Consider the following 1153433-nt stretch of genomic DNA (forward strand, 5'->3'; position numbering starts at 1 on the left):
CGACCGTATTACTTGTGCTGATGTGCTGAAAAACGAAATGCCTCTACCATTCTCTGCAAACACATCCACGGTACAAGTGCCTTCTCTTCTACAGTAGTAATTTTTTTATTTCTTCTTCTCTATTTTCGTTGGTTCTACTGCTGTTTCACACTTCAGTCTACAGCAATCCTAGTTACCAATAAGTACTCATGAAACAGTTTTTCATCACGAAATGACACATCCAATCCTGGTCGCGATTAGCGCCAGTGTAACGCCGCCTTTTCTCTCCGTTATAGCGCGGGCATGCTGTGTAACTTTCACCAATATCCATACAACTTTCAAGCATGCTCAACACTAAAATGAATGTCCAGAGAGTCGGGTTTTAATGTGCTCGTCTACCAGTTTGAATTAGGACATAAACCTCACGTGTTCTTCAATCTTATTCTTGGAATAAAATTGGCAACATCGGAGGGCGTTGTGTTCGCCACCCTGATTCTCTATTGAATTAACAGAGCCTCGAGAGTGGCCGCAAATAAAGGTTCTTTCTTAATTCGGATTCCGTGGTCTGTGTGTAAACAGAGGATGTCATGAGGCAAAGTTAGCAAACAAACATGGTTTATTAAACAACAACATTACATATAAATGTACAATAAACTCAATATAATGGTGTCTAGTATCAAGATAATGGTTAATTTAGTTTAAGGGGAATTTGGTTGGTACATTAAGTCTGTGTATCTTCATGTAGTTATGCGAACAACGATTCCTTTCCTTTAAATGATGACATAGATGTTCTCCTATCTTCGTGTTAAGTACGTAGCCAAGATAATAATATAAAAAGCAATATAGTATCACTGGACAATGTTACTTTACTGTTACCATCACATCAAAATACATCTTAAAGCTTACTTTATTGAGAAGAAAGGTGGGTATAATATGACTTTTAATGTATAGAGTAATATAGCCTTCTATCATGTGCAATTCTATTGGTAAGATAGAATGAACTTACCACACAGTTCCGAGCCACGTCGGAGCGAGGACTTCATTATCTCTGGCATCATCTCGTCTCACTTCTAATCGGGAAAATAGCGCTCTCTGCCTCTTTCTTCTTACTTCTCTCCAATCAACTAGACTACGACCACTGGACCACGACTACTAGACAGCAACTCGCAGCTCTCTGACCAACCAACTGGACCACTCCCTGGACTCCTAGAACACTCTCCTTTGTTCTCAATCTCTATATATAAGTTTGTCCCCTTTCTGCTTTTCCCTCTCAGATGCAGGTGTTCATTTGGACGGCCAGGCAAAAAGGGTTTTTGCTTGACACTTTTAGGACCTGACTCACCCAGGGACGATATTTATGAAGGGGCTTGCATATTCGTGCAGGGCTGCTTTGGAGTTTATGTGACATTCACCTCTCCCCTTTTTAGTCTCCCCACTACCAAACATTCCGCTGATACGTGATTCAGTCGGCATCAGTAGTATGACTCTTACAGGGGCAACTTTTCTCTCTGCAGAGTGTCACATCTCACTTTCTCTTTTTTGTAAACATGCGTCAGCACGCTGCCTGGGGAAAGATGACCACTCTCTGCTAGCTGGCGGCACATGACGGGGCGATACAGTTTCAATCGCGCGGCGTCACCTGCACACCACAGGGGGCAGCGACGCAACCTTCTCCATTGGGGAGGGAGGAAGTTTTACTTATACAGGCCGTGGCAAAGTATTGGCATTTCCAAGATTACTTATTAAAGAAGTCCAAGAGGTAAAATAAAGCTATTTTACACTTGGTTACAGATCAACTTGTATCTATCATAGGCTTCTGTGTCACGTGTTAATTTGTATGTATCCCATGCATTTTTCTTCTCTGCCATATGTCTCATTAGTTCATCTGACATCCATTTAGGCCTAAACCTTGAACAATATTTCTTAGTTGGTATGAAAAGCATAGTGGCTTCCAAGATAAGTTCTTTGAATGTTTCCCATTTTGAATTTTCTGTTGGAAACATCTTCATTTGGTCCCACTGTATAGAATTTAAATACTGTCTCAGTCCATCGTAGTCGCCTTTACGAAAGAAATAACCCTTCCTTTTACCCCTAATGGTAGTTACCTCTTTGAGTAAATCCCACTTCAGCACACTGTGGTCACTGCCACCTAGTGATTCCTTTATCTGCAGATTCTTAATGAAGAATCACTACTGATAATCAAATCAAGAGTATTACTCCCTCTAGTTGCCTCCCGAACATGCTGATGTAGAAAACAATCATCCAATAAATCCACAAGGGCCTTACTAGTGTGTGAGTAACCAGCCCCCAAATTCCAGTCAATATCTGGGAAATTAAAATCCCCCATAATAAGATTCTCTGATTTACTGGCCCACTCTATTTCCCTGTACAGTTTCTTATTATACTCATCAGAGTCATTAGGCCTATACCCCACTCCTACTCTCAATTTTGATCTCCCAATGCTTATGTCACACCAAACTGACTCGACACTACACTGTCTAGCGATGTCGACAGTCTTCACGTCCTTGGATTTTATGTATTTCTTAACTAATAGCATAACCCCTCCTCTCTTCCTATCCTGTCTATCCTTTCTGTAGACATTGTACTCCCCAAATTCCAGTTCTGCATTCCTTGTATTTGTGTGACACCATGTCTCCGAAATCCCAACAATATCTGCCTTTGATGTTTTGAGCAATACCTCAAATTCATCTAATTTATTTATTAGACTCCTAGCATTGGTGTACACGGAAGTATACATGCACCTGTCCTTTTGCTTATCTACCCTAACACAACCCCTGTGTTTATTGTACCCCAATGATTCCTAGCAGTCTCTGAAATATCCTGCATCTTATTTTCCAGGCTGCTGCTCATTCCAATAGAAGCAGTGCAAGAATCACTTTCACCTCTGCCAGTGACTACTGTTAATCTGTTAGTCCTTGTATCCCCCCAATCTAGCAGTTTTCCGACCCACCTAACACTGCCTCGATAGCATCAGCAAACATTCTTGCACCCTTTCTATTTAAGTGTATCCCATCCCTGTAGAAGCAGTCTCTCCTGTTAACAAGTACAGACCAGGCTGAAGAAAATTCTACCACTTGAGCCTTGCACAATCTTTCCAGGGCCGAATTGATCGACAGGGCTCTCATCATATACTCCCTCCTATCGTGTCTGGGCAGAATTGCAGACACTTTCAAATTGAACCCTAATTCAAATTGAACCCCAACAGTGACCTGTACTTGTTAAGTAATTCCGCCGGTCTCCTACTCTTAATATCATTAGTGCCAACGTGTACAACTATATCACCTTTTGCCCTTAAAAGATGATATCCGCTCTACAACGTCATCAACCTTTGCCCCTGGCAGACATACCCTGGTCCTGTTCCACCTATTCTTTTTACAACGCATGTTTCCCTGACAGTAGAGTCAACAACAACTACTAGTTCCTTTGGGACCAGCGCATTCTGCCTTGGGGGTTGCCGCTGTGTTGCGTGATGACTAAGTACAAGCTCTGACATTGGTGTGGGCAGCTGAGAGCTTGATGGGCCCCTCACTTTTAATCCTTCTAGGGCATCCACCCTATTCTTCCCAGCAGTGGTTCTAGTGCTAACGTAAAAAACAAAGGACTGAGCGGACATCCTTGTTTTACTCCCCTATCAATTTTAATGTTTTTCGAAATTTCTCCATTTATCAATGGATCCTATGTTCGTGTGCTACCACGTGAATATAGATTTTTCAGGACTGTAAACAACTGAGATGCTATGTTCGTATTTTTAATTATAGAGGCTTGTCTTTTAATAGCCAAAGGTTATATTCTATCTGCCTCCCCAGTATACGGTAGCACTGTGTGCTTCTAACTACCTGGGTTACGTCGCGTTTTAACTTAGCTGTAAAAATCTTTGCAAATATTTTGTAGTCACAATTAGCCAAGGTTATAGATCTCCAGTTACCAATTTTCGTTAAATCCCGCCCATGCTTCGGAACGATAGTAGTATAGGCATTTAAAAAGCCTTCGGGTACAACCCCTTCCTGAAAAAATTTGATAAAGACGGCCAGAAGAATAGGCGCTAACAAGTTCCAAAATTTCTTATAAAGTTCAACCCCCAAACCATCCGGTCCCGGCACGCGTCGTAATTTACATGATTTTAGAGCCACAGTTAGATCCCCCATAATTATTTCCCTGTCCTGTAATCCTTTTTGCTCTGGTGTGAATTGTCCAATCGTCCAAATGGAGTCGTCTCTCTCTTTTTTTCTGCAAAGCAAGCTCTTTTTCATAGTAATTAACAAAAAGATTCATAATAATGAACATTGTTGAATGTGTGTTGTCATAGTCTTTAATTTCTTGAACCGTTTTGGCTAAATTATTTAGCCTTGGTCTTCTTTGGTAAAACGCAGCTGAATTACTATCAGCCTTCCTAAATTTCAGCGTATTTTTCGCGCCTTTTCTTTCTCTTCTTCCAATAATATACCGTCAATAATCGCTTGTACTTCTGCTGTTGCCCCTTCATCCCCGCACCGTTGGTAAATTCTTTTTTCTTGTAAGAGATCTTTCAGTCTATTTCTGCGTTGTTCGTTTCTTTCCTTAATTTTGGGTAATAAATTGATTTAGCACTTTCTTTAATTTTCGTCCACGTTTTCCACTCATTTCCACCTTGCTCTACTATATTTTTAATAACTTGTAAAGTCCCAGTCCTCTCCACAACTGCTGGGTTGAGCTTCCAATAGTCTTTTCCCAGACTAACGTTCGTAAATAAATCTTCCTCCCACATTACTGCCATGTGATCTGAAACTTGTCGACCTCCCGCAAATTTCACATTCTGTATCATTGTTATCTTATCCTTCAACTGACTTGTTGCATAAGTGCGATCTATCCTAGTTCCTATATTATTGGCTATTCTGTTGGCTGCTCGTTTCCCAGGATTTTTTTCTCTCCAGATGCCTACCAAGTCCCATTTAGTACAAACCTCGATTAATTCACGAAACCCACCCCCCCGTACCAGGATGTGGGGAACCCCCAGAATTTTGTCCGTAATGGGATCAGGAATGCAGTTCCAGTCCCTTACCATTACAACCCACTGCACCCCCCCTCTGATATAGTTGCCCAGTCCCTGAAACACAGTTTCGTCTTTTTTAAGTGGAATTTGGACTATAGACACAGAATACTCTAATTGTGCTCCCCCATAACTCCAATCCACTGCCACAACCCGACCTTCTGTATCCCTACCCGCCAGTCGTATAGTCCCTAAATTGGAGGAACCACTACTATTCCCACCCCTGCGGATCGATTTGTCCCAAAGCTCCAACATCCTAACAACCAGTATCTGTTTTGAAACTGCTGGATGTCTGCTAAACTTGCGAAGTGGGTTTCTTGTAGAAACCAAATCTTCACCCCCATGTTCATCATAATTTGCTATATCATCCTTTGTTTGTTAACGGCTCTTAGACCCTGTACATTTAACGACATAAATGACATTATTCGGGACATTAAAAAAAAGTTTTTAAATGTACAGTGGGATCAACTGACGATGTTACCAACAGTAACTCTAAGTGGAAGCATTCAAGGAATTAATCGTGGATGCTACTAAAAGTTTCATACCTATTAAGAAATATTGTTCAAGACCTAAATCATAGGCCTAAATGGTTATCTAATGAACTAATGAGACTGGTAACAGAGGAGAAAAATGCATGGGATGCATATAAATTATCATGCGACTCAGAAGCCTATGGCTTCTGAGTCAAAAAGGAGGTTAGGCAAGGTCACAAAGGAGGTTAGGCAGGCGAAGGCAGATTACGAGAAATCCTTGGCAAAAAATGCTAAGAAAAACAGCAAGGATTTCTTTACTTATATAAAATCTAAAAGGAAGGGAATGAATCTGATTGGTCCACTTGACATCGATGGTTCGACTGTTGATGATCCTGCTCAGGTGGCTAACAAACTAAATGAGTATTTTGCATCTACACTCAAACATGAGGAATTATTAAGGTTTGAAAATGGCAGAAGGTTATCAAATTGTAGCAGGATACTTAATAATTTTGTAATAACTGAGAGCAAAGTGGAGGAGAAATTGTTGAAGTTAAACATAGGAAAAGCACCTGGGGTGGATGGAATCTATCCAGATATTAAAGGAGGCGGCAAAGCAACTAAGCAAACCCTTAGCTATAATTATGAGAGCATCCTTGGACTCAGGGAAGGTTCCCACGGACTGGAGATGTGCAAATGTATCCCCAATTCACAAAGGGGGATCGAATGGTGACACGAGTAATTACAGACCAGTTAGTTTAACATCTGTTCCGGGTAAAATAATGGAGTAACTGGTTAAAGATGCGCAGGATCATCTAGACAAGACTGAAGCAGTAATTCAGACAAAGCATGGGTTAGTTAAGGGAAAGTCTTGTCTGACAAATTTGATAGGATATTATGATGTGGTTACAATGGAACTACACATGGATTTGCAACTTATGCAACATGTACACAGCCTACATCGATTACCGAAAGGCCTCCGACTCCGTGCTTCATAGCTGACTAATAGAGGTGCTGAACATCTACAAAGTCTATCCGATAGTGACAAACTTCCTAGGCGAAACGATGGGGAAATGAAGCACCACCGTTACGGTCGGAAACGTCACAACCAGGCCAAATCCCCGTCAGGAGAAGAATCTTTAAGGGAGATGCCCTGAGCCCCCCTGGTTCAGTCTAGCATTTAACACGCTATCCACCATGCTCAACGGCAGCAAGTATGGATATAACCTCAAAGAAGGAAGGAAAAACCTATATACCCTCACCCACCTGATGTACATGGATGATATCAAGTTCTACGCGGGAACTGAGAAACACCTTAGGAACTACTCCAGATGACGGAAGAATTCATCAATGATATTAGGATGGAATTTGGTCTAGACAAGTGCTAGATCTGCGGATTGTGTAATGGAAAATTAGTCAACCGAAACTATCAGCTGCAGAGTGGTATAGAGATCGAAGCCATGGCAGAGGGAGAGGCCTACAAATACTTGGGGATGATGCAGGCTCAGCAGTTACAGCACAAGGAAATTAATATCTGCCTGACCGAAAAATACAATCAGAGACTCAGAAGCCTGCTGAAAACAAAGCTGAATGGAGAGAACACAGTTAAAGCCATAAACACCTATGCAGTCGCAGTGCTAACATATTCCTTCAGGGTCATAGATTGGACTAACACGGAGCTGGAGGATATCATGAGAAAGACAAGAACAATGATGACCAAGAGCCGCCAACACCACCCGAAATCTGACCTGGAGAGACTGACAATGCCCGGGAAGAAGGAGGAAGAGGCCTGATAGACCTCTGATAGACCTGATAGAGCAACAGAAAACAGCGATAGTTAACCTCGAGGATTACTTCCAGAAACACACAGCAGCACTCCACTAGGCCATAAGGAAGATAGACAACCAGTATACCCCACTGAACCTGTGAGGAATCCCCCCCCAACCAGGAAGTACAAACGAAGATAGAAAGAAGGGAAGAGAAGACACTCCATGGCAGACACTACGATTATCTGCATCAAGACCATATAGATAAAATTTCTTCCAATGCATGGCTCACGAGTGGGATATCCTACCCCGAAACCGAAGGATTCATGCTCGCCATCCAAGACCATGTAATCAACACCAGGAACTATAGAAAATACATCGCCATGGAGCCTGGAGTATTCGATGACACGTGTCGACGGAGCCACCTGACCTGTGAAATGATCAAACACATCACTGCAGGATCACCCAGACGGAATACACTCATAGACATGGCCAGTTAGCCAGGATTATATATCAGAAGCTAGCAAGGAAATACAAGTTGGTCGAAGAAAGTGTACTGTACTACAGGTACAAACCCCAAGCAGTACTAGAGAGCCAAACCCGCACAACAGACCGGATATAATCCTGATGGACAAGAAAGGAAAGACTATCAATCTGATTGATATAGCGGTACCCAACACGGGCAACCTGAAGAAAACTCATGGGGAAAAAATCATGAAATACGCGAACCTAAGACAGGAGATCAGAGAAATGTGGCATATATAACAAGTAACGACCGTCCCGATCATGGTGTCAACCACAAGTATGGTGCCAAAGGCCATACATAACAGCCTAGCAACAATAGGTCTCCCACCTACAAGGAACTCAGAAAGTAGCAATCCTGAACACCTATAGGATAGTCAGAATTCCTCGATCAACAGTAACACCAGACATTACAACAACCGCCTTGTATACTTGGTAGCAATACCCGTCACGGAGTGGAATCCCCCAATCAGGGAGAAATAATATAAGAGCAACGACAACAACAACAACAATAATAATAATAATAATAATAACTAGAACGCAACTAGAAAACCAAGGACGTACAAGAAATGAGAGTGTGGGAAATTCGGGAAGAAGAAGAAGTAAAACAGACGATCAAGAACTCTCACAACTGGCGAACTCCAGGAATAGATAACGTCCACAACTACTGGTACAAGAAGCTCACTTGCACACACACACACACACACACACACACACACACACACACACACACACACACACACACACACACACACACACACACACACACACACACACACACACACACACACACACACACACACACACACACACACACACACACACACACAAGCACCTGGCAGAGCAGTTCACCCGAATGATAAGGCACCCAGAGACAATCCGGAAGTTTCTCACCATGGAATCACATATCTGAAGCCTAAAGACGAAGATACAAGAAACCCAGCGAAATATAGGCCAATCACCTGCTTCCCAACAATGTACAAGATCCTGACCAGCTGCATAATCAGGAAGATATCAGACCACTTAGAGAGCCAGAACATAATGGCCGAACAGCAGAAAGGATGCAAGCGGCTGAGCAAAGGATGCAAGGATCAATTAATCATAGATGCCGCAGTTATGGAGCAAGCCTACAAGAAGCACCGCAACATGTACACAACCTACATCGATTACCGCACTCATTGACTTTTTCGACTCCTTGCCTCATAGCTGCCTAATAGAGACGCTGAAAATCTATAAAGTCAATCCGATAGTGACAAACTTCCTAGGAGAAGCGATGGCGAAATGGACTACCACCATTAAGGTAGAAAACATCACAACCAGGCCAAACCCCATCAGGAGAGGAATCTTTCAGAGAGATGCCCTGAGCCCATTGTGGTTCTGTCTAGCACTTAACCCGCTATCTACCATGCTCAACAGTAGCAAGTGCGGATATAACCTCAAAGAAGGAAGGAAGGAAGAACCTGTCACCCTCACCCACCTGTTGTATATGGATGACATAAAGATCTACGTGTGAACCGAGAAGAACCTCCAGCAACTACTCCAAATCACTGAAGAAATCAGCAATGATATTAGGATGGAATTTGTTCTAGACAAATGCAAGACGCACAGAATGCGTCAGGTAAAATTGTCAACCGAAACTACTAGCTGCACAGTGGTAAAGAGATTGAAGCCATGGTAGAGGGAGAGGCCTACAACTTGGGGATGATGCGGGCTCAGCAGTTACATCACAAGGAAATTAAGACCTGCCTGATGGAAAAATACAATCAAAAACTGAGATGGCTGCTGAAAGCAAATCTAAACTGATGGTACACGATTAAAGCCATAAACACCTATGCAGTCCCAGTACTGCATACCCATAGGATATACTCCTTTGGGGTCATGGATTGGAATAACAGCGAGCTCGAGCATATTATGAGAAAGACGACAATGATAACCAAGAGCCGCCAACACCACCCTAAATCTGCGGATGACAGACTGACAATTGCTCGGGAAGAAGGAGGAAGGGGCGTGACGGAACTCATTGAACAACAGAAGACAGCGATAGTTAACCTGAACGACTACTTCCAGAAACACACAGCAGCACTCCACCAGGCCATAAGGAAGAAACACAAGCGGTATACTCCACTGAACCTAAGCGACGAGTCCTTCCCTAACCAGGAAGTACAAAGCAAACTAGAAAGATGGACAGGGAAGGCAACTCCATGGCAGACATATAATGATCTCCGTCAAGATGACATAGATAAAATTGCTTCCAATGCATAGCTTACGAGTGGCACGCTCTTCCCCGAGACTGAAGGATTCATGCTCGCCATCCAAGACCAGGTAATCAACACCAGGAACTATAGAAAATGCATTGCCAATGAGCTCGGAGTGTTAGATGACACATGTCGACGATGCTACCTGGCCTCAGAAACGATCCAACACATCACTGCGGGATGCAAGGTGATCACCCAGACTACTGAAAGACACTCATAGACACGACCAAGTAGCCAGGTTAATACATCATAAGCTAGCAAGGAAATACCAGTTGGTCGAAAAAATGAACCGCAGTACAAGTACGAACCCCAGGCAGTACTCGAGATCCCAACCTACAAGTTGTACTGAGACTGTGCCATATTAACGGATAAGACCATTCCGCACACAGACCGGACATAACCCTTGTGGACGAGATGGAAAAGGCTACCTATTTGATTGACATAGTGTTACCCAACACTGGCAACCTGCAGAAAATCCATGGGGAAAAAAATCAGGAAGTACACCAATCTAAGACACGAGATCAAGGAGATACGGCATATGCAGTGCTTTTTTTTTTGTAAAAAAATAGGTGCCGGTACTCATTCTCGGCTATCAGGAAAAATTAAAAATTAAAAGGATATGAAAATTACTCTAAAATTTTTTTTATCCTGATATTGTTACTTTAGTAGTAATGTTTTCCGAATAAGAACAACAAATTAAGTGTATTAACACACAGTTTATTAAGCATAAATTTATTATTGAAGTATATAAAAAATAATTTCATAACAAAGTTTTTGTAGAATATTCCAAATTTTTATTAAGTCATCCGGCACCTTATGCCAGGGGTCGGCAACCTTTTTTGAGTGAAGAGCCATTTTTCATCTAATTTTTTAAAAAAAGAGAGAGAATCCGAAGAGCCGCACCTCAGCTCAAGCTGGGAGGTGGGGCAAGAATTGTTTAAGAAATGGAACAGAGTGGGAAGGTGTTTATTAAAAAATATATATATTTTTTGAAATATTATTTATTAATACTGAAAAAAACGTAACAAACATCCAATTAGGTACAAATTAATGTGTCTTTTGCTGATGAACTCTTGAGCAAGCGTCTTCCAACATCAAACGAGTATGTCGTAATTAAACATGCTGAACTTTAAACATGCTCGAATTATTCAGACGACGGTTTCTTGATTTATGTTTAATATAGTTCATGTTAAAAAATATTTAGTCACAGCGAAGAAACTGTTTTTGTCACCAAAGAACCGCTGGCTGGGCTGGCGATCAGATTCATTTGTGAAAATCCTCGTTCACATTCACTCGATGAAATTGGTATCGTAGTCAGAGCGTTCATGAAATTCTTCGGAAACCTTCTTATCAATTAGGTATCCCCGAAATCCACGAATTGCATCTCTTTAATTTAACTGTAACATAATTTACAATTTTCCAACTTCACTTTCACCAAATGCCAACAATTCATGTTTAGAAGGATTAATACATTCGTTGTCTTCGTTCTCCTTCTCTCGTCATCGGTATTGTCACTAGTTCTTAAATTTTAATTTTTTCTTTTCTTTTTTTTTTTTTTTTTTTTTTTTGAAACTGTCCAAAATGTCAGTGTTATTCGGATTACCATTAGCATTAGCATTAGTAGAGGCATTTGATGCAAGAAAGCAAGCTTATGCAGCATCAGCCAAAAAATTTAAAGTAAAATAAATAAATAAAAAATAACCACTTACACTTCAACCCTCTGTTCGTTCGAAATACCTGTCCAGCCGAGCCTTAAACTTATTTAGGCTATCAACTTCCACGACAAGGGATGGAAGTCTGTTCCACCTACCAACCACCCGCTGGCTAAAGGCAAATTTCCGCACATCTATCCTACATCTGTCTTTCCTCAATTGGAATTTATGCCGTCTCAGGTGATTATTCTGAGCAAGAGGAAGAATCCCATCAGCATTGAGCATGCTCAAACCATTCAAGGCTTTGTACACCTCTATCAGATCACCTCGCTGCTGCCTAGTCTCCAGACACTGTAATTCGCAAAACTTAAGCCTTTCTTCGTAAGAGCACCTCTTTGTTCCATTCAATAATCTTGTTGCCCTTCTCTGTACTCGTTCCAGCAGCTCTACATCCTTCTTGAAATTAGGTCTCCAGACCTGTATACAGTACTCTAGGTGTGGCCTGACCATTGCCTTATACAAGGGAATAATCACCTCCTTATCCCTGCTAGAAAAATTTCTATATATCATTGACAATACACCATGAGCTACTCTTGCAGCCCGTCTGCACTGCTCAGAGAACTTCATATCTGCCTGCACAACCACCCCCAGGTCCCTTTCATTCTCTACCACTGTCAGTGTAGTACCACAGAGTTGATACGTTGCTCTGGGGTTGCTGTTTCTCATATGTAGTACTTTACATTTGTCAATGTTAAACTTCATTTGCCACCTCTCAGCCCATCTGCTGAACCTTTCCAGATCCTGTTGCAGCAGCATAGTGTCAGTAGTGTCCTTGACAACCCTGCCAACCTTCGTATCGTCTGCAAACTTGGACATTAAGCTTGATATACCATCATCAATATCATTTATAAATACAGAAAACAATAAAGGACCCAATACTGAACCCTGAGGGACTCCACTAATAACATAAGTCCACGATGAGCAGTGTCCATTGATTACCACTCTCTGTCTTCTCCCCCTCAACCACCACTTTATCCATAGCAGCAATTTGCCTCCAATGCCACATGCTCTAATTTGTGCAGCAGTCTTCCATGTGCAACAGTATCAAAAGCCTTTCTAAAATCCAAGTATATAATATCAAAGTTATTCCCTGCATCCAGTTCTTTTTTGACTGCATCATAGTATCCAATCAAATTGGTCAGACAAGACTTCCCCTTAACAAAACCATGCTGTGTCTGAGCTATAACTGAAGTCTTGTCTAGATGATCCTGCAGTGCTTCTTTAACCAGTGCCTCCATTAATTTTCCGGGAACAAAAGTTAAACTCACAGGTCTATAATTACTTGTGTCAGCCTTTGATCCTCCTTTGTGAATTGGGGTCACATTTGCACATCTCCAGTCGATGGGTACCTCCCCTGAGTCCAAGGAAGCTCTCATAATTATGGCTAAGGGTTTGCTTACTTCCATTGCTGCCTCCTTTAATATAACTGGATAGATTCCATCCATCCCAGGTGCCTTTCTTGTGTTTAGCTTCAACAATTTCTCCTCCACTTTACTCTAAGTTATTACAAGATTCTCTAGCTTACTTCCAGAGTTGAATACCCCTCCGGCATTCCCCTCGCTGAATAACTCCTCATGTGTGAATGTCGATGCAAAATATTCATTTAGTTTGTTAGCTACCTGAGCAGGATCATCAACAGTTGACCCATCGATACCAAGTGGACCAATCTGATTCATGCCCTTCCTTCTAGAGTTTACATAAGTAAAGAACTCTTTGCTGTTTTTCTTCGCATTCTTTGCCAAGGATTTCTCGTAATCTGCCTTCGCCTGCATAACCTCCTTTGTAACTTGGTTACACATCAACTTGTATCTATCATAGGCTTCTGTGTCACGTGTTAATTTGTATGTATCCCATGCATTTTTCTTCGCTGCCATATGCCTCATTAGTTCATCTGACATCCATTTAGGCCTAAACCTTGAACAATATTTCTTAGGTGGTATGTAAAGCCTTGTAGCTTCCAAGATAAGTTCTTTGAATGGTTCCCATTTTGAATTTGCTGTTGGTAACATCATCAGTTGATCCCACTGTATAGAATTTAAATACTGTCTCAGTCCACCGTAGTCGCCTTTACGAAAGCAATACCCCTTCCCTTTACCCCTAATGGTAGTTACCTCTTTGAGTAAATCCCACTTCAGAACACTGTGATCACTGCCACCTAGTGGTTCATTTATCTGCAGATTCTTAATGCATGAAGAATCACTACTGATAATCAAATCAAGAGTATTACTCCCTCTAGTTGCCTCCCGAACATGCTGATCTAGGAAACAATCATCCAATAAACCACAAAAGCCTTGCTAGTGTGTGAGTGACCAGCCCCCAAATTCCAGTCAATATCTGGTTAATTAAAATCCCCCATAATAAGACTCTATGATTTACTGGCCCACTCTATTTCTCTGTACAGTTTCTTATTATACTCATCAGAGTCATTAGGCCTATAGCACACTCCTACTCTCAATTATGATCTCCCAATGCTTATGTCACACCAAACTGACTCGACACTGCACTGTCCAGCGATGTCGACTGGCTTCATTTCCTTGGATTTTATGTGTTCTTAACTAATAGCATAACCCCTCCTCCCTTCCTATCCTGTCTATCCTTTCTGTAGACATTGTACTACCCAAATTCCAGTTCTGCATTCCTTATTTCTGTGAGACACCACGTCTCTGAAATCCCAACAATATCTGCCTTTGATGTTTTGAGCAATACCTCAAATTCATCTAATTTATTTACTAGACTCCTAGCATTGGTGTACACGCAAGTATACATGCACCTGCTCTTCCTCTTAGCCACCCTAACACAACCCGTGTGTTTATTTGTAGCCCAATGATTCCCAGCAGTCTCTGAAATATCCTGCATCTTATTTTCCAGGCTGCTGCTCATTCCAATAGAAGCAGTGAAAGAATCACTTTCTCCTCTGCCAGTGGCTACTGTTAATCTATTAGTCCTTGTACCCCCCCCCAATCTAGCAGTTTTCCGACCCTCCTAACACTGCCTCGATAGCATCAGCAAACATTCTTGCACCCTTTCTATTTAAGTGTATCCCATCCCTGTAGAAGCAGTCTCTCCTGTTAACAAGTACAGACCAGGCTGAAAAAAATTCTACCCCTTGAGCCCTGCACAATCTTTCCAGGGCCGAATTGATCGACAGGACTCTCATCATATACTCCCTCCTATCGTGTCTGGGCAGAATTGCAGACACTTTCAAATTGAACCCTAATTCAAATTGAACCACAACAGTGACCTGTACTTGTTAAGTAATTCTGCCGGTCTCCTACTCTTAATATTATTAGTGCCAACGTGTACAACTATATCACCTTTTGTGCCCTTAAAAGATGATATCCGCTCTAAAACGTCATCAACCTTTGCCCCTGCCAGACATACCCTGGTCCTGTTCCACCTATCCTTTTTACAAAGCATGTTTCCCGTTTCCCTCACAATAGAGTCACCAACAACTACTAGTTCCTTTGGGACCAGCGCATTCTGCCTTGGGGGCTGCCGCTGTGTTGCGCGATGACCAAGTGCAAGCTCTAGCATTGGTGTGGGCAGCTGAGAGCTTGATGGGCCCCTCACTTGTAATCCTTCGAGGGCATCCACCCTGTCCTTCAAGCTCTCATATAGGCCCATAACAATGCTGAGTTGACGCCTGATTTCCTTACACTCCTTGCATCGCGCACATACAAAGACATCCCCCATGGCAGTATCATGTCCCATACCTGACTGTCCGCAAACATCAAGCAAATAGTGCAACTTAAAAGTCTGTGATTCAGAGGGCAATTGCCCCCCCCCCTCAGTTCTCCTCTGAGCCACAGCATTCCCATTAACTTGAACCTTTTGCTTTGCTGCTCTGGTTTGAGTCATGATTTCGATTTACTTTTAATAAAAATTTCAATTTCAGTACAAAATTAAATCCTAAACTTGTATCCCAACACAGTTATAACGCTACATTTATGTTTCAGTAACGATATTCAGGTACTGTGACCATGTAAACAGAGATAAAGAAATTTTACCAAAAAATGTGGATAACGCACTTCCACGAAACAACACATGGTTATTTGTCGGGGTAAAAGAAAATCACTTTTCTAATTCTCGAACGGGGCGCTTACCGTTGATTCACAAAAGTGTTCAACCTACAGCCCGCGAAGAAGGTGAACTAAAACAGCATTTTAAATTTTGTTAATTATCAAAAAAAATTTCTCATTAAATGTTTTCTTCAATAAATGTAATTGTGTATTGTACTTAATAAAATTTTCTAATATTTCAATTTTACTTTTACATCCAACGAGATATGGAAAATATAACACACTAAAGAAATCTAACTGAATTTTTTTAAATATGGCCCCACGTACGGGAAAAGGTTGGACACCGCTGCAGTAGAAGGTGGGACAGGTGGTCGGATAGTTTTACCAGGTACCACTAAGCTGTAGAATGCGTTAGCTCTTAATTCGCGCAGTAGCACTAATTGCCTGAAGGCCAGAAATGCGAACAGTGCGTACCGAATTAATTCTCTCCTAATCCGTTCGCTATATGAAAATTTTCTTCGCTCAACGGAAACTATTTTAAATGTAACTTCCAAGGGGAATTCAAAATAATTCGCTATAAAAGGACTTCGTTAAACAGAGGCCCGACTGAGTAATTTAGAATTATAAAAATGGTTATACAGTTTTATATAGAAAATATCTTAAAAGCAAATTTAGTTAAATAATTTTAAGCTTATTTGAATAGTACGTAAACATGTGAAAAAAAATACGGAATATTACAAATTTCGAAGTGCACTGCACTGCATCCAAATGTCGCACGTCACTGTTAATAAAGCTTCCGGTACGACGTACCGTTGCGTACCGTCCCAAAAAAAAAAAAAAGCACTGGGCATATGCAACAAGTAATGACCATCCCGATCATCGTGTCAACCACAAGTATGGTGCCAAAGACCCTACAAAGAGCCTAGCAGCAATAGGTCTACCAGCGAACACCTACAAGGAACTCCAGAAAGTCGTAATCCTGAACACCTGTAGAATAGTGAGAGAGTTCCTCGACCAACAGTAACACCAGAAAGTCGCAATCCTGAACACCTGAATGGAACAAAGGGTTGCTCTTACAAAGAAAGGCTTAAGTTTTGCAAATTACAGTCTGGAGACTAGGCCCCGGCGAGGTGATCTGATAGAGGTGTATAAGGCCTTGAATGGTTTGAGCATGCTCAATGCCGATGGGACTCTTCCTCTTGCTCAGAATAATCACCTGAGAGGGCATAAATTCAAATTGAGGAAAGACAGTTGTAGGATAGATGTGCGGAAATTTGCCTTTAGCCAGCGGGTAGTTGGTTGGTGGAACAGACTTCCATCACTTGTTGTCGAAGTTGATAGCGTAAACAAATTTAAGGCTCAGCTGGACAGGTATTTCGAACGAACGGAGGGGTGAAATGGAAGTGGTGTTTTTTTTTTTTTTTTTTTTTGGCTGATGCTGAATAAGCTTGCTTTCTTGCATTATATGCCTCTACTAATGCTAATGCTAATGCTACCTGTAGAATAGTGAGAGAGTTCCTCGACCAATAGTACAAATTTGTAACACTAGACATAATAACAACCGTCCTTAGTACTTCCAGGGTATGTCTGAAAGGGGCAAAAGTTGATGATGTTGTAAAGCATATATCATCTTTTAAGGGCACAAAAGTCATATTGTTGTACACGTTGGCACCAATGACATTAACAGTAGGAGATCTGCAGATTTACTTAACAATTACATGTCAATTTTGCAAAACATTCGTGAGTCAGGGTCTGCAATTCTGCCCAGCCACGATAAGAGGGAGTACATGATGAGAACCTTGCCAATCAATTCGGCCCTGGAGGGAATGTGCAAGACTAAAGGGGTAGAATTTTTTTCCAGCGTGGTCTGGGCTTGTTAACAGGAGAGACTGCTTCTACAGGGATGCGATATACTTAAACAGAAAGGGTGCAAGAATATTTGCTGATGCTCTCAAGGCAGTGTTAGGTGGGTCGGTAAACTGCTAGCTTGGGGGATTCATAGACTACAAGGTTAAAAGTAGCCCCAGGCAGAGGTGAAGGTGATTCTTCAACAAGTTCTGTTAAAATAAGTAGCGACCTGGAGCGAGGGGTGCTGGGGGTTTCGGGGACTGATTGCAGTCATCGTGAAAAAGGTGGGTATATGGGATGTCTCAGGGTAACTAGGAATAGGAATAGGTGCATTTATGCTTGCATGTATACCAATGCTAGCAGTATAGTAAATAAATTTGACGAGTTTGAAGTGTTGGTCAAGACATCAAAGGCGGATATTGTTGGGATATCAGAGACGTGGTGTCACACTATATTAGGAATGGAGAATTGGAATTTGGGGAGTATAATGTGCACAGAAAGTATAGACAGGATAGGAAGGGAGGAGGTGTCATGCTTTTAATTAAGAAAAACATAAAATCAAAAGAAGTGCCTCCAGTTGATATAGATGAACAGTGCACTGATCACTCAGTTTGGTGTGACATAAGCACTGCAAAAGCAAAAATAAGAGTAGGAGTGTGTTATAGGCCTAATGACTCAAATGAGACAATGAACAATTGTACAGAGAAATTGAGTGGGCTAATAAATCAGAATGTTTTATAATGGTGGATTTTTACTTCCCATATACAAAATTTGTATTTACTGGAACTTGTGGGTTGATCACATACACACACACACACACACACACACACACACACAAGTAAGACTTTTGTGGATTTATTGGATGATTGTTTTATGCAGCAGCATGTTTGACAGGCAACCAGGAATTGACTAGAACTTGTGGGTTGATCACATACACACACACAAGTAAGACTTTTGAGGATTTATTGGATGATTGCTGTCTGCAGCAGCATGTTCGACAGGCAACCAGAGAGGGTGATACTCTTGATCTGATTATCAGCAGTGATCATTCGTGTATTAAGAATTTGCAGATAAAGGAACCACTAGGTGGCAGTGATCACAGTGTACTGATGTGGGAGTTACTTAAAGATATAATTACCATCAGGGGTAAAGGAAATGGTTTTTGTTTCAGTAAAGGTGAGTACAGTGGTTTCAGACAGTTTTTAAATTCTGTACAGTGGGATCAAATAACGATGTTATCAACAGTAAAATCTAAGTGAGAAGCATTCAAGGAATTAATCGTGGAAGCTACTAAAAGATTTATACATATTAAGAAATATTGTTCAAGGTTTAGGCCTAAACGGTTATCGAATGAACTAATGAGACTCTTTGACAGAGAATAAAAATGCATGGGATGCATATAAATCATCAAGCGACTCAGAAGCCTATGGCAGATATAAGCTAGTCTGTAATCAGGTCACAAAGGAGGTTAGGGAGATTACGAGAAATCTTTGGCAAACGATGCTAAGAAAAACAGCAAGGATTTCTTTACTTATATAAACTCTAAAGGGAAGGGGAGAAATCTGATTGGTCCACTTGATATCGATGGTTCGACTATTGAAGATCCTGCTCAGATAGCAAACAAACTGAATGAGTATTTTGCATCTAAATTCACACATGAGGAGTTATTAAGGTTCGAAAATGGCAGAAGGTTAATAAATTGTAGCAGAGTTCTTAATGATTTTGATAATAACTGGAAGCGCAGGAGAAATTGTTAAAGTTAAACATAAGAAAGGCACCTGGGGTGGATGGGATCTATCCAGTTATATTAAAGGTGGCGGCAAAGCAACTAAGCAAACCCTTAGCCATAATTATGAGAACATCCTTGGACTCAGGGGAGGTCCCCACGGACTGGAGATGTGCAAATGTATCCCAATTCACAAGGGAGGGGATCGAAGGGTTACACGAGCAATTACAGACCAGTTAGTTAACTTCTGTTCTGGGTAAAATAATGGAGTCACTGGTTAAAGATGCATTGTAGGATCATCTAGAGAAGACTGCAGCAATAATTCAGACACCGCATGGGTTTGTTAAGGGAAAGTCTTGTCTGACAAATTTGATAGGATATTATGATGTGGTTACAAAGGAACTGGATGCAAAAAATAATTTTTATTTCATATATTTGGATTTCAGGAAAGCTTTTGACACTGTTGCGCATGGAAGACTACTGTACAAAGTAGAGCAGAATGGTATTAAGGGTAAGTTGGTACAATGTATAAAATCATGGTTATGTGGGAAAAGACAGAGGGTGGTAATCAATGGATGCTGCTCTTCGTGGACTAATGTATTAGTACAGTCTCACATTGTTTGGTGTTGGGTCCACTGTTGTTTTGTATATTTATCAATGATATTGATGAATGTATATCAGGCTTAGTGTCGAAATTTGGAGATGATATAAAGGTTTGCTGGGTTGTTAATGACGGTAATGGCAGTGTGCTACTGCAATAGGATATAGAAAATTTGGGAGATGGGCTAAGAAGTGGGAGCTGAAGTTGAACCTTCACAAATGCAAAGTACTGCATATGGGTAGAAGTAACCCCAGAGAAACGTACCAACTGTGTGGTACTACACTTAAGGTGCTAGAAAATGAAAAAGATCCGGGAGTAATTGTGCAGTCAGATATGAAGTTTTCTGAGCAATGCAGAGAGGCTGCCAGGGCAAGTCATGGGGTTTTGTCTATGATATATAAAGGAATTTTGTTACCAGGCAAAAGGAGGTGATTGTCCCTCAGTATAAAGCAATGGTCGGGCCATGCTTTGAGTACTGCGTGCAGGTCTGGAGGCCTCATTTTAGGAAGGATGTAGATTTGCTTGAGCGTGTATAGAGAAGGGAAACAAGATTGGTTAGAGGAATGAAGGAATCCTCTTACAAAGAGAGGCTCAATTTCTGAAAATTGCAGTGGCTGGAGACTAGGCACCTGCGCAGTGATCTGATTGAGGTGTATAAGGCCTTGAATGGGTTGAGCACGCTGAATTCTGATGTAATCCTTCCACTTGTTCATATTACGAACCTAAGGGGGCGTCAATTCAAATTAAGAAAAGACAGATGTAGAATAGATGTTCGGAAATTTACCTTTAACCAGCGGGTGGTTAATTGCTTGAACAAACTTCCATCTTTCGTTGTGGAAGTTGATAGGTTAAATAAATTTAAGGAGGAACTGGACAGCCATTTGGAGGGATTGGTGTGATTTTTTTTTTTTTTTTTTTGGCTAATGCTGCATAAGCTCATACACTTACTTTCTTGGTGAAAGAGGCCTATGCGCTCCGGATTCATATTATTAAAACGAAAATTATAGTTCCTCAGAGCGGTTTAATATACTTGGAACATTCATACTCGGTTTAATATACAAAAAGCTTTCGGCTGAGTAGACAGCCTTCTTCAGTTAAACAGAAAAATATTAAATGACAGTTCGAATGGAGATGTGCACTGCCAAACTGGTGCGTTAGGCGCGTGGCTAATTGTTCGAGGTTGAAGTTTGTGGCTGTGACGTATGGTGGTGACGCGACCAGCGTTTGTCTTTGGACAGAATTATTGCTTCTGTGATGGGGTTAACTTGACAACCACTGTTCCTGTTCAAAGAGGTATCCGAGCATTTTATGTTTAACGATTCCAATCAGGTGCGCCGTAGGTAATGGTGGGACCTCTCCACAACCACGATATCGCGGTGTGGGTCAATGTCGTGGTGGGTTGTCCAGACGTGCTCGGCAATAACTGAGTGCTCCATATCTGCCAAACGGATCGCCGTTTTATGTTCTGAGAGGCGTTTCTCGAGCCGACGTCCAGTCTCTCCAAAGTAGCAGCTAGTGCAGTCACGGCAAGAGATGCAATAGACCAAACCGCTCTGCAGAAGGGTGGGGACAGGTGTTTTCACGTTGGAAATGAGAGAACGTAGTTTCCTGCCTGGGAGTTGGATGCACTTTATCCCATGTGATTTTAGGATTCTACCGATCCGTTGCGACAGGTTGGGGTAGTATGGGATAAATGCCCTCGTGGATGCCTCACCACTGTTGATGCTACTGTTGGTCGCTACGTTGTCGCGTGCCTGTAGGTCACACCTGTCAAGGGTGTCGATGGGATAGCCACACATCGCAAGTGCCGCTTTGACCCTGGTGATCTCTGTGCGTCTTTCACCTACAGAGCTAGAGTGTGTCCAGGCGCGAGTTAGCAAGGTTCGGGCAGTGGTGAGGAGGTGACCCCGTGCGTGTGCTGATCGGAAGTTGGTAAATTGGCCAGCACACATAGGTTTACGATAAACTGTCGTCTTCAAGCATCTGTCTTTGCGCCGGACGAGGGTATCTAGGTATGGTATGGTGTGCTGACCAACGTCCGGTCAGCACACGCACGGGGTCACCTCCTCACCACTGCCCGAAACTTGCTAACTCGCGCCCTGGACACACTCTAGCTCTGTAGGTGAAAGACGCACAGAGATCACCAGGGTCAAAGCGGCACTTGCGATGTGTGGCTATCCCATCGACACCCTTGACAGGTGTGACCTACAGGCACGCGACAACGTAGCGACCAACAGTAGCATCAACAGTGGTGAGTCATCCACGAAGGCATTTATCCCATACTACCCCAACCTGTCTCAACGGATCGGTAGAATCCTAAAATCACATGGGATAAAGTGCATCCAACTCCCAGCCAGGAAACTACGTTCTCTCATTTCCAACGTAAAAACACCTGTCCCCACCCTTCTGCAGAGCGGTTTGGTCTATCGCATCTCTTGCCGTGACTGCACTAGCTGCTACTTTGGAGAGACTGGACGTCGGCTCGAGAAACGCCTCTCAGAACATAAAACGGCGATCCGTTTGGCAGATATGGAGCACTCAGTTATTGCCGAGCACGTCTGGACAACCCACCACGACATTGACCCACACCGCGATGTCGTGGTTGTGGAGAGGTCCCACCATTACCTACGGCGCACCTGGTTGGAATCGTTAAACATAAAATGCTCGGATACCTCTTTGAACAGGAACAGTGGTTGTCAAGTTAACCCCATCACAGAAGCAATAATTCTGTCCGAAGACAAACGCTGGCCGCGTCACCACCATACTTCACAGCCACAAACTTCAACCTCGAACAATTAGCCACGCGCCTCACGCACCAGTTTGGCAGTGCACATCTCCATTCGAACTGTCATTTAATATTTTTCTGTTTAACTGAAGAAGGCTGTCTACTCAGCCGAAAGTTTTTTGTATATTAAACCGTTCTTTGTATGTATGTTCCAAGTATATTAAACCGCTCTGAGGAACTATAATTTTCGTTTTAATAACACTTACTTTCTCGCATCCCATGCCACTACTATTTGGTGGCAATACCTGTCACGAGGTGGAAGCGCCAATCAGGGAGTAGTAGTAATAATAATAATAATAATAATAATAGCATAGTATTAATACTAGAAAATTAACGCACAATGCGTAATAAATTACCAATTTGAAATTCACTGCAGAACTGCCAGCGTATATACACAATTTTTTGTTCGCTACAGGGGCTCACATTTGGTGAGCATGGGCTTGGCACACCCAGGGTCCCCAGCTGGATATTATCATTCTTCCCTTTCTTGGTGATTCCTTTCTACTTTCTCTCTCTCTCTCTCTCTCTCTCTCTCTCTCTCTCTCTCTCTCTCTCTCTCAGGGTAACTAGGGAATTTTTTTTTGGCTGTTGCAGCATAAGCCTTAGGCTTCTTTGCACCATATGGCTTATAATAATAATAATAATAATAATAATAACAGTCGTATAAAACGCATCAATTTTAATCATGCCCTTTACAATTAAATGTCTAAAATCAATGCCTTTTACACTTTACAAAGTTCGAATTAGTTACGCTTCACCAATGGAAAAAAACTATTCTTACTTATTCTCTATAAGTAGTTCACTACTACGATAAAAGAGTGTGTACATACACTGGCAGTTGTGTGGTGAATTTCAGTTTTGTTATTAAACCCTCAATGCGTAATTTATTTCTGAGTGTGAGTTTATTTTTCTAGAACTATTACTATGTAAACGCATTTGGCGTCTCTCATATTGTGGAATTATACTTCACAACTCCGTTTTCGTGAGTGCAACACCGGGGACCTTACCCACATACCGAGGACAGGCTAATAAGCCTTGAAACGGTCCCGACTGGGTGGTAGTATCCTCCGAGAATAAGTAACAATAATTTTCTCCATTGGTGAAGCGTTACTTATTCGAACTTTGTAAAGTTGGTAGCATGTTAGGCCAGACCAGTGGCTTCATTGAGTGTAGGGATATTTTTTCTTTTTTAGTACCAGACAACCAAGTTTGTATTAAATTAGTGAGTCAGTTAAGTTAAGAAACAAACGAGAGAGAGAATTCAGAATTGATACATTACTATGTGTTTGGCGCATTGGGCTACTTGTTGAGTTTCCCTATTTGACATTTTGATTAGCTCTCCGTTCAACGTGCGTTTCTTGTTGCTTAAATCATTTATGAACGTGTTGGGTGTTTAGGATTTGTGTTATGAATTGTTTCTGTCTTTGTACACATAATTTTACAGCACCTTAGCACTGAAAATTATAGAGGAAATGAGTAGGCGTCGAAGTTACGAAGATGATGGTTAGTGAATACAATTTTGTTATTAATTCAACGTGAATAGATATAAACTGTTCTTTAGCTGTAAACATTACATCTGTAATAGAAGATTAAATAAAATACTTAGCATTTTAGATAGCGTTTACAACTAGAATAAGTTCAGAACGTTAATACTGGTATATATATATATACAAAAAAAAAAAAAAAAAATTTTTTTTTTTTCCTTTTTTTTAAGGAAAAGGCCCTTATGGATTTTGTTCCGAACAAACGATTGCACAACGTTTTGAAAATAACCAATTGTAGTATTGAGTTAAGCAAAGGTCTTGTTTTTATGTGTAGTGATTTGTGAGGCGGAAAGAAAGGAAGGCTATCGTGTGGTTGTCTTTTAATCTCAGAAGTATAAAACATTGTTCGAACATCATGTTTAGCATTAAAAAAAAGTGCTACATCTTACAGTCGTTTAAATGGACTAATGTTAATAATTTCCTTTTCCCCAGAATTCCCTTCCACCCCTTTAACCCTAAAATCAAGGAAGTGTATTTCTGGGAGAGGAAAAAAAAAAAAAAAAAAAGTGCAGGATATTCCTCAGTATGGCCAAGTCTGGAATCCCCTGAAAGACTATTTTTATTAGTTCAATGTATAGTGCTGTTTCTCTTAATACATAAAGACAACCTTTTTTAAGGAAATAATTGTATATTTTGATATGTATTATTTACAAGGTTTAGCACATGAACAAATAGATGCAAAGCCTATAAGTGTATCATGCTAAAAGAAACTTTATGTTTGATTTCATCTGGTGGCTATATGAAATGCCAAAACTAAACATGTACTATATAAGCATTTATATAAAACATTCTCAATCCTTGAAGCATCACAGCTTGGATAAATTAAGGAACTATGCGAAGCCATTAACAGTGTTTGTTAAAACATTTTAAGGCATTTGATTCTAATCTGTTTTGGCAATATCTTTTAGATTAAAAGATTATTAACCTTCTTCCTTCTACCTCCGAATTCCATAAATGTCTGATAACTGGCTTCTAGTTGAGAAGGTGATATTTCAGAGACTTCATTATCTCTGGCCCATTTCAAATGTTTGGTGAAGAAAAGGAATGGAAAATTTTATTTTGAAGGTAATACGAATTGATTCACAAATAAATGATAAATAATTGACAAGTCAGGAAGAAACCCCATGTCTAAGCTGAGTGATTTCTTTGTTCCTGCATATGCGTATCAGTTATAGATACATACTGAAATAATTTTGTTTATTTTTCCTTTTCATTTATTTTATTTTATTTTATTTATTTATTTTTTGTGGCTGGTGTCATAAGCTTGCTTTCTTGCATCATTTGACACTACAAATAACGATAAATATGTGACCTTAATTCTTATTCCAAAATTTTTCACTCTAAAAATCCACTCTCTTTCTCTTAAAAGTATTGTGTACATCACAGTATTACACATGTGAAACAGAGGCAGATATTTCAGTACAAAAATGTTTAAACGTTCATAAGTAAAGTTTAATAACAAAACAAGCATTTTTAACATTTGATTAATTAAACAGCAAAATTGATAAAAACAAGACAACAATGTCACAATAATAAACTCGTACACCAACCGTTTAAATTGAATTAAGAAAATTAAGAAAATTTTAATACTGTAAAATAAAATATAGTTCTATTTACAATAAATATAAAACTTAAAATGGATTAAAATAAATATATAAAACAATTAAAATATAGGATAAAAGTACTAAAACTAGACTGTAGCTTTTGGAAGCATCCGCTTCCTTTCTCAACAGTAAGTTAAAACTTACACAACACATCCTTAAATAACAGGCTCACGGCACTTCCATACGTGGTTCGACCAGCACATGGGCAGTACTCCCTTCATGCGTATTAGAACTGGAAATGGCTCGGGAGCGTGGAAAGTACTGAGGACCATCCATACTGAGGACCACAGCCTCAAAGAGGGGATGCATACGCATACTCCTGTCTCTGTTAATAGTATTATTGTCTGATGAACAGATTCGCAAGCTCTCGAGCCACTTGCGGTTCCAGAACCCATGTGCCCAGTTAACGATGACCGCATCCTCTGGGGACATCTGGTGCTGCTTCTCCCAAAATTGTTCAGCCACAGTGGACCTTCCATAATCTGCGGCTTTTATAGCATTCATGTGTTCCTCCAGACTTAAATCGCTGCCTAGTTTCATCCACATAACACTCCCCACAATCCGGGCACTTTATCACGTATACGACCCCACTACTGAAATCATTCGTTATAGGGTCCTTAACCTGGAACACCACCGTGTGCAACCTACACCCTGGCAGCTGCACACAGCATGTCTGGCATTCACGAAGCACTCTTGTTATATGCTCAGTAAGGCCCAGATATTAGGGAATGTATGTGATGGCAACTGGCACCAACGGTTCACTTTGCCTGGGCATCACCCATCCTACATATTTGTCCATGACCCTCTGAGGGTAGCCACATTTCTTAAGGTCTGCTGTGACTCGTCTAATTTCCTTTTCTCTATCCTCAGAGGTACTGCAGTGGGACTCTACCTTATCTAATAATTACTTAGCAATGCTGTTCTTATGTTGCATAGTTTGCGGCGAATTATAGTGAGTGTATTGGCTCTGGTACATAGGTTTTTTAAACACTGCTGTTTTAAGCCTAAGTCTTGCTCTAGAGAGCAATACATCTAGAAATGGGAGGGTACCAGCTGCTTCCACCTCTGAGGTGAACTGGATAAATTGGGAGAAGCTGTTAAGCAAATGAAGTACTTCATCCTCTCTCCCCTTCTGAATAATGGCGAACGTGGAGGATATTTGCTCCGGTGTGGAACTTTGCCTTTCTAGCACCACTATAGTCTACCAAGGAGTTATGTATAAGCAGGTTCATGGCACACCATGGGTTCTCCCATTAGCGCCATAAGAGCGAATTTGGCCATTGAGGAACTGGAAAACAGGATCTTCAATGGGTTAGACTTCCCCATGCACAAATGGAAAAGATATGTAGATGACAATTAAATTGCTGTTAATGTCAGATTGCTAGAGTTTGTCAGTGGTCTTTTATGTGCAACAGTACCAAAAGGCTTCCTGAAATCCAAGTATATTTACCCAGTATGGTTCAACTGTTGATGATCCTGCTCAGGGAGCTAACAAACTGAATGAGTATTTTGTATCTACGTTTACACATGAGGAGTTATTCAGGAAGGGGAATACCAGAGGTGTATTAAACTATGGTAGTGAGTTAAATGATTTTTTAAGAACTGAGAGCAAAGTGGAGGAGAAATTGTTGAAGATAAACAAAAAAGGCACGGGGTGGATGGGATCTATCCAGTTATATTAAAGGAGGTGGCAAAGGAGTAAGCAGCACCTCCGTAGCCAGGTGGGAAGGAGCAGCAGCAGTGCGTAGCACATGCTTCTTGATTAGACCGGGGTTCGAGCCCGTCACCACCAAATACGGAGGATGCGGAAAGGTCAGGGAATGACCACCGCATATTCCCGGAGCAATATGGCCCTAGTTGCTAATGCTCCTAAAAACCGAATAACAACAACAACAAAGTAGTAAGCAAACCCATGATTATGAGAGCTTCCTTGGATGCAGGGGAGGTTCCCATGGACTGGAGACCACAATTCACAAAGGAGGATCAAAGGGTGACACAAGTAATTACAGACCTGTTAGTTTAACTTCTATTCTGGGAAAATTAATGGAGGCACTGGTTGAAGAAGCACCGCAGGATCTAGACCGGTGGCATGCAAGCTTATTTTGCTTGCAAAATAAAACTTCGAGAATATTTTAGAGAAAATGGCATTTTATAAATTATGTAGTAGAAAATTTTATTTGAGTATGGAGAAAGGAATAAAAAAATGGTTTCCTTTTTAATTAATGCATTAAAATAATTGTTTAATATTTTTATCGAATACAGCAAAAATAACAAATCAAATTCTTATTCTTCAATTAAGATTACAAAACAATAAAAAATGAACAATTACAAAACAATTAATGAGAAGGATGAGCCTGGATAATCGATAACATTTGGTCCATATTTGGACGCAATATTTGAAATTGCTAATCTCCTGGATCAATGCTGTTTTGTTTTTATAGCTGTTAATTTTAGGAAACAAACCTCACATAATTGCAATTTTCATAATTCTGGATACTCATCTCGAAGAGAAAGCCAAAATTTTTCACAAGTAGTTTTGAAACGAGCACTAATGCTTCGTCAGAAGACAGGTTGATAAGATCTTCCTTTTGCTCAATGGTAATTTCGGGACATGAAGAAAATTAATGGAGGCACAGAAAATTTTTCCAGGAAAATTAATGGAGGTACTGATTAAAGAAGCACTGCAGGATCATCTAGACAAGAATTCAGTTATAGCTCAGCATGGTTTTGTTAAGGGAAGGTCTTGCGACCAATTTGATTGGATACTATGATGTAGTTACAAAAGAACTGGAAGCACGGAATAATTTTGATATTATATATTTGGATCTTAGTAAGGCTTTTGATACTGTTGCACATGGAAGACTGCTGCACAAATTGGAGCAGTGTGCCATTGGAGGCAAATTGCTGCTATGGATAAAGGGATGGTTGAGTGACAGAAGACAGAGAGTGGTAATCAATGGACATTGCTCAACGTGGACTAATGTTATTAGTGGAGTTCCTCAGGGTTCAGTGTTGGGTCTGTTGTTGTTTTCTGTATTTATAAATGATATTGATGATGGTATATCAAGCTTAATGTCCAAGTTTGCAGACAATACAAAGGTTGGCAGGGTTGTTAAGGACACTACTGATGCTATGCTGCTGCAACAGGATCTGGAAAGGTTGAGCAGATCGGCTGAGAGGTGGCAAATGAAGTTTAACATTGACAAATGTAAAGTACTACATATGGGGGAAACAGTAACCCCAGAGCAACGTATCAATTCTGTGTTACTACACTGACAGTGGTAGAGAATGAAAAGGACCTGGGGGTAATTTATTTTATTTTTGTTACACAGAGCATTAAAACTATGATAAATGAATTAGCTTTCGGCTGGGTGGCAGCCTTCATCAGATTAAAATGCTTTGAAGCATTTTAATCTTCAAAGCATTTTAATCTGATGAATGCTGCCACCCAGCCGAAAGCTAATTCATTTATCATAGTTTTAATGCTCTGTGTAACAAAAATAAAATAAATTATGAATCCAGAGCACGCAGGCGTGTTTTTTATGACCTGGGGGTAATCGTGCAGGCATATATGAAGTTCTCTGAGCAGTGCAGACGAGCTGCAAGAGTAGCTCATGGTGTCGTGTCAGTGATATATACAGGAATTTCTCTAGCAGGGATAGGGAGGTGATTATTCCATGTATAAGGCAATGGTCAGGCTACACCTTGAGTAATGTATATAGGTCTGGAGGCCTCATTTCAAGAACGATGTAGAGCTGCTGGAACGAGTGCAGAGAAGGGCAATAAGATTAGTGAATGGAACGAAGGGTTGCTCTTATGAAGTTTTGCAAATTAAGTTTTGCAAATTACAGTCTGGAGACTAGGCACCGGCAAGGTGATCTGATAGAGGTGAAGTTTTAGATGTGTGGAAATTTGCATTTAGCCAGCGGGTAGTTGGTTGTTGTTGAAGTTGATAGCCTAAACAAATTTAAGGCTCAGCTGGACAGGTATTTCGAATGAACGGAGAGGTGAAATGGGAGTGGTGTTTTTTTTTTTTTTTTTTTTTTTTATGGCTGATGCTGAATAAGCTTGCTTTCTTGCATCATATACCTCTACTAATGCTAATGCTAATTTCAAAAGCAAAGGAACGTGAATCTAATACAACTTTTTTTCCAGGAGATGCATTGAATAGTTTGAAAAAATTCTTAATTAGCATTGTTAGATGGGATTCAATGACATCCCTGAATTGTAAAATGTCAATATTATTACTATTAGCAAAATCAGAAAAACCCGGGAACATTTCAGTATTATTATGCTCAAATTCAGTTTTCCAAAGGTTAAGTTTATTTTTTAAAGCTTTCGAGTATTAATATAATGGGGATATATCTTATATTAATTATTATTAATTAATATTAATTAACACATCGATTAATACATTAATTATTAAACATCTTTAAATACATTATAAGTTCAAAATACATTAATATTAAACATCTTAATTAATAAATTATAAATATATTAATAATAATCAATATTAATATAATAATTAATATTAATATATTAATTATATTAATTAAGACATATTAATATATCTTAGGGGGATACAAGGACTACTAGATTAACAGTAGCCACTGGCAGAGGTGAAAGTGATTCTTGCACTGCTTCTATTGGAATGGGCAGCAGCCTGGAAAACAAGATGCACGATATTTCAGAGACTGCTGGGAGTCATTGCGGTACAAGTAAACACATGGGTTGTGTTAGAGTAGCTAAGAATAGGAACAGGTGCATGTATACTTGGTACATGCACCTGTACACCAATGCTGGGAGTTTGGTAAACAAATTTGATGAATTTAAGGTATTGCTCAAAACATCAAAGGCAGATATTGTTGGGATATCAGAGACGTGGGGTCACACAGATATAAGCAATGCAGAACTGGAATTTGGGGAATACAATGTGCACAGAAAGGATAGACAGGATAGGAAGGGAGGAGGGGTTATGCTATTACTTAAGAAACACGTAAAATCCAAGGAAGTGAAGTCAGTCGACATCGCTGGACAATGCAATGTTGAGTCAGTTTGGTGTGACATAAGCATTGGAAGATCAAAATTGAGAGTAGGAGTGGGGTATAGGCCTAATGACTAATGAGTATAATAAGGAACTGTACAGGGAAATAGTGGGCCAGTAAATCAGAGAGTCTTATAATGGGGGATTTTAATTTCCCAGATATTAGCTGGAATTTGTGGGTTGGTCACTTACACACTAGCAAGGCTTTTGTGGATTTATTGGATGATTGTTTTCTACATCAGCATGTTCGGGAGGTAACTAGAGGGAGTAATACTCTTGATCTGATTATCAGTAGTGATTCTTCATGCATTAAGAATCTGCAGATAAAGGAACCAATAGGTTGCAGTGATCACAGTGCTGAAGTGGGATTTACTCAAAGAGGTAACTACCATCAGAGGTAAAGGGAAGGGATTTTGCTTTCGTAAATACGACTACAATGGTCTGAGACAGTATTTAAATTCTATACAGTGGGACCAAATGACAACAGCAAATTCAAAATGGGAAGCATTCAAAGAACTTATCTTGGAAGCTACTAGGCTTTACATACTAACTAAGAAATATTGTTCAAGGTTTAGGCCTAAATAGATGTCAGATGAACTGAGACATATGGCAGAGAAGAAAAATGCATGGGATACATATAAATAACATGTAACACAGAAGCCTATGATGGATATAAGCTGGTCTGTAACCAAGTTACAAAGGAGGTTAGGCAGGTGAAGGCAGATTACAAGAAATCTTTGGCAAAAGATGGAAAGAAAAACAACAGAGTTCCTTACTTATGTAAACTCTAGAAGGAAGGGGATAAATCAGATTGGTCCACTTGATATCGATGGTTCAACTGTGCTCAGGTAGCTAACAAACTAAATGAAAATTTTGCATCGACATTCACACATGAGGAGTTATTCAAAGAGGGGGAATGCCAGAGGTGCATTCAACTCTGGCAGTAAGCTAGATAATCTTGTAATAACTGAGAGTAAAGTGGAGGAGAAATTGTTGAAGTTAAACACAAGAAAGGCACCTGGGGGGATGAGATCTGTCTAGTTATATTAAAGGAGGCAGCAAAGGGAGTAAGCAAACCCTTAGCCATAATTATGAGAGCTTCCTTGGACTCAGGGGAGGTACCCATGGACTGGAGATGTGCAAATGTGACCCCAATTCACAAAGGAGGATCAAAGGCTGACACAAGTAATTATAGACCTGTGAGCTTAACTTCTGTTCCAGGAAAATTAATGGAGGCACTGGTTAAAGAAGCACTGCAGGATCATCTAGACAAGACTTCAGTGACAGCATGGTTTTGTTAAGGGAAAGTGTTGCCTGACCAATTTAAGTGGATACTATGATGCAGTCACAAAAGAACTGGATGCAGGGAATAACTTTGATATTATATATTTGGATCTTAGAAAGGCTTTTGATACTGTTGCACATGGAAGACTGCTGCACAAATTGGAGCAGTGTGGCATTGGAGGCAAATTGCTGCTAGGGATAAAGGGATGGATGAGCGGGAGAAGACAGAGAATGGTAATCAATGGACACTGCTCATCCTGGACTAATGTTATTAGTGGAGTCCTTCAGGGTTCAGTGTTGGGTCCATTATTGTTTTCTGTATTGATAAATGATATTGATGATGGTATATCAAGCATAGTGTCCAAGTTTGCAGACAATACAAAGGTTCGCAGGGTTGTTAAGGACACTACTGACGCTACGCTTCTGCAACAGGATCTGGAAAGGTTGAGCAGATGGGCTGAGAGTGTGGGAAATGAAGTTTATTGACAAATGTAAAGTACTACATATGGGAAACAGCAACCCCAGAGCAACGTATCAACTCTGTGGTACTACACTGGCAGTGGTAGAGAATGAAACGGACCTGGGGGTTATTGTGCAGGCAGATATGAAGTTCTCTGAGCAGCGCAGATGGTCTGCAAGAGTAGCTCATGGTGTCTTGTCAATGATATACAGGAATTTTTCTAGCAGGGATAAGGAGGTGATTATTCCTTTGTATAAGGCAATGGTCAAGCCACACCTTGAGTACTGTATGCAGGTCTGGAGGCCTCATTTCAAGAAGGATGTAGAGCTGCTGGAACGAGTACAGAGAAGGGAAACAAGATTAGTGAATGGAACAAAGGGTTGCTCTTACGAAGAAAGGCTTAAGTTTTGCAAAATTAAATTGCAACATAATTTTATGTTGTACAGTTCTATATATTGTATTAAAGCTGTTTTTTACGTTAAGAACAATAAAAAATGCCCCCCTGCACAGACTGAAGATGATGCATTTGGGAATAAATGGTTTGTTCAGCAGATTTTCGAATACGTGCAATATCTTAATTAAGTCAAGTTTGACTGATTTATGTGTTTCGTGATCAGTGGGAGAAAGTACTGCGCAGACTCTGAGTGCATTCGGGAAGAGTAAAAAAGGCGCAAAATTTCGTCATTGGATGAATATTTTATGAACGCAACTATATCTATATTCGCAGAGAAGCCGAAAAGATTGCAATTTTTATTTAAAGATAATGACTAAAATTAATGGGACCCATTTCTGTTTTGCAAGAGTTATTTTAATTTTTTTCTTGTTTTAATGAATTATTTGAATTAATATTTTAGTTTTTTTTGTAGAATTTGTATTTTTATAGGCCTCACACATCACAAGAACTTGGAGGTGGCAAGGAGGCACAGGCTCATTGAAACCTCATCCTAGCAGTGTACACTCACCTACGAAGGAGATCCCGCTCGCTGCACCACTATGGCATGAAGTTGTTGAATGGTTTCTTTCTTGGCATGGCATGATTGCAGGCACTGAGAATATATCTAGTGATATATCCTCAATCTAGTGGTTTCACTTTAGAATGGCTGAGAGCAAAGAGAGAGATTGAAAATGCCAATGTAGGCTTGATTAAATCTGTGGTTAAACTCTCTTGTAAACAGCAACTTGTTGATGTGACTAACAATAGATTTAAATGGACACAATTATTATTACTAGTCATACAGCTTATTAGGGACATATATAAAATAGGGGGAAAAACAGCAGGTGATTTAAGGTCATCGTTTGGCTTTTTTGCTTCATAACTGGAAAAGAAAGCTTAGTGACCTTGAGCTTTCTGTTGTTTTTATCTTGTGAAGTTATAATGATGGCAAAAATGAAACATAACATAATCATTATTATTGAATTTCAGAAATTGATTGAATTTTTCCAGTTCTTTAATCAAATCTAAATGTTATGTATATTGATAAAGATTGCATATACCTTGGTATGATTATTCCTTAAGAAGAATAGTGAATTTTTTTATCCCCCAATGCAAAGTTATTTTTCTTTCTCTTCAATACCATATTATGAATGAAATTTAAATTGACATTACGGCACATGATATTTGTGTGATTGTTGTTTATTTTTATTTGTTTACATTTAACAGATTGAACTGTTAATTTATATTTTAACCAGTAGTACTATATTTTAGTCATTAAAAATGTTTACAGGTCTAAATAAGTTTGGTTGTTAGTGTTTATTATTCATTGATATGTGCTTCTCCAGGGTGTTCAACAACTTATACATTTCTAAAATCTGAAAATTTTAAAATCCAGCACCTATCAATCCTTGAAAGTGGTGGATTTTTGGAATTTTCAGTGGAGAAATCAAATAAAACACTTTTGTTGAAACGTTTCATCTATGTGAATTGAGTACATTAAGAGCATGATATTGCTGAAGGCCATGTGGAGTATCAGTGACTCTGTGTGTTTGGCTCTGGGTTAATATCTGTTCTAATTGGTAACCATTCATTTCAGATTATCTCTCTATACATTAAAAATGTTTACCTCCTAGTGATATTTATTTGAACCAATGAGAGAAGAGGGCAGAGCAATTTCGTCACTTATTCGAGCCAATGGGAGTAGAGGGTGGGGCAATTACATCGCTAAAAATTAGCAAGTAAATAATTATAGGTCATTTCCTGATTAGATTTCGATCAGTGTGTTATAATATTAGTGTATTAGTATAATGTTATTATTATACAAATTATAACAAAACTATACAAATATTTACAAAATACCAAACTATTTTCAAAATACTAAATTATTTGCAATCATACCTCTACTTTATCGGGACGATGGGTCCATTCATCAGCAGACATTAATATATAAAAAATGTTACAATGGAATATCAAATGATGCTGGCTGTGGTCATGTATTAGACAGTGAAGCACATCCACAAAGTTGGTGAACGTTAAATGGAAGGCACACAAATGGGTTACTGGGCAGAATCAGACAGTTGCTATTGACAATGTAGAGCGCATGTGGTACACATTGTCAACTTCGTTGCATTGCAAGACAAGTGCCTCCTGATTAGAGGCACTTGTCTTGCAATGCTCACCAACCTCTTGCATTTGCTTCACTATCTAATGCATGACCACACCCAGCATCATTTGAAGTTCCATTGTAACGTTTTTTGTATATTAATGTCAGCTGATGAAGGGACCCATCGTCCTGATATAGTTTGTGTATTTATAAATAGTTTATAATATTTTGTAAATATTTTAAATATTTATATAATTTGTAAATATTTTAGTCCTTCTCTTTTGGATGCAACAATATTCCTCATGCATTATGGAACCCGAAGCAAAATGTCTTTTCCTAAGTGACCTCTGTAAATGCAGGTAAATAATTACATAGTGATATTTATTTGATCCTGAGAATGCTACGTGGTTGGGGTAGCCAATGAGAGAAGAGGGATGCGGATCACATGGTACAAGTGGGCGGGGCAATTACGTCACTACAAATGCACTGGTAAATAATTAGAGGTCATTTCCTGATTAAATATAGATTAGAACGAGTGTGTCTTTTATGTAGAAAACGTGTGATTTACTCTGTCATACCTCTACATTTTATGTAGAAAAGCGTGCGCCGGGTGAGCAAAGCGAACAAGGGTGAAGCCCCTAGTTATTTATTAAAAAAACTTCCAAGTCTAAAGAATAAAGCTCCACTAGTTGATGGCACATACTCAGTAATGTGCAAGTTAGCAAGAGAGTGCATTGGACAATTGAGGTTAATTATTAAAGGGCATTTCTGGATGCAGGAAAAATTCCCTTGGATTGAAGAAGTACCAGTGTGTTGCCAATACATAAATGGAGTTCTGAGGGTGCAGTTGGTAAGTACTGAGATCACTCTGACTTCACTTTGATTCCAAATTTATGGAATCAGTGATCAAGAGTACAGTACAGGATCATTCGAATAGAAACAATTTGAAGGAAGCACAGCATGGGTTTGTAAAGGAAAAAATCATGTTTATCCAACATGGTAAGCTATTTTGGTGGTCATTTATTTTATTTAACTTCATATGCTTCACAGTATGCAGTTAAATATAATCAGATTTACCTCTGGTCTTTTTCATTACATGTCACCACAGTTCACATAGATGATATGTCTCAGATGATGCATTGCACTTTTCTTTGAAATTGATCATGGAAAACTCTCATTGCAGGTTTTCCTACAATGACAATCTTTCTCTCACCTCCTTATGGGCTAATATGTTTTTGATAAAACCATGAAAGCAGAGATTTTTTATGACTGAGAGTTGTATGCACAGAGTGGGAACAAAGGGGGGAAGGAGCTGTGCATTTAGATTACAGCAGTTTTACTGTTAATTGAAATTCTGTATGTTAATGTCTGATATTTAGGAATTTTATTATTCTTTTATGTAGATGGCCGAAGTAGGAAAAGAAGGCGAATGAGTGCAGAACCAAAAGAAATTGAAGATCGCCTGGAATCCCTAATTATGCGTGTGGGTGAAAAGGTAGGCATTAATAAATAAATAAATGAATGGAATGAAATACAGGAACTCCCCGACTTATGCAAGGGTTGCGTTCCGTAGAACACTACGTAAGTTGGATTTTACGTAAGTCGGAATTTCCTCCATGCTTGTGCAGCACTCGCAACTGTGTTCGCTGAATTGATTGAATAAAAAAAGAATTGTTCGATGAACATGTAAATAGAATTATTTATTGTATTTATTCAATTTTTTATCTCATGCTCAGGAAAAATTACAAAAGCGTGCAATTTTAAAAAATTTCAAAATTACAAAAAAGAGAGGAGACAGGCATAACGTCAGTAAGTTTTACCTCTTGAGCATCATTGCCAGAATCGATGTCTTCAGCTGATAAGTGTGCTGCTGCGAAGGTTGAGGGCTGTGGAGATTTAGAAGGGGTCAACTGCTCAACCTTACGAATGAACATATTAATGGATGACTGTACGGTGGCTTTTTTCTTTTCATCGTAGATTTCTTTGTAGCAGGCAAGCATATCATTCACCCCTCTGTTAACTTTTAAGAATCGTTCACTGTCAGGATCCATCTTCTCAAACCTTGCCATTGCTGATGCAATTACACGAAATGCCATTGCCATCTCCCTGGTGATGAAGCATCTCGGCTCCTCGTTTCGTTCATCTTGAGCTTTGTCAGCATTTTCTTATTTCACTATCGCTGCCTGCAAGTCAATAAGTTCTTCATTAGATAATTCCTTCTCTTCTTCCTCTATTAATTCCTCCACGTCTTTGTCATCAACCTCTAATTAAAGTAGCTCTGCAACTTTTACAATCTTATCCGTAACCTCTTCATACGATGTCTTTTTCAAATCCTTCAAAGCCTTTTACGTGCCGTGGGCATATTTTCTTCCATGTGCCATTTAAACAACTTCTAGTAATTTCCGCTCAGGCGTTATTAATGTTTAAGATAATGTTGTAAATATCGTAAGATTTCCAAGTCTCTTATTTGTAAAATTTTTCTCATCACCTACTTCAGACAATGCTTCAGCAAATGTGCATAAATAGTATGCTTTTAAATTCAAAATAACACTCTGATCCATAGGTTGGATGAATGAGGTTGTGTTTGGTGGTAGAAATATGACTCTCATGTTCGAATTGAAATCATCTAGATGCGTTGGATGTCCAGGAGCATCATCAAATAGAAACAAAATCTTGAAAGGAATGTTGTTGTCTTTACAATATTTTTCAACCTAGGGAATGAAGCAGCATTTAAACCAATCCTCAAAGAGAGCTATTGTTATCCATGCTCTCTCATTCAATCGGAAATGCACGGGTACGGTGGCTTTATTGACACCCTTAAATGCACGAGGATTTCCAGAAACATACACAAGCAGTGGTATCAATCTGTAATCTCCCGCTGCATTAGCCCCAAGTAAGAGTGAGGCCCTATCTTTTGAAGCCTTGAAACCTGGCATTGTCTTTTCCTCTTTGGCAGTGTATGTTCGATCCGGCATTTTTTTCCAATACAGAGCAGTCTCGTCAATGTATATAATGTAAAAGATAATGAAAATAATTATGGAATTAAATGTTTATTGCATAAAACAGCGGTTCTTAAAATGTGCGCCGTGGAATATTTTAAATTTTCGAGGGAAACACAGCGATACTCGACATCTGTCGGACACCGTGCGAACTACTAGCTCGAGGTAGTTCACAGTTTCAACATTTCTTATTAAGTTGTTTGGACCTAACTACTAAACGAAACTGTTAGGTATTTCTTTTGGTCTGGGTGCGCCTTGAAAAAATTACTGAGACATTAAAGGCACCGTGAACTGAGAAACTTTGGGAATCTCTGACATAAAATACATAATAAAGAAATTACTGTTGCGGAAATATTTGAACAGTGTTGACTTTCTCTTTTCATCAATCAATTTCCGATAGCCGACAACAATCTTCTCTGGGCCCTGGCAAAATAAATATCGCAGAGAACATCAAACCTTTTGTTTGAGGTTCTATGCGATACGAAAGATTTCATCTAATTCTTTTACCATTATCTCCTTCATGGTAACATTTTCATCTGGCTCATTTAAAAATTTGAATTTTTAAATGCAAGTCTGCATTGACTTTATTAGCAGGAGACAAACACGCCTTCTTCCGATGGTTGATGGAACACACCGAGGCGGGCAGCAGGCAAACGTTTGTTTTTTGTCCGTACGACTCGCGGTAAGCTTAAAGCGCGATTCAAATCTTTTTCTGCTATTACATAAAAAAAAAAAAAAGATCGCGTTAACTGGAAATTTCCATCGTGTAAAGTGAAAAGTGGTATCATTTTTCAAATAGCGTTAACTGAATATTGCATTAATCGAACTCACGTTATGCGAAGCCTAGCTGTATTTGGAATATTAGTTTACTTTGGTACTCAGTTAGCAGAATCATCTTGTAAAGTATAACCCTAATTGTGACATTAGTTCCATCGTAAGTAGTTTTTTTATTTTTATTTTTTTACAGTAGTCTTGGAGACAACCAACTTTGTCTTTATAGCAAATAACCAATTTACTTTTGATATGGATGTGGTCAGTAACACCCCCCCCCCCATTTCTTGTGTCTTTAGTTTTAATTCTGATGACAACCCTTTGTTGTTTTTTTTTTTCATTGTTTTAATTTGTTTTGTAATTTTGCTTTCCTCAGAGATCTTATCAAAACTGATTTAATTTAATATATGTTAATCCTATTTATTATGATTTGGTTTAAGGTTAATCTGCATATTTGCATTTGATTTAGTCCTGTTGTTTGGCTTGATCAACATTGAAATATGCATTTGGTTTGTTACATTTATTTATCTTAACTTTGATTATGCTACATTGTTTTTCATTTTGTGTTTGGTTTGTATAGTGACTTCTGTTGACCTTTGACTGGATAGCAGTCAATGATTGAAATACCATCCTTTTGGAGTTCACAAGTGTTGGTGTGTGTGCGTGTGTGTGCGTGCAGGGAACCCATAAGTATCATTCAAAAGGGGTTGATGCTTGTGAATTCCCCATCATTATTTTTAAATTTTGTTTATTGTGGAAGTAGCACTCTTCCTCTGATGGATGTGAGCATGCACCTTCTTGTGTGGGTTGGTGGTTGTTGTTATTGGACACTTTACAGCACAAAAATAGCCATTGTGTCTAGTGGAGAGTTGTTTTTAGCAATAGTATTGCCATATAGTCAAGGAAGCCACAGGCTTTTGCTGCCCTGGCAAAAAAAAAAAAAACCAAGTAGATAAGAAAATACAAATTATGTGCTTTTTCCCCCACCCAGACAGATAACTATCCAGTTGACCTTTGAATGTATTCAAACTGTCAGCCTCAACTACCTGTGAGGCCAGCTTGTTCCATCAATAAATCTTCCTACAATCTAATCTAAATCTCTTTGTGTAGTTTGAATTTATGACCCCTAGTTCTGGAATTCTTTTTAACATTGAGAATTCCACCTTCATTCATTTTACTAATCCCTCTCAGAGCCTTGTGAACCTCAATCAGGTCATCCCCTGAGGTACCTGGTTGCCAAGCCCTGTGGCCCACATAATCAAAGTCTTTCCTCATATGGTCGTCCTTCTGCTGATCTCACTATTTGCGTTGCCCATCTCTTTGGGCCCTGTCAAAAAGCTCAATGTCTTTTTTCAGATGAGGTCTCCATACTTGAACACTGTATTCCAAGTGTGGTCTTACACTTGTCTTATACAGTGGGGGTTATGACTGCCCTATCTCTACAGGATAATGTTCGTTTTTCTACTGCTGGGGGTGAATATTGCTTTGTTTCTTATGTTTATGATTTTATTTTACTTTGAATATTAGAAAATCTTAGTATTCAGCTGAATCAAATCTTGCCTTGTATATGTGTGATTATAGGATTAATCGGTTGCATTAGTTTTGTGGTAACTGTGATAGGATTCAGTACTGTGTATAACCACAGCATTTACTTCCACTGTTTGAAAGATGTTTTACTGTACCACCTGTGAAAAATAATCATGTAAAAGTCATTCTTTGTTGTTTGTTCAACACCTTATCCGGTTTCTTCAATTGGACTGAGCAATACTATAATTGGGCTATTTCTGATTGCCAGTGGTAAATGCTTTCAGAAAACTGCTTGTGCAGTCTCACACTATGTTAAAAATTGACTAATATATCAACACTTTGTCTGGTTTCTTCAATTGGACTGAGCAATACTGTAATTGGGCTATTTCTGAATTGCCAGTGGTAAATGCCTTCCTTCAGAAAACTCACACTATGTTAAAAATTGACTGACATACCCACTGCAATTTTTATGAAATCCTTTATTATTCTGTTGAGCATTATAAGTTGTAATGAATTACAACACTCACAGGAAACACTATAATGTGCTTCTTAAAACATTACATTGTTCAGTACTAACCATATGGTGCTAGAAAGCCCTGGGCTTTTAATACACTAACCAAAAAAATAATAAATAATAATAAACTACCTATTTGACTCCTTTCTCACATAGATATATATCCAGCTGAGATCTGAATTTTTCCCACTATTTCAACCACCCATGGAGACAACTTATTTCAATACTTATTGGACTGAAAGAAAACTTACTATAATCTAGTCTAAACCCCCCCCCCCCATTTCCCATCATGATTTTCACTGTTGTGGAATCACAACAGTGAAAATTTCACCCTTGTTCATTTTACTTTCACCTTTCAGAGCCTTACATGTCATTCAAATCTCTTCTTGGTTTCCAAGCTTTGTGTTCAGATTTCTTCTTAGGTGGTGTTTAGTTTCCAAGCTCTGCAGCCCACATATTTGAAGTCTTTCATCATGTGGCCAATGGTTTGCTGATTGCACCAGACACATTGCCCATCTTTGGACCTTTCAAGAAGCTCAGTGTCTTTTTTAAAGTACAGTCTGCATACTTGGACACAGTATTCCAAGCATGGTCTTACAATTGCCTTATACAGAGGTACAAGGTGTGGCTATTAAATAATGGGACTGCTGCAGCAAAGTAAATATAATGAAATATTTTGTACTTTACAAGATATCCTCTTCAAAATAAGTGTCTTGGACTTGCATACACAGTTCCATATGTTGCTTTCAAGCACAGAAACATTTCTGGACTTCATCTTCTGTAAGCCCTTTAAACACTTCGGTCATTTTTTTCTGAATGTTCAGTGGAAATGGGTTCTTTAAGTACACTTCAGTTTAGGGAAGAGAAGTCATAAGAGGTTAGTTCTGATGAGTAGGGCACATGTTCACACACAGGGATTTTTTTTTTTTTTTTTTTTTTGCCAGAAACTGGTGAACAGAGAGTGTGTTGTGTGCTGGAACATTGTCTTGATGGAGCACCCAACCATTCTTCCACAATTCAGATCTCATCCTTCAAATTTTTTTTCATGCAATCTTGTTAGAACTTCAATGCAGTATGTTTGATTGACAGTATGATTTGGTGGGATGTATTCAGCCATAATAATTCCATTAATATAGAAGAAAACAATAAGCAGGGTTTTCATTTTTGATTTTGACATTCTTTTTTTTTTTTTTTTTTTTTTTTTTCTGGTCTGTAGGTATTGTTTTGTCCTCCATTGCAGTGTGACTGTCTTTTAGTTTCTGGGTCATACTGGAACAGCCAACTTTCATCATAAATAATTACTGGAGCATCAGTTTTTTTTTTTTTTTTTCCAAAACATCTTCTCAAACCTAGTCTTCTCATTCTTTGATCTTTATACAAATTTTTGGCACCATCTTGGCAGACACATTTTTCTCATGTCTAAATTTTCAGTTAAAATTTGTCTGTTTCTTTGTCCATATTGAGTTCTGATGCAGTGATTCTAATGTTTAAGTGGCGATCACTTATAATCAGTGTCCTTACCTGGTCCACCTTTCTCTTCCTTCTAAATATCTTTTATGCCATTTGAACATGTGAGTTCGCGACATAGCATCTTCCCCTAAATTCGACGTAACAACTCATAACTTTCAGTTGGTGTTTTCTTTAGTGTTGTTAAAAATTTGGCGTTGATTCGTTGTTCAATTATTTTGTCTGTAATTTTTCTGGCAAACTGCAAAAACACAAGGTAATGAAAAGCAGTCTCACTTCAAAGTGAATGAATGTGTTGGAATGTGACCTGCCACAAAAATAGGGAATGGTTCAAGGTCAACTATTGTGCCTTTGTTTCATAGGTGGCTCTTGGTGTGTAGTGCCTGCTTGTGCAGTCTCATTATTTAAAAGATACACCTTATATTATGATCTTCCTGTCTTTACAAGCAAATGTTCAGTAAATCATCGAGAGGACACCATGGACCTTCCTTGATACCAGTCTACACTGCTTGGAGAACGTCATATATGAGTGTAATCGTAACTCCAAAATCTCTTTCTTCTTCTACTCTGTTTTAGTTCAACCCCACCAAGTGTGTAAGTTATTTTTGGGTTGCTGTTCCTCAAGACATTCTAAAATATTGCATTCAAACTACCCATTTCCACAACAACAACAGGGAAGTTTATTCCAACAATCAGCCACCCACTGGCTGAAGGCAAATTTCTGCACATCTATCCTGCAACCATTCTTCCGTAGTTTGAATTAATATTCCCTCATATGTGTAGTCTAAGTAAGAGGAAGAATGCTATCGACATATACAGGTAGTTCTCGAATTTACGAGTTAATTCGTTCCTAGCTCGTAAAGTGAAAACTCATAAAGCAGGAATTTATATCCCATAGACAAGGTTAAAAGTAGGGGTTACATTCTCAACAATGAAATTAGTTAGCCAATTAGTTTATGTTTAAACAATGATTGATTTATTGAAAGAAATGAAAACGTAGCCTGTGAAATAAACAAATTATAATAATAGAGAAAATATTTATGACTTACAAATGTTAAAGAATGTTTATTCTTCATTATTGGCTCGGCACTCGTTGGTTTGTTGCACAAGGAGTCGTCTTCTTCAGAAATGTTTCAAGAGGCATTTGTTTCCAAGATAATCTTCTCTTTTAATTATAAATTTCACGATTGCATGCATAAGCATTTTTTAACGGCACACACAAATTGCAACTAACACATTTCACATGGAATAACAAGTTTACGAAGCATAAAAAAAAAAAAAAGGACTGAAGAGAAGATTCTGAAAATTTATTTATGTTTTTATACGACTGAAGATTTCAGTAAAGGGGAAACACATTTCACTATAATAACGTAAAAAGCCACACATATCCAGCTATCGGTATTTTCGCAGATGCAAGAAGATCGAGTTGACGGCCCGTTTATAATTGCTTGCAGTAACAGAAAAGCCCAATAAACCGGAAAGTGCAAATTGTTTTTATTGTTTTATGGTCGTGACCTCCAGAAATGTGGTTTAGAAAAATATCACAAAGGCAATTAAAATTGATTCTTATAACGGAACATAGGATAACGATGTAAGTGTAGTGCATTTTAATGATTTGAATTGGTTACTAATACAATTTACAAACCATTCTCACAACCTTTTATATGGCCTTTAAGGTCATGCTCGGGACCTTAAAAATGACATTTTAGAGTAATAAATAGCTTAGTTATACAGCGAAAATTTCAACTTCCGAGATCTTAAAACAAATTACCAAAAAACAATGTGTTATTGAGTTCACATTACGATATTTTAACGATACAATGGTGTCTCTGGAACTGATTAATATCGTAAAGCGGGGTACACTGTATTTTTTAGCTACGCACGTGGTTTGAAATGCGGTATTTATGAATGTTTAACATTCGTTTTTTGCAATTAATGTTCATATTTTCGATTTTGTCGATACTTGATACTTGGGGAAAAAAAACTCGTAAAACGAGAACTGCCTGTACTTACTCAATCGGCGCCTCTGTAGCCAGGTGGGCAGGAGCAGCAGTGCGTAGCACACGCTTCTTGATTAGACCGGGGTTCGAGCCCGTGACCACCAAATACGGAGGATGCAGAAAGGTCAGGGAATGACCACCGCATATCCCCGGAGCAATATGGCCTTAGTTGCTAATGCTCCTAAAAACCAAATAACAAACAACAACAAACTTACTCAATCCATTCAAGGCCTTAAACAACTCTAATGCAGTCTTTTGCAGATGCTGCAATTTGCAGAACTGAAGCCTTTCTTGGCAAGAGCACTCTTTTGTTTCCTTCACCAATTTATGATTATGACAAAAGCCTCTACATGCAAATGGAATGGGCAAGTAAGCGTCAATGCCTTATTATGGGTGATTTCAATTTGCCTCTAATTGATTGGAGTAAATGGGAAGGAAACTCGACAGAACAAAATTTTTAAATCAACTAGATGACTGTTATTTGTATCAACATGTCAGGGAAAGTACTAGAGAAAAGAATATCCTAGACCTCATCATCACACATGAATCAGATGACATAACAGGGCTGATAGTAGAGGAACCAGTAGCAGGAAGTGATCACGGAGTTCTACGGTGGATGATGACGAGAGAGGTAGCAGAAGTAAAAGGCAAAGGAATGGGTTTTAATTTCAGAAAAGGAAATTACGATGCCTTAAGGTACTACATGGCCTCTATTAACTGGGTAGATATCGCGCTGAGAATGAATACAATTGAACTGTGGTACGCTTTTAAAACATTAATCACAGATGCCTTGAATGCGTATATACCATTAAAAAAATACTCCACGAGAAGGGTTCCAAGTTGGATGAATAGTGAAGTTGCCACATTAGTTGAGCAGAAAAAGGTGGCATGGAAAGGTTACAGAGCAATAAAAAGTACTGAAGCCTATAACAGCTACAAGGTGATCTGTAATAGAGCCACAGAAAAGGTTTGACAGGCAAAGACAGTTTATGAGAAATCACTAGCAAACAGAGCAAAGAGGGGGGATAAAGAATTCTTCACATATATAAATGCCAAGAAGAGCAGGACAAACCAGATCGGACCTTTACGTAAGGGAAAGGGGATAGTAATAAATACACCAGCTGCCGTTGCAGATGAACTCAACAGTTATTTTGCATCGATATTTACAAATGAAAAGCCTTTTGTGGCAATGGGAAATTGTGGGAGCGAAGTTCAAAAATATGTAATTAATGATACTGAAATTTCGCAAGATTATTTAATGAAAAAACTTTCGAGCCTACAGACCAGTAAGGCTCCTGGAGTTGATGGAATATACCCTATAATCTTAAGAGAGGCAGCAAGCGAGTGCATTGAACCATTGAGGCTAATTATGCGAGCATCACTAGACTCTGGGGAGATTCCCTTGGATTGGAAAAGTGCAAATGTATCTCCCATACATAAGGGTGGCTCTAAAAGTGAAGTTGGAAATTATCGAGCTGTCAGTCTGACTTCAGTAGTAGGGAAAATCATGGAGGCAATGATCAAGGGTGGAATTCAGGATCATTTGGATCGAATTGAAATGCTCAAGGATACTCAGCATGGTTTTGTAAAGGGAAAATCATGTTTAACAAATCTGGTTTGCTATTTCGAAAGGGTCACTCACGAGCTGGATTTAGGGAATAATTTCGACATTGTTTATTTAGATTTCAGCAAAGCTTTTGACTCAGTCCCACATGAGCGGTTGCTTTATAAGCTGGAACAGGTTGGAATCACTGGGAAAATCCTTAGATGGATAGAAGGATGGCTTCAGGGTAGGAGGCAGAGGGTTGTGATAAATGGCTATTCCTCAGATTGGGTTGATGTAAGAAGTGGGGTTCCCCAAGGATCAGTATTAGGACCACTGTTGTTTTTAATTTTCATAAACGACATTGATGAAGGGATAGAGGGCGTGATGTCTAAATTTGCAGATGATGTTAAAATTGGTAGAGTAGTTAATGATCACTGTCAAGCTGAGCTTCTTCAGAGAGACCTAGATAGACTTCAAGAATGGTCAGAAAAATGGCAGCTGTGCTTTAATCCAACAAAGTGTAAGGTATTACACCTGGGAAACAGTAATCCCAAAAAAACTTATTCATTTGGTGGAGTTCAACTAAACCCAGTACTGGAGGAAAGGGACTTGGGTGTTACGATACGGTCAGACATGAAGTTCTGTGAGCATTGTAAACAGGTTGCAAGGAAGGCCCATGGTGTCCTATCGATGATCTATCGAACTTTTGCAAGTAGAGATAGGGACGTGATAATCCCATTATATAAGGCTTATGTTAGACCACATTTGGAATACTGTGTTCAAGTATGGAGACCGCACCTAAAGAAAGACATCGAGCTTCTTGAAAGGGTGCAAAGAAGGGTAACTCGCCTGGTGAGATCGGCAAAAGGGCGTCCTTATGAAGAAAGACTTCGAATATGTGGGTTGCAGAGTTTGGAAACTAGACACCTTAGAGGAGATTTGATTGAGGTGTTTAAGGCTCTGAGAGGCATCAGTAAAATGAATGAGGACAAAATTTTCAAGATTATAAATGATGCTAGAACTAGGGGACATAAATTCAAGTTACGGGGGAAAATGTTTAGATTGGACTGCAGGAAGTTTTATTTTAGCCAGCGAGTTATAAATTACTGGAATAAGTTGCCTTCATGGGTGGTAGAGGCCGACAGTTTGGGGAAATTCAAAGGTCATCTGGATAGTACTTTCGGGTAAGGGAAGCGCATAGGATGATAGGTTTAATTTCCTTTTTATTTGTATTTTATTTTATTTTTTTTTATTTATTAATTATTATTATTTAGTTATTTATTTATTTATTTTTTGTTTTTATCATTGTTTTGTTCGGATTTTTTTTTTTTTTTTTTGGCTGGTGCAGCATAAGCCATAGGCTTTCTTGCGCCATGTGGCCGTTACTAATACTAATTTCATTGGCCTTCTATGCACGCATTCCAGCAGATCTGCGTTCCTAAAATGAGTTCTCTAGACCAGTGCTTCTGAAACTGACTATGGTGAAGGACCATAGTTAGTTTCAGAAGCACTGGATCTAACTATGGTGAAGGAGCAGTTCCTTTTATTTCTAATTTGTCGCAGACTGGTACTTTTGTAAAATACAAGTCTTTGCAGACTGGTAACAGAAGAATCGTTACCAGTCTGTAACAAATTGCACGAATTTCCAGTTCTCTAGATGTACTCTAGAGAATTGGAAGCTCTGCTCTAGATCTTTATATAGTACTCAAGATGTGGCCTAACCATGTCCTTATACAAAGGGATAATCACTTCCTTTTCCCTGCTAGTAAAGTCCTTGTAGTGAAGTTCATTGAAAAATGTTGTCTTGGCTGCTGTCTGCACTGCTCAGAGAACTTCATATCTTAATGCACTACCATTACTTTTCTATTATACTGAGTGTAGTACCAGTTAGTATGTGTGGTACTGATACTGTTTAATCTGGCTTTATCGTTACCTGTATGCAGTAATTTGCATTTGTCAATGTTAAACTTCAACTGCCATTTCTCAGCCCGTTGGTCTCATTTTTCTAGATCTTTTTTGCAGTAGCTTACCTTAGTTATTGTCATTAACCACCCTGCCAACCTATGTATCATCTGCAAACTTAGACATTAAGCTTGACATGCCTTCATCAGTATCATTGATAAATATTGAAAACAACAGTGGACTCAGTGCCAAACCCTGAAGGTCACACTAATAACATGTAGGCTGAAGTGTGAGATGTCCAGCTGTCAGTTGTGATTAGTGAAACCCAGTGAATTCACAACCACCTCTTGCTGAAAATTGTGAGTGGGAAAAGTTTATTGAGTGTCATTTATAATCTTATCCTTCATATGCTATGGTCAGAAACTGGGTTTCAGAATTTAAGTTTGGACGTGACAGTGTTGAAGATACTCCCCACAGTGGGTGGCCTCTTATCGCATTGATGCCTACAAATGTGAATGTCATTCATGGCCTGATCATGCAAGACAACATTCAACATCCCCCACGAGTGAGCTCACAATATTGTGGTGAATGTTTCAGAAATGAAAAAAAAAATTTCTTTGAGGGTGAGTCCCTAAAGTTTTGAATGCAGATCAAAAGCAAGAAAGAGTGAGGTGTGGTCATGAGATTGTGCAGCATTTTGAAGCTAATGGAGCTCAGTTTTGAGCTTGTATGGCACTATGGACAAAACATGGTACACCACTTTGATCCTGAAGAAAAGAATCAAAACAGTGGAAGTATTCCTCTTCTGCCCCTCCTAAAAGTTTTGAGTGTGGAAGTCAAGTGGGTGAGAGAATCTGCCAAGTACTCAATCGAAAACTATTTTTCTCGTTCCTCTCTCCGATCAAGAGATTTTAGAAGCAGGGAATCAATTGAAAGAAAAGGGAGCCCTTGGCTTTGATGAAATATCTCCGTCTCTGCTGAAAAAGGTCCTTAATTCAATTCTTACACCACTGAAGTATATATTCAATCTCTCCTTTCAATCTGGTAAATTCCCTTTTCAATTCAAAAAAGCAATAATCATCCCTGTTCCAAAGGGAAACCGTTGTAACTCTATCAACTTTCGCCCAATAGCTCTACTCTCAGTTTTTGCAAAATTCTTCGAAAAAATTCTTCATGGCAGACTCATGGGTTTCTTGAAGAAAATCAGCTCATCCATCAACAACAGTATGCTTATCGCTCTAAAAGATCCACTGATCTTGCAATTGTTGACTTCTGCTCAAAGGATCATTGATAGTCTTGAAAAAGGTCACTATGCTATAGCACTGTTTCTTGACTTATCTAAAGCTTTTGATTGCATAAACCATACTATTCTACTTAACAAACTCAATAACCTTGGCTTGAGAGGGAAAATTAACCTCCTTGAAGACTACCTTACCGATCGGCCATTTGTCGTAAGAACAAATCAATCATACTCCGACATCTATTTCTTCAGGGGAGTACATCAAGGCTCACTTCTTGGACCTATCCTATTTGCTCTTTACATCGATGAATTTCTCTCTTCTTCCATCTTCTCACCTAGTAGCGTATGCCGATGATATTTCCATCCTAATCACAGATAAAGACCCTAATGAGCTTCAACTCAAAATCTCTGCCTTGCTTTCTGTGGTGCATAATTGGCTTCAAAAGAATCAGCTTATACTGAATCCAGAAAAATCAAAATATATGGTGTTTAGAACGAAAAACAAACCACTAAATATTGATTTAGACGTAACATACAAAGAAAAACAACTTGAAAGGGTGAACAAAGTTTCTCAGAATCTGGCTAGATGATAAGCTAAGTTGGGCAAAACAAATGATAACCCTACAAAAGAAAACTTCGTCACTAGCGGGAATACTCGCCAGGGCCTCTGCCTGGGTGTCTCCTTCTCTTCTCAGATAAGTATTCTTTTCTTTAATTCAGCTGCACCTCACCTATGGAATCATCTCATGGGGTACCACCAGCCAAGAAAACCTTTGCGAGAATCAACTCCATTCTCAATTGATGCGTTCGTTCAATTTTGGGCCTTCCCTGGAATGCATCGGTTAGTTCGAGATACAAGGAATTGAGACTACTAAGCATCTACCAGCTATTGCAGAAAGCCAAGGCGATCCTTGTTTACAATGCTATGAAGACAGCAGACTTTCCCCCTCTCTTCAGATCATTTTTCATAACAATAGACGAAGAAGAAATATCATACAATCTAAGAAATGAAGCCAACCTGAAGATTCCGCTTTTCAGAAAAGCCATAGGTCAGAAAAGTATAAAATACAGAGGCACTTAAACCTGGAACAAACTTCGTGCAAAAATCAAAAATGACACTTCACTAAATCAATTCAAGAAACTACTAATTGAACACATCACCAGGGATGATTCAAATTACCTTCCACTCAACTCCTGGATTTTAAAAACACCAACATGGAAATAATGTCCAAATGTTAAAGGAAGCAGTTGGCAAATAGTTTGTGAATTTCTGTGCATGTATCTCATAATTTTTCTTTTCTCTCCTCATTTAATTGTAAAAATGTTCACAATGATGTTATAAGTAGTGATGCTTTTCGAAGTCTTCTGTAAAGAAATCTACAAAAAAACTCAAGTTTATTTACCGTATTTTCCCATGTATAAGACGCACCTTTTTTCGAAAAATGTGGGGTCTAAAAACTAGGTGCGTCTTATACAGTGGTTGTAGATTTTTTTACTTGCATTTCGCACTTGTTGTCTTTGCGCTCATTGTTTCGCACTTGTTACCGGTATATTAGGTTACGTTTTGCCACGTTCTGCCCAGAAATGTCGAAGAAAAGATTTTTGAACAGTACTGAATTCAAGTTAAAAGTGATCCAGTTTGCAAAAGTGAATGGAAATCGTGCTGCTGAACGTAAGTTTGGTCCTCCTCCAACTGAGAAAACAATCCGAGACTGGCTACGGGAAGAAGAAACCCTACTGAAAATGTCATGGCAGAAGAAGGCCATGAGAGGCAAGTCAGCAAAATGGCCTGATTTAGAGAGGGAATTGAAGATTGGATTGAAGAGCAAAGGGCAATTGGAATTCCTGTGTCCACAAAGATGGTTCAGCATGAGGCAAGAAGAATTGCTGATGAAAAAGAAGTTACTGATTTCAAAGGAGGACACAATTGGTGCTTCAGGTTCATGAAACATAATGGACTAAGCATGTGTACACGCACCAGACTTGCCCAAAAGATGCCTGAAAGCTATGAGCAGAAGGTCCTTGAATTTCATCATTTTGTCATTCAATGTTGGAAGACATCAGTTTGTGTTGGGACAGATTGCAAATATGGACGAAGTCCCCCTTCAATTTGATGTAATAGTAGTAGTGGCATGTGATGCAAGAAAGCAAGTGTATGAGCTTATGCAGCAAGTAACTATGTCCCAAGTAACAGATCTGTTGATAAGAAGGGGGTGAAAACTGTAACTATGAAGATGGACATGAAAAGAGCCATTATACAGTTGTTCTAGCTTATTGTGCCAATGGAACCAAGATGCCTCCTATGCTGATTTTCAAATGCAAAACAATGTCAAAAGAAGACATTTCTCAAGGAGTGATTGTCCACGTTCATGACAAGGGTTGGATGGATCAGGATGGGATGAAGATCTGGTTTGAGAACGTTTGGAGCAGGAGACCAGGTGGGCTCTTACGCAAACCTGCCCTATTGGTGCTTGATCAGTTCAGGGCACACATAACAAAAAACACAAAGAAGATTGCTGCAGAGCAAAAAACAAAACTTGCCGTCATGCCTGGAGGCTTGACATCCCAGCTCCAACCACTTGATGTCAGCATTAACAAACCCTTCAAAGCTGCCATGAGAGACAAATGGAACCAATGGACGAAGTCTTCTAGGGACAATTTGATACCAGCAGGAAGAGTGAAGAAACCAACTATAGGAGAAGTTTGTACCTGGGTGAAAAGATCCTGGGGTAATATTAAGATTGAGATCATTGTCAAGTCATTTAAGAAGTGGCATTTCAAATGCCATTGATGGAACTGAGGACGAGGCAATATATGAAGACAGTGATTTGTCATCAGACACAGATGAGGACAAGCTAATGGATAGGAGTTTTGACAGTGATGAGGAGTTATATGAATTTTATGATGAACAAAACTTGAGTTCAATAACTTTATGTAATACATTTTTTTTTTTTTCAAATTTCGGCCCCAAAATTAAGGTGCGTCTTATACATGGGGAAATACGGTATGTCTTTGCTGTTGAACATTACCTGTACAATTTCAGAACTGTACATTTTTCAATTGTATATTCATAATTTTTTAAGGGAACACCCCCTAAAAAGCCATTGGCTTATGTGTTCTCCCTCCCTTTTTGCTGTTATCTCCCAAAAAAGTAACATAAAATAGAGGTAAATAAATTATTATTATTGTAATTGTCATTTGACACATTATGCATTTCTGTCATCATATTTTCTTTTCTTGCTATGACTTGAAATTTAGTATTTAATGATTCTTTGCAGAGCACATCATCTCTTGAAAGTAACTTAGAAGGGCTTGCATCAGTATTGGAAGCTGATCTTCATAGTAATAAAACAACAATTTTGAGGACGCTGTGTGATACTTGGTGATTATATAATTTATTTAATAATTAATTAAATTTATTATATTTATCATGCTTAATCTTTATGAATTAGGAATAGCACTTCCTTTCTTCAATGTGTATTGCATCTACCAACACATAATCAAGGAAATTCGTTTATTGGAAGCCACACTGGAAATGGCATAAACTGATAACTCTGCAATGAGCATTTGATAAAAAATAGTTGTTTTATTTTAATTGTATTTAGGGAACAATATTGGTACAGCATGTTTTCTGGATGTACATTTGATCTAGTGAAATTGAGAAAATATTTCTATTGATAATATTTCTAAGCTGCGTTACAAACTTTGAAAACTGGTGTCTTCGCATGAACATTAGTAAAATCAAACAATACTAATCCTTTATTGAATGGAAAGTAATCTATTACAGTATGGTAGTGGAGAATGTTTTCTGCTTTAAATGAATAGAAAGTACCTGTCACTATTCCATCTGGAAATAATGTTGAGTGGTGGAAAGCCAGTAACAATTAGTGTTTTATTCTGAGAAGTCCCGTGCGGTAAAATCAAACAGGACGCTACCCTTTATGTTACCGAAAATAATCCTGTAAGTCAGAGTCTTACAAATACCTTAATCTCTGATTAAGAATAGCAGGTAGAAATAAATAATTTTACAACCAAAGGAAAAAACATTTCAGAAATATTTTAGTTAGTGAGAGTTGACCTGTCGCTATAGCACGTAAAGCATAGATGTAAACATTGATATGTTTACATCTATGCTTTATGTGCTATACCAACTGTTGATTTATGTGTTTGTTTTGTTTGTGCATACAGTTGATCGCGAGTAGAAAGAGAAATCAACAATAATGTCGATTTCTCTTTCTACTCGCAACCAACTTTTTAAATCTCTGTAAGCCAGAGATTTAAAAAGTGTGTGGGGAGTGGTTTGTTGTGTAGTGTTATGTTCTGTTGTTTCTCTGACCATTTAGCCGTTGGGCCCCTATTGGGACCCACCGTCGCCCACACTTTGCCACAAGGAGGCAGGTCAGGCACCCAGTAGATTATTTAAGTACTCTGGCAGGTCGTGCCACCTATTTTCCGAGGATTTCAGTGGCATGCTTGTTCATCTTTACTTTTGTTTTAGCCATATTCATCTTTAGTCCGAAATCTTTACTAACTCTGCATAACTGATTAAGATCTCTCTCTTAATTATTTGGGATCGTGGCTTGTGATCACAATGTCATCTGCAAATTGTAAATGATTTAGATACTCTCCATTCTTACTTGCATCTGGTTAGTATGGGCTTGGCACATCCAGGATTCTGAGCTGGATAACATTATTCTTCTCTTTCTTGGTGATTTCTCTCTCTCTCTCAGGGTAAATTGGGAAATTTTTTTTGGCTGGTGCAGCATAAGCCTCAAGCTTCCTTCCACCATATGACTAATAATAATAATAAATAATAATAATGATTAACATTGACTCCTTTCTGCAACCAGTCTAATCTTCTAAAAGCTTCCTGATTTTCTGCAGTAAACAACTTCAGAGATATTGTCTCCCCTTGTCAAACTCCTTTCTCAATTTTAAATTTGCTACTGTCTTTGTTTTGTCTAATAAAGGAGGTAGCGTTCTCATATATTTTCTTCAAAATCATAATATATGGGGTATCTATGCCTTGTCTTTCCAGTGCCCGAAATATTGCCTTATGCTGTGTGGAGTCAAATGCCTTTTCATAATCCACAAATGCCAGGCATAATGATGTTTTATATTCATTTGGTTTCTCCATTAGCTGTGATATTACGCAAAGGTGATCCTTAATTGAGAATCCTGTCTTAAAGCCAGCTTGCTCTTTCAGTTGATTCTCATCAAGTATTCTTTCTAATCTGTTAGCAATGACCCTTGTGAACAACTTGTAGATGTGGGATAACAAGCTATAATTTCTGATTTATGATTTATCTTCTTTCTTATACAGCAAAACTATGATTGCATTATTCCACTCCTTAGGCATCACACCTTTTCTAATGCATTTTGTGAACAGTCTTGCCAGTTTTTGTGTCATGTCTCTTCTCCCAATTTTAACAATTCTACAGTAACTTCATCTTCCCCCGGGGCTTTCTGATTCTTCATTTTCTTCAACGCATGTTCTACCTCATCAAGAAGTATACCGGGTATGTCGTATGTGTTACTAATTTGTGATCCATCTTCCCCACTGCTGTCATCATTCCCTTGCTCCTTGTATAATTCTCTATAGTAGTCTTCTATAATTGGAATTATGCCTTCTCTGCTATTTATAAGTACATTATTGCTATTCTGCAGTTTCAGTATCATTTATATTTCTGTATTACTGCTCATGGCTGCTGATTTTCTTGAAAAAAGTGTTTTTTACTGACATTGCTTGGGACTCTGCAAATTCCATGTCTTTCACCTCTTTCATTTCTTTCACCAATTCCACAATTTCCTATAGTTTCCCTTTTTAGGTAGCCTTAATCTGATGAAATAAAATGAGTTTGAGTTTTGACTTACACTTTTTTTCCACAAATGGTAGGGTGGGTTAGTTTGCATGCATGCATCCAGACTGTCTCATGCCCACCAATCAAGCAGCTGAAGGCATTATCACAGTATGAGGTATGTTCTGTTGGTCTGCTTATATCATTAGAAGGTTGTGTTATCTCTGGTGCATAATTTTCTGTTGTGTTAGACCAACTTTGCCCTGCAGTGCTTCATTTTTACCCAGATTGCAATGGATTCTTTCAAGATGACAACACAGCTATCCACTTTGCAAAAATTGTATCTGATTGGTTTGAGGAACATTCTCAAGATTTCCAGCATCTGTCATAATTCTCAATTCTCCAGATCTGAATTCAGTTGAGGCTGTCTGGAATATGTTTGGAAAGGGTAGTTTGGGTTTGCAGTTCTGTCACCACAGTGCTGCATGTGATAAATATCCTGATGGAAGAATAGTGAAATCTGTAGCTAGGCTCGCTCAAACATCTGGTGGAATCCATACCATGATGTGTATGTACTGTAATTTGGCAAAAGGTAGTCCTACTAGATGTTGAATAAAGGTTTCTGATTTTTTGGCCAGTGAATGTATAATCAAGTTCATTATAGAAGCTGAAAGAGGCTTTAGTACCATGAATAATATTATTGAGAATAAATGAAATTCTCTTACTATGAAAACAACAAGTCACCTAATGACCATCAATTTAATGGGAAAATCGCTGGAAGAATTTGATGTAATTCCTTATGTCAAATCATGGCTCAGGCAGGGATATCATCTAGCAAGCGATAATCGTGTCAAAGAAAAGGCATCAAAAACAATTTCCCAAACCCAGTCATTGATTTGGAAATTATTAGAATAATGTGTTGTACAACATTGTTGACTAAAAATTGTTTATTTCAATATTATTTATGTTAATTAAAATTTGTTTCTTTTTCTTGCCATTATAGATTGTTTTTCTTATTTTTGATTACCTGCATTCCCTATACATAATTTTATCTTAGAGTACTGGTTGTTAAATAATTTGAATATCATCACTGGGTGTAGGTAGAGGTAATTGCTGTGTGACACTGTGGCTGCAGAAATTCTTCTGTGGTAAGAGCACTTGTTACCTGACTGAACTTTATATTTATTGGATGAAAGTGGGGAGAAATAACAATGACCAAAAGAGAACTCTTTTATGAAGGGTGATATTCTTACTTATTAGTTATTTTTGTTTAAATAGTGAACACAAACGAAATTTATTTCCCATTTAAATCTCCTCAAAGCTTAATTATGGAATGAAATGTGTCAGCATTCAATATTGCACTTCTTTTCAGGAAGATAGTAGTAGTAGTGGCATGTGATGCAAGAAAGCAAATGTATGAGCTTATGCAGCATCAGCCAAAAAAAAAAAAAAAATCGCACCATTCCCTCCAAATGCCTGTCCAGTTCCTCCTTAAATTTATTCAAGCTATCAACTTCCACAACGACAGATGGAAGTTTGTTCCAGCAATTAACCACCCGCTGGCTAAAGGCAAATTTCCGCACATCTATTCTACATCTGTCTTTTCTTAATTTGAATTTATGCCCCTTAGGTTCGTAATCTGAACAAGCGGAAGGATCCCATCAGAATTCAGCGTGCTCAATCCATTCAAGGCCTTATATACCTCAATCAGATCACCACACAGGTGCCTAGTCTCCAGCCACTGCAATTTGCAGAACTTAAGCCTCTCTTGGTAAGAGGATCCCTTCATTCCCCTCACCAATCTTGTTGCCCTTCTCTGTACCTGCTCAAGTAAATCTACATCCTTCCTAAAATGAGGTCTCCAGACCTGTACGCAGTACTCAAGGCGATGGTCAGGCCACGCCTTGAGTACTGCGTACAGGTCTGGAGACCTCATTTTAGGAAGGATGTAGATTTACTTGAGCAGGTACAGAGAAGGGCAACAAGATTGGTGAGGGGAATGAAGGGATAATCACCTCCTTTTCCCTGCTAGCAAAATTCCTATATATCATTGACAAAACCCCATGACCTGCCCTGGCCGCCTGTCTGCATTGCTCAGAGAACTTCATATCTGACTGCACAATTACTCCCAGATCTTTTTAATTTTCTACCACCTTAAGTGTAGTACCACACAGTTGGTACGTTTCTCTGGGGTTATTTCTACCCATATGCAGTACTTTGCATTTGTCAAGGTTAAACTTCAGTTGCCACTTCTTAGCCCATCTGCCCAAATTATCTAGATCCTGTTGCAGTAGCAGACTGCCATTACTGTCATTAACAACCCTGCCAACCTTTGTATCATCTGCAAACTTCGACATTAAGCCTGATATACCTTCATCAATATCATTGATAAATACACAAAACAACAGTGGACCCAACACTGAACCCTATGGGACTCCACTAATAACATTAGTCCACGAGGAGCAGCACCCATTGATTACCACCCTCTGTCTTCTCGCACTTAACCATCCTTTTATCCATTGTAGCAACTTACCCTTAATACCATTCTGCTCCAATTTGTACAATAGTCTTCCATGCGCGACAGTGTCAAAAGCTTTCCTGAAATCCAAATATATGATATCAAAATTGTTTTTTGCATCCAGTTCCTTTGTAACCACATCATAATATCCTATCAAATTTGTCAGACAAGACTTTCCCTTAACAAACCCATGCTGTGTCTGAATTATTGCTGCAGTCTTGTGTAGATGATCCTGCAATGCATCTTTAACCAGCGACTCCATTATTTTACCCGGAACAGAAGTTAAACTAACTGGTCTGTAATTACTCGTGTCACCCTTCGATCCCCCTTTGTGAATTGGGGATACATTTGCACATCTCCAGTCCATGGGAACCTCCCCTGAGTCCAAGGATGCTCTCATAATTATGGCTAAGGGTTTGCTTAGTTGCCTTGCCGCCTCCTTTAATATAACTGGATAGATCCCATCCACCCCAGGTGCTTTTCTTACGTTTAACTTCAACAATTTCTCTTCCACTTTGTTCTCAGTTATTACAAGATCATTAAGCACCCTGCTACAATTTGATAACCTTCTGCCATTTTCAAACCTTAATAATTCCTCACGTGTGAATGTAGATGCAAAATACTCATTCAGTTTGTTTGCTATCTGAGCAGGATCATCAACAGTCGAACCATCGATGTCAAGATGTAATTGTTATAAGCTTCTTTCAATAAATAAATTGTATATGACATATTAATCCTAACAGACTTGGTCAGTGGTCCTGAAATCCCTTTTAAAACTCGAACCAAGTTTTGAGAGGGATTTCCGACTAACAACTGCAATGCTGAGTGGTTAGGAGTGTGAGTGCAGTAGCATGTGCTCTTTGAATGGACCAGGGTTCAAGCCTGTGACTACTAAATACGATTAACATTTGTATTGATGATTTATTGTGAACTTCACTGACCTGGTGGTCGTGGAAGTGTATTAACTAACTTTGAAATTTAACCAACAATTTCAATGTCAAATTTTAATTTAGAAGATGCATTCCCATTACATTACAGAAAAAAAAAATTATTTTTGTCTAACCCCCCCTTCCTTATGTGATTAATGTATGCAAGGGCACACTTTGTATTATCAACTTTAGCAGTTTTTGTCATTTTACATGTGATTTCATAGCTTTGAATGAATGTCGCATGCTGTTGTTTACAAAGCAAAAATTTATAACTGAATACAGTCAGTACTCGTATAGCACGATACCTGTGTTCCTAGAAACCCTCGTGCAATGCAAAATCATGCAATATAAACAACAGGCCCTATGGGAAAAATAGGGTTATGTGCCGACCACCCAAGATTGAACACACATTTGCAACCAAAACATTACCAAACACAATAAATTATCGTAATAAAATATGTGAGTATTTTATTACGACTATTACGTAATAAAATATTGCTAATGCTTTTGTTTCTATCGTAAGCAAACTTGTTTTTTGTTTGATTTTCTATCGAAACAGATGACAGCCGTTCCATCTCTTCCAATTCTTAGTAGTAGTAGTAGTAGTAGTGGCATGTGATGCAAGAAAGCAAGTGTATGAGCTTATGCAGCATCAGTCAAAAAAAAAAATAAAATAAAAAAAAATAACACCATTCCCTTCAAATGCCTGCCCAGTTCCTTCTTAAATTTATTTAACCAATCAACTTTCACAACTACAGGTGAAAGTTTTTTTCAGCAATTAACTACTCACTGGCTAAAGGCAAATTTCCGCACATCTATTCTACCTCTGTCTTTTCTTAATTTGAATTTATGCCCCCTAAGGTTCGTAATCTGAAAAAGTGGAAGGATCCCATCAGAATTCAGTGTGCTCAACCCATTCAAGTCCTTATACACCTCAATCAGATCACCGAACACGTGCCTAGTCTCTAGCCCCTGCAATTTGCAGAACTTAAGCCTCTCTTGGTAAGAGAATCCCTTCATTCCCCTCACCAATCTTGTTGGCCTTCTCTACATCCTTCTTAAAATGAGGCCTCCAGACCTGTACGCAGTACTCAAGGTGTGGCCTGACCATTGCCTTATACAGAGGGATAATCACCTCCTTTTCCCTTCTAGCAAAATTCCTATATATCATTGACAAAACCCCATGACCTGCCCTGGCAGCCTGTCTGTATTGTTCAGAAAATGTCATATCTGACTGCACAATTACTCCCAGGTTTTTTTCATTTTCTACCACCTTAAGTGTAGTACCACACAGTTGGTACATTTCTCTGGGGTTACTTCTACCCATATGCAGTATGGGTAGAAGTAACAAATGCATATGGGGTTACTTCTACCCATATGCATTTGTCAAGGTTAAACTTCAGTTGCCGCTTCTTAGCCCATCTGCCCAAATTTTCTAGATCCTGTTGCAGTAGCACACTGCCATTACTGTTATTAACAACCCTGCCAACCTTTGTATCATCTGCAAACTTCGATACTAAGCCTAATATACCTTCATCAATATCATTGATAAATATACAAAACAACAGTGGACCCAACACCGAACCTTGTGGGACTCCACTAATAACATTAGTCCACTAAGAGCAGCACCCATTGATTACCACCCTCTGTCTTCTCCCACTCACCATCCTTTTATCCATTGTATCAGCTTACCCTTAATACCATTCTGCTCCAATTTGTACAATAGTTTTCCATGCGCAACAGTGTCAAAAGCTTTCCTGAAATCCAAATATATGATATCAAAATTATTTTTTGCATCCAGTTCCTTTGTAACCACATCATAATATCCTATCAAATTTGTCAGACAAGACTTTCCCTTAACAAACCCATGCTGTGTCTGAATTATTGCTTCAGTCTTGTGTAGATGATCCTGCAATACATCTTTAACCAGCGACTCCATTATTTTACCCTGAACAGAAGTTAAACTAATTGGTCTGTAATTACTCGTGTGGGCGTCTCCGTAGCCAGGTGGGAAGGAGCAGCAGTGCGTAGCACACCCTTCTTGATTAGACCGGGGTTCGAGCCAGTCACCACCAAATACGGAGGAGGATGCGGAAAGGTCAAGGGAATGACCACCGCATATTCCTGGAGCAATATGGCCTTAGTTGCTAATGCTCCTAAAAACCAAATAACAAACAAACAATTACTCGTGTCACCCTTCGATCCCACTTTGTGAATTGGGGATACATTTGCACATCTCCAGTCCATGGGGACCTCACTTGAGTCCAGGGATGCCCTCATAATTATGGCTTAGGGTTTGCTTAGTTGCTTTGCCACCTTTAATATAACTGGATAGATCCCATCCACCCCAGGTGCCTTTCTTATGTTTAACTTCACCAGTTTCTCCTCCACTTTGCTCTCGGTTATTACAAAATCATTAAGCACCCTGTTACAATTTGATAACCTTCTGCCATTTTCAAACCTTAATAACTCCTCATGTGTGAATGTAGATACAAAATACTCATTCAGTTTGTTTGCTATCTGAGCAGGATCATCAACAGTCCTGATCTAGTGGATTTTAATTACACTTTGAGTTGTTCCTGTTATGAAAGTTTTTATGCATCTTTCTAATTCTCTGCATTGCCTCATTTAGGCCTGTAGCACATGCAATATCACGTGGTCTTTCATTTCGCTCAGAGCGTTTCATAATTTCATATTTTTTCTCTATCGACAGAGGCAGACTGGCCGTAAGCCTTACCGGTGGGCCCGAGGCTGGTGTGATTTTGGCCATAAACCATAGTATAAGGCCACTACAAATTTTCCCGGATAAGAATTTTTGATCCAGTCCGCCTCTGTTTATCAATATTGTTTTTCTTTTTCTCTCTGAATCTGCAGTGTCTTCGCCAGGACGCTTCCTTTTCATACGTTTTAAGTATTTTACTCATTTTTAGGGAATAAAGCACAATTACAAAATGAGGAGGCCCGCTTGATACACATAAACAAAGCTGTGCGCATGTAGCAACTGAATAAACAACACCGTAAAGGCAGAGAGATACACTATTAAAATCTCACATTTTTCTAAGGCACATTTCTGGGGCTTACTACCATAAAACAATAAAACAATTTCCAGTGGTGTTTGTGCTAGTGGAATCTGTTATAAACTCGATCTGATTGCATTTGTGATAATATCGATAGCTGGAATTGTGTGGGTTTTTACCTTATTATGGTGAAATGTGTTTCCCCTTCACTGATATAAAAAAACATAAATTTTCAAAATCTTCTCTTCATCCCTATTGTGTTGTGTTCTGAGGTGATTCCATGTTCGACTGCCATTTCTTGTAAACACAGAGGCGAATTGTGTATAAGCGAATTCGGTTCGTGTTAACAATATCGTTCCCCTATTTATAAATCGTGTATGATCCAATTCGTGCAGTGTAAACACATGTTATACGAGGACTGACTGTATACTGTAATGCCAGTGTAATCATATCTCAAAAAAGGAATATAAAAATTAATGCAGTTTGTGGCAAACATAAATTTTGCAATCCACACTGACAACAGAGAACCCTCATACCTCACAGAAAGAGAACTAGTTAATGCAGTGGTTTCCAACTGCAGACCACCGAGCTAATGTATTCCCTTATGTGGCATATTATCCAATCAGGCAATTAAATTAAAATATATAACAAGACTTACCCCAGAGTAATAATGAGTACCTTCAGTTTTTTTACTCATTTCACCTCAATTAGAGGTGAAAAAAAAAAAAAAATGTATCACTGATATAGTAATTGAACACAGAAACTCACAAAAAGTAAACAAAACATTTTTCCTGTGAAATAAGAATGAGTTATCCATTGAAATATACATGTATTTGAAATTGTAGTATACTAAAGCCTGGTATATCAGAGTTATTCTGCATTTAGTCAGGTTTGAAATTAAAAAGCCATGTACCAATTTGTAATTGTTTTTAAATGGCCCAAGGGATGATATGCTGCATGGAGGAATGGAAGCTTCCTCTTATGCCAATGGTAAAAATTGGAAGCATCATTTTGCTGTTATTATTGAGTGTAGTGAGTTGCAAAAATTTTCAATGAAATATGTCCATAACGTGTGGAAGGTGAACCACACTGATTACAGGGAGGTGCAAGGCCCCTCCCTGTGTGTGTGTGTGTGTGTGTGTGTGTGTGTGTGTGTGTGTGTGTGTGTGTGTGTGTGTGTGTGTGTGTGTGTGTGTGTGTGTGTTGTGAAGCAAAAAATGGCTTTGGTTCATTTGTTAAGAAAAAAAGTAATGAATAAAATCCTTTATATTTCAGTGTAAGAAAAATGCCAGAGAAAGTTACCATATATACTACTCTCGTTGGACTTCTGAATGCAAGAAACTACAATTTCATTGGAGAGGTAAGTTTTCTGTGAGTTGGTCATAAGTTGGCTGGAAATGTAAAATATGATTGTAATCAGCACAAAATTTATAAGTAGAATAATAATATAAGCTTGAAGGGGATATTAATTAAGAAATTAAATTTATACAGATATTAAAGAACATTACTGCTTTGGTATTGTCATGGGAGACATTCTGCTCCCTCCAAAGATCACTGCCAAGAACTCTGAGTTAAGCTTAGTTTCATGTCCAACTCAGACAAATATCATTATCCATGGTGCAGCCTAAGTTGCTAATATCTCTTTAAATCGCATGACATCATCCAGTAGTTGAATTTGCCACACATTTAAAAATGTGGGACATTTGTTTTGAAACAACTGTCCCAGCAATGTCTTAGTTCAGTTTTGAGTGTGACTAGTTCACACATTTGAGAGACTCATGTTTTCAATTCTGGTATGCCAGTAACAGTGCTCTCAAGATCTGGTTGTCCTATCAATGACAAGGTGGTGATACATCTTAAGATTGCTCTCTCTGTTCCTCTCAAGACAAGAAGTTCCAACTTCTTTCTTTTTTTTTTTTTTTTTTGCCAGTGTGTGGTCTGAGTAAACATAGATGTTCTCTCCATTAAACAGAAATTTCATTTTCCTTAATGGGTAAATAATTGATAAGGTTTCTCTTTCAAGATTTATTACTTTTCATTAGCTGAATTGAGTCTCCTGGATAAGAAAGCTGTAGGCTTTCTTATGGATAACTGCAAGTACAGGTAGGCCTTGCTTTACGACGCTTCAGTTTACGCCATTTCACATTAACGCCCTTTTAAAATAATGAAAAAATAAAAGTTAAAAAAAAAAAAAAAAAAACCAACTATAATAAGAAAATTTACCATTAGCATTAGTAGAGGCATATGATGCAAGAGAGCAAGCTTATGCAGCATCAGCCGGAAAAAAAAAAAAAAAAGAAAAAAACCCTTATTTCACTCACTCCAAATGTTTGTCAAGTTCTGCCTTGAATCTATTTAAGCTATCAATTTCTACAACGATGATCACTTCGCCAGTGCCCAGTCTCCAGACACTGTAATTTGCAAAACTTAAGCCTTTCTTCATAAGAGCAACCCTTTGTTCCATTCACTAATCTTGTTGCCCTTCTCTGTACTCATTCCAGCAGCTCTACATCCTTCTTGAAATGAGGCCTCCAGACCTATATACAGTTTGTTTGTTTGTTTTTTGGTTTTTAGGAACATTAGCAACTAAGGCCATATTGCTCCGGGATATGTGGTGGTCATTCTCCGAACCTTTCCGCATCCTCCGTATTTGGTGGTGATGGGCTCGAACCCCGGTCTAATCAAGAAGCGTGTGCTACGCACTGCTGCTCCTTCCCACCTGGCTACGGAAGCGCCTTCCTATATACAGTACTCAAGGTGTGGCCTGACCATACCCTTATATAACTCTTTGTGACTTCATTACAGACCAGCTTATATCTATCATAGGTTTCTGTGTCACATGTTAATTTATAAGGGAATAATCACTTCCTGCTAGAAAAATTCCTGTATATCATTGACACTATGAGCTACTCTTGCAGACCGTCTGCATTGCTCAGAAATCTTCATATCTGCCTGCACAATAACCCCCAGGACTTTTCGTTCTCTACCACTGTCAGTGTAGTACCACAGAGTTGATACGTTGCTCTAGGGTTGCTGTTTCCCATATGTAGTACTTTACATTTGTCAATGTTGAACTTCATTTGCCACCTCTCAGCCCATCTGCTCAACCTTTCCAGATCCTGTTGCAGCAGCATAGCATAAGTAGTGTCCTTAACAACCCTGCCAACCTTTGTATCGTCTGCAAACTTGGATATTGATGATATATTAAGCTTGATATACCATCATCAATATCAATTATAAATACAGAAAACAATAATGGACCCAACACTGAACCCTGAGGGACTCCACTAATAACATTAGTCCACGATGAGCAGTGTCCATTGATTAACACTCTCTGTCTTCTCCCCCTCAACCATCCCTTTTTCCATAGTAGCAATTTGCCTCCAATGCACACTGCTCCAATTTGTGCAGCAGTCTTCCATGTGCAACAGTATCAAAAGCCTTTCTAAGATCCAAATATAAGTTATTCCCTGCATCCAGTTCTTTTGTGACTGCATCATAGTATCCAATCAAATTGGTCAGGCAAGACTTTCCCTTAACAAAACCATGCTGTGTCCGAGCTATAACTGAAGTCTTGTCTAGATGATCCTGCAGTGCTTCTTTAACCAGTGCCCCCCATTAATTTTCCTGGACCAGAAGTTAAACTCACAGGTTTATAATTACTTGTGTCAGCCTTTGATCCTCCTTTGTGAATTGGGGTCACATTTGCACATCTCAAGTCTATGGGTACCTCCCCTGAGTCAAAAGAAGCTCTCATAATTATGGCTAAGGGTTTGCTTACTTCCTTTGCTGCCTCTTTAATATAACTGGATAGATCCCATCCACCCTAGATGCACTTTTTATTGTTATCCTCAACAATTTCTCCTCCACTTTCCTCTCAGTTATTACAAAATCATCTAGCTCACTGCCAGAGTTACCTTCACCTCTGGCATTCCCCTTTCTGAATAACTCCTCATGTGTGAATGTAGATGCAAAATACTCGTTTAGTTGAGGATCCTGCTCAGCCACCTGAGCAGGATCCTCAACTGTTGAACCATCAATATCCAGTGGACCAATCTGATTCATCCCTTTCCTTCTAGAGTTTACATAGGTAAAGAACTCTTTTCTGTTTTTCTTTGCATCCTTTGCCAAGGATTTATCATAATCTGCCTTTGCCTACCTAATCTCCTTTGTGACTTCATTACAGACCAGCTTATATCTATCATAGGTTTCTGTGTCACATGTTAATTTATATGTATCCCATGCATTTTTCTTCTCTGCCATATGTCTCATTAGTTCATGTGACATCCATTTAGGCCTAAACCTTAAACAATATTTCTTAGTTGGTATGTAATGCCTAGTAGCTTCCAAGATAAGTTCTTTGAATGCTTCCCATTTTAAATTTGCTGTTGGTAACATCATCAGTTGGTCGCACTGTATAGAATTTAAATACTGTCTCAGACAATCATAGTCGCCTTTACGAAAGCAAAAACCCTTCCCTTTACCTCTGATGGTAGTTACCTCTTTGAGTAAATCCCACTTCAGCACTGTGATCACTGCCACCTATTGGTTCCTTTATCTGCAGATTCTTAATGCATGAAGAATCACTACTGATAATCAGATCAAGAGCATTACTCCCTCTAGTTGTCTCCCAAACATGCTTATCTAGAAAACAATCATCCAATAAATCCACAAAAGCCTTACTAGTGTGTGAGTGACCAACCCACGAACTCCAGTCAATATCTGGGAAATTAAAACTCCCCATTATAAGACACTCTGATTTACTGGCCCACTCTTATTTCCCTGTACAGTTTCTTATTATACTCATCAGAGTCATTAGGCCTATAGCACACTCCTCTCAATTTTGATCTCCCAATGCTTATGTCACACCAAACTGACTCGACACTGCACTGTCCAGCGATGTCGACTGGCTTCACTTCCTTGGATTTTATGTGTTTCTTAACTAATAGCATAACCCCTCCTCCCTTCCTATCCTGTCTATCCTTTCTGTAGATGTTGTACTCCCCAAATTCCAGTTCTGCATTCCTTATATCTGTGTAACACCACGTCTCTGATATCCCAACAATATCTGCCTTTGATGTTTTGAGCAATACCTCAAATTTATCAAATTTATTTACCAAACTCCTAGCATTGGTGTTCCTATTCTTAGCTACCCTAACACAACCCATGTGTTTATTTGTACCACAATGACTCTCAGCAGTCTCTGAAATATCCTGCATCTTGTTTTCCAGGCTGCTGCTCATTCCAATAGAAGCAGTGGAAGAATCACTTTCACCTCTGCCAGTGGCTACTGTTAATCTATTAGTCCTTGTATCCCTCCCCAAGCTAGCAGTTTTCTGACCCACGTTAACAGGAGAGACTGCCTAGAAGCAGTCTCTCCTGTTAACAAGTACAGACCAGGTTGAAAAAAATTCTACCCTCTTGATGCTTGCACAATCTTTCCAGGGCCGAATTGATTGACAAGGCTCTCATCATACACTCCCTTCTATCATGTCTGGGCAGAATTGCAGACACTTTCAAATTTAAACCTAATTCACGGCTGTTTTTTCAACAGTGATCTGTACTTGTTAAAGTAATTCTGTCGGTCTCCTATTCTTAATATCATTTGTGCCAACATGTACAACTATATCACCTTTTGTGCCCTTAAAAAATGATATCCGCTCTACAATGTCATCAGCCTTTGCCCCTGGCAGACATACCCTGGTCCTGTTCCACCTATCCTTTTTACAAAGCATGTTCCCCTTTTCCCTAACAATAGAATCACCAACAACTACTAGTTCCTGTGGGGGTTGCCGCTGTGTTGCGTGATGACCAGGTGCAAGCTCTGGCATTGATGTGGGCAGCTGAGAGCTTGATGGGGCCCCCTCAGTTTAGATCCTTTGAGGGCATCCACCATGGCAATATCATGTCCCTTACCCGATTGCTCCACAAAAATCATGCAAGCAGTGCATTTGAAAGCACAAGTGTTAATGCAGCACAGGAAGTAGGTACACAGATGGCACTAGTGTTGACGTGAGTTGCTTTCCGTTCATCCATCAATGTGTCATGTGTTGTGAGCTGTGCCTTAATTTTAAATAAATTGTACCACTATATCTTCTAAATGTAGTGGTGAATCTGAGCCTGTACATGTTAAAAAAAATGCTGCAAATCTGTCAACGATTGAAGTGAAAATGGACATTATTTGTCATATGGAATCTTGTGAATGGTGTTCGGAGGTGTGCAAGACCTTGAATTTAACACCTTCTACTAATGGGCATGATGGATGTTACGACCATTATGAATAATGCTGAGATCAAGCAGTCACATACAGGAATTATTAATATAAGTATTTCTAGAAAAACTTATTCAAGGAGTGAGACAGTGAAGAAGATGGAGAAGTTATTAGTGCTGTATATAGATGATATTAACCAAAATAACATTCCTGTAACACAGGCAGTGGTTATGGACAAGGCTAGGAGCTTGTTCAATGAAATAATGAGGAATTGGAAGTGATTCAATCATTTTCCGCCAGCAGGGGCTGGTTTTCCCGTTTCAAAAACTGGTCCAGAATTCACAATGTAAAAATTACTGGTGAGGCAGCTAGCGTCACCAGTAATTTTTACTCGTCACCAGTCACGAGTAATTCCTCGACACTGCAGGTGTTGAGGAATATTCTCCCATATTCCAAAAGTTAATGGATGAAGGCTGCTACACCCCAGACTTGGTCTTTAATGTTGATAAAACAGGGCTATACTGGAAGAAGATGCCTAGTAAGGACGTACATAGTCTGTGGGGGGAGAGAGAGAGAGAGAGAGAGAGAAAGAAAGAGTGAGAGAGAGTGAGAGAGAGAGAGAGTTCTGCCATGGTTATAAGGCTAGAAAAGATCGGCTTACATTACTTCTGGGTGGTAATGCATCAGGCACTTTTAAGTTAAAGCCGATGTTGGTGTACCATTCAGAGAATCCACATGGGCTAAGGTAAAGAAAGCCAACACAAGAACAACGAGCAACGTCGGATAACTTACATGGAAAATTAGTTTCCCAACACCGGACTCTAGCATTGCTCGCTCGGTATACAGACGGTAGGTGTTATCGGTCTGGAGCCGAAATCGAGAAGGATATATTGATTGACAGGTAGGCGTGGCAAACGAAATGATTGGTGGTGGGTGCGACAGACGACAAGCTACTGTGTAGTCATTGGTTGGCATTATAATGTGTATTTATGAGTAAAGAACAGTGCGTAATAGTTTTGTGATGAACAGTAAACAGGTAATAGTAGCGATGAATCTTTTAAAGACGGAATAAATTTGTAAGGAAAATAAAACGTTGGTTGATTTTTTGATGAAAACTAAATTAATAAAAGTTTCATTCTGTTCATTTTTATGTTCTTCATTATGTTTTTTTTCTCATTATTAAAAGCAGATTTTTGGAGTTCATGAGTGTTTTTACTGTACTGTTAATTTAGGTATGGTTACGAAAAAAGGAAAAGGTGTCTTTATTTTTCATTATATTTTGTAACCTGACCTTAAAAATAAAAGTACAGTAATAAAAAATTAATATTTTGTTAATAAACAATTTATGCGCTAGTCCACCCATGATTCTAAAGAAAAAAGGTTAGGTTACCCCTCCATTTCAAGAGGGGTTCAAGCTTCCATGGGATTCAAGTGGAGGTAACCTGACCTTTTTTCACCAGTATGGAAAGCGTTCATTAGGGAAAGTTACATTAGTGCTTTTGAGTGATACTAAACTGATGTTATTGTGTGTTGTGTTCACGCACCAATCAGCACATCGTTTGCCATGCCTACCTGTCAATCAATATATCGACTTTGCTCCAGACCGATAACACCTACCGTCTGTTTACCGAGCGAGCAGTGCTAGAGTGCCATATCGGGAAACTAATTTTCCACGTAAGTTATCTGACGTTTCTCATCGTTCTCGTGTTGGCTTTCTTTACCTTCACCCCCACGTTATGAATGCCATTGTGAAGACTCAGTTTCCTGTTTTCTGCACTCTAATAAGAAGGTGTGGATGACCCAGACCCTTTTTAGTGAATGGTACACTTCATACTTTTGTCCAGAGGTGGCCCAATTTTGTGCAGCAAACAACTTGCCCAAAAATGTCGTTTTAATCCTTGACAATGCTCCAGGAAATCCAACCAACCTTCAAGATAACCCTAACGACATTCTGAATGTGAAGGTCGTTGATTTTTCACTCAACACCACCTCACTGTTGCAGCCAATGGATCACAGCATTATTGCAACCTTCAAAGCTTACTATTTTCATATGACCTTCAAAGGGATTGTCGAGGCAGTCCTTGTTGATAAAAATTTCCTACCAAAGCTTTGCAGAGTCCTTAAGTTTTGGGTTAATCCATAAGGCTTTCAGCCTTTAAAACACACACACACACACACACACACACACACACACACACGTTATTTGAAAGGAAATTTTTGCATAAGTAATTTGTATGAAAATACTTGCCTATCTTATGCTAGGCTACAAAGATAGAGCTAGTAAGTTTCTATTTATTTAATTTGAATGTTGTGCTACAATTAGCAGTCAAGGTCTGGCTGTTTAGCTAATGGGAGGCGAAGTTAGGAAGGTAATTAGGATAGCAATAGACACTCCTGCCCTCATATTGGACTAATAGCTCAGTGTGGAAAAATTACAGGGATAGGAAAGTAAAAAGAATATGACTGAAGAATATAAAGCTAGTGTTCAGGTGCAAGTTCCTGTCTGTGTTAGTAACAGCCATATACATTCTGACCTAACTTGGTGTTTTTTCAGCATGGTAATATATTTATTCACTAAATTATCAGTTTTTATGTAATGGACATCCTTTTCCCACATGAATTATAATGTCCTCTTTCCTCCTCCCCACTATGCAAAAATGAAAAACCCTGTTGGTAAAATTATTAATTTTAGCTACTGGCAGAGCCCGGAAAGCACTGAACCAGAAATTTTAAGGCCTGCTGCAGATCATCTTGGAATAAGGAAATACATGGATTGTGTTAAGGTAACTGAAAGTAAGAACAGGTGCAATTTGATGAATTTGAAGTGCTGGTTAAGTTGTCAAATGCAGACATTGTGGGGATTAACAGAGACATGGTGTCGCCCAGATATATAGGATACATATTTTGAATATGGGGAGTACAATGTATATAGAAAAAACAGGGGGGGTATAGAAAAATCAGAATTTGCCACTACTCATAGTCTTAGTTATAAAATCTACATAAATCTAAGGCAGTGCATCCAGTTAACATGGGTAGCTAGTGCAACGTTGAGTCAGTTTGGTGTGATTAAGCAATGGGAAAACAAAAAGGAGAGTAGAAGTGTGTTATAGCCTAATTACTAATGAGTACAAAAGGCATCTGGGGTGCCTTTGCACCCCAGATGCCTTTTGCATATGGATAGCAGTAATTTGAGAGTAACATACCAACTGTGTGGCACTACACTCAGATAGTGGAAAATGAAAACGACCTTGGAGTAATTGTGCAGTCAGATATGAAGCTCTTTGAGCAGTGCAGATAGGCTGCCAGGGCAGCTCATTGGGGTTTGTCAATGATATGCAGGAATTTGGCTAGCATGGATAAGGAGGTGATTATCCCATTGTATAAGGCAAAGGTCAGGCCACATATTGAGTATTGCATACAGATCTGGAGGCTTCGTTTTAGGAATGAGTATAGAGCAGAGAGACTTGTGAGGGAATCCAAGTGGTGCTTGTACCAGAAAGGCTTCATTTCAGCAAATGGTAGCATCTACGGACTAGGTGCTCTGAAGTAATCTGATTGAGGTGTGTAAGTTTTGAATGGCTTGAGCAAAGCCAGTGCTGATGGAGCCTTCCTGTTGCTCAGACTTGCGAGGACAAATTCAAATTGAGGAAGGATGGTTGCAGAATAGATATACAGAAGTTTGTCTTCATCGAACAGGTGGTTGGTTGCTGTAACAGGCTTCTAGCCATTTTTGTGGAAGTGGATAATTTGTATAAATTCAAGGAAGAACTACACAAACTGTTGGAGGTGATGGATATGTGAAATAGAATTTTTATTTTGTTTTCTTTCTTTTTTCTTGGTTTATGCCATATTTGGCTGATGCTTGCTTTCTTGCATCATTTGTCACTACTAATATTAATGCTAATACCAATATTCCCCATTTCCCTGAAAATAGAACTCCTCCCCCCTTCCAAAGTAAATTGTCCCTTTTTTTCTTTAAACCGCATATTTGAGAGGAACAGATATTCAACTTCCACAGTGGCATTATCAGTTGGCACAAATACTCATTTGTTTTATGCTTATTTTATTATTGGTTGTGTATTCCAAACAGTATTTGATTAGATGATTCAGAATTAAGTTATTACTTTAATATTTTTGTACTGCAACAACAACACTAATATTTTCAAAGGTGAAAAAAGGATATTTGTAAATGAACAGTGCCAGAAAATAAATATCAGTTTCTAATAACACTTATTATAGTATTAAAATTTTAATATAATCTGTTGTGTATATTTAATGTTGTAATTTTGTGTTGTTTAGTAAATTCAGTTAGTATTGCATTCCTTGCAATACTAACTGAATTTACAGGAAGCACAACTTAGGCAGTACCAACCAAAAAAAAAAAGAACTTTGTTCTGCAGGAATTTCATTTACAATTCAATGCATATGATACTGCTAGTGGTAATACCCCGCTCTGTCTCTCAGTTTATAAGAAATAAATATTAGTAAAAAGAACAAAGTTTATTGAAAACTAACATAATTAAAGATTTATTGTTAAAGAAAATAAATTATGCATTTGCAACCCCTAATTCACTTTAGCCTAGAAACACTGCTCTCTGTAAGTTAATAACGATCTCCTTCCTTGTCAGTTATAGTTGCAGATGACCAATAAGAGACAAGTGCATAGACATTGTGTGTTAATGTCAAAACTGGTTGACATGAAAAATTCATATGGCAATTTTATATGTACAGTTAAAAAAAAAACGCATTACTACAAGTTTATACATTGTACCATCAAGGTGATTTGTATGATCTCATAATGTTAATATAGTCACAGCAGAAGCTGAGTGACTTTATTAGCACTAGCAGTGGCAGATTATGCAAGAAAGCAAGCTTATACAGCATTAGCAAAAAACAAGATACTCTCCATTTCACCTATTCATTCCCTTGAATAGTTTGTTTATCCTTGAATTTATTTAAGCTATCAACTTCCACAACAGCAGATGGAAGCTTGTTCCAGCAAACAACTTCCTACTGGTAAAGGCAAACTGCTACACATCTGTTCTGCAACTGCCCTTCCTCAATTCGAATTTGTGCCCTCTCATGTGTGTGTGTGTATGGTCTGAGCAAGAGGAAGAATTCCATCAGCACTGAGATTTTCTCAATCCATTCAAAGACCTAAACACTCAATCGGATCACCTTGCAGGTGCCTAGTCTCCAGATGCTGCAATTTGCAGAAATGAAGCCTTTCTTGGTAAGAGCACCCGATTGTTCCCATCACCAATTTTGTTGCCCTTCTCTGTACTCGTTCCAGTAGCTCCACATCCTGACTAAAATGAGGCCTCTAGACTTGTATACTATAGTCAAGATGTGGCCTGACCTGGCCTGCTAGCAAAATTCATTGCTAGCAGGCTGCGTATCATTGACAAAATACCGAGCTGCCCTGTCAGTCTGACTTTTTGAATAAATTTGGTAAATTGGAGACTAAGTTTTGTGGCCAGCTTCTGTCTATTATGAGTTCCTTAGGTCCAGGCACTTTTCTTTTAGCATTTGAAAGTCTGCTAGTTCCAATCAGAATTCATTGAGAGAAAGTTGCTCAGATGAGTTATTGGAAGTGTTTAATTAAATATTATATAACTTTAAATATAATTGTATTTGGAGTATCAGTTCATCAGCTTTTTGAAGAACAAGTGTTTTGAACTAAATTGAAACAAGTCAATTTCGAAAAAATAAAAATATGAGAACCTATTAAATATTACTATGAAAGAATTAAGAATTGATGTAGAGTGGTCCTCAGTTGGAGAATTTGACAAGTGCACAAGAATCATGAAATATAACAAGTTATCCCCAAGTCATTCTTGACACTTCAATAATTTCTTGTAGCAATGCTGAGTGTCAGAGAATATTTAACCACATGAAGAAAAAACTGAATTCAGATCTCTTTCTGGTGCAGGTTTAGAAATGCTCCTTATAGCCAAGTCTGAACAGCAGCGCCATTGTTATAAACGAAACTTTGCCTCAACATTACTGAAGGTGTGCAAAGAGTGGGAAGCAATTATACCCAATTGATGTTTAACCCACAGTCTAAACGGAAATTTATAGACAGAAAAATGTTAGATAAGCTGATATTTATAAACATAAATATGATATTTATAAACATAAATGCAGCCATGGCATTGGTGACCAATGCCATGGCTGCATTTTAATATAAACTGTGCATTTTGTTAGCAAAATTTAATTTATGTGCAATGTGGACTGCATAGAAATTTAACCATCTCCTTTTTTTCTAAAAATTTTTTATTTTTATTATTTTTTGGAAGTACTGTTTTTTGCCAGTTTTGGGGAAAGCACCTGTTTTCCTTATGTATGCAAATAACTAATCATAATTTTGAAGAGTCAAACATTGGCAGCTATGATAATGTTTCCAAGATATGTGAGCACATTCATATACTGTTATCTATTATGGATGATGACATAGACAAGTCTTAGCTCGCCTGTGTCATCATCCATAACAGATAACAGTATAGGTATGTCTGTCCAGAGTTGCTTCCTGAGTGTGTCAATGATGAAGAAAAACATTTGTAGATAGAATTGTGTCTGTAGCATGAAAGTGGAAGGAAATGAATCCATGGAATGCATAGTAACTGTGGATGATATATTCTGGATTGATAACAAGCACTTTGAACCAAGAACAGGTGATGTGGCATGCAGTGGAGACAACAGCCACCACTGCAGCTGAATTTCAAGACTTCTGGAAATAATGGGAAATTATGCTCATGTTGTTCTCCAGTTCACAGAGACTGCTGCTTGCTACTATACTGTTGAAACAATCAACTGGCAAAATTATGCACATACCCTCAAAGTTGTTATGTATGATCAAAAACAAAAGAGATGTCATCACATCTCACTTTTCACATTATCAAAAATGATCTGGCATGATATCCATTAAAAACTTAGAGTGAAGTGAAAGAAGCTATCAAATAATGATGTCAACAGCAAATGGAAGCGTTTTATGAGCAGAGATAAAAATTGTGCTGTACAGATGGTGTAGCAAATATTTTCTGGAATATAAAGTACCAATTATTGGTAAAAAAAAACCAATTATTTTCTTATGACTCAATTTAATATTTTGATAAGTTAAAAATTGAAGATGATTTTTAATTTTCAGATGAAATTCTATATAAAAATTTGCTCTCTCTCTCTCGTCAAAAACTATTTGCAAATTCATGACTGAAGTAGTTATTTTATATATACAGTAGACTCTCGCCTTTCCGGGATAGATGTTAAAAAAAAAAATTTCCCAGATAATCAATTTCCTGGTTAATCAAAAAATACAGTAAGTACCCGACATACATAAGAGATACGTTTCAGGACTTATTACGTAAGTAGAGTTTTATGTAACTTGGGAATGACTAATAAAATATTGCTACTTTATCCATGATATGCCAAAATTACAAAAACCACATAATATCCCCAGAAGAATGAAGAAAAATAGTTATACAGGTAACCCTCGCTATTCGCGGGGGTTACGTTCATGAGAAATGCCGCGAATACCGAAAACGCGAATACTGAGTTATGGCTCCCATAGTAATAAAGGGGTTCCGTTCCAAAGTATGAAATATATAAGAAAAACTAGTCTAAAAATTTGTCTATGTATGTATTATATGTACCTTCATAATATGACTATATACATAGACAGTACATAGTGAAATGCAAGCATATGGCATCGAAATGAAAATAAGAAACAATTTAATATTAAATGTAATATTTATTAGAAATTTCAAACAAATCTTTCAAACCAGCGTCTTTGCTAGCTAAAAAACCTATCCCGCCAGTGCTATCACCAGTTTCGCTAAAGTGTTGATAAGGAGTTTTGCGTTTTCACGAATGATGAGTGAATTTAACGGAATTTTATTTTGAGTTCGGTCTTCTATCCACAGATTTAAAGCCATTTCCATTTTTTCTAATTGAACATCACGAGTTACAGAGCAAATTTTTGAAGCAATTAGCGCGTTTTCACGGACACTACGGCGGATTTTTTCTTCCGATTTCTTGATTGATCGTACCGTTGACTCATTGATTTTATAATGTTTTGCCACTGAGGAATTAGAAATTTTATCTAATAACTCAATTTTATTCGCTAATGTCATCACCTTCTTTGATATTTTCACATTTCTCTTGTTATTCGTAGTGATATTTTTGCAGGGGTTAGAAAGAACTTGTCCACAACAAAGTCACTTTCTTCCGTTAACACACTCGAAAAAGTCTGTTTTTCACCGCAAAACGGTAGATTTATCACTTTTATAAGCATACCAATTTATAAATTGATAAATTTATTCAATTTATAAGCATATAAATTAAAAGCAAACGACGAAACCTTCCATAACAAGCGCATAACACATATTGAACAAAGATTAGCGAGAAACTTTCACGCTCGCGATTTTGTCCCCCCTCTCCCCCCACCCATTGAGCGCTGTTTTGACCGGGAAAGATAATTTTAGCCACGCCCATGTTTTTTTATGGCGGAAAATATTCACGGCGCTTTAAAATTCACATTTTTTAGGTTTCATTTTATATTAAATCGGCGATCGCGAATACGCGAAACCGCGAATACAGATACCGTGAATAGCGGGGGTTTACTGTATATTTTTAGTTAGTTCAATTAAAAACTTTATCTGGGGACAGCCATGAAGTAGCCAGACTGGCACATAAGAAAAGAAAACATAAAGGGAAGAAAAAGATGCATGTTATTGTACTGTAAAAACTGATATGTATTTCGTAGCCTTAGTTATTATAGTTGACTTCATCGGTACTGATCGATGAAGACTGAATAGAAAGACAGAATACTTCTCTTATTCTGTCTTTCTCCTTTATTGTGTTCACCGTTGCCACTGATAAATCTGAATTCGTACATCCTTATTATTTTAATTTTCTGATCCAACTCAATTGCTTTCCTTTTCTTGATAGATTTACTAGTACAGCTATCACTTATTCTCCTAGTCGGCACCATGATAACAGTCAAAATTAAATTTTCTGGAAAGAACTTCACAGGGTTAAGGCAAAAAATCACTGTTATCACCCCATGCAAGCTCACATTTTACCAAAGCACATTTCCAGAGGTCACTGACATAAAACAATAAAAATAATTTGCACTTTCCTGGTTATTGGGCTTTTCTGTTAGTGCAATTCATTATAAACGGGTACTAAACTCTATCTTATTGCATTTGCGATAAAACCGATAGCTGGAATTTTGTGGGTTTTTACGTTATTATGGTGAAATGTCTGTCTCACTGAAATCTTCAGTCATATAAAAAAAATATAACTAACATTACATAAGTCTGAAGTTACGTAAGTCTGCGACTTACTGTATCGAAAAATGCTCAGCAACCTATGTAAAAAAGTATGGCCATAGATAAAAAATGAAAAAAACTTACCAAGCACCACTCGAGTGTCCAATACGATGCTTCCCTTTATTTTTTACCGTAATGCATATGGTTTGATCACCAACATAATGGTTCTTTAGAAATTTAATGGATACACCATTTTCAAACTTTTGAATAATTTCAAGTTTTTGTTTAATTGAAAGCACAATTCTTGTGTTTGCCCATCATTTTCGTGATTTCTAAACAATAAAAAAAAAAAAAAAAGAAAGTTACTTTAAAAAATAAAATTCCGACATAATTATAAAACGAAATTTGCCCTTTTGTGATGCGACAGAACACAACAGTCGATGACGCACTAAAACAAACTAAACATTTGTTTGTTTTTTTTTTTTAGCGGTGGGTCTTAAGTCAGTGGGGGGGGGTTGCAAGATAGTAGGTACACTAATCTCCCAATGATGGCTTATAATGCCACTTCTTGTCGCTTATTTATGACTTGCAAAACATCTGTTTATACCTTCATATTTATTACTTGAATCTTATATAAGATTTCTGGTTGGTTTTTTTTTTTTTTTTTTTAATTTGGAGTCTAGAAGTGTCCCTGTAAATTGAGTCGGCTGTATTTGAAAACAAAATATGAAAAATAAAAGGTTATTTTAGAATGATGCTGTTTTATACTTCTGTTTGCTTTTTTTGCTAATTAAATTATTCAATTTTTTAAATTATTATCTTCAGTTTGTATCACATTTGTCTTTCAGTTTGTTGAATTGCTAACGAAAAATCTGAGAGATGCACTTAAGCATTGTCAGTTTGAGGAAGCAAGAGCAATGGTAAAAAATATCTAGATTTGTTTGTTATTTTATAAGTATATTTCTTAAAGGATTTTTTTTATACACCAGATTAAAGTGAAAATGCATATTACGTCTGTCTTACAGTGGCCACGCTTTCTTTAAAAACCTTTGAATATTGATTGGCTATTGAACCATATTGCATAAATAAAATCAAATGCAGATACTGTACAATTAATATTTAAAATTTTTTAAAACATTTTTATTGTTGGCTGAGCCTAGTGCCTATTTCATTCTTATATCATTCTCAGATATGACAATAAAATTCCAAAACTGGTTAGAAGCTAAGCATATGCATTGCAAGAAATTTTGGTGAAGACAATGCCACGTGTTCACTCAGTCCTTGAATCTGTAACATTAGGTTGTGACAAAACCTGATGGAAGGTTTAAAGATGAGGAGAAAGAGGACGGCAGTAGGTATAATACAATTTTATGATAATAGTGATAATGCAGAAGTAATAGTAATAGAGGCATGTGAAGCAAGAAAGCAAGCGTATGAGCTTATGTAGCATCAGCCAAAAAAAAAAAAAAAATTCACACAACCATTCCCTCTAAAATTATTTGTCCAGTTAATCCTTGAATTTATTTAAGCTATCAGCTTCCACAGTGACAGATGGAAGTTTGTTCCAGCAATTAACCACCCACTGGCTAAAGGCAAATTTCCACACACCTATTCTATAGCTGTCTTTCCTCAATTTGAATTTATGGCCCCTAAGGTTCGTAATTTGAGTAAGCGGAAGAATCTCATCATGCTTAACCCATTCAAGGCCTTGTACACCTCAAATCAGATCACCTCTCAGGTGCCTAGTCTCCAACCACTGCAATTTGCAGACCTTAAGCCTCTTTTGGTAAGAGGACCCCTTCGTTCCCCCTCACCAATCTTGTCCTCTGTACATGCTCAAGCAAATCTACATCCTTCCTAAAATGAGGCCTCCAGACCTGTACACAGTACTCAAGGGGTGGCCTGACCATTGCCTTATAGAAAAGGATAATCACCTTTTCTCTGCTAGCAAAATTCCTGTATATCATTAACAAAACCCCATGACCTGCTCTGGCAGCCTGTCTGCATTGCTCAGAAAACTTCATATTTCACTGCACAATTACTCCCAGGTCTTTTTCATTTTCTACCATCCTAAGTATAGTACCACATAGTTGGTATGTTCCTCTGGTGTTACTTCTACCCATATGCAGTACTTTGCATTTGTCAATGTTAAACTTTAGTTGTCACTTCTTAGCCCATCTGCTCAAATTTTCTAGATCCTGTTGCAGTAGCACAGTGTCATTAACAACCCCTGCCAACCTGTGTATCATCTGCAGACTTTGACACTAAGCCTGATATACTTTCATCAATATCATTGATAAATATTCAAAACAACAGTGGCCCCAACACTGAACCCTGCTGGTCTCCACTAATAACATTAGTTCACAAAGAGCAGCATCCGTTGATTACCACTCTCTGTCTTCTCTTACTCAACCACCCTTTTATCCATTGTAGCAACTTACCCTTAATACCATTCTGCTCCAATTTGTACAGTAGTCTTCCATGTGCAACGCTGTCAAAAGCTTTCCGGAAATCTAAGTACGATCAGTCCTCTTATAGCACAATAGTTGTGTTCCTTGAAAACCTTGTGCAATGCAAAATAAATATTTTTTTGCAATATAAATGTTATTTATATTGCAAAATCATGCAATATAAATAACAGGCCCTGTGGGAAAAATAGGGTTAAGTGCCCAACCACCCAAGATTGAACACACATTTGTAACCAAATCATTACCAAACAATAAATAATCGTAATAAAATACTTACGTATTTTATTACGAGTTTTATTTTATTTTATTATTTACATATTTTATTTTAGTCGTAATAAAATATTGCTAATGCTTTTGCTTCTATCATAAGCAAACTTGTTCTTTGTTTGATTTTCTAACCAAACAGATGGCGCCTCCGTAGCCAGGTGGGAAGCAGCAGCAGTGCATAGCACACGCTTCTTGATTAGACTGGGGTTTCAGCCTGTTACCACCAAATATGGAGGATGCGGAAAGGTCAGAGAATGACCACCGCATATCCCAGAGCAATATAGCCTTAGTTGCTAATGCTCCTTAAAAAAAAAAAAAAAAACCAAACAGATGATCGCTGTTCCATCTCTTCCAATTCTTGTGTCTTGATCTAATGGATTTTATTACACTTTGATTTGTTCTTGCTATGAATGTTGTTTTTATTTCCTCTGCATTCTTTCTAATTCTTGGCATTGTGTCATTTAGGCCTGTAACACATGCAGTATCACATGTGATACTGCATCTGATACTGCAGTATCACATGTGACGCCTCCGTAGCAAGGTCGGCAGGAGCAGCAGTGCGTAGCACATGCTTCTTGATTAGACCAGGGTTCAGAAAGGTCAGGGAATGACCACCGCATATCCCTGGAGCAATATGGCCTTAGTTGCTAATGCTCCTAAAAACCAAATAACAAATAACTAACATAACAGTATCACATGTTCTTTCATTTTGCTCAAAGTGCTTCACAATTTCATTTTTTTTTTTCTCTAACAGAGGTGGGCTGGCCATAAGCCTTACCAAGGAAACCCTGGTGGGCCAGAGGCCAGAAGTATGATTTTGGCTATAAACGCCAGTATGAGGCCGTTACACATTTTTCCGAGTAAGAATTTTTGACCCAGTCCGCCTCTGTCTATCGACATTTCTTTCCTTTTTCTCTCTGAACCTGTAGTGTCTTCACCAGGACACTTCCTTTCCACACCTTTTAAGTATTTTACTCAATTTTAGGGAATAAAGCACAATTACAAAATGAGGAGGCAAGCTTGATATACATAAAGAAAGCTGCACGCGTATAGCAACTGAATAAACAACACAATAGTGTGTCTCTGCCATAAAGGCAGAGACAACTATTAACACCTCACTAGCTCACATTTTACTAAAGCACATTTCTGAGAATTACTACCATAAAACAATAAAAATAATTCCCAGTTGTGTTTCTGCTAGTGGAATCTGTTATAAACTGGTAGCAAACTCGATCTAATTTCATTTGCTATAATACCGATAGCTGCAATTGTGTGGGTTTTTATGTCATTATGGTGAAATCTGTATCTACTTCACTGATATAAAAAATATAAATACATTTTCAGAATCTTCTCTTCATTGCTATTGTGTTGCGTTCAGTTGGGGTGATTCCGCATTTGACTGCCATTTCTTGTAAACAAAAGTGAATCATGCATAAGCGAATTCGGTTTGTGTTATATACGATATTCTTCCCCTATTTATAAATCGTGTGTGATTGAATTCGTGTAGTGTAAACACTTGTTGTATGAGAACTGACTGTATACGATATCAAAATTATTTTTTACATCCAGTTCCTTTGTAACCACATCACAGTATCCAATAAAATTTGTCAGACAAGACTTTCCCTTAACAAACCCATGCTGTGTCTGAATTATTGCTGCAGTCTTGTCTAGATGATTCTGCAATGCATTAACAGTGACAAATGATGTAAGAAAGCAAGCTTATACAGCATCAGCAAAAAAAAAAACAAAAAAAACCCCTGACACCTCCCATTCATTCCCTCCAATAGTTTGTCTAATTCTTCTTTGAATTTATGTAAGCTGTCAGCTAACACAACTGATGGAAGTTTGTTCCAGCAATCAACCATCCACTGGCTAAATGCAAACGTCCACAGGCGCCTCCGTAGCCAGGTGGGAAGGAGCAGCAGTGCGTAGCACACGCTTCTTGATTAGACCGGGGTTCGAGCCCTTGACCACCAAATACGGAGGATGCGGAAAGGTCGTGGAATGACCACCGCATATTCCCGGAGCAATATGGCCTTAGTTGCTAATGCTCCTAAAAACCAAATAACAACAACAGCAAACGTCCACACATCTATTTTGCAATCATTCTTCTTCAATTTGAATTTATGCCCTGTTATGTGTAGTGCATTGCATTTGAGTGCATTTGAGCAAGGGGAAGAATCCAATCAGCATTGAACTTGCTCAATCCATTTAAAGTCTTAATCAGATCATTTCACATAGATACTGCAGTTTACAGAACTGAAGCCTTTCTTGGTAAGTACACCCCATTATTCTGCTCATCAATCTCGTTGCCCTTCTTTGTACTTGTTCCAGCAGCTCCACATCCTTTCTGAAATGAGGTCTCCAGACCTGTATGCAGTACTCAAGATTGTGGCCTGACCATTGCCTTATACAATTGGATAAATACCTCCTTATCTCTTCTAGCAAAATTCCTGTATAAACTTCCTCATTATGTGCTCTTTACCAAGTGTATACATGAATTTCAGTAAAGCTTTTGATACTGTTGCAAATAAAAGACTGTTATGCAAATTGGAAGGTGTGGCATTAAGGGCAAGTAGCTGCTGTGGATAAATGGATGGTTGAGAGGGAGAAAAAAGAGAGTAGTAATCAGTGTACTTGTTCTATGTGGACTAATGTTATTAGTTGAGTTTCCCAGGATTTGGTGTTGGGCCCATTGTTATTTTATATATTTGTCGATGATATTGATGAAGCCATATCATGCTTAATGTCCAAGTCTGCAGGTGATACAAAGGTTGGCAGGGTGGTTAATGACAATATGCTACTGGGCTTAGAAATGGCAATTGAAGTTTAAAATTGATAAATGCAAAGTACAACATATGGGTAGCAGAAACCCTAGAGTAACATACCAACTATGTGGTACTACACTCAGGGTAGTGGAAAAAGAAAAAGAGCTGGGGGGGGGGTAGACTGCCAAATATATGAGATAATTGGTCAGGAAAAGAAATGCTTGATTGTCAGAAGCTTTTGTATATCTTATCCCTGTTTTTATATATTTTAACATTTTTTCTATACATGGGAAGTTTTTAATTGTACAGATTGTCATAGTTTTTATGTCATATTTTATTTATGCAAGTGCATTTTTAAACTTTTATTTGTACTGTATATGCATTTGATTTTACTTATATAATTTATGTAAATAGTCAATCAGTATTAGAGTTTTTAATGCAGTTTGGTCGGTGTAGGGTAGAATTAATATCTATCTTATCTCTGGCCTTAAAGGATTCTTTTAATAAATAAATTAAAAATGTTCCACCACCCATTAATGAAATTTTTTCTGTACTCCAAATTTTATGATAGTTAATGGGAAACCTTGGATAACCATAATGTACTTGAACTTATTGAATAAAAAATTTGCTTGTTTGCAGATAAAAGCACTGCACCCAGTTCCAGTGGTACCGAGTTTCTTATAGTAATTCCATTGAAATGGGTTGATAGAACCATACAGATTCTGGACAGATAACATTTATTCATTAAATTTTTATTTAAAGAATTAGATCAGAGCAAGATTTAAAAGAGTTTTGTGTTTCATGAAGTCAGCTGTAGATAAGTTAAATTAGTTATTTTATGTAGTTAACACTCAAAATTGTCATCATTTTTCTACATTACATAGACTGTCATTAAAGTTTCTTATCTATTTTTGATAATAAAACACATGAAAATAAATTTTTTATTATTACAAATTATTACCCACTTTAAAATTTGCAACCCACCTTTTGATGGTAGAATGGCATGCAAAATATTCTCCTAATGTCACCACCATACCAGCATGAATTTCCTTTGGTGTTTTTCCCTGTAGAAACCAGGTATTTCATAACTGCCCTTACCTCAGTTTTGCTGAGAATGACAAAAAATTTATGCTGACATCCTTTCTTCAACCTGTAAAAAATAAAAATGGATATTAGGGTTTTTTGAGACATATGGGTTGTTTAACCTAACTGGATGTACTCTTTCATAATTTGACACCTATTTATCAAAAAAAAAAAAAAAGGAAGTGGGTTGGGGCTGAGAATTTATCAGCATCCTCTTGTATAAGGCAATGGTTAGACCACATCTTGAATACTGCGTATAGCTCTATAAGGATGTGGATCTGTTGAAATTGGTGCAGAGAAGAGCATTGAGATTAGTGAGGGGAACAAAAGGATGTGCTTACGAAGAAAGGCTTCAGTTCTCTAAATTGCAGAATCTGGAGACGGCTCCTGCAAGGAGATCTGATTGAAGTGTTTAAGAATTGCTTAGGTAAGCTCACTGGTGATTGCATCTTTCCTCTTTCTCAGACTGCATGCACATAAAGGGACATAAATTCAAATTGAGAAAGGATGGTTGCAGGATAGATTGTGTGGAAATTTGCCTTCAGCAGATATTAGGTAGTTGAGTTGGAAGAAACTTTAATTTGGTCATCTTAGAAGTGGATAGTTTGAGTAAATTAAATGGGAAAAACTAGACAAACTTTGAGAAGATAGATAGGTGATATTGTTTTTTTTTTTTTTTTGTGATTCTACAAATTCAAAATTGGAAGCAACTTTAAAAGCCACTAGACTTTTTCATACCAGTGAAGAGGCACTGTTCAAGACATTAACCAAAGTGGATGCCACATTAACGGATGAAACTGGAAGCAGAGTAGAAAAATGCTTGGGACAAGTAAAAATTACCATGAAGAATCCTAGAATCCTACAGAAACTATAATAAAAGGGCTAAGCATGCTCAGGCAGATGATAAATCTTTGCTTAAGAATGCAAACAGTGAAATGCAAGTATGGATTTGTTAAAGGGAGAACTTGTATGACCAACCTGATTAGCTACTGTAATGCAGAAACAAAGGTTGGAAAAAAAATAATTTGACTTGGTATATGTAGAATCCAGTAAAGCTTTTGACACTGTTCCAAAAGAATACTTAACAAATTGGAGCAGTATAGCATTAGGGAAAGGGAAGCTATTGCTGTAGATAAGATGGTTGAGTGGCAGAAGACAGAGGGTGGTTATATATGTGCACTGCTTTTCTTGGATTGTTGTTATTAGTGGAGTCCCTCAGGGTTTAGTGCTGGGCCTCCTTATTGTTTTCAATATTTATTAACAACATTGAAGAAGTATTAAGCTTATTGTCTAATTTTGCAGTTGATACAAAGGTTGATACAAAAATTCCAGTCAGTAATCACCTTGCCATAAACTTGCAGTTGATGGCAAGGTGATTACTGACTGGAATGAAGTTGCACTCCTGCACCAACTTAGAAAACTATAACAATTGGGCAAGACATCAGAAGCGGATATTGTTGGGATATCAAAGACATAGTGCCACACAGATATAAGCAGTGCAGAATTGGAATTTGGGGAGTACAATGTGTACAGAAAAGATAGACAGGACAGGAATGGAGGAGGGGTTATGCTGTTAGTTAAGAAACACAAAATCTAAGGAAGTGAATCCAATTCATATCGGTGGACAATGCAATGTTCAGTCATTGTGTTGTGACATAAACACTGGGAAAGGGAAAATTATAGTAGGTGTGTGTGTTATAGACCTAATGAATCTGAAGAGTATAATGAGTAATTGTGCAGAGAAATAGTGGGCCAGTAAATCAGAATGTCTTATAATGGGATATTTTAACTTTCCAAATATTGACTGGAACTTGTGGGTTGGTCACTCACGTACTTAGCAAGACTTTTGTTGATTTATTGAATGACTGTTTTTTTTTCAGCAACATATTCAAGAGGCAATCAGAGGAAGTAATACTCCTGATCTAATATAGTGTACTGATGTGGGATTTACTTAAAGATGTAACTGCCATCAGGAATATGGGGAAGGGTTTTTGCTTTCAAAAAGGTTACTACAGTGGTCTCAGAGAGTTTGAATTCTATACAGTTGGATCAATTGATGATGTTACCAACCGTGAATTCTAAATGGGAGGCCTTCAGGAACTTAATCTTGGAGAGTACTAGGCTTTTCATACCAAATAAGAAATGCTGTTCAAGGTGCGGTTTAGGCCTAAATGGATATAAGACGAATTAATGCAGCTTGTGGCAGAGAAAAAAATACATGGGATGCATATAAATTATCAGGTGAAACAGAAGTCTGTGGCAGATATAAGTTAGTTTGTAACCAAGTCATAAAGGAGGTTAGGCAGGCAAAGGTAGATTACGAGAAATCTTTGGCAAAGGACGCAAAGAAAAACAGCAAAAAGTCCTTTACGTATGTAAACCCTAGAAGGAAAGGGATGAATCAGATTGGTCCACTTAACAGATGGTTTTACTGTTGATGATCATGCTCAGGTAGCTGATAAACTGAATGAGTATTTTGCATCTTCATTTACACATTAGAAGTTATGGAGGGGAATGCCAGAAGTTTATCAAACTCTAGCAGGGAGCCAAGTGATTTCGTAATAAGTGAGAGCAAAGTGGAGGAGAAATTGTTGAAGTTAAGCATAAGGAAGTCACCTGGGGTGGATGAGATCTATCCAGTTATATTAGAGGAGGCAGCAAAGGAAGTAAGCAAACCCTTAGCCATAATTATGACAGCTTCCATGGACTCAGGGGAGGTCCCCATGGACTGGAGATGTGCAAATGTGTTCCCAATTCACAATGGGGGATCAAAGTGTGACACAGGTAATTACAGACCTGTTAGTCTAACTTCTGTTCCAGGGAAAATAATCACTGGTTAAGGAAGCGATGCAGGATCATCTAGACGAGACTGAAGTTATGGTTCAGACACAGCATGGGGAAGTCTTGTCTGACAAATTTGATTGGATACTATGATATGGTCACAAAGGAATTGGATACAAAGAATAATTTTGATATCAGCAAAGGAAGTAAGCAAAGCCTTGCCATAATTATGACCCCTCGATGTGGGCACCTGTACGTGGTGAGGGGACCTCCCAGTGACGCTGCTGGACTTCCAGACTAGCATCACTGGGATCCAACGCCCACAGCCCAGGTTCCAGGCTTACATCAATGGAATCCGGCGTGTTTGCCGCGTGCTGCGACCCATGGAAATTCGGAAAGGGGGATCCTGGTGGTTGAGGGGCCCAGCTTCAATACACCACTTTGGCCCCTGCTTTGACAAGACGGGTGGTCCTGGAAGGCCCGGCTAGGATCAATCGGCTAGTAGGCTCGCCTGCGAGGGTCAACCGTGTCAATGCCACGCCCCTACCCTCATGGTCCGAGGGACAGGATTCAGGCTGGCAGCGGTGCGGGTATGGTGTCTGGGTAGCCCTGGCGTTCCACTCCTGAGCGCATTTATTACATGCCGGGTAGTGGGCGTCCCTTTGGGCTCCGTGGTGGGTGGGGAGCCCGGGCACTGAACCATATAAAAAACTTCATGAATCCTGATAAACTTACTTCTTCAGGGGCCCCAACCCGGTCCCTATCTGAAAATACAGACGGAGAGGCAGATAGCATTATTGCTACAAAGAGGCAGCGAACTGAAACATTATCAGGACCTGTCCCAAGATTTTTAATTATACACTCTACCACCGAAAAACTGATTGGCAAAATGTCACTCTTTTTTATACAAAAAGGGTTAGATGGGTTAGCAGGTTCACCCAAATCAGTTAAGAGGCTCCGTTCTGGAGACCTCTTAATTGAAACCAAAACTGACAGGCAGTCTGAGCAGCTACTCTGTGCAACATCAATCGGAGGAGTACCCATAACAGTGACACCACATAGAACACTCAATTCATCGAGAGGTGTCATTTCGGAATGGGACCTTCTCGACGTAACCGAGGAGGAAATCTGCTTAGAATTGAAACCACAGGGAGTTATTGCCATGAAAAGAATTAGTGCATGTAGGGATGGGAAACTTGTTAAAACCAGGAGCATTATCCTGACTTTTAACTCGCCGAAACCTCCTGATGAGATTAAAGCTGGCTACATCAACTGTCCAGTACGTCCATATGTTCCAAATCCTTTACGGTGTTTTAAATGCCAGAAATATGGACATTCTCAAATGGCCTGCCGTGGAGTCCTTGCATGCGCTCGATGTGGTGCAAAGGACCACGAAACAACAGCATGTTCAGCCGTAAAACCCACCTGAATTTTGTGAGGGAGAACATCCAGCCTACTCACGAGCATGCCAGAGGTGGAAAGAAGAAAAAGAAATTCAACGGCTGAAGGCAGAGCTAAACATATCTACCAGGAGGCAAGGAAAGCGGTTAAACCTCTCAACATCAACAAACCTACCTATGCCCAGAAGGTAGCAGGGAGATGCTCCATTGGAACTCAGACGGACATGTCCATCCCTCCAAAAGAATCATTTACTCCCATCGCACGTTATCTTTTAAGCTCCCAAAAACCTGCACAGAAAGACCAATCAGCTGCCACTCCTATATCGGTACCTCCTAATGCTCCACAAGTAACAAAAGCAATTGCGAAAGAAAAGAACAAGAAAGGTGAAGTACCCCGTAGTACCCAAGAAAACATGGATGTTGAGCAGAAGGAGGTACCCGAAGATTCAGTTTTGGAGCTCTTTGCCGAGGAGGAAATGGACACTGGTCAGCGTCCATACTTCCCCAGGAAGGATAAAGCCAAGACTGAAAAAGGTAAGCCCCTCAGCACCTCGGAAGCCGCCTGATGGACCCACCAAGCCAAAATAATGGCTAAATTCCTACAGTGGAACTGTCGTGGATTCCGGCGAAACAATGATGACATCAAGGCCCTTCTGCAAAAGCATGAGCCAGTCTGCTTTTGCTTACAAGAGACATACCTGAAGGCAAATGAAAACGCTTCGCTTCGTAACACCACTATCATTCGAAAGGACAGAACTGAGGATGGACCTGCTCATGGGGGTGTTGCTATAATTCTGGGCAACCATACCCCATATCAAACTATTGTGCTCGCCACCAACATCGAAGCGGTAGCGGTTCGCCTTACGGTTTTTTAATAACAGTCTGCTCAGTTTATTTACCACCTGGGGCTGATATCTCCCAGACAGACCTTGATGATCTCATTGTGCAGCTGCCTACTCCTGTCCTACTCCTGGGCGATTTTAATGGACATAACACCCTGTGGGGTAGTGCAAATGTTAACGGAAGGGGACGTGTCATAGAGCATATGCTCAATGACAATGACCTATCCCTCCTAAATGTGGGAACTAACACCTTTTTCCACATGCCTACCCGTACGTTCTCTGCTATCGACCTCTCTATATGCTCCCCCTCTCTCCTTCCTTCAATCAACTGGGAGTAGAGGAGAATCTTTATGGAAGTGATCACTTCCCCGTGTTATCCACCATTTCAAATGGGAGACAATGTCACTAGTCAAGGATACCACGTTGGAAGATCGATCATGCCGAATGGAATGCCTTTCGTCATCTGGCAACGTTTAATACCACTATAGTCGGCCAGGAGCCAATTAATGAGGCAGTAAAACACATCACAGAAAGTATAGTCCAGGCAGCAGCAGTTGCATTTCCAGGAGATCGTCCCGCTTTCCACGTTTTCTAAAACCATGGTGGAATGGAGAATGCAAAGCAGCTAGGAAGGCTCAAAACAAAGCATGGGGAACATTTCGTCGTTACCCCACCACAGATAATTTAATAGCATTCAAACGTGCACGTGCCAAAGCACGGTACATTAGACGTCAGAGCCAAAAGGAATCTTGAATCAAATTTTCATCTTCCCTTACACGGGCCACCAATCCCAAAGCCATCTGGGACAAAGTTTGGAAAATGAAGGGCAAATACAACTCACACCCGTCATCGATCCTGGAACATAATGGATGTACAATTGCAGATCTAACTGCAATTGCAAATACTCTCGGGGAGACATTTGCTAAAGTGTCTTCAGAAACAGCTTACCCCCCAGAGTTCCTCGCACACAAACAAAGAGCAGAAAAACATCACCTGAAGCTGTCCTCTAACAATCGCGAGGAATACAATCAGCCTTTTACACAGTAGGAGCTGAAAGCAGCACTCTTACTCTCCAAGGCGAGTGCTGTTGGGCCAGACGACATCCATTATGAGATGATTAAACACCTTTCATCGGAATCCATGGATCGTTTGCTCCGTCTCTATAATAGAATCTATATTGAAGAGACATTTCCGGACTCATGGCATGTGGCAACCATCCTTCCCTTTCCGAAACCAGGAAAGGATCCAAAAATACCAAAAAATTACCGTCCTATCGCTCTGACGAGCTGCTTGTGCAAGATCCTGGAAAGAATGGTCAATGCTCGTCTCTTGTGGTATTTAGAAGCTAACGACCTCCTTTCCAGGATACAGTGTGGCTTCCGAAGGAACAGGTCAACACTTGACCATTTAATCCGCTTGGAAACATCTATACGTGATGCTTTCCTAAAACGTGAGCACCGGGTGTCAGTTTTCTTTGATATGGAAAAAGCGTACGACACGGCTTGGAGATATGGAATTTTAAAAGATATATATAACTTTGGTCTTAGAGGACACATTGCCCTCTTTATCAAAAACTTCCTTACAGACCGGTCTTTCCAAGTTCGTGTAGGATCCACCCTCTCCCGGCCATTCTGCCAAGAAGAGGGAGTTCCACAAGGATCAGTTTTAAGTGTTACGCTTTTTGCAATCAAAGTTAACTCTATAACCGAACAACTTCCTCCTACCGTAAACAGTGCCCTCTTTGTAGATGACTTTAGCATTTTTTTGCAGTCATGCAATATGAGGGTCATTGAAAGACAGTTGCAGCATGCCATAGACCACGTCAACTCTTGGGCAGTGACTAATGGTTTTAGGTTCTCGCCACAGAAGACTGTCTGCGTACACTTTTGTCGCAAACGGAACCTTCACCCTGAACCAGCACTTAAACTCGGACAAGACATCATTCCAGTAGCACCCGAGACAAAATTCTTGGGGCTCATTTTCGACAAGAAGTTGACATTTTTACCTTATATTCGTCAACTGCGGACAAAGTGCACAAGAGGGTTGAATCTCCTATGCTCTATTTCCTCCAATAAATGGGAAGCAGACCGCTCCACTTTGCTCAGCCTCTATCGTGCACTTGTCCGATCTAAACTAGACTATGGGTCCCAAGTGTACACATCGGCTAGAAACAGCGTACTTAGGTGGCTGGACCCAGTTCACCACCAAGCCATCCGTATTGCTACTGGAGCATTTAGAACATCCCCTGTCCAGAGTTTATATGTTGAAGCATCTGAACCACCACTGTCATTGCGACAAAAGCAATTGTCTTTACAGTATACTGTTAAATTAAAATCCCTGCCAGACAACCCTACGTGGACGTCCGTTTTCAAGCCACAATGGGAAAACTTATATAACACTCGTCAGACTGCCAATCGGCCTTTTGGTATCCGTGTCCAAGAGTTGCTCAGAGAGCTCGACATCATGGTAGACAATGTTGCCCAGTCACCAAGGCAATCAATTCCACCCTGGCATGCTCGCATTCCATCATGCGACTTCTCCCTTAAAAATTGGGGTAGGTCCATAACTCCATCTTCTGTCTACCATCAACTCTATGCTGCCCACCGGACCGAATATTTCGACTTCTTGCCTGTCTTCACTGATGGCTTGAAGTCAGAGTTGTCTGTTGGATGTGCTACAATCTTTCCAGATCGTTCTATATCCGGAAAGATTCCCCAAGAATGCAGCATATATACAGCTGAGTTGAATGCTATAGTGTAGCCTTGGACCACATTAAAACTCATAGGTATCAAAAGTGTATGGTGTACACTGACTCTTTAAGTACACTGCAGGCTTTATCGGGTATGAGGTATAATCCTCATCCATTTGTGACCCGGATTCAGCAGACGCTACACTCTCTGTTTGAGTATTCTTTCGACATTCATTTCTGCTGGATTCCAAGCCACATTGGGATCGTGGGAAATGAACTGGCAGATGCTGCGGCCAGGTCACCAGAACCCCACAACACTTATTGCCTGTTAGTCCCCTATACAGACTACAGGCAGCTAATACACGATAAATTACTGTCCCAATGGCAACAATCCTGGATGAGCAAGTCACAAACAAGCTCTATCAGATAAAGCCTGTAATCCGACATTGGCAGTCTAGTCTGCGCAGGAATCGCAGAGAGGAAGTTGTTTTAGCTTGGCCCCGCATAGGACACAGTCATCTTACACATGCCTTTTTGCTGAGAGCAGATGACTGTCCTATGTGTGAGAACTGTGAAACGTATTTAAGCATACGCCACGTTTTAGACACGAACGTGATTTTTATTTTACCGCTTTTAGTCATCTGGCTGAGCCTTATACACTCAGTCAGATTTTATCCGACAATGACAATGTGTCTGCTGTTTTTAACTTTTTAAAATCAGTAAACATTTTTACTCGTATTTAAAATTGATTTGTCATTCCTTTGTTCATATGTTTTGTACCTTTACTCCTTTTATATCCCGACATGGTGGCCTAACTACTTAGGTCACTGAAGGTTTTAACTTTTTATATATGACCGGTATTTGGTGCATTATAGCCTCAGTTGCTGATGCGCCAATAAAACCCAAACCAAACCAAACCAAGCCATAATTATGATAGCTTCCATGGACTCAGGGAAGGTCTGCATGGACTGGAGATGTCAAATGTTTTCCCAATTCACAATGGGGGATCAAAGGGTAACACAGGTAATTACAAACCTGTTAGTCTGACTTCTGTTCCATGGATAATAATGGAGTCACTGGTTAACCGTATTTTTATCCTCTTCCCCAAACCATAATTTTGGGGAATTTACAATCTACTCAATTTACAAAATTGAAACTTTCAGTATACATAAACAGAAGTATATTCTTTGATTTCCTACCTTTAACGCTCGGCAAAAACTATTAATTCACTCTAAAACAGCAAAAATGTACGATCACTTTTCAATTTATTAAATTTTGATGTTGGCAAACTTCAAGCTTTGAAAATAAAATGCATTACAGCATTAGTTCAAAAATTCGCGTGTCAGCTCGGCGCCTCTGGCTAAAACGAATCAACACACGCAGAGAGATAATTGACTGGTCAAGCTTATGTCATTAGCGTTACCAAGGTGATCCAAGGAGAAAATAAAAAAGTAAACAACTTTCGTAGAAAACAAACAGTTGAGCATCATTACTTGCAAACAATATTTTGCATGGCGCTTTCACAACATTTTGCTTTACTGCTTTTCGTAATGGTTGTACGAATGAATTACAACAAATTGGTTTTGAAAAACTAAAATATCACATTTCCTTTCATCAATGTGTATTGTACCTACTAACAAAAAATCAAGGAAATTCATCTATTGTAAACCACAGCGAAAACGGAAGAAAAAAAAAAAGTTTCGTAAAACTGACCACTACAATGCGCATTTCATAAAAAAAAAGTTCACTTTATTGTAATCGTTTTTTGAGGACTATGTTCTGAGTATGGAAATGGCTTTTCCTTACAATTGTGTAAAAACTCTAATTTTCATCATCTGAACTCAACTAAAACAAAAGGATGGTAAATTTATATTCCGGACGACCACAAAGTCGGAGGTATTGAAGAAAGGAACGATATTTTTGTTTTTCAATACAGATAATCAAGCTTTTTTTTATTTATTTATTATTATTATTTTCTTTTGCATTTTTATTTGTACAGATGTTTTATTGTGGACATTTCCTTCCATTGGAAAACATCAGTAGTCGTCCTTTTATTGTACCTAAAATAATTCGTTATGTTGGCGGAAACCGTTTTTGCTCCTAATTGAAGTAACACTTTTGAATTTTGCCCAAGTCGATTTTCTGCACATATTGAAAATTAGAAGGGCAGTAAAAGAGTTGATAATTGGTGCTATTGGTGGGCAGCATTCAGATGAACAAATTTTCGGTTTATACTCTGGGATGACCACATGGTCAGAGTTCCCGAAATAGAGAGAGAGAGAATACAAGAAACCGCACGGCATTTAGCAGTCACGGACTTGATTGTGTGAAATTGCTCGCCATAAACCACAGCAAAACAAGAGAAGTGATGGGGAGAAAATGTTTTTCTTTTTATTACAGCTCTGAACAGCAGATGACCGTGGATTTATTCGTCTTCTGTAGTAAAACAGAATTTCTCCCTTTGCGATGACATCACAAAGCGTAACAAGCAAATATTTTCTAACTGATACTTTTTGAGCAGCCGTTAGCTGCAGTCTGTTAGCTTTGTATTGTTAGAAATCTTGCATTTTTGTGAAGAATACATATTTCAAGAAATAACCCATTATTCGTAGCGTATGATTTTTTTTTTTTTCTTTCCTTCGATGCACCAGTTTTCGAAGTTTATAAACGCAGCTATAAATAGACATATTTTCTCGAAATTTCGTTCGAAGATCAAACCCAGAAAACTGCTGTTACGATATTGTTTACTAAAATCAATTACAATAAAGCAAACTTTTTTTTTTTTTTTTTTTTTTATCAAATGCTTATCAGTTTTACACCAGTTTTTTCCTGTTTCCAACATGAATTTCCTTGATTTTCTGTTCGTAGGAGCAATACACGTTGAAGAAAGGAAATATGATCTGTTTGCGCTTCAATAAACAGTTGCTACTGTTTCGCTTTATCGACTAACAATAGCTCGCCCATGGCCCCGGGTGCCAAGCGTTCCGTGGCCAAGCGATTCTAGTGCGTTTTCCAAAGCGTTTTTCTACAGAGAACATTTGAGCGAACAGTTTCTATTTTAGTTTGAAAAACCGTTTTCTTGATTTCTATTGCATAGTAGCTCTCTCGCACTACAAGAAGTAGGCAGAAGCCCAGAAAGGGAAACCACCTTTCTGTTTTTTTCTATTAGTACTAACTTACTAACTCAGCCGCTTGGTCACCTCGTGGCACTGCTCCTGCCTCCCCGTGGCGGGGCCGGAAACCTGGGCGGTAAAGATAAACCCCCAGGGCCAAAAGGAGCTATCATGGATTCAAACAATTTTCCACCCTTAGAGCCTTCAAGCTCAAGACATGAATCCTCTCATGATATTAATCAACCAAAAAGGCTTCGAACTGAAGCACAGCGTCCAGACATCCCTAATTTTCTTGTGATACACTCTCTGTCCACGCAGCCCGTGGGCAAGTTATCACCATTTATGATTCAAAGACATCTAGAATCTATTGCAGGATCACCAAAAATGGTGAAGCGACTACAATCAGGAGATCTCCTGGTTGAAACAGCCACATCCAAACATTCTGAGTGGCTATTAAAAACAACTACATTTTGTGGATTACCAGTGTCTGTCACTCCTCACAATACCTTAAATTCATCTAAAGGAGTCATCACAGAATGGGACTTAATTACAGTGTCTGAGGAGGAATTAGTCCAAGAACTTAGCCATCAAAAGGTAATCGCTGCTAAAAGAATTATGACAAAAAAAGATGGAAATCTCATTCCAACTCGTTCCATCATTTTAACTTTTAGTACTCCTGATTTGCCTTCCTCAGTAAAAGCTGGATATTTAAATTGTCGAATTCGTCCATACATCCCAAATCCTCTTCGCTGTTTCAAATGCCAAAAATATGGCCATTCACAGCAGGCATGCAGAGGTGACGCCATCTGTCCTATTTGTGGAGCAAAAGATCATACACAGGCAGATTGTCCAGCCGCAATTCCCATTTGCCCCAACTGCAAAGGCAATCACCCCGCCTTTTCTAAATCATGTGAGATGTGGAAAACAGGTAGGACAATCCAAAAATACAAAGTCGAACATAAAGTCACATATCCTGAGGCACGCAGACAAATAATGTTGACCATGCCAAGTCCATCATATGCCTCTCGAACTCGCAGTTTTCATACAACTGCAATTCAAACAGATGTCTCAATACCGCCCAACGTCTCGCTAGCTAATTGGGTTAAAACAACCTTATCAACCACTGGAAAAGAAAATTCTAAAACAAAAACCAGCCATGCCACCAACACCCCAATTAGTATCCCAACTGATACTGTGACAGTCTCAAATGATGCAGAAAGATTGAAACCCAATAAAGACTCTAAGGAAACTGATCCACCAACCAACACTATGGAAGTGGATATACACCAAAATGATGAAGACCCTTTTCTAGAACTCCATGCCAATGACACTATGGATACTGGACGTCCATTATTCCCAAAAAAAGACCGAAAAAAATGCCCTGCACATAAAAAACAGTCAGATGAATCATCTTCAGCCAAACCAAAATAATGCCTAACATCATACAGTGGAATTGTAGAGGACTAAGCAGCCATTCGGATGACATAAGAGATTTAATCTCTCAGTTTAACCCCATAGGTATATGCCTACAGGAAACATTCTTGTCACCCCAAGTTTCGCCGAAATTCTCAAATTTTATGATATATAGACGAGACAGAAGCCCAGAGTCTCCTGCCCGTGGAGGAGTAGCCATACTTGTAAATACTAACATACCGTCCAGACCGATCCAATTAAGAACCAGCCTAGAAGCTGTGGCAGCTCGGATTGCAGTTGGTATTTCAGTTACCATTGTTTCGATTTACATTCCACCATCTCTATCACTGGCCCAATCAGAACTTGACAACCTCATCGCACAACTTCCAACTCCAGTTTGTCTTTTCGGTGACTTTAATGGCCACCATCCATTGTGGGGATCAGCTACAATGGACAGAAGAGGCAAGTTGATCGAGGAATTTATATATAATAATGACCTAAATTTATTAAACTCTGGATCTCCTACCTACATCCACCTACCTACAGGATCTACTTCTCAAATTGACTTGTCAGTTTGCTCACCTTCCATCTTTCCAATCATGACATGGTCTGTATTAACTGATCCTTTTAGCAGTGACCACTTTCCGATCATTTGCTCCTTACAAACAGGAGTAACACCAAATCCTGATAAACGATCCTCTTGGAAGTTTAAAAAGGCGAACTGGGATGGCTATTCTGCTCAAATACTTCTAGACAGATCTTACGTTAAAAAAGAACCTATTGATGATGTAAATACTTACATCACCAATCAGATTCTGACTGCAGCAAATACTTACATTCCAAAATCCAAGACATATCACAATCACCGAAATCACTGGTGGAATGCAGATTGCTTCACTGCCAAACAGGAAAAAAACCGAGCTTGGAATAATTTCCGTAAGAATCCCACCACTAATAACCTCATTGCTTATAAAAGGTTTAAAGCAAAAGCAAGGCAGATTAGACGGAAAGCGAAACGAGACTCGTGGATCGCTTTTGCCTCAACAATCACAAAAGACACCGACACACGCCTCATTTGGAAAAAAATACAGGCACTAAATGGGAAATTCGCTCGTATGCCCTCTCCAATACTTCATTGGAAAGGGAAAGACCTATCTACAGCTGAAGAAGTTGCTAATGCACTTGCTGAATCATTTGCTACAATCTCTGCTTCTGCCTCCTATGGGTCCACATTTCAGAACATCAAAACTAGTGCAGAACGATATAAAATCAACTTTTTCACGAACCGTTCTTTCCCGTACAACCAACCCTTTACATTCATAGAACTTCAAGAATCGTTAAACAGATCTTCAAACAGTGCTGCAGGCCCAGATGGAGTTCATTATGTTATGCTGAAACATTTAATTCAAGAAGATTTGAGTACCATGTTAATCTTTTATAATCGGATATTCTCCGAAAATGCCTATCCTTCCTCCTGGCGTCATTCTTTCATTATTGCTTTACCAAAACCAGGAAAAGATCATTCCTGTGTTGAAAACTATAGGCCAATATCTCTTACGAGCTGCCTGGGTAAAGTTTTCGAAAGAATGGTTCACACTAGGCTTACTTACATCCTGGAGTCACAAAATCTCCTTCCAGATCATCAGTATGGCTTTCGGAAGAATAGATCGACGCTGGACGTGCTTATCAAAGCCGAATCTCATATCCGCAATGCCTTTGTCATGAAACAACATCTTGTCATGGTCAACCTAGATCTTGAAAAGGCATTTGACACTACATGGCGTCATGGGATTATTATGGACCTTTACCACTTGGGGCTTAGGGGCCATTTGCCGAAAATAATTCAAAATTTTCTGCAATTGCGTTCTTTTCAGGTCCGATATAAAAATGTACTCTCTGCATCTCACATTCAGGAAGAAGGAGTCCCGCAGGGATCGATACTTAGTCCAACACTATTTTCAATCCGAGTTAGCAGCATAACACGAGACATCCCAAAAACTGTTGAAACTTACATGTACGCAGATGACCTTACAATTTCTTGTCGATCTCAAAGTATGAACACCATCGAACGGCAGCTCCAACTTGCTATTACCAAAATACAATCGTGGACTTCACGGAATGGCTACAAACTATCAGAAAAGAAATGCACTCTCACCCACTTTTGCAAGAAACGAACTCTCCATCCCGATCCGGAATTACAAATAAACAATATTCCAATCCCGCTTGAGAGTACCATTAAATTCCTTGGAGTGATATTAGATAGCAAGCTGAATTTTCAAGCTCACATCTCTCATTTAAGAAATACATGTCTAAAGCATCTGAATATACTGCGATCAGTCTCGGCTATGTCATGGGGCGCTGATCGGTATACACTATTGCACCTTTATAGAACTTTAATCCGGTCACGGCTAGATTATTGTTGTCCGGTGTATGACTCTGCCAGGAGCACTACTTTACAACGTCTAAATATTGTCCAGCACAGTGCTCTCAGGACTGCGTTGGGCGCTTTTAAGACTTCTCCAATCCAGAGTCTCTATATCGAAGCACACGATCCTCCATTACATCTTCGTAGGAAATCATTATTGCTCCACTATGCTGCTAAGATCCAGAGTCTTCCATCTCACCCCAGTTGGGAGTATCTTTATAATACTCGGTGGGATTTGATATATGACAGCAAGCCAAATGAAAACAGACCTGCTTCGCTAAGGATTAAAGAGCTTTCTCAGAGTTGGAATATCAATTTAAGCGATATTTTTCAGAACACAACTGCTCCTGTTCCACCTTGGACATACGTTTCTTCCTCCCACGATACACATTTTTTGGAGTGGGGAAAGAATACTGTACCTTCCTTTAATATCAGGCAGTTGCACTTAGCTCACACTACTCTGAACTCCCATGCCTGTAAAGTCTATACTGACGGATCCAAAACAGCTACTGCGGTTGGTGCAGCTGCAGTTTTTCCTTCTCTAACGGTTACAGCTTCACTACCATTAGTCTGCAGCGTCTTCACAGCCGAATTATATGCCATCAAATTAGCACTCAGTAAAATTATTGAACTTTCCATCTCACCTGTCATAATTTACACTGACTCACTCAGTGCTGTTTCTGCCATAAGGAAGAATTTTTCATCTTCTCATCCTACCTTGAAACACATTCATTCTCAGCTATTTTCCTGCAGTGTGTCTAATCAATCAATCAGTTTTTGCTGGATCCCTGGCCATTCTGGTATTCCGGGAAATGAAAGTGCAGATCTTGCAGCTAAAAATCCTCATCCAGCTGGCCCAGAACATCTTCAGGTTCCTTACACTGATTATAAGCCTGTTATTCGCAAAGCAAGTTACGACAATTGGTCACAGATCTGGAAAAGTAACACCAACAATAAACTTTACCAGATAAAGCAAGAACCAAAGCTGTGGCTCTCAGGCTTTCGACAAAACAGACGAGAGGAAGTAGTACTGGCAAGACTCAGAATTGGACACACTCATCATACTCATCTGTTCCTGCTACTGGGAGAAGATCCACCCCAGTGTTCATCCTGTGACAGTCAACTTACTGTTAGGCATTTCCTCTTCGATTGTCCCCTATATTCAACCATACGGTCAAACACTTTTCAGTCAGTCTCTAGGTTGAACCTCCCACATGATTTAACTCATATCCTGGGAAATGAAGCAAACATAAATGAACTTGTAATATTTTTAAAACGTATTGGACTATATAGGAGTATTTAATTTAACACCAACAGTGCTATATTTCGACTAAATAAACTATGAACAGACACAATTTGGCCTCAGTAGCCCTTGTGTCGTTAAGCTAAATAACAACAACAACAACAACATAGCTCGCCCATGTCTTTTTATTTTCTTAGTGTCCGAAGTAGCCACGCGGAGACATAAAACGCCGTTTGGCCCTCTCTCGATGTAGCTGTATCTAGGAAGTGTGATGTAACCGCTGGCTTCTTTCTCACACCTCGCTCCACGAAAACAATTTCGCTCTGTAAACAGAAACTCCCGCTCCAAAACAAACAAACGAATCAGATATCGGGTTTCATAAGCCATAGGTTAATTCGGGTGGGGTTAGAAAAATAACAGAAAAAGCCCTAAAAAAATACACACTTGATGTCACATTTTTGTCATTTGCACGAAATTCAATACAAATTTTTGAAAATTGAAGTGGGAAAATTGAAGAAAACAGTTCTGGCTTCACCTATAGCGAATTTCAGCTGTGTCCATAGAGTAAAAATTATAGAATTTATTAGTTGACCTTTGAACTGGGTCCACCAAACCCGAGGAGATAAAAATACAGTTAAGGAAGTGATGCAGGATCATCTAGACAAGACTGAAGTTATGGTTCAGACACAGCATGGGGAAGTCATGTCTGACAAATTTAATTGGATACTGTGATGTAGTCACAAAGGAATTGGAGACAAAGAATAATTTTGGTATCATATACTTGGATTTTAAGAAAGCTTTTGATACTGTGGCAGATGGAAGACTACTGTACAAATTGGAGCAGTATGGCATTAAGGGCAAGTTGCTACAATGGATAAAAGGATGGTTGAGTGGGAGGAGACAGAGTGGTTATCAATGGACATTGCTCTTCATGGACTAATGTTAATGGAGTCCCCCGGGGGTTCGGTGTTGGGCACATTTTTTTTTTTTTTTTTTTTTTGGTATTTATCAGTGATATTGATGAAGGTATATCAGGGTTAATGTCTAATTTTGCAGACGATGTGAAGGTTGACAGGGTTGTTAATGACAATAATGATAGTATGCTACTGAAACAGGGTCTGGAAAAGTTGAGCAAATGGGCTGAGAGGTGGCAACTAAAGTTTGACATTGATGAATGTAAAGTACTGCATTAAGGGCAAGTATTACACTCAGGGTAGTGGAGAATGAAAAAGACCTGGGGGTAGTTGTGCAGTCAGATATGAAGTTTTCTGAGCAATGCAAAAAGGCTGCAAGAGTAGCTCATGGTGTCTTGTCAATGATATACAGGAATTTTGCTAGCAGGGATAAAGGGATAGGTCTTGGAGGTCTCATTTTAGGAAGGATGTAGAGCTGCTGGAATGAGTACAGAGAAGGGCAATGGGATTGGTGAGTGGAACTAAGGGTTGGTGTTACCAAGAAAGGCTTAAGCTCTGCAAATTGCAGCTTTCGGAGACTAGGCAACAGCGAGTGATCTTATTGGGGTGTATAAGGCCCTGAATAGATTGAGAAGCTGAATACTAATGGGATTCTTCCTCATGCTCACCCAAGAGGCATAAATTCAAATTGAGGAAAGACAATTGTAGAATAGATGTGAGGAAATTTGCCTTTAGTTTTAATTTGGTTGTTAGTTGGAATAAAATTCTATCTGTTGTAGTGGAAGTCAGCAACTTAAATAAGTTCAAGACAGAACTATACAACCATTTTGAGTGAATGGATGGATAAAATGAGAAGGGGTTTTTTTTTTTTTTTTTTTTTGACTGATGCTATATAAGCTTGCTTTCTTGCATCATATCCCATACTAATGCTTACTGCAAAAATCACATCAATTTTGTAAATAAGGCAGCTGAGAAGAGGCAGTTATGTGCTGAGAAGAGCAGTTGAGGTTTAAAATTGATAAATGTTAAACCTCAACTGCCTCTTTCCTGAAATCCAAGTATATGATATCAAAATTATATTTTGCATCCAGTTCCTTTGTGCCCACATATTATCCAATCAAATTGGTCAGACAAGACTTCCCTTTAACAAACCCATGCTGGTTGTTAATGACACTAAAGACTATGCTACTGCAACAGGATCTAGAAAAGTTAGGCATATGGGCTGAGAAGTGGCAACTGAAGTTTAACATTGGCAAATGTAAGGTACTGTGTATGGGTAGCAGTAACCCAAGAGGAACGTACCAACTGTTTGGTACTACACTCAGGAAGGTGGAGAATGAAAACGACCTGGGGTAATTGTGCAGTCATATATGAAGTTCTCTGAGCAGTGCAGACAGGCTGCCAGAGCAGGTCAGAGAGTTTTGTCAATGATATATAGGAGTTTTGATAGCAGTGACAAGGTGACAATTCCTTTGTAAAAGGCATTGGTCAGGCCACACCTTGAGTACTGTTTACAGGTCTGGAGGCCTCATTTTAAGACTGTTGTAGAGTTGCTTGAGCATTTACAGAGAAGGGCAACAAGTTTGGTGAGAGGAACAAAGGGGTGATCTTACCAAGAAATGCTTAAGTTCTCCAAATTGCAGTGGCTGGAGACTAGGCACCTGCAAGGTGATCTGATTGAGGTGTATAATACCTTGAATGGGCTGAGCACGCTGAATTCTGATGGGATTCTTCCACTTGCTCAGATTACAAACCTCAGGGGATATCAACTTCCACAACAACTTTCATCTATTGTTGTGGAAGTTGATAGCTTAAATAAATTCAAGGAGGAACTGGAGAAACTTTTAGAGAGAATGGTTGTGTGAATTTTTTTTTTTTTTTTTTTGGCTGGTGCTACTTAATCTCATATGCTTGCTTTCTTGTATCACATGCCTCTATTACTACTACTGCTAAATGCATGGTACTGCTGGGCTGCAGTAATTCCAAAATAACATACCATTTGGGTAGTGACACTTAAGGTGATGGGTGACATAAAGTGACCTATGGGTCAGATATGAAGTTCTCTGAGAGTGCAGCAGGCTGCTTGTACAGCTTTTTGGGTTCTGTCAGTGATATACAGGAAGCAATAGTTGCAATGCAGTTCTGGAAGCCTTATTTTATGAAGGATGTGGATCTCTTGGAAGAGAAGAACTATATTAGTTAAGGACACGAAGGAGGTACTCTTACCATAAAAGACTTCAGTTCTGCAAATTGCCGCCCTTGGAATTCAGGTGCCTTTTGAGACGCGACAGAGGTGTTTAAAGCTTTGAATGGATTGAGTAAACTAAATGCTAATGCATCCTTACTCTTGCTCACGCAACAAAATAAGGGGGCATTAATTTAAACTGAAAAAAGGGATGGTTGCAGGTTAGATGTACAAAAATTTGTTTCTAGCTAGATAATAGTTGATTGTATGGGAAAAAAATTTATCTGTTGTTGTGTAGGAATGAGTGTACAGGTGAGGGTTTTTTTTTTTTTTTTTTTGTTGTTGATGGGTTATAATCTTGGTTTTTTTGCATCATTTGACTGTTTTGTAGTTCACTGCACCGTATATGAAGATTTTATTTTTTGATAATTGACTGTCGGGCCAAACTTCTCACTATTGTGAAGAGTTGTAATAAATTTAAAGAAGGATTGAATGAAATATAATTTATCCAATAACCACTTCATTTGCCAATCTGTTTTAATAATTATTTAGAGATCAGCAAATGAAGTGGGTAAAAGTTTTTTTTTTTTTTTTTCTTCATGATTTTTAACCTGACTTCCATGTATTATTTGGCCACTACTGATACTAATTAGAATTTTAATTCTGAGAATGAAAACAAGGAAAATATTTGTATTTCTAAAGGAAAGAAGCTTGAAATATATAAGTAAATTTTGTGTTTAAAAGATGTCAAGATCCTATTTTAAATTACTGTTTCGCTACAGTTAGTTATGTGTATGTTGGAAAATGTTTTCCATTTAAATGTATTTTGTATAGCTCTTTCTATAATGATATTATTTTATCCTTTTATTTTTTTAATATAATCTTCTAAAGTTTCAGTTTCTGAATATATTAAATAGGTGAGGTTTTTGGCTGACCTTGTGAACTGCTATGTCATATCTGCAGGTAATCTGGTTAGCTTATTGCAGAACTTTTCTGAAGTAACATTAGAAGTTGGAATTCCACAGGTAAGTCATTAGAATTCTAATGTACAGGTTGCTTTTCCATTCATGAATTCTTGATAGGGCTGCAAATGGCGATGTTTTCATCCACTGCTCTGAAGGATATTGGATTACATTTGCTGTATATTACACAGAATATAATATATTGTTGCACAAATAGCAGAGATATCCACTTGTGCTATTTCTGAAACAGAAAACATTAGACTGTTTAACAAATATAGGAAATTCCTGCTGCAGTTAAGGTCGAACTTAGCAAGGTGCACTTCTGCTCCTGTGTAGCAAGCTACTTAATATTCAAAATGAAATGAAATAAATAAGAAAATACAGAACAGCACTCACTCTGAGCAGTGCTAGCAACCCCTCACCCCACCTACCTGAGGAGATGCATGCCCACACTCACCAAAGAGTGGCCACTACTTTTGTAATATGCTTATATATACTTATATAAAGAACTTATATGAAGAACATGATTGAAATTTTGTTGGATAGCAGTTAGTGAGTGAAACACAATCCTTTTTGGAGTTCATAAGTGCTGATAAGTGTTTGTGATGTCCTGGTTTCTTTATTTAATTACTATTTATTATAAATGTGGCACACCCACACTCACTCTTTGGTGAGTGTGGGTGTGTATCTCTTGAGTGGGGAGGTTTGTGCATTCATTCTGCTGAGGGCGAGGCTTTGTGTTTTCTTATTTATTTATTTTCATTTCATTTTGAATATTAGACGGCTTGACACGTAGGAGCAGAACTACCCCTTACTATATAATAATTTTATATAGTAATATATAATCACTCTTAACTGCATCAGGAATTTGCCGTGTTTCTTATTGTTTTTACATTTTCTTTTACATAAGTCTTGGTGACATTACCATGGCAATATCACCAAGACTCCACTATTCTAGATCTGATCATCACCCTTGATTTTCTTGTTATTAGAAGTACAAAACCCTTGAACAGAAAACACTGGGAAATTAAAAATGAGAGTTGGAGTCTGTTATAAGTCAAATGATTTTTATGAATATAATGAACATCTAGCAAGCCAATTAGAATGTTCCATCATTTGAATTTAAACTTTCCAGATATCACATTGACCTCATGGGTTTGCAGCTCATGAGGCAGTCAAAGCAAGAATTTGTTAAAGAAAGTTCATGTCTAATTGGTCACGTTAGTTAACATGAAATTTACAAAGCAATTGGATTCAAAGAATTTTTGTCATATGTAAAAATTTCCTTAAGCAAGCCATTTAAGGAGCTGTACTGTAATGTTCTAAAAAAAAAAGAGGAAATTTGAAAAGAAGCAGCTAAATGCTGTTTTAATACAATATCATGGAATCATTTGGATTAGGCAGTAGGTAATAAATTAAGTCCTACAAAATATGACTGCTTTTGAAGGATGAAAAATGTAAGATATGCAAGATTAAGAGGATATTAATATTGAAAAAAACTATAAGGGGATGGGAAGGAGAGAGAGAGAGAGAGATCCGACAAATATGCAAAAATGTTTTTTTTTTTGTATATTTGTGAAAAATTTAATGGAGTTAGTCTGAAGGTTAAGAAACCTAGGAAAACTGAACCATAGTTGTATATGACTCTGAAATCAGACACTACCAAAGATGAATATCTTGAACAGATGTTCATTAAAAATTTGAAGGAGTATAACATCATTAAAAAGAAATTTGATCAGCATGTACAAATTAGAATTAATGCTATGGTAAAAGAAAAGGAGGACCTAAATATGTGGAAGTAAATGGAAAGATAAGGAGAATTATAGGTAGATCAATCTGTACATAATCTGTCTTCTTGCAGAAGGAGGTAGATTACTGTAAATTTAAGGAAATCTTCATGATGTCTAAGTACTATAATTGAAATGGATATGGTCATGTAGCACAAAATTGTAAAAATCAAGAAATGTGGATTTTGTTCAGAAGCTGGATGTTTGTATAGTGTTTGGCTGAACAAGGAAAGGAGCCAAAGTGCATAAACTGTAAAAAGAAAACTGCAGTTGTAGTAGTTTAGGAGTTTATAGAGCTACAACTGCAGGAATAAACAATGCATATCCCATTGTATAAGGCAATTGTTAGGCCACATTTGGCCTAACTAGACATTATGACAGCTATTGGTAAGGGTGCAAAGAAGAGCAACAAGGTTAGTTGCGGACTCAAAATGATATTATTTTGAGGAATGGGTCTCAAAGTTGTTGAAAGCAGATCAGAAATGCACAAAAGTTGCCAAGCCAGGAGAACATTTTGCCTTTAGCCAGAGGGTGGAACACACTTCCATCCTTTGTTGTGGAAGTTATAGCCTAAATAAATTTAAGGCTGAGCTGGACAGGTATTTGGAACGAACGGAGGGGTGAAATGGGAGAGTTTTTTTTTTTTTTTTTTGGTTGATGCTGCATAAGCTTGCTTTCTTGCATCATATGCCTCTGCTAATGCTAATTTTCAAGCAGATCCAGCAAATTTCCTTGCAAGATTTGTGACCATGAATGAGACATGGGTCCATCACTCTTTCAGCCAGAGACAAAGGAGCAGTCCAAACAGTAGAAACACAGTTCTTTTCCCCCTTCCAAAGAAAGCAAAGTCAGTTCCTTCTGCTGGCATTGGTGTTTTTGAGATGCTAATGGAGTGTTGCTAGTGGATTACCTTCAGAAAGGCCAGACAGTCAGAGGGGCACATTATGCAGACATTGTGAGGTGTTTTCATGAAAATACCAAAGACAGACGCAGAGGTAAACTCAGCAAAGGAGTCTTGTTCTACCAGGAAAATGTGCCTGCTCACAAGTCTGTCATTGCCATGGCTGCACTGTTAAGAAGTTATCAGTTGTTAATTGCATGTCTGTGGCTTTGGAATCTAGGATCAGTCATTATATTCACCAGAACTGGCACCATTGAACTGTCATCTGTTTCCTATTTGAAACAGAAAAAATGCCTGGTTGGCATCCACTTTCCTAATGACAGTGATGTCACTGCTGTTGTGGATGCATTCTTAGAGGCCCTAGTGAAAACTTTTTTTGCAGCTGGAATCAATGCATTGCAGCATTGTCAAAAGTGTATTGACTCCAAAGGTGTTGAAAAGTAACATTACCAGACTCCTCAAATAAACCCTTCATACCCAGGCCACAAACTTTTCAAACACCCCTTGTGATAGGATGAAGTCATCCATGAGACAGATGTACTTAACCAATTCTGTCTGCCTAAAGAGATTTTTGGTTACTAGTCTGTTATTCTCCCATCATTGTACAGTAGTTAATTATCTTGCTGCCATGTATATTTGTTTATTTATATTTATGCATATGTATATTTATGTACATTTACCTTTTGTAGTTTGTACAAAAGTAATGGTAATAAAGATTGCATCACTAGAGTGGTGGAAGGCGCCTCTGTAGCCAGGTGGGAAGGAGCAGCAGTGCGTAGCACACGCTTCTTGATTAGACCGGGCTTTGAGCCCGTCACCACCAAATATGGAGGATGCGGAAAGGTCAGGGAATGACCACCGCATATTCCTGGAGCAATATGGCCTTAGTTGCTAATGCTCCTAAAAAACCAAAAAAAAAAAAAAAAAAAAACTAGAGTGGTGACATTGTATCTGCTGGCTGGAGGATAACAAGTATTAATTTTTGTCATATTCCTCAAAGTCATTTGGCCTGTAACATACTCCAGCTATCGTCTTCCTTTTACTTCAAGTCATTTCACACTACAGTGACTCAACATCTGCATTACCAAGATTTCAGGGAATACCTCCTTGAGGTATTCCCTGAGTCAGATCTTGGTAATGATCTGACTCAGGGTAGTTTTCAATTCAAGGTAGTTTTCAGTTCAAGATAGTTTTAAATTATTACCTCCTTCAGGTAGTTTTGAATCAGAAGTATCATCCCCCACACCATCCCTCCATATCTCTCCCAAACATAAAATATTCACTGAAATTAAATTTTTCATTTTGTTTCTCTGAGCAGCACCATGCCTTGGTACATCAAGCCAAATCTCCATTAGTTTCACATAATCAAAAGCTCAAATTCATTTTCTTTACAATATTCCCAGCATCACTGTATTTTTCTGTCATCATAGATTGATGGTGGATTTCTTCTATTGCAGTTTTGCTTTAATTGTTGTATGGTAATTAAAGGTTGTATACAAGTGCTATCAGAGAGGGTGCAAGTGTTATTTTGTCCCATACTTACTGACTTGACACAATCAACTGGTGATGTGCTAATTTCCCTAACCCTCACACTGGCAGTTTTCTGAACATTTAATGCTATCTCAGTGACAAGTATTGTTTTGACATGGCACTGAACTACATGATCAACTAATTATGTGCTGATTTTCTTACCCTCCTCCCCATGAACTGTCAGTTTTCCTGAATATTTAATGCTGTCTGTGGAATTAGTACTATATGACCAAAAGAGAACCATAAGTTTGCACTTTAGCCATAACATACACCGTGCCAATAAATATCTAAACAAAGTTTAAAACTGATTGATTGACAAGTGTCCTTACCAGTAAATAAAATTGCCGAGGACAGAGATAGATAGATAGATAGAAAGAACAGTAGATACATTTTCAACAACAACTATTTACATTCTATGTACAAAACAAAAAAGGAAAAGGTAAAGAAAACTTTTTGGAATGAGATAACGAACGTTTCAACATTTCAGTTACAGGAATTAAGAAAAAAACAGGTTTCTTGGCGTTGGATCATTATCGTATTAAGTGTCACATGTTAAAGGTGATGGATTGTTCAGTGATGGTGAAGAGGTGACCGCTACTGTTCCATTCGCTGTTAAGATGATCCACAGTTTCTGGTCTTTTGCTGTGGAATTCGAGTAGAAGTCTGCTCCGCAACTTCCTCCGTAGGCTCCACTTCAGATGTTGCACCGATGTGTCGGTAGGAGGCACATCGTCACTGCTTCTTGTGTGCTTCAAGTAGAAGTTGTAGATGACGGCCTTGGCCGCAATGAATAGGAAGTTGAAGGTGGTGTGTGCTGTCTGCTCAGAGTGAAGTAGGTACCAGTAGTCCTCCGGAGTGTGGGTGTGGTTGCAGGCAAGCTTTGCTGCATCCAAAGCATATTTGACGAGTTCCTTGTTTACAGGGCATGCCAGGTATATGTGTTCCAGGGTACCTGGGGTGGCGCAGAAGAAGCAGTAGTTTGAGGAGCGTAACCCGAAGATTTGTAGCTTGACTGGGGTGGGAAGGATGTTGTGCCACAGTCTCCACTGGATGTCTGCATCCGATTTGACACATTTCGTCCTGTACGGAAGGTTCCACTGAAAGTTTGATGGTGGCTTGTGGCAAGGAGTGTAAGGACAGCTTGGCAGGTGGATGAGGTCGACCGGGCTAGCCGAGTGGGTAAAGTACCTGCCCGGCAACCCAAAGGTCGCGGGTTCGATTCCCGCCCCGGGCTTGGATCAAAGTACTGCAGAAACCTTGGGAGGTGCAATATGGCCACAGAAACCGATGCGCCAACAACTATCAAAAAAAAAAAAAAAAAAAAGCAGGTGGATGACGGGAAAATCGTGGTTGTATGGCGAGACATGATTAGCTGATAGACTTTTTTGGAGGGTGCAGGAGACAAAGGTACCGTATCTTCTGGTGTTGTGATGACGAAGGTTGGTGTAGGCGAGGATCCAGTGACATTTTCGATCCCTTTAGTTGTAGTGACGTCTGGAAGAGCTTGTGTGATTGCTGATTTTAGATGTATGTGTTGCTGCTTTGCATTTATGGTTTTAATGGGCAAATCTTCTGATCCTTTCCATTCAAGGCTTGGTGTCAGGAGGTCGCCTATGGTTCTTATTCCTGCCCAGTTCCACGTAGGGAAGAAAAGAATATCATCATTTGTAGGGTTTATTATTCTTTTATTGTAGAAGAGCGGTTCTGAAAGTATTCCGGGAAGGGATGTTCTCTCAAGATTATGGTGAAGGTTTAGCTTTTTCCAGCGGTATAGTGCGTCTTTATAAAACGGTGGTAGTTTGAGTGGTGCTGGTGCCATATCCATTCTCAATATTGTTGAAAGAGAAAGTCCTCTAGTGGCTGTTGCTAGTAGTTTATCCGTAGTGTCGGAATGTGGGTATTTTGTTTGCAGCGTCTTAAGAAGAAAGGTGATCCGGAATGCTGTGATTTTGTCGTCAAGAGAGACCAACCCTTGACCCCTGTGAGTAAGTGGCTGGCTAAGTTTGGAGCAGGACATCCAGTTGGTTTTGTTCCAAAGGAAGCTTCGGACAGATGCCTGGATTTGGCGGAGGAAGTCAACAGGTGGAGTGAGAATTTTGAATGTGTGCCAGAGAACGCTTGCCGCCATATGATTGACCACAAGCACTCTCCCTCTCAGCGAAGATGTGATGCACACACTCCTCCATTTCCCGAGTACTTTGTTGAAACGACTTAGCAGTTCGGGCCAGTTCTTCTGGGAGAAAAGGAGGGTATTGCCGAGGTACACACCTAGGTATTTCTGACCCTCACTGGACCATGTGCCTTGGACGGGCAAGTCAGTTCTAGTTTTCCAGTTGCCAGCCCACAGGCCGCTGGTCTTACAGTGGTTGAGTTTGGCGCCTGATGCTTGAGCATAGAGATCATGAGCCTTTTGGATGACTTCAAATTCGTTCTCATGGCGTATTACAATTGTGACGTCATCAGCATATGCTGAGTAGGTTATATTTAGGTGGGGTTCTGGTAGCAGCGTTTGTCGGGATTGTATACTGGTGGCAATTTTATGGCAATTGCATAGAGTTGTCCAGAGAGTGGGCAGCCTTGTTTTCTCTCTCTGGAATAGGGAAAGTGGCAGGTGAGCTGGTTGTTGAGTTTCAGGCAGAATTTGACTTCCTTATATAGCATATGGATTGTTCCGATGATGTAAGGTCCATATCCAAAGGTTTTCAAGGTTTGAAATAGGTAGCGGTGTTCAACGCTGTCGAATGCCTTTTTCTGGTCAAGGCTAATTAGGGCTAGGAATTCTCTTTGGCTGTTGGCAGTGGAGAGGAGGTCTCGGATCAGATATAGATTGTCGTGAATCGATCTTCCAGGTACAGAGTATGTTTGTTGGTGATCTATGATATCAGGGAGAGTGGCTTTTAACCTATGGTGGTGGCTTTGGAAATGGTTTTACAGTCTGTATTCATTAAGGAAATCGGGCGCCAGTTTTGTAAGTTGGTGCGATCCCCTTTCTTGAGAATCAGTCGAGTGACAGAGGTGGTGACCGAAGCTGGTAGTCTATAGGACTGAGCTTCTTCAAGCATTCAAAAGAGTAGCACTCCGAGTTGATCCCAAAACGTTTGGAAGAATTCAGAAGTCAGTCCGTCCAGACCTGGTGATTTATTTTTGGAAAGGGCTTTGCATGCTGCTGTTAGTTCTTGTAGGGTGATTTGTTTCTCCATACTGCACTGGGCCGTATGGGAGATTAAGTCCTGACAGGATTTCCTCTGTTGCCTTTGTAGAGGTTTCTTGAGAACTGTAAATTTCTCTATAGAATCTTGTTACTTCAGAGAAGATTTCCTCTGGATCTTCAGTAATGTTTCCGTTTTGCAGCTGGATGGCAGTGATGGTGGTTGATTTCTGATGTGTGCTTTCTAATGAGAAGAAGTATTTGGTCGGGGCATCAGATAGATTTATGTGGGTGTATCTTGATCTGAGCATGGCACCTTTTGCAGAGTGTTCTAAGTGGGTTTGTATGGCTTGTAGTGTTGACTGATAGGTCTGACTATCAGATGGGAGATTTTTCAGCCTTTGCTCAAGTTGATAGAGGTTATTACGCTTTTGTTGACTTTTCTGATGGCTGTAGGTTTGCGAGAATTTCAGTTTGCTTTTAAATCTAGTCCACCATGTGTTCATGGGCTCCAATCTGTCTTTGGATTGGGCAAGGTTGGATATCAGCTTGCAGCTTAGAGATGTATTCCTTGTCTTGAAGAAGGCTTGTTGAACATCCAATAAGCACCTCCACTTTTGTACTGATTGGGTGAGAAGGAGAGCTGTAATTTGATAAAGGAGTGATCTGAGATATAAGATGGCAAATGTGTGATGCTGACCAGGGGATGGTGTGTTTTGTGATGTAGTATCTGTACAGTCGGGCTTGGTAAGGTAGTCTTTCGGATGCTGTATTTGCTGATCTCCAGGTGTAGGACTTTTCTTCTGGGTGCTGGTGTCTAAATACATCGACCAGTTCATTGTTGTTTATCAAGGCCTGCAGGTTGTTGATTAATGCTGTGCTGTGCTCAGTGCATCGTGCTCTGTCCATTTCTGGTTCAAGAGTGCAGTGGAAATCGCCAGCAAGAATGATGTGTTCTTGATCTATAGTAGAGAGGTGGCTTTGTATGAAGTTGGTTATTTGAATAGCAAGTCTGTCCTGCTGTGGCATGTAGATGTTAAAAAGGTACAGGGTTTCCTTCTGGGGTGTATTCAAGTGGGCGTAAATTGCATAGCCAGCGATCTCTGCTCTCACATTGAGCTTGTAGGCAGATTTTTGATGAAGGCAGATGCTCACTCCTGCTCCATGATGTTGTTGTGTTGGAGAATGATGGAATACATATGACCAATCTGTCCATTTCAAGGTTGGCCTTGTGTCTGATTTAATATTTGTTTCTTGTAGGAAGAGTAGGTCGGCATGATGTCGTTGGACCTGATGAAGGATCAGCTTATTGCGCAATGCAGATGCGCATCCTCTTGCATTAAGTGATAGCATGCTAAGAGTCAGCATTATCTGCAGGACTAAAGGTAAGGGTTTTGCAAGTTTTGGGGTGGTTAACATCCTGATTGATGATATTGCTGTTCGAGCCCGTTAATCAAGTAGTACAGGCGCTTGGATCTATTCATATCTGCCCTGTCCTTTCCTTTTAGTTTAGAACGTAGATCCGTAAGTTGTGAGATCAGCTCGGGTATGTTAGAGGTGAACTTCAGAGCTGTCACCAGCTTCTGTGGGGAGCCGCGTATTTTCCGTAGAAAGGAGCGTAGTTTTTCCACAGTTAAAGGACCTTTAATGTAGGTAAAATCGTTTTCCTCGTATTCTGAAGCACTTGAATCGTAAGAATCACAGTTGGTCTCTTCTTCAGTGCCCAGAAATTCGGGTTCTTCTTCATTTGGATTGTGAGTGGTTTGTAGCTGTTTATTTATTTCCATACTTGGTGGTATGATGGACTTATTTGAGATCTGACTGTTTGTCTTCTGTGGTGTTCTGTATTTATTTTTGTCGCCCCTGTTGTTTTTGTTAGCGGTTTACTCTTTTCCTGCCGCTTTGTGCATTGTCTTCTTCTGTTTTGTGACTTTGGACGTGGTCTGCCTTGGGGGTTGATTCTGAGATATAACTCTTGTTTCGGTTGGTCGGTCTCCTGTAGAGATTGCGTCCTGGTCTTCTGTGGTCTTTGAATTTTCTTTTTCTGAAGAGTTTGTTGTGGGAAGCGTCTCAGACTGTTTGACAGTTTCTTCGGCATCCCCATTATCTCCAACAGTCTGCTCACTTTGTGCATCTGGCCTGACCCAGGTTGGTACCGCCTGAATTTCGGTATTACTTTCAGAAGAGTTAGATATATGCGGGCAGTTTTTCCTATGTGATCCTCTTCATGGCAGAAGAAACATTATGAGAAAATGGAGATATAGAAGTTGTAATTTATTCCGTTTAGTCGGCATTGATGAGTTTTGGGTTGTTTGCTGCATCATCATTGGCGAAGTGCATAAGTGCTTGTCTGCGGAAGCTTTTTACATACGAAAATTCAGGTTTCGTGGTTGCTGCAGAGAGTGTGCGTATTTTCCCGGTAACTCCGTATTTGGATAAGATTCCTCTCAGAAATTGGTGAGGGATTTCAGGTGGGACGTTTGAAATTGTAACTTTCATTGGTGCTAAGGCAATTGGCGCCGCTTCTAGATGATAAAGACCGATGTCCATTTCATTTTGCAGTATAGTTTGCGCCCATGAGGGGTGGCTGAAATACACCTGCACAGTTCCCACCACACGGGATGCGTGGGTAATATTTTTCGGTGGTACTTTATCCGCGATCGCTGTTAGGTACTGCTCTAAGGGGGTGTTTTCCTTGGTAGCGAAAATTACTATTCCATTTTCCCAGGAAGTAATAGCGGTTGCTTCATTTGTAAGAGCGTTGTTCAACCGCATGTGTACTATTGTTGGTCGCGAGAGAGGGGTTTTTGCTGGCGTTAAGCATAAACCATTAGATATGGCATTAGCATAAGTATTAACAATTACTGACCTTTTGGATCTTGAGGTATTCACCTGTTGTCGCAGGGTGTGGCTTCCGGTGTCTTGGTCACTACTGGCTGTAGGTTCAGTTGCTGTGGTTGTTTGACCTTTGCTGGCTATAGCTGGAGGCAATAGATGGGATGGGTGGGGGGGGATAAGCCGTTACTGGAATGTTCAGCTTTCCATGGCTAAAGTTAAAAAAATAAATTCTAACCCAATTCAAAACCGGCTAATTTTACACACACACACAAAATTATTATTACTCGAAAGCTCTTCCAAAGAGGAATTGAAACATATAAGTCTTGACTAGGGATTTTCGCAGTCAAAAGGGGAAAAAGGGCGGGAGCTCAAAAGCACGTGTCCGATACGTGTATAGAGCACTTACTGTACTTAGGCCCACAGATATCCTGATGGTCAGCTCTGGATGTCTTCTTATTATTTTAGCCAAGATGAACAAAAGGCTTCTACTTACAAACACTAATAAAAAAGTGAACACCAAAAACGTGACTAATAAGCAGGCGATCAACTCAATTTGTATCGATGTGAATGTAATGTACAGCGAGGTAGTCAAGCAATGGCAAGTCTCTTTTTAAGCCTTAACTCATAGTACCTGGTATATGCTTAAGCAATATGGCTGTCATCACTAAGCAGAGATCCCCATGGCAACACAATAAATATATAAATTACAGTATATATATATTTTTAACACACCAGCACTATAACCTTCTGAACACTATATATACAACTCTTCATACACTAAAGTTATGACGTCGTCATAAAAAGGCGGCACCCAAATTTTACTTTTCCCTCCATAGATAGATAGATTTTTTTTTTATTTAAACATGAACGGTAGATATATTTTCAACAAAATCTATTTACATTCTATGTACAAATGAGAAAAAGTAAAGAAAACTTTGGAGAGAAAAAAAAGAACATTTCTACATTTTAATTTTGGGAATTAAGAAGACAGTTTCTTGGCATTGGATCAGTCTCATTCTAAAAGTCACAATTTGAAGGTGATGTACTCTTCGGTGATGGCCAAGAAGTGACTGCTGCTGTTCCATTCACTATTAAGATGATTCAAAGTTTCTGGTCTTTTATGCTGGAATTAAGAGTAGAAGTCTGCTCTGCAACTTTCTCTGTAGACCCCACTTGAGATGTTACGCTGATTTGTCAACAGGAGGCACATCCTCACTTCTTCTCATGTGTTTCAAGTGAAAGTTGTAGATGATGGTCTTTGCAGCAATGAATAAGAAGTTACAAGTGGTGTGTTTTGTGTGTTCAGAGTGAAGCAGTTACCAGTAGTCCTCCCAATTGTGGATGTGGTTGCAGGCAAGCCTCACAGCATCCATTTCATACTCCATCAGTTTGTTATTCACAGGGTGATCCAGGATACCTGGAGTGGCACAGAGGAGGCAGTAGTTTGAGGCATGTAATCCAAAACTCTAACTTGTCTGGGGTAGGAAGGATGGTGTGCCACAGTCTTCACTGGATATCAGCATCTGATTTGGAACATTTAGTCCTGTATGGTAGGCTCCACTGAAAGTTAGATGGTGGCTTATGGTGTGTGGAGAAGGTGCAGGAAGAGCTTGGCAAGTGGATGACAGGAAAATCGTGGTTGTGTGTCATAACATAACTAGCTAATAGACTTTTTTGGAAGGTGCAGCAGACAGAGGTACATATCTTCTGGTGATGTGATGACAAAGGTTGGTGCAGGTGAGGATTCAGTGACATTTCCCATCCCTTTGCTGTTGTGATGTCTGGAAGGGCTTATGACATGTAGACATGTATAATATCTTATGTAAAACAGCACCTGAATAAAAGTTCAACTCAGCCTTTGTACACTGTGACGAATACAGAGTTCTGTACAAGGCCAGAAATGTGTCTAATGTTATAATTTGCAGTGTGTTGTTTAGTTGTTTCTAGCTGTTTTGTCACCAGGCAGGCAATCACCTGGAAAGCCTGCCCAGTGTCCATCTACACCATGGGGAGGTAGGCCACAATTACGCATGTACCATGGCCAACCTCAACAGTCGCACACTGAATGTCCAAAGTGAGTTTGTGAGTTTGGAACCAAAGAACCCCCCTATCCTGGCAACAGCACGTCCGCGCGCGCCACACACACACACACAGTTGTTGCTTTGCATTTATTTTTTTAATTGGAAGGTCTACAGAATGTTTCCATTCAAGGCAGGGTGTCAGCAGGTTGCCTGTGGTCCTTATTCTTGCCCAGTTCCAAGTAGGAAAGTGGAGATGATCATCAGGTGCAGGGTCTGTTATCCTTTTATTTTAGAGGAGCAGTTCTAAAAGTATTGTGGAAAGTCATGTTCTCTCAATAGTGTGATGAAGTTTAAGCTTCTTCCAGTGGTGCAGTATATGTCTATAGAAGGAGGGCAGTTTGAGTGGTGTTGGTGCTATGTCTATTCTTAATATTATTGATAGAGTAAACTCTATCACTGTTTACTCTATTGAACCACTGGCAACCACTGTTCCTCTTTGAACAGGAACAGTGGTTGCCAAGTTAACCCCATCACAGAGGCAGTAATTCTATCCATAGACAAACGCTGGCCACGTCACCACCATATGTCACAGCCACAAACATCAACAAACAATTAACCACGCGCCTCACGCACCATCCTGGCAGTGCACATCTCTATTCCAACTGCCATTCATGTATTCAATCTGAAGAAGGCTGCCTCCCAGCCGAAAGCTTATTAATTGTAACTCCAGTTTTGCTCTGAGAAACAAAAATAAAATTTTTCGTAATTATTGATAGAATTAGCCCTCTAGTGGCTGTTGCTAATAATTTATTGGTAGTGACAGAATATGAGTGTTTCATTCGCAGCACCTTTAGAAGAAAGGTGATTTTGTCAACCAAACCCTGTCCCGTGTAAGTGAGCAGCTGACAGAGTTTAGATCAGGAGATCCAGTTAGTTTTGTTCCATAGGAAGCTTCAGATAGATGTTGGATTTGGTGGAGGAAGTCAGTAGGTGGAGCGAGAAATTTGAAAGTGTGCCAGAGAAAGCCTGCTGCCATCTGGTTGACAACAAACACTCTCCCTCTCAATGAAGATGTAGCACACACACTCTTCTCCATTTCCCTAGTACTTTTTTGAAGCAACTCAGCAGTTTGGGACAATTCTTTTGGGGGAAATGAGGTGCATTGCTGAGATACATGCCCAGATATTTCTGCCCTTTGCTGGACCACGTGCATTGGTTGGGGGGGGAGTTGGTTCTGGTTTTCCAGTTGCCAGCCCAAAGGCCACTGGCCTTACTGCGATTTAGTCTTGCTCCTATGCTTGAGCATAGATATCGTGAGCCTTTTGGATGTCTTCAAATTCATTCTCATATAACAATTGTGACATCGTATGTGTATTCTGAGTGGATTGTTTATAGGCGAGGCTCTGGTAGCAGTGTTCGTCGGGATTGTAGACTGGTTGCAATTTTATTTAGGAATAGTTCTATGGCAAGTGTGTAAAGTTGCCCAGAGAGTGGGCAGCCTTGTTTTTATCTCTCTGGAGTATGGAAAGTTGCGGGTGAGCTGGTTATTTAGTTTCAAGCAGAATTTGACTTCCTTGTATAGCAGATGGATTGTTCGGATGATGTAGGGTCCATATCCAAAAGCTTTCAGGGTTTCAAAAATGTAGCTATGCTCAACTCTGTCAAAGGCCTTTTCCTGGTCAAGGCTAATTAGTGCTAGGAATTCTCGTTGGCTCTTTGTAGTGGAAAGGAGAGGTCACGGATCAGATGAAGTTTGTTGTGAATCAATCTTCCTAGTACTGAGTATGTTTGTTGGCAATGATATCACCAATTGATTGAAATCCACTCTTCCTGATATCATCAGGAAGAGTGGATTTCAATCAATTGGTGATAGTTTTGGAAATAATTATTTTGCAATCTCTATTTATTAAGGAGATTGGGTGCCAGTTTTGGAGGTTGGTGCGATCCCTTTTTTTTTGGGAATCAATCGTGCGACAGAGGTGGTGACCGAGCCCGGTAGTCTATGGGACAGCTTCTTCAAGCATTCGAAAGAGGAGCACTCTGAGCTGATCCCAAAAAGTTTGGAAGAATTCAGAAGTCAGTCCATTCAGGCCCGGTGATCTATTTTTGGGAAAGGCTTTGTATGCTGCTGCTGTTAGTTCTTGTAGGGTGATTGGTTTCTCTGTACTGCATTGGGCTGTAGGAGAGATTTTTTTGAGTCCCGATAGGATTTTCTTGGTTGCCTTCATAGAGGTATCTTGGGAAGTGTAAATTTCTCTATAAAATCTGGTTACTTCAGAGAAGATTTCCTCTGAGTCTTCAGTGATGTTTCTGTCTTGCAGCTGAATGGCAATGATCAAGGTTGCTTTGTGATGTCTGGTTCTAATGAGAGAAAGTATTTGCACAGAGTGTCAGATAGATTTATATGGGTGTGTCTAGATCTCAGTGTCTTTTGCAGAGTGTTCTAAGTGAGTTTGTATGGCCCGTAGTGCCAGCTGATGGGCTTTATCAGATGAGAGATGCTTCAGTTTTTGCTCAAGTTGATAGAGGTTAGTACACTTTTGTTGACTTTTAAATCTAGGCCATCACGTGTTCATGGGCTCCAATCTGGCTTTGAATTGAGCAAGATTGGATATCAGGTCTTGTAGCTTACAGAAATATTTCTTGTCTTGAAGAAGCCTATTGTTGAGCATCCAATAAGCACCTTCACTTTTGAAGTAATTGGGTGAGGAAAGTTGCAATTTGACAAAGAAGTGATCTGAGATATAAGATGGAAAATGTCTGATGCTTCTGACCAGGGGGATAGTGCATTTTGGGATGTAGTATCTCTCTAGTCGGGCTTGGTAAGGAAATCTTCCAGATGCTGTATTTACTGATCTCCAGGTGTAGGACTTTTCATCTGGGTGCTGAGGTCTAAATGCATTGACCGATTCATTGTTGTTTACCCAAGACCTGCAGGTTGTTGATTAACATTGTGCAGTGCTCAGTGCATCACGCTCTGTCCATTTCTGGGTCAAGAGTGCAGTTGAAATCACTAGCAAGAATGATGCGTTCCTGATCTATAGTAGAGAGATGGCTCTGTATGAATTTAGTTATTTGAATAGAAAGTATGTCCAGCTGTGGCATATGGATGTTAAAAATGTGCAGGGTTTCCTTCTTGGGTGTATCCTGGAGGGTGTAAATTGCATAGACAGCGATCTCTGCTATCACATTGAGCTTACAGGGAAACTTGTGGTAAAGGCCGATACTCACTCTTGCTCCATGATGTTGTTGTGTTGGAGAATGATGGAATACATATGGCAAATCGGCCCATTTCAAAGATGGCCTCATGTCTGCTTTTATATTTGTTTCTCGTAAGAAGAGTAGGTTGGCATGATGTTGTTGGACCTGGTCAAGGGCCAGCTTATTGTGCAATGCAGAGGTGCATTCTCTTGTATTAAATGGCAACATGCTAAGCATCATCATTATCTACAGGAATAAAGGTAAGTGTTTTGCAAGTTTTGAGAGCGGTTAACATCCCGATTGATAGTATTGTTGTTCCAGGCTGTTAATTAAGGTGTGCCAGAGAATGCCTGCTGCCATTTGATTGACAACAAGCACTCTCCATCTCAGTGAAGATGTAGTGTACACATTCTTCTCCATTTCCGCAGTACTTTGTTGTTAAAGCGACTCAGCAATTCAGCAAATTCATTCTCATAGTGTATAACAATTGTGATGTCATGAGAGGGTTATTTTTAGATGAGACTCTGGTAGCATTATTCGTTGGGATTGTAGATTTGTAGAAATTTTTTTTAACGGTTGTATGGCAATTGTGTAGTGTTGCCCAGAGAGTGGGCAGCCTTGTTTTAACCCACCTAGAGTAAGGAAGGTTGCGGGTGAACTAGTTATCCAGTTTCAATCAGAATCTGGTCTCATTGAACGATGTCATCAGGGAGAGTGAATTTCAGTTTGATTGGCTTTGGAAATAATTTTGCAATCTGTATTCATTAAGGGAATTGGGCACCAGTTTTGGAGCTTTGTTTGCTCTCCTTTTTTGGGAATCAGTCATGCGACAGGTAGTGACTGAACCTGGTAGTCCATGGGTTTGTGCTTCAAGCATTCGTAAGAGAAGCACTCCAAGTTGATCCCAAAAGATTTGGAAGAATTCAGTAGTCATTCTGTCGAGACCTCGAGATTTGTTTTTGCGAAGGGCTTTATATGCTGCTGTTAGTTCTTATAGGGTGATTGGTTTCTCCATACTGTGTTGGACTGTAGGGGAGATTTTTTTAAGTCCTAATAGGATTTCCTCGGTTGCCTTCATAGAGGTTTCTTGGGAACTATCATGGTTGCTTTGTGATGTTTGCTGCATTTCAGCGAGAAAAAGGATTTTGTCATAGCATCAGATAGATTTATGTGGGTATGGCTCGATCTCAGTACTGCACCTTTTGCAGAGTGTTCTAAGTGGATTTGTGTGGCTTGTAGTGTTGACTGATGGGCCTGACTATTAGGTGGGAGATGCTTCAGTCTTTGCTCATGTTGATATAGGTTAATATGCTTTTGTTGACTCTTCTGATGACTAGATTTGTGAGAATGATTTCAGTTGACTTTTAAATCTAGGCCATCATGTGTTCATGGGCTCCAATCTGTCTATTAACTGGGCAAGATTGGATATCATGCTTAGAGATATATTTCCTACCTTGAAAAAGGCTATTGTTTATACTCTGGCACGCAGGTCAGTGGAGTTTACAGTAAATTATTGAACATCCATTGAACATCTTCACTTTGAAGTAATTGGGTGAGAAGAAGAGTTGCAATTTGACAAAGGAGTGATCGGAGATATAAGATGGCAAATGTGTGATGGTTCTGACTTGGGGGACAGTGTGTTTTGGGATGTAGTATCTGTTTAGTCAGGCTTGGTAAGGGAGTCTTCCAGATGCTGTATTTGCTGATCTCCAGGTGTAGAACCTTTTTTCTGGGTGCTGGTGTCTAAATGCGTCTACAAGCTCATTGTTGTTTATGAAGGCTTGCAGGCTGTTGATTAATGTTGTGCAGCCCTCAGTGCTTCACATTCTCTCCATTTCTTGGTCGAGCGCAGTTGAAATCACCAGCAAGAATGATGTATTCCTGATCGTTGTAGAGAGATGGCTCTGTATGAAGTTAGTTATTTGAATAGCGTGTCCTGCTGTGGCGTGTAGATGTTAAAAATATGCAGGGTTTTGTTTTGTGATTATCCAGGAGGGCTTAAATTGCATAGCCAGTGATCTCTGCTATCACATTCAGCTTACAGGCAGACTTATGATGAAGGTCGATACTCACTGCTGCTCCATGATGATGTTGGGTTGGAGAACGATAGAATACATATGGCTAATTTGCCCATTTCAAAGATGGCTTTCTGTCTGCTTTAATATTTGTTTCTTGTAGGAAGAGTCGGTCACCATGATGTCGTTACCTGGTCAAGGACAGCTTATTGCGCAATGCAGAGGTGCATCCTCTTGCATTAAGTGACAACATGCTAAGCGTCATCATTATCTACAGGAATAAACATAAAGGGTTTGCAAGTTTTGAGAGCAGTTAGCATCGTGATTGATGAATGCCTGCAGGCCATTGATTAATGTTGTGCCATCCTCAGTGCTTCACACTCTCCATTTCTGGGTCGAGCGCAGAGGACAAGGACAGGAAAATTAAAAGTTTCCTGTCCTTGTCCTCTGAATCATGAGGCTCACGGGCTTGCCCTTGTTTGGCCCCCAGAAATTCAAGTTCTTCATTTGAGTCGTGGGTGGTTTCTACTTGCTTATTTATTTTCATGCTTAATGGTATGATGGACTTATTTAGGATCTGACTGTTTGACTTCTGTGGTATTCTGTATTTATTTTTATCCATCCTGTTGTTTTTGTTAGCGAATGGTTCCTTTCCTACGTGTGTATGTTGTCTTCTTGTGTTTTGTGACTTTGGATATGGACTGCCTTGGGGGTTGATTCCGAGAAAACCCTCTTGTTTCGGTTTTTGTGTCTTCTGAAAGAGGTCCATCCTGGTTTCCTGTGGTCTTAGAATATTCTTTTTCTGATGTGTTCAGTGGTGTTGTTATTTAGGAGCATTAGCAACTAAGGCCATATTGCTCCGGGGATATGTGGTGGTCATTCCCTGACCTTTCCGCATACTCCGTATTTGGTTTTTACGGGCTCGAACCCCGGTCTAATCAAGAAGCATGTACTATGCACTGCTGCTCCTGCCCACTTGGCTATGGAGGCGCCATGTGTTCAGTGAGGGAAGCATCTGAGACTGATAGTTTCTTCTGTATCCCCATTGTCTCCTGCAGTCAGCTCACTTTGTGGATCTTACCTAACCCTGGTTGGTGCTGCCTTATTTTCGGTATTACTTTCACAAGAGATAGAGATATGCTGGCATTTTTTCCTGATTTGGAACTCTTCATGGCAGAAGAAACATTAAGAGGAAATTGAGGTATAGAAGGTGAAAGTGATCCCATTTAAGTCGGCATTGATGAATCTGTGGAAGCTTTTTATGTGATTCCAGTTCCTTAGTTGCTGCAGAGAATGTGTGTATTTTCCCGGTAACATTTTATCCAAATATGGAATAACAAATATTCCATATTTGGATAAAATTCCTCTGAGAAATTGATGAGGAATCTTAGGTGGGATGTTTGATGTTGTAACTTTCGTTGGTGTTAAGGCAATTCGCGCCGCTTCCAGGTGGTGATGACCAATGGCTATTCCATTTTGCAGGACAGTTTGTGGCTGACAGTTTGAGGGGTGGCTGAAAAACACCTCCACAGTTCCCACTACACGGGAGGCTTGAGTAATATTTTTTGATGGTACTTTTTTCACAATTGCTGTAAGGTACGCTCTAAAGGGGTATTTTCCTCGGTAGCAACGATTACTATCCCATTTTCCTGGGATAGCAGTTTCTTCATTTATTGGAGCGTTGTTTGATCATGTATACACTATTGTTGGTCGCGAGAGCGAGGTTTTCACGGGCAGCAAGTATAATCTGTTAGACAGCATTAGCATAAGTATTACCATTACTAACCTTTCGGAACTTGAAGTATTCTCCTGCTGTTGCAGGGTGTGGATTCTTTGTCAGGGTAAATGCTGGCAGTGACTGTAGATTTGGCAGTGATCAAACATTGCTGTGGTTGCTTGATCCTCGCTCGCAGTAGCTGGGGGAAATTGTTGAGGTGGGTGGGGGAAGTGGAATAAAGATGTTACTGGAACAGCCAGCTTTCCATGGCTAAAAGTTGAAAATTAAAATGTAACCTAACTAAAACTCTGCTAAATCTATACAGACAAAGTTATTACTAGTCAAAAGCTCTCCTGAAGAGGAATTGAAAGATATGTCTTGACTGGGATTCTTACAGACAAATGGTAAAAAAGGGTGGATAGACAGGAGCTTAAAAACATGTGACCAATGCTGACAACACAACAAAAAAAGGTGATAGATGTATATAGAGATAGGCTTTCAATTTAATGGATGCATAGTTACAGCAGATATTTTGGTAACTGACATATAACGGATAATTGCCAGACACATTAAAATTTGGTGAATGAAGTGTTAATGAAGGCAGCAGTGAGCTGTTACAATAGCCAGATGTTGCTTTCTGGAAACAGTCTCAAAATTTAAAAACAAATGAGCAAATCAGCAAATGGTGAGGATTAAACTGCAAGGTTCTTCTATGTTAGCATTAGAAAAGGCACATGATGCAAGAAAGCAAGCTTATATAGCATCAGCCAAAAAAAAAAAAAAAAAAAACCTCATTTCACCCATCCACTCACTCCAAATATTTGTCTAGTGCTGCCTTGAATCTGTTTAAGCTATCAACTTCTACAACAACATGGAAGTTTGTTCCAGCAATCAACCAACCGCTGACTATAGGCAAACTGCACATCTGTCCTATAAACTGTCTTTCCTCAATTTGAATTTATGCCCTCTCAGGCGATTATTCTGAGCAAGAGGAAGAATCTCATCAGCATTGAGCATGTGCAAACCATTCAAGACTTTATACACCACAATCAGATCACCTTGCAGGTGCCTAGACTCCACCCACTGCAATTTGCAAAATTTAAGCCTTTCTTCTTAAGAGCAACCCTTTGTTCCATTCACTAATCTTGTTCCCCTTCTCTGTACTCCTTCCAACAGTTCTACAGCCTTCTTAAAATGAGGCCTCCAGACCTGTATACAGTACTCAAGGTGTGGCCTGACTATTGCCTTGTACAAGGGGATAATCACCTCCTTATCCCTGCCAGAAAAATTGCTGTATATCATTGACAAGACACCATGAGCTACTCTTGCAGATCGTCTGCACGGCTCAGTAAACTTCATATCTGCCTGCACAATAACCTCCAAGTCCTTTTCATTCTCTACTGCTGCCAGTGTAGTACCACACAGTTGATACGTTACTCTGGGGTTACTGCTTCCCATATACAGTACTTTACATTTGTCAATGTTAAAATTCAGTTGCTACCTCTCAGCCCATCTGCTCAACCTTTCTAGATCCTGTTGCAGCAAAGCGTACTGTCATTAGTGGCATTAACAACCCTGCCAACCTTCATATCATCTGCAAACTTGGACATTAAGCCTGATATACCATCATCAATATCATTTATAAATACAGAAAACAATAATGGACCCAACACTAAACCCTGAGGGACTCCACTAATAACATTAGTCCAGGATAAGCAGTGTCCATTGATTACCACTCTCTGTCATCTACCACTGAACCATCCCTTTATCCATAGCAGCAATTTTCCTCCAGTGCCACACTGCTCCAATTTGTGTAGCAGTCTTCCATATGCAACAGTATCAAAAGCCTTTCTAAGAACCAAATATATGATATCAAAGTTATTCCCTGAATTCAGTTCCTTTGTGATCACATCATAGTATCCAATCAAATTGGTCAGACAAGACTTCCTCTTAACAAAACCATGCTGTATCTGAGCTATAATTGAAGTCTTGTCTAGATGATCCTGCAGTGCTTCTTTAACCAGTGCCGCCACTAATTTCCCTGGAACAGAAGTTAAACTAAGAGTTCTGTAATTACTACCACTAGGTGGCAGTGATCACAGTGTGCTGAAGTGGGATTTACTCAAAGAGGTAACTACCATTAGGGGTAAAGGGAGGGGTTATTGCTTCCGTAAAGGCAACTACGATGGACTGAGACAGTATTTAAATTCTATACAGTGGGACCAACTGATGATGTTACCAACAGCAAATTCAAAATGGGAAGCATTCAAAGAACTTATCTTGGAAGCTACTAGGCTTTACATACCAACTAAGAAATATTGTTCAAGGTTTAGGCCAAAATGGATATCAGATGAACTAATGAGGCATATGGCAGAGAAGAAGAATGCATGGGATACTTACAAATTAACACATGACACAGAAGCCTATGATAGATACAAGTTGATATGCAACCAAGTTACAAAGGAGGTTAGGCAGGCGAAGGCAGATTACGAGAAATCCTTGGCAAGGGATGCAAAGAAAAACAGCAAAGAGTTCTTTACTTACGTAAACTCTAGAAGGAAGGGGATGAATCAGATTGGTCCACTTGATATTGATGGGTCAACTGTTGATGATCCTGCTCAGGTAGCTAACAAACTAAATGAATATTTTGCATCGACATTCACACATGAGGAGTTATTCAGCAAGGGGAATGCCAGAGGTGTATTCAACTCTAGCAGTAAGCTACAGAATCTTGAAATAACTGGGAGTAAAGTGGAGGAGAAACTGTTGAAGATAAACACAAGAAAGGCACCCGCGGTGGATGGGATCTATCCAGTTATATTAAAGGAGGCAGCAACGGAAGTAAGCAAACCCTTAGCCATAATTATGAGAGCTTCCTTGGACTCAGGGGAGGTACCCATAGACTGGAAATGTGCAAATGTGACCCCCAATTCACAAAGGAGGATCAAAGGCTGACACAAGTAATTATAGACCTGTGAGCTTAACTTCTGTTCCAGGAAATTTAATGGAGGCACTGGTTAAAGAAGCACTGCAGGATCATTTAGACAAGACTTCAGTTATAGACACAGCATGGTTTTGTTAAGGGGAAGTCTTGCCTGACCAACTTGATTGGATACTATGATGCAGTCACAAAAGAACTGGATGCAGGGAATAACTTTGATATTATATACTTGGATCTTAGAAAGGCTTTTGATACTGTTGCACATGGAAGACTGCTACACAAATTGGAGCAGTGTGACATTGGAGGCAAATTGCTGCTATGGATAAAGGGGTGGTTGAGGGGGAGAAGACAGAGAGTGGTAATCAATGGACACTGCTCATCGTGGACTAATGTTATTAGTGGAGTCCCTCAGGGCTCAGTGTTGGGTCCATTATTGTTTTCTGTATTTATAAATGATATTGATGATGGTATATCAAGCTTAATGTCCAAGTTTGCAGACGATACAAAGGTTGGCAGGGTTGTCAAGGACACTACTGACACTATGCTGCTGCAACAGGATCTGGAAAGGTTGAGCAGATGGGCTGAGAGGTGGCAAATGAAGTTTAACATTGACAAATGTAAAGTACTACACATGGGAAACAGCAACCCCAGAGCAACGTATCAACTCTGTGGTACTACACTGACAGTGGTAGAGAATGAAAGGGACTTGGGGGTGGTTGTGCAGGCAGATATGAAGTTCTCTGAGCAGTGCAGACGGGCTGCAAGAGTAGCTCATGGAGTATTGTCAATGATATACAGGAATTTTTCCAGCAGGGATAAGGAGGTGATTATTCCATTGTATAAGGCAATGGTCAGGCCACACCTAGAGTACTGTATACAGGTCTGGAGGCCTCATTTCAAGAAGGATGTAGAGCTGCTGGAATGAGTACAGAGAAGGGGAACAAGATTAGTGAATGGAACAAAGTGGTGCTCTTACGAAGAAAGGCTTAAGTTTTGCAAATTACAGTGTCTGGAGACTAGGCACCAGCGAGGTGATCTGATAGAGGTGTATAAAGCCTTGAATGGTTTAAGCATGCTCAATGCTGATGGGATTCTTCCTCTAGCTCAGAAAAATCACCTGAGAGGGCATAAATTCAAATTGAGGAAAGACAGATGTAGGATAGACGTGCGGAAATTTGCCTTTAGCCAGCGGGTGGTTGGTTGGTGGAACAGACTTCCATCCCTTGTGGTGGAGGTTGATAGCCTAAATAAGTTTAAGGCTCAGCTGGACAGGTATTTTGAACGAACAGAGGGGTGAAGTGGAAGTGGGTTTTTTTTTTTTTTTTTTTGGCTGATGCTGCATAAGCTTGCTTTCTTGCATCAAATGCCTCTACTAATGCTAATGCTAATACTTGTGTTTCATACCAACTAAGAAATATTGTTCAAGGTTTAGGCCTAAATGTATGTCAGATGAAGTAATGAGACATGTGGCAGAGAAGAAAAATGCATGGGATACATACAAATTAATGGGTGACATGGAAGCCTATGATAGATATAAGCTGATCTGTAAAGAAGTCACAAAGGAGGTTAGGCAAGCAAAGCCAGATTACGAGAAATCTTTGGCAAAGGATGCAAAGAAAAACAGCATAAAGTTCTTAATGCATGATTCTTAATGCATGAAGAATCACTACTGATAATCAGATCAAGAGTATATTACTTCCTCTAATTGAACTTGAATATGCTGTTTTAGAAAACAATCATCCAATAAATCCATAAAAGCCTTGCGCGCGCGCGCGTGTGTGTGTGACCAACCCACAAATTCCAGTCAATATCTGGGAAATAGTTGCTGTAGCTTTGAAAAATGCTGGCCATTGCATCCATGAATGTGCATAAAATTCTGTCCTCCCAAAGTATTAGTAATCAGTAACATAAAAAAATCTTTATTTTTTAAAAATATATTATTTTCTATTTCAGGTTCGTTCTGACTGGTATACATATACAGTGCTGTGTGTTTTGCCGTGGGTAAGTTAAAAAGCAAAATTTTAATTCAATGTGGTTTTTTTTTATATTTTAGTGTGGATTAAAGGGGGAAAAAGCTAAATGTTAGTTTAATCTTAAACCAGGTTGGAAGAGAATTATATGAAAAGAAAGATCAAGAATTGGACCACTTGTTAAGGACAATTGACGTATACATAAGGTAATTGTTACTATTCTTTGTATCGAATGCATGTATAAGAATAAATGAGAGTTTTGCTTTTGTGTAATATTATTATTAATTATAAATATTAATTACAATAATTATTAATATTAGTAGAATGTCATTAATATTAGTTAATGCTGATATAAGGAATATAAAGTTTTTTTTTTTTTTTTTGAAGTGAATTGCTTTTGAAACAAAATATATATTGTGAACCAAGAAAATCTTTGGTTTAGTTTGTACTTATATCATTTTAATTATTGTAGAGATTGAAAGGTGTTTTGTAGATATCAATCAGTGTTCAAAACAAAGTACACTAGTCACTAATTTCATTCTGCAATAAGTAGAACTGTTACATAAAGCATTTACCTAAAAATATGTGCTAGTTTTAATTGAATATATTCTTGAATAATTGAATAGAACTGCTCCTAAATTTTCATCCGTTATTCTTGATCTAATTTTGCTCTTTGTATTTTTCATTAAAGAAAATGTAGTTTCGCATAGTTATGTCGATCCAAAGAATGCCAAAATATTTCTGCGCATTATCCAGAATATTTTTAAACATTTCTGGATTTAATGAGGCATAAAAGTCCGTTAGTGTTTTTTCAGCAAATTGATTCTTTAAATTTGATTGTAAATTTATCAGTTCCAACTGGATACAAGGTGGTGCATCATTGACATTAAAATTAAATGGTAGGCTTACTAAAGATAGATCTTTAGAAATTTTCTGAAAATCATCAAATCTTCTTGTAAATTCATTAAATAAGTCACTTATTATAGCCTCATATTTCTTAAAATCAGCACATTTCAAGTTTTTTTCTCTTTTTTGTAAGATTGGAAAGTGAATTAACTGTTTATTTTGGAATTGTTGAGAAAATAACTTGAGTTTTCTCGTAAACGATGCGACATTTGTATACATATCAAAAATAAATAGTCCTTTCCCTCGTAATAATAAATTTAATTCATTTTGACGCGAAAACATATCAACGGAGAAGAAAAAGTCGTTCAGCCATTGTTCATCTTTTAATTCACAAAATTCATTCAGCTTGTCCTTAAGCTTAGCATTTAAGAAGTTTACAATTTCATCCAACAAATCATGAAATCGTTTTAACACTCTTGCAAGACTAAGCCATCTTATGTCCTCCATATGGTAAGGAATATCAGTAAAATCACATTCAATTTCTTTCAAAAATTTATGAATTGCCGGTGGTTTAAAATTTTTAAAACTTTAAATTTAACGAAAATTAACTACTTTCGTTACAACCGATATAACATGCTTCAGTTTTAAAACTCTTTTGCCAAAGGGTTTCTTGATGAATTATACAATGTAAGAAAATTATTTCTTTTTCCTGGAATACGCTTTATTTCGTCGCTTATTCTTTTTAATAATCCAATGTTTTTTTCCTGTCAAACTAGGACACCCATCGGTTGTGATGTTGACAATTTTGTCCCACTTTATATTATGTTTTTGCAAAGCTTCTTGAAGAGCTATAAAAAAATCTTCGCCAGTCGTTGTGTCTTTTGTAGGACATGCAGAAAGTAATTCCTCCGTAATTTCAAATCTATGATTTATACCTCGAATAAAGATTAAAAGTTGGCTCATATCGGTAATGTCACATGACTCATCTAAAGCCAGTGCATGGTAAGTACAATCTTCCAATTTTAATTTTAATCGATCGCATAAATTACTCGAAATATTATCAATTCGTCTCACAAGAGTTCTTCGTGACAGAAATTTTTTCAAACGTCAGTTTTTTTTTAGCAGGGCATAATAATTCAGCAATATCTATCAAACATTCCTTCACAAATTCCCCGTCAGAAAATGATTTACATTGTTTTGCAACCTTATGTGCAACAATGTAACTAGCTTTTGTCAGAGCTCTATCTGTTTTGACAAAATTTTCAAAGTATTTTGTTGCTTACGCAAACCACATTTTAAATTTTCTGCTTCAATTTTCATTTGTTCCGGTGAAAATAGCTTATATTTTACGAAATGTTTTTTTTTGAAAAATGCCTTTTTAGATTATATTCTTTAAAAACGGAAATAGTTTCGTTACAAACCAAACAAACAGCTTTATCGTCTATATTTGCAATTAAATATCTGAATGTCCAATTATCATTGAAAATGCAGCATTCGGCATCAATTTTTCTTTTTTTTTAATTGGCTCATTTTATGGGCTATAAATTATATTAAATTAAAAATTGTAATAATTAGAAAAGGCATAAAACATAAAATATCTCGCACCAATATTATTTTTTTCAATAAGAAGTCAAACCCAAAGGAACTTCGTTCGATCGATGCTACAATAATAATTTGGAAATAACTCTTTGACGCTGCGTAGAATCACTTGGTTACTGTTGTACTGGCCGCGATTCCCGATTGAACCGAATTAAGCCGAACGTTTACGGTGAGTGTAGTCAGGTATGGATTTTCTATATTTATGCATTTACCGAGGGGGCCGGATGTGGCCCGTGGGCCGGCTGTTGCCCTCCCCTGCTCTAGAGGAATCTGGCCCACCAGATTCCTCCATTGGGATTGGACCACCTTTCCGTGTTGTGGACGAGTACCCATAATCGTCTGTCCAGTTGAATGATGCTTCTGGGTAGCCAAGCAGCCAGACGCAACAACAGAGCACGCACGCACGCACGCACGCGCGCACGCGCGCACACACACACACACACACACACACACACACACACACACACACACACACACACACACATAATACACACAAACCTATGTAACTCATATATCTGACCCATTTGTAATGATACTGTTCTTCACAGAGACTCAGCTGCTGATGCGCCAATAAAACTCAAACCAAACCAATCTTCACAGAGATAAGAGACGAAGTTGAACTGACGTTCTTAGAAACCATATGCTCCCAGCCAAGTTGCATTTTTCTCAGAGAGAAATGGTATATTCCAAGACTATAATGCTCTCATAATTATGGCTAAGGGTTTGCTTATTTTCTTTGCTGCCTTCCTTAATATACTTGGATAGACCTGATCCACCCCGATTGCTTTGCTTATGTTAACTTCAAATCATTTAGCACCCTGTTAGAGTTTGATAAACTTCTGGCATCCCTTTACCTGAAGAATTCTTCATATATGAATGTAGATGCCAAATACTCATTCAGTTTGTCAGCAACCTGAGCAGGATCAACAATTAATCCGATGATATTGAGTGAACCAATTTGATTCATCTCCTTTCTTCTTGTGTTTACAGAAGTGAAGTCTTTGTTTTTTTTTTTTAACATCCTTTGCCAAAGCTTTCTCCTAATCTGTCTTTGCTTGTTCGATATCCTTTGTGACTTGATTACAGACTAGTTTATATCTACTGTAGGCTTCTGTGTCACACAATAATTTATATGCATCCATTTAGACTTATACCTGAAGAGCATTTCTTAGTTAGTATGAAAAGTAGCTTATATAGTAGCTTCTATGATTAATATCTTGAAATCTTGAAAGTTTCTGATTTAGAATTTGCTGATGGTAACATCATCAGTTGGTCCCACTATATAGAATTTAAAAACAACTGTCTGAGACCACTGAGTCACAGTTATGAAAGCAAAAACCCTCCCCTTTACCCTTGATGACAGTTACATCTTTAAGTAAATCCCAAATCAATACACTAATTACTACCAAATCATGGTTCTTTTATCTGCATATTCTTAATGCATAAATAATCACTGCTGATAATCAAACCAAGAGTATTACTCACTCTTGTTGCCTCTCTAAAGCTGCTGCATTAGAAAATAGTCATCCATTATATTCACAAAAGTCTTACTAGTCTGTGAGTGACCAACCCACAAGTTCCAGTCAATATCTGGAATGTTAAAATCCCCCAATTTAAGATATTCTGATTTACTGGCCCATTCTCTGGCTCATTTCTCTCTACCATTGTTGTTGTACTCGTCAGTCATTATGCCTATAACAAACTCCTACTCTCATTTTTGCTTTCCCAGTGTTTACGTCACACCAAACTGACTCAGCATTGCACTGGCCATCTGTGTCAACTGGATGCACTGCCTTAGATTTTATGCATTTCTTAACTAAGAGCATAACCTCTCCCCATCCTTTCTGTATACATTGTATAAAATTCTGTATTCCTTATATCTTAATGACACCACATCTCTGAAATCCCAACAATGTCTGTATTTTGATGCCTTGATCAACACTTAAAATCATCAAATTTATTTACTATACTCTTAGCATTGGTGTACATCCAAGTATACATGCGCCTATTGTTACTCTCAGTAACAATAGTTACTGAGAGTAACTATTGATAAACTTGAGAAAATTGATTAACTATTGATAAAATTGAGAGTAACTATGAGAGTAACACTGAACCCTGAGTCCCTCAGGGTTCAGTGTTGGGTCCATTGTTTTCTGTATTTATAAATGATATTGATGATGGTATATCAGGCTTAATGTCCAAGTTTGCAGATTCAAAGGTTGGCAGGGTTGTTAATGATACTCAGTACACTGCTGCAACAGGATCTAGAAAAGTTGAGCTGATGGGCTGAGAGGTGGCAAATGAAGTTTAACATTGACAAATGTAAAGTACTACATATGTGAAGCAGTAATCCCAGAGTAACGTATCAACTCTGTGGTACCACACTGACAGTGGTAGAGAATGAAAAGGACCTGGGCGTAATTGCGCAGGCAAATATGAAGTTTTCTGAGCAGTGCAAATGCTCAGAAAAATGAGGAAACCAGGCGAGAGTAGCTCATGATGTCTTGTCAATGATATACAGGAATTTTTCTAGCAGGGATAAGAAGGTGATTATTCCCTTGTATAAGGCAATGGTCCGGCCACACCTTGAGTACTGTATACAGGTCTGGAGGCCTCATTTTAAGAAGGATGTAGAGCTGTTGGAATGAGTACAGAGCAGTACGGGCAACAAGATTAGTGAATGGAACAAAGGGTTGCTCTTACAAAGAAAGGCTTAAGTTTTGCAAATTACAGTGTCTGGAGACTAGGCACCTGCGAGATGATCTGATTGAGGTGTATAAAGCCTTGAATGGTTTGAGCATGCTCAGTGCTGATGGGATTCTTCCTCTTGCTCAGAATAATCACCTGAGAGGGCATAAATTCAAATTGAGGAAAGACGGTTGTAGAATAGATGTGCGCAAGTTTGCTTTTAGCCAGCGGGTGGTTGATTTCTGGAACAAACTTCCATCTGTAGTTGTAGAAGTTGATAGCGTAAATAGATTCAAGGCAGAACTTGACAAACATTTGGAGCAAGTGGATGGGTGAAATAAGGGGTTTTTTTTTGGCTGATGCCATATAAGTTTGCTTTCTTGCATCATGTGCCTTTGCTAATGCTAACATGATTGATGCCCTTGAAGGAATTAAAATGAGGAAACCATTAAGCCTTCAGTAGCTCGATACCTTGTGCATCAGAATCAGACAACACAGTGGCATTCCCAAAGGCATGAAGTGCTGGTACCATACAAAGTAGCTATTATTGGTGACTCTCTTGTCAGTAAAACAGGAAATATATTGTGAAAAAGATAGGTGGAAGAATACAACAGGGTATGTCTGCCAGGGGCAAAAGTTAATGATGTCAAACAGTTTTATCATCTTTTAAAGATACAAAAGTTGATGTTGTACACATTGTTAAGACTAGGCAATGTGAGGCTTTATTAATAATTTATTAACCGTATCCCCGTCCGCTGGGGTACGTACCAGCCCCAACTGGGTTCAGCAAGTTAATTCTATAATTTTTACTCTAATTACAGAGCTGAAACTCACTATAGTTGGAGCCAGAACTGTTTCCTTGAATTTTCCCACTTAAATTTTCAAAACCTTCTATTGAATTTCACCCAAATGACAAAAATGTGACATCAAGTATGCAATTTTTTAGGCCTTTTCAATTAATTTTTTTACCCCCGCCCTAACCAGCCTAGAGCTTATGAAACCCGACACTTGATTCGTTTCTTGGTATAAAGCGCGCAAATTTATTTTTACGGAGAGGAGCAGTTCTGATAAACAACTCCGCGTAAATACGAGCGAAGCGTGGGAAGTATATATCACATCACCAGTACAGCTACATCGAGACGGTAAGGGAGAAGTGTAAATTAACAAAAGACGAACAGGAGCTACTGTTTTTGACATAAGAAGCAATAAAGCCATACAGTACCAATAACAGTTTATGGAAGGTAAACAGATCGTACATCCTATCTTCAACGTGTATTGCTCCTACAAACAGAAGATCAAGGAAATTCATCTGTTGGAAACGGGAAAAACTGGTGTAAAACTGATAACACTGCAATGCGCATTTGATAAAAAAAAAAAAAATTTGCTTTATTGTAATTGTTTTTAGTAAACAATATCAGAACAACAGTTTCCTGAGTTTGATCTTCTAACCAAATTTCGAGAAAATATTTCTATTTATAGCTGCGTTATAAACTTCGAAACTGGTGCCTCAAAAGAAAGAAAAAAAAATCATCCGCTATGAATTTCTTTCTTTCTTGAAATGTGTATTGTTCACATAACTGCAATATTTGTAACAAAGCTAACAGATTACAACTAACGGCTGCTCAAAAAGTATCGTTAGAAGATATTTGCTTGTTACGCTTTGATGTCATCGCAAAGGGAGAAATTCTGTTTTAGTACAGAAGCCGAATAAATTCACTATCCACGGTCATAATGCTGTTCTGAACTGCAATAAACAGATAAACTCCGCTGACAAATAGACTTACTCCCCATCACTTTTATTGTTTTACTGTGGTTTTTGGCAGATGAGTCGGTGACTGCTAAATGCAGTGCGGTTTCTTGTATTCTCTCTCTCTCTCTCTCTCTCTATTTCGGGATCTCTGACCGTGTGGTCATCACGTAATATAAACAGAAAATTTGTTTGTCGGAATGCTGCCCATCAATTATCAACTCTTTTACTGACCTTCTAATGTATGTTGTGTTCAAATAATCCACTTTGCGAAATTCGAAAGTGCTACATCAATTAGGAGCAAAAACGGTTTCCCCCAACATAATGAATTACTTCAATAATAATGATTTTACTGACTGGAAGAAAGTGTCCACAATAAAACAATTGTACAAGGCGAAAACATGCGGTCACTCAAAGCATAAGCAATACAGCGATGTTTGAAATTTATAATGCAGTTCACTAGCTAATATTTCCAGAGGAATTATTCTGGATTTTTTATCAAATGAGCACCAGACCAAAATCGGACTAATTAGTAATTCCGCATCTTAGGATGAACTGACTAATTAGAACTCCAGCATCTGTGATGAAACGTCATGCACACCGATATCGTTTGCTACAGCAATAATGTAAAGAAACGAAGCAAAATATTGTAACAGAGCTATAATGCAAAATATTGTTCTCTAAAACAATTGCAGTTTCGGCATCCTAGGATGAAGCTGACTTAGAGCTGCAATGCTGTTTTTTTTTTTTTTTTTTTATTATTATTATTTATTTTCTTTATTTATTTTTTGTTTTTGTATGGGCGGCTCCTAGAACAAAAGTTCATCTCGGCCTCGTTGCTCTGTTCAGTTTTTACGCATTGTCAGGGTAAGGCCAGTGTGTGTCGTGAAAAAAAAAAAATCATCCCGCTTAGGAATATCCCATGTTGGATGAAGACAGATGAAAAGGAAGGCAAGAGAGAGAGAAAAAAATTTTTCATCCCGCTCGGGAGAAAGTGACAGGAAAGAAAAACTGTTTGTGAGCTTATGTGTGTGCTCTGTATTGTGATGTTGTATTTGGGCATTCTGGCTACCTGGAAGCAGCGATCACCTGGACGACTGCCTCCAGGTATTCGTCCCTAGCAGGAGGGCAAGATCTCCCCTACTAACTGCACGCCTTCCTCCCTGGGGAACTAGTAGTAGTAGTGGCATGTGATGCAAGAAAGCAAGTGTATGAGCTTATGCAGCATCAGCCAAAAAAAAAAGTTTCCCAGAGAGGAAAGAAAAACTTGTATAAGATGAAGAGAGGGAAGGATAAAAGAGGGAGAAGCACTATCCCGGCCCAGGGAAGCCACAATCCAGGATGGATTGCTAGAACAACACAAGAAAAAAAAAATAATAATAATATAATAAAATAAAATAAATAAATAATAATAAATAAAATAAATGAAAGTTAGCGCTCTGGACGTTTGACAATCTCTTGGCCTTCTCCCCACCAAAAGGGTATTTTTTATTTCTCTCTCTCTCTCTCTCTCTCTCTCTCTCTCTCTCTCTCTCTCTCTCTCTCCAGGGTCGGACCAGAAAGGGTGGACTCCCTCCCCTAAGGAGTTTTTTTTCCCTCAAGTGAAGAAGGGAATTGGAAATTTCATGAAAATGAACCCTGTTTTTCTTCATTCGGTGAACGGCTACTCTGTCAGCGCAAGAGAAGTGAAATTACATTTGCTGCTCAGAATGGAATTCAAACATTGAAACACATGACATTTTATGGTGAATTTTTCGGGCGTTGTGTGATAAGGAAAATTCAATTTTTCTCTGGAAATTTTTTGATGATATCAAATGCATATCAAGGAAATATTGAAGTATTCAATAACAATTACTTACAATTTCCCAATCCTCACTATGAGTAATGGATTGTTCTCACAATCTGTTACTAGCTGCGCATTTTTTTTTTTTTTTTTTTGTTTGTACACCAGGTGAGATGCATGTGAAGTTCCTTCTTTTGATATCAGTTTTCGAAGTTTATAACGCAGCTATGAATAGAAATATTTTCTTGAAATGTTGTAAGAAGATCAAATATACATCCATGAAACTGCTGTTCCGATTTAGTCCTCTAGAAACAATTACAATAAAGCGAACTTTTTTTTTTATGAAATGCGCATTGTAGTGATCAGTTTTACAACAGTTTTTTCTTTCCGTTTCCAGTATAGCTTCCAGTAGATAAATTTCCTTGATTTTTTTTTAGTAGATAATACATATTGAAGAAAGGAAATGCAATATTTTAGTTTTTCAAAACCAATTCGTTGCAATTCTTTCGTACAACAATTATGAAAAGCAATAAAGCTACTGTTGTGAGTGAGCCATGCAAATTAGTGTTCGCAAGTAATGATGCTCAACTGTTTGTTTTCCACAAAAGTTGTTTACAGTTTCATTTTCTCCTTGGATTACCTTGGTAACGTTAATGACGTAAGCTGCGTGCGTTGATTCATTTTAGCCAGAGGTGCCGAGCTGACGCGCAAATTTTTGAACTAATGAAGTAACGCGTTTTATTTTCAAAGCTTGGATCTTGTTTTGCCGACATCAAAATTTGATAAATTGAAATGTGATCGTACATTTTTGCTGTTTTAGAGTGAATTAATAGTTTTTGCTGAGCGCTAAAGGTAGGAAATCAAAGAATATACTTCTGTTTATGTATATTGAGAGTTTCAATATGGAAAATTGAGTAGAAATTATGAAAATTATTAGTTTTCTTCGGGGGGGAGCAACTTTCGAGTTAGGGTTAAAAATTAGACAAAAACAGGGCGGACTTTGACCGGGTTAATACTGTATCATACAGAATTGAGAAAGGCCAGAAGTTAAGATTGAATTTGAAAGTTTCTGGAATTTTGCACATGTTAAGGGAGTATATGATGAGGGCCTTAGCAATCAGTTCATCACATTCTCTCTGAGTGTGCAAAGCTCATGTGGTAAATTTTTGTCAACTATAACTTTGTTAACAGAAGGATGGGATACTCTTAAATAGAAGGTGGTAGGGGGAATTGCAAGCATATTTGCTGATGTTATTGAGGCAATATTAGGTTAGGAAAACTACTAGTTTGATGGGAATACACAGACTAATAGTTTAACAGCAGCAGTGGCAGAGATAAAATTGATTCTTGTTCTCCTTCTATTAAAATATGCAGCAGCCTGGAAAGCAAGGCATAGGAAGTTCACAAGACTTGTTGAGGTCCTTATTAGATAAGCAAATGTATATGGGCTATATTTACTAAGGTGGGGGAGGTGTATATATATATATATATATATTATTCTTTAGTAATATGATAATTTATGTTGTATTTTACTTTTAATATACTTTTATAGTGGTTTTCCTTAAATTATTTCTAGATTTTTCTGTTGTCCCAGTAGCTGTTTTAGCAATGCCCGGGTACGAACAGAGTACATATTATTATTTTATCTTTCTATTGTGGTTTATTGTGTTTATTTTCTTGATTACGGGTGTTTTCTACTCATAGGTATTATGGTTAATACATTACTGGTCTTTAAGCTAGCCTAAACTCGGTTATCTTAAATGCCCAGGGCCTATTCATTTATTATTTTTCAACTTGTTACGTATTGCTAAAGAAATTGTCATATTAATTATAGATGAAAAACTGTAGCAATACTACTTTATGACAAAATGATAAAATATTAAACATTTTTATACATTTATTGTATTACATCTTTATACATATTTGTATTACATCACATGGTCGTCAAGTAGGGGATTGACGACCATGTGATGTAATACAAATATGTATAAAGATGTAATACAATAAATGTATAAAAATGTTTAATATTTTATCATTTTGTCATAAAGTAGTATTGCTACAGTTTTTCATCTATAATTAATATGACAATTTCTTTAGCAATACGTAACAAGTTGAAAAATAATAAATGAATAGGCCCTGGGCATTTAAGATAACCGAGTTTAGGCTAGCTTAAAGACCAGTAATGTATTAACCATAATACCTATGAGTAGAAAACACCCGTAATCAAGAAAATAAACACAATAAACCACAATAGAAAGATAAAATAATAATAATATATATATATATGCTTGTACATTAATACTAATAGTATAGTAAATAAATTTGAAGTATTGGTTAGGTAGGTCACCAAATGTCAACTTCATAGGAATATTGGAAACATGGCATCATTCAGACATAAGGGATGTGAAATATGAATATGCAGAGTACAGTGGGTACAGAAAGGACAGGAAGCATGCTGGAATTATGCTCTTGGTTAAGAAGCACATTGAGTCTGAGAGCAGTGCATTGATTGGGTGACCAGTGTAGATGTCGAGTTAGTTTGGTGTAATATAAGTACTACGAAAACAAAAGTGAGAATAAGAGCATGTTATAGTCAAATGACTATGACTTAATAAAAAATTAGTGTTTCTCAGCGATCTTTTAGTGCTAATTCTGAAAATTGAAATAATTTTTACCTAACATTTTTTTACAAACAGTGAGAATTGTTTTCTTAGACACACAATCCATAAATGCGTGATGAGTCTATTACTTCCTTTTTGACTGACAGGTATAGACATGCCCAAACATGTTGATATGCAAGTCATGTAGCTATATAAGCCTGTGAAGTTTTTATTCTGTGTTCAGTGGTTTTCTGGTGCAATGTGCTAACTAGTAGCTGCTTCTAACATGATTTTTATATTGTGTCTTTGATGATAGTGCTGCTCATGGTTGTGTGTACATATATGGAGGTTGCAGCGACTATACCTCCATACATGGAAGTATAGTTGCAGGATAGATGTGTGGAAGCTTTGCCTTCAGCCAGCGGGTAGTTGATTGTTGGAACAGCTTCTATCTGCTTTTCTGGAAGTGGATGGTTTAAATAAATTCAGGAAAGAACTAGACAAATTCTTGGAGGGTATGGATGGGTGAAGTATGGTTTTTTTTTTTTTTTTTTTTTTGGCTGATGCTATATAAGCTTGCTTTCTTGCATAATTTGCACACTACTACTCTAGTTGTAAGGCCAGTCTCACATGATTTTTTTCCACTGAACTATTCCACCAATTGTTCTTGAACATCAGATTCACCTGTTGTGAAATAGAGGATATTATAAACTGTTGTGACAAAGAAATTAATGCAAACTCTATGATTTTGGCAGAGATTTAAATCTCTCTTAAATATTCTTTTAGTGGCATGGTGTGCAGGTATGTCAATAATGAGTACTTAAACTTGCATGGAGTGTAATCTGCCTTTAATTTCTGGCCATCATTAGAGGAGTGTGAGTATTCATAGTTATCCATTTACTTAATGTCAATTGTTTTATTATTAATCTTATTAACCAAATTAATAACTAATGTAAAATTATTTAAAACTGTTCAAACGTAATTCTTTACCTGTTTGCTAATAGCTATTTGTTAACTAATTCAAGACTCAACCTTAACGAATAAGAAATATATAATCAAATTAATGGGTAGTAATGTGTAAAACTTTTTGTAAATTATGGTGATAACAGACACTGAAGAAGTGGTACAGGAAGTAACACGAAATGTCTGAGAATAATCTGTAGCTCTTTAAGAAATTAGACAGATTGCACTCCGTGCAGGTTTAAGTGCTCATTTAAATCCAACTTCTGGATTTAAATCTACCCAAAGGCTCTACAGCTTTCAAGGTCAAGACTGAAATCCAAGAATCTGATGTCCCCCATGAACAGTCTTTTTCATGTTTTAGAAATTGTGAAAAAAATTGGTTACCTATTTTTCCAATGAGAGCTCAATGATATATTGCAGTTATGAACTTTTTTGAACTCTTTTACTACCAATGCAGTGGAGGTTATTTATTGATTCATTGAAGCAAAGCCTTAAAGGAGTTCTCCTTCATAATGTAAACAAGATTATATCCATTGCATATACATTCCTATGGCCCTTTCAGCACACTTAAAAGAAAATTATGCAAAATTGCCTCACTTTTTGCATGAGTGGGGTAATGGGGCAAAGAAGTGAGTGTGGCTATCAAGACATTCTCTAAAACCAGGTTCAAAGAACATTAAAGACAAGCCTCTAGTCAGAATTGAATAGGCATAATGTTACCTCCTCTTTACACGGAATTCCCATTGCTTATACATTAAAAAATCAAAGGAATTTTTTTAAAAAATCAAATCCACAAGTTTCTGATAGACTGTATTTGAAGAGTCCACAAACCAGACTGAAAGAGAGAGACTTGGGCTGTCTTTAAAAATGTAGTATGCAATTTTTTGGGGAATAATAAACACCTAGCTTATGAGATGATTGTGAATGACATGCAGGACAAGTTTAGAAAAACTGGCTGCAATATTGAGTGTTAAGGTACATTTTCTTCACTCTCATCTTAACTGTTTCCCCCGAAAATTTAGGTAGCTTAAGTGAAAAGCATGGAGAAAGATTCCATCAGGATATAAAAGAAATGTTAAAAAGGTACCAAGAGGGATGGAATGTCATTATGATATCTGACTGCTACTGATGCTAAAAGAGGAACTGCCATGAGATGATTATAAATTATCAGGGGACAAAGTTACCTACAATAACTATAAATAGCCTGCAATAAAATCGTTAAGGGCATTAGGCAAGCTTGAGGCAATTCAAGAAGGCTTTGGCTAATAAATGCAGAGAAGTTGCAAAGAATACTTTGCTTATGTTAACACTAGGTGGAAAAGGATGAAGCAGTTTGACCCACTAGATAAGAACAGCATAAATACATCTGCATTGTTGTTGTTGTTTGGGGTTTAATGGCGCAAGAGCAACTTCGGCTATATTATGCCACATCTGCATTCATGGAGAAAAGTTTCAAGGGATGTGAATACTGGGAGGTAAATGATTTTGTAATAACTGAAAAGGGAGTGGAAAATATATTGTCTAAGCTAAGAGTAAACAAGACACCTGGTGTTCATGGAATCTAAACAATTATATTAAAAGAGCAGTAAAGAAGGTGAGCAAGCCTTTGGCCATAATTATGCCTTCCCTATTTGGCCTCCCCTGAATCCATCCTTGGATTCAGGGGAGGTTCCTACACACTGCAGATATGCAGATGTGTCTCCTGTTCTCAAGGGGGGGGGGGATCAAAGGAAAAGTGAGTAAATATGGAACTAACATGGACGAACATTTTTATTTTAATAGCAGTGTATTTATTTTAATGTGTATTAGAAAAAACTGTAACTAGCACATCAAACTCATAATTTCATGGATATTGTTATTGCATTAAATGGAGGATGTAGATTGGTAGTATGGATTCTTGTATTTTGAATTTCCGTGCACATCATAGTGTTCTTTTCAGCGATATATTGAAATATCACTCTGCAAGTTGAAAATTAACTGACAATTGAATTGACTTAGGTGAAATATGTGATAATAAAAATTTAAAAAAAAAATATATTTTGTTAACATGGAATTTTTAAAGCATAAAGGTGAAGGTTGTGATGAAAATACAAATACTGGTGGTGATTGTGATGAAATTCTTTATATTTTTTTGGCAAGGACCAAATTAATGAAGTGCTGAATAGTCCTTAGTGTTGTAAAAGTACTAGCTGCAAAGGAAACAAAAATGTCATGTAAATACAATGACAGTTATTTGAAATTTCATGGACTGTTGGTGAAAGAAATTCTGTTCTGTTATGTGGCATGTGTTAGGAGATGCTCTCAAATTCCGACTGTAAATTATATTTTGAAATACAAAAAATACTATGAAAAACCAATCAAATTTTTCAAAGCAAACAAATTCATCAAAGTGGAATGATGTTAAGATCCACGATAGTCTAATTTATAGTGTCATATTTAAAGTTATTATTGCAGTTATTGGCAAGATATTTATCAAACCTTCCACTAAAGAAATGATGAAAGTGATGATGGGGAACAGTTGAAGAAAAATTGTATTTATTGATATTAATGCAATTTATTATACCATTGATATCAATTCTTAATATTATTTATATCAGTGCAACTTATCAATTAAAGGTATTGCCGAAAACGTAAAACAAATAGCAATTATTATTCCAAGTATAACAGAGTTGACTATTCACTGTAAATTGATGAATTGACTGATTAGCATTAGTAGAGGCATATGATGCAAGAAGGCAAGATTATGCAGCACCAGCAAAAAAAAAAAAAAAAATAAAAAATAAAAAAAACACCACTCCCATTTTACCCCTCCGTTCGTTCAAAATACCTGTCCAGCTGAGCCTTCAATTCATTTAGGCTATCAACTTCCACAACATGGGATGGAAGTCTTTTCCACCAACCAACTACCCGCTGGCTAAAGGCATATTTCCACACATCCATTCTACATCTGTCTTTCCTCAATTTGAATTTATGCCCTCTCAGGTGATTATTCTGATCAAAAGGAAGAATCCCATCGCCATTGAGCATGCTCAAACAATTCAAGGCGTTATACACCTCTATCACATCACCTCACCGGCGCCTAGTCTCCAGACACTATAATTTGCAGAGCTTAAGCCTTTCTTCGTAAGAGCAACTTACAAAGTAAGAGTTAGTTAGAGTTAGTTACGAAGTAAGAATTAGTGAATGGAACCTTTTGTCCCATTCACTAATCTTGTTGCCCTTCTCTGTACACGTTCCAGCAGCTCTACATCCTTCTTGAAATGAGGCCTCCAGTCCTGTATACAGTACTCAAGGTGTGGCCTGACCATTGCCTTATACAAGGGAATAATCACCTCCTTATCCCTGCTAGAAAAGTTCCTATATATCATTGACAAGACACCATGAGCTACTCTTGCAGCCTGTCTGCACTGCTCAGAAAACTTCATATCTGCCTGAACAATTACTTCCAGATCTTTTCATTCTCTACCACTGTCAGTGTAGTACCACAGAGTTGATACGTTGCTCTGGGGTTACTATTTCCCATATGTAGTACTTTACATTTGTCAATGTTAAACTTCATTTGCCACCTCTCAGCCCATCTACTCAACCTTTCCAGATCCTGTTGCAGTAGCAAAGCATCAGTAGTGTCCTTAACATCCCTGCCAACCTTTGTATCTTCTGCAAACTTGGACATTAAGCTTGATATATACCATCATTAATATCATTGATAAATACAGAAAACAACAATGGACCCAACACTGAACCCCGAGGGACTTCACTAATAACATTAGTCCACGATGAGCAGTGCCCATTGATTACCACTTTGTCTTCTCTCCCCGTAACCATCCCTTTATCCATAGCAGCGATTTGCCTCCAGTGCCACACTGCTCCAATTTGTGCAGCAGTCTTCCATGTGCAACAGTATCAAAAGTCTTTTTAAGATCAAAATATGGACTGCATTATAGTATCCAATCAAATTGGACAGGCAAGATTTCCCTTAACAAAACCATGCTGTGTCCGAGCTATAACTGAAGTCTTGTCTAAATGATCCTGCAGTGCTTCTTTAACCAGTGCCTCCATTAATTTTCCTGGAACAGAAGTTAAACTCACTGGTCTATAATTACTTGTGTCAGCCTTTGATCTCCTTTGTGAATTGGGGTCACATTTGCACATTTCCAGTCTATGGGTACCTACCCTGAGTCCAAAGATGCACCCATAATTATGGCTAAGGGTTTGCTTACTTCCTTTGCTGCCTCCTTTAATATAACTGGATAGATTCCATTCACCCCGGGTGCCTTTTTTATGTTTATCCTCAAAAATTTCTACTCCACTTTCCTCTCAGTTATTACAAAATTATCTAGCTCACTGCCAGAGTTGAATACACTCTGGCATTCCCCTTCCTGAATAACTCTTTATGTGTGAACGTAGATGCAAAATACTCGCGTAGTTTGTTAGCCAACTGAGCAGGATCCTCAACTGTTGAACCATCAATATCCATTGGACCAATCTGATTCATCCCTTTCCTTCTAGAGTTTACATAGGTAAAGAACTGTTTTCTGTTTTCTTTTCATCCTTTGCCAAGGATTTCTCGTAATCTGCCTTCGCCTGCCTAACCTCCTTTGTGACTTGGTTACAGACTAGCTTATATCTATCATAGGTTTCTGTGTCACATGTTAATTTATATGTATCCCATGCATTTTTCTTCTCTGCCATATGTCTCATTAGTTCATCTGACATCCATATAGGCCTAAACCTTGAACAATATTTCTTAGTTGGTATGTAAAGCCTAGTAGCTTCCAAGATAAGTTCTTTGAACGCTTCCCATTTTGAATTTTCTGTTGGTAACATCATCAGTTTGTACCACTGTATAGAATTTAAATACTGTCACAGACCATCGTAGTCACCATTACGAAAGCAAAAACCCTTCCCTTTACCCCTGATGGTAGTTACCTCTTTGAGTAAATTCCACTTCAGCACACTGTGATCACTGCCACCTAGTGGTTCCTTTATCTGCAGATTCTTAATGCATGAAGAATCACAATTTCCTCAATTTGAATTTATGCTCTCTCAGGTGATTATTCTGATCAAAAGGAAGAATCCCATCGGCATTGAGCATGCTCAAGCCATTGTATAGTTTAAGATAATCAGATCAAGAGTATTACACCCTCTAGTTGCCTCCCAAACATGCTGATCTAGAAAACAATCATCCAATAAATCCACAAGAGCCTTGCTAGTGTGTGAGTGACCAACCCACAAATTCCAGTCAATATCTGGTAAATTAAAATCCCCCATTACGAGACTCTCTGATTTACTGGCCCACTCTATTTCCTTGTACAGTTTCTTATTATACTCATTAGGCCTATAGCACACTCCTAATCTCAATTTTGATCTCCCAGTGCTTATGTCACACCAAACTGACTCGACACTGCACTGTCCAGCGATGTCGACTGGCTTCACTTCCTTGGATTTTGTGTTTCTTAACTAATAGCATAACCCCTCCTCCCTTCCTATCCTGTCTATCCTTTCTGTAGATGTTGTACTCCCCAAATTCCAGTTCTGCATTCCTTACATCTGTGTGACACCACGTCTCTGCTATCCCAACAAATCTGCCTTTGATGTTTTGAGCAATACTTTAAATTCATCAAATTTATTTACCAAACTCCTAGCATTGGTGTACACGCAAGTATACATGCACCTGTTCCTATTCTTAGCTACCATAACAGAACCCATGTGTTTACTTGTACTGCAATGACTCCCAGCAATCTCTGAAATACCCTGCATCTTGTTTTCCAGGCTGCTGCTCATTCCAATAGAAGCAGTGCAAGAATCACTTTCACCTCTGCCAGTGGCTACTATTAATATACTAGTCCTTGTATCCACCCCCAAGCTAGCAGTTTTCCGACCCACCTAACACTGCCTCGATAGCATCAGCAAATATTCTTGCACCCTTTCTATTTAAGTGTATCCCATCCCTGTAGAAGCAGTCTCTCCTGTTAACAAGTACAGACCAGGCTGAAAAAAAATTCTACCCCTTGAGCCTTGCACAGTTTCCAGGGCCAAATTGATTGCCAAGGCTCTCATCATATACTCCCTAGTCATGATGTCATGACTAGGCTGATCTTTTGGTTTTTCCAGATATGAGCTGAATAAAGACGTCTATGAATGCAATATTTTCTGCCAATCTTTGCCAAATTGTACAACTGGAGGAGAGGTTTTTAAACTTATTGTTGAACTTTGCGACAAACAATAATATTGGAATAAACACAGATGGTGATAATGGCTAGTCCACTAACAGGATTGTTCCGTGTATTTAAGCTGTTGTCCCAGAAGCAATATCTGCTTACAGGGAAACTCTTGCCACCCGAGATATGCATGAGAGAGAGGCGCTTAATGAAGCTTTTGAAATTTTCAAACATGTTAGGGGTAGGACACTCCATACTTGATCCTTTTTCAGCTTTGTGAAGACATGGGCAGTGACTATTAATAACTATCATTCTGTACTGAAGCTCATTTGTGTTGCAAGAACTTTGGCCCATGTTCCTATTTGATTTTGACACCTGTGGTCTAGATCAGTGTTTCTCAACCATCTTTTCTAGACAAAACCTTCAAGCTGTGCGATTGTAAAGCTAGTCCAATTTGAACAACCTAAATTTATTCTTACAGGGCAGGATTACATCAGTATTTCATGTGTGAGACAAAGGGAACACAATGATTGCAAAACTGGAGCTATGGGGTATATTCCTTGATGTGGTAAGTTAGATTCTCTTTATTGTCTGAATGACCTGGTTATGACCTCATCTGAAGTACTTGCTGAAAATATTTTGAACATTTTGAAGAAACGCTTAAGACTTTCTAAAAAGTCTTCATAAGTATGTCCCCAAATTAGATGACAGCAGTGAGTATATAAGGAACCCTTTTTCCATCACTTTCAGGACATTACCAAACAACTTGACACATTCAGAACAACAGATTCTGGACAGATGGCTTGTTGAAACAAAAGTTTGAACTTTATATTACTACTAATTTAATTTTTTTTTTCATTTAATTTATTTAATTTAATAAAATTTTTTTGGCTTCATTGTATTTATTCACATTTCTGTATTAAAGTGGGTTGATTTAAAGGAAAATATAAAGTAAATAACAGTGCATTTGGATATGTGAAAAATCTAGAAAGACTGAAGTTTGGGAATCATTGGTATAGTGGATATAATAAGAAATTTAATTTTTAATTATTATATTAATTATTTTTTTATAAATTAACATTAAACCAGGATTAAAATTCCTCACAACAGCAAGTAGATTTATTACTAAATATCCTGTGGAATATCTTTTAAGCATACATGCTAGAAATATATATATTTTTTCAAAAGTTTTGACATAATTTTTTTAAATTAAAAGTTTATGAATAAAATATAAAAATAAAAGTCTTATAATGAGATTTCCATTATATACTTTATTTTAAAACAAAGTGTATAGTGGGAAAACTATTTTAAAAAATTTAAAGAATTTTTAAAAAAATTAAAGAATTTGAGAACCAGATTTTTTTTCTACCACTTTCCCCACTTGATTGAATATATGTGAATTAGATTGAAAAAAGCCAACAATAAATCTGCAAATTAAATTGATAATATTGTACACTGATTTAATTATAAAGGTTTACTGTTTTTTTTTAGTATTGTGGATGGTAATGATGGCCATGTGTGGAATTGAAATATTGATGATGAATTTGGAAATTTTGTCATATTAGTGGCCCATTAGTGACTGCTCACATTTGCCGTGCCAAACTGTGCTAGCTGAACACGAGCACTGAAGATTGGCAAGAAGACAAAAATTAAAATAAGAATTCCACTTGCACAGATTGTAAATACACTAATAAAAGTAAAACACATTCAACCAAATGACGTTGACGAAAACATGTAATCCAAATTATGTTATCCAGCGGAAAATTATAATCCAACTAATGTACTTCAAACTGAAACAATGACAAGTAAGATATGAAATCAAAAAACCCACAAAATAAATTAACATCTACATCCCTCTAGAAGCATTTTCGACCTGACATGTTCATTCTAATTACAAACTTGTGTGCTCAACAAATGCTTAAAGCCTATTGTTATGTGAACAGATGCATGCATAGGGATGTACTGTATGTCTAATACTGGGATCATATGCCAAAAATTCCAACAAATTCAGAGGTGCAGATCAGATTTAAAAAATGTACTGAAGGAATATGAAAATGCATATTCACATCACTCTGATAACAATTTTAATTTTCAAGTTTTTTTTATTTGGCACATGCCATGCATCAGCATGGCCATTACTGGGTTAATGGTTCATCTATGGCAGTTTAGTCTACATAATATATTAGCATCTGCCCCTTGTTTGGAGAGGTCTGAGTTTCATTCCTGTTGACAACTGGAGGAAATCCTCAAGTATCCTCCGATCAAGGCTGTAGTTAGCCACTTTCAGGAAGAGGGGGAATAGATTTCCCCCATGAGTTATTCTATGTTTTTCAGCCTGTGCGACTTGCAGGTTGGCCTGTGAACACACACACACACTTCTGCAGACAAATACAAATGGATATGAGTGACAAGGGTTAGGGGACCATTAAAATAATCATTTGAATTTTGTCCATTTTAAAGATCAAACATGTACATTTTTTGCTGGATAAATTCAAGAAAATAAATGGACTGAATCTTTCTCTTCAGAGGGACGATACCAGTATTTTAACCTTTAATTACAAATTCAGGCATTTTTACCTAAGTTTTGTTATGAGCAGATGGTTTTGAGCAAAGGAGCATAGACATGTTTGCACCTCCGTAGCCAATCAACCCTGGTCTAATCAAGAAGCGTGTGTAGCACACGCTTCTTGATTAGACCAGGGTTCGAGCCCGTCACCACCAAATACGGAGGATGCGGAAAGGTCAGGGAATGACCACCGCATATTCCCGGAGCAATATGGCCTTAGTTGCTAATGCTCCTAAAAAAACCAAATAACAATAATAACATAGACATGTTTAATGTCTTAATAATCTTCTTACAGATGATACTTCGCTTTATACTTCAAGTAAAAGGGTTATATATAATGACATTTCCAAATTGCAAAGCATTTTCTGAAAATGCAAGTATTTGCTGAATTTAAACGAGAACAAATTGGATAAGAACATCATTTGTTGCTTCTTGAACACACAACCATTTTTTCTGTTTGCTCAAGAGCTGGTTGAAAAGAGATCAGGCTGCATTCTTGAAATGGAATTCAATGAAAGTGAACTTACTTTCTTATTAGGTGATAATAAGAATGCTTCTCAGTTGCTAAGGCTGTCTTAGCTATCATAATCTCTTTTATATAAATATTTTTCAAAAACTGCATTTTCATCATTATTGGTAATCAGAAACAAGCACAGGTCACAAGTTGAAAGGTACAGTGCATTTAAAGCTTTGGAGGTAAATTTAAGAATTGAATCTAAAGTCATTTCAAAATTTACACCTGATGTTAATTTATTGTTCAAAAATATATATACAGGTAACCCTCGTATAACATGGTAGTTTGGTTCCTACAAAATCTCATGTAATGTGAAACCATGTTATACGGGACTAAGAACCTGTACAAAAAGGGGGGTTACATTCTCAAAGCTAACAAAAAATACACCCTTTTTTTTATATATATATAACTATTGGAAACTTAATTTTTATAGTAGTAATAACTTAATATTTTAACTTTGTTTATAATAGTAGTAACTTAAATAGTAATAACTGAACAGACTTGCCTTACAAACTGTGATACTTATGTCAGATAACGTACGTTCATTTAATTTTCTTCCTCTTCATCACTGCTAAGCACAATCTCTTCTGCAGCATCTAGATTTCGTGTACCTTCCGGACACTTCGAAGTCACAATTTTTTATGGTCTCAAACAAGCACGAGTCTAATAGAACAGAACCTAACCCAGGGATCTCCCAACAAAATACAGTGGACCCCTGTTTCAAAGATATAAAGCACAAATTTAACTTTATTGGTCAATTAACAAAGTTAAATGATACGTGAAAATCGGAAGAATATTTTCCAGTTAGCAAAATAAAAATAAATTTATGCTTATGTACATAGCTTATTAATACATACTGTAATATGTACATACTAACAGATATTTCTGTTCACTGACTTTTTCTTTTTGGTTGTAAAATTTTAAACAGTAAAAATGATAAAAGCAATTAATAACAAAGAACATGATACGATTTCATGGAAGTGGAAACACATTTCACCACAATAATGTGAAAACCCACAGAATTCCAGCTATCAATACTATAGCAAATACAAGAAGATCGAGTTTACTACCCGTTTATAATTGATTACATTAACAGAAAAGACCAATAAACTGGAAACTGCAAATTGTTTTTATTGTTTTATGGTAGTGACCTCCAAAAATGTGCTTTAGAAAAATATCAAGAAGGCGATAACGACTAGCGGGTCAACAGCAGGAATTCACAAAAAGGAATGAAAATGTTGAAAATTGATTCTAACATAATGGCAGGATTTTCCCGGCAAGATACCGTGTTATGTGAGATTTCCCACAATTCTCAAACCGGTTAGAGCGAAATTGTGATATATAAGTACCATGTTGTGCAAGGATTGCCGCAATTCTCAAACCATGTTAGAGTGAAACCGTATTGTAGAAGTACTGTGTTATACAGGGGTTACCTGTAATCACATATTAACATAATATAATAAAATATGTAATATCATTAAAGCTATTAGTAATCATGAAGAGCTGCAGTAAATTTGAAGTTCATTTAAGTAATGGAAATTTGTTTTTCGTATTTAACACACCCACGTGCACACACAGTAAAATCCAGCAACTTCGGGGGACAGTTGCTGGATTTTAAAATTTTATAGATTTTAGAGAAATATACCTAGTGGTTAGTTAGGTGAGTATTTAATTGAATAGTAGTGAATCCACTACTATTGAACAGAAATTAGAAATAATTTTATTACAATTAACATACGAGGTGCTACCAAAGTTCCCGAAATGTTTTTATAAAATAAATTAGATTTACTCTGGGTCTTATTCGCCACCATCACCTTTGAAGTAGTCCCCTTGATAGTGTAAACACGGATCTCACTGTTTCTCCCATGATTTGAATGCATCCTGAAAATCCTTCGTCATAGTGTTCAGCATCTCCTGCGATTTGGTTTGGATATCCTCTACGCTATCAAATCTTCAACCCTTCAGCTTGATTTTCATTCTTGGGAAGAGGGGGTTAGTTGCAGGGGGCTAAGTCTGGCGAATAAGTAGGTAGGGGACGATTGTCATGTTGTTGGATGCCAAAAACTGCACCAAGGCGACAGCTGTGTGGGCCGGCATGTTGATGATGAAGGATCCAGTTCTTTGTGCACCACTTCCCTGGATGTTTCCTTCTGATGGCTTCTCTTGATGCCTTAGGACATTGCAGTAAAACTTTGCATTGACGGTCCGGCCAGGAGGGATGAATTCCTTATGGATAATCCCATCAATGTCCAAAACAGATCAGCATGGGTCGAAGATGGGCTCTCCCACTGAGATGATTGTAGCTTGGTTCCTGGGTCATATCCATATACCGAACTCTCGTCACCAGTGACGACTGTAGAAAGGAAGTTTTGATCACTCCTGGGCCCATTCTTGAAGATCTCTGCTAACTTCCATGCAATGCTGCTTTTGGTCTTCATTCAGTAACCATGGCATGAACTTGGCCACAGTCCTCATGTTCAGCTTGTCTGACAAATCCACTGACATGTGCCGCACTATAGTCCTACACTGCCACAAATCTCGTGGATGATTTGCCTGCAGTCTTCACTGTTCACCACCTGAACTTTTGCGACATTTTCCAGGGTGGTGATCGATGATGGACTCCCAGAGCGATCATCATATTAAACTGAAATTTGACCATTTTTAAAATAGTTAAACGAGTAGTAAATCTGCGTTTGGCCTAAAGCATTGTCACTAAAAGCTTGTTTCAACTTGTTATGGGTTTCTGCTGCTGTATCATTAAGAAGTAAACAAAACTTGATGCAAGCACATTGCTCTCTCACATCAGCCATCGCAAACTACACAAAACACACCACCAAAGAACTGTGCATAAGTATTCAATGACTCTGTCCTACCCAACACCATGTGGCACACTGATTCACAAAGAATGCATGCAGTATTGCCTGCATGCATATGTACATATGTCCTTTCTGATATTCCCTATCAGTGATTTGGTAATTTGGAATCTCCTCTTTTCGATCTTCTCTGGCTTAAAATCTCTCTACCTCACTGTGTCAAAATCATCTGTTGTCTCTACCGTTCTCCAACTCCACTAATCACTTGGAGCCCTTTGACTTCCACTCTTCACAACTTGTTGTGAAGAGTGGAAGTTAGTTTGGAAAGTTGGACTTTCTTCAGTCCAACTTTCCTAACAAGTGAGGTAATTTTCCTTGGTGATTTTAATGTTCACAACTCCAGCTGGCTTCCGTTTTCTAGTCACACCGACCCAGTCGAGATGCTGAAACTTTTGGAATTTTTAATGACCTTGCACAGATTGTTCGTTTACCTAAAGAATACCAGACAATCCTAACCATACAACCAACATGCTTGATCTTTTCTCACAACCAACCCTTCTAAGTACACGGTCAAAGTGAGTGGTCCTTTAGGTACCTCAGATCACAACTTGGTGATTGTCTCTTCTTCAATGGAGCCTTTATCTCATGGCTATTCCCAACCTCGTATTGTTTGGCGTTATAAGAATGCAAAATGGGATGACCTGCGAGATTTATCTTCCTTGGTGGACTACTGGTTCAAAACTTCTGATGTCAACTTTTTGCTCAGATCGTGTCAGTGAAATTATTCTTGTAGGAATGGAATCCTTTATTCTACACTCCACTCTAAAATCTCGTCCTTTATCTAAACCTTGGTTTTCCAATAAATGTGCTAAGGCTGTTCAAGAGAAGAATGTTGCATATCGTAATTGGCTTGTTTCTAATTCTTCAGTTTCATTTTCTGCCTACACCAAAGCTCGCAACAATTGTAAGTAGAAAACTTGCTTCTTGCTCTAATGGTAGCTGAGCATTCTGGTCTCTTGCCAAAGCTATTGGCCGCAGCATTTGCCCATCTCTGCTCCCTGTAAAAACCAGATGGTTCTGTTGTCACTTCAGCCAAGGATAAAGCTGACCTGCTAGCATCCAATTTCTCATGTATTAATGAACTTGGTAAAACACTTCCCACCATTCCCAGCATGCTCCATTCAATGCCTCCTGTGGTCTTCTATCAAAAGGATGTCAGAAAGATTTTAATGAATCTCGATGGTAGGAAAGCTCCAGGTCCTGATGGTATTTCTCCACTTGTTCTCAAAACCTGTGCTCCTGAACTTTTGCTCCTGTTCTTTGCCGCCTTTTTTCGCTTTCTTATTCCAAAGGTGTTTTTCCTTCTGCTTGGAAATTGCTCATATCCTGCCAGTTCCTAAAAAGGGTGACAAGGTCCTCCCATCCAATTATCGTCCCATTGCAATTACTTCTACTCTTTCTACAGTAATGGAGAAATCACTTAATTGCCAACTCTTTAACTACCTAGAAACCTTCTGTCTGATCATCAATCGCCAGTATGGGTTCCAGCATTGTCGATCCACTGGTGATATTCTGGCTTATGTTACAAATTCAGTGGAAAAGTTGGGGGTGATGGTAGATGGCTCATTGTCTTTTAACTTTTCCACTAATGCTGGTATTCCCCAAGGTTCAGTTCTTTTCCTATTGTATATTAATGACCTTCTTCCATTGACTGGAAATCCTATCCATAATTTTGCCGATGATAGCACATTGCATTCCACTTTCCATTTTGAAAAACCTTTCCCTGCTCAGTCAGCTTCAACTTCTCGAATATCCGCTATAAATTCCTTAAATGCCAATCTCCAGGTAATTCTCCAGTGGAACAAAGACAACTTAGTTGATTTCAATCCTTCTAAAACTCAGTCTTGTCTTATATCTCGCAAAAAAGGATTCTTCTGCTTCTATGCTTATCTTTGGTGACACTCCGATTTCTAGGCAAGATGATATATCTCTTTTGGGAATTATCCTGACTTCTAATCTCTCTTGGCACAAACACATTACAAATATTGCTTCCTCCGCATCTAAAAAAACTTGGTTTACTCTTTCGCTCTTGGCATTACTTTTCTTCCAAACAGCTGTTCACTCTTTACAAATTGCAAATCCGGCCTACCATGGAATATTGTTCCCACATCTGGGGCTGTGCTCCTAAAACCTCTCAAGCTTCTAGATTCCATTCAGAAGAGGGCAATTAGGTTAATTAATGATTCCTCTCTAACAGAGTCTCTCCACTCTCTGTCTCATAGACGTACTGTTTCTGCTGCATGCCTTTTCTATAGATACTTCCATGGGCACTGTTCTGAATTGGCTTCTATAATTCCCACTCTCTCTCTCTCTCTCTCTCTCTCTTTCTCTCTCTTTCAAAACAGTCCAAACCCGTGCCACCACCAGTCAACATCCATTTACTGTCCAATTTCAAACTCACAGAACCAACTTTTCATCTTCCTCGTTTATTTATTTAACTGCTGTTTTCTGGAACAACCTTCCTTCATACATATTTCCTGAAAATTACAGTCTACAGAAGTTCAAGTGTAATGTCAATAAATATCTTCTTTCATCTTTTTAATGTCCATCCCAAGCACGGAACTAAGTACTATAGGTTCTAAGACCTCTCATGTTTTGGGATTTTCATAAAAAAAAGAAAAAGTGTTACCTAGCACCACAAGTCTGTACTAGACTTAGTAGTTCCTGTGCAACATTAAAATTTCGGGAACATTTGGGTAGCACCTCATATGCTAAATTACCATATGATCCAAAAGCTGAATTGTGTGACTATCAAAGACAATTCGGTTTTATGGGAGTAAAATACTGTACTCCCATAAATTGTGGCCATGTTATGGTTTCTTAAAAGATAGTATGTACAATGGTTTGTGATTATTTTATTTTACTTTTATTTTTATTAGTTTTTATTGCGGAAATTTTTTTTAAAATTTGTAATTTTTAGTTAAATTCTGCAATTACATAATCATCATATTATATGTGTATTATTTATTATTATTATTTTCTTTTGAGTACTAATAAAATTTAATGTGTTATATTGTATTATTGTTATGAGCTGATGATTACAAAAAATGAAAATTTGTTTACAGTTTATGAAAGTTTATGTAACTTCAGTTTGCTAGAATAAAAGTTGGGACCTTCCCCTCCATGAAAGTCAGCTTGATTCTCTATTGTAATATATGAATATTTTAAATGAAAATTAAAATTTCTTTCAGCAAGCGCACAAAAGTCTATCATCCAGCTTTAAAAGTATGGCAGGCACCTACCCCACATCTTCAAGAAGAGGTATTAATATACATTTATTTCTATTAATGTTTATAAATTTTAAATGTTGATAAGAACTTCTTAAATCATTTTACAAATATGTGTAGTCTCACTTCAGATCTCAGTATAGCCTTTTCCCACCTATAATTACCAAGCTACACTGATTCCTTTTGCTTTTAAGGTGGTCTTTATGCTTATTGTTCTGATACTCTTGAATTTTTTTTTACTCAGAGGCTTCCTAATGCAGAATCTTCTGTCTTAATATATTGTCTCCATTCTGTCAAATTCATCTTTCATTCTCTCGACTGTACAGATCACTCTGAACTTTTTTTTTTTCTTCATTTTTTAGAAACTCTTTCTCCACTCTTAATTTTTCTTAGAACGAAGTTATTTTCCTTGGTGATTTTGATACTTATTAGCATTAGCATTAGTAGAGGCATTTGATGCAAGAAAGCAAGTTTATGCAGCATCAGCCAAAAAAAAAAAAAAAAAAAAAAAATCCACTTCCACTTCACCCCTCTGTTCGTTCAAAATACCTGTCCAGCTGAGCCTTAAACTTATTTAGGCTATCAACCTCCACCACAAGGGATGGAAGTCCCTTGTGGTGGAGGTTGATAACCAACCACCCGCTGGCTAAAGGCAAATTTCCGCACGTCTATCCTACATCTGTCTTTCCTCAATTTGAATTTATGCCCTCTCAGGTGATTTTTCTGAGCTAGAGGAAGAATCCCATCAGCATTGAGCATGCTTAAACCATTCAAGGCTTTATACACCTCTATCAGATCCCCTCGCTGGTACCTAGTCTCCAGACACTGTAATTTGCAAAACTTAAGCCTTTCTTCGTAAGAGCACCCCTTTGTTCCATTCACTAATCTTGTTGCCCTTCTCTGTACTCGTTCCAGCAGCTCTACATCCTTCTTGAAATGAGGCCTCCAGACCTGTATACAGTACTCTAGGTGTGGCCTGACCATTGCCTTATACAATGGAATAATCACCTCCTTATCCCTGCTGGAAAAATTCCTGTATATCATTGACAATACTCCATGAGCTACTCTTGCAGCCCGTCTGCACTGCTCAGAGAACTTCATATCTGCCTGCACAACCACACCCAAGTCCCTTTCATTCTCTACCACTGTCAGTGTAGTACCACAGAGTTGATACGTTGCTCTGGGGTTGCTGTTTCCCATGTGTAGTACTTTACATTTGTCAATGTTAAACTTCATTTGCCACCTCTCAGCCCATCTGCTCAACCTTTCCAGATCCTGTTGCAGCAGCATAGTGTCAGTAGTGTCCTTGACAACCCTGCCAACCTTTGTATCGTCTGCAAATTTGGACATTAAGCTTGATATACCATCATCAATATCATTTATAAATACAGAAAACAATAATGGACCCAACACTGAGCCCTGAGGGACTCCACTAATAACATTAGTCCACGATGAGCAGTGTCCATTGATTACCACTCTCTGTCTTCTCCCCCTCAACCACCCCTTTATCCATAGCAGCAATTTGCCTCCAATGTCACACTGCTCCAATTTGTGTAGCAGTCTTCCATGTGCAACAGTATCAAAAGCCTTTCTAAGATCCAAGTATATAATATCAAAGTTATTCCCTGCATCCAGTTCTTTTGTGACTGCATCATAGTATCCAATCAAGTTGGTCAGGCAAGACTTCCCCTTAACAAAACCATGCTGTGTCTATAACTGAAGTCTTGTCTAAATGATCCTGCAGTGCTTCTTTAACCAGTGCCTCCATTAATTTTCCTGGAACAGAAGTTAAGCTCACAGGTCTATAATTACTTGTGTCAGCCTTTGATCCTCCTTTGTGAATTGGGGTCACATTTGCACATTTCCAGTCTATGGGTACCTCCCCTGAGTCCAAGGAAGCTCTCATAATTATGGCTAAGGGTTTGCTTACTTCCTTTGCTGCCTCCTTTAATATAACTGGATAGATCCCATCCACCCCGGGTGCCTTTCTTGTGTTTATCTTCAACAGTTTCTCCTCCACTTTACTCCCATTTATTTCAAGATTCTGTAGCTTACTGCTAGAGTTGAATACACCTCTGGCATTCCCCTTGCTGAATAACTCCTCATGTGTGAATGTCGATGCAAAATATTCATTTAGTTTGTTAGCTACCTGAGCAGGATCATCAACAGTTGACCCATCAATATCAAGTGGACCAATCTGATTCATCCCCTTCCTTCTAGAGTTTACATAAGTAAAGAACTCTTTGCATCCCTTGCCAAGGATTTCTCATAATCTGCCTTCGCCTGCCTAACCTCCTTTGTAACTTGGTTGCATATCAACTTGTATCTATCATAGGCTTCTGTGTCATGTGTTAATTTGTAAGTATCCCATGCATTTTTCTTCTCTGCCATATGCCTCATTAGTTCATCTGACATCCATTTTGGCCTAAACCTTGAACAATATTTCTTAGTTGGTATGTAAAGCCTAGTAGCTTCCAAGATAAGTTCTTTGAATGCTTCCCATTTTGAATTTGCTGTTGGTAACATCATCAGTTGGTCCCACTGTATAGAATTTAAATACTGTCTCAGTCCATCGTAGTCGCCTTTACGGAAGCAATAACCCTTCCCTTTACCCCTAATGGTAGTTACCTCTTTGAGTAAATCCCACTTCAGCACACTGTGATCACTGCCACCTAGTGGTTCATTTATCTGCAGATTCTTAATGCATGAAGAATCACTGCTGATAATCAAATCAAGAGTATTACTCCCTCTAGTTGCCTCCCGAACATGCTGATGTAGAAAACAATCATCCAATAAATCCACAAAAGCCCTGCTAGTGTGTGAGTAACCAGCCCCCAAATTCCAGTCAATATCTGGGAAATTAAAATCTCCCATTATAAGACTCTCTGATTTACTGGCCCACTCTATTTCCCTGTACAGTTCCTTATTATACTCATCAGAGTCATTAGGCCTATAGCACACTCCTACTCTCAATTTTGATCTCCCAATGCTTATGTCACACCAAACTGACTCAACACTGCACTGTCCGGCGATGTCGACCGGCTTCACTTCCTTGGTTTTTATGTGTTTCTTAACTAATAGCATAACCCCTCCCCCCTTCCTATCCTGTCTATCCTTTCTGTAGACGTTGTACTCCCCAAATTCCAGTTCTGCTTCCCTTATATCTGTGTGACACTACATCTCTGATATCCCAACAATATCTGCCTTTGATGTTTACTTGTGTTTACTTGTACCGCAATGGCTCCCAGCAGTCTCTGAAATACCATGCATCTTGTTTTTCAGGCTTCTGCTCATTCTAATAGAAGCAGTGCAAGAATCTCTTTCACCTCTGCCAATGGCTACTGTCAATCTATTGGTCTTTGTCTCCCCCCAAGCTAGCAGTTTTCCGACCCACCTAACACTGCCTCGATAGCATCAGCAAATATTCTTGCACCCTTTCTATTTAAGTGTATCCCATCCCTGTAGAAGCAATCTCTCCTGTTAACAAGTACAGTCCAGGCTGAAAAAAATTCTACCCCTTGAGCCTTGCACAATCTTTCCAGGGCCGAATTGATCGACAAGGCTCTCATCATATACTCTCTCCTATCGTGTCTGGGCAGAATTGCAGACACTTTCAAATTCAACCCTAATTCTCGGGTTTTGTTCAACAGTGACCTGTACTTGTTAAGTAATTCTGCCGGTCTCCTACTCTTAATATTATTAGTGCCAACGTGTACAACTATATCACCTTTTGTGCCCTTAAAAGATGATATTCGCTCTACAACGTCATCAACCTTTGCCCCTGGCAGATATACCCTGGTCCTGTTCCACCTATCTTTTTTACAAAGCATGTTCCCCGTTTCCCTGACAATAGAGTCACCAACAACTACTAGTTCCTTCGGGACCAGCGCATTCTGCCTTGGGGGTTGTCTCTGTGTCACGCGATGCCCAAGTGCAAGCTCTGTCGTTGATGTGGGCAGCTGAGAGCTTGATGGGCCCCTCAATTTAGTTTCTTCGAGGGCATACACCCTGTCCTTCAAGCTCTCATATAGGCCCACAAGAACGCCGAGTTGTTGCTTGATATCGATACACTCCTTGCATCGCGCACACACAAAGACATCCCCCTTGGCAGTTTCATGTCCCGTACCCGATTGCTCTGCAAACATCAAGCAAACAGTGCATTTTATAAGGCTGTGAGTCAGAGGACAACTGCCCCCCCTCAGTTCTGCTCTGAGCCACAGCACTTCCATTAGCTTGAGCCTTTTGCTTTGCTTCTCTGGTCTGAGTCATGATTCTATTAATTTATTAATTAATTATGTTATGTTATTAATTATATTAAATATAATTAATTATATTACATTTGTAATCTAAGTCGTTATATGTATTTATTCAAACGTACAATTTAACTGCTAACGAAGTTCAACTAATGCTATCTAGTACGGTATATAACTATCGTATCACAAAGGCGGGAAAATTACGAACGGTAGCGGAGTTGAAACACGTGGAAACCTTTACCGATACTTTTATGCAATTACAAGGCCGAGTAAAGAATAAATACACCAAATTAATCAGAAAATCACAAAATAATGTTATACTACTAAATTTAAATCAAAAGTTTTAGAAAAACAATAATTTCAAATCAATAAATAAGAAAAATCCACTTAGCGGCTTTGAACACGACCGTCTCTAGTAGCCTCGTCTGCAGACTCCTGCAGACAGGAGTCTGCAGGAGTAGACTCCAGCTTATAACTCCACTGAATTTTAAATTTTCTAGTTGCACAGACTTGTAGAGATGGCTGCTGTAGCTGACTTGCCAACTGTGAGGGTACTGATGTGCATGTCCTTGCATGATTATGGTTCCTTTCCTTGGTCAGATTACTGTTTTCACTCTTCCATCCTATTGTTTGCTCAAATTGTGTCAGTGAAATTATTTTTGTGAGGATGAAATCTTTTATCCCTCATTGCACCCAAAAAACTTGTCCTTCATTACTTCAGTTTTTTAATGAATGTTAATTTTCTGCCTACACTAAAGCTTTCAAAAAAAAAGGGGAAAAAAAGTTATTAATCAATCCTTTATTTCAGCCTTCTGGTCTTTGGCTAAAGCGCCGATCTTTCTAACTTCATCCTTCATCCTCTGTTACAGCTTGGTGAATCTGTTGCATATTTAGCTAAAGATAAATAATGATGGCCACTAATTTTTGCATCAGTGAACTTGGTAATCACCTATCATACCAAACAAATTTCACTCAATGCCACACTAGGACATCAGAATAATTCTGAACAACTGTGAGCCAAGATGTTTCCAGGTCCTAATAGAATTTCTTCACTTGTTCTCAAAACTCTCAACACCTCTGTCACACTCTCATTGTTTAATAGTGTTTTGTCTTATGTATGGAAATTTGCTCTCATCCAGCCACATACTAAAAAGAAAGGGCTGCCAACTCTTTCACTATCTCAAAGCCGTTTCACTATTTCACTATCTGATAAATAACCACCAATATCGATTCCAGAATTGTTGCTCCTCTAGTGATATCTTGACTTATGTTAGTTATCTTTTGATACATTTGATGGAAATGTTCAGTGAAGCTCATGTAATTATTCTTGATATTTCCAAGAGTTGTGTTGGGCATTAAGGTTTTATAAACAGGCATCTACTGTTTACTTCTTGTTTTGTCATATTCTATGTCGTATACTACCCTGATATCCATTAAAGTTATTTAAATTTATTGCTGTAGTATTCATTTAAAATGTTGGTGTTTGAAGCACGTCTTTCCATTACCAGAAGTTTCTGGCTCAAGGGCCTTTGAGTTGTATACAAACATTACTTTGATCAGTCATCAGATAACTGTGTATAAAAGAAGCTGTGGAACAGGCCTTTTTTCTTTCAGCTTTCTTGGATATTCACAAATTGAAACCACCTACTATCTGATGTACCAGTAAGTTCTGAAACACTGTTTTTTCAAACTAGTGTAACTTGTTTGCAAGGAGTGAAATAAACAGGAAACTTGGTAGAAGTTTGCTTTGTTGTGAGTACTATGACCACTGTACTTTATAAAGTATTCACTGTACTTTAAAATCTGCTGTCTGCAAAAACACATCTGCACAGAGTACCCTTAAGTGCTTTCAATTGATCCATACTGATTAATTTAAAAGAACTTATTGTCCTTAGTCTTTGAACTGTATGCAGTTTTCTTAGATATCTCTGCTGCATGTCTAAATGTATTAAATTTATTTTCATATATGTGGAATTTTAGTGCACACATACACATGTTCAATGACAAAGCATCCATTTTTAAATTGATAAGTGACCCCAAATTGCTATACTCTCTTCCCCTCCTTTTTACTGCTATTTTCATTTTATTTATTTATTTATTTATTTATTATTTATTATTTTTTTTTCAAAAATGAAGACATTTTTTACATCTGTGGTTGCATAGCTGCCAGCTCTCAATTTACAATGGAAAATCCATCATTTATATTCGATTTCACTCATAATATAGTTGGGGACAAGAGTTTTTCTTTTTATGAAAAACAAAAATAATAATAAAATAAAAAATATAAACTGTTTAAAATTGTATTTTTATTTAAAATTTTGCAAATTTCAATTAATTTTCATGAACCAATTGGTTTTCAAGTGTGCTGCGGTATTCCTGTTTCAAAATAGAAATGTACAATTATAGGATTGTTCTTTGTTGTGTGCAGTAGTTTCATAGTACTTGTGTAGCGTGAAGCTAATTAACAATGTCTTTCAGTAAGATGTTAAAGAAATGCAGTGTAAAATTTCAGAAGATATATATTTAAGATTTTCCTTGTATTGTGAAATCTGGAAAAGGTAAAATGTTTGCTTTGTACCAATGCAGATGTAATATTTCAATTTAGTGGCAGGAAATGCAATGTAATCAGGCATTTGTAAACAAATAAGCATAGCAGCAGGGACAGTGCATGGAAAGAAATGCAAAAATAGATGTTGGATTTCTGGTGGTGATGATGATGTTATATGAGTTTTTTTTTTTTTTTTTTTTTTTTTTTTGTCATAGAACATCATAATACATAATATTTCTCTGAGTTGTGCTGAATGTGGAGGCACATTGTCCAGAAATATGTTTCCCAATAGTGAAATAGCAGAAATGCTGTGAGAAACAAAAAAACAATAGCATTTTTAGTGAAACTGGATAGGAAAAGGTGAAGTAGTGAGTGCTCTGAAAAATGGCTAATTTTTTATTGATAGAAATGGCAGTAGTAATCAAAACAATTCTAACCATTGTGGTGACTTTTTTGTAATAAAAAAATCAAATAGAAAGCAACTTGCTCTCATTGGAAGCTGACTTTACAGAATATAACATTGGCTATCTGCTTTTGAACAACCTGTAAGTAGGTGGAATTCCTTTAACAACCTGTTTGCACACTTAGCGTTGATGTTGATAATATGACTGTTATAGTACTCTGAAAGCTGGAATAGCACAGGTATTGAGCACTTGATAGTAATGCTGTTCTTGTAATCTTATTAATTTGTATGCTGAAAAAGGGATCTTACCTTCCTGTGAAACCGGAATTGTTTATGGAAATGTATTGCTATCTAAAAAGAAGTGCAAAATATAAAGATTTAGACAGTTTCAGGTGATGGATAGGATGGAAGTAAAAAAGCATGTGTGTACTCGTTGGCTGTCTTTTTTTAAATTTAAAGAAGTTAGATGCGGTCAGAAAAGCCAAATGAGCACTTCTCAGAGTTATCAAAATTTTATTTTTTTTTTATTCAGGCCCAAAACACGAGAGGTATTAGAACCTGTAGTACTTAGTACTGTGCATAGGTTGGAGGTTGAGAAGACGAAAGAAAATATTTGTTGACATTAGACTTGAACTTCTGTAGATTATAATTTTCAGGAAATAGCATATGAAGGAAGGTTGTTCCAGAAAATGGCAGTTGAACGAATAAACGAGGAAGATGAAAAGTTGGTTCTGTGAATATGAAGTTGGACAGTATATGGATGTTGGCTGATGGCGGCATGTGTTCGAACCATTTTGAAAGTGAGAGCAGGAATTAAAGAAGCCAATTCAGAAGAACGGTGCCCATGGAAGTATCTGTAGAAAAGGCATGCAGCAGAAACTGTACATCTATGAGACAGCGAGTAGAGAGATTCTGTTAGTGGTGAGTCATTAATTAACCTAATTGCCCTCTTCTGAATGGAATCAAGAAGCCTTAGAGAGGTTTTGGGGGCACCACCCCAGATGTGGAAACAATATTCCGATTTGTACAGAGTGGAAGAAAAGTAATGCCCAAGAGTGAAAGAGAAAACCAAGTTTTTTAGATGCAGAGGAAGCAATATTTGTAATGTGCTTGTGCCAAGAGAGATTAGAAGTCAAGGTAATTCCCAAAAGAGAGATATCATCTTGCCTAGAAATCGGAGTATCACCAAAGATAAACATAGGAGCAGAAGAATCCCTTTTGCAAGATATAAGACAGGACTGATTTAGAAGGATTGAAATCAACTAAGTTGTCTTTGCCCCTTTGGAGAATTACATGGAGATCAGCATTTAAGGAATTGATAGCAGATATTCGAGAAGTTGAAGCTGATTGAGCAGGGCAAGGTTTCTCAAACTGGAAAATGGAATGCAATGTGCTGTCATCAGCAAAACTATATTAATATGATTTCTAGTCAATGAAAGAAGGTCATTAATATACAAGAGTAAAATAATGGGGGAAAAACTGAACCTTGGGGCATATCAGCATTAGTGGAGAAGTTAGAACACAAGAGGGCCATCTGCCAGAGAGAAATCTGGATAACCTATTATAAAAAATAGTTGGCAAACCATAAGATGGAAGCTTGTTTAGAAGATCTTTATGCCAAACACTATCTAAAGCCTTTGCGATGTCAAGAGCAACTGCTAACTGCTTGTGTTTCATGGAATTTTCCATTGAATTTGTAAATACATGGGTAACATAAGCCAGAATATCACAGGGGATCGACATTGATGGAATCCATACGGGCGATCATTGATCAGATGGAAAGTTTCTAGATAGTTTGAGTTGGTGGTTAATTAATTTCTCCATTACCTTAGAAAGAGTAGAAGTAATTGCAATGGTACGATAATTGGATGGGAGGGATTTGTCACCCATTTTAGGAACTGGTTGGATATGAGAAAATTTCCAAGCAGAAGGAAAAACACATCCTTAGCACATTTATTGGAAAACGAAGGTTTAGATAAAGGATTTTAAAATGGAGTGAGGTATAAAGGATTCCATTCCTACAAGAATAATTTCACTGACATGATCTGAGCAAATGTTGACATCAGAAGTTTTGAAACAGTAATTCGACCAAGGAAAAGAAGGAAATCTCGGAGGTCATCCCATTTTCCGTTCTTGTAATGCTAAACCACACGAGGTTGGGAATAGCCATGAAATAAAGGCTTCATTGAAGAAGAGACAATCACCAAGTTGTGAACTGAGTGCCTGAAGGACCACTCACTTTGACCATATACTTAGAAGGTTTGTTTGTGAGAAAAGGATCAAGTGTGTTGGCTGTATGGTTAGGATTGTCTGGTATTCTGGTAGGTAAATGAACAGTCTGTGCGAGGTCATCGGTAATTGCAAAAACCTCAGCATCTCGACCAGCTGGGTCAGTGTGACTAGAAAACAGAAGCCAGCTGGAGTTGTGAACATTAAAATCACCAAGGAAAATTACTTCACTGTTAGGAAAGTTGGACTGGAGAAAGTCAAGTTGCAAAGAGAGGAAGTCCAAGTGATTAGTGGAGTTGGGAGAACGCTAGAGACAACAGATGATTTGGCAGAATGAGGTAGAGAGATTTTAATCAGAGAAGGCCGAAAAACGGAGATTCCAAATTACCAAGTCTCTACAGGGAATATTGAAATGGACATATGCGCAAGTACCAACTTTGAGGCAAAAGGAATCGTACAGCAAATAATTTGGGCAACTGAGATGAGCAGTGGTGCTAGAGAATCAACCGACAACTGGGATTCTGTCAGAAAAGGTACATGGGGTTTGGCAGACTGTAAGTAGAAATGGACATCATTGAGATTAGAACTGAGACCACATATATTTGCAAAATGAACTAGGAAGTGTTTGGGAGGTTTATATCTTTTCGCAGACAAACTTGCTGTACATTTGACAATTCATGGTGTATTCAATAGTAAGAAAAAATGTGTGGGGGGGGGGGACATACCGTCTGAAGTAATGAAGTTTTGGATGTGGCATACACACAGTAAGAATATACCCAGATCCTTGACATAATGTGGCCGCGACAATGCACCCCCCCCACTGTATACGCACTACTCGGATTCCCTCCAGTCACTATCTGGCAGAGTAAAGGTAGCAAGATATATACATTAGTTGATCTGGAAGCCTCCTAGAGAGTTATCAATAGATTCGGTCCAGTGTACTAATTAGTGGCCGACCTGTGAACACCATTTTAGAGCTGTACCCTCAAAATGTAAGGAAGTCTGGATCTCACCATGGTGTTCATCATACCCTCAAAAGACATCAGTCATACTTCATAATGGATGAGATAGGATTCATGCATTCTTAATGCATGAATAATCACTGCTGATAATCAGAACAAGAGTGTTAATCCCTCTTGTTTTCTCTTTAACATGCTGCTGTAGAAAACATCCTTGCTAGTGTGCAAGTGACCAACCCACCACTTTCAGTCTATATCTGGGAATTTAGAATCCCCCATTATAAGACACCGATTTACTGCCCATTCTATATAATTGTTAATTGTAATCATCAGAGTCATTTGGCCTATAACAAACTCCTACCCTCATTTTTGCTTTCCCAGTGCTTATATCACGCCAAACTGACTCAACATTGCGCTGTCCATCTATGTCAGCTGGATGCACTTCCTTAGATTTTGTGTTTCTTAACTAACAGCATAACCCCTCCTCCCTTCCTATCCTGTCTGTCCTTTCTGTACACATTGTACTCTGCATTCCTTATATCTGTGTGATACCACATCTCTCATATCCCAACAGTATCCATCTTTGATGTCTTGACCAGCACTTCAAATTCATCAGATTTATTTACTATACTCCTAGCATTGGTGTACATGCATTGCACAAGTATACATGCATTTGTTCTTACTCTTAGTTACTGTAACACAGCCCATGTATTTACTTGTTTCATGACTCCCAGCAGTTCCTGAAATCCCCAGCAACTTGCTTTCTGGGCTGCTGCTAATTCCAATAGAATATACCTGCCAAGTGGTGGGTTTGTGCACTAGTGAGAGGAGTGATGATGTCACGTTGCTTAGGAACCAGGTATCCCACAAATTCTGTCCTTATATTGTATATAAAGCATTGTTAGCCCTAGATTTCAAGTGTTGGTGCAAAATTTTATCTCCAGAGTTTACTCTAAAATTAAGTGTCTGTAAATACAGACCCTCCTTCAATTTTTCCACAAAGAGAAAGATCATGGCTAACACAAAAAAATGATCGTAATTATTAAGTTCTTTTTTTTTCAGTGAGTACTTTATGGCTGAAGTACCCACTGGAAATTGATGTTCTTATAAATGGCGAAGTAGAATAAATGTCATCATTTTCTTATTTGAAATATTTTTGTGGACAAGTTTCCAGGACTTGCCGTTGTTGAAGATAAAAAAATAAATAAATAAAAGAATCAATGTTTTGCAGTTTCTCAGTTTCAGATGCTATTACAAAAGAAGAAATAATTGATGTACAGTGGTCTTTGGTTGGTAAGACAAGTGGAAGAGGAAGCTTGAAATATGACAAATTATCCCAAGATATGCTTTACATTTGACAATTCCTCAACAGTAATGAGTGCTAGAGAATATTCAGCCAGGTTGAAAAAAGAAAAACTGAGTTCAGACGTTCTCTTTCTGGTGAAGTTTTTGAAATGCCCCAGACAGCTAGACCATTGTTATGACAAAACTGTGGACTCAACTTTTCTGAGAGGGCAAAGCCTGTAATGGTATCATCCTGAAGCAATTAAACTCAGATCATTCTTATCATCCTTGAAGCAGTCATGATCAGTTGAATATGTGAACAGAAATCTGTAGAGAAAGGTGTTAGGTATGTTAATGTTTAAAAAAAACAATACTGTAATGGTAAATATTCCTGTGGGTAACTTTATTTTACTATAAAATGTATATTTTGCCACTGAAATTCCATTTCTAGTGGAGTATGTACTTTAAAAACACATCCTGTTTTTTTCCTGAAATTCTCCTCTTTTCCTTCGCCTTTTTTTTTTTGGGAAGTACTCCTGCTTTTAGAAAAAAAGGAAATCCTCCTGTTTTCCTTCTGATTTCCAGCTTTTATTGCAAGTGAAAAGTTGGCAGCAGTTATCATTATTATCCATACTACTCTATCTTCTTCAAGGAAACAAACCACGTAAAATGACATTCTCCTGTGAAATACTTGAAATTTATATGGATTTCCAATAAATAAAAATTCTGTTTATACGCTGGCACAACTATATAAGTTAAAGGAATTTGCAATTAATCATTTTCACAGTGAATATAATTATTAAATGTATTTAATTGTCATCTAGGTTTGAACAACAGTCAACTTAAATGAGCATGTTAAGTTAACTGTAGCCATTATCAACCCACTGCAGGATGGAAGCCTCCTCAACAATTCATGCTGAGGGAAATGGACCATAATCTGCCACGCTGGTCCAGTGCGGGTTGGCAGATTGACCGTATTTAGCAGTCAGGGGCTTGAACCCCGGTCTACTCAAAGAGCATGTGCTACTGTACTCCTGCTCCTGACCACTCGGCTATGGAGGCCGCTTACTGTATTCCTTCCTGACCATCATTGGCTATGTCAGGCCTTCCTATACAAATGGGGTCTCATAAACTTTCGTTTTTTGAATTTTCTGTTTGATTTTCAGATTGTTAGTAGTGATGTCCTACAAATCTCTGAAGTGGAGAGAGGAAATTCTTAGGATCCATCTTTGTCTTAGTGCTTTAATTTATCTCATTATAAAGTACAAGTAACCCTCGTATAACACAGCAGTTTGGCTCCTACAAAATTTTGTGTAATGCGAAACCATGTTATGTGGGACTAAGAACCAGTACAAAAAGGGGGGCTACATTCCAAAAGCTAACAAAAATAGACCATTTTTTTTTTTTTTTTTTTTATAACTATCAGAAATTTTTTACAGTATTTTTATTTTTATAGTAGTAATAGCTTAATATTTTAACTTTATTTTTGTAATAAATTAAATAATAATAACTGAACAGACATCTTACCTTACAAACTGATACTTATATGTCAGATAATGTACGTTCATTTAATTTTCTTCCTTTTCAATGCTGCTAAGCACAGACTTTGCAGCATCTGGATTTCATGCACCTTCTGCTCTCTTTAAAAGTCATGAACTGCACGCTTAAGTCATAATTTTTTATGATCTCAAACAAGCACAAGTTCAGTAGCACAGAACCTAACCCAGGAATCTCCCAGCAAAATACAGTGGACCCCTTTCCTCAAAGATATAAAGCATAAATTTAACTTTATTACCTTACTAGTTAACAAAGTTAAATGATACGTGAAAATCGGAAGAATATTTTCCAGTTAGCAAAATAAAAATAAATTTACGCTTACGTATATAGCTTAGGGGCTTAGAGGGGAACAGGTATCCTGTGTGTTATCAGACACTCAGCCTAAAACACTGATGGATCCAATATCTCTCTATTACAGAAGATTTAGGAGAAGTCCGGTTGGCCTGCCTCCCTAAAATCCACTCATGCACACCTTCTCGATGGTAAGCCCTGTTACGTCACTTAGGTGGCAACGAACGTGTAGAGTGGTTCTCTTCAAGATGCCTGGTCAGCATGAAGAGGAAAAGACCAAACCCTCCAGCAATGAGAGCACAACAATACAAATGGCCCTCAGTCCCCAGCAGCTTTCACTCTCCCTCTTACGGCAGCGAGAGGATCAGAGTGGAAGCAGAGGGTGCTAAGAATTTCTGGGTACGACCAGGCTGCCATGCACGGAAATTGAACTTGGCCTGTTATAACGTATGATCACTCATCGGTGAAGACAGGATATTAGAGCTGGAAAAGGAATTAGAAAATGTGAATTGGAATATCATTGGTTTGGCTGAAACAAGAAGAAGAAATGAATCACTTATAAGTTTATCAAGTGGAAATCTGCTGTACACCAATGGAAACAGTGAAAGGAGTGAAGGTGGAGTTGGGTTTCTGGTCCATAAAGATTTTAAAAACAACATTTTGGAATTCAAAAGTACATCACCAAGGGTGTCAAGACTAATACTCAAGATTTCTAAGAGGTACAAGCTAAAGATTATAATGATTTATGCACCAACATCGAGCCATGATGATGAAGAGGTTGAAGAAATGTACACCGAAATTGAGAGTCTTCTAGATGAGCAGAAAACCCACTACACTATTATTATGGGGGACTTCAATGCTAAGGTTGGAAAAAGGCAAAACAGCACAGAAAGAGGAACTATAGGAAATTTTGGAATTGGTGAAAGAAATAAAAGAGGTGAAAGACTTGTGGAATTTGCAGAATCTCAAGGGATGTCAGTAATGAACACTTTTTTCAAGAAAAGGGTGAACAGAAAGTGGACATGGAAGAGTCCAAATGGATTAACAACTAATGAAATCGACTTCATCCTCACTAACAGAAGATATATTGTGAATGATGTTACCGTCCTGAATAAGGTAAATGTTGGAAGTGATCACAGAATGGTAAGATGTACACTTGATATAGATGTAGGAAAGGAAAGGAAAAAACTGACTCGAGTAAATAATACAAAGGTCTTTGAAATAACAGAGGAGGAGAAAAAGCAGTATGTACTGGAACTTAAGAACAAGTTTGAGCTTCTGCAGACTGCTCAGGACCAAGATATTGATGAGGAATATTACAACTTTCTGAAAGTGATAAAGCCCAAGAAACCTATAGGGAAACAGAAATCCAAAGAAGAAAAAATTAGTCAAGAAACACTTGTCATGATGAACCAAAGACGACAAATGAAGAGCAAGAAAAACACTGACAGGGAGAAAATTGAGTATACTGAGTTATGCAAAGCCATTAGAAAGAGACTCAGAGAGGACATAAGAAGATTTAACACAAGAAAAGTAGAACAAGCATTAAGGGAAAACAAAGGATTTAAATCAGCAGCCATGAGCAGTAATACAGAAAGACAAATGATACTGAAACTGAAGAATAGCGATGGTGTACTTATAAACAGCAGAGAAGGCATAATTCAAATAGCAGAAGACTACTATAGAGAACTATACAAGGAGCGAGGGAATGATACCAGCAGTGGGGAAGATGGATTGCAAAGTAGCAACACATACGACATACCCGATATTCTTCCTGATGAGGTAGAACATGCATTGAAGAAAATGAAGAATCGGAAAGCCCCGGGGGAAGATGAAGTTACTGTAGAGTTGTTAAAATTGGGAGGAAGAGACATAACACAAAAACTGGCAAGGCTCTTCACAAAGTGCATTAGAAAAGGTGTGATGCCTAAGCAGTGGAATAATGCAATCATAGTTTTGCTGCATAAGAAAGGAGATAAATCAGAAATTGGCAATTATAGACCAATTAGCTTGTTATCCCATATCTACAAGTTGTTCACAAGGGTCATTACTAACAGATTAGAAAGAATACTTGATGAGAATCAACCGAAAGAGCAAGCTGGCTTTAGGACGGGATTCTCAACTATGGATCACCTTCACGTAATATCACAGCTAATGGAGAAAGCAAATGAATATAAAACACCATTATGCCTGGCATTTGTGGATTATGAAAAGGCATTTGACTCCATACAGCATAAGGCAATGTTTCGGGCACTGGAAAGACAAGGCATACATACTCCATATATTATGATTTTGAAGAAAATATATGAGAGTGCTACATCCTTTATTAGACTAGACAAAGACAGTAGCAAATTTAAAATCGAGAAAGGAGTTCGACAAGGAGACACAATATCTCCGAAGCTGTTTACTGCTGCCCTTGAGGAAGCTTTCAGAAGATTAGACTGGTCGCAGAAAGGAGTCAATGTGAACGGAGAGTACCTAAACCATTTACGATTTGCAGATGACATTGTGGTCATAAGCCACGATCCCAAAGAATTAGAGGAAAATCTTAATCAGTTATGCACAGTTAGTAAGGATTTTGGACTAAAGATGAATATGGCTAAAACAAAAGTAATGATGAACAAGTATGCCACGGAAAGGGAAATAATGATTGATGGAGCAGTAATTGAAAAGGTGGAGTCATATACTTATCTGGGACAAGTTATTAGCTGTAATAATGATAAATGGGCGCCTCCGTAGCCAGGTGGGAAGGAGCAGCGGTGCGTTAGCACACGCTTCTTGATTAGACCGGGGTTCGAGCCCGTCACCACCAAATATGGAGGATGCGGAAAGGTCAGGGAATGACCACCGCATATCCCGGAGCAATATGGCCTTAGTTGCTAATGCTCCTAAAAACCAAAATAACAACAACAACAATAATGATAAATGGCTGGAAGTCAAGAGAAGAATAAATTTTGGATGGATAGCATTCAGGAAATATAGTCACATACTGAAGAGCAATATCCCAGTTTGTCTAAAACGTAAAATAATGAATCAATGTATACTCCCCACCATGACTTATGGAAGTGAAACTTGGGCACTCACCAAAAGAATGGAAGAGAAGCTAAGAACTACACAGCGAAGAATGGAACGAATTATATTGGGAATCAGACTGTTAGATAAGAAGAGAAACACATGGATTAGGCAGCAAACTCAAGTAAAGGACATTCTTATCAAAACTAAAGAACTAAAATGGTCTTGGGCAGGACACATAGCTCGAAGACATGATGACAGATGGACTAAGAAAATAACAGAATGGTACCCAAGAGGAGCTAGAAGAAAACCTGGAAGACAAAGGCGGAGATGGATAGATGAAATTCATGAGTTTTTGAGTAGTAAATGGATGGCCAGTGCTCAAAACAGAAGGAACTGGAAAGTTGCTGGAGAGGCCTTCATCCTGCAGTGGATTGAAAATGGCTGATGATGATGATGATGATATAGCTTAATTAATATGTACTGTAATATGTACATACTAATATTAACTGATTGATATTTCTGTTCACTTTTTTAAAATTTTACAAAATAAAAAAAAAAAAACAGTAAAAATTATAAGCAATTAATAACAAAGAATCTGACACGCACAAATTGCGACAAACACGATATGCACAAGTGAGATATGGAGTAGTGAGTTTCTCAAAATTTATTTGTGTTTTTTATGATTGAATATTTCATGGAAGGGGAAACACATTTTGCCATAATAACGTGAAAACCCACAGAATTCCAGCTATCGGTACTACCATTTATAATTGATTACACTACTGTATGAGGAAAGACTCCGATTATGTGGGCTAAAGAGCTTAGCAACCAAGCACCTCAGAGGTATCCGATTGACGTTTATAAGGCTCTGAGAGGGATTAGTAAAATGAATGAAGGTAGAATTCTCGCTATTCTAAACAATTTCAGAATAAACCGGAAACTGAAAATTGTTTTTATTGTTTTATGGTAGTGACTTCCAGAAATATGCTTTAGAAAAATATCACGAAGTCGAAGGCGAGTCAACAGCAGGGTTTTTCCAGCTCAAAAATACCGTGTTATAAGAGATTTCCTACTATGTTAGAGCAAAACTGTGTTATATAAGTACTGTGTTGTGCGAGGATTGCTGCAATTTTCAATCGTGTTCGAGCAAAACCATGTTGTAGAAGTACCGGGGGTTGCCTGTATTTTTATTATTATTAGCCATATGATACAAGGAAGCCTGAAACTTATGCTGTACTCCCTCCCTCCCCCCAACACACACACACGCACGTGCGTGAGCGAGAGAGTCAGAAGTAAAACGAAATCACCAAGAAAGAGAAGAATGATGATATCCAGTTAAGGACCCTGGGTATGCCAAGCCCATATTCACCAGATGTGAGCCCCTGGATTTGCCATATAGTGCAAGGAAACTACAGGCTTTTGCTGCACTGGAAAAAAAAAAACACCAACCAAGTAGATAAGAAAACACAAATTATATGCTTCCCTCCTCACACAGGTAACTATCCAGCTGACCTTTGAATTTATTCAAAGTTGGCCTCAACTGTGAGGGTGATTTGTTCCAGCTATCAACAACTCGTTGGCTAAAAGAAAAGTTCCTATAATGTAATCTAAAATCTCAAAACCTGTAATTTGAATTTATGACCCCTAATTCTGGAATTGTTTAGAACAGTGAGAATTCTACTTTCATTCATTTTACTAATCCCTCTTTAACTGATTTTAATTGATTCATTTTACTAATCCCTCTTTAACTGATTTTAATTGATTCATTTTACTAATCCCTCTAACTGATTTTGATTGATTCATTTTACTAATCCCTCTTTATCAGGTACTTAAGGTACCTGATAAACATCAATCAAGTACCTCTGAGGTGCTTGGTTGCTAAGCTCTTTAGCCCACATAATTGGAGTCTTTCCTCATATAGTTGTCCAGCCGATCTCACCATTTGAGTTGCCCGTCTTTGGACCATTTCAAGAAAAAATGTCTTTTTTCAGATGAAGTCTCCATACTTGAATGCAGTATTCCAAATGTAGTCTTACAATTGTCTTATACAGTGAGAATATGACCTCCCTATCTCTACAGAATAATGTTAGATAAATCATTGATAGGACACCATGGGCTTTCCAGGCTGACTGTTTACTAGGGGCGTATATTCAGGATGTGCTGCTAGGTGTGCGGTGCACACCCATTGTATCGCAACGTCACCGATATTATATTTTTACATTTTTTTTCTGTTAAAGACTTCCCTAATTGTTTGCTAGTTTTGCATGATTCCTAAAATTAAATCAAATATGCAATATTTCATGAAGAGGAGAAGTTTCGGTGCGTAAACATCATATCACATTCACATTAATACGTGAATGTGATATGATGCAGTCACAAATATGGACACCTTTGAACCCTATAAACAGACGTACATGTGGCGCAACAGGTCAAATTCTTAGCCTTCTTAGGTTTTAAACCATCCAGAAGGAATGGCAGGGTGTGGGCTGAGACAACAGCACCCAGAAGTAGTTAGTGGTTGTGATTGTTATGAGTTGCTGTTTTTGTTTTCTGAGTTTCGGCTGTTTTGCGTGCGTAAAGTGTGAACCAACGTATTTATGACACCGATTTACATAATTTTTTTAATATACATTTATATTTATATTTAAATGTATATTTATAATTTCTTTAGATTTAATTTATAGCTTTTTTTGCCCATATTTACAATGGGAAACAATGTTGACGATATATTGAATGTCCCGTTTTCTACCAGAGATTTTGCAGATTGTATGAACATAGTCAAAAAGGTAAAAACCTCGTCCTCCTCTTCCAAATTTATTGTGCAAGCATAGAGATACAAAAACTGAGTATGAGTCATTTCTCTGTTTCACAATATGATACAGTAGTATGGTTAACTGGATGTGAAGTGCAGTCAAGTCTTTTTTGTTGGCCTTGTTTACAGAATGCGTGTACTTATTCCAAACACCTATCTCCAAAGAGATAGGTGTTTGGAATAAGTACAGGCATTCTGATCTCAATCATTTAGTCGCAGCAGTGTAAAAACATAAGCGCTCCCAACTACAATCAGGTACTTCTGAGGTGCTTGGTTGCTAAGCTCTTTAGCCCACATAATTGGAGTCTTTCCTCATATAGTTGTTCTTCTGCCGATCTCACAATTCGAGTTGCCCGTCTTTGGACCATTTCAAGAAAAAATGTCTTTTTTCAGATGAAGTCTCCATACTTCATCTGAAAACCTGTATCATCTTAAGATTTAATAATCATCTTAAGATTTAATAATGTTGTCATTATTAAATCTTAAGATGATTGGAAAACAAAGAATTCACACTCTCATTGACAGTCAAAGAAAAATTGAAATTAGCCGTTGTAATGACCAAGTAAAGAAAAATAGAGACATTTTAAAAAGATTAATTGATGCCGTATGTTATTTGGCTAATGAACAGCTTTCTTTGAGAGGTCAGGATGAGACTAAAAATTCAGCTAATTAGGGAAATTATATAGAACTTTTAAATGTGCTCCATGAGAATGATCCTCTTTTAGACAGTCATTTAAAGGCATTGACTGTATTTCGAGGAACTTTTTCCACAGTACAAAATATCATTAACGCTATATGTGATGTGGTTAAAGATGCTATAAAAAAAGAAATTTCTTCCGCTACATTTGTGGCTATTCTTCTGGATGAAACTTCTGACATGAAGTTTTCTTTTTAGTGATGTAGAGCAATTTTACCAGCAGTTACGAGGACTATTCAATAAATGATTTTTTAAAATTTTTTTCGTGATGAATTCATTTCAAAAGGAAGTTTTCGTGAACCGCCATACTGCTTGCTGTTTCTAGCTGAGCTGCAGAATTTAAGACCAAACTAAGCTGCATCACATAGCAATTGCGAAGTCAACTCTTGCAAACCAGTATGACCTTAGTTGTCAGTCAAGTTTATGCCTGTTCAGTTTTGCTTACATAACAATGGATGTGACACATGAGAGTATGCTACTCTCAAATATTGTTTCCACCTCAAGAAAACATCAGCCAAAGTATAAAGCGTTAAAAGAGACTTAATGTGAATATACTCTTCCATATAGCAGGTGATTTAGAATGTTTAAAGATAGACTGATTTAGTGAAAAAAATGGGCTGTCCTGGAGCTCCCAACTACTGCTGTCACCACAGAAACCATAAACACTGCTTCTGTGTTTACGGTTTTTAAAGCCTTCTAAGTGTTTAAAGGCCATAAACACTTGACCTTTTTAACAGGATTTTCTTTTGAGCGGTTTTCTGTTGTATAACTTGTTAGCACTTTTTTGTGTGGTTTTAATCCATGCTGTTTTGTGACTATAGCATTTGATATTTGAGTTTGTCTTTAAATTTGTCAGCTGAAGTTTATTAAAACAGGACAGTATTTGGTTCAAATTAATTGCTGAACAAATTAGCTTATTGGAACATTTCCATAATGATGGCTATTATAAAATCAGCATTCCAAGCAATAAATGCAAAATGCAAAGGTTCCACATATATTTGGTATAATTTTATTTGTATTTGAAAATGTAATTTTATGTTTGCATTTGAGCACCAATATTATATATATATAAATAAATACTATAAGAGTATTTATTTATAATAAGTTAAGCTGTTTGAAAAAAAAATTAATGAAATGAATAAACATTAGTAGATGGTTTATTCAAAACCTGTTTTAAAAAATTTGTTTTGTTTTTATTTATGTTCAGTATTTAGATTGCCTTTGGGCACAGATATGTAAACTCCGCAGTGATAAATGGGTAGAACACCACATACTTAGACCCTATCTTGGTTTTGATGGAGTTCTTTGTGAAGCATTACAGCATGATTTACCTGATATAATACCACCAGCCCATCGCGATGATTGTATATATCCATTTCCTCAAGTCATTTTTAGATTATTTGATTATACAGATTGTCCAGAGGTAAGTTATTATAATATTAAAATATAATGAAACTTTATTTATTTTTAACTTGGAGAAATAAATAATATCTTTGGAGTATAACTAATTTAATTTATACAATCCAGATTCTGGAGGGAGGGAGGGGGGGAGAGAGAGAGAGAGAGAGAGAGAGAGAGAGAGAGAGAGAGAGAGAGAGAGAGAGAGAGAGAGAGAGAGAGAGAGAGAGAGAGAGAGAGAGAGAGAGAGAGATGTGCTTTCTGAGAATATCAGTAGGAAGCACACACACTGTATTCTCCATTTGTGTTTGTGCATGCTGGATTCCAAGCGGCGCCTCCGTAGCCAGGTGGGAAGGAGCAGCAGTGCGTAGCACACGCTTCTTGATTAGACCGGGGTTCGAGCCCGTCACCACCAAATACGGAGGATGCGGAAAGGTCAGGGAATGACCACCGCATATTCACGGAGCAATATGGCCTTAGTTGCTAATGCTCCTAAAAACCAAAATAACAATAACAGCTGGATTCCAAGACTGCTCACATTTGAGCAACAGCAAGTTCATATGGTCGTGTATGTTCATATGTCAGAAGCTGCAACGGATGGTTACTACAAATAATGTGCCTAGTCATTCACTAAATTTAACCCTGCTTTTTACCCTTAAGGTTTTCGCGGTGTGTATATTGAAAGTAAAAGGTGCATGTGCATCATTATGATCACTGATTAGTGATCATAATAACTAATGTCATTAATAAATAAGTGCCATTTATTATGTGGATAATTAGTTTTATGTGTATTGTAAATTACATTATTTTTACTAAGAATTGGGTAATGAAATAAATTTTACTGAAAATTAAGACAGGTTTCATCACTGAAAGTAAAATTACTGATGTAATTTTATAGTGACATAAAATTAAATAGTAATTTACTGAAAGGTTTGTATTTGGTGGTTAATGGGAGGAATTCACATGAAAAGATTAAGGATCGTAAAGAAATGAAGAAACTAAAAAAATAATAGCTTGGAAAACCTTTAAAAAAAAAATGTGTACAGATTTCTTCATCCAGATGTCAACAATGAAATAAAATATTAAATGGCTATTAAAATGCTAAACAGTAAGAACCCATGTTTTTTGAATAATCCTTTGTCAACTTTCTAGAAAGTGAGAACTCATGCTGTCTGAATCCTTCATTTCCACCTATCACCTCAGTAAGGAACAAAAGATATGAATAAAAATGCAGACCACAAGCATCTCTGACATGTACAATAATTATTGAAATGAGTGGTATCTGAAACTTTGACTTAGATCATTAGATAGTTCAAGAGGTACTTTCATGAATTTAGAATGCTGTCATGATTTTTTTTTTTTTTTTTTTTTTTTTAAACTGAGTTGTAGATATGAATTTAAAAGTATCTACTTTCCAAGTTGTATTTTGATTATGGGTAACAGAAGTGATGCAAAGGAAGATTGTGAAAATCTGACTTGGGAATAAATAAATTCCAGAAAAATATTTCCTCACATTCTTTATTTATTGTTTCCAGTTCTCCAAGGTAGATATTAATATTAGCAATTGCAAATGAAGCAAGCTTATACAGCATGGTGGGGGGGGCAGAAACATATCTAGTTTGTTTGTTAGTTTGCATATCCCTTCTACTAAATTATCTAATCTTTCTTTAAATTTATTTAAAAGTTTTCATTTCAAAATTTTTTTAATTATTTTTTAAAAATTCCATCAAAAAAGTCTCTCTACATGAGTGAAACCCTCAGTCTCATACACATTTGTAAAACCCAGAAAAGAAAGGTCTAAACACACGAGTGGCACAATAGTAGGGAATATATGCTGAAAACCATGTGGATTAACCCAAGATTGTAAGGACTCTGCAAAGGTTTTTGGAGGATAATTTATATCAGAATGCTGTATCTTATTAGATTGATGGAATTTGTTTTTTAGAGATGGAATACATTTGAACAGTGGTGGTGCAAGGTTGTGTTGCTAATACTGTTGGGTAGATCTCTGAATAACTGCTAGTTAGCAGGAGGGGGGACATAATATTGATTAATGTGTGTGTCTGATGATAATGCCACACACACATCTTAAGCGTTCGTGTATGTGGCTGCAAAAATCGATATTGGCAAGATGTATTGAAGGTAGTGATTTTTTGAACAAACAGGGAAACTTGCTTAAGTAAATGATCTTACATAATTCATTCAATAGCCTCAGGTTACTAAGAAGTTAACTAATGTATAAGTTTGTGCAATAGCATCATTGCTACATGTAGCCAACTATTAACCTGAGGTTATTGCCCTAAACGAATTATGTACACCATCAGGCATCTCTCATATTGTGGAGTTATACTTGCAACTGGGTTGTCATCATTGCAACACCAGGGTATATTCTCCACCCACCGATGAAGAGCCAATAAGCTCTGAAACAGTGCCGTCTGGATGGTGTTATCCATTGAGAATAAGTAACAGTAGTCTTCTCCATTGATGAAGCATTACTTATTCAAGGTAACTCGTTACTAACTACTTAGCAGTTGACAATGTGTAGACATGATGCCATTGCACAAACTTATACATGGTAAATGTTCGTATAAACCATACAAGAACAGCTAACTCTTAACTGTATCTGCAATTATGTCCTGAGTTTTGGCATTAAAATCAATGAATTCTAATTCCTAGTTAAGACAAGGAATTAGAATTCATAGAGATAACACTGACGTAGTAGTGCTAACAGTTTGTGTTTTTAATCTAGAAAAGGGGGATCATGAAATTCAATTCAAGAAGGATAAGGATAGGCAAGATAGAGGTGGGGGATGATTGGCGACATACTCCTTATCAATGGCAGCCTGAGTGTAACAAAAGTTCTGTTACACTCACTCTCACAAATTAAGAACTGTGTAACTAACGTGGTTAGCTATTTTGAAAGTCACTCATGAGCTGGAAGTAGGAAATAATTTCTGTAAGTTTATTTGAATTTGAGAAAAACATTTGCTGCATCCCACACATGATTTACTCTATAAGTTGGAACTTGTTGAGATTATGGGTTATTATGGGATGATGGATCACAGGACTTTGGAGACTCTCTATGTTGGTCTAACATTAGAAGTGGGATTCCTCAAAAATTTTGTATTGAAACCACCGTTGTTTTAGATTTTCTTAAATGACATTGACTAAGGTGAATAGTGTGATGTTAAAATTTCTATATGATTGGGCGAATAATTAATGATCAGCTTCAGGACAGCTTTGATAACTTCAAAATACAAAAGTGGCAGCGAGATAGAAAAGTGGATGGCTACTAAAGTGCCATCCAGATTTATCCACTTGGTGGGGTTCAATTAGAAACAGTAGAAGAGGGAAGGGATTTGGAGCTTGCAATACTGTTGGGCATGAATTTCTCCATGAATCGTAGATGGGTGACTAGTAAGGCCCATGGTGTCATACAATTGATTTACTGAGCATTTGCTTGTAGAGATAGGAGGTTCTCTAGAAGGAAGGGGATGAATCAGATTGGTACACTTGATATTGATGGTTCAACTGTTGATGATCCTGCTCAGATAGCTGACAAACTGAATGAGTATTTTGCGTCTACATTCACACATAAGGAATTCTGTAAGGAAAGGGAGGACAGAGGTATACTAAACTCTAACAGGGAGCTAAATGATTTTGCTCCCTGTTAGAGTTTGTTGAAGTTAAACATAAAAAAGGCACCTGGGATGTATGGAATCTATCCCATTATATTCAAGGAGGCAGAGAGGGAAGTAAGCAAATCCTTAGCCATAATTATGAGAGCATCCTTAGATTCATGAGAAGGTCCCCGTGGACTGGAGATGTGCAAATGTATCCCCAATTCACAAAGGGATGTATAGGGTGACACAAATAATTATAGACCTGTTAGTTTAGCTTCTATTCTTTGGAAAATAATTTACTGGTTAAAGAAGCATTGCAGGATCATCTAGACAAGACTGCAGTACAGTTCAGACACAGCATGGGTTTGTTAAGAGGTCTTGTCTGACCAATTTGATGGATACTATGATATGGTCCCAATGGATGCAAAAAATAATTTTGATATCGTATACTTGGATTTCAGAAAAGCTTTTGATACTGTTGCACATGGAAGACTGCAGTATAAATTGGAATGGTATGGCATTAAGGGCAAGTTGCTACAATGGATAAAGGTATGGTTGAGTGGGAGACAGCAGAGAGTGGTAATAAATGGACACTGCTCTATGTGTACTAATGTTATTAGTGGAGTCCCCCAGGGTTCTGTGCTATGCCCATTGTTGTTTTGTATATTTATCAATGATATCAGTGAAGGTATGTCAGGCCTATTGTCCAGCAGATGATAGAAAGGTTGTCAGGGTTTTTAATGACAGTAAAGATAGTATGCTACTGCAACAGGATCTGGAAAGTTAGGTAGATGGGCTGAGAAGTGGCAACTGAAGTTTAACATTGACAAATGCAAAGTACTGCATATGGGTAGCAGTAACCCAAGAGAAATACCAACTGTGTGGTACTACACTCAGGGAAGCGGAGAATGAAAAAGACCTGGTGGTAATTGTGCAGTCAGATATGAAGTTCTCTGAGCAGTTTAGATGGGCTGCCAGAGTAGGTCATGAAGTCTTTCAATGATATATAGGAATTTTGCTAGCAGGGATAAGAGGTGATTATCCCCTTGTATAAGGCAGTGGTCAGGCCACACCTTGAGTACTGCACACAGGTCTGGAGGCCTCATTTTAGGAAGCATGTAGAGTTGCTAGAATGAGTACAGAGAAGGACAAAGACAACAAGATTTGTGAGAGGAACAAAGGGGCTATGATGGATACTATGATGTGGTCACAATGGATGCAAAAAATAATTTTGATATATACTTTAATTTCAGAAAAGCTTTTGATACTGATACCTGTGAGGTGATCTGATCGAGATGTGTAAGGCCTTGAATGGTTTGAGCAAGCTCAATGCTGATGGGATTCTTCTGCTTGTGCATGTGAAGGGGCTTAGATTCAAATTGAGAAAAAAGGCAGTTGTAGAATAGATGTGCAGAAGTTTACCTTTAGCCAGCTGATAACTGATTTATGGAAAAGACTTCCATTTGTTGTGGAAGTTTATAGCTTAAATAAATTAAAACTGAATTAGACAAACATTTGGAGTGACTGAATGAATGAAAATGAGGAGGTGGGTTTTTTTTTTTTTTTTTTTTTGGCTGATGCTGTGGAAGCTTGCTTTCTTGCATCATATGCCTCAACTATTGCTAATAATCCCACTGCTGTTTAAGGCACATATAAGACTGCATTTGGAATCCTCTGTCCAGGTATGGAGACTGTACTTTAAAAAAAAACATGCTTCTTGAAAGTATCCAAAGATATGCAGATTACCTGGTGAGATAGGCAGAAGGCTGTCCAAAAATTTGGAAAGATTGCAAAATTGTCTACAGCACTTAGTTGCTTAGGGGGATCTAATTGAGGTCTATATGGATCTCTGACTGTAAAATGAACAAAATGTTCACAGTTGTAAATCATACTAGAATTTTTTGACAGAGAAATTGATTTAGATTGGATTTTAAGAAGTTTTCCTTTAGTTCATTTTTTTTTTTTTGTTTATGTTATTTATGTACTTATTATTTTGTACAGATGCAGTAAAAGCCTGAACTTCCTTGCATCGTATTATATTTAATGCTAATTATAAAATATAAACAATGAAATGCTGCAACTGCAGCATTTCATTGTACTTCTGTGTATATGGACATTGTTATTACCTTTGCAATGCAAAGGTAATTAAGTGTCCTTCAGTAAGATGTCCAACAAATGTGGTATAAAATTCTACCATAGAACATAATTCATAACCTTCCTCTGAGCTTTGATAATCTTCATACAGGTGCAGTATTGAGAAACTTGTTTCACGATAATGAGATAGCAGACAAATATTATCATGTAAGAAAAAAAACAACAGGCAGTTGTATAGAAGGGAAAGAAAGGACATATTTCAGAACCATAGTGTGATGGTTCTGAAATATGTCTCCTTAATATATATTTCAGAACCATAATGTGATGGTTCTGAAATATGTCCCCTTTTCTTTTGTCAGATGAAAATAATCACTGATTCCAAGCTGTATCTGAATGTGGTGATATTTCCTAATAAAAAGAGAATCATCAAATCAAAAGCACCTTGTGCTCAGTGACAGCAACTACTCTTACTATGAATGGTCTTTCATCTACATATTGATGCAAAGCAAAATAAAACAATTGTGCATACTATTCCCATTACCACAAGGTTCAATTCTGCTTGGAAGTTACTCAGATTCACTGCCTCTGCCACGTTGGGAGGCAAGTTATTCTAATGTTCAACTAGCCAGCTACCCATACGTGGACTTTATGAGATCAGTCTTGTGTAATTCCCTAAGATTTTATATTTGTGCCCCCAGTGTTTCATTAATGACCCAGAACAGGCATTCCTCATTCGTACTTTACTCAGCTCCTTCAGCACTTTATATACCTCATTCAGATTTGTTTTTAGGTATCTGATCATCAAACTTTGAAATTCACACTTTCTAAGCGGTTCCTTTTATGTACATCAGTTGAATTATTCACTAATTTGGTCACTTTCTTTTGAACCCTCTCCAGAACTTCTGTCTTTCTTTAGGTAGTCTCCAGACCTGAATAAGAAATTCCAAATATAATTATGCAATCATTGTAATTCAAATTATTACTTAGAATGATTAAAAAATTGAACTTCAACATAATTTCATTTATGAAATTATGTTAAATCTGATCTGTAAAAAATCTAATTTCAGATATAAAACGGGAAATCTGATTTTGTAGGTTTAAAACAAAATATATCCAACAAAGATATGAACCAAAGTTTCATATATATATATATGAACCAATGTTTCATATATATATATATATAAACCAAATTTATTTTATTGAACAGTTTATTTTTGTAATTGATAATAATACAGAATATCCTTTATAAGTCAATCAATATCATATTATTCAAAATGCAAGGTTTTGAAGTTGTCACCTTGCCTGAATAGTGATATAGGGTTTTTAAATGTATTTTAGTACAGATTATATATAGGCTGTGTCTTGTCTGCAATGAAATTTGAAATCTGAATTGGGTCCTGCAACTTGTGAATATCTTGTGTAATTTGAAAAGGTTGCCTAATCAACTACTGGAAAACATTATAACAAAATTATACAGTATTTGGCACCTTTCAGGTTTACATTGCTGTTCTTCCCCAACATTTGCAGAATTCTTGTAACTGTAATTTGCATTATGGATGCAGTGAGCATATCCACATTCTGTGATATTATGTGCTGTTTAGTACTTGTAATCCAAGCAGAACAGGGTGAGATTTCTCTCTTCTAACACTAACCCCCCCCCATTTGATAAAAACTTAATAACATAATGCTAAATACAGCTGGTCATAGAGTGCTTGCATGAACCAGTTACCAATTTGACATTACTTACTTTAAAGCAGGTAGGGGAAGAGCTTAGTAATAGTATGTGGGTATAGCTGTAAAAACATGTTTGATGATGGTAGAGAAATTTTACCTTGGCTGTATGGAATTAAATTTTTTTTTTTTTTTTTTTTTGCATGTAAATAACATAAACTTAGGAACCTCCCAGAAAAGAGAGCAGCAGAGGCTTTACATATGAGGAAAGATAACAAATCAAGTAATTAAAAAGTATTTTGTCATTATATGTGATGATACTAAAACTTGATGGCAAGTTAGTTTCATGTATGTGTTCACTGGAGAGGATTGCCACACCGCCCCATCCATCAAATCATAGTTGACTATAATTTTTTGTGTAATTTTATAGACTAGTATACCAATTTGATAAAAGATGTTTCTCTTTATTCACTGAAGGTATTACTACTTACAGTAAACATGTAAATTACTATATGGAACTGAATTTTTCTGCTATTGGAAGCTCCTTTTTCCCACTGAATCTGCTGTAGCCATCTTTCCCTCAGTTTTTTTTTTTTTTTTTTTGGTAGTTGTTGGCACATCAGCTTCTGTGGCCATAGTGCATCTCCCAAAGTTTTTGCAGTACTTTGATCCAAGCCCAAGGTGGGATTCGAACCCGCAACCTTTGGGTTGCCAGGCAGGCACTTTATCCACCTGGCTAGCCCGGTCGGCTTTTTCCTCAGTAAGCACTGGTAATGTATTAGGACTTATTGCATAAATTTCTATAGTTCATGCTGTTTCTCTTCCACATGTGTTATACCGGGATTCCACTTGTTGGAATCCCACTAAGTGTAATTTAGATAGTTCCTGGAGCGCCTCCACGTGGCTAGGGACGGGAGTCGGGACGCAGGTAGCTTGCTCCCTGCCTCCCGGCTGCTAAGACTCCAGGGCCGGCAAACAACAACCATCACAACACACATATATACTTACACACACACACACACTTGCCGGCTATAAATAACCTACAGATGCTACAGCGGTATATAGGGGTAACCGTGGAGGCCGCAATCAATACAAGAATACCTTGTCCCTTGTCCACATGTGTTATGGAATTTTTGCACATTTTTTTTTTTTTTTTTTACCTAGGCTCTTAACTTTTATTGAAATTTAACTGCATCTGCTACGGTTGTACTTCTCTCAATAAATCATGGTAGTGTATTGTGCAAATTCCTCTATTTGGAACTGGGTTTCCTCCACACGTGTTATGGGTATATATGGGTATATATTTCAATTACAGCAAATTATTCAATAATATTGATATCATTTTAATGCTGTTCCATAATTGAATTATAATATTCAAATGGTTAGTAACCACTAATCATTCAATTATGGAAATCATTTGATTATGCCCATCACTAATTATGGCCTCTTTTGCATGTAATTTTTGCATTCATATTGGCAACAGCAATGTGATGTGTATAGGGGGATACATAGGTTTAAACTTTTGTACTTCTGTGTTGAGGTATCCCCGTTGAGCAGTTGCTAAAATATTTTTTAGCAGTAACTTTAATTGGATCAGATGTTTTATGTGTAAAAGTCAGAAACTTTTAAACCTACCATTGAAACTTTTTTAAAATTTTCACATGCATCTTCCATCTTTCAAGCATTTCAAGTATCTTTACCATAAATAAGTGGTTTATTGATGTGCACAAAAAAAAAAAAAAAATCCATGCAACCATGGTAGGATTTTGCAACTGTTATAATTTTTTCAGCTACACTTGGATGCTGGGCATTTTCTGCTTACCACTCTCTTTTGTTCTGAAGCAGTCTGAATAGCTCATGTTGTGTAATTAGCAAGAGCAGTTCATTAAGTTATGTAGTTTACAGAAAGCCATAATACAAAGAGATATATTACCATTTTTTTTGTGTGGATTAAAAGTATTAAATGACAAATAATATCCCAGGGTATGGATCTTCTCTCTCTCTCTCTCTCTCTCTCTCTCTCTCTCTCTCTCTCTCTCTCTCTCTACAGTTACACTTAATAAACAACATAATGCTTATATTATGTACAGCAGCCTAACCTGCCCATTCCCTCTAATAATGTGTGTAGTTGCGAAATTGGGTAATTTGAATAAATTACCCAATTTCGAAAATATCCTTTTGTTTTGCTCATTAATCTTGTTACTCTTCTCTGCACCCATTCTAACAGATCCACATTCTCTCTAAAATGAAGCTGAAGTTGTGTCCAAACAATTGCATTACACAGTGGAATAATAATCTCCTTATCTCTGCTGTAAAAATTCCTGTATGTCATTGATAAAACTCCATGAGTTGTTCTGGTCACCTGTCTGCACTGATAACAGAATTTTATGTCTGACTGGACATAGTCCCTCCCCCCAGGTCTTTTTTGTTCTTTACTATGTTGTATGTGAAACCACATAGTTTGTATTCTAGGATTACTGCTACTTTCTCTTGATTAATAATACTGACATTTCTGTACTGATACTTTGAACCTGTTTAAATCAAAATGGGCATATTTTGTTATCTTGAATTTTGAATTACCAAGTTTTACTGTAATAGGTATAATAATAATGTAACGTAACATATAAATGACTATAAATGAAATTCATAGTAATTTATAAACCATATATGAATCATTTATAAACCATATTTATCTCCTCTCCCTCTAGTTGTTTTGTGTGACAAACAAAATTATTCAAATCACTACCATAACAAGCTCCACTGTTTATTCCAATAATTTGCTGACCACTTTTGTTTTTAATGTGTCTCTGTTTTTAATTTTATTTGGTTGCAGAACAGTTTATTTGGACTATAGTGATATGAGACGTTGGAAGTTGAATACTTTCATGTGCTACTGCTTTAGTTATTTCATTTAATTTGTTATTTATAATGCTTCACAATGATGAGCAAATCTACATTGGTATAATAGGCCTGACATAGCATAGTGGTGAGGAGTGTGAGAGGCAATAGTACACACTTTTTGAGTGGACCATGGTTCAAGCCTGTGTCTGCTAAATACGATTAATGATTGTATTCGTGATTTATTTTAAACTCTTCCTGCCTGGTGGTCATGCCAGAGTATAAACAACATTTATTTATGAAGGCTTCGATAGAGAATGATCATAATTTTTCATGAACAGCTGTACTGCTTTCTATTTCTAGCTAAGCTGCATCTCATAACAACTGTGCAGTTGACTCATGCACATGGTGTGATCTTGGTTGTCAGTGATATTTATGTCTGTTCAATTTTGTCTATGTGACAAGCGAGGAACAGTATGCTGCTCTCAAATTTTGTTTCCATCTCAAGGAAACATCAGCTGAAGTGTGTGAAATATTAAAGAGGCTTATGGCGAATGTACACTTCCGTATAACACAGCTCACAGGTTGTTTAGAATGTGTAAAGATGGACATAGTTCACTTTCAAAAATCGGCAGTCCTGGAACTCCAACCACTGCTGTCACCACAGAAACCATAAATACTCCTTTTGTGATCATGAAAAAGATCATTGTATGAAACAGTAAGGCAACTGGCAAAGATGTTGAGAATATCAGTAGGAAGTACACACGCTATTTATTCTCCATAACCATTTGTACATAACATGTGTTTGTGCACTGGGTTACAAGGCAAGGGTTACTGGGTTACAAGCAAGAGTGCATGGAAGTTTGTCAGGAACTTCGATGGTTACTGAAGATGGTGAATTTCTGTACAAAGTGATAATGATGGATGAGACATGGCTTCATTATTTCAATCTAGAGAGTAAGCATCAAAGTTCTGTTTGGAAATCTATGTTGTCACCGACACTGAAAAAAAAAAAAAAAAAGCAAAAGTTATAGTTTCTGCAAGAAAGATTATGGTCATCTCTTTTTCTAATATTAAAGGAATGCTTTATCAGAATGTTGCACCATAAGACTGTTATGGGACCTTACTACAGAACTGTACTACACACTTTGTGGCATGCCATTCATTGGAAACAATCACAATTGTATGCAAGTGAGTGGATACTGCATCATGAAAATGTGAGACCTCACATTGCTCGTACTGTCATAGAGTGCTTAGCCAGTATTAATGTTAAATGTGTTCCTCATCTGCCTTATGGCCCTAATCATGCACCCTGCAATTTTGTTTGATTTCCAAAGTAAGAAGCTGTGAGGGGACATTTCCAGTCTACAGAAGCTCTAAAAAGGTTGGAGGCAATTCTCAAATGCATTTCAAAAAATGGTTTCTGCTATGTTTTTGAAGAATAGTAGAAACGTTGGGGGGTAAATGCATTTCATCGAATGGGGGACTACAGTAGACTTTCAGAATAACGGCACCTTCGGGGATTCAAGATGCTGTTATTTCGATTTTTCCATTAGCTGGAAAGTTTTATTTTTAATATATTTAATGCAGAAATTAGCATTAGTAGAGGCATACAATGCAAGAAAGCAAGCATCAGCCAAAAAAAACAAAAAAACCCCTCCCATTTCACCCCTCCATCCGTTCCAAATGTCAAGGCTGTCCAGCTCAGCCTTAAATTTATTTAGGCTATCAACTTCCCAACAAAAGATGGAAGTCTGTTCCACCAATCAACTACCCGCTGGCTAAATTTCCGCACATCTATTCTACAACTGTCTTTCCTCAATTTGAATCCGTGGTTCTTAATCTGAGCAAGAGGAAGAATCCCATCAGCATTAGCTTGCTCAACCCATTCAAGGCCTTATACACCTCAGTCAGATCACCTCACAGGTGTCTACTCTCCAGGTGCTTCAGTTTGCAGAATTTAAGCCTTTCTTGGTAAGAGCACCCATTTGTTCCCCTCACCAATCTTGTTGCCCTTCTTTGTACTCATTCTAGCAACTCTACATCCTTGCTAAAATTAGGCCTCCAGACCTGTACATAGTAATGAGGCTAAATAAGAAATAGAGAGATTAAGAATGCAATTTTATTAACTGCACATGAAAAGCATAAATTTATTGACGAACCAATGTTATATTCTGCCATTATTACACTCCTAATTACGCCTGTTCTATTTTCTGTTATTATATCAAGTTTGCCACTAAGCTTTAATGTTTTTCTCTGTGTGAGAAAAATATTAACTTTAGGAGTCAGTGAAGGGTTTTTAATTTAAAATAAATGTAAAACAGCGGTATAATCCATGATATCAATACAGAATTCGCTTTCAAAATGGCAAACTTAAACAAATACAGTAATCACATGACTTGCCGTTTTCTTTTTTCTGCACTGCAAGTCATCTGTGCTGTATATGTAAACATCCATTATTTCGACAGTCTACTGTACTTTGAAAAGGATTATTAAAATATAAATGATTAATAAAAGTATGTTGTGGAAAAAAAAAATTTGATCATTCTTTATTGAAGAGGCCTCGGATTTATATGGTAGTTAATGGTCCATATCCTCCCTCCCCCATATTGGCAGCTTTCTTAGATTTACTTGTGAATTCTTTCCTTTAATATTAATTGGTACTTGCCATTAGCCATTTTAATTAGGTATTCTCCTACATTTTGCAGTACATTGATGAACTATTCTTGAAAAATCACAATGTTGATTTCATTGTAAAGGTACCACCAGTTTTTGTTCATGTTACCTGAAATAACTTTAATGCCTTCTAGCTCACTTCAGAAGTATAATAGGACTCATGTTTAGGTAATGATTTTCTTTCTTTTTAACTGCAAAATTCATTCTATAATTTAAGCATATTTTTGATTTTTTTTATATAGATATATACCAATATTTTTGCACTAAAAAAGTAATTGTCTAATTGCCATCTTAAACTTGATATTCATTGGAGTACTCATTACAGTTTAGTATTATATTAGTATCTCATAATTATGTACATAATTTTGACCTTACAATTTTTTTTTATTAACATTTTTAGGGACCAGTTCTTCCTGGCGCTCATTCTATTGAACGTTTTCTTATCGAAGAGCAACTAAGACGTATAATTGACATGTATCACCTTGAAAGAAAAGAGTGGTATGTATAAATAGTAATACTTTTTGGAGTTTTGACTTTGCTTCAAGACTGATGCTAAAAATTATGAAATTATTGTGTATGCATTAAAAAAAGTGAGGAAAAAAAAAATTTTGCATAATTTGATTCTGTACTGATGATTTTGAATTTTTGGTACTGCACAGCCAACGATCAAGCTTGATGACCAAGGCAACAAGTTTTTATACTTGATTGGACTGTTATAGTACAGCTGGTTGCAAAGAGTTTTTCCCATCTCTTTGCAAAAACATCTAAATTTTTTAATAAAAATCTTTTAATAAAAAAATAAATAGTAGAATTACATAAGAATTGCTTTTTTTTTTTTTTAACTTTTGAATTTATGTAAATTTTCTGCTAGTTTACATTGCAAAATAGAAATGCAAGATAATATCCTGCATTTCTATTTTACAATGTAGTAATGTGCAACCATTTCATTATCAAAAATGTGTCTTTTGTTAAGACACCAAAGAAGTGTAATATAAAATTTTCCATGTATTATAAAATCTGAAAGGGGGTAACACATTTACCTTGTATAGTGTAATTTTTTACATACACTACAAATACAATATAATCATAACAATTGCATGCAATGCATATCGATATGCTTATAACTATAAAATAACGTTAGAAAGAAATGCATAGATGTAGCATTTCATAATGATGATGTTATATGTGCTGAATGTATATTTTCATGTTTTCATGGAATATAATTTTACTATGAGTTTTGATGACCATGCAGGCAGGTTGTTTAGAAAAAATTAGGATTAGGGTTAGCATTAGCATTAGTAGAGGCTAATGATGCAAGAAAGCTAGCTTATACAGCATGAGCCAAAAAAAAAAAAAAAAATCCATTCTCATTTCACCCATCCATTCGCTCCAAATGTTTGTCTGGTTCTGCATTGAATTTATTTAAGCTGTCCACTTCTACAATGACAGATGGAAGTTTGTTCCAGAAATCAACCACCCGCTGGCTAAAGACAAATTTCCATACATCTATTCTACAACTGTCTTTCCTCAATTTGAATTTATGCCCAGGAAATTAATCTGGACAAGAGGAAGAATCCTATCAGCATTGAGCTGGCTCAAACCATTCAAGACCTTATGCACCTCAATCAGATCACCTCATGGGTGCTTAGTTTCCAGACACCGTAATTTGCAAAACTTAAGCCTCTCTTCGTAAGAGCAACCGTTTGTTCCATTCACTAATCTTGTTGCCCTTTTCTGTACTTGTTCCAGCAGCTCTACATCCTTCCTAAAATGAGGCCTCCAAACCTCTATACGGTACTCAAGGCATGGCCTGACCATTGCCTTATACAAGGGGATAATCATCTCCTTATCCCTGCTGGAAAAATTCCTGTATATCATTGATAAGACACCACGAGCTACTCTTGCAGACTGTCTGCAATGCTGATGATCTGAAAGAGTATCTGACAGCGCAATTACCCCTAGTCCTTTTCATTCTCTACCACCCTGAAAGTAGTACTACATAGTACTGCATATGGGTTACTGCTACCCATATGCAGTACTTTACGTTTCCACTTCAGTTAAACTTCAGTTTAACTGAAGTGGTTTATGTTCAACTTCAGTTTCCACCTCTCAGTCACCTGCTCAACTTTTCTAAATCCTGTTGCAGTAGCGTACTGTCGTTAAAGTTATTAACAACCCTGCCAACCTTCGTATCATCTGCAAACTTTGACATTAAACCTGATATACCTTCTTCAATATCATTAATAAATACAGAAAACAACAATGGACTCAACACTGAACCCTGGGAAACTCCACTAATAATGTTAGTCCATGAAGAGATCTGTCCATTCATTACCACTCTGTCTTCTCCCACTCGACCATCCCTTTATTCCTAGCAACAATTTGTCCCCCAATGCCATGTCACGCTACTCTGATTTGTACAGCAGTCTTCCATGTGCAACAGTATCAAAAGCCTTCCTAAGATCCAAGTATATGATATCAAAAATTATTTTTTGCAACCAGTTCCTTTGTTACCATATAGTATCCAATCAAATTGGTCAGACAAGACTTCCCCTTAGCAAACCCATGCTGTGCTGAACTATAATTGAAGGCTTGTCCAGATGATCCTGCAGTGCTTCTTTGACTAGTGCATCCATTAATATTCCCGAAACAGAAATTAAACTAACAGGTCTGTAATTATTTGCAATCTCCAGTCCATTGGGTACCTCCCATGGAAGCTCTCATAATTATGGCTAAGGGTTTACTTACTTCCTTTTCTGCATCCTTTAATATAACTGGATAGATCCCATCCATCCCAGGTGTATTTCTAAAGTTTGTCTTCCACAGTTTCTGCTCCACTTTGTTCTCAGTTATTACAAAATCATTTAGCTCTCTTTCAAATTGTTCAAATTGTTCCACTGCCAGAGTTTAATAAACCTCTGGCATTGTCCTCCCTGAATAACTCCAGTCATTGATTCTAAGTTATATGGTGACATTTTATTAAAAATAAAGCATTAAATCAGCATCATCTTGCTCATGTGACTGTAAGGGTACATTAGATAACTTCTGAACAACCTGAATGCATGTGCAATTCTTTTAAAAAACTTGTAGTAGTAGTAGTGGCATGTGATGCAAGAAAGCAAGTGTATGAGCTTATGCAGCATCAGCCAAAAAAAAAAAAAAAATCACACCATTCCCTCCAAAGTCCAGTTCCTCCTTAAATTTATTTACCCAATCAACTTTCACAACTACAGGTGGAAGTTTGTTCCAGCAATTAAACCACCCACTGGCTAAAGGCAAATTTCCACACATCTATTCTACATCTGTCTTTTCTTAATTTGAATTTATGTCCACTTAGATTCGTAATCTGAACAAGTGGAAGGATCCCATCAGAATTCAGTGTGCTCAACCCATTCAAGGCCTTAACACCTCAATCAGATCACCGCACAGGTACCTAGTCTCCAGCCACTGCAATTTGCAGAACTTAAGCCTCTCTTGGTAAGAGGATCCCTTCATTCCCCTAACCAATCTTGTTGCCCTTCTCTGTACATGCAAATCTACATAAAATGAGGCCTCCAGACCTGTACGCAGTACTCAAGGTGTAGCCTGACCATTGCCTTATACAGAGGGACAATCACCTCCTTTTCCCTGCTAGCAAAATTCCTATATATCATTGACAAAACCCCATGACCTGCCCTGGCAGCCTGTCTGCATTGCTCAGAAAACTTCATATCCGACTGCACAATTACTCCCAGGTCTTCTTCATTTTCTACCACCTTAAGTGTAGTACAGTTGGTACGTTTCTCTGGGGTTACTTCTACCCATATGCAGTACTTTGCATTTGTCAAGGTTAAACTTCAGTTGCCACTTCTTAGCCCATCTGCCCAAATTGTCTAGATCCTGTTGCAGTAGCACACTGCCATTACTGTCATTAACAACCCTGCCAACCTTTGTATCATCTGCAAACTTCGACACTAACCTGATATACCTTCATCAATATCATTGATAAATATACAAAACAACAGAGGACCCAACACCGAACCCTGTTTTACTCCACTAATAACATTAGTCCACAAAGAGCAGCATCCATTAATTACCACCCTCTGTCTTCTCCCATTCAACCATCCTTTTATCCATTGTAGCAACTTACCCTTAATACTATTCTGCTCCAATTTGTACAATAGTGTTCCAAGCGCAAGTGTCAAAAGCTTTCCTGGAATCCAAATATATGATATCAAAATTATTTTTTGCATCCAGTTCCTTTGTAACCACATCATAATATCCTATCAAATTTGTCAGACAAGACTTTCCCTTAACAAACCCATGCTGTGTCTGAATTATTGCTGCAGTCTTGTCTAGATGATCCTGCAATGCATCTTTAACCAGTGACTCCATTATTTTACCCGGAACAAAAGTTAAACTAACTGGTCTGTAATTACTCGTGTCACCCTTCAATCCCCCCTTTGTGAATTGGTGATACATTTGCACATCTCCAGTCCGTGGGGACCTCCCCTGATTCCAAGGATGCTCTCATAATTATGGCTAAGGGTTTGCTTAGTTGCTTTGCCGCCACCTTTAATATAACTGGATAGATCCCATCCACCCCAGGTGCCTTTCTTATGTTTAACTTCAACAATTTCTCCTCCACTTTACTCTCAGTTATTACAAAATCATTAAGCACCCTGCTACAATTTGATAACCTTCTGCCATTTTCAAACCTTAATAACTCCTCATGTGTGAATGTAGATGCAAAATACTCATTCAGTTTGTTTGCTATCGGAGCAGGATCATCAACAGTCGAACCATCGATATCAAGTGGACCAATCAAGTTCATCCCCTTCTTTTTAGCGTTTATATAAGTAAAGAAATCCTTGCTGTTTTTATTAGCATCTTTTGCCAAGATTTCTCGTAATCTGCCTTCACCTGCCTAACCTCCTTTGTGACCTGATTACAGACTAGCTTATATCTGCCATAGGCTTCTGAGTCGCATGATAATTTATATACATCCCATGCATTTTTCTTCTCTGTCACAAGTCTCAATAGGTCATTTGATAACCATTTTGGCCTAGTTTTGATAATATGAATTATGGTACTGTGAACTCATTTATTAAGAGAAAGATTGAGTACTTTGTAGTAATAGGCTGTTATTGTCAACTTAAATTGTGGAAATGTACTGCAGAGACATTGCTAAAAGGAAATATTGATTTAAACAATATCAATTGTTGTAAGCCACTGAATTTAAAAAGTCTTTAGTATATTTGTACATGTTTGCTGTGTTTGGCTAAATTTGTAACTAGACTGGTAGAACAGTGGCAACCTCTGTCAAATCTATTTAGCAGAATAGTTAGAAGTGATAAGAAAAGCCATCCATATGAGCAATTTCAGTTACTAAATTGGTGCATCATAGCCAGATGGGCAGGAGCAGCAGTGTGTAGCACACACTTTTTGATTAGACCGGGGTTCGAGCACCTGACCACCAAATACGGAGGATGTGGAAAGGTCAGGGGATGACCACCGCATATCTCTGGAGCAATATGGCCTTAGTTGCTAATGCTCCTAAAAACCAAATAACAACAACAACAGTTACCAAATTGAAAAGTGTAACTATAAGTGAGTGGCACTAATTCTTGCTGAAATCCAGTTAATGATCCAAAAATTTTGAAAGAAAGACAAATTGACAAACTGAAGTGAAAAATTTGTGGTAAAAGGCCAAAGTAGTTGATAATTCTAGTTACAGTAAAACCTGGTTAAATATGAAGTATAAGGAACCAAAATGTGTTAATTTTGATTCAAATGGGTTGAAGGTATCTGTTCTTGTTTCAGAACCCAATAGTATTTTTTAATCTAGGGAAATTTTTAGTCATTCTTATTAATACTGTGGAAAATTTTCTTATTTCTTATTTTAAATATTAATATTGTTGTGGTAAACATTCATGAATAGTTGGTTAACATGTTAATTTAGCTAGTATGAGAATGACAACAATTCTACTTTGGATAAATTAAGTAAATTTCTTACATGTGCTAGATAACAGGATTGTTATGTTTTGTTTTTGCCTCAATAACAGTCATGTTGCCCCATATATGATTGTACATCTCTTCTTGATAGAGGGGGGTGGGGGGGAGAGTATGTTCATATTTTGGGATCTTATTTGCTGTTCAATGTTTATCTAGCAAAATATGATGACATTTCTCTCATTTTTGTATATTGCTTCAGTCAACTTTGTAACTAAGCACATCCTGCTCTTGCTATGGGGGGGGAGCAGTGTATATTCATATTTTGGGATATTATTTGCTTTCAATGTTTATCTAGCAAAATGGGATGACATTTCTCTCATTTTTGTATTATTGCTTTAGTCAACTTCATAACTAAGCACATGCTGCTCGTGCTATGTGAGTTGGCATTAGCATTAGTAGAGGCATTTGATGCAAGAAAGCAAGCTTATGCAGCATCAGCCAAAAAAAAAAAAATAATAATAATAAATAAATAAATAAAAAATAACCACTTCCACTTCACCCCTCTGTTCGTTCGAAATACCTGTCCAGCTGAGCCTTAAACTTATTTAGGCTATCAACTTCCACGACAAGGGATGATCAAACCATTTAAGGCTTTATACACCTCTATCAGATCACCTCACTGGTGCCTAGTCCGCAGATACTGTAATTTGCAAAACTTAAGCCTTTCTTCGTAAGAGCACCCCTTTGTGCCATTCACTAATCTTGTTGCTCTTCTCTGTACTCGTTCCAGAATCTCTACATCCTTCTTGAAATGGGGCCTCCAGACCTGTATACAGTACTCTAGGTGTGGTTTGACCATTGCCTTATACAAGGGAATAATCACCTCCTTATCTCTGCTAGAAAAATTCCTATATATCATCGACAATACACCATGAGCTACTCTTGCAGCCCATCTGCACTGCTCAGAAAACTTCATATCTGCCTGCACAACCACCCCCAGGTCCCTTTCATTCTCTACCACTGTCAGTGTAGTACCACAGAGTTGATACGTTGCTCTGGGGTTGCTGTTTCCCATATGTAGTACTTTACATTTGCCAATGTTAAACTTTATTTGCCACCTCTCAGCCCATCTGCTCAACCTTTCCAGATCCTGTTGCAGTAGCATAATGTCAGTAGTGTCCTTGACAACCCTGCCAACCTTCGTATCATCTGCAAACTTGGACATTAAGCTGGATATACCATCATCAATATCATTTATAAATACAGAAAACAATAATGGACCCAATACTGAACCCTGAGGGACTCCACTAATAACATTAGTCCATGATGAGCAGTGTCCATTGATTACCACTCTCTGTCTTCTCCCCCTCAACCACCCCTTTATCCATAGCAGCAATTTGCCTCCAATGCCACACTGCTCCAATTTGTGCAGCAGTCTTCCATGTGCAACAGTATCAAAAGCCTTTCTAAGATCCAAGTATATAATATCAAAGTTATTCCCTGCATCCAGTTCTTTTGTGACTGCATCATAGTATCCAATCAAATTGGTCAGGCAAGACTTCCCCTTATCTAAACCATGCTGGGTCTGAGCTATAACTGAAGTCTTGTCTGAAGTCTTGGTGACCAGCTTGATGTCCCTTTAGAATAGATGAGGGTGTTAGATTAAAAATGCTGTGTCGAAATGTAGCTGGAGAAAAAAAAAACAGTTACAGTTTAAAATTTTACCTTCATTGTGGAATTAAATCTTTCCTTATATTAAGTTCTTATATTAAAATTTTACCTTCATTGTGGAATTACATCTTTCCTTATATTAAGTCCTATTTACTGTACAGTACTATTGGTTATGTTCAGTGATAGCACATGCTGATGCAGAAATCTTCGAACTCTTTGGGTGCCTGCTGGAAAACTGCAAATTGCAGAGGGCTGAAATTTAGAAAGTACAGTAGTTAAACAATGCAGAAAGGAATGACCTGGAAATAAAGTTTTGGAAAATGACATAGGTAAAATAATGTTGAACATCAGTGTTGTAGTTTTCTTCCATTTGCAAACATTGTACTCATGTCAGACCTTCCTGTATGCCATTCTGTTCATTGTGGCATCCACTGGTGTCAATAATTTGCTGGAATTATAGAATCACATTGTCAGTTCTCACTTATATTTATTATTCTGGAAGGCTACCATCATTTCTTGTGATTACTTATGTCAGGCTAGGCTTCTGTGTAGTCTAGTATGCTATGCCTTTCAGTAATATCATAATTAAAAATTGAATTATGGAGCTACATAGCAATGAAGATGGAAACAGTAAAAAATGTGGTCTTTGGGAACTGTACTACAAAACAGCTATATCACTGGGTAATGTGAAATATGACCCAACTTAAACCAGTACTTCCAATCACCACATTGTATTACAGAACAATGTGATTGAACGTATTTCCTAGAATAAACATATTTCAACCTGCACTACACAGTATGATGTCAGGAATTACTAGTATTTCATTGACAACATGTGGCTGTGATGATCCTTATATTCAACAATACTAGTTGATGATATTACTGTTCAATTGAATGTGTATGTCTTGTTGGCCCACTGAATGTTTTAAAACCACTTTTCTGCCCTTTCTTATATCTTAGCCAGGAACTGAACAGTGGAATCTAAATGTGTTTCAGAAAACCTTGGAATCAGCTGCTGTCCAAGTTCGGTGTATAATATTATCAGGGAAGTACTCATTACTGGGTTTTTGTGATCAGTTGGCCATGAGATATTCAGCTGCCTAGTTACTGCACCTTACCTAGTTAGAGTTCCACTTGCATATGCACTCTTGGTCATTGTAACAAAAGCCTCATCATGAGTATGCAACTGGGACAAGTATACAATACACTGAGCCTGTTCCTAATAGCAGTGAGTAACTTTTTACTTACCCATGTCAGAAAATTCTAAAGTAAGGAAAAATGATCTTTTTCAAAATGATTATTTTCTGTTTATTTTCTGGGGGGGGGGGAGCTCTCCCTTCCAGGGTGAAATGGAGCAATCAGTTCTTAAAAACTGCTTTTGCCCTGAATGACCCTTACAGGGCAAAAACAGTCAGAGCCTGATTTTGTTGCAGCTAAACGTCAGACTGGCGTAGCCAAAATCAGAACTTCAACCTTCCTTATCATTCTTTCAACCGAAGAACAATCTATTGGCAAATTCTCGCCGTTTCTAGTGCAAAAATGCCTAGAAAGCAATAATAGGTATTCCCAAGACAGTTCGTCCCTTAAGATCAGGAGACTTACTGGTTGAAGTTGCCACTGCTCAACAGTCTGAGCAACTACTAAAACTAAAAACGTTTGGTGGAACTTCAGTTACCATTTCTTTACATGAACATGTCAGATGAAGAGCTGAAACATGAACTACAAGATCAAGGAGTAATCAATGTAAGAAGAATAAAGACAAAAAAAGATGGCATACTAGTTCCTACTTGGAACATAATACTCACTTTCGATAATCCAAAACCACCAACAGCGATCAAAGCAGGTTATCTTAATTGTCGTGTTAAAGTGTATATTCCAAACCACTTGTGCTGCTACAAGTGCCACATGTAGATCCGCTGCGCACACAAACACTGAATGCACAGCTACAACACCTAGTTGTCCAAACTGCAGAGAAGCACATCTGGCATTTTCAAAGGAGTGTCCCCTTTGGAAACGTGAAAAACACATACAGCGATACAAAACTGAACACAATGCCACCTATCAACAGGCCAAAAAATCTTTACCAGCCCTTAATACTAATAAACCAACCTATGCTCAAGCAACCAAAAGACATATATCAGTTGCAACCCAAACAGTAGTAACCATACCATCAAGCGATTCGCTATCTCAGTGGGCGAGGTCAGTATTGGCTCTGGTACCGTACCAGTACCAGACGACTAGCAAAGTAAAGCTATAAATACTCCAATTACTGTACAACAAGATGCCTCCCCACAGAAAAACACTAAAGTAACTACTAGACCTGATACAAACCAAACAGATTTCATGGACTTAGAAGATGAGCACATGCTAGAAATATTCACTGATGAGGATATGGACACTGGAAAACCATACTTTCCAAAAAAGGGGAAAGGAAAAACTTGAGCGGGGGAAAACCTTCAGTCCCTCGAAATCAGTTCCACAAATCGAGGGTTCTACTAAACCCAAATAATGCTTACATTTCTGCAGTGGAACTGTGGAGAATATCGCAGTAATTTAAATGACATCCAAGATCTCCTCGCACAGTATGATCCTATCGCTTTCTGCCTTCAGGAAATGAACCTAACCCCACACATAACTGTTTCTCTCCAGAACTATATAATTCATCTGCAAGATTGTTGTATACAACCCTAACAATTGGGTGCATGGAGATGTGGCATTGATAATCAACAGTCAAATACCCTCCAAACCACTCCCATTAAACACAAACCTTGAGGCCGTTGCAGTGCGAGTCAGCGTTAATTTTGACTTGACTATCATCTTGCTATACTTGCCACCTAATCAAAATATATGCTACGCCGATCTAGAAGAACTAGTGGTACAACTTCCTCAACCCTACTTCATCCTCTGGGACCTCAATAGTCAGCATCCGTTATGAGGAAATCAAAAAATGGACAAACCCGAACAAATTATAGAAAAGTTACTTGACCAGCACAATTTGATTACTCTCAGTAATGGCACACAGATTATACACATTTATCTACAGGATCTACTTCAGCTGTTGATGTCTCATTATGCTCAGAATCTATATATCTTCTATTTGGATGGACTATTCATAGCAATCCACTGGGTAGTGACCATTACCCACTGATATGCCGGATTGATACAAAATACAAACATCCCCCACTTTTCTAACAGAACTGTCAAATGGAGCATTTTTCAAAGCGAAATGGGATATATATAAATAACTAGCAATACTGGAAGAAGAGCAGGTCCAGCAAACATCCATAATCTTAGCCACAGAATATATATCTAACTAAATACTACAGGCAGCAGACTAAGCAATTCCAAAGCAATCCAACAAAATATCAGCACGCTCAAAATTTTGGTGGAATAATGAATATAGCTAAAAACTAAACACTAGCAAAAGAGAAGTGTGGAGACATTTTGCCTCTACAATTACAAGGACTACAAAAACTCAAACAATATGGGCCAAAATATGACAATCACATTCCAAATATCCACTCATCAACCTTCCCACACTAACTGTAAATGGTTGTGATGTTATAACGCCAGTGGAGATTGCAAATGCATTGGGCAAATCGTTCATGAAAATCTCAGCCAATACATCTTACACACCTCATTTTCAGGTACACAAGGCACAGGCTGAGAAATATTTCGTCAACCTCGAACCAGCTTCTAATGCTGCATACAATCTCCCCTTCACAATGACAGAATTGCACCATGCTTTAGCCACCACCACACTCAGTGCAGCAGGATCATATGGAATACACTACATCATGATAGCACAACTTATTGAACCAGCCCTTAAGACAACTACTTTTTTATAACAGAATACCTTCCCGAACAAATGGCATCACTCATATATTTTGGCATTTCCAAATCAGGAAAAGATCCTACAAATTATGTCTATTGCACTCACCAGCTGTATGAGCAAGGTCCTCGAAAAAATGATCAGTGCTCGCCTAACCTGGTTTCTAGGCCAAAACGATTTTCTTAACCTAGTACCATGCAGTTTCTGTGAAGGCAGATCCACTTTGACTTACTGGTCAGGGCAGAAATAAACATCTGTGATGATTTTGTACAAAAAGAACACCATGTCATGGTTCTCTTTTAACATAGAAAAAGGGTTTGATGCAGCTTGGAGGTATGGTATAATGCAAAACCTATACGATCTAGGACTATGTGCCAGAGTTTATCAGATCCTCCATCATAGCTCATTTCAAATTAGAGTCAGCAACCAATTATCTTCCAATTTTATCCAGGAAGAAGGGGTCCCACCAGGTTCAGTACTTAGGGCCACCCTATTTAACATAATAATGAACTCCCTCACACAGGATCTACCACAGTGTCCACTACCCTGTATGCCGATGACATCAGTATCTCCTGCCATTCACCTAATATGTGAATGGTAGAAAGACATTTGCAAGGTGCCATCGACAAAGTTGTAAAGTGGTCCCAAAACAGTGGTTTCCACCTCTTGCCATAAAAGACTGTCAGGGTACACTTCTGTAGGGAGCATAACCTACATCCAGACCCAGAACTTCGCCTAGAATGGAAGCTCTCACTATGATTGTTGCTGACAGCACCACAGTTTGGTGGGGAGAAATCCAGGTGTGATTTCAAGAAATGCATCTTCGGACATGTTGCACCTCAGTTGTTCGTACGAAATAATGAGATCTTCAGCAAGCTGCCTGTAGTTGCCGGCTTTAACGTTTCCTAGAAAACCATTCAAAACATTTTGAAAGGCTTTCCATACTGATTTCTCTATCACTAAGGAGACATTCACATCTGGTGAGTATGGGCTCAGCACACCCAGGGTCCTGAGCTGGATATCATCATTCTTCTCTTTCTTGGTGATTCCCTTCTACTTTTGACACTCTCTCTCTCTCTCTCTCTCTCTCTCTCTCTCTCTCTCTCTCTCTCTCTCTCTCTCTCTCTCTCTCTCAGGGTTACTCGGGAACTTTTTTTTTTTCCCTGGTGCAGCATAAGCCTCAGGCTTCCTTGCATCATATGGATATTAATAATAATAATAACTGTTCATCTTTGAAAAGTTGCCTTATTTGTGAACCAGTGAAAATGCCTGTCTTAACCTTCTCTGTACTAAGTCTTGAGAATTTCTCCTGCAAGCATGTGATTGAAGGACCGTTCACTTCCAGAGTCGTCACGAAATTTTTCATGAGCCCCAGTTTGATGTGAATTGGTGGAAGCAAAACTTTATTTGGATCTATCAGAGGTTCAAATGCTATGTTCACCAGATGTTAATGATTTTCATTGAAGCCAACTCCTCTTCACGTAAGGTATATCCTTGGCATGACTATCCCACTCTCAAAGTGTAACCCTTTTGTAATCCTAATAAAATGCCGACTACCTTTAAATCACCACATATCAGTCCCTTATACTTCTGATTGTGTGCACCGAAGAGGATGTTCTCTATGTTTGCCCGTTTCTTTTTTTGTGGAAAGTCTACGCAACAATGTCCACACACAAAAAAAAAAAAAAAAAACGTGAAGGCAGCATATTTCCATTGTGTAATAACACAACCTTAAGGCTAACCTTAGAAGCATCTATAAATAGTTGCCATTCTTCAGGAATGTGCCTCATGTTCATTGCTGCCATTAGACCATCAACATCCTTACAACAGTGAGTTCACCTTCTGTTTGATAGAATTTATCATAGTCTTTATTTTGAGTGTGAAATGTTGTCAATTTCACTGAATGATGCAATGAATGGGGGGGATGCAATGATGTGTAATGTAAATTTTAATACTAATTCAAACTAGGGTTAGTTGTACTTAACTGTAGAATCTATGGTTTGTGTACACTTTCATTCATTCTTCTAGCTCTCATTTCATATATTCGACTCTTGCTTTCTGCACTGAACTCTCTGGGCACCTCAACTTACTGTAATTCTTCAGTTGTGTTGCAGGCCAGGGGAGAATGCAGTGTTTGTGTGATTAGTAAATGTTTGTTAGCACAGTAAACCCCCGCTATTCGTGTATTTGCGGTCACTGATTTAATATAAAATGAAACCTAAAAAAATGTGGATTTTAAAGCGCCGTGACTATTTTCCGCCATAAAAAAAACATGGGCGTGGCTAAAATTCTTTCCTGGTCAAAACAGCGCTCGGTGGGTGGGGGGGAGGGCTGACAAAATCGCGAGCGTGGATGTTTCTCGCTAATCCTTGTTCAGTATGTGTTATGCGCTTGCCATGGAAGGTTTCGTCGTTTGCTTTTAATTTATATGTTTATAAATTGAATAAATTTATCAATTTATAAATTGATATGCTTACAAAAGTGATAAATCTACCGTTTTGCAGTGTAAAACAGACTTTTTCGAGTGTGTTAACGGAAGAAAGTGACTTTATTGTGGGCAAATTCTTTCTAACCCATACAAAAATATGGCTACGAATAACAAGGGAAATGTGAAAAGATCAAAGGTGATGACATTAGCGAATAAAATTGAGTTATTGGACAAAATTTCTAATGGTGAAAGTGTCTTTTCAGTGACAAAACATTATAAAATCAATGAGTCAACGGTACGATCAATCAAAAAATCGGAAGAAAAAATCTGCCGTAGTGTCCGTGAAAATGCGCTAATTGCTTCAAAAATTTGCTCTGTAACTAGTGATGTTAAATTAGAAAAAATGGAAAAGGCTTTAAATCTGTGGATAGAAGACCGAATTCAAAATAAAATTCCGTTAAGTTCACTCATCATTCGTGAAAAGGCAAAACTCCTTTATCAACACTTTAGCGAAACTGGCGATAGCACTGGCAGGATAAGCTTTTTAGCTAGCAAAGGCGCTGGTTTGAAAGATTTGTTTGAAATTTCTAATAAATATTACATTTAATATTAAATTGTTTCTTATTTTCATTTCAATGCCATATGCTTGCATTTCACTATGTACTGTCTATGTCCATAGTCATATTATGAAGATACTTATAATACATACATAGACAAAATTTTAGACTAGTTTTTCTTATATATTTCATACTTTGGAATGGAACTCCTTTATTACTATGGGAGCCATAACTCAGTATTTTTTATTCGTGGCATTTCTCAGGAATGTAACCCCCGCGAATAGCGGGGGTTTACTGTATATATAAAGTAATGTAAGTTATTCCCAATCTCGCCAACCACATTTGGTCTTCCACTCATTCCCATTCACTCTCTCTTTCCCTCATGCTAGGTCACTCTTTCTTTCACCAAAACTATCATTTATTCCCTTGTACCATAATTCCTAGTTCACTCAGTGCCCAACCTATTCATTCTGTCTTTCATTCTCATTCTACATTGCATCCCCTTGCTACCAGCTTACTGATATTTTTCAGCTAATCTGCTTCCCTGGCGGCCTGTACATCTCCCTCCCCTACATGGTTACTTATTTGGTGTGGGGCCCCAGGTTCCTACACATGGCAGGGTAGTCCTGGGGAGTTTTGTCATGTCAGGGTTCAGAATACTGCTATCCTGACAGTTTTTAAGTCATCGTCTAGGCGTGGGCAATTTTAACTATTGATTATTGATTTGCCATTAATTACAATTAATTGATTATTAATTGCCATTCTTTGGATAGTTTTGCACATTTCAAATATTTTCTGTGTGAAGGATGTAGAGGCTTTATAATTTGACTCTTCTATGATGAACAGATGTTCTTCTGCCCTGGGAAGGGGGCCAATCTGTGCTATTAGCTCTGTTCTGGGGATGTCAAGTATTTGTTTGGTTTTTTCAGGCAGTATTTTGAGCATGTGCATTTGCTCCGCATAAATGCTGCCCTCCTGCAGCTGCAAGAGGGTGGCATTTGATCTTGGCTCTACAGGGAAAATCATGTCACCTGTAAAGGCCAGACTTTCCACGGGCCCAGATCCAAGGCCAGAAACTCGTTCAGAACAACGTTCCAGAAGAAAGGGCCAAGGATTGAACCCTACGGGCAGCCTTTATTCACAGGGCGTGTCAATTCCTGGAACCTTGTGCATACTGAGACACTTCTGTCTGTAAGGTAGCTGTTTATTACCTTAAATAAGTTTTGTGGGGCATTTGTCTGGCAGAGTCTCCTAAGGACACTAGGCCACCAGACTGAGTAAAATGCCCCAGCAAAGTCAATAGAGATTGCCAGCATATATTTCTCCACTGAGTTTTTAACTGTTGTCAGTAAGTGGTGCATGGCATCCTCTGTACATAAGACAAGTTTGTCTTATGTCTCGGGAAGACAAGTTTGAAGTAATGACATTTTTAGATATGGCATACGCACAGCAAGAATGTTCCCAACTCCTTGACATGACATCGCCTCAACAATGTCTCTCCATACACACTGCTCAAACCCCACTCACTTGCTGTCTGGCAGAGTAGAGTAGAGGCAGCGAGATTATATGCTATCTGATCCAGAAGCCTCTTAGAGAGTTATCATAAGGTTTGGTCTAGTGGACTATCTAGGAACTGGCCTGCAAACACCATTTTAGAGCTGTACCCTCAATTGTAAGGAAGGTTGGATCTTGCTGTGATACCCATCATAACCCCAAAAGACATCAGTCATACTGCATGATGGGGGGGGGAAGTCACCAGAACAAAACTCCAGCAATTGCAGGTCTTCATCAAGTCTCCATTAAGCAAAGTGGTGGTATTCCGTGTCAAAAGAGGAGGCAGCATTCTTCTATGTGGTGTGGACATTACACCTTGACCCCCTGCTTACATTGGTTCACACTTGGGCCTTATTTCAGGATTTTCACAGGACACCTGGGGGTTATACCCAGGGTTACTATAGGCCTGCCATCATGAAAGTGCAAGCAGAGGATTTGGTTGTCACAAAATGATCAAACTTCATTGAAATTTGGTTCACTCAAGTGTCACATCAACATTTTTAGACTCCCAGGTAGCAAGCCCAGCTTGTCAAAAAAAATTTGCTAAAATATTATGGAAAGGTAGGGCACATATTGACAACCTAACCAACAACTTGCAGTTAAAACGACCGCAAACTGTAAATTAACATAAATTTATATGAATGATAATGTAGTGAACTAACAACTGGAAAATAATTGTATCAAAGTAAGGTTGGCAGCAATGATAGTGCATAGCAACTTATTAAAATGCTACTGTACATATATCTCATAAGATTGGAATAAAAAAAATGAAGGAAATCTGTAGGAAAAATATTAAGTACTTAGCAGATAATGGGACACAAATCAGCAGATGCTTTATTGCTAGAATAAAAATTAATGTGAAAAATATGGCCAAGCTACTGCCGACAGTGGAGATAAAATAGCACTGCAGTATAGAAAAATATGGCCGAGCAACTGCTGAAAAAGCTAAAATGTGTAATAGAAAGAAATACATTTAGAAGCCATTGAATATTGCTGAAATGAGAGAGAGAGAGACAGAGAGAGAGAATAAGCAATCAAACCAAGAATGAGTTTTTGGTTTTGTTTTATACACATCTTTCCTTTCCCTAGTATTTTAGTACAAAGCTGCAGCCATTTCAACAAGTTACGTAATTTCATGGTTGTCTGGCTTTCAAAATATTGCTTGTCAGTTGTGGGTCTAGTAGATTTCTGAAAAGAATACATTCAAGGCTGACATTTCTGTTAATTATTCAAACTTATATTATTATTGTGATTTTTTTCATTTCTAAGATCATGACTTTGACATTTCATAGTACCGACATCTCAGAATAAATTCTTTATTATTGATTTTAGTCACATTGCACATATTAATTTGCTGTTTTTCTAAATTGTATACCAGCATGATTTTTTCACATTCAGATTTTAGTCACTCTTCAGTGACTTGTGAATTTATTTTTGAAGTTATTCGTTATTTTGATTTTTCTCCCTTCTACATCAAAATACACTTTCCCTTTTTTTTTGTCTCTTCAATTCTATTATTTTACAGTTAGGATATCATTGCAATCTTACTTTCTCTCTCACTACTGTTTCAATTGCTTAGCCATATTTTTTACTTTTAACATTACATTTTTATGTTTAGTGATATATGTCTGTGCTGCTATGTGTGCATCTACTTATCTGGTATATATTTAATATTCTTCCTGCAATTTGCATTCACCTACGTGCAGTTATTCTGGCTGTGTGTGTGTGTGTGTGTGTGTGTGTGTGTGTGTGTGTGTGTGTGTGTGTGTGTGTGTGTGTGTGTGTGTGTGTGTGTGTGTGTGTGTGTGTGTGTGTGAAACCCATACCCAAGAACTATGAATAAAGTTTTTTATATTTATACAAGGTATTTTTAATTTATATGGCAGTAAGATGCAGCTACAAACATACCTGTAACAAACACGAGGCCTTTTGCGTGTATTCAGCTTTGGGAGCATCCATTTTCACCATCTAACAATAATTGGCTAACACAGCGGCACTCCATTTGTATCTTTGTTCCATTGCTGAGATGTTTTGATGGAAACACTCACCATGTTCGTTGCTGACGGCACCAAAGTTTGGTGGGGAAAAATCCAGGTGTCAGTTGAGTGCAAGGAAAGTGACATGTTGCACCCCAGTTTTTCTTAAGGGGTAATGAGATCTTCCACAAGCTGCCTGTAGTTGCCAGCTTTAAGGCTTTCCACACTAATTTAATTATTATTAGGCATATAGTGCAAGGAAGCCTGAGGCTTGTGGTGCACTGCTAAAAAAAATTTGAATTACCCTGAGAGAGAGAGAGAAAGAAAGAAGTAGAAGGGAATCACCAAGAAAGAGAAGAATGGTGATATCCAGCTCAGGACCTTCATCAGTGTCTTCATCTTCATGAGAGTGTACAGAAAAATGGTTGGGTGGTTCAGGAATAGGTAGTACTTCATTGTGAGGCATGGGAAGAATTGCAGATGGTATATTTAGGTACTTCATTGTCCACTTTTTCTTCATTGTCATCCCTTTTTTAATAGGAGGCACCATTCAGAAGTAACAGTCTGTGGCATGATTTGTCAGCTCCCCCATATCATTGGCACTGTGAAAGGCATAAAATGTCCCTTTCAATTCTCCCACATGTTTCACCAGTGAAACATGCCCCACACCATACAACCACCTGCACTTTTGATACCATGCATGATGGATCAAGAGGCTCATGTTGTTGATGCCACATCCATACATGACCGTCCACGGTATGGAGTAAATAATGTGACTCATCCGACCAGCACACCTTCTTCCCGTCTTCTATCATCCAACTTGCATGCTCTTTGCACCAGGCGAGTCTTTTACACCAAAGAACCTTGGTTAGGAGAGGATGCCATGGGGCTTGTCTGCTGGTATAGCCCATACATGCAAGTGTGCGATGCATGGTTATGCCAGATATTGTTCCGGGTTGGCCCATGTTGTTATTGGGTAGTCAACTTTTCAACAGTGCTGCGCCTATTCACCAGTACAAGTCGTCGGACCCGGCGCTCACCTCTAATATCAATCTTTCGCTGACCTTTGCAGTTTTTCCATCGGGTCGTTGTTTGACCATTTTGACGCCAGTCCTGATACACTTTAACTACAGCGGTTCTCGAATACCCCACCAGTTCAGCCGTTTGGGAAATCGAGGCAGCACCAGCTCATCGAGCACCCACAATCTGTCCTTTATGAAAGTCCGATAAATCCTTCCTTTTAACCATCATGCTCGGAATTTTACTACCTACTGAACCACTGACACCTTATCTATGCTACGTAGGTCGGCTAACTCCGCCCTCTCTTACCTCACGTGGTCAACGGGTCACATTCAGTTTTCATAGGAGTGATCAAAATTTAGTGATCACTCAGTGTATGTCTTTAGAATTAATGGGCATTTAGTAAACAGGCCTTTTATCCCCCCCCCCCAAATACTGTTGAAACCAGGATTTTCTCCCATGTGTTCATACCGTTTAGCAGACAGCAGGATTTAGTGATGGGCCTTAACCCCATATATACTGTTAAAGTTGAGGTTTTACTGAATATACATACGTATATATTTTCCACTGCTGAAGAATGCAGCCATTTAGCTAGTATTTATAGTTGTTCTTCCAACATAAAAGTAGAATATTATTGAACTCAGTAAAGATGCAGTTCTTTCTTATTTAAAAAGTAAATATAAAATAAAAAATAAACTGAATATTACCATTTACATACTCAATAATATAAGTTATTGTTAATTTTATTGTTATATTCACTTCATAAAGCTATATGCAGTGTATTCCATGCCACTAAATTTTTTTTTTTTTATTTAGTGCTGCCCAGTTACTTAGCTTACCTTTTAAAAACAAGATTCCACTTGAATACATGATTACAGAGGTGAGTTTTATGATTTTAAGCATATATGAAAAAATTACAGCCTGACATTAAAAAGAATATGAAAGAAATCAGCCATCTAAATATTAGTAAAATGTCTTAGATGCATTCTAAGAGGGGATATAAATTAGGATAGGTTCTCTAGAAGGCATCACTGTCTTGAGAAACTTTTTTATTATCTTCATATTTTTCATTGTTTTACAGAATTATGCACATTTAGAATTATTGACCAGAAGACATCCAGTGTCATTTTATCGATAGTCTGTAACGTTCGTAACTCTAGTAACTAAAGCTCCCATCATGTTAATATAAATATAGAGTATATATGATTATTTTTAGTGTAACTTTGGGTTTGAACAGTGTGAAGTTGTTTTATATTTATATAAGCAAACAATATGTTCCCTACTGGCAGTAATAACTGTTACATTTTACTAAATCATTAGTCCACCTTTATTCAAACAGCCTGTAGATTTGTCAGCCTGTAGTTTCAAGATTAAAGTGATCTTATCAAGTTGTAATGCTTGTTTGTTGCCATGATGTTTATAACTCTATAATACCATCATTCAGTTCAAAGAGATATGGTGAAATAGTGCTTGTCGAAAGTTTCCGGATATTTAATGACTTACTACATAGCTGCCAACTCTGCAGATTTATGACAGAAGTTCCATCCTTTTACTCGATTTAATCCTTCTCACTGTCGTAACATAGCTGGTCACAAAGAGTTTCTCTGTCTTTCAAGAACTGACAAGTGCACAAGGAAGCCCAAAATATAAACTATCCAAAGTTATGCTTCATGTTTTAATATTTCCAAATAGCAGTGCTGAGTGTGACAGAATATTCAGCCATGTTAGTAAAACCAAAATGGGGTCAATCTTTTGGAAACCTCTTGACAGCAAAGTGTGACAGCTAGGCCATTGCTATTAATAAAACTTTGGCTCCTCTCTTGAAAACCTTTGACTTGGCATTTATGCAACTTTCTTGAATCAATCAGAATCAATGCCTGATAGTATATCCAAACAGAAATCTATAGATACAAAGAGCATTCAAAAAGTTTTCTCAAATACAAGAAGATACTCTAGATTTAGGTACAAAGGTTACACATAGGCATAGTAGATAGTAATAGTCTTAGTAGTAGTGTTACAAAATTTCAGCCATATAACTTAATCTGTTTCTTTTTGGCAGGTGTGATTCTGAAGTCTGACATCCAAAAATATGAGCAGTGAGTGGTGCTAAAATTCCTAACAAAAGAGAACGTAGAATTACCTGTATTAATAATACAACATTTGAACAATGTGTATGGTGAATCTACTCTGTCAGAGCATACAATTCAGAAGCGGTTTATTGAATTTAAGCATGCACGAGAGAGCACTGAAAATGACCCAAGGACTAGACAGTCAGAAATAGGCTCAAAATGAGGAAATGATCAACAAAGTGTATAAATTAGTAATGGAAGACTCTAAAATGAACATCGAAGTTCACCTAACCTAACCTAACCTAACCTAACCTAACCTAACCAGATAGACAATAAAGATAGCCGTGAGTCAGTAAATGCCATACTACTAGGGCTTACAATACCGGTCAAAATCTTAATACTGGTATTTCAGTATTTTTAATATATGAAACCGAGATACCGGTATTCCAAAAAACAAACGTTTTTCTCGATAAATTTTGATGACAATTAGGTGCAATAAAGTAAGGAAAAGAACAAGTAGTGTAATTACCTGAATTCATGATTTAAATAAACTTTTATTGCAATAATAAATATTCTGAAAAAAAATCATTAAAATACAGTTATTCTAAAAAAAAAAAAAAAAAAATACATATTGTTACTGCAAAGTTTAGTTATGTTTACGCATCCACACTACCTGTCCAAATAAAGTGAGCTCTTAAGAAACATAAACAATGAATAGTATGATCATTTAAAATAGATCTAATTTTGGTACATATTTGATTAGCGGCAGAAAACACCCTTTCAGATTCTATTCTGGTACTATTGTACTGAGATAATCGTAGATGATCTCAGTCCATATTTTCTAGGCTTTGAACTATTTTTTAGCAAAAATAGTTAAAAGTATTTCATTAATTTCCGACTCATCTTTTAAAATCTCATTGGAGTCAGGAAATTTCTTATTTTGGAAAGAATTTGCCGAACACTGATGTTCTGTTCCATGTTGGTCTACCATGGTCGAATTATGTTCATCATTTTCTGAAGGAGAAAGGCATTTTATTAAGTGAAGTATAATTTTCACTGTGATATCTTTACTGAGTCTGGGAGAGAGAAAAGAGTGCAGTTAAGGGATTCTTCACATATATAAATGCAAAGAACAGAAGGACAAATCAGATTGGACCCTTATGTAATGGACATGGGATAGTATTAGATAACATAGCTGAAGTTGCAGATGAACTCAACAGTTACTTTGCATCGTTATTTACATAAAAAAACCCTTTGTGTCAATGAGTATTATGGAAGTGAAGTTTAAAAAAAATTTAATTAATGATGTTGAAATTTCAAATGATTATTTAATGAGAACTTTTGCACATACAGGCGAGTAAGGCTCCTGTAGTTGATGGCATATACCCTATAATCTTAAAGGAGGCGGGAAGTGAGCACATTGAACCATTAAGGCTAGTTATGAGAGCATCACTGGACAGGAGAGATTCCGTTGGATTGGTGTAAATTGGAACATAAAAGCAGTTATAGGAGTGTAACGGGAAATTACAACTGGCCAGTCTAACTTCAGTAGTAGGGAAAATCATGGAGGCAATGAACAAGGGTGAAATTCAGGATCATTTAGATGGAAATGGAATTCTGTAGGATACACAGCATGGTTTTTTAAAGAGAAAATCATGTTTAACAAATCTGGTTAGCCATTTTGACAGGTCACTTGTGAGCTGGATTTAGGGAATAATTTCGACATTGTTTTATTTGGATTTCAGCAAAGCATTTGACTCAGTCCCAGATGAGCGGTTTCTTTATACGTTGGAGCAGGCTGGAATCATAGGGAAAATCCTTAGATGGATATTATGATGGCTTAAAGGCACCAGGCAGAGGGTTCTGATAAATGGTTATTCCTCAGATTGGGTTAATGTAAGTAGTGGGGTTCCCCAAGGATCAGTATTGGGACCACTGTTGTTTTTGATTATTTTAAATGACATCTATGAAGGGATGGAGGGCGTGAGGTCTAAACTTGCAGATGATGTGTAGAACAGTAGAGTAGTTAATAATAGCCGCCAAAAAGGCTTCTTCAGAGTGACCTAGATAGACCTCCGGGATGGTCAGAAAAGTGGCAGCTATGCTTTAATTCAGCAAAATGCAAAGTCTTACACCTGGGGAACAGCAACCCCAAAATAACTTATACACTTTGTGTAAGTTGAACTAAATTCAGTAGTGGAGGAACGGGACTTGGGAGTTACGATACAGTCAGACATGAAGTTGTTTGGAGAATTGTGGACAGGTTGCAATGTTGCATGGTGTCCTATCTATGATTTATCGAACATTTGCTAGTAGAGATAACGATGTCATAATCACATAAAGCTGATTTTATAACCTTTATGTGATTAAATTATAAACAATTATTTTTTTTAAATTAGTACCGAAAAACGGGTATTTTTTGTATCAATACCGGAAAAAAGTGACCGAGATCCCAGGATCCCGGTATTGTAAGCCCTACATACTACATGAGCAAGTATGCATGGCCAGGTGTCTTGGCAGCGGGTTACAAGAATACTGAATGATAGTTACAAAGAGGCAAGAGTGAACATTTCCTTTGGAGCTTGCCACTTCAAATGAAGAAGAGTTTTTTGCCCAAATTGTTACTGCTGATTGATGTCGGGGTCTCTACTTTGATCCAGAATTGAAAGTTGCCACCATGCAGTGGGGAAACATACTGGGTCACTTCAGAAACATACTGGGTCACTTCAGAAAAATTCAAACTTCAGGCTGGGAAGATTTTGTTAACAGTCTTCTGGGATTGTTTGGGAATACTGCTCATTGGTTTCCTTGAAAAAGGTCAAACTGTGATAGGAGGTACTATGTGGATCTATTAACCGAATTATGAAAAAACATCAATTGGCAGTGACAAAGGAATGCTGTCCTGAGGATGCTGGATGACAAACACCTCACAGATGTGAACTGACAGGAACAACAGTGGCATTGAATCTGCAATGCAAGAAAGCAAGCTTATGTATCATCAGCTAAAAAAAAAAAAACCCTCCCATTTCACCCATCCATTCACTCCCTATGCCTGTCTTAAATTTATTTCATCCTTAAATTTATTTAAGCTATCAACTTCCACTACAAGAGAGTGAAGTCCAGCTATCAACTACCCGCTGGCTAAAGGCAAATTTCCACACACGCATCTATTCTATAGTTGTCTTTCCTTAATTTCAATCTATGTCCCTTCAGGTTCGTAGTGACCAAGAAGAAGAATCCCATCAACATTGAGCTTGCTCAACCCGTTCAAGACCTTATACACCTCAATCAGGTCATCTCACAGGTGCCTAGTCTCCATGTGCTGCAATTTGCAGAACTTAAGTTTTTCTTGGTAAGAGCATCCCATTGTTCTTCTCACCAACCTTGTTGCCCTTCTTTCTACTTGTTCTAGCAACTCTACTTCTTTCCTAAAATGAGGCCTCCAGACCTGTACGCAGTACTCAAGATGTGGCCTCACCATTGTCTTGTACAACGGGATAATCACCTCCTTGTCCCTACTAGCAAAATTCCTATATATCATTGACGAGACTCCATGACCTGCTCTGGCAGCTTGTCTGCACTGTTCAGAGAAAGTCATATCTGATTGCACAATTACCCCACCCCCCAAGTCTTTATATCTGATTTCACAATTACCCCCAAGTCTTTTTCATTCTCCACTTCCCTGAGTGTAGTACTACCACACAGCTGGTATGTTTCTCTGGGGCTACTGGTACCCATATGCAGTACTTTACATTTGTCAATGTTAAACTTCAGTTGCTACATCTCAGCCCATTTCCCCAACATCTAGGTCCTGTTGCAGTAGCATGCTGTCTTTAACAACCCTGCCAACATTTGTATCATCTGCAAACTTGGACATTAAGCCTGATCACAAAACAACAATGGGCCCAACACTAAACCCTGGGGGCCACCACTAATAGTATTAGTCCACGAAGAGCAGTGTCCAACGGATGTGACCTGTCCATTTATTACCACTCTCTGCCATCTCCCACTCAACCATCCCTTTATCCATGGCGCATTATAGCCTTAGTAGCTAATGCGCCAATAAAACCAAAACAAACAAACAAACAAACAATCCCTTTATCCATTGTAGCAACTTTACTTTAATGCTATACCACTCCAATTTGTACAGCAGTCTTCCATGTGCAACGGTATCAAAAGCTTTCCTGAAATCCAACTGTATGATATCAAAATAATATTTTGCATCCAGTTCCTTTGTAATCACATCAGCATCCAATCAAATTATCTAGACAAGACCTCCCTTTAAGAAACTGATGCTGTGTCTTAACTATTGCTGCAGTCTTATCTAGATGATCCTGCAGTTCTTCTTTAACCAGTGACTCCATTCTTTTCCCTGGAACACAAGTTAAACTATAGTTACTTGTGTCACCTTTTGAACCCCCTTTGTGTATTGGGGGATACATTTGGACACCTCCAGTCCATGGGGACCTGCTCTGAGTCCATGGAAGCTCTCATAATTATGGCTAAGGGTTTGCTTACTTCCTTTGCTGCCTCCTTTAATATAACTGGATAGATCCCGTCCACCCCAGGTGCCTTCCTTATGTTTAACTTCAAGAATTTCACCTCCACTTTGCTCTCCATTATTACGAAATCACTTAAGCTCCCTGTTAAAGTTTAGTTCATTTCTGGCATTCACCTCCTTGAATAACTCCTCATGTGTGAATGTAGATGCAAAATACTCATTCAGTTTATCAGCATATTATCAATAGTTGAACCATCTATGTTAAGTGGACCAATTTGATTCATCCTTTTCCTTCTAGAGTTTACATAAGTAAAGAACTCTTTGTTGTTTTTCTTTACATCCTTTGCCAAAGATTTCTCATAATCTGCCTTAGCCTTGCCTAACTTCCTTTGTGCCTTGATTACAGACTAGCTTATATCTACCATAGGCTTCTGTGTCACTTGATAATTTGTATGTATCCCATACATTTTTCTTTTCTGCCACGAGTTATTAATTCATCTGACCTCCATTTAGACCTAAAACCTGAACAGTATTTCTTAGTATGAAAAGCCTAGTAGCCTCCAAGATTAAGCTTCATAAGGCTTCCCATTTAGAATTCACCATTTATAACATCATCAGTTGATCCCACTGTATAGAATTTAAAAACTGTCTGTGACCAGTGTAGTCACCTTCACGAAAGCAAAAATCGTTCCCTTTACCTTTGATGGTAGTTACATCTTTAAGTACATTCCACATCAGTACACCGTGATCACTGTCACCCAGTGGTTCCTTTATCTGCAAATTTTTAATGCATGAATAATCACTGCTGATAATCAGATCAAGAGTGTTACTCCCTATGGTATTAATCCCTCTAGAGCATGTTGCTGTAGAAAACAGTCGCCCAGTAAATCCACAAAAGTGTGCGAGTGACCAATCCACAAGTTTATCAATACCTGGAAAGTTAAAAACTCCCATTATAAGACATTCTGATTTACTGGCCTGCTCTATTTCTCTGCACAATTGTTCATTATACTCATCAGAGTCATTAGGCCTATACCACACACCTGCTCTCATTTTCCTTTTCCCAGTGCTTATGTCACACCACACTGACTCAACATTGCATTGTACACCAATGTCAATTGGATGTACTTTCTTAGATTTTGTGTTTCTTGACTAACTGCATAACACCTCCTCCCTTCCTATCCTTTCTGTACACATTGTACTCCCCAAATTCCAGTTCTGCATTGCTTATATCTGTGTGACACCACGTTTCTGATATCCCAACAATACCCGCCTTTGATGTCTTTAACAGCACTTCAAACTTATCAAATTTATTAACTCTACTTCTAGCATTTGTTTACATGCAAGTATACATGCATCTGTTCCTACTCTTAGTTACCTCTAACACAGCTTAAGCATTTACTTGTTCCATGATGACTCCCAGCAGTCCTGGAAATCCCCAGCACTTTGCTTTCCAGGCTGCTGCTCCTTTTAATAAAAGCAGTGCAAGAATCACTTTCCCCTCTGCCTGTGGCCACTGTTAATCTTTTAGTCTGTGAATCCCGATTCACCTATATCAAATATTCTTGCACCCTTTCTATTTAAGTGTATCCCATCCTTGTAGAAGCAGTCTCTCTTGTTAAGAAGCCCAGACCACGCTGAAAAAAATTCTACTCCAGGGGTGAATTGATTGACAAGGCTCTCATTATATACTTGCTCCTATCGTGTCTGGGCAGAATTGCAGACACTTTCAAATTTAACCCTAGCTCACAACTTTTTTTTTTTTTTCCAGCATTGACCTATACTTTTTAAGTAAATTTGCAGATATTACTCTTAATGTCATTGGTGTCCACATGTACAACCATATCACCTTTTCTGCCCTTAAAAGATGATATCTACTCTACAATGTCATCAACTTTTGTTGTTATCTGACTTTGCCTGTTTTTGAAAACTGAAATAGCATCTTTGTGGAATGCATTTTGTGGACAGGGCCATATCAGATAACTGAGTGGTTTGACAGTTGAAACACTGATGAATAAAATGCATAGCTGTAGGTGGTGACTGCTTAGAGAAGAATTACAGGAACTCTATGTTTGACAAAATTGTTTGATTGTCCCTCATAGAATAATTAGATAAGGCTGGCAACCAGTTCTATGGTAAACAATACATATTTATATTAAAATACAATTTTAATATAAAATGTGTTTTGTCACAGAAAGTTAATTTCTGTTGGTATGTTGTTGTTATTTGGTTTTTAGGAACATTAGCAACTAAGGCCATATTGCTCCGGGGGATATGCAGTGGTCATTCCCTGACCTTTCCGCATCCTCCATATTTGGTGGTCACGGGCTCGAACCTCGGTCTAATCAAGAAGCATGTGCTACACACTGCTGCATCTGGCTACGGAGGCGCCTTCTTTTGGTATGTGTTGAAATGATCTTTCAACTTCTAGAATGTTGAAATGATTTTTTAAGATCTTTCTTTTACTGGGGAATTTGTAAAAGTTCCTTTAGAGGCTTTGGACATATTAAGCGGATAGGTTTGAATCACTCTATTGCTCTCTTTTAGTCAGACTTGCAGATCATAGCACCGCTGCTTAGGTATGACGTGAGCATGAATGATGGAGGTTAAGATGGGCAGTAGTCAAGTGCCCCAATTTTTAGTAGATGCTTCTCAAAAAAATGGTAATTTTCTTTATCAAGCTGGATCAGATACATGGAAATAAGCTTAAGCAGCATTGGGGAGGTGTGGGTGTTCTCCTCTCTCTTAATTTGCCCATCTCTTCTAATGATGTGTCCAATCCTCCCTTTAACTTATTCAGACTACCCTCTTACACAACTCGAGATGGAAGTTCATTCCAACAGTAATTACTCTTGCCGAAAATTTTCCATGACATTTATCCTGCAACCATCCTTTTCCAATTTGTATTTGTATCATCTGAGAAAGAGTAAAGATACCACCAACATTTAGTTTACTCAATCCATTTAAAGCCTTAATCACTTCAATTAGGTTTTCTTACAGGTGCCTTGTTTCTGTATGCTGCTGTATATAGAATCTTAGATTTCCTTGAGTGACAGCTGCAAACAGAAACATAAATTTAAATTGGAAAGGCAATCCTTTTGCACCTGTTCTAACAGATATATACGTTTCCTAAAAATTAAGTTTTCAAATCTGTATACAGTACCCAATATTTGGCCTAATCATTGCTTCATACATACCTACACTGAGATGGTGACCTATTTGTCCTGCTGTCAAAATGCTAATGTGTCATTGACAGAACCTGTGAGTTGCCTCAGAAATTTGTCTGCGACTCTCAGAGAACTTCATGTCAGGCTGTACAGTTGCCTTTAGGTCTTTCATTGTCTGCTAACTTAAGTGTGGTACCACCTATTTGCTATTATTCTGGAATTATTTTACTCAAATTCACTACCTTGCATTGATATTATAGCCATATTGCCACATCTCATCCCATCACCCTTCCAAATATAAGTTATTTATTCAGGACCTCACGTGGGATGATGAGTAGTTACTCCTGCCTGTTATAAGTCACATGGAATTCTTTGTTTTTTGCTGTTCTTTGCTTCTTGTCGAAAAAATCTCTCTCTCTCTCTCTCTCTCTCTCTCTCTCTCTCTCTCTCTCTCTCTCTGTGTGTGTGTGTGTGTGTGTGTGTGTGTGTGTGTGTGTGTGTGTGTGTGTGTGTGTGTGTGTGTGTGTGGTCTCAGAGAGAAGATTGCCATCAAACATTGAGCATACTTAATCCTTTCAAGGCCTAAAACACCTCAGTCAGATCTGTTTGCAGGTGCATAGTCTACAGACACTGCAGTTTGTAGAACTCAAGCCTTTTTTTGTAAGAGCGCCGTTTTGTTCCCTTCACTAATCTCATTGTTCTTCTCTGCGCCTGTTCCAGCAGATTTACTTCCTAACTAAAATGAGTACTCAGGATATAGTATTCAGGATACGACTTTGTACAAAGGGGTAATCACCTCCTTATCCCTGCTAGCAAAGTTCCTACACATCATTGACAACCCCCCCCCCATGAGCTATCCTCAGCCTGTCTGCACATCTGAGAGAACTTCATATCAGACTTCACAATTTCGCCAGGTCTTATTCATTCTCCACTGCACTGAGTGTATTACACACATTTGTACATCACACTGAGGTTACTGCTACCCATATGCAATAATTTGCAGTTATCAATGTTAGACTTCAATTGCCATTTCTCAGCCCATATGCCTAACTTTTCTAGATTCTGTTGCAGTAGCATACTATCATTAACCGCCCTGAAACCTTTGTATCATCTAGAGACTTGGAAATTAAGCCTGGCATGCCTTCATCAATATCATTGATAAATATAGAAAACAATAGGCTCAACATTGAACCCTGGGGAACTCCACTAATAACATTAGCCCATGAAGAACAGTGTCCATTAATTACCACTCTGTCTTCTTCCACTCAGCCATCACTTTATCTATAGCAGTAAATTCCCTTAATGCCACATTGCTCCAATTTGTCTACAGCAGTCTTTTCTCTGCAACAGTATCAAAAGCATCTCTGAAATCCAAGTATATGACATCAAAATTATTTTTTGCATCCAGTTCCTTTGTTACCTGCATCATAGTATCCAATTAGATTGGTCAGACAAGACCCTTCACAAATGAATGCTGTGCCTTTTTATTATTTTATTTTATTTTTGTTAGTTGTTGGCGCATCAGCTTCTGTGGCCATAATATACCTCCAATGGTTTTATCACTACTCTAATCCAAGCCTGAGGCAGGATTCAAACCCGTTACCTTTGGGTTGCTAGGCAGGCACTTTACCCACCTGGCTAGCCCGATCGACTGCTGTGACTGTAGTATAATTACATTCCTGTCTAGATGATCCTGCATTATTTCTTTAAACAGACTACATTCTTTTTCTGAAACAGACATTAAGCCAACAGGTCTGTAATTACTCATACCACCTTTTAATTCCCCTTTGCGAATTGGGGATACATTTGCAAATCTCCAGCGAAAGGATCTTGCCTGAATCCAAGGATGTTCTCATAATTATGACTAAAGGTTTGCTTTATCCCCTTTGCTGCCTCCCTTAATTTAATTGGGGAGAACCCTTCCACCTTTTCTTGGCACCTTAGTTGTTTTTGCACCAATAAAATCAAAATCATCATCATACCCTTCCACCTTAGGCAACTTTTTTATGTTTAGCTTCAACAATTTCTCTTCCACTTTCCTTTTAGACATCACAAAATCATTTAGCTCTCTCTTAAAGTATGATATATTCTGGCATCCCCTTCACTGATGAATTCCTCATGTTTGAATGTAGATGCAGAATATCTGTTCAGCTTGTCAGCAACTTTAACTGGGTCATTAACAGTTAAACAAGTGGCCCAGTGTGATTCAACTCTTTACTTCCTTCCTTCCTTCTGCTCTTAATATAAAAGAAGTCTTGCTGCGGATCTTTGCCAGGCACTTCTCATAACTTCCTTTATGTTTTGATTACAGATTAGTTTATATCTGCCATAGGCTCCTGTATTGTGTGATCATTTTTATGCATCCCATGCATTTTTCTTCTTTGCCACAAGTCTCATCAGTTCATCTTACATCCATTTCGGCCTAATCCTTGAACAGTATTTCTTAGTTGCTATGATTGTACATTAGTTGGTATATATTTTGGTATTATTTCTTTGAGTGCTTCCCATTTAGAATTTGCTTTTGGTAATATCATAAGTTGGTCCCACTGCATAGAATTTACAAACTGAGACCACCATAGTCATCCTTATGAAAGAAAGCCTTTCCGTTTACCCTTGATAGTAGTTATTTCTTTAAGTAAATTCCACATCAGTATGCTGTGATCACTGCCACCCAGTGGGTCTTTTACCTGCAGATCTTTAATGCATGAAGAATCACTGCTGTAACCATATCAAGAGTACTGCTTTCCCTTGTTGCCTCTCTAATGTGCTGCTGTAGAAGACAGTCATCCAATAAATCCACAAAAGTCTTGCTAGCGTGTGAGCGACCAACCCACAAATTCCAGTCAACATCTGGAAAGTTAAATTCTCTTATTATTAGACATTCTGATTTACTGGCCCACTCTATTTTTCTGTATAGTTGTTTGGTATACTTCACAGTCATAAGGCTCCTAATTAGCACACTCCTAATCTCATTTTTGTTTTCCCAGTGCTTATGTTACACCAAACTGACTCAAATTGCATCGGCCACCCATATTGACTCCAACTTTATGTGCTTCTGTGATGATCTTCCCTTTCAAGAATGGCGAAAATGACTCTTTCTTAACATAATATAAAACGGCTTCATAAATCATTAATTATAAAATATGTATTTTGTAATTAATATTGTCACATCGACGGCTCCAAAACTGACTGTTATATCAATGCTTCTGTTGTTTTTCCTTCCTCCATAATCTCCAGTCAGTTACCTTTAGATTTTAACTTATTTACTGCTGAACTGTATGCAGTACAAATGGCCTTGGATCTATAAAATTGCACCAGTTTACTAATAGTAATCACTGACTGCCTCAGTGCCATTCTCACTTTACAGCAACCAAGGAAACATCACAACTACCTACTTGATCATATTCAGAAATTCCTGATGATCTAGCCAAGGAGATGAAAGTAATAAAATGTTCTTGGGTCCTTAGCTATTTTGACATACTTGGCAGTGAGATTCCGACTATGCAGCCAAATTTACTATGAAACCAGTTGATGCCTCTTTTAAAATTCCTTTCACTGACTACAAAAAAGTTTGTAATAAATCGAAATATAAATCATTGCAAGTCATCTGGCAAAATTAGGAAGGCAGAAAACTCCAGATTAAATCCGAATTGTATAACCATGACTGAATCTCCAGTCATAGCCATACAATTTGTGTTCGAATCGTAAAGAAGTCAGTTTTGCAAGACTAAGAGAAGGCCACATGCACCTTAATCATCTAAAATTTGTTTCAAAGTAGAAATGATTTGGGTCAATGCAGTGCAACCCAAATCACTCCTACTTTGAAACAAATTTTAGATGACAGATCTGATCACTGCAGTTTTCACTTTCCTAAAGGGGTAAAAAAAAAAAAAAAAAATATTCAGTGCTATGGCAGAATTTGCTAAATTCTATGTAAAACATGCATATCTGACTTTTAATGCACCTGTTATTTTCTACCATTGTTTGGTGCATAATGGCCTTTAGTTGCTGTTGCACCATTAAACCTACAATAACAACATTTCTGGATATAATCTAGTGACTTTGTAAATTCCTCACTTAATACAAAATGCCAAAATGTGTGGCTGTGACCATCCAAACACTGAAGTTTACTAATAGTATCATAATAGTATGATGTCCTATATACTGTGAGTTACTAATAATGAGATAGTGTTCTTGCTGAAATAATCAGTGACATGCTCAATGACACTGATTATTGTTAAATGTTAAATTTGTAACTTATTATATAATAAGAAATCCTTATTATATCCTTAACGAAATTTAAAAATAAGCTATCATATGTGATTTGGACAATTAAACTATATATTAAATTCTGTTTAGTATGTTGATTAAGAGGGAAAAAATGTTAAAATTTTCCAAAAACTTATCCAATTTCTGCAGCTCAAATTTTCTGCTGTCACTCTTTGTAGTCTCAATGTACAGTAGTCCCTTGTAAAGAGAATGGACAGTTGTGCACTGAAGCATAAAATAATATAAGTTATTCTTGACAGATTAATTTCTCGTAGGAGAACTACCTGTCATTAAAGTATTTTTCTTGAAGGAATATCATATTCTGTCTGTAAATTTCCATTTGGATTGTTTAAAAGACATTTCAAACAGAAATCCATGTTAAAAGAAAAATATGTTAGGTAAGCTAATGTTTAAAAGCATACTGTACTGGCAAACAGTCATATGGCTGTATTTTAACATAAAATGTGTATTTTGGTAGTGAAATTTAATTTTTAGCGAAATTAAATTTAATTTCTGAAAATTTCTGTGGTCTGAAACCAGACTGACTACTCTTTATTTATCTACTTCACCCTTAGAACCACCTCAGTACATTGGCACCTCTCATCCTAAAGCATATCTCCTGATTCCAGTGAATATCTGATAATTTACCTTAATGGTTCTAGGCACTCTGCCCCCTCCTTCCCATTTACTGGTTATATGCCTTCATCTCCAAGAGTCCTGCTTGCCATCATAGTCTCAAAAGCTTTTGAAATAAACAATTACCTGTAATTTCAGTATTGATAATTTCATGCTGCTCAGCCACTCCACCCTACAATGGGTCTTTTTTGTCTGTAAAGACTGATAATATATGTACTGCTTATATCTACATGAACATAATACATGTTTATGTATTATGTTTATGGTTAATTCCACCATGAACATATATTATGCTTGTATCGGTTTCCATATGGAGGGAACCTGTCTATTAATTATTATTCACATACAGATATGTTTGATTCTTTTGTCTCCCTAATTTTTCATGAATTAATGTTGACCTTCTCATTTGTAGTTACCTATATGAATATGAAGGAATTTATTTATGCATGGGTAACGCGCACACACACACACACACACACACACACACACACACACACACACACACACACTCATCATTTCTACTACCAGGGTATTTTTAATGCATTGTTTGATTATATCTCATATTATGAATACCTTCACAACGAGTTCCTATGGTATTGCACTACCTCGAATAAGTAACGCTTCACCTATGGAGAAAGACTAATGTTACTTATTCTCGGCAGATACCACCACCACCCAGACAGGAACGGTCTGGGAGCTTATTGGCTTCTCATTAGTGGGTGGGCAGGTACCCTGTTGTTGCGACAATCCAGTTATGAAGTATAACTCTACAATACGAGAGATGTCTGATGGTGTGCATGGTTTAATCTAAAAGATATTCTTTGTTAAATGCCTAAGAGTATGAAGGAATTTATTTATGCATGGTTAATGCACACACACATACATCATTTCTGCTACCAAGGTAGTTTTAATGCGTTATTTGATTATATCTTATATTGTGAATACCTTCACAATGGGTTCTCATGCATAGTATCAAATGATGCATTAAAAAACTACCTTGGTAGTAGAAATGATGTTTGTGCATTATTTATGCATTACCCATGCATAAATGAATTCCTTCATACTCTTAGGCATTTAGCCCAGAAATATATTTTATATGAATACAGAATAGAATCCTTAGTTTCTTGCAGACAGTAAGCTTGCAGGAAACTAAGGATTCTATTGATTTCTCTCTGCTGATGTCTACATTGAGAAATTAACTGGCTCACTATAACACGAAAGCAAGCTAATATCTGTACCCACCCCAAGTGATACCAATCCACTTCGAGTGCCTTTGACTACTGAGGAAGCGAGCCTCCCATATCCTGTAATTACCACTATACCTTCAATTGTCTTAGTGAATCATCCCACCTTTTTACACTCTCTAGAGCTTGATGCCAAAGATCCATGCTGTTTAATGGCTCCTTCCTTCCTTCCTTTCGGTACATGTGTTCTCACTATGCTTCATAAGTTAATCTCCATTGAGGGCCAAGTTGATAACAAAATCAGTACCCCTCAAGGTGATGGTCTTAATATTGCAGAAACCATCAGATTACTTATTTCAACCAATCTTCCCCTTCCCATTCAAGCAGAGTTCAGCCTTTCCAAATTCAAAGGGTCATATTAAATCTATTTGTTCAAATTCTCTTGATGCCAGTGAGTAGTCAAATTCTCTTGATGTCTCCATATTCTCCCCCCCTCCATCATCCTCATTGCCATTGTCCTTCCCCAAAACTATCAAAAGGACAAAATAAATATAGGTCTAATATGGCTTATTGTCCTACCTCATTGATTAACAAGCTCAAAGCTGCAGTGTTCATCCGCTGGTAATTCTATAATGAAAATCTTTGTCTCAAAGCATGGTATGGCTCAAATTACTTTCCAGTTCCTCTTCAGTATGAAGGACCTCCTAAAATAGGTGTTCCTCTGTGCTGTGCTGGAAGAGTTCAGCATTAGCTGTTAACCACTAGGCTACCCAGTACTATCAAGTCCAAGTACCTGGCCTGTTGGCACCATAATTTGCCCATTTTATGGAAAATTCCACATGTCATATTTCAACAGATCAGTATGAGCAGTCACTTCAAATTTTTTTTGGTACAGAGCTTGGCAGCCAGGGAGACTTGATTGTGATTCATAGGTTTCTGAGAAGGGATAGTAAAATTAATGGAATGGTGAAATTTTCTCTGATATAAATGATTCCAGAACTAATATTTATAAAATAAAATTACTGGAGGGAGGAAACCATTCCAATTAAACATTTATTACGGGGGTGAAGATGGAAGCTTGTGGAAGTTTTTGACTCTAGTTTTTCTTTTTAGTAATTTATTCTTGGTATATACAGTTCATCATGAAGGAGGTCAGCAATAGTAGTTTTTATTTTTTATATACAATGCAACCTTGATATAACACAGGTATAAGGGAAGAACTTTAACATCTGAGTTTTAGCTGAAAATAAAATTTAACTAGTTTCACTTTAACTTTTTAAACTTTTTTTCTTTCAGTTTCTAAAACAATGAACAACGCCTAAAGGATGATCTATTAAGGAAGCATTTTTATATAATCAACTTTCATTTTGCCTGCTTTTTTGCCATGAGTTTTAAATGGCAAATACACTGTTACTATAGTGTTTTTTCTTTTTCGTCCTAATAATGCTGTATTTTAAAATAAAAAAATATATTAAATAGCAGTGCTTCAACAAATTTATAGTATAGTGCATAAACTGGAAATAAGTAACAACTCAGCCACATATCAAATGGCTGCTGTGGCTGAGTAGTCAAGGGTACAAAAAAAAAAAAAAAAAAACAACCAGGTATCCCTTGAAGCTATTAAGCTATTCCCAGAAATCACTTCCCACAGACAATAGTGTAATATAGTTGGGTTATGAACAACACTTGAATTTTATAGTATTGAAGTATAATTACAGAGGACACTTAACTGTGGTTAGTAGCAGCAACTCATAAAAATAGACAAACTGTTCATTAGTTTATGTAACGCTTCATTATGGTTTTACCAGTTTCCCCCATTCTAAATATGATGTCATCCTTGAAAAGAATGTCAAATGCTGTTGTTCACAAAAATTTATAACAGTATATTGTTATTCCTTCCCCTATCACAGCTAAATGTTTAATTTTGTGAGTTTCCCACATGCAGTTAAAGATTCATTAATGTTTTTTTTTTTATTGCATGTCTAATTGAGGTGATATGGAAAGAAACTGAGCATCTACAGTAATTATTCTGAGGTAACAGTTTTTCATAAAAATTTAATCATATAATTGAGAGAAGATACTGCAGAAGTAAATATAGCAGTTCAGCAGTCCATACTTTGGCAATTTTTGCAATAGCAGGTTCTACTCTGTTGAGATATAATATAGCCTTTGTTTCTGCTATTGGATTGTGAAATCTGCATCTTGCCATAAACCACATTTTATATTTCTATTGGTGACAGGACAGCAAGTGTTGTCTGAAACTGTGATTATAATGAGACACAGTAAATTGATGTTGCACTTCATTTTATTTTTTTATTTTTATTGTTACCTTTTATTGTGTGTAATTTATTTCTTTTTATTGGTTATTTTCCATATTATTATTTTATTTATTCATTCATTTTTTTCTTTTGGCTGCTGCAACAAGAATCTATGGCTTCCCCACATGTATGACTGATACTTAATACTAAGATATTCCATTCTCTCTCCTCGTACTAACTGTTTAGCTGATTGAGGTCATACTGGCCTTAGTTTCCTTTTTGAAAATTAAATTTCAGTCCTGTCCTCTCTCTCTCTCTCTCCCCCCCCCCACACACAAATCATCATCATTCAACTTGGGACTCCATTTTTACTCCATGCTAGTTGTTTCTGTTGTTTCAGTGCTATGATGAATTATGAACTTTAAAATCATTGCTATTGTGACTTTGTAATTTGGAACATTTAAAGAGATTTTATTAATGTCTTGATAATTTTAATATTTGTTCTGTAGGTGATCTTCTCAGAATTTTTCAAATTACCAACCTCGCCATATCTTGAAGTATGTTTGGGATCTTTACTTTTAGAACTAAGCAAACTTCAGCCCAGTTCTATGCCTCAAGTTGTATCCTTTTTTTTTTTTTTAAGATTTTGCATTTTCAGTTTTATGTCTAAGTGAGCAAAGTCTGATTCTTTTAATGAACTTGATCTAATTAATATATTTTTAATTATATTTTATTATTAAAACAAGGCATTTCTGTACTTGTTTTATACGTGTGCAAGTCTGTGTGTGAATAACCTACATGTCTGAATTATTTAAGTGACATTTTAAAATTTCTTGCTTCATTCAAATGCAGAACAGGGTTATAAAAAAAATGGATCTACAAGGCCCTATTTTAATTATCTTGTTATCTATATTTTATCTGACTTTTTATTTTTACCATATTTATTTTATGATTTTTTTATTACTCTTCAGTGTGTCTTTCTTGTAAAATAAATAATAGTCAAGAAAGTATTTCATAATAATTCAAACATAAAATGAATAGTTTCTAACTTTACATATCAGCTGTCATTAATCATCTGATGAGAAGAATTGTACTTGTTTATATCAAACTGAAGACAAAAATTATCATACCAAGTGTAGTCTCTTTTATGTATAATTCAGGGTCGGGGGGAGGGAGGAAAGTAATGTCACTTCTAAAAACTACTTGAGTAAGTTTGTATGCTTAATTAGAAAGGTAAATGGAGTTGCACGCTATTCTTTAACTGGCAAAGATATATCGCTGAAGTACCTGTCAGACCAATAGCCACCATCCCATACTGGCTTAAATGATAAAAGTGAGTAATTTAAGTGTTACTGCAACTTGCGTAGGCACCTCCATAGCCGGGTGAGCAGGAGCAGCAGTGCATAGCACATGCTTCTTGATTAGACTGGGGTTCGAGCCCGTGACCATCAAATACGGAAGATGCAGAAAGGTCAGGGAATGACCACCGCATATCCCGGAGCAATATGGCCTTAGTTGCTAATGCTCCTAAAAACCAAATAACAAACAACAACAAACACTGCAACTTGTGATGTATATTACATACAGGAGCTTCAGTGCTCTCTAATTTTGAAAATAGAATAGTCCTCCTCTAACACTTTATCTTGAATGAATACATATTTAGAAAATGACCTTGCATTCTGCTAACTTTTTAACCCAAGGTAATTAAAACCAATTATCAAGTGTGTCCTGAATTTTGACATCTTGTATATATAGGATTGCTTAATATATGCCAAGCATAGGTTCCCAAGCAAACAAAGATTGAAAATAATGTCTTCCTGTAATTTGTTACAGACATAATAGAAACATGAAATGATTTTTTCGAAATTTTAACTAAAGAACTTTTTTGTTTCTCAGTGGGAAAGTTTTTTCTCGTCTTTAGTTTAGTCTAAAAATGTCATTGCTGTACTTGTAAAATGACTGTAAACTAATTTTATTTGAATAAAAAGCAAAACAGTTGCAATGGCTGTGTGTGATTTTTTTGCTTTTTGAAACATGCACATTGACAGTTTGTCACATCTTGGCATGCTATGACTGTTGTGCTGTTATTATTTTTGTTTAGTTTATTTTTTTATTTTTCAAATAAAATAGTTTACATTCTTTTCAGAAGTACACCAATCATGTTTTAAACTTAACCAAGGCCAGGGATCAACTTTCCTGCTCAGAAAAAACAGTTGATAAGGCAAAATTTTAATTTATAAATCGTAAAATCTAAACAGTTAACATGTAGTGCAATTTTAATATCAAATTCAAAACTTTTACCCAAGTATGACAAAAAAGGGTTACATGACAAATGGCCTAAACATAAAAAATAAATAATTTAAACCCTCGTCTCTTTTAATAGAACACCCTGTATGTAATTATTTATTGCCATCCAAACAAGATTGGAACAATACTCTGGTATAGACAAGATAGAGTGGGTTTACATGATATAAGAATAAGCAGTGTATAAAACAGGCACATGATTTAACAAAACCAAAAAGTAAAATGTTAAAAAAATACTGTTGAATGTGAAGATCTGTTAAAATTTAATGAAAAAAAAGAATAAAGAAAAAACAAAGTAGAGAGAGTCTAAAATTCTTTTCTTGTACACATTGCTTAAAGACAGACATCAATATCAAGATGAGAAACTAGCTTGAAAGAAATGAGATGAAAATCTACTAGTCAGAAATTTCACTATAGTTGGAGTAGTTCTTTTGGTTTTGAGTGTTATTTAGCATAGAAGGTAGATCCCAGATGAAGTCACGCTGGCCTGTGATCAGGGATACTAAAAACTGGATAGCTTTATATTTGCTAGTGAACTATAATCGGTGCGATTTCAGTTCGTTGGTAAGTTAATATCAAGATAGCACATGTAAGAAAATCCAACATAAATTTGAGCTTATGCCCCAGTTTCCCCCTAAAACCTCTATACTGATTATGGAAGACTGTGCATTCAAAATAGAAATAGCATTTTCTAAATGTTTATACCCACAGGGTTGTTTCCTGCAGTTTATGGATTTAGTCTTGGACAGTAGTCTACATCTGTGGGGATGATAACTGGGGAAGTCATGTAGGACATGGGCCTAATCCTCATCAGTTCCACAGGTACATTTAGGATACAGAAAGTCCATGTACCAAGGTTATGTTCATGTACCAACTTGATATGTTGAATGATGTTATGTTCAAATTTATTGTACTAACAGCGGTGAAATCTTCACTTACATTTTGAGTGTTGATCACCATGGAAAACTAAGCAAGATGGATGATTCTCTGATTTATTTATAGGTATTTATTTTACCAGGTTTTGGAGAGTCTAAAACAAGAGTAAAAAATTCAGTTTTTTTTTTTTAATTTTTTTATTTTATTATTGAAAGATTATATTCTTATGAATGCTGAGATAGCACAAATTTCAATTTACAGTAATTTTCAAATTTTGAAATTTTTGTTGTACATTTAGCACTTTTCACATTCCAGCACTTTTCAATATCATTGAAAACAAGGAAATAAATGAAGGAATAAATGCTTTGTACCATCTGTTTTGTCATTTTCAGTGTAAGAACTTACCAGTCACTATTATGAAAGAAGGAAGAATTGATGTGCAGTTGTCCATTTTCAGAGAACTGATTAGTGTACAAGGAAGCATGAAATATAATGAATTATGGCAGGTCATTCTTGGAATTTTAATAATTCTTCATAGCAATGCGTAGTGTCAAAGAATATTTACCCATGTGAGAGGAGAACACAAATTGAGATCTTTCTTTCTTTCTGCTGAAACTTTGTAAATTTTCGTAATAGTAATAGAGGTATGTGATGCAAGAAAGCAAGCATATGAGCTTGTGTAGCATCAGCCAAAAAATAAAAATAAATAAATAAAGAATAAATAAAATTAAGTTAAAAAAATAATAATAATAATAATAATAAAAAAAAATTCACACAACCATTCCCTCTATATATTTGTCCAGTTCCTCTTTGAATTTATTTAAGCTATCAACTTCCACAACAACAGATGGAAGTTTGTTCAAGCAATTAACCACCCGCTGGCTAAAGGCAAAATTTCCGCACATCTATTCCACAACTGTCTTTCCTCAATTTGAATTTATGTTCCCTTAGGTTCATAATAGATTGACAGTAGCCACTGGCAGAGGTGAAAGAGATTCTTGCACTGCTTCTATTAGAATGAGCAGAAGCCTGAAAAACAAGATGCATGGTATTTCAGAGATTGCTGGGAGCCATTGCGGTACAAGTAAACACATGGGTTGTGTTAGGGTAGCTAAGAATAGAAACAGGTGCAGGTATACTTGCGTGTACACCAATGCTAGGAGTTTAGTAAATAAATTAGATGAATTTGAGGTATTGCTCAAAACATCAAAGGCAGATATTGTTGGGATATCAGAGACGTGGTGTCACACAGATATAAGGGATGCAGAACTGGAATTTTGGGAATACAACGTCTACGTAAAGGATAGACAGGATAGGAAGGGGGAGGGGTTATGCTATTAGTTAAGAAACACATAAAAACCAAGGAAGTGAAGCCAGTCGACATCGCTGGACAGTGCAGTGTTGAGTCAGTTTGGTGTGACATAAGCATTGGGAGATCAAAATTGAGAGTAGGAGTGTGCTATAGGCCTAATGACTCTGATGAGTATAATAAGAAACTGTACAGGGAAATAGAGTGGGCCAGTAAATCAGAGAGTCTTATAATGGGAGATTTTAATTTCCCAGATATTGACTGGAATTTGGGGGCTGGTCACTCACACACACTAGCAGGGCTTTTGTGGATTTATTGGATGATTGTTTTCTACATCAGCATGTTCAGGAGGCAACTAGAGGGAGTAATACTCTTGATTTGATTATGAGCAGTGATTCTTCATGCATTAAGAGTCTGCAGATAAATGAACCACTAGGTGGCAGTGATTACAGTGTGCTGAAGTGGGATTTACTCAAAGAGGTAACTACCATTAGGGGTAAAGGGAAGGGTTATTGCTTCCGTAAAGGTGACTACGATGGACTGAGACAGTATTTAAATTCTATACAGTGGGACCAACTGATGATGTTATCAACAGCAAATTCAAAATGGGAAGCATTCAAAGAACTTATCTTGGAAACTACTAGGCTTTACATACCAACTAAGAAATATTGTTCAAGGTTTAGGCCAAAATGGATGTCAGATGAACTAATGAGGCATATGGCAGAGAAGAAAAATGCATGGGATACTTACAAATTAACACATGACACAGAAGCCTATGATAGATACAAGTTGATATGCAACCAAGTTACAAAGGAGGTTAGGCAGGCGAAGGCAGATTACGAGAAATCCTTGGCAAGGGATGCAAAGAAAAACAGCAAAGAGTTCTTTACTTATGTAAACTCTAGAAGGAAGGGGATGAATCAGATTGGTCCACTTGATATTGATGGGTCAAGTGTTGATGATCCTGCTCAGGTAGCTAACAAACTAAATGAATATTTTGCATCGACATTCACACATGAGGAGTTATTCAGCGAGGGGAATGCCAGAGGTGTATTCAACTCTAGCAGTAAGCTACAGAATCTTGAAATAACTGGGAGTAAAGTGGAGGAGAAACTGTTGAAGATAAACACAAGAAAGGCACCTGGGGTGGATGGGATCTATCCAGTTATATTAAAGGAGGCAGCGAAGGAAGTAAGCAAACCCTTAGCCATAATTATGAGAGCTTCCTTGGACTCAGGGGAGGTACCCATAGACTGGAAATGTGCAAATGTGACCCCAATTCACAAAGGAGGATCAAAGGCTGACACAAGTAATTATAGACCTGTGAGCTTAACTTCTGTTCCAGGAAAATTAATGGAGGCACTGGTTAAAGAAGCACTGCAGGATTATTTAGACAAGACTTCAGTTATAGCTCGGACACAGCATGGTTTTGTTAAGGGGAAGTCTTGCCTGACCAATTTGATTGGATACTATGATGCAGTCACAAAAGAACTGGATGCAGGGAATAGCTTTGATATTATATACTTGGATCTTAGAAAGGCTTTTGATACTGTTGCACATGGAAGACTGCTACACAAATTGGAGCAGTGTGACATTGGAGGCAAATTGCTGCTATGGATAAAGGGGTGGTTGAGGGGGAGAAGACAGAGAGTGGTAATCAATGGACACTGCTCATCGTGGACTAATGTTATTAGTGGAGTCCCTCAGGGCTCAGTGTTGGGTCCATTATTGTTTTCTGTATTTATAAATGATATTGATGATGGTATATCAAGCTTAATGTCCAAATTTGCTGACGATACAAAGGTTGGCAGGGTTGTCAAGGACACTACTGACACTATGCTGCTGCAACAGGATCTGGAAAGGTTGAGCAGATGGGCTGAGAGGTGGCAAATGAAGTTTAACATTGACAAATGTAAAGTACTACACATGGGAAACAGCAACCCCAGAGCAACGTATCAACTCTGTGGTACAACACTGACAGTGGTAGAGAATGAAAGGGACTTGGGGGTTGTTGTGCAGGCAGATATGAAGTTCTCTGAGCAGTGCAGACGGGCTGCAAGAGTAGCTCATGGAGTATTGTCAATGATATACAGGAATTTTTCCAGCAGGGATAAGGAGGTGATTATTCCCTTGTATAAGGCAATGGTCAGGCCACACCTGGAGTACTGTATACAGGTCTGGAGGCCTCATTTCAAGAAGGATGTAGAGCTGCTGGAAAGAGTACAGAGAAGGGCAACAAGATTAGTGAATGGAACAAAGGGGTGCTCTTACGAAGAAAGGCTTAAGTTTTGCAAATTACAGTGTCTGGAGACTAGGCACTAGCGAGGTGATCTGATAGAGGTGTATAAAGCCTTGAATGGTTTGAGCATGCTCAATGCTGATGGGATTCTTCCTGTAGCTCAGAATAATCACCTGAGAGGGCATAAATTCAAATTGAGGAAAGACAGATATGTAGGATAGACGTGCGGAAATTTGTCTTTAGCCAGCGGGTGGTTGGTTGGTGGAACAGACTTCCATCCCTTGTAGTGGAGGTTGATAGCCTAAATAAGTTTAAGGCTCAGCTGGACAGGTATTTTGAATGAACAGAGGGGTGAAGTGGAAGTGGGTTTGTTTTTTTTTTTTTTTTTTTTTTTGGCTGATGCTGCTGCATAAGCTTGCTTTCTTGCATCAAATGCCTCTGCTAATGCTAATCTGAGCAAGTGTAAGAATCCCATCAGAATTCAGCGTGCTCAACCCATTATACATCTCAATCAGATCACCTCGCAGGTGCCTAGTCTCCAGCCGCTGCAATTTGCAGAACTTGAGCCTCTCTTGGTAAGAGGATCATTCCCTTCATTCCCCTCGCAAATCTACATCCTTCCTAAAATGAGGCCTCCAGACCTCAGGCCTGGAGGCCTCATTTTAGGAAGGATGTGGATTTGCTTTGCTATGCTAGCAAAATTCCTGTATATCATTGACAAAACCCCATGACCTGCTCTGGCCGCCTGTCTGCATTGCTCAGAAAACTTCATATCTGACTGCACAATTACTCCCAGGTCTTTTTCATTTTCTACCACCCTAAGTGTAGTACCACACAGTTAGTACATTCCTCTGGGATTACTTTTATCCCAGACAAGTCTATATAGCAAGACATTGTTATGAGCAACTCTTTGACTAAGCATTTGTGAAGAGGGAAATGTATGCAACAGTATTTTTCTTTAGGTAATCATAAGTTGATGTCTAACAGATAGTCAAAACAGAAATCCAGAGACAGAAAAATCTTGTGTATTACTGTTTGGAAGCATACTGTACTGATAAAGAGTTCAGTAGTTGTATTTTAATATAGTATAACCTGTTTGAGGATGAAGGAAAAGCCGGAGGAAGAAATGTATGTATTTATTCTTCCTTTTTAACATTAATTGTAATGGATATTAAAAATTAGTAATAGTTTTTTGAATGATAGTGTTTTTATTTATTTATTTATTTTTTTTTTTTTTTCAGTTTTAATTCTAAATCCAGCGATGAACACCATGAAGAGGGGATGGACAATGTGATATATATGAATTTTAATTGTTATCCCAGTTTTAGTAAAATGTTTTAAAGAAAGTGCAGTTAATTGTGTCCATATGCATGCACACAGTTTCCAATTCTGAACTCCCCCCCCCCCTCCATGTGTTTTGAATAATCCACTTAAATTGATATCTCATTTTGTGTTTAGGATTTGGCATTTTCAATTGCACTGTAATTTCTTTTTGTTTAAGAATTATCTAGATTTGGCAGTAGTTACACAGGCCTGAAATGGCACTCGAAAATATCAATTGGACATTAATCATTGATTCAGGATTAATGGCTGAAACTTTCAGCATCTTCCAAAATATAAACCATTGTGTCCTTTAGTAATTTTGGAAGTTAACAGTTTAGTGTGACTGGAAATATATATTGAAACATCTGTCAAGTGACCTGCAATTGTTGCTGTTTTTGCTTGCTGACTGAACTTGTTACTCTCATTTTCAGCATAATAAACTTTTTTCATCCAATTCATCCAATTACTGCTGCCGCAGAATTTAGATACTATTTATTTTATATTTAATTATTGTATGAATGGTTTCTTGTCTCAGTTTGTTATTATTAACAATATGTAGTGGTTTATTATATTGATTACCATTATTTATCTATTTGACGAAACATTAATGTTTGTGCATACATTAATGTGAATTTTTGCATGCTTGTTTTCTAAACAGTGCCGTCATGAGATATTTTTGAGCCCTAGACAAATCAAGATTTGCCTATAGCATATGAATTACCCATAAAATTAAATAATCCACACAATGGCGAAGCACCCCTACCCAAATGGCACCCTAGGCAATTGCCAGATGCCTACCATACCACGATGGCACTGAAACTGAATATTGTATTTAACTCATCTGTGTTATGCATGTCCACACGCATGCACATGCACTCACGCACTTAGGATTTTTCATTCTTTTCTGGCTGACATGGCCCTAAAATTAACTTTGGATCCAGTGTAAGTGACTAATAGTTTGATATTTATATTTTGCTTATGTTTTCTTTTTAATTTCAGCATCATTAATAAAAGTTTTATTTCTTTGAAAAAATGTGCAAAAACATATTTAGATCTTCAAGTTTTTCTTTATAAAAATAAAATTAAATTGGATTAGAAAAAGATCAGACATTGGTGTAGTTAAAGCAGAATTCAAAAAATTTAAACCTTTTGTCAGCTGATAGCCTGCTGTTGGTTATGATTAGTTACATGATCGCTGCCTATTTAATATTCTAACTCCACAAGCTTTTCTTTATCTCCAGAAACTTTCTGTTGCTCTTATGTCTTTTGTGATTTTCCTCTCCTGAGATCACTTAACTTGATTATGGTATGGATAAATTTAATAAAGTTTCTTCTGTCCAGTTTTGGACACAAACCCAGGTCCCTTTTTTACTTAATGACTGGCTATTCATACGGGTGTCTGGTGCAGGAAATATCAGTCATATGCTCACACACATTCAGTATCTTCAATTTTGAATCTCGGGTTGATTTTATGACATTTTTCATTTATAGTTATCTAATTTTTGGATAGAAGTAATGGTAGGAGGGTTTTGTGAATTTTTCATTTGTAAATCATTTTCTTTTAATTATATACTTTTATAAAAAAAAAAAAGTGCACTTCCCAGAGGATGGATTTCTTTTCCATTAAATTTGATTTCTGAATCGTATCAAGTATTATACTACTGCAGACAAATTAATCCTGCATATTTTATATATGGACAGCAAGTTATTTATTTTTTACTCAAAGTATTCTCCACTGGGTGCCCTACAAATTGTTCATTGGATAGGAACTCAATAGTATACGATGGGGGTTAAATTTCTGACTGCTGATTTTAGCAACAAAAGTATATGATGTTATAATAACACTCTAACCCTAATAAAGTATAATACACTGAAAAATTATAATATTTTATGTATACCTTACATGCATTTTCATTAGGAAGAGCCAGTAACACTCCTTGAAAGAATTGTGATATTGTATTTCAAGTTTGTTACATCAACAGGTCCCTTATTATTTGGAGTATTCTGGATAATAAGAGTAGTATGATTTGCTTTGTTAGAATATATATATATTTTTTCAAGGTCTGCTTTATTCTGTTTTTAAGTTTCCTTTTGAAGAAGAAAATTTATAAATTTATCAGATTGTTTTCCTAAACTTGTTTTTAGTTGGCTCAAGCTGTAGAATTGTTTTATGAGCGATTGGACACTATGAATGTCGACTGTGTTGATAGGTGAGTTCTTTTTTTGCTTTTTTGAAATGAAAATGCAGGAAACATTTAAGAATATATTTGCATTAATTACTTATAAAGAAAAATATGCTATAATAAGCTTTGGATGCTTCGTGACTGCTATGGAAGGTCAGATTATATTGCACTGACAATAAAATTCGGTGGTAGTAGCACTATGTATTGGCTTGTTTTGCATGATTTAAACTTGGAGTACTAATTGTCATCAGTGATACCATGAATGCAGCTATGTAGTGTGACAGTCTTCCAACATTTTAGTCACTATGATATTTAATTGATTAAATGTGATCATATTAGGAGGTCCAATCTGCACATGAGCTGTGAAGAAGTTCTTGCTTGACTCTGCATAGAACATGGTACCTTACAGATCCTTTTCTGTTGGGGATTACTGACCCTTCTATGTGCAACTACTGTGACATCTCTTTTTAACCATTTAGTATATTTTATTTAAGTTTAATAACATATAACATATTTTTTTCTATTTCTATCCATCTGTCTGAGCCATGTACAGATTTTATCAGTAAAATTACCATAAAATTTGACTGAGCATAGTTTCATTTCACCTAACAATGTGTCATGACATGGGTACCAGCTGCTTTTACTATTTAACTTTTTAGAAACTATTGACTTGTGCATATAAATTTAACATTATTGTGTATCATTTTTGTTATCTTTATAATGTTTCATAAATAGAGTTCCCTTGTTCATGGTAATCTGTTAAAGAGTTAGCAAAATCCTGATTTTTGTCAATTTTGCTTACCTGACATTATAGCTGTTGTTCCTCATGCCAGTAAAACTCAATCAAACAACTCTCCAGGTCAATAAAGGAGAATCTGTCTTTTTATGTGATTTGATTCTTCTCTGTCACAATAACACTATGAAAGCTATGCAAAAAAATTTTCAGAATATGCGTACAAGGTTTTTCATATATCATCAAATGTTTATATATGTACTGTATATATTTCACTTTTTTTTTCTTTTTTTTTTTTTTTTTCAAGCAGCGAGAAATTATGTAATATAGGGTCTGTGCAACAGTAGTCCTGCTGCTGTTACACAGATATTTCAAAATATCAGTTCCATTGGGAACAAGTTAGATGCAGCCAAACAGCTTTTTTTCTCTCAGGTTGCAGACATCTTTCTGGCAAAAACTTGGTTTGAAATGATTCAAGACTTCTTATTCTGTATAGCGTCTGTATGTTGCACACCTCCAGGGATCACTCTAGAGATGGTGGAGTGGCCATACTGTTTAATACCACCCTCTTTGCCTTTGAACACTCAACTTCAGCTACAACCGAATCTTTTGATTCAATCATCATCTCGCTATGATTTCAGTCTAGCCACACTGACATCACTTCGGTTTATATTCCTCCAGGACCAACCATAGAAATTATCAAAGATCTGTATCACTGGCTCCTAAACCACCTTCGTCCATCTACTTAACACCCTTTTGTGGAGATTTTAACTTGCCACCTAATTGTTAGCACCTTTTTGCCAGGCTCTTAGTTCTTTTATTGAAGCAGTAATATGACAATGTCTCCTTGTTCCGTTTAGACATTGTACGAATCTCTCACTTCAAAAGACTGGAGCCCGGCATTCGAGAATGTTTTATAAGCAACCATAAATTGTGAATTATGTAAAAATGAGCTTTGTAAAGTTGTGGATGTTTGCAAGGTTTTGTGAAGATATGAATGCTGAACACTTATGCTGTTTCATTGTGAGTCAAGAAGGCATTTCTTAGGGAAGTGTTTTGGTACGTGCTTGTGAGCTACAAAATGAACTTCGCTAGTATTTAAGTGAGGAAAGGCATAGTAGTGCACACGTTTAGCAACTGTGATTTCATTCTGAAGTTAGCATATTCAATAAGTTGAACACCCTTAACACTTCACTTCAAGTTGGTAATAATAATATTCTTGAACTCTTATGATAAATTTAAAGTGTTTATTAGGAAAATGGAAAATTCAAATTTAGATGTATTTCCTACCTTAAAGCAATAACACACCTATTAGTGAAGATATAAAATTTTGTATTTTAAGTCACCTTTAAAATTTCCCTTTGCTATTTCTCAGATACAGATACTGAAAATTTGCTTGGAAAAAGAACCCATTTAAAGCTAAAATAACAAATGGTACACTCACTGCTATCAAGGAGGAGCAAATCATTGATGTCTCCTCTGATGCTGCGTTAAAAATAAAATTCTCAACAATATCTCTTTCTGCATTGTGAATCAGTGTGCAAAATGAGTACAAAGAGTGAGAAGTCAGTGACCATATTGATCCTGTTTGCAACGTCTTATATGTGCAATTCAGGGTTTTCTGCAGTTGTTGCTATAAAAAGCAAATACCAATCAAAAGTTAATGCAGAACGAGAAATGAGAGTAGTTATTTTGGCTATGAAACCCATATTTAAAAAATTATACAAGAGTAAAGAAGCTAATCCTTCATCTTAAACTAAGCAGTATGATTCTAAATTTCATATTTTTTGGTTATTTCCAATAAAATATTAACCATCAAAGTTATTGAGATATTTATTGCCTAATTTTAACATCAATGTAATCATTAGTTTTGCTCATGAAGGAAAGGGTAGGGATCACAGTATCATAAAGTTTGAGATGGTCCACTTCATGCACTAGGGGATAAAACCTTGTTAATCTTGCATTTTCATCTGCAACATGTGTCACCAATGAGATTATTGGGGATATTGAATCCAACATTGTGTTGAAACTTCTTCCTGCATCCCCTTGAATATGCTCATTGACTGTGACCTTACCCTTGCAGTAACACTTGTGTCCAATTGGATCAAAATGATTACTGACTTTGCTGTCACTAGATGTGTTGTGACTCACCACTCCAGATCCTGGTGGTAAATGGCACCTGATGAATGATAGTCAAGATAGAATTGGCTTTTCCCGAGCCAGAGCTGAGCCCTCTTTAACTGTAAATAAGCTGAAACCATCCAACACCATCTAGAACTGTAATTTAAAAAAATGGGGAGCCATTTTATGATGCTTGCCATAGCTACTCCAGTCAAACCCTCAATCATTGAAAAGGCCTCGCTGCCTACAGTAGCTCACCAAATTTTTACAATGAAACCATCCCAGATCCACTATGCTATTTCAGGAAAATCTACAATCACAAACTTGGCAGCTACCACCAAATTGATCCTCTCAGCATTAGAACAAAAAGCTGAGCTCATGATCGCATACCTGGATATTAGTGCAGCTTTTGATGCCATGGTGATTCCCACCTTGCTTCTCCTACTCAAAGACCATTTTCACATCTGGATGATATATGTTCTACTTTGTTGAATTTCTGCTCCAGAATAAAACTTTAGTTTTGCATCAAGATCATCTAGCCCTTTCTTGCAACATCACTGCTGGAGTGCTACAGGGAGGTATCCTTTCTGGTGTCCTGTTTGCTGTTATCATTATGCCTTATATCTCCTCTTGGGATGGTCTACTGTTCTGTGTGGATGACCTCAAACTGCTGATACAAGTCAAGCCAGGTGACAACACAGTACAGCTTTCAGATAAGATAAATTCACAAGTCCAGAGACATTTGAATTTATTTGGTTGGATTCAATTTTAAAATCAATCCAGGGAAGTCTTCACAGGAAGTGTATTCCTTTAAACCTGGGACACAACTGAATCTTTTGCTTGTAGGGGTTACTATACCAAACATGCTCTCTCACACAGATGTGGGAGTTTTATTTGACCACCAGATTTCTTTCAAGCCAGAGTGATAAAATTAATGCTAAATTTGCTCGTCTCAGGTGGATCTCAAAGTAGCAGTTGCTACATGTTGGAGATCCTTCAATTCTCAAGGGATTTCTCATCTCCACAGCCTACCCACCGTTTTCTATAGAACAGAAATATGGGTCTCAGTTGCATCTTCCCCCTTCACATACTGCCATGGCACATGTGATTGGGATCAGAAGAATGAAGTCGCCGATCTTGGAGAAGAGGTTAGCTTTTTTTTAGTGCTTTGGTGGATAAATTGACATTTGAGTGGTTAAGTCATGTGTGTAGTTAAAACATTCCCATTTCTGGACCTATAATTCAAACCAAAACTTCAGAAATTGCATTGATTTTAAAGTGTCTAATGGCTGGTTGGTTAAGTTCTGCAGGTAAAACAATGTGCAGAAAATAAAATGGCAAAGGAGTATCTAACTGTACTTTTGTGTACAAGCATGATACACTCATGAAATTTGCCTATAGCATGCACTGCTTGCTATAGGCAAATCTGTGAAACCAGGGTGTTTTGAAGGTTTGGATTTAAGCAAACTTAGTGTAAATTGGAAATCAAACAATAAGGGTTGGATGACTAGGGGGATAATGGCAGAATGGCTGATCCAGTTGGATAAAAGAATGATTTTCCAGAATATAAAAGTTATTTTATTTCTTGTCAATGCCACATTTCACCCACACATTAAACTGAATAGTGTTGGAATGGTTTTCCCTCCCATCACATCCACTTTTCAATCACTAGATCAGTGAATAATTGTAAACATTAAGGCAAAGTTTTGACAGATGGTTCCTGAACACCTGATTTCAAAACTTGATGGGAAAAAAAAGTTGTTCAAAACTTTGCAAAAATATATAGATGTGCTACAAGCGATAAACTGGATTAGTGCAGCATGGAATGCAATGAGCCCCTCTACAACTAAAAACTGCATCCACAAAGCAAGATTTAATTTCAGTGTGATAGTGACTTTGCAGATGCAGCTGATGTGTCTGTAATGGCTTCCTGTAAGTGCGTTTATTAACAATGAAGAACTTAAGAGGAAGATGAAGAACCTGAAAAGGATGAAAAGCAGCTTGCAAAAAAAGAAAATATTCTGTTGCATTAGATTACCTAAACACATTAAAAGAATTGTAAGTGAGCGAAAGCAGTGAATGTGGAGTAAAACTAGTGAGTGATCTAATTTTCCGCAATGAAAATGAAATTGTGAAAATGAAATACTGTAAACAAGGCAATTTTTATTCATTTTTTTTTACTAAAAGATGTGAAGTTTTCTAATAAAAAATAACAAAAGTTAATTAAAAATTAATTATGCATTATTTATTAAACATTAATTGAAACACATGTGTAATGATAAGCAATAAAAAAAAAAAGTCTGTTAAACAACCAATGAGTTTCATTTTTCTGAATTATTGAAACTAACTACATGTACACTGAGTTCTGCCCAGTGGTGTCCGCTATGGGGAGGTTTCATTGTATTTAGAATCAAATGACCCCTTCTCCAGCTTTCAGTGCTGCTTCCAGTGGAACAGATCCACTTTAGACTTATTTAGAATAGAAACCTATTCAACATGCTTTCCTAAAAAGAGAGCATTTTTTTTATATGGAAAAGCATATGACACGACTTGGAGATTTGGTATTTTAAAAGATCTTAATAACATCAGTCTAAGAGGTCACTTGGTGGTTTTTTTTTTAAATCTTTTTATTCTGTCATTTTTTCCAAGTTCAAGTAGGATCCACTCTCTCTTGGTCCTTTGCCAAGATCAAAGGTCTTGGCAAAAGAGCTGCTCCTAGGATCTGTTTTAAGTCTAATGCTTTTTTGCAATTAAAGTAAACTCCATTACCAGACAACTTTCTCCAACCATAAACTGTGCACTCTATGTCAATGACCTCAGCATATTCTCCCAGTCATGCAGTGTGAGGGTTATCAAGAGACAACTGCAACAAACCGTTGATCACCTTAACCTCTGGACAATGACCAGTGGTTTCAGGTTCTCACTAGAGAAAACCCTTTGCATCCATTTTTGTTGTAAGCATAACATTCACCCTAAACCTGAATTAAGACTTGGACAAAGCACCATTCCACTAGTAGCAGCAGAGATAAAATTCATGGAACTCATATTTGACAAAAAGCTGACATTTGTGGAACTTATTTTGTCAGCTATGCACAAAGTGCATGAGATGGCTTAACATTGTCCAACCTCTCTCTCTCTCTCTTTTAAGTCTTGGGTGCAGACCAGTGCATTTTACTCTGTCTGTATTGTGCATGTGTACAATTAAAATTAGATTATGGGTCTCAGATATACGCACCTGCTAGAATTAGCATACTTTGATGTCTTTACCCCCATTCAATATTTATAGCATGTCGGACTGCCAGCCAGCCATTTGGTATTTTGTGTCCAAGGGTTACTCAGAGAGCTTAACAACTCAGTAGACAAGGTTGCCCAATCCCCCATAGCAGCCCCTTCCACCTTGGCATACACAAATACCAGCATGCAACTTCTCACTTAAGAACAGGATGAAGTCTGATACCCTGTGTTCCATCTATCTTCAGCTCTGTTCAGAACACCAAGCTGAAAATTCTGATTGCCGCTTTACAGATGGCTCCAAGTTGGAATTGCATGTGGAATCTGCTGCTGCTGCCTCAGATAATACTATGGTATATCTGAGCAGATTCCCACTGAATGCGGCATATTCACTGTACAGCTGCATGCTATAAAGTTAGCCTTAGACTCAGAAGAACTGTATAATTCTTAAAAAAAAGTGCACTACAGGCTTTATCAGCAATGAGATACACTACTCATCCAGTCCTGCTCCGGGTTCATCATATCATCTACTCAGATTATCATCTGTACTCTATGAAGGTGGATTCGATATGACCTTCTGCCAGATCCCTATCCACATTGTGATTAGAGAAAATGATTTGGCTGATACTGTAGTCAAATTAGCAGCCCTTAAAAATAATCTTGACCTGACACTCCCCTGTATGGACTACAGGCAAGTAATCTGTAATAAGTTAAATTCATGGCAGCAAGGTTCATGGCATGGGCAGGTTACAAACAAACTATATCAGATTAAGCCCATAATCTATATGGCAGTCTAGTCTTCACAGGGATCATAAAGCGGAAGTTGTTCTTGCTTGGATCCACATAGGGCACAGTCATCTGACACATTCCTTTCTGCTGAGGATTGATGGCCCTTCTGTGTGTGAGCAATACGACACCATTTTAACCATTAAACATATTTTATCCAAATGTACCAATTTTAGAAATACTTATTTTTTATCACTTTTAACCATCTGACTGAGTCTTATCTTATGCACTCTGTCAGATTTTATCTGACAATGACCATGTGTCAGCAGTTTTTAAGTTTACAAGCTATCTATATTATAATTTGCTTATGTCCCTTCTTGTCCAGAACACTCTTTGAAATTGAACAACTCGAAGGCTAAAAGCTTTTGACCTGATTCCTTTTGCAATAGGTTTTATTTAGTAGTAAAAAAAATAAAAATAATCCAACTGATTTTCATATCCCAAGAATTGCTTTAACTCCCAGTGAAACTAATTTGCCATTTACTTTGAAGAGAACACAATTTCTTAGCCTTTATCATTACAGTCAATAAATTGCAGGGTCAGACTTTCAACAAAGTTGCCATTTTTTTCTCATAGCAGCTTTACATAGAGTTAAGAAGTTAAGATAATTTTTGTGCAATAATTATAATTTTTTTTAAAGGATGATAAAGTGATACATGTAAAAAAAATGATCAAACTGCATTTTTATTTGAGTCCACCCTACTGACACCTTAGCTAGCAGCAAAGGGAGCCAAGGAAAAGGTTTTTGTGTTCAAATTTTAATGTATTCCTGGTGCATTATAGCCCTTGTCAATTTTGCACCAGTAAAATCAAATCAAATTAAAATCACATCATAATCGCCATATTTAAATTCAGCACCCTTATGTCCAAGTGTCTGATAATCATACAGTGTTTGCATTTGATGACCTATGCAGTAGTTCAAAATCATAAAATTTTAACTATACTTTGTACTATAAATGGACTATACTCTATCTATTATTGTAAATAGATGTGTAATTGCATCCGTTTCTGCTTTTAGTCAACTAACACAACCATTGTGGCCCCGAGTGCCAAGCGTTTCTTGAGGCCAAGCGATTTTCTGTGCTAAATAGTACTGCGACTTTCTAAAGCGACTGAGTTTTTCCTTGTTTCATTTCATTCATAAGACTTTCTGTTTATTTAGCTCTACTTTTTAAAAGTATAGAAAGAGAGCCAGAAAAAGGAAAGTACCTTTTTCTTTATTTATTGTATATACTAACTGTACTAACTCCTACGCTTGGCCACAAGCGGCACTGCTCCTGCCTCCCCGTGGCGGGGCCGGTAACCTGGGTGGAAAAGCTAATCCCCCAGGGCGAAAAGGAGCCGACATGGATAAAGAAAATTATCCAGCCTTAGAGCCTTCAAGCTCAAATACCAAAGATTGGTATAACTCTGAAGAAGGTAGTGCGCAACATAAGCGCTTAAAAATAGATAATCATCAAACTGAGTATCCAAGTTTCCTGATTATCCATTCCTTAACTAGTCAACCAGTGAGTAAACTCTCTCCATTTATTATACAGAGATTTCTAGAAAATGCTGCTGGATCACCTAAAATGGTCAAAAGGCTGCAGTCAGGGGATTTGCTTGTGGAAACTACACAGTCGAAACACTCAGAATTATTGTTAAAGATGACAACATTTGGTGGTATCCCTGTTAAAATATCTCCCCACTCAACCCTAAATAGTTCCAAAGGTGTTATCTCTGAGTGGGATCTATTGAATGTAACAGAAGAGGAGCTTGTACAAGAACTTAAAGATCAAAAGGTCATACAAGCGAAGAGAATTTTGACTCGTAGAGATGGCAATCTCATTCCAACCCGCAGTGTAATTCTCACATTCAATACTCCAAACTTACCAAATACTGTAAAAGCTGGTTATTTAAATTGCCCTATCCGCCCGTATATACCAAATCCAATACGGTGTTATAAATGTCAAAAGTTCGGACACTCTCAGGCAACATGTCGAGGTAACACAATATGCCCAAAATGTGGATCCCAGGATCACACTCAAACAGACTGTACTGCTACATCTCCAGTTTGCCCTAACTGCAGGGAAGAACATCCTGCATATTCTAGAAATTGTGAGTTATGGAAAGTTGGGAAAAAAATACAGAAATTTAAAGTTGAAAATAAAGTGACATATCAGGAAGCGCGACGAAAAATACTGAAAGATACTCCTGCACGTACATATGCAGATGTTACAAAGAAATACCGTTCAATTGCTACGCAAACCAATGATTCAGTCCCACCGAACATATCACTTGCTGAATGGGCCAGAGCTCAGCTTTCAGTTCCTCAGCCATCCTTGAAGCAAAACAACAGAGACCAGACTTGCAATACTCCAATCTCCATCCCAACTACTAGTGGCATTAAGTCCCAAAGTGAGACCAGGATGACACCAGCCGAATCTTCTACTAAAACCCAAATTAATACTGCAGAAATGGATACAGATGACAAAACTGAACAAGAACCTATATTAGAAATTCATGCCGAAGAAGATATGGACACTGGACGGCCTACCTTTCCGAAAAAAGAGAAAATTAAAATAGATCGCAATAAGCCTACTGCCTCTAAAAGGCAACCGGATCATCCTACCACTAAAACTAAATAATGAAGTGCATTTTACAATGGAACTGTCGAGGACTACGTACTAATATAGATGAACTTTATGACCTAATCCGAGATTTCAATCCAGCAGGCATTTGTTTACAGGAAACATTTTTAACTCCACAAGTGACCCCCTCAATAAAGAAATATGTTTTGTACAGGCGTGACAGGAATGCAGCAACTGCAGCCCATGGAGGTGTTGCGGCTTTGGTATCCGTTACTATTCCGTCTAGACAAATCCCTTTAAAAACCAATTTAGAAGTTGTAGCTGTAAGAATAGAAATTGGAATATCTTTATCTCTTATTTCTATTTATCTTCCGCCGAACCAAACGTATGTACTCAGAGACTTTGATGAGCTCCTTGCCCAGATACCACCTCCTTTTTGTCTGATGGGTGATTTTAATGGACACCACCCATTATGGGGAAGTCTCCATATGGATAAAAGAGGGCAGCTAATAGAAGCATTACTGGACAAACAAAATCTAACTCTGCTGAACACCGGTGCACATACTCATGTTCATTTTCCTTCAGGAAATACTTCAGCCATAGATCTATCTATCTGCTCCCCGGCTCTGTACCCAAGTATACATTGGGCTGTATTGGATAATCCCCACAATAGTGATCATCTTCCAATTACTTGCAAATTCCAAACTACCACCACCTATCCGGAAACTCGCAGAAGATGGAAATTTACAAAGGCAAACTGGGAAAAATTTTCCTTAAATACAGTTTTAGATAAAAGCTTCATTCTGAACCAGTCAATAGATGAAGCTAATGACCATATTACTAAACGAATACTAGCAGCAGCAAACAAAGCTCTTCCTCAGTCGTCGACTCATCCACGCAGGTGCAAAAACTACTGGTGGAATGATGAATGTAATAGAGCAAAAAAAGAAAAGAACAAAGCTTGGAATATCTTCCGCAAGCATCCCACTATTATAAACCTTATAAATTACAAGAAATTAAATGCTAAAGCACGACAAATAAGAAGGAAAGCCAAAAAAGATTCCTGGATACAGTTCGCTTCCACTATCACCAAAAACACCGATACTAGATTAATCTGGAGGAAAATCCAAAATCTGAATGGCAAATATCCATTGTCATCCTCTCCAATATTGATCTGTAATGGACAGGAACTGTCTTCCTCCAAAGACATAGCAAATGCTTTGGCTGAAGCCTTTGGTAAAATCTCAGCAGCAAATTCATATGATGCTTCATTCCAACAAATTAAAGTGGTAGCAGAAAGGTATAAGTTAAATTTCAACACCGGTCTGTCTCTTCCATATAATCAGCCTTTTACTATATCCGAGTTAACGGATGCTCTTAACAGAGCACCCAATAGTGCAGCTGGCCCTGATGGTATATTTTATATTATGCTAAAACACTTGAATGATACTGCTTTGCAAATTCTTTTAATATTTTTCAACAGAATTTTTGAAGAACATATTTATCCTAGCTCTTGGAAACATTCATTTGTATTAGCCATCCCTAAACCAGGGAAAGACCTCTCTAATCCAGGAAATTATCATCCAATTTCCTTAACTAGTTGTTTGGGGAAAACACTGGAGAAAATGGTTCTGAAGCGCCTCACCTGGTTTCTTGAGTCACATAACATCTTACATAAAAATCAGTACGGTTTTCGGCAAAATAGATCTGCATTAGATATGATGACCAAAGCAGAATCCAACATCAGAAACGCTTTTGTCAGAAATGACCATCTCGTTATGGTAAGTTTTGATTTAGAAAAGGCCTTTGATACAACATGGCGTTTCGGTATTCTGCGTGACCTTTACACCTTTGGTCTACGAGGGAGGCTTCCTCTGTTTATTCAGAGCTTTCTCCAGGGGAGAACCTTTCAGGTTAGTCATCTAAATACTCTTTCTAGAATTCATATACAGGAGGAAGGGGTCCCTCAAGGGTCTATCTTGAGTCCAACTCTATTTTTAATAAGAATAAACAAAATCATCCATGATATTCCAAGCACAGTAGAATTATATCACTATGCAGATGACCTCATGATTTCGTGCCAAGGAAAAACTATGAATTCTATTGAGAGACAGCTTCAAATCTCAATTAACAAAATCGAGCTGTGGATGTCTCGCAATGGCTACCGCTTATCAGCACAAAAATCAAACTGTATTCATTTCTGTAAAAAACGTAAGATCCACCCTGAGCCTGAGCTACATCTTAAAAATACCACCATACCTCTTTCCAATAGTATCAGATTTCTTGGTCTAATCCTGGACAATAAATTAAACTTCTTACAACACATCACATATCTGAGAACCATTTGCTTGAAAAAATTAAATATCCTCCGAGTACTATCTTCATTGACGTGGGGTGCTGACCGATACACTCTGCTTCGGCTATATCGGGTACTAATCCGATCTCGCTTGGATTACGGAGCTCCAATCTATGACTCTGCCAGGAAGAGTGCACTAACTCGGCTAGACACTATCCATCACAGTGCCCTAAGAACTGCTTTAGGAGCATTCAGAACATCCCCTGTACAGAGTCTATATATAGATGCACACGAACCTCCACTCCATCTTCGGAGGAAAATGTTGATCCTGAACTATGCAGCAAAAATACGGAGTCTTCCTTTTCATCCTATCTGGCCATACTTATTTGAGCCCCAGTGGACCACATTTTATCAAAACAAACCTACCGAAAACAAGCCTATTGGGATAAGGTTGCTACAGTTAACACAAAGTTGGAATCTAGACATGGGTAATGTCTTTCAGGAAATGAGCAATCACGACCCTCCGTGGTCTGATTATACACCAATTTGTGACTTCTCATTCCAACAATGGGGGAAAAAGCAAGCAGCAGACCTCACCATCAGGAAACTCCATGCTGCACATGTAGCAGAAAATTCTCGGTATCTTCAAATATATACCGATGGCTCGAAAACAAGTACGACAGTGGGCGCAGCAGCAGTTTCTTCTATCTTTTCTACTTCTGTGTCCCTTCCAAAGGAATGCAGCATCTACTCTGCTGAACTGTGGGCAATTAAAATATCTCTGGATCATGTTATTAATCTGTCTAGTAAGCAAATTATGATCTACTCTGATTCTCTGAGTGCAATAAAATCATTGAAAAATCCATCCAAACCAATCCACCCCATCTTGAAGCAAATTAGATCACAGATAATTGCGTTACGAGCTGCAAACCAATCAGTCCGTTTCTGTTGGATACCGGGTCATGTAGGCATCAAAGGAAATGAATATGCAGATCAAGCCGCTAAACATCCAATCACTGCAAGATCTCCTAACTACCAAGTGCCATATGCAGATTACAAATCAGTCATAAAAAACGTGTGTGAAGAGCAATGGTTGCAAATCTGGCAGGCTCAGTGTGGAAATAAACTGCTTCAATTTAAACAGGAACCTAAGTTGTGGCCATCAAGTATGCGATCAAATAGGCAAGAGGAGGTGATCCTGGCTAGGACGCGTATTGGGCACACGCATCTAACCCATATTTATCTGCTCATGGGGGAAGATCCGCCTATTTGTACATATTGTCAGACTGCACTTACAGTGAAGCATATTCTAATAGACTGCAATCATTATAATAATTATCGAAACAAAATTTTCAAATCGCTTTCACATCTGCAAGAACCTTTGACATTACCCCATCTGATTGGAGACAATGCAAATCTGGCTGAGTTCTTTTATTTCTTAAAGCAGACGGGATTATTTTACAGATTTTAATTGTAAATTGCACTATCGAATAGAATCAGGCACAATATGGCCTTAGCAGCCCTTGTGCCATTAAACAATACATCAACCAACCACAACCATTGTAGCCGACCGGGCTAGCCGGGTGGGTAAAGTGCCTGCCTGGCAACCCAAAGGTCGCGGGTTCAATTCCCGCCTCGGGCTTGGATCAAAGTACTGCAAAAACCTTGGGAGGTGCATTATAGCCACAGAAGCCTATGTGCCAACAACTACCAAAAAAAAAACCATTGTATATGCTTGTTCCATGAGGATCCCCAGTAGACTATAATCCCTAACACTTTGCTATCCAGGCTTCATTTCTGAAAATAGTGCTGTTGTTTGTTTGTTATTTGGTTTTTAGGAGCATTAGCAACTAAGGCCATATTGCTCCGAGATATGCGATGGTCATTCCCTGACCTTTCCGCATCCTCCGTATTTGGTGGTGACGGGCTCGAACCCCGGTCTAATCAAGAAGCGTGTGCTACGCACTGCTGCTCCTTCCCACCTGGCTACGGAGGCACTTTGAAAATAGTGCAAGAATCACTACTCAGCCAGTAGTTTCTGTTAATTTATTAGTCTGTGACCCCCAAGCTAGCAGCTTTCTGATCAGCCTAAGACTGCTTCAGTGGCACTGACAAATATTCTTTGTCAGTGCCACTGAAGCGCTCCTGCGCACCTGGCGTCTGCGTAGCCAGGTGGGCAGGAGCGGCAGTGCATAGCACACGCTTCTTGATTAGACAGGGGTTCGAGCCCATGACCACCAAATACGGAGGATGCGGAAAGGTCAGGGAATGATCACCGCATATCCCGGAGCAATATGACCTTAGTTGCTAATGCTTCTAAAAACCAAATAACAACAACAACAATTACTATTCAAGCTTATCCCATCCCTGTTAAAACAGGAATCACTTAAATAGGTTTTATTTAGTAGTAAAAAAATAAAAATAATCCAACTGATTTTCATATCCCAAGAATTGATTTAACTCCCAGTGAAACTAATTTGCCATTTACTTTGAAGAGAACACAGTTTCTTAGCCTTTATTTACAGTCAACAAATTGCAGAGTCAGACTTTTGGCCTGTCCTGTTAAATATTTACTTGCCCAAATGTTAGCTACTGTTTAGGTGTATCACATTTAGATATTGTATTTAGATTTTATTAAACAGCAATACTTACTTTACTTATTTCTTAATTCTCTTGTCAGTGATATTACATTTCTCAAAGTTGTGCACTTGATAATTTAACCTGGCAGTGGTCACACAGGAACTGTCATGTCCCCCACAAAAAAAAGAAAAAGTTTTTGAGCATTTTTTCTTGCTTTAGGCTTCATGACAAACTTTTTCTACCTTGTTAATAGATCTGATTTTCACAGTATAATTAGGTGAAAGTACCAGCCAGTTCATGACCCTTTTTGAATTTCAAGCATGTGGGAATCTCGGGTGTTCCTGCTCCAATATTTTGATTTTGCTTTGAATGATTGATGTTCTAATTACAGAAATCCCCCCCCCCCTGTTGCCCTCTTCAGTTCTAAATATTGCACTGTTTTCAACTTCAAGAGGAATATTTTAAGGGTTCTGATTAGTAGTTTGTTCAATTGCAGGTGGTCAGAACCTCATATAGGTTCTGCTCTGATATTTCCATTGTGTGTCAAAGGATTACCATTTTAGTTCAAGAGAACCAACTGTTACATTCTCTGACTCTAAATATTGCATTGTCTCATGATGGCACAGAACATTTTTAGGGCTTGTGATGAGAAATTACCTCAAAATGTGTTGAAAAACATGTGAAACTCTCAAAATGGTTGTTCACTGCATTCCTTCTTGTAATAAATTTTGTGCAGAGATTTGTGAACTGAATGAATGATAAGTACTCTTGTTTTCGCTTCATTTCTATTCAATCTTTGAATTAAATAATATTGCTGAATGCATATTTGATTCTGCAGATTTCTAAATGGGAAAAAGTTTGATCATGTAATTTTGAAATTGCATGTGTTATTAAAAAGTTACAATAAAATAAGTACCACAAACTAAAATATTTTTGTTTCAAGTAAAAATAAAAAGAAAAAAGTTAACCATCTGTCGAGTCCTGCACAACCCCCATTTCAACTTTTTTTTGGGGTGCCACGCATGCCAGTTTAACAGTCATTCATCTTGTATTAAAAATAGGTTCATTTTAATAAACTATCATATACAGGAATACCTCGCATAGCGTGGTTAATTTGTGCCAAAAAAAATACCGCGCTATATGCGAAACTCTGCTGATCAAGGTATTATTAGTATGTATTTTAATGTAATGCGTTCCGACAATTTGATTATATGGGCCGAGTTGCAAAAATATATAGGTGTTTGTTTACCGTAAATTGATGCACACGAAGTTTTTGCAAAAAAATAAATTAAAATGATAAAAATGAAAAATACTAGTAAGTACAGTACAAATGATTTTATTTCAGTATGTACATACCAAAAGAATATAAGTGAAGTATGCACCATATTTTTATTTTGAAAAATAACTGATCAGCTTAGTTTGCACGGTTTTCTTCTTTTTATCTGTATACATCTTTTTTTAACATCGAATGTCATTTTGCAACGCCTGCCTTACTTTCATACCTCGTTCGAGGTTTGGATCTAGAAGAACTCTCAGCGCCATTACATTTATTCTTTCCACTCATATTTGCGTATAAAAGGTGTAACGTTTTTAAAAAATAATCTTTAATAAAAATACACGGCGAAAAATATTTGTACAGCTTACGCACAATGAATGACCTCACTGCCCTTGAATCCATAACGCATTGGCCTACGTGCTGGCATTATGATACATACATACATACATATCAAATGTATTGGTGTGTAATGCGTTAATTTTTTTTTCAATTTGTAAACCGTGCTATAGCAAAACCGCACTATGCGAGGTATTCCTATATATATATGGACAATATTTTATTATGAGTTAGAACAAAAACTTTGTATTTGCTGGGCAGTACATAATGCCTTGACCTATGTGCTAGCATTATGATACATACATACATATCAAATGTATTGGTGCATAGCGCATTGATTTTTTTTTTTTTTTCAATTTGTAAACTGCGCTATAGTGAAACCCACGCTGTTCGAAACTGCACTGTGCAAGGTATTCCTGTGTGTGTATATATATATATATGTGTGGACAATATTTTATTATGAATTAAAACAAAAACTTTGTATTTGCTGGGAAATACAATATATTTTCTATAATTTAGACTTTTCACCTTGAACTGTAAACCTTAAGCTAGGTTTACATAGGGTGTGAACCAGAATTTGTGAAATAATTTTCTTAGAATGAATCACAAAAGCATTTATGTGTGCATTGATTCTACTGTAATGGAGTCATTAGTGGTGGAAGGATCTCCTCTGAAATTTAAAGGAAAGCAAGGGAGTGGACTAGGAAGAGGATATCGAGATGACAGTGTCTGGAGTCACGCAATATATTAGTCAAGAACTAAGAAATAAAAATTCTGATGGTTTTAATTACACAATGAGAATGTTTGTTGATACATAGCTTCAGTGGAAGCTCCTAATTTCTCTCTTTCTCGAACTGTCTTCATCTCTTGATACTATCAACCTTATAAATTTTTTTATTATTATTGTTTCACTCCAAAACCTTCAATATTAATGTTGTACTTATCTCTGCATTTGCTGAATGTGCAAATTTAACTACTAAAACTTTTTGATCCAGATATTTCACTAAACTTCTTCACCTTCATAGACATATAAAAAACGGAGTATGCTGTCTTTATTTTTTTATTGTGACTGTTTTTGTTTGGGAACTCGCTGCAATTAAAATTTTAATTATGCTCACTCCTAGTGAGTTTTAGAACTAAAATATCAAACGCTGTTCAAATACAGTGCAAACTAGTCATAAGAGTCTCATAGAAATTGCATTCATAATTATTCCACAAACTGCATGAATATGCTGTCTGATTTCACAACCCATAATTGCTGTTTACTCTCTGTATAAACATGGCTTTTTGCTGGGGCATTATGGTGTTGATAGCCTGTATGTATAAAATCTTTAGAAACAAATTGGTCTGACTGTTTAGAAAATACACGTTATAAGAAAAACTACTGAGTAACTCTTGTTCTGACAACAGTGACTGTCACTTAGTAGGGATAGGTTGCTACTGACTGCTGCTTTCCTTTCTAAGAATGATTAAAATTTAATGACAGCAAGTATTTGTACTAAATAGGTTTTTTTTTATCAGTAAGTAGAGTTTTAATTATTGATATTATTTCTGTTTTAGGTTTTCAAGTTGGTTTGCATATCATTTAAGCAATTTTCAGTTTCGCTGGAGTTGGGATGATTGGAATGACAGCTTAAGCATGGATACCTTGCATCCTAAACCAAAATTTGTAACAGAAACTCTTCACAGATGTCTCAGGTATTTCTTTTTCTCTCTCTCTCTCTCTCTCTCTCTCTCTCTCTCTCTCTCTCTCTCTCTCTCTCTCAGTAACACTTTTTATTATTATTATTATTTTTTTTTTTAAGCATTGAATGTGAAAGTTTAATTTGGAAGTTCAGTTTGGATTCAGTTGTTATCAAGTGGTTTCTTAAAATTGCAATGGATATGGAGCAGTAAATTCCCATGCTATAATGACATTTAATCTCAGAGAATTTATAAACTCAAGCACCAAATTCATTGTTAGGATAAATAAATATTAGTTTAACAATAACCTAATTGAGTTGAACATTCAATATGCATATCAATTTACTCCTTAAAGGATAAATAACCTTTGTCCCACATACCAGGAACTTAAAAAATCCAGCTTTGTGTTTCTGGAAGCATAATCATATTTGTAAGTTGATTCCATCCTTTCCTTCTTCCTCTCATTGAGGATTTTTTTGCAACAGTGAAGTTCAAAAGAAACCAATATTAATTACTAAATTCTTTCTCTGTTCAGGCAAACTTATCTAAAAGCTACTTCATTGCCTCCGGTGCTTGACGTCCCTTACTGTTGAGGCTCTCAGCTTCTCCATCTCTTCATCAGTTAATTTCTCTGAGGCTTGCATCCACTCCATTGAGTCTGTTAGCATGTGCCATCAACAGTTTTTTAAATTTTAAACTAACTAACTCTACTAAATGATCAATGTCCCTTACTGCGTGTTTTGAGTGACCTCTCTTAGAATCCGGAGAAATTAGCAACATATTCAGGCTATAACTTGTGTACTATTCATACAGGCAATTGCAGTGTTGTCTATTGCATTTTGACATTAAAACATTTCCATAATTGTCTTAAAGTGGACTCTTCTCCCTCAGTGGCCTCCAAGCAATTATTAGTTGTTTGTCACTTAAAGTTGGCAAGCACATTTCAGTCCAACTGTAAGATTTACTTTGTATTGGAGGCAAAAAAATAGACTTTATCACTTCACCTGCACCACTCCATCTTATCACTGATCCATTCCATGAAGTTTGTCTGATCAGATCTGTAGTTCATTTCCTCTCAGCGCATCTAATCCTAGGAGACGTAAATTCACATTCCTTAGTTGTGGAATCATTTATAACCATGAAAATTTCACCTTCACATATTTTACTGATCCCTCTCAAAGACTTATATATCTCACTTAGGTACCCTCTAAAGTGACTCATTTCCAAATTCTGTAGTCCTTTCAAGAAGTCTGATGTAATTTTTTAGGTGTAATATCCATGCTTTGATATTGTATTCCAAGTGCAGTCCTACAATTCAGAGGAAACCACGAGCCTGGTTCCCTCTGAATTTTCAGTTTAAACAGCACGCTTCCTCAGTTCATACTTCTCATTCAGCAGCGTAGAATTAGCCTTTCATGCCATTGACGGAAAACACATTTTTATTCAAGAGGTCAAAATACTTACTGTCCAACGTAATTATACAAGATTATTAATTGCAGAAACCATCGAAACTAACTTACATGAGAATTCTAACAGTCACCCGACACATCTAATCTCCGATTCATGGTCTTTTACATGCATGTGCAAAGACTAATAATCTCTATTTAAGATGTATGCTTACACATACGTGGTAATTTTCTTTCCTGTGATCACAACATATGGACAAAAAATGTTGTCAGCTTCAGGAAGGAAAATCGTTTTTAAAATTTTACGTTACTTTTTGTATTACTTTTTATTTATTTTTTGTGTTCAGTTGGTTTTTTAATTGTTTTCAATTTATTTCAATCATTTTGCATTAATGTTTTATTAGTTTTAATTTCTGGAGAGTGTCATATGGAAATGTTCTATGTATCATATTGAGGTAAAATTCTCTTATTCTTTTACAAATAATGAAATCAAGGTAGAACATATTGAGCATCATAGCTCTGGTTTATACTATCAAATAGAAGAATAAAATATAACAAGTTATGTCAATTATTCTTGAGATTTTAATAATTTAAATATATTCCTTGACGAAATGTAAAAGAGTATTTTCATACTCTTTGACATTTTGTCAAGAAATATATTTAGATTAAACCATGCACACTGTCAAGCATCTCTCATATTGTGGAGTTATACTTCATAACTGGGCGCCTCCGTAGCCAGGTGGGAAGGAGCAGCAGTGCATAGCACACGCTTCTTGATTAGACCGGGGTTCGAGCCCGTCACCACCAAATACGGAGGATGCGGAAAGGTCAGGGAATGACCACTGCATATCTCGGAGCAATATGGCCTTAGTTGCTAATGCTCCTAAAAAAAAAAAAAAAAAAAAACTTCATAACTGGGTTGTCACTATTGCACAGGGTACCTGCCCACCCACCGAGGATGAAGCCAACCAGCTTCAAAATGATGTCATTTGGGTGATGGTGGTGCCCATCTGAGAATAAGTAACAGTAGTCTTTTCTACAGAGAAGTGTTACTTATTCAAAGTAGCGCAATACCTACACAACTCATTGTGATGGTATTCACAATATGAGATGTAATAAAATGATGCATGCATACTACCTGGGTAGTAGAAACTTTGGAAATGCGTTACCCATGTTTAAACAGCTTGTTTCATTTTAATAATTACTCGTAGCAATGTAAGTAAGTAAAGTAAGCTCTGGAGCATAGATTTTGAGTACAAGGAGAGAAATGCCATTAGAACCTGGAGCTCTCTTAACATCAAGAATGTTCAAAATTCTTTTGTCATCCTTATGACAGAAGACCATAGGAGGCATCACTGGAGTGTACTGGGAATGGTAGGAGGAGATTGTCTACCAAGGTTGTCAATACAAGATTTAACAAGAAAAGTAGAATCCTACCAAGTCGGCTTAATCGTTAACTGAGGTGGCAATAGAACCATCAGGTTTTGACAGAGGTGGAGTTCAGAATGGCAAAAGTTGTAGCCAGTAGCTTTGTCAGGCCAGAGCGTTTGACTGTCTGGACAAGAAGCAAGTTTTCTATTCTTAGTATGGACTGAAAATCTAGTTTGGACTAATTAATAACTGTTTTACAATTGTTGTGAGTTTTGGTGTAGTCAGAACACAACCTGGAGATTTGGATGTGAGCCAGCATGCAGTTTAATACACAGGACACTTACTTAAAAATGTTCTAAGAAATATTGGTCTTTTGTAAAAGTAGTCTTATAGAGGTGTTACTGTTTATTGAAAAGTCAGTGTTTTCAACATATTTCCTTGTGTCGGTTGCATTTCGGTAAACATATTAGTGGACTTATGAATGAACACAATCTTAATGAATGGTGTATATTATTTATGGCTTAAAATTAAGTTTAAAAGCTGGTTTTCTGCATAATGTGATTCATTTCCATCATTCCTCTACTTCATGCTGTTGGCTCTGAAAAGATTGTTCAAGCAAGAGTATGTCCAAGATCCTGAGTGCAACAAAGTACCATGAGTTTGCTTGGAATGTCTGTAGTGATTTATCCCAAGGTAATTGGATTATTCATTGGTTTACAGGAAGGTTTCACAAAAGTTTTTTTTTTTTCTTTCTTTCTTCTTCTTTTTTTATGTTTATTTGCATAATGGTTTTCTGCATAATGGGATTCATTTCCATCATTCCTCTACTTCATGCTGTTGGCTCTGAAAAGATTGTTCAAGCAAGAGTATGTCCAAGATCCTGAGTGCAACAAAGTACCATGAGTTTGCTTGGAATGTCTGTAGTGATTTATCCCAAGGTAATTGGATTATTCATTGGTTTACAGGAAGGTTTCACAAAAGTTTTTTTTTTTTCTTTCTTTCTTCTTTTTTTATGTTTATTTGGGACAATCGTGCAACAGAAGAACATATTCTATAGAGTGAATTGATCGACTGATTCCAAAAATACTAAAATTATGCCTCTATTGTGTCTCTACTGAAAGAAAAAGAATTTTATTAACTTAATGAACGAACATATTCAAAAATAATACATATACTATCTTATAAATGAGTTATTCTTTTAAAATACAAATTCAATGGGAAAAGATTGAGGAAATTTTAATGTGGAGAAGTAATATAAAATATGTTCCAATAATTGAACCAGAAAAAGGTTCTTCCACCTTTGCATATAAAGCTTGGATTAATAAAAAATTTATGTTAAGGATCTGGATAAAGGAAGTGCATTCTGCTACCTAAGAGAAATGCTTTCCAGTTTAACAGATGCAAAACTGAAAGAAGGAATCATTGTTTGGCCTCAAATAAAGAAATTCAAAGAGGATGTAATTGAAACAAAACTATAATATATTGAACTAGCAGCTTTATTATCATTTAGCATTTGTGCATGGATTTTTTGGAAAGAAAGGAGAGGATAATGAATTTCTGCTGTCAAATTTACTGATCTTTTAGAGAGAGATGTGGGCTGCCAAATGTCTTTGAAAATCCATTTTCTTCATTCCTATCTCCTTCCCCCCCCCTCAGGTTTGGGAGATGTAAGTGATGAGTTAAGGGAGTGCTTTAACACGAACATTTTCATAATGTAAAAGTGCTATCATGGTTGGTGATACTGCGATCGTGGGAGATTGCAGCTGGTTTCTTAAGGGATTAGCAAAAAGAAAAACTCACATTTCTAGAGAAATAAAATGTATGTAGCACATATTTTGATTAAAGTATTTTAAAATGAATAACTCAATTGTAAGATAGTATTTGTATTATTTTTGAAAATGTTCATTCATTAAGTTAATAAAATTCTTTTTCTTTCAGTGGAGACACGATAGAGGCATAATTTTAGTATTTTTGGAATCAGTCAAACAATTCACTCTATAATCTGCAAATTTTGCTCCAGAGTTACAAAAATAATTTTCTTTTGTTGGCCAGTATTATTATCAAGCTTATTTGAAAATTTTATTCCCATACTGAGTCCTCTCCACATTTGCTCTACTTGATAAGGGAAAATTATTATTCCCACTCTCATTACTTTTTTATTCAGCTTCACAGATTCTCTTCTGCTGTGTTTTGAATTTGGGAAAGGTATTCTTGCATACGGGCTGATTTTGATAAGAATCTTAAAACTACTCCAAACTTTCTGTCTTCACGGAGATAGTGGCATTCTGTTTCTGGCTTCCACTACATTTCTTTAAGGCATATTGTGTCAACATTATTTGAACTTACCAGGAGTTGAAATTCATTTGTTTTATTTGACAACTCTCTTGACAATACTTTACATACACTTAAGGCTTACTGTTCTTGTATGGTTTGCTCTCTTGATCATTTAAATTAAGTCTGCTTCTCATTCTTTTGAAACTTCATTACCCTGAGCATATCTTGTATATATTAATTATTGTGGTGATAATCGCGAGCTCTTGGGATATGTGCAATTGATACTTTAGCACATACCATCAGATTAGTGCAGGTCTGTACTATCCTCCCCCCCCCTCAGTGTAATAGTGGTAGCAGTGGCAAGTGATGCGAGAAAGCAAGCTTATATAGCAACGGCAAAAAAAAAAAAAAAAAACTACACACTTCACCCCTCCATATCCTCCAAGAATTTGTGAAATGATCCACTTCTGCTACAACAGAGCAGTGCAGACGGTCTGCAACAGTAGCTCATGGTGTCTTGTCACTGTTATACTGGAATTTTTCTAGCAGGGATAAGGAGGTGATTATCCCCTTGTATAAGGCAATGGTCAGGCCACACTTGAGTACTGTATACAGGTCTGGAGGCCTCATTTTAAGAAGGATGTAGAGCTGTTGGAACTAGTACAGAGAAGGGGAACAAACAGAACAAAGGGTTGCTCTTACGAAGAAAGGCTTAAGTTTTGCAAATTAGTGTCTTGGGACTAGGCACCTGCGAGGTGATCTGATTGAGGTGTATAAAGCCTTGAATGGTTTGAGCATGCTCAGTGCAGATGGGATTCTTCCTCTTGCTCAGAATAATCACCTGAGAGGGCATAAATTCAAATTGAGGAAAGACAGTTGTAGGATAGATGTGCCGAAGTTTGCCTTTAGTCAGTGGGTGGTTGATTGCTGGAACAAACTTCCATCTGTCATTGTAGCAGTTGATAGCTTAAATATATTCAAGGCAAACTTCTTGACAAACATTTGGAGCCAGGAGATGGGTGAAATAAGGGCGGTTTTTTTTTGGCTGATGCTATATAAGATTGCTTTCTTGCATCATGTGCTCATGCTAAGGCTAAACAGATAGAAGTCTTTTCAAACAATCAACACCCACTGGCTGAAGGCCAGTGGGTGTTGATTGTTTGGAACTCCAAAAGTTTGGCCAGTGGGCGTTGATTGTTTGGAACTTTTGGAGTTCCAAACTTTGGACTGTTTGGAACTCCAAAAGTAACTCCATTAATCAGAAATTTTACATTTTACAGAAAAGATAGAAACTCCTCATTATCTGCACATGGAGGCGTCGCGATTCTAGTTGACTGTAAAATACCTTCTGGAAATATTCCGCTTCAAACCCACTTAGAAGCTATTGCTGTACGTGTATCAGTTGGGCAAATTCTAACTTTAGTATCTCTGTAACTTCCACCTAACAAGATGTGCACGTTTAAAGAACTAGAAGACCTCATACGACAAATACCACCGCCTTTTTGTATCCTTGGTGATTTCAATGCGCATCATCCATTGTGGAGATCAGACCACATGGACAATAGAGGACACTTGATCGAGACGATACTAGACCAACTGAATCTAACATTACTGAACATTGGTGAAAGTACTTATACTCACCTTCCCACTGGATCTATGTCAGCAATTGATTTAACTCTCTATTCCCCCATATTATATCCTAGTATAGAATGGACAGTATTAAATGACCCACACAGTAGTGATCACTTTCCAATCATATGCAGAATTCAAATGCTTCAAACATCATACCCTGATAATCGCTCAGATTGGGAAAGGTTTTCAATCCATCTTTCTTTTGATAGCCAATTGATCAGACTACAACCCATTGATGATGTCACAGAGCATGTTACCGGGCAAATACTGACCATTGCCTCCGAAGCAATACCTCAAGCCTCCATATGTAAACACAAAAACCTTAAAAACTGGTGGAATGAAGCTTGTACCAATGCCAATAAGGAAATACATAAAGCTTTGCCTCCACTATTACAAAGGATACTAGCAGTCATCTCATCTGGAAAAAGATTTGGCAATTAAATGGGAAATATCCACCTCTTCCTTCTCCTACCTTAATCAAAAATGGACAGGAAATTTCTTCTTCTGAAGAAATAGCTAACGCCCTTGCAGAGAATTTCTACCAAACATCTGCGACATCAGCATATGGCAACTCTTTTCTTAAAATCAAAGCTTCGGCTGAAAGGTACAAAATAAAATTCCATACTACCCAATATATTGCCTATAATCAACCGTTTAACCTATTTGAATTGCAAACAGCATTAAATAGATCATCCAACAGTGCAGCTGGACGTGATGGCATATATTATGTAATGCTATAACATATAAACAGTACAGAATTTACTATTAATGTTCTATAATCGGATTTTTCTTGAAGGTACATATCCATCTTCCTGGCATCATTCAATCATTTTAGCCTTTGCTAAACCAGGAAAAGATCACTCACTTCCAGAAAATTACCGACCTATTTCTCTGACCAGCTGCCTAAGTAAAATCCTAGAAGAATGATACACAGACGGCTTACCTGGATTCTTGAAACTAAAGCACTGATGAACAACAATCAGTTTGGTTTCCGACAAAAAGATTCACTTTGGATCTAATGATGAAAGCCGAGACTAACATCCGCAATGCTTATGTCAAAAATTAACATCTTGTAATGGTAAGTCTTGATATAGAAAAGGCTTTCAACACTACCTGGAGGTATGGCCTATTAAGAGAACTTCATTCCATAGGATTGCGAGGGCACTTACCAGAATTCATTAGAAATTTTCTTCGACACAGAACCTTTCAGGTCTGCTACCAATCTGTACTTTCTCGGTTCTACACTCAAGAAGAAGGTGTCCTACAAGGATCAGTACTGAGCTCTACCCTTTTTCACTTAGACTGAACACCACAACACACAACATCCCAAATACTGTAGAACTATATATGTATGCTGATGATCTTACTATATCTTGCCATTCACAAAATATTCATACCATTGAAAGACAGCTGCAACTCTCCATAAATAAGTTGGAGACATGGGCAATGCAGAATGGATATCGTTTATCAGAACAAAAAACAATTGCAGTTCACTTTTGCAAAAAACGGAAGCTACGCCCAGAACCGGAACTCAGATTAAAAAACCATTTGATCCCTCTCACCAGTAATCTTCGTTTCCTAGGCTTAATATTGGAGACCAAACTGAACTTTGTTTCACATATCATATCTCCGAACTGTTTGTCTAAAGAAACTTAATATACAAAGGGTACTAGGAAAGTTTTGCAATACAGCTTTGTTTATTTAATTTTTTCAAAGTAATTTCCTCTACATTCAATACACCTCTCCATCCTCCGAAACCAATCTTTAAACCAGTTCTGCCAAGTTTCACTAGGGAGTAAAGCACACTCGTTGTCCCAAGCCCATAGAAGGTCCTCATCACTGGAAAACCGCCTCCCTTTTAGCTTCATTTTCACATGCAGGAACAGTACAAAGTCGGAGGGAGCAAGGTCTGGACTGTAGGGAGGGTGCTCGAGAAGTTTCAGTCCTGTCGTGGTCAAATATTCGGTGCAGGCTTTGGCGCGGTGAGCTGGAGCATTATCGTGATGGAGGTACCAGGTGTCCATTCTTGACTTTGGCCGCAGGTTCTTCATAGATCCAATGACTTTAGGCAGGCATTGTTCAGTATACCACTTAGCTGTGACTGTCTTCTGCGTGTCCAAAACGACATGTTCCACAATTCCACTCTATTTGAAAAATACAGCTATCATTTTCTTCTTTACAGATCGGGATTTTCTGACAATTACAGGTGTGTCGTCATCATCAAAGACCCAAACTTTGTTTTGAGCCTTGGTCGGCAGATCGTAATAGTACAGCCAAGTCTCGTCACCTGTCACGATGTTGTTCACATACCGAGATTGTCCCTTATCAAACTTTTTTAACATCTCCCGGCACCAAGTAACACATCGTGTCATCTGCTCTTCAGTCAGTTGATGCGGCACCCAGAGAGAACAAAGTTTTTTCACGTGCAAATGATCTTGCAGAATCGAACGAATTGCTGGTGCATTTAGGCCCAAAGTATCCTCTATCTGTTGGTAGGTCACTCGCCTGTTTTCGTCAAGCATTTTCCTCACAGCAGTAACGTTTTCCTCCGTAACTGACGTTCGTGGCCTTCCCGGCCTCTCAGAATCCTCCAGAGTGAAATTTCCCCTTTGGAATTCTCTATACCACCTGAATATCGTTGTACGATGTGGACAATCATCATCTAGTGCAAGAGTCATTTCTTCTAAGCACTGGTCTATGGTTAAACCACGCACGAAATTATACCGCAAAACTGTCCTTATCTCATTTCGTGACCACGATGCCATCGCAAGCACTTTACACTCTCACTACTAATGAATAACTGAGCCCATTCGACTTGGCGCGGCGGCTACTATGCACGTATGAACATGTCTCAACATGCAGCAACAAGCAGCTTCCTGTGATTCATTGTTGCGTCATATTGCAAAACTTTCCTAGTACCCTTTGTACTTAGGTCCATTTCTGCTATGACATGGGGAGCTGATAGATACGCTATTACATTTGTATCATGCTATTATCAGATCTCATTTAGACTACGGTGCTATTGTATATGATTCAGCTATGAAAAGTGCATTAATCAGACTTAATACCATCCAACACAGTGCCCTTTGTACTGCTCTGGGCGCATTTGGAACATCCCCTGTTCAGAGTCTGTATGTAGAGGCACACGAACCTCCACTTCACCTTCGAAGGAAAATGTTGCTTCTAAATTATGCAGCTAAAATTCAAAGCCTTCCAGACCATCCCGTTTGACTGTTGCTTTCCAACCCTGAATGGACAGCATTCTATAACAGTAAACCGACTGAAAATAGACCAACTGGCATTAGACTAAAAGATTTGCTTCGCAATTCGAATATTGATTTTGATAACATTCTTCAAGAGAGCGATATTCCTGATCCACCCTGGTCTGTAAATCTCCCTCACTGTTGATACCCACTTTCAGCAATGGGGATAGAAATCCCTAGCAGATGAAAATATCAAACTACATAAAGAACATGCCCTCGACAACACAAAGCTGCCAAATATATACAGATGGCTTAAAAACAAGTTCTGCCATTGGTGTCGCAGCTGTCTTTCCATCTTTTACAGTCTCCATATCACTACCAGTTGAATGTAGCAGTTCATACTGCTGAGTTATATGCAATCAAACTATCCTTACAGAATATTAGCACTCTCCACAATGCTAGCAGTATAATGTACACTGATTCATTGAGTGCAGTGTCTGCTTTGGGCAATCAATTTTCAATATCACAATCAAAAACCAATCAAAAACAAATCATTTGCTGTTTAAACCATCTACGAAGTAGGAATCATTCAGTGAAATTCTGCTGGATCCCAGGGCATTCTGGTATCTTAGGCAATGAGAGAACAGATCAGGCAGCCAAAAAACCAAACAGTACAACACCAGCAAATTACCAAGTACCATATAGAGATTATTTGAAGCATATAAAAAAAGTCTGTATGTTTCAGTGGTCAGAAATATGGAAGGCACAAAGTAATAACAAATTGCTCCAAATCAAAGAAGAACCAGCATTATGGATTTCCAGCTTCAGACAAAATAGACAGGAAGAGGTTTTACTAGCAAGACTAAGGATTGGACATACGCACCTAACCCATATGTTTCTACTCATGGGGGATGACCCACCTCGATGCATGCATTGTACACTACCACTTACAGTCAAGCATATACTTTTAGATTGTCCTAACTATTCCCATTTCAGAAGTACTTTCCACTCTCAATCACAACTGCAAGAACCGTTATCGCTTAACCACGTGATTGGTAATAGTGCTAACCTAGCTACACTCTATACCTTTCTGAAGCAAATACATATATATGAATTCCTCTGATGCCAAAATGGAACACATTATATTACTTTAGAATAATAATATAGGACCTGGCACATTTTGGCCTTAGCTGCCCTTGTGCCCTTAAATACCAGTAACTCCCCCATCCATCCTGTCCTGTCTGTCCTTCCTGTATACATTGTACTCCCCATATTTAAATTCAGCATTGCTCATATTTGAGTGACACTGTCTCCACTTTCCATGCAGTGTCTGCAGTTAGTTGATGATTTAATCAGTATTTTAAATTTATCAAATTTATTTACAATGCTCCTAGCATTAGTGTACATTCAAGTATACATGCACATGTTCTTACTCTTAGTTACCCTAGCACAACCCATGTATTTATGTGTTCCATGATGACCCATAGCAGGACCTGAAGTCCCAGACACCTTGCCTTACAGGCTGCTGCATGTACCACTAATAGCAAGCAAGAATCACTTTCACCTCTGCCAGCAGCTCTAGTTAAACTATTAGTCTGTGTATCCTCCCCAAACTAGCAGTTTTCCGACCCACCTATCACTGCCTTGATAGTATCAGCAAATATTCTTGCACCCCTTCTATTCAAATGTATCCCATGTAAAAAGTATAAAAGTATCCATGTAAATGTAAAAAGTCTCTTATACCAGTCTGAGAAAAATTCTCTCCCATGAGCCTTGCGCATTTTCACCAGGGCCAAATTGATTGACAAGGCCCTCAGCATGTACTCCCTCCTGTTGTATCTAGGCAGAATTTAGACGCTGTCAAATTGAATCCTAACTTGTGATTTTTTCCAAACTTTGTCCCTCTATTTGTTAAGTCGGATCTTCTACTCTTAATATCACTAGTGCTAACATGTACAACAATATCACCTTTTATATACCCTTACAAGATGACATCTGCTCTACAATGTTATCTACTTTTGCCCCTGGCATATAGTCTTGCCATACCCTGGTCCTATTCCACTTATCCTTGCACAACATATTTCCCATTTCCCCCGACAATTGAGTCACTGACAGTAAACACCTCCTGTGAGATCAGTGCATTCTGCCTTGGAGATTGTCTCTGTGTTGCCTGATGCACAATTGTGGCCTCTGGCATTAAGTTGGGCAGCTGAGAGCTTGATGCGGTTTTAATTCCTTCAATGGCATCTAACCTTCAAGCTGTTATAAATGCCATCAGAGCTTTGCGTTGGGACCTAATTTGTTCACACACTCTCTGTATCGAACCCCCCCCCCCCTTGGCTGTATGATGTCCTGTTCCAGAATGGTCCACAAATATTACACAAGTTACACATTTTGTCAGGCAGTGATTTGTAGGGTAATTGCCACCTTCAGGTCTCCATTAAGCCGCAGCACTTCTACTACCTTGTATCCTTTGCTTTGCTGCTCTAGTCTGGGGCATGATTTCAGTTTAAATGCAATTTAATTGATCATCAATAAAAATTAATAAATTTAATTGATTGATTGACAATGCTACACTAAGCTAATAGATTCCTAAATTCAGTGATATGTATTATACTACCAAGTTTTACATTATATGTTACACTACGCTATCAAGTTCAAGATATATGTTATGCTATACCATTACAATTGAAGTCCTAAATTAGGTATATCCTTATTAAAAAGTAAAATTTCTTAGCATAAAAACAAACAAACAAATAAAAAGTCTAACAAGTGATTAGATATTCGCCTCCAAAATACCGATACCATGGCAGTATAAATAATAAGTTTAATAATAATATACCACCTTTGCTCAGATGTATTTGATCTTGGCAAATTAGATTACTTAATCTAGTGGGATGGGTCATGCTAATTAAAAAAACAAAAACTCAAAAGCTTGCAGATTCCTTCATGTCTGTTGTTAATCTACAATGCTTTTGGAGTGTAGTCCATCCTATTGTGCATGGCAGAATTCCAGACACGCACAATTCTGAACTAACTTGCACAATTTCTCTTCAGCATGGTCCTGTATTTACCAATAAATTTTGTAATATAGCCCAAAGAAGCCACTGGCTTTTATGCACACACATGCACACAAATAACATAATATATAAAAAATAAAATAAATACCTGTGTGATTCCATTCTTTATGTGGGTAACTGTCCAGTTCACCTTGAACTTATTATGCTGTTAGCCTCAGCTAGGAGGAAACTGATTCCACTAAATCTTAATCCATTACTCCTCACATAAATAAAAATACCCTCTTTATCCTTCTTAAAATCTAAATTTAGCATTTAGCACTCATCGTTATCCTCCTAGTCTTCACATGATGTGCAAAATTTTGCATCATGCCCTCTCATATTGGCAGATATGCCCTCTTACTAGTCTAACCATCCATGGAAAAAAAAAAAAAATTTCCCCATTTCCCCAACAGTGGGTAAAACTCCCAACTAAACAATCTTCTTGAACTGGAACTATATGCACTTCACTATTCTGTTCCAGTGCCTGAATCTCTGGAGTGCATCTTCAATCAGGGCTCTAGATACTGGAGTTCCTGACAATTTTACTTGCCTCTAGGCCGACCGGGCTAGCCGAGTGGGTAAAGTACCTGCCCGGCAACCCAAAGGTCACGGGTTCGATTCCCGCCTCGGGCTTGGATCAAAGTACTGCAAAAACCTTGGGAGGTGCAATATGGCCACAGAAGCCGATGCGCCAACAACTACCAAATCAAAAAAAAAAAAAAAAAAACTTGCCTCTAGTGCAGTCCCATGTTTTTCCTGTGACTTTAGTTCATTGTAATTCAAGTTTTAATTTGCAATCAGTACACTACTTAAATTGGGATTAAAGAAAAGAATCATTCGTTGAGTTTGCTTTTGTGACTAGACTGACCTTTGAATACAGGCCACCCACTATATAGACAATGAACTCATGACTGATATGAAAATGGCCTATAGACATTTCTGTCTAAGTTATGTTATCCTTGAAACAAACTATTTGAAGAGGATATTGTAGCAGTCATTATTAATTAAAAATTACCTATAAAAGAATTAACTCTGCTGAATTTAAGTTAACAAAATGTTGCAGTAATTAAGCAGTTAACAGAATTAAATCTGCTATTCTTAAAATTTAAGTTTACAAGAAACTGAAAAAAATGTAGCTTAGCAAAAAATTTTACACATGCATTGATCAGGAGTTATTACAGAATGAGAATATTTTCTTATTTATTTCATTTTATTTTCTTAATGTCATTATTCACACACACACACACACACACACACACACACACACACACACACACACACACACACACCCTTTACTAAGGATAATAAAAGGTTAGGTTAGCTTTTTATACGGAAAAAAAAAAAAATCTCTATATAATCTGTGATGACCACATGGTCAGAACAGTTCTAAGATAGAGAGAATACAAGAAACACAAACGTGTAGTAATCACATAGGCTTGAACAACGATCACTCAAAGCACATGTACTAGTGCACCCTTGCATCTGACCCATGTGGCCTAGTTCTCGTTCAAGGTGTGGACCAAAATGGATGACAAAAGATCTGGTCACCATAATGACAGAGAAGAAAAATGCATATGATGATTATAAATTATATCTCCAAATAGGCCTACAAGGCTGGGACAATTCATATTGAACAATTAGACTTTACACCAGCCGGTATTCAAATAAACAAATTCCAATTCTGCAACTAAAACACTTTATTTACAATAAAATAAAATAAAATACAAGCGTATATAAAAAGAAATAAAATAAAATATAGTAGTCTAAAACTAATGATTTAATTTACAATAAAATACAAAAAAAAATATATATATATATATATATAAAATATGATGATAAAAGCAATAAAAACAGTTAATAAAATAAAATACCGTAACAACTGTAGCTTTCGGAGATACCGATATCCTTTCTCAACAGCATATTTCTGCTGTGTGGCACATCCTTAAATAGCAGATCCACGGCACTCGTCACATGGTTCCTCGGGAATATGGCTGGAATTTCCCATTTATGCACCGGAACCAGAAATGGTTCGGGAGCGTGCTAGCTGAAACCGTTCATCTCGCCCAAGAACAACGGTTTCAAAGAGAGGATGTAAGCGTACACCCTTGTCTCTATTAATGGAATTGCTAGCTGCCCCAATACGTAAACTCTCAAGCCATTTACGGTCCCAGAACCCCTGTGCATGATCCATGATGACAGCATCCTCCAGGGAGATTTGATGTTGCTTCTCCCAGAAGTGTTCTGCCACGGCAGACTTCCCATTGTTTGCAGACTTTATTGCATTCATATGCTCCCCCAGACGGTCTTTCAGTCGTCGTCCCGTCTCACCTACATAACACACCCCACAATCCGGGCATTTAATTTCATATACCACCCCACTGTTGGCTTCTTTCTTTATGGGGTCTTTGACACAAGATATCACTGTGTACAACCTCCATCCCGGGAGTTGCACACAGCGTATCTGGCACCCCCGAATTATTCGTGCAATGTGGTTTGAAAGGCCCGGATGGTAGGGAATGTATGCAGTGCTCACAGGGGCAAATGGCTCGGTACGGGTGGACTCCGCTCCTCTAATAATTCTGTCCAACACCTTCCGGGGGTAGCCGCATTTCTTGAAGTCTGCCGTGACACGAATAATTTCGTTATCTCTGTCCTCGGAGGTGCTACAGTGGGACCACACCCTATCTACTAAAGCCTTGACAACACTACCCTTGTGTTGGCTGGCTTGTACACTTAACATTTTGTTAAGTATTTGTGAGGGTGTGGAGTTTTGTTTATCCAGTACCACCATGGTTTTCCAAGATGTCATGTATAAGCAGGTCCATGGCACAGCCATGGGTTCCCCCATTAGTGCCATAGTGGCTAACTTAGCTATGGAATAGTTGGAAGTTAGAATTTTTGAGGGTTTGGAATTTCCCTTGCATAAATGGAAAAGATTTGTTGATGACACATTCACCATTATACAAAAGGGGAGGGAGGATCAGATACTTGATGTACTTAATAGCTTCTCCCCTTTTATATTAAATTTACTTCGGAGGTGGAAGCAGAGGGAACCCTACCATTCCTTGAGGTGTTGGTTATTAGGAATGGTTGTAGGCTCAAGACCAAGGTGTTTAGAAAGCCCATGTGCCCAGGTCAATATACTCATTATACCTCGGCACAAGCTCGGATTGTGGGGTGTGTTATGTAGGTGAGACGGGGCGACGACTGAAAGACCGTCTGGGGGAGCATATGAATGAAATAAAGTCCGCAAACTATGGGAAGTCTGCCGTGGCAGAACACTTCTGGGAGAAGCAACATCAAATCTCCCAGGAGGATGCTGTCATCACGGATCATGCACAGGGGTTCTGGGACCGTAAATGGCTTGAGAGTTTATGTATTGGGGCAGCTAGCAATTCCATTAATAGAGACAAGGGTGTACGCTTACATCCTCTCTTTGAAACCGTTGTTCTTGGGCGAGATGAACGGTTTCAGCTAGCATGCTTCCGAACCATTTCTGGTTCCGGGTGCATAAATGGGAAATTCCAGCCATATTCCCGAGGAACTATGTGACGAGTGCCGTGGATCTGCTATTTAAGGATGTGCCACACAGCAGAAATATGCTGTTGAAAAAGGAGATCGCTCTCTCTGAAAGCTACAGTTGTTACAGTATTTTATTTTATTAACTGTTTTTATTGCTTTTATCATCATATTTTATATTTTTTATTTATATATTTTTTGTATTTTATTGTAAATCACATCAGTTTTAGACTACTATATATTTTATTTTATTTTATTTTATTGTAAATAAAATGTTTTAGTTGCAGGATTGGAATTTGTTTATTTGATTGAATACCGGCTGGTGTAAAGTCTAATTGTTCAATATGATTATAAATTAACTTGATCTTGTCTGTTGATAATTTGTTTGAAGAACAGTAAATATATAATGGCTTATAAAATAACATGAAAACATTGTATGTCAATGTCTTATTCAGTTTCTAAAATTTAATTTTTAGAAACCGCATAAGACGGAAGAAGAATGAATATATAGGAAATCAAGTATCATTTATTAACCAAAGAGGACAGAAATGCTGAAGAAATTCACGTAAGAATGGCTAGTGTTTGCTGAAGTATCACCCAATTATGGTATTGTTGCAAGTTGGTTGGCAGAGTTCAAAGGAGGATGTGAGTCAGTTGAGGATGATTCAGGTAGCCTGGAGATCAGCATATGTTAAAATGCTGAATTGAATCACTTTATTCTGAAACACTTGCCGTTGTTGAAGAAATCCTACCTCTTGTATATTGAGACAGTAGTCCAACCTCTTGTATGTTAATGACTTCATTCGACTGACTGGAAATGTAATCCATAGTTTTGTCAATGATAACAGTCTATATTCCACCTTCTAATTTGAGAAACCTTATCCTGCACAAAAAGCTTCAACTTTTTTCAGATATCTTTCATCAAGTCATTAAATGCTGATCTCCAGGTAATTCTTCAGTGGAGGCAAAGAAAACTTAACTTTAATCCACCTAAAACTCAATCCTATATTGTTTCTCATAAAAGAGTCTACTACTCCTTTGCTTGTCTTCGATGAGAGACTCAGAATTCTGGATGAAATCACATATCACTACTAGGAATTACCCTAGCTTCCAATCTCTCTTGCCATAAGCACATCAGAGATATCACATACTCTGTTTCCAAAATAACTGGGCTTTATTTTTCTTTCTCTCTCTCTTGGCATTACTTTTCTTTTAAACAACTACTCACTTTGTAAAAATCTAAAATCCACAGTACCATGGAATATTGTTCTTACATCTTGGGTGGTATCCCAAACCTCCCTCAAACTCCTAAACTCCGTTCAGAAGAGGGCAGTCAAGTTAGTTAATAGCTATTATTTTATAAAGTCACTCCTTATCTACAGATGTTCTGTTTCTGCTGCATGCCTTTTCTACAGCTACTGCTGTTCTTCTGATTTGTCATCTGGAGTTCCCCTGCTGTTTTCAAGACGAGTTTAACACATAACACAATAAGTCTGCATCCATTCACTGTCCACCACTCCAAACTCTCAGAAAAAACTTTTTCCTCTTTCTCATTTGTCTGTTTTATTTCATCTGTTTTCTGGAAACCTTCCTTCACATGTATTTCCCAGAAATGACTTCTACACAAATTCAACTCTGATATCAACAAGTATCTGCTATTTTCTTAACCTACCTTGATGAGGTAACCTTTTTAAAAAGTTTATCGCTATCCCTTTCCTGGCATATTAAAACCCAAAAACAAACCAAACCAAATTTTAACCTATAACCCATAGGTTCTAATTTTTTTTGTGTTGATTAAAATAAGAAAAAATACTGTAGCAGTTAAAGATCTGTATTTCATAGTTTTAATGAAGTATCTGTTTTGATAGCCCCTGAAGAAATGTCCTGCATTTCAATAAGTGAAATCTCAGAGTAAACCCTCACAGGTAAATCTTTTGAAATTAAGCTGATGACATTGAGGTCAGTGAATATAATTGTCTTATGAAGGTCTTAACAGTGGTGTATTTATTTTGAAAATAAAATTGTGCACATTTCAAAAGTGCAAACAAATGCATAAGAATATTCTATGGCTTAAAATAAGAAAAAAATAGTACAGTAAACCCCCGCTATTCGCCGGGGTTACGTTCCTGAGAAATGTCGCGAATACCGAAAACGCGAATACTGAGTTATGGCTCCCATAGTAATAAAGGGGTTCCGTTCCAAAGTATGAAATATATAAGAAAAACTAGTCTAAAATTTTGTCTATGTATGTATTATATGTACCTTCATAATATGACTATGTACATAGACAGTACGTAGTGAAATGCAAGCATATGGCATCGAAATGAAAATAAGAAACAATTTAATATTAAATGTAATATGCCTTTGCTAGCAAAAAAACTTATCCCGCCAGTGCTATCACCAGTTTCGCTCAAGTGTTGATAAAGGAGTTTTGCCTTTTCACGAATGATGAGTGAACTTAACGGAATTTTATTTTGAGTTCGGTCTTCTATCCACAGATTTAAAGATTTTTCCATTTTTTCTAATTTAACATCACGAGTTACAGCGCAAATTTTTGAAGCAATTAGCGCGTTTTCACGGACACTACGGCGGATTTTTTCTTCCGATTTTTTGATTGATCGTACCGTTGACTCATTGATTTTATAATGTTTTGCCACTGAGGAGACACTTTCACCATTAGAAATTTTATCTAATAACTCAATTTTATTCGCTAATGTCATCACCTTCTTTGATATTTTCACATTTCTCTTGTTGTTCGTAGCCATATTTTTGTAGGGGTTAGAAAGAACTTGTCCACAATAAAGTTACTTTCTTCCATTAACACACTCAAAAAAGTCTGTTTTACACTGCAAAATGGTAGATTTATCATTTTTGTAAGCATATCAATTTATAAATTGATAAATTTATTCAATTATAAGCATACAAATTAAAAGCAAACGACGAAACCTTCCATGACAACCGCATAACACATACTGAACAAGGATTAGCGAAAAACATCCACGCTCGCGATTTTGTCACCCCCCACCCACTGAGCGCTGTTTTGACCGGGAAAGATAATTTTAGCCACGCCCATGTTTTTTTATAGCAGAAAATATTCACGGCACTTTAAAATTCACATTTTTTTAGGTTTCATTTTATATTAAATCGGCGATTGCGAATACGCGAAACCGCGAATACAGATACTGCGAATAGCGGGGGTTTACTGTATAAATAAAAAAAAAAAAATGTTTCAAAAGCCTCTATTTCCGTGGTATTAAACGTTTGTCATAAGTTCCGGAACTGTGTAAAATGTCCAAAGACAATAATTTTACCTATTTTTATCTTCAAAGTTATATAAAAATGACTGTAAATTGAAGCAAACCAATCTCGGTTGTTGCATTCAAGGAATGTAGAAATTTGTCAAGTAAAATGAAAATGAAATGGATGAAACAATCATCTCAATTTAAAATAAGTATTAAATTAATATATTTAAAAGACATTTTAAAATAAGAATACAGGTAGTTCCCGACTTTACAAGTTAATTTGTTCCTAGCGCATGCTTGTAAAGCAAACCCAAAGTGGGAATTTATTTCCTATAGACATAATGTTAAAACCAGGGGTTACCTTCTCAATGAAATTAGTTAGCTAATTAGTTTGTTTAAACAATGATTGATTTATCCAAATAAATGAAAACATAGCCCATAAAGTCAAGCAAATAAAATTTTTTTAAGAAATTATTTATGACTTAAAAATGTTAAAGAATGTTTATTCATTATCATTGACTAAATGCACACTCATTGATCACTTGTTGGTTTGTGGCATAAGGAGCCGTCTTCTTCAGAAATGCTTCAAGAGGGGTTTTGTTTCCAAAATAATCTCTTCTCTTTTCTTTATAAATTTCACGATAGCATGCATAAGCATTTTTTAATGGCGCACACAAATTGCAGCTAACTAACACGATATGCGCAAGTGAGATTTCGCCTAACACAATTTGCATGGAATAAAATGTTTACGAAGAAGATTCTGAAATTTTATTTGTTTTTTATATGATTGAAGATTTCAGTAAAGGGGAAATCATTTCACCATAATACTTTAACTTAAAAACCCACAGAATTCCAGTTATCGGGATTATCGCAAATGCAATACAATCGAGCTTACTATCCATTTATAATAGATTGTGCTAACAGAAAAGACCAATAAACCTGAAAGTGCAAATGGTTTTTATTGTTTTCTGGTAGTGAACTCCAGAAATGTGCTTTAGAAAAATATCACAAAGGCTTTCAAAATTGATTCGGTTAAGTTAAAAGAAAGCCTGCACGAGAAGCAGGCAAATGTTCGATGAAATTTACCGGTAAAAGTACTCTGTCCTAACGGCATTTGTATTGTTGCTCGCTCGGTAAAGACGGTGGGTGTTATCGGCCTGGAGTGGAAGTTGAATCCACGGGAATTTGAAACCCTCCCAAGGTGGAGTGGGAGTAACCGGGCCTTTTTTCTTTAGAATCACTAATTGAATCATGAACAGAGTCATATTGGAAGCTCTGGCATCGTAAAAAATGTTCGTAACGTAGTTTCACCGGTAAACTTTTTCGAAGTTTGCCGTGCTTCTTGTGTGGGCTTCCTTTGCCTTTTTTTTTTTTTCTTAATAAATTTATCCACTAATCCACCAGTGATTCTAAAGACAAAAGGTCAGGTTATCCCCTCCACTTCGGGAAGGTTTCAATCTCTCATGGGATTCAGTTTCTACTCCTGACCAGTAACACCCACTGTATGTTTACTGAGCGAGCAACAATACAAATGCCGTTACGGCAAAGTACTTTTACCAGTAAATTTCATCAAACTTTTGCGTGCTTCTCGTGCAGGCTTCCTTTACCTTCGCCATTGATTCTTATAATGGAACATGGGGTAACGATGAAAGTGTAGTGCGTTTTAATGATTTGAATTGGTAACTAATATAATTTCCATTATATAAATGACCTTTTAGAGAGATAAATAGCTTAGTTATACAGCAAAAATTTCAGCTTCCGAGGTCTTGGAATGAATTACCAAAATAAATAAATAAATAAAATAATGTGTTATTGGGTTCACATGGCAATATTTTCACGATACGATGGTGTCTCTGGAATGGATTAATATCGTAAAGCGAGGTGCACTGTATCGTATACCTACGCATGTGGTTTGAATATTTTTTTGCAATTAATGTTTATATTTTCAATTTTGTTGATACTTGGGGGGGAGAGGGCTCGTAAAGCGGGAACTGCTTATATATAGAAATAAAGAGGAATTTACCTCAATACTTTTTTGTAGAATGCTTCCCTACAACATCCTCCTAAATTCAATCAGATGTAAAATTATTTCTCAGCGGTTTCCTTTACTCACAGACATTTGAATGGTCCAACATATCCGTGATCGATAGTCAAGATCTCCCAACTCGACCACCACCACATAACCATGAGAGTCAGAAGACATCTTCTCTAATAATAAAATCATTAAACCCATTAAAATGATTGTGGGGTATAAAAGTTAAAATCTTTAAATTAGCTAAAATAATTCAACTCAATTTTGAATAACCTCTCTCCCTAAAGTTGACTGAGGCTTTTCACCAGTCTGTCTTGGTCACAGGATAGAAGTAACATAATGGAAATTTCTTACACCCTTTGAGATTATTTAATATTCTAGCGCATGCGTGCAAACAAACACAAAGTGGCTGACGTACATTAATGGAATTCTCGTGTAATTTGATTTCCAGTGTTTCCGCAATTAATAATTTAGTGTAATTCTTCTGTATACTAAGTATTTTTTACTCGTCAAATAAAAAGGTGTGATTCTCGTTGACAGCATGGAACGATAATTCTGATGCACCTGCTCTAGCCTCACACACTGAAGCTAAATGTTGCCTTATTCTCATATTAATCGTACATTAGTCGACCGTTGATACGATGAATCGCATTCCTTACATGAAATGTTGTATACTATGTTGTTAATTTGCGTCGAAATTGGTGACAGTACTGTTCGATTGTTTTGTTCAATCTGTAGGTTCCAAGTGATTCTAGACTCAATTTTAAATAAGTTGCAAATGAAAATTTTAGTCCCTAGCAATAATCCCAAGAAATACTTTATTTCCGTTCCGTACATCGAGCATTGGCACAAATAACTTAACAGACTTTTCAGGGATGCGGAATTTAAAATTGTGCCTAGACCCACTTGGAAACTACAGACTGAATTAAACAATCAAACAGTACTTTTACCATTTTTGATACAACATAGACAACATTTCATGTAAGGAATGTGATTCATCCAATCAAGGGTCGACAAGATGTACGATTAATACGAGAATGAGATAACATTTTGCTTCCGTGCCGTCAACGAGTCAAAAATACTTAGTATACCTAGAAATTACACGAGAATTCCATTAATCTATATCGGCCATTTCTCTATCGAATTCATGGTCATTTGCATGTTTGCGCCAGGATATTAAATAATCTAAAAGGGTTTAAGAAATTCCCATTATGTTACTTCTGTCTTGTGACCAAGACAGACCGTCAAAAAGCCTCAGTCAGCTTTAGGAAGAGAGGCTATCAAAATTGGGTTGAATTATTTTAACTAATTTAAAGATTTTAACTTTTATACGCCATGATCATTTTAATGGGTTTAATGATTTTATTATTAAAGATGTTGATTCTCAGGGTTATGTGGTGTTGGTTGGGTTGGGAGACCTTGATTATTGATTGCGGATGTGTCGGACCATTCATATGTCTGTGAGGGAAGGAAGCCATTGAGAAATAATTTTACTTATGATTGAATTTAGAAGGATGTTGTAGTGAAGCATTCTACAAAAAAGCATTAAAGTAAATTTCTCTTTATTTCTGTGTATTTATATAAATGTAGAACTCATCGAGCATTATAGCTCAGTTTTATTTATCCTAATTAAAATAAGAATGAAATGTAAATTGAAAAAGGGAAATGAGAGTACAATAAAAAAAAACTAGGTTTTTTATTATTATTATTGTACTCTCAAGGCAGATGGCTTATTGAATGACCTTTGTACTGTCAGCCCTGTAGCATCTATTAGACTTCAAACAAGCAGTTAAATTCTCTTAGGTTAGTAGAACTGAAAACAGAAAATACCGTATAATGATTTAGAGAATGTTAGTTGTGAAAGGAAAGCGAAAGGATTTGATTTCATTTCCAAAATTTAAAAAATAAAATTAAAGTGATGTCTGTTAGATGTTTCTTGATAATGTCACCAGATAGTGTCGTGTTGGAACTAATTGGTGGAATGACCTGTTTATTGGAAAAAAATATGAATTAATAAACCTGTGATGAGTATATGAAACCTAGGGATTCTGATGAAATACTTGGAATAGAAATAGTTCTCAGGCTGAAAAAAAAAAAAATGTATGAAAATGATGATAATAAATACCTCCAATAAAAGGTGGTGAAATTTTGTTATTATATTGGATGGCCAAATTAAGTGGAATTCTTGGAACAGGAAATAATGCTGATGCAAGTGAGGAATTGGAACAAACTTATTTAAAACCAAGGTATAGTGGCTTGCTTCTAAAATTGACAGATTATTAATTGAATTCTGATATATTAACCACATGAAAACTGAATTATAATTTGAAATTTTTCTGAATTATTTTTATTCCTAATATGCATAGTTTTATAGTAGTATATTTATATACTCACTGAAGGCTTTCATATCATCATCGAGTTGCGGATATTATACCTGAGGCTTTTGCTACTGCTCTACTTCCAAAAAAACCTGACCCAGAATTTAAATATGGAGTTGAAGATGCAGGTATATTTTTTTTTTATTATTATTACTTTTTTTCTTTTTTACTTGCATTTTTACTTTAATTGTTATATTGCTTAAATTGTATTAACCCATTCTGGAGTGAGTTACCTGAACTCCTAGGTTGGGCTCAAACAGTTAATGATGGGCTAACGTTTGGGACCCGAGTAATGAGTTTTTTGCTAGCAGTAGACTGTGAATTTCTTCATGAAATATTGGAAATTCATAAAAATCAAAACTCTGTAAATAAGGCTTTTCAGTATTAATTTATTCTTATTTTCAGTTGGTTCTCCAATATTAGAGTGAAATTATTTGAAAAAATATAATAATTAAAAAGAAATAAGAAAGAAAAGAAAAAAAAAATTTTTCTTTATTTGGATCTGAATTCTGGAGTTTTTTTTTTAAGCCAGGAACAGACAACAATGGTAAATAGGCATGGTTTTCACTTCCTCCAGTTTTAAAATCTCCATGCTGCTATCCATTATAAACATGTTTATGGTTGCTTTGACACAAATAAAGGATGGCAGCAGATGAGCAGATTTCAAGACAGTACTGAATAAATGGACATATTTGACATAATCTTGTAAAACGTGTGTGTGTGTGTGTGTGTGTGTGTGTGTGTGTGTGTGTGTGTGTGTGTGTGTGTGTGTGTTCCAGAAAAGTTTTAATTTCCTTCTTAATGTCTCATTAGAATGTAATACTTGTCAAGTAAAAAGACCCTATACACCTGTTGGAAGTAGGATATAGTGACAATAGTAATAGTAAACATACAAATGCATATTTTGAAATAAGCGTTGGATATGGTTCCCACAGGTATATAGACAAGCATGTATTTGTTTTTTTCTTGTTGGCAAAGACCCATACCAATTCAGTGTGAGAAAAATTCCTAATTAAGTACATGATAGTTTTGTCAGATAAGACTATGAGTATTGTCTTGGTAGACTATACTTTTTGTTGCGAGCCACAGATAAAGATTAGGGAGGAGCAAGAATGGCCAGTTGTCCCTGGAAATTAAAAATACCATGTATACAAGCCATGTGTGTTGTGTAGTGCCATCCTGTTGGAAAAAGCCCTGGGCAATTTCATTGACAGTTAAATGTGCAGCGAAAGAGCATTGAATCATATCATGATAATGCTTCAGCTGATAGTGTTCTCAAAGAATATGGAACCAGTTACTCATCTTAGCATGGCTCCATTCATCTTAGTGATATAATGCACCAAATACCTTTGGAACATGGCAGTGGTGTCTTCTGAACGGTATGTGTATCAACTGCTGGCTACACATGTCTGTTTTGTGGAATCAACAAATCTGATGAATGGAATGCTTCATTGCTGAAAAATTCAAATCCTAGAATTTTTTTTTTTTTGCACATGCTATAAATGGACATATTATTTGTGGTCATTTTCTTGCAGTTCATACAATAATGCTCTATACAATGATAATCTTGTGTGGATGCAGTTTCAAGTGTTTTTAAGCACTTTCCATTTTGTTCCATATAATACTCCTGCTTACACTATGTGAATTGACTTTTCGTAATGCGATCAGAATTTTTGAGTAACTTGTACTCTGCTAAAACTGATGTCTGCAAGATCTCAGTGCATCAGTATACTGCTAAAATGCATTTTGATGTGGTACCCGAATTTTCCCATATTTCTGTTTGACTTCTTTTGTGTATTTTTGTGCCTCCAAAATGAAACACATTTCATCAAACACATTCAGGGCTCTACTGGCACAGCACTTTCATGCAAACAGCAGTTTGCTGTTTACAGTATTGGAGGGCATTTGAGGCGGCATGTCACTAGTCATGTATGAAGCATGTATATGGGACTTTCTTTCTTTCTTCCAGTACAAGCATGTGCACAGGCTATTTTTCCTTGCCCTGTACAAGAGAATGCTGTTATCATATGCTGTCATTATTGAATAACAGTGTAATATTTAATTATGAAAGACTAAAACAGTTTTTCAATGTTAGTAGTGGGAAAGAAATAAATATGAATAATAAAATTTTCTTGATATGATGCGCAACTTGTATGTGCTTGCAATGCACTAATTCACTCATTTTGAGTAATTCTGTAATTGAAAGTCACACTTCCGGTGAAAGTGTCATTTTTGATTTGTCAGTGTGTATTGTATTGAGGTCAGATCATATATCTCTTAAGGGTAATTGTTTCTATCTATATATATATATATATAATATTAAGGATAATATGAAGAACCATTAGAATAAGCAAATCAATCCAATAATACCATCAGGGACCCAAGAAAACGCAAAAAAAAAATTATTATCGCTTTTTACCGACAATCTAGATGACTTCAACTGGGGCCAACCACCCAGAATGAAGGCAAAAAACGGCAAGAGGTTCTCTGTTTCTGTGATGATCAATATATGCTAAGTAATTTAAATCTAAACCAAATATAAACCAGTATAGGCCGAATGTAAATCGAATATAAATAAATCGAAAGATGATAATAAAAGTTGAGAAAATTTAGAAATATTAGAATCAAAGGTAAGAAATATAAGTAAAATATAAATGTAAACATATATTAATCATTGTTGACCGAGAACGTAATTTAATGATTAAAATAAGATTAAATATATAATACATACTACATATTGACCGTATCTAGGACATAATGTAATAGTCGTCAAAATAATATGTGGTGCCCCCTATGTGATGGATACGGTAAAAATAAATAATTAAATTAACGCATAGAGAAACATGCAGATAGTAAGAAGAAAAACTAAAGGAGTAGGAATAATAGACCCTGAACTCCACAAAGGCGAAAAATAGTGGTATAGATAAGAAATAGTTTATCCTACGTCCTCGGATTGCCCTAATAATTTCAGAGAAATAAAAATAAAGAGTGTAGGACAGTTTAAAGACATTACAAGATATAAGTTGTGGCTCGGGTATGCCCGGGATCGCAAACCCATTCCTATAGTAGGACCCTGAGCTGAATTTGCATGTTATCTCACCGTGAACTTAAGTAAATTTAAGTGAATTTAACTATATATTTAAAAAAAAAAAAAAAAAAAAAAAAAAAAAGATACACTGTAATTTGCAAGCCGGTGGGTACAAGTTTTCTACGCCGTAAGACACCAAGAATGCAAAGTGTATCCTATTTACATATATACATGGCACTAAATATAACGATTATATTGAAAATTATATTAAAGCAATAGGTTCAGAAAACAAATTTTTGAAATTAATTATGTTTATCGCTTTCCTGAAATGATATTTCAGGTAAGCGATAAGGAAATTATTATTGATCAACCTGCCGTACAACGCTGTTAAGCCCGCTGAACAATTTTTATTACTATTGCAGATATAAGCAATCCTTAGACATTGCAATAAAATTATATTAGCATGCACTGATTTTGATATATTAGATCTCCAGTTTGTAAGGCTGACTACGTTAAAATTAAATGCATCTCTTTTATTATATATGTTTACGTCTATATTATTATTATGGAATATTTCTATATGAAGATCCAGATAATTTGCTATAGTATCGGAACTATTAGTTTTTTCCAATACAAGTTCTACTGGATATAATTTACTGTAATCCTGGACAAAATGTGGACAATTAAAAACACATATATCATCTACGTATCTATATATAAGTAGGTTATCTTGGAATTCTCTTTCTGTATAATTAATAAAGGTTTGCGATTATGCTTGATGCTGGACTTCCCATAGGGGTGCCAGTCACTTGTAGGTATAACGATGTTCCGTCATATACATAATTATTAAAGATGCATAAATTTATTAGAGAATCCCAATAGGTTAAATCAACCTTTATGGCATTTTTATTTTCTAAATATAGTTTCTGGAGGACGACTTTTAAGTTATCAAGATTAATGCTCGTAAATAGACTGTTAAAGTCAAATGTTTGTATTTGATGAATATTGTTATTTTTTAGAGCATTTATAATAGGTAAGTTATTATTTATTATAATAGTTTTATTTAAGTTATTTAATATAATTTTAAGTAACTTTTCTAATGTTTTTCCGGGAAATTTAGCATAACTATCTCTACATGATGTTATGAATCTAAAAGCAATCGGTGTTTTATGAAATTTGGGTATGCCATACATAAATGGATATTTTAGGTTATTATACTTTAACTTTAATTTTTTATGCAATGCAATTAATTTTTTGATTATTATATTAGAGGAAGATGTCATCTGTTTATATGTATGGCTAGACTGTAGTTCATTTTTTAAAATTTCTATATAATATGATTTACATATGATTGCATAATTGCAAGCAGCTTTGTCAATGGGAGTAATTACAAAATGTTCATGTATATCTTTGAGCTGCCTATTTATTAATTTGGTATTATATAGAGTATCCTGTATGAATTTCAATTGATTATATTTGCTAGATATGATATTAAGCATTGTAAATTACAATTTGCAAATTACAGTGTATCTTTTTTTTTTTTTTTTTTAATATATAGTTAAATTCATTTAAATTTACTTAAGTTCACGCTGAGATAACATGCAAATTCAGCTCAGGGTCCTACTATAGGAACAGGTTTGTGATCCCGGGCATACCCGAGCCACAACTTATATCTTGTAATGTCTTTAAACTGTCCTACACTCTTTATTTTTATTTCTCCGAAATTATTAGGTTAATCTGAGGACGTAGGAGAAACTGTTTCTTATCTATACCACTATTTTTCGCCTTTGTGGAGTTCAGGGTCTATTATTCCTACTCCTTTAGTTTTTCTTCTTACTATCTGCATGTTTCTCTATGCGTTAATTTAATTATTTATTTTTACCGTATCCATCACATAGAGGGCACCACATTATTTTGACGACTATTACATTATGTCCTAGATACGGTCAATATGTAGTATGTATTATATATTTAATCTTATTTTTATCATTAAATTGCGTTCTCTGTCGGGTCAGCGATGATTAATATATGCTTATATGTATATTTTACTTATATTTCTTACCTTTGATTCTAATATTTCTAAATTTTCTTAACTTTTATTATCATCGTTCGATTTATTTATATTCGATTTACATTCGGCCTATACTGGTTTATATTTGGTTTAGATTTAAATTACTTAGCATATATTGATCATCACAGAAACAGAGAACCTCTTGTTTTTTGCCTTCATTCTGGGTGGTTGGCCCCAGTTGAAGTCATCTAGATTGTCGGTAAAAAGCGATAATAATTTTTTTTTTATTTTTTTATTTTTTTTTTTTTTGGGTTTTCTTGGGTCCCTGATGATATTATTATTGGATTGATTTGCTTATTCTAATGGTTCTTCATATTATCCTTAATATTATAGACATTATGGGTGTATTGCATGATTGCTTGCAACTGCATTGACTCATAAATATTATTTACATATTAGTTACAGTTATTGTCATTTTAACTTTCTTTCTTTACTTTTTATCAATAATTATAAATATATATATATATTTATATCCAACGTAAGTAAAATGGATTAATAAATATAATCCAAAACTAAATTTGATATATAAACTATTCCAGATCCAATTAATGCCATCTATATAAGATTAAACATTACATCCATCTGTATATTATTAATATCTTCTAAGTATAATATCTGTAAAAGAATGGTAGAGGCTAATGGTGTAGTTTACATAAAGATTGCAGGTTATAGTGCAAACCGAGAAAAACCAGTACGACGTAACGGCCCCAGAAACATAAAATCTTATGTATACACCAATGGTATCCTGGAAAAAAAAAAAAAATATATATATATATATATATATATATATATACACGCAATACAAAGTAAGGTAAACCTTACATATAAAATTGAAAATAAGTTAATTATAGGGAAATAGATACACTGAAAGGGAATTTTTCGAGGGCTAACCCTCTCAACGTATCAACCATAATTAACGAGCTATCCGTTTCTGTTGTCCAAAACAACAGAAACGGATAGTATCCGAAAGATAGTTAGGTACTATAAGTTAGCAATTACAAAAGAAAGTAAGGTGGTATATGATAACAATTCCAAATAATGGTGAAGTACTATATGTTAGCTTAAATTTAATATAATTAAGTTGCAAACCACCAAAGTATATCACAATTTAGTTGTTAGCTGTCTAGATCAGTGTTTCTCAAAGGGTGTGCCGCGTCACATTAGTGTGCCGCAAAATTTTCCAAGTGTGCCGCGAAATTTAGAAATTTCTTCTTCTATGACTACGTAGGTGTGCCGCGAAATTTTTCTTCTTTGGAAAATGTGCCACGAGAGTAAAAAGATTGAGAAACACTGGTCTAGATGACTATTAGCCCGACGGATAGCTAATTTACAAAATAATAATAATAATAATAGCTTGCATTACAAAAGAGTAATACATAGCATTATGTAGAATTATATAGAAAGAGATCCATCCACTGTTAAACATATACATATGTGGTATATCAACTTATATGATAGATATAAGTTGATCTGTAACCACATTACAAAAGAGGTTAGGCAGGCGAAGGCAGATTATGAGAAATCTTCGGCAAGGGATGCAAAGAAAAACAGCAAGGAGTTCTTTACTTATGTAAACTCTAGAAGGAAGGGGATGAATCAGATTGGTCCGTTTGATATCGATGGTTCAACTGTTCATGATCCTGCTCAGCTAGCTAACGAACTAAATCAATATTTTGCATCTACATTCACACATGAGGAGTTATTCAGGAAGGGGAATGCCATAGATGAAGTAAACACTGGCAGTGAGCCAGATGATCTTGTAATAATTGAGAGTAAAGTGGAGGAGAAATTGTTGAAGATAAATACAAGAAAGGCACCTGGGGTGGATGGGATCTATCCAGTTATATTAAAGGAGGCAGCAAAGGAAGTAAGCAATCTGTTAGCCATAATTATGAGAGCTTCCTTGAACTCAGGGGAGGTACCCATAGACTGGAGATGTGCAAATGTAACCCCAATTCACAAAGGAGGATCAAAAGCTGACACAAGTAATTATAGACCTGTGAGTTTAACTTCTGTTCCAGCAAAAATTAATGGAAGCACTGGTTAAAGAAGCACTGCAGGATCATCTTGACAAGAATTCAGTTATAGCTCAGACACAGCATGGTTTTGTTAAGGGAAGGTCTTGCCTGACAAATTTGATTGGATACTATGATGTAGTCACAAAAGAATTGGATACAGGGAATAACTTTGATATTATATATTTGGATCTTAGAAAGGCTTTTTATACTGTTGCACATAGAAGACTGCTGCACAAATTGTAGCAGTGTGGCATTGGTGGCAAATTGTTGCTATGGATAAAGGGATGGTTGAGTGGCAGTGGTAATTAATGGACACTGCTCATCGTGGACTAATATTATTATTAGTGGAGCCCCTCGGGGTTCAGTGTTGGGTCCATTGTTGTTTTCTGTATTTATAAATGATAATGATGATGGTATATCAAGCTTAATGTCCAAGTTTGCAGATGATACAAAGATTGGCAGGGTTGTCAAGGATGCTACTGACGCTATGCTGCTGCAACAGGATCTGAAAAGGTTGAGCAGATGGGCTGAGAGGTGGCAAATGAAGTTTAACTTCATTTGCCACCTCACATGTGCTGTTTTCCCATATGTAAAGTACTACATGTGGGAAACAGCAACCCCAGAGCAACGTATCAACTCTGTGGTACTACACTGACAGTGGTAGAGAATGAAAAGGACCTGGGATAATTGTGGAGGCAGATATGAAGTTCTCTGAGCAGTGCAGATGGGTGCAAGAGTAGCTCATGGTGTCTTATCAATGATATACAGGAATTTTTCTAGCAGGGATAGGGAGGTGATTATTCCCTTGTATAAGGCAATAGTCAGCCCGCACCTTGAGTACTGTATACAGGTCTGGAGGCCTCATTTCAAGAAGGATGTAGAGCTGCTGGAACGAGTAAGAGAATGGCAGCAAGGTTAGTGAATGAAACAAAGGGTTGCTCTTACGAAGAAAGGCTTAAGTTTTGCAAATTACAGTGTCTGGAGACCAGGCACCGGTGAGGTGATCTGAGAAAGGTGTACAAAGCCTTGAATGGTTTGTGCATGCTCAATGCTGATGGGATATTGCCTCTTGCTCAGAATAATCACCTGAGAGGGCATAAATTCAAATTGAGAAAAGACAGATGTAGGATAGATGTGCGGAAATTTGCCTTTAGCCAGCGGGTAGTTGGATGGTGGAACAGACTTCCATCCCTTGTTGTGGAAGTTGATAGCCTAAATAAATTAAAGCTCAGCTGGACAGGTATATCGAACGAATGGAGGGGTGAAGTGGAAGGGGTGTTTTTTTTTTTGGCTGATGCTGCATAAGCTTGCTTTCTTGCATCATATGTCTCTACTAATGCTAATTATCCACTAAAAATTCATCAAGAACAATTTCTCTGCTGATCAAACCTCGCTCGGAACTCTTCCCAAGATTGTTCAATTTCTTGTAGTAGCTCATCCCTCTTATCGCTGTTAATTAGCGTTTTAGCAAAATCTGCTTTTGTGAACCAATTCTTAATCGTTGTTGCCGTCACACTTTAACCAACTCTGATATACACATCCGCAAATCTATAACAATCTATGTGTTGGTTGGTTTCTATTATCAGCATAATTTTTTTTTTCAGTATGTCCCTTTGGTAGTGCATTTTCAAATCCTTGGCCCATAGGCTGCAGTTTAGATGGGGTATTCGGAGGGAAGGGAACAAGCTTCACACTTGTAAGTTTAGAAATTACAAGTTAGAAACTGTCGAACAATTAACCCGATTTTTCTGTTTTCTTTTATCATCTTTTTATTGAAATTTAAAATCCACTGTTCAAAACTGTTTCTTTCCAGTGGGTATAGTTTTTTTCGATTGCAACTCCACTTTCACCAGAAATAACTTTTTCGAGTAAGTCGTGGTGCTTTTTAAATTTGTCCAGCCAACCAGAACTGGCATTATGCCCCAGACTAGATACTCAAATTTAGTCTAGTTATGTTTATCACAAGAAAACCGACACCAGAATCGATTGCTAATATTAAGAGAATTAGCTTATATTAAAATAAATCAGTATGTCATACATTACTGGCTAGATATGCAAAATTGACATATTTTGGTAAAACATAACTCCCTCTATTTTTAATAACTGTGACATGATGCAAAACTATCATGGTCATTTTCTAAATCTACTCATAGAAATTGGTTAAAAACAGTATTTAAGTTCTTGGAAGTTAAGTTCTTGAATAGTATTTAAGTTCATGTTGGCTATTGTAATTTATATGCATCACATGCAGTTTACTTCTCTGCCATGACTCTCATTATTTCATCTGACATCTATTTAGGTCTATGTCTTGGGCATGTATTTGAAGAATTTTTTGCAGTTTGAACAAACAGTTCCCACTTCATAAAATTTTAAATATGTCTGAGACCACTGTAGTCACCCCTACAAAAGCCAAGCCCTTGACAGTAGTTATGCCTTTAAGTCAATCCCACATCAGTAGTTTGTGATCACTGCCATCCAGAAGTCTTTTACCTGCAGGTTCTTAATGCGTGAAGAATTTCTGCTGATAATCTGATCAAGAGTATTGCTTCCCTAACATGCTGTTGTAGAAAACAGTCATTTAGTAAATATACAAAAGTCTTGCTAGTGTGTGAGTAACCAACCCACAAATTCCAGTCAGTATCTGGAAAGTTAAAATCTCCCATTATTAGACATTCTGATTTACTGGCCCACTCTTTCTTTTATAGCTGTTATACTCAAAACGATCATTAGGCCTATAACACACTCTTACTGTCATTTTTTCAGTGCTTATGCCACACCAAACTGGCTCAACCTTGCACTGGCTACCCATATCGACTGTATTGCTCCATTAGATTTAATGTGCTTCTTAACTAAGAGCAATCTGATTTACTGGGCTATTCTATTTCTCTGTTTAGTTTTGTTTTCCTCATCACAGTCACTAGGCATATAATGACTGTCATTTTCATTATCATTCTGATAATGAAAATGATGCTTATGTCATACCAATCTGACTCATCATTGCACTAGTTATCCATGTTGACTGGTTGCACTGTCTTACATGTGATATGCTTCTTAACCAAGAGCATAGCCCCCTCCTATTGATGTAAGTATTTCGTGTTTGTTGGCTAAATAGCTGTTAGAAAAATGGGCACAGTCATTAATGACATTAGTGTATGCTGTTTCACGAGGATCTAAATAAACTCAGCAGATGCAATGGGAAATGCCAACTGAAGTTTAACAGTCATAAATGCAAGTTACTATATTTGGGTAGTAGCAGTCTCAAGGTAACATAACTAGGTAGTCCCAAATTAAAGGTAGTGGACAATGAAAAAAATCTATAGAGAGTTGTATAGTCCAACATGAAATTCTCTTAGCAGCACTGCAGGGAAGCTACTCTAACAGCTCATAGTGTTCTGTCATTGATATATAGGAATTTGCTAGCTGGGAGAATCCCATTGTATACAGCAATGGTTAGGTCTCATTTGGGATGCTGCATACAGCTTTGGTTGGCCTCTATAACTGAGTGGTCACGGGCGTAAGTGCAGTGGCACATGCTCTTTGAGTAGACCTGGATTCAGGCCCCTGACTGCTAAATATGCCAGTAAATCAGATTGCTCTTAGTTAAGAAGCATATTAAATCTAATGGAGCAATACAGTCGATATGGGTAGCCAGTGCAAGGTTGAGCCAGTTTGGTGTGGCATAAGCACTGAAAAAATGACAGTAAGAGTGTGTTATAGGCCTAATGATCGTTTTGAGTATAACAGCTATAAAAGAAAGAGTGGACCAGTAAATCAGAATGTCTAATATTGGGAGATTTTAACTTATACTGCACTGAACCAGTGTGGCAAATTATGGTCCATTTCCTTCAACATGACGTTGAGGAGGCTTCTATCCTGCAGTGGTTTGATAGTGGCTGCAGTTTAACGTATTTTTATACAGATTTGGGAACCCTTATTTTTTAGAGAGGACATTAATCTTTTGGAATGGCTGGGCTGAAGAGCAAGATTACTTGGGGGGCACAAAATGATATTCTTATCAAAAAGCATTGGGATTCTATAAAATTGAATTTTCTAGAAGCTATGCATTTGCTGGTGACCTAATTGGGTATAAGGCTTTAAAAGACTCAAGTAAACTAAATGCCAATAGTCTAACTTTCCTCAGATGAAACACGCAATGGGACCTAAATTTGAAAAGGTTGAATTCAGAATGGATGTGCAAAAATTATCATTCAACTAAAGAGCAATCAATTGTTGGAATAAATTTCTGTGTTGAAAAAAATAAGGAAATTTAGTGTGTTTTTTTTTTTTTTTTTTTTTGTTTCGTTTTGGGCAGCGCTTTATATGCTTTGATTCCTTATAGCAGCATTTCTCAAACTGTGTTCCATGAGATGTGAACAAGTGTTCTGCGAAAAATCATAATTAATAATTAAAAATAAAAATAATAATAAATTTTGCATATTTGTAGTAACACCACTTTTGTATCATTATAATGTATTTTTTTTTTTTTTTTTTTGGTTATTAATATACTGGTATAGACCGCGGAATCAAATAGACTACGGAACACTTTATTTTGGTGGGCTTTGCATAGAGAAATATGTGTAGAGGTAACGACACCTACAAAAAGGTAGCAATGTGGCGATCTATGCCATTCATATGCAATTTAGCCTGGAGTACACGGGTTGAAGGAGAGGAGGAAGCTAACCGATATCATGACTTAACTCACTTCCTTGTATAAATTTTTTTGTTAATTATTAGTATTTCGAAATAATATTATTATTAAAATAAATGACCATAGATTTGTGGTTGAAAAAATGAACTTTAAAATGAGAAGCAAAGTACTTCTAGTAGTGCAACTGTGGTCGATGAAAACGAACACAATATTGTCACACTTCAAAATGAGGATGAAAAATTGCAGTGTTTTGTGCCCCAGAAATCCGAAGTGAAAAAACGGGAACCAACTAATAAACGTAGTCCAACCAAAACGAAAGTATAACGAGAGTTATTTAAATTTCGGCTTTACATGTGTTGGAAATAAAGATGCACAGTGCACCATATGTAATAAAATATTAGCAAAAGTTCTTCAGGTCTTGCTAAACTTGTGTTTCGTAAGTGTTCCGTGAATATGTTGTGAGATAAAAAGTGTTCCATGACTAAAAAAGTTTGGGAAATGCTGCCTTATAGCATGTTGCTAAAATAGAATGCTAGCATCAAATCACACTTTGTACATTAATTAATATTTACAACTAGTATTTGTTTTTTCTGTAGATTCTTTATATGGATATCAAGCAGTATAAACAGAACGAGTGCAATTTCCTGAAAGTTTTTTTGGATCATCGAATTTTTCATCTCAATGTTAAGCCAAATGCGCTTTGAACACTTATCAAATGATTTTGTCATTTTATTTATTTTCTACTTTAGATTCATTACCTGGATATCAAGCAGCTCAACAGTTAGCAACAGCTATTAAAGAAAAGTGTACACCTGAAGAAGCTCTTGTTGTTGTTAATGACCTGCCTAATCCATTGCAAGATGATGGTGAGATTACTTAGATTACAGGAATAACATCACTCTGCATGGTTTTCAGTGTTTGTAAACTAATAGCTGTTTTTACGAGGGGTGTTCAATAAATTATCCACCTACCTAGGAAGGAAATGAGATAGGGGCAGAAATATTTTTTATTTGTCAATGTCACTCTCCTCAACTTCAGTACACTTATTCCATTTGAGGAAATACCAGACAAATAAAATTCATTGTCCTGTCCATCAAAGAACACAGAAACAACGAACTTCAGTTCATTCTCATCAGCCAAGCAATGTCCATATACCTTTTTCTTAGGGTGTTGAAATGGGAAACAGTCACTGGGGGCCAGATCCGGACTGTAAAGTGGATGGGTAAGTTCTGTAAAGTCACAGTCTCTCGAAGTAGCAGCAACAACAGCATGTAACCTGTATATTGGTGTGATGTTGTGAACAAGTAATGCACCTATGGAAAGTTTTTCATGGTGTTTTTCCTTTATGTGACATCCCTTAGGTTGTACGATGCATATGACTCCCCATTGACTATCTTCTTGTGTTCCGAGTAGTGAATGTACAAAATTCCCTCAGCGTCCCAAAAAGTGGTGGCTATAATCTTGCCAGCTGGAGGAGAACCCTTGTGCTTTCATTGCATTGATTCTTGCTTGGTCTTAGGATTCCAGTGATGAACCCATGCTTCATCACCTGTAACAGTTCCAGAGTTAATGTTACATATCTGTTTCCTCAGATATGTAACATTCCCTAGAGATTTGGTGCACCTTTAAACATCTGTCATTCAGCACAAAGGTTTTGACCAGAATTTCACCTGGTACTTTGAAGGTCCACTGTTGCCATACACAGCCAACATCCTTTAATAAATGGCCTTTGACACATTTCCTTCTTTGGTGAGAAACTTGATGACTGAATGATGCTCCAATTTCAACAAATCCATAATTTGATAGTGGTGTCTTCCTTCTTTCTGTTACAGCAGCATAACCCAAAAACATAGTGGGGTCAAAATTAGTATGATTCAAGTTGGTATATCTATAGAAGTACTTTAGGTAGATAATTTATTGAATGCCCGTCATAACTCAGATTTTTATGCTGATTTCAGAACTGTTATCCATTTTTTTTTTTTTTTTTTTTTTTTTTTACAAATCACTTAAGTTAATGTCATGAGTTGTGTTATTGAATGTATAAGATTAAGAATAAATGCTGGCAATTTGTAAACTAAACTTCACATGTTGGCAACACTGCCTTCAGTCATTCATTTCTTCACCTTGAGAGCTCTATGCAGCAGTGTTTATCGGTGTAAGTGCAGTTTATTTTTGAGATTATCATATTAGATTTGTGCTGAAAAGTGAGTAAAATGTCTTCATGCAAGTGTTTGAACAATCTGAACTTATTTTGTTATATTTGTGGAAGTTATTTAGTCCTCAAGCAAAGATAAGATATTACAGAATTTGTAAAAAAAAAATGTGTATATTGTGCTTATTTTGGAGTGCAACTTGATGACCAAGATAAACATTGGGCTCCGCATAGAGTTTGCCAAACCTGAAGTATTGAGATTATGGAAAAATTATAAAAAGAAGGCTGTCATTTGCAATTCCCATGATTTGACAGGAGTTTACAGACCAATGTGACTTAGGTTTGCTTAGTTAATGTAGCAGGATGCAATACAAAGAGTAAGAAGGGCATCATGTATCCTAATATTCCATATTCCATTAGACCAAACCCAGATGGAGATAACTTGCTGATTTCATGCCCTCTATTTATATTGGAGAATGAAGCAGCATCGAATGCTAAAAGTGAAGCTTCTGAAGATGAAATTGAAGTCTGCATGCCTGGAGACATTGAATCCATCCCTCAACTGTTTTCACAGCATGAACTCAATCTGGTAAGAGGTTTAAATTTACCAAAGGAATCTACAGAACTTGGTTCTAGACTTAAGTCAAAAATCTTCTAGAACATGGGACGTTTTTCTCATGGTACAGACAGAGAATGAGAACTAGCCCCTACGTTTCTGATTCTGTTTTCTTTTTTTGCAGTAATATAAATGACTTAATGAACTATTTAGGATTTAGTTTCAATTGGAGACTTTTTATTGGCTCGTCAAAGGAGTCTCAAAGGTGTGTTGCTCCACAGTGGAAATAAATATGGGTCAATTCCAGTAGCTTACTCTGTGCATTTGAAAGAAACATATGAAAACTTGAAAATGTTGTTGACATTAAGTATGAATAACGTGGTTGGTTGGTTTATGCTGACTTTAAACTGATAGGCATGTTAATTGAACAGCAATCTGGCTACACAAAAATGCCTTGCTTTTTGTGTGAGTGGGGCAGTCATGCAGGCAGAAGTCATGGGTTGTAAAGGTCTGGCCAGAGAGGGGCAGTTTGTTGCCTGGATCAAAGAACGTAGTTCATAAACCACTGATAGATCCCAAAACTGCTCTCCTTCCACCCTTCACATCAAACTGGGTTTAATGAAACTGTTTGTGAAAGCTTTACCCTGGGAAGATTCCTGCTTCAACCATCTTCATACTAAATTCCCATAGATCACTCAAGAGAAGCTAAAACAAGGTATTTTTGCTGAACTCCAAATTTGCAAACTGTTGAGGGACCAAGATTTTGAGGGAACTATGAATAAAAGCAAAAAATAGGCATGGATTGCTTCAGGTCTGTTTTTGAGAACTTCTTAGGAACAACAAGGATCCAGACTACAAGAATATAGTTGAAAATATGTTGGCAAACTTCAAGAAGCTGGGCTGCAACATGAGTGTCAACGTACATTTTTTACACTCCCACGTAAACTACTTCCCTGAAAATCTAAGCATTAGTGAAGAAGAGGGTGTGAGTAATTTCAGCAGGATATTAAAGACATATAGATGAGGTACCGGGGGAGGTGGAATACCATTTTTTACCACACTGCACTTGATTTTGTAATGACATTTTTATGTAGTTGTTCATCCAATGAATGTTAATTCAGAATCATCAGACAAATTGCCTCCTAAAAAAATGCAGAGAAAGTAAGTTTTCTGTTAGGTCAGCTGATATTTGTACCATTCCTTGCAGTTCAACTTTAACGATGATGAATACTCTATTTTTATTTGAGACTGATACCTTAATTGCCACTGTATCCAGAACAGGTACCATGTTTGCAATTATTGATAGTGTTATTGCTACTGTCTTTGTCCCATCTTTGACTTGGGTGGTAATTCAGACAACATTACTTTTAAACCAGTTAGTGGTATTCGTTAAAAGCAATTAGAAGGAAATTATAGTAAACGAGTATATAGTAAATGAGACTTTATATGAGAATATAAGAATAAAACATGATTTTTCTTATATTTTGTTAAGCTTAAGTTAAGTTTTTTTATTGTTGCTGAAACAAACCACTAAAAGTGAAAAAATAAGTTCGAGACTTCTGAAAATCATTGATGGCTGGTAAAAAAAAATCCTCTATTGTAGCAAAATTTAAACAAAAGTGTCATGAAATTGTTTCAGTCTCTTTTATTACGTCAGATTAATTTCAGTAATAATGATAACACTCAACAAAAAGATCGCATACCCAAGCGTTCACATCAGCATGTATATTCCTCAGGGAAAAACATATGGGGTGTGGAAATAAAGTTCCCCGACTGGTGCTGTTGTGGTTCATGTTTGAAGAGTTTGAAAATAAACAGAAGTGGTATATTTGTAGTTCAAACTTGCTCCAGAGATGGCTGTACAGTAGGCTGAGAGGTTGCAAGTAACAACCAGTTTCATTTGTAGTTGATCCAAGTGTGTGCATTCATTATTGAGGACTAAACGAAAAACGTAACCTCTGAACTGAACGTCAGCTATTTGGATACCTTTGCTGATTCTTTTCAGTAGCTTTTAGAATTTAATAAGTGCATTCAATCAGGTTATGATTACTTTGTGCATTCATTATTGAGGACTAAACGAAAAACGTAACCTCTGAACTGAACGTCAGCTATTTGGATACCTTTGCTGATTCTTTTCAGTAGCTTTTAGAATGGTGTAATAAGTGCATTCAATCAGGTTATGATTACTTTGAATAAAAGTAAAATCATTTTTGAGCTCCTTTCCTCTATTCTTTTTATTGCCCTAGTCGGGGAACTTTATTACCACACCTGACATATTGTTGAAACAATAGAGCCATTAAAAGGAAGATTATCCTTCAAATAATCTATAAAAAACAAAAATTTGGTGTGCTGTATTCACTGTGCACAGTGGTTGCATATGTATATATGTGTGTGAATTTAGCATCATTTTTGGTACATTCATTGCTGGATGGATTCTGAACATTATTTACTGATAATTATAATAGCAGTAATAATTACAAATATAATATAAATATAATTACAAATTGCTGAAATGTAAAACTCACTTGGTGTGAATGCTAACTGGTAATCCGAAACTAAATTCCATTTATGTTGCATTACAAAGGCTCAGGAGTGGTTGTAAAGAAGTGAAATGGAAAGAGTTGTTTTGGCCCTCAGAACAATTCGTGCTGAAAGTAAAACTGCTATCCAACAAAGAGGAATTGAAGCTTAAGCAAAAAAAAAATAAATAGCTCTAATCATAAACCACAAAAATTCAGAATCTTTATCAACTTATCCAATCAAATAAAAGCTTACTCTTCAGCTGTGCATAGAGGAGTGATGTGGTATTTAAAAATTAGCATTTGAATTGCTGTTGAGTAATTGTAAATTCTTATTTCACTTAAAAGATTCCAACCCAGGGTAACCTATCAATAATGGAAATTTGGTGTCATGGTCATTATAAAGAAAAATTTCAAATAGAAGTACTGTCTAAAAATAGAAGACTGATTTTCTGTTATGAGAAAATTTGAAAGTAAAGTCAAGTAAGCAATATGAAAAACATGTAAGAGCAAGTTGTAGATATTTTGTGATGAGTTTTATTGTTTGGCTTTTTGTTATTATCAGCATAAACTAAAGTAAGAATTCTTTTAGTGAAAATTTTTAAAAATTTTAAAAAATACTAAGCTAAAGTTAAATAGCTTAGTATAATTGAATAACTGGGTCCATGAGGTTGTCGCAGACAAGCCAGACAAGCTGTGCTTGCTATCTGGGAGTCTAAAATGCTGATATTAGGATAACACTCAAGTCAAGTGGACCCAGTTTCGGCAAAGTCTGGATGTTCTATGACAGCTAAATGCCCTGTTTGCACAATCATGATGGTGGGACTGTTAGTAATCCCTGGGTATAACAAAAGCACATTGTGGGTGACCACCCAGGTGTGAACCAACATAAGCAGGGGTCAAGGTGTGGCATCCACACCACATGGAGGAATGCAACCCCTCTGTGTTACCAGGCAGACTAGGTGGTAGATGCCTCTCGTCAACTGGTATGTATTGCACCAGTTGACAAGAGAGTTGGAGAGAGGATAAGCAAAGTGGTGGTATTCACCACTTTGCTTATTCGAGGCTTGAAGTGGTGGAACTCATGTTTAGTCTCCAGAGCTAAGTTCCAGTCAACCCTTCCCCTTTTCTTCCATCATGCAGTATGACTGATGTCTTTTGAGGTTATGATGAACATCATGGCGAGATCCAATCTTCCTTGCATTTCGAGGGTACAGCTCTAAAACGGTGTTCGCAGGCCATCTGCTATTTAGTACATGGACCGAACCTATTGGTAACTCTCTAGGAGGCTTCCAGATCAGCTAGTGTATAATCTTGCTGCCTCTACTCTGCCAGATAGCGACTGGAGGGCGTCCAAGTAGTGTGTATACGGGTGGCATTGTTGAGGCCGTGTTATGTCAAGGATCGAATCGAAAAATTTCATTACTTCATACAGCATGCCCCCCACTTTTTCTTACTATTGGATGTATGACACCATGAATTGTCAAACTAATAGAGCAAGCTTATCTGCGAAAAGGTCTAAACCTCCCAAACACTTCCTAGTTCGTTTCACAAAAATATTTGGTCTCAGTTCTAATCTCAGTGGTGTCCATTTCCACTTACAGTCTTTCAAACCCCATATACTTTTTCTGCCATAATCTTAGTTATCTGTTGATTCAACCACTGCTCATCTCAGTTGCCCAAACTATTCGCTCTATGATTTCTTTCGTCTCAAAGTTGGTACTTGTGCATATGTACGTTCCGATATTCCCTGTCAGAGACTTGGTAATTTGGAATCTCCTCTTTTCGATCTGCTCTGGCTTAAAATCTCTCTACCCGATTCTGTCAAATTCATCTGTTGTCTCTACCGTTCTTCCAACTCCACTAATCATTTGTATCTCTTTGACTTCCTCTCTTTGCAACTTGACTTTCTCCAGTTCAACTTTCCTAACAGTGAGGTAATTTTCTTCGGTGATTTTAATGTTCACAACTCCAGCTGGCTTCCGTTCTCTAGTCACACAGACCCAGCTGGTTGAGATGCTGAGGCTTTTGCAATTACTAATGATCTCGCACAGATTGTTCATTTGCATACCAGAAAACCAGACAATCCTAACCATACAGCCAACGCGCTTGATCTTTTTCTCACAAACAAACAGTCGAAGTGAGTGGTCCTTTAGGCACCTCAGATCACAACTTGATTGTCTCTTCTCCAATGGAGCCGTTATCTCATGGGTATTCCCAACCTCATATTGTTTGGCATTACAAGAATGCAAAATGGAATGACCTGCGAGATTTTTTTCTTCTTTTCCTTGGTCGGATTACTGTTTCAAAACTTCTGATGTTAACGTTTGCTTAGATTGTGTCAGCGAAATTATTCTTGTAAGAATGAAATCCTTTATTCCACACTCCACGTTAAAATTTCATCCTTTATCTAAACCTTGGTTTTCCAATAAATGTGCTAAGGCTGTTCAAGATAAGAATGTTGCATATCATAACTGGCATGTATCCAAATCTCCAAGTTCATTTTCTTCCTACACCAAAGCCCGCAACAATTGTAAAGCAGTTATTAATCAGTCCAAACTAGATTTTGAACAGGCTAAGAGCAGAAAACTTGGTTCTTGCCATTCTGGTCTCTTGCCAAAGCTATTGTCCACAACTTTTGCCCGTCTCTGCTCCCACCTCTGTCAAAACCAGATGGTTCTATTGTCACTTCAGCCAAGGATAAAGCTGACCTGCTAGCATCCCATTTTTCTTCCAACTCATGTATTAATGATCTTGGTAAAACCCCTACCACTATTCCGGCGCCTCCGCAGCCAGGTGGGAAGGAGCAGCAGTGCATAACACATGCTTCTTGATTAGACCGGGGTTCGAGCCCGTCACCACCAAATACGGAGGATGTGGAGAGGTCAGGGAATGACCACCGCATATCCCGGAGCAATATGGCCTTAGTTGCTAATGCTCCTAAAAAAAAAAAAAAAAAAAAAAAAACAAACCTACCACTATTCCAAACACGTTCCATTCAATGCCTCCTGTGATCTTCCGTCAAAAGGATGTCCTTCTGACATCCTTTTGATGAAAGACTTGTTTAACTTGTTCTCAAACCCTGTGCTCCTGAACTTACTCCTGTTCTTTGCCACTTTTTTTTCACTTTCTTATTCCAAAGGTGTTTTTCCTTCTGCTTGGAAATTTGCTCATATCCGGCCAGTTCCTAAAAAGGGTGACAAATCCCTCCCATCCAATTAACTGCCAAGTTTTAAACTACTTAGAAACATTCCTAAACTCTGCTCAGTGATCACCAATATGGATTCCGTCAGTGTTAATCCACTGTGATATTCTTGCTTATGGTACCCATTTTTGGACAAATTCAATAGAAAAGTTTGTTGAAACACAAGCAGTTGCTCTTGACATCTCAAAGGCTTTCGATCGTGTTTGGCATAAAGGTCTTCTAAACAAGCTTCCATCTTATGGTTCGCCAACTGTTTTTTGTAATTGGTTATCCAGTTTTCTCTCTGACTACTCACCGAAGGTGATGGTAGATGGCTCTCTGTCTTCTAACTTCTCCACTAATGCTGGCATCCCCCAAGGTTCATTTCCTTCCCCCACTCCTTTCCTCCTGTATATTAATTGTATATTCTTCCACTGACCGGAAATCCTATCCACAGTTTTGCCAATGGTAGCACATTGCATTTCACTTTCCAGTTTGAGAAACCTTGCCCTGCTCAATCAGGTCGAACTTCTCGAATATCTGCTACCAATTCCTTAAATACAAATCTCCATGTAATTCTCCATTGGGGCAAAGACGACTTAGTTGATTTCAATCCTTCTAAAACTCAGTCCTGCCTTATGTATCGCAAAAAGAATTCTTCTGCTACTATGCTTATCTTTTTGGTGACACTCTGATGGCGCCTCCGTAGCCAGGTGGGAAGGAGCAGCAGTGCGTAGCACACGCTTCTTGATTAGACCGGGGTTCGAGCCCGTCACCACCAAATACGGAGGATGCGGAAAGGTCAGGGAATGACCACCGCATATCCCGGAGCAATATGGCCTTAGTTGCTAATGCTCCTAAAAACCAAATAACAAACAAACAGACACTCCGATATCTAGGCAAGATGATATATCGCTTTTGGGGATTACCCTGACTTCTAATCTCTCTCTCTCTCTCTCTCTATTGGCACAAGCATATTACATATATTGCTTCCTCTGCATCTAAAAAATTTGGTTTTCTCTCTCGCTCTCGGCGTTACTTTTCTTCCGAACAGCTGTTCACTCTGTACAAATCGCCCTATCATGGAATATTGTTTCCACGTCTGGTGTGGTTCCCCCAAAACCTTTTTCAGACTTCTAGGTTCCATTCAGAAGAGGGAAGTTAGGTTATTAATGACTCATCTTTAACGGAGTCTCTCCACTCTGTCTCATAGATGTACTGTTTCTGCTGCACGCCTTTTCTACAGATACTTCCATGGGCTTCTATAATTCTCGCTCTCTCTTTCAAAACAGTCCGAACATGTTTCGCCACCAGCCAACATCCATTTACTGTCCAACTTCAAACTCGCAGAACCAACTTTTCATCTTCCTCGTTTATTTATTCATTCAACTACTGTTTTCTGGAACAACCTTCCTTCACACGTATATCTTGAAAATTACAGTCTACAGAAGTCTAATGTCAACAAATATCTTCTGTCATATTCTCAACCTCCAATAGACATATCCAAGACTATAGGTTCTAATACCTCTCATGTTTGGGGTTTTCATTTAAAAAAAATAAAATAACATTTAATTTAGAGCTTAACTTATAATTCAAATCACAGATATGCTTGAGGGAAGCCAGAGCAACCTGCAGGGATAAACTTCTTAGTAACAGTCATTTTGTCCAAATGAAATTAGATTCTTTAAATTATATTAATTTTGATTAAAAGAGTTCATTGATTTGTATATTTCCTTTAATATTAAGACTGTTTGCTACTGTGATGCAAATTACATATATAATATATTCTTATTTCAATTATGTGTTTTTTTTTTTTTTTTTTTTTTCTTAGTTTACTTTATAATAAAAGAAAATGTAAACAAAATATATATTATTCTTATTATTGTTAGACAAGGATTTTGTTATTCGTTAATATTTCTTATTATTTTTAGATATACAATCCCACCTAAAAGTTCGGAATCATGTTTCATTTTTCTTTTCTAAGTTTTTATTAAAATAGAACCAACTTGTTTACTAATTTTAATTTTAAAAAATTTTCTTTCAAAATCAAAAAACTCAAAAAATAATATTTAAGAAATTTTTAGAATATTCAAGAAATGAGTAGAAGGCTCCTGAATGCGGTAAGACATTGTAGCAGATTCCTAAATGTACAATGTTGTAGCTAATTGTAGACTGTTTTGCAATAATATAAATTGAAGAGTAAGAGTTGTAACTTATAAAATCAAATACCTGTCATTGAGAAAGAGGGTTTAGTGTAAGTTTTGTGTGTTTTGTGATCAATATGGCAAGAAATAAGGAACTTACTGTTGAAAAAAGAAGTGATATTATAATTCTGTATAAAGAAAGTTATTCCATGAGAAGTATTGACAAAAAACTAGGTGTTTCATTTAAAGGAGTACAAACTACCATTGAAAGGTTCAGGGAGACTGGAAGTTTAAAGGACAAACCAAGATCAGGACTACTGTGCGTGACAATAGATATCTGAACTGAGTTCAAAAGGAACAGAGAAACTCCTGTGTCCTACATCCACTGTAAAACAAGCAGGACTTGGCGGTCGTGTAGCGGTCCAAAAATTCATATTAAAACTAGAAAATTGAAAAATATGGTTGAAGGGCCATAGATGTTGGACAGTTGAAGAGTGAAAAAACGTAATGTGGATAGATATCCCAATCTGAAATTTTTGGATCCAAGTGCAGAGTTTGTAAGACAATAAACTGAAGAAAAATGGTAACAGATTGTTTAGTGCCTACAATAAAGCACTGTGGTGGTTCCATCATGATCTGGGGTTGCTTCTGTTTTCTGGAGTGGGTGACATAGTCAGAATTGAAGGAATTTTAAGAAAAGAATGCTATGAAGGCTATAAAAACATTCCTGAACATAATGCAGTATCCTCTGGACTTCGACTTTGTGGAAGAAATTTTATATTAAAAAAATAATTCAAACCACAGCTGTGTAGGGACTTTCTAGCAACTAAATTACAAGACAATTACCCGAAGCACAGCTCTAAGTTGTGCAGGGACTTTCTAGCAACTAAATAACATGAGGAAATATTCCAAATTATGGTGTGGCCACCCCAGTAAGTGGACTTGAACTCAATAGAGCTTTTCTGGAATCATCTAGCTTATCAAGTCTGTGAATTCTGCCCATCTTGATGAAATTTATGGGAAACCATGCAGTTTGCTTGGAATAATATTAATCAAGACACTATTATAAAATTAATTGCCAGAATGCCTTGCCTGTGTAAGGTAGTGATAAAATCTCATGGAGAATATTTTGATTAAAAATCAGTATAGTTGGCATTTTAATATTTTTTACTGTAAATTTTTCAATACTAAATAAAAAAAAAAAATCTTAAAATACGTTGTAGTGTGTTTTTTTTTTTTTTTTTTTTTTCTCTCTATATTAAACCGTATATTGTAATAGCTAATTTCAGAATAAATAACAAAAACTGTTATCATATGCTGTGATTCCAAACATTTAGGCGGGAGTGTGTGTATGTACCAAAATGATGGTACTTTGGCAGACATTGTTGCTACAAATGTTTTTATTGCAGTACATGAAAGTTTGGGTCCCTTGAACTTTATATTTGGTGCTTCTATTAGCATTAGTATTGATTGAGATTGATGCAAGAAAGCAAGTTATACAGCATCAACCAGAAAAAAAAAAAAAAAAAAAAACACTTCCCATTTCACCCATCCAGTCACTCCAAATGTTTTAACCGGTTTGCAAGCCCTAGTAGAGACCACATTCTTGCAAACTTTCCACTGTTGCAGGAAGTGCTTTACTAAGATGTAGTTGAAATGCAAACTTCTCTCTCAATTTTTTTGAAAAGAGATATCTGTGAACAACTGGAAACATTACAGAACTCTTTTAAAAGTTATTTCCATCTTGATGGCATGAAAATTTAACCATGGATCCAAATTCCTTTTCTTTCTGATATAAACTGTATCGAAGATGTTGACTTAACCAAAGATGAACTCATTGATCTTGGGTCAAAAAACTTACTACGATTGGAATTTACCTCAAAAAGCCTTGGAGAATTCTGGTGTTCCCTGAGAGAAGCCTATCCTTGTCTTGTAAAGCGAGCTATGGAAGCTTTGATACCATTTGCATACCATGTGCGAATCGGGATTTTCAGCACTTGTAACAATGAAAACAAAAAATCGAAATCGATTAGATGTCCAACATGACATGCGTGTTGCCTTGTCAAATACCACACCACAGTTTAATGTTCTTATTCAAGAAAAACAACAACAGTGTTCACACTGATGTCCTTAAAAAATAAAATTGAATAATATTGTATTATTATTCAATGTGTTAAGAAAGAAACGTATATTACTGTATAATGTTTTTTTTTTTTTTAAATTTTGGTAACTATTTCATTAAACTGGTTTTTTTGTAATTTTATTTTATCCATTTAAAAACATTATTCTGAGAAGGAGTCTATGTCATTCTCAGAGGGGTCTGTGGAACTAACAAGGTTAAGAACCCCTGCTGTAGAGGGATGGGATGTATTGTATTATTGTTATTCAATGTGTTAAGAAAGAAACACATATTACTGTATGTTTTTTTTTTTTAATTTTGGTAACTATTTAATTAAACTGGTTTACCACTACTAAATTGTATTAGTAGTGGCAAATGATGCAAGGAAGGAAAGAAGTTTATACAACAAAAAAAAAAAAAAAACTTTCCAAAGCACCTGTTTATCCTCTGTAATAATTTATCTAATTCTTCCGCAAATTATTTCAAATTTAATTTTTAGTTACATTTGGTTACAATCAGCTACTCTGTTTGAAAGCAAATTTCCACACACTTATCCCAAAACTGATATTACTCAAATTTATTCTACCTTGTGTGTGTGTATGCGTGTGTGTGTGTGTAAGCATACCACTAACGTTTAACTTGCTGAATGCAGTGAAGGATATAAACTGCTCGGTCATATCCTCTCTGGCACGTTTTGGCCTCAGTTGCATAATTTATAGCTGCTGCAATTTTCAGAACTGAAGTCTCTCTTGGTAATAATGCAGGTTTTTTTGTTTTTGAGTGCACTATGGTAGTCAATTGCAATAGACAGATAATTTTGTGTTTAGTTTAAATGATAAATTAGTTATTTTTAAATGCTTGAAAAGAGAAGATGACTAGTTGGATCAGAAGAAGAAAGCAATATTCAGTTCGAAGAGTTTTTGTATTACGTTGGGTGACAATATAGTGAATAAGAGCGAAGATTGTTACTAGATGGTTAGAATAATCTACAGCCATTTGACTTAAATGGCTTCCTGTGCATAGGAAGTGGCCATTGAAATCTAATTTGGCAATTATTTTAATTACGGAACTTCTTCCAACTGGAGACTTATTCAGTGATGTGGGAAAACACCGGAGGATGATATATAATACCATATGGGGTAATACAAGTGATGTTATTTTTATTACCTGATTTGAAGTAATGACAACAATTATGTATCAGTTTAAATAGCTTTGGGAGGAAGACACTGGTGCCACCCGATTAAATGTGCAACACTTGTGAACTAGTAGAACTAAACAAATTAGTAACCCGATATGGGTGGAAGGTGTTAACGATAAAGATCACTGCTTAAGAAATAAGGAAATGTTACAAATTGGTTAATTTCTCCTTCTGCCATTTTAACTGCTTACTGGCAATATGGATTTGAAATCAGGGGGAAAGTTATTCAATGCCAGCTGGAATTTTAATAATGAACTCCAGATATTAGTGATTTGGTGTCACCTGAATTTGATCTAGACGTATTAATCAATAGTGGGCACCAGCACCGAACTCACTCATTCACTTCCATAATCCCCAAATTGATTCAGTTGACCTATTATTCATTTAAAATCCAGTTACAAAATTTTTCAATACGAGGCAACACTCGTTATAGAATGGTTTCGCCAAAACACTAATTTTAATGTTTTGAATACAGAACTCCCGACAAATCTTTCATCAGTCTAGAACCTGACACACGTGAGGTTCCCACATGTTTCGAAATGCATCAAGGGAAATCAGTACTCTTTAAATATATAGTTTTCTTTTTACCCATCATTGCGAACCGAAGGCGTTTATACAAAAGTCTCTCGTTGACTATTGGCTTCACCTAGCTTTTATGTTAATATTTTCACATGCATGACAACCTGGAATAAGATGGTGCACTTCTCCTTCTCTGGGCAAATTTTAACCACAGATCTTTTAATATTTTCATTCTTATTTATTATTTTTTAAAGAATTTTTAATCTATATTCTAAATTAGTTTAATCCTATTCCACCTTAACATCATGTAACAGAGCAGATCAATTGAAGTGAGAACCGAGAATTAAGCTTCATCCAATTATGCTATCATCCCCATTTAGTCTATAGCGGGTTGAGACAAATCACAGGCAAATGGAGACAAAGGCAATGGACTGTGGGTACTGCTTGCCAAAAAAGATGAAAAGGTTTGGGAACAACAGATAAATAGTAAGCATGTAGATGCAATTGCTGTAGGGGTGAAGAAAACTGGGTCAAAAAGGCAAAAGCAATGAGAGAAGGAAGAGTTCAGGGGAAAATGTAGGTGGTTAATTAAGAAAAAAATCAAAGCCCAATGCTGATATTGAAATGCAAATATGTAAGGATTGGGAGGAGGTAGTCTCCGGGGCTGCTCTGGAGGATAGCCCATTGTCTACTCATGACAGAGCCTATGATGATGTTGATTTTCAGGAATTGGCTTCTAAAAAGGGAACGAATTTGGAAAGTATTAATTGAACTCTTGATACTGGCGAGAGCAAGTCAGAAGGGGTTAGGGGAAAGGGGATTGAAACAGAAAAAAAAAGCAAAGAGAAAACTGAAGTATAAACGGAAAGAAGAATTCAAATATAGTAGTTTGGTTGAAAAAATTGTCAGTCATTCAGAGCTCAGTGCTCATACTGAAGTGCTAGTACTAGGGAAAAATTGGGAGGAAGTAGTCTCTAGGGCTACTCTGAATGATAGTCCATTGATTTCTCAAGATAAAGCTTCTGATGATAATGTTGCTTCTCAGGGATTGACTTCTAAGAAGGGAAATAAACTGGTAAGTGCGGGGCAGGACAGTTTGGTGGGAACTCCTGATATCAGTGAGAGTAAGTCACATGGGATAAAGAGGAATACAAGAAGCATGACCAGAAAAATTATGTATTGTACACATGATGCGGAGTCACTTGAAAGGGTGAAACAAAATGTAGCTTTAGATCTTTCTATAATGGATGGTAAACTGCATTTAATCTGTGATATTAACTTCAAAGAAGTAAGTGGTGTGAAGAGACTTGTATCCTCGATCCAGATGTCCCTTCAAGTTGAGGATAAAAACAAAAATTTCACCCCAGACTTTGTCCAGTACCGAAATTCACTAGTTTGCTTAGAAGTAATCTCCAAGACTTCCTCTTGTATGAAGACAGTGGCGTAAATAGAACTCTGATAGCAGAAATTCTGTTGAGATGGGGTGCATTGGAAAATGCAGCCATTGAGTTGGGTGTCCAAAATGAAACTTTGAAGGAGAGGGTGTCTTGTGTGTAAAGGATGGTTACAACATATGAAGGACAGGTGTGTGCCTTGCAAAAAATACCATTTCATAAGGCAATGGGAACTGGGAATTTGCAAGTATGTGATAGTCTGCACAGCGATGTGGTTCAAGGAGAAGGAAAGTATATGCATCAAAATTGTAACGATAAACCTAGAGAAAAATGTGGGTGTCATTAAAGCAAAAAAACATTTGAGTCTAAATGCAGTAATTAATGTTCAACTGGCTGTTGATGGGGCAATATCAGGAATGTTGAAAACTGTAAGGGTTCGGAAGGTAATACAAATAGTAGAAAGAGGTATTATACTGGAGTTGGACACTGAAAATGATATTGATCAGATAAAGAAAAATCAACAGATTTGGTGTTTGGGCATTTCATTTTTGAAGCTTAAAAGACCGTGTCCGAAAATAATTATCTATGATGTTGATGAGGGAATAAACAAAGAGGAGCTTTCGAATGATCTATAGGAAAGAAACTCGAGCTATATGAATGTAGACAGAACAGAGATAGAACCAGAACTCTTGATTCCTTTTGGAAGTATAACAGGTAGAAACTGGATAATTCAGGCGTCCAGCCACATATATAAATATTTGATAAATTAGGGAAGATTTTATATAGAAATGATGTCCTATCGGCTAAACGCATTTCATTTGGTCACTAGACGTTAAACCTGCTAGTCACTTTGCCACACTGCAAAACTTGCAGGTGACAAGAGCCTACTTGCAGCCACTGTGCAAAGAATGGGCATATATATATATTGCACTTGTCCAGATAATAATAAGCTAGTTATTAATAATCAAAAGAACGGACATATCTGATATTCAAAATGGAACAAAACAAAATGTGTGTGGCAAAGAATTTCAGATCAGAATTACTGTAGGTACAGCAGTTGTAACAGACAGATTAATGGTAAAAGTAATAAAAAAATAATCCAGCTGAATGCACAACGGTCAAAAGCTGTGGCAGATGAGTTGAGAATAGCATGCAATCTTGAAGAGGTTGATCTGGCATGCATTCAAGAACTTTACGAAATTGGAAGAAACTCGTGGGGTTCTCTCTGTCTACGAAAATTGTCATGCAACAAGTGCAACTTGCGGGCTGCAATTATTATTATCAATCATAACTTAGAGGTGACTACACTGTGCTTGTTTTGTAATTCTCATGATGTATGTGTGTGTGTGTTGAAAGTGAGGATGTAAACTTCTACTTAGCTTCGATATACTTCCAGCATGGTGCAGATATTGAACCCCAATTAGATTACATAGAACGTCTGTTAGAATATCTGAAAGGACAAACAGTAATTTTGTGCTTGGACTCCAATTCCAAAAATACTGTGTGGTATAGCAGGGTATACTGATAACAGAGGACATTTATTGGTGGAAATAATCTTGTAATCCATAATCAGAGGTCGGAGCATAGCACATTTTGGACAGTGAATGGTGAATCAGACATTGCTATCACACTTTCAACTGTAAGAGGGTCCAAACATATAACGAGCTGGAACATTGAACCTGGCTGGGTCTCCAGTGATCATAGTGATAAGGTTTGAAAAAGCGGAAGAGATTACTCGTCAAACTAGGTATATGCAGGGTCAATTGTGATGATTCGCTGTCTGGTGTTTGATGAAGAATTACGCAAAATGAAAGCTACAGTATCAGCCCATGTGTTAAACAATTTGGGTGGCCCTGCAGAAGTTCAGCTGGTGCAAGGTTGATTATATAATGCCTCTAAAGTTGCAATGAGGCATTGTAAAACTAAACATATGTCTGTTAAGTGGTGGACTCTACAGTTGACAATGTGTCATGCTGAAGAAGATCAAATACATTTAAGGGAATGAGTATCAATGACTGAGAAGAAGATACATGTCTGATCACAAAAGCAAAATTTATGTGTGGAAAGGTCTTGTAAGGATATGTGGAAAACAGTGACCCCTCACGCTTAATTTATAAATTATGTGTTAATAAAATTAAACACCCAGCGGGAGATATATCACATATTCAATTCAGGCTAGTGATGGTACTTATCGAACATGGGAAGAAAGCATAGGTTTGATTTTAAATAATTTGGTGAGTGCCATAAAAGCAAATAGGGACCCTGATGACAGTGGAAACAAATACTTGGAAATGAAATTGCTTAATGAAAGTTACAGAGGCAGTGGGGAAGAGCGTAGCTTTCAGATGAATGAGTTTGATACTGCAGTAGAAAGAATCAAAAACATTGAGGGGGAGGTCATAAAACGGATTCTGAAATTGATACCAGAGCACCTGCTAGGCATTTTTAATGCATGTCTTAGAGATGGAGTATTTCCACCACCGCGGAAGGAAGCACTTTTAAAACTTCTGCTGAAATCACAATTGAAACAAAAAGAAAGGGCAGATTCGTATCGCATTATTGAATAGACTAGGGAACGTTTATGAAAGGTTGCTAGCAAGTGGAATTATGGAAATCGTTTGAGAAAACTAAGTGGTCTGAAAAACAATATGGGTTTATGGCAGAGAAAGAGACTGCTTATGCATTTGGAAAGTTGGTGGAATCTGTACATCGATGCAGATCAAAATATCTTTATAGACTTTGCTGGAGCATTTGATAGCATCGACTGACACAGTGTTCTTATAGTATTACATCAGGCAAAATGCACACCACAGATCTACTCTGTTATAAGAGATCACTTCTGCAACAGAAGTTACGGTTAAATCAGCATGTGGGAATATTACTAGACATGTTAGAGGCTGTCCACAAGAATCAGTCCTTGGCTCAGTATTGCTTTCTCTTGTTGCCTCTCTAACGTGCTTGTATAGATTTGTATTATGATTTTATTGGCCCATTAGCATCCATTGCTATTATTGTGCCAAGACAGATTGGTGTAGAAAACAGTAATCCACTAAATTCAGAAAGTCTTGCTATACTATGTGAGTGACCAACCCACAAGTTCCAGTCAATATCTGGAAAGTTAGAGTTCCCCATTATAAGAAATCTTGATTTACCTCTTTTGGTGTTCATGAAACTACACTTGCTCTTAAATTGTCACATATCTATTCTGACTAGGTTAGGAACGTGGATCTTTATTCTGGAAAAAAAATTGTAAAAAGATGAAGGACTTTCGTTTTTGTTTTCTGAGTGCATTGTTTTCTCAGTTACGCCCTTAGCCAATAGCATAACTCACCCCCCCCCCCCCCCCCACTGGCCTGTCTATTTCACATTGTACTGACCATATTTCAGTTCTTTATCTGTTATACCTGTGTGGAACCATGTTTCCAATAAACCTTAATTAATGATATAATTAAAGTTAATGATATAACCAGTACTTCAAGTTTATCACATTTGTTTACTACATTCCTAGCATTAGTCAACACCTAAGTATATGTGCACCTGTATTTGCTTGTCTCAGGAGGACCCCACCCCAGCAGGCATTGTAATCACTGACGCTTGCTAAATAAGTCTTCAAATCTCATATTCTGATATGATTAGTTACCAACATGTACAACAATATTTGTGCACTTAAAAGATCTTAACTGTCCCAGACAATTTTTTGCAAGCTAAATCACCTCTTTTGGTGTTCATGAAACTACACTTACTCTTAAATTGTCACTTGTATCTATTCTGACTAGGTTAGGAACGTGGATCTTTATTCTGGAAAAAAATTGTTAAAAGATGAAGGATATCATCAAAAAATTTGGAGGAAAGAAAACATCTTGAATGCAATTACGAAACAGCTGCTGCTGAATTTGCAATTATTATAATGCATTGTTGGTCACTTCGTAAAAGGAATAAGACCTGATGTAATATTTGAAACTAGATGTTGATATTGTGACACAACAAAATGAGCTGACCGGGCTTGCCGGGTGGGTAAAGTGCCTGCCTGGCAACCCAAAGGTCGCGGGTTCGATTCCCGTCTCGGGCTTGGATCAAAGTACTGCAAAAACCTTGGGAGGTGCACTATGGCCACAGAAGCCTATGCGACAAAAACTACCAAAAAAAAAAAAAAAAAAAGTGACTGAAACTTACTGTCTCCTAGGTGGTAAGGGTCATGCTGCAAGTGAAATTTGTTTTTTTTTTTTTGTCTGCTGAATTCTCTCAGAGTTTTTGGAATGGAAGTTTACTCTAAGATATTCTATCCAAAAGTATATTAGCATCAAGTGGGCAGTTACCTGTAATAGAGCCAATTGCACCTAGACGTTGAAAAGTAAAAAATCATGTTCTTCTTCTTATTATTAGTATTGGAAACCAGATGCACCAAATCAAAGCTTATACAACAGCATCAAAAAAAAAAATAATAATAAAATATATAAAGTTTCACTTGCCAGCATCTTCTAATAATTTAGCCATACATGCTTTACATTTATTCCAACAAGCAGTTAATCTCTGGTTGAATGCATTGCACATCTGTTCTGCAACCACCCTTTATTTATTTATTTTATTTATTTTTTTTTTTTTTTCAAATTAAATTTATGCAAGTTGTGTGTTTTGTGAAAAAGAGATACATCAGAATAATAATTTACAACCAAAATTATTTGTTGGTGGGAGGGGGAGATATTGAAAGCAATCAGAAAAGTTTTTTTTAGATTACTTTCTAAATGAGAAATTAATTTGGGAAATGTCATTTATTAGGAAAAATGATTGGGAAAAATAATTACAAATAAAATAATTATTTGTAATTTCAGTTTTATGACTTTATTACAATTATTTAAAATAGGGATCAGCAAATAGTCATTTGCAATGCATAGAAATAAAAATATAATGGAATTTTTTGGAGATTCTTATACTAATACCACAAATACCATTAATTACTTGCCTAATTTAGATTTTATGTGCTATTTACCTAATGTATTTTTTTTATAAAAAATTGTAATTCTACAACTAGCATATTCAATTTAAAATATACACTTTTGAATTAATTGTGATAAATTCATCTTATGATCTGGTTTATTTTTAACAAAGTTCATATAGTGGGAAAGGCTACTGATCCTCATTTTTGTGTGCGATACAAGTATTAAGTATACTTGTATCGCAAGTATATTTAATGTTGGAAATTATAAACATTTTAAAAAATCGTATAACACCATACAATCTGTGAAATTTACTTCAAAATTGTATTGAAATTTTTAATTTACATTTTCTGATAATTTTATGAACTGGAGAAATTATAACAAAATATGGCATCTTTAAATTCAAAGACTATGGTGAAAATCAAGAGAAATAGCTTCTCTGTTCTCGTGACAAATGATAGAATTTTTTGCTAAATTTATATTATTTTATGCTTCTTTTCTCATTAAATTCCTATAAGATTGTCTTTTGGTTTTTGTCTATGATAGTCCCATCATTTGTGATCAGGATGTTTTGTCACAGTTCAGATTTTACTTCTGGTTTTGCTTTTGATAGACTTGTCAATCATGGGACGTTGTTTAGAACAGTAAAAAAAAAGTTAGAGTTCCATTATAAATAAGTCTTGCGTAATCACGTTTTATGAGAAATGTCTGTATTTTTGAACTGCAAAGTTTGAAAAACTGCAGATATCAACTGCTTACAAGTTAACTTTCATTGATTTTATTATATATACAGGGTGTCTCCAAAATATTGGTACAAATGTTTAGGGGAGGTAGGTAACATCTAAAGGAATGTGAATCGCATAGGAACCCATAACCGGAAACGTCACGGATAAGTAGTAGTAGCAGAGGCACAAGAAGCAGAAATGACACAAGACAGTAATTAGTGGTAAACATTTATTTGACATAATATTAACAATGGAGTACGAGATGGATGCTTTTCATGATGTTACAACAGATGCTCGAAGGGTCCACCGTGAGACGCAATGCATGCATGACACTGACGCAGCATCGATTGGCCTCGGGTGCTAAGCGATTTTCTGTGCTAAATAGTACTGCGATTCCTATAGCGATTTTCCAAAGCGACTGAGTTTTTCCTTGTTTCATTTCGTTCATAAGCCTTTCTGTTGATTAGCTCTACTTTTTAAAAGTATAGAAAGAGAGCCAGGAAAAGGAAAGTACCTTTTTCTTTATTGTATATACTAACCGTACTAACTCCTACGCTTGGCCACAAGCGGCACTGCTCCTGCCTCCCCATGGCGGGGCCGGTAACCTGGGTGGAAAAGCTAATCCCCCAGGGCGAAAAGGAGCCGACGTGGATAAAGAAAATTATCCAGCCCTAGAGCCTTCAAGCTCAAATACCGTAGATTGGTATAACTCCGATGAAAGTAGTGCGCAACATAAGCGCTTAAAAATAGATAATCATCAACCTGAGTATCCAACTTTCTTGATTATCCATTCCTTAACTAGTCAACCAGTGAGCAAACTCTCCATTTATTATACAGAGATTTCTAGAAAATGCTGCTGAATCACCTAAAATGGTCAAAAGGTTACAGTCAGGGGATTTGCTTGTGGAAACTACACAGTCGAAACATTCAGAATTGTTGTTAAAGATGACAACATTTGGTGGTATCCCTGTTAAAATATCTCCCCACTCAACCCTAAATAGTTCCAAAGGTGTTATCTCTGAGTGAGATCCATTGAATGTAACAGAAGAGGAGCTTGTACAAGAACTTAAAGACCAAAAAGTCATACAAGCTAAGAGAATTTTGACTCGTAGAGATGGCAATCTCATTCCAACCCGCAGTGTAATTCTCACATTCAATACTCCAAACTTACCAAATACTGTAAAAGCTGGTTATCTAAATTGCCACATCTGCCCGTATATACCAAATCCAATACGGTGTTATATGGGCAGATGTGGCAATTTTTAAGGGGCAGACAAATCCCCTTAAAAACTAATTTAGAAGTTGTTGCTGTAAGAATAGAAATTGGAATATCTTTATCTCTTGTTTCTATTTATCTTCCACCAAACCAAACGTATATACTTCGAGACTTTGATGAGCTCCTTGCCCAGATACCACCTCCTTTTTGTTTGATGGGTGACTTTAATGGACACCACCCATTATGGGGAAGTCTACATATGGATAAAAGAGGGCAGCTAATAGAAACATTACTGGACAAACAAAATCTAACTCTGCTGAACACCGGTGCACATACTCATGTTAATTTTCCCTCAGGAAATACCTCAGCCATAGATCTGTCTATCTGCTCCCCTGCTCTGTACCCAAGTATACATTGGGCGGTATTGGATAATCCCCACAATAGTGATCATTTTCCAATTACTTGCAAATTCCAAATTACCCCCACTACCTATCCGGAAACTCGCGGAAGATGGAAATTTACAAAGGCAAACTGGGAAAATTTTCCTTAAATACAGTTTTAGATAAAAACTTCATTCTGAACCAGTCAATAGATGAAGCTAATGACCATATTACTAAACGGATACTAGCAGCAGCTGACAAAGCTATTCCTCAGTCGTCGACTCATCCACGCAGGTGCAAAAACTACTGGTGGAATGATGAATGTAATAGAGCAAAAAAAGAAAAGAACAAGGCTTGGAATATCTTCTGCAAGCATCCCACTATTATTAACCTTATAAATTACAAGAAACTAAACGCTAAAGCACGACCAATAAGAAGGAAAGCCAAAAAAGAATCCTGGATACAGTTCGCTTCCACTATCACCAAAAACACCGATACTAGATTAATCTGGAGGAAAATCCAACATCTGAATGGCAAATATCCATTGTCATCCTCTCCAATATTGATCTGCAATGGACAGGAACTGTCTTCCTCCAAAGACATTGCAAACACTTTTGCTAAAGCCTTTGCAAAAATTTCAGCAGCAAATTCATATGATACTTCATTCCAACTTCATTCCAACAAATTAAAGTGGTAGCAGAAAGGTATAAGTTAAATTTCAACACCAGTCTGTCTCTTCCATATAATCAGCCTTTTACTATATCTGAGTTAATGGATGCTGTTAACAGATCATCCAGTAGTGCAGCTGGCCCTGATGGTATATTTTATATTATGCTAAAACACTTGAATGATACTGCTTTATAAATTCTTTTAATATTTTTTAACAGAATTTTTGAGGAAGATGTTCATCCGCGCTCTTGGAAACATTCACTTGTATTAGCCATCCCTAAACCAGGAAAAGACCTCTCTAATCCAGGAAATTATCGTCCAATTTCCTTACTAGTTGTTTGGGGAAAACACTGGAGAAAATGGTTCTTAAGTGCCTCACCTGGTTTCTTGAGTCACATAACATCTTGCATAAAAATCAGTATGGCTTTCAGCAAAACAGATCTGCATTAGATATGATGACCAAAGCAGAATCAAACATCAGAAACACTTTTGTCAGAAATGACCACCTCGTTATGGTAAGTTTCGATTTAGAAAAGGCCTTTGATACAATACGGCGTTTCGGTATTCTTCGGGATCTTTACACCTTTGGTCTACGAGGCAGGCTTCCTTTGTTTATTCAGGGCAGAACCTTCCAGGTTAGTCATCTAAATGTTCTTTCTAGAATTCGTATACAGGAGGAGGGGGTCCCTCAAGGATCTATCTTGAGTCCTACGCTATTTTTAATAAGAATAAACAATGTCATCCATGATATTCCAAGCACAGTAGAATTATATCATTATGCAGATGACCTCATGATTTCGTGCCAAGGAAAATCTATGAATTCTATTGAGAGACAGCTTCAAATCTCAATTAACAAAATTGAGCTGTGGATGTCTCGCAATGGCTACCGCTTATCAGCACAAAAATCTAACTGTATTCATTTCTGTAAAAAATGTAAGATCCACCCTGAGCCTGAACTACATCTTAAAAATTTCACCATACCTCTTTCCAATAGTATCAGATTTCTTGGCCTAATTCTGGACAATAAATTAAACTTCTTACAACACATCACATATCTGAGAACCATTTGCTTGAAAAATTTAAATATCCTCAGAGTACTCTCTTCATTGACATGGGATGCTGACCGATACTCTTCTTTGGCTATATCGGGTATTAATTCGATCTCGTTTGGATTACGGAGCTTCAGGAAAAGTGCACTAACTCGGCTAGACACTATCCATCGCAGTGCCCTAAGAACTGCTTTAGGAGCATTCAGAACATCCCCTGTACAGAGTCTATATATAGATGCGCACGAACCTCCACTCCATCTTTGGAGCAAAATGTTGATTCTCAACTATGCTACAAAAATATGGAGCCTTCCTTTTCATCCTATCTCGCCATACTTATTTGAGCCCCAATGGACCACATTTTATCAAAACAAACCAAACGAAAACAAGCCTATTGGGATAAGGTTGCTACAGTTATCACAATGTTGGAATCTAGACATGGGTAATGTCTTTCAGGAAATGAGCAATCACGACCCTCCGTGGTCTGATTATACACCCGTCTGTGACTTCTCATTCCTACAATGGGGGAAAAAGCAAGCAGCAGACCTTACCATCAGGAAACTCCATGCTGCACATGTCGTAGAAAATTCTCAGTGTCTTCAAATATATACCGATGGCTCGAAAACAAGTACGACAGTGGGCGCAGCGGCAGTTTCTTCTGTCTTTTCTACTTCTGTGTCCCTTCCAAAGGAATGCAGCGTCTATTCTGCTGAACTGTGGGCGATTAAAATAGCTCTGGATCACGTGATTAATCTCTCCAGGAAGCGAATTATGATCTACTCTGATTCTCTGAGTGCAATAAAATCGTTGAAAAATCCATCCAAACCAATCCACCCCGTCTTGAAGCAAATTAGATCACAGATTATTGTGTTACAAGCTGTAAACAAATCAGTCAGTTTCTGTTGGATACCAGGCCATGTAGGCATCAAAGGAAATGAATACACAGATCAAGCCGCTAAACATCCAATCAGTGTAAGATCTAACTACCAAGTGCCATACACAGACTACAAATCAGTCATAAAAAACGTGTGTGAAGAGCAGCGGTTGCAAATCTGGCAGGATCAGTACAGTAATAAACTGCTTCAATTTAAACAGGAACCTAAGTTGTGGCCCTCAAGCATGCGATCAAATAGGCAAGAGGAGGTGATCCTGGCTAGGACGCGTATTGGGCATACGTATCTAACCCATATTTACCTCCTCAAGGGGGAAGATCCGCCTATTTGTACATTTTGTCAGACTACACTTACGGTGAGGCATATTCTAATAAATTACAATCATTATAATAATTATCGAAACAAAATTTTCAAATCGCTTTCACATCTGCAAGAACCTTTGACATTACCACATCTTATTGGAGACAATGCAAATCTAGCTGAGTTCTTTTATTTCTTAAAGCAGACGGGATTATTTTACAGATTTTAACTGGTAATGGCACTACCGAATAGAATCAGGCACAATATGGCCTTAGCAGCCCTTGTGCCATTAAACATTATATCAACCAACCAGCAGCATGGATTGGCGGACACGGTCAAACACACCTGGAGTGTTTTTGACAGTAGCAGCAGCAGCGCAGATGAGTCTCGCCACAAGATCCATTTCCGTCTCCACGGGCGATTCATACACGATAGATTTGAGGGGCCCCCACAGAAAGAAATCAAGGCTCGATAATTCAGGTGAGCGTGGGGACCAGGCAATGGGTCCACCACAGCCAATCCATCGATGGGCCGACAACGCAGTCACCAACCATACCTGCCCACACATTTATTGTGAAGCGATGTTGTGCCGCATGAGGGCGCACACCGTGTGGGCCCTCTGCTAATCCATACACTAGATGCATGTCTGCCAGCTCACAGTTCGTATATCGATGCATGCTCTTCGTGCATCGACTACTGCTTGAATGAGTAAACCAGAAATTTTCCGTCTCATGAAGTGATGAACAGTGCCATGTACCGACTTATGGTGATGTTTCCGGTTATGGGTTCCTATGCGATTCACATTCCTTTAGATGTTACCTACCTCCCCCTAAACGTTTGTACCAATATTTTTGAGACACCCTGTATATATATATTTTGTATGTTTTTATATTACTTTTAATATGAAAATGGGATGATTTGCATTTCCTTTAGAACTACTCTTATATAATAATGTGCCACATTATTATAGAGGGGAGATCTTGTCTAACAAGTTTGATTGAGTACTATGATGTAGTGGCAAAGGAATGCATATACAGCAGGCCCCCATTATAACACGGTTCGCTTTACGCTGATTCGCTATAACGCTGTTCTTATATTATAACCACTATCTGACTATAACGCTGTCACAGATCACTATAACGCTCTTTTACAGATTGCATTTTTTCATATTTAACGAAATCGTTTCATTTGATGGAGTCGATAGCTTGAAAATGAATATAAAAAATACGGTTAAAACGTTTCCCACACAAACTTGAGAAATATTCCCACGCTCAGTGAAATTCTCTCGCGCGCTAATTTAATTGCAGTACAGTGACTTGTTACGGGGGCTTAGAGGGGAACAGGTATCCTGTGTGTTATCAGACACTCAGCCTAAAACACTGATGGATCCAATATCTCTCTATTACAGAAGATTTAGGAGAAGTCCGGTTGGCCTGCCTCCCTAAAACCCACTCATGCACACCTTCTCGATGGTAAGCCCTGTTACGTCACTTAGGTGGCAACGAACGTGTAGAGTGGTTCTCTTCAAGACGCCTGGTCAGCGTGAAGAGGAAAAGACCAAACCCTCCAGCAATGAGAGCACAACAATACAAATGGCCCTCAGTCCCCAGCAGCTTTCACTCTCCCTCTTACGGCAGCGAGAGGATCAGAGTGGAAGCAGAGGGTGCTAAGAATCTCTGGGTACGACCAGGCTGCCATGCACGGAAATTGAACTTGGCCTGTTATAACGTACGATCACTCATCGGTGAAGACAGGATATTAGAGCTGGAAAAGGAATTAGAAAATGTAAATTGGAATATCATCGGTTTGGCTGAAACAAGAAGAAGAAATGAATCACTTATCAGTTTATCAAGTGGAAATCTGCTGTACACCAATGGAAACAGTGAAAGGAGTGAAGGTGGAGTTGGGTTTCTGGTCCATAAAGATTTTAAAAACAACATTTTGGAATTCAAAAGTACATCACCAAGGGTGTCAAGACTAATACTCAAGATTTCTAAGAGGTACAAGCTAAAGATTATAATGATTTATGCACCAACATCGAGCCATGATGATGAAGAGGTTGAAGAAATGTACACTGAAATTGAGTCTTCTAGATGAGCAGAAAACCCACTACACTATTATTATGGGGGATTTCAATGCCAAGGTTGGAAAAAGGCAAAACAGCGCAGAAAGAGGAACTATAGGAAATTTTGGAATTGGTGAAAGAAATAAAAGAGGTGAAAGACTTGTGGAATTTGCAGAATCTCAAGGAATGTCAGTAATGAACACTTTTTTCAAGAAAAGGGTGAACAGAAAGTGGACATGGAAGAGTCCAAATGGATTAACAACTAATGAAATCGACTTCATCCTCACTAACAGAAGATATATTGTGAATGATGTTACCGTCCTGAATAAGGTAAATGTTGGAAGTGATCATAGAATGGTAAGATGTACACTTGATATAGATGTAGGAAAGGAAAGGAAAAAACTGACTCGAGTAAATAATACAAAGGTCTTTGAGATAACAGAGGAGGAAAAAAAGCAGTATGTACTGGAACTTAAGAACAAGTTTGAGCTTCTGCAGACTGCTCAGGACCAAGATATCGACGAGGAATATTACAACTTTCTGAAAGTGATAAAGCCCAAGAAACCTATAGGGAAACAGAAATCCAAAGAAGAAAAAATTAGTCAAGAAACACTTGTCATGATGAACCAAAGACGACAAATGAAGAGCAAGAAAAACACTGACAGGGAGAAAATTGAGTATACTGAGTTATGCAAAGCCATTAGAAAGAGACTCAGAGAGGACATAAGAAGATTTAACACAAGAAAAGTAGAACAAGCATTAAGGGAAAACAAAGGATTGAAATCAGCAGCCATGAGCAGTAATACAGAAAGACAAATGATACTGAAACTGAAGAATAGCGATGGTGTACTTATAAACAGCAGAGAAGGCATAATTCAAATAGCAGAAGACTACTATAGAGAATTATACAAAGAGCGAGGGAATGATACCAGCAGTGGGGAAGATGGATTGCAAAGTAGCAACACATACGACATACCCGATATTCTTCCTGATGAGGTAGAACATGCATTGAAGAAAATGAAGAATCAGAAAGCCCCGGGGGAAGATGAAGTTACTGTAGAGTTGTTAAAATTGGGAGGAAGAGACATAACACAAAAACTGGCAAGGCTCTTCACAAAGTGCATTAGAAAAGGTGTGATGCCTAAGCAGTGGAATAATGCAATCATAGTTTTGCTGCATAAGAAAGGAGATAAATCAGAAATTGGAAATTATAGACCAATTAGCTTGTTATCCCATATCTACAAGTTGTTCACAAGGGTCATTACTAACAGATTAGAAAGAATACTTGATGAGAATCAACCGAAAGAGCAAGCTGGCTTTAGGACAGGATTCTCAACTATGGATCACCTTCACGTAATATCACAGCTAATGGAGAAAGCAAATGAATATAAAACACCATTATGCCTGGCATTTGTGGATTATGAAAAGGCATTTGACTCCATACAGCATAAGGCAATGTTTTGGGCACTGGAAAGACAAGGCATAGATACTCCATATATTATGATTTTGAAGAAAATATATGAGAGTGCTACATCCTTTATTAGACTAGACAAAGACAGTAGGAAATTTAAAATCGAGAAAGGAGTTCGACAAGGAGACACAATATCTCCGAAGCTGTTTACTGCTGCCCTTGAGGAAGCTTTCAGAAGATTAGACTGGTCGCAGAAAGGAGTCAATGTGAACGGAGAGTACCTAAACCATTTACGATTTGCAGATGACATTGTAGTCATAAGCCACGATCCCAAAGAATTAGAGGAAAATCTTAATCAGTTATGTACAGTTAGTAAGGATTTTGGACTAAAGATGAATATGGCTAAAACAAAAGTAATGATGAACAGGTATGCCACGGAAAGGGAAATAATGATTGAAGGAGCAGTAATTGAAAAGGTGGAGTCATATACTTATCTGGGACAAGTTATTAGCTGTAATAATGATAAATGGCTGGAAGTCAAGAGAAGAATAAATTTTGGATGGATAGCATTCAGGAAATATAGTCACATACTGAAGAGCAATATCCCAGTTTGTCTGAAACGTAAAATAATGAATCAATGTATACTCCCCACCATGACTTATGGAAGTGAAACTTGGGCACTCGCCAAAAGAATGGAAGAGAAGCTAAGAACTACACAGCGAAGAATGGAAACGAATTATATTGGGAATTAGACTGTTAGATAAGAAGAGAAACACATGGATTAGGCAGCAAACTCAAGTAAAGGACATTCTTATCAAAACTAAAGAACTAAAATGGTCTTGGGCAGGACACATAGCTAGAAGACATGATGACAGATGGACTAAGAAAATAACAGAATGGTACCCAAGAGGAGCTAGAAGAAAACCTGGAAGACAAAGGCGGAGATGGATAGATGAAATTCATGAGTTTTTGAGTAGTAAATGGATGGCCAGTGCTCAAAACAGAAGGAACTGGAAAGTTGCTGGAGAGGCCTTCATCCTGCAGTGGATTGAAAATGGCTGATGATGATGATGATGATGACTTGTTACGTAGTTCCGAGATCAACATTTTAAAAAATGTCAAGTACAAAGGGTACTGCAAAGTCTGCAAAGTAATTTTGTATGTTACTGGCGGTATCCAGGGTTTCCCCTATGTCCGCCGTGTGTTAAGCGTTTTCGTTGCCAGCAGTATTTTGAAATTCCTCTAAAGTAGTAAAAAAAAAAAAAAAAAAAAAAAAAATTTTTTTAAATTTTTAGTTAAAATGTTAAGAATTTTTAAATTAATGATATGTTTTAAAATTTTTGAGATCTCTGAAGTTAAATTAAGTTAAGTTAAAGCTAAGTTATACTTATGTGTATTTTAAGTGTGTGTGGCATGTTGTTCCTGTTGTTTGTGGCTGGCATCTGGCATTTAGCAGCAGGGGGTCGAGGGCGAGGTGTGCCCCAACCCCCCGCTCCCATCCTAGCCACGTGGAGGCAGCCAGTTTCTACTTCTCTTGGTTTGTACTTATCTTAAGTGGGGGGGGGGAGACACACCTACCCCACTCGCAGGGCTCATTCCTGACCTAGTCAGGGGCAGGTGTGAAATTCCATTGCAATGTCCTCTCCGATCGGGGCCCAACCCTCCCGGAGTGGACATGCAAGTAGAGGGAGATTTCTTCTTATTTTAATTTGTTCCCTTTGTCCAGTGCCTAGCACCCGCAGGGCGCATCCTGGCCTGGGCTGGCGCCTGGCGTGTAGTCATTTTGCGGACTCCCACACTCGCCGGGCTCATTTCGGTCCTAGTGGGGAGCCCAGGGCCCTTAATTACTTTTTACCTTATTCTGCCTGTTACACTGCTGGGCTTTACATTGACAGATTGCACATTTCCAGCGCAGAGTTTACTTCTACATAATCTTGTTTAGCGAAGTTCTATCCATTTTACCACCTCTTGTAATACACAAGCCCCAACAGGGGGATGTTACTTCTCTCTAATCTGTGCAGGCTGGTTTACACTCTTCGCCTATACAAGTGTCACAATTCTTTCAAGCTTGTTTGCCTCAACAGTGTACCCTTTTGTTCTGATATCACGTTTAACTATTTGGTTATCCCTTCTGGATGCTATTTACACAGTGTCATTACCCCCCAGTTCTCCCAACAGTCCCCATCACAGCAAGCAGCAATTCTCTGCCTCCGTGATGGCCTTGAGTGACCCTGGTTTTGGGTTACCACCACTGTGCGTACGTGGGGTCATATATTCTTACAGTACTATGCGTACCCTTACAGTCCACTTTTTATTCCTTGGTTGATATTAAGTTCTTACTACTTTAGGAGGATTACCACATTACTCAGTTGATTAACAATTCAGAATACTATTTATACAGTGTCATGACCCCCTCCAGTTAGGCCGCAACCAACTTACAGGGGGTCATATATTATTACCACCTCTATACATAACCTTACAATCCATTTTGTTGGTAGATAGTAGGTTCTTTCTACTTTAAGGATTATTGTACAGTTCATAGTTCTGGTTGTGTGACTGTGGGTTTACGTTGCCCATTACTTCCACAGTGTTCCATCTTTAGATCATTTCTCTAGTAGGGTTTTATCCCTTCAATTTAGTACCTGTTGCATGTCCTGCACAGGCCCCATCAGGGGAATGTTACTTCTCTCTTTTCTGTGTAGGGCTAGTTGGCCACAGTCTCCCTTTTACCCGTCACAATTTTTTATTATTTTTATCTTTCTATCTTAATTACCTTACTAGTGTACCCTTTTGTTCAAATACTACATTTAACAGTATGATTAACAAATCAGAATACTATTTGTACAGTGCCATAACCCCCTCCAGCTAGGCCACAATCAACTTACAAGGGGTCATATATTATTACAACTTCTATACATAACCATACAGTCCACTTATGTTGGTAGGTATTAGGTTCTTACTACTTTAAGGGTTATTGTACAGTTCATAGTTCTGGTTGTGTGACTGTGGGTTTACATTGCCCATTTCTACCACAGTGTTTCATCTTTCAATCATGTCTCTAGTAGGGTTTTATCCCTTCTATTTTGTACCTGATGCATGTCATGCTCAGGCCCCATCAGGGGAATGTTACATCTCTCATTTTCTGTGTAGGGCTAGTAAGCCACAGTAACCCATTACATTTCACAATTATTATATTTCTTATCTTTCTATCTTAATTGCTTCAATAGTGTACCCTTTTATTCAGATGCCACTTTAATCAGTTTGATTAACAATTCAGACTACTATTTATACAGTGTCATAACCCCTTCCAGCTAGGCAACAACCAGCTTACAAGGGGTCATGTATTATTACAAGTACAATTCATATCCATACTATACACTTTTATTCCTTGGCAGGAATTAAGTTCTTACTACTTTAAGGTTTTAGTACAATTCAAAAATATGGTTGTGTGACTATGGGTTTACATTGCCCATTACTACCACAGGGTTTCATGTTAAGATCATATCTCTGATAGGATTTTATCTCTTCAATTTAATACCTCATGCATGTCATGCACAGGCCCCATCAGGGGAATGTTACTTCTCTCTTTTCTGTGTGGGGCTAGTTGGCCACAGTCACCCTTACATGTCACAATTATTATTTTTATCTTTCTATCTTAATTACCTTGCTAGTGTACCCTTTTGTTCAGATACCACATTAAACAGTTTGGTTAACAATTCACAATACTATTTATACAATGTCATAATCCCCCCCCCCAGCTAGGCCACAACCAGCTTACAGGGGGTGATATATTATTACAACTTCTATACATAACCATACAATCCACTTTTGTTGGTTGGTATTAGGTTCTTACTACCTTAAGGATTATTGTACAATTCATAGTTCTGGTTGTGTGACTGTGGGTTTACGTTGCCCATTTCTACCACAGTATTTGATCTTTCAATCATGTCTCTAATGGGGTTTTATCCCTTCTATTTAGTACCTGTTGCATGTCATGCACAGGCCCCATCAGGGGAATGTTACATCTCTCTTATCTGTGTAGGGCTAGTAAGCCACAGTCACCCATTACATGTCACAATTATTATTTTCCTTATCTTTCTATCTTAATTACTTCAATAGTGTACCCTTTTATTCAGATACCTCATTAAACATTTGATTAACAATTCATAATACTATTTATACAGTGTCATAACCCCCTCCCTCTAGGCAACAACCAGCTTACAAGGGGTCATGTATTATTACAAGTACAATTCATATCCGTACTATACACTTTTGTTCCTTGGCAGGAATTAAGTTCTTACTACTTTAAGGTTTTTGTACCATTCATAGATCTGGTTGTGTGACTGTGGGTTTACATTGCCCATTACTACCTCAGGGTTTCATGTTAAGATCATGTCTCTGATAGGATTTTATCCCTTCAGTTTAATACCTCATGCATGTCATGCACAGGCCCCATCAGGGGAATGTTACTTCTCTCTTTTCTGTGTAGGGCTAGTTGGCCACAGTCACCTTTTTACATGTCACAATTATTATTTTTATCTTTCTATCTTAATTACCTTACTAGTGTACCCTGTTGTTCAGATGCCTCATTAAACAGTTTGATTAACAATTCACAATACTATTTATACTATTTATACAGTGTCATAACCCCCTCCAACTAGGCCACAACCAACTTACAAGGGGTCATATATTATTACAACTTCTATACATAACCATACAGTCCACTTTTGTTGGTAGGTATTAGGTTCTTACTGCTTAAGGGTTGTTGTACAGTTCATAGTTCTGGTTGTGTGACTGTGGGTTTACATTGCCCATTTCTACCACAGTGTTTCATCTTTCAATCATGTCTCTAATAGGGTTTTATCCCTTCTATTTTGTACCTGATGCCTGTCATGCTCAGGCCCCATCAGGGGAATGTTACATCTCTCATTATCTGTGAAGGGCTAGTAAGCCACAGTCACCCATGACATGTCACAATTATTATATTTCTTATCTTTCTATCTTAATTGCTTCAATAGTGTACCCTGTTATTCAGATGCCACTTTAAACAGTTTGATTAACAAGTACAAAGGGTACTAGGAAAGTTTTGCAATATGACGCAACAATGAATCACAGGAAGCTGCTTGTTGAGTCATGTTCATACGTGCATAGTAGCCGCCGCGCCAAGTCGATGGGCTCAGTTATTCATTAGTAGTGAGAGTGTAAAGTGCTTGCGATGGCATCGTGGTCACGAAATGAGATAAGGACAGTTTTGCGGTATAATTTCGTGCGTGGTTTAACCATAGACCAGTGCTTAGAAGAAATGACTCTTGCACTAGATGATGATTGTCCACATCGTACAACGATATTCAGGTGGTATAGAGAATTCCAAAGGGGAAATTTCACTCTGGAGGATTCTGAGAGGCCGGGAAGGCCACGAACGTCAGTTATGGAGGAAAACGTTACGGCTGTGAGGAAAATGCTTGACGAAAACAGGCGAGTGAACTACCAACAGATAGAGGATACTTTGGGCCTAAATGCACCAGCAATTCGTTCGATTCTGCAAGATCATTTGCACGTGAAAAAACTTTGTTCTCTCTGGGTGCCGCATCAACTGACTGAAGAGCAGATGACACGATGTGTTACTTGGTGCCGGGAGATGTTAAAAAAGTTTGATAAGGGACAATCTCGGTATGTGAACAACATCGTGACAGGTGACGAGACTTGGCTGTACTATTACGATCTGCCGACCAAGGCTCAAAACAAAGTTTGGGTCTTTGATGATGACGACACACCCGTAATTGTCAGCAAATCCCGATCTGTAAAGAAGAAAATGATAGCTGTATTTTTCAAATCGAGTGGAATTGTGGAACGTTTCGTTTTGGACACGCAGAAGACAGTCACAGCTAAGTGGTATACTGAACAATGCCTGCCTAAAGTCATTGGATCTATGAAGAACCTGCGGCCAAAGTCAAGAATGGACACCTGGCACCTCCATCACGAAAATACTCCAGCTCACCGCGCCAAAGCCTGCATCGAATATTTGACCACGACAGGACTGAAACTTCTCGAGCACCCTCCCTACAGTCCAGACCTTGCTCCCTGCGACTTTGCACTGTTCCCGCATGTGAAAATGAAGCTAAAAGGGAGGCGGTTTTCCAGTGATGAGGACCTTCTACTGGCTTGGGACAACGAGTGTGCTTTACTCCCTAGTGAAACTTGGCAGAACTGGTTTAAAGATTGGTTTCGGAGGATGGAGAGGTGTATTGAATGTAGAGGAAATTACTTTGAAAAAATTAAATAAACAAAGCTGTATTGCAAAACTTTCCTAGTACCCTTTGTATATTGCTTGTAATATTTGCGTTATATGCATTTATCCAAGGTCTAGTCATCACTCAGTACAGTATTAGACATCGTGCATAACGGACAGTTTACTTGAACATTGTATCTATAGCGGTAACTTTCCCTTAATGCGACGTTTTGAAGCGAATCGATTCCAATCAAAGACAAGCGGATGTGTGCCATAATTTAGGACTTGCAAGTTTAACTGTAAGAACAATTATAAAAAAAAAATAAAGAATTAATTTTAGCAGTGGGAAAGATAGCTGTTCCACTGCAAGCAACAAGGGCTAGGCCGGCTATTACGATTGAAATGGAAAGACTTTAACTAATTTTATTGAAGATAATATCCAATGCAGAATTCAGTTAAGTTAAATATTACAAATAATAAAAGAGAGAGAGAGAGAGAGAGAGAGATATTAGCCTATATGATGATCTGAAGAAAACTCACCTAAAAAAAAAAAAAAGTGGAACCATTTAAAATTAGTAAGGGCTGGTTGAATAGATTTAAAATCCAGGGAGAAGCTGCAAGTGCAGATCAAGGAGCCGAAAGTTTCAAAAAAGAACTTGTTAAAATTATTGAAGAGGGGTATTATGTGTTATACTTCTCAACAAGTTTTTAACATAAATGAAGCAGGACTTTTGTGGAAACGATTGCCTACAAGAAGTTTCATATTGAAAGAAGATAAAGCATGCCAGGTTTCAAAGCGGCGAAGGATCGATTGACTTTATTGTTGGTGGTAACGCTGCGAGAGATTTAAAATTAATACCCCTTTTAGTTTATTTGGAAGAGGGCCGAAGTTCAACCCAAAATCGACACATTTTTCATAATTAAATTAAATTCATGATTTTAATTGGAATTTTAAGTTTAATTTTGATACATAAGTAGTTACCATATAATTATATACGTAGGTAATGTAGAATATTTTATAAGTACAAATATTTGAATATTAAATATTTTGACCGACATTTGTGTATCTTTTCACTACCGCTTATTGTTGATTAGGAAATATCCTATGGCACCGACCGCAACTCACAAATACATACATATGGGAATTCGGCGCTCACTTAGCGCTCTGTTTTTCCGGAACGCATGATCAGCGTTAAGCGGGGGTCACCTGTACTTGGATTTAAGGAAAGCATTTGATACTGTTGCACCTAAAAGACTTCTTTAAAAATTAGAGCATTAAGGGAAAGTTACCGCTATAGATAAAGGGATGGTTGAGTGGGAAAAGACAAGAGTGATTATCAATGGATACTGCTCTTTCTGGATGAATGTTGTTGGAGTCCAACAGGGTTTGGTGCTGGACCCATTGTTGTTTTCTGTATTTATTAATGATACTGATGAGGTTATATCAGGCTTAATGTTTAAGTTTGCAGATGATACAAATGTTGGCAGTGTGATTAACGACAGTAATGAAGGTATGCTGCAACAAGATCTAGAAAAATTAGACAGATGGGCTAAGAAATGGCAATGAAATTTTACAATGACAAATGCAAGGTACTGCATATGGGTAACAGTAATCCCAGAGTAATGTATCAACTGTGTGGTACTCAGGGTAGTGGAGAATGAAAAAGACCTAGGGGGGATATTTCTGCAGTCAGATATGAGGTTTCCAGAACAGTACAGGATAGAACATAAGATTCTGCCAGGACAGAACATAAGATTTTGTCAATGATATACAGGAATTTTGCTAGCAGGGATAAGGAGGTGATTATCCCATTGTATAAGGCTGTGATCAGGCCATATCTTGGTTACTACATACAGGTCTGAAAGCTTCATTTTAAGAAGGATGTACAACTGTTCAAATGGATACAGAAAAGAGCAACGAAATTGATGAGGGGGGAACAAAGGGATGCTCTTGCCAAGAAAGGCTTCAGTTCTGCAAATGTGCAGTGTCTGGAGACTAGGCACCTGCTTTAAGGCTTGAATGTCTTGAGCAAATTCAGTGCTGATTTTATTCTTCCTCTTACTCAGACTATGCAGATGGAGGGGCATAAATTCAAATTGAGGAGGGCTGATTGCAGAATAGATGTGCATTAGTTTGTCTTCTGCAATAGGTGATTGAATGTTGGAACAAGATTCTGTCCAATCTTGTGGAAGTGGATAGTCTGAATAAATTCAAGGAAAAATTATTAAAACTTTTGGATGGGATGGATAGGTAAAAAGGGTGTTTTTTTGATGATGTAAGCTTGCTTTCATACATCATTTGCCACTGTTAATACTGATACTGTTTTAATCAAATAAAGCAAGTGTGTGTGATGTTGGTAGATTTTTTAATTTTGTATTCTTGTTAAGAACAATAAGAACATTTTTGCTTTTCATGTAATATGTAATCAAATTTTTGGTTAATTTATATATTAGCTGTGCTTTATGAACAGGAGGAATTCTTTCCTTTTATTCTAGTAGTTAAATGAACTTAAGCATAACAATTTTATCATATGCGAATGAGTAACTATTGTAGATTAGACCAGTATGAGATGAGATTAGTCTTGTATTAGATTTTATCTCTTTTAATTTGAATCAAAATTTGAGCTGGAGTTTGATATCACTGTCAGAGTATACTGTATCAAGTTAATAAATCTATTATATTAATTAACTTCTAAACTAGAATATGTACATGAGAGTGTAAGTCATGGCCCAGGAAGTGAAGCTAGAATGGATGTTATTTAAAATATTTATTTTCCCTTTTAATTTACAGTGGAACCAACTCATAATCCTCTGAAAATAGATGTGTTTGTTCAGACCCTTCTTAATATTGCCAGCAAGTCTTTTTCACATGCATTTGCTGCTGTTGCAAAGTAAGTGGGTTTTTGATATATATACATATATTAATATACTGCCAATCTTACAGTTGTTGTAGCTGTGAGTACAAAAAGTGAAGTAATATATAGTGTTGAGAATTTCAGACTGGCACATTTTAAATTGCTAAAGCTTTATTATAATTCTTAAAGTGGACATTATTTAATGAAGATTAATTAAGTCGAGTCCAAATGCATGTTTGTTGATACATTATTTAGTTCTTTTTGTGACTTTCTGCATTACACACTCTGATGGCATCATCAGTTGCCTGAATATCTTTCATGATTATTCTCTCTTTCAGTTTAGCAACCGTTCAAGGTTTGTTGGTGTAAACCACACTCTTAAGATAGCGCTATAAAAAGATGTTGGGTCAGAAAGATCAACCACCCTTGCCATCCGTTGCATGTGTGCTTAATGAGAAATGGTAGTCACCAAACAGCCAGTACAACAAATTCATGTTTAAATGTGCTGTATGGGCAGTTGCCTTATACTACTCGAGCCACACTAACTCTTGATCCTAAAGTTGTGCCACCAAAAATTCATCCAGCAATTTCTGTAGCAGAATTACAGCATTGTCCTCAATCAAATACAGACAATGATGCAGTTCTGCACCAAACCACAATCATAGAACTGTGCAGTGGTTTTTATGTCACTCTGTTGCGGATTTCTTTTGGACCAATACCATGTGTTTATTTATAGCACTGCAGAGGTGAAAGTTTGTTTTATCTGTCAATAAAATATTGGTAATTAAATTTAGGTTCTGTTATAACAATCTTTGAAAATCTCTACAAAACTGAAGACTGCTTTATCATATTCACTCAATTTCTCTGTGAGCATTAACTTGTAGGGATGAAAGCGTAATTCCAGATGTAAAATTTGGCTTATTGATCATCAGGAGATTCCTAGTGATTGAAACTGGCTTCATTCTAAGTGAGAGAAACTTTGTTGAAACGCATCTCTCGCAACTGCCTTTTTTTCTTTCTTTCCAAAGTGATGATGGTGTTTTATGAAATTGTGACACCTCTATGATTCAGACTGAACTTATTGCAAAGACTGTGCTGGACTTCAGTTGCAGATTCACATTTAACATGCAATTCAACCTTAAACACACAACCACTATGCTAAATTGATGAATACTGATTGCCATTGAAGTAATTAACATATTTATGTTCATTCCAGAGCCATCTTCTGTTTCAGTAAGTAGTTATTATAAATTAAACTCACCAGTCTATCGTGTTCCATCCTGTAGATAAACAGATCCATTATAATTAACTATTAACTGGCAATGTTTGTAAAATATAACAAAAAATAATAAAACTTAAAAAAAAAATATATATATATATATATATATATATATATATATATATATATATATTTGACGTTGATAACCACATGAATTTAGCGCCGCCTCCATAGCCAGGTGGGCAGGAGCGGCAGTGCGTAGCACACGCTTCTTGATTAGACCAGGGTTCGAGCCTGTGACCACCAAATACGGAGGATAGAGAAAGGTCAGGGAATGACCGCCATGGAGCAATATGGCCTTTGTTGCCAATGCTCCTAAAAAAAAAAAAACAAATAACCAAATAACATGAATTTAGCATGCATTTCTTACTTTGAATTTTGATCTGCATCATTAATTGTATTAAAACTTGGAAAGTGGGCATGTTAAAAATTTGGTACACTAATATAGCTACTTTTTGTAAAAAAAAAATTTTTTGACATGACCAAACTTAAAACTGAATTGGTTTTGGTAATACTGTGTAGTTTTTGTGACATCCTTTTGTGTGGAATGTTCCAGGAATATTCCATATCCCAAAAAATTGCATATAAAACTTTTTCAGCTTATTTTAGCCACCGGATTTCAAGTATAACTTGCAAGTATAGGAGTGCCAGTCACTTGCAAGTAACAAGCATAAAGCATAATCGCAAACATTTATCTATAATATACAGAAAGAGCATTCCAAGATAACCTATTTATATTCAGATACGTAGATGATCTATGTGTGTTTAATTGTCCACATTTTGTCCAGGATTACAGTAAATTATATCCAGAAGAACGTGTATTAGAAAAAACTAATAGTTCTGATACTATAGCAAATTACCTGGATCTTCATATAGAAATATTCCATAATAATATAGACGTAAACATATATAATAAAAGAGACACATTTAATTTCAGTGTAGTCGGCCTTACAAACTGAGATCTAATATATCAAAATCAGTGCATGCTAATATCATTTTATCCCAATGTCTGAGGATTGCTTATATTTACAATAATAATAAAAACTGTTCAGCAAACATAATAGCATTGTACAACAAGTTGATTAATAATAATTTCCCTATCGCTTACCTGAAATACCACTTCAGGAAAGCTATAAGCATAATTAATTTCAAAAATTTGTTTTCTGAACCCATTCATCATCATCATCAGCCATTTTCAGTCCACTGCAGGATGAAGGCCTCTCCAGCAACTTTCCAGTTCCTTCTGTTTTGAGCACTGGCCATCCATTTAGTACCCAAAAACTCATGAATTTCATCTATCCATCTCCGCCGTTGTCTTCCGGGTTTTCTTCTAGCTCCTCTTGGGTACCATTCTATTATTTTCTTAGTCTGTCTGTCATCATGTCTTCGAGCTATGTGTCCTGCCCAAGACCATTTTAGTTCTTTAGTTTTGATAAGAATGTCCTTTACTTGAGTTTGCTGCCTAATCCATGTGTTTCTCTTTTTATCTAACAGTCTGATTCCCAATATGATTCGTTCCATTCTTCGCTGTGTAGTTCTCAGCTTGTCTTCCATTCTTTTGGTGAGTGCCCAAGTTTCACTTCCATAGGTCATGGTGGGGAGTATACGTTGGTTCATTATTTTACGTTTCAGACAAACTGGGATAGTGCTCTTCAGTATGTGACTATATTTCCTGAATGCTATCCATCCAAAATTTATTCTTCTCTTGACTTCCAGCCATTTATCATTATTACAGCTAATAACTTGTCCCAGATAAGTATATGACTCCACCTTTTCAATTACTGCTCCTTCAATCATTATTTCCCTTTCTATGGCATACTTGTTCATCATTACTTTTGTTTTAGCCATATTCATCTTTAGTCCAAAATCCTTACTAGCTGTGCATAACTGATTAAGATTTTCCTCTAATTCTTTGGGATCATGGCTTATGACCACAATGTCATCTGCAAATCGTAAATGGTTTAGGTACTCTCCGTTCACATTGACTCCTTTCTGCAACCAGTCTAATCTTCTGAAAGCTTCCTCAAGGGCAGCAGTAAACAGCTTTGGAGGTATTGTGTTCTCCTTGTCGAACTCCTTTCTCAATTTTAAATTTCCTACTGTCTTTGTCTAGTCTAATAAAGGAGGTAGCACTCTCATATATTTTCTTTAAAATCATAATATATGGGGTATCAATACCTTGTCTTTACAGTGCTCGAAACATTGCCTTATGCTGTATGGAGTCAAATGCCTTTTCATAATCCACAAATGCCAGGCATAATGGTGTTTTATATTCATTTGCTTTCTCCATTAGCTCTGATATTACGTGAAGGTGATCCATAGTTGAGAATCCTGTCCTAAAGCCAGCTTGCTCTTTCGGTTGATTCTCATCAAGTATTCTTTCTAATCTGTTAGTAATGACCCTTGTGAACAACTTTAGATGTGGGATAACAAGCTAATTGGTCTATAATTTCCAATTTCTGATTTATCTCCTTTCTTATGCAGCAGAACTATGATTGCATTATTCCACTGCTTAGGCGTCACACCTTTTCTAATGCACTTTGCGAAGAGCCTTGCCAGTTTTTTGTGTTATGTCTCTTCCTCCCAATTTTAACAACTCTACAGTAACCTCATCTTCCCCCGGGGCTTTCTGATTCTTCATTTTCTTCAATGAATTATGCTATTTGAATTATGCCTTCTCTGCTGTTTATAAGTACACCATCACTATTCTTCAGTTTCATTTGTCTTTCTGTATTACTGCTCATGGCTGCTGATTTAAATCCTTTGTTTTCCCTTAATGCTTGTTCTACTTTTCTTGTGTTAAATCTTCTTATGTCCTCTCTGAGTCTCTTTCTAATGGCTTTGCATAACTCAGTATACTCAATTTTCTCCCTGCCAGTGTTTTTCTTGCTCTTCATTTGTCGTATTCGGTTCATCATGACAAGTGTTTCTTGACTAATTTTTTCTTCTTTGGATTTCTTTTTCCCTATAGGTTTCTTGGGCTTTATCACTTTCAAAAAGTTGTAATATTCCTCGTCGATATCTTGGTCCTCAGCAGTCTGCAGAAGCTCAAACTTGTTCTTAAGTTCCAGTACATACTGCTTTTTCTCCTCTTCTGTTATCTCAAAGACCTTTGTATTATTTACTCAAGTCAGTTTTTTCCTTTCCTTTCCTACATCTATATCAAGTGTACATCTTACCATTCTGTGATCACTTCCAACATTTACCTTATTCAGGACGGTAACATCATTCACAATGTATCTTCTGTTAGTGAGGATGAAGTCCATTTCATTAGTAGTTAATCCATTTGGACTCTTCCATGTCCACTTTCTGTTCACCCTTTTCTTGAAAAAAGTGTTCATTACTGACAGTCCTTGAGATTCTGCAAATTCCACAAGTCTTTCATTTCTTTCACCAATTCCAAAATTTCCTGTAGTTCCCCTTTCTGCGCTGTTTTGTCTTTTTCCAACCTTAGCATTGAAGTCTCCCATAATAATAGTGTAGTGGGTTTTCTGCTCATCTAGAAGACTCAATTTCGGTGTACATTTCTTCAACCTCTTCATCATCGTGGCTCGATGTTGGTGCATAAATCATTATAATCTTTAGCTTGTACCCCTTAGAAATCTTGAGTATTAGTCTTGACACTCTTGGTGATGTACTTTTGAATTCCAAAATGTTGTTTTTAAAATCTTTATGGACCAGAAACCCAACTCCACCTTCATTCCTTTCACTGTTTCCATTGGTGTACAGCAGATTTCCGCTTGATAAACTTATAAGTGATTCATTTCTTCTTCTCGTTTCAGCCAAACTGATGATATTCCAATTCACATTTTCTAATTCCTTTTCCAGCTCTAATATCCTGTCTTCACCGATGAACCCATTGGTTCAATATAATTGTCATATTTAGTGCCATGTATATATGTACATAGGATACACTTTGCATTCTTGGTGTCTTACGGCGTAGAAAACTTGTACCCACTGGCTTGCAAATTACAGTGTATCACTTTTTTTTTTCTTTTTTTTTATACATGGTTAAATTCATTTAAGTTTACTTAAGTTCACGCTGAGGTAACATGCAAATTCAGCTCAGGGTCCTACTATAGGAACGGGTTTGCGATCCCGGGCATACCCGAGCCACAACTTATATCTTGTAATGTCTTTAAGCCGTCCTACACTCTTTATTTTTATTTCTCCGAAATTATTAGGGCAATCTGAGGACGTAGGAGAAACTGTTTCTTATCTATACCACTATTTTTCGCCTTTGTGGAGTTCAGGGTCTATTATTCCTACTCCTTTAGTTTTTCTTCTTACTATCTGCATGTTTCTCTTTGCGTTAACTTAGATTTGATTGGCTAATTGATTAATTATTTATTTATATTTATTTTTACCATATCCATCACCTAGGGTGCACCCATATTATTTTGACGACTATTACATTATGTCCTGGATACTGTAAATATGTAGTATGTATTATATATTTAATCTTATTTTAATCATTAAATTACGTTCTCTGTCGGGTCAACGTTGATTAATATATGCTTACATTTATAATTTACTTATATTTTCTTACTTTTGATTCTAAAATTTCTTAACTTTTTAATTACTATATTTGATTTATATTTGGCCTATATTGGTTTATATTTGTTTAGATTTAAATTACTTAGCATATATTGATCATTACAGAAACAGAGAACCTCTTGTCGTTTTTTGCCTTCAGTCTGGGTGATTGGTCCCAGTTGAAGTCATCTGGGTTGGGGGTAAAAAGCGATAATTATTTTTTATTTTATTTTATTTATTTAATTTTTTTTGCGTTTTCTTAAATCCCTGAATGTATTATTTGATTGATTTACTTTTTGTATTATTTCTATTATCTTTAATATTATATATATATATATATATATGTGAATGTACACGTTCACATATTATTCTTGACTGTCCTCTTTGTTAATAAGCACATCAAGCAGCATATTGTATATAAGCATGAAAACATGACCTTGCAGAATCTATGAGGTATGTTCAAGTTATAAAATCTCCAAATTTATTTCTCACAAAATAATCAAGGTATGTATGCTTGACTGCTTTTTGTCTAACTGTCAATTAGTTCTGAATGTTTTCAGAAGGTGGCAGCACAATGCAGTATGTCATTGATAATAAATTATCCTAAACAGTTACTATCCTAAACAGTTACAGCACCCTAAACAGTTACTATGTTTATAATACTTAATACTTCATTCATCAAGAAAAAAGTGTCATAATCCAATCGATTTTTGCATCTCACTAGAAAAAGTCCAATTGAAATCCATCAAGAAAAGTCAGACGTGTCCTGTAGGCCTTATGGATATGAAAAATTTTCTTGGCTCGGTATGTAAGTTTTGTGAAGGATGGGAGGCCTGTGAGAATAAAGCATGTGCACCAAGACGTTGAACTAGTCATTCTTAGGCCAAAGTTTGCCAGGTTGAGGAAATGGTTTTGGGTGACAGAGGATCAACAATAGATGAAATTTCAACAGCTACAGCCATTTCTACAGCCAGATTTGGATCCATGCATACAATACTCCATGAAGATCTCAGAATGAGCAGTGTGTCGGCTCAGTAGTTCCAAGGCATATTTCCCAGGAGCAAAAAGACAATCGTGTCAACTTGTGTTGAAGCAGTGCTCACTTGGGATGCTGCAGTGAATGGATATTTCTTTTCCTTGATTGTCACAATGGATGAGATGTGGGTTCCACTCTTCAATCCAGATGCAAAACGTGTCTGCCCAATGGAAGCACACTGATTCACCACCACCCAAAAAGTTCTGGGTTATTGATGGAATAAAAATGATAGTTGCTATTTTCTGGGGTACTGATGGAATAATCCTTACACATTGTAACTATAGTACCCAAGGGCACTACAGTGACAGGAAGCTCATATGTAGAAATCTGAAGAAAAAGTTCTTCCCAGAACTTCAGAAAAAACATCCACACAGACTGAACCACATTTGTTTCCATCAGGACAACACTTCACTCCCATCATTCTGAAAATGTGCAAAATGTTTTAAAGAAAACAACATTGAGGTTCTTCTTAGCTGATAATCAGCTGATTCTACCATTTACCAGTGGGCAACATATACCCCCCCCCAAAGAATGCTTTTCCACTGCCTTCACAGCTTGGAAGAACAGATGAAAAATGTATGCAGCTTCTAGGAGATTCTGTATCTTGTGTACTTTATGAGAAATAAATTTTAAGACCTTATAAATTGGAGCAGTGTGGCATTGGAGGCAAATTGCTGCTATGGATAAAGGGGTGGTTGAGGGGGAGAAGACAGAGTGGTAATCAATGGACACTGCTCATCGTGGACTAATGTTATTAGTGGAGTTCCTCAGGGTTCAGTATTGGGTCCATTATTGTTTTCTGTATTTATAAATGATATTGATGATGGTATATCAAGCTTAATGTCCAAGTTTGCAGGCGATACGAAAGTTGGCAGGGTTGTCAAGGACACTACTGACACTATGCTACTGCAACAGGATCTGGAAAGGTTGAGCAGATGGGCTGAGAGGTGGCAAATGAAGTTTAACATTGACAAATGTAAAGTACTACATATGGGAAACAGCAACCCCAGAGTAACGTATCAACTCTGTGGTACCACACTGACAGTGGTAGAGAATGAAAGGGACCTGGGGGTGGTTGTGCAGACAAGTTTTCTGAGCAGTGCAGACGGGCTGCAAGAGTAGCTCATGGTGTATTGTCGATGATATATAGGAATTTTTCTAGCAGGGATAAGGAGGTGATTATAAGGCAATGGTCAGACCACACCTAGAGTACTGTATACAGGTCTGGAGGCCTCATTTCAAGAAGGATGTAGAGATGCTGGAACGAGTACAGAGAAGGGCAACAAGATTAGTGAATGGAACAAAGTGGTGCTCTTACGAAGAAAGGCTTAAGTTTTGCAAATTACACTGTCTGGAGACTAGGCACCTGCGAGGTGATCTGATAGAGGTGTATAAAGCCTTGAATGGTTTGAGCATGCTCAATGCTGATGGAATTCTTCCTCTTGCTCAGAATAATCACCTGAGAGGGCATAAATTCAAATTGAGAAAGGACAGATGTAGGATAGACGTGAGGAAATTTGCCTTTAGCCAGCGGGTGGTTGGTTGGTGAAATAGACTTCCATCCCTTGTCGTGGAAGTTGATAGCCTAAATAAGTTTAAGGCTCAGCTGGACAGGTATTTCGAACAAACAGAGGGGTGAAGTGGAAGTGGTTATTTTTTATTTATTTATTTATTTTATTTATTTCTTTTTTGGCTGATGCTGCATAAGCTTGCTTTCTTGCATCAAATGCCTATGCTAATGCTAATAACTTGAACGAACCTCGTATTACAGGATAGAGAGGGTATTATTGATGTTTTTTATTCTTAAAACTTATACAGTGCTTTAATTAAATTTAGGCAGCAACAAGGAAAGAAATGAAAACCATTTGAAAGGAGCACTGTGGCAACAGTAACTAATGCACCCATTAACTAACAACAAGTGATCTCAGGACTGCAAGTCAAGGGAAAATAATATGGTGGTTTAATGCAGTTATATGGCAGTGAACATAAAGATTTGTTAAGGGAAGATATTGTAACCAACATAATTATCTACTGTGGCACAATAACAGAGGAACTGTATGTAAAAAATAATTTTATCATGTACTTAGATTTCTCTAAAGCTTCTGACACTGTTCCACGTGAAAAACTACTATACAAAGTGTAGCAATGTAGTATTAGAGGCATCAGTACTATGGATAAAGAAATGGTTGAGCATTAGAAGACAGTAGTTATTAATGAGAATTGCTCTTCTTGACTAATGTTTAGTGGAGTCCCTCTGCTTTCAGTGCTGGGTCTCTTATCATTTTTAGCATTTCTTAATGATATTGATGAATGCTTATCAAGTTTAATGCCTAAGTTTGCAGATGATATAAAGGTTGGCAGTGTGGTTAATGAGAGGAAGCAAGGCATACTTCTGCAACAACACAAAAAATTAGGGAGGTGGACTCAGCGACAATTGATATTTAACTTCTATAAATGAAATGTATGTTTATGGGCTGCAGCAATCTCAGAATAATGTACCAATTTGGTGGTATGACATTCAAGGTGGTAGAGAACAAACAAAAACTATGATAAGTGTATAGTCTGACTTAATTCGTTGAGTGTGAACAGGCTGCTAGGACACTCACGATGTTCTGTTGATGGTATAAAGGAATTTTATCATCAAAGACTAGGAGGAGGAGGTGATTACACCATTGTATTAAGCAGTGGCTAGGCTACATATCACATATTTCATACAGGTCTGAAAACCTAATTTTAGGAAGGATGTGGGTCTATTGAAACAGGTGCAGAGAAGAACAAGATTACTTAGGGACACAAAGTATTCTTTCTAAGCAAGACTGGTTCTGTATATTTCAGAATCTTGAAACTAGGTACCTGCAAAGAGACCTGATTGGAGTCTTTTTTTTTTTTTTGAAGTGGTTGAATATTTAAAACCCAAATCGATCGTAATAGCTGGGCAGTGGATAGCTGTGATGTATAGACTGTTTGATTTAAATTTACTTTAAATTAATTCTGTTATTAATTTTAATTTACAAAACCTAAGCCGAAGTAATTGGCTTGTTAATATAACTAGAATAATTTTTAATTAACAAGTCTTTTAAGAAAGTTACTTTCCAGAAAGTTTGTTTGGCAAATATGCTACATAAATTGAAACCAAAAGTTATGGGGGTGAAGAGGCTTTAGTATGATACTATTGCCTCCTCAGCTAACAAATTAGGGTTGTCTGTGGCATCCCATTAGCTGGACCCAGGAAATTAAATTGTCAAATTAATAATATCTGCATGCAGTACTCGGTTACAGCTGCTGTTATGCGAATTGTTATGGTATTTTACAGCAGTCTTAGCAACTGCCCTATCCAACTATCCTTTTATATTCCATAAATAATCTAGGATATATATAAGTAAGTGATCCTGCTCAGGTTACTAATGAACTGAATATATATATTTTGCATCTGTTAATGTATGAGAAATTTTTTAGAGATGGGATGCCTAAAGTTAATTATATTATGGGTGGAGTCTAAATGATTGATAACTAAAAGGAAAGCGGAGGAGAAATTGTTGAAGCTAAACATAAAGGAGGCACCTGGGGGTGGAGGGGATGTGCCCAATTATATTAAGGGAGACAGCAAAGGAGAAAATCAAACCCTTAGCCATAATTATTAGAGCATCCTGATTTAGGGGAGGCCCTATGAACTGGAGATGTGCAAATGTATCCCCAATTCACAAAGGGGATCAGAAGGTGACACAAGTAATTACAGACTGGTTAGCTTAACCACTGTTCCAGAGAAAATAATAAAGTCACTGGTTAAAGAGGTAATACAGGACCATCTAGACAGGAATGCAAGTATACTGCAGTTTGTCAGACAAGACGGGCTGTCTTGTCCGAAAAATCTAATTGGATACTATAATGCAATAAGAAATGAACTGGATACAAAAAATATTTTTGATATCGTATACTTCCTCTAGTCTTTCCACTCCAATAATTTGTCTAAATTTATTCCTTGAATTTATTCAAACTGTGCACTTCGACAATAACAGATGTAAATCTGTTCCAAAAATCAGCCACTCACTGGCTGAAGGCAAACATCCACACGTCTATTCTGCAACGTTCTTCCTCAGTTTGAATTTATATTCCCTCATGTTGTAGGCCGCCTCCGTAGCCAGGTGGGAAGGAGCAGCAGTGCGTAGCGCATGCTTCTTGATTAGACCGGGGTTCGAGCCCGTCACCACCAAATATGGAGGATGCGGAAAGGTCAGGGAATGACCACCGCATATCCCCAGAGCAATATGGCCTTAATTGCTAATGCTCCTAAAAACCAAATAACAACAACAAGTGAGTTAGATGCTGTGAAAAGAGACTTAAGATTTGTCCCCACCCAAAATATTCGAAAACTTTTAGTGATGAAATCGTAGACTATATGCGAACAAACGATAATATATGCTCAACAAAAAAACAGTCATGAATTTACTGTCACCAACAAAGAAATGAGAAGTTTTATTGCAATATTGCTTTTGACAGAATATCACAACCTTCCTCAAGAAAGAATGTATTGGTCACTGGACAAGGACTTGGGTGTCTCATGCATTTATAATTCCATGTCAAGAGATCGATATATAAAAATAAAGAGATTTGTACATCTGGCCAATAATGATGAAATTGGAAATTGTTAAGATCGAATGTACAAAGTTAGGCCAATAATGAATATGCTCATAAAACAATTTTTCCAGTGGGTTTTTTTTCCACAAGGATCTATATCAATGGTGAAATATTTTGGACATAATCCAGCCAAACAATTTATCAAGGGGAAACCAGTGAAGTTCGGTTACAAAATTTGGATGGTAAGTAGTTCTTCTGGTTATTGCTATGCTTTTGACGTCTTTTGTGGAAAACCAACTAAAGAAACCAAAAACGTGAAGAGTATACCTGTAGGTGCAAGAGTGATATCGATTTATTGGAATGTGCTGGATCCATCAAACTACGTAGTTTTCTTCGACAATTATTTTACAACATACTCGTTGATGATATTTTTGAAAACGAAGAAAATATGAGCTACAGGAACTGTGAGGGACAATCGAATTCAACACGATTGCCCCTCAGTATGGTGTCTAAAAAAAATGGAGAAAAAAAAGGAAAGAGTTAGTTACAGACTTATGACTATATGTTTGATGTCATAACTTCATGTTATGTATAAAATGGAAAGATAACAACATATGTTCTATTTTTACCAATTATGATTTTGTTGAACCATTACAAAACGTAAAACATTGACTTTAGCTTTTGCAGTTTTTGACCAATGTAGAACAACCTGCATCATTTGCATCGTACAATAGTGGAATAAATGGCATAGATACCCATGACCAATGTATATCTTTGTACAGGATAGCAATAAGAGGCAAGAAATGGTGGTGGGTCCTGTTTACGTACATGTAAGATATGACCATCATTAATGTGTGGAAGTTTCACCAAATGACAGCAGAGACAAAAATTAATCAATTAGATTTTCGTCAAAACATCGTACAAAGTTATTTGAAAGATGCTGCATCAACAAGAAGCAATAAGAAGCGAAAAGCTGGAAGTTCCATGAAAATTATTATAGGCCATCACTTTCCAGAAAAACTTGATAGACAATTAAAATGTTGTGTTTGTCATATGAAAGCTAGGTAGTCATGTAACAATTGCCAGAAAACAATGTGCATTGAAAAAGGCTGCTTCAGAAAGTACCACTTATCTGCCTAACGTCCCCATTTGAGAAAGCCTGTTTTTCTAAAAAAATAAATATACTTTCTTTGAAATTTGGTATTGTTTGTTTCCTTGACTTATAATCTCACCATAATATTGAGCAAAATGAGTTTTGATAGGTAGTTTTTTCATAGGCATTAATGGGTTAACAGGCTCTTATGATGCAGTAACAAAGAAACTGGATGTAAAAAAATAATTTTAACATCATATATTTGGATTTCAGGAAAGTTTTCGATACTGTTGCAAATAAAAGAATGCTGCATAAATTGGAGAAGTGTGGAATTAAGGGAAAGTTATTGCTATGGATAAAGTGGCGGTTGAGTGGGAGAAAACAGAGTGGTTAGTAGCAAACACTGCTCTTTGTGGACTAACGTTAGTGAAGTAGCCAGGGTTCAGTGCTGGGCCAATTGCTTTCTATAATTATTAATAATATTGATGACGGCATATCGGTTTAACATCTCAGTTTGCACAAATGATACAAAGGTTGGCGGGGTGATTAATGACAGTAATCAATGTAAGCCACTGCAACAAGATCTAGAAATATTATGCAGATGGGCTCAGAAATTGCAGAAGAAATTGCTAACATTCACAAAAAGCAAGTACTGCATATGAATAGCACTGATTCCAGATTAAAATACCAACTGTATGGTACTACATTTAGGGTATTGGAAAATGAAAAAGACCTGGAGTTAAATGTACAGTTACATATGAAGTGTTCTGGGCAGTGCAGACATGATGCAAGGACAGCTTCTGGAGTTTTGTCAATGATATATAGAAACTTTGCTAGCAAGATAAAGAGGTGATTATCCCATTATACAAGGCACTGGTTACACCGCATCTTGAGTACTGCATGTAGATCTAGAGGCTTAACTTTATATAGGATGTAGATATGCTGGAATGTTCTGCAGAGAAGGCAATGGGAACAAAAGGATGATCTTACCAAGAAAGGCATCAGTTCTGTAATTCCCAGCTCCTGGAGACTAGGCACCCAAAGACTATCTGATTGAGATATTTAAAGCTTTGAAAGGATTGAGCAAGCTCAGTGCTAACGGTATTCTTCTCTTGCTCAGACTACAACATGAGGCTTGTTTGTTTGTTATTTGGTTTTTAGGAGCATTAGCAACTAAGGCCATATTGCTCTGGGGATATGCGGTGGTCATTCCCTGACCTTTCTGCATCCTCTGTATTTGGTGGGATTGCGGGCTCGAACCCCGGTCTAATGAAGAAGCGTGTGCTACGCACTGCTGCTCCTTCCCACCTGGCTACGGAGGTGCCAACTCACTTGTAAAACAAAGTTCATATTTGTTCCGAAAGGTGAATGTTCTGGATGTCTCTTCGACTATTTTGCTTTTTCGAAATCAAGATATACCATTGAATCACTACCACTTTTATCTTCCAGAACATCATCTTCATCAAGATTTTATCTTTGTTGGTATTTTCAAATGAAATTTCCATAGAACCAGGAATTTCTTTTGGAAATGAATTAAGGTCCTGTAAAACATCTTCATCGAACTCTTGACAATCTGTCAACTTGTCAAAATTTGGAGGTAATATGCAAATTTTAAAAACCTCATTATTATTAGATTCTTGATTTGCAACGTCTTCAATAGCTTCCTCAAGTTTGGTGTATTTCTTCTTGCCATAAAAAAATCTTTGGTTCCATTATCACCTGGTTTATGATTCACTAAACAAAAATAAAACTTATATACAGTTAATGCCTAACGTCCCCATTTGAGGATGGTAAGATATAAACAAAAAATGTAATAAATGAAATTTTGTCATACTTACAGCATATATTGTCTCTAAATTGTCTCTAAATTTAATTGAAAACAGACAATTAAAACACACTCTATATTAAAAAAAAAAAAAAAAATTTGATGATAACTTCCATGAGTCACTAGAAAAATAAATTGGCCTCTTGCAACGGATACAAGATTGGTACTGAAGACATCTGGCGCTGACAGCGGTATATGAATCATTTCCTGATATTTACGGATAAACTATATAAAAAATATTTCATGAAATTGCGACAGTTTCAAAATAACAACATTTTGAATTAGCATTGCCATACGAGTACACCAGGTGCTAATGGGTTAAGCTGTTTGTGCCATTGCTCAACATATGGGATGGAAATAAAGTATTTTTCAGTGTTACTGTAATTGGTTGGTGTAATTTTTTGTCACCTATTTTTAGCTTGTACTCTGATTTAACAGGCTCTTTAAAGATCCAGAGTTCAAAATTATAGCTAGACCAATGAGGAAACTATACACTATGCTGAACAATCGCTCAGTCCTTTCCTCTTTTGCGACACAAATAATAATTTTTATACTCGTTTAAATTTTGGAGAGTGTCATACTGAAATGTTTTCGAACGATATTGAAGTAAATTTCTCTTATTCTTCTACATACTGAAATACAACATAGAACTTGAGCATCGCAATTGTTTTATACTAATCATACTATAGTACCATTAAGTACTATACCATGAACTGGTATTGAAAATCTTGCAAAATGAATGAATGATTTTATACATTGAAAATACATAATAACAATGCATACACTCTAGGAAATATGTAATATAGAAATAAATTAGCGATTTCAAATTATTAATGGAACATAAAGCATAAATAGGGCACTATCAATGTATTTTTTTAAATTCTGCCTAGCTTATTTTCCCCTGCTCTTATACATTCAGTTACAAACACATATACAGTTGAGGTGTGTGTGTGTGTGTGTTACATATAGCTGCCTATTCTTCAGATTTACAATGGAAAATATATTTTTACCCAATTTGATGGTGACAGAGCTTCTTCTTATTGTTTTTGCAAAAAAGAGTAAAACTATGTTAAAGTTGATTGGAATTTTTAAGAAAAAATTTGATTTGTGTTTTGGTTATTTTGTTTTTTAACAAATTAGCTATCAGGTGCTGCAAAATAGAAATTATTATTATTATTATTAGCCATATGGTGCAAGGAAGTCTGAGGCTTATGCTGCACCAGCCAAAAAAATTCTCGAGTTTACCCTGTGTGAGAGAGAGAGAGAGAGAGAGAGAGAGAGAGAAAGAAATAGAAGGGAATCACCAAGAAAGAGAAGAATGACGATATCCAGCTCAGGACCCTGATGTGAGCCCCTGGGGTTAATGTGGGATAGTAGCATGGTTTTCTGTTATGTGCCAAGGATGGTTGCAGGATTTCATTTCCTAGATTTTTTATAATATCAACAAAGGGATAGGGATGTCAAAATTTGCAGCTGATGTGAAGATTGGGAGAATGGTTAATGATCAGTACCAAGCAATTCTCCTTCAAGATGGCTTAGATATGTATAAAAGATAATCAGAACATGCCATCTATGTTTTAATGCAACTAAATAGGTTTTATATTTGGTTGGGTTGAATTAAAAACTGTAGAATAAAGATAGGGATATGAGTTCTCTAAGCAGTATAGACAGACGACAAGGTGAATCCAAGATGTGTTATCAATGATCTAACAAACATTTGCTTATAGAGATAGAGCAGTCATAATCCCACTGTATAAGGCATTTAAAGAAAATCAAAAAGTGGGCTTTGTGAAAGGTTCAGAGACAGGCAAACTGTTTGGTGAGATATACTAAAGGGCACCCATTAGACAAGAGACTTAAATATGTGTGCTACAGAGTTTAGCAATCAGGCACCTTAGAGGGGGACCTAAATGAAGTGTATAAGGCTCAGAGAGGAGAGAGAGTACAAAGGATGAACAAGAAATCTTCGCTCTGTTTTAAATAATTCTAAAAATAAGGCCCATAAATACATATTATGGGGAAAGAGATTTTGAATAGATTGTAGTAAGTTTTCTTTTCTTCATAAGTTCGTAACTAGAATAAGTTATCTTCATGTGGGTTTTCCTTCTTACATAAGGAGAAAAACTCAGTTTGTTTATTTTCTTTTTTTAATATAGTTATTTTTATTTTTTGTATTTTATTTTATTTTACATATTTGTTTTTTGGTTGGTTCAGCAAAAGCCTGTGGCTTTTTCAAGTTATGGCTAATACTAATACTGAAAAACTGTCTTTTCAAAATCTTACATTTTTTTGTATTTTTCAAGAAAAACTGATCAAGTTGTCTAATTTTCAAAGGCAATCAAAAATAGATTTTCTTATGTGAAAATAATATCTGTTAGTATTTGCTAAACAGTTCAAGGAAGCCAGGGACTTCTGCTACATCAGCAAGAAAAGGAAAAAAAAGAAAGAAAAAAAATTGGGTTGTATACACAATTGAAATTAATTGAATTTTTCTTTTTCTCATTAATAGAAGTGATTAATTAACAATTAGTAAATGGCTAATTATTATATTATCATTTGATTAACTAACTAATTAACTACAGTTATATGAAAATAGTTGTTTCACTTGGCTGTGCATACTGCGATGTAATATTCACTAAATGTTTACTAATATTTTACTTACTTTGTCTTAAACTTTTAATAAAAACATTTCATATTTCTCAGAAAAATTGTTTGCCTATCTGTCTTTGGACCTTTCATGAAGTGTGACTTCTCTCTCTCTCAGGTGTGTGTTCCATAGCTGAACACAGGATTTTGGCTGCAGTTTCCAAATTGCATTGTGCAATGGAATTATAATCTCCCTGTCTACAAATAATTGTTAGATTTATTGACAGTCATCTGTTTGTCTGTCTGTCAATAAATAGTTGCCATCTATTTATTGACAGTCATCTGTTAGATTTATTGACAGTCATCTGTCTGCCTGTGTTGTGCCCCCCCTTGGGGGGCCACAACACAGGCAGACAGATGACTTTATTTTTTATTTTATTTTTAAGACATCTTAAAAATAAAATGTTTTTGGGCAACAAATTTTAAAGTTATATTAATGTAAGCATGTGTCAAACCAATAAACCAATCTCCCATTTTGTTACTGATAGATATAATAAGGTCGCATTAAAAATGATCAGCTATTGTAAGGAGAGGTTGAAGAAAGTACTTAGTCAAAGTAATTATCGATATATACTACATAAATGAGAGCTTAAATAGTACATAAATACTACATAAATGATATGCTCAATTTTTCCTACGTTCTATTAATATTTTAGAAATAAAAAAGGAGTTACCTTTTATTCAGTCAGTAGAATTTCTTCTTTACCAAATCTCCTTATATGAATAAATTATGAAATTATACGTTGAAAAAAAATTACATAATTTAAAACTCATAATGTGTTCCTCACTATTGACACATGGACAGTCCAACACCCCAGGATCACAGCGGTGAACCCCCAACCTGATCCCAGAAATATTAAACCCCCATGGAACCGGCCCTGAGTGCCAAGCGATTTTCTTCCTGCGAATATATAGTGATCTCCCAAAGTGTTATAGTTTCGATTCTTTTCTAGCATCACCTGTTCTTTTGTTTACTTGAAGAGGTTCTGTACTTTAAAGGACAAAAGTAAGAACCGAGAGAGGAAATCTACCTTTCTTTTTTATTCTATATATTCATTACTAACCCTTTATTTACTTCAACAACCGCTTGGTCACTGGTGGCACCGCTCCTGCCTCCACGTAGCGGGGCCGGTAATCTGGAGGATAAGACAACCCCCGGGGCTAAAAGGAGCAGAAATGGAAACAAGTGACTTTCCATGCTTAGAGCCGAAGAGCTCTCAAGCAAATGACATTCATGACACTGACCATGACTTCTCTCTATCAAAGAGAATGAAGAAAGACATTGGCAGACAGGAATTACCAGCATTCCTGATAATACATTCTCTGTCAACACAACCTGTGGGCAACTCTCCCCCTTTATCATTCAGAGATGCCTCGAACATGCCGCAGGTTCCCCAAAAATGGTGAACGTCTCCAATCTGGAGATTTATTAATAGAGACCACCAATCCTCGACACTCTGAACTATTATTAAGTTTGATATTTTTGAGTGGAATCCCAGTTCAAATCGCACCACCCTCAATTCTTCAAAGGGAGTGATCACTGAATGGGATCTATTAAACGTTCCTGAAGATGAAATAGCCCAGGAACTTAAAGAAGAAAAGGTCATTCAGGCAAAGAGGATCATGATCCGAAAAGATGGCAGTTTAGTTCCTACCCGGAGTATAATATTAACTTTCAGTTCTCCAAACCTACCAGCTTCAGTCAAGGCAGGATATTTAAACTGTCGCGTTCGGCCATATATTCCGAACCCCCTAAGATGTTTTAAATGCCAGAAATTTGGCCATTCCCAGACAGCATGCCGTGGAGACGCAACATGTGCAAACTGTGGGTGTAAAACTCACACACGAACAGAATGTAAGGCACCAACCCCACAGTGTCCAAATTGCAAGGGCAGCCATCCAGCATACTCCAAAGACTGCGACCTCTGGAAGTTGGGGAAAAAGATACAAAAGTATAAAGTTGAAAATAAAGTTTCCTACCAAGAGGCAAGAAAACAAATAAGATTAAATAATCCAAAATGCACTTATGCCTCTGCTACTTATAGTCACCAGTCAATAGCATGTCAGACAGAAGTGTCCATCCCTCCAGATACCTCGATCTCAGACTGGGCTCGATCAGTCCTCTCGGTCCAACATACATCAAAGGCAGTCGATCAATGCAGTAATACGCCACTGACAGTTCCATCCCAGAGACTTCCCCATTGCCAAGCAGCGGAAAAATTAGATCCAGTTGAGGTGAAGCAATCTCACCCCTCAAGCATGGACACCGATGATACCACTAACTCAGAAGATCTGCTTGAAATACATGCAGACGATGATATGGAAGAAGGCAATGACTCAAGACGCCCAAATTTTTCAAGAAAAGAAAAATCAAAACACGAGAGATATAAATAAGCCTCTCACAAAAAGCAAACAGACTCCTCTTCTGCTCACAAAACCAAATGATGGAACAAATCATACAATGGAATTGCAGAGGTTTTCGCAGCAATATTGATGATATCTATGAACTAATTAACCGTTACAATCCTGCTGCTATATGCTTGCAAGAGACAAATCTAACAACAAAAATATCCGTTTCAGTCAAAAACTATATTATCTTCAGAAAAGATCGATCTGAAACTAACAGCCCCCATGGAGGAGTAGCTATACTAGTGGAATCGGGAGTCCCCTCCAGGTACATTCCATTACAAACACCATTAGAAGCTGTTGCTACCCGTATAGTAATCGGAATCACACTGACACTAGCCTCAATTTATCTTCCGCCGAATCAATCATGTACAATTCAGCAACTGTTAAATCTAATTTCTCAATTACCACCTCCTCTTTGTTTACTAGGAGATTTTAATGGGCATCATCCATTATGGGGATCTGTGGTCTCAGACGGACGTGGCGAACTCATTGAAATGTTACTTGACCGAGAAAATCTGACACTGTTGAATAATGGCTTACCGACATATATCCATTTTCCTACTGGGTCAACCAGTGCAATAGATCTCTCAATTTGCTCTCCGATCTTCTTCCCAACTATAGAGTGGGCAGTACATGACAATCCTCTAAATAGTGACCACTATCCGCTGATCTGTAGTATTCAAACCACCCATTCCAAACAAACTGAAACAAAAACAAAATGGAAATTTGCCAAAGCAAACTGGGCGAAATTTACTAGCCATGTATCTTTTGATGATGACACCATAGAGTCTTCTGCTATTGACACTGTCACCGATCATATCACAATGCAGATACTAACAGCAGCAAAAGCCACCATCCCACAGTCTCAAATAAGAAACCATCGGCATACCAATCACTGGTGGAATGGCGATTGTAATAAAGCGAAGAGAGAAAAAAACAAAGCATGGAACACCTTCCGCAAACCTCCCACCACTGCCAACCTTATTAACTTCAAGAGACTGAGAGCCAAAGCTCGTTATATCCGGCGGAAGGCGAAAAAAGACTCGTGGATAAAATTTGCCTCCTCAATCAACAAAGATACTGATACCCGAATAATCTGGAAAAAAATAAAGAAACTAAATGGTAAATATCATAAGTTGCCTTCTCCTATTATTAATTGGAATGGAAAGGAGATCTCATCTGTTGATGAAATTGCCAATGCCCTAGGAACGGTGTTCTGTTAGTTGTCCGCCTCAACTGCATATCAACCATCTTTTCAAAAAACCAAAGCTGAAGCTGAGAAAAGGAAACTAGACTTCAAAACTGCATGTCCTTTTACCTATAACCAACCACTCACAATATCTGAACTGAAAGAATCTATATATACCTCAAGAAACAGCTCTCCTGGCTCTGATGGAATCTACAATATAATGATTCAACACCTCAATCAGAAATCACTAATTTCATTGCTAAACTTTTACAATAGAATATTCTCAGAACATATATTCCCCACTTCCTGGAGACATTCTTATGTAATATGAAATTGTAATCCAATTTCTCTAACCAGCTGCCTGAGTAAGACTTTGGAAAAAATGGTTCACCATCGACTCACCTGGTACCTTGAATCCGAAAACATAATCAGTAATAATCAGTTTGGCTTTCGGAAGAATAGATCTTCCCTAGACCTCATGACCAAAGCTGAATCTAACATAACAAATGCATTCATCAGAAATCAACATCTCGTCATGATATGCCTTGATATAGAGAAGGCCTTTGATACCACGTGGCGCTACGGTATCCTAAGAGATCTCCATTCCATTCATATGAGAGGCCATTTACCATATTTTATTCAAAGCTTCCTTCAGCACAGATCTTTTCAAGTGAGGTACCAGCAGGTTTTATCTCAAACATACATTCAAGAAGAAGGAGTCCCACAAGGCTCTGTTCTTAGTTGTTGTTGTTGTTATTTGGGTTTTTAGGAGCATTAGCAACTAAGGCCATATTGCTCCGGGATATGCGGTGGTCATTCCCTGACCTTTCCGCATCCTCCGTATTTGGTGGTCACGGGCTCGAACCCCGGTCTAATCAAGAAGCATGTGCTACGCACTGCTGCTCCTTCCCACCTGGCTACGGAGGCGCCCTGTTCTTAGTGCCACTCTGTTTGCAATACGAATAAACAACATCACAAACAGCATTCCAAATACCGTTGACTCGTATCTCTATGCAGATGATCTTACCATATCCTGCCATTCCCAGAATATGAACTATATTGAGAGGCATCTACAAATATTCATTAATAACATTGAATTATGGATTGCGCAAAATGGATACAAACTGTCAAGCCACAAATCTACAGCTATACATTTCTGCATGAAGCACGCAATGCATCCTGAACCCGAGTTGCACTTGGCCGATCATCCACTACCAATTGTGAACAGTATTCGCCTCATAGGGCTAATTTTTGATAAGAAGTTAAACTTCCAGGAGCACATAAAGTATCTAAGAACCACTTGCACAAAGAAAATGAATGTACTCCGGGTCATCTCCAGTACATCTTGGGGCGCCAATTGTTATACCCTGCTCCACTTATATAAATCTCTAATTAGATCTCGGTTAGACTACGGAGCACCTGTTTATGACTCGGCTAGGGAGAGCACCTTGGCCCGTCTTGCACCCATCCAACATTCTTCTCTTAGGATAGCCCTAGGTGCATATAGGACATCACCAGTTCAAAGTCTTTATGTTGAGGCTCATGAACCTCCACTTAGCATCAGAAGAAAGATGTTGCTGATAAACTACTCAGCTAAAATTAAAAGTCTGCCTACTCATCCGGTTTGGCCACTGTTGCATAATCCTCAATTGAAAACCCATTATACAAATAAACCTAGAACAATTTGACCTTCTGGTATCAGATTGCAGAATCTAACAGAAAGCTGGAATATTCAGCTTGATAATATCATCAGAGAAAAAAAAGATCCGGATCCCCCGTGGACTAACTTCACCCTTTCTTCTGATGAATACTTTGAGCAATGGGGTAAAGGCTCTATAGCAGATATTAACATCCAACAACTACATGTTGCTCACTTACAAAAGTACCCACACTTTACCAAGATCTATACTGATGGTTCGAAGTCTGACAGTCGAGTGGATGCAGCTGCCATCTTCCCTAATACAACTGTCTCAATTTCATTTCCAACCGAATGCAGCAGCTACACTGCCGAACTCCATGCCATTAAGCTTGCTCTGGAAAACATCTCGCTAATGTCAATAAATAAAAGTATCATATATACTGATTCACTGAGTGCTATTCTAGCTTTGAAAAGGACTTCCCCACCTAAAAATCCTTTATTAAAGTTCATAAAACATAAGCTGATGTGTCTTCATGAGCATCAGAAAACTGTTATCTTTTCATGGATCCCTGGCCACAGTGGTATTCCAGGAAACGAATGTGCAAACAGTGCTGCTAAGTATCCTTCCATCATATCCTCAACAAATAACCTAGTTCCATATCCTGATTATAGACATAACATATGGAGAACATCTATGGAACAATGGACACTTCTGTGGAAAATGCAAACAAATAACAAGCTATTTCAAATAAAACCTGAACCACAATTATGGACTTCTAGCCTTCGGAAAAATAGAAAAGAAGAAGTAATCTTAGCCAGAACTCGTATAGGTCACACTCACCTCACACATCTCTATCTGCTTACAGGAAATGATCCTCCGCAGTGTGCACACTGCTCGCAACCACTTAGAGTAAAACATATACTCCTTGAATGTAACTTGTTCAGCAATGCCCTACGAATGTCTTTTAGTTTCATTTCAGATCTACAGCAACCTCTCTCTTTGAATTGCATAATAGGTAAAGAAGCAAATCTCTCTGAATTCTTTTTGTATATAAAACAAATAAAAATGTATGACCGTTTCTAACTGCCCACCGTGCAGTTATCATAAATAACTCAATTAATTTAGGAGGCGCAATATGGCCTAAGTAGCTCTTGCGCCAGAAAACACCACCACAACAACAACCCATGGAACCTCTAGTGAAGCAAGACATTTTGTCATAAACGCAAATTTGGAATACGAATAAAATACTATTAAAATAAGATAAAAGTACGATAAAATAATGAAATTAAAAATTCCTCACTGTAATGCGAATAAGATACTATTAAAATGCAATAAAACAATGAAATTAAAGAATTCCTTCCTTAAGCGGACTAAAACTTTTCGACTAGTGTCATGTTCACAGGGTGGAATGAAACTAACAAAACAGGTGTATGTACCGAATCTTATAAATAGGAGATCAGTCTTTGGTACGCATGCGTTCGAGTGCCCACGAATCAGATATGAGAAATGGGCTACGAACTTTAATAGAGTTTTTTTGTATTTTCATTTCTAAAGTCTTGGCAGTCAATAACTTAGTATAATTATGTTCAATATTTAAAATTTTAGATTAATATTTATAACTTAATTAGCTCAAATATCTCTTTTTGGGCAACTTAGTACTGTTAATGCTAATAGTGTTATTATTTAATAAATCCCAAATTAAATTCTGCCTTTTCTGCCTTGGCCACACATTTATATTGGATTATAAAACCTCTTCGGCATATATATTCCCTACTTCCTGGAGACATTCTTATGTAATATGAAATTGTAATCCAATTTCTCTAACCAGCTGCCTGAGTAAGACTTTGGAAAAAATGGTTTTATAAATGGTTTTATATTGTATAAAGAATTATGATACCTTATATACAGATTTAAAAGACTGTAAGTTTGGGGGAGGAGTTAAATTATTTTCCCTTGATGTAGTTTCATTACACATTAATGTAATATGTGCGCTGGATGTAATTTGGGATTTATTAAATGATAACACTATTAGCATTAACAGTACGAAGTTGCCCAAAAAAAGAGATATTTGAGCTAATTAAGTTACTGGTTGAGGCTAATTATATTTTATTTGAAAGTAAGATTTATAGACAGATTTTCAGTTTGCCTATAGTTTTAAACTTGAGCGGCCTAATATCAGAGTTGTATTTAGATAGATTGGAAACTATAAATTTAACAGTTTTTACCAAAAATCACATTTTATGGAAGATATCTCAACGACGTCTTCATTATAATGGATAATGACACTACAAACGAAGTTTTGCAAACTTTTAATAATATGCACATTAGGTTAAAATTTACTCTAGAGATAGAACAAGAAGAAACAAAGTCCATAAATTTTTTTTAACTTTACACTTAAAAGGGAGGGCGAAAATATTAATTTCAGTATTTCAGTATTTATCGTAAGCCCACGAATTCCTACACTATAGTAGCTATCCACCCATACTCATATAAAAGGTCAATCATGCTAAACCAGTTCTTAAATGCGTTCAAATACTCTTCCACACAACTTGCCCTACAGATAGAAATAGAACTTACGAATAGGTTCCTAAATAGAGGATACTCGATTACCTCTATCAATAGCATTAAATTAGAAGTTAAAGACAAAATAATCAATAACAAACATAATGACAGGATTAATAAAAAAAAATTTTATTTCAATGCCATATGTTGAACACCGATATAGACAAAGTATCAACCTTTTTAGAAGTATAGAAATGCAAATAGTAGCAAAACTGGTCTGTAAATCATATGCTACACTCAAAAATCACATGGTGCTATCGACTTCTAGACAAACACATGAACTCGTCTACCACATTTCTTGTAAGAATTGTGATTCATATTGAACAATTAGACTACGCTAGCAGGTATTCAAATAAACAAATTTCAATCCTGCAACTAAAACACTTTATTTACAATAAAATAAAATACAAGCATATAAAATGAAATGGAATAAAATAAAATAAAATGTATAGTCTAAAATTGATGTGATTTAATTTACAATAAAATAAAAATTTAAAAATTTGATGATAAAATCGATAAAAACGGTTAATAAAATACCGTAACAACTGTAGCTTTCGGAGACAGCGGTCTCCTTTCTCAACAGCATATTTCTGCTGTGTGACACATTCTTAAATAGCAGATCCACGGCACTCGTCACATGGTTCCTCGGGAATATGGCTGGAATTTCCCATTTATGCACCAGAACCGGAAATGGCCCGAGAGCACGCTAGCTGAAACCGTTCATCTCACCCAAGAACAACGGTTTTAAAGAGGGCATGTAAGCGTACACCTTTGTCTCTATTAATGGAATTGCTAGCTGCCCCAATACGTAAACTCTCAAGCCATTTACGGTCCCAGAACCCCTGTGCATGATTCGTGATGACAGCATCCTCCGGGGAGATTTGGTGTTGCTTCTCCCAGAAGTGTTCTGCCACGGCAGACTTCCCATATTTTGCGGACTTTATTTCATTCATATGCTCCCCCAGACGGTCTTTCAGTCGTCATCCTGTCTCGCCTACATAACATACCCCACAATCCGGGCATTTAATTTCGTATACCACCCCACTGTTGGCTTCTTTCGTTATGGTGTCTTTGACACAAGATATCACTGTGTACAACCTCCGTCCCGGGAGTTGCACACAGCATATCTGGCACCCCGAATTATTTGTGCAATGTGGTCTGAAAGGCCCAGATAGTAGGGAATGTATGCAGTGCTCACAGGAGCGAACGGCTCAGTACGGGTGGACTCCGCTCCTCTAATAATTCTGCCCAACACCCTCTGGGGGTAGCCGCATTTCTTGAGGGTGTTGGACAGAATTATTAGAGGAGCGGAGTCCACCCGTACTGAGCCGTTCGCTCCTGTGAGCACTGCATATATTCCCTACTATCCAGGCCTTTCAGACCACATTGCACGAATAATTTGGGGGTGCCAGATACGCTGTGTGCAACTCCCGGGACGGAGGTTGTACACAGTGAAATCTTGTGTCAAAGATCCCATAACGAAAGAAGCCAACAGTGGGTGGTATACGAAATTAAATGCACGGAGTGTGGGGTATGTTATGTAGACGGGACGACGACTGAAAGACTGTCTGGGGGAGCATATGAATGAAATAAAGTCCGCAAACTATGGGAAGTTCTGCCGTGGCAGAACACTTCTGGGAGAAGCAACATCAAATCTCCCTGGAGGATGCTGTCATCACGGATCATGCACAGGGGTTCTGGGACCGTAAATGGCTTGAGAGTTTACGTATTGGGGCAGCTAGCAATTCTATTAATAGAAACCGTTGTTCTTGGGCGAGATGAACGGTTTCAGCTAGCATGCTCCCGGGCCATAAATGGGATAAATGGGAAATTCCAGCATATTCCCGAGAAACCATGTGACGAGTGCCATGGATCTGCTATTTAAGGATGTGCCACACAGCAGAAATATGCTGTTGAGAAAGGAGACCGCTGTCTCCGAAAGCTACAGTTGTTATGGTATTTTATTAACTGTTTTTATCGCTTTTATCATCAAATTTTTATTTTATTGTAAATAAAGTGTTTTAGTTGCAGGATTGAAATTTGTTTATTTGAAATACCGGCTGGCATAAAGTCTAATTGTTCAATATGAATTGTCCCAGCCTTGTAGGCCTATTTGGAGATAGGATTGTGATTCTTCTTACATTGGATCTACCAGATGTATTTTGAACTCAAGGGTTGAACAACATGAAGCATCAGTTCGTGCGTCACATGCGAACGCATCGGAACTAGCATTACATGCAATAAATGAAAACTACATGTTCCTGTTTAACGAAGCCAAAATTTTAAATATTCAACATAATTATACTAAGTTATTGATTGCCGAGACTTTAGAAATGAAAATACAAAAAAAAAAACTATATTAACGTTCGTCGTCCATTTCTCGTATCTGATTCGTGGGCATTCAAACGCATGCATACCAAAGACATCTCCTATTTATAAGATTCCATACATAACATATGTTTCGTTAGTTTCATTCCACCCTGTGAATATGACACTAGTCAAGGTTTTAGTCCGCTTAAGGGAAGAATTCTTTCATTTCATTGTTAATAGTATTTTATTCGTATTCCAGTGAGAAATTTTTAATTTCATTGTTTTATCATACTTTTATCTTAAAATACTTCAATAGTATTTTATTAAAGTATAAAATTAAAATACTTTAATAGTATTTTATTCGTATTCCAAATTCGCAGTTATGACGAAATGTCTTCCTTCACTAGAGGTTGCATGGGGGGGGTTTAATATTTCTGGGATCGGGTTGGGGTTCACTGCTGTGATCCTGGGGTGTTGGACTGTCCATGTGTGAATAGTGAAGAACACATTATGAGTTTTAAATTATGTAATTTTGTTTCAACGTATCATTTCATAATTTATTCGTATAAGGAGATTTGGTAAAGAAGAAATCCTAGACTGAATAAAAGGTAACTCCTTGTTTATTTCTAAAATATTAATAGAACGTAGAAAAAATTGAGCATATATAAGCTCTCGTTTATATAGCATTTATATAACAAATCTATAATCTCTATTTTTGAATTTTCTCTAAGTATCCATTGTGCACTCTTGGAAATAGTTAGGGAATTTACAGTAGGTGTAAATTCCATATTCTAGGTGATAATACACATTCTATGATTTGTATTATATTACTCAAAAATACTACAAACCTTTTTAATACTCCTTTATTTTAGCTTTTTACCTCAATTTTGTTGTTCTGTGTTTCTAGATTTCATCACGTATTTAAAATGCTTTCTACTTCGGAAGAAGCACAGATCTGTATTTTACGAAGTATGTTTGAATTATGGCATCGCCATCAGCAGGTAAATTTTGAGTGTACTGTTTAATATAAATTCTTTTACAAAGCTAAATTAATTTGTCTCTCTCAGGTTCTTCCTTCTCCCTGAGCTAAATGTATTTTTGCATTTATTTATTTAAAATTATAGAGTAGTATTTTATCTTGATCATGATTTTGTTTGCCATCACCTGCATAAAGTGAAATCCATCAGTAGGAATTTCTCCCTGATAAATGCATAGCCTGATTCTCTGGATTTAGATGCAGGATTTATCTTTATTATCAAAGTGAGATGGAGATGTGTCAAATTGTGTGAGCAACTCACATGCCATTATTGCCCCTATGATAATCTACATTGCAAAATAGAAATGTGATAATAGCATTGTTCTCTGTTAGCATAATCATTTCATACTATTTGAGTAGTGCAAAACTGATCGTCTTTCCATTAAGATGCCAAACAAATAGCGTAAAATTTCAGAAGCCTGTTATGCAAGATTTTCTACATATTGTAAATTAAAAAGATAATGTGTTTGCCTAGTGTACTGTAGATAGATATGATTTTTCAATTTCAAGTGACAATGATACATGGATTTTATAAATCTCAGAATCAAGCATCCTGTTCTATTTTGTTCATTCAACCATTTTAAGAAAAATGTGTTTTTATTTAGATTATTCAGTGAATAATTGTGCATTTTTTGTTGATTTGAGCTTGATGACAAACTTTCTCTGCTTTCCTAATTATACTCCCAGTTTTACTCTAGTTGTTTTTGAAGGTGATATTTTATGGATTTCACAGGGTAATAAGGGGAAAGTACCTGGAAGCTGGTAATGTACATCCCATTTTGAAATTTTTGAGTATTGCTAACATGCTCAACTTCTGAGGTCCTGCTCAAATATTTTGATTTTGCCTCAAACCAACTGTCTTAGTTGAAGATAATCCAATTTTAAGCTCTCTAATTTTAAATTTTGCATAATTTCAACCTTTGGAGGAATGGGTTGCCCCCAAGTGCCAAGCAAGTGATCATAGCAAATTCCAAAGTGATTTGAAAGCTCCAATTGACTGGTTAAAGAGATAATTAAAGCCTTTAGTTTACAAAGTTAAATATTTTTGTCTCCTTCCAAATTATTTTAGAGCTTTTCATGAGTAATTAGTTGAATTGTAAGTGCACTGGACCTCATTGGTCTCACTCTGATATTTCAATTGCATTTGAAATGATTGCTCTAATTAAAGATAACCAACTGCTATGCTGTCTTGTACTTGGGAGGAACATTTTTAAGGCTTTTGATGAGTAATTTGCTGATAAAAAACATAATTAGAAGATATGAGAAGTCTTGGAAGGGTTCTCTGCAACCCTTCTTTTAATATGTTTTGCGTAGAACTTTGCAAACTAAATGAATAATAAGTGCTCTAGTGTTTCATTTCTTTTTATATAAAACTACTCGATCTGATATTAAAATATTCTGAATTAAATATTACCAGATATATATATATGAAGTCCATTGACTTCTGCAAGCAGTATACCAAACAGAATTCTAAGCAGAAAAAAAGTGCATACAAATAATTTTGAAACATTCTTTTGAATTTTCTGTACAGAAAAATGGAAGTGGCTATTAGTTTCATGTTTATATTTTATGAATATGAGGGGTTTTTTTTTTTTTTTTTTAAGTTTCTAGCCTAGGGTGATAAAATTAATTTAGACAATATTAGTTAAGTCAAGGGTACAGCTCTAAAACGGTGTTCGCAGGCCGGCCGCTAGTTAGTACACCGGACTGAACCTATTGGTAATATTAGTTGGTCCTTGAGGTTGTCACGGACATTCTCTCAGATATGCCAGACAAGCTGTTCTTGCTACCTGGGAGTCTAAAACGCTGATGGAACTGATATTCGGGTGACACTCAAGTCAAAGTGGACCCAATTTTGGCGAAGTCTGGAAGGTCTATGACAGCCAAATCCTCTGCTTGCACCTTCACGATGGTGGGACTGTTAGTAATCCTGGGTATAACCTTCATGCACAAGTACATGGTGGGTGACCACCCAGGTGTGAACCAACGTAAGCAGGGGTCGAGGTGTGACGCCCACACCACATGGAGGAACGCTGCCCCTCTATGTTACCAGGCAGTACTAGGTGGTAGATGACTCTCATCAACCGATGAAATACCACCACTTTGCTTATTGGAGGCTTGAAGTGGTGGAACCCATGTTTAGTCTCTAGAGCTAAGTTCCGGCCAACCCTTCCCTATCTCTTCCATCATGCAGTATGATTGATGATTTTTTGAGGTTATGATGAATGTCGTGGCGAGATCCAATATTCCTTACATTTCGAGGGTACAGCTCTAAAACGGTGTTCGCAGGCCGGCCGCTAGTTAGTACACCGGACTGAACCTATTGGTAACCCTCTAGGAAGCTTCCGGATCAGCTAGTGTATAATCTTGCTACCTCTACTCTGCCAGATAGTGACTGGAGGGAGTCCGAGTAGTGTGTATGCGGGGAGCATTGTCGAGGCCACGTTATGTCAAGGATCTGGGTATATTCTTACCACATGTACGCCATATCCAAAAATTTCATTACTTCATACAGCATGTCCCACCCACTTTTTCTTACTATTGAATACACCATGAATTGTCAAAATAATAGAGCAAGCTTATCTGCGAAAAGATCTAAACCTCCCAAGGACTTCCTAATTCATTTCACAAATATACGTGGTCTCAATTCTAATCTCAACGATGTCCATTTCCACTTGCAGTCTTCCAAACCCCATGTACTTTTTCTGACTGAATCTCAGTTATCAGTTGATTCAACTACTGCTCATCTCAGATGTCCAAATTATTTGCTGTATGATTCCTTTCGCCTCAAAGGTGGTACTTGTGCATATGTCCGTTCTGATATTCCCTGTCAGAGACTTGGCAATTTGGAATCTCCTCTCTTTGATCTTCTCTGGCTTAAAATCTCTCTACCTCATTGTGTAAAATTCATCTGTTGTCTCTACCGTTCTCCCAACTCCACTAATCGCTTGGAGCTCTTTGACTTCCTCTCTTTGCAACTTCACTTTCTCCAGTCCAACTTTCCTAACAGTGAGGTAATTTTCCTTGGTGATTTTAACGTTCACAACTCCAGCTGGCTTCCGTTTTCTAGTCACACCGACCCAGCTGGTCGAGATGCTGAGGCTTTTGCAATTACTAATGACCTAGCACAGATTGTTCATTTACCTACAAGAATACCGGACAATCCTAATCATACAGCCAATACGCTTGATCTTTTTCTCACAAACAACCCTTCTAAGTACAAGGTTGAAGTGAGAGGTCCTTTAGGCACTTCAGATCACAACTTGGTGATTGTCTCTTCTCCAATGGAACCTTTATCTCATGGCTATTCCCAACCTCGTATTGTTTGGCATTACAAGAATGCAAAATGGGATGACCTGCGAGACTTCTTTTCTTCTTTTCCTTGGTCTGATTACTGTTTCAAAACTTCTGATGTCAACTTTTGCTCAGATCGTGTCAGTGAAATTATTCTTGCAGGAATGGAATCCTTTATCCCACACTCCACTTTAAAATCTCGTCCTTTATCTAAACCTTGGTTTTCCAATAAATGTGCTAAGGCTGTCCAAGAGAAGAACGTTGCATATCGTAATTGGCTTGTTTCTAATTCTTCAGTTTCATTTTCTGCCTACACCAAAGCTCGCAACAATTGTAAAGCAGTTATTAATCAGTCCAAACTAGAGTTTGAACAGGCTAAGAGTAGAAAACTTGCTTCTTGCCCTAATGGTAGCCGAGCATTCTGGTCTCTTGCCAAAGCTATTGGCCGCAACTTTTACCGGCGCCTCTGCAGCCAGGTGGGAAGGAGCGGCAGTGCGTAGCACACGCTTCGTGATTAGACCGGGGTTCCAGCCCGTCACCACCAAATACGGAGGATGCGGAAAGGTCAGGGAATGACCACCGCATATCCCGGAGCAATATGGCCTTAGTTGCTAATGCTCCTATAAACCAAATAAACAAACAAACAAACAAGCAACTTTTGCCCATCTCTGCTCCCACCTCTGTCCAAACCAGATGGTTCTGTTGTCACTTCAGCCAAGGATAAAGCTGACCTGCTAGCATCCCATTTTTCTTCGAGCTCATGTATTAATGATCTTGGTAAAACACCTCCCACCATTCCTAACACACTCCATTCAATGCCTCCTGTGGTCTTCCGTCAAAAGGATATCAGAAGGATTTTGATGAATCTTGATGCTAAGAAAGCTCCAGGTCCTGATGGTATTTCTCCACTTGTTCTCAAAACCTGTGCTCCTGAACTTACTCCTATTCTTGCCGCCTTTTTTCACTTTCTTATTCCAAAGGTGTTTTTCCTTCTGCTTGGAAATTTGCTCATATCCAGCCAGTTCCTAAAAAGGGTGACAAATCCCTCCCATCCAATTATCATCCCATTGCAATTACTTCTACTCTTTCTAAAGTAATGGAGAAATCAATTAACCGCCAACTCTTAAACTACCTAGAAACCTTCCGTCTGATCAACGATCGCCAGTATGGATTCCGTCAGTGTCGATCCACTGGTGATATTCTGGCTTATGTTACCCATTTATGGACTAATTCAATGGAAAGGTTCGGTGAAACACAAGTAGTTGCTCTTGACATCTCAAAGGCTTTTGATCGTGTTTGGCATAAAGGTCTTCTAAACAAGCTTCCATCTTATGGTTTGCCAACTGTTTTTAGTAATTGGTTATCCAGTTTTCTCTCTGATCGCTCACTGAGGGTGATGGTAGATGGCTCTCTGTCTTCTAACTTCTCCACTAATGCCGGTGTCCCCCAAGGTTCAGTTCTTTCCCCCACTCTTTTCCTCTTGTATATCAATGACCTTCTTCCATTGACTGCAAATCCTATCCATAGTTTTGCCGATGATAGCACATTGCATTCAACTTTCCATTTTGAGAAACCTTGTCCAGCTCAATCAGTTTCAAGTTCTCGAAAATCTGCTGCCAATTCCTTAAATGCCGATCTTCAGGTAATTCTCCAGTGGGGCAAAGACAACTTAGTTGATTTCAACCCTTCTAAAACTCAATCTTGTCTTATATCTCGCAAAAAGGATTCTTCTGCTCCTATGCTTATCTTTAGTGACACTCCGATTTCTAGGCAAAATGATATATCTCTTTTGGGGATTACCCTGACTTCTAATCTCTCTTGGCACAAGCACATTACAAATATTGCTTCCTCTGCATCTAAAAAACTTGGTTTTCTCTTTCGCTCTCGGCGTTACTTTTCTCCCAAACAGCTGCTCACTCTGTATAAATCACAAATCCGCCCTGCCATGGAATATTGTTCCCACATCTGGGGTGGTGCCCCCAAAACCTCTCTCAGGTTTCTTGATTCCATTCAGAAGAGGGCAGTTAGGTTAATTAATGATTCATCTCTAACAGAGTCTCTCCACTCGCTTTCTCATAGACGCACTGTTTCTGCTGCATGCCTCTTCTACAGATACTTCCATGGGCACTGTTCTTCTGAATTGGCTTCTATAATTCCCGCTCTCTCTTTCAAAACAGTCCGAACACGTGCCGCCACCAGCCAACATCCATTTACTGTCCAACTTCAAACCCACAGAACCAACTTTTCATCTTCCTCATTTATTCATTCAACTGCCGTTTTCTGGAACAACCTTCCTTCATACGTATTTCCTGAAAATTACAATCTACAGAAGTTCAAGTCCAATATCAACAAATATCTTCTTTCGTCTTCTCAACCTCCAACCCAAGCACGGTACTAAGTACTATAGGTTATAATACCTCTCGTGTTTGGGGTTCTCATAAAAAAAAAAAAAAAAAAAAGCGTTGGCATTATCCCCTTCAGAATAGTTCTCCAGAGTTTATACAGCAATTGCAGCACGTCTCCCACTGCTTGTGGCAACTTGGGAATTTCAGCTTCATGATGATGTCCGATATTTTTTGCATTTCAGCTTGAATCTCCACAATGTCTTTGAATCTTCATTCTTTTAATTAGATTTTCATTTTGGAGAATAGAAAGAAGTCATGGAAGGGGGGGGTCAAGTCAGAAGAATGGAGAGGGTATGGATCATTGCCATTTTGTTATTGGCTTAAAACTGCTGAACTGACAAAGCCAATGTGTGGACTGGTACATTGTTGTGGTGCAGAAGCCAATCTTGAGTGTACCATTTGTCTGGGCATTTTCTACTGATATCCTTCCTCAAAACTCCTTAGAAACCTGATATAGAATTGATTTACAGTGTGGCCTGGTAGAAAGAAATCCTTATGAACAACTCCCTGACTGTCAAAGAAAACAGTCAGCATGTTCTTGATGTTTGGTCTGCCCTACCTTGCCTTTATTTTTTATTTATTTATTTTTTTTTTTTTTTGACATGTAGATGATGGACTTTTCCATTGGGACCACTGCTGCTTTGTTTCTGGATCATAACCATAAACTCAGCTTCATTCTGTTATCCCCTGTTATGACCTCAGAAAATAAGTTTCTGTCCTTTCTGGCTCATGCTTGCAGGTCTCCTACACAGAGAAAGCCAGTTATGTTTCTGTTCAGCAAACAGGACACAGATTTTGTAGCAATCTGGTTCATGTTTAAATTTTCAGTTAAAACATGTTGGCCTGTACTTTTGGTGTGCCTTGTATAAGCAGAAATATATGTGCATGTTGTATTTTCAAATTTTGTACTCTTAATGGTTTTCTGCACTGAAAATTGAAAGTGACTATTAATTTGGTGCTTATATTTTATTACCCTGATTTTTTGTTTCATATTTCAGCAGAATTTTGTTGTTGTTTTTTTAAAAAAAACAATGTATTTTAAATATTTAAATTACATTGTTTTTTTAAAAAAAAACAATGTATTTTAAATATTTAAATTAAAATGTTGAATACATTAAGTACTGCAAGAAAAAGAATTAAAAAAAAAAAAAAAGAGCTGGCTTCCTACTAGCCAATAAAATAACCTTTCCCAACCCCACACAATCAAGTATCTGATCTTAATGACTACCACTTGTAAAATTTTGCCACCATCATTCCAGAAAACCATGAACAGGACAGTAATCAGTGCGGTAAATTTTTCATGATTCATGGAAAGTGTGCTAATTTGGGAAGGGGTGGGGATACACAGACATTAGAGTTTAATGTCAACCATAAGAAGAACAAAATTTATTCTTGCTGTTCTTTTACTTAGATGTGCAGCAGACTAGAAAAAAAGATATGGAGGGGTTACATTCTGAAAAGCCTTCATGATATAAGGAATAAATTTAATGAATATTGGAATATTGGTTAAGTCATCAAATGTGGACATTATAGGGATAACAGAAACATGGTGCCACTTCCTGACAGGAGATGCAGAACTTGAATACTGCGAGTACAAATGTACATAAAGGATGGGTGTATGCATATCCATCTAGATCAGTGGTTCCCAACCTTTTTTGACTCGCAAACCCCTTTCAATGTAATATTTTTTATTGCGAACCCCTTTCAGCATAATATTTTTAATGTGAACCACTAAGCCTATATTCTGAAATCGTATAATATTTCTGAATTTTTATTATAAAATATTTCCAGTACTACATTTTTATAAGCGACATTGCATAATAATAAAAATTATTATTAAGTATTATTTATACTTTGTAAAGCAGTTATTAATAAATCCAAACTAGATTTCGAACAGGCTAAGAGTAGATAACTTGCTTTTAGTCCAAATGGAAGCTGAGCATTCTGGTCCTTGCCAAAGCTATTGGCTGCAATTTTTGCCCATGCTAGGAGTTTGGTAAATAAATTTGAGGTATTGCTCTGGGCATCAAAGGCAAATATTGTTGGGATATCAGAGACGTGGTGTCACACAGATATACGGAATGCAGAACTGAAATTTGGGGAGTAAAATGTGTACAGGAAGGATAGACAGGATAGGAAGGGAGGAGGGGTTATGCTATTATTTAAGAAACACATCAAATCCAAGGAAGTGAAGCCAATCGACATTGCTGGACAGTGCAGTGTCAAGTCAGTTTAGTGTGACATAAGCATTGGGAGATCAAAATTGAGAGGAGTGTGCTATAGGCCTAATGACTCTGATGAGTATAATAAGAAACTGTTCAGGAAAATAGAGTGGGACAGTAAATCAGAGAGTCTTATAATGGGGGATTTTAATTTCCCAGATATTGACTGGAATTTTTGGGTTGGTCACTCACACACTAGCAAGGCTTTTGTCGATTTATTGGATGATTGTTTTCTACATCAGCATGTTCGGGAGGCAACTAGCAGGAGTAATACTCTTGATCTGATTATCAGTAGTGATTCTTCATGCATTAAGAATCTGCAGATAGAGGAACCACTAGGTGGCAGTGATCACAGTATGCTGAAGTGGGATTTACTCAAAGAAGTAACTATCATCAGGGGTAAAGGGAAGGGTTTTTGCTTTCGTAAAGGCGACTATGTTGGGACCAACTGATTATGTTACCAACAGCAAATTCAAAATGGGAAGCATACAAAGAATTAATCTTGGAAGCTACTAGGCCTTACTTACCAACTAAGAAATATTGTTCACGGTTTAGGCCTAAATGGATGTCAGATGAACTAATCAGACATATGGCATTGAAGAAAAATGCATGGGATACATACAAATTAATGGGAGACATGGAAGCCTATGATATATATATAAGCTGGTCTGTAACCAAGTCACAAAGGAGATTAGGCAGGCAAGGGCAGATTATGAGAAATCTTTGGCAAAGGATGCAAAGAAAAACAACAGAGTTCTTTACCTATGTAAACTCTAGAAGGAAAGGGATGAATCAGATTGGTCCACTGGATATTGATGGTTCAACTGTTGATCCTGCTCAGGTGGCTAACAAACTAAATGGTATTTTGCATCTACATTCACTCATGAGGAGTTATTCAGGGAGGGTAATGCCAGAGGTGAGTTAAACTCTGCAGTGAGCTAGATGATTTTGTAATAACTGAGAGGAAAGTGGAGGAGAAATTGTTGAAGATAAACATAAAAAAGGCACCGGGGTGGATGGGATCTATCCCATTATATTAAAGGAGGCAGCAAAAGAAGTAAGCATACCCTTAGCCATAATTATGAGAACTTCTTTGGATTCAGGGAAAGTACCCATGGACTGGAGATGTGCAAATGTGACCCCGATTCACAAAGGAGAAACAAACAGCGACACAAGTAATTATAGACCTGTTAGTTTAACTTCTGTTGCAGGAAAATTATTGGAGGCACTGGTTAAAGAAGTATGGCAGGATCATCTAGACAAGACTTCAGTTATAGCTCGAACACAGCATGGTTTTGTAAAGGGAAAGTCTTGCCTGACCAATTTGATTGGATACTATGATGTGGTCACAAGGAACTGAGTGCAGGGAATAGCTTTGATATCATATATTTGGATCTTTGGAAGGCTTTTGATACTGTTGCACATGGAAGACTACTGAACAAATTGGAACAGTGTGGCATTGGAGGCAAATTGCTGCTATGAATAAAGGGATGGTTGAGTAGGAGAAGACAGAGTGGTAATCAGTGGACACTGCTCATCTTGGACTAATGTTATTAGTGTAGTCCCTCAGGGTTCAGTGTTAGATCCATTGTTGTTTTCTGTATGTATAAATGATATTGATGGTGGTATATCAAGTTTAATGTCCAAGTTTGCAGACGATACGAAGGTTGGTAGGGTTGTTAAGGACACTAATGACAGTATGCTGCTGCAATAGGATCTATAAAAGTTGAGCAGATGGGCTGAGAGGTGACAAATGAAGTTTAACACTGACAAATGTAAAGTACTACATATGGGAATCAGTAACCCCAGAGTGACGTATCAACTCTATGGTACTACACTGACAGTGGTAGAGAACGAAAAGGACCTGGGGGTAATTGTGCAGGCAGATATGAAGTTTTCTGTGCAGTGCAAACAGTCTGCAAGAGTAGCTCATAGTGTCTTGTCAATGATATACAGGAACTTTTCTAGCAGGGATAAGGAGGTGATTATCTCCTTGTATAAGGCAATGGTCAGGCCACACCTTGAGTACTGTATACAGGTCTGGAGGCCTCGTGTAGAACGAGCACAGAAAAGGGCAACAAGATTATTGAATGGAACAAAGGATTGCTGTTACGAAGAAGAGCTTAAGTTTTGCAAATTACAGTGTCTGGAGACTAGGCACCGGCGAGGTGATCTGATAGAGGTGTATAAAGCCGTGAATGGTTTGAGCATTGTCAATGCTGATGGGATTCTTCCTATTGCTCAGAATAATCACCTGAGAGGGCATAAATTCAAATTGATGAAAGACAAATGTAGGATAGATGTGCAGAAGTTTGCCTGTAGCCAGTGGGTAGTTGGTTGGTGGAACAGACTTCCATCCTTTGTTGTGGAAGTTGATATAGTTAATTTGTAATCAAGTGACAAAGGACATTAGGGAAGCAAAGGTAGATTATGAGAAATTTTTGGCAAAGGATGCAAAGAAAAACAGTAAAGATTTCTTTACTTACGTAAGCTTTAGAAGGAAGGGGATGAATCAAATCGGTCCAGTTGATTGGGTTCGATTGTTGAAGATTCTGCTCAGGTAGCTGACAAACTAAATGAGTATTTTGCATCTACATTCATATATATGAGGAATTCTGTAGGGAAGTGGAGACCAGTAGATTATCAAACTCTGGAAAGGAGTTAAATGATTTTGAAAACTGAGAGCAAAGAGGAGGAGGAGGAAAAATTGCTGAAGTTAAACATAAGGAAGGCAGCTCTGGGTGGATGTGATCTATCCTGTTATATTAAAGAGACAGCAAAGTAAGCAGGCCCTTAGCCATGATTATGATGAAATCCTTGGACTCAGAGAAGGTCCCCACAGACTGGAGATGTGCAAATGTATCCCCAATTCTTTAAAGGGGGGGGGATTTGAAAGGTGAAACGTAATTACAGACCTGTTAGTTTAACTTCTGTTCTGGGGAAAAGAATGGAGTCACTAGTTAAAGAAGCACAGCAATTGACAACACTACAGTTATAGTTCAGACACAGAATGAGTTCAAGGGCAAGTCTTGTCTGGCAAATTTGATTGGATACTATGATGTGGTCACAAAGATATGACCGCATCATAGATGGATGCAAAAAATAATTTTGATAGCATATACTTGGATTTTAGGAAAGCTTTTGATACTGTTGCACATGGAACACTACTGTTCAAGTTGGAGCAGTATGGCATTAAGAGCAAGTTGCTACAATGGATAAAAGGATGGTTGAATAGGAGAAGGCAAATCATTGGATTTGCCTTCTCCTATTCAACCTGTGGTAATCATTGGTAATCTCTGTGGTAATCATTGGACACATCTCTTTGTGGACTAATGTTATTAGTGGAGTCGCCAGGGTTTGGTGTTGGGCCCACTGTTATTTTGTATATTTGTTCAAGTATGCAGATGATACAACAGGTGGCACGGCAACATTGGCAAATGCAAAATACTCCATATGGATAGCAGTAATGCAGACCATCTGCACTACTCAGAAAACTTCATATCTGTCTGCACATTACCCCCAGGTCACTGTCAGTAGTACCACACAGTTGATACGTTATTCTGGGGTTACTGCTTCCCATATGCAGTACTTTACATTTGTCAATGTTAAACTTCAGTTGCCACCTTTCAGCCCATCTACTCAACTTTTCTAGATCCTGTTGAAGTAGTATACTGTCATTAGTGTCATTAACAACCCTGCCGACCTGTGTATCATCTGCAAACTTGGACATTAAGCCTGATATGCCATCATCAATATCATTGATGAATACAGAAAACAACAATGAACCCGGGAGACTCCACTAATAACATTAGTCCACAAAGAGTCGTGTCCACTGATTACCACTCTCTGTCTTCTCCCCCTCAACCATCCCTTTATCCATAGCAGCAATTTGCCTCCAATGCCACACTACTCCAATTTGTGCAGCAGTCTTCCATTTTCAACAGTATCAAAAGCCTTTCTAAGATCCAAATACAAGCTGGCCTCGATTAACGCGATTAATTTTCGAAAACTTCTGGAATGTCCATAAAGAATTTTAAAAATTCCTTTTAAATAACTTTTTAACTGTATACAATGTAAAAGATAATGAAAATAATTATGGAATTAAATGTTTATTGCATAAAACAGCGGTTCCCAAAGTGTGCGCCGCGGAATATTTTAAATTTTCGAGGGAAACACGGTGATATTCAACATCTGTCAGACAACGCGTAAACTGTTAGCTCGAGGTAGTTCACAGTTTCGACATGTCTTATTAAGTTGTTTGGTCCTCACTACTAAACAGAACTGTTAGGTATTTATTTTGGTCTAGGTGCGCCGTGAAAACATTACTGAGACACTAAGGGCGCCGTGAACCGAGAAAGTTTGGTAACCTCTGACATAAAATACACAATGAAGAAATGACTGTTGCGGAAATATTTGATCAGTGTTGACTTTCTCTTTTCATCAATCAATTTCCGATAGCCGACAACAATTTTCTCTGGGCCCTGGCGAAATAAATATCGAAGAGAACTTCAAACATTTTGTTTGAAGTTCTCTGCGATACAAAAGATTTCATCTAGTTCTTTTACCGTTATCTCCTTTCAGTAACATTTTCATCTGTCTCATTGAAAAATTCAAATTTTTAAATGCAAGTCTGCATTGACTTGCATTTAAAAATGGATTTTACAAATAACAGTTTAGCGGGAGACAAACATTTGTTTATTGCCTGTCTGACGCGATTCAAATCTTTTTAAACTATCACATAAAAAAAAAAAAGATCATGTTAACTGGAATTTTGCATTGTGTAAAGTGAAAAGTGGTATAATTTTTTCAAATAGTCCTCGCATAACACGTTTTTCTTAACTGAAAAACGTGTTATGCGAGGCCTGGCTGTATATGATATCAAAATTATTCTTTGCATCCAGTTCCTTTGTGACTACATCGTAGTATCCAATCAAATTGGTCAGACAAGACTTTCATTAATTAATAATTATCTTATTAGTTGGCAGAAGTTTACAGAATAATAGATTTGGTTGTAGAAAACTTGCAGCCTTCTATTCATTCAAGGTTAAATTAGTGCTATTGAATCTGCAAACTTCGGTAATTCACACCAAGTGAAAAACCATGCTTGTGTAGGAATATTTCACTTTATTAAAGAGGTTTATGGCAATCCACCTGGAAAAGAAGGATTTGGAAGTTATAATACAGGAGTATGTGAAGTTCTCCAAGCAGTATAGACAGGTGGCAAGGAAAGCCCCAGCACTCATAGGTTTAAAGAGTGTAATTTAAAACGCTGCATTTTATATAACAGTTTTTAGCTGGAATTTCGTATCCCTGTAAACTCTTCTTACTTTTGCCATTTGGGGGATGCATTGATTTTATATACTGCACATTTTTATGTAACTAATCATTATTTGCAAATAAAGGATTATTATCATTATTGTTGTTATTGCTCTTATATTATTTCTCTGTGATTTTGGGCATCCCACCTCGTGACGGGTGGGATGCCCAAAAACAAGCTGGCCTCGATTAACGCAATTGAAGTACACAGGGTGGTTGTTCTTATGTCTGCTGTTACCGTTGGTCGAGGAACTCTGACTATACCATACAGGAGTTCAGGATTTTCTGGAGTCCCTTGTAGCTGTTTGCTGGGAGACCTATTACTGCTAGGTTGTTATATAGCGTCTTTGGCACCATACCAGTGGTTGATATGATGATCGGGATGGTCGTTATTTGTTATATATGCCACATCTCTTTTTGATCTCCTGTCTTAGGTTCGTGTACTTCCTCAATTTTTCCTCATGTGTTTGCTGGAGGTTGCCAGTGCTGGGTACTGCTATGTCAATCAGATAGGTAGCCTTTTCCTTCTTGTCCACATGGGTTACGTCCGATCTGTTGTCTGGGATTGTGTTATCCATTATTATGGCATAATCCCAGTACAGCTTGTGATTTGGGGCCCCTAGTACTTGTAGTACGGTGCACTTTCTTTGATCACTTGGCATTTCCTTGATAGTGTCTGTTATTATTATTATAATTATTCTTATTGAATATCTTCACCAATCCCTTTATTTGATGTGGTGAGAATACCTTTAGAACACCTTTTGATATAATTTCGATCATATAGCTCACGTATATCTCTTAACAGTCTTGTACTATAAGTTAATAAAGAGAAGTGTTTAGGAAGATTTCCTGATCTCTGAATGCTTTGAAAGGTCAAGGAAAACTTCTAAAACTCTAGCATTATATAAACTGAGTGATCACTGAATTATGACCATCCACCTAATACTTCGCAGGTCCTCCTTTTGCCCTCAGTACAGCAGCTATCCAACGTGGCATTGATTCAACAAGATGTCGGAAGCGTTCAGCATGTATGGCCAACCAAGCTGTGCGTAATGCGGCTAGCAAAGCAGGTATGGAGGTGATTGGTGTATCCAGACGCCTGATATGCCTTTCCATAGTGTCCCACAAGTGCTCTATGGAATTGATATCGGTAGAGTTCAGAGGCCAATTGATATACTGGAAGTCAGAACTATGTTCCTCAAACCATTCCTGCACATCAAGTGCCCGATGGCTTGGAGCATTGTCATCTTGGAAGACACCATCGGCATTCGGGAAAAGGTGTAACATATTGGGGTGTACACAGTCAGCAAGCAGTTGACGATAGCGAAGATCAGTGATACATTGTTCCACATGCACCAGGGGTCCAAGTTCCTGTGCCAGTGAAATATGCCCCATACCAGGGGGGTATTCGGGGGTGGGCAGAGATGGCATATGCCATCTCTGCCCACCTTAACCAAAAATTTGAAATTAAAGAAACAGAATGCAGGAGGCGTTGTAAAAAAAAAAAACTCAAAAGCGTAGTCACCATGCCTCCCCCTTACGATGATACCTGGATACGCCACTGCCCCACACCATACAACCGCTTCCACCGGCCTGCACTTCTGATACCATGCATGATGAATCAAGAGCCTCGTGTTCTTGATGCCAAATCCGTACACAACCATCCACGCTGTGATGGTTGTGTTTTTCCCCTGAATTCAAATTTAGGGAAGAGCTTGGTGAAGTTGTGAATGAATTTAAGTTAAGTACAGGTATTGATTGATAATAAAATAGGTTTATAATTCAGACAATACCTGTTGTCTTTTAAGTAAGACAGAGCACGAGAAATCCTGTAAGGACTGAAAGAAAGTAGGAGAAGAAATGAAAATAGATTCCTGACCAGGAGTGACAGGACCAGTGACAGACAGAAGCTGTGAATAGAATTCATTGTTAATGGTGCAAAAGAAAAAATTTGGGTAGAATCCTTGACAGAACTGCAAAGGAGGTGGAAATAGGAAAGTTTAAAATTTAAGGAACTGTGTTCTGTTAAACGAAAGCTGGAAAACATGCTGGGAGAAAACCATTTATGAGTGTTTTTTATTAACAAATGTAACTTTCTGGAATAAATAATTTTGTAATTAAGCCCTTTTAGGAATCAGACCAGCGACATTGCCAACAATCATGAAGAATATTTAAAATTCGATGTGTTTCAAAATACGTCAATTTGTATTCCGTTGAATTGCAGGGAGTCCCTTACGAATGAAGTAAGAAAGTTCACAGAAAATTAGATATGTCTAAAGGAATTGAACCAGATAGAACTTGTAAGGCAGAGGTAGAGACAGTTTTCCGTGTCTATACCAGGCTGCAGCAGCATAAGTGACAATTGGAAAAACAACAGCTTTGTATAGTGTATGCAGAACTTTATGGTTCGGACCCCGATCCTGACGGGAAATGCAAACAATTTTAAAGACAAATTTTCTCACTTTGTCAGACAGATGATTCAGATGAGGAAGAAAGATAAGGCGATTATCAATCAGTAATCCAAGGGATTTTGTGGTAGTTACAAAAGGGAGAGATTTAATCATTATCATTAATTTTTATGAGAGGAGGACGAGTTGGCAAAAGGGTGCCTTTGAAAACCATCATACAAATTTTTCTGTGAGAAATAGTAAGTTTAAGTATTGACCAAACAGAAAGTTTTTGAAGAACAGAATTTGCATTTTCTTCTAATGAATGGCAAGAATTTCCATAAAAAATAACTAAATCATCCACATATGCAAGTGATGAATAATTTGGGAAAACCTAAATTTAGTAACCATTGGTTGAAAACAAGGGTCCAAGAATAGACCCTTGCAGACATCCACGTAAAACTTTCCGAAAAACTGTGCGAAAATTTGATGTAACCTTAACAGTTCTATCTTAAAAAAAAATAATAATAATTAAAAAAATAAATAAATAATTCCTAATAAGTTTGTGGCCGACCGGGCTAGCCAGGTGGGTAAAGTGCCTGCCTGGCAACCCAAAGGTCATGGGTTCGAATCCCGGCTTGGGCTTGGATCAAAGTACTGCAAAAACCTTGGGAAGTGCACTATGGCTACAGAAGCCGAAGCGCCAACAACTAAAATAAATAAATAAATAAATAAATAAAAAAAGTTTGTATAGGTTAGCAGAGCATTTCAGAGTTTTGAGACGCTTGAGGGCACTCTCCCACCAAAGAGAGAGTCAAAGGTTCCCTAGAAGTTGATAAAAATTCCAGGACGTATTTAGAAGACGATTCATTAACAAAATTCAGAAGAGTAACAAGGGCATCTTCAACACCAACTCCAGAACGAAAACCATATTGTTTACTAGAATAGCTGTCTGTGTCCTGAAGCAAAGCCAGGATTTTATATGAGATCAAGAGTTCTAGGATCTTACCAAAATTAGATAACAAAGTGATAGATCTGTAAGATCGGGGAAGACTAGGGGACTTGCCAGTTTTAAACAGAATCCTTAAGATGACAGATTTCCACGAATTTGGGAAAACTTTTTTTTTTTTTTTTTTTTGTAGACATTTATTATATAAATTTAGAAGAAAATTTGGACAGCAGGAGTGAAGTTTTATCAAAAACTCCCCTTCGATAAGACCTTTGCCAGGACACCAATTAGGTTTAATCATGGAAATGGCAGAAGATAATTTAGCAGGAGTAAAAGGAACAGCAACTGAGTAAGTAAAATAATTAAGATTAAGTTTTCGAATATCTGTATGACGGCAAATCTATCAGGTAAAAAGAGAGCATCCAGAATTGAATTTTGTTTCTAGAAATTTTGTAAACAATGTTCCAAGGATTTTGATTACTGACATGATGAACAAATTTCTTCCAGGTGAATTTCTTCCAATTTGGATTTAGCAATGAGTTTGACATATTGATGCTTTTTCCTAAAATAGATTGCATGGAGTTGGTTGACATCATCAGCTGGCCAAGAACGTGTGTGCTGTTGATAATATTTTTGGGCACGAAAAACTTCACAAAACAGGATTGTCAATTCTCTGTTCCATCAATGAGTGGTAACATGTTTTTTAGATTTCCTGTTAGTAGAGTGAGTAGCAGCTTTGAGGAGAGTATTGTAAACAAGTGTAGCACAGTCATATTTTCAGAAAAACAAGAAATTCAGAAATTAAAATATTAGAGAATTTCTGCCAACTGGCATTTTGCAAGGAAAGGCGAGAGGAGGTGGAAGTATATTGGGAAGAAATGGAAGGAACAGGTTGAATTTGAAAGAAAATTGTACGATATTCAGAAGTCTAATCAACACAAACTGTCCAAGAACAGATTTTTTAAAACAGGAAGAAGGGAGTGTTAAATCAATATTGGATTGACCAATGGAAGAAGATGAAGGTAGATTTGTTAAGAATATTAAGAATACTGTGAAAGGCCTGCATCTATGAGAAAGACCAACCAATGTATAAGCATTCTAAGGAGATAGCAAGTTTATTTATATATTCTTGGGGAAAGGCCTAGAATCCAATTCACAGTTTGTCTAGATTTTGAGGAAGTACTAAAATGAAAGGTAACTTACTTAGTGAAGTCATCAAAAGAAAAACCTTGTTTGCTAAAGTTTATATAAAGAAGATCCTCAAGTATTTCTTCCTTTGTGGAATTTCTGCCTATATCATAAATTAAAATGGTTGTTTTTAGAATTTTGGGGGGTTCAATCTTAATACCCATATCAGTCAGCGAAGTTACCTTACCTTCTGAGGTCTCTTTATCACTTTTGTTCTTTATCATTTTTATAGATTTTATTTTAACCTGTTTTAAGGACTGTTGGAAGGTCTTAGCTATGTTATCAAAAACACCTTTACTGGTTGAGCAAATACTAGAATCTGTAGAAGTAGCAGTATCCAGGTTTTGTGTTGATAATGGTTAGACAGTTTGGTATTTGTATACAGGCAGCACAGCACTGCCCTTTGAATTCTGTCACCAAGTTTTTAATAAAGAAAATTACTAGTTACTTTAGTAAATTTGTTGCTTTCTTTAGTAAAAGATTCAATTTCTTTATTTTATGAGCCTGAGTCCTAGCATCAACCGGAGGAGCATCAGCTATTGAAACAACGTTATTTGTTTGCTGACAGTCCTGACTTTGACAATTATCGTTAGGAGAAAAATCTATTCTGACAGGGCTTACCACTGAGGATGCATTTAATTTTGCATCTGGCTGACTTGACATTATGTCCTGTGTAGAACCCAAAGGAGGAAAATCCTCATTTGAAATGCTTGTATCAGTGACAACAGTTTTGTCATCCATGTTAAATTGAGAATTTAAAAGTTAAAGTAAAACTCAGCCTTACTTCCTTAGCTGTCACTACATGTGCCAGGGAGAGAGGTGCGGGGAAAACAGAACCACTTTGCAGCTCAATGCCAGGTCAAGGTCACGTTTAACTTGAAAGGCACTGAACAATGGCCGAAGCGCACATAAGAAGTAGTAGTAACAAGAATGAAGAAACTCATTCAAAATTTCTCTTGCCTGGTTTCATTATTCTCCACTTGCATCTGGCACTTCCAAGGGTCGATCTCGATATAGCAACACAAAAAAGAACTGAATACTGCACTTTTAATTACACAAATCAAGAAAAATTTACGGAGCACAATGTACAACAACCAGACAGTATTGTCTCCCCCTAGCGGATGGTGCCTCCGTAGCCAGGAGCAGCAGTGCATAGCACACGCTTCTTGATTAGACCGGGGTTCGAGCCCGTGACCACCAAATACAGAGGATGCGGAAAGGTCAGGGAATGACCACCGCATATCCCCGGAGCAATATGGCCTTAGTTGCTAATGCTCCTAAAAACCAAACAACAACAACCCTAGCAGACTGAAGTCAGGCAGAAGTTTCAAGAGCAAAATTTCATCACATCAATAAAGTTGAAGTGGTAATTGTGTAGTTCTTAATATTCTTGCTGAATATTTGAAATACAGACCTCAGTTTAATGGAACTTCAGATATAATGGATGCCGACCAGGCATCCATTATATCTGAAGTGCATCTGAAGGCCGAGTGGATAAAGTGCATGCCTGGCAACCCAAGTCGCGGGTTCAAATCCCGCCTCGGGCTTGGATCAGAGTAAAATGCAAAAACTTTGGGAGGTGCAATATGGCCACAGAAGCCGATGCACCAACAACTAACAGGAAAAAAAAAAGAAGAAGAAAAATATAATGGATAGCATCCACTGAATCAGGCTTTCTGTCATACAGGACTCACTGACATAACCATCTCAGTCTGATATTAGATAAAAATATTTTCACAATAAAACAGAGCACCAGAGAGTCTGGATTTACCTTCTCATCACCTTTCATTAGCCTGCTGAGCATCTCATACATCAGTAAGAAATCATCTGAACTTCAAACAAGTGAACTAGAGAGTTCTTCAGACCGAATAAAATTTAATCGTTTTCCACTGCCATTGCATAACGCAAGATTTCAATCTCTTGTACTCCACACTGTAAGTGCAGTAAACACTAAATTTGTTCAAGTTTAAAGGACAACCGAATTTAGCAGACAGACCTTTCTCCCCCCTTTTATAGTTCATTTAAGTGAGGGTTTACTGTAAATATAATTTGTTATGGATATAACCATAACCACATTTAAAGGTGGTCTCTGTAACTGGGTGAAAAATTTCTTTATGCAGTTCTTTAAGATTGTAAATTTCTTATTACAGATTCATATTAATTTTAAAAAGTTTGAACAATATGTGATACACAAAATTCATTTCATATAAATTTTCTGTATTTTAGATGATGTGTGTATTGGTGGACAAGTTCTTAAAGACTCAAATAGTAGAATGTTCAGCTGTTGCCAATTGGATTTTTTCCAAAGAAATGATTCCAGAATTTATGAAGTAAGTCTGAATAATGACATGAAGTATGTTGATAAATGAAGATACATACTTTCAGACATGAAGTATGTTGATGCCTAAAAGTTAAGCAACAAATGAGGTTTTATCAATGACTCCAGAATGACAAATAACAAAATTATAATATATGCATTAATGCAAAAAATGCTGAATATTGTAGGATAATTTTGCAATTTTTGACATAATTAATTTAGTATGCTCTTATTAACTTGATTGCAGTCGTATTTCAAACCTGCTTCTCATTGAAAATTGTCCCAAATAGAAAGAATGGATGCATTTACCTGAATATTTGTTTGCATAACTGTGATGTAAATCATTAATATGTCAAGCTAATCATCACAGTAGAACATCCATTGACATGTTAGTGGCCTGACAATGGAAATTTGAAAGTTCTATAAAAATGTGAGTAAACATGAGCAGATGACCATCTTGTGCACAATGCACTTAACATGCCTAAAGACAATGAAGGACAGACTTTGAAAGGAGTCAGATCATTGGATTATTAGAAGCTGGATGATCAACAGAATAAATCACCATTAGTTGGATTGTGATGCCCATGTAGTTGGATGCTGTCAACAGTCAGTACAGGAAAGTACTCTGACACATCACCAGGGCTCAGGTATCATCAGAAGAATGTCAGAACATGAGGATCAGCAGATTCACCGCCTACTGATAAGAAACAGATCTGTCACTGTCTGCCAGATTTTCAACATTGTATTTCTCTCTGTCTCTCTCTCTCTATCTATCTCTCAAGAAGTGGGACTGCATTCTTTCCAACTGTTGCCCTGTGATTCAGTTAAGTTATCAGCATCTGCAGTGGTTCAGGGGAAAAGCTGAGGCCAACAGCTGAATTGTGGTGTGTTACGATAGCTATTCATCTCTGGTCATTATTGGTGATAAGATGTTATTTTAAACCATTCTAAAACAAGTGCTGCCCTTTCCACACTACATCCTGAATGCTATTCTTCAGTAGGACAGTTCCTACCCACATACAGCATTCACCAGATCTGTCAGCAATTAGACATTTTGGGATATGGAATGCTCGTTGACCTTCTCTCAGCTCCCTCTATTACTGTTGCCCAACTCACAACACAAGTGAAGAAGCATGGCCCAGTGTTTACTGAGGACATCTGTCACCTTCTGAACTCCCTACTGTGAAATGTAGCCACTCATATTGCTGTTCATGGTGATGTGCACTGCAATTTCATAATTAAATACAGCTGAATTGATACACAGACTTAATCATTTCTTGTCTACATTGATATAGCATCCCCAGGGGGCTCACATCTGGTGAGTATGGGCTTGGCACACCCAGGGTCCAGAGCTGCTGGATATCATCATTCTTCTCTTTCTTGGTGATTCCCTTCTACTTCTGATTCTTGTTCTCTCTCTCTCTCTCTCTCTCTCTCTCTCTCTCTCTCTCTCTCTCTCTCTCTCTCGCTCGCTTCCCCCCCCCATCTGTGTTTTGCTGAGTAACTCAAATTTGTTTGGCTGGTACAGCATAAGCCTCAGGCTTCCTTGCACTATATGGCTAATAATAATAATAATAATAATATCTGGTCACCACTTATTTTGAGCTCAACGCATGCTCTCCTTTTAGGTGGGACATTTGCAATGATGAGCAGTCTGTTTGAAACAAGCTGTTGTAATGGTATGTTAAAAATGGTAGACTTGGCATGTTGATGGATACTCTGGTTAAGCAGTGTAAATATAGCCTGAAGCATTTGTTTAAATTTTTTAAAGATAACAAAGAAAGGATGTAGCTTTTTACTCATTATCCATCTTAAAAATTTTAGTAATCTAATATTGTGGAAGCACAATTTCCTTTAAATTGTCACCTTGAAGTGTATATGTTATGTACAATGGCCTATAATTTGCAAAACATGAGAAAAATACTTCAACACTATATCCAGATCTACTATTGATACTTTCATAACAGACTCTAATTGTTCTAAGTACAGTCGATTTGAAGATGTGGGAGACGTTATACTCAAATCACAAGCAAAACTAAATAATTTCATATGGAACTGGGATCCGCAGAAGAATTCAGCACAGCCCATAGATGCCACACTGATTTAAAAGAATCTGTTAGCAACTTGTTATATATATATATATACACACAGTAAACTCCCGCAAATAGCGGGGGGTTATGTTCCTGAGAAATGCAGCGAATACTGAGTTATGGGTCCCATAGTAATAAAGGGGTTCCGGTCCAAAGTATGAAATATATAAGAAAAACTAGTCTAAAATTTTGTTTATGTATGTATTATATGTACCTTCATAATATGACTATGTACATAGACAGTACATAGTGAAATGCAAGCATATGGCATCGAAATGCAAGCATATGGCATCGAAATGCAAGCATATGGCATCGAAATGAAAATAAGAAACAATTTAATATTAAATGTAATATTTATTAGAAATTTCAAACAAATCTTTCAAACCAGCACCTTTGCTAGCTAAAAAAACTTATCCCACCAGTGCTATCACCAGTTTCGCTAAAGTGTTGATAAAGGAGTTTTGCCTTTTCACGAATGATGAGTGAACTTAACGGAATTTTATTTTGAGTTTGGTCTTCTATCCACAGATTTAAAGCTTTTCCATTTTTTCTAATTTAACATCACGAGTTACAGAGCAAATTTTTGAAGCAATTAGTGCGTTTTCACAGACACTACGGCTGATTTTTTTCTTCCGGTTTCTTGATTGATCGTACCGTTAACTTATTGATTTTATAATATTTTGCCACTGAGGAGACACTTTCACCATTAGAAATTTTATCTAATAACTCAATTTTATTTGCTAATGTCATCACCTTCTTTGATCTTTTCACATTTCCCTTGTTATTCGTAGTCATATTTTTGTATGGGTTAGAAAGAACTTGTCCACAATAAAGTCACTTTCTTCTGTTAACACACTCGAAAAAGTCTGTTTTACACTGCAAAATGGTAGATTTATCACTTTTGTAAGCATATCAATTTATAAATTGATAAATTTATTCAATTTATAAGCATATAAATTAAAAGCAAATGACAAAGCCTTCCATGACAAGCGCATAACACATACTGAACAAGGATTAGCGAGAAACATCCACGCTCGCATTTTTGTCACCCCTCTCACCCCACCCACTGAGCACTGTTTTGACCGGGAAAGATAATTTTAGCCATGCTCATGTTTTTTTATAGTGGAAAATGTTCACGGCGCTTTAAAATTCACATTTTTTTAGGTTTCATTTTATATTAAATCAGTGACCGCAAATAGCGGGAGTTTACTGTATATCTATATCTATATATTATATATATATATACAGGCACTCCCTGGCTTACGTAATACTCGACTTACAGATTTAATTACTGGCCGTGGCAAACTTTAAAAAATTGTGAAGGCGTATTTTGTATCCTGTAGGAATAAATGGAGGTATCGTGAAAATATTGTAATGTGAATTGTTTATTTTATTTATTTATTTATTTATTTTTTTTTTTGGTAATTCGTTCCAAGACCTTGGAAGTTGAAATTTTCACTATATAACTAAGCTGTTTATCTCTCTAAAAGGTCATTTTTATAATGGAAATTGCCCTACACTTTCATCATTATCATATGTTCTGTTATAAGAATCAATTTTGAACGCCTTTGTGATATTTTTCGCTCACACATTTCTGGAGGTCACGACCATAAAACAATAAAAACAATTTGCACTTTCCGGTTTATTGGGCTTTTCTGTTAGCGCAATCAGTTATAAATGGATAGTAAAGTCAGACTTATTGCATTTGCCATAATACCGATAACTGGATTCTTTGGGTATTTATGTTATGGTATTATGGTGAAATGAGTTCCCCTTCACTGAAATCTTCAATCATATAAAAAACATAATAACCCACTTGCTAGCGTGTGAGTGGGTTGGTCACTCACACACTAGCAAGACATGTGGATTTATTGGATGACTGTTTTTTACAGCAACATGTTTGAGAGGCAACCAGAGGGAGTAATACACTTGATCTGATTATCAACAGTGATTATTCATGCAGCAGTAATTAAGAATTTGCAGATAAAGGAACCACTGAGTGACAGTGATTACAATGTACTGATGTGAGAATTACTTAAAGATGTAACTACCATCAAGGCTAAAGGGAAGAACAATTGCTTTCATAAAGGTGACTACAAGGGTTTCAGACAGTTTTTAAATTCTGTACAATGGGGTCAACTGATGATGTTGCCAGTGTTGAATTCTAAATGGGAAGCCTTCAGGGACGTAATTTTGGAGGCTACTAGGCTTTTCATTCCAACTAAGAATTACTGTTCAAGATTTAGGCCTAAATTGATGTCAGATGAACTAATGAGGCTTTTGGCAGAGAAGAAAAATGTATGGAATGCATATAAAATATCAGGTGACACAGAAGCCTATGGCAGATATAAACTAGTCTGTAATCAAGTCACAAAAGAGGTTAGGCAGACGAAGGCAGATTATGAGAAATCCTTGGGAAAGGATGCAAAGAAAACAGCAAAGAGTTCTTTATTTATGTAAACTCTAGAAGGAAAGGGATGAATCAGATTGGACCACTTAACATAGATGGGTTGACTATTGATGATCATGCTCAGGTAGTTGTTAAACTGAATGAGTATTTTGCATCTACATTCACACATGAGGAGTTATTCATTGAGGGGAGTGACAGAAGTTTATCAAACTCTAACAGGGAGCTAAGTGATTTTGTAATAACTGAGAGCAAACTGCAGGAGAATTTGTTGAAGTTAAACATAAAAAAGACACCTGGGGTGGATGGGATCTATCCAGTTATATTAAAGGAGGCAGCAAAGGAAGTAAGCAAACCCTTAGCCATAATTATGAGAGCTTCCTTGGACTCAGGTGAGGTTCCCATGGACTGGAGGTGTGCAAATGTATCACCAATTCACAAAGGGGGTTCAAAAGGTGACACAAGTAACTACAGACCTGTTAGTTTGACTTGTGTTCCAGGGAAAATAATGAAATTACTGGTTAGAGAAGCATTGCAGGATCATCTAGACAATACTGCAGTAATAGTTAAGACAGCATGGGTTTGTTAAAGGGAGCTCTTGTCTGACCAATTTGATTGGATACTATGATGTGGTCACAATTAACTGAATGCCAAAAATAATTTTGATATCATATACTTGGCTTTCAGGAAAGCTTTTGATACTGTTGCACATGGAAGACTTCTGCACAAATTGGAGAGATGTGGTATTAAGGGTTAGTTGCTACAATGGATAAAGGGATGGTTGAGTGGGAGACGACAGAGAGTGGTAATCAATGGACACTGCTCTTTGTGGACAAATGTTATTAGTGGATTTCCCCCGGGTTCGGTGTTGGGCCCATTGTTGTTTTGTATATTTATCAATGATATTGATGAAGGTATATTGGGTTTAATGTCCAAGTTTGCAGATGATACAAAGGTTGGCATGGTTTGATAACAACAGTAAAAACAGTATGCTACTCCAACTGGATCTAGATAAGTTGGGAAAATGGGCTGAGAAGTGGCAACTGAAGTTTAACATTGACAAATGCAAAGTACTGCATATGAGTATCAATAACCAAAGAGAAACGCATGACGTACTACACTCAGGGAAGTGAAAAAGACCTTGGGGTAATTGTGCAGTTGAATATGATGTTTGCTGAGCAGTGCAGATGAGCTGCCCGGGCAGGTCAATGATATATATAGGAATTTTGCTAGCAGGGACAGGGAGGCGATTATCCCATTATACAAGGCAATGGTCAGGACACACCTTGAGTACTGTGTTCAGGTCTGGAGGCCTGATTTTAGGGAGGATGTAGAGTTGCTAGAATTTTTAACTTGAAAGAATCAAGAAGAGGTATTTGTTTAATTTTTTGTCCTTCTATCACTGTTTTTTTTTTGTTTTTCACTTAAGTTTTTTACAGGTCCAGCCACCTAGGTAAATATTATATGACTTACATGAGCTGAGATTCTAAGTACAAAATAAAGACTACTTTTAGAAAACTAAACTTTAAAAAACAAAATAAAACTTAACAATTCTATCTAAACATAAAAACACTAAAGTCAGTTGACAATATTTTTAATTATTTCTTTTTTTTTTTTTTTTTTTTTTTTTATCTCTTGTTATCTGAATTTTCCTGATGCTTGCATGAAATAACAATGAAAGTTCTTCCTTACCTTATATGCTTAGAAAACTGAAAACAATTTTTGATCCTTTTTAAATGAAACAAATATGCCTTTATTGAATTCCATGGTTGCAGCTTTCAGGCATAATTATTTTAAATTTTCTTTATTATGATTTATCATTTATTCCTACATTTTAGTATAAAATATCATCTTTTAGTTACTAAAATATTATCATTTAGTGTATGTTTTCTAAACTTCCATTCCCCCTCCCCCAATCACCTCTGCTGATTATGCACAAACAACTTGTGTTGTTTTATCCATTGTGTGGCATTTGCATGCCAGTATTAACAGCATACTCTGTTGTTGCCCAGAGATTTATGCAGTGAACTATACTTAGATGTTTGCAACAATATTATCGACCTTCCATTGCTAACGTGGAATCTGACAGGTGCCACTTTTTTTAAAAAAAAAATTTCTGTTATTTTTTTAAGTTTGTAAATCAAATCAAATTTTCCTGTGTGCCTTTACCTACCATAGTTTCTGACTGTTTGAACAGTATTTAGTGTTTTCATTTTGTTATACTATGAATCACACCACAATAATTTTTTTGTGTGGCATTTAACATGCACCAGGCAAGCAAATGCTTCTATCTTTCTTCTAGGCAATTCCTATTCCTGTGTGGGAACAGGTGTCTAATCTTGCTGTAGAGCAGGGGTCTGCAACCTACGGCCCACTGGCTGGATCTGTCCTACCACTCAGAATCATCCAGCCCACATTCCCAGGAGCCTCTGTAGCCAGGTGGGAAGGAGCAGCAGTGCGTAGCACACGCTTCTTGATTAGACTGGGGTTCGAGCCCATCACCACCAAATACGGAGGATGCGGAAAGGTCAAGGAATGACCACTGCATATTCCTGAGCAATATGGCCTTAGTTGCTAATGCTCCTAAAAACCAAACAACAACAACCCACATTTCCAAAAAGGAATATCATATCCACCCGGCCTGCGGTGGTCCTAAAAAAATTCAAGTTTGTAATTCTATCTCAGGCCTGATGTAGAACCGCAGTATTTTAATAAATTACAATGATTTGTACGGTGTTACGAGCCTGTATATAAATATACATATTTGTTTATATAATTCAAAAAATTAAATATCTAAAATAGAAATAAAAAAAAGAAGCATATAGGTTTTTGATTTTAGAAGTTTCAGGGAACAGTGTTACTTTCATACATTTTTGTTACAATTGGTTTTGATCAGTCATAGCTCCCATTTTCTGTCTGTTCTACAGCAGCTGACGGCACCACGGCTCGTGTTTCATCAGCCACACTTGGAGTGGAAGGAGCTTGCATAGAAGCATCTATCACTGTTTGACTTACCGTCTCCTTATAACCTGTGTTTCGGCCTTTTTTAGTTTTGTCTATTGCTCTGCTCATATACTGCTGCTCTTGTTACTTTGCTCCTTAATTTGGATTCCTTGGAATTGGGCGAGTTTTGTTAGTCATACAGTGCATGTATTTTTTGTATTTTGTACTTGGGGCGTGGTGGCATATATAGCTAAACTGCGAGGTGTTATCTTCTTTACTTACGATTATAATAGTTATAACAATAGCAATGTTTGAATTTCTCTTTTTTTTTTCTTTTTTTTTTTTTTTTCCCTTCACTGAACCCCAATGGCAACAAAATGAAGGAAGGGGGATGCTGAGTGCCGAGTAAAAATACTTTTTAACACAACGCTTTGGCAGGCCCGTATGTTAATTTGCTATGCAAGTGTTTCTGTGAATAAGGAGTTCAACATCAAGCAAGATTTTGAACTCCTTATTCTATGAGAACTATGAAACAAAACATCCGAAATTCAGAGAATTTAATGGGCAAGCAAGGATGAATTTCATGAACTTAAATTGAGCCTAGAAAAACAAAGTTTGGTATTCAAGTGACAAAGGGCAGAATCAGAAAGAAATACACATGCCAGCTACACATTGTCGAAGTTGATAACAGAAAATTCGAAGCCTTTAACTGATGGGGATTTTGTGGTTTGTTGTTGGTTTGGTTTTTTTAGGAACATTAGCAACTAAGGCCATATTGCTCCGGGGATATGCGGTGGTCATTCCCTGACCTTTTCGCATCCTCCGTATTTGGTAGTCACGGGCTCAAACCCCGGTCTAGATCAAGAAGTGTGTGCTGCTCCTGCCCACCTTGCTACAGAGGCGCCAGGATTTTGTGAAAGAGTGTTTGGTGACAGTTGTAGACATTAAGAGACTATTTTCAAATGTCAGTCTCTCTCTGCAAGAACAATTACACGATGAATAGAAGAAATGTCAGTTGAATAGAAGAATTGTGTGTGAAAAATCGTTTAAAGGACTACTGAAAAAATTTCCGGTTAGCACTTGATGAGAGTAGAGATACCAAAAATACTGCTCATCTTGCAGTATTTGTACGTGGAGTAAATTCGACATTCTTGAGGAGTTTGTTCAGTTGGTTCCTATCAAGGTCACTATCACAGGAGCTTGAAGCTTTGCTGAAGTGTACTGCAGACATAAAGCTGGATCTGTCAGTGCTAGAATGCATGACAACCAATGGAGTGCCAGCAATGGTTGGAGAAAAGAAAGGTGTTGTGGCTCTGCTTCAAAGACACATGTAAGGCCTTGAAATTAAAGATGATGTCCGAAAAATGCAATGTTAGGAAGAAATAGCAACATTCCTTGCAAGTAAAAATGTGAATGCCTCAGAATTTCGTAATCCCAAATAGTGTTCACATCTGGCATTTCTGATGGATTTAACATCCCATTTAAACAACCTGAACTTGCAGCTTCAGGGAAGAAATCTGCTGATACATGAGATGTGTGGATACGTCGTTTCCTTAAACTCCAGGAGACCAAACCAACAGATGCCAACGTGTTTGTGACTTGAGAACTGAGTTTTCTTCCCGTTTTGCTGACATTCCTTTACACACAAGTGATTTCAGGCTGTTTGCTACTCTGTTTGATATGGAAGTGGATACTGTACCAGAAAATGTTTAAATGGAACTTATTGAGATGCAGTGCAGTGATCTATTAAGATCCATATTTCATGCGGAGGGCGTATCCCATTTAAACAGTTCTACAGTTTAAAAAAAGAACTGTAGCTTCACTACAGTTCTACAAGAAATATCTTCTTGAATCTGGGAAATATATCAACTTGGTAGATCACGCGAAAAAAATGGCATTGATGTTCAGTAGCACTTATATGTGCAAGCAGCTATTCTCAAAAGTGAAATACACGAAGAGCAATTTAAGAACCCAACTGACTGATGCCCATTAGATGATGTCCTGCATCTGGCCTCATCCAGCCTGTTGCCTAATATTGAGGGACTTTCAAGGAACAAACAGTATCAACTCTCAAACTAGTTGTTTGTCCTTAAGACATAATATTACTTAAATAAAATAACATCATTCATAGTTTATTTAGAATTTATTACCTATAGAAAGTGGCTGGCGTATCCAGATATCATCATAAAGGGGGGGGGATGGTGACCAGGCTTTTAGGTATTTTTTTTAGAACACCTGTGTTCTTTTTCTTTAATTTTAAAATTTTGGGGTTGGGGGGGCATTTACCCCCTCTGTCCACCTCAAATGTGCCCCTGGCTATAGACATCAATGTGGCCCACCATCTACTCGCAGACATGGCCTCTGGTCCCTATGGAAGAAGGTTACGACCCCTGCTGTAGAGCTATAATTTCATTGGCTAAATGTGAACAGCTTACAAAAATAAAGATATTCATGGTGTATCTGCCAGATACCATCTGAGCATCTGGGTTTCAATCTGAGAATCAGTGACATGGAAAATTCTAAAAAATGTGATACAAACTTTCTTTATTATTGGTTTCTCATTCAGTGTTTTTAATTGGCTTTAGCAAATCAAAATTAATAGATCATCTTAAATTCAGCAAAAAACCAAAAAAATAATTTTTATATTAAAACAAAAGGGATATTAAATACATACTGTACAAGTCCTTAAAATTGAGGGATGGGTGATGGAAGGTTAAATTTCTGTATTGCTAACAAGATATTGGGTGTTAACAAGCAACAGTCAATGCATTATGAATCCACTCAGTTTTCAGTTCATAGTTCTCTTCTGATTAAAAACTTTTCTGTCAGGAAATTTCCCATTTTTTTTTTTTAATAAATGAAAAGTTATTTCCACATAATGATAAATGTACAGAAATTAAGGTGCGTCAGGTAACATAGTCTATGACTTCATTTCTTGTGTTCTGCACAATTGAGATTATTCATTGAATATCTCCTAACTCTTGAAAAGTGTGGCCATCTAAACACATTATTGTTTCTTTTGTGTCTTACTGGTGGTTTTTTTTTTTTTTTTTTTAAGATAAAAGTACTTTGTTGGAAGCCAAGTCTCTCACAAGAAACATTTCTTCCATTATATTTTACTGGGTTATGGTTTAAGTTACAATTCAGAAATACAATCAGAGCTCTTTATAGCGACCATCTTTTTAATGTCCTATGTAGTTGGTCCCAGCCAATTTCTCATTACCCTAATGCTATTTTATGAACAATCGATATAACAACCAATTTCTCATTTCCCCTGGGTGGTCATTATATAGAGCTTTGACTGTAATGCCATTTTTGTATCATGATAATTAGAGTAAAGTAACTCTAATCTGTATTTCATTTTTTGCATAGTGGTAGAAAATTGAGAGGTATAAAGTGGTGTCAGTCATAAAAAATCTGCTGTTGAAATTTCATAACAACAGAGAGAAATCAGCCACCTGGAAACTAACTACAACACATCTATGCTGCAACCATCCTTCATCAGTTTGCATTTATGTCATCTCATGTGGGTATTCTGAACAAGAGAAAGAATGCCATCAACACTGAGCTTACTCAATCCATTCAAGGTCTTAAACACCTCAGTCAGATCTCCTTTGCAGGTGCCTAGTCTCTAGCCGCTGCAGTTTGCAGAACTGAAGCCTTTCTTGGTAAGAGCATCCTTTTGTTACTGTCACCAATATTATGGCCCTTCTCTGCAGCCACTCCAGCAGGTCTCAAGGAGGAAGCCTCATTTTACTTCCTTCACTGCCTCTGTTAATATAATTTGATAGATCACATCCAGCCCAGACATCTTTCTTATATTTAACTTCAACAATTTCTCTTCCACTTTCCTCTCAATTATTACAAAATCATTTAGTTCCCTATGAGAGTTTGATAAACATCTGGCCTCCACTTCCCCAAAGAATTTCCCATGTGTGAATGTAGATGCAATATTCATCAGTTTGTCAGCAACCTGAGCAGGATCACCAGGAGTCGAACCATCAATATCAAGTGGACCAATCTGATTCATTCCCTTCCTTCTAGTGTTTACTTAAATAAAGAAGTCTTTGTTGTTTTTCTTTACATTCTTTGACAAAGATTTCTCGTAATCTGCCTTCACTTGTCTAACCTTCTTTGTGAATTGATTACATAGTTTATATCTACCATAGGCTTTTGTTTTCCCTGATGATTTTTATGCATACCATGCATTTTTCATCTCTGCCACAAGTTTCATTAGTTCATCTGACAATCATTTAGGCTTAAACCTTGAACGGTATTTCTTAGTTGGTATGAAAGTCCTAGCAGCTTCCATGATAAATTCCTTTTGATGCTTTCCAATTAGAATTGGCTGATGGTAACATCATCAGTTGATTGCACTGTACAGAACTTAAAAACTGTGTGAAACTGCTTTAGTCACCTTTACAAAAGCAAAATCCCTGGACCTTTACATCTTTATGTAAATCCCGCATCAATACTCTGTGATTACTGCCACCTTTTTGATTCTTTTATCTGCAGTTTCTTGATGCACGAATAATACTGCTGATAACACTGAACAACAAATGTTGGGTCATATCTTGTTATGGGCATGAAAGTAAGTTTACTTTATAGATTTTGGGTTGCTAAACACAGAAATAGTGCTTAAAATGGCAGATTGGCTCTTGTTTTCGAAAAAGTAGTCTTGTATATTTATACGAGGTATTTTTTATTTATATGGCAGTAAGATGTAGCTATGAACGTACCTGTATAAAACATGGGACCTTTTCGCCTTTCACTTGTATTCAGCTTCGGGAGCATCCCTTTTTATCATCCAACAATAATCGACTAACATGGTGGCATTCCATTTGCTTTTGTATATTTGTTCCATCACTGTGATGTCTGGATGGAAGCATTCACCATGCTTGTTGCTGATGGCGCCATTGTTTGGGGGGAAGAAATCCAGGTGTGAGTGCAAGAAATGCATCTTCAATGACATGTTTCACCCCAGTTTTTCATAAGTAACAAGATCTTCTGCAAGCTGCCTATAGTTGCCAGCTTTAACATTTCCTAGAAAACCAGTCAAAACATTTCGAAAGGCTTTCCACACTGATTTCCCACTATCGCTAAGGACACGTTCAAACTGTTTGTCTTTGAAAAGTTGCCTCATATGTGGACCAATGAAAACCCCTGCCTTAATCTTCTCTGTACTAAGTCTTGGGAATTTCTCTTGCAAGTATGTGAATGCAGGGCCGTTCACTTCCAAAGCCCTCACAAAATTTTTTGTCAGCCCCAGTTTGATGTGGAGTGGTGGAAACAAAACTTTATTTGGATCTACTAGAGGTTCAAATGCTACGTTCTTCATTCCAGGTGTTAGTGACTTCTGTTGAGGCCATCTCCTCTTCTTGTAGTGCATATCCTTAGCATGACTATCCCATTCACAGAGAAAGCAACAATACTTAATGTAACCCTTTTGTAGTCCTAATAAAATGGCTATTACCTTTAAATCACTACATATCTGCCAAGATAGCATACACCTAAGAGGATGTTCTCCACGAGTAAAGTAACTACTAAGTATCTTTTTTGTGGATGGCATATGCAAGAGGCAGCATATTTCCATTGTGTAATAACACAGCCTTAAGGCTAACCTTAGAAGCATCTATAAATAGTTACCATCCTTTGGGAATGTGTCTTATGTTCATTGACCATTAAACCAAAAATATCCTTACAAACACAGAGTTCACCTTTGATAGAATTTATCAAAGTCTTTATTTGGAGAACGAAATGTTGTTGCTTTCACAGAATGATCTAGAAGATTCCACAGCTGCCTCGAGGCCAAAAGCCCTGCCTTATTCTTCAGCAGTTCAAGATCCACAATGAGGTCATTAAGCTCAATTTCTGTGATCTTGTGTGGTTCAGAAGGTTTGGACAAAACGTTGGGTCCCTTGACATAGATGACTGCTGTACTTCTTTCATGTATATCAAGTTGACATTTACAAGAAGATGAAGTGTCTTCATTAGTGTACAGAAAAACGATCTGTTCAGGAATGAGTAGTACTTCATCGCCGCCGACCGGGCTAGCCGGGTGGGTAAAATGCCTGCCTGGCAACCCAAAGGTCGCGGGTTCAAATCCCGCCTCGGGCTTGGATCAGAGTAGTGCAAAAACCTTGGGAGGTGCATTATGGCCACAGAAGCCGATGCGCCAACAACTAACAAAAAAAAAAAAAAAAAAAAAAAGTACTTCATTATGAGGTATGGGACGAATTGCAGATGGTATATTTGGGTACATCACAGTCCACTTTTTCTTCATTGTCATCCCTTTTCTAATAGGAGGCAACATACAGAAGTTACAGTCTGTGACATGATTTGTTGGCTCCACCATATTTTGGTCACTGTGAAAAGCATAAAATGATCCTTTCAATTCATCCACGTGTTGAGTTTTGATGAACAGGTAGTGCAGCATATGTGTGGTGCCTAGTTCTTGTCCTGGTCACCTACTTTACACCTAAAGTACAAGAAGTAGGCCTTTTTATAGCTTGAGTTAAGGGATGCTTCCTTGAAGCCAACATGATTTCTCCACATACATAACAGAAATCATCTGGACTATTAACACAATTACAGGGCATATTAAACTTACACAACAAATATTGCACAAAAAGTAGGAAAGCTCATAGAGAACAACTGTTAACTGAGAACATTTCACCCAGTATTTAGCCATATTCAAGAATTACTTCAACAGAGTTGAAGTAATTCTTCAACAGAGTTGAAGTAATTCTTGAAGACACATTGAGGCATCAAAACTTATGTGATGCAGAGTGAGGCGACAGTTGTCAATCACATGATAAGAGTGTGGTGGTACTGAAACTGCAGTGTTGCCATGCCTTTTTCCAAGAATTACAGTTGATAATGTAGTAACTTTAATATGAGACCCCGACTGTAATTCGAAAACAAGAGCTAATCAACAAATTTTAATGTGATTTTCTTCCAGCAGCATAAAATTAGTCAAGATTGGGTGTTTTCGTAGCATTTTACGTTTTGACCAGTGTAATCAAATCAAGAGTTATTATTTCCGTCTCATTGCCTCTCTAACAGGCGCCTCCGTAGCCAGGTGGGCAGGAGCAGCAGTGCATAGCACACGCTTCTTGATTAGACCGGGGTTCGAGCCCGTCACCACCAAATAGGGAGGATTGTCAGGAAATGACCACCGCATATCCCCGGAGCAATATGGCCTTAGTTGCTAATGCTCCTAAAAATCAAATAATAACATAATAGCCTCTCTCTAACAAAGCTGCTGTAGAAAACAGCCATCCACAAAATCCACAGAAATCTTGCTATTGTGTGAGTGATCAATGCATAAGTTCCAATCAATCAATGTCTGGAAAGTTAAAATCTCCCATTATAAGACATTCTGATGTACTGGCCCACTGTATTTCTCTGCAGTTCTTCATTATACTGATCATAGTCATTAGGCTTATAACACGCTCCTACTCATTTCTATTTTTTCCCATGCTTACATCACACCCAACTGACCCCCCCCCCCTCCTCCTATCGTCCTTTGTGCTCACATTGTACTCCCCATATTCAAATTATAAATCCCTTATTGGTGAATGATGCCACGTCTCTAATATCCTCACATGATGTCTGCATTTCATGTCTTGAACGGCACTTCAGATTCATCAAATTTATTTACTAACAGTATTGATAGCATTGATGTACATGCAAGTATACATGCATCTGTTTGTACTCTTAATTACACTAACACAGCTCATGTATTTACTTGTTTTTTTTTTTCCATGAAGACTCCTAGCAATCCTTGAAATCCCCGGCACCTTACTTTTCAGGCTGCTTCTCTGCCTGTGGCTATTAGTCTCTATATCTGCCCAAGCTAGCAGATTTTCGATCTACCTAACACTACCTCAATAGCACAATCATATATTCCTGTACCCTTTCTATTTAAGTGTATCCCATCCCTTTAGAAGCAGTCTCTCCTGTTAACAAGGATAGACCACGCTGAGAAAAATTCTGCCTTCTGAGCCTTGCACAATCTCTCAGGGCTGAATTGATTGAAAGGGCACTTAACATATACTCCCTCCTATCTTGTTTGGGATAGATTGCAGACACTTTCAAATTTAGTCGTAATGCGACTTTTTTCCCAGCATTTCCTTGTACTTGTTAAGCGAGTCTCCAGATCTCCTACTTTAAATGTCATTAGTGTCAATATGTACAATGTCTCCTTTTGTGCTTCTTAAAAGATATCTGCCCTAAGTCATCTACTTTTGCCCTTAGCAGACATACCCTGGTTTTATTCCACCTGTCCTTTTTGCACAGTATACATGGGCAATAAGCAACGCTATATAGGCTGTAATATCTATTATACATATTATAACCTTATTTCACATAGATAAAATACAACCTTTCAACTTTGTGAAAATATCACTCATTGTAAGAACCACCACACTTGCTTCATTTTCTCCAGTGTTCTTTTCAGGCAGTGAATGCATTTTGGTAAAAATCAGAAAGTTAACACTTACCCAATGTTAATGTTAGAAATGAGTTCGATATCGCTTTCCCACATAGGTATGCCTTAAAAAAAAAAGAGAAAAAAAAGAGCATCGTGGGGTAAACAGGGTTTCTGTAAAGCATAAAAGTTTGCGTAGTTAGTTTAATTTAGACATTATTAGAGTTTTATTTCAGTCTACAAAAAAAAATCTGATGGAGCAAGGTTAGGGCTATTGTGGGTTAGAAATTGTGCTCTGCCCCAGCTGGTGGATCTTTGAAACTGTCATCTGTGCCGTGTACCGCTATTATCCTGATGATATTTGATATCCTACTAATTCAGTTCAAGGCTTATGGTTTTCAGAATTCTATTAAACTTATCTCTTTCCAATTTTTGTTTTCAAGTGATGTTGAGCATGCCCATTTCATGAATTGTTGTTTTGATTTGGGGGTCGTTATGGAAGAGTTGTATTTCATCACATGTATGACCCTTTTAAAGCACTCAAGACTGCCACCACCACCAAACCTTTCCAGAGGATCTTCAGAAATCTCTTTCCTTGCAGCTATTGTCTCTCATGTGAGCAGTTTAGGCACTCACTGAGAACAGATTTTTCTTTACCCCAGTCTGTTGGTGATGATCAAAACACTTCCCTTTGATGTTTTCACAACATCCATCACTTGTCTAGAAGTTATGCACCTGTCATTTCAAATAAGCTGTCAGGGAGTTCTTTGTTTTCACTGTTTGTGGCAAATGGTCTTCCATCTCTTGGTTTGTCCTTGATGTCGAAGTAACCTTCCCAAAATCATTGGAGCCACATCTGGACATTACTTCCATCAACTGTTTGGTCTCTACAGGTTTTCGATGGATAGATGTAGCCGACTGATTTTAACAGGATCTCCATCACATACAACACTCCTGTCACTTTATCCATTCATATCTTCAGATCTAAAAAGAGCAGCAAAATGATATTAAGGTGTTAAAGACTAATTGGCAATGTGCTTTAGCAAAGGCACATGATGCAAGAAAGAAAGCTTATATAGCATCAGTCAAAAAAAAAAAAACCCTTATTTCACCCATCCACTCGCTCCAAATTTTTGTGAAGTTCTGCCTTGAATCTATTTAAGCTATCAACTTCTACAACGACAGATGGAAGTTTGTTCCAGCAATCAACCACCCGCTGGCTAAAGGCAAATTTCCACACATCTATCCTACAACCGTCTTTCCTCAATTTGAATTTATGCCCTCTTGGGCGATTATTCTGAGCAAGAGGAAGAATCCCATCAGCATTGAGCATGCACAAACCATTCAAAGCTTTATACATCTCAATCAGATCACCTCGCAGGTACCTAGTCTCCAGACACTGTAATTTGCAAAACTTAAGCCTTTCTTCGTAAGTGCAACCCTTTGTTCCATTCACTAATCTTGTTGCCCTTCTTTGTACTCGTTCCAACAGCTCTACATCCTTCTTAAAATGAGGCCTCCAGACCTGTATACAGTACTCAAGGTGTGGTCTGACCATTGCCTCATACAAGGGGATAATCACCTCCTTATCCCTGTTAGAAAAATTCCTGTATATCATTGACAAGACACCATGAGGTACTCTTGCAGACCATCTGCACTGCTCAGAAAACTTCATATCTGCCTGCACAATTACCCCCGGGTTCTTTTCATTCTCTACCACTATCAGTATGGTACCACAGAGTTAATACGTTACTCTGGGATTACTGCTTCCCATATGTAGTACTTTACATTTGTCAATGTTAAACTTCATTTGCCATCTCTCAACTTTTCTAGATCCTGTTGCAGCAGTGTTCTGTCATTAACAACACTGCCAACCTTCGTATCATCTGCAAACTTGGACATTAAGCCTGATATACCATCATCAATATCATTTATAAATACAGAAAACAACAATGGACCCAACACTGAACCCTGAACGACTCCACTAATAACATTAGTCCACGAAGAGCAGTGTCCATTGATTACCACTCTCTGTCTTCTCCCGCTCTCATTATGTACACATTTATTAAGTGTACATAATAAATTCAACCCCTCTTCCTTATGCACGCCTGTTTGTACCATTACTTATTGCCTTCCCTTGTACTTCCCTGGCTTACAATAACTACAGTGATCTCAGCCAGTTTTTAAAAAGGAGGTTAGGTAGGCAAAGGCAGATTATGATAAACCTTTGGCAAAAGATGCAAAGAAAAACAGCAAAGAGTTCTTTACTTATGTAAACTCTAGAAGGAAGGGGATGAATTATATTGGTCCACTTAACATAGATAGTTTGACTATTGATAATCTTGCTCAAGTAGCTGATAAACTGAATGAGTATTTTGAATCTACATTCACACATGAGGAGTTATTCAATGAGGGGAATGCCAGAAGTTTATCAAACTCAAACAGGGAGCTAAGTGATTTTTAATAACTGAGTGCAAAGTGTAAGAGAAATTGTTGAAGTTAAACATAAAAAAGGCACCTGGGGGTGGATGGAATCTATCCAGTTATATTGGATAGATTCCATCCACCAGAAGGAGGCAGCGAGGGAAGTTAGCAAACCCTTAGCCATAATTATGAGAGCATCCTTAGATTCCGGGGAGGTCCCCATGGACTGGAGATATGCAAATGCATCCCCAATTAACAACGGGGGTTTCAAAGGGTGACACAAATAATTACTGACCTGTTAGTTTAACCTCTGTTTCAGGGAAAATAATGGAGCAGTTAAAGAGGTGATACATAGTCATCTAGACAAGACTGCAGTAATAATTCAGACACAGCATGGGTTTGTTGAGAGGAAGTCTTGTCTGGCCAATTTGATTAGATATTACGATGTGGTTACAAAGGACCTGGATGCAAAAAAATAATTTTGATACATATACTTGGATTTCAGCAAAGCTTTTGATACCGTTGCACATGGAATGCTGTATAAATTGGAGTGGAATGACATTAAAGACAAGTTGTTGCATTCGATAAAGGGTTGGTTGAGTGGAAGACGACAGAGAGTGGTAATAAATGGACACTGCTCTACATGAACTAATGTTATTAGTGTAGTCCTCAGGGTTCAGTGCTGCACCCATTGTTTTGTGTATTTATCGATGAAGGTATATCAGGCTTAATGTCCAAGTTTGCAGATTATACAAAGGTTGGCAGGGTTGTTAATGACCCTAAAGACTATGCTACTGCAGCAGGATCTAGAAAAGTTAGGCAGATGGGCTAAGAAATGACAATTGAAGTTTAACATTGAAAAATGCAAAGTACTGCATATGGGTAGCAGTAACCCAAGAGAAACGTACCAACTGTGTAGTACTACACTCAGGGAGGTGGAGAATGAAAAGATCTGGGGGTGATTGTGCAGTCAGATATGAAGTTCTCTAAGCAGTGCAGACAGGCTGCCAGGAGTTGATTATCTTTTTGTATAAGGCAGTGGTCAGGTAACACACCTTGAGTAGTGCAGGTCTGGATGCCTCATTTTAGGAAGGATGTAGAGTTGCTAGAATGAGTACAGAGAAGGGCAACAAGATTGGTGAGAGGAACAAAGGGGTTGCGCTTAGGAAGAAAGGCTTAAGTTCTACGAATTGCAGCATCTGGAGACTAGACACCTGCGAGGTGATCTTATTGAGGTGTATAAGACCTTGAATGGTTTGAGCAGGCTCAATGCTGACAAGATACTTCCACTTGCTCAGACTAAGAACCTGAGGGGACATAGATTCAAATTGAGGAAAGACAAATGTAGAATAGATATGCAAGTTTGCCTTTAGCCAGCGGTTAGTTGGTTAGTGGAACAGACTTCCATCTGTTGTTGTGGAAGTTGATAGCTGAAATAAATTTAAGGCTGAACTAGAGAAACCTTTGGAGTGGACCGGCTGGACAAAACGAGGAGGATTTTTTTTTTTTTTTTTTTTTGGCTGACGCTGTGTAAGCTTGCTTTCTTGCATCGTATGCCTTCTTGTGTCTAATGCATAAACCCTCAGCATAAATGAGGGTTTATGCATTAGCAGAGTGGCTTCTAAAATAAATAAAGGCATGCATTTTGGGAAGGGGTTTTGGAAAGCTGTTCATACATTGCAGAACTGCTCATTTTTTGTATAGGCCATATATTAACTGCCCACAGTTAATCCTAACAGACGTGAACAGCTAACTGATAATAAAATTCCTTGAGGAAATTTCAGCTAATTTCCATTTTATTTTAAAATGTAAAAATTAAATATCTAAAATAAATTTAAAACAATCAAGAGAACTTCAGTTGTATTTTAAACTGTCTCCACTACTTTTGTTTTTAGATCTTATATTTGGGAGATTCTCCATTTAACCATCAGGAAAATGATAAGACATGTTCAGAAGTTACAGAAGGAATTGGAAGAATCACAAGATAAAATTCAAAGGGTAATGGCAATATATTAATTTTTGTTCTGCTAATCATAAAAAGTATTATTATAAAAAAAAATAAAATACGAGTCAAACTAATATACAGTTCAATATCCCAAATTTTGCAATCTTCGGACCTGATCTTTGGTAAATCAAGGGATGTTCTAATTTTGAATGGTCATATCATAGTGATTTAAAAGAAAAAAAAAAAAAAAAATTACATTTCAATATGAAATGTCTTTTTTTTTTTTCTTTTTTTCTTTTTTAGTATTACAATGCTCTTCTTCTCCAAGATTGAGGGAATGATATACTCTACAGTATGGGACGATTTTTCCAGATGACCTGGAAAGACTGGCAGTCTCATCTCTTGTGGCTAGTGTACATGATACCAAGCATTTTCTTTGAATTCACTTTGTACATTGGCACCTCCATAGCTCCGGGGTTCGTGCCCATGACCACCAAATATGGAGGATGCGGAAAGGTCAGGGAATGACCACCGCATATCCCTGGAGCAATATGGTCTTAGTTGCTAATGCTCCTAAAAACCAAATAACAAACAAACAAACAAACTTTGTACATTATATTCAGACACATTCTTGCTGCACTTACACCACCTAATGTTGACAAAAATTTCAGAGTAATTTTAAGGTTAAAAAGTTTTAATTTTAAATATACCATCACACGTATTGTAAAGACTTGGAACAAACTTGATCAAAACACTTTAATTCATTAATGGTGAAATATAGCTTGTGTCCATGTACAAATACATGTGCATTATTTTTAAATGGTGATTATGAACAGGAATCTGATTCTTTTGGGTTTAGAGTATCAAGAAGAAAAAAATTAGAAATTCAGTCTAATGCTTTTATACCACGTGGGAATTTTGCTCCAAACTGCAACTGAGTAATGATAATGAGGTGCTACTATCTGCTAGCTTTGCATGCTGAAAATTGAACTACCTGCACAAAGAGAAGAGAAATAAAACATTTAATGTATGGAAAAATGAATAAAAATCAAACTGAAAGCTGAGCCATGTAACACAAATGTGAAGAGTCACATGCAAGGTGATGCAACTGCAGGCAGAGATTCCTAACATATGCATACCTAAAGACAAACGGCTGATCCTCACTTCAACTAGAGAAAAGAACAGGAGAAACACAGTAACATCTTCACTTGGGTAGTATCAGCCATTGTGAGTCCCAGACAGTTGTATTTTAGCATTAGCATTAGTACGATGCAAGAAAGCAAGCTTATGCAGCATCAGCCAAAAAAAAAAAAAAAAAAAAAACCTCTCCCATTTCACCCCTCCATTCATTCCAAATATCTGTCCAGCTCAGCCTTAAATTTATTTAGGCTATCGACTTCCACAACAAAAGATGGAAGTCTGTTCTTCCACCAATCAACCTGCTGGCTAAATGCAAACTTCCGCATATCTATCCTACAACTGTCTTTCCTCAATTTGAATTTATGCCCTCTTAGGTGATTATTCTGAGCAAGAGGAAGAATCCCATCAGCATTGGGCATGATGGGATTGAGCTCAAACCATACACATCAATCAGATCACCTTGCAGGTGCCTAGTCTCCAGACACTGTAATCTGCAAAACTTGAGCCTTTCTTCATAAGAGCAACCCTTTGTTCCATTCACTAATCTTGTTGCCCTTTTCTGTACTCGTTCCAACAGCTCTACATCTTTCTTAAAATGAGGTCTCCAGACCTGTATACAGTACTGAAGTTGTGGCCTGATCATCGCCTTATACAAGGGGATAATCACCTCCTTATCCCTGCTAGAAAAATTCCTATATATCATTGACAAGACACCATGAATTACTCTTGCAGACCGTCTGCACTGCTCAGAAAACTTTATATCTGGCTGCACAATTACCTCCAGGTTCTTTTCATTCTCTACCACTGTCGTTCCACACAGTTGATACATTACTCTGGCGTTACTGCTTCCCATATGCAGTACTTTTGTACTGCATATGGGAAGACTACATTTGTCAATGTTAGTCTTCATTTGCCACCTCTCAGCCCAACTTTTCTGGATCCTGTTGCAGCAGTGTACTGTCATTAGTGTCCTTAACAACCCTGTGAATCTTCATATTGTCTGCAAACTTGGACATTAAGCTTGATATACCATCATCAATATCATTTATAAATACAGAAAACAACAATGGACCCAACATTGAACCCTGGGGGACTTCACCAATAACATTAGTCCACGAAGAGCAGTGTCCATTGATTACCACTCTCTGTCTTCTCCCACTCAACCATCCCTTTTTCCATAGCAGCAATTTGCCTCTAATGCCACACTGCTCCAATTTGTGCAGCAGTCTTCCAGACATAGTCTACTTGGGAGAAAACAAATTAGCCATTTATTCTTTTTTTTTTTTCCTATTTTAAATCTTTTAATTCTCTCTCTTTATCCTTTTCCTTGTTCAGGCTGTTCAATTTACAGCATGCCATTTTTTTTTTTGATTTGGTAGTTGTTGCGCATCGGCTTCTGTGGCCATATTGCACCTCCCAAGGTTTTTGCAGTACTTTGATCCAAGCCCGAGGCGGGAATCGAACCCGTGACCTTTTGGTTGCCGGGTAGGTATTTTACCCACTCGGCTAGCCCGGTCGGCACAGCATGCCATGCTAGCAGGTAGATGTAGCACCTCACTGCCATTATACTGTAATCCTGTTGCAGTTTGTAGGAATATTTCCCACATGGTATAAAAGTGTTAAATCGAATTGCCAGTCTTCAGTTGATAGCACTTCATATGCATTGGTGTGTTTTTTAAAAGAAAATTTTCACTGAGTTGGTGAACTGAGGCATGTAGTGTTGAAAAGTCTACTTTATTGAATGAAAATATAAGTGGAAGTGTCTCTCAATATTGACAGTCATGCCGCTCCATATACCCTCCAGTCATTATTGTTTATCTCACATTTTACTCACTTTACTTCTAGTGATGACACATACAGTAATGACTGAAAATCAATATAATTACAGTTGCAAGAGTGTAATACCTGTGTACCAGTAGAAGAAATAATTTTAGTTGACAGGATGATTAGCATAGCATCACGGAAGAATTTTGTAATTCTTCAATGAAAATGTTTGGTGAAATTCAAACAGTTGCCCTTGACATTTCAAAGGCTTTTGATCATGTTTGATATAAAGGTCTTCCGTCTTATGGTTTGCCAACTGTTTTTGTAATTGGATGTCCAGTTTTCTCTCTGATGGCTCACTGCACGTGATGGTAAATTGACTCTCTTGGTCTTCTAACTTCTCCACTTCCCCAAGGTTGCGTTCTTTCTCCCACCCTTTTCCTCTTATACATTTATGACCTTCTGTTGACAGGAAATTCTATCCATAGTTTTGCTCATGATAACACATTGCATTCCACCTTCCAGTTGGAGAAACCTTGCCCTGAAAAAGCAGCTTCAACTTCTCAAATATCCACTACCAATTCCTTAAATGCTGATCTCCAATGATAACTTAGTTGATTTCATTTCATCTAAAACTCAGACCTGTTTATATCTCACAAAAAGGATTCTTCTGCTGCTATGCTTATCTTTGATGACACCCAGATTTCTAGACAAGATCACATATCTCTATTAGGGATTATCCTGGCTCCTAATCTCTGTTGGCATAAGCCCTTGCTTCCACTGCATTTAAAAAACAGTTTTTTTCTTTGCTCTCAGCATTACTTTTCTTCCAAGCAGCTGTTCACTCTGTACAAATCACAAATCCACCCTACCATGGATTATTGTTCCCATATCTGGGGCAGTGCCCCCAAAACCTCTCTCAGGCCTCTAGATTCCATTCAAAAGAGGGCAGTTAGGCTAATTAATGACCCATCTCTAACAAACTCTACTGTCTGTCTGTCTCATAGATGTTCTGTTTCTGCTATGTGCACTTTCTTTAGATACTTCCATTGGCACTGTTCTTCTGAATTGGCTTCTATAATTCCTCCCAAACCACTCCAAACGTGCTGCAACCAGTCAACAGCCTTTTACTGTCCAACTTCAAACTCATGGAACCAAATTTTCTTCTTCCTCATTTATTCCTTCAACTTCCATTTTCTAGAACAGTCTCCTTTCATGTGCATTTCCTGAAAATTGCAATCTACAAAAGTTACAAGTCTAATGTTAACAAGTATCTTCGTTCATCTTCTCAACCTTCAACCAATGCACAGTACTATATGTTCTAATACCTCTTGTGATTAGAGTTTCCATTAAAAAAAAAAAAAAAAAAAAAGTAATGATTGAAAATCAAGTTAATTACGTGGTAAGAGTGTAATAATTTCCAATGTTTGCTGAGACCAGATGATTAGCGTTACAGAAGAATTCATTCATCAGGTGAACCAGAGCATCACATAATGTCTGCTTTTAAAATTCAATATATTTTGCTAAAAGAAAGGCCAAAATATCTAAAACAGCTTAGCTTCTAAAGGTTTTTTCAAGGGTAAAGAAAGCCAACATGAGAACCACGAGAAACTCACCCAGCAAATTTGTTTTTCCCCTACTGCAGTTTCCCCCTGCATTCTTGGTAAACGGATGGTGCATGTTATAGGTAGTGGCAGTAGAAGTCGATAACGATGTATCGATTAATTTTTTTATCATTATTAAAAGCAGATTATTGGAGTTCGTGATTGTTAATGCCTTTGCTTCTGAAATTTACTCACGGGTACACCCTAAGACTGAAGCAGTCTGGAGCGTGTACCCTTAAGTCAGTGGTGTCCAACCTATGGCCCACGAATAATTTTTATATAGCCCACATGGAAAGTGAACTAAATCAGCATTTTAGAGTGTCATGCCACTGCATATACAGGCACATAGAAGCGTTGAGCTTGACTGTATCAAACGTGTACATGTAGTACGGTACAGTTATGTAAGTATCAATCTTTTCATATTGTGAAATTCTCCTATTTTGATATATATTGTTCATTGTATTGAATTGTTATTAATTTGTACTGAATTTAAAAAAAATCCTTAAAAATGTTTTCAATTTGGAGGAGTGTCGTGTTTTTAATCAAAAGTGAACTGAAGACTATTTCTTCATTAAGTACGATGAAAAAGCAGTGTTCGGTGTGTAAGGAGACTGTGCTAGTTTTTAAAGAATATAATTTAAAACAACACTGTGATATCAAGCATAAACCTTATGATCAATATAAAGAAGTATTGCAAAAAGAAGAGTGTCCAATGTTACAAAATGAATTAAGAAAACAACAAAACACTGAAAACGTATCGTTATCAGTCAAGAAATTTATCTGCTATAAATGCCAGTTATCAAGTTGTGCATTTGATCGCTTTTGAAAGTTTAACCATTTGGTGATGGTGAATATGTTTAACATTGTTTGTTAAAAGCTGTGAAAGAAATTTGTCTGGAGAAACGAACAATGATACAGACATTAGTTTGTCTCAACAAACAATTATGCGAAGAGTAGAAGATCATTGGAAAGAATTTGTTCAAACAACTTTTGAAAACATAAAACAAATGATATATTTTAGCGTGGCATTGAATGACAGGACTGATGTAAATGACACAGACCAACTCCTTGTCTTCATATGTGGAATTAATGATAATTTTGTACCAGTTGAAGATTTAGCTGATCTACAAAGTATGCATGGAACAACTACAGGTGAAAATCGTTTTGAAAATTTTTGCCAGTCTATTGAAAAGTTAGGATTAAATATTAAAAACCTGGTAGGAGTCACAACTGGAGGTGAAAACATTGGGCTCTGTGTGGGGAATGTATTGGATCTCCAACACATTATGAATATGGTTATTTCAACTGTAAATTTTATAAGATCACATGGCCTTAATCACTGTATGTTTCAACAGTTAGAAACTGAAGCTGAATACAGTGCTGTGAGATGGTTTAGTCATGGCAAAGTGTTATATTGTTTTTTAAACTGTGTCATGAAATTGATATTTTTATGACAGAAAAAGGGGAACCAAAAAAAAAAAAAAAACTATCAAATATGGAGCAGCTGTTTGATCTTGCAATTCTGACAGACATTTCTAGTCATTTAAATGCTCTTAATGTAAAACTACAAGGGAAAGAAAAATTGGTCTCTGATTTGTATAGTGAAATCAAATCATTTCAGAATAAGTTCTTATTATTTAAATTCCAAATTGAGCGAGATAATTTAGTTCACTTTGAAGGTTGTGTCGAGCTAAAAGAGAAAGACATATTTCCAAAGAATCATTGCCTCTCGTTATTACAATTACTTTTTGATGAGTTTGAAAGTCGATTTGCTGATATAAGATCTGAAAAAGATAAACTTGTTTGAGAATCCATATACTTCTGTGGCTGAAAACTACAATCCCAGCTTGCAACTTGAACTTATTGATCTTCAAGCCAAAACATGGTTCAAAAACAGGTATATGGACTGCAAAAATAAACTACTTTAATTGTACAAGGCTGCTCTCCCATCTGAAGATTTTCTGCCAGAAAAAGAAAATGCCATAAAAATGGCATTTTTTAGGCCATTTTTATCAACATACGTATCAACGTATGTTTGCGAGCAATTGTTTCACGCATGAAATATTCAAAAAGAAACAATAACAGATTAGCATCTTCATTCTGTATTGAGAACTGGCACCACAAATTTTCAGACAAATTTTAACCTCAGTCATCTCATTAAATGTTAAGTTTTGTTCAGTAAATGTTATTTATTATTGTACTTAATAAAATTTTTGAATATTTTCAATTTTAGGTGTATCATTATATTTATTTATTCACCTTAATATTGAAAAGCAGTGCTCCTTTTCAGGTTGTAAATTTTTGAAAGTAAGCATTTAAAAGCAAAAGGAAGGTGTTTTTTAAAAAAATAAATCACTGACAGATTTGTTGCACATAAAAGTGTTGGGAATTTGCATTGAAAACATGAAAATAGAAACTTCCTTTTACATGTAACAAAATATGGAAAATGTAACACATAATTTTTCTCGAATCACTCAGTGTGGTCTGTGAAACAAATCTAACTTTCAATATGGCCCCCGTTCCGAAAAAGGTTGGACACCACTGCCTTGAGTAAATTTCAGCCCACTCATGAGCTCCAATAATCTGCTTTTAATAATGAGAAAAAACTAATCAATACATCGTTATCAACTTCTAGTGCCGCTACCGATAACATGCACCATCTGTTTACTGAGAATGCAGGGAGAAACTGGTAGCGGGAAACGAGTTTGCCCAGTAAAGTTTCCCGTGTTGGCTTTCTTTACCTTAGCCAAGGTTTCATTAGAGAAGATATGTCTTTAATCATATCTCCTCTAATGAAACTTCCACTGAATCTATGTTGAGACCCTCCCCCCCCCCTGCAGTTCTCAAAAAGAGTATTGTAATAGAAAAAACGGACTTTGTTTTATCTAAAGGAGTATATGCCCTGGTGTCAAACAAAATCAGTGACATGTGCTCGTTCAAACCACCAACCATAAAATCTGGAAAAACTTTCTGTAGTGGTATTTAAAGCTGGGCATTTCCATTCCATATTCATGATACGAGTATTTAAAGCTTAGCTTTAAATACTCGTATCATGAATATGGAATGGAAATGCCCAGCTGTCAATTTGTGAAAGATGGCAAAAGCTAATGTCAGCTGCATTACACAAGATCTGGCAGAAAGTTTCACTAGGTGGTGACTTTAGGTTTTCTTAACCTATTAATGCCTATGAAAAAACTACCTATCAAAACTCATTTCGCTCACTATTATGGTGAGATTATAAGTCAAGGAAACAAACAATACCAAAATTTCAAAGAAAATATATTTATTTTATTAGAAAAACACGTGTCCTCAAGTGGGGACATTAGGCAGATAAGTGGTATTTTTCGAAGCAACCTTTTTCACATTGTTTTCTGACAATCCTTACGTGACCTAGCTTAACACTTAGCTTTCATATGAAAACACATTTTAATTGTCTACCAATTTTAAGCAACCTTTTTCACATTGTTTTCTGACAATCCTTACATGACCTAGCTTAACACTTAGCTTTCATATGAAAACACATTTTAATTGTCTACCAATTTTTTTTCTGGAAAATGATGGCCTTCACTAATTTTCATGGAGCTTCTGACTTTTTGCTTCTTGTTGATGCAGCATCTTTCAAATAACTTCGTATGATGTTTCGAAGAAAATCTAATTGATTCATTTTTATCTCTGCTGTCATTTGGTGCAACTTCCACACGTTAGTGATAGTCATATCTAACATGACGAGGCCTCCGTAGCCGAGTGGTCAGGAGTGGGAGTGCAGTAGCACACGCTCTTTGAGTAGACCGGGGTTCAAGCCCCTGACTGCTGAATACAGTCGATCTGCCAACCCGCAATGGACCAGCATGGCAGATTATGGTCCATTTCCCTCAGCATGAATTGTTGAGGAGGCTTTCATCCTGCAGTGGGTTGATAATGGCTGCACTTTACTTTTTTTACTTTATATCTAACATGTATGTAAACAGGACCCACCACCATTTCTTGCCTGTTATCGCTATCCTGTACAAAGATACCCATGACGTGATTGGTCATGGGTATCTTTGCCCATTCCGCTATTGTACAATTCAAATGATGGAGGTTGTTCTTCATTGACCTTAAAGCAGTTTTTGACCAGCATTTTACATATTGTAATGGCTCAACAAAATCATAATTGGTAAGAATAGAATCTTTCCATTTTTTTTTTTTTTTTTTTTTCCATTTCTTTAAACCCCATAATAGGACAGTATTGAGCTTGATTGTCCCTCACAGTTCCTGTACCTCTTATTTTCTTCTTTTTCAAAACTATCATCAACGAGTACGTTGTAAAATAATTGAAGAAAAAACTACGTGGTTTGATAGATCTGGCACATGTTCCAATAAATCAATAACCACTCTTGCACCTACTTGTCACATTGTTGCTTTCTTTAGTTGGTTTTCTGCAATAGATGCCAAAAGCGTAGCAATATCCAGAACTACTTCTGGGTAGTGGTAACCAAAAATTACTTTACCATTGACTCGTCTATTGAGACAGATCCTTGTGAAAAAATCCCCACTGGCAAAATTGTTTTATGAGCATATTTATTGTTGGCCTAACTTTGTACATTCAATCTTGACAATTTCCTATTTCATTATTATTGCCCAGACGTATAAATCTCTTTATTTCTAGATATCAGAGAGAGAGAGAGTGTATGTACAGGGAATGCAACAAGATTAGTGAGGGGAATGAAGGAGTCCCCTTACCAAGAAAGGCATTTATATATTGCATGTAGAGGACAGGCAACCTATATGTGCGACATATGGTTAAAAGGACCACAACAGTAAAAAATGTACAGTGCCAAAGCCAAAGGAGACTGTAGAAAAAGCAACACAAAAATACAAATCAAAAAACTGTAACCTATTAAGAAGCCAAGAAATACAAATAGACTGTCTTGTGTCCAAATTACACAAAGTAAAAATAGATATCTCACTTCCACCAAATGAATCCTTCTTTGACCAAGTAAGAGAAATGCTAAATTCGAGCACAATCACAAGGAAAAGAAGTTAATACACCACTCTAAGTATTCTCAAAAACACCCACCACCTGCAAACTAAAAACCATCAAAAAACTGGTAACCTCAGAATGCAATATATAAGGTCACAACATGGAAATTAAAAAAAAAAAAAAAAAAAAAAAAAGAAAAAGTGAAACTGAATAATCAGTACGAGGAATATTTTCCAGAAAAAGAAGAGGAGATGGAACACAGGGAAGCCTATCAAAAGAGAGAACGCAAAAAGCAGATAAACCGAAATCCTCAGCCTTCCAGAAATCTAAAATCCACCAGCAAAACTAAACATTTATCAGCTTAACAATAGAACGTTGGGATTTATGAAATAATGTTTACAACATCTATCTCCTTATGCCAATAAGCTTATTCTTTCTAGAACCATACTTGAAACCAAAACACATCCTTGTGGTACAGAAGTACTATGTGTATAGTAAGGATAGGATAGAAACACAGACAAGCTCGAAGAAGAGTGGTCGTGTTAGTCACCACTCACATCCCAGTTCAAGCAGTACAACTGAATAGCCCTCTAGAAGCAGCTGCAAATTGCAGTATACATTGTACAGGTCTTCAAACAAAAAATACAATATGAAGAGTTAGGCAATTTTACAACAACTGCAGCTTTCTTTTTGTGTTTCAGGAGACCTAAATAACTCACTATGGGAGAACATCAGTAAGAAGCAGAAGAGAACAGGTTATAGAAAAAATTTCTGGATAACCTATCTCTCCTCAACAATGGAACCTACACACTCCAACCAACATGAGCTCAGCAATAGACCACACACTCTCTCTCTCTCTCTGTGTGTGTGTGTAGCCCTGACATATTTCTCATTTTCAACTGAAATATACTGAGTGATCCATTAAGTAGTCATTTCTATCCGGTGATTAAATAAATTCCCAGTTATCACACAGGTTCTCCAGGTGGAAACTGCCAAAGGCAGATGGGGAATCATTTGGAGAATTGTCAGCCCTAGATTCACAAATAATAAGTAAAGGGACAAGTGACAGCACAGTAACTTATGTTACAGAAAAATTATATCATGCATCGAATCAGACAGTATCTAAAACCTCATCCTGATTTCCAAAACACCCAGAGTCCTGATAGAATGAGAAATATACTACAGCAAAGAAAGAGCAAGACCAAAGCTCGCAATAAGTTCTGTAGATACCCCACTACTCAAAACCTCATATAGTATAAGAAGGCCAGGAGGTGAGTAAGAAGAATTCAATGCATGTGCAAAAAAAAAAAAAAAAAAATCATGGGACTATTACACTTCAACAATTAACCCAGATACAAATATTCATGAAGTACAGAATAAGATCTGGAGAATGAGTGCACTTTCCGATGTATTGTTGTACAAGTATTGCGCATCAAATTGCAATTTTCCTTTAAAGAAGAGAAACCATACAACTTTCCTTTTAAATTAAGCACAAAATCTAAGGAAGTGCATTCAGTTGACATTGGTGCGCAGTGCAATGTTGAGTCAGTTGGGTGTGACATGAGTACTGGGGAAAGGTAAAATAAGAATAGGAGTGTGCTATAGGCCAAATGACTGATCAGTACAACGAACATTTGTGCAGAGAAATAGAGTGAGTCAGTAAATCAGAATGTCTTGAAATATGGGATTTTAATTTTCTAGATATTGACTGGAACTTGTTAGTTGGTCACTCACACGCTAGCAAGATTTTTGTGAATTTATCAGATGATTGTTTTCTACGTGTTCAACGAGCAACCAGACGTAATACTCTTGATCTGATTATCAGCAGTGATCATGTATTAAGAATTTGCAGACAAAGGAACGACTAGGTGCCATTGATCATGGTGTACTGATCAATGGCACCTAGTGCCATTGATCAGTACTTCGTATGCTTAGCAGTAATCCAAGAGAAACGTACCAACTGTGTGGTACTACACTCAGAGGAGTGGAGAACGAAAAAGACATGGGATTAAATGTGCTCTCTGTCTTCTAACATCTCCACTAATGCCGGTGTCCCCCAAGGTTTGGTTCTTTCCCCCACTCTTTTCCTCTTGTATATATTAATGACCTTCTTCCATTGACTGGAAATCCTATCCATAGTTTTGCCAATGATAGCACATTGCATTCCATTTTGAGAAACCTTGCCCTGCTCAATCAGCTTCAACTTCTCCAAAATCTGCTACCAATTCCTTAAATGCCGATCTTCAGGTAATTCTCCAGTGGGGCAGACAACTTAGTTGATTTCAACCCTTCTAAAACTCTTCTTGTCTTATTTCTCACAAAAAGGATTCTTCTGCTTCTATGCTTATCTTTGGTGACACTCTGATTTCTAGGCAAAATGATATATCTCTTTTGAGGATTACCCTGAATTCTAATCTCTCTCTCTCTCTCTTGGCACAAGCACATTACAAATATTGCTTCTTCTGAATCTAAAAAACTTGGTTTTCTCTTTCACTCTCTGCGTTACTTTTTTTTCCCAAACATCTGCTCACTCTGTATAAATCGCAAATCCGCCCTCCCATGGAATATTGTTCCCACATGGTGATGCCCCCAAAACCTCTCTCTCAGGCTTCTTGATTCCATTTAGAAGAAGGCAGTTAGGTTAATTAATGATTCACCTCTAACAGTCTCTCCACTCGCTGTCTCATAGACAATGTTTCTGCTGCATGCCTTTTCTACAGATACTTCCGTGGGCACTGTTCTGAATTGGCTTCTATAATTCCCGCTCTCTCTTTCAAAAGAGTCCAAACATGTGCAGCCACCAGCCAAGATCCATTTACTGTCCAACTTCAAACGTATTTCCTGAAAATTACAGTCTACAGAAGTTCAAGTCCAATGTCAACAAACATATTCTTTCGTCTTCTCAACCTTCAACCCAAGCACGGTGGCGCCTCCATAGCTAGTTGGGCAGGAGCAGCAGTGCATAGCACATACTTCTTGATTAGACCGGGGTTTGATCCCGTGAGCCACCAAATGCGGAGGATGCGGAAAGGTCAGGGAATGACCACCGCATATCCCCGGAGCATTATGGCCTTAGTTGCTAATGCTCCTAAAAACTAAATAACAACAACAACCAAGCACGGTACTAAGTAATATAGGTTCTAATACCTCTCGTGTTTGGGGTTTACAAAAAAAAAAAAAAAACTTCAGTCCTAAAACTCAGTTCTGTCTTATTTGTTATAAGGAATACTGTTCCTGTATCTCTCTTAGGAATAATCTCTACTCTGATCTTAGCATTACTTTTCTTCTAAACAACTAGTCTTCGTACAAATCTCCAATCTGCCTTATCATGAAATATTGTTCCTTCATCTGGAGTGGTGCCCCCAATTACTCTGAAGCTTTTTGTCTCCATTCAGGAGAGTGTATTCAGGTAGGTTAATTAATTACCAGTCTCTTACAAAGTCTCTGCACTCTGTATCATAAATGTTTGCTGTATTCAGAACAGAGAATAAATTTTTTTAGAACAAAACTTATTCTAAATAATGTGTATTTTCCAAAAATTCAAATGTAATGTGAAGCATCTTTGTGCTTGGAGTTTACATTAAAAAAAAATCATATCTGCAGTTGTGCTATCAGTGTGCTGAACATGACAAGATTCTGCAGAGCAATGCACTGCATTTTATTATATCTAAGCATAGTACTCAGTAAACCTATCTGTATTACTGATTTGCCATCTGTGAAATTATATCCATTGTTTAAAATTTAGGGAGAAGAATTAGATGAGAAAGAACAGCCTACAGAGGAAGTGATTGAAAGAATGGAAGAGCGACTTGAGACAGCACAAAGTGATCAGAAAAATCTGTTTCTTATCATTTTTCAAGTAAGTTGCTTTTAAATTTCTCATTTATTTATTTTTTTAAAAACTTGAATAAAATTAACAAGGATTATTTTGAACTGGTTGGATTTTTATTGAGTGCAGCTTAATTTATTGTTGTGAAATCTTTAAAATTATTGAATTAGTATTTTGAGGAATATTTTTAGTTAAACCAGAACATAAAAAGAACACTTGGTGCTAGAGTTGTCATGTCTCCAAGTTTTGTTTTGTTGTAATTTCTGTGGGTTATAGGAAGATAAAGAAAAAATAATATTTGCATATTACGTCTGGATTTAAAATTCTCAAAAGTAGTAAATTATAGTGTTAATTCAAGCAGATTTGACTCCTTATAAAATATCAGAATTAAGGTTTTGATGCACAGTGATTTTCTGCTTTTTTTACAGAGATTCATCATGATTTTGACAGAACACATTGCTCGATGTGAAGGAGAAGGAAATGATTTCAATAATTGGTGGTTTAAATGGACAATTGGACGCCTTCAGGAAATATTCTTTCAGGTTTGCAGTTGATTAATTTTAATGTTTTTAAATTGTTACATATGTACTCGAGGTTTATTAGTAGTATTCATAATGATAAAATTATGCGTAGAAGATAGGACTGGTTGATATCTGCCCCTTTGATTAACAGAAAACCTTTATGTCCAGCCATTCTTTATTTAAGAACATGTTTTGCAGTTTATGCCTCCTGCAAAAGATCAAGGACATCCCCATTATTTTGTTTACTCACACCTTTCAAAGCCTTAGGTAACATGATCACATATCAATTCACAAAACTGAAACCACTCTGTGGTGAGTACTTCTTCACCCAGCAGTAGTGGCACTGTGTCTCAACTACATCAGCATTAGATGACTTATTCAAAAGCTCAAATTAATTTAAATTCCTCTTAAGTTATATCTGTAAAAAAAAGAATTCTCTCCTTCCAGTAAACAGTTTTTTCCATCATACTTTTATTTTCTACCATCCTCAATAATTAACTAAAATAATGTCTTGGTTTAGGAGAGAGATAAGCCCTGATTCAGAAGAGAATTGCCATTAACAGTTCTCTTCCCTGACTGACTATTGTCAGGAATGTGCTTTGTGTAAAACAGAATGGGTGGAATAGGACCAGGGTTTGCCTACTAAAGGCAAAAATTGCTCATGTTGTAGAGCAGCTGTCATGTTTTAATGGTACAAAAGGCGATATTCTTGTACATCTTAGTACTAATGGTATTAATAGATCTGAGGACTTACTTAATATGTATAGAACAAGGTTGAGGAAAGTTGCTATTTTGGATTAAATTTAAAAGTGTCTTCAATTCTGCTGAGACATGTACGAGGGCGTGTACAATGATTGACAGCTTTGTCAATCATTTCAGCCTGGAGAGACTGCAAGGCTCATGGGGTAGAATATTTTTTTGACATTGTGTGTACTTATTAATAGGAACATGGATGGGCTAATGCACTTTAAATAGAAAAAATGCAGAATTATTTGCTAATCCTATTGAGTCAACGTTAGATGGGTCAGAAAACTGATCATGGGGAATACACAGACTGTAGATTAATTGCATCTCTTGGGGCTTGCAGGAAGTAGAGAGATTACAACATCTATGTTTTCCTCATGGAGCAAAAAAAGGGGGGGGGGGGAATAGACTATTCACCATAGTGAATAGTCTATTGTCAAGGATAAGGGTGACTACAGAAGTCTCAGACAGTTTTAAAATTGTATGCAGTATGACCACCTGATGATGTTACCAACAGCAAATTCTAAGTGGGAAGTAATCAAAGGAGCTACTATGCTTCTTATACCAACAAAGAAATACTGTTCAAGGCTTACCTAAATGGATGTCAGATGAACTACTGTGACATGTGGCAGTGTAAAAGAAAACATGGGATGCATATAAATTATCAGTTGATACAAAAGCATTGGTAGATATAAATGAATCTGTAATCAAGTCACAAAGAAAGGTCGGCAAGCTAAGGCAGATTATGTGAATTCTCTGGCAAAGAAAAATAGCAAAGGCTTCTATTGACATGGAAAGGGATTGAATCAAATTGAGACATTTCATGTCTATGGATTAACTGTTGATGACCCTGCCCAAGTTGCAGAAAAATTGAATAGGTATTTTACATCTACATTCACACATGAGGAATTCTTTAAGGGGATGCCAGAAGTTTATCAAACTCTAAAGAGAAGTTAAATGACTTTGTGATAACTGATTACCAGTAATGAGGGCGGCTCCTAGGCCTAAGCCCATCTCCATGTTGGTGCAGGAACTCTCTAGAAGCTTTATGTATTAGTACATGGTGTGTCACTTGTGTCAGGCCAATAGGAAGCAGCCAACATGCAGGCAGCCGCTGCCTGGTGCTCGGAGCCGGGCCTGGGTCTACTATCACCTTTAGTGCCTTGTGCACAAATCCCGCACCCACTGGAGATAGTGCAATACCAGTGGGTACCAGCAATCTCGCTTCCAGGTTAACCAGCCTTCAGCCAGTGAATGGGTTGAATAAATTCAAGCAAGAACTAAACCAATTCTTGGAGGATATGGATGGATCAACTGTATAGGTTTTTTTTTTTTTTCTTTGTGCGTGTGTTTTTCTTTCTGACTGATGCTATATAAGATTTCTTTCTTGCATCATTTTTCATTACTACTATTGCTGAATTGATGCTGGTCTAGAAGCAAAAATTTTCCTAGAAAGTGGTTTCGAGAGAATTTTATCTAAAAGCTTTAGTAAAGGGGAGCAAATAGATATAGGCCTAAAATTGTTTGGCTCCAGTGGTTTTACATGCTTGGGGACAGGAATACCTCTGTAGCATTGAGTTTGGTTGTAAATATTTTTCAAGATGTCTAGAAAGAAAAAGCTGCCAGTTTTAGGCAGACCATCCAGTCCTGTTGCAGAGAAGTTTGAAAGGAAGTTGATTAGCCACTTAAGGTTGAAAAATGAAATTGAGATTTTTGACAGCATGTCACAACATGAAGAGTCCTTGAACACACTGCATCAGTGGATGATAGAAGACCAAATCCAGTAACATTAGCTGCCCAGATATTCAGCTAGAAGTCTTGAGGGATGGGTGTGAATTTTTGTGAAAAGATCCTCTTTCCTTTTTGAGATTGAGCATTGAAAAATTCAGGTATGGCTGTTTTTGTAGTGGTATTAAAGAAGGAATGGTGAGCTGAGAAATCAGCATACATCCTGTGAAAGGGCTGCCTTTGAAAGTTAAGAGATGCTTACTTTTTTTTTCTGAAAAAGAATCAATAAATTGGATGCCCACTATAGTTTGTTTTGCAAGGAGAACTGACACCACCTAGACATGGTCACAAGTGAAATAAAAGCAAGCCAGTTACCCAAACAGGATGAGGAGGAATGTGAAGGTAGACTGAATTGACAAAACAATGTTTATAATGCATGTTCTCAGTATCTTTGAATACAGTCAACTTTTCAAAAACAAATAAAATGCAAGGCTGACTCAAGTTTCAAAGAAAGTCAGCATGGAAAATAATGTCTATAAAGATGTTAAATGACTGTTTTGTTTTATTCATTAATAGTAATTACTGGTATGATTACATTTTGGAAATTATTATCAGCATTGTTAGCACACAATTACAGTTTTACCCCTGGAATGTGTACTGGTAAATGACATTGGTAGGCATTTACCAGTACATGACCAACCTACCAGTAGGCATTGGTAGGTTGGTCAAGACGTCAAAGGCGGATATTGTTGGGATATCAGAGACGTGGTGTCACACAGATATAAGGAATGCCGAACTGGAATTTGGGGAGTACAATGTGTACAGAAAGGATAGGAAGGGAGGAAGTGTTATGCTGTTAATAAAGAAAAACAAAATCAAAAGAAGTGCATCCAGTTGATATAGATGAACAGTGCACTGTTGAGTCAGTTTGGTGTGGCATAAGCACTGCGAAAGCAAAAATTAGAGTAGGAGTGTGTTATAGGCCTAATGACTCGAATGAGTACAATGAACAATTGTACAGAGAAATAGTGGGCTAGTAAATTGGAATGTCTTATAATGGAGGATTTTAACTTCCCAGATATTGACTGGAACTTGTGGGTTGGGCACTCACACACACTAGTCAGACTTTTGTGGATTTATTGGATGATTGTTTTCTGCAGCAGCATGTTCAAGAGGCAACCAGAGAAAGTAATACTCTTGATCTGGTTATCATCAGTGATCATTCATTCATGTATTAGGAATTTGCAGATAAAAGAACCACTAGATGGCAGTGCTCACAGTGTACTGACGTGGGATTTACTTAAAGATTTAATTACCATCAGGGGTAAAGGAAAGGGTTGTTGCTTCCGTAAAGGCGAGTACAGTGGTCTCCGACAGTTTTTAAATTCTGTACAGTGGGATCAACTGACAATGTTACCAACAGTAAATTCTAAGTGGGAAGCATTCAAGGAGTTAATCGTGGATGCTACTAAAAGTTTCATACCTATTGAGAAATATTGTTCAAGGTTTAGGCCTAAATGGTTGTCAAATGAACTAATGAGACTCGTAACAGAGAAGAAAAATGCATGGGATGCATATAAATTATCAAGCGACTCAGAAGCCTATGGCAGATAAGTTAATCTGTAATCAGGTCACAAAGGAGGTTCGGCAGGCGAAGGCAGATTACGAGAAATCCTTGGCAAAAGTGCTAAGAAAAACAGCAAGGATTTCTTTACTTATATAAACTCTAAAAGGAAGGGGATGAATCTGATTGGTCCACTTGACATCGATGGTTCGACTGTTGATGATCCTGCTCAGATAGCAAACAAACTGAATGAGTATTTTGCATCTACATTCACACATGAGGAGTTATTAAGGTTTGAAAATGGCAGAAGGTTATCAAATTGTAGCAGGGTGCTTAATGATCTTGTAATAACTGAGAGCAAAGTGGAAGAGAAATTGTTGAAGTTAAACGTAAGAAAAGCACCTGGGGTGGATGGAATCTATCCAGTTATATTAAAGGAGGCGGCAAAGCAACTAAGCAAACCCTTAGCCATAATTATGAGAGCATCCTTGGACTCAGGGGAGGTTCCCACGGACTGGAGATGTGCAAATGTATCCCCAATTCACAAAGGGGAAATCGAAGGGTGACACGAGTAATTACAGACCAGTTAGTTTAACTTCTGTTCCGGGTAAAATAATGGAGTCGCTGGTTAAAGATGCATTGGAGAATCATCTCGACAAGACTGCAGCAATAATTCAGACACAGCATGGGTTTGTTAAGGGAAAGTCTTGTCTGACAAATTTGATAGGATATTATGATGTGGTTACAAAGGAACTGGATGCAAAAAATAATTTTGATATCATATATTTGGATTTCAGGAAAGCTTTTGACACTGTTGCGCATGGAAGACTAGTGTACAAATTGGAGCAGAATGGTATTAAGGGTAAGTTGCTACAATGGATAAAAGGATGGTTAAGTGGGAGAAGACAGAGGGTGGTAATCAATGGGTGCTGCTGCTCTTCTTGGACTAATGTTATTAGTGGAGTCCCACAGGGTTCGGTGTTAGGTCCACTGTTGTTTTGTATATTTATCAATGATATTGATGAAGGTATATCAGGCTTAATGTCGAAGTTTGCAGATGATACAAAGGTTGGCAGGGTTGTTAATGACAGTAATGGCAGTGTGCTAAGAAGTGGCAACTGAAGTTTAACCTTGACAAATGCAAAGTAATGCATATGGGTAGAAGTAACCCCAGAGAAACGTACCAACTGTGTGGTAGAAAATGAAAAAGACCTGGGAGTAATTGTGCAGTCAGATATGAAGTTCTCTGAGCAATGTAGACAGGCTGCCAGGGCAGGTCATGGGGTTTTGTCAATGATATATAGGAATTTTGCTAGCAGGGAAAAGGAGGTGATTATCCCTCTGTATAAGGCAATGGTCAGGCCATGCCTTGAGTACTGCGTACAGGTCTGGAGGCCTCATTTTAGGAAGGATGTAGATTTACTTGAGCGTGTACAGAGAAGGGCAACAAGATTGGTGAGGGGAATGAAGGGATCCTCTTACCAAGAGAGGCTTAAGTTCTGCAAATTGCAGTGGCTGGAGACTAGGCACCTGCGCGGTCATCTGATTGAGTTATATAAGGCCTTGAATGGGTTGAGCACGCTGAATTCTGATGGGATCCTTCCACTTGTTCAGATTATGAACCTAAGGGGGCATAAATTTAAATTAAGAAAAGACAGATATAGAATAGATGTGCGGAAATTTGCCTTTAGCCAGCGGGTGGTTAATTGCTGGAACAAACTTCCATCTGTCGTTGTGGAAGTTGATAGGTTGAATAAATTTAAGGAGGAACTGGACAGGCATTTGGAGGGAATGGTGTGATTTTTTTTTTTTTTGGCTGATGCTGCATAAGCTCATACATTTGCTTTCTTGCATCACATGCCACTACTACTACTATTTACCAGCACACATTCCAGGCATTAGTATAGTGATTATATGTTTAGTATTTTTTTTTAAAAATCCATATGTAAGGTCAGATTGTATTTAATGTACTAAATGTGTTTATTTCTTAAATAATTATATACATAATAAAAGAGAAAAATGTGCAGTTTTGACAGTTGCTATGTTTTTATTTTTTAAGCAGATGTGAAAAAAGTTGAACAGCTGTCTTTATAGCATGGTACACTGAATATTTTTTATTACAATTATGGTTAAAATTGCCCGGTTGAACTTAATTTTGCTAACCTGACTCAGATTTAAATACAGCTGAGTATGGTTTGTTGATGTCAGAGAATTCTAACTCGTTTTATTTTTTTTTTCCAGCATCATGAACAAGTGTACAGGTATGTGGATACATTGGAATCGTTACTTTTCACCAGTGATATTGACTCTAACATCTTAGCAGTGTTCCATCAATTTTGTGGACTTAGAACTTAATAATTGTAACATTTGAGTCGTAACAGTTAAATAAAGTTGTTTGAAATCTACAACCAAAAGATATGTAACATAATGAAATCCATATTAATGTCATCAATTCTCTCACCTGTATAAACTTAAAGCATTCCTTTCTTTTTTCATGAAAAATAAACTTACTTCCTAATTTCTTATAGAGTTTATATTATGCTTGTAACATCTGGTCATAAGGAAAATTGGTAGAAAATGGACAGGGATGTTATAAGTCATCCAATCCAGTTCATTAGTCGGGTGACTGTCTTTGTTTCCAGCATCATGTTTGCGTATACATTTGTATCATAATAATTTCAATAAAAGGAAGTCAGTCTCTTGACTTAAAACTTTCATTGAGTTGTGGGAAATAAACAGGATCCCCAAGTTTTTATAGCAAGTGATAAATTGTTGTCAATAAAATTTCAAAGGTATTTCTATGAAAAATGCTAATGGCAATGCACATAATTTGGAATCTACTACTGATCTATTTGAAAAGATTTTTTTTTTTTTACACATACTGTATTTATAGTAAATCTGCTAAAAGTACCAAATACACGCTAAAGTTATATGTGATTCAGGATTCTTTCCAAATCCTCATGAGACCGAAATGGTAGCCATAACTGATTAAGTAAAAAACAGTTTTCATATTCATCATTTTGGTACAGATAAATTTCTAACAGTTATTACATAACATACCTGAGGACAAAGGAGAAAAGGTCCTGAATCTGATCTGCAGCCTAATGGGAGCAGGGCTGAATAGCATCAAACCCAGGTGTTGTGCAAAATTATAATTTACTTTGGAATTATAATAGTGACAGACAAAAAAAAAACAAAAAAAACTGAAAATAATGTTTTGTGCTGCACTAATGTTCGAAGTACATGTTAGATGAGATATATCTCTGTTAATGAAATCCAATAAAAGACCACCTGATATACCTAATTGCCATAAATATCTTCCCAAAGGGTAAAATGCATAATTAATGGAAATATGAGAAATCATGCAAATGGCAGTCGTGACAACCAAGCAGACATTTTATTGAATTTACCCACCCATACAATCTGAAATGACAAGTTAATTACGTACTGTATATCAGCAAGTAGGTCCTCAATATTTTGTTGTATATCAGCTTCTGGATATACGGTTGCCCAATTTCGTGGTACCACACCTTACACTTCTCTCCTGCGGCTGAATCTTACTTGTTGGCTTCTTCTGAGCAATTTTCAATAGGGTTCAAATCTGCACTGTTGCTGGGCCAGTCCAACACTATAATCCCAGAAGATCCTTGTTTTTCTCCCTTAAGGGAGAAAAACGAGGAAAAACATTGGTGTGTTATGTTTTAAGTCTTGTGAGACAAGAAGACAAACTCATCATTAAAACTTACCAATTTTGCTGTGTGGTGATCCCTAATAACGGATTTCAGGCACTCCTCCAAGATAGCAGTGAAGGTTTCTGCATTCACCGCTCTGTTAATAAACTTAAAATATGAAAAATGTGTAAAAATAATAAAAAATTAATTTAATTTTTATACACTGTACATAGAATTTGAAAAGCATAAACAATATTCCCCTCATCCCTGAAAATATAAACAAACTTTCCCTAATAAAAATCAAAAAATCACAATATGGAGGTGGAAGGAGAGAAGTCATCGTTCCTATGCATCTTGGGTAACTGTCCTATGACCATCAGTTGGAGGGTGTTTATCCACCTTTTTGAAGAATGAATCCAGGGTTGACTGCTTTATCCTGGATTTTTGTACCCTCCAAAAGTGGGCTATCGAGGTGTCATTAAAATGATTAAGGCCCATTTCCACAGCAGCAATATCTGGGTGATAATCTTTTATAAGTTTGGATAGTTTATTCCAGAAAGAGCATTCTCTTTAGGTCCTCAGCTGCAATACTGCAACTTTTTTCCTTGTCCTCGTCCCTGAAAGCTTTCCTCTTCATTGTGAAGCTCTGCTAGCTCCTCATTGACCTCCAGGCCCATGGAACTGCCCAAACACACAATTTCCTGCACAACAGGCTCTTCCTCCAACTATTGAAAGCCTTGGAGCCACAGTGTCAAGCCACCATAGCCTCCAAGCCACCACAATTAGGAACACAGCATCCGCTATTTGAAGTGACCCTTCCAAAAGTCCTTCAGAGTCACATCACTGGAAGAAGTGGCCTCAAAACGTTTCCTGAACAGTGCCTTAGTGTAGTTTTTTAAAAATTGCAATCACCTACTGGTCCATAGGCTGGAGGTAAGGCATTGTATTAGGTGGCAAGAAATGAACCTTGATAAAACTGAACTCATCTGGTAATTCTTCCATCAAACTGGAGCATTGTCCATGACAAAAAGAACCTTCAATGGAAGATCCTTCTCCCTAAAGTAGTCACAGACAGTGGGGCCAAACATCTCAGTTACCCAATCGGAGAAAAGACTCCTGGTCACCCAAGTCTTGTGGCTGGAATGCCACAAAACTCCAAGGCGGTTTTTCCTGATGTTTTTAAAAACTCGGGGGTTCTCAGAATGGTACACATGCAGTGGTTTAACCTTGCAATCACCTGAAGCATTGGCACAAAAGAGCAATGTGTAAGCCAGTCTTTCACTGGCTTATGGCCAGGCAAGGTGGTCTCCTCCTTCGTGATATATGTTCTGTGTGGCATTCACTTCCAGAAAATGCCTGTTTCGTCGCAGTTAAACAACTGCTGCGAAAGAAAGCCTTCATCCTTAATTATTTTTCTTAAATTTCTCACACTGTTGCTCAGCAGCGTCCCTATATGCACTGGCAGCCTCACAACAGTGTGTAATCCAGTCCTTTTCCTAAATCTGGTAAACCACCCCTTGGTGCCAAAGAAACTCCTTCATAGAACCAGTACTTGTACTAGGAGCCTTAGCACCAAGTTCCTCAAACAACTGTTTGGTCTTTTCACAAATAATCATCTCACTGACACTATCACCTGCCATTTGTTTGTCATTAATCCACACTAATAGAAGAGTTTCCATCTTTTCCGTGATATTACAACATGAACTGCTTAACCTAGAGATTCCCTTCGCAGCCTGTGCGCTTTTTATTTCTTCCTTGTTTTATACCATATTCAGCACTTAGATCTCCTACACTTTCTCACTTGGAAATTTTCTTTCTTAATCTCTAAGTTAATTAGCTTTCTCACGCTATTTTGCCGGCTAATGGCTAAAATTATATAGCAGAATACAGTAATTAAAAAATATTTTCACTGCTAAAGGGCAGATAACTGAACTTTACAAACGATAACAAAGATGATAACTGACGCTCTAATCAGAGTGGGAAATTAGAGCGGCAAGTGCTCTAATCAACACGTCATGCACACGTGCATGCTACATCAGCTGACAGTATTCCTCTGCATTCGTTGTAGAATCCTGATTTTATTGTTAACATTATGACAAACAAATGGCAGGTGATAGTGTCAGTGAGATGATTATTTGTGAAAAGACCAAACAGTTGTTTGAGGAACTTGGTGCTAAGGCTCCTAGTACAAGTACTGGTTCTATGAAGCGTCATGCACACGCGCATGCTACATCAGTTGACAGTATTCCTCCGCATTCGTTGTAGAATCCTGATTTTATTGTTAACGATTCATTCATTGTAGCATTCTTCGTTATAGCATACCTGACTATTTAGAATAACAATAAAAATATTTCAACCTTTCTAAAATAGTAAATCAAAAGGAATAAATAGAATGTGAACCTTATCTCACATTTCCAAAATGAATTTTATAACTGAGAATGTTACCTATTATAAAACAAAGAGTGATAATAGCCCCCCCCCCCCCTCCGTTTAGGTTACTTTAAGGCAAACTGAATAAATACTTAACTGACTGAAAACAGTAGAAAATAGGGCCCTCGATATATTTGAAATAAATTAAATAAAATATATATTAAATCCAATAAAAGATATTCGGTTCCCAAAATTAGGACGAAATATCATATACAATTAAAACTAAAATGAAATGCCTATAAACTAAAATTAATTACTGCCCTTATATAGGTAGGTACGACTTTTCAAACATAAGTGTCTTGTGACACGAAGCCTCGTAACATGTTTTTAGGGAATTGCCTAGTATTTACATATGTAAAAGTCCACAGAATGACAATAGAGAGAACTAATAGATCTGGCCTGTTTATTTATTTAGTACATACTTCAAGTATGATATAACTTGGATTTATATTATTGTGCCATTTATTAACTGGAGATTAATAATTAGAGATAAACTTGATGTATTTAGTACATACTTCAAGTATGATATAACTTGGATTTATATTATTGTGCCATTTATTAACTGGAGATTAATAATTAGAGATAAACTTGATGGAAAGTCATTCTTAATCAGCTTAGCTTTCAAGTCTAAAAGTGACTCTGTTATTGATGTTATTACATATTTTTAGCAAGCTAAAGCTCTGCAAAATAATGATATGAATTCTTTTTGAAATACTGGTGTGTTAAAAGCTAATGGTTTCAAAATTAAAGCCTTCTATGTTTGTCATATACTTCAGTATATAATTTATTATCTACTTTACAAATAGCTATACACTGATGAGCCAAATATGACCACCTACTTAATATGATGTTGGTCCTCCACGTGCAGCCAAAACAGCTCGTACCCGGCGAGGCATAGATGTCACAAGATTTTTAAATGTCTTGTGGTATCTGGTACCAACACATAACCAGCAGATCCTTTAACTCCTGTAAGATCCATAGATGAGACGCCACAGATTGGAGTTGCTGTTCCAACAAAAAACACAGATGCGATGTCTGTGAATTTGGAGGCCAGGGCAATACCTGGAAGTCTTCCTCATGTTCCACAAACCAGTCTCGAATAATCCAGGCAGTGTGGCATGCCACATTATGCTGCTGAAAAATGGCACCACCAGAGGGAAAGACCGTTCCCATGAAAGGGTGTACCTTGTCAGCAATGATGTTTAGGTAGGCAGTATACGCCAGAGTGCCCGGCACGTGGATGACTGGACCCAAGGTATCCCAGCAGAACATCGCCCAAAGCATGACACCACCACCAGCTTGTTTTCGTCCCACAGTGCATCCAGGTGCCATCACTTCCCCAGGAAAACAACACACGTTACCTGGCCGTCCACATGGTGCAACAGGAAATGCAATTCATCAGACCAGACGACCTTCTTCCAATCACTCAAGGTCCAGTTTTGATGCTCGCGTGCCCATTGTAGGCGCTGTCATCTGTGAACCGTGGTTGGCATAGGCACACTCTGAGCGGCCTGATGCTATGCAGCCCCATTTTCAGCAGGGTTTGATGTACTGTGTTGTGACATATCACTCCCGTCACCAGCATTCTAATTATCGGCTAGTTGTGCCACAGTTGCCACATACCATCCAGAAGAGCCTTCGCTCACCTCGAGCATTGATTGTCCAACACCTCACCAGCGGTTCATGGGTTTCTCCTTCTCCTCGAACCACTTTCGGTAGGCACGAACCACAGCTGACCATGAGCAGCGTTTCGTCTGGCCATTATAATTTGGCCTTTGTCAAATTCGCTTAAGTCTGCTGCCTTTCCCATCTGAAGAACAAGAGTAACACTTATTAAAGGAGCTCAGCATCAGGTGTTTTTTATACAGAGTCATGACCCACGCACGCACATGCCGTAGTTCACCTACTGTTGCTTCAATTTGCATAACGACTCGCTGGTCATAGTGTTTTTGGCTTATTGGTGTATAAGATGCTGCTATAATGCTATATTTATTGGTACATTCTATTTTAATTCTAACTCAAGTGGATAATGTGAAGCTGTCTTTCAGAAAGTTGGGTTCCTTTTAAGACAATAAGATAATGTAATGTAGCCGTAAAGTACTAAGTTCTTATTTAGGTTTCTTTCAAAATAATATTAATATAGGTTTGCAACTATGCGTGCTATTAGGCCCCAGGGTTGAATAATTTTTATTAAATATTCCACTAGTATTTCTTTATTATACTCCAACTTATTTTTATCCCTTATTTTCTTTTAAAAATTGGAAATGTCAGGACTTTTATTCACAATATTAACTACCTACTGAAATACCACGATCCCTACTAAAGGGATGGGTAACGCTCCTGGCATCTGATGTACCTTTATTAGATCTATTTTTATTTGCTTTTTGCTTGCTAATTCTAAATTTTATGCCTTGAGATCTATTAGAGTAATTCAAGAGAAATTTGGGTGCTATTGCTAGTTAGTTAAACATGCCCTTTAATAATCAATCCCTCCCAAAGAAGTAAATGCAAAAATAAATGCGACAATGATATGTTTTATGATAGGACCAATCTTCCTGAGGCCTGCTAATCATGCAGGTTTACTGTTCAGAAATACATGGGTTCTTCAATGAGTTAATCATAAAATATGCTTGATATTTAAAAAAAAAAAAAAAAAAAATTTCAGAAGACATATACACAAGATTTTCCACATGTAAAATCTGGAAAAGTTAACACATTTCTTCATGCAAAGTCCAACTTTAGTGCATATGTGTAGTAGAAGTGATTTTTCAGTCTCCCCTCCCTACAAAGGACAACGTGCACTGGATAAAAAGAAATGCAAAAATAAATGTGACAATGATATGTTTATGATAGGAACAATCATGCAGGTTTACTGTTCAGAAATACAAGGGTTCTTCAATGAGTTAATCATAAAATATGCTTGATATGTTAAAAAAAAAAAAAAAGTCTTACTATACTCCATAACAGAAATTATCACAACTTCAATTAGCTTATATTTTATAATTGCAGAGGTTTTTGCAATTACTAATGAATTTATACAACTTATTCTTTTAATTATTACAATCCTAACCACACCAGTTAATGTCAGTAGTTTTCTACCTATTATAGTCTCTTCTCGGGTAGCCATTCTCAACCATACCTTGTAGGACCTTAAAAGCTTTAAACTTAATGATAGCATATTTTCTCTTTCTAGTAAAACAATAACTGGCATAAAAATTTATCTGTAGTGGTAAGACCTATTGCTATAATTAATGTTTTAAAAAGTGAATGTATAAGTGTTTCTTAATATAGTAGTTCTATATTAATAACAAAGTTTTTTTTTTTTTTTTTTTAACTTTGTGAAACGTGAAGACCTATTGTATTTCTGCAGTTCTGTTTACAGTGTAATCAAAAAGTTTGAGAAAATGAAGCTTACCAGCTATTCCTTTACAGTAGTTACTGCATACATTGATTCAGATTTCCAATAGACTATTAGGCATTGGTAATTGCCTGTATCATAGTTCAAATGGGTTCCTCAATTATTGCAAGTCAATTCCCAATGGAGTTTGAGAAATGGGGGAGGGGAGAGATCACAAGGAGCCAAGGTTGATAAGTGTAGCAGATGGAGAACCACTGAGTGTGCAGTGGTATTGCCTGACAAGTACCAGTTCCTTTTCCAGCTTTTTTTTTTTTTTTTTTTTTTAATAGCATCACAAAACAGCTGCAGTATTGTTCCTGGTTCACTTTTTAACCGTGTGTCTCAGAAAAAAACTATTTGATTGAGATTGCCTTATTTTTTTGGTGTGGCTTGGAGAAGACTGGGCCATACACTCATGATGGAAGAAATACAGTATGGATTAGCAGAAACGGCACTTTAACCAGATTTTTAACCACAAGACTGTATGCAGGAAATGAAATCAGTGTTGGCCATCCACAAATTAATAGGCCTAAATCAAAGAACAGATTGTATTGTATCCACGGAGAGTGACATGGATAGCTTTGCACGATGAATAAATATACTCAAAAAAGTTCATATCTGTTAAACATGGCTTTTATTTACAAGTACACATTGCCTATCTGTTTTAGCACTCCCCAGTAGAACCCAGCAACCATTCTAGGTATACTAAAAGGAAAAAACTTGTACAAAATATTGCTGTACACAGAAACAAGTAATAAAATCTACTAGACTAATAATGAAAAGTTATTAAATTGGCAATTTTATGAACACAGTTTTATGTTCCCATAAGGCAAAGCAAGATGTACATAGAAAGTGATCAGAATGCTTTTCAGTTTAACAAATTTTGAACATGTGCAATGAAAATATTATTACAACTCTAAAATATATAGAAATTACAATTTACATGAAGTACTAAAATTCTTTCAAGTTATAAAATCCTTAAAAAATTTCTACTTAAAGAATTAAAAGTGCACAATAGTGTACCTTAAAAAGTGTAACACATTATACACAATGTCTGAAATTTCTGTAATTAAAATTCAGAACACTAAAATATTCAATACAATTACACTGCAGGAAAAATTATTCAGATTACAATCACTTTTGAAGACTGCATGGGAATACCAGCCTATAGCTCAAGTCTGCAATGGCTGATCAGCAATTTTAATGATGTTGCTGAATTTAGAGAGAGAGCTAGGAATTAAATTTTTAGGACAAACCTGTAGCTAATTTGCTCTGAACAATAGAAGTCTTCCTTGTTGGTAGAGTATCGGGGGTAGGGATGGCATCTCCAGTTGGCTGCTGGGACATTATTGGAAGAGTTGTACGTGGTTTTTGACCTTTGGCTCTTGCCATATTGTAATCACCAGAGTCAAAATACTTTTGCTGAAAATTGAAATGGATTTGATAACTATTATTATATTTATTTTATTTTTATATATATATTTTTTTTTTGCTAAAGGAGTGCAGAAATTACTGTCTATCAGTACCTCATGTCTGCTTTGACAAAATTCAATCAGTTAAATCAAAAAGTCAGTGGACTATTTCAACAGGCAATCAGCAAATTTATTTTACATGTGCGTTTCTCTCACTGTGAAGTTTCTTTTCCAAATTTTGACTATTAACATAAATGAGTGTGGAACTCCATATTCAGCCAGGGAGATAACTGATTTTCATAAAACCTCCCTAGTTTTGTGGAAGGGATTTGAATAAAATTAAGGAAGGAAGTGGATACTGTGTTGCTGTAGTCAGGTTAGGAAAATTGACTATAGAATTTGCACATAAAAGACTTAATCACTGATTCCCCACATACAGCACTTACAATTAAAAAAATTGATGCTAAATCAAGTGGCAGAATGTGCCAATCCAATTCAACAATGTATGTATTACTGGTAAGTTTTAAAAATTACTGTTGGCCAAACTGTCATAAGTTTAAAATTTATCCCCCCCCCCACACTTTAAACTTGTGAAAATTCACTTAATGTGAATTTTCCTAAAGTGAATTTCCCTAAGTATCAATGTGGATGGAATAAAGTTTTAGTTTCTAGAAAAAGTTGAAAGAAAACACCATATAAGTCCTAAAGTGAGCTGAACCCACTTTGTAATACTAGCAATGTGAAAAATGCCCAAGTGAGCAAATTACATATACAGGGTAAAGTTTTTAAAATTGCAATTTAAAAACTTTTCCTTTTTCATGAACGATAATCAATGAAATTCATTGTCTATAACTTTAACAATTGAAACCAACTCTCCCTGGACTGCATAACATGAGTTCTTCAATGTACACTCTTACAGAAGTAGGCATTGAAGTGAAAAAACAGCACTAATTTTAATGTTATGCAGAGAAACAAATTTAATACCTACCGTGTCTACAGATTCAAAAATAAATCGATGGATATGTAATATAAAATATACCAGTTTGTTTATATCAAATTTTAATTATTACTTATTTATTGTACTAATCACAAAAATACAGTTAGTAATACAACTGAATTATAATTAATGCGAACAGTACCACTGTAGAAGGGCCAGATGAATGTGGTTGTACAGTGCAACTAAGTTTCATAATATCAGGTTTTCAAGTACTAGTTCCAATTCTTAAAATGTCATGTAAATTCAGGTCAGTTAGATGTGTGATCGTATTTTTGATTTTACATATTTCATTTTTGAAAAGGTCTACTCACGTAACAGTGGCATGTGATGCAAGAAAGCAAGCGTATGAGCTTATGTAGCATCAGCCAAAAAAAAAAAAAAAAAAAAATTCACACAACCATTCCCTCTACATGTTTGTCCAATTCCTCCTTAAATTTCTTTAACTTATCAACTTCCACAGTGACAGATGGAAGTTTGTTCCAGCAGATAACCACCCACTCGTTAAAGGCAAATTTCTGCACATCTATTCTACAGCTGTCTTTCCTCAATTTGAATTTATGACCCCTTAGGTTCATAAACTGAACAAGGGGAAGAATTCAGCATGCTCAACCCATTCAAAGCCTTGTACACCTCAATCATGTGGACATGTGTTTTTGTAATGGGCAGCACCTAGAACGTCAGTTCATCTCAGCCTCGTATCTCTGTGAAGAACAGTACCACTGTAGAAGGGCCAGAAATAAGTAGCGTATGTTTGTGTGTGTTCTGTTGTGTCTGACCGCTTGGCTACCCAGAATCATCAGTCACCTGGACAGATGATTCTGGGTACTCGTCCACACCACGGGAAGGTGGGCCAGTCTCAATGGAGCTCGCATTGTCTCAATTCGAGACTCTGACCCACCTGACGTTGGCAAAAGATGGGCCAGATTCCTCTGGGGGCCCACTCCAGAGGAGAGGGAAAAAAAAAAAAAAAAAAAAAATTTCCCCAGTGGTGTTAAAAAAAAAAATATATATATATATATAAAAAAAAATTTAGGCAATGTTGCTCCCTATTGAGCAACTCCACCAGACAAAGGAGTAGAATTATTCGTAGCCGTATAACTAATTCTTCTTCTTGTGAAAACATCAGATGCAAACTGCTGAAGAGCAACATAAGAATTCTTGTCTCCCACCAGCAAAGTTTCATGCCCATGAGAGAGTGTAGAAACTGATGAACGAAGAACATCTCTAAAGTCATTATACAGCGGACATTCAAATAAAATGTGGCTCCAATTTTCATTTTCCCCACATTGACAAGCTTCCGTTCTAGAAAGACCAAAACGACATAGTTTTTCGTTAAGAGATCCATGTCCCGTTAAGAGGAAGGATGTATATAAGTCTAAAGAGAACCAAGCAGGTTTCTGCTTTACACAAAAGGTCACCTCAGGGAAAAAAGTCCTAGTAACAGATCCGACAGATGACGTATCCCAGCGGGTCTGCCACAGATTTATCATTTCATTCCACAAACGATTACGTTCTTGCTTAATATCTGAATTAATTAATATTCAGAACCAAACCCATAAATTCAGTTGATAGTTGGTTTTTTAACCTATAACAAAGACCTCTGTAAGCTATGTGAAGGTCCAATGGCAATACACCTGCAGTGCAGAAGTTGAAACAGTTCAACAAGCTCTTAACATACATAATAATATTGTGCGTTGCATAGTAGCCAACTTCAATCGAAATTTAACAGTTCTAAGCCTGTGAAACCATACACCTGCAGCATAAGTAGCCATAGGAAGGAATACGGCGTTATAAGAGATTCTCATGGTACGTCTAGAAAGTCCCCAGTCTGAACGAGAAATTTTTACAATAGCACCAATGAATCTTCTGATCTTTGTGGTTACATTATTTAAATGAGAGACAAAATTAAGCTTTGAGTCGATTGTAATCCCAAGTAATTTAGTTTCAGAGACAAGTGGAATCCTGTTATTATTAATCTTCACTAAAGGGGGTCATTGAGGGTTTAAATGTGATCCAAAGATCATCATTTTAGTCTTGGACGAACTTATTGTCAATTTATTATCCACTGTCCATTGGAATAAATTTTGTAAGACATCATTGGCATTACTTTCGATAGCAGATCTAGATGAACCATGAATTAAGATAGTAAGATCGTTGGCATAAGCGATGATTTTGGTACCACTGAAACTACGGGAAATCCAATCCTGCAATACCATATTCCATATAAGAGGCCCTAGGATAGACCCCTGGGGACACCCTTGTGAAACTTCTCTAGACACCTGAAATTTAGATTTCACTAAAATGTGACGATTACTGAAATAGCTTGTAAATAGGTGGTATAGTTGCTGAGAGCATCCAGCTGATCGTAACCGTTCGAGAGCACTCTGCCACCAAAGAGAGTCAAAAGTGCCCTCGAAATCAACAAAGGTAGCTAACGTGTACTTTGATGTTGAACTCTCAATGCTGCCAGCAAATTCAACAAGTGCATCTTCACAGGACTTTCCTACACAGAACCCGTATTGATTAGAGGACACCATATTTTTTGCCTGAAGAAGATCAGTAACACGCAGAGTCATTAGACGTTCTAGAAACTTCCCAAGATTTGGCAAAAGTGCAATAGGCCTATAAGATCTGGGATTTAATGCTGGTTTATCTGGTTTTTTAATCAGTTTTAAAAGCGCAATTTTCCACATATCAGGAAAGAGACCTTCTTGGAGACATTTGTTAAAAAGTAAAAGCAGTACTTGTGGACGCAATTTGAAAAATCGCAAAATAAATGTATTTTCAACCAGGTCTATCCCTGGACATTTCTTAATATTAATCTTTTTAGCAACAGAGGTTAACTCATCAATGGTAAATTCTTCTGTCTGAATATTGGTGGTATAAAGCGAATTTGCAACTCGAATATTTGAATGTACAACAGAATCAGTAGTTAGATCATCCACCGGGAATAGTCTGTCAAGAATAACATTAACTGTATTCATCCAATCAGTGGTCTCCAGAAAATCTTTCACAGTGCCGTATACATCTAAAGAGTGAATCTTATTACGAGCTATCTTATAAATAAGACCCCAAGGATTATCATTACCAGCAGTGTGAACAAACTCCTTCCATGTTTCCCACTTACGTGTGGCAATAGCCTTTACATAACGTTGTTTGAGTGAAATATATTGAGAGTAAAAATAAGCTACTTCATCAGAGTGCCAATCCCTACGTCGACGCTGATATTTTCGACGGGCTTGATGTACCTTTTTCCTTAAAGAAGACAATTCTGAGGTCCACCAGGAACAGATCTTTAATCTAATCTTTTTCTTGCTGGCCGATTTGTATGAGGCCTTAAGTAATGACTGGGGTAATAAGGAAGCAATTCCAGCCGTAAAAGAGTGAAGAGACGAAAAGTCTTGTTCAGGGAAATCTACAGAAATGGAGGAGTCAAATAATTCCCAGTTTATATGATTTATGGAAAATCTAACTAAAGCTGGCTGTAGTAGAAATTGATCTCCAGGTTTAGAAAAATCAGTAACAACAAAAAATAGAACCCGATGATCACTTGTTGTCCAATCAGTAATCACCACCCAATCACGAACAACTGCTTTAAAATGAAAATTAGTTAATGTCACATCAATATTTGATTCTCCAACAGAGCTGGAAAAAGTTGTTACTACTTGAAGTAGGTTTATTACATTTAAGCTGTTATTAATAATAAATTCCTCCAACATATGACCACGACGATCGCTTCCATTACTGAACCAGAGTGGAGATTTAGCATTTACGTCAGAAGTTATTATGACATTCTGTGGACCCAAGAAATTTAAAGTTGTTTCTAGATAATTCAAGGATAAATTAAAATCTTCTGAGGGAGGTCAATATAAAGAAATTAAATAAAAATTCAAATTCAAATTATGTAACCAAAATAAAAGTAGCTGTTCTATTGCATAAACCATTGATTATAGTGATATCGAGCTGATTATTTAACACCACAATACTTGTTTTAAGTTCCTCAGAGACCAATTGAATTATACGGGCAGTGAGTGGAAATCCCGTTACCTTTGGAGTATATCCAGGTTGCACTTTAACAGTATAAGGCTCTTGAATTGCAATAATATCAATAGCATTTTGCTCAGCAGACACTCGAATTTCGTCCGATACTGCTCTAGAACGCTGACTGTTAATCTGCATAATCCTAATACCAGCAAGCAAAGACGCATGAGAATCAGCAAGAACATCATTATCTCCAATAACAGATCCACCTGCGGGAATAAAACTTTTATTATAACTATTATTCATTGGCGGTCCTTAATCATGCCGTCTGTAATGCCCGTAAGTACTCGGGACATGTGCCGTCCCTAACCGAGTGCTGATATTCCTTCCTACGTCTCTCTTACAGTTGATACAACTAGGTGGCTCTTCCTTAAATGGACACTCATTAAATACGTGCCCACTTCGAGCACAATGTCCACAAGACAGGGACTCATGCGAACAATATTGGGTAGTATGTCCATACCCAAGACACAGAAAACATTTAGTGACTATCGTATAAGGACGGTGCTTATGAGAACTCCAAGTCAAAAACAACCTGTCCAGGGAGGACACATATTTATAAATTTTAGGTGAGAAGCTAACGACCCAATGAACTAGCGATGACGACCTGGCCTGAGTAGTAAATCAAAAAACTTCTTCCAATGTGAAACCGTAATCTATCAAGTTCTTGTTATAGAGATTATCCACAATATCGTCCTTTGAAAGATCCCGTGGGACATCATAAATTATGACTGATGGGTTACCTTTACGAGGAACGCCAGTGATCACTCCAGCTTCGGAAAACACTGCCGTAGAAGTTAAGCAGTCCAAATCTGATTTCGTAGCTGTTTCCACAACCACTCCTCGATTGCGAACAAGTCGCAAAGATTTCACTTTTACATTCTTCAAATCATTTTTAAGAGTTGTAGTAACTACATTTTTCACATCAGAACTTGTTTTCAAGTCACTAGTATCTGAAGCTCTAATTATTAGAACATTATTAGATGATTTAATAATATCACTAGAAGAAACACCCTTCTCAATAGTACCCCTCACAGTATCAGCATAGGTACGCACAGGCTCTTGTGTATGTAACCTATCCGTCAGAAACTCATCTGTATCTACAGCTGACTTTTGTATGTTCTTCCCTTCATCCTGTTCAATGTGTTTACCAGAGACCACAGAAAACGTTTTTAACACTGTTTGTAGCAATTGGGCTCTTTTATCAATTTCCTCATTAATGGCTTTTAATCTCTCATTTTCTATCAATAATGCAGTTGTTACAATCTCCAAATTACACCATTTGTCCATAATGATATCCCCATTTTTTTTAGTCACCTTATTAGCCTCTCCGAAAAGAAAACTTCTGATATCTTTTCGCATTTTAGAAATGACCGCGTATACAGAGGACGCATCTTGAATATTATCGCACTCATCAGTTATTATACTCGCATAATTTTCACATTCGCCAGTCATTGTACTTGAATCAGTATTCAAAATAGGGGTGGGAATAGACCCAATCCCCTCCACTTCAATTAACTCACCACCTGTGCTCTGCTCTCGTACCAACTGAGCCGCGGGTCTTAACTGCTCGTGACCAATACTTTTAGAATATACGAACTCACCTAACCTTCGTATATCACCATGAGATTGAGGAATTTTAGGTGGGAGTAGGGGTGAAGTATCCTCTCCCTCCCCGCTGGATCTGTCTAAAGATTGTTTACCATTAGGATTTCTAACTTCCATAATTCTTTAACATCTAAAACTCACAAATAGATTAATATTAGTAGTATTAAATAAGCAACTTCCAAATGTATTAGTAATAACAACTACAGTATTTCAATAATTCCAACTTCTAAATCCTGTGTTCTTGAACTGTTCCTTTTAGGTTCAAAGCAACAATATTATTTGTACTTACAGTAACCTTCTTGATCTATCAGCAAAAAAAAAATAAATAAATAATAATAAGAAGAAGAAACGTGATTTACGTTTTCCGCCAAAACTACGGATCCGCCGCCCGCCGCCGATCGTTACCACATGGCAGCCATATTGGCTCTGCCAATGTGGTAAACCACACTCACTTAACCAGATAGCTGTATTTGTATCACAAAAGCTTAATATTAATAGTTTCACCTCGAAACTATTAATCACACCTAAGGAAATTCTTCCACAGTCAAATCACTCAAAATTAGAACCCGTTTGATCACAATAAACTGAAAATACGATCGACAATCCGTATGTCACAGTACTTCTACAACCATGCACTATACATGCACTTGTTCATGCAAGTATACATGCACTTGTTCGTACTCTTAGTTCGTCTGTACACCTCAATCAGATCACCTTGCAGGTGCCTAGTCTCCAGCCACTGCAATTTGCAGAAGTTAAGCCTCTCTTGGCAAGGGATTCCTTCATTCCCCTCACCAATCTTGTTGCTCTTCTCTGTACATGCTCAAGGAAATTTACATCCTTCCTAAAATGAGGCCTCCCAACCTGTATGCAGTACTCAAGGCATGGCCCGACCATTGCCTTATACAGAGGGACAATCACCTCCTTTTCCCTGCTAACAAAATTCCTGTATATCATTGACAAAACCCCATGACCTGCTCTTGCAGCCTGTCTGCATTGCTCAGAAAACTTTATATTTGACTGCACAATTACTCCCAGGACTTTTTCATTTTCTAACCCCCCTAAGTGTAGTACTACACAATTGGTACGTTCCTCTGGGGTTACTTCTACCCATATGCAGTACTTTGCAATCATCAATGTTAAACTTCAGTTGCCACTTCTCAGCCCATCTTCCCAAATTTTCTAGATCCTGTTGCAGTAGTACACTGCCATTATTGTCATTAACAACCCTGCCAACCTTTGTATCATCTGCAAACTTCAACACTAACACTGATATACCTTCAATATCATGATAAATATACAAAACAACAGTGGACCCAACACCGAACCCTGTGGGGCTCCACTAATAACTTTAGTCCACAAAGAGCAGTGCCCGTTGATTACCACACTGTCTTCTCCCACTCAATCATACTTTTATCCATTGTAGCAACATATCCTTAATACCATTGTGCTCCAATTTGTACAGTAGTCTTCCATATGCAACAGTGGCAAAAGCTTTCCTGAAATCCAAGTACAGGTCGGCCATCAGTAATCCAGTTCCACCACTAATTCTGACATAATTTCCGCGAACGTAATTTCAAATTTCCCTGGGTTGGCGCACCAACCTGCTGCTACTGTTCTGATGGCGTTGGTTGCAGCATCAGCTGTTGGCACGAACTCGTAAACAGTGGCAAGCCATTCCCACTTGTTTTTCTGCATTTATTATTATAACCTGCTCGCATTTAGCCCCAGCCATGGTTCCAATGCATAAAGAAAGTGCCTCTTGGGGGGGGAGGGTTAAAGCACAAACACCGTACATTGTTCATAACAGATAAAGTTGAACTTCTGTGAAAACTATACAGCGGTGTGTCTGTGAGAAGTTTAACTGTGCTTAATTGTAAAATTTCAAGGTGGTAGATGACTCTCATCAACCGGTGCAATACCACCACTTTGCTTATTGGAGGCTTGAAGTGGTGAAACCCATGTTTAGTCTCTAGAGCAAAGTTTCCAGCATCCCCCCCCCCATACTTCTCTTTCAACCCATGCATGGTACTAAGTACTAAAGGTTTTGATACCTTTCGTGTTTGGGGTTTTAAAAAAAAAAAAAATTCCAGCAATTTCTCTCAGTTCCTCTTCTTATCTTAGTAATTTTATTTCATCATCATCAGCCATTTTCAGTCCACTGCAGGATGAAGGCCTCTCCAACAACTTTCCAGTTCCTTCTGTTTTGAGCACTGGCCATCCATTTACTACCCACAAACTCATGAATTTAATCTATCCATCTCCGCCTTTGTCTTCCAGGTTTTCTTCTAGCTCCTCTTGGATACCATTCTGTTATTTTCTTAGTCATCTGTCATCATGTCTTCAAGCTATGGGTCCTGCCCAAGACCATTTTAGTTCTTTAGTTTTGATAAGAATGTCCTTTACTTGAGTTTGCTGCCTAATCCATGTGTTTCTCTTCTTATCTAACAGTATTTTCCCAATATAATTCTTCCATTCTTTTGGTAAGTGCCCAAGTTTCACTTCCGTAAGTCATGGTGGGGAGTATACATTGGTTCATTATTTTAAGTTTCAGACAAACTGGGATATTGTTCTTCAGTATGTGACTATATTTCCTGAATGCTATTCATCCAAAATTTATTCTTCTCTTGACTTCCAGCCATTTATCATTATTACAGCTAATAACTTGTCCCAGATAAGAATATGACTCCACCTTTTCAATTACTGCTCCTTCAATCATTATTTCCCTTTCTGTGGCTTACTCGTTCATCATTACTTTTGTTTTAGCCATATTCATCTTTAATCCAAAATCCTTACTAACTGTGCATAACTGATTAAGATTTTCCTCTAATTCTTTGAGATCGTGGCTTATGACAACAATGTCATCTGCAAATCGTAAATGGTTTAGGTACTCTCCGTTCACACTGACTCCTTTCTGCGACCAGTCTAATCTTGTAGATTGTGTCTCCTTGTCGAACTCCTTTCTCGATTTTAAATTTCCTACTGTCTTTGTCTAGTCTAATAAAAGAGGTAGCACTCTCATATATTTTCTTCAAAATCATAATATGTGGGGTGCCAGGATCCGGAAAATTTACTGCCGTGTCAGTTTATCGCATTTTACCGTCTAGAAGCAATGAGATGTGTTTGGTCAAATCATAAAAAGTTATTTTTTATTTAAGTTTCTGCCTTAATCTATGATTAGCATATTTTTGGAATTCTATGAACTATGAGGGAATAGTACGGAAATTAAAAAAAAAAAAAAAACACATGTATGAAAATATGTAATTTAATAGGTAGATTATGTATTTAAATAGTTACATGTATCACAAACATAGTAAAAAATCCATTATTTGAACAATATAACAATTGGTTAATTTTAAAATAAACTAATCATAACATTAGGTATGTCATAGTACGCTGCAAAAGTTCAAAATGAATGTTTATGCAATCTTCAGAATCAGTCACGTTGGGATGATTAATTACTAAGAAACTGTAATATTTACAACACAGTATGTAAATTATTAATAAGAAATATGCGCTATAGCTCTTAGATAATCAACAATATCACCCCGTTCTTCATATGCACTAACAAGCCTTTTAATTCGTTCATCACAATTGCGATACTTCTTTTTTTCGTTGCCCGGATCATTTCCACTTAAATATTGTTCAATGCGCATTTCGTTAATACTTTGTTCTTTTTTAATGCAATCGATAAATTTCCAAACGTTGGGATGATAAGCAGCGACTTGTTCCTCAAATCTTCTATGCCACCCTTCAACAGAATTATTCGTTCTTGGTAATCCTTCAAGAACAAGCTGGTTTACATTCCACATTTCATGGGAATTTTTTTGTTTTGGTGGTCGACGAAGATGTCGTCTGGTTGGGCGTCCAATCCATGTATCCTCAAAATAATCAACAACTTCTTGCGATTCTGGAGGAAAAACACCATTTTCACACAAATGTTAAAAAACGACCATCACAATTGGAGTGGGCACAAATGCAATTGCTGCCAAAATTCACATATTTAAAGCAAAATTAGCATCAGTTTCATAACGTTGTTTCAATCCATTATTTTGAATGGAACCAAAAATACATTGTGAAAAGTGGAAAAAAAAACAACCCCATTGCAAAGCGTCAGGAAAAACTCTTCTGGCCATCATCGCCGTCTCAAGCCGGTTCCAATACTTTCAGCTGCTGTAGTAGAGATACATACATTTCCTCAGACTTGTTAAGCATAAACTAATAATGCATAAACTAATGGAAGCGATATTTTGTCCTTGAATCCATGTACCGTATACAGCTGATAAAAAAAGTAAGGGGGCAGTTTTGAAAGTCCCATCGGCATACCAGTGTTCACTTCGCGCTAACAACACTGCAATTTCTTTTCGTACTGAAAATTAACATACGATTATCCTTGGGTCCAGAATCAAATTGTAGAAACAATTCTCCATTGCATGATGTTTTATATTCTTCTGTAAAAACTGTCTCTATGATGCATTGGAAGAACAGGGCCATCACAATTTCGATTTCTTATATTTCGGATCATTCGTTTCATTGTATCTACACTTGGAAGCTTAGGGGCTGCTGCTTGGCTACAGATTCTCAAAACATTTGAAATAATAGTATGAGGCATATTATTTGTTGTTTCTGCATAAGTTCGAATGGTATCAAGAAATTGTGCTGCCTCAACTCCTGCTGCGTCTCCACAATGATTGTGCTCCTTCCATGTTTTAACGATGGTGTTATCTACTGTAGTAACTCGAGCGGCACATTTGGTTTTTCAGTAATTTTGACACTCCCAATGAATTTTTGTTTCATTTTGCCTGCCTTTATAAAACAAATGTCCACTAAAGCACAATTTCGGGTTTCCTTTTTGTGATTTCAAAAATTCCACCGACATGATGTGTTCACAAACTCAAAAGGATGAAAAATAAACTCGAAATAAGAAAATGTTGCGATTGTATGAGATTATAAATATATAAGTACCTCCCTAATCGGCATGCCCTACCCCCATCCACTAAAACATGCTACTTAAGTTAAAGGAATTAAGTGGGTACCTACCTAATTCTAATTTTGGAAAATAATTAAATTTTCCAAATTTAATTAAATTAAAGCACCTGCAATGGTATGTATTTGTAGGAAATCTAGCATATAACTTCCATTTTTAATTGCACTTAATTCTTAAATAACACCTATAGAAAAGCCTTATTTTCAATTTAAAATTACCAATAAATTTATATAAATTATATGTATTGCCTGGTGATATTTGTAGGCTATAAATTGTTTATAAACTTAAATTTTCTTAAACTTTTGGGGATAAACTTTCCTAGACTTCAGTCTAGGAAAGTTTATCAACGAAGTTTAAGAAAATTTAAGTAGGCTATAAATTGTATATTTGTAGAATATTTGTAGACTATAAATTGTTTATAAACTTAAATTTTCTATTTATAACTTAAATTTTCTATCTATATATTAATTATAGCCTACTTAAAGAAAATTTAAGTAGGCTATAAAAATTGTATATTTGTAGAATATTTGTAGACTATAAATTGTTTATAAACCTAAATTTTCTTAAACTTTCGGCAATAAACCTTCCTAGACTAAAGTCTAGGAAAGTTTATCGCCGAAAGTTTAAGAAAATTTAAGTTAATAAACAATTTATAGCCTACAAATATCACCAGGCAATACATATAATTTATATAAATTTATTTTTAAGAAGTATCGTGATTCTGATGAACGAATTAAAAGGCTTGTTAGTGCATACGATGAACAGGGTGATATTATTGATTATCTAAGAGGTATAGCGCATAATATTTCTTATTAATAATTTACATACTGTGTTGTAAATATTACAGTTTCTTAGTAATTAATTATCACAACGTGACTGATTCTGAAGATTGCATAAACATTCATTTTGAATTTTTGCAGTGTACTATGACATACCTAATGTTATAATTAGTTTATTTTAAAATTAACCAATTGTTATATTGTTCAAATAATGGATTTTTTACTAATTTTGTGATACATGTAACTATTAAAATACATAATCTACCTATTAAATTACATATTTCCATACATGTGTTTTTTTTTTTTTTTGTTTTTTTTTTTTTATTTCTGTACTATTCCCTCATAGTTCATAGAATTCCAAAAATATGCTAATCATAGCTTAAGGCAGAAACGTAAATAAAAAATAACTTTTTATGATTTGACCAAACACATCTCATTGCTTCTAGATGGTAAAATGCAAAAAACTGACGCAGCGGTAAATTGTTTATGCAATAAGCTGACGCGGCGGTAAATTGCTGGCGATCAACTGCTGACGGTAAATTTTCCTAGACTCATCTATGCCTCGTCTTTCCAGTGCCCGAAACATTCCCTTATGCTGCATGGAGTCAAATGCCAGGCATAATGGTGTTTTATATTCATTTGCTTTCTCCATTAGCTGTGATATTACGTGAAGGTGACCCATAGTTGAGAATCCTGTCCTAAAGCCAGCTTGCTCTTTCGGTTGATTCTCATCAAGTATTCTTTCTAATCTGCTAGTAATGACCCTTGTGAACAACTTGTAGATGTGGGATAACAAGCTAATTGGTCTATAATTTCCAATTTATCTCTTTTCTTATGCAGCAAAACTACGATTGTATTATTCCACTGCTTAGGCATCACACCTTTTCTAATGCACTTTGTGAAGAATCTTGCCAGTTTTTGTGTTATATCTCTTCCTCCCAATTTTAACAACTCTACAGTAACTTCATCTTCCCCCTGGGGCTTTCTGATTCTTCATTTTCTTCAATGCATGTTCTACCTCATCAGGAAGAATATCGGGCATGTCGTATGTGTTGCTACTTTGCAATCCATCTTCCCCACTGCTGGCATCATTCCCTCGCTCCTTGTATAATTTTCTATAGTAGTCTTCTGCTATTTGAATTATGCCTTCTCTGCTGTTTATAAGTACGCCATCACTATTCTTCAGTTTCCGTATCATTTGTCTTTCTGTATTACTGCTCATGGCTGCTGATTTTCCTTTGTTTTCCCTTAATGCTTGTTCTACTTTTCTTGTGTTGAATCTTCTTATGTCCTCTCTGAGCCTCTTTCTAATAGCTTTGCATAACTCAGTATACAATTTTCTTTAACCATTCCTTTTTAGATTTTTTTTTTACAACACACTTATACAAACTTGTGGAAAAACACAACATAATATGATGGATAATACAGCACTGACGAACTTGTTTCCACAAAATCTCTAATAATATAGACCAACTTATTGCAGTGTTTGAGAGTTTACTTTATTGTAATTAGTTTTATTGCAGTGCTCGCCGCGCATGCAATAAACTAATCACAAATGACCTTCATATGTATGACGTAATAGCGTCACACATATGTGGCCACGTTGGCCACATATATGCGACATAAAAAAATAAAACTTTTTATGTTGCCTGCAAGCAAGCAGTTATTGGATTGTGCTGGTTGATCATTATATAAGTTGTACATGTCTCTAGAGTTCCGGCACCTCCGTAGCCAGGTGGGAAGGAGCAGCAGTGCATACCACACGCTTCTTGATTAGACCGGGGTTCGAGCCCGTCACCACCAAATATGGAGGATGCGGAAAGGTCAGGGAATGACCACCGCATATTCCGGAGCAATATGGCCTTAGTTGCTAATGCTCCTAAAAACCAAAGAACAACAACATCTCTACAGTTCCAATGGAGTGTGCTGCATTACTGGTGTTTTTGTGTTTTATTTTGATCTAATATCTGTTTTTTTTTTTTTTTTTTGTAGATAGTTTGTGATGATCAATTTTAGATCTATATTTCTTGCGGACTGAAAGTTCTATGTTTATGAAAGTACTGAAAGCAGTGTGTAGCACATGCTTCTTGATTAGACCATCACCACCACATGGGTTCGAGCCCATGACCACTAAATCCGGAGGATGCGGAAAGGTCAGGGAATGACCACCGCATATCCCCGCAGCAATATGGCTTTAGTTGCGAATGCTCCTGAAAACAATAACAACAACCCAGGGTCCTGAGCTGGATATCATCATTCTTCTCTTTCTTGAAGATTCTCTTTTATCTCTCTCTCTCTCTCTCTCTCTCTCTCATTCTCTGTCTGTCTGTCTGTCTGTCTGCGACTCAGAATTTTTTTTTTTTTGGCTGGTGCAGCCAAAAAAAAAGCCCCAAATAAACCCCAGGCTTCCTTGGACCATATGGCTCGTAATAATATCTTTTCCATAACTTGCAATTTTTCGAGTAGGCTTGATGTTCACTGTTGCAATCTGGACAAAAGAAGAAAGAAAGTCATTGTTCAGCCAGCATAAGTATATTCTGTTGATTCACGAATTGTGGCATATCATAGTTCCATGGCATGTTATCAGAGTAGCCACATTTCTGGCAGTTTCTGCACCTTATTGGAAGTTGGTATATACTGATGAACATGACAATTTAAGTAACCAGCTCTAAACATTGATGATACTTTGCCATGTTAAAAGTTAAAAAATAACTATTATCAAATCTGTTACCAGTTATCATTAAATACTCTATAATAATGAATTTACCTATGACTTGTTCCTGCAGTATTCCTTGAAACCTAAGAACACTATCACTCAGTTCACTTAATGATCCCCCCATCGATTTTTATTACTAGAAATACATTAGGTAACATCTTAACAGCTGGAATAACTATTTCAATTTTCCAACCAGATAAAAAATGCAAGGTTTCTCGAGAAACCGTGTGAAAATATAAAAGAACTCCCCAACTTACGCAAATTCGACTTGACATAAGTTTTTGCCAGTCAGTGCAAACTGGAAAAAAAATATGAAAACATATTTTGCATCTGTAGGGATAAATGGAGATATTCTGAAAATATGAACCCAATAACATAGTGGGGGGGGTTAAATTCATTCCTTGGAAGTTGAACATTTCGCTATATTACTAAGCTATTTATCTCTCTAAAATATCATATTTATAATGGAAATTGAATTAAACTTTCATCATTATCATATGTTCTGTTATAAGAATCAATTTTGAATGCCTTTCTGATATTTTTCTACAGCACGTTTCTGAACATCACAACCAAAAAACAATAAAAACAATTTGTACTTTAAACAAGCCTGGTTTATTGGGCTTTTCTGTTAGCGCAATCTATTATAAACGGGTAGTCAACTTGATCTTATTGCATTTGTGATAATTCCAATAACTGGAATTCTGTGGGTTTTTACGTTACGGTATTATGGTGAAATGTGTTCCCTTCACTGAAATCTTCAATCATATAAAAAACAAATTTTTAGAAACTTCTCTTCATTCCTATTTATGTATTACAATGATGAACGGAAAGGGATCAACAGAAAGTGCTGGCAGTGCCAGGAAACAAAATGAAAATGATTAAAAAGTACAAAGCAGGACAAAGTTTGTCATCTATTGCAAAGGAATTAGGTCTAGCTATTTCAACAGTGAATACTATTTTAAAGGACAGTGCATGTATAAAAGAATGTCAAAGGATCAATGCACTTAAGATCAACAGTGTTAAGGTGCTATATCGAAGATGGAACAGCTATTGATAATATGGATGGAAAATCAGATTCAGAAGCAAGTGCCCTGAGTCTAATGACAATTCAAGCAAAAGTTTAAAGTTCAAGCATTGCGCTGGTTTCCAAAACATTCAAGTATGCGGTGAAGTCGCCAGTGCTGATTCTGCAGCTGCAGAGAAATTTTGTAATGTGTTGAAAAAATTATTGATGAATGCAGCAAATTTTTAATGTAGGCGAGACTGCTCTGTATTGGAAAAAATGCCAGATCAAAGATACATTGCCAGAGAGGAAACGACAATGCCTGGTTTCAAGGCTTCAAAAGATAGGGCCATGCTCTTGCTTGGGGCTAATGCAACGGGAGATTACATATTAAATGCTTGTGTAGCATTCTGGAAATCCTCGTGCATTTAAGGGCATCAATAAAGCCACCCTACCCGTGCATTTCCGATTGAACCAGAGAGCATGGATAACAATCTCTCTCTTTGAGGATTGGTTTAAATTCTGCTTCATTCCCGCGGTTGAAAAATATTGTAAAGGCAACGCTCTCTTTGAGGATTGGTTTAAATTCTGCTTCATTACCGGGTTGAAAAATATTGTAAAGGCAACGACATTACTATCAAAATTTTGCTTCTATTAGATAATGCTCCTAGACATCCTATGCATCTAGATCATTTCAATTTGAACATGAGTCATTTCTACCAATAAACACAACTTCACTCACCCAATCACCGTGGTAACAAGCTCGAATCCCGGTCTAATCCAGAAGCGTGTGCTATGAAAATGCTGTTCCTGCCCACCTGGCTACATCTAAATTCATCCTGGATTCATCAAAATGGTTAAAAATACATTCACCTCATAATCAAAATTCAAATATTCTTCCATCGAAAACAGTTTAACTTGTAAACTAGAAACACACAAAACCAACACTAAGCAGAAACTATTAGCTGCTTAGATTTACACTTGTAAGTAAAAAGAATCTATTTTGTACACATGGTATTAATTTGAACAAAGGTGGTGCAAGAATTTTTGCTGGTATCATTGAGGATGACTTAAGGGTTCAGGGAAACTGCCAGTTGTGGGGATATAAGCAGGGCTGTAGTGGAAGGTATATGTGGGTATATGCCATATACCCTCTGGATTTTTTTAGCTGAATAGTGTACACCTGGTTTTTGAAAGACTTGAAAAAACAAATATTATTTAAATATTTACTGATAATTAGAAAAACAAATTTATTAGAATTTGATTCTAGGCAATACTTAATATACCTTATACGTATATATACCATCTGTAATTCGATTAATATGCACAGTATACTCTCTGCTTTTTGTAACATTCATGGAGTATACCTTCTGCTAATTTTACGGCTACAGCACTGGATAAGGGTAATACAGATTCGCATTTATCTGATGATATGTTTCCATGACATGCTTGCACTCACTTCAAGAATTCTTGTTTGTTGCCACAACAGCTGAGGTTGACAAGTTGTTCGGAAGGTAGTAATGTTTCAAATGAGAGGGATGAGAAAGATAGGGAAACAAGCCTAAATAACTTCAAGGGTAATAAACTATAGAAGAATACTTAACTGTGTCTACAATCATGTCAGAAGTGTTTTCGATAAAATTAATGAATTTGAACTCCTGGTTAGGAAAACCAATGTTGATACAATAGGGTTAAGAAAAACATGGTGCCACCCAGAAATTATGCATGAAAAGTTCCACTATATTATGTATAATGTATTTAGGAAAGATAAGAGGGGTGGTGGTGGTGGTGTCATGCTTCTTATCAAAAGCAGCCTGAGTACAAAAAGAGTTTTTGCTGAGTCTGAAGTTACGTCTGCCAGCATAGAATCTGTGTGGTGTGATTTAGTTGGAAGCAAAGAGTGGGAGTAATCTACAGACCGGAAAACTGTGAAGAACGTGACAAAGGTCTTTACATACAAATGGAATGGAAAAGTAAGTGTGAATGTCTTACTGCAAGTGACTCCAACCTGCCCCAGCCTGATTGGAACCGCAAGCGTGATTATCTTATTATGCGTGACTTCAACTGCCCCAGCCTGAGAGAGAGGTAAACTCACCTTGAATAAAAAATAAGGGTGAGAATAACCTTTACCTCATCATTACTCACAAGTTAGACAACATCACACAAAATACAAAATTAAAATACAAAAACCATTTGCAGGTAGTGACCAAATAGTCGTCATTTGGAAGATGAAGAAAGATGTTTCAGTAGTTAAAGGTACGATCTTAATTTAAGGAGAATTTTAGAGTTTAAGGCACAATATGACATCAATTAAATGGATGGATTGCAGAGTGAGGGCAAATATACTTGAAATAGGAATACCTTTAAACCAAAAATCATAGAAGCCATGAATGCATCCATTAAGAAATTATTGCATATTAAGAAATTATTGCAGAAGGATGCTGAAGTACATGAATGTGAAGCTGGACAGTCAAATAGAACAGAAAAAGATAGCATGGGACAGTTATAGAGTGACCAAATGTACTGAAGCCTACAACAGCTACAAGTTGATTAATAGTATCACAGATAAGGTGAGTGGGGGGCCCTATGGCTGCATATGAGAAAACTCTGGCTAAGAATGCAAAGAATGGGGATAAGGAATTTTTCATGTATGCAAATACATGGAAGAAGAAAGTGAATCAGATCATATTGATTCACATCAATCAGATCAGTTCTGCAGTGGAAAGATAAAAATAAAAAAAGATATGACCAATGCACCTGAGTGCACAATGCAGCAGCAAAGGATGCAAAAGTTTATATATGTAGGGCTAAATTAATAAGTCAGTTAACTGTGAAGATGGAAGTGTAAAGAACACAAAATGCCAAAAGCTAAATAGGAAAAGGATAGCAGAAATATCAGAAATTGTAGATGTGAAAAAGAAAGAAGGAATGTGAAGATCCTATATGTTATAATGAATTAAGTAAAATTATAGGCTGAATTGCAAAGCCAATTAGAGAGGAGCAACCTGAAAGTAAAAATGATTACAGGATTACTTACAAATTAACACATGACGCAGAAGCCTATGATAGATACAAGTTGATATGCAACCAAGTTACAAAGGAGGTTAGGCAGGCGAAGGCAGATTACGAGAAATCCTTGGCAAGGGATGCAAAGAAAAACAGCAAAGAGTTCTTTACTTATGTAAACTCTAGAAGGAAGGGGATGAATCAGATTGGTCCACTTGATATTGATGGGTCAACTGTTGATGACCCTGCTCAGGTAGCTAACAAACTAAATGAATATTTTGCATCGACATTCACACATGAGGAGTTATTCAGCGAGGGGAATGCCAGAGGTGTATTCAACTCTAGCAGTAAGCTACAGAATCTTGAAATAACTGGGAGTAAAGTGGAGGAGAAACTGTTGAAGATAAACACAAGAAAGGCACCCGTGGTGGATGGGATCTATCCAGTTATATTAAAGGAGGCAGCAAAGGAAGTAAGCAAACCCTTAGCCATAATTATGAGAGCTTCCTTGGACTCAGGGGAGGTACCCATAGACTGGAAATGTGCAAATGTGACCCCAATTCACAAAGGAGGATCAAAGGCTGACACAAGTAATTATAGACCTGTGAGCTTAACTTCTGTTCCAGGAAAATTAATGGAGGCACTGGTTAAAGAAGCACTGCAGGATCATTTAGACAAGACTTCAGTTATAGCTCGGACACAGCATGGTTTTGTTAAGGGGAAGTCTTGCCTGACCAATTTGATTGGATATTATGATGCAGTCACAAAAGAACTGGATGCAGGGAATAGCTTTGATATTATATACTTGAATCTTAGAAAGGCTTTTGATACTGCTGCACATGGAAGACTGCTACACAAATTGGAGCAGTGTGACATTGGAGGCAAATTGCTGCTATGGATAAAGGGGTGGTTGAGGGGGAGAAGACAGAGAGTGGTAATCAATGGACACTGCTCATCGGGGACTAATGTTATTAGTGGAGTCCCTCAGGGCTCAGTGTTGGGTCCATTACTGTTTTCTGTATTTATAAATGATACTGATGATGGTATATCAAGCTTAATGTCCAAGTTTGCAGACGATACAAAGGTTGGCAGGGTTGTCAAGGACACTACTGACACTATGCTGCTGCAACAGGATCTGGAAAGGTTGAGCAGATGGGCTGAGAGGTGGCAAATGAAGTTTAACATTGACAAATGTAAAGTACTACACATGGGAAATAGCAACCCCAGAGCAATGTATCAACTCTGTGGTACTACACTGACAGTGGTAGAGAATGAAAGGGACTTGGGGGTGGTTGTGCAGGTAGATATGAAATTCTCTGAGCAGTGCAGACGGGCTGCAAGAGTAGCTCATGGTGTATTGTCAATGATATATAGGAATTTTTCTAGCAGGGATAAGGAGGTGATTATTCCCTTGTATAAGGCAATGGTCAGGCCACACCTAGAGTACTGTATACAGGTCTGGAGGCCTCATTTCAAGAAGGATGTAGAGCTGCTGGAACGAGTACAGAGAAGGGCAACAAGATTAGTGAATGGAACAAAGGGGTGCTCTTACGAAGAAAGGCTTAAGTTTTGCAAATTACAGTGTCTAGAGACTAGGCACCAGCGAGGTGATCTGATAGAGGTGTATAAAGCCTTGAATGGTTTGAGCATGCTCAATGCTGATGGGATTCTTACTCTAGCTCAGAATAATCACCTGAGAGGGCATAAATTCAAATTGAGGAAAGACAGATGTAGGATAGACGTGCGGAAATTTGCCTTTAGCCAGCGGGTGGTTGGTTGGTGGAACAGATTTCCATCCCTTGTAGTGGAGGTTGATAGCCTAAATAAGTTTAAGGCTCAGCTGGACAGGTATTTTGAAGGAACAGAGGGGTAAAGTGGAAGTGGTTTTTTTTTTTTTTTTTTTGGCTGATGCTGCATAAGCTTGCTTTCTTGCATCAAATGCCTCTACTAATGCTAATGTAAGGCTTGCATTCCACAGAACGCTATGCAAGTCGGAATTTCCCTAAATAAGCATTTGAGGAAATTCCGCAATCACAACTATGTGCGCTAAATTTGTGGAAGCAAAAAAAAAAACGTTCGATGAACAATTAAATTGAATTATTCAATTTTTTTAATTTCATGCGCAGGAAAAATTACAAAAGTGTACAATATTACAAAAATTTCAAAATTATAAAAAGACAGGCATAACGTCAGCAAGCTTTACCTTTTGAGCATCATTGCCAGAATAAACACAAAATTTCTCTGCAGCTGTAGAATCAGCACTGGTGACTTCACCGCATACTTTAATGTTTTCAAAACCAGCGTGATGCTTGAACCTATTAAACCACCCATTGCTTGCCATGAACTTGGCTTGGGGTTTACCATACGTATTGTTATCTTCATAAATACTTCTTGCTTGAATGGCCGTTAGATTTAGGGGTACTTGCTTCTGAATCTGATTTTCCATCCATATTATTAATAGCTTTTCCATCTTCAATATAGCAACTGAATGGTGTTTTGTAATCACTGGTGAGGCCAAATGGCCCCGGTGTGAAATACGTTGATCCTTGAACATGTTCTTTTATATGTGCATTGTCCCTTAAAATAGTATTCACTGTTGAAGCACGAGACCTAATACCGTGCAATAGATGATAAACTTTGACCTGCTTCGTACTTCTTAATTAATCATCATCATTTCTAAATCAATTTTGTTTTGTTTCATTTCCTAGCACTGCCAGCACTTGCACTTTCCGTTAGTACCTTTATCTTTAACATTGTTATACATAAATAGGAATGAAGAGAAGTTTCTGAAAATTTGTTTTTTTATAGGATTGAAGATTTCAGTGAAGGGGAACTCATTTCACCATAATACCGTAATGTAAAAACCCACAGAATTCCAGTTATCGAGATTATTGCAAATGCAATAAGATCAAGTTTACTACAAGTTTATAATAGATTGCACTAACAGAAAAGCCCAATAAGCAGGAAAGTGCAAATTGTTTTTATTGTTTTATGGTAACGACCTCCAGAAATGTGCTTTAGAAAAATATTACAAAGCGTTCAAAATTTATTCTTATAACGGAACATATCACATTGATGAAAGTTTAGCGCAATTTCCATTATAAAAATGACCTATTAGAAAAATAAATAGCTATATTAGAAAGATAAATAGCTATATAGTGAAAATTTCAACATCCAAGGACTTGGAACAAATTAAAAAAAAAAAAAACACGTGTTATTGGGTTCACATTACAATATTTTCACGATAACTCAAAAATGGGATGCAAAATACGTTTCCACGATTTTTTTAAGTTTGAACCAGCCAGCAAAAACTTACGTCAAGTCAAATTTGCGTAAATTGGGGAGTTCCTGTAAGTCAAAATGATTAAATTAATGAAAGCAATTAGTAGCCAGCATCAGATATGGGTGGGCAAATTTGGCTATAAGTCGAAAAAAGGATTAAAGCAATTATGCAATTGAATCAGATGTCAGCAAAAGCAAATATTGATACATGATCAGGTATTTCATCAGGAGACTACACCTGATCATGCATCAAGGACTGTGTTTCTAGATATCTGTGGAAGAGAAAGAATTTAAGAATAACTAAGTGGGATCAAAAGGGGAAAGCAGTATCTCTCACAAAGTATGGACAAGGTGTATGTTATATAAAATAAATCAGGGTGAATTAAAGTAGAAATAAAAATTAAAAACTAGGTTTTTACAGTGTAAAAAAAAAAACAGATAATAAGATTCAGGTAGAAAATGAAAATAGAATTTTGTCGAATATAATTTGGTAGAATTTGTATGTAAAATTTAGTGGAACATGTAAATAGAATTTAGTACAGGCAAATGGTATAAGGCTATGGAGTGAATTGAGGATAGGGAAGGGATAAAAGTGTATCTAAATAAATTAAGGCAAAGATAGCAAAATATTGCGGATGGTAGGAATGTTCGTATCACCCTTGTATTGCACTAATAATTTTACGAATGGAAGAAGATATAAGTAATAGTGACATGTGATGCAAGAAAGCAAGTGTATGAGCTTATGCAGCATCAGCCAAAAAAAAAAAAAAAACATTCAAACAACCATTTACCTCTAAATGTTTGTCCAGTTCCTCCTTAAATTTATTTAACCTATCAACTTCCACAACGATAGATGGAAGTTTGTTCCAGCCAGAAGCGTAGCTAGGTTTTTGGTGCCCTTGGCAAATTCGTGGCTACGCGCCTTTTTTCGATAATTGGTAAAATCGTAATAAATACACTCGGACCTCTGTTTAACAAACTTCTTTATAGTGAATTTTTCTATTTAAAGATAAATGTTTTCTTTTTACCGAATTTTTTTAGAATTCTCTAAATAGAATTTTATTCTTTACTGAATTTTTTTATTTCTTCGTTTTATGGAAACAAATTTTCTTCGTTCTACGAACGAAGAAAATTTTACATATAACGACTGCATTACGAGACTTAACTGGGTACACATCGTCGCACCCATCAAGCAAGCAATAGTGCTATTGTTACCCTCGAATTAAAAGATAAAGAGATTACCATCTGCAACTCAGTGGGACCCGTAAAACCTATCTGTCTACATGTCCCATATACCGAGAAGTCGAGCTGGTCATCTACTTTCTGTGTATCCAGAGCCAGTGTGCAGACCAATGTGTATTAAACATTCGGACATTAGGCTCTGGTCAACCTTCTATTGAAAGCACCCTGTTAGAGATTTAGAAGAGAGTGGTTTTCTTTATCCCGACAAGCAATCATCTGTTGTTTCGTGGAAGTGAAACGGCACCGTTTCAAAGCTATTGGCCTATCATCGGGAACAATATGAGATACAGAGGAAATGATGCCTCTCACCACTATCGTAGTTTTTTCTTAAGAGTTGTCTATGGTGTATCCACACCGATATTATATAGACATAAAACTCTTACTCTTAACATATTATGCCTTGTTGCATTTTGTTATTTTAAGTTATTTCACTTTGTACTTTTGTTGTTAACAAATTAATAAATTCAATCTGAATTTCTGGAGATAAATAATTAGTGTGGTGTTTAATATGCGATTCTAGAGCATTTTTCATACCAAAGTCAAATTGGCTGGCAAATTTTATCAACTTTAAAAATATGCCACAAATTTTTTTCTTCGGTATCGATATTTACTAGCATGTCCACAAAATGCCAAATTATTTTCAGCACAGAACAATATACATTTCAATATTATTTTCAATATAGACGCCATTTTGAAATTTTGCTTCTTAGTGCTGCTTGTGCAGCATCGTCAATTAGTCCACTTTTTGAAGACCCTTTTCTAATAATTTGCAATTTGTGAAATTGTTTGTGTTGTAATGAATTCTCATGAAAAAAAAACGTTTGGATTTAGATGTTTCCAATTCTTAAATCCATCTGAGCTGCAAAATGGAACATTATTTTTGCCAGATACAAATAAGAGGCACAGAAAACAATATATTGCATCTTTGTTTTTACAATAAAATAGCAATTTCCTCTATTTTTTTTTTTTTTTTTTCCTCAATACCTTCATTTTTGTATTTCCACGAATTATTGAAACATCGGCCATTAGTGACAGGATACGTATTTAAGACTATACGTTCAGGACTGTGTTGCACCATAAACGATCTGTTTTTGTGGCTATTAAAGTTCCATGTGGTTGGATCATTAAAATTCAGACTTGCATGTTCCATGTTAATATTACTGCTGTCATAATTTTCTTCTGTCAACTGTTGATGGTTATTGTCCACACTTTCTAATTCTTTTAAAATAACTTCAACTGTTTGAGCTTTTTCTTGGACTTCCATTTCAGTGACATCATCGTGTTTTATCTTTATTCGAATCATGTTCATTTTCTTTGTTTGGAGTGGATTATTGTAAGCCAGTTTTGTAAACTAGTGGAATGTTTTTTTCTAATTTCCTCTTTATGCAGTCTTTCTATGCGGTACTGATGTCCACTTTTTTTCCTTTGGTGGCATATCTAAAATTAATTTGGCCTTTATTGTTTTATTTAAATTATAAATCACAATATAGCAATCACAAAAACTATAACTTATTCAGTTTGTACACAATGCGTGAATTGCGAACTACTGTGCATTCGAGCTTGTACTGATGAAGTGATCGCCTGATCCCTTTAAAATTACATTCTGGACAGCAAATAGATCTATGATACTACGCACTCAGATGTAAGGATGCATGCAGGCTTGAATCACCATGTGAAAATTAATTTTCACCCTCACTGTGCTGTCATCTTGATTCAACATCATCAAGGGGCGCCATTTTGTCAGCTAGCCTCGGGTGTCGAAATAGCTTGGCACTGTACTGATGTGGCCTGTCAGTGGCGCCCTTCTCTTGTCGGCACCCTTGGCACCTGCCCCCAATGCCCCAATTCCTATGCCACTGGTTCCAGCAATTAACCACCAGCTGGCTAAAGGCAAATTTCTGCACATCTATTCTACATCTGTCTTTCCTTAATTTGAATTTATGCCCCCTTAGGTTCATAATCTGAACAAGTGGAAGAATCCCATCAGAATTCAGTGTGCTCAACCCATTCAAGGCTTATACACCTCAATCAGATCACCTCGCAGGTGCCTAGTCTCCAGCCACTGCAATTTGCAGAGGCTTAAGCCTCTCTTGGTAAGAGGATCCCTTCATTCCTCTCACCAATCTTGTTGCCCTTCTCTGTAGATGCTCAAGCAAATCTACATCCTTCCTAAAATGAGGCCTCCAGACCTGTACGCAGTACTCGAGGCATGGCCTGACCATTGCCTTATACAGAGGGACAATCACTACCTCCTTTTCCCTGCTAGCAAAATTCCTATATATCATTGACAAAACAGGCTGCCCTGGCAGCCTGTCTGCATTGCTCAGAAAACTTCATATCTGACTGCACAATTACTCCCAGGTCTTTTTAATTTTCTACCACCTTAAATGTAGTACCACACAGTTTGTACGTTTCTCTGGGGTTACATCTACCCATACACAGTACTTTGCATTTGTCAAGATTAAACTTCAATTGCCACTTCTCAGCCCATCTGCCCAAATTTTCTAGATCCTGTTGCAGTAGCACACTGCCATTAGCAACCCTGCCAACCTTTGTATCATCTGCAAACTTCGACATTAAGCCTGATATACCTTCATCAATATCACTGATAAATATACAAAACAACAGTGGATCCAACATCGAACCCCGTGGGACTCTACTAATAACATTAGTCCATGAAGAGCAGCACCCATTCATTACCACCTTCTGTTTTCTCCCACTCAACACCATCCTTTTATCCATTGTAGCAATTTACCCTTAATACAATTCTGCTCCAATTTGTAGAGTAGTCTTCCATGCGCAACAGTGTCAAAAGCTTTCCTGAAATCAAAGTATATGATATCAAAATTATTTTTTGCATCCAGTTCCTTTGTAACCACATCATAATAACCAATCAAATTTGTCAGACAAGACTTTTCCTTAACAAACCCATGCTGTGTCTGAATTATTGCTGCAGTCTTGTCTAGATGATACTGCAATGCATCTTTAACCAGAGACTCCATTATTTTACTCGGAACAGAAGTTAAACTAACTGGTCTGTAATTACTCGTGTCACCCTTCGATAAGTAGAAAGTATAAAGATAAAAAGTTAAGACAGAGATATTAAAAGTACTGGATTAGCTGGGATCATAAAGCCCATCCTTTTAGTAAGGACCCTGACTATGTAAGTATTAGTAAGAAAAAGAGACATACCAAATGCTTATGTTGTAAGAAGTCAAAAAAATAAGCCAAAAAGTCATAAACAAAAACCGAAAGTGTTATGAATAAGTAAATAGTTGCTTAGATGATTTATAGAGCTTCTTAATGTACACTGTATAATCGACTTATAACTAAGCAGATCAATTGAGATGAGTACCGTCTATTAAGCTCTTATTGCTATTTACATTATTAAGTAAATAGTTGCTAAAATAGTGTATAAAATAGATACCTGAAATATTCAAGTAATAGAGAAGCCGGAAATGACAGTGAGGACATATTCTGTTGAGTTGATAAATGTAACTAAAGCAGTAACATATAGGGACAGTTCTACACTCATACTAATTTATAGTAATACATCAGACTTGAAAGACAGCTGTGAAACGAGATAATTAGTGTCCTCTATAGGTCGTTTTTGATAAGTATGTGTATAGAGATATGCAAATTAGCATTAGAATTAGTAGAGGCATATATGATGCAAGAAAGCAAGCTTATCAGCCAAAAAAAAAAAAAAAAACCATTTCCACTTCACTCCTCCGTTCGTTCGAAATACCTGTCCAGCCGAGACTTAAATTTATTTAGGCTATCAACTTCCACGACAAGGGATGGAAGTCTGTTCCACCAACTAACTACCCGCTGGCTAAAGGCAAATTTCCGCACGTCTATCCTACATCTGTCTTTCCTCGATTTGAATTTATGCCCTCTCAGGTGATCATTCTGAGCAAGAGGAAGAATCCCATAAGAATCCCATCAAATGGAGTATTGGCAAAGAGAAAGTATATACAGTAAACCTCCGCTATTCACAGTATCTGTATTCGCGGTTTCGCAGTCGCTGATTTAATATAAAATGAAACCTAAAAAAATGTGAATTTTAAAGCGCCATGAACATTTAACGCCATAAAAAAACATGGGCGTGGCTATAATTATCTTTCCCGGACAAAACAGTGCTCAGTGGGTGGGGGGAGAGGGGTGACAAAATCGCGAGCGTGGATGTTTCTCGCCAATCCTTGTTCGGTATGTGTTATGCGCTTGTCATGGAAGGTTACGTAGTTTGATTTTAATTTATATGCTTATAAATTGAATAAATTTATCAATTTATAAATTGATATGCTTACAAAAGTGATAAATCTACCGTTTTGCAGTGTAAAACAGACTTTCGAGTGTGTTAACGGAACAAAGTGACTTTATTGTGGACAAGTTCTTTCTAACCCATACAAAAATATGGCTACGAATAACGAGAAATGTGAAAATATCAAAGAAGGTGATGACATTAGCTAATAAAATTGAGTTATTAGATAAAATTTCTAATGGTGAAAGTGTCTCCTCAGTGGCAAAACATTATAAAATCAATGAGTCAACCGTACGATCAATCAAAAAATCGGAAGAAAAAATCTGCCGTAGTGTCCGTGAAAACGCGCTAATTGCTTCAAAAATTGGCTCTGTAACTCGTGATGTTAAATTAGAAAAAATGGAAAAGGATTTAAATCTGTGGATAGAAGACCGAACTCAAAATAAAATTCCGTTAAGTTCACTCATCATTCGTGAAAAGGCAAAACTCCTTTATCAACACTTTAGCGAAACTGGTGTAGTACTGGCGGGATAAGTTTTTTAGCTAGCAAAGGTGCTGGATTGAAAGATTTGTTTGAAATTTCTAATAAATATTACATTTAATATTAAACTGTTTCTTATTTTCATTTCGATGCCTTATGCTTGCATTTCACTATGTACTGTCTATGTACATATAATACATACATAGACAAAATTTTAGACTAGTTTTTCTTATATATTTCGTACTTTGGAATGGAACCCATTTATTACTATGGGAGCCATAACTCAGTATTCGCATTTTGGTATTCGCGGCATTTCTCAGGAACGTAACCCCCGCGAATATCGGGGGTTTACTGTATACAGCGGAAATTATAATGGAAAGAGCTGGCTGGAAAATAAATTTGGAATAATTAAATTCTGCAGATAGAAAGATATATGGAATATAGGAGTGAAATACTCTAAAAATGAAATGCAAATTTCAAATAAGATACCGAAAATAGTATTAACAAATCCAGCATTTCAAGAAGTAATAAAATGGCTGCCAAGGGTCAAGCATGTAAAAATGAGTACAGGTGACCACCCCCGCTTAACGCTGATAATTCGTTCCATAAAAACAGAGCGCTAAGCGAGCGCTTCATTCCCATAAGGTAACATATGAATTTGTGAGTTCCGGTCGGTGCCATAGGATATTTCCTAATCAATAATAAATGGTAGTGAAAAGATGCACAAATGTCGGTCAAATTAATTAATATTCAAATATTTGTACATATAAAATATTCTGCATTAAATACGTATATAATTATGTGGTAACTACTTACGTATCAAAATTAAACTTAAAATTCCAATTAAAATCATGAATTTAATTGATCCAAATTGATTTAATTTAATTGATGAATTTAATCATGAAAAATGTGTCAATTTTGGGTTGAACTTTGGCCCTCTTCCAGATAAACTAAAAGGAAGTATTAATTTTAAATCCCCAGCAGCGTTACCACCCAACAATAAAGTCAACGGATCCTTCGCCGCTTTGAAACCTGGCATGTTTTTTTCTTCTTTATAAAATATGAAAATATGAAACTTCTTTTAGGCATTTGTTTCCACAAAAGTCCTGCTTCATCTATGTTAAAAACTTGTTGAGAAGTATAACACATAAATAATATCCCTCTTCAATAATTTTAACAAGTTCTTTTTTGAAAGTTTCGGCTCCTTAATCTGCACTTGAGGCTTCTCCCTAGATTTTAAATCTATTCAACCAGCCCTTACTAGTTTTAAATGGTTCCACTTTTTTTTTTTTTTTGGGTGAGTTTTCTTTAGATCATCATGTTAGCTAATCTCTCTCTCTCTTTTTTTTTTTTTTAAATAATATTTAACTTAATTGAATTCTGCATTGAATATTATCTTCAATAAAATTAGTTAAAGTCTTTCCATTTCAATCCTAATAGCCGGCCTAGCACTAGTTGCTTGCAGTGGAACAGCTATCTTTCCCACTGCTAAAATTAATTCTTCATTTTTTTATAATTGTTCTTACAGTTAAACTTGCAAGTCCTAAATTATGGCACACATCCGCTTGTCTTTGACCGGAATCTCATTCGCTTCAAAACGTCTAATTTATTCAAATTCAGTCTGTTTCTTACATTTATAGTCTTCGTACTGCGCTTAGACGTTGTTGCTTTTTCATTCTTATCGGCCATTATTAACTCTTTGAAAATGTAACTGCATTGGTTGCATTAATTATGATACAATGTTCAAGTAAACTGTCCGTTTCGCACAATGTCTAATACGGTACTGAGTGATGACTAGACTTCGGATAAATGCATATAACACAAATATTACAAGCAATATAATTGATCATTTTTTTAAAATGTTGATCTCGGAACTACGTAACAAGTCACTGTACTGCAATTAAATTAGCGTGCGAGAAAATTTCACTGAGCATGGGAAAATTTCTCAAGTCGGCATCGGAAACGTTTTAATGCTGTTTTGGTATTCATTTTCAAGCTATTGACTCCATCAAATGAAACGATTTCGTTAAATATGCCAAAAATGCAATCTGTAAAAGAGTGTTATAGTGATCTGTGACAGCATTATAGTCAGATACAGGTTATAATATAAGAACAGCGTTATAGCGAATCAGCGTAAAGCAAACCGCGTTATAACAGGGTTATAACTGTATATAGAATGAATGAATGAAAGCTAAAATTAATAGATTTAAGACCAAATGGCAGGGCCATCATGTATCAAAAACTATAAAGTTTGTGTAAGTAATGCCTTATTAGAGTACACCAAGATAATTTAAAATCCAAGTTAAAACTGTTCACATATATCACTAGGTGAATAGTTTGTAACATGCAATCAATAATATAAAATCCTTAGCTGGAAAGGATAGAAATGACCTAAAGGTTGAACATAGGTCAAGAATAATTGTCTGTAATCCAAATGTTAGGGTTATGTTGCAATAAATGCTATGAAGACTGTATAAAGGATACCTTATCACATTAAATAAAAATTATGTTGAAGATAACCAGATAGAAATATTCAACCAATTGGAAATGAAGCGTTATAGAAGAAAATTCCAGTAATAATAAATATAGCCAATGTTGGTAAAGTGGTGAATATATCCAGGGAGGCTCAATAAAGAAATCCTGTGTACAAGTTGATTGAAGATCAAATGGTAGGGTTATTATGAGATACAAACTTATTTTAAAATCCAATTTAGAAAGGTTTGGAGGCTGTATAGGCAGTTTTAGTAAACAAAACAAAATTGATTTAGAAATGATGATTAATTAAGAAGTACAAAGCAGTTTGTCATCTATTGCACGAAATTAGGTCTCGCTGCTTCAACAATGAATACTATTTTAAGGGACAGTGTGCATATGTTAAATAACATGTTAAAGGATCAACGCATTTAAGATCAACAGTGATCACAAAACAACATTCAGATGCTATATCGAAAATGGAAATGCTATTAATAATATGGATGAAAAACCAGATTCAGAAGGGAGTGCCCCTGAGTCCAATGGCCATTCAAGCAAAAGCAAGATTTATGAAGATATTAAGGATAAGTACGGCGATCCCCAAGCCAAGTTCGTGGCAAGTAATGGATGGTTTAATAGGTTCAAGCATCGTGCTGATTTCTAAAACATTAAAGTATGCGGTGAAGTCACCAGTGCCAATTCTGCCGCTGCAGAGAAATTTTAGTTGCATTGGAAAAACCTCTTCTAAATCTCCACAGCCCTCAACTTCTGCAACAGTGTGCATATCAGCTGGAGACATTGATTCTGGAAGCGATGCTCAAAAGGTAAAACTTGCTGATGTTATGCCTGTCTCCTCTCTCTTTTTGTAATTTTGTAATTTTTCCTATGCATGAGATCAAAAAATTGCATAAATATTGCTTCAATCAAATTTGCAAGCACTGCATATAGGGAAATCAGCATTAGCATTAACATTAGTAGAGGCACACAATGCAAGAAAGCAAGCTTATGCAGCATCAGCCAAAAAAAACAAAAAAAAAAAAAAAAAACAAAAAGCCTCCCATTTCACCCCTCCATTCGTTCCAAATGCCTATCCAGATCAGCTCAGCCTTAAATTTATTTAGGCTATCAACTTCCACAACAAAATATGGAAGTCTGTTCCACCAAGCAACCACCCGATGGCTAAAGGCAAACTTCCACACATCCATTCTACAATAGTCTTTCCTCAATTTGAATCTAGGCCCCCTCAGGTTATTAATCTGAGGAAGAATCCCACCAGCATTCAGCTTGCTCAACCTAATCAAGGCCTAATACACCTCAATCAGATCACTTTGCAAGTGTCTACTCTATAGGCACTGCAATTTGCAGAACATAAGCTTGATAAGAGCAACCCTTTGTTCCCCTCACCAATCTTGTTGCCCTTCTATGTACTCATTCTAGCAACTCTACATCCTTCTTAATATGTAGCCTCCAGACCTGTACATGGTACTCTAGGTGCGGCCTGACCAATTGACTTGTACAACGGGATAATCACCTATTTGTCCCTACTAGCAAAATTCCTATACATCATTGACAAAACTCCATGACCTGCCCTGGCAGCTCATCTTCACTGCTCAGCAAACTTCATATTTGACTGCACAATTACCCCCAAGTCTTTTTTACTTTCCACTTCCCTGACTGTAGTACCACACAGTTGGTACATTTCTCTTGGGTTATTGCTACTCATACACTTCAGATGCCACTTCTTAGCCCATTTGCCCAACTTATCTAGATCCAGTTGAAGTAGCATACTGTCTTTACTGTTGTTATCAACCCTACCAACCTTTGTATCATCTGCAAACTTGGACATTAATCCTGATATACCTTCATCAATAACATTGATGAATACACAAAACAACAATGGGCCCAGCACCGAACCCTGGGGAACTCTAATAATAACATTTGTCCACGAAGAACAGTGTCCATTGATTACCACTCTCTGTCATCTCTGACTCAACCATCCCTTTTTACTCGTTGTATCAACTTACCTCAAATTTGTACAGTAGTCTTCCATGTGCAACAGTATCAAAAGCTTTCCTGAAATTCAAGTATATGATATCAAAATTATTTTTGACATTCAGTTCCTCTGTGACCACATCATAGTATACAATCAAATTGGTCAGACAAGACGTCCCTTTAACAAGCCCATGCTGTATCTTAACTATTACTGCAGTCTTGTCTAGATGATCCTGCAATGATTCTTTAACCAGTGACTCCATTATTTACTGCAGAACATAAGTTAAACTAACAGGTCTATAGTTACTTGTGTCACATTATGAACCCCCTTTGTGAATTGGTGACACATTTTCAACCTCCAATCCATGGGAAGCTCCCCTAAGTTCAAGAAAGCTCTCATAATTATGACTAAGGGTTTGCTTACTTCCCTTGCTGCCTCCTTTAATATAACTGGATAAATCTCTTCTAACCAAGTTGCCTTCCTTATTAGCATTAGTAGAGGCACACAATGCAAAAAACAAAGCTTATGCAGCATCAGCCAAAAAAAAAAAACTCCAATTTCATTCCTCCATTCGTTCCAAATACCTGTCCAGCTCAGCCTTAAATTTATTTAGGCTACCAACTTCCACAACAAAAGATGGAAGTCTAGTCTGTTACACCAATCAACTACCGCTGGCTAAATGCAAACTTCCACACATCTATCCTACAACTGTCTTTCCTTAATTTGAATTTATGCCCTCTCAGGTGATTATTCTGAGCAAGAGGAAGAATCCAATCAGAACTGAGCATGCTCAAACCATTCAAGGCTTTATACAGCTGAATCAGATCACCTCACAGGTGCCTAGACTACAGACACTGTAATCTGCAAAACTTAAGCCTTTCTTTGTAAGAGCAACCCTTTGTTCCATTCACTAATCTTGTTGCCCTTCTCTGTACTCGTTCCAACAGCTCTACATCCTTCTTAAAATGAGGCCTCCAGACCTGTATACAGTACTCAAGGTGTGGCCTGACCATTGCCTTATACAAGGGGATAATCACCTCCTTATCCCTGCTAGAAAAATTCCGGTATATCATTGACAAGACACCATGAGCTACTCTTGCAGACTGTCTGCACTGCTCAGAAAACTTCATATCTGCCTGAACAATTACCCCCAGGTCCTTTTCATTCTCTACCACTGTCAGTGTAGTACCATAGAGTTGATACGTTACTCTGGGATTACTGCTTCTTATATGTAGTACTTTACGTTTGTCAATGTTAAACTTCATTTGCCACCTCGCAGCCCATCTGCTCAACTTTTCTAGATCCTGTTGCAGCAGCATACTGTCATTAACAACTCTCCAACCTTCGTATCTTCTGCAAACTTGAACGTTAAGCTGGATATACCATCATCAATATCATTTATAAATACAGAAAACAACAATGGACCCAAAACTGAACCCTGAGAGACTTCACTAATAACATTAGTTCACAAAGAGCAGTGTCCATTGATTACCACTCTGTCTTCTCCCACTCGACCATCCCTTTATCCATAGCAGCAATTTGCCTCCAATGTCGCACTGCTCAAATTTGTGCAGCAGTCATCAAAAGCCTTTCTAAGATCCAAATCTTTGTGACGACATCATAGTATCCAATCAAATTGGTCAGACGAGACTTCCCCTTAACAAACCCATGCTGTGTCCAAGCTATAATTGAAGTCTTGTCTATATGATCCTGCAGTGCTTCTTTAACCAGTGCCTCCATTAATTTTCCTGGAACAGAAGTTAAACTAACAAGTCTATAATTACTTATGTCACCCTTTAATCCTCTTTTGTAAATTGGGGTCAAATTTGCACATCTCCAGTCCATGGGTAACTTCCCTGAGTCAAAGGATGCTCTCATAATTGTGGCTAAGGGTTTGCTTACTTCCTTTCTGCCTCCTTTAATATTACTGGTTAGATGCCATCCACCCCAGGTGCCTTTCTTATGTTTATCTTCAACAATTTCTCCTCCACTTTCCTCTCAGTTATTACAAAATCATCTAGCTCACTGCCAGAGTTTAGTTCACCTCTGGCATTCCCCTCGCTGAATGTGTGAATGTAGATGCAAAACACTCATTTAGTTTTGTTAGCCACCTGAGCAGGATCATCAACAGTTCAACCATCGATATCCAGTGGACCAATCTGATTCATATCCTTCCTTCTAGAGTTTTCCTAGGTAAAGAACTCTTTGCTGTTTTTTTTTGCATCCTTTGCCAAAGATTTCTCGTAATCTGCCTTCGCGTGCCTAACCTCCTTTGTAACTTGGTTACAGATGAACTTATATCTATCATAGGCTTCTGTGTCACATGTTAATTTATATGTATCCCATGCATTTTTCTTCTCTGCCATATGTCTCATTAGTTCATCTGACATCCATTTAGGCCTAAACCTTGAACAATATTTCTTAGTTGGTATGTAAAGCCTAGTAGCTTCCAAGATTAATTCTTTGAATGCTTCCCATTTTGAATTTGCTGTTGGTAACATGATCAGTTGGTTCCACCATATAGAATTTAAATTAGTGTCTCAGACCTCCATAGTTGCCTTTATGAAAGCAAAAACCCTTCCCTTTACCTTTGATGGTAGTTACTTCCTTGAGTAAATCCCACTTCACACACTGTGATCACTGCCACCTAGTGGTTCCTTTATCTGCAGATTTTTAATGCATGAAGAATCACTACTGATAATCAGATCAAGAGTATTACTCCTTCTAGTTGCCTCCCAAACATGCTGATGTAGAAAAACAATCATCCAATAAATCCACAAAAGCCTTGCTAGTGTATGAGTGCCTAGTGTGCATATTTCTCCTAGACTTTGCTCTCAATTATTAGAAAATCACTTAGCTCTCTGTTAGTCTGATTACTTCCGACATTCCCCTCATTGAATAACTCCTCATGTGTGAATGAGGATGCAAAATACTCATTCAGTTTATCAGCTACCTGAGCATGATCATGAATAGTCAACCCATCTATGTTAAATGGTTCAATCGGGTTCTTCCCTTTCCTTCTAGAGTTTACATAAGTAAAGAACTCTTTGCTGTTTTTCATCCTTTGCCAAAGATTTCTTGTAATCTGCCTTCGCCTGCCTAACCTCCTTTGTGACTTGATTACAGACAAGCTTATATCTGCCATAGGATTCTGTCACCTGAATTTATATGCATCCCATACATTATTCCACGAGTCTCATTAATTCATCTGACATCTATTTATTTAGGCCTGAACCTTGAACAGTATTTCTTAGTTGGAATGAAAAGCCTAGTAGAATCCAAGATTAAGTCCCTGAAGGCTTCCCATTTAGAATTCAAGGTTGGTAACATCATCAGTTGATCCCACTATACAGAATTTAAAAATTGTCTGAAACCCTTGTAGTCACCTTTATGAAAGCAAAAGCCCTTCACTTTAGCCTTGATGGTAGTTACATCTTTAAGTAATTCCCATATCTGTACACTGTGATCACTGTCACCAGTGGTTCCTTTATCTGCAAATTCTTAATGCATGAATAATCAGTGCTGATAATCAGATAATCAGCTCAATCATATCAACTGGAAATGTTGATTCTGGCAACGATGCTCGAAAGATAAAACCTGCTGATGTTTTTGCTTCAATCAAATTTGTGAGTGCTGCATAAGAATTTAGGGAAATTCCAACAATATGTAAAATTCCGACTTATGTAGAGTTTGGTGGAACGCAACCTTTATGTAAGTTGGGAGTGGCTGTATATTAAAAAAATAAAACTATAAGTATTGCCTAGAATCAAATTCTAATAAATTTATTTTTTAATTTTCAGTAAATATTTAAATAATAGTTGTTTTTTCAAGTCTTTAAAAAACCAGAAGGTATACGCTATTCAGATAAAAAATCCAGAGGGTATATAGCGTATACCCACATATACCCTTCACCACAACCCTGCCCTTATCTTCCTCCAACTGGCAGTTTCCCTGAACCCTTAAATTATCCTCAATGATACAGGCAAAAATTCTTGCACCACCTTTGTTCAAATGAATACCATCTGCCTTTACCTTTAACTACTGAAACATCTTTCTTCATCTTCCAAATGACGACTGCTTGGTCACTACCTGCAAATAGTTTTTGTATTTTAAGCCCTGTGATGTTGTCTAATTTGTGAGTAATAATGAGGTCAAGGTTATTCTCACCCTTAGTATTATCTCTGACATGCTGGTACAAATAAAAATCATCTACTTTATTTAGAAAATGTTTTATCCAAAGTGAGTTTACCTCCCACTCAGGCTGGGGCAATTGAAGTCACCCATAATAAGACATTCGCGCTTACTTTTCCATTCCATTTTCATGAAAAGACCTTCGTTCTTTACAGTCTTCTGGTTTGTAGATTAATCCCACTCTCATTATATCTTTGCTTCCAACTAAATCACACAACATAGATTCTATGCTGGCAGACATAACTTCAGACTCGGCAAAAGCTCTTTTTACACTCAGACTGCTTTTGATAAGAAGCATGACATCACTACCCCTCTTATCTTTCCTACATACATTATACATAACATAGTGGAACTTTTCATGCCCAATTTCTGGGCGCCATGTTTATTTTAACCATATTGTATCAGCATTAGTTGTCCTAACCAGGAGTTCAAATTCAGCCACTTTATCGAAAACACTTCTGACATGATTGTAGACACAATTAAGACTAGTTAAGTATTCTTCTATAGTTTACTACCTTGACATACCCCTTGAAGTTATTTTGGCTTGTTTCCCTATCTTTCTCATCCCTCTCATTTGAAACAATACTACCCTCAGAACAACTTGTCAACATCAGCTGTTGTGGCAACAAACAAGAATTCTTGAGGTGAGTGCAAGCATGTCAGGGAAACATATCATCAGATAAATGCTGATCTGTATTACCCTTATCCAGCCGTAAAATTAGCAGAAGGTATACTCCATGAATGTTACAAAAAGCAGAGTATATTGTGCATATTAATCAAATTCATTCCAGAGGATATATAGCGTATACTTGTACGTATAAGGTATATTTACTTATGGATACGCATGTATATTAAAAAGATAAATACTGCAAGTATTACCTAGAAGCAAATTCTAATAAATTTGTTTTTTATTCAGTAAATATTTAAATATTATTTGTTTTTTCAATTCTTTCAAAAACCAAGTGTACACTATTCACCTAAAAAAATCCAGAGGGTATACGGCATGTACCCACGTATACCTTCCACCACAGCCCTGCTTATATCCCCACAACTGGCAGCTTCCCTAAACCCTTCGGTTATCCTCAATGATACCGGCAAAAATTCTTGCACCACCTTTGTTCAAATGAATACCATCTATACAAAATAGATTCTTTCTACCTACAAGTGTAACTCTAAGCAGCTAATAGTTTCTGCTTAGTGTTGGTTTTCTGTGTTTGCTAGTTTACAAGTTAAACTGTTTTCGATGGAAGAATATTTGAATTTTTAATATGAGGTGAATATATTTTTAACCATTTTGACTAGATGAATCCAGGATTCTCCTTTACTAATTTTGAAAACAAGAGACAGTACAGATATTTCTGTAAAAGATCTCTACATCCAAAGAAATTCAAAGTCCAGGTATCATCTGGCAGAGTTAAGTCAAATGTTATCTAGAATTCTGTGGATGTTTTGCACAACAATTTTTTTTTTTTTTTAAAGAGATTTATTCATTTTAGTCTGGGACCTTGGACAAACTCAAGAAAAGAATCAAATAATTAAGACCTGGCAGCACAGCAGTATTAGCATTAGTAGAGGTATATGATGTAAGAAAGCAAAGCTTATACAACGTCAGCTAAAAAAAAAAAAAAAAATTGCCATTTCACCCATTCATTTGTTCGAAATGTTTGTCCAGTTCTTCGCTGAATTTATTTAAACTATCAACTTCCACAATGACAAATGGAAGTTTGTTCCAGCAATCGACCATCTGCTGGCTAAAAGCAAATTTCCGCACATCTATTCTACAACTGTCTTTCCTGAGTTTAAATTTATGCCCCCTTAGGTGCATGATCTAAGCAAGAATCCCAGCAGCATTCAGCTTGCTCAAACCATTCAAGGCCTTATACAGGAGAGACTGCTTCTGCAGAGATCGGATAGACTGAAACAGAAGGGTTGCAAGAGCGTTTGCTGATGCTAACGCGGCAGTAAGGTGGGTCTGAAAACTTTAGTTTGGGGGAATTCACAGACTAAAACGTTATATAGTAGCTGCAAGCAGAGGTGAAAGTGGTTCTTGCACTGCTTCTGTTAGAAAGAGCAGCAGCCTGAAAGGCGGGGTGCTGGGGGTTTAGGGACTGGTAGGAGTCAATCATGAAACAAATACATGGAACAAATAAATACATGGGTTGTGTCACAGTAAATAAGAATAAGAATAGGTGCATGTATACTGGCAGGTACACCAATGCTAAAAGTATAGTAAATAAATCTGATGAATTTGAAGTGCGGGTCAAGACATCAAAGGCAGATATTGTTAGAATATCAGAGATGTGGTGTCACACAGATATAAGTAGTGCAGAACTGGAATTTGGACAGTACTATGTGTACAGAAAGGATAGACAGGATAGGAAGGGAGGAGGGGTTATGCTGTTAATTAAGAAAAACAAAATCATAAAGTGATATGGAAAATCTTAGAAAGAATGATTAAGAGTGCAATCCAGGGACATTTAGATAGATATAGCATTCTGAATAACACAACATGGTTTTGTTACAGGAAAATCTTAATAAGCTATTTTCACATAGTTACTCATGAGCTTAATGTAGAGAACAATTTCATTATAGTTTATTTGGATTTTTAGCAAGGCATCTGACTCAGTCCCTCATAAGATATTGTTTAAGCTGGAACATTATTATTATTATTAGCTGTATGGTGCAAGGGAGCCTGCGGTTTATGCTGCACCAGTCAAAAAAAAAATTCTGTATTACCCCCCCTCTCGGGGTATCCAGCTTATGACCCTATCCAGCGTAGGATCCTAGGTGTGCCAAGCCTGTACTCACCAGATGTGAGCCCATGTTGGGATTACTGGAAAAATTCTAAGATGGATTGCTGGATAGCTTGCAGGGCAGTTACCCAACAATTGGGGACAGGTTGTGGTGATAATAGATATGTCAGAAAGCAGAGGTTTGTGATAATGGATATTCTTCAGATTGCTATAAAGATAGAAGTTGAGTCCCAAGGATCAGTTCTTGGACCACTGTTGTTTCTGATTTTCATAAACGATCAATAATGGGACAGAAGGCTTGATGTCAAAATTTGCAGATGAAGTAAAGATTGGTAAAGTACATAATGATTAGTACCAAGCACTCCTTCAGGATGACTTGAATAGGCTGAAAAAAATGGTCAAAAAAGTGGCAACTACATTTTAATGCAGCAAAATGCAAGGTCTTGCACCTGGGGAATAGCAACACCAAAATAAATTATACACTTGGTGAGGCTGAATTAAAAACAGTAGAGGAAGAGAGGCATCTGGGAGTTATAATATGGACAGATATGAAGTTTTCTGAGCAATGTAAACAGGAAATAAAGAAAGTACATGCTGTCCTATTGATGATTTATCAAAGTTTTCAAGTATGGAGACTTCAACTCAAAATAGATGTTCGGCTTCTCCAAAAACGGGCACCTCGCATGGCTAGATCGGCAAAGAACGGCCATATGAGGAAAGACCTCAAATATGTGGGCTACAGAGCTTGCAACCAGGCATCTCAGAGGTAACCTGATTTGGGTTTATAAAGGTCTAAGAGGATTTAGTAAAATGAATGAAGGTGGAATTTTCATTATTAGAAAGAATTTCAGAACTTGGAGGCATAAATTCAAATTACAGGGGAAGCAGTTTAGATTAGATTTAGGAAGTTTTCTTTTAGCCAGCAAGTCTGATTGCAGGCTAAAAGAATGTTGCCTTTGCAGACATTTGATCGCTGATAATCTGAATAAATTAACAGGTCAACTGGATATTGAGGTTTCAAAACTATGTGAGGATTGAAGCAAATACTTTATATTTTGTTATTATTTTATTATCTACTTCTTTTTTTTTCGGTGCAGCTTTTGCTGCACTGACCAAAGTGGCTTCCTTGCACTATATAGCTATTAGTGAACTGAGCTGGAACTTGATCTATCCTCAGCAATGAAATTATGAGCTAAGAGACATTACTTTTCAGTCTGCCCCATACAACCCAGATTCTTTTCCTGTCAAACTCTATTCTATAGACATTAAATGTTTATGGAACAGCGTGCGTGATAATTGGATTTCAGAATTATAATCCTTCAGATGTCCAGCAGACAATTCTGACCTAATAAAATATATCCTCACCAAGATATATGTGGAACACACCCAATATTACTGCAAAATTATATGAGCAAGATATATTTACAGATAACATTTCTTTTGCCTATTAAGAAACAATTTTAACTTTATAATTACTTAACTCTTACACATTTAAAGCTGCTCCTTGCTACCAGAGCATCAAAAGATTCAGCTTCAGCTTATGATCCACTCTCCCCACCTCCACTTCCCTCTTCCTCTCATTTACCTTTTTCCCTACCACCACTTGCTACCATTTAAAATTAAACAAATTCAGTAACACTAATCCTAACATTGAGAAAATCATTTATGTTATAAATAACACCACATGCACATGTTTTCTTGGCATCTCCGTAGCCAATGTGGGCAGGAGCAGCAGTGCAAAGCACACGCTTCTTGATTAGACCGGGGTTCGAGCCCGTGACTACCAAATACGGAGGATGCGGAAAGGTCAGGGAATGACCACAGCATATCCCCGGAGCAATATGGCCTTAGTTGCTAATGCTCCTAAAAATCAAATAACAACAACATGTTTTCTTGCCAATGCTTTTGATAATCTTATTAGAGTATAACTTAATTGTATTAATTTATACATGAAAGTATCACTACATTTTATTAGATATTCAATTTTAATAAATACACATGCATTACAATCATGGAAATTATATAACCAAAGGTGAACAAATTATTCATTTGCCACATAAAACTGCGTCATCATTGAAGTTTATCTAACTACTCTATTTAGCTGAATACTGGAAAATAAAATTTATCATTTTACACAAAAATGGTACTAATGCTTTAGTTTTACTAATAAAATAGTGGTGGGAGGGTATGAAACAAGCAAACTTACTCCTTTCTGTAATCTCTTCTGAAGGAAAGAAGATCCTCCAGGTCTTAATACTTGGGGATATTTTGCCTTTAATTTGGCCTCTTCCTCCTTCTCAGCTTCCTTCAAACTTACCTAAAAAACTTTATCCATAAGCTGTATTGACATTAAAAGAACATAAACAAGAACAATAAAATTTTAAAAATAAAATGTATCTGTCACTTGATTAACATTGGGAGTTACATAGTACCAAGCTAACCCCAAATACAGTGTACTTTAAAAGACCGAAATTATGTACCAGGTACATAAGTTATTGCTGCTCTACTCTGAGACAGTGTCACTGATAATGTCATAGCAGCAGCCGTTAAAAACGTCTTTGCTGCAGGAACTCATTATAAAACTGGTACAGTAAAATATAGAATTATGAAACTGGTACAATAAAATAAATAAAAAAAGTATTGCTGCATTATTTTTATTAAAAAAATAATTTCAGTACAACGAAATAATTCATATAAAATATATTATAATAATACTAAAATTATTGGTCTATGATAACTGAAATAAGATATAATTTTGACAATCAAATGATTTTAATTCCCGAGTGAATTATGTGAATTAGTGAATTAATAATTGTTCCATTACGTGTAGTATTTACTAAAGTATTTGATTTAATATCTAAACTGAAGACTTTTCATAAATTTACAAAACTTCTTTCCAGCCTCGGAATTTAATTCTAGATTGAAATTTCCAGCGAGAACTATAGGTATATGATCCAGTGGCCCTTTCAATAATTTTGCACCTTCAATGGAATACAGCATCAAATTCTTGTTCATAAATTTTTGAATTACAGTGGGGTATGCTAGAACGAACGTAATTGGTTCTAGAACCTTGTTTGTTATAGCATCTGTTCGTTCTAGCATACACTGAAATATATGTATTTAGGGGTAAACCATTCCAGGCCCACAGTCTAGAGCAAAGTTACTATCCAATACAATGATTTAAACAGGAAAAATATAATACAAAAAGAAAAATATAAGTTTAAAAATAATATAAAATTAATTTATTTAACTTTTATACACTGTAAATAAAATTTGAAAAGCATAAACAATGTTTCTTTAGTGAAAAATATGAACAAACTTTCCCTAATAAAAAGCATAACAATCACAGAGGTGGAAGAAGAGGTAGTCATCGTTCCTACTCGTCTTGGGTGACTGTCCTGTGGGAGATTCATCAGTTGGAGGGCATTTGTCCACCTTTTTGAAGAATGAATCCAGTGTTGACTGCTTTATCCTGGATTTTTGAACCATCCAAAAATTGGCCATCAAGGTGTCAAAATGATTAAGGCCCATTTCCACAGCGGCAATATCCGAGTGGTAATCTTTTATAAGTTTGGATAGTTTATTCCAGCAAGAGAACACCTCTTTAAGGTCCTCAGCTGGATGGCTGGGACTTTTTTCCCTGTCCTCGTCCCCGAAAGGTTTCCTCTTCTTCAGTGCCTCTACCTCTTCATTATGAAGCTCTGCTAGCTCATCAAATGATAGCTCCTTCCTGAGGTCCTCCACCAATTCCTCCTCATTGATCTCCAAGCCCATGGAACTCCCAGACACAATTTCCTGCACAACAGGCTCTTCCTCCAACTATTGAAAGCCTTCAAAGTCCCTTGGAGCCAGAGTGTCAAGCCACAATAGTCTCCAAACCGAATTCAAACACCTAACAGAAACTTTCCAAGCAACTGCTATATTGAAGTGACCCTTCCAAAAGTCCTTCAGTCACATCACTGGAAGAAGTGGCCTCAAAACATTTCCTGAACAGTGCCTTAGTGTAGAGTTTTTTAAAATTTGCGATCACCTGTGGGTCCATAGGCTGGAGGAGAGGCATCGTATTAGGTGGCAAGAAGCGAACCTTGATAAAACTGAACTCATCTAGTAATTCTTCCATCAAATTAGAAGGGTGGGCTGGGGCATTGTCCCTGACCAAAAGAACCTTCAATGGAAGATTCTTTTCCCTAAAGTAGTCACGGACAGTGGGGCCAAACACCTGTTACCCAGTCGGAGAAGAGACTCCTGATCACTCCAGCTTTGTGACCAGGATGTTTTTAAATGCTCTGGGTTTCTCCAAATAGTACATGAGTAGTGGTTTGACCTTGCAGTCACCCAAGGCATTGGCACAAAAGAGCAATGTAAGCCGATCTTTCATTGGCTTATGTCCAGGCAAGGTGGTCTCCTCCTTCATGATATGTTCTGCATGGCATTCTCTTCCAGAAAAGGCCAGTTTCATTGCAGTTAAACACTGCTGTGAAAGAAAGCCTCCATCCTTAATTATTTTCTTAAATTTCTCATGTTGCTCAGCAACGTCCCTATCTGCACTGGCAGCCTCATCATGCCTCAAAACACTGTGCAACCCAGTCCTTTTCCTAAATCCGGTAAACCACAAAATTCCAAGGCAGTTTTTTCTGATTTTTTTATATGCTCTGGGGTTCTCGAGAGCATATAAAAAAAAATTGACATTGCAGTCACCCAAGGCATTGGCACAAAAGAGCAATGTAAGCCGGTCTTTCATTGGCTTATGGTGCCAAAAAACTCCTTTGCAGAACCAGTACTTGTGGCCTTAGGACGAAGTTCCTCAAACAATTGTTTGGCCTTTTCACAAATAATCATCTCACTGACACTATCACCTGCCATTCATTAATCCACACTAGTTTTTCATTAATCCACACTAATAGAAGAGTTTCCATCTTTTCCATGATATTAGAACATGAACTGCTTAACCTAGAGATTCCCTTCATGACCTATGCACTTTTTATTTCCTCCGTGTTTTTTAAAATTGTACTGATTGTTGATTTAGCCATACCATATTCAGCAGTTAGATCTCCTAAACTTTTTCCACTTTCTCGCTTGAAAATTATTTCTTTCTTAATGTCTAAATTAATTAGCTTTCTCACTCTGTTTTGCCGGCTCGTGGCTAAAATTATATAGCAGAATAATTAAAAATATATTTTTTCACTGCTAAAGGGCAAATAAGCAGATAACTGAACTAAACTGAACACTATCACCTGCCATTCATTAATCCACACTAATAGAAGAGTTTCCATCTTTTCCATGATATTAGAACGTGAACTGCTTAACCTAGAGATTCCCTTCATGATAACTGAACTGAACCTTACAAAGATGATAACTGACTCTCTAATCAAAGCGGGAAGACCGCGCCATGCCATGTGCACGCACATGCTACGTTGGCGGATAGTATTCCTCAGCGTTCGTTATAGCATCCTGATTTTATTGATAAAAACTGTTTGTTGTAGCATACCTGACCTATACATCTAACGACATCCCTGGAGTGATGTATATGGCATGATGAAAATAGATTCACTATTGAATTTGTATAAAGATCCACAGATGTCTCCAATTTCATCTGATACCGCCGTCTGATACTGCTATTATGTTGTGCAAAGATATGTGGTATACTGATGATAGTTGAACCTTCATGTTGATATATTACAACACCACCACTAAGAACATCTGACCTTTTAAACTGAGTCGCACATTGGAATGGTTTAAGTAATATATGTTCATCATTATCCAACCATGTTTCACTTAATATCAATATTTTGGATTGCCGTAAGATTGTGTCTGTTTCAATATCTCGAACACGGGCCCGTAAACTTTGTATGTACAATGACGATATAGATATACCACTTTGTACGAAATCTTGCAGTTCATCCTGTACAGACGGTAGATTATTTTTCAAGCGATTTAGTTCAGCACAAAGTTCTATATTACTAGTAGCTTTGCCGTGGTGAAATATGAAATCGTCGTGGGGATTTGTAATATATAAACCTTGCAGTGAGGTCACCTGAGATAACGCCACACATACAAGTTGCTGTTGACGATCTTTCTCATAATTATATACAATTTGTCGAAGGTCTTTCCTTGAGATTTATGTATAGTCAAAGCACAGATACTAAAGGAAATTATGTACATCTACATGTTAATTCCCTATTGTTCTTGAATGAAATCGTAGTTGATCGTTTTATAATAGGTACAGATTTACTATGTAAATGTTTATCTTTCGCATATTGTTTATAACAAGATTGAAGGTTATGTCCTGTTTTTGACTCGGGAAATTTCATCCATACTGTTTCGTTGTTGTTGTTGTTGTTTGGTTTTTAGGAGCATTAGCAACTAAGGCCATATTGCTCCGGGATATGCGGTGGTCATTCCTTGACCTTTCCGCATCCTCCGTATTTGGTGGTGACGGGCTCGAACCCCGGTCTAATCAAGAAGCGTGTGCTATGCACTGCTGCTCCTTCTCACCTGGCTACGGAGGCGCCTCCATACTGTTTCATCTTCCTCAAATTCGAAATATACTAAAGTACCGATTGCACCGTTTACCAATCCATCAACCACATCTATAATTGTAGTAATCATGTACAGTTTTCCTTTCAATAATGGTGGAATGTATGGAAGTCCTGCAGTTTCAGTCACTGACATTTTATGAATTTTATTTCACACACTTGCTAATGGTTCTTCAGAATGATATCCTTGGTATATATCTTGTGCAACCACTTCATGGGTTTCATCTGCAATTAAAGCATTTGTATTATAGGCATTTACATCACTATTTCTTAAAAATAGTTTAATCCCTTGTGAACATAAATTAGTAGCATCTTCTTTGGTAACAAATCTCGATTCTATAATTTTAAGTTCATCTGGTAATAACGTTTCTCCCTTGCCTATTTTTGTAAGAATTTTAGAAAATGTACTATCGGACTGTTGAACAACTTGTACCGATTTGTGAAATTGTAGTGAATGCCATAATTCTGGAGCAATCAATGAGTTCTTCAAACATTTATATATAGGTGTAAGACCCACACAGGAGGCACAGGTTGCTTATTCCTTTGTTAGTTTTATTCCCATATTCAACTACGTATGCTGCACATGAATATTCTTCTATGATAAATTGTAAATCCGAATGACTTGAGTAATCCTAAAATCCAAGGATTGTAATTATTCATAAATTTCTCTTCTATCTTGCATTTAAGAAATACATGTGGTCGTTTCATACCAGCTTTCAAAATATTTAGATATTCTTCTTCTGATTGGCATTTATTTGATTTAAGGAATTCTTCGAAATTAGCTTATCCAATTCTAACGAGTCATGCATTTTACGATATTTTTTGCAATAAGCTGATCTTTGATTGTGATTTGTGGCCATCGGTATCAATATACGAGTTTGCGACATTGGCCAAAAAGGTGCTTCAAATAGGCATTCGCGTCAGTTTGCATTATTAATTTTATAACAGGTAAAAGTATTTTATGTAAATTTGAATAATATGAAGTTTTCTCTAAAAAACAATGCATCTATCATTTGGATTGCTTCTTCCATCCCACATTCTTTTTATTCTAATGGTGCAGAGGGTGCATTGTTCATCCATAATAATATATGTGCATGTGGACTTCCTCGATGTTGAAATCCATTGATGTTTAAAGAAATTCACAACGTAATATTTCCCAAAAGGACTACAGGTTTTTGATTTTAAAATTTTGAGTATACTCTCAACAATTTCATTAAAGTATATGGCACATGTTACGGGGTCTTCATTTAATATAGCTCTTTCCATATAAGGTAGATCCATAATTTTGTTAGTTGTAATTTCTCGTTTATATTTGAATTTGTATAACATACATAGTAATACGGACCATGTTGGTTCACACGCACTCAACATAAAGAACATTGTAGGTTTTCCTAATTGACGAATCATGGCAAACACCTCGTTTACGTTGACTCCAATAATATGCTGAATTGGGAATTGATTTTAGAAATGCAAAGTCAGACTCTAATGACTTGTTTATAAATTCTTTCGATTCCAATATAGAACAAGTAATGTTAGCTGTTATTCCTACTGATTTAAATACAATTTGCAAATTTCCTGCAGTACGCATTCGCATAATTTTCATTGCCATATATGGCAAATGTTGGGAAGTTACTCCACGACAATCAGGTCTACAAATTTCACTCAATGCCATCATAAAGGGAATAATTTTCAATCCATTTTTAAATTTTTGTGCATGTCCCAAATATATAGATGGAAAAGAAAGTTCTTCTGCATGTATATCGAATATGAAACTTGTCAGAGATGATTTTTGACCCGGTGCTATACATAAATATTTATCTTCACACCATAATGTTTGTTGTTGAATAACAATAGCACATCATTGTTGATAGGTTCCACAATTTCATCTGAATGTTCCTGTTCACTATCATCATTTGTCCCCAAGAAATCATCACTTACTTTTATGCCATAAAATTTATACAAAGATGAATTAATCAAATGCTGTAACCATATTTTCACTATTTTCTTCTGCACACATCCTTGTAGATATGATTTATGAGTCTTTGTTTTATATGTACATTAATGGCATAATTGTCATCTAATTCTCTAGGTAATTGATGAACCATCGTATTTACGTTAACTGGCACATTTATTAGTTGTCCACGTTCATAACGTAAACAACGGATTTGCATAAAGGGTAATCGTGGTGATATCAAATGCTCAGTTACAACATCCAGTGGAGGCAAATTAGTAGGATACGTTGGATATATACATCCATTTGACGTGGCCATAGTTGGTATCAATCCCTCTTTTAACGTCATGAAAATACTCACCTCTTGTAAAGGAAATTCATTTTGAAGTAATTCATATGAAGTTGTTGGAAATGGTTTCAAATCTAATTGAAACCATAAACGAGCAAACATTACAACTAAATCCAAATGGGATTTTGTATACTAGTTTTTCAAACTCGCTGTCAGCTCATATAAACACTATAGGGATGTAATCAGGAATCTCATTATTAGCCATTTCTCATTTCGCTTTTTTTGTGCATGATATTCCTTCATTCATTCTGCTGGAGTTTTAGATTCCTGATAAGTATCAGGCATAGTAGAACTCTGTGGTTGAATTTCATTATGATTCAGAATAGTTTGAATTTCTAATTTTCTTTTCTTCTGTTCACGTTATTACTTCATCATTTCAGCTCAAATTTTTTTTTGGTGCAGTTTGAGAAGTCTCAGGCATAATGAAACACTCTTGTTGAATTTCATCTAGATTGAAATTTCTGTCCGATTTCCTTTTCTTTCTTTCCCAATATTCCTTCATCTTTGGAGCTTGAGTCTTCTTGTGAGCAGAAGTTCCAGGCACAGCAAAACACTGTTGTTCAATTTCATCTGGATTCACATTTCTGTCCAACTTCCCTTTCTTTCTTTCCTGTTATTCCTTTGAACACTGGGCTGTAGATTTTTTTCACAGTCACTCATGTATTAATCATTATGCTGATATAACGGTATAATATAGTGCGTCACTGCTCAATTGTACTTGTGTCAATGCAACTTGTTGCATCACTGCACTTGCTGCACCCAACAAAAGAAGTTTTTAACGTCAAGTACAATGCATGCGCAGGTTTCGTGATGATTTTATATAATGATTTCTAGATAACATAATGCTTTTTTCCAAGTAAAGCTGGTAAAGATGTTTTTAACATCAAAAAGATCACTTCAATTTACATGTAAAGTGTCGTATTTCAGGCAGGTGAAAAATTTAGCCACGTTGTGCTGTCCCTAATAATCTGAATATAAAAGGTACCTGGAAGTTAAACAGGCATTGGAAAAATGTGCTTCTGGAAACTTGATAATGAGTACAGTTAATAAGGATGTTTTATTGTAGGGAGTGGCAGTATGCAGAAGGGAAGAGTATCATCTTTTTGAAGAAAGATGTGTTAAATGAGTATACAGCCAATTCATAGGCTAACCAGTACAATGCCTCATGCCTGGTGTCAATTGTCTTATTTACAGTACAGGTAGTTTCGATTTACGAGTTTTCGCTTTACAAGTTCGTGGGGTTGAGTTTTTTTTTTTTTTTTTTCAAAGTCATCATCATCATCAGCCATTTTCAATCCACTGCAGGATGAAGGCCTCTCCAGCAACTTTCCAGTTCCTTCTGTTTTGAGCACTGGCCATCCATTTACTACCCAAAAACTCATGAATTTCATCTATCCATCTCCGCCTTTGTCTTCCAGGTTTTCTTCTAGCTCCTCTTGGGTATCATTCTGTTATTTTCTTAGTCCACCTGTCATCATGTCTTCGAGCTATGTGTCCTGCCCAAGACCATTTTAGTTCTTTAGTTTTGATAAGAATGTCCTTTACTTGAGTTTGCTGCCCTAATCCATGTGTTTCTCTTCTTATCTAACAGTCTGATTCCCAATATAATTCGTTCCATTCTTTGCTGTGTAGTTTTCAGCTTCTCTTCCATTTTTTTGGTGAGTGCCCAAGTTTCACTTCCATAAGTCATGGTGGGGAGTATACATTGATTAATTACTTTACGTTTCAGACAAACTGGGATATTGCTCTTCAGTATGTGACTATATTTCCTGAATGCTATCCCTCCAAAATTTATTCTTCTCTTGACTTCCAGCCATTTATCATTATTACAGCTAATAACTTGTCCCAGATAAGTATATGACTCCACCTTTTCAATTACTGCTCCTTCAATCATTATTTCCCTTTCCGTGGCATACTTATTCATCATTACTTTTGTTTTAGCCATATTCATCTTTAGTCCAAAAACCTTACTAACTGTGCATAACTGATTAAGATTTTCCTCTAATTCTTTGGGATCGTGGCTTATGACCACAATGTCATCTGCAAATTGTAAATGGTTTAGGTACTCTCCATTCACATTGACTCCTTTCTGAGACCAGTCTAATCTTCTGAAAGCTTCCTCAAGGGCAGCAGTAAACAGCTTCGGAGATATTGTGTCTCCATGTCGAACTCCTTTCTCGATTTTAAATTTGCTACTGTCTTTGTCTAGTTTTAATAATAAAGGAGGTAGCACTCTCATATATTTTCTTCAAAATCATAATATATGGGGTATCTATGCCTTGTCTTTCCAGTGCCCGAAACATTGCCTTATGCTGTATGGAGTCAAATGCCTTTTCATAATCCACAAATGCCAGGCATAATGGTGTTTTATATTCATTTGCTTTCTCAATTAGCTGTGATATTACGTGAAGGTGATCCATAGTTGAGAATCCTGTCCTAAAGCCAGCTTGCTCTTTCGGTTGATTCTCATCAAATATTCTTTCTAATCTGTTAGTAATGACCCTTGTGAACAACTTGTAGATGTGGGATAACAAGCTAATTGGTCTATAATTTCCAATTTCTGATTTATCTCCTTTCTTATGCAGCAAAACTATGATTGCATTATTCCACTGCTTAGGCATCACACCTTTTCTAATGCACTTTGTGAAGAGCCTTGCCAGTTTTTGTGTTATGTCTCTTCCTCCCAATTTTAACAACTCTACAGTAACTTCATCTTCGCCCGGGGCTTTCCGATTCTTCATTTTCTTCAATGCATGTTCTACCTCATCAGGAAGAATATCGGGTATGTCATATGTGTTGCTACTTTGCAATCCATCTTCCCCACTGCTGGTATCATTCCCTCGCTCCTTGTATAATCCTCTATAGTAGTCTTCTGCTATTTGAATTATGCCTTCTCTGCTGTTTATAAGTACACCATCGCTATTCTTCAGTTTCAGTATCATTTGTCTTTCTGTATTACTGCTCATGGCTGCTGATTTAAATCCTTTGTTTTCCCTTAATGCTTTTTCTACTTTTCTTGTGTTAAATCTTCTTATGTCCTCTCTGAGTCTCTTTCTAATGGCTTTGCATAACTCAGTATACTCAATTTTCTCCCTGTCAGTGTTTTTCTTGCTCTTCATTTGTCGTCTTCGGTTCATCATGACAAGTGTTTCTTGACTAATTTTTTCTTCTTTGGATTTCTGTTTCCCTATAGGTTTCTTGGGCTTTATCACATTCAGAAAGTTGTAATATTTCTCGTCGATATCTTGGTCCTGAGCAGTCTGCAAAAGCTCAAACTTGTTCTTCAGTTCCAGTACATACTGCTTTTTCTCCTCCTCTGTTATTTCAAAGACCTTTGTATTATTTACTCGAGTCAGTTTTTTCCTTTCCTTTCCTACATCTATATCAAGTGTACATCTTACCATTCTGTGATCACTTCCAACATTTACCTTATTCAGGACGGTAACATCATTCATAATATATCTTCTGTTAGTGAGGATGAAGTCGATTTCATTAGTTGTTAATCCATTTGGACTCTTCCATGTCCACTTTCTGTTCACCCTTTTCTTGAAAAAAAGTGTTCATTACTGACAGTCCTTGAGATTCTGCAAATTCCACAAGTCTTTCACCTCTTTTATTTCTTTCACCAATTCCAAAATTTCCTATAGTTCCTCTTTCTGTGCTGTTTTGCCTTTTTCCAACCTTAGCATTGATGTCTCCCATAATAATAGTGTAGTGTAGTGGGTTTTCTGCTCATCTAGAAGACTCTCAATTTCGGTGTACATTTCTTCAACCTCTTCATCATCATGGCTCGATGTTGGTGCATAAATCATTATAATCTTTAGCTTGTAACTCTTAGAAATCTTGAGTATTAGTCTTGACACCCTTGGTGATGTACTTTTGAATTCCAAAATGTTGTTTTTAAAATCTTTATGGACCAGAAACCCAACTCCACCTTCACTCCTTTCACTGTTTCCATTGGTATACAGCAGATTTCCGCTTGATAAACTTATAAGTGATTCATTTCTTCTTCTTCTTTCAGCCAAACCGATGATATTCCAATTCACATTTTCTAATTCCTTTTCCAGCTCTAATATCCCTTTTCAAAGTATCAAGTATCAACAAAATCGAAAACATGAACATTAATTGCAAAAAACGAATGTTAAACATTCATAAATACCACATTTCGAACCACACGCATAGCTATACAATACAGTGCACCCCGCTTTACGATATTAATCCATTCCCGAGACACTATCTTATTGTGAAAATATCGTAATGTGAACCCAATAACACATTGTTTTTTTGGTAATTCGATCCACGACTTCGAAGTTTGAAATTTTTGTTATATAACTGTCTAAAAGGTCGTTTTTGTAGTGCAAATTGTATTAGTTACCAATTCAAATCACTAAAATGCACTACACTTCCATCGTTATCATGTCCTGTTATAAGAACCAATTTTGGACACTTTTGGGAAATTTTTCTAAAGCACATTTCTGGAGGTCACGACCATAAAACAATAAAAACAATTTGCACTTTCTGGTTTATTGGGCTTTTCTGTTACTGCAAGCAATTATAAGCGGGTAGTAAATTCTATGTTATTGCATTTGCGAAAATACCGATAGCTGGGATTGTGTGGTTTTTTGCGTTATTATGGTGAAATGTGTTTCCCCTTTACTGAAATCTTCAAATGTATGAAAAACAAAGAAATTTTTAGAATCTTCTCTTCATTCCTTTTTTCTTTTAAGCTTCGTAAATTTGTTACTCCGCACAAATCGTGTTAGTTGCAATTTGTGCGTTCTTTTAAAAAATGCTTATGTATGCTATTGAAATTTATAAAGAAAAGAGAAGATTATCTTGGAAACAAGAGCCTCTTGAACGATTTCTGATGAAGACGACTCCTTGTGAAATAAACCGACGAGTGCCGAGCCAATAATGAGTGATCAATGAGTGTGCATTTAGTCAATGATGATGAAGAATAAACATTTTTTAACATTTGTAAGTCATAAATAATTTTCTTTATTATTATAATTTTAGCATTAGCATTAGTAGAGGCATATGAGGCAAGAAAGCAAGCTTATTCAGCATCAGCCAAAAAAAAAAAAAAAAACACACACCACTCCCATTTCACCCCTCCGTTCGCTCGAAATACCTGTCCAGTTGAGCCTTAAATTTGTTTAGGCTATCAACTTCAACAACAAGTGATGGAAGTCGGTTCCACCAACCAACCACCCGCTGGCCAAAGGCAAATTTCCGCACATCTATCCGACATCCGTCCTTCCTCAATTTGAATTTATGCCCTCTGAGCTGATTATTCTGAGCAAGATGAAGAATCCCATTGGCATTGAGCACGCTCAAACCATTCAAAGCCTTATACACCTCTATCAGATCACCTCGCCGGTGCCTAGTCTCCAGACTCTGTAATTTGCAAAACTTAAGCCTTTCTTCGTAAGAGCAACCCTTTGTTCCATTCACTAATCTTGTTGCCCTTCTCTGTACCCGTTCCAGCAGCTCTACATCCTTCTTGAAATGAGGCCTCCAGACCTGTTTACAGTACTCGAGATGTGGCCTAACCATTGCCTTTTACAAGGGAATAATCACCTCCTTATCCCTGCTAGAAAAATTCCTGTATATCATTGACAAGACACCATGAGCTACTCTTGCAGCTCGTCTGCACTGCTCAGAGAACTTCATATCTGCCTGCACAATTACCCCCAGGTCCCTTTCATTCTCCACCACTGTCAGTGTAGTACCGCAGAATTGATACGTTGCTCGCTTATTTGCTTGTTTTACAGGCTGTTTTCATTTCTTTGGAAAAATCAATCATTGTTTAAACAAACTAATTAGCTAACTGATTTCACTGTGAATGTAACCCCTATTTTTAACATTATGTCTATGGGTAATAAATTCCCGCTTTAAGAGCACGCGCTAGGAACGAATTAACTCGTAAAGTCAAGAGCTACCTGTAATTTGTTTTGTGCTTGGATGTTCCATATTTGCAATCATGTTATCAGTGATGGGGAAATGGCCAACGTTGGAGGAGGAGCTCACTGATCTACATGCTCATTTCCCAGTATTTAGCATTCTCAGGAATTTTGCAAAATATGACAATATCTTTATTTCCACTGAAGTCATAATCTGGATTTAGTTACCTTCAGGTAAGGTTATCAGATGATTTCAAAAAAGCTGGACAGCTATTATCAGTTAAACATATCTGCTCCTTCCACCTTCATTTATCACTCGGTTCAGGTATTTGCTGCAAAGTAGATATGCATACTGGATGGTTCTATAAAAATTCTGCATAGGCAGAAATGTTTGCCACAAAAAAAAAAAAAAAAAAGTTCTCACTGGAAGAAGATAAATTATAGTAAGAAATATTAATCTAAAAGATAATGGAACTAAACTGAAACTTTATTCAAAATCTACAAATTATAATTTAAATTTGATTTGGCAGCTTTTTATTTTTTTTAATAAAGAAACCATCTTTCACATCCATACAAATTGACAAGTATATTAAAAAATATATTTTTTGTACAAATTCAATGCAGAAACTGCTATATACACTTGTCCACAGAAACTTTTATTAATCTAACTATAAAGATTTTATTAATAATAAAGAATAATACATAATAAAGAATACAGTTCTACCTAAACAGCAATAATGGTTGCAAAAGTTATTAAACTTGGAGACAACTAAAATGAAAATGAAAACTGCATGCATCTAAAACGAAACTAACAACAAGCAGCAAGAAGCAACTTCTGTTAAGAGGGTTTACAGATACAAGTTACCAAGTTAACATATCATGCAGCTCTACAATTACACAAATGTGAGAAACAAAAGTGGAGGAAAAAAAATAGTACACAAAAGATTATACACTGAAAAGACAGAATTCATTGGATACCTGGTTCCTGGGCAATGCAATGCTATCATCCCTCTTGCAAGTGGACGAACCCACTGCTTGGCAGGTATGTAGGTACACTGCATTCATGCAGACTGAGCATCTTGGGATGCTGTGGAAAGGTCCATTCGAGCTTTGGATCCTCCACCCAGGAAAGCAATGGAATTATGGACAGTAGTGCAGCAAGATGGATGGAAATACTTGTGGAATGCTTTCATGAACTAGTGGACTCAATGCCTCACCGTGTGACTGCCCTTATCCAGGCAAAAGGTGGATTACCCATTACTAAGTAGGTATCACACGATTTCTGTCCACTCAGTGTACAACTTATATCCTATGTAGAAGCTTCCACGTGGGTATGTTTGTCAATGATGAAGTAAACTAAGCATACTGCAGTTTAGGAAACATCTGAATTAGTAATACAATTTTAATAGATTTATTCATGAATTGTTGTTTCTTGAGTTTCTACATAGTGAGTTAGATGTTACCACATAACTTATTGGCAACAACTTGCATTATTAGCCTCATTTTAAAAAGGACATGGGTCTGTTGGAACAAGTGCAGAGAAGAGCAATAAGATTAAACAAGGACACGAAAGTGTACTCTTACCACAAAATACTTCAGTTCTGAAAATTGCAGAATCTGGAAATAAGGTGAGGAGACTAGATTTTTTGAAATGTTTAATACCTTAAATAGATTGAATAAATTATATGCAGATGGCATCCTAACTGTTGTATGGGTGGCACACATAAGGGAACATAAATTTGCTTTCAGCTAAAGGATACTTGATTGTTGGAATAAACTTCCATCTGGTGTTGTAAAAGTGGGTATCTTGCATAAATTTAAGGAAGAATTAGACAAATTATTATAGGGGATGGACAGGTGAGATGGGTAATGGTTTTTTTTTTGGGGGGGGGGTTGTATTTTTTTTTTTCTAATTGCTGTATAAGTTTGCTTTCTTGTATCATTTTCCACTGCTGATACTAAAAGTACACAATGATAATAAAAATTACTTAATTAGAAAATACAGATATTTATCTCGCTCATATTTCCTCAATTTGTTCATTGGAATAGCTTAAATAACAGACCATACTTGTCATGTGACCCATACAAACTGTATGGGTCAAATGACAAGTATGGTCTGTTATGTGGTTGGTAAGGTCAGGTTGCTAGGTGTTATTACAGTCAAACCATATCAACACCTGCAACACTATTTTCAAGAATGTAGTCTTGGATTTATTTTGCAAGGATGTACAAAGTCTGCACTTAATCTATATACAGGGTGAGTCAAAATTATGTATGGTCACTAACAATTCATAATCAATGAATTAGATCATCAAATTCTGGATGAAGATTTGGGGGAAAGGAAGGTTTGTGCAAAATTTGTGCCACAACCTCACAGGTGAGCAGAAGCAATGAAGAGTGTCATCATGACTTCACCCAGATTGTCTAAACAATCCTAATTTCCTCAGCTGTATTGTCACTGCAGATGAATGTTTTGTGTGTGTCACACAAAGCATCAGAGCATGCAGTGAACTTCAAAATCATCACACCAAGGCCCAAAAGTCCAGGATCAAGACTATGATTATCATGTTTTTCAACATATGTGATTCACAAGGAATTTGTACCTGAAGGGAAGAGAGTCAATGCTATATACAGGTGCTTCAAAGACTACTGAAACATATTTCCAGGTTAAGGCCACAATTTTCGGAGAAAGGCTGCTGTTTCTTGTTGCACAACAATGCCCTATCCATTCTGCATTTGTTGAAGACATTTCTGATGAAACATGGCATTATACAGATCAACAACAATCCACCCTACTCTCCTGATCTAGCACAAGCACACTTCTTTCCCAAGATGTAAACTGTCCTCAAAGGAAAGATTTCAGGATGTTGAGGACATAAAGAAAAACTTAACCACCGAACTGAACATCATTTCTTTGGACCCTTTTGCTGACTCTTTTTAGAAACTTTTTGAACTATGTAATAAATGCATTCAATCATGTGGCAATTACTTTGAATAAAAATAAAACTATTGGGCTCCTTCACTTTGTGTTCTTTTCGTTGCATCAGTCTGGGAATTTCATTGCTACACCTTGTATGAAATTTCATGAAAATCCATCCAGTAGGAGTCCCTCTTATTTGAGATATTCCTGTTACCTGTAGATTAAGGATATAGTGAAAATAATATGCAAATACGCATATATATATATATATATACACACACACACACACACACAATGAGTGGACAGAAATCACAGAATACCTACCTAGTAATGGGTAGCCCACCTTTCGCCCACAGCAACGTTTTGAGTTCACAAAAGCGTTCCAGGTATTTCCGTCCATGCTTGCTGCACCGCTGTCCATAATTCCATTGCATTCCTGGGTGGAGGATCCAAAGCTTGAATGGACCCCTCCACAGCATTCCAAAGGTGCTCACAGGGTTCACGTTCGGTGAACAGGCAGGCCATTCCATTGTGGTAAAATCTGCGGAATGCTCTTCGAACCATGTTCTAGTCGCCATGGCTCTGTGGGGAGACTCTTCCTGCTGGAAGAGTCCATTGCCCTGTGGGTGCACGATAAAAAATGAAGCAATGCAAGGGTGAACACATAACCTGGGCAGTTCAGAGATGCCCTAGACAATTACTGACCGTCCGCCTGCCTGAACAGTTCCTTGTTGACATGACAGGTGCATAGCTTCTTGCAGTTTCTGCCAGATACATACCCTCCTGTCCACTTGAAATAACTGGAAATGGGACTCGTCAGACCAGGACACCAGTAATCGAAGGTCCAGTGCTATTGTTCTTTCACCCAGTTCAGGCATAAACCCATGTCATGATGTAAGCAATGGGACTATGTTATGTTAGCAATGGGACCAGGACACCAGTCTCCAATCATCAAAGGTTCAGTGCTGATGTTCTTTTGCCCAGTTAAGGCATAACCCCTTGTCATGATGTTAACAATGGGACTATGGTGGGTCAGCAGCTCCCATAACCTATTGCAGCTAATGATGGTCTTGGTGGAGACATTTCTGGCACCTCCCTCGAAGTCGGCGGTGATTTGTGCCACTGTCTCTCTCTCTCTCCGGTTGGCAGAAACCATGCGAGACAGATGTCGACGGCCATATTCATCTGCCACCTTTGTCCATTTTGTGCACTGTCAACGATGAGATGTTATTCCGGAAACAATGTATTCCCAATACACTGTTGATACTCTTGAATGGGGATTGTGCAATTTCTGTGCTGCCTCCACAATAGAGTGACCCATGTGTCGGGCACCCACTATCATCCCTCTTTCAAAGTCTGTTAACTCACGACGTTTATCCATACTGACATCAAATTACTGTCTACGTGAATTCAGTGATCCAGTGTACCTATATATCTGCCAAGTGGTGGTAAAATTCAGTGATCCCGTGTACCTATATATCTTCCAAGCGGTGGGTTCTTCCACTAGCGAGAGGGGTGACAAAGTGCAAAGTGTGTTAATTGTCTGACAGCACCAAGAGTTTCCCCCATCTCCACATTGTGTACTCTGTTTATGTAGCACAGAAATCTGTGAAGGCCAGAGATTTAAAAAGTGTGTGGGGAGTGGAAGGATGTGTAGTGTTGTGTACCGTTGTTCTTCTGACCATTTAGCCATTGGGACCCACCATTACCACACTTGGCCCCGGGGAGGCAGGTCAGGTACCCAGTAGATTTTTGTACTCTGGCAGGCCCTGCCACCTAGTTTCCAAAGATTTCAGTAGCAAGAGCCTATGTGAAAAAAAAAAATAATAAATAAATAAATAAATATAGAAGGGCGTTAACGCTAGAATATAAAAGGCCAAGAGTAATATGTAAGCGTGGTTTAAATTTGGACATTATTAATTGATAAGTTGTGTGGGGTGTACACTGTGAGATAGACAGAGTAGAGGGGGAGTTGAAGGCTGGAGGAAAAAGACAGAGGTATGGGAACGATAGAGAAGGCGACCCCAGAAGTTATTGAGGCAGGCCCAGGCCTCACCAGGTGGAAGAGGTTGGCAGGAGGGAGAAGATAGGAACCAATCTCCTCCCTCCGGACGGAGAGGAGAGTAAAAGAAAACCGGGCTAGAGTGCTCGGTTTGATCGCCAATGTGGCTTGTGGCAGAAAAGTTGCTGGTGTCTCCAGTGCCTGGGTTTTGGAGTCTTCAGTGGGATCAGGTACTGGTTGATCTTGCCTGGAGATTCAGTTGCAGATATCAGCCTGATGGAACTTAGATGAAGGAAGTGAATTTCAGTTCAACTGAGCTTCGATGAGGTTGGCGGTTGATGCTAATGGAGAGGGTGCCCAGAATCTATTTCAAGTTATTACTCTTGGTGGTGTAGGCTCAATGTTCTTTGTCTGTTGAAGACATCCTATGCAAAAGTGGTGAAGTATTTATAATTGTCATGGGTATGAATTAACATATGTTCTTGGTCCTTTGGCAAATTAATAATCTTTATGATCAGAACAGATCTCAAGTCTTCATAGTCAGGACAGTCATACATTATATGGTGCTAAGATTCGTCAGTGCCACAGTGGCAACGTGGATCATTTGTGATGCCCAGAGACGTTAATTTTTCTCGTATCGATCTGTGGCCTGTGAGGAGGTACATTATGTATAGGCCAGGGGAAAACCAGCTTGGGGCTTTTGGGAACATGAACATTACTTCAGGGATGAATTTCTTTGTAATTGCTCCCTTAGTGGATGTTGTCCATCTGTCTTGCCAGGCTTGCTGCAGGTGAGCGAGAAGGCACCTTTTCTGTCTTGCAATTGATAGCAAGGGGTGACAGTGTCACATTGCCCAGGGACCAGGTATCCCATGAATTCTGTCCTTTCAGTGTATGTATGCAAACATACCCGAAAGGGGACATTAGCCTCTAGAAACACATGTGGACATGTGTTTTTGTAATGGGCGGCACCTAGAACGTCAGTTCATCTCCGCCTCGTATCTCTGTGAAGAACAGTACCACTGTAGAAGGGCCAGAAATAAGTAGTGTATTATGTGTGTGTTCTATTGTTGTGTCTGACCGCTTGGCTACCCAGAATCATCAGTCACCTGGACAGATGATTCTGGGTACTCGTCCACACCACGGGAAGGTGGGCCAGTCTCAATGGAGCTCGCATTGTCTCAATTCGAGACTCTGACCCACCTGATGTTGGCAAAAGATGGGCCAGATTCCTCTGGGGGCCCACTCCAGAGGAGAGAAAAAAAAAAAAAAAAAAGGATTTCCCGTGGTGTTAAAAAAAAAAAATAAATAAATAAATAATAATAATAATAATAAATAAAAAGTAAATAAATAAATAAATAGAAAATAAATGAATAAATAAAAAAAATAAATAAATAAATAAAATTAAAAAATAAAATTAAATTAAATTTAAAAAAAAAAAAATTGGGAATGTTGCTCCCTATTGAGTAGCTTCACCAGACAAAGGAGTAGAATTATTCGTAGATGTATAACTAATTCTTCTTCTTGTGAAAACATCGGATGCAAACTGCTGAAGAGCAACGTAAGAATTCTTGTCTCCCACCAGCAAAGTTTCATGCCCATGAGAGAGTGTAGAAACTGACGAACGAAGAACATCTCTAAAGTCATTATACAGCGGACATTCAAATAAAATGTGGCTCCAATTTTCATTTTCCCTGCATTGACAAGCTTCCGTCCTAGAAAGACCAAAACGACATAGTTTTTCATTAAGAGATCCATGTCCCGTTAAGAGGAAGGATGTATATAAGTCCAAAGAGAACTAGACAGGTTTCTGCTTTACACAAAAGGTCACCTCAGGGAAAAAAGTCCTAGTAACAGATCCGACAGATGACGTATCCCAGCGTGTCTGCCATAGATTTATCATTTCATTCCACAAACGATTACGTTCTTGCTTAATATCTGAATTAATATTCAGAACCAAACCCATAAATTCAGTTGATAGTTGGTTTTTTAACCTATAACAAAGACCTCTGTAAGCTACGTGAAGGTCCAATGGCAATACACCTGCAAGAACCTGCAGTGCAGAAGTTGAAACAGTACGACAAGCTCTTAACATACATAATATTGTGCGTTGCATGGTAGCCAACTTCAATCGAAATTTAACAGTTCTAAGCCTGTGAAACCATACACCTGCCGCATAAGTAGCCATAGGACGGAATACGGCATTATAATAAATTCTCATGGTACGTCTAGAAAGCCCCCAGTCTGAACGAGAAATTTTTACAATCACACCAGTGAATGTTCTGATCTTTGTTGTTACATTATTTAAATGAGAGACAAAATTAAGCTTTGAGTCGATTGTAATCCCAAGTAATTTAGTTTCAGAGACAAGTGGAATCCTGTTATTATTAATCTTCACTAAAGGGGGTCGTTGAGGGTTTAAATGTGATCCAAAGATCATAATTTTAGTCTTAGACAAACTTATTGTCAATTTATTATCCACTGTCCATTGAAATAAATTTTGTAAGACATCATTGGCATTACTTTCAATAGCAGATCTAGATGAACCATGAATTAAGATAGTGAGATCGTCGGCATAAGCGATGATTTTAGTGCTACTGAAAAAACGGGAAATCCAATCCTGTAATACCATATTCCATATAAGAGGTCCTAAGATAGATCCCTGGGGACATCCTCGTGAGACTTCTCTAGACACCTCCTGAAATTTAGATTTCACTAAAATGTGACGATTACTGAAATAGCTTGCGAACAGGTGGTACAGTTGCTGAGAGCATCCAGCTGATCGTAACCATTCGAGAGCACTCTGCCACCATAGAGAATCAAATGCGCCCTCGAAATCAACAAAGGTAGCTAACATGTACTTTGATGTTGAATTCTCAATGCTGCGAGCAAATTCAACAAGTGCATCTTCACAAGACTTCCCTACACAGAACCCGTATTGTTTAGAGGACACCATATTTTTCGACTGAAGAAGATCAGTAACACGCAGAGTCATTAGACGCTCTAGCAACTTCCCAAGATTTGGCAAAAGTGCAATAGGCCTATAAGATCTAGGATTTAATGCTGGTTTATCTGGTTTTTTAATCAGTTTTAAAAGCGCAATTTTCCACATATCAGGAAAGAGACCTTCTTGGAGACATTTATTAAAAAGTAAAAGCAGTACTTTTTGTGGACGCAATTTGAAAAATCGCAAAATAAATGTATTTTCAACCAGATCTATCCCTGGACATTTCTTAATATTAATCTTTTTAGCAACAGAGGTTAACTCATCAATGGTAAATTCTTCTGTCTGAATATTGGTGGTATAAAGCGAATTTGCAACTCGAATATTTGAATGTACAACAGAATCAGTAGTTAGATCATCCACCGGGAATAGTCTGTCAAGAATAACATTAACTGTATTTATCCAATCAGTAGTCTCCAGGAAATCTTCTTTCACAGTGCCGTATACAACTAAAGAGTGAATCTTATTACGAGCTATCTTATAAATAAGACCCCAAGGATTATCATTACCAGCACTGTGAACAAACTCCTTCCATGTTTCCCGTTTACGTGTGGCTATAGCCTTTACATAACGTTGTTTGAGTGAAATGTATTGAGAGTAAAAATAAGCTACTTCATCAGAATGCCAATCGCTACGTCGACGCTGATATTTTCGACGAGCTTGATGTACCTTTTTCCTTAAAGAAGACAATTCTGAGGTCCACCAGGAACAGATCTTTAATCTAATCTTTTTCTTGCTGGCCGATTTGTATGAGGCCTTAAGTAATGACTGGCGTAATAAGGAAGCAATTCCAGCAGCCGTAAAAGAGCGAAGAGACGAAAAGTCTTGTTCAGGGAAATCTGCAGAAATGGATGAGTCAAATAATTCCCAATTTATATGATTTATAGAAAATCTGACTAAAGCTGGCTGTAGTAAAAATTGATCTCCAGGTTTAGAAAAATCAGTAACAACAAAAAATAGAACCCGATGATCACTTGTTGTCCAATCAGTAATCACCACCCAATCACGAACAATTGCTTTAAAATTAAAATTAGTTAATGTCACATCAATATTTGATTCTCCAATGGAGCTGGAAAAGGTTGTTACTTCTTGAGGTAGGTTTATTACATTTAAGCTGTTATTAATAATAAATTCCTCCAACATATGACCACGACGATCACTTCCATTACTGAACCAGAGTGGAGATTTAGCATTTACGTCAGAAGTTATTAAGACATTCTGTGGACCCAAGAAATTTAAAGTTGTTTCTAGATAATTCAGGGATAAATTAAAATCTTCTGAGGGAGGACAATATAGAGAAATTAAATAAAAATTCAAATTCAAATATGTAACCAAAATACAAGTGGCCATTCTATTGCATAAACCATTGATTATAGTGATATCAAGCTGACTATTTAACACCACAATACATGTTTTAAGTTCCTCAGAGACCAGTTGAATTATACGGGCAGTGAGTGGAAATCCCGTTACCTTTGGAGTATATGCAGGTTGCACTTTAACAGTATAAGGCTCTTGAATTGCAATAATATCAATAGCATTTTGCTCAGCAGACACTCGAATTTCGTCCGATACTGCTCTAGAACGCTGACCGTTAATTTGCATAATCCTAATACCAGCAAGCAAAGACACAGGAGAATCAGCAAGAACATTATTATCTCCAATAACAGCTCCATCTCCGGGAATAAAACTTGTATTGGTATTATTATATCTATTATTCATTGGCGGTCCTTAATCGTGCCGTCTGTAATGCCCGTAAGTACTCGGGACACGTGCCGTCCCTAACCGAGTGCTGATATTCCTTCCTACGTCTCTTACAGTTGATACAACTAGGTGGCTCTTCCTTAAATGGACACTCATTAAATACGTGCCCACTTCGAGCACAATGTCCACAAGACGGAGACTCATGCGAACAATATTGGGTAGTATGTCCATACCCAAGACACAGATAACATTTAGTGACTATCGTATAAGGACGGTGCTTATGAGAACTCCAAGTCAAAAACAACCTGTCCAGGGAGGACACATATTTATAAATGTTAGGTGAGAAGCTAACAACCCAATGAACTAGCGAAGACGACCTGGCCTGAGTAGTAAAACGAAAAACTGTTTGTTGCTTCACTTCTTCTAATGTGAAACCGTAATCTACCAAGTTCTTGTTATAAAGATTATCCACAATATCGTCCTTTGGAAGATCCCGTGGGACATCATAAATTATGACTGATGGATTACCTTTACGAGGAACGGCAGTGATCACTCCCGCTTCGGAAAACGCCGCCGTAGAAGTTAAGCAGTCCAAATCTGATTTCGTAGCTGTTTCCACAACCACTCCTCGATTGCGAACAAGTCGCAAAGATTTCACTTTTACATTCTTCAAATCATTTTTAAGAGTTGTAGTAACTACATTTTTCACATCAGAACTTGTTTTCAGGTCACTGTTATCTGAAGCTCTAATTATTAGAACATTATTAGATGATTTAATAAGATCACTAGAAGAAACACCCTTCTCAATAGTAGCCTTCACTGTATCAGCATAGGTGCGCACAGGCTCTTGTGTATGTAACCTATCCATCAGGAACTCATCTGTATCTACACCTGACTTTGGTTCATCCTGTTGAATGGGTTTGCCGGAGACCACAGATAAAGTTTGTAACACTGTTTGTAGCAATTGGGCTCTTTTATCAATTTCCTCATTAATGGCTTTTAATCTCTCATTTTCTATCAATAGTGCAGTTGTTACAGTCTCCAAATTACACCATTTATCCATAATGATATCCCCATTTTTTTTAGTCACCTTATTAGCCTCTCTGAAAAGAAAACTTGTGATATCTTTTCGCATTTTAGAAATAACCGAATATACAGAGGACGCATCTTGAATATTATCACACTCATCAGTTATTGTACTCGCATAATTTTCACATTCATCAGTCATTGTACTTGAATCTGTATTCAAAATAGGGGTGGGAATAGACCCAATCCCCTCCACTTCAAATAACTCACCACCTGTGCTCTGCTCTCGTACTAACTGAGCCGCGGGTCTTAACTGCTCGTGACCAATACTTTTGGAATATACAAACTCACCTAACCTTCGTATATCGCCATGAGATTGAGGAATTTTAGGTGGGAGTAGGGGTGACGTATCCTCTCCCTCCCCGCTGGATCTGTCTAAAGATCGTTTACCATTAGGATTTCTATCTTCCATAATTCTTTGATATCAAAACTCACAAATAGATTAATATTAGTAGTATTAAATAAGAAACTTCCAAATATATTAGTAAAAACAACTACAGTATTTCAATAATTCTAACTTCTAAATCCTGTGTTCTTGAACAATTCCTTTTAGGTTCAACGCCTCTAGAAACACAGTAGTTAAAATCGTAAAATAATAATTTGCCCACTTATATTCTAGATGGGTAAGGCTAGAGGAGTTTACAACTTCACTTTTTTATTGCAGCCGACATATCAGCACAGTAGATAACAATGGGCTGTGCACTTTTTGTGGCAGTTTAGGGCCCCAATCTCCTAGTGTTAGAATTTGCGTACACCTACTGTACTCAGAGCTACAATTATCCCTTCATAGTTAGAGATAAGCCTTAAGTTCTTTGTAGAATAAGACTGGAACATTGGTTAGAAATTTCAGATTTTTAACGTGCTAGGTGGAACATTGGTTAGAAATTTCAGATTTTTAACATGCTAGGTTGAACGATATCAAAAGGAAAATGGTGATCGATTATCCATAGTTTGTTGCATAGGAGAGACAAGTTAGTCTGAGTACCTAAGATCTTGGGAAATACCAATCAAATCAGGCCAATTTACTACAATCAAAAAGTCTGCAGAAGACCAAACTATTTTTAATTATGCAATGATGGAAGACTGTTCTGGCTTGGACAGTCTCGATGCTATATTTATGAAAGGTACAGTGAATGAACAATTATTCAAGTGCAGCCACATGTTTGAAATTGGAGTTGAAGTCTCCATGCCAAATTGGGAAGCATCGAATATACTGGGTTTTATCAATTCACCAAAATATTTAATGACTTTAGCAAATAAACAGTGCCAGCCCGAAGCATTTAAGTGTCCTGGGCAGAGACTTTTATATGCCCCTTCCCCTTAATGAAATTTTAACTGAATTTATTTTAGAGCTTCAGATCTGCAATAACATAATGAACTGCAACAACATACTACTTTCAAGGCTATATCTCATATCTTATCCATTATTTCATTGATGATCAGAATGAAATTATAAAAATATCAGTAATATTATAATAACATACTCTAATAGATACAATCTAATTATTTCCAACAAAAGAATACACACACACACATTTCGATACAACGAAGATCCACGGAAAGCTAGATCATTTTTAACTAAATATAAGGTTATATTTATTAGACTCGCTAACACACTTCTCCAATGATTTTTTTCTTTTTGCATTCTGCATACCTAACTGAAAATTCGCATCTACCATTTTACAACTTTTAAATCGTAAAAACTCATTTCAAACCAAATTTTGTAGCTTTTTATGTGTTGAGGCGAGTTTGTGCAATTTTGATCATTCAATAAAATGTTTCCAATCGTTTATTCCTTTCTTTATTATTAGCCATACGGTGCAAGGAAGCCTGAGTGAGACTTATGCTGCACCAGCCAAAAAAAAAAAAATTCCGCATTACCCTGAGAGAGAGAGAGAGAGAGAGAGAGAGAGAGAGAGAGAGAGAGAGAGAGAGAGAGAGAGAGAGAGAGTCAGAAGTAGAAGGGAATCACCAAGAAAGCAAGAAAGAGAAGAATGATAATATCCAGCTCAGGAACCTGGGTTTGTCAAGCCCATACTCAACAGATGAGAGCCCCTTTGCTAAACTACTACTTCTCGAAGGATCGAATAGCTTATATCAGAAGAAAATGCTACAAAATACTATAATACATGGAATTCGAAAAACTATAATTGCATATATCTTTAAGAAAATTAAAATCATTTTTAATAGCTGATGGGCCAATCGGTACAATATGATCTAAATCAGAACTAGATAAATTATCGGACCATGTGCTTATGTCATCATATTTTTTTGTTAAATCTGTTTCAAGAGTGAAATCTAAACAAGAACTAGAATTTAACATATGGTACTGTCTGACCAATCAAATTGGTCAGAGCCCTTTTCTGCAATCACAGCATGGATTTGTAAAGGGGTTACGCCCTTTACAAATCAATGCTGTGACTGCATTACTTCTTTAACCAGTGACTGCATTATTTTTCCTGGAACAGAAGTTAAGCAAACACATCTGTAATTATTCATATCACCTTTTGATCTCTCTTTGTGCATTGGGGTTTCATTTGCACATCCTTAGTACATAAGAACCTCCCCTGAATCCAAAGATGATCTCATAATTATGGCTAATGGTTTGCTTACTTCCTTACTATAACTGGATAGATCCCATCCACTCCAGCTGCTTTTTATGTTTAGCTTCTGCAAATTCTCTACCACTTTCCTCTAAATTAACCCCAGGGGCTCACATCTGGTGAGTATGGGCTTGGTCCTGGGTCCACACCCAGGGTCCTGAGCTGGATATCATTATTCTTCTCTTTCTTGGTGATTCCTTTCTGCTTCTCTCTCTCTCTCTCTCTCTCTCTCTCTCTCTCTCTCTCTCTCTCTCTCAGGGTAACTCAGGGAATTTTTTTTTTGGCTGATGCAGCATAAACCTCAGGCTTCCTTGCACCATATGGCACCAATAATAAGTGAAAAGTCTAGTAGACTATCTGAAATTAAATAGAAAGACCTAAGAATGAGGTGAGCAATTTGGGGCAAACTGCATAATTAAGGTCATGCTAAGAAGATTTGGTAGACTCACTAGAAATACCATAACATGTATGATCAAGGTGAGCAAGAAAATGCTCATCATTGGTATATTATTCATGTACCAATGATGAAATAAACACTGGGCAAATGTCATTAACTGTTTTTGGGTTGTAGCACTTTGGAAGGGAAGGGCAGTTAGAAAAAATGGCCAACTTAAAACAGTGTGTAAGCAAATCAAAAATGTACACACATAACTTTGGGTATAAAATAGGGAATATTATCAATCGCACCTATAATTTTGAGGGGTACGGAATTGATAACTATTCTAATTCCTTGAAACACGAATTGAGTTTTTAATAAAATAGGGAATATTATCAATCCTACCTATAATTTTGAGGGGTACGGAATTGATAACTATTCTAATTCCTTGAAACACGAATTGAGTTTAATAAGAGAGATATTAGAATATAAAAAATTCCACAGGAGTGAAAGGTTCTGATTAAACCTGCCTAAGCATGCACACCAATTTCTTAATGTCAAAGGGTGGATGGTAGAGGGTTCTTAGGTTTGTGATAGATTCTTGAGTTTGCCTTTGTAGTTGGTAAAGTGTATGATGACAGTCCTTTTAGTTTGTTAAATTTTGTTCTTGCTTGTGAGAAGGATATTTGAGTCAGCCAATGATTTCCTGTATGATCTTTTCATTTTTAAAAGCCATGAAAGCTGGTGGGAGAATGCAAGTCCACACCCTAGAAATGGAATACTCAGATGAAAGTTTAGAGGCTTAGCAATTAATGAAAACCAAATGATGCACAAAAGTTGTGCTATTTCAGTCAGACAGCAGAGAAGAGTGTTCCATGGGTATCAAGTCTTGATAGGATGCAGAGTTGTATCCAGCTAATTTGGGAACTTGGAATTTATTCTGCTCACGTAGTCCATGATTCTGTTAGGATGCACATCAAAGGTCTAAGAGGATTTTAAGAGTCAAGTTTATTTCTAATACTTCTAAAATTTTAAAAAGGCACGTTGACCATAGGGAGACTTTTGAGGAGGAACAGGCAAAAGCCTGTATCTAGATAGATATAGCACATCTTGATGTGTTGATATCATAGCACATCATTGCTGATTTGTGAACGGTGGGGGGGAAATCAGTGAGCTAAAAGCTTGCAAATTCCTAGAGTTTGCTTTCCATAATATTCTTACTGGAATTGGAAATGAAGCAGTTTTATCAGGAGATGCTTAATTGATATTGTTACTCCACTGACAATTCCAACTTAAGCAACAAATCTAATGAGCAATACTGTGCAATGAGGTTCTCTTCTTTTTACCAGCACTAGCCTACTACAGAGCCACTTGATAATGTGGAGTTGAATTAGGCTATTAAACATGACAGCTCATGCCAGTAATTTGCTTTTAGCTGTAAAAAGCATTCAGTGTTTTATGTAATTAACAACATCTTAAAACAAGTGAAATCATTGCACTTCTTATAAACAGTGCAGTTCATATGGTCAAGATCAACTTGAAGGCTAGAGAACCAAACGGTGCTAAAGTCCATACACAATAACTAAAAAGAAAGGTTTGGTATAAGTACAGAAGACAACATACTAAGTCAGCAGGCACACTCGCATGAGAAGACAAGTGACACGATAAATCGACAACATTCCAAGAGGAACGTTATCAATTTGAGATGGAATCATATTTAGTTTGATGTTGTTAACTGGATTAAGTTGTTAAGCGGACTGAACTAAAAGACAGACAGGAAAGGGGGGGGGATTATGCTCTGATTTGTGAGAAATATATCTGTAATAAATTGTAAAATATATTAATATTAATTTGTGTCTTTCTAACCTTAAGCAAGTACCTTTAATTAAAACTAGGTTTTATACTCAGCATATAAATAGACCTTAAAATTTGAGATAAATTTTTAGTTCTTCAAGAACTTACATGCCAGAATATACTCTGTTGGAAGAGAATTTCTCTGTTGGAAACAAATCTGCTTATCTTTCTTGATGTGATTTTCACAGCCTTTTCTCCATGAAACTCCTATGGCATTTGAAATTAGAAACTGTATCAAATTCTTTTGCTACTGTTGTTGCACAAATTTTTAAATGCAAATTATGAACGGGCAAACCATTGCTTGCAGCTACCCTGCAATCCATCTAAGGATTTTCCCTGTGATTCCTGCGTGTTCTAGCTTATACAATAAACTTTCAGCAGGACTTAGTCAAATACTTTGCTGAAATCTAAATAAACAATACTGAAATTTTTTCTTGCATCCGGCTTATGAAAATAGCTAACCAGATCAGTTAAAAATGACTTTCCCCTTTACAAAACCATGCTGTGTTTCCTTCAGAATTCTATTTCTATTTAAATAATCCTGTACTACATTCTTGAACATTGCTTCCATGATTTTCTCCTACCACTGAAGTCAGACTGGCTACCCAGACATCTATCCAGTTCATTCTCAGAACTACCTTTATACATTGACAATAAACTGGCACGTCTCCAATCCAAGGGAATTTCTCCTAAATCCAGTGATGCCCTCATGGTTAACCTTAATGGTTCCATGCATTCTCTCTGCCTCCTGGGTTTGATGGTATATGCCATCAACCACAAGAGCCTTACTTGACTTTAGGCTTGTAAGTTTTTCTAATAAATAATCTTCTGAAGTTTCAACACTGCTAATTTCACTTCCCAGCACCCACAAAGTTCTCCTTTCATCTCTAAATATCAATGCAAAATAGCTGTAAAATAATTATTTTATTTTATAAATATTGAAAACAATAAGGAGCCCAGAACTGAACAACTCGTGTTTGAAAAATAATTGCATTCCTGTCAAGATGATCCTGCATTACTTCTTTGATCATTAATACCTTCCCTAGAAAAGAAGTCAAGCTTACAGAGGAGAAATTTGTGCACCTCCAATCCATAGTGACCATCCCTGAATCCAAAGCTGTTCTCATAATTATAGCTAAAGATTTACTTACCTCTTTTGCTGCTTCTTTTAATATAAATAGATAGGTTCCATCAGCCTCCAGGTCTTTACTTTAACCACAACAATTTCTCTTCCACTTTTCTCTCAGTTATCACAAAATCATTTAGCTCCCAGTTATAAATTGGTATACTTTGGTATAACCATCCCTAAACATGCCTTCATATGTGAATATTGATGCAAAATATTTAGTTAGCTTGTTCGACACCTGAACAGGATCATCAATTATGCCATTCATATCTAGCAAATAAATGCGTTTTATTCCTTTCCTTCCAGTGTTTACATTATCAAAGGACTCTTGGAATTCTTTGCATTCGTAAACAAACAAAGACCTTGTATTCTGCCTTAGCCTGCCTAATCCCCACCCTTTTGACTTGATTATGGGCTAGGTTTATGTTGTATGTCGTATGTTTTTGTATCCCCTGGTAATTTATAATCATTCCATTCATTTTTTCTTCTCTGTCATTAGTCTCCAATTCATATAGTTCTAAACCTAGAACTATCTCTCTTTTAATGCAAAAAGCTTGATAGCTTCCACAATTACTTCACTGAATGCTTCCCAATTACAATTTTCACTTGACAACTGTTATTATCAGTTGGTCCTGTTCAAAGAATTGAAAAGCTGTCTGAGACTGCTAGTCACCTTTATGAAAGCAATATCCTTTCCCTTTACTCATGACAGTAATCAGACCTTGATATGCATATCACATCAATAAACTGCCATCACTGCCATCTAGTGGTTCTTTTATCTACAGATTCTCAATGCATGAAGATCAGTGCTGATAATCACATCAAAGAGTATTAGTTTCTCCCACTGCCTCTCTTTATGTAATGGTGTAGAAAGCAATCATCCAATATATCCAGAAAGGTTCTGCAACTGTACAAGTGACCAACCCACAAAATCCAATCTATATCTAGAAAGTTAAAGTCACTATTAAAAAAAATATTCTTATTTATTAGCCAAATCAATTTGTTTGCATAGCGCTTCATTATACCCATCACAGTTATTTGGCCTCTAACCTACTCTTGCACTCGTTTTTGTTTTCCAATGATTAGGTCACACCAAACTTACTCAATATTACACTGACCACCCATATCAACCAAGTGCACTACTGTAGAGTGCTATATGCTTCTTAACCCACAACATAATACTAGGGGCTCACATCTGGTGAGTATAGGCTTGGTGCACCAAGGGTCCTGAGCTGGATATCATCATTCTTCTCTTCCTTGGTGATTCCCTTCTATTTCTGACTTTTGTTCTCGTTCTCTCTCTCTCTCTCTCTCTCTCTCTCTCAAATAATAATAACAACTCTTTCCCTACCATCATATCCTGTCTTTAAATGTCTTCTCTATATTCACATCCCTTGTGTATGAGTGGCAAAGGTATTTAGTATTAAAATTAGTAATAGTCATATAGTGCAAGAAAGCTACAGGCTTTTCTTGCACTGGCAAAAAAATAAATAACAAAATACAAATTACGCACTTCCGTCCTCGTGGGTAACTAGCAAAAACTCACTAGTTAAAAGAAAACTTTCTACAATCTAGTCTAAACCACTTCTCCTGTGATTTGAATTTATGACATCTAATTCTGGAATTCTTTATAACAGTGAAAATTCCACTGTCATTCATTTTACTAACCCCTCTCAGAGAACTATACACACCTGATTGGGGTGTATAGGCCTATACACCCCAATCAGGTACCCTCTAAGGCACCTGGTTGCTAAGCTCTGTAGGCCCCATATTCAAAGTCTTTCCTCATATGGTCAGCCTTTTGCCAGCCTCACTGTGCAAGTTCCCCTCCTCTGGACCCTTTCACAACAAGCTCAATTTTTGTTTTCATATGAGGTATTCATACTTAAACACGGTATTGCAAATACAGTTTTACAACTGCCTTGTATAGTGGGATTATGACCTCCGTATCAAATGCACTAGTCCCGATGTGTCCCAAATAACTGGAATCGACTGTACTTGGATTTCTGGAAACCTTTTGGTACTGTTGCACATGGAAGCCTGCTGTACAAATTGGAGATGTATGGAATTAAGGATAAGTTGCTACAATAGATAAAGGGATGGTTGAGTGGGAGACGACAGAGAGTGGTAATCAATGGACACTGCTCTTCGTGGACAAATGATATATAGGAATTTCGCTAGCAGGGACAGGGAGGTGATTATCCCATTGTACACGGCAATGGTGAGGCCACATCTAGAGTACTGTGTACAGGTCTAGAGGTCTATTTTAGGAAGGATGTAGAGTTGCTAGAATGAGTACAAAGAAAGGCAACAAGATTGGTGAGGGGGAACAAAGGGGTGTTCTTACCAAGAAAGGCTTAAGTTCTGCAAATTGCAGTACCTGGAGAGTAGGCACCTACAAGGTTGTTGTTATTTGGTTTTTAGGAGCATTAGCAATCAAGGCCATATTTCTCCGGGGATATGCGGTGGTCATTCCCTAACCTTTCCGCATCCTCCGTATTTGGTGGTCACGGGCTCGAACCCCGGTCTAATCAAGAAGCGCGTGCTACGCACTGCTGCTCCTGCCCACCTGGCTACAGAAGTGCTTCACCTGCAAGGTGATCTGATAGAATGTATAAAGCCTTGAATGGTTTGAGTATGCTCAATGCTGATGGGATTCTTCCTCTTGCTCAGAATAATCACCTGAGAGAGCATAAATTCAAATTGAGGAAAGACAGTTGTAGGTTGTTGTTGTTATTTGGTTTTTAGGATTAGCAACTAAGGCCATATTGCTCCGGGAATATGCAGTGGTCATTCCCTGACTTTTCCGCATCCTTCGTATCTGGTGGTGACGGGCTCGAACCCCGGTCTAATCAAGAAGCATGTGCTATGCACTGCTGCTCCTTCCCACCTGGCTACGGAGGCACCAACAGTTGTAGGATAGATGTGCGGAAGTCTGCCTTTAGCCAGCAGGTAGTTGATTGGTGGAACAGGCTTCCATCTTTTTGTTGTGGAAGTTGATAGCCTAAATAAATTCAAGGCTGAGCTGGACAGGTATTTGGAATGAATAGAGGGGTGAAATCGGAGCTTTTTTTTTTTGTTGGCTGATGCTGCATAAACTTGCAGCATCAAGTATTCCATAATTCCATAATTCTTGCATCGTGTGCCTCTACTAATACTAATGTTGTGTGTCCTTCAGAATGCCATTTCCATCTAAATGTTCCTGGATTGTATTCTTGGTCATTGCCTCTAAGATATTTCCTACCACTGAAGTCGGATTAAACAGCCTAGTCCCCGACTTCACTCTTGCCTTTATATATTGGCACTTCTCCAATCTGAAGGAATCCCATCCAAGTCCAAAGACTTTTCATAATTAACTTCAGTAGTTCAATACACCGTCTGGCCACTTCTCTTAAAATTACAAGGTATATGCCATCAACTCCTCCAGAGCCTAGCCTTAATTGCCTTTAGGCTCGGAAGTCTTTCTAATAAATAAAAAAAAAAAAAAAAAAAGTAAAGTGCAGCCATTATCAACCCACTGCAGGATGGAAGCCTCCTCAACAATTCATGTTAAGGGAAATGGACCATAATCTGCCACGCTGGTCCAGTGCGGGCTGGCAGATCGACCGTATTCAGCAGTCAGGGGCTTGAACCCTGGTCTACTCAAAGAGCGTGTGCTACTGCACTCCCGCTCCTGCCCACTCGGCTATGGAGGCCATAGTCATCTGTAATTTCAAAATTACTAATTTTATATGGCTCAGTCTCACTTGCACAACTTCTCCTCAGCATAAAAGGCCTTTCAACAGTAAAGGTCAATGTGAAGTATCTATTCAATTCATCAGCAACATTGGCTGGGTTATTTAAGACTTCCCTGCCCCAGCACAAATGGGTCCAATCCAATTCATTTTCTTCTCTTTTGTAGTTACTTACATGAAAAACTCTTATTTCCCCATTCTTTGCTCCCTTAGCTAGTGTTTCTCATACTCAGCCTTGGCCTGCCTAACCTTATCTGTGATACCATTATAGATCAACTAGTAGCTTTTGTAGACTTCAGTACTTTTCACTGCTCTTAACTTTCCCATGCTGTCTTTTTCTGATCTATTAGACTAGCCAGCTCATATTCATCCAATCTAGCATCCTCAAGCTATATTTTTTAATAGTATATATGCATTCATAGCTTCTGTGATGATTATTTAGAAAGTATTCCATAATTCTAATATATTTGCTCCCTCTGCAATCTGCCCAATTAATAGATGCCATGTAATACCATAAACTGCCAGTCCCCTTTTCTGAAACCCTGCCTTTACCTTTAACTACTATAACATCTCTTTATCTTCCAACTAATGACTGCATAATCACTACCTGCTAATGGTTCCTGTACTTTAAGCACTGCGATGTCATCTGACTCGTGAGCAATGATGAGATCAGGAATATTCTTACCTGTAGTATTTTCTTTAATGTGCTCATACAAATAATACGTTTCTGATATCCCTACATGTCCACATTTGATAGCATTAATAATATTATAATTCCTCAAATTTATTAAATTCACCAAAGAAATTTTATTTCTAGCAAGGTTATAACTAATTTAAAACTTTAAAAATGAAATGGTATACTCATCTAATGCATTAGCATTAGATGAGTATACCTCATCATATGCCTCAACTAATGCATTAGCATTAGTTGAGGCATATGATGCAAGAAAGCAAGCCTATACAGCATCATCAAAAAAAAAAAAAAAAAAAAAAACAACTTCACATTTTGCCCATACAGTCACTCCAAATGTTTTTCTAGTTCAGCATTAAATTTATTTAAGCTATCAACTTCTACAACAGATAGAATTCTGTTCCAGCAATCAACTATCCCCTGGCTAAAGGCAAACTTCTGCACATCTATTCTACAACTGTCTTTCCTCAATTTGAATCTATACCCAATCAGGGTCTTAGTCTGAGCAAGCGGAATTATCTCATCAGCATTGAGACTGCTCAAACCATTCAAGGCCTTATACACAATCAGATTCCCCCCCTGCAGGTGCCTAGTCTCCAAATGCCGCAACTTGCAGAACTTAAGCCCTTCTACGTAAGCTCACCCCCTTTGTTCCCCTCACCAATCTTGTTACCCTTCTCTGTACTCATTCTAGCAACTCTACATTTTTCTAAATTGAGGCCTCCAGACCTGTACACAGTACTCAAGATGTGGCCTGACCATTTCCTTATACAAAGGGATAATCACCTCCTTATCTCTGCTAGCAAAATTCCTATATATCATCGACAAAACTCGATGACCTGCTCTGGCAGCCCACCTGCACTACTCAGAGAACTTCATCTGTCTGGACAATTACCCCAGGTATTTTTCATTCTCCACCTCCCTGTTTGGTACTACACTCCCTGAGTGTAGTACCAAATAGTTGGTACATTTCTCTTGGGTTACTGCTACCCATATGCAGTACTTTGCATTTGTCAATATTAAACTTTAGTTGCCACTTCTCAGCCCATCTGCCTAACTTTTCTAGATCCTGTTGCAGTAGCATACTGTCTTCAGTGTCATTAATGACCCTGCCAACCTTCTTTGTATCATCTGAAAATTTGGATGTTAAGCCTGATATACCTTCATCAATAACTTGATAAACACAGAAAACAACAATGGGCCCAGCACTAATAACATTAGTCCACGTAGAGCAGTGTCCATTTATTACCACTCTCTGCCGTCTCCCACTCAACCATCCCTTTATCCATTGCAACAACTTGCCCTTAATGCCATACCGCTCCAATTTGTACAGCAGTCTTCCATGTGCAACAGTATCAAAAGCTTTCCTGAAATCCAAGTATATGATATCAAAATTATTTTTTGCATCCAGTTCCTTTGTGACTACATCGTAGTATCCAATCAAATTGGTCAGACAAGACTTCACCTTAACAAACCCATGCTGTGTCTTATTTTTAGCATGACAGGAATTATCTGTTCTCCCGGCTTTTGCTCTGGATCTGGCTGTATCTAAGTATCACACTTAGATACATAAAATGTTGTTGTTGTTGTTGTATTTGAGGTTTTTGGCACAAGGGCCTCTTGGGCCATATTGCGCCTGTTCATGGTTTGGGTATCGCTGATTTCACGTTATGATTAGATGCTGTTATATAAGTTTATACTTAAACAGATCCTCGAAATTTGCTTCCTTACCAAGAATATGTGATAAGGTTAAGGGTTCCTGCAAATTGGAGAGGGAGCTGAAGCTGGAATTTCGGACAGATGAAAGGTGGGGACATTCAATGAGAATATGTTTTATTGTTAGGTGCGACTGGCAAAAAAAGCACTGAGGAGGAGTCTCTCCCAAAAGCAAATGCAGATGAGTTGGATGTGAATGACTGATGCGAAGCCTTGCCAGGATTACTTCTTGTCGCCTGTTTCTTCTAAAACTAGATGTCCACAGTTGAGGCTCTTTTTTTTATCTGGAACAGTTTATTATTGGTTTGAGATTGCCAGAGGTGAGACCATTGTTTCCAACATGTTTTTTTAATAATGGATTTGTAGTCTGTGTATGGAACTTTCAGTTGACTGTAAGATCCAGAGTCGGGATGTTTAGCAGCCTCATCCACACGATCATTACCTTGGATGCCGACATGACCAGGAATCCAGCAGAAGATAACCTTGTAGTTGGCTGTTTGATGGTAAAATAATTTAGACCGGATCTCTTTAAGAACGGGATGAGAGGGAGGAAAGGTAGATTGAAAGGCACTGATTGCACTTAAAGAGTCTGTATATATCAGAGATTGTTTAATATGATATTTGTTTATGTTATCTAGAGCCAGTTTTATTGCAAATAATTCTGCAGTATAGATACTGCATTCAGTGGGAAGAGAGGCAGCTGTTAAGAAAGTGGCGGAAACTGCTGCTGCACCAACAGCCATATCTGTTTTGGAGCCGTCGGTATAGATATGAACTTTCTCTGAGTTTTCCAAAGAATGCAGTTTATGTAGCTGTTAAAAGTTGGTATTTGCCAGGGAGGATTTTCCCCATCTTGAAAAGAAATTGTCACAGAGAGGTATGAATTCAGTCCAGGGAGGTTCAGGAGTAGCAAGGTCTTGGAATATATTCTTAAAGTTAATTTTCCAACTGATCATGAGTTCTTGCAGTCGAATCCCTGCAGGGCGGTTTTCATTAGGTTTATTGTGATATAGCAGTGTATGTTAAGGATCAAACAGATACTGCCAGCTGGGGTGGGCTGGAGTACTTCCAATCTTTTCTGCATAATTTAACAATAACATTTTCCTCCTGAGATGCAGAGGGGATTCGTTTGCCTCAATATACAGGCTGTGAACCGGAGATGTTCTGAAGGCTCCAACAGCTATTCTAAGGGCACTATGCTGGATGGTGTTCAGACGTAATAGAGAACTTTTTCTGGCAAAGTCGTAAACAGGTGCTCCATAATCCAAGCGCGATCTTATTAAAGCTCTATAAAGATGTAGGAGAGAGCTTCTGTCAGCACCCCAGGACATAGCAGAGACAGCTCTTAGGATATTCAGTTTTTTAAGACAAGTATTCCGGAGGTACACCATATGGGAAGCAAAATTAAGTTTGTTATCTAGATTTAACCCCAACAGACGGAAATTGTTAGTGACTGGAATCAGGCTGTTGTTTAAAAATATTTCTGGATCTGGATGTAGTTTCCGTTTTTTACAGAAATGAATAGCAGTAGACTTCTTTTCTGCTAGGGAATAACCATTCCGCAATGCCCATGATTCTATTCTAGCTATAGCAATTTGAAGTTGCCTTTCGATGGTGTTCATAGTCTGGGATTGAGTAGAGATAATGAGGTCATCGGCAAACATGTATGATTCTACTGTATTTGGTACATCCCTTGTCATGTTGGTGATTCTTATTGCAAATAATGTTGGACTCAGAATGGAACCCTGTGGTACACCTTCCTCTTGTTCAAATGTTTTGGATAAATTATTCATGTATCTGACCTGAAAAGTTCTATGGCATAGGAAGCTTTGTATAAATTGGGGTAGATGACCTCTCAAGCCGAAAGAGTGTAGATCTTTAAGAACACCATACCGCCATGTGGTATCAAAGGCTTTCTGAATATCTAGATTAATCATCACCAGATGCTGTCCCCTTATGAAGGCATTACGTATATTTGACTCTGCTTTTATCATTACGTCTAAGGTGGAACGGTTTTTCTGAAACCCGTACTGATTACTATTTAGCAAGTTGTTAGTTTCCAGGAACCAGATTAACCGCCTGTGAACCATTTTTTCCAGGACTTTGCCTAAACAATTGGTCAGTGAAATTGGCCTATAGTTATGTGGAAAGGTACGATCCTTTCCGGACTTTGGGAAGGCTAGAACTATTGAGTGACACCAGGAAACTGGGTAAGCATTTTCTAAGAATATTCGGTTGTAATAGTTTAACAATGATCTTTTTGCTCTGTCGTTCAGTTGTTTTAACATTATATAGTAGATCCCATCTGGACCAGCAGCGCTATTTGATGTTTTATTGAGCGCTCCAAAAAGTTCTGTTAATGTGAATGGCTGGTTATATGGATGTGAAATTCTCGTGGAAAAATTAATCTTATGCTGCTCTGCAGTTTTTTTAATTCGCTGAAAGGTTGGTTTGTAGGAGGCTATTGCTGATATGCTAGCGAATGATTCCGCTAAGGCATTTGCTATTTCTCCCGGGGATGACAACTCTTTCCCTTCCCAGTTTAGTATTGTAGCTGGGGACTGAATGTATTTGCCATTTAGTGTTTGTATTTTTCTCCAGATAATTCTGCTGTCTGTATCCTTGTTTATGCTCGAGGAAAAGCTAATCCAGGCATCTTTCTTTGCTTTTTGTCTTATTTGGCGGAACTGAGCTTTCAGTCTTTTGAAGTTAATTAGATTGGTAGTTGTGGGAAATTTACGAAATAAATTCCAAGCTCTATTTTTGTACTGTTTGGCGTGTGTGCAATCTTGATTCCACCAGTAATTACTATGTTTCCGTTTCCCCGGGAAAGATTTTGGTATTGCGGAGGTAGCAGCTTGTAATATTTGTTTAGTTACATGTTCTGTGACATTGTCTATGGGTTGAGATTGAATTATTTTATTGTCTAACTGCACGTGGGTTGCATATTCATACCAGCGTGCCCTACGAAATTTCGAAGTGGAGCGACGTAGTGAAGGAGAGTTTGCCCGTGTTTGCAGCTTGCAGAGAATCGGAAGGTGATCACTGTTTAGTGGATTTTCAAGAACCGACCACTCCATAATAGTATATACGGAAGGAGAACAGATTGACAGGTCTATTGCACTTATGGATCCTGTCGAAAAATGAATATAGGTAGGTTCACCAGTGTTCAGAAGGGTAAGTTGATAAGAGTCCAGAAGGGATTCTATTAATTTGCCTCTCTTGTCAATTGTTGGAGATCCGCACATCGGATGATGAGCATTAAAGTCTCCAAGTAAGCAGAAAGGAGACGGTAGCTGTTCTATTAGTTTTTCTAGGTCATCTGCAGAGAATGAGAAATTAGGAGGAATATATATAGATGCTATTGTAAGAGTGATGCCAATTTCAATGCGCACTGCCACTACTTCAAAAGGAGTCTGAAGAGCAATATGTTTGGAGGGTACGTTGTTTCTTATAAGAACCGCCACTCCTCCACGGGCTGGAGAGTCGATATTTCTATCTCTTCTAAAGATAGAGTAATTTTTTATAGTAGGACACACTTGTGAATTTAAATAAGTTTCCTGTAGGGATACGCCTGCTGGATCATAACGGTGGATGAGATCACATATATCATCTTTTGTACTGCAAAACCCTCTACAATTCCATTGAAGAATTCTTTCCATTAGGCGGTTTTGTTGGTTGTTTTTGTTTCTGACTGCTTTTTAGTTGTGACTTGTTTGCATCGATCCGATTTTCCTTTGTCTTTCTTTGGAAAGTAGGGACGTGTTACGTCCATCTCATCAGTCGCATGAAGTTCTAATATGGCATCTTCTGGGTCATTGTGCTGGTCAATATCCATTCTGGTTGAATTTGGTGATTTCAGTACCATGGTTTCTGTCACTTTTTGTTTTGCTGTTGGGTTTACATTAGCTGGAATGGTAATTGGGGTATTACTGGCTGTTCAATTTTTTGTTGCGAAGGACACTGTTTGGGGGCAGAGAGCATGGAGCGTGCCCAATTAGCGATAGACATATTTGGGGGAACAGCAACATCTGTTTGTGTACCTGTTGACTGAAATTGTTTAGCAGCCATTGCATATGTATGTTTTGGATCTGTTTTTAGTATTTGCCTTCTCGCCTCTGGATATGTCACTTTATTCTCAACTTTATATTTCTGGATTTTTTTTCCTTGCTTCCAAAGTTCGCAACTTTTGGAAAAAGCTGAGTGATCACCCTTACAGTTTGGGCAAACAGAAGTCGTAGCAGTGCATTCAGTTTGATTGTGCTCCTTCGATCCACAAATTGGACATACTGACTCACCTCGACATGCTGTTTGGGAGTGTCCATATCTTTGGCACTTGTAACACCTGAGTGGGTTTGGGATGTAAGGACGGACACGGCAATGGAGATAGCCTGCTTTAACAGATGATGGTAGGATGGGAGAGCTGAAAGTAAGAATTATGCTCCTAGTGGGAACAAGAACACCATCTTTCCAAGTCATAATTCTCCTTGCTTGTATGACTTTTTGTTTACTTAGCTCTTGAACTATCTCCTCCTCTGATACAGCTAACAAGTCCCATTCTGCGATTACTCCCTTCGAGGAGTTTAAGGTGGCATGGGGAGTAATTTTTATTGGTTGTCTGCCAAAAGTAGTCCTGTTTAATAATTTTTCGGAATGCTGGGATTTCATGGTCTCTACAAGAAGATCCCCTGACTGGAGCCGCTTTACTGTTTTTGGTGGACCTGCAGCAGACTCGATGCATTTTTGGACAAGGAATGGGGACAGTTTACTCAGAGGCAACTCTGATAGAGAGTGTAGTATGAGGAATGCTGGTATTTCCTCTTGTGGGGTTGTTTTCAACCTCTTTGGTTGAGAGTAGTCATTTTCGGTATCATTTTCTAGTCTTGAGCTCAATGGCTCTAAAGGTGGAAAAGAACTGTTTTCCATCTTTGCTCCTTTCAGCCCCGGGAGAGTGGATTTCTTCTCCCAGGTTGCCGGCCCCACCACGGGGAGGCAGGAGCAGTGCCGCTAGAGTGACCAAGCGGTATAAAGGTTAATGCGTTAGTTTAAAGAGAAAAAAAGGTGAATTTCCTTCCTGTAACTTAGTTACAATTCGTAATACTAAGTTAACAAATAATTAATGGGAATGTAAGAAAACTTTTACAAATGAATATAACTGTAGCTTTGACAAGAACGCTCTAGAAATCACTCAGGGAATCACTTGATCACTATAACGTTTGGCACCCGGGGCCTACATAAAATGAAAGGAATTAATATATGGAGAAAATGTATTCTGAAGACATTAATTACTGTTTTTTTTGTGAGGCAATCCAAAAATGATTGTTTACTATTAGCCATATACTGCAAGAAAGCCACAGGCATTTGCTCTATTAGCCAAAAAATAATAATGAAAATGAAAATAAAACATAAAATAAATAATAAAAAAAGAAAATAACTTCAGCTTTTGTTAGCCACAGAAATAACTGATTTCAGTAAATTAACTACTTCTTACATGATGTGTGAAAGTAAACTTCTTACAAGTGCCAGTTTAAACTACTTCCCTCACAATTTGAATATTAGCATTAGCAAGGACACATGATGCAAGAAAGCAAGCTTATATAGCACCAGCCAAAAAAAAAAATTTTATTTTAACCCATCCCCTTGCTCCAAATGTTTTGCCTTGAATCTATTTAAGCTAGCAACTTCTACAACGACAGATGGAAGTTTGTTCCAGCAATCAACCACCCGCTGGCTAAAGGCAAACTTCCGCACATCTATCTTACAACGTCTTTCCTCAATTTGAATTTATGCCCTCTCAGGAGATTATTCTGAGCAAGAGGAAGAATCCCATCAGCATTGGGCATGCTCAAACCATTCAAAGCTTTATACACCTCAATCAGATCACCTCGCAGGTGCCTAGTCTCCAGATACTGTAATTTGCAAAACTTAAGCCTTTCTTCGTAAGAGCACCCCTTTGTTCCATTCACTAATCTTGTTGCCCTTCTCTGTACTCGTTCCAACAGCTCTACATCCTTCTTAAAATAAGGCCTCCAGACCTGTATACAGTACTCAAGGTGTGGCCTGACCGTTGCCTTATACAAGGGGATAATCACCTCCTTATCCCTGCTAGAAAAATTCCGGTATATCATTGACAAGACACCATGAGCTACTCTTGCAGACTGTCTGCACTGCTCAGTAAACTTAATATCTGCCTTAACAATTACCCCCAGGTCCTTTTTATTCTCTACCACTGTCAGTGTAGTACCATAGAGTTGATACATTACTCTGGGATTACTGCTTCCTATATGTAGTACTTTACATTTGTCAATGTTAAACTTCATTTGCCACCTCTCAGCCCATCTGCTCAACTTTTCTAGATCCTGTTGCAGCAGTGTACTGTCATTAGTGTCATTAACAACCCTGCTAACCTTTGTATTGTCTGCAAACTTGGACATTAAGCCTGATATACCATCATCAATATCATTTATAAATACAGAAAACAACAATGGACCCAAAACCGAACCCTGAGGGACTCCACTAATAACATTAGTACACGAACAGCAGTGTCCATTGATTACCACTCTCTGTCTTCTCCCACTCAACCATCACTTTATCCATAGCAAAATTTGCCTCCAATGCCAACACTGCTCCAATTTGTGCACCAGTATCTAAGGCCTTTCTAAGATCCAAATATATGATATCAAAGTTATTCTTTGCATCCAGTTCTTTTGTGACTTCATCATAGTATCCAATCAAATTGGTCAGACAAGACCTGCCCTTAACAAAACCATGCTGTGTCTGAACTATAACTGAATTCTTGTGTAGATGATCCTGCAGTGCTTCTTTAACCAGTGCCTCCATTAATTTTCCTGGAACCAAAGTTAAACTAACAGGTCTATAATTACTTGTGTCAGCCTTTGATCCTCCTTTGTGAATTGGGGTTACATTTGCACATCTCCAGTCTATGGGTACCTCCCCTGAGTCCAAAGAAGCTCTCATAATTATGGCTAGGGGTTTGCTTACTTCCTTTGCTGCCTCCTTTAATATAACTGGATAGATCCCATCCACCCTGGGTGCCTTTTTTATGTTTATCCTCAACAATTTCTCCTCCACTTTCCTCCCAGTTATTAGAAAATCATCTAGCTCACTACCAATGTTTACTTCACCTACGACATTCCCCTTCCTGAATAACTCCTCATGTGTGAATGTAGATGCAAAATACTTGTTTAGATTGTTAGCCACCTGAGCAGGATCCTCAACTGTTGAACCATCAACATCCAGTGGACCAATCTGATTCATCCCTTTCCTTCTTGAGTTTAAATAGGTAAAGAACTCTTTTCTGTTTTTCTTTGCATCGTTTGCCAAGGATTTCTCATACTCTGCCTTTGCCTGCCTAATCTCCTTTGTGACTTGGTTACAGACTAACTTATATCTATCATAGGCTTCCATGTCACCCATTAATTTGTATGTATCCATGCATTTTTCTTCTCTGCCATATGTCTCATTAGTTCATCTGACAACCAACTTTTTCCTTTGTTCAACGAATTACTTAATCCATTCAAACAAGCACCAAATAACACGTGCCCACACCTTATTCTGGTTACTGTGAGAAGCACCAGAGAATAACTAGTAACTTTTTAGATTATCTGTTGTGGTTGTATACTTTTGTTATTTAGTTAGGAAACAGCCACACACACATGCACAGAGGAATTTATTGGGGTGATTTTTACACTTTTGAGGCATAAAGATGTGCTTCAGTAATTCATCATTAAGGTAAAAATAATAAATACAAAATAATTATATTCTTGTAGATTAGCTGAATAGATATGCAAGTAGTATAATCAGTCTATGTTCATGTAAACTTTCCCATCACAAACTAGACATGCTAGAAAAAACCGAAAACAGATTTGGAATCGGCATCCAAAGATCAATCTACTGCACATATTTTACTCCCAAGAAAAATACTTGTTAACCTGTCTTATTTAAAGCAGAAGTGCACATTATTACATACTGAAAAATATGTAAATCTGTCAGACTGCACAAAGAATTTAAAAATTAACAACACAAAAAAACCAGTACTGTCTTAACGCATAGGCACACATGGGCCCCTAGAATATAGTACAGTTTACCAATTAATTATCATTTAAATATTGAAATGTTTGTGTTTTTCAAGGCTTATAATGTTCAAAAGTTTCTGTTGATTAATCCTTGCATCACATCATGTTTTTTTTTTATGTTTAAACATTGATTTTGTTGAAAGTAGCAATAAATCTAAAGGTTTAATTTTATTGACTGTTTACATTTTTATTCCTTTGAATGAGTGGATGGGGCCCCAGTGCATTGCTTTGCCCAGGGCCTACAATGTTGTTAAGACAGCCCTGGGAAAAAAAAAAAAAAAACTTTGTTATTTATGATGTTAATTTGTATCCACATTCCATACATAAAAACAACTTCAAAGACTAAGGTCATATTGCATATAAAAACTTCTTCAAGAGATTAAAAAAAAGGAAACAAGCCATTCACTTAATCCATTATTTAATCTATTCAACCAAATAACATGTGCCCACACCTTATTCTGGTTACTGTGAGAAGCACCAGAGATAACTAGTAACTTTTCAGAATATCTGTTGTGGTTGTACACTTTTGTTACTGAGTTAGGAAACAGCCACACACAAACACACACACACATGAATTTGTTGGGATGATTTTTACACTTTCGAGGCATAAAGATGAATGTGCTTCAGTAATTCATCATTAAGGTAAAAATAATAATAAACAGGGTTGGCCACTTCCAGAATTACTTTGAAAATTAGTTTTAGTATTCTGTGGTCATAAAATTCTTGCAGTCACATAGAAACTAATGAGTCTTCAACAAAAAATAAAGGAATGTTGTGTGTGTTAAGCACCAAAATGTAAATAACATACGTACTCTTTAAAGAGTATCTGTATTATTATTAGTAATGACAAACGATGCAAGAAAGCCAGCTTCTAAAGCATGAACCAAAAAAACCGTCCCACGTGTATCATTATTTTTCATGGTTGCTACTTTTGTACTCTACACTTTTCTCTTTCAGGTCTTTCATTATTTTCCTTCATTAACTACAGTTGGTGTGGAGAAAATAATACAAATGAAGCTGTTTACATTCCATATTTACATCTGTGGTTACTGTAATACAATGCTTGAGGGTTGGCCATCTGCTCACCGCCTCCTCTAAATCCCCCTCCCCTACCATTTACAGTATTCCAAATTTTCTGAAAATAAAAAATAAAAATTTAAAATTAAAACTCTTGTACTCTTTTCGCTATCTGCAGATTTGATATCCCTAACTACCCATGGAACTTAGGCTGTGAAGTGCCAATGAAGTTCCCTGTAACTTGCATGTATTCTGACCGTGCAACTCTCTCTGCCTAGATCAACTCGACCATGATGTGAAAAATAACGATACAAGTTCCTCGCGCCATTAACGGGATTCGAACCCACAATAGGCACTAGGTTTTTTGTGTTAATAAAAAAAAAAACATCATAAATTTGTTTCAGTAACTGAAGTGTAAATATCTACTAGCTGTAAAATAATTCCTAACAAAACCAAATCGCCTTCATTTGGAAGGGGAAAACGACCAGAAGATAAAAGACTGCGCTAAGTCATGCGATATATCGAATAGAGAAATATTAATTTACATACGTCTTCTTCCTGCCCAACTTTCATCGTTTCGCCCTGTTTATATTCTTCTGTTGACATAATTAGCAATGTCCACACCAGAAAGCGTTAAAATATTTCTTACCAACGTAGAAAATATACTCTTTCACTATACCCACGCACAATGGTGTATTTTTTACCGCACGTTCAATGACAACAATGCGTCACAAGCGATACCTACAACTGCAGTATCGCAAATTATGTCAAAAAATTATGCATTTCTGGTAAATAATCCTCTCGGGAAACAAAAATGGAAGAATAAGAAATAATTTATCTATATTCATGTCATCTCAGAAAAGCACAGATTTTAATTTTTATAACAAAGACATCCGAAACAAATTAGCATATTTTCATTTACTAATGTAGTTAAGCATCAACGCAATGAGGACGTTTAGAGCCCGGTGATTACGACGCCGGACCAATAATGTGATGTACCCGAGTTCGAATTCTACCGCGGAAAAAACATCGCGAAAGTCGTCTCATCGGACTCACAATTCCCATGGCCGAAGTTATGGCTGAGACAGAGTGTTGCTCCATCTGGTGTCGCTCCCGATACCTACTACCACAACTGAACGCAAAAACAGTTAACAGGCTGTTGACCTGTTAACTGTTTTTGCATGGTTGGATGAAGATGACAGAGAGAAATACTGAACACACTTCATCGAGTCTCGCGTAGGACAATCACTCACGTTCAGATCATAGACAAAGGGGAAAGATGGAGAGAGTAGACAAAGCGGCGATGCCCCCATGATATGGGTACCACAAGGGAAGGGCAAGCCGATCCAGATGAAGCAACTCTAAGGGCCTCATGGGCAACTGCACTAGTAACCAACCAGGAAGGGGAAAAAAAAGCCAAAACATGACGTGGAGTGGAAATAAATAGGTTCGTTATGCAAACATAGTAAAAACTAACCAAGCTAGAAATCGATATGACAATGTACAGGATGAAAAACCAGGTGGATAAAATAATACATGACTGTTGAGGTCACCCAACAGCAACCAGCAGACCAGCGACGGACAATCGTCACGAAAAAAATCTTGGAAAAAAATTAAGCAGGACAGGAGCGACTAATTAGAAAGAATACGCACACAACAGAACCACAACTAAAGGAGGAACAGCAAGTACAAAAATTACAACTTGTAGCAGTTGAAGTGAAAACAGACGAGGTTGTGATAGCAAGAAAAGAAGAAGAGCGGAAGAATCACAGAAATCGAGGGAACAGACCCCATAGAGACCCACACTATACCGAGTCAGAAACTCAAAAGAAGACAAAGATTACCTGGATCGGCGAATAATACTGGATAGGCTCAACAACAACAAAGTAACACCGGATACCATCTGCACAACCACCTACTCTGTCAGTGTAAACAGAGAGTTTTTAAATTTTATGCAGTGCAAAAAACTGATGAAGTTACCAACAGCAAATTCTAAATGTGAAGCAATCATTGAAGCTATTAGGCTTTTCATCCCGACTAAGGTATACTGTTAGAGAGTTACACCTAAACGGATGTCAGACGAACAGATGAGACTGTGTCAGAGAAGGAAAAATATGTGGGACGAATATAGAATATAAGGCGCTAGAGAATTCTATGGTATACACTGTGTGATCACTGAATTATGACCTAATACCCAGTTGGACCACTGTTCGCACGGATAACAGCCGCTATTCATTGAGGGATTGACTCCACTAGATGTCTGAAGGCATCTACAGGGATCTGCATCAATTAGTCTTGGAATAGATGACGGTTGTGTGACCATGAGTATCGAAGGATAGTCAAAAATGAAGACTTGGGACAATAAGGCAATGCAGACAGGTTGCAGGACGCCTCAAGGAGTTTTGTCAATAATATAAAGAAACTTCGAAAACCATGGTTATGTTACCTCTTGAGGCTGTATCATTTCTAGAGGACACACTTTAGAGATCATCCAGATCTGCTGGAACCGGTGCAGAGAAGGATAATAAGATTGGAAACCCTTACCAAGAATGGCTTCAGTCGTGCAAATTGCCACGTCTAGAGACTACGTGCTTGCGAGGAGATCTGCCTGATGTGTCCTTGAATGGCGATAGCATTCTTCGTCATGCTGAGACAACACACATTAGTGGATATAATTTCAAATTAAGGAAGCATGGATGCATGACAGATAGTAGCGGTCAATGATGCAAAAAAGCAAGCTTACATAGCATCAGCCAAAATTATAATAAAAAAACAGTTCACTGAATCATACCATCCAAGAATTTGTCTAGTTCTCCCTTGAAGTTATTCAACTTATCCACTTCCACAACAACAACACATTGAAGCTGTACCAACAATCATCCATCTGCTGGCTGACGGCAAACTGCTGCACATGAATCCTGCAACCAACTATTCTTTTTACCCCAACTCCACCATGTGTGTAGTCTCAGCAAGTGGAAGAATACCATTAACATTCTGCTAACTCAAACTTGCCAAGGATTACAGAACCTCGGTCAGATCTCAGCGCAGGTTTCTAGTCTCGAGACGCGAAAATTTGGATAAATGAAGCATATATAGGTAAGAGCATCCTTTTGCACCCGACAGCAATCTGGTCGCTCTTCTCTGCACCCAGACCTAAATCCTTCCTAAAGGAAGGCCTCCAGGCCTGCATACAGTACTACAGATGGGGCCTAACCATGGTTTGTACAAAGGGATAATCATGATAATCACACCCATCACTGCTAGCAAGGTTTCTGTATATCATTGGCCAAATGAGCTGTCCTAACTCATGCCTGCGGTGCTCAGAGAACTTCATCCCTGAATGCACAATTACCCCAGATCTTTTTCATACTCTACTACACCGAGAGTTGTACCTCGCAATTGATAAGTTACTCTGGGGTTATTGCTGCCGATGTGTAGTAACTTGCATTTGTCAACGTTAAACTTCATCTGCTATTTCTCGCCATTGATTCAATTTTTCTAGATCTTCTTGCAGTAGTTCACCCTGATGGCTGTCATTAACCAGCTTGCCAACCTTTGTATCATTTGAAAACTTAGAAATTAAGTCTGATATACCTTTATCAATATCATTAATAAATACTGAAAACAACAATGGACCCAGCCCTGAATGGTGAGGAACTCCATTAATAACGTTAATCCATGAAGAGCAATGCTCAATGATGACCATTGTCTGTCTTCTTCTACTTAACCATCCCTTTATGTAACTAGCACTTAATGTCACATTGCTCCATTTGTACAGTAGGCTTTTTCGAGCAACAATATCAAAAATCTAAGTATATGAAGTCAAAATGGATTTGAACGAATGGCTCACGAAGGATACATGTACGCTATCCAAGGCTAGGTAATCAACAGCAAGAACTATACAAAATACATCACGATGGCCCCAGAGTCACTGAGACGAATGTCGAAGATGACACCTGGCACTAGAAACAATCCAGTTGATCACCATGACATGCAGGGTTCTCATTATTCAAATGGAACACACTCGTACACATAACTAGTTCGCCAGGATAACACGTTGTTGGTGTTGTAGTAGGGTTTTGGGAGCATTAGCTAATAAGGCCACAATGCTCCATATATGTTGCTGTAAATTGCACGTGTTCTATGGTCGATTTTCTGGTGGCTGGAAAAAAAAAACCCGTTCCGGGAGAAAAAAAAATTCAACACTTGCCTGAAAACGACAAACTTATCCAAGTTGTGATAAAGGCCCCTAAAAATTACTCACATCATCGGCTCGACTCAAACTCAGGTCTTTGCCACCCTATTTGGAGACGACAGCGATTCTACCAAATGTGATACTCACGAGGACCCAAGATAATAGCAACTACGGCATTGTATGCGCGGATAGTACAGTCGTGTCGTCACCGTCCTCCCCCACACTGGGTGTAAAATTCTCGGGTTCGAATTCTGTCGATGACTTCAAGAACCTTAATGGGCTATATGCACACCTTGGCTGCGTTAGTCGGTCTCGGGCAAAGATAGTAATGTTTTTCCTGAGAAAAACTGCGGTTTTTTGTCCAACAAATGCAGATCGACAAGAAAACACAAGGAATTTACAGATACGATTGAAATGGGTAGTTGAAATAGCTTTCTTGGTGATCCTAATGTAATAAATACCAGTTGCTCAAATAAAGTGTTTCGTATTACAAGTACGAACTCCAGGCCAAACTAGGTTCCCCGTTCACAAACAAATATAGAACTGCAATATAATATAAGATAAGACCATTTCGCACTGCAGGCCGGATATAACCCTCTTCGAAAAGAAGGAAATGGACACCCACCTGATCGACATAGCGGTGAGAACACAAGAAAATTCAACAAAAGGTATGAGCAAAAGATGAACTGCACAGAACTACGATATGTAGTCAAAGAAATGTGGCATATGGAACGTGTGATGACCATCTTAACAGCGTGTCAACCTTTGAGTGGTTCAAAAAAGCCTCCATAAGAATCTAGCATTAGTGGGCTTCCCTGGCAACACTTAGATGGAAATCCAGTAACCCGCGATCCTGAACACCTCTAGGATAATCAGAGATTTCCTTAACCAATAAGATTACCGAACATAAAAGCAACCCTTACACCTGGTACCAGGGAAGTTGGGTGGCTAGCAAGAATCCTTCTTGCTAGCCACCCAACACTAGATAATCAACATCATGAATTACAGGAATGTGAGAGAGAGGCCACGTGTCGTCGACGCCACCTGTCCCCACAAACAACCCAACGTCACCGTAGGATGCAGGTAACCCATCCAGATGAGTATGGAAGTATTTAGTTCATAGACATGACCAGGTCACCAGTTCACTTCCACGTCAGAATAATAGGATCCCGCACAACGCACCATACATACCCCAGGGCCGGATTTACAAATAAGCAAAAGAAGCTACAGCTTTGGGCTTCGCATTCAAGGGGCCTCGCCCCATCTTAAAAAATCTTTTTTTTAATATTACCATAGGTGAACTGTATATCAGAAGGGGACCATACATTGTGTATATTATCAACTATAGCTTAGGGCCACAACAAGTTTAAATCCGGCCCTGCATAACCCTCATCGATATGAAAAATGGCAACCTACCTGATCGACATGGTGATGTGCAACACCAACAACCTCCATAAACCCCAGGGTCCTCAGCTGCCGGATATCATCATTCTTTTCTTTTTTTTGGTGATTCCTTTCTATTTCTCTCTCTCTCTCTCTCTCTCTCTCTCTCTCTCTCTCTCTCTCTCTCTCTCTCTCTCTCTCTCTCTCTCTCTCTCTCTCAGGGTAACTTGGAAATTTTTTTTTTTTTTTTTTTGGCTGGTGCAGCATAAACCTCAGGCTTCCTTGCACTATATGGCTAATAATAATAATAATAATAATAATAATAATAATAAAAGCTACTAGTAGGAGAAGATCAGGAAGGGCACAGACCTAAGAGAGGAAGTCAAAGAAATGAGATTAATAGAACAAGTAATGAAAGCAGTGATCGTGATTCTCAGAAATTTGCTCGACCAATAACATTAACCGGACATAAAAACCACCACTTGCAACTGGTATCAATACCCGTCGCAGGATCAGAAAAACCCATTAGAAGAAGAACGTGATAACACTGGTCAACACGTAAAATGCTATGAAAATTAAAACTAATCTTGACTAATTTTCTGCTACTAAGCATGCAAATCACATTAAAATTTATCCACTGGCTCTTGTTTTCGAATAGTTGGCGTATCATATTAGCGAATAAGTCTATATTATCAACTATGGCTCTCGGAAAAACGCATTGCACACCGCACTTTCAGTACTACAGCGCTTTCACGTGATCGGCAACTGTCGCCTCGCTCTGCACAATAAGTTGTCGCATCCAATGCATCTTCGAATCTAACGCAGCACTCCTCGAATACGCCTAGGTATGGGGTGATTTGTTCAGTTAAAAGTTGTTCGGTGTGAAATCCTACTTTTTTGCGCAGTATTTGTGTGTGCAAGATTAATAAGCTCCGTACTCGTGTCAATAGTCCAGATGACTTCTGTTACGTATGTGGCGAAGTCACGTTAGCTTCAAGAAAGCGTCCCTTAAATCAAGCCATAAAAATGGCTACTTCTTGTACTTTGGGTGTAAAGCAGGCAACCAGGACAAGAACTGGGATTCACACTTATGCTCAGAGCCGGAACTAGTGTGGGGCAAGCGGGCCGCAAGCCCAAGGTGCAGCATTTTAAGAGCGCATTCGACCAGTTATATATTTTAAAACTGTTTCATTTTTGATTAAATTACAGTCGGAATCTGAGTTTAAAGAACTTCTTTATAGCGAATTTTTTGGATTCCTTTAGTAATTACATTTAAAAATTTCTGTAGAATCAAGAAAATTTCCATATAATGGATTATGAGAGATTTAACTTTGTATGCTTTGTTTCCACCTCTGGCCCACTAGCATAGCTACCCTTTATCGGACCCGAGGGCAAAGAACATGTTCGGGCCCCTACTTAATAATTGAAAATTGCAAAAACAGGAGACAGCCAAAGACGCCGAGTTCCAAAAGAGCTCGGTGGCAATTGCCTTGCCTGCCTACATGGTAGCTACGCCACTGCTCGGGCCTTTAGACAATTTAAGCAATTAGAAAGCGCAAATTAAGGGTTCAAGGGATTACCATTCCAAAATGTAAGTGGAACGTAAAATGTATGCAGCCCCGAAGAAATACTGCATATTTGTACGTACTACTTATGATTCTGCAAATTTTTGTGAGAGTGAAAAATATTATAAATTCGGGATTTAAAATTACTTAAGGAAAAATAATCAAGTAGAAACAGTGTTTTACAAATTTCGAAAATAGCAGAGAATATGGGCTTGCACCCAGCACACCCAGGGTTCTGAGCTGGATTCATTCTTCCAGGGTTCATTCTTCTCTTTCTTGGTGATTCTCTTCTACCTCTCTCTCCTTCTGTTAGGGTAACTCGAATTTTTTTTTTTTTTTTTTTTTTGGCTGGTGCACTATAAGCCTCAGACTTCCTTGCACCATATCAAAAAATAAAAAAAAAAAAAATAAATAAATAAATAATAATAATAATAATAATGGGGCACTGGTCTATCAGCCTGAAGGACCCGGGTTCGAATCCCACCTTTCTGGAAGCGAACGCAGCTCTATTACGCTGGGAGACCGATATTATAATAATATTATTATTAAATTATGATAAAAAAAAAAAACCACGAAAGTGGTCCCCATTGGACTTACCTTCCCCAAAGTCAGAGTGAGGGTTGAGGCAGATAGTGTCATTTGCGAGAATTAAAAATAAATAAATAAAATAAACCACTGGACATAAGCCGAAGCTAAACAAGTCCACCTCCATAGATGGATGATGTTGCAGAGAAATATTAATCATACTGCATCGAGTATGGCGCAGGATATTGTCACTCGCGTTCAGGCATTAGGCAGATGGGTCGGTTCGAAAAGTTGGAGACAGTCTCCAGAGCAAGACAGTGGAGCAAGTGGGGCTGTCCCCCTTAAGGCTACTGCAAGAGAAGGGCAAGACCATCGAGCCACACAACTCGAAGTGCTTCCTGAGCAACTGCGCTAGTGACCACCCAGGAAGGAAGAAAACGCCAACGCATTGAGTGTAGCATTGAAATGAATACATACATCATGCCAGCATACTATGAAATAACCAGGCTAGAGACCGATAAACAATGTACAGGTCACGACTACGTACCAACTGGTTGGAACTATACCCGGATATTCAGGTCACCGAACAGCGATTAGCAGACCAAAGAAGGATCATCGTCACGAAGAACCTAATAGATCCGCCCCTTTTGGAAAAAATCTAGCAGGACGTCAGTGGTCAACTACAAAGCACAAAGAACACGGTCAATCGGGAACCAGAGGAGGAACAGCATACCATGGAACCAGAGGAGAAACAGCAAGAAGAAATACAACCCAGAGTAGCTGAAGTAGAAAGAGACGAAGTCATGATATCCAGAGAAGACGAGTGGAAGAAGGCCCTAACAGAAATCGAAGAAAACCCCACAAGAACCCATGTGATACGTAAGCAGAGGGCAAATAAAATCCTGTGGAGAATAACAGACCACCTCAATCGGCATATAATGCCACATTACCTTGACAACAATGGTGCAACGCTGGAGGCTATCCACACAGCCATATACTGTGCTGCCATAGCAGCTGCTAGGATTAAGGGAAATGAAATGAGAGACCAGAAGCAGAAGAACCGAAAACAGAAGGAACCGCCAGCTTAGGAAAGACGATTTCAGCAGAAGACAGAAAAATTAAGACTCAAGATAGGTCAGTTGACCCAATACCAACAGGGTAATAGATGTAAGAAATTTATTGGAAAGGTGAAAAGCATCCTCAAGAGAGAGAGAGAGAGAGAGACAGACAGCGTCCACAGCAAACATGAGACCAGAAATCAGAGAATAGGAGAATACTTGGATACACTGAAGCAGAACCTCCTTGCACTCAGCAAGAGACTATACCTATAAAAAGAGAGCTCCTAGAGGGAAATAAACAACGGAATTTTTGATGAGGATCAAAGAGCCTACTACAGGAAACTGGGTAAAGATGAGAAAGCAGGAAACGACCACAAGAGAAGAAGACGATCGAGGAGTTCTGGGGAAATATCTGGAACAGTGAAGTAACTGTTTGATTTTGGGTTCGAGCGTAGCCTGTGCGGCTACTATTTTGCAGCTCCTGGAGAAGAGAAGTTTTTTCTGATTTATTTTCTGTTTTATTAGCTTAAATTGGCATATTTACTTATTTTCTAGAGTAGTTTTATATTCCTGGTTAGGATACTTAGTTTAAAGTTTAACTTGATAGAGATTTTGTGGGTATTACTTAGTATCGGTAACGGTATCAAATCCACGTGTTACAAATTGCAGCTCCGTTGAACGAGAGGTTTTTTAACCGTATTTAGCCGATTTATTAACCAATTGTTATGTCAAATTATTATCTATAAGTAGCTATAGACCTAGTCAGGATCCCTAGTTTATTCTAAATTGAGACAGCGAGATTTGGAAGTTAAAAAAAAAAAAGTAAAGTGCAGCCATTATCAACCCACTGCAGGATCGAAGCCTCCTCAACTTTTCATGCTGAGGGAAATGGACCATAATCTGCCACGCAGGTCCAGTGCGGGTTGGCAGATCGACCGTATTCAGCAGTCAGGGGATTGAACGCCGGTCTACTCAAAGAGCGTGTGCTACTGCACTCCCGCTCCTGCCCACTCGGCTACGGACGCCGTATTTGGAAGTTAATCAATACTTAAGAGTCCGTAGAAGTACCGTCAGTAATTACCGCCATTGTAACCCGATACAGCATATCCGGAATTCGATAGCATTAGTTTTGTATAGTATAGTGCATAATATAATATTGTCAATTAAACAGTAAATCTATTAATCATGTTAAACTTCATTGTCAATTAAATTGTACTTTTAACTATATATATATATATAACGACTTAGAGTACAAACGTATCAAATAATTAATACATAACTTGATACGGAAGTTACTTAAAGGGAACTCGTAGATAACACTCGATACTGAAAAATAAATATAGCGTTATAACTGTTAGGATACAAGTTTAAGGTTTTAATTTTGTTCTGAAATTGTAATTTTATTGATATTAAATCAAAATCATGACTCAGACCAGAGCAGCAAAGCAAAAGGCTCAAGCCAATGGGAGTACTGTGGCTCAGGGGAGAACTGAAGGGGGCAGTTGCCCTCTGAATCACAGCCTTTTAAGATGCACTGTTTGCTTGATGTTTGCGGAGGACATGATACTGCCATGGGGGATGTCTTTGTGTGTGCACGATGCAAGGAGTGCAAGGAAATTAGGCGACAACTCAGCGTTGTTATGGGCCTATATGAGAACTTGAAGGACAGGGTGGATGCCCTCGAAGGAAATAAATTGAGGGGCCCATCGAGCTCTCAGCTGCCCACATCAACGCCAGAGCTGGCACTTGGTCATCTTGCAACACAGAGGTCGCCCCCAAGGCAGAATGCGCTGGTCCCACAGGAACAAGTAGTTGGTGGTGACTCTATTGTCAGGGAAACGGGGAACATGCTTTGTAAAAAAGATAGGTGGAACAGGACCAGGGTGTGTCTGCCAGGGGCAAAGGTTGATGACGTTGTAGACCGGATATCATCTTTTAAGGGCACAAAAGGTGATATAGTTGTACACGTTGGCACTAATGATATTAAGAGTAGGAGACCAGCGGAATTACTTAACAAGTACAGGTCACTGTTGAAAAAAAGCCGTGAAGTAGGGTTGAATTTGAAGGTGTCTGCAGTTCTGCCCAGACACGATAGCAGGGATTATATGATGAGAGCCTTGTCGATCAATTCGGCCCTGGAAAGATTGTGCAAGGCTCAAGGGGTAGAATTTTTTTCAGCCTGGACTGTACTTGTTAACAGGAGAGATTGCTTCTACAGGGATGGGAAACACTTAAATAGAAAGGGTGCAAGAATGTTTGCTGATGCTATCGAGACAGTGTTAGGTGGGTCGGAAAACTGCTAGCTTGGGCGGAGACAAAGACCAATAGATTGACAGTAGCCACTGGCAGAGGTGAAAGAGATTCTTGCACTGCTTCTATTAGAATGAGCAGAAGCGTGAAAAACAAGATGCAGGATATTTCAGAGACTGCTGGAAGTTATTGCGGTATAAGTAAACACATGGGTTGTGTTAGGGTAGCTAAGAATAGAAACAGGTGCATGTATACTTGCGTGTACACCAATGCTAGGAGTTTAGTAAATAAATTTGATGAATTTGAGGTATTGCTCAAAACATCAAAGGCAGATATTGTTGGGATATCAGAGACGTGGTGTCACACAGATATAAGGAATGCAGAACTGGAATTTGGGGAGTACAACGTCTACAGAAAGGGTAGACTGGATAGGAAGGGAGGAGGGGTTATGCTATTAGTTAAAAAACACATAAAATCCAAGGAAGTGAAGCCAGTCGACATTGCTGGACATTGCAGTGTCGAGTCAGTTTGGTGTGACATAAGCATTGGGAGATCAAAATTGAGAGTAGGAGTGTGCTATAGGCCTAATGTCTCTGATGAGTGTAATAAGATACTGTACAGGGAAATAGAATGGGACAGTAAATCAGAGAGTCTTATAATGGGGGATTTTAATTTCCCAGATGTTGACTGGAATTTGTGGGTTGGTCACTCACACACTAGCAAGGCTTTTGTGGATTTATTGGATGATTGTTTTCTACACCAGCATGTTCGGGAGGCAACTAGAGGGAGTAATACTCTTGATCTGATTATCAGTAGTGATTCTTCATGCATTAAGAATCTGCACATAAAGGAACCACTAGGTGGCAGTGATCACAGTGTGCTGAAGTGGGATTTACTCAAGGAGGTAACTACCATCAGAGGTAAAGGGAAGGGTTTTTGCTTTCGTAAAGACGACTATGATGGTCTGAGACAGTATTTAAATTCTATACAGTGGGACCAACTGATGATGTTACCAACAGCAAATTCAAAATGGGAAGCATTCAAGGAACTAATCTTGGAAGCTACCAGGTTTTACATACCAACCAAAAAATATTGTTCAAGGTTCAGGCCTAAATGGTTGTCAGATGAACGAATGAGACATATGGCAGAGAAGAAAAATGAATGGGATACATACAAATTAATAAGTGACATGGAAGCCTATGATAGATATAAGTTCATCTGTAACCAAGTCACAAAGGAGGTTAGGCAGGAGAAGGCAGATTACGAGAAAACTTTGGCAAGGGATGCAAAGAAAAACAGCAAAGAGTTCTTTACTTATGTAAACTCTAGAAGGAAGGGGTCAACTGTTGATGATCCTGCTCAGGTAGCTAACAAACTAAATGAATATTTTGCATCGCCATTCACACATGAGGAGTTATTTAGCGAGGGGAAAGCCAGAGGTGTATTCAACTCTAGCAGTAAGCTAGAGAATCTTATAATAACTGAGAGTAAAGTGGAGGAGAAATTGTTGAAGATAAACACAAGAAAGGCACCCGGGGTGGATGGGATCTATCCAGTTATATTAAAGGAGGCAGCAGAGGAAGTAAGCAAACCATCAGCCATAATTATGAGAGCTTCCTTGGACTCAGGGGAGGTACCCACAGACTGGAGATATGCAAATGTGACCCCAATTCACAAAGGAGGATCAAAGGCTGACACAAGTAATTATAGACCTGTGAGTTTAACTTCTGTTCCAGGAAAATTAATGGAGGCACTAGTTAAAGAAGCACTGCAGGATCATTTAGACAAGACTTCAGTTATAGCTCGAGTTATAGCTTCAGTTATAGCTTCAGTTATTTGCATATTTCCACAGACTGGAGATATGCAAATGTGACCCCAATTCACAAAGGAGGATCAAAGGCTGACACAAGTAATCATAGACCTGTGAGTTTAACTTCTGTTCCAGGAAAATTAATGGAGGCACTAGTTAAAGAAGCACTGCAGGATCATTTAGACAAGACTTCAGTTATAGCTCGGACACAGCATGGTTTTGTTAAGGGGAAGTCTTGCCTGACCAATTTGATTGGATACTATGATGCAGTCACAAAGGAACTGGATGCAGGGAATAACTTTGATATTATATACTCGGATCTTAGAAAGGCTTTTGATACTGTTGCACATGGAAGACTGCTGCACAAATTGCAGCAGTGTGACATTGGAGGCAAATTGCTGCTGTGGATAAAGGGGTGGTTGAGGGGGAGAAGACAGAGAGTGGTAATCAATGGGAACTGCTCGTCGTGGACTAATGTTATTAGTGGAGTCCCTCAGGGCTCAGTGTTGGGTCCATTATTGTTTTCTGTATTCATAAATGATATTGATGATGGTATATCAAGCTTAATATCGAAGTTTGCAGACGATACAAAGGTAGGCAGGGTTGTCAAGGACACTACTGACACTATGCTGCTGCAATAGGATCTGGAAAGGTTGAGCAGATGGGCTGAGAGGTGGCAAATGAAGTTTAACATTGACAAATGTAAAGTACTACGTATGTGAAACAGTAACCCCAGAGCAACGTATCAACTCTGTGGTACTACACTGACAGTGGTAGAGAATGAAAGGGAACTGGGGGTGGTTGTGTAGGCAGATACGAAGTTCTCTGAGCAGTGCAGACGGGCTGCAAGAGTAGCTCATGGTGTATTGTCAATGATATATAGGAATTTTTCTAGCAGGGATAAGGAGGTGATTATTCCCTTGTATAAGGCAATGGTCAGGCCACACCTAGAGTACTGTATACAGGTCTGGAGGCCTCATTTCAAGAAGGATGTAGAGCTGCTGGAACGAGTAAAGAGAAGGGCAACAAGATTAGTGAATGGAACAAAGGGGTGCTCTTACGAAGAAAGGCTTAAATTTTGCAAATTACAGTGTCTGGAGACTAAGAACCAGCGAGGTAATCTGATAGAGGTGTATAAAGCCTTGAATGGTTTGAGCATGCTCAATGCTGATGGGATTCTTCCTCTCACTCAGAATAATCACCTGAGAGGGCATAAATTCAAATTGAGGAAAGACAGATATAGGATAGACGTGCGGAAATTTGCCTTTAGCCAGCGGGTGGTTGGTTGGTGGAACAGACTTCCATCCCTTGTCGTGGAAGTTGATAGCCTAAATAAGTTTAAGGCTCAGCTGGACAGGTATTTTGAACGAACAGAGAGGTGAAGTGGAAGTGGTTTCTTTTTTTTTTTTTTTATTATTTTTTTATTTTATTTTATTTATTTTTTGGCTGATGCTGCATAAGCTTGCTTTCTTGCAACAAATGCCTCTACTAATGCTAATGCTAATGCTAATGCTAAGGGCTTTGAATCTGAAGAACGTTCAAGAAAATCTAGCGGTTCTGATTGACGAAAACCAAATTCTTCGAGCGTAAAATACAGAAATCTCTCAAGACCTATTCGCCCTCAAACAATTCATCGTGAATCTTCATTTATCAGAACATACACATACAGACCTGAAAGTACAGCATATGGCAAGTACATATTTTATTTTATTTATATTTTTTTTATTTTTAGGCTACCCGAATAATGAAATTCATCTGCCGTGCTATCTTATGTCTGTTAATTGCGTGTGCTCTATGGTCGATTTGTCTGTTTTGCTAGAAGAAAAACTCCAGTTTCTTTGGGGAAAACCATGCTATCTACGCCTGACCGACTAACTCAGCCAAGGAGTGAAAAAACCCATTAAAGTTCCTCACATCATCGATGGAATTCGAACCTAGGCCTTATATGGCAAGTACAAACAACGGGATAATTAACATCGTGATTCAAACCCTATCTCAACAGAAACCCGACAACGAGTCACTGATAGCAGCGTCACACTAGAGCCAGAGAGAGTGCCAGTATCTAAGTGTAGCAATACCGCAAGCTGAAGAATGTTTTGTCACCTTCGAACAGGAAAAAATCGATAAGCATTCGCATAACAATACAACCGTTTCACTTAGAGTTGCATCGCAACCCATAAAAACCCCTCATCTGAAATTCGTACAGTAAAAAAGACAACAGAGGATACATTGAAAAAGGATACTGAGAAGATAAGAGGTGTAACACTTGTTGGTTCTAATTCAGTGGATACAGTCAAAACCCGCAGCAACAAAAACAATCGTTTTGGCGGGCTTATGCCGATTACCGCTATCAGCCCAACTGGCGTCCTACCCAAGGGTAGAGACAACAAAAACATGGTGAGAACCAACCTCTTAATCACAGCGCTGTGTCGTATTTCCCTCCATCACTAACAAACATCAGTGAAAAGGGTATCATAAGACATAATCCGAAACCCAACAACGAAAGACTTGCCCAGCATATAACGGCTGAGCAAGTCTAACTACAATAGAACGGCTGTACTGACTCGGGATAACATCTTTGTGTCAAGATTAAATCCAAAAACCACTATTCAGGCAATCACAGAAATGTATTGGAAGGAATACTCCATCGAGGTAGATGTTAGGCTGATGTTAGGCGAGGTAGATGTTAACTACGTACGAGGCACGCATCTTATGCTTCTTTCATTGTCTCAAAGCCAGCCAATCCGTGCCAACCACTAATAAGCTTGGACCCATGGCCACAAAATACCCTACTTAAACCTTTTGGGACAGAAAAGCTAGCGTGCTCCAGAGTGGACATAATAATACTCAGGCATAGCAACTACAGAGTGTCCAATCCACACCCGCATCTGTAACTATCAGATGCTACATTCATAACATAAGAGGCATAAGTTGCAAACTCCGTACACTTCAGTCTATTCTCCTTACTGAAGAGTACGATATTATTTGTTTAATGGAGACCTGGCTGAAGCACAATAGATGTATTGACACCCTTTGCCTCCCTTTGAACTATGCTGCTCAAGCATTCGCCATTCGCCGCGGTGGTGGAGTTGCAATCATCTATAAAAATTCCTTTTATCGACACAGAACCAACTCAACTAATTCCGAAAACTTTGGAGCCATCTCTGTAATCCTTGACCTCGATGAAATTAGAATACAGGTTTGCACTGTCTATCTCCCTCCAGAACACACCCTAGAAGTTAGAACAGAACTAGGAGCCTAGATTACTGCCAATCTCCTACCCAACATCCCTACTATTTTCGTAGGGGGATTTCAACATGCCCCTGCCAAGGTACTCAACGGCTCGGTTTTCTCTGGAAAACATGTTACATATGCTCAACCTTCATCCTCTTTAAACTCCCCCAACTCGGGGAAATCAGCAGTTCAACCTAATTTTTCACAACATACCTCATGCAGAACTTATCAAACCAACTTTCTTCTTCAAATCAGATCATCAACCGTTAGATTGTGAATGTTATGCCCACTCCGACCTCTCTAATACATCGGTTGAAGGATGCCCGTCGGTATGCCCGCTGCATACGGGAAAATTCTTTTCAAACAAGTTCATAAAGCAAGAAACAATCTTCCATCGCTTCACTACGTGTAAATGGAACTGTCTGCTAGAAAAGTCAGGGCCTGAAGCCGCTTCCATCCTGGCTGAAGAATTATTTTAAATAGCTTGTGTTGGTGCGTCTAAGAGATTCGGATCTCACATCGGTCTAACTGGTGGTTTAACAACAATATCAAGGTAGTGTTTGTAAGAAAACGAAAGGCTTACAGAAAATGGCAGAAAACCAGAACCCCTGAAGACTACATCGCTTACAAAAAAGAATGGGCCTGTTTCTTAAAGCACAAACGCCAAGAGTACAACTGCTATTTCTAAAAAGCTTAAACAGTCTAAAAGAATCAATAACGACAAGAATACCAACTTCATCATGGACGAAACCTTGTTTAGGGAATGGGCGAACAGCACCTTCGGAATCTCTCCAGATCTTAATTTAAAGTATAACTCTCTTGCACCAGACAATACCAGTTGGCTGATAAATGATATGAATAATATGACTCCATCCAGATCCAATCCTGAGATCAGACCTATACTAACAGAAATTACCATAACCAAAGAAAATGTAATTCAAGCATTAAATAGTCTCCCAAATAAATCCACTTGTGTCCCCGATGTGTTCCCCGTCTTCATCATGAAAGTAAGCAGTCCATTCACCATTGAGGTCTTGCTACATATATTTAGAGAAACCCTACACACTGGAGTTATCCCTGAAATATGGAAACGTATATTGTAAAACCCGTGCCTAAAGTCAAACATCCGAAAGACAAGAAGGATTTTCGTCCCATCTCTATAAGCTGCAATTTATTAAAATTGTTCGAGAAGACTTGCTGCCAATTTTTCTTCTGCATTTTTTCCAGAAAAGACCACCATATTTACACATTGTGACTCCAAAGAGATCAAATGTTACGAATTTAATGGACACCTTATTTCGGATCCAAACGACTCTGAACGCCAAAGAACAGATTGATATAGTATTTTTAGATATTAAAGCTGCTTTCGATAATGTCTCAATCAATTCCTTGATGACAATACTTGAAGGGCATTTCAGAATACAGGGAGGCTTATTAAAAGTCATCGTTTCCATTCTCAAACAAAGGCATTTGAGAGTTGAACATAGAACCTTCCAATCGAATCACGTCATCTACAAACTAAACTAAACTAAACTATTATATTTAGGCCACCCGAATAACTAAATTCATTTGCCGTACTGTGTCTAATGTCTGTTAATTGCGTGTGTTCTATGGTCGATTTGTCTGTTTGCTGGACGAAAAACGAAAAACACCAGTTTCTGGGGGAAAAAACCTTGCTATCTATGCCTGAGACCGACTAACTCAGGCACGGAGTGAAAAAAGCCCATTAAAGTTCCTCGCATCATCGACGGGATACGAACCCGGGGCTTTTCCACCCGGTGTGGGGAGGACGGTGACGATACCATTGTGCTACCGCGAAGACTCACGTCATCTACAAAGGAGTCCCCCATGGTGGCGTTCTTTCTGCACTATTTTTTGCTGCCGCTTTGGACCCCTTCCTCTCTATGCATCCTGACTGCAGCTCTTAGGCAGATGATATAAAACTCTTCATCTCGTCGAAACACGGTGACAAATCTGACGCAGTCAACGCCCATGCCACTGCCCTAATAGAAGAATTAGACCATCATCTTGAAAATATTGGCCTATCCATAAATCTGACCAAGTCAGCACAAATGTCTTTCACCAACCTGAAGAGGAAGATGAACATAGACATCTACATCAATGGTATAAGGGTCCAAAAGGTCTCTCATCACACTGATCTAGGGCTCACCTGGGATGAAGGCATGACCTTCGAACAGCATTTCGCCAACACTAAAGCAAAAACTCTGTCAGCAATGTGGGCGATAAGACAGGAACTTACTGGAGTAAACAACCAAAAATTTGCCACTCACTACATACAAACATGTCTTGTTCCGATTCCCATGTATGCCTCGACGATCTGGTCCTCTGCTTCCATCAAAAAATTCATGGGTATCGAGTACTGGAATTTTAAGGTGGTTGAATCGTGTTAATGGCCACCCTTTCACAATCTCGATATCAATCATGTATGCTAACCTTGGTTTTACTTCTTGGAATCAGTTGCTCATTGCAGGAAATCAGCGCAATCTCTGTCAACTCCTCACCGATCGCCTTGACGCCCTAATTGTCCATAATCTTGTTGTAGGCCCTAGGTTTTCTCGCGTCCTTTGCAATAGCGCATGGATTCCCCTAAGAAGCTTATTACAGAATTTAACTATACTTAGAAGATGTTTTCCATCTAACATCCTCCAAACGTACCCTGAAGATAGATCCCCAGAAGTTCTGTGATAAGAAAGCATACAGATCTGATAAGATACAGGACACGTACCACCATATACAACTGTAGAAGTTTCCTGATTATCTCTTTTCAGGATGGAATCTCCCATGAACTTTACTTTGCTGAAGCATTCATTTGTTTTAAATTATTTGTTTGTATGTATATGTATTAGTTGTATATGCATATACAGTATTAGGATGCGTATGTGTTTATATGTGTCTACCTTTTGCTTGTGTCACTGTATATGTATTTTATTTGCTCATATTACATGTTATTTGTTGTATTATTTTATAGAAACTAATGTTTATATATGCGTAATTTATGTACGACTTCTATGTTTGCTGTCTAAGTTATAAGGTACGAATGTATATAGGTACCATCCTAGCAGAAGACTGTTCAGGGGTGAAGCATATGCAATAAATTAAATAATAATACTAATAATAATAACTGGAGTATGTCATCATCATCTCTCACATACCAATATTAATCCAAAGAGTGTTTTTTATGTCTAAACATCTATGGCGGCACCTACTAAATTTGGGACGTTAGTAAAATCAATTTGTCACGATTTTGCGATGTGGAAATTAGCATTAGCATTAGTAGAGGCATACCATGCAAGAAAGCAAGCTTATGCAGCATCAACCAAAAGAAAAAAAAAATTCCAAATGCCTGTCCAGCTCGGCCTTAAATTTATTTAGGCTATTAGCTTCCACAACAAAAGATGGAAGCCGGTTTCACCGATCAACTAACCGCTGGCTAAAGGAAAATTTCCGCACAACTATTCTACAACTATCTTTCTTCAATTTGAAACTGTGCTCCCCCTAAGGTTCTTAGTCTGAGCAAGACGAAGAATCTCATCAGCATTCAGCTTGCTCAACCCATTCAAGGCCTTTTACACCTCAATCAGATCATCTCGCAGTAGCCTACTGTTGCGCAGGCTTTTTTTTCGTTATAGTGTATACTTGCTAGTGTTCCAAAACTTCTCAGTTATGGTGTGATGTGTCAGTTAAGAATTAAATGTCCTTTGCAAGAGTTACCGTCTAATACTAATATTTACATCCGGAGAAACCTGGCTTTCATGTAATTGTCTAGCAGTTAATTAGGACAAATCTCGTGTTCTGAAAACTAACTCAGATGGACGTTGAGCCAGTCTGCAACATCAAGGATTGCATTGTGATTTTCACCTTTGACTCCTTTCTATTTGATTGGAACCAAAAGCGCCCCCTTAACATAGTTCTTTATCAGTAATCCATTCAAGAAATCATGTGTCAACAGAGAGTAATCATGAGGCAAAGGTTGATAAACAAAACATGGTTTATTTCACGAGACAAATGAGATATACACTTAGTAAACAAGTATAGTTTTGGAATAGGGCATGTAACATTTGGCTTACTCCTCTTTACGTTAATATACAATTAGCCTCTTAATGTAAGTTTACCAGCTGAATAGTAGTGGTAGTGTTGTTCTTCGTGTAGTTTCGTGCTTGCTGTCTGTTGTAGGAAACTCCAAGTACATTCCGTCGAGGCAATAACATCTCAGTGGTTCATATAAGACACACATGACGTTTGTAGCAGTACAATTATAAAGCGATTATAATGTTAAACTTATAATGTGATGTGTATTCCTTAAGTTCAAAATATCGCTTATTTTCTATACTTAACAAGATAAGTTATTATGAGGAGAGAAGTCTATGTAAGGGAAAATAGATTCGCCTTTTACACTATCTAGTTCAGTTATTTAATGAGACATGGAAAGTTGACTTACCAGACTCAATCTGCATATCTTCAGGAGATGAAACTCTGGGAGATCGTCAACCTGGATCATTTCTACTACTTTTATCTTCGTGATTGGATCTGCTCCTCCTATTTGTCTGCGTTCTCGCCGAACAGGATTCTCTATTTTACTCCGGAGATGCAAACACCTTCTCTCTTTTGCTCTCGTTCACAATTTTCCTGCCACTCTCAGACTTGGCTCCAACAAAACTGACCCAGAACCCCCCCCGTGCTTTTCCCTTAGGTTCGTATATGTATCCCCCTCTCACACTTTTCTGTCGATTTTGGAGCTCTGCTCAAATAAAACATTGGATTTATGGAGGTGGTGCGGAGGAAACTTTATTTTGGTACGGTTTGTGCCTTCAGACTGGACAAAGGCCTGATGGCCATCAGTTCGTTCACTTCCTCACACAAAACTTTCAAAAAAAAAAACACAAACCTCCAGTGGACGTCTTATTCTGTTTTTCCCAAAAGTGTCATTAGGAAGATGTACCCTCGCATCTCCACACGAGAGTCACGTTCCTTTGCTGTTTTTGTCAACAAATGCGCCCTGACGTCTGTCCACTCCGCTCGGACAAATAACCTCCGGCTGTTAGATAACAGGCGACCGGCAGAGGGCTGACGCTCCACAGGGGTGACTTTCACTGCACGTGCGGGGACCAGAAATATTTCCGCCTTCTCCCCGCGAGCAGGTGTTGCTCCAAATATACAGCATAGTGAGAAAAGTATGGGGCGCTTGTTCTCTTCATGAACGTCCCGTCATAAGTGAAAATGGTTGCATTTTCATACTACTCTCCAGGCGCTGCAATTTGCAGAATTTAAGCGTTTCTTCGTAAGAGCACTCCTTTGTTCCCCTCACCAACCTTGTTGCACTTCTTTGTACTCGTTCTAGCAACTCTACATCCTTCCTAAAATGAGGCCTCCAGACCTGTACACAGTACTCTAGGTGTGGCCTGACCATTGCCATCTATAACGGAATAATCACCTCCCTGTCTCTGCTAGCAAAATTCCTATATATCATTGACAAGACTCAATGACCTGCCCTGGCAGCCCTTCTGCACTGTTCAGCAAACTTCATATTTGACTGCACAATTACCCCCAGGTCTTATTCACTTTCCACTTCCCTGAGTATAGTACCTCTTCGGTTATTGCTACACATATGCAGTACTTTGCATTCGTCAATGTTAAACTTCAGTTGCCACTTCTCAGCCCATTTTTCCAACTTATCTAGATCCAGTTGGAGTAGCATACTGTCCTTACTGTGGTTAACAACCCTGCCAACCTTTGTATCATCTACAAACTTGGACATTAAACCTGATATACCTTCATCAATATCATTGAAAAATATACAAAACAACAATGGCACCAACACAGAAACCTGGGGAACTCCAATAATAACATTTGTCCACGAAGAGCAGTGTCCATTGATTACCTTTCTGTCGTCTCCCACTCAGCCATCCCTTTATCCATTTTAGCAACTTACCCTTAATGCCATACCTCTCCAATTTGAACAGCAGTCTTTCATGTGCAACAATATCAAAAGCTTTCCTGAAATACAACTATATGATATCAAAATTATTTTTGGCATTCAGTTCCTTTGTGACCACATCATAGTATCCAATCAAACTGGTAAGATAAGACCTCCCGGAAATGAGATCATATGACGTCATTTGATCTCATTTCCGTTTCATAACAAAGTCTGCACGATAGCACAGTGGTATTGTCACCATCCATCCCACACCGGGGTGGAAAAGGCCCGAGTTCGAATCCAGTCGATGACGCGAGGAACTTTAATGGTTTTTTTTTTTACTCCGTGACTGAGTTAGTCGGTCTCTGGCATAGATAGTAAAGTTTTTCCCCCAGAAACTGAGGTTTTACGTCCAGCAAAACAGACAAATCGACCATAGAACACACGCAGTTACCAGACATAAAACAGACAGCACGGCATATAAACTTATTCGAGTGGGTAATTAATAGTTTGTTTTTGGTTTCGTAACAAAGAAAAATGGAGTCGGGAGAGGAGATGCGCAAAAGATCATATCATGGGAGGTGATTTGGACGTGTTCAGAGCTGCCATAAACCAGCTGGATGCGGAAAACGTTTATGATTCCGGGCATACCACTTAGATGGATTTGGGCTAACCATTGCCACCCGTGGCCGAAACCTTTTGGTATTAATAATAATAATAATAATAAACAGAGAAATTGATATTTGCAGTAGAATGATCTTGGATGTGGTCAGAGCTGGCGTAAACCAGCTGAGCACATTCAAGATCATCACATTACAAGCACTTCAGCCTTAACAGTTGAAGCGCAGGTAAATAAAAGTGCAAAGTTTAGCGTTTAGGTTCTAACGGAATCAGGTGGTTCCCACATCTCCACGTTATGAACTATGTTTTTGGGTCACAGACTCTGTTAAGGCCAGAGATTTTTCAAAAAGTATAGGGGTATTGTTCTGTTGTGTACTGTCGTGGTATGTTGTTTATGTAATCTTTTAGCCATTGGGCTCCTGGTGGAACCCCCCTTTTGCCATGAGGAGGCAGGTCAGGTACCAGTAGCAGTTTACATTATTAGTACTGTGGAAGGCCGTGCCACCTAGTTTCCAAAGATTTTTTCGGTGGCCAGCGTCTATAAAAAAAATGGGTTGGCAGTAGAAGATTCCAGTAAGAACGAATGATGTTGAAACCGAGGAGAAGATAACTCCAGGAGAAAGGGGGGGGAGGGCAGGAGACAGAAGACTGTCCCCTCCCACAGATGTGAAGAGAACTGGGTGAGAGAGCCAAGTTTGAATTGCCAGAGAATGGTGAATCAGTGACGAAAGTGAAGAGTCCAGTTCGAAGAAAGTCCAGTCCGGGCAGGGTATTCATGGGGCATGGTCCCGCGCATGGTGAGTGGTCTAGTTTGCTAAGTAATGTGCTGTCTTGTCATTTCTAGGGCAGCGTTCCAATAATGATGATTTCTCACACAGGTTGGGTGGTATCTAGCTGTGGGAGGAGTTTGAAGTTGCCAAATTGCAGCTTGAATAGTCGCAGAGTCACTGCGCCACAGCTGAAATACCTGCTTTGAGGGAAGTACCTGCGGTTCAGGAAGAGTTCTTTGTCCGGTGAAGAGTTCTCATGCATATTCCAAGAAGGCCTCAGAATATTTTGGAATTCCTGATCCTTGGGAAGGCAGCGAATTTTTGCTATGAGAATCCAGTGAAGCACTTCATAAAATGGGCAGTAATACCTTAGATAGTCCGAGGATTCCTGGGACTCACCGTAACAGGGCCAGTCTGGGCGGGTAGCACAGTGGCATCGTCACCGTCCTCCCCAACACCGGGTGGAAAAGCCCCCTGGTTCAAATACTGTCGATGACGCGAGGAACTTTAGTGAGATTTTTTCACTCACTCTGTGGCTGAGTTAGTCGGTCTCAGGCGTAGATAGCAAGGTTTTTCCCCCAGAAACTGGTGTTCTTCGACCAGCAAAACAGACGAATCGACCAAAGAACACACGAAATTAACAGACATAAGACACATAGCATGGAAGATGAAATTAATTATTCGTGTGGCCTAAAAAAAATAGCAGTTTAGTGACAGCGCCAATTATCAGTGATCTTGAAGGAGATTAATTTCGCTCAGATGTAGCAGTGGCCGGTCAACAAATAGGTGGTATATAGGCCTGGGGAGAACCAGGAAGGACTCTAGATAGACTGCTTGTACTGTAGGCGTTCCAGTACCCGTCTTTATGCGGTTGTATATTTCCATCAAAAGGCGAACCATAAACGTTTTTCTGCAACCAGCTGGGCTGGTCAAGAATATCTGAATCGGTTCGCGATTGGGAGATAACAGACTGCAAATTACATGTATGAGTAGAATCTTTTGCTTGTCATTGGTCATTCTTATTATGTGCAGAAGTCTTCGTTGATCATCAAGTTTTCGCGTTTCTTTGCAATTGCGCTGAGTCGGTTGAGCGTGACGCGCTTTAGATCCTTATTCATCTCCATGTTTGGATGATTGTAAATGTTTCGAAAGGGGACTTCCTCTCGCAGTCGCGTTACAACTATGCAGGTTGTTAAACATGCTTCGTCAGGGTCAACGTTGTCGTTGTCTTGACACATCGTCTTACACATTTCAATCGTTTCGCGAATGTCCAAGTCCGATTCATACAGTTTACATTCTAATATGAGCTCTTCGTTGTCGTCGTAGATGTTGACATAAGTGGCTGCCAAAAAAACTGTATCACTTGTGAATTTTGCAAATAATGGATTTTGCGATGCATTGTGAGTTGTAGAAATGTTCGAATGCATTTTAATGGCGATGCATACCTAGACCATCTGACCGGCGGAGAACTTTACAGTTGGTGTTATGCAGTCAGGATGATATTCCCCAGATTTTTGTCTTCTGACAGAGCTTCCCATCCGAGCAGGTTGAATTTCGATTCGTCAGAAAAGATGACGGTATCCCATTGAAATATGCGTTTTAGCCCAAGCAAGTTGCTTCTTCCTCATTTTTTGGGTCAACATGGGCCGATAGACATGCAGACCACATTTTAAAGCCGCCTTTGGATAGTTCGACTTACTATACTTGTTTCAACATCAGAGGCCATCTCAAAGTCCAGTTTTAGATAAGGAGTATTAGCATTGCGATTACGAAGGTATAGCCGTTTCAAATATCGATTTTGGGAAGGTGTAGTCACTCTCTTAGGGCCTGATCCAGGTCAACTCTTCACATCACGGGTTTTATTATTATTATTATTATTATTATTAGCTATATGGTGCAAGGAAGCCTGAGGCTTATGCAGCACCAGCCAAAAAAAAAAAAAAATTACCGAATTACCCCAAAAGAGAGAGAGAGAGAGTCAAAAGGGAATCACCAAGAAAAAGAAGAATGATGATATCCAGCTCAGGACCCTGGGTGTGCCAAGCCCATACTCACCAGATGTGAGCCCCCGGGGTTATTTGATGCTTTAATTTCAGCACCCAGAGTACTGTTGACTTATGGCAGCCCATTGTATCAGCGATAGCACGCACAGAAAGCCCTTCATGGGACAGAGCAACAGCTACACGTATTTTTCTTGGTGTCAACAGAACACGTGGAGCCATGCTTACACCTCCGCAAAACAGGATACTAATGAGCGGGTATAGCCTTCCAACGCCGTATTTATAGAAACGGCTAAAGCAGTACTTAGCAATTACTGTCTGATGCAACAGAAGCGTTATTTGATGCAATACCTCTGCTTTGCGACAAACAGAATGACTGCAATCAAACAATATCTTATACGTTTCACTACACTACACAAATGTTACTTTTTTAAAGTTAATGCAGTTATTTGTCCGCCACTGTATTTCATCTCTGACAGTATTTCTGTTTCCTCATTCCGAAATGGAATGCGTAGCGTTACCATCTTGCTCTTGTACTCGTTGACATCCTGAGCCAAGTCATAGGTTCGATGGCAATTATGCGTGGATACTGTCGCTTCTTGCATATGTCGTAGCGCTGCATGTGTAATTTCTGACAAAGCATGACAGAGTAACATAATAGTACCAATACAAATACTTGTGTTGTTGCAAACATATCATTAAACAAATGGCTATAATCAAATGGGTAACTAGGATATTGGCCTAATCTCTTCGAAACGTTGATTAGAGTAAGTAGCAGCCGAGAGTATAATACATTGTTCATAATTTCGTTTAGCAGTACGAAATTTAGTCGGTGTAGTCAATGATGTTTACGCATAAAACACCTTTCATCAGTACAGGATATACAAGGTTTTTTTTTTTTTTAATGGTATGTGCGTGTTTTCAACGTTTGGTACAATTGTGCTAGAGACAAAGGGCAGAAAATTGCGAGGGGTCCATGGCCTAGCTTGTGTGCAGTGGTATAAAAATGGGCCCTGTATTAGCTTAGCTTAAATTTTGTAAAAGCTATCGTATATATCTACTTATATGATGAGAGCCCTGTCGCTCAATTCGGCCCTGGAAAGATTGTGCAAGGCTCAAGGGGTAGAATTTTTTTCAGCCTGGTCTGTACTTGTTAACAGGAGCGACTGCTTCTACAGGGATGGGATGCACTTAAATAGAAAGGGTGCAAGAATATTTGCTGATGCTATCGAGGCAGTGTTAGGTGGGTGGGAAAACTGCTAGATTGGGGGGATACAAGGACTAAAAGATTAACAGTAGCCACTGGCAGAGGTGAAAGTGATTCTTGCACTGCTTCCATTGGAATGAGTAGTAGCTTGGAAAATAAGATGCAGGATATTTCTGAGACTGCTGGGCGTCATTGGGGTACAAGTAAACACATGGCTTGTGTTAGGGTAGCTAAGAAAAAGAACAGGTGCATGTATACTTGCGTGTACACCAATGCTAGGAGTTTGGCAAATAAATTTGATGAATTTGAGGTATTGCTCAAAGCATCAAAGGCGGATATTGTTGGGATATCAGAGACGTGGTGTCACACAGATATAAGGAATGCAGAACTGGAATTTGGGGAGTACAACGTCTACAGAAAGGATAGGAAGGGAGGAGGGGTTATGCTATTAGTTAAGAAACACATAAATCCAAGGAAGTGAAACCAGTCGACATCGCTGGACAGTCAGTGTCGAGTCAATTTGGTGTGACATAAGAATTGGGAGATCAAAAAAAAATTGAGGGTAGGAGTGTGCTATAGTCCTAACGACTCTGATGAGTATAATAAGAACCTGTACAGGGAAATAGAGTGGGCCAGTACATCAGAGAGTCTTATAATGGGGGATTTTAATTTCCCACATATAGACTGCAATTTCTGGGTTGGTCATTCACATTAGCAAGGCTTTCGTGGATTTATTGGATGATTGTTTTCTAAATCAGCATGTTCGGGAAGCAACTAGAGGGAGCAATACTCTTGATTTGATTATCAGTAGTGATTCTTCATGCATTAAGAATCTGCAGGTAAATGAACCACTAGGTGACAGTGATCACAGTGTGCTGAAGTGGGATTTACTCAAGGACGTAACTACCATCAGGGGTAAAGGGAAGGGTTATTGCTTTCGTAAAGGCGACTACGATGGTCTGAGACATTATTTAAATTCTATACAGTGGGACCAACTGAGGAGGTTACCAACAGCAAAATCAAAATGGGAAGCATTCAAAGAACTTAGTTGGCATGTAAAGCTACTAGGCTTTACATGCCAACTAAGAAATATTGTTCAAGGTTCAGCCCTAAATGGATGTCAGATGAACTAATGAGACATATGGCAGAGAAGAAAAATGCATGGGATACATATAAATTAACATGTGACACAGAAGCCTATGATAGATATAAGTTCATCTGTTACCAAGTTACAAAGGAGGTTAGGCACGCGAAAGCAGATTACGAGAAATCTGTGGCAAGGGATGCGAAGAAAAACAGCAAGGAGTTCTTTACTTATGTAAACTCTAGAAGGAATGGGATGAATCAGATTGGCCCACTTGATATCGATGCTAACAAACTAAATGAATATTTTGCATCTACATTCACACAAGAGGAGTTATTCAGGAAGGGGAATGCCATAGATGAAGTAAACACTGGCAGTGAGCTAGATGATCTTGTAATAATTGAGAGTAAAGTGGAGGAGAAATTGTTGAGGATAAATACAAGAAAGGCACCTGGGGTGGATGGGATCTATCCAGTTATATTAAAGGAGGCAGCAAAGGAAGTAAGCAATCCGTTAGCCATAATTATGAGAGCTTCCTTGGACTCAGGGGAGGTACCTACAGACTGGAGATGTGCAAATGTAACCCCAATTCACATAGAAGCATCAAAGGCTGACACAAGTAATTATAGACCTGTGAATTTAACTTCTGTTCCAGGAAAATTAATGAAGCACTGGTGAAAGAAGCACTGCAGGATCATCTTGACAAGAATTCAGTTATAGCTTAACAGACACAGCATGGTTTTGTTAAGGGGAAATCTTGCCGGACCAATTTGATTCGATACTATGATGCAGTCACAAAGGAACTGGATGCAGGGAATAACTTTGATATTATATACTTGGATCTTAGAAAGGCTTTTGATACTGTTGCACATGGAAGACTGCTGCACAAATTGGAGCAGTGTGGCATTGGTGGCAAATTGTTGCTATGGATAAAGGGATGGTTGAGTGGCAGAAGACAGAGAGTGGTAATTAATGGACACTGCTCTTCGTGGACTAATGTTATTAGTGGAGACCCTCAGGGTTCAGTGTTGGGTCCATTGTTGTTTTCTGTATTTATAAATAATATTGATGGTGGTATATCAAGCTTAATGTCCAAGTTTGCAGACGACACAAAGGTTGGCAGGGTTGCTAAGGACGCTACGCTGCTGCAACAGGATCAGGAAAGGTTGAGCAGATAGGCTGAGAGGTGGCAAATGAAGTTTAATGTTGTTGTTGTTTGGTTTTTAGGAGCATTAGCAACTAAGGCCATATTGCTCCGGGAATATGCGGTGGTCATTCCCTGACCTTTCCGCATCCTCCGTATTTTGTGGTGACGGGCTCGAACCCCGGTCCAATCAAGAAGCGTGTGCTACGCACTGCTGCTCCTTCCCACCTGGCTACGGAGGCGCCAAATGAAGTTTAACATTGACAAATGTTTAACATTGACTACATATGGGAAACAGCAACCCGAGAGGAACGTATCAAATCTGTGGTACTACACTGACAGTGGTAGAGAATGAAAAGAACCTGGGGGTAATTATGCAGGCAGATATGAAGTTCTCCGAGCAGACCAGACGTCCTGCAAGAGTAGCTCATGGTGTCTTATCAATGATGTACAGGAATTTTTCTAGCAGGGATAGGGAGGTGATTATTCCCTTGTATAAGGCAATGGTCAGGCCGCACCTTGAGTACTGCATATAGGTCTGGAGGCCTCATTTCAAGAAGGATGTAGAGCTGCTGGAAGGAGTACTGAGAAGGGCAACAAGGTTAGTGATCGGAACGAAGGGTTGCTCTTACGAAGAAAGGCTTAAGTTTTGCAAATTACAGTGTCTGGAGACTAGGCACCGGCGAGGTGATCTGATAGAGGTGTAGAAAGCCTTGAATTGTTTGAGCATGCTCAATGCTGATGGGATACCGCCTCTTGCTCAGAATAATCACCTGAGAGGGCATAAATTTAAATTGAGGAAAAACAGATGTCGGATAGATGTGCGGAAATTTGCCTTTAGCTAGCGGGTAGTTGGTCAGTGGAACAGACTTCCATCCCTTGTTGTGCAAGTTGATAACCTAAATATTTTTAAGGCTCAGCTGGACAGATATTTCGAACGAACGGAGGGTTGAAGTGGAAGGGTTTTTTTTTTTTTTTTTTTTGGCTGATGCTACATAAGCTTGCTTTCTTGCATCATATATCTCTACTAATAGTAATGCTAATGTCGAAAATTTGTATTGCCTGGGTTTTTGCTTTCGTACAGGTTTTTTACGAAAACCCTGACGTCAAAGGAGCATTTAGAAACAGGACTTATTATTATTACTCTTATATTGTTTCTCCCTGAGTGGGAGATTCCACTCCGCGACGGGTACTGCTTCCAAATACACAGGGTTGTTGTAACGTCTGGTGTTACTGTTGCTCGAGGAAATCTCTAATTGTCCTACAGGTGTTCAGGATTGAGAGTTTCTGGAGTTCCTTGTAGGTGTTCTCTGGGAGACCTATTGCTGCTAGGCTGATATGTAGAGTCGTTGGTACTATACCGGTGGTTGAGTCGATGATCGGGATGGTCCATACTTCTTGCAAATGCCACATCTCCTTGACCTCATGTCTCAGGTTCATGTACTTCCTAATTTTTTCCTTATAGGTTTTCTAGACATTGCTATTGTTGGGCACCGCTATGTCAATCAGGTAGGTAGCCTTTTCCATCTAGTCCACAAGAGATATGTCTAATCGTTTGTGCGGGATGGTCTTATACATTATTATGGCGAGTTCCCAGTACAGCTTGTGCGTTCGGGTCTCTAGTATTGCGTGGGGTTTGTACTTCTAGTATGGTACTTTCTTTGGTCAACTGGTATTTCCTCGATAGCTTCTGATGTATTATCCTGGCTACCTTGTCGTGTCTATGAGTGTACTCAATTTGGGTGATCACCTTGCACCCCGCGATGATGTGTTCGATCGTTTCCGAGGCCAGGTGGCATCGCCGATATGTGCCGTCGATTTATTTTCTATAGTTTTTTTTGCCATGTACTTTGTATAGTTTCTGGTGTTGATTACCTGGTCTTCTATGGCTAGCATGAATCCTTAAGTCTTGGGGAAGAGCGACCCGTTTGTGAGCCATGCATTGGAAGCAATGTTAGTGATGTGATCTTGATGGAGTTCATTATAGTGTCTGCCATGGAGTGTCTTCTTTGCCCATCTTTCTAACTTAGTTTCTTGCGCCGTTTGGCCGGGAAGGGGTTCCTCGCTTAGGCTGAGTGAGGTATACCACTTATCTATCTTCCTTATGGCCTGGTGCTGTGTTGTTCTCGAAGTAATCCTTCTGGTCAACTATCGTTGTTTTCTGTTGCTCTATAAGGTCTATCAGGCCCCTTTCCTTCTCTGTCCGAGCTATTGTTAGTCTCTCCACTGCTGACGTCGTGTGGTGTTGGCGGCTCTTGTTTATCATTGTCCTTCCAATGATATCTTCGAGCTCAGTGTTTGTCCAATCTATGACCCCGAAGGAGTGTTATTATTGGAGCTGTATAGGTGTTTATGGCTTTAACTGTGTTCCCTTCGTTAAATTTTGATTTCAGCAGGCTTCTGAGTGTGATGATATTTTTCGGTCAGGCACTTCTTGATTTCCTTGTTCTGTAACTGCTCAGCCTGCATCATCCCTAGGTGTTTGTAGGTCTCTCCTTCTGTTATAGGTTCGATCTCTTTACTAGTCAGGAGCTGGTAGTTTCGACCAACTAATTTTCCCTGGTTTAATGTGTAGGTCATGCATCTGTCTAGACCAAATGCCATCCTGATGTCCTTGCTGAATTCTTCGGTGATCCGGAGTAGTTGCTGGAGTTTCTTCACGGTTGCCGCATATAACTTGATGTCGTCCGTGTATATCAAGTTGTACAGGTTCTTTCTTCCTTCTTTGAGGTTATATCCATACTTGCTGCAGTTAAGCATAGTTTACAGCGGGATGAGCGATAGACAGAACCACAGTGGGCTCGGGGTACTTTTTGAAAAATTACTCTTCTGATATAAAGTGGCCTGGTTGTGAGGTTTTCGACCTTAATGGTGGTTTTTTTTTTTTTTTTATATATGTGAACCCCAAACAAGAGAGGTATTAGAACCTATAGTACTTTGTACTGTGTTTGGGTTGGAGGTTGAGAAGAGGAAAGAAGATATTTGTTGACATTGGACTTGAACTTCTGTAGATTGTAATTTTCAGGAAATACATATGAAGGAAGGTTGTTCCAGAAAACGGCAGTTGAATGAATAAATGAGGAAGGTGAAAAGTTGGTTCCGTGGGTTTGAAGTTGGACAGTAAATGGATGTTGGCTGGTGGCGGCACGTGTTCGGACTGTTTTGAAAGAGAGAGCGGGAATTATAGAAGCCAATTCAGAAGAACAGTCCCCATGGAAGTATCTGTAGAAGAGGCATGCAGCAGAAACAGTACGTCTATGAGAAAGCGAGTGGAGAGACACTGTTAGAGATTGATCATTAATTAACCAAACTGCCCTCTTCTGAATGGAATCAAGAAGCCTGAGAGAGGTTTTGGGGGCACCCCAAAACCAAATATAGATCCCGCCCCAGATGTCGGAACAATATTCCATGGCAGGGCGGATTTACGATTTATACAGAGTGAGCAGCTGTTTGGAAGAAAAGTAACGCCGAGAGCGAAAGAGAAAACCAAGTTTTTTAGATGCAGAATATTTTGTAATGTGCTTGTGCCAAGAGAGATTAGAAGTCAGGGTAATCCCCAAAAGAGATATATCATTTTGCATAGAAATCGGAGTGTCACTAAAGATAAGCATAGGAGCAGAAGAATCCTTTTTGCGAAATATAAGACAACACTGGGTTTCAGAAGGGTTGAAATTAACTAAGTTGTCTTTGCCCCACTAGAGAATTACCTGAAGATCGACATTTAAGGAATTGGTAGCAGATTTTGGAGAAGTTGAAGCTGATTGAGCAGGACAAGGTTTCTGAAAATGGAAAGTGGAAAGCAATGTGCTATCATCGGCAAAACTATGGATAGGATTTCCAGTCAATGGAAGAAGGTCATTAATATACAAGAGGAAAAGAATTAATATACAAGAGGAAAAGAGTGGGGGGGAAGAACTGAACCTTGGGGGATACCGGCATTAGTGGAGAAGAAGTTAGAAGACAGAGAGCCATCTACCATCACCTTCAGTGAGCGATCAGAGAGAAAACTAGATAACCAATTACTAAAAACAGTTGGCAAACCGTAAGATGGAAGCTTGTTTAGAAGACCTTTAGGCCCAACAATGATGAAAAGCCTTTGAGACGTCACGAGCAACTACTTGTGTTTCACCGAACCTTTCCATTGAATTAGTCCATAAATGGGTAACATAAGCCAGAATATCACAAGCGGATCGACACTGACGGAATCCATACTGGAAATCGTTGATCATATGGGAAATTTTCTAGGTAGTTTAAGAGTTGGCAGTTAATTGATTTCTCCATTACTTTAGAAAGAGTAGAAGTAATTGCAAAGGGACGATTATTGGATGGGAGGGATTTGTCACCCTTTTTAAGAACTGGTTGGATATGAGCAAATTTCCAAGCAGAAGGAAAAATACCTTTGGAATAAGAAAGTGTAAAAAGGCGGCAAAGAATAGGAGTAAATTCAGGAGCACAGGCTTTGAGAACAAGTGGAGAAATACCATCAGTACCTGGAGCTTTCTTAGCATCACGATTCATCATTTTGACGGAAGACCACAGGAGTCATTGAATGGAGCGTGTTGGGAATGGTGGGAGGTGTTTTACCGAGATCATTAATACATGAACTTGAAGAAAAATGGGATGCTAGCAGGTCAGCTTTACCCTTGGCTGAAGTGAAAACACAACCATCTGGTTTAGACAGAGGTGGGAGCAGACGTGGGCAAAAGTTGGGGCCAATAGCTTTGGCGAGAGACCAGAATGCTCGGCTACCATTAGGGCAAGAAGCAAGATTTCTTCTCTTAGCCTGTTCAAACTCTAGTTTGGACTGATTAATAACTGCTTTACAGTTGTTGCGAGCTTTGGTGTAAGCAGTAAATGAAACTGAAGAATTAGAAACAAGCCAATTACGATATGCAACATTCTTCTCGTGAACAGCCTTAGCACATTTATTGGAAAACAAGGTTTAGATAAAGGACGAGACTTTAAAGTGCAGTGTGGGATGAAGGATTCCATTCCTGCAAGAATAATTTCGCTGACACGATCTGAGCAAACGTTGATATCAGAAGTTTTGAAACAGTAATCCGACCAAGGAAAAGAAGAACAGAAGTCTCGCAGGTCATCCCATTTTGCATTCTTGTAATGACAAACAACACGAGGTTGGGAATAGCCATGAGATAAAGGTTCAGTGAGAGAAGAGACAATCACCAACTTGTGATCTGAAGTGCCCAAAGGACCTCTTACTTCGACCGTGTACATAGAAGGGTTGTTTGTGAGAAAAAGATCAAGCGTATTGGTTGTAAGATTAGGACTGTCCGGTATTCTTGTAGGTAAATCTGTGCAATCTGTCCAAGGTCATCAGTAATTGCAAAAGCCTCAGCATTTCGACCCCCTGGGCCGGTGTGACTAGAAAACGGAAGCCAGTGGAGTTGTGAACATTAAAATCACCGAGAAAATTACCTCACTGTTAGGAAAGTTGGACTGGATAAAGTCAAGTTGCAAAGAGATGAAGTCAAAGAGCTCCAAGTGATTAGTGGAGTTGGGAGAACGGTAGAGACAACAGATTAATTTGGCACAATGACGTAGAGAGATTTTAAGCCAGAGAAGATTAAAGAGAGGAAATTCCAAATTGCCAAGTCTCTGATAGGGAATATCAGAACGGACATATGCACAAGTAGCACCTTTGAGGCGAAAAGAATCATACAGTGAATAATTTGAGCATCTTAGATGAGTAGTAGTTGAATCAACCGATAACTGAGATTCTCAAAAAAAGTACATGGGGTTTGGCAGACTGCAAGTGGAAATGGACATCGTTGAGATTAGAATTGAGACCACATATATTTGTGAAATGAATTAGGAAGTGCTTGGGAGGTTTAGATCTTTTCGCAGATAAGCTTGCTCTATTCGTTTGACAATTCATGGTGCATTCAATAGTAAGAAAAAGTGGGTGGGACATGCTGTATGAAGTAATGAGAATTTTGGATATGGCGTACACATGGTAAGAATATACCCAGATCCTTTACATAACGTGGCCTCGACAATGCTCCCCACATACACACTATTTGGACTCCCTCCAGTCACTATTTGGCAGAGTAGAGGTAGCAAGTTTTTTACACTAGCTGATCCGGAAGCCTCCTAGACAGTTACCAATAGGTTCGGTCCGGTGTATTATCTAGCGGCCGGCCTGCGAACACCGTTTTAGAGCTGTACCCTCGAAATGTAAGGAATATTGGATCTCACCACAACGTTCATCATAACCTCAAAAGTCATCAATCATACTGCATGATGGAAGAGATATGGAAGGGTTGACCAGAACTTAGCTCTAGAGACTAAATATGAGTTCCACCACTTCAAGCCTCCAATAAGCAAAATGGTGCTATTGCACCAGTTGATGAGAGTCATCTACCACCTAGTATTGCCTGGTAACACAGATGGGTAGCATTCCTCCATGTCGTGTGGCAACACACGACCCCAGCTTACGTTGGTTCATACCTGTGCGGTCAGTCACCCACAGTGTGCTTGTGCATGGAGGTTATACCCAGGATTACTAACAGTCCTACCATCGTGAAGGTGCAAGCAGAGGATTTGGCTGTCACAGACCGTCCGGACTTCGCCGAAATTGTGTCCACTTGACTTAGTGTCACCCGAATATCAGTTCCATCAGCGTTTTAGACTTCCAGGTAGCAAGTACAGCTTGTCTGGCGTATCTGAGAGAATGTCTGTGACAACCTCAAGGACTGAGTGGTACTCCATTTCGCCATTGTTGCTCCTAGGAAGTTTGTCACTATCGGATTGACCTTGTAGATCTTCAGGGTCTCTATTAGCCAGCTATGAGGTACGCAGTCGAAGACCTTACGGTAATCGATGTAGGCCGTGTATAGGTTGCGGTGCTTGTTGTAGTCTTGCTCCATAACTGCGGTATCTGTGGTTGATTACTCCTTGCATCCTTTTTGCTGTTTGGTCTTTATTATTTATTTATTAACACACAACTGTATATACATTCTCAAGATATCTTAATCAATTTATATACAATATTTATATACAGATTTAAATACATGCTCTTATAAATACTGTAGTCTTTCTGTACATTAATTGTGTGTGTCCTGATATGAAGGGTGGCTCCTAGACACAAGCCCATCTCCACCTTTTACTCCTGAGAAAGCTCAGAACGTCTGCAAAACAGGCCTGAAAAAAAGAGCATTATGTCAGGCCATTTCGCCACCAGGGATTAACTAACACCTGGATCCACCATTCTCTATGTGTGCTGTAATGCACAAATCCTGCACCTACCGAAGTAGTGCTATACTGGTAGGTGCCAGCAATGCCGCCCCCAAGGCTGCCCAAACTTGGAGGCCAGCGAAAAAAAAAAAATAAATAAAAAAAAAATTTTCCAACTAAGAACAATGTACACTTGTTGAACAAAAGCAACGTTATACGATTATTTACATGTAAATAGCAAATACATACACTTAGAATGACATTAACTTAACACTTAGAAACATTAACATTAACATTATCTCCACTTTAGAGTCCATCCACAAATGCAAGCCTGCAATTGGGTGTCCAGGAGCAGAAGATCATCTCGTTGTAGACAAGAAACATCCTATAAAGATGACATTACACGAAGTGTCCTGTCGTCAAATGTGCAGCACTTCCCTTAATTGGTATCCTGCAATAGATTTCTTAGCTCCTGTCTTCTTTTAAAAACTTTGGCCGAGAATTCCTGAAGCAAAGCAAAGATGTCCCACCTCTGAACCAAGAGAGGTAAATTATTCTCCGTGAGGTTTGGCAACCTATTTAGTAATTCCTGCCTGTCTGAAGTATACCGTCCGCATTCAAGGATGACATGTCTCCAAGATTCCACCTCACCGCACGAACAGTAGGGGTCAGGTTCTAATCCTCTTTCAAATAGTTTGGCCCTTAAGCCATGTCTAGTGATTAAGTAACTCGTTGTCATGGTGGGAGCAAACCAAGACACCCTCCTGTCCATTGCAAAGCTTACGGCTGGAATGAAGCCTCTTGTAATGGTTCCATACTCACTCAAATCCCAACGTTGCTGCCAGCAATTCACAAGCTCGCCCCAAATTCTACGTTTTTCCTCCTTTATGTTGTTATTTGGATTAGAGGTGATATTCAATATTTGTAACGCCCTTCCCTTCTTTGATTTACATACAATACCTCGGAAAATAATGTGTAAATCCAAGGGGATGGTACCTGCAATAACCTGTAAGGCATTTGTCGACACTGTCCTTGGAGCGCGTATAACTGTAAGCAACATTGTACGTTGCAGGGACAGAAGCTTGGCTTTAGTTGTAACCTTGGTAGCAGCCGCAAACCAAATACCAGCACCATAATCTACAATGGGAAGAAATATCATCTTGTAGTACAATACCAGAGTTTTTTTAGATAAACCCCATTCCTTGCGGGAAATTCTAACAACTGCAGCTACGAACTTTTTGATTTTTTCATTGATTTTAGTGACATGTACATGAAACCTGAGACGATCATCTAAAGTTAAACCCAAATACTTGGTGTTCTGTACATATGGAATTTGAGTACCATATAGGGTTACCTTTGGCGGCCTTCCATAATCGAAGTGGTGTTTAAACACCATGAAATTGGTCTTGGTGACAGAAATCTTTAGTTTATTCAAACCCGCCCATGCCACTAAATTATTCAAAACTGACTGAATTTTTTGTTCGAGAATTTGTCTTGATCCTCCCTGCACTGCCACCACCAAGTCATCTGCATATGCAACTTTGATGAACTCATCGCTATCCTTCGTGAGCCACTGGTCTAGCACTGCATTCCAAAAGAGAGGTCCCAAGACTGAACCCTGAGGACATCCTCTTGAAACGGTAGTCGTGTATGATAAATGCTTTGCACATACTCTAATTTGTCGATCCTTAAAGTAAGATCTGAGGACTCTGAACAGGTAGCCATCACACTTTGCCAGTTGCAGTGACCTGAGAGCACTCTCCCACCAAAGGGAATCGAAAGCGCCCTCAAAGTCAATAAAAACAGCAAGAACATATTTGCTGTTTGCCTCCTGAATGTAAGTCAGCAGGGTTGAGATTGCGTCCTCAGTGGAACGTCCTTTTTTGAATCCAAACTGGCAATCAGAGGAGAGTTTATGTTCTGTAAATAATTTACAAATCCTTGGGGCAATCATCCTTTCAAATAATTTGCCAAGATTTGCCAATAAAGAGATTGGCCTGTATGCTCTGGGGTTTGTTTTTGGCTTTCCCGGTTTATGCAAGATTTTTAAGAGCGCAAGCTTCCATTCGAGAGCGCAAGCTTCCATTCGAGAGGGAAAAGCCCTTCTAGCAGGCATTTATTAAATAAGCTTAATAAAATATCAGGGAAGAATTCATAAAATTTTTCAATTACTTGATTCTCAATTAGGTCAATGCCAGGACATTTTTTATGGTTCAATTTAGCTACTGCAGCACCTAGCTCAAGCATATTAAAAATGGCAGTTTCGGTTGTCCCCTTATATTCACGATTAATGCGTCTAATTTCCGCTTGATCAGGGCTGTCCATAAACGGCAAATCTTCCGGAAATAGGCTACTCACTATCCCTTCGACTGTAGATTCCCAGTCCGAAGTTTCTTGATTCTCTCTAATTATCGTGTTGTAAATTTCGCCACACAAAAGTTTATTTCTTGAAAGCTTATAAATTATACCCCAAGGGTCAGCATTTTCTGTTTCCTTCACCAGACGTTGCCAACAATTTTGCCTGCTATCAGCAATTGCTTTATGGTACCTCTTCCTCAAGTCTCTGTAATCATTTTTCAAAGCCTGAGTGTCTGCGTCCGATAGATGCCTATTCCTTTGGTATGCTGTTTGGTCTGACTCTCTAAGTGGTCTGTTATTTTCTTGGTTATACAGCTGGTCAGGATCTTGTATATCGTTGGGAGGCGATTGGCCTGTATTTCGCCGGGTTTCTTGTATCTTCGTCTTTAGGCTTCAAATATGACTCCTTCACAGTGAGAAACTTGGGGATCGTCTCCATGTTCCTTATCATTTCAGTGAACTGCTCTGCTAGGTGCTTGTGTGTGTGTGCAGGTGAGTTTCTTGTACCAGTAGTTGTGGATGTTATCAATTCCTGGGGTTCGCCAGTTGTAGGTGTTTCAGATCGAATGTTTTACTTCTTCTTCTCGAATCTCCTACTTTCTCATCTCTTGTACATCCTTGGTTTTCTTACGTTCTGCCTCTATCCAGGGTGCTCTGCTGTTATGTGTTACTTCCCTGCTCCAGATATTTCCCCAGAATTCCTCGATCGTCTTCTTCTCCGATAGTCCGTTTACTGCTTTCTCATCTTTACCCTCTGCTATTATGTGTTACTGTAGAAGGCTCTTTGGTCCTCATCGAATATTCGGTAGTTTATTTTCCTCTGGGAGTTCTCTTTGTATCGGTGGGGTCTCTTGCTGAGTGCGAGGAGGTTCTGCTTCAGTGTGTCCAAGTATTCTCCTATTCTCTGATTTCATGTTTGCTGTGATGCTGTCTCTCTCTTGAAGATGCTCTTCACCTTTCCAATTAATTAGTTACTTATATTACCCTGTTGCTACAGGGTCAATTGACATATGTTCACTCTTAATTCTTCTATCTTCTGCTGAAATCTTCTCTCCCTAGCTGGCGGTTCCTTTTGTTTTCGGTTATTCTGCTGCTGGTCTCTCGTTTCTTTCCCTTTAATCCTCGTGGCTGCTACCGTATCCCAATACATGGCTGTGTGGATGACCTCCAGTGTTGCACCATTGCTGTCGAGTAATGCGGTATTATGTGCCGATTGAGGTGGTCTGTTACTCTCCACAGGATTTTATTTGGACTCTGCTTACGTATCGCATGTGTTCCTGTGGGATTTTCTTCGATTTCTGTTAGGGCCTTCTTCCACTCGTCCACTATTCTGGATATCATGACCTCGTCTCTTTCCACTTCAGCTGCTGCGGGTTGTATGCCTTCTTGCGCTTCCTCCTCTGGTTCAGTGGTGGTATGTTCTTCATCCTCAGGTTCCGCATTCTTTATCCTTTGTAGTTGATCGCTCACATCTTGCTTGATTTTTTCCAACATTGCAGGAGCTATCAGTTTCTTCGTGACAATCGTCCTTGTCTGGTCCGCTGTTCGTTGACCTGAATATCCGGGAATCGTTCCAGCCACTTGGTCACCACACTGGAAACCATATAGGTCTCCAGCTTCGCTATTTGGTAATATGTTTGCATGGTGTACGTATTAATTTCGATGCTCCACTTCATGCATTGGCGTTTTCTCCCTTCCTGGGTGGTCACTAGCGCAGTTGTGCAGGAAGCACTTCCAGTTGGTGAGGGTGGATGGTCTTGCCCTTCTCTTGTGCTAGTCATACAAGGGACAGCGCCACTTGCTTGTCTTCTTTGGGAAGACTGTCTCAAATTTTTGGAACCTACCCCTCTACCTAACGCCTGAACGCGAGTGACTTTATTCTGCGCCACACTCGATGCAGTATATTTATGGACCTGTTTAGCTTCGGTTTATGTCCAGTGGTGGTTCTCTCGAGGGACGCCAGATGGCGCCACAATCTACCTTAGCCGATACCCCGACCTGAGGGCAGGTAGATCCTTGGAGCAACTTTCACGATGTTTATTTATTTATTAATTTTTAATTATTATTAGTATTAGCTATATGGTGCACGGAAGCCTGAGGCTTATGCTGCGCCAGCTAAAAAAAAAATTCCTGAGTTACCCTAGAGAGAGAGAGAGAGAGAGAGAGAGAGTTTCAAAATGGAATCACAAAGAAAGAGAAGAATGATGATATCCAGTTCAGTACGCTGGGTGTGCCAAGTCCATACTCGCCAGATGTGAGCCCCTGTGGTTAGGAAATATTTTCAGGGGTTCCAACTTTAACTATAGGTTTCTCTCACCGAAAGCAGGAATTAGCATTCAGTAATAGATACTCATAGTTAAAAAAAACCTTCGCTATCGGCAAATACTTAAAGTAATGGAAAAGGAGCAATGATTATCATTGCAGAATGGGGGTAAATCAATTTTTAAATTATACATATGAAAATGAGGAAACATTCGATTTATCTGTAATGAAAAGAGACCGTGTACAATGTTTAAAATGTCATGAATTCATGGTGATTTTCTTGCAAGATCTATATGAAGAGAATATACACTGAAAGGACAGAATTTATTGGAAACCTGTTTACTGGGCAATGTGACGCTGTCACATCTCTGGCTAGTATAAGAACCCACTGCTTGGAGGAGATATACGTACACTGCATTCACGTAGACCGTAATTCGATGTCATTATGGATAAACAACGTGAGTTAACTGACTTTGAAAGAGGGATGATAGTGGGTTCCCGACGCATGAATCACTCTATCACGGAGGCGGTACAGAAATTGCACTATCCCCATTCGACAGTGTATTTCGAATATTGCCATTTCTGGAATAACATCTTATCACAGACAGCGCTGCGGGCAAAGGAGGTAGTGGATGAATGTGGCCATCGACATCTGTCTCGCATTGTTTCAACCAACTGGAGAGCCGCCGTGGCACAAATAACCGCCGATTCAAGGTGGGAGGTGCCAGAAACGTCTCCACCAAGACCATCACGCAATTATTTGCCATTGTTATTGTTATTTGTTGGTTTTTAGGAGCATTAGCAACTAAGGCCATATTGCTCCGGGAATATGCGGTGGTCATTCCCTTGACCTTTCTCCATCCTCCGTATTTGGTGGTGACGGCCTCGAACCCCGGTCTAATCAAGAAGCGTGTGCTACGCACTGCTGCTCCTTCCCAACTGGCTACAGAGGCACCCCGCAACAGGTAATGGAAGCCACAGACTCACTAGACTCCCATTGCTAACACTACGATACACGACTCTAAGCCTCAACTATGCAAAAGAACATCAGCACTGGAGCTTGTATCAGTTGAGACGGGTGTCTTGATCCAACGAGTCCCATTTCCAGTTATTTCGAGCAGACAGGAGGGTGCGTATCTGCATGAAGCTAGACACCTGTAATGTGACAAGGTATTGTTCAGGCAGCTGGACGGTCGGTAATGGTCTGGGGCGTGTTCAACTGGCTTACGGTGGTACATCTAGATGCATCTCTGAACGGTCCACGTTACGGGTCCATCCTTGCAGACCATCTGCATCCCTTCATGGTTATCGTGCATGGACTCTCCCAGCAGGACAATATGCCTCTCTACAGAACCGTATCGACTAGAACGTGGTTCGAAGAGCATTCCTCAGATTTAATAATGGAATGGCTTCCCTGTTCAACGGACATGAACCCTGTGAAGCATCTTTGGAATGCTGTGGAAAAGGCCGTTCGTGCTTTGGATCCTCCACCCAAGAATGCAACGGAATTATGGACAGTGGTATAGCAAGCAGGGATGGAAATACCTGTGGAATGCTTTTGTAAACTAGCGGACTCAATGCCTTTCCGTGTGACTGTCCTTATTTGGGTGATAGCTGGGCTACCCGATACTAGGTAGGTATCCCATGATTTCTGTCAACTCATTGTACATTTGAACTTTAGGCAATACATATTAAAATTCAAGGATTGGATTGGATTAGAAAACGGCATGTCTTTCATTAATTTCTACAGCATTTTTTATATCAGCAGCTTCATGGTTTCATTCCCTGCAATTTGCAAATAGACATACACTGAGTGATCAATAAATTATGACCATCACTATGAAAACTGAATGCGACCCGTTTGGTTTTTTTTTGGTTCTCTAGTGAATGATTTCCCTGTTTACAAAAGCGAGATGTTTATGTTGGACTGTGAACGCTTCAGCATTGTGTTACCGTTCTTTGTAAAGCTTTATCTAGAGAAGGCAAAAGAAAAAAAAACGCAGTCACCTACATAAAGCATACTCGACTAGAGCAACAAAGCAACGTGCACAAATAGCGGGAATCCTGCAGCTCGGGGAGAAACGAAGGGAAAATTCTCCAAAGCAATACATTCTAAACAAATACGTTCAATATTTGTGGACTTTCTGGAAAAGGACTAATCTAGATAAGGAGGATGTATTTGTGTGTGCTAGGTGCAGTGTCAAGAAATTAGTCGCCAACTCAACGTTCTGACGGCCGTTTATGAGAGTTAGAAGAGTAGGGTGGATGCCCTCGAAGGAATCAAAATGGGGAAACCATAAAACTCTAAGCTGTCAGACTCAATGACAGAACTCAATCTTGTACAACAGGCAACAGTGGCAATCTTAAGGATAGAATGCGCTGGTCCTACAGGAACTAGTTACTGTTGGTGATTCTATTGTCATGAAGACGGGAAATATATTGTGCAAAAGGATAGGTGGAGTAGGACCAGGGTAGTATGTCTGCCAGGGACAAAAGTTGATGATGTTGTAGAGTAGATATTATCTTTTAAGGGCACAAAGAGTGATGTTGTACATTGCCACTAATGACATTAATTGTAGGCGATCTAAAGACTTACTTAGCAAGTACAAGTTAATGTTAAGAAAAAGCTGCCAGTTAGCATTAAATTTGAAAGTGGCTGCTATTCTGCCCAGACACAATAGGAGGGATTATATGATGAGAGCATTCTCAATAAATTCGGCCCTGGAGGGATTGTGCAAGGCCCATGGGTAGAACTTTTCCCAGCATGGTCTGTGCTTGTTATCGGGAGAGGCTGCTTCTACAGGAATGGAATACACTTAAATAGAAAGTGTATGGCAGAATATTTGCTGACGCTCTCGAGGCAGTGTTAGGTGGGTCGGAAAACTGCTAGCTTGGGGGGGGGATTCACAGACTAATAGGTTAACAGTAGCCACAGGCAGAGGCGAAAGTGATTCTTGCACTGCTTCTATTGGAATGAGCAGCCCGGAAAGCAAAATGCTGGGGAGGATTTCCGGGACTGCTGGGAGTTATCGTGGAACAAGTAAATACATGGGCTGTGTTAGGATAACTAGGAGTAAAAACAAGTGCATGTATAATCCCAGGACCTCACAATGAGTATGAGCTTTGCAAACTCAGGGTCCTGAGCTGGATATTATCATTCTCCTCTTTCTTGGTAATTCTTTTCTACTTCTGACTCTCTCTCTCAGGGTAACTCTGGTTATTTTATTATTATTATTATTATTTTTTTGGCTGGTGCAGAATAAACCTCAGGCTTCCTTGCACCATAGGGCATAGGGCTATAACAATAATAAAATATTTGCATGTACAACAATGCTAGTAGTTTAGTAAATATATTTGATGAATTTGATGTGCTGGTCAAGACATCAAAGGAAGATATTGTTGGTATATCAGAGACATGGTGTCACACAGATATAAGGAATGCAGAATTGGAATTCGGGTAGTACAATGTATAGAAAAGATTGAGAGGATAGGAAGAGAGGAGGGATCATTCTTTTAGTTAAGAGATATAAAATCTAAGGAAGTGCATCCAGCTGACATGGGAGGACAGTGCAATGCTGAGTTAGTTTGGTGTGACGTAAGCATTGAGAGGAGGCCTAATGACTCGGATGAGTACAATGAACAACTGTACAGAGAAATAGAGTGGGCCAGTGAATCAGACTGCCTTATAATGGAGGATTCAACTTCCCATATATTGACTGCAACTTGTGGTTGTCCATTGCACATTAGCAAACTTTCGTGGATTTATTGGATATTTGTTTTCTACAGCTGCTTGTTCGAGATGGAATTAGAGGTGGTAATACTCTTGATGTGATTATCAGCAGTGAGTATTCACGCATTACGAATTTACAGATAAGGAACCACTAGGTGGTATTGATCAGTGTACTGATGCGAAATTTACTTAAAGATATAACTACTATCATGGTAAAGGGAAGGGTTTTTGCTTTCGTGATCGTCAGTTAGAATCGTTGATTAATTACCTATCCTCACCCACTTTTTTTTTTTTTTTTTTTTAAACACTTAGATGTTGTTCAAGACCATTTGTTTCAGTATTTAAATCTGAAATACTCAAAGCAACGGCCTTAATAAATAGACTAGTGCTCAAAAAATTGCTTCACCTCATTTTTAGGTTATCTTATACTGGCTGATGTTTAAATTTTAAGATGTTTAAAATTTTAAGTTTTAACAGCTGAAAGAACAGAAATAAGTAAATAATAATACGCATATGAAACTATTAACTATTCACTTGAGGGGTTGTAATAGTTTAAGGTGTATGTCATCTTTATTCGTTTGCAGACGATATATAAACGGGAACATACATATAAGTCGAAACAGGTGGTTGATCAAATGATGGAAGTGGGCAGTTTGAATGAATTTAAATAAGGTTGAGGTTATAAAAATTAACCAGAAGGAATTGGAATTTTTTTTTTGCTTCATTGGAAATATTCTCTGTAATAATAATAATGCCTCATTATCGAGCATTACTCAGAAATCTTGGGTTCGGCAAACCCTACTGTTCCAAAAGCTTTGTGTTTATATGTTGTGTTGGGTTGTGTCTTATATAGGGTGGCTCCTAAATGTTAGTTCAACTCAGCCATCAAATGTCAAATATTTCTTTAGAACTGTTTTAATTACGGGCGTAGAAAAAATATTATATGCAACTTAAGTAAAAAGTGTTTTGTTAATTCATAACAATTCGTGAAATAATACACCACTTTTTACTCTTGTTGCATAAATAACTAGGGTTATCAAAAATTATTGAAGTGTACCGCTTGATAGAATTAACTTGATATGGATCTATTATTAATTCAGAATTATAGTCATAAAAATGACTGATAATCTTTACAGAAATAAATAAAAGAACCTTTCTAAACACACTCAGTAATCAAAATTGTAAACGATTTAACATACGGCCAAAGTTGAATGATAAATTAATTATTGACATTACTTTGATATATGCTGTCATTTTCGGAAAGTCATCATCATCAGCCATTTTCAATCCACTGCAGAATGAAGGCCTCTCCAGCAACTTTCCAGTTCCTTGTTTTGAGCACTGGCCATCCATTTACTACCCAAAAACTCATGAATTTCATCTATCCATCTCCGCCTTTGTCTTCCAGGTTTTCTTCTAGCTCCTCTTGGGTATCATTCTGTTATTTTCTTAGTCCACCTGTCATCATGTCTTCGAGCTATGTGTCCTGCCCAAGACCATTTTAGTTCTTTAGTTTTGATAAGAATGTCCTTTACTTGAGTTTGCTGCCCTAATCCATGTGTTTCTCTTCTTATCTAACAGTCTGTTTCCCAATATGATTCGTTCCATTCTTCGCTGTGTAGTTCTCAGCTTCTCTTCCATTCTTTTGGTGAGTGCCCAAGTTTCACTTCCATAAGTCATGGTGGGGAGTATACATTGGTTCATTATTTTACGTTTCAGACAAACTGGGATATTGCTCTTCAGTATGTGACTATATTTCCTGAATGCTATCCATCCAAAATTTATTCTTCTCTTGACTTCCAGCCATTTATCATTATTACAGCTAATAACTTGTCCCAGATAAGTATATGACTCCACCTTTTCAATTACTGCTCATTCAATCATTATTTCCCTTTGTGTGGGAAATAATGATTCAATGAGCAGTAATATTGAACGAGCATTACTTTTGTTTTAGCCATATTCATCTTTAGTCCAAAATACTTACTAACTGTGCATAACTAAGATTTTCCTGTAATTATTTGGGATCTTGGCTTATGACACACAATGTCAGCTGCAAATCGTAAATGGTTTAGGTACTCTCAGTTCACATTGACTCCTTTCTGCGACCAGTCTAATCTTTGAACCCCCATTCGGCACAACGTCGATTTGCAATAAATGGATGGGCAGGTATGGTCGGTGACTGCTTAGTTGGCCCACACCTGTTACCATCCCACATGAACTCCGCTAAAAATCAGCTCTTTCTTGAACAAGTTCCACCAGGATTACTTGACGATGTTCCAGCAAATGTGAAACGCAACATTTGTTTTCAAAATGACGGGGCGCCTGCCCATTATGGAAGGTGTGTTCGTGACAATTTGAACAGGCGTTTTGGGTGTCGATGGAATGGCCGTGGTGGACCCGTTTCCTGGCCCCCACGCTCACCTGATTTATCGAGCCTTGATTTCTTTCTGTGGGGCCCTCAAATCTATTGTGTATCAATCGCCTGTGGAGACGGAAATGGATCTCGTGGCGAGACTCGTCTGCGCTTTTGCTACTGTCAAAGAAACTCCAGGTGTGTTCGACCGTGTCCGCCAATCCATGCTGCGTCAGTGTCACGCATGCATCGCGTCTCATGGTGGAACCTTCGAGCATCTGTTGCAACATCATGAAAAAATGCATCCATCTCGTACTCCATTGTTAATATTAAGTCAAATAAATGTTTGCCACTAATTACTGTCTTGTGTCATTTCTGCTTCTTGTGCCTCTGCTACTACTTTCCCGTGACGTTTCCGGTTATGGGTTCCTATGCAATTCACATTCCTTTAGATGTTACCAACCTCCCCTAAACGTTTGTACCAATATTTTGGGACACCCTGTATAGTACGGTCAGTTCTCGTATAACACGCGTTTACACTACACAAATTCAGTAATGCACGATTTATAAATATGGGAAAGATGTATAACACGAACCGAATTCGCTTGTGCACGATTTGCCTTTGTGTTTACAAGAAATGGCAGTCAAACCGGGAATCACACGAATTGAAAGAGAGAAATGTATTTATGTTTTTCATACGACTGAAGATTTCAGTGAAGGGGAAACACATTTCACCAGAATATCATAAAAACCCAAAATTCCAGCTGTCGGTATTATCGCAAATGCAATTAGATCGACTTTACTACCCATTTGTAAGAGGAACGCAAGAGGAAATTGTTTTTATTATTTTATGGTAGTGACTTCCAGAAATGTGTTGTAAAATGTGAGCTAGCGGGAGGTAATAATAGTGTTTCTGTCTTTACTGCTTTGTTTATTCAGTTGCTACATACGGGTAGCTTCGTTTTTGTGTATCAAGCGTACTTCCTCATTTTTGTCCTTTTTCTACTATAATTGTATTTCATTCCCTAAAAATGAGTAAAATACTTGAGAAAAGTGTGAAAAGGAAGCATGCTGGTGAAGATACTACAGATTCAGAGAGAAAAAGAAAAGCAATATTGATAGACTGTCAAAAATTCTTACAGGGGAAAACTTGTAGCGGTCTCATAAGTGTTTATGGCCAAAATCAAACCGGCCTCTGGGGTTTCCATGGTTAAGGCCAGTGGGCCTCTGTCGATAGAGGGAAAAAAAAAAAAAAAAACGAAATTATGAAAGGCTTTGAGTGAAATGAAAGAATATGTGATATTGCGCGTATCGCTAAATAGAAAATTTTGCGGTAATCCTGCACTAGTCTCCCGAGTCACGATCTGCCCGCAAGTCACCGCCAGCTCGGAACTGTCGTGAATCGTATTCTAACGGCAAGTTCCGACTTGACCGAGTATGCCATGCGCAACACTCACTCTATCTGCCAGTCAATGTGCTTGGAATTGTCACGGAGCGTAGCCTACACTCTCCGTATCTGCCGGTCCGTATATTCTGATGGAACAGTTCCAACTTAACTGAGCATGCGCGACACTCACAATATCTGCTGGTCTATGTGCTGCGAATTGTCACGGAGCATGCGCGACACATTGTATATACGTACTGGCAATGTACTACGTATGCACAGTATTTTTTTTTTTCTTTCTTTTCGTTTTCAGAAATAATAAAAAACAATTTCCTGACTACATAAAAGAATGTCATAAGGTCCTTCTGCTGGAAAAAAAAAACACAATCAAAATGGGCCTGTATACCCATTAAATTTAAGTACAAAGTGCAAATTTAAGTATAAAGTAATTATAAATGTTTTTTTTTTTTCCCGCAAGACCTTATGACAGAAAGGTAAGTGTCGCCCACAGAAGGACAAGGACGTTACGATTGAAAGGAAAGTGTCTTATACGATAATTTCCAATTAACATATAAGACGTTAATAATTATTGTAATAATTTTCAAAGTATTACAATTATATACTTTTTATATAATACAATTATATAAAAAGATATTTTTATATACAAATAATCACAAAATATACTCTATTATTTTCAGGCAATACAAAACATATCATCTGAAAATAATAAAATCGGAGTAAATGGGCCTGTTGTACTGGAATACATTGCAGATATGAAAAATAATTACGTATATCCAGTAAAATCTTAACTTTAATTACAATAAAACATTAAATACAAATAGTTGCAGCTTTCAGAATTTTCTGAAGAAGGGGCACGTTCAGCCTCGAAAGCTGCAACTACAGTATTTGCATTTAATGTAATTACTTTTCATAATAAAATCAATTTCGACTATGTATATAAAGTGCTTAGCATCATAATACACAGCCATTTCTGTATAAACAGAAAATTTTTAAGGTGGCATCGTTTTAGGTTATATCTCATATTGTGAATACCTTCACAACGAGTTGCCATGATATTGCACTACTTCGAATAAGTAACGCTTCACCTAAGGAGAAGACTAGTGTTACTTATTCTCAGATAGGTACCACCACCCAGACAGCACTGTTTCAGGGCTATTTGGCCCTTCGTCAGTGAGTGGGTAGGTACCCACTTCTCCTTAGGTGAAGCGTTACTTATTCGAAGTAGTGCAATATCATGGCAACTCGTTGTGAAGGTATTCACAATATGAGATATAACCTAAAACGATGCCACCTTAAAAATTTTCTATTTATACAGAAATGGCTGTGTATTATGATGCTAAGCACTTTATATACATAGTCTAAATTTGTTCGCAGCTTGAGGCTCTAGCCCTAAATGCGCCTTAGTCTAAATACATCATACACCATCAGGCATCTCTCATATTGTGGAGTTATAATTCATAACTGTTTTTGCCATCATTGCATCACTTGGGTACCTACCCACTCACTGACGAAGGGCCAAATAGCCCTGAAACAGTGCTGTTAGGGGGAGCTTGATGATGTCCGGAGTTTCCAAGAATAGGTAACAACAGCCTTCTCCACTGGGGAAGCGTTGCCTATTCGAGGAGTTTATGGTGCAGTTTTTGCTTTTCTCAGTCTAATAGGGACAAGTGGATATTCGAGTAGATATTCACATACATACATAAATAGCCCTGAAACAGTGCTGCTAGGGGGAGCTTGAGGATGTCCGGAGTTTCCATGAATAGGTAACAACAGCCTTCTCCACTGGGGAAGCGTTGCCTATTCGAGGAGTTTATGAGTTTTTGAGTGGTGTGAGTTGAAGGAGTTACTGTCCCTTTCATTCTTCTACACTGTTTCTTTTCCTCTTCCACTCCTACTATAACTTTCCCTCTACCTTTTTTGCTTTTCTAAGTCTAATAGGGACAAGTGGATATTCGAGTAGATATTCACATTACATACATAAATAGCCCTGAAACAGTGCTGTCTGGGTGGTGGTACCTATCTGAGAATAAGTAACACTAGTCTTCTCCTTAGGTGAAGCGTTACTTATTCGAAGTAGTGCAATATCATGGCAACTCGTTGTGAAGATATTCACAATATGAGATATAACCTAAAACGATGCCACCTTAAAAATTTTCTGTTTATACAGAAATGGCTGTGTATTATGATGCTAAGCACTTTATATACATAGTCTAAATTTGTTCGCAGCTTGAGGCTCTAGCCCTAAATGCGCCTTAGTCTAAATACATCATACACCATCAGGCATCTCTCATATTGTGGAGTTATAATTCATAACTGTTTTTGCCATCATTGCATCACTTGGGTACCTACCCACTCACTGACGAAGGGCCAAATAGCCCTGAAACAGTGCTGCTAGGGGGAGCTTGATGATGTCCGGAGTTTCCGAGAATAGGTAACAACAGTCTTCTCCACTGGGGAAGCGTTGCCTATTCGAGGAGTTTCTGAGTTTTTGAGTGGTGTGAGTTGAAGGAGTTACTGTCCCTTTCATTCTTCTACACTGTTTCTTTTCCTCTTCCACTCCTACTATAACTTTCCCTCTACCTTTTTTGCTTTTCTAAGTCTAATAGGGACAAGTGGATATTCGAGTAGATCTTCACATACATACATCAAATAGCCCTGAAACAGTGCTGCTAGAGGGAGCTTGAGGATGTCCGGAGTTTCCATGAATAGGTAACAACAGCCTTCTCCACTGGGGAAGCGTTGCCTATTCGAGGAGTTTATGAGTTTTTGAGTGGTGTGAGTTGAAGGAGTTACTGTCCCTTTCATTCTTCTACACTGTTTCTTTTCCTCTTCCACTCCTACTATAACTTTCCCTCTACCTTTTTTGCTTTTCTAAGTCTAATAGGGACAAGTGGATATTCGAGTAGATATTCACATTACATACACAAATAGCCCTGAAACAGTGCTGTCTGGGTGGTGGTACCTATCTGAGAATAAGTAACACTAGTCTTCTCCTTAGGTGAAGCGTTACTTATTCGAAGTAGTGCAATATCATGGCAACTCGTTGTGAAGGTATTCACAATATGAGATATAACCTAAAACGATGCCACCTTAAAAATTTTCTGTTTATACAGAAATGGCTGTGTATTATGATGCTAAGCACTTTATATACATAGTCTAAATTTGTTCGCAGCTTGAGGCTCTAGCCCTAAATGCGCCTTAGTCTAAAATCAATTTCTTATGTAGTCAGAAAATTGTTTTCTGACTACATATAGGTTTGTCCATTATTGTTTTTATAATTATCTACTTTTATTTTTATAATCAAATTCTTTAATGTAGTCAGGAAATTTTTTATTCTTTCTGAAAACGAAAAAAAAAAAAAAAAAAAAAATACTGCGCATACGTGGTACATTGCCAGTATGTATATACAATAAGTATCGCGCATGCTCCGTGACAATTCGCAACACAGACCAGCAGATATAGTGAGTGTCACCACGCATACTCAGTTAAGTCGGAACTGCTCCATCAGAATACAGTATACGGACCGGCAGACACAGAGAGTATCGCGCATGCTCGGGACAATTCTCAGCACAGACTGCCAGTCTGTGACAATTCTCAGCACATTTGCGCTCTGACCGTGACTCACGACACCAAAGTGCAGGATTACCAATTTCGCTATAAAGGAGTTCATTAATTAAACAGAGGTCCTACTTGTATTCTCAAAAGGTTTTTTTGGTGCCCTCTTGAACTGTCGCCCGTAAATGACATCGCCTACGCACTTGCGGCGGCCCTGAGTGGAATCAACTGATGATGTTACCAACAATGAATTCTAAATGGGAAGGATTCAGGGACTTAATCTTGGAGGCTACTAGGCTTTTCATATACCAAATAAGAACTACTGTTCAGGCCTAAATGGATGTCGGATGAATTAATGAGGCTCATGGCAGGAAATAAAAATGCAAGGGATGCATATAAATTATCAGGCGACAGAAGCCTATGACAGATATAAGCTAGTCTGCAATCAAGTTACAAAGGTTAGGCAGGGGAAGGCAGATTATAAGAAATCTTTGGCAAAGGACACAAAGAAAAAGAGCAAAGAGTTATTTACTTATGTAAACTATAGAAGGAAGAGGATGAATCAGATTGGTCCACTTAACATAGATGGTTTATCAAACTAACGGGTAGCTAAGTGATTTTGTGATAAAAATTGGAGCAAAAACTGAGCAAATTGGAGGAAAAATTGTTGAAGTTAAACCTAAAAAAGGCACCTAGGGCAGATGGAATCTATCCAGTTATAATGGAGGCAGCAAGGGAAGTAAGCAAACCCTTAGCCATAATTATGAGAGCATCCTTAGTCAGGGGAGGTCCCCACAAACTGGAGATGTGCAAATGTATCCCCAATTCACAAAGGGGGGTTCAAAGGGTGACAAATAATTATAGACATGTTAGTTTAATTTCTATTCCAGAGAAAATAATGGAGTCTGGTTATAGACAAGACAGCAGCAATAGTTCAGACACAGCATGGGTTTGTTAAGGGGAAGTCTTGACTGACCAATTTGATTGGATACTACGACGTGGTCACAAAGTAACTGGAGGCAAAAAAAATAATTTTGATATCATATACTTGAATTTTAAGAAACTTTTGATACTGTTGCACACAAAAGACTGCTGTACAAATTGGAGCGGTATGGCATTAAGGGCAAGTACTACAGTGGATAAAGGGATCGTTGAGTGGGAGATGGCAGAGAGTGGTAATAAATGGAAACTGCTCTACGTGGACTAATGTTATTAGTGGAGTCCAGGGTTCTGTGCTGGGCCCATTGTTGTTTTGTGTATTTATCAATGATATCGATGAAGGTATATCAGGCTTAATGTCCAAGTTTGCAGATGATACGAAGGTTGGCAGGGTTGTTAATGACACTAATGATAGTACACTACTGCAACAGGATCTAGAAAAGTTGAGCAGATGGGCTGAGAGGTGGCAAATGAAGTTTAACATTGATAAATGTAATACTACATATGGGAAGCAGTAATCCCAGAGTAACATATCAACTCTGTGGTACCACACTGACAGTGGTAGAGAATGAAAAGGACCTGGGGGTATTTGTGCAATCAGATATGAAGTTCTCTGAACAGTGCAGACGGGCTGCGAGAGCAGGTCATGGAGTTTTGTCAATGATATATAGGAATTTTGCTAGCAGAACAAGGAGGTGATTATCCCTTTCTATAAGTCAATGGTCAGGCCACACCTTGAGTACTGTATACAGGTCTGGAGTACTCATTTTAGGAAGGATGTAGAGTTGCTAGAATGAGTACAGAGAAGGGCAACAAGATTGGTGAGAGGAACAAAGGGGTGCACTTATGAAGACAGGCTTAAGTCCTGCAAGTTGCAGTATCTGGAGACTAGACACCTGCGAGCAGAGGCGGATTTAACGGCGGGCGCACCGGGCCCCGACTTCTGAAGGGCCCACGCAAAACCCCAACAAATTAGTTCAAAACTTTGTGATTATTATTATGCTATTATTAATTATATTATACATATATTATATTCAAATTTTATTGGAAATAAAACATTAATAGTACATAATATTTTTTATTTATTTAAAAAAATGGTTAACATGTATTTTTATTTTCCCTGTCTCTTTTTTTTTAAGGGGCCCAATATTTTCTTTTGCGCCTGGGGCCTCAACCGACCTTAATCCGCTCCTGTCTGCGAGGTGATCTGATTGAGGTGTATAAGGGCTTGAATGGTTTGAGCAGGCTCAATGCTAACGGGGCATTTGATTCAAATTGAGGAAAGACAGCTGTAGAATAGACGTGTGGAGATTTGCCTTTAGCCAACTGGTAGTTGATTGCCGGAACAGACTTCCATCTGTTGTGGAAGTTGATAGCTTAAATAAATTTAAGGCTGAACTAGACAAACATTTGGAGTGACCGTATGGGTGAAATGGGAAGGGTTTTTTTTTTTTTTTTGGCTGATGCTGTATAAGCTTGCTTTCTTGCATCATATACCTATCAACCAATGCTAAAGCTAACATCCCACCTAACATTACATCAACGCTTCAGCCACTTGTTCAAGGTGTAAAGCAGTGCTTCAAAATGAAATGTGTTTTCTGAATCAATAGTGAATCAATTTTAATAGTGAAATGTGTTTTGAAGATAAAGTGGATGTAGGCATTGTATGTTTCAGGAAATGAATGAATGAATGAAGACGAACCCAGTGGTGAGCTGTAGTGGACTCGCATGAGCCCATTACTTTTTTTTTAACATCTGCAAGTGCATTGTTGAAACGATCATTTATTTTACAAATGAAATCCTGAATGCAATTATTGAGTATCCAGAGCCGAAACTACGGTGGGGTGAGTGGAGACCCATCCCCAGCATTTTAATGGTGCAATCGATCAGTTATATATTTTAAAACTGCTTCATTTGTGATTTAATTACAGTCAGACCTCTGTTTAACAAACTTCTTTGTAGCAATTTTTTTTAAAAATCCCCTTGGCAATTACATTTAAAATAGTTTCTGTTGAAAGAAGAAAATTTCCATAGAACGACGGATTAGGAGTGACAACTTTGTATGCATTGTTCTCACCTCTGGCCTTTAGGCAATTTAGGTAATTAGATGGTGTGAATTAAGGGTGAAAGGGATTACCATTTCACAATGGTATTGGTGTCTGTAAAACCTATGCAATCATATACTGTGAAGTGGCGCTAGTCAATATGCTTTCCACAGCCAGTCAGATTCCTGACACAGATCTGGTCAACACTCTGGTCAACCTGAGTTGTGGTTCCCCTTTACTTCAACAAACAGGCATATGTTTTTCGGAGAAGTGAGTGATCCACACCTTCCTGTAAATTTCTCCATCTATGTTTACATTATCACAGTAGCTGAATATCCGAGTGATTCCGAAATTTTGCACAGTAGTCAAAGAACTAGTGACAGTAGCAACGTAGAGGGGAAGGGGGGGGGGATTGAGGCCACTAAAATATTATATAAATTTTACGAAGATAAAATGTTGGCAGATTTTGAAATTTCATCGAGGCTTTCACAGCGTAGAAAATGTTTAAAATGTAATGCCATACAGGCAATAATATATATAAAAAAAAAAAAAAAGTAAAAGAAAAAAACTGTATGCATTATATCACGAATCTTCAAAGAACCAATGCAAATGAAGGATGATTGCTAAAGAACTTGATGTGGAAACTACAGGAACTCCCAGATTTACGAAAATTCGACTTTACGTAAGTTTTTGCCAGCCGGTGCAAACTTAAAAAAATCGTGGAAACGTATTTTGCATTCCGTAGGAATAAAGGGATGTATTGTGAAAATATCATAATGTGAACCCAATAACACATTTTTTTTTTTTTTTTTTTTGGTAATTTGTTCCAAGACCTTGAAAGTTGAAAATTTCGCAATATTATTAAGATATTTATCTCTCTAAAAGTTCATTTTTATAAAGAAAATTGCATTACCCTTTCATTGCTATCACATGTTCCCGTTATAAGAATCAATTTTGAACGCCTTTGTGATATTTTTCTAAAACAATAAAAACAATTTGCACTTTCTGGTTTATTGGACTTTTCTGCTAGCACAATCTATTTATTATAAACAGGTAATATTTATTTACAATCCATTTATTATAAACAGGTAAATATAATAAACTCGATCTTATTGCATTTGCAATAATACCGATAACTGGAATTCTGTGGTTTTTATGTTAAGGTATTGTGGTGAAATGAGTTCCCCTTCACTGAAATCTTCAATCATATTAAAAACATAAATAAATTTTCAGAATCTTCTCTTCATTCCTATTTACATATTACAATGATGAAGGGAAAGTGCAAATGGTAGTAGTGCCAGGAAACTAAACAAAATTAATTTAGAAATAAAGATGAAAATGTTTAAGAAGTACGAAGCAGGGCAAAGTTTGTCAACAGCGAGTACTATTTAAAGTGACAATGCGTGTATAAAAGAACATGTTAAAGGATCAACGCATTTAAGATCAACAGTGATCACAAACAGCGTTCAGGTGCTATATCGAAGATGGAACAGCTGTTAATAATATGGATGGAAAATAAGATTAGAAGCGAGTGCCCCTGAGTCTAATGACCATTCAAGCAAAAGCAACAAGTATCTATGAAGATATTAAGGATAAGTATGGCAAACACCAACCCAAGTTCGTGGCAAGCAACGGGTGGTTTAATAGGTTCAAGCATCACTCTGGTTTCCACACCGTTAAAGTATGCGGTGAAGTAGCCAGTGACAATTCTGCAGTTGCAGAGAAATTTTGTGATGTGTTGGAAAAATTTATTGATGAAGGCGGCTATTCAACGCAGCAAATTTTTAACGTTGACGAGACTGCTCTGTATTGGAAAAAAAAAAAAATAAAAAAAAAATAATAATAATAATGCCAGATCGAACGTACATTGCCAAAGAGGAAAATAAAATGCCAGATTTCAAGGCATCAAAAGAACGGGGCACGCTCTTGATTGGGGCTAATTCAGCGGGAGATTACAGATTAATACCACTGCTTGCGTACCATTCTGGAAATCCTCGTGCATTGGGCATCAATAAAGTCACCCTACCCGTGCATTTCCGATCGAACCAGAGAGCATGGATAACAATATCTCTCTTTGAGGATTGGTTTAAATGCTGCTTTAATCCCGAGGTTGAAAAATATTGTAAAGACAACTTTCCTTTTAAGATTTTTCTTCTGTTAGATAATTCTCCTGGACATCCTACGCGTCTAGATGATTTCAAATCGAATGTGAGAGTCATATTTCTACCGCCAAACATGACTTCACTCATCCAACCTATGGATCAGGGTGTTATTTCGAACTTAAAAGCATATTATTTACACACAACATTTGCTCAGGTATTCTCTGCAGTAGACAACGAGGAAAATTTTATGTTAAGAAACTTTTGGAAATCTTACAATATTTACTACACCATCTTAAACATTAATAAGGCCTGGGCAGAAATTACTAAAATTTGTTTAAATGGTTCATGGAAGGAAATATGTCCACGGCTTCAAAGGATTTGAGAAAGACGAATCATATGAAGAGGTTACAGATAAGATTGTAAAGGTTGCAGAGCTACTTGATTTGGAGGTTGATGCCAAAGATGTGGGGTAGTTAATAGAGGAAGAAGAGAAGGAATTATCTAACAAAGAACTTATTGACTTGCAGGCGGTGATAGTGAAAGAAGAAAATGCTGACGAAGCTCAAGATGAACCAAATGAGGAGCCAAGGCGCTTCACACCGATGCGGCACGGGCTACGATGAGCAGCTTGTAGCTTGCAGATGGAATTGTGGGTTAAGGGAATTATCGAGCATGGTAATTCGTGAAATTGCATCGGCAATGGCGAGGTTTGAGAAGATGAATCCTGACAGCGAACAAAATTCTTAAACAGAGGGGTGAATGATATGCTTGCTTGCTACAAAGAAATTTACGATGAAAAGAAAAAAGCCGCCGTCCAGTCATCCATTAATATGTTCTTTCGTAAGGTTGAGCAGCTGACCCCTTTTAAATCTCCACAGCCCTCAACCTTCCCAGCGCCGTACTTATCAGCTGAAGACGTCAATTCTGCAATGCTGCTCGAGAGGTAATATTTACTGATGTTATGCCTGTCTCCTCTTTTTTTTGTAATTTTATAATTTTTAAATTTTTTAAATTGCACGCTTTTGTAATTTTTCCTGCATAAGATAAAAATTTGAATAAATACAATAAATAATGCCATTTACATGTTCGTCGCACATTTCTTTTTTGGTTCAATCAATTCAGCGAGCACAGTTGCGAGTGTTGCACAAGCATGGGGGGAAATTCGACTTTGCATTCCGTAGCATTCTGCGGAATGCAACCCTTACATAAGTCGGGGAGTTTCCGTATAAAGATTGGTCGTGTGTTCGGGCTACGATGAGCAGCTTGTAGCTTGCAGATGGAATTGCGGGTTAAGGGAATTATCCAGCATCGTGCAAAGATATTGAATCAGAAGTTAAATATTCCGGATTATTAATTAGACTTTTAAATCTAGAGTTTTTTAACCATTTAGCACTAATGATCGACATCCTGCAGGAGCTCTCTTACCTTTCAGAAGCTTTACAGAATCACTACGGGAAAAGCAGATAAATTAATTATTCAAACTATCAATGCTATTGCTAAAATTGAGAACATGTTGAAGTGGAAATAATTCGAAGAAATCAAAATCGAAAGTAAGAACACATTTAAAAAATTACATAGTGACAAGTTATTAAATGCATTGTTTTATCCTTAAAGGATAAGTTATTAATGCAACAGAGTTATTTTAAATTAAATAAAGAAAATACCATTGAAAGAAATTTTAAATATATGCTACCGGAAATCGTGGAATATGAGAGAACTTTCGTCTTGGTGGCAAGACGGTGAAAACAGAATAAGAAATTTGTTTTCTGATAAAATATGAAATAAAAATTAATGATTTCAGAGATTTTTTCAAAGATAGTTTATCTTTAATATTGAGTGAAATTCCCTTTTAAATTCAGAAAGCCAGAAATATCTTTGAAACCATTGCGATTAGCAGTGCTGAAGCCGAGCGAGCTTTCAGTGTAATGAATATTGTGGGAATGAATAACCTTGACAATTAAATATGTTGCAGATTATGATGACCATACATCTAAATGGAAAACCACTGTACATTCCTCTGTAATCATCGCTCAGGTATTGAGCAAAGCAGATGATTGACAACAAATATTAATAAAGAAGTAAATTGTATGGACAATTTTTTGAATAAAATTTTCTTGAATATTTGTGTAATAATTTTTTTTCATGTAATCTCTGATTTTTTTTGTACCTTTTCTAGAATAGTTTTTTTTTTTTTTATGTAATATTTTTTATATTGTGGAATGTTTTGTGACAGTTTTTGTTATTTGTGATATGGGAAATATTCCACGTTATTTTTTATTTGCAATATTAAAATTTTATCATGAAAAAAATGTATCCATTATATTTTCCTAGTTGTAAAAAAAATAATAAAGAAGTCGTGCATCTGCTGAGCGGTAGATGGTTTTATGTGAAACATCCTTTGCGTTTTTTTTAGATATTTTGATTTGTATATATTGATTATCTCCGCTGATTGTATTCTCCACCTTGTCGGGGTGGGGGGCTTGCGTGTCCCGATGACCCGGAGAGCTAAGTCGGCGGTAGCTTAGCTACTGGTAGGGCCTCCCAAGCCGGACAAGTCAAAGGGTAGGGGCCAGACTAAGAGAGATACCCCGGCCCTCCAGGTTGGGGTTGCTGCAACGGGCTAGCTCCTCGTTCAGTGTAAAAAATACACAAATGCTAAAAGACCTACAAGTGAAAATGAAAATGGACTGCACTTTCGGCAACGACTCGGCAAACGGAAAAGGCCTATGATTTTGGGATGCTGGAATATTCAAGGCCTTTCAACTGAAAGAAACTTTCTTTCGGATGAACTGTACAAATTCAAGTTAGACATCATCGTGTTATCAGAGACAAAGAAAAAGGGATGTGGAGAGGAAATAATGGGAGAATACTACCATTTTTGGAGTGGAGTTGATAAGAGTGAAAGAGCAAGAGCAGGAGTTTCTATTGCTGTTAAAAAGAAATTGAGACACAACATCAAAAACTGGCAATTTATTATTGAAAGAATGACCTCATTGGAACTGAAAATATACGGGAGAGAAATATGTATTTTGGGAATATATGCCCCAACTAATGACACCGCCCGATACCTGGAAGGGTGAATTTTGGGAGGATCTGAGAGAACTAATAGAAAAAATTCCTAAGAACAAAGAGATATTTCTAATGGGAGATTTCAATGCAAGAGTAGGAACTGAACAAAATAGCAAAGTTATTGGAAGATTTGGAGAGAAAGAGAGGAATGACAACGGAGATAGACTATGCAATCTTTGTGAACAGTTCGACTTGAGAATAAACAACACATTTTTCCAACACAAGGATATCCATAAATATACTTGGTCACAGGAGACAAGGCAAATTAGATCAGTTATAGATTACATTATTTCAAAACATTCAGGGACATATGTATCGAAAGATGTCAGAGTTTATAGAGAAGCTGAATGTGGATCTGACCATTTTCTTGTTAAAGCAACACTGAGGTGGAACTGGATTAAGAAAATGTGTGGACAACCAACAATGCAGGGAAGGAGAAATGCTACAAGTGGATCAATTTAACATTGACCTACTCCAGGACGACAGCATTAGAAAAAACTTCACCCAAAGACTGGATGCTGCAATTAACATAGAGATAAAAGGTAATACTGAAGAAATCTAGGAATATTTAAAAAATACTGTTAAAAAAATAGCTCATAAAATCCTAGGCAAAAAGAAGAGCCAAGGACCAAAAAAGACCTGGATTACAGAGAAAGTAAGAGCTGCTGTGGAGGAAAAGAAACTTGCATATCAGAAATGGCTGGGTGATAGGAATGATGCATATAGGAACATTTATATTGAAAAAAAGAAAATAGCCAATCAGTTGGTAGTAGAAGCGAAAAATGAAGAATGGGAAAGGAAATGCGCAACTATTAATAGCAAATTGGGCTTCAAGCAATCAGCGGAATCGTGGAAGGTCCTTAAAGACTTGAGAAAACAGAATAAACACAATGCTGGTTTGCAATTAATATCTTTGAAAGACTGGACGGAGTACTATGAAGAACTTTTAAAAGAAGACCGGGAAGAGTTCAAGACGATGGAGGATTCTGGTGTAGAAGACTCGGGCTTAAAAGTTTCTGTTAGGGAAGTGGAACTCCTGCTAAAGGAAGGAAGGAATGGCAAATCACCTGGACCTGGAGGAGTTTACATGGAACTTCTGAAATATGGAGGAAGAGGAGTGGCTGTTCTGATACAAAAACTGTTAAATAGTATACTGAGAGGAGAAGAAATACCGAAAGAAATGATAACAGGATATATTACATCAATTTATAAGAAGGGCGATCGGAAAAGCTGTTCAAATTACAGAGGAATATGCGTCCTGAACCCGCTGTTATAGATCTTTGGAAAATGGATCAGGAACCATTTAGAAGCCCGAATCGAGGTATCAGAAGAACAAAGTGGTTTTTCAGATGGGAGGTCATGTATAGATCATATCTCAACAGTACGACAGATCCTTGAAAAATGCCAATCAAAAGGGAAAAAAAATCTTTATGATTTTCACTGACCTTGAAAAAGCATATGGCAGTGTTCCAAGAAAACTCTTATGGGAAGCACTGAAAGAGGCAAATATTGATGGACAACTGATTAACATTATTAAGGCAATTTACAGGAATAATAGATGCAGAATTAAAGTGGGATCAGCTTTGTCACCTGAATTCCACACTTCAAAAGGCTTATTACAAGGTTGTTGCATGTCACCAACACTTTTCAAAATTTATATTGACATCTGCCTAAGATCCTGGTCAAAAAAATGTAATAAAATGGGATTGCCGATTAATAAGAACACCTATATTCACAATTTACTTTTTGCAGATGAACAGGTGGTGATAGCACAAGACTTAGAAGATGCAAAGTATGCATGTCGTCAATTGTTTGAGGAATATAAACAATGGGGTCTAAAAATCAATTTTAGCAATACTGAAATGTTGTCTTCAGGGCCAGGACGCGTTCTAAATATTGCAGGTTTTAAAATCAAACAAGTCGATAAATTCAAATATTTGGGATCAATCTTACAAAGTGATGGATCATCCCAAGCAGAGATCAATAAGAGAATTACAGACGGCAGAAGGGCTATTGGCATGTTAAACTCTGTTCTGTGGAGCAAAAATATCCTAAATAAAACAAAGAAACTTATATTTCAAACGATTGTACGAAGTCTTCTATTGTATGGAGTGGAAACCTGGACATTGAATAGGTGAGCAGAAAACAAATTGCTCTCCACAGAAATGGATTTTTGGAGATGCTCAGCAGGAACTTCTAGAAGAGACAGAAAACGGAATGAAGACATAAGGGAAAAAATGGAAGTGAGAAAGACTATTATTGACACCATCAAAGAAAAGCGTCTAACTTGGTATGGATATGTAAAACGGATGCAAGAAAACAGATATCCAAAGGCTATCCTGGAATGGATACCTCCTGGAAGAAGGAGAAGACCTAGGAGGACATGGATGGATGGAGTACGGGAGTGCATGACAGCCCGAGGCTTAACCGACCAAGACACTTTGAACCGCACTTTATGGCGGGAAAAAATTCCTAACGAGAAATAACTTGTAGGCTGAGGAAACCCATTGTAAATGGAAACACTCCTCTCGAAGAAGAAGATATATTGATTATGAAATAAAAGAGCTTTTGTACTGTAAATATTTTATTGATCATTCACAAATTTCCATAATTTCTGGAAGACAATATACAATGGATTTATGATAACTAAAGGTTAGATATGTTATTACTGCAATGTATCTAAATGTCTCTGAAAACAGAGTCAATTGAGGTACCCGGTCTTAGTTGAAATGACATACGCAGCTGTTCAGAGCACTTAACATAATGTTAGGTGCCCCGAACAGCTGCGTATGCAAAAATGCGAGGAAAAAAAAAAAGAAATTGTTGACAAATCTTTGATTGTTGCAGTCATATGACAAATACTTGCAATCACACTTACTGCAGATTAACTGCAGGAAGTATGGTTGTGACGGCATACTATTCAAAAATTCTAAAAAGTTAGAACTAGAGATATTGTACTGGTCACAAAAAATGCATCACATGTTCTGATCATACTAATAGCGAGTACTCCACACGATTAGTGGTTTGAGTTTTGGAAGTGCGTCTGGCAGACACTGTGGATGACGTCACTTCCGTGACCAATCAGATTTACTCGGTAGGTACCCCCCCCCCAAAGGGTTGTTTCACATCAAAAAGTAGGCAAAAGTGTGAGCCCATTGTTAAAATATTCACAGCTCACCACCGGAGGAACCTACGAGAAAGAAGTGTTGTTGCAGGATGTTCATCAAGGATTTGTACATTTTTTGTTGTGGAGTGTTCATCATAGGATTTGTACATTTTTTTGCAGCCTAATTGGAAAAAATAATTAACCACTATCATGCCCCTATGCGATTCTCTTTGAAAACATGAAATGACAGTTTTCCAGATTTTTTAAATTTGAAACCAATTCTCCGGTCTACATTTAGGCCTTGATTATATCTAAGTACTGTATGTACACATATACATAGATAGTTTACATATACATGAGGGGTTATCAAAAAGTTTGTACTCTTACCTAGAAATAATAGTCCTAGAAAGGTGAAATTTCACAGGAACTTTATCACTGGAAAACACATTTCTCCCATCTATGGATCAGTTGTTTAATGCATTGATCAGAGAAGTCTGCACTTTTTGCATGAAACCACGATTCTACTTCATTGATGACTTCCTGAGATGAAGCAAAGCGGCATCCATGCAATGGTTTCTTCATTTCTTGAAACAAGAAGAAGTCTGACTATGCTAGGTCAGAAGAACGTTGAGAAAAGTTCTTAACATCTGCATTACACAAATCCAACAGTTGGCGAGAACATTGCATTTGACATTGCTTCTGCAAAGGCGTCAGCAATCTTGGAACCCATTGTGTGGAGACCTTAGACATGTGCAGATGGTCATGTAAAATGCTGAGGGCAGATCCATAACTAATTCCCACTGCATTTGTGATGAAATGAATTGTCACATGTCTGTCACTCAGCACCAGCTGCTCAACCTTTGCAACCATCCCACTGTCTGTGGATGTTGATGGCCTTCCTTCTATTGGCTCGTCAAAGATACTTGTACGACCGCACTGGAACTCCCACTTCCACTTTTTTACAGTGTCATAGGGTGGGCAATTCTGCCCATACACAGCTTTCATTTCTTTGTCAATTTTCTGAGCTTTCTTGCCCTGCAAATGCAGGAACTTGATCACTGCTTGATACTCCACTTTGTCAACCATAGTGTCCTTCCTTAGATTCCGGGCTCCAACTCTGGTGTACGATCACCTACAGGAATGAAATTTCATATATTAGTTATTGAATATGTAGATAACTTATCTAAGTCAGGGTATGAACTTTTTGATACCCCCCTTGTATTACTGTACATATATAATTTACAAATTAATCTTACTACACCACACAATCAATGCAAAATCTAAATTTTCACATTTCATACTGTAGTGCATATTCTGAATTAGATTATACAATGTTGTATTAGTAGAATTACATTAAATGGTCAACTGTTTCTTTGTTATATTATGAACTATTGATATGACGATCATTTTTCTCACTCCCCTGGGGAAAGTTGCTATAAAGCATTTCGACTGTATAATATATTTAATTTAATTTATTATAAAAGTATTACTAAAACATCAGTAATCTAATGCAGCCATCACTTACGTCCATCCTCCTTGTAATGGCAGTACATTCAAAACAGTTGTCGGGGTGGTGATATCTCCTTATATGTAAGAATTAAATACTTACCTTTCTGTAAGAGTTATCTGTTTGAAAACAATGCAATGCTAACGAAACTAGTAAAGTGAGGAATTGACATCCATAAGAAAAAACTAAGACTATGTAAAAAGACTTTTTTTTGTCTCCATTATAATTCAAATCTCAATTCAAGTCAAAAACAGAAAGAAGGGTGTTATTATCAAATGTGGGCATTTTAAACTAATATTGTTTCACTTTTTTCCATTAAAAATTTAATGCATTCCAAACAACACTTTTTTAATATTAGAATTTTATTATTTTGACACTTTTAACAATTATAAAAATGGACTTTGAAAAAAAAAAAAAAAGTTACACTGTATACAAATTTAACACTTAGAATATTTACAAACAGGAAGCATATGAAGGTTATTATGATAATGAAAATAAAAATAGCAAAAGAAGAAAACAGAAAGAGAGGAACTAATCTATTTTGAGAATGACTGTAAAACATAAAAGTACATGGATTTTCATATGAAAAATATGCATACAGACTTTTATCTGATGTGTAACATTGGCCCTGTAAAATGATAAAAAAACATTTTCCACTGGGACAAATGAGAAAGTAGACTTAAGAATGGGAGCTATTGCTAAATGTAGTTAAACATTGAATCTAAAATATTTCATTAAACATCAAAATAGTAACAAGTAAATGTAGACTAACTGTTTAATGACTTATAAAGGTACAGGGATACACATAAACATTACAGAAATATTCATAAACAGCAAAAAAACTTTTACATAATTCAAAAGTGGCTGGATGAAAAGAAAGCATATGTCAACTTTCTCACATATTTATCATCTAATTGTATTTTGTTAAGATTACAAGATTAAACATTAAAGTTCTTGTTGAACCATTGTTTATGCAAATTTTTTGTTCATCATGCTATATCTTTTCTTTGCAGTTTCACAAGCTTTATATGTTTTATACCAACAACATCATTACTCTGTAGAAAAAAGTTTGGAGATTTGGTTGGCAATCTTGAATTTTCCAGAGTTCCTGGATGAAATTTTGGAAAACAGGTGGTTTCTAACTACTATCCTAAGGTGTGTAGAGAGTAAAGAAGTGGCATGGCCTCCAGTCACCTGATTTAAACCCATGTGACTTTTATCTTTAGGAGTTATCTTATAGACAGAATGTTTCAGGAGAGTTCATGAACCATTCTTACATTTAAGAAGGTGAGTGAAGATGAAATTTTTTGTATTGGAGGAGACAATGGAACACGTTCTTTGCAACTTCACACTTGACTGCTACACATTATTGATAAATATGGAGGACACACTGAAAACAGCATGGATTTTTCTACACTGTTAAATATAGTGCAAGTTGTTAATTTCTGTTCCTAAAGAATATTTTGTGCTTTTCAGATGAATAAAATTGTATGATGAATAAAAAAATCAGCCTGTAGTTATATTGTATATGCCCCAGTATACCCTTTATTATATTTAGAACTTCATTTTCTGTGGAAAATTTCAAGGTATAAAAATCAATATCCTCAAAAAGGCCTGTGAGGTTGGGAGAATAGTTCATATCACAAATTTAAATAAATACACCAACCGTTTTGATTAAAATAGTTTAATACTGTAAAAATATAAAATATAAATATAATAAAATGTACCAAGCGATACAGTGGATACTGTAAAATAATATTTACAAAACTGATTTACTATAAAATAAAATTTATTACGAAAATGTTAAAATACAATAAAATACGAAAATTAAAAGCGATAAAACAATGATTGTAGCTTTCGGGGGCATCCGCCTCCTTTCTCAACAACAATGCTACTTGGGCAACACATCCTTTAGTATCAGGTTCACGGCACCTGTGGCTCGAGAATGTGAAAACGTGAAGCGCTCATCTCTTGCAAGGACTACAGCTTCCAAGATGGGGTGGAGCTGAACACCCCTATCCCTATTCATGCTACTGTTTTCGGACGACCCAATCCACAAACTCTCCAACCACTTACGGTCCCAGAACCTGTGCATCCGGTCAAGGATGACAGCATTCTCGGGGGAGACTTGGTGCTGTTTTTCCCAATAATGCTCAGCAATCGCGGACTTATTGAACTTAGTGACTAAAAGACTGTCTGGAGGAACACATGAGAGCCATACAGACCGCAGAGTTCAATAAGTCCGCGATTGCTGAGCATTATTGGAAAAAACAGCACCAAGTCTGCCCCAAGAATTCTGTCATCCTTGACCGGATGCACAGGTTCTGGGACCGTAAGTGGTTGGAGAGTTTGTGAATTGGCTCGTCCGAAAACAGTAGCATGAATAGGGATAGGGGTGTTCGGCTCCACCCCATCTTGGAAGCTGTAGTCCTTGCAAGAGATGAGCGCTTCATGTTTCCACATTCTCAAGCCACTTCCGGTTCTGGCGCACGTGGCTGACCAGGCGCACTAAACATGCGCCTGGTCAGCCACGGGTGCCGTTAACCAGATACTAAAGGATGTGTTGCCCAAGTAGCATTGTTGTTGAGAAAGGAGGCGGATGCTCCTGAAAGCTACAATCATTGTTTTATCGCTTTTAATTTTCGTATTTTATTGAATTTTTACATTTTTGTAATAAATTTAATTTTTTTTTATAGTTAATTAGTTTTGTTAATATTATTTTACAGTATCCACTGTATCGCTTGGTACATTTTATTTTTTTTATATTTAAAACTTTACAGTATTAAACTATTTTAATCAAAACGGTTGGTGTATTTATTTTAATTTGTGATATAAAAATCAAGCCCAAATTTATAAATAGTGACAATAGAGGCACTTGCCTACATCACCAAATTCTGAAGGTGCCAAATTAGCTTTATACTATCCATGAACTGGTATTTTGTTGGTAATGTATTTGCTTTTTTTATGGGTAATACCTGAGTTCTAAGAGTATTCTTAGAGTAATGTTAATGAAAACAGCTTTACCATGAAGTAAAATTTCATATTTTTAATAAAAGATAAATATGATAAGCTTTCTATCCACACATGTACATACTTACACAAAATATATCTACTTAATCAAGAAAATAAGGCTTAATAATTTATTCTTGCAACTAATGAAACTTACGTGTGCTATTAACAGATGCAGGAAGATGAGCATGTACATGCACACACACACACACAGTGAATTTGTTCACTGTGTGAGGGCTGAGGGAAAAACTGCTTTACACTAACATTATTCTGTCATATCCAAAAACATAATTTGTTTTATTTTTTGTTAGGAAAAAGCATACTTTTGACAACATATTTACATAAGAAAATTTTTATTAGTTATACATACATTTCCAAAAATCTTTCTATCATCATAAAGGAAATAACAACTTGTGTTAATGAACAATGTTATAAGTCACCAACAGCACAATTTTAGTCATACATCAACATTCTTTTGATATATGTTGAGGGAGGAGAAATGATAAAATTAAAGAAAAGTAACTCTTTAGTCAACTAATTTAATTTCATCAATTAAATTAAACAAGTGATACATAAACCTCTATGATGGGCCCAGTTTAGCTTTTCTTTGTTCAGCACTGTGTCTGGTTTCCAACAGATGAAGGTCATCAGTGTGAATTTTCAGTAAAGTATTCATTAATAAAAATACTATTGAAATATGATTCAAAATACACTGCAAAAATCATATATTACTGACTGTATTCCAAGTTTTGTGAATACTACTAACAGCACAAGCATCACAGCCATACAAATTTCAAAGATTGTATGTTTCATACAGTAATAAACAGATATATATCACTGTATAAAGTTCACCCTTTACAAGTGAGTGCCATATGTAAAGCTGTTCTGTCAGTATAGTTTCCAAGATTGTCAATGTTCCCAAATAGTTAAATTATGCTACTGTCTACTATTCTGAAATTCTAAGTTTCACAGCATAATTAAGATTTTCCCATTGTGGAAGAGCAGTGTTGGGACAAGGGTTCCTGTCTCAGGTTCAGCAGTTAAGGAATTTAATAGTGCAAGTTCATATGATATAATTAACTGTAAAGATTGGGGTGGCTCTTATAAAAATAGCTGAATTGAGTGTAGAAATACCTTTTCCCAGCTATACTGAAGCAATTAAAATATTTCTTAATTAAGAAGTAATTAAGACAAGTATACTTATTAACTTTGTAAGGAAAAAAGGTATATTTGATTTGGTCTTTTTTTTTTTACAGGAATGAAATGTAAATGAAATGAATTATGTAAATGAAATGTATCACAAACCATGGGAAAACTCAATTCATATCAGAAATAATGTCAATGGCAAGTTTTCCAGTTAAATTATTATTATAATTTTCAACATTATTTAAAAGGGATAATGTGGGTGTTAAGTATGAATTAATGAACATTCTCCCACACTATTCAATTATTTTAGTCTATTGGCAAACATTCAGAAGTAGAATCCTCCCCCACCAGTACAATTCAAATAGAGTTATTAAGAGCTAATTTTATTGCTATATATGACTATATTTTAAATGTTACAAAGAATGGCTTCAGAGATGGACAGAATTAACAATCCCCATTTGGTTCAAAGATGGGGTTCCAAAGAAGATTAAAAAAAAGTGTTGCCAGTTTGGTAATTGGAATTCTGGTGGAGATTTTACTTCTAAGAGTTTGACAATAAACTAAACTAAAACTGAATCTGATAGGAAAGTGTCATTCTTTTATTAATTAACTGATATTTTGTCACTTTCTCAAATGTATTAGAAAATATTTCAACAATATAAGAATATCCAATAGTATGTTTAGTCTACTGTGCAGCTACTACATTTCAGAGGCAATTTCTTGACTTTTAATGAGATAAAATGCTGAAGGCATTTTCCAGTTTTTTCTGAAGCCTCATGAAAAGACAGCAATTCAAGTTGACAGCTCACTACCCTTCAGAAAGCAATAAACTGAAGTAAAAATTTTAAGAGGCCTTCCCAAGGAATATTAGCCATTTGTCAAAAAGCTTTTTGACAAATAACTGACTTATTTATGTGGTAATTTGTTTAACTATCAGTTAAAGAAATTACCACATTTGAATGTCTCAATGGTGAAAACCTTAAGGTGATCATGTGATTAAACAAAAGAAGTATCACATTTGGGATTTACATCTCATGGGTAGTCAAATGTGTGGGATTTTTTTTATGGATTTAAAATCTATGAGATTTTGGGTTGCTATAAAAATGAATTTTGTTATGATTAGGAAACATAATGAACATTTATGCCAAATTTTACTGCTAAAATACTATATAAAAGTGATAACAAAAAAAAGTTAAATTAAAACTTGCAAAACTAAATTTATTTATTACATTTGAATTTCTCTGTACCATCTCCTTTTGATCTGATTTTAATAGTAGCAAGGCATGGAAATCCTTAACATGAGTAACTGTCTTGATCTTTTCAACATGGTCATAATGAGTCATCAAAATGTAGTCAGTACATTTCATTTTATTCTTTTTTTTTGTAGTGTCTGAGGGTTTTAGGCATATCAGTGACTTAGATCATTTAGGCCATACTTCACTATTTTGTATTATGTCTGTATTAAGTAAATGTTCATAAGACAATTTACATGTTGCTGAAAAAACTGATTTAACTCATGCAGGAAACCATATTTCTTCTGCCTAAGTCAACTAAGTACAGTCTCAACTGAAGAGGTCTTCAAAAATTCCTCCAGTCATTGAGGGACTTGAACTCATCTCTCCAATGAGTGGCAAGTGGTGAAATCATTATACTGTCATGAAAGATGATGGGGGAGGGGGTATTGACCATGATCCAGAAATGACTTAGAAGGTATTTTAGACAGTTTAGAACACAAGGTTCAAATAACAAATATGACCAATAATACCTTTCCCCATATCAGAGGCTTTCTATCTGGGAGCCTGCTCAGGAAGGAAGCCTCTGATAGCAAGGTCACCAAAATAGACATTGTTATTTTTTGACATACTATCATATAACCCCAGGGCTCACATCTGTAAGTATGGGCTTGGCACACCCAGGGTCCTGAGCTGAATATCATCATTTTTCTCTTTCTTGGTGATTCCCTTCTGACTCTTGTTTTCTCTCTCTCTCAGGGTAACTAAGATATTTTTTTTTTGGCTGGTGCAGCAAAAGCCTCAGGCTTCCTTGCAGCACCACATGGCTAATATAATAATAATAATAATAATAATAATAATAATAATAATAATAATAGACAGTCATGAACACCATAAACAAAAAACTAATCTCATAAGAACTATCAATAGCAACTGCAAATGGGATCATAACCCTTTTTACAACTAAATTTTTAGTTGTAAAACTCAAAATCCTATAAAAATTCATTTGTTTGTAGTATATAGTGTCTGCACCTGATAAGTAAACATTTTCTAACTACCTGTGGAAAGGAACACAAAATGATATAATGATGCAGGGTGACACAACTTAGTTACAATTTCTCTTCAAGATAATTATAAATGTGTACATCGTTTCCCTTCATTCAGATCAAAGGTCTTGGTTGAACCAAAGTTTAGGCAAATTGTTAGGGGGAAAAATAAATAAATAAAACATTAAATCTGAAAAAGAGAAAATTCAAAAGATTCTGGCCTCCAAGATAAATATTACTAGAAACTGGGAGGTAAGCTACTATGGAGTGAGTCAGGAAAATCCTGAAATTTTGGAAAAAATGGCAAACCCAAATAACATTTCATTTAAAATGCTTGGATATCAATGGTGCAGGTTTAAATGTTTCACTGAAGGAAACCTTGTGAAACACATTGTTTAATTATTTTTTCTTTCCAATGTTTTTCTTAAATTATTAGTTGTTTAAAGGAAATATTCTGGTTTTTATTTAAGTAATATATCTTTTTTATAACAGGTTTATAATAAAAATTACATTTTTATTGGAAAGGGCACTTCAACAGTTTTTATTAGTTAAAATGCATTTACAATAAGAAAAGCATAAAGAATAATTAACAATAAAAAAGCATTCCACTAATCACTCTTGATTTATTTATTTTTAACTTTTCTTAATGTGGTACTTTGTATAAATGTAGGTTGTGCATCACTAGATTAAACTGTTAATCAAAAAAACATTACAAGTGACAAATTTTGTTATTAAAAACCATTGACTGTTATTTAAATACATTTTTTTTGGCTTTTTTTTGACAGACTTATTTGAAATTTAAATTTCTGCATTATTTTAAATATCCTACAAATTTTAAAATTATGTTCAGAGTGCCACTAATTTGTAACATACAGAACACTGTAGTTTATGATTAAATTTAACAAGAACGAAGAATTAAAAAATTTAAATAAATCATTCACTTCAATGGTTATTTCCATTTAGAGTTCACCAATTAATACTCTTAGTACCCCATAAAATTGTTACACACTGGATACCTTTGGTGGTTTCTTAGTTACATGCAGAGGTGGATTACCCACTCGTCGTGGGCTCACATATAATAGGGAACTCAAAATAAAACATGATAATAAAAAAAGTAATAATAATAATCAGACACAAGTAGTATATAAGCCATGAATGTATTTCTAAATTCTTCATGTGATAATTTATCACATTTGGCAGTCATTTGAATTTCCCTGCTAGTAAGTGATTTCAATTAAGGTTTGTACTCAGTTACTAGCACTACTAAGAATAGCCATATTGTTTTAATGTTTATACAGGAAGTAGACAAGTCATGGTCAACACCAGGGCCATGCAAATAGGGGGTGCATTGGATGCGCCACACCAGCTCCCCCAATCTGGGGGCTTCCCAATCAAGGGAGCATAGAATTTAAAATATTTTTAAAAAATTTAGTAGATAAAATAATACAATCTTGATAAGTATTTTGTAGCTTTACAATAATAGTTGAAATGATTTTGTTTTTATTTTTTAATAACAATTTAATTCATTAAAACTTTTGAGGACTTTGTCAATTAATGAAACAATTTTGGAAATATTCCATGTCACTTTTTTGTTATTAATTATTTTATTAATAATCAGATGCCAGACCTATCATTAAGGATGCAAACTCTGGCTGTTTGTTTTGTTTTGTTATTTGGAGCATTAGCAACGAAGGCCATATTGCTCCAGGATATGCGGTGGTCATTCCCTGACCTTTCTGCATCCTCTGTATTTGGTGGTGACGGGTTCGAACACCGGTCTAATCAAGAAGAGTGTGCTATACACTGCTGCTCCTTCCCACCTGGCTACGGAGGCGTCTATGCAAACTCTGGACCTGGGTCCTTCAGGACCCAGTCATTTTAAGTTTCAGATATTTGTAATTTAACAAAATAAAACAAATAAGTATTTAATGACATTTTATTGTTTACCCTAAGGAATACACTGTGGATACTATATGTTAAGGACACTACTGATGCTATGCTGCTGCAACAGGATCTGGAAAGGTTGAGCACATGGGCTGAGAGGTGGAAAATGAAGTTTAACATTGACAAATGTAAAGTACTACATATGGGAAACAGCAACCCCAGAGCAACGTATGAACTCTGTGGTACTACACTGACAGTGGTAGAGAATGAAAAGGACCTGGGGGTAATTATGCAGGCAGATATGAAGTTCTCTGAGCAGTGCAGATGGGCTGCAAGAGTAGCTCATGGTGTCTTGTCAATGATATACAGTAATTTTTCTAGCAGGGATAAGGAGGTGATTATTCCCTTGAGTACTGTATACAGGTCTGGAGGCCTCATTTCAAGAAGGATGTAGAGCTGCTGGAACGAGTACAGAGAAGGGCAACAAGATTAGTGAATGGAACAAAGGGTTCTCTTATGAAGAAAGGCTTAAGGCTTAAGTTTTGCAAATTACAGTGTCTGGAGACTAGGCACCGACGAGAAGATCTGATAGAGATGTATAAAGCCTTGAATGGTTTGCGCATGCTCAATGCCGATGGGAATCATCCTCTTGCTCACAATAATCACCTGAGAGGGCATAAATTCAGATTGAGGAAAGACATGTAGGATAGATGTGCAGAAATTTGCCTTTAGCCAGCGGGTAGTTGGCTGGTGGAACAGACTTTCATCCCTTGTTGTGGAAGTTGATAGCCTAAATAAATTTAAGGCTCAGCTGGACAGGTATTTCGAACGAACGGAGGATGAAATGGAAGTGTTTTTTTTTGGCTGATGCTGCATAAGCTTGCTTTCTTGCATTATCATCAGCCATTTTCAATCCACTGCAGGATGAAGGCCTCTCCAGCAACTTTCCAGTGCCTTCTGTTCTGAGCACTGGCCATCCATTTTACTACCCATAAACTCATGAGAAACTGTCGGAGACCTCTTCCAGGTTTTCTTCTAGCTCCTCTTGGGTACCATTCTGTTATTTTCTTAGTCCATCTGTCATCATGTGTTCGAGCTATGTGTCCTGCCCAAGACCATTTTAGTTCTTTAGATTTGATAAGAATGTCCTTTACTTGAGTTTTCATCATATGCCTAATGCTTTACATCTTACATCATATACCTCTACTAATGCTAATGTTATTCAAATTTCAAATAAAGTTTTAATGTAAATGACGTCATAAGTTCAAATTCAATCCAGAGTCAGCCCGAGGGGGGGGTGCAAGCGCACAAGGCCCCGCGTTTCTGAAAGCCCCGCTGACTGATTTTGCAAAATAAAAATGGTTTCATTTTTTTTTTGTTTAATACTGTCACAAAATCTAGTGACATTGCCATAAAATGGCCATATTTTTAATATACATAAGAAATAAAATGTCAATAATCATGTTATTAACATTATCTGAAAGCCCACCAAGAATTCTCCAAAGAGCACAGAATAATATATTTTCTTTCTAATATATTTAAAATATCTCTCCTTACAAAGAAAATAATAATTATATAATAATTTATTGGAGTTTCATTTGAAATTATTGAATAAATATTCCCCACAAATACAAATATATATATATACAGTGAAACTTCCCTTTAACGGACAGCCATGGGGAACGAAAATGTGTCCATTAGAGAGAAGTGTCCGCTAACAAGAAGTCTGAGGGAGAAAAAAAAAAAAGAAAGAAAGAAAGAAAAATCATTAAACGTTTAATGTAAAATTAAATTAAATTATATACAGATTTTGCACAATATTTTTGTAAATAATATACATACAATTGTGCTATGCATATTATGACTTTATCTTAAGAAAAATACATACAGTAATCACTTATTTTCTTCTGCACCTTCTTCCGGCTGATAATTTTGTTTTTAACATTTGTTTGGAGTGAAGAAACCATCGAAAGTCCTTCAGTATCTTCTTCAGCGGCGAAAAACATTTTTAAACGATTGATTTGTATGAGTGTTTCTTCTATTTTCATCGGTAGTTCGTCGTTAATATGTTCTTCAACAGAATGACCTCCTTCCATTTCTTCATCCTCATGAGGAACTTCTTGAAAAATATCGATGATAATGTCGTTGATATCTAGAGCACCATCTTCTGCAGTGAGGTTCGAGTCTATATTTTTGTAGCCAGGGTCACTTGTAGCAGAAGTATCGTACATTATCAATAGATGTTGAAGTTCTTGTTCTTCTTGGTGCTCCACATTGCTGTTCACAACTTCAATTTTTGCGTTTGAGAAGCCAGACTTTACAAAACAGTTCATGACAGTTTGTTTTCTAATTGCGTTTACTGAAGAGGAAATCCAGTGAATCACATCTAGGATGCTGATTTTCTTTCCAAGGTCACTCGCACATGTTACATCATTCATGTTTGCAATGCGATGTCTTAAAACACGTTTTCTGTAGTGAAGTTTAAAATGTTTTATTATCCCTTTATCCAAGGGCTGACACTCTGCAGATGTGTTTGGTGGCAGAAAAACGATTTGAATGTTGGACAATTCAATGTGCGGGTGAAATGCAGCATTATCCATGAAAAGAATAATTTTTCTGTTTTGACGAATCGTGTTTTCGTTAAAGTGACATCAATTTGCTCATGATATCTCGTGTCATCCACGCTTTTTTATTAGACTTCCAGTCAACATTCAAAAGATTCAACTTTATGCCCTTGAAACAACGAGGATTTTGTGGTTTTCCTATAACAAGAGGTTGTTCAAAGTCTCCCAGCATATTTGTACACAATAGTACAGTCAAGCGTTCCTTAGAAATTTTTCCTCCCTGGCACTTTTCCTGCCAATTTTAAATCTGCCAATTTGACGGTCCACTCTGTTACAACCCCAGTATCAACAGATCCACCTTCACCACTTACGGTTTTCCAAGAAATTTTATGCCAAGTTTTGAACTTGTCTAGCCATCCCACAGAAGCTTTGAACTCATTTACTCCCATAGATTTCGCAACCTCCAAAGCCTTTTCCCTAATAATAGGCCCATTAATGGGAATTTTTTTAGCACGTTCACGACAAAACCACTCATACGTAACATTGTCAATTTGAAGTCCAACAGTTTTCGGGAATAATTTTTGAACCTGATCATTTCCGTGTTGCCAAAATTGTTTTAGCAGTTCATTTTTTTTCTTTAGGATGTCGCTTACTTGCGTCTTCCCGATTTTGAATTTTGCAGCGAGATTGCGAACACTATTTTTTTGCCGATCATACGCATTAATGAGTTCGACTTTATCTTTTAAAGTTAAATGTTTACGAGAAGACATTGTGCACTTCACATGACACTGAACAAAACTGAAAACTGAAACTGAAAAGACGAAAGGCCGACCATATCCCCCCCCCCCCCCTGCACACACTGAATTCATCAGAAGTTTTACACGTGCCTTAAAATTCTTGAAAAAGGGTTTAGAACCACGACGTAAACCTTGATAAAATTCAGAGAATTGGAAATAGAAAATAAACACACGATTGAGGCAATACGTGGAAGAAAAGTTCCTAGAAAAAGAGCCGTGAGCTCCCTGCTGTCCGTTATGGGGAGATCAAATTAAGTGCTAATCTAAATGAAACAGTGCAGATTGCTTGTCCGCGTCCGTTACAGAGAATGTCCGCTACACAGAAGCTGAAAACGCGTTAAAACCAATGGAGGTGAGTTGGAGAATTTGAAAATGTCCGTTGTAGAGAGATGTCCATTAGGAGAAGTTTCACTGTATATATATATATATGACAGCTGATCGTACATCGTATGTTTTTATCGCGATTCGCGAGATGTGAAAATAAATAACATATTCGTATCTATTTCGCAACATGACTAGCAGAGACAGAGATGCTGGAAGAAAGTATATGTGTGGCTCTGATAAATTGAAGAAAAAAAGAAAGAGAGAGGAAATTACGGAAAAATAGAGGAACTCCCTCGCAAAATTTTTAAAAACCGAAAATGTGCAACAAACTGAAGAAACGCATAATTCACAATTACTGGAAGATCAAACTCGCGGAAATGAAATTACGCTGTGTGACATCCACGAAAACGATCCTGATCATCATAAAGCCAGCTCTCGTCTTAATGAAGAGGAAAGCGATGATAAGAAAACTGTAAAATGGGAAGATAATCACGAAGCAGAGGGAAACGTACAGACGAGGATTTTTTGTCAGCATCGAACAAAGAACAAGATGAATTATTCCGAGGACCGCAGCTTCAAGGGAATCAACAAAGCGATGAAGACGAAAAGGTCGATATCAATGATCCTGGTACTTGGCCCGAAATTATAACTGATAAATTTAGAATGGCTATCATACAAAATGGCGCGACACAAGTAAAAAACTACGATTTTCGAATGATAAAAATAACAGAAGTTTTTCTGAAAATTATTATTTAAAAAAAAATTAACGAATGGGGAACGTCAAGAACGAAGGTGGTTACTCTACTCAAAGTACAAAGATGCCACATTGTGTTATGCGTGTAAGTTATTCTCTTCAAATACCACTTCTCTGTGTTTAACTGGACTTAACGATTGGGTACATTTAAGTTTGCGATTACAAAGTCATGAAAGATCAGAATATCATTTACAAGCTATGTACAAATTGTTACAACTTGAAAAGAATTTGAAACTTGGAAACACTATTGACAAAGAACACGAAAAAATAATTAAAAACGAAACACAGCGTTTAAAATGTGTTTGTGAACGAATAGTGGCTGCAATTTTATATTTATCAGAGCATAATTTGGTGTTCAGGGGCAGTAGCGATGCTTTATATAAACTGCACAACAGTAATTTCTTAGGTCTCATAGAGTTACTTGCAAGATTTGACCCAATCATGTAACAACATTTGGATCGGTGCATAGAATCAGCATCGCGTTCCTGTTTATCTCAGAGAATACAAGATGAACTGATTTCTGCTTTGGCTAAAAAAGTTAGAAAGGAAATAATAAATACAGTTAAGAAAGCTAAGTATTTCACAATTTTATTAGATTACACTCCAGACGTAAGCCATCAAGAACAATTATCTGTTATTTTAAGATATGTTAATGCAGATAACTCTGAAAGTGATGCGAGTATACAAGAACGATTTATTTGTTTTGAAACAGTAAAAGACTCGACAGGAAAAGGGTTATCAGCCAAAATTGAAAGCATGTTAGAAAAGGAGGAATTAGATTTAGGGAACTGTCGAGGACAGGGGTACGATAACGGAGCGGAGCTCATGTGAGAGGTTTATATAAAGGCGTGCAAGCACTTATCCTGCAAAAGAATTCCAAAGCACAGTATATGCCCTGCGGAAGTCATAATTTGAATTTAGTTCTTGGAGACATTTAAAAATCATCTTCTCTTGCAAATTCATTTTTTGGGACTTTACAAAGCATATATAATATTTTTGCAAATTCTGTGGTACGTTGGGATATATTAAAAGAGCATGTCAAACATCTTACTCCAAAACCACTGTCAGAAACGAGGTGGGAATGTCACCTCAAAAGTGTGAAATCTGTGAGATACCAAGTACCACAATTTTCTCCAGCTTTGAAATACCTTTGTGAACATACCAGTGATATGAAAACGAAACCCAATCAATCGAAAATAAACTTACTTCATTTGAATTTTTATTAAGTTTGGTCATTTGGTATGACATACTGAATGCAGTAAATATTGTGAGCAAGATATTTCAAAATTCAAATATAGATATCGGTACTGCAAATTCACATTTAAAAGGCCTTTTAAATTTTTTTGAACAGTATCGTGAATCGGGATTCAAATCTTCTTTAATAACTGCAAAGGAAATAGCTGAAGAATTACAAGTGACATCTGAATTTAAGAATCAAAGAACTGGTCGAAAAAGAAAGCAATTTTGTTATGAAGGAACCGATCAGCCTATTTCATCAGGCAAAGAATATTTCAGAATTCGATATTTTCTAATCATAATTGATAGTGCGATTATTTCTTTTAAGAAAAGATTCGAAATTTATCACGAACATGAGACATCATATGGTTTTTTACATAATTCGGATAATATTCAAAAACTGACTGAAAACGATCTTCTTAAATGTTGTAAAGACTTAAATGCGACCTTGCAAGACGATATTGATTGCATTGATTTATTTAATGAAATCAAAATTTGTCGTCGAGTTTTGCCTTCCAGGAATACAATATTACAAAATTTACGGAAAATTTACTGTCGCATCTGCAGAAAGATCTTTCTCAAGATTGAAAATAATAAAAAATTACTTGAGATCTAGAATGATTTATATCTTGAGAGACAAGACCGATTTACCTCCTTAGCCATTTTATCTATCGAATCCGAAATAGCCAAAAAACTAAATTATGATGCTATTATCAACGAATTTGCTATAAAACATGTAAGAAAATGAAACAAAAATCACATATTGTGACCTTATTCGATTAAGTGGCATACCAAATTGTATTTTATAAGTATATGAAGCAATTATTTTTCTTATTTGATTTATTAAAGGTTTTTTTGTGATTGAAATGTTAATTTTATTAAAATAATTTAATTATTTATCATTTTCATGTAATCCTTACTAAACCAATTTGTGCAATGTAATAAATATCAAAATGCAATAAATTATTTTGTTGTATGAAATTTGTATCAAGGCCCCTCAAGTCAACTTTGCACCGGGTCCTGCTTTTGTTCGGGCCGGCTCTGATTCAATCACTAAATATGGAAAGGAGTGCTAATGATCGTATGGCTACATTGTGTAACTCACCAACAATGCAGCTGGATCTACATTAACCCAGGCAGGAATAAAAATTAGATACAAAGTAGTTTCCTAACAGTGTTACATGAAAATACGATAAAAATGCTTGATTCTTACGAAAGTATAGCATGAGCCAGACAAGAATAAAAATATGATACATAGAAAGTTTCCTACAATCCTGCTTGAAAATAGAATAGAAATGAATCTTACATTCTTATGAAAGAATAGCATGAAAGGCAAATTGTAAATACAAATTAAACTTATACAAGATATAACATCATGAGGATGGGGTTCTTTTTGATCCAAGGTCTGGCAACAGAGTGTTAATAGCAATTTATTTAAAAGAAATTCAACTTAAGATTTGATGGCTATTTTGAAAAATAGTGTGTATATTAAAATAACATACAATTTGGAGAATATGTCAGTTCAGTTTACTGGTACATCTGTAGGTCTGCAGGTCTCTATTGTCTCAGCTCCTCATCAATCCCCGGAGCCTCATTCAACATAAGAAAGCTTGTGCACAAACCGAGTAACTAGTTGGTGTAAAGTCTCCGTGAATGCACATAAAATAGTGAAGTTACATTTGTGTTTTGTTGCTGTTATGTGATTCACAGACTCAGTAATAATTATTTTTACTAAGGTTATTCACTGGGTATGTATAATATTAATTTTCAATATTTTCATTAACAAATAATTTAAATTTTATTTAATAGAGGTTAGTAAGAAAATGTCTACAAAATGAGTGTATCTTTTTTGGAGCAAAAAAAAGAGAGGAATAAAGAAAAACATGGAAGAAAAGTAAAAAATACTTAGGGGAGTATGTCACATCAATTATTTTCTGCAGAAGAAGAAGATGAAGGGCAACAAAGTATTTGAAGATGTGTCAAAAGAAAATAAGGAAGAACAGTGTGAAAAAATAACAAAAGAAAATAAAGAACAAGAGAGTAATTCACTAACTTCTGTAACAAATGTCACCAAAGATCATCAAAAGGTATCAAATAATTTTTGTAATAGTGACTTGGTAAAACTTTCAGAAGATAAAGATGTAATCAGTTGTGATGATCCAGCTACATGGCCAAAAATAATTAATGATGATTTGAGAGTTGAGTTTGCAAATCTAGGTCTCAAGCAGGTAACTGATGTAATTTTTCCATGCAACTCAGTTGATAACAGAAAAATTTCAACAAGTTATTATAGAGTAACTTTAAACAATGGAGAATTAATTAATTGCAGTTGGTTAATGTATTCATTAAACACTGACTCTGTGTATTGCTTTTGTTGTTTATTATTTCACAGATCACATACGCCAAATAAATTTGTAAATGGTTACAATAATTGGAGGAAACTTAGTGTTTCACTTACAGATCATGAAGTAGGAAAAATACATATAAATTGTTTTTGTCAATGGCAAGAATTACACTTAAGACTCAAACAATAGATAAGTCAACATAAAAATTATTAAATGAGAAAAAAAGAATCTGAAAATGTTATATATGAAAGAATTGTTTCATTAATATTATTTTTATGTAGTAGAAATTTGCCACTAAGAGGGTCTAATGAAGACTTTGGTTCAAATGGAAATGGAAATTTTTTGAGATTGATAGAATTATTATCAAAATATGCGTTTCTGTCAGAATATATAAAATCCATTAAAAATAAAAACACAAGAATTAATCATCACCTGCAGAACAGATTTCAAAATAAATTTTTAAGTGAACTTAGTGACAAAGTTTTAAAACAAATTTTAAATGGAGTAAAAAAAGCTAAATACTATAGCATTCAAATGGATTCTACACTAGATATTTCACATAAGGAGCAAACCTCAGTTATATTACATTATGTGGGCACTGACAAGAATAAAAATTAATTCAAAATAAGAGAACATTTCATTGGATTTTTTTAAGTAACTCATCACAGTGGAGAAGACTTAACAAATTGCAGGTCAGCGTTGTGTTAATGGCACAAACATGAAAGGCCAATATAAAGGGGTTCAATCCAGAATTTCAAGTATTGTGCCAAGCATCGTGCATATCCCATGTGCTGCACATTCATTAAATCTTATTGTTTGTGATGCAATTTCACAATTTAGAATGTAAAATATTTTTTGGAATAATACAACAATTGTTGTACAAAATATTTCCCTCCTCAACTATTCGTTAGAATATTTTGTGTAAGCATTTAAAAACACTACTTTAAAACCTCTTAGTGATACAAAATGGGAACAAGAATTGAATCAATGAAGGCAGTTAGATTTCAATTAAGAGAATTACTGGATGTCTTAGAAGAAATTAAACATACAGTCACTGATAATGCTGTTGCTTCAGAGGCCAGCAGTTTGCTGAAACAAATTCAAAAATTACCTGTCATTATATTCGTTATTGTATGGCATGATTTATTGAGTGAAGTCAGTAAAATAAGCAAATATATGCAGTCCCCTGATTGGACTATAGATTGTGCAGAATTGTTAATAAAAGCTCAAAAAGAAAGCTTAAGTGAGAAAAGAGAAAAATTTAAAGAAATACAGTAGGCCCTCGATTTAACGGACTAACTGGGGAAGAGGTGTCCGCTATTGTCGAAAGTCCATTAAACCGAATGTATTTTAAAAACATATATTAATAATGAACTTACAATGTACAGGATGTATTAAAATATTATTATAATGTACATTGAGTAATTTCTACAAGCCACTAAAACATCTGTTAAAAATATAAATTTAAATTTACAACAGGAACCAAACTTTATTTTAATTAAACACATCAAAATTTATACAATGTAACTAATGGAGTGTTTCCACCATTTTTTTTTATTTATTTTTTCTTAAAGCTCACACAAAGTTGTTTTCAATGTGAACATTAGTGTTTTCATTTAAATCCATTTCAGAGGGAAAAAAATAATTTAAAAAAATTCTTAAACTCCATTGAATAAAAAACATACAAAAAAAAAAAAAAAAACGTTAAAAAAGATACATAATATTCAATATTAATATTTACTTAATTGAAAGAATCAAAATTTTCAGAGTCAGAAACAACTGTCATTTGGAGGGAGAGGTGTTAATTCCTTGCTGGTAGAGGGTTCTGGTAAAACAGGTCCAGTTGATGAAGAAATTGAAAAAAATCATCAAGCTTCAGTTGCCTTACACCTTGGTGCTGCTTCTTTATTACTGTAGATCGAAATTCTCTAAAATGTTCATAATAAGGAAACACATCAGGGTCTGATGATGATTCAATATGTCATCCATACGTTGTCTTATAACAGACAATTTAGGATGAGGTGCAACTATAATTCTTCGTCTTTGTCAACATCATCGTCCCTCTTGTTCTCCATGAAGAACATTTTCCGCAATCTCTTCCTCAGAAAAAATTTGATAGCCTGGATCACCTTCATCATTTTCGAGCCACTATTCCACATAATTCTCAGTCGCATTTTTGTTGTCAGGCCTCAGAAGAGTGTCCCGAAAATTAGATGCCTCAACTCCCTCAAAAAAGTCCATTTCAGGTTCTATGTCATACAATGACTTCTTCCAAGCATTGGCCAAGGAATCTTCATATCTTTCCACACAGCTGCTAAGTTGAAGATAGCAGATCTGATGTTGTACGCATGTAAATTTTGCAGTGTCCTGGTGCCTCTTGTATCTTCTTCTGCATCTTCTGTTTCTTCCAAAACAACCATCACCTCTTCCAAAAACTTCTTATACTTATCAGGGTGTAATTGTTACTCTTACAAGTAACAATTACACCCTGATCCATCAGCTGTATCAGTGAAGTAGTGTTAGGAAGCAGAAAAATACATTTAATTCTCTCATCCCTGCTAACTAATCTCTCAGCATTAGGGTGAGCAGGTGCATTATCTAGCAGTAAAACAGCCTTTCTTTCATTAGAAGGAATTTTCAGCACATCTGTCAGATAGCGTCGCACATCAGACTGATGGGCGACGCTATCAGATATAAACAGGTTCTAAATTTTTCCTTTAGGACAAATTTTTTGTCTGTTAAATCCGAAGTCCATTAAATCGGGGTCCGTTAATTTGTGGGCCTACTGTATTACTAGTTGCCAAGGTTGAGGCTAGAAAATTACAAATAAATATAGATTTTCCTGAAAGTAGGAAAAGAAAAAAGAAAAGATTTTATGATGAAAATTGTGAAGAGGAAAAAATAACAGATTTAGATGAAAAAATTAAAATAACATTTTATTTTAACTTAACTGACATTACTATACAACGATTACATGACCATTTTGATAGTTTACCACAAGTGACAAAAAAATTTGATTTTCTCATAAATAGTAAAAAAGCATCAAAAGCATATTTGGAGGAGAGTCTCAAAGATTTTTATGCAGATTATTTAAATGATGTCTCAAATAGTACTTGTCAGAAATTACATATTTAAAGGACATGATATAAAAACAAAGATAATAATAGGAATCCGAAAGAAATTTTAGACATTTTATTATTTATCTTAGAAAACAATTTAGAAATAATATTTGTTGCTTTAAGAATTTTTTTGACTCTTCCTGTAACAGTAGCATTATCTAAGAGATCTTTCAGTAAATTAAAGTTATTAAAAACATACTTATAGTCATTAATGCTTCAAGAAAGATTAAATGATTGTGCAATATTATTAACTGAATGGGAAATAGCTAGTAAATGATCTTTTGAGGATGTAATTAATAACTGGGTGGTAAAGACTTCTAAAACAAAAATATTTGTGTGAATTCCCTTTATGTATCAAATTGATAATAACATTTTATATGTCTGTTATAGGTGATTATTTTGTTTTGACTATTTAATTATAGGTGGGTGTTTTATTTTGGCTATTTAATAATACTGTAATAATCAATACACTGTAATACACAAAACATTTGTGCAAATTCCCTTTTTGTGTCAAGTTGATGATAACATTTAATATGTCTATTAGATGTGATTGTTTTGTTTTGGCTATTTTTCCAAATATAATATTAAAATACATAAAACATATTTTTGTAAATTCCCTCCGTGTGTCAAGATGATGATAACATTTAATATGTCTATTTTAGGTGATTGTTTTGACTATTTATCGAAACATAACAGTATTGTAATAAATATATGCTCCATTTAATATTTTTTTGTCTCAACATAACTAAAAGAGGCCCCTTTTGCATCTGGGCCTCCAAATACCTTTGCATGGCCCTGGTCAACACTTACTGCATCTAGCATTACTTATTTTATTTATTTATTTCGTATGATGTGATCAATACACGAAGGAACCAGTTTTTTCTTGCTTCCTTCGTGTATCGTGAACCAACTGGTTGGTTCGGCACCATCGTGATATCCAGCCCGAGGCGGGAATCGAACCCGCGACCTTTGGGTTGCCAGGCAGGCACTTTACCTACCTGGCTAGCCCGGTCGGCAGCATTACTTATGATATTGTGTTACATACTACACATTTTGTGCACTATAAAATAAAACCAATATGCTATTTATTAAACTCTCAAAATATAATATAAAGAATGTAAGTACCTATATATATTATATATTCAAATATTTCAAATGCATTGATTTATTTTTGAACATTTTTATTACAATCATTTATATTATTGTTATCTCCACAAAAAATGAAGCAATCATTTGATTTTGGAGCAGAAACAAAAACAACAGAGAGAAAAGGAAAAATCAGTAGAGAAGCAAAAAAAAAAAAAAAAAAAATTCAATAACTGTATATTTGAAACCATCCAGCTCCATAACAAAAATAGGTGCATCTGAAGACACAGGAGTAAAAATCAAACAGTAAAGTGGAATTGATGGAAAGCAGAGAAAAAACTGAAATAAAACACTTAAATTCAGAATATGTAATTGATAGTGTTGAGAATGAAGCAAATAAAAGTTTAATAATTTATCTAAATGATATTACATTAAAAACAAAATGTTTTAAAGAATAATTCCATTAATTATTATTTAATAAACCTACCTATGAATATAGGACACATTACTAAATTGAAAACTGAAGATATACAGAAAGGAAAGGAGATAATTGCAGAAATTTACAAGATTGACATATTTACTGCTACAAAACACATGCCAACAAAGAAAAATGGGAATGGCTCATATTTTCTGAAATGAGCAAGTGTATCTATTGTTACATTTGCAAATTATTTTCTACATTGCCAGCAAAACTTTCTACTGGGTGTAATGATTTGAAAAATATATTATATCGATGTGAGTTTTCTGAAAGAGAACTTCAGTAGTTGATCATATTGATGACAGTGCTGAAACTGGTCGTATTGATACAGTGCTGAAATAGAAACTGAGATTAATTATTGGTGACAAGTTTTGAAGAGAATTGTTGCAACTATTACGCTATTATCAACACAGGAATGTTCTAAGGGTCATAGGTATTGCTTTTAGAGGCCACAGAGAACATTCTATTTCTAATAGAAAGGGAAATTTTTTGAGTTGCATAGAATATCTGGCAGAATTCGATACTCTTAGGCATTTAGCCAAAAAATATCTTTTAGATACAACATATGGGTGAGACTAGTACTATAGAAACTAAGGCTTATGGAGTGGGTTATAGAGTTTGAAATTAATTAAAATTAATATATAATTACATTAATTAAGAACATCCAGATAAACAAACCACTAGGTGGCAGTAATCATAATATATTTATGTGGGATATATTTATAAGTACAGCTACTGTCGAGCATAAGGGAAAAGAGATTTTCCTTTTGTAAAAGCAACTACAGTAGTTTCAGCTTTTAAATTCCTTTAGGTGGGACCAATTGATAATGCTACAAACTGCAAATTCTAAATAAGAGGGATTCAGAGAAGTAATCTCAGCACCTACTAAGCTTTTTATACCAACTAAGTGAAATTGTTTATGATTTAGATGTAAATGGATGTCAGACGAACTGATAAGACTAGTAGCGAGAAGAAAAATGTGTGGAATTAGCAGGGAGATGGAGTCCTACAGCAAGTCCAAACAGGTCACTAAGGAGGTTAGACAAACTAAGGCAGATTATGAGAGGTTTTTGGCAAAAAATGCAAAGAAAAGCAGCAAAAATCTGTTTTCTTACATTAACACTAAAGGAAAGGGATGAACAACATTTACCCAATATATAACAATGCTATAACTATTGATGATCTTGTTCAGGTTGCTCAATAAATCAATATTTTTAAGCTGCATTCACATGAAAAAAATTTAAGGATGGGAACACCAGAAGTATGCTAAATTATATAAAAAAAAAAAGTAAAGTGCAGCCATTATCAACCCACTGCAGGATGGAAGCCTCCTCAACAATTCATGCTGAGGGAGATGGACCATAATCTGCCACGCGCTGGTCCAGTGCGGGTTGACAGATCGACCGTATTCAGCAGTCAGGGGCTTGAACCCCAGTCTACTCAGAGAGCGTGTGCTACTGCACTCCCGCTCCTGCCCACTCGGCTACGGAGGCCGGTGCTAAGTTATAATTGGGGGCTAAATGATTTTGTTATAACTTAGAAGAAAGCAGAAAAGAAATTGTAAAAACTAAAAGCAAATACAGTAGACTCTCTATTTTCCGGGATAGATGGTAAAATAAAAATCTCGGGTAATCGATTTCCCGGTTAATCCCAAAATACTGTAAGTCCCCAACATGTTCCAGGACTTCTTATGTAAGTCGAGTTTTACGTAACTAGGGAATGACTAATAAAATATGCTCCTATATCCGTGATATGCCAAAATTAAAAAAACCACATAATATCCTCAGAAGAATGAATCAAAAATAATTATATATTTTTAATTAGTTCAATTAAAAACTATCTGGGGACAGTAGTGAAGTTGCTGGAGTGGCACATAAGAAAAGAAAACAGAAAAGAAGGAAGAAATTGTACAGTAAAAACTGATATGTATTTCGTAGCCTTGGTTATCATAGTTGACTTCATTGGTGCCAATCCCTTCACCGCTTCTCATATTCTGTCTTTTTCCTTTATTATTGTGTTCACTGTTGACACTGACAAATCTAAATTAAGTGCAATACTTGTTCATGTTTGACTATTTTCAAACATCCTTATTTTCATTTTCTGATCCGAATCAATTGCTTTCCTTTGCTTTTTTTTTTTTTAATAGATTTACTAGTACCGCTGTCACTTATTCTCTAAGTCGGCACCATGATAACGGTCAAAATGAAATTTTATGTAAAGAAAATCACAGGGTTAAAAAAACTCACTATTATCACCCCACGCGAGCTCACATTTTACTAAAACACCTTTCTGGAGGTCACTACCATAAAACAATTTGCACATTCTGGGTTATTAGGCTTTTCTGTTACTGCAATTCATTATAAAAGGGTAGTAAACTCGATTGTATTGCATTTGCGATAATACTGATGGCTGGAATTCTGTGGGATTTTACGTCATTATGGTGAAATTGTGTCCCCTTCACCGAAATCTTCAGCCATATAAAAAAAAAACTCAAATAAATTTTAAAAATCTTTTCTTCATTCCTATTTTTAAGCTTGTGACTCCAAATCCCGCATGCCGTGATCGTCTTTATTGATTGCTTATTATTCTGTTTTAAATTTTGCAATCCTAAAAAATAAAAAAAATAAAAAAATAAATAACGTAAGTTCAAAGTTACATAAGTCGGGGACTTACTACAGTACAGTATATCCAAAAATGTTCAGCAACCTACATAAAAAAAATAGATAAAAAAACTTACCACGCACTACTCGCGTGTCCAATATGATGCTTCCCTTTATTTTTTACAATGTCGCATATGGTTTGGTCACCAACATTATACTGGTTCTTTAGAGATTTAACGGATGCACCGTTTTCAAACTTTTGAATAATTTCAAGTTTTTGTTTAACTGAAAATGCAACTCGTTTGCGTTTACCCATCATTTTCGTGATTTCTAAACAAAAAAAATTTTTTCGTTATTCCTGACATAAATAACGAAACAAAATTTTTCTCTTTGCGGTATAACGAAATAGAACAGAAGCAATGCACTAAAACAAACTAAATTTTTTTTTTTTTTTTTTTGAGTGTGGGGGTTGCAAGATAATAATATCCCAATAATGACTTTATAATGCTCTGTTTGTCACTTATTTATGACTTGCAAAACATCTGTTTATACCTATTCTGGTTTTTTTTATTTTTTTTTATTTGGAGTCTTGGAGTGTCCCGGTTAAACCGATCACGGTAAATCGAGAGTCTGCTGTATGAAATTTAGGGCTGCTGGGATATGTCCAGTTATATTAAAAGAAGCAGCAAAGAAGAGAAACAAACCCTTGCTATGATTATGAGAGCATTCTTGGATTCAGGAAGGAGGTATGCAGACTGGAGGTATGCAAATGTCTCCTATTGTGTATAAAGCCTTGAATGGTTTGAGCATGCTCAATGCTGATGGGATTCTTCCTCTTGCTCAGAATAATCACCTGAGAGGGCATAAATTCAAATTGAGGAAAGACAGATGTAGGATAGACGTGCGGAAATTTGCCTTTAGCCAGCGGGTGGTTGGTTGGTGGAACAGACTTCCATCCCTTGTCGTGGAAGTTGATAGCCTAAATAAGTTTAAGGCTCAGCTGGACAGATATTTTGAACGAACAGAGGGGAGAAGTGGTTTTTTTTTTTTTTTTTTGGCTGATGCTGCATAAGCTTGCTTTCTTGCATCAAATGCCTCTACTAATGCTAATGCTATTCAAAAAAGGAGGATCAAAGGGTGAGGTGAAAAATTATAGACCTGGAAGCTTGACTGACTTCTATTTCAGGAAAATTAATGAGGTTAAAGAAGTACTGCAGGACCATCTTAACAGGAAAGGTATTATAAGGAAACATGGCATGGGTATGTTAAAGGAGCATTTGTCTGACCAATCTGATTAGCTACTATGACACAGTAACAAAGGGAGGCAAACAATTTTGACAACATATATTTAGATTTCAGTAAAGCTTTTGACACAGTTTCAAACAAAAGTTGGAACAGGTCTTGTACAGATTAGAGCATGGCAGATCACTGCTATGGATAAAGGAATGGTTAAACAGCAGAAGATAGAGTGGAGTCTTCCAGAGTTCAGTGCTAGGTCTTTTGTTGTTTTCAATATTTATTAATGATATTAATAAATGAATATCAGGTTTAATATGTAAGTTTGCAGATGATACAAAGGTTGGCAGGGCAGTTAATAGTAATAATAGAATTTGCCATATAGTGCAAGAAAGCCAAGAATGCTTTTGCTGCACTGGCAAAAAAAAACCAAGTAGATAAGAAAGCACAAATTATATGCTTCCCTCCTCACACAGGCAAATATCCATTAGACCTTTGAATTTATTCAAACTGTCAGCCTCGACTACCTGTGAGGGCAACTTGTTCCAGCTATTAACAACTTGCTGGATAAAACAAAACTCCTACAATCTATTCTAAACCTCAAGCCCTGTGATTTGAATTTATGAACCCTAGTTCTGGAATTGTTTAGAACAGAGAATTCCATCTTCATTAATTTTACTAATCCCTCTCAGGGCCTTGTAAACCTCAATTACTTCACCTCTAAAGTACCTGGTTGCCATGCTCTGTAGTGCACATAATCAAAGTCTTACCTTGTATGGTTGCCCTTTTGCCAATCTCACCATGTGAATTACCCGTCTTTGGACCTTTTCAAGAAGCTCAGTATCTTTTTTCCTAGATGAAATATCCATACTTGAACACAGTGTTCCAAATGCAGTCTTATAGTTGCCTTATACAGTGGGATTATGACCTCCCTATTTCTAATGGATAATGATCGATAAGACAACATGCACTTTCATGGCCACCTGTTTACACTCTTCAGAAAACTTTATATCTGCCCGTATAATTTCCAGATCCCTTCCTCCTGCAATGTTTTTAATTCAACCCCACCACGTGTATAATTTATTTCTGGGTTGCTATTCTTCAAGTGTAAGACCTTGCATTTAGCAGCATTAAAACATAGCTGTCACTTCTCTGACCATCTTTGAAGTCTGTTCAAGTTACCTAGAAGGAGCACTTCTTGGCATGATCATTAACGACTCTACCAATCTTTATGTCATCTGCAAATTTTGACAATGTCATTTATGAAAATGAGAAACAACAATGGTCCAAAAACTGATCCTCGAGGAGGGACTCCACTCCTGATATTACACCAATCACAACCCTCTGCCTTCTGCCCTGCAGCCACCCAACAATCCATCTTAGAATCTTAGTAGTTTACACAGCAACCTCTTGTGAGGAACCGAGTCAAATGCTTTGCTAAAATCCAAATAAATTATTCCCTAAATCCAGCTCATGAGTAACTGTGTCAAAATAGCCTATTAAGTTAGTTAAGCATGATTTACTCTTAACAAAACTATGTTGTGTGTGTGTGTGTCCTTTAGAATGCCATATCTATCTAAATGTCCCTGGACTGCACTCTTAATCACTGTTTCTAAGATTTTTCCTACCACCGAAGTCAGACTAACCAGTCTGTAGTTACCAGCTTCACACTTAGAACCACTTTTATGTATTGGTGATACATTTGCACTTCTCCAATCCAAAGGAATCTCCCCATGAGCCTAAAGATACCCTCATAATTAACCTCAATGGTTCAATACAATCCTTCACACTCTCCCTCAAAACTACAGGGTATATGCCATGACAGCATAATGACAGTAATCAAGGTATGTTACTGCAACAATATCTAGAAAAATTAGGCAGATGGGCTGAGAAGTGTCAACTGAAGTTTAACATTGACAAATGCAAGGTACTGCATATGGGTAACAATAATCCCAGATTAACACAACAATGGTGTGCACTGCACCCAGGTAGGGTGGTAGAAAATGAAAGAGACCCAGGTGTAATTGTGCAGTCAGACATGAAATTCTGAGAGGTGCAGTCAGGCTGCCAGGACAGCTCATTGGGTTTTGTCAATGGTATACATGAATTTTTCTAGCAGGAATAAGCAGGTTAGGCAATAGTTGGGCCAAATTGTGAGTACTGCATATAGTTTTGGAGAATATATACATCCTTCCTCATTTTAGGAAGGATATTGAGATTGGTGAGTGGGAACAAAAGGGTGTTCTTACCAAGAGTTTGTTTTCTGAAAATTACAGCAACTGTCCACTAGGCATCTTCAAGGTGGTGTGATTAAGGTTTAGTGCTTTGAATGGATGATTGCACACACACACACACACACACACACACACACACACACACACACACACACACACACACACACACACACACACACACACACACACACACACACACACGAGGGGGGCATAAATTTAAATTGGGCAAGGATGGTTGCAGGATAGATGTGCAGAGGTTCACCTTCAGCTAACAGGGATTTGATTTATGGAACAAACTTTCATCTGTTGTGGAAGTGCACAGTCTGAATAAATTAAAACAAAAATTAGATAAACTACTGGAGGGAATGGACAAGTGATCTTGGAAAAGTTTATTTTTGCTGATGCTGTGTAGGCTTGCTTTCTTGCATCATTTGCCACTATCAATTGACAAACACATTGACAAAGAATGAAGATATCTGATTACTTTAGATCACTAGAGCTTTTAAAAGTGTTAAAATAATTGATTTTTTATTTATTGACATATTTTAGCAGGAATTTCAGTACCAGAACTCAAAAATGTCTTGTGATTTATGTTATTGGGAAAAAAATACACAAATACTTCTTATTCTGAATGCCATATATATGTATGTATGTATAAAATGTGTACTGTTTTCGTTTTTTAATGCATAATGATATTTGCCATCTGACTTTCTTCATTATGGGTTTCTTTTTGTTCAGTTGGCTACATGAATATTTCCTCATAAAAATTTTGGTGCTTATGTGGAAATATGAATAAAATATGTTACTTCCTGTTCCTTTTAAATCTGGTTCCAATAAGATTCTGCTAACAAACTGGGCTTCCTAGCATAACAGTCCACTACTTTTGCCTTCAAGAATTTGGATGGTTTGGAGCTGTATGGACAGTAGCAATATATCAAATGCACCTTTTGTTATCTTTTACTTTTCAACAGGAACATATCCATCATACTTTTTATTTATCTTCATTTTCAACACACCAATATCCAAATCATTATGTAGGAGTGGCCTCTCAGAGGAAAATAGTGAAATATTTTATTTAACCTTCAAATGTCAGTTAAAGATAACAATAACCTAATAACTGTAATTTTTTATTCTGACTATGGAAGCTGTCTGTGAAAAAGTATAAATAGCTCTTTTACATTTAGATTAATACCCTTGTGGATGTGAGCATGGAATGTAAGTTGCCCACAAAGTGGGTATGTGAGGATCTATACTGAAGGAATCAAATATTCAAACATAAAAAAATGTTCTTATGAGGCTTCTCAAAAGAAGAAGAAAAAAAAAAAGAAAAACCCGGCTGCAACAATAATACAGACTGTGAAATTAAAAAATTGTATTCACCTGTGACTGAAAATTCTGTCACAGGTGAATACAATATTCTCAAAGTAAGCGATGTCCTTGCAGAGAGTTAGATGTTATGGAATCTCAGATTGAACATAAATAATTGGATATTGACAAGGTAAAAATTGTGCGTCAAGTGATAATAATGAACATTACTGCTAGTGTCAGCAAAGAAAAAGAAATTAATAATAATGACAATGACATAAAACCTGCTGATGTTTGCAATGGCATGGCTAGAGGCAAAAAAGGATGTGGGAGCAGTTTAACTTTTGCTGTTAGCATCTTTGAAAACTAAAAGAAGTAATTTTTATAAACTTTAAAAACAAAATGAGTAGTCTAAGTTTGTCTTTAAAACTCAGCAGGAAAAAATCTTAAAATGTTAAACTATTTTTTATACACTGTACTGTATTTTAAGTAATAAACAATACAGTATTTATATAGTATATAATTATACAAATAATTAAAATAATTATATGTTATGAAACATAAGAAAATATAATTATCACATAGAATACCAATAACATTTACTAAGAAATTCTGGAGTAGATGTAGAAGCAAAAGAGGCATGCCATATGAATCCACCGCAGGGGCTCGCATCTGGTGAGTATGGGCTTGGTGCAACCAGGGTCCTGAGCTGGATATCATCATTCTTCTCTTTCTTGGTGATTCCTTTCTACTTCTCTCTCTCTCTCTCTCTGAGGGTAACTCAGAAATTTTTTTTTTGCCGGTGCAGCATAAGCCTCAGGCTTCCTTGCACCATATGGCTAATCATCATAATAATAATAATAAATATGCTACTAAAATTTCACGATGTTACTAAGATGCTCCGTATTTGATTATATAATATAATATTCAATATAAAAATTAGTGCATACAAAATTTCCATTTAATTTATTCTTTTATACAAATATTTTTACTTATGTTGGTATCTGTTACTCCAATATTTTTTACAATCACCAGTAATATTGTATTTGGGATGCAAAAAATAAAGAATTTGTTTTAGATATTACATGTTGTGTATGGGAGTGTAACCTTTTTTATACTGTGGTAGGCATTATAAGTGGGTATATGTAGGTCCCCTTACAACTGTGCTATAACAGAGGAGATATCACGTGGATATTCTAGCCCTGGCAAAAACTTAGAAATGATATTTTAATTGATTTTAAATAATTTTAAGCAATATTTATGCAATTCTTAAATTCTGTCTTGCATATATAATTATATTTGTTTCATTGTTATTTTCATTATAGAAGATTTATTATTGTACAACCATTATAATTTGAATTTGTCATTTTGTTATATATATATATATATATATATATATATAAAAAGGCACTATAATATATCTTTTTTTATTTTAACTTCTCACAGACACAGTTAAAAGAAAACCCATTTAACCTAAGCAGATGACACCTTGATTATTGTGTCAGCTGTCCCTGCCTACAATGTGAATGGAGCATCATTTATCTTGTTTTTAATTTTCTGCTTTTGAGTACCTAGCTATTATTATTCTTAATGATGATATGTTGATATATATGAAGCATGAAATGTGTGAGGTTTATTAAATATCATTATTCAATTTTAAATAAGGTACTACTTAAATGCCACTCAATTTTTTTGGCCCTGACTTTGTATCACAATAAGCAGGTTCTCATTAACACTATACTTTGGTAATTGACCCTGGATCTTTGCTTTCTTTCGATTTGCAACTGATATGTTTAAAATGGTTATTAAAATTTTCCTTGGATTTTTCAATGAAGGGTCAATTACATTCTTTCACTTTTTTGTTTACGTTTTCCACATTCTGAAGTAAGGATGGTGGTACTAGGCATGTCATGTTTTTTTTGTAAATGTATGCAACCAGAAGAGTTTGGAGAAAACTCATTTAGATTTAGACTATGTAAAAATATAAATTATTTGAAGCAAGTTAAGAATATGTACATATTATATTCAATAAAAATGTTTACAAAACAAAGCCAAAAATAACAAAAAAAAAAAAGTTCAAGAATCAACAACTTAACAACTATTAAGGCAAATGAAGTATTTTATAAAACTGAAAATTTTAAGTTTTACTTTTATTAATTTCTGTTGCTGGGTCCACAATATTATTTTTTAATATTAAAAATATGCATATACTGTACTAATTAGTAGATGATTGCTTTAATAACAAGATCTTATATTAATTCAGGTCAAATAAACACACAAGATAAAAGTTAGAAAAAGAAATAATACAAAACATTATCTTTGGGAAAATTTTGACTATTAAAAAACCAATGAAAAAATTACAGAAAAGCTCAATGAGGTATTGCATCATAAAACACATGATGGTGATTCTGAATATCAGAAAGAAAAATATAAATGCCATAATAAATGTTAATTAAAGAATCCCTACAATAGCTATATGGGAAAAATGCCCTTTCCATTTCAGTTTGAGTAGAAGAAAAATATTACATAAGCAAAGGACGTTGTAACCCACATGATTTTCAACCCATACTCTAGATGAGGTGCATCACATTGGCCCTTGAGCACCCTGCATAAATTTGCTTAGGTAACTGTTTTCACACATATACACTTGAACATTTTTAGGCTGTTCTTTATTAGGGGGATTACAAATATCAGATGACTGTTAGGACACATAAGAAAAGTATACTTCTGAGAAATGGTTTCTTGGATGATGCATAATTTACAATTACCTTGTATGTACTCAATATGTGATTAAATCCTGAAAATTTTGTCACAGAATAGAATTATATGTTCATTGTTGTGGCACTTTCACATATGCTTTACAGCTTCCTATTCCAATATAATAAATAAACACTGAAAATTCATTGTTATATTATATACATAAAAAAAAGGGGCTTACTATTCCTAACTCAGCGTAAAACAAGTGGCACACTAATTCCACTCATCACAAAAAAAATTGTAATTGCTGTGATAATGATAAACCTTAGCTGTATCCAATAAATAATTCTAAATTGATAATGGCATATTCACAAATGAGTTAGAATGACTAGAGAATCCTCTGTATATACTGTTCTTTTTTATCACGTAGTGTGCCAATAATATTTAGTAGGAAATTCAGGAGTAGGTGTATAGACAAAAAGAGGCATGCCAAATGAGTATGCTATTAAAATAAATGATGGCACATGTTAAAAACAAATTGCATTTAAGGCAAGGCTTTAACATATGCAGGCATATGTGTTTGTGTGTATGGGTGTGTGCATGTGTGCACGCACACATACATATATATACGAGATATATGAGTTGGACTGAACAGAAGTTTCCCACAAATGACAAAATACTGTCTCATAAAAAAAAAATTATTAATTACATCATGAATTCAGAATAAATATATGCTAATATCTTAACCTTGAAAATATTCTACAAAGAAACTAAATACTTCAATAATGCCCTTTGCAGACTTTTTCTTTTTATATATATGAACTTGCCCTTCTGGGAATTTGAATTTCAGGTCTGATATCAATAAAAAATTAACATAATAATTATAATTAAGAAATCATATGCATTTACAGTAACAAAAAGGTTCTGATATAATCAACAATAATATATAACAGCTTTTATATAAGTCCCAGAAACTTGTCTTTACCATATAATATCTTAAGAACAAAATTATCACAGAATAGAGATTTTCACTGATGTGATACTTCATTGACATTACTGGTAAGGTCATATCAACCACCATATTCTGATTATGTAACACTGTACAGTAAACTGCCAATAAATTACATGATTTCCAGCTATCACTGACACATTTCCAACACCATAACATCAACAATGAAAGGTGGCAACATCAAACCACTTAGAAATGGAATGCACAAAAGATTTCTCTGCCATTCAACACATGATGTAGCTTTAATTTTTTAATTTTATTATTTATTTTTTGAATTTGATGTCACACTCCCTGGGGCTTGCTCTTAGTTGTGTCATAGGCACGAATCACCTCTGACTGGAGAATTTAGGGAAAAAATGAATTTGTAATAAATATTTAATATTTTTATTAGTAAATTTTTATATTAAAAGAAATTTTCAAAATATTTAAACAAAAATGTCACAGTTACACACTGAATTTTTATTTATCAAATATGTATTGGCATTAAAGAACTACAAATATGTATTGGCATTAAAGAACTACAAATATGTAATCATAACTTTTGAACCTTCATATGAACATGCAAGCATTGCAATGAAAGGTTTTCAGTTTATTAAAACTGAGTTATAAAAACAGCTTAATTTTAAAAAATGTAACCAATCTCTCTCTCTCTCTCTCTCTCTCTCTCTCTCTCTCTCTCTCTCTCTCTCTCTCTCTCTCTCTCTCTCTCTCTCTCCCCCCCCCCCTCATATTATATACATATATAAAAGGGCCAAAATTTTTTGTTCTATTTTTATGTATTCAAACCATAATTTCTCCTAAATGTACAAACATTAACAATAATAATTTTTCCCCCAGTCAGGGAGAAATAATATAAGAGCAATAATAATAATAAATAAAATGGCAAAATTTTTGAATATTTGTATTTTTTAGTTATTTTTTGGGAAAAAAAATTAATATTATTTAAAAAAATAAATAGGAAGAAAGTTATATGATAAATAAATAAAACCCCAGTTGGCACTCTTAAGTAAATTTGATAACACTAGAAAAAACAAAACTATGCACAAACAAAATATAATTACAACCAAAAATCAAACTCCTAAATGTATAATAGAACAACAATACTGTAATAATAAAATGTTAAAATATTTGAACACGCCTTGTATTTGGTAATTATTTATTAGGAAGAATAAAATTTAAATTATTTAAAAAATTAACTAGCAAATTACATGATTAATAAACAAGGAAAACCCAATTAATCTAAGTAAATTTGATACAGTAATGTACAAAATAAATATTTATCTTATCTAATCAAGGTTACTTGATTATTACTTTATGCAGCACAGTACTGAAATATAAGTTAACCTTGCAGCACAGTACTGAAATATAAGTTAAACTTAAAGGCAGCAAAATATGAAGTATGAATTTTACAAAATAGGTAAAAAAGGTAAGAAATAAATAAAAAAAGAATTCTCTGTTCTACAGAGTTGCAGAATGGGATATTCAGGTGACATGGCTCATAAAATGGCAAATGTAGAAAAGTAAGAAAATTATACTGTGGAACTTAACGTGGGTAGAACCATTGTGACCATAAAATGTTAACTGAAGTTTTTTTTGACATCTGTTATCGTCAGAGGAATAATGCTAAATTGGAAATTTTTATTAATTGTCCTATGAAATGGATCACTATGAAACTTTAACAGAGCAGATATGTTAAATTCAGTTTGCTAATAGGAGTGGAGGGATAAATAAAGTGAAAGTGAGGAGGGATGCTCTCTCACAATGGGAAGTAACTGAGTAGGTAAAATAAACTCCTAGCCTTCAAATATCTAACAGCATTCAAATATTCTAATAGCAGAAAAAAAAAAGTAGGAATAAGAAAATGTTTGCATGGGTAATCCTGGATTAAATTTGATACAGTCCATACCTTACTAATGGGACAACTGGATTCAAGTACTGGACTCCTTAAAGTAATATTTTTCAAACTGTTCAATAATAAATAAATAAATTTTCTGTTTATATTCCTGGGTGGTCACATAAGGTCAAAGGAGTTTGCAAGACAGACACTGGAACAGCATTGTACTTAGAAGTTATGTGAACTAGAATTATAGTAAACTCAAACACATGTACTACTGTACCAACATGTTTAATAACTCAACTATGGCAACATGTCTCCCTTTTGAACTTGCCATACAATGGCATTCCTCCACGAGCGCTTTCATTTAATTTCATTATTTCTTACTCTAATTCTACAGAAATCTTAAATCAAGAAGACTATAAAATAATACAAAAGTGATATGAAATTGATAAAAGTGACATACTGTAATACATATATACATACATATATGTTAAACAGAATAACAGGAAAGTGACTGTAGAAATAAGAAAGTAGAAAATTGGGAAAAATGAAAAGAAAAATGAGAAAAGTAATCTAGTGCAGTCCAAGGCAACAAATGCTAAACAGAGCAGGGACAATAAAGTGATACGGGGGAGAGGAAAAGGAATAAAAGAATTGTTATTAAAAAAAAAATAAAATAAAGTTAAAGAAAGTGTGAGAGAGAGAGAGAGAATGAAGATAACTAATACATAAGTAATAAAATATACATACTGAAAGTACATAATTACATAAAAATTGATCAAATGAAGATGTGCCACACAACTTACAAAACCGGCCTTTCAATGGCTGCCAATGGCCAGAATTGCAAGCAAAATAACATCATGCATTCATTTCTAATCTAAAGTATAAGCCAATGGGTAAAAAGCATAATCATAAATTAAAATGAGAATAAAATTCAGTTATCAAAATAAATGAAAATGAGAATAAAATTTAGTTAACAATAGGCCTCCATAGCCGAGTAGTCATGAGCGTGAGTGCAGTAGCACACGCTCCTTGAGTAGACCAGGGTTCAAGCCCCCTGACAGCTAAATATGGTCGATCTGCCAACCCACACTGGACCAGCGTGGCAGATTATGGTCCATTTCCCTCAACGTGAATTGTTGAGGAGGCTTCCATCCTGCAGTGGGTTGATAATGGCTGCAGTTTACCTTTACCTTTTTTATAATGGAAGATATAAAATAGAAATCACTACAATTAAAAGGCGGATTTTTTAGAAAATGGCTTGTTAACTTTACGGTTGACACAACAAAGACACGAAAAAACTGGAAATAATAATAACTGAAATTTCTAGAGACTTAAAATTTTAGCCTAATACTAGTTAAAGTAAACAGATTTGAAAACATAATTAGAAATGAGTAGCCCTACAGAAGCATAAAGGGATATGGAAGCAAAAACTAGAACATACAGTGATATTAGAAAGATAGTAGGCAAATAATAACTTTAAAAAAATTTTGACCAATGAGATTATACATAGGCAAAGTTGTAAACAACAGCTTGTAGTAAAAATGGAATATAAATATAAAACTAAATAATAGTAGCACCTGGAAATAAATAGTGTAATTTTTGTTTTTAAGAGATTCAGAGAGAGAGAGAGATAGCTAACTAGCCAAATAACTGAAATGGAAATTTTTAGACTAATAAGTTTATACTTAAGATAAGAAGAGCTCTAAATATCAACTTAAGTAAAGTTGAGGGGAAATAAACTTACATTGCAGAGACAGATATATATATATAAAACAGGGATGTTACAAAAATGATTAGTTTCTATTGTTTCTGTTGTGATTAACAGTGATTTTATCTCACTCACACTTCCCTAAAATAGTCATTGCACATTATGTTGAAGTAGGGTCATGGTAACCAAAACTGAGGAATAACAGGTTATGATGTGAAATAACCAATTTTTTGTAATACAAATAAAACCTTATATAAATATATAAAATCATCTGAAAATTTTGACATCATATCTTCTGTCCCTCCATTGATGATGTAAAGATTGGTAGAGTTTTTAATGATCAGTGAAAGCAGCACTCCTTCAGGATGACTTGAACAGACTTCAGAAATGGTCAGAAAAGTGGCATCTATGTTTTATTGTGGCAAAATGCAAAGTCTTACACTTGGGGAACAGCAAACCCAAAATAAATTGTACACTTGGTGGGGTTGAAATAAAAATAGTAGAGGAGGAAAGGGATCTGGGAGTACGATATGGGCAGATATGAAGTTTTCTGAGCAGTGTAAACAACAGCAAAAATGCTTAGTAGCCAGGAAGGCACATAGTGTCCTATCAATGATTTATTGAATATTATCTTGTACAAATAGGGTTGTCATGATCCCACTGTATAGTTTGTTTGTTTGTTTGTTTGTTATTTTGTTTTTAGGAGCATTAGCAACTATGGCCATATTGCTCCAGGATATGTGGTGGTCATTCCCTGACCTTTCCGCATCCTCCGTATTTGGTGGTGACGGGCTCGAACCCGGGCTAATCAAGAAGCGTGTGCTACGCACTGCTGCTCCTTCCCACCTGGCTACGGAGGAGCCTCCCACTGTATAAGACAATTGTAAGACCACATTTGGAATAATGAATTCATGTATGGAGACCTCATCTGAAAAAAAAGAGATTGAGCTTCTTGAAAAGGGTCTAAAGCTGGGCAACTCACATAGTGAGATTGGAAAAAGGGCAACCGTATGAGGAAAGACTCTGATTATATGAGCTACAAAGCTTGGCAACCCAGGTGGATTGAGGTTTATAAGGCTCTGAGAAAAGTTGGTAAAATGAAGGAAGGCGGAATTTTCACAGTTATAAAGAATTCCAAACCATAAATTCAAATTACAGGGAAAAAGAGGTTTAGATTAGATTGCAAGAAGTTTTCTTTTAGCCAGCAAGTCATTGAATGCTGAAACAAGTTGCCTTCATAGGTTGTTGATGCTGATAGTTTGAATAAGGTCAACTGGATAGTTGGTTGCCTATGTGAGGAGTGAAGCACATAATTTCTGTTTTCTTATCTACTTTCTTTTTTTTTTTTTTTTTTTTTTTTTTTTGCCAGTGCAGCATGCAAGGAAGCCACAGGCTTCCTTGCACTATGTGGCAAATACTATTACTGCTACTATTAATGTACCAAGTCTGTAGTACTACACTCAGGATAGCAGAAAATGAAAAAGAAATTAGGGTAATTTTGCAGTCACATTCTACTTATGAAGTTCTCTGACCAATGCTGACAGGCTGCCAAGACATACTCATGAGTTTTCTCAATGACATACTGGCACTTTGCTAGCAGGGATAAGGGAGTTATTATCCCTTTGTACAGGGCAATAATTAGGTTGTATCTTGAATACTACATACTGATCTGGAGGCCTCATAGAAATGAGGCCTCCAGATACATCCTTCCTAGAAGGATATATACAGGGTGTCCATAAATGATGTTTCTGATTTTGATATTTTTTTTTATTCAGAATTACTTCAAGCTACATTCATGAAACACATACCTGCTGAAAGATCAATTCAACAAGTTTTATAAAGGTACATAAAGTCATTAGTAAAGTTCAATGTGGGCACCATGAGTAACTCGAGCGATATCATAGCATATTCAATCTCCTACCACATGCTATGCTTCATTTCACGATCAATTTTACTAAAGGCTCTGTGATTCATGCCTTCAGCTACTGCAGTATTGTTGATAGTCGAGGGATGCACTCACTGTCCTTCACATAACTCCAGCCTCCGTAGCCAGGTGGGAAGGAGCAGCAGCAGTGCGTAGCACACGCTTCTTGATTAGACCGGGGTTCGAGCCCGTCACCACCAAATACGGAAGATACGGAAAGGTCAGGGAATGACCACCGCATATCCCGGAGCAATATGGCCTTAGTTGCTAATGCTCCTAAAACACCAAATAACAACAACAACATAACCCCACAAAAAGAAATCCAGATTTTGTTCCATGAAATGCTAACACACAGAACGATTTCTCTGGCCTGGACCACCATTTTGCCATTCTGGTGAATTTGCATTCTACCTGCTGCAAAGCAGGTAGAATGCAAAACTGGCAGTCAAGTGCCAATTTAAAAAAAAAAATTGATCTTTCGGCTAGTAAGTTTCATGAGTGTAGCTTGAAGTAATTCTGAATAAAAAAATATCAAAATCGGAAGCATCATTTACGGACGCCCTGTACTTGTTGAAATGTGCAGAGAAGGCAAAGAAGACTGGTGATGAGAACAAAAGAGTACTCTTACTAAGTATTGGTACAGTTCTGCAAACTGCACTGACTAGAGACTAGTCAATTGTGAGGTGATCTGACTGAGGTGTATAAAGCTTTGAATGGATTGAGCAGGTTCAATGCTGATGGCATTATTTTCTTGCTCAGACTACAAATGAAATTTGAATTTGAAAGTGTCTGCAATTCTGCCCAGACACGATAGGAGGGAGTATATGATGAGAGCCCTGTCGATCAATTCGGCCCTGGAAGGATTGTGCAAGGCTCAAGGGGTAGAATTTTTTTCAGCCTGGTCTGTACTTGTTAACAGGAGAGACTGCTTCTACAGGGATGGGATACACTTAAATAGAAAGGGTGCAAGAATGTTTGCTGATGCTATCGAGGCAGTGTTAGGTGGGTCTGAAAACTGCTAGATTGGGGGGATACAAGGACTAATAGATTAACAGTAGCTACTGGCAGAGGTGAAAGTGATTCTTGCACTGCTTCTATTGGAATGAGCCGCAGCCTGGAAAATAAGATGCAGGATATTTCAGAGACTGCTGGGAATCATTGGGATACAAATAAACACATAGGTTGTGTTAGGGTAGCTAAGAAAAAGAACAGGTGCATGTATACTTGCGTCTACACTCATGCTAGGAGTTTGGTAAATAAATTTGATGAATTTGAGGTATTGCTCAAAACATCAAAGGCAGATATTGTGGGGATTTCAGAGACGTGGTGTCATACAGATATAAAGAATGCAGAACTGGAATTTGGGGAGTACAATGTCTACAGAAAGGATAGACAGGATAGGAAGGGAGGAGGGGTTATGCTATTAGTTAAGAAATACATAAAATCCAAGGAAGTGAAGCCAGTCGACATTTCTGGACAGTGCAGTGTCGAGTCAGTTTGGTGTGACATAAGCTGTTGTTGTTGTTATTATTTGGTTTTTAGGAGCATTAGCAACTAAGGCCATATTGCTCTGGGGATATGCGGTGGTCATTCACTGACCTTTCTGCATCCTCCGTATTTGGTGGTCACGGGCCGAACCCCGGTCTAATCAAGAAGCGTGTGCTACTCACTGCTGCTCCTGCCCACCTGGCTATGGAGACGTCTGGTGTGACATAAGCATTGGGAGATCAAAATTGAGAGTAGGAGTGTGCTATAGGCCTAATGACTCTGATGAGTATAATAAGAAACTGTACGGGGAAATAGAGTGGGCCAGAAAATCGGAGAGTCTTATAATGGGGGATTTTAATTTCCCAGATAGTGACTGGAAATAGTCAGATTCCCAGATAGTCACTTACACACTAGCAAGGTTTTGTGGATTTATTGGATGATTGTTTTCTACATCAGCATGTTCAGGAGGCAACTAGAGGGAGTAATACTCTTGATTTAATTATCAGTAGTGATTCTTCATGCATTAAGAATCTGCAGGTAAATGAACCACTAGGTGGCAGTGATCACAGTGTGCTGAAGTGGGATTTACTCAAAGAGGTAACTACCATTAGGGGTAAAGGGAAGGGTTATTGCTTTTGTAAAGGCGACTACGATGGACTGAGACAGTATTTAAATTCTATACAATGGGACCAACTGATGATGTTACGAACAGCAAATTCAAAATGGGAAGCATTCAAAGAACTTATCTTGGAAGCTACTAGGCTTTACATACCAACTAAGAAATATTGTTCACGGTTTAGGCCTAAGTGGATGTCAGATGAACTAATGAGACATATGGCAGAGAAGAAAAATGCATGGGATACATACAAATTAACACGTGACACAGAAGCCTATGATAGATACAAGTTGATCTGTAACCAAGTTACAAAGGAGGTTAGGCAGGCGAAGGCAGATTACGAGAAATCTTTGGCAAGGGATGCAAAGAAAAACAGCAAAGAGTTCTTTACTTATGTAAACTCTAGAAGGAAGGGGATGAATCAGATTGGTCCACTTGGTATCGATGGGTCAACTGTTCATGATCATCCTCAGGTAGCTAACAAACTGAATGAATATTTTGCATCGACATTCATACATGAGGAGTTATTCAGCGAGGGGAATGCCAGAGGTGTATTCAACTCTGGCAGTAAGCTAGAGAATCTTATAATAACTGAGAGTAAAGTGGAGGAGAAATTGTTGAAGATAAATACAAGAAAGGCACCTGGGGTGGATGGGATCTATCCAGTTATATTAAAGGAGGCAGCAAAGGAAGTAAGCAAACCCTTAGCCATAATTATGAGAGCTTCCTTGGGCTCAGGGGAAGTACCCATGGACTAGAGATGTGCAAATGTGACCCCCAATTCACAAAGGAGGATCAAAGGGCGACCCAAGTAATTATAGACCTGTTAGTTTAACTTCTGTTCCTGGAAAATTAATGGAGGCACTGGTTAAAGAAGCACTGCAGGATCATCTAGACAAGACTTCAGTTATAGCTCAGACACAGCATGGTTTTGTTAAGGGGAAGTCTTGCCTGACCAATTTGATTGGATACTATGATGAAGTCACAAAAGAACTGGATGCAGGGAATAACTTTGATATTATATACTTGGATCTTAGAAAGGCTTTTGATACTGTTGCACATGGAAGACTGCTGCACAAATTGTAGAAGTGTGGCATTGGAGGCAAATTGCTGCTATGGATAAAGGGGTGGTTGAGGGGAGAAGACAGAGAGTGGTAATCAATGGACACTGTTCATCGTGGACTAATGTTATTAGTGGAGTCCCTCAGGGTTTAGTATTGGGTCCATTATTGTTTTCTGTATTTATAAATGACATTGATGATGGTATATCAAGCTTAATGTCCAAGTTTGCAGACGATACGATGGTTGGCAGGGTTGTCAAGGACATTACTGACACTATACTACTGCAACAGGATCTGGAAAGGTTGAGCAGATGGGCTGAGAGGTGGCAAATGAAGTTTAACATTGACAAATGTAAAGTACTACATATGGGAAACAGCAACCCCAGAGCAATGTATCAACTCTGTGGTACTACACTGACAGTGGTAGAGAATGAAAGGGACCTGGTTGTGGTTGTGCAGGCAGATATGAAGTTTTCTGAGCAGTGCAGACGGGATTCAAGAGTAGCTCATGGTGTATTGTTGATGATATATAGGAATTTTTCTAGCAGGGATAAGGAGGTGATTATTCCCTTGTATAAGGCAATGGTCAAACCGCACCTAGAGTACTGTATACAGGTCTGGAGGCCTCATTTCAAGAAGGATGTAGAGATGCTGGAATGAGTACAGAGAAGAGCAACAAGATTATTGAATGGAACAAAGGGGTGCTCTTATGTAGAAAGGCTTACGTTTTGCAAATTACAGTGTCTGGAGACTAGACACCGGCGAGGTGATCTGATAGAGGTGTATAAAGCCTTGAATGGTTTGAGCATGCTCAATGCTGATGGGATTCTTCCTCTTGCTCAGAATAATCACCTGAGAGGGCATAAATTCAAATTGAGGAAAGACAGATGTAGGATAGACGTGAGGAAATTTGCCTTTAGCCAGCGGGTGGTTGGTTGGTGGAACAGACTTCCATCCCTTGTCATGGAAGTTGATAGCCTAAATAAGTTGTGGTTATTTTTTATTTATCTATTTATTTGTTTTTTTTTTTTTTTTTTTTTTTTTGGCTGATGCTGCATAAGCTTGCTTTCTTGCATCAAATGCCTCTACTAATGCTAATGTTAAAATGGGGGGGGGGCATAAATTCAAATTCAGGAAGGATGGTTGCAGGACAGATGTGCGGAGGTTTGCCTCAGCCAGTGAGTGGTTGATTGTTGGAAGAAACTTCGATTTGTTGTTGTTATGGAAGTGGGTAATTTGAATAAATTCAAGAAAGAAATTTCTCTAACTCTTTCTTGAATTTATTCAAGAAAGAGTTAGAGAAATTATTGGAGGGGACTGACAAATGATGTGGGAGTTGTTTATTTGTGTTCTTTATAAGCTTGCTTCCTTGCATCTTATGCCATAATACTACTAATAACACTGGTTGGCACAGTTTCCTCCCTGAAATAATTTTGATAGATTCACTTAGGAAATATGTTCAAAAATGCAGACAGGTGCTTAAAAAGTTCTCATAACCCTCAGGTTTCAATTATTGTAGTTAATGCCTGAAAACCAAGATTTGTTGTTGTTTTTGGTTTTTAGGAGCATTAGCAACTAAGGCCATATTGCTCCGGGATATGCGGTGGTCATTCCCTGACCTTTCCGCATCCTCCATATTTGGTGGTGACGGGCTCGAACCCCGGTCTAATCAAGAAGCGTGTGCTATGCACTGCTGCTCCTTCCCACCTGGCTACGGAGGCGCCCCCAAGATTTGTAGTTGGTTTAATAATCTTTTCATCTATTTTATCAATTTATTTTAAAAATTTTTTCTAAAACATTCAGGTGATTTTTAGAGCATTCGAGAATGTTCTGGAAATGTTCTAGAATATTGTTATGTGAGGAGAAAAGGTTGGTATGTTTCTGACAGGTTATAGGACTTTCAACAGAGTTCTCTAGAAACAACGTGAGCCTTCTAGAAATTTGTCTACCCGTATATATACGAGTGTGTTCCGCACCAAGTAAGCACTTTTGTATTTCAAAAAGTATGTGTGTTTCAGAGAGCGAGTGGTGAACAAAGTGAACAAGTTTTAGTGAATTAGTGTTGTAATTTTGTGCATAAGTGTAAATCGTATTGTGTATTGTGTGCATAAGTGTAAATAGTATTGTGTATTGTGTGCATACGTGTAAATCGTGAACTGTGTTTAAGTTAGAAATAAAAATCTACAATTTCTTAATTGTGCTCTTATGTGCGCATAACTCAACCCTACATGAAATATGTTGCATTCTTGCCAAAATAAGCCCGATAGCTTTTGCTACATTTGCAGTGAAGCAGCATTAAAATCGCAGCAAAACTGCTGTCACAACATGTGAGAAAAGCCTATGAACTCTATTTTGAATGTAAGGTCGGAGATCAAGATAAAGTATAACCTCCAAAGATTTCTTGTGGCTCATTAATAGGCTGGCTTAGGGGTAGTCATAAATCGATGCCTTTTGTTCCAGTGATATGGCAGGAAAGCAATCATTTATGACCACATAAACGATTGGGTGGTGCTACTGGCTGCTGTCTATGCTAAACATGGTTATTATGTGTTCCTAAATTTTATGTTGAAAATGTGGTATTAAGAAGATTTATTTGATTTTCTTGGGGATCATCTTGTTAATGAAGTTAGATTGTAATAGGGTTGAGTGTATTTTTAATGATATCAGGTAGTATTTAACTATTTTAAATATTAGATATTAGTTTATTTTGACAGTTGGAACATTCTTCGTTCTAATGATCAGTTGTTTGTTTGCTTATGCTACAGCATAGGGTAAATACTTAAAATTTTATCTGACTATAATTTAAAATCCTGATGTTTAGAGACTGGGGACCTTAATTAACGAGAATGACCTTACTGTTCTGTGTGTCAGGGTTTAAATCTGAGGAAATATAGTTAAACTTAAAAGAAGTGATTTTTGGAAATTCTAGTGGCACTGTGTATTATAACTGAATTTTGATTAATAGGCAAGTTAATGAATAAAATGAGTGCTAACAAAGATACTGTATTGAGCCTTTTGTAAGTAATGATGAAATAAATACGTGAATGGGATTTTTAATGAAGCTCTGGAAGACAGTGACAGGTTTTCAAATTCTGATAGCAAGGATCCCCATAAGATATTTAAGAAAGTCACAAAGCAAGGTAATTAGCTAAAGACTGAAGGGGCCAAAAATTTGACAGTATTAAGCAACACGACCCTCCTTCTGTTGAACAATGCAGTGTTGATTGGGCTATGGCTGTTTCTAGGGCCTTGGAATGTGACTTCAATCTGGCAGGCTCTGCTTCCTCAAGAAGCAGAACCCCCTAAGAATTATATTATGACAAGAAGTGGTAGACGTGTTTATCATGATGAGTGAGAGAGCTCTGTGGGTACTCCTACTTCGGTTAAGAGTAAATTTCCCATTTTGAGAAGGAGAGAAAGGAGGAGCAATAAACATAAGAAAAATTTGACTAATGTATTAAATGAAGTAGAGGTATTTAAGGATAATGATGAAGAAATGAGACAAGTCAACAAGAATATCGAAATGGACTTAAACATTGACAGTAAATATACGAATCCAGTTGAGGATATTGACAATTTTAATAATTCTGTCGACACTGACGCCGACAAACATAAATATGCCTCAAACGTTTCTGGATATCAGTTGCAAGATTTAGTAGATAATGAACTGGATTATGAACCAGATGTAATAGATTGACAGTTGTTTGATAGAGATGGACCGTATAACCAAAATAAGCAGAAACAAAGCACTATTTGTTTCTGCTTATTTTGGCACCTAACTATTTCCATAATGAACTGATCAATGTTGTCATTACACGTATGAGAAGAAAGTTAAGGGAATTTTTATTTGCTAAAGAACATGGAATCAATAATGATGCTATCTCTCAAATATTGGCTAGATGCAGATATCTGGAAAGTTTGGCCTTGAAATTGGGAATAGATAATGAATGTTTGAAAGAAAGAAATAGATGTTTAGAGGGATCACTAACTGATTACATAGCAATAATTACAGGTTTGAGGTGTACTGGCAAGTTATATAGTGAGGTTCTTAAAAATTGTGTTAAAAATGAAAATTGGAAGGATAACATAACTAATTGTGACAGATATGCAAAGCAGAATAATGGGCTTAGAAATAATGTTAGTTCTAATAATGTACTTCTGATGAGGCCTGAGCATGATTCTAAACTTAAGTTTAACATGGATGAAGAAAAGGCGGTCTCTAAAATCATGGAAAATTCATTTAAAAGGGTACAAATTAGGAGAATACGAAGACTACTTGACAAGGGTACTGCGATTGAGACTGAGTCTAACAAGGAGCTTCAGGATATTAGGACAAATGACCTCATAAAGAAATTGAGATTAGATATCTAAGTGGAGGAGAAACTGTTGAAGATAAACACAAGAAAGGCACCTGGGTTGGATGGGATCTATCCAGTTATATTAAAGGAGGCAGCAAAGGAAGTAAGCAAACCCTTAGCCATAATTATGAGAGCTTCCTTGGACTCAGGGGAGGTACCCATAGACTGGAGATGTGCAAATGTGACCCCAATTCACAAAGGAGGATCAAAAGCTGACACAAGCAATTATAGACCTGTGAGTTTAACTTCTGTTCCAGGAAAATTAATGGAGGCACTAGTTAAAGAAGCACTGCAGGATCATTTAGACAAGACTTCAGTTATAGCTCAGACACAGCATGGTTTTGTTAAGGGGAAGTCTTGCCTGACCAATTTGATTGGATACTATGATGCAGTCACAAAGGAACTGGAAGCAGGGAATAACTTTGATATTATATACTTGGATCTTAGAAAGGCTTTTGATACTGTTGCACATGGAAGACTGCTGCACAAATTGGAGCAGTGTAACATTGGAGGCAAATTGCTGCTGTGGGTAAAGGGGTGGCTGAGGGGGAGAAGACAGAGAGTGGTAATCAATGGACACTGCTCGTCGTGGACTAATGTTATTAGTGGAGTCTCTCAGGGCTCAGTGTTGGGTCCATTATTGTTTTCTGTATTCATAAATGATATTGATGATGGTATATCAAGCTTAATGTCGAAGTTTGCAGACGATACAAAGGTAGGCAGGGTTGTCAAGGACACTACTGACACTATGCTGCTGCAACAGGATCTGGAAAGGTTGAGCAGATGGGCTGAGAGGTGGCAAATGAAGTTTAACATTGACAAATGTAAAGTACTACACATGGGAAACAGCAACCCCAGAGCAACGTATCAACTCTGTGGTATTACACTGACAGTGGTAGAGAATGAAAGGGACTTGGGGGTGGTTGTGCAGGCAGATATGAAGTTCTCTGAGCAGTGCAGACGGGCTGCAAGAGTAGCTCATGGTGTATTGTCAATGATATATAGGAATTTTTCTAGCAGGGATAAGGAGGTGATTATTCCCTTGTATAAGGCATTGGTCAGGCCACACCTAGAGTACTGTATACAGGCCTGGAGGCCTCATTTCAAGAAGGATGTAGAGCTGCTGGAACGAGTACAGAGAAGGGCAACAAGATTAGTGAATGGAACAAAGGGGTGCTCTTACGAAGAAAGGCTTAAGATTTGCAAATTACAGTGTCTGGAGACTAGGCACTAGCGAGGTGATCTGATAGAGGTGTATAAAGCATTGAATGGTTTGAGCATGCTCAATGCTGATGGGATTCTTCCTCTCGCTCAGAATAATCACCTGAGAGGGCATAAATTCAAATTGAGGAAAGACAGATGTAGGATAGACGTGCGGAAATTTGCCTTTAGCCAGCGAGTGGTTGGTTGGTGGAACAGACTTCCATCCCTTGTCGTGGAAGTTGATAGCCTGAATAAGTTTAAGGCTCAGCTGGACAGGTATTTTGAACGAACAGAGGGGTGAAGTGGGAGTGGTTTTCTTTTTTCTTTTTTTTTTTTTTTTTTGGCTGATGCTGCATAAGCTTGCTTTCTTGCATCAAATGCCTCTACTAATGCTAATGCTAATATCACTAAGCCTAAGAAACCTGGTTTAAAAATAATACTGTACGATATAATTAAGGACATAAATAAAGAAGATCTACTTAATGAGTTATATGAACGAAACCTAATACACATTAGCATTAGCAGAGGCATATATGATGCAAGAAAGCAAGCATATGCAGCATCAGCCAAAAAAACAAAAAAACTTCCACTTCACACCTCCGTTCATTCCAAATACCTGTCCAGCTGAGCATTAGCATTAGTATGGCCATTTGATGCAAGAAAGCAAGCTTATGCATCAGCCAAAAAAAAAAAACAAAACACTTCCACTTCACTCCTCTGTTCGTTCGAAATACCTGTCCACATCAACTTCCACAACAAGGGATGGATGTCTGTTCCACCAACCAACTACCCGCTGGCTAAAGGCAAATTTCCGCACATCTATCCTACATCTGTCTTTCCTCAATTTGAATTTATGCTCTCTCAGGTGATTATTCTGAGCAAGAGGAAGAATCCCATCAGCACTGAGCATGCTCAAACCATTCAAGGCTTTATATACCTCTATCAGATCACCTCGCCGGTGCCTAGTCTCCAGCCACTGTAATTTGCAAAACTTAAGCCTTTCTTCGTAAGAGCAACCCTTTGTTTCATTCACTAATCTTTTAGCCCTTCTCTGTACTCGTTCCAGCAGCTCTACATCCTTCTTGAAATGAGACCTCCAGACCTGTATACAGTACTCAAGATGTGGCCTGATCATTGCCTTACACAAGGGAATAATCACCTCCTTATCCCTGCTAGAAAAATTCCTGTATATCATTGACAAGACACCATGAGCTACACTTGCAGCCGATTTGCACTGCTCAGAGAACTTCATATCTGCCTACACAATTACCCTCAGCCTTTTCATTCTCTACCATTGTCAGCGTAGTACCACAGAGTTGATACGTTGTTCTGGGGGGGGGTTGCTGTTTCCCATATGTAGTACTTTACATTTGTCAATTTTAAACTTCATTTCCCACCTATCAGCCCATTTGCTCAACCTTTCCAGATCCTGTTGTAGCAGCATAGCGTCAGTAGTGTCCTTAACAACCCTGCCAACCTTTGTATCGTCTGCAAACTTGGACATTAAGCTTGATATACCATCATGAATATTATTTATAAATACAGAAAACAATAATGGACCCAATACTGAACCCTGAGGGACTCCACTAATAACATTAGTCCACGATGAGCAGTGTCCATTGATTACCACTCTCTGTCTTCTCCCCCCTCAACCACCCCTTTATCCATAGCAGCAATTTGCCTCCAATGCCACATTGCTCCAATTTGTGCAGCAGACTTCCATGTGCAATAGTATCAAAAGCCTTTCTAAGATCCAAGTATATAATATCAAAGTTATTCCCTGCATCCAGTTCTTTTGTGACTGCATCATAGTATCCAATCAAATTGATCAGGCAAGACTTCCCCTTAACAAAACCGTGCTGTGTCCGAGCTATAACTGAAGTCTTGTCTAGATGATCCTGCAGTGCTTCTTTAACCAGTGCCTCCATTAATTTTCCTGGAACAGAAGTTAAACTCAGTGGTCACATGTGCACATTTGGGGTCACACTTGCACATCTCCAGTCTATGGGTACCTCCCCTGAGTCCAAGGAAGCTCTCATAATTATGGCTAGGGGTTTGCTTACTTCCTTTGCTGCCTCCTTTAATATAACTGAATAGATCCCATCCACCCCAGGTGCCTTTCTTGTGTTTATCCTCAACAATTTCTCCTCCACTTTACTCTCAGTTATTACAAGATTATCTAGATTACTGCCAGAGTTGAATACACCTCTGGCATTCCACTCGCTGAATAACTCCTCGTGTGTGAATGTTGATGGAAAATATTCAGTTAGTTTGTTAGCGACCTGAACAGGATCATCAACAGTTGAACCATCAATATCAAGTGGACCAATCTGATTCATCCCCTTCCTTCTAGAGTTTACATAAGTAAAGCACTCTTTGCTGTTTTTCTTTGCATCCCTTGCCAAGGATCTCTCATAATCTGCCTTTGCCTGCCTAATCTCCTTTGTGACTTGGTTACAGACCAGCTTATATCTATCATAGGCTTCCATGTCACCCATTAATTTATATATATCCCATGCATTTTTCTTCTCTGCCATATGTCTCATTAGTTCATCTGACATCCATTTAGGCCTAAACCTTGAACAATATTTCTTTGTTGGTATGGAAAGCCTAGTAGCTTCCAAGATAAGTTCTTTGAATGCTTCCCATTTTGAATATTCTGTTGGTAACATTATCAGTGGTCCCACTGTATAGAATTTAAATACTGTCTCAGACCATCGTAATCGCCTCTATGAAAGCAAAAACCCTTCCCTTTACCCCTGATGGTAATTACCTCTGAGTAAATCCCACTTCAGCACACTGTGATCACTGCCACCTAGTGGTTCATTTATCTGCAGATTCCTAATGCATGAAGAATCACTACTAATAATCAAATCAAGAGTATTACTCCCTCTATTTGACTCCCGAATATGCTGATGTAGAAAACAATCATCCAATAAATCCACAAAAGTCTTGCTAGTGTGTGTGAGTGACCAACCCACAAATTCCAGTCAATATCTGGTAAATTAAAATCCCCCATTATAAGACTCTCTGATTTACCTGTACAGTTTCTTATTATACTCATCAGAGTCATTCGGCTTACAGCACACTCCTACTCTCAATTTTGATCTCCCAATGCTTATGTCACACCAAACTGACTCAACACTGCACTCTCCAGCAATGCCGACTGGCTTCACTTCCTTGGATTTTATGTGTTTCTTAACTAAAAGTATAACCCCTTCTCCCTTCCTATCCTGTCTATCCTTTCTGTAGACGCTGTACTCCCCAAATTCCAGTTCTACATTCCTTATATCTGTGTGACACCACGTCTCTGATATCCCAACAATATCTGCCTTTGATGCTTTGAGCAATACCTCAAATATTCATCAAATTTATTTACCAAACTCCTAGCATTGGTATACATGCAAGTATGCATGCACCTGTTTCTATTCTTAGCTACCCTAACACAACCCATGTGTTTACTTGTACCCCCATGATTCCCAGCAGTCTCTGTAATATCCTGCATCTTATTTTCCAGGCTGCTGCTCATTCCAATAGAAGCAGTGCAAGAATCACTTTCACCTCTGCCAGTGGCTACTGTTAATCTATTAGTCCTTGTATCCCCAAGCTAGGATTTTTCGACCCACCGAACACTGCCTCGATAGCATCAGCAAATATTCTTGCACCCTTTCTATTTAAGTGTATCCCATCCCTGTAGAAGCAGTCGCTCCTGTTAACAAGTATAGACCAGGCTGAAAAAAATTCTACCCATTGAGCCTTGCACAATCTTTCCAGGGCCAAATTGATCGACAAGGCTCTCATCATATACTCCCTCCTATTGTGTTTGGGCAGAATTGCAGACACTTTCAAATTCAACCCTAATTCACGGCTTTTTTTCAACAGTGACCTGTACTTGTTAAGTAATTCTGCCGGTCTCCTACTCTTAATATCATTAGTGCCAATGTGTACAACTATATCACCTTTTGTGCCCTTAAAAGATGATATCCGCTCTACAATGTCATCAACCTTCGCCCCTGGCAGACATACCCTGGTCCTGTTCCACCTATCCTTTTTACAAAGCATGTTCCCCGTTTCCCTGACAATAGAGTCACCAACAACTACTAGTTCCTGTGGGACCAGCGCATTCTGCCTTGGGGGTTGCCGCTGTGTTGCGTGATGACCAAGTGCAAGCTCTGGTGTTGATGCGGGCAGCTGACAGCTTGATGGGCCCCTCAATTTAGATCCTTCGAGGGCATCCACCCTGTCCTTCAAGCTCTCATATAGGCACATAACAATGCTGAGTTAGCATTAGTAAAGGCATATGATGCAAGAAAGCAAGCTTATGCAGCATCAGCCAGAAAAAAAAAAAAAAAAAAAAACTTCCATTTCACCCCTCCGTTCGTTGAAATACCCGTCCAGCTGAGCCTTAAATTTATTTAGGCTATCAACTTCCACAACAAGGGATGGAAGTGGGATGGGTCTATGTGGAGATGATGTCAGTGATAAGGTAAAAATGGAATTAACTGGATATTGGAAATATCTGTGGAATTAAAAAGTTTCTTAATAAACAAACACAAATCTTTATTGGATTGATGTCCTGCAGGTTTAAGGAATTTCATTTGATTACTATTTGTTATAATTGTCAGAGGTACCGGTACACTTCTAAGACATATAGAAGTGATAGGCCAGTTTGCAATCATTTTGGTATGACTGGTCATAATTTTAAATTCTGTAAAAATAAAAACAAACCTCAGTGTTGTTCCAATTGTAGTGCAAAAAATAGGTCTGCTGCTCATTCAGTTAGAGATAAGAAGTGTCCTTAATATATATTTGCACTGAAAGTTACTAAGGAAAGAATGCATTCTCTGCTTTACGGTAATGAGCAATAGCACTTTTACCCACAGAAATAATATGTATGTTGAACTCAAGGTGCTCCAAATTAATGCGTAGCATGCAAGATCTGTAGCAGATGAACTAAGATTAGTTTGTGAATGTGAAAGATTAGTTTGTGAACAATACACTTCTGCAGGCCAGTTTCGTAGAAGTCCTCTGACTGTTCTTTAAACCATGACTTGGCAGCAGAAATCACCTCATCATCATCATCATCATCAGTAGCAGCAGTAACAAAGATTTCCACTAAGAAAGGCCTTCAGGGCCAGAAAGTGGAATAAATCTAAGGGTGCAAGGTTGGAGGTATAAGCAGGATGCTGCAATATTTCAAACCCACATTTGTGAGCACGACTCACTGCAGAATGCAAGGAATATGCAAGGGCATTATCATACACCTTTTGACAGCTTTCCCTGTCTTTTTTCTTTTATAGCAGCATCAGCTTTATGAGGAGGTTGGGCCAATATTTTGCTATCACAGTACAGCCCTTTTGAAGGTAATCTGTTAGTATTACACCACTGATCCCAAAAAAACTGACTGCATCACCTTGCTAGCACTTGGTTGCACTTTGCCTTTCTGGTGGTGGTGGTAATTTTGACATTTGTTTAGTTTAAGGATGATAGTGATGGATCCAAATTCCATCCATGGTGACTAGCCATTTTGCTTTTGCTTTTCATGGCACATTGAAAACACTTCATGTGCACACTGTGCCTTGCCTTTTGTCCTTCATACTGTGCACCCTGTCCTTCTTATGGTAAGGGGGTCAGAAGTCTCGGAATCCATTTAGCATTCACTTTTCTCATATGCAACTGTTGATGGATGAAGTTCTCCAGAGATCCTACACTAATCTGGAGCTCTGCAGTTAGTTCTTTGATGCTAACATGGTGATCTTACCACATAATGCCTCAATTTTTTGCGAATCTCTCTTCTGTTACAGCAGTTGCTGGGCACCCTGAGATTTCTTCATCATATATACTGAGGTTCTTCCACATTTGAACTGTTTATACCAATGTGCAACAACACTGTAAACTGGGCAGTCTTCTCCATAAATGAGCATTTCTTTGTGAATTGTTTGGGTGTTTTCCCCTTGCAGAAAGAGGAACCGAATCACTGACTTGTATTTCACTTTATCCATTGTGATCCTTCACTTTATTCAGTGCTGCAAAGAAAAAAAATATATTTTCAGATCAAAACCAGATTAACATACCAATTGTGTGGTACTATCATAGTGATGGATCCAAATTTCATCCATGGTGACTAGCCATTTTGCTTTTGCTTTTCATGGCACATTTTAAACATTTTATGTGCACACTGTGTTTCAGAAGAAAACGAAAAAAGACCTTGGGGGGGGGGGGTAACTGTGTATCAGATATGAAGTTCTCTGAGCAATGCAGACAGGCTGCCAGGACAGCTTATCAGATATTATGTTTATTTTCTAAGTTATTTTTCTCTGAGCCTGATCAAGTCAAGGAAAGACCTGACTTGAAGAGTAGGAAACTTGAAGAATAATGCATGTACAGGACAATAGATGGAAGTGCCCATTTACAACACTCAGGAATACTGTTGTGCATTGTCCTGTATGCATATTACTTGTTTTTATACTATTTGGCAATAAATATAAGTTCTAATAAGTCAGAATCAGTTGTGAAAGTGTTAATTAACTCAAAAGTAGAATTAATGAAGTAGTAATAATTATACTTTATCAGCTTGTGAAATGATGGGCAAAGTAGAAGAACAGCACATGGCCAATTTTGAGGACTACCCCACTGCTAACAGACTGATGAAAATCAGAATGTTTTCTTTACCAGAAATGGTATTCACTGTTTTTTATTATTATTTTTTTAAAACAGCAATCTGCCAAACAGTCCTCAAGTCAATCTAGTCAAGATTTCATTGCATAACTGTTCTTGAAGAAATATTGTGAAGAAATATCTTACGATTTGAGGAGCCTGTGTTCAGCCCAACACATCTCCAACTAAAGAAGGGCTTCTAAATGACCAAAGCATAAAGGGACACCTAGAAACAAATCTCACATATAAATTGAAATACTTTCTAATAATCTCCTTGTTTGATACCAGGATGAGTTGGGTTTCAATATGCACCAAACTTTGTTTGGTATATAAACGAAAGCATGTTTCTTATTTTCTTCCCAAGATTTACAGTTCTTAGACACTAACTGATTCAAACATGTTATTGTAGATTAATATTCACATAGTGAAAAGTTTCAACTCTATTAAAATAAAATTAATCAGACATGTGGGGCAAAATCAAATTTTCGGAAATAGAGATCTGATTGAAATAGGTCTATGGACATACCCCTGATATTTAAGGAATAGAAATTACCTTTAAAATTAACCAATCCTGAGGAAAAATTCCCTCATTTAGAACGTGCTTATACAAGGGAACTAAAACATCAATACAAATATAACTGGCAACCTTCACACCAAAGTTTAGAACTTCACAATTTTGCAAATCAGACTGAGTTGCCAAACTATTAATAATATTCATACGGATTATTATTTTATGCATGTTTTTATTACATACAACACAAGACAACCTGGATAATTTATACAAGGAGCACAAACTGATAAAGTTCAGAATCAGCATTACTCACACTGAATCTAAGAGTGCAAGATAAGCATTTGTATCTGGAAGGGAAATCTTGGTAGAAGAATTAGCAGAAAACACCCATGGCAATGCTTTTAGCATTAGGATTAGTAGAGGCATACAATGCAAGAAATCAAGCTTATGCAGCATCAGCCAAAAAACCCCCACCCATTTCACCCCTCCATTCGTTCCAAATGCCTGTCCAGCTCAGCCTTAAATTTATTTAGGCCATCAACTTCTACAACAAAAGATGAAAGTCTGTTTCACCAATCAACTATCCAGGTTCTTAATCTGAGCAAGAGGAAGAATCCCATCAGCATTCAGCTTGCTCAACCTATTCAAGACCATATACACCTCAATCAGATCACCTCGCAGGTGCCTACTCTCCAGGAGCTGCAATTTGCAGAACTTAAGACATTCTTCATAAGAGCACTCCTTTGTTCCCCTCACCAATCTTGTTGTCCTTTGTACTCATTCTAGCAACTCTACATCCTTCCTAAAATGAGGCCTCCAGACCTGTACACAGTACACTAGGTGTGGCCTGACCACTGCCTTGGAAAACGGAATAATCACCTCCCTGTCCCTGCTAGCAAAATTCCTATATATCATTGACAAGACTCCACAACGTGCCCTGGCAGACCCTCTGAACTGCTCAAGGAACTTCATATTTGACTGCACAACTACTCCCAGGTCTCTTTCACTTTCCACTTCCCTGAGTGTAGTACCACACAGTTGGTATGTTTCTCTTCAGTTATTGCTACCCATATGCAGTACTTTACATTTGTCAATGTTAAACTTCAGTTGCCACTTTTCAGCCCATTTGCCCAACTTATCTAGATCCAGTTGGAGTAGCTGTTTGTTTGTTTGTTAATTATTTGTTTTTTAGGAGCATTAGCAACTAAGGCCATATGGCTCCGGTGGAATATGCAGTGGTCATTCCCTAACCTTTCTGCATCCTCCGTATTTGGTGGTCACGGGCTCGAACCCCGGTCTAATCAAGAAGCGTGTGCTAAACACTGCTGCTCCTGCCCACCCGGCTATGGAGGAGCCAGTTGGAGTAGCATACTGTCTTTACTGTTGTTAACAACCCTGCCAACCTTTCTATCATCTGCAAACTTGGACACTAAACCTGATATAACTTCATCAATATCATTGATAAATATAAAAAACAACAATGGGCTCAAAACCGAACCCTGGGGAACTCCACTAATAACATTTGTCCACGAAGAGCAGTGTCCATTGATTACCACTCTCTGTCATCTCCCACTCAACCATCCCTTTATCCATTGTAGCAAATTACCCTTAATGCCATACATCTCCAATTTGTACAGCAATCTTCCATGTGCAACAGTATCAAAAGCTTTCCTGAAATCCAAGTATATGATATCAAAATTATTTTTGCCATTCAGTTCCTTTGTGACCACATCATAGTATCCAATCAAATTGGTTAGACAAGACCTCTCTTTAACAAACCCATGCTGTGTCTTAACTATTACTGCAGCCTTATCTCACATCTGGTGAGTACGGGCTTGGCACCCCCAGGGTCCTGAGCTGGATATCATCATTCTTCTTTTTCATGGCGATTCTGCTCCCTCTCTCTCTCTCTCTCTTGGGGTAATTCAGAAAATTTTTTTTTTTTTTTTGGCTTGTGCAGCATAAGCCTCAGGCTTCCTTGCACCATATGGCTATTAATAATAATAATAATAATGATTCTGCAATGCTTCTTTAACCTGTGATTCCATTATTTTCCCCAGAACACAAGTTAAACTAACAGGTCTATAGTTACTTATGTCACCTCTTGAACTCCCTTTGTGAACTGGTAATACATTTGCACACCTCCAGTCCATGGGGACCTCCCCTGAGTCCAAGGAAGCTCTCGTAATTATTAATTTTGGAGCAAGAAAGCTTCTCAAATGCATCTTTTCTAGCTGCATTAAAAATGAAATGAGGTTCACAAGACAACATTCTCTTACTATCACTCTTAAATTCTTATACATTTTAAAGAAGTTATGAAGTTATGTTTGCATAACTAACTCAGTTGACTCAGTTGTGCTCAGATCACAAGGGTTTTATGTGTGTATACATACACACACAACATCGAGTACATGATGATGCCACCTGGCAAACTAATATCATGCATTATTAATTGTTAGAGGGAGAAGGAATGACCAAGAGAAGACCAGCCATTTGGTGAGGATAAAAAATGGAAAAAAACCAGCACTAAAGCTGCAGTCTATTTTGGAGACACTGGTGTAGAGAGGAGTGAACTGATCATTCTGAGTGACTATAGTTTTATAAAACTTATGTTTTGTTTAGGCAGAGTAGTCCTCTTCAAAATTTCAGAAGATTAAATTAAATGTTAAATTAAATTAAGCTTTGGTGCTATTCAGACAAAAAGGTTTGCAAATATATTGCAAATATTAAGTTTATATTGCAGAAAACCAATTTTCTGATTAGTAATTAGTATCGGCTTGGCAAACCCAGGGTCCTTAATTGGATATCATCATTCTTCTCTTTCTTGCTTTCTTGGTGATTCCCTTCTATTTCTAATGCTCTCTCTCTCTCTCAAGGTAACATGGGAAATTTTTTTTTTTTTGGCTGGTGCAGCATAAGCCTCAGGCTCCTTGCACCCCATATGGCTAATAATAATAATAGTATGCAGGTTACCCCAGTTTGTAGAAAATAGGGAAAGGGTCCATTTGGGTGGGAAGTAGGGCTTGCAAACCGGTTTTATAAACCGGTTAAATCCGGTTTTCATATTGAGTTGTTAAAACTGAAACCGAGCTTCTAAAACCGGATTCAAATATTTTTTTAGTTAGCCCTCGAATATAGTTTTTTGTTACGCCCATTTTCTTTTGTTTGTTCGTTTGTCTGGATCGTTCAACTGCTTTATGTTTTTTTTTTTATTTTAAGGTAACGGTATTCATTGACTCTAGATGAATATACGTCTATACAAAATAAAAGGTATATGAATATAAATGTGCATTCAAAAGACAATCATTGGTCGTTAGGTCTTATTGAGATTAATGGTTCACTTGATAGCAGAAGAACTGAGCAAATTGTGGATGGACACTTGAAGGAATTTGGTTTGAACTTGGATGAGGATATTGTTGCCTGCACCACCGATGGAGCAGCAATGATGATTAAGTTTGGCAAGCAAATTACGCCTAATCATCAACAATGTATAGCCCATTGTATACATCTGTCAGTTATAGATGTACTTTATGAAAAAGCAATCATTTATGGTGCCACAGTCTCTGAGTCTCCCAAAGACAATGAAAATAATGAAGAAGTTGAAGAAAGACAGCAAGGCATGCTTTATCAAACCGACTTTACCGATGAGTTCATTTATTTTTTCAATCCAATGGCCAATATTGCACAAACTATTAACAAAGTCAGAAAAATTTGCAAGCTTTTTCGAAAATCGCCTACCAAAAATGACATATTACAAAATTTTGTTAAAGCAAAATTTAATGGGAAAGAATATAAACTTATATTAGATTGCAAGACTAGATGGGATAGCACATTCTATATGATTGAGAGATTTTTGAAATTGAAAAATTGCATTCCAAATGCTCTATGTGCAGTACTGTCAACTGAAGCTGTGTCTGACGATGACTGGAAAACACTTGAATTGCTACGTTAAACTTTGCGACCAGTTGAAATGCTTCTGAAGGCTATAACCTCAGAAGATACAGACTTACTTAAAGCAGAGTCTTCAACAGAATTTCTGCTTGCTAAGCTTGATACAACAGAAAACCCATTTACTTTAAAGTTTCACCAAAGCCTTTTACAGCGTTGCAACGCAAGACGAATTGCCAAACTGTGGCTTTGCTGAGCTATCTACAGAACCCCAAAAAGTTTAGGAAAGAAGATTCAGATTCAAGAACTTTTGATTTTCCAAGTAAGCAAGTTTTGAAAAAGCACGCTGAAGAGATTTATCAGAGATTATTTGCAAATGTTCAGAAGGAGTCTTAGCGTTGAATGAAGAAACCGAAAATAAACGAACTGTTCTTTTAGAAGAAAACAAAGACTCGTCTAGTTCCGATGTTGGAGATACACTCATGCTAGAGTATGATAGTGTAATAAAGGGATTAACTGAAGAGCCTTCAAAATATCCGAGTGAATTGGAAATCAGCATAGAATTTAAAATTTTGAAGGCAACTAGCAGTAGAAGTGAAAAGCTGGAGAAAGTTTATAGAGCACTGCTGACCATTAAATCAACAAGTGTCCAATCTGAGAGAGTGTTTTTGATCACTGGTCTCTTTAACACAAAAATAAGATCAAGTCTATCAGGAAAAATGCTTAATATACTGTGTTTTTTAAAGGACCATTTTCAGAAAAAAGCTGAGCAATAAATAGTAAAGTAATTTCCCCAAGCCGTTTTTTTTCACATTATTTTTATTTATTATTATTATTATTATTATAGGGTCTATTATTTTTTTTTTACTATACAAGAAGATAGTTTTTATTCTAAGGATTTGAATACAATTTGTAATTTTGTATAATCTCAAGCTGGTTACTTTTTTTGGAACATTTTAATTTTTTAATTTTTTTTTACTATAAGAGGTGATAGATTTTGTTTAAAAGATTTGATTGCGATTTGTACAATCTACCCAAGATAAAATAAATACCTGTGTTATAAGCTTTTAATTATTTTCCCTAAGTCTGAGAAAATCGGTTCTAAAACCGGTTTTAAGAGTAAACTTCGGTTAAACTCGGTTTTGAAATTTCTCGGTTTTATGCAAGCCCTAGTGGGAAGTCTGTTCTGTTGATTTTAGATGCACTGAGTAAAGCTGTTCTTTTCTGTGGATGTCAAGCGGGGAGTCACCGGCTTCTGTATACAGGCAAGGTTGCAGAATGCTACATGCATTGCACCTAAAGCAACACGATATAGTGTAGCAATATGATAGATGGTTAAATCATTTAGAATGAGTGTTTGGCCAAGCTGTTTGCTGGTAAGATATAGCTTTAACAATTAAGGAAATAATATAAATGGAGAAGAGTATGGTGATAAGCACCCTATGCCATTCCTGATAGGACTCTTAGAATATTAAGTTTTCTGAGGCAGGTTATTTGGAGCCGTTCTTTGTGGTCAATGAAGTTAAGTTTTTTATTGAGGGTCAGATCATGGAAATGTATAGTAAGTACTAAGGATGCAGGTTGATCATCTAGGTGTAATTCAGGGTCCACAGAGTTCATTTTTGGCAAACAGGGGTGAACTCTCTATGTTCAATGTCTTTTGTGGTAAAAGACAAAAGTAATTTTTTTTTTTTTTTTTTTTTTTTAAATCCATGCTAGTGCTTTATTCATCACTGACTAAAGTTGGATGCAGATGATGTCACCATCTTATTATCACTCAGTTAGTTGAGTGATATGAGATGGCAAAGTAATCTGCTATAGCATTGGTGGAAACTTTAGCTGGAATATCGTGTGTTACTGAATTAAAGAATCAAAAATACTAAGAATCAAGCCTTAGGGCATTCTTTTCCCCCTGTATTAAAAGTTGGGGGATAATAAATTTTACAACAGACTTGAACGGTATGGAGCACTGGAAAGTTCTCAATAAATTGCAGTAAATTACATCATAAACCTAGAGTATATATGTTACATACTATTCCATATTGCCAAGCTATAACAAAGGCCTTGATATTAAAGCTAACAACAGTTAATTGCTCTTTCCTGACGAATGCATTCCAGACATTAGGTCCCACATGTATCATTAAGTCTAAGGATGATCCAATAGAATGAAATCAATCAATGGAATTAATTAACTTGTGGCTCCTGAGAAACTGAGATCATGCTCAAGGAACTTGTGAGAGCTTATAGGATTTTAGTCACATGGGTTTGTAAAAAGCTCATAGCATTACTGTTTTGGTATTGTTATGACAAAGCTTGTTTCCAAGTTTTCGGATACCAATTTTTAGCATATAAGTGGAAGTATAAGAGAAGCATTGAATTAAGTGTTTATTATCAAGCTTTTCCATTTATGATACAATAAATTTGAATTGTCAAACTAATAGAGCAAGCTTATCTGCAAAAGATCTAAACCTCCTAAACACTTCTTAGTTCATTTCACAAATATACGTGGTCTCAGTTCTAATCTCAATGATACCCATTTCCACTTACAGTCTGCCAAACACCATATACTTTTTCTGACAGAATCTAAGTTATTGGTTGATTCAACACTGCTCATCTCAGTTGCCCAAATTATTCGCTGTATCATTCCTTTCACCTCAAAGGTGGTACTTGTGCATATGTCCATTCCGATATTCCCTGTCAATGACTTGGTAATTTGGAATCTCCTCTTTTTAATCTTCTCTGGCTTAAAATCTCTCTACCTCATGATGTCAAATTCATCTGTTGTCTCTACCATTCTCCCAACTCCACTAATCACTTGGAGCTCTTTGACTTCCTCTTTTTGCAACATGACTTTCTCCAATTCAACTTCCTAACAGTGAGATAATTTTCTTGGTGATTTTAATGTTCACAACTCCAGCTGGTCAAGATGCTGAGGCCTTTCCATTACTAATGACCTCACACAGATACCTACATTTACCTACCAATTCAAACTATACAGCCAACGCGCTTGATCATTTTCTCACAAACAACCATTCTAAGTAGATGGTCAAAGTGAGTGGTTCTTCAGGCACCTCAGATCACAACTTGGTGATTGTCTCTTCTCCAATGGAGCCTTTATCTCACGGCTATTCCCAACCTTGTGTGGTTTGGCATTACAAGAATGCAAAATGGGATGACCTGCAAGATTTCTTTTCCTCGGTTAGATAACTGTTTCAAAACTTCTGATGTCAATGTTTGCTCAGATCATGTCAGTGAAATTACCCTCTAAATTATTAAACACTCCGCTTTAAAATCATCTCCTTTATCTAAACCTTGGTTTTCCAATAAATGTGTTATGGCTGTTCAAGAAAAGAATGTTGCATATTGTAATTGGCTTGTTTCCAATTCTTCAGTTTCATTTTCTGCCTACACCAAAGCTCGCAACAATTGTAAAGTAGTTATTAATCAGTCCAAACTGGATTTTGAACAGGCTAAAAGTGGAAAACTTGCTTCTTGCCCTCGATCAAAACAAAATGGTTCTATTGTCACTTCAGCTATGGATAAAGCTGACCTGCTAGCATCCCATTTTTCTTCCAACTTCTGTATTAATGATTTTGGTAAAACACCTCCCACCATTCCCAACTTGCTCCATTCAAAATCTAGTTTTTAGTGATGAATCTTAAAGCTAAGAAAGCTCCAAGTCCTGATGGTATTTCTCCGCTTGTTCTCAAAAACTGTACTCCTGAACTTACTCCTGTACTTTGCCGCCGCCTTTCACTTTCTCATTCCAAAGGTGTTTTTCCTTCTGCTTGGAATTTGCTCATATCCAGCCCAGTTCCTAAAAAGGGTGACAAATCCCTCCAATCCAATTATTGTCCCATTGCAATTACTTCTACTCTTTCTAAACTAATGCAGAAATCAATTAACTGTCAACTCTTAAACTACCTAGAAACCTTCCATCTGATTAACAATCGCCAGTATGGATTCCATCAGTGTCGATCCACTGGGAATATTCTGGCTTATGTTACCCATTTATGAACAAATTCAATGGAAAAGTTCGTTGAAACACAAGCAGTTGCCCTCGACATCTCAAAGGCTTCCGATTGTGTTTGGCATAAAGGTCTTCTAAACAAGCTTCCATCTTATGGGTTGCCAACTCTTTTTTGTAATTGGTTATCCAGTTTTCTGACCGCTCACTGTGGGTGATGGTTGATGGCTCTCTGTCTTCTAACTTCTCCACCAATGCTGGTGGTCCCCAAGGTTCAGTTCTTTCCCCCACTCTTTTCCTCTTGTATATTAATGACCTTCTTCCATTGACCAGAAATCCTATTTTGCCGATGATAGCACATTGCATTCCACTTTCCAGTTTGAGAAACTTTGCCCTGCTCAATCAGCTTCAACTTCTCGAATATCCACTAGCAATTCCTTAAATGTCAATCTCCAGGTATTTCTCCAGTGGGGCAAAGACAACGTAGTTGATTTCAATCTTTCTAAAACTCAGTCCTGTCTTATCTCACAAAAAGGATTCTTCTGCTCCTATGCTTATCTTTGGTGACACTCCGATTTCTAGGCAAGATGATATATCTCTTTTGGGAATTACCTTGACTTCTAATCTCTCTTGGTACAAGCACATTACAAATATTGCTTCCTCTGTATCTAAAATACTTGGTTTTCTCTTTCGCTCCCGGCGTTACTTTTCTTCCAAACAGCTGTTCACTCTGTACAAATCGCAAATCCGCCCTAACATGTAATATTGTTTCCACATTTGGGGGCAGTGCCAAAACCTTTCTCAGGCTTCTAGATTCCATTCAGAAGATGGCAGTTAGGTTAATTAATGACTCATCTCTAACAGAGTCTCTCCACTCTCTGTTTCATAGATGTACTGTTTCGGCTGCATGCCTCTTCTACAGATACTTCAATGGGCACTGTTCTTCTGAATTGGCTTCTTTAATTCCTACTATCTCCTTCAAACAGTCCGAACATGTGCCACTACCAGTCAACATCCATTTACTGTTCAATTTCAAACTCACAAAACCAACTTTTCATCTTTCTCATTTATTCATTCAACTGCCGTTTTCTGGAAAAACCTTTCTTTATACGTATTTCCTGAAAATTACAGTCTACAGAATTTCAAGTCTAATACCAACAAATATCTTCTTTCATCTTCACAACCTCCCACCCGAGCAAGGTACTAAGTACTATAGGTTCTAATACCTCTCGTGTTTGGGGTTTTCATAAAATAAAAAATAAATAAATTCCATCAGGCCAGCAGTTCCAGTTTTGTAAGGGCGAGCTGTAGTTTGTGGAAAGTAAAAAATAAATTATAGAGGAATTACTGTGTGGTGTTATAATTATGAACATATTTTTCTGTGTGAGATCTTAATGTTTCAAAAGCTCAATGGATAAGAGGCAAGAGAACAATTTAGCAATATTCCTTCATGATAAATTTGTGATGTCCTTTTCTTGTATGTTAATTATGGGCAGATTGATAATAGAAATTTATAGAATATCATCTGCATTTTGTACCAGATGGTTATTGTAATCATGGAAATAAAATGTACCTATGATACTCTTTTATACTGTTTGGTTTCAGTCTGGACTCTTTGAATCAATTCGAGTATTGGCATTCGAGGTGAGCAGACACGCTTCGTCAGGGCTGTTCAGTTAAGTGGATTGGATTACTGTTGATTATTGCTTTTAAATATTTGATTTATTTAGTATATTGTTGGATTATTTTGTTATAGGTTTTCCTGTAACAGTTTGATTTTTATAATATTATAGATATAATTTTTTAAAATTAATTTTCATTGATATTTAGCTAATTTTATAATGGTAATTACGAGATCTGCCTTAAACACATCACAGGGTATCGTGACTCACACGGAAATAACTGATGGCGATTTACATGCGAGTCATGATTTAATTCGTTGCAGAACCTGTGGAATGTTTTCCAAGGTCGACCTGGTGATTAATCATAGCTCACCTGGGGATTCTTTTCTTTGTGATCGATGTAAGGAGTACACCGATCTTAAATTACAATTTGGTGCACCGATGGAATAATTTGAGTCACTGAAAAAACAGGTGCTTGCCCTCGAGAATAATGCATCTGGGAGCTCGTCAGGGACTCAAGACGCCAGCAATCTACCAAGTGATGCACTCCTGATTCGGGTCTCAAAACAGAAAAATCAAGTGCAAACTACTCTGGTTCAAAAGGACTTTGTTTTATTAGGAGACTCTATTGTCAGGGAAACGGGGAATACTTTTTGTAACAAGGATAGGTGGAGTAGAACCAGGGTATGTCTGTAGGGAGAAACTATTAATGATGTCACCAACAGATTGTCAGATTTTATGGGGGGGGGGTTAAGAGAATATTATTATTTGTGTGGGGACTAATGGCTTTAAACGTACACGATCTGACGATTTGTTGGAAAAATACAGGACCATGCTGAGGAAAAAGACACATGTCTATGTGTCTGCAATTCTGCCCAGACATGATAGGAGGGATTATATGTTAAAAGCCTTGTGGATTAACTCAAGACTTGAAGGACTCTGCAAGGCTTTTGCTGGGAAATTTCTATCAGCTTGGCCCACACCTGTAGGTAGAAGGAATTTGTTTTGTAGAGATGGGATACACTTAAACAAAGGTGGTACAAAAGTCTTTGCCAGTATTATTGAGGATATCTTAAAGGTTCAGGGAAACTGCTAGTTAGGGGGGATGTGGGTAATACTTACACGCATTTATCTGATAATAGTGGTCAAAGTAACACTTGCACATACCTCAAGAGTTCTTACCTGTTTTCCCCAACTGGACATATTATCTAGATGTTCTGGGGGCAGAAATGTTTCAAGGTAGCTAATGCCAGGGAAGAGAGCCTAAAAAACTTCAAGGGTTGTTAATATACAAGAACAGTAAGTCTTAATTGTTTATATAGTAATGTTAGAAGTGTCAATAAAAAAAGCGAATTCGAACTGCTGGTTAAAACAAGTAACGCGGACATAATAGGGCTTACGGAAACGTGGTGCCACCCGTAAATAGGGGATGATCAGTTTTAGTAAGCTTGTATAATGTATTTAAGAAGGATAGGGTAGACAGAAGGGGTGATGGGGTAATGCTTCTTATCAGAAGCAGCCTGCGTGCGAAGATAGCTTTCCAGATTCAGTCGTTTCACATGCTAGTATAGAATCTGTATGGCGTGAGATAGTTGGAAACAAAGGTATAATGCGAGTAGGAGTAGGAGTAATCTACAGACCAGGTGATTGTGAAGATTATGATGAAAGCCTCTACATGCAAATGGAATGGGCAAGTAAGCGTCAATGTCTTATTATGGGTGATTTCAATTTGCCTCTAACTGATTGGAGTAAATGGGAAGGAACTACTAGAGAAAAGGGAAAGTACTAGAGAAAAGAATATCCTAGACCTCTTCATCACCCATGAATCAGATGAAATAACAGAGCTGACAGTAGCAGAACCAGTAGCAGGAAGTGATCACGGAGTTCTACGGTGGATGATGAAGAGATAGGTAGCAGTAGTAAAAGGCAAAGGAATGGGTTATAATTTCAGAAAAGGAAATTATGATGCCTTAAGGTGCTACATGGCCTCGCTACACAGCCTCGTATAGATATCGTACAGAGAACGAATATAATTGAACTGGGGTATGCTTTTAAAACATTAATCACAGACACCTTGAATGCGTATTTACCATTAAAAAATACTCCATGAGGAGGGTTCCAAGTTTATTTGAATAGTGAAGTTGCCACATTACTTGAGCAGAAAAAGGTAGCATAGAAAAGTTACAGAGCAATAAAAAGTACTGAAGCCTATAACAGCTACAAGATGATCTGTAATAGAGCCACAGAAAAGGTTCGACAGGCAAAGGCAGTTTATGAGAAATCGCTAGCAAACAGAGCAAAGGGGGGGGGGGAATAAGGAATTCTTCACATATATAAATACTAAGAAGAGCAGGACAAACCAGATCAGACTTTTACGTAAGGGAAAGGGGATAGTATTAAATACACCAGCTGCCGTTGCAGATGAACTCAACAGTTATTTTGCATCGATATTTACAAATGAAAACGTTTTGTGGCAATGGGAAATTGTGGGGGCAAAGTTGAAAAATATGTAATTAATGATACTGAAATTTTGCAAGATTATTTAATGAAAAAACTTTTGAGCCTACAGGCCAGTAAGGCTCCTGGAGTTGATGGAATATACCCTATACTCTTAAAGGCCTCTGTAGCCGAGTGGTCAGGAGCGGGAGTGCAGTAGCACACGCTCTTTGGGTAGACTGGGGTTCAAGCCCCTGACTGCTGAATACGGTTGATCTGCCAACCCGCACTAGACCAGTGTGGCAGATTATGGTCCGTTTCCCTCAGCATGAATTGCTGAGCAGGCTTCCATCCTGCAGTGGGTTGATAATGGCTGCACTTTACTTTTACCCTATAATCTTAAGGGAGGTGGCAAGTGAGTGCATCGAACCATCGAGGCTAATTACGCAAGCATCAATAGACTCTGGGGAGATTCCGTTGGATTGGAAAAGTGCCAATGTATCTCCCATACATAAGGGTGGTTCTAAGAGTGAAGTGGGAAATTATGGACCTGTCAGTCTGACTTCAGTGGTAGGGAAAATCATGGAGGCAATTATCAAGGGATTGGTCAATCAAAATGGAATTCAAAATCATTTGGACATAATTGAAATTCTCAAGGATACTCAGCATGGTTTTGTAAAAGGAAAATCATGTTTAACAAATCTGGTTCGCTATTTTGAAAGGGTCACTCATGAGCTGGATTTAGGGAATAATTTCGACACTGTTTATTTAGATTTCAGCAAAGCTTTTGACTCAGTCCCACATGAGCGGTTGCTTTATAAGCTGGAACAGGTTGGAATCACTGGGAAAATCCTTAGATGGATATCAGGATGGCTTCAGGGCAGGAGGCAGAGGGTGTAATAAATGGCTATTCCTCAGATTGGGTTGATGTAAGAAGTGGGGTTCCCCAAAGATCAGTAATAGGACCACTGTTGTTTTTAATTTTCATAAACGACACTGATGAAGGGATAGAGGGCGTGATGTCTAAATTTGCAGATGATGTTAAAATTGATAGATTAGTTAATGATCACTGTCAAGCTGAGCTTCTTCAGAGAGACCTAGATAGACTTCAGGAATGGCCAGAAAAATGGCAGTTATGCTTTAATCCAACAAAGTGTAAGGTATTACACCTGGGAAACAGTAATTCCAAAATAACTTATTCACTTGGTGGAGTTCAACTAAACCCAGTACTGGAGGAAAGGGACTTGGGTGTTACGATATGGTCCGACATGAAATTCTCTGAGTATTGTAAACAGGTTGCAAGGGAGGCCCATGGTGTCATATCGATGATCTATCGAACTTTTGCAAGTAGAGACAGGGATGTGATAATCCCATTATATAAGACTTTTGTTAGACCACACTTGGAATACTGTGCTCAAGTATGGAGACTGCACATAAAGAAAGACATTGAGCTTCTTGAAAGGGTGCAAAGATGGGTAACTCACCTGGTGAGATCGGCAAAAGGGTGTCCTTATGAAGAAAGACTTCGAATATGTGGGTTGCAGAGTTTGGAAACTAGATACCTTAGAGGAGATTTGATTGAGGTGTTTAAGGCTCTGAGAGGCATCAGTAAAATGAACGAGGACAAAATTTTCAAGATTATAAATGATGCTAGAACTAGGAGACATAAATTCAAGTTATATGGGGGGAGATGTTTAGCTTAAGACTGCAGGAAGTTTTATTTTAGCCAGAGAGTTATAAATTACTGGAATAAGTTGCCTACATGGGTGGTAGAGGCTGACAGTTTGGGGAAATTCAAAGGTCATCTGGATAGTACCTTCGGGTGAGGGAAATGCATAGGATGATAGGTTTAATTTTCTTTTCTTTTATTAATTATTAGTTTTTTTGTCTGGTGCAGCATAAGCCATAGGCTTTCTTGCACCATGCGGCCATTACTAATACTAACCATATGAGGTTTTCTGTGATGGGGATATATTTGGGATAAGCTCCAGGCCTTCTTTTGCTTCTGCTCTGCTTGATTATAATCCTTGTTCCATCAAGATATTGAATAGGGTGAGGGCGAACTGATGCTTGTTTTTAGAATCACACAAAACTGGTCACCTGTAATATCTGTAGTAACATACTCTACTAATTCTTCTATGAGGGCATCAGAAAAAAAATATGTATCTAAAGTTGGCAAATAACTTAACACTTCCTGCTTGCTTGCTCCTGTTAAGTCAATAAAATACCAGGAAATTGTTACTACCTACTGAATTTGTGTGCAGTAGTTGAAAAGAGAGATAGAGTACTGCAGGGCATAAGGAGAGGTCAACAGTTGAACCAGAACCTGTGGGCAGATGGATGTATGTATGAGTTCCATCAATCGATGGTATCAAGTTATTTGCATAAATCAGGTTTTTTATGGTGTGTCTAAATCTATCTAGCTTAGGTAGATGTTGACATATATATTTAAAGTATAATCTCACTGTTAGGGACGGTCATTGTTAAAATCTCTTAGAATACATACAGGAAAGGATAACCTTCTGGTGACTCAGAAAGTACAGTAGTCTCAGAAAGTTTTTAAATTCTGCACAGTGGGATCAACTGACGATGTTACCAACAGTAAATTCTAAGTGGGAAGCCTTCAAGGAATTAATCGTGGATGCTACTAAAAGTTTCATACCTATTAAGAAATATTGTTCAAGGTTTAGGCCTAAATGGTTATCTAATGAACTAATGAGACTCGTAACAGAGAAGAAAAATGCATGGAATGCATATAAATTATCAAGCGACTCAGAAGCCTATGGCAGATATAAGCTAGTCTGTAATCGGGTCACAAAGGAGGTTAGGCAGGCGAAGGCAGATTACGAGAAATCCATGGCAAAAGATGCTAAGAAAAACAGCAAGGATTTCTTTACTTATATAAACTCTAAAAGGAAGGGGATGAATCTGATTGGTCCACTTGACATCGATGGTTCGACTGTTGATGATCCTGCTCAGATAGCAAACAAACTGAATGAGTATTTTGCATCTACATTCACACATGAGGAATTATTAAGGTTTGAAAATGGCAGAAGGTTATCAAATTGTAGCAGGGTACTTGATGATTTTGTAATAACTGAGAGCAAAGTGTAGGAGAAATTGTTAAAGTTAAACATAAGAAAAGCACCTGGGGCGGATGGGATCTATCCAGTTATATTAAAGGAGGTGGCAAAGGAAGTAAGCAAACCCTTAGCCATAATTATGAGAGCATCCTTGGACTCAGGGGAGGTTCCCATGGGCTGGAGATGTGCAAATGTATCCCCAATTCACAAAGGGGGATTGAAAGGTGACACGAGTAATTACAGATCAGTTAGTTTAGCTTCTGTTCCGGGTAAAATAATGGAGTCACTGGTTAAAGATGCATTGCAGGATGATCTAGACAAGACTGCAGCAATAATTCAGACACAGCATGGGTTTGTTAAGAGAAAGTCTTGTCTGACAAATCTGATAGGATATTATGATGTGGTTACAAAGGAACTGGATGCAAAAAATAATTTTGATATCATATTTGGATTTCAGGAAAGCTTTTGACACTGTTGCGCATGGAAGACTATTGTACAAATTGGAGCAGAATGGTATTAAGGGTAAGTTGCTACAATGGATAAAAGGATGGTTAAGTGGGAGAAGACAGAGGGTGGTAATCAATGAGTGCTGATCTTCACGGACTAATGTTATTAGTGGAGTCCCACAGGGTTTGGTGTTGGGTCCATTGTTCTTTTGTATATTTATCAATGATATTGATGAAGGTATATCAGGCTTAATGTCAAAGTTTGCAGATGATACAAAGGTTGGCAGGGTTGTTAATGACAGTAATGGCTGTGTGCTACTGCAACAGGATCTAGATAATTTGGGCAGATGGGCTAAGAAGTGGCAACTGAAGTTTAACCTTGACAAATGCAAAGTACTGCATATGGGTAGAAGTAACCCCAGAGAAACGTACCAACTGTGTGGTACTACACTTAAGGTGGTAGAAAATGAAAAAGACACGTGAGTAATTGTGCAGTCAGATATGAAGTTTTCTGAGCAATGCAGACAGGCTGCCAGGGCAGGTCATGGGGTTTTGTCAATGATATATAGGAATTTTGTTAGCAGGGAGAAGGAGGTGATTGTCGCTCTGTATAAGGCAATGGTCAGGCCATTGCCTTATACAGAGTCAGGGGTGTACACAGTCAGCAAGCAGTTGATGATAGCAGAGACCACTGATACGTTGTTCCACACGCACCAGGGGTCCAAGTTCCTGCCAGTGAAACATGCCCCAAACCATACAACCGCCTCCACCAGACCGCACTTTTGATACCATGCACGATGGATCAAGAGCCTCATGTTGTTGGCACAAAATCTGTACACGACCATCCATGGTGTGGAGCAAACGTGACTCATCCGACCAGCACACCTTCTTCCAGTCTTCTAACATCCAACTTGCATGCTCTTTGCACTAGGCGAGCCTTTTATGCCAATGAACCTTGTTAGGAGAGGATGCCATAGGGGTGCCATGCCTTGAGTACTGTGTACAGGTCTGGAGGCCTCATTTTAGGAAGGATGTAGATTTGCTTGAGTGTGTACAGAGAAGGGCAACAAGATTGGTGAGGGGAATGAAGGGATTCTCTTACCAAGAGAGGCTTAAGAGGCAAATTGCAGTGCCTGGAGACTAGGCACCTGCGCGGTGATCTGACTGAGGTGTATAAGGCCTTGAATGGGTTGAGCATGCTGAATTCTGATGGGATCCTTCCACTTGTTCAGATTACGAACCTAAGGGGGCATAAATTCAAATTAAGAAAGGACAGATGTAGAATAGATGTGCGGAAATTTGCTTTTAGCCAGCGGGTGGTTAATTGCTGGAACAAACTTCCATCTTTTGTTATGGAAGTTCATAGGTTGAATAAATTTAAGGAGGAACTGGACAGGCATTTGGAGGGAATGGTGTGATTTTTTTTTTTTTTTTTTTGGCTGATGCTGCATAAACTCATACACTTGCTTTCTTGCATCACATGCCACTACTACTCTTTTAAATCATCATAATGTAACATCCTGATTGGGTAGAAGATATAACGAAACTATGATTAAAGTAAAGTTATTATAAACATGAGCAGGTAATGCATCCATATGAATAATATTATTTGTTTAGATGTAAAAAATGAATTAATTAAAATTGATATCCTTCCATGTAGGGAGCCATTGGTGGTGGTGATGAGGTGAGATAATAAACAAAGGCATAAGGATTGTAGTTACTGAAGAGAGAGTATTTAGCAATGAGATAACTCATGTTGTTGAGTTTACTATGGTATCCACTATACTCACATAATGCATCTATTGTAGTTTCACTACAGGAAGAGTGGTATTAAACCTCACTGCTGTGAACCCACACATTAAGTAAACTCACTAATTATTACTACTATTATTATTAGCTATAAAGTGCAAGGAATTCCAAGACTTATGCTGCAGCAGCCAAAAATAATTTCCATGTTACCCTGAGAGAGAGAGTGGGAGCAAGAGTCAGAAGTACAAAGGAATCACAAAGAAAGAGAAGAATGATGATATCCAGCTAGGACCCTGGGTGTTCCAAGCCCATCTTCACCAGATGTGAGCCCCAGGGTTGTATGAAAGGGTTAAAGTATTATATATATTGATGTGTGGACATCAAAAGTCATTTCCAATATAAAGTAGTTAATAATCTATATATTATATAGATTATTATACTCTTAAAGATATGATGCCTTGTTGCATTTAATTTTACTGAAGTAGTTAATAATGTACATTATTTAGGTTTTTCAGTTTCCTTAGAAATGATATACACTGAGTGATCACTGAATTATGACCACCTAGGTAATACTACCTAATACTTTTGCCCTCAGTACAGCAAATCTGTACTGAGGCATCTAACATGGCATTGATTCAAGTCGGAAGTCGGAAGTGTTCTTCAGGAGGTATGGCCAACCAAGATGTGTCTAATACAGTCAGCAATGCAGGTATGGAGGTTTTTTTTTTTTTTTTTAAGAGCATTAGCAACTAAGGCCATATTGCTCCGGTGCGGTGGTCATTCCCTGACCTTTCCGCATGCTCCGTATTTGGTGGTGACGGGCTCGAACCCCGGTCCAATCAAGAAGCGTGTGCTACGCACTGCTGCTCCTTCCCACCTGGCTACGGAGGCGCCAGGTATGGAGGTGACTGGTGTATCCGGACGCCTGATATGCCTTTCCATAGTGTCCCACAAGTGCTCTATGGGATTCATATTGGGGAGTTCGGAGGCCAGTCAATATGCTGGAAGTCAGAACTGTGTTCTTCAAACAATTCCTGCACAACAAGTGCCTGACAGCTCGGCACATTGTCACCTTGGAAGACACTATCGCCATTCAGGAAAAAGTGTAGCATAGTGGGGTATACACAGTCAGCAAGCAGTTGATGATAGCAGAGACCACTGATACGTTGTTCCACACGCACCAGGGGTCCAAGTTCCTGCCAGTGAAACATGCCCCAAACCATACAACCGCCTCCACCAGACCGCACTTTTGATACCATGCACGATGGATCAAGAGCCTCATGTTGTTGGCACAAAATCTGTACACGACCATCCACGGTGTGGAGCAAACGTGACTCATCCGACCAGCACACCTTCTTCCAGTCTTCTAATATCCAACTTGCATGCTCTTTGCACTAGGCGAGCCTTTTATGCCAATGAACCTTGTTAGGAGAGGATGCCATAGGGGTCGTCTGCTGGTATAGCCCATACATGCGAGCATGCGATGGCCCATGTTGTATTGGGTAGTCAACTCTTCAACGGTGCTGCGCCTGTTTGCCTGTAAGAGTCATTGGACCCGGTACTCACCTCTAACATCAACCTTTCGCTGAACTTTGTAATTTTGCCACTGGGTTTTTGTTTGACTATTTTTATGTCAGTCCTGGTACATTTTAACTACGGTGGCTCTTGAACACCCCACCAGTTCAGCCGTTTGGGAAATTGAGGCACCAGCTTGTTGAGCACCCACAATATGTTCTTTTTCAAAATCCGATAAATCCTTCCTTTTACCCATCGCGCTCGGAATTTTACTAACTACTGAACCACTGACACCTTATCTATGCTACGTAGGTCGACTAACTCTGCACTCCCGTACCTCATGTGGTCAACAGGTCGCATTCAGTTTTCATAGGGGTGGTCATAATTCAGTGATCACTCAGTGTATATTATAACTTGAATGTTTAAAAATCTTGATTTCTTTATGGATATTTGGCAAGCTTTTTTCGGCTTGTATGGTTCACTCTATGTTATATTTTTCTATTCTCTAAGTTTCAACACATCAATGAATAATATAAAAGTTTAGAAATCTTATAATACTGTATAGGTGGACTAATAATAGAATAATTTAATTCACATCAACGAATTAAAAACTGCCAAAATTTTTAATTGTGTTTTTAATTTTTTAAAATTTTTTAGTGTTTTTAATTTTTTATCATTTTAACTGAGAAAATCAGTTATTGTCCTCCATAAGTCATGGAGAGATATCCAAAGTGAGCGAATTTATCATTTAGGTTTTTTTAAACACCGTTTTCTGATTAGTTCAACTATGTTAATGAAATTTTGGTAAAAATATCATATCTGGTTTAAATAATAGTACAGAAATTTACTCCAATTTCTTACCTGACGGACAACTCCATGTTCCTCCTGAGAGAAGGCAAATCCATCTGAATTCAAAGAAAAAAAAGTTACCATAATTGATATAAAATTTAAATGTAAATTTCATGTGAAAATCTCTATTTATGTATGTACAGTACATACTGTATATTCACATAATAAACAACTTACGTTGCAGTTCCATTTCAAGAGGCACTGTTGAAACATGTGTTGAAGGTCTTCTAAAAACATTTTTCAACAATCGTGCTGTTTCTGTTAACCTGAAACCAAATATAGCCTTACTTTATAACACATTAGAAACATATGAGACAGAGTATTTTTTGAAAAAAAAAAAAAAAAAAAAGGAGTACATGAAGCATTTTTTAAGTGGTCCCTTTAAAAGTAGTTCCCCATTGATCATATGCAAGTGTCACAATTTTCCTGTCAAATCTGGAAGCACCATTAAAGTCTTCAAATGTGAGCTGGTTGAGCTCTCCACTGTATTCTGCTAGATGGATTTCAGTTTCATGTTTCAGGAAGGGAAAAAGTTATATGGAATAAGGTTAATGAATAAAGATGGTGGGTACTACTACAATGCTTTTAGGTTAAAAATGATTGAATAGAGAGAATGTAGCATGTGCAGAAGCACTGCCATGGTTGAGAAACCATCCACCATTTTTGAATATCTGTTTGAGTTTTCTCTTAACTTTTTTCATCAATCAAATCACTACCTGACCATTCTGAACAAATTTGAAATGAAGAATACCCTGAATTTATTTTTAAAAAAACAAGCGGCATCACTTTAACTTTTGACAGAATCTTTCATCTTTTTGGATGGGGTAGGTTTGGTGATGTCCACTGAGGCAAGCATAATTTTGTTTGGGGCCCTACATCCACAGTTTACCATCAGTAGCAATGCAATTGATGAAAACAGGATCCAGTTTCACCCTTCTTTTCAGATCCTTACAAAGTTTTTGATGGCGGTCTTTTTTGGTCATCATTTGGCAACCTTAGAATAAATTTTCTGAAACTGTATGCATGCCACAATTTCCAGTCAAAACTGCCTAACTCAATCCAAAGAAGCTTCCCAAAGCTCATCAGTCATTTCTAAGCTGGTTAATTGTTGATCCGAATGAATTTTTTCGAGCACTTTTATAACTATTTCTTCACTGCTTGAGGTTGAAGGTTGACCTAAACATAGGTCATCTTCAACTAATTAATGGAAACTAATAAATGACAAACTTACTTAAACAAGCACCATCAAATCACTTAACTTCCAGAGAATTTCTGCTTTGTTTTCTCATTTTTCACACAAAGCTTGATGCACATATGTAGTTCCATTTTCATATCCATTATAACTGCAACTGAAATCTGAAGCCAACTTCTGACTTCACACTCTACCAAACCAGTACTGTTACTCATTACTGATTTGGTTTGGTAGAGTATGGAGTGGCTTGAACCAGTAATGCTGGAAACTCCCACCCCCATGCTTACAAACCAAGTTTTAAAGAGACCCGGTAATAATTATTATGAGGTACAGGTGGACCCGGTGTATACATGTGGTGACCTTCCCAGTCACCAGATTTCAATCCAGTTGGGAACCTGTGGGATGAGGTGAGACAAGCATTACTGTGGCACACTTTGACACCTTGTGAAATCCATGTTCTGATGAGTCCAGGCTGTTCCGAAGGCTAAAGAGTGGAAAGAACCTCCATACTATTAGGTTGGTGTACCTAATAATTAAACCATTCAATGGAGCATTCATATCACCTCCGTATTACAGTGATATGAATGCTCTGTCTATCCTCAATCCTATTTCTATTTTCATCTTCTTTCTTTTGACCATCTTTTTCTTTCCTTCCCTAAGAACATTACCATTCCCTATACCATTTGCTTGTCCACACTTTTTCGTTCAAATTTCTCTGCTTTATATTTGAATTTTAATTTTCAACCACGTTAATTTAATTACCTTTCGTTGTTGTTGTTATTTGGTTTTTAGGAGCATTAGCAACTAAGGCCATATTGTTCCAGGAATATGAGGTGGTCATTCCCTTGACCTTTCTCCATCCTCCGTATTTGGTGGTGACGGCCTCGAACCCCGGTCTAATCAAGAAGCGTGTGCTACGCACTGCTACTCCTTCCCACCTGGCTACGGAGGCACCGCAATTACCTTTCACCCCTTCCGTACTTCACATACATTTGTATTATATCTCACATTACACTTTTGTAAATTTGTATTTATTTTAATTTACATTATTAACTTTATTTTTACACTGTGCAGGGACTACCTTGTCTACTAGTATTATGATAAAGGCTGCATATTTGCTTCCCCCATTTTCTAATACTACAGACAAGTTTGGAAACACAGTGCCTGATACATGGTTAGAAGTAGTCCTCCTGATGAATTTCCTGACTATGTATCATATTTTCATCTACTATATTCAGATTTTGCATATTTGCCATCCCCTATCTGAATATAGTGTTATTTACTTATTTATTTCTTTGTTATTTATTATTTATTTATTTTTTGCTTCCTCAGTCCCAGTTCATTTTTATACTAGGTTTTTCAAATTCTTTCACCTGTTTAACCACTACTTCACTTCCACTATCCTTTAAACTTCTTAGTTCAGGCACAGTGTGTACTTTTTATTTCCACAGACACTTTAGCTATTTTACAAACCATACATTATATATATATATATATATTTTATGGTATGAAGGAAGTGTTAATGTTATCTTCCTTTTCGCTACAATTACACTCCACCCCCTACTCTTACTTATTTTCTTAATACTATTATATATATATATATAATGTTGAAGTAGGATATTGGAGTAAAAAGAAAACCACCTTCAAGTGCTATATTGCTAACAAAGAGTGTAGAGTGTAAGTTAAAATGTAATAATAATGAATAACAAATATACAATAGTAAGCTGAAATGTTCATTGTGCAGGATGCCAACATTATATGTTTCCAAGAATCAGGTTAGTTGATTTTTCCCCATTTTTCAGGGTTTTTCAGGGTTTCCTCTACGCAGCTTGTTAGAGCTACTGGTCATAATTTGTGGAATTTGTATGATCTTTTCCAGGTTTGGGGAGAGTAGTTACTATGGAGTGACACTAGGAGTTTGGATAATAGTTTTCTATATAAATTCTATTGTATAATAGAAGTATTAAAATTTTTTACTAATAATCTGTATAATTTGATAATGAATTCTATTAGGTCCTGTTGCACTCTTTCTTCTTGACTTAGCCAGAGCTTCTTTCAATTCTACTATATTGAAAGGGTGGCTATATAGAAGTTGTTGATTGGTATTAAAGTTTAGTTTATATTTTTCAGCTACGGATTCCATGTTTTGCAGTGGCTGGTATGTATGTATGTATGTATGTATGTATGCTGATACTGATGATAAATTTGCTGAAGGCTGGCAGAATGTTTGCAATTTCCTCAGATTCAGTGATATCCTGTCCATTCCAGTCTATTAGTGGAGTTGGAACTGAAGGATATTTCTCATTAATTTGTCTGATTTTATTCCATATACCATGACTATGTATTTCCATTGATTGTGAAGGTGAAATGTATCCATGATTCTTTTCTACTCTTAAGTTGGATGTATCTGGCTCTAGCTCTGGCTTTTTAAAAATTTATAAGACTGGTGTTGGCAGGATAATTTGATGAAGGGATTTCAAGCCTTATTCTCCTATCATTTTGCAATACTACCTTCATTCCATGCATTCCACCATGTTAGTGGCATGTTTATGATATTTTTCAGATGATTGAAGTACTGTAGCTTTGACTACCGTTGGTATTTGGATTTTGACATGAGTTATAGCAATGTCTACAGACTGATTATTTGTTCATCTATTGTTGCAAGAGTTGTATATTTTGTTAGTCAACTTTATGGAATTTCTCTCTTTTTTTGCCATCAAAATGTATAATGTCATTTGTTAATATTCTGCAAACCATAGGGAAATGACTGCTATTAAGTGGATCATTTAAGATTGTCTATTTGATGAGTGGGCAAGGACTGAACTCCGATGTTAAGGAGTGAAATATTTTGCTCATCCAATAATTCTTCAGTTTTCCTTGTTTGTCCTCATGGTGAGATCTCCACAGGGGATGCTGTCCATTTATAGCTCCCATGATACAGACTGGGGGTGATAGTTGAGTCACTAATTTCTTAAGGTTATATACATACCGCTGATTTGGAGAAAGGAAAAGTGAGACCAACAATGATGTAAACTGGACTGAGAATTGCACTGCAGTTGTTTCCAAAGAAGTTTGCAAATGAATGCATTTACAAGGGATTCTGAAGTCAATTAAATAGCCACTTTGTCATGTACACCACTGGAGGGTAAATCGGTCTTGTCTGTATATGCTGTAGAGGTTCACTGTATGCTTACTTGTGGAGTTAGGTTTGTTTCTCAAAGATACCGACTGGATTATATTTATAAATCAAGTCAAGAATATCATTGATGTTACTGCAGAAACTTTGACAATTCCACTGTATTGTTGTACACATTATACTGGTTTCATATTTGTATCTGTCTTTTTGTAAATGGTGGTCTGCTTGTATCATTCAGGCTTTTTCTTTGTTTTGGGGAAAATATCGATGACTGTCTATCTCTTCTTTGGCAGATATTTCTAAGGCTGGTTCATCCAAGACTTCTTTTTTCATCTATATCCATATGACCATGAACAGAAGGCATTTGTGGTTGGCAATGGAATAGGAGACATGTTTGGCAGAATTGTGACTGGTGTGTTAATGGATTGATTGGAAGTTCGTGGTGAAGACAACTTTAGTGTTGAAGCTATCATTGAGCAAGCCCAACCAGCTACAGAGATGTTGGGAGAAACTGAAACACTGGATTTGAATTGCAGTGGGTGGTGGTGGCAATAGTCATCTGTTTGTGTTGTTGGACAGTTTCTGCATATTTGCATGATCTGTAATTGGTGATATTTGGATATTTGTTTCTTTCCTTCCAAGTAACTTTATGCTCACCTTTGTATTTCTGAAAGAATTTTTCTCTTTTCCATGTTTCACATGCTTTGGAATAGGTGGAATGATTGTCTCTACAGTTTGTATACTATAAAGACTGTGCAGAACATTTAAGTATGGGTGTGTTCCTTGGACCACCACACTGCTGTTCCTTGATAGACTGCCTGTAAATGCCCAAATTTCTGATGTTTGAAGCATCTTGTATGGTTCAGTATATGTGGTCGGACATGACAGTTTAGATAACTTAGATAACTGACTTCAGTTTAGATGTTTAGATAACTTAGATAACAGTTTAGATAACTGATTCTACAGAAGTTGGTGGAACTGGAAAGTTAAATGTTAGTATGGTATATCATGGTGGATCAGAGCAGTGCCTGGTGTGACCAAGTAAAGTTTAGTAAGGATTACTTAATTAGACTAGAAAAAATAAAAGAAAGATACCTTTCCTTCCTTGCTCTTTTCAAATACTTTTTGGAAAAAAAAAAAAGAGCTGGTTACTATATAAAGAGTTTTATGAAGAGTAAAGAACTGATAATCACTTTAGAAACTAATGATCCATCTCTTTTAACTAGGAATTCTCTTGGCCTGAATGATGTTTGATCACTTTAAAAACTAATGAGCCATCTCTTTTAACTAGGATTCTCTTGGCCTGAATGATGTTTTGATCTGGAAGTTCCTGTGTAATCTCTTCATCAGACATATGTAGAAGGTCCCATTCTGTAATACACTGGTGTACAAAATTTAAGAACCAGTCAGGTTTTCACCTGTAGGAATGGCCTCGATATGGGAAAAGCATACCAAAGATATCTCGTGAGATATAGAAATGATGAAAGAAACAACACCAACACAACAACGGAAACAAAATTGTACAGAGGGACTTTATTCAAAAATGGCAACATAGCACTGGCTGCCATAATACAGATGCATCACTGCCAAAGATGGAACAAAGGGAAGAGGTGGTCCTCAGTAGGAGATATAGCCACCCCTAATGTCGATGCAGGCTTTGCACTGCCTGTCCATACTTAGAACAATGTTGTTGATAAGTTCTTCCGGTAACATTGTCCACTCCTCTGTCAGTGCTATCTTCAGCTGGTGAACCTTTTCTGGTGGGTGTGGACGGACGTGCCTCTAGGTGTCTCCCCAGAGCGTCCCATATGTGTTCGACGGGATTTAGATAGGCAGAACGGGCAGGCCAATCTATACAAACAATGTCCTCACTTTCCACAAGCATATCAATAGCTGTAGTACGATGGGGTGTGGCATTATCATCCATAAATACGAACTCGGGGCCAATGGCACCTTGGAACAGATGCATATGGGAAAGGATTACCTCAGTACAGTAGCGTGCACTGGTTACAGTACCGCCTTCCAGTGCCTAGAGTTGAGTACGTCCATCCAAGATACGTCCATCCCTCCCCAGACGAGAACACCTCAACCGCCATATCATCCCTTTCAGTGATGTTTGTGGGATGATACAGTGTGCCAACCTCTCGCCAGATTAGCTGATGTCCAGAATAGCTGCTGAGACTGAATCTACTCTCATCAGTAAAGAGTACCTCAAGTAAAGATTTTGTGGTTGTAACCTTTAGAAATAGCGTTGGTCCTTAAGTTTTGCACACCAGTGTAACCCCTTTCTAATAGTTTAAAATAGCAGGAGAGGTCACTTCTATGGGAGTTCCTCCAAATGTTGTCAAATTAAGTAATTGTTCAGAGCACCTGTGTTTTGTTGATTCAACAATCGGTTTAGCGAACCATTTTTAGTGAGCCAGGAGCATACTCTAAACATTTCTGGATCAGAAAAGGAGAGAGAGAGCTTGCTGACTGGCTGGTCAGTCAGTGAATGTATAATTAGGAAGTGAAGCCAAAAATTCTGGTTTTATCCTTCTTTTGCCTTTTTAGCATAAGACAGGTTATGATCTTTGTGTTTTCTAGAGTGTGATGGGTCCATGGGCCCACACAAGAGGAAGTAAAAGTTATAGTCCATATTTACTCCTTTTAGCCTTTGGCAGAGTAACTTTTCTGCCAAGGTTTTCAGCCCCACCATGGGGAGGCAGGAGTAGTGCCTGGTGCGACCAAGCAAAGACTAGCATTAGTAGAGGCATCATATGATGCAAGAAAGCAAGCTTATGCAGCATCAGCCAAAAAAAAAACAAAAAAAAAAAACACTCCCATTTCACCCCTAAGTTCGTTCGAAATACCTGTCCAGCTGAGCCTTAAATTTATTTAGGCTATCAACTTCCACAACAAGGGATGGAAGTCTGTTCCACCAACCAACTACCCGCTGGCTAAAGGCAAATTTCTGCGCATCTATCCTACATCTGTCTTTCCTCAATCTGAATTTATGCCCTCTCAGGTGATTATTCTGAGCAAGAGGAAGAATCCCATTGGCATTGAGCATGCTCAAACCATTCAAGGCTTTATATGCCTCTATCAGATCACCTCGCTGGTGCCTAGTCTCCAGACACAGTGATTAGTTAATTAGACTAGAAAAAATAAAAAAAAAGTACCTTTGCTTTTTAGCTCTTTTCAAATACTTTATGAAAAAAAAAAAAAAAAAAAAAGAACTGGTTATTATATAAAACATTTTATGAAAAGCAGAAAAGGAACTGGTAATCATTTTAGAAAAATCTCACTTGAAGCACAGAGAAATTGCTAAGTCACAGATCACTTGGGGCCAAAATTTTGAAGAGGCATCGGCAAAAAATGGTGGTCCTGACGCTACGGACTGATGCCAATATAATTAATAGATAAAATGTATGGTATCAATTAATTCACATTTGATTTAGTGAAGTGTATTGCAAAATATTAATTTACTGAAGTTTTTTTTGTTTTTAATTGCATATATATAGCCAAATAGGCCTCCGTAGCCAAGTGGTCATCAGCAGGAGTGCAGTAGCACACGCTCTTTGAGTAGACCGGAGTTAAGCCCCTGACTGCTAAATACAGTCAATCTGCCAACCCGCACTGGACTAGCGTGGCAGATTATGATCCATTTCCCTCAGCATGAATTGTTGAGGAGGCTTCCATCCTGCACTGGGTTGATAATGGCTGCAGTTTTTTTTACATAGCCAAAGGAAACATAGCATGCTGGACCATGTACATATTTTAATGTATGGAGTAAAAAACAAGTTAATAATTGTACACAGTGCATTACATTTCAGACACATTTCATCTTTTTTTAATTAATTATTATTTTTTTTTTCTTTGATTAACAGAGGTGAAAAGTAAATATAGTTATCTCCTCATCAATTACTAAGGTTATGACTTTAGAGAACTTACCAAAATAATATCCCTTAAAAAACTATAGTTTTACAATCTAAATTTAGCCATTCAGTTTAATAATGATTACTCTCCTCCAGTACTACGTGATTTTTTGTTCTTTTTCTCTCTATACTATATGTACATATGTCTATTTATTTCTACACAAGCAAACCATGTTCACCAGTCTTACATAGCATTAGCATTAGTAGAGGCATTTGATGGAAGAAAGCAAACTTATGCAGCATCAGCCAAAAAAAAAAATAAAGTAAAATAAATAAATAAAAAATAACCACTTCTACTTCACCCCCCTGTTCGTTCGAAATACCTGTCCAGCTGAGCCTTAAACTTATTTAGGCTATCAACTTCCACGACAAGGGATGGAAGTCTGTTCCACCTACCAACCACCCGCTGGCTAAAGCCAAATTTCCGCACATCTATCCTACATCTGTCTTTCCTCAATTTGAACTTATGCCCTCTCAGGTGATTATTTTGAGCAAGAGGAAGAATCCCATCAGCATTGAGCATGCTCAAACCATTCAAGGCTTTATACACCTCTATCAGATCACCTCGCTGGTGCCTAGTCTCCAGACACTGTAATTCGCAAAATTTAAGCCTTTCTTCGTAAGAGCACCCCTTTGTTCCATTCACTAATCTTGTTGCTCTTCTCTGTACTCGTTCCAGCAGCTCTACATCCTTCTTGAAATGAGGCCTCCAGGCCTGTATACAGTACTCTAGGTGTGGCCTGACCATTGCCTTATACAAGGGAATAATCACCTCCTTATCCCTGCTAGAAAAATTCCTATATATCATTGACAATACACCATGAGCTACTCTTGCAGCCCATCTGCACTGCTCAGAGAACTTCATATCTGCCTGCACAACCATCCCCCCAGGTCCCTTTCATTCTCTACCACTGTCAGTGTAGTACCACAGAGTTGATACGTTGTTCTGGGGTTGCTGTTTCCCATATGTAGTACTTTACATTTGTCAATGTTAAACTTTATTTGCCACCTCTCAGCCCATCTGCTCAACCTTTCCAGATCCTGTTGCAGCAGCATAGTGTCAGTAGTGTCCTTGACAACCATGCCAACCTTCGTATCGTCTGCAAACTTGGACATTAAGCTTGATATACCATCATCAATATCATTTATAAATACAGAGAACAATAAAGGACCCAATACTGAACTCTGAGGGACTCCACTAATAACATTAGTCCACGATGAGCAGTGTCCATTGATTACCATTCTCTGTCTTCTCCCCCTCAACCACCCCTTTATCCATAGCAGCAATTTGCCTCCAATGACACACTGCTCCAATTTGTGCAGCGGTCTTCCATGTGCAACAGTATCAAAAGCCTTTCTAAGATCCAAGTATATAATATCAAAGTTATTCCCTGCATCCAGTTCTTTTATGACTGCATCATAGTATCCAATCAAATTGGTCGGGCAAGACTTCCCCTTAACGAAACCATGCTGTGTCCGAGCTATAACTGAAGTCTTGTCTAGATGATCCTGCAGTGCTTCTTTAACCAGTGCCTCCATTAATTTTCCGGGAACAGAAGTTAAACTCACAGGTCTATAATTACTTGTGTCAGCCTTTGATTCTCCCTTGTGAATTGGGGTCACATTTGCACATCTCCAGTCCATGGGCACCTCCCCTGAGTCCAAGGAAGCTCTCATAATTATGGCTAAGGGTTTGCTTATTTCCTTTGCTGCCTCCTTTAATATAACTGGATAGATCCCATCCACCCCAGGTGCCTTTCTTGTGTTTATCTTCAACAATTTCTCCTCCACTTTACTCTCAGTTATTACAAGATTCTCTAGCTTACTGCTAGAGTTGAATACACCTCTGGCATTCCCCTCGCTGAATAACTCCTCATGAGTGAATGTCGATGCAAAATATTCATTTAGTTTGTTGCCTACCTGAGCAGGGTCATCAGCAGTTGACCCATCGATATCAAGTGGACTAATCTGATTCATCCCCTTCCTTCTAGAGTTTACATAAGTAAAGAACTCTTTGCTGTTTTTCTTCGCATCCCTTGCCAAGGATCTCTCATAATCTGCCTTCGCCTGCCTAACCTCCTTTGTAACTTGGTTACAGATCAACTTGTATCTATTATAGGCTTCTGTGTCATGTATTAATTTGTATGTATCCCATGCATTTTTCTTCTCTGCCATATGTCTCATTAGTTCATCTGACATCCATTTAGGCCTAAACCTTGAACAATATTTCTTAGTTGGTATGTAAAGCCTAGTAGCTTGCAAGATAAGTTCTTTGAATGCTTCCCATTTTGAATTTGCTGTTGGTAACATCATCAGTTGATCCCACTGTATAGAATTTAAATACTGTCTCAGTCCATCGTAGTCGCCTTTACAAAAGCAATACCCCTTCCCTTTACCCCTAATGGTAGTTACCTCTTTGAGTAAATCCCACTTCAGAGCACTGTGATCACTGCCACCTAGTGGTTCATTTATCTGCAGATTCTTAATGCATGAAGAATCACTACTGATAATCAAATCAAAAGTATTACTCCCTCTAGTTGCCTCCCGAACATGCTGATGTAGATAACAATCATCCAATAAATCCACAAAAGCCTTGATAGTGTGTGAGTGACCAGCCCCCAAATTCCAGTCAATATCTGGGAAATTAAAATCCCCCATTATAAGACTCTCTGATTTACTGGCCCACTCTATTTCTCTGTGCTGTTTCTCATTATACTCATAAGAGTCATTAGGCCTATAGCACACTCCTACTCTCAATTTTGATCTCCCAATGCTTATGTCACACCAAACTGACTCGACACTGAACTGTCCAGTGATGTCGACTGGCTTCACTTCCTTGGATTTTATGTGTTTCTTAACTAATAGCATAACCCCTCCTCCCTTCCTATCCTGTCTATCCTTTCTGTAGACATTGTACTCCCCAAATTCCAGTTCTGCATTCCTTATATCTGTGTGACACCACGTCTCTGAAATCCCAACAATATCTGCCTTTGATGTTTTGAGCAATAACTCAAATTCATCAAATTTATTTACTAAAGTCCTAGCATTGGTGTACACGCAAGTATACATGCACCTGCTCTTCCTCTTAGCCACCCTAACACAACCCATGTGTTTACTTGTACCCCCATGATTCCCAGCAGTCTCTGTAATATCCTGCATCTTATTTTCCAAGCTGCTGCTCATTCCAATAGAAGCAGTGCAAGAATCACTTTCTCCTCTGCCAGTGGCTACTGTTAATCTATTAGTCCTTGTATCCTCCCAATCTAGCAGTTTTCCGACCCACCTAACACTGCCTCAATAGCATCAGCAAACATTCTTGCACCCTTTCTATTTAAGTGTATGCCATCCCTGTAGAAGCAGTCTCTTCTGTTAACAAGTACAGACCAGGCTGAAAAAAATTCTACCCCTTGAGCCCTGTACAATCTTTCCAGGGCCGAATTGATCGACAGGGCTCTCATCATATACTCCCTCCTATTGTGTCTGGGCAGAATTGCAGACACTTTCAAATTCAACCCTAATTGACGGCTTTTTTTCATCAGTGACCTGTACTTGTTAAGTAATTCCGCCGGTCTCCTACTCTTAATATCATTAGTGCCAACGTGTACAACTATATCACCTTTTGTGCCCTTAAAAGATGATATCCGCTCTACAATGTCATCAACCTTTGCCCCTGGCAGACATACCCTGGTCCTGTTCCACCTATCCTTTTTACAAAGCATGTTTCCCGTTTCCCTGACAATAGAGTCACCAACAACTACTAGTTCCTTTGGGACCAGCGCATTCTGCCTTGGAGGTTGCCGCTGTGTTGCGCGATGACCAAGTGCAAGCTCTGGCATTGGTGTGGGCAGCTGAGAGCTTGATGGGCCCCTCACTTGTAATCCTTCGAGGGCATCCACCCTGTCCTTCAAGCTCTCATATAGGCCCATAACAACGCTGAGTTGTCGCCTGATTTCCTTACACTCCTTGCAGTCCGCACATACAAAGACATCCCCCGTAGCAGTATCATGTCCCCTACCTGACTGCTCCGCAAACATCAAGCAAATAGTGTATCTTAAAAGGCTGTGATTCAGAGGGCAACTCCCCCCCCCCCTCAGTTCTCCCCTGAGCCACACCATTCCCATTAGCTTGAGCCTTTTGCTTTGCTGCTCTGGTTTGAGTCATGATTTCGATTTACTTTCAATAAAATTTCAATTTCAGTATAAAATTAAATCCTAAACTTGTATCCCAACACAGTTATAACGCTATATTTATGTTTCAGTAACGAGTGTTATCTACGAAATCTACGAGTGTTATCTACGAAATATTTATGTTTCAGTAACGAGTGTTATCTACGAAATCTACGAGTGTTATCTACGAAATATTTATGTTTCAGTAATGAGTATTATCTACGAAATCTAAGAGTGTTATCTACGAAATATTTATGTTTCAGTAACGAGTGTTATCTACGAAATCTATGAATATTTATGTTTTAGTAACGAGTGTTATCTATGAAATATTTATGTTTCAGTAACGAGTGTTATCTACGAAATATTTGTTTCAGTAACGAGTGTTATCTACGAAATCCCTTTATATAACTTCTGTATCGTTATGTATTAATTATTTATTTTTACTAATTATTTATGTTACGTAACCGAAGTGGTTACATAACAATACACGCAATGCACTGACTCTCTAAATCTAACATTACTGCAATAAAACTACATTTACTACATTAAAACAAATAATAATCGTTATTGGTTTTTTATTTATCCAAATTTAATGAAATTTGGAATGGCTCAAAATATATTTTTAAAAGTCCCAAATATAATATTTCACAAAAAGCCATCCACTGGGAGTCGAGTTGTTACTTCTGGATGGATGTCACGGGAAGACAATAGGTGCATATGCACATATATATGCAAACATGCCTGCAAAAAGGTAACTACCAATAAATGGTAAGAAATGAAGACCAGAGTATGGGCAATAATGCTAAATATGATGGACAGCAGTATTCTAAAAAGCTGAAAATGGTCAGGTACATTGGGGGTCATAATGGTCCTCCATACAGAGGCTCTGGCAATACTACTGTCTCCTTTGGCTATATATATATATATACAAACACATACAAAAATTAAAAATATACTTCACTAAGCCAAATTCAAATTAATAATAACTCAATTTATAATACACATTCCATTCTATTATTATAACTATAAATACATCGCTATTTTTGCTAATGCATCCTATAAATTTACAAATGGTTTGCAATCCTACTATATTATATTTACTATATTATACTAAAGTTAAAATTATACTATATAATACTAAAGTAATATACTATATTACTTTCCCCTTTTTGATCTACCTGCATTGACAAAAATGTACAAACCATTATGGGGCCAAATAATTATCACAGCTGTAGTCTCCTGATGAAGGTTTGCCATGATATTCCATATTACTTCACTTTCTTTTCAGCTTTGCTGTTTTGAATCCATCTTATATTTATACTAGGCCTTACATACGTAACAATTATTCATTATTTACTAAAAACAAAAGTTTAATGTCCAAACATCAATGCTGATAACAAGTTTTTTACAACATGTATTTTGTAGATATAATCTTTATCATATTGATCATGTACATTATTATATTATTGGGATCATTAATATTTTTCACATTCTTTCAGCTTTCAATATCTTCCTTGCTTGTAGTTCCACTTTTCTCTCTCATCACTTCCTCAAAGTTGCCATCTGCACATCTCCAGGTTACTACTTTTACAGATATAGAAAATTCTTTATTATAAGTGTGTGTGTGTGTGTGTGTGTGTGTGTGTGTGTGTGTGTGTGTGTGTGTGTGTGTGTGTGTGTGAGATTATATAATTAATTAACATTTGTAAAAGAATAAGAGAAGTTTACCTACGTAGAACACTTCCTTATGATACTCTCCAGAAATTAAAATGAAAACAATTTAAAAAAATTGTAAATCTTACATTTTTTTTTTAAATGTAAGATTTACGATTTTTTTAAAATTGTTTTCATTTTAATTTCTGGAGAGTATCATAAGGAAGTGTTCTACGTATCATATTCAGATAAACTTCTCTTATTCTTTTACAAATATTGATATCAATGTAGAATGTATTGAGCATTATAGCTCTGGTTCATATTATCAAAATAATTAATTAACATAAGATATTTTGTAATATAAAGCAGTTATAAGAGATGAAACCATAAATGAATGAAATTATATAAATTAATAGCTTAAATTATTAAGTTGCAAAAAATTGAATAGACCTCACATGTCAATGTCCAATAAAATCTGGCTGAGTGCATAAAGCTCAGTTAGAATGGTAAAATATAGATGGGGTTCACTACTAAAAAATTTTAATCAGATGCTATAACTGCATCTGATTAAAATGTGCTAGACTGTTAAAATGGTTTAATAGTATTTAGGAAGATTATCAGCAGATAGGAATGTGTAAGGTGACAATGTCCTGTGTAGCTGAATAAGGACCACTTCTTGGCAAACTGTGTGCTGATAAGACTGCCAAGGCTTGATTTGGTATAGTTTATTTCTGGTATGCTGGTGCCAAGATTCTTTCCACCGTGAAAATAATTTATTACGGATTACACACTTATAATTTGTATGGGAGACTAAAAAGCAGATGTTGTTCTGAGGCATTGCTGATTTGGCTACTGTATGAGTTCAATGTCTGATTCTGGGGGAGAGTGCATTAGTATTAGAAGAGGCATATGATGTAAGTAAACAAGCTTATATAGCATCAGCCAAAAAAACCCTTCCCATTTCACCCATCCAATCACTCCAATAGATGGGTAGTTCTAGTTTGAACTTATTTAAGTTTTAACCTCCACTAGAATAGACGGAAGACTGTTCCAACCATCAAACACCCATTGGCTAGAGGCAAATCATCTGAGCAAGAGAAAGAATCCCACCAGAGTTAGCATTAGTAGGGCATATGATGCATGAACGCAAGAAGAGGAGAATGAAAAGGACCCAGGAGTAATTGTGTAGTCAGATATGACATTTACTAATAAGTGCAGATAGGCTGCAAGAATAGCTCATGGTGTCTTGTCGGTGATATATACAGGAATTTTGCTAACATGGATAAGGAGGTCATTGTCCCCTTGTATAAGGCAATGGTCAGGCCACACCTAAAGAAGAGAAACACATGGATTAGGCAACAAACTCAAGTAAAGGACATTCTTATCAAAACTAAAGAACTAAAATGGTCTTGGGCAGGACACATAGCTCGAAGACATAATGACAGATGGACTAAGAAAATAACAGAATGGTACCCAAGAGGAGCTAGAAGAAAACCTGGAAGACAATGGCGGAGATGGATAGATGAAATTCATGAGTCTGTGGGTAGTAAATGGATGGCCATTGCACAAAACAGAAGGAACTGGAAAGTTTCTGGGGAGGCCTTCATCCTGCAGTGGATTGAAAATGGCTGATGATGATGATTAGCTTCCACAACAGATGGAAGTTTGTTCCAGCAATCAACAACCTGCTGACTAAAGTCATATTTCTGCACATCTATTCAACAGCTGTCTTTCCTCTTGTGGCAGTTAGCACACTCATACCAGCAAAACCTCTCTAAAACAAAAGTAAGTCATGCTTGCAAAGATAATCATACTGCCTGTGCAAAAGGCTATACATTTCACGTATAGCATGACACATGAAAAAAATATATAAATATATGAAATAGAGCTTAGAATTTTGGGACAAAATAACAAATTCCATTAAATTTTTTAAACTTGTGCTCATGTATAGCAACTGTTCATTAATTAAAATAATAAACAAATGAATTAAGACTTGGCTTAGCTCAGTTCTTATCTTGATTGCCGACCACTAAATACGGAGGATGCAGAAAGGTCGGGGAACGACCACCGCATATCCCCAGAGCAATATGGCCTTAGTCGCTAATGCTCCTAAAAATCAAACAACAACATCTTGATAATAATATAAATCTAGACAGTTCAATCTGAAGTACATTGTGACAATAATATATAGACTGTCATATATTGACAAGTCCCCAAAGAAGAGAAGGCAAAGATCGATTGATATAAAGAGATCATCACTCGGATACAAACAGAAACAAATCCTAAACCTAAGTATTGCATACAGTTATTTGGACAAATGCTGGGGCATACAAAGTAACTTAAATGATATTTGCGATATTTTTTGTCCATTATAATTGTGTAAATATAATTCACATCTTCCTAATTGACTTACAAATATTGTTTCTATATTTTTACTGTAATAATAACTGTAATGCAGTTATTATTTTGAAGGATAGCAAAAATCTGAGTACTTCAACTTGGATAGAATTAAATCTGTTTTTAATTTCCATAACGAATATTAATTTTTAGACTATGGCTGTTATGCAACTGCTTCAGTGATTGGATACTTCAGATCTTAATTAAAGCAAATGTGTGTGAAGTTTAAGTGTAATAAGGACAGCAATTCATTCACAGAAAGTACTACTGTGAAATATCTGAGAATCAGATATATCACATCCCATTGAGGTCCCATTGCCAGTGATCCAGTGATCAAGTATTTCTTGTATAAGTTCCTGCATCTTTTATAGGAAAGGTTTTACATTTGCTTCCCACTTTGTGCTTTTTCCTTGCTTGTAATGTTACTGCTAGTTGTCTTGTAACATTACAGCATTACCTGCTGGCATTATATTGCTGCCTCACTTGCAATATTACAACATTACTTGTTGGCATATACAATGAAGTTTAACATTGACAAATGTAAAGTACTGCATATGGGTAGCAATAACCCAAGAGTAATGTACCAACTGAGTGGAGAATGAAAAGGACCCAGGGGTATTTGTGTAGTCAGATGTGACATTTTCTGTTAAGTGCAGACAGGCTGCAAGAATCAATCAAGAAGGCTTCAATGATGCCTTCTCTAACAGTCTCATCCCCAATATAATTCGTTCCATTCTTTGCTGTGTAGTTCTCAGCTTCTCTTCCATTCTTTTGGTGAGTGCCCAAGTTGCACTTCGATAAGTCATGGTGGGGAGTATACATTGGTTCATTATTTTACTTTTCAAATAAACTGGAATATTGCTCCTCAGTATGTGACTATATTTCCTGAATGCTATCCATCCAAAATTTATTCTTCTCTTGACTTCCAGCCATTTATCATTATTACAGCTAATAACTTGTCCCAGATAAGTATATGACTCCAATTTTTTTCAATTACTGCTCCTTCAATCATTATGTCCCTTTCTGTGGCATACTTGTTCATCATTACTTCTGTTTTAGCCATATTCATCTTTAGTCCAAAATCCTTACTAACTGTGCATAACTGATTAAGATTTTCCTCTAATTCTTTGGGATCGTGGCTTATGACCACAATGTCATCTACAAATGGTAAATGGTTTAGGTACTCTCCATTCACATTGACCCCTTTCTGCGACCAGTCTAATCTTCTGAAAGCTTCCTCAAGGGCAGCTGTAAACAACTTCGAAGATATTATGTCTCCTCATCGAACTCCTTTCTCAATTTTAAATTTGCTACTGTCTTTGTCTAATCTAATAAAGGAGGTAGCATTCTCATATATTTTCTTCAAAATCATAATATATGGGGTATCAATGCCTTCTTTCCAGTGCCCGAAACATTGCCTTATGCTGTATGAAGTCAAATGCCTTTTCATAATCCACAAATGCCAGGCATAATGGTGTTTTATATTCATTTGCTTTCTCCATTAGCTGTGATATTATGTGAAGGTGATCCATCTATAGTTGAGAATCCTGTCCTAAAGCCAGCTTGCTCTTTCGGTTGATTCTCATCAAGTATTCTTTCTAATCTGTTAGTAATGAGCTTTGTGAACAACTTGTAGATGTGGGATAACAAGCTAATTGGTCTATAATTTCCAATTTCTGATTTATCTCTTTCTTATGCAGCAGAACTATCATTGCATTATTCCACTCCTTAGGCGTCACACCTTTTCTAATGCATTTTGTGAAGAGTCTTGCCAGTTTTTGTGTCATATCTCTTCCTCCCAATTTTAAAAACTCTACAGTAACTTTCATCTTCCCCCGGGGCTTTCTGATTCTTCATTTTCTTCAATGCATGTTCTACCTCATCAGGAAGAATATCGGGTATGTCATATGTGTTGCTGATTTGAGATCCATCTTTCCCACTGCTGGCATCATTCCCTCACTCCTTGTATAATTCTCTAAAGTAGTCTTTTGCTATTTGAATTATGTCTTCTCTGCTATTTATAAGTACACATTCGATATCCTTCAGTTTCAGTATCATTTGTCTTTCTGTAATATTGCTCATGGCAGTTGTTTTAAGTCCTTTGTTTTCCCTTAATACTTGTTCTACTTTTTTTGTGTTAAATCTTCTTCTTATGTCCTCTCTGAATCTCTTTCTAAAGGCTTTGCATAACTCAGAATATTAAATTTTCTCCTTGTTCTTGCTCTTCATTTGTCGTCTTCGGTTCATCATGACAAGTGTTTCTTGACTAATTTTTTCTTCTTTGGATTTCTTTTTATCTATAGGTTTGTTTGTTTGTTTGTTATTTGGTTTTTAGGAGCATAGGCAACTAAGGCCATATTGCTCCGTGATATGCGGTGGTCATTCCCTGACCTTTCCGCATCTCCGTATTTGGTGGTGACGGGCTCGAACCCCGGTCTAATCAAGAAGCGTGCGCTACGCACTGCTGCTCCTTCCTACCTGGCTACGGAGGCGCCCTTTTCTATAGGTTTCTTGGACTTTATCACTTTCAGAAAGTTGTAATATTCCTCGTTGATATCTTGGTCCTGAGCAGTCTGCAGAAGCTCAAACTTGTTCTTAACTTCCAAGTACATACTGCTTTTTCTTCTCTTCTGTTATCTCAAAGACCTTCGTATTATTTACTCGAGTCAGTTTTTTCCTTTCTTTTCTTACATCTATATCAAGTGTGCATCTTACCATTCTGTGATCACTTCCAACATTTACCTTGTTCAGGATGGTAGCATCATTCATGATATATCTTCTGATAGTGAGGATGAAGCTGATTTGATTAGTTGTTAATCCATTTGGACTCTTCCAGGTCCACTTCCTCTTCACCCTGTTCTTGAAAAAAAGTGTTCTTTACTGACAATCCTCGAGATTCTGCAAATTCCACAAGTCTTTCACCTCTTTCACCAATTCCAAAATTTCCTATAGTTCCCCTTTCTGCACTGTTTTGTCTTTTTCCAACCTTAGCATTGAAGTCTCCCATAATGATAGTGTAGTGGGTTTTCTGCTCATCTAAAAGACTCTCAATTTCGGTGTACAATTCTTCAACCTCTTCATCATCATGACTCAATGTTGGTGCATAAATCATTATAACGTTTAGCTTGTACCTCTTAGAAATCCTGAATATTAGTCTTGACACCCTTGGTGATGTACTTTTGAATTCCAAAATGTTGTGTTTTATATCTTTATGGACCAGACAGCTAACTCCACCTTCGCTTCTTTCACTGTTTCCATTGGTGCACAGCAGATTTCCACTTGATAAACTTATAAGTGATTCATTTCTTCTTCTTGTTTCAGCCAAACCAATGATATTCCAATTCACATTTTCTAATTCCTTTTCAAGCTCTAATATCCTGTCTTCACCAATGAGCGATCTTACGTTGTAACAGGTCAAGTTCAGTTTCCGTGCATGGCAGCCTGGTTGTACCCAGAGATTCTTAGCACCCTCTGCTTTCACTCCAATCCTCTCGCTGCTGTAAGAGGGGGAGTGAGAGCTGCTGGGGACTGATGGCCATTTGTTTCGTAGTGCTATCATGTGGAAGTTAATAGGTTAAATAAATTCAAGGCAGAACTAGACAAACATTTGGAACAAATGGATCGGTGAAATGGGAAGGTTTTTTTTTTTTTTTTGGCTGATACTGTATAAGTTTGCTTTCTTGCATCATGTGCCTCTAGTAGCTCTTTAGCATTAGTAGATCCTGTGAAAGAGGATGTTTACTTTGAAGGCTATGTTAAAATTAAAATCTGTCGCATAACCAGATTCATTTTAGACAACTTGATAAGTCATATAGGTTTGTATGATTCCTATGAAGCCTGAAAAAGTAGCTGTTGGGTATTGTGATAATGGCCACAGTCATAAAAGAATGTACTACTTAAATGTAAGCAATGTGTTCCGATGTAGACAATGGTGAATACAGGAGGAAGGAAAATTATTTCCCATTAGCAGATAATAATGGGCTGATTGTGTGTGATAATGAAAGTAAATCTTTAATGACGCTGATAATTAAAACCCTTATGAAGCAGGCTCAGACTTATGTTTTTGCAAAAGCAACATGAAAATTTAACTCCTGCAGTTCTTTGTCAGTAAGGGACATGTCAACCATGGGAGGCTAGTAACTTTTTTATGTCATCTGTATGGACTCTTGATTCCTGCTACAATTTATATGTGGCTGACGTGTTCAAAGCCACCAGAGTACTGCACAACTTCTGAGTATAGTCTCTACCAAACACACTTCATACAAAATGAGAAGACACCATTCAATCCATCATCAATGGTATGGATTGCCTTCATTAGTAATTAAGAGAATTTATGCTGACAAACAAACTTACATCCAGATGGTATGCTACAAAAAAATGTACATCAAATATACATGATTACATAAGTGCAATCATGTACACAGCCTGAACTATCTCTTTTCATCTTGATTTGTTCTGCAGCTGGAATACCACAGTTAGTTTTAGCATTTGCACCCAAATCTGAAGTCATCAATCCTTACAAGTTCTTTGTAGTGTCATTTTCTACTCTGTGAATGGTCCCAGAAATTGTGCCAAATGTGAGGCAGTTGGTAGCATGATCTGCACACAGATTCCTTGAGATGCCAGTGTGGGCTTGGATATAACAAAATTTGATTTCTTGGTTCATTGCTGAAGTATTGCAAGCAGAATCAAATTTGTTTCACTACAGAATGCATAAAGGAAGAGTTGTTTTGCAAGGCAGTTAGTGCAATTAGTCTGCATGATAAATTATTAACATGTTCTAAGGCTAATTCTAATGCATATATTTTATATGTCTTTAGACATTATGTCAGACAGTGCAGCTGATGATGCTGCTTCCACAGCAGTATCAGTTTTTGATCTGTTAGTAATGTTGAGAATTGTCCAGAGAATGAGCTCTGTGCCATTGTCACATGTTTTCAGTATCTGTGAGTTTTTATTTTTCAAGTGTTCCAAGTTTTTATATTGTGAAGGCTGATGTCCCAGATTTTCATCCCATCTTGTATATAGGTGAATTTGATTTCACTGGGTTTGCTATCATAAAAGTGTGTAAGATGTGGATCAAAGAATTATGCTTCAAGCCAAAAAAATGGCTCCAAATTTTTGTCACAAGGTAGAGTAGTAGTTGTTCCTTTCCGAAGTGAGGTTCGTTTGCATTTTGTATACAGGCTCTGAACTGGAAATGCGGTAGTCTTTGGTATTTAACACACAGTACAAGAAAGCCATTGGCTTTTGCTGCATTGGCCAAAAAATAATAATAATAAATAAATGAAAAAAGTAAAAATAAATAAAATATATATAAAAATAAATAATTAGATAGTATGAATCAGAGCTGTATGAGGAAGGAAAATCGTTTTGAATATTTTCGTTAGATTCTTTTAATTGCGTTAATTTGAATTTTAATTGTTTTGAATTGATTTTGAATTGTGTTAAATTGATTATTTAATTATTTATATTTCACTTTAATTATTTATATTTTACTTTAATGTACCGGTAAGTTGTCGATTTTTTTCGTTTTTTCCGTTTTAATTTCTGGAGGGTATCATACGGAAGTGTTCCACGTACTATATTGAGGTAAACTCCTCTTATCAATTTACTAAAAATAAATAATAAAAATACAAACTGATATGTTTGCCTCCTCACACAAATAACTATCTGGCTAACCTTTGAGCTTTTCCAAGCCTGTCAACTTAAACTATCCCCTTATTAAGAACTTGCTGACTAAAATAAAACTTTCTTAAAATCCAGTCTAAATCACTTTCCCTGTACTTTGTATTCATGGCTTAGAGACCATTTTTTTTTTTTTTTTTCTGGGATTAATAGAAGTGAAAAGTAAATATGGTTATATCCTTATCAATTAATTACTATGGTTATAACTTCACACGACACTTAATAGGCGCCTCCGTAGCCAGGTGGGAAGGAGCAGCAGTGCGTAGCACACACTTCTTGATTAGACCGGGGTTCGAGCCTGTCATCACCAAATACGGAAAGGTCAAGGGAATGACCATCGCATATTCCCGGAGAAATATGGCCTTAGTTACTAATGCTCCTAAAAACCAAATAACAAAAACAACACTTAATAAAACTCTATAGTTTTAAATTCTCTAAACTTATCCATTCAGTTTAATTACAACTGCATAATATTTATCACTGTTCCCCTATATACTTTTAAGTCTCTTTTCTCTCTCTCTTGATTAGACTGGGGTCTATATATATATATATATATATATATATATATATCTGTTCAGAAGTAACGCCACATTCACGAGTCTTATACAACAAAGATGCAAAGTTCACAGACTGTCTAAACCTAAGAATACTGCATTAAAACTACATTTAACATATGAGTTTCTTTTTTCTATACAATTTGTATGGAAAAAAGAAATAATTGCTGGATTTCTATTTGTCCAATTTTAATAAAATTTTGAATGGCTTGACAAATATATTTAAAAGGCCCAAAAATAAAATTTCAAAAAAATCCATCCACCAGGAGCCCCTCAGTTACATGTGAATGAATGGACATAGTGAAGACAATGGGCACATATACACATGCATATATATAAAATAAAAAAAAATTGTTAAAGAGATCAAAACTCATTGTTAATGTTTTTTTTGGGGGAATAATATTCTCTATATCTATTTATGTATCAATTAATTCAGCTTTTGGAAGACAAAATCGAAAAATGGCTGACAGGTTTGAAGTCTTTGTCTTATTTTCAAAGTTAATTTTCTATTAAAACCATGTCTGCTATTAGATGGAAACCCAGATAAGATATGGCAATGTGTACTAAAAAAATTACGGCAATTCATTCATAAAATGATATGTTATCTAAAATGTATTTCATATGATTTCCAAAAATATACACACTTCCCAGTGCCCACACACAAAATCCATAGATTCATGTACTCACTCCTGAAAGAGTTAAGGCTCAATATAAATGTAATAGGGGTGTATCCAATCAGTTCCCCACACCCCTAAACTCATTGTAGAGGTAGTTCTGAGAATGTAATTTTTTTCAAATAACGAGTTCATAAATATATATGCAACAAAAATCAGTTTGCTGTCTAGGAATAAAACTGCAGGAGACTACTGCTATCTATTTAGAAAAGTGGATAACAGTGGATTTGTCTGTGGATTGGTAACAATCAGTACATTTAATTCAAAGGTCTGTTTTATTTATAAGAGTCTGAAGTTTTCTCTCATTGCATGTTCTGTGAATGATATGAAATGGTGAGATCATCTACATATTTTTATGGTATATGGGATACCTTGTATTATTCATATTGTGAAGAATATAGCACTGAGTATTGACCCTTGCAGGGTGTCTTCTTGAATAAGCAATTTATTATTATTATTATTATTATTATTAGCCATATGGTACAAGGAAGCCTGAGGCTTATGCTGCACCAGCCAAAAAAAAAAAAAAATTCCCGCGTTACCCCCCCTGTGTGTGTGTGTGTGTGTGAGAGAGAGAGAGAGAGAGAGAGAGAGAGAGAGAAAAGCAGAAAGGCATCACCAAGAAAGAGAAGAATGATGATATCCAGCTCAGGACCCTAGGTTTGCCAAGCCCATACTCACCAGATGTGAGCCCCCGGGGTAGATGTAATGAAGATGAACGTTTTGCGAGTGAAAGTACTGCACAGTAAGAAACTTTGTACAAGGTAATTCTCTTTCTGTAGTTGTTGTTGTTAATGGGGTTTTAAGTGCAATGGCTACTTAGGCCATATTGCACTTATGAAAGTGGTTCATATTGCCTGTGTCTCTCTGTAGTCTGGGAGGTAGAAGTCTCAAATATACCAAATCGCCACATGGTGCCAAAAGCTTCTTTTTTTTCATCAAGACTCACCGCGTCTAAATGTTCTTTTCTGACAAATGCAGTGTGGCTGTTTGACACTGCTTACATTATCATGTTCAGTGTAGATCTATTGTTTAAAAGCACATTAATTTTTCAAGAAACTGTATGCATAATTTTTTTAACATCTTTCTTAGGCAACTGCTGAGCAATATTGGCCAAATTATGGAGGAGCGAATGATCATTACCTATTTTCAAGAAGGCTAAGTTAAGCAAATGTTGCCAAGATTTCCAATGAGTTTTACAATAAGATTCAATTATTTACAATAATTGAATCTTATTGTAAAACTTGAAAATTTGATTTTTAATTTTTTATATTTTTAATCTAAAAACCAAAAAAAAAAAAAAAAAAACAAAACCAAAGAGTAATGACTTTTATGTGCACAGAAGAGAAAGAACATTTCACTTCTGTACACATGCTACACTGCCCATTCATTGCTCCAAACCAGCACACATAGCAACAAACATAATGTCCAACTTCGGCAACAATAAACGGATATGGTGATATGTATAAAAAAAATATATAAATAAAAATAATAGTAATAGATAACTGCCAGATTTCTACTGGTACAATCTTAATGAAATTTGGGAAGGCTCAACAAATCATTCAAACTGAGTGAAATATAAAATTTCATGAAAATCTACTCACTGGTAGATGAGTTATAGAATAGAATAGAATAGAATCTTTAATTGCAGCAATGATAGACATACAATTAGTCCCGTCACGGCATGGTGGTGCCAGGGGTTAAGAAAACATATTTACAAAAGAGATACACATGAGAAAAAAAGATAAATCAGATTATTAACAAAGCACAGTTTTACATTTTCAGTTCGACGAGGATACCCTTCCTGTATTTTTTATTATTGACCACTTCTTGGAGGTCCCCGTTGATGGCTTGCAGTGAGGGCAGCATTTGCTTTGGCAGGAATCTGTCGGTTAGTACTAGCTGGTTACGGTTTGCTAGCAGCTGTGCTGAAGACCGGAGATAAGGGGGAGGAATGCGCCAAGAGCAGTGATCCCACGGTCAGATGAGCAGACAAAGAAATAACAACTGCCAGATTTCAACTGGTCTGATTTTAATGAAATTTGGGATAGTTCAACAAATCTTCTTAAAAGTATAAATATAAAATTTCCTGAAAATCCATCCACTAGGAGCTGAGTTATTACATGAGGATGAATGGGCAGACATGGTTAAGCCAACAGGAGCATTATGCATATACATGCTAACAAGCCTAAAAATCAGAAATTCAAAGTGAAGTTACCTGTTTCAACATAATATTATAAATTTCAACTAAACCATCAGCATTAACCCACTTCTGAAGGGCAGAGGGCTTTGTTTTCTCAGTCCTGAGTTAGTATTAGTATTGGAAATTATGCAAGAAGGCAAGCTTAAACAGTAGCAGCAAAAAAAAAAAAAAACACAACTAACCACCTCAACCATCCATCCCCTGCAAGAATTTATCTAGTTTTTCCTTGAATTTATTCAAACTACCCACTTCCATAACAACAGAGCAAAGTTTGTTCCAACAAACCTGTTACAGTTTGATATACTTTTGGCATCCACTTCAATAAAAAAATTCCTCATGTGTGAATGTAGATGCAAAATACCTATTCAGTTTGTGTGCAACCTGGGCAGGGTCATCAACAGGGTAACCCATAGACATCAAGTGGCCCAATGTGGTTCAACCTCTTTCTTCTATTGTTAATATAAGCATTAAAGTCTTTGCTGTTTTTCTTTGCATTCTTTGTCAGAGACTTTCATAATCTGCCCTTTCTTGCCTAACCTTCTTTATGACTTGATTACAGATTAATTTAAAGCTGGGGTCCACTGTATTTTGTTGGGAGATCCCTGGGTTAGGTTCTGCACTATTGAACTTGTGCTTGTTTGAGACCATAAAAAATAATTGTGACTTTGAAGAGTGCAGTTCATGACTTTTAAAGAGAGAAGAAGGTACATGAAATCTAGATCCTGCAGAAGAGATTGTACTTAGCAGCGATGAAGAGGAAGAAATTAAATGAATGTACATTATCTGATATATAAGTATCACAGTTTGTAAGATAAGATGTTTGTTCAGTTATTATTATTTAAGTTACTACTATTATAAAAATATTAAGTTTTACTACTATAAAAATAAAGTTATTACTACTATAAAAATTGAGTTTCCGATAGTTATAAAAAAAAAAAAAAGAGGTATATTTTTGTTAGCTTTTGGAACATAACCCCCGTTTTGTACTGGTTCTTAGTCTCGTATAACATGGTTTTGCATTACATATGATTTTGTAGGAACCAAACTACCATGTTATACGATACGAGGGTTACCTGTATATACTTTGTGGGGCTGAATTAAAAACAGTAGAGGAAGAAAGGGATCTGGGAGTAGGATATGGGAAGATATGAAGTTTTCTGAGCAGTGTAAACAGGTAGCCATGAAAGCACATGCTTTACTGCTGTTCTTTGCAAGAGACTTCTCCAAATTTGCTCTGGCTTGCCTAACCTCCTTTGAGTACAGACTAGGCAACCCCAGGGTCTCCCATCTGGTGAGTATGGGCTCGGGACACCCATGGTCCTGAGCTGGATGGATATTATCATTTTTCTCTTTCTTGGTGATTCCCTTCTACTTCTGAGTCTTGTTTTCTCTCTCTCTTTCTCTCTCTCAGGGTAACTCATAAATTTTTTTTTGGTTAGTGTAGCATAAGTCTTAGACTTCCTGCACCATATGGCTAATAATAATAGTTTACATCTATCATAGGCTTCTGTATCACCTGATAATTTATAGGCATACCATGCATTTTTCTTCTGTGCCACAAGTGTCATTAGTTCATTTGAAATCTTTAGGTCTAAGCTCAAAACAGTATTTCTTACTTAGTATGAAAAGCTTGGAAGCTTCTGATTATTTGCTTGAATACTTCCCATTTAGAATTTTCTGTTGGTAACATCATCAGTTAGTTGCTGCATAGATTTGAAAACTGTCTCAGACTACAGCAGTCACCCTTAAGAAAGAAAAAGCCCTTCCTTTTACTCCTAACAACAGTTGTCTTCAAATAAATTCCACATTAAAATTCAGCATCAATTATGTCTGAATTGCAAGAATCACTTTAAACTCTTCTGGCTGCAGCTCTAGTTAATCTATTAGACTGTGTATTTCTTCCCAAGCTAGAAGTTTTCCGACCCACCTATCATTGCCTTGATAGCATCTCTCCTGTTAAAAAGCACAGCCCATGCTGTGAAAAATTCTCTCCAGGGCTGAATTGATTGACAAAGCTCTCAACATGTACTTTCTCCTATAGTGTCTAGGTAGAATTGCAGGCACTTTCAAATTCAATTCTAACTCACAACTTTTTCCCAACACTGTCCCTATACTCGTTAAATAAGTCCTCAGTTCTCCTACTCTTATCATTGATGCCAATTTGTACAACAAAATCACCTTTTGTGTCCTTAAAAATGATATCTGCTCTACAACGACATCTACTTCTGCCCTCTGTGAGACATACCCTAGTCATATTCCACCTATCTTGCTTCTAGCAACATATTTCCCATTTCCCTGACAACAACTATCTGGCAACTGAGTTGGGCAGCTGAGAGTTTGATGGAACCCCCATTTTAATTGCTTCGAAGATATCTACCCTATTCTTCAAGCTCTTATATATGTCCATCAGTACACTGTTGGTGCCTAATTTCTTCACACTATCTACACCGAACACACATCCATGCACACATTAAATTGAGGGGTTCATCAAGCTCTCAGCTGTCCACATCAATGCCAGAGCTTGTATTTGAACATCACGCAACACAGCAGCAACCCACAAGGCAGAATGCACTGGTCCCAAAGGAACTAGTTGTCGTAGGTGACTCTATTGTCAGGGAAATGGGGAACATATTGTGCAAAAAGGATAGATAGAACAGGACCAGGGTATGTCTGCAGGGGCAAAGGTTGATGACATTGTGGAGCAGATATAATTTTTTAAGGGCACAAAGGGTGATATTGTTGTACACGTTGGCACTAATGATATTAAGAGTAGGAGACTGGGGCTTAGAGGGGAACAGGTATCCTGTGTGTTATCAGACACTCAGCCTAAAACACTGATGGATCCAATATCTCTCTATTACAGAAGATTTAGGAGAAGTCCGGTTGGCCTGCCTCCCTAAAATCCACTCATGCACACCTTCTCGATGGTAAGCCCTATTACGTCACTTAGGTGGCAACGAACGTGTAGAGTGGTTCTCTTCAAGACGCCTGGTCAGCGTGAAGAGGAAAAGACCAAACCCTCCAGCAATGAGAGCACAATAATACAAATGGCCCTCAGTCCCTAGCAGCTTTCACTCTCCCTCTTACGGCAGCGAGAGAATCAGAGTGGAAGCAGAGGGTGCTAAGAATCTCTGGGTACGACCAGGCTGCCATGCACGGAAATTGAACTTGGCCTGTTATAACGTACGATCACTCATCGGTGAAGACAGGATATTAGAGCTGGAAAAGGAATTAGAAAATGTGAATTGGAATATCATCGGTTTGGCTGAAACAAGAAGAAGAAATGAATCACTTATAAGTTTATCAAGTGGAAATCTGCTGTACACCAATGGAAACAGTGAAAGGAGTGAAGGTGGAGTTGGGTTTCTGGTCCATAAAGATTTTAAAAACAACATTTTGGAATTCAAAAGTACATCACCAAGGGTGTCAAGACTAATACTCAAGATTTCTAAGAGGTACAAGCTAAAGATTATAATGATTTATGCACCAACATCGAGCCATGATGATGAAGAGGTTGAAGAAATGTACACTGAAATTGAGAGTCTTCTAGATGAGCAGAAAACCCACTACACTATTATTATGGGGGACTTCATTGCTAAGGTTGGAAAAAGGCAAAACAGCGCAGAAAGAGGAACTATAGGAAATTTTGGAATTGGTGAAAGAAATAAAAGAAATAAAAATAAAATAAAAGAAATAAAACTTGTGGAATTTGCAGAATCTCAAGGAATGTCAGTAATGAACACTTTTTTCAAGAAAAGGGTGAACAGAAAGTGGACATGGAAGAGTCCAAATGGATTAACAACTAATGAAATCGACTTCATCCTCACTAACAGAAGATATATTGTGAATGATGTTACCATCCTGAATAAGGTAAATGTTGGAAGTGATCACAGAATGGTAAGATGTACACTTGATATAGATGTAGGAAAGGAAAGGAAAAAACTGACTCGAGTAAATAATACAAAGGTCTTTGAGATAACAGAGGAGGAGAAAAAGCAGTATGTACTGGAACTTAAAAACAAGTTTGAGCTTCTGCAGACTGCTGAGGACCAAGATATCGACGAGGAATATTACAACTTTCTGAAAGTGATAAAGCCCAAGAAACCTATAGGGAAACAGAAATCCAAAGAAGAAAAAATTAGTCAAGAAACACTTGTCATGATGAACCGAAGACGAAAAATGAAGAGCGGGAAAAACACTGACAGGGAGAAAATTGAGTATACTGAGTTATGCAAAGCCATCAGAAAGAGACTCAGAGAGGACATAAGAAGATTTAACACAAGAAAAGTAGAACAAGCATTAAGGGAAAACAAAGGATTTAAATCAGCAGCCATGAGCAGTAATACAGAAAGACAAATGATATTGAAACTAAAGAATAGCGATGGTGTACTTATAAACAGCAGAAAACGCATAATTCAAATAGCAGAAGACTACTATAGAGAATTATACAAGGAGCGAGGGAATGATACCAGCAGTGGGGAAGATGGATTGCAAAGTAGCAACACATACGACATACCCAATATTCTTCCTGATGAGGTAGAACATTCATTGAAGAAAATGAAGAATCGGAAAGCCCCTGGGGAAGATGAAGTTACTGTAGAGTTGTTAAAATTGGGAGGAAGAGACATAACACAAAAACTGGCAAGGCTCTTCACAAAGTGCATTAGAAAAGGTGTGACGCCTAAGCAGTGGAATAATGCAATCATAGTTTTGCTGCATAAGAAAGGAGATAAATCAGAAATTGGAAATTATAGACCAATTAGCTTGTTATCCAACATCTACAAGTTGTTCACAAGGGTCATTACTAACAGATTAGAAAGAATACTTGATGAGAATCAACCGAAAGAGCAAGTTGGCTTTAGGACAGGATTCTCAACTATGGATCACCTTCACGTAATATCACAGCTAATGGAGAAAGCAAATGAATATAAAACACCATTATGCCTGGCATTTGTGGATTATGAAAAGGCATTTGACTCCATACAGCATAAGGCAATGTTTCGGGCACTGGAAAGACAAGGCATAGATACTCCATATATTATGATTTTGAAGAAAATATATGAGAGTGCTACATCCTTTATTAGACTAGACAAAGACAGTAGCAAATTTAAAATCGAGAAAGGAGTTCGACAAGGAGACACAATATCTCCGAAGTTGTTTACTGCTGCCCTTGAGGAAGCTTTCAGAAGATTAGACTGGTCGCAGAAAGGAGTCAATGTGAATGGAGAGTACCTAAACCATTTACGATTTACAGATGACATTGTGGTCATAAGCCAAGATCCCAAAGAATTAGAGGAAAATCTTAATCAGTTATGCACAGTTAGTAAGGATTTTGGACTAAAGATGAATATGGCTAAAACAAAAGTAATGATGAACAAGTATGCCATGGAAAGGGAAATAATGATTGAAGGAGCAGTAATTGAAAAGGTGGAGTCATATACTTATCTGGGACAAGTTATTAGCTGTAATAATGATAAATCGGTGGAAGTCAAGAGAAGAATAAATTCTGGATGGATAGCATTCAGGAAATATAGTCACATACTGAAGAGCAATATCCCAGTTTGTCTGAAACGTAAAATAATGAATCAATGTATACTCCCCACCATGACTTATGGAAGTGAAACTTGGGCACTCACCAAAAGAATGGAAGAAAAGCTAAGAACTACACAGCGAAGAATGGAACGAATTATATTGGGAATCAGACTGTTAGATAAGAAGAGAAACACATGGATTAGGCAGCAAACTCAAGTAAAGGACATTTTTATCAAAACTAAAGAACTAAAATGGTCTTGGGCAGGACACATAGCTCGAAGACATGATGACAGATGGACTAAGAAAATAACAGAATGGTACCCAAGAGGAGCTAGAAGAAAACCTGGAAGACAAAGGCGGAGATGGATAGATGAAATTCATGAGTTTTTGAGTAGTAAATGGATGGCCAGTGCTCAAAACAGAAGGAACTGGAAAGTTTCTGGAGAGGCCTTCATCCTGCAGTGGATTGAAAATGGCTGATGATGATGATGATGAAATTACTTAACAAGTACAAGTCAATGCTGAAAAAAAAAAAAAAAGCCGTCAGTTAGGATTGAATTTGAAAATGTCTGCTATTCTGCCCAGACCCGATAGGAGGAAATATATGATGAGAGTCTTGTCGATCACTTCGGCCCTAGAGGGATTGTGCAAGGCTCAAGCGGTACAATTTTTCTCAGCCTGGTCTGCGCTTGAGAGAAGGAGAGACTGTTTCTACAGAGATGGGATACACTTTTTAAATAGAAAATTTTCAAACTTAAATAGAAAGGGTGCATGAATATTTGCTGATGCCATCGAGGCAGAGTTAGGTGGGTCAGAAAACTGGTAGCTTGAGGGACACACGGACTGATAGATTAACAGTAGCCGCTGGCAGAGGTGAAAGTGATTCTTGCACTGCTTCTATTGAAATGCAATTGAGCAGCCTGGAAAGCAGGGCAATGGGGATTTCCAGGACTGCTGGGAGTCATAGTGAAACAAGTAAATACACGTGTTAGGGTAACTAAGACTAGAAACAGGTGATGTACACCAATGCTAGGAGTATAGTTAAAAAAGTGGCGCATTATAGCCTTAGTTGTTAATGCGCCAATAAAACCCAAAAACCAACCAACCAACCATAGTTAATAAATTCGATGAGCTTGAAGTGCTAGTCAAGACATCAAAGACAGATATTGTTGGGATATCAGAGACGTGGTGTCACACGGACATAAGCAGTGCAGAATTGGAATTTGGGGAGTACAATGTGTACAGAAAGGATAGACAGGACAGGACAGAAAGGGAGGAGGGGTTATGCTGCTAGTTAAGAAACACATAAAATCTAAGGAAGTGCATCCAACTGATGTTGGTGCACAATGCAATGTTGACTCTTGGTGTGACATAAGCACTAAGAAAGGAAAAATAAGAGTAGGTGTGTGTGTTATAGGCCTAATGAATCTGATGAGTATAATGAGCAATTGTGCAGAGAAATAGAGTGGGCCACTAAATAAGAGTGTCTTATAATGGGGGATTTTAATTTCCCAGATACTGACTGGAATTTTTGGGTTGGTCACTCACACACTAGCAAGGCTTTTGTGGATTTATTGGATGATTGTTTTCTACAGCAGCATGTTCGGGAGGCAACTAGAGGGAGTAATACTCTTGATTTGATTATCAGTTGTGATTCTTCATGCATTAAGAATCTGCAGATAAAGGAACCACTAGGTGGCAGTGATCATAGTGTGCTGAAGTGGGATTTATTCAGAGGTAACTACCATGAAGGGTAAAGAGAAGGGTTTTCGCTTTCGTAAAGGTGACTACGGTGGTCTGAGACAGTATTTAAATTCTATACGATGGGACCAACTGATGATGATACCAACAGCAAATTCAAAATGGGAAACATTCAAAGAATTAATCTTGGATGCTACTAGGCTTTTCATGCCAACTAAGAAATATTTTCAAGTTTTAGGAATAAATGGATGTCAGATGAACTACTTAGACATGTGACAGAGAAGAAAAAGGCAAGGGATACATAAAAAATCACATGTGACAGAGAAGCCTTTGATCAATATAAGCTGGTCTGTAACCAAATCACAAAGGAGGTTAGACAGGCAAAGGCAGATTATGAAAAATCATTGGAAAAGGATGCAAAGAAAAACAGCAAAGAGTTCTTTACTTATGTAAACTCTAGAAGGAAGGGGATGAATCAGATTAGTCCACTTCATAAAGGTGGTTCAACTGTTAATGATCCTGCAAAGGTAGCTAACAAACTAAAGAAGTATTTTGCATCTACATTCACACATTAGGAGTTATTCAGGGAGGACAATTCCAGAGGTGTATTAAACTCTGGCAGTAAGCTAGATAATCTTGTAATACCTGAGATTAAAGTGGAGGAGAAATTGTTGAATATAAACATAAGAAAAGCACCTGGGGTGAATGGAATCTATCCAGTTATATTAAAGGAGGCGGTAAAGGAAGTAAGCAAACTCTTAGCTATAATTATGAGAGCTTCTTTGGACTCAGGGAAGGTACCCATGGACTGCAACTGTGCAAATGTGACCCCAATTCACAAAGGAGGCTAAGAAAATAACAGAAAATAACAGACACAGGTAATTACAGACCTGTTAGTTTAACTTCTGTTCCAGGGAAATTAATGGAGGAACTGGTTAAAGAAGCATTGCAGGATCGTCTAAACAAGACTTCAGTTATAGCTCAGACACAGCATGGGTTTGTTAACAGGAAGTCTTGTCTAACCAATTTGATCGCATACTATGATGTAGTCAAAAAGGAACTGGATGCAAAGAATAATTTTGATATCATATATTTGGATCCTAGAAAGGCCCTTGATACTGTTGCACATGGAAGACTGCTGCACAAATTGGAGCAGTGTGGCATTGGAGGCAAATTGCTGCTATGGATAAAGGGATGGTTGAGTGGGAGAAGATAGAGAGTGGTAATGAATGGACACTGCTCTTCATAGACTAATGTTATTAGTGGAGTTCCTCAGGGTTCAGTGTTGGGTCCATTGTTGTTGTTGTCTGTACTTAAAATGATATTGATGGTGGTATATCAGGCTTAATATCCAAGTTTTCAGACAATACGATGGTTGGCAGGGTTGTTAATGACACTAATGACAGTACACTGCAACACGATCTAGAAAGGTTGAGCAGATGGGCTGAGATGTGGTAAATGAAGTTTAACATTGACAAATGTAAAGTACTACATATGGGAAGCAGTAACCCCAGAGTTAAGTATCAACTCTGTGGGTAATGCAGATAATGAAAAGGACCTGGGGGTAATTGTGCAGGCAGATATGAAGTTTTCTGAGCAGTGCAGATGCTCTGCGATAGTAGCTCATAGTGTCTTGTCAATGATATACAGGAATTTTTCTATCAGGGATAAGGAGGTGATTATCCACTTGTATAAGGCAATGGTCAGGCCACACCTTGAATACTGTACAGGTCTGGAGGCCTCATTTTAAGAAAGATGTAGAGCTGTTGGAACGAGTACAGAGAAGGGCAACAAAATTAGTGAATGGAACAACGGGTTGCTCTTACGAAGAAAGGCTTAAGTTTTGCGAATTACAGTGTCTGGAGACTAGGCACCTGCGAGGTGATCTGATTGAGGTGTATAAAGCCTTGAATGGTTTGAGCATGCTCAGTGCTGATGGGATTCTTCCTCTTGCTCAGAATAATCACCTGAGAGGGCATAAATTCAAATTGAGGAAAGACGGTTGTAGGATAGATGTGTGGAAGTTTTCCTTTAGCCAGCAGTGGTGGATTGCTGGAACAAATTTCCATCTGTCGTTGTAGAAATGGATAGTTTAAATAGATTCAAGGCAGAACTTGACAAACATTTGGAGTGAGTGGATGGGTAAAATAAGGGTTTTTTTTTTTTTTTTTTTGGCTGATGCTATATAAGCTTGCTTTCTTGCATCATGTGCCTTTGCTAATGGTATATTCAATAGTCAGAAAAAGTGTGTGTGGGGCATTATTATTATTATCATTAGCCATATGGTGCAAGAAAGCCTGAGGCTTATGCTGCACTAGCCAAAAAAAAAAAAAAAAAAATTTCTGAATTACCCTGAGTGAGAGAGAGACACAAGAGTCAGAAGAAGAAGCAAATCATCAAGAAAGAGAAGACAGCCAAGGGGGATATTTGCAGTTTTTCAGAAAGGTTTGCTAGCATTGCTAACGTGACCATGCGTCCTGTTTTTAGGTAGCCTATTCCGTTGTCCCCAAGCACAGCTTCGAGACGGCGAAATGTTCCATTTTCAGAAAGAGAACAATCCACGGTAACAATTTCAAAAAAAAAAAAGGCGCGAAAAATCAAAAAATAATCCGACGGTAGCGCCTAGTAGCGCGGCTATGATGCATGGCAATACATCTCACACTTATGTAAGACGGTCAGAAGCCTGGTAGCTCACTCGCTCCTCGGTTGCGAGTACGCATAGATGGCTCGCGCATCTTTCTTGACGATTGATTATTGTTTTTTTTTTTATCAACGTGTGTTATTATTGTCAATTTAAATTTCTTGTACGTGACCCCTTCATTTTAACAATGCCTAAACGCAAGTGCATTTTTAATGTTAACTTAGAAATTAACTACCCGTTTATAAAGCAAAGTACTCCATCGGACGTCTGATGTGAAAAGTGTTGTACAGAATTTAGCATAGCCCATGGAGGTGCCAGCAATATTAGTAGATGTCCTGTTTTGAATTAGTAAAATTAGTAGATGTCCCGTTTTGAGGAAAAAAATAAATGGTCACGTTAAGCATTGCACAAGTTGCACATTTTGTTAGGAGGAGCGCCACCATCAGTTCTCCCATGAGCCACAGCACTCCTGCTACTTTGTGCCCATTGCTTCGCTGCTCTAGTCTGGGGCATGATATCCGTTTAAATACAATTTAATTGATTAACAATGAAAATTAATTGACTAATAGTACTACCCTAAGCTAATATATTCCTAAACGAAATGATATGTATTACGCTATCAAGTTCAAGTTCTATGTTACGCTATACCGTTATGTTCGCAGAGTTTTAAATTAGTTATGTGCTTACTAAAAGTAAAATTCCTTTGCTAAAAAAAAAATTGCCAAATAACATGATTAGAACCTTTGACATACTTATCATAATTAAAACCCTACAATTCTGTGCATTACTAATTACGATATTCATGCCAAAACACTGCTTTGCTACTCTAGTCTGGGGCATAATTTCTGTTTAAACCATTTAATTGATTAACAATGGAAATTAATAAAATTAATCAATTAATCAATTTAATTGATTAATTTTATCAATTTTTTCCCTCGAGCCACAGAACTTCCACTACTTTCAGCTCATTCAAAAAACAGAAATCATGTCTGAGGCATGATTTCTGTTTAAGCTCAATTTAATCTGACTATACTACTAAGCTAATATATACTTAAATGCAGTACTACGTATTATGCTATCAAGGTTATGTTAAACAATATCATTATGTTTGTAAAGTTTTAAATTAGTTATAGTCTTGCAAAAAGTAAAATTTCTTAGCTATAATCAAACAAACAAAAAAAAAAAAAAGTCAACCTATTTGATTAGAACCTTCGAGCTACTTATTTATCCAATTAAAATCCTGTAATGCCACTACCATACCATGCACTTCACTACAAGTTGCATGCTGCGATATTTGAGCCATATCACTGATACAAAAGCTCTACAAACATAAAGTTACAAATTACAAAATTTATAGCTAAATTAAAAAAATAAGCAAATGAAAGTGACTAAGATTAAACTATTTATTGAAGACAATTTAATATTTTAATTAAGTCAAAAAATTGGAAAAATTTTCCAGAAAACTTATCCATTCCCAGGAGCTCAAATTCTGTACCCTTGAACCAGAAGTTCCAACTTGCTAACACAGAATCAAGTAAGGTTTATCCTTCTTTGGAAAGAGATGGAGATCTCTTTCCAAAGATGGAGATCCTGTGTCCATCTGCTTCTTCTGGAAAGAATTCCAGGCCTGAATTGTCTGGTACCACCAGACAATGTCAATGTTAGCCTCTACATCCATTATTTCTTGAGTTGTGGGTGGCTCTTCCAATTTTTCTGGTCTTTCTTTACCAGTTTGTTGTGGTAATGTTATGGATATGGGAGTGGCAGCTGAAGTGTTTTTGGGGTGGGTTTTTGTGAGCTCATTATTTAATGTGCAATGGGAGCAAATGACTCAGTGGAATTATCATATCAGTTTGTGTCCAACAGAATATTTCTGTGGAACTTTCTCAGCATACATTGACTTATTGCTGTTTATTGGTTTCGCTGCTTTCCTTGCCTTAAGATGCAATATGTTCGGCTTTGCCTTGAGTCCGTTTGTCTTTCAATTTTTATCCTTCCAATGCTGGTATGCAGAGCATTCTCTTTGGCAATTGATGAACACTGGTTTTGTAGCTGAACATCGCATGATTTCATGGTCCTCTGCACCGCATCAAGTGCATGCAAGGATGCTCTCATAATTATGGCTAATGGTTTGCTTACTTCCTTAATATAACTGGATAGATCCCATCCGTCCCAGAAACGGCCAGGTTCCTTTCTTATGTTTAACTTCAACAATTACTCCTCGATTTTCCTCCGCTTATTACAAAATCATTTAGCTCCCTATTAGAGTTTGATAAACTTCTGGCTTCTACTACCATTTAGAATTCTTCATGTGTGAATGCAGATGCAAAATACTCCACTTTGTCGGCTACCTTAGCAGGATCATCAACAATCGAACCATCAGTATCAAGTGTACCAATCTGATTCATCCCCTTCCTTCTAGAGTTTACATAAGTAAAGAGGTTTTTTGCTATTTTTCTTTAGCATTAGTAGAGGCATATGATGCAAGAAAGCTAGCTTATCCTAGCCACCAGCCAAAAAAAAAAAAAACAAAAAAAAAAAAAAACCTTCCTATTTCACCCCTCCATTTGTTCCAAATGCCTGTCCAGCTCAGCCTTAAATTTATTTAGGCTATTAGCTTCCACAACAAAAGATGGAAGCCTGTTCCACCAATCAACTACCCGCTGGCTAAAGGCAAATTTCCGCACATCTAGTCTACAACTATCTTTCCTCAATTTGAAACTGTGCCCCCTCAGGTTCTTAGTCTGAGCAAGAGGAAGAATCCCATCAGCATTCAGCTTGCTCAACCCATTCAAGGACTTATACACCTCAATCAGATCACCTCGCAGGTGCCTACTCTCCAGGCACTGCAATTTGCAGAACGTAAGCCTTTCTTGATAAGAGCATCCTTTTGTTTCCCCTCACCAATCTTGTTGCCCTTCTTTGTACTCGTTCTAGCAACTCTACATGCTTCCTTAAATGTACTCTAGGTGTGGCCTGACCATTGCCTTGTATAACGGGATAATCACCTCCCTGTCCCTGCTAGCAAAATTCCTATATATTATTGACAAGACTCCACAACCTGCCCTGGCAGCCTGTCTGCCTGCTTAGCGAACTTCATATTTGACTGCACAATTACTCCCCAGGTCTTTTTCACTTTCCACTTCCCTGAGTGTAGTACCAAACAATTGGTACGTTTCTTTTCGGTTATTGCTACCCATATGCAGTACTTTGCATTTTTCAATGTTAAACTTCAGTTGCCACTTCTCAGCCCATTTTCCCAACGTATCTAGATCCAGTTGGAGTAGCATACTGTTTTTACTGTCGTTAACAACCTTGCCAACGTTTGTATCATCTGCAAACTTGGACACTAAACCTGATATACCTTCATCAATATCAATAATCACCAGTACTTATGTCACACCAAACAGACTCAACATTGCACTGTCCGCTGATATCAATTTGATTCACTTCCTTTGATTTTGTGTGTTTCTTAACTAACAACATAACCCCTCCTCCCTTTCTGTCCTGTCTATCCTTTCAGTACACATTGTATTCTCCAAATTCCAATTCTGTACTGCTTATATATGTGTGACACCATGTCTCTGATATCCCAACAATATCTGCCTTTGATGTCTTGACTAGTGCTTCAAGTTCATCAAATTTATTAACTGTACTCCTAGCATTGGTGACCACATAAGTAAGTATACATGTACCTGTTCCTACTCTTAGTTATCCTAACATAGCCCATGTATTTACTTGTTCCACTATGACTCCCAGCAGCCCTGGAAATCTCCATTACCTTACTTTCCAGGCTGCTGCTCATTCTAATAGAAGCAGTGCAAGAATCACTGTTGCCTGACTGTGGCCACTGTTAACTTTTTAGTCTGTATATCCCCCCCCCCCAAGCTAGAAGTTTTCCGACCCACCTAACATTGCCTCGATAGCATCAACAAATATGCTTGCACCCTTTCTATATAAGTGTACCCCATCCCGGTAGAAGCAGTCTCTCCTGTCAACAAGCACTGATCAGGATGAAAAAAATTCTACCCCTTGAGCCTTGCACAATATTTCCAGGGCTGAATTGATTGACAAAGCTCTCATCATATACTCCTTCATATTGTGTCTGGGCAGTTGCAGACACTTTCAAATTTAACTCTAACTCACGACTTTTTTTTCAGTACTGACATGTACTTCTTAAGTAAATCTGCAGATCTCTTACCCTTAAGGTCATTAGTGCCAACGAGTACAATAATATCACCTTTTGTGCCCTTAAAAGATGATATCTGCCCTACAATGTCATCAACTTTTGCCCTTCGCAGACATACCCTGCTCCTGTTCCACCTATTCTTTTTGCATAATATATTCCCCATCTCCCTGACAATAGAGTCACCAACAATAACTAGTTCCTTTGGGACCAGCACATTCTGCCTTGGAGATTGCCTCTGTTTTGCCTGATGCACAGGAGTGAGCTGTGCCTAGTAGCTTCCAAGATTAATTCTTTGAATGCTTCCCAGTTTGGATTTGCTGTTGGAAACATCATGTTGGTTCCACCGTATAGAATTTAAATACTGTCTCAGACCACCGTAGTCACCTTTATGAAAGCAAAAACCCTTCCCTTTACCCTTAATTGCAGTTACCTCTTTTGAGTAAATCCCACTTCAGCACACTGTGATCACTGCCATCTAGTGTCTCCTTTATCTGTAGATTCTTGATGCATGAAGAATCACTACTGATAATCAGATCAAGAGTACTACTCCCTCTATTGCCTCCCGAACATGCTGCTGTAGAAAACAATCATCCAATAAATCCACAAAAGCCTTGTTAGTGTGAGTGTGACCAACCCACAAATTCCAGTCAATATCCGGGAAATTAAAATCCCCCATTATTAAATTCTCTGCACAATTGCTCATTCTACTCATCAGATTCATTAGGCCTATAACACACACACAACTACTCTCATTTTTCCTTTCCCAGTGCTTATGTCACACCAAACAGACTCAACATTGCATTGTCCACCCACATCAACTGGATGCACTTCCTTAGATTTTACTATGTGTTTCTTAACTAACAGCATAACCCCTCCTCCCTTTCTGTCCTGTCCTGTCTATCCTTTCTGTTCACATTGTACTCCCCAAATTCCAGTTCTGAACTGCTTATGTCTGTGTGACACCATGTCTCTGATATCCCAACAATATCTGCCTTCGACGTCTTGACTAGCACTTTAAGCTCATCGAATTTATTAACTATACTCCTAGCATTGGTGTACATGCAAGTATACATGCACCTATTTCTATTCTTAGTTACCCTAACACAGCCCATGTATTTACTTGTTCCACTATGACTCCCAGCAGTTCTGGAAATTCTCATTGCCTAGCTTTCCAGGCTGCTGCTCAATTGCATTTCAATAGAAGTAGTGCAAGAATCACTTTTACCTCTGCCCGCAGCTACTGTTAATCTATTAGTCCGTGTATCCTGCCAAGCTAGCAGTTTTCCGACCCACCTAACTCTGCCTCGATAGCATCAGCAAATATTCTGGCACCCTTTCTATTTAAGTGTACCCCACTTAAATAGAAAGGGTTAACAAGCACAGACCAGGCTGAGAAAAATTCTATCCCTTGCACAATCTCTCCAGGGCCGAATTGTTTCACAAGGCTCCCATCATCATCATCATCATCATCATCATCAGCCATTTTCAATCCACTGCAGGATGAAGGCCTCTCCAGCAAGTTTCCAGTTCCTTCTGTTTTGAGCACTGGCCATCCATTTACTACTCAAAAACTCATGAATTTCATCTATCCATCTCCGCCTTTGTCTTCCAGATTTTCTTCTAGCTCCTCTTGGGTACCATTCTGTTATTTTCTTAGTCCATCTGTCATCATGTCTTCGAGCTATGTGTCCTGCCCAAGACCATTTTAGTTCTTTAGTTTTGATAAGAATGTCCTTTACTTGAGTTTGCTGCCTAATCCATGTGTTTCTCTTCTTATCTAACAGTCTGATTCCCAATATAATTCGTTCCATTCTTCGCTGTGTAGTTCTTAGCTTCTCTTCCATTCTTTTGGTGAGTGCCCAAGTTTCACTTCCATAAGTCATGGTGGGGAGTATACATTGATTCATTATTTTACGTTTCAGACAAACTGGGATATTGCTCTTCAGTATGTGACTATATTTCCTGAATGCTATCCATCCAAAATTTATTCTTCTCTTGACTTCCAGCCATTTATCATTATTGCAGCTAATAACTTGTCCCAGATAAGTATATGACTCCACCTTTTCAATTACTGCTCCTTCAATCATTATTTCCCTTTCCGTGGCATACTTGTTCATCATTACTTTTGTTTTAGCCATATTCATCTTTAGTCCAAAATCCTTACTAACTGTGCATAACTGATTAAGATTTTCCTCTAATTCTTTGGGATCGTGGCTTATGACCACAATGTCATCTGCAAATCGTAAATGGTTTAGGTACTCTCCGTTCACATTGACTCCTTTCTGCGACCAGTCTAATCTTCTGAAAGCTTCCTCAAGGGCAGCAGTAAACAGCTTCGGAGATATTGTGTCTCCTTGTCGAACTCCTTTCTTGATTTTAAATTTCCTACTGTCTTTGTCTAGTCTAATAAAGGATGTAGCACTCTCATATATTTTCTTCAAAATCATAATATATGGAGTATCTATGCCTTGTCTTTCCAGTGCCCGAAACATTGCCTTATGCTGTATGGAGTCAAATGCCTTTTCATAATCCACAAATGCCAGGCATAATGGTGTTTTATATTCATTTGCTTTCTCCATTAGCTGTGATATTACGTGAAGGTGATCCATAGTTGAGAATCCTGTCCGAAAGCCAGCTTGCTCTTTCGGTTGATTCTCATCAAGTATTCTTTCTAATCTGTTAGTAATGACCCTTGTGAACAACTTGTAGATATGGGATAACAAGCTAATTGGTCTATAATTTCCAATTTCTGATTTATCTCCTTTCTTTTGCAGCAAAACTATGACTGCATTATTCCACTGCTTAGGCATCACACCTTTTCTAATGCACTTTGTGAAGAGCCTTGCCAGTTTTTGTGTTATGTCTCTTCCTCCCAATTTTAACAACTCTACAGTACCTTCATCTTCCCCCGGGGCTTTCCGATTCTTCATTTTCTTCAATGCACGTTCTACCTCATCAGGAAGAATATCGGGTATGTCGTATGTGTTGCTACTTTGCAATCCATCTTCCCCACTGCTGGTATCATTCCCTCGCTCCTTGTATAATTCTCTATAGTAGTCTTCTGCTATTTGAATTATGCCTTCTCTGCTGTTTATAAGTACACCATCGCTATTCTTCAGTTTCAGTATCATTTGTCTTTCTGTATTACTGCTCATGGCTGCTGATTTAAATCCTTTGTTTTCCCTTAATGCTTGTTCTACTTTTCTTGTGTTAAATCTTCTTATGTCATCTCTGAGTCTCTTTCTAATTGCTTTGCATAACTCAGTATACTCAATTTTCTCCCTGTCAGTGTTTTTCTTGCTCTTCATTTGTCGTCTTTGGTTCATCATGACAAGTGTTTCTTGGGCTTTATCACTTTCAGAAAGTTGTAATATTCCTCGTCGATATCTTGGTCCTGAGCAGTCTGCAGAAGCTCAAACTTGTTCTTAAGTTCCAGTACATACTGCTTTTTCTCCTCCTCTGTTATTTCAAAGCCCTTTGTATTATTTACTCGAGTCAGTTTTTTCCTTTCCTTTCCTACATCTATATCAAGTGGAAATCTTACCATTGTGTGATCACTTCCAACATTTACCTTATTCAGGACGGTAACATCATTCACAATATATCTTCTGTTAGTGAGGATGAAGTCGATTTCATTAGTTGTTAATCCATTTGGACTCTTCCATGTCCACTTTCTGTTCACCCTTTTCTTGAAAAAAGTGTTCATTACTGACATTCCTTGAGATTCTGCAAATTCCACAAGTCTTTCACCTCTTTTATTTCTTTCACCAATTCCAAAATTTCCTATAGTTCCTCTTTCTGCGCTGTTTTGCCTTTTTCCAACCTTAGCATTGAAGTCCCCCATAATAATAGTGTAGTGGGTTTTCTGCTCATCTAGAAGACTCTCAATTTCAGTGTACATTTCTTCAACCTCTTCATCATCATGGCTCGATGTTGGTGCATAAATCATTATAACGTTTAGCTTGTACCTCTTAGAAATCTTGAGTATTAGTCTTGACACCCTTGGTGATGTACTTTTGAATTCCAAAATGTTGTTTTTAAAATCTTTATGGACCAGAAACCCAACTCCACCTTCACTCCTTTCACTGTTTCCATTGGTGTACAGCAGATTTCCACTTGATAAACTTATAAGTGATTCATTTCTTCTTCTTGTTTCAGCCAAACCGATGATATTCCAATTCACATTTTCTAATTCCTTTTCCAGCTCTAATATCCTGTCTTCACCGATGAGTGATCGTACGTTATAACAGGCCAAGTTCAATTTCCGTGCATGGCAGCCTGGTCGTACCCAGAGATTCTTAGCACCCTCTGCCTCCACTCTGATCCTCTCGCTGCCGTAAGAGGGAGAGTGAAAGCTGCTGGGGACTGAGGGCCATCTGTATTGTTGTGCTCTCATTGCTGGAGGGTTTGGTCTTTTCCTCTTCACGCTGACCAGGCATCTTGAAGAGAACCACTCTACACGTTCGTTGCCACCTAAGTGACGTAATAGGGCTTACCATCGAGAAGGTGTGCATGAGTGGATTTTAGGGAGGCAGGCCAACCGGACTTCTCCTAAATCTTCTGTAATAGAGAGATATTGGATCCATCAGTGTTTTAGGCTGAGTGTCTGATAACACACAGGATACCTGTTCCCCTCTAAGGCTCCCATCATATACTCCTAACTCACGGCTTTTTTCAGCATTGTCTTGTACTTGTTAAGTAATTCTGCCGGTCTCCTACTCTTAATATCATTAGTGCCAATATATACAACAATATCACCCTTTGTGCCCTTAAAGGATGATATCTGTCCTACAACGTCATCAACCTTTGCCCCTGGCAGACATACCCTGGTCCTGTTCCATCTATCCTTTTTGCACAATATGTTCACCGTTTCCCTGACAATAGAGTCACCTACAACAACTAGTAATTTTTAAATTGTGTGCAGTGGGAACAAATGATGATGTTACCAACAGCAAATTCTAAATAAACTGGAAGTAATCAAAGGAGCTACTAGGCTTTTCATACCAGCAAAGAAATAGTGTTCAAGGCTTTGACCTAAATCGATGTCAGATAAACTATTGAGCATGGCAGATAAGAAAAGTGCGTGGGATGCATATAAATTATCAGCTGATAGAGAAGTCTATGGTAGATATAAATTACAGTAAACCCCCGCTGTTTGCAGGGGTTACGTTCCTGAGAAATGCTGCGAATACTGAGTAATGGCTCCCATAGTAATAAAGGGGTTCCGTTCCAAAGTATGAAATATATACCTTCATAATATGACTATGTACATAGTGAAATGCAAGCATATGGCATCGAAACGAAAATAAGAAACAATTTAATATTAAATGTAATATTTATTAGAAATTTCAAACAAATCTTTCAAACTAGTGCCTTTGCTAACTAAAAAACTTATCCCGCCAGTGCTATCACCAGTTTCACTAAAGTGTTGATAAAGGAGTTTTGCCTTTTCACGAATTATGAGTGAACTTAACGGAATTTTATTTTGAGTTCAGTCTTCTTTCCACAGACTTAAAGCTTTTCCATTTTTTCTAATTTAACATCACGAGTTACAGAGCAAATTTTTGAAGCAATTAGCGCGTTTTCACAGACACTACGGCGGATTTTTTCTTCTGGTTTCTTGATTGATTGTACCATTGACTCATTGATTTTATAATGTTTTGCCACTGAGGAGACACTTTCACCATTAGAAATTTTATCTAATAACTCAATTTTATTTGCTAATGTCATCACCTTTGATCTTTTCACATTTCCCTTGTTATTCGTAGCCATATTTTTGTACGGGTTAGAAAGAAATTGTCCACAATAAAGTCACTTTCTTCCGTTAACACACTCGAAAAAGTCTGTTTTACACTGCAAAACACACTTTTGTAAGCATATCAATTTATAAATTGATAAATTTATTCAATTTATAAGCATATAAATTAAAAGCAAACGACAAAACCTTCCATGACAAGCGCATAACACATACTGAATAAGGATTAGCGAGAAACATCCATGCTCGCGATTTTGTTACCCCTCTCCCCCCACCCACTGAGCACTGTTTTGACCGGGAAAGATAATTTTAGCCATGCCCATGCTTTTTTATGGCAGTAAATGTTCACGGCACCTTAAAATTCACATTTTTTTAGGTTTCATTTTATATTAAATCAGCGACCGCAAATAAAGATACCGCGAATAGCGGGAGTTTACTGTAGTCTGAATCATGTACAAAGGAGGTTAGGCAAGCTAAGGCAGATTATGAGAAGTCTCTAGAAAAGAATGCAAAAAAAAAAAAAAAAAAAACAGCAAATCCTTCTATGCTTATATTAACAGTAGAAGGAAGGAGGTGAATCACACTGAGCCACATGATGTGTATGGGTTAACTGTTGATGACCTTGCAAGGGTTGCGAACAAATTGAACAGATATTTTGCATCTACAGTCTCCTGCAGGGAGGTGATTAAAGTGTTGAATGGATTGAGTAAGCTGAATGTCAATGCATTCTTCTACTTGATGAGACTGCACACATGAGGGGACATAAATTGGAAAAGGCTTCCATCCAGTGCTGTAGTCGTAAAATTAGCAGATGGTAAATTATGAATGTTACTTATATATATGGCATATTTACTTACTTGTACCGGGTGGTTATAAAATAAGATTTTCCTATTCGGGAGACCCTAGTGTCAAAATGGTTAGAGATAGCACCGTGAAAATCAGTGGGTATGTCATGGGAAGTGATCTGTAGAATGAAAAAAATTAGTTTAATTTTCCGCAACCGGGGGAGAAATTGACATTGTAAACATGAGATGGAATATATAACTTAGGATTAGATTTTAATATCAGAATTAATAAATCTACAGATATCATTCTATGTGCTTTCCTTCACTTGAGATGACATTCTGAAAATGGTGGACTGTGTGCATCTCATCGGGGGTGTTGGCTACATGCTATTTAATGTTTGCTTTCAAATCAACAAGCATCTGTATGCTGCGATGGTAAACTTTGTCATTTAGGTATCCCCATAACCAGAAATCACAGTGGTTGAAATCTGCTGATCGGGCTGGCCAGAACTGAGCAGTCTCTAGAAATGATGTGATCATTTTCAAATGTTGAACAGAGCAGTTCCTTCACTTGTCAACCAACGTGGGGTGGGGAGGGGCACCATCTTGCATGAACACTACAGTCTCCAAGAATTGCATTTCTTGCAGAGCGGGAATAATGTGATCTCTTAGAAGAGTGCAGTACCGTGCACTAGTTACCGTACATACTGGGCCATGAGGTGTAGACTCTTCAAAGAAAAATGATTTGATTATAAACTATGCTGTGACTCGACACCACACCATACTGTAACGTATGGACTTTGTAGTGGTCTTTCATGCACAGCAGATGGACGAGAAGAAGTAGTAATAGTAATCGTGGCATGTGATGCAAGAAAGTAAGCATATGAGCTTATGTAACATCAGCCAAAAAAAAAAAAAAAAATTCATACAGCCATTCCCTCTAAATGTTTGTCCAGTTCCTCCTAAAATTTATTTAACCTATCAACTTCCACAATGACAGATGGAAGTTTGTTCCAGCAATTAACCACCTGCTGGCTAAAGGCAAATTTCCGCACACCTATCCTACAGCTGTCTTTCCTCATATTCGGCAGTTTTGTGCATTTACAGCCCCCATGAAGAATGAAATTTACCTCATCAGACCAAAAGATCATTTGAGCCCATGTATCATCATGTTCCACACGAGCCAGAAATTGTAGAGCAAAGTCTATTTGTTGTTGCTGATCACAAGACTTTAGTCCTTGCACTACGTGAATCTTGTATGGGAACCAGCGTAAAATTATTCAAAGAAGTTTATGTACAGTAGACCAAGGAGGGTTCAACTCTCTTGACACACCTCTTGGCACTACTGACTGGGAGTGTTTTGTATTCTGACCATTGCAACCACCACATCATCCAGTACCTCCACTCTGATAAGTGGTCACCTGATCCCCAGCCTAGAATTACACCTAACTCCCTGATCACTTCAAATTTCTTTATTAGTTTTCGAAATCCCACTGACATCAAAGGTCCTTTAAGCAAACCTTAAAGTTTACAATATTCATGTAGTGCTGCATTAGTGTTACTATCATTCTGGTAGAACAGTTTTACTAAAAGAGCACGTTCCTTTTTTGTAAGAGCCATAATGGTTATTGATGGTGGCGTTGGCCTTTCTGCTTTTATCTAACAGGATGCCATTTGAGTAAGCAGCATGTCTTGAAGTAAATGACAACTTTTACATATGTGCAGTGCTATTTTCCCCTGGTGTCAGAAATCTGAACTATTTTTTTCCCTTCTACAAATCGCTTCCCCATACCCTAAATGACATACCTACCGATTTTCACTGCGCTAACTCTAACTGTTTTGGCACTAGGGTCTCCTGATTAGAGAAACTTATTTTATAACCACCTGGTATATATGGCATATATATTAAAAATAGTAAAACTATAAGTATTGCCAAAGAATAAAATTATAATAAATAAATTTTTTAATTTTCAGTAAATATTTTAATAGTGTTTTGTTTTTTCAAGTGTTTCAAACCAGAAGGTATATGCTATTTACCTAAAAAAATCCAGAGGGTATATTGGCATATACCCTCTACTACAGCCCTGCCTCCATTTGTGATTGTGGAAGTGGATGGGTTGAATAAATTCAAGGTAGAACCAGACAAATTCTTGGAGGGTATGGATGGGTGAACTGTGTAGGTTTGTTTTAGTTGATGATATATAAGCTTTCTTTCTTGCATCATTTGCTATTACTACTACTAAGTTGCACTGTTTATCTCCCTATGAAGAAAACGTTAACTTTTGTTTTACTAAGTTTGTTTTGAATGTTAAGAATTCTGCTGTGTAACTTTCTGTTGCTGATGTTTTGGCAAAAGTCACTTCTAAGGCACTGACAATTTATTCAGTAGCAGCAAGCATCTCCCCCACATCCAACCTATGGGAGGCACAGAGGCTAGTATTTCTCAGTAATTTTCCTGATTGTTTTCCCAATTTTGTGTGTAGGGTAAAAGAAATAAAGCAGTTCAATCTGCCTTTTTTTTATTACATTTTGAACGTGTTTATAATGAATAGATTAGCTGTAGTTGGACTGTGGCAAAAGGTATTCCAAGCCTTTTTAAACTGCAGGGAATTTGGTATGCCACCATATTTTGGGTGTTCTAGTAGTTTTGAGTTAGATTTTGGTATGGCTTTTTCTGCTGCATACAATATCTTTTTTTATGACTTACTCAACTGCTTCGTCAGCTAAGGGCTGTTGGATTATTTGTGGATCAAGTGTAGCTAATTTTTTATGTTTCCCAATCTGATTTCTTGGTGACTTATTGTGGAATTCTACTAGGGTGATAAGAGGATTTATTGGGTAATTTAATTATTATAGAAAGATAATGTAGTGGATCATTAGTAATCTTCCACTTTAGAGTGAACATAGTGTTGCTAAACAGATAGTCAAGTCTACTGAAGTGTTTTTTTCTTAAAGGAAGGAAAGAATGTAGATGACTCATCATTTAGATCAAGAAAACTGTTAGGGTCTAAGAATTATGCAATTTGTTTTTCTCTTTGATCAGTGTGATTATTATTCCATAGTGTGTTTTTTCTTTTTTTTTTTTTTTTCTTTAATGAGAGGTATCAGAACCTATTAGTACTTAGTACTGTTCTAGGGTTGGAGGTTGAGCCAAAAGAAGATATTTGTTGACATTAGACTTGAACTTCTGTAGACTGTAATTTCAGGAAATATGTATGAAGAAAGGTTGATCCCGAAAATGGCAGTTGAATGAATAAACGAGGAAGATGAAAAGTTGGTTCTATGAGTTTGAAGTTGGACAGTAAATGGATGTTGGCAGATAGTGGCACATGTTTTTGTTTGGACTGTTTTGAAAGGGAGACCAGGAATTATAGAGTCAATTCAGAAGAACAGTGCCCAAGAGGAGATTACCAAGTCTCTGACAGGGAATATCAGAACGGACATATGCACAAGTACCACCTTTGAAGTGAAAAGAATCATACAGTGAATAATTTGGGCAATTGATGGGCAATAGTTGAATCAACCGATAACTGAGATTCTGTCAGAAAAAGTACATGGGGTTTGGCAGACTGCAAATGGAAATGGACATTGTTTAGATTAGAATTGAGACCACGTATATTTGTGAAATGAATTAGGAAGTGTTTTGGAGGTTTAGATCTTTTTTTGCAGATAAGCTTACTCTATTAGTTTGACAATTCATGGTGTATTCAATAGTAAGAAATAGTGGGGGGGGGGGGGAACATGCTGTATGAAGTAATAATATTTTTGGATATGGCGTATACATGGTAAGAATATACCCGATCCATGACATAATGTGGCCTCGACAATGCCTCCCGCATACACACAACTCGGACTCCCACCAGTCACTGTCTGGCAGAGTAGAGGTAGCAAGATTATACACTAGCTGATCCGGAAGCCTCCTAAAGAGTTATCAATAGGTTCAGTCTGGTGTACTAACTAGCGGCTGGCCTGAAAACACCATTTTAGAGCTGTACCCTCGAAATGTAAGGAAGATTGAATCTCGCCATGATGTTCATCATAACCTCAAAAGTTATCAGTCATACTGCATGATGGAAGAGATGGGGAAGGGTTGACCGGAACTTAGCTCTGGAGACTTAACATGAATTCCATCACTTCAAGCCTCCAATAAGCAAAGTGGTGGTATTGCACCTGTTGATGAGAGTCATCTACCACCTAGTATTGCCTGGTAACACAGAGGGGCGGCATTCCTCCATGTGGTGTTGGCACCACACCTCGACCCCAGCTTACATTGGTTCACACCTGGGTGGTCACCCACAGTGTGTTAGTAATCCTGGGGGTTATACCCAGGATTACTAACAGTCCCACCATCGTGAAGGTGCAAGCAGAGGATCTAGATGTCACCGACCGTCCGGACTTCGCTGAAATTTGGACCACTTGATTTGAGTGTCACCCGAATATCAGTTCCATCAGCATTTTAGACTCCGAGGTATCAAGTACAGCTTGTCTGGCATATCTAAGAGAATGTCTGTGATGACCTTAAGGACCAAGAGCTGATATAAACTCTAGTAGGGTTATTAGACTGGAATGGGGGGGCACTGAATTAAACCAGTGACATATACAGAATGGATGAGTAAACAAAATGTGTAATATAAATTAAAAAAAAAAAAGAGTAATGAGTAATATATTTAGAAAGGATAGAACCCATCAAACCAACGTGAGTGATGGCTGTGTAGCTGTTCTAATAAAACCACCTATTCTTAATAAACATATTTTACTGATATTTTACCTATCTTCCAGGATACAGAAATGTGTGGATAGTTGCACAATAAGACTATCTAGCTCATTTTGTCGGATGGTACAATCTGGTGGGATATATAAGAAGCAAACTGTGATATGGATGTAAATACCTATTCAGACTGCTGCTGAATCAAGAGAAGAGTTCCGTAATATATGTGGGTTTATTAGAACAGCTACACAACCATCATGCATTTTGTTTTGATGGGTTCTATTCTTTCTCAATATATTACTCTTTTTTTTTTTTTTTTTTCACATTACACATTTTGTTTACTCATCCATTCTGTACGTGTTGCAAGTTTGATTCAGTGCCTTCCATTCCAATCTGATGACCCTGCTAGAGTTGAGATCCACTCTTCAAATGGGCTAATCTTAAATCAGATTTCACTTACACTTTATCTATAACTCAATTGTCCCAAAACTGGGGTTTTTTGGCGTTAAGCACCTTATCAGCCAATGAGTTTTATTTTCCTTCATGGAACTATATAATCAGCATTGTCTCTCAATTTCTATATGGAACAAAATCGGTTGGTATATTCTCCATTGAAATAGCTGGTTCAAATTCTCTCTGGTATGACTCCACAATAGGATTAAATCCCTTGATTGGTTTTTTCAAGATTATCACTAGTCCTTTTCAACTCACTGAATATTGATCCTGATCTATTTATAAAGAATAGAAAGTACAAAGTCAAAATCCTTCACAGAATTCTTGCACTGCAGTAGCTGACTTTTTGTTAAATTACTGTATTAATGACCAATTAATACCTAATCCTTAGTTTAATTTTTGCATATATCTGTCCCTTAGCTCTAATATTTATCTTTCTCTTATTTTGTCAATCTGATATGTGTGATATCAGATTGAAAAAGATATCTGCAAACCTTTTAGGCTTTTGCCATTAAGAGTGTTTGTGTGTGTGTGTGTGTTTTTTTTTTTTTTTTTTGATTTGGTAGTTGTTGGCGCATCGGCTTCTGTGGCCATATTGCACCTCCCAAGGTTTTTGCAGTACTTTGATCCAAGCCCGAGGCGGGAATCGAACTCGCGACCTTTGGGTTGCCGGGCAGGTACTTTACCCACTCGGCTAGCCCGGTCGGCTGTGTGTGTGTGTGTGTGTGTGTGTGTGTGTGTGTGTGTGTGTGTGTGTGTGTGTGTGTGGTTGAATATGCTGTAAATTTATCCAAATAAATGGATATTTATTTATGACACAAACACAGTTCAAATATCTTTTGAAGGCAGGCACACATAGGAATGTATTTAAGGTAAGGTTATATAGATCATCAATATTGGCTTGAAAACTGGGATAATCTATGCAATACTACCAATTATAGCATGGTGATTCCATTGAAGTAGTGTGTTCATTGTTTATTAGCATTAGTAGAGGCATTTGATGCAATAAAGCAAGCTTATGCAGCATCAGCCAAAAAAAAAAAACACTTCCACTTCACCCCTCTGTTCGTTCGAAATACCTGTCCAGATGAGCCTTAAACTTATTTAGGCTATCAACCTCCGCGACAAGGGATGGAAGTCTGTTCCACCAACCAACCACCCGCCCGCCGGCTAAAGGCAAATTTCCGCACATCTATCCTCTTAGAATCACTTAGAAAGTTAATTTCTTAAACTTTCTAAGTGTTTCTGCAGTGCTGAGGTTTAGTGATTTTCACTGCTTGTTTTTGTCTTTTTTTGTGAAGAATGGTTTTTCCCGTTTCCATGTCTTCCTTGACAAAAATTCGTAGGACAGGATTATTTGCAGTTTTTCTGTTGGTTTCCATTTCCTGTTGGTGATGTGGCATACTGAAAATAAATGAATTACTCCTTGTTTTTTAAGTTATTTTAACATCTCCTAATCACACACATCTAACAGCTCCCAGTCTGAGGTCATTCATTTAGAGATGTTCAGCATTCTGTGGCCATCAGAGTTACTGGTAGTCTTGCAGAGAGTTAATATTTAGAAGCCACTCCAAATTTTCTGCATTGGAGATCTCAATGAGGATATTTTCTGACCTGAGTCTTTTTAAAGACTTGGGATATCCAGCAATGCTCTCTAATTCCTTTTGAATTCCACTGCTATAATTTATAAATGAGAAGAATTCAGGGAAGTAATTGTAGACATTACTACTCCTTTTACACTAAGAAATATTGTTACAAGGCTTAAACCCAAATGGATGTCAGATGAGGCTTGAGACGCGAAGAAAACTGTACAAGATTATAAATTATCAGATAATACAGAAACCTACAGTAGATATACACTAGTCTGCAATTAAGTCACAAAGCAAGCTAAGGCATATTATGAGAAGTCTCTGGCAAAGATGCAAAGAGGAGAAGAATTCTTGTATATGTACCCACATCCATATATGTATATACAATAGGAGGAAGGGGATGAATCATATTGGTCCACTAAAAATGAATGCTTTAACTGTTGATGATCCTGTTCAGGTTGAGGATAAACTAAGTAGATATTTTGCATCTATATTCATATGTAAAGAATTCTTTTAGAGATGGGGATGCCAGAAGTGTGTCAAATGCTAACAGAAACAAAAATTATTTTGTGTTAACTGAGAAGAAAAACTGTTGAAGCAAAAAGTAAACAATTTTATTGATAACTTGTAATCAGATTCCGGCAAATTTATTTTCACTGGATTTGCTCCTGTAAAACTGTATCAATTGTGGATCAAAGATGTATTTCAGAATGAATGTGATGGCAGACTGAAATTTAGCAGCATTGTTGAGCTGTAGCATTCTCCTATTTAGATATAGTGTAGGTTCATTTTGTTTTGTATAAATGCTTTAGATTCAAAATGTTTCAAGAGCTCTCATAAGGGCGGTCTTGGTTGCTATTCGATTTTATAAAAATGCCTTTTTAGGAGATTCACAAACAGGGGCTCCACTCAAGTGGAGCCCCTGTTTAATTTTTTATGTTTAATTACACTTACATTATGTTTAATTTTTTAAACATAATGTAAGTGTGTTATACATGCTGAAAATGTGAGCTTTTATAAGCGTTGAAAATCACACAGTTGGTAACTAGGATAAGATGTGTTTTCAACCCTAGTTCAGACTCAGGAGGTATGCCATGCTTATTACAGAAGTGGATGTCTCCTCTGAGAGATGACAGTCATTTGTAGCATCCAATCATTTTTTAATTCAATAGTTATAGCATAAAATAGTACAAATCATAACAATTTAAAATTAAAAACCAAAACTGGCAGTGAATATCTGCAACATACAAAGGACCCTATCAGCCTCTATATAAAGCAAAGTTAATAATAATCATACTAATTTTATCTGTTTTAAATAAATAAATATAGTTTTAAATTAATATATATATATATATATATATATATGTGAAATATGAAAACGAAGAAGTGGAAGGAAAAAAAAAAAAAAAAAAAAAAAAAGGAAAAAACAAGGAAAAACAGTACATGTACCTGAATGTGCAAAGCAGCAAAACAGGATACATGTATATAAATAAGTGTCACCAATGAAAGTAAAATAAAATAAAATAAAAATAAAAATAAATATATATGGAAAATATAGATAAAAATATAGATAAATATAGATAAAAATAAATATAGAAATATAACTTCTCCATCTATATTTATTTTTATTTTTATTTTATTTTATTTTACTTTCATTGGTGACACTTATATATATATATATATATATATATAATTCAATTAATCCAAAATTAAATAAAGAGATAAAAAGTAATCAAAAAATATATTAAAAATAAGAAAAAATATATATATTAAAATAAATAAGAAAAAATAGTAGAAAAGCTAACATCACTGGCAGCAGAAAAGCACAATCCACTACATGTTGCTTATAATAAGCTAAAATAGGATGTTTGCCAGCAGCATGGCAAACCAGTAGAGTGAAAAAGAACTCAACCAAATAAAATAACAATAACAGAAAAATATATGGGGGGATAAAGAAGAAGAGAGTAGTTTTGAAGCAGCGTTCCTAAAATAATTTAGAAAATTTAGTGGCGCCCCCTTGATGGCACCAGTTTCCGAATTACGTGAAATCTCACTAAGGTGGAAACGTAGACTAACAACGTTACATGACCAAATAAATTGAAAATAATAATTAATAAAATGAAATGAAATAAAATAGGCTGACCATTATGTCCCATCTGGACAGAGGAACACGAGGCCATATAATAACACTCAGAGAATCAATGCATTTCGAACGCTAAACAAATCCATGCAATGATGGAATGATACTAAGATCAGACCGCCTGATGCAATAGATTTGCATAGCGGTGGTCCTTATGCAGCGAAAAATAATAAAACAGAAAGCCTGGTACTTGCATGGCCAAACCACACTACTAACAAAACAATAGTTGAATTGAAAATATATAGAAACAAATTAGGCTATAGATGGCAGTACAAACATAGGGGTAGCGTGACGATGTGCTAACATCGCCACGCTACCCCTATGTTTGTACTGCCATCTATAGCCTACGATGTGCTAACATCGCCACGCTACCCCTATGCATATATATATTTATTTATTTTATTCTTTTTTTTTTTACTAAGGTGTGGAGTTGCTTTCAATGGAGAACATATGTTAAGAAAAAAATTTCAGAGTTAGGGCAGAACGGCAGACACTTTAAAATTTAACCCTAATTCATGATTTTTTCTCGACACTGCCCTATACTTGTTAAAGAAGTCAGCAGATTTCCTACTCTTAATGTCATTAGTGCCAATGTGTACAACAATATCACCTTTTGTAGTCTAAAAAGGTTATATCTGCTGTATGTCATAATTTTTGTTTCATAAGCCCCTAGAATTTTACTGTGAGATGATACATTATTGGCATTAAAGGAGGAAGTTTAGTCTTTGTTTTTTTAGAGGCAGTTTGCTTAAGATGGAATGTCATTGGTTTGGCTGAAACAAGAAGAAGAAATGAAACACTTATAAGTTTATCAAGTGGAAATCTGCTGTACACCAATGGAAACAGTGAAAGGAGTGAAGGTGGAGTTGCGTTTCTGGTCCATAAATATTTCAAAAACAACATTTTGGAATTCAAAAGTACATCACCAAGGGTGTCAAGACTAATACTCAAGATTTCTAAGAGGTACATGCTAAAGATTATAATGATTTATACACCAACATCGAGCCATGATGATGAAGAGGTTGAAGAAATGTACACCGAAATCGAGAGCCTTCTAGATGAGCAGAAAACCCACTATGAGACTTCAATGCTAAGGTTGGAAAAACAGCGCAGAAAGAGGAACTATAGGAAATTTTGAAATTGGTAAAAGAAATGAAAGAGGTGAAAGACTTGTGGAATTTGCAGAATCTCAAGGACTGTCAGTAATGAACACTTTTTTCAAGAAAAGGATGAACAGAAAGTGGACATGGAAGAGTCCAAATGGATTAACTACTAATGAAATCGACTTCATCCTCACTAACAGAAGATATATTGTGAATGATGTTACCGTCCTGAATAAGGTATATGTTGGAAGTGATCACAGAATGGTAAGATGTACACTTGATATAGATGTAGGAAAGGAAAAAACTGACTCGAGTAAATAATACAAAGGTCTTTGAAATAACAAAGGAGGAGAAAAAGCAGTATGTACTGGAACTTAAGAACAAGTTTGAGCTTCTGCAGACTGCTCAGGACCAAGATATTGACGAGGAATATTACAACTCTCTGAAAGTGATAAAGCCCAAGAAACCTATAGGGAAACAGAAATCCAAAGAAGAAAAAATTAGCATAGAACCAAAGACAACAAATGAAGAGCAAGAAAAACACTGACAGGGAGAAAATTGAGTATACTGAGTTATGCAAAGCCATTAGAAAGATACTCAGAGAGGACATAAGAAGATTTAACACAAGAAAAGTAGAACAAGCATTAAGGGAAAACAAAGGATTTAAATAAGCAGCCATATAGAAAGACAAATGATACCGAAACTGAAGAATAGCGATGGTGTACTTATAAACAGCAGAGAAGGCATAATTCAAATAGCAGAAGACTACTATAGAGAATTATACAAGGAGCAGGGGAATGATGCCAGCAGTGGGGAAGATGGATTGCAAAGTAGCAACACATACGACATACCCAGTATTCTTCCTGATGAGGTAGAACATGCATTGAAGAAAATGAAGAATCAGAAAGCCCCGGGGGAAGATGAAAGTTACTGTAGAGTTGTTAAAATTGGGAGGAAGAGACATAACACAAAAACTGGCAAGTCTCTTCACAAAGTGCATTTAGAAAAGGTGTGACGCCTAAGCAGTGGAATAATGCAATCATAGTTTTGCTGCATAAGAAAGGAAATAAATCAGAAATTGTAAATTATAGACCAATTAGCTTGTTATCCCACATCTACAAGTTGTTCACAAGGCTCATTACTAACAGATTAGAACGAATACTTGATGAGAATCAACCGAAAGAGCAAGCTGGCTTTAGGACAGGATTCTCAACTATGGATCACCTTCACGTAATATCACAGCTAATGGAGAAAGCAAATGAATATAAAACACCACTATGCCTGGCATTTGTGGATTATGAAAAGGCATTTGACTTCATACAGCATAAGGCAATGTTTCGGGCACTGGAAAGACAAGGCATTGATACCCCATATATTATGATTTTGAAGAAAATATATGAGAGTGCTACCCCCTTTATTAGACTAGACAAAGACAGCAGGAAATTTAAAATTGAGAAAGGAGTTCGACAAGGAGACACAATATCTCCGAAGCTGTTTACAGCTGCCCTTGAGGAAGCTTTCAGAAGATTAGACTGGTCGCAGAAAGGAGTCAATGTGAATGGAGAGTACCTAAACCATTTACGATTTGCAGATGACATTGTGGTCATAAGCCACGATCCCAAAGAATTAGAGGAAAATCTTAATCAATTATGCACAGCTAGTAAGGATTTTGGACTAAAGATGAATATGGCTAAAACAAAAGTAATGATGAATAAGTATGCCACAGAAAGGGAAATAATGATTGAAGGAGCAGTAATTGAAAAGGTGGAGTCATATACTTATCTGGGACAAGTTATTAGCTGTAATAATGATAAATGGCTGGAAGTCAAGAGAAGAATAAATTTTGGATGGATAGCATTCAGGAAATATAGTCACCTACTGAAGAGCAATATCGCAGTTTCTCTGAAACGTAAAATAATGATCCAATGTGTACTCCCCACCATGACTTACGGATATGAAACTTGGGCACTCACCAAAAGAATGGAAGAGAAGCTGAGAACTACACAGCGAAGAATGGAACGAATCATATTGGGAATCAGACTATTAGATAAGAAGAGAAACACATGGATTAGGCAGCAAACTCGAGTAAAGGACATTCTTATCAAAAAACTAAAGAACTAAAATGGTCTTGGGCAGGACACATAGCTCGAAGACATGATGACAGATGGACTAAGAAAATAACAGAATGGTATCCAAGAGGAGCTAGAAGAAAACCTGGAAGACAAAGGCGGAGATGGATAGATGAAATTCATGAGTTTGTGGGTAGTAAATGGATGGCCAGTGCTCAAAACAGAAGGAACTGGAAAGTTGCTGGAGAGGCCTTCATCCTGCAGTGGATTGAAAATGGATGGTGATGATGATGTTGTGGCTTTTTCTTTTTTTGGAAAGATGGGATACCCAGTTCCATATCTTCCTGTGCACTGATGTCTAGAAGTTGCTAATCTGGTTTATTAAAGCCATTTATGTCAATATATTAGGAGGGGAGGTTAGGATACACCTCCTAATATATTGATATGCATGGTTAACCGACAGGTGACTGGGAGAGCTGTTAGAGGTAATTATTCCATTGTATAGGACAATGGCTAATTTGCACCTTGGGTACTGTGTACAGGTCTGGAAGCCTCATTTTAAGAAAGCTGTAAAGCTGTTGAAAGAGGTAGAGTACAAAATGGTATTCTTACCAGGAATTATTATTTATTATTATTATTAGCTATATGGTGCAAGGAGGCCTGAGGCTTATGCTGCACCAGCCAAAAAAAAAAAAATTCTGAATTACCGAGAGAGAGAGAGAGAGAGAAGTCAGAAGTAGAAAGGAATCACCAACAAAGGGAAGAATGATAATATCCAGCTCAAGACCATGGGTGTCCCAAGGCCATATTCCCAAGATGTGAGACCCTGGGGTTAATGACTAAGTTCGGCAAATTGCAGTTCCTGGAAACTAGCATTAGCATTAGTTGAGACACATGATGCAAGAAAGCAAGCTTATACAGCATCAGCCAAAAAAAAAAAAAAAACCTTTCCATTTCACCCATCTGGTCACTCCAAAGGTTTATCTAGTTCAGCCTTAAATTTATTTAAGCTATCAACTTCCACAACAACAGATGGAAGTCTGCTCCAGTAATCAACTACACACTAGCTAAAGGCAAACTTCCATACATCTATTCTACAACTTCTACAACTGTCTTTCCTCAATGTGAATCTATGCCCTGGGTTCTTAATCTGAGCAAGCAGGCTCAATGCTGACATATCCAGTCAGCATTGAGCCTGCTCAAAGCATTCAAGGCCTTATCGTAGGTGCCTAGTCTCCAGATGCTGCAACTTGCAGAACTTAAGGCTTTCTTCATAAGCATACACCCTTTGCTTCTCTCACCAATCTTGCTGCCCTTCTCTGTACTTACCAGCAACTCTACATCCTTCCTAATTTGAGGCTTCCAAACCTGTATGCAGTACTCAAGGTGTGGCCTGACCATTGCCTTATATAAAAGCATAATCACCTCCTTGTCTCTGCTAGCAAAATTCCAAAATACCTGCTTTGGCAGCCCATCTGCACTGCTCAGAGAACTTCATATTTGACTGCACAATTACCCCCAGGTCTTTTTCATTCTCCACCTCCCTGAGTGTAGTACCACACAGTAGGTATGTTTCTTTTGGGTTACTGCTACACATATGCAGTACTTTGCATTGGTCAATGTTAAACTTCAGTTTCCACTTCTCAGCCCATTTGCCTAACTTTTCTAGATCCTGATGAAGTAGCATACTGTCATTTACAACACTGTCAACCTTTGTATCATTTGCAAATTTGGACATTAAGTCTGATATACCTTCATTGATATCATTTATAAATACACAAAACAACAACGAACCCAGTACGAAACCCTGGGAGACTCCAATAACATTAGTTATTATTTGTTATTTAGGTTTTTTTTAGGAGCATTAGCAACTAAGGCCATATTGCTCCGGGGATATGCAGTGGTCATTCCCTGACCTTTCTGCACCCTCCATATTTGGTGATCATGGGCACGAACCCCAGTCTAATCAAGAAGCATGTGCTATGCACTGCTGCTCCTGCCCACCTGATTAACGTTAGTCCAACGTTGGACTAATGTGAGGGGAGTCCCCCAGGGTCAGAGTCATTAGACCTATCTATACCATACTCCCACTCTCATTTCCCCTTTCCCAGTGTTTATACCACACCAAATAGACTCAACATTGCACTGTCCACCAACATTAATTGGATGCACTTCCTTATATTTTATGTGTTTCTTAACTAACTGAATAACCCCTCCTCCCTTCCTGTCCTGTCTATCCATTCTGTACACATTGTACTCCCCAAATTCCAATTCTGCCCTGCTTATATATGTGATACCACGTGTCTCTGATATCCCAACAATATCTGCCTTTGATGTCTTTATTAGCACTTCAGGCTCATCAAATTTATTAACTATACTCCTAGCATTGGTATACATGCAAGTATACATGCACCCGTTTCTACTCTTAGTTACTCTAATACAGCCCATGTATTTACTTGTTCCACTATGACTCCCAGCAGTCCTGGAAATCGCTACTGCCTTGCTTTCCAGGCTGCTGCTCAACTGCATTTCAATAGGAGCAGTGCAAGAATCATTTTCACCTACCTAGGGCTACCGTTAATCTATTAGTCTGTGAATCCCCCCAAGGTAGCAGTTTACCGATCCACCTAACTCTGCCTTGATAGCAACAGCAAATATTTTTGCACCCTTTATATTTAAGTGTATCCAAACCCTGTAGAAGCAGTCTCTCATGTTAGCACGCACAGATCAGGCTGAAAAAAATTCTACCCCGTGAGCCTTGCACAATATCTCCAGGGCTGAATTGATTGAAAGGGATCTCATCATATACACCTTCACATTGTGTCTAGGCAGAATTGTAGGCACTTTCAAATTTAACCCTAACTTGTGACTTTTTTTCAGCATTGACCTGTACTTGATAAGTAAATTTACAGATCTCTTACACTTAAGGTCATTAGTGCAAATGTGTACAATAATATCACCTTTTGTGCCCTTAAAAGATGATTTCTGCCCTAAAACGTCATCAACTTTTGCCCCTGGTAGACATACCCTAGTCCTGTTCCACCTATCCTTTTTGCATAATATATTCCTCATCTCCCTGACAATAGAGTCACCAACAATTAATAGTTCCTGTGGGACCAATAGATTCTGCCTTGGAGATTAGTGCTGCTGTCTTTTCTGTCTCATAGAGAGGAGTGAGCTCGGGAGTTGAAATTTTTTTTTTTTTTTTTTTATGAAAACCCCAAAAATCAGAGGTATTAGAACCTATAGTACTTAGTACCATGCTTTGGTTGGAGGTTGAGAAGACGAAAGAAGATATTTGTTGACATTAGACTTGAACTTCTGTAGACTGTAATTTCCAGGAAATACATATGAAGGACGGTTGTTCCAGAAAATGGCAGTTGAATGAATAAATGAGGAAGATGAAAAGTTGGTTTTGTGAGTTTGAAGTTGGACAGTAAATGTATGTTCCCTGGTGGCGGTACGTGTTCGAACTGTTTTGAAAGAGAGAGCGGGAATTATAGAAGCCAATTCAGAAGAACAGTGCCCATGGCAGTATCTGTAGTAAAGGCATGCAGCAGAAACAGTGCATCTATGAGACAGAGTGGAGAGACTCTGTCTCATAGAGAGGAGTCATTAATTAATCTAACTACCCTCTTCTGAATGGAATCTATAGGACTGAGAGAGGTTTTGGGGGAACCGTCCCAGATGTGGGAAAAATATTCCATGGTGGGAAGGATTTCCGATTTGTACAGAGTGAACAGCTGTTTGGAAGAAAAGTAACGCCGAGAGTGAAAGACAAAACCAAGTTTTTTAGATGCAGAGGAAGCAATATTTGTAATGTGCTTGTGCCAAGAGGGATTAGAAGTCACGGTAATCCCCAAAAGAGATAAATCATCTTGCCTAGAAATCGGAAATCAAAGATAAGCATAGGAGCAGAAGAATCCTTTTTACGAGATATAAGACAAGACTGAGTTTTAGAAGGATTGAAATCAACTAAGTTGTCGTTGCGCCACTGAAGAATTACCTGGAGATTGGCATTTAAGGAATTGGTAGTGGATATTCGAGAAGTTGAAGCTGGCTGAGCAGGGCAAGGATTTTCAAAAAGGGAGAATGGAATGAAATGTGCTATCATCGGCAAAACTATGGAGTGGATTTCCAGTCAATGGAAGAAGAACATTAATATACAAGAGGAAAATAGTGGGGGAAAGAACTGAACCTCGGGGGATGCCAGCATTAGTGGAGAAGTTAGAAGACAGAGAGCCATCTATCATCACCCTCAGTGGGCGATCAGAGAGAAAACTGGATAACCAATTACTAAATACAGTTGGCAAACCATAAGATGGAAGCTTGTTTAGAAAACCTTTATGCCAAACATGATCGAAAGCCTTTCAGATGTCAAAAGAAACTGCTTGTGTTTCACCGAACTTTTCCATTGAATTTGTCGATAAAAGGGTAACAAAAGCAGAATATCACAGTGGATCCACACTGACGGAATTCATACTGGCGAATGTTGATCAGACAGAAGGTTTCTAGGTAGTTTAAGGGTTGGTAGTTAATTGATTTCTCCATTACTTTAGAAAGAGTAGAAGTAACTGCATTGGAACAATAATTGGATGGTAAGGATTTGTTACACTTTTTAGGAACTGGTTGGACATGAGGAAATTTCCAAGTAGAAGGAAAAACACCTGTGGAATTAGAAGGTGAAAAAAGGTGGCAAAAAACAGGAGTAAGTTCAGGAGCACAGGTTTTGAGAACAATTGTAGAAATGCCACCAGGACCTGGAGCTTTCTTAGCATCAAGATTCATCAAAATTCTTCTGGCATCTTTTAGCATTAGCATTAGCATTAGTAGAGGCATTTGATGCAAGAAAGCAAGCTTATGCAGTATCAGCCAAAAAAAAAAAAAAATAATAAATAAATAAATAAATAAAAAATAACCACTTCCACTTCACCCCTCTGTTCGTTCGAAATACCTGTCCAGCTGGGCCTTAAACTTATTTAGGCTATCAACTTCCACGACAAGGGATGGAAGTCTATTCCACCAACCAACCACCCGCTGGCTAAAAGCAAATTTCCTCAAGTCTATCCTACATCTGTCTTTTCTCAATTTGAATTTATGCCCTCTCAGGTGATTATTCTGAGCAAGAGGAAGAATCCCATCAGAATTGAGCATGCTCAAACCATTCAAGGCTTTACACACCTCTATCAGATCACCTTGCTGGTGCCTAGATCCCAGACACTATAATTTGCAAAACTTAAGCCTTTCTTCGTAAGGGCACTCCTTTGTTCCATTCACTAATCTTGTTGCCCTTCTCTGTACTCGTTCCAGCAGCTCTACATCCTTCTTGAAACAATGCCTCCAGACCTGTATACAGTACTCTAGGTGTGGCCTGACCTTATACAAGGGAATAATCACCTCCTTATCCCTGCTAGAAAAATTCCTATATATCATCGACAATACACCATGAGCTACTCTTGCAGCCCGTCTGCACTACTCAGAAAACTTCATATCTGCCTGAACAACCACCCCCATGTCCCTTTCATTCTCTACCACTGTCAGTGTAGTACCACAGAGTTGATACGTTGCTCTGGGGTTGCTGTTTCCCATATGTAGTACTTTACATTTGTCAATGTTAAACTTCATTTGCCACCTCTCAGCTCATCTGCTCAACCTTTCCAGATCCAGTTGCAGTAGCATAGTGTCAGTAGTGTCCTTGACAACCCTGCCAACCTTCGTATCGTCTGCAAAATTGGACATTAAGCTTGATATACCATCATCAATATCATTTATAAATACAGAAAACAATAATGGACCCAATACTGAACCCTGAGGGACTCCACTAATAACATTAGTCCACGATAAGCAGTGTCCATTAATTACCACTCTCTGTCTTCTCCCCCTCCACCACCCCTTTATCCATAGCAGCAATTTGCCTCCAATGTCACACTGCTCCAATTTGTGTAGCAGTCTTCCATGTGTAACAGTATCAAAAGCCTTTCTAAGATCCAAGTATATAATATCAAAGCTATTCCCTGCATTCAGTTCTTTTGTGACTGCATCATAGTATCCAATCAAATTGGTCAGGCAAGACTTCCCCTTAACAAAACCATGCTGTGTCTGAGCTATAACTGAAGTCTTGTCTATATTGATCCTGCAGTGCTTCTTTAACCAGTGCCTCCATTAATTTCCCAGGAACAGAAGTTAAACTAACAGGTCTATAATTATTGTGTCGCCCTTTGATCCTCCTTTATGAATTGGGGTCACATTTGCACATCTCCAGTCCATGGGTACTTCCCCTGAGTCCAAGGAAGCTCTCATAATTATGGCTAAGGGTTTGCTTACTTCCATTGCTGCCTCCTTTTATATAACTGGATAAATCCCATCCACCCCAGGTGCCTTTCTTGTAATTATCTTCAACAATTTCTCCTCCACTTTACTCTCAGTTATTACAAGATTCTCTAGCTTACTGCCAGAGTTGAATACACCTCTGGCATTCCCCTCACTGAATTACTCCTAATGTGTGAATGTCGATGCAAAATATTCATTCAGTTTGTTAGCTACCTGAACAGGATCATCAACAGTTGAACCATGAATATCAAGTGGACCAATCTTATACATCCCCTTCCTTCTAGAGTTCACATGAGTAAAGAACTCTTTGCTGTTTTTCTTTGCATCCCTTGCCAAAGATTTCTCGTAATCTGCCTTCGCCTGCCTAACATCCTCTGTAACTTGGTTACAGATCAACTTGTATCTATCATAGGCTTCTGTGTCACGTGTTAATTTTTATGTATCCCATGCATTTTTCTTCTCTGCCATATGTCTCATTAGTTCATCTGACATCCACTTAGGCCTAAACCTTGAACAATATTTCATAGTTGGTATGTAAAGCCTAGTAGCTTCCAAGATAAGTTCTTTGAATGCTTCCCATTTTGAATTTGCTGTTGGTAACATCATCATCAATGAAAGCAATAACCCTTCCCTTTACCCCTAATGGTAGTTACCTCTTTGAGTAAATCCCACTTCAGCACAGTGTGATCACTGCCACCTAGTGGTTCATTTACCTGCAGATTCATAATGAATGAAGAATCACTACTGATAATCAAATCAAGAGTATTACTCCCTCTATTTGCCTCCCGAACATGCTGATGTGAAAACAATCATCCAATAAATCCACAAAAGCCTTGCTAGTGTGTGAGTGACCGGCCCCCAAATTCCAGTTAATATCTGGGAAATTAAAATCCCCATTATAAGACTTTCTGATTTACTGGCCCACTCTATTTCCCTGTACAGTTTCTTATTATACTCATCAGAGTCATTAGGCCTATAGCACACTCCTACTCTCAATTTTGATTTTCCAATGCCTATGTCACACCAAACTGACTCGACACTGCACTGTCCAGCAATGTCAACTGGCTTCACTTCCTTGGATTTTATGTGTTTCTTAACTAATAGCATAACCCCCTCCTCCCTTCCTATCCCGTCTATCCTTTCTGTAGACATTGTACTCCGCAAATTCCAGTTCTGCCTTCCTTATATCTGTGTGACACCACGTCTCTGAAATCCCCACAGTATCTGCCATTGATGTTTTGAGCAATACCTCAAATTCATCAAATTTATTTACTAACCTCCTAGCATTGATGTACATGCAAGTATACATGCACCTGTTATTTTTCTTAGCTACCCTAACACAACCCATGTGTTTACTTGTACCCCAATGATTCCCAGCAGTCTCTGAAATATCCTGTATCTTATTTTCCAGGCTGCGGCTCATTCCAATAGAAGCAGTGCAAGAATCACTTTCACCTCTGCCAGTGGCTACTGTTAATCTATTAGTCGTTGTATCCCCCCAATCTAGCAGTTTTCCGACCCACCTAACACTGCCTCGATAGCATCAGCAAACATTCTTGCACCCTTTCTATTTAAGTGTATCCCATCCCTGTAGAAGCAGTCTCTCCTGTTAACAAGTACAGATCCTGTGGCAGCAGCATAGCGTCAGTAGTGTCATTACCAACACTGCCAACCTTTGTGTCATCTGCAAACTTGAACACTAAGCTTGATATACCATCATCAATATCATTTATAAATACAGAAAACAAGAATGGACCCAACACTGAACCCCGAGGGACTCCACTAATAACCTTAGTCCACGAAGAGCAGTGTCCATTGATTACCACTCTTGCCTCTCCCACCCAACCACCCCTTTATCCATAGCAACAAATTGCCTCCAAATGCTCCAATTTGTGCAGCAGTCTTCCATGTGCAACAGTATCAAAAGCCTTTCTAAGATCCAAATATATGATACCAAAGTTATTCCCTGCATCCAGTTCCTTTATGATCACATCATAGTATCCAATAAAATTGGACAGACATTGGTGTACACACAAGTATACATGCACCTGTTCCTATTCTTAGCTACTCTAACACAACCCATGTGTTTACTTGTACCGCAATGACTCCCAGCAGTCTCTGAAATACCCTGCATCTTGTTTTCCATACTGCTGCTCATTTCAATAGAAGCAGTGCAAGAATCACTTTCACCTCTGCCAGTGGCTACTGTTAAACTATTAGTCCTTGTATCCCCCAAAGCTAGCAGTTTTCCGACCCACCTAACACTGCCTTGATAGCATCAGCAAATATTCTTGCACCCTTTCTATTTAAGTGTATCCCAACACTGCAGAAGCAGTCTCTCCTGTTAACAAGCACAGACCAGGCTGAAAAAAATTCTACCCTTTGAGCCTTGCACAATCTTTGCAGGGCCGAATGGATCGACAAGGCTCTCATCATATACTCCCTCCTATCGTGTCTGGGCAGAATTGCAGACAATTTCAAATTCAACCCTAATTCACGGCCTTTTTTCAACAGTGACCTGTACTAGTTAAGTAATTCCGCCGGTCTCATGTAAGTTATGTAAGTGAAAGTAAGGATGTGGTTTTTAAGTGGACAAGATTTCTATTCCTAAACACATATATTCATTTTGCAACTGTTACTCCTACAATTTTAGTTCACAACAAATTTATTCTCCACACATTTCAAGAAGATCCCACGCGAAGATTATGCAATTGGATGGGTTGAAATGAGTTTCTGGATTAGTCATTTATACAGTGTACTGTGACTGCCATTTGTCCAGTAGAACTTGATCATATGAGCTCTTCATATTCATTTCTGTTTTGGTTAGGAGAGCCTGATAACCCGTCCAGATCCTTCTGAATAAAGAGAGGTGTAATTTAATTTTCTTTTTTCCTTATGGGCTTTTTACTATTGACGTCATTATAAAAAATCATGATGTTGAACTTAACTTCATGATATCTTCGGGTGATGATATCTTGGTCAATATCATAATTGATTTTCTGGTAGGGACTGATTTGTTGTCTCAGATTAAGGATTCAGATTCTCAGGATTCCTGGAACTTTTCTGTTTCAATACCATGATTCCCACCCAACACAGAGCTCATATAGACACCTATACTCTGTCAAGCAATAAATGAAGTTAGAAGTAAAATGTTTAACATTAGGATTAGTAGAGGCATATGAGGCAAGAAAGCAAGCTTATGCAGCATCAGCCAAAAAAAAAACCCAAAAAAAACCACTCCCATTTCACCCCTCCTTTCGTTCCAAATACCTGCCCTAAATTTATTTAGGCTATCAAATTCCACAACAAAAGATGGAAGTCTGCTCCACCTATCAACTACCTGCTGGCTAAAGGCAAACTTCCACACATCTATCCTACAACTGTCTTTCCTCAATTTGAATTTATGCCATCTCAAGTGATTATTCTGAGAAAGAAGAAGAATCCTATCAGCACTGAGCATGTTCAAACCATTCAAGGCTTTATACACCTCAATCAGATCACCTTGCAAGTGCCTAGTCTTCAGATATTATAATCTGCAAAACTTAAGCCTTTCTGTGTAAGATCAATCCTTCGTTACATTCACTAATCTTGATGCCCTTCTCTGTACTCGTTCCAACAGTTCTACTTCTTCTTAAAATGAGGCCTCCACACCTATATACAGTACTCAAGGTGTGCCCTCACCATTGCCTTATACAAGGGGAGAATCGCCTCCTTATCGCTGCTAGAAAAATTCCTGTATATCACTGACAAGACACCAAGATCTACTGTTGCAGACTGTCTGCACTGCTCAGAAAACTTCGTATCTGCCTGCACAGTTACCCCCAGGTCCTTTTCATTCTCTACCACTGTCAGTGTAGTACCACACAATTGATACGTTACTCTGGGGTTACTGCTTCCCATATGCAGTACTTTACATTTGTCAATGTTAAAATTCAGTTGCCACCTCTCAGCCCACCTGCTCAACTTTTCTAGATCCTGTTGCAGCAGCATACTGTCATTAGTGTTATTACCAACCCTGCCAACCTTTGTATCATCTGCAAACTTGGACATTAAACCTGATATACCATCATCAATATCATTAATAAATACAGAAAACAACAATGGACCCAACATTGAACCCTGAGGGACTCCACTAATAACCTTAGTCCACGAAGAGCAGTGTCCATTGATTACCACTCCTGCCTTTCCTACCCAACCATCCCTTTATCCATAGCAACAAATTGCCTCCAAATGCTCCAATTTGTGCAGCAGTCTTCCATGTGCAACAGTATCAAAAGCCTTTCTAAGATCCAAATATATGATACCAAAGTTATTCCCTGCATCCAGTTCCTTTATGATCACATCATAGTATCCAATAAAATTGGTCAGACAAGACTTCCCTTTAACAAAACCATGCTGTGTCCAAGCTATAACTGAAGTCTTGTCTATATGATCCTGCAGTGCTTCTTTAACCAGTGTCTTCATTAATTTCCCTGGAACAGAAGTTAAACTAACAAGTCTGTAATTACTTTTGAAGGAAGACCATAGGATTCACTGAATGAAGTTTACTGGGAATGGCAGAAGGTGGTTTATCAAGATTATTAAGAGAAGAGCTTGAAGAAAAGTAGGAATTTGGCAGGTGGCTTTACCTTTAGTTCAGCTGATAATAAAACTACTGGGTTTTAAGAGAGAGATAGGAATACAGATGGACAAAAGTTGCGGCCAATTGATTTGGCAAGAGACCAAAATACTTGACTACCTTTGGGACAAGAAGTACCTACCATTAGCCTGTCAAAATGTGGTTTGGAGTGATTCATAACTGCTTTACAGTTGCTGAAAGTTTTAGTGTAGACAAAAAATGAACCTTGAGATTTAGATGCAAGCCAATTGCAATATGCAACTGTCTTGTATATATTGACATATGTACAGAAGATTTTAAACAGTAAGCTAACCAAAGAAAAGAAATCTTGGTCATCTTGTTTTGCCTTCTTGTAATGCCAAACAACAAAAGGTTGAGAGGCTCCACTGTAGAAGAGACCATACCAAGTTGTGATCTGAGCTGCCTAGAGGACCACTCACCTTGACCATGTACTTGGAATGGTTGTTCTTGAGAAAAAGATCAGGAGTATGGCTGTGTGGTTAGGATTGTTTGGTATTAGGGTAGATAGATAAACAGTCTGAGAGAGGTCATTAGTAATTGCAAAAGCCTCAGCATCTCGACCATCTGGAGTTATGAACATTAGAATCACCAAGTAAAATTATCTCACTGTTAGGAAAGTTGTACTGGAGATAGTCAAGTTTAAAAGAGAGGAAGTCAATGAGTTCCAAGTGATTTGTGCAGTTGGGAGAATAACAGAGCCAACAGATGAATTTGACAGAATGGAGTAAAGAAATTTTAAGCCAGAAGAGATATTTCAAATTACTAAGTCTCTGACAGGAAATATCAGCATGAACATATGCACAAGTATAACCTCTGAAGTAAAATGAATCATACACAGAATAATTAGAACAACTGAGATGAGTTAATCTCAGTTGCTATCAATAATTACTCAGTTGCTATCAATAATTACTCAGTTGCTATCATAATCAGTCAACTGAGTTGACTAATCATGCTGTATTTAAAATTCCTTTAATATTGGTATAGCACTATTCACATATAGTTGTATGCAATGCAAATTATAAATACATTTAAAACTAGAAAATCAGTTTTATAAATAAAATATGATAAAAATTCTATACAATTGCAATAAAATTGAAATATAATATTCTATTGCAATAAAATATGTAAGATTTGGCAAGTAATATTCTTTTCTTTAGCCATACTTATTTATGCCTGGCAATCTAAATAACTACATGTCATGTGGGATTGGCCATGCACCCCTACATTACTATGTGACTGATGGGAGAAAAAGGAAGGGTAGATCACATTCTGATGTCATATCTATTGATCTGCTCCTCTCCCTTTATGTCTCCTACTGGATATTATCACAATGAAATAGGAGACTGAAAGACACAGTATATATGAGTATCCCTGTATAAATTGCTCTTCAGATTGTATACACATAGCTAATGTTGATAATGCTGGCCATTTACATATCCAACAACACCTTTTTGTCTCACCTATGTAGTTCACATCTGATTCTAAACAAATAATCTTATAAATCACACTACTTCTGAATATTTTAGGTGTGGTGGATTTAATTGGGATGCAGATGTCTGTAATTTTCTCTCAGACAGTTATTTATGTTGAATGTTATACTGTTCAGGTATTCTCACAATCCTTTGTGACACGCCTGGATAAAATGGCATGAAGGCTACACTAGTATTTAACAAGATGCAATCTATGTTCATTACTCCTGACAGGACACAGATTCTTTCTGTCAACCAATTTGTAAGTAGCTGTCTCTGAAACCTGCTCACCTCCTGCCTTCTATCTTCTCTCATCCTGAAATGTAAGCAGACCATTAGGACCAATACTGTGGCATTCTTAATGGCTGGATCAGAGGTTCTGAGAGGCCTTAAAATTTTTCATAAATATCATATGCCCCCATCCCAAGTGCAAATATATAGATTTTACATAAAATTTAGCAATGAACATACAACCTTTTATAAATTAAAATATACTTCAATACATTTAATCTCAAAGAAATAAAATATGAATAACAGAAATAAATAAAAATCACTTCATAACTGAATTAGTGGGATGGTTTGTCCATATTTTGTTAAAATAATGCTTCATGAAAGCAACAAGTCCCCCTCCCCAAAACAAACCAAATATGCCCAGGGGGGGGGGCAAGCCTCCCAGACATATGTTTGGGAACCTCTGGGCTGGAGAATGGCATGTAGGATAATTTGAAAATTGGCCCACACACATTGGATTTCTGTATATATTACAGCATGTAATCAACGATTATCCCTATGTATTAAAACATCTAAAATTGGCAGGGCTCAGTCACACTCCACGTCTAAAGTAAATTTTATGAAGGGGAAAGCTTGTTCAAATAATTTAAAATGTCTTCTTTTTGCCCCCTAGGAATGATAGCAAAAAATTCCATCAATGAAATGCCTCCATGTCGAAATTTGATAATTTGCCCCTCAGCTTTCTCTATACTTCCTCTAATTCTTCCACAGTTTGCAAGGTGCACACTTATGCAATCCCATGGTGGCCAACACTGATTTATACTTATACATGTTTTCATTAAAACAATAGTGTTATTCAAACATACATTTATAACTTCACATATGCTAGAAATGTTTAATTTAGTTCTCTCTCCTGATGTCGAATATATTAACCCCAGGGGCTCACATCTGATGAGTATGGGCTTGGCATACCCAGGGTTCTGAGCTGGATATCATTATTCTTCTCTTTCTTGGTGATTTCTTTCTACTTCTCTCTCTCAGGGTAACTCAGAAATTATTTTTTGGCTGGTGCAGCATAAGCCTCAGGCTTCCTTGCACGATATGGCTAATAATAATAATAATAATATTTACCAAAACCAATTTTACAAACATTCCATAAATTAGAGGAATACATGTATGCAATGAAACTATGTCAAAACACAGCAATATTTTCTCCTTGCAAACATCTAGTTTTTGATACATTGCAGGAATTCTACATTCAAACTGATAGGCAACTCAGATTTGTCCATAGTGGCTTAATAATATTGCCAATATATTTGGCTAGTTTATATATTTAGCTGATCTAATGCACAATATAATGGAGCATAATGGAATGTTTGGTTCCATGTACTTTCAGTAATCCACAAAATTTAGATATCTGACATCCTGAAGCATGTAATTTCCAGTAGATATTCTTCTTATTGTTCTGTTTACACACCCATTTATTTAAGAGCAAATTCCCTTCAGTTTCCAGTCCAAACGAGGGGTTGTGCCTAATTACTTTATATGTGTTGTTAGGTAAATTGTGGCCATTATCAATCCACTGCAGGATGAAAATCTCCTCAATGTTCAGAGAAATGGACCATAATCTGCCACACTTATCCAGTGTGGGTTGGCAGATCAACCATATTTAACAGTCAGGGACTTGAACCCCAGTCTATTCAAACAGCGTGAGCTACTGCACTCCTGCTCCTGACCACTCGGCTATGGAGGCCTCCTATGTGTTGTTATCAGTCAGCAATTCCAGAACCTTGTTATTATATTCTACTCGATCCATTACTACCATTCTGCATCCCTTGTCTGCCATAGCAAAAATAAATGATATCTGGGTCTTGCTTGTTTTTAAGGCATAATTTTGCTTTTATTCAGATTTGGCACTGACCTCTGAATAGAATTAAGGCTATCTGCTATCCTCTGTCAAACTTCACCTGGAATGTACCATAAAGCTGTCTCTATTCCCATTGCTATTTGGGAAATAGGATAATTAGCAATAGGCCATATACCAGTTTTTGACCAGCATCATTGTTTTTCAAAGAGAGTAGGGGTCTACTGAAAGAGATTCATGATTTGAACAGTCCTCACATTCAGTAAATGATGAAGTCATGACTCAAGTACAAACTTTGGTACAAAATGACTGAAGATGAACTGTTTGAAGAATAAGACTGGAAAAGTGGAATGCTTTCATCATGATAATGCAGCATTACATTCATCACTACCTGAACAGAGTTTTTAGGCAAAAACACAAATTGCTCAAGTTAAGGAATGTTCCCCCCTCAAGTTCAGTTACAAGAAGCTCCAAATATGGGATTTTTTTTTTTTTTTTGTTGTTTCCTAGACTGAAAAATACCCTGAAAGGGTGTTCTGATGATGTTTAAACAAAAATGAGTAATGGAATGCTCAGCTTTCAGGATTTCAAAATCATCATCATCATCAGCCATTTTCAATCCACTGCAGGATGAAGGCCTCTCCAGCAACTTTCCAGTTCCTTCTGTTTTGAGCACTGGCCATCCATTTACTACCCAAAAACTCATGAATTTCATCTATCCATCTCCGCCTTTGTCTTACAGGTTTTCTTCTAGCTCCTCTTGAGTACCGTTCTGTTATTTTCTTAGTCCATCTGTCATCATGTCTTCGAGCTATGTGTCCTGCCCAAGACCATTTTAGTTCTTTAGTTTTGATAAGAATGTCCTTTACTTGAGTTTGCTGCCTAATCCATGTGTTTCTCTTCTTATCTAACAGTCTGATTCCCAATATGATTTCATGATGATTTCAAAATCATCTTTCCGAAAGTGCTTCAGAGTGGGAAAATCATTGGGCAAAATGTGTTATCACAGAAGGAGGCTATTTTGAAGGAGATTAAGTCATTCATCCCCATAAGTATGCTTATTTTGTCACTATGTTGTAACAGTTGTCTGGGTATTTTTTGAACAGATCTTATATGAAGGGATCTCAGTAAAATGAACAAAGGAGGTATAATCTCAATGGAGGGGAGATAAGAACCAAGGTGGACACAAATATAGTCTCATGGAGTAAACAGAGACTGGATATTGTGAAGTTTATTTTTGGCAGTGAGTTTGGTAATTTTCAAAGCAGAACTGGATGGTCACTCTTTTTTTTTTATTTTATGGCAAAGGAAAAAGTAATGAGTGGCTTGTAGAAATTTTTATTATTGGAGCTGCAGAAAAAATCCGCTTCTTTGCATCATTTATATCCACTCTAATACTAATACAAATCTAATTAACATTAAATACTTTAATTTCCAAAAACTGCCAAAGAAAAATTTATTCCTTACCCCTTAGAAGTAATTATATCAGTCATTAGCCAAACAACTTTTCTTATTGTGGTATTTCAATTTCTTTTGAGTTTTAACTTAAAGATAAAGCAAACAATGCAAAGAAGCTCTACTATACATATACTGCTATGCATCTACTATACATATATTAAAATATATAAAACTGGAAAGAATGCAACATAGCCAAATCAAATAAATAAAAAACAAAAAAGATATCAAACTGATTTGATAAAGTAAAAGTAACTAGCAAACATTAAGAAAATGGAGCCTTGTGCAAAAGCACAATTCTGTACAATAACAAACAACTAATTAAGAGAATTCAAATTTAGAACATGCTGAGAAACCGTTATTGTAAGAAACTATATTATTATCTATATTAGAATGAAATATTACAATATTAAATAACATTTAAATCAGCAGATTCCTTTAAATAGATGTAAACTACACTCAAGTTACAAAACAAGTTCCAGGAGTAGAATACAGAAGAACAAAATTGCTGAAAGTTATAGGCACATGATGAACAGCATGGCTGTGAAGAATGGTTCAGAAGATATGGCAGCTAACTGAAGGATGGAGGAAAGGTATCATAACTTTTGTCTGGAAAAAGAAAGGCAATTCAAATGTTGTGATTTATACTATCAAATTACATTTCAACATACACTATTACACAAAAAAAGTATTTGGACACCAATACTTTTGAAGAGATAGACATATTTCCAGAAAATCAACAGCATATGAACCACTCATTGGGCTAAAGAGATTGGAGATTCTACTGGAAATACTTTCAACCAATTTAGAAATATTAGGCAGAAGTATTAGTTATTTTATGAATAATGCATTGAAGGCAGTTGTTTCACTTGAAGAGATCTGTTGGCCATGACATCACACAGGATTCCAGTTCATCCCTAAAATATTCCACATGAACATTTTAGGGGTGAACTAGAATGGTGAGACAGGACCTGTGCAAGGTAAGGCAATTCTTCAATGTCATTTGTAGCTCAGATTTATCTTGTTGGTATATACAGGAAGTACTTTCATTGAATTACCATAGTAGGTAGTATAGAAGTATTAATTTGTCCAAAGTGTCAATCACATCATTTACTTCGCCATTATTATAATTTTTTTTTTTTAGGAGCTGTTGTTATTTGGTTTTTAGGAGCATTTGCAACTAAGGACATATTGCTCTGAGGTTATGCGGTGGTCATTCCCTTGACCTTTCCGCATCCTCCGTATTTGGTGGTGACGGGCTCGAACCCCGGTCTAATCAAGAAGCGTGTGCTACGCACTGCTACTCCTTCCCACGTGGCTACAGATGCGCCTTTTTTAGGAGCATTAGCAACTAAGGCCATATTGCTCCGGGGATATGCGGTGGTCATTCTCTGACCTTTCTGCATCCTCCGTATTTGGTGGCTCACGGGCTCGAACCCCGGTCTAATCAAGAAGCATGTGCTACGCACTGCTGCTCCTGCCCACCTGGCTAAGGAGGCGCCTTGGCCATTATGATGCTAAGTGCTATGACCAATGGGCTCAGTCCAATCATGGGGAACAGTCTCCCACACCATGATGCTTTCCTTCTGTAAACTTCTTATTTAGGATGATTTACTCACAAAAAATGGTTTTCTCGAAACACTGGCCAATCAATCGTCTGATTTGAACAGTGTACAGTATGCCTCACTCCTTCATAGGACTTCTATTATCCATTAGTCCAAGTATGATGGGCAAAAAAAAAAAAAAACCCACTGTAATAAACAACCAAAGTTATTTTGTTATTGGGGGATTGTTAACTACAGTTCTATCATGGAAATCAAAGCTGTGATATGTTCTACAGATAGATGAAGCACTGTCATCTGCTGTTGAAGACAGGAGCTTCAACTTCATTCCCTGCATATGAGACTGCTTAGATACAATTTAAGGATTGTTAATCTATCTCTGTGTAAATGGCTTAGTCTATCAGAATTGATTTTGCAGTTTTATCACTCTTTGAACTCTGGAAGGTTCAAAACAAGTGCAAATAACATGCAATAACAATAAATCTGGCAATCAGTCAAACTCACTGATGCTTCTTAAGCTCCACACTGTTATCTACTACTGCTCTACTGGCAGTAATAGATATCTATTGTTCTATCTTAACATCTTTACAGAAGTTCCTACTTTGCATGTTGCTGGTCAAAACTACTCTGGTAGTGTGTGTGAGGGGAGGTGTCCAAATATTTTTGAAAGTATAGTGCATAATCCAATCAAAAAGCATTTGAAATAAAACATGGATATGTATGGAATTATGCTGATATTTTAATACAAAGGAGAGGTAGAAAAAGACTCAACGTCTGAGATAAATAATCCTTTGAAACATGCCTAACTGAAATAAATCAGAAAATACTGTTATAAATTAAATCTCTATGAACACTCTTATGGAGAGATTTAATGACAATTTCTCAATTACACTAAAACAGGGCAATTTCAAAGATAATGTGTTTAAGTATATATAAAAAAAAATAGTTATAAAACTGAATAAAGGTATGCATATTCACATAAAAAAGTTTAACTACAATTCAAGAGTTTACATTCTGGATGGATAAAAGAATACGATTTTACAATAGGAAAAGCAAGAATACCTATATCATAATTTGTTTGTGTGGGATGCATGTAAATTTCAGTAAGTTCTATTTTGTTGTTGTTGTTGCTGCTGTTACTATTATTTTATTATTATTAGTAGCAGTGACATATTATGCAAGAGAGCAAGCGTATAAAGCATCAGACAAGAAAAAAAAAAAACCTTCCCACATCACACGTTCATAGCCCTAAATTACATCTCTTTCTTCCTTGAATTTTGAGGTGTTTAAAATTATCCAATTTTTACAACAACAGAAGGGAGTTTGTTCTAAAAATTAATCACCAACTGAATGAAGGAAAACTTCTGCATATCTATCCTGCAACAATCCTTCCTAAATTTGATTTAATACCACCTCAGATGTGTAGTCTGAGCAAGAGTAAGAATGCCATCAGCACTGAGTTTGCTCAATCCATTCAAAGCCTTAAACATTTCAATCAGATCACCTCTTGGGTGCCTAGAGATGCGCTGACCGGGCTAGCCGGGTGGGTAAAGTGCCTGCCTAGCAACCCAAAGGTCGCGGGTTCAATTCCCGTCTCAGGCTTGGATCAAAGTACTGCAAAAACCTTGGGAGGTGCATTGTGGCCACAGAAGCCTATGTGCCAACAACTACCAAAAAAAAAAAAAAAAAAGCCTAGAAATGCTGAAATTTGCAGAACTGAAGAATTTCTTGTTCAGATCACCCTTTTGATAACTTCACCAATCTTGTTTGTTGTCCTTCTCTGCACGCATTACAGCAGGTCTACATCCTAAAATTAGGACTCCAGACCGGTACACAGTACTCAAGATGCAATTATGACCTTATGAACTAAGATATATTGTTCAAGGTTTAGGTCTAAATGGATGTCAGATGAACTAATGAGACTTGTGGCAACAAGAAAAATGCATTATACAATTCCAGGTCTGGAGTCCTCATTTTAGGAAGTGATGGAGAACTGCTGGAATGGGTGCAACCAGATTAGTGAAATGGGGGGGAAAAAAAAAAAAGAGTGCTTTTATGCTGCAAACTGCAGTGTCTTCAGACTAGGCACCTACAGGAAGATCTGACTGAGGTGTTCAAAGCCTTGAATGGATTGAGTAAGCTGAATGTTAATGGTATTCTTCCACTGTGCTGAGATTACACACATGAGGAGGTATAAATTCAAGATTAGAAAAGATGATTGCCGAGTAGATGTATGGAAGTTTGCCTTCAGCCAGTGAGTGGTTGACTGTTGGAACAAGCTTCCATCTGTTGTTGTAGAAGTTGCTGTTGTAGGGTGGATAATGCAACGTTGAATTAGTTTGGTGTGACATAAGCACTAGGAAAGCAAAATTCTGAGTAGGAGTGCGCTATAGGCAAAATAACTCTGATGAGTACAACAGCTGTGCAGAGAAATAGAGTGGGCCAATAAATCAGATTGTCTTATAATGGGGATTTTAACTTCCCAGATATTGATGGAACTTGTAGATTGGTCACTTGCACGCTAGCAAAGTTTTGTGGATTTATTTGATGATTGTTTTCTTCAGCAGCATGTTCGAGAGGCAACCAGAGGGAGTAATAACCTTGATCTGATTATTAGCAGTGATTCTTCATGCATTAAGAATCTGGAGATAAAGGAACCAATAGATGGCAGTGATCACAGGGTGCTGATGTGGGATTTACTAAAAAAACCCTTCCCTTTACCATAAGGAGTAAAGGTGACTACAGTGGTTTCAGCCAGTTTTTAAATTCTATACAGTGGGACCAACTGATGATATTACCAACAGCAAATTCTAAATGGGAAGCATTTAAGGAGGTAATCTTGGTAGCTATTAGACTTTTTGTTCCAACTAAGATATATTGTTCAAGGTTTAGGTCTAAATGGATGTCAGATGAACTAATGAGACATGTGGCAACAAGAAAAATGCATGCGATGCATATAAACTATCAGGTGACACAGAAGCCTATGGTAGATATAACCTGGTCTGTAATCAAGTTATAAAGGAGGTTAGACAGGCAGATTACAAAAAATCCTTGGCAAAAGATGGAAAGAAAAAACGGCAAAGAGTTCTCTTATGCAAACTCTAAAAGGAAGGGGAAGGGGAGGATTGGTCCAATTGATATCGATGGTTCTACTGTTGTTGATCTTGCTCATGTAGCCGACAAATTGAATGAGTATTTTACATCTATATTTGCACATGAGGAGATGTTCAGAGAGGGGAATGCCAGAAGTTTATCAAACTGGCAGGAAGCTAAATAATTTCATAATAACTGAGAGCAAAGGGTAGTAGAAATTGTTGAATTGGAATATAAGAAAAGCACCTGGGGTGGATGGAATCTGTCCAGTTATATTAAAGGAGGCAGCAAAGGAGGTAAGCAAACCATTAGCCATAATTATGAGACCAACATTCGATCTAGAAGAGGTCCCCATGCACTGGAGATGTACAAATGTGTCCCCAATTCACAAAGGGGGAACAACGGGTGACCTGAGTAATTACAGACCTGTTAGTTTAACTTCTGTTCTGGGGAAAATAATGAAGTCTCTGATTAAAGAAGTAATGCAGGACCATCTAGACAAGACTGCAGTTATAGTACAGACACAGCATGGGTTTGTTAAGGGAAAGTCTTGTCTGACAAATCTAATTGGATACTATGAGGTGGTCACAAAGCAATTGGATGCAAAAAATAATTTTGATATCATATACTTGGATTTTAGAACAGCTTTTAATACTGTTGCACATGGAAGACTGCTGCACAAATTGGAGCAGTGTGGCATTGGAGGCAAATTGCTGCTATGGATAAAGGGATGGTTGAGTGGGAGAAGACAGAGAGTGATAATCAATGGACACTGCTCTTTGTGCACCAATGTTATTAGTGGAATCCCCAAGGGTTCAGTGTTGGGCCCATAATTGTTTTCTGTATTTATTAATGATATTGATGAAGGTATATTAGGTTTAATGTCAAAGTTTGCAGATGATACGAAGGTTAGCAGGGTTGTTAATGTCACTAATGACAGTATGCTACTGCAACAGGATCCAGAAAAACTGAGCAGATGGGCAGGAGGCGATCAGGTGGCAACTGAAGTTTGACAAATGCAAAGTACTGCATATGGTTAGCAGTAACCCAGAGTAACATAGCAACAGTGTAGTACTTCATTCAGGGTAGAGGAGAATGAAAAAGACCTGAGAGTAATTGTGCAATCAGATATGAAGTTTTCTGAGCTGTGTAGACAGTCTGCTAGAGTAGCTTATGATGTTTTGTCAATGATATACAGGAATTTTTCTAGCAGGGATAAGGAGGTGATTATCCTCTTGTATAAAGCAATGGTGAGGCCACACCTTGAGTACTGTATACAGATTTGGAGTCCCCATTTTAGGAAGGATGTAGAACTGCTAGAATAAAAGAAGGGCAACGAGACTGGTGAATGGAACAAAGTGTTGCTCTCACAAAGAAAGGCTTAAGTTCTGCAATATGCAGTGTCTGGGAGACTAGACACTCTTGAGGGGATCTGATTGAGGTGTATAAGGCCTTGAATGGTTACTCACATACAGTACCTTGCATTTGTCAATTTTAAACTTCAGCTGCCAGTTCTTAGCATAATCTTTTTTAGATATTGTTGCAGTAGCTTACCCTGATTACTGTCATTACCAACCCTACTAACTGTATCCTCTGCAAATTTGCACATTATGCCTGAAATATCTTCATCAATATCATTAAAAAATATGGAAAACAACAAAGGGACAAGCACTGAACCCTGGGTACACCACTAATAACATTAGTCCATAAAGTGCAGTGTCCATTAATAACCACTCTGTCTTCTTTTTTTTAACCCAGAGCAGCAATAACTTTCCCTTAATGCCACCATTTCTCCAATTTGTATAGAAGTCTTATGGGCAACAGTATCAAAAACTTTTCTGAAATCCAAGTGTAAAATAAAAAATTATTTTTTGCATCCAGTTCCTTTGTTACTGCATAATAACAGCATTCCTGTCTAGGTGGGCCTATATTACTTCTTTAACAGTGATTCCATTATTTTCCCTGGAACAGAAGTTAAGCTAACAGGTCTGTAATTACTCATGTCATCCTCCTTTATAATTGGGGGATACATTCACACATCTCCCATCCATAGAGACTTCCCCTGAATATAAGGATGCTCTCCTCTAATAAATATGGCTAAGGATTTGTTTACCTGCTTTTTTGTTATGGGGGTTTTCTAGCACAAGGACTACTTAGGATATATTGCACCTATCAGGGTAATTGTGGAGACAGATGATGGCTGCACAGGAATCAGTTATACAGTTAAATTTGTTTTAGGAAAGGAAAGCATTCAGAGACATCTGTGTCATTACCTGTGATATGGGGAGTGATAAAGATTCTTGGAGATCACAGAAGAAACTGAATGCAGCACACTTAGCATTACCGAATAATGCACATTCAAAGTGCAGGTGTCATATTCAATGAACAAGGCATGTTCAATGAGTAGGTGAAATTATCCTCCACAGTGTATGCACTTGGAGGATAATTTCTTGTTAGTAGAAACAGATGAGTGAGGTGAGTATGACCTATTCAAGTTCTCACTAGAATTCTTTCTTTTTTTCTATTTTTATGGAAGCTGGGGGTCCAAAACTGGTTTGGGTTTAAGTTGAAGCAGATTGTTGTTGGCTTGCATTTTCCATAAAAGTGTCCATTGTTCTATGCATATTCTCTTTACCTTGCTTCTGTAGTCAGTGATGAGATGTATCAGCTCATGTCTTATATGTTATACAGTAAAAGTCTGAAAATCCGGACCACTTGGGGATTGGGTAGATCCGGATTCTTGGGCAGTATTTTTAAAATTCATATTTAAGATGGAATAAAGAAGAGATGACCAGGTAAATTTTGGCACTTTATTCATTAGCAAATAAACCATGCTTCATTTATCGAAATGAGCAGTTTTAAAGAAAAATAAAGTTAACACCTGACAAAGATGTAAACATAAAAATTTTCACCACAAAAAAAAAAAAAAAAAAAAAATAGCGGGTAATGCTTGAAATCGTGTTTAAAAATGAACAATGTAAAAGAAAAATACAGTATATAAATGAAAGCAGAAAATACATATTTTATATATATTAATTATTTGATTTTAGTTTATTAACAAAACATTTTCATATAAAATACAAAGTTTGAAAAACGGACAAATATTTATTCATTCTTTTCTGAAATTTCTGTTGCATCTGTTGCATTGCTTGATGCTTCTACTGCTTTCTTCAAATACTTTGTATATCATCAACTCATTTACGACTTTGTTGCATCTGTTGTATTGCTTGACGCTTCTACTGCTTTCTTCAAATACTTTGTATATCATCAACTCATTTACAACTTTGTAATTTCTTTGTGATAAAGTTATTATGCACCAAGATGTGCATGCATGACATCTGGAAGACTGAAGCCATTGTTCTGTTCCATAAATTTAATAACTGTTTCAGCGGACTTTTCTGCTGAATATCCCAAGATATCTTTTCTTCTTCAACTGTGTCGTTTTCTTCACCAGATTCTTCTGAATAATTCTCTTCTATCTTATTAGGAGTTATAATGCTTTGAATAATTTCCTGATCAGTGAAAGTTGCTGCAACTTCAACTTCAGTTTCTGAAACTGTTAAATTATGTCTTATGTACATAATTTAACAGTTTCCATCAGTTCTTTCACTCCAGATGCCTTCAGCTTTATGTGAAATCCTTCAAAATCTTCGTTTTGATTAGATTATAGATCTGCAAACATCATGTTCAGCCATAACTTTCACCACACTCTTAAAAGAGTTACAGGCTTGACTGCATTCCATGCAGTCACAAGTGAAAATGTTGCATTGTTGTTGTTGTTGTTGTTGTTATTTGGTTTTTAGGAGCATTAGCAACTAAGGCCATATTGCTCATTCCCTGACCTTTCCGCATCCTCCGTATTTGGTGGTCACGGGCGTGAACCCTGGTCTAATCAAGAAGCGTGTGCTATGCACTGCTGTTCCTGCCCACCTGGCTACGGAGGTGCCGCAGCTTTGTAAAACTGCATTGAAATTCTGAAGGGTCGACATTCTTATGCATCATTTCCGTCATAAAATCATCTTTATAGTGACATTTAAAGTTCCTAATGCCTTCTTGATCCATGGGTTGAATTAATGGTATTATGTTTGATGGCAAGTAACATGCAAACATACTCCTGCAATCAGACACTAATTTTGATTCATGCGGGTGGGCCCTATAGTTGTCGAGAAGTAGCAGGCCAATTTTCTCAAGTTCTGATGAACTGATGAAAAAAAATCACGAACAAACCAATCGCGAAATATATCTTGGTCCATCCAAGCATTCTTTTGGGCTTTATAGGTCACAGGTAAGTTTACAATTCTTTTAAAGGCCTGTGGGCACTGAAATTTGCCAATCACCAAAAGCTTAATTTTATGCTGACCTGAAGAATTAGCACACACATAAGAACGATTACTTTCCTTATTAAGCTTAAACCCTTTTGCATTTCGTTCCTAGTTTCCAGCCAAAGTTTTTGTGGGCAAACACTTACAGTAAACTGCTGTTTCATCAGCATTATAAATTTGATCGGCTGTAAGGTCATAGTCAGATACAATTTTTTCAAATGTTGCACTATATTCTGTTGCTGCTTGTGTATCAGCCGACTGTCTTTCTCCAGCAATATCTAACTGTCTAATATCATGATGAGTCCTGAAATTCCTAGGCCATCCATCACTAAATGTGCATTCTGATTCAATGTTCATTTGCTCCTTAAAAGATCTTGCTTTGGCAATAAGTATTGGCCCAGAAATTGCCATACCTTCTGATCATTTTAACAAAAACCATTCATACAACACTTTATTGAGATTCTCTAATTTTGGCTGATGTAAACTTTTTCTCTCAGCAATTTTATTGTAAGGCTCAAATGAGGCTGTGAATTCTAGAATTTTATTCTTTGCCTTTTTTATATCGTAAATTGTAGACTTTCTGATGTATGTTTCCATTAGAACAACATTGCTCACACCCTTTCTAGTTTCGTAATTATTTAAAGTTTGTCACTCAATTTCAACGTGTTCTTCTTTCTCTTCACACCATGAAGTTTATCTATTTTAGGAGCCATTACTATTGGCTTGTAAATACGTATGCTATATAAGGTAAACAGAAAGAGTAGGACAAAAATTATAGCATTGCCACAGTTTGATTGCTTGTTTCAAAATAGCAACTGCAAGCTCATTTGTTGTTGCTGGGCATCTGTGGCGCTCACACATATCCGCGCGCGCACACACACACGCGCACACACACACGCGCACACACACGCGCACACACACGCGCACACACACGCGCACACACACACACACACACACACACACACACACACAACAGTCCGCTAAATTAAAAAAAGTTCGTGAGTTTTTGAAAAGTCCAGGTTCTTGAGTGGTCCGGATTTTTGGACTTTTAGTATATAAAGAATTGTTAGGTGAGATTTTATTTTTCAAATCTAGGATAGCACTCTGTGAGTCAGTATATATTATGCTTTTGTTAATTGCCAGGCATAAAATCTTAATGGCATAAAACTCAGCAGTATAACTGTGGAGATTACCATTTCACTTCTGTATTGCAGGAAATTCCAACAATGTCTGCGGTATGCTGGCATACAGGAGGGTGTTATGGCCATAATGTCCAGTACTAAGTTTTGCAGTTGTAACAATTTAACTTTGCTTTATGAGTGATAATTATTACTGCAAAGTACATATTATTTAAAATATTTTTCATTTTGAACTTTAAAATGTAAGAATTAGAAATTTTTTTTAAGAAAACAAAATAATAGTAAAAGAACTAAAATATTTTTATTTAGCATTAGTAGAGGCATATGATGCAAGAAAGCAAGCTTATCAGCCAAAAAAAAAAAAAAACCCTTCCCATTTCACGCATCCATTCACTCCAAACGTTTGCCTAGTTCTGCCTTGAACATATTTAAGTTGCTGACCTCCGCTAGAACAGATGGAAGTTTTGCCGAGGGAACATAGGAAGTTTTTAACTCCTATGTTCACTCTCAGCAATTTTGGTTGATAGTTCTTGTTGTTCCAACTATCAACCACTCACTGGCTAAAGGTGAATTTCCAAACATCTACTTTACAATTGTCTACAATTGTAGAATAGATGTGTGATTGTAGAATAGATTTAATTAACAAAATATAGAAAATTAAAATTGGTATACACATAACGGTGAAATGTGCTGTTGCATTTTATAAATAATTAAAAATCATATTGTATCAATTTTGGTTCATTATTTAAATTTAAAAACATACTTTTTTGTTTGACTTTTTGCTTTGAGGATATACTTTTCTTTAAGCATAAATATATAAAAGTTCTTATAAGTATATTTATAATTCATCTTTAAAGCAATTTCACTTTTTATTAAATTTATATTATGCTCTTATTGCATTCATTTTTCCAGTAGCAGTTCATAATTGAGAAAACTCACTCCATGTGGGCATAGCAGAGGAACAGATAGTACAAATGAGAATAATCATACAAAATTTGGAAGTTCGCTGTCTGCCGCCAGAACTATTTGAGATCATTTATCACTAACAGGATGAGATTGCTTGAATTCGTTGTTCAGAAACAATACAAGTGTAGGCTTAATTATAAAATATAAGAATCTATCAACTTGGGGCACCTCTGTAGCCAGGAGGGCAGGAGCAGCAGTGTGTAGCACACGCTTCTTGATTAGACAGGTTCGAGCCCGTGACCACCAAATATGGAGGATGCGAAAAGGTCAGGAAATGACCACCGCATATCCCCGGAGCAATATGGCCATAGTTTCTAATACTCCTAAAAACCAAATAACAACAACTATCAACTTGGATGGATGATTGTTGGGATATCAGAGACGTGGTGTCACACAGATATAAGGGATGCAGAAATGCAATTTGGGGAGTACAACGTCTACAGAAAGGATAGACAGGATAGGAAGGGAGGAGGGGTTATGCTCTTAGTTAAGAAACACATAAAAACCAAGGAAGTGAAGCCAGTCGACATCGCTGGACAGTGCAGTGTTGAGTCGGTTTGGTGTGACATAAGCATTGGGAGATCAAAATTGAGAGTAGGAGTGTGCTATAGGCCTAATGACTCTGATGTGTATAATAAGGAACTGTACAGGGAAATAGAGTGGGCCAGTAAATCAGAGAGTCTTATAATGGGAGATTTTAATTTCCCAGATATTGACTGGAATTTGGGGGCTGGTTACTCACACACTAGCAGGGCTTTTGTGGATTTATTGGATGATTGTTTTCTACATCAGCATGTTCGGGAGGCAACTAGAGGGAGTAATACTCTTGATTTGATTATCAGCAGTGATTCTTCATGCATTCAGAATCTGCAGATAAATGAACCACTAGGTGGCAGTGATCACAGTGTGCTGAAGTGGGATTTACTGAAAGAGGTAACTACCATTAGGGGTAAAGGGAAGGGTTATTGCTTCCGTAAAGGCGACTACGATGGACTGAGACAGTATTTAAATTCTATACAGTGGGACCAACTGATGATGTTACCAACAGCAAATTCAAAATGGGAAGCATTCAAAGAACTTATCTTGGAAGCTACTAGGCTTTACATACCAACTAAGAAATATTGTTCAAGGTTTAGGCCAAAATGGATGTCAGATGAACTAATGAGGCATATGGCAGAGAAGAAAAATGCATGGGATACTTACAAATTAACACATGACACAGAAGCCTATGATAGATACAAGTTGATATGCAACCAAGTTACAAAGGAGGTTAGGCAGGCGAAGGCAGATTACGAGAAATCCTTGGCAAGGGATGCAAAGAAAAACAGCAAAGAGTTCTTTACTTATGTAAACTCTAGAAGGAAGGGGATGAATCAGATTGGTCCACTTGATATCGATGGGTCAACAGTTGATGATCCTGCTCAGGTAGCTAACAAACTAAATGAATATTTTGCATCGACATTCACACATGAGGAGTTATTCAGCGAGGGGAATGCCAGAGGTGTATTCAACTCTGGCAGTAAGCTAGAAAATCTTGTAATAACTGAGAGTAAAGTTGAGGAGAAATTGTTGAAGATAAATAAAAGAAAGGCAACTGGGGTGGATGGGATCTATCCAGTTATATTAAAGGAGGCAGCAAAGGAAGTAAGCAAACCCTTAGCCATAATTATGAGAGCTTCCTTGGACTCAGGGGAAGTACCCATGGACTGGAGATGTGCAAATGTGACCCCAATTCACAAATAAGGATCAAAGGGCGGCACAAGTAATTATAGACCTGTTAGTTTAACTTCTGTTCCTGGAAAATTAATGGAGGCACTGGTTAAAGAAGCACTGCAGGATCATCTAGACAAGACTTCAGTTATAGCTCAGACACAGCATGGTTTTGTTAAGGGGAAGTCTTGCCTGACCAATTTGATTGGATACTATGATGCAGTCACAAAAGAACTGGATGCAGGGAATAACTTTGATATTATATACTTGGATCTTAGAAAGGCTTTTGATACTGTTGCACATGGAAGACTGCTGCACAAATTGGAGCAGTGTGGCATTGGAGGCAAATTGCTGCTATGGATAAAGGGGTGGTTGAGGGGGAGAAGACAGAGAGTGGTAATCAATGGACACTGCTCATCGTGGACTAATGTTATTAATGGAGTCCCTCAGGGCTCAGTATTGGGTCCATTATTGTTTTCTGTATTTATAAATGATATTGATGATGGTATATCAAGCTTAATGTCCAAGTTTGCAGATGATACAAAGGTTGGCAGGGTTGTCAAGGACACTACTGACACTATGCTGCTGCAACAGGATCTGGAAAGGTTGAGCAGATGGGCTGAGAGGTGGCAAATGAAGTTTAACATTGACAAATGTAAAGTACTACACATGGGAAAAAGCAACCCCAGAGCAACGTATCAACTCTGTGGTACTACACTGGCAGTGGTAGAGAATGAAAGGGACCTAGGGGTGGTTGTGCAGGCAGATATGAAGTTTTCTGAGCAGTGCAGACAAGCTGCAAGAGTAGCTAATGGTGTATTGTTGATGATATATAGGAATTTTTCTAGCAGGGATAAGGAGGTGATTATTCCCTTGTATAAGGTAATGGTCAGGCCACACCTAGAGTACTGCATACAGGTCTGGAGGCCTCATTTCAAGAAGGATATAGAGATGCTGGAACGAGTAAAGAGAAGGGCAACAAGATTAGTGAATGGAACAAAGGGGTGCTCTTACGAAGAAAGGCTTAAGTTTTGCAAATTACAGTGTCTGGAGACTAGGCACCAGCGAGGTGATCTGATAGAGGTGTATAAAGCCCTGAATGGTTTGAGCATGCTCAATGCTGATGGGATTCTTCCTCTTGCTCAGAATAATCACCTGAGAGGGCATAAATTCAAATTGAGGAAAGACAGATGTAGGATAGACGTGAGGAAATTTGTCTTTAGCCAGCGGGTGGTTGGTTGGTGGAACGGACTTCCATCCCTTGTCGTGGAAGTTGATAGCCTAAATAAGTTTAAGGCTCAGCTGGACAGGTATTTCGAACGAACAGAGGGGTGAAGTGGAAGTGGGTATTTTTTATTTATTTTTAAATTTTATTTTATTTTTATTTTTTTGGCTGATGCTGGATAAGCTTGCTTTCTTGCATCAAATCCCTCTACTAATGCTAATGCTAAAATAAAAATATATATATATACAGCAGGCCACACTAAAAACTTTGGCTGTCCACATGCAGCCAGTGTTGCATACGTTGTGCACCTCTGGCGTATGAGAAATAAATTTATCAATTATTGAATGATTTGCTCAATTTTTCCATTTTCCTAAAAACAGCCAGAAAAGTCAGTGGTCCCAAAAAATGGATCATAGGATGTTGAAGGTAAAATCATACTACCATTTTGCGAAGCTATTGTGCAGGCAAAATGGTAGTATGATTTTGGATGCAGACACATCATGTTAACACAGTTCTGTCAGTAAATAAAATTAAAAGTGGTTCTGATAAAAAAAAGTTGTCAAATTGTTGAGTTAAGAAAAGAATAGTTGTTTTGACTTATCTTTTTATTATTTATTTCTATTCCTCAAGGTTTAGACTAAGTTTGCAGATGATACAAAGGTTGGTAGGGTTGTTAATAACAGAAATGACAGTATACTGCTGCAACAGGATCTGGAAAAGTTGGGCAGATTGGCTGAGAAGTGGCAAGTGAAGTTTAACATTGACAAATGCAAAGTACTGCACATGGGTAACAGTAATCCCAGAGAAATGTACCAACCATGTGGTGTTACAATCAGGGTAGTGGAGAATGAAAGAGATCTGGCGGGTAATTGTGCAGTCAGATATGAAGTTTTCTGAGCAGTGCATACAGGTTGCAAGAGTAGATCATGGGGTCTTGTCAATGACATACAGGAATTATGCGAGCAGGGATAAGGAGGTGATTATTCCCTTGTATAAGGCAATGGTCAGGCCACACCTTGAGTACTGCATACAGGTCTGGAAGCCTCATTTTAGAAGAATGTAGAGTTGCTAGAATGAGTATAGAGAAGGGCAACAAGACTGGTGAAGAGAACAAAGGGGTGCTCTTATGAAGTTCTGCAAATTGCAGCTTCTGGAGAAAAGACACCTGCGAGGTGATCTTATTAATGTGTACAAGGCTTTGAATGGATTGAGCAGGCTCAATGCTGATGGGATTCTTCCTCTTGCTCAGATGTTGTTGTTGTTATTTGGTTTTTTAGGAGCATTAGCAACTAAGGCCATATTGCTCCGGTGCGGTGGTCATTCCCTGACCTTTCCGCATGTTCCGTATTTGGCCTCTTGCTCAGATTACAAACCTGAGGGTGCATAGATTCAAACTGAGGAAAGACAGTTGTAGAATGTGTGGAAGTCTGCCTTTAGCCAGAAGATAGTTGATTGCTGGACCAAACTTCCAGCTGTTGTTGTGGAAGTTGATAGCTTAAATAAATTCAAGGCAGAACTAGACAAACATTTGGAATGAATGGATCAGTGAAATGGGTTTTTTTGGCTGATGCTGTATAAGCTTGCTTTCTTGCATCATGTGCCTCTACTAATGCTTATATGTACAAGACAATAGCAGGTGAATATTTGGGTTTAGTAGTTTTAATTTCTGGAAAACAGAATTGTTCTTTGCAAAATGAACACCAGCAATGTCTCTGGAGTAAGAGGAAATATTATCAATGCTTAATGAATTTTCCAGGAGCCCTTTCTGAATTTGCTGAGATATTGCAGCTGATGTTTCACCTGGGTCATCATAAAAATCTAGGACTTAGTTTTCTGCACCATGTTTTGGTATCCCATACTTTAATGTGATTGGGAACAGTTTGCTATGGCTTTGGTATATGACCTCACTTGTCAGAGAATAAAAGGAACAGTGTTAGCATATCCTTCAAGCACATTTAAATTCAGTGTATTTATGACTGTTTTTTTTTAGAAGCTGGTGCTAAAACTTCAGTTACAATTGCTTCAGGTTTTTTGTGACCATATTTTTTTTGCAGATTTCATCATTAAATATAAAAGCACTTCATTTCATTCCACAGTCGAGCGATCTGTAGGAATAGTCGTTCTGTTTAGTATAATGAAGTTTTCAGTAGGTAGTAAAATTCCAAGCGTGATGAGTAAAAGGAAGGATTTATCGGACTTTGAAAAAGGACGGATTGTGTGAGCTCGACAAGCTGGTGCCTTGATTTCCCAAATGGCTGAACTGGTGGAGTGTTCGAGAGCTGCCATAGTTAAAGTGTACCAGGACTGGAGTCAAAATGGTCAAACAACGTCCTGACGGCAAAACTGCAAAGGTCAGCGAAAGGTTGATATTAGAGGTAAGCGCCGGGTCCGACGACTCGTACAGGCAAACAGGAGCAGCACTGTTGAAGAGTTGACTACCCAATACAACATGGGCCAACTTGGAACAATATCTGGCATGACCATGCGTCGCACGCTCGCATATACGGGCTATACCAGCAGACAACCCCTACGGTATCCTCTCCTAACCAAGGTTCATTGGCATAATAAAAGACTCGACTGGTGCAAACAGCATGCAAGTTGGACGTTACAAGACTGGAAGAAGAAGGTGTGCTGGTCAGATGAGTCACGTTATTTACTCCAAACTGTGGATGGTCGTGTACGGATTTGGCGTCAACAACATGAGGCTCTTGATCCATCATGCATGGTATCAAAAGTGCAGGCCAGTGGAGGCGGTTGTATGGTGTGGGGCATGTTTCACTGGCAGGAACTTGGACCCCTGGTGCAAGTTCAACAATGTATCAGTGGTCTCCGCTATCGTCAACTGCTTGCTCACTGTGTACACCCCGCTATGTTACACTTTTTCCCGAATGGTGATGGTGTCTTCCAAGATGACAATGTGCCGGGTCATCGGGCACTTGTTGTAGAAATGGTCTGAGGAACACAGTTCTGATTTCCAGCATATCGACTGGCCTCCGAACTCCACTGATATCAATCCCATAGAGCACTTGTGGGACACTATGGAAAGGCATAACAGGTGTCTGGATACACCAATCACCTCCATTCCTGACCGCATTACACACAGCTTGGTTGGCCATACCTCCCGAACGTTTCCAACTTCTTGTTGAATCAATGCCACATTGGGTAGCTGCTGTACTGAGGAAAAAAGGAGGACCTACGAAGTATTAGGTAGGTGGTCATAATTCAGTGATCAATCAATGTATATTTTACTAACCATTATGAAAAATAGATATTTTTTAGGTTTCTTTGAAGAACCAAGTTCTCCTGTAAGCACTACCACAATGGTAAAAATTTAAATGTCAAATGACACAAATTACACAGCTAAAAAATACATCTGCAAAATCTAGCTTAAAACTATAGCAGGGTTAATTTTAGTTCATTCGCTACCAGAGAATGTAGAGTAGTAACGGAAGTAACAAGGGCCAGCAAAAACGAGGAAAGACAGTTGTAGAATAGATGTGCGGAAGTTTGTCTTTAGCCAGTGGGTAGTTGATTGCTGGAACAAACTTCCATTTGCTTTTGTAGAAGTTGATAGCTTAAATAAATCCAAGGCGCCTCTGTAGCCAGGTGGGAAGGAGCAGCAGTGCGTAGCAAACGCTTCTTGATTAGACTGGGGCTCAAGCCCATGACCACCAAATACGGTGGATGCGGAAAGGTCAGAGAATGACCACCGCATAGCCCGGAACAATATGGCCTTAGTTGCTAATGCTCCTAAAAAACCAAAACAACAACAAACAAATAAATTCAAAGCAGAACTAGACAAACATCTGGAATGAATGGATCAGTGAAATGCGAAAGGTTTTTTTTTTTTTTTTTTTTTCGGCTGATGCTGTCATAAGCTTGCTTTCTTGTTGCATCATGTGCCTCTACTATGCTAAAGTACATGTGGAGTGGGGGAGGAGAGATAGTTCTCGGCATGCAGATGTATGCCTAGAACTATTTGTCCAAACGTACGCTATGTACAGTATGTCCTCAGTATGACAGCTAAACATTAAATGTTGCCATTTAGATTTTATGGAGAAAGAGTTCATTTGGCTGACTGCGGGACATTTCAACCCAGTTTTTGGGTTGAGGAATTTTAAGCATTTTTGGGACTGTCCCATGAAAATCATCACAGGTGGTCACTCTAAGTATAACTGTTACACCAAGATGGAAGTGAAACGGAAACAGTTGTATAAGGATAGACAGCGGCCACACCGACTTCACTACCAGATTTTGAACTATTCACAAAAATTACACATGTACACCAACCGTTGCTGAAATAATTTACTTTTAATTTACTTGAATACTGTAAAATATACATAGAACTAATAAAATAACAAAACTTTTCTAAGGCGCATTTAGGGCTAGAGCCTCAAGCTGCGAACAAATTTAGACTATGTATATAAATACATAGTCTAAATTTTCTTTTCTTTAAATTAACTTTAACTTTTCTAAATTAACTTTTCTTTAAATTAATGTAGATTTCTATTTACAATAAATATAAAAATATAAGAATTTATGAGAAAATAAAAGCGATAAAATAATGAAACTAAAACCACTAAAATACCGATAAAACAATGGGACTAAAACCACTAAAGTCCCGAAGCTTTCAGAGGCATCCGCTTCCTTTCTCAACAGTAAGATTTTTATGGTACAACACATCCGTAAATAACAGTAGGCTCATGGCTCACAGTATGTGGTTCCACAGGAGCATGGGCAGTATTCTTCATGCGCACTGGAACCGGAAATGGCTAGGGAGCATGCCAGGCGGAACCGATCATCCCGTCCGAGAATCACCGCCTCAAAGAGGGGATGAATACGAATTCCCTTGTCTCTGTTAATGGTATTGTTCTCAGAAGAACAAATCCACAAGCTCTCAAGCCACTTGCGGTCCAAAACCTATGTGTATGGTCGACGATGACAGCTTCGTTGGGGGAGATCTGATGATGCTTCTCCCAAAAATGTTCCGCTACAGCAGACTTCCCATAATCCACAGATTTTATAGCATTCATGTGTTCCCCCAGATGATCTTTCAACCACCGCCTCGTTTCAGTTCGCTGTAGCGGAACATTTTTGGGAGAAGCAGCAGATCTCCCCGGATGAAGCTGTCATCGTTGATCATGCACATGGGTTTTGGGACTGCAAGTGGCTTGAGAGCTTGTGGATTTGTTCTTCTGGGAACAATACCATTAACAGAGACAGGGGAATTCGTATTCATCCCCTCTCTGAGGTGGTGATTCTCGGACAGGATGATCGGTTCTGCTTGGCACACTCCCGAGCCATTTCCGGTTCCAGTATGCATGAAGAGAATACTGCCCATGCTCCTATGGAACCATGTGCTGAGAGCCGTGAGCCTGCTGTCATTTAAGGATGTGGTGTACCATAAAAATCTTACTGTTGGGAAAGGAGGCAAATGCCTCTGAAAGCTTCGGGATTTTAGCAGTTTTAGTCTCCTTGTTTTATTGGTATTTTAGTGGTTTTAGTTCCATTATTTTATCGCTTTTATTTTCTCATAAATTCTTATATTTTTATATATTTTTTTATATTTATTGTAAATAGAAATCTACATTAATTTAAAGAAAGGTTTTGTTATTTTATTAGTTCTATGTATATTTTACAGTATTAAAGTAAATTAAAAGTAAATTATTTCAGCAATGGTTGGTGTACGTGTGTAATTTTTGTGAATATGAATTTTCCCAACCCCAGAGGACTATTTGAAGATTTTGAACTATTGGTGTAGAGCTTAGTAAAGTCAGAATAATTTTCTTTGTGAGCAAGATGCAGTTGTTTGATAGGTATGTCTGCTAGAGCATCTTTTCCCCATTGCTAAAAGGAAGTGTGAAGATAATCCACAGGGGATCTTGGTCTGTGAGGCCTCTAAGAATTTTATGGAAGTGACCCTTCCGGAATCCTGCTAGTTTCTGTAGTCTGATTTGATCTAAGTTTGTTTCTACAGGGTGTCTCAAAAATATTGGTACACACGTTTAGGGGAGGTAGGTTGCATCTAAAGGAATGTGAATCGCATAAGAACCCATAACCGGAAACGTCACCGTAGGTCGGTAGATGGCGCTGTTCATCAGTTCGTGAGAGGGAAAATTTCTGGTTTACTCATTCAAGAAGTAGTTGCCACATGAAGAGCATGCATTGATATACAAACTGTGAGCTGGCAGACATGCACCTAGTGTATGGATTAGCAGAGGGCAATGGACGAGCCGCTCAACGAATTTATGGAGAACACTTCCCAGACACACATGTACCGAACCACAGCTTGTTTGCGGGTGTGCATTAAAATTTGTGCGATTATGGGTCATTTAGAGGAAACAGGACAGACCACATTCAATGCAAACTCCGGCCATGCAAGAAAGTGTGTTGAATGCCGTCCAGAATAATCCTGGACGTGCTTGTGAGGTGCCGTTGCCTCTGCCTTAGGAGTGTCTCGTTGCAGTGTATAGCATGTCTGGCATGATGATTCCTCACACCCCTTTCATCTTCACAAGGTTCAGTTATTGCTCCCCCAAGATCATCCTGCACGTGTGGCTTTTGCGCAGTGGTTTCTCCAAGAAAGTGTTCAAGACTTGAATTTTCCAGCCTATGTTTTGTTCACGGATGAGGCTTATTTCTCTTGGGAAGGCTTATTCAATCAGCACAATGCTCATGGGTGGGCTCACGACAACGCACATGGTGTGTGCCCCCATTCGGCACAACATCGCTTTGCAATAAATGTGTAGGCAGGTATGGTCAATGACTGCTTAGTCGGCCCATACCTGTCACCATCCCGCACGAACTCCACTAAATATCGGATCTTTCTTGAACAAGTTCTACCATGGTTACTTGACGATGTTCCAGCCAATGTGAGATGCAACATTTGGCTTCAACATGACGGGGTGCCTGCCCATTACGGAAGGTGTGTTTGTGACCATTTGAACAGGCATTTTATCGAGCCTTGATTTCTTTCTGTGGGGGCCCCTCAAATCTATCGTGCATGAATTGCCTGTGGAGACGGAAATGGATCTCGTGGCGAGACTCGCCTGCACTGCTGCTACTGTCAAAGAAACTCCAGGTGTGTACGACCGTGTCCGCCAATCCATGCTGCATCGGTCTCATGCATGCATCACGTCTCATGGTGGAACCTTGGAGCATCTATTGTAACATCATGAAATGCATTCATCTCGTACTCCATTGTTAATATTATGCCAAATAAATGTTTGCCACTAATTACTGTCTTGTGTCATTTCTGCTTCTTGTGCCTCTGCTACTACTTTCCCATGACGTTTCCGGGATCCTATGCGATTCACATTCCTTTAGCTGTTACCTACCTCCCCTAAACGTTTGTACCAATATTTTAAAGATCATGTGACTCAACATACAGATTTTGAACTGTAGACGTTCTGAATGCCAAGGCAATCCTAAGCAGAGAATATCAGATAGGGGAGGGACATGACAAGGCACTCTAACTAGTAGAATCATACACAGGTACTCCACAGACTAGACAAGATATAATTAGGGACCTATAACAATCTGCTCTCCACGTTGTGCTGGAAATGACCTGGAGTATTTAATTTTCTTTGTGCAAGTATTCCATAGTTGTTTAACATGCTCTTGGATGTTTAGCCCATTGAAAAAATATTTGATTGAGAAGGCCAAATGATGTTTGGTTATTTCATATTTAACCAGAAGTACTAAAAGCAAAAATGTTCTTTACAGCTAAGTGTTTTCTCATTTATCAGTGCATTTTTTGCTCTCCTTACTTTTTTTTTTTTTTTAAACTAAATTTCCATGTATGCTTTCCTTGAAGGCACAATAAATCAGTGGCGGGTGCGTGCATGTGTGTGTGTGTGTGCGCGCGTGTATTCAACATGGCAGCAATATTATTCTTGCATTAATCATGTTTATAATACTCAAGATATGGTTAGTCGATTTTAATAAAAACATTTTTTTTTTCTATTCTTGTAGATTAATCATCATCATCATCATCAGCCATTTTCAATCCACTGCAGGATGAAGGCCTCTCCAACAACTTTCCAGTACCTTCCGTTTTTGAGCACTGGCCATCCATTTACTATCCACAAACTCATGAATTTCATCTATCCATCTCCGCCTTTGTCTTCCAGGTTTTCTTCTAGCTCCTCTTGGGTACCATTCTGTTATTTTCTTAGTCCATCTGTCATCATGTCTTCGAGCTATGTGTCCTGCCCAAGACCATTTATTTTAGTTCTTTAGTTTTGATAAGAATGTCCTTTACTTGAGTTTGCTGCCTAATCCATGTGTTTCTCTTCTTATCTAACAGTCTGATTACCAATATAATTCGTTCCATTCTTTGCTGTGTAGTTCTCAGCTTCTCTTCCATTCTTTTTGTGAGTGCCCAAGTTTCACTTCCATAAGTCATGGTGGGGAGTATACATTGGTTCATTATTTTACGTTTCAGACAAACTGGGATATTGCTCTTCAGTATGTGACTTATTTCCTGAATGCTATCCATCCAAAATTTATTCTTCTCTTGACTTCCAGCCATTTATCATTATTACAGCTAATAACTTGTCCCAGATAAGTATATGACTCCACCTTTTCAATTACTGCTCCTTCAATCATTATTTCCCTTTCTGTGGCATATTTGTTCATCATTACCTTTGTTTTAGCCATATTTATCTTTAGTGCAAAATCCTTACTAACTGTGCAGAACTGATTAAGATTTTCCTCTAATTCTTTGGGATTGTGACTTATGACTACAATGTCATCTGCAAATCATAAATGGTTTAGGTACTCTCCGTTCACAATGACTCCTTTCTGCGACCAGTCTAATCTTCTGAAAGCTTCCTCAAGGGCAGCAGTAAACAGCTTCGGAGATATTGTGTCTCCTTGTCGAACTCCTTTCTCGATTTAAAATTTCCTACTGTCTTTGTCTAGTCTAATAAAGGAGGTAGCACTCTCATATATTTTCTTCAAAATCATAATATGTGGGGTATCTATGCCTTGTCTTTCAGGTGCCCGAAACATTGCCTTCTGCTGTATGGAGTCAAATGCCTTTTCATAATCCAGAAATGCCAGGCATAACGGTGTTTTATATTCATTTGCTTTCTCCATTAGCTGTGATATTACGTGAAGGTGATCCATAGTTGAGAATCCTGTCCTAAAGCCAGCTTGCTCTTTCGGTTGATTCTCATCTGTTAGTAATGACCCTTGTGAACAACTTGTAGATGTGGGATAACAAGCTAACTGGTCTATAATTTCCAATTTCTGATTTATCTCCTTTCTTATGCAGCAAAACTATGATTGTATTATTCCACTGCTTAGGCGTCACACCTTTTCTAATGCACTTTGTGAAGAGCCTTGCCAGTTTTTGTGTTATGTCTCTTCCTCCCAATTTTAACAACTCTACAGTAACTTCATCTTCCCCCGGGGCTTTCTGATTCTTCATTTTCTTCAATGCATGTTCTACCTCATCAGGAAGAATATCGGGTATGTCGTATGTGTTGCTACTTTGCAATCCATCTTCCCCACTGCTAGCATCATTCCCCTGCTCCTTGTATAATTCTCTATAGTAGTCTTCTGCTATTTGAATTATGCCTTCTCTGCTGTTTATAAGTACACCATCACTATTCTTCAGTTTCAGTATCATTTGTCTTTCTGTATTACTGCTGATGGCTGCTGATTTAAATCCTTTGTTTTCCCTTAATGCTTGTTCTACTTTTCTTGTGTTAAATTTTCTTATGTCCTGTCTGAGTCTCTTTCTAATGGCTTTGCATAACTCAGTATACTCAATTTTCTCCCTGTCAGTGTTTTTCTTGCTCTTCATTTGTCGTCCGGTTCATCATGACAAGTGTTTCTTGACTAATTTTTTCTTCTCTGGATTTCTTTTTCCCTATAGTTTTTTTGGGCTTTATCACTTTCAGAAAGTTGTAATATTCCTCGTCGATATCTTGGTCCTGAGCAGTCTGCAGAAGCTCAAACTTGTTCTTAAGTTCCAGTACATACTGCTTTTTCTCCTCTTCTGTTATCTCAAAGACCTTTGTATTATTTACTCGAGTCAGTTTTTCCTTTCCTTTCCTACATCTATATCAAATGTACATCTTACCATTCTGTGATCACTTCCAACATTTACCTTATTCAGGACTGTAACATCATCACAATATATCTTCTGTTAGTGAGGATGAAGTCGATTTCATTAGTAGTTAATCCATTTGGACTCTTCCATGTCCACTTTCTGTTCGCCCTTTTCTTGAAAAAAGCGTTCATTACTGACAGTCCTTGAGATTCTGCAAATTCCACAAGTCTTTCACCTCTTTCATTTCTTTTACCAATTCCAAAATTTCCTATAGTTCCCCTTTCTGCGCTGTTTTTCCAACCTTAGCATTGAAGTCTCATAGTGGGTTTTCTGCTCATCTAGAAGGCTCTCGATTTCGGTGTACATTTCTTCAACCTCTTCATCATCATGGCTCGACGTTGGTGCATAAATCATTATAATCTTTAGCTTGTACCTCTTAGAAATCTTGAGCATTAGTCTTGACACCCTTGGTGATGTACTTTTGAATTCCAAAATGTTGTTTTTGAAATCTTTATGGACCAGAAACCCAACTCCACCTTCACTCCTTTCACTGTTTCCATAGGTGTACAGCAGATTTCCACTTAATAAACTTATAAGTGATTCATTTCTACTTCTTGTTTCAGCCAAACCAATGATATTTCCAATTCACATTGTAGATTAATAGCAAGCAAAAAAAAAAAAAAATAAATAAAGGTGTTAAAAAAAAGCAAGTACGGTACATTAAAGTTTGCATGTTTTCAATTTACATATAAATCAAAAACTGCAAAAACCTGAAAAGTACTCTTCCGCCCCCACCCGGGTCTCACTATTAATATTTCTTACTTATATTTCACTTTTTGATAGGTCCTTTTAGGAGTAGGAAATCTGAGGTCTTATTTAACTAAATATCGCTAAATATCAGATCTTTCTTGAACAAGTTCTACCAGGGTTACTTGACCATGTTCTAGCAAATGTGAGACGCAACATTTGAAGTATAGAGCAATGTTGAAAAAACAAGTCATGCGTTAGGATTAATTTTGAAAGTGTATGCAATTCTGCTCTGACATGATAGGAGGAAGTGCATGCAGAGGGTCTAGTAAACCAGTTTGACACTGGAGAGAATGTGAAAGCTTGTGGAGTAGAATTTTTTTAAAGTGTGGTCTGTGCTTATTAACACGAGAGACTGTTTTACAGGGATGGGATACGTTAAATAGCAGGGAGTGCAGGGACATTTGCTGATTCTATTGAGAAAATGTTAGGTGAGTGGAAAACTGCTAGCTTGGTGGAGTATATATACAGTATATACTCCACCAAGATTAATACACAGACTAATAGATTAACTAGAGCCACAGGCGGAGATCAAAGTGATTCTTACACTGCTACTGATGAAAGTGTAGCAGCCTGGAAAGCAAGGTATTCCAGGATTTCAAGCACTGCTGTGGGCCATTGTGGAATAAGTAAATACATGGGCTGTGTTAAGGTAACTAAGAATAAGAACAGGTACATGTATACTTGCATATACACTAATGATAGGAGCAATATAAATAAATTTGATGAATTTTAAGTACTGATCAAGGCATCAAATGCAGACATTGAATGGATATTGTGATATGGTGTCACTAAGACACAGGGGGATATGTCTCAGTGACACCATACTTTCCTCAATACTTCCCATTAAGAATTTGCTGTTGGTAACATCATCAGTTGGGTCCCACTGCACAGAATTTAAAAAAATGTCTGAGACCACTGCAGTAATGCTTATAAAAGCAAAAAGCCCTTCCCTTTACCCTTGAAAATAGTTGTCTTTCAGTAAATCCCACATCAGTAAATTGTGACCCTGTTGGTCATTTACCTGCAGATTTTTAATGCATTAAGAATTACTGCTGATAATCAGATCAAGAATATTGTTTCCTCTGGAACTTGTGGGTTGATCAATATCCAATTACAAGATATTCTGATTTACCAGCCCACTCAATTTCACTGTCTGTGTTTTTAGTTGTTTGTTATACTCATCACAATCATAACCTTATTTATTGATTTATTTATTTATTCAGTTAATATATGATTAGTACATGATCGAATAGCAACAGTTAGAACAATTTGAATGCAACAGTTAGAACAGTAGTAGAACAGCAATAGTTAGAACAGTTTGCATGTATAATGTATTAACAAAGTAGTATATTACACATACAAACAGACATATATATAAAAATGTATAATAGATGCATGTACAGTATATATATACTAGTTGGAAGCAATACATAATATACAATTAGACCTTTATACAAACTATATATCAATGCTATACACACAAACTTTGCTCAGAAGTTCAGGAATTAATGTACACAAACAGACAGATGCAACATTATAAAGTTTGTTAATTTCAGTTTTCCACAAAAACATATTTTTTAATGTTTTCTTGGACTTCTTTTCTGTATTTCTTGTCGTTTATATATATACATAGCCAATTTTCACTGCTTTCACTATTGTGAATGTAACTACATAATAACGAAGAAATGATGCAAAAAAAAGCGTAGTGTGTATAGATAGTATTTTTGTTATCTTCCTTTTTTTTTTTTTTTTTAAATTATTATTCTGAAGTGAACTTACGAAGGTAAACTACTTTTATGCAAAGGAAAAGAAACTATATATAAATCAATGCAATTACAAGCTACAAGGAAAAATACGTCAAATAAATATATCCCAGGTTCTTCAACATGGAAATAACTTCACATATGAAGTTAGGGAATGGTGGATTTAATGCACGAATGAAAAATAACACTGCAGTGTTTTTCTTTCGGTTAATTTGTATCTACTACAGTAGTCTCGACCAGTTTCTTATGGTAACACATTACCCCCAGGGGCTCACATCTGGTGAGTATGGGATTGGCACACCCAGGGTCCTGAGCTGGATATCATCATTCTTCTCTTTCTTGGTGATTCCCTTCTATTTCTGACTATCACAGGGGTAACTCAATTTTTTTTTTTTTTTTGGTCTGGTGCAGCAAAAGCCTCAGGCCTCCTTGCACCATATGGCTAATAATAATATAATAAAATAATAATAATGCATTCCTGATTCATCACTTTGCAAGGTCCTGGGGAGTGGGGCTCACTTAGTTTTTATACAGACAGTTTTGCTCATTTTTGTCATGGGAGGAGGAGGCTTCATTATTTTCTTGTGTGCATGTCCCATAGAAGTATCATAATGTAAGGGGAATACAAAATGTTTTCTTCCCATTTTCATTCATTTTTCAGTTGATCTACATTCATAATAATACCATTTGGAACATACGTAAAAGAAAATATGCAATCCCTGTGTTACTTTTCTGAGTAAGACACAAAATACATATTATTTGCTACTGATTTAGGACCTATTAAGAGAATTTCTGGAAGAAGGCAAGAGTCCTTCAGAAATTTATTAAGCTGCTGAAGTATATTATTTTTTGTTCCCACTATAACCTCCCTGGGATAGATTAATGAAGTTCCAGTACTTCCTTGTGTATTAGAAGGGTGGCATTATCTGATATGGGAGTGATGGCCTTGTGATCATTACACAGTTTATAAACAAGATAAAAATTTCTGAGAGGAAAATGCTATTTAATAAATACCTGTTAGGTTTGATGGCCAGATATGATCACCTTGTCAATTATCATCTCACGTGCTTTCAGGCAACTCTCAAATTGTCTTTGAGTCTGCTTGCACAGTGGCAAAAATTACTATAAACTGTTAAGCTACACAAACCCACAACCACATAGTTCAGAACATAAAAGCAATTTTGTTTTTTTGGTACCCTCAGATTGCTTCTTTAGGGTGTTGCTGCCTTGTTTTTTTCTGCTTTGAATTTTTCTTTTTGGGAATGTCTTACATTCCCAAAAAGACATCCCCATGAACATTTCCTCTTTAATGACGAGTTCTGGGACTGACTTTTCTGATATATTTCACCATTTGTTTGGAAGAATTTGAATCAGTTAAACTGTTCTCTTTCTCTTTGCTTTTCAGTTTAGCAAGAGTGATAGTTCTTGTTGGAAGTGAGATTATATGGTTTTTCGCTTGTTCATATAGCTGGGTGTTGAGTAATTCTCGTAGATTTTGAGAGAACGACTCATTTAGCAGACAAGTTAAGTTGTGTTTCTATCTACTGGCATTTGAGAATTATTTTTATTTTATCTCCTTCTAGTACCTTCAGTATTATAAATGATGTAACAGTTACATTCATTTATAATACAGAACATTAACAATTTTCCAACAGTTTGTTCACTGGCAGAAAGGATGATTAGAAATGTTGGTGACAGGTGTGCTTGTGCATCCATTTGCTGTACCTTAGCCACTTTGCCCCTTTTGGGGCAAAGTGGCTAAGGTAAAGAAAGCCTGCATGAAAAGCATGCAAAAGTTCGATGAAATTTACCGGTAAAAGTGCTTTGCCATAATGGCATTTGTATTGTTGCTCGCTCGATAAACAGACGATGGGTGTTATCGGTCTGGAGTAGAAGCTGAATCCCATGGGAGCTTGAAACCCTCCCAAAGTGGAGGGGTAACGTGACCTTTTTTCTTTAGAATCACTAATTGAATCACAAACAGAGTCATATTGGAAGTTCTGGCGTCGTAAAAAATGTTCGTAATGATGTAGTTTCACGGTAAACTTTTTTGAAGTTTGCTGTGCTTCTCATGTGGGCTTCCTTTGCCTTTTTTTTTTTTTCTTAATAAACAATTCATCCACTAGTCCTTCAAATAGGCCTCTGGGGTTGGGTATATTCATACTATGATTTTTAGCGTTTCTCACCAACCATTGAAGTAAAAACGAAAACCTAAATCTTAAAAAGCTTTATATTTAAATTTACAATAAATTTACAGTAGATCAAACAAAATAAATGTGATTATACAAATAAAATGTTACTGATAATAAAATAAAATACTGAATTAAGATAGAATAAAACAAATGTAGTTTACAGTGAATGTACAAATAAAATGATAATAAAATACTAAATTAAAATGCAATAAAATATACTAGATTAAAAGCGCTAAAATAACTGAAGCTTTCAAAGGCTTCTACCTTCTTTCTCAACAGTGCACTTCTATTCTGTGGTGCCTCATTATATACCAGCAGGTTCACGGTGCATCTCACTTAAACGTGTACTGTTCCCGTACATGTTGGAACCGGAAGCGGCTCGGGAGCGTTCCAGGCGAAAACGTTCATCCCCTGCAAGGATTACCGCCTCAAAGAGGGGATGAATGCGTGTACCCCTGTCTCTATTTATATTATTCCCAATAGAACTAATTCGTAGGTCTCGAGCCACTTGCGGTCCCAAAATCTATGTGCCCGATCAGTGATGACTGCTTCGTCCGGGGAGATATGATGTTGCTTCTCCCAAAAATGTTCAGCTACGGCGGATTTACCATAATCCGCATTTCTTATCGCGTTTGTGTGCTCCCCCAGACGATCTTTGAGGCGTCGTTTTGTTCCCCCCACAATCCGGGCACTTGATGCTATATACGAACCCACTTATATTTTCGTGTGAGATAGGGTCTTTCACCTGTGACACGACAGTGTGCAGCTTCCGACCTGGGAGCTGCACACAGCACGTCTGGTAATTCCTTAGTATACGAGCTATACGCTCGGTTAAACCCAGATAGTAGGGAACGTATGCGGTGGCTATTGGTGTGAAGGACTCACATCTGCTCTGCCCTCCACTAATGTATTTCTGTATGATCCTCTGGGGTTACCCACACTTCAAAAGATCCGCCGTAACACGCTCATACTCTATAGAGAAATGTCATGGTCGTGTCACAGGTGAAAGACCCCCATCTAACATGAAAATATAAGTGGGGTCGTATATAGCATCAAGTGCCCGGATTGTGGGGGAAACAAAATGACGCCTCAAAGATCGTCTGGGGGAGCACACAAACGCGATAAGAAATGCGGATTATGGTAAATCCACCGTAGCTGAACATTTTTGGGAGAAGCAACATCATATCTCCCCGGACGAAGCAGTCATCACTGATCGGGCGAATAGATTTTGGGACCGCAAGTGGCTCGAGAGCCTACGAATTAGTTCTATTGGGAATAATATAAATAGAGGGATACACGCATTCATCCCCTCTTTGAGGCGGTAATCCTTGGAGGGGATGAACGTTTTTGCCTGGAACGCTCCCGAGCCGCTTCCGGTTCCAACATGTACGGGAACAGTACACGTTTAAGTGAGATGCACCGTGAACCTGCTAGTATATAATGAGGCACCGCAGAATAGAAGTGCACTGTTGAGAAAGAAGGCAGAAGCCTTTGAAAGCTTCAGTTATTTTAGTGCTTTTAATCTAGTATATTTTATTGCATTTTAATTTAGTATTTTATTATCATTTTATTTGTACATTCACTGTAAACTACGTTTGTTTTATTCTATCTTAATTCAGTATTTTATTTTATTATCACTAACATTTTATTTGTATAATCGCATTTATTTTGTTTGATGTACTGTAAATTTATTGTAAATTTAAATATAAAGCTTTTTAAGATTTAGGTTTTCGTTTTTACTTCAATGGTTGGTGAGAAACGCTAAAAATCATAGTATTATCCACTAGTCCACCAGTGATTCTAAAGAAAAAAGGTCAGGTTAACCCCTCCACTTCAGGAGGGTTTCAATCTCCTATGGGATTCTACTGTTGACTGATAACACCCACCATCTGTTTACTGAGCAAGCAACAATACAAATGCCATTACGACAGAGTACTTTTACCAGTAAATTTCATTGAACTTTTGCATGCTTCTCGTGCAGGCTTTCTTTACCTTCGCCGGCAAAGTTAGTTATATTTGATGTCATGGTTGCTTCTTTTCTTTCCCCGGAGGTGAGCACTTTTCTTCCCACGTTGCCAGCAGTGCGAGGCAGGAGTGGTGTCATCTAGGAGTGGTGTGACAAGCTGTTTAACTCAGTGTATTAGTTTTTCTGTTTACTTTTACTTTTATCTGTGCTTGTTAACAGGAGAGGCTACTTTTTTCTTTTTTCAGGAGCTTTGTATGAAATAAAGGATTAAACAGAAAACATTAACTTAGAAATAAGGTATTTTTCACAAGAGTTTTATATTGCTTTAGAATTGCTTCATCACTACAAATAGCCTGGCTCTCGTGGTCATTTCCAGAATGGAAGCAAAAGGTGTTAGATCAACAAATATATGTACTACATTCTTCAACATAACAAGGAGTAATTGGATGTGATGCTTGATTGAAGCCTATTTTCAGACTTACAAATTTTTGCATAACATTAAAAATGAATAAACAAAATGCATTATTCAAGACAGAAGGAAAGAGCACAAACAGACTTTCCATACAGGTAAGGATAACCTGCCAATATAAGCTTGCATGAATTGTTTTAAGTTTGCTTATACCAGAAGTTCGTTCATGATTCAGAAGTTCTTTTCCTCGTGGAATTAACCCTGCCTCTTGTGCCAGCCTGCTGATGTCTTTTACAACGTTTTGTTGTGGCTTGAATCCTCCGAAGTCATGCATGAGATCTGGGAGAAGTTTACACCACACTCCATTTAGACAATTCACAGTCACTTCTTGCCAGGCTGTGTTAATGTGACTGATGCCCTTTAAGACATCAAACGACCACCAATATTCTCTGATGGTAATGTTGGACACGTCCAAAGCTTTCGCCATTTCTGTTTATGTTTGCCACAGGTAATAAGCTTTAAAGGCGGCTATTATCTCCTGGTCCATGGGTTGCAAAACTGATGTTGTATTAGGGGGCATGTAGACAACATTAACTTTAAGATCTATCTTGAGCTATCTATCTTGATCTATCTAGCTTAACATCTATCTTGAGCGTCTGCTGACGAGGCTACTAGTGACGGTCGTGTTCCAAGCCGCTAAGTGGATTTTTCTTATTTATTGATTTGAAATTATTGTTTTTCTAAAACTTTTGATTTAAATTTAGTAGTATAACATTATTTTGTGATTTTTTGATTAATTTGGTGTATTTATTCTTTACTCGGCCTTGTAAAAGTATCCGTAAGGGTTTCCACGTGTTACTAACGGTAGTTACTAACGGTAACTACCGCTACCGTTAGTAACTTTCCCGCCATTGTGATACTGTACTAGATATACCGTAGGTTATATACCGTACTAGATAGCATTAGTTGAACTTCGTTAGCAGTTAAATTGTACGTTTAAATAAATACATATAACGACTTAGATTACAAATGTAATATAATTAATAACATAACATAATTAATTAATAAATTAATAGAATCATGACTCAGACCAGAGCAGCAAAGCAAAAGGCTCAAGCTAATGGAAGTGCTGTGGCTCAGAGCAGAACTGAGGGGGGCAGTTGTCCTCTGACTCAGAGCCTTATAAAATGCACTGTTTGCTTGATGTTTGCAGAGCAATCGGGTATGGGACATGATACTGCCAAGGGGGATGTCTTTGTGTGTGCGCGATGCAAGGAGTGTATCGATATCAGGCAACAACTCGGCGTTCTTATGGGCCTATGTGAGAGCTTGAAGGACAGGGTGGATGCCTTCGAAGAAACTAAATTGAGGGGCCCACCAAGCTCTCAGCTGCCCACATCAATGCCAGAGCTTGCACTTGGGCATTGCGTGACACAGACACAACCCCCCAAGGCAGAATGCGCTGGTCCCGAAGGAACTAGTAGTTGTTGGTGACTCTATTGTCAGGGAAACGGGGAACATGCTTTGTAAAAAAGATAGGTGGAGCAGGACCAGGGTATGTCTGCCAGGGGCAAAGGTTGATGACGTTGTAGAGCGAATATCATCTTTTAAGGGCACAAAAGGTGATATAGTTGTACACGTTGGCACTAATAATATTAAGAGTAGGAGACCGGCAGAATTAATAATTAACAAGTACAGATCACTGTTGAAAAAAAGCCGTGAATTAGGGTTCAATTTGAAAGTGTCTGCAATTCTGCCCAGACACGATAGGAGGGAGTATATGATGAGAGCCTTGTCGATCAATTCGGCCCTGGAAAGATTGTGCAAGGCTCAAGGGGTAGAATTTTTTTCAGCCTGGACTGTACTTGTTAACAGGAGAGATTGCTTCTACAGGGATGGGATACACTTAAATAGAAAGGGTGCAAGAATATTTGCTGATGCTATCGAGGCAGTGTTAGGTGGGTCGGAAAACTGCTAGCTTGGGGGGAGACAAAGACCAATAGATTGACAGTAGCCACTGGCAGAGGTGAAAGAGATTCTTGCACTGCTTCTATTAGAATGAGCAGAAGCCTGAAAAACAAGATGCATGGTATTTCAGAGACTGCTGGGAGCCATTGCGGTACAAGTAAACACATGGGTTGTGTTAGGGTAGCTAAGAATAGAAATAGGTACAGGTATACTTGCGTGTACACCAATGCTAGGAGTTTAGTAAATAAATTTGATGAATTTGAGGTATTGCTCAAAACATCGAAGGCAGATATTGTTGGGATATCAGAGACGTGGTGTCACACAGATATATGGGATGCGGAACTGCAATTTGGGGAGTACAACATCTACAGAAAGGATAGACAGGATAGGAAGGGGGGAGGTGTTATGCTATTAGTTAAGAAACACATAAAAACCAAGGAAGTGAAGCCAGTCGACATCGCTGGACAGTGCAGTGTGGAGTCAGTTTGGTGTGACATAAACATTGGGAGATCAAAATTGAGAGTAGGAGTGTGCTATAGGCCTAATGACTCTGATGAGTATAATTTTTGGGGGGGATACAAGGACTAATAGATTAACAGTAGCCACTGGCAGAGGTGGAAGTGATTCTTGCACTGCTTCTATTGAAATGAGCAGAAGTCTGAAAAACAAGATGCAGGATATTTCAGAGACTGCTGGTACAAGTCATTGCAGTACAAGTAAACACATGGGTTGTGTTAGGGTAGCTAAGAATAGAAACAGGTGCATGTATACCTGCGTGTACACCAATGCTAGGAGTTTGGTAAATAAATTTGATGAATTTGAGGTATTGCTCAAAACATCAAAGGCAGATATTGTTGGGATATCAGAGACGTGGTGTCACACAGATATAAGTAATGCGGAACTGGAATTTGGGGAATACAATGTGTATAGAAAGGATAGACAGGACAGGAGGGGAGGAGGGGTTATGCTATTAATTAAGAAACACATAAAGTCCAAGGAAGTGAAGCCAGTCGACATCGATGGACGGGGCAGTGTCGAGTCAGTTTGGTGCGACATAAGCATAGGGAAATCAAAATTGAGAGTAGGAGTGTGCTATAGGCCTAATGACTCTGATGAGTATAATAAGATATTGTACAGGGAAATAGAGTGGGCCAGTAAATCTGAGAGTCTTATAATGGGGGACTTTAATTTCCCAGATATTGACTGGAATTTGTGGGTTGGTCACTCGCACACTAGCAAGGCTTTTGTGGATTTATTGGATGATTGTTTTCTACATCAGCATGTTCGTGAGGCAACAAGAGGGAGCAATACTCTTGATCTGATTATCAGTAGTGATTCTTCATGCATTAAGAACCTGCAGATAAATGAACCACTAGGTGGCAGTGATCACAGTGTGTTGAAGTGGGATTTACTCAAGGAGGTAACTACCATCAGAGGTAAAGGGAAGGGTTTTTGTTTTCGTAAAGGCGACTATGATGGTCTGAGACAGTATTTAAATTCTATACAGTGGGACCAACTGATGATGTTACCAACAGCAAACTCAAAATGGGAAGCATTCAAGGAACTAATCTTGGAGGCTACCAGGCTTTACATACCAACTAAGAAATATTGTTCGAGGTTTAGGCCTAAATGGTTGTCAGATGAGCTAATGAGACATGTGGCAGAGAAGAAAAATGCATGGGATACATACAAATTAATGGGTGACATGGAAGCCTATGATAGATATAAGTTGGTCTGTAACCAAGTCACAAAGGAGATTAGGCAGGCAAAGGCAGACTATGAAAAATCCTTGGCAAAGGATGCAAAGAAAAACAGAAAAGAGTTTTTTACATACTTGAACTCGAAAAGGAAAGGGATGAATCAGATTGGTCCACTGGATATTGATGGTTCAACAGTTGAGGATCCTGCTCAGGTGGCTAACAATCTAAACGAGTATTTTGCATCTACATTCACGCATGAGGAGTTATTCAGGAAGGAGAATGATGTAGGTAAAGTAAACATTGGCAGTGAGCTGGATGATTTTGTAATAACTGAGAGGAAAGTGGAGGAGAGATTGTTGAGGATAAACATAAAAAAGGCACCTGGGGTGGATGGGATCTATCCAGTTATATTAAAGGAGGCAGCAAAGGAAGTATGCAAACCCCTAGCCATAATTATGAGAGCTTCTTTGGACTCAGGGGAGGTGCCCATAGACTGGAGATGTGCAAATGTAACCCCAATTCACAAAGGAGGATCAAAGGCTGACACAAGTAATTATAGACCTGTTAGTTTAACTTCTGTTCCAGGTAAATTAATGGAGGCACTGGTTAAAGAAGCACTGCAGGATCATCTAGACAAGAATTCAGTTATAGCTCAGACGCAGCATGGTTTTGTTAAGGGCAGGTCTTGCCTGACCAATTTGATTGGATACTATGATGTAGTCACAAAAGAACTGGATGCAGGGAATAACTTTGATATTATATATTTGGATCTTAGAAAGGCTTTTGATACTGTTGCACATGGAAGACTGCTGAACAAATTGGAGCAGTGTGGCATTGGAGGCAAATTGCTGCTATGGATAAGGGGATGGTTGAGTGGCAGAAGACAGAGAGTGGTAATCAATGGACACTGCTCAACGTGGACTAATGTTATTAGTGGAGTTCCTCAAGGTTCAGTGTTGGGTCCGTTGTTCTTTTCGGTGTTTATGAATGATATTGATGATGGGATATCAAGTTTAATGTCCAAGTTTGCAGATGATACAAAGGTTGGCAGGGTCGTTAAGGACAATACTGACGCTATGCTGCTGCAACAGGATCTGGAAAGGTTGAACAGATGGGCTGAGAGGTGGCAAATGAGGTTTAACATCGACAAATGTAAAGTGCTGCATATGGGAAACAGTAACCCCAGAGCAACGTATCAACTCTGCGGTACTACACTGACAGTGGTGGAGAATGAAAAGGACCTGGGGGTAATTGTGCAGGCAGATATGAAGTTCTCTGAGCAGTGCAGACGAGCTGCAAGAGTAGCGCATGGTGTCTTGTCAATGATATACAGGAATTTTTCTAGCAGGGATAAGGAGGTGATTATTCCCTTGTATAAGGCAATGGTAAGGCCACATCTTGAGTACTGTATACAGGTCTGGAGGCCTCATTTCAAGAAGGATGTAGAGCTGCTGGAACGGGTACAGAGAAGGGCAACAAGATTAGTAAATGGAACAAAGGGTTGCTCTTACGAAGAAAGGCTTAAGTTTTGCAAATTACAGAGTCTGGAGACTAGGCACCGGCGAGGTGATCTGATAGAGGTGTATAAGGCTTTGAATGGTTTGAGCATGCTCAATGCCAATGGGATTCTTCATCTTTCTCAGAATAATCACCTCAGAGGGCATAAATTCAAATTGAGGAAGGACGGATGTCGGATAGATGTGCGGAAATTTGCCTTTGGCCAGCGGGTGGTTGGTTGGTGGAACCGACTTCCATCACTTGTTGTTGAAGTTGATAGCCTAAACAAATTTAAAGCTCAACTGGACAGGTATTTCGAACGAACGGAGGGGTGAAATGGGAGTGGGTGTTTTTTTTTTTTTTTTTTTTTGGCTGATGCTGAATAAGCTTGCTTTCTTGCATCATATGCCTCTGCTAATGCTAATGCTAATGCTAATGCTAATAAGGAACTGTACAGGGAAATAGAGTGGGCCAGTTAATCAGAGTGTCTTATAATGGGAGATTTTAATTTCCCAGATACTGACTGGATTTTGGGGGCTGATTACTCACACACTAGCAGGGCTTTTGTGGATTTATTGGATGATTGTTTTCTACATCAGCATGTTCGGGAGGCAACTAGAGGGAGTAATACTCTTGATTTGATTATCAGCAGTGATTCTTCATGCATTAAGAATCTGCAGATAAATGAACCACTAGGTGGCAGTGATCACAGTGTGCTGAAGTGGGATTTACTCAAAGAGGTAACTACCATTAGGGGTAAAGGGAAGGGTTATTGCTTCCGTAAAGGCGACTACGATGGACTGAGACAGTATTTAAATTCTATAAAGTGGGACCAACTGATGATGTTACCAACAGCAAATTCAAAATGGGAAGCATTCAAAGAACTTATCTTGGAAGCTACTAGGCTTTACATACCAACTAAGAAATATTGTTCAAGGTTTAGGCCAAAATGGATGTCAGATGAACTAATGAGACATATGGCAGAGAAGAAAAATGTATGGGATACATACAAATTAACACATGACACAGAAGCCTATGATAGATACAAGTTGATATGCAACCAAGTTACAAAGGAGGTTAGGCAGGCGAAGGCAGATTACGAGAAATCCTTGGCAAGGGATGCAAAGAAAAACAGCAAAGAGTTCTTTACTTATGTAAACTCTAGAAGGAAGGGGATGAATCAGATTGGTCCACTTGATATTGATGGGTCAAGTGTTGATGATCCTGCTCAGGTAGCTAACAAACTAAATGAATATTTTGCATTGACATTCACACATGAGGAGTTATTCAGCGAGGGGAATGCCAGAGGTGTATTCAACTCTAGCAGTAAGCTACAGAATCTTGAAATAACTGGGAGTAAAGTGGAGGAGAAACTGTTGAAGATAAACACAAGAAAGGCACCCGGGGTGGATGGGATCTATCCAGTTATATTAAAGGAGGCAGCAAAGGAAGTAAGCAAACCCTTAGCCATAATTATGAGAGCTTCCTTGGACTCAGGGGAGGTACCCATAGACTGGAAATGTGCAAATGTGACGCCAATTCACAAAAGAGGATCAAAGGCTGACACAAGTAATTATAGACCTGTGAGCTTAACTTCTGTTCCAGAAAAATTAATGGAGGCACTGGTTAAAGAAGCACTGCAGGATCATTTAGACAAGACTTCAGTTATAGCTCAGACACAGCATGGCTTTGTTAAGGGGAAGTCTTGCCTGACCAACTTGATTGGATACTATGATGCAGTCACAAAAGAACTGGATGCAGGGAATAACTTTGATATTATATACTTGGATCTTAGAAAGGCTTTTGATACTGTTGCACATGGAAGACTGCTACACAAATTGGAGCAGTGTGACATTGGAGGCAAATTGCTGCTATGGATAAAGGGGTGGTTGAGGGGGAGAAGACAGAGAGTGGTAATCAATGGACACTGCTCATCGTGGACTGATGTTATTAGTGGAGTCCCTCAGGGCTCAGTGTTGGGTCCATTATTGTTTTCTGTATTTATAAATGATATTGATGATGGTATATCGGGCTTAATGTCCAAGTTTGCAGACGATACAAAGGTTGGCAGGGTTGTCAAGGACACTACTGACACTATGCTACTGCAACAGGATCTGGAAAGGTTGAGCAGATGGGCTGAGAGGTGGCAAATGAAGTTTAACATTGACAAATGTAAAGTACTACACATGGGAAACAGCAACCCCAGAGCAACGTATCAACTCTGTGGTACAACACTGACAGTGGTAGAGAATGAAAGGGACTTGGGGTGGTTGTGCAGGCAGATATGAAGTTTTCTGAGCAGTGCAGACGGGCTGCAAGAGTAGCTCATGGAGTATTGTCAATGATATACAGGAATTTTTCCAGCAGGGATAAGGAGGTGATTATTCCATTGTATAAGGCGATGGTCAGGCCACACCTAGAGTACTGTATACAGGTCTGGAGGCCTCATTTCAAGAAGGATGTAGAGCTGCTGGAACGAGTACAGAGAAGGGCAACAAGATTAGTGAATGGAACAAAGGGGTGCTCTTACGAAGAAAAGGCTTAAGTTTTGCAAATTACAGTGTCTGGAGACTAGGCACCAGCGAGGTGATCTGATAGAGGTGTATAAAGCCTTGAATGGTTTAAGCATGCTCAATGCTGATGGGATTCTTCCTCTAGCTCAGAAAAATCACCTGAGAGGGCATAAATTCAAATTGAGGAAAGACAGATGTAGGATAGATGTGCGGAAATTTGCCTTTAGCCAGCGGGTGGTTGGTTGGTGGAACAGACTTCCATCCCGTGTGGTGGAGGTTGATAGCCTAAATAAGTTTAAGGCTCAGCTAGACAGGTATTTTGAACGAACAGAGGGGTGAAGTGGAAGTGGTTTTTTTTTTTTTTTTTTGGCTGATGCTGCATAAGCTTGCTTTCTTGCATCAAATGCCGGCCTCTACTAATGCTAATGCTAAATGCTAATGTTAAGAGGCGTTCTGACTTCACCGAGATTTGTAGGATGTCCAGGGGTACTGTCCAAAGAAAATAGCCTTGGCTGGTAAATTTTTGTTGTTGCAGAATTTGAGAACAGTAGGGCAAAAATAGTTGGTGTACCAATCCAAAAAGACGTCCAGTGGTCACCCAAACCTTCTTGTTTGATTTCCTGTACACAGACAACATGGCTTTGTTTAAACCTTTCATAACATCTGTTGGGTTTTTTTTTTTTTTTTAGGTAAACCCCAAACACGAGAGGTACTAGAACCTATAGTACTTAGTACCGTGCTTGGGTTGGAGGTTGAGAAGATGAAAGAAGAAATTTATTGACATTGGACTTGAACTTCTGTAGACTGTAATTTTCAGGAAATATGTATGAAGGAAGGTAGTTCCAGAAAACGGCAGTTGAATGAATAAACGAGAAAGATGAAAAGTTGGACAGTAAATGGATGTTGGCTGCACGTGTTCGGCCTGTTTTCAAAGAGAGAGCGGGAATTATTGAAGCCAATTCAGAAGAACAGTGCCCATGGAAGTATCTGTAGAAAAGGCATGCAGCAGAAACGGTACGTCTATGAGACAGCAAGTGGAGAGACTCTGTTAGAGATGAATCATTAATTAACATAACTGCCTTCTTCTGAATGGAATCAAGAAGCCTGAGAAAGAGGTTTTGGGGGCACCACCTCAGATGTGGGAACAATATTCCATGGTAGGGCGGATTTTCGATTTATACAGAGTGAGCAGCTGTTTGGAAGAAAAGTAATGTAGAGAGTGAAAGAGAAAACCAAGTTTTTTAGATGCAGAGGAAGCAATATTTGTAATGTGCTTGTGCCAAGAGAGAGAGAGAGAGAGAGAGATTAGAATTCAGGGTAATCCCCAAAAGAGATATATCATTTTGTCTAGAAATCAGAGTGTCACTAAAGATAAGCATAGCAGCAGAAGAATAATTTTTTGCGAGATATAAGACAAGACTGAGTTTTAGAAGAGTTGAAATAAACTAAGTGGTCTTTGCCCAACTGGAGTATTACCTAAAGATCAGCATTTAAGGAATTGGTAGAAGATTTTCGAGATGTCGAAGCTGATTGAGCAGAGCAAGGTTTCTCAAAATGGAAAGTGGAATGCAATGTGCTATCATCGGCAAAACTATGGATAGGATTTCCAATCAATGGAAGAAGGTCTTTAATATACAAGAGGAAAAGAGTCGGGGAAAGAACTGAGGGGGGGGGGACATCGGCATTAGCGGAGAAGTTAGAAGACAGAGATCCATCTACCATCACCCTCAGTGAGCGGTCAGAGAGAAAACTGGATAATCAATTACAAAAAACAGTTGGCAAACCATAAGATGGAAGCCGTCCATAGCCGAGTGGGCAGGAGCGGGAGGCAGTAGCACACACTCTTTGAGTAGACTGGGGTTCAAGCCCCTGACTGCTGAATACAGTCGATCTGCCAACCCGCACTGGACCAGCGTGGCAGATTATGGTCCATTTCCCTCAGCATGAATTGTTGAGGAGGCTTCCATCCTGCAGTGGGTTGATAATGGCTGTACTTTACTTTTTTTTTACTTTTACTAATACACACACACAGACAGAAAGCTTCTTTTAATTTTATGTTTATTTTATTAGTAACTATAACTTGTATTCACTTCTACAAGGGGAAATTTAAAAAAAATTGTCAAACACATACTCTAGATTTAGGTACAAAGGTACAAATAGACAGATAGTAGCATCTCTACAAAATTTCAGCCATATAACGTATTCTGTTTCTTTTTTGGCAGGTGTGATTCTGATGTCTGCAATCAATTAAAGAATGGAAAAAATTTGAGGAGTGAGCAAATTCAAATTGCAAGCCTCAGCTGGGAAGATTCTGTTGACAGTCTTCTGGGATTATTCAGGAATACTGCACAGTGGTTTCCTTGTAAAGGATAAAACTGTGACTGGAAGGTATTATGTGGATCTATTAACCCAATTAAGAGAAAACATCAAGTAGCAGCAGCAACCAAACTGGTGCTTGAGTCTTTGCTGTGTCCACCTTATTCACCTGATACAGCAAATAAGGTGGATGCAGCAAAAATGTTTTGAAATTGTGTTATTCAAATGGAGGAAAGATAAGTATCACTGTAAAGAAGTTGTCAACCTTTTTAAAATAAATTTTTGTTGAGTAAAAAAAACTGAAGGATTGAGAACTATATGACTCTTGTGCATACGATAAATGCATTACAGGTTTTGTGTACTACTAGATTTCATGTACTTCATTGTTTGTTTGTTATTTGGTTTTTAGGAGCATTAGCAACTAAGGCCATATTGCTCCGGGGATATGCGGTGGTCATTCCCTGACCTTTCCGCCTCCTCCATATTTGGTGGGCACGGGCTCGAACACCGGTCTAATCAAGAAGCGTGTGCTATGCACTGCTGCTCCTGCCCACCTGGCTACGGAGGCGCCATGTACTTCATTAATGAACACATTAATAGTATTTTTATTATTCCTTCCAAGATTGAAGTTGGTTAACAATGAACTATTTCTAGGCACATGCATACAAACTTAACCTACAACACAGGATAGTTCTCTATATTAAGTGACAGAAGACTATTATATGATTTGTACTTTGTATGGGATACCCTTTAAAAGAAAACTCATTATTTAGGAGTTAAAAAAATGCAAACTTCACTTCTGAAATTTCATACATGTATATGTGAGTGAGCAGAGGAGGACTGGTTCAAGATTTCTTACCAGGAAAAACTTGTAGCAGCCTTATAATGGTGTTTATGGCCAAAATCACACTGGCCTCCAGCCCAGTGGAGTTTCTCTGGTAAGTCTTATGGCCAGTCCACCTTTGTGAGTGAATAATGAGTGAATCACTATTCTGTTATGAGATGGGGTGAGGCCCTGTAGACTGATATTGCATTCATTTAGTGATTCTCATTACTGTTTTATATCAGAAGCCTATTTCAACACAGCAGACAAACGAAATAAAATAAAATTTGTATGGTTTAAATGCTTTTGGTTTTCGATGGAGACCATTCTGCTCACACTGAAGATTAGGTTTAGGTTTTAACAGCGGTTTTCTGACACAAGGGCAACTAGGACACAAGGCGAAATTGTGCTTGACACAGTATTTATGCAAATGAAATAATTTTTCCTGGTCATGTGTCAGAAATGTTCATATAAATATATCTGCTTTAGAAAACTAAATAAGTTAGACAGATTTACTTCATCACGGAGAATATGACTCGGTGCTAACGAATTATGCTGGGTTAGAAGCATACTAAAATTTGCGAGTCGAGCAGCTTGATTGTGGGAACAGCCAAGGAGGATGTGTTTCACTATTAGTAGGGAGGGACAATGAGAACAGTGAGGAGGATCCTCACCTGTGAGCAAGTGAAGGTGGGTGAGAAGAGCATGCTCAATGTGTATCCTTGTAAGGACAACCTCTTCTTGCCTGGTTAACCGGGAACTAGAGTGTTGTGCCATTTTCTTTATTTGAAAGAGCTTATTATGACTTTGTTGCTGCAATACTATAAACCCATTATATGACAGGTATTGGTTAGTACCTCATATAATGAGTTTATAGTCCATATAAGGGACTAAGGCAGACTGAAGACACGGGGTTCAGTTCCTCTGAGGAGCAAGACAGATTACATTGCATTAAAGCTTAGGCTTATGTTCAACTTAGAGACAAATACCATTATTCATGGTTCTGCCTAAGTTATAACTTTTTAAATTGTATAGCATCACTTGAAAAGGTGAACAGGCTAGACATTTATAAATCTAAGACACGAGACTGGGCAGCTGCTTTGTAATAGCTGTTATGTGTACCTTTAACTCCTAGAAGTGGTTATTTGCCCACACAGTACAGTAATATAGGATATCGGGGGATATTCCAGTTGAAATGGAATACTTCTGGTACACAAGATGACCAAATGGAATTTGGTCATCTCATTTACCAGAAGAGAATTTGGAACCAATTTGACAATCCTTCTAGAGAAATTCACAGAAATTGATATACGAAGGCAATCGTGAGTTACAGCTATCCGAGACAACTGTGTGGCATGTTCTATGCAAACAATTATCCATGTAAGATTACATGTTACAGTCAGTACAATCCTTAACCCAAAGGCAAAGTAAACAATACAATTTCGTCATATAGATGCAAATTGACATGGAAGATGATGAGTTTGCAACCCACCTGATTTTCAGCGGTGAAGTGACATTTCACTTAAGCAGTAAAGTAAGTTGCCATAATATGCACATCGTGAGGGACTGAAAATCTGCATCATATTATAAGGCATGAATGGGATTTGCCAAAAGCGAACATCGTTTGCGCCATTTCACAATGGAGGATCTCCAGCCTATTTTTCTTCATTGAAAACAAGATTACTGGGATTATCTTTTCCCACATTTAGAGGGAGACTTGTATGACTAGACTTTCCAGCAAGATGACATTCTGTCTTATTTTCATTGCAAAGTCCACTTTTATATCAATGAAACTCTTCCACACTGCAGGTCTCCAGACTTCACCCAATGCGACTTCTTTCTATGTCAAGGACACTGTCTATAGATTAATCCTTCTACGTGATCTTCAGGAATTAAGACAACAGATCATCACAGTAGTAGTAGCCATAAAGAAGGACATGCTGGAGAAAGTATGGCATAATATTATACTTTATATTTTATTAAAATGTAGGTTTAAATTGATCAGTTGTATTTATTATTTAGTATTATTGTTTAATATTTTTAAATTATACAATTATTGATAAATATGGTTTTAAATTTTTGTTTATTGGTTAGTATGTACATCCAATCATGACAACTTTTTTGTAGTATGTACAGGTCATAAGTAAAATAAATTAAAGCATTAATTATGTATACTGTAGTATATAATAAAACAAATGATTTTATGTATTTCAAAATAATTAAAAAGGTTCATACAATAAACAGTACCCAGTTATGTGATCTACTGAACTGAACTAATATACAGATTTATCTATAACTCATAATAAGATGTTACCCAGTTGGGGAAAGTCAGTCTCTGCTAGTGTCCATAAGTCATCTTGCTCATAACAGGCAAGGTGTGACTCAAAAGTTCTTCTGTGAATAATAAAAATCTGTGAATGGAAACCTACGATTATCAGTGTCCTGCTGTATTTAGAAAAAAACACATCCTTGCTTTTAATGACAGGGAATTTCATATTTTTATTTTATTCAAAAGATATAAATTAGCATACATTTTCATTGATTGTATTTTTATTTTTTTATTACAGTATGCTGCAACATTATCTTTATATAATTATAAGAGTAGCAAATGAATATTACCTTTGTTTTGTAGCATGTAAAATAACTGTTGCTGGATCTGAATTAGCTATTTCACTTTCCCTGACAGCTTCTGCTAGGTCTTTAAATACTGTTCTTCGTATGCTAAAAAAAAAGACACAAATGTAAGTGCATATATATTACACATTCTAATTCGGTGCACTATGGCACATGCTGAAATTACATTTTTTTGAAAACTGACACACAGAAAGAAAAATGTCACTGTATTTTGATAAATGAATTTGTTTATGGTTATTTGTTCTGTCCTACAGGAGAGAAAACCAACAACCATAAAATTCTGATAATGCCAGCCATTCCGGGGCATCTGAGCTCACCCAGTATTCAAGGGTTCAAATCTGACTAAATTTCTATATTGGATTGTCCAGCTTCACTATTGTAAATTACTGATCTCTGAAACAATACATATTAAAATACATCACAAAACTTCTATTAATGTTTGGTGACCATTCAATCATGTCAGATGCATGGAACTATGCAGGTTTACATGAGAGGTAGTTCCCATGCATTCTCCCCCCCCCCAAAATAGTTTAGTCCACAGATGGATATGTATACCACTTCTTAAAATATTCTTTTCAGCCAGCATGTAGATGTACTCCTCACAAAAGCTGCCAGATTGAGAAGGTTTATTATTTATTATTTTATTTTTTATTTGGTAGTTGTTGGCGCATCGGCTTCTGTGGCCATATTGCACCTCCCAAGGTTTTTGCAGTACTTTGATCCAAGCCCGAGGCGGGAATCGAACCCGCGACCTTTGGGTTGCCGGGCAGGTACTTTACCCACTCGGCTAGCCCGGTCGGCACCAGATTGAGAAGGATATGTAAGCAACATCTGCACCATGCAACAGACAAATCCACCATGGTGAGATACATTTCAACAACAGTGTATCTGCCACTTTTCTATGCTGCAGAGATTTGGGCATCTGCATCTCCCTCTACCATCAAACCAGTTTTCTCATCGGAGTACTGGCTTCTCAAGTGGGCGTGCCACAAACTTAGCCTGCCTCCCCAGCTCCGGACCACCAATATGGCCAATGCACTTAACATCACAAGGCTCATGTCGCTCATTAATGAAAGGAGGCTCGTCACAACAGTCAAACTCATGACCAGTCTCATCTTCTCCCCCTCCTTCTGGGAAAACTGTGCATGGAGGATCCCACCGGCATGTCTACGAGCAATCCCCCGGTTATGCCTTCTGTAAAAATGCCTTCATCTGTTGGACCGGTTTCTTCCTCAGCAGATGCTATCTCGAGTCCAGGACTTTGATGTCGACTTTAACAAGTTCTGTCAAGATCGACAATATAGGAAACGAATACTTAGTGGGGTGGCCAAGGCTCCTACTATTATAATTTGAGTCTTGGGCAATGTATATTCTTAACCCAAACAACTATGTACATATTTATGCACTTCAATGTATATCCTTACAGTATGTATTTTGAAACAAATGGATGTAACACTCACTTAATGTTCTATGTATGTAGTATACTCAAGTCATTTCTCCATTTTCCTGTGCTTGATTTCACTTATTTATCATTCTATTATTTATTTATGTATTTTGGCTTTTGAGGCAATAACGTCTCTGTAGTACATTGTTAACCCCTGGCCACTGTGCCATGATGGGCTGTTGCAACTACTATTATGTAAATTATCATTCTAAGCGTTGCAATAAAGATTCTTCTTCTTCTCATTATTACTATGTCTCAGAAAAGTTTCTGGGTTGGAAGAAGTAAGAGAGAATAAATTATGGATAGTTTCTTAATAGTATATAAAGACTGTGGTAATGAACAAACTGAATTAATTTCAGTTTTGGCCAAAAAAATTAATTTTTCTACCGCTATTCTTCATTTGATTAGAAATGGATAAATACCAAATAAAATTTGAGACTAGTGAAACTACTATAAGTTTCACTTATAGTAGTTTCACTAGTCTAGTGAAATATATTATAGTATATATTATAGTATAGATCAGCCATCTGCTTGACGTTATCTATACTGATCTGCTGCTCCCGTGCAGTTGGGCTAGTATAGACCATTCCTTTCCTACCTAATTTAATATTGTTATGCAAATTATATTATTACTTGAGGGCCAGTTTTCATACACAAGTACTTTTGATGGTAGCTGAATCCACAGCCACTACTTACAAATAACTTTTTCCAGCTGGCTTACTTTTCATGTCGCTAAAGGGTAGTCAGGGTTACTGCTCGATCAGACCATTCATATTTGCATGGAAAGTTATTTTATAAGATGGGCAAAAACCTGCCCAAGGAACTTCCAGCCTGCTTAGAAGCTAATTAGTAGTAGTAAAGGCAAATGATGCAAGAAAGCAAGCTAATATAGCATCAAAAAAACAGTTCACCCATCTGAACTCCTCCACGAATTTGTCTAGTTCTTCCTTGAATTTATTGAACCCATCCACTCCCACAACAACAGATGGAAGCCTGTTTCAACAATCAACTACCTGCTGGCTGAAAGCAAAGTTCAGCACATCTGTCCTGCAACCATCCTTCCTCAACTTGAATTTATGCTCCCTCATGCATGTAGTCTTAAGCAAGGGGAAGAATACCACTTGTTGTAAGTGGTATTCTTCTTACAACATTCAGCTTACTCAATCCATTCAAGGCTTTAAACACCTCAATCAAATCACCCTGCAGGTGCCGAGTCTCGAGATGATGCAATTTGTAGAACTGAAGTCTTTCTAGGTAAGAGCACCCTTTTGTTCTCTTCACCAATTTGATTGCCCTTCTCTGTATGCATTCCAGATCTATATTCTTCCTGAAGTGAGGCCTCCAGACTTGTATAAGATGTGGCCTAACCATGGCTTTATACAAAGGCATAATCACCTCCTTATCCTTGCTAGCAAAGTTTCTGTATGTCATTGACAAAACCCCATGAGCTGTCCTGGAAGCATATCTATACTGCTCAGAGAATTTTGTATCTGACTGCACAAGTCGTTTTCATTCTCTACTATGTAAGATTACATGTACTACACAATTCATAAGTTACTCTGGGGTTACTGCTACCCATGTGCAGTACCTTGTGGTAGTTATGTAGCATATGTATCAAATTTTTACAGTTGAAAAGCTGGAGATTGGGTAAATAATTGTGAGCAGGAGGAAAATATTTTTTGGCCAAAATATGCAAAAAAAAAAAAAAAACTTTTCTGCAACAAGTAGGAGTTTAAAAGGAGGAAAACAGGATATTTTTCAGAAAGAGTGGCAAGAGGTTTTCTGAAGTTACATTGCACCAGAAATTAAAATTCAGTCATAGGATTATTTACTAGTAGAGTAGGCTTACAAACAAAAATTTATCTATGATATATCTGTCTTTGGATTTGTGTTTCAATTTTTCTGTTAGATATAAAATGATTATAATTACTTCAAAAAAAAAACAACAATGAAAACTCTGCTCTCTTCACAAATGCTGAGTCAATGCTGTTTATGCTTGGCAGTCATGAGTATTTTCAAGTCTTCACCAGAAAGAAAAGATCTAAATTCAGCTTCTGTTCTTCTTACCTAAGTGAATATCCCTTACACTCAGCTTATTATATGAAATTTAAAATGTCAAGCATGACTTAAGATATTCTAATACATTTAAAACTTCTTTGTGCACTTTTCAGTTCCTCAGGCAAGGAACACTGTGTATCAGTTCTTTTTTCTTTAATAACAGTATCTGGCAAACTGACACAATTCTACAAAAATCTACTGCTTCATTTATTGTCCACAAAAAATTTCAAATCTGGAAATGATGCACTGTCAGATGATGAAATTTGCGCTACCTCAGTTTTTAGAAGAACATTTATTCAATGGAAATTTGTGTAATAACATGTGGTCATATACAGCAAAAATGTTCTACATCAACAAAGAGAGAGTTGAGGATAACTGAGAGAAAAGTGGAGGAGAAATTGTTGAAGATAAACATAAAAATGGCACCCAGGATAGATGGGATCTATCCAGTTACATTAAAGGAGGCAACAAAGGAAGTAAGCAAACCCTTAGCCATAATTATGAGAGCTTCTTTGGACTCAGGGGAGGTACCCATGGACTGGAGATGTGCAAATGTAACCCCAATTCACAAAGGAGGATCAAAGGGCGACACAAGCAATTATAAACCTGTTAGTTTAACTTCTGTACCAGGAAAATTAATGAAGGCACTGGTAAAAGAAGCACTGCAGGATGATCTAGACAAGATTTCAGTTATAGCTCGAACACAGCATGGTTTTGTTAAGGGAAAGTCTTGTCTGACCAGTTTGATTGGATACTATGATGTGGTCACAAAGGAACTGGATGCAGGGAATAACTTTGATATATATTTGAATCTTAGAAAGGCTTCTGATACTGTTGCACATAAAAGACTGCTGAACAAATTGGAGCAGTGTAGCAGTGGAGGCAAATTGCTGCTAGGGATAAAGGGATGGTTGAGTGGGAGAAGACAGAGAGTGATAATCAATGGTCACTGCTCATCGTGGACTAATGTTATTAGTGGAGTCCCTCAGGGTTCAGTGTTGGGTCCATTGTTGTTTTCTGTATTTATAAATGATACTGATGATGGTATAGCAAGCTTAATGTCCAAGTTTGCAGACAATACAAAGGCTGGCAGGGTTGTTAAGGACACTAATGACAGTACGCTGCTGCAACAGGATATCGAAAAGCTGAGCAGATGGGCTGAGAAGTGGCAAATGAAGTTTAACATTGACAAATGTAAAGTACTACATATTGGAAGCAGTAACCCCAGAGTGATGTATGAACTCTGTGGTACTATTCTGACAGTGGTAGAGAATGAAAAGGACCTGGGGATAATTGTGCAGGCAGATATGAAGTTTTCTGAGCAGTGCAGATGGTCTGCAAGAGTAGCTCATGGTGTCTTGTCAATGATATATAGGAATTTTTCTAGCAGGGATAAGGAGGTTATTATTCCCTTGCATAAGGCAATGGTCAGGCCACATTTTAAGAAGGATGTAGAACTGTTGGAATGAGTACAGAGAAGGGCAACAAGATTAGTGAATGGAACAAAGGGTTGCTCTTACGAAGAAAGGCTTAAGTTTTGCAAATTACAGTGTCTGGATACTAGGCACCTGTGAGGTGATCTTATTCAGGTGTATAAAGTCTTGAATGGTTTAAGCATGCTCAATGCTGATGGGATTCCTCCTCTTGCTCAGAATAATCACCTGAGGGGGAAAAATTCAAATTGAGGAAAGACAGATGTAGGATAGATGTGCAGAAGCTTGCCTTTAGCCAGTGGGTAGTTGGTTGTTAGAACAGACTTCCATCTTTTGTTGTGGAAGTTGATAGCCTAAATAAATTTAAGGCTGGGCTGGACAGGTATTTGGAATGAATGGAGGGGTGAAATGGGAGATTTTTTTTTTTTTTGGTTTGGCTTGCTTTCTTGCAACATGTGCCTCTACTAATGCTAAAACAAAAAAAAAACAAACAAACAAAAAAACGTCATTAACATTGCCCCAGCAGATATACTCTGGTCCTTTTACATCTATCCTTTTTTCACAGCATATTTCCGTTTTCCTGATAATAAAGAATTTGTTAGAAAATTAGTTGAGTTTTTGGTTATACAGCCCAAATATGCAGAACACCAATAAACATGTAAAATAACCCCAGGGCTCACATCTGGTGAGTGTGGGCTTGGCATGCCCGGGGTCCTGAGCTGGATGTCATTGTTCTTCTCTTTCTTGATGGTTCCCTTCCACTTCTGACTCTCTCTCTCTCTCTCTCTCTGGGTGGCTTGGAGATTTTTTTTAGCTGGTGCAACGTGAGCCTCTGGGTTCCTTGTACTATGTGGCTGGTAATAATACAATTTTATTTATCAAGGGAATTCGTTTACAATAAATGAACTTGTTAAGAAAAGTAAATTTCTTGACAAGTTGTAATTCTTCCTTTACAATAGTTTGGTACAAATTTATTATCTTACAGAAAAGACTATGAAGTCACTACACATAGTATATTCCACACTGTAAACAGAGGTAGTAGTTTATCTGCATATCAATTCTAATCTACTGTGTCATTGAGTATCAAGAATTTTCTTATTAGGAATTTTAATTTGGAGATGGGGTAATTTCTCCTGAGCCTGAAATCAATGCTAGCCAACAAGTTGTTTATTATATTCATTGTGTGCCTATCTCCAAATCTATTTAGTATCCTAAGGTGAGGCAAAGTAATTGCTTTTGGGTTCCTTAAATTTTGTGAGACATTTCTTTGCAGATTCGACTCTTCAAAAATAGTGTTAAGATTTTTTAAGAATAGATTTAATTTCAGTTTTTGAACTGGATACAGTATTTTATGTTTCAACAAAAGTTGCCTTCTCTTGTTCAGGTCATTCCAAGAGTTTGTCCACATTAAAAGTTTCAGAATCCTATTCATTAAGTTGTTTATTGCCCTTATTTCTGTTTTATTTACTCGTGCCCATATATTTACTAAATAATTGAGTTGGGAGTCCACTAATGCATAAAATAAGGTAACTTTTGTTCTAAGATTTAACTTATTCTTAATGTAGTAGAAAAAAGTACACATAAAATCTCATTTTTTTGTACAAGTACTGTTATATGCATTACCCAACTTAGACTGTAGTCAATCCATAACCCAAGGTAACAATGATTTGAAACTTCTTCCACAGTTAGACATTTGCAATTCTTGAAATTCTGATCATGTAGGCGCAATTTGATAGAGGGTTGAATGTTCAAGGTTTGATGAGGAGGTCTTATTACCAAAAATTTTGTTTTTTCAAAGCTGAGTGCTAATTTATTATCGTGCAACCAAGTTTGTAAATGTATTGCATCCTGTTGTAAATCATTCTCCATTTTTGTTAGGTTCTTTCCTATTGTATATAAGATTATATCATCTGCATAAATTTTTATAAAGGAGTTCTTAATTACTTCGAATATGTCATTTATATAGAGGTCGAACATGATTGGCCCAGCATGAGTGCCCTGAGGTACTCCTCTCTTTACATTATAAGATTTTCCCTTTGTATTTTCTACTTCTACTGTTATTTTTCTCTTGGTTAAATAATTTGCTAGGAGTTGATTGAGTCTTCCCCTTATACCTATTTCAGTAATTTCTGTTGTAATATTGGGATATCAATTAGGTCATATGCTTTGGTCAAATCTATAAATAAAATCAATATAAAGTAACTGTTGTTTAAATGTAAGTTTAAGGAGTCTACTAAGTTCTCTAATAATGTCTGTGTGCTCTTGCCCTTCTGATATGAGAATAGAGTTGTTATAACAGTCCACATTGATGTAAATATTTGCTTATATGGGAAAATATATAATTTTCTATTATCTTATTTAAAATTGACTGTATCGTTATTGGTCTGTAATTGCAAAAGTCATCAGGTGGTCCCTTTTTATATATAGGAATTACCTTAAATGAGAGTGAATTTGTAGGATAGCTTCCTGACTCTAACATCGTGCTATTAGCTCTACCAAGAGAGCAGAGAACTGTTCTTTGTTTCTCTTTACCTAAGTTACTGTAATACAGTCCAGTCCATAAGATTTCTTGTTCTTTAATTGTTCTATAATTTTAAGAATCTCAGTATAATGTGGAGCTAAGACTACACAAGAGTTCATTATCTGAGGAAGCCTATCTTGTTGAATAAAGGAATCTTGGCAATAATGTATTAAATATCTGTTGAGATCTAATACAGCTTTGGCAAACCTATTTGCAGCCTCATATTGTTTGTTTGCACCAGAAATCTGTTCTACTAGTGTTTTAATTTGGTTTCCCCTTGACTTTTTCTTCCTTTTACTTAACATGTTATTTATAATGCTCCATTTATCCTTTTGTGTTATCTGCTTATCCATGAAAAGATGATTGTAAAAAGTGTTTTTTTGCTTTTTTATCATACCTGTCACTTTATTTCTGAGTGCTTTATAATTGTGATAATGTTCTTTCTTTGATGGACAATTTCTATACTGCCTGAAATATTTATCCCTTTGTACCATTAGTTCTTCTATTTCTTTAGTCATCCAAGGTTTCCTAAGCTTAATCCTGCTACTCGCAGCGTTTGTGTTGTTGGCTGTGTGATTAACTTTTCTCTCGGTATTAAACCTCAAATTGTTTATAATTTGTATTATCTTATTTAAAAAAACATTTACATTTGTTGTGTAAGATGCTTGATTTTGTGTTAACATGTTTTCTATGTTCTGTTTCAGTTTACCTGTTGATAAATAATTTTTCTTCATAGCATTTGTTAATTTTATATCTTCATATGGATGTTGTTTTGAATACATATCTACTATTAGTATACATGTTCTGTGATCTGAAAGTTGATTTAATAGTATGTAGGAATTAGCATACTTCAACTTGATATTTGTAATTAGGTGGTCCAAACAAGAGTTGACTGTTCTATTACTCTCCATCCTTTGTTGCCTAGTTATTCCAAATAAGGTATGTTCAAATCCATAATTGTTTAAGATTGCAGAGTATCTGAGTATCGCATTATCAGTTCCATTGGTTAGTAAATTAATATTAAAATCTCCTACTAGTACGGTCTTATCTGTTTGTATGTCATCCCATTGCAAAATAATGTTTTCTAATTCAATTAGGAAGCTGTTTATTTAATCTGATGGTGGCCTGTAAAAAGCACAAATCATGAATGTGTTTTCTGGGTCTTCTCCTAATAATTTGACACAGCAGTTTTCACAAGACTGAGTTAAGTGGTAAACCTGTATTGCCCTAAAGCATGTTCTATAGTATATTATTATTCTTCCACCCCTTCTCAACTCTCTCAATATATAGACCTTATCATAATCTTGTATGTTATAATTGGAAATTTCATCAATTTTTATGTTAACTTCTGTTAAAACTATACATGAGATATATTCTTTCATTGCATTTATATATTGCAAGAAGTTAAACCAATTTTTTCTTAGTGACCTGATATTTAGAGCTACCATAAAGAATTGTTTTTTATCAATTATAAGAGCTTGAATATTTTGATTATTCATAAAATGTAAAGGTGAATTGAAAATCTGTGATTCCTTAAATACCTGATGTCTTAATTTTACCTTAAATCTAGATTTCTGGAAATTTCAATTATTCACAATAAAAGAGTCTATTTTATAAACTGCAAATCCTTTGAACTCTGAATTCTAATGGCTCTTGAAGATTCATTCTTCTTCACATAAATTTTGCCATGTTTTAACCATAAAAATTTGTAACTGTGAGTTCTTATTAATTGTTTTGTTTCCCAAAACAATTGCTTGAGGTGGGCTGTTAAGTGGTCATTTATGTAGATTGGGATATTGCTATTGTTCTGATATATATCTTTTAGCATTAGCATTAGTAGAGGCATTTGATGCAAGAAAGCAAGCTTATGCAGCATCAGCCGAAAAAAAAAACAAAAAAACCACTGCCACTTCACCCCTCTGTTCGTTCGAAATACCTGTCCAGCTGAGCCTTAAACTTATTTAAGCTATCAACTTCCACGACAAGGGATGGAAGTCTGTTCCACCAACCAACCACCCACTGGCCAAAGGCAAATTTCCGCACGTCTGTCCTACATCTGTCTTTACTCAATTTGAATTTATGCCCTCTCAAGTGATTATTCTGAGCGAGAGGAAGAATCCCATCAGCATTGAGCATGCTCAAACCATTCAAGGCTTTATACACCTCTATCAGATCACCTCGCTGGTGCCTAGTCTCCAGACACTGTAATTTGCAAAACTTAAGCCTTTCTTCGTAAGAGCACCCCTTTGTTCCATTCACTAATCTTGATGCCCTTCTCTATACTCATTCCAGCAGCTCTACATCCTTCTTGAAATGAGGCCTCCAGACCTGTATACAGTACTCTAGGTGTGGCCTGACCATTGCCTTATACAAGGGAATAATCACCTCCTTATCGCTGCTAGAAAAATTCCTATATATCATTGACAATACACCATGAGCTACTCTTGCAGCCCGTCTGCACTGCTCAGAGAACTTCATATCTGCCTGCACAACCACCCCCAGGTCCCTTTCATTCTCTACCACTGTCAGTGTAGTACCACAGAGCTGATACGTTGCTCTGGGGTTGCTGTTTCCCATGTGCAGTACTTTACATTTGTCAATGTTAAACTTCATTTGCCACCTCTCAGCCCACCTGCTCAACCTTTCCAGATCCTGTTGCAGCAGCATAGTGTCAGTAGTGTCCTTGACAACCCTGCCAACCTTCGTATCGTCTGCAAACTTGGATATTAAGCTTGATATACCATCATCAATATCATTTATAAATACAGAGAACAATAAAGGACCCAATACTGAACCCTGAGGGCCTCCACTAATCCATTGATTACCATTCTCTGTCTTCTCCCCCTCAGCCACCCCTTTATCCATAGCACCAATTTGCCTCCAATGTCTCACTGCTCCAATTTGTGCAGCAGTCTTCCATGTGCAACAGTATCAAAAGCCTTTCTAAGATCCAAGTATATAATATCAAAGTTATTTCTTGCATCCAGTTCCTTTGTGACTGCATCATAGTATCCAATCAAATTGGTCAGGCAAGACTTCCCCTTAACAAAACCATGCTGTGTCCGAGCTATAATTGAAGTCTTGTCTAAATGATCCTGCAGTGTTTCTTTAATTAGTGCCTCCATTTATTTTCCTGGAACAGAAGTTAAACTCACAGGTCTATAATTACTTGTGTTAGCCATTGATCCTCCTTTGTGAATTGGGGTCACATTTGCACATCTCCAGTCTGTGGGTACCTCCCCTGAGTCCAAGGAAGCTCTCATAATTATGGCTAAGGGTTTGCTTACTTCCCCTGCTGCCTCCTTTAATATAACTGGATAGATCCCATCCACCCCGGGTGCCTTTTTTGTGTTTATCTTCAACAATTTCTCCTCCACTTTACTCTCAGTTATTACAAGATTCTCTAGCTTACTGATAGAATTGAATACACCTCTGACATTCCCCTCGCTAAATAACTCCTCATGTGTGAATGTCGATGCAAAATATTCATTTAGTTTGTTAGCTACCTGAGCAGGATCATCAACAGTTGACCCATCGATATCAAGTGGACCAATCTGATTCATCCCCTTCCTTCTAGAGTTTACATAAGTAAAGAACTCTTTGCTGTTTTTCTTTGCATCCCTTGCCAAAGATTTCTCGTAATCTGTCTTCGCCTGCCTAACCTCCTTTGTAACTTGGTTACAGATCAACTTGTATCTATCATAGGCTTCTGTGTCATGTGTTAATTTGTATGTATCCCATGCATGTTTCTTCTCTGCCATATGCCTCATTAGTTCATCTGACATCCATTTAGGCTTAAACCTTGAACAATATTTCTTAGTTGGTATGTAAAGCCTAGTAGCTTCCAAGATAAGTTCTTTGAATGCTTCCCATTTTGTATTTGCTGTTGGTAACATCATCAGTTGGTCCCACTGTATAGAATTTAAATACTGTCTCAGTCCATCGTAGTCGCCTTTACGAAAGCAATAACCCTTCCCTTTACCTCTAATGGTAGTTACCTCTTTGAGTAAATCCCACTTCAGCGCACTGTGATCACTGCCACCCAGTGGTTCATTTATCTGCAGATTCTTAATGCATGAAGAATCACTGCTGATAATCAAACCAAGAGTATTCCTCCCTCTAGTTGCCTCCCGAACATGCTGATGTAGAAAACAATCATCCAATAAATCCACAAAAGCCTTGCTAGTGTGTGAATGACCAGCCCCCAAATTCCTGTCAATATCTGGGAAATTAAAATCTTCCATTATAAGACTCTCTGATTTACTGGCCCACTCTATTTCCCTGTACAGTTTCTTATTATACTCATCAGAGTCATTAGGCCTATAGCACACTTCTACTCTCAATTTTGATCTCCCAATGCTTATGTCACACCAAACTGACTCGAACACTGTACTGTCCAGCGTTGTCCACTGGCTTCACTTCCTTGGATTTTATGTATTTCTTATGGACTCCACTAATAACATTAGTCCACGACGAGCAGTGTCCATTGATTACCACTCTCTGTCTTCTCCCCCTCAGCCACCCCTTTATCCACAGCACCAATTTGCCTCCAATGTCTCACTGCTCCAATTTGTGCAGCAGTCTTCCATGTGCAACAGTATCAAAAGCCTTTCTCCCTTCTCCCTTCCTATCCAGTCTATCCTTTCTGTAGACGTACTCCCCAAATTCCAGTTCTGCATTCCTTATATCTGTGTGACACCACGTCTCTGATATCCCAACAATATCTGCCTTTGATGTTTTGAGCAATACCTCAAATTCATCAAATTTATTTACTAAACTCCTAGCATTGGTGTACACGCAAGTATACATGCACCTATTTCTATTCTTAGCTACCCTAACACAACCCATGTGTTTACTTGTACCGCAATGACTCCCAGCACTCTCTGAAATATCCTGCATCTTGTTTTTCAGGCTTCTGCTCATTCCAATAGAAGCAGTGCAAGAATCTCTTTCACCTCTGCCAGTGGCTACTGTTTATCTATTCGTCTTTGTCTCTCCCCAAGCTAGCAGTTTTCCGACCCACCTAACACTGCCTCGATAGCATCAGCAAATATTCTTGCACCCTTTGTATTTAAGTGTATCCCATCCCTGTAGAAGCAATCTCTCCTGTTAACAAGTAGAGTCCAGGCTGAAAAAAATTTTACCCCCTGAGCCTTGCTTTCCAGGGCTATCTTTCCAGGGCCGAATTGATCGACAAGGCTCTCATCATATACTCCCTCCTATCGTGTCTGGGCAGAATTGCAGACACTTTCAAATTCAACCATATTTTGCTGTTAGTCGGATCTCCTTTGCCTTTCTCATCCATTTTTCCTTTGTCACATGGTTTGTAAACTTCACAATTAGTGTTGGCTTGTCATTTGTTTTCTTATTGTTTGGTATGTAATAGTGTTCTATTTCTTTGTTGTACTGTAGTTTCAATGCAAGTCCTAGCTGCAGTATAACAAGCTCTAGATCTTGGCCTGCTAATCCAGTTAATCTGACTATTTCTACGTTATTCGCTAACAACTGCTGCTCTATCGAGTCTATCCTTAAGTTAAGCAAGTTGGGATTTTCCTCATTTTGCTTGAATGAAGCTTCCAGCTCCACAATTCTTTTGCCGATTGCAGTGTTGGAGTCCTGTAGTTTGCTTATGCTTTTTTGTATTCTATCAAAGGAATCTGAAATCGATTTCTTGATATCTTCTACTTCTGTCTTCAGGTCTTCCATTTGCTTCTTTATTGGTACTATCTCTATTAGTAAATCCAGCAAATGGATTTTACTGGATAGCTTTCTCAGTACGTCTTCCATATTAAGGGTGTTCGCCTGCTTTTGTGTAGCTTCTAAGTCTTCGTTCACTTCTTTTGGTGCATGCAGCAAGTCGTGAAATTCTTCTGCTGAGTAGGAAATTTTACTTCTTCCTTCCCTCTCTTCTTTCCTGCACAATATACACCTCCATTGCTGTTTCTTTTGTTTCGCCATTCCTTTATAGGTTGCTTCTTTCAATGAGCATCTGTAATGATACCCATTGTTGCAGCCACGACATACCACTTCTTGCATGTGCAGCGGTAGGTTGCACTTTTTGAATATATTTTGATTCATTTTTGCAAAACTTTGGAGTTTTGCAAAAATAATAATAAATAATAATAACAAATAATAACGAAAACAATAATAATAATAATAATAATTAACCAGTACTTCATAGTTACCAAACTGATTTTCTATTTAAGTTAGTTTTCATGCAAGAATATATGCACTTATTTGTGCTCTTAGTAATCCTAACACAGCCTTGTAATTCCTGCCACCCTGCTTTCCAGGCTGCTATGTCCCAGTAGCAGTGCTAGGATCATTTTCACCTCTAGCTGCAGTTTCTATATACAGTGGCACCTCGGGTCACGAACAAATTGGCCCATGAACACAATTTCCGAACAAATTTTGACTCAACCCGTGAACAATGCACGAATGCACAAACATGGCTTTGCCGCCATGTTTTCGGCTCGCGAACAGCATCAGTTGTACTCAGGTTTGTGCGCTGTGAACATTGTTTGTCATTGCGTTGTTCGTGATACAATTTTTTTTTGCTTTTCGCATTAAATTAACCCTCATTATGGCTCCCAAGAAAGTGAAAAGTGTTAGTGACAGTGGTGTAAAGAAGCCTAAGTGTATTACAGTAGAAACGAAGAAGGAAATAATAATTAAACATGAGAATGGTGTTCGTGTTTCTGATCTTGCCAAGCAGTACGACATGGCTAAATCTATGATCTGTACTATCTTAAAGAACAAAGACTTAAAGACGGCTGATGTGGCTAAAGGAGTGACTATGTTAACGAAGCAAAGGTCTCAAGTGTTAGAAGAAGTAGAAAAATTATTATTAGTTTGGATTAATGAAAAGCAGCTTGCTGGAGATAGTGTTAGCGAGGCCCTAATATGCGAGAAGGCTTTACTTTTGCACGGTGATTTAGTGGCAAAAATGCAAAAATGCCGAATACAAGTGATGCTAGTGTTGACGAATTTAAAGCAAGTAGAGGCTGGTTCGAAAAGTTCATCGACGAACTGGAATTCATAGTGTTGTTAGGCTTGGGGAGGCAGCTAGTTCGGACAAAAAAGCAGCAGATGCCTATGTGGAGGAATTTGCAAATTTTATCAACACTGAAGGTTATGTACCGCATCAAGTTTTTAATTGCGACGAAATGGGACTTTTTTTGGAAAAAAATGCCAAGAAGGACCTAACCCAAGAGGAAAAGTCACTGCCTGGCCACAAGCCAATGAAGGACAGGCTTACACTTTTATTGTGCACTAATGCAAGTGGGGATTGTAAGAGTAAGCCTCTTTTAGTTTACCACTCTGAAAATCCGCCCGCTTTTAAACGCAATAAAGTGCTAAAGGGTAAACTTCCGGTATTGTGGAGAGCGAATATGCAAGGCTTGGGTAACAAGATTACTTTTTATGGAGTGGTTGACTGAAGTTTTTACGCCAACTGTCAAGAAATACCTTGAGGAAAATAATTTGCTCCTTAAGTGTCTGCTGGTTATGGACAACGCTCCTGCCCATCCTCCAAGTATGGAAGAAGACCTTGATGTTGAATACGACTTCATAAAAGTCAGATTTCTGCCTCCTAACACCACTCCTCTCATCCAGCCCATGGACCAGCAAGTAATTTCCAACTTCAAGAAGTTGTATACAAAGGCTTTTTTTTCCAGGTGTTTCCAGGAGACCAAAGACACGGATTTGACCCTGCGTGCTTTTTAGCAGGATCACTTCCATATCCTCCACTGCATAAATTTCATTGACAAAAGCATGGAACAATGTCTCTAACTGCACATTTCGATCTGCCAGGAGGAGAATTTGGCCAGGTTGTGTGCCTGATAGAGACTTTGAGGAGACAGATGTAACTCTCGTAAACGAGATTGTGACCATTGGCAAGAGTTTGGGCTTGGAGGTCAATGAGGAGGATGTGGTGAACTGGTGGAGGACCACAGACAAGAACTCAACACAGAAGAACTTGTTGAGTTGCAACGTGAACAGATGAAAGTTATGCAGGAGGAGCACTCAGGAGAGGAGGAGGAAGAGGTGGTACATGTTTCAAGTCCTGAGATCAAAGAAATTTGTAGCAAGTGGAGTGAAGTGCAGGTTTTCATTGAGAAGCATCACCCTAACAAAACTGTGACCAGCAAGCATTGGACATTTTAAATGACAACGTGATGTCCCATTTTCGAAAAATTATCCAACAAAAAAAAAGACAAATGTCTCTGGATTGTTATCTTGTGAAAACACCAGCCACCAAGTCAGCAATCGAACCATTTCCCAGGATACAAACAAGAGAAAAAACACAAGAAATGCCTGACATTATTATGGAATGGGACTCTCCTTCGAAGGAGTAGTCTTCCTCCTCCTCTTCCTCTACCATCTACCTGTGCCAGCAACTATCAACCACAAAGGTAAAGTTATACTGTATATTTTTGCCACACATAAATCCATAAAAAAGTAAAAAAACAATATGTTTCTGGGGTGGGCGAACGGATTACTTGAATTTGCATTAATTTCAATGGGAAAAATTGTTTCAGTTCGCAAACGGAGTCAAAGAATGAATTAAGTTCATGAACCGAGGTACCACTGTACAGTATGAACAGAAAATTTATTGTCAGATTAGAAGCTAATGTGCCTTATAAATCCAATATAAAACAAAAACCTTTGTTTTGATTTCATTTTAGTATCATTTTGGCAATCTTAAGTATATCACTGTTGTGTTTATACTTTCTCATGGTTTTAGAGTAACAGTATCTTTTTATTATTATTATTATTGGCCGTGTGGTGCAGGGGGGCCTGAGGCTTGTGCTGCACCGGCCGAAGGGAAAGTTTTCTGAGTTGCCCTGAGAGAGAGAGAGGGGGGGGAGTCGCCAGAGAAGGGAGGAGTGGTGGTGGTGTCTGGCTCAGGGCCCTGGGTGTGCTGGGCCCATGCTCGCCAGATGTGAGCCCCTGAGTAGAAGTGTTTTGATAATATTGTTGTTTACTGTGTGGTTCAGATGAGTGAAAAGAGAAAACCAAGTGAAAGTAGTCTGAGATAAAAAGACTGCTGTGCTGTGTAATGTTTTTATGTTCGTTGTTGTCTGGAGACATCATTGTCCATCCAGGGACAGTTTGGATTCAGGCTCATTTATCCACGGGTCTACCTAAAATAACCCATGTCATTTTAATTGAATAACATCAGTGGGTGAATCCATTATTCATTAAAAACTTGAAGCTGCTGTTTTTGACCAGTTCTAAAGAGCCTGAGCCAAAGCTCCGTCACTAGTTCCCCTCCCAACATCTTTTTTCTCTTTCAAATTATTTCAAAGCATCTGCATTGAAATGGTATAACTTTCATCTCCTCCTTGGGCCAACAAAGCTATTAATAGGTGTTTGATTATACATATAACAAAAGTTACATTTTCAATTGGAAGTTTTTCTTCCAAGTACTGCTTGGTTTCAATACATTTATTCACCGTTCAACACAGAGTTACTAATTGAGGCTGCTTGTTGTCTGAAGAGAGGAAAAAAAAAAAGTCTGAAACCAGTCACAACAGTCCTTAGAGTTTTAATAACAGATTTATCTACTGAATATTCAATTGAAAGTTATATTAATTATTTTAGGTCAACTTGTGGATAAACATAGTTATTTATAAAGAGCTTGAGCCCAGGTTCAGTCACTTAAGGGATGACATTGTCTCCAGACATTCACAACAGAAAAACATAATGCAACGTAATTTCACTCCCACCCAAACCCTGAACCATTTCAGTACCTGTGTTGAAATATTATTCCACTTCTTTACTAAAAAGTGAGGGTATTCCTGGATCTAGGGTGTTAATTAAAAAAGAAAAGACATGTAATTTGTTCTGTAGTAAGTAATAATAATTAATTAATTATTTTTTAAAACTGAAGATGTGAATGTGCTGCATTCTCATAGAGAAGCCCTCACAACCAACAAACTGATTTATTTTCAGGCACAAATGCAAAACAATGAAAGGGATGGTAGTGATGATGAAATCTCTGATACCCCTTCAAGGAGTCTGAACCTTTAAAGTGTATGAGAAATCATAATGAAATTGACAGTTGAAATCAGTAGTTATAGAGGATTTTGATACTGATGTTGAAAGAAAAATTAATGTTGTCAAGGTTTTTGTGGTATTACTGTAAGATTTTTATGATGAATAAGACAATTTGTAATTTTTTTTTTTGAATGCATTTTTTTAAAACAAAATTAGTTATCAGGTATATATAGTAATTGTATTAGTAAATTAATAAGAGGAGTTTACCTCAATATAGTACGTGGAACACTTCCGTATGATACCCTCCAGAAATTAAAACGGAAAAAACGAAAAAATCGAAAAAAAACGAAAAACGATTTTTTCGTTTTTTCCGTTTTAATTTCTGGAGGGTATCATACGGAAGTGTTCCACGTACTATATTGAGGTAAACTCCTCTTATTAATTTACTAATATTATTATCAACGTAGAACATATTGAGTATTACAGCTCTGATTCATACTATCTAAATAGTAATTGTATTTATTCATATTTTATTTTTAAAAAAAATCATATTCAAAAACCTTTAGGAAATGTGCAGGGCTTGACAGACATTGTTGCCATGGTCACTATAGCAACTGAGAAATCTGGCATGGTGACTAGTATTTTACCAGTCTAGTGGCTATGAGATTGAACTGCCAGTTCTTTGTTTCGTGTTTGCTATGATAAATTTCTCGGATGGATTAGCATGACATTCAACAAAGGTAAGATACGTGTGTATGAGTGCCTAATGTAAGGTGGCACCAGGAATGTCAGTTCAACTCTGCCGTGATTCCCTGTGGAGATATTCTAGTAAAATAGGTCAGTGTATGAATTATATGTTGTTTGGTATTATGTATGGCCTCTTAGCCACAAGGAAGCAGAAATCAACAGGAAAGCTGCCCATCCCTGGCATGAGGAGCCAGTCCACTATGTCACTGTTTCCCCAGGAAGGGCAAGTATCTGCTACCCACTGGAGGAAGTGCTATGCCAGTGGTTGCCAGCAAAATCCTGTACCCTTGGTGGTTTGGACCAAGAGCACTAGTAAAAAAACCAGGGCAGACAAGGGAAACTTAAAGAAAGTCTAGAGACAAATTCTGTCACTTGACAAGAGTTAATATCTAAAAGAAACTGAAGTTAATGAATAATGACACTTGACAAATTATGACTACTGAGTAGTTAAGCAATAAAAGAAACAGGATTCAAATTGTTTGCCACAGGAATTAAAGAAAATAATATAAATAATATAAATTAATAATCAATGTAACAATTGCATCACATAAAGATGGTAATTGCACATTTTGTGTATAGATCCTTTATGGAACTTTATCATATTTGACATTTCTATGGATAAATATCTTCCTACCATCATCCCATAACTGTGCAGTCTCTTTTTGTGGTTGGACACTGTTGACATGACAGGAGATTTTAATTGTCAAAGTGACTTTAAGTTGATTGTTGTTGTTTGGTTTTTAGGAGCATTAGCAACTAAGGCCATATTGCTCCGGGAATATGCGGTGGTCATTCCTTGACCTTTCCGCATCCTCCGTATTTGGTGGTGACGGGCTCGAACCCCGGTCTAATCAAGAAGCGTGTGCTACGCACTGCTGCTCCTTCCCACCTGGCTACGGAGGCGCCTTAAGTTGATTGTGATCATTGTGATAAGATGCAGGAGAAAACATTATTGTTACAAAAATAAATACAGAAATTTTGCTATCAACTGATATCAAAAACATAGATAAAATATGTAAAACTATTCATGTGATGGGATTCTTCCTCTTGCCCAGATTATGCACTTGAGAGGGCATAAATTCAAATTGAAGAAAGTCGTAGAACAGATGTGCAGAAATTTGTGTTTAGCCAGCGGATTGATTGCTGGAATAAGCTTCATCTGTCATTGTGGAAGCTGATGGCTTAAATTCAAGGCAGAACTAGACAAACTTTTGGAGTGAATGGGTGGGTGAAATGGGAAGGTTTTTTTGGCTGATGCTGTATAAGCTTGCTTTCTTGCATCATATGCCTCTGTAATGCTAATGCTAAAAAACCATTCGTGTTACTCTAAAAAGATCTGTACAATTTAAGGTAGTAAAAATTTAGCAATTATGCATTACATTGAGATGACAATAAAGTTAGAGTTAATGCTAACAAACAAAAGAACAAATATCCTCACTGTAGACTCTTGTCATTATAATTACCTTTGATTATGTAATAATCAACCTTCTGATTTAGTCTGATAGGGTAATTACCTTCTAAAATGGAAGACTTAAAATTTGTTTGTATTTTTGCACAAAACATTCTTCAACATATGTAGAAGTAATGTCATCAATACGTGAATGACAGCATGTTAGATTGAAAAACTATGTTTTATTTTCAAATGTCAGCATAACATTTACAAAAAACAAGAAATGCTTTATTCATTTCAGAAGAGAGGCACATGAACTGACTTGCTGCATGAGTGAGGATAGCATGCCTAGAGTTACCATCCTTGCTTGGCCTATTTTTTTTTTTTTTTTTTTACCACAAGTTTGTGATTCAGAAGTTCTTTTTCTTAAGGAAAACCAGAATCACTGAACAGAATTCCAGACAACTGGCATTCTGACTGGTGTATTATGAAATCTCATGATTGTCCATATGGACAGTAATGAAATTTTTGGTCTGTGATTATTCTAATTGTGTATACTAGTCACCCATTTTCAATAACGATAGGTTTTTTTTTTTTTTTTTTTGGTAGTTGTTGGCGCATAGGCTTCTGTGGCCATAATGCACCTCCCAAGGTTTTTTGCAGTACTTTGATCCAAGCCCGAGGCGGGAATCGAACCCGCGACCTTTGGGTTGCCAGGCAGGCACTTTACCCACCTGGCTAGCCCAGTCGGCTAACGATAGGTAATGGATCCCCGATATTATTTAAAATAACGTTAGGGCTGAACCAATTATCTAACATTACCAAGAAGTTCATTGTCTTTCAAAACTTTTTTTGGATCATGAATTGGATTTGTGCATAAGTTGCACTATCATTGTGTAGTGTGCGTTTGTGCGCATACACAACGATAGTTTGACGTGAAGTTGTTGAAAATGGAAGGACAATGTTCTATTAGGAGACTCCATTTTCAGGGAAATGAGAAATATTTTTGTAATATTGAGAAAGTTACCTCAATATGATACATAGAACACTTCCATATCATACAGAAGTATGAGAAATCAACATAGAACGTATTGAGCATCATAGCTCTGGTTTATACTATCATATTTCAATTTTGTAACTCTCACATGGCTTTTCTCACCACTTGTAACCTCTTCTTTAAATGGACTGGAGAGGCTGTCACTGTTCCATCATTGTTCAAGTTAAATAATTAATTGAAGATAGCCTGATTGCATCAGTTGACATGCCGACCGGGCTAGCCAGGTGGGTAAAGTGCCTGCCCGGCAACCCAAGGGTCGCGGGTTCGAATCCCACCTCGGGCTTGGATCACAGTACTGTAAAAACCTTGGGAGGTGCATTATGACCACAGAAGCCGATGCGCCAACAACTACCAAAAAAAAAAAAAAAAAAAATTAGTTGACACCGTTCAAATCTATCTTTCCTTAAGCACTTCTTTCTAGATAGCAGATGTCCACTTTCATAGGAAGGAATGCACACCCCTTTCTGGCACAAAACTAACGACTAGTTAGTTGATTTTAGTTTTATGGAATACAGGGACCATAATTTCTGAGTCCATCGTTAGAAACAGTAAGAGGTATAACATTTAAAGGTAACAGTAAATAATGAATGGTAAAAAGATATGCACATAAGCTGTATAAAGTATAAAAGTAGATGTATGATGCATAAGCCACATAATTAGTACACTGTATAATGGCTGGTTAGATGCAGTGATATATGAGTTAATTGCAAAAATGACAAAAATATCCAATAAATTACCTTTGCTAGTTAAAACTTGCATGACTATACAGGGCAAAGGTAGCTGGTTAAAAGCAGTACAAACTTTACATTACTCATTAAAAATTGAGGACACGTAATTAAAACACATTCAACTGTTAGAGCAGTGGTTCTCAAACTTTTTCATCAGCAGGCCAAATATGACTACAGAAATTGTGGGTGGGCTGAATATCAGGTTAATGCTGTGATATCACTGATATGTATATAACACAATGTATATATTAGAAAATAACACTTCTCAATAAATTTTGATATAACTGGCAAAAATGTACATAAAATTAACATAATTTCACGTGAAACCTTGAAGGTATTTTTTAAATTAAGCAACACAAAATTCTATGTTTGTAAAGCAAAATGAAAACAATTAAATGTAATACTGATCATAAATTTAAATGACTGAAAATAATACAAATAAATATTTATGAACTTTAGTGTTACAAGAAAAAAAAATATAAAATTTAAGTTTAACGTTTTGTAGCATGTGATTTATGGGACTGATTTTTGTTTGAGATTATTTCTATCAGCTTGGGTTCTAAAGATGTTGTCTGGATATGTAAAACACATATAAGATGACTATCAGTTAATTTAAATCTTAATTTAGACTTGTTTATTTCATAGTAGAGAATGTTTTTTCACAGATATAAGTACAGTCTGTACTCGAAATACGTAACAGATACGTTCCAGGACTTCTTAAGTTGGTTGGTTGGTTCTTGGGTTTTATTGGTGCATTAGCAACTAAGGCTATAATGCGCCACAACCAGGTGATATATAAAAATTTTTGTTTCACTGACCTAATTACTTAGGTCACCATGTCAAAATATAAAATAACAAAGGTATAAAATGTAAATAAGATAAATCAATAAAGAAATAACAATAATAAGTAAATATTAAATACAAGTAAAATCCTTTATTGATTTAAAAAAGCTAAAAATAGCAGACACATGGTCATTGTCCGATAAAATCTGACTGAGTGTATACGGCTCAGTCAGATGATAGCGGTAAAACGGATATTACTAAAATCTGGACAATCAATTAAAATGTGTCTGATTGTTAAAATTGTGCCAAGGACTCACACATAGGAGGGTTATCAGCTCTCAGCAAAAACGAATAAGTCAAATGACTATGTCCTATGCAGGTCTGGGCAAGAACAACTTCCTCCTTACGATTCCTGTGCAGACTAGATGCGACGGTTCAATTACAGGCTTTATATGATATAATTTATTCGCAGTCTGTTTATTCCACGAATTCTGCCATTGGGAGTGTATCTTCATGTGTATTATTTGCCTGTAGTCTGTATAGGGGACTGACAGGCAGCGATTATTACTGGGAATTGCTGATTTGGCTGCGGTGTCAGCCAAATCATTTCCTCTAATCCCAATGTGGTTGGGAATCCAGCAGAAGCAGATATCATATTCACGTTCATGGGGAAAGTGAATCTTCTGCTGAATACAAGACAGAACCGGATGAGGATTATATCTCATAGATATTAAAGCCTGTAACACACTGAGAGAGTCCACTTCTTACGTAAGTTGATTTTTATGTAACTCGGGAATGACTAATAAAATATTGCTACTATATCCCCAATATGCCAAAATTAGAATTTTTAAAGCAGGAAATGAAATGTTAACTCTAGTTACAGGCAACTCTCCGTTTACGAACATTCGATTTACGAATACAGTCAGTCCTCACATAGCACGATAGTTATGTTCCTAGAAACCCTCGTGCAATGCAAAATCGTGCAATATAAACAACAGGCCCTATGGGAAAAATAGGGTTAGGCGCCGACTACCCAATACTGAACACCCATTTATAACCAAAACATTACCAAACACAATAAATAATGGTAATAAAATACTTGCGTATTTTATTACGACTATTACGTAATAAAATATTGCTAATGCTTTTGCTTCTATCGTAAGCAAACTTGTTTTTTGTTTGATTTTCTATCCAAGCAGATGACAGCCATTCCATCTCTTCCAATTCCTTGTGTCTTAATCTAATGGCTTTTAATTACACTTTGAGTTGTTCCTGCTATGAAAGTTTTTTTTTATTTTTTTTATTTTCTCTGCATTCTTTGTAATACTCGGCGTTGCCTTATTTAAGTCTGTAGCACGTGCAATATCACATGGTCTTTCATTTCGCTCAAAGCGTTTCACAATTACATATTTTTTCTCTATCAACAGAGGCGGACTGGCCATAAGCCTTACTGGGAAAACCGCGGTGGGCCGGAGGCCAGTGTGATTTTGGCCATAAACCATAGACCGTATATTAGATATCGTTCCCCTATGAGGCCACTATAAATTTTCCGGGGTAAGAATTTTTGACCAAGTCAGCCTCTGTTTATCGATATTGTTTTTCTTTTTCTCTCTGAATCTGTAGTGTCTTCACCAAGATGCTTCATTTTCACACCTTTTAAGTATTTTACTCATTTTTAGGGAATAAATCACGATTACAAAACGGGTAGGCACGCTTGATACACATAAACAAAGCTGCGTGCGTGTAGCAACTGAATAAACAACACCATAAAGGCAGAAATACACTATTAACACCTCACATTTTACTAAAGCACAGTTCTAGGGGGTTACCACCATAAAACAATAAAAACAATTTCCAGTTGCACTGCTGCTATTGGAATCTGTTATAAACTAGTAGTAAACTCGATCTAATTGCATTTGTGATTATACCGATATCTGGAATTGTGTTGGTTTTTACATTATTATGGTGAAACGTGTTTCCCCTTCACTGATATAAAAAACATACATACATTTTCAGAATCTTCTCTTCATTCCTATCGTGTTGCGTTCAGTTGGGGGGTGATTCCAGTCCGACTGCCATTTCTTTTAAACACAAAGGCGAATCGTGCATAAGCGAATTTGGTTCGTGTTATATTAGATATAGTTCCCCTATTTATAAATCGTGTATGATCGAATTCGTGTAGTGTAAACACGTGTTATACGAGGACTGACTGTATTCGCTATAATAAACGTCACAATTCATTGAAAATTTCTTAGTTGCCAATAGATAGAGTTCCTTATAAAACGAAATGCCAAATGTATAGTGAACATAACTGTAAGATTTAAATAAATAAACTTTTAAAAAACGTATTTATTACATTAATTATCAGAAAATTATTATATGATAATTATACTGAACTTTTCTTGGTTAATAAAACTAATGTAGCCAGTAAAATACATTGGTTTACATGCCATGCTGCATAAAGTACTGTGCATCTAAATATTTAAAAAGGTACTGTGCATCTAAATATTTAAAAAGGTACTGTGCATCTAAATATTTACCCTTCAAAATTTTATTACTGCTTGATAATGCCCCTGGCCATCCATCCTACATAGCTAATTTCAATGATAAAATTAAGATTCTTTTTTACTTCCTAATACAACCTCTATTATTCAGCAAATGGATCAAGGTATTATAGCATCCTTTAAGGCATATTACTTAAGACGGACCTTCTCTCAAGCCATTGCTTTTATAGACAGAGACGGATTTCTGGAAGGCATACAGCATTCATAATGCATTGCAAAACATTGCTGGTGCTTGGAGGAATGTGAAGGAAACAAACTTAAGTGGTGTGTGGAAAAACTTGTGTCCATTTTGTGAATAATTTAAGTGATTTTGAGGAGACAGTAGAACCTGTGACTGAAGAAATTGTTGAACTCGGCAATAAAATGGACCTCGAACTTGATGTGACGGATGTGAGAGAGCTTCTGGACTCTCATTTTGAGGAATTAACAACCTATGAATAATTGAAAGAGAGAGACATCTAAATTCTGAAGTAACAGGAGAACCTGATATTCCACAGCCTGCTAGAACATTTATAAGGCGGAAAATGTCTGCAGCTTTTAAATCAATTTCTGAGGGTTGGCTATCTTTGAAGAAGAAGAAGACACAAATATGGAAAAAATTGCAAAAGTGAAAAGAGGCATTTATGACTGTCTAGCACACTACAATGAGATTTTTGAAGAAAAAAAGAAACTAGCTGCGCAATCTTCTATAAAAAAATATTTTAAAAAATTGTAAAACCCAGCTGTTTCTTAATTATCAGATGCTCTTCCATCTACCTCATCTGTACCTAGTGTTACTAGGCTTTTCATTCCAACTAAGAAATACTCTTCAAGGTTCAGGCCTAAATGGTTGTCAGATGAATTAATGAGGCTCGTGGTACAGAAGAAAAATGTATGGGATGCATATAAATTATCAGGTGACACAGAAGCCTATGGGCAGATATAAGCTTGTCTGTAATCAAGCCACAAAGGAGGTTAGGCAGATTGCGAGAAAACTCGTAATCTGCCTTTTATTAGCTGATAAACTGAATGAGTATTTTGCATCTACATTCACACATGAAGAGTTATTCAATGAGGGGAATTCCAGAAGTTTATCAAACTCTAACAGGAAGCTAAGTGAATTTATAATAGCTGAGAGCAAAGTGGAGGAGAAATTGTTGAAGTTAAACATAAAAAAGGCACCTGGGTTAGATGGGATCTATCCAGTTATATTAGAGGCAGCAAAGGAAGTAAGCCAACCCTTAGCCATAATTATGAGAGCTTCCTTGGACTCAGGGGAGGTCTCCATGACTTGAGATGTGCAAATGTATCACCAATTCATAAAGGGATTTCAAAAGGTGACACAAGTAACTACAGATCTGTTATATAACTTGTGTTCTGGGGAAAATAATGGGGTCACTGGTTAATGAAGCATTGCAGGATCATCTAGACAAGTCTGCAGTAATAGTTAAGACAGCATGGGTTTGTTAAAGGGAAGTCTTGTCTGAACAATTTGATTGGATACTATGATGTGGTAACAAAGGAACTGAATGTCAAAAATAATTTTGATATCATATACTAGGATTTCAGGAAAGCTTTTGATACTTTTGCACATGGAAGACTGTTGTACAAATTGGAGAGGTATGGCATTAAGGGTAAGTTGCTACATTAGATAAAGGGATGGTTGAGTGGTAATCAATGGACACTGCTCTTCATGGACAAATGTTATCAGTGGAGTTCCCCAGGGTTCGGTACTGGGTCCATTGTTGTTTTGTGTATTCATCAATGATATTGATGAAGGTATATCAGAATTAAAGTCCAAGTTTTGTGGATGATACAAAGGTTGTCAGGGTTGATAACGACACTAAGGACAGCATGCTACTCCAACTGGATCTAGACAAGTTGGGAAAATGGGCTGAGAAGTGGCAACTGAAGTTTTAACATTGACAAATGCAAAGTACTGCATATGGGTAGCATTAACCCAAGAGAAATGTACCAACTGTGTGGTACTATACTCAAGGAAGTGGAGAGTGAAAAAGACCTGGGGGTAACTGTGCAGTCAAATATGAAGTTTGCTGAGTATTGCAGACGGGCTGCCAGGGCAGGTCATGGAGTATTGTCAATAGTATAGAGGAATTTTGCTAGCAGGGACAGGGGTTATCCTGATGTACAAGGCAATGGTCAGGCCACACCTAAAGTACTGTGTACAGGTCTGGAGGCTTCATTTTAGGAAGGATGTAAGGTTGCTAGAACGAGTACGAAGAAGGGCAACAAGACTGGTGAGGGGGAACAAAGGGGTGCTCTCACCAAGAAAGGCTTAAGTTCTGCAAATTGCAATGCCTGGAGAGCAGGCACCTGCGAGGTGATCTGATTGTGGTGTATAAGGCTTTATATGGGTTGAGCAAGCTGAATGCTGATGAGATTCTTCCTCTTGATCAGATTAAGAACCTGAGGGGAAAAGATTCAAATTGAGGAAAGGCAGTTGTAGAATAGATGTGTGGAAATTTGCCTTTAGCCAGCGGGTAGTTGATTAGTGGAACAGACTTACATATTTTGTTGTGGAAGTTGATAACCTAAATAAATTTAAGGCTGAGCTGGACAGGCATTTGGAACGAATGGAGGGGTGAAATGGAAGGGTTTTTTTTTTTTTGGCTGATGCTGATCCAACATAATTTGTATTTGTATTACGTAAGTTTGAAGTTACGTAATTTGGGTTTACGTAAGTCGGGTCTAATTGTACTTCAAAATTAAAAAAAAAAAAAAAAAAGGTGGAGGAAAAACTATTGTAAAACTAAGTTAATATGTTATGATGGTGAGAATGTGAAGGATTCAGATCAAGTTAAACAGACAGACTGTAAAGCTGTCATAAACTTGGAGAATTGGCAGCTATGATACTGGCATTATCATCCTTGTCAACCATCCTATATAGTATGCCACCTCTGAAACTAAATTACTGCAGTCTGAGTTCTGCGTGTACAGGAATTTATTTATCTTATATTTAAATTTTGGTGTGAAACTATACTACCGTGTATTAACACACACACATAAAATGCATAAATAGGAAATATGAACAAAATATGAAAAATGCACCTGAGTGTGCAAGACTGCAACACAGGATACAAATGCATATATATGAAAATGGTTGTTGTTGTTTGAGAGCTATTGGCACAAGAGCAGCTTAGGCTGTAATGCGCCTAGTCTAGGTTAGGAGAGTTTTGTATTTCAACATTTTTCACTTTTTTTTTCATGGTTTAGAAGGAAGCCAAGATTTTGCTTTATAATTATGTAGCTTTTCATAAATGGTATGCTATTAATTTTTATATGGTTTGGGAGTATCCGATTAACTCAAGGAAAAAGAAAACATTAATATTCGGCCAGCCATCTAGAATTGTTTTAAGCATTAGGTCATTAGGTTATTTTGTGCATTCATTATTGTTTGAAAAACTCTTAGACGTTCTCTATTAAATCTTGGACAGTTTACCATGAAGTGATGTATGGTGAGTTGAGAGTTTTCGCATTGAGGAGGGTCTTCACCTCTGAGTAGATAAGAATGAGTCATATGTGTATGCCTGATTCGCAGCTGAGCAAGGATTACTTCTTTGTGTCTGTTGGAACGGCAGTCCATGGTCGAAGTGTTTGTTTAATTACACAAAGTTTGTTGTTAGATTGATCTTCCCAGTGTTGGTGTTGTTTAATTACACAAAGTTTGTTGTTAGATTGATCTTGCCAGTGTTGCCATTGCTTTGGTGGATTAAGGACTTGTAATCAGTATACGGTATAGAGCGAAAGGAAAGGCATAATCACAGGTAACAGCTTCTCTTGCCACTGCTCTTTCGTTTCCAGTTATTCCTGTGTGGTCTGGGATCCAGCAGAATCTGATATTGTAATTTCTTTGTAACAGCTTTGATACTGAATATTGGACCTATTGTAGCACTGGGTGTGTTGTAGTTATTAGCATTCTGCAAGGCAATAACAGAGCTAAGTGAGCCAGTGAAAATTATGCTGTTTGCTATCTGTTTACATTTAATTTGGTTTACGGCCATCAAAATGGTTTGTAATTCAGTGGTAAAAACAGTACATTCTTTTGGAAAAGGTTGGATGAGAGTACAACCTTCAAAGTGAATCGCAGCTCCTACACGTCTGTTTTTGACCCATCTGTATATATATATGAAAGTGTGATGTTCATATTGTTCTTTGTATGCTGCATGTAGCTGCAGGTAGTTTGCTCTTGGGAGAGTTATTTTTCCCCAGGATTGAAAATACAAGTCATATACGGGTTGAATTCATGGTGGAACGATCTGTGCATTCGTAGTAGCTATTCTGTTGTAATTAAGCTCTTGGCTTAACAGTAAATCTTTTAGATGGATGGCAGGTAGGTTCATTCGCGGGTGGGCTTGTTTGGGTAAGTTTTCCCAGTAAGATGAAAACAGAAACTCTCTATTTAGATGATCGTTGATGGCTTTTATCTTGACAGCATAGTGTAATAACAAATTCTGTCATCTAAGCTGTAGTGAAGGTTCATGGCCTTCTGCATAAAGGCTTTGTATAGGCGAAGTTCAGAAAACTCCAAGTGCTATATGGAGAGCACTGTGGTGTATGAGGATCTAATCATCTCAGTGCACTTGGTTTAGCTGAGTTGTAAACAGCTGCTCCATAGTCTAGCTTGGAACAAATTATTGCTTGATAAAGTTTAAGAAGGGTATATCGATCTGCTCCCTAACTTTTTGTTGAAAGAACTTTGAGTATGTTTTAACTTCTTGAGGCACGAAAGTCTGAGATGTTTAATGTGTTCAAGGAATATTAGTTCCTTACCCAAGAGAAGTCCTAAGAATCTTATGCTTTGTACCACTGGGATCATATGTCCGACAAGTTTCAGTTCAGGGTCGGGGTGTAGGTTTTGTTTTCTACAGAAGGGTATACACACAGTTTTTTGTTTTGTGTGGAAATTTGGAAGCCATTTGTTTGGGCCCATTTGCTTATTTTGTTTATTGTCCTTTGTAGATGCTGTTCTATACTTTGCATATGCTGAGAGTGGTAGAAAATACTGAAATCGTCAAAATATAAAGCTGCATCAACAGTTCTTGGAATATGCTCCATTACGGTGCTTATTTTAATAGTGAAAAGGATAGTGCTATACACAGTTTTTTGTGTGGAAATTTGGAAGCCATTCGTTTGGGCTCCATTTGCTTATTTTGTTTATTGTCCTTTGTAGCTGCTGTTCTATACTTTGCATATTCTGAGAGTGGTAGGAAATACTGAAATCATTAAAATATAAAGCTGCATCAACAGTTCTTGCAATATGCTCCATTATGGTGCTTATTTTAATAGTGAAAAGGATAGTGCTAAGCACAGACCCTTGAGGCACACCTTCTTCTTGGGTGAAGACCTTTGAAAGGGTACTCTGCAACTTAACTTGAACTGTCCTGCGTTGTAAGAAATTTTGGACATATTTAAGATGATGTCTGCGTTACCCGAGGAAATATAGGTTTTGAAGAATTCCATAATGCCATGCCATATCATAAGCTTTTTCAATATCAAAACAGATCATGATTTGTTTGTTTGTTTGTTATTTGGTTTTTAGGAGCATTAGCAACTAAGGCCATATTGCTCCGGAGATATGCGGTGGTCATTCCCTGACCTTTCTGCATCCTCCGTATTTGGTGGTCACAGGCTTGAACCCTGGTCTAATCAAGAAGCGTGTGCTATGCACACGCTTCTTGATAGACTGCTCCTGCCCACCTGGCTACGGAGGCGCCAGATCACGATGTGATGTTCCTTTCAGATGAAGGCATTCCATACACTGTTTTATGTGGAGCCTCCGTAGCTAGGTGGGAAGGAACAACAGCAGTGCGCAGCACACGCTTCTTGATTAGATCGGGGTTCGAGCCCCTCGCCACCAAATACGGAGGATGCAGAAAGGTCAAGGGAATGACCACCACATATTCCCGGAGCAATATGGCCTTAGTTGCTAATGCTCCTAAAAACCAAATAACAAACAACACTGTTTTATAATTTTATAAGTCGAGTGAGTGATTTTTCCTGAAAACATGCTGTAACTGCATCGAGAAGGTTATTTCTGTTTAAAAACCACGTTAAACGAGCATATACAATTTTTTCCATAACTTTGCCTAGGCAATTTGTTAAAGCAATTGGATGGTAGTTGCATGGGTTAAAGAAAGGTCCTTTCCCGGTTTAGGGAAATCTAAAATTATTGCAACTATCTGGAAACTGGTTTTCTAGGAAGATTTTGTTATACAATTCAAGTAATGCTATTTGGGACTGGTCGTCAAGTTCCTTTAGCATCATGTAGTGGATTTGGTCTGGTGCTACTGCACTTTGCTTTGTCTGCGATAGAGCTGTTTTCAATTCATGGAAAGTTGTACCATTCATTATTTCTTGTGGAAAAATTCAGTTTGTGTTTTTCTATTCCTGTCTTGTATATTTGAAAACTGGGAGTATATGAGGTGGTTGCTGATGTGTTGGCAAAAGTTTTGCCCAGTGCATTGGCTATTTCTGAAGGCTGTGCGGTGATTTATCCATTCCAGTTTAGGATTGGAGGTGGATTAAACTGGTATCTGCCATTCATTTTGCTGATCTTATTCCAGACAATTAGAGATGGTGCAGAACTTGTTAATGTGGATGCAAATTTTATCCAGGATGCTTTCTTACTGGCTTTTCTAACATATCTGGCTCTTGCTCATGCCTTTTTGAATGATATGAGGTTCTCTGTAGTGGGACATCTTTGAAAATTATTCCAAGTTTTGTTTCTCTCTACTTTAGCATGTAAACATTCTTCATTCCACAATGATTTTGGATGTGTTGGGAGGTGTGATGATGTTTTTGGAATAGTCTGCTCAGCTGCTTGGATTAGTTTATGTTACACATTGTACTGCTGTATCTAATGGTTTTTGCTTGATAATATCTGTATCCAATTTTGCAACAGATTTATACAATTTCCAGTCTGCTTCATTTATTTTACGTGATTTCTAGGTGACTGACATGTGGTTCCTAATGCAATGGTAATGATTATCGGATAGTGATCGCTGCTGTGAAGATCTCTCTGTACTGACCAAGCAAGTATTGGCAATAATGTCAGAGAGCATATAGATAGGTTGATAGCTGTGCTGTTTCCTGATGGAAGATGTGTGTATGTATGTATGTGTTCCATCATTCAACAGGGTTAAATAATTCTGTTCTACCCATTTTTCAATTTGTCTTCCTCTTCAGTCTATGGCTGTGTTACCCCACAAAGGGCTGTGTTCGCTGAGGTTTTCCAGTATACAGAAGGGTGGAGGTAACTAAATTAGTATATCTTCTAAATCTTGTAGAAATTCTTGGTTTGGGAGAATGTAAATTGTTATAATGGTTATGAGAGATTTAATGGCTATGCGTATTGCAACAGCTTCAAGGGTTGCGTATAGTGGAAGAATCTGGGAAGGACTGTGCGAATTTACAAAAATCACATACCATAAAGAACTATATCACATATAAAGACAGAGTCACAGGCGGCACATGGGTTATGCCGCCTGTTACTCTGTCTTTATAATATGTGATATAGTTCTTTACTGTGGGAGAGTTTTGAGGTCTGAGATATGTTTCTTGTAGGCAAAGACACAGCAGGGTATGCTGTACAATCAGATCATATATATCATGTATATTAGTGCGGAATCCTCTGCAGTTCCATTGGATTATAGTTCCCATTATTTGGTTTTGGAGAATGTGTCAGACTGGTTACTAGATTGCTTTAAGCTTTTTGAACTTAGGTTTTTCCTTTGGAAAATATGGTTTACCGGTATCCATATCTTCTGCAAAAATCTCTAGTATTAATTTGTCTGCTTGATTGGTTGTTTCTGTCCATTTGTTCCATTCACGTGTGGCTTATGACATTATTTTTTTCTTGAGGGGGTTTTTGTTTCTGAGTGTTTTGCATCGGGAGGTATAGATAGTGATGTGTTTGTGAGTTTCTCTTTTTGTTTTGTCTGGGATGTTATAAGTAGTGCTCGTGCCCAGTCCGAAATGGACTTCTTTGGAGGAATCATGAAATCTGTTTGTCTCTATTGCACGCCGATTTTTTATGACATGCACATAGGAAGGTCTGTTTATGGTAGTCAGGAGTACAGTTCTCTTGGCTTTTTGGTATGACACACAATGCTCTACCTTATATTTTTGTATCTGTTATTCGCAGTTTTTGGACAAGTCGGAAGGGTCCCCCTTACAGTTTGAACAACTGGGTTGCTTGGGTGGACAGTTCTGATTGGTGTGATCCTGATATAAGCAGTCGGAACAGATAGCAACTCAGTGGCATGCCATTTGTGAATGACCATACTTTTGGCATTTAAAGCAGAGGAGAGGATTCAGAATGTATGGTCTGATGTTACAATTTAGATATCTGGCCTTCACCAGTGTAGGTGGTTTGGGATTGTTAAAGGTATGAGATTTCTGGTTGGAGTAAGTATCCCATCTCTAGTAACTTCAATCCTTCTCACAGCTATGCCACCTTGATCTTCCAGTTCATTTTTACTTTCTTCTTCTGGATGCTAATAAGATCCCATTCAGAAATTACTCCTTTTGATGTGTTTAGGCTATTATGGGGAGAGACCCTTACTAGGATCCCGCCAAAATTTCTCATCCGAAGCAGTCTTTCTGCATGTTTTGCATTAGCTGTCTCGACTAGAATGTCACCTGATTTCAGTCGCTAGCTACACTTTCTAGACATAACTTCAAGGGCTCACATCTGGTGAGTATGGACTTGGCACACCCAGGGTCCCGAGCTGAATATCATCATTCTTCTCTTTCTTGGTGATTCCCTTCTACTTCTGACTCTCTCTCTCTCTCTCTCTCTCTCGGGATAATTCAGAAATCTATTTATTTTTTTTTTCGGCTGGTGCAGCATAAGCCTCAGGCGTCCTTGCCCTATACGGCTAATAATAATAATTTCTGGATGACGAATTGTGACAATTTTCTAATGGCTGTTCTGATGTAGAATAAAGGACATGAAAAGTAGGTGCATGAAGCGATGTCATGTCTTTTTTTGTCTATTGGTTACATTCGTCTCATTATCCTCATTTTTCAGACTCAAAGGAGTTGGATCTTTGTTATCCGTGGTTGTGATATTCAGATCAATCATATTTGCTTCTTTTAGCCCAGCAAGTGAGAACTTTTCCTCCCAGGTTTCCAGCACCACCATTGGGCGGCAGGACCGGTGCTACCTAATGACTAAGTGGAAGTAGATTAGTGGTTAGTAGGACTAGGATATAAATAAAAGAAAGGTGGCTTTCCTTTCTTAGGAAACTTTGCGTTGATACTTTTCAGCAACTATACACCGATAAGCCAAAACATTATGATCACCTACCTAATATGATGTTGGTCCTCCAAGTGCAGCCACAACAGCTTGTACCAGGCAAGGCATGGATGCTACAAGATTTCTAAATGTGTCTTGTGGTATCTGGTACCAACACGTTACCAGCAGATGCTTTAACTCCTGTAAGGTCCGTGGTTGAGAAGCCGCAGATCGGAGTTGTTGTTCCAACCCAAACCACAGATGCTTGTTGGGATTGATGTCTGGAAATATGGAGGCCAAGGCAATACCTGGAAGTCTTCTTCATGTTCCACAAACTAGTCTTGAACAATCTGGGCGGTGTGGCATGCTGCATTATCCTGCTGAAAGACAGCACTGCCAGAGGGGAAGACCGTTGCCATGAAAGGGTGTACCTGGTCAGCAATGATGTTTAGGTTGGTGGTAGATGTCAGAGTGCCCAGAGTATCCCAGCAGAACATTGCCCAAAGCATTACGTCACTGTCACCGGCTTGTTTTCATGCCAAAATGCACACAGGTGTCATCACTTCCCCGGGTAAATGACACACATGTACCTGGCCATACACACGGTGCAACAGAAAACGTGATTCATCGGATCAGACAACCTTCTTCCAATCACTCAAGGTTCAGTTTCGATGCTTGCGTGTCCATTGTAGGTGCTGTTGCCGGTGAACCGTGGTTAGCATAGGCACTTGGAGAAGACTGTGGCTACGTAGCCCCATTTTTAGCAGGTTTCGATGTATTGTGTGTTATTGTGACACATTAATCCCATTACCAGCATTCCAATTACCAGTGAGTTGTGACACAGTTGCCTTTCTGTTGCCACGTACCATCCTTCGCTCACCTCGAGCATCGATGAGCCATTGTTGACCAACATCTCGCCGGCGGTTCATGGGTTTTCCCTCCTCTAACAACTTTCAGTAGGTACTAACAATGGCTGACTGTGAGCACCCCACCAGCCGTAACGTTTCGAATATGCTCTGACCCAGTCATCTGGCCATTACAATTTGGCCTTTGTCAAATTTGCTTAAGTCCACTGCCTTTCCCATCTGAAGAACAAGAGTAACACTGATTAACAGAGTATTAGGTGTTTTTTAACTCAGTATTAGGTGTTTTTTATACCGTGTCCCAACTCACGCACATGTCGTAGTTCACCTACAGCTGCTTCAATTTGCATAACGACTCGCTGGTCATAAAGCTTTGGCTCATCGGTGTACATATACAATAGAGAATTTGTTTTAAACTCTAGAAATATGTGTCACTCTATCACTATAGAAATCACTTTATAATTGCAGAGAAATTGCCTGATCACTAGAAATTGGAAAACTTTGGTTTTCCAATAAATGTGCTAAGGCTGTTCAAGAGAAAAATGTTGCGTATCGTAATTGGCTTGTTTCCAATTCTTCAGTTTCATTGTCTGCCTACACCAAAGCTCACAACAATTTTAGAGCAGTTATTAATCAGTTCAAACTAGATTTTGAACAGGCTAAGAGTAGAAAACTTGCTTCTTGCCCTAATGGTAGCCGAGCATTCTGGTCTCTTGCCAAAGCTATTGGCCACAACTTTTGCCCATCTCTGCTCCCACCTCTGTCAAAACCAGATGGTTCTGTTGTCACATCAGCCAAGGATAAAAGCTGACCTGCTAGCATCCCATTTTTCTTCCAACTCATGCATTAATGATCTTGGTAACACACCTCCCACCATTCCCAACATGCTCCATTCAATGCCTCCTGTGGTCTTCCGTCAAAAGGATGTCAGAAAGATTTTGATGAATCTTGATGCTAAGACAGTTTCAGGTCCTGATGGTATTTCTCCACTTGTTCTCAAAACCTGTGCTCCTGAATTTACTCCTGTTCTTTGCTGCCTTTTTTCACTTTCTTATTCCAAAAGGTATTTTTCCTTCTGCTTGGAAACCTAAAAAGGTTTCCAAGCAGAAGGATTTGTCACCCTTTTCAGCCAGTTCCTAAAAAGGGTGACAAATCCTTCCCATCCAATTATCGTCCCATTGCAATTACTTCTACTCTTTCTAAAGTAAACGAGAAATCAATTAATTGCTAACTCTTAAACTACCTAGAAACCTTCCATCTGATCAATGATCGACAGTATAGTTTCCGTCAGTGTCGATCCACTGGTGATATTCTGGCTTATTTACCCAGCAATGGACAAATTCAATGGAAAAGTTCGGTGAAACATAAGCAGTTGCTCTTGACATTTCAAAGGCTTTCAATTGTGTTTGGCATAAAGGTCTTCTATAACAAGCTTCCATCTTATGGTTTTCCAACTGTTTTTTGTAATTGGTTACCCAGTTTTACCTCTGATCGCTCACTGAGGGGGATGGTAAATGGCTTTCTGTCTTCTAACCTCTCCACTAATGCTGGTGTCCCCCAAGGTTCTGTTCTTTCCCCCCACTCTTTTCCTCTTGTATATTAATGACCTTCTTCCATTGACTGGAAATCTTGTCCATAGTTTTGCCAATGATAGCACATTGCATTCCACTTTCCATTTTGAGAAACTTGCCCTGCTTTATCTTAAGCTTCAACTTCTCGAATATCCGCTACCAATTCCTTAAATGCTGATCTTCAGGTAATTCTCCAGCATTAGTGGAGAAGTTAGAAGACTTTCTGTCTTCTAACTTCTCCACTAATGCTGGTGTCCCCCAAGGTTCTGTTCTTTCCCCCCACTCTTTTCCTCTTGTATATTAATGACCTTCTTCCATTGACTGGAAATCTTATCCATAGTTTTACCAATGATAGCACATTCATTCCACTTTCCATTTTGAGAAACTTGCCCTGCTTTATCTTAAGCTTCAACTTCTCGAATATCCGCTACCAATTCCTTAAATGCCGATCTCCAGGTAATTCTCCAGCATTAGTGGAGAAGTTAGAAGACTTTCTGTCTTCTAACTTCTCCACTAATGCTGGTGTCCCCCAAGGTTCTGTTCTTTCCCCCCACTCTTTTCCTCTTGTATATTAATGACCTTCTTCCATTGACTGGAAATCTTATCCATAGTTTTGCCAATGATAGCACATTCATTCCACTTTCCATTTTGAGAAACTTGCCCTGCTTTATCTTAAGCTTCAACTTCTCGAATATCCGCTACCAATTCCTTAAATGCCGATCTCCAGGTAATTCTCCAGTGGGGCAAAGACAACTTAGTTGATTTCAATCCTTCTAAAAGTCAGTCTTGTCTTATATCTCGCGAAAAGGATTCTTCTGCTCCTATGCTTATCTTTGAAATCGGTGACACTCCGATTTCTAGGCAAGTTGATATATCTCTTTTGGGGATTACCCTGACTTCTAATCTCTCTTGGCACAAATACATTACAAATAATGCTTTCTTTGCATCTAAAAAACTTGGTTTTCTTTTTTGCTCTCGGTGTTACTTTTTTTCAAACAGCTGTTCACTCTGTACAAATTGCAAATCAGCCCTACCATGGAATATTGTTCCCACATCTGAGGGGGGGGGGGGTTCTCCCAACACCTCTCTCAGGCTTCTAGATTCCATTCAGAAAAGGGCAGTTACGGTAATTAATGACTCATCTCTAACTGAGTCTCTCCACTCGCTGTCTCACAATCTTATCTTAATTTTTACTTTAGATTTAATCTGCTTTTCATTCTTTCATTTCAATCCTTTCCTTGTTAGTCTCTGTTGGGTCGGCTATGAAATATATGTCAGCCTACTTTTTTTTACCTCTTGCTACATATATTTCATATCAGAAACAGAGGCCTTGTTTCTTGCTATATTTTCACTTTAATTTTATTTTAATTTACCTTTTCTTTTACAGGTACCTATTTATTTTTTCCATTGTTAATACATCTGATGTGGTCAACATTCCTCCATTCATACTCTAGTCTACTTATATACATTCCATTATGCTTGTTGGGTATTTCTACTATTACTGGTAGTACCCTTTGTCCATAATCCATACCAATTTTTTAATTATCATTTTTTTTTCAAACCATTACTATTCACTACAACTACTTGTTATTAATACATTATATATATAATGTATTAATGTATTAAAGGTGGACAGTATAAAGGTAGGTAGATAGTGTCAAAGTGCTAACAAAACTGAAATTGTAATTGCAGAGAACAAAGAAGAGAAAGATGATAATAATAAGTAATGAGAAATACTTAATGCCATGGTTCCTATGATTTCAGCACCCTCATCTGGGGCCAGCTGCTGAAATCAAAGGTAAAAATGGCAAGAAGTACAGCCTTTGTTTCTGACATGAAATATACACAGCACATGGTAAACGTGGGGCTTCAGTATTAAAGATCTGGGTTAAAATTAAAATTTTAAATTTAAGTCGTACAGCATACATATATTTCATGGCTGACCCTAATGGCTGGGTCAGCCATGAAATATACGTATGCCATATGACTACACGGTCTACCTACATTTATACTCTCCACCTATGTATCCATTATGGTTGTTGGGTTCTTTCTGCTTGTATTTACCAGTGTCCTAGGTCCATAAACCATTAATTAATTAATAATATTTTATACTATTAAATTCTTAAAAAAAAATTATATATATATGATTTTGCATACATTAAAAATCCAAGTAATCATCCTGTTCCAAAATGACTTAGTGAGAGAAATATTTTACAAGAATATCTATATAATATTGGTGTAAATACACCCTAGTTTACCCATAAATTTAACTACATAAGTAGTGTAATGGCATCATTTGGTTAAATCTCATATTGTGGCTACCTTCACAATGAGAAACCAGGTATTGCACTACTTCGAATAAATTAATGTTGCACTACTTCGAATAAATTAATGTTGCACTACTTCCAGATATTGCACTACTTCGAAGTAGTGCAATATCTGGTTTCTCATTGTGAAGGTAGCCACAATATGAGATTTAACCAAATGATGCCATTACACTACTTATGTAGTTAAATTTATGGGTAAACTAGAGTGTATTTACACCAATATTATATAGTTAATCTCAAACCCATAATATATTATGCCTTGTGCATTTAGTCTTCAAAATACTAACAAGAATATATATATATATACATATATATATATATGTGGAAAAACTTACACTTTGTATGTAAAATCTCCCAGAAGAGTAACAAGTGGAATAATAAAAAGTCCCATCCAAAACACGCCTGAACCTAATACCATGTTGTCCTATAAATATACATAATATAAATTATAAAAAATTTTTATAATTAAAATTAACAAAGCGGATGGGATGAGTAGGTATCAAAAACTTTTAAACTATTAATGAGTTCAATTTTAGTAGTATTAATTATCTTTAGTATTAATCACTTTTTAAATCATTAGTAATTAGTATTAATTACCTTTCACAAGTTTTGACTTATTTATTTAAAAGATGTCAATGAATATGTTTATACTTACCATTCCTACCATATCAGGAGCTACAGGCAGAGCCGGCCAAAAATTACTATAAGCGCACAAAAACAAAAACCAGCTAGAAATACTTCCCCAAATGGCAAGGTGTGTCAACTACAAAAAATAAAAGGAACGATAAAACTATCAGATTTTTTTACCTTTCTTATTTCTACTATTCTAGTGTGCACATATTATTCCTCCAAAGTTTATCTAATGCTTGATAAAAATTATACAGAAAAATTTAAATTACCCTCCAGAAAAATTATTGAAAAAAATCCAATTTGGGTTAGGGGTTTAATGTCCTTTTAAATAAATTTCTATAAAATTCACTAATATCAAGAAAAGTATTACACAGAAAATACTAGTGAAAAGTGGCAAGCACACTTTCTCTCTATTGATTATCATGGAAGTGGATGGGTGGAGTTTGGCAAAATTTAATTGCAATCATCCGTATGGCCTAATATGTTCCAGCTTATAGAGTATGGGTAAACTATGGTGGATTCACACCAATATTATATAGTTAATCTCAACCCATTACATATTATCCGTTGTGCATTTAGTCTTCAAAATACTAACAAGAATATTTATTTATATATATATATATATATATATATGTATGTATGTGGAAAAACTTACACTTTTTATGTAAAATATCCCAGAAAGAGTAAAAGTGGAATAATAACAAATCCCATCCAAAACACGCTTTGATGAGTAATTGAGTAAAATTCTAGAGGGTAGATGACCACTGAATGCTTGAAGTTGTGAAACACATGTTTAGCCTCTACAGCAAAACTGTGGCAATCACAAGTCTCTTCCATCATGCATTCAGTATGACTAATGTCTTTTGAGGTTAAAATGGGCATCATGGCAAGATCCAACCTTCCTTACATTTTGAGGGTACAGCTCTAAAACTGTTTGCAGGCTTGCTGCCAGATAGTCCACCAGACCGAACACACACCCACTATTACCGTGTTATAATGGGGGATTTTAACTTCCCAGATATTGACTGGAACTTGTGAGTTGGTCACTCGCTGGTAGCAAGAATTTTGTGGATTTATTGGATGATTGTTTTCTACACTAGCATGTTCGAGAGGCAACCAGAGAGGGTAATACTCTGGATCTGATTATCAGCAGTGATTATTCGGGGATTAAGAATTTGCAGATAAAGGAACCACTGGGTGGCAGTAATCGCAGTGTACTGATGTGGGATTTACTTAGAAATATAATTACCATCAGGGATGAAGAGAAGGGTTTTTGCTTCGGTAAAGGTGACTACAGTGGTCTCAGACAGTTTTTAAATTCTGTACAGTGTAACCAACTGATGATGTTGCCAACAGCAAATTCTAAGTGGGAAGCATTCAAGGAATTAATCATGGAAGCTACTAGGCTTTTCATACCAATTAAGAAATATTGTGCAAGGTTTGATCTTAAAGAGATGTCAGATAAACTAATGAGTCTCGTGGCAGAGAATAAAAAAGCATGGGATGCATATAAATGATCAGGTGACACAGAAGCCTATGGCAGATATAAACTCGTCTGTAACTAAGTCACAAATGAGATTAGGCAAGTGAAAGCAAATTGCAAGAAGTCTTTGGCAAAGGATGCTAAGAAAAACAGCAAGGACTTCTTTACTTATATAAACTCTAGAAGGAAGGGGTTGAATCAGATTGGTCCACTTGATATCGATAGTTTGACTGTTGATGATCCTGCTCAGATAGCTGATAATCTGAATGACTATTTTACATCTACATTCACACATGAGGAGTTATTGAGGGAGAAAAATTCCAGAAGTTTATGAAACTGTAAGAGGGTGCTTAATGATTTTGTAATAACCCAGAGCAAAGTGGAGGAGAAACTGTTGAAATTAAACATAAGAAAGGCACCTGGGGTGGATGGGATCTATTCAGTTATATTAAAGGAGGTGGCAAAGGAAGTAAGCAAAACATTAGCCATAATTATGAGAGCATCCTTGGATTCAGGGGAAGTCTCCACGAACTGGAGAGGTGCAAATGTATCCCCAATTCACAAAGGGGGATCTAAGAGAACATGTGAACAGGCGAAGTTTTTACGGCTGCAGCAAATAGAGAAGTTTTTGCTTTTTTATTGACTTAATTTGGCATATTAATTTATTTTTTTGAGTTGCTTTATATTCCTAGTAACAATACTTTAGTTTAAATTGAATTTAGATAGAGATTTTGTAGGTTATTACTTAGTATCGGAAAGAGCATCAAATCCATGTGTGGACAGGTTTTGCAGCTCCTGCGAATGAAAAGTTTTTAATTATACTTAGCCGTTTTATTGATTTAATTGTTAGATTATTATTTTCTATAAGTAGCTTATAGACCTAGTCAAGCTCCGTTGTTTATTTTGAATTTAGATAGTGCGATTTGGAAAGTAAATAATACCTCGTGTCCGTAGATTAACCATTCGTAACTTGCAGCCATTGTTATAAGATATAATAAGTGCTAGCGTAATGTTTAACGAAAAACTAGATAGTGAGTATAGTAGTATCAATTAATCAGTAAAATTTATTAATGTTATTAAATTTCATTGTCAATTGAATTTTTTTGATTAAATAAATATAGCGACCTAGTTATTAATAGAAATGTAACATCAAAAATTAATACATATAAGTTGATAGGGATAAGAAAGTCATATAACGTAACTCTGAGAAAATATTCGATACCGAAATACATATATATAGTGTTATAACTGCATTGGGATATAGGTTTAGGGTTATATTTTGTATTGGAATTTTATTGAACTTGAATAGAAATCATGACCAAACCAAAAGGCTCAAACTAGAGGAAGTGCTGGGGCTCAGGGGGGAACTGAGGGGGGTGTTCCTCTGAATCACAGTCTATTGAAATGCACTGCTTGTTTGATGTTTGTGGAGCAATCAGGAACGGGACATGATATAGCCAAGGGGAATGTCTTTGTGTGTGCGCGATGTAAGAAGTGCGAGGAAATCAGGCGTCAACTCAGCATTATGGGCTTATATGAGAGCTTGAAGGACAGGGTGGATGCCTTCAAAGGATTTAAATTGAGGGTCCCATCAAGCACTCAGCTGCCCACATCAAGGCCAGAGCTTGCACTTCAACATCACGCAACACATTGGCAACCCCCAAGACAGAATGTGCTGGTCCCAAAGGAACTAATTGTTGTAGGTGACTCTATTGTCAGGAAAAACGGGAAACATATTGTGCAAAAAGCATATATGGAACAGGACCAGGGTATGCCTGCCAGGGGCAGACATACCTTGATGTCTGTCCCTTGATGATGTTTTAGGGCAGATATCATCCTTTAAGGGCACAAAGGGTGATATTGTTGTACACGTTGGCACTAATGATATTAAGAGTAGCAGACTGGCAGAATTACTTAACAAGTACAAGACAATGCTGAAAAAAAGCTGTGAGTTAGGGTTGAATTTGACAGTGCCTGCAATTCTGCCCAGACACGATAGGAGGGAGTATATGATGAGAGCCTTGTTGATCAATTCGGCCCTGGAGAGACCGTGCAAGGCTGTTCATATTTGCTGATATTATCGAGGCAGAGTTAGGTGGATCGGAAAACTGCTAGCTTGGGAGGATATAAGGACTAATAGATTAACAGTAGCCGCTGGCAGAGGTAAAAGTGATTCTTGCACTACTTCTATTGAAATGCAATTGAGCAGCAGCCTGGAAAGCAAGGCAATGGGAATTTCCAGGACTGCAGGGAGTCATAGTGGAACAAGAAAATATATGGGCTGTGTGAGGGTAACTAAGAGTAGAAACAGGTGCATGTATACCAATGCTAGGAGTACAGTTAATAAATTCGAAGAGTTTGAAGTGCTAGTCAAGCCATCGAAGGCAGATATTGTTGGGATATCAGAGACGTGGTGTCACACAGACATAAGCAGTGCAGAACTGGAATTTGAGGAGTAGAATTTGTACAGAAAGGGAAGAGGGATTATGCTGTTAGTTAAGAAACACACAATCTAAGGAAGTGCATCCAATTGATGTGGGTGGACAATGCAATGCTGAATCTGTTTGGTGTGACATAAGCACTGGGAATGTTGTTGATATGGAGGTTTGATGGCACATAAGCTACTTTGGCTATAATGCGCCTACTCATTTATTATAAAAAGAGATGAAAAAGTTTCATAAATTCAGAAATGATTAAAAAGTCCAGTTTGCTTTATGAAGTTGAAAAATTCGGAAATATCTGCATTATCTCCAATGCGATTCTCTAAAGGTTAAAGATTAACCAGTGATAGCAGGGTTGAAGTTCTGTCTTGTTCACAGTAAGGGCAGTCAATCAGAATGTGTTTAATACTCAGATTTATATTACAAAGTGGACACTGTGGCGGGTCATTCCTTGTGAGTAAATAAAGGTGGGTCAGATAAGTGTCCTATTCTTACCCTTGAAAGGACTACCTCTTCTCGTCTTGATGTGCGGACACTGGAGCGCCAAATTTTTGGATCATGTTTAAATTGAAAGAGTTTATTATTAATTTGAGAGTGCCACATTGCTGTCCATTTCGACAGGCATTACGCCTGAATGGTTAATGCATAGTCTGATGGCAGAACAGGGATATCAGTTAAGTCGAAGCTAGTTGGATTTTTTGCAGCTTTATCAGCCAGTTCATTGCCCAAAATGCCAGAATGAGCTGGAATCCAGCAGAAGGTGAACAGTTGATTGCGTTCTTCAATTTTTAGTAATATGCTTTTTATTTCGTCTAGAACAGGGTGTACTTTATCTAAGGGGTTACATAAAGCCAAAATTGAGCTGAGGGAATCAGTGTAAATAACAGATTTTAAAGCAGTCAGAAGAGAGATTCTGTAAAGCTAGTTTGATTGCATATAATTCAGCTGAGAAAATACTGAATTCAGATGGCAAGGATGCTGAAATAACGGTATTTGGAAACACTGCAGCCACTCCAACGTTTGAATTAGATTTAGAGCCGTCTGTATAAATTGGAGAAAAGTCAAAGTATCTTTGAGTGTGAGCTTCGTGAAGTTGTTTGATATTTGATGTTTGTAAAATGTTCTTTCCCCATTGAGAGAGGTAAGTGTCACAGGTCGGTATAGGAGGTGGAACCCATGGTGGTTGACAAGTTGTTACCTGTTTTTTTTTTTTTTTTTTTATGTGAACCCCAAACACGAGAGGTATTAGAACCTATAGTACTTAGTACCGTGCTTGGGTTAGGGTTGAAGGAGAAGTATGGGAGGAGGGGGATGCCGGAAACTTTGCTCTAGAGACTAAACATGGGTTTCACCACTTCAAGCCTCCAATAAGCAAAGTGGTGGTATTTCACCAGTTGATGAAAGCCATCTACCACCTGTTGTACGGAAAGGATGGAAACATTCCAGATTTGCATCAGTTCAAGAAGGCGAAGACCAGCTGGCGTTACTATGCTTGGTTTATTTCTGAAAAGGTTTTCTAATGGTGGATTGAACATGTATGACTGAATCAGATGCTTGGCACAGCTTTGTATCTTGATAGCATACTTCAATAACAGTGTTTTCCTACGTAAAGTTAGTGGGGGTTCATGGGCATCAATGTAGAGACTATGAGCACCGAGTGAAAGTCTCAAGGCACTGTGTTGAATTGGATCAAGCCAGCGCAATGCACTCAATCTGGCTGAATCATAGATGGGAGCTCCATATTCAAGACGGGATCTGATTAATGCCTGATATAGCAGAAGCAGAGATGTACGATCTGCGCCCCATGTTTGGGAGGATAAAGCTCTGAGTATATTTAACTTTTTTAGACAGGAAGTACGTACATTTTCTATGTGGTCTATAAAATTTAACTTATCAAGTGTTAATCCTAGAAATCTGATGCTATTAGTGACCGGGATGGAGACATTATAAATTTGAAGTTCAGAATCCGGATGAAGTTTGCGCTGTCTACAAAAATGGATGGCAACTGTTTTCTGCTGCGAGAGTCGATAGCCATTGAGGCTGGCCCACTGTTGTATTTTATTAAGTGATATCTGGAGCTGCCGTTCAATAGACCTCATGTTTTGGGAATGGCAGGAGATGGAAAGATCATCTGCATAAAGGCAGGTCTCAACTGTATTTGGAAGCTGATTGGTGATGGAATCTATTCTAAGAGCAAACAAAGTGGCACTCAGTACTGATCCCTGTGGTACTCCTTCTTTCTGTATAAACGTTTTGGAGAGGGCATGTTGGTACTGAACTTGAAACAATCTAGTACGTAGGAAGTTCTGAACAAATATAGGAAGGTTGCCTCGCAGACCAAGAGAGTAAAGATCACCAAGTATGCCATGCCGCCAGGTAGTGTCAAAAGCCTTCTTGATATCTACTGAAATCATTACAAGATGTTCACGTTTAACAAAGGCATTTCGAATGGCGAATTCAGCCTTGACCATAAGATCTAAGCATGACCTATTTTTACGAAAGCCATATTGGCTATGGCTCATTAGATGTTGTGACTCAATGATCCATACGAGTCTTCTGTGGAAAATTTTTTCAAGGATTTTGCTCAGGCAGCTTGAGAGAGAGAGATCGGTCTATAGCTATAGGGGTTAGTTGGATCTTTCCCAGGTTTTAGGAATGCCAAAACAGTAGAGTGATGCCAAGAAGTTGGAAAAACATTTTCTAAAAATATACGATTGTGAAAAACCAGAAGCAGGCTTAAAGCTTTGTCATCGAGATGTTGAAGCATGACATAATAAATCCCATCTGGCCCGGCAGCACCACTGTAGGCTGTTCTAATGGCATGCAGAAGTTCAGAGTGTTGCAGAGGTTTGTTATATGGAAGAGTACGTGCAGTTTGAAATTTTATGGCATGCTTTTCTCTAGTGTTTTTAATTCGTTGGAATGATGTAGAATATGCTGATGCCGCTGATATTTCAGCAAAAGTATTGCCCAAAGCATTAGCAATATCTAAGGAACTGGATAGATCTTGCCCTTTCCAGGAGAGGATTGGAGAAGGTATAGTAGGAAACTTACCAGATAACTGTATAATTATTTTCCATATAGTTTTCGGATCAGTGTTTCTGTTAAAGGTCGATGCAAAACGGGTCCAGGATTCTTTCTTGGCTTGCCTTTGTACAAATCGTGCTTTTGCTCTTAGCTTCTTATAATTAATGAGATTGGTTGTGGTTGGACATTGCCGAAATAAATTCCAGGCTTTGATTTTTGCTTTCTTTGCTTTTGTGCATTCATCATTCCACCAGTAATTATAATGCTTGTGACCAGGGGGATTTGATAATGGTATTGTGTCCTTGGCCACTTTTAGGAGATGTGATGTGATGTAATCTGTTACATTATCAATATTCTGGAGCTGGATTTTTTCCTCGTCAAGAGAGATTGATGATCGAAATTTTGCCCAGTTTGCACGAATAAATTTCCATTTCCTGCGGAGTTTGCTTGAAGAAGACTGTGATATTAAAAAATTGCATATGATTGGAATGTGGTCACTGCCCATAGGATCATTTAAAACGTACCACTCTATGCTTGAAAGGAGTATTGGAGAACAAATTGAGAGATCTATTGCTGAGGTGTGTCCAGTTGGGAGTTGTATGTGAGTGTGCACACCAGTATTGAGTAAGGTGAGGTTTTGTGACTCTAGAAAGCTTTCAACGAGTCGACCACGCGTGTCTAGTTTAGGATCGTCCCATAAGGGGTGGTGCCCATTAAAATCCCCTAATATACAGAGAGGTGGAGGTATCTGTATGAAAGAGATCTTCAAGATCTTTTAAACAGTAACTATGGTTTGTAACTATTATTTTTTTTAAACGGTAACTTTCTTTATAAATAAATAAAGAAAGGTGAGACAAGTGTTATTGAAATATGGAGAGTTATATGAACAGCAACAGCTTCTATTTCAGTTTGAAGTGGAATATGTTTAGTTGGGATCTTTGAATTTATTAAGATTGCTACACCACCATGGGCAGCATTTGCTGTATTGCGATCTCTTCGATAAAGACAATAGTTCTTTATTGAAGGAGAAATTTGCGAGGTTAGGTAAGTTTCCTGAAGACAAAGGGCAACTGGAGAATATCGGTTAATTAGATCACGGATATCATCTGTGTTGCAACGAAATTCTGCAATTCCATTGTAAAATACAAGGCATTATTCGTGTTTAATTGATGGGGATGTATCTGACTGCTTTTTGAAGGTTACTGGCTTATGACGTTCTAATTTAGATTTGTCTTTTTTTTGGAGAAAACTGGCCGACCTGTGTCCATTTCTTCTTCTGCATGGATTTCTAGAAGGGGATCTTCCTGTATGGATGTGCCATCTGTGTCCATGGTTGTGTCCTGAAAATTTTTCAGTTCACTACATTTCCGTTTGAACTATGAAATATGGTATCTATGGCTGGAGTAGGAGATGCCGCTGGTATTGTCAGAGGAGTATTATTTGCCTGGTCAGAGAACTTGGATTGTTGCTTAGAAAGAAATTTCTAGTCCAATCAGAAATCGATTTGTTAGTGGGAACTGTTACATCGGTTTGAGTAGGGACTGTCTGATATTTTTTTACAGCATTGGCATAGGTCATAGTTTTGGTTATAGAAGGAGCAAGTAATTTTCTCGCTTCTGGGTAACTTACTTTGTTCTCAAACTTGTATTTTACTATTTTCTTCTCGGGTTTTCCACTTTTCACATGTCTTTGAATATGCAGGATGGTCACCTTTGCAATTTGGGCAGGTCATTTTTGTAGCTGTACAGTTACTTTGTATGTGATCTGAGGATCCACAATTAGGGCAGACAGGAACTCCTCTGCATACAGTTTGTGAGTGGCCATACTTTTGGCATTTGTAACACCTTAAAGGGTTTGGAATGTAAGGGCAGATTCGGCAAAGTAAATAACCTGCTTTTACAGAGGAGGGTAAGTTGGGTGTATTGAAGGTGAGAATAATATTTCTTGTAGGGGTAAGTTCATTATCTTTTTTAATCATTATTCGTCTTGCTTCAATTACATGTTGTCCCTGCAGCTCTTGGGTTATTTCTTCCTCGATAACGTTTAATAAGTCCCAACTGGATATCAGACCCTTACATGAATTTAGGGTTGTGTGCGGAGATATTTTAACTGGAATGCCAGCAAAGCTTGTAAGTTGTAACAGCTTCTCGGAATGTCTGTGGTTGGTGGTTTCTACTAGTAAGTCTCCTGATTGCAGTCTCTTCACCGTCTTGGGAGATCCTGCAATACCCTCCAGATGTTTTTGTATGACAAACGGAGACAATTTATTAATGGGCTGACTAGTAAGAGAGTGGATAATTAAGAACGATGGGCAAGGTTGCTCCATCCGATCAGTCTTCTGTCTCTTTGGATTATCGTTCTCAAAATCCTGATGGTCTGTGTTTGCCATGTTTGCTCCTTTTAGCCCTTGGCAAGTGGACATACCTGCCAAGATTTCCGGCCCCACCACGGGGAGGCAAGAGCAGTGCCGCTACGAGGCCAAGCGGTTAAAGTGTTAGTTGGTTAGTGGAAATAGAAATATATGGATAAATAAAGAAAGGTGAGTTTCCTTTCTCTATTCTAACTTGTGGCTTTTAAGTGTAGAACGATATAAAAATAAATCTGCTAATAAAAACGTACAAAATTAGAAATAACTTTAATCGCTTTTGATGAGCACTCTATATATAGCAGAAAAATCGCTTGACCTCGAATTTGCTTGGCACCCGGGGCCATAAGCACTGGGAATGGAAATTTTATAGTAGGTGTAATAGGCCTAATGAATCTGATAAGTATAATGAGCAATTGTGCAGACAAATAGAGTGGGCCAGTAAATTACAGTGTCTTATAATGGGGGTTTTTAATTTCCCAGATATTGACTGGAATTTGTGGGTTGGTCACTCACACGCCAAGGCTTTTGTGGATTTATTGGATGATTGTTTTCTACAGCAGCATGTTCGGGATGGCAACTAGAGGGTGTAATACTCTTGATCTGATTACCAGTAGTGATTCTTCATGCATCAAGAATCTGCAGATAAAGGAACCACTAGGTGCCAGTGATCACAGTGTGCTGAAGTGGGATTTACTCAAAGAGGTAACTACCATCAAGGGTAAAGGGAAGGGTTTTTGCTTTCGTAAAGGTGACTATGGTGGTCTGAGACAGTATTTAATTTCTATATGGTGGAACCAACTGATGATGCTACCAACAGAAAATTCAGAATGGGAAGCATTCAAAGAATTAATTTTGGAAGCTATTAGGCTGTTCATACCAACAAAGAAATATTGTTCAAGATTTAGGCCTAAATGGATATCAGATGAACTAATTAGACATGTGACAGAGAAGAAAAATGCATGGGATACATATAAATTAACAGGTGACACAGAAGCCTATGATAGATATAAGCTGGTCACAAAGGAGGTTAGGCAGGCAAAGGAAGATTACGAGAAATCTTTGGCAAAGGATGCAAAGAAAGACAGCAAAGAGTTCTTTACTTACGTAAACTCTAGAAGGAAGAGGATGAATCAGATTGGTCCACTTGATATTGATGGTTCAACTGTTGATGATCATGCTCAGGTAGCTAACAAACAAAATGAATATTTTGCATCTACATTCGCACATGAGGAGTTATTCAGGGAGGGGAATACCAGAGGTGTATTAAACTCTGGCAGTAAGCTAGATAATCTTGTAATAACTGAGAATAAAGTGGAGGACAAATTGTTGAATATTAGAAAGGCACCTGGGGTGGATGGAATATATCCACTTATATTAAAGGAGGCAGCAAAGGAAGTAGGAGAACCCTTAGCCCTAATTACGTGAGCTTCCTTGTACTTGGGGGAGGTACCCATGGACTGGAAATGTGCAAATGTGACCTCAATGTGACCACAAAGGAGGATCAAAGGGGTAGACAGGCAGTTACAGACCTGTTAATTTAACTTCTGTTCCAGGGAAATTATTGAAGACACTGGTTAAAGCAGCATTGCAGGATCACCTAGACAAGACTTCAGTTATAGCTCGGACATAGCATTGGTTTGTTAAGGGGAAGTCTTGTCTGACCAATTTGATCGAATACTATGATGTAGTCACAAAGGAACTAGATGCAAAGAATAATTTTGATATCATATATTTGGATCTTCGAAAAGCTTTTGATACTGTTGCACACCGAAGACTGCTGCACAAATTGGAGCAGCATGGCATTGGAGGCAAATTGCTGCTATGGATAAAGGGATAGTTGAGCAGGAGAAGACAGAGTGTGATAATCAATGGACACTGCTCTTCGTGGATTAATGTTATTAGTGGAGTCCCTCAGGGTTCAATGTTGGGTCCATTGTTGTTTTCTGTATTTATTAATGATATTGATGATGGTCTATAAAGCTTAATCTTCAAGTTTGCAGATGATACGAAGGTTGGCAGGGTTGTTAATGACAATAATGACAGTACACTGCTGCAAAAGGATCTAGAAAAATTGAACATATGGGATATGGGCTGAGAGGTGGCAACTGAAGTTTAACATCGACAAATGTTAAGTACTGCAAATGGGAAGCAGTAACCCCAGAGTAACGTATCAACTGTGCGGTACTACACTGACAGTGGTAGAGAATGAAAACGACCCGGGCGTAATTGATTGTTCATTTACCTACAAGAATACCGGACAATCCTAATTTTTCTCACAAACAACCCTTCTAAGTACACAGTCGAAGTGAAAGGTCCTTTAGGCACTTCAGATCACAACTTGGTGACTGTCTCTTCTCAAATGGAGCCTTGATCTCATGGCTATTCCCAACCTCGTACTGTTTGGCCTTAGAAGAATGCAAAATGGGATGACCAGCAAGATATCTTTTCTTCTTTTCCTTGGTCGGATTACTGTTCAAAACTTCTGATGTTAACATTAGTGCAAATCGTGTGAGTGAACTTATTCTTGCAGGAATAGAATCCTTTATCCCAAACTCCAGTTTAAAATCTCATCCTTTATCTAAACCTTGGTTTTCCAATAAATGTGCTAAGGCTGTTCAAGAGAAGAATGTTGCATATTGTAATTGGCTTGTTTCCAATTCTTCAGTTTCATTGTCTGCCTACACCAAAGCTCACAACAATTTTAGAGCAGTTATTAATCAGTCCAAACTAGATTTTGAACAGGCTAAGAGTAGAAAACTTGCTTCTTGCCCTAATGGTAGCCGAGCATTCTGGTCTCTTGCCAAAGCTATTGGCCACAACTTTTGCCCATCTCTGCCCCCACTTCTGTCAAAACCAGATGGTTCTGTTGTCACATCAGCCAAGGATAAAGCTGACCTACTAGCATCCCATTTTTTTTCCAACTCATGTATTAATGATCTTGGTAAAACACCTCCCACCATTCCCAACATGCTCCATTCAATACCTCCTGTGGTCTTTCATCAAAAGGATGTCAGTAGGATTTTAACAAATCTTTGTATTAAGAAAGTTTCAGGCCCTGATGATATTTCTCCACTTGTTCTCAAAACCTGTGCTCTTGAATTTACTCCTGTTCTTTGCTGCCTTTTTTCACTTTCTTATTCGAAAGGTGTTTTTCATTCTGCTTGAAAATTTGCTCATATCCAGCCAGTTGCTAAAAAGGGTGACAAATCCCTCCCATCCAATTATCGTCCCATTGCAATTACTCCTCCCCTTTCTAAAGTAATGGAGAAATCAATTAACCGCCAACTCTTAAACTACCTAGAAACCTTCTGTCTGATCAACGATCGCCAGTACGAATTCCGTCAGAGTCGATCCACTGGTGATATTCTGACTTATGTTACCTATTTATGGACTAATTCAATGGAAAGGTTTGGTGAAACACAAGTAGTTGCTCTTGACATCTCAAAGGCTTTTGATCGTGTTTGGCATAAAGGTCTTCTAAACAAGCTTCCATCTTATGGTTTGCCAACTGTTTTTAGTAATTGGTATCCAGTTTTCTCTCTGATCGCTCACTGAGGGTGATGGTAGAAGGCTCTCTGTCTTCTAACTTCTCCACTAATGCCTGTGTCCCCCAAGGTTCAGTTCTTTCCCCCACTCTTTTGCTCTTGTATATTAATGACCTTCTTCCATTGACTGGAAATCCTATCCATAGTTTTGCCGATGATAGCTCGTTGCATTCCACTTTCCATTTTGAGAAACCTTGTCCTCCTCAATCAGCTTCAACTTCTCGAAAATCTGCTACCAATTCTTTAAATGCCGATCTTCAGGTAATTCTCCAGTGGGACAAAGACAACTTAGTTGATTTGAACCCTTCTAAAACTCAGTCTTGTTTTATATCTCGCAAAAAGGATTCTTCTGCTCCTATGCTTATCTTTAATGACACTCCGATTTCTAGGCAAGATGACAAATCCTTCCCATTCAATTATCGTCCCATTGCACTTACTTCTACTCTTTCTAAAGTAATGGAGAAATCAATTAACTGCCAACTCTTAAACTACCTAGAAACCTTCCATCTGATCAACGATCGCCAGTATGGATTCCATCAGTGTCGATCCACTGGAGATATTCTGGCTTATGTTACCCATTTATGGATTAATTCAATGGAAAAGTTTGTTGAAACACAAGCAGTTGCTCTTGACATCTCAAAGGCTTTCGATCATGTTTGGCATAAAGGTCTTCTAAACAAGCTTCCATCTTATGGTTTTCCAACTGTTTTTTGTAATTGGTTATCCAGTTTTCTTTCTGATCGCTCACTGAGAGTGATGGTAGATGGCTCTCTGTCTTATAACTTCTCCACTAATGCTGGTGTGCCCCAAGGTTCAGTTCTTTTCCTCTTGTATATTAATGACCTTTCTCCATTGACTAGAAATCCTATCCATAGTTTTGCCGATGATAACACATTGCATTCCACTTTCCATTTTGAGAAACCTTGCCCTGCTCAATCAGCTTCGAATTCTCGAAAATCTGCTGCCAATTCTTTAAGTGATGATCTCCAGGTAATTCTCCAGTGGGGCAAAGATAACTTAGTTTATTTCAATCCTTCTAAAACTCAGTCTTCTCTTATATCTTGCAAAAAGGATTCTTCTGCTCCTATGATTATTTTTGGTGACACTCCGATTTCTAGGCAAAATGATATATCTCTTTTGGGGATTACCCTGGCTTCTAATCTCTCTTGGCACAAGCACATTAAAAATACTGCTTCCTCTGCATCTAAAAAACTTGGTTTTCTCTTTCGCTCTAGGTGTTACTTTTCTTCCGAACAGCTGTTCACTCTTTACAAATCGCAAATCTGCCCTACCATGGAATATTGTTCTCACACCTGGGGTGGTGCCCCCAAAACCTCTCTCAGGCTTCTGATTCCGTTCAGAAGAGGGCAGTTAGGTTAATTAAAGATTTATCTTTAACAGAGTCTTCCCACTCGCTGTCTCATAGATGTGCTGTTTCTGCTGCACACCTCTTCTACAGATATTTCCATGGGCGCTGTTCTTCTGAATTGGCTTCTGTAATTCCTGCTCACTCTTTCAAAACAGTCTGAACACGTGCCGTCACCAGCGAACATCCATTTACTGTCTAACTTCAAACTTACAGAACCAACTTTTCATCTTCCTCATTTATTCATTAAACTGCAGTTTTCTGGAATGTATTTCATATGTATTTTCTGAAAATTACAGTCTACAGAAGTTCAAGTTAATGTCAAAAAATATCTTCTTTCATCTTCTCAACCCAAGCACAGTACTAAGTACTATAGGTTCTAATACCTCTCGTGTTTGGGGTTTACATAAAAAAAAAACTATATATATCATGGCAACTCGTGAAGGTATTCACAATATGAGATATAATTTAAACAATGCCACCATTGCATATATTTGCTAATTCAGAGTTTAGCTATGTACTAATATGATGTGTTTGCACTAACTTGTACGTTGGCCCATGTATAAGGCAATGGTCAGGCCACACCTTGAGTACTGTCTAGAGGGCTCATTTTAAGAAGGATGTAGAGCTTTTGGAACGAGTACAGAGAAGGGCAACAAGATAAATGGAACAAAGGGTTGCTCTTATGAAGAAAGGCTTAAGTTTTGCAAATTACAGTGTCAGGAGGCTAGGCACCTGCGAGTTGATTTGATTGAGCTGTATAAAGCCTTGAATGGTTTGAGCATGCTCAATGCTGATGGGATTCTTCCACTTGCTCAGAATAATCACCTGAGAGGGCATAAATTCAAATTGAGGAAAGACAGTTGTAGGATAGATGTGCGGAAGTTTGTCTTTAGCCAGTGGGTGGTTGATTGCTGGAACAAACTTCCATCTGACGTAGAAGTTGATAGCTTAAAGATTCAAGGTTTTTTTTTCTTTTTTTTTTGGGAGCATTAGCAACTAAGGCCATATTGCTCCGGGGATATGTGGTGGTCATTGTCTAACCTTTCCGCATCCTCGGTATTTGGTGGTTACGGGCTCGAACCCCGGTCTAATCAAGAAGTGTGTGCTACGCACTGCTGCTCCTGCCTACCTGGCTACGGAGGCGCCACAGATTCAAGGTTCATGCAAGGCAGAACTAGACAAACATTTGGATCAAGTGGATGGGTGAAATGAGAAGGGGTGGTTTTTTTTGGCTGATGCTATATAAGCTTGCTTTCTGGCATCATGTGCTCTTTAATGCTAATGCTAAAAACAAGATTGGTGAGGGGAACAAAGGGGTGCTCTTACCATGAAAGGCTGAAGTTCTGCAAATTGCAGCACCTGCAAGGTGATTTGATTAAATTTGCCTTTAGCTAGTGGGTAGTTGATGGGTGGAACAGACTTCCATCTTTTGTTGTGGAAGTTGATAATCTAAATAAATTTAAGGCTGAGCTGGAAACGAATGGAGGGGTGAAATGGGAGGTGTTTTTTTTTTTTTTTTTTTGGCTGATGCTGCATAAGCTTGTTTTCTTGCATCATATGCGTGTACTAATGCTAATGATCAGCCATTTTCAATCCACTGCAGGATGAAGGCCTCTCCAGCAACTTTACAGTTCCTTCTGTTTATGCAATGGCCATCCAATTACTACCTACGAACTCTTGAATTTCATCTGTCCTTTGTTTCATCTATCCTCCATTGTTGTCTTCTAAATTTTCTTTTAGCTTCTTTTGGGTACCATTCTATTATTTTCTTAGTCCATTTGTCTTCATGTATTCAAGCTGTGTGTGCTGTTCAAGTCCATTTCAGTTCTTTAGTTTTGATAAGAATGTCCTTTACTTCTGTTTGCTGCCTAATCCATGTGTTCCTTCTTATCCAACAGTGTGATTCCTAATATAATTCGTTCCATTCTTTGTACTTTTCAGTTTCTTTTCCATTCTTTTGGAGAGTGCCCAAGGTTCACTTTCATAAGTGATGGTGAGGAGTATACATTGGTTCATTATTTTACGTTTCAAACAAATTGAGATATTGCTCCTCAATATGTGACTATATTTCCTGAATGCTATCCATCCGAAATTTATCCATCTCTTGACTTCCAGCCATTTATCATTATTACAGATAATGACTTGTCTCAGATAAGTACATGAATCTAACTTTTTTTAATTACTGCTCATTCAATGATTATTATAATCCTTTTTGTAGCATACTTGTTCATCATTACTTTTGTTTTAACCATATTCATCTTTAGTCTGAAATCCTTACTAACTCTGCATAACTGATTAAGATTTTCCTCTAATTCTTTGGGATCATGGGTTATGATCACAATGTCAGCTGCAAATTGTAAATGGTTTATGTACTCTCCATTCACATTGACCCCTTTCTGCGATCAGTCCAACCTTCTGAAAGTTTTCTTAACGGCAGTAGTAAACAACTTTGGAGATACTGTGTTTCCTTGTCGAACTCCTTTCTCAATTTTAAATTTGATACTGTCTTTGTCTAGGAAGTAGCATTCTCATATATTTTCTTCAAAATCATAATGTATGGGGTGTCTATATCTTGTCTTTCCAGTGCCGGAAACATTACCTTATGCTATATAGAGTCAAATGCCTTTTCATAATCCACAAATTCCAGGCATAATGGTGTTTTATATTTATTTTATTTCTCCATTAGCTGTGATATTATGTGAAAGCAATCCATAGTTGAGAATCCTGCCCTAAAGCCAACTTGCTCTTTCGGTTGATTCTCATCGAGTTTTCTTTCTAATTCGTTAGTGATGACCCTTGTGAACAACTTGTAGATATGGGACAACAAACTAATTGGTCTATATTTTCCAATTTCTGTTTTGTCTCCTTTCTTATGCAGCAAAATTATGATTGCATTATTCTACTCCTTAGGGATCACGCTTTTCCTAATGTATTTTGTGAAGCGTCTTGCCAGTTTCTACGTCATGTGTCTTTCTCCCAATTTTAACAACTCTACATTAACTTCATCTTCACCTGGGGAGTTTTGATTCTTCATTTTCTTCAATGCATGTTCTATCTAATCAGGAAGGATATCAGGTATGTTGTATGTGTTGCAAATTTATGATACAGCTTCCCCACTGCTAGCATCATTCCCTTGCTTCTTATATAGGGTTATTCAAAATGAAGTCCGGGGTTTCAGAATTTTTTTTTTGGGAAAGCGCATGTGTCATAATCATTTGTAGTAATCTCGAAAGAATGCATAATATCTCAAGTTTTGTTCCCACACTCGCAATGTTCGGTATGCTGCACGGCTAACCACCAGATGGCGTTTGACGCATACCACCATGCAGTCGTTCGTTTGTCTGTGACGCCAGTTCTGCTCTGTTGCGACATGGCTTCGGAATGTAATGAGAAAGCTTTTACTGTGTTGGAGTTTCATGTAAGTAAATCTGTTACCATTGTGAAATGCCACTTTGCTGACAGAGTGATTTTTTCTGATGAATCGACCTTCCATTTGTCAGGGAAAGTGAATAAGCGGAATGTGCGATTTTGGGCGATTTCACTAAAGGCTCTCATATTGAACATTTATGAGGTATGTAAAAAAACTTCATTACTATACTTGCATTCTGGAAATATTTCTTTCTTCCTATGTCTGCTCATGTGTGTACAGGAATTGTTTGAAACCCCAGACTTCATTTTGAATAACCCTGTATAATACATTATAGTAGTCTTTTGCTATTTGAATTATGCCTTCTCTGCTATTTATAAGTACACCATCACTATTCTTCAAATTCAGTATCATTTGTCTTTCTGTATTACTGCTCATTACTGCTGATTTAAGTCCTTTGTTTTCCCTTAATGCTTGTTCTACTTTTCTTGCGTTAAATCTTCTTATGTCCTCTCTGAGTATCTTTCTAATGGCTTTGCATAACTCAGATACGCAATTGTGTCCTTGCCGGTGTTTATCTTGCTCTTCATTTGTTGTTTTAGGTTAATCATGGCAAGTGTTTCTTGACTAATTTTTCTTCTTTAGATTTCTTTTCACCTATAGGTTTCTCAGGCTTTATCACTTTCAGAAAGCTGTTGTATTCCTAGTCGATATCTTGGTCCTGAAAAGTCTGGAGAAGCTCAAACTTGAATTAAGTTCCAGCTGTACTGCTTTTTCTCCTCTTCTGTTATCTCAGAGACCTTCGTATTATTTACTCAAGTCAGTTTTTCCCTATCTTTTCTTACATCTATATCAAGTGTGCTTACATCTATATCAGAGATTGCGACGAAGAGGTGATGTTGACTTGGCTGAAGTGATAAAAGAACAATATAGGATATCCAGACGTACCTTTACTTGTGCTGTCAATGATGCAAAAATTTTAAAGTGGAAAAAGTTTGTAAATGAGCAGGGATCTAGAGACCCTTGGAATTCAATTTATAAGGTTTTAAACAATAAAAGAAGCCTCTCTGAAATTTCGTATTCTATCGGTTCAGAAGGGGATGAAACTTTGTCTTGGAGTGAGTCGACGGGCAGGATATTGGATGGACTCCTTCCGGTGGATATGGATGATCTTGATGAAGAACAAATATGGATGAAGGTGCAGGTGGATGAATATCAAAGTGTAGAAATTGAAGAAGAATTTTCTTCTGATGAAGTGATGGAGGCTGTGGACCGAGCAAAGGGTGGAAAGTCACCAGGCTTGGACAAATTAGAAGTTGATGTGATTAAGAAAGTGTATTAGATATTTCCCGAGATAATAGAAAATATGTATAAAAACTGTTTAGAAGAAGGTATTTTTCCCCATAGCTGGAAGATTGCACGGGTAAAGTTATTAGTTAAAAATGTGGATAAATTGTTGAATGAGACTGGGGCATATCGTCCGATTGCTCTTCTGTCTGTACTAGGAAAAATATATGAACGGTTAGTAGTTAACCGATTGATGATTATGTATGAAGGAAAAGGCTTAATGTCGAATAATCAGTATGGTTTCAAAAAAGATAGATCGACAGAAGATGCAGCCTATAGACTGGTGGAGACAGTGGAGAGTAGTGAAAGGAGATATGTCCTTGGTATATTTGTAGATTTTAAGGGTGCTTTCAACCGGCTATGGTGGGATGGAATTATGTATAGAATTAGAAATTCGGGATGTTCAGATAAATTATATAAGGTGTTTAGGGAGTATTTTGTAAATAGGAAAGTTATTATTAGAAATAAATATGTGCAAATAGATAGGAATGTGTATAGAGGGTGTCCACAAGGTTCGGTGATTGGACCCTTTGCTTGGAACCTGGTCTTCGATGAATTTTTAAGTTCTGAAACTTTAGGTGTAATAAAGATAGCATTTGCGGATGACCTGGTAATCCTGGTTGAAGGTGATGCAAGATTGCAAATAGAAGAAAGGTCAGCACATGTGTTGTGAATTGGCGTTATGGACAAGAAGGTATAAGTTAGAAGTATCAAGAGAAAAAACTGTCCAAATGCTATTAAAAGGTAGATTGAGTCGGAATCGTGCCCCTATTGTGAGGCTTCTGGATGATTCAGTTCGATATGCGAAGGAAGTAAAATATCTGGGCTTGTTGTTAGAGGAAAGATTGTTTTTTTACAAAACATGTAATGTATTTGAAAGATAAAATAAGAACACTTTATGCGAAGCTCCGGAGGATTGTAAGGGTCGATTGGGGAATAAAGGGCCTCTCTATAAATATGTTATATGAATGTATATTTGTTCCTATCGTAACTTATGCCTCTGGAGCTGGGGTTCATAGAGTTCCTCTAGTGAAAATACAAAAGTATTTACTACAGGCACAGCGATTTGCCTTATTAGCCATTACCCGAGTATGTCGAACTGTCTCGACATTGACCTTGCAGGTGATCTCTGGGAAGATCCCTGTCCAGTATAACGTTCTGTTGTCTGGTCTAATTTACTACACAAAGAGAAATATAAGGAAAGAAATTATGGGGATATTATCTTGTCCAGAAGAAGGAAGAAATTATAATCGAGATAATGTGGAACAAGAGAAGATACAAATTAAATAAGAAATTACGTTGAGGTGGCAAGATGATTGGGATGGATCGGACAAGGGATGTCAGACATATATGTTTCTACCGAAGGTAGATGTTGTGAACAAGAAAAAAGAGTGGTTGCAATTTGGGTTGCATGCCACTTTTTTGTTAACTGGACACAGACTTGCCATGAGGTTGTACTAGTTGGGGTTACAAGACCGTGAGTGCTGTTATTGTGGGTATCCAGAGTCATCAGAACATATTATGTTGGATTGTGTAATATATGAAGATTTAAGAAATGCTTTAAGATTGTCCATAGGTAGCCTGGAGAGGGATGTCCTCTGGGTCCTGTTTGTTGATAAACAGACGTTTCATTGTTTTAATGATTATGTGCGGGATGTATTTAAACGGAGACAGTATCTAGATAGTAGAGGCCCGCCTCCTAGCGGCAGGGTCGGGAACTCTTCTTAATAAGATCTGTGAAGTTAAAACTTGAAATAGATTTTTCTAAGGAGAGGCTAAGTGGCCAAGCGTTGTGTTGTGTTGATAATTTAATTTATATTTTTCTTAATAATAATTGAATTCAGACTCTGATATTATTACCCTTTTAGACCTAACCATGGATGGGCTTAGGCCCAGGGAATGGAGGCCTCAAAGGAGATCTAAAATGGAAAATATCAAGTGTGCATCTTGCAATTCTGTGATCACTTCCAACATTTACCTTGTTCAGGTCGGTAATGTTGTTCACAATATATCTTCTGTTAGTGAGTATGAAGTCAATTTTATTAGCTGTTAATCCATTTGGGCTTTTCCACGTCAATTTTCTGGTCATCTTTTTCTTGAAGAAAGTGTTCATTACTGACATTCTCGAGATTCTGTAAATTCCACGTCTTTTCCCTCTTTCATTTCTTCCACCAATTGCAAAATTTCCTATAGTTTCCCTTTCTGCACTGTTTTGTCTCTATCCAACCTTAGCATTGAAGTCCCCCATAATGAGGGTGTAGTGAGTTTTCCATTCATCTAGAAGTTTCTCAATTTCAATGTACACTTCTTCAACCTCTTCATCATCATGGCTCGATGTTCGTGCATATATCATTATCATTAGCCTTTAGGTTGTACTCTTACAAATCTTGAGTAGAACAACACCCTTGGTGATGCTCTTTTTAATTCCGAAATGTTGTTTTTTTATATCTTTATTGACCAGAAAGTCAACTCCACCTTCACTCTTTTCACTGTTTCCATTGATGTACAGCAGATTTCCACTTGGTAAACTTATAAGTGATTCATTTCTTCTTCTTCTTGTTTCAGCCAAGCTGATGATATTCCAATTCACATTTTCTAATTCCTTTTCCAGCTCTAATATCCTCTCTTCACTGATGAGCGACCTTGCATTGTAACAGGTCAAGTTCAGTTTCCGTGCATAGCAGCCTGGTTGTACCCAGAGATTCTTAGCATCCTCTCTTTCCACTCTGATCCTCTCACTGCCATAAAAGGGAGAGTAAAAGCTGCTGCGGACTGAGGGCCATTTCAAGATCATACATGACTACTTAAAGAATTGATTTGTCATTGTGCCATAACAGATTCAATGTAATCACTTGCATAGTGACCGAAGATGACCACAAGGGTTGGTACTGGTCCCTTTTTTCTAGAACTCAGTACTAGATGAAATATTGGACTGCTGACAAGGTTGACTGCTGACCTTTTTGACAACCATTTTCTCCTTTTGAGAGGTGACATTTGCCCTCTTCTCTAGAAGTTCACTAGAGGAGATGGCCATCTTTCATTACAACAATAAGGACAAAGGGCAGGTACTCACAATCTCACCATTTCAGCATGAAAAACTAAAAGCATTCTGCTTAAGGGATATTGCCCTTAATCAGATTATCTGGAACCTCAATAAAAAATGGTCACAGAAAGGAGGTACTTGACGGTGACATTTGATAATAAACTGTCATTCTAACCCCACCTCAGTTACCTAGCAAAAAAAATGAGAAACTATGCAGCCACGACAGCCAACATCAATCACTCTGACTCTGGCCTAAAAATGAAAACTCTTTCTCTGATATATAACACAGTATCTCTTCCAATAATTACCCATTGAGCTAGTGTCTCGTTTTCTAGGGCTGCTATAATATGTACAAAGTGAAAAGCTATCAGAAAAACTTGCCATTCGAAAATAAAGTGGGCATTCTGAAAGGACTGGATTCAGGTGAGCCCTAGATTTACCTTGCATTAAGCAGTTTTGATTGATCTGAAAATGAACAATATCACAAACTGTTTTTGTAAATAATATACATACAGTATATATAAGGTGTAAACTGTTTTTATATACAGTTTTCTTACATCTTATTTAACATATACTCTATATTTTATTGCACAATTAATGTATTGAAAGGTTTAAAAGTTTCTGCTACATTTAATATTGTTGTACAAAGAAATGGAACTGGTCAGGCCAACCAGTTAAAATTATTTACATTTTCTTATGATTTATATCCATAAGAAATAATGTAAATAACGCTTTATATAATGCTTAATGCAGATTCACCAATTGGTCTCTTTTTATGGTCCCAATTAACAGGGCCAAGCATGCAATCAATTGATGAAAAAAAATTAATGAATGAATTAATGAAAAAATTAAACCTTAATAACTACTTACCCATGTCCATGCATTCATTTCCAATCCTGCTTTGAGGCAAACAGTTACTACAACATGCTACACATAAAAAAAAAAAGAAAACTGTATCAAAACTTTGTACAAACAAGAAAAAATCTGATGTTATTTATTCAAGTTGTCACCCCCCCAAAAAATATTTTTCTGATTTATATAAAAAAGTCTCCCAGATGGTATCTCCACCTTGTTGGGGCGGGAGAGCTTGCGTGTCCCAATGACCCTGAGAGCTATGCTGGTAGTAGCCTAGCTACCGGTAGGACGTTCCAAGCCAGACAGGTCAAAGGTGAGGGACCAGACTAAGAGAGACACCCTGGCCCTCCAGGTTGGGAGTTAAGAAGTAGGCTAACAACCTCCTGTAATGACCTCTTTTAAAACCTTTCTCGTTATGAAACAAGCACAAAAGCCTCATTACCAGACAACTTTAAAAGGAAATTGACCCAAGCCTTGGAATAATGGACTATGATTAGGTTCATGGAATGTTTGAAGCCTATATAGATTGGGAGCACTTCAAGAACTAACCAATGAACTTAACAAATATAAAATGGACCTTATGGCCCTTTAGGAAATCAGATGGACAGGAGAAGGAAATATATTAAGAAAGACGATTACATGTTTATTTATGAGGGATTGGCTACAATAAACACAAACTAGGTACTGGATTAGCAGTTAGCAAAAAACTCTGGAACTCTCTAAACAATTTTGAAGCCATAAATGAAAGAACCAGCAAAATAAGCTTAAAGACAAAATGGTTTAACCTCACACTAATAAATGCACATGCGCTCACAGAAATTACAGAGGAAGAAGCAAAAGATGAATTCTACGAGGGTCTAGAAGAAATGATTGATAATACCCCAAAAAATAATAAAATAAGATTTTAACACAAAAATTGGAAAAGAAGATATTTTCAGACTGACTATAGGAAAACAAAGCCTAGATGAAACTTTAAATGGAAATGGACTCAGACTTATAAATTTGGCAATCTGAAAAAAACATGATACTTTGTAGTACAACATTCATGAGAAAGAACATATATAAACAACCTGGAAATCACCAGATGGTCTAACTTTTAATCAAACAGATCACATCCTAATCAACAGAAGACACAGAAATAATATTCAGTCCATAAGAAGCTACAGAGGAGCAGTGTGATACTGACCATTTCTTAGTAGCAGCCTTTTTGAAAATAAAGCTAAATAAGGCATTTTTCACAAGTATGAAACAAATGAGATTTAATTAAAATAAACTAAATTTAACAGAAGTTAAAAAGACCTACATAAGAGAACTAAAACAAAAACTTAATGCCCAAGGAAATGGTATGGGCCAAAATGTAGAAGAACATTGGAATTACATTAAAAGTAGCATCCAAGAAACAGCAGAAAATATCATTGGAATCCAAAGAAAGCAGAAAATTAATTGGTTTAACATCTGTGAACAAGCTGTGAATAAAAAGAAAGGTGACAGACTAAAGTGGCTCCAAAATCCATTAGATAACGAAGCTGAACAAAGATACAAAGATAACTGTAAGGAAACTAGGAAGGTAATTAGACAAAAAAAAAGACAATTTCAAGGCCAACTGAAAGAAATTAAAAATCAACATGCTTAAAATAACCAAAGTAAATTCTATCAAGCAGTTAAAAAACAAAAATCAGGAACCCAAATGCAGACTACTATAATCAAGGACAAAAAGAATCTGATACTATCTACTGATGACACAATTGCTGAAAGATGGAGAGAATACTTTAGTCAATGCTAAATTGTGAACCACCTACTTTAACCTTTGAGCAGAGCCATTTATATACTTGTGATGTAGAAACACCTATACCTACTTTGGAAGAAATACAAGAAAACATTGAACTGTTAGAAAAAATAATAAAGCACCAGGCCTGGATGGAACTGCCTTTGAATTAATTAAAAATGGAGCGAAAACTAACTAAAAAACTATATGAATTAATCATAATAATATGGGAAAAGGAAGAAATACCAGTGGAATGGAAGGACTCACTAATACTATCAATTTATAAAAAAGGAGATATACAGGAATGCCATAACTATATGAAAGTAACTATAAAAAAATTTATAGAATGTACTGTATTAAAATATGTTAAATAAAGTACACAAATGCAGCCACTCCCTGGCTTATGCAATACTCGACTTACGGAAATTCGACTTTACGTAAGTGTTTGCCGGCTGGTGCAAACTTAAAAAAATCGCGGAAAGGTATTTTGCATCCCGCAGGAATAAATGGAGGTATTGTGAAAATATCGTAATGTGAACCCAATAACACATTGTTCTTTTTTTTTGGTAATTCGTTCCAAGACCTCGGAAGTTGAAATTTTCGCTATATAACTAAGCTATTTATCTCTCTAAAAGGTCATTTTTATAATGGAAATTGCACTACACTTTCATCATTATCATATGTTCCGTTATAAGAATCAATTCTGAACAACTTTGTGATATTTTTCTAAACACATTTCTGGAGGTCACTATCATAAAACAATAAAAACAATTTGCACTTTCCGGTTTATTTGACTTTTCTGTTAGTGCAATCAATTTTAAAAGGGTAGTAAACTCGATCTTATTGCATTGGTGATAATAACTGGAATAATTGGTGATAATAACCGATAACTGGAATTCTGTGAGTTTTTATGTTACAGTATTATGGTAAAATGAGTTCCTCTTCACTGAAATCTTCAATCATATAAAAAACAAATAAATTTTCAGAACCTTCTCTTCATTCTTATATACTTATTACAAGGGTGAAGGAACCAATGGAAAGTGGAAGTGCTGGCAGTGCTAGGAAACGAAACAAAATTGATTTAGAAATGAAGATGATTAATTAAGAAGTACGAAGCAGGACAAAGTTTGTCATCTATTGCATGGCATTAGGTCTCGCTGCTTCAACAGTGAATACTATAAAGAACATGTTAAAGGATTAACAATTTAAGATTAACAGTGATCACAAAGCAGCATTCAGGTGCAACATCGAAGATGGAAAAGCTATGAATAATATGAACGGAAAATCTGATTCAGAAGCAAGTGCCCAAGTCCAGTGGCCATTCAAGCAAAAGCAAGATGTATTTATGAAGATATTAAGGATAAGTACGGCAAACCTCAGGCCAATTTTGGGCAAGCAACAGGTGGTTTAATAGGTTCAAGCATCATGCTGGTTTCCAAAACATTAAAGTATGCGGTGAAGTCATCAATGTCGACTCTGCAGCTGCAGAGAAATTTTGTGATGTGTTGGAAAAAACACCTTCTAAATCTCTACAGCCCTCAATTTCTGCAGTGGCATGCTTATCAGCTGGAGAGTTAATTCAGGCAACAATGCTTGAAATGTAAAACTTGCTGATGTTATGCCTGTCTCCTCTCTCTTTTTGTAATTTTGTACATTTTTATAATTTTTCCTGCGAATGAGATAAAAAAATTGAATAAATAATTCTAGTTACATTTTCGTCAAACATTTCTTTTTTGCTTCAATCAAATTCAATTGAATTTGCGAGTGCTGCATAAGCATTTAGGGAAATTCTGACTTACATAAAATTCAACTTACGTAGAGTTTCGCGGAACTCTACGTAAGTCAGGGAGTGGCTGTATTTCATTTCTATCCATTTTACTTTCCAAAGGTGAAGCTTTATGAAGTCAGAGAAATCAAATTATCATCATCAGTGTGTTGCCAAGGGCAGGTCCAGGCATACACTCTGCAATCATTTCTCATTATCTGCCTAACTTCAGCCTACCTCTTCATCTCCCCCATATCCACTATCCTCTCACAATTCATCTATCATAGCTTTTCTCAATCACATTCTTCATCAACTCCTCACCTTGCAGAACATGTCTAATTCAATATATAGTTTCGATAAAACATCTCTTCTTGCCCATCATTCTCAAAACCTCTTATTTCTCACTTTATTAATCCACTCATCTTATCATTCATCCTCCTCCACACCACATTTCAAAACTTAAACAAATATTTCAATATTTTCTATTCTCAGTACCTATGTTTCTGCTCCACAAAGTACCACATTTCATAGTAGACATCTTACAAATCTTTTCCTTACTAATCCCTAATCTCCCAAATAATATCCTTTTTGCTTATCTCTGCTGCTCTTTGCTTCTTCCATCATTAGGCTTTATAAATACCTATACTCATACACCTGTTCTATTATTTCTCCTCCAATTTCAATATTTTACTCATAACTTTCTCTTCCCACTGTCATAACTTTTTTTGTCTCAATATATATTCTCACTACAAACCTATCAAACCTTTCCTTTAGCCTATTAACCATTTCAGCATTCCTTCCTCCGTATCTGACAACAATGCTCAATCATCTGTAAATCTCACAAATCTAACACGCTTAATAACCCCCCCCCCAACATCTTCCCCATAAAATTCTCTCTCTCTCAAATGCCCCTTTAAACCATTTCTTCTATATAATATTAAATATAAATAAATAAATAAATTATCCTGAAATACAGCAGCTACTATACTATGACAACCCAAGTAGTGTGAACCAATATAAGCAGGGGTCGAAGTGTGGGATCCACATCACATATGGCAATGCCACGTCTAGGTAGTAGATAACTCTCATCAACTAGTGCAATACCACCACTTTGCTTACTGGAGGTTTGAAGTAGGGAAACCTATGTTTTAGTCGCCAGAGCAAATCTCTGGTAACCTCCCCATCTATTCCTTCATTCAGTATGACTGATGTTTTTTGAGGTTATGATTTTGCTAGCAGGGAAAAGGACAATCACCTCCTTTTCCCTGCTAGCAAAATTCCTGTATATTGTTGACAAAACCCCATGACCTGCTCTGGCAGCCTGTCTGCATTGCTCAGAAAACTTCATATCTGACCACACAATTACACCCAGGTCTTTTTCATTTTCTACCACCTTAAGTGTAGTACCATACAGTTGGTACATTTCTCTGGGGTTACTTCTACCCATATGCAGTACTTTGCATTTTTCAATGTTAAACTTCAGTTGCCACTTCTCAGCCCATCTGCCCAAATTTTCAAGATCCTGTTGCAGTAACACACTGCTATTACTGTCATTAACAACCCTGTCAACCTTTGTATCATCTGCAAACTTCGATACTAAACCTGATATACCTTCGTCAATATCACTGATAAATAAACAAAACAACAGTGGACCCAACACCGAACCCTGTGGGACTCCACTAATAACATTAGTCCACAAAGAGCAGCACCCATTGATTATCACTCTCTGTCTTCTCCCACTCAACCATCCTTTTATCCATTATAGCAACTTACCCTTAATACCATTCTGCTCCAATTCGTACAGTAGTCTTCCATGTGCAACAGTGTCAAAAGCTTTCCTGAAATCCAAGTATATGATATCAAAATTATTTTTTGCATCCAGTTTCTTTGTAACCACATCATAATAACCAATCAAATTTGTCAGACAAGACTTTCCCTTAACAAACCCATGCTGTGTCTGAATTAATGCTGCAGTCTTGTCTAGATGATCCTGCAACGCATCTTTAACCAGTGACTCCATTATTTAACCAGGAACAGAAGTTAAACTAACTGGTCTGTAATTACTGGTGTCACCCTTCGATCCCACTTTGTGAATTGGGGATACATTTGCACATCTCCAGTCCGTGGGGAACTCCCCTGAGTCCAAGGATGCTCCGTAATTATGGCTAAGGGTTTGCTTACTTCCTTTGCTGCCTCCTTTAATATAACTGGATAGATCCCATCCATCCCAGGTGCCTTTCTTATGTTTAACTGCAACAGTTTCTCCTCCACTTTGTTCTCAGTTATTACAAAATCATTAAGCACCCTGTTACAATTTGATAACCTTGTGGCATTTTCAAACCTCATGTTTCTTCTCTGCCACGAGTCTCATTAGTTCATTTGACAACCATTTAGGCCTAAACCTTGAATAATATTTCTTAATAGGTATGAAAAGTCCAGTGGTTTCCACTATTAATTCCTTGAATGCTTCCCACTTAGAATTTGCTGTTGGTAACATCATCAGTTGGTCCCACTGAACAGAATTAGAGGTAAAATACTCATTCAGTTTGTTTGCTATCTGAGCAGGATCATCAACAGTCAAACCATCTATATCGATTGGAACAATCAGATTCATCCCCTTCCTTTTAGAGTTTATATAAGTAAAGAAATCCTTGCTGTTTTTCTTATCATCCTTTGCCAAAGATTTCTCGTAATCTGACCTCACCTGCCTAACTTCCTTCGTGACTTGATTACAGACTAGCTTATATTTATCATAGGCTTCTGTGTCGCCTGATAATTTATATTCATCCCATGCATTTTTCTTCTCTGCCATGAGCCTCATTAGTTCATTTGACAACCATTTAGGCCTAAACCTTGAATAATATTTCTTAATAGGTATGAAAAGTCCAGTAGTTTCCACTATTCATTCCTTGAATGCTTCCCACTTAGAATTTGCTGTTGGTAACATCATCAGTTGGTCCCACTGAATTGAATTTAAAAACTGTCTGAGACCCCTGTAGTCACCTTTATGGAAGCAAAAAACCCCTTCCTTTACTCCTGATGGTAGTAATATCTTTTAAGTAAATCCCACATCAGTACACTGTGATCACTGCCACCTAATGGTTCCTTTATCTGCAAATTCTTAATACACGAATGATCACTGCTGATAATCAGATCAAGAGTATTGCCCTCTCTGGTTGTAGAACATGCTGCTGCAGAAAACATCATCCAATAAATCCACAATAGTCTTACTAGTGTGCGAGTGACCAACCTATAAGTTCCAGTCTATATCTGGGAAGTAAAAATCCCCCATTATAATGCAATCTGATTTACTGGCCCACTCTATTTCTCTGTACAGTTGTTCATTGTACTCTTCAGAGTCATTTGGCCTATAACACATTCCTACTCTCAATTTTGCTTTCCTAGTGCTTATGTCATACTAAACTGACTCAACATTGCACTGTCCACTCATGTCAGCTGGATGCACTTCCTTAAATTTTATGTGTTTCTTAACTAACAGCATGATCCCTCCTCCCTTTCTATCCTTTCTGTACACATTGTACTCCCCAAATTCCAATTCTGCATTCCTTATCTGTGTGTGACACCATGTCTCTGATATCCCAACAACATCCGCCTTCGATATCTTCACCAGCACCTCAAATTCATCAATTAATAGCATCTCTGTCTACACTCATCTTTTCATAGTATTACACTTCCTGTTTGCTGTCCCTTAACTTAAATTTTATTAATGTGACTCATTCAAATATAATTATGTATTATTACATTCACTTACAGTATATACCATATTGCCAAAAACAAGATATCCTCCATCACGGCCATTGATCCAGGCTATATCTAGATAGTTATATAAAAAAAAAAAAAAAAAAAAAAAAAAAAGGAGAATAAATTTCATAAAAAATAGTAACTATTAAATAATGTAAAAAAAAAAATTTATTTATTTGAATATTATCAGCAATACTAAATTTTTTAAAACTTTGTGCATCAAAAATATGGAAATGAATTATCAGTGTAGCAATTCAGCGTTATGGGTAAATTATCAATATAGATAAAGGAATAGTTAAACGTTAAGAGAGAGAATAGTTATAAACGGTTATAGTTAAGACAGAGAATAGTTATCACTGCTCTTAAATGATTACTTATAAGAAGCGTATCACAAGGTGGGATCTTACTGTTTTTAATATTCATTAATGAATTTACATAAGAATTTGAAGTTTGATGCACGCCTAAGTTTTTTGATGATACAAATTTGAGCAAGTTAGTTAATGATATTAACACCTAAATGTGAGGAACTCATTCAATATGCTGCAATTTCTGGAATGCTGAAAAAAAATCAAAATCTCAATTCAGACATAATGGTTCAAAATGAAAAATTTGGAATTTATTGCTATAAGTGAACTCTTACTTTTGTGCCTAGCTGTAAATCAAAACAAATCTTAAATTTTTTTAAAAGTTTATTCATAAACATAAACTAACATCAACACAAGCAAAAAAGAAATAAAACTGCAAGTGCCAGTTCTATAAACAAGAGCCAAGCATTACTATAAAGGATTCAATCAGTGCATACCGAGTGGTTCTTAATTTTACATAACTTTATGTTTATGGATACTCATTGGTTGACCACTTAAGAATTACTGCTCATGTGCATTACAGAACAGCACTTTGGTGAATCATCAAGGCAGACATGCACTGCGGTACCAATCCTAGGGCTGTTTTATACTTATATGTATAAAGGTGGCAAATGTGTTTATGAAGGTATACTACTACTTAAAGATCGAGAGGATCCTTGAGGATCCTCTCGATCCTTTAAGTCCTTGAGGTTGCCGCAGACATTCTCTCAGATAGGCCAGACAAGCTGTACTTGCTACCTGGGAGTCTAAAACGTTGATGGAACTGATATTTAGGTGACACTCAAGTCAAAGTGGACACAATTTCGGCGAAGTCCGGTCTGTGACAGCCAAATCCTCTGCTTGCACCTTCACGATGGTGGGACTGTTAGTAATCCTGGGTATAACCTCCATGCACAAATACATGGTGGGTGACCACCCAGGTGTGAACCAACGTAAGCAGGGGTCGAGGTGTGGCACCCACACCACATGGAGGAACGCCAACCCTCTATGTTACCAGGCAGTACTAGGTGGTAGATGACTCTCATCAACCGGTGAAATACCACCACTTTGCTTATTGGAGGCTTGAAGTGGTGGAAAACATGTTTAGTCTCTAGAGCTAAGTTCCGGTCAACCCTTCCCTATCTCTTCCATCATGCAGTATGATTGATGACTTTTGAGGTTATGATGAACGTCGTGGCGAGATCCAATATTCCTTACATTTCGAGGGTACAGCTCTAAAACGATGTTCGCAGGCCGGCCCCTAGACCTATTGGTAACTCTCTAGGAGGCTTCTGGATCAGCTAGTGTATAATCTTGCTACCTCTACTCTGCCAGATAGTGAGTGGAGGGAGTCCGAGTAGTGTGTATGCGGGGAGCATTGTCGAGGTCACGTTATGTCAAGGATCTGGGTATATTCTTCCCACGTGTACGCCATATCCAAAAATTTCATTACTTAATACAGCATGTCCCACCCACTTTTTCTTACCATTGAATACACCATGAATTATCAAACTAATATAGCAAGCTTATCTGCAAAAAGATCTAAACCTCCCAAGCACTTCCTAATTCATTTCACAAATATACGTGGTCTCAATTCTAATCTCAATGATGTCCATTTCCACTTGCAGTCTGCCAAACCCCATGTACTTTTTCTGACAGAATCTCAGTTATCGGTTGATTCAACTACTGCTCATCTCAGATTCCCAAATTATTCGCTGTATGATTCCTTTTGCCTCAAAGGTGGTACTTGTGCATATGTCCGTTCTGATATTCCCTGTCAGAGACTTGGTAATTTGGAATCTCCTCTCTTTGATCTTCTCTGGCTTAAAATCTCTCTACCTCATTGTGTCAAATTCATCTGTTGTCTCTACCGTTCTCCCAACTCAACTAATCACTTGGAGCTCTTTGACTTCCTCTCTTTACAACTTGACTTTCTCCAGTCCAACTTTCTTAACAGTGAGGTAATTTTCTTTGGTGATTTTAATGTTCACAACTCCAGCTGGCTTCCATTTTCTAGTCACACCGACCCAGCAGGTCGAGATGCTGAGGCTTTTGCAATTACTAATGACCTATCACAGATTGTTCATTTACCCACACGAATACCAGACAATCCTAATCATACAGCCAATATGTTTGATCATTTTCTCACAAATAACTTCTTTTCTTCTTTTCCTTGGTCGGATTACTGTTTCAAAACTTCTCATGTCAACGTTTGCTCAGATCGTGTCAGTGAAATTATTCTTGCAGGAATGGAATCCTTTATCCCACACTCTGCTTTAAAATCTCGTCCTTTATCTAAACCTTGGTTTTCCAATAAATGTGCTAAGGCTGTTCAAGAGAAGAATGTTGCATATCGTAATTGGCTTGTTTCTAATTCTTCAGTGTCATTTTCTGCCTACACCAAAGCTCGCAACAATTGTAAAGCAGTTATTAATCAGTCCAAACTAGAGTTTGAACAGGCTAAGAGTAGAAAACTTGCTTCTTGCCCTAATGGTAGCAGAGCATTTTGGTCTCATGCCAAAGCTATTGGCCGGAACTTTTGCCCATCTCTGCTCCCACCTCTGTCCAAACAAGATGGTTCTGTTGTCACTTCAGCCAAGGATAAAGCTGACCTGCTAGCATCCCATTTTTCTTTCAACTCATGTATTTATGATCTTGGTAAAACACCTCCCACCATTCCCAACACGCTCTATTCAATGCTTCCTGTGGTCTTCCATCAAAAGGATATCAGAAGGATTTTGATGAATCTTGATGTTAATAAAGCACCAGGTCCTGATGGTATTTCTCCACTTGTTCTCAAAACCTGTGCTCCTGGACTTACTCCTATTCTTTACCGCTTTTTTCACTTTCTTATTCTAAAGGTGTTTTTCCTTCTGCTTGGAAATTTGCTCATATCTAGCCAGTTCCTAAAAAGGGTGACAAATCCCTCCCATCCAATTATCGTCCCATTGCAATTACTCCTCCCCTTTCTAAAGTAATGGAGAAATCAATTAACCGCCAACTCTTAAACTACCTAGAAACCTTCTGTCTGATCAACGATCGCCAGTACGAATTCCGTCAGAGTCGATCCACTGGTGATATTCTGACTTATGTTACCTATTTATGGACTAATTCAATGGAAAGGTTTGGTGAAACACAAGTAGTTGCTCTTGACATCTCAAAGGCTTTTGATCGTGTTTGGCATAAAGGTCTTCTAAACAAGCTTCCATCTTATGGTTTGCCAACTGTTTTTAGTAATTGGTATCCAGTTTTCTCTCTGATCGCTCACTGAGGGTGATGGTAGAAGGCTCTCTGTCTTCTAACTTCTCCACTAATGCCTGTGTCCCCCAAGGTTCAGTTCTTTCCCCCACTCTTTTGCTCTTGTATATTAATGACCTTCTTCCATTGACTGGAAATCCTATCCATAGTTTTGCCGATGATAGCTCGTTGCATTCCACTTTCCATTTTGAGAAACCTTGTCCTCCTCAATCAGCTTCAACTTCTCGAAAATCTGCTACCAATTCTTTAAATGCCGATCTTCAGGTAATTCTCCAGTGGGACAAAGACAACTTAGTTGATTTGAACCCTTCTAAAACTCAGTCTTGTTTTATATCTCGCAAAAAGGATTCTTCTGCTCCTATGCTTATCTTTAATGACACTCCGATTTCTAGGCAAAATGATATATCTCTTTTGGGGATTACCCTGACTTCTAATCTCTCTTGGCACAAGCACATTACAAATATTGCTTCCTCTGCATCTAAAAAACATGGTTTTCTCTTTCGCTCTCGGCGTTACTTTTCTTCCAAACAGCTGCTCACTCTGTATAAATCGCAAATCCGCCCTGCCATGGAATATTGTTCCCACATCTGGTGTGGTGCCCCCAAAACCTCTCTCAGGCTTCTTGATCCCATTCAGAAGAGGGCAGTTAGGTTAATTAATGATTCATCTCTAACAGAGTCTCTCCACTTGCTTTCTCATAGACGTACTGTTTCTGCTGCATGCCTCTTCTACAGATACTTCCACGGGCACTGTTCTTCTGAATTGGCTTCTATAATTCCCACTTTCTCTTTCAAAACAGTCCGAACACGTGCCGCCACCAGCCAACATCCATTTACTGTCCAACTTTTCATCTTCCTCGTTTATTCATTCAACTGCTGTTTTCTGGAACAACCTTCCTTCATACGTATTTCCTGAAAATTACAATCTACAGAAGTTCAAGTCCAATGTCAACAAATATCTTCTTTCATCCTCTCAACCTCCCACCCATGCACGGTACTAATTACTATAGGTTCTAATACCTCTTGTGTTTGGGGTTCACATAAAAAAAAAAAAAGAAAAAAAAAAAGGAAACTATAAATGGGCTGAAAACTGGTAATTAAAGTTCAATACTGATAACTGCAATATACTGCATTTGGGTAACATTAATCTCATATTGCATATCATTTGGGTAGCATCAAATTCAAGACAGTTGATAATGAAAAGGACCAATGACCTAGGAGGTAACTGTATAGTCTGACAATGATATATAGGAACTTTACTAGCAGAGTCAAAGGGGTGGTTATTCCATTGCATAAAGAAATAGTTAGGCCATTTCATAGTCTAAACATTTCTTTATATTTCACGTCATGAATACAGCAATACAGGTTTAGAAATCTCATATTACGAAGGATGTCAATCCAGTGGAATTGGAGCAGAGAAGATCAATGAGATTACCAGAGGGAACAAAAGAGTATTCTAGCCAAGAAATAGTGGAGTTCTGTAAATTGTTGCATGATGAACTATCTGATCATTTAAGCCAGCATTTTCCAAATTAGGGTCCGTAGACCAGTTCCAGGCGGTCTGCAAAATGGAGCCTCTGAAACTAGTCAAATTATTCCTTCTATGTATATACAGCAAATCGATGACAAAGTTATTAGAGTGGATTCTGGTTATTTGGGCCACCGGTTAATCGGGGCAGCAGTTTATTTGGGACAAATCTTAAAAACCAGAACCCAATTGAGAAAACAGCCAGGGTTTACTTCGCTTAATTGGGACAAAATGCCGTTTAATCAAGGCAGGAGACTGCAGCACTGGAGATTACCCTACGATTGTCTCCAACTGTACCACATAGTTCAGTCGGATTTCTGGAAGTCACAACCATAAAACAATAAAAACAATTAGCAGTCACCTGTTTATTGGGCTTTTCTGTTAGTGCAATCTATCATAAATGGATAGTAAACTCGATCTTATTGAATTTGCGATAATACTGACAGCTGAAATTCTGTGGGTTATTATGTTTTTATGTGTTTACACTTCCATGGAATCTTCAATCATATAAAAAAATAATTTCAGAATCTTCTCTTCATTCCTATTTTTAAAGCTTTGTAACTCATTACTCCGTTCCCACTTGCACATATTGTGTTACTTGCAATTTGTGTGTGCCGTGTTTTTTGTTATTGATTGCTTATCTTTTTACTGTTTTAAATTTTAACTACCACCCACAAATGTCAGTGAACGGAAATGTCAACTAGTTTACTTAGTTGTTGTTGTTATTTGGTTTTTAGGAGCATTAGCAACTAAGGCCATATTGCTCCAGGGATATGCGGTGGTCAATTCCCTGACCTTTCCGCATCCTCCATATTTGGTGGCTTACGGGCTTGAACCCCGATCTAATCAAGAAGCGTGTGCTATGCACTGCTCCTGCTCACCTGGCTACGGAGGTGCCAGTTTACTTAATATGTACATATTACAGTACGTATTAATTATTCCGATTATCATGTATATTCTTCCGAATTTCACGTATCATTTAATTTTTTAATTGGTAAGGTAATAAAGGGTAAATTTGTGCTTAATACATCTTTACTTTTATAGCCTGTGGATAATATTCCTCCTATTTTTGCTAATTAGAATCGCTATTTAATAGAATTAAAATTCAATTCAGAAATGTGATCACAATGACGGGCACTTACTGCACTTCATATAGTGAACGATACTTTACTATGGTGAGTTCGTCGTAATGTGATTTGATTGTACAGTGAACTAATTGTAAAGGGAGGAGGTACATTGTATTTTTAACTATTTACGTGAAACTTCGGATAATTGGGGCAGCCACTTAATCGGGCCAAAATGCACTAGTCCCGATGTGTCCAAAATAACTGGAATCGACTGTATTATATATTTATGTAAAAATAAGAATAAATACAGTTGAGTTGTTGTAAACATAAAACATTGAATTTTATTTTCAGAAAACTCAGTGTGCATACATATATACAGAGAAAAAAAAAAAAAGAGAGAGAGAGAGAGAGAGAGAGAGAGAAACATATGCATATGTTTGTCCCAGTATGTATGTATATATATATATATATATATATATAGGGGTCCACAAAATTTTCTTGATTTTTGAAGGGGTCCGTAAATGTTTTTTGATTTTTTAAAGGGTCTGTCGATCCCAGTAGTTTGGGACCCACTGATTTAAAAATTGTTAGAATTGAAAAATAAAAAGGATTATAGTAGTTACTTTTTCCTGGCTGATATTGTATAAAGCTTACTTTCCAGCACCATTTTACCAAGAGAGAGAGAGAGAGAGAGAGAGAGAGAAAGTGCTACAGAACTCATTATGGAACAGTGTACATAAGAGGTGAGGAGAGTCAGATAAAGCACTGAAGGCCACAATCTGCCAGTTCTTAACACTAATTATGCATTTTCAAAATAGTATTTAACTTTTGTTATTCAATGTTCATATTTATAATTTACCATGTTTATATTAACAGATCTCCAATACAGTAGCTTCTGCTGTACCTGGGACAGCACTGGAGGGTTTTAACTTACCAATAACAAGGCCCACAATGAACTTGGCAATATGTGCAATAATACATTTTTGTGATCCTAGGTGTGTATGTAATCCAAGACGATCTTAGTTGCATACAGTTCTGCAGTGAATTATGATGCATTCAGTGCGGAGGGGTCTGCTCAGAAAGTGCAGTGTCTGTCTTCACAGCCACTTCTGACTTCAAAATAATCTATGTAGACTAGCAAGAAATCAGAATGTTCAGCTTGCTGTATTAAGTAGAGAGTCAGCGTTCCCTGAGTTGAGAGAAGTCTCACTCTAGAACACAAGCGTGTCATGGTAGAGGAGGGAGTTGCCTTGGTGATGGGCAACCTTTGTACTGTGATATCTAAATCTCTGAGTAACCCTTGGATATGAATACTGAATTTGATAGATAAAACAGAGCTACATTTACATTATATTTTAATATTTGTAGAAGAATAAGAGAAATTTACCTCAATATGGTACATAGAACACTTCCGTATGATGTTCTCCAGAAATTAAAACAAATATAAAATTAAAACGAATAAAAAATTAACGCAAAATTATTACAGTAAACAATTAAAAACAATTAAAAACCAATTAAAAAATTTAAAAAGTTTAACTTAAATTTTGCAAAAACTACTTTCCTTCCTGAAGCTGACAAGGCATTTCGACCATATGTCTTGATCACAGGAATGGAAATTACGGAGTATGTGTGAGCCTGGATCTTAAATAGCAAGATTATTTGTCTTTGCGCGTGTGCAGAAACAACCACGAATTGGAGATTAGATATGGACGGCGAATGTTAATAGAATTCTGCATTCTCTGCCTACACAAAGCTTGCAACCATTATTAACCAATCCAAATTTGGTTCTGAACAGGCTATGAGCAAGAAACTTGATTTCTCTCTCCGGCCAATGCTAAATGACCATAACTTCTTCCATTCATACCTTCTATAAATGTTATAACACCACTGGTAATGCCATGGGGGCCATTTGCAATGTCAACAGAAATTGTTGTGTAATGCTAATAAGTTGGCATTACAAGAAAGTAATTACAGGAATTTCAAGAATGATTGATTCAACTGCTGCCAAGGCTACTGACTAAACGTTCTGGAAGCTGCAAAGTGGAACATTATTTATTGATTTGAAATTATTGTTTTTCTCTAACTTTTGATTTAAATTAATAGTATAGTATTTGTATGTGATTTTATGATTATTTTGATGTAATTGTTTCTTACTTGGCCCTTACAATCATTAAAAAACCAATAGTCAACTTCTGTCGGCAATGTGTTGTATCTATAAGAACATTCAAATTTTGCCGCCATTGTTTCAGTATTTATATAGCAAATACTGGAGGTTTCTACATAGCTTTGTAGCAGTATAATCAGTACTTATACTGATTATAAGGCTTATAAACTATGATTTATAGCAATAAATACGTGTTTTAATAACATAACTTTATGAGGTAGTCTGTAATGTACAACATTAATATTCGTAGAGCTTTTAGTATCAGTGATTTGGTGCAGATGTAGTATTGCAAATAGGTCACACGAGAGTTTGAATCATGTATAATGGTGATAGACAGTCAAATTTCTTATCTATTATAACTACTTAGAATTTACAAATGTAATGTTATAGTGTAATACATATAATTAAAATTGACAGTAGATACATAATTCATATAACGTCATACATATACATTATATGAATGGATAAGAAATACAGTAAACCCCCGCTATTCGCGGGGGTTACATTCCTGAGAAATGCCGTGAATACCGAAAATGCGAATACTGAGTTAGGGCTCCCATATTACTATGGGAGCCCTAACAAAGTATGAAATATATAAGAAAAACTAGTCAAATTTTGTCTCTGTATGTATTATATGTACCTTCATAGTATGACTATGTACATAGATAGTACATAGTGAAATGCAAGCATATGGCATCGAAATGAAAATAAGAAACAATTTAATATTAAATGTAATATTTATTAGAATTTCAAACAAATCTTTCAAACCAGCGCCCTTTGCTAGCTAAAAAACGTATCCCGCCAGTGCTATCACCAGTTTCGCTAAAGTGTTGCTAAAGGAGTTTTGCCTTTTCACGAATGATGAGTGAACTTAACGGAATTTTATTTTGAGTTCGGTCTTCTATCCACACATTTAAAGCCTTTTCCATTTTTTCTAATTTAACATCACGAGTTACAGAGCAAATTTTTGAAGCAATTAGTGCGTTTTCACGGACACTACGGCGGATTTTTTCTTCCGATTTCTTGAATTATCGTACCGTTGACTCATTGATTTTATAATGTTTTGCCACTGAGGAGACACTTTCACCATTAGAAATTTTGTCTAATAACTCAATTTTATTAGCTAACGTCATCACCTTCTTTGATCTTTTCACATTTCCCTTGTTATTCGTAGCCATATTTTTGTACGGGTTAGAAAGAACTTGGCCACAATAAAGTCACTTTCTTCCATTAACACACTCGAAAAAGTCAGTTTTACACTGCAAAACGGTACATTTATCACTTTTATAAGCATATCAATTTATAAATTGATAAATTTATTCAATTTATAAGCATATAAATTAAAAGCAAATGACAAAACCTTCCATGAAAAGCACATAACACATACTGAACAAGGATTAGCGAGAAACATCCACGAGTGCGATTTTGTCACCCCTCTCCCCCCCACCCACTGAGCGCTGTTTTGACTGGGAAAGATAATTTTAGCCACGCCCATGTTTTTTTTATAATGGAAAATGTTCACGGCGCTTGAAAATTCACATTTTTTTAGGTTTCATTTTATATTAAATCAGCGACCGTGAATACGCGAAACCGCGAATAACGGGGGTTTACTGTATATATAGACAGTAAGCTCATTTTTTTTTTTTTATTTTTTTTTTATTGTTTTCTCCATTACTTTGGAAAGAGTAGAGATGATTGTAATGGGACGATAATTGGATGGGAGGGATTTTTCACCCTTTTTAGGAACTGGCTGGATATGAGCAAATTTCCAAGCAGAAGGAAAAAACACCATTGGAATAAGAAAGAGAAAAAAGGCAAAAAATCCAGAAGCAGTGGTTTTGCAAACTAGTGGCGAAATACCACCAGAACCAGGAGCTTTTTTTAGCATCAAGTTTTGTGAAAATCCTTCCGATATCCTTTTCATGGAAGACCATAAGAGGAATTGAATAGAGCTTACTGGGAATGATGATTATCAATATATGAGTGGGAAGAAAAATAGGATGCTAGCAGTTCAGCTTTATCAATGGCTGAAGTGGGAATAGAACCATCTGGTTTTGACAGATGTGAGAACAGAGATGGGCAAAAGTCGTGGCAAATAGCTTTGGCAAGAGACCAGAACAAGCTAAAAGTAGAAAACTTGCTTCTACAAGTTTTCTACTCTTAGCCTGTTTGAAATCTAGTTTGGACTAATTGACAATTGCTTTACAATTGTTGTGTGCTTTGGTGTAGGCAGAAAATGAAACTGAAGATTTGGAAAGAAGCCAATTATGATGTGCAACATTCTTCACTTGAACAGCCTTAGCACTTTTGGGGGAAACTACGGTTTAGATAAAGGATGAGATTTTAAGGAGGAGTGTGGAATAAATCCTACAAGAATAATTTCACTCACATGATCTGGGCAAATGTTGACATCAATAGTTTTGAAACAGTAATTCGATGAAGGAAAAGAAGAGAAATCTTGAGGATCATCCCATTGTGCATTCTTTCAATACCAAACAACATGAGGTTGGGAATGGCAACGAGACAAATGCTCCATTGGAGAAGAGACCATCACCAGGTTGTGATCTGAGGTGACTAGAGGGCCACTCATGCTATATGAAATAATAAAATTTTTTCTTACATTACTTAGAAGTGTTGTTTGTGATAAAAAGATATTCTGAAAGAAAAGATATTCACATGCGATATTCTGGTAGGTAAGTGAACGATCTGTGTGAGGTCATTAGTAATTGCAAAAGCGTCAGCATCTCGACCAGCTGGGTGTGTGTGACCAGAAAACAGAAGCCAGCTGGAGTCGTGAACATTAAAATTACCTCACTGTTGGGAAAGTTTGACTGAGGTTGAAAGTTTGACCCTTAACAAAACCTGCTGCGTCCGAGCTATAACTGAAGTCTTGTCTAGATGATCCTGCAGTGCTTCTTTAACCAGTACCGCCATTAATTTTCCTGGAACAGAAGTTAAACTAATAGGTCTATAATTACTTGTGTCGCCCTTTGACCCTCCTTTGTGAATTGGGGTTATATTTGCACATCTCCAGTCCATGGGTACCTCCCTTGAGTGCTTTTTTTATGTTTATCTTCAGCAATTTCTCCCGCACTTTCCTCTCAGTTATTACAAAATCATCTAGCTCGCTGGAGGAGTTTAACTCACCTTTGGCATTCTCCACCCTGAATAACTCCTCATGTGTGAATGTAAATGCAAAATACTCATTTAGTTTGTTAGCCACCTGAGCAGGATCATCAATAGTTGAACCATCAATATCCAGTGGACTAATCTGATACATCCCTTTCTTTCTAGAGTTTACATAGGTAAAGAACTCTTTTGTTGTTTTTCTTTGCATCTGTTGCGAAAGATTTCTCATAATCTGGCTTTGCCTGCCAAATCTTCTTTGTGACTTGGTTACAGAACAGCTTATATCTATCATAGGCTTCTACGTCACCCGTTAATTTATATGTATCCCATGCATTTTTCTTCTCTGCCATATGTCTCACTAATTCATCTGACATCCATTTAGGCCTAAACCTTCAACAATATTTCTTAGTTGGTATGTAAAGCCTAGTAGCTTCCAAGATAAATTCTTTGAATGCTTCCCATTTTGAATCTGCTGTTGTTAACATCATCAGTTGGTCTCACTGTATAGAATTTAAATACTGTCTCAGATCACCCTAGTCACCTTTAAGAAAGCAAAAACCTTTCCCTTAACTCCTGATGGTAGTTACCTCTTTGATTAAATCCCACTTCAGCACACTGTGATAACTGACACCTAGTGGTTCCTTTGACTGAAGATTCTTAATGCATGAAGAATCACTACTGATAATCAGATCAAGAGTATTACTCCTAGTTGCCTCCCGGACATGCTGATGTAGAAAAAAATTATTCAATAAATCCACAAAAGCCTTGCTATTGTGTGAGTGACCATCCTACAAATTCCAGTCAATATCTGGGAAATTAAAATCCCCCATTATAAGACTCTCTGATTTAGTGGCCCACCCTGTACAGTTTCTTATTTTACTCATCAGAGTCATTAGGCCTATAACACACACTCCTACTCTCAATTTTGATCTCCCAATGCTAATGTCACACCAAATTGACTCGACACTGCACTGTCCAGCTATGTCAACTGGCTTCACTTCCTTGGATTTTATGTTTCTTAACTAATAGCTTTTAATGTGCGATTAACTTCACAACTGGGTCGTCATGTCTGCAATACTAGGGTACCTGCCCACCCACTGATGATAGGCCAATAGCCTTGAAACATGTCTGGGTGGTGGTACTCACTGAGAATAAGTAACAATAGTCTTCTCTATTAGTGAAGCGTTACTTATTTGAGATAGTGCAGTATCATGGCAACTCGTCGTGAAGGCAGAGCACAATATGAGAAAGAGCAAATGATGCCCACAACAACTACTTTGTAGTTTTTTAAGAGTGTGTATGGTGTATCTAAACACCGATATTATATATTAACTAATAGCGTAACCCCTCCTCCCTTCCTATTTGTCTATTCTTCCTGTACACATTGTATTCCCCAAATTCCAGTTCTGCATTCCTTATATCTGTGTGACACCACATCTCTGATATCCCAACAATATCTGCCTTTGATGTTTTGAGAAGTACCTCAAATTTATCAAATTTATTTACCAAACTCCTAGCATTGGTGTACATGCAAGTATACATTATTGTTATTTGTTTTTTTTTTTAGGAGCATTAGCAACTAAGGCCATATTGCTCTGGGGATATGCGGTGGTCATTCCTTGACCTTTCCGCATCCTCCGTATTTGGTGGTCACGGGCTCGAACCCCGGTCTAATCAAGAAGCATGTGCTGCACACTGCTGCTTCTGCACAAGTATACATGCACCTGTTCCTATTCTTAGCTACCCTAACACAACCCATGTGTTTACTTGTACTGTAATGACTCCCAGCAGTCTCTGAAATACCCTGCATCTTGTTTTCCAGGGTGCTGATCATTCCAATAGAAGCAGTGCAAGAATCACTTTCACCTCTGCCAGTGGCTACTGTTAATCTATTAGTCCTTGTATCCCCCCCCCCCAAGCTAGCAGTTTTCCGACCCACCTAACACTGCCTCGATAGCATCAGCAAATATTCTTGCACCCTTTATATTTAAGTGTATCTCATCCCTGCAGAAGCAGTCTTTCCTGTTAACAAGTACAGAACAGGCTGAAAAAGTCTACCCCTTGAGCCTTGCGCAATCTTTCCAGGGCTGAATTGATCAACAAGGTTCTCATCATATACTCCCTCCATCGTGTCTGGGCAGAATTGCAGACACTTTCAAATTCAACCCTAATTCATGGCTTTTTTTCAACAGTGACCTGTACTTGTTAAGTAATTCTGCCTTAATATCATTAATGCCAATGTGTACAACAATATCTCCTTTTGTGCCCTTAAAAAATGAAATCCGCTCTTCAACGTCATCAACCTTTGCCCCTGGCAGACATACCCTGGTCCTGTTCCACCTATCCTTTTTTACATAGCATGTTTCCCATTTCCTGACAACAGAGTCGCCAACAACTACTAGTTCCTGTGGGACCAGCACATTCTGCCTTGGTGGTAGCCGTTGTGTTGTTTTGTGTTGTGCGATGATCAAGTGAAAGCTCTAGCATTGATGTGGGCAGCTGAGAGCTTGATAGGCCCCTCAATTTAGATCCTTCGAGGGCATCCACCCTGTCCTTCAAACTCTCATATAGGCCCAAAACAACGCTGAGTTCATCCAGTGGCCCCAACTTACACCATGTTCAATAAAACACCCTTAGTTCTTTATGTAATGACTTGGATATTGTCGCTTTACAGGCAGACAAAGAGTGGTGTACTGTGGTGTTGAACAAGTCACACTATATTCCAAAGGTTTTGTCTCTGTTGCAAGATCAGCAAGTCTATGAATGTACCAAGGATTCATAGACTTGCTGATCTTGCAACAGAGACAAAACAACAAAACTTCATGCGATGGGGGTGCCAGTTTCTTAGTTCTATAGTTTGCTGAAAATGCACAAACTGGGCTTCCCTTTGCATCCAACTGTTGCCTGCTGTGGCACCCTGACCTACGAACTTTCCAGACATACTGCTGGTTTGCATTCACCACTTATTGGTAAACCAGACTAGGTTTCAACAGTAGTTTTAATTTCCTGCAGATCATTAAGGATATTAACATTCTGGAGATGAGGCCATGGCTTCCTTTTATGTGGTCTCCCTGTTTACAACTATTCTAACACAGCTTTTGCTGGTGACTGTTGGACAGGGATGTAAATCTCTCAGTAAATGATATTTGTAATGCCTTAAATATTTGTTTGTCTGGCTGCACAATCATGTTCAGTGATTTCTTGTACTGGTAGATTCAGGGTATAGCTATGGGTGCTCCAGTCAGTACTCCCATAGCTAATATTACCATGGAGGCCTTGAAAGAAGACATATTTTTGGATCTGATAGCGCAATTTAGGCTCAGGAGAAGATATATGAACGATGTGTTGGTGATCATTCTCTGTGGATCAGATATGCTGCTCCTCCAATGTCTCAGTTTCTTCACCTGTTATATTTCTTTTGACATGGAGTTGGAGGTAGATCCTGCTCTTCTGTTTCTAGATATCTTAGTTCGCTTGTGAGTTCCTGTTTGGTGACCTGAGTATATAGAAAATCAATGTGTCAAGGACAGTTCATCAAATATAGGGTGACATGCCCCAGGACATCTGTGTATCACAGCATGATCCCACTATGATTATACTGCTGATAAGGATGCCAAGATTTCTAAAATTAGGATGGATTTGTCATTTGTTTAGGTTTGGATATCCCCAATGTTTTGGTTAGAATTCAATTGCATGGTAATAATTTTGTTTCCCATTTGGATTGCAACAGTTAGTTTATAGCCACCGCTTATATTCCCACTATCTGGGTATATCTACACATGTTGCTAGAGTGTTGCGATGCTACCATATTGGTTGTGTGCAGCTCCCCGGCAGGAAGTTGCAGTCAATGATTTTCAGTGTTAAATCTGACATCCCCTTGCTGCAACATGCAGATTTTGTGTATTGGATCAATTTCCCAGATTGTGAGGCATAATATACTGGCATGTCAGATCAGTGACTTGGTGATTGCATCTCACAGCATAAGGTGGGTAATTCATCTGGGCTAATTTCATTAGCTCTGCTGTTGCTGAGCACTATTGGTGTGAGCAGCATGTTAATTGTAACCTATGTTCCAATATTGAAATTTTGGATCGTGCACATGATTCTCTTCATTGTTCCTAGTTGAAGGCATTCCATACAGTTGTAGTGGGTTCCAACATTAATTGCAACTGCAGAATCTGCAGATACCTTATTATGGAAAGGCTATTTTGCAGAATGATAAAAGATGACAAGCCTATAAAGGAGTAACTGTATGTTGGCCAACTTCTGCAGAGTCTGGCGGCTGATGTTTTGTTCCCTGCCTTTCCTCACCATCCACAATCTGCATTGGTTTGTTAGCACATGTATATGTTGAGACTCAATGGAATACAATGATGTATTTTCATAACACTTATCTTCTAAGTTGATAAAGAAGCACACTGCTTCGAAAGATTCTTAATGCATATGTTGTTCTTATTGCTTTTATTATTTTATTTATATTTACACATATTTCATTTCTATTGTTAATAATCTTCTGTATATTGTATTTTATTTTTACTGCATTTTTAATAAAGTTTTATTTTGTACTTTTACGTTTTGTCCGTAATGGCAATATTTTCTTCAATATACAAATAAACTATGTTGAACTTGTTCCCTACACCTAGTTCATGAGTAACTGTACCAAAAAAGCTTACCAGGTTAGTGAAACATGATTTTAGACTGCCTTTTCTATCTAAATATCCCTGGATTGCATTCTTAATAATTGCCTCTAAAGTTTTCTCTACCACCAAAGTGAGACTAACTGGTCTTTAGTTACCAACTTCACTCTCAGAAATGCTTTTATGTAGTGGCAATATACTAGCACTTCTCCAACTCAAAGGAATCTTCCTTAATTCCAAAGTTGCCCTTATAATTAACCTCAATGGTTCAATATACTCTGGCTGTGATTCTCAAAATTACGAGGTATGTGCCATCAACACCAGGAGCTTTTCTTGCCTTTAAGCATGAAGGTTTTTTCTAATAAAATAAACAGCCATCTCTAATTTTGAAATCACTAATACTCTTCAACCAACAAAAATATGCACATTGGACCAGTCTGGTGACGTGTATTTTCATAATACTTGTCTTCTAAGTTGCTAAAGAAGCACACTGCTCTGAAAGATTCTTAATGTGTATTTTGTTCTTTGACCAGACTGGTCCCATGTGATAACTGCTGGGTTAAAGTGCATTATTTTACTCTTGTTTTTTTTCTGTTATCATGGGTGGCTCAAAATTTGAAAATGAAAAGCTGCAATAAAGAAACTCAGACACAATCAACGTGTTGAGTTTCTTTATTGTAGTAGTAATGTATTATTAAAAAAAAAAAAAAAAAAGTTCTCACCACCAAAATTGTGCTAAAATCAATGCAGAAAAACAGTTACTCCAAAGAAGAAAGCACATTATGGTATTTTTTTATTCAAATTGTAGATGTTGGTCAAGTTGTCAGTATATAACAGACATTTTCCATCGCGATCATATTTTAAATGCAAGTAGCAACATGCTATTCTGCCAAAGTGAATGCGGACTGGTTCAATTCAGTGAAGGGCTGGAGCTTAGGTTTTTAATACCTCAAAAGCAATGGTTTTGAAAATAAATCTGGGAAACTGAGTACTACCTTATTTTTGATGGTCAGCAGCCATCATATCAAGTGAAAGTATGCCAGATTCCAAACATAGAATGTGCTCATTCACACAAGAGTGCACAGTGGAGAACTAAGACTGAGTTTCCAGAAGCATTAAGTCAAATATTATTTAATTTTAATGTGAATATAGTCATGTTTGTAGAATGATTAAGGATATAAAACAAATTGAAATTAATTAATTTTATGCTACATGCAGAATGGAAGAATTTTAAAAATGGCTGATCTTTGGATGTTGTACTTGTACTTTTGTACAATATGTATTAAATAAAGTTAAAAAAACAGTAACTAAGAAATAACCATTAAAAACAAGATAAGAACAGGTTTATCTTACCTTGCTCCATACTAAGAAATGTTAACCAGAAAAGCAATATTGAATGAATAATAGCATTTGTAATCCATACCCAAAACACCTAATGGGAGAAGAAACAAAGCATACAGACACATTAATTTTTGTTTAAAATAAATTTCCATTAATAAAATATTTTGATATTATTACCATTAGTATTAGCAAAATGATGAAAAGAAGCAAGCTTATAGAGCATTATGCACATACACACACACAAACATGTGCGCATACGAAAATACTATCCACTTCATTTGCCTATTCCTTCTAATTGGGGTTTTCACAAACATTCTCTCAGATATTCGAGACAAGCTGTACTTGCTACCTGGGAGTCTAAAACGCTGATGGAACTGATATTCGGGTGACACTCAAGTCAAGTGGACCCAATTTCGGAAAAGTTCGGATGGTCTGTGACAACCAAATCCTCTGCTTGCACCTTCACAATGGTGGGACTGTTAGTAATCCTGGGTATAACCTCCATGCTCAAGTACATGGTGGGTTTTTTACCCAGGTGGGAACCAACGTTAGAAGGGATCGAGATGTGGCGCCCACACCATATGGAGGAATGCCCCCCCCCTCTATGTTACCAGGCAGTACTAGGCGGTAGATGACTCTCATCAGCCGGTGCAATTTCACTACTTTGATTATTGGAGCCTTGAAGTGGTGGAACCCATGTTCAGTCTCTAGAGCTAAGTTCCGGTCAACCCTTCCCTATCTCTTCCATCATGCAGTATGATTGATGACTTTTGAGGTTATGATGAGCATTGTGGCGAGATCCAATATTCCTTATATTTTGAGGGTACAGATATAAAACGGTGTTCGCAGGCCGGGCGCTAGTTAGTACACAGGACCGGACCTATTGGTAACTCTCTAGGAGGCTTCCGGATCAGCTAGTGTATAATCTTGCTACCTCTGCTCCGCCAGATAATGACTGGAGGGAGTCCAAGTAGTGTGTATGTGGGGAGCATTGTCGAGGCCACGTTATGTCAAGGATCTGGGTATAATTTTACCGTGTGTAAGCCATATCGAAAAAATTCAATTCATACAGCATGTCCCACCCACTTTTATTACTATTGAATACACCATGAATTGTCAAACTAATAGAGCAAGCTTATCTGTGAAAAGATCTAAACCTCACAAGCACTTCCTAATTCATTTCACAAATATACGTGGTCTCAATTCTAATCTCAACGATGTCCATTTCCACTTGTAGTCTGCCAAACCCCATGTACTTTTTCTGACAGAATCTCAGTTATCAGTTGATTCAACTACTGCTCATCTCAGATGCCCAAATTATTCACTGTATGATTCCTTTCGCCTCAAAGGTAGTACTTGTGCGTATGTCCGTTATGATATTCCCTGTCAGAGACTTGGTAATTTGGAATCTCCTCTCTTTGATCTTCTCTGGCTTAAAATCTCTCTACCTCATTGTGTCAAATTCATCTGTTGTCTCTACCGTTCTCCCAACTCCACTAATCACTTGGAGCTCTTTGACTTCATCTCTTTGCAACTTGACTTTCTCCAGTCCAACTTTCCTAACAGTGAGGTAATTTTCTTTGGTGATTTTAATGTTCACAACTCCAGGGCTTCCATTTTCTAGTCACACTGACCCAGCTGGTCGAGATGCTGAGGCTTTTGCAATTACTAAAGACCTTGTACAGATTGTTCATTTACCTACAAGATTACCAGACAATCCTAATCATACAGCCAATACGCTTTATTTTTTCTCACAAATAACCCTTATAAGTACACAGTCAAAGTGAGAGGTCCTTTAGGCACTTCAGATCACAACTTGGTGATTGTCTCTTCTCCAATGGAACCTTTATCTCATGGCTATTCGCAACCTCGTGTTGTTTGGCATTACAAGATTGCAAAATGGGATGACCTACAAGACTTCTTTTCATCATTTCCTTGGTCGGATTACTGTTTCAAAACTTCTGATGTCAACATTTGCTCAGATCGTGTCAGTGAAATTATTCTTGCAGGAATGGAATCCTTTATCCCACACTCCACTTTAATTAAAATCTCGTCCTTTAAATAAACCTTGGTTTTCCGATAAATGTGGTAAGGCTGTTCAAGAGAAGAATGTTGCATATCGTAATTGGCTTGTTTCTAATTCTCCAGTTTCATTTTCTGCCTACACCAAAGCTCGCAACAATTGTAAAGCAGTTATTAATCAGTCCAAACAAAAGTTTGAACAGACTAAGAGTAGAAAACTTGCTTCTTGCCCTAATGGTAGCCGAGCATTCTGGTCTCTTGCCAAAACTATTGGCCGCAACTTTTGCCCACCTCTGCTCCCACCTCTGTCCAAACCAGATGGTTCTGTTGTCACTTCACCCAAGGATAAAGCTGACCTGCTAGCATCCCATTTTTCTTTCAACTCATGTATTTATGATCTTGGTAAAACACCTCCCACCATTCCCAACACGCTCCATTCAATGCCTCCTGTGGTCTTCCGTCAAAAGGAAGTCAGAAGGATTTTGACGAATCTTGATGTTAAGAAAACTCCAGGTCCCGATGGTATTTCTCCACTTGTACTCAAAACCTGTGCTCCTGAACTTATTCCTATTCTTTGCCGCCTTTTTTCACTTTCTTATTCCAAAGGTGTTTTTCCTTCTGCTTGGAAAGTTGCTCATATCCAGCCAGTTCCTAAAAAGGGTGACAAATCCCTCCCATCCAATTATCGTCCCATTGCAATTACTTCTACTCTTTCTAAAGTAATGGAGAAATCAATTAACCGCCAACTCTTAAACTACCTAGAAACCTCCAGTCTTATCAACCATCGCCAGTATGGATTCTATCAGTGTGTGTCGATCCTCTGGTGATATTCTGGCTTATGTTACCCACTTATGGAATATATTCAATGGAAGGGTTCGGTGAAACACAAGTAGTTACTCTTGACATCTCAAAGGCTTTCGATCGTGTTTGGCATAAAGGTCTTCTAAACAAGCTTCCATCTTATGGTTTGCCAACTGTTTTTAGTAATTGGTTATCCAGTTTTCTCTCTGATCACTCACTGAGGGCGATGGTAGATGGTGCTCTGTCTTATAACTTCTCCACTAATGCTGGTGTCCCCCAAGGTTCAGTTCTTTCTCCCACTCTTTTCCTCTTGTATATTAACAACCTTCTTCCATTGACTGGAAATCCTATCCATAGTTTTGCCGATGGTAGCACATTGCATTCCACTTTCCATTTTGGGAAACCTTGCCCTGCTCACTCAGCTTCAACTTCTCGAAAATCTGCTACCAATTCCTTAAATGCCCATCTTCGGGTAATTCTCCAGTGGGGCAAAGACAACTTAGTTGATTTCAACCCTTCTAAAACTCAGTCTTCTCTTATATCTTGCAAAAAGGATTCTTCTGCTCCTGTGCTTATCTTTAGTGACAATTCGATTTCTAGGCAAAAAGATATATATCTATTTTGGGGATTACCCTGACTTCTAATCTCTCTTGGCACAAGCACATTACAAATATTGCTTCCTCTGCATCTAAAAAACATGGTTTTCTCTTTCGCTCTCGGCGTTACTTTTCTTCCAAACAGCTGCTCACTCTGTATAAATCGCAAATCCGCCCTGCCATGGAATATTGTTTCCACATCTGGGGTAGTGCCCCCAGAACCTCTCTCAGGCTTCTTGATTCCATTCAGAAGAGGGCAGTTAGGTTAATTAATGATTCATCTGTAACAGAGTTTCTCCACTCGACGTCTAATAGACGTGCCGTTTCTGCTGCATGCCTCTTCTACTGATACCTCCATGGGCACTGTTCTTCTGAATTGGCTTCTATAATTCCCGCTCTCTCTTTCAAGACAGTCCGAACCCCTGCCACCACCAGCCAACATCCATTTACTGTCCAACTTCAAACCCACAGAACCAACTTTTCATCTTCCTCGTTTATTCATTCAATTGCCGTTTTCTGGAACAACCTTCCTTCATATGTATTTCCTGAAAATTACAGTCTGCAGAAGTTCAAGTCCAATGTCAACAAATATCTTCTTTCGTTTTCTCAATCTCCAACCCGAGCACGGTACTAAGTACTATAGGTTCTAATACCTCTCATGTGTGGGGTTTATATAAAAAAAATATATATATATTTCTTAGATAATTCTTTAATTAACTTATATGCAATCAGGCTTGCCTGTGATTGTTACATGCACACTCTGCCTGGATTGAAAAGATGCAAAAAAGAAAATCAATAGCATGCCAGAATTTAAGAAAATTTCTTAATTTTTCCCCCCCTTCTTAATTAGAAATATTATCTAGCTTGCAAAACCAAAATTATTTATTAAAAAGCACAGGAGTTAATTTTTCTTAAAAAATCATATTTGATTTTTCATTTTTTTTTTTTTTTTTCACTTGATCTGATGCTTGCTTTTGAAATTTATAATGTAAATTCCAGTAAGAAAAAAACTTTCCTTGATATTTTGTCATTAAGTCGGGGTTCATAAAAGAAAGATTTTCCAATTCAAAAAATAAGCTATTATGAATAGAATGCATTTTTCCTTTTCCAGAGATGGCAACAATTGGTGCAAAGGTTTTGGGTTAGAATGCTTTTTGAAAATTTATAAAGATGGGTACCAATAGATATTTTTTATTGAAATTTTGAAAAGTGATCAAATATACATCCTCGAAATTGAGATACTGTTAATGGTTACCTGTTGTGTATCTTCTTTTTAATAAAAAAATAAAATAAAATAAAAATAAATGGCAATGTCATTTTTGATATTGCCAATGAGTTCTATGTGAATAACACAAACTTATTTTTTTTTCCAGTGGGCGACATCTGTGTTACACCAGTTTTGGCAATTTATAATGAGGCTTGCCAATATATAAATTTCCTACAAATTTTTTTAGTAGATGCTACACATATAGAAGAAATAAAATATAACTTCTTTATTTCAAAAAAAGAATTTTTTATGAGAAGAGATTACTTCAATTTTTTTTTCTGTGCAAGAAAACAGTTATAGTCTATTCCTTTCTATTTCTGAAGCAAACATCTTGTTATCAGGAGAGACTGCTTCTACAGGGGATGATATACATTTAAATAGAAAGGGTGCAAGAATATTTGCTGATGCTATTGAGGCAGTGTTAGGTGTTGGCAAACTGCAAACTTGGGGGGGGGAAACACGGTCTAATAGATTAACAGTAGCCATTGGCAGAGGTGAAAGTGATTCTTACACTGCTTCTATTGGAAGGATCAGTAGCCTAGAAAACAAGATGCAGGGTATTTCAGAGACTGCTGGGAGTCATTGTGGTACAAGTAAACACATGCACCACAACCCATGTCTTAGCTACCCTAACACATGGATTGTGTTAGGGTAGCTAAGAATAGGAACAGGTGAATGTATACTTGTGTATATAGCAATGTTAGGGGTTTGGTAAATACATTTGATGAATTTGAGGTGTTGGACAAAACTTCAAAGGCAGATATTGTTAGAATAACAGAGTTGTGGTGTCACACAGATATAAGGAATGCCGAACTGGAATACGAGGAGTACAATGTGTACAGGAAGGATAGACAGGATAAGAAGGGAAGAGGGGTTATGCTATTAGTTAAGAAACAAAAAATCCAAGGAAGTGCAGCCAGTCAACATCGCAGGACAGTACAGTGTCATTAGTTTGGTGTGACATAAGCAGTGAGAGATCAAAATTGAGAGTAGGAGTGTGTTATAGGCCTAATGACTCTGATGAGTATAATAAAAAACTATACGGAGAAATCAGTGAGTCCTATAATGCGGGATATTAATTTCCTGGATATTGACTGGAATTTGTGGGTTGGTCACTCACACACTAGAAAGGCTTTTGTTGATTTATTGGATGATTGTTTTCTACACCAGCATGTTCAGGACGCAACTAGAAGGAGTAATACTCTTGATCTGATTATCAGTAGTGATTCTTCATGCATTAAGAATCTGTAGATAAAGGAACCACTAGGTGGCAGTGATCATAGTGTGCTGAAGTGGGATTTACTCAAAGAGGTATCTACCACCAGGGGTAAAGGGAAGGGTTTTTGCTTTGGTAAAGGCGACTACAGTGGTCTGAGAAAGGTGGGACCAACTGATGATGTTACCAGTAAATTCAAGATTAATTCAAAGAATTAATCTTGAAAGCTACTAGGCTTTATATGCCAACTAAGAAATATTGTTCAAGTTTTAAGCCTAAATGGATGTCAGATGAACTAATGAGACATTTGGCAGAGAAGAAAAATACATGGGATACATATAAATTAATGGGTGACATGGAAGCCTATGACAGATATAAGCTGGTCTGTAACCAAGTCACAAAGGTGATTAGGTAGGCAAAGATAGATTATGAGAAATCTTTGGCAAAGGATGCAAAATAGCAAAAATTTTGTTGATTTATTGGATGATTGTTTTCTACACCAGCAAAAGAAAAATAGCAAAGAGTTCTTTACCTATGTAAACTCTACAAGGAACGGGATGAATCAGATTGGTCCACTGGATATTGATGGTTCAACTGTTGATGATCTTGCACAGGTAGCTAACAACCTAAATGAGTATTTTGCACCTACATTCACACACGAGGAGTTATTCAGAGAGGGAAATGCCAGAGGTGAATTAAACTCTGGTAGTGAGCTGGATGATTTTGTAATAACTGAGAGGAAAGTGGAGGAGAAATTGTTGAAGATAAACATAAAAAAGGCACCTGGGGTGGATGGGATCTATCCAGTTATATTAAATGAAGTAAGCAAACCCTTAACCATAATTATGAGAGCTTCCTTGGACTCAGGGGCAGTACCCATGGACTGGAGATGTGCAAATGTGCAATTGGATATCTCCAATTCACAAAGGAGGATCAAAGTGTGGCACAAGTAATTATAGACCTGTTAGTTTAACTTCTGCTCCAGTGAAATTAATGGAGGCACTGTTTAAAGAAGCACTGCAAGATAATCTAGACAAGACTTGAGTTATAGCTCAGACACATCATGGTTTTGTTAATGGGAAGCCTTGTCTGATAAATCTGAATGGATACTATGATGTGATCACAAAGGAATTGGATTCAGGGAATAATTTTGATATCATATATTTGGATCTTAGAAAAGTTTTTGATACTGTTGCACATGGAAGACTGCTGCACAAATTGTGGCATTGGAGGCAAATTGCTGCTATGGATAAAGGGGTGGTTGAATGGGGGAAGACACAAAGAGTGGTAATCAATGGACACTGCTCTTCATGGACTAATGTTATTAGTGGAGTCCCTCAGGATTCACTGATGGGTCCATTGTTTTTTTCTGTATTTACAAATGATATTGATGATGGTATATCAGGCTTAATGTCCAAGTTTGCAGATGATACGAAGGTTGGCAGGGTTGTTAAGGACACTAGCGACAGTATGCTGCTACAACAGGATCTAGATGTTGTTGTTGTTTTGGGGGCTTTACGGCGCAAGGACAGCAAAGGCCATAATGCGCCTAACTATGGTGATGTTAAATCTTGAATTGCGTCCGTATAGATGCTGTTCAAATTTATATTTATATTGTGTTGTATAGTTTTATATGTTTGAGGAAATCAAAAATTTTGGACACCTGTGGTGTGTCTCCTAGTAGATCAGAAATGCTGAGAGAGGTGTTCGTCGTGGGAAATGAAATAAACATAGCCTGTCGCTGAATACTGTACTTGGGACAATCAATAAGTAGATGGTGGACAGTGAGCTGAGTGTTGCAGTTTGTACACAGTGGTGAGTCAGTGGCTGCCAGCAAATAAAGATGTGTCAGGTGTGTGTGGCCTATCCTTAATCGGGCTAATACGACTTCTTCATGTCGGTTCTCACGGATACTAGATCTCCATGGTTTTAGATATTTTTTTATGCCAAGTAGCTTATTGTTGGCTTGATTCTGCCAGATATGTTGCCATAGTTCAAGGCATCGCTTATTTATAATGTATTTATAGTCAGATATAGGTGTAATGAAGGATTGGTCTATAGGATCGGTAGCAGTTTTGGCAGCTAGGTCGGCCTGTTCGTTTCCGGAAATGCCAGCGTGACCAGGGATCCAACATAACAGAACCTGTTGTTTCTTCTGGTTTAACTTGGTCAGAGTATTCCAGATCTGTCTAAGTAAGGGGTTATCATTTTTTGTATTGTGTTGTATAGCTTGGATAGCACTAATGGAGTCGGTATAAATAACGCTGTGGAGTCTTGTTCTTGAGAGTATGTAGTTTAAGGCTATGTGGATAGCACAGAGTTCTGCAGTATAGCTGCTACATTCGGTGGGGAGTTTTTTGGACAAAGTGATGTTAGGAAATACTGCTGCTGCACCGACATGCTTTTCAGTTTTAGATCCATCTGTGTAGATCGGTGTGTACTGGCCGTGCTGGGTTCTCAGTGCGGCATGTATTTGTAGCAAGTTCTGTTGGGACATGGTGTGTTTTCCCCAGGCTGTGAATGAAAAGTCACACGGCGGTATATGATACATCCATGGTGGGACTGCATGAGAGGTAGTAGGCTGTATCTTACTCAGGTCAATTTGCCAGTCAACTTGTAGTGAGCGAAGACGTATCCCAGTTGGTGGGTTTATTGATGGGTAAGCTCTATAAAGGTTTTCCCATTTAGGATAGAAAACACCATTCCAAGTAGGGTGGTTTGGATGCCCTTTGAGTTTTGCGGCATAATTTAATAAAAGCATTTGTCTCCGTAGCTGTAAGGGTGTTTCATGCGCTTCGGTATATAGGCTCTGAACCGGTGATGTACGGTACGCCCCCAGTGCAAGACGAAGGGCGCTGTGGTGTACAGGATCAAGCCAACGTAAAGCGCTTGGTCTAGCAGAGCTATATACGACAGAACCATAATCCAGACGTGACCGTATTAGTGCACGGTAGAGATTTAGCAGCGTGTAACGGTCAGCTCCCCACGTTGTGCCCGAGAGAACTCTTAGAATGTTAAGCTTTTTAAGACAGTTAGTCCGGAGCGTTTTTATATGATCAAGGAAAGTGAGTTTTTGGTCGAATATCACACCCAGAAAGCGAACACTAGGGACCACTGGTATGACCTGATTTTCTAGTCTAAGTTCCGGATGTTGGTGTAGGTTACGCTTTCTACAGAAATGTATCCCAACTGTTTTTTGGTGTGAGAGACGAAAACCATTGTTTTGGGACCATTTGGCTATTTTATTGATAGCACATTGCAACTGCCTTTCTATCATTCGCATGTTAGGCGAATGGCAGGCGATACTGAAGTCATCAGCGTACAGGGTAGTGGATATCGTTTGTGGTAGGTCGTGTGTTATTGAATTCATTATTATACTAAAGAGAGTAGCACTTAGCACTGACCCTTGTGGTACTCCTTCTTCCTGGATGAATTTTGAAGATAACTGGTTGTGAACTCTAACTTGAAAAGAGCGGCAATGCAGGAAGTTTCTGATAAACTGTGGTAGGTGTCTGCGAAATCCCAGATCGTATAGGGTTCGCATAATACCATATCTCCAAGAAGTGTCAAATGCTTTTTCGATGTCAAAGAAGACCATTGCAAGATGTTCTTTTCGGACGAAGGCATCCCGGATGTTTATTTCTGTCTTGATCAAAAGGTCAAGAGTGGATCTACCTTCCTGGAAACCGCATTGCACAGGATTTAGGAGATCATTTTCAGATAGAAACCAGGTTAGGCGAGCATTAACCATTTTTTCCATGACCTTGCTCATACAGCTAGTGAGTGCAATAGGTCGATAATGTTGCGGATTTGTAGGGTCTTTGCCTGGTTTTGGAAAAGCCAGAATGTACGCGTGGTGCCATTTGTCGGGGAACGTGTTTTCTTTGAATATTCTGTTATAGAGGAGTAACAGAGTCTTGAGAGCCGGTTCGGTGAGTTTTGCTATCATGATGTAGTGGATTCCATCTGGCCCTGCTGCACTGAGTTTAGTAGACGATAGAGCATGATGCAACTCTGACATTGTGAAGGGGAGATTGTACGCAGAAATTGATGCTGATTCAAAATTGATACGTTTTTTTTCAGCTTGTGCTTTGTGTGCCTGAAAATATTGCGAGTATGATGTTGCGGCTGATATATTCATGAAAGTTTTACCCAGGGTGTTTGCGATATCCTCAGGTTTTGTGATATCGTGGCCATTGACAGTGAGCATGGGACAGTTGACACGTGGGTATTTTGCGTACATCCGCTGTATTTTTGCCCATATTGTTTGAGTTTTTGTCGTGCTTGTGATTGTGGATGCGAAGCGTCTCCATGCTTCCCTTCTACTAGTCTGCCTGACTCGTTTTGCCCTTGCTCTTGCCTGTTTAAAGCGGATGAGGTTTTCTGTTGTGGGGAACTTCCTGAAGATGTTCCATGCTTTGTTCTTCTGTTTTTTAGCTGCATTACATTCATCATTCCACCACACTTTTGATTTGGCCGATATTTTTGTGGATTGTTTTGGAATTGCTTTGTCTGCTGCCTGCAGTATTTGATTAGATATGTATTCTACTGCCAGGTTTATGGATTTTTGTTGAATCTGGTTTTCTTCTAGTATTGCTAGCTGCTTGTACACATCCCATTCAGCTTTTGAAAAGTTCCATTTGGGGATCCGATAAGAGAGGTGGGGAATGCTTGTGTTAATGCGACATATCACAGGATAATGATCACTGCCCAGTGGATTGCTGTGAATAGTCCATCCAAATAGAGGATATATGGTTGCTGTGCACAGAGAGACATCAATAGCTGATGTGGATCCTGTCGGAAGATGTGTATAGGTGTGAGCCCCATTATTGAGAGTTATCAGATTCTGTTGATCGAGTAATTTTTCAATGATTTGTCCACGCTTGTCCAGATTGTGGTTTCCCCACAGCGGATGGTGACTGTTGAGGTCTCCTAAGATACAGTAGGGTTTGGGAAGTTGTATTACTAATTCTTCTAAATCGGCATAGCTTATATTTTGGTTAGGTGGCAAGTATAGTGAGACTATGGTTAAATCAAAGTTGATATTGACTCGTGCAGCAACTGCCTCAAGGTTTGTTTTTAGTGGGGGTGGCTTTGAGGGTATCTGGGCATGGATAATCAGTGCTACTCCTCCATGGGCAGGATTGTTCGAATTTTGTGCAACACGATCTTGACGATGTATTATGTATTTCCGAAGGGAAACATTTATATTTGGTGTCAGATTGGTTTCCTGTAAGCAAAAGGCAATAGGGTCATATTGTGAAAGAAGATCTTGGATGTCGGACAAGTTACTGCGATAGCCTCTGCAGTTCCACTGTAAGAAAGTAAGCATTATTTGGGTTTAGTGGAACCCTCGACTTCTTTTCGAGGGACAGAAGATTTGCCTCGGTCAAGTTTAACTTTTCCCTTCTTTGGGAAATAAGGTTTCCCTGTATCCATATCCTCATTGCAGAACAGTTCTAAAACCTGTTCGTCGTGATTTAAATTGTCTTCTGAGTCCATGTATTCTGTTTGGTTTGAGTCAGGAGTAGAAGATACTGTGGTATTCTGTTGAATGGCATCAGGTTGTACTGAGATTGGTGTATTTATGGCTTTGCTTTGTTTGTTTTTCGTTTGGGGCGTTGGTACTGGGGACAACAGTGACCTTGCCCATTCAGCTAGTGATTTACTTGGTGGTATAGATACTTCCGTTTGGGTAGAAATTGATATGTGTTTTGTGGTTATTTGTGCATAAGTGGGCTTATTAGTATTTGGAACCGGTAGGGATTTTTTGGCCTCTTGGTAGGTTACGTTATGTTCGGTTTTGTACCGCTGTATCTTTTTTTCACGCTGCCAAAGGGAACACTCTTTGGAATATGCTGGGTGTGCCTCTTTACAGTTCAGACAGATTGGTCTTGTGGCTGTGCAGTCAGTACTAATGTGTTCAGTGGATCCACACGTGGCACAGGCAGCTACTCCTCTGCAGACTGTCTATGAGTGCCCAAATTTCTGGCATTTATAGCAGCGTAATGGGTTCGGGATGTACGGTTTAACTCGGCAGTTAAGGTAGCCTGCTTTTATCACTGTTGGTGGTTTGGGATTGTCAAAAGTAAGTATTATGTTCCGTGTAGGAACTAGTATGCCATCTTTCTTTGTCATAATTCGTCTGACATTAATGATTCCTTGGTCGTGTAATTCTTGTTTTAGTTCTTCGTCCGACACGTTCATGAGGTCCCATTCGGTGATGACACCTCTTGATGTGTTCAGGGAAATGTGGGGTGAAACGGTGATAGAAGTTCCACCAAAAGTTTTCAGTTTTTGTAGTTGCTCAGCCTGTCGAGCAGTGGCAACTTCAACTAGTAGGTCACCTGATCTTAGACGACGGACTGTCTTTGGAGTTCCTATTGTGCTTTCTAGGCATTTCTGCACTAGAAATGGAGAGAGCTTTCCAACTGGTTGTTCTTCAGCTGAATGAATAATCAAGAATGTTGGAGTTCGGATTCTGCCTACGTCAGTCTTTTGACGTTTTGCTGCGACAGAACCAGACTCCTCTTGTTCTTGCCTTGTCAAGGTTTCTTCTATGCACCCAGTGTTTTTCTGGGTTTTACGGACTTCTTGCTCCATTTCGCCCTGGAAGGGAGACCTTTTCCCCTCCAGGTTACCGGACCCGCCACGTGGAGGCAGGAGCAGTGCCACCTTTGTGACCAAGCGGTAGTGGGTTAGTAGTAATGCAAAATAAAAGAAAAAAAAGAAAGAAGGTTACTTTTCCTCCTGTTCAAGTAAAGTGATTTCTTTACTGAAGCTTATTTAATTGATTGTTAGTGTAACGCTGTAAATAAAGAAGACGATTTTATTTATTCAAGAGAGCGCAAATTCACTGGCAAAGACACTTGATCACAAAATCGCTTGGCACCTGGGGCCAACAGGATCTAGAAATGTTGAGCAGAGGGGCTGAGATGTGGCTTGTTTGGTTTTTGAAGGAGCATTAGCAACTAAGGCCATATTGCTCCGGGATATGCGGTGGTCATTCCCTGACCTTTCCGCATCCTCCGTATTTGGTGGTGACGGGCTCGAACCCCGGTCTAATCAAGAAGCGTGTGCTACGCACTGCTGCTCCTTCCCACCTGGCTACGGAGGCGCCTGCTGAGATGTGGCAAATGAAGTTTAACATTGACATATGTAAAGTACTACATATGGGAAGCAGTAATGCCTCCCATATATACTGATATACTGATAGTGGTAGAGAAAGAAAAGGACCTGGAGGTAATGGTGCAGGCAGATATGAAGTTTTCTGAGCAGTGCAGATGGTCTGCAAGAGTAGCTCATGGTGTCTTGTCAATGATATACAGGAATTTTTCTAGCAGGTATAAGGAGTTGATTATCCTCTTATATAAGGCTCCAGACATGGATATAGTATTTGAGGTGTGGTTAGGCCACACCTCGAATACTATATCCATGTCTGGAGGCTTCATTTTAAGAAAGATGTAGAGCTGTTGGAACGAGTACAGAGAAGGGTAACAAGATTAGTGAATGGAACAAAGGGTTGCTCTTACGAAGAAAGGCATAGGTTTGGCAAATTACAGTGTTCGGAGGCTAGGCACCTGTGAGGTGATTTGATTGAGGTGTATACAGCCTCGAATGGTTTGAGAATGCTCAATGCTGATGTGATTCTTCCTCTTGCTCAGAATAATCACCTGAGAGGGCATAAATTCAAATTGAGGAGAGACAGTTGTAGGATAGATGTGCAGAAGTTTGCCTTTAGCCAGCGGGTAGTTGTTTGGTGGAACGGACTTCCATCTTTGTTGTGGAAAGCCTAAATAAATTGAAGGCTGAGCTGGACAGGTATTTGTAATGAACAGAGGGGTGAAATGGGAGTGGTTTTTTTTTTTTTTTTTGGCTGATGCTGCATAAGCTTGCTTTCTTGCATCGTATGCCTCTGCTAATGCTTTAGCTGAGAAAACAAGCTACAGCAACCATGTGCTAGCATTAGTTCATTCGCTGTTCTCAGCATATGAACCGCATGTACTACTTCAAAAATGGGACAGTTTTTCCTGAAGCAAGCAGTGGTGAGGGCCACCTCCCTTACCTATTGGGAATAAACTAATAAGGCTTGCTAGGATTTCACACATTTTTCTTATTTTCACAATAACTTACATAGATTTGTGGAATGTTCAATAGAGAAATCAAAGAAAATATTTTTGCTGAGAAGTATACTGGGGATTTCACCTGTGTAGATGAATTTCACGTGATCACTGAATTCCTGTTTGTGTCTGATTGAACCACTCTGGATATTGATGGGTTAAATTTTTTCAAATACCCACTTCAACACCAGGTGTAAGTTTATTCAAACAAGCAATTACTTCCTGGCTGAAAGCAAATTTCCACACATCTATTCCATAACTATCCTTTTCCAATTTAAATTTAAATAGGAAAAGGATGGTTATGGAATAGATGGGATAACTCTACTTGTACATGTTGTTTTGGGATATATGGAATAACTCTACTTATACGTGTAGGGATTTTTTTGGATGACAATTTATTCTTTACATCCCACTTGGAATACTTAAGTGGTAAAGTAAAGAAATACACAGCCTCTATAGTCCGGATTACCAGGAAAGACTGGAGGGCTCGGTAAAAGGGTCCTTTTACTATATTATTTGGTTTTTAGGAGCATTAGCAACTAAGGCCATATTGCTGCGGGATATGTGGTGGTCATTCCCTGACCTTTCTGCATTTGGTGGTGACGGGCTCGATCCCCTGTCTAATCAAGAAGCGTGTGCTACGCACTGCTGATCCTTCCCACCTGGCTACAGAGGCGCTCCTTTTACTATAAGGCTATTTTTTTTTACCCATTGTAGCTTACGCTGGTTACTCTATCTGGTTTAAGCGTGTAAGTAATGTCAAGTTTAGAAATAAGCTGAATTCATTACAGAGTATTATGTTATTAACTCTGAGAGTTGTAAGACAGTATTGACTAATGCCTTTCAGGTGCTTGCTGGGCACTCCCCTTGGATTTGTATATTGTATATAGAGCTTTTAGTTACTTTTTAAGGAAGGGCAGATAAGTTACAATCATGGGAATTACTAATGATATTTTGATTGATTGGAAGAGAGAGGAAAAAAATATTTTACTGAAATTGAGAGGAATATGGCAAGAATGTTGGAGCAGCAGTGTGACTGGTGATGCAACAAGGCTTTTTATTCCTGATGCACGTTTTAATATTGAAAATAAACATAATAAATGGTTCTTTCCCTGCATGGAAGCCTCTTATATAATCAAAGGACATGGCTCGCTTTAATGTAAGTTATGTGACTTAGGTTTGGAGGAGGATCCTTTCTGTATATGTAGATTACCTGAAACATGGGAGCATGTTTTTTATGATTGTCCTCTTTATGAGGAATTTAAGCATAATTTAAGATGGGTTATACCAGATTTTAATCAAAGAGCTAAAGGTCAATGGGTGCAAGGTTCAGAGAATTTTTCAGTAATCCAGGAATTTTGTAGAAATGTATTTAAAAAAAGTAAACAGCTATTTGTACTAGTTAATATAGAAAGAAAACTCATACTTGTTTGAGGTGGTTTTTTTTTTTTTTTTTTTTGCAGGCATCAGAAAGAAAACTGATGCAGAATTTACCTTATGGGTTTGGGGTGGTTTTTTTTTTTTTTTTTTTTTGTAGGCTTACAGGTAGGTATGGGCAGCCTGGGAGTGGGGTTGTTGGCACCCATTGGTATTGCACTACCTTCAGTGGGTGTGGGGTGTTAGTGCAAACAGCATAGACAGTGAAATAGACCCTGGCCGGACTTCACATGCGTAGGGATAGGCACAGGTAGCAGATTTATTTATTTATTTTATAATTTATTTTTTATTTATTTTTTATTTTTATTTTATTTTATATAACATATTATACACACTTTAACACACATTTTACACTGGCCCATTTGTAGAATACTTGAATACAGAATATACAAGTAGAGATGGATGTTAGTCTGGGTGCAACCTTAGACCAATACATACATGTATAAAATCTACTTGTACATGTAAAATCAAAATTCAGTTTACTCAAACTATTTAAAGCTTTAAACAATACAAGATTCCTTGTAGATGCTTAGTTTCCAGAAATTGCCATGTACAGAATTCAAGACTTTCATAGTAAGAGTACCCTTTCCTGCCCCTGACTAATCTTGTTGCTCTTCTCTGCATGCACTATAACAGATCTTCATCCTTCCTAAAACGGACTTTCCAAACTTGTATGCAGTACTCTAGATACATCCTAACCACTGCCTTATAAAATGTGATAATAATAGCATGTTTTTCCTTGTCAGCAAAACATCCTGTTATGAAAATAAATCTTTTTTATTCTCCACTACCTGGAGATTGGTGCTACCAAAATGATAGGTTATTCTACACTAATTACTACCCAAATGCAGTATATTGCATTTAACAATTTATTTTACTTGAATTGACATTTTTCAACACATTTGCATAATTTATCCAGGTCTTAGTGGTAGCATACCCTGATTATTGTCATTTGGGTGACAGTAATCAGAATATATTAATACATAGCCTACATTACTACCATTTGCTAACTTAGACATTAAACTTGATATGCCCATATCAATACTGCTAATAAATATAAAAACAAATAAATAAATATATAATCTTTATTCCCATCACAGCAAGTTGCAAGGGGAAGGTGGGGGACTCAGTACCAGACCGTGAGGGTCTTCAATCAAACATTAATCCACAAAGAGCATTGGTTCTTAATAATCTCTCAGGGTCCTGCCTCAATCATCTCTTTATCCAGAGAAGCTGCTTTATGCCATACTGTTTCAATTTGTACAGCAGCATTCATGTGGGAACAGTATTGAAAGCTTCAATTAAATATAATCTAAGTATATAATCAAAACAACAGGGTGCGAGAGTACATGTGACAAACGAAGCTTTACCGGCTCCAGCAAATAGAGAAGTTTTTGCTTTTTTATTGACTTAAATTGGCATATTAATTTATTTAGATAGGTGATTACTTAGTATCGGCAAGGGTATCAAATCCACATGTGGACAGGTTTTGCAGCTCCCACAAATGAAAGTTTTTAATTATACTTAGCCGCTTTATTAACTTAATTGTTAGATTAAATTATTTTCTAAAAGTAGCTTATAGACCTAGTCAAGCTCCGTAATTTATTTTGAATTTAGATAGTGTGATTTCGAAAGTAAATAATACCTCGTGTCCGTAGATTAACCGTTCGTAGCTTGCCGCCATTGTTATACAATACAATGTGTGCTAGCGTAACATTTAACGGAAAACTAGATAGCAAGTATAGTAGTATCAATTAATCAGTAAAATTTATTAATCTTATTAAATTTCATTGTCAATTGAATTGTACTTTTTTAACAAAATAAATATAGTGACCTAGTTATTACAAATGTAACATCATAAATTAATACATATAAGTTGACAGGAGATAAGAAAGTCATATAATGTAACTCGGAGATAATATTCGATACCGAAATACATATATATAGTGTTATAACTGCATTGGGATATAGGTTTAGGGTTATATTTTGTACTGGAATTTTATTGAACTTGAATAGAAATAATGATTCAGACCAGAGCAGCACAGCAAAAGGCTCAAACTAGTGAAAGTGCTATGGCTCTGGGAATAACTGAGGGGGGTGGTTGTCCTCTGAATCACAGTCTATGGAAACTCACTGCTTGTTTGATGTTTGTGGAGCAATCAGGAACGGGACATGATATTGCTCAGGGGAATGTCTGTATGTGCGCAATGTAAGGAGTGTGAGGAAATCAGGCATCAAATCGGCATTGTTATGGGCTTATATGAGAGCTTGAAGGCCAAGGTGGATGCCCTCGAAGGATTTAAACTGAGGGGCCCATCAAGCTCTCAGCTGCCAACATCAATGCCAGAGCTTGCACTTGAACATCACGCAACACAGAGGCAACCACCAAAGCAGAATGCGCTGGTCCCAAAAGAACTAGTTGTTGTAGGTGACTCTATTGTCAGGGAAACAGGAAACATATTGTGCAAAAAGGATAGATGGAACAGGACCAGGGTATGTCTGCCAGGGAAAAAGGTTGATGACGTTGTAGGGCAGACATCATCCTTTAAGGGCATAAAGGGTGATATTGTTGTACATGTTGGCACTAATGATATTAAGAGTAGGAGACCGGCAGAATTACTTAACAAGTACAAGACAATTCTGAAAAAAAAAAAAAGCCACGAGTTAGGGTTGAATTTGAAAGTGTCTGCAATTCTGACCAGACATGATAGGAGGGAGTATATGATAAGAGCCTTGTCGATCAATTCGGCCTTGGAGAGATTGTGCAAGGCTCAAGGGGTAGAATTTTTCTCAGCCTAGTCTGTGCTTGTTAACAGGAGAAACTGATTCTACAGGGATGAGATACACTGAAATAGAAAGGGTGCAAGAATATTTGCTGAATATTTTCAATTTTCAAGAATATTTGCAAGAATATTTGCTGAAATAGAAAGGGTGCAAGAATATTTTCCGACCCACCTAACTCTGCCTCGATAGATGCTATCGAGGCAGAGTTAGGTGGGTCGGAAAACTGCTAGCTTGGGAAGATACACGGACTAATAGATTAACAGTAGCCACTGGTAGAGGTAAAAGTGATTGCAACACTTCTATTGAAATGCAATTGAGCAGCAGCCTGGAAACCAAGGCAATGGGAATTTCCAGGACAGCTGGGAGTCAGAGTGGAACAAGTAAATACATGGGCGGTGTTAGGGTAACTAAGGGTAGAAACAGGTGCATGTATACTTGCATGTACACTAATGCTAGGAGTATAGTTAATAAATTCAATGAGCTTGAAGTACTAGTCAAGATATCAAAGGCAGATATTGTTGGGATATCAGAGACATGGTGTCACACAGACATAAGCAGTGCAGAACTGGAATTTGAAGAGTACAATGTGTACAGAAAGGATAGACAGAACAGGAAGGGAGGAGGGATTATGCTGTTAGTTAAGAAACACATAAAATCTAAGGAAGTGCATCCAATTGATGTTGGTGGACAATGCAATGTTGAGTCTGTTTGGTGTGACATAAACACTGGGAAAGGAAAAATGAGAGTAGGTGTGTGTTATAGGCCTAATGAATCTGATCAGTACAATGAGCAATTGTGAAGAGAAATAGAGTGGGCCAGTAAATTAGAGTGTCTTATAATGGGGGATTTTAATATCCCGGATATCAACTCGAATTTGTAGGTTGGTCACTCACACACTAGCAAGGCTTTTGTTGATTTATTGGATGATTGTTTTCTCCAGCAACAGAATGTTTGGGAGGCAACTAGAGGGAGTAATACTCTTGATCTGATTATCAGTAATCAGATCATTCTTCATACATCAAGAATCTGCAGATAAAGGAACCACTAGGTGGCAGTGATCACAGTGTGCGGAAGCGGGATTTACTCAAAGAGGTAACTACCATGAAGGGTAAAGGGAAGTTTTTGCTTTCGTAAAGGTGACTACGGGTGGGTCTGAGACAATTATTTAAGTTCTATATGGTTTGTTGTTGTTTGTTTGTTATCTGGGTTTTAGGAGTATTAGCAACTAAGGCCATATTGCTCCGAGGATATGTGGTGGTCATTCCTTGACCTTTCCACATCCTCTGTATTTGGTGGTTATGGGCTCGAACCCCGGTCTAATCAAGAAGCATGTGCACGCACTGTTGCTCCTGTCCACCTGGCTACGGAGGTTCCTTCTATATGGTGGAACCAACTGATGATGTTACCAACAGCAAATTCAAAATGGGAAGCATTCAAAGAATTAATCTTGGAAACTACTAGGCTTTTCATACCAACAAAGAAATATTGTTCAAGATTTAGACCTAAGTAGATGTCAGATGAACTAATCAGACATGTGACAGAGAAGAAAAATGTATGGGAAACATATAAATTAACATGTGACACAGAAGCCTATCATAGGCTTCTGTGACAAAGAAGCCTATGATAGATATAAGCTATTCTGTAACCAAGATACAAAGGAGGTTAGGCAGGCGAAGGCAGATTACAAGAAATCTATGGCAAAGGATGCAAAGGAAAACAGCAAAGAGTTATATATAAACTCTAGAAGGAAGGGGATGAATCGGCTTCGTCCACTTGATATCGATGGTACAACTGTTGATGATCCAGCTCAGTTAGCTAACAAACTAAATGAATACTTTACATCAACATTCACACATGAGGAGTTATTCAGGGATGGGAATGCCAGAGGTGTATTCAACTCTGGCAGAAAGCTAGAGAATCTTGTAATAACCGAGAGTAAAGTGGAGGAGAAATTGTTGAAGATAAACACAGAAGAGGCACCTGGGGTGGATGGAATCTATCCAGTTATATTAAAGGAAGCGGCAAAGGAAGTAAGCAAACCCTTAGCCATAATTATGAGAGCTTCCCTGGAATCAGCGAAGGTACGCATGGACTGGACATGTGCAAATGTGACCCCAATCCACAAAGGAGGATCAAAGGGGGACACAAGTAATTACAGACCTGTTAGTTTAACTTCTGTTCCAGGGAAATTAATGGAGGCGCTGGTTAAAGAAGCATTGCAGGATCATCTAGACAAGATTTCAGTTACAGCTCGGACACAGCATGGGTTTGTTAAGGGGAAGTCTTGTCTGATTAATTTGATTGGATACTATTATGTAGTCACAAAGGAACTGGAGGCAAAGAATAACTTTGATATCATATATTTGATTTTAGAAAAGCCGTTGATATTGGAGGCCAATTGCTGCTATGGATAAAGGGATAGTTGAGTGGGAGAAGACAGAGAGTGATAATCAATGGACACTGCTCTTCATGGACTAATGTTATTATTGGAGTCCCTCAGGGTTCAGTGTTGGGACCATTGTTGTTTTCTGTATTTATAAATGATATTGATGATGGTATATCAGGCTTAATGTCCAAGTTTTCAGACGATATGAAGGTTGGCTAGGTTCTTAATGACAGTACACTGCTGGAACAGGATCTAGAAAAGTTGAGCAGATGGGCTGAGGGGTGGCAAATGAAGTTTAACATTGAGAAATGTAAAGTACCACATATGGAAGCAGTAATCCCAGAGTAACGTATCAACTCTGTGGTACCACACTGACAGTGGTAGAGAAAGAAAAGGACCTGGAGGTAATTGTGCAGGCAGATATGAAGTTTTCTGAGCAGTGCAGACAGTCTGCAAGAGTAGCTCATGGTGTCTTGTCAATGATATACAGGAATTTTTCTAACAGGGATAAGGAGGTGATTATCCCCTTGTATAAGGTAATGGTCAGACCACACCTTAAGTACTGTATACAGGTCTGGAGGCCTCATTTTAAGGATGTAGAGCTGTTGGAACGAGTACAGAGAAGGGCAACAAGATTAGCGAATGGAACAAAGGGTTGCTCTTATGAAGAAAGGCTTAAGTTTTGTAAATTACAGTGTCTGGAGACTAGGTGATCTGATAGAGGTATATAAAGCCTTGAATGGTTTGAGCATTATCAATGCTGATGGGATTTTTCCTCTTGCTCAGAATAATTGCCTGAGAGGGTATAAATTCAAATTAAGGAAAGACAGTTGTAGGATAGACGTGTCGAAGTTTGCCTTTAGCCAGCGGGTTGTTGATTGCTGGAACAAACTTTCATCTGTCGTTGTAGAAGTTGATAGCTTAAATAGATTCAAGGCAGAACTTGACAAACATTTGGAGCAAGTGGATGGGTGAAATAAGGGTGGTTTTTTTTTTTTTTTTTTTGGCTGATGCTATATAAGGTTGCTTTCTTGCATCATGTGCCTTTGCTAATGCTAATATGTTGCAAAAATTATTGTTTATACTAGTTCCTCTGTGACTATTTCATAGAAGGAAATCCCCATAGGGAACAGTGACAGCACAATGAATAATAAATAAATACAGTAATACCCCGACTTACGCTACCCCGACTTACGCGAACTCGGAGTTACGCGGTTCTTGATTTTTTCGTTTGGCAACGCTGCCGCCCACTATCTTCAAGGTCGTTTTTCATATGTTATCGATATACGGTGCGACGGCAGAGAATGAGAGCGAAAGATGAACAAAATTCAACTTTGCTGCTTTTATGTTTTTTATATCAGTGAAGGGGAAACACATTTCACCATAATAATAACGTAAAAACCAACACAATTCCAGCTATTGGTATAATCGCAAATGCAATTAGATCGAGTTTACTACCAGTTTATAACAGATTTCACTAGCAGAAACGCAACTGGATTTTTATTGTTTTATGGTAGTAACCCCTAGAAATGTGAGGTGTTAATAGTGTATCTCTGCCTTTATGGTGTTGTTTATTCAGTTGCTACATGCGCGCAGCTTTGTTTATGCGTATCAAGCTTGCCTCCTCGTTTGGTAATTGTGCTTTATTCCCTAAAAATGAGTAAAATACTTAATTAAAAGGTGTGAAAAGGAAGCGTCCTGGTGAAGACACTGCAGATTCAGAGAGAAAAAGAAAAGCAATTATCGATAAACAGAGGCGGACTGGGTCAAAAATTCTTACCCAGGAAAATTTATAGTGGCCTCATACTATGGTTTATGGCCAAAATCACACTGGCCCACCGGGGTTTCCCCGGTAAGGCTTATGGCCAGTCCGCCTCTGTCGATAGAGAAAAAATATGAAATTGTGAAACGCTTTGAGCGAAATGAAAGACCATATGATATTGCACGTGCTACAGGCCTAAATGAAGCAACGGCGAAAAGCACATGGAACGAAGAACGCGTTATAGCTACAAAGCAAGGAATAAAAAAAATTATTAGCTTGCTACGAAGAAATTCTGCGTGAAAAAAAGAACGCGCTGTGTCGTCAGACGAATTTGTTAGATTTTATGAAGCCATCGACATCGAAATAACTTTTTAACGTAAGTCATTTGTTTTTTTAATACATATTTTGTATTAATATGTATAAAGAACTGCAATTTTATTAATATTTTTCTTCTAAACTAGTGTTTTTGTTAGTCCTTGGTCCCAATTAAGCAAAATTTATATGTATTTATATGCAAAGTTGTACCCCGACTTACGCGAATTCGACTTACGCGATTTTCGTCGGACCCACCTATCACGTAACTTCGGGGTATTACTGTATAAGCAACCCCCATATGACACAGTACTTCTACAACATGATTTCGCTCTAAGACGACTGATAAATGGTAGCAATCCTCGCACAACATGGTACTTATATAACACGGTTTCGCTCTAACGCAGTTTGAGAATTTCGGTAAACCTCGCATAACAGGGTATTTTTGAGCTTTTGTTTGGGGAAAAACTTTTCTATTATACTGGATGTAATCTTTCAACATTTCCCCTCTTTTTAATCCCCGCTGTTGACTCGCTAGTAAAAAAAAAAAAAAAAAAAAAACTTAAGAAATCCCTATATTTTATTTTGTTGGGAAATCCCCAACAAAATAAATTCTGTGCTATTCAACTTGAGGAAAGATCTAGATTTCAAAATTTTATTACTATTGGATAGTGCACCATCCAAAATAGTTAAGTCATCTAAACATTGAAGATATGTTCCTACCACCACAGTTATTATTATTAGCCATATGGTGCAAGGAAGCCTGAGGCTTATGCTGTACCAACCAAAAAAAAATTTCTGAATTACTCTGTGAGAGAGAGAGAGAGAGAGAGAGAGAGAGAGAGAGAGAGAGAGAGAGAGAGAGAGAGAGAGAGAACAAGAGTCAGAAAGTCAGAAGTAGAAAGGAATCAGCAAGAAAGAGAAGAATGATGATATCCAGCTCAGGACCCTGGGTGTGCCTGGCCCACACTCACTAGATGTGAGCCCCTGGGGAAATCTGTATTATATTAATACAATTTTTTTTCAATCAGCCATTAGATCAAAGCATTATACCCACAATTAAAACTCATTACACCAGAAAATCATTACAATGGATTTTGGAAAAAATTTATTCAGAATCTTTTGAGGTAATGGAGTCATGGAAACATTTCTCAATTGTGGACTGTATCAGAATCATCACTGAAAGAAGTAAAACTGTAAACAGGTGGATGTTGAAAAAATATATGGCCAGCGTCAGTTCATTCAGGAAATTTGGTCCAACCGGCAGAAAATGGAATTGGTGCGATAGTAGAACTTTCTACATCAGTAGCACGGGTAGGTTTTGATTATATGACTACTGAAGCCCTTGTGGGTAGCACAGTTGATAGAATCACCCTCCTCCCCACACTGGGTGGAAAAGACCTGAGTTTGAATCGCGGCGATGATGGGAGGAATTTTTATGGGTCTTTTTCACAACGTGGCTGAGTTAGGCAAGAGTAGCATGGTTTTTTCTCCTGGAAACTCAGGGTTTTCATCCAGCAAAACAGAAAATTGACCTCAGGACACATACATGCATTTTATAGACAACACACAGAGTTACATGGCTTTAGTCGGCGATGCTCCTAAAAATATAAAAAGAGGTTGGCAAAGCAGATTTGGTGGAAATGTCATCGGAAGTAAAACCAAATCAATTCAGAGGATGATAGTACAGGTGAAAATTCTAAACTTCCAAAATTTACACTAAAAAGCATATGGGAAGGCATAAAGTTAGCCTAGCAATTTGAATCTTATTTTTTGAATGCAGATTCTTGAATGAAAGGAGCCCAAAGTTCAAAAGGGAGCTTCAAAAATGCTTAGTTCCATACGACGAAATTCACAAAGATTTATCAGGCAAAAGCAAAAAAACCCAGATTACTGATTTTTTAAATAGAGCAGAAGATACACAAAATCTAAAATGGTGCATTTTTGTTAGTTTTGTTAATGAAATAGTGCATTTGGAACTTTTTTTACTTTTTCTTAGTTCTGTATAACACGGTATCGCACAACACGACATTTTATAGGAACCTAACTACCATGTTATACGAAGGTTACCAGTATTTAAATTTAAATCAATAATGATAATGTTACTATGAATGCTAACCACTGGTTAACATATATGGACACAAGTAAGGTTGGGGATTTGAGCCCACATGCTCTCATAAAATATGTATGGATTTGTAAACTGTGGCAATGAAAATCTGGCTGCCCTCAATAATTAATTGAATGTATGCAATCACAACAAATGTAAAAGTTCCTCAACTTGGCTGTAACAAGGAAAACAGAAATTTACTTATTTATTGACTTCAAAAGTAATAGGATGTTTCCATAAAAATACCAAACACACGCAAAGAAAGTTTACAGTAAAAAAAAAAAAAAAAAAAAACCCTTCTCATTGGAAGGGAATTATACAGCAAGAAATGCTAATCCAAAATATAATGGAACTAAAACGAAGCTAAGCTTGTTCAAAATAATAATTTACAACTCGCAATTTAAATTTGATTACAAAGTTTATATATATATATATACACACACACATACATATACACATACACTGATGTTCAAAGAAAGTGCATCACCTAGGAATTTCACATTTCTAACTCTTTTTTGCAATGGTATGTTACATTAATGACTAGTATCATAAATAGAAATATAAACAAAAGATATTTATTAATAGTTAAGGCAATGCTAAGTAATATTTGACAGGTGCTTCCAAAATGAGCATTTGCAACCTTTATACAACAGTTTTGGTAAACACAAAAATTATGGCTGAAATGTTATCAGAAGCTCTCAATTTGCTTTAATTTATCATTTTAAATGGAAAAAAAATGAAAAGTTCAACAGGTGCAAACTAATATTTAGTTGAACTGCCTCTGGCCCTGATGACAGCACACTGTCATGGCATTGACAAGATCAATTTCTGAAGATAATCAACTGATAGTTCGTGGTTTCAAACAAGAATTATGGCTTCCTGAAGTTATGGCTTCCTGTTGAACCTCTAATGCAGAAATGAAGCTAAACTAACTACAGAAGTGCCTACTCACACTTTTTTCCCGATGACAAGTAGCAGAGTCATCCTGAAAGATGCAGTTACTTGGCAGAATGAAATGGTCTCTAATGGTTAGCAGCAATTTGCCTCCAATATAGCCAGATATCCATTGGCATTTACGGAACCTTTTATAAACTACAGGTGACCTACTCTGCGATACGAAATGCACCCCCATATCATTTGGCTGGTAGGGAATTTCACTGTAGACACCATACAGTCTGGATGGTATTCTTCACCATGTCTGTGGCAAATCGTTTGTCTGCCATCAGAGCCATGCAGGTTGAATTTCTTCTCATCCAAGAAAATATCTGACTTCTGGTGCTTGGGGGTCCATTTGACATGCTCCTTACACCAAATTAATCAGGCCTTTTTCATTTTTTGTGTGAGGAGGGCTTCTTCTTAGGAAGACAGGCCACAAGTCCATTTTTGAAGAGGCATCTTCTGACTGATACTGCACTTGCTACTACTCCTGTATGTTCTTCCCATTCTCTTTTCATCTCAGACGAAGAAGCTTCATGGTTTTTAAGGCATTATTGCTTCAAAATGCAGTCCTGTTTTGGTATCGAGACTCGTTTACGTCCGGTTCCTTTTTTCCTATCAACAGAACCAGTATTCTTGAGTTTGGAAAGAAATCTACTCACTGTTGACTGATTACAAGACACTCTATAAGCAATATGATGGGAAGAACATTCTTCCTCACATAAAGCAACAATAGCACTCTTTCTTTGCGAGGTCAACTGCACGTAACTTGCCATCCTGACACAAGTAAGGAATGACTGCAACTCTTGCAGAGTTTGCTTATATAGCTGAAAGTAACAGCTGATGCAATATTACGTCATCACCTACACGTGTTAATCTTATCTGATGCAATCTGCCATATACTTACGTTATTTGGACAACAATTACAATTTTAAGGGGTGATGCACTTTCTTTGAACACCAGTATATACATTTTTAGAGAAAACATATTTTGCTCCAAACAAGTGTGTGTGTGTGTGTGTGTGTGTGTGTGTGTGTGTGTGTGTGTGTGTGTGTGTGTGTGTGTGTGTGTGTGTGTGTGTGTGAGTAGTGAGTGAGTGAGAAAACAAGGTTACCTTGTATAGCTTCAATGCTCAAATTGTTATTTTCATCTGTTCATAAAAATTTAAATTCTATTAAAACAGTTGAAACTTTATTATTCTCACACAGGGAGATGAACAAAAATTTAAAGAATATGTCTTAAAAAACAATGGCAGCAGAATTTTATTGAAACTCGAGACATTAACTATAATGAAGACTGAATGCAACTAAATCTGAACTACCAAACTAATAAAATAACAGTACCCATAAAACTTACTTAATTACAAAATACTAGACATTTATATGTCTGACTGGTATTTTCTCAATTTGTTGTTGTTGTTATGACCATGACATTCTGTTGACATGTAACAGAATGTCATGGTCATAAATGGACATCAGGCAAAACTGCTTTGGAGCAAATGATAGGTAAGGAATTTTAAGATCCTCAAGTTGAAGAATTTTATAAATTATAAACTATAGTAGAAGTCCAACCATCCAACGTTTATCCAGAAATTACAATTAACTAGCATAAGAGTAGGCCGGCCAACATGTGTGTTTTCTCAGCCCCTGAATAATATTTCAATTCTTAGCATTTTGTCCTTGCTGGTAATGTTATAACTGCCATTATAACACTACCAGCAAGTTATAACTACTGTCAATCCACACCAAATGAAAAAGGTGCGAGTTTGAATACCATCAATGATAAAGCAAAGAATTTTTATGGACTTTTTTTTGACAACGTAGCTGACTTAGTTTGCTTCAAGATGAGGGTTGCACGGTTTTTCCTTCCACAAACTTGAGTTTTTCAACTACCAAACAACAAACTGACCAGAGTACTCATAATTATAAGAACAATATGTTGATGTCTCATAGATTTAGGTGCTTTAGTGCTCAACACGTCACACATACTATCACATTTGAACATGAAAGCAGTAACTCACAATGCATATACAACTGTCTTATAATTAAGGTATGTTTTCATGCTGCAATTAATTTATGGCATGGGACAATAAAAGAGTTTTTCACTCTCACTGTTTTATACATGAAGAATTACGGGCATAGTGCATTTCAGTTGTGTTTGTAAACTGTCCATTGAGTACAACTCTCTGTCTTCTCCCATTCAACCATTTTTTATCCATAGTAGCAATTTGCCTCCGATGTCACACTGCTCAAATTTGTGCAGAAGTCTTCCATGTATAACAGTATCAAAAGTCTTTCTAAATCCAAATATATGACATCAAAATTATTCCCTGCATCCAGTTCCTTTGTGACAACATCATAGTATCCAATCAAATCTGTCAGACAAGACTTCCCCTTAACAAACCCATGCTGTGTCCGAGCTATAAATGAAGTCTTGTCTAGATCATTCTGCAATGCTTCTTTAACCAGTGCCTCCATTAATTTCCCTGGAACAGAAGTTAAACTAACAGGTCTGTAATTACCTGTGGCTCCCTTTGATCCTCCTTTGTGAATTGGTGTCACATTTGCACATCTGCAGTCCATGGGTACCTGCCCTGATTCCACCGAAGCTCTCACAATTATGGCTAAGGGTTTACTTACTTCCTTTGCTGTTTCCTTTAATATAACTGGATAGATTCCATCCACTCCAGGTGCCTTTTTTATGTTTATCTTCAACAATTTCTCCTCCACTTCACTCTCAGTTATTACAAGATTATCTAGCATACTGCCTGAGTTTAACACACCTCTGGCATTCCCCTCCCTGAATAACTCTTCATGTGTGAATGTAGATGCAAAATATTCATTTAGTTTGTTAGCTACCTGAGCAGAATCATCAACAGTTGAACCATCAATAACAAGTGGACCAATCTGATTCATCCCTTTCCTTCTAGAGTTTACATAAGTAAAGAACTCTTTGCTGTTTTTCTTTGCACCCTCGGACAAAGATTTCTTGTAATTTGCCTTTGCCTGCCTAACCTTCTTTGTGACTTGGTTACAGAGAAGCTTATACCTATCATAGGCTTCTTTGTCACCTATAAATTTATATGTATCCCATGCATTTTGCTTCTTTGCCACATGTCTCATTAGATCATCTGATATCCATTTAGGCCTAAATCTTGAACAATATTTCTTAGTTGGAATGAAGAGCCCAGTAGTTTCGAAGATTAATTCTTTGAATGCTTCCCATTTTGAATTTGCTCTTGGTAACATCATCAGTTGGTCCCATCATATAGAATTTAAATACTGTGTCAGACCACCATAGTCACCTTTAAGAAAGCAAAAACCCTTCCCTTTACCCCTGATGGTAGTTACCTCTTTGAGTAAATTTCACTTCAGCACACTATGATCACTGCCACCTAGTAGTTCCTTTATCCACAGATTCTTAATGCATGAAGAATCACTACTGATAATCAGATCAAGAGCATTACTCCCTCTATTTGCCTCCTGAAATTGCTGCTGTAGAAAACATAAATCCACAAAAGCCTTGCTAGTGTGTGAGTGACCAACCCACAAATTCTAGTCAATATCTGGGAAATTAAAATCCCCCATTATAAGACACTCTGATTTAATGGCCCACTCTACTTCTTTGTACAGTTGTTTATTATACTCATCAGAGTCATTTGGCCTATAATACACTCCTGCTTTCAATTTTGCTTTCCCAGTGCTTATGTCACACTAAATTGACTCGACACTGCACTGTCCAGCCATGTCGACTGGCTATACTTCCTTGGATTTTATGTGTTTCTTAACCAATACCATAAACCCTCATCCATTCCTATCCTGTCTATCCTTTATGTACACTGTACTCCCCAAATTCCAGTTCGACATTCCTTATATCTGTGTGACACCTCCGTTATTCTAACAATATCTGCCTTTGAAGTTTTGTCCAATACCTCAAATTCATCAAATTTATTTACCAAACTCCTAGCATTGGTGTAAACAGAAGTATACATGCATCTGTTCCTATTCTTAGCTACAATAACACATTCCGCAATGACTTTCAGCAGTCTCTGGAATCCCCTGCACCTTGTTCTCCAGGCTGTTGCTCATTTCAATAGAAGCATTGCAAGAATCACTTTCACCGCTGCCAACAGATACTGTTAATCTATTAGGCCATGTGTCACCCAAGCTAGCAGTTTTCCGACACACAGAACACTGCCTCGATAGCATCAGCAAATATTCTTGTACCCTTTCTATTTAAGTGTATCCCATCCTTGTAGAAGCAGTCTCTCTTGTTAACAAGCACAGACCAGGCTGAAAAAAATTTTACCTCTTGAGCCTTACACAATCTCTCCAGGGCCGAATTGATCGACAAGGCTTTCATCATATACTCCCTCCTATTGTGTCTGGGCAGAATTGCAGACACTTTCAAATTCAACTCTAATACACAGCTTTTTTTTTAACATTAACCTGTACTTGTTAAGTAATTCCGCTAATCTCCTACTGTTAATATCATTAGTGACAACAATATATATGATACGGAATAGCTTAACGTAAATCCCAAACTTCATATTGTAAGGTTTAACGTAAAACTAAATAGCGAAATACGTAGCATTGTATTAGAAATCTGTTAGATTAGCATAGTATTAACAATTAATCAGTAAAATTTATTAATATTATTAAATTTCATTGTTAATTAAATTATACTTAAACAGAATCATGACCCAGACTAGAGCCTGGTGCCTAGTCTCCAGACACTGTAATTTGCAAAACTTAAGCCTTCCTTCGTAAGAGCACCTTTGTTCCATTCACTAATCTTGTTGCATTTATTAATCTTATTAAATTTCATTGTTAATTAAATTATACTTAAACAGAATCATGACCCAGACTAGAGCCGCAAAGCAGCGAGCAAAAAGTAGCAGTAGTACTGTGGCTTGCGGGAGAACCAAAGGGATGATTCTCGAATGCATCACACAAGGAGGATGTCTTTGTGTGTGTGTGTGTGTGTGTGTGCGCGCGCGCGCTAGGTGCAGAGACTGTTAAGAAATTAAGCTCCAACTCAGCGTTCTGATGGGTGTCTATGAGAGTTTGAGGTGCAGGTATATGCCCTTGAAGAAATATGAGGGGCCTGTCAAGCTCTCAGCTGCCAAACTCCACGCTACAGCTAACTCCTATGCATCAGGCAACACAGTGGTAATCTCCAAGGCAGAATGCGCTGGTCCCAAAGGAAGTAGTTATTGTTGATGATTCTATTATCAGTGAGACGGGGAATATATTATGCAAAAAGAATAGGTGGAACAGGACCAGAGTATCGTCTGCCAGGGGCAAAAGTTGATGTGTTGTAGGGCAGATATCATAGTTTAGCATTACCATTAGTAGAGGCATACGATGCAAGAAAACAAGCTTATGCAGCATCAGCCAAAAAAAAAAAAAAAAAAAAAAAAATGCTCCAATTTCACCCCTCCATTCGTTCCAAATACCTGTCCAGCTCAGCCTTAAATTTATTTAGGCTATCAACTTCCACAACAAAAGATGGAAGTCTGTTCATCAATCAACTACCCGTTGGCTAAATGCAAACTTCCGCAGATCTAGCCTACAACTGTCTTTTCCCAATTTGAATTTATGCCCTCTCAGGTGATTATTCTGAGCAAAAGGCAGAATCCCATCAGCACTGAGCATGCTCAAATGATTCAAGGCTTTATACACCTCAATCAGATACCCTCGCAGGCACCAAGTCTCCAAACACTAGTCTGCAAAACTGAAGCCTTTCTTCATAAGAGCAACCCTTCGTTCTATTCACTAATCTTGTTGCCCTTCTCTGTACTCATTCAATAGCTCTACACCCTTCTTAAAATGAGGCCTACAGACCTGTATACAGTACTCAAGGTGTGGCCTGACCATTGCCGTATACAAGGGAATAATCACCTCCATATCCCTGCGAGAAAAATTTCTTTATATCATTGACAAGACACTATGAGCTACTCTTACAGCGTCTGCACTGATCAGAAAACTTCATATCTGACTGCACAATTACCCGCAGGTCCTTTTCATTCTCTACCTCTGTCAGCATAGCACCACAGAGTTGATATCACTTTTTGGTTACTCTGGGGTTACTGCTTCCCTTGTGCAATACATTTGTCATTGTTAAACTTCAGTTTCCACCTCTCACCCCATCTGCTCAACTTTTCTAGATCCTGTTGCAGCAGCAGCATACCATCATTAGTGTCATTACCAACCCTGCCAAACTTCATATCGTCTGCAAACTTGGACATTAAGCCTGATATACCATCATCAATATCATTTATAAATACAGAAAACAACAATGGATCCAACACGGAACCTTGAGGGAATCCACTAATAACATTAGTAAACGAAGAGCAATGTCCACTCTCTGTCTTCTTCCACTCGACCATCCCTCTATCCATAGAAGCAATTTGCCTCCAATGCTGCACTGCTCCAATTTGTGCAGCAGTCTTCCATGTCCTAAGATCGAAATATATGAAATCAAAGTTATTCCCTGCATCCAGTTGCTTTGTGACACATTATAGTATCCAATCAAATTAGCATTAGCATTAGTAGAAGCATTTGATGCAAGAAAGCAAGCTTATGCAGCATCAGCCAAAAAAAAAAAAAAACACTTCCACTTCACCCCTCTGTTCGTTCAAAATACCTGTCCAGCTGAGCCTTAAACTTATTTAGGCTATCAACTTCCACGACAAGGGATGGAAGTCTGTTCCACCAACCAACCACCTGCTGGCTAAAGGCAAATTTCCGCACGTCTATCCTACATCTGTCTTTTCTCAATTTGAATTTATGCCCTCTCAGGTGATTATTCTGAGCAAGAGGAAGAATCCCATCAGCATTGAGCATGCTCAAACCATTCAAGGCTTTATACACCTCTATCAGATCACCTCGCTGGTGCCTAGTCTCCAGACACTGTAATTTGCAAAACTTAAGCCTTCCTTCGTAAGAGCACCTTTGTTCCATTCACTAATCTTGTTGCATTTCTCTGTACTCCTTCCAGCAGCTCTACATCCTTCTTGAAATGAGGCCTCAAGACCTGTATACAGAACTCTTGGTGTGGCCTGACCATTGCCTTATACAAGGGAATAATCACCTCCTTATCCCAGCTAGAAAAATTCCTATATATCATCGACAATACACCATTAGCTACCCTTGCAGCCCGTCTGCACTACTCAGAAAACTTCATATCTGCCGGAACAACCACCCCCAGGTCTCTTTCACTCTCTACCACTGTCAGTGTAGTACCACAGAGTTGATACGTTGCTCTGGGGTTGCTGTTTCCCATGTGTAGTACTTTACATTTGTTAATGTTAAACTTCATTTGCCACCTCTCAGCCCATCTGCTCAACCTTTCCAGATCCTGTTGCAGCAGCATAGTGTCAGTAGTGTCCTTGACAACCCTGCCTACCTTTGTATCGTCTGCAAACTTCGACATTAAGCTTGATATACAATCATCAATATCATTATGAATACAGAAAACAATAATGGACCCAAAACTGAGCCCTGAGGGACTCCACTAATAACATTAGTCCACAACGAGCAGTGTCCATTGATTACCACTCTCTGTCTTCTCCCCCTCAGCCACCACTTTATCCACAGCAGCAATTTGCCTCCAATGTCACAGTGCTCCAATTTGTGCAGCAGTCTTTCATGTGCAACAGTATCAAAAGCCTTTCTATGATACAAGTATATAATATCAAAGTTATTCCCTGCATCCAGTTCCTTTGTGACTGCATCATAGTACTCAATCAAATTGTGCAGGCAAGACTTCCCCTTAACAAAACCATGCTGTGTCCGAGCTATAACTGAAGTCTTGTCTAAATGATCCTGTAGTGCTTCTTTAACTAGTGCCTCCATTAATTTTCCTGGAACAGAAGTTAAACTCACAGGTCTATAATTACTTGTGTCAGCCTTTGATCCTCCTTTGTGAATTTGGGTCACATTTGCACATCTCCAGTCTATGGATACCTCCCCTGAGTCCAAGGAAGCTCTCATAATTATGGCTAAGGGTTTGCTTAGCCATAATTATGGCTAACAAACATTTAGTTTTTTTAGCTACCTGAGCAGGATCATCAACAGTTGACCCATCGATATCAAGTGGACCAATCTGATTCATCCCCTTCCTTCTAGAGTTTACATAAGTAAAGAACTCTTTGCTGTTTTTCTTTGCATCCCTTGCCAAAGATTTCTCGTAATCTGCCTTCGCCTGCCTAACCGCCTTTGTAACTTGGTTACAGATCAACTTGTATCTATCATAGGCTTCTGTGTCATGTGTTAATTTGTATGTATCCCATGCATGTTTCTTCTCTGCCATATGCCTAATCAGTTCATCTGACATCCATTTAGGCCTAAACCTTGAACAATATTTCTTAGTTGGTATGTAAAGCCTAGTAGCTTCCAAGATAAGTTCTTTGAATGCTTCCCATTTTTCATTTGCTGTTGGTAACCTCATCAGCTGGTCCCACTGTATAGAATTTAAATACTGTCTCAGTCCATCGTAGTCGCCTTTACGAAAGCAATAACCCTTCCCTTTACCCCTAATGGTAGTTACCTCTTTGAGTAAATCCCACTTCAGCACAGTGTGATCACTGCCACCTAGTGGTTCATTTATCTGCAGATTCTTAATGCATGAAGAATCACTGCTGATAATCAAATCAAGACTGTTCCTCCCTCTAGTTGCCTCCCGAACATGCTGATGTACAAAACAATCATCCAATAAATCCACAAAAGGCTTGCTAGTGTGTGAGTGACCAGCCCCCAAATTCCAGTCAATCTCTGGGAAATTAAAATCTCCCATTATAAGACTCTCTGATTTACTGGCCCACTCTATTTCCCTGTACAGTTTCTTATTATACTCATCAGAGTCATTAGGCCTATAGCACACTTCTACTCTCAATTTTGATCTCCCAATGCTTATGTCACACCAAACTGACTCAACACTGCACTGTCCAGCGATGTCCACTGGCTTCACTTCCTTGAATTTTATGTATTTCTTAACTAAAAGCATAACCCCTCCTCCCTTCCTATCCAGTCTATCCTTTCTGTAGACGTTGTGCTCCCCAAATTCCAGTTCTGCATTCCTTATATCTGTGTGACACCACGTCTCTGATATCCCAACAATATCTGCCTTTGACGTTTTGAACAATACCTCAAATTCATCAAATTTATTTACTAAACTCCTAGCATTGGTGTACATGCAAGTATACATGCACCTATTTCTATTCATAGCTACCCTAAAACAACCCATATGTTTACTTGTACCGCAATGACTCCCAGCAGTCTCTTAAATATCCTGCATCTTGTTTTTCAGGCTTCTGCTCATTCCAATAGAAGCAGTGCAAGAATCTCTTTCACCTCTGCCAGTGGCTACTGTTAATCTATTCATCTTTGTCTCCCCCCCAAACTAGCAGTTTTCCGACCCACCTAACACTGCCTCAATAGCATCAGCAAATATTCTTGCACCCTTTCTATTTAAGTGTATCCCATCCCTGTAGAAGCAATCTCTCCTGTTAACAAGTACAGTCCAGGCTGAAAAAAATTCTACCCCTTGCCCTTGAGTCTTGCACAATCTTTCCAGGGCCAAATTGATCGACAAGGCTCTCATCATGTACTCTCTCCTATCATGTCTGGGTAGAATTGCAGACACTTTCAAATTCAACCCTATTTCACGGCTTTTTTTCAACAGAATTGGTCAGACAAGCCTTCCCCTTAACAAAGCCATGCTGTGCTCGAGCTTTTAAGGGCACAAAAGGTGATATTGTTGTTCACTTAGCACTAATGACCTTAAGAGTGAGTGATCTGTAGATTTACTTAACAAGTACAGGCCAATATTGAAAAAAGTCGCGAGTTAGGGTTAAATTTGAAAGTGTCTGCAATTCTGCCCAGACACGATAGGATAGAGTATATGATGAGAGCCTTGTCAATTGATTCGGTCCTGGAGAGATTGTGCAAGGTTCACGGGGTAGAATTTTTTTCAGCGTGGCCTGTGCTTGCTAACAGACTGCTTCTACAGGGATGGGATACGCTTTAATAGAAAGGGCGCAAGAATATTTGCTGATGTTTTCGAGGTAGTGTTAGGTGGGTCGGAAATCTGCTAGCTTGGCGGGGATTCACAGACTATAAGATTAACAGTAGCTGCAGGTAGAGGCAAAAGTGATTCTTGTACTGCTTCTATTGTAATGAGTAGCAGCCTACAGAGCAAGTTGCTCGGGATTTTGAAGAGCTGCTGGAAATCATCATATAAAAATTAAATACATGGGCTGTGTTAGGGTAACTAAGAATAAGATCAGGTGAATGTGTACTTGCATGTACACAGATGCTAGAAGTATAGTAAATAAATTTGATGAATTTTAAGTGCTGCTCAAGGCATCAAAGGCAGTTATTGTTGGGATATCAGAGACATGGTGTCACACAGATATAAGCAATGCAGAATTGGAATTTGAGGAGTACAATGTGTACAGAAAGGATAGACATGGTAGCAAGGGAGGAGGGGTTATGCTGTTAGTTGAGAAACACATAAAATCCAAGGAAGTGCATCCAGTTGACAAGTTGAGTCAGTTTGGTGTGACATAAACACTGGGAAAGGGAAAATGAAAGTAGGAGTGTGTTATACAGGGGCTCAACATCGTGAGTATGGGCTTGGCACACCCAGGGTCCTGAGCTGGATATCATCATTCTTCTCTTTCTTTGTGATTCCTTTCTCTCTCTCTCTCTCTCTCTCTCTCTCTCTCTCTCTCTCTCTCTCTCTCTCTCTCTCTCTCTCTCTCTCTCTCTCTCAGGGTAATAGGGAAAATTTCTTTTTTTGGCCGGTGCAGCATAAGCCTCAGGCTTCCTTGCGCCATATGGCTGATAGTAATAATAATAATAAGTACCACCATTAAGGTCGAGAACATTACAACTAGGCCAATCCCCATTAGAAGAGGAATCTTTCAGGGAAATGCTCTGAGCCCCCTGTGGTTCTGTCTAGCACTCAACCTGCTATCCACCATGCTTAACGGCAAGAAGTATGGATATAATCTATATGGAAGAAAGAACATGTAGACCCTCACCCACCTGATGTACATGGATGGCATCAAGCTCTATGCGGCAACCGAGAAGCAACTCCAGCAACTACTCCGGATCACCGAAGAATTCAGCACGGACATCAGGATGGAATTTGGTCTAGACTAATTGAAGACCCACACACACTGCACCAGGGAAAATTAGTTGGCCGAAACTACCAGCTGCTGACTGGTAAAGAGATCAAAGCTATGACAGAAGGAGAGACCTACAAATACCGAGGGATGATGCAGGCTCAGCAGTTAGAGCACAAGGAAAGCAAAAAGTGCCTGACCAAAAAATATCATCAGAGACTCAGAAGCCTGCTGAAAGCAAAATTGAATGGAGGGAACACAGTTAAAGCCATAAACACCTATGCAGCTCCAGTAATAACATACACCTTCGGGGTCATAGATTGGACTAACATGGAGCTAGAAGATATCATGCGAAAGACAAGGGCAATTTTTTTTTTTTTTTTATGTGAACCCCAAACATGAGAGGTATTAGGACCTATAGTACTTAGTACCGTGCTTGGGTTGGAGGTCGAGAAGACGGTGACCAAGAGCCGCCAACACTACCCAAAGTCAGCAGTGGAGAGACCAACAAAGCTCAGAAAGAGGGAGGAAGGAGCCTGATAGAGCAACAGAAAACAGCAATAGTTAACCTGAAGGATTACTTCGAGAACAACACAGCACCACTCCACCATACCATAAGGAATATAGATAAGTGGTATACCTCACTCAGCCTAAGCGAGGAACCCCTACCCACCCAGACGGCACAATAAACGAAGTTAGAAAGATGGGCAAAGAAGACACTCCATGGCAGACACTGCAATGACCTCCATCAAGATCATATCGATAACACTGTTTCCAATGCATGGCTCACAAGCGGGATGCTCCGAAACTGATGTATTCATGCTGGCCATCCAAGACTAGGTAATCAACACCAGAAACTATAGAAAATACATCACAAAGAAGTCCAGAATGTCAGATGACCCAAGTCGACGATGCCACTTTGCCTCAGAAACGATCCAACACATCACCGCAGGATGCAAGTTTGCAAGGTACCCAGACTGAGTACACTCATAGACACAACCAGGTAGCCAGGATAATACATCAGAAGCTAGCGAGGAAATACCAGTTGACCAAAGAAAGTGTACCATACTACAAGTATGAACCCCAGGCAGTACTAGAGACCCGAATCCACAAGCTGTACTGGGATCGTGTTATAATAACGGATAAGACCATCACGCACAACAGACTGGACATAACCCTTGTGGACAAGATGGAAAAGGCTACCTGCCTGATTGACATAGCGGTGCTCAACACTAACAATGTCCAGAAAACCTATGAGGAAAAAATTAGGAAGTACATGAAACTAATACATGAAGTCAAGGAGATGTGGCATATGCAAGAAGTATTGACCATCCCGATCATTGTGTCAATCACCGGTATGGTGCCAAAGACACTACATAGCAGCCTAGCAGCAATAGGTCTCCCAGAGAACACCTACAAGGAACTCCAGAAAGTCGCAATCCTGAACACCTGTAGGATAGTCAGAGATTTCCTCGACCAACAGTAACATCAGACCTTACAACCACCCTGTGTACTTGGTAGCAGTACCCATCACCGAGCGGAATCCCCCAATCAGGGAGAAATAATATAAGAGCAACAACAATAATAATAATATGCCTAATGACTCTGATGAGTACGATGAACAGTTGTGCAGAGAAACAGAATGGGCCAGTAAATCAGAATGATTTGTAATGGGGGATTTTAACTTTCCAGATACTGACTGGAACTTGTGGCTTGGTCACTCGCACGCTAGCAAGACTTTTGGATTTATTGGAGGATTGTTTTTGACAGCAACACGTTCGAGGGGCAACCAGTGGGAGTAATACTCTTGATCTGATTATCAGCAGTGATTATTCATGCAGTAAGAATCATCAGATAAAGGAACCACTAAGTGACAGTGATCACAGTGTAGTGATGTATTTAAAGATGTAACTACCATCAAGGGTAAAGGGAAGGGTTTTTGCTTTTGTAAAGGTGACTATAGTGTTCTCAGACAGTTTTTAAATTCTACACAGTGGGATTAACTGATGATGTTACCAACAGTGAGTTCTAAATGGGAAGCCTTCAGGGACTTAATCTTGGAGGCTACTAGGCTTTTCAATTTAAGTGTATTCTATCTCTGTAGAAGCAGTCTCTCCTCTAGAAAGCACAACTTGGCATATCTTAGAGAATGTCTGCGACAGCCTCAAGGACTGAATATATGCCCCCTGTATGCCTCCCAAGTGTTTTCAACTTTCACAGCACCTTTTATGAAGTTACCTGCATACAGGTAACTTCATAAAAGATGAATAGTGACACTTGGATGTGATATACCAATATATAATTTAAATGAAATCCCTAAGTTACATAAACCGTCATAAATGTTGATGGTTATGAGATCATGTATTTTTGTGCATGGCAAAAATACTTAATATATTTTGCAGAATAATTCCACTGATATGCTGTTTGTACACAACTGTGGCCCTTAGCAAACAACCATTTGTGTGGCCCTCTAGCTCCTGAAGAAGTGTCTGTGGGGCCACCGGGCAATTTTGAGTTTAATACTCCTAACGTACACTAAATCTTGGGTGAGGAATCTTTTTAGTACCAGGGGCAAATTGCAAGTGAATCAAACCTGTGGGAGCACAGCTTTGCTGAGAAAAATGATGAATCTTAAATTTTACAAATTCATAGATACGAATGCTATCACACTAATCAATATTAATTAAACTGTTATAATGCATTAATTAACCACACACTTATAATGCTTTAAATACCGAAACACCAAAGACACCACAATTATAATGTTTTCATTTTAATGAAACTTCTTACCTTGCACCTTAATGAGAAGGGTGGCTCTGCTTGGCTTTGGAAAACTCACATGTAACATCTCTTTGGAAGAGATGTTACATGGCACTGATAATGCAGCAATTCTTAGCTGGTTTGCAGAGAATCATCCATAAGTCTAGCACGCAAGTGGTTCTTGACTAAATTTAATGTTGAGAAAAACTGTTTAAATCGGTAAGTGGTAGAAAACAGTGATTCAATTTTCAATGCATGATTCTTCAAAAGTGGATATTTTTCAGTATCTACAAAGATATACTATTAAATCTGGATTTCAAAGTATTGTTTGATTGTAAATGAATTAACTCTAGTTACAAGGAATCAGGAGTCTTGCATTACATCAAAAGGAGTTTCACACATTCTTCATTTGAGTTCATGATTTTGTTGGTGAATAAGACAGTGACACACTATTAAACACCTATTATCACATTAAATTCCAGTTGACGGCTCTCCAATTCATTCTTAATTAAAGCACAAGTCTTTTTAAGATCCTACCATAGATGGCGCACCATCCGTAACTACACTCAGTTTTTTGTAGGGTAAATCGAAATCACTTATTGCTGATTTAACTTCAAGAAAGAGATCTTCACCTATGGTAGTCCTGCACATTGATTTTAAAGCAAGTAAATCTTCTCATATTGTAAAGTTTCCCTCATCCCACCTACAAATATAACCAAATGTGCCGTATTTGCTGTATCTGTCATCTCATCTACAACTATGGAATAAAACAAAAATTCTGATGATGCTTTTTTCAAGGATATTTGGACATCGTTAGTCATATCTTTTATTCAGTCAGAAACTGTCCTCTGCGATGATAAACTAATATTCCCAAACAATCTGACTTTTTCTGGAGTTAAAAATTTGTGCAGTAGAAACTATACACTCTTTAATAAAATTGCCTTCGATGTGTGATTTCAGTTTCTTTGCAATTAGCTCACACACTTTATAACTTGTGTTATGCATGTATTTTCATGAATAATATGTCTTTTTAAAATAGACTGCTGATTGTATAAAGATTCTTTTAAAAAGTGTTACATTGTCTAAATGCAGAGTCTCTTTCAGTTTTTCATATTCCTTATGTTTGGTCAAATAGTGGCATTCAAGATCGTACTCTTTATAAACTGCGACCAATTTGTTAAAATTAGACATACACACTTTCCATTTACTTCCATGAAAAAATAATTATTCGTCCATTTTTCATCAACTTTTGCCTGCAGCTCATTCTTTTTTTATTACTAGTCATTGCAGAAAGGGGTTACTTTTATGTAATTTACAATAGTGACTTAAATATAGAACTAAGCAAATGAACCATAAATGTTGCCAGCATTCAAAATTATTGCACTTAATTTGCAATGATGTGTAATGATGCAACTGACAACCAACCAAGACAAAGCTTAAATCAACATTGGCTATCAATCACCGATAACAAGATCTAATAAGACAGAGTCAATGTCTGCAAGCATAATTTTGGGGGAGAAACAAATGCAAAATTTGTTTCTCCCCCAAAATTACTCAATTACTCAAATACGTATGCTCAATTCATACGTATTCTGACTCATGATTAATGTCACAAGACAAGCATTACGGCTAACAGAAATTTGTTTATGGATTGCTTAAAACAACTTATATTAAATTACTGTTTTGCCCTAAAGGCTTATAACATTTTTTCATATGGTATTTTAGAGGACTTCATCAAACGGGCAGTTTCAAATTTAACTGAGGGAGAAATTTCGCCCACGGGAGAGAGAGATTCCCCACCCTTGCACTAAATGAAGAAAACCTCTGGTAGCAAAAAATACATGAGGGTTTTTTCCCAACAATTTAAATGTTCACAGTTCTTCAGCATAAACTCAAAGCATCATACTTTGTATATCACGCATCCTCCTATAGTGTTATTAAGCACAAATTGCCACAGTGAGAATTTGGTTATACTGCTCACTGGTCAACATGTGCAATTTTAAAATTAAAAAAAAAAAAATTCTAAAGGAAATTATAGTCACATACTGCTTGGATATTTTTTAACAGTTGCCTAAGGTGGAACCATGCATACAGAAAGATTCACAGGAACAAAAATTATGTTATATATCCTCTTATTCCACTGGTTAAAATTTTAAAGGAACATTTTACTTTTGCATGCAAAACAACTCTGATTGAAATTTGATAGTCTCATATACTTCTTGGGAATTTTTTTTAAAACACCATAATATCTTGTATAGAGGAACAAAAGATAAAAGTCAGTGTATAAATTAAACGTGATATGCTCAACTGGTTTCAAAATTAAAAAGCACTCTTGTGCCAAGTATAAAAATTGCTGCTGAGTGAAAATTTAAAAGTTAGGTATCTTCTATGACAATTGATAACATTTAACAGTAATCAGCAGCCAATATACCTAGCTAGAGTGGGACTGTTCAAATAGCTGCTTGAAGAAATGAAGAACAGCACTGAGAGCAAAACAAACATGGTTCATTTGGTAATTTATACCATTGTATATATCATAAGAGCAAACAAGATTATGCAATTTACTAATTGGGTGATGTGGGAGTAACAAGATATGCTGATTGACACTGTTTTCTTATTAAGTGCTCACTGATTCAGATCAATGAGCACTTAATGGGAAAGCAGTCTACCAATAGGGTTCCCATAGTTGGCTGATTCTTTTCACAGTATTTTTCATTACTTTGCCATTCAGCTTTGTTTCCAGAGGATGGTTTTTAGAAAAACAAAAGAGCTGCATATTTGATTACAGACTGCTTATGCAATCCATTAAGATGTCTAATGGTTGTGCTTTTTCCAACAGACCCAACATGGAAATATCGATTAAAACCCTGGACCAATTATACAAAATCTAGTAAAGAATCTAGAAACACTCCAATTAATTTTAATTTGGGTTAGAATGGGGTAAAATTTTTATACAAAAAATTTTACCCCATTCTTTACCAATAAATTTTATTGGTAAAATTTTTATACAAAAATTTTACCAATAAATCTAATTATGTAGAATTTATCACATGAAAAAATTTTATTTCGTAATTTCATTATTTCTCAGTTATATGTGAAATAATTTAACAATTAAATAATTTAATTTCTTCTCGATATAATTTTATAAATGAACTATACCTTAACATTAAAAAACTGGGAACTTTGGGAAGGTTTGTATAGGGCAGGAAATTTAAGCATTGTTTCTGCACTGCAGGTTCGATCAAAAAGTCCCATTGCCAGTGGAGGGGCAGCAGTAAAAATCTGTAAAAAAAAAACAAACAAACATAAACATTTCTTTTAATTTTTCTTTTTTAAAGGGCTACTCCACTTTAAAGTAAAGAATATATAACACTTAATTATTATTAGTAATAAAGGCCAAATAATAAAAAGAAATCAATCTTTTCCAAAGAAAAAAAGTACTGATTATTTATATTTTTCTAATGCAAAACAGTGACTATTCAGTTTTGCCTTGAAGTGCAGCAAACTTGCTTTTATGCTCCAGCCATTTGAGGGGGAGGGGAAGATACCTATTTCACTGTTCAACATTATGCTGCTCAAGGGTATTCAAGAGATGCAGCCTTCTACTGCTGCTTAAAATTTTATATTTAGGCTTCTTTGTTTTCTTCTCTCCAGTGAAAATATACCTCACTCATTCATTTTAATCATATAATTACTCTGCGGGCTTATGTGAATTTTGCCTAGTAAGGCAAAATTCACATAAGCTTGCAGAGTATCTCAAGTGTAGAAATGTTAAGGCTTTCATTTATAAAGTTCCTCTTTTCTTGCATGGGCAGAATTGCAAAACAATAATCATATTTTTAGCAGTTTCGGAGCATTTTTTCAGCATGATCATATAAATTCTGCAACCAAGTCCACAGTTCTTTATTGCATCATATCATTAAGATAGAAAGTCACAGTCCCATTAGTTCACAAAAAAAAAAAAAAAACTGACAGTTAGTAATAGTAATAATTTTGACCCAAGAGACAAACACATTCACTTCAATTCTATCTGTTTTTATTACACTGAACAACAAATCTTGGGTCATATCTTGTACCGGGAATGAAAGTAAGTTTGCTTTATGGATTTTGGGGTGCTAAACACAGAAATAGTGTTTAAAATGGCAGACTGGCTCCTGTTTTAAAAAAAAGTAGTTTTTTATATTTATACAAGGTATTTTTTATTTATATGGAAGTAAGATGTAGCTATGAACATACCTGTATCAAACACAGGACCTTTTCACCTTTCACTTATATTCAGCTTCGGGAGCATCGCTTTTCATAAGCCAACAATAATTGGCTAATATGGTGGCACTCCATTTTCTTTTGTATCTCTGTTCCATTTGCTTTTGTATCTCTGTTCCATTTGCTTTTGTATCTCTGTTCCATTTGCTTTTGTATCTCTGTTCCATTTGCTTTTGTATCTCTGTTCCATTTGCTTTTGTATCTCTGTTCCATTTGCTTTTGTATCTTTGTTCCATTTCTGCGATGTCTTGATGGAAGCATTTACCATGTTCGCTGCTGATGGCACTACAGTTTGGCAGGAAAAATCCACATGTGAGTGTAAGAAATGAATCTTAAATGACATGCTACACCCCAGTTTTTTTGTAAGAAGTAATGAGGTCTTCCACATCTGCCTGTAGTTGCTGGCTTTACCATTTCCTAGAAAACCAGTTGAAACATTTAAAAAGGCTTTTCACGCTGATTTCTCGCTATCAATCACTAAGGATAAAGACTGTTCATCTTTAGCATTAGCATTAGTAGAGGCATTTGATGCAAGAAAGCAAGCTTATGCAGCATCAGCCAAATAAAAAAAAAAAAAAAAAAAAACCCCACTTCCACTTCACCCCTCTGTTCGTTCAAAATACCTGTCCAGCTGAGCCTTAAACTTATTTAGGCTATCAACTTCCACTACAAGGGATGGAAGTCTGTTCCACCAACCAACCACCAGCTGGCTAAAGGTAAATTTCCGCACGTCTATCCTACATCTGTCTTTCCTCAATTTGAATTTATGCCCTCTCAGGTGATTATTCTGAGCTAGAGGAAGAATCCCATCAGCATTGAGCATGCTCAAACCATTCAAGGCTTTATACACCTCTATCAGATCACCTCGCTGGTGCCTAGTCTCCAGACACTGTAATTTGCAAAACTTAAGCCTTTCTTCGTAAGAGCACCCCTTTGTTCCATTCATTAATCTTGTTGCCCTTCTCTGCACTCGTTCCAGCAGCTCTACATCCTTCTTGAAATGAGGCCTCCAGACCTGTATACAGTACTCTAGGTGTGGCCTGACCATTGCCTTATACAAGGGAATAATCACCTCCTTATCCCTGATGGAAAAATTCCTGTATATCATTGACAATACTCCATGAGCTACTCTTGCAGCCCGTCTGCACTGCTCAGAGAACTTCATATCTGCCTGCACAACCACCCCCAAGTCCCTTTCATTCTCTACCACTGTCAGTGTAGTACCACAGAGTTGATACGTTGCTCTGGGGTTGCTGTTTCCCATGTGTAGTACTTTACATTTGTCAATGTTAAACTTCATTTGCCACCTCTCAGCCCATCTGCTCAACCTTTCCAGATCCTGTTGCAGCAGCATAGTGTCAGTAGTGTCCTTGACAACTCTGCCAACCTTTGTACCGTCTGCAAACTTGGACATTAAGCTTGATATACCATCATCAATATCATTTATAAATACAGAAAACAATAATGTACCCAGCCCTGAGGGACTCCACTAATAACATTAGTCCACGATGAGCAGTGTCCATTGATTACCCCTCTCTGTCTTCTCCCCCTCAACCACCCCTTTATCCATAGCAGCAACTTGCCTCCAATGTCAACACTGCTCCAATTTGTGTAGCAGTCTTCCATGTGCAACAGTATCAAAAGCCTTTCTAAGATCCAAGTATATAATATCAAAGCTATTCCCTGCATCCAGTTCTTTTGTGACTGCATCATAGTACCCAATCAAATTGGTCAGGCAAGACTTCCCCTTAACAAAACTATGCTGTGTCCGAGCTATAACTGAAGTCTTGTCTAAATGATCCTGCAGTGCGTCTTTAACCAGTGCCTCCATTAATTTTCCTGGAACAGAAGTTAAGCTCACAGGTCTATAATTACTTGTGTCAGCCTTTGATCCTCCTTTGTGAATTGGGGTCACATTTGCACATCTCCAGTCTATGGGTACCTCCCCTGAGTCCAAGGAAGCTCTCATAATTATGGCTAAGGGTTTGCTTACTTCCTTTGCTGCCTCCTTTAATATAACTGGATAGATCCCATCCACCCCGGGTGCCTTTCTTGTGTTTATCTTCAACAGTTTCTCCTCCACTTTACTCCCAGTTATTTCAAGATTCTGTAGCTTACTGCTAGATTTGAATACACCTCTGGCATTCCCCTCGCTGAATAACTCCTCATGTGTGAATGTCGATGCAAAATATTCATCTAGTTTGTTAGCTACCTGAGCAGGATCATCAACAGTTGACCCATCAATATCAAGTGGACCAATCTGATTCATCCCCTTCCTTCTAGAGTTTACATAAGTAAAGAACTCTTTGCTGTTTTTCTTTGCATCCCTTGCAAAGGATTTCTCGTAATCTGCTTTCACCTGCCTAACCTCCTTTGTAACTTGGTTGCATATCAACTTGTATCTATCATAGGCTTCTGTGTCACGTGTTAATTTGTAAGTATCCCATGCATTTTTCTTCTCTGCCATATGCCTCATTAGTTCATCTGACATCCATTTTGGCCTAAACCTTGAACAATATTTCTTAGTTGGTATGTAAAGCCTAGTAGCTTCCAAGATAAGTTCTTTGAATGCTTCCCATTTTGAATTTGCTGTTGGTAACATCATCATTTGGTACCACTGTATAGAATTTAAATACTGTCTCAGTCCATCGTAGTCGCCTTTACGGAAGCAATAACCCTTCCCTTTACCCCTAATGGTAGTTACCTCTTTGAGTAAATCCCAATTCAGCACACTGTGATCACTGCCACCTAGTGGTTCATTTATCTGCAGATTCTTAATGCATGAAGAATCACTGCTGATAATCAAATCAAGAGTGTTCCTCCCTCTAGTTGCCTCCCGAACATGCTGATGTAGAAAACAATCATCCAATAAATCCACAAAAGCCCTGCTAGTGTGTGAGTGACCAGCCCCCAAATTCCAGTCAATATCTGGGAAATTAAAATCTCCCATTATAAGACTCTCTGATTTACTGGCCCACTCTATTTCCCTGTACAGTTTCTTATTATACTCATCAGAGTCATTAGGCCTATAGCACACTCCTACTCTCAATTTTGATCTCCCAATGCTTATGTCACACCAAACTGACTCAACACTGCACTGTCCAGCGATGTCGACTGGCTTCACTTCCTTGGTTTTTATGTGTTTCTTAACTAATAGCATAACCCCTCCCCCCTTCCTATCCTGTCTATCCTTTCTGTAGACGTTGTACTCCCCAAATTACAGTTCTGCATCCCTTAAATCTGTGTGACACCACGTCTCTGATATCCCAACAATATCTGCCTTTGATGTTTTGATCAATACCTCAAATTCATCAAATTTATTTACTAAACTCCTAGCATTGGTGTACACGCAAGTATACCTGCACCTGTTTCTATTCTTAGCTAACCTAACACAACCCATGTGTTTACTTGTACCGCAATGGCTCCCAGCAGTCTCTGAAATATCATGCATCTTGTTTTTCAGGCTTCTGCTCATTCTAATAGAAGCAGTGCAAGAATCTCTTTCACCTCTGCCAGTGGCTACTGTCAATCTATTGGTCTTTGTCTCCCCCCAAGCTAGCAGTTTTCCGACCCACCTAACACTGCCTCGATAGCATCAGCAAATATTCTTGCACCCTTTCTATTTAAGTGTATCCCATCCCTGTAGAAGCAATCTCTCCTGTTAACAAGTACAGTCCAGGCTGAAAAAAATTCTACCCCTTGAGCCTTGCACAATCTTTCCAGGGCCGAATTTTTGAAAAGTCCCCTTATTTGTGGACCAATGAAAACGCCTGCCTTAATCTTCTCTGTACTAAGTCTTGAGAATTTTTCGTGCAAGTATGTCAATGTAGGACTGTTCACTTCCAAAGCCTTCACAAAATTTTTAATGTGCACCAGTTTGATGTGGAATGGTGGAAACAAAACTTTATTTGGATTTACTAAAGGTTCAAATGCTAAGTTCTTCATTCCAGGTGTTAATGATTTTTGTTGAGGCTAACTCCTCTTCTCATACTACATATCTTTGGCATGACTAGTTGTAGAATAGATGTGGAAAAGTTTGCCTTTAGCCAGCGGGTAGTTGATTGCTGGAACAAACTTCAAACTGTTGTTGTGGTAGTTGATAGCTTAAATAAATTTAAGGCAGAACCATCTGGAATGAACGGATCAGTGAAATGGGAAGGGTTTATAAGCTGGCTTTCTTGCATCATGTGCCTCTACTAATGCTAACACTATTCCACTCGCAGAGAAAGCAACAATATTAGTGTAACCCTTTTGTAGTCCTAATAAATGGCAATTACCTTTAAATCACCACATATCTGCCACTCATACTTCCGACAGTGTATACCTAAGAGGACATTCTCCATGTTTGTGTATGTTTATTTTTTGTGGACGGCATATGTAAGAGGTACTGAAGGCAGCACATTTCCATTGTGTAATAACACAAGCCTTAAGGCTGACCTTAGAAGCGTCTATAAATAGTTGCCAATCTTCGGGAACATTCCTCGTGTTCATTGCTGACATTAGACCATCGACAACCTTACAAACAGTGAGTTTACCTTCTGTTTGATAGAATTTATCATAGTCTTTATTTCAAGTATGAAATGTTGTCCCTTTCACAGAACGATCTAGAAGATTCCACTGTTGTAGCCTCGAGGCCAAAGGCTCTGCCTTATTCTTTGGCAGTTCGAGGTCATTAAGCTCACTTTCTATGATCTTATGTGGTTCAGATGGGTAAAGGTTTGGACAAAACGGTTGCTCCCTTGATGTAGATGGCTGCTATACTTCTTTGTGTATATCAAGTTGATGTTCATCAGTGTCTTCATCTTCATCAGAGTGTACAGAAAACCAGTTGGGTGGTTAAGGAATAGGTAGTACTTCACTGTGAGGCAAGGGATTTTTTCTTCACTGTCTTCCCTTTTCTAATAGGAGGCACCATACAGAAGTAACAGTCTGTGACATGATTTGTTGGCTCCCTCCATATCATGGGCACTGCAAAAGGCATAAAACTTCCCTTTCGATTCACCCATGCATTGGGTTTTGATGAACAAGTAGTGCAGCATATGTGTGGAGCCCAGTTCTTGTCCTGGTCACCTATTTTACACTCAAAGTACAAGAAGTAGGCCTTTTTTTATGGCTTGAGTTAAGGGATGCTTTCTTTAAGCTAATGTGACTTATCCACATATGCAACAGAAGTCATCCAGACTATTCACACAATCACAGGGCAAATTACTCTTACCCGACACAAATACTGCATAAAAAGTAGGAATCTCACAGAGAACAATTCTGAACTGAGAACAACTCACCCAGTACCTGGCCGCATTCACGGATTACTGCAACAGAGCTGAAGACACAGATGAGGTGACAACTTATCATGTGATGCAGAGTGAGGTGACAGTTGCCAATCACGTGACAAGAGCGTAGTGGTGGTGCTGTAACTGTGGTGTTTCCATGCGTTTTACCAAGAGCTGTAGTTGATAATTTAGAGTAACTCGCTAACATGAGATCCCAACTGTAATTTGAAAACAAGAGCTAATCGACAAATTTTAATATGATTTTTGTGTTCAGCAGCATAAAATTAGTCAAGATTGGGTATTTTTGTTTTTGTAACGTTTTACATGTTGACCAGTGTTATTAAAAATTTTCCTAAGTTCCCTGACAGTTGAATCCTTCAGTGAAATTCACTGACTTGGAATAAAAAAAATCAGCATTCTAAGAACCACTCTGGGCTCCATGATTCAGAACGGTATCACCTGTTATAGTGCTGAACCCTCGAATAAGTGAAGTGTCCATAACTAATTATTTTTATTATTTAATTATAAATATTAAAACTGGTTCCCATAAGAATTACTTTTAATGTACTATGAAATTAAATACTTTTACTAAGACCTCATTTATTACACTGAAATACATATAGGCATCATATAAAGTAATCCAATAAAAATAACTACAGTAATATGTGGCATATCACAGTTTCCAGGAAAGAAAGTTCTAATTTTTCATTAAGAAAAATATATAATTATATTTTCATTAAAAATAAATTGAATAAAATAATCTTTTATTACATATATTTATAATTGGCTTACACTAAATAACAGTTCCCCATTAAAAATTATATAGGAAAACAAAAGTTGCTGTTTATTCTCGAGGACAGCCTTATGGCATAACTTGGTATTGGCTTTTATGGAGCTTGCCTTGCACATAATTTCCCATATCTTTGATTATCCAAAGTTGTTTTCAATGTGCCAAAATCTATTACTGTTCTCACACACACACACACACACACACACACACACACACACACACACACACACACACACACACACACACACACACACACACACACACACACACACACACGTCTTAATGTATTGGTCCTCATGAATCGGTTTATTCCTCCTCTGCTTTTTTTTTCCACTATCACTGCAGTGCAAGATAAATTGACCTTGGAATGTCCTTGAAACCACTACCACCACGCTGACACACTAACCAACTTTCTAATTAAGCCCACATTGATGTCACATTCCCATAAATGTTCTTCATACACTGGTGAATCTCAAGGGCCACAATATTCTCTGCATTCTGGGCCTCTTAACTGGTGCTCCATAGGCATATCAATCTCATACTCTATTTTCAGAGATTATTACCATCCTGTTTTACCCTAGAGTGCAGTGTTGAAACTTTGAAGTTCCCCAAACTTTTTTCTTCTTTATAAGGAAACTATTTTCAATGTAATGACTAAGAGGAAATAAAAATAAAATCATTAAACAGAAAAATTCGCTATTTAGTGAATGCAACCTAGGACCTCTCTTTAGCGATAAAGTTCGCTAAAGACAGGTCCAACTGTATATGTTCATGGCCATATGACTAATGCCTTAAAGTATTCCATAATTCTAATATATTCACCATTCCTCTGAAATCTGACCAGCTGATAGATGCCATATAGTGTCTTAAATTGTTATAGCCCCTTTTCCTGAAATTAAACCCTTGACTTTACCTTTAACAACTGCAACATCTTTCTTTATTTTCCAACTAACAACTGCACAATTATTTCCTGCAAATGGTTCCTGAGTCCTATGATGTCATCTGATTCGTGAGGAATAATCAGGGGAGAATATTCCTACCTAGAGTATTTTCTCAAACATGTTGGTACAAATAATAATCATCTATTTTATTTAAAAATTTAAAAAAAAGCATTGGTCATGGACTGGACATTACAGGTGCTCAACATAAGATGATGTTTGTATGCCATATCACTAACTTGCTGTTTGAGTAACTGCAAATTGCCTGGATCTCCAAAAATCCAATACAATGAATGCTCTCAAAAATTCATGTAACATGATTCCGAGACTTTAAAGAGGGTACTTTTATTCTCATGCATGCTGTTTGTAGAAAATATCACAGATGCATCCATCAGTACATGAAACATCTGAAAGGAACTGCATAGCCTTGGATTCAATGGTAGGGGTAGCTGTGACTATGAGTAACAAGAATGAAATGGCATTAGTAGTGGCGCTGTTCTGATTTTTGTGAACTCTGGAACAGTGTCAGGTGGTATGGAGTGATAAAACTTGCTAAAAAATGTTTCATTCTGATAGCCATTTTAGTTGTGCAGATTGGCAAGAAAGCACATCTTGTTGGAGTGTACTGTCTAAACAATGAAGTTTGGTGGAGGTGGTCTGATTGTATGAGATACTTCAGATTTCTTCTGTTGATGGTAGCACCTGAAATCATGAAGTCCATGACTAACTTGAATGTTTTGAACAATTATGACCTACTTACACTCTGGCAGTACTGTGGAAATGAAGTATGACAGCATGTCAAAGAGTATTATTGCTCTCATACTTGCCAAATATGTATTTGGTTTTTCAATCAAAAGCCCTTTTTGAACTACCTGCATGTGTCCAAATACCTTCCATAAGGGTAAATGGAATTCATAATGTTATGTTCCATCGCTGTCAGCAAGAAAAGTATTTTTTGGATCAGCAAATTAACTACAATCATCAATAAGAACTTTAAAATAAACAAACCACATAAATGATAAAATTATTATAAAAAATTAAAATTTAAAAAGCATTTAACTTACTACATTATATAAACCTATTGTCCATCTTTCAAACAATGTCTGTCCAGACCATCCACTCATCATTGCAAACCAAAGCTGAAAATAGATATACATATAACATCATATTATACATATAATTTTAAGATTAATTTAATGGTGAAACTGAAAACATAATAAATAATTATCCAACAGTGGGCAACATCGCATCCCAGCTCATACTCATTTATTATTTGAGCTGAAATCCCAAAATCGATCATCAGCATACTTGATCTTAATATAAATAAGAACAATCAGGTTAGAGGTGGCGATTCAAAAGATACGCAAACCATGATACATTTGTGTTTTACTTTAATTGTTATAAATATAGGATATGGAAAAAAAAAACCCTTTAGTATTAGAAAATTCTATAACTTTTGTTTAGATAGAAATAATACACATAGTTTTCACTATTATAAAGAATAACTCAAACAGTTTAAAGACAGATCCACAGTAAGCCATAAAACAAAATGACTAGTGTTCAAAAGAAAGCTCAGTTTGTTTTTTGCCTTTCTGCTAAAAATTCACTGATTCAGGTTTCTGCGTAACTATCATCAAATATTTAAGGAGGATCTACCAAGCGTTCCAACTTTATATGCGTGGATGAAAAAGTTCATGAAAAATGGAAGTGTCTTGTTCATACCTACCTATAATATTGGGAAAGGATGTTACGTAGTTTCTATTCATATGTACAATTTATATTGTATATATTAATATACATATAAAAATAAAATAACACTACTGTACCACATGAAAATTCTTAGCAAATAGGTTTTATTAAACTTATATATAATACAGGATGAACTGATAGCTTTGTTCCCAAAAATTCATTCAGTAAGCTGACACCTGGGTGTGTTAATGTGACTTTTTTTTTACCTTTTTTTTTTTTTTTTTTTTTAATTTTACCATTAACACATTCACTGCTTCATTATGCAAATACAATCAAAGGGTTTTAATTTCAGTTCGAGGGGGAAGGACCACCCTACTTTTAAAACTGTTTCTTCCAATTTGACAGAAGAAAAAAAACGGATATTTTTCAACCCACCAGAGGCAGATTAATTCGGTCTAGATGATCTCAAAAATTCATAGTGAGAAGAAAGCATTAGCATTACAATAGCAAAGGTACATGATGCAAGGAAGCAAGCTTATATAGAATCAGCCAAAAAAAACCCCCTTATTTCTCATGCCCCATACAACTGCCTCCACCGACATGCAGTTTTGATAACATACATGATGGTTCAAGAGCCTCATGCTGTTGATGCCAAATCCATACATGACCATCCACAGTGTGGAGTAAATAACATGATTTTACCATTAACATTAGAAGATGTAGATTTAGAATACATTTAGAATTTGCTGTTGGTAAGTACATCAGTTGGTTTCACTGTATAGAATTTAAAAACTCTCTGAGGACACTGTAGTTACCTTTAGAAAAGCAAAAACCCATCCCTTTACTGCTGATGGTAGTTACATCTTTAAGTAAATTCCACTTCAGAATATTGTGATCACTCCCACCTAGTGGTTCTTTTATCTGCAAATTCTTAATGCATGAATAATCACTGCTGATAATCAGATCAAGAGTATCACTCCCTCTGGTTGTCTCTTGAACATGCTGCTGTAGAAAACAATCGTCCAATAAATCCCCAAAAGTCTTGCTAGTGTGAGAGTGACAAACCCACAAGTTCCGGTCAATATCTGGAAAGATAAAATCCACTGTTATAAGACATTCTGATTTACTAGCTCACTCTATTTCTCTGTATAGTTGTTCATTGTGCTCATCAGCATCATTAGGTCTATAACATGCTCAATACTCGTGATCTAATTATCAGCAGTGATTATTCATGCATTAAGAATCTACTTTAGATAGTATGAATCAGAGCTGTACTACTCAATATGTTCTACGTTGATAATAATAATTTTACCATTAACACATTCACTGCTTCATTATGCAAATACAATCAAAGGGTTTTAATTTCAGTTCGAGGGGGAAGGACCACCCAACTTTTAAAACTGTTTCTTCCAATTTTACAGAAGAAAAAAAACGGATATTTTTCAACCCACCAGAGGCGGATTAATTCGGTCTAGATGATCTCAAAAATTCATAGTGAGAAGAAAGCTCCAAGAGCCCCTCTGCCACTTTCAATCCAGCTTGAGTCAATTCCCTGGTTTCTATCCTGGGTGAAAAAGATTATTGGAAAAGCCAGCAGCAAAAGTGCATTCCACTGGGAAACTTCACTCGCCAATTAGCAATGCTATTTTGTAGATTTATTTGATGACAGTTTTCTACAGCAGCATGTTTAAGAGGCAAACAAATGGGGTAATTTAGCATTAGTAGAGGCATATGATACAAGAAAGAAAGCATATATGGTATTAGCAATAAAAAAAACAAAATTCCCATTTCACACATCCATTCGCTCCAAAAGCTTGTCCAGTTCTTCCTTGAATTTATTTAAGCTATCAACTTTCACAATGATAGATTAGCATTAGCATTTTTAGCATTAGTAGAGGCATTTGATGCAAGAAAGCAAGCTTATGCAGCATCAGCAAAAAAAAAAAAAAAAAACCACTTCCACTTCACCCCTCTGTTCGTTCGAAATACCTGTCCAGCTGAGCCTTAAACTTATTTAGGCCATCGACTTCCACAACAAGGGATGGAAGTCTGTTCCACCAACCACCCATTGGCTAAAGGCAAATTTCCGTACGTCTATCCTACATCTGTCTTTCCTCAATTTGAATTTATTCCCTCCCAGGTGATTATTCTGAGCAAGAGGAAGAATCCCATCAGCATTGAGCATGCTCATACCATTCAAGGCTTTATACACCTCTATCAGATAATCGCTAGTGCCTAGTCTCCAGACACTGTAATTTGCAAAACTTAAGCCTTTCTTCGTAAGAGCACCCCTTTGTTCCATTCACTAATCTTGTTGCCCTTCTCTGTAGTCGTTCCAGCAGCTCTACATCCTTCTTGAAATGAGGCCTCCAGACTTGTATACAGTACTCTAGGTGTGGCCAGAACATTGCCTTATACAAGGGAATAATCACCTCCTTATCCCTGCTAGAAAAATTCCTATATATCATTCACAATACACCATGAGCTACTCAAAGCACAGTGAGCCAAGCCCCCTAGTATGATATTAAAATTATTTTTTGAATCCAATTCCTTTGTGACTATATCATAATATCCAATCAAGACAAGATTTCCTATTAACAAACAAGGTCAGACAAGATTTCCTATTAACAAACACACACTCTGTCTGAACAATAACTGCAGTCTTGTCTAGATCCTGAAATGCTTCATTAACCAGTGATTCCATTATTTTTCCCAGAACAGAAGTTAAACTAACAGGTCTGTAATTACTCGTGTCACACTTTAATCCCTCCTTTTGAATTGGGAATATATTTGCACATCTCCAGCCCGTGGGGTCCTTGCCTGAGTCCAAAGATGCTCTCATAATAATGGTTAAGGTTTGCTTACTTCCGCTGCTGCCACCTTTAATATAGCTAGATAGATCCCATCCACCGCAAAAGCCTTTCTTATATTTAATTTCAACGGTTTCTTCTCCATTTCCTCTCAGTTATTACAAAGACATTTAGTTCCCAATTGGAGTTTAATAAACTTCTGGCCTCAACTTCTCTAAAGAATTCCTTATGTGTGAATGTAGAAGCAAAATACTAATTCAGTTTGTCAACTACCTGAGTGGGATCAACAGTCAAAAAATCAATATCAAGAGGACCAATCTATTTATCCCCTTCCTTCTAGAGTTAGCATAAGTAAAAAAGTTTTTGCTGTTTATTTTTGAACCCTTTGCCAAAGATTTCTTGTAATCAGCCTTCACTTGCCTAACCTCCTTTGTGACTTGATTACATACGAGCTTATATCTATGAGAGTCTTCTGTGTCACCTGATAATTTATAAGCATTTTTCTTCTCTGCCATAAGTGTCATTAGTTTATCTAAAACCATTTAGGCCTAAACCTTCGAACAGTATTTCAGCTGGTATAGAAACCTAGTAGCTTTCAAGATTACTTCCTGAATGCTTCCCATTTAGAATTTGCTGTTGGTAAGTACATCAGTTGGTTTCACTGTATAGAATTTAAAAACTCTCTGAGGACACTGTAGTTACCTTTAGAAAAGCAAAAACCCATCCCTTTACTGCTGATGGTAGTTACATCTTTAAGTAAATCCCACTTCAGAATATTGTGATCACTCCCACCTAGTGGTTCCTTTATCTGCAAATTCTTAATGCATGAATAATCACTGCTGATAATCAGATCAAGAGTATCACTCCCTCTGGTTGTCTCTTGAACATGCTGCTGTAGAAAACAATCGTCCAATAAATCCCCAAAAGTCTTGCTAGTGTGAGAGTGACAAACCCACAAGTTCCGGTCAATATCTGGAAAGATAAAATCCACTGTTATAAGACATTCTGATTTACTAGCTCACTCTATTTCTCTGTATAGTTGTTCATTGTGCTCATCAGCATCATTAGGTCTATAACATGCTCAATACTCGTGATCTAATTATCAGCAGTGATTATTCATGCATTAAGAATCTACTTTAGATAGTATGAATCAGAGCTGTACTACTCAATATGTTCTACGTTGATAATAATATTAGTAAAATAATAAGAGGAGTTTACCTCAATATAGTGCGTAGAACACTTCTGTATGATACCCTCCAGAAATCAAAACGAAAAAAATCGACAACTTACCGTTACATTAGAGTAAAATATAAATAATTAAATAATCAATTTAACACAATTCAAATCAATTTAAAACAATTAAAATCAAATTAACACAATTAAAAGAATCTAATGAAAATATTCAAAACGATTTTCCTTCCTGAAGCGTTGTCAATGATATACAGGAATTTTGCTACTAGGAATAAGGGGTTGATAATTTTGTATAAGGTGATTTCGGGGAACACCTTGGGTACTGCATACAGGTCTGGAGGCCTTATTTTAGAAAGAATGTAGAGCTATTGGAACGAGTGCAGAGAAGGACAATGAGATTAGTGAGGGAACAAAGGGTTGCTCTTACCAAGAAAGGTTTAAGTTCTGCAAATTGCAGTGTCTGGATACTAGGTACCTGTGAGGTGATCTGACTGAGGTGTATAAGGCCTTGATTGGTTTAAGCAAGCTCAATGCTGATGGGATTCTTCCCCTTGCTCAGATTACGCACCTGAGGGGGCATAAATTCAAATTGAGGAAGGACGGTTGCAGAATAGATGTGCGGAAATTTGTCTTTAGCCAGCAGGTGGTTGATTCCTGGAACAGACTTCCAACTGTCGTTGTGGAAGTTGGACAGCTTAAATAAATTCAAGGAAGAACTGGACAAACTTTTTGGAGTGAATGGATTGGTGAAATGGAATTTTTTTTTTTTTTTGGTTCATATGCCTCTATTAATGCTAATGCTAATATGTTGTGTCTTAGGTAGAGCAACTCCCAAACATTGCCTTAACTCTGCTGTGGTCTCTATTATGATACAAGAACTCTGTAAAATGGCCAGAAATGAGTACAATGTTATGTTTGTGTGTTGTTTAATTGCTTCTGGCCACTTTTTTACCAAGAAGCAGCAATTACAAAGAAAATCACTTCCAAGTACATATTATTATGATTAATAATCACTCTGTAATTGTGGACTCCAAGTGGACTAATATGGAGTCCAAAATTACATGGGCTATGCATCCTGCATTCACAGGAAGGCAGAATCGAATCACCTGTTGGATTCTGAACTAGCACAAAGAAAAATAAATAATATAAAAAAAGAAAAAAAATTATAATTAAAAGACAATCCAAAGTTATAAAAATAAAATTATTAAAGAAAAAAACAATAAAACAAAAACAATAAACTAAAATAAAATGCTGCTCTGAAATGGGATGATCAGATATATCCTATCTCAAATATGGGGTTGGCATTAAAAAAAAACAAAGTAGCAAATAGTAATAAAATGAAATAACAATAATAATGGAAAGAATAAAAATTAAAGAAACAAATAAAGTAAGAAAAAGGAAGTAAAAAATGAAGCAGAAAAGTATTATAAGGCTCTTACACCCTTTCTATTTGTGGTTCTTTATTTTAGTGAAGTCAAGTTTTCCATAGAACAATTTTAGGAGGCAGTAGCCAGCACTAGAAAAAGTCTGTGCACTGTTAAATTAGATAATAAAATTTAAGTCATAAAACAATGAAAATGTGACTCAAAGTGAGAACGAATTTTCACTTTTGAGCAAAATAATAAAAAAAAATTATTTCAGAGGAAAATATGTTGTTATAAGATAAAAACACTTACCTCAATCACATATAGACATATATTTTTGTGGAAAGAATACAGGATGAGTTTACACATACGTGCATGGCTCCAAGCACCGTGAACGAAGAGAAGCCGCGTCAAATAACGAAACTAAATATAAAAGAAAAGTTTTTTTATAATTTAGAAAATGCCTAATTCACAACAATACAGAAAGTACACACTAATAAAATAATTTGAGATCAAGCTTTAAGTCAGGTTCATTCCACATGAATTTGTATGAGCATTGTTATGGTGCAGAATATTATAGAAACAAAAGCATGATTCTTTTAGTATTTAATTTTAGTATTAACCGTACAGTGCAAGGAAGTCACAGACTTTTGATGTACTAGCCAAAAATAAAACAGATTAAAAAAAATAAAAAATATATCTAAGTAAATAATAAAAATAAATAAAACAATCACTGTGTTTACCTCCTCACACAGTCAGCCTCAACTCTCCATGGAGTTAATTTATTTTTGGCAAACACCTATTATGGGGGGGGGGGTGATAGATTGAGAATGAATTAAGATGTGAATGAAATGATGCGGCTCTTTTCATCATGTATGCTCTAGGTAACTGGTCCCCCCCACAGGTGTTACCTGAACCTTCTGATGTGGCACTTGCATTATGCCTTCGCACTTTAGAGACATGGGGTGCTCCCAATATTTTGAACCTTCAGTGTAGATTTGCCGTAATGTGTTCGTCTTGTGGTTTTGATTAGGTCCAGATCTCGTATACCCTCAACATAGGAGAGAGAAGAAGAAAAGCTCGCCCCTCTCTAAATGTCGCAGTTTGGATCTGTTAGCGTTGTGTAATATCGTGGAATTTACGAAAGTCCATTGATATGCAATAACCCTTTATCATTTTGATCTTATCCAAGTCTAGCGATTACTGGTGTGAATAGGAGCTTAGCAATGAGGCAAAATTTCAACATAACAAACGTTTATTGAATATATAAAAACACATGTACAAATATAAAAACATAATGTATACATATAAAAACATGTACAAATATAAAAACAAATATAAATATAAAATATGTACATATATAAAAGCACTGACATTCTCTTAAAATCTTCCTTGTTAAAACTTCATTATCGAAGCATGTTGTTTGTAAATAAAAAGTATTACAATGGTTCATTTGGTTATTTTATACCCCTTTACAAAGGGTCATACCATTAACATAGTAATTTACAGTATATAAAACTCTCATATATATGGCCATCGCCATTGCTTAAGTTCAACATCCTACTCTTGACTTATTCCTAAGTATAATATTTAAGTAAATGGGATAGTCAAACTTTTACTTATCACCATGTGTATTAACCATTTAATATCCATGCTATTCTCCAAAGTTAGGTTCTGTGACATATACTACATGTCATGCTTAACATACTAAATTATAGGAAGGAATCATCTTTTAAAACTTAGTTATTCCATTATTATTCCATTTTAATGGTTTGCCTTTCACACATCTTACACATAATAAAGCTTTTCTGCCTACCCCTTTTATCTTCTTCCTTGACTCTATGGGCTGGCTTCTCTACTCAGGCATTTTCTCCTTGTTTTCTTGCTTCTCTGCTATGGCACTGGCTGACTCTTTTACTGCACTTTTCACTTCAACATTAACACACTACCAAAAGACTGACCGACTAGTTCTTGTCAACCACTTGCACAAAACAACCCACACTCTCCGGATCCCGCTAAGACTCCTTTTTAAACCAGGAGCAGCTCTCTATGTTTAGACAACTACTCCCTCTCATTGGATGTACCAAGTCCAGGGTCAGATTCGAAGTGCCTGAACAGCACGTGATAGATAAGGAATCATCACCCCATCCTTCAGAAATTTCTATATCCATCAAACCATAGGTACGTCACAACTCTTTTGGTATAGTCACCATTGTGGCTCTGTGCATTACATGCACAATCTTGACCATTTTGGGCAAGCAAGAGTGTTACTTAACACCAGAGAACACTTAGAGAGAGCTCAAGGTATTTGCTGTACACATGGGAAAACAATTTTCCCCCACTCTACACCCCACTCTGGTGTCATCCCATACTTGTGAAGCTCTCGCATGTTTATAAGGGAAGATAGTTTTTCTTGACCCTTTCCTGACCTTACAATGGAAATCTACCGTTGTACTGTGAATGCAAACCTAGGCTTATGTTGCATGTACATCTACATGGCTTCTTCTATGCTAGTTACAAGTGGGTGGGCTTTTTCTTAAGTTTCTTAATATTTTAACTCTAATTTTGAATATTATTTGCTTGATTCTACTGGTTTCCCACCTTGTTGATAGAATTAACAGATTATTGATTAAAATACAGGTGCTCGATTAATAATAAAGCTATAAACAATAAAGGAAACCAGGCTAACATTGGTTATATCAATTAATAAAGGTTTAATTTAATCAAAAGAGAAAGGTGGGATCTATACAACTCGTAACATACCACCAACCAGATGGCACTGTTTCAAGGCTTGTTGGCCTCTCATCGGTGGGCAGATAGGTAAGGTACCGTGGTGATGCAATAAGAGAATAAGTATTATTTGCCTTCTCCACTGATGAAGTGTTGCTTATTTGAGGTAGTACAATATCAGGTAAACTCATTGGGAAGGCATCCACAACATGAGATATAACAAAAACGATACCATTTAGCATTAGCATTAGTTGAGGCATATGATGAAAGAAAGCAAACTTATGCAGCATCAGCCTAAATAATAAAAAAAAAAAAAAAACCCTCCCAATTCACCTATCCATTCACTCCAAATGCCTGTCCAGGTCAGCCTTAAATTTATTTAAGCTATCAACTTCACAACAAATGAAAGTCTGTTCCAGCAATCACCTGCCTGCTGGCTAAAGGCAAATTTCTGCACATCTATTCTACAACTGTCTTTCCTTAATTTCAGTCTATGCCCCCCCCCCCCCCCGCCTCAGGTTCTTATTCTGAGCAAGAGGAAGAATCCCATCAGTGGTTAGCTTGCTCAAACCATTCAACACCTCAATCAGATCGCCTTGCACGTGGCTAGTCTCCAGGTGCTGCAATTTGCACAACTTAAGCCTTTCTTGGTAAAAGCACCCCTTTGTTCCCCTCACCAACCTTGCTGCCCTTCTTTGTACTCATTCTAGCAATTCTACATCCTTCCTAAAATGAGGCCTCCAGACCTGTACACATGAGATAATCACCCCCTTGTTTCTGCTAGCAAAATTCCTATATGTCATTGACAAGACTCCATGATCTGCTCCTGTCTACACTGCTCCGCAAACTTCATATCTGGCTGCATATTTACTCTCAGATCTTTTTCACTCTCCACTTCCCTGGGTGTAGTTGGAACATTTCTCTTGGGTTACTGCTACCCAAGAGAAATGTAGCAGTAACTTCTCAGCCCATTTGCCAAACTTATCTAGATCCAGTTGCAGTTGCATATTGTTTTTACTGTCGTTAACAACCCTGAAACCTTTGCATTATCTGCAAACTTGGACATTAAGGCTGATATACGTTAATCAATAGCATTGATGAATACACAAAACAACAATGGGCCAAGAACCGAAACCTGGGGAGCTCCACTAATAACATTAGTCCACAAAGAGCAGTGCCCATTGATTACCACTCTCTGTTGTCTCCCTCTCAACCATCCCTTTATCCATTGTAGCAACTTGCCCTTAATGTCACACCACTCCAATTTGTAGAGCAGTCTTCCACGTGCAACAATATCAAAAGTTTTCCTGAAATCCAAGTATACAATATCAAAATTATTTTTTGCATCCAATTCCTTTGCGACCACATCATAGTATCCAAACAAATTGGTCAGACAAGACCTCCCTTTAACAAACCCATGCTGTCTTAGCTATTACTACAGTTTTATCTAGATGATCCTGGAATGCTTCTTTAATCAGTGACTCAATTATTTTTCCCGGAACAGAAGTTAAACTAACAGGTCTATAGTTACTCGTCTCACCTTTTGAATCCCCCTTGTGAATTGGGGAAACATTTGCACACCTCCAGTCCATGGGGACCTCCTCTGAGTCCAAGGAAGCTCTCATAATTATGGCTAAGGATTTGCTTACTTCCTTTGCTACCTCCTTTAATATAACTGGATAGATCCCATCCATCCTGGGTGCCTTCCTTATGTTTAACTTCAACAATTTCTCCTCCACTTTGCTCTCAGTTATTACACTATCACTTAGTTCCCTGTTAGAATTTAATAAACTTCTGGCATTCTCCTCCTTGAATAATTTCTCATGTGTAAATGAAAATGCAAAATATTCATTCAGTTAACATTAGCAAGAGCACATGATGCAAGAAAGCAAGATTATATAGCATCAGCCAAAAAAAAAAAAAAAAAACCTTATTTCACCCCTCCCCTCGCTACAAATGTTTGTCAACTTCTGCCTTGAATCTATTTAAGCTATCAACTTCTACAATGACAGATGGAAGTTTGTTCCAGCAATCAACAACCCGTTAGCTAAAGGCAAACTTCCGCACATCTATCCTACAACCGCCTTTCCTCAATTTGAATTTATGCCCTCTCAGGTGATTATTCTGAGCAAGAGGAAGAATCCCATCAGCAATGAGCATGCTCAAACCATTCAAGGCTTTATACACCTCAATCAGATCACCTCCCAGGTGCCTAGTCTCCAGACACTAAAATTTGCAAAACTTAAGCCTTTCTTCGTAAGAGCAACCCTTTGTTCTGTTCACTAATCATGTTGCCCTTCTCTGTACTCGTTCCAACAGCTCTACATCCTTCTTAAAATGATGCCTCCAGACCTGTATACAGTACTCAAGGTGTGGCCTGACCATTGCCTTATACGAGGGGATAATCACCTCCTTATCCATGCTAGAAAAATTCTTGTATATCATTGACAAGACACCACGAGCTACTCTTGCAGACCGTCTGCACTGCTCAGAAAACTTCATATCTGCCTGTTCCACTGCGACATCAGGTTGCCACTCATCTCTCAAGGCCGTTGCGATTTGATCGGTTGTGGTCTGAGGGGAGAGTTGAGAGATGTATATGCTGCTTTTCGCCTCTCTCGTAGCACTTACTGCTTGGAGCTATGAGGTGGTGGATGTTCCTATAGAATATGAGCGGCTTGTTCTTCGTTTGGGAGGGGAGCTGTGTTTCAGCTAATACTTTTCTGTCAAATTCATTCCAGTTGGTAACTGTGTCGCTACAATCTGAACCCAGGTCATAGGCTGGTATTGCATGGATGGTCTGTTGATTGGCATAGTGAGGGTGTTGTCACATTTCTTAGACTGCTCCTATATCTCTGTTTCAAGGTTAGGGAGTTAGTATTAGTAGGGGAATGATGAAAGAAAGCAAGGTTTATACAGTATCAGCAAAAAAAAAACAACACAATCACCCATCCTCTCCAATAATTTGTCTAATTTTTCCTTGAATTTATTCAAACTACCCACTTCCAAAACAACAGATGAAAGTCTGTTCCAACAATTAACCACCAGCTGACTGAAGGTAAATTTTTACACATTATCTTGCAACCAACCTTCCTCAACTTGAATTTGTCCCCTAAAGTGCACTGTATGAGCAAGAAGAATGCGATCAACATTGAGGTTACTCAATCTATTTAAAGCTTCAAACACCTCAATCAAATCATCTCACAGGTGCCTAGTCTCTAGATGGTGCAAAACAGCCTTTCTTGGTAAGAGCACCTTTTTGTTCCCTCCCCCTCGCAAATCTTGTAAAGATGTAGGTGTAGCTTTGAAAATAAATATTTCCAAAGCTACACCTACACCATTTTCAGGTGTAGCTTTGGAAATAAATATTTCCAAAGCTACACCTGAAAGAACAGATCTTAGTCTGGTTTTGTTTTTTTAACTTGGCTGAATATTCTCACACACTCAATACAGCAATGAATGACCATTAAAATGCTGAGCATGATGGGATAATTTGTCATATGATCATTATACATCAATGCCAATGCCAATGATCATTATACATCAATGCCAATGATCATTATACATCAATCATCAATTCTATCTACTTTCATAACAGCATCTGGTAGGTTCTTACACTGAAACTGATACTGAAAAACATTTAACTGACTCATCTATTTGTTTCTTTGCACCAAAAAGAACTGGAAACATATTCAAAAACAACAGTGAGATTGAAATGGCAAGAAGCTTTCTTACTTTAGTTAAAATTAATCACATGCTGCTCACTCCTCAAACTTACAAAAGGTTCCACTTGAAAAAGAGTCTAATAAAAAAATTTCAAATTTGAAAATGATGCACTGCCAACTGATGAAATTTATGCTATGTAAGCTTTTAAAAGAATAAAATTCTCCAGTAGGAATTTGTGCATCATGTGATCACAGGCAGCCATAAACTACTTCCCCATTGAGCAAAGGATAAAACTTCCCCTTGTTTAAGACTCGCCATGACAGTGAAAATGCCTATGACTAAACGACAGGCATATGATTTACAAAGTGAAATTATCTATAACTGACTAAATTAGAATCATCCATCTAGTTAAGTTATGATAATCACTTTCGAAAATGGAATTGGAAGATTTGAAAATTAGTGGCTAAGTTAATTCACATAACATTCTTCAACACACCAAAAGTAATGTACATCAATTGTTGGATTGAAGAGCTAGGTTCGATATTCAAAGACTGGCATGATGACATCGGAAAAAACAAGCAAGTTGCTTTATTCAATCCAGAAGAGAAACATGAATTTATACTCTGATAAATATAATAAACAAACAGTAATGCCATAATCATTCATTTACATTTTTAGTAAACTGTCAAGAAAAGATAAGTTCTTTAAAAAGGAAAAATCTCCATATGTGCAGTGTGTGCTTAACACATTCACTGCTGCTTATATTTGCAAGAGTCCCTTATGTGTGTCTTTGGGTGCTAGAACAAGTAGGCACTGTTTTTAATAAATGGAAGGGATTTCATCTGTGATGAATCATCACTGCAAATAACACAAGCATCTGTTTTTAGTGTTCTTAGATGAACAGCTCATCTTAACAAGATTCAGAATCCACAAAACTTGAATAGAATTATATTTCACTAACAGATGACATATCATAAAGAGTTTATTCAGTGTCATCAGCTTCAACAAATCCATCCTGTTGTTTTCAGTCCTGATGTCCCAGACTGTGGATCCATTATAACTTCCGATTAGTGCAGAATTTGATAGAAAAACACATTTTACAGAAAATGTTATCAGTAGACACACACAAAGGATGAGGGTCCCCCACCCACAAACTAAAGAAATAAAGCTCAGCAAGCATAAAAAAAAAACGTTTATGCTTGCTGAGCTTTATTTTTTTAGTTTGTGTGTGTGTGGGGAGGGGGGGGGTGAAACTTCTCTTCAATACTTTTCTTCGTATGGTAAATAAAAAGTGTGGCTATAAAATAATGAGTATTCCAATAAAATAAATATAATGAAATATTTTGTTGACTATCTTGCAACCACCCTTCCTCAATTTGAATTTATGCCCCTATATGCGTGCCTGAGCAAGAGGAAGAATGCCATCACCACTGAGCTTGCTCATTCAATTCAAGGTCTTAAACACATTCAGATTCTTGCAGATGCCTATTCTTCGGACATCACAATTTGCAGAATTGAAGCCTTTCTTGGTAAGACTGCATTTTTGTTCCATTCACCAATCTCACTGCTCTTCTCTGTGAAAGAGGACAACAAGATTGGTGAATCACCCCTTCCAGTAGATCTACATTCTTCCTATAATGAGACATACAGACCTGCATACAATTCTTAAGATGTGGCCTAATCATCACCTTGGATAATTATCTCTTTATGCTGGTAGCAAAGTTTCTGTACATCACTGACATCACCCATGGGCTGTAATGGCAGCATGTCTGCATTTCTCAGAGAACTTCATATCTTACTGCACAATTATCTCCAGCCCTTTTAATTTTCCATTATCCCAAGTGTAGTAACACAGTTAGTACATTAAGCTTGAATTACAGCTACAAATATGCAGTACATTGCATTTATAAATACAGTGAAACTTCCCTTTAACGGACAGTCATGGGGAACGGAAATTTGCCCGTTAGAGAGAAGTGTCCGCTAACAAGAAGTCTGAGGGAGAAAAAAAAAAAGAAAGAAAGAAAAATCATTAAACGTTTAATGTAAAATTAAATTAAATTATATACAGATTTTGCACAATATTTTTGTAAATAATATACATACAATTGTGCTATGCATATTATGACTTTATCTTAAGAAAAATACATAGAGTAATCACTTATTTTTTTCTGCACCTTCTTCCGGCTGATAATTTTGTTTTCAACATTTGTTTGAAGTGAAGAAACCATCGAAAGTCCTTCAGTATCTTCTTCAGCGGCGAAAAACATTTTTAAACGATTGATTTGTATGAGCGCTTCTATTTTCATCGGTGGTTCGTCTTTAATATGTTCTTCGACAGAATGACCTCCTTCCATTTCTTCATCCTCATGAGGAACTTCTTGAAAAATATCGAGGATAATGTCGTTGATATCTAGAGCACCATCTTCTGTAGTGAGGTTCGAGTCTATATCTTTGTAGCCAGGGTCACTTGCAGCTGAAGTATCGTACATTATCAATAGATGTTGAATTTCTCGTTCTTCTTGTACTCCACATTGCTGTTCACAACTTCAATTTTTGCGTTTGAGAAGCCAGACTTTACAAAACAGTTCATGACAGTTTGTTTTCTAATTGCGTTTACTGAAGAGGAAATCCATTGAATCGCATCTAGGATGCTGATTTTCTTTGCAAGGTCACTCGCACATGTTACATTGTTCATGTTTGCAATGAGATGTCTTAAAACACGTTTTCTGTAGTGAAGTTAAAAAATTTTTATTATCCCTTGATCCAAGGGCTGACACTCTGCAGATGTGTTTGGTGGCAGAAAAACGATTTGAATGTTGGACAATTCAATGTGCGGGTGAGATGCAGCATTATCCATGAAAAGAATAATTTTTCTGTTTTGACGAATCATGTTTTGGTTAAAGTGACTTATCCATTCGCTCATGGTATCTTGTGTCATCCACGCTTTTTTATTAGACTTCCAGTCAACATTCAAAAGATTCAACTTTATGCCCTTGAAACAACGAGGATTTTGTGGTTTTCCTATAACAAGAGGTTGTTCAAAGTCTCCCAGCATATTTGTACACAATAGTACAGTCAAGCGTTCCTTAGAAATTTTTCCGCCCTGGCACTTTTCGTTTTTTAGACTCATTATTTTTTCAGGAAGAGCTTTAAAAAACAACCCTGTTTCGTCACAGTTGTAAATATCCTTAGCTTCAAAATCACGACATAACTCTTCCAATTTGACGGTCCACTCTGTTACAACCCCAGTATCAACAGATCCACCTTCACCACTTACGGTTTTCCAAGAAATTTTATGCCGGGTTTTGATCTTGTCTAGCCATCCCACAGAAGCTTTGAACTCATTTACTCCAATAGATTTCGCAACCTCCAAAGCCTTTTCCCTAATAATAGGCCCATTAATGGGAATTTTTTTATCACGTGCGCGACAAAACCACTCATACGTAACGTTGTCAATTTGAAGGAGCCTAACAGTTTTCGGGAATGATTTTTGAACCTGATCATTTCCGTGTTGCCAAAATTGTTTGAGCAGTTCATTTTTTTTCTTTAGGATGTCGCTTACCTGCGTCTTCCCGATTTTGAATTTTGCAGTGAGATTGTGAACACTATTGTTTTGTCGACCATACGCATTAATGAGTTCTACTTTATCTTTTAAAGTTAAATGTTTACGAGAAGACATTGTGCACTTCACACGACACTGAACAAAACTGAAAACTGAAACTGAAAAGACGAAAGGCCGACCATATCCCCCCCCCCCTGCACACACCGAATTCATCAGAAGTTTTACACGTGCCTTAAAATTCTTGAAAAAGGGTTTAGAACCGCGACGTAAACCTTGATAAAATTCAGAGAATCGGAAATAGAAAATAAACACACGATTGAGGAAATACGTGGAAGAAAAGTTCCTATAAAAAGGGCTGTAAGCTCGCCCGCTGTCCGTTATGGGGAGATCAAATTAAGTGCTAATCTAAACGAAACAGTGCAGATTGCCTGTCTGCGTCCGTTACAGAGAATGTCCGCTAGACAGAAGCTGAAAACACATTAAAACCAATAGAGGTGAGTTGGGAAATTTGAAAATGTCCGTTGTAGAGAGATGTCCGTTAACAAGAGGTGTCCGTTAGGAGAAGTTTCACTGTATTAAACTTCAACTGCCATTTCTCAGCTCAACTGCCTAATTTTTTTAGATCTTGTTACATAGCTTACTTTGATTACTGTCATTAACCATCCTATCAACCATCATATCATCTGCAAACCGACACATTAAGCCTGATATACCTTAATCAATATCATTAATAAAGACAGAACAATGAGCCCAGTGCTGAACCCTTCAGGGTTTCTACTAATAGCAGTATTCCATGAAGAGCAGTGTCCATTAATAACCCTTCTCTCTCTTCTGCCACTCAACCATCCCTTTTTCCAGCTTAATCCAACAGTATTAAAAGCTTTCTAGAAATCCAAGTACTGCATATGATGCAAAAATTATTTTTTACATCGAGTTCCTTTGTTACTGCATCATACACAAACTTTGTCCAATCAATCTAATCAGACTGTTCACACAAGATCGCCCTTTAACAAATTTATGCTGTGACTGCAGCAAAACTGCATTCCTGTCTAGATGGTCCTGCATTACTTCTTTAACCACAGAGACGCAATTATTTTCCCAGAACCAGAAGTTAAGCTAATATGTCTGCAATTACTCATGTCACTTTTCTCTTCCTTTTTGTATTGGGAATAAATTCTCATGACACCAGTCCATATGAATTCCCCTGAATCTAAAGATGATCTCATAATTATGGCTAAGGGTTTGCTTGCCTCCTTTGCTGCCATCTCTTAATATAATTGGGTACAGCCCATTTATCCCAGGCACCATTTTTATGTTAAGTCACAACAATTTCTCTTCCACTTTCCTCTCTGTTATTACAAAATCATTTAGCATCCTGTTAGATCTGATGAACTTCTAGCATTCCCCTTACCCCAGGGGCTCACATCTGGAGTGCATGGGCTTGGCACACTCAGGGTCCTCAGCTGGATATTATCATTCTTCTCTTTCTTGGTGATTCCTTTCTACTTCTCTCTCTCTCTCTCTCAGGGTAACTCAGGTTTTGGCTGGTGCAGCATAAGCCTCAGGCTTCCTTGCACCATATGGCTAATAATAATTATTATTAGCCATATGGCTTATTATAATTATAATAATAATAAAGAACACCATGTGTGAATTTAGATGTGAAAAACCCATTCAATTGGTCAGGAACCTGAGCAGAATCATCAACAGGTAAATCACTAACATCTGGTGGACCAATGTGATTCAACGTCTACCTTCTATTGTTAATATAAGTAAAGCAGTCTTTGTTGCTTTTCTTCGCTTTAGCTTGCTTACCTCTTTTGTGACTTGATTACAGACTAGTTTATATCTACACTAGGCTTTCATATCATCTGATAATTTATTTCCATCCGATACATTTTTACTGCTGACATCAATTTTGGTCTCAGCATGAAATGATATTTCATAGTTGGTACAAAAAGCCTAGTAGTTTATACAATTACTTCCTTGAATGTTTCCCATTCAAGGAAGGTTCCATAGTATAGAATTGAAAAACTGCCTCAGACCATCCTTATAAAAGCAAAAGCCCTTACCCTTTTTTGTTGTTGTTGTTGTTGTTGTTGTTAGCGCATCGGCTTCTGTGGGCATATTGCACCTCCCAAGGTTTTTGCATTTTCTACTCTGATCCAAGCCCGAGGTGGGATTCGAACAGACGACCTTTGGGTTGCCAGTCAGGCACTTTCCCCACCTGGCTAGCCCGGTTGTCAACCCCCCCTTTACCCTTGACAGTAGTTATGTTTTTAAGTGTATCCTACATTGGTACACTACAATCACTGCCACCCAGAGTATCATTTATCTGCAGATTCTTAATGCATGAAGAATCACTGCTGATAATCAGATCAACGATATTGCTTTCTCTTTTTTGACTTTCTAACATGCTGCTATAAAAAATGAAATTCCAATAAATATACAAAAGTCTTGCTAGTGTGCGAGTGACAACCCACAAATTCCAGTCAATATCCGGAAAGTTAAAATTCCCCATTATAAGACATTCTGATTTACTGGCCCACTATTTGTTGTTTGTTATTTGGTTTTTAGGAGCATTAGCAACTAAGGCCATATTGCTCAGGGGATATGCGATGCTCATTCCCTGACCTTTCCACATCCTCCGTATTTGGTGGTCACGGGCTCGAACCCCGGTCTAATCAAGAAGCGTGTACTACGCATTGCTGCTCCTACCCACCTGGCTACGGAGGCACCTGGCCCACTATTTTTCTGTATAGTTATTTGTTATACACATTAAAGTCATTAGGCCTATAACACACTCCAACTGTCATTGTTTTTTTACTGCTTATAGTAGTTGTAGTAGTAATAATGGAAGCATGTGATGCAAGAAGGAATATATATGAGATTATGTAGCATCAGCCAAAAAAAAAAATAAAAAAAAAAACAATTTCACACATCCATTTCCTCGAAAAGTTTGTCCAGAGTGAATTTATTTAAGCTATCAACCTTCCACAATGACAGATGGAAGTTTATTGCAGTAATTAGCCACCCGCTGGCTAAAGGCAAATTTCTGCACATCTAATCTACAACTGTCTTTCCTAAATTTGAATTTATGCCATCTCAGGTTCATAATCTGAGCAAGAGGAAGAATCCCATCAGAATTCTGTGGGCTCAACCCATTCAAGGCCTTATACACCTCAATCAGATCATCTCACAGGTGCCTAGTCTCCAGCCACTGCAATTTGCAGAACTTAAGCCTTTCTTGAAAGAGGACCCCTTTGTTCCCCTCACCAATCTTTTTGCACTTCTCTATACATGCTCAAGCAACTCTACATCCTTCCTAAAATGAGGTCTCCAGACCTGTACGCACTTCTCAAGCCGAAGCCTGACTACTGCCTTATACAAAGGGATAATAAGCAAACTGAATGTTGAAGTGTGCTGGTCAGATGATAAGGTGCTCCATGATTCAGTAGTATTTCTTTCAGAAGCAATAGTAGTAATATCAAATTTTTCATATTGATGTACTCACCACGCCAAGCTGAACAGGAAGGTGAACATTTCATCGCTGTATAAACATCAGGTAATTATGTATTTTACAGTTTAACTTTAATATTCTAATACAAAGTTGAGAACGGACTGCAACCAAGGTAGCCACACCCACTTAGCCTCATGATGGATTAACGCAGTCAGGACAAACAGGTGTTCAATGCCTCCGGCATCTCCAGAGATACAGTACTTTCACCCTCAGTGACAAATGAAACTAGGTCATGACCTTTGTGTAAACCTACTGAGTATCTTACACTGAAATAATCTTTCTGCAACTGTACTGTCTGATTGTGAAAATATCATTTTAAGAAAATTCTAGGATGCTACCCACTCACGCTAAACAAATCAGCCAGAGCTGTTTTCGAAAAGTCATACACACACAGTGGTGTGCAATGTTCCCTGCGTATGGGTCCTTTGCGAAATATTTAGCAAAGTAAAAGCCTCAAAGCTGACTAGGGCCCAGTGTGCATGAGGATAGAATAAGAAACGTGGCCATTTGGGAGAAAGCGAAAGAAGTACAATTACAAGAAAAGATTAAGAGGATAACAGACTGCCAAAAAGGCAGTCTTAGAAATGAAAATGGAAGGTAAAAGACCACAAGAGGAAGGCTCAGAAGATGGCAACAAGAGGCAAAGAGCAATATGGAGAGAAGATGTGTTACTGGGGAGGAGACAAAGAGAGAGGAATGGTGGGAAAATAGAGCTAAATGGAGACACAAGATTGGTGTTCTTGTTGACCTGGCAAGAAGCTGGAATTTTTTTTTTTTTTTTTTGTTATTTAGGAGCATTAGCAACTAAGGCCATATTGCTCCGGGGATATGAGGTGGTCATTCCCTGACCTTTCCGCATCCTCCGTATTTGGTGGTCACGGGCTCGAACACCAGTCTAATCAAGAAGCGTTTGCTACGCACTGCTGCTCCTTCCAACTGGGCTACGGAGGGGCTAAGAAAAAGCTGGAATGACAATGGTTAAGTAAGTAAGCATATTTCAAGAATACTGTTAATTTTTCGCCAAGTCTGATATACACTGAGTGATCAGTGAATTATAACTGCCTACTTAATATTATGTAGGTCTTCCTTTTGCCCTCAGTACAGCAGCTATCCGACGTGGCATTGATTCAACAAGATGTGGTAAGAGTTCAGGAGATATAGCCAACTATGCGGCAAGCAATGTAGGTATGGAGGTGATTGGTGTATCCAGATGTCTGATAGGCCTTTCCATAGTGTCTCACAACTGCTCTATGGGATTGATATCGGTGGAGTTTGGAGGCCAATCGATATGCTGGAAGTCAGAACTGTGTTCCTGAAACCAGTCCTGCAAATCAAGTGCCCGATGGATCCACGCACTGTCATCTTGGAAGACACTAGCTTTAGCATTACAATAGCAAAGGCACATGACGCAAGAAAGCAAGCTTATATAGAATCAGCCAAAAAAAACCCCCTTATTTCTCATGCCCCATACAACTGCCTCCACCGACATGCAGTTTTGATAACATACATGATGGTTCAAGAGCCTCATGCTGTTGATGCCAAATCCATACATGACCATCCACAGTGTGGAGTAAATAACATGACTCATCTGACAAGCACACCTTCTTCCACAGAGGTATATTGCTAAAAAAAAATAGTACCGGAATGCTCGTTCTCCAGAAGACTGTATGATAATGCCACATCGACTGTACAGTAACTGAATCAGACTTCGCACTTACGGTTCATAGAACAACTGGTTCTAGCGTTCAGCTCATGGCGAATCAAAATGCAGCATTCACAAGCATCACAGTACATCTCATTCGTTGGATCTCTTTTACTTAACACATTGTACTTTAGTAAGAAACGTTCAAGTTTCATTGTGAAACTTATATTTTTGTTTTGAAATAAATTTTTAAAGAAATCCATTAATTTTAAAGATAACTATTAACATATATTTTTAGTAGCAATGGGTAAAATAGATATTTTTTCCTCTCCTTTGATTATGTCATTGTTTCATAATATTAGGTGTATAAATTTAATGATTTTTCATTATGACATTTAGAAAAAAGTATTGGAACGTTGTTCCGGTGCATTCCAGCCCAAATACACCACTGTTCTTCCAGTCTTCTAATGTCCAACTTGCATGCTCTCTGCACCAGGCGAGTCTTTTACGCTGATGAACCTCGGTCAGGAGAGGATGATGTAGGGGTTGTCTGCTGGTATAACCCATGCATGCAACGCATGGTCATGCCAGATATTGTTCTGGGTAGGCCCATGTTGTATTGGGTAGTCAACTTTTCAACATTGTATAAATTTTTGACTCGTACAGGCCTGTTAGCCTGTACAAGTTGTCGGACCCCACGCTCACCTCTAATATCAACCTTTTGCTGACCTTTGCAGTTTTGCCATCAGGTCATTCATTGACAATTTTGATGCCAGTCCTGGTACACTTTAACAACGGCAGTTCTCGAACACCCCACCAGTTCAGCCGTTTGGGAAATTGAGGCACCAGACCGTCGAGCACCCACAATCTGTCCTTTATCAAATTCCAATAAATCCTTTCTTTTACCCATCATGCTTGGAATTTTACTATCTACTGAAACCTTATTTATGCTATGCAGGTTGACTAACTCCGCACTCTTGTACCTCACGTGGGCAAAGGTTTGCATTCAGTTTTCATAAAGTTGGTCATAATTCAGTGATCACTCAGTGAATGTTTCTCACTATGGTAAAAATAATAGTGTCCAAGATGGATGCTTAGGCATGGATCTTACCTTGTTGCATAATTCAGGATTAGTTTTTGACAACTGACATATAGTGAAGTATTATTGGATTATGCACATAAACTAGTTAATGGAGACATTCTGAAAGCAACTAAGGGTATGTCTATGCCCCTGTGATGAACCAGATCCACCCATCTAAGGGCATTTGGTTTTGCCAAGTTAAAAACTGGAGCCCGATAATCCAGCAGTGCCTTGACCAGTGCCCTGTATAACTCTCCCAAAATTACGAATCATAAAAACTCTCCCATCAACCGGTGCAATACCACCACTTTGCTTATTGGAGGCTTGAAATGGTGGAATCCATGTTTAGTCTGCAGAGCAAAGTTCCAGTCAACCCTTCCCCATCTCTTCCATCATGCAGTATGACTGATGACTTTTGAGGTTATGATGAACATCATGGCAAGATCCAATCTTCCTTACATTTCAAGGGTACAGCTCTAAAACGGTGTTTGCAGGCTGCCCAATAGTTAGTACACCAGACCAAACCTATTGGTAACTCTTTAGGATGCTTCCGGATCAGCTAGTATATAATCTTGCTACCTCTACTTATACTTCTGTAGTGTACTACCTGTATGTAGATACTGTTGCCAATTTTTCACCTAGTACATCAACAAAATAAAGTACAATATACAAAATTTTGTACAATATACAAAATAAGTCAGCAATTTCCTGTCCTTTCCAATATATTCCTGTCTTTTCCAATAATACATTCCAATGTACTACTGCAGGATTCTTGTTTCAGTTTAAACCATTCATTCTCCAGATTTTATTCCATATTAAAAAGACATGTGCATCTGTGTTAACTGTTGAAATGTAGTACAGCAATACCACACTTAGCACTGCTTCAAACAGCATGGGTTTCACTATAACACAGTTCTAGCATTAGCATTAGCAGGGGCATTTGGTGCAAGAAAGCAAGCTTATGCAGCATCAGCCAAAAAAAAAAAATAATAATAAATAACCACTTCCACTTCACCGCTCTGTTCGTTCGAAATACCTGTCCAGCTGAGCCTTAAACTTATTTAGGCTATCAACTTCCACGACAAGGGATGGAAGTCTGTTCCACCAACCAACCACCCGCTGGCTAAAGGCAAATTTCCGCATGTCTATCCTACATCTGTGTTTCCTCAATTTGAATTTATGCCCTCTCAGGTGATTATTCTGAGCAAGAGGAAGAATCCCATCAGCATTGAGCATGCTCAAACCATTCAAAGCTTTATACACCGCTATCAGATCACATCGCTGGTGCCTAGTCTCCAGACACTGTAATTTGCAAAACTTAAGCCTTTCTTCGTAAGAGCACCCCTTTGTTCCATTCACTAATCTTGTTGCCCTTCTCTGTACTCGTTCCAGCAGCTCTACATCCTTCTTGAAATGAGGCCTCCAGGCCTGTATACAGTACTCCAGGTGTGGCCTGACCATTGCCTTATACAAGGGAATAATCACCTCCTTATCCCTGCTAGAAAAATTCCTATATATCATCGACAATACACCATGAGCTACTCTTGCAGCCCGCCTACACTGCTCAGAAAACTTCATATCTGCCTGCACAACCACCCCCAGGTCCCTTTCATTCTCTACCACTGTCACTGTAGTACCACAGAGTTGATACATTGCTCTGGGGTTGCTGTTTCCCATATGTAGTACTTTACATTTATCAAGGTTAACCCTTCATTTGCCACCTCACAGCCCATCTGCTCAACTTTTCCAGATCCTGTTGCAGCAGCATAGTGTCAGTAGTGTCCTTGACAACACTGCCAACCTTTCTATCGTCTGCAAACTTGGACATTAAGCTTGATATACCATCTTCGTTATTTGTTATTTGGTTTTTAGGAGCATTAGCAACTAAGGCCATATTGCTCCGGGATATGCGGTGGTCATTCCCTGACCTTTCCGCATCCTCCGTATTTGGTGGTGACGGGCTCGAACCCCGGTCTAATCAAGAAGCGTGTGCTACGCACTGCTGCTCCTTCCCACCTGGCTACGGAGGCGCCTATACCATCTTCAATATCATTTATAAATATAGAAAACAATAATGGACCCAATACTGAACCCTGAGGGACTCCACTAATAACATTAGTCCACAAAGAGCAGTGTCCATTGATTACCACTCTCTGTCTTCTCCCCCTCAACCACCCCTTTATCCATAGCAGCAATTTGCCTCCAATGCAACACTGCTCCAATTTGTGCAGCAGTCTTCCATGTGCAACAGTATCAAAAGCCTTTCTAAGATCCAAGTATATAATATCAAAGTTATTCCCTGCATCCAGTTCTTTTGTGACTGCATCATGGTATCCAATCAAACTGGTCAGGCCAGACTTCCCCTTAACAAAACCATGCTGTGTCCGAGCTATAACTGAAGTCTTGTCTAGATGATCCTGCAGTGCTTCTTCAACCAGTGACTCTATTTATTTTTTGGGAACAGAAGTTAAACTCACAGGTCTATAATTAGTTGTGTCAGCCTTTGATCCTCCTTTGTGAATTGGGGTCACATTTGCACATCTCCAGTCCATGGGTACCACCCCCGAGTCCAAGGAAGCTCTCATAATTATGGCTAGGGGTTTGCTTACTTCCTTTGCTGCCTCCTTTAATATAACTGGATAGATCCCATCCACCCCAGGTGCTTTTATTGTGTTTATCTTCAACAATTTCTCCTCCACTTTACTCTCAGTTGTTACAAGATTCTCTAGCTTACTGCCAGAATTGAATACACCTCTGGCATTCCCCTCGCTGAATAACTCCTCATGGGTGAATGTCGATGGAAAATATTCATTTAGTTTGTTAGCTATCTGAGCAGGATCATCAACAGTTGACCCATCGATATCAAGTGGACCAATCTGATTCATCCCCTTCCTTCTAGAGTTTACATAAGTAAAGAACTTTTTGCTGTTTTTCTTTGCATCCATTGCCAAAGATTTCTCGTAATCTGCCTTTGCCTGCCTAACCTCCTTTGTAACTTGGTTACAGATCAACTTGAATCTATCATAGGCTTCTGTGTCACATGTTAATTTGTATGTATCCCATGCATTTTTCTTCTCTGCCATATGTCTCATTAGTTCATCTGACATCCATTTAGGCCTAAACCTTGAACAATATTTCTTAGTTGGTATGTAAAGCCTAGTAGCTTCCAAGATAAGTTCTTTGAATGCTTCCCATTTTGAGTTTGCTGTTGGTAACATCATAATTTGGTCCCACTGTAGAATTTAAATACTGTCTCAGTCCATCGTTGTCGCCTTTATGAAAGCAATAACCCTTCCCTTTACCCCTAATGATAGTTACCTCTTTGAGTAAATCCCACTTCAGCACTCTGTGATCACTGCCACCTAGTGGTTCATTTATCTTCAGATTCTTAATGCATGAAGAATCACTACTGATAGTCAAATCAAGAGTATTACTCCCTCTAGTTGCCTCCCAAACAAGCTGATGTAGAAAACAATCATCCATTAAATCCACAAAAGCCTTGCTAGTGTGTGAGTGACCAGCCCCGAAATTCCAGTCAATATCTGGGAAATTAAAATCCCCCATTATAAGACTCTCTGATTTCCTGGCCCACTCTATTTCCCTGTAGTTTCTTATTACACTCATCAGAGTCATTAGGCCTATAGCACACTCCTACTCTCAATTTTGATCTCCCAATGCTTATGTCACACCAAACTGACTCGACACTGCACCGTCCAGCGATGTCGACTGGCTTCACTTCCTTGGATTTCATGTATTTCTTAACTAATAGCATGACCCCTCCTCCCTTCCTATCCTGTCTATCCTTTCTGTACACATTGTACTCCCCAAATTCCAGTTCTGTATTCCTTATATCTGTGTGACACCACGTCTCTGATATCCCAACAATATCTGCCTTTGATGTTTTGAGCAATACCTCAAATTCATCAAATTTATTTACTAAACTCCTAGCATTGGTGTACATGCAAGTATACATGCACCTGTTCTTTTTCTCAGCTACCCTAACACAACCCATGTGTTTACTTGTACCCCAATGATTCCCAGCAGTCTATGAAATATCCTGCATCTTATTTTCCAGGCTGCTGCTCATTCCAATAGAAGCAGTGCAAGAATCACTTTCACTTCTGCCTGTGGCTACTGTTAATCTAATTCAGAAGAACAGTGCCCATGGAAGTATCTGTAGAAAAGGCATGCAGCAGAAACAGTATGTCTATGAGACAGTGAGTGGAGTGACTCTGTTAGAGAGGAGTCATTAATAAACCTAACTGGCCTCTTCTGAATGGAATCTAGAAGCCTTAGAAAGGTTTTGGCAGCAATGCACCAGATATGAGAACAATATTCCATGGTAGAGTGGATTCGCAATTTGTACAGAGTGAACAGCTGTTTGAAAGAAAAGTAACACAGAGAGCGAAAGAGAAAACCAAGTTTTTTAGATGCAGAGGAAGCAATATTTGTAATGTGCTTGTACCAAGGGAGATTAGAAGTCAGGGTCATCTCCAAAAGAGATATACTGTCTTGCCTAGAAATCGGAGTGTCACCAAAGATAAGAATAGGAGCAGAAGAATCCTTTTTGCGATATAAGACAAGGCTGAGTTTTAGAAGGATTGAAGCTAGCTAGTATATAATCTTGCTACCTCTACTCTAGCAGATAGTGACTGGAGGGAGTCCGAGTAGTGTGTATGCGGGGAGCATTGTCGAGGCCACGTTATGTCAAGGATCTGGGTATATTCTTACCATGTGTACGCCATATCCAAAAATTTCATTACTTCATATAGCATGTCCCACCAACTTTTTCTTACTATTGAATACACCATGAATTGTCAAACTAATAGAGCAAGCTTATCTGCAAAAAGATCTAAACCTCCCAAGCACTTGCTAATTCATTTTACAAATATACATGGTCTCAATTTGAATCTCAACGATGTCCATTTCCACTTGCAGTCTGCCAAACCCCATGTACTTTTTCTGACAGAATCTCAGTTATCGGTTGATTCAACTACTGCTCATCTCAGATTCCCAAATTATTCGCTGTATGATTCCTTTCGCCTCAAAGGTGGTACTTGTGCATATGTCCGTTCTGATATTCCCTGTCAGAGACTTGGCAATTTGGAATCTCCTCTCTTTGATCTTCTCGGGCTTAAAATCTCTCTACCTCATTGTGTCAAATTCATCTGTTGTCTCTACTGTTCTCACAACTCCATTAATCACTTGGAGCTCTTTGCAATTTGACTTTCTCCAGTCCATCTTTCCTAAAATTGAGGTCATTTTCCTTCGTGATTTTAATGTTCACAACTCCAGCTGGCTTCCATTTTCTAGTCACATCAACCCAACTGGTCGTGATGCTGAGGCTTTTGCAATTACTAATGATCTTGCACAGATTGTTCATTTACCTACAAGAATACCGGACAATCCTAATCATACAGCCAATATGCTTGATCTTTTTCTCACAAACAACCCTTCTAAGTACGCGGTTGAAGTGAGAGGTCCTTTAGGCACTTCAGATCACAACTTGGTGATTGTCTCTTCTCCAATGGAACCTTTATCTCATGGCTATTCCCAACCTCGTGTTGTTTGGCATTACAAGAATGCAAAATGGGATGACCTGCGAGACTTCTTTTCTTTGGTAGGATTACTGTTTCAAAACTTCTGATGTCAACGTTTGCTCAGATCTTGTCAGTGAAGTTATTCTTGAAGGAATGGAATCCTTTATCCCACACTCCACTTTCAAATCTCGTCCTTTATCTAAACCTTGGTTTTCCAATAAATATGCTAAGGCTGTTCAAGAGAAGAATGTTGCATATCATAACTGGCTTGTTTCCAATTCTCCAGTTTCATTTTCTGTACACCAAAGCTCGCAACAATTGTAAAGCAGTTATTAATCAATCAAAACTAGAGTTTGAACAGGCTAAGAGTAAAAAACTTTATTCTTGCCATAATGGTAGCCGAGCATTCTGGTCTCTTACCAAAGCTATTGACCGCAACTTTTGCCCATCTCTGCTCTCACCTCTGTCCAAACCAGATGGTTCTGGTGTCACTTCAGCCAAGGATAAAGCTGACCTACTAGCATCCCATTTTTCTTCCAACTCAAGTACTAATGATCTTGGTAAAACAATTCCCAACATGCTCCATTCAATGCTCTCTGTCGTTCCGTCAAAAGGATGTCAGAAGGATTTTGACGAATCTTGATGCTAAGAAAGCTCCAGGTCCCGATGGTATTTCTGCACTTGTTCTCAAAATCTGTGCTCCTGAACTTACTCCTAATCTTTGCCGCCTTTTTTCACTTTCTTATTCCAAAGGTGTTTTTCCTTCTGCTTGGAAATTTGCTCATATCCAGCCAGTTCCTAAAAAGGGTGACAAATCCCTCCCATCCAATTATCGTCCCATTGCAATTACTTCTACTCTTTCTAAAGTAATCGAGAAATCAATCAACCGCCAACTCTTAAACTACCTTTTTTTTTTTTTTTTTTTTTTTTTGGTAGTTGTAGGCGCATAGGCTTCTGTGGCCATAATGCACCACATAAGGTTTTTTCTTTTGCAGTACTTTGATCCAAGTCCGAGGCGGGAATCGAACCCACGACCATTGGGTTGCCAGGCAGGCACTTTACCCACCCATCTATCCGGTCGGCTTAAACTACCTAGAAACATTCCGTCTGATCAACGATCGCCAGTATGGATTCCGTCAGTGTCAATCCACTGGTGATATTCTGGCTTTTATTACCCATTTATGGACTAATTCAATGGAAAGGTTCGATGAAACACAAGTAGTTGCTCTTGACATCTCAAAGGCTTTCGATCGTGTTTGGCATAAAGGTCTTCTAAACAAGCTTCCATCTTATGGTTTGCCAACTGTTTTTAGTAATTGGTTATCCAGTTTTCTCTCTGATCACTCACTGAGGGTGATGGTAGATGGCTCTCTGTCTTCTAACTTTTCCACTAATGCCGGTGATCCCCAAGGTTCAGTTCTTTCCCCCACTCTTTTCCTCTTGTATATTAATGACCTTCTTTCATTGACTGGAAATCCTATCCATAGTTTTGCCGATGATAGCACTTTGCATTCCACTTTCCATTTTGAGAAACCTTGTCCTGCTCAATCAGCTACAACTTCTCGAAAATCTGCTACCAATTCCTTAAATGCCAATCTTCAGGTAATTCTTCAGTGGGGGAAAGACAACTTAGTTGATTTCAACCCTTCTAAAACTCAGTCTTGTCTTATATCTCGCAAAAAGGATTCTTCTGCTCCTATGCTTATCTTTAGTGACACTCCGATTTCTAGGCAAAATGATATATCTCTTTTGGGGATTACCCTGACTTCTAATGTCTCTTGGCACAAGCACATTACAAATATTGCTTCCTCTGCATCTAAAAAAACTTGGTTTTTCTCTTTCGCTCTCGGCGTTACTTTTCTTCCAAACAGCTGCTCACTCAGTATAAATCGCAAATCCGCCCTGCCATTGAATATTGTTCCCACATCTGGTGTGGTGCCCCCAAAACCTCTCTCAGGCTTCTTGATTCCATTCAGAAGAGGGCAGTTAGGTTAATTAATGATTCATCTTTAACAAAGTCTCTCCACTCGCTGTCTCATAGATACTTCCATGGGCACTGTTCTTCTGAATTGGCTTCTGTAATTCCCGCTCTCTCTTTCAAAACAGTCCGAACACGTGCCGCCACCAGCCAACGTCCATTTACTCTCCAACTCCAAACTCACAGAACCAACTTTTCATCTTCCTCGTTTATTCATTCAACTGCCATTTTCTGGAACAACCTTCCTTCATACGTATTTCCTGATAATTACAGTCTACAGAAGTTCAAGTCCAATGTCAACAAATATCTTCTTTCATCTTCTCAAACTCCAACCCAAGCACGGTACTAAATACTATAGGTTCTAATACCACTGGAGATCAGCATTTAAGGAATTGGTAGTGGATATTCGAGAAGTTGAAGCTGATGAGCAGGGCAAGGTTTTTCAAAATGGAAAGTGGAATGCAAAGTGCTATCACCTGGGGAAAACTATGGATAGGATTTCCAGTCAATGGAAGAAAGTCATTAATATACAAGAGGAAAAGAACTGAACCTTGGGGGGACACCGGAATTAGTGGAGAAGTTAGAAGACAGAGAGCCATCTACCATCACCCTCAGTGACAGATCAGAGAGAAAACTGGATAATCAATTACAAAAAACAGTTGGCAAACCATAAGATGGAAGTTTGTTTAGAAGACCTTTATGGCCAACACGATTGAAAGTCTTTCAGATGTGAAGAGCAACTGCTTGTGTTTCACCTAACTTTTCCACTGAATTTGTCCATAAATGGGTAACAAAGCCAGAATTAACATCAGTACCTCCAGCTTTCTTAGCATCAAGGTTCGTAAAAATCCTTCTGACATCCTTTTGATGGAAGACCACAGGAGGCATTGAATGGAGCATGCTAGGAATGGTGGGAGATGTTTTACCAAGATCATTAATACATGAGTGGGAGGCTAGCAAGTCAGCTTTATCCTTGTGGCAAAAGTTTTGGCCGATAACTTGGGCAAGAGACCAGAATGCTCGGCTACAATTAGGGCAGGAAGAAAGTTTTCTACTGTTTGCTCAGATCGTGTCAGTGAAATTATTCTTGTTGGAATGGAATTCTTTATTCCACACTCCACTTTAAAATCCTTTATTTTCCAATAAATGTGCTAAGGCTGTTCAAGAGAAGATGTTAAATATCGTAAATGGCTTGTTTCCAACTCTTCAGTTTCATTATCTGCCTACACCAAGGCACGCAACAATTGTAAAGCAGCTATTAATCAGTCCAAACTAGATTTTGAAGAGGCTAACAGTAGAAAACTTTTTTCCTGCCCTAATCAGCTACCATTACTTTTACTTCTATTCTTCCTAAAGTAAGGGAGAAATCAATTAACCACCAACTCTTAAACTATCTAGAAACCTTCTGTCTGATTAACGATCACCAGTATGGATTCCATCAGTGTCAATCCACTAGTGATATTCTGACTTTGTTACCCATTTATGGACAAATTCATGGAAAAGTTCGGTGAGACACCGGCAGTTGCTCTTGACATCTCGAAGGCTTTCGATTGAGTTTGGCATAAAGGTCTTCTAAACAGGCTTCCATCTTATGGCTTTCCAACTGTTTTTTGTAATTTGTTATCCAGTTTTCTCTCTGACCGCTCACTGAGGGTGATGGTAGATGGCTCTCTGTTTTCTAACTTGTCAACTAATGGTGGTGTCCCGCAAGGTTCAGTTCTTTGCCCCCATTCTTTTCCTCTTGTATATTAATGACCTTCTTCGATTGAATGGAAATATCCTATCCATAGCACATTGCATTCCACTTTCCAGTTTGAGAAACCTCCCCCCCCCTGCTTAATCAGCTTCAACTTCTCGAATATCCATTACCAATTCCTTAAATGCCAATCTCCAGGTAATTCTCCGGTTGTGCAATCTGTTTAAAATCTGTTTCAATCTGTTTAAAACTCAGTCCTGTCTTATATCTCGCAAAAAAGGATCCTTCTACTCCTATGCTTATCTTTGGTGACACCCCAATTTCTTGGCAAGATGATATATCTCTTTCGGGTATTAAAGAAATAAATCTTTCTCATTTATTCATTCAACTGCCGTTTTTCTGGAACAACCTTCCTTCTTATATATTTCCTGAAAATTGCAGTATACAGAATTTCAAGTCTAATGTCAACAAATATATTCTTTCATCTTCTCAACCTCCAACCAATACATGGTACTAAATACTGTAAGTTCTAATACTTCTCATGTTTGGAGTTTTTATAAAAAAAAAAAAAAAACACTAAGATATTATCTTAACTTTCTGAAGTTGAAATGTCAGCAGATTTTGAAACTGCATCAAAGCCTTCACTGTGAAGAAAATGTTCCAAAATATAATGGCTATAATTAAAAAAAAAAAAAAAAAGAGAGAAAATGAAAAAAGCTGTATGTGTTATATCACCACCCTCCAAAAAAACACCAGTGCTATTTACAGGCAATTGGTAAAGAACTTTATGTGGAAATTATAAAGATAGGTTGTCTGTTCATGCAACGATGGCCAGCTTGTAGCTTTTGGATGGTAATTGCGGTTTGGAATTATTATCCTGCTTTATGCTAACATTTTCAATCAGAAGTTAAATATTCAGGATTATTAAACAGGCTTTTAAATCTGGAATTTCTTAACGATTACCACTAATGTTCGATATCCTGCAAGAGCTCTCTTGCTTTTCAGAAGCTTTACAAAATCAAATTAAACCCCGGGGGTTCACATCTGGTGAGTATGGGCTTGGCACAACCCAGGGTCCTGAGCTGGATATCATCATTCTTCTCTTTCTTGGTGATTCCCTTCTACTTTTGACTTTCTCTCTCTCTCTCAGGGCTACTCGGGAACTTTTTTTTTTCCTGGTGTAGCATAAGCCTCAGGCTTCCTTGCATCATATGGATAATAATTATAATAATAAGTCACCACTATAGTAAAAGCAGATAAATTAATTCTTCAAACTATCAATGCTATTGCTCATTTGGTTAATTCTTGGCAGAGTTGTCAAGGACATTTCTGACACTATGCTGCTGCAACAGGATCTGGAAAGGTTGAGGAGATGGGCTGAGAGGTGGCAAATGAAGTTTAACATTGACAAATGTAAAGTACTATATATGGGAAAGAGCAACCCCAGAGCAATGTATCAACTCTGTGGTACTACACTGACAGTGGCAGAGATTTGATTGATTTTGATTGATTTGGTAGTTATTGGCGCATCGGCTTCTGTGGCCATATTGCACCTCCCAAGGTTTTTGCAGTACTTTGATCCAAGCCCGAGGCGGGAATCGAACCCGCGACCTTTGGGTTGCCAGGCAGGTACTTTACCCACTCGGCTAGCCCGGTCGGCGACAGTGGCAGAGAATGAAAAGGACCTGGGGGTAATTGGGCAGGCAGATATGAAGTTTTCTGAGCAGTGCAGACGGTCTGCAAGAGTAGCTCATGGTGTCTTGTCAATGATATACAGAAATTTTTCTAGCAGGGATAAGGAGGTGATTATTACCTCGTATAAGGCAATGGTCAGGCCATTGTTAAAATATTCCATTGTTAAAATATTCAGTACTGTATACAGGTCTGTAGGCCTCATTTCAAGAAGGATGTAGAGCTGCTGGAATGAGTACAGAGAAGGGCAACAAGGTTAGTGAATGGAATAAAGGGGTACTCTTACGAAGAAAGGCTTAAGTTTTGCAAATTACAGTGTCTGGAGACTAGGCACCAGTGACGTGATCTGATAGAGGTGTATAAAGCCTTAAATGGTTTGAGCATGCTCAATGCTGATGGGATTCTTCCTCTTGCTCAGAATAATCGCCTGAGAGGGCATAAATTCAAATTGAGGAAAGACAGAGGTAGGATAGACGTGCGGAAATTTGCCTTTAGCCAGCGGGTAGTTGGTTGGTGGAACAGACTTCCATACCTTGTTGTGGAAGTTGATAGCCTAAATAAATTTAAGGCTTAGCTGGACAGGTATTTCAAACGAACAGAGGGGTGAAGTGGAAGTGGTTTTTTTTTTTTTTTTTTTTTTGGCTGATGCTCCATAAGCTTGCTTTCTTGCATCATATGCCTCTACTAATGCTAATGCTAATTCCGAAGGAAATTATGACACTAAAAGTGAGAGCATGTTAAAGTTGATGAAAGAATTTGAAGGAATCAAAATCGAAAGTAAGAACACATTTAAAAATTACCTCGTGACAAGTTATTAAACTGCACTGTTTTGCCCTTAAAGGATTGGTTACTAATGCAAAGGAGTAATTTTTAATTAAATAAAGAAAATAATGATATCATTGATGATGAGGAATTGAAAGAAATTTTAAACATATGCTACCCGTAAACATGAATATGGAAAAACTTTCGTCTCCATGGCAAGATGATGAAAAACAAATAAAAAATTTAAGTTTTCAAATACAACTAAGGAAATATAATGTATCCACTATATTTTCCCTAGTGTAAAAAAGAGAAGAATATTCAGTTTGTAAAACTGCAAGTCCATTGTTAAAATATTCACAGCTCACCATTGGATAGGGATAGAGTCATAAAGCGTGTTGTGTTTGTCAGAGATTTAGCCTTGCAAATATGATTAACTACTATGAGGTTCTCACATTGCAACCTGAAGTAAAGAATAACTTTAACATTATCTATTTCGATTTCAATAAAGAAATTTGTGCTGTGCCCAGCACAATCAAAATTATTTCTTGCCTCCTACTTTTTTTTTTTTTTTTGCCGCCTCCGTAGCCAGGTGGGCAGGAGCAGCAGTGCGTAGCACACACTTCTTGTTTAGACCGGGGTTCGAGCCCGTGAGCCACCAAATATGGAGGATGCAGAAAGGTCAGGGAATGACCACCGCATATCCCACGAGCAATATGGCCTTAGTTGTTAATGCTCCTAAAAAAAACCTACTTTTTAACAGCTTTACTGTAGAAATGTGGCATATTGATCAGGCTTGAATTCCCCTTTACATACATATGCTAGGATCTGTTGGCGATTCTAATCTTTCTGAAATCGTTCTGAATTGCATAGGTAACCACAGAGTTGATGGTCTTCTTACGACTGAAGTTTGTGCCTCCGTAGCCAGGTGGGAAGGAGCAGCAGTGCGTAGCACACGCTTCTTGATTAGACCGGGGTTCGAGCCCATCACCACCAAATACGGAAGATGCGGAAAGGTCAGGGAATGACCACCGCATATTCCCGGAGCAATATGGTCTTAGTTGCTAATGCTCTGAAAAACCAAATAATAACATAACATAACGACTGAAGTACAAGTCACTGACCTGTAGTTATCCAACTCCCCTTTAGTACTGCCTTTGACAATTGGAAAGACATTAAACTCTCCTATCCAAATGGTTCTTCCTTGTGTGTGTGACAACACTCTCATTAAAATTTCCAGTGGTTTGTACACTCACATGCAGTTTTTCTAATTATAACCGAATAGATATCATTCTCACCTGCGTTTAATCTCAATAGCTTAGAAACTTCTCAAAGAACAAATTTTTGGAAAACAATTCTCGGAGATAAGTATATTACTTGCTCTACAGCAATGTGACTCCTTAATATTCCTTCGAGATTCTAGGTTGCTTTCTACTGTAAATATTATCCAGAGATATTTGTTCGACAAATCACTTCCATTTCTGTGGCTCCAGGTGTCAAGTGTATTCATGACCAAATGTTTTTCCATGTGATTCAGATAGAGCTCTTTACTGGCAATTAAATTTCTGTTTTAGTTTCTTTTGTATTTATTCTTTAAGTTTTATTTTAAGTAGTTTTTAGAATTGAAAACTTACAATTTAGTGGACAGAAAGGAAACTCACCTTTCTTTTATTAGGTTATTTGTTACTAACCAAACTGACTTTATCAACTGCTTGGTCACCTAGTGGAACTACTACTCTCTCCCATTGACTGGGTCGGTAAACTGAGAGAATAAAGTTACTTTCCTGAGGATGATGAGGAGCAAAAATGGACTGTGACACTTTTTCTTCACCAGAGCTTAAGTGCTCATCACACTTTGATTTGACTCAATGGCAAGACAATTAGAAATGACTCAAGTAGAAAAGATGATAGAAAGTAATACTGCAAAGAGCCAGAGAATAGAAACAAACTTAAATCCAGTTCCACTATATCTGGTAAATTACTCCACAGAAAAACAGCACTTGAAGGAATAGGAGGAACACCAAATTCAGTGAAATATGTACAATCTGGAAACCTGTAAGTGGAGATGCAATATTCAGAGAATTTACAAACAACAAACTTTGGTCGAATCCCAGTTATGGTTAACCTCGATATACTTAATTCATCCAGAGAAGTAATCATTGAATGGGACTTAATAAATGCGATGGAAGATGAAATACATCAGAAATTAAATGAGACAAGGAATAACAGCCACCAAACACTTCTTTGTCAGGAGAGATGGGAATGTCGTACCAATTAGAAATTTTGACTTTTGTATATTCCACGACCCCCAAAATCCATAAAAGCTGGATAACTAATATGTCAAATCAGAACATATGTACTCATCCCAATCCACTACTGCAAGTGTCAGAAGTTCAGCCAGTCACAAATAGCATGTTGAGGATTTACCTACATGTGCAACTTGTGGTTCAAAGAAACACAACAGCAAAGAATGTACAACACAAAAGAGTCAAAGCATCTGAACTGCAAAGGGGATCACCCTGTTTGCTCTAGAACATGTGAATTATGGAAAAAAGGAAAAGCAATACAAAAATTCAAAGCTGAGAACAATGTATCCAAGAAAGCAGTTCCTGCAAAAAATACAAATAAGCAATCTTATGCCCAAGCTTACACAAAAATTCGCTCAACAAAAGTACAATGTGTTATCTCAGTTCCACCAGACAAATCCTTCTCTGGTCATTCAAGCATATTTCACAAGGAAAAGAAGTTAATACACCAATCTCGGTTCCATCTAAAACACCCATCACCCACAAACTAAAAACCACAAAGGACAGGTAACCTCAGAACACAATATACAGATGCACATCAAGAAAATAAAATAAAATAACTGAAGAATCAGTGCTAGAAATATTTTCCAAAGAAGAAGAGATGGAAACAGAAAAGCTTGTCTTTCCAAAAAAACAACAAAAACAGACAAACCAAAAATATCAACCTTCTGAAAGAAATCTGAAAACACTAGAAAAACTAAATATTTCTAAACTAAGTATTTAGAAAAACTAAATATTCAGTCTTTCCAAAAAACAACAAAAAGAGACAAACCAAAAACATCAGCCTTCAGAAAGAAATATGAAAACACTAGAAAAAGTAAATATTCAGTGGACTAATAGAATGAATTAGCATTAGCATTAGTAGAGGCATTTGATGCAAGAAAGCAAACTTATGCAGCATCAGCCAAAAAAAAAAAAAAAAAAAACCCACTTCCACTTCACCCCTCTGTTCGTTCAAAATACCTGTCCAGCTGAGCCTTAAACTTATTTAGGCTATCAACCTCCACTACAAGGGATGGAAGTCTGTTCCACCAACCAACCACCCGCTGGCTAAAGGCAAATTTCCGCACGTCTATCCTACATCGGTCTTTCCTCAATTTGAATTTATGCCCTCTCAGGTGATTATTCTGAGCTAGAGGAAGAATCCCATCAGCACTGAGCATGCTCAAACCATTCAAGGCTTTATACACCTCTATCAGATCACCTCGCTGGTGCCTAGTCTCCAGACACTGTAATTTGCAAAATTTAAGCCTTTCTTCGTAAGAGCACCCCCTTTGTTCCATTCACTAATCTTGTTGCCCTTCTCTGTACTCGTTCCAGCAGCTCTACATCCTTCTTGAAATGAGGCCTCCAGACCTGTATACAGTACTCTAGGTGTGGCCTGACCATTGCCTTATACAAGGGAATAATCACCTCCTTATCCCTGCTGGAAAAATTCCTGTATATCATTGACAATACTCCATGAGCTACTCTTGCAGCCCGTCAGCACTGCTCAGGGAACTTCATATCTGCCTGCACAACCACCCCAAGTCCCTTTCATTCTCTACCACTGTCAGTGTAGTACCACAGAGTTGATACGTTGCTCTGGGGTTGCTGTTTCCCATGTGTAGTACTTTACATTTGTCAATGTTAAACTTCATTTGCCACCTCTCAGCCCATCTGCTCAACCTTTCCAGATCCTGCTGCAGCAGCATAGTGTCAGTAGTGTCCTTGACAACACTGCCAACCTTTGTATCGTCTGCAAACTTGGACATTAAGCTTGATATACCATCATCAATATCATTTATAAATACAGAAAACAATAATGGACCCAACACTGAGCCCTGAGGGACTCCACTAATAACATTAGTCCACGATGAGCAGTGTCCATTGATTACCACTCTCTGTCTTCTCCCCCTCAACCACCCCTTTATCCATAGCAGCAATTTGCCTCCAATGTCACACTGCTCCAATTTGTGTAGCAGTCTTCCATGTGCAACAGTATCAAAAGCCTTTCTAAGATCCAAGTATATATTATCAAAGCTATTCCCTGCATCCAGTTCTTTTGTGACTGCATCATAGTATCCTGGTTTTGTTAAGGGGAAGTCTTGCCTGACCAATCAAATTGGTCAGGCAAGACTTCCCCTTAACAAAACCATGCTGTGTCCGAGCTATAACTGAAGTCTTGTCTAAATGATCCTGCAGTGCTTCTTTAACCAGTGCCTCCATTAATTTTCCTGGAACAGAAGTTAAGCTCACAGGTCTATAATTACTTGTGTCAGCCTTTGATCCTCCTTTGTGAATTGGGGTCACATTTGCACATTTCCAGTCTATGGGTACCTCCCCTGAGTCCAAGGAAGCTCTCATAATTATGGCTAAGGGTTTGCTTACTTCCTTTGCTGCCTCCTTTAATATAACTGGATAGATCCCATCCACCCTGGGTGCCTTTCTTGTGTTTATCTTCAACAGTTTCTCCTCCACTTTACTCCCAGTTATTTCAAGATTCTGTAGCTTACTGCTAGAGTTGAATACGCCTCTGGCATTCCCCTTGCTGAATAACTCCTCATGTGTGAATGTCGATGCAAAATATTCATTTAGTTTGTTAGCTACCTGAGCAGGATCATCAACAGTTGACCCATCAATATCAAGTGGACTAATCTGATTCATCCCCTTCCTTCTAGAGTTTACATAAGTAAAGAACTCTTTGCTGTTTTTCTTTGCATCCCTTGCCAAGGATTTCTCGTAATCTGCCTTCGCCTGCCTAACCTCCTTTGTAACTTGGTTGCATATCAACTTGTATCTATCATAGGCTTCTGTGTCATGTGTTAATTTGTAAGTATCCCATGCATTTTTCTTCTCTGCCATATGCCTCATTAGTTAATTGTGGAGTTTACAAATTAATATTGACAACATCTTCTGTCTCGTTATGCAGTCTATGCCAATATGCTTATGCCTTCAAGAAATATACTTCCAACCAAATGACTTCCTCTCTATACAGAAGTATTCTATATATAATAAGGACAGAATTGGGGACAATGAAGCTCATGGAGGAGTAGCCATATTAGTTAATCCTCACAACCCATTTTAAACAGTACAACTGAACAGATCTCAAGAAACAACAGCCATCCAAATTGCCTTAGGTATATACCATTTTACAGTATATACCATCTCATCATCATCATCAGCCACTTTCAATCCACTGCAAGATGAATGCCTCACCAGAAACTTTCCAGTTTCTTCTGTTTTGTGCAGTTTTCATCCATTTACTACCCAAGAACTCATGAATCTAATCTGTCCATCTCCATTGTTGCCTTCCAGGTTTTCTTTTAGTTCCTCTTGGATACCATTCTGTTATTTTCTTAGTTCATCTGTCATCATGTCTTTGAGCTATGTGCCCTGCCCAAGACAATTTCAGTACATCAGTTTTGATAAGAATATCCTTTATGTGTGTTTGCTGCCTAATCCATGTGTTTCTCTTCTTATCTAACAATCTGATTACTAATATAATTTGGTCCATTCTTCACTGTGTAGTTTCAGCTTCTCTTCAATTATTTTCTGGCGAGTTGTTGTTGTTGTTGTTATTTGGTTTTTAGTGCTGCTCCTGACCACCTGGCTATGGAGACACTTTTTCTGGCGAGTGTCCAAGTTTCATTTCCATAAGTCATGGTGGGGAGTATACGCTGGTTTGTTATTTTTCATTTCAGACAAATTGGGATATTGCTTTTCAGAATGTAACTATATTTCCTGAACACTATCCATCTGAAATTTATTCTTCTCTTCTGACTTCCAGCCATTTATCATTGTTACAGCTAATGGTTTGTCCCAGATAAGTATATGAATCCACCTTTTCAATTACTGCTCCTATAATGATTATAGCCTTTCTTGGTAAGAGTGCCCTTTTATTTCCTTCGCCAATCTGGTTGCAATTCCCTGTACTTGTTCTAGTAAAACTGCATCCTTACTAAAGTGAAACCTCCAGATCTGCATACAGTACCCAAGATGTGGGCTAATCGTGGCCTTGTACAGAAGGAAAATACCTCCTTATCCATACTAGGAAAATTTCTATATATCATTGACAAAATCCCTATGAGCTGTCTTGGCAGCCTATCTGAACTGCTCAGAGAATAACATAATCTGTTTGCACAATTACCACCAAGTCGTTTTCATTTTCTATTAATGTGAGCGTGGTACCACGCAGTTGGGAATGAACTCAGGGTATGTTAATCTGAGATTACTGCTACCCACATGTAGGCAGCAGCTCCCATTTATCAATTTTAAACTTCAAGTGCCATTTCTCAGCCAACTGAACTAATTTTCCTTGCTACAATAGCTCACCCTAAGTATCACCTTCTGTATCACCTGATAATTTATATGCAACCCACACATTTTTATATTCTGCCACAAGTCCCTCAGGGTTCAGTGTTGGGCCCATTATTGTTTTTTATATTTATAAATGATATTGATGATGGTATATCAAGCTTAATGTCCAAGTTTGCAGACGATATGAAGGTTGGTAGGGTTGTCAAGGACACTACTGACACTATGCTACTGCAACAGGATCTGGAAAGGTTGAGCAGATAGGCTGAGAGGTAGCAAATCAAGTTTAACATTGGGAAACAGCAACCCCAGAGCAATGTATCAACTCTGTGGTACTATACTGACAGTGGTAGAGAATGAAAGGGACCTGGGGGTGGCTGTGCAGGCAGATATGAAGTTCTCTGAGCAGTGCAGACGGGTGGCAAGAGTAGCTCATGGTGTATTGTCAATGATATATAGGAATTTTTCTAGCAGGGATAAGGAGGTGATTATTCCCTTGTATAAGGCAATGGTCAGGCCACACCTAGAGTACTGTATACAGGTCTGGAGGCCTCATTTCAAGAAGGATGTAGAGCTGCTGGAACGAGTACAGAGAAGGGCAACAAGATTAGTGAATGGAACAAAGGGGGTGCTCTTACGAAGAAAGGCTTAAGTTTTGCAAATTACAGTGTCTGGAGACTAAGCACCAGCGAGGTGATCTGATAGAGGTGTATAAAGCCTAGAATGGTTTGAGCATGCTCAATGCTGATGGGATTCTTCCTCTTGCTCAGAATAATCACCTGAGAGGGCATAAATTCAAATTGAGGAGAGACAGATGTAGGATAAATGTGCAGAAATTTGCCTTCAGCCAGGGGTGGTTGGTTGGTGGAACAGACTTCCATCCCTTGTCGTGGAAGTTGATAGCCTAAATAAGTTTAAGGCTCAGCTGGACAGGTATTTCAAACGAACAGAGGGTTGAAGTGGAAGTGGTTTTTTTTTTTTTTTTTTTGGCTGATGCTCCATAAGCTTGCTTTCTTGCATCATATGCCTCTACTAATGTTAATGCTAATGCTAATTAATACTTATGTGTACAATATTCGTGCCAAAACATTTTTTGAAAAGCTCTACAAATAGTAAATTGTAACTTATTGTTGGTAATTCAATTGTCAATGAAAAGGGAAATATATTGTGCAAAAGGATAGGTGAATAGAACAAGGGCATGCCAGGAGCAAAGGTTGATGACATTGTAGAGCATATATCATCTTTTAAGAGTACAAAAAGGTGATATTGTTGTACACATTGGCACTAATGACATTAAGTGTAGGAGATCCGCGGATTTACTAAGCAAGTACAGGTCAATGCTGAAAAAAAGTCGAGAGTTATTGTTTAATTTCTGTGCTTGTTAACAGGAGAGTTGCTTCTACAGTTAAAATTAAATACAATCAAACACAATTAAATTAAATACAATAGAATTAAATAAAAGGGGTACAAGAATATTTGCTGATGCTATCGAGGCAACGTTATGTGGGTCAGAAAACTGCTAGCTTGGGAGGATTCACAGACTAATAGATTAACAGTAGCTGCACTGCTGTTACTGGACTTGATGTTATTTGCACTGCTTCTACTGGAATGAGCAGCAGTCCGAAAAGCCAGTTGCTGGGGATTCAGGAACTGCTGCAGGTCATGAAACAAGTAAATACATAGGCTGTGTTAGAGTAACTAAGAGTAAGAACAGGTGCATGTATACTTGCATGTACAGCAATGCTATGAGTACAGAAAAAATTTGAACTTGAAATGCTGGTTAAGCCAGATAAAGTTGGGATATCAGAGACTTGGTGCCACTCAGATATAAGGGATGCAGAATTGGAATTTGGGGATTACAATGTGTACAGAAAGGATAGACAGGATAGGAAGGGAGGAGGGGTATGCTGTTATTTATATGTATCCCATGCATTTTTCTTCTCTGTCACATGTCTAATTAGTTTATCTGCCATCCATTTAGGCCTAAATCTTGAACAATAAAATATAGTTCAAGTATTAATGATAAAGCAAAGATTCTTCATGATATTGACCAGGGTTTTAAGAAAAAAGATATTGCGGAGAAATATGGCATCCTGCAAGCAGTTTATCTACGATTTAAAAAAAATCGAGAATCAATTTTAAATGCAATTGAAGGAGGAGCAGAGAAGAAGCGAATTATGTTGTGCATATACGAAGATGTTGATAAAGCTGTTCTAAAATGGGTGCAAATGAAACGTGAAAAGAATATACCAATATCGGGTCCAATAATTAAGCAACAAGCTCTGAAATTTGCACAGTCCCTTGGACATACAGAATTTAATGTGAGCACTGGCTAGAGAAATTTAAGAAGTGCCACAGAATTGTGGAAAAGGTTATTTGTGGAGAAAGTGTTAATGTAAGCAAAGAAGATTGCAATAGTGGGAGGAACAATACCTTAAAGAAGATTTTGGAAGAAATGAACCTAAGGATGTTTTTAATGCTGACAAAATGGGTTTATTCTTTAAATGTGCTAGTTGGAGCTATTATGACAGGAAGTGAAAAATTAAGACTTTTAGTCATTTGAAAATCAAGAAACCCAAGATGTTTTAGAGGCACAAAATCTTTGGAAGTTGACTACACCTTTAATAGAAAAGCATGGATGACAAGTGATATTTTTGAAGAATGGATATTAAAACTAGACAAGCGTATAACAAAAGAAAAAAGGAAAATCGTGTTGGTAACTGACAACTGTCCGGCACATACTGCCAGTATTTCTACCAAACTCAAAAGTGTGAAATTGTTGTTTTTACCACCAAACGTAATGTCAAAACTCCAGCCAATGGCCCAAGGCATTTTAAAAAATTTTAAATTTCATTATCGAAAGAGAATAATAATGAGGACTTTCAATGCGTTATCAGAAAATAGAAACTTGGAGGTTACAATTAACCTTAGAGATTGCATCTCTGAACTGGCAAAAGTTTGGATAAACGATGTCACTGAATACAGTATTCAAAATTTTTTGTTTCAGTTCACAACTGAAAGGGGTTCACAACTGAAAAAAGGTTTTTCAGTTGTGAACCCCTTCACAACTGAAAAACTTTTAGACATTATTAGAATCATCTGGAAACATCGAAAATGAAATAATACTGGATAGTTATGTTTATGTAGATCAAGATCTGACTACAACAGAACATCCAAATGAAGATGAAATACTGCTGAACAGTGTTAGATGCGACCATGATCATGAAGAAATTAATGATGACACTGAAGATGCATCAGAACAACCTGTAGAAAAGCCAACTCGCGAAGAAATGATTCATGCTTTTAAAAAGGTTCGTATGGGTCTGCAGTTTTGTGAAAATGTTCCGGATAATATTTTTAATGCTCTGAACAAATGTGAGGTTTTCTTTGAAATTCAGACATTTTTTAATTGTATTGTGCAAATGAAAATTACAGATTTTTTAAAATTTGTGACACTTACCGGTGAAAATTGTATAAACATAATTTAAATAAGTGTTTTTGAAATAAAATACATTAAAAATAAATGGAGATTCATTTTCATTTTCTAATTAGATAACAATTTCTAATAAAAAAGATATTCTCTGTATAACGAAATTCCTCTATAATGAATTTTTTCGTGGGATTTATCGAATTCATTATAAGGAAGTTCGACTGTACCTGGATTTCAGGAAAGCTTTTGACACTGCTGCGCATGGAAGACTACTGTATAAATTGGAGCAGAATGGTATTAAGGGTAAGTTGCTACAATGGATAAAAGGATGGTTGATTTGGAGAAGACAGAGGGTGGTAATCAATGGGTGCAGCTCTTCGTGGACTAATGTTATTAATGGAGTGCCACAGGGTTTGGCGTTGGGTGCACTGTTGTTTTGTACATTTATCAATTATATTGATGAAGGTATATCAGGCTTAGTGTCAAAGTTTGCAGATGATACAAAGGTTGGCAGGGTTGTTAATGCCAGTAATGGCAGTGTGCTACTGAAGTTTAACATTGACAAATGCAAAATACTGCATATGGGTGGAAGTAACCCCAGAGGAACGTACTATCTGTGCAGTACTACACTTAAGTTGGTAGAAAATGAAAAAGACCTGGGAGTAATTGTGCAGTCATATATGAAGTTTTCTGAGCAATGTAGACCGGCTGCCAGGGCAGGTCATGGGGTTTTATCAATGACATACAGGAATTTTGCTAGCAGGGAAAAGGAGGTGATTGTCCCTCTGTATAAGGCAATGGTCAGGCCATGCTTTTAGTACTGCGTACAGGTCTGGAGGCCTCATTTTAGGAAGGATGTAGATTTGCTTGAGCGTGTACAGAGAAGGGTAACAAGATTGGTGAGGGGATGAAGGGATCCTCTTACCAAGAGAGGCTTAAGTTCTGCAAATTGGAGCAGCTGAAGACTAGGCACCTGTGAGGTGATCTGATTGGATGTATGAGGCCTTGATTGAGTTGAGCATGCTGAATTGTGATAGGATTCTTCCGCTTGCTCAGATTATGACCCTAAGGGAGCATAAATTCAAATTGAGAAAAATGACAGATGTAGAATAGATTTGTGGAAATTTTCCTTTAGCAGCGGGTGGTTAATTTCTGGAACAAACTTGGATCTGTCGATGTGGAAGTTTATAGGTTAAATAAATTTAAGGAGGAACTGGACAAATATTTAAAGGGAATGGCTGGGTGAATTTTTTTTTTCTTTTGGCTGATGCTGCAAAAAACTCATACGCTTGCTTTCTTGCATCACATATGTCACTATTATTACTGTTAATATCTGCTAATGCTATCGAGGCAGTGTAAGATGGGTCGGAAAACTGCTAGCTCGGGGCAATTCACAGACTAAAAGATTAGCAGTAGCCTGGGCCAGAGGCGAAAAGGATTCTTGCACCTTCTATTAGAATGAGCAGCAGCCTAGAAAGGTGCTGGGAGATCTCAAGGACTGCTGAGATTCACCATGGAACAAGTAAATACATGAGCTGCATTAGGGTAACTAAGAGTAAGAACAGGTGCATGTATACTTGCATCTTTTCCGACCCATCTTACCAATGTTACAAGTATAGTAAATAAATTTGATGAATTTGAAGTGCTGGTCAAGTCATCAAAGGTGGATATTGTTAGGATATCGCAGACGTGGTGTCACACAGATATAAGCAGTGAAGAAATGGAATTTAGGAAGTATAAGGATAGGCAGGATAGGAAGGGAGGAGGGGTTATCCTGTTAGCAAATAAACACATAAAATCTAGGGAAGTGCATCTAGTTGACATTGGTAGACAGCACAATGTTGAGTAAGTTTGGTGTGACATAAGCACTGGAAAAAGGAAAATGAGAGGATTGTGTTATAGGCCTAATGATTCTGATTAGTTTAGTTTAGTGTCAAAAAAGGTTAACCACAAAAGCATTTTGTAGTTAAAGTCCTGTAAACCAAGAAAATGTCATTTTCTTGGTTTATGGGACATTAGCATTAGTAGAGGTATATGATGCAAGAAAGCAAGCTTATTCAGCATCAGCCAAAAAAAAAAAAAAAAAACCACTACTCCCATTTCACCCCTCCGTTCGTTCGAAATACTTGTCCAGGTGAGCCTTAAATTTGTTTAGGCTATCAACTTCAACAACAAGTGATGGAAGTCTATTCCACAAACCAACTGCCTGCTGGCTAAAGGCAAATTTCCGCACATCTATCCGACATCTGTCCTTCCTCAATTTGAATTTATGCCCTCTCAGGTGATTATTCTGAGCAAGAGGAAGAATCCCATCGGCATTGAGCATGCTCAAGCCATTCAAAGCCTTATACACCTCTATCAGATGACCTCGCCGATGGCTACTCTCCAGACTCTGTAATTTGCAAAACTTAAGCCTTTCTTCGTAACAGCAACCCTTTGTTCTATTCACTAATCTTGTTGCCCTTCTCTGTACTCGTTCCAGCAGCTCTACATCCTTCTTGAAATGAAGCCTCCAGACCTGTATACAGTACTCAAGTTGTGGCCTGACCAATGCCTTATACAAGGGAATAATCACATCCCTATCCCTGCTAGAAAAATTCCTGTATATCATTGACAAGACACCATGAGCTACTCTTGCAGCTCGTCTGCACTGCAATATAGCTCAATATAGCTCAAGTCAACTTGTAAAGTACAAAAGAGATAGAGCTGTGTGACATGATATGCATTGTTCTTTGTATAAAGTGTAAAGTGTGTTATTGTCATACGGTACCAGTGGTTTCCCTCATCTCTGCGTGCCTCCGTAGCCAGGTGGGCAGGAGCAGCAGTGTGAAGAACACGCTTCTTGATTAGACCGGGATTCGAGCCTGTGACCACCAAATATGGAGGATGCGGAAAGGTCAGGGAATGACTACCGCATATCCCCAGAGCAATATGGCCTTAGTTGCTAATGCTCCTAAAAAAAAACCAAATAACAAATAACCTCATCTCTGAATTGCTTTCATTGTGGGTGTACCAGTTCGCTGGGAAATGCCAGAGATTTAAAAGTGTGTGGGAGTTGTTCATGTGTAGTGTCGTGCACCGTTGTTCATATGGCCATTTAGCCACTTGTTTTTTTGGTTTGTGTATTTATTAATGATATTGATGAAGGTATATCAGGCCTAATGTCCAAGTTTGCAGATGATACAAAGGTCAGCAGGGTTGTTAATGACAGAAAAGACATTATGCTACTGCAACAGGATCTAGAAAAGTAGGGCAGATGGGCTGAGAGGTGGCAATTGAAGTTTAACATTGACAAATGCAAAGTACTGCACATGCATAGCAGTAACCCCAGAGAAACGTACCAACTTTGTGGCACTACACTCAGGGAAGTGAATTTCCTAGGGATAATTGTGCAGTAAGATATGAAGTTCTCTGAGCAGTGCAGACGTGCTGCTATGTCTCAGTGATATATAGGAATTCTGCTAGCAGGGACAAGGAGATGATTATCCCTTTGCATACGGCTATGGTCAGTCCACACCTTGAGTACTGTATACCGATCTGGAGGCCTCATTTTAGGAAGGATGTAGAGTTGCTAGAACGAGTACAAAGAAGGGCAACAAGATTTCCGAAGGGAAGAAAGGGGTGCTCCTTCCAAGGAAGGCTTAAGTTCTGCAAACTGCAGCATCTGGAGACTAGGCACCTGCGAGATAATCTGATTGAAATGTATAAAGCCTTGAATTGTTTGAGCAAGCTTAATGTTGATGGAATTCTTCCTCTTGCTCAGATTACGAATCTGAGGGAGCATAGATTGAAATTGAGGAAAAACAATTGTAGATGTGCAGAAATTTGCCTTTAGCCAGCAGGTAGTTGATTGTTGGAACAGACTTCCATCTGTTGTTGTGGAAGTGATAGCTGAAATGTATATTCAAAGTAGAACGAGAGAAACATTTGTCTAGTTCTACCTTGAATTTGTGAACAGACATTATGCTACTGGATGTTCGAAATGGGAATTTTTTTTTTTTTTTTTTTTGGCTTATGCTGTATAAGCTTGCTTTCTTGCATCATATGTCTATACTAATGCTAATGCTAAAAGCTTGAAAACTAATTGTACTAAAATGGCATTTCTATAAATCTCATGAAGTGAAATAAATTACCATTAATGAGAGGGAAAATTATTCTTACGAACGGCATGCAATTGTTCGGATTTTCTTCTTATGTTGTTGTTGTTTTTTTGGTTTTTAGGAGCATTAGCAACTAAGGCCATATTGCTCCGGGATATGCGGTGATCATTCCCTGACTTTTCCGCATCTTCCGTATTTGGTGGTGACGGGCTCGAACCCCGGTCTAATCAAGAAGCATGTGATATGCACTGCTGTTCCTTCCCACCTGGCTACAGAGTTTTCTTCTTATGTACATAGTTTTATGCATAGAATGAAGCAGTGTGTTTTGTATAAAAGAGACATACTGCTAGTTGGGTGTATGGGGGGGGGGGAAACGTTATTGAGAAATGGAACATAGTCATGCAAAATGTTATTTAAATATGCTAAAATATATGATCAAATAGGTTTACCTCAGCAAATATTTATCACTGTTTCTTTTTATAATTTGCACAGATTAAAAACTAGTTCTAATTTTTTCAAAATCAGTGAAAATAAGAATACTTTCATGTAAGATGCAAATGTATATATATATATTCTTTAAAACACAGTATAAATTCCAGTGTTGTATTTTGACAGAATCCTAATAATTTTTATGGAACTTACTGCCTTGTAAAATTTATTAACCTCAATGGGAGAAAAACAGAACCACAACTTTATGCAAATCCTATAGGAAACTCAAGCAGATGGAAACCCCAGAAGAAATTTTATTATTACCCATTATAAGTTAAACACACTCTGCTGATAAATTGTACATAGTATTCATTCATAAAATGAGAATAATATAATCTCTCTCTCTCTCTCTCTATACATTAAAAAAGTTTATTCAAGCCAATGAGAGAAGAGGGCAGGGCAATTACGTCACTACAAATACGCAGGTAAATAATTACATTGGTCATATCCTGATTAGATTTTTATCAGTCTGTTATAATGTTAGTATAATGTTATTATTATACAAAAAATAACATTATTATTTGCATTATTATTTGTATAATAATAACATACAATACAAAACTACACAAATATTTACAAAAAACTAACTATATACAATCATACCTCTACTATATCAGAACGATGGGTCCCTTCATCAGCTGACATTAATATACAAAAAACGTCACGAGGGAACACAAATGATGCCGGGCGTGTTCATGTATTAGACAGTGAAGCACGTGCACGAGGTTGGAGCAACACGAGGTTGCTCTACATTGTCAACACTTCCTGTTGACAATGTAGAGCATGTACGGGGGGGGGGGACATATACCAACGTTCATTGCATTGAAAGAGAACTGCGTCCCTAATGTTTGTATATTTGTAAATAGTTTAATATTTTGTAAATATTTTAAATATTTGTATACTTTGCAAATATTTTAGTTCTGCTCTTTCAGATGCTGTTGCTGTTATTGTTATTTGGTTTTTAGGAGCATTAGCAACTAAGGCCATATTGCTCCGAGAATACACGGTGGTCTTTGACCTGACCTTTCCGTATCCTCCAAATTTGGTGGTGACGGGCTTGAACCCCGGTCTAATTAAGAGGCATGTGCTATGCACTGCTGCTCCTTCCCACCTGGATATGGAGGCGCCACTCTTTCAGATGCAACAATATTCCTCATGCATTACGGAAGCTACAGAAAGAAGCCTTTTCCTAAGTGACATATGTAAACAGGAAAATAATTACATAGTGATATTTATTCAACCTTGAGAATGCCACGTGGTAAGGTAGCCAATGGGAAAAGAGGGATGTGGGTCATGTGGTACAAGTGGCAATTACATCACTACAAAGGCACAGGCAAAAAATTACATAAGCCATTTCCCGATTAGATATCGATCAGTGCGTTTTGACAGGCATAACAGGTGTCTTTTACGTAGAAAAGATTTGACTTACTTCGTCACACCCCAACATTTTATGTAGAAAAGTGTGCGGGGTTGGAGAGCAGGGCTCTTAGTCACTATTAAAATAGAGGGAGTAATACTCTTGATCTGATTATCCTTCATGCATTAAGATTCTGCAGATAAAGGAACCACTAGGTGGCAGTGATCACAGCATGCTGAAGTGGGATTTACCCAAAGAGGTAACTACCATCAGGGGTAAAGGGAAGGGTTTTTGCTTTCGTAAAGTGACTATGGTGGTCTGAGACTGTATTTAAATTTTATACAGTAGGACCAACTGATGATGTTACCAACAGCAAATTCAAAATGGGAAGCATTCAAAGAATTTATCTTGGAAGCTACTAGGCTCTACATACCAACTAAGAAATATTGTTCAAGGTTTAAGCCTAAATAGATGTCAGATGAACTAATGAGACATATGGCAGAGAAGAAAAACGCACGGGATACATATAAATTATTGGGTGACATGGAAGCTTATGATAGATATAAGCTGGTCTGTAACCAAGTCACAAAGGAGATTAGGCAGGCAAAGGCAGATTATGAGAAATCTTTGGCAAAGGATGCAGAGAAAAACAGCAAAGAGTTCTTTACCTATGTAAACTCAAGAAGGAAAGGGATGAATCAGATTGGTCCACTGGATATTGATGGTTCAACTGTTGATGATCCTGCTCAGGTGGCTAACAAACTAAATGAGTATTTTGCATCTACATTCACACATGAGGAGTTATTCACGGAGAGGAACGCCAGAGGTGAGTTAAACTCTGGCAGTGAGCTAGATGATTTTGCAATAAATGAGAGGAAAGTGGAGGAGAAAATGTTGAAGATAAACGTAAAAAAGGCACCCAGGGTAGATGGGATCTATCCAGTTATATTAAAGGAAGTAAATAAACCCTTAGCCATAATTATGAGAGCTTCCTTTAACTCAGGGGAGGTACCCATGGACTGGAGATGTGCAAATGTGACTCCAATTCACAAAGGAGGATCAAAGGGCAACACAAGTAATTATAGACCTGTTAGTTTAACTTCTGTTCCAGGAAATTAATGGAGGTCCTGGTTAAAGAAGCACTGCAGGATCATTTAGACAAGACTTCAGTTATAGCTTGGACACAGCATGGTTTTGTTAAGAGAAAGTCATGTCTGACCAATTTGATTGGATACTATGATGTGGACATAAAAGAACTGGATGCAAAGAATAATTTTGATATCATATTTTTGGATCTTAGAAAGGCTTTTGATACTGTTTCCCGTACAAGACTGCTGAACAAATTGGAGCAGTGTGGCATTGGAGGCAATTTGCTGCTGTGGATAAAGGGATGGTTGAGTGGGAGAAGACAGAGAGTGGTAATCAATGGACACTGCTCATCGTGGACTAATGTTATTAGTGGAGTCCCTCACGGTTCAGTGTTGGGTCCATTATTGTTTTCTGTATTTATAAATGATACTGATGATGGTATATCAAGCTTAATGTCCAAGTTTGCAGACAATACGAAGGTTGGCAGGGTTGTTAATGACACTAATGAAAATACACTGCTGCAACAGGATCTAGAAAAGTTGAGCAGATGGACTGAGAGTTTGCAAATGAAGTTTAACATTGACAAATGTATAGTACTACATATGGGAAGCAGTAATCCGAGAGTAACATATCAACTATGTTGTACCACACTGACAGTGGTAGAGAATGAAAAGGATCTGGGGGTAATTGTGCAGGCAGATATGAAGTTTTCTGAGCAGCGCAGACCGTCTGCAAGAGTAGGTCACGGTGTCTTGTCAATGATATACAGGAATTTCTTTGGCAGGAATAAGGAGGTGATTAACCCCTTGTATAAGGCAATGGTCAGGCCACACCTTGAGTACTGTATACATGTCTGGAGGCCTCATTTTAAGAAGGATGTAGAGCTGTTGGAACGAGTATAGAGAAGGGCAACAAGATTAGTGAATGGAACAAAGGGTTGCTCTTACAAAGAAAGGCTTAAGTTTTGCAAATTACAGTGTCTGGAGACTAGGCACCTACGAGGTGATCAGATTGAGGTGTATAAAGCCCCGACTGGTTTGAGCATGCTCAATTCTGATGGGATTCTTCCTCTTGCTCAGAATAATCACCTGAGAGGGCATAAATTCAAATTGAGGAAAGACAGATGTAGGATAGACGTGAGGAAATTTGCGTTTAGCCAGCAGGTAGTTGGTTGGTGGAACAGACTTCCATCCTTTGTTGTGGAAGTTGATAGCGTATATACATTTAAGGATGAGCAGGACAGGTATTTGGAACGAACGGAGAAGTGAAGTGGAAGTGGTTTTTTTTTTTTTTTTTTTTTTTTGGCTAATGCTAAGTTAAAATGAGGTCCACATGTAACTTAATGAAAAATAAAACTTACCTGAGCAACAGAGTAATCCGAGGCACAAGCTGCTTGAAGTCCTTCCACACCACTTATTCCTATACCAACATGAGCAGACTACATAATGGACAACAATATATTAAGTATATAGTTAGAATTCAAAATAAAAAAAATGTAATTACACAGAATAAGTAGTAAATACTTTTATTGGGAACAGGGGCTATATATTTAGGAAAAAATATAAATTCTCATGTAATGATTGAAAATAATGCTATTTCTTTGTCATCATTAATGGCATCTCAGTATCTCTCCACCATCAAATAAACATATCACTATTTAAACAGAATTAGATGAATGAAAAATGAAACTAGTGGTATAAGTTCTATTTCTCTCCTCCTTCACTGGATTTCTGTTTTAAAACTTCCTATCATAATCTGTGTTCAAATTAGGTGACTGAAATTATTCTTACAGGATGGACTCTTTTACTCCACATTCCATCCTAAAATCTTGTTCTTTGTCTATAGCTTGGTTTTCCAATAAATGTTGAAAGATACGAACACAGCTTATCACCATTTTGTTGTACCAAGCCTTCTGCTTGGTTTTTTAGCCTATAACAATTGTAAAAAAAAAAAAAAAAAAAGAAAGCAATCAATGCACCCAATCCCAATGGGGAACAAGCTAAGAATAGGAAACTTGCATCTTGTCCAAATGGCAGCTGAGCTTTTTTGTCTGTGGGTAAAGGTATTGGCTGTCCAGTACCTTTAGCCACAGTCAGTCCATCCATACCTGTTAAAACCTCAATATTTATTTGCATTCTCAGCAAAAGATAAATAAAGCAAACACATTCCACTCGATGCCTCTTGTGATGATCTAACACAAAGTAAATTAGAAGAAATTATGAACAAACTGAGTCCTCAGGTTCTGATGGCATTTCTTGTTTCGTGTCATCTCTTTACACTTCTTTATCATTTTGGTGTTTTTCCTTCTGCATGGAAACTTGCACATATCTAGCCAGTTCCCGAAAAGGGTGATAAATGTCTCCCTTCCAACTATAATCCTGTTTCACTAACCATTGCTCTTGCTTTTTCCCTTTTGGTTTATGCGACTGGATAACCAGTTTTTTATCTCAATGCTCAATTTGGCAATTTGTACGTGGCTGTATCTGTCTTATAACATGGCACTGCTGGTTACCCTGTTGGCAGTCTTATGTTTGCTCTCTTTTCTCTTATTATTATTTTTTTCTTTGCTTTAATAATTCTGCAGTGCTACTCTTTTAATTTCCATTTTACTGCAAAGAAAAGACTAGAGAGAGAGAGAGAGAGAGAGAGAGAGAGCGAGAGAGCGAGAGAGAGAGAGAGCGAGAGCGAGAGAGAGAGAGAGCGAGAGAGAGAGAAAGAATGAATTACAGACATAGAAGAGCAGGATTCAGAAGAACAACTCATCTAATTAACTCCAGGGGCTTACATCTGGTAAGGGCTTGGCCAAGGATATCATCATTCTTCTCTTTCTTGGTGATTCTTTTCTACTTTCTCTCTCTCTCTCTCTCTCGGTAACTTGGGGAATTTTTTTTGGCTGGTGCAACATAAGCTTCAAGCTTCCTTGCACCATATGGCTAATAACAATAATAATAAACTGTAATTAATAAGCTGTAAGGGAATTGATATGGGATGAACCTGTACTATACAGGTTCATCCCATATCAATTCCCAAATTTGGACCTTTTTACAATATTATACAGTATTAAAATTTTGTATTTTGTACAATTTTACAGTATTATGTCTTTTTTTTTTTTTTTTTTTTTGCAGTCATATGCCTTGACTGCCTGCCTCAAACCATATCCATCAACGCCCATGAAGGTAGCACACCTCCTCTTGTCTCCAATGCTAAGGTCAACTGTGGAAACTATAAAGTTTTGAAGCTCTTCTCCTTTCATATCTTCCATGTTGACTGCTGGAACAGACTTCCATCTGTTGTTGTGGAAGTTGATAGCTTAAATAAATTCAAGGCTGAACTAGACAAACATTTGGGGTGACTGGATGGGTGAAATGGGAAGGTTTTTTTTTTTTTTTTTTTTTTTGGCTGATGCTCTATAAGTTTGCTTCCTTGCATTATATGCCTCAGCTAATGCTAATATTTGTTCATGTTAATGCTAATACCTGTAATGAAAGTGTTCACTTTCATTACAGGCAAGTTCTCCCCCCCACCAAATAAGTGATGATGATGGTGGCAGGAGGCTGTAGAGTAGGTAGAAAGATCAATGGTGATAGAAATATTGGAGCTTTTTCCACCTGGCAGGTAGCTGGAAAAAGATGTTTATTCCCTCAATTTAAAGGGAGATGTCACTGTCAATAAGCATATGCTCCATGATAAAGCTCTAAATATCAACAGCAGCACGATCCAGTATTATATCCAGTGAAATTCACAAATCAACTGCATTATAATATCATCAAGGTCTGTCCAGAGAATCAGTCCAAGTGGCAAACAGATGGAATAAACTTAACATAAACCTAATTTCAAGTTAGATTGCTATTCTTTTTTGTCAGTAACAAAGGCTAAAATTGCTTACAAGAAAAGCAACTCTTCCATCTCCATTCCTATCCTTACCAATGATGTATGAAGGTGGGGCATCATTTGCCTTCAGATACATCTCCTGCAAGCAAAAGCAAACTGGTTCATGCTTTTGCAAGAGGGTCATGACATCATCTATATTTTGGTGCAATCCATGACAATTTCAGTGTAGGAAATCAGACATTATTTGGGCAGAGTGAATCTGGTGGTTGGCTTCCAAAGTGCCCATCTCTTCCATCATGCAGTATGATTGATGTCTTTTTGAAGTATGTGGGCAGGGTAGCATGATCCAATCTTCCTAACATTTCAAGGATGGTGTTTTGTTGTTTTCTAAATGGTGGTTTCAGACTGTCTGCTAGATCAAACCTATTGGTAACTTTCTAGGAGGCATGCAGATCAGCGAGTCTATAATCTCACTGTCAGACATAGACTGAAGAAGATCTCAGGCATGTCTGTGAGACAGCATTGTTGAGGCCATTATGTCAAGGAGATGAGTTTCAGTGTAGGAAATCAGACATTATTTGGGCAGAGTGAATCTGGTGGTTGGCTTCCAAAGTGCCCATCTCTTCTTCCATCATGCAGTATGATTGATGTCTTTTTGAAGTATGTGGGCAGGGTAGCATGATCCAATCTTCCTTACATTTCAAGGATGGTGTTTTGTTGTTTTCTAAATGGTGGTTTCAGACTGTCTGCTAGATCAAACCTATTGGTAACTTTCTAGGAGGCATGCAGATCAGCGAGTCTATAATCTCACTGTCAGACATAGACTGAAGAAGATCTCAGGCATGTCTGTGAGACAGCATTGTTGAGGCCATTATGTCAAGGAGATGAGTTTATTCTTGTTGTATGCCATATCGAAAAATTTCATTAATTCGTACATGCCCCTTACCCCCATTTTTACTTTTTTACTAAATTTGTTACGAATAGTCAAATAAATAGAACAAACTTAACTGTGAAAAAATTTAAAACTCCCAAAAACTGCCTAAGTCATTTCACAAATATATATCGTCTCCATTCTAATCTCAATGATATCCATCTCCACTTGCAATTTGCCAAACCTCCTTTACTTTTTGTGATAGAATCCCAATTATCGTTTGCCTCAACTGCTGCTCACCTCAGTTGTTCTAAATATTTGCTATATGATTCCTTTTGCTTTTTCTCACTAACAATCCTTAGAAGTACATATTCAAGGTCTTCTAGTCATCTCAGAAGACCTTGAACATGTACTTTGAAGGTCTTCTAGGCATCTCAGATCACAAATTGATGTCTCTGCTGAAATAGAGCCTTTTGCTTGTGGCCATTCTCATTCTTGTGTTGTCTGGCATTACAAGAATGTGAAATGGGGTGGGGTGATCTGAAAAATTTCTATTCTGCTTTTCCTTGGTTGGATTACTGTTTAATTATTCTGATGTCAATATTTTTTCAGATCATGTCAATGAAATTATTCTTGTAGGGATGAAATCCTTTATTCCACTCTCTCCATTAAAATCTCTTCCTTAATCCTAAACCTTGGTTTTCCAATAAGTGATCAAGGCTGTCTAGATAAGAATGTTGCATATTGTAATTGGCTGCATTCAAATCTCACAGTTCATTTTCTTCTAATAATAAAGTTTGCAAAGCAGTTATTAATCAGTTCAAACTTTAACATGCCGCCAAGAATAGCAAATTTACTTCCTCTCCAAAGATAGTCAAGCATTCTTGTGTCTTGCAAAAGCTATTAGCCAAAACTGTTGCCCATCTATGCTCCCACCTCGGTTAAAATCTGATACTTATACCAAGGATGCTAGTAAGTTGTTTAAAGATAAAGCTGACTTACTAGCATCCTTCTTTTCTTCTAACTCACTCTTGTACAATCTGGGTAAACCACCACCTACCATTCCCAGTACAATCCACTCAATGTGCCCTGTGATCTTCCATAAAAAAGGAAATTAGAAGAATTTTGAACAACCTGATGCCAAGAGAGTTCCTGGTTGTGATGGTATTTCTCTACCTGTTCTAAAAACCCATGTTCCTGGGCTTACTGCTGTTCTTTGTCACTTTTTACACTCTGATGTTCTACTAGCTTTTTCCTTCTGCTTTAAAATTTGCCTGTATCCAGCCAGTTCCTCAAAAGGGTGACAAATCCCTCCCATTAAATTACTGCCCCATTAATGAAATGAACTTCTGCCCCATTAATGAAATGAACTTCTGTCCCATTACTGCCCCATTAATGAACTTACTTCTGCAATGGGGCAGTAACCACCAACTCCTAAACTATCCAGAAACCCTCCATCTGATCAATGATTACCAGTATGGAATCCATCAGTGTCAATCCACTGGTGATATACTGACTTACTATGTTGTCCAACTATGGACAAATTCAATGGAAAAGTTTGGTGAAACTCTAGAGAATGCCAGTTGCTCTTGATATTTCTGAAGTGTTTGATTGTGTTTAGCATAAATGTCTCCTTAACAAACTTCCATATTATGGATTGACAACTGCTTTTTTGCAATTGGGTATCCAGTTTTTTCCCTGACTACTCTCTCAAAGTGACAGAAGATGGCTCTCTGTCTCCTAACTTCTCCACTAATGATGGTGTTCTCCATGTTTCAGTACTTTCTTCCACTCTTTTTCTTTTGCATGACTGGAAATCCTATCAAGAGCTTTGCTGATGATAGCATATTGCATTCCACTTTGAGAAACCTTTCCCTGTACAAAAATCTTCAACTTCTCAAATATTTACCGCCAATTACTAAAATGTTGATCTCCAATTCTCTAATGGGGCAAAGACATTTTTGTTAATTTCAATCCCTCTGTGGGGGGATGTATCAAAGGCTTTTTCCCCATAAAATGTTCTGTGTCCCAGGAGGTTTAGATTTGGAGAATATATTACTCCTTCTCTACACAGTCACCATCCAAAATGACACATTTCACCCATCTTTTGTGGCACTTTCTTTGCCATTTTTGTAGGTCTCACTTTGCTCTTGAAACCATGCTTCTATCAGAGAAATTATCTTTCCATTTCCAAAAAAAAAAAAAAAAAAAAAAAAAGTTATCCACACAAAAATGATTTCAGCTATGGAAAGAAGAGGAAGTCAGACGGTGCCAAGTCAGGAGAATAAAGGCAGGTGTGGCAAGATATGAAATCCTAACATCCAGGCAAGATCAATGGTAGCAAGAACAATGTGGGCTGGTGCATTTTCCGGAGCATTCCACTTCACCTTTCCTTAATTTCCACATGTAATTGCTTCAGTAAGTAGCTGTAGTGATGTGCACTGATGGTGGGACCGTTCACGTAATCTGTGAGAATAATGCCAATCTTATTCCAAAAAACTGACAGCAACACCTTCGGCAGGTGGTTGTAGCAGGCATTTCTGTGAGCTGGTAATGATCGATGTTTCTATTTTTTTGAAACCCATTTTATTTCTAGGTCAAAATGATGTATTCACAATTCATCCATAGTCACCAATTGGAGAAAAAAAAAAGGGTCAAGATTGCTGTCAGACATGCTATTCAATTCAGTAGAGCAGGTCTGCCTTTTTTTTCTTTCTGAAGGCAAGTGAGTAATCCATTGTGCTGAGACATTATTCACAATCAAATAAATGTGATTTATGCTCTCCACTGATCAATAGTTTATTCCAGTCTCAGTCATCTGTTTAATTATCATCTGGCAGTAACTGAGAATTAGCTGTTTAATTTTCTCCATGAATTCAGCAGTGTGAGATATAGATAGATGCCTACTTCTTTCCTCATCAAGGGTGCACTCACAGCCTGAACCATCTCCATCAACCCATCATATGATTGACAGACATCCCCTTGTACGCCATAAACATCTCTTTATGGGCATTCCTTGGCTGTTTGCCCTACAAAAGCAGGAATTTGATAATGGATCGATATTCAACTTTACTCACGATGACTCTGTCACACATTCTGCTCTATAACAAAAGAAACATGAGTTGGAGTAATGAAACTTCTGATATATATTACTAGATGAACAAGCAATACAGTCAATAAAACAGCATCCACAGAACACAGAAGAAAGTCAGGGAAAAACCTTTTTTGTTACCCCAATGTAAAACTTAGTGCTGTCTTATATCTCACAAAAAGGATGCCAACGTCTCCTACGGTTATCTTCAATGAAACTCAAGATTTCTATAAAAGATCACATATTTCTATTAGGAATAACCCTGACTTCTAATATCTTTTGGTATAAAAAAAAAAAAAAAAAAAGTGCAGCCATTATCAACCCACTGCAGGATGGAAGCCTCCTCAACAATTCATGCTGAGGGAAATGAACCATAATCTGCCATGCTGGTCCAGTGCGGGTTGGCAGATCAACCGTATTCAGCAGTCAGGGGCTTGAACCCCGGTCTACTCGAAGAGCATGTGCTACTGCACTCCCGCTCCTGAGTCCGTAAGCACATCACAAATACTGTTTCTTCTAAAACACTGGGTTTTCTGTTTCACTCTCAGCTTTACTTTTCTTTCAAACATCTACTCACTTTACAGAAATCTCAAATCTGCCCTACCATGGAATATTGTTCCTGTACCTTGGGGTGCACCTGAAACCTCCCCCCCCCCTCTCTCTGTTATTTGTTATTTGGTTTTTAGGAGCATTAGCAACTAAGGCCATATTTCTCCGGGGATATGCGGTGGTCATTCCCTGGCCTTTCCACATCCTCCGTATTTGGTGGTGACGGGCTCGAACCCCGGTCTAATCAAGAAGCATGTGCTACGCACTACTGCTCCTTCCCACCTGGCTAGGGAGACACCTCTCTCTCTCTCTCTCTCTCTCTCTCTCTCTCTCTCTCTCTCTCTCTCTCTCTCTCTCTCTCCCAGGCTTCCAGACTCCATTCAAAAGTGAACAGTAAGGATTAATTAAATAATCAGAGTTAAATAATGACCCATCTCTTACAAATCAAATTCTCTTCACTCTATCTCATAGGCATTCTGTTTCTACCGCTTGTCTTTTCTACAGATACTTCCATGGGCACTATTCTTCTGAATTAGCTTCTATAATTCCCCCTGTCTCTCTCTTTCTCTTCCAAATCAGTCTGAACATGTGGAACAGCCAGTCAACATCCATTTACTCCCAAATTCAGAACCACTAAACCAACTTTTCTTCTTTGTCATTTATCCCTTCAACTTCAGCTTTCTGGAATAACCTTCCTTCACAAATATTTCCCAAAAATTACAATCTACAGAAATTCATGTCAACAAATGCAAAACATTTGTTGACATTTGTTAAAACAACAAATGCAAAAAATATCTTCTTCTGTTTCCTAACTTTCAACCAATGCACTGTATTAAGTACTACAGTTTTTATACCTTTCGTGTTAGAGGTTTCATTAATTTTTTTTCTCCCTTACATAACAGGGTGTACTTATTAAACTCTAACAGGGAGCTTAATGATTTTGTAATAACTGAGAGCAAAGAGGAGGAGAAATTGTTGAAGTTAAACATAAGAAAGTCACCTGGGGTGGATAAGATCTATCCAATTATATTAAAGGAGGCTGCAAAGGAAGTAAGCAAATCCTTAGCCATAATTATGAGAGCATCCTTGGACTCGGGGGAAGTCCCCACAGACTGGAAATGTGCAAATTTATCCCCAATTCACAAAGGGGGATCAAAGGGTGACATGAGTAATTACAGACCTGTTAGTTTAACTTCTGTTACGGGTAAAATAATGGAGTCACTGGTTAAAGAAGCATGGCAGGATCATCTAGACAAGACTGCAGTAACAATTCAGACACAGCATGGGTTTGTTAAGGGACAGTCTTGTCTGACAAATTTGGTTGGATACTACGATTTTTGCTCTTTCCACCACTGAAGTATGTAGGGTATCCACTTTGGCAGTAAATGCATATCGATTTTGGAGATGAAAATACAGCTCCAAAACCCATATGTGTGTTCTGATGGTCAGATTTCATGGTGTTTTGCACCAAATGAGAATGCAAGGGTAACACAACAGCCCATTTGCAAGGGTTCATATTTCTGGCACTTGGCAAGGAATAACGTGCTAAGGAGTGTGATTCTAGAGCTACCCAAACACTAGACTTGCATATTCATCAGCAACCTTGTTCCTTGGACCATGATGAGTAGGGACATGGCTTATCTATGTGGGAAACCCACTAACCTTTGTTCCTGAGAAAGCCATCCTAGAATGTCATGTCTTGTCAAAACAGGAGAGCCACAGTGGGATGCTGAAGCTAGGTCCACTTAACTGCCATGATCCCCCCCCCCTTTCCAAATTTTATAAGTTGCAGTATGTGACAAATGTGCTGGATTCCTATGACATTAGCCTGGATCCTAGACTATTGGCACTGGATCAGTGATACTAATCTGTAGGTCCAGCAGCATCACTGAGAGGCTCCCTCGCCATGTATACAAATTCCTTCTTCAATGGAATTAAGTACAGAAATAAGATAAGGAACTATAAATGTAAAGAATTCATAGCATGCTATGAGATCACTGAGAAAACTTCCTGATCACTTGAGAAAATGCTTGAATCAAGGCCAACAAATGTGGACTGCATAGGCATCACCAGAGAGCCAAACATCCCATTGAATGGAAAACTATTTACCAAAGTTTCAAGATATCTCTGTGATACAAAGTTTTCCAGCTACCTCTGAGTGTGACCTTATGTTAAAAAAGTTCTCTGAGTACACCATTTTCCTGTCAAGATTTCCAGGATAAACTCATAAATTTTAAAATTTCTTGGAATTAAACTATCGAACATTTTCTTGGAATTAACTTACTGAACAATTTATACAAGCATACCCTAGCTATCTAGAAAAGTTAGATGTACTCCTTTTAACATAAAATTCTCTCCAGTTATTATCAATTAAAAATTCAGTTCACCAGCAATTTTTTTTTTTATTTATTATTGTCTAACTATACACGCATACACAATTAGTACATATAACCCTTCCCTCATCAAGAATTCTTGAATTCGATACTCAAGTACACATTACCGATATGCTTAAAGCTGTTTTTTGTTAAACTACGGATTCATCCATCAGCTGGTTGTTAAGTTTTTAAGTATCAATTTTTGTAATTTTAGCCTTCTTTAAGGTTGTTAACTTAACTACGATTGCAAAGTTTGGGATTTTTAAAATCATTTTGTATTCAAAAGTACATTCACTCTTCTCATCGTCCCCCAAGTTTTCAAACATTGGTTTTTAAAGAAAGTACTGGTTTCTTTTTTTCGTTTTTTTTTATTTTCATTTCATCATAATATTACTGGCTTTAACTGAAAACCCTAATTCTTATTTTACTATCTATTATTCGTCTTTTTTTTTTTTTTTAAATCAAGGTTTTATTTTTGGTGCCTATTTTTCTTCTCTTTTTCATTTATGTTTTTATTGTTTTGAATACTTATTATTATTTATAAAGTGTATTATCATCTAAAGCCAAATTGCAACGTGTGTATTAAGAAGCAATCATGCAAATCACCCTTGTTCAAGCTGGAAAAACCCTTAATAACCTATGGTGGGAACTAACTCACTGTAGCTGAGATCATTTAACTCGAACCCCTCCCACAGGAAGCTTTTAATAATTCTTCCATTTTATGTTGGGATCCGAAGACGGATCTCTATAATCGAGTGAATTGCGAAAGCCATGGAGGACTGTTGTCGGGGGCCTGTTCAGAAGACATTGAAGTTTGACAATGTATGAACTTGATTTTTCATCACCACTGCTTCATGTCTGGATGTTGATACTGTATGATCTCACATAGTGAAAATAAACAAAGCAATAGTGTATGATAACCTTATCATCTAATTTATCACCATATACGACGATAACTCCATAGTGATGAAATCTTGCAGAATACTTTTTTTTTTTTTTTTTTTTTTTTATGTAAACCCCAAACAGGAGAGGTATTAGAACCTACAGTACTTAGTACAGTGCTAGGGTTGAAGGTTGAGAAGATGAAAGAAGATATTTGTTGACAATGGACTTGAACTTCTGTAGACTGTAATTTTCAGGAAATTCATATGAAGGAAGGTTGTTCCAGAAAATGGCAGTTGAATGAATAAACGAGGAAGATGAAAAGCTGGTTTTGTGAGTTTGAGGTTGGACAGTAAATGGATGTTGGCTAGTGGCGGCACGTGTTGAGACTGCTTTGAAAGAGAGAGCGGGAATTATAGAGGCCAATTCAGAAGAACAGTGCCCATGGAAGTATATGTAGAAGAGGCATGCAGCAGAAACAGTGCGTCTATGAGAAAGCGAGTGGAGAGACTGTTAGAGATGAATCATAATTAACCTAACTGCCCTCTTCTGAATGGAATCAAGAAGCCTGAGAGAGGTTTTGGGGGCACCACCCCAGATGTGAGAACAATATTCAATGGCAGGGTGGATTTGCGATTTATACAGAGTGAGCAGCTGTTTGGAAGAAAAGTAACGCCGAGAGCGAAAGAGAAAACCAAGTTTTTAGATGCAGAGGAAGCAATATTACGTTCTTAGCGTTTTTTCACCAACCTTTCATGGAGTAAAATAAAATTAAAATTAAAATAAAATAAAATAAAACAAAACAAATCTTGATAACTATATTTACAATAACCTGTATTTACAAAACAAATATACGGATTACAATATTAAAAATATATTAAAACACAAGATTAAAATGCATTAAAATATACTAAGCGATAAAATCCCGTAGCTTTCAAAGGCTCCAGCCTTCTTCTTCAGCAGTACTCTCTATTATTCAGTACACCTTTAAATATCAGCAGGGTAATGGTAGGCATCACATGTTTCCATTCTCACGTGTTCCGCTCTCTTGCATTGTGGAACCGGAAGTGGCTCGAACGGAAGTCGTACGGAACCGCTCATCCTTTTTTAGGATAATAGTCTCTAAAAGGGGGTGAATCCGTACACCCCTATCCCTATTAATGTTGGTTGTAGAGCTGATCCGCAAACTCTCGAGCCACTTACGGTCCCAGAACCTATGCGCCCGATCGGTAATAGTGGCATCGTCTGGGGAGATCTGGTGTTGCTTCTCCCAAAAATGTTCGGCCACGGCGGACTTGTCATATTCCGCATTTCTTATTGCTTTTTTGTGTTCCCCCAGACGATCTTTGAGACGACGTTTTGTCTCTCCTACATAACATTCCCCACAATCCGGGCATCTAATATTATATACGACCCCACTAGCATCCTCTTTTTGAATGGGGTCCTTAACTTGAGACACAACTGTGCGCAGCCTACGTCCCGGAAGCTGCACACAGCGTGTCTGATATTTTCTTAATACTCTAGTTATATAATCCGTCAAGCCCGGATAATAGGGAATGTATGCAGTAGATACTGGTATAAAAGATTCATCTCTCCTCTGATTTTCATTAATAAATTTATCTATAATCCTCTGGGGGTAACCACATTTAGTAAGATCCGCCGTGACACGTTCATACTCTGCTTTCCTATCATCGGAGTTACTGCAATGTGATTTCGCTCTATTAATTAGCGTTCTTATCACACTGTTCCTATGATGGCTGGTCAGGGCTGAATTATAATGCGTATATTGCCCTTTACACATCGTTTTTCTAAAGACTTTTGTCTTTAACTGCTGGTCTTCCCTACAGACCAACACATCCAGGAACGGCAGAACTCCTCCATCTTCAACTTCCGATGTAAATTGTATGAATTGGGAGAAGCCATTTAAGATATTCAACACATGATCTTCACTCCCCTTCCGAACAAATGTAAACGTATCATCCACATACCTTTTCCAGGGGCGCATAGGGAGAACACTAGCATTAAATATTCTGGTCTCGAGCTCCTCCATAGCTAGATTTGCTATAATTGCGCTAATGGGGGAGCCCATAGCTGTACCATTAACCTGCTTATATATAATGTTATCAAAAACCATAGTGTTACTTGAGAGGCACAATTCTATACCCTTCTTAATATCTTCTGGATTAAGTTGCGTCCTAGTATTTAGGGTAGTATCCCTCTGTAAAACTATATTTGCACACCACACTCCATGGTCAATAGGAATACAAGTAAATAACGATTTTACATCAAATGATATCATAACTTCATCCTCTTCTATACGCTGGCTCCCAATAAAGTGCACAAATTCTTTACTATCCTTGATACTATATTCAGAGAGTCCTACTAGTGGAGACAATAGTTTGGCTAGGAAACCCGAAAGTGCGTACGTCGGACTACCTATAAATGAAACTATGGGTCTGAGTGGCACGTCTACTTTGTGGATTTTGGGTAAGCCATAAAACCTTGGCATTTGGCTACCTGTAGCATGTAGTGTCCAATATTGTTCTTTAGAAATCTTATTAGATTTAAGCCTATGATGGCTGGTCAGGGCCGAACATTTTTGGGAGAAGCAACACCAGATCTCCCCAGACGATGCCACTATTACCGATCGGGCGCATAGGTTCTGGGACCGTAAGTGGCTCAAGAGTTTGCGGATCAGCTCTACAACCAACATTAATAGGGATAGGGGTGTACGGATTCACCCCCTTTTAGAGACTATTATCCTAAAAAAGGATGAGCGGTTCCGTACGACTTCCGTTCGAGCCACTTCCGGTTCCACAATGCAAGAGAGCGGAACACGTGAGAATGGAAACATGTGATGCCTACCATTACCCTGCTGATATTTAAAGGTGTACTGAATAATAGACAGTACTGCTGAAGAAGAAGGCTGGAGCCTTTGAAAGCTACGGGATTTTATCGCTTAGTATATTTTAATGCATTTTAATCTTGTGTTTTAATATATTTTTAATATTGTAATCCATATATTTGTTTTGTAAATACAGGTTATTGTAAATATAGTTATCAAGATTTGTTTTGTTTTATTTTATTTTATTTTAATTTTAATTTTATTTTACTCCATGAAAGGTTGGTGAAAAAAACGCTAAGAACGTAATATGAACATACCCAACCTCAGAGGCCTATTTAAGGGGCAGAGGAAGCAATATTTGTAATGTGCTTGTGCCAAGAGAGATTAGAAGTCAGGATAATCCCCAAAAGAGATGTATCATTTTGCCTAGAAATCGGAGTGTCACTAAAGATAAGTATAGGAGCAGAAGAATCCTTTTTGCGAGATATAAGACAAGACTGAGTTTTAGAAGGGTTGAAATCAACTAAGTTGTCTTTGTCCCACTGGAGAATTACCTGAAGATCGGAATTTAAGGAATTGGTAGCAGATTTTCGAGAAGTTGAAGCTGATTGAGCAGGGCAAGGTTTCTCAAAATGGAAAGTGGAATGCAATGTGCTATCATTGGCAAAACTATGGATAGGATTTCCAGTCAATGGAAGAAGGTCATTAATATACAAGAGGAAAAGAGTGGGGGAAAGAACTGAACCTTGGGGACATCGGCATTAGTGGAGAAGTTAGAAGACAGAAAGCCACTTACCATCGCCCTCAGTGAGCGATCAGAGAGAAAACTGGATAACCAATTACTAAAAACAGTTGGCAAACCATAAGATGGAAGCTTGTTTAGAAGACCTTTATGCCAAACACGATCGAAAGCCTTTGAGATGTCAAGAGCAACTACTTGTGTTTCACCGAAACTTTCCATTGAATTAGTGCATAAATGGGTAACATAAGCCAAAATATCACTAGTGGATCGACACTGACTGAATCCATACTGGCGATAGTTGATCAGACAGAAGGTTTCTAGGTAGTTTAAGAGTTGGAAGTTAATTGATTTCTCCATTACTTTAGAAAGAGTAGAAGTAATTGCAATGGGACGATAATTGGATGGGAGGGATTTGTCACCCCTTTTTTAGGAACTGGGCTGGATATGAGCAAATTTCCAAGCAGAAGGAAAAACACCTTTGGAATAAGAAAGTGAAAAAAGGCGGCAAAGAATAGGAATAAGTTCAAGAGCACAGGTTTTGAAAACAAGTGGAGAAATACCATCGGGACCTGGAGCTTTCTTTGCATCAAGATTCGTTAAAATCCTTCTGACTTCCTTTTGACGGAAGACCACAAGAGGCATTGAATGGAGCGTGTTGGGAATGGTGGGAGGTGTTTTACTAAGATCATTAATACATGAGTTGGAAGAAAAATGGGATGCTAGCAGGTCAGCTTTATCCTTGGCTGAAGTGACAACAGAACCATCTGTTGTTTTCACTGAGGTGGGAGCAGAGATGAGCAAAAGTTGCGGCCAATAGCTTTGGCAAGAGACCAGAATGCTCGGCTACCATTAGGGCAAGAAGCAAGTTTTCTACCTGTTCAAACTCTAGTTTAGACTGATTAATAACTGCTTTACAATTGTTGCGAGCTTTGGTGTAGGCAGAAAATGAAACTGGAGAATTAGAAACAAGCCAATTACGATATGCAACATTCTTCTCTTGAACAGCCTTAGCACATTTTTTGGAAAACCAAGGTTTAGAAAAAGGACGAGATTTTAAAGTGGAGTGTGGGATAAAGGATTCCATTCCTGCAAGAATAATTTCCCTGACATGATCTGAGCAAATGTTGACATCAGAAGTTTTGAAACAGTAATCCGACCAAGGAAATGAAGAAAAGAAGTCTCGTAGATCATCCCATTTTGCATTCTTGTAATGCCAAACAACACAAGGTTGGGAATAGCCATGAGATAAACGTTCCATTGGAGAAATTGACTTGGCGCATTATAGCCTTAGATGCTAATGCGCCATAAAACAAACAAACAAACAAACAAACAAACCATTGGAGAAGAGACAACTTCGACTGTGTACTTAGACACTTCGACTGTGTACTTAGAAGGATTGTTTGTGAGAAAAAATCAAGCGTATTGGCTGTATGATTAGGATTGTCCGGTATTCTTGTAGGTAAATGAACAATCTGTGTAAGGTCATTAGTAATTGCAAAAGCCTCAGCATCTCGACCAGCTGGGTCAGTGTGACTAGAAAACGGAAGCCAGCTGGAGTTGTGAACATTAAAATCACCAAGGAAAATTACCTCACTGTTAGGAAAGTTGGACTGGAGAAAGTCAAGTTGCAAAGAGAGGAAGTCAAAGAGCTCCAAGTGATTAGTGGAGTTGGGAGAATGGTAGAGACAACAGATGAATTTGACACAATGAGGTAGAGAGATTTTAAGCCAGAGAAGATCAAAGAGAGATTCCAAATTGCGAAGTCTCTGACAGGGAATATCAGAACGGACATATGTAGAATTTTGGATATTAATTTTGGATTGGATTTGGATGCTAATTTTAGATATTAACTTAATAAATGCAGACAGGGTGTGTGTGTGTGTGTGTGTGTGTGTGTGTGTGTGTGTGTGTGTGTGTGTGTGTGTGTGTGTGTGTGTGTGTGTGTGTGTGTGTGTGTGTGTGTGTGTTTCTAATGCATTCTAGAAATCAAATGACTCAAAATATAATTTTACTAAAAAAGGAGAGTGCACATACAAATATTAATTATTCCCAGAATATAATAAACTGAACATTGTTTACTATATTCAGAAAACTAAAAGTTTTGGTTAGAGTGATGAATAACAGCATGCACAAAGTATATCCAAACAGAAGTAATTTAGCATTATTTCACATACAGAAAATATCTAATGATTTCACCTCAGACATAAAACATTCTGCAGTACCTGAATCATGGCTACATCATTCGCACCATCTCCTATTGCCAATGTTACAGAATTTGTGGACACCTTTACCATTTCAGCAACTTCAGCCTTTTGTATAGGTGATACTCTGAAAAATACTTCTGCTTTTATTAATAGATTTTATGATTCTGTAATTAGAAACTGCAAAATTATATATACTGTACTCACTCGGTTGCATACATCAAACACATGAAAATTTAGTGGATTACAGGTGGTTTAATAGCAAAAACAACATAAAATATTCAATTACTGAAGTAGGGGATTCAAAATTCAGATATAACAAAAATAAATCCAAATATACTGTTTTATAACTTTATCATATGATCTATTTTCACAAATGACAGAAAAATATATGTAGTGTCAATTAAAATATATTTAATTGGAACTATTGGACCCAACAGTTTCAAAATTCCACATAAACACAAAACAATTGGATTTTTGTTTTAAAAGAGTGCACTCTATTCACCTTAATTATATTACAATGCCCTTCCAGGTGCATGATGAAACTACAGTTATCTTCCAGAGCCAAATTAAATAAAAAAAGTATCTTAAACATTGAGAAAAAGACCTGTGGGAATGTGGGAATGCACAATCGTTTCTCGGAATACTAAGTAAAATTACAGATTAAAAGGTGCAACTCCACATGAGTTGTCAACTAAATTTTTTAGTTTATTTGGTATTGAGCAGTAACCATACAAATACAATAGTTGGATAACACTACGGCATAAGAGAAATTAACTTCTTACTGAACCAATTCAAAATTCTGCTCCAAAAATCATTATCAAGTCTAAAAGAAATTAAAGAAGAGTGGTTAAAAAAGTTAAATAAAATGAAAATGAATGGGTTCTAAAATAGTTAATTAATAAACATTATTAGCAAAACATTAATTATTTTTAATGACTACCTTCATATTTGAGTTATATAATATTTGAATGTTAAGGAAATTCTTACTTCTGCAATGCAAACTGGTATGTAGTTACAGAGAAAATGTTTCTGATTTCTGAATTAGAGTGATGGGATGTTTTTAAGCAGCCAAAATGCTAATGCATTCTAGTGGCTTTGGATTGGTTGAAGTTTTAATCTTGATCTAAGGTGATAATTTGTCCAAAACAGTTAAAGGCATAATTATAGTTTTAGGGCAATAGTAACAAAAACAACAAGCAAGGAATTTATTATTGTACCTCACATTCAGGTTTTAAGATAGAAAAAAAAAAAAAGCCAAGGCAGCCAAGAAATTTGATTGAGCTTGCATACTACACGAAATCAATCTTTCTCAAGAACTGTTCCAGCACAACAATAAAAACTACAATGCTGGAGGACTCAATTTAGCTGTCAATACAATTGAATCTACAGCATTGTAGATTCTTTTTTCAAGAACGTATAAAATATGGTCAACATTCAAGAGTAGATAGGTCTGCTCTACTGCCAGTGCTACATGCATTAGAGTGGAGCTTCCAACCTAAGAAGGTTGGAAGCACCTTGAAATCACAGGAGATAGCAATACAATAACAGCACAATAGAAGCATTTCTTAAAAAACTGTTTCCAAGGCAAGACTACAAATAAAAAAGGGGAACACTTTAAGCCAGAATACCTGTCTGCTGGACCCATTTCAAGGACTAAGGAGGGAGGCAGTGTCTTAGAACTTTTTAATTAATCTGTTCTTATATTGACTTCACTGCCCAACATTACAATGATATTAGGATAAAAACTGAATTATAAAAAAATTAAAAAACAAAAAAAACTCATTCACTACTTTTTTCTTATTATTTTTTTTTATACAATGATATCCTCCACATCTACTTCTTTATTCTTTCATTCATTCACATCAACTTCTGGACCTGAATTCTACAGAATTTCTTCAATTTTGGATCTAAAATTATCCAAATGAAGTCATCAACTCCTCCTCCTCCTCTGGGGCCTGGAGCACAAGGGGGGTGGGGGTTACAGTGGCGGTATCTTTCTGGCAAACGCCAACCAATCATGTTCCAGATGTTCATGTAATCATGCTAAGATGAACACAGATGAAGGAATGCCTTTATTTTCCACATTTGGGCTCTGTGTACTTTTTTATAGTGTTAATTGTAATGCGGCTCCGGGGGTTTCCCACAACTCTGCATCTGGGCTCTGTGGACTCTGGGCAAGTATTGCAGGTTGGAGCAGAGTGCAGATTTGGATATTGTGTAGACCTAGTGAGACCACAAGTTGGCCCACTTCAGCACCCACTAGATCCCATAGTTTCTTGAGATTGGTGGGAGGTTCGGCAGACCAAACTTCCACGGCATAGGAGAGCATATACCGAAGTACGTTTTGTGGTATTTCCTCATTATTTGTTTATTGTGAGTTCTGCACAAATCTGTTTTCATTCCCAGAAGGCTCACAAAGCTTTGAAATACTGAGATTGGATTTGTTGTTTATAGGTGAGGTTTGCATCACGGATTACTCCTAGGAATTTGACATTGTCAGTGGGAGCCAAAATCTTTCGTGCTAATTCCGGAAGTAAGGTTTCAGCAGATGTCATCTGACTTGGAGAAAAGATGAGATAGCTTGACTTTTCTGGATAAACTGACAGGCCAACAGTTTACAGTTTCTGAGAAGGTTTGTCTTGCTTGTGGATCAACAACCTGGCATTTGTTGATTCCATTTGTTCCATAAGTGGCATGAATATTGCAGCAAACAGCAGGACTGAGAGAGAACCACCTTGTGGGATACTTACATCTGCACTTTTACTGACTGTACTGTTATTACATGTAAAATGAGTATATCACCATCAGCCATTTTCAATCCACTGCAGAATGAAGGCCTCTCCGGCAACTTCCCAGTTCCTCCTGTTTTGTGCAATGGCCATCCATTTACTAGCCACAAACTCATGAATTTCATCTGTCAATCTCCATTGTTGTCTTCCAGGTTTTCTCTTAGCTCCTCTTGGGTACCATTCTGTTATTTTCTTAGTCCATCTGTCATCATGTCTTCAAGTTATGTGTCCTGCCCAAAACCATTTTAGTTCTTTAGTTTTGATAAGAATGTCCTTTACTTGAGTTTTTTTCCTAATCCATGTGTTTTTCTTCTTATCTAACAGTCTGATTCCCAATATAATTCGTTCCATTCTTCGCTGTGTAGTTCTCAGCTTCTCTTCCATTCTTTTGGTGAGTGCCCAAGTTTCACTTCAATAAGTCATAGTGGGGAGTATACATTGGTTCATTATTTTACGTTTCAGACAAATTGGGATATTGCTCCTCATTATGTGACTATATTTCCTGAATGCTATCCATCCAAAATTTATTCTTCTCTTGACTTCCATCCATTTATCATTATTACAGCTAATGACTTGTCCCAGATAAGTATATGACTCCACCTTTTCAATTACTGCTCCTTCAATCATTATATCCCTTTCTGTGGCATACTTGTTCATCATTACTTTTGTTTTAGCCATATTCATCTTTAATCTAAATTCCTTACTAACTCTGCATAACTGATTAAGATTTTCCTCTAATTCTTTGGGATCATGGTTTATGACCACAATGTCATCTGCAAATCGTAAATGGTTTAGGTACTCTCCATTCACATTGACTCCTTTCTGCGACCAGTCTAATCTTCTGAAAGCTTCCTCCAGGGCAGCAGTATACTCCTTTCTCAATTTTAAATTTATTACTGTTGTCTAGTCTAATAAAGGAGGTAGCATTCTCATATATTTTCTTCAAAATCATAATATATGGGTATCTATGCCTTGTCTTTCCAGTGCCCGAAACATTGCCTTATGCTGTATGGAGTCAAATGCCTTTTCATAATCCACAAATGCCAGGCATAATGGTGTTTTATATTCATTTGCTTTCTCCATTAGCAGCTGTGATATTACGTGAAGATGATCCATAGTTGAGAATCCTGTCCTAAAGCCAGCTTGTTCTTTTGGTTGATTCTCATCAAGTATTCTTTCTAATCTGTTAGTAATGACCGTTGTGAACAACTTGTAGATGTGGGATAACAAGCTAATTGGTCTATAATTTCCAATTTCTGATTTATCTCCTTTCTTATACAGCAAAACTATGATTGCATTATTCCACTCCTTAGGCACTACACCTTTTCTAATGCATTTTGTGAAGAATCTTGCCAGTTTTTGTGTCATATCTCTTCCTCCCAATTTTATCAATTCTACAGTAACTTCATCTTCCCCCGGAGCTTTCTGATTCTTCATTTTCTTCAACGCCTGTTCTACCTTATCAGGAAGGATATCAGGTATGTTGTATGTGTTACTAATTTGCGATCCATCTTACCCACTGCTGGCATCATTCCCTCACTCCTTGTATAATTCTCTATAGTAGTCTTCTGCTATTTGAATTATGCCTTCTCTGCTATTCATAAGTACATTGTTGCTATTCTTCAGTTTCAGTATCATTTGTCTTACTGTATTACTGCTCATGACTGCTGATTTAAATCCTTTGTTTTCCATTAATGCTTGTTCTACTTTTCTTGTCTTAAATTTTCTTATGAATATTTGGTTCATCATGACAAGTGTTTCTTGACTTATTTTTTCTTCTTTGGATTTCTTTTTACCTATAGGTTTCTTGGGCTTTATCACTTTCAGAAAGTTGCAATATTCCTCGTCGATATCTTGGCCTGAAGAGTCTGCAGAAGCTCAAACTTATTCTTACAGAGGGGAAAAAGCAGTATGTTACTTGAAGAGGAGAAAAAGCAGTATGTACTTCCAGTACATACTGCTTTTTCTCCTCTTCTGTCATCTGAAAGACCTTTGTATTATTTACTTGAGTCAGTTTTTTCCTTTCTTTTCTTACATCTATATCAAGTGAGCATCTTACCATTCTGTGATGACTTCCAACATTTACCTTGTTCAGGACAGTATCATCATTCACAATATATCTTCTGTTAATGAGGATGAAGACGATTTCATTAGTTGTTAATCCATTTGGGCTCTTCCATGTCAACACTTTCGGTTCACCCTTTCCTTGAAAAAAGTGTTCATTATTGACATTCCTCTAGATTCTGCAAATTCCACAAGTCTTTCACCTCTTTCATTTCTTTCACCAATTCCAAAATTTCCTATAGTTCCCCTTTCTGCACTCTTTTGTCTCTTTCCAACCTTAGCATTGAAGTCCCCCATAATGATAGTGTAGTGAGTTTCTGTTCATCTAGAAGACTCTCAATATCAGTGTACATTTCTTCAACCTCATCATCATCATGGCTCAATGTTGGTGCATAAATCATTATAACCTTTAGCTTATACCTCTTAGAAATCTTGAGTAGTAGCCTTGACACCATTGGTGATGTATTTTTGAATTCCAAAATGTTGTTGTTGTTGTCGCTTGTTATTTGGTTTTTAGGAGCATTAGCAACTAAGGCCATATTGCTCCGGGAATATGCAGTGGTCATTCCCTGACTTTTCCACATCCTCCGTATTTGGTGGTGACGGTCTCAAACCCTAGTCTAATCAAGAAGCGTGTGCTACGCACTGCTGCTCCTTCCCACCTGGCTATGGAGGTGCCTCAAAAATGTTGTTTTTTATATCTTTATGGACCAGAAAGCCAACTCCACCTTCACTCCTTTCAATGTTTCCATTGGTGTACAGCATATTCACTTGATAAACTTAAGTGGTTCATTTCTTCTTCTTGTTTCAGCCAAACTGATGATATTCCAATTTAAATTTTCTAATTCCTTTTCCAGCTCTAGTATCCTGTCTTCACCAATGAGCGATCGTACGTTGTAACAGGCCAAGTTCAATTCAGTACAGTTTCTGTGATTTTGAAGAACACCAAGTGCTGTCAAATGCCTTTTGGATATCTAGGTATACCATTACTAGGTGTTCATTTTTAATGACATCCTGATCATACCCAGAGATTCTTAGCACCTTCTGCTTCCACTCTGATCCTCTTGCTGCTGTAAGAGGGAGAGTGAAAGCCGCTGGGGACTGAGGGCCATTTGTTTCATTGTAGTGTCATGTGCTGGAAGGTTTGGTCTTTTCCTCTTCACGCTGACCAGGCGTCTTGAAGAGAACTGCTCTACACGTTTATTGTCACCTAAGTGATGTAACAGGGCTTACCATCGAGAAGGTGTGCATGAGTGGATTTCAGGGAGGCAGGTCAACTGGACTTCTCCTAAATCTTCTGAAATAGACAGTTATTATTTTATTGTTTGTTATTTGGTTCTTAGGAGTATTAGCAGCTAAGGCCATATTGCTCTGGGGATATGCGGTGGTCATTCCTTGACCTTTCCACATCCTCCGTATTTGGTGGTCACAGGCTCGAACCCTGGTCTAATCAAGAAGCGTGTACTACACACTGCTGCTCCTGCCCACCTGGCTACGGAGGCACCTGAAATAGAAAGATATTGGATCTATCAGTGTCTGATAACAGAATGCCTGTTCCCCTCTAAGCCCTGAAATGAGTATATAGATAGTGATTACATAGTTCATGGAGGATCTGGTTCAGAAGTTTCTCGGAATACATTACCTAGCCGAATATTCCAGTTTTCTGTTAGCTCTTGCATCCTTTTTCCAAAACATTTATTTTCTCTAGGCTTATTACTATAGTTCATTTTTAACTGTGGGTCAAAGAAATATGGCCACATGGGATGAGTTGGTTGGTTCCATATTTTTGCTGCATAAGTTAGGAATAGCAATTTTCTCTTAAGATGAAGAAGTGGCTTGTTTGCTTTAATGTATAAACTTTGAACAGGAGATGTCCAGAACACTCCAAGGGCTATCCATAAGGGACAATAATGAATTGGGTTAAACCACTTAAGGGCAGTCTTTCTAGAAGAATCATATACAGGTGCACTGTAGTTCAGTCAAGATCTAATAAGTGTATGGTATAAACCCATGTTTAGTCTCTAGAGCAAAGTTTCCGGCATCCCCCTCCCCCCATACTTCTCCTTCAACCCATGCACGGTACTAAGTACTATGGGTTTTGATACCTTTCGTGTTTGGGGTTTTCACAAAAAAAAAAAAAAAAAAGTGAAGTAGTGTGTATCTACCGGCACCCCATGTCACAACTGATATTACTTTAAGGACATTCGGATCTTTTTTCTATTGGACAGTTTGGATCTTCATTATGTGTTTCAGAAAGTTCAGCTTACTGTCTAGAGTAAGTTCTGAGAAGCAAACATTGTCAGAAAGCATGTTAGGATGAATTCTCAGTTGTAATTCAGGTTCAGGATGCAACTTGCATTTTCTTCAAAAATGTACTGCAATAGTTTTCTGTTCGGAGTGGTGATAGCCATTCTGTGGCATCCACTGATTTATTTTATTGACTGTACCCTGGAGTTGTCATTCAGTACAGTTCATGTTTTGGGAGTGGCATAAGATAGTACGGTCATCGGGATATAGGTGCATTTCAAAATTAGCAGGAATGTGTATGGTCATTTGATTTATTCTAATTGCAAAAAGTTTAGCAATGAGAACAGGGCCCTCTGGGACTCCTTCCTGGCTGAAAAACTGTGAGAGGGCATTTAGATAATGAACCTGAAAGATATGGGTTTGTAGGAAGCTCTGTATTAGAAGTGTTAAATGTCATCGCAGGCCAAGTATGTGTCTAGATTTTGAAGAACACCAAGTGCTGTCAAATGCCTTTTGGAAATCTAGATATACCATTACTAGGTGTTCATTTGTAATGATGGCATTCCAGATGTTTGCCTCAACTTTGACTATAGCATCCAAGAAGGACCACTTTTTTTTTTTTTTTGAAAGCCACTGTTTTTATTTATCAGTGACTGTGATTCCAAATAATCCACTTATGTCAAATGTGAATAATTTTTTCCAATATCTTTCCAAGACGGCTAGTTAGAGAAATTGGTCGGAGTGGAGTCAACCACTCAGGTAATAATTTTCAAAGAGCATTCGGTAGAAGAAAAACAGCAAGGGAATAAATGGTGTTTTTTTTTTTTTTTTTTTTTACTTTTTTAGTATGGGATAATATATGCCATCAAGACCAGGTGCATTGTTAACAGAACTATTTAAATAATTTTTTTACTCCGACATAGTAAACGGTTGATTATACAGTGGTGAATGCTTTGTGCTAAGGTTTATTTTGTATTTCTCAGCTACTGCTTTAGTGTTTTTAAAGATTTATCATACTGGATTGGGAATGAGAATAAGCGCGTATGGGCAAAGTTTTTGTGGCTCCAGCTAATGGAGAAGTTTTTCTTAAATTTTGTTAATTAACAAAAAATACGGTAAACAAAAAATACTCCAAGGCATAGTGTTTTACAAAGATATTAAATAGGTTTAGTAGCATTCGTTAGCTAATTATATTGAATTTAACAAGTGATTTTTGGAAGTTGCAACTCGCAGTAGTGGCATCAATATTGTTGAACTAGTCGCCATATTGTAATCAATAAGAAATAGCGTAATGTATATATCTCGAACTGATAGTGTAAGGTAAAACAAAACTAGATAACATAATAGGAAGCACTGTATTGGGAATCTGTTAGCTTAGTATAATATTATTAATTAATCAGAAATATTTATTAATCTTATTAAATTTCATTGTTAATTAACTGTATTTAAACGTAAATTATGACCCAGACTAGAGCTGCGAAGCAAAGATCACAGACTGGCGAGAGTGCTGTGACTCAGGGGAGAAATGAAGGGAGCGATTCTCCAAAGGATCACAGTCACAAAAATTGTGCGAAATGTGAAATGTTTGCTGAACTTTCTAAAACAGGCCATGATCTAGGCAAGGAGGATGTCTTTGTGTGTGTGTGCTAGATGCCTAGAGTGTCAAAAAATTAGGCAACAACTCAGCGTTCTGATGGGTATCTATGAGAACTTCAGGTGTAGGGTAAATGCCCTCGAAGAAATTAATAAGAGGGGCCCATCAAGCTGTCAGCTGCCCAGCTCAATGGCAGAGCTCACTCCTGTGCATCAGGCAACACAGAGGCAATCTCCAAGGCAGAATGTGTTGGTCCCACAGGAACTAGTTATTGTTGGAACTAGTTATTACCCCATCTCCCTGACTCTATTGTCAGGTTTATTTTGTCATCTATCTGCAAGACGGATAGATGGAACAGTATGTCTGCCAGAGGCAAAAGTTAATGACGTTGTAGAGCAGATATAAGGGCACAAAATGTGATACTGTTGTACGCGTTGGAACTAATGACATTAAGAGCAAGAGAACTGCAGATTTACTCAACAAGTATAGGTCAATGTTGAATAAAAGTTGCAAGTTAGGGTTGAATGTGAAAGTGTCTGCAATTCTGCCCAAACACGATAGGAGGGAGTATATGATGAGAGAGTAATGTCAATCAATTCAGCCCTGGAGAGATTGTGCAAGGCTCAAAAGGTAGAATTATTTTCAGCCTGGTCTGTGCTTGTTGACAGGAGAGGCTACTTCTACAGGGATGGGGTACAGTTAAATAGAAAGGGGGCAAGGATATATGCTGATTCTATCGAGGCAGTGTTAGGTAGGTCGAAAAACTTCTAGCTGGGGGGGGGGATACATAGACTAAAAGATTAACAGTGGTCGCAGGCAGAGGCTAAAGTGATTCTTGCACTGCTTCTATGAGAATGAGCAGCATCATGGAAAGCACTGCAATGGAGATTTCCAGAAATGCTGGAAGTCATAGTAAAACAAATAAATACATGGGCCGTGTTAGAGGTAACTCAGAGTAGAAACGTGCATGTATACTTACATGATAGGAGCACAGTACTTGTATGACAGGAGTATAGGTGCATGTATATTTGCATGAAAGGAGTATAGTTAATAAATTTATGAGCTTGAAGTGCTAGTCAAGACATCAGAGGCAGATATTGTTGGAATATCAGAACTTGGAGTCACACAGATATAAGCAGTGCAGAATTGGAATTTGGGGAGTATACTAAGCAATTAGTATACTCTCCATTTATTATTTAGTATACTAAACAATTAGTATACTTAGTATACTAGGAGAGTATACTGTGCAGAGAAATAGAGTGGGCCAGTAAATCAGAATGTCTTATAATGGGGGACTTTAAATTTCAAGATATTGACTGGAACTTGTGGGTTGATCACTCGTACACTAGCAAGAATTTTTTGGATTTATCGGATGACTTTTTTCTAGAGCAGCATGTTCGAGAGGCAACCAGAGGGAGTAATACTTTTGATCTGATTATCAACAGTGACTATTCATGCATTAAGAATTTGCAGACAAAGGAACCACTGGGTGACAGTGATCACAATGTACTGATATGGGGATTACTTAAAGATGTAACTACCATCAAGGCTAAAGGGAAGGGCTTTTGCTTTCATAAAAGTGACTACAGGGATCTCAGACAGTTTTTAAATTCTGTACAGGGGGATCAACTGATGATGTTACAAATGTTTAGTTCTAAATTGGAAGCTTTCAGGGACTTAATCTTGGAAGCTACTATGCTTTTCATTCAACTAAGAAATACTGTTCAAGGTTAAGGCCTAAATGGATGTCAGATGAATTAATGAGGCTTGTGGCAGAGAAGAAAAATGTATGGGATGCATATATATAAACAGGTGACACGTGAGCCTATAATAGATATCAGCTTGACTGTAATCAAGTCACAAAGGAGGTTAGGCAGGCAAAGGCAGATTATGAAAAATCTTTGGCAAAGGATGCAAAGAAAAACAGGAAAGAGTTATTTATTTATATAAACCCCTAGAAGGAAAGAGATGAATCAGATTGGGCCACTTAACATAGATGGGTTGACTATTGATAATCATGCTCAGGTTGCTGATAAACTGAATGAGTATTCTGCATATACATTTACACATGAGGAGTTATTCAATGAAGGAAATGCCAGAAGTTTATCAAACCCTAACATGGAGCTAAGTGATTTTGTAATAACTGAGAGAAAAGTGAAGCAGAAATTGTTGAAGTTAAACATAAGGAGGGGGACCTGGGGTTGGATGGGATCTATCCAGTTATATTAAATGAGGCAGTAAAGGAAGTAAGCAAACCCTCAGCCATAATTATGAGAGCTTCTTTGGACTCAGGGGAGGTCCCCATGGACTGGAAGCAATCAAATGTATCACCAATTCACAAAGGGGGTAAAAAAAGTGAGACAAGTATCTATTGACAACTCCTGTTAGTTTAACTTGTATTCTGGGAAAAATAATGGAGTAACTGGTTAAAGAAGCATTACAGAATCATCTAGACAAGACTGCAGTAATAGGTAAAACACAGTGTGGTTTTGTTAAAGGGAAGTCTTGCCTGACCAATTTGATTGGATACTATGATGTGGTTACAAAGGAACTGAACATAAAAAATAATTTTATTAAATAATTTTGATATCATATACTTGGATTTCAGGAAAGCTTTTTATACTGTTGCACATGGAAAACTGCTGTACAAATTGGAGAGTTATGGCATTAAGTGTAAGTTGCTACAATGGATAAAGGGATGATTGAGTGGGAGACGATAGAGTTTGGTAATGAATGGACACTGCTCTTCATGGAGAAATGTTATTAGTGGAGTTCCCCAGGGATGGGTGCTGGGCCAATTGTTGTTTTGTGTATTCATCAATGAAATGAATGAAGGTATATGAGGTTTAATGTCCAAGTTTAATGATGATACAAAGATTGGCAAGGTTGTTAGGGACACTAATGAACTGTCATTAAAATACTAGATGATAAAAGCACTAAAGTATGCTGCTGCTGCAACAGAATCTAGATAAGTAGGGCAAATGGGCTGAGAAGTGGAAAATGAAGTTTAACACTGAAAAATGTAAAGTACTGCATCTGGGTAGCAATAACCCAAGAGAAATGTGCCAGCTGTGTGGTACTACACTCAGGGAAGTGGAAAGTGAAAAAGACCTTGGGGTAACTGTGCAGTCAAATATGAAATTTGCCGAGCAGCGTAGATGGGCTGCCAGGGCAGGTCATGGAGCCTTGTCAATGATATATAGGAACTTTTCAAGCAGGGATAAGGAGGTGCTTATCCCCTTGTATAAGGCAATGGTTCTGCCACACCTGGAGTACTGTGTACAGTTCTGAAGGTCTCATTTTAGGAAGGACATAGAGTTACTAGAACGAGTACAAAGAAAGGCAACAAGATTGGTGAGGGGGAATAAAGGGTGCTCTCAGCAAGAAAGGCTTAAGTTCTGCAAATTGCAGTGCCTGGAGAGTAGGCACCTGCGAGGCCCATTCAAGGCCTTATACTCCTCAATCTGATTGAGGCCTTGAATGGGTTGAGCAAGTTAAATGCTGATGGGATTCTTCCTCTTGCTCAGATTAAGAACCTAAGGAGGCATACATTCAGCGGGTGGTTGATTGGTGGAACAGACATATTTTGTTGTGGAAGTTGATAGCCTAAATAAATTTAAGGCTGAGCTAAACAGGCATTTGGAACGAATGGAGGGGTGAAATGGGAGGGTTTTTTTTTGGGCTGATGCTGCATAAGCCTGCTTTCTTGTATCATATGCATCTGCTAATACTAATGAGTATAATACACAAATGTACAGAGAAATAGAGTAGGCCAGTAAATGAGAGTGTCTTATAATGGGGGATTTTAATTTCCCAATATTGATTGAAAATTGTAGGATGGTCATTCACACACTAGCAAGGCTTTTCTGGATTTATTGGATGATTGTTTTCTACAGTATCTTCAAATAGGCCTCTGGGGTTGAAAATATTCATACTCATATTATGCCATCATACACCAATCGTATTAAAATTATGGTTTTGTAATGTTTAAAATATTAAAATGACTAGATAGAACAAATAAAGTTTAATTGAATAAATAATTACAATGTATAAAATATAATATTAAACTGCAGGAAACTATTTACAATAAAATAATGAAATTAAAATACTAGATGATAAAAGCGCTAAAAATATACCGTAGCTTTCAAAGGCATCCGCTTCCTCTTTCAACAGTAAGGCTTTTATCGTACAACACATCCTTAAATATCAGCAAGCTCACAGCTCTCAGCACGTGATTCCACAGGAGCATGGGCAGTATTCTCCTCATGTGTACTAGAACCGGAAATGGCTTGGGAGCGTGCCATGTGGAACCGTTCATCGCATCCAAGGATCGCCACCTCAAAGAGGGGATGAATACGTATTCCCCTGTTTCTATTAATAGTACTGTTCTCAGGGGAACAGATCCGCAAGCTCTTGAGACACTTGCGGTCCCAAAATCTATGCGCCCTGTCGACGATAACAGCTCTGTCTGGGGAGATTTGATGGCGCTCCTCCCAGAAATGTTGTGCCACAGCATACTTTCCATAATCGGCGGTCCTTATTGCATTCATATGCTCCCCCAGATGATCTCTGAACCGAAGCTTCATTTCACCCACATAACATTCCCCACAATGACAAATCACACTATTTTTGTGATGGTTGGTTTGTGCTGTATTATAATGCATATGATGTGTATTATAATGCATATGTGCATTATTTCTATGCATATAGAAAGGAACACGGGGTGGAGGGGATCGATACAGTAATATTACAGGAGGCAGCAAAGGAAGTAAGCAAACCCTTAGCCTTAATTATGAGAGCTTCCTTCGACTCACGAGAGCTGCTACTACTACTACTAGACTGGAGATGTGCAAATGTGACCCAAATTCACAAAGGAGGATCAAAGGGAGGAGAAAGTACTTACAGACCTGTTAGTTTAACTTCTGTTCCAGGGAAATTAATGGACGCACTGGTTAAAGAAACTGCAAGATCATCTAGACAAGACTTCAATTATAGCTTGGACACAGCATGGGTTTGTTAAGGAGAAGCCTTGTCTGACCAATTTGATTGGATACTATGATGTGGTCACAAAGGAACTGAATGCAAAGAATAATTTGATATCACATATTTGGATCTTAGAAAGACTTTTGATACTGTTGCACATGGAAGACTGCTGCACAAATTGGAGCAGCGTGGCATTAGAGGGAAACTGCTGCTATGAATAAAGGGATGGTTGAGTTGGAGAACACAGAGAGTATTGATCAATGGACTGCTCTTTGTGGACTAATTTTATTAGTGGAGTCCCCAGGTTTCACCGTTGGGTCCATTGTTATTGTCTGTATTTATTAATGATATTGATTTATTTTATTTATTTTGTATGATGTAATCAATTCACAAAGGAACCAGTTTTTTTTCTTGCTTCCTTCGTGTATCGTGGTCGGGATATCCAACCAACCGGTTGGTTTTGCACCATCGTGATATCCAGGCCGAGATCTTTGAGTTGCCAGGCAGGCACTTTACCTACCCGGCTAGCCCGGTCGACAATGATATTGATGATGGTATATCAGGCTTAATGTCCAAGTTTGCAGATGATACGAAGGTCGGCAGGGTTGTTAATGACATTATGCTGATGCAACAGGATCTAGAAAATTGAGCAGCTGGGATGAGATTTTTTTTTTTTTTTTATGAAAACCCAAAACATAAGAGATATTAGAACCTATAGTACTTAGTACTGAGCTTGGATTGGAGGTTGAGTAGATGAACGAAGACATTTGTTGACATTAGACTTTAACTTCTGTAGACTGTAATTTTAGGAAATAAGTATGAAGGAAGGTTGTTCCAGAAAACGAGGAAGATGAAACGTTGGTTGTGTGAATTTGAAGTTGGACAGTAAATGGATGTTGGCTGGTGGCAGCAAATGTTCGGACTGTTTTGAAAGAGAGGGAGAGAGCGAGCGGGAATTAGAGAAGCCAATTGAGAAGAACAGTGCCCATCGAAGTAACTGTAGAAAAGGCATGCAGCAGAAACAGTATGTCTATGAGATAGCAAGTGGAGTCATTAATTAACCTAACTGCCCCCTTCTGAATGGAATATAGAAGCCTGAAAGAGATTTTGGCAGCACCACCCCAGTTGTGGGAACAATATTCCATGATAGGGTGGATTTGTAATTTGTACAGAGTGAACAGCTGTTTGGAAGAAAAGTAACGCCGAGAGCAGAAGAGAAAACCAAGATTTTTAGATGCAGAGGAAGCAATATTTGTAATGTGCTTGGGCCAAGAGAGATTAGAAGTCACAGCAAACCCCAAAAGAGATATATTATTTTGTCTAGAAATTGGAGTGTCACTAAAGATAAGAATAGGAGCAGAAGAATCCTTTTTGAGAGAGATAAGACAAGACTGAGTTTTAGAAGGATTGAAATCAACTAACTTCTTTTTGTCCTACTGGAGAATTACCTAGAGATCGGCATTTAGGGAATTGGTAGTGGATATTCTAGAAGTTGAAGGTGATTGATCAGGGCAAGGTTTGTGAAAATATGCTATCATCGTGATAGCATATTTTCACTATCATTTGCCGATGATAGCAATGTGCTATCATCGGCAAAACTATGGATAGGATTTCCAGTCAATGGAAGAAGGTCATTAATTTATATAGAGGAAAAGAGTGGGGGGAAGGAACTGAACCTTGGGGGACAGCAGCATTGGTGGACAAGTTAGAAGACAGAGAGTCATTTACCGTCACTCTCAGTGAGCGATCGGAGAGAAAAGTGGATAACCAATTACAAAAAACAGTTGCCAAAGCATAAGATGGAAGCTTGTTTAGAAGACCTTTATGCCAAACACGATTGAAAGTCACTGAAATGTCCAGAGGAACTGTTTGTGTTTCACCAAACGTTTTCATTGAATTTTTCCCTAAATGGGTATTATAAGCCAGAATATCACCAGTGGATAGACACTGACGGAATCCATACTGGCTATTGTTGATCAGACGAAAAGTTTCTAGGTAGTTTAAGAGTTGGCGGTTAATTGATATTCTCAATTACTTTAGAAAGAGTAGAAGTAATTGCAATGGGACGATAATTGGATGGGAGGGATTTGTCACCCCTTTTTTAGGAACTGGGCTGGATATGAGCAAATTTCCAAGCAGAAGGAAAAACACATTTGAAAGAAAGTGAAAAAAGGCTGCAAAAAACAGGATTAAGTTCAGGAGCACGAATTTTGAGAAACAGTGGAGAAACACCATCAGGATCTGGAGCTTTCTTAGCATCAAGATTCGTTAAAATCCTTCTGACATCCTTTTGACGGAAGACCACAGGAGGCATTGAATGGAGTGTGTTGGGAGGTGTTTTACCAAGATCACTAATACACGAGTTGGAAATAAAATGGGATGCTAGCAGGTCAGCTTTATCGTTGGCTGAAGTGACAACAGAACAATCTGGCTTTGAGAGAGGTGGGAGCAGAGATGGGCAAAATTTGCGGCCAATAGCTTTGGCAAGAGAGCAGAATGCTCAGCTACCATTAGGGCAAGAAGAAAGTTTTCTACTGTTAGCCTGTTCAAAATCCAGTTTGGACTGATTAACAATTGCTTTACAATTGTTGCGAGCTTTGGTGTAGGCAGAAAATGAAACTGAAGAATTGGAAACAAGCCAATTACGATATGCAACGTTCTTCTTCTCTTGAATGGCCTTAGCACATTTATTGAAAAACCAAGGTTTAGATAAAGGATGAGATTTTAAAGTGGAGTGTGGAATGAAGGATGTCATTCCTACCAGAATAATTTCACTGACACGATCTGAGCAAACATTGACATCAAAAGTTTTGAAATAGTAATCTGACCAAGGAAAAGAAGAAAAGAAATTTCGTAGGTCATCCCATTTTGCATTCTTGTAATGCCAAACAATAAGAGGTTGGGAATATCCATGAGATAAAGGCTCCATTGGAGAAGAGACAATCACTAAGTTGTGATCTGAAGTGCCTAAAGGATCACTCACTTCAACTGTGTACTTAGAAGGGTTGTTTGTGAGAAAAAGATCAAGGTGTTGGCTGTATGGTTAGGATTGTCCGGTATTCTTGTATGTAAATGAACATCTGTGCAAGGTCATTACTAATTGCAAAGGCCTCAGCATCTCAACCAGCTGGGTTGGTGGGTTACTAGAAAATGGAAGCCAGCTGGAGTTGTGTACATTAAAATCACCAGGAAAATTACCTCACAGTTAGGAAAGTTGGACTGGAGAAAGTCAAGTTGCAAATAGAGGAAGTTAAAGAGCTCCAATAATTAGTCGGGAGAATGGCAGAGACAACAGATGAATTTGACACAATGAGGCAGAGAGATTTTAATCCAGAGAAGATCAAAGGGAGATATCAAATTAACAAGTCTCTGACAGGGAATATTGGAATGGACATATATACAAGTACCACCTTTGAAGCAAAAGGAATCATACAGCAAATAATTTGGGCAACTGAGATGAGCAGTTGTTGAATCAACCAATAACTAAGATTCTGTCAGAAAAAGTATGTGTGGTTTGGCAGACTGCAAGTGGAAATGGACATCAGTGAGATTAGAATTGAGACCACATATATTTGTGAAATGAACTAGGAAGTGTTTGGGAGGTTTAAATCTTTTTGCAGATAAGCTTACTCTATTAGTTTGACAATTCATGATGTATTTAATAGTAGGAAAAGTGGGGGAACATGCTGTATGAAGTAATGAAAATTTTGGATATGGCATACACATGGTAAGAATATAACCAGATCCTTCACATAACACGTGGCCTCGACGATGCTCCCCGCATACACACTACTCGTACTCCCTCCAGTCACTATCTGGGAGCGTAGAGGTAGCAAGATTATACACTAGCTGATCTGAAAGCCTCCTAAAGAGTTACCAATAGGTTCGGTCTGGTGTGCTAACTACAAACATCGCTTTGGAGCTGTATTTTCGAAATGTAGGGAAGATTGGATCTCGCCTTGATGTTCATTATAACTTCAAAAGTCATCCGTCATACTGCATAATACAAGAGATGGGGAAGGGTTGACCCAAACTTAGGAAGTTTGACCGGAAGGGTTGTCTGGAGACTAAACATAGATTCCAGTTGATGGGAATCATCTACTACCTACAGAGGTGGCAACTGAAATTTAACATTGACAAATGTAAAGTTTAACCTTGATAAATATAAAGTTGATACGTTACTCTGGGGTTACTGCTTACTGCACATGGCAAGCAGTAACCCCAGAGTAATGTATAAACTGTGTGGGACTACACTGGCACTGGTAGAGAATGAAAAGGACTTGGGAGTAATTGTACAGTGAGATATGAATTTTCTGAGCAGTGCAGATGGTCTGCAAGAGTAGCTCATGGTGTCTTGTGAATGATAAACAAGAATTTTTCTAACAAGGATAAGGAGGTGATTATCCCCTTTTATAAGGCAATGGTCAGGCCACACCTTGAGTACTGTATACAGGTCTAGAGGCTTTATTTTAAAAAGGATGTTGAGCTGCCAGAACGAGTACAGCAAAGGGCAACAAGATTAGTGAATGGAATAAAGGGTTGCTCTTACAAAGAAAGGCTTAAATTTTGCAAATTAGTGGCTGGAGACTAGGCACCACTTAAGCCACTTGGTAAGAGGACCCCTTCGCTCCCCTCACTAATCTTGTTGTCCTTCTCAATACACGTTTGAGCAAATCGACATCCTTCCTAAAATGAGGCCTCCAGTGAAGATGTGGTCTAACCATTGCCTTATACAAAGGGATAATCACCTCCTTTTCCCTGATAGCAAAATTCCTGTATATCATTGACAAAATCCCATGACCTGCTCTTGCAGCCTGTCTGCTTTGCTCAGAAAACTTTATGTCTGATTGGATGATTACTCCCAGTAATCATCCAGGGTAGTAATATCCCAGGTCCTTCTCATTTTCTACCACCCTAAGTGTAGTACCACACAGTTGGTACGTTCCTCTGGGGTTACTTCTACCCATATGCAGTACTTTGCATTTATCAATATTAAACTTCAGTTGCCATTTCTCAGGCTATCTGCCCAAATTTTCTAGATACTGTTGCAGTAACACACTGCCATTACTGTCATTAACAACCCTGCCAACCTTTGTATCATCTGTAAACTTCAACACTAAGTCTGATATACCTTCATCAATATCATTGATAAATACAAAACAACAGTAGGCCCAACACCGAACCCTGTGGGAGATTCCACTAATAACATTAGTCCATGAGGTCTGAGCAAGAGCAAGAATGCCATCAGCACTGAACTTGATCAATCCTGTCAAAACTTTAAATGCCTCAATCAGATCACCTCGGAGGTGCCTAGTGTCAAGATAGTGCAATTTGCAGAACCGAAGCCTTTCTTGGTAATAGCACCTCTTTGTTTCGCTCACCAATCACATTGCCCTTCTCTGCACTCATCCAGCAGCTCAATGTCCTTCCTAAAACAAGGCCCTTAGACCATGAAGATAGGCAGAACTCAAGACATGGCCTGACCATTCTCTTATACAATGGGATAATCATCTCCTTATCCCTGCTAGCAAAATTCCTGTGTATCATTGACAAAATCCATGATCTATTCTGGTAGCTGTCACCATTTCTCAGGAGAACTTTATATCTGACTGCACAATTACCCCCAGGTCTTCATTTTCCACTACTCTGAGTGTAGTACCACACAGTTGGTAGGTTACTGGGGTTATTTCTACTCATATGCAGTACTTTGCATTTATCAATATTAAACTTCAAATGCCATTTCTCAGTCAATCTGTCTAACTTTTCTAGATCTTATTGCAGTAGCATACTGTTATTACCCTGCCAACCTTTGTATCATCTGCAAGCTTTGACATTAAGCCTGACATACCTTCATCAATCTCACTTATAAATATAGAAAACAATGATGAACCAACACCCTAGGGGAATCCACTAATAACATTCTATGAAGAGCAATATCCACTGATTACTATTCTGTCTTCTCGCACTCCACCATCCCTTTATCCATAGCTGCAACTTGCTCTAAATGCACACTGCTCCAATTCGTACAGTAGTCTTTTACGTGCAACAGTATCAAAAGAATTTCTAAAATCCAAGTACATGATTTCAAAATTATTTTTTGCATCCAGTTCCTTTGTGACCAAACAGTAGTAATCATTCAAATTTGTCACACAAGATTTCCACTTAACAAGCTATGCTGTGTTTGAAGTATAATTGTGGCTTTGTCTAGATGATCCAGCATTAATCCTTTTCATATTGACTCCATTATTTGTCCTGTAACTGAAGCTAAACTAACAGGTCTGTAATTAGCATTAGCATTAGCATTAGTAGAGGCATATGATGCAAAAAAGCAAGCTTATTCAGCATCAGCCAAAAAAAAAAAAAAAAAACCCACTCCCATTTCACCCCTCTGTTCGTTCGAAATACCTGTCCAGTTGAGCTTTAAATTTGTTTAGGCTATCAACTTCTACAACAAGTGATGGAAGTCGGTTCCACCAACCAACCACCCGCTGGCCAAAGGCAAATTTCCGCACATCTATCCGACATCCGTCCTTCCTCAATTTGAATTTATGCCCTCTGAGGTGATTATTCTGAGCAAGATGAAGAATCCCATTGGCATTGAGCATGCTCAAACCATTCAATGCCTTATACACCTCTATCAGATCACCTCGCCGGTGCCTAGTCTCCAGACTCTGTAATTTGCAAAACTTAAGCCTTTCTTCGTAAGAGCAACCCTTTGTTCCATTCACTAATCTTGTTGCCCTTCTCTGTACCCGTTCCAGCAGTTCTACATCCTTCTTGAAATGACGCCTCCAGACCTGTATACAGTACTCAAGATGTGGCCTAACCATTGCCTTATACAAGGGAATAATCACCTCCTTATCCCTGCTAGAAAAATTCCTGTATATCATTGACAAGACACCATGAGCTACTCTTGCAGCTCGTCTGCACTGCTCAGAGAACTTCATATCTGCCTGCACAATTACCCCCAGGTCCTTTTCATTCTCCACCGCTGTCAGTGTAGTACCGCAGAGTTGATACGTTGCTCTGGGGTTACTGTTTCCCATATGTAGTACTTTACATTTGTCAATGTTAAACTTCATTTGCCACCTCTCAACCCATCTGTTCAACTTTTCCAGATCCTGTTGAAGCAGCATAGCGTCAGTAGTGTCCTTAACGACCCTGCCAACCTTTGTATCATCTATAAAAACCGAATATTTGTATAAAAACCGAAAACAACAACGGACCCAACACTGAACCTTGAAGAACTCCACTAATAACATTAGTCCACGTTGAGCAGTGTCCATTGATTACCACTCTCTGTCTTCTGCCACTCAACCAACCCCTTATCCATAGCAGCAATTTGCCTCCAATGCCACACTGCTCCAATTTGTGCAGCAGTCTTCCATGTGCAACAGTATCAAAAGCCTTTCTAAGATCCAAATATATAATATCAAAGTTATTCCCTGCATCAAGTTCTTTTGTGACTACATCATAGTATCCAATCAAATTGGTCAGGCAAGACCTGCCCTTAACAAAACCATGCTGCGTCTGAGCTATAACTGAATTCTTGTCTAGATGATCCTGCAGTGCTTCTTTAACCAGTGCCTCCATTAATTTACCTGGAACAGAAGTTAAACTAACAGGTCTATAATTACTTGTGTCAGCCTTTGATCCTCCTTTGTGAATTGGGGTTACATTTGCACTTCTCCAGTCTATGGGTACCTCCCCTGAGTCCAAAGAAGCTCTCATAATTATGGCTAGGGGTTTGCATACTTCCTTTGCTGCCTCCTTTAATATAACTGGATAGATCCCATCCACCCCAGGTGCCTTTTTTATGTTTATCCTCAACAATCTCTCCTCCACTTTCCTCTCAGTTATTACAAAATCATCCAGCTCACTGCCAATGTTTACTTTACCTACATCATTCTCCTTCCTGAATAACTCCTCATGCGTGAATGTAGATGCAAAATACTTGTTTAGATTGTTAGCCACCTGAGCAGGATCCTCAACTGTTGAACCATCAATATCCAGTGGACCAATCTGATTCATCCCTTTCCTTCTCGAGTTCAAATATGTAAAGAACTCTTTTCTGTTTTTCTTTGCATCCTTTGCCAAGGATTTTTCGTAGTCTGCCTTTGCCTGCCTAATCTCCTTTGTGACTTGGTTACAGACCAACTTATATCTATCATAGGCTTCCATGTCACCCATTAATTTGTATGTATCCCATGCATTTTTCTTCTCTGCCACATGTCTGCATCTGACAACCATTTTGGCCTAAACCTTGAACAATATTTCTTAGTTGGTATGTAAAGCCTGGTAGCCTCCAAGATTAATTCCTTGAATGCTTCCCATTTTGAGTTTGCTGTTGATAACATCATCAGTTGGTCCCACTGTATAGAATTTAAATACTGTCTCAGACCATCATAGTCGCCTTTACGAAAACAAAAACCCTTCCCTTTACCTCTGATGGTAGTTACCTCCTTGAGTAAATCCCACTTCAACACACTGTGATCACTGCCACCTAGTGGTTCATTTATCTGCAGATTCTTAATGCATGAAGAATCACTACTGATAATCAGATCAAGAGTATTGCTCCCTCTTGTTGCCTCACGAACATGCTGATGTAGAAAACAATCATCCAATAAATCCACAAAAGCCTTGCTAGTGTGCGAGTGACCAACCCACAAATTCCAGTCAATATCTGGGAAATTAAAATCCCCCATTATAATACTCTCTGATTTACTGGCCCACTCTATTTCCCTGTACAATATCTTATTATACTCATCAGAGTCATTAGGCCTATAGCACACTCCTACTCTCAATTTTGATTTCCCTATGCTTATGTCACACCAAACTGACTCGACACTGCCCTGTCCATCGATGTCGACTGGCTTCACTTCCTTGGACTTTATGTGTTTCTTAATTAATAGAATAACCCCTCCTCCCCTCCTGTCCTGTCTATCCTTTCTATACACATTGTATTCCCCAAATTCCAGTTCCGCATTACTTATATCTGTGTGACACCACGTCTCTGATATCCCAACAATATCTGCCTTTGATGTTTTGAGCAATACCTCAAATTCATCAAATTTATTTACCAAACTCCTAGCATTGGTGTACACGCAGGTATACATGCACCTGTTTCTATTCTTAGCTACCCTAACACAACCCATGTGTTTACTTGTACCGCAATGACTACCAGCAGTCTCTGAAATATCCTGCATCTTGTTTTCCAGGCTTCTGCTCATTTCAATAGAAGCAGTGCAAGAATCACTTCCACCTCTGCCAGTGGCTACTGTTAATCTATTAGTCCTTGTATCCCCCCCAACTAGCAGTTTTCCGACCCACCTAACACTGCCTCGACAGCATCAGCAAAAATTCTTGCACCCTTTCTATTTAAGTGTATCCCATCCCTGTAGAAGCAATCTCTCCTGTTAACAAGTACAGTCCAGGCTGAAAAAAATTCTACCCCTTGAGCCTTGCACAATCCCTCCAGGGCCGAATTGATCGACAAGGCTCTCATCATATACTCCCTCCTATCGTGTCTGGGCAGAATTGCAGACACTTTCAAGTTCAACCCTAATTCACGGCTTTTTTTCAACAGTGACCTGTACTTGCTAAGTAATTCCGCCGGCCTCCTACTCTTAATATCATTAGTGCCAACGTGTACAACTATATCACCTTTTGTGCCCTTAAAAGATGATATCCGCTCTACAACGTCATCAACCTTTGCCCCTGGCAGACATACCCTGGTCCTATTCCACCTATCCTTTTTACAAAGCATGTTCCCCGTTTCCCCTGACAATAGAGTCACCAACAACTACTAGTTCCTGTGGGACCAGCGCATTCTGCCTAGGGGGGCTGCCTCTGTGTCGCCTGATGACCAAGTGCAAGCTCTGGCGTTGATGTGGGCAGCTGAGAGCTTGATGGGCCCCTCAATTTATTTCCTTCGAGGGCATCCACCCTGTCCTTCAAGCTCTCATAAAGGCCCATAACAACGCTGAGTTGTCGCCTGATTTCCTTGCACTCCTTACATCGTGCACACACAAAGACATCCCCCTTGGCAGTATCATGTCCCGTACCCGACTGCTCCGCAAACATCAAGCAAACAGTGCATTTTAAAAGACTGTGATTCAGAGGGCAACTGCCCCCCCTCAGTTCTCCCCTGAACCACAGCACTCCCATTAGCTTGAGCCTTTTGCTTTGCTGCTCTGGTCAGAGTCAAGTAACATAATTACTTGTGTTACTCTTTGTTTCCCTTTTAAATAGTTGAAATAAACTTTGAAAAATGTAAATCCATACATGTATTGGTGAAGGTGTTAAGGATAAAATATTAGAAAATCTCAAAGAAGAAACATGCCAAATTTTCCAAGAAGATTACACACAAAGCATTCAAAAATTTTGCTTATCTGAAATCCAAAATGAAGAGAAACTAGAAAAATGTCCAGTCAGGTGTAGATACTATAATCTATGAAATTAAGATCATAAATAGAAGATTCTCCATCTTCTCCTGAGACTCTTAATTTATCAGACTTTAATTTAGAAGTTGCAATTAATTCCTTCCCCTTTTAATTAAATAAGAAATTTACTTTTGTGTTATATTTAAATTGCATAATATCTAAACAATTTTAAAATGATCCAGGTCATAATTAATCTTGGTCCATTAATTTTTAATAGAATCTTTGGGAACCATATATCCTGCCTTTTTTTAGAATGGTACCTATTTGCATCTGAATATTTATTTACTATTGTGGATACCCACTGTTTTCTTCTAGCTCCTCTTGGGTACCATTCTGTTATTTTCTTAGTCCATCTGTCATCATGTCTTTGAGCTATGTGTCCTGCCTAAGACCATTTTAGTTCTTCAGTTTTGATAAGAATGACCTTTACTTGAGTTTGCTGCCTAATCCATGTGTTTCTCTTCTTATTCCCAATATAATTCGTTCCATTCTTCGCTGTGTAGTTCTCAGCTTCTCTTCCATTCTTTTGGTGAGTGCCCAATTTCACTTCCATAAGTTATGGTGGGGTTCATTATTTTACGTTTCAGACAAACTGGGATATTGCTCTTCAGTATGTGACTATATTTCCTGAATGCTATCCATCCAAAATTTATTCTTCTCTTGACTTCCAGCCATTTATCTTTATTAAAGCTAATAACTTGTCCCAGATAAGTATATGACTCCACCTTTTCAATTACTGCTCCTTCAATCATTATTTCCCTTTCCGTGGCATACTTGTTCATCATTACTTTTGTTTTAGCCATATTTATCTTTAGTCCAAAATCCTTACTAACTGTGCATAACTGATTAAGATTTTCCTCTAATTCTTTGGGATCGTGGCTTATGACCACAATGTCATCTGCAAATCGTAAATGGTTTAGGTACTCTCCGTTCACATTGACTCATTTCTGAGACCAGTCTAATCATCTGAAAGCTTCCTCAAGGGCAGCAGTAAACAGCTTCGGAGATATTGTGTCTCCTTGTCGAACTCCTTTCTCGATTTTAAATTTCCTACTGTCTTTGTCTAGTCTGATAAAGGAGGTAGCACTCTCATATATTTTCTTCAAAATCATAATATATGGGGTATCTATGCTTTGTCTTTCCAGTGCCTGAAATATTGCCTTATGCTGTATGGAGTCAAATGCCTTTTCATAATCAACAAATGCCAGGCATAATGGTGTTTTATATTCATTTGCTTTCTCCATTAGCAGCTGTGATATTATGTGAAGGTGATCCATAGTTGAGAATCCTGTCCTAAAGCCAGCTTGCTCTTTCGGTTGATTCTCATCAAGTATTCTTTCTAATCTGTTAGTAATGACCCTTGTGAACAACTTGTAGATATGGGATAACAAGCTAATTGGTCTATAATTTCCAATTTCTGATTTATCTCCTTTCTTATGCAGCAAAACTATGATTGCATTATTCCACTGCTTAGGCATCACACCTTTTCTAATGCACTTTGTGAAGAGCCTTGCCAGTTTTTGTGTTATGTCTCTTCCTCCCAATTTTAACAACTCTACAGTAACTTCATCTTCCCCCGGGGCTTTCCGATTCTTCATTTTCTTCAATGCACGTTCTACCTCATCAGGAAGAATATCGGGTATGCCGTATGTGTTGCTACTTTGCAATCCATCTTCTCCACTGCTGGCATCATTCCCTCGCTCCTTGTATAATCCTCTATAGTAGTCTTCTGCTATTTGAATTATGCCTTCTCTGCTGTTTATAAGTACTCCATCGCTATTCTTCAGTTTCAGTATCATTTGTCTTTCTGTATTACTGCTCATGGCTGCTGATTTAAATCCTTTGTTTTCCCTTAATGCTTGTTCTACTTTTCTTGTGTTAAATCTTCTTATATCCTCTCTGAATCTCTTTCTAATGGCTTTGCATAACTCAGTATACTCAATTTTCTCCCTGTCAGTGTTTTTCTTGCTCTTCATTTGTCGTCTTCGGTTCATCATGACAAGTGTTTCTTGACTAATTTTTTCTTCTTTGGATTTCTTTTTCCCTATAGGTTTTTTGGGCTTTATCACTTTCAGAAAGTTGTAATATTCCTCGTCGATATCTTGGTCCTGAGCAGTCTGCAGAAGTTCAAACATGTTCTTAAGTTCCAGTACATACTGCTTTTTCTCCTCCTCTGTTATCTCAAAGACCTTTGTATTATTTACTCGAGTCAGTTTTTTCCTTTCCTACATCTATATCAAGTGTACATCTTACCATTCTGTGATCACTTTCAACATTTACCTTATTCAGGATGGTAACATCATTCACAATATATCTTCTGTTAGTGAGGATGAAGTCGATTTCATTAGTTGTTAATCCATTTGGAATCTTCCATGTCCACTTTCTGTTCACCCTTTTCTTGAAAAATGTGTTCATTACTGACAGTCCTTGAGATTCTGCAAATTCCACAAGTCTTTCACCTCTTTTATTTCTTTCACCAATTCCAAAATTTCCTATAGTACCCCTTTCTGCGCTGTTTTGTCTTTCTCCAACCTTAGCATTGAAGTCCCCCATAATAATAGTGTAGTGGGTTTTCTGCTCATCTAGAAGACTCTCAATTTTGGTGTACATTTCTTCAACCTCTTCATCATCATGGCTCGATGTTGGTGCATAAATCATTATAATATTTAGCTTGTACCTCTTAGAAATCTTGAGTATTAGTCTTGACACCCTTGGTGATGTACTTTTGAATTCCAAAATGTTGTTTTATAAAAAGAACACAATACAACAGGGAAAAGAAGAACTCACCATATATATCAACAGCATGAAAGAAATTAAAACTAGAAATCGTGAAATATATATAATGCAGACTAGTGATCTCTAGAAAAAAAAAAAAAAAAAAAAGAAGTTAATTCATGAAATTAAATTTGTGATAAACACAACACAACTCGGCATACAAAAGAAAATAAGCAATGAAGCAGCAAAACAAAGGTGCTGAAAAACTTTGTGAAGGCAAAAATAAGTTAATATGGGAAAAAAACAGTTTCTTGCCGAGCATTCTTAAATTAGTGGCTCATGAGAAATATGAAGAATACAGAAAAGTAAAAAGTAGACTAAAAAAATACCTAAGGCTCATGAAACCGATTCCTATAGGAAGACCTTGAACTGAGTTCTGAGGGCATTAATCACAAATTTAAAGTAATGTGAAAATAAGGATAATAACAAACAAATAATACATAAATAAAAACTGAGGGGGAAGAAAAACTGGGGCAAATATATATAGTCAAGCATCACACACAGTCATATGTCATACAACGTATGCATATTTAGAATGTACAAACCTATAAAATGAGAAACTGGGAATGAAAGTTACTGAAACTCTAGGTGCTGATTGAGATGTAGATGAACAATATTATGGAAATTTATAAGAAATCTGCTTTAGGTCAATATGATCTGGAAAAAAAAATTTTACAACTGATAATATTAAGAACCTTACAAAAGTGTTAACCACATATAAGACAGGAGAAAGAGTCACCAAAGAGGTTAAGGAACAATTTTCTGAAGCTAGAAATAGCAATATTAGAATAATTACAAATAGTGGCAATCCTGATACTCTACAAGAGGATAATAACAGTAAACACATTTAGAAATTATTATTATTAGCTATATGGTGCAAGGAAGCCTGAGGCTTATGCTGCACCAGCCAAAAATAATTTTCTGAATTACAGTGAGAGAGAGAGAGAGAGAGAGAGAGAGAGAGAGAGAGAGAGAGAGAGAGAGAGAGAAACAAGAGTCAGAAGTAGAAGGGAATCACCAAGAAAGAGAAGAATGATGATATCCAGCTCAGGACCCTGGGTGTGATATTAAATAACCAATGAGAAAAATAAACCACTTCAAAGTTGACGGCATCACGTTTATCATAAAGATTAATAGTAGCATGCTGTTAATGATTTGTTAACAATATTGGGCATGCTACTATTTTTCTCATTGGTTATTTAATATCTTTAAACATGTTCATTCTAATATCAACCTCTCCCAATGTATTAGGATTGCCACTATTTGTAATGGTTTCAATATTTATATTTCTAACATTAGACAATTCTACCTTAAATTCATTGACAACTCTTACCCTTGTCTTATTTGTGATATCACTTTCATAAGGCTCTTAATATTATCAATTGAAAAAATTTTTTTTCCAGATCATATTGATCTAAAATAGCGTTCTTACTAAATTTCCATAACATTTTGTCAAACTACATGTTGATCATGTCATGGAGTTTCAGTCAATTTCATTCCTCATTTCTCAATTCCTAGGTTTGTACCCTCTGTAAATATCATACATTGCATGATGTAGGATGCTCAACTAAACATATATGTCCCCATTTTTTCCCTCTCAGATTTTATTCAAGTATTATTTCTTTCTTATTATTCTTATTTTCACATTACTTGAGATTTGTGATTTATACTCTTAGAACTCAATTCAAGGTTATTTCTATAAGAAAGGGATTTGCAACCCCTGGACAACCTTAGCCTTACTATTTTGCTACACTTCCTCTACTTTTTACTTTTCTGTATTCTTCTTATTTCTCATGAAGCATTAATTTAATTTGAAACATGTAGCGAGAAACTATTTTTTTTCTTCATTAACTTTATTTTGCCTTCAGATTTTTAAAGCACCAATGAACAAAGCACCTTTTCTTGCTGCTTTGTTCATTGCTTATGTTCTTTTCTATGCTGAGTTGTGTGTATCACCAATTTAACTTCACACTTTCACTACAATTTTTTTTTTTTTTTTTGCTAGAGGTCACTAGCTGCATCCAGCAATGCTAGTTTTCATTTCTCTTTCGTGCCACTAACGTTGATGCATATGGTTAGTTCTCCTTTTCTTCCCTGTTGTATATGCATTCTCTTCTACTCTTGCCTACTCTTCTTTTTCTCATCCCCTTACATTCATTTTGGCTTTAAAATCCATATTGCTGAATTCATTAAATTTAACCAAAATTAACTCAAAATTCTTTATTTCCTTTAGTTTTAACCTCACTTTTGCAAGTATTTTGTGGTGTCCGAAACAGATCGATATTGTTGTCTTTACTTGCAATCTCAATGGTTGACCCTTGAAAAAGACATGCTTGAAAAAGACATGGTTGTGCAGCATTATGTGACAATAATCCTTTCTGGAGTGTTTGCCGTGAGTTAAGTCACAATGTGTATGAGTCTGCAATTCTGTGCAAGCACGATAGGTGGGATTATATGCCGAAAGCCTTGTGGACTCAAGACTTGAAGGACTCTGCATGGCTTTTGGGGGAAAATTTCTATCAGCTTGGCCCCACACTCGTAGATAGAAGGAACCTGTTTTGTAGAGACGGGATACATTTAAACAAAAGTGGTGCAAGAGTTTTTGCCAGTATTATTGAGGATACCTTAAAGGTATAGGGAAACTGCTAGTTTTGGAGGGATAAGGGTAATAAAGATAAGCGTTTATCTGATAATATTGGTCAAAGTGCACATACCTCAAGAGTTTTTGTTTGTTATCACAACAGAACATATTAGCAAGATGTTCTGAGGGCAGAAACATTTCAAATAAGTGGGTAGTTAATGCTAGGGAGGTGAGCTTAAATAACTTTAAGGGGTGTGTCAGGATAGTTAACTGTATAAGAACACTAAGTCTTAATTATTTATACAGTAATGTCAGAAGTGTCATAAAAAAAATTAGTGGATTTGAAATGCTTGTTAGGACAAGTTTTTTTTTTGGTAATTGTTGGCGCATAAGCTTCTGTGGCCATAATGCACCTCCCAAGGTTTTTGCAGTACTTTGATCCAAGCCCGAGGCAGGAATCGAACCCGCGACCTATGGGTTGCCAGGCAGGCACTTTACCCACCCGGTCGGCTTTTAGGACAAGTAACGCTGACATAATAGGGCTTACAGAAATGTGATACCAAGTGGCGAAAGGGGATGATGAGTTTCAGTATGGAATGTATAACGTATTTAAGATGGATAGGGCAGTTAGAAGGGGTGACGGGATCATACTTCTTATCAAAAGCAGCCTGAGCGTGATGAAAGCTTTCTTGGATTCAGACATTTTGCATGCTGGTATAGAATCTGTATAGTGTGAAATAGTTGGAAGCAAAGGTATAATAAGAGTGGGAGTTATCTACAGGTGATTGTGAAGATTATGATGAGAGCCTATACATGCAAATGGAATGGGCAAATAAGCATCAATGTCTTATTATGGGTGATTTTAATTTGCCTCTAATTGAGTGTAGCAAATGGGAAGGAAACTCGACAGGGAGGACAAAATTTTTAAATCAAATAGATGATTGCTATTTGTATCAACATGTCAGGGAAAGTACTGGGGATAAGAATATTCTAGACCTCAACATCACTCATGACCCAGATGACATAATAGAGCTGACAAGTACAGCAACAAGTAGCAGGAAGTGAACACGGAGTTCAACGGTGGATAATGAAGAAAGAGGTAGCAGTAGTTAAAGGCAAAGGAATGGTTTATAATTTCAGGAAATAAATTACGATGCCATAAGGTACTACATGGCCTCTGATAACTGGATAGATATCACACAGAGAGCAAATACAATTGAATTATGGTATACCTTTAAAACATTAATTAGAGATGCCTTGAATGCTGATATACTTAAAAAATACTCCATGAGGAAAATTCCAAGTTGGATGAATAATGTAGTTGCCAGCTTACTTGAGCAAAAAAAGACAGCATGGAAAAGTTACAGAGCAATAAAAAGTACTGAAGCCTACAGCAGCTACAAAGTGATCTGTAATAGTGCCACAAAAAAGGTTAGGCTGGCTAAGGCAGATTATGAGAAATTGCTGGCAAACAGAGCAAAGAGTTAGGATCAGGAATTCTTCACATATATAAATGCAAAGAGAAGGACAAATCAGATTGGACCCTTCTGTATTGGATGTGGGATAGTGTTATAGGCGCCCGTTGGACTGGAAAAGTGCTAATGTAGGATATGTATTGGTGACAGCACTTTTGCTGTCACCAATACATAAAGGTGGTTCTAAGAGTGAAGTGGGAACTTACAGGCCGGTCAATCTAACTTCAGTGATAGGGAAAATCATGGAGACAATGATCAAGGATGGAATTCAGGATCATTTAGATAGAAATGGAATTCTGAAGGATACTCAGCATGGTTTTGTAAAGGGAAAATCATGTTTAACTAATCTGATTAGCTATACAGGGTCACTCAAGATCTGGACCTAGGGAATAATTTTGACATTGTTTATTTGGATTTCAGCAAAGCATTTGACTCAGTCTCACACGAGCGGTTACTTTATAAGCTGTTGTTACTTGGTTTTTAGGAGCATTTTTTAGCATTAGCATTAGTAGAGGCATTTGATGCAAGAAAGCAAGCTTATGCAGCATGAGCCAAAAAAAAAAAAATAAAAATAAATAAATAAAATAAAAATAAATAAATAAAAAATAACCACTTCCACTTCACACCTCTGTTCGTTCGAAATACCTGTCCAGTTGAGCCTTAAACTTATTTAGGCTATCAACTTCCACGACAAGGGATGGAAGTCTGTTCCACCAACCAACCACCCGCTGGCTAAAGGCAAATTTCTTCACGTCTTCCTACATCTGTTTTTCCTCAATTTGAATTTATGCCCTCTCAGGTGATTTTTCTGAGCAAGAGAAAGAATCCCATCAGCATTGAGCATGCTCAAACCATTCAAGGCTTTATACACCTCAATCAGATCACCTCGTTGGTGCCTAGTCTCCAGACACTGTAATTTGCAAAACTTAAGCCTTTCTTCGTAAGAGCACCCCTTTGTTCCATTCACCAATCTTGTTGCCATTCTCTGTACTCGTTCCAGCATCCCTACATCCTTCTTGAAATGAGGCCTCCAGACCTGTATACAGTACTCTAGGTGTGGCCTGACCATTGCCTTATACAAGGGAATAATCACCTCCTTATCCCTGCTGGAAAAATTCCTGTATATCATTGACAATACTCCATGAGCGACTCTTGCAGCCCGTCTGCACTGCTCAGAGAACTTCATATCTGCCTGCACAACCACCCCCAAGTCCCTTTCATTCTCTACCACTGTCAGTGTAGTACCACAGAGTTGATACGTTGCTCTGGGGTTGCTGTTTCCCATGTGTAGTACTTTACATTTGTCAATGTTAAACTTCATTTTCCACCTCTCAGCCCATCTGCTCAACCTTTCCAGATCCTGTTGCAGCAGCATAGTGTCAGTAGTGTCCTTGACAACAATGCCAACCTTTGTATCGTCTGCAAACTTGGACATTAAGCTTGATATAACATCATCAATATCATTTATAAATACAGAAACAATAATCAACCCAATACTGAACCCTGAGGGACTCCACTAATAACATTAGTCCACGATGAGCAGTGTTCATTGATTACCACTCTCTGTCTTCTCCCCCTCCCATTAGCAACTAAGGCCATATTGCTCCGGGATATGCGGTGGTCATTCCTTGACCTTTCTGCATCCTCCGTATTTGGTGGTGACGGGCTCGAACCCCCGGTCTAATCAAGAAGGTGCTATGCACTGCTGCTCCTTCCCACCTGGCTATGGAGGTGCCAGCACTTTATAAGCTGGAGCAGGTCGGGATCACAGGGATAATCCTTAGATAGATAGCAGGATGGCTTCAGGAAAGGAAGCAGAGGATTGTGATAAATAATTATTCCTCAGATTGGGTTAATGAAAGAAGTGGTGTTCCCCAAGGATCAGTATTCGGACCAGACCACTGTTGTTTCTGATGCCTACATTTTCAGATGATGTAAAGATTGGCAGAGTAGTTAATGTTCAACGTTAAGCAGAGCTTCTTCAGAGTGTTATGATACTGTCAGATATTAAGTTTTCCCAGCATTGTAGACAGATTGCAGAGAAGGCCCGTGGTGTCCTATTGACAATTTATCAAACATTTGCTAGTAGAGATTAGGATGTCATAATCGCATTATATAAGGCTATTGTTAGACCACACTTAGAATACTATGTTGAAGTATGGAGACTGCACGTAAAGACATTGAGCTTCTTGAAAGGGTCCAAAGACAGGTAACTCTCCTGGTGAGATTGGCAAAAGGGCATCCATATGAGGAAAGATTTCAATATGTGGGTTGCAGAACCTGGAAACTAGGCACCTTTGAGGTGTTTAAGACTGAGAGGCATAAGCAAAATATAACAAGGATGAAATTTTCACCATTATAATTGATTCTCTAGGGGCTATAAATTCAAGTCACAGGAGGGGGAAAGAGATGTTTAGACTGGATTGCCCCCAGAAAGTTTTATTTTAGCCAGCCAGTTATAAATTACTGGAATAAGTTGCCAACATGGGTGGTAGAAGTTGGCAGTTTGGGGAAATTCAAAGGTCAGCTGGATATTAACCTACAAGAGGAGGGAAATGCATAGGTTGTCTATTTCCTCTTCTTTTATTAATTATTATTCTTCTTTTTTTTTTTTCTTATTATTAATTATTATTCTTTTTTTTTGGTTGTGCAGCATAAGCCATTATAATTTTTTTTATTATTTTTATTATTATACTCCTACATTCCTCTTCTATTTCTCTCTTCTTTCCATTACTTTTATCTCTAAACTAATTATACTTCTTCATTCCTTTTCTATTTCTCTTCCCTTGTCAATTTCTCTCTTCACACCTATTACTTTTAGATCTAACCTAATGGCATTGGGTTTTGTCTGATAAACAGTTACCCTAATCCATGAACTTTTTTATCTTATTTTCTTATTCTTATATATATATATATATATATATATATACAGGGTGTCTCAAAAATATTGGTACAAACGTTTAGGGGAGGTAGGTAACATCTAAAGGAATGTGAATCGCATAGGAACCCATAACCGGAAATGTCACCGTAAGTCGGTACACGGCACTGTTCATCAGTTCGCGAGAGGGGAAAATTTCTGGTTTACTCATTCAAGCAGTAGTTGCCACACGAAGAGCATGCGTTGATATACGAACTGTGAGCTCGCAGACATGCACCTAGTGTATGGATTAGCAGAGGGCCCACACGGTGTGCGCCCCCATGTGGCACAACATCGCTTTGCAATAAATGTGTGGGCAGGTATGGTCAGTGACTGCTTAGTCGGCCCATACCTGTTACCATCCCGCATGAACTTCGCTAAATGTCGGATCTTTCTTGAACAAGTTCTACCAGGATTACTTGACAATGTTCCAGCAAATGTGAGACGCAACATTTGGTTTCAACATGACGGGGCACCTGGCCATTATGGAAGGTGTGTTTGTGACCATTTGAACAGGCGTTTTGGGCGTCGATGGATTGGCCGTGGTGGACCCGTTGCCTGGTCCCCACGCTCACCTGATTTATCGAGCCTTGATTTCTTTCTGTGGGAGTCCTCAAATCTATCGTGTATGAATCGCCTGTGGAGACGGAAATGGATCTCGTGGTGAGACTCGTCTGTGCTGCTGCTACTGTCAAAGAAACTCCAGGTGTGTTCGACCGTGTCCACCAATCCATGCTGCGTCGGTGTCACGCATGCATCGCGTCTCATGGTGGAACCTTCGAGCATCTGTTGTAACATCATGAAATGCATCCATCTTGTACTCCATTGTTAATATTATGTCAAATAAATGTTTGCCACTAATTACTGTCTTGTGTCATTTCTGCTTCTGCTACTACTACTTTCCCACGACGTTTCCGGTTATGGGTTCCTATGCGATTCACATTTCTTTAGATGTTACCTACCTCCCCTAATTGTACCATATTTTTGAGACACCCTGTATATATATATATAAATATATAATATTAAGAGTAATATAAAGAACCATTAGAATAAGCAAATCAATCCAATAATAATGCCATCAGGGACCTAAGAAAAAAAAAAAAAATATATATATATATATTATTTATTATATAAATATATACTATCATTGAATTATATTAAATAAAGTTAAATTATAATGAAATAAATAAATAAATAAATAAATAATTAATTATATAATTATAATAATTATATATATTTATATATATATATATATATATATATAAATATATATATTTATATATATACAAAGGGTACTAGGAAAGTTTTGCAATACAGCTTTGTTTATTTAATTTTTTCAAAGTAATTTCCTCTACATTCAATACACCTCTCCATCCTCCGAAACCAATCTTTAATCCAGTTCTGCCAAGTTTCACTAGGGAGTAAAGCACACTCGTTGTCCCAAGCCCATAGAAGGTCCTCATCACTGGAAAACCGCCTCCCTTTTAGCTTCATTTTCACATGCGGGAACAGTGCAAAGTCGCAGGGAGCAAGGTCTGGACTGTAGGGAGGGTGCTCGAGAAGTTTCAGTCCTGTCGTGGTCAAATATTCGGTGCAGGCTTTGGCGCGGTGACCTGGAGCATTATCGTGATGGAGGTACCAGGTGTCCATTCTTGACTTTGGCCGCAGGTTCTTCATAGATCCAATGACTTTAGGCAGGCATTGTTCAGTATATCACTTAGCTGTGACTGTCTTCTGCGTTTCCAAAACGACACGTTCCACAATTCCACTCGATTTGAAAAATACAGCTATCATTTTCTTCTTTACATATCGGGATTTTCTGACAATTACGGGTGTGTCGTCATCATCAAAGACCCAAACTTTGTTTTGAGCCTTGGTCGGCAGATCGAAATAGTACAGCCAAGTCTCGTCACCTGTCACGATGTTGTTCACATACCGAGATTGTCCCTTATCAAACTTTTTTAACATCTCCCGGCACCAAGTCACACGTCGTGTCATCTGCTCTTCAGTCAGTTGATGCGGCACCCAGAGAGAACAAAGTTTCTTCACGTGCAAATGATCTTGCAGAATCGAACGAATTGCTGGTGCATTTAGGCCCAAAGTATCCTCTATCTGTTGGTAGGTCACTCGCCTGTTTTCGTCAAGCATTTTCCTCACAGGAGTAACGTTTTCCTCCGTAACTGACGTCCGTGGCCTTCCCGGCCTCTCAGAATCCTCCAGAGTGAAATTTCCCCTTTGGAATTCTCTATACCACCTGAATATCGTTGTACGATGTGGACAATCACCATCTAGTGCAAGAGTCATTTCTTCTAAGCACTGGTCTATGGTTAAACCACGCACGAAATTATACCGCAAAACTGTCCTTATCTCATTTTGTGACCACGATGCCATCGCAAGCACTTTACACTCTCACTACTAATGAATAACTGAGCCCATTGACTTGCCGTGGCGGCTACTATGCACGTATGAACATGTCTCAACATGCAGCAACAAGCAGCTTCCTGTGATTCATTGTTGCGTCATATTGCAAAACTTTCCTAGTACCCTTTGTATATAAATATATATATATATGAGGGCTGTTCTAAAAAATACGTGGACTGAGATCACTGCTCTGAGTCTGAGTCACTTGGGAGGTTGCTACGGGTCTCCTTTTTGAAATAGCATCCTTCACATTCTATACATCTTTTATAGCGGTTCACTAGCTTCTGAAACATGTTCTGCAGCCCATTTTCTGAAAGGCATTGCAATTACAAGTACAAAAATATTTTTTATATCTTCTTAACATTTTGTGGATTTAGTTGGTTTATTGGATTTGGTATAATTTGGTTTCTTTATATATTGATATACAGCTTGGCACAGGAACTCAACTGAAATCTGACCATTTCATTGATCCCTATACAAAAGAACCAGCCTTAACAATAACATTACAATGTTATGGGTTCCTATGCGTGTGAAAAATTCTCTGTTCAATCATGAAATGACCACACAAAATGAGTATCAGTACCAAAACCAGAAATGAATAAACTTTCTTTGTAACTCTCTTATTTTTAAAGGCAAAACAGAAAATAATTGCACTTGCATATTCTATCCAATCTGATTTTATATTAACTATATCACACAATCTGTTAGAACGATGCACACTGCTGTAATACATTGTATTTATCATTATTTGAAATTAACATATGAATACCTGCAGCATATCACAGATTTACAAGATAGAGCAATGTCAACAAAATCTCTTCTAACATCAGATGTCAAGGCATATTTTAAAGTCTGTAAAAAATAAATAAATAAAAATAAATTATTACTAATAAACATTTACAAAATATTTCAAAAACAGAAAGGTTATTAATATCATTAACATTCAAGCTGTTTACTACCTTTTATTAGAATCCTAAGGATTCTAATAACAGCTAGTAAACTATTAAAATGAGGACAATACAATGAGAAACAATGGAAAGAACGGTTAATGAAACCTATAATGCTTTAGTACAATGGTTGTCAATAGGCATATTTGACTTAAGTTCTGTGAGATACTGAATACAAAATAATTTCATGAGGCTAGCAAAATATATTTGAAGGATCTTTTATCTTCATACAAAATAAAAATAAATAGTGAATTCAACAAGAAACACACCAATTTCTCTGTACCCTTCTGTTTCATATCATTAAATACAAGAATGGTGTACAGTTCACAGCAAAGAAATAATCATCTTGGAAAATTATACGAGATCGGAAGCCATAGAAGGAGGGGGAGAAAAACAATTTAAAGAAATGGGGGAACTGGAACCTTGTGTGCAATTTTATGATATAGACTATACTTGCCTGAACATTTTTCAGTTTAAAATTTATAATGTATTAAAACTTTGCACATAAATGATTTAAATATTATTTTGTTCATATTTGGACTTGGTCTTTCCCAATACCAGAGTGAAAATATTTCAAAAATCAAATCAGAATTTTAAAAAAATGTGGGGAAAAAAAATCACAAAAAATTAAAAAATCATAAAAGAATTTAAAAAAAATAATAAACTTGTTACAGTATTTATTTTTTGACGTAATATTATCCTTTATATCTAATTATGTAATACTTTATTCAATTTCATTAATTTATGGATCTGATAGGAGATCAGATCGACAAATTAATGAAAAAATAGATCAGATCGACAAATTAATGAATTTCACTAATTTATGAATCTAACAGGATATGGATCAGACAGGAGCACAACATAAATCTGACTAAACAGGCTGGAATCAGCCTATTTTAAGATTTTAATAGGATTTCAGCTTAAAAAGGCTAATTCCAGCCTTTTTAAGCCAAAATTAAACAATGATGATTAACAAGCATGAAATCCTCTTCTGAATTTAAAATGTAATTTTGTGCTATCTATATAAATTGAGTAAAGTTATTTAGTAAGTTATTTAGTTATGAGTAAATCAGTTATTTAGAAATACAGATGAAATATGACATAACTTACTGGAAAATCTGAAACATATGAAGGATTACTTGAAATGGCCTTGAAAACCATGTACATAGTAAATACTAAAACCTTGCACATTTTACAAAAAAAAATTAATACTTTGCATGTTAAGAAAAGAATCTGGCACTGATATCGATGAACACATTTGTCTTTAAGAATCCATGCAAAAGAGGGTGACATCTCTGTTTCTTTTTCTCTTTCCTTTATTAACATGTTTGCAGGACTATTTTCTCCTTTCATCTGTTTTTTGCGGTATTTTGATTTAAATTGCATTGATAATGCAATGGTTTAATTCTCAGCAGAAAAAACTCACTGTCGCAAGTTGTACTACTTTCAAACAGATGACCTTGTCAAAAAGGTTAACTAGCCATTTGTTTAAAAGATGAATTGCTTACAATGGCCTCTTTTTGGGACTAAGTCTCTCATTGAATCAGATAGTAGGTGCTAACTAGTGGCAATATACAGAAAGAGCAGTCAAAAAAATAAACTGTTTGATGTAAGTTGCTATAGTATACAAAATCAAAGTTTTCAAAGTCGTAATATAGCTAAAGCTATCTGTTTTGTCTAAGTGTCGATAATAGAAATCACCTGCTGTCCAATGAGGAAATAGTTAGTCAAATAGGAAATAGTTGAAACAGGCTGTCATAACAGTGGGTCATCTTTTAAAAAAATTTCCAATTAAACTTTTAGTGAAACCATTTGTTCGAAAATACTGCAACACCAGGCTTATTAAAATGAAAAGAACATGTTAGTTCTGCAATATCTCATAATTTCTCTATATTATAAAATTCAATTTCTCTCTTTTGGTGCCATCTCTTATTCAGTGAACTTTGAACTTAGCACAAACTGCTGTTGCAAATTATAGCTGTGTTAGCAAGTTATACCATGATTGCAGGAGCAGTTATCAGCTTGACACTTACTTTAGAACAACTGAGAACAAAAAGAGGCAATAAATGCTCAGTGTGGGTACAACTGGAAACAAAATGTATCTGCTCCATAAACAGCAACTTATTGATATGCAGAAATAATAGATTTAATTCACACAACCAAGGTTTTTACTGCCATTATGTACTAGTCAAACAGCTCATCAAGTAGGAGACTAAAGACCACTCAATTAGTTCCCACTCACTTTAGTGAAGCTTGAACCACCTTTTGCTTTTTCTTGTGCTATAGTTATGTCAGCAAAACTGAAATTTGACAAGCTTTGTCAGAATGGGCAAGAAAATGAGTGAATTTATCCACAGCACATCATTAAAATCCATGCATCAAGTGAATTGATAAAAACTGCAGATACCCAATTATAATTATTGCTTAGGATAGGTTTTTTTTTTTTTTTTTTAATTCTCCAATGCAAAAGGAATTTTTTAGTATATTCATTGATACATACTTAGAACGTATTTAAAATTCACTTACAGTACATGATACCATTTTTCTGTGATTCTGTTCACTGTAATTTTTTTCATTTAACAAATTTGAACCACTAAGCCCAACCTCTTAATCATTATAAATTTTACAACTGTAAATGAGTTCAGTTGTTAGTGTTTAACATTCATTAAAATTTGCTTATCCTAAACTGCCCAACCACTAGATATATTTCTCTAAAATCATGAAGATTTTAAAATCTGGCACCTAGGTCCACACATGAAAAATGCACATGAACAGCCACACTTATAATTTATAATTATGATATACTATATATATATATATATATATATGAGACACTACCTGGGGGGCCCTGCACTTACTGGGGGCACCCTCTTGTGGGAGTTTCCATTTCCATTTACAACGGGCGTTCGAATACTTATTACCAGAAGAAAAATTGTTTTAATAGCTGCAAATAATTAATTAATTCACAGAAATATTTATTTCAATTACCATATGCCTGCTAAATAAATCTTTCTCTCCATATATGAGTGTGCAAAAAATATTTAGCACATCTCACTCTGCCACAAAGATAACAGACACTATAGATGGAAAACAGACATTTCGTGGAAATAATTGGGGATTGGGAAAGGGACGTTTTTATCTTTATTCTCTAAAATAGCACTTCTTGAGGTTAGGCACTCAGACTGCTAAGGGGCTACAGAGCTGTTGACAGAGGTCAGTAACATTTTATATTTAAAAAAATTACTTATTGAATACCTTTTAATTTCATGTGAATTTAAATTAAAATATTTAAATTTAAGAATACTATTCAAAAATTTAAGTAAAAATTAAAATAGTTTCAAGTAACACAACAATGTAATAAGAACAATTTATAGTGACATCATTGTTCTTCAAAGAAAATAAGAATTAAATATTGAAAGAAAACTATATGGTAATTTAAATGTAACTGAATAACTAATAAAAATTATTAATCTGTATTAATAAATATACCTATTCATGGATGTACTTGTCCCCTCCACTTCCCCAAATAAGAAATATTACAGACATGGGTCTGTGAAGAAATTATTTAAATGAAAAGAGGTCCTCAGACTACTGAAATTTGAAAACTACTACTATAAAAATTAATTCTGGACTGGATTAAGAATTATCAGGGCAATTATTCTTATTTTGTGGAAATTTATTAATATATATCACCTGTATTGTTTCATCCTCAACAATTTAAACTTATAATTTTTTCAGGGCAGGATTAACCTCCATGCCAAGACAAGAATAGGCATGGTCTGGTGTCCTACAGGTTCAAGGGAAAATGCTTTTTGGCTGAACGTTTTTATACAAAATTAATACTTTACCTGCTAAGACTACAGAAGCTATGTGCAATTGTGTATAAAATTTTTTAAGAAGGCAAGAAGAAATGCAAAGGGCAGAGCTGTAGTAAGGAGCACTTCTTATCCATGTCTAATCAGTGTACAGTATGTTTCTAATAAGCTAGCAGCCTGAATTCGCTCTGTCAATCGACATTATTGGTTCACACATTTTATGGGCAAACAACTCATAACTTCAGTTAGGAAAGCAATTTTTTGCAGGAACTACTTACTTATAAATCATCCTGGCAGCAATTATTTAAGTGCAGAAATCGCTTTAAGGATAATTTTTAAGTGAAACAGCTTTTTTCTTTTTTTTAAATTTTTACTATAGATACTATTACCCATTTATTCACTTTGAAGCTTTGAAACATAACATTGCATATTTGTGATTTGTGATTTTTTTTTTTTTTTTTAAATGTGCCTATTAAGCATCATTCATAAGTATATCAATTTGTATGTCTTGACAAAAACGGTATTTCATTCCTACATATTTGTCTGACATAATTCCATAATATAAGTAAAACAACTCCATATTTCTGTTTCCTCCTACCTCTGAGCTGCCTGCAGTACTACACCCTCCACAGGATAAGAAATATCTAGATTTATTAGTTTATTGTGTCATTAAACATTGTTTCATTAACTTTTGGTTGTTAGTGTGAGCAGCCACAAACCTATTTTTTCATAGTGCTTTTTCCAATTATAATCCAAGGCTTGGTCATATTTACTTGTAGTTTTCTAGTGAGCATTAGTGTTAGCAGAGGCATATGATGCAAGAAAGCAAGCTTATACAGCATCAGCCAAAAAAAAAAAAAAAAAAAAAAAAAACCCTTCTCATTTCACTAATCCATTCAAAAACCCAAAGAACAGTGTTATTCTTTGAGTGTTTTCTATGTTTATAAATTATAAGGATTATAACTTCATTTTAAAGAAGTTTTTGCGACAGTATAGATCTTTTCAATAATATAGTTTATACCTTTAAGATAAAAGCAAAGAAACGTAACGTTTCAAGTTAATGTTTTGGAGGGGGCATTTATGCTAAGACTGCCAAACCAATGTTGAATGATAAATTTAGAAAAATCATAAGAAAACTTTGTTTATTGATCTTTTCAATAAGTATGTTAAAAATAACAAATAAAAAATTATGATAAACTATATATATGAAAACATTTATACACAAACTTAGAACTGCATGTGAAATGTCCATTTCATGATTTGATTTATCAATTTTCCTAATCAACTATTCTTTCATAATGTAATCTATCTATCCAAAAAACTAAAAATAATGTAATGTCAAGAAATCAAGGGCCTTTTACAATACTGGTCTTTCTTTGAAACTATTTTCGATTAAAATTTGAAATGATTTACTATAGAACAAAGGGACTAATCTGTCACTTATATTGTACTTTATATGTAGTCTTATAGTTCTAGTTACGCTGGTTATTTTTATTTTTAATTTAGATAAGAGTTTTTGTAGATTACTACTTAATATACATAAAATTGTTGTTTTGTTCGAATCTTGCAGACATTGTTTTTGTATAGAGTGGTAGGGAATTCAAATTTTTAATTGTGGTAACCAGGTAGCTCTACCATAAGATTATATAGCGTAATACGCATCACTGCATTTAGGATTCTACTAGATAGTGTAGTACTGACAATTAATTAATTAAATTTATTGATCTTTTTAATTTAAAATGTCATGCCCCAGACAAGATCAGCAAAGCAATGGGCACAAAGTGGCAGGAGTGCTGTGACTTGGGGGAGAACTGGGGGGGGGAGATTCTCCAATGCATCACAGCCTAAAAAAATGTGCAACTTGTGAAATGTTTGCCGAACTCTCTGGAACAGAACATGATCTAGCCAAATAGGATGTCTTTGTGTGTGTGTGTGTGTGTGCGCCAGGTGCAGAGAGTGTCTAGAAATTAGGCGACAACTCAGCGTTCTAATGGGCATCTATGATAGCATGAAGTGTAGGGCAGATGCCCTCAAAGAAGTTAATATGAGGGGCCCGTCAAGCTCTCAGCTGCCCAACTCCATGCCAGAGCTCACTCCTGGGCATCAGGCAACACAGCAGCAATCTCCAAGGCAGAATTTGCTGGTCCCAAAAGAACTAGTTATTGTTGGTGATTCTATTGTCAGGGAGACAGAGAATATATTATGTGAAAAACGAATAGATGGAATAGGACCACGGTCTGCCAGGGGCAAAAGTTGATGATGTTGTGAAGCATATATTATCTTTTAAGGGCTGATATTTTGTTATTTGGTTTTTAAGAGCATTAGCAACTAAGGTCATATCGCTCCGGGATATGCGGTGGTCATTCCCTGACCTTTCCGCATCCTCCGTATTTGGTGGTGACGGGCTCGAACCCCAGTCTAATCAAGAAGTGTGTGCTACGCACTGCTGCTCCTTCCCACCTGGCTACAGAGGTGCCTACTTTTAAGGGCACAAAGGGTGATATTGTTGTACACGTTGGCACTAATGACATTAAGAGAAGGAGATCTGCAGATTTACTTAACAAGTACAGGTCAATGTTGCAAAAAAGTTGTGAGTTAGGGTTAAATTTGAAAGTGTCTGCAATTCTGCCCACACACGATAGGAGGGAGTACATGATGAGAGCCTTGTCAATCAATTTGGCCTTGGAAGGAGTGTGCAAGGCTCAAGGGATAGAATTTTTTTCAGCCTGGTCTGTGCTTGTTAACAGGAGAGAGAGTGCTTCTACAGGGATGGGATACACAAATAGAAAGGGTGCAAGAATATTTGCTGATGCTATCAAGGCAGTATTAGGTGGGTCAGAAAACTGCTAGCTTGAGGGGATTCACAGAGTAAAAGGTTAAAAGGAGCTGTAGGCAGAGGTGAAGGTGATTCTTGCACTACTTCTATTAGAATAAGTAGTGGCCTGGAGCGAGGGGTACTGCGGGTTTCAGAGACTGATGGCAGACATCGTGAAACAGGTGGGTATATGGGATATGTTAGGGTAACTAAGAATAAGAATAGGTGCATCTATACCAATGCTAGAAGTATAGTAAATAAATTTGATGAATTTGAAGTGTTGGTCAAGACATCAAAGGCGGATATTGTTGGGATATCAGACATGGTGTTACACAGATATTAGGAATGCAGAATTGGAATTTAGGGAATACAATGTGTACAGAAAGCATAGACAGGATAGGAAGGGAGGAGGTGTTATGCTGTTAATTAAGAAAAACATAAAATCAAAAGAAGTGCATCCAGTTGATATAGATGAACAGTGCACTGTTGAGTCAGTTTGTTGTTGCTTTCACAGTGCTTATGTCACAACAAATTCATGGATTAATGTTATTAGTGGAGTCCCACAGGGTTCGGTGTTGGGTCCACTGTAGTTCTGTATATTTATCAATGATATTGATGAAGGTATATATCAGGCTTAGTGTTGAAGTTTGCAGATGATACAAAGGTTGGCAGGGTTGTTAATGACAGTAATGGCAGTGTGCTACTGCAACAGGATCTAGAAAATTTGGGCAGATGGGCTGAGAAGTGGCAACTGAAGTTTAATCTTGACAAATGCAAAATACTGCATATGGGTAGAAGTAACCTAAGAGAAACGTACCAACTGTGTGGTACTACACTTAAGGTGGTAGAAAATGTTAAAGACCTGGGAGTAATTGTGCAGTCAGATATTTTCTGAGCAATGCAGACAGGCTGCCAGGGCAGGTCATGGGGTTTTGTCAATGATATATAGGAATTTTGCAAGCAGAAAAAAGGAGGTGATTGTCCCTCTGTATAAGGCAATGGTCAGGCCATGCCTTGAGTACTGCATACAGGTCTGGAGGCCTCATTTTACAAAAATGAAGGATGTAGATTTGATTGAGCATGTATAGAGAAGGGCAACAAGATTGGTGAGGGGAATGAAGGGATCCTCTTACCAAGAGAGGCTTAAGTTCTGCAAATTGCAGTGGCTGGAGACTAGGCACCTGCAAGGTGATCTGATTGAGGTGTATAAGCCTTGAATGAGTTGAGCATGCAGAATTCTGATGGGATTCTTCCACTTGTTCAGATTACGAATCTGAGGGGGCATAAATTCAAATTAAGGAAAGACGGATGTGCGGAAATTTGCCTTTAGCCAGCGGGTGGTTAATTGTGAAACAAACTTCCATCTGTCATTGCAGAAGTTGATAGGTTAAATAAATTTAAGGAGGAACTGGACAAACATTTAGAGAGAATTGTTTTGTAATTTTTTTTTTTTTTTGGCTGATGCTGCATAAGCTCATACACTTGCTTTCTTGCATCACATGCCACTACTACTACTACTACTACTACTACTACTTCAGAAAACTAACCTGGAACTTGAAAGAGCTTTGAAAGTAATGGCTTCTCAGGAAGGCCATGTGAATTTGTAATGAGTAAATTTTTAAATATTTGAAAAGCAGCAATCAAAAGGTTTCAAATACTAAATAGAAAAATACTGATAATCAAAACAGGCGGAACTTTTTTTGATAATGATGATGACTGTGCTGATTTGACACTAAATTGACATAAATTAATTATGGAAATGTTTCTAATTGGTAAACTAGTTGCGAAGGTTGGAAGAGAATGGAAACAGAAGCAAACTAAAAATTTTAACAGCTATGGCCAAAATCAGAAATGCACCTTGTATTCTTACAAATAATGAGTATATTTTATACATTAAGATTAATATTTTGAATCAATTTTAATATTAATTAATTTATTTATAATTATAAAAAATTATCACTAAACTAGTAGTTTTATATAAAATGAGGCTTTCATAATTTATTTTTAAAATAATAACTGTCATATTTTAAAAAGAATTATAAATTCACTTATGCTAACTCCATTCACATCTATGATGAATTGGCACCTGTGGCTGGGGCTGCACTTGCCATATCTTAGTTACCTCAGCGTGGAAATAAATATGATACAGTTTATGCATCTTTCAGCATTCTGCCACAGCTTTGGAAAATGCCTTCAATAAAAATGAGTAACCAGTTGATGCAGTACAGAATAATAAGAAACTGACTTAGTCTTTCACAAACCTACAGCATTTGCAAATATTCTTACTAAATACAAATTTGTACATGTACTATGAAGGAAGGAATAGAACAGTGCAAGCACCTGATAAGTGAAAGATTTATAAAAATTTCTGTTTGAGAAAACTTGAAACTACTTTCAAGTTGTTTTCAAAACAGAACAGAACTTTCAAAACTTGAAAGTAGTTTCTTGAAATTTCCACAACTGAAGCTTTTGGGCATTTGAGTCTTGTAGTGTCAATTGCTATAGGGGAATGAACATTTTCTAAAGTGAAATATAACAACAACAAACTTCTGTTATTATATAATTATATGTTTACTATTTTTAAATTTTTGCATTTCATAATAAAACTGGTAATATTATATTTCATAAAAGGCACTGTATTTCTTTTCAAATAATGCAGAGAAGATATGATTCAGGAGCTGCTAAGCAAAGAAAAAGAACAACAGAAAACCCACAGGAATGCCGTTTTCTTTTTCCTTTTTTTTTTTTTTATGGCCACTGAAATGGAAGCTGAAGTACAATAATCAGAAACATTAGAAAAACAATTTAGGAATGAAAGTGGAGATGAAGCAAATCAAATGGAACAAAACCAATTTAAAGAAACACAACAAAATCCCTCATTGTCATATATAAATGAAGAACCACCTGAAAAATATCCTGGTGGCATTGAAAAGTAGCCTATAAATATAAATGAAAGGTTTATAGAAATTTTTTTTAATAAATAAGCCTAAACATTTGGAAAGTTAGAAATTTTAAACATGGCATATCAAGAACAAAATCAAACATATTACAGAAATATTTCCATATCTAATTTTTACTGTACAAAAATTAATGGGACTAAAAAAAAAAGAGAATGGTTAATTTTTTCTGATATCAGTAGGGCTGTGTATTTTTTTTATTGTAAATTATTTTCAAATTTAATGAATAATCTGACAAATGGCTCCAGTGATACATGCTTCAGGCCTCTAAAGGTGTAAGTCCAGCTCTGCATATATATGTACCTACATACATACTCTTGAAAAAAACTTAATCAGATAATCAATTCAAAAGTGTTTTGTTACCATTGTGGATACATTACAACAATCGGAATGTCTCATAATGGGAGATTTAAACTATGTGGACAGTGACTGGAACTTATGGATTGGTCATGCAAGACCTTTGTGGATTTATTGGATGACTGTTTTCTATAACAGAAAATTATACAGGTAACAAGAAAAAGCAATACTCTTGATATGAGTATTAGCAGTGATTCTTCATGCATTAAATATCTGCAGATAAAAGAACCACAAGGTGGCAGTGATCACAGTGTATTGATGTGGGATTTACTTAATGACATAGATTAAACTTAAAAACATTTTAGGGCTAAAGCCTCAGGTTGATTGACATACAAGTTAGTGTAAATGCATCATTTTAGTACACAGCAAACTACTAAAGTAGCTAAGAATTGGCATCATTTAAGTATATCTCATATTGTGAATACCTCTACAACAAGTTGCCATAATATTGCATTATCTCAAATAAGTAATGCTTCACCAATGGAGAAGACTACTGTTACCTATTCTTGGCTGAGGGCTCTAAAATGCTTTTAAGTTTAATCTACTTGAACACTATGAGGCATCTCTCATATTGTGGAGTTATACTTCATAACTGGATTGTCATCAATGCAACACCAGGGTAACTGCCCATCCACTGATGAGAAGATAATAAGCTTCGAAACAGTGCCGCCTGAGTGGTGGTATCTGCCAAAAATAAGTAACAACAGTCTTCTCCATTGTTGCAGCGTTACTTATTCGAGGTAGTGCAATATCATGTCAACTAATTTTGAAGGAATTCACAATATGAGATATATTTAAATGATGTCAATTCTTAGCTACTTTAATAGTTTGCTGCATAATAAAGTGATGCATTTTTACTAACTTGCACGTCACTTAAAGACGTAGCTAACATCGAGGTTCAAGGGAAGGGCTTTTGCTTTTGTAAAGGTGACTACAGTGGTCTCACAGAGTTTTTTAATTCTATACTGTAGGACCAACTGATAATGTTACCAACAGCAAATTCTACATGGGAAACATTCAGAGAGGTAATCATAGAAGCTACTAGGCTTTTCATGCCAACTAAGAAATACAGTTCAAGGCTTAGATCTAAATGGATGTCAGACGAACTAATCAGACTCGTGGCAGAGAAGAAAAATGAATAGAATGCATGTAAATTATCACATGATACAGAAGCCAATGGTAGATATAAAGTAGTCTGGTATCAAGTTACAAAGGAAGTTCGGCAAGCTGAGGCAGATTACAAGAATTCTCAGGCAAAGAATGCAAAGAAAAGCAGCAAAAACTTCTTTCTTATATTAACAATCACAAATCACATTGGTCTGATTGACGGTGTATAACTATTGATGATCTTGCTTAGGTTGCTAAAACTGAATAGGTACTTTTTAATAGGTATAGAGCTAAATGATTTTGTGATAACTGAGAACAAAGGTGGAAGAAAAATTTTTGAAACTAAACATAAACAAGTAAGTTAATGTATGCAGAGCATCCCATTTCAGGTGTGTTAGCAAATAGTAATAATTTACGATTGATAACAAAAAAAATTCAATCCTCTGACAAAAATTTATTATAAAGATTCCTAAGATATTTTAAAATATTTAGGAGATTTTTACTTAAGATATTTTAAGTAAAAATTGAAAGAGATTAAAGTTCCTGTTCCAAATTTATAGTAATATTTCTGTAAAGAAAATGAGGGAAAGCAACAAAATCAGAATTGAACTTAGATCCATTCTAGGGGTCAACAGAATATAAGTTGAAAATGCAGTAGAAATCAGCATTTTTCTTGTCAATTAATGTGAAAACATACATTCACTTATGCCAATTTTTGTATAGGTAGGAAGGAAATGAGGGCTGTGAAATCGTAACTGGACCTGAAATGTTAGCAAAGACCAACAGATCATAGGTTGAAAATTTGCCCTTGATCAGACCTTTCCTTCAGAGTAATATGCAAAATATACTTTTATTTATATGAACAGATTGGAGAGAAGGGAGCTATGATTAATCTTAAAACTTTCCATGGGACCAAAGAAAGATACACTGAAAATATGATATTTATTGAACTCTTTCTTAATTAAGTAATGTCTAAACATCCATTAATACACTTCCATTAGAAGTATGGTAATGAACACAGTGTGTTACATTTCACTTAACTTACATTACTCTGCTTCTTTTCTTAGAATTAAATGATTTTTTCTTCTTTATCTGTGATTAACTATAGTGAATAGCAAATATACTTATCTCCTTATCAGTTAATTGCTAAATTCATAACGTTACAGACACTTAATAACACTCTATAGTTTTACAATGGGAGTTTCATAAAATTAGTTCCTCAGTTAGCATTAGCAAAGGCACATGATGCAAGAAAGCTTATATAGCATCAGCCAAAAAAAAAAAAAAAAAAAAAACCTTATTTCACGCATCCACTCCCTCCAAATGTTTGTCAAGTTCTGCCTTGATGAATCTATTTAAGCTATCAACTTCTACAACGACAGATGGAAGTTTGTTCCAGCAATCAACCACCCGTTGGCTAAAGGCAAATTTCCACACATCTATCCTCCAACCGTCTTTCCTCAATTTGAATTTATGACCTCTCAGGCGATTATTCTGAGCAAGAGGAAGAGTCCCATCAGCATTGAGCATGCTAAAACCATTCAAGGCTTTATACGCCTCAATCAGATCACCTCGCAGGTGCCTAGTCTCCGGCACTGTAATTTGCAAAACTTAAGCCTTGTTTCTTTGTAAGAAAAATCCTTTGTTCCATTCACCAATCTTGTTGCCCTTCTCTGTACTCGTTCCAACAGCTCTACATCCTTCTTAAAATGAGGCCTCCAGACCTGTATACAGTACTCAAGGTGTGGCATAACCATTGCCTTATACAAGGGGGGTAATCACATCCTTATTCCTGCTAGAAAAATTCCTGTATATCATTGACAAGACACCGTGACCTACTCTTGCAGACGGTCTGCGCTGCTCAGAAAACTTCATATCTGCCTGCACAATTACCCCCAGATCCTTTTCATTCTCTACCACTGTCAGTGTGGTACAACATAGTTGATATGTTACTCTCGGATTACTGCTTCCCATATGTAGTACTATACATTTGTCAATGTTAAACTTCATTTGCAAACTCTCAGTCCATCTGCTCAACTTTTCTAGATCCTGTTGCAGCAGTGTATTTTCATTAGTGTCATTAACAACCCTGCCAACCTTCGTATCGTCTGCAAACTTGAACATTAAACCTGAAATACCATCATCAATATCATTTATAAATACAGAAAACAACAATGGACCCAAGAGAACCCTGAGGGCCTCCACTAATAACATTAGTCCACGAAGAGCAGTGTCCATTGATTACAACACTCTGTCTTCTCCCACTCAACCATCCCTTTATCCATAGCAGCAATTTGCCTCCAACTGCAGCAGTCTTCCATGTGCAACAGTATCAAAGGCTTTTCTAAGATCCAAATACAGTGGATTCCGGTTATTTGGGCCACAGGTTAATCAGGGCAGCCGTTTATTTGGGGCAAATCTTAAAAAACAGAAACCAATCGAGAAAATAGCCAGGGTTTACTTCGCTTAATTGGGACAAAATGCCGTTTAACTGGGGCAGGAGACCTCAGCACTGGAGATTACCCTACGATTGTCTCCGACCGTACCACGTAGTTCGGTCGGATTTCTGGAGGTCACAACCATAAAACAATAAAAACAATTAGCAGTCACCTGTTTATTGGGTTTTTGTGTTAGTGAAATCTGTCATAAACTGATAGTAAACTCGATCTTATTGAATTTGCAATAATACTGACAGCTGGAATTCTGTGGGTTATTATGGTAAAACGTGTTTACACTTCCATGGAATCTTCAATCATATAAAAAAAATAATTTTCAGAATCTTCTCTTCATTCCTATTTTTAAAGCTTTGTAACTCGTTACTCCATTCCCACTTGGGCGTATTGTGTTACTTGCAATTTATGTGTGCCGTGTTTTTTGTTATTGATTGCTTATCTTTTTACTGTTTTAAATTGTAACCCCCAACCACAAATGACAGTGAACAGAAATGTCAACTAGTTTAGTTAGTATGTACATATTACAGTACGTATTAATTCTTCCGATTATATCGTATATTCTTCTGAATTTCACATATCATTTAATTTTTTAATTGGTAAGGTAATAAAGGGTAAATTTGTACTTAATATATCTTTACTTTTATAGCCTCTGGATAATATTGCTCCAATTTTTGCTAATTAGAATCGCTGTTTAATAGAATTAAAATTCAATTCACAAACGTGATCACAATGACTGGCGCTTATTATACATCGTATAGTGAACGGTACTTTACAATGGTGACTCCATCGTAACGTGATTTGATTGAACAGTGAACCAATTGTAAAGGGGGGGGGGAGTACATTGTATTTTTAACTATTTACGAGAAACTTCGGATAATTGGGGCAGCCGCTTGATCGGGCCAAAATGCACTAGTCCCGATGTGTCCCAATTAACCGGAATGGACTGTATATGATATCAAAGTTATTCTTTTTGCATCCAGTTCCTTTGTGACTACCTCATAGTATCCAATCAAATTAGTCAGACAAGACTTCCCCTTAATAAACCCATGCTGTGTCCGAGCTATAACTGAAGTTTTGTCTAGATGATCCTGTAATGCTTCTTTAACCAGTGCCTCCATTAATTTCCCTGGAACAGAAGTTAAACTAACAGGTTTGTAATTACCTGTGTCTCCCTTTGATCCTCCTTTGTGGATTGGGGTCACATTTGCACATCTCCAGTCCATGGGTACCTCCCCTGAGTCCAGGGAAGCTCTCATAATTATGGCTAAGGGTTTGCTTACTTCCTCTGCCACCTCCTTAAATATAACTGGATAGATTCAATCCACCCCAGGTGCCTTTCTTGTGTTTATCTTCAACAATTTCTCCTCCACTTTACTCTCAGTTATTACAAGATTATCTAGCTTACTGCTAGAGTTGAATACACCTCTGACATTCCCCTCCCTGAATAACTCCTCATGTGTGAATGTCGATGCAAAATATTAATTCAGTTTGTTAGCTACCTGAGCAGGATCATCAACAGTTGAACCATCGATATCAAGTGGACCAATCTAAATCATCCCCATCCTTCTAGAGTTTGCATAAGTAAAGAACTCTTTGCTGTTTTTCTTTGCATCCTTTGCCAAAGATTTCTCAAAATCTGCCTTCGCATGCCTAACCTCCTTTGTAACTTGGTTACAGACCAGCTTATATCTATATCACATGTTAATTTATATCACATTAATTTATATGTATCCCATGCATTTTTATTCCCTGTCACATATCTAATTAGTTCATATGACATCCATTTAGGCCTAAATCTTGAACAATATTTCTTTGTTGGTATGAAAAGCTGAGGAGATTCCAAGATTAATTCTTTGAATGCTTCCCATTTTGAATTTGCTGTTTGTAGCATCCTCAGTTGGTCCCACTGTATAGAATTTAAATACTGTCTCAGACTACCGTAGTCAGCTTTATGAAAGCAAAAACTCTTCCCTTTACCCTTGACGGTAGGTACCGCTTTGAGTAAATCTCACTTCAGCACACTGTGATCACTGCCACCCAGTGGTTCCTTTATCTGCAGATTCTTGATGCATGAAGAATCACTATTGAATATCAGATCAAGAGTATTACTACCTCTAGTTGCCTCCCAAATGTGCTGCTGTAGAAAACAATCATCCAATTAATCCATAAAAGCCTTACTAGTGTGTGTGAGTGATCAACCCACAAATTCCAGTCAAAATCCGTGAAATTAAAATCCCCTATTATAAGACACTGGTTTCCCCTATTATAAGACACTAATTTACTGGACCAGTCTATTTCTCTGCACAATTGCTCATTATACTCATGAGATTCATTAGGCCTATAACACACACACACACACACACACACACACACACACACACACACACACACACACACACACACACACACACACACATCTACTCTCATTTTTCCTTTCCCAGTCTCAACATTGCATTGTCCACCCACATCAACTGGATGCACTTCCTTAGATTTTGTGTGTTTCTTAACTAACAGCATAACCCCTCCTCCCTTCCTGTCCTGTCTATCCTTTTGTACTCCCCAAATTCCAGTTCTGCACTGCTCATGTCTGTGTGACACCATGTCTCTGATATCCCAACAATATCTGCCTTTGATGTCTTGACTAGCACTTCAAGCTCATCGAATTTATTAACTATACTCCTAGCATTGGTGTACATGCAAGTATACATGCACCTGTTTTTACTCTTAGTTAACCTAACACATCCCATGTATTTACTTGTTCCACTGTGACTCCCAACAGTCCTGGAAATTCCCACTGCCTTGCTTTCCAGGCTGCTGCTCAATTGCATTTCAATAGAAGTAGTGCAAGAATCACTTTTACCTCAGGCAGTGGCTACTGTTAATCTATTAGTCCGTGTATCCCCAAGCTAGCAGTTTTCAGAACCACCTAACTCTGCCTCGATAGCATCAGCAAATATTCTTGCACCCTTTCTACTCAAGTGTATCCCATCCCTGTAGAAGCAGTCTCTCCTGTTAACAAGCACAGACCAGGCTGAGAAAAATTCTACCTCTAAAGGTATCGCAAACAGTTTAATTACAACTGTATAATATTTATTACTCTCCTCCCCTTATACTCCTTTGTTTGTAAATCTATTTTCCTCTCTGTATATATGTATCTCTTAAAGTGAAACACCATGTTCACAAGTATTACATAACAATACATGTGAGGTCTGCACAGACTGTCTAAAGCTAATGCTGCTTTAAAACTACATTTAATGTGAATTTCTTTTTTCCATAAAATTTGTATGGAAAAAAGAAATAGTAATTGCTGGATTTCTCTTTGTCTGATTTTAATGAAATTTGGTGATAGCCGAGTGGTTAAGAGCGCGAGTATAGTAGCACACGCTCTTTGAGTGAACCAGGGTTCAAGCCCGTGACTATTAAATATGATTAATATTTGTATTGATTGATTTATTGTAAACTCCACTGACCTGGTGGCCGTGCCAGAGTATAAACAAGAACTTATCATACATTGAGTGAAAAGCAGGTTTCAAACAGGATATAAGGTGATAAAATTATTATATATGCTGCATATATGACAAGGAAACCTCAATTCTTCACAAACACATGAGGTCAGCTACACACAGACTACTTTTCTAGATCCAATTTTGTTACTATTTAGCCAGTCACTGCTGGCTAAACAGTAACAAAAGATTATTCAATAGCCAATCTGAAAATTGTAAGAGCAATTACCAATAGATATATGCTGGTGTACTTATTGTGAGCAGCCAGTCAGAAAATCAATATTTGTAAACTAAACAGGATAAGAAAACAGGAGACCTTCATTTTTTCTTGAAAAAAGTTTCAATTCAGACAGTAAATGTGAAACTTTCTTGACATATTACCCTGGGGGGTTCACATCCAGTGAGTATGGGCTTGGCACACCCAGGGTGCTGAGCTGAATATCATCGTTTTTCTCTTTCTTGGTGATTCCCATCTTTCTCTCTCTCTCAGGGTAATTGAGAAATTTAAAAAAAAATTTTTTTTTTGGCTGGTGCAGCAAAAGCCTCAGGCTTCCTTGCACCGTATGGTTAATGTTAATAATAATAATAACTTGTATCATTTTTTGACTTATAATAATAAACTATAAAACCCCAACAGTCAATGAAAGTTTACACTTATTTTGAGAAAAAAAACATTATTCTTTATGTTTTTCTGTCCTTATTCTCTGGAGGGAGTTCCAGTGAGAGAACTTGGGATTATACCCTTTATATGCATTAATCCAGGAGTCAACCTAAGATTACTTATACTGTTTTTAATCAAATTACATATAGATGATAGCTGCTCATTTAGATTCAGTACATTTTTCACTGTGACAAACGGTTGCTAACCAAGGCTTCTGGTTGTCTGATGACAGATAAACAGATCTGAAACAGGTCATAACAATACTTTGAGTTTTTAATGAATAACAGATTCATCTACTTGGTGGTGTTAAACATCAGTAACTTAAGGTCCAATCATGGATAAATGTACTTGTTTCTAAAGTGTACAAGCTCTGTCCAGCATTAATCTAGCATTATATTCTCAAACAGTTTGAGAATATAATGAGAATATAATTCAATACCTGTGCTGAAATAATATCCAGTTTCTTTACTAAATTGCACTTTTATTTTACTGCTAACAGAAGTAAAGTTTAAAACTTACTTTTCCATCTGTTATTAGTGCAACATCATTTTCTCTTCTTAGCAATTCACCAAAATCTTGGGCATGACGTCGGATGGCTTCTCGTGTATTCTATCACGAATACAAGACATATTTGTTAAAGCATTTATTATGAAAATCAATACATTTGTCTGACTAATAACAGATTTGTATCATTACTTAGAACAGTGTTTCCTAACTTTTTTTTTTTTTTTTTTAGAAAAGGACGACTTTTATATTTGAGATGAAAACCACAAACCATTTTTTAGATTTAAGGTAAGGGCAACAGACCACAAAATATTAATCTATAGATGCAAATATATTAATAACTATTTTTTTTAAATACAGTAATATGTACCCATATTTATTTAGAACACAGTACATTGTTATAGGCATATCTGAATCTACCATCAACTGTCAACAGGATTTTGTGTAGCCTACCACAAAAAACTCAGTGTTACTGTCAAGTCTGGCAGACTATTTTCATAAGTTAAGCAGACCACAGGTTAGAAAACACTGACTTAGAAATCAGTTTCATTAAAGAGTTTACTTAAATTACAGAGCTATCCTAGAAGTAAATTAGCAATAGATGAAATTAAATTTTGTGGTGAAACCCCAAACCTTGTTTCAAATTCAATACTAATAAAAATGGTAAACACCTTTTATTTATTGCAATGAAGAAAAGGTTTTTACTATTTTACTATTTTTACTATTTTAGTAATGTATATTAATACACTGTTAAAGACCAAGCAGTCAATCCAGAAAATATAACTTCTTTCATCTAAAACAAAATAGCAACAATAAAAAATAAAGATCAACACAGAGGAAAATCGAAAGGACAAAAGACACTTGTATGAGAAATTAATTACACTAATTTGAAAAAACTGATCTGAAAATTTCAATTACTGCATTTAATTTCTATCTTTCTGGACAATTTAGTTCCTCTGGTGAGAGAAAGCAGAAATTTGGCAAAATATAATATTTTCCTGCAAGGAAATTTAAAGTAAATATGGGTACATATTTACTTTAAATTTTACTTTATTAAGACACATTAGAAGAAATGTCTGACTAACTTTTTTTTTTATTATTATCTAATAAAAGGTTAGTCAGACATCTGTTGTAATTTGTCTTAATAATGCATAGAGACTGGACAAATTTCAATCTAAAATTACACGGCTATGCAAATGTGCTTATGCAAAATCAGAAATGGCCAATTGATAACACTGGTATGCATAGATTTTGATGTTTCCAAAATTCATGGTGTTCCTGGGTGTACTTTTAGTGCTAATTCTAAAAATAAAAACCTATCACATACAGCATGTTTACAAATAATAAGAACTGTTTTCTCAGATCACATTCAATGTATACATGATTACATATTTCCCAGATATTGACTCGAATTTGTGGGTTGCTCACTCACACACTAGCAAGGCTTTTGTGGATTTATTGGATGATTGTTTTCTACATCAGCATGATCGGGAGGCAATTAGAGGGAGTAATACTCTTGATTTTATTATCAGTGATTCTTCATGCATTAAGAATCTGCAGATAAAGGAACCACTAGGTGGCAGTGATCACAGTGTGCTGAAGTGGGATTTACTCAAAGAGGTAACTACCATCAGGGGTAAAGGGAAGGATTATTGCTTTCGTAAATGCAACTACGATGGTCTGAGATAGTATTTAAATTCTATACAGTGGGACCAACTGATGATGTTACCAACAGAAAATTCAAAATGGGAAGCATTCAAAGAACTTATCTTGGAAGCTACTAGGCTTTACATACCAACTAAGAAATATTGTTCAAGGTTTAGGCCTAAATGGATGTCAGATGAACTAATGAGACACATGGCAGAGAAGAAAAATGCATGGGATACATATAAATTAACACGTGACACAGAAGCCTATGATAGATATAAGCTGGTCTGTAACCAAGTCACAAAGGAGGTTAGGCAGGCAAAGGCAGATTATGAGAAATCTTTGGCAAAGGATGCAAAGAAAAACAGCAAAGAGTTCTTTACTTATGTAAACTCTAGAAGGAAGGGGATGAATCAGATTGGTCCACTTGATATCGATGGGTCAACTGTTGATGATCCTGCTCAGGTAGCTAACAAACTAAATGAATATTTTGCATCGACATTCACACATGAGGAGTTATTTAGCGAGGGGAAAGCCAGAGGTGTATTCAACTCTGGCAGTAAGCTAGAGAATCTTGTAATAACCGAGAGTAAAGTGGAGGAGAAATTGTTGAAGATAAACACAAGAAAGGCACTTGGGGTGGATGGGATATATCCAGTTATATTAAAGGAGGCAGCAAAGGAAGTAAGCAAACCTTTAGCCATAATTATGAGAGCTTCCTTGGACTCAGGGGAAGTACCCATAGACTGGAGATGTGCAAATGTGACCCCAATTCACAAAGGAGGATCAAAGGCTGACAAAAGGTTAGGCCACATCTTGAGTACTGTATACAGGTCTGGAGGCCTCATTTCAAGAAGGATGTAGAGCTGCTGGAACGGGTACAGAGAAGGGCAACAAGATTAGTGAATGGAACAAAGGGTTGCTCTTACGAAGAAAGGCTTAAGTTTTGCAAATTACAGAGTCTGGAGACTAGGCACCGGCGAGGTGATCTGATAGAGGTGTATAAGGCTTTGAATGGTTTGAGCATGCTCAATGCCAATGGGATTCTTCATCTTGCTCAGAATAATCAGCTCAGAGGGCATAAATTCAAATTGAGGAAGGACGGATGTCGGATAGATGTGCAGAAATTTGCCTTTGGCCAGCGGGTGGTTGGTTGGTGGAACCGAATTCCATCACTTGTTGTTGAAGTTGATAGCCTAAACAAATTTAAGGCTCAACTGGACAGGTATTTTGAGCGAACGGAGGGGTGAAATGGGAGTGGTGTGTTTTTTTTTTTTTTTTTTGGCTGATGCTGAATAAGTTTTCTTTGTTGCATCATATGCCTCTACTAATGCTAATGCTCATGCTAAAAGTAATTATAGACCTGTGAGTTTAACTTCTGTTCCAGGAAACTTAATGGAGGCACTGGTTAAAGAAGCACTGCAGGATCATCTAGACAAGTCTTCAGTTATAGCTTGAACACAGCATGGTTTTGTTAAGGGGAAGTCTTGCCTGACCAATCTGACTGGATACTATGATGTGGTCACAAAGGAACTGGATGCAGGGAATAACTTTGATATTATATACTTGGATCTTAGAAAGGCTTTTGATACTGTTGCACATGGAAGACTACTGCACAAATTGGAGCAGTGTGGCATTGGAAGCAAATTGCTGCTATGGATAAAGGGGTGGTTGAGGGGGGAGAAACAGAGAGTGGTAATCAATGGACACTGCTTATCATGGACTAATGTTATTAGTGGAGACCCTCAGGGTTCAGTGTTGGGTCCATTATTGTTTTCTGTATTTATAAATAATATTGATGATGGTATATCAAGCTTAATGTCCAAGTTTGCAGATGACACAAAGGTTGGCAGGGTTGTTAAGGACACTACTGACACTATGCTGCTGCTGCTGCAACAGGATCTGGAAAGGTTGAGCAGATGGGCTGAGAGGTGGCAAATGAAGTTTAACATCGACAAATGTAAAGTACTACATATGGGAAACAGCAACCCCAGAGCAACATATCAACTCTGTGGTACTAAACTAACAGTGGTAGAGAATGAAAAGGACCTGGGAGTAATTGTGCAGGCAGATATGAAGTTCTCTGAGCAGTGCAGACGGGTGCAAGAGTAGCTCATGGTGTCTTGTCAATGATATACAGGAATTTTTCTAACAGGGATAAGGATGTGATTATTCCCTTGTATAATGGTTAGGCCACACCTTGAGTACTGTATACAGGTCTGGAGGCCTCATTTCAAGAAGGATATAGAGCTGCTGGATCGAGTACAGAGTAGGGCACTAAGGATTGCTCTTACGAAGAAAGGCTTAAGTTTTGCAAATTACAGTGTGTGGAGACTAGGCACCGGCAAGGTGATCTGATAGAGGTGTATAAAGCCTTGAATGGTTTGAGCATGCTCAATGCTGATGGGATTCTTTCTCTTGCTCAGAATAATCACCTGAGAGGGCATAAATTCAAATTGAGGAAAGACAGATGTAGGATAGATGTGTGGAAATTTGCCTTTAGCCAGTGGGTAGTTGGTTGGTGGAACAGACTTCCATCCCTTGTTGTGGAAGTTGATAGCCTAAATAAATTTAAGGCTCAGTTGGACAGGTATTTCGAACGAACGGAGGGGTGAAGTGGAAGTTTTTTTTTTTTTTTTTTGGCTGATGCTGCATAAGCTTGCTTTCTTGCATCATATGCCTCTACTAATGCTAATGCTAATATTCCAAGATTGTCTGACTCAAAAAGTGCATTCCAAAAAGATAAAAAAGTGAAATAGTTATCTTTATTTTTAATTTAATATGTAACATCCAATAATTTGTGATGTCCTGTAGATTATGTACAAACAATCTGTAGAATTGTAGTTTGTAGAAAGATCAATATTCCAACAGTTTGAGTCTGTCAATTTGTGGTCCCAATTCCCCCCTCCAAAACCCTAAAATTCCCCCCTGGTTGAGAACCCCTGTAATAGTAGATTAATATATGGAACAATATATGGAAACAATACTAGCAATATCTGTGGTGAAAATGTATTGTATGTTTATCTGTTAATAAATGAAGTTGAATTTTAAGATGTTTCTCTATCTCTGCCAAAACTCATTCACTCAGGAAACAGTAAAATTAGTTTAAGAAGTAATTAGACTAAAGGTTACTGTAGCATGGGAGACTATAAATTTCAATGCTTTCCATGTTATCACAATGCAAGTCAAAGCTGCAATATCCAGGACTGAAACTCCAGAATATCGAGGGCCTCAGAGACTTTATCCTAATTTTAATCACTAGATGAGTACATTATGCTATATGAAGGGAGTGGGGGGGGTCAAAAGGTGGTGGTGGTCCAAAAATGGTCTAACCACCTCCAGTATCTAACAGAGTTAGTATCTAACAGAGTTAGATACTGGCCACCCCCATACACACACCCTCCCCAGAACAGCACAATAATAAACTAGATAGTGTAATATGTATCGCTGCACTTAGCATTAGTAGAGGCATATGATGTAAGAAAGCAAGCTTATGCAACATCAGCCGAAAAAAAACCCTTCCCATTTCACCCCTCCAATTCATTCCAAATGACTGTCCAGCTCAGCCTTAAATTTATTTAGGCTATCAACTTACACAACAAAAGATGGAAGTCTGTTCCACCAATCAACTAACCAATAGGTTCCCAAACTTATTTGTCCTACCGCCCCCTTTTCAGAAAAAAAAAAATTACTCAGTGTCCCCCTGGAAATCCAACTTCTTTAAGCGAACAAACAGAAAAGTATAGTAAAAAATTTGCGTTTTTTATGTATCTATATATTTACCTATGTCTTAAAACATAGTAAATAAAGATGTTGTAAATAAGACACCCTGAAGCTTGAAATTATAAAATTATTTATTAAAATCAACCATAGTAACATTCGCATTACACACAGAAAATTAAGATAACCAAGGATAATATGAAAATAAAAATTACGAATAACATTAAAAATGATCCTAATGAGAAGGATGAACCTGGTGCGCTGCTATCAATGTATTAATTCTTGGCTCTATTTTTATCAGCAGTATTCTTAAATCACCACGATTCACTATTTGCAGTCAGTTTCTTTTTTTGTTAACAAATTTGTGACCGCACTAAACCCACGTTCCACTAAATATGAAGAAGGAAATGCAATTAAAAACTTTTGTATTATAGCCCATAATCCAGGATAAACTGTAGATATCTGCTTTTGCAGCCAGAATTGTTAAATTCAAAGACGGCTGTCTTTGAATTTAAATTTCAATTCTTCATTTGTTGTTACATCTATCAGTTCTTCTTGTAATTTTGGAGATTCTTCTGTGTTTGTACTGGAAAAAGGATTCAGAACCCAATTGGGTATGTTCATTTTTAAAATATCTTCAAATCTTTGATTGAAGTCAGAATGTAGAGCATCCAAAGGCTGACAATAGGTAAGTAAGTCTTCATCATATTTTTCTACTGTTGATAAATTTGGAAACTGGCTGAATTCCCCTCGTCCTAAATTTTGTTTGTACAGAAGAAGTTTTGCCACAGATGCAGAAATAACAGCTTTTGTTTTTATTAAATTCAGCTCATCGCCTTGAAGTTATAGATTTGTTTCATGAAATTTGTTAACAAGTCTGTCAAATAAGCTATGTCATTTTTGGAATCAATCAAGTTGGCTCGTAAAGCATCATCTTTGTTTTCTAGAAACTCTAGCACGGAGTTAAAGAGATTACAAAACCGATTGAAACAGGTACCTTTTGATAGTCAACGAACTTCTGTGTGAAGCAGCAAGCGATTGAATTCTTCATCGTTTTCAATACAAAGTTGTCTAAACAATCTGTCATTCAATGAATTGATTCTGATTTTGTTGATTGCTTTAATGACATAATCTAATGACCTATGTAGGTGTTCACTCAGATTTTTGGCAACTAAATGTTGACGATGGATGACACAGTGTACAGCACAGTGTACAATGCATTCATTGGGCACTGCCTTTTTTAAATATGCAAGAAATCCCCTATAGTGCCCTATCATCGCTGGAGCACCATCAGTAGCAACTGACAAGATATTACTCAGGGATATTTCTTTTTCTTTAAAAAACTCTTCCAATGCATGAAATATCGATTCTCCTTTAGTATCAGTTTTAAAATTTTTAGCAAATAATAATTCTTCGCAAATTTGTTGTTCTTTTATGAATCGCACGTATGCTAAAAGTAAGGCTTCATTTCCTGGCAAAGTTGACTCATCAAGCTGTATAGAGAACTGGGATGTTTTTAAATACTCACATAATGAGTCTTCAACATCTTGAGCCATTTCATCAATTCTTCTTTGCACTGTATTATATGCACTGTATGCTCAAAGAAATTTTATTGAATATCAGATGCTGGCATGCGCAGCATAGTGCGTATTACCTCACTTACAGCCAGTACAATTAGTTCTTCAGCAATAGTATGCAGTTTTCCCATTTTAGCAATCAGTAACGAAATGTTGTAAGAAGCATGCAACCTATCATCATCTTGTTTGGATGCTGTTGAAAAGAGTTTTACCAATGTCGGTTGTTTCAAATGTTTTTCTTTAAGTGCTTGAAAATAAAATACAGTAATACCCCGAAGTTACGCGATAGGTGGGTCCGACGAAAATCGCGTAAGTCGAATTCGCGTAAGTCGGGGTACAACTTTGCATATAAATACATATAAATTTTGCTTAATTGGGACCAAGGACTAACAAAAACACTAGTTTAGAAGAAAAATATTAATAAAATTGCAGTTCTTTATACATATTAATACAAAATATGTATTAAAAAAAACAAATGACTTACGTAAAAAAGTTATTTCGATGTCGATGGCTTCATAAAATCTAACAAATTCGTCTGACGACACAGCGCCTTCTTTTTTTCAAGCAGAATTTCTTCGTAGCAAGCTAATAATTTTTTTATTCCTTGCTTTGTAGCTATAACGCGTTCTTCGTTGGAGTCTATGTTTTCTAAAATTTTTAAGCCCTTTACAATTGAGCCCTTTTCAATTTTCAACCTGTCAAGTTTGCAATTGTCATGTGCTTTTCGCCGTTGCTTCATTTAGGCCTGTAGCACGTGCAATATCACATGGTCTTTCATTTCGCTCAAAGCGTTTCACAATTTCATATTTTTTCTCTATCGACAGAGGTGGACTGGCCATAAGCCTTACCGGGGAAACCCCGGTGGGCCAGTGTGATTTTGGCCATAAACCATAGTATGAGGCCACTATAAATTTTCCCGGGTAAGAATTTTTGACCCAGTCCGCCTCTGTTTATCGATAATTGCTTTTCTTTTTCTCTCTGAATCTGCAGTGTCTTCACCAGGACGCTTCCTTTTCACACCTTTTAATTAAGTATTTTACTCATTTTTAGGGAATAAAGCGCAATTACAAAACGAGGAGGCACGCTTGATACGCATAAACAAAGCTGCGCGCATGTAGCAACTGAATAAACAACACCATAAAGGCAGAGATACACTATTAACACCCCACATTTCTAGGGGTTACTACCATAAAACAATAAAAATCCAGTTGCGTTTCTGCTAGTGAAATCTGTTATAAACTGGTAGTAAACTCGATCTAATTGCATTTGCGATTATACCGATAGCTGGAATTGTGTTGGTTTTTACGTTATTATGGTGAAATGTGTTTTTCCCTTCACTGATATAAAAAACATAAAAGCAGCAAAGTTGAATTTTGTTCATCTTTCGCTCTCATTCTCCGCCGTCGCACCGTATATCGATAACATATGAAAAACGACCTTGAAGATAGTGGGCGGCAGCGTTGCCAAACGAAAAAATCAAGAACCGCGTAACTCCGAGTTCGCGTAAGTCGGGGTATTACTGTACATCCTTATCTTTTTTATCAGCATGAACTTTTGTCAAATGTTCTCGTAGTCTTGAAGGTTTCATAGCTTCATTTGATAAAACTCTTTCGCAAATCAAACACATTGGTAATATATTGTTTGAGGCGACTGAATAAAGCCATAGTTCAAATATTCAATACTATATTGTCTACATTTTTTCTTAGATTCGGCCATAATATTATCTGTAGAAAAAAATTATATAATTAATATTTCTATAGTCGGAACCAAAATTCTTTGCAATAGTTGGGTTATACTTATTAGAATAGTGTCCATGACATCAGTGGTTTTTGCGTAAGACAGCAAAAGACAAACAAACTAAAATACTAATGAAACTAATAAACCAGGTTTTGTTCTTTGCTCAGCATTAGATATATTTATTTGATATTAAATTGTCAAATATCAAACTAAATTTTTCAAGAAATAATTAATTAAAAAAAATACATTAATATGCAATTAAGAATTGGTTAATAGTTTTTATTCAATTTTCCGTTATTTATATAATTGTTCCTTATTAACACATGTCTTATTTACCAATTAACATGGATGATTCAATAGATAGAAATAAATATTAATGGTTAACAGTTTTGTTTATGATTTCACTCCTCTGATTTCATTAATAATGCAATAAAAATATTTTATTATTAGTAAACACTAGAAGCCATAGAAACGTACAGTAGATATGTAAGAAAATGCATAAAATGTATTACATGTGAGTATCGCAAGAACTAAATAAAAAATAAATAAACCACTGGATATAAGCTGAAGCTAAACAAGTCCACCTCCATAGATGGATGACGTTGCAGAGAAATATTATACATACTGCATCGAGTGTGGCGCAGGATAAAGTCACTCGCGTTCAGGCCTTAGGCAGATGGGTCGGTTTGAAAAGTTGGAGACAGTCTCCCGAGCAAGACAGTGGAGCAAGTGACGCTGTCCCCTGTAAAGCTACCAAGAGAAGGGCAAGGCCATCCAGCCCCAACAACTGGAAGTGTTTCCTGCACAACTGTGCTAGTGACCACCCAGGAAGGAAGAAAGCAGAGTGCATTTCAATGCTCCATGAAGTGGAGCATTGAAATGCACCATGATGTATGTATTCATTTCAATGCTCCATGAAGTGGAGCATTGAAATGAATACATACATCATGTGAGCATACTATGAAATAACCAGGCTAGAGACCAATATGACAATGTATAGATCGCAACTACATACCAAATGGTTGGAACGATATCTGGATATTCAGTCACCGAACAGCGATTAGCAGACTAAAGAAGGACCATCATCACGAAGAACCTAATGGCTTCTGCCATCTTGGAAAAAATCATGCAGGATGTCAGTGATAAACTATAAAGCACAAAGGATATGGTCAATATGGAACCAGAGAAGGAACAGCATACCATGGAACCAGAGGAGGAACAGCAAGAAGAAATAGAACCCAAAGTAATTGAAGTGGAAAGAGAAGAAGACGAGTGGAAGAAAGCCCTAACAGAATTCGAAGGAATGAACCCCACAAGAACCCATGTGATACCTAAGCAGAGGTCAAATAAAATCCTGTGGACAGACCACCTCAATCGGCAAATAATGCCACATTACCTTGACAACAATGGTGCAACGCTGGAGGCTATCCACACAGCCATATACTGTGCTGCCATAGCAGCCACTAGGATTAATGGAAAAGAAACAAGAGGCCAGCAGCAGCAGAACCGAAAACAGAAGGAACCGCCAGCTTGGGAAAAAAAGACTTCAGCAGAAGATAGAAGAATTAAGAGTCAAGAGAGGTCAGTTGACTACATACCAACAGAGTAATAGAAGTAAGGAATTGATTGGAAAGGTGAAGAGCATCCTCAAGAGAGCCAGCGTCCACAGCAAACATGAGATCAGAGAATAGGAGAATACTTGGACACATTGAGACAGAACCTCCTCGCACTCAGCAAGAGACTACACCGATACAAAGAGAGCTCCCAGAGGAAAATAAACAACCAAATCTTCGATGAGGACTAAAGAACCTTCTTTTTTTTTTTTTATGAAAACCCCAAACACGAAAGGTATCAAGACCTATAGTACTTAGTACCGTGTGTGGGTTGAAGGAGAAGTATGGGGGGGGGGGGATGCCGGAAACTTTGCTCTAGAGACTAAACATGGGTTTCACCACTTCAAGCCTCCAATAAGCAAATTGGTGGTATTTCACCGGTTGATGAAAGTCATCTACCACCTCACTACAGGAAACTGGGTGAAGATGAGAGAAGAAGATGCAAGAAGAAGACATGAGAAGAAGACGATCGAAGAGTTCTGGGGAAATATCTGGAGAAGTAAGACATAACAACAGAGCAAACTGGATAGAAGTAGAACGGAAGAAAACGAAGGACATACAAGAGATGAGAGAGTGGGAGATTCGAGAAGAAGAAGTAAAACAGGCGATCAGGAACACCCACAACTGGCGAACCCTGGGAATTGATAACATCCACAACTACTTGTAAAAGAAGCTCACCTGCACACAAAAGCACCTAGCAAAGAAGTTCACTCGAATGATAAGGCATCCGGAGACAATCCCGAAGTTTCTCACTGAGTCACATATCTGAAGCCTAAAGATGAAGATACAAGAAACCCGGCGAAACACAGTCCAATCACATGCCTCCCAACGATGTGCAAGATCCTCAGGAGCTGCATAACCAAGAAGATGTTTGTGAAAATTTAGTTTGGTGCCTAAGATCACACCCAATAGTCTTACTGAATCTGTAATTGGTATTTCTGTGCCTTTCAGTTTTAATACAGGTTCCAGATGAAGAAATCGCAATTTACATAAGTGTACTGCTGTAGTTTTCCCTTCGGCTAATCGATAGCCATTGCATTTTGTCCAAGTTTCAATTTTAGTTATTGCTAATTGTAGTTGTCTTTCAATGGTACCAAACCATGCTTGAGGATTGACAGGAAATAGGAAGATCATCGGCATACATATAAGTTTCCACCACAGGTGGGATGTCTCGAGTAATGCTTTTGGTTCATAAAGCAAAAAGTGTGGCACTTAAAATAGATCCTTGAGGTATTCCTTCTTCTTATGTGTGAAATGTGGACAGCTCCTTCTGGAATCGTACTTGAAAGGTCCTGAGATGGAGAAAATTCTGAATGAAATGAGGCAGGTTACCTTTCAGTCCAAGGTTGTTCAAGTCTTGGAGGATTCCATATCTCCAGGTGGTGTCAAATGCTTTGGTAATATCGAAAGTTTTCATTACCATATGTTGTTTTTAACAAAAGCATTTTGAGCGTGAGTTTCTCCTTTAATGTGGACATCAGTTGTAAACCTGTTATGGTGGAAACCAAATTGATGCGGTGTTATAGCGTCTTGAGCTTCAATAATCCAGACTAGTCTCCTCTGATCCAACTTTTCTATTATCTTTCCTAAACAGCTGGTCAAAGATATAGGATGATAACTGTTAGGGGAGGTAGTATCTTTCCCAGGTTTTGCTATGGGTACCACTATTGACTGATGCCATGTATCAGGGTAAACATTCTCTTCAAAGATTGTGTTGTAAAATTTTAATAGCGTGGATTTTGAGTTGGAGTTGAGGTGGCAAAGCATTATGTAATAAATGCCATCTGGTCCAGCAGAACTATTTTGAGAAATCTGGAGAACTTCATTGAGTTCGGTTATAGTGAACGGAAGGTTATAAGGATATGATTGGTTTGTACTGAGGTTAATTTTATACTTTCCCATAGATGTTTTTACGCATCTAAATGAGTCTTCATAAGAGTCAGGGGATGAAGTGGTAGCAAATGTTTCAGCTAATACCTCAGCAATATCAATCAGAGAAGATATATCCATTTCTTTCCAAGACAGGATTGGGGCCGAAGTTTGTTGATACTTTCCACTGAGGATACAGATTTTTTTCAGATTATTCTGGGGGTCAGTGTTTCTGCAGATGGTGGAAAGGAATCGAATCCATGCATTCTGTTTTGCTTTTCTTCGAATTCGGCGTGCCTCAGCTTTCTGACGTTTATAATTGATTAGGTTCTTCATTGTAGCATTTCGGCAAAAAATGTTCCAAGCTTTATTTTGCTTTCTTTTAGCAAGAAAGCAATCTCTTGTCTACCAACCATTATATCTTTGTTTGGTAATGTCTGCTTTTGGTATTGCATTGGCAGTATTTCTCCTACTATATGTCTAGTGGCATTATTAATAGATGTAGTGAGGATCAAGTGACTATCAAATTGGATTATTTTAGAAAACATTTCCCGGTTTGCTCGGTGAAAATTCCATGTAATTTGTTGGCTGGAGGCATAGTTTGTATCCGTTGTATTTTTCAAATTATAAAATAATGGTCACTGTTGTGAAGATCAGTTAATACTGTCCAATCAAGGCTAGTATAAATAGATGGGGAAAATATGGACAGGTCAAGAGCGGAACTTGATCCTGTAGGCAGGTGAATATACTTGTGTACACCAGTATTCAGCAGTGTTAAGTGATGGTTGTCAAGTATGGTTTCAATTATCTGCCCTCTCTGATCCATGTTAGTGGAACCCCACAAAGGATGATGAGCATTTAGATCACCAAGAAGGCATACAGGTTTATGACAGTTGGTTTAGTAAAACATCAAGTTCTGCAGTGGAACACAAAACGTTTGGTGGAATATAAATAGAGACAATAGTGAATGTAATGCCAAGAACAATGCGAATGGCTACTACTTCCAGAGTGGTGCAAAGCTGAATAGATTTGGATGGTACGTTTCTACGAACTAGAATTGCTACTCCTCCTCTTGCTGGAGATTCAGAACATCTGTCCAGCCTGAATAGTGTATATCTTGAGAAAGTGTGGAGTTTAACTTGATGATAAGTATGTGTCCTGTAGACAAATGCTTGTAGGATCGTGCTGGTGCATTAAATATTTTAATTTATCTAGATTACTTCTTAGGCCTCTACAATTCCATTGAATTATTTTTTGTATTATTTGATTTTAGGTTAGGTGGATTGGTCTGACCGCTTTGTTTTCCCTCGGTCCTGTTTATATTTCTCTCGTTTTGAAAATACTGGACGAGCAATATCCATTTCATCTTCTGCATGTAGTAGTAGAACTGAATCATCATTATCCAACTTCTCGTCAAATTACATACTTCGGTCAGTTCGTTTATCCTGGGTAGGATTTGCATTATTTTCCTTTGTTGAAGTTTCTGATTCGGGGGCATTGTCTTGGTGCTGCTTGGTTGGCTTTGTATTAGCAGAATTTGACGTATTCTTTGTATTTGTTTCAGTCAATATCTCATCATTTGTGAGGTCTGGCCCATTGAGAAAGAGATACTTCAGGAGGAATTGTAAGAGTGGTCTGTGTTGATGACTCTTTAGTGTTTTTGACTGAATCAGAATAAGATTTGGGTGGCATCACGTTTAATATCTGTTTTCTTGCTTCTTGGTAAGACATTTTTCTCTATTTTGTACTTCAGTATTTTCTTTCCCGTTTTCCATTATTCACAAGTTCTGGAATATGCAGGGTGAGCACCCTGGCAGTTGGGACACCTTGGCGCTGCTGCTGCTGCTGAACATTCAGTAATCACTTGGAACACCTTTAACTTCCTCTCTTTGAAACTCAGTTTTCACCACCTCAGCTTTCCTAACAGTGAGGCAATCTTTCTTGATTTTTAATATGCCCATTGCAACTGGCTTCTGTTTCCTAATCATATGGACCCAGCTGTTCGAGATTCTGACACTTTTGAAATTATTAATGACTTCACACAGATTGTTCATTTATCTACCAGAATACCAGACAATCCTTAACTATACAGTCAACACTCTTGATTGTTTTTTCAAAAGCAACACTTCCAAGTACAAAATCAAGGTGGTGATCCCTAGACACCTCAGATGACAACTTGGTGGTGATCTCCTTGTAAATGGAGCCTTTCTCAAGTCCACCCTACTATGAAATATTGTCCTCACATCTGGGGCAGCACCCCATTAACCTCTCTCAGGCATGTAGACCCTTCATTCAAAATTGGGCTGTTTATTAAATTATGATACATCTCTTACAAAGTCTCTCCACACTCTGTCTCACAGACGTTCTATTTCTGCTGCATGCTTTATCTATAAATACTTCCACGAGCACTGTTTCTTCTGAATTGGCTTATATAATTTCTCCTCTTTCTCTCTTTCTCTCTCTCTCTCTCTTCCAACCCTGTCCAAACACATGCCTCAATCAGTCAATATCCATTTACTCCATCTTTAAACTCAAAGAACCAAGTTTTCTTCTTTCTCATTTTTCACCTTAACTTCCATTTTCTGCAAAAACTTCCTTTCACACATATTTCCAGAAAATTATAATCTATAGAAATTCAAATCTAATGTCAACTAGTGTCTTCAACCCTCAACCTTCAATCCATGCATGATATTAAGTACTATAGGTTCTCATACCTTTTATGTTTGGGGTTTAATAAAAAAAAAAAAAAAAAAATATTGGCCTACACCTATTCTTAATATCATTAGTACTTGCATGTACAACAACATCCTTTTGTGCCCTTAAAAGATTATAACTGCTTTACAACATCATCAACTTTTAACTCTAGGCAGATATACCCTGTTAAAATTTTTTTTTTAAAAATATATTTCCCGTTTCTCTGGAACAGAGAAAACGACAATAACTACTTCTTGTGGGACTAGCACTTTCTAATGTGGAGGATTTCATTGTGGCATGTGATGCATGAGTGTAGTCTCAAGCATTGCACTAGCCAGTTGAATGCTTGATGGGTCTCCCCTTTTAATTTCTTCAAGAGTATTAACCCAGTTCCCGAAGCCCTCATGTATGCTCATTACATTGCTTAATTGGTGCTTAATCTTATAACTCTCTCTCTCTCTCTGCAAAACAAAACGCACACAAAGACATCCTCTTTGGCTATATCATGTCTCACTACAGATAACTCTGCAAAAAGGTGACTGTTAGCAGAGTGAATGTTTCACTTACTGATAATAGGCCTGCCATCAATGGTTCTTTCTTGAGACAAAGCATTTCAACTACTTTGACTTTTTGCTTTTCTGCTCTTGTATGAAGCATGACTTAAGTCTAAATTTAACTTAATACCACACGAACTAAGAGATAAAAAAAGTAATATAGCTAAACTATTCCCAGAGGCAATGAGAGTTGAACTACACTATTATTTTTCTAAATAACATTACTCACTTTCTAAATACTTAGCTAAATACAAAAACAAGCTAACCTGTGTAATTAGAACCTTCAAACTATTTATTTTCTATAATTCAAAACAGTGTAATTAATTACTATTATGTAATGCACTACATGCTGCTAGTTATAAGATACAATGTTTATGCCAAAAATAACTGAAAGAAAGGGCTCTATGAATTTAAGTTGTAACTTATTAAATGCACCTAAATTCAACTGTACAGTATTTCTCCATGGGAACAGGTGCATTTTGGCTGTAGTAGTCCTTGTGCCAAAAATGCCAACAACAACAACAACCTAAATTCAAAAAATTAAAACTATTCATTAACCACAACTTAGCATGCTTAAGTAAAAAAAAAAAAAAAAAAAGTTAAAATTTGACTGTTTTTCGATAACTTCAAATTATAACCTTGACCTCATATATGAATCTTTCATTCAGTGGTTGAATTTGATGGCTAGGGTTCTGAGGCCAAAAAAAAAATGAAAAGTCACTAGATTTTTGGCTTTGAAGAAAGTATTGAGTGATGTCTGATTAGCTTGTTGTCTCTATAATTTAGAGCAATGCCATTGCAACAAAGGGCACCTTCAACTTTTCTGTCAAGGGTATGTTTCACATCCAAATCCTTTTTGAAAAAGAAAAGAGGTGTGGAGGTTAGGGAAAGTGGACAAAACTTCTCCCAATCAATATAAGAGCATTCTTCAATGAGGACAAAAATGCTTGAATTTGTCTCTATTACTGTGACATGAATCTAATTATCATAATTATCCACTGATTGCCTGCCAACTTGTGGCATGCGCAAGAATTCTAGGTATTGACCAACATATGCACTGCTTGCATGTTTTTGTTGGTTGCGTTAACACAAAAAATTTCTGAGTTCACTTTTTTAAAACAAGGTGTATGTGTGTGTGTGTGTGTGTGTGGTGCATGCACACATTTATGTATGCTTTGAAGGGGGGGTGCAAGTACTTCCCAGTAAGGTTCCAATAAGGATAGTGTCCCATTTCATCCCCTTGTAATATCAAGAAATACATGTAATAATCAATTAGTACATGTTTTTCATGAAATGTCTGATATTTTCAAACTTATTTTTATATCTGTGATATAAAAGTAAGTTTATTGCCAACCAACAGCTTGTCACAGTTGCTGTAAGTCTTTCCATCTAGCTCAAATAAACCACCTACATGTAGTAAAGAATACTGTCTTTTTACAGTCCAAATTTCTTGTTAATTTACTGATCAATCATATTAGAAATGGGCAATCTGCTGAATACTGCAACTGAATGTCAAATTTTATTTACTTACATCTAAACTGTCTTCATTTATTATCAGAAGTGGCATGCCTTGTGACAGAAATTTACAAGAATAACCTAGAATGAAAAGTGAAAATTATGAAGAGTGAAACCAGGATTGAACAAGGCAAAATCAAAATAAATTTCAATTAAAATTCAAATTTATTCAGGATCCAAGTTCAGAACCCAATGGATTTTAAGGTCGATCCATTGGGATGGAACAATCTTGAAACTAGAAAAATGTACACTAAAAATTTCATTGTGCAAATTATTACAAGAATCAATAAAAAATAATCTCATTTTCCCTATTAATTGTTCAAATAAAGCCAGATAGTTGACTATCTGGCATTATGTTATTTTATTATTTTTTTAAAAATTTATTTTAGTTTGTAGTTTGCTATCTAGCTGATAGATATCCTCTTTTTTAATAATAATTCAATGCACTATTTACTCATCTCGTAATGGAGTTGTTATTTATCAAACCTCCAAGAACTTTTAACTCATGACTCTTAGTTTCATATACCAAATGTGGCCCTAGGTAGCTTAAGGTACACTCATGAGCCAAAACATTATGACCATTCCTGTCTCCATGAGTGGATGCATCCACAGCACCTAGCAGTGAATCACCACTCGGCACAACACATATGGTGATGGCACAGGTAGTGACTGTCAGTTTGGCAGTACAAAGCCCCATGCAATGATGAAAGGGAAGGACCTGACAGAGTTTGAATGGGGAATGATTTAGCAGTGCTGAGAAAGTAAAGGCCAGCATCTCACACTGCAGGCACTGTCAGCTGTTCAAGGGACACTGAAGTGAGGGTGTGGTGGGAATGTTCTTAAGAGGGGGACACAACCACTCAAAGTGCTAGGATGGAGAGGCCACTGGTTGCCAATATGGGTTAATGGTAGCTTGCATATGCTGTCTGGGACAATAGACAGCTCACAATCCCTCAATTAATGGCAGACAAAAACTAGGATACACAGAGAAATGTTTCCAAGCACACTGTCCAGTGACACTCTTGCAGATAGGCTTATGGAGCAGGTGACCTGTTCATGTGCCCATATATTTATTAACTGTCATTGCAGTGGGAGCGGGAGCACCATTCCCAGACACTGGATAACTGGAAAAGTTGATTGGTCTGATGCAGTCTGGTTGCCAGCTGCAACCAGACTGCTTGGCTAAAAGCAGGCCAGCAGCAGTGTTATCATGGTTTGGGGGAGGTTTTCATCAACATTACTGAGTCCCACTCATCCCTACTGAACACTGCCAGATCCTACTAGGCACTGTTTTGAACCAAGTTTAGCTCTATATGGTGACTGTGTATTCAGGTGGCAATGGATTCTATCAACAAGAAAATGACACATGTCACAAGGCCCGCATTATGAAGGAATGATTTGAGGATCACATCTGAGCATTTTGTGTGCTCTCACTGGATGCCAAATTCCCCCAACATTAATCCCAATGAACATTTGTAGGATGCAGTGGAACCCAGCATTTGCCAGTCCACACCAGTGCCTCACTCAAGAACAATCTTCTATCCAGCCAGTCCAGAATACCTCAAGGGCACCTTCCGCAGTCTTGTGGAGTTGATGCCATATCAGATGCAAGCAGGTATCATGGTGGAAGGTGGCCCGACATGCTATCAGATAGATGGTCATAATGTTTTGCTTATGAGTATATTTACAGAGTTAAATGAGGAAAATAAATAAATAATATAAATAATCAATGTACATAAAATTTAAACTTTTTGTTCACCTTAAGATGAAAATTAATGATTAATAATTTTATTGTACTAAAAATCTGAGATTAAAGACTTCTGTTGTATCACTGACCATTTTGGCAGGAGCTGAAATTAATGACATATGATCAAAAAGCTTGGTGACTGTTGCATTGCATTACAGTCAGTTGCAACTTGTCACCACACATTTGATGATTCAACTAGTCATAGCGACCCCTGAATTTCCCACTTATCTGCAGTCATCTGAATTAGTGTGCATTCAATGGAAGATGTCTGATGTGTTTTGTGGAGCTTAAAATGAATGATTTTACTGAGCAACAAATTTGCACCAAATTTTGTTCAAATTAGGGAAAACGGCAACAGAAACAGACAAAACGTTAAAAAGAGCTTTCAAGGAAGATGCATCATTTGAAAATTTTTTAGTGATTTAAAAAGTTTAAAGAGAGCCACTTGTCCATCAAAGATAATCCTTCCTCGGGCAATCCTTCAACTTTAAAAAAACAGTGATTCAATCACTGGTGTTTATGATCTGATCACATTGTCAGTGACATTTAACTACTGGTGCAGTTAAATGAAGCTGGTATTTCACATGAGCCATATCTATCAATTTTAACACAAGGTTTGGGAATGCAATGTACAGCCAAGTTTTATCTCACATCCTCACTGATAATCACAGAAAAACTCCATATGTTAGAATCTTCATCAACGTGCTGCTACTAATCCACATTATGCTTCTTCCATCATTACTGGTGATAAATCATGGGTGTACATGAATGACTCAGAAACAAGGGCACCATCCTCTCAATGGAAGGATCCCTCTTCTCCAAGGCAAAAAAAAAAAAAAGCCTTGATTTTCTGATTCTCAGGACGCTGCGCATTATGAATTTGTCCTGCATGGTCAAACAGGAAATGGGAATGATAAAACAGTTTGATGGTAATTGTGTAATGCAGTTTGCAGAAAACCCCTGAGTCCAGAGAAGCTCTCATAATTATGGCAAAGGGTTTGCTTACTTCCTTTGCCACCTCCTTTAATATAACTGGATAGATTCCATCCAGCACAGGTGCCTTTCTTGTGTTTATCTTCAACAATTTCTACTCCACTTTACTCTCAGTTATTACAAGATTATGTAACTTACTGCCAGAGTTGAATACACCTCTGACATTCCCCTCCCTGAATAACTCTTCATCTGTGAATGTCGATGCAAAATATTCATTCAGTTTGTTAGCTACCTGAGCAGGATCATCAACAGTTGGACTATCGATATCAAGTGGACCAATCTGATTCATCCCCTTCTTTCTAGAGTTTACATAAGTAAAGAACTCTTTGCTGTTTTTCTTTACATCCTTTGCCAAAGATTTCTTGTAATTAGCCTTCACCTGCGTAACCTCCTTTGTAACTTGATTACAGACCAGTTTATTTCTATCATATGCTTCTGTGTCCCATGTTAATTTATATGTATCCCATACATTTTTCTTCTCTGTCACATGTCTAATTAGTTCATCTGACATCCATTTAGGCCTAAATCTTGAACAATATTTCTTTGTTGGTATGAAAAGCCTAGTGGCTTCCAAGATTAATTCTTTGAATGCTTCCCATTTTGAATTTGCTGTGGTAACATAATCAGTTGGTTCCACCATACAGAATTTAAATACTGTCTCAGACCACCGTAGTCACCTTTACAAAAGCAAAAACCTTTCCCTTTACCCTTGATGGTTGTTACCTCTTTGAGTAAATCCCACTTCAGCACACTGTGATCACTGCCACCTATTGGTTCCTTTATCTGCAGATTCTTGATGCATGAAGGATCGTTACTAATAATCAGATCAAGAGTATTACTCCCTCTAGTTGCCTCCCAAACATGCTGATGTAGAAAACAATCATCCAATAAATCCACAAAAGTCTTGCTAGTGTGTGTGACCAACCCACAAATTCCAGTTAATCTCTGGAAAATTAAAATCACCCATTATAAGACATTCTAATTTACTGGCCCACTCTATTTCTCTGCACAATTGCTCATTATACTCATCAGATTCATTTTGCCTATAACACACACCTACTCTCATTTTTCCTTTCCCAGTGCTTATGTCACACCAAACAGACTCAACATTGCATTGTCCACCAACATCAATTGAATGCACCTCCTTATATTTTATTTGTTTCTTAACTAACAACATAACCCCTCCTCCCCTCCTGTCCTGTCTATCCTTTCTGTACACATTGTACTCCCCAAATTCCAGTTCGGCACTTCTTATGGCTGTATGACACCATGTCTCTGATATCCCAACAATATCTACCTTTGATGTCTTGACTAGCACTTCAAGCTCATCGAATTTATTAACTGTACTCCTAGCATTGGTGTACATGCAAGTATACATGCACCTGTTTCTACTCTTGGTTACCCTAACACAGCCCATGTACAAAGTTCCACTATGACTCCCAGCAGTCCTGGAAATTCCTATTGCCTTGCTTTCCAGGCTGCTGCCCAATTGCATTTCAATAGATGTAGTGCAAGAATCACTTTTACATCTGCCAGCGGCTACTGTTAATCTATTAGTCCATGTATCCCCCCAAGCTAGCAGTTTTCCGACCCACATAACTCTGCTTTGATAGCATCAGGAAAATTCTTGCACCCTTTCTATTTAAGTGTATCCCATCCCTATAGAAGCAGCCTCTCGTGTTAACAAGCACAGACCAGGCTGAGAAAAATTCTACCCCTTGAGCCTTGGGCAGAATTGCAGGCACTTTCAAATTCAACCCTAACTCACGGCTTTTTTTTCAGCATTGTCTTGTACTTGTTAAGTAATTCTGCAAGTCTCCTACTCTTAATATCGTTAATGCCAACGTGTTCAACAATATCACCTTTGTGTCCTTAAAGGATGGTATCTGCCCTAGAATATCATAAACCTTTGCCCCTGGCAGACATACCCTGGTCCTGTTCCATCTATCATTTTTACACAATATGTTCCCCATTTCCCAGACAATAGAGTCACCTACAACAACTAGTTCCTTTGGGACCAGTGCATTCTGCCTTGGGGGTTGCCTTGGAGAAAGCTCTCTTATTGCTCTGGATTCTGCTTAAGATGGCTATCTTATATGCCTGAATTTATTTTTGATTTGGAAGTGGGCTTTTTTTTTTTTTTTTTTTTTTATAAATTCAGTAATGCAGTGGAAGATTGCCCTGACAGATTTTAACCTGAGTGTACTGACTACTGATACTGATAATGGTAACTTGGTTTTGGTTTTGCTCTGCTTACTTTTACAGATTTTTAAGAGATGTTACTACAGGGGCAGCTACTAAAGGGGAAGAAAGATTGTGGTTGTACTGATGATGTAGGGACTGGGTGATGTGTAAGATAGATCATAGGAAATCTAAGGATTTACTTAACGACACAGGGCAATATTGAAAAAAAGTTGTGGTAGGTTTATGAAAGTATCTGCAACATTGCGCAGACACGATACATGATGATAGCCTTGTTAATCAATTCAGCTCTGGAACGATTGTGCAAGACTCATGGGGAAGAATTTTTCACAGCATCGTCTGTGTTTGTTAACAGAAGAGACTGCTTCTACAGAGCTGGAATAAACTGAAATAGAAAGGGTGCAAGAATATCTGCTGATGCTATCGAGGTAGTGTTAGGTGTGTTGGAAAACTGTGAGCTTGGTGAATGCACAGTACAATAGATTAACAATAACCACAGGCAGAAGTTGTTGTTTGTTTTTTTTTAGGAGCATTAGCAACTAAGGCCATATTGCTCTGGGAACATGCGGTGGTCATTCCCTGACCTTACCGCATCCTCTGTATTCAGTCATCACGGGCTCGAACCCCGTGCTACGCACTGCTGCTCCTGCCCACCTGGCTACGGAGGCGCCACAGGCAGAAGTGATTGTTGCTAATATATTATTCTGTGAAGCAGTGCAAGAATCACTTTTTCTATTCGGACATACAGCAGCCAGGGAAGCAAGGTACCAGGGGATTTCTAGGCCTGTTGCAGATCATCATGAACCAAAGAAATACACGGACTGAGTTACGGTAATGACAGGAGCACAGTAAACAAATTTTATGAATTTGTGGCAGTGGCCGAGTCACCAAATGCAGATAGTGCGGGGATATCAGAGATGTGATGTCGTTTTTGTTGTTGTTTGTTTGTTATTTGGTTTTTAGGAGCATTAGCAACTAAAGCCATATTGCTTCGGGATATGCGGTGATCATTCTCTGACCTTTCTGCATCCTCCATATTTGGTGGTGTGATGATGGGCGCGAACCCTGGTCTAATCAAGAGAGATGTGATGTCACTCAGACATACAGGATTCAGAATTTATATATGTATATATATATATATATGAGGTACAAAAATGTATATAGAAAGGATGGCAGGACAGGAGGGGGGGGGGTTATGTTCTTAGTTAGGAAGCACATAAATAGAACACAATGCATCCAGTTGCCATGGATGGCCAGTGCAATATTCAGGCAGTTCGGTGTCACATAAGCGCTGGGAAAATGAGAGTTGATGTGTATTATAAGCCAAATGACTGTGATGAGTATACTGAACAGCTATACAGAGAAACAGATTAGGCCAGTAAATCAGAATGTCTTATAATGGGTGATTTTCACTTTCCAGATATTGCCTGGAACTTGTGAGTTGATCATTCACATATTATACTAGCAAAATTTAAAGATTTATTGGATGACTGCTTTCTCAGCAGCAGAATGTTATAGACACAACTGGAGAGGGCAAATATTTTTGATATGATTATCAGAAGTGATTCTTCAAGCATTAAAAATCTGAAGATAAAAGAACCACTAGGTGGCAGTGATCACAGTGCACTGATGTGGAATTTAATTAAAGATGTAATACCATCAAGAGTAAAGGGAAAGGATTTTTCTCTCATAAAGGAGACTACAGTCGTTTCAGACAGTTTTAAAATTCTATACAGTATGACCAATTAATGTTGTTACCAATAACAAATTCTAAATGGGAAACATTCACTGAAATAATCATAGAAGCTATTAGGCTTTTAATACCAACTAAAAAAAAAGCAGTTCAAGGCTTAGATCTAAATGGATGTCAGATGAACTATTGAGACATGTGGCAGTGAAGAAAAATGAACAGGATGCATATAAATGATCAAGTGATACAAAAGCCTATGGTAGATATACAAACTAGTCTGCAATCAAGTCACAAAGGAAGTTAGGCAAGCCAAAGCAGATTAAGAGAAATCTCGGGCAAAGAATGCCAAGAAAGGCAGCAAATACTACCACTGATAAGACTGAAATATTTTGCATATTTTTGCTAAATCAGAGTTTAGCCGCTTACTAATATGATGCGTTTGCACAAACTTGTATGTTCCTGACTGATATTAACAGTAGAAGGAAGGGGATTTGGTCCAACTTGTTCACATTGGTCCACTTGATACAAAAGCCTATGTAGATATAAACTAGTCTGTAATTGGTCCACTTGATGTGAATGATTTAACAGTTGATGATTCTTCACAGGTTGCTCAAGCTAAATAGGTATTTTGCACCTACATTCACATGTGAGGATTCTTCAGGGTGAGGAATGCCAGAAGTTTATCAAACTCTATCAGGGAGCTAAACAATTTTGTGACAACTGAGAGGAAAGTGAAAGAGAAATTGTTGAAGTTATAGATAAAAAAGGTACCTGGGGTGGATGGGATCTATCCAATTATATTGAGGGAGGTAGCAAAGGAAGCACACCCTTATCCATAATTATGAGAGCATCTCTGGATTCAGCAGAGCTCCCTATGGACTGTGCAAGTGTGAAATGTACAAATGTAACCCCAATTCACAATGGTAGAACAAAGGGTGACTAACACACCTGTTAGCTTAACTTCTGTTCTGGAAAAAATAAAGGACCCATCAGTTAAAGAAGTAATTCAGGACCAACCTAGACAGTAGTACAGTTATACCTCAGTCACAGAATGGGTTTGTTAAGAGGAGATCTTGTCTGGCCAATTTCATTGGATAATATTACAGATTTTTTATTACAGATTGGATAATATTACAGATTATTATGCGGTGACAAAGGAATTGGATGCAAAAAATAATTTTGATATAATATACTTGGATTTCAAGAAAGCTTTTGACACTGTTGCACCTAAAAGACTTCTGTACAAATTGGAATAGCATGACATTAAGGGCAAGTGACTGCTATGGGTAAAGGACTGGTTGGGTGGGAGAAGACAGAGTGGTAATAAATGGACACTGCTCTTTGTGGATTAATGTTGGTAGTGGAGTCCCACAGGGTTCAATACTGTATTCATTGTTGTTTTCTGTATTTATTAATGATACTGATGAGGATATATCAGGCTTAGTCTCCAAGTGCTCAAATGATATATGTTCATGGAGTGGTTAATGCCAGTAATGTAGGTATGCTGCTGCAACAGGATGTAGAAAAATTTTACACTGATAGGAGGAGAAATGACAATTGAGGTTTAACACTGACAAATGCAAGATACTCCATATGGGTAGCATTAAATCCAGAGTAACATATCAACTGTGTGGTACAACACTCAGGACAGCGAAAAATGAAGAGGATCTGGGAGTAATTATGAAATTCTCTGAGTGATGCAGGTTTTGTCAATATACAGGAAATCTGCCAGCAGGGATAAGGAGGCGATTATTCCATTGTATAAGGCCACATATAGTTCTGGAGGCCTCATTTTAGGAAGGATGTAGAGCTGCTGGAATGGGTACAGAGATTGGTGAGGAGAACAAATGGGTGCTGTTACCAAGAAAGGCTTTATTTCTGCAAATTGCTGCATCTGCAATCTGATCAAAGGGTGACACGAGTAATTACAACCTGTTAGTTTCACTTCTGTTCCGGGGAAAATAATGAAGTCACTGGTTAAAGAAGCAATGCAGAATCATCAAGAATGACTACAGCTATAGTTCAGACACAGTATGGGTTTGTTAAGGGGAAATCTTGCCTGACCGATTTGACTGGATATTACGATGTGGACAAAAAGGAAGTGGATGTAAAAAAATAATTTTGATATGATATACTTGGATATCAGAAAACCTTTTGAAACTGTTGCACATAAAAGACTGCTGTACAAAATGCAGTAGTATGGCATTAAGGGCAAGTTGCTGTTATGGATAAAGGCCTGGTTGGGTGGGAGAAGACAGAGTGGTAATAAATGGACACTGCTCTTTATGGACTAATGTTATTATTGTAGTCTCCCAGGGGTTCGGTGTTGAGCCCAATGTTATTTTCTATATTTATCAATGATATTGATGAAGGTATATCAAGCTTAATGTCCAAGTTTACAGCTAATACAAAGGGTGGAATGGTTGTTAATAACAGTAATGATGGTACACTGCTGCAACAGGATCTAGAAAAGTTGGGCAGATGGGCTGAGAGGTGGCAACCGAAGTTTAACATTGACAAAAGCAAAGTACTGCATATGGGCAGCAGCAGCGACCTCAGAGTAACATAACAACTATGTGGTACCATACTCAGGGTAGTGTAGAATGAAAAAGACCTGGAGATAACTGTGCAGTCAGATATGTTTTCAGAGCAATGCAGACTGGCTAATAAAGCAGCTCATGGGGTCTTGTCAATGATATACAGGAACTTGGCTTGCAGGGATAAGAAGGTGATTATTTCTTTGTATAAAGTAATGGTTAAGCCACCTTGAGTACTGCATACAGGTGTGGAGGCCTCATTTTAAGTAAAGATGTAGAGTTGCTAGAACGAGTACAGAGAAGGGCAACATGATTAGTGAGAGGAACAAAGGGTGCTCTTACTAAGAGAGGCTTAAGTTCTGCAAGTTGCAGCATCTGGAGACTATGGACCTGCGAGGTGATCAGATTGAGGTGTATAAGGCCTTGAATGGTTTGAGCAGGCTCAATGCTGATGGGATACTCCCACTTTCTGAGATTAAGGACGTGATGGGGCATAGATTCAATCTGAGGAAAGACAGTTGTAGAAAAGATGTGCAGAAGTTTGCCTTTAGCCAGCAAGTAGTTGATTGTTGGAAGAGACAAACATTTGGAGTGACTGGATGGGTGAAATAGGAAGGTTTTTTTTTTTTTTTTTTTTGGCTGATGCTATATAAGCTTGCTTTCATGCATCGTATGACTCAACTAATGCTAATGCTAATTTCTTGGTCAATTACATTATCCACTGTGCAAATCAAGTAGTGCAGGCTTCATTTTGGCTTAATGCTAGCAACTATCACAAGATTATAGGGTAAGAGTTACTATAAAAATGACTTACCCCCAAATTCTTAGGCTATGCACATAACCACAAAAAAAGCTTTAGTTTTCAAAAATCTAGCATATGCTGTGTTCCAAAGATGCAAAATTTATGAGGTCCTATTGATATTATAATTAAATGCATTAATTAGTGTCAGTAACTGTATTATAGGTGTATAATTTAGATACTCAGAAAGTGCTAGTTCATGTGTCTTCTTTAAGCCATAGGCTTTTATTTATTTCAGTGGTAACTATCATTAGTTTTTCAGGTGGTAACTATCATTACCACCTGAAAAACCAGCACAGCAATATCATCTGTTCTTTTGTAATTTCATATTTAATAACTTTAGCAATAAGAGTAAGAATCCACTTTCATCTATCAATCATATTCACTAATGCTAATGCTAATATTCAAACTGAGTTTGAATGTTATTATTTAAAACAGGCATTTCAAAATTTCTGATAACACAATTTTTACTATATAATTAATCAGTGAAGAAAAGGTTGTAACATGTAAAATATGAAAAAAATGTATGACCTGATAAAGCAAGGCTACAGGCCTTCAGGTGGTTGCCAGTGTGACTTGCCAATAAAATTTGTAGGAGACCATTGTAAATATTGTATTAAAATTGATCCAATGAACAGACAAGCAGAATTGCAAATATGTAAACTAGTCAATGTTAATAATACATTTCCTGAATGCTCCACGCAATCTTTACATTATACCAAGGTACTAGTTCAATGGTTACAATAACATGCAATATGCTGCATAGAGGCAAAACCTGGTTGACAAAAATCCCTGGAATATTTGTTTTCAAATACAAAATATTTTGTTCTAGTGACTTTGTATTAATGGACATCATAAAGAGATAACATCTAGAAAGCCAAATCACTGTCTGAAACAATTAGATGACAATGAAATTTTGACCAAATGGCTCATGTAAATTGTTTTATAAGCCCACAAAAATAACACTAAACACTAAAAAAAAGAAGAAGAAATTAAATATTAGAAAAGATAAAATTAGCACAAAGCCAAGATACTCCAATGGTAGTATCTAGTCTTTATCTATCTTTAAAGATAAAAAAAAAAATAAAATAAAAGAATAACTACAGCTAGTCTTCAAACTTTTCTAAATACAATTAATATTAGTTTACTTACCAATATTAATTGCAGTTTCTTGTTTGTCGCCTGTTAATACCCAAAATTTTATATCTGCTTTCAGCAAGTCAGCAATAGCTTGAGGAACGCCCTGGTGCAAAAGTGAAATTTAAAAGTTAATTTTGTGATATATTTCCTTTTATAAACATTTTTTCATAAAAAAAATAAATTAATAAAAAATTACATAACAGATAGGATACTTTATGGAAAATATAATTTTACCCTGTTTATGACTTAAATATCACATTCCTATCATAATTTCATTAAATACGCCACAAACCTTCTTACTACAATGAATGAATGAATAAAATGAATTTTTGAACTTAGTAGTAACATAGACTTGAATTGTTTTCTTCAGAATACTAAGAAATATATTTTTCATATTTCTTATACATAGCAACCTTTGTTGCAGTGCTTTCTAGGGGGGGGGGGAGGACTAGCCCTAAAGAGTACTATAAGACAGAACCCCTTTCTAGGATATATTTGCATATTTTGTCACTATTATGGTAGCAATGATTTTTCAGGTTTATTTTTTTATTTTATTTATTTATTTTTTTTGCAGTGTTTATGAAGCAATAGTTTATTTACTACCTGAAAACCTGCACACTTATGTTTTGGGCTTGCTTTTTTGGCACCATCAACCTTTTTGAATACTATTAACAATAATGGAAAAAAATTATTAAATCATGCATGTCATGATTCTTTTTTAAGAGAGAGAGAAAGAAGTCCTGAATGTCCCTGTGCGATGGTCTCATAGTACACTGTTTTTGGCAGAAGCATGTGCCTAGGACCTGTAATCAAGCTTAATTTCCAGGAGTGCAAAATAAAGGCATACAAAAGTGCACTGGTCTGCATCCCAAGAAGTAAAGGAGAGAGTGCAGTGGATATTCAAACCTCTACACATTATATACAAAGTTGACAGATATGTTTGAAGTAAACTAAATATGTTAACTTGAAATAAGAGCCCAAAATCTGTTATCTGATACTAGCTTGTTATTTATTTTATTTGTTTTTTTTTTAGGCGCATTAGCAACTAAGGCCATATTGCTCGGGGGATATGCAGTGGTCATTCCCTGACCTTTCCGCATCCTCCGTATTTGGTGGTGACGGGCTGGAACCCCGGTCTAATCAAGAAGCGTGTGCTACGCACTGCTGCTCCTTCCCACCTGGCTACGGAGGCACCTCTGATACTAGCATTTTGTCTCCAAGCTTCAACTGAGGTTCATGATGAAGATTACACTTGCAAAAAAAATTCTTCCTTCTGCATATTTGAATGAAGAGATAAGAGGCAGTAGTCCTTGACAGAACACATATTGGGCATATTCATCTATCCATATTTATCTGCACATGGGGAAGATCATTGTACATACTGTCAATTTTTATTTACATTACTCCATCTTTCTACATTCTACTGGACTGTAGTTAGTATCATAAAGTTTGGGACAAATTTTCAAATCATTTCCTCAGATCAGCAGAACCTTTAATATTATCACATCTGATAGGAGAGGGTGCAAATCCAACTGAGGATTTCTGTACAGATGCTTAAATACATTTCTACAAGTAGTAGTAGTAGTAGTGGCATATGATGCAAGAAAGCAAGTGTATGAGCTTATGCAGCATCAGCCAAAAAAAAACAAAAAAAAAATAAAACAATCCCCTCTAAATATTTGTCCAGTTCCTCCTTAAATTTATTTAACCTATCAACTTCCACAACGACAGATGGAAATTTGTTCCAGCAATTAACCACCTGCTGGCTAAAGGCAAATTTCCGCACATCTATTCTACATCTGCCTTTTCTTAATTTGAATTTATGCCCCCTTAGGTTCGTAATCTGAAAAAGTGGAAGGATCCCATCAGAATTCAGCGTGCTCAACCCATTCAAGGCCTTATACACCTCAATCAGATCACCACGCAGGTGCCTCGTCTCCAGCCACTGCAATTTGCAGAACTTAAGCCTCTCTCTTGGTAAGAGGATCCCTTAATTCCCCTCACCAATCTTGTTGCCCTTCTCTGTACATGCTCAAGAAAATCGACATCCTTCCTAAAATGAGGCCTCCAGACCTGTACGCAGTACTCAAGGCATGGCCTGACCATTGCCTTATACAGAGGGACAATCACCTCCTTTTCCCTGCTAGCAAAATTCCTATATATCATTGACAAATCCCCATGACGTGCCCTGGCAGCCTGTCTGCATTGCTCAGAAAACTTCATATCTGACTGCACAGTTACTCCCAGGTCTTTTTCATTTTCTACCACCTTAAGTGTAGTACCACACAGTTGGTACTTTTCTCTTGGGTTACTTCTACCCATATGCAGTACTTTGCATTTGTCAAGGTTAAACTTCAGTTTCCACTTCTTAGCCCATCTGCCCAAATTATCTAGATCCTGTTGCAGTAGCACACTGCCATTACTGTCATTAACAACCCTGCCAATCTTTGTATCATCTGCAAAATTTGACACTAAGCCTGATATACCTTCATCAATATCATTGATAAATATACAAAACAACAGTGGACCCAACGCAGAACCCTGTGGGACTCCACTAAAAACATTAGTCCACAAAAAGGAGCACCCATTAATTACCACCCTCTGTCTTCTCCCATTCAACCATCCTTTTATCCATTGTAGCAACTTACCCTTAATACCATTTTACTCCAATATGTGCAATAGTCTTCCATGTGCAACAGTGTCAAAAGCTTTCCTGAAATCCAAATATATGATATCAAAATTATTTTTTGCATCCAGTTCCTTTGTAACCACATCATAATAACCAATCAAATTTGTCAGACAAGACTTTCCCTTAACAAACCCATGCTGTGTCTGAATTTTTGCTGCAGTCTTGTCTAGATGATCCTGCAATGCATCTTTAACCAGTGACTCCATGATTTTACTCGGAACAGAAGTTAAACTAACTGGTCTGCAATTAATCGTGTCACCCTTCGATCCCCCTTTGTGAATTGGGGATACATTTGCACATCTCCAGTACGTGGGGAACCTCCCCTGAGTCCAAGGATGCTCTCATAATTATGGCTAAGGGTTTGCTTAGTTGCTTTGCCACCTCCTTTAATATAACTGGATAGATCCCATCCACCCCAGGTGTTTTTCTTATGTTTAATTTCAACAATTTCTCCTCCACTTTGCTCTCAGTTATTAAAAAATGATTAAGTACCCTGCTACAATTTGATAACCTTCTGCCATTTTCAAACCTTAATAATTCATCACGTGTGAATGTAGATGCAAAACACTCATTCAGTTTGTTTGCTATCTGAGCAGAATCATCAACAGATGAACCATCGATGTCAAGTGGACATCGATGGTTCAATGTCCACTATGTGACTGCTGGTGTCCACCAGTATGTGACTGCTGGTGCATATTTCAATGTTTCTATACATATGGCAATTACAGGTGAGACACAAGTGCTCACCAGGGAATTTTGGCCTATATCACTCATAATGCTAGTAACTCACATTATGAACTCACATTATAACATTATGAACTATATCCTTCATAATGTTAGTAACTCACAATGCCACTCATGCTTGAAGTGCACAACAGAGTTTAAACTGCAATACCTTACTGCTACCCTAAACATGCTAAATTTGCATCCACAGATTTTCAAAAACTGATTTACAGGTGTAGAATGTAATTGTTTCCATCATTAATCTCTTTTTTAATTGTAATCTGTTTCTAAACGAAATCAGAACAGATCTAGATGGAAAAGATTGTAAGTTCAGCAGATTGAAAGTTCATATGCAGTTAATATTATTTGTTTACACAAGAATAATAATATTCTCCTTCATTCCCTTCAAAACGGTTTTGAAGGGATTAAAATTGTCAATTTTACATCTCAGAAGGTATACTCCATTTGAAGTCTACCTACCTTATCACAAAAAATGTTAATTAATTTGATAAAACTGCATTGCAGTTCATTTAACTAAAACAAGCAATATACATATAAAAATCTTAAATTACTTACCTCTTGAAGTTTGTCTTCAATTGCTGTTGCACCAAGAAGGGTTAAATTCTGAAAAAAACACAAAAATAAATAAATAAAAAATAAAAATCATTATTGCTATTTTTTTAAATGATCCCTCAGGTCATGCTGATTTGGAAAAAAATATCCTATTATTATTATTATTATTATTATTTAATTATTACTATTTTTTAAAATTCCATCTAGAGCAATATATCATCAGAGTATTACACTGAACAGTACTGCAGTGACACTGGGAAACATTCCTAGGGTACAGTTTGAACGAGAATGTGTTTGTTGGCCAACCAATAGACATTTCACTGGACCAAGCCTGTTGACAATACTCTAGGAAACATTTGGACTACCATGTAATATCTGGGTAACTGCTCCGGCCAGAAGTCTGAACAGTGTGCACTAATGTAGGATGAACGGCACTACAGCATATACTTTGTTAATGATTGGGTATATATGCTGTGTACAGGGAATAATGAAGAACTATATCACATCACGTCCTCCCACTTTCACCCTGAAATTTTGCTTTATCTCTACCCTACAGAAATTGATTATATGTTTTTTGTTTTACCTGTTTTACCCATAACCTATTAGTTTCTTAACTAATAGGTTATGCTATTAGTTAAGAAACACATAAAAACCAAGGAAGTGAAGCCAGTCGACATCGCTGGACAGTGCAGTGTTGAGTCAGTTTGGTGTGACATATGCATTGGGAGATCAAAATTGAGAGTAGGAGTGTGCTATAGGCCTAATGACTCTGATGAGTATAATAAGAAACTGTACAGGGAAATAGAGTGGGCCAGTAAATCAGAGAGTCTTATAATGGGAGATTTTAATTTCCCAGATATTGACTGGAATTTGGGGGCTGGTCACTCACACACTAGCAGGGCTTTTGTGGATTTATTGGATGATTGTTTTCTACATCAGCATGTTCGGGAGGCAACTAGAGGGAATACTCTTGATTTGATTATCAGCAGTGATTCTTCATGCATTAAGAATCTGCAGATAAATGAACCACTAGGTGGCAGTGATCACAGTGTGCTGAAGTGGGATTTACTCAAAGAGGTAACTACCATTAGGGGTAAAGGAAAGGGTTATCGCTTCCGTAAAGGCGACTACGATGGACTGAGACAGTATTTAAATTCTATACAGTGGGACCAACTGATGATGTTACCAACAGCAAATTCAAAATGGGAAGCATTCAAAGAACTTATCTTGGAAGCTACTAGGCTTTACATACCAACTAAGAAATATTGTTCAAGGTTTAGGCCAAAATGGATGTCAGATGAACTAATGAGGCATATGGCAGAGAAGAAAAATGCATGGGATACTTACAAATTAACACATGACACAGAAGCCTATGATAGATACAAGTTGATATGCAACCAAGTTACAAAGGAGGTTAGGCAGGCGAAGGCAGATTACGAGAAATCCTTGGCAAGGGATGCAAAGAAAAACAGCAAAGAGTTCTTTACTTATGTAAACTCTAGAAGGAAGGGGATGAATCAGATTGGTCCACTTGATATTGATGGGTCAACTGTTGATGATCCTGCTCAGGTAGCTAACAAACTAAATGAATATTTTGCATCAACATTCACACATGAGGAGTTATTCAGCGAGGGGAATGCCAGAGGTGTATTCAACTCTAGCAGTAAGCTACACAATCTTGAAATAACTGGGAGTAAAGTGGAGGAGAAACTGTTGAAGATAAACACAAGAAAGGCACCCGGGGTGGATGGGATCTATCCAGTTATATTAAAGGAGGCAGCAAAGGAAGTAAGCAAACCCTTAGCCATAATTATGAGAGCTTCCTTGGACTCAGGGGAGGTAACCATAGACTGGAAATGTGCAAATGTGACCCCAATTCACAAAGGAGGATCAAAGGCTGACACAAGTAATTATAGACCTGTGAGCTTAACTTCTGTTCCAGGAAAATTAATGGAGGCACTGGTTAAAGAAGCACTGCAGGATCATTTAGACAAGACTTCAGTTATAGCTCGGACACAGCATGGTTTTGTTAAGGGGAAGTCTTGCCTGACCAATTTGATTGGATACTATGATGCAGTCACAAAAGAACTGGATGCAGGGAATAGCTTTGATATTATATACTTGGATCTTAGAAAGGCTTTTGATACTGTTGCACATGGAAGACTGCTACACAAATTGGAGCAGTGTGACATTGGAGGCAAATTGCTGCTATGGATAAAGGGGTGGTTGAGGGGGAGAAGACAGAGAGTGGTAATCAATGGACACTGCTCATCGTGGACTAATGTTATTAGTGGAGTCCCTCAGGGCTCAGTGTTGGGTCCATTATTGTTTTCTGTATTTATAAATGATATTGATGATGGTATATCAAGCTTAATGTCCAAGTTTGCAGACGATACAAAGGTTGGCATTGTTGTCAAGGACACTACTGACACTATGCTGCTGCAACAGGATCTGGAAAGGTTGAGCAGATGGGCTGAGAGGTGGCAAATGAAGTTTAACATTGACAAATGTAAAGTACTACACATGGGAAACAGCAACCCCAGAGCAACGTATCAACTCTGTGGTACTACACTGACAGTGGTAGAGAATGAAAGGGACTTGGGGGTGGTTGTGCAGGCAGATATGAAGTTCTCTGAGCAGTGCAGACGGGCTGCAAGAGTCGCTCATGGAGTATTGTCAATGATATACAGGAATTTTTCCAGCAGGGATAAGGAGGTGATTATTCCCTTGTATAAGGCAATGGTCAGGCCACACCTAGAGTACTGTATACAGGTCTGGAGGCCTCATTTCAAGAAGGATATAGAGCTGCTGGAACAAGTACAGAGAAGGGCAACAAGATTAGTGAATGGAACAAAGGGGTGCTCTTACGAAGAAAGGCTTAAGTTTTGCAAATTACAGTGTCTGGAGACTAGGCACCAGCGAGGTGATCTGATAGAGGTGTATAAAGCCTTGAATGGTTTGAGCATGCTCAATGCTGATGGGATTCTTCCTCTAGCTCAGAATAATCACCTGAGAGGGCATAAATTCAAATTGAGGAAAGACCGATGTAGGATAGACGTGCGGAAATTTGCCTTTAGCCAGCGGGTGGTTGGTTGGTGGAAACAGACTTCCATCCCTTGTAGTGGAGGTTGATAGCCTAAATAAGTTTAAGGCTCAGCTGGACAGGTATTTTGAATGAACAGAGGGGTGAAGTGGAAGTGGTTTTTTTTTTTTTTTTTTGGCTGATGCTGCATAAGCTTGCTTTCTTGCATCAAATGCCTCTACTAATGCTAATGCTAATGCTAATATATTGGCAAATGATCAAGCTAAAAGCATTTCCTATTTCTTCAGGAGTAGACAACTCCCATCCTCTCCAGTTTAGTATCAAAGCTAGGGAATACATAGCACATATGTACATTTGTAGTATAAATGTACATATGCTATACTGTGACTATAAATAATGTCATGGTTATACACAATGACCACTGTAGGAACATTCAGATATAGTCATATACAGTAGACTTTCTTCAGGGATTCAAGGCCATTATTTTGATATTTTTCGTTATCTAGAAAGTTTTATTTTTAATATATTTAAAGCAGAAATAATGACTCTAAATAAGAAATAGAGATTAAGAATGCAAATTCATTAGCTGCACATAAAATATATAAACATGTTGATGATCCAATGTTATATTTTGCCATTAATACACTCCTGCTTATGTCCCATTCTGTTTTCTTTATTATATCAAGTTTAGTCTGTGCATGTAACACAGTGGCATCATCACCATTCTCCCCACACCAGGTGGAAAAGGTCTAGGTTCGAATTCCGAACTTTCCGGGTGACCCTAATTAGTTTGAATTATATCAAGTTTTTCACTAAGCTTTAATGTTGTTCTTCTTTTCTTCTCTGCATGAGGTTTATTAATTTAAGAGCCATAGTGAGGGGCTTTTAATTTAAAATAAATGTAAAACATGGTATAATCCATGATATCAGTACAGAATTCACTTTCAAAATGGTAAACATAAATAAACACAGTAATCATGTGACTTGCCATTTTCTTTTTTTCGGCACTACAAGACATCCAATCTCAATGTGCCGTTATCTCGAATGTTCAGTTATTTTAAGGTGCCATTATCTCGACAGTCTACTGTAATTGTAAAATTTAATTTTATAAAAACTTCAAAAGGTCTGCTTCATCACCAGTGCTATGGCAAAATATCAAAGATTCCTTTGGATTTAGAAGGAAATTAAGAGGTATACTGAACAACATATGTTTAATAAGTATACGCTTTATTGAGAGTGGTGAGCAGCAATGTGCACAGTTGTAATACATTTGTATTAACTGTCATGAATCCTTTTCAATAAAAAGATGAGTACACGGAGTATCGCCAATTCAGGCCATACTCCATGTACTCATACCAGGTTTTTGTTAGTGCCTGCAATCTGATACTGGTGGGCTGAGTTTCACTGAATATTTTAGTGGTAACATCTTTTTCCTGATTCTTGAGTACAAGGGCCTCAAATATAAAGACTTCATACTGGAGATGTTCTGTAAACATGTTTGTGTTAGCTTATTTTTTAAATTTAGCTAGTGATTCTGTAAGTTACAACTTGCTACTCCTACCACTATTGTAGGGGTGTTTTTGGTGGGAATATTGTAGCTATCATAGCAGTGTTTTTGGCAGGAATACTGTAGCGTAACCAGTAGCTCAGAAGAATAGTAAGGTTTAAATTGTAATAGATAAGTATTTTGAAGGGTTTAATCACCTTTTGGGCATATATCTGTTGCATTTTTTGATTAGTTAACATATTAATTTGTGTTTTAAAAATAGATTAAATAGGTTTAGTAGTGTTCAATAGCATATTTTTTTAAATTTAGCTAGTGATTTTAATCACTTTTTGGGCATATATCTTTTGTATTTAGCAAAGGATATACCTAATTTAGCATTGTGATTATTACAGTATGGCTTAACTTTAATAACGTATATCTCGGATTTGATTTTTTTTTTTTTTTTTTTTTTTTTTTATGTTAGTTGTTGACGCATCGGCTTCTGTGGCCATAATGCACCTCCCAAAGTTTTTGCATTTTACTCTGATCCAAGCCGAAGGCAGGATCTGAACCCCGACCTTTGGGTTGGCCAGGTGGGTAAAGTGCCAGGCAGGCACTTTACCCACCTGGCTAGCCCCGGTCGGCCTCGGATTTGATAGCTAGCCTATAACATAAAACTATATAGTAGAATATGTATTACTGCATTAGCTAAGTATAAGTACTGTATAGTCAAGTACAGACAGTTCTTGCTTTACAAGTTTTTGATTTACAAGTTCCCGGGTTACGAGTTTTTTTTTCCCCCCAAGCATCAAGTATCAACAAAATCGAAAATATGAACATTAATTGCAAAAAAATGAATGTTAAACATTCATAAATACCATATTTCAAACCACGCACGTAGCTATACAATACAGTGTACCCCGCTTTACAATATTAATCTGTTACCATCATATCGTGAAAATATCGTAATGTGAACCCAATAACACATTGTTTTTTTGGTAATTCATTCCACGATCTCGGAAGTTCATATGTTCGCTACATAATAATTCCCTAAAAGGTCGTTTTTTTATAGTGTAAATTCTATTAGTTACCAATACAAATCATTAAATGCACTATACTTTCATCGTTATCATATGTAATAAGAACCAATTTTGTATGGCTCTGTGACATTTTTTTAAGCACATTTCTGGAAGTCACAACCATAAAACAATAAAAACAATTTGCACTTTCCAGTTTATTGGGCTTTCTGTTACTGCAAGCAATTATAAACGGGTAGTAAACTTGATGTTATTGCATTTGTGAAAATACTGATAGCTGGAATTGTGTGGGATTTTGCGTTATTATGGTGAAAATGTGTCTGCCCTTTACTGAAATCTTCAATCATATAGCAGGAGCAGCAGTGCGCAGTACACGCTTCTTGATTAGACCGGGGTTCGAGCCCGTGACCACCAAATACGGAGGATGCAGAAAGGTCGGGGAATGACTACCGCATATCCCCGGAGCAATATGGCCTTAGTTGCTAATGCTCCTAAAAACCAAATAACAACAACCACCGCCCAATAATGAGTGATCAATGAGTGTGCATTTAGTCGATGATGATGATGAAGAATAAACATTCTTTAACATTTCTAAGTCATAAATAATTTCTTTATTATTATCATTTGCTTGATTTTACTGGCTACTTTTTCATTTCTTTGGATAAATCAATCATTGTTTAAACATAAACAAATTAGTTAACTAATTTCATTGTTGAGAACGTAACCCCTATTTTTAACATTATGTCAATGGGAAATAAATTCCTGCTTTACGAGTTTTTGCTTTACAAGCACATGCATGCACTAGGAACATTAACTCATAAAGTCGAGAACTAGCTGTATAGTATAGTAAATTAATAAATTAAATTTATTAACCATATTAATTTTCACTGTTAATTAATTAATTAAATCAAATTTAAATGGAAATCATGACCCAGACTAGGGCAGCAAAGCAATGTGCACAAAGCAGATGGAGTGCAGTGGCTAGGGGGAGAACCAAAGGAAGCGATTCTCCAACACATCACAGCCTAAAGAAATGTGCAACTTGTGAAATGTTAGCAGAACTTTCTGTGATGGGACATGATGTTGCCAAGGTGGGGGCTGTCTTTGTGTGTAATTGATGTAAGCAGTGCAAAGAAGTTAGGCACCAAATCAGCATTGTTATGGGCCTTCACAACAGCTTGAAGGACAAGGTAGATGCCCTCAAAGGACTTAAATTGAGGGATCCATCACGCTCATAGCTGCGCACATCAATGCCAGAGCTTGCAGTTCATCATCAGGCACCACAGCAGCAACCTTCAGGGCAGAATGCGGTGGTCCCACAGAAGCTAGCTATTGTTGGTGACTCAGGGAGACGACAAATATATTGTACAAAAAGGATAGGTGGAATAAGCCCAGGGTGTGACTGCCAGGGACAAAAGTTGATGATACTGTAGAGCAGATATCATCTTTTAAGGGCACAAAGGATGATATTGATGTACACGTGATGACATTAACAGTAGGAAATCTGCGGACTTACTTAAAAGAAAGTCGTGAGTATACGATAAGAAACTTTTCAATCAGTTCGGCCCTGGAGAGATTGTGCAAGGCTCATGGGGTAGAATTATTCTCAGCTTGGTCTGTGCTTGTTAACAGGAGAGACTGCTTCTACAGGGATGGGATATACTTAAATATAAAGGGTAGAAGAATATTTGCTGATGTTATGGAGGCAGTGTTAGATAGGTCGGAAAACTACTAGGGTGGGGGTTTGGTTTTTTCTTTTCTTTTTTTTTTTTTAAGGAGCATTAGCAACTAAGGCCATATTGCTCCAGGAATATTCGGTGGTCATTCCCTGACCTTTCCGCATCCTCCGTATTTGGTTTTGACGGGCTTGAACCCCGGTCTAATCAAAAAGCATGTGCTACGCACTGCTGCTCCTTTAGGGTGGGGGGTGACCACACACTAATAGAGTAACGGTAGCCGTAGACAGAGGTGGAAGTGATTCTTGCACAGCTTCTACTGAAATGAGCAGCAGTGTGCAAAGCAAGGTACTGGGGTTTTCAAGGGCTCCTGAGATTCATCATGGAACAAATAAATACGTGGGTTGTGTTAAGGTAAATAAGAGCAAGAATAGGTGTATGTATACTTGCATGTACACCAATGCAAGGAGTATAGTAAATAAATTTGATGAATTTGAAGTGCTGGTCAAGACATCAAAAGTAGATATTGTTGGGATATCAGAGACACGGTCCCACACGGATATAAGCAGTGCAAAATTGGAATTTGTGGAGTACAATCTGTACAGAAAGGATAGACAGGACAGGAAGGGAGGAGGGGTTATGCTGTTAGTTAAGAAACATAAAATCTAAGGAAGTGCATCCAACTGACATTGGGAAACAATGCAATAAGTGAGTGTGATGTGACATAAGTACTGGGAAAGGGAAAATAAGAGTGAGTGTGTGTGTTATATGCATAATGAATCTGATGAGTATAATGGGCAATTGTGCAGAGAAATAGTGGAAATAAATAAATCAGAATGTCTTATTATGGGGTATTTTAATTTTCCAGATATTGACTAGAACTTGTAGGTTGGTCACATGCAGACTAGTAAGAATTTTTTGGAATTATTGGATGACTGGTTTCAACAGTCCTTGAGGTTTGGTGTTTGAGGTTGTCACAGACATTCCCTGAGATATGCCAGACAAGCTGTGCTTGCTACCTGGGAGTCTAAAACGCTGATGGAACTGATATTCGGGTGACACTCAAGTCAAGTGGACCCAATTTCGGCGAAGTCCAGACGGTGTGTGTGACAGCCAAATCCTCTGCTTGCACCTTCACGATGGTGGGATTATTAGTAATCCTGGGTATAACCTCCATGCACATGTACATGGTGGGTGACCACCCAGGTGTAAACCAATATAAGCAGGGGTCGAGGTGTGGTGCCCACACCACATGGAGGAACGCCGACCCTCCATGTTACCAGGCAGTACTAGGTGGTAGATGACTCTCATCAACCGGTGAAATACAACCACTTTGCTTATTGGAGGCTTGAAGTGGTGGAACCCATGTTTAGTCTCTAGAGCTAAGTTCCGGTCAACCGTTCCCTATCTCTTCCATCATGCAGTATGATTGATGACTTTTGAGGTTATGATGAACGTCGTGGCGAGATCCAATATTCCTTACATTTCGAGGGTACAGCTCTAAAACGGTGTTCGCAGGCCGGCAGCTAGTTAGTACACCGGACCGAACCTATTGGTAACTCTCTAGGAGGCTTCTGGATCAGCTAGTGTATAATCTTGCTACCTCTACACTGCCAGATAGTGAATGGAGGGAGTCGTCCGAGTAGTGTGTATGCGGAGAGCATTGTCGAGGCCACGTTATGTCAAGGATCTGGGTATATTCTTACAACGTGTACGCCATATCCAAAAATTTCATTACTTCATACAGCATGTCCCACCCACTTTTTCTTACCATTGAATACACCATGAATTGTCAAACTAATAGCGCAAGCTTATCTGCGAAAAGATCTAAACCTCCCAAGCACTTCCGAATTCATTTCACAAATATACGTGGTCTCAATTCTAATCTCAACGATGTCCATTTCCACTTGCAGTCTGCCAAACCACATGTACGTTTTCTGACATAATCTCAGTTATCGGTTGATTCAACTACTGCTCATTTCAGACGCCCAAATTATTCGCTTGTATGATTCCTTTCGCCTCAAATGTGGTACTTGTGCATATGTCCATTCTGATATTCGCTATCAGAGACTTGGCAATTTGGAATCTCCTCTCTTTGATCTTCTCTGGCTTAAAATCTCTCTATCTCATTGTGTCAAATTCATATGTTGTCTCTACCGTTCTCCCAACTCCACTAATCACTTGGAGCTCTTCGACTTCCTCTCTTTGCAACTTGACTTTCTCCAGTCCAACTTTCCTAACAGTGAGGTAATTTTCGTTGGTGATTTTAATGTTCACAACACCAGCTGGCTTCCATTTTCTAGTCACACCGACCCAGCAGGTCGAAATGATGAGGGTTTTGCAATTACTAATGACCTAGCACAGATTGCTCATTTACCTACAAGAATACCAGACAATCCTAATCATACAGCCAATACGCTTGATCTTTTTCTCACAAACAACCCTTCTAAGTACACGGTCGAAGTGAGAGCTCCTTTAGGCACTTCAGATCACAACTTGGTGATTGTCTCTTCTCCAATGAAACCTTTATCTCATGGCTATTCCCAACCTTGTGTTATTTGGCATTACAAGAATGCAAAATGGGATGACCTGCGAGACTTCTTTTCTTCTTTTCCTTGGTCGGATTACTGTTTCAAAATGTCTGATGTCAACGTTTGCTCAGATCGTGTCAGTGAAATTATTCTTGCAGGAATGGAATCCTTTATCCCACACTCCACTTTAAAATCTCGTCCTTTATCTAAACCTTGGTTTTCCAATAAATGTGCTAAGGCTGTTCAAGAGAAGAATGTTGCATATCGTAATTGGCTTGTTTCTAATTCTTCAGTGTCATTTTCTGCCAACACCAAAGCTCGCAACAATTGTAAAGCAGTTATTAACCAGTCCAAACTAGAGTTCGAACAGGCTAAGAGTAGAAAACTTGCTTCTTGCCCTAATGGTAGCCGAGCATTCTGGTCTCTTGCCAAAGCTATTGGCCATCTCTGCTCCCACCTCTGTCCAGACCAAATAGTTCTGTTGTCACTTCAGCGAAGGATAAAGCTGACCTGCTAGCATCCCATTTTTCTTCCAGCTCATGTATTAATGATATTGGTAAAACACCTCCTACCATTCCCAACACACTCCATTCAATGCCTCCTGTGGTCTTCCGTCAAAAGGATATCAGAAGGATTTTGATGAATCTTGATGCTAAGAAACCTCCAGGTCCTGATGGTATTTCTCCACTTGTTCTCAAAACCTGTGCTCCTGAACTTACTCCTATTCTTTGCCGCCTTTGTTCACTTTCTTATTCCAAAGGTGTTTTTCCTTCTGCTTGGAAATTTGCTCATATCCAGCCAGTTCCTAAAAAGGGTGACAAATCCCTGCCATCCAATTATCGTCCCACTGCAATTACTTCTACTCTTTCTAAAGTAATGGAGAAATCAATTAACCGCCAACTCTTAAAGTACCTAGAAACCTTCCGTCTGATCAACGATCACCAATATGGATTCCGTCAGTGTTGATCCACTGGTGATATTCTGGCTTATGTTACCCATTTATGGACTAATTCAATGGAAAGGTTCGGTGAAACACAAGTAGTTGCTCTTGACATCTCAAAGGCTTTTGATCGTGTTTGGCATAAAAGTTTTCTAAACAAGCTTCCATCTTATGGTTTGCCAACTGTTTTTAGTAATTGGTTATCCAGTTTTCTCTCTGATCGCTCACTGAGGATGATGGTAGATGGCTCTCTGTCGTCTAACTTCTCCACTAATGCTGGTGTCCCCCAAGGTTCAGTTCTTTCCCACACTCTTTTCCTCTTGTATATTAATGAGCTTCTTCCATCGACTGGAAATCCTATCCATAGTTTTGCCGATGATAGCACATTGCATTCCACTTTCCAATTTGAGAAACCTTGTCCTGCTCAATCAGCTTCAACTTGTCGAAAATCTGCTACCAATTCCTTAAATGCCGATCTTCAGGTAATTCTCCAGTGGGGCAAAGCCAACTTAGTTGATTTCAACCCTTCTAACACTCATTCTTGTCTTATATCTCACAAAAAGGATTCTTCTGCTCCTATGCTTATCTTTAGTGACACTCCGATTTCTAGGCAAAATGATATATCTCTTTTGGGGATTATCCTGACTTCTAATCTCTCTTGGCACAAGCACATTACAAATATTGCTTCCTCTGCATCTAAAAACTTGGTTTTCTCTTTTGCTCTCGGTGTTACTTTTCTTCCAAACAGCTGCTCACTCTGTATAAATCGGAAAAATGCCCTGCCATAGAATATTGTTCCCACATCTGGGGTGGTGCCCCCAAAACCTCTCTCAAGCTTCTTCATTCCATTCAGAAGAGGGCAGTTAGGTTAATTAATGATTCATCTCTAACAGATTCTCTCCACTCGCTTTCTCATAGACGTACTGTTTCTGCTGCATGCCTCTTCTACAGATACTTCCATGGGCACTGTTCTTCTGAATTGGCTTCTATAATTCCCACTCTCTCTTTCAAAACAGTCCGAAGATGTGCCGCCACCAGCCAACATCCATTTACTGTCCAACTTCAAACCCACAGAACCAACTTTTCATCTTCCTCATTTATTCATTCAACTGCCATTTTCTGGAACAACCTTCCTTCATACGTATTTCCTGAAAATTACAATCTACAGAAGTTCAAGTCCAATGTCAACAAATATCTTCTTTCATCTTCTCAACTTCCAACCCAAGCACGGTACTAAGTACTATAGGTTCTAATACCTCTTGTGTTTGGGGTTCACCTAAAAAAAAAACAGCAACATGCTGGAGAGGCAACCAGAGGGAGTAATACTATTGATCTGATTATCAGCAGTGATTTTTTATGTGTTTAAGAATTTGCAGATAAAAGGACTACTAGGTGGCAGTGATCACAGTGTACTGATATGGGATTTACTTAAAGAAGTAACTACCATCAGGGGTAAGGGGAAGAGTTTTTGTTTTTGGAAAGGTGACTACAGTGGTCTCAGACAGTTTTTAAATTCTATACAGTGGGATCAACTGATGATGTTACCAATGGTGAATTCTAAATGGGAAGCCTTCAGGGACTTAATCTTGGAAATTATTAGGCTTTTCATACGAAACATGAAATACTGTTCAAGGTTTAGGCCTAAATAGATATTAGATGAATTAACGGGACTCATGGTGAGAACACAAATGCATGGGATACATCTAAATTATCAGGCGACACAGAAGCCTATGGCAGATATAAATAATCAAGTCACAAAGTCACAAAGAAGGTTGGGCAGGCAAAGGCCGACTATGAGAAATCTTTGGCAAAGCATTCAAAGAAAAACAGCAGAGAGTTCTTTACTTATGTAAACTTTAGAAGTTTACATAAGTAAAGAACTCAGACTGATCCACTTAACATACATGGTTTGACTATTGATATTCATGCTCAGGTAGCTGACAAACAATGAATATTTTGCATGTACATTCACACATGAGGAATTCCGTAGTGAAGTGGAGATCAGAAACTTAAACTCTAAAATGGAGTTAACTGATTTTGTAATAACTGAGAGCAAAATGGAGGAGAAATTGTTGAAGTTAAACATAAGAAAGGCACCTGGGGTGGATGAGATCTATACAGTTATTTTAAAGGAATCAGCAAAGGAAGTAAACAAACCCTTAGCCATAATTATGAAACCTTCCTTTGCCTCAGGGGTAGGTTCCCATGGACTGGAGATGTGCAAATGTGCCCCCAATTTACGAAAGGACTTACGAGTAATTCAGACCTGAGAGTATAACTTCTGTTCCAGGGAAATTAATGGAGGCACTGGTTAAAGAAGCATTGCAGGATCATCTATACAAGACTTCAGTTATAGCTCGGACGGCGCCTCCGTAGCCAGGTGGGAAGGAACAGCAGTGCGTAGCACACGCTTCTTGATTAGACCGGGGTTCGAGCTCGTCACCACCAAATACGGAGGATGTGGAAAGGTCAGGGAATGACCACCGCATATCCAGGAGCAATATGGCCTTAGTTGCTAATGCTCCTAAAAAACAAACAGTTTAATAGCTCGGACACAGCATCGGTTTGTTAAAAGGAATTCTTGTCTGACTAATTTGATTGGATTCTATGATGTAGTCACAAAGGAACTGGATGCAAAGAATAACTTTGATATCATATATTTGGATCTTAGAAAGGTCTTTGATACTGTTGCACATAGAAGACTGCTGAACAGGTTGGAGCAGTGTGGCATTGGAGGCAAATTGCTGCTATGGATAAACGGATGGTTGAGTTGGAGCAGACAGAAAGTGGTAATCAATGGACACTGTTCTTCGTAGACTAATATTATTAGTGGAGTCTCCCAGGGGTTCAGTGTAGGGTCCACTGTTGTTTTCTGTATTAATTAATTACATTGATGAAGGCTTAATGTCAAAGTTTGGAGATGATAACAAAGTTGGCAGGGTTGTTAATGACACTAATGACCGTACGCTACTGCAACAGGATCTAAAAAATTTGAGCTGATGGGCTGAGAGGTGGCAACTGAAGTTTAATATTGACAAATGTTAAGTACTGCATATGGGTAGCAGTAACCACAGAGTAATGTATCAGCTGTGTATAACTACACTCAGGGTGGTAGAGAATGAAAAAAGGCCTGGGTGTAATTGTGCAGTAAGATATGAAGTTTTCTGGGCAGTGCAGGTGATCTGCAAGAGTAGCTCATGGTGTTTTGTCCATGATATACAGAAATTTTACTAGCAGGGAGAAGAAGGTAATTGTCTCCTTGTATTAAGCAATGGTCAGGCCACACCTTTAGTACTGCATTCAGGTCATTGACAAGACACCATGGGCTACTCTTGAAGACCACCTGCACTGCCCAGAAAACTTCATATCTGACTGCACAATTACACCCTGGCTTTTTTCATTCTGTCACCACCCTGAGTGAAGTATCACATAGCTGATACATTACTTTGCGATTGCTGCTACCCATATGCAGTACTTTACATTTTTCAGGTGATAAATGGAACAGGACCAGGATATGTCTGCCCGGGCCAAAGGTTGATGACGTAGAGCAGATATCATCTTTTAAGAGCACAAAGGGTGATATTATTGTACCCGTTGGCACTAATGATATTAAGAGTAGGAGACCAGTGGAATTACTTAAAAAGAACAAGACAATGCTGAAAAAAAGCCGTGAGTTAGGGTTGAATTTGAAATAGTCTGCAATTCTGCCCAGACACGATAGGAGGGAGTATATGATGAGAGCCTTTTCAATCAATTTGGCCCTAGAGAGATTGTGCAAGGCTCAAGGGGCAGAATTTTTTTCAGCCTGGTCTGTGCTTGTTAACAGTAGAGACTGCTTCTACAGGGATGGGATACACTTAAATAGAAAGAGTGCAAACTCAAAGAGGTAACTACCATCAAGGGTAAAGGGAAGGGTTTTTGCTTTCGTAAAGGTGACTATGGTGGTCTGAGACAGTATTTAAATTCTATACAGTGGGACCAACTGTTGATGTTACCAACAGCAAATTCAAAATTGGAAACATTCAAAGAATTAATCTTGTCAGCTACTAGGCTTTTCAAACCAACAAAGAAATATTGTCCAAGATTTAGTTCTAAATGGATGTCAGATGAACTAATTAGACATGTGACAAAGAAGAAAAATGCATGCGATACATATAAATTAACATGTGACACAGAAGCCTATGATAGATATAAGCTGGTCTGTAACCAAGTTACAAAGGAGGTTAGGCAGGCGAAGACAGATTACAAGAAATCTTTGGCAAAAGCAAAGGATGCAAAGAAAAACAGCAAAGAGTTCTTTACTTATGTAAACTCTAGAAGGAAGGGGATGAATCAGATTGGTCCACTTGATATCGATGGTCCAACTGTTGATCCTGCTCTGGTAACCAAACTAAATGAAAAATATTTTGCATTCACACATTAGGAGTTATTCAGGGAGAGGAATGCCACAGGTGTATTCAACTCTGGCACTAAGATAGATAATATTGTAATAACTGAGAGTAAAATGGAGGAGAAATTGTTGAAGATAAACATAAGAAAGGCACCTGGGGTGGATGGTATCTATCCAGTTATATTAAAGGAGGCGGCAAAGGAAGTAAGAAAACCCTGTGCCATAACTATGATAGCTTCCCTGGACACAGGGGAGGTACCCATGGACTGGAGATGTGCAAATGTGATCCCAATCCACAAAGGAGGTTCAAATTGAGATGCAGGTAATTACATGGGCCTCCCTGGAACAGAAGGTAATTAACTTCTGTTCCAGGGAAATTAATGGAGGCACTGGTTAAAGAAGCATTGCAGGATCATCTAGACAAGACCAGTGATAGCTCAGACACAGCATGGGTTTGTTGAGGAGAAGTCTTGTCTGACTAATTTGATTGCATACTATGATGTAGTCACAAAGAATTACTTTGATATATATTTGGATCTTAGAAAGGCCTTTGATACTGTTGCACATGGAAGACTGCTGCACAAATTGGAGCAGTGCTGGATTGGAGACAAATTGCTGTTATGGATAAAGGAATGGTTGAATGGGAGAAGACAGAGAGTGGTAATCAATGGACACTGTTCTTTGTGGACTAATGTTATTAGTGGAGTCCCACAGGGTTCAGTGTTGGATCCATTGTTGTTTTCTCTATTTGTAAATGATATTGATTTGTTTTCTGTATTTATAAATGATATTGATGATGGTATATCAGGCTTAATGTCCAAGTTTGCAGATGATATGAAGGTTGGCAGGGTTGTTAATGACATTAATGACAGTACACTACTGCAACAGAATCTAGAAAAGTTGGGCAGATAGGCTGAGAGGTGGCAAATGATGTTGAATATTGACAAATGTAAAGTACTACACATGGAAAGCAGTAATCCCAGAGTAAGGTATCAATTCAGTGGTACCACACTGACAGTGATAGAGAATGAAAAGGACCTGGGGGTAATTGTGCAGGCAGATATGAAGTTTTCTGAGCAGTGCAGGTGGTCTGCAAGAGTAGCTCATGGTGTCTTCTCAATGATATACAGGAATTTTTCTAGCAGGGATAAGGATGTATAAGGCAATGGTCAGCCCACAGCTTGAGTACTGTATACAGGTCTGGAGGCCTCATTTTAAGAATAATGTAGAGCTGTTGGAATGAGTACAGAGAAGGGCAACAAGATTAGTGAACAGAACAAAGGGTTGCTCTTACTCTTTGGAAGTAAAACCAACTACTGATGTTTGCTCTTATGTTGAAAGGCTGAAGTTTTGCAAATTACAGTGTCTGGAGAATAGGCACCTGTGAGATGATCTGATTGAGGTGTACAAAGCTTTGAATGGTTTGTCATGCTCAATGCTGATGGGATTCTTCTTCTTGCTCAGAATAATCACCCGAGAGGATATAAATTCAAATTCAGGAAACACGGTTGTATGATAGATGTGCGGAAGGTCGCCTTTAACAAGCGGGTGGTTGATTGCTGGAACAAACTTCCATCTGTTGTAGAAATCGATAGCTTAAATAGATTCGAGGCAGAATTTGACAAACATTTGGAGTGAGGGGATGGGTGAAATAAGGTTTTTTTTTTTTTTTTTTTTGACTGATGCTATATAAACTTTCTTTCTTGCATCATGTGCCCTTGCTAATGCTAATGCTAAATCTAGAGGGCTCATTTTAGGAAAGATGTAAAGCTGCTGGAATGAGTACAGAGAAGGGCAATGAGATTGGTGAGGGAAACAAATGGTTTTACCAAGAAAAGCTTAAGTCCTGCAAATTGCAGCTTCTGGAGACTAGGGCACCTCCGATGTGACCTAATTAAGGTGTATAAGGCCTTGAATGGCTTGGGCAAACTTAATGCTAATGGGATTCTTCCTCTTGCTCAGATTACTCACCTGACAGGGCATAAATTCAAACTGAGGAAAGACAATTGTAGAATATATGTACAGAAATTTGCCTTTAGCCTGTGGGTGGTTGATCGTTGGAACAAACTTCGAGCTGTCAGCAATTTAAATAAGTTCAAGGCAGAACTAGACAAATATTTGGGGTGATTGGATGGGTGAAATGGGAAAGGTGTTTTTTTTTTTTTTTTGGCTGATGCTATATAAGCTTGGTTTCTTGCATCATATTAGCATTAGCAAAGGCACATGATGCAAGAAAGCAAGCTTATATAGCATCAGCCAAAAAAAAAAAAAAACACACTCACCCTTCTCATTTCACCCATCCACATCCACTCGCTCCAAATTGTTTGTCTTGTTCTGCCTTGAATCTATTTAAACTATCAACTTTTACAACGACAGATGGAAGTTTGTTCCAGGAATCAACCACCCACTAGCTGAAGGTAAATTTCCGCACTTCTATCTTACAACTGTCTTTCCTCAACTTTAATTTATGCCCTCTCAGGCGATCATTCTGAGCATGAGGAAGAATAGCTTCAGCATTGATCATGCTCAAACCATTCAAGGCTTAATACACCTCAATCAGATCACCTTGCAGGCGTGTAGTTTCCAGACACTGTAATTCGCAAAACCTAAGCCTTTGTTCATGAGAGCAGCCCTTTGTTCCATTTACTGATCTTGCTGCCCTTCTCTGTACTTGTTCCAACAGCTCTACATCCTTCTTAAAATGAGGCCTCCAGACCTGTATACAATACTAAAGGTGTGGCCTGACCATTACCTTATACGAGGGGATAATCACCATCTTGGCCGACCGGGCTAGCCAAGTGGGTAAAGTACCTGCCCGGCAACCCAAAGGTCGCGGGTTCGATTCCCGCCTCGGGCTTGGATCAAAGTACTGCAAAAACCTTGGGAAGTGCAATATGGCCACAGAAGCCGATGCGTTAACAACTACCAAATCAAAAAAAAAAAAAAAAAAATCACCATCTTATCCCTGCTAGAAAAATTCCTGTATATCATTGACAAGACACCATGAGCTACTCTTGCAGACTATCTGCACTGCTCAGAAAACTTCATATCTGACTGCACCATTATCCATAGATCATTTTCAGTATCTACCACTATCAGTGTTGTACAACACAGGTGATATCTTACTCTGGGGTTACTGCTTCCCATATGCAGTACTTTACATTTGTCGATGTTAAACTTCCGTTGCCACTTCTCAGCCCACCTGCTCAACTTTTCTAGATCATGTTGCAGCAGTGTACTGTATTAGTGTCATTAGCAACCCTGCTAATCTTTGTATCATCTGCAAACTTGGCCAAGGATGTTTAACTCATTCAAAAGAAAATTAGCCCAAGGAGAAGGATGCTATCAAGACTGAGATGGAATGGTTCCCATATATGGAAAGCTCTGTCTGTGGATCAGGATGCATCTTTTGCTTGGTATAGAAATGTACACAGATTTATGGAAAGATAGTCAGTACCAATTCTCTTCCATCCATGGCTCCAATATTATTAACATTTGGAGAAGACTCTGAATGAAGCTCATACTGTGTGAAATGCAGGAGACAGTACGATACAGCATTTGGAATATTTTTACTCATATGATTTATTCTTATTGCAAATAACACAACACTGAGAAAAGAGCTTTGAGCACTGAGATTCTCTGATAGAAAACTTGAGGATCTATGAATAAGGATATTTTGGATGAAATATGATGTGTCCTTTCAGATCATGCCAAAATTCCATGTGCTGTTGAAAACTATCTGTACATGAAGGCTTACCATGATGAGAGCTTTGATCATGAGATCCAGGAATTATTGACTTTTTCAGACACCAAACTGATTATCACTGATCTGATATTGAGACTTAAAATTCCAAGCCAGTCAATGCTATATCATTTTTCTAGTGTTTTCCCAAAGCAAATGGTAAGAGAAATTGATCTATAGTTGTGAAGAACAGAGTGCTCTTTCCTGGTTTGTGTACTGCCAGTATATAGGAATGATGCCAGGTGCTGGGGAATGAATGCTCATTGAAAATATTAATGAAAAAAGTCAGTAGTGTGGATAATGTTTTCTTATCCAAATGTTGGAGCATTGTGTAATATATTCCGCTGGGACCAGTATCACTGTTTCTTGAGGTAGTTAGGGCTTGTTGCAGCACAATAAGTGGCTGATTGTAAGATAAAAGGGATATGGTTCTGAAGTTCAGTTGGGATTTTTCAGCTAAAATTTTTATCTTCTGAAATCAAACATCTGAGGCAGACAGTTGAGAGAACACAGTTCCCAGCATTAGCAATATATGCAGGAGTAGAAAGCTCCTTCCAATTCCCAGCTGAGAAGTGGAGAGGATAAACAGAGGTAATTTGCTTTATTTTCTCCAGATAATTCTTATATTATTAGTTTTATTAATCTATTAATAATCCGGGTAGTGAATAGAGTTCAGATCCTCCCCCCCCCCCCTTTTTTTTGTCCCCCTCCTTACGCTTTGGCTCTAAGTCTCTTATAATTTATGAGGTTGATAGTGTTAAGGCGTTTGAGTAATAGACTCTGTGCCCAGGTTTTTTTTTTTTTTTTTTTTTTTTGAATTATTGCAATTTTCATTCAACCGATAATTTATATATCCATGCCTGCCTGCCTGAGACTGTGGAAGTGTAGTGGATATGTAACTGCTAGTATCTGAGTTGCCATGTGATTAGTGATAGTGTCAACAGTGCAAAATTCAATGATCTGATCATTAAAAGATACATGGAACGTATTTAGTCCAATTTTTCTTGCCAATTTTCTATTTTATACAGTATTGTGAGGATATAAGATGTGATGTTTGAAGTTTGAATTCAACATATCAGCGGGTATTTAGTGCTAGTAACTAGGTCATTAAGAGCTACATGATTGATACTGCAGAAGAGGACTGGAAAGTAAATGAAGTATTGCTGAGGTTGTTCCGAGAGAGAGAGAGAGAGAGGGAGGGAGAGAGAGAGAGAGAGAGAGAGAGAGAGAGAGAGAGAGAGAGAGAGAGAGAGAGAGAGAGAGAGAGAGAGAGAGAGAGAGAGAGAGAGAGATCATTAATCACTTCAACAAGCTTTTCTTGGGGAAACCCCACAATGGAATGATATCCACTGAGGTCATCTAATAAATAGAAAGGATCTGGTATTTGTAGATTAAAAATTTCAAGTTCATGAATGGTAATAAGATGACTGGGCAGGAGCTAGATCGAGAACAGGTGTCAAGGTAATATCTGATCACCATACATAGTAAAAGTTTCAACTGAGATTTGTAAGAGAATGTGTTTGCAAGGGTATACTGAATCCAGGAATATAACTATACCTCCATAAACATCATCAATAAAAGATCCGTCTTATTATTATTAGCCATATGGTGCAAGGTAGCCTGAGGCTTATGCTGCACCAGCCAAAACAAAAACAATTCCTGAGTTACCCTGAGAGAGAGAGTCAGAAGTAGAAAGGAATCACCTAGAAAGAGAAGAATGATGATAACCATTCAGGTCTCTGGGTGTGCAAGCCCATACTCACCAGATGTGAGCCCCTGGGGTGTCATCGAAAGAGAGTATAACTTCATACCAATTTTGAAAAATGGGATGTGTATATATGACATCTTGAGGAGGGATCATTAGGTTGGTTTTGTCTCAATTAGAAATTTCAATAGCAGCCAAAAGGAAGGAATTAATGTATTTCTTTCTAATCCAACTTAGGCTTTGTCTGTGGACTGTTCTTATAGGAGTTATAGAAACAGCAGGTGATATCTAGACTGGTGTGTTATTAGTTCTATCTGCAGTCTGATTTGAGGAATTATGGTGCAGATTATTGCAAAGATTGAGCATATTCGGAAACTGAGATGTTTGGCTGAATTTCTCTATTGGTTTGAACTGATGCTGAATTAAAATCTGTGAGATGCTTTAGCATATGCACATTGCATATGCTGTTGTAATTGTTTTTTTTCTTGCTTCTGGGTATGAGACTTTTTTTTTTACTTTGTATTTCTGTATTTTTTTTTTTTTTTTCATATATCCACTGCTGACAAGTTTTAGAGAAGGCTGGCTGGTTGACTTTACGGGTAAAACAAAGCAAAGACTGCATTACAATCAAAATGAGCATGCTCTCCTTGGATCCACAATTTGTGCATACAGAGAGTCAGTCTCCTTGGCAGACTCAGGATATCCAAATCTCCGACCTTATAACATCTTATTGGGTTTGGAATATACAGACAGATGTGACAGTTCAAATATCCAGCTTTTACTGATGAAAGAAGGTTTGGTGCAATAAATGTCAATCATTACAGAAAAGCAGCAAGTGAAAAATATTACCAAGGAAAAGTACTTAGAGAAATAGAACTATTCCTTGATGTTAATTAAGATTCTTATAAAGACTACCATTTTTGGAGTCAAGTTTGTTTCTCAATCCAAATGGTACGAAGTTCTGCAATATCAATAATAAGCTCCCACAAACTGCTTGATATTGCTTTTGCCTGCTTGCAGCAGAATCCTTTCACTCTTAACTTCTCTTTTATGTTTCTTACTGCTGACATCTGAGTTATGTCCAAGGCCTAACTCACTTATGAAGAGCACTTAATTTTGTTAATCTTTGTATCCATTGTTACAGTTCTATGTTTCTCAAAAAGAAACACCCATAAAAACACACCTCAAGTAGGTCTCTATCTTCTTATGCTTATCACTGATTTCACCATTATGCAATCACAATTAATCAAAGAAGGAAACCATTTTATATACTAAACATGTTGGCTAGATGACTAACTGTACTTTATAATAAAGTAATATAATAAATTGAAACATATCTTAATTCAAGGTATTTTAATTACAGAAAAATTAAAACTCATTTACTCCTTACTGTTTCAATTAATTGGGCAGCATCGTCAAGCTTCCTCTCTCTATACTGAAGGGCTGTGCTAGCTTTAAAATACGTATTCTTCCAATCCTACAAATAAATATAAAATGTATTCAAGAAAAGAATCAGAAATAAAAAAATAATAATAAAAATTAATCTGGTATGGGAAACAATGCTAATTATTTGCATTCAAATAGATCCATGCAAATTCTGGGTCAAATGGTTAGGTTATCAGTTTGGAAGAGAAATAAGACAACATGAACTTCTTCAAACTACAACAGCTTCTACAACACCATTAATCCCAATAACAAAACCAGGAAGAGCATCCCCAATCCAAAACAAGAAGTTATCAATATGGTTTACTGGTGCAAGAGCAACTAAAATTAAATTGTGTTTGTTCATATATTGGCCATGCAATTAAGCAAATTTATGACCACTAAACAATAATCAATGGAAAATAGTTAAACAATATTCGTGTCCATACGGTATTTGCTAAATGATACTGGAGAATATTAAAATCAGTCATAAAGTTGAATGCATTTAGAGAACATGAATAATTCATCAGGATTGAAGTTGTAAAGCATATACAGTAAAACTTCGCTTTAACGGACAGCCATGGGGAACGAAAATTTGTCCGTTAGAGAGAAGTGTCCTAACAAGAAGTTGAGGGAGAAAAAAAAACAAGAAAGAAAGAAAAATCGTTAAATGTTTAATGTAAAATTAAATTAAAATATATACAGATTTTGAACAATATTTTTGTAAATAATATACAATTACATACACAAGAGATAAAGAAAAATCGTTAAACATTTAATGTAAAATTAAATTAAATTATATACAGATTTTGCACAATATTTTTGTAAATAATATACATACAATTGTGCTATGCATATTATGACTTTATCTTAAGAAAAATACATACAGTAATCACTTATTTTCTTCTGCACCTTCTTCTGGCTGATAATTTTGTTTTCAACATTTGTTTGGAGTGAAGAAACCATCGAAAGTCCTTCAGTATCTTCTTCAGCGGCGGAAAACATTTTTAAACGATTGATTTGTATGAGCACTTCTTCTATTTTCATCGGTGGTTTGTCGTTAATATGTTCTTCGACAGAATGACCTCCTTCCATTTCTTCATCCTCATGAGGAACTTCTTGAACAATATCGATGATAATGTCGTTGATATCTAGAGCATCATCTTCTGTAGTGAGGTTCGAGTCTATATCTTTGTAGCCAGGGTCACTTGTAGCTGAAGTATCGTACATTATCAATAGATGTTGAAGTTCTTGTTCTTCTTGGTGATCCACATTGCTGTTCACAACTTATATTTCTGCGTTTGAGAAGACAGACTTTACAAAACAGTTCACGACAGTTTGTTTTCTAATTGCATTTACTGAAGAGGAAATCCATTGAATCACATCTAGGATGCTGATTTTCTTTGCAAGGTCACTCGCACATGCTTGCAAAGAGATGTCTTAAAACACGTTTTCTGTAGTGAAGTTTAAAATTTTTTATTATCCCTTGATCCAAGGGCTGACACTCTGCAGATGTGTTTGGTGGCAGACAAACAATTTGAATGTTGGACAATTCAATGTGCGGGTGAGATGCAGCATTATCCATGAAAAGAATAATTTTTCTGTTTTGACGAATCATGTTTTGGTTAAAGTGACTTATCCATTCGCTCATGATATCTCGTGTCATCCACGCTTTTGTATTAGACTTCCAGTCAACATTCAAAAGATTCAACTTTATGCCCTTGAAACAACGAGGATTTTGTGGTTTTCCTATAACAAGAGGTTGTTCAAAGTCTGCCAGCATATTTGTACACAATAGTACAGTCAAGAGTTCCTTAGAAATTTTTCCGCCCTGGCACTTTTCGTTTTTTAGACTCATTGTTTTTTTTCAGGAAGAGCTTTAAAAAACAACCCTGTTTCGTCACAGTTGTAAATATCCTTAGCTTCAAAATCACGACATAAATCTTCCAATTTGACGGTCCACTCTATTACAACACCAGTATCAACAGATCCACCTTCACCACTTACGGTTTTCCAAGAAATTTTATGCTGAGTTTAGAACTTGTCTAGCCATCCCACAGAAGCTTTGAACTCATTTACTCCCATAGATTTCGCAGCCTCCAAAGCCTTTTCCCTAATAATAGGCCCATTAATGGGAATTTTTTTAGCACGTGCGCGACAAAATCACTCATAAGTAACATTGTCAATTTGAAGTCCAACGGTCTTCAGGAATGATTTTTGAACCTGATCATTTCCGTGTTGCCAAAATTGTTTGAGCAGTTCATTTTTTTTTTTCTTTAGAATGTCACTTACCTGCGTCTTCCCGATTTTGAATTTTGCAGCGAGATTGTGAACACTATTTTTTTGCCGATCATATGCATTAATGAGTTCGACTTTATCTTTTAAAGTTAAATATTCACGAGAAGACACTGTGCACTTCACACGACACTGAACAAAACTGAAAACTGAAACTGAAAAGACGAAAGGCCGACCAAATTCCCTCCCCCCCCTGCACACACTGAATTCATCAGAAGTTTTACACGTGCCTTAAAATTCTTGAAAAAGGGTTTAGAACCACGACGTAAACCTTGATAAAATTCAGAGAATCGGAAATAGAAAATAAACACACAATTGAGGCAATACGTGGAAGAAAAGTTCCTAGGAAAAGAGCCGTGAGCTCTCCCGCAGTCCGTTATGGGGAGATCAAATCAAGTGCTAATCTAAACGAAACAGTGCAGATTGCCTGTTGGCGTCCGTTACAGAGAATGTCCGCTAGACAGAAGCTGCAAACACGTTAAAACCAATAGAGGTGAGTTGGGGAATTTGAAAATGTCCGTTGTAGAGAGAGATGTCCGTTAAAGAGAGGTGTCCGTTAGGAGAAGTTTCACTGTATCATCTTTTAAGGGCACAATAGGTGATATTGTTGTACACGGCATCAATGACATTAAGAGTAGGAGATCTGCAGATTTACTTAAAAAATACAGGTCAATGTTGCAAAAGAGTCGTGAATTAGGGTTAAATTTGAAAGTGTCTGCAATTCTGCCCAGACACGATAGGAGGGAGTACATGATGAGAGCCTTGTCAATCAATTTGGTCCTGGAGGAAATGTGCAAGGTTCAAGGGGTAAAATTTTTTTCAGCTGGGTCTGTGCTTGTTAACAGGAGAGACTGCTTCTACAGGGATGGGATACACTTAAATAGAAAGGGTGCAAGAATATTTGCTGATGCTATTGAGGCAGTGTTAGGTGGGTTGGAAAACTGCTAGCTTGGGGGGGGATTCACAGATTAAAGGTTAAAAGTAGCTGCAGGCAGAGGTGAAGGTGATTCTTGCACTACTTCTATTAGAATAAGCAGCGGCGTGAAGCGAAGGATGTTGGGGGGTTTCAGGGACTGATGGCAGTCATCGTGAAACAAGTGGGTATATGGGATGTGTTAGGGTAACTAATAACAAGAATAGGTACATGTATGCCAATGCTAAACGTATAGTAAATAAATTTGATAAATTTGAAGTGTTGGTCAAGGCATCAAAGGCAGATATTGTTGGGATAGCAGAGACGTGGTGTCACACAGATATAAGGAATGCAGAACTGGAATTTGGGGAGTACACATTGTACTCCCCAAATTCCAGTTCTGCATTCCTTATATACAGCAAGGATAGACTGGATAGGAAGAAGGAGGTGTTATGCTGTTAATTAAGAAAAACATAAAATCAAAAGAAGTGCATCCAGTTGATATAGATGAACAGTGCACTGTTGAGTCAGTTTGGTGTGACATAAGCACTGCGAAAGCAAAAATAAGAGTAGGTTAGAGGCCTAATGACTCGAGAGCACAGTGAATAATTGTACAGAGAAATAGAGTGGGCTAGTAAATCAGAATGTCTTATAATGGGGGATTTTAACTTCCCAGATTATAGACTGGAACTTATGGGTTGGTCACTAGCACACTAGTAAGACTTTTTTGCATTTATTGGATCATTGTTTTCTGCAGCAGCATGTTTGACAGGCAACCAGAGAGGGTAATACTCTTGATCTGGTTATCAGCAGTGATCATTCGTGTATTAAGAATTTGCAGATAAAGGAAGCACTAGCCGACCGGGCTAGCCGGGTGGGTAAAGTACCTGCCTGGATCAAAGTACTGCAAAAACCTTGGAAGGTGCATTATGGCCACAGAAGCCGATGCGCCAACAGCTACAAAAAAAAAAAAAAAAAGGAACCACTAGGTGGCAGTGATCACAGTGTACTGATGTGGGATTTACTTAAAGATATAATTACTATCAGGGGTAAAGGAAGGGTGTTTTTGCTACCATAAAGGTGACTATAGTGGTCTCAGACAGTTTTTAAATTCTGTACAGTGGGACCAACTGATGTTACCAACAGCAAATTCTAAGTGGGAAGAATTCAAGGAATTAATAGTGGAAGCTACTAAACGTTTCATACCTATTAAGAAATACTGTTTAGGCCTAAATGGTTGTCAAATGAACTAATGAGTCTCGTGGCAGAGAAGAAAAATGCATGGGATGCATATAAATTATCAGGCGACACAGAAGCCTATGATATATATAAGCTAGTCTGTAATCAAGTCACAAAAGAGGTTAGGCAGGCGAAGGCAGATTATGAGAAATCTTTGGCAAAGGATACTAAGAGAAACAGCAAGGATTTCTTTACTTATATAAACTCTAAAAGGAAGGGGTTGAATCTGATTGGTCCACTTGATATCGATGGTTCAGCTGTTGATGATCCTGCTCAGATAGCAAACAAACTGAATGAGTATTTTGCATCTACATTCACACATGAGCTATTAAGGTTTGAAAATGCCACAAGGTTATCAAATTATAACAGGGTGCTTAATGATTTTGTAATAACTGAGAACAAAGTGCAGGAGAAATTGTTTAAGTTAACCATAAGAAAGGCACCTGGGGTGGATGGGATCTATCCAGTTATATTAAAGGAGGTGGCAAAGGAAGTAAGCAAACCCTTAGCCATAATTATGAGAGCATCCTTGGACTCAGGGGAGGTCCCCACAGACTGGAGATGTGCAAATGTGTCCCCAATTCACAAAGGGGGATCGAAGGGTGACACGAGTAATTACAGACGAGTTAGTTTAACTTCTGTTCCGGATAAAATAATGGAATCACTGGTTAAAGATGCATTGCAGGATCATCTAGACAAGACTGCAACAATAATTCAGACACAGCACGGGTTTGTTAAGGGAAAGTCTTGTCTGACAAATTTGATTGGTTATTATGATGTGGTTACAAAGGAACTGGATGCAAAAAATAATTTTGATATCATATATTTGAATTTCAGGAAAGCTTTTGACGCTGTTGCGCATGGAAGACTACTGTACAAATTGGAGCAGAATGGTATTAAGGGTAAGTTGCTACAATGGATAAAAGGATGGTTGAGTGGGAGAAGACAGAGGGTGGTGATTAATGGGTTCTGCTCTTCGTGGACTAATGTTATTAGTGGAGTCCCACAGGGTTCTGTGTTGGGTCCACTGTTGTTTTGTATATTTATCAATGATATCGATGAAGGTATATCAGGCTTAGTATCAAAGTTTGCAGATGATACAAAGGCTGGCAGGGTTGTTAATGACAGTAATGGCAGTGTGCTACTGCAACAGGATCTAGATAATTTGGGCAGATGGGCAAAGAAGTGGAAACTGAAGTTTAACTGTGACAAATGCAAAGTACTGCATATGGGTAGAAGTAACCCCAGAGAAAAGTACCAACTGTGTGGTACTACACTTAAGGTGGTAGAAAATGAAAAAGACCTGGGAGTAACTGTGCAGTCAGATATGAAGTTTTCTGAGCAATGCAGACAGGCTGACAGGGCACGTCATGGGGATTTGTCAATGATATATAGGAATTTTGCTAGCAGGGAAAAGGAGGTGATTGGCCCTCTGTATAAGGCAATGGTCAGGCCATGCCTTGAGTACTGCGTACAAGTCTGGAGGCCTCATTTTAGGAAGGATGTCGATTTTCTTGAGCATGTACAGAGAAGGGCAACAAGATTGGTGAGGGAAATTAAGGGATCCTCTTACCAAGAGAGGCTTAAGTTCTGCAAATTGCAGTGGCTGGAGACGAGGCACCTGCGTGGTGATCTGATTGAGGTGTATAAGGCCTTGAATGGGTTGAGCACGCTGAATTCTGATGGGATCCTTCCACTTTTTCAGATTACGAACCTAAGGGGGCATAAATTCAAATTAAGAAAAGGCAGATGTAGAATAGATGTGCGGAAATTTGCCTTTAGCCAGCAGGTGGTTAATTGCTGGAACAAATTTCCATCTGTCGTTGTGGAAGTTGATAGGTTAAATAAATTTAAGGAGGAACTGGACAAATATTTAGAGGGGATTGTTTTTTTTTTTTTTATTTGGCTGATGCTGCAAAAGTTCATATGCTTTTGCAGCATAAGCTTGCATCTTGCATCACATGCCACTACTACTATTTTACATCATTTTCTATAAAGTGTGACAAAACAAACTGCATACAGTAGCGGACAAAAAAACTGCAACACTTGAATTTTGTAAATAATTTGTTTTGCGCTGCATTGTGGGTTGCAGAAATGTTCAAAATGCATTTGTTAGATGGGATATATATCACTGTGAATGAAATCTAATAAAAAAATATCTTCTCAAAGGGTAAAATATGTAATTAATGGAAATATGATAAATCGTGCAAATGCCAATCACGACAACCAAACATGCATTTTATTGCATTTATGTGTACAAACTGAAATGACAAGATAACGTAATAGTATTATGTACTGTAAGTCAGTAAAATAAGTCATCAATATTTTGTTGTTCCTCCACGAGATGCAATTACAGCCTTGCAACTGTCTGGCATAAAGTTAACTTCTGGATATACAGTTGCCCAATTTCATGGTACTACACCCTTAAAATGCTCTCCTTATCTTACTTGGCTTCTTCTGAGCAATTTTAGATGAAATTATGTACCAGCAATTTTCAATAGGATTCAAATCTGGTCTGTTGCTGGGCCAGTCCAACACTGTAATGCCAGCATTTCTGAGGTATGACTGCACCTTAAGTGAGAAAAATCAGGGAAAACATTGGTATAAGCCTTGTAAGACAAGAAGACAAACTCATCATTAAATCTAAAAAGCATAAAACTTACCAATTTTGCTGTGTGGCAAGGTGCTGAGTCCTGTTGAAAAATGCAATTTTGGAAGTCTGTGTGGTGATCCCTAATAACAGGTTTTAGGCACTCCTCCAAGATTTTTTTTTTTTTTTTTTTTTGATTTGGTAGTTGTTGGCGCATCGGCTTCTGTGGCCATATTGCACCTCCCAAGGTTTTTGCAGTACTTTGATCCAGCCCGAGGCGGGAATCGAACCCGCGACCTTTGGGTTGCCGGGCAGGTACTTTACCCACTCGGCTAGCCCGGTCGGCTCCTCCAAGATAGCAGTGTAGGTTTCTGCATTCACCATTCTGTTAATAAACTTAATTCACCCCACCTCTTGGCTTGGTCAGACCATCTGACCAGCGGGGAACTTCACAGTCAGTGTTATGCAGTCAGGATGGTATGCCTCCGATTGTCTTTTGTCCATGAAACATGCGTTTTAGCCCAAGCAAGTCACTTCATCTGTTGGGCAACAAAAGCTTCTTCTTGGGCCAATAGGCATGCAGACCATTCTGAAAGCCATATTTGGATATTTTGTGCACTTGTTTCAACACCAGAGGCCATCTCAAAGTCCAGTTTTAGGTTAGGAGCACTAGCATGGCGATTATGAAGGCATAGCTTTTTCAAATATAGATCTTGGGAAGGTGTAGTCATTCTCTTACGGCCTGATCCATGTCTTCTCTTCACATCACCAATCACTTTAATTTCAGCACTAGGGATACTGTTGACTGGTGGCAGCCTATTTTATCAGTGATAGCACGCATAGAACAAAACAGGATACTAATGAGCATGTATACTTTTCCAATGCCGTATTTATAGAAACGGCTGATGCAATACCTTGTAATTACTGTCTGATGCAATAGAAGCATTATCTGAAACAATGCCTTTGCTTTGCTACAAACAAAATGACTGTAATCAAACAATATCTTATATGTTTCAGTACAAATGTTACTTTTTTTTTTTTTTTAAGGTGATGCAGTTTTTTTTGTCTGCCTGCATACACAGTTAAAGAATTTTGAGCACCAGGAAATGGATAACTTTTTTGAAAAATTTTGCTCTTTACTTAATTAAGCATACTAAATTGTGTTCAGTAATCATGTCTCAGGCTAGGGCAGCAAAGCAATATGCTTAAATTAGTGGAAATGCTGGTGCCTAGGAGAGAACTTCCAAGGACAGTTCTGCAAATCAGGATTATATTTTATGCATAATTTGTTCTCTTTTTCTGACATATCATGTCCTCATTTAAAAGTCACAGACAAGTTCACAAGCTTACATTTAAATTCAGCTAGGGATTTAGTTTTAAGTTACGACTTTAGTCTTTGTATTATTGATTTTGGCGCAAATATTCCATTGTGTAATTAGTAATTTGTAACTGTAGTGTTCTAATTGTAATAAGAACCTTTACTATGTAGTGTTCTAATTGTAATAAGAACCTTTACTATGTAGTGTTGTAATTGCAATTAGAACACTGCATAGTAAATAATTATTAAATAATTAGTTTGAAGGTTCTAATCATGTAAGTTGGCATATTTTTCTGTTCTTAGATAAGAAACTATGTAATAACTATAAATAATACCATAATGTAACCTAAAATTAGAATAGTTTGTACGGCTAACAAATAAGAGAGATCAGTATTATTTTCGTATCTGCTAGTTTTGTGTATTGTTTTAAATCAAATTTCGAGTAAAATCGTGCCTCAGACTAGGGCCGTAAAGCAATATGTTTAAAGGATTATGCATATTGCTTAAATATGCCTAATGGATTAAGCATATAGCTGATAATAAATCAGGATTATATTTTATGCATAACTTGTTCTCTTTTTTTTAACACATCATATCCTCCTTTAAAAGTCAGAGACAAGTTCACTAGCATACATTTAAATTCAGCTAGGGATTTAGTTTTAAGTTATGACTTTAGTCTTTGTATTACTGATTTTGGCACAAATATTCCATCATGTAATTAGTAATGTAATGCACCACAGTGGTAACTGCAGTGTTCTAATTGTAATTAGAACATTTACAATTTAGTGTTCTAATTGTAATTAGAACCCTGCATAGTAAATAATTACTAAATAATTAGTTTGAAGGTTCTAGTCATGTAGGTTGGCATATTTTTCTGTTCTTAGATAAGAAATTAGAAAAGCAGTAGCTTATTTAAAACATTCACACATACTACATAATGAAACTATGTAATAACTATAAATAACAATGTAATCTAAAATTAGAATAGTGTGTACTGCTACCAAATAAGAGAGTATAGCATTATTATTTTTGTATCTGTTAGTTTCGTGTATTGTTTAAATTAAATTTTGAGTAAAATCATGCCTCAGACTAGGGCAGCAAAGCAATATGCTTAAAGTAGTGGAAATGCTGTTGCCCAGGAGAGCACTTCCGAGAGCAGTCCTTCTGCAAATCAGGATTACATTTTAAACCATGCATAACTTGGTCCCTTTTTTTGACATATCATGTTCTCCTTTAGCACAACATGATACCGCCACAGGAGATGTCTCTGTGTGTGTGTATTTGTTGAAAAGGGCATAAAAAGATTAAGTTGCGAATTTGGCATTCTAATGGGATTATATTAGGGCTTCAAAATAAGGGTTCACGTCCTATAACAGATGAACCTACCAAGCACTCAGCTGCCCACCCCAAAGTTTGAGACTTGGCCCCAGCATCAGACAACACAATGGCAGCCTCTATAGTAGAGAGCCTTTGTCCCACAGAAGTAGCTATAGTTGGTGACTCGACTGTCAGGGTAATGGTAAACATATTGTGAAAAAATGATGGGTGGAATAGGAGCAGGGTATGTCTGCCAGGGGCAAAAGTTGATGATACTGTACAGTAGCTATCGTCTTTTAAGGCACAAAGGGTGGTGATACTGTAATAGACATGGGTACTAATGATATTAAGAATAGAAGATCTGAGGATTTAGTTAACAAGTACAGGGCACACAGAACATAAGGCAGTACACCCAGATGATGTGGAGGGCCAGGACAGTCAGTTTAGCATGACATAAAAACTGAGAAAACTTAAATCTACAGGCCAAATGACTGTGATGAGAATATGAACAACTGCAGAGAAAGGCAGACGGAGTGGGTCAGTAGAATGGAAGGTATTATAGAGGGGACTTTAACATTCCAAATTGGCAGGAACTTGTGGTTTGGTCACTCACACAGGAATAGATATTTTCTTAATTTATTGGATGACTGTTTTCAAAAGCAGTGTGCTAGAGAGGCAACAATAGAAAGCAAAACACTTAATCTTATAGCTTAGTGTAAAAAAATATGGAGGTCCTAAAGTCTCGAAACTTTATTAGACAGTTGGACAGACAAATTGAGTAGTCGAGAACCGCTAATTTGGGATTAATTAGCAGTTCTCGACTACTCAAATTGTCTATCCAATTGATCTTATAGCATGATGAATCATTGGAGATTATCAGCAGCAAAACACCATGCACTAAGAATTAGCATAAGCAGAGGCATATGATGCAGCAAAGCAAGCTTATATATCATCAGCCAAAATAATAAAAAAAAACAACTTCCCATTTCACCAATCCATTCACTCCAAAAGTTTGTATAGTCCAGCCTTGAATTTATTAAAACTGTCAACTTCCAAAACAAATGGAAGTTGACAGTTTTAATCAACTACCTGCTGGCTAAAGCAAATTTCCACACACCTCTCCTAAAACTGCCTAGAATAGTTAAATAACAGAACCATAAGGTGCAAATAATCACAAAAAAATCACGCCGTTGTTGTTGTTTTGGTTTTTTAGGAGCATTAGCAACTAAGGCCATATTGCTCCAGGGATATGCGGTGGTCATTCCCTGACCCTTCGGCATCCTCCGTATTTGGTGGTCATGGGCTCGAACCCTGGTCTAATCAAGAAGCGTGTGCTACGCACTGCTGCTCCTGCCCACCTGGCTACGGAAGCGGCAAATTCATGACGTATATACCTAAAGATATAACTATTATCAAGGGTAACAGGTAGGGATTTTGATTTGCAAATTCTAAATGAGAAAAAAAGGAAGTAATAATGGAAGATACTAAGCTTTCTATACCTACAAAGCCATATTGTTCAAAATTTATACCTAAAGGCATCAATATTACCACATGAACTTAATAGATTTATGGTACAAAAGAAAAATGTAAGAAGTTTATAAATAATAGATTCTGTTAAATGCTTATATCATAATTGTAGAAGCATTATAGGCAAACTGGATGAAATTAGGGTTTAGTTTAACAATCTAGAATCTGACATAAGCATTAACATTGATAGAGAATATGATGCAAGAAAGCAAGCTAATAGAGCAACAGCCAAAAAAAAAAAAAAAAAAACTTGCCCGTTTCATCTATCCATTTGCTGCAAATGTTTGTCCAGTTCTTCCTTGAATCTATTTAAGCAATCAACTTCCACAACGACAATTGGAAGTTTGTTCCAGCAATCAACCAGTTGCTAGCTAAAGGCAAATTTATGCACATATATTCTGTAATTATTTTTCTTTAATTTGAAATTATGCCCCCTCAAGTGCAAAGCAAGAGGAAGAATCCCATCAGCATTCAGCTTGCTCATACCAATCAAATCCTTATACACCTCAATCAGATCAACTAGCAGGTCTCTAGTCTCCAGATGCTGCAATTTGCAGAACTTGCCTTTCTTGGTAAGAAGACACCTTCGTTCCTCTCACCAATCTTGTTGCCCTTCACTGTACTACATCCTGCAGCTATACATCCTTAATAAAATTAGGCTTCCAGACCTGTATGCAGAACTCAAGGTGTGGCCTGACCATTTACTTATACAAGGGGACAATCACCTTCTTAGCATTAGCATTTAGCATTAGCATTAGTAGAGGCATTTGATGCAAGAAAGCAAGCTTATGCAGCATCAGCCAAAAAAAAAAAAAAAAAAACCCACTTCCACTTCACCCCTCTGTTCGTTCAAAATACCTGTCCAGCTGAGCCTTAAACTTATTTAGGCTATCAACCTCCACGACAAGGGATGGAAGTCTGTTCCACCAACCAACCACCCGCTGGCTAAAGGCAAATTTCCGCACGTCTATCCTACATCTGTCTTTCCTCAATTTGAATTTATGCCCTCTCAGGTGATTATTCTGAGCTAGAGGAAGAATCCCATCAGCATTGAGCATGCTCAAACCATTCAAGGCTTTATACACCTCTATCAGATCACCTCGCTGGTGCCTAGTCTCCAGACACTGTAATTTGCAAAACTTAAGCCTTTCTTCGTAAGAGCACCCCTTTGTTCCATTCACTAATCTTGTTGCCCTTCTCTGTACTCGTTCCAGCAGCTCTACATCCTTCTTGAAATGAGGCCTCCAGACCTGTATACAGTACTCTAGGTGTGACCTGACCATTGCCTTATACAAGGGAATAATCACCTCCTTATCCCTGCTGGAAAAATTCCTGTATATCATTGACAATACTCCATGAGCTACTCATGCAGCCCGTCTGCACTGCTCAGAGAACTTCATATCTGCCTGCACAACCACCCCCAAGTCCCTTTCATTCTCTACCACTGTCAGTGTAGTACCACAGAGTTGATACGTTGTTCTGGGGTTACTGTTTCCCATGTGTAGTACTTTACATTTGTCAATGTTAAACTTCATTTGCTACCTCTCAGCCCATCTGCTCAACCTTTCCAGATCCTGTTGCAGCAGCATAGTGTCAGTAGTGTCCTTGACAACCCTGCCAACCTTTGTATCGTCTGCAAACTTGGACATTAAGCTTGATATACCATCATCAACATCATTTATAAATACAGAAAACAATAATAGACCCAACACTGAGCCCTGAGTGACTCCACTAATAACATTAGTCCACGATGAGCAGTGTCCATTGATTACCACTCTCTGTCTTCTCCCCCTCAACCACCCTATTGCTATTAGTTAAAAAACACATAAAATCCAAGGAAGTGAAGCCAGTGGACATCGCTGGACAGTGCAGTGTCGAGTCAGTTTGGTGTGACATAAGCATTGGGAGATCAAAATTGAGAGTAGGAGTGTGCTATAGGCCTAATGACTCTGATGAGTATAATAAGAAACTGTTCGGAGAAATAGAGTGGGCCAGTAAATCAGAGAGTCTTATAATGGGGGATTTTAATTTCCCAGATATTGACTGGAATTTGGGGGCTGGTCACTCACACAGTAGCAAGGCTTTTGTGGATTTATTGGATGATTGTTTTCTACATCAGCATGTTCGGGAGGCAACTAGAGGGAGTAATACTCTTGATTTGATTATCAGTAGTGATTCTTCATGCATTAAGAATCTGCAGATAAATGAACCACTTGGTGGCAGTGATCACAGTGTGCTGAAGTGGGAGTTACTCAAAGAGGTAACTACCATTAGGGGTAAAGGGAAGGGGTATTGCTTTCGTAAAGGCGACTACAATGGACTGAGACAGTATTTAAATTCTATACAGTGGGATCAACTGATGATATTGCCAACAGCAAATTCAAAATGGGAAGCATTCAAAGAACTTATCGTGGAAGCTACTAGGCTTTACATACCAACTAAGAAATATTGTTCAAGGTTTAGGCCTAAATGGTTGTCAGATGAACTAATGAGGCATATGGCAGAGAAGAAAAATGCATGGGATACATACAAATTAACACGTGACACGGACGCCTATGATAGATACAAGTTGATCTGTAACCAAGTTACAAAGGAGGTTAGGCAGGCGAAGGCAGATTACGAGAGATCCTTGGCAAGGGATGCGAAGAAAAACAGCAAAGAGTTCTTTACTTATGTAAACTCTAGAAGGAAGGGGATGAATCAGATTGGTCCACTTGAGATCGATGGGTCAACTGTTGATGACCCTGCTCGGGTAGCTAACAAACTAAATGAATATTTTGCATCGACATTCACACATGAGGAGTTATTCAGCGAGGGGAATGCCAGAGGTGTATTCAACTCTAGCAGTAAGCTAGAGAATCTTGTAATAACTGAGAGCAAAGTGGAGGAGAAATTGTTGAAGATAAACACAAGAAAGGCACCTGGGGTGGATGGGATCTATCCAGTTATATTAAAGGAGGCAGCAAAGGAGGTAAGCAAACCCTTAGCCCTAATTATGAGAGCTTCCTTGGACTCAGGGGAGGTACCCATTGACTGGAGATGTGCAAATGTGACCCCAATTCACAAAGGGGGATCAAAGGCTGACACAAGTAATTATAGACCTGTGAGTTTAACTTCTGTTCCCGGAAAATTAATGGAGGCACTGGTGAAAGAAGCACTGCAGGATCATCTAGACAAGACTTCAGTTATAGCTAGGACACAGCATGGTTTTGTTAAGGGGAAGTCTTGCCTGACCAATTTGATTGGATACTATGATGCAGTCACAAAAGAACTGGATGCAGGGAATAACTTTGATATTATATACTTGGATCTTAGAAAGGCTTTTGATACTGTTGCACATGGAAGACTGCTGCACAAATTGGAGCAGTGTGGCATTGGAGGCAAGTTGCTGCTATGGATAAAGGGGTGGTTGAGGGGGAGAAGACAGAGAGTGGTAATCAATGGACACTGCTCATCGTGGACTAATGTTATTAGTGGAGTCCCTCAGGGTTTAGTATTGGGGCCTTTATTGTTTTCTGTATTTATAAATGATATTGATGATGGTATATCAGGCTTAATGTCCAAGTTTGCAGACGATACGAAGGTTGGCAGGGTTGTCAAGGACACTACTGACACTATGCTGCTGCAACAGGATTTGGAAAGGTTGAGCAGATGGGCTTCGAGGTGGCAAATGAAGTTTAACATTGACAAATGTAAAGTACTACATATGGGAAACAGCAACCCCAGAGCAACGTATCAACTCTGTGGTACTACACTGACAGTGGTAGAGAATGAAAGGGACCTGGGGGTGGTGGTGCAGGCAGATATGAAGTTCTCTGAGCAGTGCAGACGAGCTGCAAGAGTAGCTCATGGTGTATTGTCAATGATATATAGGAATTTTTCTAGCAGGGATAAGGAGGTGATTATTCCCTTGTATAAGGCAATGGTCAGGCCACACCTAGAGTACTGTATACAGGCCTGGAGGCCTCATTTCAGGAAGGATGTAGAGCTGCTGGAACGAGTACAGAGAAGGGCAACTAGATTGGTGAATGGGACAAAGGGGTTCTCTTACGAAGAAAGGCTTAAGTTTTGCAAATTACAGTGTCTGGAAACTAGGCACCAGCGGGGTGATCTGATAGAGCTGTACAAAGCCTTGAATGGTTTGAGCATGCTCAATGCTGATGGGATTCTCCCTCTAGCTCAGAAAAATCACCTGAGAGGGCATAAATTCAAATTGAGGAAAGACAGATGTAGGATAGATGTGCGGAAATTTGCCTTTAGCCAGCGGGTGGTTGGTGGGTGGAACAGACTTCCATCCCTTGTCGTGGAAGTTGATAGCCTAAATAAGTTTAAGGCTCAGCTGGACAGGTATTTCGAACGAACAGATGGGTGAAGTGGAAGTGGTTATTTTTATTTATTTATGTTACTTTTTTTTTTTTTTTTTTTTTTTTTTTGGCTGATGCTGCATAAGCTTGCTTTCTTGCATCAAATGCCTCTACTAATGCTAATGCTAATGCTAACAAGTATGCCACCCATTTAACCATAGCAGCAATTTGCCTCCAATGTTACAATGCTCCAATTTGTGTAGCAGTCTTCCATGTGCAACAGTATCAAAAGCCTTTCTAAGATCCAAGTATATAATATCAAAGTTATTCCCTGCATCCAGTTCTTTTGTGACTGCATCATAGTATCCAATCAAATTGGTCAGGCAAGACTTTCCCTTAACAAAACCATGCTGTGTCCGAGCTATAACTGAAGTCTTGTCTAAATGATCCTGCAGTGCTTCTTTAACCAGTGCCTCCATTAATTTTCCTGGAACAGAAGTTAAGCTCACAGGTCTATAATTACTTGTGTCAGCCTTTGATCCTCCTTTGTGAATTGGGGTCACATTTGCACATCTCCAGTCTATGGGTACCTCCCCTGAGTCCAAGGAAGCTCTCATAATTATGGCTAAGGGTTTGCTTACTTCCTTTGCTGCCTCCTTTAATATAACTGGATAGATCCCATCCACCCCGGGTGCCTTTCTTGTGTTTATCTTCAACAGTTTCTCCTCCACTTTACTCCCAGTTATTTCAAGATTGTGTAGCTTACTGCTAGAGTTGAATACACCTCTGGCATTCCCCTCGCTGAATAACTCCTCATGTGTGAATGTTGATGCAAAATATTCATTTAGTTTGTTAGCTACCTGAGCAGGATCATCAACAGTTGACCCATCAATATCAAGTGGACCAATCTGATTCATCCCCTTCCTTCTAGAGTTTACATAAGTAAAGAACTCTTTGCTGTTTTTCTTTGCATCCCTTGCCAAGGATTTCTCGTAATCTGCCTTCGCCTGCCTAACCTCCTTTGTAACTTGGTTGCATATCAACTTGTATCTATCATAGGCTTTTGTGTCATGTGTTAATTTGTAAGTATCCCATGCATTTTTCTTCTCTGCCATATGCCTCATTAGTTCATCTGACATCCATTTTGGCCTAAACCTTGAACAATATTTCTTAGTTGGTATGTAAAGCCTAGTAGTTTCCAAGATAAGTTCTTTGAATGCTTCCCATTTTGAATTTGCTGTTGGTAACATCATCAGTTGGTCCCACTGTATAGAATTTAAATACTGTCTCAGTCCATCATAGTCGCCTTTACGGAAGCAATAACCCTTCCTTTTACCCCTAATGGTAGTTACCTCTTTGAGTAAATCCCACTTCAGCACACTGTGATCACTGCCACCTAGTGGTTCATTTATCTGCAGATTCTTAATGCATGAAGAATCACTGCTGATAATCAAATCAAGAGTATTACTCCCTCTAGTTGCCTCCCGAACATGCTGATGTAGAAAACAATCATCCAATAAATCCACAAAAGCCCTGCTAGTGTGTGAGTGACCAACCCACAAATTGCAGTCAATATCTGGGAAATTAAAATCTCCCATTATAAGACTCTCTGATTTACTGGCCCACTCTATTTCCCTGTACAGTTTCTTATTATACTCATCAGAGTCATTAGGCCTATAGCACACTCCTACTCTCAATTTTGATATCCCAATGCTTATGTCACACCAAACTGACTCAACACTGCACTGTCCAGCGATGTCGACTGGCTTCACTTCCTTGGTTTTTATGTGTTTCTTAACTAATAGCATAACCCCTCCCCCCCTTCCTATCCTGTCTATCCTTTCTGTAGACGTTGTACTCCCCAAATTCCAGTTCTGCATCCCTTATATCTGTGTGACACCACGTCTCTGAAATTCCAACAATATCTGCCTTTGATGTTTTGAGCAATACCTCAAATTCATCAAATTTATTAAACTCCTAGCATTGGTGTACATGCAAGTATACCTGCACCTGTTTCTATTCTTAGCTACCCTAACACAACCCATGTGTTTACTTGTACTGCAATGGCTCCCAGCAGTCTCTGAAATATCAAGCATCTTGTTTTTCAGGCTTCTGCTCATTCTAATAGAAGCAGTGCAAGAATCTCTTTCACCTCTGCCAGTGGCTACTGTCAATCTATTGGTCTTCTTATCCCTGCTAGCAAAATTCCTGAATATAATTGACAAGATACCATGACCTGCTCAGGAAGCCTGTCTGCACTGCTCAGAAAACTTCATATCTGACTACATTTCATATCTGAGAACACCACAGGTCTTTTTCATTCTTTATCATCCTGAGTGTAGTACCACAGAGTTGGCATGTTTCTCTGGGGTTAGTGCTATCCATATGCAGTACTTAGCATTTGCCAAGGTTTAACTTCATTTGCCACTTCCCAGCCATCTGCCAGGCTGATGGGTTAGGAGGTGGTAATGAAGGCTTTTACCAGTCACTCAAGGCACATGTACTTATGCACCCATCTGCCTTACCACTCGGCTACAGCAGCCTAAAGAAATATTTTCATCAATATCATTGATAAATATAGAAAACAACAATGGACCCCAAACTGAACTCTAGGAGACCCACTAACAACATTAGTCTGCAAAGAGCACTGTTCATTGATTACCACTTTGTCTTCTCCTACTCAACTACACCATTATCCACAGCAGCAACTTACTCTTAATGCCATTCTGCTCCAATTACTACAGTATTCTTCCATGTGCAACAGTATCAAAAGTTTTCCTGAAATCCAAGTATTAGTATTATTAATGGTCATATGGTGCAAGGAAGCCTAAGGCATACGCTGCATCAACCAAAAAAAAAAAAAAAAAAACAGTAAAATATATAGTATATAAAATAAAAAATTAATAAATAATAAAACAGAAGGAAATAAACAACCTCTGCATTTTCCTCCTCCTGTAGGTAACTACCAGCTCACCTTTGAATTTTCCCAAACTGTCAGCCTCAACCACCCACTAATTCCAGTAATTTATAACTTGCTGGCTAAAATAAAACATCCTGAAATCCAGTCTCAACATCTTGCCCCCCCCCACCTTGAATTTATGGCCCCTAGGTTCTAGAATCATTTATAGCCGTAAAAATTTCATCCTCGTTCGTTTTACTTTGCCGCTCAGAGCCTTAAACATCTCAATCAAGTCTCCCCTAAGGTGCCTAGTTTTCAAGTGTGCAAACCACACATTTGAAGTCTTTCCTCATATGGATGCCCTTTTGCCAACCTCACCAAGCAAGTTACCCATCTTTAGACAATTTCATGATGCACAGTATCCTTCTTTAGGTGTGATCTCCATACTTGAACACAGTATTCCAAGTGTGGTCTAACAATAGCCTTGTATAATGGGATTATGATGTCCTTATCTCTATTAGCAAATTTTCAATAAATCATTGATAGGACACCATGGGCCTTCCTTTCAACCTGTCTACAATGCTTGGAGAGCTTCATATCTGATCATATCATAACACTCAAATCAATTTCTTCCACTACAGGCTACACTATTGGTTCAACTCTACCAAGTGTATGTTATTTTGGGTGACTGTTCCATGAGTGTAAGATCCTGCATTTTGCTGAATTGGAGCATAGCTGCCACATCTCTGAGGTCTATTTAGGTCACTCTAAAGAAGCTAAGCTTGACAGTTATCATTAGCCACTCTACCAATTTTTACATCATCTGCAAATTTAGACATCACACCCTCTATCACTTCATCAATGTCATTTAAGAAAATCGAAAACAACAGTGGTCCCAATGCTGATCCTTCGGGAACATCACTTCTTACATTAACCCAATCTGAGGAATAACCATTTATCACAACCCTCTGCTGCCTCCTTTCCTTAAGCCATCCTGCTATCCATCTAAGGATTTTCCCTGTGATTCCTCTTTGAACACCATTTCGACTGATAACCTAAAAAAAAAAATTAAAGCTGAACTGGACATGGTATTTGGAATGAATGGAGGAGTGAAATGGGAGGGTTTTTTTTTTTTTTTTGGCTGATGCTGCATAAGCTTGCTTTTTTCCATCATATACCTCTACTAATGCTAATTCCAACCTGTTCCAACTTATAAAGTACCCGCACATGTGAGACTGAGTCAAATGCTTTGCTGAAATCTAAATAAACAATGCTAATATGAGGAATAAATATAAGGAATAAACATATGAGGAGTTATTCAGGGAGGGGAATGCCAGAGGTCTTTTAAACTCTGGCAGTAAGCTAGATAATCTTGTAATAACTGAGAGTAAAGTGGAGGAGAAATTGTTGAAGACAAAAATAAGAAAGGCACATGGGGTGGATGGAATCTATCCAGTTATATTAAAGGAGGCAGCAAAGGAAGTAAGCCAACCCTTAGCCATAATTAGGAGAGCTTCCTTGGACTCAGGGGAGGTACCCTTGGACTGGAAATGTGCAAATGAGACCCCCAATCCACAAAGGAGGATCAAAGGAAGACATATGTAATTACAGACCTGTTAGTTTAACTTCTTTTGTAGGGAAATTAATGGAGGCACTGGTTAAAGAAGCACTGCAGGATCATTTAGACAAGACTTCAGTTATAGCTAAGACACAGCATAGGTTTGTTAAGAGGAAGTCTTGTCTGACTAATTTGATTGGATACTATGATGTAGTCACAAAGGAACTGGATGCAAAGAATAATTTTGATATCATATTTTTGGATCTTAGAAAGGCTTTTGATACAGTTGCACATGGAAGACAATGCACACAAATTGGAGCAGTGTGGAATTGGAGACAAATTGCTGCTATGGATAAAGGGATGGTTGAGTGGGAGAAGACAGAGAGTGGTAATCAATGGACACTACTCTTCATGGACTAATCTTATTAGTGGAGTCCCCCAGGGTTCAGTGTTGGGTCCATTGTTGTTTTCTGTATTCATTAATGATATTGATGATGGTATATCAGGCTTGATGTCCAAGTCTGCAGATGATACGAAGGTCGGCAGGGTTGTTAATGACACTACACTGCTGCAACAGGATCTAGAAAAGTTGAGCAGATGGGCTGAGAGGTGGCAACTGAAGTTTAACATTGACAGATGTAAAGTACTGCATGTGGAAAGTAGTAACCCCAGAGTAACGTATCAACTGTGGTACTACATTGACAGTGGTAGAGAGTGAAAAGGACCTGGGGTAATTGTGCAGAGTGAAAAGGACCTGGGGTAATTGTGCAGGCAGATATGAAGTTTTCTGAGCAGTGCAGATGGTCTGCAAGAGTAGCTCATGGTGTCTTGTCAATGATATACAGGAATATTTTTAACAGGGATAAGGAGGTGATTATCCCCTTATATAACGTAGTGGTCAGGCCACACCTTGATTACTGTATACAGGTCTGGAAGCCTCATTTTAAGAAGGATGTAGAGCTGTTGGAACGAGTACAGAGAAGGGCAACAAGATTAGTGAATGGAAAAAAGGGTTGCTCTTACGAAGAAAGGTTTAAGTTTTTCAAATTACAATGGATAAAGTGTCTGGAGACTAGGTACCTGCGAGGTGGTCTTATTGAGGTGTATAAATCCTTGAATGGTTTGGGCATGCTCAATGCTGATGGGATTCTTCCTCTTGCTCAGAATAATTGCCTGAGAGGGCATAAATTCAAATTGAGGAAAGACAGGTATAGGATAGATGTACAGAAGTTTGCCTTTAGCCAACGGGTGATTGATTGGTTTAACAAACTTCCATCTGTCGTCATAGAAGTTGATAGCTTAAATAGATTCAAGGCAGAACTAGACAAACATTTGGACTGAGTAGATGGGCGAAATGAGAAGGGGATGTGTCTGGTTTTTTTTTTTTTTTTTTTTTGGTTGATGCTATATAAGCTTGCTTTCTTGCTTCATAAAAAAAAAAAAAAAAAGTAAAGTGCAGCCATTATCAACCCACTGCAGGATCGAAGCCTCCTCAACAATTCATGCTGAGGGAAATTGACCATAATCTGCCATGCTGGTCCAGTGCGGGTTGGCAGATCGACAGTATTCAGCAGTCAGGGGTTTGAACCCCGAAACTAAAAGAACGTGTGCTACTGAACTTCCGCTACTAAAAGAACGTGTGCTACTGCACTTCCGCTCCTGCCCACTCGGCTACGGAGGCCCTGCTCCTGGCCACTCGGCTACGGAGGCCTTGCTTCATGTGCTAATGCTAATGCTGAAATTATTCTCTAAATCCAGCTCATGAGTGATCCTGTCAAAATAGTAACTAGATTTGTTTAACATGATTTTCCCTTTGCAAAACCATGCTACGTATCTTTCAGAATTCTATTTCTATCTAAATTATCCTGAATTCCAACCTTCTTCATTGATGCCATGATTTTCCCTACTACTGAAGTTAGACTGGCCAGCCAGTAATTCCCACTTCACTCTTACAACCGTCCTTATGCACTGGGGATACATTGGCACTTTTCCAATCCGATGGAATCACTCCAAAGTCCAGAGATGCTTTCAGAAGTAGCTTTAATGGCACAATGCACTCACTTACCACCTCCCTTAAAATTACAGGTTTATGCCCTCAACCCCAGGAGCCTTACTTGCCTGTAGGGTCGAAGGTTTTGTTATTAAATAACCATGTGAAATTTCAGTATCATTAATTATATATTATACAACTTCACGCCACAATTTCTCATTGATAAAAAGGATTTTTCTTCTGCAAAGTAACTGTTGAGTTTATTTGCAACATCAGCTGAGTATCTAATACTATCCCATGTCCATAATAAGGGTTCTATCTGATTTCTCCTTCTCAATTTTGCATTTATATATGTGAAGAACTCCTTATCTCCATTCTTTGCCAGTCTAACCTTTTCTATGGCACTATTACAGATCAACTTTTAGCTGTTAAAGTACTTTTTAATTGTAGCTGTTACAGTACTTATCAGTACTTTTTATTGCTCTGTAACTTTTCAACGCCATCTTTTTTCTCCTGAAGTAATCTGGAAACTTCATTATTCATCCAACTTAAAATTCTCCTCGTGAAGTATTTTTTTTATGGTATATACATATTCAGGGCTACTGTGATTAACGATTAATGTTTTAAAGGAATACCAAATTCATGTACATGATATGATAGTATATGATATCAAAATTATTTCTTGCATCCAGTTCCTTTATGACCACATCATAAGTATTCAATCAAACTGGCCAGATAAGACTTTCCCTTAACAAACACATGCTGTGTGTCTGAACTATAACTGCAGTCTTGTCTTGCAATGCTTCTTTAACCAGTGACTCCATTATTTTCCCTAGAATAGAAGTTAAACTAACAGATCTGTAATTACTCATGTCACCCTTTGAATGTCTTTGAGAATTGGGGATATATTTGCACATATCCAGTCTTTGGGGACCTTCACTGAATCCAAGGATGCTCTCATAATTATGGCTAAGTGATTGGCTGCTTCCATTGCTGCCTCCTTTAATATAACTGGATAGATCCCATCCATCCCAGGTGCCTTCCTTATGTTTAACTTCGACAATTTCTCTTCCACTTTGCTCTCAGTTATTACAAAATCATTTAATTCCCTGTTAGATTTTGATAAGCTTCTGGCCTCCACTTCCCCATAGAATTCTACTTCTCTACAGAATCATCAATAATCGAACCATCGATATCAAGCGGACCAATCTGATTCATCCCCTTCCTTCTAGAGTTTATATAAGCAAATAAGTCGTTGTTGTTTTTCTTTGCAAGCTTTGTCAAAGATTTCTCATAATCTCCCTTCGCCTGCCTAACCTCCCATGAAATTTCATTAGAGACTAGCTTATACCTACCATAGGCTACTGTGTCACTTGATAATTTATATGCATCCCATGCATTTTTTTCTCTGCCATGAGTCTCATTAGTTCATCTGACATCCACTTAACCGTGAACAGTATTTCTTATTTGGTAAGAAAAGCCCAGAAATTTCCCAGATTACTTCTTTAAATGTTTCCGATTGAGAATTTGCTGTTGCGAACAACATATCACTTTGTCCCATTCTATAGAATTTAAAAATTGTCGGACACCACCTTTATGCCTTATGGTATTACATTAGCATTAGCAGAGGCATATGATGCAAGAAAGCAAGCTTATGCAGCATCAGCCAAAAAACGCTCCCATTTCACCTCTGCATTCATTCCAAATACCTATCCAGTTCAGTCTTAAATTTATTTATTTAGGCTATCAACTCCTATAACAAAGGATGGAAGTCTGTTCCACCAACCAACTACCCTCTGGCTAAAGGCAAACTTCCGCACATCTATCCTACAACTGTCTTTCCTCAATTTGAATTTATGCCCTCTCAGCTGATTATTCTGAGCAAGAGAAAGAATCCCATCAGCATTCAGCATGGTCAAACCATTCAAGTCTTTATACACCTAAATCAGATCCTCAATTAATTTCATTAGTGACAACTTGTACAAAAATATCATCATTTGGGCCCTGAAAAGATGATAATACCTCTACAACATCATCAACTTGTGCCTCTGGCAGACATACCCTGCTCCTATTACACCATTAACCTGTGAGATTCCTCACATTCTTCAGACTACATTCTCACTAGTTTCCTTGAATTTGCTTCCTGTTATGTTTGGATCTGGCAACCCAGTGGCTTTCTGAGTTTTGGAGAGTAATTTTGCCTTGGATGGAAGAATTTATTTTGACCAGGCTACCAGCCCTGCTAGTAGAGGCAGGAGCAGTGCAACTTAGTGATCAAACAAGAGAGTTAGCAATAAGTATCTACAGAGAGAGAAATCACAAAAAAAAAAAAAGGGTGGTTACCTTCTTCCCTAATCTATAAACTAGTAGGGTGGATTTCTTTACTAAGGCTTAGCTGCGTTTTCAGTGTACCTTTAAACAAAGAAACAATTTATTACAAAATAAAGCACTAATTTGCAGATTAAATTGCTTGAGGATACTTGATTGAAGTGTTTTAGGCTTTAAATAGATTTCCTTTCGTGGACAACATGCACAACACACAAATACACACATGCACGCACACAGGTGACATGAACTAAATTGTAAAAAGATGGCCACAGGATTACATGTATAAAAATTTCCGCTCAGCCATTGTATTAGCATTAAGGGCACATGATGCAAGAAAGCAAGCTTATATAGCATCAGACAAAAAACAATAAAAAAAACCTTATTTCATCCATCCCCTCACTCCAAATGTTTGTCAAGTTCTACCTTGAATCTATTTAAGCAATCAACTTCAACAACGACAGAAGTTTTTTTTTTTTTTTTTTTTTGGGACAAATTCCCTTCTGTTACTGTGGAAGCGAGATTTGAGTAAATTTAAGGAAGAATTAGACATATTATTAGATTGTTACCTTTAAGTGTTATTAGTGGGAGGAAAGGACAAATGAGCAACATGGTTTTTTTTTTTTTTTTTGGATGATACTGTATAACCTTGCTTCCTTGAATTATATGCTAGTACTACTACTGCTAATAATAATAATTTTGCCCTGTGATGGGCACTTTGTACCAGTACCTGTCATGGGGCTCTTGAGAGAGGCTACAAACGCTGGACAAGTAATTAGTACGTGTTCTACTGTTTGTTGTATGTGGCAGGTAGGACATTTAGGAGGATCTTCTCCACGCAAGAGATGACAGTGGCTGAAATGAGTGTGTCCTATTCTTAACCTTGCAAGTATCACTTTGTCATGAGTGTTTTGTTGAATGCTGGATCTCCATGGTTGGAGTAAATATTTAATTTGGTGAAATTTGTTATTGGTTAGAACTTGCCATTGTTGCTGCCAGTGATGTGTCCTGCTATGATGGATAACTTGTTTGTAGTCTGAGAAAGGAATCTATTTGGACGCAGATATGTTGCTGTTGGCTTCTTTTCATATTCCGACATGATTTTGGATTCAGCAAAGTCTAATGTTATGACCTTGTTCAATGAGCTTTGATTGTTTGTTTGTTTGTTATTTGGTTTTTAGGAGCATTAGCAACTAAGGCCATATTGCTCCGGGGATATACGGTGGTCATACCCTGACCTTTCCGCATCCTCCGTATTTGGTGGTCATTGGCTCAAACCCCGGTCTAATCAAGAAGCGTGTGCGTGCTATGCACTGCTGCTCCTGCCCAGAGGCATCCTGAGATTTGATATTCGGCATTGGATTTGTTGCTGGAGTGGATATTTCTTAGAACTGACATTTTGTATAGCTAACATGGAACTAACGGAGTCTGTGAAAATGATGCTGTTTTGAGAGCTTGAAAGTTCAATTTGATTTAAGGTAACATAATGACTTGCAGTTCTGCAGTATAAATGCTGCAATATTTTTAAGAGTCTTTGGGCCAATGTGATATCTGAAGAATAAACTGCGGCTCCCACTTGAAATTCAGTTTTTGAGCCATCTGTATATAGGATGCAATGATCTAAAAATTGTGACTTGTAAGCAGTGTGCAGATGTTGATAGTTGGTACGTGGAAGTGCATGTTTGTCCGAAAAGAGGAAAGTGAAGTCGCATGTAAGCTGTTTGATTATCCGTAGCTACAAAGATCTCTACTGTGGAGAATATTTTTTAATCTTATTCTCACAAGTTTATTGATTTTTTGTTGTTGTTGATAACGTTGTTCTCATTCTGATGTAAAAAGAGTTTTCTGTAGGGGGTGACTTGGTAGGGATTTTATTTTAGCTCCATAAGAAAATAATTGGTTATGTCTTCTAATTTGTAAAGGAGGTTCTTGAGCCTCAGCATACAGGCTCTGCACAACGAGGCACGAAAGCTCCAAGAGCTATTTGAAGCATACAGTGATGTACTGGGTTGAGCCATCTCAGGACACTAGATCTTGCCAAGTCATAGACTGGGGCACCATAGTCTAACTTAGACCAAATGAATAGGCGATATAAACAGAGTAGTATTGTTCTATCTGCTCCACAGGATATGGCGGATAGGACTTTTTAAAATATTAATTTTCTTCAGATAGTGGACTCTTATGTGACTGATATGCTCTAGAGATAGCGTTAGTTGAACTTCGTTAGCAGTTAAATTGTACGTTTAAATAAATACATATAACGACTTAGATTACAAATGTAATATAATTAATTATATTTAACATAATTAATTATACATATAACCACTTAGGTTACGTAACATAAATAATTAGTAAAAACAAATAATTAATACATAACTTGATACGAAAGTTATATAAAGGGATTTCGCAGATAACACTCGTTACTGAAACGTAAATATTTCGTAGATAACACTCGTTACTGAAACGTAAATATTCCGTAGATAACACTCGTTACTGAAACATAAATATAGCGTTATAACTGTGTTTGGATACAAGTTTAGGATTTAATTTTGTACAGAAATTGAAATTTTATTGAAAGTAAATCTAAATCATGACTCAAACCAGAGCAGCAAAGCAAAGGGCTCAAGCTAATGGGAATGCTGTGGCCCAGGGGAGAACTGAGGGGGGCAGTTGTCCTCTGAATCACAGCCTTGTAAGATGCACTATTTGCTTGATGTTTGCGGAGCAGTCAAGTATGGGACATGATACTGCCATGGGGGATGTCTTTGTGTGTGTGCGATGCAAGGAGTGTAAGGAGATAAGGCGACAACTCAGCGTTGTTATGGGCCTATATGAGAGCTTGAAGGATAGGGTGGATGCCCTCGAAGGATTACAAGTGAGGGGCCCATCAAGCTCTCAGCTGCCCACACCAATGCCAGAGCTTGCACTTGGTCATCGCGGAACACAGCGGCAACCCCCAAGGCAGAATGCGCTGGTCCCAAAGGAACTAGTAGTTGTTGGTGACTCTATTGTCAGGGAAACGGGAAACATGCTTTGTAAAAAGGATAGGTGGAATAGGACCAGGGTATGTCTGCTAGGGGCAAAAGTTGATGACGTTGTAGAGCGGATATCATCTTTTAAGGGCACAAAAGGTGATATAGTTGTACACGTTGGCACTAATGACATTAAGAGTAGGAGACCGGCGGAATTACTTGACAAGTACAGGTCACTGATGAAAAAAAGCCGTGAATTAGGGTTGAAATTGAAAGTGTCTGCAATTCTGCCCAGACACGATAGGAGGGAGTATATGATGAGAGCCCTGTCAATCAATTCGGCCCTGGAAAGATTGTGCAGGGCTCAAGGGGTAGAATTTTTTTCAGCCTGGTCTGTACTTGTTAACAGGAGAGACTGCTTCTACAGGGATGGGATACACTTAAATAGAAAGGGTGCAAGAATGTTTGCTGATGCTATCGAGGCAATGTTAGGTGGGTCGGAAAACTGCTAGATTGGGGGGATACAAGGACTAATAGATTAACAGTAGCCACTGGCAGAGGTGAAAGTGATTCTTGCACTGCTTCTATTGGAATGAGCCGCAGCCTGGAAAATAAGATGCAGGATATTTCAGAGACTGCTGGGAATCATTGGGGTACAAGTAAACACATGGGTTGTGTTAGGGTAGCTAAGAAAAAGAACAGGTGCATGTATACTTGTGTGTACACCAATGCTAGGAGTTTAGTAAATAAATTTGATGAATTTGAGGTATTGCTCAAAACATCAAAGGCAGATATTGTGGGGATTTCAGAGACGTGGTGTCACACAGATATAAGAAATGCAGAACTGGAATTTGGGGAGTACAATGTCTACAGAAAGGATAGACAGGATAGGAAGGGAGGAGGGGTTATGCTATTAGTTAAAAAACACATAAAATCCAAGGAAGTGAAGCCAGTGGACATCGCTGGACAGTGCAGTGTCGAGTCAGTTTGGTGTGACATAAGCATTGGGAGATCAAAATTGAGAGTAGGAGTGTGCTATAGGCCTAATGACTCTGATGAGTATAATAAGAAACTGTTCGGAGAAATAGAGTGGGCCAGTAAATCAGAGAGTCTTATAATGGGGGATTTTAATTTCCCAGATATTGACTGGAATTTGGGGGCTGGTCACTCACACAGTAGCGAGGCTTTTGTGGATTTATTGGATGATTGTTTTCTACATCAGCATGTTCGGGAGGCAACTAGAGGGAGTAATACTCTTGATTTGATTATCAGTAGTGATTCTTCATGCATTAAGAATCTGCAGATAAATGAACCACTTGGTGGCAGTGATCACAGTGTGCTGAAGTGGGAGTTACTCAAAGAGGTAACTACCATTAGGGGTAAAGGGAAGTGGTATTGCTTTCGTAAAGGCGACTACAATGGACTGAGACAGTATTTAAATTCTATACAGTGGGATCAACTGATGATATTGCCAACAGCAAATTCAAAATGGGAAGCATTCAAAGAACTTATCGTGGAAGCTACTAGGCTTTACATACCAACTAAGAAATATTGTTCAAGGTTTAGGCCTAAATGGTTGTCAGATGAACTAATGAGGCATATGACAGAGAAGAAAAATGCATGGGATACATACAAATTAACACGTGACACGGACGCCTATGATAGATACAAGTTGATCTGTAACCAAGTTACAAAGGAGGTTAGGCAGGCGAAGGCAGATTACGAGAGATCCTTGGCAAGGGATGCGAAGAAAAACAGCAAAGAGTTCTTTACTTATGTAAACTCTAGAAGGAAGGGGATGAATCAGATTGGTCCACTTGAGATCGATGGGTCAACTGTTGATGACCCTGCTCGGGTAGCTAACAAACTAAATGAATATTTTGCATCGACATTCACACATGAGGAGTTATTCAGCGAGGGGAATGCCAGAGGTGTATTCAACTCTAGCAGTAAGCTAGAGAATCTTGTAATAACTGAGAGCAAAGTGGAGGAGAAATTGTTGAAGATAAACACAAGAAAGGCACCTGGGGTGGATGGGATCTATCCAGTTATATTAAAGGAGGCAGCAAAGGAGGTAAGCAAACCCTTAGCCATAATTATGAGAGCTTCCTTGGACTCAGGGGAGGTACCCATTGACTGGAGATGTGCAAATGTGACCCCAATTCACAAAGGGGGATCAAAGGCTGACACAAGTAATTATAGACCTGTGAGTTTAACTTCTGTTCCCGGAAAATTAATGGAGGCACTGGTGAAAGAAGCACTGCAGGATCATCTAGACAAGACTTCAGTTATAGCTAGGACACAGCATGGTTTTGTTAAGGGGAAGTCTTGCCTGACCAATTTGATTGGATACTATGATGCAGTCACAAAAGAACTGGATGCAGGGAATAACTTTGATATTATATACTTGGATCTTAGAAAGGCTTTTGATACTGTTGCACATGGAAGACTGCTGCACAAATTGGAGCAGTGTGGCATTGGAGGCAAGTTGCTGCTATGGATAAAGGGGTGGTTGAGGGGGAGAAGACAGAGAGTGGTAATCAATGGACACTGCTCATCGTGGACTAATGTTATTAGTGGAGTCCCTCAGGGTTCAGTATTGGGGCCTTTATTGTTTTCTGTATTTATAAATGATATTGATGATGGTATATCAGGCTTAATGTCCAAGTTTGCAGACGATACGAAGGTTGGCAGGGTTGTCAAGGACACTACTGACACTATGCTGCTGCAACAGGATTTGGAAAGGTTGAGCAGATGGGCTTCGAGGTGGCAAATGAAGTTTAACATTGACAAATGTAAAGTACTACATATGGGAAACAGCAACCCCAGAGCAACGTATCAACTCTGTGGTACTACACTGACAGTGGTAGAGAATGAAAGGGACCTGGGGGTGGTGGTGCAGGAAGATATGAAGTTCTCTGAGCAGTGCAGACGAGCTGCAAGAGTAGCTCATGGTGTATTGTCAATGATATATAGGAATTTTTCTAGCAGGGATAAAGAGGTGATTATTCCCTTGTATAAGGCAATGGTCAGGCCACACCTAGAGTACTGTATACAGGCCTGGAGGCCTCATTTCAGGAAGGATGTAGAGCTGCTGGAACGAGTACAGAGAAGGGCAACTAGATTGGTGAATGGGACACAGGGGTTCTCTTACGAAGAAAGGCTTAAGTTTTGCAAATTACAGTGTCTGGAAACTAGGCACCAGCGGGGTGATCTGATAGAGGTGTACAAAGCCTTGAATGGTTTGAGCATGCTCAATGCTGATGGGATTCTTCCTCTAGCTCAGAAAAATCACCTGAGAGGGCATAAATTCAAATTGAGGAAAGACAGATGTAGGATAGATGTGCGGAAATTTGCCTTTAGCCAGCGGGTGGTTGGTGGGTGGAACAGACTTCCATCCCTTGTCGTGGAAGTTGATAGCCTAAATAAGTTTAAGGCTCAGCTGGACAGGTATTCCGAACGAACAGAGGGGTGAAGTGGAAGTGGTTATTTTTATTTATTTATGTTACTTTTTTTTTTTTTTTTTTTGGCTGATGCTGCATAAGCTTGCTTTCTTGCATCAAATGCCTCTACTAATGCTAATGCTAAAGAATGTCAATTTTTTGTCAAACACAAGTCCTAAGAAACGGACACTATTTTTAACTGGGATTATCTGTTCTTTCAACCTGAGTTCTGGATCCAGGTGGAGATTCTTTTTTCTGCAGAAATGTATACATGTGGTCTTTTGTACTGAAATTCTATATCCATTTCTTTCTGTCCATTTTATGGCTTTGTTTATAGCTACTTGTAATTGTCATTCTATTGTCCTCATATGCTGCACTTGATAAAAAATGCTGAAATCATCAGCATAGACAGTTGTGAAGATGTTGTTTGGTATTTGTTCTATTATTGTACTGAAGTGGACAGCGAAAAGTGTGGCACTTAGCACAGATCCTCGAGGGACTCTTTCTTCCTGGTAGTAGGTTTTAGAAAGTGTGTTGTTTATTCGAACTTGGAAAGTGTGATTCTTAAGGAAATTACCTATGTAGAGGGGTAGATGTCCTCTAAGGCCAAGTTGATGTAACCTTCTAAGTATACCATAGTGCCATGTGGTATCATATGCTTTCTTGATATCAAAATTAACCATGATTTGATGCTGTTTTCTGAGAAAAGCGTTTCTTACCTGATTTTCCAGTTGTATAAGTACATCTAAAGTAGAATGATTTTTTCGAAAGCCATATTGTGCTGGGTTGAGAAGATCATTATTTTCTATATACCATGTTCTTCTATTCTTGACCATTTTCTCTAAGATTTTGCCTAAACAGCTAGTCAAAGCTATAGGATGATAGTTCTGTGGATCAGATAGGTCCTTTCCCTGTTTTGGAAACGCTAGTATTATTGCGTGGTGCTATTTGTCTGGAAAAGTATTTTTGAGGTATGTCTTATTGAATAGATCTAACAGGGCTAATTAGGATTGTTCATCTAATTGTTGTATCATTGCATAATGTATTTCATCAGCGCCAACTGCACTGTGTTTCGTCTGTAGCAGAGTTTGTCTTAGTTCTGCTACTGTGAGTGGCAAGTTGTACTGTTTGCAGTGTTTGCTCAAAAAGTTTAGTTTTATTTCTCTACCTCATTCTTGTAATTTTTGAAAGCAGCTGAGTATGAACAATTGGCAGACATATTGGCAAAATTTTCACAAAGCACATTGACAATATCTAAGTTATTTGTGACCAACTGCCCTTTTCAATTTAACAACTGGGAGGGATTTATTTGAAAATTGTTTGTCATCTTTCTGATCTGTTTCCAGATAAGTGTAGCTGGTGTGGTACTGGTTATAGTAGATGCAAATTTCATCCAAGTTACTTTTTTGCTGGTTTTGTAAGACCTTAGCTTAAACCTTAGACCTTAGTTTCCTGACCTTAGCTCTGGCTCTCTTGAATTGTATCAGATTGTCTATTGTTGGTTTTTGCGAAAGAAATTTCAAGCTCTCTTTCACTCTTTTTTAGCTTCCTGGCACTCTTTGTTCCACCATGGTTTTGGATATATTCTAATATTAGAAGATGTTTTTGGTATTACCTTTTCTGCTGTTTGAAAAATGTTATCTGTGACATAAGCCACTGATCCTTGAACTGTTCCTTGTTTAACCATGTTGCGGTCTAACTTGGCTAGTGTCCTGAATGTTTTCCAGTCTGCATCATATATTTTCAATCTAGGGTGCCTATTGGCTTGGCATGGGGTTTTCTTCATGATTTTTAAAATAATGGGATAGTGGTCACTGCTTAATCGATTCTTGTGCATGCATGCTCCATTGTGTCATCGGGAACAGTGTTGGGGAACATATTGATAAGGCTATATTGCAGAGCTGCTTTTGGATGGAATATGGAAATACGTGTGTGTGTGTGTGTGCCATCATTCAAAATCATCAGGTTGTTCTCCACTATTAATTTTTCAATTTTCTTACACTTCTGGTCTATTTTAGGATCGCCCAATAGTGGGTGATGCCCATTTAGGTCACCTAAAATGCAGAACGGAGATGGCAGTTGAGCAATCAGCTCTTCAAAACCTTTCAATGGAAATTCTTGACCGGGAGGGGGGGTAAGATATATTGATGTTATGGATATGTTGAAGCCTATTTCTAGATGGGCTGCTACTGCTTCTAATGGTGTGTTCAATGGTATTGCTTTCTTTCAAAGTATGGAAGAACATCACAGAGCAAGTCCGAAACCCTGCGGCACCTACAGCAGCATACTGGTTGTGAGGCCAACTGCCTCCCCCAGCTGCCATCTAAGGACCAAGAAGAAGAAGAAGAAGAAGAAGAAGAATGGTATTGCTTAGGAAGGCACATGTCTGTTGACTTATATTGCAACTCCTCCTCATGTTGTTCCATCTGATATGTGATCTTTTCTATATGGTATAATTTTTGATTGTACTATTGTCCTGTGGTCTTAAATAGGTTTCTTGCAGGCACATACTTAGTGGATGGTACTGGATAATGAGGTCTATAATATCATTAATGTTTGGACAAAAACCTCGACAGTTCCGCTAGATAATCGTCTCTGTCATTTGGGGTTGAATGGACTCTCAGATTGTTTCCTTGGAGCTGTTTTTGCTTTGTCTGCCTTGGATTTGTCTTTCTTTGAAAAATATGGTTTACCAGTATCCATTTCTTCTTCAACAAAAATTTCGAGAACTGGTTCCTCTCCATGGTTTCTTAACTCTGCGTCCATTTGTTCTGCCATCTTTTTCCCTGTACTACCTATCCTTTCTTTATTTATTTTTCTTCTTACATTTTCTGCATTAACTGGTGGGAAAGATAAAGGCATATTGATCATTTTTTCTTGTTGTTTTTGTGCTGGAGATGGTTTGTAAAACTCGCAAACCCATTCTGAGATGGATTCTAATGGAGGAACTGTAACATCCGTGTGTATGCCACAACATTTTGAATTAGGCAGTTTCATTTCCATAGTCCTTTTGATTGTGGTAATCTGTGCATAAGAAGGTTTGTTTTCTATGTTTATTGCGATCGCCTTTTTAGCTTCTTGATATGAAACTCCATTTTCTGCTTTGTATTTTTGCATTCTTTTTTCTTTCTTCCAAATGTCATGCTCTCTTGAGTATGCAGTATGTTCCCTTTTACAATTTACACAGCTTCCATCTGTGCAAATAGACGTGGCATGTTCTTGAGAACCACAGTTTGCACATGTCAATTTCCTCTACATAATGTCTGCGAGTGACCAAACTTCTGACAATTGAAAGAGCAGAGAGGATACGGAATATACGGTTTTATATTGCAGTGTAGATATCCTGCTTTTACTGATCTGGGTAGCTTCAGTGTGTTAAAAGTGAGTATGAGATTCCTGGTGGGGGTGATTATCCCTTATTTTTTAACTGTAATTCTTTTAACACTGATGACTTCTTGTTCCTGAAGTTCAATTTGGATTTCCTCTTTGGGCACATTTAGAAGGTCCCACTCTGTAATGATACCTTTTGAGGTATTTAATGTCCAGTGAATTCCTGGGTATTGGAGTCAGTTCGCTCCATTTCGCCCTGGAAGAGAAAGCTTTTCCCCTGTTTGGGGATATCGTTACTGGTATTCCTGCAAAGGTTGTCATTTATAACAATCATTCGGAGTGTTTAGCATTGGCTGTTTCTACTAAAATATCCCTGATTTTAGTCTTTTAATGTTTTTTTGGTGGGCCAACATAACTCTCAAGAGTATTTTGTATGAGAAAGGGTGACAAATGGCCTACAGCTTTCTCAGTGTTTGAATGTATAATAATATATGTTGGGGAAATTAAAGCTTTAGCATCAGTTTTTAACCTCTTTGTGGAAACAGAGTCATTTCTATCGCCTTTTCTAGTTGCTTTAGAAGTATCTCCGAAAAAACTAGATTCCTCATATCTTGGATCAGTTCTATTCGGGTCCATTGAACCAGTGAATTCCTGGGTATTGGAGTCAGTTCGCTCCATTTCGCCCTGGAAGAGAAAGCTTTTCCCCTCCAGGTTACCAGCCCTGCCACGTGGAGGCAGGAGCAGTGCCACCCTGTGACCAAGCACTAGGAGGTTAGTAATTAATATATAAATAAGAAAAGAAAAGGAAAAGAGAAGGTTACTTTCCTTCTTGATCTAGTAAACTTTCTTTCTTTACTATATATTATATAATTGTGTGTTAATGAAAACTTTAAATAAGGAAACGATTTCTATTTCAAGAAAGAGAGATAATTCAGAGCCAAGTCAATTGATGACAGAATCGCTTGGCACCTGAGACCCACCAAGGAGGAAGAGAAGAATGATGATATCCAGCTCAGGATTCGGACGGAGTAGGCCAAAACAAGTCAAAAATGCAGATTTTCTATCATAAACAGAGAGTTGGCCATTTATTTATAACAGATTTCTCCATTACACTTAATGAAGCTTAAACAAAAATCACTTATAACAGAAGCTGGGCTATTCCAGTAAAATAAATATAAAATTACCTCATAACATTCTCTTGAAATTTCAGCAACAGCACAGCAAAGTGTTCGTAAACCTACAAATTAAAATTTTACTAAATTTAGGCAATGATTATATATTTTATATATTGGACAAGTTAATAACAATCTGGAACGGACAGAAGATAAAATCTTTCCCAACTAGAAGTTTAACTCATACAAAAATACCTGATGAAAAATTATGAAGAAACATAATAATTTCAAAATTTCTACTAAATTTTACTTCAAAGCTTTCATTTAATGTATGCTTTCACAAGATAATGGGGACACTTGAACTTATCTGCAATAAGGCCTCTGAGGTTGGGATAATCCATACTACCAATTTTAAACACACCACCAACCGTTTATGACTGATTGAATAAAATAAAATAAAATAAAATGATAGAAAAGACTGTAAAATAATATTTACAAAAAACTTTTAATAATTTACAAAAAACTAAACTATAACAAAAGTAAAATAAGTAAATAAGTTAAAATGCATTAAAATATAAATATAAAAGCGATAAAAAGACGATAAAAAACACTAGAGCTTTCGGAGGTGTCTTCCTCCTTCCTCAGTAATAGTGAGACTTAAATGACACATCCTTAAATACCAGGTTCACGGCACACGTGGATGACCAGGCGCATACTCAGCATCCCTTTCACTTGTACCAGAACCGGAAGTGGTCTGGACCCGTGGAAAATTAAAACGTTTGTCTCTTGTCAAAACCACCGCCTCAAAAAGGGGGTGAAGCCTAACTCCCCTGTCTCTATTTATACTATTGTTACCAGAGGACCCAATCCACAGACTTTCCAGCCACTTTCGGTCCCAGAATCTATGTGCCCGGTCAAGGATGACAGCGTTGTCGGGGGAGATCTGGTGTTGTTTTTCCCAATAGTGCTCGGCAATGGCGGATTTATTGAGCTCTGCGGTCCGTATCGCTCGTGAATGTTCTCCCAGACGGTCCTTGAGACGCCGTCCTGTCTCCCCCACGCAACATTCCCCACAATCCGGGCATGTGATCTCATACACGACCCCACTACTAGAATCCCTAGTAATGGGGTCTTTGACCTGTGACACTACTGTGTGCAACCTCCGGCCCGGAAGCTGCACACAGCGTGTCTGAAAGTCGCGAAGCATTCTCGCAATGCGATCTGACAGGCCCGGATAGTAGGGAACATACACTGTGGTAAGCGGTACAGGCGGAACAACCCGATTGGGCTCTTCCTCTCTGTTGTATTCATCAATGACCCTCTGGGGGTAACCACACCTCATAAGATCCGTCATGATTTGCCTAATTTCCTTCTCCCCCTCCTCAGGGGTACTGCAATGCGTTCTCACCCTACCCAAAAGTGCTCTGGCCACACTATTTTTATGTTGGACAGTCTGTGCCGTCCTATAATGTGTGTACTGGCCCCTACACATTGGTTTCCTATAAACCTTAGTTCTAAGTCTGGGGCCTTCCCTATATACCATTATGTCCAGAAATGGGAGGGTACCATCTATTTCTACCTCCGAGGTAAATTTTATGAAGGGGGAGAAACCATTGAGAAACGAGACCACATCTTCCTCTCTCCCCTTCTTTACAATAGTAAACGTGTCATCAACATATCGTTTCCACTTCCGCATAGGGAACTCCAATCTTGCGAAAACCCTATTCTCAAATTCCTCCATAGCCAGATTTGCAACAATGGCGCTGATTGGAGAACCCATGGCTGTACCGTGAACCTGTTTATACATCACTCCTTGGAAAACCAAGGTTGTACTAGAAAGACATAATTCAACAGCACCACATATATCTTCTATGTTTAGGTGGGATCTGGCACTCAAAGTATTATCCTTTTGTAAAAAAAAAAAAACAACACCAGATCTCCCCCGACAACGCTGTCATCCTTGACCGGGCACATAGATTCTGGGACCGAAAGTGGCTGGAAAGTCTGTGGATTGGGTCCTCTGGTAACAATAGTATAAATAGAGACAGGGGAGTTAGGCTTCACCCCCTTTTTGAGGCGGTGGTTTTGACAAGAGACAAACGTTTTAATTTTCCACGGGTCCAGACCACTTCCGGTTCTGGTACAAGTGAAAGGGATGCTGAGTATGTGCCTGGTCATCCACGTATGCCGTGAACCTGGTATTTAAGGATGTGTCATTTAAGTCTCACTATTACTGAGGAAGGAGGAAGACACCTCCGAAAGCTCTAGTGTTTTTTATCGTCTTTTTATCGCTTTTATATTTATATTTTAATGCATTTTAACTTATTTACTTATTTTACTTTTGTTATAGTTTAGTTTTTTGTAAATTATTAAAAGTTTTTTGTAAATATTATTTTACAGTCTTTTCTATCATTTTATTTTATTTTATTTTATTCAATCAGTCATAAACGGTTGGTGGTGTGTTTAAAATTGGTAGCACTTGAACTTAGACAAGATGGGGTTTTTTTTTTTGGTTGTTTTTATCTAGATGCTTTAAACTACATTAAACTAAAAAATAAATTTATACAGAACCAGGTTCAAGTGTATCTTGGTTAAAATAAAGTACTGGTTACTAAAAAGACCATATTAATAAAAAAAAAATAAATGAAAAAAACTCTAAGTATAAAAAGACTGTTTTATTTAAAGTTACAGTACAATACTAGTTATCTGTGGTAATTCAGAAAACCTGGAGTCAAAATGACTGCAATGCACGATTCATTCAAATTATATTTTCTTTGAATTATCATCATTCACGTAAATAAAAGAGGAAATTACACATAAGTACATAAAAATAATATACACTACTCAGTCTAAACATTATAACCAAAATTATAACCCCAATGTTTTAGCAATTAGTGTTCCTCTCTGCCTGGTGGCACACGTCACAGTGAGAACAAGTAAATTAGTGTCTTATAATGGGAGATTTTAATTTCCCAGATATTGACTGGAATTTGTGGGTTGGTCACTCACACATTAGCAAGGCTTTTGTGGATTTATTGGATGACTGTTTTCTATATCAGCATGTTTGGGAGGCAACTAGAGGGAGTAATACTCTCGATCTGATTATCAGTAGTGATTCTTCATGCATCAAGGATCTGCAGATAAAGGAACCACTAGGTGGCAGTGATCACCGTGTGCTGAAGTGGGATTTACTCAAAGAGGTAACTACCATCAGGGGTAAAGGGAAGGGTTTTTGCTTTCGTAAAGGTGACTAGGGTGGTCTGAGACAGTATTTAAATTCTATACGGTGGAACCAACTGATGATGTTACTAACAGCAAATTCAAAATGGGAAGCATTCAAATAATTAATTTTGGAAGCTACTAGGCTTTTCATACCAACAAAGAAATATTGTTCAAGATAATTCTTTCTGACATATATTTAGGCCTAAATGGATATCACATGAACTAATTAGACATGTGACAGAGAAGAAAAATGCATGGGATACATATAAATTAACATGTGACACAGAAGCCTATGATAATATAAGTTGGCCTGTAACCAAGTTACAAAGGAGGTTAGGCAGGCGATGGCAGATTACAAGAAATCTTTGGCAGAGGATGCAAAAAAAAACAGCAAAGAGTTCTTTACTTATGTAAACTCTAGAAGGAAGGAGATGAATCAGACTGGTCCACTTGATATCGATGGGTCAACTGTTGATGATCCTGCTCAGGTAGCTAACAAACTGAATGAATATTTTGCATCGACATTCACACATGAGGAGTTATTCAGTGAGGGGAATGCCAGAGGTGTATTCAACTCTGGCAGTAAGCTAGAGAATCTTGTAATAACTGAGAGTAAAGCGGAGGAGAAATTGTTGAAGATAAATACAAGAAAAGCACCTGGGGTTGATGGAATCTATCAAGTTATATTAAAGGAGGCAGCAAAAGAAGTAAGCAAACCCTTAGCCATAATTATGAGAGCTTCCCTGGACTCAGGGGAGGTACCCATGGACAGGAGATGTGCAAATGTGACCCCAATCCACAAAGAAGGATCAAAGGGAGACAGAGGTAATTACAGACCTGTTAGTTTAACTTCTGTATCAAGGAAATTAATGGAGGCACTGGTTAAAGAAGCACTACAGGATCATCTATACAAGACTTCAGTTATAGCTCAGACATAGCAATTTGATTTGATTGGATACTATGATGTAGTCACAAATGATATTGATGATGGTATATCAGGCTTAATGTCCAAGTTTGCAGACGATACCGAAGGTTGGCAGGGTTGTTAATGACACTAATGTCAGTACACTGCTGCAATGGGATCTAGAAAAATTGAGCAGATGGGCTGAGAGGTGGCAAATGAAGTTTAACATTGACAAATGTAAAGTACTACATATGGGAAGCAGGAATCCCAAAGTAACGTATCAACTCTGTGGTACCACAGTGGTAGAGAATGAAAAGGACCTGGGGGTAATTGTGCAGGCAGATATGAAGTTTTCTGAGCAGTGCAGACAGTCTGCAAGAGTAGCTCACGGTGTCTTGTCAATGATATACAGGAATTTTTCTAGCAGGGATAAGGAGGTGATTATCCCTTTGTATAAGGCAATGGTCAGGCCACACCTTGAGTACTGTATACAGGTCTGGAGGCCTCATTTTAAGAAGGATGTAGAGCTGTTGGAACGAGTACAGAGCGGGGCAACAAGATTAGTAAAGGGAATAAAGGGTTGCTCTTACGAAGAAAGGCTTAAGTTTTGCAAATTACAGTGTCTGGAGACTAGGCACCTGCGAGGTGATCTGATTGAGGTGTATAAAGCCTTGAATGGTTAGAGCATGGTCAATGCTGATGGGATTCTTCCTCTTGCTCAGAATAATAGCCTGAGAGGGCATAAATTCAAATTGAGGAAAGATGGTTGTAGGATAAATGTGTGGAAGTTGGTTGATTGGCCAGCGGAAATCAGCGGATTGGTCAGATGGAAATCAGCCAGCGGGTGGTTGATTTCTGGAACAAACTTCGATCTGTCGTTGTAGTTGATAGCTTAAATAGATTCAAGGCAGAACTTGACAAACATTTGGAGCAAGTGGATGGGTGAAATAAGGGTTTTTTTTTTTGGCTGATGCTATATAAGCTTGCTTTCTTGCATCATGTGCCTTTGCTAATGCTAATGCTAAAAGTAAATATGATAGTGCAAGTTCTGGCATGCAGTCCATATGAAGTACTTGATCAATATGGGCAAGGGACGTGATCTGACTGACTTCCAAAGAGGGATGATTGTGTGATAACAGTTGATTGGTGGTAGTATTATGGAAACTGAAAATCTTGTGGGCTATTCATAGAGTACTGTACTTTAGTTAATGTGTTCCAATGGTGGATGGATAGCATACAGAGCAGCAGACATAAGGAAAAAATCATGGATGCCCACAACTCATTGATGATCATGGTGAATGTAGGCTGCTGTTTTGACTCGTGTGTGTGCCAACAGATGAAAAATGGCAAAATGGTTGACCATGGACTTTAACTGGGGAATGACCAGCAGTGTTAGACCACAATCCAAAAAACCCTCCTTTGTATGAGCATCTGGAGTAGGTGTCCGGTCAAAGTAACAATCCTTACAGCCTTGCCATTGCCACAACACCTAAAGTCTTTGAATAGCATAACTGGACCATTAATGACAAGAAAAAAATACCTAGTCATGTCTCCTGTTATGCCATATTGGTGGTAGATGGAGGGTATGACAACAAACTGCAAATAGAAATATCACTTCAATGTCCTAGTCCAACAGCAACAGGCAGGTGGCAGCAGTGTCTTGGTATGGAAATGTTTTCCTGGGCCCACATACCACTAGTGGTTTTCAAGTGCAGTTACGATGGCCAAATGCAGCCACCAAACAATTTTCATAAATATCAATTTTTTTTTTTTATTTATCAATTTCAACATTAAAAAAATTTTATTTATATACAATAAAATATCATATGGACTTTTAGATTCAACGATATGAGACATGATTGTTCATCCGGAGTACCAGTGTTTTAATAAATGTACTAGATTTATTTTAAATACCAACAAAGATTTGCCGATATTTGTTGGCTCTTCTTTTTCTACGCTGCAAAGGATGCCGACACACAGCTTTAAGCTGAAAGATACATAGCTCTAAAATTGACTACATAAAAGTTGTATTTAAATTTTATTAGTTTGAATAGAAATTGTGGATGTAATAATTTCATTCCCTTCAATTTATTAAGACAGTACTTTTCAACGTTTTACAAGAAATTGTGAATGTAAGATATCAGCAATGCAATGTTAATAGTAGTTGCACTGCTGATATCTTACTATTAACTATTCTTACTATTCTTAGAAGTATGCAACTACTATTAACGTTGCATACTTCTAAGAAAAGTTATTTTTTGTGAGGTTCATTCTTTGTTATGTGTGGCATTTATCTTAAATTATTCCCTAAGTTATATTACCTGTGTTTTCTTTCCCTCTCATTTTCACTGGGTGTATATTTCAACAAAAAGTGAATACTTCCAAGCTGCTAAAGTGAATGCAGTTTTTGTAGTAATTTTTCTTGTTTGTGATGGTGTTGCTTCATTAATGTAAGTTGTATTTATTTATTTTATTATATTCCTTGTTAATATCTTTAGTATGGATATAAGAAAAATTTCTGGTAAGAAAAGATGAAATTTTGGAAATTGCATTGAGCACAAGTACTGAAAGTGATACAAGTATTTCCCAGCCAGTATCAAAACGAAGCCGAAATTTTCAAGAAGGAAAAAGAACAATTTTAATCAAGGGTGGGAAGAAATGTATTATATGTAATTATATTAAATGAAAATAAAAACTATGATGTAGCCAAGGCCAATTGTACAGTTTGTAGAATTACTACTCATCAAAATAAATGTTACAATATCCAGAGTCATTACAATGCTCATGAGGTGGAAGTTGAGAAAAATTGGCCAACTCCACATTTACACCACAAACTTACTGAAACTTTTAAAATGGATATAGCTTCTCAAAGGGAACAAATGACTTTCCTCATAAGAAATGAAAAATTTTATTCAGGATCTTTGAAAGTGAGGTTTTTGATAAGAAAATATCACAAACCTTTTACTGAAGGTGAATTTTTGAAATCAGTTGTTTTGGCCGTAGAGCCTGGAAACGAAACATGGCTCCCAATGCTGATTCAATTAGATGACAAATTAAGGAATTAGGTGCGTTTATAGGCAAAGAAGTAAGTGAATCGATAAATAAGAGTCTTTATTATAGTTTATGCTTAGATGAAAGTAACAAAAACTAGTCAAATCCTTGATATGTGAGAGATACTTTGACACTGATAAAACTAAATTTATTGAAAAGTTATTACGTCTCACTTTGTGAAAAGAACGTCCTAATGAAGTGAACATTTATAATGCAATTAAAGAAGATTTAAAAATACTTAATATGTCCACAAATTCTTTATGTGCTGTAACTGCTGATGATGCAACAGTAATGAAAAGTGAAAGAAACGGTGTACTAAGTTTGTAAAGATGGTCCCAATGAAATTTTTCACTTACTTTGTATTATTCATCAAAAGATTCTCATCAGCAAAACTGTAATTAAGTGCATAGATCATGTGGAATTGACAATTCAAAGAGTTCTAAATGCAGTTATTACAAAAGTAGTGTGTTTCTTTTATTTTAGTACCTTTTAGTGTTATAATTTTAGTGTGTGTTACTTTAAATAATTTTAGTGCATTATGCGACAATAATGATGAAAAGAATAATGTATTACTTAATTATAATTGCACAAGATGGTTAAGTTTTGATGCTAGTGTTCAGCATGTTTGTGAACAACATGAAAATGTTTAAAGTGCTTTGGTATATAATCATAAAGATTTAGTGGAAAAATTGCAAAACAATGTTGTGCATGGCTTAATATAATTTTTAAAAGACTTTTCACCAAGGTGGAGTTCCAGAAATAAGAAACTACAAGCAAGTACCTTGACAATTATTACCACAAACAAATATTAAACAAAGTACCTCAAACAAATATTAAAAATAAAATTATTGATTGTTTGAAATCTTTAAACACTGAACTGAATGCAAGATTTCAAGAACTTGGTTTCTTTAAATCTATTTCTTTCGCAACATTTCCTTTTCAAGAAATGCATATGGAAATTTTTGAATTATTACACAATGGACTATCCTCATTTAATACTACTATTTCAATATTTAGCTGGCCAAATGTAATATTTTCCTTAATGGAAATTCATAATGATAATAGATTGAAAATGGTTTTCAATCTATCATTATGAAAAACTGAACAATAGTATCAATTTAAATGGATTTATATAACAATTCAAGAGAATATAAAGAATTAGCTACAGTAACTCTACTTCTTAGATCTACTTCTTAAATATCTCTACTATCGATATTTCCACGTCAGAGGGAGAAGAAATCAAATTGAGTCAAAAACATATTCTCTGTCTTAAATACTGAGACTTGTGGAGCAATCAGGAATGGGACATGATATTGCCAAGCGGAATGTCTTTCTGTATGCACAATGTAAAGAGTGTGAGGAAATCAGGTGCCAACTCAGCGTTGATAGGGGCCTATATGAGAGCTTGAAAAACAGAGTAGATGCTCTCGAATGATTTAAATCGAGGGACCCATCAAGCTCTCAGCTGCCAACATCAACGCTAGAGCTGCACTTTTTTTTTTTTTTTTTTTTTTATGTAAACCCCAAACACGAGAGGTATTGGAACCTATAGTACTTAGTACCATGCTTGGGTTGGAGGTTGAGAAGACAAAAGAAGACACTGGATTTGAACTTCTGTAGACTGTAATTTTCAGGAAATACGTATGAAGGAAAGTTGTTCCAGAAAATGACAGTTGAATGAATAAACGAGGAAGACGAAAAGTTGGTTCTGTGAGTTTGAAGTTGGACAGTAAATGGATGTTGGCTGGCGGGGGCACGTGTTCGGACTATTTTGAAAGAGAGAGCAGGAATTATAGAAGCCAATTCAGAAGAACAGTGCCCATGGAAGTATATGTAGAAGAGGCATGCAGCAGAAACAGTACGTCTATGACACAGTAAGTGGAGAGACTCTGTTAAAGATGAATCATTAATTAACCTAACTGCCCTCTTCTGAATGGAATCAAGAAGCCTGAGAGAGGTTTTAGGGGCACCACCCCAGATGTGGGAACAACATTCCATGGTAGGGCGGATTTGCGATTTATACAGAGTGAGCAGCTGTTTGGAAGAAAAGTAACGCCGAGAGCGAAAGAAAAAAATAAGTTTTTTAGATGCAGAGAAAGCAATATTTGTAATGTGCTTGTGCCAAGAGAGTTTAGAAGTCAGGGTAATCCCCAAAAGAGATATATCATTTTGCCTAGAAATCGGAGTGTCACTAAAGATAAGCATAGGAGCAGAAGAATCCTTTTTGCGAGATATAAGACAAAACTGAGTTTTAGAAGGGTTGAAATAAACTAAGTTGTCTTTGCCCCACTGGAGAATTACCTGAAGATCAGCATTTAAGGAATTGGTAGCAGATTTTTAAGAAGTTGAAGCTGATTGAGCAGTTTCTCAAAATGGAAAGTGGAATACAATGTGCTATCATCGGCAAAACTATGGAAAGGATTTCCAGTCAATGGAAGAAGATCATTAATATAAAAGAGGAAAAGAGTGGAGGAAAGAACTGAACCTTGGGGGACACTGGCATTAGTGGAGAAGTTAGAAGACAGAGAGCCATCTACCATCACCCTCAGTGATCGATCAGAGAGAAAACTGGATAACCAATTACTAAAAACAGTTGGCAAACCATATTTGTTGTTATTTGGTTTTTAAGAGCATTAGCAACTAAGGCCATATTGCTCCGGTGCGGTAGTCATTCCCTGACCTTTCCACATGCTCCGTATTTGGTTGTGACGGGCTCGAACCCCGGTCCAATCAAGAAGCGTGTGCTACGCACTGCTGCTCCTTCCCACCTGGCTACGGAGGCGCTGGCAAACCATAAGATGGAAACTTGTTTAGAAGACTTTTATGCTAAACACTATCGAAAACCTTTGAGATGTCTTGTGTTTCACCGAACCTTTCCATTGAATTAGTCCATAAATGGGTAACATAAGCCAGAATATCACCAGTGGATCGACACTGACGGAATCCATACTGGCGATCGTTGATCAGACGGAAGGTTTCTAGGTAGTTTAAGAGTTGGTGGTTAATTGATTTCTCCATTGCTTAGAAAAATTAGAAGTAATTGCAATGGGACGATAATTGGATGGGAGCGATTTGTCACCCTTTTTAGGAACTAGCTGTGGATATGAACAAATTTCCGAACAGAAGGAAAAACACCTTTGGAATAAGAAAGTGAAAAAAGACGGCAATGAATTGGAGTATGTTCAGGAGCCACAAGTGGAGAAATACCATCGGTACCTGGAGCTTTCTTAGCATCAAGATTCGTCAAAATCCTTCTGACATCCTTTTGACGGAAGAACACAGGAGGCATTGAATGGAGCATTTTGGGAATGGTGGGAGGTGTCTTACCAAGATCATTAATACATGAGTTGGAAGAAAAATGGGATGCTAGCAGGTCAGCTTTATCCTTGGCTGAAGTGACAACAGAACTTGAACAACAGAAGCGACAACAACGAACAGGCAACTCCCCAAGGCAGAATGAACTGGAACTAGTGGTTGTTGATGGCTCTATTGTCAGGGAAACAGGAAATATATTGTGCTAAAAGGATAGGTAGAACAGGAACAGGGTATGTCTGCTAGGGGCAAAGGTTGATGATGCTGTACAGCAGATATCATCTTTTAAGAGCACAAAAATATCTTACCTTTTATATATAAAAGGAAAGATATTGTTGCACATATTGGCACTAATGATATTAAGAGTAGGAGACCAGCGGAATTACTTGACAAGTACAGGTCAATGCTGAAAAAAAAAAAAAAAGCCGTGAGTTAGGGTTGAATTTGAAAGTGTCTGCAATTCTGTCCAAACACAATAGGAGGGAGTATATCATGAGAGCCTTGTCGATCGATTCGGACTAAGGTGGGTCGGAAAACTGCAAGCTTGAGGGGGATACATGGACTAATAGATTAACAGTCGCCATGAAAGGGATTCTTGCACTGCTTCTATTGGAATGAGGAGCAGTCTGGAAAACAAGGTGCAGGGGATTTCAGAGACTGCTGGGAGTCATTGCAGAACATGTAAATACATGGAATGTGTTATAGTAGCTAAGAATAGGAACAGGTGCATGTATACTTGCATGTACACCAATGCTAGGAGTTTGGTAAATAAATTTGATGAATTTGAGGTGTTGGTCAAAACATCAAAGCAGATATTGTTGGGATATCAGAGATGTGGTATCACACAGATATAAGGAATGCAGAAATGGAATTTGGGGAGTACAACGTGTACAGGAAGAACAGACAGAATAGGAAGGGAGGAGGAGTTATGCTATTAGTTAAGAAACACAAAATCCCAGGAAGTATAGCCAGCCGACATTAGTGGACAGAGCACTGTTGAGTCAGTTCGGTGTGACATAAGCACTCAGAAATCAAAATTCAGAGTAGGAATGTGTTATAGGCCTAGTGTAAGATAGCTCATCGGTGAATACAGGATATTAGAGCTGGAAAAGGAATTAGAAAAAAATTTGATTTGGAATATCATCGGTTTGGCAGAAACAAGAAGAAGAAATGAATCACTTATAAGTTTATCAAATGGAAATCTGCTTTACACCAATATAAACAGTGAAAGGAGCAAAGGTGGAGTTAGCTGTCCGGTCCATAAAGATATAAAAAAACAACATTTTGGAATTCACAAGTACATCACCAAGGGAGTCAAGAGGTACTACTCAAAGAGGTACAAGCTAAAGGTTATAACGATTTATGCACTAACATCGAGCCACGATGATGAAGAGGTTTAAGAAATGTACACAGAAATTGAGTCTTCTAGATGAGCAGAAAACCCAATACACTATCATTATGGGAGACTTCATTGCTAAGGTTGGAAAGAGACAAAACAGTGCAGAAAGGGGGAAATATAGGAAATTTTGGAATTGGTGAAAGAAATGAAAGACTTCTGGAATTTGAATAATCTCGAGGATTCAGTAATAAACACATTTTTCAAGAAAAGCGTGAACAGAAAGTGGACATGGAAGGGCCCAAATGGATTAACAACTAATGAAATCAACTTCATCCTCACTAACAGAAGATATAGCATGAATGATGTTGCCATCCTGAACAAGGTAAATGTTGGAAGTGATCACAAAATGGTAAGATGCACACTTGATATAGTTTTAAGAAAAGAGAGGAAAAAACTGACAAGTAAATAATATGAAGGTCTTTGAGATAACAAAAAAGGAGAAAAAGCAGTATGTACTGGAACTTAAGACCGAGTTTGAGCTTCTGGAGACTGCAGACCAAGACACTGACGAGGAATATTACAACTTTCTCAAAGTGATAAAGCCCAAGAAACCTATAGGTAAAAAGAAATCCAAAGAAGAAAATTAAGTCAAGAACCAATTGTCATGATGAACCAAAGACAACAAATGAAGAGCAAGATAAACACTGACAAGAGAAAATTGAGTATACTGATTTATGCAAAGCCATTAGAAAGAGACTCAGGGAGGACATAAGACGATTTAATACAAGAAAAGTAGTACAAGCATAAAGGGAAAACAAAGGACTTAAATCAGAAGCCATGAGAAGTAATACAGAAAAGCAAATGATACTGAAAATGAAGAATACCAATGTTGTACTTATACAAATAGCAGAGAAGGCGTAATTCAAATGGCAGAAAACTACTATAGATAATTATACAAGGAGCGAGGGAATGATGCCAGCAGTGGGGAAGATGGATCGCAAATTAGTAACATATACGACATACCTGATATATGTCCTGATGAGGTTGATCATGAGTTGAAAAAAATGAAGAATTAGAAAGCCCCGGGGGAGGATGATTTACTGTAGTGTTGTTAAAATTGGGAGGAAGAGACAAGACACAAAAACTGGCAAGATCCTTCAAAAATGCATTAGAAAAGGTCTGATGTCTAAGGAGTAGAATAATGCAACCATAGTTTTGTTGCATAAGAAAGGAGATAAATCAGAAATTGGAAATTATAGACCAATTAGCTTGTTATCCTATATTTACAAGTTATTGACAAAGGTCGTTACTAACAGATTAGAAAGAATACTTGATGAGAATCAACCAAAAGAGTAAGCTGGCTTTAGGACATGATTTTCAACCATGAATCATCTTCATGTAATATCACAGCTAATGGAGAAAGCAAATGAATGAAAAACACATTATGCCTGGCATTCGTGGATTATGAAAAGGCATATGACTCCACACAGCATAAGGCAATGTTTTGGGCACTGGAAAGACAAGGCATAGATATCCCATATATTATGATTTTGAAGAAAATATATGAGAATGCTACCTCCTTTATTAGACTAGACAAAGACAGTAGCAAATTTAAAAATGAGAGAGAAGTTCGACAAGGAGACACAAATTACAGCTGCCCTTGAGGAAGCTTTCAGAAAATTAGATTGGTCCCAGAAAGGAGTCAATGCACATGGAGAGTACCTAAACCATGTACGATTTGCAGATGACATTGTGGTCCCAAAGAATTAGAGGAAAATGATAGTCAGTTATGTAGAGTTAGTAAGGGTTTTCAATTAAAGATGAATATGGCTAAAACAAAAGTAAGGATGAACAAGTATGCAACAGAAAGGAACATAATGATTGAAGGAGCAGTAATTTAAAAGGTGGAGTCATATACTTATCTGGGACAAGTCATTGGCTGTAATAATGATAAATGACTGGAAGCCAAGAGAAGAATACATTTTGGATGGATAGCATTCAGGGAATATAGTCTCATACTGAGGAGCAATATCCCAATTTGTCTGAAACATAAAATAATGAACCAATGTATTCTCCCCACCATTACTTATGAAAGTGAAACTTGGGTCCTCACCAAAAGAAATGAAGAGAAGCTGAGAACTACCCAGCGAAGAATGGAACAAATTATATTGGGAATAAGACTGTTAGATAAGAAGAGAAACATGGATTAGGCAACAAACTCAAGTAAAGGACATTATTATCAAAACTAAAGAACTAAAATGGTGTTGGGGAGGACACATAGCTTGAAAACAAGATGACAGATGGACTAAGAAAATAACAAAATGGTACCCAAGAGGAGCTAGAAGAAAACTTGGAAGACGACGATGCAGAGGGGCAGATGAAATTCATGAATTCGTGGGTAGTAAATGGATGGCCACTGCACAAAACAGACGAAACTGCAAAGTTGCTGGAGAGGTCTTCATCCTGCCAGTGGATTGAAAATGGCTGATGATGATGATGACAATAAACAACTGAAGAGAGGAATAGAGTGGGCTAGTAAAGTGTCTTATAATGGGCGATTTTAATTACCCAGATATTGACTGGAATTTGTGCTTTGGTCACTCACACACTAGCAAGGCTTTTGTGAATTTATTCGATGATTGTTTTCTATAGCAGCATGTTCGGGAGGCAACTAGAGGGAGTAATACTCTTGATTTGATTATCAGTAGTGATTCTTCATGCATTAAGAATCTGCAGGTAAATGAACCACTAGGTGGCAGTGATCACAGTGTGCTGAAGTGGGATTTACTCAAAGAGGTAACTACCATTAGGGGTAAAGGGAAGGGTTATTGCTTTCGTGAAGGCGACTACGAGCGACTGAGACAGTATTTAAATTCTATACAGTGGGACCAACTGATGATGTTACCAACAGCAAATTCAAAATGGGAAGCATTCAAAGAACTTATCTTGGAAGCTACTAGGCTTTACATACCAACTAAGAAATACCGTTCAAGGTTTAAGCCTAAGTGGATGTCAGATGAACTAATGAGACATATGGCAGAGAAGAAAAATGCATGGAATACATACAAATTAACACGTGACACAGAAGCATATGATAGATACAAGTTGATCTGTAACCAAGTTACAAAGGAGGTTAGGCAGGCGAAGGCAGATTACGAGAAATCTTTGGCAAGGGATGCAAAGAAAAACAGCAAAGAGTTCTTTACTTATGTAAACTCTAGAAGGAAGGGGATGAATCAGATTGGTCCACTTGATATCGATGGGTCAACTGTTGATGATCCTGCTCAGGTAGCTAACAAACTGAATGAATATTTTGCATCGACATTCACACATGAGGAGTTATTCAGTGAGGGGAATGCCAGAGGTGTATTCCACTCTGGCAGTAAGCTAGAGAATCTTGTAATAACTGAGAGTAAAGCGGAGGAGAAATTGTTGAAGATAAATACAAGAAAGGCACCTGGGGTGGATGGGATCTATCCAGTTATATTAAAGGAGGCAGCAAAGGAAGTAAGCAAATCCTTAGCCATAATTATGAGAGCTTCCTTGGACTCAGGTGAAGTACCCAAAGACTGGAGATGTGCAAATGTGACCCCAATTCACAAAGGAGGATCAAAGGGCGACACAAGTAATTATAGACCTGTTAGTTTAACTTCTGTTCCTGGAAAATTAATGGAGGCACTGGTTAAAGAAGCACTGCAGGATCATCTAGACAAGACTTCAGTTATAGCTCAGACACAGCATAGTTTTGTTAAGGGGAAGTCTTGCCTGACCAATTTGATTGGATACTATGATGCAGTCACAAAAGAACTGGATACAGGGAATAACTTTGATATTATATACTTGGATCTTAGAAAGGCTTTTAATACAGTTTCACATGGAAGACTGTTGCACAAATTGGAGCAGTGTGGCATTGGAGGCAAATTGCTGCTATGGATAAAGGGGTGGTTGAGGGGGAGAAGACAGAGAGTGGTAATCAATGGACACTGCTCATTGTGGACTAATGTTATTAGTGGAGTTCCTCAGGGTTCAGTATTGGGTCCATTATTGTTTTCTGTTTTTATAAATGATATTGATGATGGTATATCAGGCTTAATGTCCAAGTTTGCAGACGATACGAAGGTTGGCAGGGTTGTCAAGGACACTACTGACACTATGCTGCTGCAACAGGATATGGAAAGGTTGAGCAGATGGGCTTCGAGGTGGCAAATGAAGTTTAACAAATGTAAAGTACTGCATATGGGAGACAGCAATCCCAGAGCAACGTATCAACTCTGTGGTACTACAATGACAGTAGTAGAGAATGAAATGGACCTGGGGGTGGTTGTGCAGGCAGATATGAAGTTTTCTGAGCAGTGCAGACGGGCTGCAAGAGTTGCTCATGGTGAATTGTCGATGGTATATAGGAATTTTTCTAGCAGGGATAAGGAGGTGATTATTCCCTTGTATAAGGCAATGGTCAGGCCACACCTAGAGATCTGTATACAGGTCTGGAGGCCTCATTTCAAGAGGGATGTAGAGATGCTGGAACGAGTACAGAGAAGGGCAACAAGATTAGTGAATGGAACAAAGGGGTGCTCTTACGAAGAAAGGCTTAAGTTTTGCAAATTATAGTGTCTGGGGACTAGGCACCAGCGAGGTGATCTGACAGAGGTGTATAAAGCCTTCAATGGTTTGAGCATGCTCAATACTGATGGGATTCTTCCTCTTGCTCAGAATAATCACCTGAGAGGGCATAAATTCAAATTGAGGAAAGACAGTAGTAGGACAGATGAGCGGAAGTTTGTCTTTAGCCAGCGGGTTATTGTTTGCTGGGACAAACTTCCATCTGTCACTGTAGAAGTTGATAGCTTATATAGATTCAAGGCAGAACTAGACAAATATTTGTGGTGTGTGGATGGATGAAATGAGAAGGTTTTTTTTTTTTTTTTTCTTCCTGGCTGATCCTATATAAGCTTGCTTTCTTGCATCTTATGCCAATGCTAATGCTAACAGAGGGTTTACTTTTATAGAATTCATCTCACTTCAGTATGAAAATATTAGTATTAGCCACAAGCTTTTGCTGCACAAAAAAAACCCCACGGGTAGATAAGAAATACAAATGATGCACTTCTTTCTTTATGTAGATAACTATTCAATTTCTTCAAACAATCAACCTCAACTACCTGCAGAGTCAACTTGTTCCAGTAGTCAACAACTCTCTGGCTAAAAGAAAAACTTCCCCAATCTAGCCAAACCTCTTCCCCTGTAATTTGAATTTATGGCCCTGCATTCTGGAATTCTTTAGAACACTGAAAATTCTGCCTTCATTCATTTCACTAGGTCCTCTCAGATCCTTATCAGGTCTCGTCAAAGGTGCCTGCTTGCCAAGCTCTGTAGCTCGCATTATCGAAGTGTTTCATCATACATTCAAGAATTCCATATATTTCATATGGTATGATTTGGTGTTGTAGAAGTGGGTAGCTTGAATAAATTCAAGAAAGAACTATACAATCTATTAGAAAAGATGGATGGGTAATGTGGGAAGTGTTTCTTTTTTTTTTTTTTTTTTTGGCTGATGCTGCATAAGCTTGCTTTCTTGCATCAAATGCCTCTACTAATGCTAATGCTAAAGCCAAAACCAACAGCCAGAAGTACTCCATCAAAGCATTCAACAAGTAATACACAGCTAAAGCAGCAACAGGATTTTAACATACACCCAAAGCATTCATGCACAGTTTAAACATACATTCCTGGATAATGAATTCGGTTCCGTCTGTTCCGTTTGTGATCTGTTTTGGTTCAAGGACAACGTGAAGCTTGTAGCAGCTTGAGATCACACTCTTCTTCAAATATCATTTCCAAATGAGGATGTAAGTCAAATGTTGGCCTGTAACAGTTGTCATGGCTCTCTCAAAAACAAAATGATTCCAGCTGTACCGAAGTCAAATGGTTTTAAATAGCATCCGATGACATGGCACTTGCCGAAACTAAATTTGGTAATGGAATGTCTCATTTATCTGAAACTCCCATCCATGCAGATTCATGGCTTGTAGCATTCATAGTCAATATGGAATCCTTGGTCAAGTTATAAATCCTCACCTAAAGAAGTTTCACTTAACTTTTGCTATGCGTGTTCGGCACACACACACACGCGCGCGCGCGCGCACACACACACACACACACACACACAATTTTTTTTAGCAAATGTTTCCACTTGGGCCTTCAAGATCGGGTTGTCTATTGAAAATGAAGCACTTCTTTTTGTAATGAACCATCAAGCAATGCTTTATCAGCATTTGTAACCTCGCACTTTCTAATTTTTTTTTTTATATTGGTTATGTTCTTTTCCAGTGCCGATATATGTAAACATGTTTACATATATCGGCACTGAAAAAAATACTTTTTACACACTTCAACATTTTTTGCACCAATTTGTAACTCACAAATAATTTAAACTTTTTCACAAATCGAGAGACACTTCCTTTTGTCAGTAGACATGTTTCCGAAGGAATGGTTCATTTTTAACTGATTTTATTTAAAATGACAGTAAAGTGATCTGCATACAAAGTTCTTAGAAGTCTCGAAATGAATACAAAGTTCTTAGACATTCACTTAACAAATTCTTAGAAGTTCCAAAATAAATTTATGGTTCAACGAATACGAGACAATCTGTAAATAGGGTAATGCAACAAGCGGAACACCAATGCACTATTGTATAGCACCCATCCCCGAAAGGACAGGGTCATAAACTGGCCACTAATCGGAGGCAATGCCGGTGGTCATAAAAGCTAAGTTACACTTTTCATTTTTGTCTACCCAAAGAATTAAGAATGTATGCACAGTTACCAAAATTTGTTCAGTATATCTGTGTAGTACGCTCGTTATAACAGTGAGCAATTGTATGGGAATACATGTAAATTAAAATTATTATGGCTTTTTGCTCATTAAAACCATGATTTCGTTATTTCTGTGCTCTTTATAACCAAGTTTGACTGTATTTGGATCTCAGAAAGGCTTTTGAGTTCTCCAGGGTTGTGTTGGATACAACACTGAATCCTGGGGAACTCCACAACAAAAATACACATGCCTTTAACTTTTAAACAGTAGTGTAATTGCTTTGTAGATGTATTTCAATTGTAAACTGTATTTGGTATACTGTAGTATACCAAAGCCGTAGTATACTGTATTTGGATTAATTTTAAGTAGTTGTTATTTTCATTAGGGCTTACTCTTATGCAGAGGAGGACTTATCAAATATTATTAAGCATTTAAATGGAGAGCTCACCAACTCATGTACTCTTCACAGGAGATGAAGAAACCGATTCAAGAAAAAGACCTAATGCAGACTACCTTCTTCAATTTGCGAGGTTTACCACAATAGCAAAATTTTTTATTTTTCTGGATTGGCTGACTATTGTCATACTTTGGATAACTGGTGGTGGAAATGCCTTCTTCATCGACAATATAACTGAATTCAAGTTTACTCGTTCGGTGGCTGATTTGGTGTTTGGAAACACATTTAAACAATAATATTCGTTTTTTGCATAGACAGAATAGAGGATGTAAGCCTTCAGCTTCTAGACCATCCATTTCATCTACCATTTAAACAAACAAAGAAGATGTTTATACTGTTATCATTAATTTGTTCAGGTTCTGCAGTTTTTTGCATTACCAAAGCTGTATGGGTACTGTATTTATGTCTTCCTGATTTGTTTGAGTCCATTCACTTCATTGGTTGATTTTATTTAAAAAAAAACAAAACACACACACACTGTTGTTTTCTGTATTTATTAATGATATTTATAATGGTATATCAGGCTTAATGGGTAGCTAGGTTTGTAGATGATATGAAGTCGACAGGGTTGTCGATGACACTAATTGCAGTACACTGATGCAATACCGTAGCCCAGTGGACAGGAGCGGTAGTGCAGTAGCACACGCTCTTTGAGTAGACCGGGGTTCAAGCCCCTGACTGCTGAATATGGTCGATCTACCAACCCGTACTGGACCAGTGTGGCAGATTATGGTCCATTTCCCTCAGCATGAATTGTTGAGGAGGCTTCCATCCTGCAGTGGGTTGATAATGGCTGCACTTTACCTTTTTTTTTTTTTTTACCTGCAACAGGATCTAGAAAAGATGAGCAGATGAGTTGAGAAGTGGCAACTGAAGTTTAACATTAACAAGTGTAAAGTACTGCATATGGGAATCAGTAACCTCCAGAGTAATGCATCAACTGTGTGGCACTACAATGATAGAGGTAGAAAATGAGAAAGACCTGGGGGGTAATTATGCAGTCAGATATGAAGTTTTCTGAGCAGTGTAGATGGTCTGCAAGGTGTCTTGTCAATGATATATAGGAATTTTTTCTAGCAGGGATAAGGAGATGATTATCCCCTTGTATAAGGCAATGGTCAGGCCACACTTTGAGTACTGTATACAGGTCTGGAGGCTTCATTTTAAGAAGGATGTAGAGCTGCTGGAACAAGTACAGAGAAGGCCAACAAGATTAGTGAATGGAACAAAGGGGTACTCATAAGAAGAAAGGCTTAAGTTTAGCAAATTACAGTGTCTGGAGACTAGGCACCTGCGAAGTGATCTGATTGAGGTGTATAAGGCCTTGAATGGTTTGAGCATGCTCAATGCTGATCAGATTCTTCCTCTTGCTCAGAATAATCGTCTGAGAGGGCATAAATTCAAATTGAGGAAAGACAGTAGTAGGACAGATGTGCGGAAGTTTGTCTTTAGCCAGCGGGTTATTGTTTGCTGGGACAAACTTCCATCTGTCATTGTAGAAGTTGATAGCTTATATAGATTCAAGGCAGAACTAGACAAACATTTGTAGTGAGTGGATGGATGAAATGAGAAGGGGTTCCCCCCCCCCCCCCGGCTGATTCTATATAAGCTTGCTTTCTTGCATCATATGCCAATGCTAATGCTAACAGAGGGTTTACTTTTATAGAATTCATCTCACTTCAGTATGAAAATATTAGTATTAACCACAAGCTTTTGCTGCACAAAAAAAACCCCATGGGTAGATAAGAAATACAAATTATGCACTTCTTTCTTTATGTAGATAACTATTCAATTTCTTCAAACGATCAACCTCAACTACCTGCAGAGTCAACGTGTTCCAGTAGTCAACAACTCTCTGGCTAAAAGAAAAACTTCCCCAATCTAGCCAAACCTCTTCCCCTGTAATTTGAATTTATGGCCCTGCATTCTGGAATTCTATAGAACACTGAAAATTCTGCCTTCATTCATTTCACTAGGCCCTCTCAGATCCTTATCAGGTCTCATCAAAGGTGCCTGCTTGCCAAGCTCTGTAGCCCGCATTATCGAAGTGTTTCATCATACATTCAAGAATTCCATATATTTCATATGGTATGATTTGGTGTTGTAGAAGTGGGTAGCTTGAATAAATTCAAGAAAGAACTATACAAACTATTAGAAAAGATAGATAGGTAATGTGGGAAGTGTTTCTTTTTTTTTTTTTTTGGGCTGATACTGTATAAGCTTGCTTTCTTGCTTCATTTTCCACTACTACTATTATATGGTAGGCTGCTGATTTTAGCTGCACAGCTTATTAGCAGAACTGCTACCCATAGATTCAACTGAGGTTCATAGGCTTCAGTGTAGAGTCTTTACAGGTGACATATGAAATGCTGCCAGTGCAATTTGAAAAGCACTGTACAGAATGGGATCAAGCCACTTTAGTACAGTTTGTCTGGTTGAGTCATATGTGGGAAGTCCATTGTCCAGACAAGACCTAAATGAGAGAATTGTACAGATGTAGTAGCATATAATGATTTGCACCCATGATATAGTAGAAATTACTTGGAAGAGAAATAATTTTTTAAAAAAAATTGTGCAGACATGTTTGATATGTTTCAAGAAAATTCAATTTTTTTTTTATATTAGACCTAGAAAATTTAATACTCTGCTGAAATTTAATTTGATGGGAATCTATTTGGAGCTATAACTATGAATACAAATTACATTTGCAGCAAAAGTGCATTGCCAAGATTTTTGCTTAAAAATTCAAGTCATTATTCCTAAACAAGGAGAAACTACTTGTGTAAATTGTATTATTACTGTATGCTTATATTATAATTGTAGTTTGCCTAATTTTACTTTCTATGTATATAACTGAACAACTAGTGAATAATAAACAATGGTTAATTATTTCTGATCTAATTACTATGCGAGAAAAAATATACCTTTCTGGACTAATCACATTTATATTTATTAATATAATGAAATCCACTTCAATATAGATTCACATTTACAGAATTTGAAAGTAATTGAAGGACATACATACCACTGCTTGCAAATTCTTTTAAATGACTTAAAGTTATATCTTTATACTGCTGATGCTCTCCAAGTCTTTCATAGATGACAGAATCCTACAGTAAATATTTTATCAATATCAAGGCTGTCAAAATTTTGGAAATTATAAATTTTAATAATAAATCCAATAGAAATAAATATATAAGGACAAAATTTAGATATCCTCAGAAGGCAACAATTAAATTTAAAATTATTAATGTCCAAGCAGCATATAAGGAACAGCACATAGGTATTCGTATTGGGGGAATCCAGTGACCACACTACTTGTTACTGTACGAGGGATGTCAGAAAAAAAATTTGTGGCCCGAGTATGAAGAGGTTGTTTCAGGATTATGGTATCCAGCTGCAAAAAAAGATCTCTCATGTGCCTGCAGGAACGCATCCACTGCAACAATATGCACCATTTTCCTAATGACAATGATGTCATTGGGGATCTGGGTATGAGGATATCCAAATGTTGAACAAGATTTTGCAACTCTGGCAAATGCTAAGTTTTTATTTATATTTAGCCATTTTATTGACTTAATTGTTATACTAAATTATTTTCTATAAGTAGCTTTATAGTCCTAGTCAAGTTCCTTGCTTTATACTGAATTTAGATAGCGATTTTTAAAATTAATACTTAGTGTCCATATATTTTAACGTTTGTAACTTGCCACCATTGTTATACAATACGGAATAGCGTAACATATATCCCAAACTTGAGAGCGTAAGGTTTAGAGTAAACCTAGATTGCGAAATACGTAGCACTGTATTAGAAATCGGTTAGCTTAGTTTAGTAGTACCAATTAATCAAATAAAAATTTATTAATCTTATTAAATTTCAGTGTTATTAAATTGTGCTTAAACGGAATCATGACCCAGACCAAGCAGCAAAGCAACAAAGCAGCTGTAATACTGGGGGGGGGGGGAGACTGAAGGAGGCGATTCTCCAATACATCACAGTCTCAAAAAATGTGCAAAATGTGAAATGTCGCAGACCTGTCTACAACAGAACATAACCTAGCCAAGGAGAATGTCTGTATGCTAGGTGCAGAGACTATGAAGAAATTAGGCGGCAACTCAGCATTCTGATGGGCATCTATGAGAGTTTGAAGTGTAGGGTAGATGCACTCGAATGAATTAATATGATGGGCCCATCAAGCTCTCAGCTGCCCAACTCAATGCCAGAGCTCACTCCTGTGCATCAGGCTGGTCCCACAGCAGCTAGATTTTGTGAATAGGTGGAACAGGACCAAGGTATGTCTGCCAGGAGCAGAAGTTGATGACATTCTACAGCAGATATCATCTTTCAAGGGTGCAAAAGGTGATATTGTTGTACACGATGGCACTAGTGACCTTAAGAGTAAGAGATCTGTAGATTTACTTAAAAAGTTCAGGTCAATGTTGAAAAAAAGTTGTGTGTTAGGGTTAAATTTGAAAGTGTTTGCAATTCTGCCCAGGCACAATAGGAGGGAATATATGACGAGAGCCTTGTCAATCAATTTGGCCCTGGAGAGATTGTGCAAGGCTCAAGGGGAAGAATTTTTCTCAGCCTGGTCTGTGCTTGTTAACAGGAGAGACTGCTTCAACAGGGATGGGATATACTTAAAAAGAAAGGATGCAAGAATATTTGCTGATGTTATCGAGGCAGTGTTAGGTGACTCAGAAAACTGATAGCTTGGGGAGATTCACAGAATAATAAAGAAATGGTAACCACAGGTAGAGATGAAAGTGATTCTTGCACTGCTTCAACTCAATTAAGAGTAGGAGACTGGCAGAATTACTTAACAAGTACAGGTCACTGTTGAACAAAAGCCGAGAATTAGGGTTGAATTTGAAAGTGTTTGCAATTCTGCCCAGACACGATAGGAGGGAGTATATGATGAGAGCCTTGTCGATCAATTCGGCCCTGGAAAGATTGTGCAAGGCTCAAGGGGTAGAATTTTTTTCAGCCTGGACTGTACTTGTTAACAGGAGAGATTGCTTCTACAGGGATGGGATACACTTAAATAGAAAGGGTGCAAGAATATTTGCTGATGCTATCGAGGCAGTGTTAGGTGGGTCGGAAAACTGCTAGCTTGGGGGGAGACAAAGACCAATAGATTGACAGTAGCCACTGGCAGAGGTGAAAGAGATTCTTGCACTGCTTCTATTAGAATGAGCAGAAGCCTGAAAAACAAGATGCATGGTATTTCAGAGACTGCTGGGAGCCATTGCGGTACAAGTAAACACATGGGTTGTGTTAGGGTATCTAAGAATAGAAACAGGTGCAGGTATACTTGCGTGTACACCAATGCTAGGAGTTTAGTAAATAAATTTGATGAATTTGAGGTATTGCTCAAAACATCAAAGGCAGATATTGTTGGGATATCAGAGACGTGGTGTCACACAGATATAAGGAATGCAAACTGGAATTTGGGGAGTACAATGTTTACAGAAAGGATAGGAAGAGAGGAGGGGTTATGCTATTAGTTAAGAAACACATAAAATCCAAGGAAGTGAAGCCAGTCGACATCGCTGGACAGTGCAGTGTTGAGTCAGTTTGGTGTGACATAAGCATTGGGAGATCAAAATTGAGAGTAGGAGTGTGCTATAGGCCTAATGACTCTGATGAGTATAATAAGGAACTGTACAGGGAAATAGAGTGGGCCAGTAAATCAGAGAGTCTTATAATGGGAGATTTTAATTTCCCAGATATTGACTGGAATTTGGGGGATGGTTACTCACACACACTAGCAGGGCTTTTGTGGATTTATTGGATGATTGTTTTCTACATCAGCATGTTCGGGAGGCAACTAGAGGGAGTAATAGATTTGATTGATTTGATTATCAGCAGTGATTCTTCATGCATTAAGAATCTGCAGATAAATGAACCACTTGGTGGCAGTGATCACAGTGTGCTGAAGTGGGATTTACTCAAAGAGATAACTACCATTAGAGGTAAAGGGAAGGGTTATTGCTTCCGTAAAGGCGACTACGATGGACTGAGACAGTATTTAAATTCTATACAGTGGGACCAACTGATGATGTTACCAACAGCAAATTCAAAATGGGAAGCATTCAAAGAACTCATCTTGGAAGCTACTAGGCTTTACATGCCAACTAAGAAATATTCTTCAAGGTTTAGGCCAAAATGGATGTCAGATGAACTAATGAGGCATATGGCAGAGAAGAAAAATGCATGGGATACTTACAAATTAACACATGACACAGAAGCCTATGATAGCTACAAGTTGATATGCAACCAAGTTACAAAGGAGGTTAGGCAGGCGAAGGCAGATTACGAGAAATCCTTGGCAAGGGATGCAAAGAAAAACAGCAAAGAGTTCTTTACTTATGTAAACTCTAGAAGGAAGGGGATGAATCAGATTGGTCCATTTGATATTGATGGGTCAACTGTTGATGATCCTGCTCAGGTAGCTAACAAACTAAATGAATATTTTGCATCGACATTCACACATGAGGAGTTATTCAGCAAGGGGAATGCCAGAGGTGTATTCAACTCTAGCAGTAAGCTACAGAATCTTGAAATAACTGGGAGTAAAGTGGAGGAGAAACTGTTGAAGATAAACACAAGAAAGGCACCCGGAGTGGATGGGATCTATCCAGTTATATTAAAGGAGGCAGCAAAGAAAGTAAGCAAACCCTTAGCCATAATTATGAGAGCTTCCTTGGACTCAGGGGAGGTACCCATAGACTGGAAATGTGCAAATGTGACCCCAATTCACAAAGGAGGATCAAAGGCTGACACAAGTAATTATAGACCTGTGAGCTTAACTTCTGTTCCAGGAAAATTAATGGAGGCACTGGTTAAAGAAGCACTGCAGGATCATTTAGACAAGACTTCAGTTATAGATCAGACACAGCATGGTTTTGTTAAGGGGAAGTCTTGCCTGACCAACTTGATTGGATACTATGATGCAGTCACAAAAGAACTGGATGCAGGGAATAACTTTGATATTATATACTCAGATCTTAGAAAGGCTTTTGATACTGTTGCACATGGAAGACTGCTACACAAATTGGAGCAGTGTGACATTGGAGGCAAATTGCTGCTATGGATAAAGGGGTGGTTGAGGGGGAGAAGACAGAGAGTGGTAATCAATGGACACTGCTCATCGTGGACTAATGTTATTAGTGGAGTCCCTCAGGGCTCAGTGTTGGGTCCATTATTGTTTTCTGTATTTATAAATGATATTGATGATGGTATATCAAGCTTAATGTCCAAGTTTGCAGATGATACAAAGGTTGGCAGGGTTGTCAAGGACACTACTGACACTATGCTGCTGCAACAGGATCTGGAAAGGTTGAGCAGATGGGCTGAGAGGTGGCAAATGAAGTTTAACATTGACAAATGTAAATTACTACACATGGGAAACAGCAACCCCAGAGCAACGTATCAACTCTGTGGTACAACACTGACAGTGGTAGAGAATGAAAGGGACTTGGGGGTGGTTGTGCAGGCAGATATGAAGTTCTCTGAGCAGTGCAGACGGGCTGCAAGAGTAGCTCATGGAGTATTGTCAATGATATACAGGAATTTTTCCAGCAGGGATAAGGAGGTGATTATTCCATTGTATAAGGCAATGGTCAGGCCACACCTAGAGTACTGTATACAGGTCTGGAGGCCTCATTTCAAGAAGGATGTAGAGCTGCTGGAACGAGTACAGAGAAGGGCAACAAGATTAGTGAATGGAACAAAGGGGTGCTCTTACGAAGAAAGGCTTAAGTTTTGCAAATTACAGTGTCTGGAGACTAGGCACCAGCGAGGTGATCTGATAGAGGTGTATAAAGCCTTGAATGGTTTAAGCATGCTCAATGCTGATGGGATTCTTCCTCTAGCTCAGAAAAATCACCTGAGAGGGCATAAATTCAAATTGAGGAAAGACAGATGTAGGATAGACGTGCGGAAGTTTGCCTTTAGCCAGCGGGTGGTTGGTTGGTGGAACAGACGTCCATCTCTTGTGGTGGAGGTTGATAGCCTAAATAAGTTTAAGGCTCAGCTGGACAGGTATTTTGAACGAATAGTGGGGTGAAGTGGAAGTGGGTTTTTTTTTTTTTTTTTTTTGGCTGATGCTGCATAAGCTTGCTTTCTTGCATCAAATGCCTCTACTAATGCTAATGCTAACTGGAATGAGCAGCAACCTGCAAATTGAGGAACTGGGGATTTCAAGGGCTGCTGAGAGCCATCATGGAATAAGTAAATACATGGGTTGTGTTAGGGTAACTAATAGGTGTATGTATACTTGCATGTACATCCATGCAAGAGTATAGTAAATAAATTTGATGAATTTTAAGTGCTGGTCAAGACATCAAAAGCGGATATTCTTGGAATATCAGAGATGCGGTGCCACACAGATATAAGCAGAGCAGAATTGTAAATTGAGGAGTACAATGTGTATAGAACGTATAGACAGGACAGAAAGGGAGGAGAGTTATGCTGTTAGTGAAGGAACACAAAATGTAAGGAAGTGCATCCAACTAACATTGGTGGACAATGCAATGTTGAATCAGTGTGGTGTGACATAAGCACTGGGAAAGGGAAAATGAGAGTAGGTGTGTGTTATAGGCCTAATGAATCTGATGAGTATAATAAGCAATTGTTCAGAGAAATAGAGTGGGCCAGTAAATCAGAATGTTTCTAACGGTGAATTTTAATTTTCCAGATATTGATTGGAACTTGTGGATTGGTCACTCGCACACTAGCAAGACCCTTTGTAGATTTATTGAAGGATTTTTTTTTCTACAGCAACATGTTCAATGGGGAAAAAGAGGAAGTAATACTCTTGATTTGATTATAAACAGTGATTATTCATGCCTTAAGAATTTGCAGATAAAGGAACCACTACGTAACCGTGATCACAGTGTCCTGCTGTGGGATTTACTGAAAGATGTAACTACCATCAAGGGTAAAGGGAAGGGTTCTGAGACCCCTGTAGTTACATAAAGGTAACTACAGTGGTCTCAGAAAGTTTTTAAATTCTGTGCAGTGGGATCAACTGATGATGTTTAAAATATCGAATTATAAATGGGCACCTTCAAGGAATTAACCTTGGGAGCTACTAGGCTTTTCATACCAATTAAAGAAATATGTTCAAGATTTAGACCCAAATGGATGTCAGATGAACTATTAAGGCTTGTGGCTGAGATGAAAAATGTGTGGGATGCATATAAATTATCAGGTGACATAGAAGCCTATGGCAGATATAAGCTAAACTGTAATTAAATCACAAAAGAAGTTAAGCAAGTGAAGGCTGATTATGAGAAATCCTTGGTAAAGGATGCAAAGAAAAACAACAAAGACTTATTTACTTATGTGAACTCTAGAAGGAAGGGGATGAATCAGATTGGTCCCCTTGATGTTGGTGGTTTGACTGTTGATGATCTGCTCAGATAGCTGACAAACTGAATGAGTATTTTGCATCTACATTCACACATCTGAGGAATTCTATAGGGAAGCGAAGGACAAAAGTTTACTAAACTCTAACCAAGTTATTTTGTGATAATGGAGAGCAAAGTGGAGGAGAAACTGTTGAAGTTAAACATAAAAAAGGCACCTGGGGAAGGTGGAATATATCCAGTTATATTGAAGGAGGCAGCAAGGGAGTAAGCAAACCCTTAGCCATAATCTTGAGAGCATCTTTAGATTTAGGGGAGGTCTCCTTGGACTGGATATGTGCAAATGTATACCAAATTCACAAAGGGATTCGAAGGGTGACAGAAATAATTATAGACCTGTTAGTTTAAATTGTGTTCCCGGGAAAATAATGGAGATACTGGTTAGAGAAGTGATTCAGGATCACCTAGACAAGACTGCAGTAATAGTTCAGACACAGCATGGGTTTATTAAGGGGAAGACTTGTCTGACCAATTTGATCAGATACTAAGATATGGATTTAAAAAATAATCTTGATATTGTTTCACATTGAAGAGAAGTTGGAGCAGTATGGAATATAACAAACCCAAGCTGTGTCTGAACTATAACTGCAGTCTTGTCTAGATGATCCTGCAGTTCTTCTTTAACCAGTGACTCCATTATTTTCCCCAGAACACAAGTTAAACTGACAGGTCTGTAATTATTCGTGTCATCGTTTGATCCCTCTTTGTGAACTGGGGATATATCTGCACATCTCTAGATAATTAATAGGCCCTAGCCATAATTATCAAGGATCCTTCATAATTATGGCTAGGGGCCAACTTACTTGTTTTGCAGTCTCCTTTAATATAACTGGATAGATCCCATCCACCCCAGGTGCCTTTCTTATGTTTAACTTCGAAGATTTCTCCTACATTTTGGTCTCAGGTATTACAAAATCATTTAACTCCCTGTTAAAATTCAGTAACTTTGTGAATGTACATGCAAAATACTCATTCAGTTTGTCAGCTACCTTAGCATGAATATCAATAGTCAAACCATGTATGTTAAGTGGACCAACCTGGTTCATCCCTTTCCTTCTAGAGTTTACATAAGTAAAGAATTCTCTGCTGTTTTTCTTTGCATCCTTTGCCTAAGATTTCTCATAATCTACCTATCCTCATTTGTGACTTGATTACAGATTATTTTATGTCACCATAGGTATCTGTCTCTCCTGATAATTTATATGCATCCCATTCAATTTTCTTCTATGCCACGAGTCTCATTAGTTTGTTTGGCATCCATTTAGGCCTAAACCTTGAACAGTATTTCTTAGTTGGTATGAAAAGCCTAGTAGCTTCCAAGATTAATTCCTTGAATGCTTTCTATTTATAATTTACTGTTGGTAACATCATCAGTTGATCCCACTGTATAGAATTTAAAATCTGTCTGAGACCACTGTACTCACCTTTATGAGAGCAAAAGATCTTCCCTTTACCCGATGGTAGCTACATCTTTGAGTAAATTCTAAATGATCTTGGAAACTACTAGGCTTTTTATACCAACTAAGAAATGCTGTTAAAATTTAGGCCTGAATCAAGGGTTCTCATGGGGCTGATATCATCCCTCAAGGGGGCAAAAGTTGGATTTTGGGGGGCAAAAAATTATGGGTACTACAATGGTTTCTGGTCCTCCAAAGTTCAACCCTACTGGACGACATCTTATTCCTTAATATTTAATTTCTGTCATTGGGTTTTTTTTTGTCTCCGAGATAACTGATTTTTAACATATAGGTATATTCTATTGTTGAATTTTAACATATAGGTATATTATATTGTTGATTTTTAACATATAGGTATAATTCAGAGATTCCCAAACATTCTCGTTTCACAGTGCACTTAGTGTTTCAGTATTTTTTTCACAGTGCCTCTAGGCCAAAAGAAATACCTAACAGTTCCATTTATTAAGTAGTTAGGTCCAAACAACTTAATAAGTAATGTTAAACTATGATAATGTTGAAACTGTGAACTACCTCGAGATAGCAGTTCGTGCAGTGTCTGTATGTCGAATATCGCTGTGTTCTTCAAAATTTTAAAATATCCCATGGCGCCCTAAGGCACGGTGGAGCACAGTTTGAGAACCGCTGGGTATAATATATTTTGACAAAGTTCAACATAGAAAATTGTTTGCTATCCTGCACCAGATAACCTTAGACAGCAAAGTCCAAATAATTGAGAATCTGTACTATAATCAGAGTGCCATGGTGAGAGTGGAAGATGAGTTTACAGAAGAAATTATGATACAGAGAGGTATTCGATAGGGGTGCATTCTGTCTCCATTACTGTTCAATCTCTATTATGAAAAAATTATGAAGGAGGCATTGGAAGATAGAGCAGAAGGAATTGTTTTAAATGGAGTAGTCATCAATAATATTCGCTATGCCAATGACACAGTTATCACTGCAGGAAGTGATTCTTATCTTCAAACACTCATGAAAATAGTTAATGCAGAAAGTAATAAGATGTGTCTTCGGGTAAATCCCAGTAAGAGTAAACGGATAGTAGTGTTGGCCCCAAGAATTATACAAATCTAATACTTATGGTCAATGGGAGAATGACTGAAAAAGTTAAAAGTTATGTCTATTTAGGAAGAGAAATTAAACTGAAGGTTGATTAAACTGAAATTAAAAGAAGAGTTGAAATAGCAAGATCAGCCTTTTGCAAAATGAAAGGTGTTTTATGTAATCTGCAATTGGATCTAAATATTCAACTAAGAGTAATGGAGTGCTACATTTGGTCCACACTATTCTATGGTTGTGAGACTTGGACATTAAAGAAAGCAACAATTAAGAAACTGGAAGCATTTGAGATGTACATGTATAGAAGAATATTATGTATTCCATTGACAGCTAAATTTACAAATATGGAAGTGTTAAGATCAGTCAGCAGAGAAAAGAAATTGCTGTTTCTAATCAAGAAATGAAAAACTTTTTTTCTTTTTTTTTTGGTCACAATAAGAGACATCAAGAAGAATATGCAGTGCCACAAATCATCCTGACTGGTGAGAGGAAGAAGAAGAATATCATGGTTGGATAATCTGAAGGAATGGAGAGGCAAAACTGTGGAACAATTATTTCATGATGTTTATTTTTATTATTATTAGCCATATGGTATAAGGAATCCTGAGGCTTATGCTGCACCACCCAAAAAAAATTTCTAAGAGAGAAGTAGAATGGTATCACCAAGAAAGAGAAGAATGATGATATCCAGCTCAGTACCATGGGTATGCTAAGCCTATACTCACCAGATATGAGCCCCTTAAAACAGATGATGATCGCCAACCCCAGATGGGATGGCAACCTATGATGAGAATATTATATTAGCTGTGAGTGAGAAATTTTGACAGGTATTAAATGCCCAAGTGCTTTCAGAGGTAATGTCTCCGCAATCCTTGGCATTTGCATCTTTCCGACAGCTGCGACCTTAGCAGTGGCATGGTGGGCATAGTTTATTCATTTATTGTTTTGTTTCATTGGTCAATATATGAGGCATGGTTGGGATGAGGAAATGTTTCAGTCTATTCTTTCTACTTTCTAAGTGACAATTAGCCGGATTAAAGCATTGGCTAGCCGGTCCCCTTGCCCGGGACAACAAACAAGAAGAAGAAGAAGAATGAGGCAAGAAATATATATATCCTTAGTAAGAGGGTACCGAAAAGCCACTCTGCCTGGGGAACAAAAATAACTTGGTCCAGCTCTGTATTGTTTCCTCGTGGAAGTTGTTTATTTTTGATCCACAGTGCTTCTGTGAGTGACATGGACTATGAAAGTTAAATAAAAATAGTTTATATTTTATTATTTAATTCTTTGTAGTTATTGAATCCATCATTAATCATGTCAAGTGCTGAAAACAGAAAGTGTCAACAGTATCTGGATGAATATCTAGCTTATGGTTTTATTGAAAGCCCATTCGACTCAAGACAGCCTGTGTCTTATGTGTAGTTCTTAGTTCTTTTTCAAATGAGGCTTTTAGATCACTTTTTAAGTGATCTAAAAGCTTCTTTTTAGATCACTTAAAAAGAAAACAGAAGAAAATTGATAAAGTTGGTAAACATTGAAGCTTTTAAAACAGAATTTTGAGCAACAATGTAACACTGTCACTTCCTTATTTATTCAGGGTTACTTTAAGAAGAATACACAAACAAATGACGATGAAATGATTGCATCTTATAAAATTGCAGAAATCATTGCAAAAACTGGTAGTGTAGTGCTTATACAGTTGCCAAGGCTGCTATATGACCTGCATTTGAAATTGTAATTCCAACAGATAATAATAATGTCAGATAATAATGAAGAGCAGCTAATTGACAAACTAAAACCGAGAAAATTTTCTATTCAGATTG

General features: G+C 37.7%; 3 protein-coding genes across 4 annotated transcripts in view; 1 reads left to right on the forward strand and 2 right to left on the reverse strand.

The window, feature by feature from the left end:
• The first annotated feature begins 24100 nt into the window (after positions 1-24100).
• Positions 24101-417430, forward strand: Cbp80 (Nuclear cap-binding protein subunit 1). The gene is made up of 24 exons (XM_090368459.1): positions 24101-24233; positions 36607-36698; positions 52448-52551; positions 62707-62791; positions 77760-77831; positions 103420-103527; positions 127517-127564; positions 127666-127739; positions 155065-155134; positions 176356-176571; positions 189849-189946; positions 209237-209300; positions 227014-227124; positions 236701-236765; positions 254228-254365; positions 278488-278594; positions 290981-291097; positions 328676-328775; positions 356747-356840; positions 376863-376966; positions 397144-397246; positions 410410-410523; positions 410922-411035; positions 417292-417430. The coding sequence occupies exons 1-24, from the start codon at positions 24203-24205 to the stop codon at positions 417403-417405; spliced, it is 2343 nt and encodes a 780-aa protein (XP_090224585.1). The 5' UTR covers positions 24101-24202; the 3' UTR covers positions 417406-417430.
• Positions 417431-425653: 8223 nt separating this feature from the next.
• Positions 425654-513179, reverse strand: endos (endosulfine alpha). Its single transcript, XM_090368460.1, has 3 exons — positions 512990-513179; positions 467982-468092; positions 425654-425970 (listed from the first exon to the last, which is right to left on the reverse strand). Exons 1-3 carry the CDS (start codon positions 513044-513046, stop codon positions 425794-425796), a joined length of 345 nt encoding a protein of 114 aa, XP_090224586.1. The 5' UTR covers positions 513047-513179; the 3' UTR covers positions 425654-425793.
• Positions 513180-609183: 96004 nt separating this feature from the next.
• Positions 609184-1153433, reverse strand: part of ATP8A (ATPase phospholipid transporting 8A1) — a 1160338-nt gene continuing 616088 nt past the window's right edge. For both annotated transcript variants that reach the window (XM_090368461.1, XM_090368462.1), the window contains 22 exons: positions 1142667-1142751; positions 1120613-1120665; positions 1085377-1085463; positions 1063440-1063487; positions 1059464-1059554; positions 1048360-1048424; positions 1031433-1031522; positions 1013068-1013150; positions 976029-976134; positions 959981-960058; positions 914000-914110; positions 907698-907772; positions 898532-898654; positions 855745-855823; positions 838276-838337; positions 830989-831045; positions 808154-808261; positions 807834-807922; positions 768758-768859; positions 650046-650134; positions 649881-649924; positions 609184-609283 (listed from right to left, as the gene is read on the reverse strand). In XM_090368461.1, the coding sequence (XP_090224587.1) occupies positions 609230-609283; positions 649881-649924; positions 650046-650134; positions 768758-768859; positions 807834-807922; positions 808154-808261; positions 830989-831045; positions 838276-838337; positions 855745-855823; positions 898532-898654; positions 907698-907772; positions 914000-914110; positions 959981-960058; positions 976029-976134; positions 1013068-1013150; positions 1031433-1031522; positions 1048360-1048424; positions 1059464-1059554; positions 1063440-1063487; positions 1085377-1085463; positions 1120613-1120665; positions 1142667-1142751 (1779 nt within the window). In that variant the 3' untranslated portion in view covers positions 609184-609229. The remainder of the gene's footprint in view (positions 609284-649880; positions 649925-650045; positions 650135-768757; positions 768860-807833; positions 807923-808153; positions 808262-830988; positions 831046-838275; positions 838338-855744; positions 855824-898531; positions 898655-907697; positions 907773-913999; positions 914111-959980; positions 960059-976028; positions 976135-1013067; positions 1013151-1031432; positions 1031523-1048359; positions 1048425-1059463; positions 1059555-1063439; positions 1063488-1085376; positions 1085464-1120612; positions 1120666-1142666; positions 1142752-1153433) is intronic.

The sequence above is a fragment of the Mastigoproctus giganteus genome, chromosome 2 (assembly GCF_048544385.1).
Source record: "Mastigoproctus giganteus isolate SK-2022 chromosome 2, ASM4854438v1, whole genome shotgun sequence".
NCBI lineage: Eukaryota > Metazoa > Arthropoda > Arachnida > Uropygi > Thelyphonidae > Mastigoproctus > Mastigoproctus giganteus.

Excerpts from the sequence above, each read along its gene's own strand:
- Cbp80 (XM_090368459.1), top strand. The coding sequence starts at position 24,203 with ATGAGTAGGCGTCGAAGTTACGAAGATGATG. Across the intron at positions 127,565-127,665 it reads TGCTGTGTGTTTTGCCGTGG|GTTGGAAGAGAATTATATGA; the intron begins GTAAGTTAAAAA and ends ATCTTAAACCAG. Across the intron at positions 254,366-278,487 it reads ACTCTTCACAGATGTCTCAG|GCTTTCATATCATCATCGAG; the intron begins GTATTTCTTTTT and ends TACTCACTGAAG.
- endos (XM_090368460.1), bottom strand. The coding sequence starts at position 513,046 with ATGTCAACAGAAGAATATAAACAGGGCGAAACGATGAAAGTTGGGCAG. Across the intron at positions 468,093-512,989 it reads AAGTTGGGCAGGAAGAAGAC|GTAAGTTTGAAGGAAGCTGA; the intron begins GTATGTAAATTA and ends AAAGTTTTTTAG. Across the intron at positions 425,971-467,981 it reads AGAAGAGATTACAGAAAGGA|CAAAAGTATTTTGACTCTGG; the intron begins GTAAGTTTGCTT and ends TTCAATTTTCAG.